Genomic DNA, 1,153,433 nt, shown 5'->3' with positions numbered 1-1,153,433 from the left:
CTTCACTCTATCCGGTCCCTGCTGTGTACCACCACGAACCAAACACCGCACGAGCGCCTCCTTGTCTTCTCTAGGAGGTCCGCTTCTGGAACGTCACTTCCGACCTGGCTGGCAGCCTCGAGACCCATCCTGCTCCGGAAACATGTGCGGGCGCACAAATCAGACCCGCTGGTGGAAAAGGTACATCTACTCCACACTAACCCGCAGTACGCCTAGGGCGTACCCAGACGGCCGACAGGATACGGTCTCTCTGCGGGACCTGGCTCCCGCCAGAGCTCCCCACCCCCCCCAACACCAATCACCACCCACTCACTCCCGCTGGTGTACCCCACAGCCACCCTCTTCCCGGGGGGATCGGTTCTCCAACCAGGCCCGTCCAGGGGTAAGGAAACAGAGGGGGACAGCGCGATGCTCCCAGAGTCGACCGGACCCGAGCCAGCACCACCACCACCCGGGCTGAGACGATCGAAGAGGGCGACCAGAGCACCATCGCGACTCAACGAATCGACTTAAGATGTATATAATTCAGGGGCCCAGTAAAGCGGCATTGTTGTAAATATTTAACGCTGCTAATCGGGTAAAATGTGAATAATCCAGTAAAAGCGGCATGATTGTATATAGTTCAATGGTTAAGGCACCGACCCTGTGAACCCCGACCACCCACCACCCCTCCGGGTTCCTTTTTAACAAGGGGAGAATGTGGTGGTATGTATTAGGGGTAATACGGTACACTATGAATGCTGAGGAGCTATTGGAGGACAGATGCTGGTTCCCGATTGGATCTGCCGCCTACTGGGCTCCACCCAGATAGGCGGGGTATAAGAACCCGGTTTACTCCCCGCAGCTGCATTCTGTGACTGAGCTGCTGGGGAACAAGTCTGAACAAATCTGCTCAATAAAGCCTCCATTGAAGCTCTCTGTGTCTCGCCTCGTGTGTGATCGATGGTGCTACAGTCCCTACCCAGAGAGCCGTGCAGCTGTGTCACTGTGGACGTCCCTACCCAGAGAGCAGTGCAGCTGTGTCCCTACCCAGAGAGCCGTGCAGCTGTGTCACTGGGACGTCCCTACCCAGAGAGCAGTGCAGCTGTGTCCCTACCCAGAGAGCCGTGCAGCTGTGTCACTGGGACGTCCCTACCCAGAGGGCAGTGCAGCTGTGTCCCTACCCAGAGGGCAGTGCAGGCTGTGTCCCTACCCAGAGGGCAGTGCAGGCTGTGTCACTGGGACGCCCCTACCCAGAGAGCAGTGCAGGCTGTGTCCCTACCCAGAGAGCAGTGCAGGCTGTGTCACTGGGACGCCCCTACCCAGAGGGCAGTGCAGGCTGTGTCACTGTGGGCGTCCCTACCCAGAGAGCAGTGCAGGCTGTGTCACTGGGACGTCCCTACCCAGAGGGCAGTGCAGGCTGTGTCACTGTGGACATCCCTACCCAGAGGGCAGTGCAGGCTGTGTCACTGGGACGTCCCTACCCAGAGAGCAGTGCAGGCTGTGTCCCTACCCAGAGGGCAGTGCAGGCTGTGTCCCTACCCAGAGGGCAGTGCAGGCTGTGTCACTGGGACGCCCCTACCCAGAGAGCAGTGCAGGCTGTGTCCCTACCCAGAGAGCAGTGCAGCTGTGTCACTGGGACGTCCCTACCCAGAGAGCAGTGCAGGCTGTGTCACTGTGGGCGTCCCTAACGAGAGAGCAGTGCAGCTGTGTCACTGTGGACGTCCCTACCCAGAGGGCAGTGCAGGCTGTGTCCCTACCCAGAGGGCAGTGCAGGCTGTGTCACTGGGACGTCCCTACCCAGAGAGCAGTGCAGCTGTGTGTGTATTAGGGGTCATGTGGGACTGTGAAGCCGTGATGCTGTTGGCTGACAGATCCCGGGTCCTGGTTGGCTGTTGACTCCTGGCTCCGCCCTGAAGGCGGAGTATAAGAACCCGAGCTTCTCCCCGCCGCTTCATTCTGTTGCTGAACTGCTGGGGACAAGTCTCGCTTAATAAAGCCTGAATCGACTTCATCACTTCTCGTCTCTCTCGTAAGTCATTGTGCGCTACAATTTATTAAGCGAGCTTAAAAGATTATGGAGCTCCGGATCGCCCCGGAATGCCTGGGGATCAGCCCCCACGCAGCGAACTCGGCAGCAGTATTTAAACACTGGCAAGCATGTTTTGAAGGCTACCTCCGAACGGCCCCCGGCCGGATCACAGAAGACAAGAAAATGCAGTTCCTGCATTCGAGGGTAAGCCCGGAAATTTACCCTCTCATAGAAGACGCAGAGGATTTCCCGACGGCGCTCGCATTACTGAAGAGCATCTACGTTCGCCCAGTGAACCAGGTCTACGTGCGCCACCAACTCGCAACGAGACGGCAAAGTCCCGGAGAATCTGCTGTAGCTGCAGGATGTGGGAACTGGGCAGGCGATGTGCTGTAGCTGCAGGATGTGGGAGCTGGGCAGGCGATGTGCTGTAGCTGTGTGATGTGGGCACTGGGCAGGCGATGTGCTGTAGCTGCAGTATGTGGGAGCTGGGCAGGCGATGTGCTGTAGCTGCAGGATGTGTGAGCTGGGCAGGCGATGTGCTGTAGCTGCAGGATGTGGGAGCTGGGCAGGTGATGTGCTGTAGCTGCAGGATGTGGGAACTGGGCAGGCGATGTGCTGTAGCTGTGTGATGTGGGCACTGGGCAGGCAATGTGCTGTAGCTGCAGTATGTGGGATTTGGGCAGGCGATGTGCTGTAGCTGCAGGATGTGGGAGCTGGGCAGGCGATGTGCTGTAGCTGCAGTATGTGGGGGCTGGGCAGGCGATGTGCTGTAGCTGCAGTATGTGGGAGCTGGGCAGGCGATGTGCTGTAGCTGCAGTATGTGGGAGCTGGGCAGGCGATGTGCTGTAGCTGCAGTATGTGGGAGCTGGGCAGGCGATGTGCTGTAGCTGCAGTATGTGGGAGCTGGGCAGGCGATGTGCTGTAGCTGCAATATGTGGGAGCTGGGCAGGCGATGTGCTGTAGCTGCAGGATGTGGGAGCTGGGCAGGCGATGTGCTGTAGCTGCAGGATGTGGGAGCTGGGCAGGCGATGTGCTGTAGCTGCAGTATGTGGGAGCTGGGCAGGCGATGTGCTGTAGCTGCAGTATGTGGGAGCTGGGCAGGCGATGTGCTGTAGCTGCAGGATGTGGGAACTGGGCAGGCGATGTGCTGTAGCTGCAGTATGTGGGAGCTGGGCAGGCGATGTGCTGTAGCTGCAGGATGTGGGAGCTGGGCAAGCGATGTGCTGTAGCTGCAGGGTGTGGGAGCTGGGCAGGCGATGTGCTGTAGCTGCAGGGTGTGGGAGCTGGGCAGGCGATGTGCTGTAGCTGCAGGGTGTGGGAGCTGGGCAGGTGATGTGCTGTAGCTGCAGGATGTGGGAGCTGGGCAGGCGATGTGCTGTATCTGCAGTATGTGGGAGCTGGGCAGGCGATGTGCTGTAGCTGCAGGATGTGGGAACTGGGCAGGCGATGTGCTGTAGCTGTGTGATGTGGGCACTGGGCAGGCGATGTGCTGTAGCTGCAGTAGGTGGGAGCTGGGCAGGCGAAGTGCTGTAGCTGCAGGGTGTGGGAGCTGGGCAGGCGATGTGCTGTAGCTGCAGTAGGTGGGAGCTGGGCAGGCGATGTGCTGTAGCTGCAGGATGTGGGGGCTGGGCAGGCGATGTGCTGTAGCTGTGTGATGTGGGAGCTGGCAGGCGATGTGCTGCAGCTGCAGGATGTGGGAGCTGGGCAGGCGATGTGCTGTAGCTGCAGGATGTGGGGGCTGGGCAGGCGATGTGCTGTAGCTGCAGTATGTGGGAGCTGGGCAGGCGATGTGCTGTAGCTGCAGTATGTGGGAGCTGGGCAGGCGATGTGCTGTAGCTGCAGTATGTGGGAGCTGGGCAGGCGATGTGCTGTAGCTGCAGGATGTGGGAGCTGGGCAGGCGATGTGCTGTAGCTGCAGGATGTGGGAGCTGGGCAGGCGATGTGCTGTAGCTGCAGTATGTGGGAGCTGGGCAGGCGATGTGCTGTAGCTGCAGTATGTGGGAGCTGGGCAGGCGATGTGCTGTAGCTGCAGGATGTGGGAGCTGGGCAGGCGATGTGCTGTAGCTGCAGGATGTGGGAGCTGGGCAGATGATGTGCTGTAGCTGCAGTATGTGGGAGCTGGGCAGGCGATGTGCTGTAGCTGCAGGATGTGGGAACTGGGCAGGCGATGTGCTGTAGCTGCAGTATGTGGGAGCTGGGCAGGCGATGTGCTGTAGCTGCAGGATGTGGGAGCTGGGCAAGCGATGTGCTGTAGCTGCAGGGTGTGGGAGCTGGGCAGGCGATGTGCTGTAGCTGCAGGGTGTGGGAGCTGGGCAGGCGATGTGCTGTAGCTGCAGGGTGTGGGAGCTGGGCAGGTGATGTGCTGTAGCTGCAGGATGTGGGAGCTGGGCAGGCGATGTGCTGTATCTGCAGTATGTGGGAGCTGGGCAGGCGATGTGCTGTAGCTGTGTGATGTGGACACTGGGCAGGCGATGTGCTGTAGCTGCAGTAGGTGGGAGCTGGGCAGGCGAAGTGCTGTAGCTGCAGGGTGTGGGAGCTGGGCAGGCGATGTGCTGTAGCTGCAATAGGTGGGAGCTGGGCAGGCGATGTGCTGTAGCTGCAGGATGTGGGGGCTGGGCAGGCGATGTGCTGTAGCTGTGTGATGTGGGAGCTGGCAGGCGATGTGCTGCAGCTGCAGGATGTGGGAGCTGGGCAGGCGATGTGCTGTAGCTGCAGGATGTGGGAGCTGGGCAGGCGATGTGCTGCAGCTGTGTGATGTGGGTGCTGGGCAGGCGATGTGCTGTAGCTGTGTGATGTGGGAGCTGGGCAAGCGATGTGCTGTAGCTGCAGGATGTGGGAGCTGGGCAGGCGATGTGCTGCAGCTGCAGGATGTGGGAGCTGGGCAGGCGATGTGCTGTAGCTGCAGGATGTGGGAGCTGGGCAGGCGATGTGCTGTAGCTGCAGGATGTGGGAGCTGGGCAGGCGATGTGCTGTAGCTGTGTGATGTGGGAGCTGGGCAGGCGATGTGCTGCAGCTGCAGGATGTGGGAGCTGGGCAGGCGATGTGCTGTAGCTGTGTGATGTGGGAACTGGGCAGGCGATGTGCTGTAGCTGTGTGATGTGGGCACTGGGCAGGCGATGTGCTGCAGCTGCAGTATGTGGGAGTTGGCAGATCATATTGCGAGCTACAACGACCACATCTGCAGCAAGTGTTTGTTGCTCGAGGAATTTCGGCCCATAGTTGATGAGCTGGAATCTGAGCTTCAGACACCGCGGCAGGTCCGGGAGGGGGAGAGGTACCTGACGCTTCGTTTCAGGTGGCGGTCACACCACATAGGTTAAGTACCTCAAATTCGGTCAGTGGTCAGGGAAAACAGGGTGTGACTGCGAGTGAGGCAGGTAGAGGGATCCTGAATTTAGAAATGGAGAAGCTTCAGGTCTTGATCTTGTCCAACAGCCTCGTGGTACTTCCTCCCTGTGTGGATGAGGAATAGGGTTGAAGGGAGGATGAGCTAGCCGACCTCTGCACCATGGTACAGGAGGTCATTCAAACTTGGGAGCAAAAAGACAAGTGGAAGTTGTCGGGGATTCTCTAATTAGGGGGGTGATAGCATCCTTTGTAAGCAGGACCAAGAGTCCCGCATGGTATGTTACCTACCCGGTGCCAGGGTGAGGGACGGTGTGTTACCTACCTGGTGCCAGCGTGAGGGACGGTGTGTTACCTGCCCGGTGCCAGGGTGAGATTCGGTGTGTTACCTGCCCGGTGCCAGGGTGAGGTTCGGTGTGTTACCTGCCCGGTGCCAGGGTGAGGGACGGTGTGTTACCTGCCCGGTGCCAGGGTGAGGGACGGTGTGTTACCTACCCGGTGCCAGGGTGAGGTTCGGTGTGTTACCTACCCGGTGCCAGGGTGAGGGACGGTGTGTTACCTACCCGGTGCCAGCGTGAGGGATGGTGTGTTACCTACCCGGTGCCAGGGTGAGGTTCGGTGTGTTACCTACCCGGTGCCAGCGTGAGGGACGGTGTGTTACCTACCCGGTGCCAGCGTGAGGGACGGTGTGTTACCTGCCTGGTGCCAGGGTGAGGGACATCTCTGACTAGCTTGAAAGGATATTGGAGCGGGAGGGGCAGGATCGAGTTGTTGTGTCCACGTTGGGACAAACAACATCGGCAAGACTCGGAAAGAGGACCTGTTGCGGGATTATCAGACACGAGGAAATAAATTTAAAAAACAGGTCCTCAAGGGTTATAATCTCTGGATTGCTCCCTAAGCCACGTGCAAATTGGAATAGGGATGAGAAAATTATGGAATTAATCATGTGACTGAAGCAGGGGTTCCATTTCCTGGCGCATTGGCATCAGGATTGGGACAGGAGGGATCTGTCCCGTTGGGACCGTCTCCATCTGAACCGATCTGAGACCAGTGTTCTCGCGAAAAGGATAAATAGGACGGTCACAAGGAATTTAAACAAGCAAGTGGGGGGGGGGGGGGGGGGTGAGAAGGGAAGGGTAAAGGTACAAGAAGTGTAATGGTCAATAGGAATCATGAGCTACTCAGAGTGGAAATAGCAGGATGTGTCGGATCAATATGAGGGGGAAGAGATGGTGCGAGTGGGAGGGTTTCAGATTCCTGGGGCATTGGGACCGGTTCTGGGGGAGGTGGGACCTGTACAAACTGGACAGGTTATGCCTGGGTAGGACTGATGTCCTAGGGGTAGTACTTGCTAGAGCGGTTGGGAAGGGTTTAAACTATTATGCCAGGGGGGTGGGAATCTGTGTAAGGATTCAGAGCAGGGGGAATCAAGTACAAGAGAAAAGACAGAAAGGAGAATAAGAAAAATGATAGGCAGAGAAATCAAAGGTCTGTATCTGATGATAACACTATAAAAAATAGTAGGGATGGGACAAGGAACGATAAAAGGACTAGACGTCAGGTTTTGTACCTGATAGCGCTGAGCATTCAGAATAAAATGGGTGAATTAGTTGCTCAGATAGATGTAAAGGGATATGATGTAGTTGGGATAATGGAGACATGGCCCTAAGGTGACCAAGGATGGAAACTAAACATTGAGGCTCTTCAGTTTTTAGGAAGGACAGAAAGGAAAAGGTGGTGGAGTTTTATTATTGATTAAAGAAGGTATTGATAGAATATTGCGAAAGATATTAGTACAGACAATGTGGAATCTGCCTGGGTCGAGTTAAGAAACATCACGAGGCAAAAACATCCATCGGGGCGGTACACAGACCCCCAAACTGCAGCAGTAATGTTGGGAATAGCATTAGACAGGAAATCAGAGATGTATGTGATAAAGGAACATCTGTGATTATGGGTGACTTTAATCTGCACATGGATTGGGTGACTCAAATTAGTCACAGTACTCAGAACTTCCGGTACATTATTCATGTCTTTCTTTGTGAGTGTAGATGGGATGGTTTCCTGGACCAGTATGTTGAGGAACCAACAAGGGAACAGCCATCCAGGACTTGGTGTTGCGCAATGAGAAAGGATTAGTCGGCAATCTAGTTGGCAGGAATTCAAGGAGCGAATAGGTGAACTGCAAAAGTTGTTTATTCCCATTTGGCGCAAGAGTAGAAAGGAAACTGTGGCCAAACCATGGCTTTACAAGGGAAATTAGAGAGAGTATTAGATTCAAAGCAGAGGGTTACAAATTAGCAAGAAAAAGCAATAGACCTGAGGATTGGGAACAGTTTAAAATTCAGCAAAGGTGGACCAAGGGATTGATTAAGAAGGGGAAAATACAATATGGAAGTAAGCTAGTGGGAAACATAAAAACAGACTGTGAAAGTTTCTATAGATATGTAAAGAGAAAACAATTAATAAAAACTAATGGAGGCCCCTTACAGTCAGAAACAGGGGAACTTATAATAGGAAACAAAGAAATGGCTGAGAAACTAAATTCGTACTTTACTTCTGTCTTCACAAAGGAAGTCATGAATAATGTACCGGAGGTTCTGGGAAGCACAAGTTTTAGTGAGGAGCTGAAGGAATTAGTATTAGTAAAGAAATAGTTTTGGGGAAATTAATAGGATTTAAGGGTGATGCACAGTCAATACGCTTGAGTCCACGTGGAGTCATATCGATTCAGCTTTAATCAGATAGAACTGTACCCAGCAGCGAAGTTACAGAAGTGAAGGCTGCTGGGGACGGCACAGGTTCTTATACCCCGCCTCTCAGGGCGGGGCTATGTACATTGCCCAATGGTAGATCCCGCGGTCTAGCCAATGGTTATTCCTCTCTCTGGTACCGCAATACCTGGTATTACCACATTGGGTTTGATAATCTTAATCCCAGAGTACTTAAAGAAGTGGCCCTAGAAATAGTAGATTTATTGGTGGTCATTTTCCAAAATTCTTTGGACTCTGGAATGGTTCCTCCAGATTGGAGGGTAGCGAATGTAACCCCGCTATTCAAAAAGGGAGGTAGAGAGAAAACAGGGAACTATAGACCAGTGAGCCTAACGTCGGTAGTCGGGAAGTTGCTGGAATCCATTATCAAGGATTTCATGATGTGGAGATGCCGGCGTTGGACTGGGGTGAGCACAGTAAGAAGTCTTACAACACCAGGTTAAAGTCCAACAGGTTTGTTTCAAACACTATCTTTTGGAACCCTGCTCCTTTCTCAAGTGAAAAAAACCTGTTGGACTTTAACCTGGTACAAGGATTTCATAGCACAGCATTTGGAAAGCAGTGGTATAACCAGAGCACCATCAGGAAACCCACGCAGACACAGCGAGAACGTCCAGACTCCGCACAGACAGTGACCCAAGATGGGAATTGAACCTGGGACCCTGGCGCTGTGAAGCAATTGTGCTATCCACAATGCTACCGTGCTGCCCTGCACAGATCCCTGTGATACCCCACTGCACACTGGCTTCCAGTCACTAAAGCAGCCGTCTGTCATCACCCTCTGTCTCCTGCAGCTAAGCCAATTATGAATCCATCTTATCAAATCACCCTGTATCCCATGTGCATTTGCCTTCTTTGTAACTCTCCCCAGTGTGGGAGCTTGTCAAAGGCTTTGTTGAAATCCATGTAAACTACATCAACTGCACTACCCTCATCTCATGCTCAAAAGATTTAATTCAAATTTGTTAGGCATGACCTCCCTCTGACAAAGCCATGCTGACGATCCCTGATCAAACCTTGCTATTCCTTCAGAAGATAGACTCTCTCCCTCAGAATTTTATCCAATAGTTTCCCCACCACCGACGTGAGACCCCCTGGCCTGTAGTTCCCTGGTTTGTCTCTATCGCCTTTCTTAAATAGTGAGACCACATTAGCTGTTCCCCAGTCCTCTGGCACCTTCCGCGTGGCCAGAGAGGAATTAAAAATTTGGGTCAGAGCCCCGGCAATCTCCTCCCTTACCTCCAACAGCATCCTGGGACACAATTCATCCGGACCTGGGGATTTATCCACTTTTAAAGCTGTCAACAGCTCCTATGTCAATTATCTCAAGAACCTCACAGTCTCTCTCCCAGAGTTGTAGACCTACTGTTCTATACCCACCATGCTGTTCTATACCCACCATGCTGTTCTATACCCACCATGCTGTTCTATACCCACCATGCTGTTCTATACCCACCATGCTGTTCTATACCCACCATGCTGTTCTATACCCACCATGCTGTTCTATACCCACCATGCTGTTCTATACCCACCATGCTGTTCTATACCCACCATGCTGTTCTATACCCACCATGCTGTTCTATACCCACCATGCTGTTCTATACCCACCATGCTGTTCTATACCCACCATGCTGTTCTATACCAACCATGCTGTTCTATACCCACCATGCTGTTCTATCCCCACCATGCTGTAAACAGCTATGACCTCCCTTCTAATTCCCTTGGGTGATGACAGAGAAGTATTCAGTCATCACCTTACCAATGCCCTCTGGCTCCACCCACAGATTCCCCCTTGGTTCCTAATGGGCTCTACTCTTTCCCTGGTTATCCTCTTCCCGCTGATATACTTATAGAATATCTTGGGATTTTCCCTTCTTTTACCAGCCAGAGCTTTCTCATATTCCCCTTTTGCTCTCCTAATTGCTTTCTGAAACTGCATCCTGCACTTTCTGTGCTCCACTAATGGCTCTGCTGATTTGCTCCGCTTGTACTTATTAAAAGCTCTCTCTTCATTCTCATTGTATCCTGAATATCTCTGGTCATCCATTGGTCTCTGGGCTTGTTACTCCTTCTTATGACCAGAGAGGGAACATGTTGAGCTTGTACATCGTCCTGCTCCCATTTTCTCTGATACCGCAGGCCAGAACGATGTTGCAGACCCTCCTAGGGCTATATTGGAGAGCCCCACCAGATTGGGCCAGGAATCAGAAACGCAACTTCAGCACCAATGCAGCGCTCAATGACGCTCCTGGTTGCTGCATGGGTGTCGTTCTAACGGTTCTCCGTGTCGGTCTGGGACTTCCGGACAAGTGTCATTAGCCACAACTGCAGCGGTTAATCCTTGTCACCCAGGAGCCAACCCTTCACCCGAGGGGGTGCCTCGAAGGTGTTGGGCATCGTTGAGTGTGGCAGGTGCTTTGTGCAAGCTGCCTGGGTGTCGGGCATAGACATGCACAATGTGCATCCAGTGGTCACATACCACCTGCTGATTTATGGAGTGGAAGGCCTTCCTGTTGATGGAATGTGCCCCTCAAGCTCCAGTGCCCATAGGGGAACCTGTGTCCCACTGATCGCCCCCTGTACCTGGGGCATGCCAGCGTTAGCGGCGCATCCCGCTGCCCATGCATCCTTGTGGTCCACATGGAAGATTTTATACTCCGTTGCCTGGGCATATGGGGCATCTGTTACAGCCTGGATACACCTGTGTGCGGATGCCTGAGAGATCCCAGACATGTCCTGACTCGGCACCGTGAAGGACCCCGTGCATACAGGTTCAGCGCGACCGTCACCTTGGCGGTCACCAGGAGAGGGTGTCCTCCTCCATACCCCACTGCCCCATCATCTGGCACAGGGGTCGCACCATCTCTCTGTTAAGTCAAAGTCTTCGGTGACGTGCTCAGTCCGGCAGGTCCTTAAAGAACAGTTGCCGACGGTGTAAGTGCGGCCTGATGTGACATCATCTCCTTCGCACCTGCCATCCGGATCTTTGACGTCTGGCTCCCCAGTCTCACTAACCGGCCGCAACTCCTCTGGGTCAGACTCCCGATGTGCAGCATCCTCCCCGAGCAGTGACCGTGCCTGCAGCCTCAGTACATCCACAAGGACAGCTGCGGCCATGCAGAAGGCAACTAACACGGTTGCACTCCGAAATCCATTCACTACACGGGAAGAGGGGAGACATGTTAGCATGGTGAGTACTCCCGTTCCCATCCAAGTCCAATAGGGACTGGGCGAGGGGGAGTGGGCATTATTGGGAATGTGTTGTGGGGCCTGGTGTGTTACACAGGCTGTGGTGACCTGTCAGGGCCGCGGTGGGCTGGCAGGGTTCGGAGACCTGCTGATGGTCCTGAGGGCTGGCGGATGGTCTGACAGGTGAGGCCTCTGCCCTGAGAGGGGCTTGTGCCAGGGAAGGTGCGAGAGGCCACGTTTCACGTTTCACCCCGTTTGGGGTGAGTTCTGCTATTCCCCTGCTTCCCCTGCAGTGTGACCACGCCCATCCCGGTGATGGGTCAGCTGGGGTCTGAGGGTTTCCAGAGGGGCGGCTTGGGTGGGCTTCCAAATGACCAGAGGCTCTGAGGATATTTACAGGACAGAGCGAGCAGTCAGCAGAGTGAGCAGCCAGGGGTCTGGAACTTGTACCAAAGGCTGTGTTTAAAACACAGGCGGCAGCAATGGCGGTCTGTGTCCGGGCACCCCGATCCTGGGGGGGCACCTCAAATCCATGGGCCATCACCAAGTCACTCCCCGGTACACCTTCCTGCTCTGGCAGACACCCCCCAGCCAGCGGCACTGTTTCCAGCACACGATTGCGATTTTCCTCCACTCTGTCTCCCAGCAATCACAGCGCCCGGACCCCGTTTTTAAATACCACACGTGAACCGCACACACGTCGCTTTGGCCTGACGGGGTCGGCGGCCCGGAGAATACTGGGCCCAACCCGGTAATGATATGCAATGTTGCCAAATGCCGATGCCGGCGCAGGGCTGGAGCCCGTTGTCAGCCTTGGAGCATGGCGCTCACTTCAGCGCCAACCTCGATTCTCTGTCCAATCACGATCCACATTTCTGGCATCGCGACGCGGAGAATCCACCCCGCTGTGTTTTTGGATGATGTCACCGAGGGGAGTATGGAGATGAGAAATAGGAGGATTCTCCGAAGGATAATTCCTCTTCCATCACATCCATTCCTACAGGGGCCGGTTTAGCACAGGGCTAAATCGCTGGCTTTTAAAGCAGACCAAGACAGGCCAGCAGCACAGTTCAATTCCCGTATCAGCCTCCCCGAACAGGTGCCGGAATGTGGTGACTAGGGGCTTTTCACAGTAACTTCATTTGAAGCCTACTTGTGACAATAAGAGATTTTCATTTCATTTCACAGTTAGAACGCAAATACATTTTAAAAGTATTTAATTGATGTAAAGTGCTTTGGGGGAGTCCTGCAATGGTGAAAGGCGTTATATAAATAAAAGTTTTCTTCTTGCATGCTGTGCTGTGACAGCTCTCTGTGATTACAACACTGGCCCATTCGGTCGGCCTTTTTCAGCCTGTCTGTCAGTTAATGGTCCCGTTTCGGCTACCCCTGTGCCTCAGCTTCCGAGCTGGACCTTTGGCTCTTTGTGAGTCACCAAATCTGCAGATTTAAAGCCACATTCAACCCCATCCACTGAACTCTGATATTTTACCCAAACAAATAGATCTCCTGTTTGCAGCCTCAAACCATCGTTAGTTTTGAATTTATTCATTTACTGTTCTGATCAGTATTTTGGGGGCTTGTTCTGCGAGTTCGACACAGACTCTCTTTTTGTTTGTATCTCACGGAGCTGGATTCTCTGTTTGGGAGACGATGTCTCCACGACGGTGAGAAAACGGTCGTCTTTTACACCAGGAAAACTGGCGCAAAACAACCACCAATTGGCCATTTTTCTGTGGGCCGGCAGGGAGGCAGCTTAGAGCTCGCAGCTGGAGCTGCCGATATGGCCCGGAGCATTGCCGGTTCCATGGCCTGCAGAGGCCGCGCAGTGCTTCATGCTTAACAACCTCCTTACCTTGCAGGTCAGCTGGGAGCGGGAGAGCGAGAGAGCCGGGACTTTGGAAACAGTGCGGGAGATTGAAAAAGCGCGGGAGCTGCGAGGCAGAGCGGACAGTTTAAAAGGTTGCGGCCTGGGTGAGGTAAGTACTGCTTAACCACTTCCTTACCTTGCAGGTCAGCTGTTAGTTTCGGGAGATCAGTTTCGGGAGCAGGCCTATTGGCTGACTGTAAATCAGGAAGGATACAGAGGGTGTGGCTGAAGTGCCTTTAGAAACAGAGTGATGGAGGCAAACAGAGTGTATCTGAGTTTGGGTAAGGCTGAGTTCGGGTAAGAGGTGAGTGGGGGCTGTGTTTTTTGGTGTTTGGGGGTGAGTTTCCAAAAAAAAAAAAAAAAATCCAATTAATTAAGTAAATTAATTAACTAGTTAAGGGAATTTGGTGCTCATCTTAAGGAGGTGCAGAGAAGCAGACCTGTGAGGGAGTCTCGGGAGCAATTACATCACAACCAGCAGGTAAGTGATTGGCTTGTGACTGGTAAGTGATTTCTCTCTCTTTCACTTTCTCTTAGCTGTGTAGTGTAGTTCAAATTTAACTTCAGGTTTAAGTCATGGCAGGAGAGCTCAGACCCATGTCATGCTCCTCTTGTGAGATGTGGCAAGTCAGGGACCCTTCTGGTGTCCCTGACTCCTTCATCTGCAAGAAGTGTGTCCAACTGCAGCTCCTGTTAGACCGCTTGACGGCTCTGGAGCTGCGGATGGACTCACTTTGGAGCATCCGCGATGCTGAGGAAGTTGTGGATAGCACATTTAGTGAGTTGGTCACACCGCAGATTAAAATTACTGACGCAGATAGGGAATGGGTGACCAACAGACAGAGGAAGAGTAGGAAGGCAGTGCAGGGATCCCCTGCGGTCATCTCCCTCCAAAACAGATTTACCGTTTTGGAAACTGTTGGGGGAGATGGCACACCAGGGGAAGGTGGCAGCAGCCAGGTTCATGGCAGCGTAGCTGGCTCTGCTGCACAGAAGGACGGGAAAAAGAGTGGCAGAGCTATAGTGATAGGGGATTCAATTGTAAGGGGCATAGACAGGCGTTTCTGCGGACGCAAACGAGAATCCAGGTTGGTATGTTGCCTCCCTGGTGCAAGGGTCAAGGATGTCTCGGAGCGGCTGCAGGGCATTCTGGAGGGGGAGGGTGAACAGCCAGCTGTCGTGGTGCATATAGGCACCAACGATATAGGTAAAAAACGGGATGAGGTCCTACAAGCTGAATTTAGGGAGTTAGGAGTTAAACTAAAAAGTAGGACCTCAAAGGTAGTAATCTCAGGATTGCTACCAGTGCCACGTGATAGTCAGAGTAGGAATGACAGGATAGCTAGGATGAATACGTGGCTTGAGAGATGGGGCAAGAGTTTCAAATTCCTGGGACATTGGGACCGCTTCTGGGGGAGGTGGGACCTGTACAAATCGGACGGTCTGCATCTGGGTGGGACCGGAACCAATGTTCTCGGGGGGGGTGTTTGCTAGTGCAGTTGGGGAGGGTTTAAACTAATGTGGCAGGGGGATGGGAACCGATGTAGGAAGTCAGTGGGGACGGAAACAAAAGGCAGGAAGGGAGAGTGTGTAAAGCATGACCAGAGAAACCAGGGCAGAGAGCAAGGAAAGTCTACATTAAACTGCATTTATTTCAATGCAAGGGGCCTGACGGGCAAAGCGGATGAACTCAGGGCATGGATGGGCACATGGGACTGGGATATTATAGCTATGACTGAAACATGGCTAAGGGAGGGGCAGGACTGGCAGCTCAATGTTCCGGGGTACAGATGCTATAGAAAGGATAGAACAGGAGGTAAGAGAGGAGGGGGAGTGGCTTTTTTGATTAGGGAGAACATCACGGCAGTACTTAGAGGGGATATATCCGAGGGTTCGCCCACTGAGTCTATATGGGTGGAACTGAAAAATAAGAAGGGAGAGATCACCTTGATAGGACTGTACTACAGGCCCCCAAATAGTCAGCAGGAAATTGAGGAGCAAATATGTAAGGAGATTACAGATAGCTGCAAGAATAATAGGGTGGTAGTAGTAGGGGACTTTAACTTTCCCAACATTGACTGGGACAGCCATAGCATTAGGGGCTTGGATGGAGGGAAATTTGTTGAGTGTATTCAGGAGGAATTTCTCATTCAGTATGTGGATGGACCGACTAGAGAGGGGGCAAAACTTGACCTCGTCTTGGGAAATAAGGAAGGGCAAGTGACAGAAGTGTTAGTGAGGGATCACTTTGGGACAAGTGACCATAACTCCATTAGTTTTAAGATAGCTATGGAGAATGATAGGTCTGGCCCAAGAGTTAAAATTCTTAATTGGGGCAAGGCAAATTTTGATGGTATCAGACAGGAACTTTCAGAGGTAGATTGGGGGAGACTGTTGGCAGGCAAAGGGACGGCTGGCAAATGGGAAGCTTTTAAAAATGTGTTAACCAGGGTTCAGGGTAAGCACATTCCCTTTAGAGTGAAGGGCAAGGCTGGTAGAAGTAGGGAACCCTGGATGACTCGAGATATTGAGACTCTGGTCAAAAAGAAGAAGGAGGTATATGACGTACATAAACAACTGGGATCAAGTGGATCCCTTGAAGAGTATAGAGATTGTCGAAATAGAGTTAAGAGGGAAATTAGGAGGGCAAAAAGGGGACATGAAATTGCTTTGGCAAATAATGCAAAGGAGAATCCAAAGAGATTCTACAGATACATAAAGGGGAAAAGAGTAACTAGGGACAGAGTAGGGCCTCTTAAGGATCAACAAGGACATCTATGTTCAGAGCCACAAGAGTTGGGTGAGATCCTGAATGAATATTTCTCATCGGTATTCACGGTGGAGAAAGGCATGGATGTTAGGAAACTAAGGGAAATAAATAGTGATGTCTTGAGAAGTGTGCATATTACAGAGGAGGAGGTGCTGGAAGTCTTAAAGCGCATCAATGTAGATAAATCCCCGGGACCTGATGAAGTGTATCCCAGGATGTTGTGGGAGGCTAGGGAGGAAATTGCGGGTCCCCTAACAGAGATATTTCAATCATCGGCAGCCACAGGTGAGGTGCCTGAAGATTGGAGAGTGGCGAATGTTGTGCCCTTGTTTAAGAAGTGCAGCAGGGAAAAGCCTGGGAACTACAGACCGGTGAGCCTAACGTCTGTAGTAGGTAAGTTGCTAGAAGGTATTCTGAGAGACAGGATCTACAAGCATTTAGAGAGGCAAAGACTGATTCGGGGCAGTCAGCATGGCTTTGTGCGTGGAAAATCATGTCTCACAAATTTGATTGAGTTTTTTGAGGGGGTGACCAAGAAGGTAGATGAGGGCAGTGCAGTAGACGTTGTCTACATGGACTTTAGCAAAGCCTTTGACAAGGTACCGCATGGTAGGTTGTTGCAGAAGGTTAAAGCTCACGGGATCCAGGGTGAGGTTGCCAATTGGATTCAAAATTGGCTGGATGACAGAAGAAAGAGGGTGGTTGTAGAGGGTTGTTTTTCAAACTGGAGGCCTGTGACCAGTGGTGTGCCTCAGGGATCGGTGCTGGGTCCACTGTTATTTGTGATTTATATTAATGATTTGGATGAGAATTTAGGAGGCATGGTTAGTAAGTTTGCAGATGACACCAAGATTGGTGGCACAGTGGATAGTGAAGAAGGTTATCTAGGATTGCAACGGGATCTTGATCAATTAGGCCAGTGGGCCGACGAATGGCAGATGGAGTTTAATTTAGATAAATGTGAGGTGATGCATTTTGGCAGATCGAATCAGGCCAGGACCTACTCCGTTAATGGTATGGCGTTGGGGAGAGTTATATAACAAAAAGATCTAGGAGTACAGGTTCATAGCTCCTTGAAGGTGGAGTCGCAGGTGGACAGGGTGGTGAAGAAGGCATTCGGCATGCTTGGATTCATTGGTCAGAACATTGAATACAGGAGTTGGGACGTCTTGTTGAAGTTGTACAAGACATTGGTACGGCCACACTTGGAATACTGTGTGCAGTTCTGGTCACCCTATTATAGAAAGAATATTATTAAACTAGAAAGAGTGCAGAAAAGATTTACCAGGATGTTGCCGGGACTTGATGGTTTGAGTTATAAGGAGAGGCTGGATAGACTGGGACTTTTTTCCCTGGAGCGTAGGAGGCTTAGGGGTGATCTTATAGAGGTCTATAAAATAATGAGGGGCATAGATAAGGTAGATAGTCAACATCTTTTCCCAAAGGTAGGGGAGTCTAAAACTAGAGGGCATAGGTTTAAGGTGAGAGGGGAGAGATTCAGAAGGGCCCAGAGGGGCAATTTCTTCACTCAGAGGGTAGTGAGTGTCTGGAATGGGCTGCCAGAGGTAGTAGTAGAGGCGGGTACAAGTGTGTCTTTTAAAAAGCATTTAGATAGTTACATGGGTAAGATGGGTATAGAGGGTTATGGGCCAAGTGCGGGCAACTGGGACTAGCTTAATGGTAAAAACTGGGCGGCATGGACTGGTTGGGCCGAAGGGCCTGTTTCCATGCTGTAAACTTCTATGATTCTATCTCCAACAAGAGAGAAACCAAACAACTTCCCTTGGCAATCAATGGCATCCTGGGGGTTACTATTGACCAGAAACTGAACTGGACTAGCCATATAAATACTGTGGCTACAAGAGCAGGTCAGAGGCTGGGAACCCTGAGTAACTCACCTCCTAACTCACCAAAGCCTGTCCACTATCTACAAGACACAAGTCAGGAGTGTAATGGAACACTCTCCACTTGCCTGGATGAGTGCAGCTCCAACAACACTCAAGAAGTTTGACACCATCCAGGAGAAAGCAGCCCCGCTTGATTGGCACTCCATCCACCACCTCCCTCCAGCACTGCCAAACAGCAACAGCCATGTGACCATCCACACGATGCACTGCAGGAACTCACCAAGGCTCCTTTGACAGCACCTTCCAAACCATAACTTTCACCACCTTCAAGGACAAGAGTATCAGATACACAGGAAATCACAATCTGCAAATTTCCCCCCTGGACATTGACCATCCTAACGTAGAAATATATCTGCCCTGGCATCACTGTCACTGGGCCAAAATCCAGGATCTCCCTCCCTACCAGCACTGTGGGTGTACCTACACCACTTGGACTACAGTGGTTCATGAAAATGGCTCACCCCCACCTCCTCAAAGAACAAACAACAAAAGCAAAGAAAATTACAGCACAGGAGAAGGCCGTTCGGCCCTCCAAGCCTGTGCCGATCATGATGTTCTAATTGAAAACAAACCCTTTTGCCCTCACTCGGTCCGTATCCCTCTATTTCCCCCCTATTCCTGGACCCATCCAGATGCCTCTTAAATGTTGCTAATGTGCTGCTTCCACCACATCCTCTGGCAGCGCGTTCCAGGCACCCACCACTCTCTGCGTGAAAAATGTACCCCACACGTCGCCCTTAAACTTTCCCCCTCTCACCTTGAACCTGTGCTGTGTAATTGACATTTCAACCCTTGGAAAAAGCCTCTGACTATCCACCCTGTCTGTGCATCTCATCATTTTGTAGACCTCAATCAGGTCCCCCCACAGCCTCCGTCTTTTCAGTGAAAACAATGCTAGTTTATTCAACCTCTCCTTACAGCCAACACCCTCGAGACCAGGCAACATCCTGGTAAACCTTCTTTGCACTCTTTCCAAAGCTTCCACATGGTGGTGACCAGAACTGCACGCAAAACTCCAAATGCGGCCTAACCAGGGTTTTAGCTGCAACATGATTTCCCAACTCCTGTACTCAATGCCCCGGCTGATGAAGGTGAGCTTGCCATATGGCTTCTTAATCACCTTGGCCACCTGTGATGCCACTTTGAGGGAACTGTGGACCTGCACGCCCAGATCCCTCTGTACGTTAATGTTCCTAAGGGTTGTGCCATTTATAGTATAATTCATATCTAGGACAACAAGGGGTGGGCAGTAAAAATTCTGGGTGAGTAGCAAAGCCCACATCCTGTGAAAGTATAAATAAAAGAGACTTTTGCCCCCATCTGTGAGGAAGATCCACCCTCGAGTGTATCTGGCCAATCTGACTACTGGCAGCCCCAAAGAAGAAGAAATGGTAAAGGCTGAACATATAGGTAGGCCTGGGATTTGGGAGAGGTCTAGCATAGTGTGGGGAGGGGTGGGGGGGGGGGGGTGGCTGGGTCTGAGAGACCAGATGAGGACCATTAAAGGGGGGAGGGTGCATGTGATATTGTGGTGCGGGTGCCTTTGATGGATATGGGGGACCTCCACATGAAGAACCCCCACTTCCTGCACAACAACAGCCTTGATCGTGAAAGCTGCTGGGTTATCCACCTTTCACATAGAACAGTGGACGGCATGGAATGGAATGGGGGGCTTCCCTGATACCTTTCTTGCCCACTGTAATATGCCAGAGAGGTCAGGGGTGGGCAGGAAGGCAGTGGGAAGACCAGTTGCTTTATTTTACGAGTACCCCTGCCTAATACACCAATAAGGTGGTGGCAAAGCGGAGATCCAGACGGAATTCTACTCGCATCATAAAGACCTCCATTAGGTCACCCCTCTGGCGTCTCTTTTCCAGAGAAAAGGCAAATAGCTGTTTCTTCTTTCCCAATAGTGACTGTTATATTACTGGGTTGAAGTAATATATGTCGTTACTGGTTGCTGATGATCTTGAAGAATACACGAGTCTTCGATGTAACACCAACAAATTTATTAAGTAACGATAAAACAAATAAATGAGTTTGATACTCTACTGAACTATCTCTAGATGTAAAGTAATGAAATATAACTACATAAACTGTATCTGAACTACACATGTTGTCTAAGCTGTGATCTAGACCAAGATCCTCTGGGAGCTAGTATATACAGTGGGATCTTGTGGTGCCCTCTAGTAGTAGTGTGGTAGTCACCGCTGTTGTACTATATTTATATACTGCACTGCATACGAGGGTATTACGGTAAGGCCCCTGTACTACAGATATGGGGGTAGATCCCTGCCTGCTGGCTCTGCCCAGCAGGCGGAGTATAAGTGTGTGTGCTCTTCGGACTGCAGTCATTTCAGCAGCAGCTGCAGGAGGCCACACATCTCTGTGTAATAAAGCCCCGATTAATCTCTACTCTCGCATCGTCGTAATTGATAGTGCATCAATTTATTACACGGAGATTTTACAAAGCTGGATGTCCGCATCAAGCCGGATCGCCTGCGTCCTCAAGCAGACAACGCCAAAAAGGACTTCGCACATTGGCTAGCTTCCTTTGAAGCTTACATCGGATCTGCGACAGACCCAATCTCAGAAGCACAGAAGCTCCAGATTCTGTACACGCGGCAGAGCTCTGATGTCTTTCCCCTCACCCAGGATGCACCGACCTACGCAGAGGCCATGGCGCTACTGAAGGAGAATTACGCTCAGCAGACCAACAAGATCTACGCCAGGCACCTCCTGTCCACGCGGCACCAAATTCCCGGTGAGTCTGTGGAAGATTTCTAGCGTGCCCTTCTCGCTCTGGTGAGAGACTGTGATTGCCAGGCCGTTTCGGCTGCTGAACATTCTAACCTGCTAATGAGAGAGCGTTCATTACGGGCATAGGGTCGGCCTACATCCACCAGCGCCTCTTAGAAGGGGCTACGCTTGACCTCGTGGTGACCAAGAAACTAGCGCTCTCATTCACAGTCGCCTCACGCAACGTACAGGCGTATGCCCCCGACCGCACGGCCCACCCCTCCTGGGCGTCGTGGACCCTGCCAGCAGCCACCCCATCAGCGACTGGCCCAGCCAACCAACCAACCCCGGGGGACCCAACTGCTACTTCTGCGGACAGACAAAACACCCCCGACAGCGCTGCCCGGCACGGAGCGCGCTCTGCAAGGCCTGCGGCAAGAAAGGACATTTCTCTGCAGTGTGCCAGGCCCACTCAATCGCCGCTATTGTCCCTGCACCCCCCACGTGCGGCCCGTGGGCACCGCCATCTTCCCTGCCTCAAGACCCCTGCCAGTCGGGCACCTCATCGGGCCGCTCATCGCCTGCAACCGCCGACGACCAGCCGCGTCTCTCCTCCGTCACGATAGACCATTCCCGACCGCACAACCTCGCGACCACGTCGACAAAGGTGACGATCGATGGGCATGAGATATCCTGCCTTCTGGACTCCGGTAGCACTGAGAGCTTCATCCACCCCGATACGGTAAGGCGCTGCTCCCTCATGGTACACCCCATTAACCAAAGAATCTCCCTGGCCTCCGGATCCCACTCCGTGGTGATCCGGGGGTACTGCATCGCCACCCTCACAATCCAGGGCGTAGAGTTGAAAATTAAATGAAATGAAAATCGCTTATTGTCACAAGTAGGCTTCAAATGAAGTTACTGTGAAAAGCCCCTAGTCGCCACATTTCGGCGCCTGTTCGGGGGAGGCTGTTACGGGAATTGAACCGTGCTGCTGGCCTGCCTTGGTCTGCTTTCAAAGCCAGCGATTTAGCCCTGTGCTAAACAGCCCCTCGTTCAGCGGCTTCCGGCTCTGCGTCCTTCCCAACCTCTGCGCTGCCTTGCTACTTGGCCTGGACTTGTAGTGCAACCTCGAGAGCCTAAACCCGAAATTTGGCGGGCCCCTACCACCCCTTGATGTATGCAGCCTCACGACCCTAAAGGTCGACTCGCCTTCTCTGTTTGCAAACCTCACCCCAGATTGCAAACCCGTTGCCACCAGGAGCAGATGGTACAGCGCCCAGGACAGGACCTTCATCAGGTCTGAGGTCCAGCGGCTGCTACGGGAAGGTATCATCGAGGCCAGCAACAGCCCCTGGAGAGCCCAAGTGGTAGTGGTGAAAACGGGGGAGAAAAACAGGATGGCCATCTACAGTCAGACCATCAATCGGTACACGCAGCTCGACGCGTACCCCTCCCACGCATATCTGATATGGTCAATCAGATTGCACAGCACTGGGTCTTCTCGACAGTGGACCTGAAAACTGCCGACCACCAGCTCCCCATTCGCAAGGCGGACCGCCAATACACTGCGCTCGAAGCAGACGGCCACCTTTACCATTTCCTTAGGGTTCCCTTCGGAGTCACGAATGGGGTCTCAGTCTTCCAATGGGAGGTGGACCGAATGGGTGACCGGTACGGACTGAGGGCCACTTTCCCGCACCTGGATAACGTCACCACCTGTGACCACGACCAGCAGGACCACACGCTAACCTTTCCAAATTTCTCCACACCGCCAAACTCCTCAACCTAACCTACAACAAGGAGAAGTGTGTGTTCAGCACGAACCGATTAGCCACCTTTGGCTATGTGGTTCAGAACGGAGTTCTAGAGCCCGACCCCGATCGTATGCGCCCCCTCTTGGATCTCCCCCTTCCCCACTGCCCCAAGGCCCTCAAATGATGCCTGGGGTTCTTTTCGTACTACGCCCAGTGGGTCCCTAACTATGCGGACAAGGCCCGCCCACTCATCCACTCCACCAGTTTCCCACTGACGGCCGAAGCTCACCAGGCCTTCAACTGTATCAAGACCGACATCGCCTAAGACAAAGAACAAACAACAATGAAATGTACAGCACAGGAACAGGCCCTTCGGCCCTCCAAGCCCGTGGCGACCATGCTGCCCGACTAAACTACAATCTTCTACACTTCCTGGGTCCATATCCCTCTATTCCCATCCTATTCATGTATTTGTCAAGATGCCCCTTAAATGTCACTATCGTCCCTGCTTCCACCACCTCCTCCGGCAGCGAGTTCCAGGCACCCACTACCCTCTGCGTAAAAAACTTGCCTCGTACATCTACTCTAAACCTTGCCCCTCTCACCTTAAACCTATGCCCCCTAGTAATTGACCCCTCTACCCTGGGGAAAAGCCTCTGACTATCCACTCTGTCTATGCCCCTCATCATTTTGTAGACCTCTATCAGGTCGCCTCTCAACCTCCTTCGTTCCAGTGAGAACAAACCGAGTTTATTCAACCGCTCCTCATAGCTAATGCCCTCCATACCAGGCAACATCCTGGTAAATCTCTTCTGCACCCTCTCCAAAGCCTCCACATCCTTCTGGTAGTGTGGCGACCAGAATTGAACACTATACTCCAAGTGTGGCCTAACTAAGGTTCTATACAGCTGCAACATGACGTGCCAATTCTTATACTCAATGCCCCGGCCAATGAAGGCAAGCATGCCGTATGCCTCCTTGACTACCTTCTCCACCTGTGTTGCCCCTTTCAGTGACCTGTGGACCTGTACTCCTAGATCTCTCTGATTTTCAATACCCTTGAGGGTTCTACCATTCACTGTCTATTCCCTACCTGCATTAGACCTTCCAAAATGCATTACCTCACATTTGTCCGGATTAAACTCTATCTGCCATCCCTCCGCCCAAGTCTCCAAACAATCTAGACCCTGCTGTATCCTCTGACAGTCCTCATCGCTATCCGCAATTCCACCAACCTTTGTGTCGTCTGCAAACTTACTAATCAGACCAGTTACATTTTCCTCCAAATCATTTTCTATACTACAAACAGCAAAGGTCCCAGCACTGATCCCTGCGGAACACCACTAGTCACAGCCCTCCAATTAGAAAAGCATCCTTCCATTGCTACTCTCTGCCTTCGATGACCTAGCCAGTTCTGTATCCACCTTGCCAGCTCACCCCTGATCCCGTGTGACTTCACCTTTTGTACTAGTCTACCATGAGGGACCTTGTCAAAGGCCTAACTGAAGTCCATATAGACAACATCCACTGCCGTACCTGCATCAATCACCTTTGTGACCTTCTCGAAAAACTCTTATCAAGTTAGTGAGACACGACCTCCCCTTCACAAAACCATGCTGCCTCTCACTATACGTCCATTTGCTTCCAAATGGGAGTAGATCCTGTCTCGAAGAATTCTCTCCAGTAATTTCCCTACCACTGAAGTAAGGCTCGCCGGCCTGTAGTTCCCTGGATTATCCTTCCTACCCTTCTTAAACAGAGGAACAACATTGGCTATTCTCCAGTCCTCTGGGACATCACCTGAAGACAGTGAGGATCCAAAGATTTCTGTCAAGGCCTCAGCAATTTCCTCTCCAGCCTCCTTCAGTATTCTGGGGTAGATCCCATCAGGCCCTGGGGACTTATCTACCTTAATATTTTTTAAGACACCCAACACCTCGTCTTTTTGGATCACAATGTGACCCAGGCTATCCCCCTTCTCCAGACTCAACATCAACCAATTCCTTCTCTTTGGTGAATACTGATGCAAAGTATTCATTTAGTACCTCGCCCATTTCCTCTGGCTCCACACATAGATTCCCTTGCCTATCCTTCAGTGGGCCAACCCTTTCCCTGGCTACCCTCTTGCTTTTTATGTACGTGTAAAAAGCCTTGGGATTTTCCTTAACCCTATTTGCCAATGACTTTTCGTGACCCCTTCTAGCCCTCCTGACTCCTTGCTTAAGTTCCTTCCTACTTTCCTTATATTCCACGCAGGCTTCGTCTGTTCCCAGCCTTTTAGCCCTGACAAATGCCTCCTTTTTCTTTTTGACGAGGCCTACAATATCACTCGTCATCCAAGGTTCCCGAAAATTGCCGTATTTATCCTTCTTCCTCACAGGAACATGCCGGTCCTGTATTCCTTTCAACTGCCACTTGAAAGCCTCCCACATGTCAGATGTTGATTTGCCCTCAAACATCCGCCCCTAATCTATGTTCTTCAGTTCCCGCCTAATATTGTTATAATTAGCCTTCCCCCAATTTAGCACATTCATCCTAGGACCACTCTTATCCTTGTCCACCAGTACTTTAAAACTTACTGAATTGTGGTCACTGTTACCGAAATGCTCCCCTACTGAAACATCTACCACCTGGCCGGGCTCATTCCCCAATACCAGGTCCAGTATCGCCCCTTTCCTAGTTGGACTGTCTACATATTGTTTTAAGAAGCCCTCCTGGATGCTCCTTACAAACTCCGCCCCGTCTAAGCCCCTGGCACTAAGTGAGTCCCAGTCAATATTGGGGAAGTTGAAGTCTCCCATCACCACAACCCTGTTGTTTTTACTCTTTTCCAAAATCTGTCTACCTATCTGCTCCTCTATCTCCCGCTGGCTGTTGGGAGGCCTGTAGTATACCCCCAACATTGTGACTGCACCCTTCTTATTCCTGATCTCTACCCATATAGCCTCACTGCCCTCTGAGGTGTCCTCTCGCAGTACAGCTGTGATATTCTCCCGAACAAGTAGCGCAACTCCGCCTCCCCTTTTATATCCCCCTCTATCCCGCCTGAAACATCTAAATCCTGGAACGTTTAGCTGCCAATCCTGCCCTTCCCTCAACCAGGTCTCTGTAATGGCAACAACATAATAGTTCCAAGTACTAATCCAAGCTCTAAGTTCATCTGCCTTACCCGTAATGCTCCTTGCATTAAAACATATGCACTTCAGGCCACCAGACCCACTGTGTTCAGCAATTTCTCCCTGTCTGCTCTGCCTCAGAGCCACACTGTCCCTATTCCCTAGTTCTCCCTCAATGCTCTCACCTTCTGACCTATTGCTCCCATGCCCACCCCCCTGCCATACTAGTTTAAACCCTCCCGTGTGACACTAGCAAACCTCGCGGCCAGGATATTTATGCCTCTCCGGTTTAGATGCAACCCGTCCTTCTTATATAGGTCACACCTGCCCCAGAAGAGCTCCCAGTGGTCCAGATAATGGAAACCCTCCCTCCTACACCAGCTGTTTAGCCACGTGTTTAGCTGCTCTATCTTCCTATTTCTAGCCTCACTGGCACGTGGCACAGGGAGTAATCCCGAGATTACAACCCTAGAGGTCCTGTCTTGTAACTTTCTGCCTAGCTCCCTGAACTCCTTCTGCAGGACCTCATGCCCCTTCCTGCCTATGTCGTTAGCACCAATATGTACAACGACCTCTGCCTGTTTGCCCTCCCCCTTCAGGATGCCCTCTACACATTCAGAGACATCCTGGACCCTGGCACCAGGGACGCAACATACCATCCTGGAGTCTCGTTCATGTCCACAGAAGCGCCTATCTGTGCTCCTGACTATAGAGTCCCCTATTACTATTGCTCTTCTGCGTTTTGACCCTCCCTTCTGAACATCAGAGCCAGCCGTGGTGCCACTGCTCTGGCTGCTACTGTTTTCCCCTGATAGGCTATCCCCCCCGACAGTATCCAAAGGGGTATACCTGTTCGAGAGGGGGACAACCACTGGGGATTCCTGCACTGACTGCCTGCCCTTTCTGGTGGTCACCCATTTCTCTGCCTGCACCTTGGGTGTGACCACATTTATATAACTGCAATCTATGCCTTTTTCCACCACTTGCATGCTCCTAAGTGCATCCAATTGCTGCTCCAACAGAACCATACGGTCTGTGTGGAGATCCAGTTGGGTGCACTTTCTGCAGATGAAGACATCCGGGACGCTGGAAGTCTCCCGGACCTGCCACATCTCACAGTCAGAGCACTACACCCCTCTAACTGACATTGCATCAATTAATTAGTAAATTAAAATTAAAAGTAAAAATTTAAATTAAAAAAAGTTACTGTTAACTATCTGTTTCCTAGCACTAGATTTCTACTATAAATGTGAAAGCTAAATATAGTACTCTCCGATCTCTAGCTTAGATACCCCTCTAAATTATAATTAAGTAATTATGTTTAATTAGTTACCAATGCTCAATTTCTTTTTAATTTAGTGTAGAATCCCAACCAGCCACTCAGGCCACAGCTTTTCTGTGAGGGCACTTCAGTTCCCCCTTCAAGTAAAAATGAGTAAAAATCACTCACTTACCCTCTGAGTGTCTTAGATGTTCTCAGGTTCTCTCCCTGACAGAGACTGCTCCTCCTCCTCCGAACAGCTCCCGAAACTAGGCCGCAATCTTTTTAAATCTCCGCTCCGACTCGCAGATCCCGCGCTTTTTAAATCTCCGCACCGACTTGCAGCTCCCGTGCTTTTTAAATCTCCGCACCGACTTGCAGCTCCCGCGCTTTTTAAATCTCCGCACCGACTTGCAGCTCCCGCTCTTTTTAAATCTCCGCTCCGACTTGCAGCTCCCGCGCTTTTTAAATCTCCGCACCGACTTGCAGCTCCCGCGCTTTTTAAATCTCCGCACCGACTTGCAGCTCCCGCTCTTTTTAAATCTCCGCTCCGACTTGCAGCTCCCGCGCTTTTTAAATCTCCGCTCCGACTCGCAGCTCCCGCGCTTTTTAAATCTCCGCTCCGACTCGCAGCTCCAGCGCTTTTTAAATCTCCGCTCCGACTCGTAGTTCCCGCGCTTTTTAAATCTCCGCTCCGACTCTCAGCTCCCGCGCTTTTTAAATCTCCGCTCCGACTCGTAGTTCCCGCGCTTTTTAAATCTCCGCTCCGACTCTCAGCTCCCGCGCTTTTTAAATCTCCGCTCCGACTCGCAGCTCCCGGTCGACGAGACGCACCCCTTCCATGTCGAGAGCGATGCATCAGACATTGCTCTGGCCGCCACCCTCAACCAGGCAGGCAGGCCCCTGGCATTCTTTTCCAGCACCCTCCAAGAGTCCGAAATTTGGCACTCCTCCGTCGAAAAGGAGGCCCAAGCGATTGTTGAGGCTGTGTGGCACTGGAGGCATTAGCTGGCCGGCAGGAGATTCACTCTCCTCACTGACCAACGGTCGGTTGCCTTCATGTTCAACAACACACAGCGGGGTAAGATCAAAAACGCTAAAATCTTGAGGTGGAGGATCGAGCTCTCCACCTACAATTACGAGATTTTGTATCGCCCCGGTAAGCTCAACGAGCTCCCCGATGCCCTGTCCCGAGGTACATGTGCCAGCACACAAGTGGACCGACTCCGGACCCTGCACGACGATCTCTGTCACCCAGAGGTCACACATTTTTATAACTTCATTCAGGCCCGCAATCTGCCCTACTCCATCGAGTAAGTCAGAGCTATCACCAGAGACTGCCAGGTATGCGTGGAGTGTAAACCGCACTTCTACCGACCAGACCGTGCGCGCCTGGTGAAGGCCTCCCGCCCCTTTGAACACCTCAGCGTGGACTTCAAAGGGCCCCTCCCCTCCACCGACCGCAACACGTATTTTCTCAATGTGGTCGATGAATATTCCAGATTCCCCTTCGCCGTCCCATGCCCCGACATGACGTCTGCCACCATCATCAAAGCCCTCAACAACATCTTTGCTCTGTTCGGTTTCCCCGCCTACATCCACAGCGACCGGGGATTCTCATTTATGAGCGATGCGCTGCGCCAGTACCTGCTCAACAGGGGCATCGCCTCGAGCAGGACGACCAGCTACAACCCCCGGGGAAACGGGCAGGTGGAGCGGGAGAATGGGACGGTCTGGAAGGCCGTCCAGCTGGCCCTACGGTCCAGAAATCTCCCGGCCTCCCGCTGGCAGTAGGTCCTCCCCGACGCACTTCACTCCATTCGGTCGCTCCTGTGCACGGCGACTAACGAAACCCCCCATGAACGTCTCTTTGCCTTTCCCAGGAAGTCCACACCCGGGGTTTCGCTCCCAAATTGGCTGGCAGCTCCAGGACCCATTCTCCTCCACAAGCACATGCGGCTCCACAGGCGGAACTGTTGGTTGAGAGAGTACAGCTACTCCATGCGAACCCGCAGTACGCCTACATAGCGTACCCCGACGGCCGCCAAGACACAGTCTCCCTCAGGGATCTGGCACCAGCTGGGTCCCCCCCCCTTTGCCCCGGCGCCACCCTCCCTTCCCCCAGCGCACCCACCACAGCCCCCGCTCCAGGACAATCCATCCTCCCCTTGGTCCCACCAGGGATGAAGAGGATGTCGACACGCTCCTGCAGTCACCGACGACCGAGCCGACGCCAGACTCGCCACCAGCACTGCGGCACTCTCAATGACGGATCAAGGCGCCCGACCGTCTAAATTTGTAACCTTCGCTGAAATTGTAATGACAACCTGTATGTAAATAGTTTTCCAACCCCCCCCCCCCCCCCCCCCCCGTCGCTATACTCATTTTTAATAGGGGGTGAATGCGGTAGTCATCACTGTTGTATTATATTGTATATACTGCACTGCATACAAGGGTTTTACGGTAAGGCCCCTGTACTACAGGTATGGGGGTAGATCCCGGCCTGCTGGCTCCGCCCAGTAGGCTGAGTATAATGTGTGTGCTCTCCGAACTGCAGCCATTTCGGCAGCAGCTGTAGAAGGCCACACATCTCTGTGTAATAAAGCCTCAATTACTCTCTACTCTCATCTCATTGTAATTGATAGTGCATCAGGTAGTGCCATAGCTAAGTGTTGTGATTAACCTTTTAGTTCCATGTCTGTCCACATATCATTACAGTTACAATCTCTCAGCTCTCATATCATCCTCTCTATTGTGCAATTTCTCCAATGCCTATATCAAGTTAAATTAAGAAGTTGCTGTTGAATGACAACAATTGAAAGTGCATGAGGATATTAAAAATGTGTAGAGAGGGTGAGGGTGGAAGGTAAGACTCTCAGGCGCAGGCGTGGGCGAGTCTTACAAGGAGGCACAGCAGTGAGGAGAGACATTAATAGCAGAGAGACAGCTTTCACTTTCCAAGAAAAAAGAGCCCAGCGGTTTAGTTTTAAAGTTAATGTTTACTCGCCTCACATCCCTACTCAATTATATACAGACAGCATCCAGTATTGGTTGAAAACCTGGTCTTGGAGCTAAAGCATTCATTGCAGTGTGGATTTTCGCAAATTGAAGACGTGTTTCATTATAAAACTCAATAACAGAATACATTGACAAATGAAAGCTAATCCTTGAGATTGCTGCTGTAAACTCAGCATTGCTGTCCAACATTATTGTGTTTCACCTGGGAATTCAGACAATAAGGCTAAGCAGCTGTCTGTCACTGTGGAGCTAATGAATGACTTGAGGCACATGCTGCTGTGATGCAGACTTTAATGCATCAATTTTCAGGCTGAATCAGCTTCTCCATGTCAACTACATTTTAACCTGCCAGCACAGCCCTTTAAAAAAATTGTTTGTAAGAGCAATTTGGTGATTCAATTTGAAGTAAACAAATAGTTTCTTGAGTTAGATTATCCGAGTCTTGGTTTAATAACTTAATAAATAAATGTCTGGATGTGTAGATTAAATGAATGAGCAGATGGCTCACAACTAGTATTCCCTCTAAACAGGGAGTCTGACCCTGAGGTGAGTGCAAAAATCAAACCAATTGCAGTGTAGAAACTCGCAATTTCCTCCACAGACGGCGCAGAAATTGCCCTTTTTAAGTTACTGCACCTGCGTGGCTGTGTAAAATATTTTTAAAAGGGGCCACGTAAAATCTGAAATAAAATCATGAGTTCCGAAAATAAATTAGAGGGAGCGTTGCTCACAAACTGGCTGGTTTAGCTGGTTAGTGATGCAGAGCGAGGCCAGCAGCGTGGGTTCAATCTCCATACCGGCTGATGTTATTGATGAAGGCCCTGCTTTCTCAACCTTGTCCCTCGCCTGAGGTGTGGTGGCCCTCAGGTTAAATCACCACCGGTCAGCTCTCCCCCTCAGAGGGAAAACAGTCTTTGGTCATCTGGGACTATGGCGACTTTACCTTATTGTTAGAGACTTTAAAAAAATTGTTTGTCTGCTGCAGAGACCGCATGGCATCCACCTGACGATATTATTACATCAACATTGTGGCTCCGTCTCCCACCTCTGAAGCATTAGGTTGGCATGATCCCAATTCCACTCCCGAAACCTGAGCTCAAAACCTACCACTCCAGCCTATAGTGAGGGAAGGCTGCATAGTTAGACATGTTGATGGATCTCTGTGTCTATTCGGAACCCTGGATATCCGTTATATCTTCTCAGTTCCCAAACAAAGCACGTCAAGTCAGTGCTTTCTGCCAAAGTCCACTTGTACTTTATTTGTCAGCTGTGCCACTGGTAAACTCATTTTCAATACAAAATTTAGAAATTTTCTAACCAGCTCTGCAGCAAGCTGGTCAGGTTGATTGTCTTTAGCGAATACAGTAGTTGAGTTTTCATTCAATTACAGATTGTAGTAATTCTTCAAATCATCATACACAGGATAAAATAACTAAGTAATTGAAACAAAAGAAAGATGGTGATTAGCAAAAGCAGCAGCAAAGGAAATCTGTTTCAGAAATATAGATGGGGTGGTCCCGGGATGCGTTATTCCACCCGGTAAGTGATTCTTAAGGAGATTATTATCTCAAGGTCTAGCCTTCTTTTTATTTCTGATTGGCTTTAACTAATTTATAATTTACTCAATTCGGCCAAAATGTCTGTCCATCAATTTAAGAGATATATGTATTTAAATGTATTGGTGCAAATTTCCCATTCCATCGCTTGCCAATTTTCCAAATTATCCACACCTGCATCTAACATTAATTAGAAAAACACAGTTTTGTTGAGACATTATCACCCTAGACTGGCTGTTACCATAGAAACGGGACTTACCGTACTGGGACAGCTACACCAGTTCTTACAATGAAATGGGGCCTTTTAGCCAGTTGACGTCATTGACCTTGCAGCCGGATTCCCAGCTATTGTTCTACTCAGGTAATGCTTAATATGGTGATAGTTAATTATTCTTACTGAATTCTCATTTAACTCCTTCACCTCTATCATCTCCCCTCACTCTCATGGTTACAGCTGACTAGAAAAGTCAATTTCTGTCACATGTCTTTGAGATAGAATTCCACCAACGTCCCACGGCACTATTTCAAAGAAGATCCAAGAATTTCTCCCCTGTGTCCTGCATTGTGTTTATTTTCAAATGAAACTGATTATTTATTTATTATCACATTGCTTTAGTGCGGCCTTGCTGTGGAAAAATTGATTTTCCCATGTAACCCCAACTCTAACCCAATAACTACACTTCAAAAATACTTCATCAAGCAAAAGATGTTTATTTTCTTCTTTGTTACAAACGTCAATTTTGAAAATCTTGTGAAAATGTGCTATTTTAATTATTTATTAACTCATACGAGGAGTGTTATTTTAGATAATTTGCTACATACAGACTGAAAGGAGTGGGTGTTGTGATCAGTAATCACTCAGTCATTTCAACTCTTGTTTCAACTCCAGCTGCAGTCTATCATGTTGACTTGTTCCTTGTGCAATATCCCTTGAGGGGCAGCAGAAGGGACTGTAAGCACCCCCCCCCCCCACCTCGCGGTGCGCTGGCCGGGGCTGGAAGAACCCCCTCACCCACAGTGTGCTGGGTGGGGCTGTAAGAACCCCCTACCCACAGTGTGTTGGCCGGAGCTGAATAATTCAGAGAGGCCCCAAAATATTGGATTCCTGACTGTGGGAAAACAGGTGGAATTTTCCCCTCACCACTGTGATGGCTGATGGTAAAGGATGGTAATGAATTCCACAGGTTCACCACTCTCTGGGTCAATGGTAGAAAATTGCAGCATGCTGCTGTGCAGAGAGACCTGGGTGTTCTTGTGCATGAATCGCAAAAAGTTGGTTTGCAGGTGCAGCAGGTAATTAAGAAGGCAAAAGTTGTCCTTCATTACTGGAGGGATGGTAGATAACGGGGAGCCAATGGATGTGGTATATCTGGATTTCCAGAAAGCCTTTGACAAGGTGCCACACAAAAGGTTGCTGCATAAGATAAAGATGCATGGCATTAAGGGTAAAGTAGTGGCATGGATAGAGGATTGGTTAATTAATAGAAAGCAAAGAGTGGGGATTAATGGGTGTTTCTCTGGTTGGCAATCATTAGCTAGTGGTGTCCCGCAGGGATCAGTGTTGGGCCCACAATTGTTCACAATTTACATAGATGATTTGGAGTTGGGGATGATAAAATATTAAAACATGCTGCTGTGCAGAGCGACCTGGGTGTGCTAGTGCACGAGTCGCAAAATGTTGGTTTACAGGTGCAACAGGTGATTAAGAAGGTGAATGGAATTTTGTCCTTCATTGCTAGAGGGATGGAGTTTAAAACTAGGGAAGTTATGCTGCAATTGTATAAGGTATTAGTGAGGCCACACCTGGAGTCTTGTGTTCAGTTTTGGTCTCTTTACCTGAGAAAGGACATACTGGCACTGGAGGGTCTGCAGAGGAGATTCACTAGGTTAATCCCAGAGCTGAAGGTGTTGGATTACGAGGAGAGGTTGAGTAGACTGGGACTGTACTCGTTGGAATTTAGAAGGATGAGGGAGGAGCTTATAGAAACATATAAAATTATGAAGGGAATAGATAGGATAGATGCGGGCAGGTTGTTTCCACAGGCGGGTGAAAGCAGAACTAGGGGGCATAGCCTCAAAATAAGGAGAAGTAGATTTAGGACTGAGTTTAGGACGAACTTCTTCACCCAAAGGGTTGTGAATCTCTGGAATTCCTTGCCCAGTGAAGCTGTTGAGGCTCCTTCATTAAACATTTTTAAGATAAAGATAGATGGTTGTTTCAAGAATAAAGGGATTAAGGGTTATGGTGTTTGGGCCGGAAAGTGGAGCTGAGTCCACAAAGATCAGCCATGATTTCATTGACTGGTGGAGCAGGCTCGAGGGGCCAGATGGCCTACTCCTGCTCCTAGTTCTTATATTCTTATGTTCTTATTAATGCAATATAGGATACTCAGCACTTCCTCCTTTGATATATTGACGTTCTCAAGAGCGTTCACACACCTATCCCTGACCTCAACATCCGTCTTTCTCCCTGGTGAATACCGATACAATGTACTCGTTAAGGATTTCACCCATTTCCTGTGGTTCCACGCATAACTTCCCTCCATTGTCCTTGGATGCGGTCCACTCTTTCTCTTGCTACCCTCTTGCTCCTAATGTATGCACAAAAAGCCGTGGGATTCTCCTTGACCACGTTTGCGAATGACATTTCATGGTCCCTTTTAGCCCTCCTAATTCCATGTTTAAGTTCATTCCTACTTTCACTGTGCTCAAGTGCTTCGTCAGTTTTTGATGCCTAGACCGATCGTTTACTTCCTTTTTCCTTTTGACTGGCTTACAATTTCCCTTGTCATCCATGGTTCCCGAATCCTGCCATTTTTATCCTTCATTTTTGCAGGGACATGCCTGTCCTGCACTACAATCAACTGGCCTTTAAAAGCCTCCCACATATCAGGCGTGGTGCTGGTGAGGCCACACCTGGAGTACTGTGTTCAGTTTTGGTCTATATACTTGAGAAAGGACGTACTGGTGCTGGAGGGTGTGCAGAGGAGATACACTAGGTTGATTCCTTGGGATTGGCTTATGAGGAGAGTCTGAGTAGACTGGGACTTTACTCAGTGGAATTTGGAAGAATGAGGAGGGATGTTATAGAAACAGATAAGATTATGAAGGGAATAGATAGGATAGATGCGGGCAGGTTGTTTCCACAGGCGGGTGAAAGCAGAACTAGGGGGCATAGCCTCAAAATAAGGGGAAGTAGATTTAGGACTGAGTTGAGGAGGAACTTCTTCACCCAAGGATTGGGTTTCGATGGAATTGCCTGCCCAGTGAAGCAGCTGAGGTTCCTTCATTAAATGTTTTAAAGGCAAAGGTACATAGATATCTGAACAGTAAAGGAATTAAAGGTTACGGTGAGCGGGCTGGTCAGTGGAACTGAGTCCACAGAAAGATCAGCCATGATCGTTTTGGATGGTGAAGCTGGCAGACCCCTGCTTCTAATACTTATAGCTAATGTTCCTATTTTTAACACAGATCAAGATAATATGAATAATTCATTGAAAACACAAGATTAATTCCTGACTTACATTAGGCAAGGAAAACAGAGGACCACTCAATTACTGGTATCAGTGTATCTTAATCACGGAATACATTATTTTCAGGGTGAGGTCATATAATTATGAGATAGCAAATGCCAAGGTTGGCATTGCCAGAAATTGGGCCCGGGGGGGGCCTTACCAGGTGAAGGGGCTGTGAGGGGGTATTCTCGGGGGCCGACCCAAGGATCGGGGGGGAAGGGTGTGGTCAAAAATGGCGGGGGATATTTTAAGTGGTGGGTAAGAGCAGGCAAACAGACAAAATGGGTGCCATGGCAGCACAGTGATTAGCGCTGTTGCTTCACCGCGCCAGGATCCCAAGTACCATACCCAGCTTGGGTCACTGTCTGTGCGGTGTCTGTACGTTCTCCCCGTGTCTGTCCGGGTGCTCCGGTTTCCTCCCACAAGTCCGGAAAAACGTGCTGTTACGTGAATTGGACATTCTGAATTCTCCCTCTGTGCACCCGAACAGGCGCCGAAATGTGGTGACGAGGGGCTTTTCACAGTAACTTCATTGCAGTGTTAATTTAAGCCTACTTGTGTTGCCTATTATGTATTTTCTTTTCTTCCCTTTTCTTCCCATGTACTTAATGATCTGTTGAGTTGCTCGCAGAAAAATACTTTTCACTGTACCTCGGTACACGTGACAATAAACAAATCCAACCAATCCATTCAATCCAATAAAGATTTTTAAAAAGATTTCTTTTAAAAATGGTGCCTGATCTCCAAGGATCCTTTCCTGCCTGGGTCGCCAGCAGGAAAAGACTCGAAGTGTGGCCTCGGCGGAGAGAAACCTCCTGAGGTCAGCAAAAGGCAAAGTGCCGTTGAATAGCGGAGATTCAGTCATCGAGAAACAGCTTATTAAACGTACCCAAAACCAGACATAGAATTTTGTCTGTTGAATCGCGCCCGATATCCCTGTAAATGTTTCCTTTTTCAAACAAGTACCTAAATCCCTTTATTTGAAATATTGTTTCTGTGCTATAAGAGGTCTGGAACATCAAAGTACAGCACTGATATAGCTTGATACAGTGATACCGCACTGATATAGCTTGATACAGTGATACAGCACTGATATAGCTTGATATAGTGATACAGCACTGATATAGCTTGATACAGTGATACAGCACTGATATAGCTTGATATAGTGATACAGCACTGATATAGCTTGATATAGTGATACAGCACTGATAGAGCTTGATATAGTGATACAGCACTGATATAGCTTGATATAGTTACACAGCACTGATATAGCTTGATACAGTAATACAGCACTGATATAGCTTGATACAGTGATACAGCACTGATATAGCTTGATAAAGTGATACAGCACTGATCTAGCTTGATATAGTAATACAGCACTGATATAGCTTGATACAGTGATACAGCACTGATATCGCTTGATATAGTGATACAGCACTGATATAGCTTGATACAGTAATACAGCACTGATATAGCTTGATACAGTGATACAGCACTGATATCGCTTGATATAGTGATACAGCACTGATATAGCTTGATACAGTAATACAGCACTGATATAGCTTGATACAGTAATACAGCACTGATATAGCTTGATACAGTGATACAGCACTGATATAGCTTGATATAGTGATACATCACTGATATAGCTTGATATAGTGATACAGCACTGATATAGCTTGATACAGTGATACAGCACTGATATAGCTTGATATAGTGATACAGCGCTGATATAGCTTGATACAGTGATACAGCACTGATATAGCTTGATATAGTGATACAGCACTGATATAGCTTGATATAGTGATCCAGCACTGATATAGCTTGATACAGTGATACAGCACTGATATAGTGATACAGCACTGATATAGCTTGATACAGTGATACAGCACTGATATAGCTTGATACAGTGATACAGCACTGATATAGCTTGATGCAGTGATACAGCACTGATATAGTTTTATATGGTGTAACTGCACTGATATAGCTTGATATAGTGATACAGCACAGATAAAGCTTTATATGGTGTAACTGCACTGATATAGCTTGATATCGTGATACAGCACTGATATAGCTTGATATCGTGATACAGCACTGATATAGCTTTATCTGGTATAACTGCACTGATATAGCTATATATATTGATACTGCACTGATATAGCTTGATATAGTGATACAGAACTGATATAGCTTGATCCAGTGATATTGCACTGATATAGTTTGATACAGTGATACAGCACTGATATAGCTCATATAGTGATACAGCACTGATATAGATTGATATCGTGATACAGCACTGATATAGCTTGATACAGTGATACAGCACTGATATAGTTTGATACAGTGATACCCACTGATATAGCTTGATATAGAGATACAGCACTGATATAGCTTGATACAGTGATACAGCTCTGATATAGCTTGATATAGTGATACAGCACTGATATAGCTTGATACAGTGATACAGCACTGATATAGCTTTACATGGTGTAACTGCACAGATATAGCTTGATATAGTGATACTGCACTGATATAGCTTGATATAGTGATACAGCACTGATATAGCTTGATATAGTAATACAGCACTGATATAGCTTGATACTGTGATACAGCACTGATATAGTTTGAGGAAGAGAGAGGGGGCAAAACCTGACCTCGTCTTGGGAAATAAGGAAGGGCAAGTGATAGAAGTGCTAGTGAGGGATCACTTTGGGACAAGTGACCATAATTCCATTAGTTTTAAGATAGCTATGGAGAATGATAGGTCTGGCCCAAGAGTTAAAATTCTTAATTGGGGCAAGGCCAATTTTGATGGTATCAGACAGGAACTTGCAGAGGTAGATTGGGGGAGACTATTGGCAGACAAAGGGACGGCTGGTAAATGGGAGGCTTTTAAAAATGTGTTAACCAGGGTGCAGGGTAAGCACATTCCCTTTAGAGTGAAGGGCAAGGCTGGTAGAAGTAGGGAACCTTGGATGACTCGAGATATTGAGACTCTGGTCAAAAAGAAGAAGGAGGCATATGACGTACATAAGCAACTGGGATCAAGTGGATCCCTTGAAGAGTATAGAGATTGTCGAAATAGAGTTAAGAGGGAAATCAGGAGGGCAAAAAGGGGACATGAAATTGCTTTGGCAAATAATGCAAGGGAGAATCCAAAGAGATTCTACAGATACATAAAGGGGAAAAGAGTAACTGGGGACAGAGTAGGGCCTCTTAAGGATCAACAAGGGCATCTATGTGCAGAGCCACAAGAGTTGGGTGAGATCCTGAATGAATATTTCTCATCGGTATTCACGGTGGAGAAAGGCATGGATGTTAGGAAACTAAGGGAAATAAATAGTGATGTCTTGAGAAGTGTGCATATTACAGAGGAGGAGGTGCTGGAAGTCTTAAAGCGCATCAATGTAGATAAATCCCCGGGACCTGATGAAATGTATCCCAGGATGTTGTGGGAGGCTAGGGAGGAAATTGCGGGTCCCCTAACCGAGATATTTGAATCATCGGCAGCCACAGGTGAGGTGCCTGAAGATTGGAGAGTGGCGAATGTTGTGCCCTTGTTTAAGAAGGGCAGCAGGGAAAAGCCTGGGAACTACAGACCGGTGAGCCTAACGTCTGTAGTAGGTAAGTTGCTAGAAGGTATTCTGAGAGACAGGATCTACAAGCATTTAGAGAGGCAAGGACTGATTCGGGGCAGTCAGCATGGCTTTGTGCGTGGAAAATCATGTCTCACAAATTTGATTGAGTTTTTTGAGGGAGTGACCGAGAAGGTAGATGAGGGTAGTGCAGTAGACGTTGTCTACATGGACTTTAGCAAAGCCTTTGACAAGGTACCGCATGGTAGGTTGTTGCAGAAGGTTAAAGCTCACGGGATCCAGGGTGAGGTTGCCAATTGGATTCAAAATTGGCTGGACGACAGAAGGCAGAGGGTGGTTGTAGAGGGTTGTTTTTCAAACTGGAGGCCTGTGACCAGTGGTGTGCCTCAGGGATCGGTGCTGGGTCCACTGTTATTTGTGATTTATATTAATGATTTGGATGAGAATTTAGGAGGCATGGTTAGTAAGTTTGCAGATGACACCAAGATTGGTGGCACAGTGGATAGTGAAGAAGGTTATCTAGGATTGCAACGGGATCTTGATCAATTAGGCCAGTGGGCCGACGAATGGCAGATGGAGTTTAATTTAGATAAATGTGAGGTGATGCATTTTGGCAGATCGAATCAGGCCAGGACCTACTCAGTTAATGGTATGGCGTTGGGGAGAGTTATAGAACAAAGAGATCTAGGAGTACAGGTTCATAGCTCCTTGAAGGTGGAGTCGCAGGTGGACAGGGTGGTGACGAAGGCATTCGGCATGCTTGGTTTCATTGGTCAGAACATTGAATACAGGAGTTGGGACGTCTTGTTGAAGTTGTACAAGACATTGGTACGGCCACACTTGGAATACTGTGTGCAGTTCTGGTCACCCTATTATAGAAAGGATATTATTAAACTAGAAAGAGTGCAGAAAAGATTTACTAGGATGTTGCCGTGACTTGATGGTTTGAGTTATAAGGAGAGGCTGGATAGACTGGGACTTTTTTCCCTGGAGCGTAGGAGGCTTAGGGGTGATCTTATAGAGGTCTATAAAATAATGAGGGGCATAGATAAGGTAGATAGTCAACATCTTTTCCCAAAGGTAGGGGAGTCTAAAACTAGAGGGCATAGGTTTAAGGTGAGAGGGGAGAGATTCAGAAGGGCCCAGAGGGGCAATTTCTTCACTCAGAGGGTAGTGAGTGTCTGGAATGGGCTGCCAGAGGTAGTAGTAGAAGCGGGTACAATTGTGTCTTTCAAAAAGCATTTAGATGGTTACATGGGTAAGATGGGTATAGAGGGTTATGGGCCAAGTGCGGGCAACTGGGACTAGCTTAATGGTAAAAAACTGGGCGGCATGGACTGGTTGGGCCGAAGGGCCTGTTTCCATGCTGTAAACTTCTATGATTCTATAAGTGATACAGCACTGATATAGCTTGATAAATTGATACAGCACTGAAATAGCTTGATACAGTGATACAGCACTGATATAGCTTGATAAATTGATACAGCACTGATATAGCTCGATACAGTGATACAGCACTGATATAGCTTGATACAGTGATATAGCGCTGATATAGCTTGATACAGTGATACAGCACTGATATAGCTTGATACAGTGATACAGCAATGATATAGCTTGATACAGTGATACAGCACTGATATAGCTTGATATAGTGATACAGCACTGATATAGCTTGATATAGTGATACAGCACTGATATAGCTTGATACAGTGATACAGCACTGATATAGCTTGATATAGTGATACAGCACTGATATAGCTTGATACAGTGATACAGCACTGATATAGCTTGATATAGTGATACAGCATTGATATAGCTTGATACAGTGATACAGCACTGATATAGCTTGATATAGTGATACAGCACTGATATAGCTTGATATAGAGATACAGCACTGATATAGCTTGATATAGGAAGACAGCACTGATGTAGCTTGATACAGTGATACAGCACTGATATAGCTTGATAAAGTGATACAGCACTGATATAGCTTGATATAGTAATACAGCACTGATATAGCTTGATACAGTGATACAGCACTGATATAGCTTAATCTAGTGATACAGCACTGATATAGCTTGATAAAGTGATACAGCACTGATATAGCTTGATATAGTAATACAGCACTGATATAGCTTGATAAAGTGATACAGCACTGATATAGCTTGATACAGTGATATAGCGCTGATATAGCTTGATACAGTGATACAGCACTGATATAGCTTGATACAGTGATACAGCAATGATATAGCTTGATATAGTGACACAGCACTGATATAGCTTGATATAGTAATACAGCACTGATATAGCTTGATAAAGTGATACAGCACTGATATAGCTTGATACAGTGATATAGCGCTGATATAGCTTGATACAGTGATACAGCACTGATATAGCTTGATACAGTGATACAGCAATGATATAGCTTGATATAGTGATACAGCACTGATATAGCTTGATATAGTGATACAGCACTGATATAGCTTGATACAGTGATACAGCACTGATATAGCTTGATATAGTGATACAGCACTGATATAGCTTGATACAGTGATACAGCACTGATATAGCTTGATATAGTGATACAGCATTGATATAGCTTGATACAGTGATACAGCACTGATATAGCTTGATATAGTGATACAGCACTGATATAGCTTGATATAGAGATACAGCACTGATATAGCTTGATATAGGAAGACAGCACTGATATAGCTTGATACAGTGATACAGCACTGATATAGCTTGATAAAGTGATACAGCACTGATATAGCTTGATATAGTAATAGAGCTCTGATATAGCTTGATAAAGTGATACAGCAGTGATATAGCTTGATGTAGTAATACAGCACTGATATAGCTTGATACAGTGATACAACACTGGTGTAGCTTGATATAGTGACACAGCACTTTTATAGCTTGATACAGTGATACAGCACTGATATAGCTTGATATAGTGATACCGCACTGATATAGCTTGATATAGTGTTACACACTGATATAGCTTGATACAGTGATACAGCATTGATATAGTGATACAGCACTGATATAGCTTGATACAGTGATACAGCACTGATATAGCTTGATATAGTGATACAGCACTGATATAGCTTGATACAGTGATACAGCACTGATATAGCTTGATATAGTGATACAGCATTGATATAGCTTGATACAGTGATACAGCACTGATATAGCTTGATATAGTGATACAGCACAGATATAGCTTGATATAGAGATACAGCACTGATATAGCTTGATATAGGAAGACAGCACTGATATAGCTTGATACAGTGATACAGCACTGATATAGCTTGATATAGTGATACAGCATTGATATAGCTTGATACAGTGATACAGCACTGATATAGCTTGATATAGTGATACAGCACTGATATAGCTTGATATAGAGATACAGCACTGATATAGCTTGATATAGGAAGACAGCACTGATATAGCTTGATACAGTGATACAGCACTGATATAGCTTGATAAAGTGATACAGCACTGATATAGCTTGATATAGTAATAGAGCTCTGATATAGCTTGATAAAGTGATACAGCAGTGATATAGCTTGATGTAGTAATACAGCACTGATATAGCTTGATACAGTGATACAACACTGGTGTAGCTTGATATAGTGACACAGCACTGATATAGCTTGATATAGTGATACCGCACTGATATAGCTTGATATAGTGTTACACACTGATATAGCTTGATACAGTGATACAGCATTGATATAGTGATACAGCACTGATATAGCTTGATACAGTGATCCAGCACTGATATAGCTTGATACGGTGATACAGCACTGATATCGCTTGATATAGTGATACAGCACTGATATAGCTTGATATAGTGATACTGCACTGACATAGCTTGATATAGTGATACCGCACTGACATAGCTTGATAGAGTGATACAGCTCTGATATAGCTTGATATAGTGATACAGCACTGATATAGCTTGATACAGTGATATAGCACTGATATAGCTTGATATAGTGATACAGCACTGATATAGCTCGATACAGTGATACAGCACTGATATAGCTTGATACAGTGATATAGCGCTGATATAGCTTGATACAGTGATACAGCACTGATATAGCTTGATACAGTGATACAGCAATGATATAGCTTGATAAAGTGATACAGCACTGATATAGCTTGATATAGTAATAGAGCTCTGATATAGCTTGATAAAGTGATACAGCAGTGATATAGCTTGATGTAGTAATACAGCACTGATATAGCTTGATACAGTGATACAACACTGGTGTAGCTTGATATAGTGACACAGCACTTTTATAGCTTGATACAGTGATACAGCACTGATATAGCTTGATATAGTGATACCGCACTGATATAGCTTGATATAGTGTTACACACTGATATAGCTTGATACAGTGATACAGCATTGATATAGTGATACAGCACTGATATAGCTTGATACAGTGATACAGCACTGATATAGCTTGATAGGGTGATACAGCACTGATATCGCTTGATATAGTGATACAGCACTGATATAGCTTGATATAGTGATACTGCACTGACATAGCTTGATATAGTAATACCGCACTGACATAGCTCGATACAGTGATACAGCACTGATATAGCTTGATACAGTGATATAGCGCTGATATAGCTTGATACAGTGATACAGCACTGATATAGCTTGAAACAGTGATACAGCACTGATATAGCTTGATATAGTGATACAGCACAGATATAGCTTGATATAGAGATACAGCACTGATATAGCTTGATATAGGAAGACAGCACTGATATAGCTTGATACAGTGATACAGCACTGATATAGCTTGATATAGTGATACAGCATTGATATAGCTTGATACAGTGATACAGCACTGATATAGCTTGATATAGTGATACAGCACTGATATAGCTTGATATAGAGATACAGCACTGATATAGCTTGATATAGGAAGACAGCACTGATATAGCTTGATACAGTGATACAGCACTGATATAGCTTGATGAAGTGATACAGCACTGATATAGCTTGATATAGTAATAGAGCTCTGATATAGCTTGATAAAGTGATACAGCAGTGATATAGCTTGATGTAGTAATACAGCACTGATATAGCTTGATACAGTGATACAACACTGGTGTAGCTTGATATAGTGACACAGCACTGATATAGCTTGATATAGTGATACCGCACTGATATAGCTTGATATAGTGTTACACACTGATATAGCTTGATACAGTGATACAGCATTGATATAGTGATACAGCACTGATATAGCTTGATACAGTGATCCAGCACTGATATAGCTTGATACGGTGATACAGCACTGATATCGCTTGATATAGTGATACAGCACTGATATAGCTTGATATAGTGATACTGCACTGACATAGCTTGATATAGTGATACCGCACTGACATAGCTTGATAGAGTGATACAGCTCTGATATAGCTTGATATAGTGATACAGCACTGATATAGCTTGATACAGTGATATAGCACTGATATAGCTTGATATAGTGATACAGCACTGATATAGCTCGATACAGTGATACAGCACTGATATAGCTTGATACAGTGATATAGCGCTGATATAGCTTGATACAGTGATACAGCACTGATATAGCTTGATACAGTGATACAGCAATGATATAGCTTGATACAGTGATACAGCACTGATATAGCTTGATATAGTGATACAGCACTGATATAGCTTGATATCGTGATACAGCACTGATATAGCTTGATACAGTGATACTGCACTGATATAGCTTGATATAGTGATACAGCACTGATATAGCTTGATACAGTGATACAGCACTGATATAGCTTGATATAGTGATACAGCATTGATATAGCTTGATACAGTGATACAGCACTGATATAGCTTGATATAGTGATACAGCACTGATATAGCTTGATATAGAGATACAGCACTGATATAGCTTGATATAGGAAGACAGCACTGATATAGCTTGATACAGTGATACAGCACTGATATAGCTTGATAAAGTGATACAGCAGTGATATAGCTTGATGTAGTAATACAGCACTGATATAGCTTGATACAGTGATACAACACTGGTGTAGCTTGATATAGTGACACAGCACTGATATAGCTTGATATAGTGATACCGCACTGATATAGCTTGATATAGTGTTACACACTGATATAGCTTGATACAGTGATACAGCATTGATAAAGTGATACAGCACTGATATAGCTTGATACAGTGATCCAGCACTGATATAGCTTGATACGGTGATACAGCACTGATATCGCTTGATATAGTGATACAGCACTGATATAGCTTGATATAGTGATACTGCACTGACATAGCTTGATATAGTGATACCGCACTGACATAGCTTGATAGAGTGATACAGCTCTGATATAGCTTGATATAGTGATACAGCACTGATATAGCTTGATACAGTGATATAGCACTGATATAGCTTGATATAGTGATACAGCACTGATATAGCTCGATACAGTGATACAGCACTGATATAGCTTGATACAGTGATATAGCGCTGATATAGCTTGATACAGTGATACAGCACTGATATAGCTTGACACAGTGATACAGCAATGATATAGCTTGATACAGTGATACAGCACTGATATAGCTTGATATAGTGATACAGCACTGATATAGCTTGATATCGTGATACAGCACTGATATAGCTTGATACAGTGATACTGCACTGATATAGCTTGATATAGTGATACAGCACTGATATAGCTTGATACAGTGATACAGCACTGATATAGCTTGATACAGTGATACAGCACTGATATAGCTTGATATAGTGATACAGCACTGATATAGCTTGATATAGAGATACAGCACTGATATAGCTTGATATAGGAAGACAGCACTGATATAGCTTGATACAGTGATACAGCACTGATATAGCTTGATGAAGTGATACAGCACTGATATAGCTTGATATAGTAATAGAGCTCTGATATAGCTTGATAAAGTGATACAGCAGTGATATAGCTTGATGTAGTAATACAGCACTGATATAGCTTGATACAGTGATACAACACTAGTGTAGCTTGATATAGTGACACAGCACTGATATAGCTTGATATAGTGATACAGCACTGATATAGCTTGATATAGAGATACAGCACTGATATAGCTTGATATAGGAAGACAGCACTGATATAGCTTGATACAGTGATACAGCACTGATATAGCTTGATAAAGTGATACAGCAGTGATATAGCTTGATGTAGTAATACAGCACTGATATAGCTTGATACAGTGATACAACACTGGTGTAGCTTGATATAGTGACACAGCACTGATATAGCTTGATATAGTGATACCGCACTGATATAGCTTGATATAGTGTTACACACTGATATAGCTTGATACAGTGATACAGCATTGATATAGTGATACAGCACTGATATAGCTTGATACAGTGATCCAGCACTGATATAGCTTGATACGGTGATACAGCACTGATATCACTTGATATAGTGATACAGCACTGATATAGCTTGATATAGTGATACTGCACTGACAGAGCTTGATATAGTGATACCGCACTGACATAGCTTGATAGAGTGATACAGCTCTGATATAGCTTGATATAGTGATACAGCACTGATATAGCTTGATACAGTGATATAGCACTGATATAGCTTGATATAGTGATACAGCACTGATATAGCTCGATACAGTGATACAGCACTGATATAGCTTGATACAGTGATATAGCGCTGATATAGCTTGATACAGTGATACAGCACTGATATAGCTTGATACAGTGATACAGCAATGATATATCTTGATACAGTGATACAGCACTGATATAGCTTGATATAGTGATACAGCACTGATATAGCTTGATATCGTGATACAGCACTGATATAGCTTGATACAGTGATACTGCACTGATATAGCTTGATATAGTGATACAGCACTGATATAGCTTGATACAGTGATACAGCACTGATATAGCTTGATATAGTGATACAGCATTGATATAGCTTGATACAGTGATACAGCACTGATATAGCTTGATATAGTGATACAGCACTGATATAGCTTGATATAGAGATACAGCACTGATATAGCTTGATATAGGAAGACAGCACTGATATAGCTTGATACAGTGATACAGCACTGATATAGCTTGATAAAGTGATACAGCACTGATATAGCTTGATATAGTAATACAGCTCTGATATAGCTTGATAAAGTGATACAGCACTGATATAGCTTGATACAGTGATATAGCGCTGATATAGCTTGATACAGTGATACAGCACTGATCTAGCTTGATACAGTGATACAGCAATGATATAGCTTGATATAGTGATACAGCACTGATATAGCTTGATATAGTGATACAGCACTGATATAGCTTGATACAGTGATACAGCACTGATATAGCTTGATATAGTGATACAGCACTGATATAGCTTGATACAGTGATACAGCACTGATATAGCTTGATATAGTGATACAGCATTGATATAGTTTGATACAGTGATACAGCACTGATATAGCTTGATATAGTGATACAGCACTGATATAGCTTGATATAGAGATACAGCACTGATATAGCTTGATTTAGGAAGACAGCACTGATATAGCTTGATACAGTGATACAGCACTGATATAGCTTGATAAAGTGATACAGCACTGATATAGCTTGATATAGTGATACAGCACTGATATAGCTTGATACAGTGATACAGCAGTGATATAGCTTGATACAGTGATACAGCACTGATATAGCTTGATATAGTGACACAGCTCTGATATAGCTTGATAAAGTGATACAGCAGTGATATAGCTTGATGTAGTAATACAGCACTGATATAGCTTGATACAGTGATACAGCACTGATATAGCTTGATAAAGTGATACAGCAGTGATATAGCTTGATGTAGTAATACAGCACTGATATAGCTTGATACAGTGATACAGCACTGATATAGCTTGATACAGTGATACAGCACTGATATAGCTTGATATAGTGATACAGCTCTGATATAGCTTGATAAAGTGATACAGCAGTGATATAGCTTGATGTAGTAATACAGCACTGATATAGCTTGATACAGTGATACAGCACTGATATAGCTTGATATAGTGATACCGCACTGATATAGCTTGATATAGTGATACAGCACTGATATAGCTTGATACAGTGATACAACACTGGTGTAGCTTGATATAGTGACACAGCACTTTTATAGCTTGATACAGTGATACAGCATTGATATAGTGATACAGCACTGATATAGCTTGATACAGTGATACAGCACTGATATCGCTTGATATAGTGATACAGCACTGATATAGCTTGATATAGTGATACAGCACTGATATAGCTTGATACAGTGATACAACACTGGTGTAGCTTGATATAGTGACACAGCACTTTTATAGCTTGATACAGTGATACAGCATTGATATAGTGATACAGCACTGATATAGCTTGATACAGTGATACAGCACTGATATCGCTTGATATAGTGATACAGCACTGATATAGCTTGATATAGTGATACTGCACTGACATAGCTTGATATAGTGATACCGCACTGACATAGCTTGATAGAGTGATACAGCACTGATATAGCTTGATATAGTGATACAGCACTGATATAGCTTGATACAGTGATATAGCACTGATATAGCTTGATATAGTGATACAGCACTGATATAGCTTGATATAGTGATACAGCACTGATATAGCTTGATACAGTGATATAGCACTGATATAGCTTGATATAGTGATACAGCACTGATATAGCTTGATACAGTGATACAGCTCTGATATAGCTTGATATAGTGATACAGCACTGATATAGCTTGATACAGTGATATAGCACTGATATAGCTTGATATAGTGATACAGCACTGATATAGCTTGATATAGTGAAACGGCACTGATATAGCTTGATACAGTGATACAGCACTGATATAGCTTGATATAGTGATACAGCACTGATATAGCTTGATATAGTGATACAGCACTGATATAGCTTGATATAGTGATACAGCACTGATATAGCTTGATATAGTAATACAGCACTGATATAGCTTGATACAGTGATACAGCACTGATATAGCTTGATATAGTAATACAGCACTGATATAGCTTAATCTAGTGATACAGCACTGATATAGCTTGATCCAGTGATACAGCACTGATATAGCTTGATATAGTGATACAGCGCTGATATAGCTTGATATAGTGATACAGCATTGATATAGCTTTATCTGGTGTAACTGCACTGATATAGCTATATATATTGATACCGCACTGATATAGCTTGATATAGTGATACAGAACTGATATAGCTTTATTCAGTGATATTGCACTGAACAAAGAACAAAGAACAAAGAAATGTACAGCACAGGAACAGGCCCTTCGGCCCTCCAAGCCCGTGCCGACCATACTGCCCGACTAAACTACAATCTTCTACACTTCCTGGGTCCGTATCCTTCTATTCCCATCCTATTCATATATTTGTCAAGATGCCCCTTAAATGTCCCTATCGTCCCTGCCTCCACTACCTCCTCCGGTAGTGAGTTCCAGGCACCCACTACCCTCTGCGTAAAAAACTTGCCTCGTACATCTACTCTAAACTTTGCCCCTCTCACCTTAAACCTATGCCCCCTAGTAATTGACCCCTCTACCCTGGGGAAAAGCCTCTGACTATCCACTCTGTCTATGCCCCTCATAATTTTGTATACCTCTATCAGGTCGCCCCTCAACCTCCTTCGTTCCAGTGAGAACAAACCGAGTTTATTCAATCGCTCCTCATAGCTTATGCCCTCCATACCAGGCAACATTCTGGTAAATCTCTTCTGCACCCTCTCTAAAGCCTCCACATCCTTCTGGTAGTGTGGCGACCAGAATTGAACACTATACTCCAAGTGTGGCCTAACTAAGGTTCTATACAGCTGCAACATGACTTGCCAATTCTTATACTCAATGCCCCGGCCAATGAAGGCAAGCATGCCGTATGCCTTCTTGACTACCTTCTCCACCTGTGTAGCCCCTTTCAGTGATCTGTGGACCTGTACTCCTAGATCTCTTTGACTTTCAATACTCTTGAGGGTTCTACCATTCACTGTATATTCCCTACCTGCATTAGCCCTTCCAAAATGCATTACCTCACATTTGTCCAGGTTAAACTCCATCTGCCATCTCTCCGCCCAAGTCTCCAGACAATCTAAATCCTGCTGTATCCTCAGACAGTCCTCATCGCTATCCGCAATTCCACCAACCTTTGTGTCGTCTGCAAACTTACTAATCAGACCAGTTACATTTTCCTCCAAATCATTTATATATACTACAAAGAGCAAAGGTCCCAGCACTGATCCCTGTGGAACACCACTGGTCACAGCCCTCCAATTAGAAAAGCATCCCTCCATTGCTACCCTCTGCCTTCTATGGCCTAGCCAGTTCTGTATCCACCTTGCCAGTTCACCCCTGATCCCGTGTGACTTCACCTTTTGTACTAGTCTACCATGAGGGACCTTGTCAAAGGCCTTACTGAAGTCCATATAGACAACATCTACTGCCCTACCTGCATCAATCATCTTAGTGACCTCCTCGAAAAACTCTATCAAGTTAGTGAGACACGACCTCCCCTTCACAAAACCGTGCTGCCTCTCACTAATACGTCCATTTGCTTCCAAATGGGAGTAGATCCTGTCTCGAAGAATTCTCTCCAGTAATTTCCCTACCACTGAAGTAAGGCTCACCGGCCTGTAGTTCCCGGGATTATCCCTGCCACCCTTCTTAAACAGAGGAACAACATTGGCTATTCTCCAGTCCTCCGGGACATCCCCTGAAGACAGCGAGGATCCAAAGATTTCTGTCAAGGCCTCAGCAATTTCCTCTCCAGCCTCCTTCAGTATTCTGGGGTAGATCCCATCCGGCCCTGGGGACTTATCTACCTTAATATTTTTTAAGACACCCAACACCTCGTCTTTTTGGATCACAATGTGACCCAGGCTATCTACACCCCCTTCTCCAGACTCAACATCTACCAATTCCTTCTCTTTGGTGAATACTGATGCAAAGTATTCATTTAGTACCTCGCCCATTTCCTCTGGCTCCACACATAGATTCCCTTGCCTATCCTTCAGTGGGCCAACCCTTTCCCTGGCTACCCTCTTGCTTTTTATGTAAGTGTAAAAAGCCTTGGGATTTTCCTTAACCCTATTTGCCAATGACTTTTCATGACCCCTTCTAGCCGTCCTGACTCCCTGCTTAAGTTCCTTCCTACTTTCCTTATATGCCACACAGGCTTCGTCTGTTCCCAGCCTTTTAGCCCTGACAAATGCCTCCTTTTTCTTTTTGACGAGGCCTACAATATCATTCGTCATCCAAGGTTCCCGAAAATTGCCGTATTTGTCTTTCTTCCTCACAGGAACATGCCTGTCCTGTATTCCTATCAACTGACACTTGAAAGCCTCCCACATGTCAGATGTTGATTTGCCCTCAAACATCCGCCCCCAATCTATGCTCTTCAGTTCCCGCCTAATATTGTTATAATTAGCCTTCCCCCAATTTAGCACATTCATCCTCGGACCACTCTTATCCTTGTCCACCAGTACTTTAAAACTTACTGAATTGTGGTCACTGTTACCGAAATGCTCCCCTACTGAAACATCTACCACCTGGCCGGGCTCATTCCCCAATACCAGGTCCAGTACCGCCTCTTCCCTAGTTGGACTGTTTACATATTGTTTTAAGAAGCCCTCCTGGATGCTCCTTACAAACTCTGCCCCGTCTAAGCCCCTGGCACTAAGTGAGTCCCAGTCAATATTGGGGAAGTTGAAGTCTCCCATCACCACAACCCTGTTGTTTTTACTCTTTTCCAAAATCTGTCTACCTATCTGCTCCTCTATCTCCCGCTGGCTGTTGGGAGGCCTGTAGTATACCCCCAACATTGTGACTGCACCCTTCTTATTCCTGATCTCTACCCATATAGCCTCACTGCCCTCTGAGGTGTCCTCTCGCTGTATAGCTGTGATACTCTCCTGAACAAGTAGCGCAACTCCGCCTCCCCTTTTACATCCCCCTCTATCCCGCCTGAAACATCTAAATCCTGGAACGTTTAGCTGCCAATCCTGCCCTTCCCTCAACCAGGTCTCTGTAATGGCAACAACATCATAGTTCCAAGTAGTAATCCAAGCTCTAAGTTCATCTGCCTTACCCGTAATGCTCCTTGCATTAAAACATATGCACTTCAGGCCACCAGACCCGCTGTGTTCAGCAACTTCTCCCCGTCTGCTCTGCCTCAGAGCCACACTGTCCATATGATATAGTTTGATATAGTGATACAGCACTGATATAGCTCATATAGTGATACAGCACTGATATAGATTGATATCGTGATACAGCACTGATATAGCTTGATACAGTGATACAGCACTGATATAGTTTGATACAGTGATACAGCACTGATATAGCTTGATGTAGTGATACAGCACTGATATAGCTTGATATAGTGATACAGCACTGATATAGCTTGATACAGTGATACAGCACTGATATAGCTTGATACAGTGATACAGCACTGATATAGCTTGATGCAGTGATACAGCACTGATATAGTTTTATATGGTGTAACTGCACTGATATAGCTTGATATCGTGATACAGCACAGATATAGCTTGATATCGTGATACAGCACTGATATAGCTTTATCTGGTGTAACTGCACTGATATAGCTATATATATTGATACTGCACTGATATAGCTTGATATAGTGATACAGAACTGATGTAGCTTGATCCAGTGATATTGCACTGATATAGTTTGATACAGTGATACAGCACTGATATAGCTCATATAGTGATTCAGCACTGATATAGATTGATATCGTGATACAGCACTGATATAGCTTGATACAGTGATACAGCACTGATATAGTTTGATGCTGTGATACCCACTGATATAGCTTGATATAGAGATACAGCACTGATATAGCTTGATACAGTGATACAGCTCTGATATACCTTGATATAGTAATACAGCACTGATATAGCTTGATACAGTGATACAGCACTGATATAGCTTTACATGGTGTAACTGCACAGATATAGCTTGATATAGTGATGCTGCACTGATATAGCTTGATATAGTGATACAGCACTGATATAGTTGATAGAAGTAATACAGCACTGATATAGCTTGATACAGTGATACAGCACTGATATAGTTTGAGGAAGTGATACAGCACTGATATAGCTTGATAAATTGATACAGCACTGAAATAGCTTGATACAGTGGTACAGCACTGATATAGCTTGATACAGTGATATAGCGCTGATATAGCTTGATACAGTGATACAGCACTGATATAGCTTGATACAGTGATACAGCAATGATATAGCTTGATACAGTGATACAGCACTGATATAGCTTGATATAGTGATACAGCACTGGTGTAGCTTGATATAGTGACACAGCACTTTTATAGCTTGATACAGTGATACAGCACTGATATAGCTTGATATAGTGATACCGCACTGATATAGCTTAATACAGTGATACTGCACTGATATAGCTTGATACAGTGATACAGCACTGATATAGCTTGATACAGTGATACAACACTGGTGTAGCTTGATATAGTGACACAGCACTTTTATAGCTTGATACAGTGATACAGCACTGATATAGCTTTATATAGTGATACCGCACTGATATAGCTTGATATAGTGTTACACACTGATATAGCTTGATATAGTGATACAGCTCTGATATAGCTTGATAAAGTGATACAGCAGTGATATAGCTTGATACAGTGATACAGCACTGATATAGCTTGATATAGTGATACAGCACTGATATAGCTTGATACAGTGATACAGCACTGATATAGCTTGATATAGTGATACAGCATTGATATAGTTTGATACAGTGATACAGCACTGATATAGCTTGATATAGTGATACAGCACTGATATAGCTTGATATAGAGATACAGCACTGATATAGCTTGATATAGGAAGACAGCACTGATATAGCTTGATACAGTGATACAGCACTGATATAGCTTGATACAGTGATACAGCACTGATATAGCTTGATACAGTGATACAACACTGGTGTAGCTTGATATAGTGACACAGCACTTTTATAGCTTGATACAGTGATACAGCACTGATATAGCTTTATATAGTGATACCGCACTGATATAGCTTGATATAGTGTTACACACTGATATAGCTTGATATAGTGATACAGCTCTGATATAGCTTGATAAAGTGATACAGCAGTGATATAGCTTGATACAGTGATACAGCACTGATATAGCTTGATATAGTGTTACACACTGATATAGCTTGATATAGTGATACAGCACCGATATAGCTTGATACAGTGATACAGCACTGATATAGCTTGATATAGTGATACCGCACTGATATAGCTTGATATGGTGTTACACACTGATATAGCTTGATATAGTGATACAGCACTGAGATAGCTTGATACAGTGATATAGCATTGATATAGTGATACAGAACTGATATAGCTTGATACAGTGATACAGCACTGATATAGCTTGATACAGTGATACAGCACTGATATCGCTTGATATAGTGATACAGCACTGATATAGCTTGATATAGTGATACTGCACTGACATAGCTTGATATAGTGATACAGCATTGATATAGCTTGATATAGTGATACAGCACTGATATAGCTTGATACAGTGATACAGCACTGATATAGCTTGATATAGTGATACAGCATTGATATAGCTTGATACAGTGATACAGCACTGATATAGTTTGATATAGTGATACCGCACTGATATAGCTTGATATAGTGATACAGCACTGATATAGCTTGATACAGTGATACAGCACTGATATAGCTTGATATAGTGATACAGCACTGATATAGCTTGATACAGTGATACAGCACTGATATAGCTTGATATAGTGACACAGCATTGATATAGCTTGATACAGTGATACAGCACTGATATAGTTTGATATAGTGATACAGCACTGATATAGCTTGATATAGTTATACTGCACTGACAGAGCTTGATATAGTGATACAGCGCTGATATAGCTTGATATAGTGATACAGCACTGATACAGCTTGATATAGTGATACAGCATTGATATAGCTTGATATAGTGATACAGCACTGATATAGCTTGATATAGTGATACAGCACTGATATAGCTTGATATAGTTATACTGCACTGACAGAGCTTGATATAATGATACAGCACTGATATAGCTTGATATAGTGATACAGCACTGATATAGCTTGATACAGTGATACAGCACTGATATAGCTTGATATAGTGATACAGCACTGATATAGCTTGATACAGTGATACAGCACTGATATAGCTTGATATAGGAAGACAGCACTGATGTAGCTTGATACAGTGATACAGCACTGATATAGCTTGATAAAGTGATACAGCACTGATATAGCTTGATATAGTAATACAGCTCTGATATAGCTTGATAAAGTGATACAGCAGTGATATAGCTTGATACTGTGATACAGCACTGATATAGCTTGATATAGTGATACAGCACTGATATAGCTTGATACAGTGATACAACACTGGTGTAGCTTGATATAGTGACACAGCACTTTTATAGCTTGATACAGTGATACAGCACTGATATAGCTTGATATAGTGATACCGCACTGATATAGCTTGATATAGTGTTACACACTGATATAGCTTGATATAGTGATACAGCACCGATATAGCTTGATACAGTGATACAGCACTGATATAGCTTGATATAGTGATACCGCACTGATATAGCTTGATATGGTGTTACACACTGATATAGCTTGATATAGTGATACAGCACTGATATATCTTGATACAGTGATACAGCATTGATATAGTGATACAGAACTGATATAGCTTGATACAGTGATACAGCACTGATATAGCTTGATACAGTGATACAGCACTGATATCGCCTGATATAGTGATACAGCACTGATATAGCTTGACATAGTGATACTGCACTGACATAGCTTGATATAGTGATACCGCACTGATATAGCTTGATATAGTGATACAGCTCTGATATAGCTTGATATAGTGAGACAGCACTGATATAGCTTGATATAGTGATACAGCACTGATATGGCTTGATATCGTGATACAGCACTGATATAGCTTCATATAGTAATACAGCACTGATATAGCATGATACAGTGATACAGCACTGATACAGCTTGATATAGTAATACAGCACTGATATAGCTTAATCTAGTGATACAGCACTGATATAGCTTGACATAGTGATACAGCGCTGATATAGCTTGACATAGTGATACAGCGCTGATATAGCTTGATATAGTGATACAGCATTGATATAGCTTGATATAGTGATACTGCACTGATATAGCTTGATATATAACGATACAGCGCTGATATAGCTTGATATAGTGATACAGCATTGATATAGCTTGATATAGTGATACAGCATTGATATAGCTTGATAAAGTGATACAGCACTGATATACCTTGATCAAGTAATACAGCACTGATATAGCTTGATACGGTGATACAGCACTGATATAGTGATACAGCACTGATATAGCTTGATACAGTGATACAGCACTGATATAGCTTGATAAAGTAATACAGCACTGATATAGCTTGATATAGTGATACAGCACTGATATAGCTTGATATAGTGATACGGCACTGATATAGCTTGATACAGTGATACAGCACTGATATAGCTTGATATAGTGATACAGCACTGATATAGCTTGATATAGTGATACGGCACTGATATAGCTTGATACAGTGATACAGCACTGATACAGCTTGATATAGTGATACAGCACTGATATAGCTTGATATAGTGATACAGCACTGATATAGCTTGATATAGTGATACTGCACTGATATAGCTTGATATAGTAATACAGCACTGATATAGCTTGATACAGTGATACAGCACTGATATAGCTTGATAAAGTGATACAGCACTGATATAGCTTGATATAGTAATACAGCACTGATATAGCTTGATACGGTGATACAGCACTGATATAGCTTGATACAGTGATACAGCACTGATATAGCTTGATACAGTGATACAGCACTGATATAGCTTGATACAGTGAATCAGCACTGATATAGCTTGATATAGCGATACTGCACTGACATAGCTTGATATAGTGATACAGCACTGATATAATTTGATATAGTGATACCGCACTGATATAGCTTGATATAGTGATACAGCACTGATATAGCTTGATATAGTGATACAGCACTGATATAGCTTGATACAGTGATACAGCACTGATATAGCTTGATACAGTGATACAGCACTGATATAGCTTGATATAGTGATACAGCACTGATATAGCTTAATCTAGTGATACAGCACTGATATAGCTTGATATAGTGATACAGCATTGATATAGCTTGACACAGTGATACAGCACTGATATAGCTTGATACAGTGATACAGCACTCATATAGCTTGATATAGTGATACAGCACTGATATAGCTTGATACAGTGATACAGCACTGATATAGCTTGATATAGTGATACAGCACTGATATAGCTTGATATAGTGATACACTACTGATATAGCTTGATACAGTGATACAGCACTGATATAGCTTGATATAGTGATACAGCACTGATATAGCTTGATACAGTGACACAGCATTGATATAGTGATACTGCACTGATATAGCTTGATACAGTGATACAGCACTGATATAGCTTGATACAGTGATACAGCACTGATATCGCTTGATATAATGATACAGCACTGATATAGCTTGATATAGTGATACAGCACTGATAATACTTGATATAGTGATACAGCACTGATATAGCTTGATACAGTGATACAGCACTGATATAGCTTGATATAGTTATACAGCATTGATATAGCTTGATATAGCGATACAGCACTGATATAGCTTGATATAGTGATACAGCACTGATATAGCTTGATACAATGCTACAGCACTGATATAGCTTGATACAGTGATACAGCACTGATATAGCTTGATACAGTGATACAGCACTGATATAGCTTGATATAGTGATACAGCACTGATATAGCTTGATACAGTGATACAGCACTGATATAGCTTGATACAGTGATACAAGACTGGTGTAGCTTGATATAGTGATACAGCACTGATATAGCTTGATATAGTGATACCGCACTGATATAGCTTGATATAGTGTTACACACTGATATAGCTTGATATAGTGATACAGCACTGATATAGCTTGATACAGTGATACAGCACTGCTATAGCTTGATACAGTGATACAGCACTGATATAGCTTGATACAGTGATACAGCACTGATATAGCTTGATATAGTGATACAGCACTGATATAGCTTGATATAGTGATACAGCACTGATATAGCTTGATATAGTGATACAGCACTGATATAGCTTGATACAGTGATACAGCACTGATATAGCTTGATACAGTGATACAAGACTGGTGTAGCTTGATATAGTGATACAGCACTGATATAGCTTGATACAGTGATACAGCACTGATATAGCTTGATATAGTGATACAGCACTGATATAGCTTGATACAGTGATACAGCACTGATATAGCTTGATACAGTGATATAGCACTGATATAGCTTGATATAGTGATACAGCACTGATATAGCTTGATACAGTGATACAGCACTGATATAGCTTGATACAGTGATACAGCACTGATATAGCTTGATACAGTGATACAGCACTGATATAGCTTGATACAGTGATACAGCACTGATATAGCTTGATACAGTGATACAGCACTGCTATAGCTTGATACAGTGATATTGCACTGATTTAACTTGCCTATGAATGCACATTTGATATGTGTTTGTTACCATCAACTTCACCAAACTAAGTGAAAATGAGCACATGATGGATTGAATTGTTCCACAGTAATGGACATCACCCTCAATCACTTGCTTCACCCTTTTCCAAACACTGTGTTGGAAGTATTTCACTCTGCCATTATGAGCTAATTTACCCATGTTCCCTGGTCCTCGGTTCCTCTGATGTTCAGCGGTAGTCCAGGTGGCCGGGGTAGAGATACAACATTGTATCTGGAATGAAATTAATTGCCACGTTCATCTCCAACATTACATTCTCCTTACAAATACTAACATTGAATAAAGGAGATTGGGCCTGTTGCTAACTTCGGGTGGCTCTTAATTCGTTGCTCGTTGTGTCTTTACTTAATTTGCTCTGTTTCTATAACCTTTGCTGTAGAATCGCCAGGTATCTTTATGATACCGCCACGAGGTTCAAGTTCAAGTGTTGATCAATAACTCAACACACCAATTAGTAAGATTCAAATCAAAACACATTTATTATACATAATCACTACTCATGCATAAAACTCTACTTACTAGACTATCTCTATCATTAAAAGGCCTATAGTCAGCTTCAGAACTGGCCCACCAGGTCAGGGGAAGAAATGGCGTTTCGTTCGATTTTGAGTCTGCAGGATTCAAAAGCTGGTATAGACTGGTAGCTAGGAGCGCCCATCTCGTAGCGTGTGTTGACTGGAGACTTACTTGGTTGATGTGGCAGCTAGGCAGGTCACTGTCAAGTGTTGCTTCGAGCTGCTGATTGACCCTGCCAAGAAGGGCGAATTGAACTTGGAGACTCTACTTTATAGTCCCCAGGGGCTTCGCGCCGCTCGGGGCGGACCCCGTACCTGGTTCCGAATGATTGGACTGCGTTCCGATCACTTGGATCGATTTCTCCAATACTGTTGGGCGGTCCCTGAGTGTCCGTTGGCCTTCCTTTGTCTTCGCTCCTGCTGGCGCCGAGGAGTCTGGCTTGGCCTTATTCACCTTACATGTTTCGATTGTTCCCGGGGATCTCTCATCAGTATGCAGATGGCTGTCAGTTTCAGTGCTGTCTGGGCTTTTGCAAGTTCGAATACACAGGAGATTTTGCACTTACTAGTTTTTGCCTGTGTTGGCTGAATTTCCCTGTGGTCTTTGTGGATCTCCATTTTAAGTCGGGAAGTGGCCAACCCAGGTGGCTACAGGACACAAAGAATGCAAGGCATTGAGCAGGGGACTGGAATCGATTAATTGGGCCATTAAACACGAGACGGTTATTGAACAAGAGACTGGAATCAATGAACACAGGGTATAATTTGCTCTACTTCTTTGAAATGGAAACATCTAAATTGGAAGAATTTTCTGATTAAAAATGCTGAAAGCTGAAAAGGTATCTATTCTAAAATGATCAGTTGTAAGCGATGAAGAGAAAACTAATTGGTACTTTTCTATCTGATTGTGTTCTGGTCGGGAGCTATTGCCTCCAATCTTTCGTTATTCTCACATTTAATTTAAAAAGAATGCAGCTGTGTGCAGATGCAATAACTCAGTGTGAGGAGATGAAGGAGCTGCTTACATCTTTCATGTGAAATTAATGAGGATAGTAGCTCTGTCTTGATTTAATGGCAGAGATGTTGTGAGGTTTTATCCTGATCTTTCTATGAAAATGCTTTCAAATCTGCTAACTTCAGATGGATTAATTGGGATATTATATTTGCAATTTCAGACTGCGGGATCGGAATTAGAGATTGTTTCTTGGAGCAATATGTTGTGGCACCAACCAGTGAGCGGGCTATTCTGCATTTGGTATTGCGTAATGAGGAGGGATTAATTAATGACATCATTATTATGGATCCTCTAGGGAAGAGTGGTCATAGCATGAAAGAATTCCAAGTTCAGTTTGAGGGCGAGAAACTGGAGTCCCACACGAGTGTTCTGGGTTTTACATTAACATGAGGACAGATTTAGCCCAATGGACTGGGCAGGACAGTTGATGAGAAATGGTAGTTGCTTAAGGAGATATTCAATTCCTCCCAAATTAAATATATCCCAGAGTGGAAGAACAATGGTGAGAGGGGGAAACACCCATGGCTAAGAACAGACATAGAACATAGAGCATAGAAAATACAGCACAGAACAGACCCTTCGGCCCACGATGTTGTGCCGAACCTTTGTCCTAGATTAATCATAGATTATCATTGAATTTACAGTGCAGAAGGAGGCCATTCGGCCCTTTGAGTCTGCACAGGCCCTTGGAAAGAGCACCCTACCCAAACTCAACACCTTCACCCAACACCAAGGGCAATTTGGACATTAAGGGCAATTTATCATTGGCCAATTCACCTAACCCGCACATCTTTGGATTGTGGGAGGAAACCGGAGCACCCAGAGGAAACCCACGCAGACACGGGGAGGACGTGCAGACTCCGCACAGTCAGTGACCCAAGCCGGAATCAAACCTGGGACCCTGGAGCTGTGAAGCAATTGTGCTATCCACAATGCTACCGTGCTGCCCTTGAGAACAAATAAATCTACACTATATCATTTAACCGTAATCCATGTACCTATCCAATAGCTGCTTGAAGGTCCCTAATGTTTCCGACTCAACTACTTCCACAGGCAGTGCATTCCATGCCCCCACTACTCTCTGGGTAAAGAACCTACCTCTGATATCCCTCCTATATCTTCCACCTTTCACCTTAACTTTATGTCCCCTTGTAATGGTTTGTTCCACCCGGGGAAAAAGTCTCTGACTGTCTACTCTATCTATTCCCCTGATCATCTTATAAACCTCTATCAAGTCGCCCCTCATCCTTCTCCGTTCTAATGAGAAAAGGCCTAGCACCCTCAACCTTTCCTCGTAAGACCTACTCTCCATTCCAGGCAACATCCTGGTAAATCTTCTTTGCACCTTTTCCAAAGCTTCCACATCCTTCCTAAAATGAGGCGACCAGAACTGTACACAGTACTCCAAATGTGGCCTTACCAAAGTTTTGTACAGCTGCATCATCACCTCACGGCTCTTAAATTCAATCCCTCTGTTAATGAACGCGAGCACACCATAGGCCTTCTTCACAGCTCTATCCACTTGAGTGGCAACATTCAACGATGTATGAACATAGACCCCAAGATCTCTCTGCTCCTCCACATTGCCAAGAACTCTACCGTTAACCCTGTATTCCGCATTCATATTTGTCCTTCCAAAATGGACAACCTCACACTTTTCAGGGTTAAACTCCATCTGCCACTTCTCAGCCCAGCTCTGCATCCTATCTATGTCTCTTTGCAGCCGACAACAGCCCTCCTTACTATCCACAACTCCACCAATCTTCGTATCGTCTGCAAATTTACTGACCCACCCTTCAACTCCCTCATCCAAGTCATTAATGAAAATCACAAACAGCAGAGGACCCAGAACTGATCCCTGCGGTACGCCACTGGTAACTGGGATCCAGGCTGAATATTTGCCATCCACCACCACTCTCTGACTTCTATCGGTTAGCCAGTTCGTTATCCAACTGGCCAAATTTCCCACTATCCCATGCCTCCTTACTTTCTGCATAAGCCTACCATGGGGAACTTTATCAAATGCCTTACTAAAATCCATGTACACGACATCCACTGCTTTACCTTCATCCACATGCTTGGTCACCTCCTCAAAGAATTCAATAAGATTTATAAGGCAAGACCTTCCCCTCACAAATCCGTGCTGACTATCCCTAATCAAGCAGTGTCTTTCCAGATGCTCAGAAATCCTATCCTTCAGTACCCTTTCCATTACTTTGCCTACCACCGAAGTAAGACTAACTGGCCTGTAATTCCTAGGGTTATCCCTAGTCCCTTTTTTGAACAGGGGCACGACATTCGCCACTCTCCAATCCCCTGGTACCACCCCTGTTGACAGTGAGGACGAAAAGATCATTGCCAACGGCTCTGCAATTTCATCTCTTGCTTCCCATAGAATCCTTGGATATATCCCGTCAGGCCCGGGGGACTTGTCTATCCTCGAGTTTTTCAAAATGCCCAACACATCTTCCTTCCTAACAAGTATTTCCTCGAGCTTACCAATCTGTTTCACACTGTCCTCTCCAACAATATCGCCCCTCTCATTTGTAAATACAGAAGAAAAGTACTCGTTCAAGACCTCTCCTATCTCTTCAGATTCAATACACAATCTCCCGCTACTGTCCTTGATCGGACCTACCCTCGCTCTAGTCATTCTCATATTTCTCACATATGTGTAAAAGGCCTTGGGGTTTTCCTTGATCCTACCCGCCAAAGATTGTTCATGCCCTCTCTTAGCTCTCCTAATCCCTTTCTTCAGTTCCCTCCTGGCTATCTTGTATCCCTCCAATGCCCTGTCTGAACTTTGTTTCCTCAGCCTTACATAAGTCACCTTTTTCCTCTTAACAAGACATTCAACCTCTCTTGTCAACCATGGTTCCCTCACTCGACCATCTCTTCCCTGCCTGACAGGGACATACATATCAAGGACACGTAGCACCTGTTCCTTGAACAAGTTCCACATTTCACTTGTGTCCTTCCCTGCCAGCCTATGTTCCCAACTTATGCACTTCAATTCTTGTCTGACAACATCATATTTACCCTTCCCCCAATTGTAAACCTTGCCCTGTTGCACGTACCTATCCCTCTCCATTACTAAAGTGAAAGTCACAGAATTGTGGTCACTATCTCCAAAATGCTCCCCCACTAACAAATCTATCACTTGCCCTGGCTCATTACCCAGTACTAAATCCAATATTGCCCCTCCTCTGGTCGGACAATCTACATACTGCTTTAGAAAAGCTTCCTGGACACACTGCACAAACACCACCCCATCCAAACTATTTGATCTAAAGAGTTTCCACTCAATATTTGGGAAGTTAAAGTCGCCCATGACTACTACCCTATGACTTCTGCACCTTTCCAAAATCTGTTTCCCAATCTGTTCCTCCACATCTCTGCTACTATTGGGGGGCCTATAGAAAACTCCTAACAAGGTGACTGCTCCTTTCCTATTTCTGACTTCAACCCATACTACCTCAGTAGGCTGATACTCCTCGAACTGCCTTTCTGCAGCTGTTATACTATCTCTAATTAATAATGCCACCCCCCCCACCTCTTTTACCACCCTCCCTAATCTTATTGAAACATCTATAACCAGGGACCTCCAACAACCATTTCTGCCCCTCTTCTATCCAAGTTTCCGTGATGGCCACCACATCGTAGTCCCAAGTACCGATCCATGCCTTAAGTTCACCCACCTTATTCCTGATGCTTCTTGCGTTGAAGTATACACACTTCAACCCCTCTCCGTGCCTGCAAGTACTCTCCTTTGTCAGTGTTCCCTTCCCCACTGCCTCATTACACGCTTTGGCGTCCTGAATATCGGCTACCTTAGTTGCTGGACTACAAATCCGGTTCCCATTCCCCTGCCAAATTAGTTTAAACCCTCCCGAAGAGTACTAGAAAACCTCCCTCCCAGGATATTGGTGCCCCTCTGGTTCAGATGCAACCCGTCCTGCTTGTACAGGTCCCACCTTCCCCAGAATGCGCTCCAATTATCCAAATACCTGAAGCCCTCCCTCCTACACCATTCCTGCAGCCACGTGTTCAACTGCACTCTCTCCCTATTCCTAGCCTCGCTATCACGTGGCACCGGCAACAAACCAGAGATGACAACTCTGTCTGTCCTGGCTTTTAACTTCCAGCCTAACTCCCTAAACTCGTTTATTACCTCCACACCCCTTTTCTTACCTATGTCGTTGGTACCAATGTGCACCACGACTTCTGGCTGCTCGCCCTCCCCCTTAAGGATCCTGAAGACACGATCCAAGACATCCCTGGCCCTGGCACCCGGGAGGCAACATACCTTCCGGGAGTCTCGCTCGCGACCACAGAATCTCCTATCTATTCCCCTAACCATTGAATCTCCTACAACTATTGCTTTTCTATTCTCCCCCCTTCCCTTCTGAGCCCCAGAGCCAGACTCCGTGCCAGAGACTTGGCCGCTAGGGCCTTCCCCCGGTAGGTCATCCCCCCCCAACAGCATCCAAAACGGTATACTTGTTTTGAAGGGGAACGGCCACGAGGGATCCCTGCACTTTCTGCCTGTTTGTTTTTTTCCCCCTGACTGTAACCCAGCTATTCTTGTCCTGTACCTTGGGTGTGGTTGCCTCCTTGTAACTCTTCTCAATCACCCCCTCTGCCTCCCGGATGATCCGAAGTTCATTCAGCTTCAGCTCCAGTTCCCTAACACGGTCTTTGAGGAGCTGAAGTTGGGTGCACTTCCCGCAGGTATAGTCAGTGTGGACACCGGTGGTATCCCTCACCACCCACATCCTACAGGAGGAGCATGTAACTGGCCTAGCCTCCATCCCCTCTTACCTGACAGAATATAGCTGCCCTGTGGACTAACTAGATCTCCGCCCACCGACCCTGCTCCCAGTCAGCTACACTTTCTGTAAACTCCTGGCTCTCTTCTCACTCTTTGCGGAAATGTCGGAAACAAAATGAAAGAAGCACCTTACCCTCTCCTCACCTAACTCTCTCAGTCAGCAAACTCTTACTATAGCACTCAAAATGCACCAAATTCAGCACTCAGTGCAAAAAAAAAAAAAAAAGATAACATAAGAACGAGGAGCAGGAGTCGGCCATCTGGCCCCTCAAGCCTCCTCCGCCATTCAATGAGATCATGGCTGATCTTTTGTGGACTCAGCTCCACTGTCCGGTCCGAACACCATACCCCTTAATCCCTTTATGCTTCAAAAAACTATCTACCACTGGGCAAGGAATTCCATAGATTCACAACCCTTTGGGTGCAGAAGTTCCTCCTAAACTCAGTCCTAAATCTACTTCCCCTTATTTTGAGGCTATGCCCCAATTCTGCTTTCAACCACCAGTGGAAACAACCTGCCCGCATCTATCCTATCTATTCCCTTCATAATTTTCTCTATTTCAATAAGATCCCCCTGCATCCTTCTAAATTCCAACGAGTACAGTCCCAGTTTACTAAACCTCTCCTCATAATCCAACCCCTTCAGCTCTGGGATTAACCTAGTGAATCTCCTCTGCACACCCTCCAGTGCCAGTACGTTCTTTCTCAGGTAAGGAGACCAAAACTGAACACAATACTCCAGGTGTGGCCTCACTAACACCTTATACAATTGCAGCATAACCTCCCTAGTCTTAAACTCCATCCCTCTAGCAATGAAGGACAAAACTCCATTTGCCTTCTTAATCACCTGTTGCACCTGTAAACCAACTTTTTGCGACTCATGCACTAGCACACCCAGGTCTCTCTGCACAGCAGCATGTTTTAATATTTTATCATTTAAATAATAATCCCTTTTGCTGTTATTCCTACCAAAATGGATAACCACACATTTTTCAACATTGTGTTCCATCTACCAGACCCTAGTCCATTCACTTAGCCTATCCAAATCCCTCTGCAGACTTCTGGTATCCTCTGCACTTTTTGCTTTACCACTCATCTTAGTGTCGTCAGCAAACTTGGACACATTGCACTTGGTCCCCAACTCCAAATCATCTATGTAAATTGTGAACAATTGTGGGCCCAACACTGACCCCTGAGGGATACCACTAGCTACTGATTGCCAACCAAAGAAACACCCATTAATCCCCACTCTTTGCTTTCTATTAATTAACCAATCCTCTATCCATGCTACTACTTTACCCTTAATGCCATGCATCTTTATCTCATGCAGCAACCTTTAGTGTGGCACCTTGTCAAAAGCTTTCTGGAAATCCAGATATACCATATGCATTGGCTCCCCGTTATCTACCGCACTGGTAATGTCCTCAATAAATTCCACTAAATTAGTTAGGCATGACCTGCCCTTTATGAACCCATGCTGCGTCTGCCCAATGGGACAATTTCCATCCTGATGCCTCGCTATTTCTTCCTTGATGATAGATTCCAGCATCTTCCCGACTACCGAAGTTAAGCTCACTAGCCTATACTTACCCGCTTTCTGCCTACCTCCTTTTTTAAACAGTGGTGTCACGTTTGCTCATTTCCAATCTGCCGGGACCACCCCAGAGTCTAGTGAATTTTGGTAAATTATCACTAGTGCATTTACAATTTCCCTAGCCATCTCTTTTATCACTCTGGGATGCATTCCATCAGGGCCAGGAGACTTGTCTACCTTTAGCCCCATTAGCTTGCCCATCACTATCTCCTTAGTGATAACAATCATCTCATGGTCCTCACCTGTCATAGCCTCATTTCTATCGGTCACTGGCATGTTATTTATGTCTTCCACTGTGAAGACTGACCCAAAAAATCTGTTCAGTTCCTCAGCCATTTCCTCATCTCTCCCTTCTCATCCTCTAAAGGACCAATATTTACCTTAGCCACTCTTTTTTGTTTTATATATTTGTAGAAACTTTTACTCTCTGTTTTTATATTATGAGCAAGTTTACCCTCATAATCTATCTTACTCTTCTTTAGGCGGGAACTGAAGAACATAGATTGGGGGCGGATGTTTGAGGGCAAATCAACATCTAGAACATAGAACAATACAGCGCAGTGCAGGCCCTTCGGCCCACGATGTTGCAACGAAACAAAAGCCATCTAACCTACACTATGCCATTATCATCCATATGTTTATCTAATAAACTTTTAAATGCCCTCAATGTTGGCGAGTTCACTACTGTAGCAGGTAGGGCATTCCACGGCCTCACTACTCTTTGCGTAAAGAACCTACCTCTGACCTCTGTCCTATATCTATTACCTCTCAGTTTAAAGTTATGTCCCCTCGTGCCAGCCATATCCATCCGCGGGAGAAGGCTCTCACTGTCCACCCTATCCAACCCCCTGATCATTTTGTATGCCTCTATTAAGTCTCCTCTTAACCTTCTTCTCTCCAACTAAAATAACCTCAAGTCCATCAGCCTTTCCTCATAAGATTTTCCCTCCATACCAGGCAACATCCTGGTAAATCTCCTCTGCACCCGCTCCAAAGCCTCCACGTCCTTCCTATAATGCGGTGACCAGAACTGTACGCAATACTCCAAATGCGGCCGTACCAGAGTTCTGTACAGCTGCAACATGACCTCCCGACTCCGGAACTCAATACCTCTACCAATAAAGGCCAACACTCCATAGGCCTTCTTCACAACCCTATCAACCTGGGTGGCAACTTTCAGGGATCTATGTACATGGACACCTAGATCCCTCTGCTCATCCACACTTTCAAGAACTTTACCATTAGCCAAATATTCCGCATTCCTGTTATTCCTTCCAAAGTGAATCACCTCACACTTCTCTACATTAAACTCCATTTGCCACCTCTCAGCCCAGCTCTGCAGCTTATCTATATCCCTCTGTAACCTGCTACATCCTTCCACACTATCGACAACACCACCGACTTTAGTATCGTCTGCAAATTTACTCACCCACCCTTCTGCGCCTTCCTCTAGGTCATTGATAAAAATGACAAACAGCAACGGCCCCAGAACAGATCCTTGTGGTACTCCACTTGTGACTGTACTCGATTCTGAACATTTCCCATCAACCACCACCCTCTGTCTTCTTTCAGCTAGCCAGTTTCTGATCCACATCTCAAAATCACCCTCAATCCCCAGCCTCCGTATCTTTTGCAATAGCCTACCGTGGGGAACCTTATCAAATGCTTTGCTGAAATCCATATACACCACATCAACTGCTCTACCCTCGTCTACATGTTCAGTCACCTTCTCAAAGAACTCAATAAGGTTTGTGAGTCATGACCTACCCTTCACAAAGCCATGCTGACTATCCCTGATCATATTATTCCTATCTAGATGATTATAAATCTTGTCTCTTATAATCCCCTCCAAGACTTTACCCACTACAGACGTGAGGCTCACCGGTCTATAGTTGCCGGGGTTGTCTCTGCTCCCCTTTTTGAACAAAGGGACCACATTTGCTGTCCTCCAGTCCTCTGGCACTATTCCTGTAGCCAATGATGATATAAAAATCAAAGCCAAAGGTCCAGCAATCTCTTCCCTGGCCTCCCAGAGAATCCTAGGATAAATCCCACCAGGTCCCGGGGACTTATCTATTTTCAGCCTGTCCAGAATTGCCAACACCTCTTCCCTATGTACCTCAATGCCATCTATTCTATTAGCCTGGGGCTCAGCATTCTCCTCCACAACATTATCTTTTTAATGAGTGAATACTGACGAAAAATATTCATTTAGTATCTCGCCTATCTCTTCAGACTCCACACACAATTTCCCATCTCTGTCCTTGACTGGTCCTACTCTTTCCCTAGTCATTCGCTTATTCCTGACATACCTATAGAAAGCTTTTGGGTTTTCCTTGATCCTTCCTGCCAAATACTTCTCATGTCCCCTCCTTGCTCGTCTTAGCTCTCTCTTTAGATCCTTCCTCGCTACCTTGCAACTATCCATCGCCCCAACCAAAACTTCACACTTCATCTTCACATAGGCCTCCTTTTTCCTCTTAACAAGAGATTCCACTTCCTTGGTAAACCACGGTTCCCTCGCTCGACGCCTTCCTCCCTGTCTGACCGGTACATACTTATCAAGAACACGCAGTAGCTAATCCTTGAACAAGCTCCACTTATCCAGTGTGCCCAACACTTGCAGCCTACTTCTCCACCTTATCCCCCCCAAGTCACGTCGAATGGCATCATAATTGCCCTTCCCCCAGCTATAACTCTTGCCCTGCGGTGTATACTTATCCCTTTCCATCATTAACGTAAACGTCACCGAATTGTGGTCACTGTCCCCAAAGTGCTCTCCTACCTCCAAATCCAACACCTGGCCTGGTTCATTACCCAAAACCAAATCCAACGTGGCCTCGCCTCTTGTTGGCCTGTCAACATATTGTTTCAGGAAACCCTCCTGCACACACTGTACAAAATACGACCCATCTATTGTACTCGAACTATATATTTTCCAGTCAATATTTGGAAAGTTAAAGTCTCCCATAATAACTACCCTGTTACTTTCGCTCATATCCAGAATCATCTTCGCCATCCTTTCCTCTACATCCCTAGAACTATTAGGAGGCCTATAAAAAACTCCCAACAGGGTGACCTCTCCTTTCCTGTTTCTAACTTCAGCCCATACCACCTCGGAAGAAGAGTCCCGATCTAGCATCCTCTCCGCCACCGTAATACTGCTCTTGACTAGCAGTGCCACACCTCCCCCTCTTTTGCCTCCTTCTCTGAGCTTACTAAAACACCTAAACCCCGGAACCTGCAACATCCATTCCTGTCCCTGCTCTATCCATGTCTCCGAAATGGCCACAACATCGAAGTCCCAGGTACCAACCCATGCTGCCAGTTCCCCTACCTTGTTTCGTATACTCCTGGCATTGAAGTAGACACACTTCAAACCACCTACCTGAACACTGGCCCCCTCCTGCGACGTCAAATCTGTGCTCCTGACCTCTATACTCTCATTCTCCCTTACCCTAAAACTACAATCCAGGTTCCCATGCCCCTGCTGCATTAGTTTAAACCCCCCCAAAGAGCACTAACAAATCTCCCCCCCAGGATATTTGTGCCCCTCAGGTTCAGATGTAGACCATCCTGTCTGTAGAGGTCCCACCTTCCCCAGAAAGAGCCCCAGTTATCCAGAAATCTGAATCCCTCCCGCCTGCACCATCCCTGTAGCCACGTGTTTAAATGCTCTCTCTCCCTATTCCTCATCTCACTATCACGTGGCACGGGCAACAACCCAGAGATAACAACTCTGTTTGTTCTAGTTCTGAGCTTCCATCCTAGCTCCCTGAAAGCCTGCCTGACATCCTTGTCCCCTTTCCTACCTATGTCGTTAGTGCCAATGTGGACCACGACTTGGGGCTGCTCCCCCTCCCCCCTAAGGACCCGGAAAACACGATCCGAGACATCACGTACCCTTGCACCTGGGAGGCAACATACCAAACGTGAGTCTCTCACGCTCCCACAAAATCTCCTATCTGTGCCCCTGACTATAGAGTCCCCAATTACTAATGCTCTGCTCCTCTCCCCCCTTCCCTTCTGAGCAACAGGGACAGACTCCGTGCCAGAGGCCCGTACCCCATGGCTTACCCCTGGTAAGTCCCCCCCCCACAAGTATCCAAAGTGGTATACTTGTTTCTCAGGGGAACGACCGCAGGGGATCCCTGCACTGACTGCTTTTTCCCAGTCCCTCTTACAGTTACCCACCTATCTCCAATCTTTGGTGTAACTAATTCCCTGAAGCTGCTATCTATGACCCCTTCTGCCTCCCGAATGATCCGAAGTTCTTCCAACTCCAGCTCCAGTTCCCTAACTCGGTCTTGGAGGAGCTGGAGATGGCAGCACTTCCTGCAGGTAAAATCAGCAGGGACACTAACTGCATCCCTCACCTCAAACATCCTGCAGGAGGAACATTGCACTCCCTTCCCTGCCATTCCTCTAACTTTCTACCAAGATCTGGCTAACAACTAAATTAAATTTTTATAAAAAATAATAATATAATAAAATATGGTCCTTACCTCAGACCAATGGGTTTTATTATTAGGTTAGAGGAGGAGGGCGGGTGGGAGACACTACACGTGTAGTGTCTCGGGTTTCCTCTCCACCAGAATTTATTGGTGAGGGTCTTCCCAGACGTCCGCGGGTCGACTTCCTGTTCCCGCCTAAAAAACTAATTTAAAAAAAAAAGAAAAATTCTCAGCTCCTGCTGAAATTGACTAACCAGCCAGCTCCACTCCCGCCGAAATCGACTGGCCTGCCCCTGCAAAGACAAGTGCTTTTAAAGGTTGACTTACCTCCCAGCAGCCACTTCCGCAATGCTCCCGCTGAAACTGACTCACCAGCTGATTCTCCCACCGAAATCGACTGGCCTGCCCCTGCAAAGACAAGTGCTTTTAAAGGTTGACTTACCTCCCAGCAACCTCCTTCCGCAATGCTCCCGCTGAAACTGACTCACCAGCTGATTCTCCCGCCAAAATCGAATCGACATCTGACATGTGGGAGGCTTTCAAGCGGCAGTTGAAAGGAATTCAGGACCGGCATGTTCCTGTGAGGAAGAAAGATAAATACGGCAATTTTCGGGAACCTTGGATGACGAGAGATATTGTAGGCCTCGTCAAAAAGAAAAAGGAGGCATTTGTCAGGGCTAAAAGGCTGGGAACAGACGAAGCCTGTGTGGCATATAAGGAAAGTAGGAAGGAACTTAAGCAAGGAGTCAGGAGGGCTAGAAGGGGTCACGAAAAGTCATTGGCAAATAGGGTTAAGGAAAATCCCAAGGCTTTTTACAGGTACATAAAAAGCAAAAGGGTAGCCAGGGAAAGGGTTGGCCCACTGAAGGATAGGCAAGGGAATCTATGTGTGGAGCCAGAGGAAATGGGTGAGGTACTAAATGAATACTTTGCATCAGTATTCACCAAAGAGAAGGAATTGGTAGATGTTGAGTCTGGAGAAGGGTGTGTAGATAGCCTGGGTCACATTGAGATCCAAAAAGACGAGGTGTTGGGTGTCTTAAAAAATATTAAGGTGGATAAGTCCCCAGGGCCTGATGGGATCTACCCCAGAATACTGAAGGAGGCTGGAGAGGAAATTGCTGAGGCCTTGACAGAAATCTTTGGATCCTCGCTGTCTTCGAGGGATGTCCCGGAGGACTGGAGAATAGCCAATGTTGTTCCTCTGTTTAAGAAGGGTAGCAAAGATAATCCCGGGAACTACAGGCCGGTGAGCCTTACTTCAGTGGTAGGGAAATTACTGGAGAGAATTCTTCGAGACAGGATCTACTCCCATTTGGAAGCAAATGGACGTATTAGTGAGCGGCAGCACGGTTTTGTGAAGGGGGGGTTGTGTCTCACTAACTTGATAGATTTTTTTGAGGAGGTCACTAAGATGATTGATGCAGGTAGGGCAGTGGATGTTGTCTATATGGACTTCCGTAAGGCCTTTGACAAGGTCCCTCATGGTAGACTAGTACAAAAGGTGAAGTCACACGGGATCAGGGGTGAGCTGGCAAGGTGGATACAGAACTGGCTAGGTCATAGAAGGCAGAGAGTAGCAATAGAAGTATGCTTTTCTAATTGGAGGGCTGTGACCAGTGGTGTTCCACAGGGATCAGTGCTGGGGCCTTTGCTCTTTGTAGTATATATAAATGATTTGGAGCAAAATGTAACTGGTCTGATTAGTAAGTTTGCAGACGACACAAAGGTTGGTGGAATTGCGGATAGCGATGAGGACTGTCGGAGGATACAGCAGGATTTAGATTGTTTGGAGACTTGGGCGGAGAGATGGCAGATGGAGTTTAATCCAGACAAATGTGAGGTAATGCATTTTGGAAGGTCTAATGCAGGTAGGGAATATACGGTGAATGGTAGAACCCTGAAGACTATTGAAAGTCAAAGAGATCTAGGAGTACAGGTCCACAGGTCACTGAAAGGGGCAACACAGGTGGAGAAGGTAGTCAAGAAGGCATGCGGCATGCTTGCCTTCATTGGCCAGGGCATTGAGTATAAGAATTGGCAAGTCATGTTGCAGCTGTATAGAACCTTAGTTAGGCCACACTTAGAGTATAGTGTTCAATTCTGGTCGCCACACTACCAGAAGGATGTGGAGGCTTTAGAGAGGGTGCAGAAGAGATTTACCAGAATGTTGCCTGGTATGGAGGGCATTAGCTATGAGGAGCGGTTGAATAAACTCGGTTTGTTCTCACTGGAATGAAGGAGGTTGAGGGGAGACCTGATAGAAGTATACAAAATTATGAGGGGCATAGACAGAGTGGATAGTCAGAGGCTTTTCCCCAGGGTAGAGGGATCAATTACTAGGGGGCATAGGTTTAAGGTGAGAGGGGCAAGGTTTAGAGTAGATGTACGAGGCAAGTTTTTTACGCAGAGGGTAGTGGGTGCCTGGAACTCGCTACCAGAGGAGGTGGTAGAAGCAGGGACGATAGTGACATTTAAGGGGCATCTTGACAAATACATGAATAGGATGGGAATAGAGGGATACGGACCCAGGAAGTGTAGAAGATTGTAGTTTAGTCGGGCAGCATGGTCGGCACAGGCTTGGAGGGCCGAAGGGCCTGTTCCTGTGCTGTACATTTCTTTGTTCTTTGTTCTTTGTTCTTATAACTTTTTTAGTAGCTGTCTGTTGCTCCCTAAAGATTTCCCAGTCCTCCAGTCTCCCACTAATCTTTGCCACTTTGCATGCTTTTTCCTTCAATTTGATACTCTCCCTTATTTCCTTAGATATCCATGGCCGATATTCCCTCTTTCTACCGTCCTTCCTTTTTGTTGGTATAAACGTTTGCTGAGTACTGTGAAAAATCGCTTGGAAGGTTCTCCACTGTTCCTCAACTGTTTCACCATAAAGTCTTTGATCCCAGTCTACCTTAGCTAGTTCTTCTCTCATCCCATTGTAATCTCCTTTGTTTAAGCACATAACACTAGTGTTTGATTTTACCTTCTCACCCTCCATCTATATTTTAAATTCCACCATATTGTGATCGCTCCTTCCGAGAGGATCTCTATGAGATCATGAATCAATCCTGTCTCATTACACATGACCATTTACCTTATTCCGAATACTACAAGCATTCAGGTAAAGTACACTTATGTTGGCTTTTGTACCTCTGTTTTGAATCTTAACAGCTCGATCAGCAACCTATTTCCTAAGTTATAATTCCTATTCACTTTTCTCCTAACTTTCCTAGTCATTGAACCCATATCTTCATGTAACAACCTGCCGCGTCACTTACCTTTTATGTTTTTACTTCCTGTTTTATTCCTTTTAGTATTACTGGGTCTATTCACTGAGCTCCCCTCAGTTACTGTACCTAGTACTGTCACCCTTTTTGATTTTTGACTATGGCTTCTCTGTCTTACACTTTCCCCCTTACTGCCTTTTGTTTCTGTCCCTGTTTTACTACCTTCCGACTTCCTGCATCGGTTCCCATCCCCCTGCCACATAGTTTAAACCCTCCCCAACAGCTCTAGCAAACAGTCCCCCCCCCCCAGGACATCGGTTCCAGTCCTGCTCAGGTGCAGACCATCCGGTTTGTACTGGTCCCACCTACCCCAGAACCGGTTCCAATGCCCCAGGAATTTGAATCCCTCCCTCTTGCTCCATCTCTCGAGCCACGCATTCATCCTATCTATCCTGACATTCCTACTCTGACTCGCTCGTGGCACTGGTAGCAATCCTGAGATTACTACCTTTGAGGTCCTATTTTTTAGTATAACTCCAAACTCCCGTTTTTTACCTATATCGTTGGTGCCTATGTGCACCACGACAGCTGGCTGTTCACTCTCCCCCCCAAGAATGTTCTGCAGCTGCTCCGAGACATCCTTGACCCTTGCATCAGGGAGGCAACATACCATCCTGGAGTCTCGATTGCGTCCGCAGGACCGCCTGTCTATTCCCCTTACGATTGAGTCCCCTATCACTATAGCCCTGCCATTCTTCTTCCTGCCCAGCAGCGCAGCAGAGCCAGCCACGGTGCCATGAACCTGGCTGCTGCTGCCTTCCCCTGGTGAGCCATCTCCCTCAACAGTATCCAAAGCGGTATATCTGTTTTGCAGGGAGATGACCGCAGGGGACACCTGCAATGCCTTCCTACTCTTGTTCTGTCTTTTGGTCACCCATCTTCTATCTCCCTCAGTAACTTTCACCTGCCGTGTGACCAACTCGCTAAACGTGCTATCCACGACATCCTCAGCATCGCGGATGCTCCAAAGTGAGTCCATCCGCAGCTCCAGAGCCGTCAAGCGGTCTAACAGGAGCTGCAACTGGACACACTTCTTACACGTGAAGGAGCCAGGGACAGTGGACGTGTCCCTGAGCTCCCACATCGCACACGAGGAGCATGACACGGGTCTGGGATCTCCTGCCATGTCTTAAACCTTCGGTAAACTTATACAACTACAATTCCAAAAAAACAAAAGAAAAAGTAAATAAATAAATTAGACAATGAAAAGAAAAACTACTTACCAGTCACTTACCAGGGTTAAAAAGCACCTCCTCCCCACCCAGCTTCGAATTTCCACCTAGCTTCAAATTCCCAAATTCACTCTTTGCTGTCTCACTCTGGCTGTGTCTTCTCTGGCTCACTGGGAGAACTCACTGGGAGTGTGTTACAAGTTGCTTGGGACAAAAGCATTTCTACCTCTCTCCAGTTCCGAGGAAGAATCATGTAGACCCGAGTCATTAACGTTGTTCCACAGACACTGTCAGAACCTGCTGAGTTTTTCCAGCATTTTCAGTTTTTACTTCACCTGATTCTGCAAATTTCCTGAATTGTGATAAAATTATCTCCAAAAATATCAAAACAAAATATGCAGTTTTGCACTTTAAAACATAGCAGTGACAGCACGGAGGAGTTTGTGCATCACTTTTGCCTGTAAAATGCTTTAGAACATAAGAACTATGAGCTGGAGTTGGCCACTCAGCCCCTCGAGCCTGCTCCAGCATTCAATACGTGCATGGCTGATCTCCTCTTTGCCTCAACTCCACCGTCCTGCCCGTTCTCCGGAACCCTTCGTTATAATATCCACTCATGTATACAATGAGATACAGACAGACAGTGACTGACACACAGAATAACCAATAAACACACAGGACACAGAACAACCAATCACCAGACAGGACACTGCAGGGGACACCACCACTATAAAACATACGAGACATCAAGACTCTGCCTCTTCTCACTGGATACAGCTGCAGAGATAGTCAGGGTGCACAGTGCAGTGAGCACCGTCTCCATGTGACAGGAGCCAGTCTGGTCAAGACAGACAGAGGTTATCAGTTTAGATTAATAGAGTGTCAACCCACAGCAGATTCTGTACAGCAATCAGCAGGTTCAATAAAACAGTGTTGGACCATCTCCTGTGTCGGAAGCCTGTTTCTCGTCTCACTGCACCCAGTTGCAGTCAGTGTTAAACCAACTCATATAACACATCACCCTTCACTGAACTCTTCAGACCAGAATTGGCAGTGAGTTTCTTTTAAAATGATTTCCTATATTCTCGTTTTGGGGCGGGTTAAGTTGAAGCAACCACAAAAACAATTTGAATTTGCCTCACGATAGATTTGTAAACAGGAATCTATAATGATACAGCCCTCTAATAATCGACAAAGAAAACATTTGATTGAAGAAGCTGTTAAATTTTAATGATCATTCATAGAACATAGAACATAGAACATTACAGCACAGTACAGGCCCTTCGGCGACCCGTGAAACCACTCAAAAGCCCATCTACACTATTCCCTTATCGTTCATTTGTCTATCCAATGACCGTTTGAATGCCCTTAGTGTTGGCGAGTCCACTACTGTTGCAGGCAGGGCATTCCACGCCCTTACTACTCTCTGAGTAAAGAACCTACCTCTGACATCTGTCCTATATCTATCTCCACTCAATTTAAAGCTATGACCCCTCGTGCTAGACATCACCATCCGAGGAAAAAGGCTCTCACTGTCCACCCTATCCAATCCTCTGATCATCTTGTATGCCTCAATTAAGTCACCTCTTAACCTTCTTCTAACGAAAACAGCCTGAAATCACTCAGCCTTCCCTCATAAGATCTTCTCTCCATACCAGGCAACATTCTGGTAAATCTCCTCTGCACCCTTTCCAATGCTTCCACATCCTTTCTATAATGCAGTGACCAGAACTGTACGCAATACTCCAAATGCGGCCGCACCAGAGTTTTGTACAGCTGCAACATGACCTCATGGCTCCGAAACTCAAACACTCTACCAATAAAAGCTAACACACCGTACACCTTCTTAACAACCCTCTCAACCTGGGTGGCAACTTTCAGGGATCTATGTACAAGGACACCGAGATCTCTCTGCTCATCCACACTACCAAGAATCTTACTATTAGCCCAGAACTCTGTCTTCCTGTTATTCCTTCCAAAATGAATCACCTCACACTTTTCTGCATTAAACTCCATTTGCCACCTCTCAGCCCAGCACTGCAGCTTATCTATGTCCCTCTGTAACTTGTAACATCCTTCCGCACTGTCCACAACTCCACCGACTTTAGTGTCATCTGCAAATTTACTCACCCACCCTTCTACGCCCTCCTCCAGGTCATTTATAAAAATGACAAATAGCAGTGGCCCCAAAACAAATCCTTGTGGTACACCACTAGTAACTAGACTCCAGTCTGAACATTTCCCATCAACCACCACCCTTTGTCTTCTTCCAGCTAGCCAATTTCTGATCCAAACTGCTAAATCTCACTGAATCCCATGTCTCCGTATTTTCTGCAGTAGCAGTGGGGAACCTTATTAAACGCTTTACTGAAATCCATATACACCACATCAACTGCTTTACCCTCATCCACCTGTTTGGTCACCTTCTCAAAGAACTCAATAAGGTTTGTGAGGCACGACCTACCCATCACAAAACCGTGTTGACTAACTCTAATCAAATTATTCCTTTCCAGATGATTATACATCCTACCTCTTATAAACCTTTCCAAGATTTTGCCCACAACAGATGTAAGGCTCACTGGTCTATAGTTACTGGGGTTGTCTCTACTCCCCTTCTTGAACAAGGGGACAACATTTGCTATCCTCCAGTCTTCTGGCACTATTCCTGTAGACAAAGATGACTTAAAGATCAAAGCCAAAGGCTCAGCAATCTCCTCCCTAGCTTGCCAGAGAATCCTAGGATAAATCCCATCCAGCCCAGGGGACCTATCTATTTTCACACTTTCCAGAATTGCTAACACCTCCTCCTTATGAACCTCAAGCCGTTCTAGTCTAGTAGCCTGAATCTCAGTATTCTCCTTGACAACATTGTCTTTTTCCTGTGTGAATACTGACGAAAAATATTCATTTAGCACCTCTCCTATCTCCTCGGACTCCAAGCACTACTTCCCGCTACTGTCCTTGACTGGCCCTACTCTTACCCTAGTCATTCTTTTATTCCTGACATATCTATAGAAAGCTTTAGGGTTATCCTTGATCCTACCTGCCGAAAACTTCTCATGTCCCCTCCTGGCTCTTCTTAGCTCTCTCTTTAGGTCCTTCCTAGCTAACTTGTAACTCTCGAGTGCCCTAACTGAACCTTCATGTCTCATCTTTACATAAACCTCCTTCTTCCTCTTGACAAGTGTTTTGACTGCTTTAGTAAACCACGGTTCCCTCGCTCGACCACTTCCTCCCTGCCTGACAGGTACATACTTATCAAGGACACGCAGTAGCTGTTCCTTGAACAAGCTCCACATTTCCATTGTGCCCTTCCCCTGCATTTTTCCTCTCCATCCGATGCATCCTAAGTCTTGCCTCATCGCATCATAATTGCCTTTCCCCCAGATATAACTCTTGCCCTGCGTATATACCTATCCCTTTCCATCACTAAAGTAAACATAATCGAATTATGGTCACTATCACCAAAGTGCTCACCTACCTCCAAATCTAACACCTGTCCTGGTGCATTACCCAGTACCAAATCCAATATGGCCTCGCCTCTCGTTGACCTATCTACATACTGTGTTAGGAAATCCTCCTGCACACATTGAAAAACGGACCCATCTAAAGTACTCGCTCTATAGCGTTTCCAGTCAATATTTGGAAAGTTAAAGTCCCCCATAACAACTACCCTGTTGCTTCGCTCCTATCCAGAATCATCTTTGTAATCCTTTCCTCTACATCTCTGGAACTTTTCGGAGGCCTATAGCAAACCCCTAACAGGGTGACCTCTCCTTTCCTGTTTCTAACAGGAAAGTACGAAGTCTTACAACACCAGGTTAAAGTCCAACAGGTTTGTTTCGATGTCACTAGCTTTCGGAGCGCTGCTCCTTCCTCAGGTGAATGACTGCTTTAGTAAACCACGGTTCCCTCGCTCGACCACTTCCTCCCTGCCTGACAGGTACATACTTATCAAGGACATGCAGTAGCTGTTCCTTGAACAAGCTCCACATTTCCATTGTGCCCTTCCCCTGCATTTTTCCTCTCCATCCGACGTCTTCATTCACCTGAGGAAGGAGCAGCGCTCCGAAAGCTAGTGACATCGAAACAAACCTGTTGGACTTTAACCTGGTGTTGTAAGACTTCGTACTGTGCTCACCCCAGTCCAACGCCGGCATCTCCACATCATAACAGGAAAGTGTCACTTGACAACAGCTCCTCCACAAACCACCTTCATGTTAGGGTGACCACAATGCATGTCTGCAAATTTCCCCCCCAACAGTCCATCAGCAGCTCCGCTCTACTGCCCTCTGCTGGATGCTTGTCTTCACTTGAACAGCTAGGGGAAAGTAAATTATCAAAGTTAAATGAGGAGGTAAGAGTGCAGGTTAGTGATGTAGCAGGTGGTTACCAGAAAGGTGAGGGACAGAGCGGGTGAATGTCTTTTTGCAACAAGGAAATTTAAAAGAGTAGGGAAACATAACAATTGAACAAATTTCAAAGCTTTGTATCTGAATGCACAAAGCATTCAGAACAAATTTAATGAGGTAACGGCGCAAATAGAGACAAAAGGGATGATTTGATGGCTTTGTTTTGGAGATTGTTTCTTGGAGCAATATGTTGTGGAACCAACCAGGGAACAGGCTGTTCTGGATTTGGTATTATGTAATGAGGAGGGATCATTTAATGACATCATAGTTAAATATTTTCTGGGGAATAGTGACCATAATATCATAGAATTCAAAATTCAGTTTGGAGGGGAGAAAGTGGAGTCCCACACAAGTGTTCTGGAATTAAACAAAGGGCATTACACAGGAATGAGGGCAGATTAGCCCAAGTGGAGTGGGCAGGACAGCAGTGGCAGTTGTTGAAGGAGATACTCAATTCCTCACAACTAAAATATATCCAGCATTCTATACACTCCAGAAGAGTTCCAGTAGATTGGAAGGTAGCTGGTGTAACACTTTTAAAAAGTGGGAGAGAGAAAACAGGGAATTATAGATCTGTTAGCCTGACATGGGTGGTGGGGAAAATGCTGGAGTCAATTATTCAGGATGAAATAACTGAGCATTTGGAATGTGGGGACAGGATTGGCCCAAGGGCAGCACGGTAGCATTGTGGATAGCACAATTGCTTCACAGCTCCAGGGTCCCAGGTTCAATTCCGGCTTGGGTCACTGTCTGTGCGGAGTCTGCACATCCTCCCCGTGTCTGCGTGGGTTTCCTCCGGGTGCTCCAGTTTCCTCCCACAGTCCAAAGATGTGCAGGTTCGGTGGATTGGCCATGATAAATTGCCCTTAGTGTCCAAAATTGCCCTTACTGTTGGGTGGGGTTACTGGGTTATGGGGATAGGGTGGAGGTGTTGACCTTGGGTTGGGTGCTCTTTCCAAGAGCTGGTGCAGACTCGATGGGCCGAATGGCCTCCTTCTGCACTGTAAATTCTATGATAATCTATGAAGTCAGCATGGATTCACTGAAGAGAAATCATGCTTGACAAATCTTCTGGATTTTTTGAGGATGTGACCAGTGGAGTGGACAAGGGTGAACCAGTGGATGTTGTGTATCTGGACTTTCAAAAGGCTTGGAGCAAAATTAAAGCTCATGGTATTGGGGGTAATGTATTGATATGGATAGAGAACTGGTTGGCAGACAGGAAGCAGAGAGTGGGAATAAATGGGTCCTTTTCAAAGTTGCAGGCAGTGACTAGTGGGGTATCGCAGGGTTCAGTGCTGGGACCCCAGCTGTTCACAATATACATTCATAATTTGGACGAAGGAATTGCAATATCTCCAAATTAGCAGACGACACTACGCTGGGTGGCAGTGCGTGCTGTGAGGAGGATGCAGAGAGGCTGCAGGGTGACTTGGACAGGCTGGCTGAGTGGGCAAATACTTGGCAAATGCAACATAATGTGGGTAAATGAAAATCGCTTATTGTCACAAGTAGGCTTCAATGAAGTTACTGTGAAAAGCCCCTAGTCGCCACATTCCGGCACCTGTTCGGGGAGGCTGTTATGGGAATTGAACCATGCTGCTGGCCTGCCTTGGTCTGCTTTCAAAGCCAGCGATTTAGCCCAGTGAGCTAAACCAGCCCCTATGTGAGGATATCCATTTTGGTGGCAAAAAGGAAGGCAGATTATTATCTGAATGGGGGCAGTTTAGGAAAAGGGGAAATGCAACGAGACCTGGGTGTGAAGGTGGAACAGTCGCTGAAGGTTGGCGTGCGGGTACAGCAGGCGGTGAGGAAAGCTAATGGCATGCTGGCCTTCACAGTGAGAGGATTTGAGCATAAGAGTAGGGATGTCTTGCTGCAGTTATACTGGGCCTTGGTGAGGCCACACCTTGAGCATTGTGGCAGTTTTGGACTCCTAGTTTGAGGAAGGACATTCTTGCTATTGAGGGTGTCCAGCGAAGGTTTACCAGGCTAATTCCCGGGATGGCAGGACTGACATATGGAGAAAGACTGGATCGACTGGGATTCAGAACAGAGGTGTAAAAGCCAACATAACTGTACTTTACCTGAATGCTCGTAGTATTCGGAATAAGGTAAATGAGTTGATGGCGCAAATCATCGTGAATGACTATGATTTAGTGGCCATTACTGAAACATGGTTAAAGGATGGACACGACGGGGAGTTAAATATCCAAGGGTATCGGAAGGGCAGAGTGGCTGGTAAGGGAGGTGGTGTAGCTCTGTTATTTAAGGATGACATCCGGGCAACAGTAAGGGATGACATCGGTGCTATGAAGGGTAAGGTTGAATCCATTTGGGTGGAAATCAGGAATAATAAGGCGAAAAAGTCACTGATAGGAGTAGTCTATAGGCCACCAAATAGTAACATTATGGTGGGGCAGGCAATAAACAAAAAAATGACTGATGCATGTAGAAATGGTACAGCAGTTATCATGGGGGATTTTAATCTACATGTTGATTGGTTTAATCAGGTCGGTCAAGGCAGCCTTGAGGAGGAGTTTATAGAATGTATCCGCGATAGTTCCTGAGGGCAGTATGTAATGGAACCTAGGAGGGAACAAGCGGTCCTAGATCTGGTCCTGTGTTATGAGACAGGATTGATTCAGGATCTCATAGTGAGGGATCCTCTCGGAAGGAGCGATCACAATATGGTGGAATTTAAAATACAGATGGAGGGTGAGAAGGTAAAATCAAGCACTCGTGTTTTGTGCTTAAACAAAGGAGATGACAATGGGATGAGAGAAGGACTAGCTAAGGTAGATTGGGAGCAAAGACTTTATGGTGAAACAGTTGAGGAACAGTGGAGAACCTTCTAAACAATTTTTGACAGTGCTCAGCAAATGTTCATACCAACAAAAAGGAAGGACGGTAGAAAGAGGGAAAATCAACCGTGGTTATCTAAGGAAATAAGGGAGAGAATCAAATTGAAGGAAAAAGCATACAAAGTGGCAAACATTAGTGGGAGACTAGAGGACTGGGAAATCTTTAGGGGGCAACAGGAAGCTACTAAAAAAGCTATAAAGAAGAGTAAGATAGATTATGAGAGTAAACTTGCTCAGAATATAAAAACAGATAGTAAAAGTTTCTACAAATATATTAAACAGAAAAGAGTGGTTCAGGTAAATATTGGTCCTTAAGAGGATGAGAAGAGAGATTTAATAGGGGAGATGAGGAAATGGCTGAGGAACTGAACAGGTTTTTTGGGTCGGTCTTCACAGTGGAAATGCCAGTGGCTGATATAAATGAGGCTATGACAGGTGAGGACCTTGAGATGATTGTTATCACTAAGGAGGTAGTGATGGGCAAGCTAATGGGGCTAAAGGTAGACAAGTCTCCTGGCCCTGATGGAATGCATCCCAGAGTGATAAAAGAGATGGCTAGGGAAATTGCAAATGCACTAGTGATAATTTACCAAAAATCACTCGACTCTGGGGTGGTCCCGGCAGATTGGAAATTAGCAAACGTGACACCGCCGTTTAAAAAACGAGGCAGGCAGAAAGCGGGTAATTATAGGCCAGTGAGCTTAACTTCGGTAGTAGGAAAGATGCTGGAATCTATCATCAAGGAAGAAATAGCGAGGCATCTGGATGAAAATTGTCCCATTGGGCAGACGCAGCATGGGTTCATAAAGGGCAGGTCGTGCCTAACTAATTTAGTGGAATTTTTTGAGCACTTTACCAGTGCGGTAGATAACGGGGAGCCAATGGATGTGGTATATCTGGATTTCCAGAAAGTCTTTGACAAGGTGCCACACAAAAGGTTGCTGCATAAGATAAAGATGTATGGCATTAAGGGGAAAGTAGTAGCATGGATAGAGGATTGGTTAATTAATAGAAAGCAAAGAGTGGGGATTAATGGGTGTTTCTCTGGTTGGCAATCAGTAGCTAGTGGTGTCCCTCAGGGATCAGTGTGGGGCCCACAACTGTTCACAATTTACATAGATGATTTGGAGTTGGGGACCAAGGGCAATGTGTCCAAGTTTGCAGACGACACTAAGATAAGTGGTGAAGCAAAAAGTGCAGAGGATACTGGAAGTCTGCAGAGGGATTTGGATAGGCTAAGTGAATGGCCTAGGGTCTGGCAGATGGAATACCATAAGACCGTAAGACATAGGAGCGGATTAGCAAGTTTGCAGATGATACTAAGATTGGTGGAGTTGCAGATAGCGAGGAGGACTGTCAGAGAATACAGCAAAATATAGCTAGATTGGAGAGTTGGGCAGAGAAATGGCAGATGGAGTTCAATCCAGGCAAATGCGAGGTGAGGCATTTTGGAAGATCTAATTCAAGAGCGGACTATACGGTCAATGGAAGAGTCCTGGGGAAAATTGATGTACAGAGAGATCTGGGAGTTCAGGTCCAATGTACCCTGAAGGTGGCAACGCAGGTCGATAGAGTGGTCAAGAAGACATACAGCATGCTTGCCTTCATCGGACGGGGCATTGAGTACAAGAGTTGGCAGGTTATGTTACAGTTGTATAGGACTTTGGTTAGGCCACATTTGGAATACTGCGTGCAGTTCTGGTCGCCACATTACCAGAAGATGTGGATGCTTTAGAGAGGGTGCAGAGGAGTTGAAATCAGCCATGATTGAATGGTGGAGTGGACTTGATGGGCAGAATGGCCATTTACCCGCTCTCTCTCCATAGCCCTTTGCACTTCAGCATTATGAATTTTGTCACCGTTTAGAAAATAGTCCATGCCTCTATTCTTTTTTCCAAAGTGCAAGACCTCGCACTTGCCCACGTTGAATTTCATCAGCCATTTCTTGGACCACTCTCCTAAACTGTCTAAATCTTTCTGCAGCCTCCCCACCTCCTCCATACTACCTGCCCCTCCACCTATCTTTGTATCATCGGCAAACTTAGCCAGAATGCCCCCAGTCCCGTCATCTAGATCGTTAATATATAAAGAGAACAGCTGTGGCCCCAACACTGAACCCTGCGGGACACCACTCGTCACCGGTTGCCATTCCGAAAAAGAACCTTTTATCCCAACTCTCTGCCTTCTGCCTGACAGCCAATCGTCAATCCATGTTAGTACGTTTCCTCGAATACCATGGGCCCTTATTTTACTCAGCAGTCTCCCGTGAGGCACCTTATCAAAGGCCTTTTGGAAGTCAAGATAGATACATCCATTGGCTCTCCTTGGTCTAACCTATTTGTTATCTCTTCAAAGAACTCTAACAGGTTTGTCAGGCACGACCTCCCCTTACTAAATCCATGCTGACTTGTCCTAATCCGACCCTGCACTTCCAAGAATTTAGAAATCTCATCCTTAACAATGGATTCTAGAATCTTGCCAACAACCAAGGTTAGGCTAATTGGCCTATAATTTTCCATCTTTTTCCTTGTTCCCTTCTTGAACAGGGGGGTTACAACAGTGATTTTCCAATCCTCTGGGACTTTCCCTGACTCCAATGACTTTTGAAAGATCATAACTAACGCCTCCACTATTTCTTCAGCTATCTCCTTCAGAACTCTAGGATGTAGCCCATCTGGGCCCGGAGATTTATCAATTTTTAGACCTCTTAGTTTCTCTAGCACTTTCTCCTTTGTGATGGCTACCATATTCAACTCTGTCCCCTGACTCTCCGGAATTGTTGGGATATTACTCATGTCTTCTACTGTGAAGACGGACGCAAAGTACTTATTCAGTTCCTCAGCTATTTCCTTGTCTCCCATCACAAAATTACCAGCGTCATTTTGGAGCGGCCCAATGTCAACTTTTGCCTCCCGTTTGTTTTTAATGTATTTAAAGAAACTTTTCCTATCATTCCTAATGTTACTGGCTAGCCGACCTTCTAATTTGATCCTCTCTCCTTATCTCTCTTTGTTATCCTCTGTTTGTTTTTGTAGCCTTCCCAATCTTCTGACTTCCCACTACTCTTTGCCACATTATAGGCTTTCTCTTTTCCTTTGATGCATTCCCTAACTTCCTTTGTCAGCCATGGCTGCCTAATCCCCCCTCTGATAACCTTTCTTTTCTTTGGGATGAACCTCTGCACTGTGTCCTCAATTACTCCCAGAAACTCCTGCCATTGCTGTTCTACTGTCTTTCCCACTAGGTTCTGCTCCCAGTCGATTTTCGTCAGTTCCTCCCTCATGCCCCTGTAGTTACCTTTATTTAACTGTAACACCTTTACATCTGATTCTACCTTCTTTCTTTCAAATTGGAGATTGAATTTGACCATATTATGATCACTGCCTCCTAAGTGTTCCCTTACTTTAAGATCTTTAATCAAGTCTGGCTCATTACATAACACTAAGTCCAGAATGGCCTTTTCCCTCGTGGGCTCCATCACAAGCTGTTCCAAAAAGCCCTCCTGTAAACATTCAATGAATTCCCTTTCCTTGGGTCCACTGGCAGTATTATTTACCCAGTCCACCTGCATATTAAAGTCCCCCATGATCACTGTGACCTTGCCTTTCTGACATGCACTTTCTATTTCGTGGTGCATTTTGTGCCCCTGGTCCTGACCACTGTTAGGAGGCCTGTACATAACTCCCATTATGGTTTTTTTGCCTTTGTGGTTCCTCAACTCTACCCACACAGACTCCACATCATCCGACCCTATGTCGTTTAGTGCTATTGATTTAATTTAATTCCTAATTATACAATGTTGACAAATGTGAGGTTATCCATTTTTGTAGGAATAACAGCAAAAGGAATTATTATTTAAATGATAAAATATTAAAACATGCTGCTGTGCAGAGAGACCTGGGTGTGCTAGTGCATGAGTCGCAAAAAGTTGGTTTACAGGTGCAACAGGTGATTAAGAAGGCACATGGAATTTTGTCCTTTATTGCTAGAGGGATGGAGTTTAAGACTAGGGAGGTTATGCTGCAATTGTACAAGGTGTTAGTGAGGCCACACCTGGAGTATTGTGTTCAGTTTTGGTCTCCTTACTTGAGAAAGGACGTACTGGCACTGGAGGGTGTGCAAAGGAGATTCACTGGGCTAATCCCAGAGCTGAAGAGGTTGGATTACGAGGAGAGGTTGAGTAGACTGGGACTGTACTCGTTGGAATTTAGAAGGATGAGGGGGGATCTTATAGAAACATATAAAATTATGATAGGAATAAAGGGAAGTAGATTTAGGACTGAGTTTAGGAGGAACTTCTTCACCCAAAGGGTTGTGAATCTATGGAATTCCTTGCCCAGTGAAGCAGTAGAGGCTCCTTCATTAAATGTTTTTAAGATAAAGATAGATAGTTTTTTGAAGAATAAAGGGATTAAGGGATATGGTGTTCGGGCCGGAAAGTGGAGCTGAGTCCACAAAAGATCAGCCATGATCTCATTGAATGGCGGAGCAGGCTCGAGGGGCCAGATGGCCGACTCCTGCTCCTAGTTCTTATGTTCTTATGTACTCACTGGAGTTTAGAAGAATGAGAGGGAATCTCATAGAAACATATACAATCCTGGTGGGATTGGACAGGCTGGATGTGGGAAGAATGTTCCCGATGTTGGGGACGCCCAGAACTCGGGGTCGCAGCCTAAGAATAAGGGGTCAGCCATTCAGGACTGAGATGAGGAAGAGCTTCTTCTCTCAGAGAGTTGGGAACTTGTGGAATTCTCTCCCACAGAAAGCTGCTGGGTCCAGTTCATTGGATATATTCAAGAGGGAATTGGACATGGCCCTTGTGGCTAAAGGGATCAGGGGGTATGGAGGGAAACTGGGTGTGGGATACTGAATTTGCATGATCAGCCATGATCATTTTGAATGGTGGTGCAGACTCGAAGGGCCGAATGGCCCACTCCTGCTCCTATTTTCTATGTTTCTATCCCAGTGAGGAAGATGGTAAGAGGGGTAAAAAACATCCGTGGCTGAACAAGGAGGTTAAGGACAATATAAAGACAAAAACGAAGGTATATCATGTTGCGAAGGCTAATATCAGGCTGGGAGATTGGGAAACGTTCAAACTTAAATAAAGAGATCCTGAAAAATTAATAAAAAGAGTTGCGCTAAATTATGAAAGAAAACTAGCGCAAAGTATCAAGAAGGATAACAAAAGCTTCTATTAGTACATAAAAGGGAAGAGAGTCGCTAAAGTGAATGTTCTTCCCGCCGATGAAACTGGAGAGTTAATAGTGGGGAAAACAGAAATGGTGGACATGCGACAGTACTTTACCTCAGTTTTCACAGTGAGGACACGAGTACCATCCCTATGGGGCAATTCAGAGGCAACAGAAAGTGTAGAACTGAGAACAATCAGCATAGGGCAGCACGGTGGCACAGGGGTTAGCACAGCGGCCTCACGGCACTGAGGACCCAGGTTCAATCCGGCCCTGGGTCACTGTCCCTGTGGAGTTTGCACATTCAGCCACAAGTACAGTTACAAGTGGAGTACCACAAGGATCTGTTCTGGGGCCGTTGCTGTTTGTCATTTTTATCAATGACCTAGAGGAAGGCGCAGAAGGGTGGGTGAGTAAATTTGCAGACGATACTAAAGTCGGTGGTGTTGTCGATAGTGTGGAAGGATGTAGCAGGTTACAGAGGGATATAGATAAGCTGCAGAGCTGGGCTGGGAGGTGCAAATGGAGTTTAATGTAGAGAAGTGTGAGGTGATTCACTTTGGAAGGAATAACAGGAATGTGGAATATTTGGCTAATGGTAAAGTTCTTGGAAGTGTGGATGAGCAGAGGGATCGAGGTGTCCATGTACATAGATCCCTGAAAGTTGCCACCCAGGTTGATAGGGTTGTGAAGAAGGCCTATGGAGTGTTGGCCTTTATTGGTAGAGGGATTGAGTTCCGGAGTCGGGAGATCATGTTGCAGCTGTACAGAACTCTGGTACGGCCGCATTTGGAGTATTGCGTACAGTTCTGGTCACTGCATTATAGGAAGGACGTGGAGGCTTTGGAGCGGGTGCAGAGGAGATTTACCAGGATGTTGCCTGGTATGGAGGGAAAATCTTATGAGGAAAGGCTGATGGACTTGAGGTTGTTTTCGTTGGAGAGAAGAAGGTTAAGAGGAGACTTAATAGAGGCATACAAAATGATCAGGGGGTTGGATAGGGTGGACAGTGAGAGCCTTCTCCCGCGGATGGAAATGGCTGGCACGAGGGGACATAGCTTTAAACTGAGGGATAATAGATATAGGACAGAGGTCAGAGGTAGGTTCTTTACGCAAAGAGTAGTGAGGCCGTGGAATGCCCTACCTGCTACAGTAGTGAACTCGCCAACATTGAGGGCATTTAAAAGTTTATTGGATAAACATATGGATGATAATGGCATAGTGTAGGTTAGATGGCTTTTGTTTCGGTGCAACATCGTGGGCCGAAGGGCCTGTACTGCGCTGTATTGTTCTATGTTCTATGTTCTATTCTCCCCGTGTCAGCGTGGGTTTTTCCCCCACAACCCAAAGATGTGCAGATTCGGTGGATTGGCCACTCTAAATTGCCCCTTAATTGGAAAGAAAAGAATTGAACACTTTAAATTTATATATAAAAACAGAGAAATCAGCATCAATAGGGAAATGGTGCTCAACAAACTATTGGGATTGAGGGCAGACAAGTTAAACAGGCTGTTAAATGAATTGGCAGCGGAGATAATAATAATCTTTATTTGTGTCCCAAGTAGGCTTACATTAACACTGCAATGAAGTAGCTGTGAAAAGCCCCTAGTCACCACATTCCGGCGCCTGTTCGGGTACACGGAGGGACAATTCAAAATGCCCAATTCACCTAACAAGCACGTCTTTTGGGACTTGTGGGAGGAAACCGGAGCACCCGGGGGAAACCCACACAGACACGGGGAAAACGTGCAGACTCCACGCAGACTGTGGGATCCATTGATTATGATATTCCAAAATTCCCGAGACATGGGAAAGGTTCCATTGGATTGGGAAAATGCCAATGTAACGTCCTTACATTGCCATGCTACATGACTCCAAGGTCCCAGTTGAGGCCGTACTCATGTGTGCAGAACTTGGCTATAAGTTTCTGCTCGGCGATTCTGCATTGTCGCGGGTCCTGAAGGCCGCCTTGGAGAACGCTTACCCGAAAATCAGAGGCTTAGTTCCGCACACATGAGTACGGCCTCAATCGGGACCTTGGATTCATGTCGCATGACATTCATCCCCCACCATCTGGCCTGGGCTTGTGAAATCCAAACAACTGTCCTGGCTTGGGACAATTCACACCTCTTCAACCTGTGATTATCCCTCTCTCCAGTCGCACCGTCTGGACCTGTAAAGACTTAATTACCTGCAAAGACTCGCATTCAAAGTACCGTGTTGCATCATTGACTTTGTCGATATGTATGTTTCTGGAACCCACCTCTTCATTCACCTGAGGAAGGAGCAGTGCTCCGAAAGCTAGTGGTTCGAAACAAACCTGTTGGACTTTAACCTGGTGTTGTAAGACTTCTTGCGAAGGTTTTATACAGCTGTAATATGATTTCCCAAATCATGTACTCAATGCCCAGGGGCACTGGGCTTGCCACCCAGTACTCGGCGGGGGATGGGGGGACCCGCCACATACGAGCATGGGGGGGGGAAGCGGGAGGCGCTGGTAGGGCAACTGGGGGACAACCGCTCACGGAACCACGATGCCAAATCCTGGATCGTGTGTTCCCATTCTGGGTCAACACTTGTACCTGCCCGCCTGCCCCACCAACCACCCATTACCCTCACCGACTGCCGAGGCCTCTGACCGTGCGGCTGCCGGGCGCAGCTGCTAGAATGGACTGGCCAGGGTATGGGGTTGGAATGGACTGGCCGAGGGGGTGGGCTGGAATGGACTGGCCGAGGGTGTGGGGCTGGAATGGACTGGCCAGGGTATGGGGTTGGAATGGACTGGCCGAGGGGGTGGGCTGGAATGGACTGGCCGAGGGTGTGGGGCTGGAATGGACTGGCCGAGGGGGTGGGGCTGGAATGGACTGGCCGAGGGGGTGGGGCTGGAATGGACTGGCCCAGGGGGTTGGCTGGAATGGACTGGCCCAGGGGGTGGGGCTGGAATGGACTGGCCGAGGGGGTGGGGCTGGAATGGACTGGCCCAGGGGTTTGGCTGGAATGGACTGGCCCAGGGGGTGGGGCTGGAATGGACTGGCTGAGGGGGTGGGGCTGGAATGGACTGGCCCAGGGGGTGGGGCTGGAATGGACTGGCCGAGGGGGTGGGGCTGGAATGGACTGGCCGAGGGGGTGGGGCTGGAATGGACTGGCCCAGGGGGTGGGGCTGGAATGGACTGGCCCAGGGGGTGGGGCTGGAATGGACTGGCTGAGGGGGTGGGGCTGGAATGGACTGGCCGAGGGGGTGGGGCTGGAATGGACTGGCCGAGGGGGTGGGGCTGGAATGGACTGGCCGAGGGGGTGGGGCTGGAATGGACTGGCCGAGGGGGTGGGGCTGGAATGGACTGGCCGAGGGGGTGGGGCTAGAATGGACTGGCCGAGGGGGTGGGGCTGGAATGGACTGGCCGAGGGGGTGGGGCTGGAATGGACTGGCCCAGGGGGTTGGCTGGAATGGACTGGCCCAGGGGGTGGGGCTGGAATGGACTGGCCCAGGGGGTGGGGCTGGAATGGACTGGCCGAGGGGGTGGGGCTGGAATGGACTGGCCGAGGGGGGTGGGGCTGGAATGGACTGGCCCAGGGGGTTGGCTGGAATGGACTGGCCCAGGGGGTGGGGCTGGAATGGACTGGCCCAGGGGGGTGGGACTGGAATGGACTGGCCGAGGGGGTGGGGCTAGAATGGACTGGCCGAGGGGGTGGGGCTGGAATGGACTGGCCGAGGGGGTGGGGCTGGAATGGACTGGCCCAGGGGGTTGGCTGGAATGGACTGGCCCAGGGGGTTGGCTGGAATGGACTGGCCCAGGGGGTGGGACTGGAATGGACTGGCCGAGGGGGTGGGGCTAGAATGGACTGGCCGAGGGGGTGGGGCTGGAATGGACTGGCCCAGGGGGTGGGGCTGGAATGGACTGGCCCAGGGGGTGGGTTTGAATGGACTGGCCCAGGGGGTGGGGCTGGAAGGTGTGGGTGTGGTAACATTGGTGTAACTGCCTGATCTGTGTGTTGGAAACACATATAAATTCTGCGCCTGCGCAGTGCACCCACATTTTGTTTTGTGGTCGGGAAGGCCACTCACAGCCGACATTGTTAAAAGCCGGCAGCTGCGGCTGTTGTGTACAAATTTGCGCAATCGTAGACACGGGAGAAGATTTTCTGTTAAATTTAATGTCATGTTCCTGTCTGAAAGGAGGCAGCGAGCAGGTCACGTACCCCGAACGTCGCCATCACGTGCTTTGGGCGCGATTGCGATTCCTCCATTTCATCAGCAGCAAACAAGGTAAGAAAAAATGGTGGGTCCCAAAGTTGGCCGGTCGGTAAAAATCGGTCCCCGGAAAAAGAGTTTGAAAAACACTGAGCTAACCGACACCCCTTCAATTTGCTGCTGTCCATGTGCCTGTCCAAGAGTCGCTTAAATGTCCCTAATGACTCTGACTCCACCACCTCTGCTGGCAGTGCATTCCACACACCCACCACTCTCTGTGTAAAGAACCTCTGACATCTCCCCTATACCTTCCTCCAATCACCTTAAAATTATGTCCCCTCACAGGGCAGCACGGTGGCGCAGCGGTTAGCACTGCTGCCTCGCGACGCCGAGGTCCCAGGTTCAATCCCGGCTCTGGGTTACTGTCCGTGTGGAGTTTGCACCTTCTCCCTGTGTTTGCGTGTGTTTCACCCCCACAACCCAAAGATGTGTTCCCCTTTAATTGGAAAAAATGAATTGGGCACTCTAAATTTATTAACAAAAAAAAAAATTATGTCCCCCTCGTGACAGCCAATTCCACCCTGGGGAAAAGTCTCTGGCTATCCACTCTATCCATGCCTCTCATCACCTTGTACACCTCTATCAAGTCACCTCTCTGCCTTCTTCACTCCAGTGAGAAAAGCCCTAGTTCCCTCAACCTTTCTTCACAAGACATGCCCTCCAGTCCAGGCAGCACCCTGGTAAATCTCCTCTGTACCCTCTCCAAAGCATCCACATCCTTCCTATAATGAGGCGACCAGAACTGGACACAATATTCCAAGTGTGATCTAACCAGGGTTTTATAAAGCTGCAGCAAAACCTCGCGGCTCTTAAACTCAATCCCCCTGTTAATGAAAGCCAACACACCAGACGCCTTCTTAACAACCCTATCAACCTGGGTGGAAACTTTGTGGGATCTATTGTCATGAGAATGTCGCTTTAAGAAATGTCTGTCTGCTCATGTTACTGCAGTGATGTCAGAGTGTGGGTGGAGCTGAGCTCTGGCTCTGCTTTTTAGTTTCACTTCGAGAAAAGCTTGGGTGTGTGTGTTTTTTGGTTTCGTTTTCAGTGTTGGAGCTGAAGCCAGACAGAGCAGGTGTACTGCTGTTCTCTCTGCCATCAAAAGACTATCTCTTGATCATTTGGTGAATTCAGAATTATAAATGTTCTCAGTAGTGAATGTAAACCTAATGTGCTTCTGTTGAAAGGTGTTTCTTCTGTCTTCTGGATGTTGTTTGGGAAGTTAAAAAGGTTAACTTGAGTTCATAGAATAAACATTGTTTTGCTTTAAAAAAATACTTTTCCATTTCTGCTGTACCACATCTGTAGAGTGGGCCGTGTGCTCCCCATACCACAATCTATTAAAAGTTGTTGGTCAAGTGAACTCCATGATACACTTTGGGATTCTCTAAACCCTGGCCCATAACACTATGTACATGGACCCCAAGATCCCTCTGTTCCTCCACACTTCCAAGAATCCTGCCTTTTACCCAGCCCTCGACACTGTCTACAACTCCCCCAACCTTCGTGTCATCGGCAAACTTACTAACCCACCCTTCCATTTCCTCATCCAAGTCATTTAAAAAAACCACAAGGAGCAGAGGTCCCAGAACAGATCCCTGCGGGACACCCCTGGTCACCGACCTCCAGGCGGAATACTTTCCATCCACTACCACTCGCTGTCTTCTTTCGGCCAGCCAATTCTGTATAAAGACAGCCAAATTTCCCTGTATCCCATGCCCCCTAACTTTCTGAATGAGCCTACCATGGGGAACCTTATCAAATGCCTTACTGAATTCCATATACACCACATCCACTGCCCAACCTTCATCAATGTGTCTCAACACATCCTCAACGAATTCAATGAGGCCTGTGAGGCATGACCTGCCCCTCACAAAGCCATGCTGACTATCTTTAATCAAACTTTGTTTTTTAAATAATCATAAATTCTGGGCAGGATTCTCCGATAATGGGGCTAAGTGTTGATGCCATCGTAAACGCCAGCGCATTTTACGACGGCGTCAGCAGGCCGTGAGGAGCAGCGATCCTGCGCCACACAAGGGGCCCAGCACGGGTGCCGCGAGAAGCGTGGCGTCGCATCGCTTAAGTTACGTGAGTGGCGCTCACTGCCGACCATCGCAAGGTGGCTGCCAGCCGCCCTGCTGCCCCGAGGTGTAGGGACCACGACCTGAACACGCTCCTGTAAGTGGTGGAGGAGAGGAGGGCAGTCCAATGCCCCAGACGGGGCCACCACCACCCGCGCATCACCGTCCGGTGTACGTGGATGGAGGTGGACCAGGCTGTCAGCGCCATGGGGCGCAACGCACGACCGAACGAGGGCAGCAGGGTCAGCAACGTGCCCCTGTCACCACCCCACCCCTACCAAACACACATGTGAAACGCCTCCCAGCCCTCGCCAGGATATGAGCGCCCACAAGCACAGGGTGTGGTAACAAAAGGATGTCCACCCGTACTGCACCCCCTCACCGTCCATGAGCAGAGGGCACTGGACCTCGCAGGCGGAGCCCAGGAACGGGAGGTTGCCGGTTGCCAGGTCGGAAGTGCACCACCTCACCCCAACCCCCCACTCCACCCCCTCAGCCAAACCCCCCACTCAACCCCCTCAGCCAAACCCACCACTCAACCCCCTCACCCCAACCCCCCACTCCAACCCCTCATCCCAACCCCCCACTCCACCCCCTCACTCCAACCCCCCACTCCAACCCCTCATCCCAACCCCCCACTCCACCCCCCTCACTCCAACCCCCCCACTCCACCCCCTCACCCCAACCCCCCACTCCACCCCCTCACCCCAACCCCCCCACTCCACCCCCTCACCCCAACCCCCCCACTCCACCCCCTCACTCCAACCCCCCACTCCACCCCCTCACCCCAACCCCCCACTCCACACCCTCACCCCAACCCCCCACTCCACCCCCTCACCCCAACCCCCCACTCAACCCCCTCACCGCAAACCCCCACTCTACCCCCTCACCCCAAACCCCCACTCCACCCCCTCACCCCAACCCCCCACTCAACCCCCTCACCCGAACCCCCCACTCCACCCCCCTCACCCCAACCCCCCACTACACCCCTTCACCCCAACCCCCCACTCCACCCCCTCACCCCCAACCCCCCACTACACCCCCTCACCCCAACCCCCCCACTCCACCCCCTCACCCCAACCCCCCACTGCACCCCCTCACCCCAACCCCCCACTCCACCCCCTCACCCCAACCCCCCCACTCCACCGCCTCACCCCAACCCTCCACTCCACCCCCCTCACCCCAACCCCCCACTCCACCCCCTCACCCCAACCCCCCACTCCACCCCTTCACCCCAACCCCCCACTACACCCCCTCACCCCAACCCCCCACTGCACCCTCTCACCCCAACCCCCCACTCCACCCCCTCACCCCAACCCCCCACTCCACCCCCTCACCCCCAACCCCCCACTACACCCCCTCAACCCAACCCCCCACTCCACCCCCTCAGCCCAACCCCCCACTCCACCCCCTCAGCCCAACCCCCTACTCCACCCCCTCACCCCAACCCCCCACTCCACCCCCTCACCCCAACCCCCCACTCCACCCCCTCACCCCAACCCCCCACTCCACTCCCTCACCCCAACCCCCCACTCCACCCCCTCACCCCAACACCCCACTCCACCCCCTCACCCCAACCCCCCACTCCACCCCCTCACCCCAACCCCCCACTCCACCCCCTCACCCCAACCCCCCACTCCACCCCCTCACCCCAACCCCCCACTCCACCCCCTCATCCCAACCCCCCACTCCACCCCTTCACCCCAATCCCCCACTCCACCCCCTCACCCCAACCCCCCACTGCACCCCCTCACCCCAACCCCCCACTCTACCCCCCTCACCCCAACCCCCCACTACACCCCCTCACCCCAACCCCCCACTCCACCCCCTCATCCCAACCCCCCACTCTGCCCCCTCACCCCAACCCCCCACTCCACCTCCTCATCCCAACCCCCCACTCCACCCCCTCACCCCAACCCCCCACTCCACCCCCTCACCCCAACCCCCCACTCCACCCCCTCACCCCAACCCCCCACTCCACCCCCTCACCCCAACCCCCCACTCCAACCCCTCACCCCAACCCCCCACTCCAACCCCTCACCGCAACCCCCCACTCCACCCCCTTACCCCAACCCCCCAGACCACCCCCTCACCCCAACCCCCCACTCTACCCCCTCACCCCAACCCCCCACTCCACCCCCTCACCCCAACCCCCACTCCACCCCCTCACCCCAACCCCCCACTCCACCCCCTCACCCCAACCCCCCACTCCACCCCCTCACCCCAACCCCCCACTGCACCCCCTCACCCCAACCCCCCACTCCACCCCCTCACCCCAACCCCCCACTCCACCCCTCACCCCAACCCCCCACTCCACCCCCTCACCCCAACCCCCCACTCCACCCCCTCACCCCAACCCCCCACTCCACCCCCTCACCCGAACCCCCCACTCCACCCCCTCACCCCAACCCCCCACTCCACCCCCTCACCCCAACCCCCCACTCCACCCCCTTACCCCAACCCCCCACTCCACCCCCTCACCCCAACCCCCCACTACACCCCCTCACCCCAACCCCCCACTCCACCCCCTCACCCCAACCCCCCACTCCACCCCCTCACCCCAACCCCCCACTCCACCCCCTCACCCGAACCCCCCACTCCACCGCCTCACCCCAACCCTCCACTCCACCCCCTCACCCCAACCCCCCACTCCACCCCCTCACCCCAACCCCCCACTCCACCCCTTCACCCCAACCCCCCACTACACCCCCTCACCCCAACCCCCCACTCCACCCCCTCACCCCAACCCCCCACTCCACCCCCTCACCCCAACCCCCCACTCCACCCCTTCACCCCAACCCCCCACTCCACCCCCTCACCCCAACCCCCCACTGCACCCTCTCACCCCAACCCCCCCACTCCACCCCCTCACCCCAGCCCCCCACTCCACCCCCTCACCCCAACCCCCCACTACACCCCCTCAACCCAACCCCCCACTCCATCCCCTCAGCCCAACCCCCCACTCCACCCCCTCAGCCCAACCCCCTACTCCACCCCCTCACCACAACCCCCCACTCCACCCCCTCACCCCCAACCCCCCAGACCACCCCCTCACCCCAACCCCCCACTCTACCCCCTCACCCCAACCCCCCACTCCACCCCCCTCACCGCAACCCCCCACTCCACCCCCTCACCCCAACCCCCCACTCCACCCCCTCACCCCAACCCCCCACTCCACCCCCTCACCCCAACCCCCCACTCCACCCCCTCACCCCAACCCCCCACTCCACCCCTTCACCCCAATCCCCCACTCCACCCCCTCACCCCAACCCCCCACTGCACCCCCTCACCCCAACCCCCCACTCTACCCCCTCACCCCAACCCCCCACTACACCCCCTCACCCCAACCCCCCACTCCACCCCCTCATCCCAACCCCCCACTCCGCCCCCTCACCCCAACCCCCCACTCCACCTCCTCATCCCAACCCCCCACTCCACCCCCTCACCCCAACCCCCCACTCCACCCCCTCACCCCAACCCCCCACTCCACCCCCTCACCCCAACCCCCCACTCCACCCCCTCACCCCAACCCCCCACTCTACCCCCTCACCCCAACCCCCCACTCCACCCCCTCACCCCAACCCCCACTCCACCCCCTCACCCCAACCCCCCACTCCACCCCCTCACCCCAACCCCCCACTCCACCCCCTCACCCCAACCCCCCACTGCACCCCCTCACCCCAACCCCCCACTCCACCCCCTCACCCCAACCCCCCACTCCACCCCTCACCCCAACACCCCACTCCACCCCCTCACCCCAACCCCCCCACTCCACCCCCTCACCCCAACCCCCCACTCCACCCCCTCACCCCAACCCCCCACTCCACCCCCTCACCCCAACCCCCCACTCCACCCCCTCACCCCAACCCCCCACTCCACCCCCTCACCCCAACCCCCCCACTCCACCCCCTCACCCAACACCCCACTCCACCCCCTCACCCCAACCCCCCACTCTACCCCCTCACCCCAAGCCCCCCACTCCACCCCCACACCTGAACGCTCACTCCACCCCCTCACTCCACTCACTCACCTCATCACCTCCCAACTTATGCTTCTCAGCTCCTGTCTAATAGCAGTATAATTTCCCTTCCCCCAATTAAATACCTTCCCATACTGTGTTCCTGTCCCTCTCCATGACTATGGTAAAGGTCAGGAATTGTGGTCACTGTCACCGAAATGCTCTCCCACCGAGACATCTGACACCTGGCCTGGTTTGTTGCCGAGCACCAAGTCCAATATGGCCTCCCCCCTAGTCGGCCTATCTACATATTGAATCAGGAATCCTTCCTGTACACACCTGACAAAATCTGCTCCATCCAAACCATTTGCACTAAGGAGGTTCCAGTCAATATTAAGGAAGTTGAAGTCACCCATGACAACAACTCTGTTACTTCTGCACTTTTCCAAGATCTGCCGCCCAATCTGTTCCTCGATCTCTCTGCTGCTATTGGGGGATCCATAGAAAACTCCCAATAAAGTGACGGCTCCTTTCTTGTTTCTGACTTGCACCCAGACTGACTCAGTAGACAAACCCTCCCCAACGACCTCCTTTTCTGCAGCTGTGGTGCACTCCCTAATTAACAGTGCCACTCCCCCTCCTCTTTTACCTCCCTCCCTATTCTTCTGAAAACATCTTAACCCCGGAACATCCAACAACCATTCCTACCCCTGCGAAATCCATGTCTCCGTAATGGCCACAACATCGTAGTTCCAAGTACTGATCCTTGCTCCAAGTTCATCTCCCTTATTCCTGACACTCCTTGCATTGAAACAGACACACTTTAACCCAATCCACTGAGTGCAACTTTACCCTATCAACTGTCTATCCTTCCTCACAGACTCGCTGCATACTATTTCTGCCTGTTCAACAGCTACCCTATCCTCTGGTCCATAGCTCGGGGGCGGGATTCTCCTATTCGGCGGCGGAGTGTCTACGCTGTCAGAAACGCCATTGCATTTCACGCCGCGTGAACGGGCCCCTGGGAGTACCGATTCTGGCCCCTACAGGGGGCCAGCACGACGCTGGAGCGCTTAATGTCGCTCCAGCCTTCCATCCCGGCGCGAACTGGGCGCCGCGGGATCCGCGCATGCGCAGTGGCCTCCCTCAACGCGCCGGCCCCAACGCAACATGGCGTGGGAGTTCAGGGGCCGGCACGGAAGAAAATTGGCCCGGGGAGCGAGAGGCCGGCTCGCCGATCAGCGGGTCCCAATCGCGGGCCAGGTCCCATCGGAGGCCCCCCCCCCCCCCCGGGGTTGGAGCCCACCGCCCCCCTCCCCCCCCCCCCCCACACACACACACAAGCCGCCCCCTGACCCTGTCCGCAGTGTTCCCCCCGGCTGCGACCAGGTGTGGATGGTGCCTGCGGGACTCAGCCTTTTTAGAGCAGGTGCTCGGCCCATTCGGGCCGGAGAATCGGCCGGTCGGCTGCGTACAGCGGCCCACGACTGCTGCCAATGGCGCAGATTCTTCGCTCTGCAGAGAATCGCTTGCCGGCGTCAGGGCGCGTGGCCTGGTTGTGGGGATTTTCTGGCCCTGGGCTGGGAGAATCCTGCCTCGGTTGCCATCCCCCTGCCAAGGTTGTTTAAACCTTTGAATAAATGCAATCCTAATTTTTAGGATGTGGATTTTTATAATTTAGATTCTGCAATTTCACACATGAGAAATTTTAATCACATGGGAAAAGATAGCGATGAAGAGAGTTTTCAGAAAGCATTTTGAATGGGCGGGGGGGGGGGGGGGGCGGGGGTGGAGTTGGAAACATGCGTTCCCAGTGATGGGTCAAATGTGATGTTTGGTGTCAAATTCTCACGTATTTTCCATAGCAAAGATTTACGTGACTCAGTTCGAATACGAGAGACCGGCAGCTACAGTTTCATTAAAAAGTATTTACTTTTATTTCAAACCCCAAAATAAGTAAGAAAGTATTGAATGGACCCATCAACTCCCACTGAATCAATACAAGAGTATAATAATTGTTAAAGCTACTGGGAAAACAAAGAGACTTGTCAGTACGAGGCAGTCGCTCCAGCTTAGCATTTCAAAAGCTTTTGAATGTCAAGAATAGATAACACTTGTTTTCCTCTTTTCTTCTTGTTTCTCAGTTTGGAAACCCGAGGGTAGACGCACACAAGACGGTGAAGCGCACAGCAGCAGCCTTTGTTGGGATTGATTTGCAAAAATCCTGCAGTGTTAAATCAAACATTATCTCTTCCTGTCATTGCCGTGGCCTTTCCTGAGGGACCCGACTGTGCATCTCACAGAAACGAGGATGGTTTCCTGTCACATATAATTTGTTTATTGTACATGGGCTGTGAGGAATGGAGTGTTGGGATTCTCTCGCTAACCAGATGTCATGCAGGGAACTGTAAAAAGGACTTTCAAACATCCATTCTTCAAACCTCTGATTTGATATGATTTGATTTATTGTCACATGTACTGAAGTACAGTGAAAAGTATTTTTCTGCGGCCGAGGGAACGTACACAGTCCGTACATAGTAGACAAAAAGGGCAGCACGGTAGCACAAGTGATTAGCACTGTGGCTTCACAGCGCCAGGGTCCCAGGTTCGATTCCCCGCTGGGTCACTGTCTGTGCGGAGTTTGCACGTTCTCCCCGTGTCCGCGTGGGTTTCCTCCGGGTGGTCCGGTTTCCTCCCACAGTCCAAAGACGTGCAGGTTAGGTGGATTGGCCATGCTAAATTACCCGTAGTGTCCATAAGGGTTGGGAGGGGTTATTGGGTGGAAGTGAGGGATTAATGTGGGTCGGTGCAGACTCGATGGGCCGAATGGCCTCCTTCTGCACTGTATGTTCTATGTAATCTATGTAATAATCAACAGAGTACATTGACAAATGGTACATCGACAACAGTGATTGGTTACTGTGCGGAACAAGGGGCCAAACAAAGCAAATACATGAGCAAGAGCAGCATAGGGCGTCGTGAATAGTGTTCTTACAGCGAACAGATCAGTCCGAGGGGGAGTCGTTGAGGAGTCTGGTAGCTGTGGGGAAGAAGCTGTTCCTGTGTCTGGATGTGCGGGTCTTCAGACTTCTGTACCATCTGCCTGATGGGAGGGTCTGGAAGAAGGCAATGCCTGGGTGGGAGGGGTCTCTGATAATGCTGCTTGCCTTCCTCAGGCAGCGGAAGGTGTATACAGACTCAAAATGGGAGGGTGGCAAGCTTACCCTATCCTCTGGTCCAGAGGATAGGGTAGCTGTGATGCATTGGGCTGAGTTTACCACACTGCAGTTTCTTGTGATCTTGGGCCGAGCAGTTGCCATACCAGCTGTGATGCAGCCGGACGGGATGCTCTCTATGGCACATCTGTAGAGAGTCGATGCAGACATGCCGAATTTCTTTAGCTTCCGTAGGAGGTAGAGACGTTGTTGGGCTTTCTTGACTGTTGCAGCAACGTGAGTGGACCAGGACAGACTGTTGGTGATGGTGACCCCCAGGAACTGAAAGCTATCGACCATCTCCACTTCAGAGCCAGTGATGCAGATGAAGGTGTGTGTCGTGCTACGCTTCCTGAAGTCAATGATCAGTTCCTTGGTCTTTCCGACATTTAGAGAGAGGTTGTTTTGTAACCAAGTGATTTATCTCCCTCCTGTAGTCTGATTCGTTGTTGTTTGAGATACGGCCCACCACAGTCGTATCATCCGCAAACCTATAGATTGAGTTGTTTTAAATCTTGCCACACAGTCATGTGTGTATAGGGAGTACAGTAGAGGACTGAGCACACATCCTTGCGGGGCCCCGGTGTTGAGGACTATTGTGGAGGAGGTGCTGTTGCCTATCCTGACTGATTGTGGTCTGTTAGTGAGGAAGTCGAGGATCCAGCTGCACAAGGAGGGCTCAAGTCCAAGATTGCCGAGTTTGGTTATTAGTCTTGTCGGGATAATGGTGTTGAAGGCGGAGCTGTAGTCTATGAACAGCAATCTTACATAGGTGTCCTTGTTGTCGAGGTGCTCGAGGGTTGATTGTAAAGCCAGGGAGATAGCGTCTGCTGTGGACCGGTTGAGGTGATAAGCAAACTGCAGTGGATCGAGACCGTCTGGGAGGCTGGCAGTGATCCGTCTCATAACTAGCCACACAAAGCATTTCATGATAACAGACGTCGTGATAACAGTGCCAACCTCAACATGGTTCTTATATAATTTCTGATGGCTTCACTTAGAGTCAGATAGATTGCAAGTATCGGATGTTGATATTATTATGTTTATATTGCAATGTATATTACAGGAGCAGTTTATTATATATTACAGGAGCAGTTCATTAACTTCAACAGGAAGATTTATCCTGAAATGTAGGTTTGTTTTTCTTTCTCGATGGTGAAAGTATGTTTTGACTACTCAGTAAATTCTGTCTGTAATCACTGACAGCACTATGCCAACCTCAACATGGTTCTTATATCATTTCTGATGGCTTCACATAGAGTCAGATAGATTGCAAGTATCGGATGTTAAACAAAAAAACACCAATGAAAATCGCTTATTGCCACAAGTAGGCTTCAAATGAAGTTACTGTGAAAAGCCCCTAGTCGCCACATTCCGGCGCCTGTTCGGGGAGGTTGTTACGGGAATTGAACCGTGCTGCTGGCCTGCCTTGGTCTGCTTTAAAAGCCAGCCATTTAACCCTGTGCTAAATAGCCCCTACAATGTGCTTGTTTCTAAAGATGTGGAGATGCCGGCGTTGGACTGGGGTGAGCACAGTAAGAAGTCTTAAAACACCAGGTTAAAGTCCAACAGGTTTGTTTCAAACACTAGCTTTCGGAGCACAGCTCCTTCCTCAGGTGAACAAAGAGGTATGTTTCAAACAAGACTTCTTACTTGTTTGTAAAGTCGTGGTTATCAGAAACAAAAGCATTCACAGATTGGGTGATATCTGTAAGCAAATCGGAATGTCTATGCTAACTTCACGGAATCATCATTACCATCCTTGGTTCTCAAAGCCAGAGGTAAACAATATTTGATGGACAATATTGTGTCTTCATTTTCCTCACAATCACTGGGTCCTGCAATCGACCTTCTCAGTCCTGCATATCCCAGAAAATTGTTTGTTTGCAGATGAAAGATGTGATCGCACTCGAGAGGGTTCCAGAGGAGATTTATGAAGACGTTGCCTGGACTGGAGAATTTTAGTGAGGAGGAAAGATTAGATAAAAGAGGGTTCTTCTTTTTGGAACAGGGCAGGATGAGGAGAGACCTAAATTAATTGTATAACATACAATCCAGAATGATAAAACAAAACAGGGAAATAAGAATACTGCTGCAGCCTATTCTTTCTGCTTGGCCGGGATCTAGATGGAGTGAATCGGGAAGCTCTGTTCCCCATGGTTGAGGGATTCATAACCAGAGGGCCTGGGCTGAGGACAGGAGGTTCAGAGGGATTTCAGAGGAACCTCTTTCCACCCACATAGTGATGGGGAGGTTATGAAGCAAAGAGGTGCAGTGGACGGGGAAAGAAGCCCACACCACCGCAGCAATTTCCTCTGCTGGGTTTTCCCTCCAGCGCTGGATTCATCAATATTTTAAAATACTTTCCTTCACTGTTTGCTGAAAGTTGTGGTTCCCTGCCCGCTATAGCAGTGACTCCACCCCTGCTGTTCAGCTGTCGGACATTTTAGTTGGCCACCACCCATAATAAGCTCTCCCAATATCACTCCCTCCCACTATCACTCCCACCCAATATCACTCCCTCCCAATATCACTCCCTCCCAATATCACTCCCTCCCGATATCACTCCCTCCCAATATCACTCCCTCCCGATATCACTCCCTCCCGATATCACTCCCTCCCAATATCACTCCCTCCCAATATCACTCCCTCCCAATATCACTCCCTCCCGATATCACTCCCTCCCGATATCACTCCCTCCCAATATCACTCCCTCCCGATATCACTCCCTCCCGATATCACTACCTCCCAATATCACTCCCTCCCAATATCACTCCCTCCCAATATCACTCCCTCCCAATATCACTCCCTCCCAATATCACTCCCTCCCAATATCACTCCCTCCCAATATCACTCCCTCCCAATATCACTCCCTCCCAATATCACTCCCTCCCAATATCACTCCCTCCCAATATCACTCCCTCCCAATATCACTCCCTCCCAATATCACTCCCTCCCAATATCACTCCCTCCCAATATCACTCCCTCCCGATATCACTCCCTCCCGATATCACTCCCTCCCGATATCACTCCCTCCCACTATCACTCCCTCCCAATATCACTCCCTCCCAATATCACTCCCTCCCGATATCACTCCCTCCCGATATCACTCCCTCCCAGTATCACTCTCTCCCAATATCACTCCCTCCCAATATCACTCCCTCGCAATATCACTCCCTCGCAATATCACTCCCTCCCACTATCACTCCCTCCCAATATCACTCCCTCCCAATATCACTCCCTCCCACTATCACTCCCTCCCAATATCACTCCCTCCCAATATCACTCCCTCCCACTATCACTCCCTCCCAATATCACTCCCTCGCAATATCACTCCCTCCCAATATCACTCCCTCCCAATATCACTCCCTCCCACTATCACTCCCTCCCAATATCACTCCCTCCCACTATCACTCCCTCCCAATATCACTCCCTCCCAATATCACTCCCTCCCAATATCACTCCCTCTCAATACCACTCCCTCCCAATATCACTCCCTCCCGATATCACTCCCTCCCAATATCACTCCCTCCCAATATCACTCCCTCCCAATATCACTCCCTCCCAATATCACTCCCTCGCAATATCACTCCCTCCCGAAATCACTCTCTCCCAATATCACTCCCTCCCAATATCACTCCCTCCCAATATCACTCCCTCCCAATATCACTCCCTCCTAATATCACTCCCTCCTAATATCACTCCCTCCCAATATCACTCCCTCCCAATATCACTCCCTCCCAATATCACTCTCTCCCAATATCACTCCCTCCCAATATCACTCCCTCCCAATATCACTCCCTCCCGATACCACTCCCTCCCGATACCACTCCCTCCCGATATCACTCCCTCCCGAAATCACTCTCTCCCAATATCACTCTCTCCCAATATCACTCTCTCCCAATATCACTCCCTCCCAATATCACTCTCTCCCGATATCACTCCCTCCCGATACCACTCCCTCCCGATACCACTCCCTCCCGATATCACTCCCTCCCGAAATTACTCTCTCCCAATATCATCCCCCCCAATATCATCCCCCCCAATATCATCCCCCCAATATCACTCCCTCCCAATATCGCTCCCTCCCAATATCATCCCTCCCCAATATCAAACCACCTGCCTGATCAATAAAATCCTGCATAATAAACAGAGACAAAATAATTGTGACTTGGAAAAATAGGGGCTGGCACAGTGGTTAGCACTGCTGCCTCACAGCTCCAGGGTCCCTGGTTTGATTCCCGGCTTGGGTCACTGCCTGTGCGGAATCTGCACGTTCTCCCCGTGCCTGCGTGGGTTTCCTCCGGGTGCTCCGGTTCCCAACCACAATCCAAAGATGTGCAGGTTAGGTGGTTTGGCCATGATCAATGTGCTAAGGCTAGGGTGGGTGATTGGGCCTCTGTAGAGTGCTGTTTTGGAGGTCAGTGCAGACTCGATGGTCGAAAGGCCTCCTTCTCCATTGTAGAAATTCTATGCTGTCTATGGAAATGATGGCCAGGACAAATTTGTTCAAGTTAAATCTTGCATGATTGACATGGTTTAGGTCTTTGTTGGAGTAATGGAGAGGATTGCTGAAGGTCAGCTAGTGGATATTGTCCAGAGAGATGGTGGAAAGGTTGTTTGTTAAAAGACCACATGACAGATCTATCAGCAAGTTTGAAGCCAGCAGAATTAAAGGAGAAGAGCCAACTTGGAGATGAAATTGACCAAGAGACATAAAGCAGAGAGAATGGCAAATGGCAGTTTTTTGGACCGGAGGGATGTATAAAGTGATGTTCCCGAGATATCAGTGTTGAGAACACTATTCTTTTTGATCAATATTAATGTGACCTTGACAAATGTGATATAAAATAGTTACTTTAGAGATATTAGTTACTGTAATGTAGAGATAGGCCAGTCTCATCCTGGTGAGTTCACAGACAAAGGATTTCAGACCGCATGGCAAAGCAAAGGAAGAGGTGTGTCCAGCTACGGAGGGGAAAAGGATGCTGGGTAGTAAGTGGGCCAGAGGAAGGCATGTTTTAATTGCGGCCGTGCAGATCACTGGCAACAGGAATGCCCCTTTAAAAGACAGGCAGCAGAAGGAGACAACCCGACCCAAAGGAGGGGGTACCCACCAAGGGGAGGACAGACGAGATACACTGACTTCTCCCAGGCAAACCCTTTCCCAACACAGGATTGACTAGCTAATTTAGTCATAAGGACTCTCCAATCGGACAGGGAACCTATTATCTCTCTGCAGATAGGAGATCAACATCACCCATTGGTAATCGACACTGGAGCAGCCATGTCTTCTCTGCAATCAGAACTTCGCCTACCACTATCTGACCACACCCAGCATTTGTCGGGGTTCCAAGGACAGGTGTGTGAGTATCCTATCTCTGAACCTGCGACAGTCACTTACGAGAATAAGTCTGCAGATCATCAGTTTGTAGTGACTACTGGACTGGACTGTAACTTGTTGGCCCGAGATTTACTGTGTATCTTCCAGCTACAGCTAGAGTGCGGAGATGAGGGGGTAACGGTTAAATCATGGAGGATGAGACAACAGTGCTATATTTCTATCACCCCCCCAGTGGTGGACGTTAGACATTGAACATTCACTGCATCACGTTACCCTGGCCTATGACAGAACCGGACAAAACAGGGATTGGAGGACAAATACCGGCCATTAATTGGGACCGAATGGCCAGTCAAAGTTACAGCCACAGTCACAGGAAAAGAAGGTACAGCCGATTTTGTTACAATACCACCACATTTATGGCCACAGTCAGCTTCGGTAAGCCCTCATATTACACGTCAGGTCCACGACCAGTACCATGCCAGGGATCTGGGACCTATGGTAAGGAGGGCAGTGGATCATTCAGATCCAACAGAGTACGCACTTCAAGTCACGCCAGACGTCACTGCCATAAAACATTCTGAGGTCCCTGAAACGATTAACACTCGACTGCAGCCCCGTCTATGGACAAATTAATCCGAGAGCTGTTGCAACAGGGTATTTTGGTCCCTTGCCAATCAGAATGTAACACCCCCATACTTGCTGTGCCTAAACCAGCCAAGCCAGACCAGTACCGATTAGTACAGGATTTACGTTCAATCAATGCCATCGCACAGCCGTTACATGCTCTCACTCTCCAACAGGATATTACGGTGTATAGCTCCCACTCGGTCATCGCACTACTGAGGCAACTGCAGACTCAGCATCTTACCGCAGCTCGTCAGAATAGGTATGAGATATACCTTTTGAACAATCCACGTCTGACATTTAAACACTGTACCACTATCAATCCAGCCTGTTTTCTTAGCGGTCCCCCTGTCCATGAAGACGCACCTGGCCACGACTGTTTAGCCTTGATTCAGGAAACTACCACAATAAGGGACGATTTGAGTGATATTTCGTCAGAACAACCTGACATGATTATGTGTGGTCAAAAATCCCACCGGGGTTTAGTTAATGACCTACTACAGGCCCTACTTATGCCCGCGCAGATTTCTGTCATTAAATGCGCTGCCCACACAAGCGGTAAGACCCCAGTCGACGTTGGTAATGAACAAGCAACCGCGCAATGAACAAGACAGCCGCGCAAATTCAGCAAGTGATGGTGCCGAAAATGTTAAGTCAGACTAAACGTTCTGCAATAAATAGGTCTGCCTCTGACAAGCCAATGCCAACCATCCAAGACGTCATAAGGTTACAGGAGGACGCTCCTGAGAGTGATAAACAAATGTGGAAACGGTTAGGTTGTACATATAGAATCATAGAATCATAGAAGTTTACAGCATGGAAACAGGCCCTTCGGCCCAACCAGTCCATGCCGCCCAGTTTTTACCATTAAGCTAGTCCCAGTTGCCCGCACTTGGCCCATAACCCTCTATACCCATCTTACCCATGTAACTATCTAAATGCTTTTTGAAAGACACAATTGTACCCGCTTCTACTACTACCTCTGGCAGCCCATTCCAGACACTCACTACCCTCTGAGTGAAGAAATTGCCCCTCTGGGCCCTTCTGAATCTCTCCCCTCTCACCTTAAACCTATGCCCTCTAGTTTTAGACTCCCCTACCTTTGGGAAAAGATGTTGACTATCTACCTTATCTATGCCCCTCATTATTTTATAGATCTCTATAAGATCACCCCTAAGCCTCCTACGCTCCAGGGAAAAAAGTCCCAGTCTATCCAGCCTCTCCTTATAACCCAAACCATCAAGTCCCGGCAACATCCTAGTAAATCTTTTCTGCACTCTTTCTAGTTTAATAATATCCTTTCTATAATAGGGTGACCAGAACTGCACACAGTATTCCAAGTGTGGCCGTACCAATGTCTTGTACAACTTCAACAAGACGTCCCAACTCCTGTATTCAATGTTCTGACCAATGAAACCAAGCATGCCGAATGCCTTCTTCACCACCCTGTCCACCTGCGACTCCACCTTCAAGGAGCTATGAACCTGTACTCCTAGATCTCTTTGTTCTATAACTCTCCCCAACGCCATACCATTAACTGAGTAGGTCCTGGCCTGATTCGATCTGCCAAAATGCATCACCTCACATTTATCTAAATTAAACTCCATCTGCCATTCGTCGGCCCACTGGCCTAATTGATCAAGATCCCGTTGCAATCCTAGATAACCTTCTTCACTATCCACTGTGCCACCAATCTTGGTGTCATCTGCAAACTTACTAACCATGCCTCCTAAATTCTCATCCAAATCATTAATATAAATCACAAATAACAGTGGACCCAGCACCGATCCCTGAGGCACACCACTGGTCACAGGCCTCCAGTTTGAAAAACAACCCTCTACAACCACCCTCTTTCTTCTGTCGTCCAGCCAATTTTGAATCCAATTGGCAACCTCACCCTGGATCCCGTGAGCTTTAACCTTCTGCAACAACCTACCATGCGGTACCTTGTCAAAGGCTTTGCTAAAGTCCATGTAGACAACGTCTACTGCACTGCCCTCATCTACCTTCTTGGTCACTCCCTCAAAAAACTCAATATGATTCTGTTTCCTCTTTATGGACCACGCCAGCACATCAGACTTGTATGTCTGATGTACTGGCTTTATGGGTCATCGAATGTGTACACTTTGCAAGTCATTGTGGGGCTCGAGGGTCTAGTGATTTGTTGCTGGACACTTGGTGGCACCCTAAAATGCAGGGGTTGGCCAAGAGTATCAGTAATCGGTGTTTGATTTGTCAGCAATATAACACCGGAAAAGGTATCCCTTGTAGGATGGGGCAAACCCCGTTGCCCAGTGGTCCCTTTGAGACGCTACAAATGGATTACATTGAGTTGGAAAGTTGTCAATGTTATAAATATGTTTTGGTCATTGTGGATGTGTTCAGCAGATGGGTTGAGGTGTATCCGACTATCGATAATAAAGCTGCTCCTGTGGTTAAAGTTCTGATGCGGGAAATCATTCCCCGGTACAGTATACCAGCTCAGTTGAGTTCTGATAACGGGCCTCATTTTCTTGGACAGATTAACCTGCCTCCCTTCCCCAGCGCTATTTTCCAGGTGTGGAGCATGATGGGGTGGCTACGCACCGTCTGTGCGATATTCGGCCTCACCTCGCTTGGAGTGTTATTGGCGACCGACATGGAAAAGGGAAAGATTATCTACATTTGTAACCCCAACCAAACTACAAGGACATTTCGTTTATGCAGAGGTGATGTTCTTCGCTGCCCCCATATACGAGGACATGGTATCGACTCATGGAAGGTCATCAGGGTAACGGAAAATGCAGGAGTCATGAAGCAATTGCACCGGTCCCGGCGACGGGAAGGGAACATTATATGGACATTGCCTTGTTTTTGGAGTACATGTAAATTTGATTTTGGATGTGTTAAGATTGGTGCGATAAAGGTAACATCAGACCGTCAGGAGAGCGTAGGAAGAGGCTGTGAGAGAGAGAGGGGGACTAGAGAGAGGACGGGGCGTGTGAGAAGGGAAGTACAACTAGAACGTAGGTTATCAGGAGATACACTTAATTTAGTTAAAGGCCAAACTGAGGAAAACCCGGGTAGTATGAATCTCTTCTACCAGATTAACCACCGCTTGTATGGCCACGGACGGGCTGTCTGCTACCCGAACCCCGCAGCGGTGTCTAGGTTATTTTCTGTTTCACCGTTTTGGGGCACTCCCCAAACGGTGGTTCATTGTCAGCGTTCCGAGCCACTGCCCGAGCAAGTCACTCTTCCTTACGATCCGGGTTCAGCACCACCGGCTATTTGCCTTCCCCTTCCTCGGGATAATTCCCACTCACAGTATGATAGGTTGCAACGGTGGAGGGCGTACATACCTAGCCACTTCACTCCCACTAGGGATTCCCGGTCGTACGAGAATTGTTTCAGCAGTGAAGGATACGGCTGTTTGCTGGTAGAGGTGGAAACGAATATAACATGTCTGTTCCCCACCTGTACGGACAGGAGGTGTCATATCACCCAGGCGCCTGGCCAATGCGTTTGTTATAACACCACCTGCGTTCCATTGAACGCCGGCCTCCAGCTCCTTTGTGGCTGGGCGAATGTCTCTCATATAACTGTTGGGACGAGGGCTTTCCGCATTGCTAGGCGGCCCGAATGGGCGTTTCAAAGCTGGATAAACTGGGCTACTGGGGGATCCCTGCGCAACCGATATACTGATTGTGATGCTAGCCTGCACACGGAGCAAGGATACTACTTTTTATTTAATGGCACAGCGACCAACGTTTTGTCACCCCCATTTCCCCGCCAAATTGCTATTGGGACTCTAGTCCCTACCACAGTCCCCTGCCCCTCGGTGTGGATGCTGGATACTCAGTTAACCCACTGGGCAGTCTCAGCTGAATTCTGCGAGAACTGGAAAAAACCTCAGGTTCTCGCATCCAACCGGGGCCACTCAGCCGGGTGGGGAATTCTGAGCGTCTTGTAGCTGCGGTTGTTTGCAATGCAGAACCGGTCTGCTCTTGACTATCTTCTGGCCCGTGAGGGTGGGGTATGCACCATAGTGCAGGGCAAGTGTATCATGGGAGTTCAAGACTTAACCGCTAACATCACTAAATTTATGGATCGCATACGGGATCACCTGGACGGAATGCAGGATCCTGGCTCTTGGGGTAACTGGGGATTTGGAGGTTGGAAGGACTGGTTGATAAATATGGCCATGTAATTAGCAGTGGCTATTGGCTGCATCTTTGTGGGCCCAGCTATCCTTAAATGTGTGATGGGTAGAATGCGGGGTGCACTGGAACAGATCAACGCCCCTAAAATCTTGGCAGTCAAAATCCATGAGGGTGCAGCAGATGAAGGGGGGCTACGCCAGGAATTGGAAATGCAGCGACGGATCTTTTTAGATGAGGGACCGTAGCTATGGATTGGATAGTTCGGTTATCATGGAATGATAAAAGGAGGGAATGACGAATGTGATATAAAATAGTTACTTTAGAGATATTAGCTACTGTAATGTAGAGATAGGCCAGTCTCATTCTGGTGAGTTCACAGACAAAGGGTATCAGACCGCATGGCAAAGCAAGGAGGAGGTGTGTCCACCAAAGGAGGAGAAAAGGATGCTGGGTAATAAGGGGGCCAGAGGAAGGGATGAGAAGTGAGCCAATCAGGATGTATGGCCAGGTCAGGAGGGGCATAGGATGACCTATGGGAATCGTGTATGTGAAACTAAATACCATTTGAATGTATTTGCAGAAATCCCTTTGTCTCCTTCTTCATTCGTTTCCCGGGGTGTAGGAGACTAGTCCTGTGTCCTGTGCCTCTGTGAAATGAATCAGGCTTGCAAGTCAAATAAAATAACTAATGCTGTACCTGCAAATCCATCTCGACTTTTATTGAGGCCAGAATGACGGGTAAAGAAATTTATATTTGTCAACCTCATTATAAAGGACATTTTTTCCAAGTTTGCAGGTGATATGAAAGTCTGAAATGCAATAACTGGGATGAGGATTGAAATAGACTTTGGAAAGGCATTGAGAGACTGGTGAAAATGGGCAGACACGTGTAACTGAATGGCAAGGAGTGGGAAGTGCTGCATTTTTAGTTGGATGAATGAGTAGAGGCATTCTATGAACCAAATGAAATAATTCTAAAGTGGTTGCGAGAGCAGAGAAACCTGGGGCCATATGAACAAAGAACAAAGAACAATACAGCACAGGAACAGGCCCTTCGGCCCTCCAACCCTGTACTGGTCATGATACCAACCTTTACCAAACCCCTCAGCACTTCCTTGTGCCGTATCCCTCTCTACCCATCCTATCCATGTATTTGTCAAGATGCCTTTTGAACACCGTTAATGTATCTGCTTCCACAACCTCCCCTGGCAACGCGTTCCAGACACTCACCACCCTCTGTGTAAAACACCTGCCTCGAACATCTCCTCTAAACTTTGCCCCAAGGACCTTAAACCTTTGCCCCCTGGTGACTGACCCCTCCACCCTGGGAAAGAGTGCCTGCCCATCCACTCTATCCATGCCCCTCATAATCTTGTAGAGCTCTATCAGGTCACCCCTCAACCTCCGTCTTTTTAGTGAAAACAGTCCGAGTCTATTCAGCCTCTCCACATAGCTAACACCCTCCAGACCAGGCAACAAACTGGTAAATCACCTCTGCACCCTCTCCAAAGCCTCCACATCCTTCTGGTAGTGTGGTGACCAGAATTGTGCGCAATATCCCAAGTGGGCCTTACCAAGGTTCTATACAACTGCAGCGTGACTTGTCAATTTTTATACTTGATTCCCCGTCCAATGAAGGCAAGCATTCCGTGTGCTTTCTTGACTACCTTGTCGACTTGTGTTGCCACCTTCAAAGATCTGTGAACCTGCACGCCCAGATCTCTCTGACTTTCTCGCTCCCACCCGGCCCCAAGGCATCCTGCCGGGGGGGGGGGGGGTCTCACACCCAGCCCTGAGGCGTCCTGCTCGGGGGTCTCACTCCCACCCGGCCCCAAGGCGTCCTGCTCGGGGGTCCCGCTCACACCCGGCCCCGAGGCGTCCTGCCCGGGGGTCTCAAACCCGGCCCCGAGGCGTCCTGCCTGGGGGGGGTCTCACACGCAGCCCTGAGGCGTCCTGCTCGGGGGTCTCGCTCCGACCCGGCCCCGAGGCGTCCTGCCCGGGGGTCTCCCACCCGGCCCGAGGCGTCCTGCCCGGGGGTCTCCCACCCGGCCTCAAGGCGTCCTGCTCAGGGGTCTCGCTCCGACCCGGCCCCGAGGCATCCTGCTCGGGGGTCTCGCTCCAACCCGGCCCCGAGGCGTCCTGCCCGGGGGTCCCGCTCCCACCCGGCCCGAGGCGTCCGGCCCGGGGGTCCCGCTCCCACCCGGCCCCAAGGCGTCCTGCCCGGGGGTCCCGCTCGGGAGTCCCGCTCGCACCCAGCCCTGAGGAATCCTGCTCAGGGGGATGCGACAGCTCAGGTGTTGACAGATGGTGGACTTTGTCCAACCTCTTCTGGGGGCGCGGTGTAATGTCGAGGGGCAGGGGTCGGGGCACCACCTGCTCTGTTCCAGGGGGGTCATGATGTTTCTCTCCCCCCCCTCCAAGGAGTGCCGCCACTTGCGGGGGGCGCCCTGCACCGAAGAAATCTCCATTCTCGCAACGCCCCCCATTCCCTCAACAGTTTGCCCCCGGGTTCGTGATGTTGCCGTTGTCTGCGCCGGCCTGGGAACACGAGCACCACCACCCCCCCCCCTTGCTGACCCCCGGGCCCGGTACCCGACGCTGATGCGTCAATGAGCCCGGGATGAGCTTGAGTGTCCGTGATTGTCCCCAGGCCGGAGTTCTGGGGCGCAGGGGTCTCTCGGCTGACGGGATCGGGGGTATTTGCAGCCGATCCCCGCCTTGCCTTCCCTCGGGCCTTGCGGCCTGGTGGATGCCCTCCCCCCTCCACTCCGGCAGCCGACCAGCCAGTCTGGGCCAGCACAGTGTCCCCCTGTAGGGACTGGGTGGTAATGCCAATGGAGGGGGAGGGGCCGGCAGTGCCACTCGCAGCCACCTTGGTGTCAGTGGTGGCTTTGGAAGCGGGGCAGTTCCTCCGCACCCTCTTGCGGGCGTGGCACCGCACGCCATCCGCAGACCAGAAGGTGCGGAAGGTCTCCCCTCGATGGGAGACCTTGAATCCCCCCTCTAATACATCCTCCCGGGCCAAGCGGATGAAAGCCTGGTGCCGGAAGAAGTAGATGTGCCTGAGGGGGGCGTCGTTCAGGCCGAGAGGGAGCGGCGCTGCCTCAGAACGAACCCCCCCCAGTAGTTGGAGGTGGAGGAGGAGGAGCTCGGTAGGGAGGTAGGGTGGAACATTGGGCAATATGACCCACTCGGCAGCGGCCTCAAGAGGGGCCACCGCCATGTAGGTCCTGCCCACAGTGAGCCCCTTTTCCAGGACGAGGTGAACCGCCCTCTCGGCCCTCAGGAAGAACGCGACTTTCCCCGGCCATCGCGCGAACGCCGCCACTATGGTGACGGTGGGGTGAGCGTAGCACTTTACGCCCAGTCAGCAACCGGAAAGGTGACGGGGCTGCGGGAGCAGCGGAGGCCGAAGAGGCTACCACCCCTGCACAGGTAGCTCCGGTCAGCCCCGCCACTGGCGTAGGTGGAGTGGCCACAGGGCAAGCCCCCCCAATGTGGGCTTTCTCGTGTTGGAATTTAATTCAGGAAATAGATAGTGGGAAGGAGGTTGTCAGGGGAAGAGTGAGGTGCAATGACTCCCCCGTGGAAGGTATACAGGGGAGCAAAGCAGGGAAGGGAAGAGGAGAGAGAACAAGGAGCCTGTGGGAGGAGGTCAGCAACACAGGAGGGTGGGGCACCGGAGATGGAATGGTGCCCGAGGTGAGAGACTCCGGAGACTCCGGGTGAAGCTGGAGGGTGGGAGGATTGGAGATCTTCAGTCTAGGAGGGGGCCCAGCAAAAAACACAGTCAGTGCTCCCACCCGCGGTCACCACATTGAGGTGAGTGACGCTGGTTTAAAGAAGAAGTCTTTAGCCCAAGTAGGGCTCAGCAAAATATAGTCTGTGGTCCACCCTGGAACAACATCCCAATGGAACCGATCTCCTCCCTGCTGGTGTAAGGGATCTTCAGCCCGGGAGCCACTCAATGTCCCCGGACTGGAACAAGCTCACCAGATGGAATGAGGAAGGCCTGACAGTTGGGAGAACTGGGCAGGGCCGGGCCCTCAGCCCAACAAACAAATTGTACAAAGGGGCTTTACTCCCACCTTGTTTTGCAGCCACCTTCCTGTTATTGTTGTTCCTTCCTTCCTTCCTCTCTCCTTCTGCTCTCCTCTCTCTCTCTCTCCTTCCTGCAGGCAAGTCAGCAACAGCCAACACTCAGCAACAGAGACAGAGAGCAGCTGCAGCCACTCAAGGTGGAATGGCCATGCTAAATTGCCCCTTAATTGGAAAAAAATAATTGGGTACTCTAAAACATTTTTTAAAAATAAGTGCCTCAAACCAACCTATCTCTGAGAATATCTTCCAAAACCCCTCCAAAATCACCATGTTTTGAAAGCTGCCATTATTCTGCCACAAAGTTACCTGCCGATTGATTTACTTTTCAAAAATGGATATAAAATTTGAATCCTTGAAAACTCACCGAGGACTTCAAGCTTTGGTGATTCTGGACCAGAGCAACTGAATGTGAAAATTAAATCTTCTCTGGTTCTGAGGTTTGGCCAGATTCCTCATCAACTTATAAATCTTCGCCCCACACATACACTCAGGAGAATCGAACGCTGTTTTGTCTCATCTTCTATTCCATTTGCTGAAAAGAAAATGCTGCACCATCTCCACATATTCAGCACAGCCCCCACTTCTCTCATCAAACTCATCAACTGCCCTGAACACAGCCATGGTGCTGCTAACCTGGAACCCAAGTTCCAGGTCCCTTCTGGCTTTTGGAAAGCTTTGCATTTAACATCAGTGGGGTTCTTAACACAGCCGGACTGCTGATTTATACAAAGATATTTATCCACGTTTGTAAGTTCTTATATGTTTAGTTTAAATAAATAACCTGACAATGTGTTTACCTGAGTGATTGGTGCCTTTATATCATTAAAACACAACAGTGCGAACCAAGAAATTCCCAAATTGAATTTCTGCTATTTTCTAGACAGTCTCTTAATGTCCATAATACATCCCTCTGTGGAAATCTATCAAACTTTGGCCATTCCTCAGAGGTGTCCACTCACTCATCTCTCTGCTGCCTAATTTTATCCAAGACCTCGAATACAAGGTCCAGTCCTGCCTCAGCATTTGATTGACAGACCTGCAGTTCAGAGAATGTCTATGTTTGTTCGGGAGTGTCAATGCCGATGTCAAACATTGTTTCCTCTTTTAGTCAGGGTGAAACTCGTTTCCAAATATCCACTTCATTCTTCCACTGGTCTTCAAGTTAAAATTTTGAGAACATTAACGGTTATTCATACCCTGACAATTCACACTTGCTTTCAACCATTTTTGCACAGAACTGCACAGACTTAAATCTCTTGTCTTCCAACTTTCACCTTTTGGTAACCAGTTTCTATGACCACTGCCAGTTGGTGAAGGAAACACCGGGAGTCAAACTTCCCTTCGTTCTTCATTATTCACAAAGTGAAATGTAAGAAATATACAGCTCCTATTTCATGTTTATTCTTAACCTTAATTTATGCAATAACCTGGAAGACGATTACTCCAACAGGGCGGCACTCCCTCAGCACTGTGCTGAGCGAACCACCCACAGAGCAATAAGCAATGTTAAAAATCAAAGACAGATCCTGCCTTTGTTTCAATCTGCTCATTATCACAGAGACATTCTATAAATAAACAATGCATCTCACATTTGGGACAGATTAAGCTATCTCTGCATGTGTCATACTTCACAAATCCAGTTATAGAATATTAACAAGAATGCTGCTTCTGTGCCAAAGGTGAATTCAACACAATCGCCTTTCAATCCTAAATATTACTTGATTAATTCAGGAACTATTTAATCCACTATGAGATTAGAAGGCTGCTGTAAATGAAGGGAAATGCACAGTAACTGATGAAAAGAGCCCTTGAGTTTAAATCATAAGAATCATGTTTTAATACCACAGCTCAGTTTTAAAAATGGTGCTATTTTGCTCAGAGCTCTGAGAGTGCATCTTTTCAATTGTTTGGGAGAAAAAAAACATCTTCCTAATAGTAGAGAGGGGAATATATGCCATTATCATCCAACATATGGATGATAATGGCATAGTGTAGGTTGGATGGCTTTTGTTTCGGTGCAACATCGTGGGCCGAAGGGCCTGTACTGCGCTGTATTGTTCTGTGTTCTATGTTCTATATTTAATTTCTTGATACAGGAGCACAGATTGTGTCAGACTCAAGGGAAGGCTTTGCTTTCAGGAAACTCGAGTCCTCAGAACAAACTTCACGTTGAATTGGCAACGGATTCAACTTTCCAGCAAAGTTCAGTTTCCTGCACATTGTTTATGAAAATTTAATTCAGCATTTATTCCAATCTGGCATTCAGCATTTGGAACTGCATGAAGCAGAGATCACAAGATTAACCTCCAACAGGAGGCTCTAACAGATTGAGTTGCTGTTTTTTTATCGTTTTAAAGGTGCCCCCATGCTTTACAGGAAAATGTATATCACTGGGAAAAGCATGAGGCCTCTCTTGTGAACAGAGAATTACAAACATTCTACAGCAATGAGACAGGTCGTGCGGCCAATGTTCATGCTCCACATGAGCCTCCTCCAGCTCATGTCACCTAACCCGAATCAATATGATCTCCTCGTCCATTCTGCCTTTTAAGAATATCAGAGCACATGAAGCAGGGGTAAGAGTAGATCATACAGCCTGTCCAACCTGCTCCATCATTCAATCTGATCATGGCTGATTCTCAGCGTCCACTCCACCTGATTCCTGACAGAACAATTATCTGTTCAATATAATCAGTGATGGTGAATCCACAACCTTCTGGGATCGTGAATTCCAGAGATTCACCACTCGTCGAGGGAAGAAAGTTCTCCTGGTCACAAACCTAAACGATGGTCCCATTATCCTGGGACAGCGCCCAGCGCGGATCCCGTTTTTTGCCTGACGCTGGATTCTCCACCCGATCGCGAATCGTCTTTCCGGCATTGCGGAACGGAGAATCCGGCCTCATCCTTCATTCTTCGGAACTTCAGAGGTTATGGAGACAATTTATTAAAGCCTCTCATCGTGGAGCATTGCGCAGGTCAAAGAGACACATCCAGAGTGGGAATTTGAAACTTGGTAATTCGGTGCAGTGAGGTAACCAGGAAAGTTTCAGGAGCCGTTCGGAGGAGGAGCAGTCTCTGTGTGAGTATAAAAACCTACTTTAATCCGGGGATCACGGCCTAGTTTCGGGAGCTGTTCGGAGGAGGAGGAGCAGTCTCTGTGTGAGTATAAAAACCTACTTTAACCCGGGGATCACGGCCTAGTTTCGGGAGCCGTTCGGAGGAGGAGGAGCAGTCTCTGTGTGAGTATAAAAACCTAACGGTAACTTCCTGTTTTCCACTTCTTTTTTTTTCCAAAAGTGACATCAGAGAGAAGCTGTGATCTGATTGGTTGATAGCAAATCTGCCCCAAATTTAAAAAAACCCACAGCTAAACTCGTAAACTTAAATTAAACTAATTAATTAATTAGTGATGGCTGGTCAGGTGATGTGCTTGAGCTGCTTGATGTGGGAGCTGGCAGATCCCATTGTGAGCTGCAGCGACCACATCTGCAGTAAGTGTTGGCTGCTTGAAGAGCTCCGGCTCAGAGTTGATGAGCTGGAGTCTGAGCTTCAAACACTGAGGCACATCCGGGAGGGGGAGACTTACCTGGACACTGTGTTTCAGGAGGCAGTCACACCTGTCAGAGTAAGTAGTTTAAATCCTGCCAGTGGCCAGGGACAGCAGGGTGTGACTGCAAGTCAGGCAGGTAAAGGGAACCAGCAGTCAGGAACCTCAGCCCTTGACTCTGTCCAACAGGTATGAGGCATTTGCTCCCTGTGTGGATGGCGAACAGGGCTGCAGGAAGGATGAGTCAGCTGACCAAGGCACCATGGTTCAGCAGGCCATTCAAGGGGAGGGAGTAAATAGGCAAGTTGTAGTTGTAGGGGATTCTACTTTCAGGGGGATAGATAGTATCCTTTGTGAGCAGGATAAAGAGTCCCGCGTGGTATGTTGCCTGCCCGGTGCTAGGGTGCGGGACATCTCTGACCGGCTTGAAAGGATACTGGAGAGGGAGGGGGAGGATCCAGTTGTTGTGGTCCATGTCGGTACCAACAACATAGGCAAGTCTAGGAAAGAGGACCTGTTCAGAGATTATAAAGAGCTAGGATTCAAATTTAAAAACAGGTCCTCAGGGGTCATAATCTCCGGATTACTGCCCGAGCCACGTGCAAATTGGCATAGGGAGGCAAGAATAAGGGAAGTTAACACGTGGCTAAAAGAGTGGTGTGGGAAAGAGGGGTTCCTTTTCATGGGACACTGGCATCGGTTTTGGGACAGGGGGGACCTATACCGTTGGGATGGTCTCCACCTGAACCGAGCTGGGACCAGTGTTCTGGTGAAAAGAGTAAATAGGGTAGTCAATAGGACTTTAAACTAGATATTGGGGGGGGGGGGGAAGGGAAAGTCAGGGAACCAAGAGGTGAAGTAATCAGCGGGGAGTGTAGCTGCTTAGGAATACAAAAAAGCACGAAAAGACAGAACTCAGGAGAGGTTACGATAGTCCCCATCTCACAAAATATGACACAGTGTATGGAAAGGCTCAGTAAACCAAGGTCCACCACACTAAGAAAACAAAATGGGACGGTCAATAGAGAATTAAAGGTGCTATATTTAAATGCGCGCAGTGTACGGAACAAGGTAGATGAGTTTGTGGCCCAGATTGTGACTGGCAGGTATGATGTGGTAGGCATCACAGAGACATGGTTGCAGGGGGTTCAGGACTGGCATTTAAACATCCAGGGATTCACAACCTATCGAAAAGACAGAGAGGTGGGCAGAGGGGGTGGGGTTGCCTTGTTAATTAGGAATGAAATTTAATCAATAGCACTAAACGACATAGGGTCAGATGATGTGGAGTCTGTGTGGGTAGAGTTGAGGAACCACAAAGGCAAAAAAACCATAATGGGAGTTATGTACAGGCCTCCTAACAGTGGTCAGGACCAGGGGCACAAAATGCACCACAAAATAGAAAGTGCATGTCAGAAAGGCAAGGTCACAGTGATCATGGGGGACTTCAATATGCAGGTGGACTGGGTAATTAATGTTGCTAGTGGACCCAAAGAAAGGGAATTCATTGAATGTTTAGAGGAGGGCTTTTTGGAACAGCTTGCGATGGAGCCCACGAGGGGACAGGCCATTCTGGACTTAGTGTTATGTAATGAGCCAGACTTGATTAAAGATCTTAAAGGAAGGGAACACTTAGGAGGCAATGATCATAATATGGTAGAATTCAGTCTGCAATTTGAAAGAAAGAAGGTAGAATCAGATGGAAAGGTGTTACAGTTAAATAAAGGTAACTACAGGGGCATGAGGGAGGAACTGACGAAAATTGACTGGGAGCAGAGCCCAGTGGGAAAGACAGTAGAACAGCAATGGCAGGAGTTTCTGGGAGTAATTGAGGACACAGTAGAGGTTCATCCCAAAGAAAAGAAAGGTTATCAGAGGGGGGATTAGGCAGCCATGGCTGACAAAGGAAGTCAGGGAATGCATCAAAGCAAAAGAGAAAGCCTATAATGTGGCAAAGAGTAGTGGGAAGTCAGAAGATTGGGAAGGCTACAAAAACAAACAGAGGATAACAAAGAGAGAAATAAGGAAAGAGAGGATCAAATATGAAGGTAGGCTAGCCAGTAACATGAGGAATGATAGTAAAAGTTTCTTTAAATACATTAAAAACAAACGGGAGGCAAAAGTAGACATTGGGCCGCTCCAAAATGACGCTGGTAATCTAGTGATGGGAGACAAGGAAATAGCTGAGGAACTAAATAAGTACTTTGCGTTAGTCTTCACAGTAGAAGACATGAGTAATATTCCAACAATCCAGGAGAGTCAGGGGCAGAGTTGAATATGGTAGCCATCACAAAGGAGAAAGTGCTAGAGAAACTAAGAGGTCTACAAATTGATAAATCTCCGGGCCTAGATGGGCTACATCCTAGAGTTCTAAAGGAGATAGCTGAAGAAATAGTGGAGGCGTTAGTTATGATCTTTCAAAAGTCACTGGAGTCAGGGAAAGTCCCAGAGGATTGGAAAATCGCTGTTGTAACCCCCCTGTTCAAGAAGGGAACAAGGAAAAAGATGGAAAATTATAGGCCAATTAGCCTAACCTTGGTTGTTGGCAAGATTCTGGAATCCAACGTTAAGGATGAGATTTCTAAATTCTTGGAAGTGCAGGGTCGGATTTGGACAAGTCAGCATGGATTTAGTAAGGGGAGGTCGTGCCTGACAAACCTGTTAGAGTTCTTTGAAGAGATAACAAATAGGTTAGACCAAGGAGAGCCAATGGATGTTATCTATCTTGACTTCCAAAAGGCCTTTGATAAGGTGCCTCACGGGAGACTGCTGAGTAAAATAAGGGCCCATGGTATTCGAGGAAACGTACTAACATGGATTGACGATTGGCTGTCAGGCAGAGGGAAAGAGAGTTGGGATAAAAGGTTCTTTTTCGGAATGACAACCGGTGACGAATGGTGTCCCGCAGGGTTCAGTGTTGGGGCCACAGCTGTTCTCTTTATATATTAACGATCTAGATGACGGGACTGAGGGCATTCTGGCTAAGTTTGCCGATGATACAAAGATAGGTGGAGGGGCAGGTGGTATTGAGGAGGTGGGGAGGCTGCAGAAAGATTTAGACAGTTCAGGAGAGTGGTCCAAGAAATGGGTGATGAAATTCAACGTGGGCAAGTGCGAGGTCTTACACTTTGGAAAAAAGAATAGAGGCATGGACTATTTTGTAAACGGTCACAAAATTCACAATGCTGAAGTGCAAAGGGACTTGGGAGTCCTAGTCCAGGATTCTCTAAAGGTAAACTTGCAGGTTGAGTCCATAATTAAGAAAGCAAATGTAATGTTGTCATTTATCTCAAGAGGCTTGGAATATAAAAGCAGTGATGTACTTCTGAAGCTTTATAAAGCATTAGTTAGGCCCCATTTAGAATACTGTGAACAATTTTGGGCCCAGCGGGTCCAGAGGAGATTCACACGGATGATCCCAGGAATGGTAGGCCTAACATACGATGAACGTCTGGGATTATATTCATTGGAGTTTAGGAGGTTGAGGGGAGATCTAATAGAAACTTACAAGATAATGAATGGCTTAGAGAGGGTGGATGTAGGGAAGTTGTTTCCATTAGCAGGGGAGACTAGGACCCGGGGGCACAGCCTTAGAATAAAAGGGAGTCACTTTAGAACAGAGATGAGGAGAAATTTCTTCAGCCAGAGAGTGGTGGGTCTGTGGAATTCATTGCCACAGAGGACGGTGGAGGCCGGGACGTTGAGTGTCTTTAAGACAGAAGTTGATAAATTCCTGATTTCATGAGGAAATCAGGGCTATGGAGAGAGAGCGGGTAAATGGAGTTGAAATCAGCCATGATTGAATGGTGGAGTGGACTCGATGGGCCGAATGGCCTTACTTCCGCTGCTATATCTTATGGTCTTATGGGTCACCCCAGGAACCAATCGAGGAATCTTCGCTGTAATACCGCCAGAGAATACATCCTTCCTTCTCCTTACCGAGCTTTCCCTGAAATTAATCTGTGCTACTCAGCTCAATATTCCTTTGGTGGCAAATTCCACATTCCCACCATTTTCCTTGTAAATGTAAATCGGTTTTGTGCCGATTTCCCAACTGGATTTATGAGTGGTCATTTGATGGCAGGTTATAGGCCAGAAATGATGGGCTAGATTCTCCAGGTCCGCTGGCGATAGTGGAGTGCTCGATGTGACGGAGAATCCGTGTTGGCCAAAACCCCCGGGATCAGCACCAATCCAATGCTCCAGTGCCCCGTTGGCGGCAGCACAGGTTTTGCGCCCTGCTCCAGCGGGAGGATGCACTGGATTAAATTGACCCACTTCATGGACAGGATACTGGATGCTCCAGGCCCACGTGAAATTCTGGTTCTCTGGGCCGGGATTCACACGGCTGAGAATTGGTGCAGGTATTTCTCAGCGTGGACCTTACACTGAGTCAGTTTCAGCGGGAGCATTGCGGAAGGAGGTTGCTGGGAGGTAAGTCAACCTTTAAAAGCACTTGTCTTTGCAGGGGCAGGCCAGTCGATTTCGGCGGCGTGAGAGCAGCTGGTGAGTCAGTTTCAGCGGGAGCATTGCGGAAGGAGGTTGCTGGGAGGTAAGTCAACCTTTAAAAGCACTTGTCTTTGCAGGGGCAGGCCAGTCGATTTCGGCGGGAGAACAGCTGGTGAGTGGTGAGTCAGTTTCAGCGGGAGCATTGCGGAAGGCGGTTGCTGGGAGGTAAGTCAACCTTTAAAAGCACTTGTCTTTGCAGGGGCAGGCCAGTCGATTTCGGCGTGAGAACAGCTGGTGAGTCAGTTTCAGCGGGAGCAGTGCGGAAGTGGTTGCTGGGAGGTAAGTCAACCTTTAAAAGCACTTGTCTTTGCAGGGGCAGGCCAGTCGATTTCGGCGGCGGGAGTGGAGCTGGCTGGTTAGTCAATTTCAGCAGGAGCTGAGAATTTTTTTTTAAAATTAGTGTTTTAGGCGGGAACAGGAAGTCGACCCGCGGACATCTGGGAAGACCCTCCCCAATAAATTCTGGTGGAGAGGAAACCCCAGACACTGCACGTGTAGTGTCTCCCACCCGCCCTCCTCCTCTAACCTAATAATAAAACCCATTGGTCTGAGGTAAGTACCATATTTTATTATATTATTATTATTTTTTATAAAAATTTAATTTAGTTGTTAGCCAGATCTTGGTAGAAAGTTAGAGGAATGGCAGGGAAGGGAGTGCAATGTTCCTCCTGCAGGATGTTTGAGGTGAGGGATGCAGTTAGTGTCCCTGCTGATTTTACCTGCAGGAAGTGCTGCCATCTCCAGCTCCTCCAAGACCGAGTTAGGGAACTGGAGCTGGAGTTGGAAGAACTTCGGATCATTCGGGAGGCAGAAGGGGTCATAGATAGCAGCTTCAGGGAATTAGTTACACCAAAGATTGGAGATAGGTGGGTAACTGTAAGAGGGACTGGGAAAAAGCAGTCAGTGCAGGGATCCCCTGCGGTCGTTCCCCTGAGAAACAAGTATACCGCTTTGGATACTTGTGGGGGGGGGGACTTACTAGGGGTAAGCCATGGGGTACGGGCCTCTGGCACGGAGTCTGTCCCTGTTGCTCAGAAGGGAAGGGGGGAGAGGAGCAGAGCATTAGTAATTGGGGACTCTATAGTCAGGGGCACAGATAGGAGATTTTGTGGGAGCGTGAGAGACTCACGTTTGGTATGTTGCCTCCCAGGTGCAAGGGTACGTGATGTCTCGGATCGTGTTTTCCGGGTCCTTAGCGGGAGGGGGAGCAGCCCCAAGTCGTGGTCCACATTGGCACTAACGACATAGGTAGGAAAGGGGATAAGGATGTCAGGCAGGCTTTCAGGGAGAACATAGAACATAGAAAATACAGCACAGAACAGGCCCTTCGGCCCACGATGTTGTGCCGAACCTTTGTCCGAGATTAATCATAGATTATCATAGAATTTACAGTGCAGAAGGAGGCCATTCGGCCCCTTGAGTCTGCACCGGCCCTCGGAAAGAGCACCCTACCCAAACTCAACACCTCCACCCAACACCAAGGGCAATTTGGACATTAAGGGCAATTTATTATTGGCCAATTCACCTAACCCGCACATCTTTGGATTGTGGGAGGAAACCGGAGCACCCGGAGGAAACCCACGCAGACACGGGGAGGACGTGCAGACTCCGCACAGACAGTGACCCAAGCCGGAATCGAACCTGGGACCCTGGAGCTGTGAAGCAATTGTGCTATCCACAATGCTACCGTGCTGCCCTTGAGAACAAATAAATCTACACTATATCATTTAACCGTAATCCATGTACCTATCCAATAGCTGCTTGAAGGTCCCTAATGTTTCCGACTCAACTACTTCCACAGGCAGTGCATTCCATGCCCCCACTACTCTCTGGGTAAAGAACCTACCTCTGATATCCCTCCTATATCTTCCACCTTTCACCTTAACTTTATGTCCCCTTGTAATGGTTTGTTCCACCCGGGGAAAAAGTCTCTGACTGTCCACTCTATCTATTCCCCTGATCATCTTATAAACCTCTATCAAGTCGCCCCTCATCCTTCTCCGTTCTAATGAGAAAAGGCCTAGCACCCTCAACCTTTCCTCGTAAGACCTCCTCTCCATTCCAGGCAACATCCTGGTAAATCTTCTTTGCACCTTTTCCAAAGCTTCCACATCCTTCCTAAAATGAGGCGACCAGAACTGTACACAGTACTCCAAATGTGGCCTTACCAAAGTTTTGTACAGCTGCATCATCACCTCACGGCTCTTAAATTCAATCCCTCTGTTAATGAACGCGAGCACACCATAGGCCTTCTTCACAGCTCTATCCACTTGAGTGGCAACTTTCAAAGATGTATGAACATAGACCCCAAGATCTCTCTGCTCCTCCACATTGCCAAGAACTCTACCGTTAACCCTGTATTCCGCATTCATATTTGTCCTTCCAAAATGGACAACCTCACACTTTTCAGGGTTAAACTCCATCTGCCACTTCTCAGGCCAGCTCTGCATCCTATCTATGTCTCTTTGCAGCCGACAACAGCCCTCCTTACTATCCACAACTCCACCAATCTTCGTATCGTCTGCAAATTTACTGACCCACCCTTCAACTCCCTCATCCAAGTCATTAATGAAAATCACAAACAGCAGAGGACCCAGAACTGATCCCTGCGGTACGCCACTGGTAACTGGGATCCAGGCTGAATATTTGCCATCCACCACCACTCTCTGACTTCTATCGGTTAGCCAGTTCGTTATCCAACTGGCCAAATTTCCCACTATCCCATGCCTCCTTACTTTCTGCATAAGCCTACCATGGGGAACTTTATCAAATGCCTTACTAAAATCCATGTACACTACATCCACTGCTTTACCTTCATCCACATGCTTGGTCACCTCCTCAAAGAATTCAATAAGATTTGTAAGGCAAGACCTACCCCTCACAAATCCGTGCTGACTATCCCTAATCAAGCAGTGTCTTTCCAGATGCTCAGAAATCCTATCCTTCAGTACCCTTTCCATTACTTTGCCTACCACCGAAGTAAGACTAACTGGCCTGTAATTCCCAGGGTTATCCCTCGTCCCTTTTTTGAACAGGGGCACGACATTCGCCACTCTCCAATCCCCTGGTACCACCCCTGTTGACAGTGAGGACGAAAAGATCATTGCCAACGGCTCTGCAATTTCATCTCTTGCTTCCCATAGAATCCTTGGATATATCCCGTCAGGCCCGGGGGACTTGTCTATCCTCAAGTTTTTCAAAATGCCCAACACATCTTCCTTCCTAACAAGTATTTCCTCGAGCTTACCAATCTGTTTCACACTGTCCTCTCCAACAATATCGCCCCTCTCATTTGTAAATACAGAAGAAAAGTACTCGTTCAAGACCTCTCCTATCTCTTCAGACTCAATACACAATCTCCCGCTACTGTCCTTGATCGGACCTACCCTCGCTCTAGTCATTCTCATATTTCTCACATATGTGTAAAAGGCCTTGGGGTTTTCCTTGATCCTACCCGCCAAAGATTGTTCATGCCCTCTCTTAGCTCTCCTAATCCCTTTCTTCAGTTCCCTCCTGGCTATCTTGTATCCCTCCAATGCCCTGTCTGAACCTTGTTTCCTCAGCCTTACATAAGTCACCTTTTTCCTCTTAACAAGACATTCAACCTCTCTTGTCAACCATGGTTCCCTCACTCGACCATCTCTTCCCTGCCTGACAGGGACATACATATCAAGGACACGTAGCACCTGTTCCTTGAACAAGTTCCACATTTCACTTGTGTCCTTCCCTGCCAGCCTATGTTCCCAACTTATGCACTTCAATTCTTGTCTGACAACATCGTATTTACCCTTCCCCCAATTGTAAACCTTGCCCTGTTGCACGTACCTATCCCTCTCCATTACTAAAGTGAAAGTCACAGAATTGTGGTCACTATCTCCAAAATGCTCCCCCACTAACAAATCTATCACTTGCCCTGGCTCATTACCCAGTACTAAATCCAATATTGCCCCTCCTCTGGTCGGACAATCTACATACTGCGTTAGAAAAGCTTCCTGGACACACTGCACAAACACCACCCCATCCAAACTATTTGATCTAAAGAGTTAGGTAGGGGAGCTAGGATGGAAGCTCAGAACTAGAACAAACAGAGTTGTTATCTCTGGGTTGTTGCCCGTGCCACGTGATAGTGAGATGAGGAATAGGGAGAGAGAGCATTTAAACACGTGGCTACAGGGATGGTGCAGGCGGGAGGGATTCAGATTTCTGGATAACTGGGGCTTTTTCTGGGGAAGGTGGGACCTCTACAGACAGGATGGTCTACATCTGAACCTGAGGGGCACAAATATCCTGGGGGGGAGACTTGTTAGTGCTCTTTGGGGGGGTTTAAACTAATGCAGCAGGGGCATGGGAACCTGGATTATAGTTTTAGGGTAAGGGAGAATGAGAGTATAGAGGTCAGGAGCACAGATTTGACGTCGCAGGAGGGGGCCAGTGTTCAGGTAGGTGGTTTGAAGTGTGTCTAGTTCAATGCCAGGAGTATACGAAACAAGGTAGGGGAACTGGCAGCATGGGTTGGTACCTGGGACTTCGATGTTGTGGCCATTTCGGAGACATGGATAGAGCAGGGACAGGAATGGATGTTGCAGGTTCCGGGGTTTAGGTGTTTTAGTAAGCTCAGAGAAGGAGGCAAAAGAGGGGGAGGTGTGGCGCTGTTAGTCAAGAGCAGTATTACGGTGGCGGAGAGGATGCTAGATGGGGACTCTTCTTCCGAGGTAGTATGGGCTGAGGTTAGAAACAGGAAAGGAGAGGTCACACTGTTGGGAGTCTTCTATAGGCCTCCAAATAGTTCTAGGGATGTAGAGGAAAGGATGGCGAGGATGATCCTGGATAAGAGCGAAAGTAACAGGGTAGTTATTATGGGAGACTTTAACTTTCCAAATATTGACTGGAAAAGATATAGTTCGAGTACATTAGATGGGTCGTTTTTTGTACAGTGTGTGCAGGAGGGTTTCCTGACACAATATGTTGACAGGCCACCAGGAAGCGAGGCCACGTTGGATTTGGTTTTGGGTAATGAACCAGGCCAGGTGTTGGATTTGGAGGTAGGAGAGCACTTTGGGGACAGTGACCACAATTCGGTGACGTTTACGTTAATGATGGAAAGGGATATGTATACACCGCAGGGCAAGAGTTATAGCTGGGGGAAGGGCAATTATGATGCCATTAGACATGACTTGGGGGGGATAAGGTGGAGAAGTAGGCTGCAAGTGTTGGGCACACTGGATAAGTGGGGCTTGTTCAAGGATCAGCTACTGCGTGTTCTTGATAAGTATGTACCGGTCAGGCAGGGAGGAAGGCGTTGAGCGAGGGAACCGTGGTTTACCAAGGAAGTGGAATCTCTTGTTAAGAGGAAGAAGGAGGCCTATGTGAAGATGAGGTGTGAAGTTTCAGTTGGGGCGATGGATAGTTACAAGGTAGCGAGGAAGGATCTAAAGAGAGAGCTAAGACGAGCAAGGAGGGGACATGAGAAGTATTTGGCAGGAAGGATCAAGGAAAACCCAAAAGCTTTCTATAGGTATGTCAGGAATAAGCGAATGACTAGGGAAAGAGTAGGACCAGTCAAGGACAGGGATGGGAAATTGTGTGTGGAGTCTGAAGAGATAGGCGAGATACTAAATGAATATTTTTCGTCAGTATTCACTCAGGAAAAAGATAATGTTGTGGAGGAGAATGCTGAGTCGCAGGCTAATAGAATAGATGGCATTGAGGTACGTAGGGAAGAGGTGTTGGCAATTCTGGACAGGCTGAAAATAGATAAGTCCCCGGGACCTGATGGGATTTATCCTAGGATTCTCTGGGAGGCCAGGGAAGAGATTGCTGGACCTTTGGCTTTGATTTTTATGTCATCATTGGCTACAGGAATAGTGCCAGAGGTCTGGAGGACAGCAAATGTGGTCCCTTTGTTCAAAAAGGGGAGCAGAGACAACCCCGGCAACTATAGACCGGTGAGCCTCACGTCTGTAGTGGGTAAAGTCTTGGAGGGGATTATAAGAGACAAGATTTATAATCATCTAGATAGGAATAATATGATCAGGGATAGTCAGCATGGCTTTGTGAAGGGTAGGTCATGCCTCACAAACCTTATTGAGTTCTTTGAGAAGGTGACTGAACAGGTAGACGAGGGTAGAGCAGTTGATGTGGTGTATATGGATTTCAGCAAAGCGTTTGATAAGGTTCCCCACGGTAGGCTATTGCAGAAAATACGGAGGCTGGGGATTGAGGGTGATTTAGAGATGTGGATCAGAAATTGGCTAGCTGAAAGAAGACAGAGGGTGATGGTTGATGGGAAATGTTCAGAATGGAGTACAGTCACAAGTGGAGTACCACAAGGATCTGTTCTGGGGCCGTTGCTGTTTGTCATTTTTATCAATGACCTAGAGGAAGGCGCAGAAGGGTGGGTGAGTAAATTTGCAGACGATACTAAAGTCGGTGGTGTTGTCAATAGTGTGGAAGGATGTAGCAGGTTACAGAGGGATATAGATAAGCTGCAGAGCTGGGCTGAGAGGTGGCAAATGGAATTTAATGTAGAGAAGTGTGAGGTGATTCACTTTGGAAGGAATAACAGGAATGTGGAATATTTGGCTAATGGTAAAGTTCTTGGAAGTGTGGATGAGCAGAGGGAACTAGGTGTCCATGTACATAGATCCCTGAAAGTTGCCACCCAGGTTGATAGGGTTGTGAAGAAGGCCTATGGAGTGTTGGCCTTTATTGGTAGAGGGATTGAGTTCCGGAGTCAGGAGGTCATGTTGCAGCTGTACAGAACTCTGGTTCGGCCGCATTTGGAGTATTGCGTACAGTTCTGGTCACCGCATTATAGGAAGGACGTGGAGGCTTTGGAGCGGGTGCAGAGGAGATTTACCAGGATGTTGCCTGGTATGGAGGGAAAATCTTATGAGGAAAGGCTGATGGACTTGACGTTGTTTTCGTTGGAGAGAAGAAGGTTAAGAGGAGACTTAATAGAGGCATACAAAATGATCAGGGGGTTAGATAGGGTGGACAGTGAGAGCCTTCTCCCGCGGATGGAAATGGCTGGCACGAGGGGACATAACTTTAAACTGAGGGGTAATAGATATAGGACAGAGGTCAGAGGTAGGTTCTTTACGCAAAGAGTAGTGAGGCTGTGGAATGCCCTACCTGCTACAGTAGTGAACTCGCCAACATTGCGGGCAGTTAAAAGTTTATTGGATAAACATATGGATGATAATGGCATAGTGTAGGTTAGATGGCTTTTGATTCGGTGCAACATCGTGGGCCGAAGGGCCTGTCCTGCGCTGTATTGTTCTATGTTCTATGTTCTATGTACACTTGGCCAAGGCGGTAACTCTTTTAAGGAGTTGCCTCAAAGTCCATCGGAGGGCCCCTCCCCCCCCCACACTGCAAATCCTGTCCACCCCATCCCCACCAGACCTCCCTACTGGCTCTCTCACCAGAGACCCTCCCATAAGAGGGACCCATGCAAGGAAGCCCCCATCAGAGAGATTCCTGCCTGGAGCTAGAGAGCAGTCCTGGCAGACACTGTAAAAAAAAAAATCATTGCTTTAAAACTCACCTGTGCCCTTCACCTGCCGACTCAGGCAGAGAAAGCACCACCTGTAAATTCCTAGGAAGAGAAAATCACATCAGCCTGGTTTAAACCCCTCAGATCTTTGATCTGCAAGATTTTCATTCATATCAAAGTGAAATTGAATTGACTAGGCTGTGATTGACAGCTTGCGCACAGACCCAGCTGTCTGGATTGTTTAATCTATTTCCCTTCATGCTTGAATGGATTTCAAGTAGCCAGCTGTGACACTAACCACTATGTTTATGAACAACTAACTATGATTGACAGCTCTTGGATCAAATCCTCAACAGTTAAGTGCTCTCACTTCCTCTTTTTCTTTACAGAGGGGGGTGGTGTCTGGTGGGGGTCTCTCAGGGGGAGTTTCTGGTGGGGGTCTCTGTAATGGGGAGTTTCTGGTGGGGGTCTCTGTATTGAAGATGTCTAGTGGGAGGTCGGGTCACTCTCATACTGTGGCTGGGGGGGGGGGGGATATCCCATGGTGGGTGGGCAGATTTGCATTGTGGGGTGGGAGGCGGCCCAGCCATCAGGACTTGCCATTGGGCTTTCCCCTCACAATGGCGACCCGACAGCGAGATTCACGACAGAATTCCTTGTTTTCCCCGCTGTGCATAAATTTGCGCAGCAAGGGTTAATGAATCGCCTCTGATTTGCACGCCCAGCATCAGCATGATTCAGCGGCGACCCATCCCCAGCGGGAGAACGTAGCCTCCCAAATGGAGAATTCCAGCCGGTAGCTCTCTTTCTCTCCACAGACGCTGCCTGACCTGTTGAGAATTTCTATTTCTTTTCCAGATTTCCAGTATCCACATTTGTTTTGTGTGTGAGGGGAGTAGGACCCCACTCTGTATATTTTTATAAATTATATATAGATAGCCTCACACATACTTAAAAATAATAAAATGGTTGCATCAATGTCTGTTGTGAACCCTGAACAAAAGGAGCTATCTGGCAGTATCGAAACTTAAACAACGTTATCTCTGAAGAGACACGGTGACATTGCTGTAGACTGCACAGACCAAATTCAAAGAGATTATACAAAGGCCATCTGCATGTCATAGACCATTTTGACCGACTGGCAGCTATTTATCTGCTCGGGCAAAGGGCCCCGCAACCTTCCTTTCAATTCTTAATGTTTGAGGCATTTAAAAAACTCGTGGATCCAGACAAGGGATTCACATCTTTTGTCAAAGACAATGTGAAAAGGTGGGAGTGATGTGAAATGGGCTTCTGGCTTGTGGAACCAGTAATGTTGTTGCCTTGCTAAAGAAAATATCTCAGTCTGCTGTTTACTATCTAACTGGTCACGTCACAGAAAATAAACTCTGTCTCTGTTGAATACTGGCTCCATCTATATTGCTCCCACTGAAAATTCTGTCTCATTGCCGACAAAACTGCTTAATCTCTGCGTGCCGATCTCATTGTGCGAGGTCAACATCACCGGAAAAATGAATTATACCTCATTGGTTTTCAGCTCACTGACCTTCAGAAATCTGAGGCAGGTAGAAATAACTGTCCAAGGTGAGGGATTGAATGTCAGATCTGGGGGTGGGGGAGTCATAGGTTGAGGATTTGAGATTGGGCATGGGTCGGACCTTGGCGGGGGGGGGTTTGATAGGTGGGCTTTGGGGAGTCAGACCTTTGAGGGGGAGATGGAGGTGGGTCATCCTCGTGGGGGGGTCAGATCTTGGAGGAGGGAGGTTGGGAGTGGGTCGGACCTTGTGGGGGGATGGTTGGGTCGAACCATTCAAGGTTTGCGGTTTAAATTACAATTCCGGATGTTCCCAGTACGGCACACTTGCCCAGGGGAAGTTTGAACATCTGAGCGATTTCTGTGCAAACCCTTAACTGAGAAACTCTGAATGGGATTCCCCAGCATTCCTTTGAGGTATCCCTCCCTGCTCCCCCACCTCCGCTCCCCCACCTCCCCCTCTGCAGTGGGTGGCAGGCCCAAGTGCAGGTTGACTGGGGGCTGGATTCTGTACCCTGCCACACCACTTTTCAGCCTCGCCCCGCCGGCGGGATTCTCCGCTACGCTGGCCGGTCAATGGGCTTTCGCATTGCGGGGCAGCCCCACGCCGTCGGGAAACCCCCGGGCACCGGCAGAGCGGAAAATCACCCCGGCGGAGAATCCCGCCCCGGGTGTGCGGAGGAATGGCAGGGAGAAGGGAGAAATCGGGAAGTCCTTGTTAGCCTCCAAGGGCAGAGGTGGCTGTGAAGGCACAACACCCTTCGTACCGCCCAATGAATCCTGTCACAGCAGTCACTTGGCACTGTGGGTAAAATCAGGAGGAGGCATTTACTTGGCCATTAACTGACTACTGAAGGGCTGCAATTACTACACGATGGGCGGGTTTCACAACACCTCCCACACCACTGGTAAGATTGTGGTGGGCCGGAGAGGGTGGCTGGGGAGGCAGTGGGAATGGTGTCTGGCACATTGAATCTCACAGCCTTTCCCACCGTCCAACTCACACCAGAGTTTGTTCATTCCAGCTCCAAGATAGAGTTTTGTAAAGAAATTAGTTGAATGTTGAGGAATCAGATAATTGAGAAAAATAGAAATTAAGGACTGATTCTGTGCCGTGAAACTTTCGTTAGTAGCATCTATAGAGAGCAGGTAATCGGTACAGAGCCTGTGATTATCTATAGGGAGCAGGTAATCGGTACAGAGCCTGTGATTATCTATAGGGAGCAGGTAATTGGTACAGAGCCTGCGATTATCTATAGGGAGCAGGTAATCGGTACAGAGCCTGTGATTGTCTATAGGGAGCAGGTAATCGGTACAGAGCCTGTGATTATCTATAGGGAGCAGGTAATCGGTACAGAGCCTGTGATTGTCTATAGGGAGCAGGTAATCGGTACAGAGCCTGCGATTATCTATAGGGAGCAGGTAATCGGTACAGAGCCTGTGATTGTCTATAGGGAGCAAGTAATCGGTACAGAGCCTGTGATTATCTATAGGGAGCAGGTAATCGGTACAGAGCCTGTGATTATCTATAATGAGCAGGTAATCGGTACAGAGCCTGTGATTATCTATAGGGAGCAGGTAATTGGTACAGAGCCTGCGATTATCTATAGGGAGCAGGTAATCGGTACAGAGCCTGCGATTATCTATCGGGAGCAGGTAATTGGTACAGAGCCTGTAATTATCTCCACACTTGGTTTAAATCAGGGGATAAGCTTGGCTGTGATGTTTTTGCAACAACGAATTCCCTGAAAACACAGCTCGTTTGTGAGAGGGAAGGAACTCCGAATCAGCTCTAAGCTATTGTGCAGCGAGAAGATGTCTGTGTAACATTTCGCCACACGCGGGCTGCTGTATGTTGGATATTTTACAGCTTTCCCAGTGTGAATTCAGCTTCTTCACCACACATAAATAAATGGTACTGCCCTCCTTGGAACAGCAAAACTACAGACTTTCAACAGTGAAATATCTTTATGCTAGTTTGCTTTATAAAACTTACATCTACTCAGGGGTCTGGTGATTTGTAAGCATTGAAGGTCTTGTGCAAAATATTGGAAATTGATAATTGAAATCATGGTGACTGTGGTGAATGTATTCACCATAATATAAACTGCCTGTTTAGTACTGTGGCCTATGACCAGGAAATGGTAATATGATCTACCACCATGTATTGTACAGGAGCCCTGGTGGGCTCCGCCTCTGGCTCTCTCTCTCTCCCCCCCCCCCCCCCCCCCCCCCCGGGGGCTGCATGCAGACCTGGCCACCCGTGGGTGGCACCCATTGTTACTGAACTCACAGGCAGGCAAGTTCTCGGTTAATAAAGCCTCTGTTCACTCGTTCTCATCGTCTTGCAGTGGTACAGCTGATGGTACAACAGTGACATTAACTGGTAAAGTCATGGGTTATCAGATAAATCACAGAGATTGCCAAATGTAATCTCTTTACTTCTTCGCCAACAGCAGCTTTCAATTGTCGAACAAGGAAAAGAAAGAGGAAATTTGGACCATAAACCTGAGCTAAAAGTCACTTCAGGATGTCACAGATATGCCCTGGCTTCACTTTGCGACAGGCAGCGTTCCTGAGGAATTACTCGCAGGAATTGATGTGCAGGAGTCAAGTTTCTGATGCTTACCCCAAAGTTCTGCCGCAGATTGGCTGGTTAGCTCTGTTGCTTCACAGCTCCAGGGTCCCAGGTTCGATTCCCGGCTTGGGTCACTGTCTGTGTGGAGTCTGCACGTTCTCCCCGTGTCTGCGTGGGTTTCCTCCCACAGTCCAAAGACGTGCTGTTAGGTGAATTGGGCATTCTGAATTCTCCCTCTGTGTACCCGAACAGGTGCCGGAATGTGGCGACTAGGGGATTTTCACAGAAACTTCATTGCAGTGTTAATGCAAACCTATTTGTGACAATAAAGATGACTATTATTTGATTGCCTACTCTTGCAACATTGCTTATTCAATGAAGTCTTGCCTCGCTATCTCCGCACTCTTGATACTAAGGCAATATCCCCCATGGACAACAATCAGAGGGCAGTTTACAGATGGTTGCAGGTATAGGGGGTGATCCTAAACCCGTACTGAGCCCACCTTCTCCGTCCATGAAAAATGCGCTGCGGGCTCAAAATCCAGGGAGAATCGGAAAACGAGACATCAGGCCATTTACAGACTAACTAAACATGAACATGGTGGCCTCGATTCCGAGGAGGATAACAGAGGTGTGGGCTCAGGCAATTGTGAATTTCCAGTGTCTTCACTGCTCAGGGTGCACTGGGGAAGACATGGGGACACAGATAAGTTCAACTCAGGGTTGGGGCTGAGGGTCAGTCCCGGAGGGGAGGCGTTGTTAGCAGGACTTGCCTTCCATTCACTTTGGGGCGGCCCTTGTTTGAAGGGGATCTGGAGACTGACATCACTTCCTGTGCCCTCCTTGCTGGACCTGTGCTCAAATCACCACAGGAGGAGTGACTGTCCTTAGCGGGACCTGGAAAGTGGCTGGGAGGGAGTGACTCAGCAATGGGAGCAACTGTGAGGTTCCTGGATGGGGTCCCATGAGAGGCCAGACTACCAGGGCAGAGTGGGGTTCTCCGCAATGGGTTGCAGCCCTGCCTCATGAGGAATAAAGAGAGAAAGAGGCGAGACTTCATTACGGAGCGAGATTTCAACCTTTTTCTCAATAGAACCTATGTCATCCCTCACTACTGCTCTGATGTCATCCTTAAATATCAGAGCTACACCGTCCTGCCTGTTCTTCCCAATAGTCTGATAGCCCTGGATATTTAACTCCCAGTCGTGACCATCCTGCAACCATAATGGCCACTAAATCAGACTCATTTGCGATAATTTGTGCCATCAACTCATTTATCTTGTTTCCAATGCTACCAGCATTCGGGTAAAGTTCCTTTATACCAGTGTTATTCCAGTTGTTATTCCTTCTTTTTGAATCCCAACACCTCCATTAATAACCAAAGAGAAAATGCTGGAAAATCTCCGCAGTTCTGGACATCTGTAGGGAGAGAAAGGACCTAACTTTTCGAGTTCGGATGACCCATTGTCATTAGTCAAAATCACAGCATCACAGGTTTGCTCCGACACAGAAAGCGGCCATTCGGCCCATCGTGACTCCAAACGAGCATCATGACTTAGTGTCACCCCCCCTGCCTTTTCCCCGCACCCCTGCATATTGTGTCTGTTTAAATAATTATCGAAGGGCTGGATTGAACTCGCCTGCACCACACTCCTGGCCATGTGATCCAGACCCTAATGACAGGCCTTGTGGAAAATGTCTTTCTTACACCACATTTGCTTCTTTTCGCAAATTAGCAAAGGGTGCACGGCAAATCATAATTGACGTGAGAGGAATATTGTTTCAAATTAAAATGTTGCTACTGTGCACTCCAATCTGGAAGACCTCAAATTATAGAATCATAGAATCCCTCCAGGGCAGAAGGAGTCCATTCGGCCCAACGAGTCTGCACCTCACAAGCACATCTTTGGACTGTGGGAGGGAACCGGAGCACCCGGAGGAAATCCACGCAGACACGGGGAGGATGTGCAGACTCCGCACAGACAGTGGCCCAGTGGGGAATCGAACTTGGGACCCTGGAGCTCTGAGGCAGCAGTGCTAATCACTGTGTCACTGTGCCACACTAAATATACCAATGGACACTGAGTGCTTCCGCTCAGGGGTCAGTGAAGAGTGGCAGGCAGGAGGGCCAACCGCCTCAGCTGCATTAACAAAGCAGAAAATACCAAAATATCTCAGAAGGTCTGTCAGTATCTATAGAATCATAGAAGTTTACAGCATGGAAACAGGCCCTTCGGCCCAACCAGTCCATGCCGCCCAGTTTTTACCAGTAAGCTAGTCCCAGTTGCCCGCACTTGGCCCATAACCCTCTCCCCATCTTACCCATGTAACTATCTAAATGCTTTTTAAAAGACACAATTGTACCCGCCTCTACTACTACCTCTGGCAGCCCATTCCAGACACTCACTACCCTCTGAGTGAAGAAATTGCCCCTCTGGGCCCTTCTGAATCTCTCCCCTCTCACCTTAAACCTATGCCCTCTAGTTTTAGACTCCTCTACCTTTGGGAAAAGATGTTGACTATCTACCTTATCTATGCCCCTCATTATTTTATAGACCTCTATAAGATCACCCCTAAGCCTCCTACGCTCCAGGGAAAAAAGTCCCAGTCTATCCAGCCTCTCCTTATAACTCAAACCATCAAGTCCCGGCAACATCCTAGTAAATCTTTTCTGCACTCTTTCCAGTTTAATAATATCCTTTCTATAATAGGGTGACCAGAACTGCACACAGTATTCCAAGTGTGGCCGTACCAATGTCTTGTACAACTTCAACAAGACGTCCCAACTCCTGTATTCAACGTTCTGACCAATGAAACCAAGCATGCCGAATGCCTTCTTCACCACCCTGTCCACCTGCGACTCCACCTTCAAGGAGCTATGAACCTGTACTCCTAGATCTCTTTGTTCTATAACTCTCCCCAACGCCATACCATTAACTGAGTAGGTCCTGGCCTGATTCGATCTGCCAAAATGCATCACCTCACATTTATCTAAATTAAATTATTAGATTTATTAATTCCTAAATTATTTAGGAAGGATGTGGAAGCTCTGGAAAAGGTGCAAAGAAGATTTACCAGGATGTTGCCTGGAATGGAGAGTAGGTCTTACGAGGAAAGGTTGAGGGTGCTAGGCCTTTTCTCATTAGAGCGGAGAAGGATGAGGGGCGACTTGATAGAGGTTTATAAGATGATCAGGGGAATAGATAGAGTAGACAGTCAGAGACTTTTTCCCCAGGTGGAACACACCATTACATGGGGACATAAAGTTAAGGTGAAAGGTGGAAGATATAGGAGGGATATCAGAGGTAGGTTCTTTACCCAGAGAGTAGTGGGGGCATGGAATGCACTGCCTGTGGAAGTAGTTGAGTCGGAAACATTAGGGACCTTCAAGCAGCTATTGGATAGGTACATGGATTACGGTTAAATGATATAGTGTAGATTTATTTGTTCTCAAGGGCAGCACGGTAGCATTGTGGATAGCACAATTGCTTCACAGCTCCAGGGTCCCAGGTTCGAATACGGCTTGGGTCACTGTCTGTGCGGAGTCTGCACATCCTCCCCGTGTGTGCGTTGGTTTCCTCCGGGTGCTCCGGTTTCCTCCCACAGTCCAAAGATGTGCAGGTTCGGTGGATTGGCCATGATAAATTGCCCTTAGTGTCCAAAATTGCCCTTGGTGTTGGGTGGAGGTGTTGAGTTTGGGTGGGGTGCTCTTTCCAAGAGCTGGTGCAGACTCAGGGGGCCGAATGGCCTCCTTCTGCACTGTAAATTCAATGATAATCTATGATTAATCTAGGACAAAGGTTCGGCACAACATCGTGGGCCGAAGGGCCTGTTCTGTGCTGTATTTTCTATGTTCTATGTTAAACTCCATCTGCCATTCGACGGCCCACTGGCCTAATTGATCAAGATCCCGTTGCAATCCTAGATAACCTTCTTCACTATCCACTGTGCCACCAATCTTGGTGTCATCTGCAAACTTACTAACCATGCCTCCTAAATTCTCATCCAAATCATTAATATAAATCACAAATAACAGTGGACCCAGCACCGATCCCTGAGGCACACCACTGGTCACAGGCCTCCAGTTTGAAAAACAACCCTCTACAACCACCCTCTGCCTTCTGTCGTCCAGCCAATTTTGAATCCAATTGGCAACCTCACCCTGGATCCCGTGAGCTTTAACCTTCTGCAACAACCTACCATGCGGTACCTTGTCAAAGGCTTTGCTAAAGTCCATGTAGACAACGTCTACTGCACTGCCCTCATCTACCTTCTTGGTCAGCCCCTCAAAAAAGTATCTATGTAGAGGATCTACATGTCTATGAGTATCTATGAGAGTATCTATGAGAGTATCTAAGAGCATCTATGAGAGTGCCTATGAGAGTATCTATGAGAGTATCTATGAGAGTATTTATGAGAATCTATGAGAGTATCTATGAGTATCTGTGAGAGAATCTATGAGAGTATCTATGAGTATCTATGAGAATATCAATGAGAGTATTGATGAGAGTATCTATGAGAGCATCTATCAGTGTTTATGAGAGTATCTGTGAGTATCTATGAGAGTATCTATGAGTATCTATAAGAGTATCTATGAGAGAATCTATGGGAGTATCTATGAGAGTATCTATGAGAGTATCTATGAGTATCTATGAGAGTATGAGAGTATCTACGAGAGTATCTATGAGTATCTATGAGAGTATTTATGAGAGTATCTATGAGAGTATCTATGAGAGTATCTATGAGTATTTATGAGAGTATGAGAGTATCTATGAGTATCTATGAGAGTATCTATGAGAGTAACAACGGGTATCTATGAGAGTATCTATGAGTATCTATGAGAGTATCTAGGAGGGTATTTATGAGTATCTATGAGAGGATCTATGAGAGTATCTATGAGTGTATCTATGAGAGTATCTATGAGAGTATCTATGAGTATCTATGAGAGTATCTATGAGTATCTATGAGAGTATCTATGAGAGTATCTATGAGTATCTATGAGAGTATGTATGAGTATTGATGAGAGTATCTATGAGAGTATCTATGAGTATCTATGAGAATATTAATGAGAGTATCTATGAGTATCTATGAGAGTACCTATGAGAGTATCTATGAGTATCTATGGGAATAGCGATGAGAGAATCTATGAGAGTGTCTATGAGAGTATCTGTGAGTATCTATGAGAGTATCTATGAGTGTATCTATGAGAGTATCTATGAGTATCTATAAGAGTATCTATGAGAGTATGTATGGGAGTATCTATGAGAGTATCTATGAGAGTATCTATGAGTATCTATGATAGTATCTATGAGAGTATCTATGAGAGTATCTATGAGAGTATCTATGAGTATCTATGAGAGTATCTATGAGAGTATCTATGAGTATTTATGAGAGTATCTATGAGTATTTATGAGAGTATCTATGAGTATCTATGAGAGTATCTATGAGAGTATCTATGAGTATCTATGAGAGTATCTATGAGAGTATCTATGAGTATCTATGGGAATAGCGATGAGAGAATCTATGAGAGTGTCTATGAGAGTATCTGTGAGTATCTATGAGAGTATCTATGAGTGTATCTATGAGAGTATCTATGAGTATCTATAAGAGTATCTATGAGAGTATGTATGGGAGTATCTATGAGAGTATGTATGGGAGTATCTATGAGAGTATCTATGAGTATCTATGATAGTATCTATGAGAGTATCTATGAGTATCTATGAGAGTATCTATGAGAGTATCTATGAGTATCTATGAGAGTATCTATGAGAGTATCTATGAGTATCTATGAGAGTATCTATGAGTATTTATGAGAGTTTCTATGAGAGTATCCATGAGAGTATCTATGAGTATCTATGAGAGAATCTATGAGTATCTATGAGAGTACCTATGAGAGTATCTATGAGAGTATCTATGAGAGTATCTATACGTATCTATGAGAGTATCTATGAGAGTATTTATGAGTATCTATGAGGGTATCTCTGAGTATCTATGAGAGTATCTATGAGTATCTATGAGAGTATCTATGAGAGTAACTATGAGAGTATCTATGAGTATCTATGAGAGTATCTATGAGTATCTATGCGAGTATCTATGAGAGTATCTATGAGAGTATCTATGAGTATCCATGAGAGTATCTATGAGAGTATCTATGAGAATCTATGAGAGTACCTATGAGAGTATTAATGAGAGTATCTATGAGAGTATCTATGAGAGTATCTGTGAGTATCTATGAGAGTGCCTATGAGAGTATCTATGAGAGTATCTATGACTATGTATGAGATTATCCATGAGAGTATTTATGAGTATCTATGAGTATTTAATGCAAGAAGTATTACGGGTAAGGCAGATGAACTTAGAGCTTGGATTAGTACTTAGAACTATGATATTGTTGCCATTACAGAGACCTGGTTGAGGGAAGGGCAGGATTGGCAGCTAAACGTTCCAGGATTTAGATGTTTCAGGCGGGATAGAGGGGGATGTAAAAGGGGAGGCGGAGTTGCGCTACTTGTTCGGGAGAATATCACAGCTGTACTGCGAGAGGACACCTCAGAGGGCAGTGAGGCTATATGGGTAGAGATCGGGAATAAGAAGGGTGCAGTCACAATGTTGGGGGTATACTACAGGCCTCCCAACAGCCAGCGGGAGATAGAGGAGCAGATAGGTAGACAGATTTTGGAAAAGAGTAAAAACAACAGGGTTGTGGTGATGGGAGACTTCAACTTCCCCAATATTGACTGGGACTCACTTAGTGCCAGGGGCTTAGACGGGGCGGAGTTTGTAAGGAGCATCCAGGAGGGCTTCTTAAAACAATATCTAGACAGTCCAACTAGGGAAGGAGCGGTACTGGACCTGGTATTGGGGAATGAGCCCGGCCAGGTGGTAGATGTTTCAGTAGGGGAGCATTTCGGTAACAGTGACCACAATTCAGTAAGTTTTAAAGTACTGGTGGACAAAGATAAGAGTGGTCCTAGGATGAATGTGCTAAATTGGGGGAAGGCTAATTATAACAATATTAGATTGGGGGGTGGATGTTTGAGGGCAAATCAACATCTGACATGTGGGAGGCTTTCAAGTGGCAGTTGAAAGGAATACAGGACCGGCATGTTCCTGTGAGGAAGAAGGATAAATACGGCAATTTTCGGGAACCTTGGATGACGAGTGATATTGTAGGCCTCGTCAAAAAGAAAAAGGAGGCATTTGTCAGGGCTAAAAGGCTAGGAACAGATAAAGCCTGCGTGGAATATAAGGAAAGTAGGAAGGAACTTAAGCAAGGAGTCAGGAGGGCTAAAAGGGGTCATGAAAAGTCATTGGCAAATAGGGTTAAGGAAAATCCCAAGGCTTTTTACACGTACATAAAAAGCAAGAGGGTAGCCAGGGAAAGGGTTGGCCCACTGAAGGATAGGCAAGGGAATCTATGTGTGGAGCCAGAGGAAATGGGCGAGGTACTAAATGAATACTTTGCATCAGTATTCACCAAAGAGAAGGAATTGGTAGATGTTGAGTCTGGAGAAGGGGGTGTAGATAGCCTGGGTCACATTGTGATCCAAAAAGACGAGGTGTTGGGTGTCTTAAAAAATATTAAGGTAGATAAGTCCCCAGGGCCTGATGGGATCTACCCCAGAATACTGAAGGAGGCTGGAGAGGAAATTGCTGAGGCCTTGACAGAAATCTTTGGATCCTCGCTGTCTTCAGGGGATGTCCCGGAGGACTGGAGAATAGCCAATGTTGTTCCTCTGTTTAAGAAGGGTAGCAAGGATAATCCCGGGAACTACAGGCCGGTGAGCCTTACTTCAGTGGTAGGGAAATTACTGGAGATAATTCTTCGAGACAGGATCTACTCCCATTTGGAAGCAAATGGACGTATTAGTGAGAGGCAGCACGGTTTTGTGAAGGGGAGGTCGTGTCTCACTAACTTGATAGAGTTTTTCGAGGAGGTCACTAAGATGATTGATGCAGGTAGGGCAGTAGATGTTGTCTATATGGACTTCAGTAAGGCCTTTGACAAGGTCCCTCATGGTAGACTAGTACAAAAGGTGAAGTCACACGGGATCAGGGGTGAGCTGGCAAGGTGGATACAGAACTGGCTAGGCCATAGAAGGCAGAGAGTAGCAATGGAGGGATGCTTTTCTAATTGGAGGGCTGTGACCAGTGGTGTTCCACAGGGATCAGTGCTGGGACCTTTTCTCTTTGTCGTATATATAAATGATTTGGAGGAAAATGTAACTGGTCTGATTAGTAAGTTTGCAGACGACACAAAGGTTGGTGGAATTGCGGATAGCGATGAGGACTGTCAGAGGATACAGCAGGATTTAGATTGTCTGGAGATTTGGGCGGAGAGATGGCAGATGGAGTTTAATCCGAACAAATGTGAGGTAATGCATTTTGGAAGGTCTAATGCAGGTAGGGAATATACAGTGAATGGTAGAACCCTCAAGAGTATTGAAAGTCAAAGAGATCTAGGAGTACAGGTCCACAGGTCATTGAAAGGGGCAACACAGGTGGAGAAGGTAGTCAAGAAGGCATACGGCATGCTTGCCTTCATTGGCCGGGGCATTGAGTATAAGAATTGGCAAGTCATGTTGCAGCTGTAAAGAACCTTAGTTAGGCCACACTTGGAGTATAGTGTTCAATTCTGGTCGCCACACTACCAGAAGGATGTGGAGGCTTTAGAGAGGGTGCAGAAGAGATTTACCAGAATGTTGCCTGGTATGGAGGGCATTAGCTATGAGGAGCGGTTGAATAAACTTGGTTTGTTCTCACTGGAACGAAGGAGGTTGAGGGGAGACCTGATAGAGGTATACAAAATTATGAGGGGCATAGACAGAGTGGATAGTCAGAGGCTTTTCCCCAGGGTAGAGGGGTCAATTACTAGGGGGCATAGGTTTAAGGTGAGAGGGGCAAGGTTTAGAGTAGATGTACGAGGCAAGTTTTTTACGCAGAGGGTAGTGGGTGCCTGGAACTCGCTACCGGAGGAGGTGGTGGAAGCAGGGACGATAGTGACATTTAAGGGGCATCTTGACAAATACATGAATAGGATGCGAATAGATGGATACGGACCCAGGAAGTGTAGAAGATTGTAGTTTAGTCGGGCAGCATGGTCGGCACGGGCTTGGAGGGCCGAAGGGCCTGTTCCTGTGCTGTACATTTCTTTGTTCTTTGTTTGTTCTTTGAAATTGTCCCATTGGGCAGACGCAGCATGGGTTCACGAAAGGTAGGTCGTGTCTGACTAATTTGGTAGAATTTTTTGAGGACGTTATCAGTGCAGTAGATAACGGGGAGCCAATGGATGTGGTTTATCTGGATTTCCAGAAAGCTTTTGATAAGGTGCCACACAAAAGGTTGCTGCATAAACTAAAGATGCATGGCATTGAGGGTAAAGTGGTAGCATGGGTAGAGGATTGGTTAACTAACAGAAAGCAGAGAGTGGGGATAAATGGGTGTTTCTCTGGTTGGCAACCTGTAACTAGTGGGGTCCCTCAAGGATCAGTGTTGGGCCCGCAGCTGTTCACAATTTACAGAGACGATTTGGAGTTGGGGACCAAATGCAATGTGTCAAAGTTTGCAGACGACACTAAGATGAGTGGTAAAGCAAAAAGTGCAGAGGATACCGGAAGTCTGCAGAAGGATTTGGATAGGTTAGGTGAATGGGCTAGGGTCTGGCAGATGGAATTCAATGTTGCCAAGTGTGAGGCTATCCATTTTGGGAGGAATAACAGCAGAATGGATTATTATTTAAACGGTAAGATGTTAAAACATGCTGCTGTGCAGAGGGACCTGGGTGTGCTGGTGCATGAGTGGCAAAAAGTTGGTGTGCAGGTGCAACAGGTGATTAAGAAGGCTAATCGAGTTTTGTCTTTCATTGCTAGAGGGATGAAGTTCAAGACCAGGGAGGTTATGCTGCAATTGTATAGGGTGTTGGTGAGGCCACATCTGGAGTATTGTGTTCAGTTTTGGTCTCCTTACCTGAGAAAGGACATATTGGCACTGGAGGGAGTGCAGAGGAGATTCACTAGGTTGATCCCAGCGCTGGGGGGGATTAGATTATGACGAGAGGTTGAGTAGACTGGGACTGTACTCATTGGAGTTTAGAATGATGCGGGGGGATCTTATTGAGACATATAAAATTATGAAGGGAATAGATAGGATAGATGCGGGCAGGTTGTTTCCACTGGTCGGGGAAAGCAGTACTAGAGGGCATAGCCTCAAAATAAGGGGAAGTAGATTTAGGACCGAGTTTAGGAGGAACCTCTTCACCCAAAGGGTTGTGAATCTCTGGAATTCCTTGCCCAGTGGTGCAGTTGAGGCTCCTTCTTTAAACGTTTTTAAGCAAAAGATAGATACCTTTCTAAAGAATAAAGGGATTCGGGGATATGGTGTACGGGCCGGAGAGTGGAGCTGAGTCCACAAAGATCAGCCATGATCTCATTGAATGGCGGAGCAGGCTCGAGGGGCCAGATGGCCTACTCCTGTTCCTAGTTCTTATGTTCTTATGTTCTTCTCTATGAGTATCTATGAGAGTATCTACGAGAGTACCTATGAGTATCTATGAGAGTATCTATGGTCTGTCAGTATCTATGGAGAGAGAAACTAGCCAGAATTCCTCGGCCATTGAGATTCTCTGGAGCTGCCCGCAGTGGACCCCTCTCTTCACCCCCCCCCACTCCCTATCCTCTCCCCCTATCCTCTCCCCCCCCCACACCTCCCCCCCCGTCTCCTCACCCCCCACCCCTCTCGTCTCCCCTCCTCCCCTCTCCTCTCCCCCCCACCCCTTTCCTCTCCCCCCACCCCTTTCCTCTCCCCCTCACCCCTCTCCTCTGCCCCCCCCCCACGCCTCTCCCGCCCCGCCGCCTCCCCCACGGAGGAACGTGCGGCTGGGGGACCGGAGAATCCAGCCCTGAGTTAATGAGTGGACAGGAGTCTTACTCAGAGCTGGGTGATGGGCCACTGTCTGTGCTGTAAACTCAGTGTGCTGGACAAATTTCACTTTTTCCTTGTTTGACAGATGAAAGGTGGGCACTGACATTAGTGCAGTGAGAATAGATTCTCATTCCAAATGATTGCAACCAAACTGTAATTATCCCACAACACAAATCCTTCTGTGAAACAAAAACTGCTACTTTTCTTCCACTTGTCGATATCTCACTAATGAACGATTTCACAGTTTAATTATCATTGTGGCAGAAGCTACAGTTTATTGTGATTGTCTTCAGACACTTAGCCTGTTAAATTGTTCTTTTCCGAATTTGGGAGTTTCAGCAGAATTCCCAAATGTGGAAATGTTGGCCGCTCGTCGTCCCACTGCACATTTACGGAATCAGCGTTTTAATATGATATTCGCATCTTTGCTGACCGACTTCGAATGCATTCAGCACAAGCACTGAGCGGAACCTTCCCAAATTCATCATCCTAACTGCTGACACTTTGAGCATTTGAATGAAAGATGAGGCACTTGTCTCCATCGCGCAGTAAATAACCACTGCACTTGTTGGATTGTGAATTACCATGAGCGACTAAATATTCCAGCAAGCTTTCCTGAAACTCCCAAGTATCATTGTGACCCATAAAAGTTGAAATGAAAGAGGCTTCTCCTTAAATTAAAATGGCAAACTGAGAAGAGATTAGCCTGGTTAGGATCACAATGTATATTCAGATGCTGATGAAGGACATCTGTTTGTGAAGCAAGTCCTTATATATATCCTGCGATTGTCCCGAATTACTGATTTGTAAAAGCTCTCAGAAGTAAATTGTTAAAAATATTGATAAAAATTAAACGTTTGCACAGTGGATAGCACTGTGGCTTCACAGCTCCAGGGTCCCAGGTTCGATTCCCGGCTTGGGTCACTGTCTGTGTGGAACTTGCACGTTCTCCCCGTGTGTGCGTGGGTTTCCTCCGGGTGCTCCGGTTTTCTCCCACAGTCCAAATATGTGCAGGTTAGGTGGATTGGCCATGCTAAATTGTCCTTCGTGTCCAAAATGGTTAGGTGGGGTTACTGGGTTATGGGGATAGGGTGGAGGGTGCTCTTTCCAAAGGCCGGTGCAGACTTGATGGGCCAAATGGCCTCCTTCTGCACTGTAAATTCTATGGTCTATGATCTATTTGCTTTACGGCTGGAAAAAAAAGCAAAATGTTCGCGGTGGTGCAGTGGTTAGCACTGTTGCCTACGGCGCTGAGGCCCCGGGTTCGATCCTGGCCCCGGGTCACTGTCCATGTGGAGTTTGCACATTATCCCTGTGTCTGCGTGGGTCTCAATCCACAACACGCAGATGTGCAGGGTAGATGGATTGGCCACGGTAAATTGCCCCTTAATTGGGAAAAAATGAATTGGGTACTCTAAACATATTTAAAAAAAAGAAAAAGCTGATTGCACAATATGGCACCGAAGAGAGGCGACTCTCTGTGAGCTCTCCCTAACAGAACCACTTTTTACTTAACTTACAATCGTTCTAATCTTTTAAAATTTAATTCTAAGACTAACATTGTTACTAATGTCTCTCTCTTTTATCTTTTCTTCCAGGCTTGAACATCCTCCGTGGTCTGTGGTGTCCTTTTGACCCGACCCGCCTTGACCTCCACGACCTGGAAGCAGATCGGGCCTGTATTATTCCTTATGTCTGAATAAAGATCGTAGTCTTCCAGTTGAAGTAGATGCTTTATTTCTGTGAGTTCGTTCTCTCTCCAGCGCTTATACTATGTTACATCTGAGCTGCCTGTCTGTGTCCTGCTCACCAGCTGCCGTTCCTGTGAAGAGAGAGACTACTTCCTGTTTGTCTATGAATATATACATCTCTGGTGCTCCCTCTAGTGGTTACTTAGTTGTAGTGTATTTACCTTAACCCGTTGTGTATATACAGTGATGCATATCACTGCATCCCACTTTTTTCTTTTTACATATTTTCTGTACTTTGTTGAAGAAAATTGTACAATACAGGTAGATAAATGATGATATGTACAAGTTGTGATTATATTGATGATTACACGAAGCCAATTAATATTTATGAGTCCAATCTTAATTTAAAAAAATTATGAGTCCAAACTTTATGAATTTGTTCCGTTGAGTTGCTTCCTTCTTCTGTTGTTGAAGTGGTGACGTTGATGTTGTAATTTCTTTGAAAATGTCATCAGTGTTCTTGTGTTTAAATAACCAAGAAGTCATCAGGAGGTGTTCGAATGGTCGAATCACTTTGTTGTCTGACCTGGACTTTTTCCGGTGTTTGCGGTATCGATTCTGGATGTCATCTGACTTGAAAGCTGGTTTACTTGTTTGCAGTTGAGCAAATGTAAATTTGTGAGATTCATTGTCATGCCATGGTTTGTACTCTTGCCATTGTTTTGAACTGTGCTCTTACATTGTCCTTCATGTGCAGAGTTGTACCATGTCATACAAGTTGTTGTTTCATTGCTGTTGTTTTTTTCGTTTCTGTCTTTGTTGTTTCCATTGTTGTTCTTGTTGTTTTTGTCATGCTTGTTGTTGCTGTTGTTGCCTTTGTTATGCTTGTTGTTGTTGTTTTTGTTGTTGTTCTTGTCGGTTTTATTGTTGTGCTTCTTGTGGTTTCTGTTGTTCTTGTTGTGCTCAAGGACTGTTCCGTGTGGATAATTCGAGTCATTCTCAAAGTTATTTGTGTCAGTGCCGTTTGTGGTATCTGATGTTTCATTGAGCGTTTCTTCTTGAGGATTGTGAGAATGATCTGGTGTTGCATTGATCTTGGTGACATCACTCCTTTGTGGTTGATGTGATTCCTCTTTGATTCCTTGGTGCTCCTCTTCGGGAGTCAAAGTCTTCAAGATTTCATTTTCTTTTGGATAGGTTAGAGTAGATGAGGTTTTAATTGACGTGGTCGCACTGGACTCAAGGGTAGTTTCACTTTGATTATTGAGTGCTTCTGTACATATGAACCCCACTCCTGGTACCATGTATTATTCCTTGTGTCTTAATAAAGCTCGTAGTCTTACAGTTGAAGTAGATGCTTTATTTCTGTGAGTTCGTTCTCTCTCCAACGTTTATACTATGTTACATCTGAGCTGCCTGTCTGTGTCCTGCTCACCAGCTGCCGTTCCTGTGAAGAGAGAGACTACTTCCTATTTGTCTATGTATTTATACATCTCTGGTGCTCCCCTCGTGGTTACTTAGTTGTAGTAAATTTACCTTAACCCCCTGTGTGTATACAGTGATGCAGGGCCCAAACCGGAAGTGAAGCCGCAACCTTGATTTGGACCTGACCCGGACGTCGGAGCTCCCAACCCGGCCTAACAACCGACACCAGCCCCCGGATCGCCTGACACAGTCCCCGGAGCTCCCGACCCGGCCCTCGACCATGAGACATGGCCCAACTCGACCCGGAGAGGCCCGCCCAGTGACCCGACATGAGAGGCCCCGCCCATGACCCAACCTGGAGAGGCCCCGCCCAGCGACCTGACCCGACCCGGAGGCTCCGTCCAGTGACCCGATCTGGAGAGGCCCCGCCCAGCAACCCGACCCGACCCGGAGAGGCCCCGCCCAGCGACCCGAGCCGGAGAGCCACGCCCAGCGACCAGACCCGACCCGGAGGCTCCGTCCAGTGACCCGATCTGGAGAGGCCCACCCAGCAACCCGACCCGACCCGGAGAGGCCCCGCCCAGCGACCCGACCCGGAGAGGCCCCGCCCAGCGACCCGACCCGGAGAGGCCCGCCCAGTGACCCGACATGAGAGGCCCCGCCCAGCGACCTGACCCGACCCGGAGGCTCCGTCCAGTGACCCGATCTGGAGAGGCCCACCCAGCAACCCGACCCGACCCGGAGAGGCCCCGCCCAGCGACCCGAGCCGGAGAGCCACGCCCAGCGACCAGACCCGACCCGGAGAGGCCCCGCCCAGCGACCCAACCCGGCGAGGCCCCGCCCAGTGACCCGACCAGGACCCCCAAAAGGGAGGAGACCCCACGCGAGGACCCGAACGTGCTGCAAGGTATTCCCATGCCCGCAGAACACCAGGACCCATCCAGATCGCAAACATGCCCCCCTAGCAACCCCTCCACCTCAACCAGCGCCCGGGGACCCTGCCAGACGCATCCCCGGAAATGTAACCAACGCCCTGGACCCCGCCAGGTGCAACTACCTACCTTCCATAAGAGCTGACATCTGCCATCGGATCCCAGGATCATCCAGCAGCAGCCGCCGACCGAGGAAGCGAGGGAAACGCGGCGGTCTGCAGGTTAGACTGAAGCAACGCGGTTTCAAGACCCCTCTCCCCAGCATACTCCTGGCAAACGTCCAAGCGATCGAAAACAAGCTGGATGAACTTAATGCCAGAGTTACCTCTCAGAGGAAAGTAAGAGACTGCTGTGTGCTCTGTTTCACAGAGACATGGCTCACCCCCGCCTCACCGGACTGTGCCATACAACCTGAAGGCTTCTCAATTCACCGGGCGGACCGCACGGCATCATCAGGCAAAGCGAAGGGTGGAGGGGTTTGCCTCCTCATCGACTCCTCCTGGTGCTTGGATGCGGTGACCCTGGTGACCTACTCCTCCCCGGACCTGGAATACCTGACCGTGAAGTGCCGCCCATATTATCTTCCACGTGAGTTCACTTCAGCCATTATCACAGCGGTCTACATCCCACCCCAGGCAGTAGTGAGGAAGGCGCTGGATGAACTATACACAGTAATAAACAACTACGAAACAGAACACCCAGAGGCCTTGTTCATCGTGCCCGGAGACTTCAACAAGGCGAACCTCGAGTGTACTGCCAAAATTCCACCAGCACATCTCCTTTCCCACCAGGGGCGACAACACTCTTGACCACTGCTACTCAAAAATCAAGGGCGCCTCCCGTTCCATCCCCCGACCGCACTTTGGGAAACCAGACCATAAGACGGTGCTCCTTCTCCCGGCATACAAGCAGGAACTCAAGCGAGAGAATCCAGCTAAGAAGGTTGTGCAGTGCTGGTCCGAGGAGACAGAAGAGCTCTTACGGGACTGCTTAGAGACAGTGGACTGGTCCATATTTAAGAACTCAGTGACCAACTTAAATGAGTATGCCACCACCGTCACAGACTTCATCAGCAAATGTGTGGACGACTGCGTGCCAAAGAAAGCAGTACGTACGCTCCCCAACCGGAAACCATGGCTCAATCGCGAGATTGAGTCCCTACTGAAGGACAGATCTGAGGCGTTCAAGACAGACGACCCTGACCTATACAAGAAATCCAGGTACGACCTCCGCAAAGCCATCCGGAATGCCAAGAGAGAATATCAAACCAGGCTGGAGTCACAGACAGACTCTCGGCGGTTGTGGCAAGGACTAAACAACATAACGGGCTACAAAGCGAAGCCGAACAGTATCTCTGGCAGCAGCGCACCCCTCCCCGATGAACTCAATGCATTCTCTGCTCGGTTCGAGCAGGTAACCAACAATCCACTGTCGAGTCCCCCAGCAACCCATAACTCACCCATACCCACCATCACAGCTTCCGAAGTCAGATCACCCAGGGGGGTGGGCACGGGAGAAATAGGTCAGAAGGTGAGAGCGTTGAGGGAGAACTAGGGAATATGGACAGTGTGGCTCTGAGGCAGAGCAGACGGGGAGAAGTTGCTGAACACAGCGGGTCTGGTGGCCTGAAGTGCATATGTTTTAATGCAAGGAGCATTACGGGTAAGGCAGATGAACTTAGAGCTTGGATTAGTACTTGGAACTATGATGTTGTTGCCATTACAGAGACCTGGTTGAGGGAAGGGCAGGATTGGCAGCTAAACGTTCCAGGATTTAGATGTTTCAGGCGGGATAGAGGGGGATGTAAAAGGGGAGGCGGAGTTGCGCTACTTGTTCAGGAGAGTATCACAGCTATACAGCGAGAGGACACCTCAGAGGGCAGTGAGGCTATATGGGTAGAGATCAGGAATAAGAAGGGTGCAGTCACAATGTTGGGGGTATACTACAGGCCTCCCAACAGCCAGCGGGAGATAGAGGAGCAGATAGGTAGACAGATTTTGGAAAAGAGTAAAAACAACAGGGTTGTGGTGATGGGAGACTTCAACTTCCCCAATATTGACTGGGACTCACTTAGTGCCAGGGGCTTAGACGGGGCAGAGTTTGTAAGGAGCATCCAGGAGGGCTTCTTAAAACAATATGTAAACAGTCCAACTAGGGAAGAGGCGGTACTGGACCTGGTATTGGGGAATGAGCCCGGCCAGGTGGTAGATGTTTCAGTAGGGGAGCATTTCGGTAACAGTGACCACAATTCAGTAAGTTTTAAAGTACTGGTGGACAAGGATAAGAGTGGTCCGAGGATGAATGTGCTAAATTGGGGGAAGGCTAATTATAACAATATTAGGCGGGAACTGAAGAGCATAGATTGGGGGCGGATGTTTGAGGGCAAATCAACATCTGACATGTGGGAGGCTTTCAAGTGTCAGTTGATAGGAATACAGGACAGGCATGTTCCTGTGAGGAAGAAAGACAAATACGGCAATTTTCGGGAACCTTGGATGACGAATGATATTGTAGGCCTCGTCAAAAAGAAAAAGGAGGCATTTGTCAGGGCTAAAAGGCTGGGAACAGACGAAGCCTGTGTGGCATATAAGGAAAGTAGGAAGGAACTTAAGCAGGGAGTCAGGAGGGCTAGAAGGGGTCATGAAAAGTCATTGGCAAATAGGGTTAAGGAAAATCCCAAGGCTTTTTACACTTACATAAAAAGCAAGAGGGTAGCCAGGGAAAGGGTTGGCCCACTGAAGGATAGGCAAGGGAATCTATGTGTGGAGCCAGAGGAAATGGGCGAGGTACTAAATGAATACTTTGCATCAGTATTCACCAAAGAGAAGGAATTGGTAGATGTTGAGTCTGGAGAAGGGGGTGTAGATAGCCTGGGTCACATTGTGATCCAAAAAGACGAGGTGTTGGGTGTCTTAAAAAATATTAAGGTAGATAAGTCCCCAGGGCCGGATGGGATCTACCCCAGAATACTGAAGGAGGCTGGAGAGGAAATTGCTGAGGCCTTGACAGAAATCTTTGGATCCTCGCTGTCTTCAGGGGATGTCCCGGAGGACTGGAGAATAGCCAATGTTGTTCCTCTGTTTAAGAAGGGTGGCAGGGATAATCCCGGGAACTACAGGCCGGTGAGCCTTACTTCAGTGGTAGGGAAATTACTGGAGAGAATTCTTCGAGACAGGATCTACTCCCATTTGGAAGCAAATGGACGTATTAGTGAGAGGCAGCACGGTTTTGTGAAGGGGAGGTCGTGTCTCACTAACTTGATCGAGTTTTTCGAGGAGGTCACTAAGATGATTGATGCAGGTAGGGCAGTAGATGTTGTCTATATGGACTTCAGTAAGGCCTTTGACAAGGTCCCTCATGGTAGACTAGTACAAAAGGTGAAGTCACACGGGATCAGGGGTGAACTGGCAAGGTGGATACAGAACTGGCTAGGCCATAGAAGGCAGAGGGTAGCAATGGAGGGATGCTTTTCTAATTGGAGGGCTGTGACCAGTGGTGTTCCACAGGGATCAGTGCTGGGACCTTTGCTCTTTGTAGTATATATAAATGATTTGGAGGAAAATGTAACTGGTCTGATTAGTAAGTTTGCAGACGACACAAAGGTTGGTGGAATTGCGGATAGCGATGAGGACTGTCTGAGGATACAGCAGGATTTAGATTGTCTGGAGACTTGGGCGGAGAGATGGCAGATGGAGTTTAACCTGGACAAATGTGAGGTAATGCATTTTGGAAGGGCTAATGCAGGTAGGGAATATACAGTGAATGGTAGAACCCTCAAGAGTATTGAAAGTCAAAGAGATCTAGGAGTACAGGTCCACAGATCACTGAAAGGGGCTACACAGGTGGAGAAGGTAGTCAAGAAGGCATACGGCATGCTTGCCTTCATTGGCCGGGGCATTGAGTATAAGAATTGGCAAGTCATGTTGCAGCTGTATAGAACCTTAGTTAGGCCACACTTGGAGTATAGTGTTCAATTCTGGTCGCCACACTACCAGAAGGATGTGGAGGCTTTAGAGAGGGTGCAGAAGAGATTTACCAGAATGTTGCCTGGTATGGAGGGCATAAGCTATGAGGAGCGATTGAATAAACTCGGTTTGTTCTCACTGGAACGAAGGAGGTTGAGGGGCGACCTGATAGAGGTATACAAAATTATGAGGGGCATAGACAGAGTGGATAGTCAGAGGCTTTTCCCCAGGGTAGAGGGGTCAATTACTAGGGGGCATAGGTTTAAGGTGAGAGGGGCAAAGTTTAGAGTAGATGTACGAGGCAAGTTTTTTACGCAGAGGGTAGTGGGTGCCTGGAACTCACTACCGGAGGAGGTAGTGGAGGCAGGGACGATAGGGACATTTAAGGGGCATCTTGACAAATATATGAATAGGATGGGAATAGAAGGATACGGACCCAGGAAGTGTAGAAGATTGTAGTTTAGTCGGGCAGTATGGTCGGCACGGGCTTGGAGGGCCGAAGGGCCTGTTCCTGTGCTGTACATTTCTTTGTTCTTTGTTCTTTGTTGTTCCTGAAAGTAAACCCTCAGAATGCGATGGGTCCGGATGGGATCCCTGGTCGTGCACTAAGAGCCTGCGCGGACCAGCTACCAGACGTGTTCGTGGACATCTTTAACCTGTCCCTACTCCACTCCGAGATCCCCACCTGCTTCAAGAAGACCACCATCATACCGGTGTCAAAGAAGAACCAGGCAACGTGCCCTGACTTCAGTCGTAATGAAGTGCTTTGAGAGGTTGGTCATGAAGCATATCACCTCCATACTTCCAGAACGCCTTGATCCACTGCAATTCGCATACCGTCGCAACAGGTCTACAGCAGACGCCATCTCCCTGCCCCAACACTCATCCCTAGAGCATCTCGATAACAAACACTCCGGCACCAGGGGCGAAATTCTCCCCAAAAGGCGCGATGTCCGCCGACTGGCGCCCAAAACGGCGCCAATCAGTCGGGCATCGCGCTGCCCCAAAGGTGCGGAATGCTCCGCATCTTTGGGGGCCGAGCCCCAACATTGAGGGGCTAGGCCGGCGCCGGAGGAATTTCCGCCCCGCCAGCTGGCGGAAACGGCCTTTGGTGCCCCGCCAGCTGGCGCGGAAATGACATCTCCGGGCGGCGCATGTGCGGGAGCGTCAGCGGCCGCTGTCAGTTTCCCGCGCATGCGCAGTGGAGGGAGTCTCTTCCGCCTCCGCCATGGTGGAGACCGTGGCGGAGGCGGAAGGGAAAGAGTGCCCCCACGGCACAGGCCCGCCCGCGGATTGGTGGGCCCCGATCGCGGGCCAGGCCACCGTGGGGGCACCCCCCGGGGCCAGATCGCCCCACGCCCCCCCCAGGACCCCGGAGTCCGCCCGCGCCGCCTTGTCCCGCCGGTAAGGTAGGTGGTTTAACCTACGCCGGCGGGACAGGCAATTTATCGGCGGGACTTCGGCCCATTTGGGCCGGAGAATCGAGCGGGGGGGCCCGCCAACCGGCGCGGCGCGATTCCCGCCCCCGCCGAATATCCGGTACCGGAGACTTCAGCAACCGGCGGGGGCGAGATTCATGGCAGCCCCCGGAGATTCTCCGACCCGGCGGGGGGTCAGAGAATGACACCCATGATTCCTATTTATTGACTACAGCTCCGCCTTCAACACCATAATCCCAGCCAAGCTCATATCAAAGCTCCAAAACCTAGGACTTGGCTTCTCCCTCTGCAACTGGATCCTCGACTTCCTGACCCACAGACCACAATCAGTAAGAATAACCAACAACACCTCCTCCACAATAGTCCTCAACACCGGGGCCCCGCAAGGCTGCGTACTTAGCCCCCTACTCTACACTACACCACTGCCTCTCTTGCCAGAGTGTCAGTCTGTAGGCCCACTCACTGAGCCGTCGGGGTCTAGGCCAGCTGTCTGTAGGCAGACTCCCAGCAGCCGAACATGGGGAACAAGCACTCCAAGCAGGCTTAGAGGCCTTCCCACTTGCCTGATTTCAGCTGCAGTCAGTTGAGGAAAAGTTCCTCCTGGCAGCTGAGGGCATTTTTTATTTGGAAGTCTAGAAATTTGCAGGGAGAGCACTTGCTTCTTGAGGCATCCTCTCTCTCTTACCTGAAGTGGCAGCTGCACTGCTTCTTGCTGGAGGACCTCCCATTGATCCTCCAGCTTTGAGAGCCCCTCAACCATCATTAGTTGGACACCAAGCCCAAACTCTCGCACAATTGGGGGAAACATTGCTGCAGGGTGATGATTGCCCCGACAGCAGGGGTTCCGACTCCTGTGTGACCCCAATGCCTAAACCTGCTCCACAGTGGACAATGCAGAGCAGCAGCCATTCTCCTAATATAGTCAACTTATGGACCATTGTTTCTGGATTCACACTGCTGACTCTCGGGGTAAATCATATACAAACAACCCAAGAAGCATCTCCCTGCTCATCAAATTTCAATTGCAGGTTGTCAATGAATAGACCCAGAGGAGGCCATTCCGCCCCTCGAGCCTGCTCGCCATTCAATAGGATCATGGCTGATCTGTGTGTTTCGAATTCCACATTCCCATCTACCCTGATAACCTTTGACCCTGTCGCTTAACAAGAATCTATCTACCTCCACTGTAAAAATATTCAGTGCCCCCCCCCAGCCCGCAGCCTCCTGAGGCAGAGAGCTGCAAAGTCCCACAACCCCCCGAGAGAAACATTCCCCTCGTCTCTGTCAGAAAAGGACGGCCACTAATTTTAAAACAGTTCCCCCGAGTTCTGTCATCACCCACACGAGGAAACATCCTTTCCACATTCACCCTGTCAAGACCACTCAGGATCTTATATAATCCATTCATCACCCCCACACTCTTCTAAACTCTGGTGCAAACAAGGGTCATGACCTACCCACCATCCATTCTGCTAACCAGAGACAACATTCAGGAACAAATTGGCAATTGTTTATGAACCTAGGTTAATAAGTTATTTTTACAAACTTTGGTGCTCTGTCAAGGCAACTGAGCCCCTCCAGATGGTATAGCTCCTGACAGTCCCGAAATACAAGCCAACACAATTGTTCTCAGTGAAAGAGATGATCCAGGAGCCTTTATTCATCAGTTGCGATTATCACCTTTGGCAAGACCATGTCACAGATGGTAACAGAATTACCATCAATTCTAAACATGGTTTGGCAACCCCTTGCTCGCAAGTGATAAGACCTTTGAACAGAAGAGCTGATGAATGAGTCATGGGGCCGTCTGGTTTCAGTTTCTCATCCGCCATCTGCTTCTAATTCTATTTTTGCTGCAACAGAATTCAATAATCTACTTGCAGTTACTCACCCTCCTGATAAGTACTGAGATCTTGACATGTCTGTCCTGCAGTCTTCATGGTGGCAATCCTTTGCCAAGTTATTGAATTCGCCAATATCATTCCCGATTAAACCACAGGGACCAATTTCCCTTGAAAGAAGAAATGGAAGGTGCAAGTGAGCAAGATCATGTACGTCTTTTCTAAACATCTTACAATCAGAAGAGGCGTAGTAGGTGTTTTTTTTGATTAATGAGACCATAAGAAATAGGAACAGGAGGAGGCCGTTCGGCCCCTCGAGCTGCTCCTCCATTCAATAGGATCATGGCTGATCCGACATTCCTCACGTCCACGTTCCTGCCCTTTCCCTGTAACCCTCGATACCTTCACTCATCAAGAATCGATCTCAGCCTTAAATATACACACGGACTCTGCCCCCACAGCTCTCTGTAACACGGACTCTGTCCCACAGCTCTCTGTGACACGGACTCTGTCCCCACAGCTCTCTGTGACACGGACTCTGTCCCCACAGCTCTCTGTGACACGGACTCTGTCCCACAGCTCTCTGTGACACGGACTCTGTCCCACAGCTCTCTGTGACACACACTCTGCCCCCACAGCTCTCTGTAACACGGACTCTGTCCCACAGCTCTCTGTGACACGGACTCTGTCCCCACAGCTCTCTGTGACGCGGACTCTGCCCCACAGCTCTCTGTGACACGGACTCTGTCCCCACAGCTCTCTGTGACACACACTCTGTCCCCACATCTCTCTGTGACACGGACTCTACCCCACAGCTCTCTGTGACACGGACTCTGCCCCACACCTCTCTGTGACACAGACTCTGTCCCTGTGGTGATACACCACTGTACCTCCCTACCATTGTACATAGTATATAATAGTTGTGCGTAACGTGGCCCTGTAATACTGTGTATTGTACTGTAACTCTGCAGAGGTTCGGTCACTGGTAGGTAACCCGACCTGGCCACGGAGAGCTCCGCCTTAGCCACTCCCCCGGGAGTCAGTCTAAGAACCTCTTCTGGGACAGCCCCCATTCTTTCAGGGGTCGTCTGTGTCGGGTAAGCCTCCCTTGTAGTATATTAAAGCCTGAGTTAAAGTCTCACATGTCTTTGTGGTTCTTGACGCTTAGCGCATCAGTCCCACAGCTCTCTGTGACATGGACTCTGTCCCCACAGCTCTCTGTGACACGGACTCTGTCCCCACAGCTCTCTGTGACACGGACTCTGTCCCCACAGCTCTCTGTGACACGGACTCTGCCCCACAGCTCTCTGTGACACAGACTCTGTCCCCACAGCTCTCACTGACACGGACTCTGCCCCCACAGCTCTCTGTGACACGGACTCTGTCCCACAGCTCTCTGTGACACGGACTCTACCCCCACACATCTCTGTAACACGGACTCTGTCCCACAGCTCTCTGTGACACGGACCCTGTCCCACAGCTCTCTGTGACACGGACCCTGTCCCACAGCTCTCTGTGACACGGACTCTGCCCCCACAGCTCTCTGTGACACGGACTCTGTCCCCACAGCTCTCTGTGACACGGACTCTGCCCCACAGCTCTCTGTGACACGGACTCTGTCCCACAGCTCTCTGTGACACGGACTCTGCCCCCACAGCTCTCTGTGACACGGACCCTGTCCCACAGCTCTCTATGACACGGACTCTGTCCCCACAGCTCTCTGTAACACGGACTCTGCCCCACAGCTCTCTGTGACACAGACTCTGTCCCCACAGCTCTCTGTGACATGGACTCTGTCCCCACAGCTCTCTGTGACACAGACTCTGCCCCACAGCTCTCTGTGACACGGACTCTGTCCCCACAGCTCTGTGTAACACGGACACTGCCCCACAGCTGTCTATGACACGGACTCTGTCCCCACAGCTCTCTGTGACACGGACTCTGTCCCCACAGCTCTCTGTGACACGGACTCTGCCCCACAGCTCTCTGTGACACGGACTCTGCCCCACAGCTCTCTGTGACACGGACTCTGCCCCCACAGCTCTCTGTGACACGGACTCTCTCCCCGCAGCTCTCTGTGACACGGTCTCTGCCCCCACAGCTCTCTGTGACACGGACTCTACCCCCACAGCTCTCTGTGACACGGACTCTGTCCCCACAGCTCTCTGTGACACGGACTCTGCCCCACAGCTCTCTGTGACACGGACTCTGCCCCACAGCTCTCTGTGACACGGACTCTGTCCCACAGCTCTCTGTGACACGGACTCTGTCCCACAGCTCTCTGTAACACGGACTCTGCCCCACAGCTCTGTATGACACGGACTCTGTCCCCACAGCTCTCTGTGACACGGACTCTGCCCCACAACTCTCTGTGACACGGACTCTGCCCCCACAGCTCTCTGTGACACGGACTCTCTCCCCGCAGCTCTCACTGACACGGACTCTGCCCCACAGCTCTCTGTGACACGGACTCTGCCCCACAGCTCTCTGTGACACGGACTCTGTCCCACAGCTCTCTGTAACACGGACTCTGCCCCACAGCTCTCTATGACACGGACTCTGTCCCCACAGCTCTCTGTGACACGGACTCTGTCCCACAGCTCTCTGTGACACGGACTCCCTCCCCACAGCTCTCTGTGACACGGACTCTGTCCCCATAGCTCTCTGTGACATGGGCTCTGTCCCCACAGCTCTCTGTGACACGGACTCTGTCCCCACAGCTCTCTGTGACACGGACTCTGCCCCACAGCTCTCTGTGACACAGACTCTGTCCCCACAGCTCTCTGTGACACGGACTCTACCCCACAGCTCTCTGTGACACGGACTCTGCCCCACAGCTCTCTGTGACACGGACTCTGTCCCCACAGCTCTCTGTGACACGGACTCTGTCCCCACAGCTCTCTGTGACACAGACTCTGCCCCACAGCTCTCTGTGACACGGACTCTGTCCCCACAGCTCTCTATGACACGGACTCTGTCCCCACAGCTCTCTGTGACACGGACTCTGTCCCCACAGCTCTCTGTGACACGGACCCTGTCCCCACAGCTCTCTGTGACACGGACTCTGTCCCCACAGCTCTCTGTGACACGGACTCTGTCCCACAGCTCTCTGTGACACGGACTCTGTCCCCACAGCTCTCTGTGACACGGACTCTGTCCCCACAGCTCTCTGTGACACGGACTCTGTCCCACAGCTCTCTATGACACGGACTCTGTCCCCACAGCTCTCTGTGACACGGACTCTGCCCCACAGCTCTCTGTGACACGGACTCTGCGCCACAGCTCTCTATGACACGGACTCTGCCCCACAGCTCTCTGTAACACGGACTCTGCCCCACAGCTCTCTATGACACGGACTCTGTCCCCACAGCTCTCTGTGACACGGACTCTGCCCCACAGCTCTCTGTGACACGGACTCTGCCCCACAACTCTCTATGACACGGACTCTGTCCCCACAGCTCTCTGTGACACGGACTCTGCCCCACAACTCTCTATGACACAGACTCTGTCCCCACAGCTCTCTGTGATATGGACTCTGCCCCACAGCTCTCTGTGACACGGACTCTGCCCCACAGCTCTCTGTGACACGGACTCTGCCCCACAGCTCTCTGTGACACGGACTCTGTCCCACAGCTCTCTGTGACACGGACTCTGCCCCACAGCTCTCTATGACACGGAGTCTGTCCCCACAGCTCTCTGTGACACGGACTCTGCCCCACAACTCTCTGTGACACGGACTCTGCCCCCACAGCTCTCTGTGACACGGACTCTGTCCCACAGCTCTCTGTGACACGGACTCCCTCCCCACAGCTCTCTGTGACACGGACTCTGTCCCCATAGCTCTCTGTGACATGGGCTCTGTCCCCACAGCTCTCTGTGACACGGACTCTGTCCCCACAGCTCTCTGTGACACGGACTCTGCCCCACAGCTCTCTATGACACGGACTCTGTCCCCACAGCTCTCTGTGACACAGACTCTGCCCCACAGCTCTCTGTGACACGGACTCTGTCCCACAGCTCTCTGTGACACGGACTCTGTCCCCACAGCTCTCTGTGACACGGACTCTGCCCCACAGCTCTCTGTGACACGGACTCTGTCCCCACAGCTCTCTGTGACACGGACTCTGTGCCCACAGCTCTCTGTGACACGGACTCTGTCCCACAGCTCTCTGTGACACGGACACACTCCCCACAGCTCTCTGTGACACGGACTCTGCCCCCACAGCTCTCTGTGACACAGACTCTGTCCCCACAGCTCTCTGTGACACGGACTCTGTCCCCACAGCTCTCTGTGACACGGACTCTGTCCCCACAGCTCCCTGTGACACGGACTCTGTCCCACAGCTCTCTGTGACACGGACTCTGTCCCCACAGCTCTCTGTGACACGGACTCTGCCCCACAGCTCTCTGTGACACGGTCTCTGTCCCCACAGCTCTCTGTGACACGGACTCTGTCCCCACAGCTCTCTGTGTCACAGACTCTGTCCCACAGCTCTGTGTGACACGGACTCTATCCCACAGCTCTCTGTGACACGGACTCTACCCCCACAGCTCTCTGTGACACGGACTCTGCCCCACAGCTCTCTGTGACACGGACTCTGCCCCACAGCTCTCTGTGACACGGACTCTGCCCCACAGCTCTCTGTGACACGGACTCTGTCCCCACAGCTCTGTGTGACACGGACTCTGCCCACACAGCTCTCTGTGACACGGACTCTGTCCCCACAGCTCTCTGTGACACGGACTCTGCCCCCACAGCTCTCTGTGACACAGACTCTGTCCCCACAGCTCTCTGTGACACGGACTCTGCCCCCACAGCTCTCTGTGACACGGACTCTATCCCACAGCTCTGTGTGACACGGACTCTATCCCACAGCTCTCTGTGACACGGACTCTACCCCCACAGCTCTCTGTGACACGGACTCTGCCCCACAGCTCTCTGTGACACGGACTCTGCCCCACAGCTCTCTGTGACACGGACTCTGCCCCACAGCTCTCTGTGACACGGACTCTGCCCCCACAGCTCTGTGTGACACGGACTCTGCCCACACAGCTCTCTGTGACACGGACTCTGTCCCCACAGCTCTCTGTGACACGGACTCTGCCCCCACAGCTCTCTGTGACACGGACTCTGTCCCACAGCTCTCTGTGACACGGACTCTGTCCCCACAGCTCTCTGTGACACGGACTCTGCCCCCACAGCTCTCTGTGACACGGACTCTGTCCCCACAGCTCTCTGTGACACGGACTCACTCCCCACAGCTCTCTGTGACACAGACTCTGCCCCACAGCTCTCTGTGACACGGACTCTGTCCCCACAGCTCTCTGTGACACGGACTCTGTCCCACAGCTCTCTGTGACACGGACCCTGTCCCACAGCTCTCTATGACACGGACTCTGTCCCCACAGCTCTGGGTGACACGGATTCTCTCCCCACAGCTCTCTGTGACACGGACTCTGTCCCCACAGCTCTCTGTGACACGGACTCTGCCCCCACAACTCTCTGTGACACGGACTCTGTCCCCACAGCTCTCTGTGACACGGACTCTGTCCCCACAGCTCTCTGTGACACGGACTCTGCCCCCACAGCTCTCTGTGACACGGACTCTCTCCCACAGCTCTCTGTGACACGGACTCTGTCCCCACAGCTCTCTGTGACACGGACTCTGCCCCCACAGCTCTCTGTGACACGGACTCTGCCCCCACAGCTCTCTGTGACACGGACTCTGTCCCCACAGCTCTCTGTGACACGGACTCTGTCCCACAGCTCTCTGTGACACGGACTCTGTCCCCACAGCTCTCTGTGACACGGACTCTGTCCCCACAGCTCTCTGTGACACGGACTCTGCCCCCACAGCTCTCTGTGACACAGACTCTGTCCCCACAGCTCTCTGTGACACGGACTCTGTCCCCACAGCTCTCTGTGACACGGACTCTGTCCCCACAGCTCTCTGTGACACACACTCTGCCCCCACAGCTCTCTGTGACACGGACTCTGTCCCACAGCTCTCTGTGACACGGACTCTGCCCCCACAGCTCTCTGTGACACGGACTCGGCCCCCACAGCTCTCTGTGACACGGACTCTGTCCCCACAGCTCTCTGTGACACGGACTCACCCCCCACAGCTCTCTGTGACACGGACTCTGTCCCACAGCTCTCTGTGACACGGACTCTGTCCCACAGCTCTCTGTGACACAGACTCTGCTCCCACAGCTCTCTGCGACACGGACTCTGTCCCACACAGCTCTCTGTGACACGGACTCTGTCCCCATAGCTCTCTGTGACACGGACTCTGTCCCACAGCTCTCTGTGACACAGACTCTGCTCCCACAGCTCTCTGCGACACGGACTCTGCTCCCACAGCTCTCTGCGACACGGACTCTGTCCCACACAGCTCTCTGTGACACGGACTCTGTCCCACACAGCTCTCTGTGACACGGACTCTGTCCCACAGCTCTCTGTGACACAGACTCTGCTCCCACAGCTCTCTGCGACACGGACTCGGCCCCCACAGCTCTCTGTGACACGGACTCTGTCCCCACAGCTCTCTGTGACACGGACTCACCCCCCACAGCTCTCTGTGACACGGACTCTGTCCCACAGCTCTCTGTGACACGGACTCTGCCCCCACAGCTCTCTGTGACACGGACTCCGTCCCCACAGCTCTCTGTGACACGGACTCCCTCCCCACAGCTCTCTGTGACACGGACTCTGTCCCCATAGCTCTCTGTGACATGGGCTCTGTCCCCACAGCTCTCTGTGACACGGACTCTGTCCCCACAGCTCTCTGTGACACGGACTCTGCCCCACAGCTCTCTGTGACACAGACTCTGTCCCCACAGCTCTCTGTGACATGGACTCTACCCCACAGCTCTCTGTGACACGGACTCTGCCCCACAGCTCTCTGTGACACGGACTCTGTCCCCACAGCTCTCTGTGACACGGACTCTGTCCCCACAGCTCTCTGAGACACGGACTCTGCCCCACAGCTCTCTGTGACACAGACTCTGCCCCACAGCTCTCTGTGACACAGACTCTGCTCCACAGCTCTCTGTGACACGGACTCTGTCCCAAAAGCTCTGTGTAACACGGACACTGCCCCACAGCTCTCTGTGACACGGACTCTGTCCCCACAGCTCTCTGTGACACGGACTCTGTCCCCACAGCTCTCTGTGACACGGACTCTGTCCCCACAGCTCTCTGTGACACGGACTCTGTCCCCACAGCTCCCTGTGACACGGACTCTGTCCCACAGCTCTCTGTGACACGGACTCTGTCCCCACAGCTCTCTGTGACACGGACTCTGCCCCACAGCTCTCTGTGACACAGACTCTGTCCCCACAGCTCTCTGTGACACGGACTCTACCCCACAGCTCTCTGTGACACGGACTCTGCCCCACAGCTCTCTGTGACACGGACTCTGTCCCCACAGCTCTCTGTGACACGGACTCTGTCCCCACAGCTCTCTGTGACACGGACTCTGTCCCACAGCTCTCTGTGACACGGACACACTCCCCACAGCTCTCTGTGACACGGACTCTGTCCCCACAGCTCTCTGTGACACGGACTCTGTCCCCACAGCTCCCTGTGACACGGACTCTGTCCCACAGCTCTCTGTGACACGGACTCTGTCCCACAGCTCTCTGTGACATGGACTCTGTCCCCACAGCTCTCTGTGACACGGACTCTGTCCCCACAGCTCTCTGTGACACGGACTCTGCCCCACAGCTCTCTGTGACACGGTCTCTGTCCCCACAGCTCTCTGTGACACGGACTCTGTCCCCACAGCTCTCTGTGTCACAGACTCTGTCCCACAGCTCTGTGTGACACGGACTCTATCCCACAGCTCTCTGTGACACGGACTCTACCCCCACAGCTCTCTGTGACACGGACTCTGCCCCACAGCTCTCTGTGACACGGACTCTGTCCCACAGCTCTCTGTGACACGGACTCTGCCCCCACAGCTCTCTGTGACACGGACTCTGTCCCACAGCTCTCTGTGACACGGACTCTGTCCCCACAGCTCTCTGTGACACGGACTCACTCCCCACAGCTCTCTGTGACACAGACTCTGCCCCACAGCTCTCTGTGACACGGACTCTGCCCCACAGCTCTCTGTGACACGGACTCTGTCCCACAGCTCTCTGTGACACGGACACTCTCCCCACAGCTCTCTGTGACACGGACTCTACCCCCACACATCTCTGTAACACGGACTCTGTCCCACAGCTCTCTGTGACACGGACCCTGTCCCACAGCTCTCTATGACACGGACTCTGTCCCCACAGCTCTGGGTGACACGGATTCTCTCCCCACAGCTCTCTGTGACACGGACTCTGTCCCCACAGCTCTCTGTGACACGGACTCTGCCCCCACAGCTCTCTGTGACACGGACTCTGTCCCCACAGCTCTCTGTGACACGGACTCTGTCCCCACAGCTCTCTGTGACACGGACTCTGCCCCCACAGCTCTCTGTGACACGGACTCTCTCCCACAGCTCTCTGTGACACGGACTCTGACCCACAGCTCTCTGTGACACGGACTCTGCCCCCACAGCTCTCTGTGACACGGACTCTGCCCCCACAGCTCTCTGTGACACGGACTCTGTCCCACAGCTCTCTATGACACGGACTCTTTCCCCACAGCTCTCTGTGACACGGACTCTGCCCCACAGCTCTCTGTGACACGGACTCTGCCCCACAGCTCTCTATGACACGGACTCTGCCCCACAGCTCTCTGTAACACGGACTCTGCCCCACAGCTCTCTATGACACGGACTCTGTCCCCACAGCTCTCTGTGACACGGACTCTGCCCCACAGCTCTCTATGACACGGACTCTGTCCCCACAGCTCTCTGTGACACGGACTCTGCCCCCACAGCTCTCTGTGACACGGACTCTGTCCCCACAGCTCTCTGTGACACGGACTCTGTCCCCACAGCTCTCTGTGACACGGACTCTGCCCCCACAGCTCTCTGTGACACGGACTCTCTCCCACAGCTCTCTGTGACACGGACTCTGTCCCCACAGCTCTCTGTGACACGGACTCTGCCCCCACAGCTCTCTGTGACACGGACTCTGCCCCCACAGCTCTCTGTGACACGGACTCTGTCCCCACAGCTCTTTGTGACACGGACTCTGTCCCACAGCTCTCTGTGACACGGACTCTGTCCCCACAGCTCTCTGTGACACGGACTCTGTCCCCACAGCTCTCTGTGACACGGACTCTGCCCCCTCAGCTCTCTGTGACACAGACTCTGTCCCCACAGCTCTCTGTGACACGGACTCTGTCCCCACAGCTCTCTGTGACACGGACTCTGTCCCCACAGCTCTCTGTGACACACACTCTGCCCCCACAGCTCTCTGTGACACGGACTCTGTCCCACAGCTCTCTGTGACACGGACTCTGTCCCCACAGCTCTCTGTGACACGGACTCTGTCCCCACAGCTCTCTGTGACACGGACTCTGCCCCCACAGCTCTCTGTGACACGGACTCTGTCCCCACAGCTCTCTGTGACACGGACTCTGTCCCCACAGCTCTCTGTGACACGGACTCTGTCCCCACAGCTCTCTGTGACACGGACTCACCCCCCACAGCTCTCTGTGACACGGACTCTGTCCCCACAGCTCTCTGTGACACGGACTCACCCCCCACAGCTCTCTGTGACACGGACTCTGTCCCACAGCTCTCTGTGACACGGACTCTGTCCCACAGCTCTCTGTGACACAGACTCTGCTCCCACAGCTCTCTGCGACACGGACTCTGTCCCCACAGCTCTCTGTGACACGGACTCACCCCCCACAGCTCTCTGTGACACGGACTCTGTCCCACAGCTCTCTGTGACACGGACTCTGTCCCACAGCTCTCTGTGACACAGACTCTGCTCCCACAGCTCTCTGCGACACGGACTCTGTCCCACACAGCTCTCTGTGACACGGACTCTGCCCCCACAGCTCTCTGTGACACGGACTCTGCCCCCACAGCTCTCTGTGACACGGACTCTGTCCCCACAGCTCTCTGTGACACGGACTCCCTCCCCACAGCTCTCTGTGACACGGACTCTGTCCCCATAGCTCTCTGTGACATGGGCTCTGTCCCCACAGCTCTCTGTGACACGGACTCTGTCCCCACAGCTCTCTGTGACACAGACTCTGTCCCCACAGCTATCTGTGACACGGACTCTACCCCACAGCTCTCTGTGACACGGACTCTGCCCCACAGCACTCTGTGACACGGACTCTGTCCCCACAGCTCTCGGTGACACGGACTCTGTCCCCACAGCTCTCTGTGACACAGACTCTGCCCCACAGCTCTCTGTGACACGGACTCTGTCCCAAAAGCTCTGTGTAACACGGACACTGCCCCACAGCTCTCTGTGACACGGACTCTGTCCCCAAAGCTCTCTGTGACACGGACTCTGTCCCCACAGCTCTCTGTGACACGGACTCTGTCCCCACAGCTCTCTGTGACACGGACTCTGCCCCCACAGCTCTCTGTGACACAGACTCTGTCCCCACAGCTCTCTGTGACACGGACTCTGCCCCCACAGCTCTCTGTGACACAGACTCTGTCCCCACAGCTCTCTGTGACACGGACTCTATCCCACAGCTCTGTGTGACACGGACTCTATCCCACAGCTCTCTGTGACACGGACTCTACCCCCACAGCTCTCTGTGACACGGACTCTGCCCCACAGCTCTCTGTGACACGGACTCTGCCCCACAGCTCTCTGTGACACGGACTCTGCCCCACAGCTCTCTGTGACACGGACTCTGCCCCCACAGCTCTGTGTGACACGGACTCTGCCCACACAGCTCTCTGTGACACGGACTCTGTCCCCACAGCTCTCTGTGACAAGGACTCTGCCCCCACAGCTCTCTGTGACACGGACTCTGTCCCACAGCTCTCTGTGACACGGACTCTGTCCCCACAGCTCTCTGTGACACGGACTCACTCCCCACAGCTCTCTGTGACACAGACTCTGCCCCACAGCTCTCTGTGACACGGACCCTGTCCCACAGCTCTCTATGACACGGACTCTGTCCCCACAGCTCTGGGTGACACGGATTCTCTCCCCACAGCTCTCTGTGACACGGACTCTGTCCCCACAGCTCTCTGTGACACGGACTCTGCCCCCACAGCTCTCTGTGACACGGACTCTGTCCCCACAGCTCTCTGTGACACGGACTCTGTCCCCACAGCTCTCTGTGACACGGACTCTGCCCCCACAGCTCTCTGTGACACGGACTCTCTCCCACAGCTCTCTGTGACACGGACTCTGTCCCCACAGCTCTCTGTGACACGGACTCTGCCCCCACAGCTCTCTGTGACACGGACTCTGCCCCCACAGCTCTCTGTGACACGGACTCTGTCCCCACAGCTCTCTGTGACACGGACTCTGTCCCACAGCTCTCTGTGACACGGACTCTGTCCCCACAGCTCTCTGTGACACGGACTCTGTCCCCACAGCTCTCTGTGACACGGACTCTGCCCCCACAGCTCTCTGTGACACAGACTCTGTCCCCACAGCTCTCTGTGACACGGACTCTGTCCCCACAGCTCTCTGTGACACGGACTCTGTCCCCACAGCTCTCTGTGACACACACTCTGCCCCCACAGCTCTCTGTGACACGGACTCTGTCCCACAGCTCTCTGTGACACGGACTCTGCCCCCACAGCTCTCTGTGACACGGACTCGGCCCCCACAGCTCTCTGTGACACGGACTCTGTCCCCACAGCTCTCTGTGACACGGACTCACCCCCCACAGCTCTCTGTGACACGGACTCTGTCCCACAGCTCTCTGTGACACGGACTCTGTCCCACAGCTCTCTGTGACACAGACTCTGCTCCCACAGCTCTCTGCGACACGGACTCTGTCCCACACAGCTCTCTGTGACACGGACTCTGCCCCCACAGCTCTCTGTGACACGGACTCTGCCCCCACAGCTCTCTGTGACACGGACTCCGTCCCCACAGCTCTCTGTGACACGGACTCCCTCCCCACAGCTCTCTGTGACACGGACTCTGTCCCCATAGCTCTCTGTGACATGGGCTCTGTCCCCACAGCTCTCTGTGACACGGACTCTGTCCCCACAGCTCTCTGTGACACGGACTCTGCCCCACAGCTCTCTGTGACACAGACTCTGTCCCCACAGCTCTCTGTGACATGGACTCTACCCCACATTTCTCTGTGACACGGACTCTGCCCCACAGCTCTCTGTGACACGGACTCTGTCCCCACAGCTCTCTGTGACACGGACTCTGTCCCACAGCTCTCTGTGACACGGACTCTGTCCCCACAGCTCTCTGTGACACAGACTCTGCCCCACAGCTCTCTGTGACACGGACTCTGTCCCAAAAGCTCTGTGTAACACGGACACTGCCCCACAGCTCTCTGTGACACGGACTCTGTCCCCACAGCTCTCTGTGACACGGACTCTGTCCCCACAGCTCTCTGTGACACGGACTCTGTCCCCACAGCTCTCTGTGACACGGACTCTGTCCCCACAGCTCCCTGTGACACGGACTCTGTCCCACAGCTCTCTGTGACACGGACTCTGTCCCCACAGCTCCCTGTAACACGGACACTGCCCCACAGCTCTCTGTGACACGGACTCTGCCCCACAGCTCTCTGTGACACAGACTCTGTCCCCACAGCTCTCTGTGACACGGACTCTACCCCACAGCTCTCTGTGACACGGACTCTGCCCCACAGCTCTCTGTGACACGGACTCTGTCCCCACAGCTCTCTGTGACACGGACTCTGTCCCCACAGCTCTCTGTGACACGGAGTCTGTCCCACAGCTCTCTGTGACACGGACACACTCCCCACAGCTCTCTGTGACACGGACTCTGTCCCCACAGCTCTCTGTGACACGGACTCTGTCCCCACAGCTCCCTGTGACACGGACTCTGTCCCACAGCTCTCTGTGACACGGACTCTGTCCCACAGCTCTCTGTGACATGGACTCTGTCCCCACAGCTCTCTGTGACACGGACTCTGTCCCCACAGCTCTCTGTGACACGGATGTCATGATATTCAAACACACACATCATGATGGACACACTAACAGGCAAATCAGAGTACACAACACCACAACCAATCACAGACAAGAACACCAACCACATAAAAAGCACGAGCACGACACCTGGAGGTCAGTAGGTCTGGGGAGAAGGAAGCATGAAAGAGCTGTTGAAACACAACAAGCAGGGAGCCCCCCACGTGCAGAGTGCAAAGACCAAGTTGTAAATAGCAAGTTTAAATAAACAAGTGTTGTACCATATGCAACTGTGTTGGCTCTTCTGTGTGTTAGAACACCCAACACCACATGGTACAGGAGTGGATCGATACCTGCCTACCAACCTGCCATTCTGGACATGGACCACACCGGCAAACCGCAGCCGATGCAAGTCACGGGGAACCTAGGCACCAACTGGAAGCTCTACAGGCAGCGATTTGACCTGTACATCCGTGCCACCGAAAAACAGAATGTCTCGGATGATTCGAAGATTGCAATGCTCCTCTTCTACGCAGGCCCCCACCCAAATGATGTCTTTAATTCACTGGTGTTCGAGGAAGGCGAAAACCAGGCCAAATATGACACGGTCGTCCTCAAAATGGACCAGCACTTTCAAACTGAAGTAAACGAAACTTTCGAAAGATACATCTTTCAGCAACGCCTGCAAGGTAAGGAGGAGCTTTTTCAACCCTTTTTGACGCACCTCCGGATTCTGGCGCAGTCCTGCGGTTACGGCACCACCACAGAGTCCATGATCAGGGACCAGATTGTTTTTGGCGTTGCCTCCAGTGGCCTACGCCAGCAGCTTCTTAAAATAAAGAGCCTTACCTTAGCGTCTGCTGTGGAAGCCTGTGTCCTCCATGAAAATGCGACCTGCCGTTTTGCCCGATTTCAGGCGTCCGAGTTGGCACGGAGGGGGTCCCCAGCCGTCGAATCGGCAAGCCAGGCCGCCCACGACGTTGAACGCATCCAGGCCGTCGATTTCTTCCCGCCCCACGGCCCGGACGACAGCGGCCGCTTCCCGCGCTTTTCGCGGTCTCCCGCGCAGGTGCGCGCCAAGAATAACGGCCACAACGAGGGACGCACTGCGCAGGCGCGCCCACCGCAAGATCGCACTGCGCATGCGCAGTGGCGCAACGAACGCCGTGACGTCATGACGTGCAGCAAGTGTGGAGGTCTACACTTAAAAGGGCAATGTCCTGCAAAATACCAACAGTGCAACAGATGTGCCATGATAGGCCACTACGCAGCCCGCTGTCGTGCGGCTCAACCCATGGATCCGGCGCATCCTCGACAACCTCGCACACGAGTCAGGACCGTCCAGCCCACGCATCAAGACTTCCAGTTAAGTGATGCAGATGACCAGGATGACTTCAGAGTTGCCGTCATTGATGTCAACAAGGTCAATGCCATCAATCCAGACGATGAGTGGTGTGCCACCCTGACGGTCAACCGATCGCGCGTCGCCTTCCGTCTGGACACCGGCGCATCCGCCAACCTGATTGCTTACTCTGCAGTCCAGGCCATGAAGGTCAAACCACTCATCACACCATCCCGGCTTCAAATGGTTGACTATAACGGGAACGTTATCCCGTCCGTAGGATCTTGCCAGCTACAGGTGACTCACAAGGGGTACACGGCCACACTCCCCTTCGAAGTTGTGGGCTCATCAAAGGACTCGTTACTGGGCGCACAAGCGTGTAAGGTCCTTCACCTGGTACAGCGCATCATGTCTCTCTCTCCAGATGAGATATCCGACTTCCCGGATGCTGAGTTCCACGCGAATCTCCATTCCCTCCTCGCTCACAACCAGGAGGTTTTTGAAGGCATGGGGACATTGCCACACACGTACAAGATTCGACTCAGACCGGACGCCATCCCTGTCGTTCACGCACCTCGCAGGGTTCCTGCGCCTCTCAAAGACCGCCTCAAGGCACAACTGCAGATTCTTCAGGACCAAGGGGTCCTATCCAAGGTCACGGAGCCCACGCCATGGGTCAGCTCCATGGTCTGTGTAAAGAAGCCCTCTGGCGAGCTCCGTATATGTATAGATCCAAAAGATCTGAACAACAACATCATGCGGGAACACTATCCCATCCCAAAACGAGAAGACCTCACCAGCGAGATGGCGCGAGCCAACATATTCACTAAATTGGATGCGTCCAAAGGATTCTGGCAGATCCAACTGGACCCGGCCAGCCGAAGACTATGCACATTCAACACCCCTTTTGGCAGATTCTGCTACAACCGGATGCCATTCGGCATCATTTCGGCATCTGAAGTATTCCACCGCATTATGGAGCAGATGATGGAAGGCATCGAAGGGGTACGTGTATATGTGGACGATATCATCATTTGGTCCACCACTCCGCAGGAACACATGCATCGTCTTCGACGTGTCTTCACCCGCATACGGCAAAATGGCCTGCGTCTCAACCGTGCGAAGTGTGCTTTCGGCCAGACGGAGCTGAAATTCCTCGGGGACCACATCTCAAGGTCCGGGGTCCGTCCCGATGCAGACAAGGTTAGCGCCATCACAGCCATGCCACGACCGGCTGACAAGAAGGCTGTCTTAAGATTCCTGGGCATGGTCAACTTCCTTGGGAAGTTCATTCCCAACCTGGCTTCTCATACAACAAACATGCGCCATCTCGTAAAAAAATCGACGGAATTCAACTGGCACCAGTCGCATCAGCAGGAATGGGAGGAGCTCAAGCACAAACTGGTCACGGCACCAGTGCTGGCCTTCTTTGACGCGACTCGCCCTACAAAGATCTCAACAGACGCCAGCCAATCTGGTATTGGAGCGGTACTCCTGCAAAAAGACAGCACGTCATCATGGGCCCCGGTTGCGTATGCCTCACGAGCCATGACCCCTACCGAACAGCGCTACGCGCAAATCGAAAAAGAATGCCTGGGCTTGTTAACTGGACTGGACAAGTTCCACGACTATGTGTATGGCCTGCCACGATTCACGGTCGAAACTGACCACCGCCCCCTGGTCAACATCATTAACAAAGACCTGAACGACATGACTCCTCGCCTCCAGCGCATCTTACTCAAACTCAGGAGGTACGATTTTGAACTGATCTACACTCCGGGGAAGGAACTCATAGTGGCGGACACTCTTTCCCGAGCAGTGAGCACACCACCAGATGCGGAGGGGTTCGTGCGTCAAATTGAGGCACACGTGACTCTGACAGCAGCAAATATGCCAGCTGATGATCCTTGTCTGGCCCACATACGCGCAGAGACGGCGACTGACCCTCTGCTGCAGCGAGTGATGCGCCACATGACGGAAGGGTGGCTAAAAGGGCAGTGCCCCCAGTTTTACAATGTGCGAGATGATCTCACCAATATAGACGGGGTCCTTATGAAATCGCATAGGATCGTCATTCCACACAGTGTGCGCCAGATGATTCTTCGTCAACTACACGAAGGCCACCTGGGTGTCGAAAAATGCAGACGAAGGGCCCGGGCGGCGGTATATTGGCCGGGTATTAATGAAGACATAGCCAACATGGTGCTCAACTGCACAACCTGTCAGAGGTTTCAGCCGGCGCAACCTCCGGAAACACTTCTACCACACGAGATGGTGACGTCCCCCTGGGCGAAGGTGGGTGTTGACCTATTTCACGCGCTCGGCAGAGATTACATTGTTATTATAGACTACTTCTCAAACTACCCGGAAGTCATGCCTCTCCATGATCTGACGTCGTCCGCAGTCATTGGGGCCTGCAAGGAAACGTTTGCTCGCCATGGCATTCCAAGGACTGTCATGTCAGACAATGGACCTTGTTTTGCCAGCCGTGAATGGTCGTCCTTTGCCGCAGCATATGGTTTCACTCATGTGACATCCAGCCCTCTGCATCCACAATCGAACGGGAAGGCTGAAAAGGGTGTCCACATCGCAAAGCGGCTCCTGTGCAAGGCGGCTGATGCCGGATCGGACTTTAACCTTGCCTTGCTGGCCTATCGATCGGCCCCGTTATCCACGGGCCTCTCGCCAGCGCAGCTACTAATGGGTCGCTCCCTCAGGACGACGGTACCTTCCGTCCTGGCACCGACAACAGACCATGAGGCGGTTCTTCGGGACATGCAACTGCAGCGTGATCGCCAGAAAGGTCGGTACGACACACGAGCGACGGACCTGCCCCCCCTGTCCTCCGGAGACAAAGTACGCGTCCATCAACCGTATGGTGGCTGGTCAGCACCGGCCGAAGTCCTCCGACAAGTGGCTCCCCGCTCGTTCCTGGTTCGCATGCCGGATGGTTCCGTGCGTCGCCGCAATCGGCGCGCCCTTCGCCGACTTCCACGTTCACAGCCACACAACACGCCAGATCCTCAACAGGCTTCCGAGGATGACTTTGTGGAGCTGCCGCACATCACGCCCTTTCCATCGCCACCCATGGCCATGCCTGCACAGCAGCCGGTGGTTCTTGATCCACCCTTAAGGCGGTCAACCCGAATTCGTCGCAAACCCATTAGAATGGACTTATAATACAGTTCATATGTTTAATAAGTTGGACAATTTTACATGATAACCTGTTGTTGTTTATCGTTCCAGATGTCGTCTGACTGGACAACTGTTCAAAATTTTTTTCTTCTTCTCTCGTTCGCATTTCTGTTATGTTATGGTACAACTGGATTAATGTGACGCACTCGACATCGCCCCATGTACATAGTTCCGTCATAGACACATGCTGCACACGACACACACACACTCTTAGATGCACTCACGTCACGATCATATTTATTACCACGTAGGCACATATCTTTGTAAAAAGGGGGGATGTCATGATATTCAAACACACACATCATGATGGACACACTAACAGGCAAATCAGAGTACACAACACCACAACCAATCACAGACAAGAACACCAACCACATAAAAAGCACGAGCACGACACCTGGAGGTCAGTAGGTCTGGGGAGAAGGAAGCATGAAAGAGCTGTTGAAACACAACAAGCAGGGAGCCCCCCACGTGCAGAGTGCAAAGACCAAGTTGTAAATAGCAAGTTTAAATAAACAAGTGTTGTACCATATGCAACTGTGTTGGCTCTTCTGTGTGTTAGAACACCCAACACCACAACGGACTCTGCCCCACAGCTCTCTGTGACACGGTCTCTGTCCCCACAGCTCTCTGTGACACGGACTCTGTCCCCACAGCTCTCTGTGTCACAGACTCTGTCCCACAGCTCTGTGTGACACGGACTCTATCCCACAGCTCTCTGTGACACGGACTCTACCCCCACAGCTCTCTGTGACACGGACTCTGCCCCACAGCTCTCTGTGACACGGACTCTGCCCCACAGCTCTCTGTGACACGGACTCTGCCCCACAGCTCTCTGTGACACGGACTCTGTCCCCACAGCTCTCTGTGACACGGACTCTGCCCCCACAGCTCTCTGTGACCAAGACTCTGTCCCCACAGCTCTCTGTGACACGGACTCTGTCCCCACAGCTCTGTGTGACACGGACTCACTCCCCACAGCTCTGTGTGACACGGACTCTGTCCCCACAGCTCTCTGTGACACAGACTCTGTCCCCACAGCTCTCTGTGACACGGACTCTACCCCACAGCTCTCTGTGACACGGACTCTGCCCCACAGCTCTCTGTGACACGGACTCTGTCCCCACAGCTCTCTGTGACACGGACTCTGTCCCCACAGCTCTCTGTGACACGGACTCTGTCCCACAGCTCTCTGTGACACGGACACACTCCCCACAGCTCTCTGTGACACGGACTCTGTCCCCACAGCTCTCTGTGACACGGACTCTGTCCCCACAGCTCCCTGTGACACGGACTCTGTCCCACAGCTCTCTGTGACACGGACTCTGTCCCACAGCTCTCTGTGACATGGACTCTGTCCCCACAGCTCTCTGTGACACGGACTCTGTCCCCACAGCTCTCTGTGACACGGACTCTGCCCCACAGCTCTCTGTGACACGGTCTCTGTCCCCACAGCTCTCTGTGACACGGACTCTGTCCCCACAGCTCTCTGTGTCACAGACTCTGTCCCACAGCTCTGTGTGACACGGACTCTATCCCACAGCTCTCTGTGACACGGACTCTACCCCCACAGCTCTCTGTGACACGGACTCTGTCCCCACAGCTCTCTGTGACACGGACTCACCCCCCACAGCTCTCTGTGACACGGACTCTGTCCCACAGCTCTCTGTGACACGGACTCTGTCCCACAGCTCTCTGTGACACAGACTCTGCTCCCACAGCTCTCTGCGACACGGACTCTGTCCCACACAGCTCTCTGTGACACGGACTCTGCCCCCACAGCTCTCTGTGACACGGACTCTGCCCCCACAGCTCTCTGTGACACGGACTCCGTCCCCACAGCTCTCTGTGACACGGACTCCCTCCCCACAGCTCTCTGTGACACGGACTCTGTCCCCATAGCTCTCTGTGACATGGGCTCTGTCCCCACAGCTCTCTGTGACACGGACTCTGTCCCCACAGCTCTCTGTGACACGGACTCTGCCCCACAGCTCTCTGTGACACAGACTCTGTCCCCACAGCTCTCTGTGACATGGACTCTACCCCACATTTCTCTGTGACACGGACTCTGCCCCACAGCTCTCTGTGACACGGACTCTGTCCCCACAGCTCTCTGTGACACGGACTCTGTCCCACAGCTCTCTGTGACACGGACTCTGTCCCCACAGCTCTCTGTGACACAGACTCTGCCCCACAGCTCTCTGTGACACGGACTCTGTCCCAAAAGCTCTGTGTAACACGGACACTGCCCCACAGCTCTCTGTGACACGGACTCTGTCCCCACAGCTCTCTGTGACACGGACTCTGTCCCCACAGCTCTCTGTGACACGGACTCTGTCCCCACAGCTCTCTGTGACACGGACTCTGTCCCCACAGCTCCCTGTGACACGGACTCTGTCCCACAGCTCTCTGTGACACGGACTCTGTCCCCACAGCTCCCTGTAACACGGACACTGCCCCACAGCTCTCTGTGACACGGACTCTGCCCCACAGCTCTCTGTGACACAGACTCTGTCCCCACAGCTCTCTGTGACACGGACTCTACCCCACAGCTCTCTGTGACACGGACTCTGCCCCACAGCTCTCTGTGACACGGACTCTGTCCCCACAGCTCTCTGTGACACGGACTCTGTCCCCACAGCTCTCTGTGACACGGAGTCTGTCCCACAGCTCTCTGTGACACGGACACACTCCCCACAGCTCTCTGTGACACGGACTCTGTCCCCACAGCTCTCTGTGACACGGACTCTGTCCCCACAGCTCCCTGTGACACGGACTCTGTCCCACAGCTCTCTGTGACACGGACTCTGTCCCACAGCTCTCTGTGACATGGACTCTGTCCCCACAGCTCTCTGTGACACGGACTCTGTCCCCACAGCTCTCTGTGACACGGACTCTGCCCCACAGCTCTCTGTGACACGGTCTCTGTCCCCACAGCTCTCTGTGACACGGACTCTGTCCCCACAGCTCTCTGTGTCACAGACTCTGTCCCACAGCTCTGTGTGACACGGACTCTATCCCACAGCTCTCTGTGACACGGACTCTACCCCCACAGCTCTCTGTGACACGGACTCTGCCCCACAGCTCTCTGTGACACGGACTCTGCCCCACAGCTCTCTGTGACACGGACTCTGCCCCACAGCTCTCTGTGACACGGACTCTGTCCCCACAGCTCTCTGTGACACGGACTCTGCCCCCACAGCTCTCTGTGACACAGACTCTGTCCCCACAGCTCTCTGTGACACGGACTCTGTCCCCACAGCTCTGTGTGACACGGACTCACTCCCCACAGCTCTGTGTGACACGGACTCTGTCCCCACAGCTCTCTGTGACACAGACTCTGTCCCCACAGCTCTCTGTGACACGGACTCTACCCCACAGCTCTCTGTGACACGGACTCTGCCCCACAGCTCTCTGTGACACGGACTCTGTCCCCACAGCTCTCTGTGACACGGACTCTGTCCCCACAGCTCTCTGTGACACGGACTCTGTCCCACAGCTCTCTGTGACACGGACACACTCCCCACAGCTCTCTGTGACACGGACTCTGTCCCCACAGCTCTCTGTGACACGGACTCTGTCCCCACAGCTCCCTGTGACACGGACTCTGTCCCACAGCTCTCTGTGACACGGACTCTGTCCCACAGCTCTCTGTGACATGGACTCTGTCCCCACAGCTCTCTGTGACACGGACTCTGTCCCCACAGCTCTCTGTGACACGGACTCTGCCCCACAGCTCTCTGTGACACGGTCTCTGTCCCCACAGCTCTCTGTGACACGGACTCTGTCCCCACAGCTCTCTGTGTCACAGACTCTGTCCCACAGCTCTGTGTGACACGGACTCTATCCCACAGCTCTCTGTGACACGGACTCTACCCCCACAGCTCTCTGTGACACGGACTCTGCCCCACAGCTCTCTGTGACACGGACTCTGTCCCACAGCTCTCTGTGACACGGACTCTGCCCCCACAGCTCTCTGTGACACGGACTCTGTCCCACAGCTCTCTGTGACACGGACTCTGTCCCCACAGCTCTCTGTGACACGGACTCACTCCCCACAGCTCTCTGTGACACAGACTCTGCCCCACAGCTCTCTGTGACACGGACTCTGCCCCACAGCTCTCTGTGACACGGACTCTGTCCCACAGCTCTCTGTGACACGGACACTCTCCCCACAGCTCTCTGTGACACGGACTCTACCCCCACACATCTCTGTAACACGGACTCTGTCCCACAGCTCTCTGTGACACGGACCCTGTCCCACAGCTCTCTATGACACGGACTCTGTCCCCACAGCTCTGGGTGACACGGATTCTCTCCCCACAGCTCTCTGTGACACGGACTCTGTCCCCACAGCTCTCTGTGACACGGACTCTGCCCCCACAGCTCTCTGTGACACGGACTCTGTCCCCACAGCTCTCTGTGACACGGACTCTGTCCCCACAGCTCTCTGTGACACGGACTCTGCCCCCACAGCTCTCTGTGACACGGACTCTCTCCCACAGCTCTCTGTGACACGGACTCTGACCCACAGCTCTCTGTGACACGGACTCTGCCCCCACAGCTCTCTGTGACACGGACTCTGCCCCCACAGCTCTCTGTGACACGGACTCTGTCCCACAGCTCTCTATGACACGGACTCTGTCCCCACAGCTCTCTGTGACACGGACTCTGCCCCACAGCTCTCTGTGACACGGACTCTGCCCCACAGCTCTCTATGACACGGACTCTGCCCCACAGCTCTCTGTAACACGGACTCTGCCCCACAGCTCTCTATGACACGGACTCTGTCCCCACAGCTCTCTGTGACACGGACTCTGCCCCACAGCTCTCTATGACACGGACTCTGTCCCCACAGCTCTCTGTGACACGGACTCTGCCCCCACAGCTCTCTGTGACACGGACTCTGTCCCCACAGCTCTCTGTGACACGGACTCTGTCCCCACAGCTCTCTGTGACACGGACTCTGCCCCCACAGCTCTCTGTGACACGGACTCTCTCCCACAGCTCTCTGTGACACGGACTCTGTCCCCACAGCTCTCTGTGACACGGACTCTGCCCCCACAGCTCTCTGTGACACGGACTCTGCCCCCACAGCTCTCTGTGACACGGACTCTGTCCCCACAGCTCTTTGTGACACGGACTCTGTCCCACAGCTCTCTGTGACACGGACTCTGTCCCCACAGCTCTCTGTGACACGGACTCTGTCCCCACAGCTCTCTGTGACACGGACTCTGCCCCCTCAGCTCTCTGTGACACAGACTCTGTCCCCACAGCTCTCTGTGACACGGACTCTGTCCCCACAGCTCTCTGTGACACGGACTCTGTCCCCACAGCTCTCTGTGACACACACTCTGCCCCCACAGCTCTCTGTGACACGGACTCTGTCCCACAGCTCTCTGTGACACGGACTCTGTCCCCACAGCTCTCTGTGACACGGACTCTGTCCCCACAGCTCTCTGTGACACGGACTCTGCCCCCACAGCTCTCTGTGACACGGACTCTGTCCCCACAGCTCTCTGTGACACGGACTCTGTCCCCACAGCTCTCTGTGACACGGACTCTGTCCCCACAGCTCTCTGTGACACGGACTCACCCCCCACAGCTCTCTGTGACACGGACTCTGTCCCCACAGCTCTCTGTGACACGGACTCACCCCCCACAGCTCTCTGTGACACGGACTCTGTCCCACAGCTCTCTGTGACACGGACTCTGTCCCACAGCTCTCTGTGACACAGACTCTGCTCCCACAGCTCTCTGCGACACGGACTCTGTCTCCACAGCTCTCTGTGACACGGACTCACCCCCCACAGCTCTCTGTGACACGGACTCTGTCCCACAGCTCTCTGTGACACGGACTCTGTCCCACAGCTCTCTGTGACACAGACTCTGCTCCCACAGCTCTCTGCGACACGGACTCTGTCCCACACAGCTCTCTGTGACACGGACTCTGCCCCCACAGCTCTCTGTGACACGGACTCTGCCCCCACAGCTCTCTGTGACACGGACTCTGTCCCCACAGCTCTCTGTGACACGGACTCCCTCCCCACAGCTCTCTGTGACACGGACTCTGTCCCCATAGCTCTCTGTGACATGGGCTCTGTCCCCACAGCTCTCTGTGACACGGACTCTGTCCCCACAGCTCTCTGTGACACGGACTCTGCCCCACAGCTCTCTGTGACACAGACTCTGTCCCCACAGCTATCTGTGACACGGACTCTACCCCACAGCTCTCTGTGACACGGACTCTGCCCCACAGCACTCTGTGACACGGACTCTGTCCCCACAGCTCTCGGTGACACGGACTCTGTCCCCACAGCTCTCTGTGACACAGACTCTGCCCCACAGCTCTCTGTGACACGGACTCTGTCCCAAAAGCTCTGTGTAACACGGACACTGCCCCACAGCTCTCTGTGACACGGACTCTGTCCCCAAAGCTCTCTGTGACACGGACTCTGTCCCCACAGCTCTCTGTGACACGGACTCTGTCCCCACAGCTCTCTGTGACACGGACTCTGCCCCCACAGCTCTCTGTGACACAGACTCTGTCCCCACAGCTCTCTGTGACACGGACTCTGCCCCCACAGCTCTCTGTGACACAGACTCTGTCCCCACAGCTCTCTGTGACACGGACTCTATCCCACAGCTCTGTGTGACACGGACTCTATCCCACAGCTCTCTGTGACACGGACTCTACCCCCACAGCTCTCTGTGACACGGACTCTGCCCCACAGCTCTCTGTGACACGGACTCTGCCCCACAGCTCTCTGTGACACGGACTCTGCCCCACAGCTCTCTGTGACACGGACTCTGCCCCCACAGCTCTGTGTGACACGGACTCTGCCCACACAGCTCTCTGTGACACGGACTCTGTCCCCACAGCTCTCTGTGACACGGACTCTGCCCCCACAGCTCTCTGTGACACGGACTCTGTCCCACAGCTCTCTGTGACACGGACTCTGTCCCCACAGCTCTCTGTGACACGGACTCACTCCCCACAGCTCTCTGTGACACAGACTCTGCCCCACAGCTCTCTGTGACACGGACCCTGTCCCACAGCTCTCTATGACACGGACTCTGTCCCCACAGCTCTGGGTGACACGGATTCTCTCCCCACAGCTCTCTGTGACACGGACTCTGTCCCCACAGCTCTCTGTGACACGGACTCTGCCCCCACAGCTCTCTGTGACACGGACTCTGTCCCCACAGCTCTCTGTGACACGGACTCTGTCCCCACAGCTCTCTGTGACACGGACTCTGCCCCCACAGCTCTCTGTGACACGGACTCTCTCCCACAGCTCTCTGTGACACGGACTCTGTCCCCACAGCTCTCTGTGACACGGACTCTGCCCCCACAGCTCTCTGTGACACGGACTCTGCCCCCACAGCTCTCTGTGACACGGACTCTGTCCCCACAGCTCTCTGTGACACGGACTCTGTCCCACAGCTCTCTGTGACACGGACTCTGTCCCCACAGCTCTCTGTGACACGGACTCTGTCCCCACAGCTCTCTGTGACACGGACTCTGCCCCCACAGCTCTCTGTGACACAGACTCTGTCCCCACAGCTCTCTGTGACACGGACTCTGTCCCCACAGCTCTCTGTGACACGGACTCTGTCCCCACAGCTCTCTGTGACACACACTCTGCCCCCACAGCTCTCTGTGACACGGACTCTGTCCCACAGCTCTCTGTGACACGGACTCTGCCCCCACAGCTCTCTGTGACACGGACTCGGCCCCCACAGCTCTCTGTGACACGGACTCTGTCCCCACAGCTCTCTGTGACACGGACTCACCCCCCACAGCTCTCTGTGACACGGACTCTGTCCCACAGCTCTCTGTGACACGGACTCTGTCCCACAGCTCTCTGTGACACAGACTCTGCTCCCACAGCTCTCTGCGACACGGACTCTGTCCCACACAGCTCTCTGTGACACGGACTCTGTCCCCACAGCTCTCTGTGACACGGACTCTGTCCCCACAGCTCTCTGTGACACGGACTCTGCCCCCACAGCTCTCTGTGACACGGACTCTGTCCCCACAGCTCTCTGTGACACGGACTCTGTCCCCACAGCTCTCTGTGACACGGACTCTGTCCCCACAGCTCTCTGTGACACGGACTCACCCCCCACAGCTCTCTGTGACACGGACTCTGTCCCCACAGCTCTCTGTGACACGGACTCACCCCCCACAGCTCTCTGTGACACGGACTCTGTCCCACAGCTCTCTGTGACACGGACTCTGTCCCACAGCTCTCTGTGACACAGACTCTGCTCCCACAGCTCTCTGCGACACGGACTCTGTCCCCACAGCTCTCTGTGACACGGACTCACCCCCCACAGCTCTCTGTGACACGGACTCTGTCCCACAGCTCTCTGTGACACGGACTCTGTCCCACAGCTCTCTGTGACACAGACTCTGCTCCCACAGCTCTCTGCGACACGGACTCTGTCCCACACAGCTCTCTGTGACACGGACTCTGCCCCCACAGCTCTCTGTGACACGGACTCTGCCCCCACAGCTCTCTGTGACACGGACTCTGTCCCCACAGCTCTCTGTGACACGGACTCCCTCCCCACAGCTCTCTGTGACACGGACTCTGTCCCCATAGCTCTCTGTGACATGGGCTCTGTCCCCACAGCTCTCTGTGACACGGACTCTGTCCCCACAGCTCTCTGTGACACGGACTCTGCCCCACAGCTCTCTGTGACACAGACTCTGTCCCCACAGCTATCTGTGACACGGACTCTACCCCACAGCTCTCTGTGACACGGACTCTGCCCCACAGCACTCTGTGACACGGACTCTGTCCCCACAGCTCTCGGTGACACGGACTCTGTCCCCACAGCTCTCTGTGACACAGACTCTGCCCCACAGCTCTCTGTGACACGGACTCTGTCCCAAAAGCTCTGTGTAACACGGACACTGCCCCACAGCTCTCTGTGACACGGACTCTGTCCCCAAAGCTCTCTGTGACACGGACTCTGTCCCCACAGCTCTCTGTGACACGGACTCTGTCCCCACAGCTCTCTGTGACACGGACTCTGCCCCCACAGCTCTCTGTGACACAGACTCTGTCCCCACAGCTCTCTGTGACACGGACTCTGCCCCCACAGCTCTCTGTGACACAGACTCTGTCCCCACAGCTCTCTGTGACACGGACTCTATCCCACAGCTCTGTGTGACACGGACTCTATCCCACAGCTCTCTGTGACACGGACTCTACCCCCACAGCTCTCTGTGACACGGACTCTGCCCCACAGCTCTCTGTGACACGGACTCTGCCCCACAGCTCTCTGTGACACGGACTCTGCCCCACAGCTCTCTGTGACACGGACTCTGCCCCCACAGCTCTGTGTGACACGGACTCTGCCCACACAGCTCTCTGTGACACGGACTCTGTCCCCACAGCTCTCTGTGACACGGACTCTGCCCCCACAGCTCTCTGTGACACGGACTCTGTCCCACAGCTCTCTGTGACACGGACTCTGTCCCCACAGCTCTCTGTGACACGGACTCACTCCCCACAGCTCTCTGTGACACAGACTCTGCCCCACAGCTCTCTGTGACACGGACCCTGTCCCACAGCTCTCTATGACACGGACTCTGTCCCCACAGCTCTGGGTGACACGGATTCTCTCCCCACAGCTCTCTGTGACACGGACTCTGTCCCCACAGCTCTCTGTGACACGGACTCTGCCCCCACAGCTCTCTGTGACACGGACTCTGTCCCCACAGCTCTCTGTGACACGGACTCTGTCCCCACAGCTCTCTGTGACACGGACTCTGCCCCCACAGCTCTCTGTGACACGGACTCTCTCCCACAGCTCTCTGTGACACGGACTCTGTCCCCACAGCTCTCTGTGACACGGACTCTGCCCCCACAGCTCTCTGTGACACGGACTCTGCCCCCACAGCTCTCTGTGACACGGACTCTGTCCCCACAGCTCTCTGTGACACGGACTCTGTCCCACAGCTCTCTGTGACACGGACTCTGTCCCCACAGCTCTCTGTGACACGGACTCTGTCCCCACAGCTCTCTGTGACACGGACTCTGCCCCCACAGCTCTCTGTGACACAGACTCTGTCCCCACAGCTCTCTGTGACACGGACTCTGTCCCCACAGCTCTCTGTGACACGGACTCTGTCCCCACAGCTCTCTGTGACACACACTCTGCCCCCACAGCTCTCTGTGACACGGACTCTGTCCCACAGCTCTCTGTGACACGGACTCTGCCCCCACAGCTCTCTGTGACACGGACTCGGCCCCCACAGCTCTCTGTGACACGGACTCTGTCCCCACAGCTCTCTGTGACACGGACTCACCCCCCACAGCTCTCTGTGACACGGACTCTGTCCCACAGCTCTCTGTGACACGGACTCTGTCCCACAGCTCTCTGTGACACAGACTCTGCTCCCACAGCTCTCTGCGACACGGACTCTGTCCCACACAGCTCTCTGTGACACGGACTCTGCCCCCACAGCTCTCTGTGACACGGACTCTGCCCCCACAGCTCTCTGTGACACGGACTCCGTCCCCACAGCTCTCTGTGACACGGACTCCCTCCCCACAGCTCTCTGTGACACGGACTCTGTCCCCATAGCTCTCTGTGACATGGGCTCTGTCCCCACAGCTCTCTGTGACACGGACTCTGTCCCCACAGCTCTCTGTGACACGGACTCTGCCCCACAGCTCTCTGTGACACAGACTCTGTCCCCACAGCTCTCTGTGACATGGACTCTACCCCACATTTCTCTGTGACACGGACTCTGCCCCACAGCTCTCTGTGACACGGACTCTGTCCCCACAGCTCTCTGTGACACGGACTCTGTCCCACAGCTCTCTGTGACACGGACTCTGTCCCCACAGCTCTCTGTGACACAGACTCTGCCCCACAGCTCTCTGTGACACGGACTCACTCCCCACAGCTCTCTGTGACACGGACTCTGTCCCACAGCTCTCTGTGACACGGACTCTGTCCCCACAGCTCTCTGTGACACGGACTCTGTCCCCACAGCTCTCTGTGACACGGACTCTGTCCCAAAAGCTCTGTGTAACACGGACACTGCCCCACAGCTCTCTGTGACACGGACTCTGTCCCCACAGCTCTCTGTGACACGGACTCTGTCCCCACAGCTCTCTGTGACACGGACTCTGTCCCCACAGCTCCCTGTGACACGGACTCTGTCCCACAGCTCTCTGTGACACGGACTCTGTCCCCACAGCTCCCTGTAACACGGACACTGCCCCACAGCTCTCTGTGACACGGACTCTGCCCCACAGCTCTCTGTGACACAGACTCTGTCCCCACAGCTCTCTGTGACACGGACTCTACCCCACAGCTCTCTGTGACACGGACTCTGCCCCACAGCTCTCTGTGACACGGACTCTGTCCCCACAGCTCTCTGTGACACGGACTCTGTCCCCACAGCTCTCTGTGACACGGACTCTGTCCCACAGCTCTCTGTGACACGGACACACTCCCCACAGCTCTCTGTGACACGGACTCTGTCCCCACAGCTCTCTGTGACACGGACTCTGTCCCCACAGCTCCCTGTGACACGGACTCTGTCCCACAGCTCTCTGTGACACGGACTCTGTCCCACAGCTCTCTGTGACATGGACTCTGTCCCCACAGCTCTCTGTGACACGGACTCTGTCCCCACAGCTCTCTGTGACACGGACTCTGCCCCACAGCTCTCTGTGACACGGTCTCTGTCCCCACAGCTCTCTGTGACACGGACTCTGTCCCCACAGCTCTCTGTGTCACAGACTCTGTCCCACAGCTCTGTGTGACACGGACTCTATCCCACAGCTCTCTGTGACACGGACTCTACCCCCACAGCTCTCTGTGACACGGACTCTGCCCAACAGCTCTCTGTGACACGGACTCTGCCCCACAGCTCTCTGTGACACGGACTCTGCCCCACAGCTCTCTGTGACACGGACTCTGTCCCCACAGCTCTCTGTGACACGGACTCTGTCCCCACAGCTCTCTGTGACACAGACTCTGTCCCCACAGCTCTCTGTGACACGGACTCACTCCCCACAGCTCTCTGTGACACAGACTCTGCCCCACAGCTCTCTGTGACACGGACTCTGCCCCACAGCTCTCTGTGACACGGACTCTGTCCCACAGCTCTCTGTGACACGGACACTCTCCCCACAGCTCTCTGTAACACGGACTCTGTCCCACAGCTCTCTGTGACACGGACCCTGTCCCACAGCTCTCTATGACACGGACTCTGTCCCCACAGCTCTGGGTGACACGGATTCTCTCCCCACAGCTCTCTGTGACACGGACTCTGTCCCCACAGCTCTCTGTGACACGGACTCTGCCCCCACAGCTCTCTGTGACACGGACTCTGTCCCCACAGCTCTCTGTGACACGGACTCTGTCCCCACAGCTCTCTGTGACACGGACTCTGCCCCCACAGCTCTCTGTGACACGGACTCTCTCCCACAGCTCTCTGTGACACGGACTCTGTCCCCACAGCTCTCTGTGACACGGACTCTGCCCCCACAGCTCTCTGTGACACGGACTCTGCCCCCACAGCTCTCTGTGACACGGACTCTGTCCCACAGCTCTCTATGACACGGACTCTGTCCCCACAGCTCTCTGTGACACGGACTCTGCCCCACAGCTCTCTGTGACACGGACTCTGCCCCACAGCTCTCTATGACACGGACTCTGCCCCACAGCTCTCTGTAACACGGACTCTGCCCCACAGCTCTCTATGACACGGACTCTGTCCCCACAGCTCTCTGTGACACGGACTCTGCCCCACAGCTCTCTATGACACGGACTCTGTCCCCACAGCTCTCTGTGACACGGACTCTGCCCCCACAGCTCTCTGTGACACGGACTCTGTCCCCACAGCTCTCTGTGACACGGACTCTGTCCCCACAGCTCTCTGTGACACGGACTCTGCCCCCACAGCTCTCTGTGACACGGACTCTCTCCCACAGCTCTCTGTGACACGGACTCTGTCCCCACAGCTCTCTGTGACACGGACTCTGCCCCCACAGCTCTCTGTGACACGGACTCTGCCCCCACAGCTCTCTGTGACACGGACTCTGTCCCCACAGCTCTTTGTGACACGGACTCTGTCCCACAGCTCTCTGTGACACGGACTCTGCCCCCTCAGCTCTCTGTGACACAGACTCTGTCCCCACAGCTCTCTGTGACACGGACTCTGTCTCCACAGCTCTCTGTGACACGGACTCTGTCCCCACAGCTCTCTGTGACACACACTCTGCCCCCACAGCTCTCTGTGACACGGACTCTGTCCCACAGCTCTCTGTGACACGGACTCTGCCCCCACAGCTCTCTGTGACACGGACTCTGTCCCCACAGCTCTCTGTGACACGGACTCACCCCCCACAGCTCTCTGTGACACGGACTCTGTCCCCACAGCTCTCTGTGACACACACTCTGCCCCCACAGCTCTCTGTGACACGGACTCTGTCCCACAGCTCTCTGTGACACGGACTCTGCCCCCACAGCTCTCTGTGACACGGACTCTGTCCCCACAGCTCTCTGTGACACGGACTCACCCCCCACAGCTCTCTGTGACACGGACTCTGTCCCCACAGCTCTCTGTGACACACACTCTGCCCCCACAGCTCTCTGTGACACGGACTCTGTCCCACAGCTCTCTGTGACACGGACTCTGTCCCCACAGCTCTCTGTGACACGGACTCACCCCCCACAGCTCTCTGTGACACGGACTCTGTCCCACAGCTCTCTGTGACACAGACTCTGCTCCCACAGCTCTCTGCGACACGGACTCTGTCCCACACAGCTCTCTGTGACACGGACTCTGCCCCCACAGCTCTCTGTGACACGGACTCTGCCCCCACAGCTCTCTGTGACACGGACTCTGTCCCCACAGCTCTCTGTGACACGGACTCCCTCCCCACAGCTCTCTGTGACACGGACTCTGTCCCCATAGCTCTCTGTGACATGGGCTCTGTCCCCACAGCTCTCTGTGACACGGACTCTGTCCCCACAGCTCTCTGTGACACGGACTCTGCCCCACAGCTCTCTGTGACACAGACTCTGTCCCCACAGCTATCTGTGACACGGACTCTACCCCACAGCTCTCTGTGACACGGACTCTGCCCCACAGCACTCTGTGACACGGACTCTGTCCCCACAGCTCTCGGTGACACGGACTCTGTCCCCACAGCTCTCTGTGACACAGACTCTGCCCCACAGCTCTCTGTGACACGGACTCTGTCCCAAAAGCTCTGTGTAACACGGACACTGCCCCACAGCTCTCTGTGACACGGACTCTGTCCCCAAAGCTCTCTGTGACACGGACTCTGTCCCCACAGCTCTCTGTGACACGGACTCTGTCCCCACAGCTCTCTGTGACACGGGTCTGTCCCCACAGCTCTCTGTGACACGGACCCTGTCCCCACAGCTCTCTGTGACACGGACTTTGTCCCCACAGCTCTCTGTGACACGGACTCTGTCCCACAGCTCTCTGTGACACGGACTCTGTCCCCACAGCTCTCTGTGACACGGACTCTGTCCCCACAGCTCTCTGTGACACGGACTCTGTCCCACAGCGCTCTATGACACGGACTCTGTCCCCACAGCTCTCTGTGACACGGACTCTGCCCCACAGCTCTCTGTGACACGGACTCTGCCCCACAGCTCTCTATGACACGGACTCTGTCCCCACAGCTCTCTGTGACACGGACTCTGCCCCACAGCTCTCTATGACACGGACTCTGTCCCCACAGCTCTCTGTGACACGGACTCTGCCCCACAACTCTCTATGACACGGACTCTGTCCCCACAGCTCTCTGTGACACGGACTCTGCCCCACAACTCTCTATGACACAGACTCTGTCCCCACAGCTCTCTGTAACACGGACTCTGCCCCACAGCTCTCTGTGACACGGACTCTGCCCCCACAGCTCTCTGTGACACGGACTCTCTCCCCGCAGCTCTCACTGACACGGACTCTGCCCCACAGCTCTCTGTGACACGGACTCTGCCCCACAGCTCTCTGTGACACGGACTCTGTCCCACAGCTCTCTGTAACACGGACTCTGCCCCACAGCTCTCTATGACACGGACTCTGTCCCCACAGCTCTCTGTGACACGGACTCTGCCCCCACAGCTCTCTGTGACACGGACTCTGTCCCACAGCTCTCTGTGACACGGACTCCCTCCCCACAGCTCTCTGTGACACGGACTCTGTCCCCATAGCTCTCTGTGACATGGGCTCTGTCCCCACAGCTCTCTGTGACACGGACTCTGTCCCCACAGCTCTCTGTGACACGGACTCTGCCCCACAGCTCTCTGTGACACAGACTCTGTCCCCACAGCTCTCTGTGACACGGACTCTACCCCACAGCTCTCTGTGACACGGACTCTGCCCCACAGCTCTCTGTGACACGGACTCTGTCCCCACAGCTCTCTGTGACACGGACTCTGTCCCCACAGCTCTCTGTGACACGGACTCTGTCCCACAGCTCTCTGTGACACGGACACACTCCCCACAGCTCTCTGTGACACGGACTCTGTCCCCACAGCTCTCTGTGACACGGACTCTGTCCCCACAGCTCCCTGTGACACGGACTCTGTCCCACAGCTCTCTGTGACACGGACTCTGTCCCACAGCTCTCTGTGACATGGACTCTGTCCCCACAGCTCTCTGTGACACGGACTCTGTCCCCACAGCTCTCTGTGACACGGACTCTGCCCCACAGCTCTCTGTGACACGGTCTCTGTCCCCACAGCTCTCTGTGACACGGACTCTGTCCCCACAGCTCTCTGTGTCACAGACTCTGTCCCACAGCTCTGTGTGACACGGACTCTATCCCACAGCTCTCTGTGACACGGACTCTACCCCCACAGCTCTCTGTGACACGGACTCTGCCCCACAGCTCTCTGTGACACGGACTCTGCCCCACAGCTCTCTGTGACACGGACTCTGCCCCACAGCTCTCTGTGACACGGACTCTGTCCCCACAGCTCTGTGTGACACGGACTCTGCCCACACAGCTCTCTGTGACACGGACTCTGTCCCCACAGCTCTCTGTGACACGGACTCTGCCCCCACAGCTCTCTGTGACACAGACTCTGTCCCCACAGCTCTCTGTGACACGGACTCTGCCCCCACAGCTCTCTGTGACACGGACTCTGTCCCACAGCTCTCTGTGACACGGACTCTGTCCCCACAGCTCTCTGTGACACGGACTCATACCCACAGCTCTCTGTGACACAGACTCTGCCCCACAGCTCTCTGTGACACGGACTCTGTCCCACAGCTCTCTGTGACATGGACTCTGTCCCCACAGCTCTCTGTGACACGGACTCTGTCCCCACAGCTCTCTGTGACACGGACTCTGCCCCACAGCTCTCTGTGACACGGTCTCTGTCCCCACAGCTCTCTGTGACACGGACTCTGTCCCCACAGCTCTCTGTGTCACAGACTCTGTCCCACAGCTCTGTGTGACACGGACTCTATCCCACAGCTCTCTGTGACACGGACTCTACCCCCACAGCTCTCTGTGACACGGACTCTGCCCCACAGCTCTCTGTGACACGGACTCTGCCCCACAGCTCTCTGTGACACGGACTCTGCCCCACAGCTCTCTGTGACACGGACTCTGTCCCCACAGCTCTGTGTGACACGGACTCTGCCCACACAGCTCTCTGTGACACGGACTCTGTCCCCACAGCTCTCTGTGACACGGACTCTGCCCCCACAGCTCTCTGTGACACAGACTCTGTCCCCACAGCTCTCTGTGACACGGACTCTGCCCCCACAGCTCTCTGTGACACGGACTCTGTCCCACAGCTCTCTGTGACACGGACTCTGTCCCCACAGCTCTCTGTGACACGGACTCACTCCCCACAGCTCTCTGTGACACAGACTCTGCCCCACAGCTCTCTGTGACACGGACTCTGTCCCCACAGCTCTCTGTGACACGGACTCTGTCCCACAGCTCTCTGTGACACGGACACTCTCCCCACAGCTCTCTGTGACACGGACTCTACCCCCACACATCTCTGTAACACGGACTCTGTCCCACAGCTCTCTGTGACACGGACCCTGTCCCACAGCTCTCTATGACACGGACTCTGTCCCCACAGCTCTGGGTGACACGGATTCTCTCCCCACAGCTCTCTGTGACACGGACTCTGTCCCCACAGCTCTCTGTGACACGGACTCTGCCCCCACAGCTCTCTGTGACACGGACTCTGTCCCCACAGCTCTCTGTGACACGGACTCTGTCCCCACAGCTCTCTGTGACACGGACTCTGCCCCCACAGCTCTCTGTGACACGGACTCTCTCCCACAGCTCTCTGTGACACGGACTCTGTCCCCACAGCTCTCTGTGACACGGACTCTGCCCCCACAGCTCTCTGTGACACGGACTCTGCCCCCACAGCTCTCTGTGACACGGACTCTGTCCCCACAGCTCTCTGTGACACGGACTCTGTCCCACAGCTCTCTGTGACACGGACTCTGTCCCCACAGCTCTCTGTGACACGGACTCTGTCCCCACAGCTCTCTGTGACACGGACTCTGCCCCCACAGCTCTCTGTGACACAGACTCTGTCCCCACAGCTCTCTGTGACACGGACTCTGCCCCCACAGCTCTCTGTGACACGGACTCTGCCCCCACAGCTCTCTGTGACACGGACTCTGTCCCCACAGCTCTCTGTGACACGGACTCACCCCCCACAGCTCTCTGTGACACGGACTCTGTCCCACAGCTCTCTGTGACACGGACTCTGTCCCACAGCTCTCTGTGACACAGACTCTGCTCCCACAGCTCTCTGCGACACGGACTCTGTCCCACACAGCTCTCTGTGACACGGACTCTGCCCCCACAGCTCTCTGTGACACGGACTCTGCCCCCACAGCTCTCTGTGACACGGACTCTGTCCCCACAGCTCTCTGTGACACGGACTCACCCCCCCACAGCTCTCTGTGACACGGACTCTGTCCCACAGCTCTCTGTGACACGGACTCTGCCCCACAGCTCTCTGTGACACGGACTCTGTCCCCACAGCTCTCTGTGACACGGACTCACCCCCCACAGCTCTCTGTGACACGGACTCTGTCCCACAGCTCTCTGTGACACGGACTCTGCCCTCACAGCTCTCTGTGACACGGACTCTGTCCCACAGCTCTCTGTGACACGGACTCTGCCCTCACAGCTCTCTGTGACACGGACTCTGCCCCACAGCTCTCTGTGACACAGACTCTCTCCCCACAGCTGTCTGTGACACAGACTCTCTCCCCACAGCTCTCTGTGACACGGACTCTGTCCCCACAGCTCTCTGTGACACGGACTCTGTCCCACAGCTCTCTGTGACACGGACTCTGCCCCACAGCTCTCTGTGACACAGACTCTCTCCCCACAGCTCTCTGTGACACGGACTCTGCCCTCACAGCTCTCTGTGACACGGACTCTGCCCCACAGCTCTCTGTGACACAGACTCTCTCCCCACAGCTCTCTGTGACACGGACTCTGCCCCACAGCTCTCTGTGACACGGACTCTGTCCCACAGCTCTCTGTGACAAGGACTCTCTCCCCACAGCTCTCTGTGACACGGACTCTGTCCCCACAGCTCTTGTGACACGGAACCTGTCCCCACAGCTCTCTGTGACACGGACTCTGTCCCCACAGCTCTCTGTGACACGGACTCACTCCCCACAGCTCTCTGTGACACGGACTCTGTCCCCACAGCTCTCTGTGACACGGACTCTGTCCCACAGCTCTCTGTGACACGGACTCTGTCCCACAGCTCTCTGTGACACGGACTCACTCCCCACAGCTCTCTGTGACACGGTCTCTGCCCCCACAGCTCTCTGTGACACAGACTCTGTCCCACAGCTCTCTGTGACACGGACTCTGTCCCACAGCTCTCTGTGACACGGACTCTGTCCCACAGCTCTCTGTGACACGGACTCTGTCCCACAGCTCTCTGTGACACGGACTCTGCCCCCACAGCTCTCTGTGACACGGACTCTGCCCCACAGCTCTCTGTGACACGGAATCACTCCCCACAGCTCTCTGTGACACGGACTCTATCCCCACAGCTCTCTGTGACACGGACTCTGCCCCCACAGCTCTCTGTGACACGGACTCTACCCCACAGCTCTCTGTGACACGGACTCTACCCCACAGCTCTCTGTGACACGGACTCTACCCCACAGCTCTCTGTGACAAGGACTCTGTCCCCACAGCTCTCTGTGACACGGACTCTGCCCCACAGCTCTCTGTGACACGGACTCTGCCCCCACAGCTCTCTATGACACGGACTCTACCCCACAGCTCTCTGTGACAAGGACTCTGTCCCCACAGCTCTCTGTGACACGGACTCTACCCCACAGCTCTCTGTGACACAGACTCTGTCCCCACAGCTCTCTGTGACACGGACTCTGCCCCCACAGCTCTCTGTGACACGGACTCTACCCCACAGCTCTCTGTGACACGGACTCTGTCCCCACAGCTCTCTGTGACACGGACTCACTCCCCACAGCTCTCTGTGACACGGACTCTACCCCACAGCTCTCTGTGACACGGACTCTGCCCCCACAGCTCTCTGTGACACGGACTCACTCCCCACAGCTCTCTGTGACACGGACTCTGCCCCCACAGCTCTCTGTGACACGGACTCACTCCCCACAGCTCTCTGTGACACGGACTCTGCCCCACAGCTCTCTGTGACACGGACTCTGTCCCCACAGCACTGGGTGACACGGATTCTCTCCCCACAGCTCTCTGTGACACAGACTCTCTCCCCACAGCTCTCTGTGACACGGACTCTGTCCCACAGCTCTCTGTGACACGGACTCTGCCCACACAGCTCTCTGTGACACGGACTCTGTCCCCACAGCTCTCTGTGACACGGACTCTGCCCCCACAGCTCTCTGTGACACGGACTCTGCCCCCACAGCTCTCTGTGACACGGACTCACTCCCCACAGCTCTCTGTGACACGGACTCTGTCCCACAGCTCTCTGTGACACGGACTCTGCCCCACAGCTCTCTATGACACCGACTCTGTCCCCACAGCTCTCTGTGACACGGACTCTGCCCCACAACTCTCTATGACACGGACTCTGTCCCCACAGCTCTCTGTGACACGGACTCTGCCCCACAACTCTCTATGACACAGACTCTGTCCCCACAGCTCTCTGTAACACGGACTCTGCCCCACAGCTCTCTGTGACACGGACTCTGCCCCCACAGCTCTCTGTGACACGGACTCTCTCCCCGCAGCTCTCACTGACACGGACTCTGCCCCACAGCTCTCTGTGACACGGACTCTGCCCCACAGCTCTCTGTGACACGGACTCTGTCCCACAGCTCTCTGTAACACGGACTCTGCCCCACAGCTCTCTATGACACGGACTCTGTCCCCACAGCTCTCTGTGACACGGACTCTGCCCCCACAGCTCTCTGTGACACGGACTCTGTCCCACAGCTCTCTGTGACACGGACTCCCTCCCCACAGCTCTCTGTGACACGGACTCTGTCCCCATAGCTCTCTGTGACATGGGCTCTGTCCCCACAGCTCTCTGTGACACGGACTCTGTCCCCACAGCTCTCTGTGACACGGACTCTGCCCCACAGCTCTCTGTGACACAGACTCTGTCCCCACAGCTCTCTGTGACACGGACTCTACCCCACAGCTCTCTGTGACACAGACTCTCTCCCCACAGCTCTCTGTGACACAGACTCTCTCCCCACAGCTCTCTGTGACACGGACTCTGCCCTCACAGCTCTCTGTGACACGGACTCTGCCCTCACAGCTCTCTGTGACACGGACTCTGCCCTCACAGCTCTCTGTGACACGGACTCTGCCCCACAGCTCTCTGTGACACAGACTCTCTCCCCACAGCTCTCTGTGACACGGACTCTGTCCCCACAGCTCTCTGTGACACGGACTCACCCCCCACAGCTCTCTGTGACACGGACTCTGCCCTCACAGCTCTCTGTGACACGGACTCTGCCCCACAGCTCTCTGTGACACAGACTCTCTCCCCACAGCTCTCTGTGACACGGACTCTGTCCCCACAGCTCTCTGTGACACGGACTCACCCCCCACAGCTCTCTGTGACACGGACTCTGTCCCACAGCTCTCTGTGACACGGACTCTGCCCTCACAGCTCTCTGTGACACGGACTCTGTCCCACAGCTCTCTGTGACACGGACTCTGCCCTCACAGCTCTCTGTGACACGGACTCTGCCCCACAGCTCTCTGTGACACAGACTCTCTCCCCACAGCTGTCTGTGACACAGACTCTCTCCCCACAGCTCTCTGTGACACGGACTCTGTCCCCACAGCTCTCTGTGACACGGACTCTGTCCCACAGCTCTCTGTGACACGGACTCTGCCCCACAGCTCTCTGTGACACAGACTCTCTCCCCACAGCTCTCTGTGACACAGACTCTCTCCCCACAGCTCTCTGTGACACGGACTCTGCCCTCACAGCTCTCTGTGACACGGACTCTGCCCCACAGCTCTCTGTGACACAGACTCTCTCCCCACAGCTCTCTGTGACACGGACTCTGTCCCACAGCTCTCTGTGACAAGGACTCTCTCCCCACAGCTCTCTGTGACACGGACTCTGTCCCCACAGCTCTTGTGACACGGAACCTGTCCCCACAGCTCTCTGTGACACGGACTCTGTCCCCACAGCTCTCTGTGACACGGACTCACTCCCCACAGCTCTCTGTGACACGGACTCTGTCCCCACAGCTCTCTGTGACACGGACTCTGTCCCACAGCTCTCTGTGACACGGACTCTGTCCCACAGCTCTCTGTGACACGGACTCACTCCCCACAGCTCTCTGTGACACGGTCTCTGCCCCCACAGCTCTCTGTGACACAGACTCTGTCCCACAGCTCTCTGTGACACGGACTCACTCCCCACAGCTCTCTGTGACACGGTCTCTGCCCCCACAGCTCTCTGTGACACAGACTCTGTCCCACAGCTCTCTGTGACACGGACTCTGCCCCACAGCTCTCTGTGACACGGAATCACTCCCCACAGCTCTCTGTGACACGGACTCTATCCCCACAGCTCTCTGTGACACGGACTCTGCCCCCACAGCTCTCTGTGACACGGACTCTACCCCACAGCTCTCTGTGACACGGACTCTACCCCACAGCTCTCTGTGACACGGACTCTACCCCACAGCTCTCTGTGACAAGGACTCTGTCCCCACAGCTCTCTGTGACACGGACTCTGCCCCACAGCTCTCTGTGACACGGACTCTGCCCCCACAGCTCTCTATGACACGGACTCTACCCCACAGCTCTCTGTGACAAGGACTCTGTCCCCACAGCTCTCTGTGACACGGACTCTACCCCACAGCTCTCTGTGACACAGACTCTGTCCCCACAGCTCTCTGTGACACGGACTCTGCCCCCACAGCTCTCTGTGACACGGACTCTACCCCACAGCTCTCTGTGACACGGACTCTGTCCCCACAGCTCTCTGTGACACGGACTCACTCCCCACAGCTCTCTGTGACACGGACTCTACCCCACAGCTCTCTGTGACACGGACTCTGCCCCCACAGCTCTCTGTGACACGGACTCACTCCCCACAGCTCTCTGTGACACGGACTCTGCCCCCACAGCTCTCTGTGACACGGACTCACTCCCCACAGCTCTCTGTGACACGGACTCTGCCCCACAGCTCTCTGTGACACGGACTCTGTCCCCACAGCACTGGGTGACACGGATTCTCTCCCCACAGCTCTCTGTGACACAGACTCTCTCCCCACAGCTCTCTGTGACACGGACTCTGTCCCACAGCTCTCTGTGACACGGACTCTGCCCACACAGCTCTCTGTGACACGGACTCTGTCCCCACAGCTCTCTGTGACACGGACTCTGCCCCCACAGCTCTCTGTGACACGGACTCTGCCCCCACAGCTCTCTGTGACACGGACTCACTCCCCACAGCTCTCTGTGACACGGACTCTGTCCCACAGCTCTCTGTGACACGGACTCTGCCCCACAGCTCTCTATGACACGGACTCTGTCCCCACAGCTCTCTGTGACACGGACTCTGCCCCACAACTCTCTATGACACGGACTCTGTCCCCACAGCTCTCTGTGACACGGACTCTGCCCCACAACTCTCTATGACACAGACTCTGTCCCCACAGCTCTCTGTAACACGGACTCTGCCCCACAGCTCTCTGTGACACGGACTCTGCCCCCACAGCTCTCTGTGACACGGACTCTCTCCCCGCAGCTCTCACTGACACGGACTCTGCCCCACAGCTCTCTGTGACACGGACTCTGCCCCACAGCTCTCTGTGACACGGACTCTGTCCCACAGCTCTCTGTAACACGGACTCTGCCCCACAGCTCTCTATGACACGGACTCTGTCCCCACAGCTCTCTGTGACACGGACTCTGCCCCCACAGCTCTCTGTGACACGGACTCTGTCCCACAGCTCTCTGTGACACGGACTCCCTCCCCACAGCTCTCTGTGACACGGACTCTGTCCCCATAGCTCTCTGTGACATGGGCTCTGTCCCCACAGCTCTCTGTGACACGGACTCTGTCCCCACAGCTCTCTGTGACACGGACTCTGCCCCACAGCTCTCTGTGACACAGACTCTGTCCCCACAGCTCTCTGTGACACGGACTCTACCCCACAGCTCTCTGTGACACGGACTCTGCCCCACAGCTCTCTGTGACACGGACTCTGTCCCCACAGCTCTCTGTGACACGGACTCTGTCCCCACAGCTCTCTGTGACACGGACTCTGTCCCACAGCTCTCTGTGACACGGACACACTCCCCACAGCTCTCTGTGACACGGACTCTGTCCCCACAGCTCTCTGTGACACGGACTCTGTCCCCACAGCTCCCTGTGACACGGACTCTGTCCCACAGCTCTCTGTGACACGGACTCTGTCCCACAGCTCTCTGTGACATGGACTCTGTCCCCACAGCTCTCTGTGACACGGACTCTGTCCCCACAGCTCTCTGTGACACGGACTCTGCCCCACAGCTCTCTGTGACACGGTCTCTGTCCCCACAGCTCTCTGTGACACGGACTCTGTCCCCACAGCTCTCTGTGTCACAGACTCTGTCCCACAGCTCTGTGTGACACGGACTCTATCCCACAGCTCTCTGTGACACGGACTCTACCCCCACAGCTCTCTGTGACACGGACTCTGCCCCACAGCTCTCTGTGACACGGACTCTGCCCCACAGCTCTCTGTGACACGGACTCTGCCCCACAGCTCTCTGTGACACGGACTCTGTCCCCACAGCTCTGTGTGACACGGACTCTGCCCACACAGCTCTCTGTGACACGGACTCTGTCCCCACAGCTCTCTGTGACACGGACTCTGCCCCCACAGCTCTCTGTGACACAGACTCTGTCCCCACAGCTCTCTGTGACACGGACTCTGCCCCCACAGCTCTCTGTGACACGGACTCTGTCCCACAGCTCTCTGTGACACGGACTCTGTCCCCACAGCTCTCTGTGACACGGACTCACTCCCCACAGCTCTCTGTGACACAGACTCTGCCCCACAGCTCTCTGTGACACGGACTCTGTCCCACAGCTCTCTGTGACATGGACTCTGTCCCCACAGCTCTCTGTGACACGGACTCTGTCCCCACAGCTCTCTGTGACACGGACTCTGCCCCACAGCTCTCTGTGACACGGTCTCTGTCCCCACAGCTCTCTGTGACACGGACTCTGTCCCCACAGCTCTCTGTGTCACAGACTCTGTCCCACAGCTCTGTGTGACACGGACTCTATCCCACAGCTCTCTGTGACACGGACTCTACCCCCACAGCTCTCTGTGACACGGACTCTGCCCCACAGCTCTCTGTGACACGGATTCTGCCCCACAGCTCTCTGTGACACGGACTCTGTCCCCACAGCTCTGTGTGACACGGACTCTGCCCACACAGCTCTCTGTGACACGGACTCTGTCCCCACAGCTCTCTGTGACACGGACTCTGCCCCCACAGCTCTCTGTGACACAGACTCTGTCCCCACAGCTCTCTGTGACACGGACTCTGCCCCCACAGCTCTCTGTGACACGGACTCTGTCCCACAGCTCTCTGTGACACGGACTCTGTCCCCACAGCTCTCTGTGACACGGACTCACTCCCCACAGCTCTCTGTGACACAGACTCTGCCCCACAGCTCTCTGTGACACGGACTCTGTCCCCACAGCTCTCTGTGACACGGACTCTGTCCCACAGCTCTCTGTGACACGGACACTCTCCCCACAGCTCTCTGTGACACGGACTCTACCCCCACACATCTCTGTAACACGGACTCTGTCCCACAGCTCTCTGTGACACGGACCCTGTCCCACAGCTCTCTATGACACGGACTCTGTCCCCACAGCTCTGGGTGACACGGATTCTCTCCCCACAGCTCTCTGTGACACGGACTCTGTCCCCACAGCTCTCTGTGACACGGACTCTGCCCCCACAGCTCTCTGTGACACGGACTCTGTCCCCACAGCTCTCTGTGACACGGACTCTGTCCCCACAGCTCTCTGTGACACGGACTCTGCCCCCACAGCTCTCTGTGACACGGACTCTCTCCCACAGCTCTCTGTGACACGGACTCTGTCCCCACAGCTCTCTGTGACACGGACTCTGCCCCCACAGCTCTCTGTGACACGGACTCTGCCCCCACAGCTCTCTGTGACACGGACTCTGTCCCCACAGCTCTCTGTGACACGGACTCTGTCCCACAGCTCTCTGTGACACGGACTCTGTCCCCACAGCTCTCTGTGACACGGACTCTGTCCCCACAGCTCTCTGTGACACGGACTCTGCCCCCACAGCTCTCTGTGACACAGACTCTGTCCCCACAGCTCTCTGTGACACGGACTCTGCCCCCACAGCTCTCTGTGACACGGACTCTGCCCCCACAGCTCTCTGTGACACGGACTCTGTCCCCACAGCTCTCTGTGACACGGACTCACCCCCCACAGCTCTCTGTGACACGGACTCTGTCCCACAGCTCTCTGTGACACGGACTCTGTCCCACAGCTCTCTGTGACACAGACTCTGCTCCCACAGCTCTCTGCGACACGGACTCTGTCCCACACAGCTCTCTGTGACACGGACTCTGCCCCCACAGCTCTCTGTGACACGGACTCTGCCCCCACAGCTCTCTGTGACACGGACTCTGTCCCCACAGCTCTCTGTGACACGGACTCACCCCCCCACAGCTCTCTGTGACACGGACTCTGTCCCACAGCTCTCTGTGACACGGACTCTGCCCCACAGCTCTCTGTGACACGGACTCTGTCCCCACAGCTCTCTGTGACACGGACTGACCCCCCACAGCTCTCTGTGACACGGACTCTGTCCCACAGCTCTCTGTGACACGGACTCTGCCCTCACAGCTCTCTGTGACACGGACTCTGTCCCACAGCTCTCTGTGACACGGACTCTGCCCTCACAGCTCTCTGTGACACGGACTCTGCCCCACAGCTCTCTGTGACACAGACTCTCTCCCCACAGCTGTCTGTGACACAGACTCTCTCCCCACAGCTCTCTGTGACACGGACTCTGTCCCCACAGCTCTCTGTGACACGGACTCTGTCCCACAGCTCTCTGTGACACGGACTCTGCCCCACAGCTCTCTGTGACACAGACTCTCTCCCCACAGCTCTCTGTGACACGGACTCTGCCCCCACAGCTCTCTGTGACACGGACTCTGTCCCCACAGCTCTCTGTGACACGGACTCTGTCCCCACAGCTCTCTGTGACACGGACTCTGCCCTCACAGCTCTCTGTGACACGGACTCTGCCCCACAGCTCTCTGTGACACAGACTCTCTCCCCACAGCTCTCTGTGACACGGACTCTGTCCCACAGCTCTCTGTGACAAGGACTCTCTCCCCACAGCTCTCTGTGACACGGACTCTGTCCCCACAGCTCTTGTGACACGGAACCTGTCCCCACAGCTCTCTGTGACACGGACTCTGTCCCCACAGCTCTCTGTGACACGGACTCACTCCCCACAGCTCTCTGTGACACGGACTCTGTCCCCACAGCTCTCTGTGACACGGACTCTGTCCCACAGCTCTCTGTGACACGGACTCTGTCCCACAGCTCTCTGTGACACGGACTCACTCCCCACAGCTCTCTGTGACACGGTCTCTGCCCCCACAGCTCTCTGTGACACAGACTCTGTCCCACAGCTCTCTGTGACACGGACTCTGCCCCCACAGCTCTCTGTGACACGGACTCTGCCCCACAGCTCTCTGTGACACGGAATCACTCCCCACAGCTCTCTGTGACACGGACTCTATCCCCACAGCTCTCTGTGACACGGACTCTGCCCCCACAGCTCTCTGTGACACGGACTCTACCCCACAGCTCTCTGTGACACGGACTCTACCCCACAGCTCTCTGTGACACGGACTCTACCCCACAGCTCTCTGTGACAAGGACTCTGTCCCCACAGCTCTCTGTGACACGGACTCTGCCCCACAGCTCTCTGTGACACGGACTCTGCCCCCACAGCTCTCTATGACACGGACTCTACCCCACAGCTCTCTGTGACAAGGACTCTGTCCCCACAGCTCTCTGTGACACGGACTCTACCCCACAGCTCTCTGTGACACAGACTCTGTCCCCACAGCTCTCTGTGACACGGACTCTGCCCCCACAGCTCTCTGTGACACGGACTCTACCCCACAGCTCTCTGTGACACGGACTCTGTCCCCACAGCTCTCTGTGACACGGACTCACTCCCCACAGCTCTCTGTGACACGGACTCTACCCCACAGCTCTCTGTGACACGGACTCTGCCCCCACAGCTCTCTGTGACACGGACTCACTCCCCACAGCTCTCTGTGACACGGACTCTGCCCCCACAGCTCTCTGTGACACGGACTCACTCCCCACAGCTCTCTGTGACACGGACTCTGCCCCACAGCTCTATGTGACACGGACTCTGTCCCACACAGCTCTCTGTGACACGGACTCTGTCCCCACAGCACTGGGTGACACGGATTCTCTCCCCACAGCTCTCTGTGACACAGACTCTCTCCCCACAGCTCTCTGTGACACGGACTCTGTCCCACAGCTCTCTGTGACACGGACTCTGCCCACACAGCTCTCTGTGACACGGACTCTGTCCCCACAGCTCTCTGTGACACGGACTCTGCCCCCACAGCTCTCTGTGACACGGACTCTGCCCCCACAGCTCTCTGTGACACGGACTCACTCCCCACAGCTCTCTGTGACACGGACTCTGTCCCACAGCTCTCTGTGACACGGACTCACTCCCCACAGCTCTCTGTGACACAGACTCTGCCCCACAGCTCTCTGTGACACGGACTCTGTTCCCACAGCTCTCTGTGACACGGACTCTGTCCCCACAGCTCTCTGTGACACGGACTCTGTCCCACAGCTCTCTGTGACACGGACTCTGTCCCCACAGCTCTCTGTGACACGGACTCTGTCCCCACAGCTCTCTGTGACACGGACTCTACCCCCACAGCTCTCTGTGACACGGACTCTGTCCCCACAGCTCTCACTGACACGGACTCTGCCCCACAGCACTCTGTGACACAGAGTCTGTCCCCACAGCTCTCTGTGACACGGACTCTACCCCCACAGCTCTCTGTGACACGGACTCGGTCCCCACAGCTCTCTGTGACACGGACTCTGCCCCCACAGCTCTCTGTGACACGGACTCTGTCCCCACAGCTCTCTGTGACACGGACTGTGTCCCACAGCTCTCTGTGACACGGACTCTGCCCCCACAGCTCTCTGTGACACGGACTCTGTCCCCACAGCTCTCTGTGACACAGACTCTGCCCCCACAGCTCTCTGTGACACGGACTCTGTCCCCACAGCTCTCTGTGACACGGACTCTGTCCCACAGCTCTCTGTGACACGGACTCTGTCCCCACAGCTCTCTGTGACACGGACTCTACCCCCACAGCTCTCTGTGACACGGACTCGGTCCCCACAGCTCTCTGTGACACGGACTCTGCCCCCACAGCTCTCTGTGACACGGACTCTGTCCCCACAGCTCTCTGTGACACGGACTCTGCCCCACAGCTCTCTGTGACACGGACTCTGCCCCACAGCTCTCTGTGACACGGACTCTGTCCCCACAGCTCTCTGTGACACGGACTCTGTCCCCACAGCTCTCTGTGACACGGACTCTGCCCCACAGCTCTCTGTGACACGGACCCTGTCCCACAGCTCTCTGTGACACGGACTCTGCCCCCACAGCTCTCTGTGACACGGACTCTGTCCCCACAGCTCTCTGTGACACGGACTCTGTCCCCACAGCTCTCTGTGACACGGACTCTGTCCCCACAGCTCTCTGTGACACGGACTCTGCCCCACAGCTCTCTGTGACACGGACTCTGTCCCACAGCTCTCTGTGACACGGACTCTGTCCCACAGCTCTCTGTGACACGGACTCTGTCCCACAGCTCTCTGTGACACGGACTCTGTCCCACAGCTCTCTGTGACACGGACTCTGTCCCACAGCTCTCTGTGACACGGACTCTGTCCCACAGCTCTCTGTGACACGGACTCTGTCCCCACAGCTCTCTGTGACACGGACTCTGTCCCCACAGCTCTCTGTGACACGGACTCTGTCCCCACAGCTCTCTGTGACACGGACTCTGTCCCACAGCTCTCTGTGACACGGACTCTGTCCCCACAGCTCTCTGTGACACGGACTCTGTCCCACAGCTCTCTGTGACACGGACTCTGTCCCACAGCTCTCTGTGACACGGACTCTGTCCCCACAGCTCTCTGTGACACGGACTCTGTCCCACAGCTCTCTGTGACACGGACTCTGTCCCACAGCTCTCTGTGACACGGACTCTGTCCCACAGCTCTCTGTGACACGGACTCTGTCCCCACAGCTCTCTGTGACACGGACTCTGTCCCCACAGCTCTCTGTGACACGGACTCTGTCCCCACAGCTCTCTGTGACACGGACTCTGTCCCACAGCTCTCTGTGACACGGACTCTGCCCCACAGCTCTCTGTGACACGGACTCTGCCCCCACAGCTCTCTGTGACACGGACTCTGTCCCCACAGCTCTCTGTGACACGGACTCACCCCCCACAGCTCTCTGTGACACGGACTCTGTCCCACAGCTCTCTGTGACACGGACTCTGCCCCACAGCTCTCTGTGACACAGACTCTCTCCCCACAGCTGTCTGTGACACAGACTCTCTCCCCACAGCTCTCTGTGACACGGACTCTGTCCCCACAGCTCTCTGTGACACGGACTCTGCCCCACAGCTCTCTGTGACACGGACTCTGCCCCACAGCTCTCTGTGACACAGACTCTCTCCCCACAGCTCTCTGTGACACGGACTCTGCCCTCACAGCTCTCTGTGACACGGACTCTGCCCCACAGCTCTCTGTGACACAGACTCTCTCCCCACAGCTCTCTGTGACACGGACTCTGTCCCACAGCTCTCTGTGACAAGGACTCTCTCCCCACAGCTCTCTGTGCATGTTGCAGCTGTATAGAACCTTAGTTAGGCCACACTTGGAGTATAGTGTTCAATTCTGGTCGCCACACTACCAGAAGGATGTGGAGGCTTTAGAGAGGGTGCAGAAGAGATTTACCAGAATGTTGCCTGGTATGGAGGGCATAAGCTATGAGGAGCAATTGAATAAACTCGGTTTGTTCTCACTGGAACGAAGGAGGTTGAGGGGCGACCTGATAGAGGTATACAAAATTATGAGGGGCATAGACAGAGTGGATAGTCAGAGGCTTTTCCCCAGGGTAGAGGGGTCAATTACTAGGGGGCATAGGTTTAAGGTGAGAGGGGCAAAGTTTAGAGTAGATGTACGAGGCAAGTTTTTTACGCAGAGGGTAGTGGGTGCCTGGAACTCACTACCGGAGGAGGTAGTGGAGGCAGGGACGATAGGGACATTTAAGGGGCATCTTGACAAATATATGAATAGGATGGGAATAGAAGGATACGGACCCAGGAAGTGTAGAAGATTGTAGTTTAGTCGGGCAGTATGGTCCGCCCGGGCTTGGAGGGCCGAAGGGCCTGTTCCTGTGCTGTACATTTCTTTGTTCTTTGTTCTTTGGACTCTGTCCCCACAGCTCTATGTGACACGGACTCTGTCCCACAGCTCTCTGTGACACAGACTCTCTCCCCACAGCTCTCTGTGACACGGACTCTGTCCCACAGCTCTCTGTGACACGGTCTCTGCCCCCACAGCTCTCTGTGACACGGACTCTGTCCCACAGCTCTCTGTGACACGGACTCTGCCCCACAGCTCTCTGTGACACGGACTCTACCCCACAGCTCTCTGTGACACGGACTCTATCCCCACAGCTCTCTGTGACACGGACTCTGTCCCACAGCTCTCTGTGACACAGACTCTGTCCCACAGCTCTCTGTGACACGGACTCTGCCCCACAGCTCTCTGTGACACGGACTCTACCCCACAGCTCTCTGTGACACGGACTCTACCCCACAGCTCTCTGTGACACGGACTCTGTCCCACAGCTCTCTGTGACACGGACTCTGCCCCACAGCTCTCTGTGACACGGAATCACTCCCCACAGCTCTCTGTGACACGGACTCTATCCCCACAGCTCTCTGTGACACGGACTCTGTCCCACAGCTCTCTGTGACACAGACTCTGTCCCACAGCTCTCTGTGACACGGACTCTGCCCCACAGCTCTCTGTGACACGGACTCTACCCCACAGCTCTCTGTGACACGGACTCTACCCCACAGCTCTCTGTGACACGGACTCTACCCCACAGCTCTCTGTGACAAGGACTCTGTCCCCACAGCTCTCTGTGACACGGACTCTGCCCCACAGCTCTCTGTGACACGGACTCTGCCCCCACAGCTCTCTATGACACGGACTCTACCCCACAGCTCTCTGTGACAAGGACTCTGTCCCCACAGCTCTCTGTGACACGGACTCTACCCCACAGCTCTCTGTGACACAGACTCTGTCCCCACAGCTCTCTGTGACACGGACTCTGCCCCCACAGCTCTCTGTGACACGGACTCACTCCCCACAGCTCTCTGTGACACGGACTCTGCCCCCACAGCTCTCTGTGACACGGACTCACTCCCCACAGCTCTCTGTGACACGGACTCTGCCCCCACAGCTCTCTGTGACACGGACTCACTCCCCACAGCTCTCTGTGACACGGACTCTGCCCCACAGCTCTATGTGACACGGACTCTGTCCCACAGCTCTCTGTGACACAGACTCTCTCCCCACAGCTCTCTGTGACACGGACTCTGTCCCACAGCTCTCTGTGACACAGACTCTCTCCCCACAGCTCTCTGTGACACGGACCCTGTCCCACAGCTCTCTGTGACACGGACTCTGTCCCCACAGCTCTCTGTGACACGGACTCTGTCCCACAGCTCTCTGTGACACGGACTCTGCCCACACAGCTCTCTGTGACACGGACTCTGTCCCCACAGCTCTCTGTGACACGGACTCTGCCCCCACAGCTCTCTGTGACACGGACTCTGCCCCCACAGCTCTCTGTGACACGGACTCACTCCCCACAGCTCTCTGTGACACGGACTCTGTCCCCACAGCTCTCTGTGACACGGACTCTGTCCCACAGCTCTCTGTGACACGGACTCACTCCCCACAGCTCTCTGTGACACAGACTCTGCCCCACAGCTCTCTGTGACACGGACTCTGTTCCCACAGCTCTCTGTGACACGGACTCTGTCCCCACAGCTCTCTGTGACACGGACTCTACCCCCACAGCTCTCTGTGACACGGACTCTGTCCCCACAGCTCTCACTGACACGGACTCTGCCCCACAACACTCTGTGACACAGAGTCTGTCCCCACAGCTCTCTGTGACACGGACTCTACCCCCACAGCTCTCTGTGACACGGACTCGGTCCCCACAGCTCTCTGTGACACGGACTCTGCCCCCACAGCTCTCTGTGACACGGACTCTGTCCCCACAGCTCTCTGTGACACGGACTGTGTCCCACAGCTCTCTGTGACACGGACTCTGCCCCCACAGCTCTCTGTGACACGGACTCTGTCCCCACAGCTCTCTGTGACACGGACTCTGTCCCCACAGCTCTCTGTGACACGGACTCTGCCCCCACAGCTCTCTGTGACACAGACTCTGCCCCACAGCTCTCTGTGACACGGACTCTGTCCCACAGCTCTCTGTGACACGGACTCTGCCCCACAGCTCTCTGTGACACGGACTCTGCCCCACAGCTCTCTGTGACACGGACCCTGTCCCACAGCTCTCTGTGACACGGACTCTGTCCCCACAGCTCTCTGTGACACGGACTCTGTCCCACAGCTCTCTGTGACACGGACTCTGCCCCACAGCTCTCTGTGACACGGACTCTGCCCCACAGCTCTCTGTGACACGGACCCTGTCCCACAGCTCTCTGTGACACGGACTCTGTCCCACAGCTCTCTGTGACACGGACTCTGTCCCCACAGCTCTCTGTGACACGGACTCTGTCCCCACAGCTCTCTGTGACACGGACTCTGCCCCACAGCTCTCTGTGACACGGACCCTGTCCCACAGCTCTCTGTGACACGGACTCTGCCCCCACAGCTCTCTGTGACACGGACTCTGTCCCCACAGCTCTCTGTGACACGGACTCTGTCCCCACAGCTCTCTGTGACACGGACTCTGCCCCACAGCTCTCTGTGACACGGACTCTGTCCCACAGCTCTCTGTGACACGGACTCTGTCCCACAGCTCTCTGTGACACGGACTCTGTCCCACAGCTCTCTGTGACACGGACTCTGTCCCACAGCTCTCTGTGACACGGACTCTGTCCCACAGCTCTCTGTGACACGGACTCTGTCCCACAGCTCTCTGTGACACGGACTCTGTCCCCACAGCTCTCTGTGACACGGACTCTGTCCCCACAGCTCTCTGTGACACGGACTCTGTCCCCACAGCTCTCTGTGACACGGACTCTGTCCCACAGCTCTCTGTGACACGGACTCTGTCCCCACAGCTCTCTGTGACACGGACTCTGTCCCACAGCTCTCTGTGACACGGACTCTGTCCCACAGCTCTCTGTGACACGGACTCTGTCCCCACAGCTCTCTGTGACACGGACTCTGTCCCACAGCTCTCTGTGACACGGACTCTGTCCCACAGCTCTCTGTGACACGGACTCTGTCCCACAGCTCTCTGTGACACGGACTCTGTCCCCACAGCTCTCTGTGACACGGACTCTGTCCCCACAGCTCTCTGTGACACGGACTCTGTCCCCACAGCTCTCTGTGACACGGACTCTGTCCCACAGCTCTCTGTGACACGGACTCTGCCCCACAGCTCTCTGTGACACGGACTCTGTCCCCACAGCTCTCTGTGACACAGACTCTGTCCCCACAGCTCTCTGTGACACGGACTCTGTCCCACAGCTCTCTGTGACACGGACTCTGTCCCACAGCTCTCTGTGACACGGACTCTCTCCCCACAGCTCTCTGTCACACGGACTCTGTCCCCACAGCTCTCTGTGACACGGACTCTGCCCCACAGCTCTCTGTGACATGGACTCTGTCCCACAGCTCTCTGTGACACGGACTCTGTTCCACAGCTCTCTGTGACACGGACTCTGTCCCCACAGCTCTCTGTGACACGGACTCTGCCCCCACAGCTCTCTGTGACACGGACTCTGTCCCCACAGCTCTCTGTGACACGGACTCTGCCCCACAGCTCTCTGTGACATGGACTCTGTCCCACAGCTCTCTGTGACATGGACTCTGTCCCACAGCTCTCTGTGACACGGACTCTGTTCCACAGCTCTCTGTGACACGGACTCTGTCCCCACAGCTCTCTGTGACACGGACTCTGCCCCCACAGCTCTCTGTGACATGGACTCTGCCCCACAGCTCTCTGTGACACGGACTCTGTCCCCACAGCTCTCTGTGACACGGACTCTGTTCCACAGCTCTCTGTGACACAGACTCTGCCCCACAGCTCTCTGTGACAAGGACTCTGTCCCCACAGCTCTGTGTGACACGGACTCTGGCCCCACAGCTCTCTGTGACAAGGACTCTGTCCGCACAGCTCTCTGTGACACAGACTCTGTCCCCACAGCTCTCTGTGACACGGACTCTGTCCCCACAGCTCTCTGTGACACGGACTCTGTCCACACAGCTCTCTGTGACACGGACTCTGCCCCACAGCTCTCTGTGACACGGACTCTGCCCGCACATCTCTCTGTGACACGGACTCTGCCCCACAGCTCTCTGTGACACGGACTCTGCCCCCACAGCTCTCTGTGACACGGACTCTGTCCCACAGCTCTCTGTGACACGGACTCTGCCACCACAGCTCTCTGTGACACGGACTCTGTTCCCACAGCTCTCTGTGACACGGACTCTGTCCCCACAGCTCTCTGTGACATGGACTCTGCCCACACAGCTCTCAGTGACACGGACTCTGTTCCCACAGCTCTCTGTGACACGGACTCTGTCCCCACAGCTCTCTGTGACACACACTCTGTCCCCACAGCTCTCTGTGACACACACTCTGTCCCACAGCTCTCTGTGACACGGACTCTGTCCCCACAGCTCTCTGTGACACGGACTCTGTCCCCACAGCTCTCTGTGACACGGACTCTGCCCCACCACAGCTCTCTGTGACACAGACTCTGTCCCCACAGCTCTCTGTGACACGGACTCTGTTCCCACAGCTCTCTGTGACGCACACTCTGTCCCACAGCTCTCTGTGACACGGACTCTGCCCCCACAGCTCTCTGTGACACGGACTCTGCCCCCACAGCTCTCTGTGACACACACTCTGTCCCCACAGCTCTCTGTGACACACACTCTGTCCCACATCTCTCAGTGACACGGACTCTGCCCCCACAGCTCTCTGTGACACGGACTCTGTCCCCACAGCTCTCTGTGACACGGACTCTGCCCCACAGCTCTCTGTGACACGGACTCTGTCCCCACAGCTCTCTGTGACACGGACTCTGCCCCACAGCTCTCTGTGACACGGACTCTGTCCCACAGCTCTCTGTGACACAGACTCTGTCCCCACAGCTCTCTGTGACACGGACTCTGCTCCCACAGCTCTCTGTGACACGGACTCTGTCCCCACAGCTCTCTGTGACACGGACTCTGCTCCCACAGCTCTCTGTGACACGGACTCTGCTCCCACAGCTCTCTGTGACACGGACTCTGTCCACACAGCTCTCTGTGACACGGACCCTGCCCCACAGCTCTCTGTGACACGGACTCTGCCCCCACAGCTCTCTGTGACACGGACTCTGTCCCCACAGCTCTCTGTGACACGGACTCTGTCCACACAGCTCTCTGTGACACGGACTCTGCCCCACAGCTCTCTGTGACACGGACTCTGCCCCCACAGCTCTCTGTGACACGGACTCTGTCCCACAGCTCTCTGTGACACGGACTCTGTCCCACAGCTCTCTGTGACACAGACTCTGTCCCCACAGCTCTCTGTGACACGGACTCTGCCCCCACAGCTCTCTGTGACACGGACTCTGTCCCCACAGCTCTCTGTGACACGGACTCTGTCCCCACAGCTCTCTGTGACACGGACTCTGCCCCACAGCTCTCTGTGACACGGACCCTGTCCCACAGCTCTCTGTGACACGGACTCTGCCCCCACAGCTCTCTGTGACACGGACTCTGTCCCCACAGCTCTCTGTGACACGGACTCTGTCCCCACAGCTCTCTGTGACACGGACTCTGCCCCACAGCTCTCTGTGACACGGACTCTGTCCCACAGCTCTCTGTGACACGGACTCTGTCCCACAGCTCTCTGTGACACGGACTCTGTCCCACAGCTCTCTGTGACACGGACTCTGTCCCACAGCTCTCTGTGACACGGACTCTGTCCCACAGCTCTCTGTGACACGGACTCTGTCCCACAGCTCTCTGTGACACGGACTCTGTCCCCACAGCTCTCTGTGACACGGACTCTGTCCCCACAGCTCTCTGTGACACGGACTCTGTCCCCACAGCTCTCTGTGACACGGACTCTGTCCCACAGCTCTCTGTGACACGGACTCTGTCCCCACAGCTCTCTGTGACACGGACTCTGTCCCACAGCTCTCTGTGACACGGACTCTGTCCCACAGCTCTCTGTGACACGGACTCTGTCCCCACAGCTCTCTGTGACACGGACTCTGTCCCACAGCTCTCTGTGACACGGACTCTGTCCCACAGCTCTCTGTGACACGGACTCTGTCCCACAGCTCTCTGTGACACGGACTCAGTCCCCACAGCTCTCTGTGACACGGACTCTGTCCCCACAGCTCTCTGTGACACGGACTCTGTCCCCACAGCTCTCTGTGACACGGACTCTGTCCCACAGCTCTCTGTGACACGGACTCTGCCCCACAGCTCTCTGTGACACGGACTCTGTCCCCACAGCTCTCTGTGACACAGACTCTGTCCCCACAGCTCTCTGTGACACGGACTCTGTCCCACAGCTCTCTGTGACACGGACTCTGTCCCACAGCTCTCTGTGACACGGACTCTCTCCCCACAGCTCTCTGTCACACGGACTCTGTCCCCACAGCTCTCTGTGACACGGACTCTGCCCCACAGCTCTCTGTGACATGGACTCTGTCCCACAGCTCTCTGTGACACGGACTCTGTTCCACAGCTCTCTGTGACACGGACTCTGTCCCCACAGCTCTCTGTGACACGGACTCTGCCCCCACAGCTCTCTGTGACACGGACTCTGTCCCCACAGCTCTCTGTGACACGGACTCTGCCCCACAGCTCTCTGTGACATGGACTCTGTCCCACAGCTCTCTGTGACATGGACTCTGTCCCACAGCTCTCTGTGACACGGACTCTGTTCCACAGCTCTCTGTGACACGGACTCTGTCCCCACAGCTCTCTGTGACACGGACTCTGCCCCCACAGCTCTCTGTGACATGGACTCTGCCCCACAGCTCTCTGTGACACGGACTCTGTCCCCACAGCTCTCTGTGACACGGACTCTGTTCCACAGCTCTCTGTGACACAGACTCTGCCCCACAGCTCTCTGTGACAAGGACTCTGTCCCCACAGCTCTGTGTGACACGGACTCTGGCCCCACAGCTCTCTGTGACAAGGACTCTGTCCGCACAGCTCTCTGTGACACAGACTCTGTCCCCACAGCTCTCTGTGACACGGACTCTGTCCCCACAGCTCTCTGTGACACGGACTCTGTCCACACAGCTCTCTGTGACACGGACTCTGCCCCACAGCTCTCTGTGACACGGACTCTGCCCGCACAGCTCTCTGTGACACGGACTCTGCCCCACAGCTCTCTGTGACACGGACTCTGCCCCCACAGCTCTCTGTGACACGGACTCTGTCCCACAGCTCTCTGTGACACGGACTCTGCCACCACAGCTCTCTGTGACACGGACTCTGTTCCCACAGCTCTCTGTGACACGGACTCTGTCCCCACAGCTCTCTGTGACATGGACTCTGCCCACACAGCTCTCAGTGACACGGACTCTGTTCCCACAGCTCTCTGTGACACGGACTCTGTCCCCACAGCTCTCTGTGACACACACTCTGTCCCCACAGCTCTCTGTGACACACACTCTGTCCCACAGCTCTCTGTGACACGGACTCTGTCCCCACAGCTCTCTGTGACACGGACTCTGTCCCCACAGCTCTCTGTGACACGGACTCTGCCCCACCACAGCTCTCTGTGACACAGACTCTGTCCCCACAGCTCTCTGTGACACGGACTCTGTTCCCACAGCTCTCTGTGACGCACACTCTGTCCCACAGCTCTCTGTGACACGGACTCTGCCCCCACAGCTCTCTGTGACACGGACTCTGCCCCCACAGCTCTCTGTGACACACACTCTGTCCCCACAGCTCTCTGTGACACACACTCTGTCCCACATCTCTCAGTGACACGGACTCTGCCCCCACAGCTCTCTGTGACACGGACTCTGTCCCCACAGCTCTCTGTGACACGGACTCTGCCCCACAGCTCTCTGTGACACGGACTCTGTCCCCACAGCTCTCTGTGACACGGACTCTGCCCCACAGCTCTCTGTGACACGGACTCTGTCCCACAGCTCTCTGTGACACAGACTCTGTCCCCACAGCTCTCTGTGACACGGACTCTGCTCCCACAGCTCTCTGTGACACGGACTCTGTCCCCACAGCTCTCTGTGACACGGACTCTGCTCCCACAGCTCTCTGTGACACGGACTCTGCTCCCACAGCTCTCTGTGACACGGACTCTGTCCACACAGCTCTCTGTGACACGGACCCTGCCCCACAGCTCTCTGTGACACGGACTCTGCCCCCACAGCTCTCTGTGACACGGACTCTGTCCCCACAGCTCTCTGTGACACGGACTCTGTCCACACAGCTCTCTGTGACACGGACTCTGCCCCACAGCTCTCTGTGACACGGACTCTGCCCCCACAGCTCTCTGTGACACGGACTCTGTCCCACAGCTCTCTGTGACACGGACTCTGTCCCACAGCTCTCTGTGACACAGACTCTGTCCCCACAGCTCTCTGTGACACGGACTCTGCCCCCACAGCTCTCTGTGACACGGACTCTGTTCCCACAGCTCTCTGTGACACGGACTCTGCCCCACAGCTCTCTGTAACACAGACTCTGTCCCCACAGCTCTCTGTGACACGGACTCTGTTCCCACAGCTCTCTGTGACACGGACTCTGCCCCACAGCTCTCTGTAACAAGGACTCTGCCCCACAGCTCTCTGTAACACGGACTCTGTTCCCACAGCTCTCTGTGACACGGACTCAGCCCCACAGCTCTCTGTAACACGGACTCTGTCCCCACAGCTCTCTGTGACACAGACTCTGTCCCCACAGCTCTCTGTGACACGGACTCTGTCCCACAGCTCTCTGTGACACGGACTCTGTCCCCACAGCTCTCACTGACACGGACTCTGTCCCCACAGCTCTCTGTGACACGGACTCTGTCCCCACAGCTCTCTGTGACACGCACTCTGTCCCACAGCTCTCTGTGACACGGACACTCTCCCCACAGCTCTCTGTGACACGGACTCTGTCCCCACAGCTCTCTGTGACACGGACTCTGTCCCCACAGCTCTCTGTGACACGGACTCTGCCCCACCACAGCTCTCTGTGACACAGACTCTGTCCCCACAGCTCTCTGTGACACGGACTCTGTTCCCACAGCTCTCTGTGACGCACACTCTGTCCCACAGCTCTCTGTGACACGGACTCTGCCCCCACAGCTCTCTGTGACACGGACTCTGCCCCCACAGCTCTCTGTGACACACACTCTGTCCCCACAGCTCTCTGTGACACACACTCTGTCCCACAGCTCTCAGTGACACGGACTCTGCACCCACAGCTCTCTGTGACACGGACTCTGTCCCCACAGCTCTCTGTGACACGGACTCTGTCCACACAGCTCTCTGTGACACGGACTCTGCCCCACAGCTCTCTGTGACACGGACTCTGCCCCACAGCTCTCTGTGACACGGACTCTGTCCCCACAGCTCTCTGTGACACGGACTCTGTCCCACAGCTCTCTGTGACACGGACTCTGTCCCACAGCTCTCTGTGACACGGACTCTGTCCCACAGCTCTCTGTGACACGGACTCTGTCCCCACAGCTCTCTGTGACACGGACTCTGTCCCCACAGCTCTCTGTGACACGGACTCTGTCCCCACAGCTCTCTGTGACACGGACTCTGTCCCACAGCTCTCTGTGACACGGACTCTGTCCCCACAGCTCTCTGTGACACGGACTCTGTCCCACAGCTCTCTGTGACACGGACTCTGTCCCACAGCTCTCTGTGACACGGACTCTGTCCCCACAGCTCTCTGTGACACGGACTCTGTCCCACAGCTCTCTGTGACACGGACTCTGTCCCACAGCACTCTGTGACACGGACTCTGTCCCACAGCTCTCTGTGACACGGACTCTGTCCCCACAGCTCTCTGTGACACGGACTCTGTCCCCACAGCTCTCTGTGACACGGACTCTGTCCCCACAGCTCTCTGTGACACGGACTCTGTCCCACAGCTCTCTGTGACACGGACTCTGCCCCACAGCTCTCTGTGACACGGACTCTGTCCCCACAGCTCTCTGTGACACAGACTCTGTCCCCACAGCTCTCTGTGACACGGACTCTGTCCCACAGCTCTCTGTGACACGGACTCTGTCCCACAGCTCTCTGTGACACGGACTCTCTCCCCACAGCTCTCTGTCACACAAACTCTGTCCCCACAGCTCTCTGTGACACGGACTCTGCCCCACAGCTCTCTGTGACATGGACTCTGTCCCACAGCTCTCTGTGACACGGACTCTGTTCCACAGCTCTCTGTGACACGGACTCTGTCCCCACAGCTCTCTGTGACACGGACTCTGCCCCCACAGTTCTCTGTGACACGGACTCTGTCCCCACAGCTCTCTGTGACAAGGACTCTGCCCCCACAGCTCTCTGTGACACGGACTCTGCCCCCACAGCTCTCTGTGACACGGACACTGCCCCACAGCTCTCTGTGACACGGACTCTGCCCCCACAGCTCTCTGTGACATGGACTCTGCCCCACAGCTCTCTGTGACACGGACTCTGTCCCCACAGCTCTCTGTGACACGGACTCTGTCCCCACAGCTCTCTGTGACACGGACTCTACCCCCACAGCTCTCTGTGACACGGACTCTGTCCCCACAGCTCTCACTGACACGGACTCTGCCCCACAGCACTCTGTGACACAGAGTCTGTCCCCACAGCTCTCTGTGACACGGACTCTACCCCCACAGCTCTCTGTGACACGGACTCGGTCCCCACAGCTCTCTGTGACACGGACTCTGCCCCCACAGCTCTCTGTGACACGGACTCTGTCCCCACAGCTCTCTGTGACACGGACTGTGTCCCACAGCTCTCTGTGACACGGACTCTGCCCCCACAGCTCTCTGTGACACGGACTCTGTCCCCACAGCTCTCTGTGACACAGACTCTGCCCCCACAGCTCTCTGTGACACGGACTCTGTCCCCACAGCTCTCTGTGACACGGACTCTGTCCCACAGCTCTCTGTGACACGGACTCTGTCCCCACAGCTCTCTGTGACACGGACTCTGTCCCACAGCTCTCTGTGACACGGACTCTGTCCCCACAGCTCTCTGTGACACGGACTCTGCCCCCACAGCTCTCTGTGACACGGACTCTGTCCCCACAGCTCTCTGTGACACGGACTCTGCCCCACAGCTCTCTGTGACACGGACTCTGCCCCACAGCTCTCTGTGACACGGACTCTGTCCCCACAGCTCTCTGTGACACGGACTCTGTCCCCACAGCTCTCTGTGACACGGACTCTGCCACACAGCTCTCTGTGACACGGACCCTGTCCCACAGCTCTCTGTGACACGGACTCTGCCCCCACAGCTCTCTGTGACACGGACTCTGTCCCCACAGCTCTCTGTGACACGGACTCTGTCCCCACAGCTCTCTGTGACACGGACTCTGTCCCCACAGCTCTCTGTGACACGGACTCTGCCCCACAGCTCTCTGTGACACGGACTCTGTCCCACAGCTCTCTGTGACACGGACTCTGTCCCACAGCTCTCTGTGACACGGACTCTGTCCCACAGCTCTCTGTGACACGGACTCTGTCCCACAGCTCTCTGTGACACGGACTCTGTCCCACAGCTCTCTGTGACACGGACTCTGTCCCCACAGCTCTCTGTGACACGGACTCTGTCCCCACAGCTCTCTGTGACACGGACTCTGTCCCCACAGCTCTCTGTGACACGGACTCTGTCCCACAGCTCTCTGTGACACGGACTCTGTCCCCACAGCTCTCTGTGACACGGACTCTGTCCCACAGCTCTCTGTGACACGGACTCTGTCCCACAGCTCTCTGTGACACGGACTCTGTCCCCACAGCTCTCTGTGACACGGACTCTGTCCCACAGCTCTCTGTGACACGGACTCTGTCCCACAGCTCTCTGTGACACGGACTCTGTCCCACAGCTCTCTGTGACACGGACTCTGTCCCCACAGCTCTCTGTGACACGGACTCTGTCCCCACAGCTCTCTGTGACACGGACTCTGTCCCCACAGCTCTCTGTGACACGGACTCTGTCCCACAGCTCTCTGTGACACGGACTCTGCCCCACAGCTCTCTGTGACACGGACTCTGCCCCCACAGCTCTCTGTGACACGGACTCTGTCCCCACAGCTCTCTGTGACACGGACTCACCCCCCACAGCTCTCTGTGACACGGACTCTGTCCCACAGCTCTCTGTGACACGGACTCTGTCCCACAGCTCTCTGTGACACAGACTCTGCTCCCACAGCTCTCTGCGACACGGACTCTGTCCCACACAGCTCTCTGTGACACGGACTCTGCCCCCACAGCTCTCTGTGACACGGACTCTGCCCCCACAGCTCTCTGTGACACGGACTCTGTCCCCACAGCTCTCTGTGACACGGACTCACCCCCCCACAGCTCTCTGTGACACGGACTCTGTCCCACAGCTCTCTGTGACACGGACTCTGTCCCACAGCTCTCTGTGACACGGACTCTGTCCCACAGCTCTCTGTGACACGGACTCTGTCCCCACAGCTCTCTGTGACACGGACTCTGTCCCCACAGCTCTCTGTGACACGGACTCTGTCCCCACAGCTCTCTGTGACACGGACTCTGCCCTCACAGCTCTCTGTGACACGGACTCTGCCCCACAGCTCTCTGTGACACGGACTCACCCCCCACAGCTCTCTGTGACACGGACTCTGTCCCACAGCTCTCTGTGACACGGACTCTGCCCTCACAGCTCTCTGTGACACGGACTCTGTCCCACAGCTCTCTGTGACACGGACTCTGCCCTCACAGCTCTCTGTGACACGGACTCTGCCCCACAGCTCTCTGTGACACAGACTCTCTCCCCACAGCTGTCTGTGACACAGACTCTCTCCCCACAGCTCTCTGTGACACGGACTCTGTCCCCACAGCTCTCTGTGACACGGACTCTGCCCCACAGCTCTCTGTGACACAGACTCTCTCCCCACAGCTCTCTGTGACACGGACTCTGCCCTCACAGCTCTCTGTGACACGGACTCTGCCCCACAGCTCTCTGTGACACAGACTCTCTCCCCACAGCTCTCTGTGACACGGACTCTGTCCCACAGCTCTCTGTGACAAGGACTCTCTCCCCACAGCTCTCTGTGACACGGACTCTGTCCCCACAGCTCTTGTGACACGGAACCTGTCCCCACAGCTCTCTGTGACACGGACTCTGTCCCCACAGCTCTCTGTGACACGGACTCACTCCCCACAGCTCTCTGTGACACGGTCTCTGCCCCCACAGCTCTCTGTGACACGGACTCTGTCCCACAGCTCTCTGTGACACGGACTCTGCCCCACAGCTCTCTGTGACACGGACTCTACCCCACAGCTCTCTGTGACACGGACTCTATCCCCACAGCTCTCTGTGACACGGACTCTGTCCCACAGCTCTCTGTGACACAGACTCTGTCCCACAGCTCTCTGTGACACGGACTCTGCCCCACAGCTCTCTGTGACACGGACTCTACCCCACAGCTCTCTGTGACACGGACTCTACCCCACAGCTCTCTGTGACACGGACTCTGTCCCACAGCTCTCTGTGACACGGACTCTGCCCCACAGCTCTCTGTGACACGGAATCACTCCCCACAGCTCTCTGTGACACGGACTCTGTCCCCACAGCTCTCTGTGACACGGACTCTATCCCCACAGCTCTCTGTGACACGGACTCTGTCCCACAGCTCTCTGTGACACAGACTCTGTCCCACAGCTCTCTGTGACACGGACCCTGTCCCACAGCTCTCTGTGACACGGACTCTATCCCCACAGCTCTCTGTGACACGGACTCTGTCCCACAGCTCTCTGTGACACAGACTCTGTCCCACAGCTCTCTGTGACACGGACTCTGCCCCACAGCTCTCTGTGACACGGACTCTACCCCACAGCTCTCTGTGACACGGACTCTACCCCACAGCTCTCTGTGACACGGACTCTACCCCACAGCTCTCTGTGACAAGGACTCTGTCCCCACAGCTCTCTGTGACACGGACTCTGCCCCACAGCTCTCTGTGACACGGACTCTGCCCCCACAGCTCTCTATGACACGGACTCTACCCCACAGCTCTCTGTGACAAGGACTCTGTCCCCACAGCTCTCTGTGACACGGACTCTACCCCACAGCTCTCTGTGACACAGACTCTGTCCCCACAGCTCTCTGTGACACGGACTCTGCCCCCACAGCTCTCTGTGACACGGACTCTACCCCACAGCTCTCTGTGACACGGACTCTGTCCCCACAGCTCTCTGTGACACGGACTCACTCCCCACAGCTCTCTGTGACACGGACTCTGCCCCCACAGCTCTCTGTGACACGGACTCACTCCCCACAGCTCTCTGTGACACGGACTCTGCCCCCACAGCTCTCTGTGACACGGACTCACTCCCCACAGCTCTCTGTGACACGGACTCTGCCCCACAGCTCTATGTGACACGGACTCTGTCCCACAGCTCTCTGTGACACAGACTCTCTCCCCACAGCTCTCTGTGACACGGACTCTGTCCCACAGCTCTCTGTGACACAGACTCTCTCCCCACAGCTCTCTGTGACACGGACCCTGTCCCACAGCTCTCTGTGACACGGACTCTGTCCCCACAGCTCTCTGTGACACGGACTCTGTCCCACAGCTCTCTGTGACACGGACTCTGCCCACACAGCTCTCTGTGACACGGACTCTGTCCCCACAGCTCTCTGTGACACGGACTCTGCCCCCACAGCTCTCTGTGACACGGACTCTGCCCCCACAGCTCTCTGTGACACGGACTCACTCCCCACAGCTCTCTGTGACACGGACTCTGTCCCCACAGCTCTCTGTGACACGGACTCTGTCCCACAGCTCTCTGTGACACGGACTCACTCCCCACAGCTCTCTGTGACACAGACTCTGCCCCACAGCTCTCTGTGACACGGACTCTGTTCCCACAGCTCTCTGTGACACGGACTCTGTCCCCACAGCTCTCTGTGACACGGACTCTACCCCCACAGCTCTCTGTGACACGGACTCTGTCCCCACAGCTCTCACTGACACGGACTCTGCCCCACAACACTCTGTGACACAGAGTCTGTCCCCACAGCTCTCTGTGACACGGACTCTACCCCCACAGCTCTCTGTGACACGGACTCGGTCCCCACAGCTCTCTGTGACACGGACTCTGCCCCCACAGCTCTCTGTGACACGGACTCTGTCCCCACAGCTCTCTGTGACACGGACTGTGTCCCACAGCTCTCTGTGACACGGACTCTGCCCCCACAGCTCTCTGTGACACGGACTCTGTCCCCACAGCTCTCTGTGACACGGACTCTGTCCCCACAGCTCTCTGTGACACGGACTCTGCCCCCACAGCTCTCTGTGACACAGACTCTGCCCCAAAGCTCTCTGTGACACGGACTCTGTCCCACAGCTCTCTGTGACACGGACTCTGCCCCACAGCTCTCTGTGACACGGACTCTGCCCCACAGCTCTCTGTGACACGGACTCTGTCCCCACAGCTCTCTGTGACACGGACTCTGTCCCCACAGCTCTCTGTGACACGGACTCTGCCCCACAGCTCTCTGTGACACGGACCCTGTCCCACAGCTCTCTGTGACACGGACTCTGCCCCCACAGCTCTCTGTGACACGGACTCTGTCCCCACAGCTCTCTGTGACACGGACTCTGTCCCCACAGCTCTCTGTGACACGGACTCTGCCCCACAGCTCTCTGTGACACGGACTCTGTCCCACAGCTCTCTGTGACACGGACTCTGTCCCACAGCTCTCTGTGACACGGACTCTGCCCCACAGCTCTCTGTGACACGGACTCTGACCCCACAGCTCTCTGTGACACGGACTCTGTCCCCACAGCTCTCTGTGACACGGACTCTGTCCCCACAGCTCTCTGTGACACGGACTCTGTCCCACAGCTCTCTGTGACACGGACTCTGTCCCACAGCTCTCTGTGACACGGACTCTGTCCCACAGCTCTCTGTGACACGGACTCTGTCCCACAGCTCTCTGTGACACGGACTCTGTCCCCACAGCTCTCTGTGACACGGACTCTGTCCCCACAGCTCTCTGTGACACGGACTCTGTCCCCACAGCTCTCTGTGACACGGACTCTGTCCCACAGCTCTCTGTGACACGGACTCTGTCCCCACAGCTCTCTGTGACACGGACTCTGTCCCACAGCTCTCTGTGACACGGACTCTGTCCCACAGCTCTCTGTGACACGGACTCTGTCCCACAGCTCTCTGTGACACGGACTCTGTCCCCACAGCTCTCTGTGACACGGACTCTGTCCCCACAGCTCTCTGTGACACGGACTCTGTCCCCACAGCTCTCTGTGACACGGACTCTGTCCCACAGCTCTCTGTGACACGGACTCTGCCCCACAGCTCTCTGTGACACGGACTCTGTCCCCACAGCTCTCTGTGACACAGACTCTGTCCCCACAGCTCTCTGTGACACGGACTCTGTCCCACAGCTCTCTGTGACACGGACTCTGTCCCACAGCTCTCTGTGACACGGACTCTCTCCCCACAGCTCTCTGTCACACGGACTCTGTCCCCACAGCTCTCTGTGACACGGACTCTGCCCCACAGCTCTCTGTGACATGGACTCTGTCCCACAGCTCTCTGTGACACGGACTCTGTTCCACAGCTCTCTGTGACACGGCCTCTGTCCCCACAGCTCTCTGTGACACGGACTCTGCCCCCACAGCTCTCTGTGACACGGACTCTGTCCCCACAGCTCTCTGTGACACGGACTCTGCCCCACAGCTCTCTGTGACATGGACTCTGTCCCACAGCTCTCTGTGACATGGACTCTGTCCCACAGCTCTCTGTGACACGGACTCTGTTCCACAGCTCTCTGTGACACGGACTCTGTCCCCACAGCTCTCTGTGACACGGACTCTGCCCCCACAGCTCTCTGTGACATGGACTCTGCCCCACAGCTCTCTGTGACACGGACTCTGTCCCCACAGCTCTCTGTGACACGGACTCTGTTCCACAGCTCTCTGTGACACAGACTCTGCCCCACAGCTCTCTGTGACAAGGACTCTGTCCCCACAGCTCTGTGTGACACGGACTCTGGCCCCACAGCTCTCTGTGACAAGGACTCTGTCCGCACAGCTCTCTGTGACACAGACTCTGTCCCCACAGCTCTCTGTGACACGGACTCTGTCCCCACAGCTCTCTGTGACACGGACTCTGTCCACACAGCTCTCTGTGACACGGACTCTGCCCCACAGCTCTCTGTGACACGGACTCTGCCCGCACAGCTCTCTGTGACACGGACTCTGTCCCACAGCTCTCTGTGACACGGACTCTGTCCCCACAGCTCTCTGTGACACGGAATCTGCCCCACAGCTCTCTGTGACACGGACTCTGTCCCACAGCTCTCTGTGACACAGACTCTGTCCCCACAGCTCTCTGTGACACGGACTCTGTCCCCACAGCTCTCTGTGACACGGACTCTGTCCACACAGCTCTCTGTGACACGGACTCTGCCCCACAGCTCTCTGTGACACGGACTCTGCCCCCACAGCTCTCTGTGACACGGACTCTGTCCCACAGCTCTCTGTGACACGGACTCTGCCACCACAGCTCTCTGTGACACGGACTCTGTTCCCACAGCTCTCTGTCACACGGACTCTGTCCCCACAGCTCTCTGTGACATGGACTCTGCCCACACAGCTCTCAGTGACACGGACTCTGTTCCCACAGCTCTCTGTGACACGGACTCTGTCCCCACAGCTCTCTGTGACACACACTCTGTCCCCACAGCTCTCTGTGACACACACTCTGTCCCACAGCTCTCTGTGACACGGACTCTGTCCCCACAGCTCTCTGTGACACGGACTCTGTCCCCACAGCTCTCTGTGACACGGACTCTGCCCCACCACAGCTCTCTGTGACACAGACTCTGTCCCCACAGCTCTCTGTGACACGGACTCTGTTCCCACAGCTCTCTGTGACGCACACTCTGTCCCACAGCTCTCTGTGACACGGACTCTGCCCCCACAGCTCTCTGTGACACGGACTCTGCCCCCACAGCTCTCTGTGACACACACTCTGTCCCCACAGCTCTCTGTGACACACACTCTGTCCCACAGCTCTCAGTGACACGGACTCTGCCCCCACAGCTCTCTGTGACACGGACTCTGTCCCCACAGCTCTCTGTGACACGGACTCTGCCCCACAGCTCTCTGTGACACGGACTCTGTCCCCACAGCTCTCTGTGACACGGACTCTGCCCCACAGCTCTCTGTGACACGGACTCTGTCCCACAGCTCTCTGTGACACAGACTCTGTCCCCACAGCTCTCTGTGACACGGACTCTGCTCCCACAGCTCTCTGTGACACGGACTCTGTCCCCACAGCTCTCTGTGACACGGACTCTGCTCCCACAGCTCTCTGTGACACGGACTCTGCTCCCACAGCTCTCTGTGACACGGACTCTGTCCACACAGCTCTCTGTGACACGGACCCTGCCCCACAGCTCTCTGTGACACGGACTCTGCCCCCACAGCTCTCTGTGACACGGACTCTGTCCCCACAGCTCTCTGTGACACGGACTCTGTCCACACAGCTCTCTGTGACACGGACTCTGCCCCACAGCTCTCTGTGACACGGACTCTGCCCCCACAGCTCTCTGTGACACGGACTCTGTCCCACAGCTCTCTGTGACACGGACTCTGTCCCACAGCTCTCTGTGACACAGACTCTGTCCCCACAGCTCTCTGTGACACGGACTCTGCCCCCACAGCTCTCTGTGACACGGACTCTGTTCCCACAGCTCTCTGTGACACGGACTCTGCCCCACAGCTCTCTGTAACACAGACTCTGTCCCCACAGCTCTCTGTGACACGGACTCTGTTCCCACAGCTCTCTGTGACACGGACTCTGCCCCACAGCTCTCTGTAACACGGACTCTGCCCCACAGCTCTCTGTAACACGGACTCTGTTCCCACAGCTCTCTGTGACACGAACTCAGCCCCACAGCTCTCTGTAACACGGACTCTGTCCCCACAGCTCTCTGTGACACAGACTCTGTCCCCACAGCTCTCTGTGACACGGACTCTGTCCCACAGCTCTCTGTGACACGGACTCTGTCCCCACAGCTCTCACTGACACGGACTCTGTCCCCACAGCTCTCTGTGACACGGACTCTGTCCCCACAGCTCTCTGTGACACGCACTCTGTCCCACAGCTCTCTGTGACACGGACACTCTCCCCACAGCTCTCTGTGACACGGACTCTGTCCCCACAGCTCTCTGTGACACGGACTCTGTCCCCACAGCTCTCTGTGACACGGACTCTGCCCCACCACAGCTCTCTGTGACACAGACTCTGTCCCCACAGCTCTCTGTGACACGGACTCTGTTCCCACAGCTCTCTGTGACGCACACTCTGTCCCACAGCTCTCTGTGACACGGACTCTGCCCCCACAGCTCTCTGTGACACGGACTCTGCCCCCACAGCTCTCTGTGACACACACTCTGTCCCCACAGCTCTCTGTGACACACACTCTGTCCCACAGCTCTCAGTGACACGGACTCTGCCCCCACAGCTCTCTGTGACACGGACTCTGTCCCCACAGCTCTCTGTGACACGGACTCTGTCCACACAGCTCTCTGTGACACGGACTCTGCCCCACAGCTCTCTGTGACACGGACTCTGCCCCACAGCTCTCTGTGACACGCACTCTGTCCCCACAGCTCTCTGTGACACGGACTCTGTCCCACAGCTCTCTGTGACACGGACTCTGTCCCACAGCTCTCTGTGACACGGACTCTGTCCCACAGCTCTCTGTGACACGGACTCTGTCCCCACAGCTCTCTGTGACACGGACTCTGTCCCCACAGCTCTCTGTGACACGGACTCTGTCCCCACAGCTCTCTGTGACACGGACTCTGTCCCACAGCTCTCTGTGACACGGACTCTGTCCCCACAGCTCTCTGTGACACGGACTCTGTCCCACAGCTCTCTGTGACACGGACTCTGTCCCACAGCTCTCTGTGACACGGACTCTGTCCCCACAGCTCTCTGTGACACGGACTCTGTCCCACAGCTCTCTGTGACACGGACTCTGTCCCACAGCACTCTGTGACACGGACTCTGTCCCACAGCTCTCTGTGACACGGACTCTGTCCCCACAGCTCTCTGTGACACGGACTCTGTCCCCACAGCTCTCTGTGACACGGACTCTGTCCCCACAGCTCTCTGTGACACGGACTCTGTCCCACAGCTCTCTGTGACACGGACTCTGCCCCACAGCTCTCTGTGACACGGACTCTGTCCCCACAGCTCTCTGTGACACAGACTCTGTCCCCACAGCTCTCTTTGACACGGACTCTGTCCCACAGCTCTCTGTGACACGGACTCTGTCCCACAGCTCTCTGTGACACGGACTCTCTCCCCACAGCTCTCTGTCACACGGACTCTGTCCCCACAGCTCTCTGTGACACGGACTCTGCCCCACAGCTCTCTGTGACATGGACTCTGTCCCACAGCTCTCTGTGACACGGACTCTGTTCCACAGCTCTCTGTGACACGGACTCTGTCCCCACAGCTCTCTGTGACACGGACTCTGCCCCCACAGCTCTCTGTGACACGGACTCTGCCCCCACAGCTCTCTGTGACACAGACTCTGTCCCCACAGCTCTCTGTGACACGGACTCTGTCCCCACAGCTCTCTGTGACAAGGACTCTGCCCCCACAGCTCTCTGTGACACGGACTCTGCCCCCACAGCTCTCTGTGACACGGACACTGCCCCACAGCTCTCTGTGACACGGACTCTGCCCCCACAGCTCTCTGTGACATGGACTCTGCCCCACAGCTCTCTGTGACACGGACTCTGTCCCCACAGCTCCCTGTGACACGGACTCTGTCCCACAGCTCTCTGTGACACGGACTCTGTTCCACAGCTCTCTGTGACACAGACTCTGCCCCACAGCTCTCTGTGACAAGGACTCTGTCCCCACAGCTCTGTGTGACACGGACTCTGGCCCCACAGCTCTCTGTGACAAGGACTCTGTCCGCACAGCTCTCTGTGACACAGACTCTGTCCCCACAGCTCTCTGTGACACGGACTCTGTCCCCACAGCTCTCTGTGACACGGACTCTGTCCACACAGCTCTCTGTGACACGGACTCTGCCCCACAGCTCTCTGTGACACGGACTCTGCCCGCACAGCTCTCTGTGACACGGACTCTGTCCCACAGCTCTCTGTGACACGGACTCTGTCCCCACAGCTCTCTGTGACACGGACTCTGTCCCACAGCTCTCTGTGACACAGACTCTGTCCCCACAGCTCTCTGTGACACGGATTCTGTCCCCACAGCTCTCTGTGACACGGACTCTGTCCACACAGCTCTCTGTGACACGGACTCTGCCCCACAGCTCTCTGTGACACGGACTCCGCCCCCACAGCTCTCTGTGACACGGACTCTGTCCCACAGCTCTCTGTGACACGGACTCTGCCACCACAGCTCTCTGTGACACGGACTCTGTTCCCACAGCTCTCTGTGACACGGACTCTGTCCCCACAGCTCTCTGTGACATGGACTCTGCCCACACAGCTCTCAGTGACACGGACTCTGTTCCCACAGCTCTCTGTGACACGGACTCTGTCCCCACAGCTCTCTGTGACACACACTCTGTCCCCACAGCTCTCTGTGACACACACTCTGTCCCACAGCTCTCTGTGACACGGACTCTGTCCCCACAGCTCTCTGTGACACGGACTCTGTCCCCACAGCTCTCTGTGACACGGACTCTGCCCCACCACAGCTCTCTGTGACACAGACTCTGTCCCCACAGCTCTCTGTGACACGGAGTCTGTTCCCACAGCTCTCTGTGACGCACACTCTGTCCCACAGCTCTCTGTGACACGGACTCTGCCCCCACAGCTCTCTGTGACACGGACTCTGCCCCCACAGCTCTCTGTGACACACACTCTGTCCCCACAGCTCTCTGTGACACACACTCTGTCCCACAGCTCTCAGTTACACGGACTCTGCCCCCACAGCTCTCTGTGACACGGACTCTGTCCCCACAGCTCTCTGTGACACGGACTCTGCCCCACAGCTCTCTGTGACACGGACTCTGTCCCCACAGCTCTCTGTGACACGGACTCTGCCCCACAGCTCTCTGTGACACGGACTCTGTCCCACAGCTCTCTGTGACACAGACTCTGTCCCCACAGCTCTCTGTGACACGGACTCTGCTCCCACAGCTCTCTGTGACACGGACTCTGTCCCCACAGCTCTCTGTGACACGGACTCTGCTCCCACGGCTCTCTGTGACACGGACTCTGCCCCCACAGCTCTCTGTGACACGGACTCTGCCCCCACAGCTCTCTGTGACACACACTCTGTCCCCACAGCTCTCTGTGACACACACTCTGTCCCACAGCTCTCAGTTACACGGACTCTGCCCCCACAGCTCTCTGTGACACGGACTCTGTCCCCACAGCTCTCTGTGACACGGACTCTGCCCCACAGCTCTCTGTGACACGGACTCTGTCCCCACAGCTCTCTGTGACACGGACTCTGCCCCACAGCTCTCTGTGACACGGACTCTGTCCCACAGCTCTCTGTGACACAGACTCTGTCCCCACAGCTCTCTGTGACACGGACTCTGCTCCCACAGCTCTCTGTGACACGGACTCTGTCCCCACAGCTCTCTGTGACACGGACTCTGCTCCCACAGCTCTCTGTGACACGGAATCTGTCCACACAGCTCTCTGTGACACGGACCCTGCCCCACAGCTCTCTGTGACACGGACTCTGCCCCCACAGCTCTCTGTGACACGGACTCTGTCCCCACAGCTCTCTGTGACACGGACTCTGTCCACACAGCTCTCTGTGACACGGACTCTGCCCCACAGCTCTCTGTGACACGGACTCTGCCCCCACAGCTCTCTGTGACACGGACTCTGTCCCACAGCTCTCTGTGACACGGACTCTGTCCCACAGCTCTCTGTGACACAGACTCTGTCCCCACAGCTCTCTGTGACACGGACTCTGCCCCCACAGCTCTCTGTGACACGGACTCTGTTCCCACAGCTCTCTGTGACACGGACTCTGCCCCACAGCTCTCTGTAACACGGACTCTGTCCCCACAGCTCTCTGTGACACGGACTCTGTTCCCACAGCTCTCTGTGACACGGACTCTGCCCCACAGCTCTCTGTAACACGGACTCTGCCCCACAGCTCTCTGTAACACGGACTCTGTTCCCACAGCTCTCTGTGACACGGACTCAGCCCCACAGCTCTCTGTAACACGGACTCTGTCCCCACAGCTCTCTGTGACACAGACTCTGTCCCCACAGCTCTCTGTGACACGGACTCTGTCCCACAGCTCTCTGTGACACGGACTCTGTCCCCACAGCTCTCACTGACACGGACTCTGTCCCCACAGCTCTCTGTGACACGGACTCTGTCCCCACAACTCTCTGTGACACGCACTCTGTCCCACAGCTCTCTGTGACACGGACACTCTCCCCACAGCTCTCTGTGACACGGACTCTGTCCCCACAGCTCTCTGTGACACGGACTCTGTCCCCACAGCTCTCTGTGACACGGACTCTGCCCCACCACAGCTCTCTGTGACACAGACTCTGTCCCCACAGCTCTCTGTGACACGGACTCTGTTCCCACAGCTCTCTGTGACGCACACTCTGTCCCACAGCTCTCTGTGACACGGACTCTGCCCCCACAGCTCTCTGTGACACGGACTCTGCCCCCACAGCTCTCTGTGACACACACTCTGTCCCCACAGCTCTCTGTGACACACACTCTGTCCCACAGCTCTCAGTGACACGGACTCTGCCCCCACAGCTCTCTGTGACACGGACTCTGTCCCCACAGCTCTCTGTGACACGGACTCTGTCCACACAGCTCTCTGTGACACGGACTCTGCCCCACAGCTCTCTGTGACACGGACTCTGCCCCACAGCTCTCTGTGACACGGACTCTGTCCCCACAGCTCTCTGTGACACGGACTCTGCCCCACAGCTCTCTGTGACACGGACTCTGTCCCACAGCTCTCTGTGACACAGACTCTGTCCCCACAGCTCTCTGTGACACGGACTCTGCTCCCACAGCTCTCTGTGACACGGACTCTGTCCCCACAGCTCTCTGTGACACGGACTCTGCTCCCACAGCTCTCTGTGACACGGACTCTGTCCACACAGCTCTCTGTGACACGGACTCTGCCCCACAGCTCTCTGTGACACGGACCCTGCCCCACAGCTCTCTGTGACACGGACTCTGCCCCCACAGCTCTCTGTGACACGGACTCTGCCCCACAGCTCTCTGTGACACGGACTCTGCCCCACAGCTCTCTGTGACACGGTCTCTGCCCCACAGCTCTCTGTGACACGGACTCTGTCCCCACAGCTCTCTGTGACACGGACTCTGCCCCACAGCTCTCTGTGACACGGACTCTGTCCCACAGCTCTCTGTGACACGGACTCTGTCCCCACAGCTCTCTGTGACACGGACTCTGCCCCACAGCTCTCTGTGACACGGACTCTGTCCCACAGCTCTCTGTGACACAGACTCTGTCCCCACAGCTCTCTGTGACACGGACTCTGCTCCCACAGCTCTCTGTGACACGGACTCTGTCCCCACAGCTCTCTGTGACACGGACTCTGCTCCCACAGCTCTCTGTGACACGGACTCTGCCCCACAGCTCTCTGTGACACGGACTCTGTCCCCACAGCTCTCTGTGACACGGACTCTGTCCACACAGCTCTCTGTGACACGGACTCTGCCCCACAGCTCTCTGTGACACGGACTCTGCTCCCACAGCTCTCTGTGACACGGACTCTGCTCCCACAGCTCTCTGTGACACGGACTCTGCCCCACAGCTCTCTGTGACACGGACTCTGTCCCCACAGCTCTCTGTGACACGGACTCTGTCCACACAGCTCTCTGTGACACGGACTCTGCCCCACAGCTCTCTGTGACACGGACTCTGCCCCCACAGCTCTCTGTGACACGGACTCTGTCCCACAGCTCTCTGTGACACGGACTCTGTCCCACAGCTCTCTGTGACACAGACTCTGTCCCCACAGCTCTCTGTGACATGGACTCTGCCCCCACAGCTCTCTGTGACACGGACTCTGTTCCCACAGCTCTCTGTGACACGGACTCTGCCCCACAGCTCTCTGTAACACGGACTCTGTCCCCACAGCTCTCTGTGACACGGACTCTGCCCCACAGCTCTCTGTAACACGGACTCTGTCCCACAGCTCTCTGTAACACGGACTCTGTTCCCACAGCTCTCTGTGACACGGACTCTGCCCCACAGCTCTCTGTAACACGGACTCTGTCCCCACAGCTCTCTGTGACACAGACTCTGTCCCCACAGCTCTCTGTGACACGGACTCTGTCCCACAGCTCTCTGTGACACGGACTCTGTCCCCACAGCTCTCACTGACACGGACTCTGTCCCCACAGCTCTCTGTGACACGGACTCTGTCCCCACAGCTCTCTGTGACACGCACTCTGTCCCACAGCTCTCTGTGACACGGACACTCTCCCCACAGCTCTCTGTGACACGGACCCTGTCCCACAGCTCTCTGTGACACGGACTCTGTCCCCACAGCTCTCTGTGACACGGACTCTGTCCCCACATCTCTCTGTGACACGGACTCTGCCCCACAGCTCTCTGTAACACGGACTCTGTCCCCACAGCTCTCTGTGACACGGACTCTGCCCCACCACAGCTCTCTGTGACACAGACTCTGTCCCCACAGCTCTCTGTGACACGGACTCTGTTCCCACAGCTCTCTGTGACACGGACTCTGCCCCCACAGCTCTCTGTGACACGGACTCTGTCCCCACAGCTCTCTGTGACACGGACTCTGTCCCCACAGCTCTCTGTGACACGGACTCTGTCCCCACAGCTCTCTGTGACACGGACTCTGTCCCCACAGCTCTCTGTGACACGGACTCTACCCCCACAGCTCTCTGTGACACGGACTCTGCCCCACAGCTCTCTGTGACACGGACTCTGTCCCCACAGCTCTCTGTGACACGGACTCTGCCCCCACAGCTCTCTGTGACACGGACTCTGCCCCACAGCTCTCTGTGACACGGACTCTGTCCCCACAGCTCTCTGTGACACAGACTCTGTCCCCACAGCTCTCTGTGACACGGACTCTGTCCCCACAGCTCTCTGTGACACGGACTCTGTCCCCACAGCTCTCTGTGACACGGACTCTGTCCCACAGCTCTCTGTGACACGGACTCTGTCCCACAGCTCTCTGTGACACGGACTCTGTCCCCACAGCTCTCTGTGACACGGACTCTGCCCCACAGCTCTCTGTGACACGGACTCTGTCCCCACAGCTCTCTGTGACACGGACTCTGCCCCACAGCTCTCTGTGACATGGACTCTCCCCCACAGCTCTCTGTGACACGGACTCTGCCCCACAGCTCTCTGTGACACGGACTCTGTCCCCACAGCTCTCTGTGACACGGACTCTGCCCCCACAGCTCTCTGTGACACGGACTCTGCCCCACAGCTCTCTGTGACACGGACTCTGTCCCCACAGCTCTCTGTGACACAGACTCTGTCCCCACAGCTCTCTGTGACACGGACTCTGTCCCCACAGCTCTCTGTGACACGGACTCTGTCCCCACAGCTCTCTGTGACACGGACTCTGTCCCACAGCTCTCTGTGACACGGACTCTGCCCCACAGCTCTCTGTGACACGGACTCTGTCCCCACAGCTCTCTGTGACACGGACTCTGCCCCACAGCTCTCTGTTGTCATGATATTCAAACACACACATCATGATGGACACACCATCAGGCAAATCAGAGCACACAACACCACAACCAATCACAGACAAGAACACCAACCACATAAAAAGCACGAGCACGACACCTGGTGGTCAGTAGGTCTGGGGACAAAGACACAGAGAAGAGCTGTTACAAAATCACAAGCAGGGAACCCCCACGTGCAGAGTGTCAAGACAAAACTGTACATAGTAAGTTTGAATAAAATAGCGTTGTACCATATACAACCGTGTTGGCTCATCTGTGTGTCAGAACACCCAACACCACATGGTACAGGAGTGGATCGATACCTGCCTACTAACCTGCCATTCTGGACATGGACCGCACCGACAAACCGCAGCCGTTGCAAGTCGCGGGGAACCTAGGTACCAATTGGAAGCTCTTCAGGCAGCGATTTGACCTGTACATCCGTGCCACCGAGAAACAGAGTGCTTCGGATGAAACGAAGATTGCAATGCTCCTCTTCTACGCAGGTCAGCACGCCGTCGACGTCTTCAACTCACTGGTGTTCGAAGAAGGCGAAAACCAATCCAAATATGACACGGTCATCCTCAAACTGGACCAGCACTTTAAAGTTGAAGTAAATGAAAGTTTTGAAAGATACCTCTTTCAGCAACGCCTGCAAGGTAAGGAGGAGCTTTTTCAACCCTTCTTGACGCACCTCCGGATTCTAGCGCAGTCCTGCGGTTACGGCACCACCACAGAGTCCATGATCAGGGACCAGATTGTTTTTGGCGTTGCCTCTAGTGGCCTACGCCAGCAGCTTCTTAAAATAAAAAGCCTCACCTTAGCGTCTGCTGTGGAAGCCTGTGTCCTCCACGAAAATGCTACCTGCCGTTTTGCCCGATTTCAGGCGTCCGAGTTGGCACGGAGGGGGTCCCCAGCCGTCGAATCGGCAAGCCAGGCCGCCCACGACTTCGAACGCATCCAGGCCGTCGATTACTTCCCGACCCACGGCCCGGACGACAGCGGCCGCTTCCCGCGCTTTTCGCGGTCTCCCGCGCAGGTGCGCGCCAAAAATAACGGCCACAACGAGGGACGCACTGCGCAGGCGCGCCCACCGCAAGATCGCACTGCGCATGCGCAGTGGCGCAACGAACGCCGTGACGTCATGACGTGCGGCAATTGTGGAGCTCTACATTTAAAAGGGCAATGTCCTGCAAAAAACCGACAGTGCCTCAGATGTGGCAAGATGGGCCACTACGCAGCCCACTGTCGTTCGGCTCAACCCATGGATCCGGCACATCCTCGACAATCTCGCAGACAAGTCAGGACCGTCCAGCCCACGCATCAAGACTTCCAGTTAAGTGATGCAGATGACCGGGATGCCTTCCGCGTTTCCGTCATCGATGTCAACAAGGTCAAAGAACAAAGAACAAAGAAATGTACAGCACAGGAACAGGCCCTTCGGCCCTCCAAGCCCGTGCCGACCATGCTGCCCGACTAAACTACAAAAGGTCAATGCCATCAATCCAGCCGATGAGTGGTGTGCCACCCTGACGGTCAACCGATCGCGCGTCACCTTCCGTCTGGACACCGGCGCATCCGCCAACCTGATTGCATATTCTGCAGTCCAGGCCATGAAGGTCAAACCACCCATCACGCCATCCCGGCTCAAGATGGTTGACTATAACGGGAACGTCATCCCGTCCATAGGATCTTGCCAGCTACAGGTAACTCACAAGATGCACACGGCCACACTCCCCTTCGAAGTTGTCGGCTCATCAAAGGACTCGTTACTGGGCGCACAGGCGTGTAAGGTCCTTCACCTGGTACAGCGCATTATGTCTCTCTCTCCAGATGAGACATCCGACTTCCCGGATGCTGAGTTCCACGCAAATCTCCATTCCCTCCTTGCTCACAACCAGGAGGTTTTTGAAGGCATGAGGATATTGCCATACACGTACAAGATTCGACTCAAACCGGACGCCATCCCTGTCGTTCATGCACCTCGCAGGGTTCCTGCGCCACTCAAAGACCGCCTCAAGTTACAACTGCAGGTTCTTCAGGACCAAGGGGTCCTATCCAGGGTCACGGAGCCCACGCCATGGGTCAGCTCCATGGTCTGTGTAAAGAAGCCCTCTGGCGAGCTCCGCATATGTATAGATCCTAAAGATCTGAATAACAACATCATGCGGGAACACTATCCCATCCCGAAACGAGAGGACCTCACCAGCGAGATGGCGCGAGCCAAAATATTCACCAAATTGGATGCGTCCAAAGGATTTTGGCAGATCCAACTGGACCCGGCCAGCCGAAGACTATGCACATTCAACACCCCTTTTGGCAGATTCTGCTACAACCGGATGCCATTCGGCATCATTTCAGCATCTGAAGTTTTCCACCGCATTATGGAGCAGATGATGGAAGGCATCGAAGGGGTACGTGTATATGTGGACGATATCATCATTTGGTCCACCACTCCGCAGGAACACATGCATCGTCTACGACGTGTCTTCACCCGCATACGACAAAATGGCCTGCGTCTCAACCGTGCGAAGTGTGCCTTCGGCCAGACGGAGCTGAAATTCCTCGGGGACCACATCTCAAGGTCAGGGGTCCGTCCCGATGCAGACAAAGTTAGCGCCATCACAGCCATGCCACGACCGGCTGACAAGAAGGCTGTCCTAAGATTCCTGGGCATGGTCAACTTCCTTGGGAAGTTCATTCCCAACCTGGCTTCTCATACAACAAATATGCGCCATCTCGTAAAAAAATCGACAGAATTCAACTGGCACCAATCGCATCAGCGGGAATGGGAGGAGCTCAAGCACAAACTGGTCACGGCACCAGTGCTGGCGTTCTTTGACACGACTCGCCCTACAAAGATCTCAACAGACGCCAGCCAATCTGGTATTGGAGCGGTACTCCTGCAAAAAGACAGCACGTCGTCATGGGCCCCGGTTGCATATGCTTCACGAGCCATGACCCCTACCGAACAGCGCTACGCGCAAATAGAAAAAGAATGCCTGGGCTTGTTAACTGGACTGGACAAGTTCCACGACTATGTGTATGGCCTGCCACGATTTACGGTTGAAACTGACCACCGCCCCCTGGTCAACATCATTAACAAAGACCTGAACGACATGACTCCTCGCCTCCAGCGCATCTTACTTAAACTCAGGAGGTACGATTTCGAACTGATCTACACTCCGGGGAAGGATCTCATCGTGGCGGACACTCTTTCCCGAGCAGTGAGCACACCACCAGATGCGGAGGGATTCGTGCGTCAAATTGAGGCACACGTAACTCTGACAGCAGCAAATCTGCCAGCTGATGATCCTAGTCTGGCCCACATACGCGCAGAGACGGCGACTGACCCCCTTCTGCAGCGAGTGATGCGCCACATGACGGAAGGGTGGCTCAAAGGGCAGTGCCCCCAGTTTTATAATGTGCGAGATGACCTTACCAACATAGACGGGGTCCTTATGAAATCAGACAGGATCGTTATTCCGCACAGCGTGCGCCAGATGATTCTTCATCAACTACACGAAGGCCACTTGGGCGTCGAAAAATGCAGACGAAGGGCCCGGGAGGCGGTGTATTGGCCGGGTATTAATGAAGACATAGCCAACATGGTGCTCAACTGCACAACCTGTCAGAGGTTTCAGCCGGCGCAACCTCCGGAGACACTTCTACCACACGAGATGGTGACGTCCCCCTGGGAGAAGGTGGGTGTTGACCTATTTCACGCGCTCGGCAGAGATTACATCGTTATTATAGACTACTTCTCAAACTACCCGGAAGTCATGCCTCTCCATGATCTGACGTCGTTCGCAGTCATTGGGGCCTGCAAGGAAACATTTGCTTGCTGTGGCATTCCAAGGACTGTCATGTCAGACAATGGACCCTGCTTCGCCAGCCGTGAATGGTCGTCCTTTGCCGCAGCATATGGTTTCACTCATGTGACATCCAGCCCAGTACATCCACAATCGAACGGGAAGGCTGAAAAGGGTGTCCACATCGCCAAGCGGCTCCTGTGCAAGGCGGCTGCTGCCGGATCGGACTTTAACCTCGCCTTGCTGGCCTATCGATCGGCCCCGCTATCCACGGGTCTCTCGCCAGCGCAGCTACTAATGGGTCGCTCCCTCAGGACGACGGTACCTTCCATCCTGGCACCAACAACAGACCATGAGACGGTTCTTCGGAACATGCAAATGCAGCGTGATCGCCAGAAAAGTCGGTACGACACACGAGCGACGGACCTGCCCCCCCTGTCCTCCGGAGACAAAGTACGCGTCCATCAACCGTATGGTGGCTGGTCAGCACCGGCCGAAGTCCTCCGACAAGTGGCTCCCCGCTCGTTCCTGGTTCGCATGCCGGATGGTTCAGTGCGTCGCCGCAATCGGCGCGCCCTTCGCCGACTTCCACGCTCACAGCCACACAGTACGCACACGCCAGATCCTCAACAGGCTTCCGAGGATGACTTTGTGGAGCTGCCGCACATCACGCCCTTTCCATCGCCACCCATGGCCATGCCTGCACAGCAGCCGGTGGTTCTTGATCCACCCTTGAGACGGTCAACCCGAACTCATCGCACACCCATTAGACTGGACTTATAACACCGTTCATATGTCTAACAAGTTGCACAATTTTACATGATAACCTGTTGTTGTTTATCGTTCCAGATGTCGTCTGACTGGACAACTGTTCAAGTTTTTTTTTTTTTCTTCTCTCGTTCGCATTCATGTTATGTTATGGTACAACTTGGTTCATGTGACGCACCCGACATCGCCCCATGTACATAGTTCCGTCATATGCACATGCTGCACACGACACACACACACTCTTAGATGCACTCACGACACGATCATATTTATTACCACTTAGGCACATATCTTTGTAAAAAGGGGGGATGTCATGATATTCAAACACACACATCATGATGGACACACCAACAGGCAAATCAGAGTACACAACACCACAACCAATCACAGACAAGAACACCAACCACATAAAAAGCACGAGCACGACACCTGGTGGTCAGTAGGTCTGGGGACAAAGACACAGAGAAGAGCTGTTACAAAATCACAAGCAGGGAACCCCCACGTGCAGAGTGTCAAGACAAAACTGTACATAGTAAGTTTGAATAAAATAGCGTTGTACCATATACAACCGTGTTGGCTCATCTGTGTGTCAGAACACCCAACACCACATCTGTGACACGGACTCTGCCCCCACAGCTCTCTGTGACACGGACTCTGCCCCCACAGCTCTCTGTGACACGGACTCTGTCCCCACAGCTCTCTGTGACACGGACTCTGTCCCCACAGCTCTCTGTGACACGGACTCTGTCCCCACAGCTCTCTGTGACACGGACTCTGCCCCCACAGCTCTCTGTGACACGGACTCTGTCCCACAGCTCTCTGTGACACGGACTCTGTCCCCAGAGCTCTCTGTGACACGGACTCTCTCCCCACAGCTCTCACTGACACGGACTCTGTCCCACAGCTCTCTGTGACACGGATTCTGCCCCACAGCTCTCTGTGACTCGGACTCTGTCCCACAGCTCTCTGTGACACGGACTCTGTCCCCACAGCTCTCTGTGACACGGACTCTGTCCCCACAGCTCTCTGTGACACGGACTCTGTCCCACAGCTCTCTGTGACACGGACTCTGCCCCACAGCTCTCTGTGACACGGACTCTGCCCCACAGCTCTCTGTGACACGGACTCTGCCCCACAGCTCTCTGTGACACGGACTCTGCCCCACAGCTCTCTGTGACTCGGACTCTGTCCCCACAGCTCTCTGTGACACGGAGTCTGTCCCACAGCTCTCTGTGACACGGACTCTGCCCCACAGCTCTCTGTGACACGGACTCTGCCCCACAGCTCTCTGTGACACGGACTCTCTCCCCCACAGCTCTCTGTGACACGGACTCTGCCCCACAGCTCTCTGTGACACGGACTCTGTCCCCACAGCTCTCTGTGACACGGACTCTCTCCCCCACAGCTCTCTGTGACTCGGACTCTGTCCCCACAGTTCTCTTGACCAGGACTCTGCCCCACAGCTCTCTGTGACTCGGACTCTGTCCCCACAGCTCTCTTGACCAGGAGTTCCAAACACTCACAACCCTCTCAGAGAAGAAATTCCTCCTCATCTCAGTCTGAAACTGGCCCCTTTATTCTGAGACTCTGCCCTTTGGTCCCAGACTCTCCCATGAGGGGGAAACACCCTCTCAGCATTTGCCCTGTCAGCCCCGAGAGAATCCGATATGTTTCACTGAGATCACCTCTCATTCTTCCAAATTCCACTGAGTAGAGTCGCAGCCTGTTTAAACTTTGCTCAAAGACAATCCCTCCACACCGGGAACATCCCAATGAACCTTCTCTGAACCACCTCCAAGGAAATAATGGGTTGGATTCACTGTTTCGGAGGCTAAGTGCGAAAATCGGCACGAACCCTCACCAATCCTGTGACCGGTGAGAGGCTAGAAGCCGTCCCGGAAAAAAATCCCGGCTCCCACGATATAAACGGCTGGAGAATGGCTGGGTCTGTGGCCCCGCATGCGCACGGCGATGACCTGCTGCGGTTGCACGGTAAAACATGGCGCCGGCTGTGCGCAGTCTCGGCCTGCCAGATACTGCTACACAGGAGAACCGCCTGGCCATCCCATACCAGTCCCCCCAGTCCTCGCGGAAGGCCCCCCCAGCCAGCGCACGGCTCCCGCACGACTGTGACTCCGCTGGACACAGTCCGCAGCCTCCAAGTTGGGTTCCAAACCGCGGCAGGGAACCTGGCCCATCAGGTGATTTGCCAACACCGTTCCAATGGCGTGCGGCACCCAACACGATGACGCCATTCCGGAGGGGGCAGAGGATAGAAATCCAGCATCAAAACCAAGTTGGTTCCTGAACATATTGGTCCAAAAAACCATTCCGTATACAGTCCAGGAATTCCTCCTCTACAGTATTGCGGCTAATTTGATTTGCCCAATATAGATGCAGATTAAAATCACCCATAATTACAGATGTTCCTTTATCACATGTGTCTCTAATTTCGTGTTTAATGCCATTCCCAACATCACCACTGCAGTTTGGGGGTCTGTCTCTGATACCCAACCATTTTCTTTGCCCCTTTCTGTTTCTCAGCTCGACCCATACAGATTCCACACTGCCGGAGCTAATATCCTTTCTCACTGTTGCGTTAATTTTCTCTTTAACCAGCAGTGCCACACCACCACCTTTTCCTTTTTGACTGTCCTTCCTAAACACTGAATACCCCTGGACATTCAGTTCCCATCCCTGATCACACTGCAGCCACGTCTCCGTAACCCCGGCTATATCACACCCCATTTACATCTATTTGTGCGATCAATTCATCCACTTTATTGCGAGTACTCCACGCGTTAAGGCACAAAGCCTTTTAGATTGTATTTTTTAACCTTATTTGTCTCATTCCCTATTTTTTTCACTGACCCTGTTTGAACCTGGCCCTTGGTTTCTCTGCCTATCACTTTTCTTATTCACCTTTCTGTCTTTTGTTTTTGTCCTTGATTCCCCTCCACTGACTCCTTGCATCGGTTCCCATCTCCCTGTGTTAAAGTTGCTGCGAATTGTAAAATGCTTTCACCTTCTTCCTGACCGTGGACAACCGGACAACCTCACATTTCCCCACATTGTTCTCCATCTGCCAGATTTTCACCCGTCTATGTCCCTTTGCAAACTCCAGTTTCACAACTGGCTCTCTGCTTTATCATTGTGTTTCCAGCAAATTCAGCAAATATACATCAGCCCCTGGATGATGGCAAATGGGCTGTTGTTTATCAACATGGATTACAAACTGTTTTAGAAACTTTGGTGTCCTCAGGAAAACTCGCATTCCCAGATAATGGATTTTGTCAACATTCCATCAACACACACAAAATCTATAAATTTGTTAATATTTTATTTGGCGATTGAAACATTTCTCTACCCCGCCTTCTCACGAATGGTTACTATGGTGCTGAAGGTATTGCACATTAAAAACACTGGGAGATTTTACTTTCTGAAGCTCAATACACAATTGGCTAATTTCCAGGAATCCTGCTAATTAAGGCTCAATTTGAATAAACATGCCCTTAAAAATTAAATCACGCCACGTAGATGATGCACAGGGTACGTTTTCCAATTAATTTGAATTGTTATTGTACTGTTCCAATTACTTCCAATAAACTCACCACAGTTTGGGCTGTGAGGGTAAAATTAGTGTTCAGGAATAAATTGAATTTACGGATTAGAACAGAGAAGATGAGGGCATAATTTAAAGTTTGCAGATGACGATCCTGGACCTGTGGCAATAAGTAAATTAGTGACAGACTTGAGGAGGACGCAGGCTGTGGACAGATCACACTCAATCCCAAAAAGTGGGAAGTTCTGGTAGGCAGAATGCAGAAAGGTCACATAAAATAAATGGTGCAATTATCCGGGAGGGGCAGAGGGACTGGGGGTGCCGTTTACAAATGTTAGAAAGTGGCAGGGCAAGTTGTTAAAGCTGATTTAATTTTTTAAAAATAGGGCCCTTGGGTTTATTAATCGAGGCACAGAGTAAAAAAAGCAAGGAGATTATACTGGCCCTTCACACACAACACTGGCAGGGCCTCAGCTGAATATTGGCCCCATTTTTACTCACTGTGCATCAGTCCGGTGTAAATTAAAATCTCTCCTTTTGTCCAGTTCTGTGAATCATACGTCAGGGGGGATATCAGGTGCAGAGGAGGCTGCATTGTGACGTTACCCCCGGATACTCACCCTGCAGGCAGGCAGGTTCCATGTTGGTCAGGCACTGCCAATTTCTAGGTTGAAGGGGATTGTGTTCTCCAGCTGCCCTCCCCATTGAGAGGGTACAGAACCGATTCAGTACAACGACAACAGGGATGGTGATGTGCAGAAACTGGGATTGTTCTTTTTGCGAATCCAGCAGCAGTTTGTAGAAACAAAAACTCACTTTATTTACAACAATATGGACATTCAGCACTGATTCCCTCTCCAGCTGGTACCACATTGACCAGCTCCACACCCCCACCCCCCCCACACACACACACCCCCCCCCCCACCCCCCCCCCACACACCCCTCACTCCCTCCACACTCCCCCCACCCCCCACCCCCCCACACGCCCCCCACCCCCCCCCACACCCCCACCCCCCCACACCCCCCCCACACCCCCCACACCCCCTACACCCCCACCCCCCCCACACCCCCCCTACACCCCCCACACACCCACACCCCCCCCACACACCCCCCACCCCCCCCACCCCCCCACCCACCCCCCCCACCCCCCACACCCCCCACACCCCCCACCCCACACCCCCCACACACCCCCCACACCCCACACCCCACACCCCCCCACACCCCCCCCACCCCCCACCCCCCCCACCCCCCCACACACCCCCCACCCCCCCACCCCCCACACCCCACCCCCCCCACACACACCCTCCACACTCCTCCCACCCCCCCACCCCCCCACACCCCCCACACCCCCCCACACCCCCACACTCCCTCCACAGCCCCACACTCCCTCCACACCCCCCCACACACCCCACACCCCCCACCCCCCTGCACGCACCACCCACACTCCCTCCACACCCCCACACCCCCCACACACACCCCACACTCCCTCCACACCCCCCCAATCCCCCGCACCCCCCACACCCCTCCACATACCCCCCACACCCCCCCACACCCCCACCCTCCTCCACACACCCCACACACCCCCCACACCTCCCCCCCACACCCCCACACCGCCCCACACCCACACCCACAGACACCCCCATCCACACCCCACACCCTCAACCACCCCACACACCCCACAAACCCACACTCCCCCACACCTCCCCCACACCCCCTCCACACCCCCCACACACCCCCCACACCGCCCCACACACACACCCACACATACCCCCACCCACAGCCCTACCCCCCTCCACACCCCCCACACACACCCCACACCTCCCCCACACCCCCACACTGCCCCACACACACACCCACACACACCACCACCCACACCCCCCCCCCACACACCCCACACACCCCACACTCCCCCCACACCTCCCCCCACATCCCCACCCCCCCCACACACACACACACACACCCACACCCCCACCCCAACACCCCCTCCACCCCCCACCCCCCCACAACCCCCACACCCCCAACCCCCCACTCCCCCCCACCCCCCCACACTCCCTACACCCCCCACATTCCCCACACTCCCTACACCCCCCACACTCCCCACACTCCCCCCCCACCCCCTACCCCCTCACACCCACAACCCCCCCCACCACCCCCACACCCCCACCCCCCCCACACCCCCCACACACCCCCACCCCCCACACCCCCCACCCCCCCACACCCCCCACACCCCCTACACTCCCCCCACCCCCCCACCCCCCACCCCCCACACACCCCACACTCCCCCCCACACACCCCACACCCCCCACTCCCCCCATTCCCCACACTCCCCCCACCACCCCCACACATCCCACCCCCCCAAACACCCCCACACCCCACACACACCCCACACCCACACTCCCCTCACACCCCCACACCCCCCACACCCCCACACACCCCACACTCCCCCCACCACCCCAACATATCCCACACCCCCACACCCTCCACACACCCCGCACCCCCCCACCCCCCCACACCCCCCACACACCCCACACACCCCACACTCTCCCACCCCCCACCCGCACACATCCCACACACCCCACACCCCCCACACCCCCCACACCCCCAACACTCCCCCCACCCCCCCACCCCCCACACACCCCACACTCCCCCCACACACCCCACACCCCCCCCACACACCCACACCCCCCACACCCCCCACACCCCCACACTCCCCCCACACCCCCAACCCCCACACATCCCACCCCCCCAAACACCCCCACACACACCCCACACTCCCCCCACACCCCCACACCCCCCACACACCCCACACTCCCCCCACACCCCCAACCCCCCCCACACCCCCACACCCGCCACACCCCCCACACACCCCACACTCCCCACACACCCCAGCCCCCCCACACCCCCCACACCCCCTTCTACCGGGCGCTGCTGGGGCTGGGCCGAAACTGTGGCTGCCCGCCAGTTTCGGGGAACGAGCACACGGAACTTTTGATCAGGGATGCTTTCGTGGCAGTTATGACCCCCCCCGATACCCGCAGAAGGCTCCTAGAAATGGACACTCTGGGACTTGCAGAGGCACGGGCCCTGGCGGGGTCCATGGACGTTGCCTATAAAAACGCGCAGTCCTTTGCTCCCGATTGAGCGGCGGCCCCCTGGGCTGCGTGGGACCCCTCTGCGGCAGCCCCTCAGACCTTCCCCCGACCCCGCAAGCCTGCGCTGCGTAGACGGCCCGCTAACGCCGCCGGACACCGCTGTTTCCTCTGCGGGCTGGCGAATCATCCCCGCCCGCGCTGCCCGGCCCGCACCGCCACCTGCAAAGGGTGCAGCAAGAAGGGCCACTTTGTGGGGGTCTGCCAGGCCCGCGCCGTGGCCGCGGTCTCCAGCGACTATCCGCAACCCCCCTTTCAGGCCCCGACCGCCCAGCGCTCACCGCCAGCCCCCTATCCTAAGGCCACGTGCGAACCGAGGGCGCGGCCATTTTGCCCCCGGACACCACGCTGGACGGGTGGGCACCGCCATTTTGTCCCTCGCCGCCGCCATCTTCTTCATTCCCGGACTCCATGTGCGACCCATGGGTGTCGCCATCTTGGATGGGGCCCCTGGCCCCTGGCCCCCAGCACAGCCAACTACACGCTGCCCGACCAGAACTCTCCATTACTGCAGCTGGACTCGGTGACTCTGGACCAGAGTCGGTCCCGGACGCTTGCGAAAGCTACAACGACGGTATTCATCAACGGCCACGAGACGTCGTGCCTGATCGACTCTGGGAGCACGGAAAGCTTTGTTCACCCCGACACGGTAAGACGTTTTCTCTTGTCACCCATCCCGTAACTCAAAGGATCTCCCTGGCCTCCGGGTCACACGCGGTGGGGATAAAGGGGTTCTGCCTAGCGAACCCCACTGTCCAAGGCCGGGAATTCCACAATTTCCGCCTGTACGTCCTGCCGCACCTCTGCGCAGTTACCCTCCTTGGGCTGGATTTCCAGTGCCATCTGCAAAGCCTGACTTTTAAATTTGGCGGCCCTATACCCCCCCCCCTTACTGTCTGCGGCCTCGCGACCCTTAAGGTCGACCGCCTTCCCTGTTTGCGAACCTCACCCCAGATTGCAAACCCGTCGCCACCAGGAGCAGACGGTACAGTGCCCAGGACCGGACCTTTATTAGGTCGGAGGTCCAGAGGCTGCTGAGGGAAGGGGTCATCGAAGCGAGCAACAGTCCCTGGAGAGCTCAAGTAGTGGTGGTAAAGACCGGGGAGAAACATAGGATGGTCATAGAATCATAGAATCATAGAAGTTTACAGCATGGAAACAGGCCCTTCGGCCCAACCAGTCCATGCCGCCCAGTTTTTACCATTACGCTAGTCCCAGTTGCCCGCACTTGGCCCATAACCCTCTATACCCATCTTACCCATCTAACTATCTAAATGCTTTTTAAAAGACACAATTGTACCCGCCTCTACTACTACCTCTGGCAGCCCATTCCAGACACTTACTACCCTCTGAGTGAAGAAATTGCCCCTCTGGGCCCTTCTGAATCTCTCCCCTCTCACCTTAAACCTATGCCCTTTAGTTTTAGACTCCCCTACCTTTGGGAAAAGATGTTGACTATCTATCTACCTTATCTATGCCCCTCATTATTTTATAGACCTCTATAAGATCACCCCTAAGCCTCCTACGCTCCAGGGAAAAAAGTCCCAGTCTATCCAGCCTCTCCTTATAACTCAAACCATCAAGTCCCGGCAACATCCTGGTAAATCTTTTCTGCACTCTTTCCAGTTTAATAATATCATTTCTATAATAGGGTGACCAGAACTGCACACAGTATTCCAAGTGTGGCCGTACCAATGTCTTGTACAACTTCAACAAGGCGTCCCAACTCCTATATTCAATGTTCTGACCAATGAAACCAAGCATGCCGAATGCCTTCTTCACCACCCTGTCCACCTGCGACTCCACCTTCAAGGAGCTATGAACCTGTACTCCTAGATCTCTTTGTTCTATAACTCTCCCCAACGCCATACCATTAACTGAGTAGGTCCTGGCCTGATTCGATCTGCCAAAATGCATCACCTCACATTTATCTAAATTAAACTCCATCTGCCATTCGTCGGCCCACTGGCTCAATTGATCAAGATCCCGTTGCAATCCTAGATAACCTTCTTCACTATCTACTGTGCCACCAATCTTGGTGCCATCTGCAAACTTACTAACCATGCCTCCTAAATTCTCATCCAAATCATTAATATAAATCACAAATAACAGTGGACCCAGCACCGATCCCTGAGGCACACCACTGGTCACAGGCCTCCAGTTTGAAAAACAACCCTCTACAACCACCCTCTGTCTTCTGTCGTCCAGCCAATTTTGAATCCAATTGGCAACCTCACCCTGGATCCCGTGAGCTTTAACCTTCTGCAACAACCTACCATGCGGTACCTTGTCAAAGGCTTTGCTAAAGTCCATGTAGACAACGTCTACTGCACTGCCCTCATCTACCTTCTTGGTCACCCCCTCAAAAAACTCAATCAAATTTGTGAGACATGATTTTCCACGCACAAAGCCATGCTGACTGCCCCAAATCAGTCCTTGCCTCTCTAAATGCTTGTAGATCCTGTCTTTCAGAATACCTTCTAGCAACTTACCTACTACAGACGTTAGGCTCACCGGTCTGCAGTTCCCAGGCTTTTCCCTGCTGCCCTTCTTAAACAAGGGCACAACATTCGCCACTCTCCAATCTTCAGGCACCTCACCTGTGGCTGCCGATGATTCAAATATCTCTGTTAGGGGACCCGCAATTTCCTCCCTAGCCTCCCACAACATCCTGGGATACATTTCATCAGGTCCCGGGGATTTATCTACATTGATGCGCTTTAAGACTTCCAGCACCTCCTCCTCTGTAATATGCACACTTCTCAAGACATCACTATTTATTTCCCTTAGTTTCCTAACATCCATGCCTTTCTCCACCGTGAATACCGATGAGAAATATTCATTCAGGATCTCACCCAACTCTTGTGGCTCTGCACATAGATGTCCTTGTTGATCCTTAAGAGGCCCTACTCTGTCCCTCGTTACTCTTTTTCCCTTTATGTATCTGTAGAAGCTCTTTGGATTCTCCTTTGCATTATTTGCCAAAGCAATTTCATGTCCCCTTTTTGCCCTCCTGATTTCCCTCTTAACTCTATTTCGACAATCTCTATACTCTTCAAGGGATCCACTTGATCCCAGTTGTTTATGTACGTCATATGCCTCCTTCTTCTTTTTGACCAGAGTCTCAATATCTCGAGTCATCCAGGGTTCCCTACTTCTACCAGCCTTGCCCTTCACTCTAAAGGGAATGTGCTTACCCTGAACCCTGGTTAACACATTTTTAAAAGCTTCCCATTTACCAGCCGTCCCTTTGCCTGCCAACAGTCTCCCCCAATCTACCTCTGAAAGTTCCTGTCTGATACCATCAAAATTGGCCTTGCCCCAATTAAGAATTTTAACTCTTGGGCCAGACCTATAATTCTCCATAGCTATCTTAAAACTAATGGAGTTATGGTCACTTGTCCCAAAGTGATCCCTCACTAACACTTCTGTCACTTCCTTATTTCCCAAGACGAGGTCAAGTTTTGCCCCCTCGCTAGTCGGTCCATCCACATACTGAATGAGAAATTCCACCTGAATACACTAAACAAATTTCCCTCCATCCAAGCCCCTAATGCTATGGCTGTCCCAGTCAATGTTGGGAAAGTTAAAGTCCCCGACTATTATCACCCTATTTTTCTTGCAGCTATCTGTAATCTCCTTACATATTTGCTCCTCAATTTCCCGCTGACTATTTGGGGGCCTGTAGTACAGTCCTATCAAGGTGATCTCTCCCTTCTTATTTTTCAGTTCCACCCATATAGACTCAGTGGGCGAACCCTCGGATATATCCCCTCTAAGTACTGCCGTGATGTTCTCCCTAATCAAAAACGCCACTCCCCCTCCTCTCTTACCTCCTGTTCTATCCTTTCTATAGCATCTGTACCCCGGAACATTGAGCTGCCAATCCTGCCCCTCCCTTAGCCATGTTTCAGTCATAGCTATAATATCCCAGTCCCATGTGCCCGTCCATGCCCTGAGTTCATCCGCTTTGCCCGTCAGGCCCCTTGCATTGAAATAAATGCAGTTTAATGAAGACTTTCCTTGCTCTCTGCCCTGCTTTCTCTGGTCATGCTTTACACACTCTCCCTTCCTGCCTTTTGTTTCCGTCCCCACTGACTTCCTACATCGGTTCCCACCCCCCTGCCACATTAGTTTAAACCCTCCCCAACTGCACTAGCAAACACACCCCTGAGAACATTGGTTCCGGTCCCACTCAGATGCAGGCCGTCTGATTTGTACAGGTCCCACCTCCCCCAGAACCGGTTCCAATGTCCCAGGAATTTGAAACCCTCCCTCTTGCACCATCTCTCAAGCCACGTATTCATCCTAGCTATCCTGTCATTCCTACTCTGACTATCACGTGGCACTGGTAGCAATCCTGAGATTACTACCTTTGAGGTCCTACTTTTTAGTTTAACTCCTAACTCCCTAAATTCAGCTTGTAGGACCTCATCCCGTTTTTTTACCTATACCTATATCGGGTTTGGGTTAGGGTCATTGACTACAGCCAGACCATCAACAGGTTTACGCAGCTGGACGCGTACCCTCTCCCCCGTATAGCCGACCTGGTGAACAGGATCGCACAATACAATGTTTTCTCCACGGTGGATCTCAAGTCTGCCTACCACCAGCTACCCCTCCGTAGTGGTGACCGCCAGTACACTGCCTTCGAAGCAGACGGCTATCACTTTTTAAGTGTTCCCTTCGGTGTCATGAACGGGGTCTCAGTCTTCCAACGAGAGATGGACCGAATGGTTGACCGGTACGGCTTATGCGCAACGTTCCCGTATCTGGATAACGTCACCATCTGCGGCCATGACCAGCAGGACCACGACACCAACCTCCGCAAATTTCTCCAGACCGCGAAAATCCTTAATCTGACATACAATAAGGATAAATGCGTGTTTAGCACCGACCGGCTACCCATTCTAGGCTACGTAGTGCGAAGTGGAGTCATAGGCCCCGACCCTGAGCGCATGCGCCCCCTCATGGAGTTCCCCCTCCCTCACTGCCCCAAGGCCCTAAAGCGCTGCCTCGGGTTCTTCAGCTATTATGCACAGTGGGTCCCCAATTACGCAGACAAAGCCCGACCCCTGATCCAGTCCACAACCTTCCCCCTGTCGACCGAGGCCCGCCACCCTTCAGCCGCATCAAAGCAGACATTGCAAAGACCACGTTGCGCGCCATCGACAAGTCTCTCCCCTTCCAGGTCGAGAGCGATGCGTCCGACGTAGCTCTGGCCGCCACCCTCAACCAAGCGGGCAGGCCCGTGGCCTTCTTCTCCCGGACCCTCCATGCTTCAGAAATTTGCCACTCCTCGGTCGAAAAGGAGGCCCAGGCCATAGTAGAAGCTGTGCGACACTGGAGGCATTACCTGGCCGGCAGGAGATTCACTCTCCTCACGGACCAACGGTCGGTTGCCTTCATGTTCGATAATGCACAGCGGGGCAAGATTAGAACATAGAACATAGAACGATACAGCGCAGTACAGGCCCTTCGGCCCACGATGTTGCATCGAAACAAAAGCCATCAAACCTACACTATGCCATTATCATCCATATGTTTATCCAATAAACTTTTAAATGCCCTCAATGTTGGCGAGTTCACCACTGTAGCAGGTAGGGCATTCCACGGCCTCACTACTCTTTGCGTAAAGAACCTACCTCTGACCTCTGTCCTATATCTATTACCCCTCAGTTTAAAGCTATGTCCCCTCGTGCCAGCCATTTCCATCCGCGGGAGAAGGCTCTCACTGTCCACCCTATCTAACCCTCTGATCATTTTGTATGCCTCTATTAAGTCTCCTCTTAACCTTCTTGTCTCCAACGAAAACAACCTCAAGTCCATCAGCCTTTCCTCATAAGATTTTCCCTCCATACCAGGCAACATCCTGGTAAATCTCCTCTGCACCCGTTCCAAAGCTTCCACGTCCTTCCTATAATGAGGTGACCAGAACTGTACGCAATACTCCAAATGCGGCCGTACCAGAGTTTTGTACAGCTGCAACATGACCTCCTGACTCCGGAACTCAAGCCGTCTACCAATAAAGGCCCACACTCCATAGGCCTTCTTCACAACCCTATCAACTGGGTGGCAACTTTCAGGGATCTATGTACATGGACACCGAGATCCCTCTGCTCATCCACACTTCCAAGAATTTTACCATTAGCCAAATATTCCGCATTCCTGTTATTCCTTCCAAAGTGAATCACCTCACACTTCTCTACATTAAACTCCATTTGCCACCTCTCAACCCAGCTCTGCAGCTTATCTATGTCTCTCTGTAACCTGCTACATCCTTCCGCACTGTCGACAACACCACCGACTTTAGTGTCGTCTGCAAATTTACTCACCCACCCTTCTGCGCCCTCCTCTAGGTCATTTAGAAAAATGACAAACAGCAACGGCCCCAGAACAGATCCTTGTGGTACGCCACTTGTAACTGAACTCCATTCTGAACATTTCCCATCAACCACCACCCTCTGTCTTCTTTCAGCCTGCCAATTTCTGATCCACATCTCTAAATCACCCTCAATCCCCAGCCTCCGTATTTTCTGCAATAGCCTACCGTGGGGAACCTTATCAAACGCTTTACTGAAATCCATATACAGCACATCAACTGCTCTACCCTCGTCTACCTGTTCCGTCACCTTCTCAAAGAACTCGATAAGGTTTGTGAGGCATGACCTACCCTTCACAAAGCCATGCTGACTATCCCTGATCATATTATTCCTATCGAGATGATTATAAATCTTGTCTCTTATAATCCCCTCCAAGACTTTACCCACAACAGACATGAGGCTTACCGGTCTATAGTTGCCGGGGTTGTCTCTACTCCCCTTCTTGAACAAAGGGACCACATTTGCTATCCTCCAGTCCTCTGGCACTATTCCTGTAGCCAATGATGACATAAAAATCAAAGCCAAAGGCTATGAAATGAAATGAAATGAAGCAATCTCTTCCCTGGCTTCCCAGAGAATCCGAGGATAAATCCCATTGGGCCCCGGGGACTTATCTATTTTCAGCCTGTCCAGAATTGCCAACACCTCTTCCCTCCGTACCTCAATGCCATCTATTCTAATAGCCTGGGTCTCAGCATTCTCCTCCACAACATTATCTTTTTCCTGAGTGAATACTGACGAAAAATATTCATTTAGTATCTCGCCTATCTCTTCAGACTCCACACACAACTTCCCATCCCCGTCCTTGACTGGCCCTACTCTTACCCTAGTCATTCTTTTATTCCTGACATACCTATAGAAAGCTTTTGGGTTTTCCTTGATCCTACCTGCCAAATACTTCTCATGTCCCCTCCTTGCTCGTCTGAGCTCTCTCTTTAGATCCTTCCTCGCTACCTTGTAACTATCAAGCGCCCCAACTGAAACTTCACACCTCATCTTCACATCGGCCTCCTTCTTCCTCTTAACAAGAGATTCCACTTCTTTGGTAAACCACAGTTCCCTCACTTGGCGCCTCCCTCCCTGCCTGACCGGTACGTACTTATTAAGAACGACAAGATCTTGCGGTGGAGGATAGGACTCTCCACCTACAATTACGAGATATTGTACCATCGGGGGAAACTGAACAAGCCTCCTGATGCCCTGTCCCGCGGCACTTGTGCCACCGCACAAGTGGACCGCCTCCGATCCCTCCACGAGGACCTCTGCCACCCGGGGGTCACTCGTTTCTTTCATTTTATCAAGTCCCGCAACCTGCCCTACTCCATCGAGGAGGTCAGGACAGTCACCAGGGACTGCCAAATCTGCGCGAAGTGCAAACCGCACTTCTACCGGCCAGAGAGGGCGCACCTGATAAAGGCTTCACGTCCCTTTGAACGCCTCAGCATGGATTTCAAAGGCCCCCTCCCCTCCACCGACCGCAGCACGTACTTCCTGAATGTGATTGACCAGTACTCCCGGTTCCCATTCGCCATCCCCTGCCCGGACATGACCACAGCCACCGTCATCAAGGCCCTCCAGGGTATCTTTACACTGTTCGGTTTCCCCGCGTACATTCACAGTGATCGGGGGTCCTCCTTTATGAGCGACGAACTGCGTCAATTCCTGCTCAGCAAAGGCATCGCCTCGAGCTGGATGACCAGTTACAACCCCCGGGGAAACGGACAGGTAGAGAGGGAGAACGGAACGGTCTGGAAGACCGTCCTACTGGCCCTACGGTCCAGGAACCTCCCAGTCTCCCGCTGGCAGGAAGTCCTCCCGGAGGCCCTCCCGCCATCCGGTCGCTGCTCTGTACTACCACAAACCAGACACCTCACGAACGTCTCCTTGTTTTCCCCAGGAAGTCCTCCTCCGGGACCTCGCTCCCCACCTGGCTAGCGACACCCGGACCCGTCCTGATGCGGAAACATGTGAGGGCGCACAAGTCGGACCCGTTGGTCGAGAGGATCCACCTGCTGCACGCCAACCCCCAGTACGCCTATGTAGCGTTCCCTGATGGCCGCCAAGACACGGTCTCCCTTCGGGACCTAGCGCCCGCCGGAGCCCCACGTGCACCCGCACCATTGCCCCCACCCCCACCCTCCCACAGCACCTAACTGGAGGGTCAGTACTCCCGCCGCCCCTGCCTAGGCCCGAACACACACCGACGCCCCCGACAGGCGCCTTCCCCCCCTGTCCACCTTTCGCCCCAACAGCGCCGCCTAGGGGTGACGAAGCTGCCTGGGAGGACGACATCACGTTCCCGGAGTCGCAACCGCCGGGACCCCCATCAGAATTACCGCCGAAGCCCAGACGCTCCAGAAGGACGACCAGGCCACCTGATCGACTGATTGCTGCACCATGAACACTTTGTTATTACCCTCGACATCACGGTACCTCCATACCTGGTCCTACCATGCGAAAGGCGACTATTAACGCTGGCCACCACCCCGCCGGGCTCTTTTTTAACAGGGGGTGAATGTGGTAATACCAGGTATTGCGGTATCTGAGAGGTGGATGACCATTGGCTAGACCCAGGAGTCTACCATTGGCTGTTGTACATAGCTCCGCCCTGAGAGGCGGAGTATAAGAACCGATGCCATCCCAGCAGCCTTCACTTTCTGTATCAAAGCTGCTGGGGAAGAGTTCTAGCAGATTAAAGCCTATTAGTTATGGAATCATTCGTCTTGAGTGTAATTGATTGCGCATCACTCCCCACACACCCACATCGCCCCTCCCCCCACACACCCACACCGCCCCTCCCCCACACACCCACACCGCCCCTCCCCCCACACACCCACACCGCCCCTCCCCCCACACACCCACACCGCCCCTCCCCACACACCCACACTGCCCCTCCCCCACACACCCACACCGCCCCTCCCCCCACACACCCACACCGCCCCTCCCCCACACACCCCACACCCCCCACTCCCCCCACACACCCCACACCCCCCACTCCCCCACACCCTCCACCCTCCACACACCCACACCGCCCCTCCCCCACACACCCACACCGCCCCTCCCCCACACACCCACACCGCCCCTCCCCCCACACACCCACACCGCCCCTCCCCCCACACACCCACACCGCCCCTCCCCCCACACACCCACACCGCCCCTCCCCCACACACCCACACCACCCCTCCCCCCACACAAAGCCACACCGCCCCTCCCCCACACACCCCACTCCCCCCACACACCCCACACCCCCCACTCCCCCCACACCCTCCACCCTCCACACACCCACACCGCCCCTCCCCCACACACCCACACCCCACCTCCCCCACACACCCCACACCCCCATTCCCCCACACTCCCACACCCTCCACACACACACCCACACCCCCCACACACCCCGCAGACATCCCACACTCCCCCCACCCCCCCCACATACCCCCACTCCCCCCACACCCCCATACCCTCCACACCCCCCACACCCCCCACACACCCACACCCCCCACACCCACCACTCCCCCCACTCACCCCACACACCCCACACTCCCCCCACTCCCCACATCCCCCCACTCCCCAAATCCCCCCACTCCCCCCACACTTCCCACACCCTGACACCCTCCACACACCCACATCCCCCCACCCCCCCACCCCCCACATCCCCCCACTCCCCCCCAGCCTAACCCCTAACCCTAACCCTAACCCTAACCTAACCCTAAACCTAACCCACCCCACAACCCCCACACACCCACTCCCCCCACACACCCCACACTCCCCACACACCCACACCCCCCACATCACCCACACACCCACTCCCCCCACACACCCACACCACCCCTCCCCCACACACCCCACACTCCCCCACCCCCCACTCCCCCCACTCCCCCACACCCTCCATACACCCACACCCCCAACTCCCCCCACACACCCCACACTCCCCCACTCCGCACATCCCCCCACTCCCCCCACTCCCCCCACACTCCCCATACCCTCCACACCCCCCACACCCCCCCACCCCCCCAACCCTCCACATTCCCCACATCCCCCCACTTCCCCAGACTAACCCCTAACCCTAACCCTAACCTAACCCTAAACCTAACCCACCCCACAACCCCCACACACCCACTCCCCCCACCCCCCACACCCCCCCATCCCCACACACCCACACCCCCACATCACCCACACACCCACTCCCCCCACACACCCCACACCCCCCCACAGACCCACACCACCCCTCCCCCACACACCCCACACTCCCCCCACCCCCACATCCCCCCACTCCCCCCACTCCCCCACACCCCCACACCCTCCACACACCCACACACCCCACACACCCCCCCGCTCCCCCCACAAACCCCACACTCCCCCCTCCCCCACTCCCCCCACACTCCCCACACTCCCCACACCCTCACACCCTCCACACATCCACACACCCCCACCCCCCCCACCCCCCACATCCCCCCACTCCCCCCAGCCTAACCCCTAACCTAACCCTAAACCTAACCCACCCCACAACCCCCACACACCCACTCCCCCCACACCCCCACACACCCCACACCCCCCACACACCCACCCCCCCAACATCTCCCACACACCCACTCCCTCCACACACCCCACACACCCCCACAGACCCACACCACCCCACCCCCACACGCCCCACACTCCCCCCACCCCCACATCCCCGCACTCCCCCCACTCCCCCACACCCCCACACCCTCCACACACCCACACCCCCCACACACCCACACCCCCACTCCCCCCACACACCCCACACTCCCCCCTCCCCCCACTCCCCCCACTCCCCCACACTCCCCACACCCTCACACCCTCCACACACCCACACCCCCCCAACCCCCCGCACCCCCCACATCCCCCCACTCCCCCCAGCCTAACCCCTAACCCTAACCCTAAACCTAACCCACCCCCACACCCCCCACACACCCCACACCACCCACACACCCACTTCCCCCACACCCCCCACACACTCACACCCCCGACACCCCCCACACACCCACTCCCCCCACCCCCCAACACACCCCACTCCCCCACACACCCACACACCCCACCACACCCACACACCCCACCACACCCACACACACCCCACACCCCCCACACACCCACACCCCCCACACACCCACACACACCCCACACCCCCCACACACCCACACCCCCCACACACCCACTCCCTCCACTCCCCCCACACCCCACACACCCCACATCCCCCCACTCCCCCACACTCCCCCCCCACACCCCCCTACACCCCCCACTTGCCCCACACCCAAACCCCCCACATCTCCGAGTGCTGCCTCACAGGGGTCGAATTCTTGTCATAAACCAGCTGATCGCCTCCATGCTGTGGCACCGGCTGGTCACTTTGACCCCTCCCCCTGACTTTGTCACACGCATCCAGAGAACCCAGCTTCGGTTCTTCTGGGATAAAGGATCGCACTGGGTCGCTGCGGAGGTCTTGAGGGAGGTTAGGCAAGTTGACTCAAGGACAAGGTGAGGGGCAGTAGGTTTGGGGGGGGGTGAGGAAAAGCTTTTTCCCCAGAGGGTGGTGAGGGTCTGGGACGCACGGCCTGGGAGGGGGGGAGAGGCGGGTTGCCTCACATCCTTTAAAATGTACCTGGATGAGCACTTGGCACATCTTAGAGGTTTGGGTCATAACATTCGAGGTTCTGGGCCAAAGGCTGGCCAATGGGATGAGGATTGTCAGACCAGGGGCTGGATTCTTTGTTTTTCCGGGCTATGTCCGGAGGATCCGTGGTGTTTTACGTGGGAAATACCAGCGCCGCCCCAGCACCGATGCTGTGACCAGTGAGGGGCTAGACGCTACGCTGACCAGTGAGGGGCTAGACGCTACGCTGACCAGTGAGGGGCTAGACGCTACGCTGCGTAAAATGCCCGGCCTCCACAAAATAAATGGCCAGGGAATTGCCGGGTCCATGCCTCCGCAAGCGCACGGCGATGACCTGCCAGATAGTGCCCCCCTGGACACCTCCTCGCCACCCCCTGGCCCACCACCAGTCCCCACAGCCCTTCGCCAAAACCCCCCCGGCCAGCAGTGTAGTGATCTGTACATCTGCACATACACCAGGGACTACAGACAGATGTAAGAGCCACAGCATCACTAGAGGGTTTCAGAGACGGGTATAAAAGGTCCAGCCCAAGGTAGGATCCGCTTCTTTCAGAAGCACAGGGCTAGGGAGCAGCAGCAGACAGAGACAGCTCAGCATGGGCAGCTTACCTTAGCTTCACTGGTCATACCTCTTGACTGTATTATATCTAGTTAAGCTCTGGAAACAGAACAAACTTACTGAATAAAGTGTTTCTGTGAACTGGAAGTCTACGATCTTTATTCAGACTTAGAGAATAGTATATGATACCAGGAGTGATTTCAGAAAGCTAGCTAGACACCAGCAAGAGGAGAAAAACTTAAACCGGATATTCGACTGTGGAAGACTTCGCAGCAAATGGATCCTCGATGACTAACTGATTCAATGGAACTTGTTGGAACTCCATGGCGGCTGGAAACGACCGGTAATTTAAGTTATAATTGGAAAATATTTGAACAGATGTTCCAAATATTTATCACAGCTAATGATTTCAGGGTCATTTCGCAGTTTGGATCAGAAATTGGCTAGCTGGAAGAAGACAAAGGGTGGTGGTTGATGGGAAGTGTTCAGACTGGAGTCCAGTTACTAGTGGTGTACCACAAGGGGTGCTCTGCTGATGAGCCGTTTAATGATGTGGACACCTTTTTCCCCTGTTCCATTTGATTGTGGGTAGCGATTCTGTATCGCACCGTTGTCTGACCTCGACTTTTTCCTGTGTTTGTGGTATTGATTCTGTATGTCATCGTTCATGAAAGCTGTTTTGCTTGTTTGTTCTGGAGCAGATGTGAATTCGTGAGATTCTTTATCATGCCATGGCACGTTGTAGTCTTGTCATTGTTTCGCAGTGTGCTGTGGCATTGTCCTTCACGTGCAGAGTTGTACCATGTTGTACAGGTCGTTGTTTCATTGTTGCTGTTTGTGTCGTTTCTATCTGGGTTGTTTTCCTTGGCGTTCTTGTTGTTGTCGTTTTTGTTGTTCTTTTTGTCGCGCTTGTTGATTCTGTTTTCGTTGTTTTCGCTTTTATTCTTGTTCTTTTTCTTGTCGTGCTTGTTGTTTCCGGGATGCTTCTTGTTGTTTTTGTCGTTCTTGCTGCGCTCAATGGGTCTGCCATGTGGATGATTTGAGTCATTGTCACAGTTATTGGTGTCAGTGTCCTTTGTGGTATCTGCTACATTGAGCGTATCTTCTTGAGAATTGTGAGAATGATCTGATGTTGCATTGATGTTTGTGACATCAGTCATTTGTGGTGGATTCGATTCCTCTTCTTTGCTTCCTTGGTAATCCTCTTCTAGAGCCATTTCTGGTTCACTTGAATCATCTGGGATCTCTTTGTGCTCCTTTTCTGGAGTCAAAATCTTCAGGATTTCTATTGACGTGGTCTCTCTGGACTCTTGGGTGGCCGTCCTCTGATTATTGAGTGCTTCTGTGCAGACGAGCTGAGATATGTCAGTCTCGTTGTGATCCTGCACATCCTGTGTGGGAATTGTGATTTGTTCTTCACTTGTCTCATATACAGTGGGTAGACATTCAGTGTCTTCTTCCGGTGGCTCAAATAAGCTTGATAGATCTTCATGGTCTTGTACATGCATGGCGTTCGCTATGGAGTGTTTGCTTGCTTCCATTTCTGAGTCTGTCACCGAGCTGTCTGTGGAGGCTTGTGTCACTCTCTTTGTGGAGGCTTGCATCGCTCTCTTTGTGGAGGCTTGCATTGCTCTCTTTGTGGAGGCTTGGGTCGCTCTCTCTGTGGAGTCCTTCATCGCTCTCTCTGTGGAGCCTGTCATCGCTCGCTTTGTGGAGTCGTGCAGTGTTCTCGCTGTAGAGTCGATCTGTGCTCTCTCAATGGAGTCGTTCTGTGCTCTCTGTGTGGTGTTGTCTTTGTCTTGGGTATTGCTGTCATCCCATGTATCGACGATCTGCCATGGCACCATGGTGTTGGATTCATCTACCATGAGAAGAGTCGTATTGAGCTTTTCAACTGTGTTGCTGATGCTGTGATCAGGATCTCCGAATAACTCAGCCATGTCTGAGCAGTATTGTGTGTATTTTTCGATGGACAAATCATCGCTTTTTGTTTCGGAGTTGTGATCATTGTCTTCAAGTTCAATGAACAAATCATCTTCTTGTGTGGAGGCTGGGACCCTTCGTGGTGCGTGGACCACTCTCTGTTTCTTGGTGTCAGGCCGCAGCATAATCCTGCACTCACGAGTCGGGATGTCATATATGCTGGGCTGAAGATTCCCCAATCCGAAGAACTCACCGTCGGGCTCTTCACGGTACAACACCTCCAGTTGCGGTTTGGATTTGGTACTGGGGTAGCCATCTCCCAAGATGAAATCTTCATCTGAGTCGTAGTCTACAAGGACCATATCATCTTCTAGGGCGGTGCTAACTGCTTGTTCCAGGGTGTTGTGAAAGTTATTTTCAACTGCTGGTGTAATTTCGGGCATTGTTCTGTCTTTTGAGGCAAGAAAATTGGATTTTGCAACTTTAAATTTCTTTTTGTTCATTTTCGTGCATTTCTCTTTTAAGTGGGCGTGGTCCTGGTCCTCTGAGGTCATGACGCTCGTGACATTATGCGTGGGACTCGATTGCCCATGCGCACGCCGGGTTTCCTGTACTGTGTGCTCTTTTCGCAACTGAGCATGTGCGGCTCCTTTCCCAAGATGGCTGCCGCTCAGAACCTCCGTCTTCCTCCGATTCAACCCTGCCTCCACCTCGTGGTGAGTGTTCGCACCATTTTTACCGATTTTGTTTTCTAAATGATGATTCTGTGTTGGTAGAGACTCAAAGTATTGATTTTGTTTTTGTTCATAAGCAAGGCATATTTGTATAGCGATTTCTAGAGTTAGATACTTATTTTGTAAAATTCTTCCCTCAAATTTTTATCAGGTAGTCCAGAAGTTAATTGATGCATTATCACAGTGTCTCTGAAATCAGCATAATCACAGCCTTGTGGAATTAGCTTGAGATTTGTAATAAAATCAGAGATGGGCCCTCCGTTTCTCTGACAAGAGTTAAATCTTTCCAGCATCTCTCCAGACTGACTCTTAGTGTTCAACAAATTTTTTGAGTATAACTTCTAATTTGGTGTTGTCCTCACCTTCTAATTAATTAAAGCAATTATAGATTTCTCTAGCTTCATGCCCTCCTGTTGAGAGTAGTCGGGCTGTTTTTGTTGCATCAGAGGTAGTGCTTAAATCATTAGCTGTAATAAATATTTGGAACAGCTGTTCAAACATTTTGCAGTTATAACTTAAATTACCGGTCGTTTCCAGCCGCCATGGAGATCCAACAAGTTCCATCAAATCAGTTAGTCGTCGAGGATCCATTTGCTGCGAAGTCTTCCACAGTCGAATATCCGGTTTAAGTTTTTCTTCTCTTGCTGGTGTCTAGCTAGCTTTCTGAAATCACTCCTGGTATCATATACTATTCTCTAAGTCTGAATAAAGATTGTAGACTTCCAGTTAACACAAATACTTTGTTCAATGGGTTTGTTCTGTTTCCAGAGCTTAACTAGATATAATACAGCCAAGAGGTATGACCAGTGAAGCTAAGGTAAGCTGCCTATGCTGAGCTGTCTCTGTCTGCTGCTGCTGCTCCCTAGCCCTGTGCTTCTGAAAGAGGCGGATCCTACCTTGGGCTGGACCCTTTATACCCGTCTCTGAAACCCTCTAGTGATGCTGTGGCTGTTACATCTGTCTGCAGTCCCTGGTGTATGTGCAGATGTATGTACAGATGTAGAGATCACTACAGGGGAAGTACTGGACGGCGAAGGGTACTCTGTCGATTGTGTCCTGTGTTTGTCTTCTAAGGAGGTTGGTGCGTTTTTTTCCTGTGGCGCATTGGAACTGTCAATCGATGAGTTGAACACCATATCCCATTCGTACGAGGGCATCTTTCAGCGTCTGTAGATGTCCGTTACACTCCTCCTCGTCTGAGCAGATACTGTATATATGGAGGGCTTGTCCATAGGGGATGGCTTCTTTAATGTGTTTAGGGTGGAAGCTGGAGATGTGGAGCATCGTGAGGTTACCGTGGGTTTGAGGTAAAGCGAAGTGCTGAGGTGACCGTCCTTAATGGAGACGAGTGTGTCCAAGAATGCAACCGATTCTGGAGAGTAGTCCATGGTGAGTCTGATGGTGGGATGGAACTTATTGATGTCATCGTATCTTCGCTTCAGTGATTCTTCGCTGTGGTCCAAAGCAAAAAGATGTCATCGATGTATCTGGTGTATAACATCGGTTGAAGGTCCTGTGCGGTGAGGAGGTCTTGTTTAAACTTGTGCATGAAGATGTTGGCATATTGAGGTGCGAATGTGTTCCCCATGGCTGTTCCGTGCATCTGGATGAAGAACCTGTTGTCGAAGGTGAAGACTTTGTGGTCTAGGATGAAGTGGATGAGTTGTAGAATTACGTCTGGAGATTGGAAGTTGTCGGTGTTGAGTACTGAGGCTGTTGCAGCAATGCCGTCGTCATGGGGGATGCTGGTGTAGAGTGCCGAGACGTCCATTGTGACGAGGAATGTTCCTGGTTCAACTGGTCCATGGGTGCTGAGCTTCTGTAGGAAGTCCGTTGTGTCGCGACAGAAGCTGGGCGTTCCTTGTACAATGGGTTTCAAGATGCCCTCAATGTAGCCAGAGAGGTTCTCACACAGAGCCACTAAGATCCAAGTGGGAGGGTCCCTATCTAATCCTCCTCACTACCCAGTCTGCTGTAAAACTCAAAGAAAAGAGGGCAGTAGAGCGGAGCTGCTGAGTGGCTGTTGCGGGGGAAATTTGCATACGTCCGTTGTGCTCACCCTAACTTGGAGGTGTACCTGAGCAAGAGACCCTAGCTGTTCAAGTGAAGACAAGCATCCAGCAGAGGGCAGTAGAGCGGAGCTGCTGATTGGCTGTTGCGGGGGAAATTTGCATATGTCCGTTGTGCTCACCCTAACTTGAAGATGTACCTGAGCAAGAGACCTAGCTGTTCAAGTGAAGACAAGCATCCAGCAGAGGGCAGTAGAGTGGAGCTGCTGATTGGCTGTTGCGGGGGAAATTTTGCATACGTCCATTGTCCGTAGATGATCAAGATGTTCTAAGTTGGATCCACGCGTCACATGTGAAGCGCACATATAAATATTAAAATTTGTAAAAATGTTTGCTACAATATTGATTTTCAATTCTATGATTGGCTTTGTAAATCTTGTCAAAGAACATAGAACATAGAACATTACAGCGCAGTACAGGCCCTTCGGCCCTCGATGTTGCGCTGACCTGTGAAACCACTCTAAAGCCCATCTACACTATTCCCTTATCGTCCATATGTCTATCCAATGACCATTTGAATGCCCTTAGTTTTGGCGAGTCCACTACTGTTGCAGGCAGGGCATTCCACGCCCTTACTACTCTCTGAGTAAAGAACCTACCTCTGACATCTGTCCTATATCTATCTCACCTCAATTTAAAGCTATGTCCCCTCGTGCTAGACATCACCATCCGAGGAAAAAGGCTCTCACTGTCCACCCTATCCAATCCTCTGATCATCTTGTATGCCTCAATTAAGGCACCTCTTAACCTTCTTCTCTCTAACGAAAACAGCCTCAAGTCCCTCAGCCTTTCCTCATACGATCTTCCCTCCATACCAGGCAACATTCTGGTAAATCTCCTCTGCACCCTTTCCAATGCTTCCACATCCTTCCTATAATGCGACGATCAGAATTGCACGCAATACTCCAAATGTGGCTGCACCAGAGTTTTGTACAGCTGCAACATGACCTCATGGCTCCGAAACCCAGTCCCTCTACCAATAAAAGCTAACACACCATACGCCTTCTTAACAACCCTCTCAACCTGGGTGGCAACTTTCAGGGATCTATGGACATGGACACCGAGATCTCTCTGTTCATCCACACTGCCAAGAATCTTACCATTAGCCCAGCACTCTGTCTTCCTGTTATTCCTTCCAAAATGAATCACCTCACACTTTTCTGCATTAAACTCCATTTGCCACCTCTCAGCCCAGCGCTGCAGCTTATCTATGTCCCTCTGTAACTTGTAACATCCTTCTGCACTGTCCACAACTCCACCGACTTTAGTGTCATCTGCAAATTTACTCACCCATCCTTCTACGGAAGGAGTTAAATGAAAACCCATTTATTCGCACATCCAAGGTATATGCTAAAAATTTCAATGTCTCCAATTGTTGGGTATGAATTGCAATCCCCACCCACTCAGGAGAAGGCATTCCTTTCTTAACTATCCCTTTTAATGCTCCAGAAACAGCAGAATGGTACATTTATCAGAGCATCTATCGCTTTGCAGTAGTCCGTTCTGGAGCAGATTCATGTGAGAAAAGAAAGTAACAAGTTTATTTAAAGAGAGCAATTAAACTATGGAAATCTGCAGGTTATCCATTGAACACTTTTTCAGGATGGTATCAACCTAAATATAACGCAAACAAAAATCCTCCACATATCAATCTCCCAGCTACTCTTAAACAAGAGGGATTAATATGTCTCACCAGTAATCACCCTAAAGGGATGAAGATGGGCCATAGTATTTGTACCAATTATTTTGATGTAAGCAGAGCTCACAAGTGTACTCGAGAATTGCCACAAAGAATCCTTCAATCCTCAGCAATAACAGGCCTGCACAATCTCATGAGTAATCAAACATTCTCGGACCATTGGTTCTTAGAGGATATTTACCTATATTCTGCTTTTAATGGAACTTATTTTATCTGTAATGACAAAGCATACTCCTGGCTTCCAAAATTTTGGTCAGGATCTTGCTATTTAGGATATGTAGTGCCTGCTATCTATCATCTCCCTTATCTATTAGAATCAATCAACCGAAGACATAAACGTGCTATCACTTTACGAGATACAATCTTCGCCAAACTTATTCCTTTTTATTGGGAGACAAGACTTGCCAATGAATTGGATAAAATAACAACCATCATACAAGATGTAGCTGCCCTAGAGAAAATCTCTGATGAAATGTGAGCCATTCGAACCGTGACTTTACAAAATCGAATGGCACTTGACTATGTGTTAACCGAAAAAGGTGGCATTTGTGCCCTGATTGGTGCAGAGTGCTGCACCTTTATCCCAGATAATTCTAAAAAAATCAAATATTTAGCAGCACACATTCAAGAAGAAGGCAGAAGGCTTGACACACCCTAAGATATCTCTATTTGGGGGAAGCTTTGCAAATGGTTGGGACCCACATTTACTAAACGCAGGCCCCACCAATCAGAATGATTCACATTAATCCCATTGCACCACCAACCAATGAAATGAAACTAAAATATTATTGTTGAACCTTTATTAATTTACCAATTATTTGACTGTATTACTAATGTATTGCTAAAAAATTAATGCTGAATCAGTAGAATCAAATTCAATTAATTGATGAATTGTTATTGTATAAATAATCATTCTAGAAGAATATTGCTGTAATGCTTGAAATGCAACGCTTGCCCGCTCTATTGTTGAAGGCTGTTTTCAAACAAGTAAACCATCCAAGACAATGTGAATGAGTTCCTCTTCACACTTTTACCTATCCTATCACATTTCTTCTTCCTTCTATTTTATCACGATTCATCTCACTTAATCTTTCAATTTATCAAAGGGGGAACTGAACAAAACCAACTATTTCTGATAGGTAAAAGGGATCATTAATTAGCCTTGATTATAGATTTGAAAAGCTCAGTTTAAAAGTCATTTTAAAATTGATTCCTTCATGACACTGCAAATCAGTACAAATTTACAAAGTGCATAGCTTGCAAGAATGAAGTCAAGGCAAAATACAAGCATTTGCAACAGTTTGCAAACGAGCTAAAAGCAAAATGCAACATTTCTACTGGAGGTCAAGTTGACATTATAGTTCATATGAGCTTTCCATTGTCCGAAAGAAGGAATTATAGGATTCAGCACATACCAGTCTAATGATAAGAACAGAGTTTGCATTCCAACACACACTAAAGAATTCTAAGATGCAACATGGCAGATAACTCAAAGTTAATGTTCCATATTGAAGATTGACAACCCAATCATCAAATCAAATATATTGAAGACTCACCCAAACTAATCAGCATGTTACAGGGGTAGGAATAGATTGACTTAGATGGATAACAAATTCCTTAAAGGTAATAGTTCAGGCTTTCATTCTCCATTCTAGAATCATCCTATACTGTTTGCCTAGCTATTTACTATCTTGTTTCATATTTTCCATTTCTACTTCTAACTTGCGCAGCTGTTTGCTTTGAGAAAAGAAACCGTTACTGCTATTGTATTTTGAATTCAAGGCGTTTTGTAAATTACTAAGTATAATCATCTCAAGTAAAGCCTTCTGCAGGGGCCTGTATTGAGAACATTTGATTTTGCAACACAAGAAGATTCTCTCTCTTTATAATCAATAGATACCAATAAAATTTTATTTCGCACCCGAGAAGTGTAGTGCAAATTTCTGCCTAGTTAAGTGCATAGGAGAATACATTAACACAAGGGCAGTCTTCACCAATCTGGTATATTTAGTATAGTCGGTAAATTTAGTATAGTCGGTATATTCGGTATAGGCGGTATACGTGAGCTGTAAAACAGGTGGACGCTCCATTAAAACACCTAAATGAAAACAATGGAGTTCTCAGGACACATTTCTCGATGCTGGCGGGTACAGAGCAATTTATCAAGTTGGAGCTTGTGAATAATGAGGTTTCTGTGGGACCAGCTGTGTATATGAGTAAAGCAGTGTTATGGATTGAAAGTTATTCGAGGTCTTCTATCCTCTATTTGTTTTTGTGCAGGAACTTTGGCTCACCGGAGTCTGTCTTCGAAATTAATTCTTTATTACTTTCCCAAGGGTAGAAATCTGACTCAGTTAGTGATACGAAACATTCATGATTTGACCAGTCTCCCATTATACACAGTGCCTGATATTCAATGGAATTGAATGAGATATCGGGGGCTGTGTTATCTGGTCAATCTAATACCATTCATTTGGTACCCGGGGCACATCACAAGCTCTGCTTTTCACAGGCACCAATAGGAACGTTTTGTTCTGGAATATTTGGAACATGAACAGCAAACATTATGTGGAGAATTAATAAAGGTTTTTCACATCTTCACGTTGGCTCTTTTTTGCCAATTGTCTTAAATCTCCCAACTTCACAGCCATGTTTTGACATATAAACTATCAGACGGACATCCATCCGGATCGGGCACTAACTATTTGCTCAATGTTCCCAGGTTTTCACTTTTTTCTGAATTCTTGGTATTTCTGTCTTTGCTTTTTGTTAAAACTCAGCAGCAGATGTTTTGTGTGTTTCTTGCTCCTGAAATTACATGTTGGATGATTGAACAATTTCTCAAGAACATTTCACGTCAGCCAAACTAATACAAAGCAAACATTCGATCAAACTAACATTTAGTAATTCTATTGTATGGAAGTTTTGTGATAAAGTAATTTGTGTTCACAAGTTGTTTGTTGACTGAGGTTTTATGTGAGCTAAAGTTATTTGTGGTCAATTCTGGTATTCAGATGTGCTGAGGTTTTCCAGAACCTCCCCTGCTGGGGGCTCCGGCATTGCCCCATCACCTCCTCCTCCCTCAGGGTGCTCGCTGGTCCTGGGGTCATTCCATAGGACGGAGAGGCAGCTGGAGTGAGCGCCAGAGGGCACAACATCATCGGAGGCCCACCCTGGTCTGAACCATGGTCGATGCTTTCAGACATGGTGCACTGTGACTGGGACATGTCCCTCCGTGGATGGTTATGGCCGTCAGCGCCTGGTCAATGCTCTCAATGCCCTTAGCCATGACTCTTTGTGAGTGGGCCAAGCTCTGGAGAACCACATCAATATCCATGTGCACCTGGGACATGTCCGCCTGTCGCTGGGCCTTCCTGTCCTTCGCCTTGGCCATGGACATCATAGTGTAACCCAAGTCTTGGATAGTTTGGCAGATGGCTCCAACTTTGTGCCCCAGACCTTCCACCGCAGTTGCTACCCTTTCAGTGTTGGCTTGGGTGCCAGCAATGCCTGCACCATCTCCTGCACCTGGATTCCTCCAGTCTGACTTGCAGGTGTTGCTATGTTGCTGACACTGTGCAGTCCTCACCAGTGAGTGGTCCAGGAGCCCGACCACGAACATGTGCCACCGCTGGGGGATGGTGCAGGTGGTTGCAATGCTGAGAAATCTGTGACATCCTCGGTGCCCTGAGCTGGGGTGTGTTGAGGGTCGGTATGGGGTAGGTGACCTCGGACAGCCTGGCCTGCAACACAAGGTGCAGAGGGTGAGCGCTTGGGAAGGACCGGGCTGAGGACAAGGAGAACTTCAGATAGAACATCTGAATAAAGTTACATCGGACTCTCACTTCCTCGGCGCATGCCGACCTCCATGTCAGTCACAGCCACCTCCGCTGCCTCCCGCACGAGTCCCATGGTCCTTATTTCAAAGGGGATGAGTATGGCTAACTCCGTCATGGGCCCGCTCATCCTCTGATGCTCCCTTTGGTTATGTCCTGCGTTATCCTTGGCGTTACAGAAAGGACATTATGAGACCCCAGCAGGGGGGTTCCTAGCTGGTGGTGGGCAAAGTGGGTGGGATTTGTATTGGGGATTCTTGGGGGGTGGGTTCTGAGCAGTGTGCTGGAGTGTTACTGGCAGGGGGTTCGGACAGATGGCTGGGGTCAGGGATGGGAGTGATGCCAGGGTCACACACGTGGTCACTTACCCTAGCTGCTCGGAGGAAGTTGGTCATCTTCCTGCTGCATTGCCATCCATTCCTCCAGCCCAGCCATCTCACCCCAGGTTTGGCTGATGACTCTTGGCTGGGGTCGGAGAATCACACAATACAGAAAAGGCCCTTCGGTCCATTGAGTCTGAGCCAGTCAAACAAAACCACGAAACAATTCCAGTCCCATTTCCCAGCACTTGGCCCATCGCTGTGTCTGCTCTGGGATCGCTGGTGCGCATCTATATACTTCTTAAATGTTCTGAGGGTCTCTGCCTCCACCCCCCTTTCAGGCAGCGAGTTCCAGACTCCCCCCACCCTCCCAAACAGCGTGTTCCCGATTCCCACCCTCTCAGACAGCGAGTTCCCGATTCCCACCCTCTCTGACAGCGAGTTCCCGATTCCCACCCCCCTCTCAGACAGCGAGTTCCCGATTCCCACCGTCTCAGACAGCGAGTTCCCGATTCCCACCCTCTCAGACAGCGAGTTCCCAATTCCCACCACCCTCTCAGACAGCGAGTTCCCGATTCCCACCCTCTCAGACAGCGAGTCCCCGATACCCAACCTCTCAGACAGCGAGTTCCTGATTCCCACCCTCTCAGACAGCGAGTTCCCGATTCCCACCCTCTCAGACAGCGAGTCCCCGATACCCAACCTCTCAGACAGCGAGTTCCCAATTCCCACCACCCTCTCAGACAGCGAGTTCCCGATTCCCACCCTCTCAGACAGCGAGTTCCCGATTCCCACCCTCTCAGACAGCGAGTCCCCGATACCCAACCTCTCAGACAGCGAGTCCCCGATTCCCACCCTCTCAGACAGCGAGTTCCCGATTCCCACCCTCTCAGACAGCGAGTTCCCGATTCCCACCCTCTCTGACAGCGAGTTCCCGATTCCCACCCCCCTCTCAGACAGCGAGTTCCCGATTCCCACCGTCTCAGACAGCGAGTTCCCGATTCCCACCCTCTCAGACAGCGAGTTCCCAATTCCCACCACCCTCTCAGACAGCGAGTTCCCGATTCCCACCCTCTCAGACAGCGAGTTCCCGATTCCCACCCTCTCAGACAGTGAGTCCCCGATACCCAACCTCTCAGACAGCGAGTTCCTGATTCCCACCCTCTCAGACAGCGAGTTCCCGATTCCCACCCTCTCAGACAGCGAGTCCCCGATACCCAACCTCTCAGACAGCGAGTTCCCAATTCCCACCACCCTCTCAGACAGCGAGTTCCCGATTCCCACCCTCTCAGACAGCGAGTTCCCGATTCCCACCCTCTCAGACAGCGAGTCCCCGATACCCAACCTCTCAGACAGCGAGTCCCCGATTCCCACCCTCTCAGACAGCGAGTTCCCGATTCCCACCCTCTCAGACAGCGAGTTCCCGATTCCCACCCTCTCAGACAGCGAGTCCCCGATTCCCACCCTCTCAGACAGCGAGTTCCCGATTCCCACCCTCTCAGACAGCGAGTCCCCGATACCCAACCTCTCAGACAGCGAGTTCCTGATTCCCACCCTCTCAGACAACGAGTTCCCGATTCCCACCACCCTCTCAGACAGCGAGTTCTCGCTTCCCGCCCTCTCAGACAGCGAGGTCCCAATTCCCACCACCCTCTCAGACAGCGAGTTCCCGATTCCAACCCTCTCAGACAGCGAGTTCCCGATTCCCACCCTCTCAGACAGCGAGTTCCCGATTCCCAACCTCTCAGACAGCGAGTTCCCGATTCCCACCACCCTCTCAGGCAGCGAGTTCCCGATTCCCACCACACTCTCAGGCAGCGAGTTCCCGATTCCCACCCTCTCAGACAGCGAGTTCCAGATTCCCACCTTCTCAGACAGCGAGTTCCTGATTCCCACACTCTCAGACAGCGAGTTCCTGATTCCCACCCTCTCAGACAGCGAGTTCCCGATTCCCACCCTCTCAGACAGCGAGTTCCCGATTCCCAACACCCTCTCAGACAGCGAGTTCCCGATTCACAACCTCTCAGACAGCGCGTTCCTGATTCCCACCCTCTCAGACAGCGAGTTCCCTATTCCCACGCTCTCAGACAGTGAGTTCCCGATTCCCAACCTCGCAGACAGCGAGTTCCCGATTCCCACCCTCTCAGTCATCGAGTTCCCGATTCCCACCCTCTCAGACAGAGCGTTCCCGATTCCCACCCTCTCAGACAGCGAGTTCCCGATTCCCACCCTCTCAGGCAGCGAGTTCCAGATTCCCACCACCCTCTCAGGCCGTGAGTTCCCGGTTCCCACCACACTATCAGACAGCGAGTTCCCGATTCCCACCCTCTCAGACAGCGAGTTCCCGATCCCCACCCTCTCAGGCAGCGAGTTCCCGATTCCCACCCTCTCAGACAGCGAGTTCCCGATTCCCACCCTCTCAGACAGCGAGTTCCCGATTCCCACCCTCTCTGACAGCGAGTTCCCGATTCCCACCCTCTCAGACAGCGAGTTCCCGATTCCCACCCTCTCTGACAGCGAGTTCCCGATTCCCACCCACCTCTCAGACAGCGAGTTCCCGATTCCCACCGTCTCAGACAGCGAGTTCCCGATTCCCACCCTCTCAGACAGCGAGTTCCCAATTCCCACCACCCTCTCAGACAGCGAGTTCCCGATTCCCACCCTCTCAGACAGCGAGTTCCCGATTCCCACCCTCTCAGACAGCGAGTCCCCGATACCCAACCTCTCAGACAGCGAGTTCCTGATTCCCACCCTCTCAGACAACGAGTTCCCGATTCCCACCACCCTCTCAGACAGCGAGTTCTCGCTTCCCGCCCTCTCAGACAGCGAGGTCCCAATTCCCACCACCCTCTCAGACAGCGAGTTCCCGATTCCAACCCTCTCAGACAGCGAGTTCCCGATTCCCACCCTCTCAGACAGCGAGTTCCCGATTCCCAACCTCTCAGACAGCGAGTTCCCGATTCCCACCACCCTCTCAGGCAGCGAGTTCCCGATTCCCACCACACTCTCAGGCAGCGAGTTCCCGATTCCCACCCTCTCAGACAGCGAGTTCCAGATTCCCACCTTCTCAGACAGCGAGTTCCTGATTCCCACACTCTCAGACAGCGAGTTCCTGATTCCCACCCTCTCAGACAGCGAGTTCCCGATTCCCACCCTCTCAGACAGCGAGTTCCCGATTCCCAACACCCTCTCAGACAGCGAGTTCCCGATTCCCAACCTCTCAGGCAGCGCGTTCCTGATTCCCACCCTCTCAGACAGCGAGTTCCCTATTCCCACGCTCTCAGACAGTGAGTTCCCGATTCCCAACCTCGCAGACAGCGAGTTCCCGATTCCCACCCTCTCAGTCATCGAGTTCCCGATTCCCACCCTCTCAGACAGAGCGTTCCCGATTCCCACCCTCTCAGACAGCGAGTTCCCGATTCCCACCCTCTCAGACAGCGAGTTCCCGATTCCCACCACCCTCTCAGGCAGCGAGATCCCGATTCCCACCCTCTCAGACAGCGAGTCCCCGATACCCAACCTCTCAGACAGCGAGTTCCTGATTCCCACCCTCTCAGACAACGAGTTCCCGATTCCCACCACCCTCTCAGACAGCGAGTTCTCGCTTCCCGCCCTCTCAGACAGCGAGGTCCCAATTCCCACCACCCTCTCAGACAGCGAGTTCCCGATTCCAACCCTCTCAGACAGCGAGTTCCCGATTCCCACCCTCTCAGACAGCGAGTTCCCGATTCCCACCCTCACAGACAGCGAGTTCCCGATTCCCACCACCCTCTCAGGCAGCGAGTTCCCGATTCCCACCACACTCTCAGGCAGCGAGTTCCCGATTCCCACCCTCTCAGACAGCGAGTTCCAGATTCCCACCTTCTCAGACAGCGAGTTCCTGATTCCCACACTCTCAGACAGCGAGTTCCTGATTCCCACCCTCTCAGACAGCGAGTTCCCGATTCCCACCCTCTCAGACAGCGAGTTCCCGATTCCCAAAACCCTCTCAGACAGCGAGTTTCCGATTCCCAACCTCTCAGACAGCGCGTTCCTGATTCCCACCCTCTCAGACAGCGAGTTCCCTATTCCCACGCTCTCAGACAGTGAGTTCCCGATTCCCAACCTCGCAGACAGCGAGTTCCCGATTCCCACCCTCTCAGTCATCGAGTTCCCGATTCCCACCCTCTCAGACAGAGCGTTCCCGATTCCCACCCTCTCAGACAGCGAGTTCCCGATTCCCACCCTCTCAGGCAGCGAGTTCCAGATTCCCACCACCCTCTCAGGCCGTGAGTTCCCGGTTCCCACCACACTATCAGACAGCGAGTTCCCGATTCCCACCCTCTCAGACAGCGAGTTCCCGATTCCCACCACCCTCTCAGGCAGCGAGATCCCGATTCCCACCCTCTCAGACAGCGAGTTCCAGATTCCCACCCTCTCAGACAGCGAGTTCCTGATTCCCACCCTCTCAGACAGCGAGTTCCCGATTCCCACCCTCTCAGTCAGCGAGTTCCCGATTCCCACCCTCTCAGGCAGCGAGATCCCGATTCCCACCCTCTCAGACAGCGAGTTCCCCATTCCCATCCTCTCAGACAGCGAGTTCCAGATTCCCACCCTCTCAGACAGCGAGTTCCTGATTCCCACCACCCTCTCAGACAGCGAGTTCCCGATTCCCACACTCTCAGACAGCCAGTTCCCGATTCCCACCCTCTCAGACAGCGAGTTCCTGATTCCCACCCTCTCAGACAGCGAGTTCTCGCTTCCCACCACCCTCTCAGACAGTGAGTTCCCGATTCCCACCACCCTCTCAGAAAGTGAGTTCCCGATTCCCACCCTATCAAACAGCAAGTTTCCGATTCCCACACTCTCGGACAGTGAGTTCCCGAATCCCACCCTCTCAGACAGCGAGTTCCCGATTTCCACCCTCTCAGACAGCGAGTTCCCGATTCCCACCCTCTCAGACAGCGAGTTCCCGATTCCCACCCTCTCAGACAGTGAGTTCCCGATTCCCACCCTCTCAGACAGTGAGTTCCCGATTCCCACCCTCTCAGACAGCGAGTTCCCGATTTCCACCCTCTCAGACAGCGAGTTCCCGATTCCCACCCTCTCAGACAGTGAGTTCCCGATTCCCACCCTCTCAGTCAGCGAGTTCCCGATTCCCACCCTATCAGGCAGCGAGTTCCCGATTCCCACCCTCTCAGGCCGTGTGTTCCCGATTCCCACCACCGTCTCAGGCCGTGAGTTCCCGATTCCCACCACCCTCTCAGACAGCGAGTTCCCGATTCCCACCACCCTCTCAGGCAGCGAGATCCCGATTCCCACCCTCTCAGACAGCGAGTTCCCGATTCCCACCACCCTCTCAGACAGCGAGTTCCAGATTCCCACCCTCTCAGACAGCGAGTTCCTGATTCCCACCCTCTCAGACAGCGAGTTCCCGATTCCCACCCTCTCAGTCAGCGAGTTGCCGATTCCCACCCTCTCAGCCAGCGAGATCCCGATTCCCACCCTCTCAGACAGCGAGTTCCCCATTCCCACCCTCTCAGACAGCGAGTTCCCGATACCCACCACCCTTTCAGACAGCGAGTTCTCGCTTCCCACCCTCTCAGACAGCGAGTTCCTGATTCCCACCACCCTCTCAGACAGCGAGTTCCCGATTCCCACACTCTCAGACAGCCAGTTCCCGATTCCCACCCTCTCAGACAGCGGGTTCTCGCTTCCCACCACCCTCTCAGAAAGAGAGTTCCCGATTCCCACCACACTCTCAGAAAGTGAGTTCCCGATTCCCACCCCATCAAACAGCAAGTTCCCGATTCCCACACTCTCGGACAGTGAGTTCCCGAATCCCACCCTCTCAGACAGCGAGTTCCCGATTCCCACCAACTCAGTCATCGAGTTCCCGATTCGCACCCTCTCAGTCAGTGCATTCCCGATTCCCACCCTCTCAGACAGCGAGCTCCCGATTCCCACCCTCTCAGACAGCGAGTTCCCGATTTCCACCCTCTCAGACAGCGAGTTCCCGATTCCCACCCTCTCAGACAGCGAGTTCCCGATTCCCACCCTATCAGGCAGCGAGTTCCCGATTCCCACCCTCTCAGGCCGTGTGTTCCCGATTCCCACCACCGTCTCAGGCCGTGAGTTCCCGATTCCCACCCTCTCAGACAGCGAGTTCCCGATTCCCACCCTCTCGGACAGCGAGTTCCCGATTCCCACCCTCTGCGACAGCGCGTTCCCGATTCCCACCACCCTCTCAGGCCGTGAGTTCCCGATTCCCACCCTCTCAGACAGCGAGTTCCCGATTCCCACCCTATCAGACAGCGAGTTCCCGATTCCCACGCTCTCAGACAGCGAGTTCCCGATTCCCACCCTCTCGGACAGCGAGTTCCCGATTCCCACCCTCTCAGGCAGCGAGTTCCCAATTCCCACCCTCTCAGAGAGCGAGTTCCCGATTCCCACCCTCTCAGACAGCGCGTTCCCGATTCCCACCCTCTCAGAGAGCGAGTTCCCGATTCCCACCCTCTCAGGCAGCGAGTTCCCGATTCCCACCCTCTCAGGCCGTGAGTTCCCGATTCCCACCCTCTCAGGCCGTGAGTTCCCGATTCCCACCAGCCTCTCAGGCCGTGAGTTCCCGATTCCGACCACCCTATCAGACATCGACTTCCCGATTCCCGTCCTCTCAGACAGCGAGTTCCCGATTCCCACCACCTTCTCAGGCAGCGAGTTTCCGATTCCCACCCTCTCAGACAGCGAGTTGCCGACTCCCACCCTCTCAGACAGCGAGTTCCCAATTATCACCCTCTCACACAGCGAGTTCCCGATTCCCACCACCCTCTCAGACAGCGAGTTCCCGATTCCCATCCTCTCAGACAGCGAGTTCCTGATTCCCACCCTCTCATACAGCGAGTTCCCGATTCCCACCACCCTCTCAGACAGCGAGTTCCCGATTCCCACCCTCTCAGACAGCGAGTTCCCGATTCCCACCCTCTCAGACAGTGAGTTCCCGATTCCCATCCTCTCAGACAGCGAGTTCCCGATTCCCACCCAATCAGGCCGTGAGTTCCCGATTCCCACCAGCCTCTCAGGCCGTGAGTTCCCGATTCCCACCACCCTATCAGACATCGACTTCCCGATTCCCACCCTCTCAGACAGCGAGTTCCCGACTCCCGCCACCTTCTCAGACAGCGAGTTCCCGATTCCCACCCTCTCAGACAGCGAGTTCCCGACTCCCACCCTCTCAGACAGCGAGTTCCCAATTCTCACCCTCTCACACAGCGAGTTCCCGATTCCCACCCCCCTCTCAGACAGCGAGTTCTCGATTCCCACCCTCTAAGACAGTGAGTTCCCGATTTCCACCCTCTCAGACAGCGAGTTCCCGATTCCCACCCTCTCAGACAGCGATTTCCCGATTCCCACCACCCTCTAAGACAGCGAGTTCCCGATTCCCACCCTCTCAGACAGCGAGTTCCCGATTCCCACCACCCTCTCAGACAGCGAGTTCCCGATTCCCACCCTCTCAGACAGCGAATTCCCGATTCCCACCCTCTCAGACAGCGAGTTCCCGATTCCCACCCTCTCAGACAGCGAGTTCCCGATTCCCACCTTCTCAGTCATCGAGCTCCCGATTCCCACCCTCTCAGTCAGTGCATTCCCGATTCCCACCCTCTCAGACAGCGAGCTCCCGATTCCCACCCTCTCAGACAGCGAGTTCCCGATTTCCACCCTCTCAGACAGCGAGTTCCCGATTCCCACCCTCTCAGACAGTGAGTTCCCGATTCCCACCCTCTCAGTCAGCGAGTTCCCGATTCCCACCCTATCAGGCAGCGAGTTCCCGATTCCCACCCTCTCAGGCCGTGTGTTCCCGATTCCCACCACCGTCTCAGGCCGTGAGTTCCCGATTCCCACCACCCTATCAGACAGCGAGTTCCCGATTCCCACCCTCTCAGACAGCGAGTTCCCGATTCCCAACCTCTCAGACAGTGAGTCCCCGATTCCCACCTTCTCAGACAGCGAGTTCCCGATTCCCACCCTCTCAGACAGCGAGTTCCCGATTCCCACCCTCTCAGACAGCGAGTTCCCGATTCCCACCCTCTCCGACAGCGCGTTCCCGATTCCCATCCTCTCAGACAGCGAGTTCCTGATTCCCACCCTCTCATACAGCGAGTTCCCGATTCCCACACTCTCAGATAGCGAGTTCCCGATTCCCACCCTCTCAGACAGCGTGTTCCCGATTCCCACCCTCTCAGACAGCGAGTTCCCGATTCCCACTCTCTCAGACAGCGTGTTCCCGATTCCCACCCTCTCAGACAGCGAGTTCCCGATTCCCACCCTCTCAGACAGCGAGTTCCCGATTCCCACCCTCTCAGACAGCGAGTTCCCGATTCCCACCCTCTCAGACAGCGAGTTCCCGATTCCCACCCTCTCAGACAGCGAGTTCCCGATTCCCACCCTCTCAGACAGCGAGTTCCCGATTCCCACCCTCTCAGACAGCGAGTTCCCGATTCCCACCCCCCTCTCAGACAGCGAGTTCCCGATTCCCAGCCTCTCAGACAGCGAGTTCCCGATTCCCACCCTCTCAGACAGCGAGTTCCCGATTCCCACCCTCTCAGACAGCGAGTTCCCGATTCGTACCCTCTCAGTCAGCGAGTTCCCGTTTCCCACCACCCTCTCAGACAGCGAGTTCCCGATTCCCACTCTCTCAGACAGCGAGTTCCCGATTCCCACTCTCTCAGACAGCGAGTTCCCGATTCCCACCCTCTCAGACAGCGTGTTCCCGATTCCCACTCTCTCAGACGGCGAGTTCCCGATTCCCACCCTCTCAGACAGCGAGTTCCCGATTCGTACCCTCTCAGTCAGCGAGTTCCCGATTCCCACCACCCTCTCAGACAGCGAGTTCCCGATTCCCACTCTCTCAGACAGCGAGTCCCCAATTCCCACCCTCTCAGACAGCGAGTTCCCGTTTCCCACCCTCTCAGACAGCGAGTTCCCGATTCCCACCCTCTCCGACAGCGCGTTCCCGATTCCCACCCTCTCAGAGAGCGATTTCCCGATTCCCACCCTCTCAGAGAGCGATTTCCCGATTCCCACCCTCTCAGGCAGCGAGTTCCCGAATTCCCACCCTCTCAGGCCGTGAGTTCCCGATTCCCACCAGCCTCTCAGGCCGTGAGTTCCCGATTCCCACCACCCTATCAGACATCGACTTCCCGATTCCCACCCTCTCAGACAGCGAGCTCCCGATTCCCACCACCTTCTCAGACAGCGAGTTCCCTATTCCCACCCTCTCAGACAGCGAGTTCCCGACTCCCACCCTCTCAGACAGCGAGTTCCCTATTCCCACCCTCTCAGACAGCGAGTTCCCGATTCCCACCCTCTCAGACAGCGAGTTCCCGATTCCCACCCTCTCAGACAGCGAGTTCCCGATTCCCACCCTCTCAGACAGCGAGTTCCCGATTCACACCCTCTCACACAGCGAGTTCCCGATTCCCACCACCCTCTAAGACAGCGAGTTCCCGATTCACACCCTCTCAGACAGCGAGTTCCTGATTCCCACCCCCTCATACAGCGAGTTCCCGATTCCCACCACCCTCTCAGACAGCGAGCTCCCGATTCCCACCACCCTCTCAGACAGCGAGTTCCACATTCTCACACTCTCAGGCAGCGAGTTCCCGATTCCCACCCTCTCAGACAGCGAGTTCCCGACTCCCACCCTCTCAGACAGCGAGTTCCCAATTCCCACCCTCTCACACAGCGAGTTCCCGATTCCCACTACCCTCTCAGACAGCGAGTTCCTGATTCCCACCCTCTCAGACAGCGAGTTCCTGATTCCCACCCCCTCATACAGCGAGTTCCCGATTCCCACCCTCTCAGACAGCGAGTTCCCGACTCCCACCCTCTCAGACAGCGAGTTCCACATTCTCACACTCTCAGGCAGCGAGTTCCCGATTCCCACCCTCTCAGACAGCGAGTTCCCGACTCCCACCCTCTCAGACAGCGAGTTCCCAATTCCCACCCTCTCACACAGCGAGTTCCCGATTCCCACTACCCTCTCAGACAGCGAGTTCCTGATTCCCACCCTCTCATACAGCGAGTTCCCGATTCCCACCACCCTCTCAGACAGCGAGTTCCCGATTCCCACCCTCTCAGACAGCGAGTTCCCGATTCCCACCCTCTCAGACAGTGAGTTCCCGATTCCCACCCTCTCAGACAGCGAGTTCCCGATTCCCACCACCCTCTCAGACAGCGAGTTCCCGATTCCCACCCTCTCAGACAGCGAGTTCCCGATTCCCACCCTCTCAGACAGTGAGTTCCCGATTCCCACCCTCTCAGACAGCGAGTTCCCGATTCCCACCCAATCAGGCAGCGAGTTCCCGATTCCCACCCTCTCAGGCCGTGTGTTCCCAAATCCCACCGCCCTATAAGACAGCGAGTTCCCGATTCCCACCCTCTCAGACAGCGAGTTCCCGATTCCCACCCTCCCAGACAGCGAGTTCCCGATTCCCAACCTCTCAGACAGCGAGTCCCCGATTCCCACACTCTCAGACAGCGAGTTCCCGATTCCCACCCTCTCAGACAGCGAGTTCCCGATTCCCACCCTCTCAGACAGCGAGTTCTCGATTCCCACTCTCTCAGACAGCGAGTTCCCGATTCCTACCCTCTCAGACAGCGAGTTTCCGATTCCCACTCTCTCAGACAGCGAGTTCCCGATTCCCACTCTCTCAGACAGCGAGTTCCCGATTCCCACCCTCTCAGACAGCGAGTTCCTGATTCCCACCCTCTCAGACAGCGAGTTTCCGATTCCCACCCCCTCAGACAGCGAGTTCCCGATTCCCACCCTCTCAGTCAGCGAGTTCCCGATTCCCACCCTCTCAGACAGCGAGTTCCCCATTCCTACCCTCTCGGACAGCGAGTTCCCGATTCCCACTCTCTCAGACAGCGAGTTCCCGATTCCCACTCTCTCAGACAGCGAGAACCCGATTCCCAAACTCTCAGACAGCGCGTTCCCGATTCCCACTCTCTCAGGCAGCGAGTTCCCGATTCCCACCCTCTCAGGCAGCGAGATCCCGATTCCCACCCTCTCAGACAGCGAGTTCCCGATTCCCACCCTCTCAGACAGCGAGTTCCACATTCCCACCCTCTCAGTCAACAAAGAACAAACAAAGAACAAAGAAATGTACAGCACAGGAACAGGCCCTTCGGCCCTCCAAGCCCGTGCCGACCATGCTGCCCGACTAAACTACAATCTTCTACACTTCCTGGGTCCGTATCCTTCTATTCCCATCTTATTCATATATTTGTCAAGATGCCCCTTATATGTTCCTATCGTCCCTGCTTCCACTACCTCCTCCGGTAGTGTGTTCCAGGCACCCACTACCCTCTGCGTAAAAAACTTGCCTCGTACATCTACTCTAAACTTTGCCCCTCTCACCTTAAACCTATGCCCCCTAGTAATTGACCCCTCTACCCTGGGGAAAAGCCTCTGACTATCCACTCTGTCTATGCCCCTCATAATTTTGTATACCTCTATCAGGTCGCCCCTCAACCTCCTTCGTTCCAGTGAGAACAAACCGAGTTTATTCAATCGCTCCTCATAGCTTATGCCCTCCATACCAGACAACATTCTGGTAAATCTCTTCTGCACCCTCTCTAAAGCCTCCACATCCTTCTGGTAGTGTGGCGACCAGAATTGAACACTATACTCCAAGTGTGGCCTAACTAAGGTTCTATACAGCTGCAACATGACTTGCCAATTCTTATACTCAATGCCCCGGCCAATGAAGGCAAGCATGCCGCATGCCTTCTTGACTACCTTCTCCACCTGTGTTGCCCCTTTCAATGACCTCTGGACCTGTACTCCTAGATCTCTTTGACTTTCAATACTCTTGAGGGTTCTACCATTCACTGTATATTCCCTACCTGCATTAGCCCTTCCAAAATGCATTACCTCACATTTGTCCGGATTAAACTCCATCTGCCATCTCTCCGCCCAAGTCTCCAGACAATCTAAATCCTGCTGTATCCTCAGACAGTCCTCATCGCTATCCGCAATTCCACCAACCTTTGTGTCGTCTGCAAACTTACTAATCAGACCAGTTACATTTTCCTCCAAATCATTTATATATACTACAAAGAGCAAAGGTCCCAGCACTGATCCCTGTGGAACACCACTGGTCACAGCCCTCCAATTAGAAAAGCATCCCTCCATTGCTACTCTCTGCCTTCTATGGCCTAGCCAGTTCTGTATCCACCTTGCCAGCTCACCCCTGATCCCGTGTGACTTCACCTTTTGTACTAGTCTACCATGAGGGACCTTGTCAAAGGCCTTACTGAAGTCCATATAGACAACATCTACTGCCCTACCTGCATCAATCATCTTAATGACCTCCTCGAAAAACTCTATCAAGTTAGTGAGACACGACCTCCCCTTCACAAAACCGTGCTGCCTCTCACTAATACGTCCATTTGCTTCCAAATGGGAGTAGATCCTGTCTCGAAGAATTCTCTCCAGTAATTTCCCTACCACTGAAGTAAGGCTCACCGGCCTGTAGTTCCCGGGATTATCCTTGCTACCCTTCTTAAACAGAGGAACAACATTGGCTATTCTCCAGTCCTCCGGGACATCCCCTGAAGACAGCGAGGATCCAAAGATTTCTGTCAAGGCCTCAGCAATTTCCTCTCCAGCCTCCTTCAGTATTCTGGGGTAGATCCCATCCGGCCCTGGGGACTTATCTACCTTAATATTTTTTAAGACACCCAACACCTCGTCTTTTTCGATCACAATGTGACCCAGGCTATCTACACCCCCTTCTCCAGACTCAACATCTACCAATTCCTTCTCTTTGGTGAATACTGATGCAAAGTATTCATTTAGTACCTCGCCCATTTCCTCTGGCTCCACACATAGATTCCCTTGCCTATCCTTCAGTGGGCCAACCCTTTCCCTGGCTACCCTCTTGCTTTTTATGTACGTGTAAAAAGCCTTGGGATTTTCCTTAACCCTATTTGCCAATGACTTTTCATGACCCCTTCTAGGCCTCCTGACGCCTTGCTTAAGTTCCTTCCTACTTTCCTTATATGCCACACAGGCTTCGTCTGTTCCCAGCCTTTTAGCCCTGACAAATGCCTCCTTTTTCTTTTTGAGTGTCAGCGAGTTCCCGATTCCCACTCTCTCAGACAGCGAGTTCCCGATTCCCACTCTCTCAGACAGCGTGTTCCCGATTCCCACCCTCTCAGACAGCGAGTTCCCGATTCCCACCCTCTCAGACAGCGAGTTCCCGATTCCCACCCTCTCAGACAGCGAGTTCCCGATTCCCACCCTCTCAGACAGCGATTTCCCGATTCCCACCACCCTCTACGACAGCGAGTTCCCGATTCCCACTCTCTCAGACAGCGAGTTCCCGATTCCCACACTCTCAGACAGCGAGTTCCCGATTCCCACCCTCTCAGACAGCGAGTTCCCGATTCCCACCCTCTCAGACAACGAGTTCCCGATTCCCACCCCCCTCTCAGACAGCGAGTTCCCGATTCCCAGCCTCTCAGACAGCGAGTTCCCGATTCCCACCCTCTCAGACAGCGAGTTCCCGATTCCCACCCTCTCAGACAGCGAGTTCCCGATTCCCACCCTCTCAGACAGCGAGTTCCCAATTCCCACCCTCTCAGACAGCGAGTTCCCGATTCCCACACTCTCAGACAGCGAGTTCCCGATTCCCACCCTCTCAGACAGCGAGTTCCCGATTCCCACCCTCTCAGACAGCGAGTTCCCGATTCCCACCCTCTCAGACAGCGAGTTCCCGATTCCCACCCTCTCAGACAGCGAGTTCCCGATTCCCACCCCCCTCTCAGACAGCGAGTTCCCGATTCCCAGCCTCTCAGACAGCGAGTTCCCGATTCCCACCCTCTCAGACAGCGAGTTCCCGATTCCCACCCTCTCAGACAGCGAGTTCCCGATTCCCACCCTCTCAGACAGCGAGTTCCCGATTCCCACCCTCTCAGACAGCGAGTTCCCGATTCCCACACTCTCAGACAGCGAGTTCCCGATTCCCACCACCCTCTACGACAGCGAGTTCCCGATTCCCACCCTCTCAGACAGCGAGTTCCCGATTCCCACCCTCTCAGACAGCGAGTTCCCGATTCCCACACTCTCAGACAGCGAGTTCCCGATTCCCACCACCCTCTACGACAGCGAGTTCCCGATTCCCACTCTCTCAGACAGCGAGTTCCCGATTCCCACACTCTCAGACAGCGAGTTCCCGATTCCCACCCTCTCAGACAGCGAGTTCCCGATTCCCACCCTCTCAGACAACGAGTTCCCGATTCCCACCCCCCTCTCAGACAGCGAGTTCCCGATTCCCATCCTCTCAGACAGCGAGTTCCCGATTCCCACCCTCTCAGACAGCGAGTTCCCGATTCCCACCCTCTCAGACAGCGAGTTCCCGATTCCCACCCTCTCAGACAGCGAGTTCCCGATTCCCACCCTGTCAGACAGCGAGTTCCCGATTCCCACACTCTCAGACAGCGAGTTCCCGATTCCCACCCTCTCAGACAGCGAGTTCCCGATTCCCACCCTCTCAGACAGCGAGTTCCCGATTCCCACCCTCTCAGACAGCGAGTTCCCGATTCCCACCCTCTCAGACAGCGAGTTCCCGATTCCCACCCCCCTCTCAGACAGCGAGTTCCCGATTCCCAGCCTCTCAGACAGCGAGTTCCCGATTCCCACCCTCTCAGACAGCGTGTTCCCGATTCCCACCCTCTCAGACAGCGAGTTCCCGATTCCCACCCTCTCAGACAGCGAGTTCCCGATTCCCACCCTCTCAGACAGCGAGTTCCCGATTCCCACACTCTCAGACAGTGAGTTCCCGATTCCCACCCTCTCAGACAGCGAGTTCCCGATTCCCACCCTCTCAGACAGCGAGTTCCCGATTCCCACCCTCTCAGGCCGTGTGTTCCCGATTCCCACCACCGTCTCAGGCCGTGAGTTCCCGATTCCCACCAACCTATCAGACAGCGAGTTCCCGATTTCCACCCTCTCAGACAGCGAGTTCCCGATTCCCACCCTCTCAGACAGCGAGTTCCCGATTCCCACCCTCTCAGACAGCGAGTTCGCGATTCCCACCCTCTCCAACAGCGCGTTCCCGATTCCGACCCTCTCAGAGAGCGAGTTCCCGATTCCCACCCTCTCAGGCAGCGACTTCCCGATTCCCACCCTCTCAGGCCGTGAGTTCCCGATTCCCACCAGCCTCTCAGGCCGTGAGTTCCCGATTCCCACCACCCTATCAGACATCGACTTCCCGATTCCCACCCTCTCAGACAGCGAGTTCCCAACTCCCAACACCTTCTCAGACAGCGAGTTCCCGATTCCCACCCTCTCAGACAGCGAGTTCCCGACTCCCACCCTCTCAGACAGCGAGTTCCCAATTCCCACCCTCTCACACAGCGAGTTCCCGATTCCCATCCCCCTCGCAGACAGCGAGTTCCCGATTCCCACCCTCTCAGACAGCGAGTTCCCGATTCCCACCCTCTCAGACAGCGATTTCCCGATTCCCACCCTCTCAGACAGCGATTTCCCGATTCCCACCACCCTCTACGACAGCGAGTTCCCGATTCCCACCCTCTCAGTCAGTGAGTTCCCGATTTCCACCCTCTCAGACAGCGAGTTCCCGATTCCCACCCTCTCAGACAGCGATTTCCCGATTCCCACCACCCTCTACGACAGCGAGTTCCCGATTCCCACCCTCTCAGACAGCGAGTTCCCGATTCCCACCATCCTCTCAGACAGCGAGTTCCCGATTCCCACCCTCTCAGACAGCGAGTTCCCGATTCCCACCCTCTCAGACAGCGAGTTCCCGATTCCCACCCTCTCAGACAGCGAGCTCCCGATTCCCACCTTCTCAGTCATCGAGTTCCCGATTCCCACCCTCTCAGTCAGTGCATTCCCGATTCCCACCCTCTCAGACAGCGATTTCCCGATTCCCACCACCCTCTAAGACAGCGAGTTCCCGATTCCCACCCTCTCAGACAGCGAGTTCCCGATTCCCACCACCCTCTCAGACAGCGAGTTCCCGATTCCCACCCTCTCAGACAGCGAGTTCCCGATTCCCACACTCTCGGACAGCGAGTTCCCGATTCCCACCCTCTCAGACAGCGAGTTCCCGATTCCCACCTTCTCAGTCATCGAATTCCCGATTCCCACCCTCTCAGTCAGTGCATTCCCGATTCCCACCCTCTCAGACAGCGAGCTCCCGATTCCCACCCTCTCAGACAGCGAGTTCCCGATTTCCACCCTCTGAGACAGCGAGTTCCCGATTCCCACCCTCTCAGACAGTGAGTTCCCGATTCCCACCCTCTCAGACAGCGAGTTCCCGATTCCCACCCTATCAGGCAGCGAGTTCCCGATTCCCACCCTCTCAGGCCGTGTGTTCCCGTTCCCACCACCGTCTCAGGCCGTGAGTTCCCGATTCCCACCACCCTATCAGACAGCGAGTTCCCGATTCCCACCCTCTCAGACAGCGAGTTCCCGATTCCCACCCTCTCAGACAGCGAGCTCCCGATTCCCACCTTCTCAGTCATCGAGTTCCCGATTCCCACCCTCTCAGACAGCGAGTTCCCGATTCCCAACCTCTCAGACAGCGAGTTCCCGATTCCCACCCTCTCCGACAGCGCGTTCCCGATTCCCACCCTCTCAGAGAGCGAGTTCCCGATTCCCACCCTCACAGGCAGCGAGTTCCCAATTCCCACCCTCTCAGGCCGTGAGTTCCCGATTCCCACCAGCCTCTCAGGCCGTGAGTTCCCGATTCCCACCACTCTATCAGACATCGACTTCCCGATTCCCACCCTCTCAGACAGCGAGTTCCCGCTTCCCACCACCTTCTCAGGCAGCGAGTTCCCGATTCCCACCCTCTCAGACAGCCAGTTCCCGACTCCCGCCCTCTCAGACAGCGAGTTCCCAATTCCCACCCTCTCACACAGCGAGTTCCCGATTCCCACTACCGTCTCAGACAGCGAGTTCCCGATTCCCACCACCCTCTCAGACAGCGAGTTCCCGATTCCCACCCTCTCAGACAGCGAGTTCCCGATTCCCACCCTCTCAGACAGTGAGTTCCCGATTCCCACCCTCTCAGACAGCGAGTTCCCGATTCCCACCCTCTCAGACAGCGAGTTCCCGATTCCCACCCTCTCCGACAGCGCGTTACCGATTCCTACCCTCTCAGACAGCGAGTTCCCGATTCCCACCGTCTCAGACAGTGAGTTCCCGATTCCCATCCTCTCAGACAGCGAGTTCCCGATTCCCACCCAATCAGGCAGCGAGTTCCCGATTCCCACCCTCTCAGGCCGTGTGTTCCCGATTCCCACCACCATCTCAGGCCGTGAGTTCCCGATTCCCACCAACCTATCAGACAGCGAGTTCCCGATTTCCACCCTCTCAGACAGCGAGTTCCCGATTCCCACCCTCTCAGACAGCGAGTTCCCGATTCCCAACCTCTCAGACAGCGAGTCCCCGATTCCCACCCTCTCAGACAGCGAGTTCCCGATTCCCACCCTCTCAGACAGCGAGTTCCCGATTCCCACCCTCTCAGACAGCGAGTTCGCGATTCCCACCCTCTCCGACAGCGCGTTCCTGATTCCGACCCTCTCAGAGAGCGAGTTCCCGATTCCCACCCTCTCAGACAGCGAGTTCCCGATTCCCACCCTCTCAGACAGCGAGTTCCCGATTCCCACCCTCTCAGACAGCGAGTTCCCGATTCCCACCCCCCTCTCAGACAGCGAGTTCCCGATTCCCACCCTCTCAGACAGCGAGTTCCCGATTCCCACCCTCTCAGACAGCGAGTTCCCGATTCCCACACTCTCAGACAGCGAGTTCCCGATTCCCACCCTCTCAGACAGCGAGTTCCCGATTCCCACCCTCTCAGACAGCGAGTTCCCGATTCCCACCCTCTCAGACAGCGAGCTCCCGATTCCCACCTTCTCAGTCATCGAGTTCCCGATTCCCACCCTCTCAGTCAGTGCATTCCCGATTCCCACCCTCTCAGACAGCGATTTCCCGATTCCCACCACCCTCTAAGACAGCGAGTTCCCGATTCCCACCCTCTCAGACAGCGAGTTCCCGATTCCCACCACCCTCTCAGACCGCGAGTTCCCGATTCCCACCCTCTCAGACAGCGAGTTCCCGATTCCCACACTCTCGGACAGCGAGTTCCCGATTCCCACCCTCTCAGACAGCGAGTTCCCGATTCCCACCTTCTCAGTCATCGAATTCCCGATTCCCACCCTCTCAGTCAGTGCATTCCCGATTCCCACCCTCTCAGACAGCGAGCTCCCGATTCCCACCCTCTCAGACAGCGAGTTCCCGATTTCCACCCTCTGAGACAGCGAGTTCCCGATTCCCACCCTCTCAGACAGCGAGTTCCCGATTCCCACCCTCTCAGACAGCGAGCTCCCGATTCCCACCTTCTCAGTCATCGAGTTCCCGATTCCCACCCTCTCAGTCAGTGCATTCCCGATTCCCACCCTCTCAGACAGCGATTTCCCGATTCCCACCACCCTCTAAGACAGAGAGTTCCCGATTCCCACCCTCTCAGACAGCGAGTTCCCGATTCCCACCACCCTCTCAGACAGCGAGTTCCCGATTCCCACCCTCTCAGACAGCGAGTTCCCGATTCCCACACTCTCGGACAGCGAGTTCCCGATTCCCACCCTCTCAGACAGCGAGTTCCCGATTCCCACCTTCTCAGTCATCGAATTCCCGATTCCCACCCTCTCAGTCAGTGCATTCCCGATTCCCACCCTCTCAGACAGCGAGCTCCCGATTCCCACCCTCTCAGACAGCGAGTTCCCGATTTCCACCCTCTGAGACAGCGAGTTCCCGATTCCCACCCTCTCAGACAGTGAGTTCCCGATTCCCACCCTCTCAGACAGCGAGTTCCCGATTCCCACCCTATCAGGCAGCGAGTTCCCGATTCCCACCCTCTCAGGCCGTGTGTTCCCGTTCCCACCACCGTCTCAGGCCGTGAGTTCCCGATTCCCACCACCCTATCAGACAGCGAGTTCCCGATTCCCACCCTCTCAGACAGCAAGTTCCCGATTCCCAACCTCTCAGACAGCGAGTCCCCGATTCCCACCTTCTCAGACAGCGAGTTCCCGATTCCCACCCTCTCAGACAGCGAGTTCCCGATTCCCAACCTCTCAGACAGCGAGTTCCCGATTCCCACCCTCTCCGACAGCGCGTTCCCGATTCCCACCCTCTCAGAGAGCGAGTTCCCGATTCCCACCCTCACAGGCAGCGAGTTCCCAATTCCCACCCTCTCAGGCCGTGAGTTCCCGATTCCCACCAGCCTCTCAGGCCGTGAGTTCCAGATTCCCACCACTCTATCAGACATCGACTTCCCGATTCCCACCCTCTCAGACAGCGAGTTCCCGCTTCCCACCACCTTCTCAGACAGCCAGTTCCCGACTCCCACCCTCTCAGACAGCGAGTTCCCAATTCCCACCCTCTCACACAGCGAGTTCCCGATTCCCACTACCGTCTCAGACATCGAGTTCCCGATTCCCACCACCCTCTCAGACAGCGAGTTCCCGATTCCCACCCTCTCAGACAGCGAGTTCCCGATTCCCACCCTCTCAGACAGCGAGTTCCCGATTCCCACCCTCTCAGACAGCGAGTTCCCGATTCCCACCCTCTCCGACAGCGCGTTCCCGATTCCTACCCTCTCAGACAGCGAGTTCCCGATTCCCACCCTCTCAGACAGTGAGTTCCCGATTCCCATCCTCTCAGAAAGCGAGTTCCCGATTCCCACCCAATCAGGCAGCGAGTTCCCGATTCCCACCCTCTCAGGCCGTGTGTTCCCGATTCCCACCACCATCTCAGGCCGTGAGTTCCCGATTCCCACCAACCTATCAGACAGCGAGTTCCCGATTTCCACCCTCTCAGACAGCGAGCTCCCGATTCCCACCTTCTCAGTCATCGAGTTCCCGATTCCCACCCTCTCAGTCAGTGCATTCCCGATTCCCACCCTCTCAGACAGCGATTTCCCGATTCCCACCACCCTCTAAGACAGAGAGTTCCCGATTCCCACCCTCTCAGACAGCGAGTTCCCGATTCCCACCACCCTCTCAGACAGCGAGTTCCCGATTCCCACCCTCTCAGACAGCGAGTTCCCGATTCCCACACTCTCGGACAGCGAGTTCCCGATTCCCACCCTCTCAGACAGCGAGTTCCCGATTCCCACCTTCTCAGTCATCGAATTCCCGATTCCCACCCTCTCAGTCAGTGCATTCCCGATTCCCACCCTCTCAGACAGCGAGCTCCCGATTCCCACCCTCTCAGACAGCGAGTTCCCGATTTCCACCCTCTGAGACAGCGAGTTCCCGATTCCCACCCTCTCAGACAGTGAGTTCCCGATTCCCACCCTCTCAGACAGCGAGTTCCCGATTCCCACCCTATCAGGCAGCGAGTTCCCGATTCCCACCCTCTCAGGCCGTGTGTTCCCGTTCCCACCACCGTCTCAGGCCGTGAGTTCCCGATTCCCACCACCCTATCAGACAGCGAGTTCCCGATTCCCACCCTCTCAGACAGCAAGTTCCCGATTCCCAACCTCTCAGACAGCGAGTCCCCGATTCCCACCTTCTCAGACAGCGAGTTCCCGATTCCCACCCTCTCAGACAGCGAGTTCCCGATTCCCAACCTCTCAGACAGCGAGTTCCCGATTCCCACCCTCTCCGACAGCGCGTTCCCGATTCCCACCCTCTCAGAGAGCGAGTTCCCGATTCCCACCCTCACAGGCAGCGAGTTCCCAATTCCCACCCTCTCAGGCCGTGAGTTCCCGATTCCCACCAGCCTCTCAGGCCGTGAGTTCCCGATTCCCACCACTCTATCAGACATCGACTTCCCGATTCCCACCCTCTCTGACAGCGAGTTCCCGCTTCCCACCACCTTCTCAGACAGCCAGTTCCCGACTCCCACCCTCTCAGACAGCGAGTTCCCAATTCCCACCCTCTCACACAGCGAGTTCCCGATTCCCACTACCGTCTCAGACATCGAGTTCCCGATTCCCACCACCCTCTCAGACAGCGAGTTCCCGATTCCCACCCTCTCAGACAGCGAGTTCCCGATTCCCACCCTCTCAGACAGCGAGTTCCCGATTCCCACCCTCTCAGACAGCGAGTTCCCGATTCCCACCCTCTCCGACAGCGCGTTCCCGATTCCTACCCTCTCAGACAGCGAGTTCCCGATTCCCACCCTCTCAGACAGTGAGTTCCCGATTCCCATCCTCTCAGAAAGCGAGTTCCCGATTCCCACCCAATCAGGCAGCGAGTTCCCGATTCCCACCCTCTCAGACAGCGAGTTCCCGATTCCCACCCTCTCAGACAGCGAGTTCCCGATTCCCACCCTCTCAGACAGCGAGTTCGCGATTCCCACCCTCTCCGACAGCGCGTTCCTGATTCCGACCCTCTCAGAGAGCGAGTTCCCGATTCCCACCCTCTCAGACAGCGAGTTCCCGATTCCCACCCTCTCAGACAGCGAGTTCCCGATTCCCACCCTCTCAGACAGCGAGTTCCCGATTCCCACCCCCCTCTCAGACAGCGAGTTCCCGATTCCCACCCTCTCAGACAGCGAGTTCCCGATTCCCACCCTCTCAGACAGCGAGTTCCCGATTCCCACACTCTCAGACAGCGAGTTCCCGATTCCCACCCTCTCAGACAGCGAGTTCCCGATTCCCACCCTCTCAGACAGCGAGTTCCCGATTCCCACCCTCTCAGACAGCGAGCTCCCGATTCCCACCTTCTCAGTCATCGAGTTCCCGATTCCCACCCTCTCAGTCAGTGCATTCCCGATTCCCACCCTCTCAGACAGCGATTTCCCGATTCCCACCACCCTCTAAGACAGCGAGTTCCCGATTCCCACCCTCTCAGACAGCGAGTTCCCGATTCCCACCACCCTCTCAGACCGCGAGTTCCCGATTCCCACCCTCTCAGACAGCGAGTTCCCGATTCCCACACTCTCGGACAGCGAGTTCCCGATTCCCACCCTCTCAGACAACGAGTTCCCGATTCCCACCTTCTCAGTCATCGAATTCCCGATTCCCACCCTCTCAGTCAGTGCATTCCCGATTCCCACCCTCTCAGACAGCGAGCTCCCGATTCCCACCCTCTCAGACAGCGAGTTCCCGATTTCCACCCTCTGAGACAGCGAGTTCCCGATTCCCACCCTCTCAGACAGCGAGTTCCCGATTCCCACCCTCTCAGACAGCGAGCTCCCGATTCCCACCTTCTCAGTCATCGAGTTCCCGATTCCCACCCTCTCAGTCAGTGAATTCCCGATTCCCACCCTCTCAGACAGCGATTTCCCGATTCCCACCACCCTCTAAGACAGAGAGTTCCCGATTCCCACCCTCTCAGACAGCGAGTTCCCGATTCCCACCACCCTCTCAGACAGCGAGTTCCCGATTCCCACCCTCTCAGACAGCGAGTTCCCGATTCCCACACTCTCGGACAGCGAGTTCCCGATTCCCACCCTCTCAGACAGCGAGTTCCCGATTTCCACCCTCTGAGACAGCGAGTTCCCGATTCCCACCCTCTCAGACAGTGAGTTCCCGATTCCCACCCTCTCAGACAGCGAGTTCCCGATTCCCACCCTATCAGGCAGCGAGTTCCCGATTCCCACCCTCTCAGGCCGTGTGTTCCCGTTCCCACCACCGTCTCAGGCCGTGAGTTCCCGATTCCCACCACCCTATCAGACAGCGAGTTCCCGATTCCCACCCTCTCAGACAGCAAGTTCCCGATTCCCAACCTCTCAGACAGCGACTCCCCGATTCCCACCTTCTCAGACAGCGAGTTCCCGATTCCCACCCTCTCAGACAGCGAGTTCCCGATTCCCAACCTCTCAGACAGCGAGTTCCCGATTCCCACCCTCTCCGACAGCGCGTTCCCGATTCCGACCCTCTCAGAGAGCGAGTTCCCGATTCCCACCCTCTCAGACAGCGAGTTCGCGATTCCCACCCTCTCCGACAGCGCGTTCCCGATTCCGACCCTCTCAGAGAGCGAGTTCCCGATTCCCACCCTCACAGGCAGCGAGTTCCCAATTCCCACCCTCTCAGGCCGTGAGTTCCCGATTCCCACCAGCCTCTCAGGCCGTGAGTTCCCGATTCCCACCACTCTATCAGACATCGACTTCCCGATTCCCACCCTCTCAGACAGCGAGTTCCCGCTTCCCACCACCTTCTCAGGCAGCGAGTTCCCGATTCCCACCCTCTCAGACAGCCAGTTCCCGACTCCCACCCTCTCAGACAGCGAGTTCCCAATTCCCACCCTCTCACACAGCGAGTTCCCGATTCCCACTACCGTCTCAGACAGCGAGTTCCCGATTCCCACCACCCTCTCAGACAGCGAGTTCCCGATTCCCACCCTCTCAGACAGCGAGTTCCCGATTCCCACCCTCTCAGACAGTGAGTTCCCGATTCCCACCCTCTCAGACAGCGAGTTCCCGATTCCCACCCTCTCAGACAGCGAGTTCCCGATTCCCACCCTCTCCGACAGCGCGTTCCCGATTCCTACCCTCTCAGACAGCGAGTTCCCGATTCCCACCCTCTCAGACAGTGAGTTCCCGATTCCCATCCTCTCAGACAGCGAGTTCCCGATTCCCACCCAATCAGGCAGCGAGTTCCCGATTCCCACCCTCTCAGGCCGTGTGTTCCCGATTCCCACCACCATCTCAGGCCGTGAGTTCCCGATTCCCACCAACCTATCAGACAGCGAGTTCCCGATTTCCACCCTCTCAGACAGCGAGTTCCCGATTCCCACCCTCTCAGACAGCGAGTTCCCGATTCCCAACCTCTCAGACAGCGAGTCCCCGATTCCCACCCTCTCAGACAGCGAGTTCCCGATTCCCACCCTCTCAGACAGCGAGTTCCCGATTCCCACCCTCTCAGACAGCGAGTTCGCGATTCCCACCCTCTCCGACAGCGCGTTCCCGATTCCGACCCTCTCAGAGAGCGAGTTCCCGATTCCCACCCTCTCAGACAGCGAGTTCCCGATTCCCACCCTCTCAGACAGCGAGTTCCCGATTCCCACCCTCTCAGACAGCGAGTTCCCGATTCCCACCCCCCTCTCAGACAGCGAGTTCCCGATTCCCACCCTCTCAGACAGCGAGTTCCCGATTCCCACCCTCTCAGACAGCGAGTTCCCGATTCCCACACTCTCAGACAGCGAGTTCCCGATTCCCACCCTCTCAGACAGCGAGTTCCCGATTCCCACCCTCTCAGACAGCGAGTTCCCGATTCCCACCCTCTCAGACAGCGAGCTCCCGATTCCCACCTTCTCAGTCATCGAGTTCCCGATTCCCACCCTCTCAGTCAGTGCATTCCCGATTCCCACCCTCTCAGACAGCGATTTCCCGATTCCCACCACCCTCTAAGACAGCGAGTTCCCGATTCCCACCCTCTCAGACAGCGAGTTCCCGATTCCCACCACCCTCTCAGACCGCGAGTTCCCGATTCCCACCCTCTCAGACAGCGAGTTCCCGATTCCCACACTCTCGGACAGCGAGTTCCCGATTCCCACCCTCTCAGACAGCGAGTTCCCGATTCCCACCTTCTCAGTCATCGAATTCCCGATTCCCACCCTCTCAGTCAGTGCATTCCCGATTCCCACCCTCTCAGACAGCGAGCTCCCGATTCCCACCCTCTCAGACAGCGAGTTCCCGATTTCCACCCTCTGAGACAGCGAGTTCCCGATTCCCACCCTCTCAGACAGTGAGTTCCCGATTCCCACCCTCTCAGACAGCGAGTTCCCGATTCCCACCCTATCAGGCAGCGAGTTCCCGATTCCCACCCTCTCAGGCCGTGTGTTCCCGTTCCCACCACCGTCTCAGGCCGTGAGTTCCCGATTCCCACCACCCTATCAGACAGCGAGTTCCCGATTCCCACCCTCTCAGACAGCAAGTTCCCGATTCCCAACCTCTCAGACAGCGAGTCCCCGATTCCCACCTTCTCAGACAGCGAGTTCCCGATTCCCACCCTCTCAGACAGCGAGTTCCCGATTCCCAACCTCTCAGACAGCGAGTTCCCGATTCCCACCCTCTCCGACAGCGCGTTCCCGATTCCCACCCTCTCAGAGAGCGAGTTCCCGATTCCCACCCTCACAGGCAGCGAGTTCCCAATTCCCACCCTCTCAGGCCGTGAGTTCCCGATTCCCACCAGCCTCTCAGGCCGTGAGTTCCCGATTCGCACCACTCTATCAGACATCGACTTCCCGATTCCCACCCTCTAAGACAGCGAGTTCCCGCTTCCCACCACCTTCTCAGGCAGCGAGTTCCCGATTCCCACCCTCTCAGACAGCGAGTTCCCGACTCCCACCCTCTCAGACAGCGAGTTCCCGATTCCCACCCTCTCACACAGCGAGTTCCCGATTCCCACTACCGTCTCAGACAGCGAGTTCCCGATTCCCACCACCCTCTCAGACAGCGAGTTCCCGATTCCCACCCTCTCAGACAGCGAGTTCCCGATTCCCACCCTCTCAGACAGTGAGTTCCCGATTCCCACCCTCTCAGACAGCGAGTTCCCGATTCCCACCCTCTCAGACAGTGAGTTCCCGATTCCCATCCTCTCAGACAGCGAGTTCCCGATTCCCACCCAATCAGGCAGCGAGTTCCCGATTCCCACCCTCTCAGGCCGTGTGTTCCCGATTCCCACCACCATCTCAGGCCGTGAGTTCCCGATTCCCACCAACCTATCAGACAGCGAGTTCCCGATTTCCACCCTCTCAGACAGCGAGTTCCCGATTCCCACCCTCTCAGACAGCGAGTTCCCGATTCCCAACCTCTCAGACAGCGAGTCCCCGATTCCCACCCTCTCAGACAGCGAGTTCCCGATTCCCACCCTCTCAGACAGCGAGTTCCCGATTCCCACCCTCTCAGACAGCGAGTTCGCGATTCCCACCCTCTCCGACAGCGCGTTCCCGATTCCGACCCTCTCAGAGAGCGAGTTCCCGATTCCCACCCTCTCAGACAGCGAGTTCCCGATTCCCACCCTCTCAGACAGCGAGTTCCCGATTCCCACCCTCTCAGACAGCGAGCTCCCGATTCCCACCTTCTCAGTCATCGAGTTCCCGATTCCCACCCTCTCAGTCAGTGCATTCCCGATTCCCACCCTCTCAGACAGCGATTTCCCGATTCCCACCACCCTCTAAGACAGCGAGTTCCCGATTCCCACCCTCTCAGAGAGCGAGTTCCCGATTCCCACCAACCTCTCAGACAGCGAGTTCCCGATTCCCACCCTCTCAGACAGCGAGTTCCCGATTCCCACACTCTCGGACAGCGAGTTCCCGATTCCCACCCTCTCAGACAGCGAGTTCCCGATTCCCACCTTCTCAGTCATCGAATTCCCGATTCCCACCCTCTCAGTCAGTGCATTCCCGATTCCCACCCTCTCAGACAGCGAGCTCCCGATTCCCACCCTCTCAGACAGCGAGTTCCCGATTTCCACCCTCTGAGACAGCGAGTTCCCGATTCCCACCCTCTCAGACAGTGAGTTCCCGATTCCCACCCTCTCAGACAGCGAGTTCCCGATTCCCACCCTATCAGGCAGCGAGTTCCCGATTCCCACCCTCTCAGGCCGTGTGTTCCCGTTCCCACCACCGTCTCAGGCCGTGAGTTCCCGATTCCCACCACCCTATCAGACAGCGAGTTCCCGATTCCCACCCTCTCAGACAGCAAGTTCCCGATTCCCAACCTCTCAGACAGCGAGTCCCCGATTCCCACCTTCTCAGACAGCGAGTTCCCGATTCCCACCCTCACAGGCAGCGAGTTCCCAATTCCCACCCTCTCAGGCCGTGAGTTCCCGATTCCCACCAGCCTCTCAGGCCGTGAGTTCCCGATTCCCACCACTCTATCAGACATCGACTTCCCGATTCCCACCCTCTCAGACAGCGAGTTCCCGCTTCCCACCACCTTCTCAGGCAGCGAGTTCCCGATTCCCACCCTCTCAGACAGCGAGTTCCCGACTCCCACCCTCTCAGACAGCGAGTTCCCGATTCCCACCCTCTCACACAGCGAGTTCCCGATTCCCACTACCGTCTCAGACAGCGAGTTCCCGATTCCCACCACCCTCTCAGACAGCGAGTTCCCGATTCCCACCCTCTCAGACAGCGAGTTCCCGATTCCCACCCTCTCAGACAGTGAGTTCCCGATTCCCACCCTCTCAGACAGCGAGTTCCCGATTCCCACCCTCTCAGACAGTGAGTTCCCGATTCCCATCCTCTCAGACAGCGAGTTCCCGATTCCCACCCAATCAGGCAGCGAGTTCCCGATTCCCACCCTCTCAGGCCGTGTGTTCCCGATTCCCACCACCATCTCAGGCCGTGAGTTCCCGATTCCCACCAACCTATCAGACAGCGAGTTCCCGATTTCCACCCTCTCAGACAGCGAGTTCCCGATTCCCACCCTCTCAGACAGCGAGTTCCCGATTCCCAACCTCTCAGACAGCGAGTCCCCGATTCCCACCCTCTCAGACAGCGAGTTCCCGATTCCCACCCTCTCAGACAGCGAGTTCCCGATTCCCACCCTCTCAGACAGCGAGTTCGCGATTCCCACCCTCTCCGACAGCGCGTTCCCGATTCCGACCCTCTCAGAGAGCGAGTTCCCGATTCCCACCCTCTCAGACAGCGAGTTCCCGATTCCCACCCTCTCAGACAGCGAGTTCCCGATTCCCACCCTCTCAGACAGCGAGCTCCCGATTCCCACCTTCTCAGTCATCGAGTTCCCGATTCCCACCCTCTCAGTCAGTGCATTCCCGATTCCCACCCTCTCAGACAGCGATTTCCCGATTCCCACCACCCTCTAAGACAGCGAGTTCCCGATTCCCACCCTCTCAGAGAGCGAGTTCCCGATTCCCACCACCCTCTCAGACAGCGAGTTCCCGATTCCCACCCTCTCATACAGCGAGTTCCCGATTCCCACACTCTCGGACAGCGAGTTCCCGATTCCCACCCTCTCAGACAGCGAGTTCCCGATTCCCACCTTCTCAGTCATCGAATTCCCGATTCCCACCCTCTCAGTCAGTGCATTCCCGATTCCCACCCTCTCAGACAGCGAGCTCCCGATTCCCACCCTCTCAGACAGCGAGTTCCCGATTTCCACCCTCTGAGACAGCGAGTTCCCGATTCCCACCCTCTCAGACAGCGAGTTCCCGATTCCCACCCTATCAGGCAGCGAGTTCCCGATTCCCACCCTCTCAGGCCGTGTGTTCCCGTTCCCACCACCGTCTCAGGCCGTGAGTTCCCGATTCCCACCACCCTATCAGACAGCGAGTTCCCGATTCCCACCCTCTCAGACAGCAAGTTCCCGATTCCCAACCTCTCAGACAGCGAGTCCCCGATTCCCACCTTCTCAGACAGCGAGTTCCCGATTCCCACCCTCTCAGACAGCGAGTTCCCGATTCCCAACCTCTCAGACAGCGAGTTCCCGATTCCCACCCTCTCAGAGAGCGAGTTCCCGATTCCCACCCTCACAGGCAGCGAGTTCCCAATTCCCACCCTCTCAGGCCGTGAGTTCCCGATTCCCACCAGCCTCTCAGGCCGTGAGTTCCCGATTCCCACCACTCTATCAGACATCGACTTCCCGATTCCCACCCTCTCAGACAGCGAGTTCCCGCTTCCCACCACCTTCTCAGGCAGCGAGTTCCCGATTCCCACCCTCTCAGACAGCGAGTTCCAGACTCCCACCCTCTCAGACAGCGAGTTCCCGATTCCCACCCTCTCACACAGCGAGTTCCCGATTCCCACTACCGTCTCAGACAGCGAGTTCCCGATTCCCACCACCCTCTCAGACAGCGAGTTCCCGATTCCCACCCTCTCAGACAGCGAGTTCCCGATTCCCACCCTCTCAGACAGTGAGTTCCCGATTCCCACCCTCTCAGACAGCGAGTTCCCGATTCCCACCCTCTCAGACAGTGAGTTCCCGATTCCCATCCTCTTAGACAGCGAGTTCCCGATTCCCACCCAATCAGGCAGCGAGTTCCCGATTCCCACCCTCTCAGGCCGTGTGTTCCCGATTCCCACCACCATCTCAGGCCGTGAGTTACCGATTCCCACCAACCTATCAGACAGCGAGTTCCCGATTTCCACCCTCTCAGACAGCGAGTTCCCGATTCCCACCCTCTCAGACAGCGAGTTCCCGATTCCCAACCTCTCAGACAGCGAGTCCCCGATTCCCACCCTCTCAGACAGCGAGTTCCCGATTCCCACCCTCTCAGACAGCGAGTTCCCGATTCCCACCCTCTCAGACAGCGAGTTCGCGATTCCCACCCTCTCCGACAGCGCGTTCCCGATTCCGACCCTCTCAGAGAGCGAGTTCCCGATTCCCACCCTCTCAGACAGCGAGTTCCCGATTCCCACCCTCTCAGACAGCGAGTTCCCGATTCCCACCCTCTCAGACAGCGAGTTCCCGATTCCCACCCCCCTCTCAGACAGCGACTTCCCGATTCACACCCTCTCAGACAGCGAGTTCCCGATTCCCACCCTCTCAGACAGCGAGTTCCCGATTCCCACCCTCTCAGACAGCGAGTTCCCGATTCCCACCCTCTCAGACAGCGAGTTCCCGATTCCCACACTCTCAGACAGCGAGTTCCCGATTCCCACCCTCTCAGACAGCGAGTTCCCGATTCCCACCCTCTCAGACAGCGAGTTCCCGATTCCCACCCTCTCAGGCCGTGTGTTCCCGATTCCCACCACCGTCTCAGGCCGTGAGTTCCCGATTCCCACCAACCTATCAGACAGCGAGTTCCCGATTTCCACCCTCTCAGACAGCGAGTTCCCGATTCCCACCCTCTCAGACAGCGAGTTCCCGATTCCCAACCTCTCAGACAGCGAGTCCCCGATTCCCACCCTCTCAGACAGCGAGTTCCCGATTACCACCCTCTCAGACAGCGAGTTCCCGATTCCCAACCTCTCAGACAGCGAGTTCCCGATTCCCACCCTCTCCGACAGCGCGTTCCCGATTCCCACCCTCTCAGACAGCGAGTTCCCGATTCCCACCCTCTCAGACAGCGAGTTCCCGATTCCCACCCTCTCAGACAGCGAGTTCGCGATTCCCACCCTCTCCGACAGCGCGTTCCCGATTCCGACCCTCTCAGAGAGCGAGTTCCCGATTCCCACCCTCTCAGGCAGCGACTTCCCGATTCCCACCCTCTCAGGCCGTGAGTTCCCGATTCCCACCAGCCTCTCAGGCCGTGAGTTCCCGATTCCCACCACCCTATCAGACATCGACTTCCCGATTCCCACCCTCTCAGACAGCGAGTTCCCGCTTCCCACCACCTTCTCAGGCAGCGAGTTCCCGATTCCCACCATCTCAGACAGCGAGTTCCCGATTCCCACCCTCTCACACAGCGAGTTCCCGATTCCCACCCTCTCAGACAGCGAGTTCCCGATTCCCACCCTCTCAGACAGCGAGTTCCTGATTCCCACCCTCTCAGACAGCGAGTTCGCGATTCCCACCCTCTCCGACAGCGCGTTCCCGATTCCGACCCTCTCAGAGAGCGAGTTCCCGATTCCCACCCTCTCAGGCAGCGAGTTCCCAATTCCCTTCCTCTCAGGCCGTGAGTTCCCGATTCCCACCAGCCTCTCAGGCCGTGAGTTCCCGATTCCCACCACCCTATCAGACATCGACTTCCCGATTCCCACCCTCTCAGACAGCGAGTTCCCGCTTCCCACCACCTTCTCAGGCAGCGAGTTCCCGATTCCCACCCTCTCAGACAGCGAGTTCCCGACTCCCACCCTCTCAGACAGCGAGTTCCCAATTCCCACCCTCTCACACAGCGAGTTCCCGATTCCCACCACCCTCTCAGACAGCGAGTTCCCGATTCCCACCCTCTCAGACAGCGAGTTCCCGATTCCCACCCTCTCAGACAGTGAGTTCCCGATTCCCACCCTCTCAGACAGCGAGTTCCCGATTCCCACCCTCTCAGACAGTGAGTTCCCGATTCCCATCCTCTCAGACAGCGAGTTCCCGATTCCCACCCAATCAGGCAGCGAGTTCCCGATTCCCACCCTCTCAGGCCGTGTGTTCCCGATTCCCACCACCATCTCAGGCCGTGAGTTCCCGATTCCCACCAACCTATCAGACAGCGAGTTCCCGATTTCCACCCTCTCAGACAGCGAGTTCCCGATTCCCACCCTCTCAGACAGCGAGTTCCCGATTCCCAACCTCTCAGACAGCGAGTCCCCGATTCCCACCCTCTCAGACAGCGAGTTCCCGATTCCCACCCTCTCAGACAGCGAGTTCCCGATTCCCACCCTCTCAGACAGCGAGTTCGCGATTCCCACCCTCTCCGACAGCGCGTTCCCGATTCCGACCCTCTCAGAGAGCGAGTTCCCGATTCCCACCCTGTCAGGCAGCGACTTCCCGATTCCCACCCTCTCAGGCCGTGAGTTCCCGATTCCCTCCAGCCTCTCAGGCCGTGAGTTCCCGATTCCCACCACCCTATCAGACATCGACTTCCCGATTCCCACCCTCTCAGACAGCGAGTTCCCGACTCCCAACACCTTCTCAGACAGCGAGTTCCCGATTCCCACCCTCTCAGACAGCGAGTTCCCGACTCCCACCCTCTCAGACAGCGAGTTCCCAATTCCCACCCTCTCACACAGCGAGTTCCCGATTCCCACCCCCCTCGCAGACAGCGAGTTCCCGATTCCCACCCTCTCAGACAGTGAGTTCCCGATTTCCACCCTCTCAGACACCGAGTTCCCGATTCCCACCCTCTCAGACACCGAGTTCCCGATTCCCACCCTCTCAGACAGCGATTTCCCGATTCCCACCACCCTCTACGACAGCGGGTTCCCCATTCCCAACCTCTCAGACAGCGAGTTCCCGATTCCCACCATCCTCTCAGACAGCGAGTTCCCGATTCCCACCCTCTCAGACAGCGAGTTCCCGATTCCCACCCTCTCAGACAGCGAGTTCCCGATTCCCACCCTCTCAGACAGCGAGCTCCCGATTCCCACCTTCTCAGTCATCGAGTTCCCGATTCCCACCCTCTCAGTCAGTGCATTCCCGATTCCCACCCTCTCAGACAGCGAGCTCCCGATTCCCACCCTCTCAGACAGCGAGTTCCCGATTCCCACCCTCTCAGACAGTGAGTTCCCGATTCCCACCCTCTCAGACAGCGAGTTCCCGATTCCCACCCTATCAGGCAGCGAGTTCCCGATTCCCACCCTCTCAGGCCGTGTGTTCCCGATTCCCACCACCGTCTCAGGCCGTGAGTTCCCGATTCCCACCACCCTATCAGACAGTGAGTTCCCGATTCCCACCCTCTCAGACAGCGAGTTCCCGATTCCCAACATCTCAGACAGCGAGTCCCCGATTCCCACCTTCTCAGACAGCGAGTTCCCGATTCCCACCCTCTCAGACAGTGAGTTCCCGATTCCCACCCTCTCAGACAGCGCGTTCCCGATTCCCACCCTCTCCGACAGCGCGTTCCCGATTCCCATCCTCTCAGACAGCGAGTTCCCGATTCCCACCCAATCAGGCAGCGAGTTCCCGATTCCCACCCTCTCAGGCCGTGTGTTCCCGATTCACACCACCATATCAGGCCGTGAGTTCCCGATTCCCACCAACCTATCAGACAGCGAGTTCCCGATTTCCACCCTCTCAGACAGCGAGTTCCCGATTCCCACCCTCTCAGACAGCGAGTTCCCGATTCCCAACCTCTCAGACAGCGAGTCCCCGATTCCCACCCTCTCAGACAGCGAGTTCCCGATTCCCACCCTCTCAGACAGCGAGTTCCCGATTCCCACCCTCTCAGACAGCGAGTTCGCGATTCCCACCCTCTCCGACAGCGCGTTCCCGATTCCGACCCTCTCAGAGAGCGAGTTCCCGATTCCCACCCTCTCAGACAGCGAGTTCGCGATTCCCACCCTCTCCGACAGCGCGTTCCCGATTCCGACCCTCTCAGAGAGCGAGTTCCCGATTCCCACCCTCACAGGCAGCGAGTTCCCAATTCCCACCCTCTCAGGCCGTGAGTTCCCGATTCCCACCAGCCTCTCAGGCCGTGAGTTCCCGATTCCCACCACTCTATCAGACATCGACTTCCCGATTCCCACCCTCTCAGACAGCGAGTTCCCGCTTCCCACCACCTTCTCAGGCAGCGAGTTCCCGATTCCCACCCTCTCAGACAGCGAGTTCCCGACTCCCACCCTCTCAGACAGCGAGTTCCCGATTCCCACCCTCTCACACAGCGAGTTCCCGATTCCCACTACCGTCTCAGACAGCGAGTTCCCGATTCCCACCACCCTCTCAGACAGCGAGTTCCCGATTCCCACCCTCTCAGACAGCGAGTTCCCGATTCCCACCCTCTCAGACAGTGAGTTCCCGATTCCCACCCTCTCAGACAGCGAGTTCCCGATTCCCACCCTCTCAGACAGTGAGTTCCCGATTCCCATCCTCTCAGACAGCGAGTTCCCGATTCCCACCCAATCAGGCAGCGAGTTCCCGATTCCCACCCTCTCAGGCCGTGTGTTCCCGATTCCCACCACCATCTCAGGCCGTGAGTTCCCGATTCCCACCAACCTATCAGACAGCGAGTTCCCGATTTCCACCCTCTCAGACAGCGAGTTCCCGATTCCCACCCTCTCAGACAGCGAGTTCCCGATTCCCAACCTCTCAGACAGCGAGTCCCCGATTCCCACCCTCTCAGACAGCGAGTTCCCGATTCCCACCCTCTCAGACAGCGAGTTCCCGATTCCCACCCTCTCAGACAGCGAGTTCGCGATTCCCACCCTCTCCGACAGCGCGTTCCCGATTCCGACCCTCTCAGAGAGCGAGTACCCGATTCCCACCCTCTCAGACAGCGAGTTCCCGATTCCCACCCCCCTCTCAGACAGCGACTTCCCGATTCACACCCTCTCAGACAGCGAGTTCCCGATTCCCACCCTCTCAGACAGCGAGTTCCCGATTCACACCCTCTCAGACAGCGAGTTCCCGATTCCCACCCTCTCCGACAGCGCGTTCCCGATTCCGACCCTCTCAGAGAGCGAGTTCCCGATTCCCACCCTCTCAGACAGCGAGTTCCCGATTCCCACCCTCTCAGACAGCGAGTTCCCGATTCCCACCCTCTCAGACAGCGAGTTCCCGATTCCCACCCTCTCAGGCCGTGTGTTCCCGATTCCCACCCACTCAGACAGCGAGTTCCCGATTCCCAACCTATCAGACAGCGAGTTCCCGATTTCCACCCTCTCAGACAGCGAGTTCCCGATTCCCACCCTCTCAGACAGCGAGTTCCCGATTCCCAACCTCTCAGACAGCGAGTCCCCGATTCCCACCCTCTCAGACAGCGAGTTCCCGATTACCACCCTCTCAGACAGCGAGTTCCCGATTCCCAACCTCTCAGACAGCGAGTTCCCGATTCCCACCCTCTCCGACAGCGCGTTCCCGATTCCCACCCTCTCAGACAGCGAGTTCCCGATTCCCACCCTCTCAGACAGCGAGTCCCCGATTCCCACCCTCTCAGACAGCGAGTCCCCGATTCCCACCCTCTCAGACAGCGAGTTCCCGATTCCGACCCTCTCAGACAGCGAGTTCCCGATTCCCACCCTCTCAGACAGCGAGTTCGCGATTCCCACCCTCTCCGACAGCGCGTTCCCGATTCCGACCCTCTCAGAGAGCGAGTTCCCGATTCCCACCCTCTCAGACAGCGAGTTCGCGATTCCCACCCTCTCCGACAGCGCGTTCCCGATTCCGACCCTCTCAGAGAGCGAGTTCCCGATTCCCACCCTCACAGGCAGCGAGTTCCCAATTCCCACCCTCTCAGGCCGTGAGTTCCCGATTCCCACCAGCCTCTCAGGCCGTGAGTTCCCGATTCCCACCACTCTATCAGACATCGACTTCCCGATTCCCACCCTCTCAGACAGCGAGTTCCCGCTTCCCACCACCTTCTCAGGCAGCGAGTTCCCGATTCCCACCCTCTCAGACAGCGAGTTCCCGACTCCCACCCTCTCAGACAGCGAGTTCCCGATTCCCACCCTCTCACACAGCGAGTTCCCGATTCCCACTACCGTCTCAGACAGCGAGTTCCCGATTCCCACCACCCTCTCAGACAGCGAGTTCCCGATTCCCACCCTCTCAGACAGCGAGTTCCCGATTCCCACCCTCTCAGACAGTGAGTTCCCGATTCCCACCCTCTCAGACAGCGAGTTCCCGATTCCCACCCTCTCAGACAGTGAGTTCCCGATTCCCATCCTCTCAGACAGCGAGTTCCCGATTCCCACCCAATCAGGCAGCGAGTTCCCGATTCCCACCCTCTCAGGCCGTGTGTTCCCGATTCCCACCACCATCTCAGGCCGTGAGTTCCCGATTCCCACCAACCTATCAGACAGCGAGTTCCCGATTTCCACCCTCTCAGACAGCGAGTTCCCGATTCCCACCCTCTCAGACAGCGAGTTCCCGATTCCCACCCTCTCAGACAGCGAGTTCCCGATTCCCAACCTCTCAGACAGCGAGTCCCCGATTCCCACCCTCTCAGACAGCGAGTTCCCGATTACCACCCTCTCAGACAGCGAGTTCCCGATTCCCAACCTCTCAGACAGCGAGTTCCCGATTCCCACCCTCTCCGACAGCGCGTTCCCGATTCCCACCCTCTCAGACAGCGAGTTCCCGATTCCCACCCTCTCAGACAGCGAGTCCCCGATTCCCACCCTCTCAGACAGCGAGTCCCCGATTCCCACCCTCTCAGACAGCGAGTTCCCGATTCCGACCCTCTCAGACAGCGAGTTCCCGATTCCCACCCTCTCAGACAGCGAGTTCGCGATTCCCACCCTCTCCGACAGCGCGTTCCCGATTCCGACCCTCTCAGAGAGCGAGTTCCCGATTCCCACCCTCTCAGACAGCGAGTTCGCGATTCCCACCCTCTCCGACAGCGCGTTCCCGATTCCGACCCTCTCAGAGAGCGAGTTCCCGATTCCCACCCTCACAGGCAGCGAGTTCCCAATTCCCACCCTCTCAGGCCGTGAGTTCCCGATTCCCACCAGCCTCTCAGGCCGTGAGTTCCCGATTCCCACCACTCTATCAGACATCGACTTCCCGATTCCCACCCTCTCAGACAGCGAGTTCCCGCTTCCCACCACCTTCTCAGGCAGCGAGTTCCCGATTCCCACCCTCTCAGACAGCGAGTTCCCGACTCCCACCCTCTCAGACAGCGAGTTCCCGATTCCCACCCTCTCACACAGCGAGTTCCCGATTCCCACTACCGTCTCAGACAGCGAGTTCCCGATTCCCACCACCCTCTCAGACAGCGAGTTCCCGATTCCCACCCTCTCAGACAGCGAGTTCCCGATTCCCACCCTCTCAGACAGTGAGTTCCCGATTCCCACCCTCTCAGACAGCGAGTTCCCGATTCCCACCCTCTCAGACAGTGAGTTCCCGATTCCCATCCTCTCAGACAGCGAGTTCCCGATTCCCACCCAATCAGGCAGCGAGTTCCCGATTCCCACCCTCTCAGGCCGTGTGTTCCCGATTCCCACCACCATCTCAGGCCGTGAGTTCCCGATTCCCACCAACCTATCAGACAGCGAGTTCCCGATTTCCACCCTCTCAGACAGCGAGTTCCCGATTCCCACCCTCTCAGACAGCGAGTTCCCGATTCCCAACCTCTCAGACAGCGAGTCCCCGATTCCCACCCTCTCAGACAGCGAGTTCCCGATTCCCACCCTCTCAGACAGCGAGTTCCCGATTCCCACCCTCTCAGACAGCGAGTTCGCGATTCCTACCCTCTCCGACAGCGCGTTCCCGATTCCGACCCTCTCAGGGAGCGAGTTCCCGATTCCCACCCTCTCAGACAGCGAGTTCCCGATTCCCACCCTCTCAGACAGCGGGTTCGCGATTCCCACCCTCTCCGACAGCGCGTTCCCGATTCCGACCCTCTCAGAGAGCGAGTTCCCGATTCCCACCCTCTCCGACAGCGCGTTCCCGATTCCGACCCTCTCAGAGAGCGAGTTCCCGATTCCCACCCTCACAGGCAGCGAGTTCCCAATTCCCACCCTCTCAGGCCGTGAGTTCCCGATTCCCACCAGCCTCTCAGGCCGTGAGTTCCCGATTCCCACCACTCTATCAGACATCGACTTCCCGATTCCCACCCTCTCAGACAGCGAGTTCCCGCTTCCCACCACCTTCTCAGGCAGCGAGTTCCCGATTCCCACCCTCTCAGACAGCGAGTTCCCGACTCCCACCCTCTCAGACAGCGAGTTCCCGATTCCCACCCTCTCACACAGCGAGTTCCCGATTCCCACTACCGTCTCAGACAGCGAGTTCCCGATTCCCACCACCCTCTCAGACAGCGAGTTCCCGATTCCCACCCTCTCAGACAGCGAGTTCCCGATTCTCACCCTCTCAGACAGTGAGTTCCCGATTCCCACCCTCTCAGACAGCGAGTTCCCGATTCCCACCCTCTCAGACAGTGAGTTCCCGATTCCCATCCTCTCAGACAACGAGTTCCCGATTCCCACCCAATCAGGCAGCGAGTTCCCGATTCCCACCCTCTCAGGCCGTGTGTTCCCGATTCCCACCACCATCTCAGGCCGTGAGTTCCCGATTCCCACCAACCTATCAGACAGCGAGTTCCCGATTTCCACCCTCTCAGACAGCGAGTTCCCGATTCCCACCCTCTCAGACAGCGAGTTCCCGATTCCCAACCTCTCAGACAGCGAGTCCCCGATTCCCACCCTCTCAGACAGCGAGTTCCCGATTCCCACCCTCTCAGACAGCGAGTTCCCGATTCCCACCCTCTCAGACAGCGAGTTCGCGATTCCCACCCTCTCCGACAGCGCGTTCCCGATTCCGACCCTCTCAGACAGCGAGTTCCCGATTCCCACCCTCTCAGACAGCGAGTTCCCGATTCCCACCCTCTCAGACAGCGAGTTCCCGATTCCCACCCTCTCAGGCCGTGTGTTCCCGATTCCCACCACCATCTCAGGCCGTGAGTTCCCGATTCCCACCAACCTATCAGACAGCGAGTTCCCGATTTCCACCCTCTCAGACAGCGAGTTCCCGATTCCCACCCTCTCAGACAGCGAGTTCCCGATTCCCAACCTCTCAGACAGCGAGTCCCCGATTCCCACCCTCTCAGACAGCGAGTTCCCGATTCCCACCCTCTCAGACAGCGAGTTCCCGATTCCCACCCTCTCAGACAGCGAGTTCGCGATTCCTACCCTCTCCGACAGCGCGTTCCCGATTCCGACCCTCTCAGGGAGCGAGTTCCCGATTCCCACCCTCTCAGACAGCGAGTTCCCGATTCCCACCCTCTCAGACAGCGGGTTCGCGATTCCCACCCTCTCCGACAGCGCGTTCCCGATTCCGACCCTCTCAGAGAGCGAGTTCCCGATTCCCACCCTCTCAGACAGCGAGTTCGCGATTCCCACCCTCTCCGACAGCGCGTTCCCGATTCCGACCCTCTCAGAGAGCGAGTTCCCGATTCCCACCCTCACAGGCAGCGAGTTCCCAATTCCCACCCTCTCAGGCCGTGAGTTCCCGATTCCCACCAGCCTCTCAGGCCGTGAGTTCCCGATTCCCACCACTCTATCAGACATCGACTTCCCGATTCCCACCCTCTCAGACAGCGAGTTCCCGCTTCCCACCACCTTCTCAGGCAGCGAGTTCCCGATTCCCACCCTCTCAGACAGCGAGTTCCCGACTCCCACCCTCTCAGACAGCGAGTTCCCGATTCCCACCCTCTCACACAGCGAGTTCCCGATTCCCACTACCGTCTCAGACAGCGAGTTCCCGATTCCCACCACCCTCTCAGACAGCGAGTTCCCGATTCCCACCCTCTCAGACAGCGAGTTCCCGATTCTCACCCTCTCAGACAGTGAGTTCCCGATTCCCACCCTCTCAGACAGCGAGTTCCCGATTCCCACCCTCTCAGACAGTGAGTTCCCGATTCCCATCCTCTCAGACAGCGAGTTCCCGATTCCCACCCAATCAGGCAGCGAGTTCCCGATTCCCACCCTCTCAGGCCGTGTGTTCCCGATTCCCACCACCATCTCAGGCCGTGAGTTCCCGATTCCCACCAACCTATCAGACAGCGAGTTCCCGATTTCCACCCTCTCAGACAGCGAGTTCCCGATTCCCACCCTCTCAGACAGCGAGTTCCCGATTCCCAACCTCTCAGACAGCGAGTCCCCGATTCCCACCCTCTCAGACAGCGAGTTCCCGATTCCCACCCTCTCAGACAGCGAGTTCCCGATTCCCACCCTCTCAGACAGCGAGTTCGCGATTCCCACCCTCTCCGACAGCGCGTTCCCGATTCCGACCCTCTCAGACAGCGAGTTCCCGATTCCCACCCTCTCAGACAGCGAGTTCCCGATTCCCACCCTCTCAGACAGCGAGTTCCCGATTCCCACCCTCTCAGACAGCGAGTTCCCGATTCCCACCCCCCTCTCAGACAGCGACTTCCCGATTCACACCCTCTCAGACAGCGAGTTCCAGATTCCCACCCTCTCAGACAGCGAGTTCCCGATTCACACCCTCTCAGACAGCGAGTTCCCGATTCCCACCCTCTCCGACAGCGCGTTCCCGATTCCGACCCTCTCAGAGAGCGAGTTCCCGATTCCCACCCTCTCAGACAGCGAGTTCCCGATTCCCACCCTCTCAGACAGCGAGTTCCCGATTCCCACCCTCTCAGACAGCGAGTTCCCGATTCCCACCCTCTCAGGCCGTGTGTTCCCGATTCCCACCCACTCAGACAGCGAGTTCCCGATTCCCAACCTATCAGACAGCGAGTTCCCGATTTCCACCCTCTCAGACAGCGAGTTCCCGATTCCCACCCTCTCAGACAGCGAGTTCCCGATTCCCAACCTCTCAGACAGCGAGTCCCCGATTCCCACCCTCTCAGACAGCGAGTTCCCGATTACCACCCTCTCAGACAGCGAGTTCCCGATTCCCAACCTCTCAGACAGCGAGTTCCCGATTCCCACCCTCTCCGACAGCGCGTTCCCGATTCCCACCCTCTCAGACAGCGAGTCCCCGATTCCCACCCTCTCAGACAGCGAGTCCCCGATTCCCACCCTCTCAGACAGCGAGTTCCCGATTCCGACCCTCTCAGACAGCGAGTTCCCGATTCCCACCCTCGCAGACAGCGAGTTCGCGATTCCCACCCTCTCCGACAGCGCGTTCCCGATTCCGACCCTCTCAGAGAGCGAGTTCCCGATTCCCACCCTCTCAGGCAGCGACTTCCCGATTCCCACCCTCTCAGGCCGTGAGTTCCCGATTCCCACCAGCCTCTCAGGCCGTGAGTTCCCGATTCCCACCACCCTATCAGACATCGACTTCCCGATTCCCACCCTCTCAGACAGCGAGTTCCCGCTTCCCACCACCTTCTCAGGCAGCGAGTTCCCGATTCCCACCATCTCAGACAGCGAGTTCCCGATTCCCACCCTCTCACACAGCGAGTTCCCGATTCCCACCCTCTCAGACAGCGAGTTCCCGATTCCCACCCTCTCAGACAGCGAGTTCCTGATTCCCACCCTCTCAGACAGCGAGTTCGCGATTCCCACCCTCTCCGACAGCGCGTTCCCGATTCCGACCCTCTCAGAGAGCGAGTTCCCGATTCCCACCCTCTCAGGCAGCGAGTTCCCAATTCCCACCCTCTCAGGCCGTGAGTTCCCGATTCCCACCAGCCTCTCAGGCCGTGAGTTCCCGATTCCCACCACCCTATCAGACATCGACTTCCCGATTCCCACCCTCTCAGACAGCGAGTTCCCGCTTCCCACCACCTTCTCAGGCAGCGAGTTCCCGATTCCCACCCTCTCAGACAGCGAGTTCCCGACTCCCACCCTCTCAGACAGCGAGTTCCCAATTCCCACCCTCTCACACAGCGAGTTCCCGATTCCCACCACCCTCTCAGACAGCGAGTTCCCGATTCCCACCCTCTCAGACAGTGAGTTCCCGATTCCCACCCTCTCAGACAGCGAGTTCCCGATTCCCACCCTCTCAGACAGTGAGTTCCCGATTCCCATCCTCTCAGACAGCGAGTTCCCGATTCCCACCCAATCAGGCAGCGAGTTCCCGATTCCCACCCTCTCAGGCCGTGTGTTCCCGATTCCCACCACCATCTCAGGCCGTGAGTTCCCGATTCCCACCAACCTATCAGACAGCGAGTTCCCGATTTCCACCCTCTCAGACAGCGAGTTCCCGATTCCCACCCTCTCAGACAGCGAGTTCCCGATTCCCAACCTCTCAGACAGCGAGTCCCCGATTCTCACCCTCTCAGACAGCGAGTTCCCGATTCCCACCCTCTCAGACAGCGAGTTCCCGATTCCCACCCTCTCAGACAGCGAGTTCGCGATTCCCACCCTCTCCGACAGCGCGTTCCCGATTCCGACCCTCTCAGAGAGCGAGTTCCCGATTCCCACCCTGTCAGGCAGCGACTTCCCGATTCCCACCCTCTCAGGCCGTGAGTTCCCGATTCCCACCAGCCTCTCAGGCCGTGAGTTCCCGATTCCCACCACCCTATCAGACATCGACTTCCCGATTCCCACCCTCTCAGACAGCGAGTTCCCGACTCCCAACACCTTCTCAGACAGCGAGTTCCCGATTCCCACCCTCTCAGACAGCGAGTTCCCGACTCCCACCCTCTCAGACAGCGAGTTCCCAATTCCCACCCTCTCACACAGCGAGTTCCCGATTCCCACCCCCCTCGCAGACAGCGAGTTCCCGATTCCCACCCTCTCAGACAGTGAGTTCCCGATTTCCACCCTCTCAGACACCGAGTTCCCGATTCCCACCCTCTCAGACACCGAGTTCCCGATTCCCACCCTCTCAGACAGCGATTTCCCGATTCCCACCACCCTCTACGACAGCGGGTTCCCCATTCCCACCCTCTCAGACAGCGAGTTCCCGATTCCCACCATCCTCTCAGACAGCGAGTTCCCGATTCCCACCCTCTCAGACAGCGAGTTCCCGATTCCCACCCTCTCAGACAGCGAGTTCCCGATTCCCACCCTCTCAGACAGCGAGCTCCCGATTCCCACCTTCTCAGTCATCGAGTTCCCGATTCCCACCCTCTCAGTCAGTGCATTCCCGATTCCCACCCTCTCAGACAGCGAGCTCCCGATTCCCACCCTCTCAGACAGCGAGTTCCCGATTCCCACCCTCTCAGACAGTGAGTTCCCGATTCCCACCCTCTCAGACAGCGAGTTCCCGATTCCCACCCTATCAGGCAGCGAGTTCCCGATTCCCACCCTCTCATGCCGTGTGTTCCCGATTCCCACCACCGTCTCAGGCCGTGAGTTCCCGATTCCCACCACCCTATCAGACAGTGAGTTCCCGATTCCCACACTCTCAGACAGCGAGTTCCCGATTCCCAACATCTCAGACAGCGAGTCCCCGATTCCCACCTTCTCAGACAGCGAGTTCCCGATTCCCACCCTCTCAGACAGCGAGTTCCCGATTCCCACCCTCTCAGACAGCGCGTTCCCGATTCCCACCCTCTCCGACAGCGCGTTCCCGATTCCCATCCTCTCAGACAGCGAGTTCCCGATTCCCACCCAATCAGGCAGCGAGTTCCCGATTCCCACCCTCTCAGGCCGTGTGTTCCCGATTCCCACCACCATCTCAGGCCGTGAGTTCCCGATTCCCACCAACCTATCAGACAGCGAGTTCCCGATTTCCACCCTCTCAGACAGCGAGTTCCCGATTCCCACCCTCTCAGACAGCGAGTTCCCGATTCCCAACCTCTCAGACAGCGAGTCCCCGATTCCCACCCTCTCAGACAGCGAGTTCCCGATTCCCACCCTCTCAGACAGCGAGTTCCCGATTCCCACCCTCTCAGACAGCGAGTTCGCGATTCCCACCCTCTCAGACAGCGAGTTCCTGATTCCCACCCTCTCAGACAGCGAGTTCGCGATTCCCACCCTCTCCGACAGCGCGTTCCCGATTCCGACCCTCTCAGAGAGCGAGTTCCCGATTCCCACCCTCTCAGGCAGCGAGTTCCCAATTCCCACCCTCTCAGGCCGTGAGTTCCCGATTCCCACCAGCCTCTCAGGCCGTGAGTTCCCGATTCCCACCACTCTATCAGACATCGACTTCCCGATTCCCACCCTCTCAGACAGCGAGTTCCCGCTTCCCACCACCTTCTCAGGCAGCGAGTTCCCGATTCCCACCCTCTCAGACAGCGAGTTCCCGACTCCCACCCTCTCAGACAGCGAGTTCCCGATTCCCACCCTCTCACACAGCGAGTTCCCGATTCCCACTACCGTCTCAGACAGCGAGTTCCCGATTCCCACCACCCTCTCAGACAGCGAGTTCCCGATTCCCACCCTCTCAGACAGCGAGTTCCCGATTCTCACCCTCTCAGACAGTGAGTTCCCGATTCCCACCCTCTCAGACAGCGAGTTCCCGATTCCCACCCTCTCAGACAGTGAGTTCCCGATTCCCATCCTCTCAGACAGCGAGTTCCCGATTCCCACCCAATCAGGCAGCGAGTTCCCGATTCCCACCCTCTCAGGCCGTGTGTTCCCGATTCCCACCACCATCTCAGGCCGTGAGTTCCCGATTCCCACCAACCTATCAGACAGCGAGTTCCCGATTTCCACCCTCTCAGACAGCGAGTTCCCGATTCCCACCCTCTCAGACAGCGAGTTCCCGATTCCCAACCTCTCAGACAGCGAGTCCCCGATTCCCACCCTCTCAGACAGCGAGTTCCCGATTCCCACCCTCTCAGACAGCGAGTTCCCGATTCCCACCCTCTCAGACAGCGAGTTCGCGATTCCCACCCTCTCCGACAGCGCGTTCCCGATTCCGACCCTCTCAGACAGCGAGTTCCCGATTCCCACCCTCTCAGACAGCGAGTTCCCGATTCCCACCCTCTCAGACAGCGAGTTCCCGATTCCCACCCTCTCAGACAGCGAGTTCCCGATTCCCACCCCCCTCTCAGACAGCGACTTCCCGATTCACACCCTCTCAGACAGCGAGTTCCAGATTCCCACCCTCTCAGACAGCGAGTTCCCGATTCACACCCTCTCAGACAGCGAGTTCCCGATTCCCACCCTCTCCGACAGCGCGTTCCCGATTCCGACCCTCTCAGAGAGCGAGTTCCCGATTCCCACCCTCTCAGACAGCGAGTTCCCGATTCCCACCCTCTCAGACAGCGAGTTCCCGATTCCCACCCTCTCAGACAGCGAGTTCCCGATTCCCACCCTCTCAGGCCGTGTGTTCCCGATTCCCACCCACTCAGACAGCGAGTTCCCGATTCCCAACCTATCAGACAGCGAGTTCCCGATTTCCACCCTCTCAGACAGCGAGTTCCCGATTCCCACCCTCTCAGACAGCGAGTTCCCGATTCCCAACCTCTCAGACAGCGAGTCCCCGATTCCCACCCTCTCAGACAGCGAGTTCCCGATTACCACCCTCTCAGACAGCGAGTTCCCGATTCCCAACCTCTCAGACAGCGAGTTCCCGATTCCCACCCTCTCCGACAGCGCGTTCCCGATTCCCACCCTCTCAGACAGCGAGTCCCCGATTCCCACCCTCTCAGACAGCGAGTCCCCGATTCCCACCCTCTCAGACAGCGAGTTCCCGATTCCGACCCTCTCAGACAGCGAGTTCCCGATTCCCACCCTCGCAGACAGCGAGTTCGCGATTCCCACCCTCTCCGACAGCGCGTTCCCGATTCCGACCCTCTCAGAGAGCGAGTTCCCGATTCCCACCCTCTCAGGCAGCGACTTCCCGATTCCCACCCTCTCAGGCCGTGAGTTCCCGATTCCCACCAGCCTCTCAGGCCGTGAGTTCCCGATTCCCACCACCCTATCAGACATCGACTTCCCGATTCCCACCCTCTCAGACAGCGAGTTCCCGCTTCCCACCACCTTCTCAGGCAGCGAGTTCCCGATTCCCACCATCTCAGACAGCGAGTTCCCGATTCCCACCCTCTCACACAGCGAGTTCCCGATTCCCACCCTCTCAGACAGCGAGTTCCCGATTCCCACCCTCTCAGACAGCGAGTTCCTGATTCCCACCCTCTCAGACAGCGAGTTCGCGATTCCCACCCTCTCCGACAGCGCGTTCCCGATTCCGACCCTCTCAGAGAGCGAGTTCCCGATTCCCACCCTCTCAGGCAGCGAGTTCCCAATTCCCACCCTCTCAGGCCGTGAGTTCCCGATTCCCACCAGCCTCTCAGGCCGTGAGTTCCCGATTCCCACCACCCTATCAGACATCGACTTCCCGATTCCCACCCTCTCAGACAGCGAGTTCCCGCTTCCCACCACCTTCTCAGGCAGCGAGTTCCCGATTCCCACCCTCTCAGACAGCGAGTTCCCGACTCCCACCCTCTCAGACAGCGAGTTCCCAATTCCCACCCTCTCACACAGCGAGTTCCCGATTCCCACCACCCTCTCAGACAGCGAGTTCCCGATTCCCACCCTCTCAGACAGTGAGTTCCCGATTCCCACCCTCTCAGACAGCGAGTTCCCGATTCCCACCCTCTCAGACAGTGAGTTCCCGATTCCCATCCTCTCAGACAGCGAGTTCCCGATTCCCACCCAATCAGGCAGCGAGTTCCCGATTCCCACCCTCTCAGGCCGTGTGTTCCCGATTCCCACCACCATCTCAGGCCGTGAGTTCCCGATTCCCACCAACCTATCAGACAGCGAGTTCCCGATTTCCACCCTCTCAGACAGCGAGTTCCCGATTCCCACCCTCTCAGACAGCGAGTTCCCGATTCCCAACCTCTCAGACAGCGAGTCCCCGATTCTCACCCTCTCAGACAGCGAGTTCCCGATTCCCACCCTCTCAGACAGCGAGTTCCCGATTCCCACCCTCTCAGACAGCGAGTTCGCGATTCCCACCCTCTCCGACAGCGCGTTCCCGATTCCGACCCTCTCAGAGAGCGAGTTCCCGATTCCCACCCTGTCAGGCAGCGACTTCCCGATTCCCACCCTCTCAGGCCGTGAGTTCCCGATTCCCACCAGCCTCTCAGGCCGTGAGTTCCCGATTCCCACCACCCTATCAGACATCGACTTCCCGATTCCCACCCTCTCAGACAGCGAGTTCCCGACTCCCAACACCTTCTCAGACAGCGAGTTCCCGATTCCCACCCTCTCAGACAGCGAGTTCCCGACTCCCACCCTCTCAGACAGCGAGTTCCCAATTCCCACCCTCTCACACAGCGAGTTCCCGATTCCCACCCCCCTCGCAGACAGCGAGTTCCCGATTCCCACCCTCTCAGACAGTGAGTTCCCGATTTCCACCCTCTCAGACACCGAGTTCCCGATTCCCACCCTCTCAGACACCGAGTTCCCGATTCCCACCCTCTCAGACAGCGATTTCCCGATTCCCACCACCCTCTACGACAGCGGGTTCCCCATTCCCACCCTCTCAGACAGCGAGTTCCCGATTCCCACCATCCTCTCAGACAGCGAGTTCCCGATTCCCACCCTCTCAGACAGCGAGTTCCCGATTCCCACCCTCTCAGACAGCGAGTTCCCGATTCCCACCCTCTCAGACAGCGAGCTCCCGATTCCCACCTTCTCAGTCATCGAGTTCCCGATTCCCACCCTCTCAGTCAGTGCATTCCCGATTCCCACCCTCTCAGACAGCGAGCTCCCGATTCCCACCCTCTCAGACAGCGAGTTCCCGATTCCCACCCTCTCAGACAGTGAGTTCCCGATTCCCACCCTCTCAGACAGCGAGTTCCCGATTCCCACCCTATCAGGCAGCGAGTTCCCGATTCCCACCCTCTCATGCCGTGTGTTCCCGATTCCCACCACCGTCTCAGGCCGTGAGTTCCCGATTCCCACCACCCTATCAGACAGTGAGTTCCCGATTCCCACACTCTCAGACAGCGAGTTCCCGATTCCCAACATCTCAGACAGCGAGTCCCCGATTCCCACCTTCTCAGACAGCGAGTTCCCGATTCCCACCCTCTCAGACAGCGAGTTCCCGATTCCCACCCTCTCAGACAGCGCGTTCCCGATTCCCACCCTCTCCGACAGCGCGTTCCCGATTCCCATCCTCTCAGACAGCGAGTTCCCGATTCCCACCCAATCAGGCAGCGAGTTCCCGATTCCCACCCTCTCAGGCCGTGTGTTCCCGATTCCCACCACCATCTCAGGCCGTGAGTTCCCGATTCCCACCAACCTATCAGACAGCGAGTTCCCGATTTCCACCCTCTCAGACAGCGAGTTCCCGATTCCCACCCTCTCAGACAGCGAGTTCCCGATTCCCAACCTCTCAGACAGCGAGTCCCCGATTCCCACCCTCTCAGACAGCGAGTTCCCGATTCCCACCCTCTCAGACAGCGAGTTCCCGATTCCCACCCTCTCAGACAGCGAGTTCGCGATTCCCACCCTCTCAGACAGCGAGTTCCTGATTCCCACCCTCTCAGACAGCGAGTTCGCGATTCCCACCCTCTCCGACAGCGCGTTCCCGATTCCGACCCTCTCAGAGAGCGAGTTCCCGATTCCCACCCTCTCAGGCAGCGAGTTCCCAATTCCCACCCTCTCAGGCCGTGAGTTCCCGATTCCCACCAGCCTCTCAGGCCGTGAGTTCCCGATTCCCACCACCCAATCAGACATCGACTTCCCGATTCCCACCCTCTCAGACAGCGAGTTCCCGCTTCCCACCACCTTCTCAGGCAGCAAGTTCCCGATTCCCACCCTCTCAGACAGCGAGTTCCCGACTCCCACCCTCTCAGACAGCGAGTTCCCAATTCCCACCCTCTCACACAGCGAGTTCCCGATTCCCACCACCCTCTCAGACAGCGAGTTCCCGATTCCCACCCTCTCAGACAGTGAGTTCCCGATTCCCACCCTCTCAGACAGCGAGTTCCCGATTCCCACCCTCTCAGACAGTGAGTTCCCGATTCCCATCCTCTCAGACAGCGAGTTCCCGATTCCCACCCAATCAGGCAGCGAGTTCCCGATTCCCACCCTCTCAGGCCGTGTGTTCCCGATTCCCACCACCATCTCAGGCCGTGAGTTCCCGATTCCCACCAACCTATCAGACAGCGAGTTCCCGATTTCCACCCTCTCAGACAGCGAGTTCCCGATTCCCACCCTCTCAGACAGCGAGTTCCCGATTCCCAACCTCTCAGACAGCGAGTCCCCGATTCTCACCCTCTCAGACAGCGAGTTCCCGATTCCCACCCTCTCAGACAGCGAGTTCCCGATTCCCACCCTCTCAGACAGCGAGTTCGCGATTCCCACCCTCTCCGACAGCGCGTTCCCGATTCCGACCCTCTCAGAGAGCGAGTTCCCGATTCCCACCCTGTCAGGCAGCGACTTCCCGATTCCCACCCTCTCAGGCCGTGAGTTCCCGATTCCCACCAGCCTCTCAGGCCGTGAGTTCCCGATTCCCACCACCCTATCAGACATCGACTTCCCGATTCCCACCCTCTCAGACAGCGAGTTCCCGACTCCCAACACCTTCTCAGACAGCGAGTTCCCGATTCCCACCCTCTCAGACAGCGAGTTCCCGACTCCCACCCTCTCAGACAGCGAGTTCCCAATTCCCACCCTCTCACACAGCGAGTTCCCGATTCCCACCCCCCTCGCAGACAGCGAGTTCCCGATTCCCACCCTCTCAGACAGTGAGTTCCCGATTTCCACCCTCTCAGACACCGAGTTCCCGATTCCCACCCTCTCAGACACCGAGTTCCCGATTCCCACCCTCTCAGACAGCGATTTCCCGATTCCCACCACCATCTACGACAGCGGGTTCCCCATTCCCACCCTCTCAGACAGCGAGTTCCCGATTCCCACCATCCTCTCAGACAGCGAGTTCCCGATTCCCACCCTCTCAGACAGCGAGTTCCCGATTCCCACCCTCTCAGACAGCGAGTTCCCGATTCCCACCCTCTCAGACAGCGAGCTCCCGATTCCCACCTTCTCAGTCATCGAGTTCCCGATTCCCACCCTCTCAGTCAGTGCATTCCCGATTCCCACCCTCTCAGACAGCGAGCTCCCGATTCCCACCCTCTCAGACAGCGAGTTCCCGATTCCCACCCTCTCAGACAGTGAGTTCCCGATTCCCACCCTCTCAGACAGCGAGTTCCCGATTCCCACCCTATCAGGCAGCGAGTTCCCGATTCCCACCCTCTCATGCCGTGTGTTCCCGATTCCCACCACCGTCTCAGGCCGTGAGTTCCCGATTCCCACCACCCTATCAGACAGTGAGTTCCCGATTCCCACCCTCTCAGACAGCGAGTTCCCGATTCCCAACATCTCAGACAGCGAGTCCCCGATTCCCACCTTCTCAGACAGCGAGTTCCCGATTCCCACCCTCTCAGACAGCGAGTTCCCGATTCCCACCCTCTCAGACAGCGCGTTCCCGATTCCCACCCTCTCCGACAGCGCGTTCCCGATTCCCATCCTCTCAGACAGCGAGTTCCCGATTCCCACCCAATCAGGCAGCGAGTTCCCGATTCCCACCCTCTCAGGCCGTGTGTTCCCGATTCCCACCACCATCTCAGGCCGTGAGTTCCCGATTCCCACCAACCTATCAGACAGCGAGTTCCCGATTTCCACCCTCTCAGACAGCGAGTTCCCGATTCCCACCCTCTCAGACAGCGAGTTCCCGATTCCCAACCTCTCAGACAGCGAGTCCCCGATTCCCACCCTCTCAGACAGCGAGTTCCCGATTCCCACCCTCTCAGACAGCGAGTTCCCGATTCCCACCCTCTCAGACAGCGAGTTCGCGATTCCCACCCTCTCCGACAGCGCGTTCCCGATTCCGACCCTCTCAGAGAGCGAGTTCCCGATTCCCACCCTGTCAGGCAGCGACTTCCCGATTCCCACCCTCTCAGGCCGTGAGTTCCCGATTCCCACCAGCCTCTCAGGCCGTGAGTTCCCGATTCCCACCACCCTATCAGACATCGACTTCCCGATTCCCACCCTCTCAGACAGCGAGTTCCCGACTCCCAACACCTTCTCAGACAGCGAGTTCCCGATTCCCACCCTCTCAGACAGCGAGTTCCCGACTCCCACCCTCTCAGACAGCGAGTTCCCAATTCCCACCCTCTCACACAGCGAGTTCCCGATCCCACCCCCCTCGCAGACAGCGAGTTCCCGATTCCCACCCTCTCAGACAGTGAGTTCCCGATTTCCACCCTCTCAGACACCGAGTTCCCGATTCCCACCCTCTCAGACAGCGATTTCCCGATTCCCACCACCCTCTACGACAGCGGGTTCCCCATTCCCACCCTCTCAGACAGCGAGTTCCCGATTCCCACCATCCTCTCAGACAGCGAGTTCCCGATTCCCACCCTCTCAGACAGCGAGTTCCCGATTCCCACCCTCTCAGACAGCGAGTTCCCGATTCCCACCCTCTCAGACAGCGAGCTCCCGATTCCCACCTTCTCAGTCATCGAGTTCCCGATTCCCACCCTCTCAGTCAGTGCATTCCCGATTCCCACCCTCTCAGACAGCGAGCTCCCGATTCCCACCCTCTCAGACAGCGAGTTCCCGATTTCCACCCTCTCAGACAGCGAGTTCCCGATTCCCACCCTCTCAGACAGTGAGTTCCCGATTCCCACCCTCTCAGACAGCGAGTTCCCGATTCCCACCCTATCAGGCAGCGAGTTCCCGATTCCCACCCTCTCATGCCGTGTGTTCCCGATTCCCACCACCGTCTCAGGCCGTGAGTTCCCGATTCCCACCACCCTATCAGACAGTGAGTTCCCGATTCCCACCCTCTCAGACAGCGAGTTCCCGATTCCCAACATCTCAGACAGCGAGTCCCCGATTCCCACCTTCTCAGACAGCGAGTTCCCGATTCCCACCCTCTCAGACAGCGAGTTCCCGATTCCCACCCTCTCAGACAGCGCGTTCCCGATTCCCACCCTCTCCGACAGCGCGTTCCCGATTCCCACCCTCTCAGAGAGCGAGTTCCCAATTCCCACCCTCTCAGGCAGCGAGTTCCCAATTTCCACCCTCTCTGTCCGTGAGTTCCCGATTCCCACCAGCCTCTCAGGCCGTGAGTTCCCGATTCCCACCACCCTATCAGATATCGACTTCCCGATTCCCACCCTCTCAGACAGCGAGTTCCCGATTCCCACCACCTTCTCAGGCAGCGAGTTCCCGATTCCCACCCTCTCAGACAGCGAGTTCCCGACTCCCACCCTCTCAGACAGCGAGTTCCCAATTCCCACCCTCTCACACAGCGAGTTCCCAATTCCCACCCTCTCAGACAGCGAGTTCCCGATTCCCACCACCTTCTCAGGCAGCGAGTTCCCGATTCCCACCCTCTCAGACAGCGAGTTCCCGATTCCCACCCTCTCAGACAGCGAGTTCGCGATTCCCACCCTCTCCGACAGCGCGTTCCCGATTCCGACCCTCTCAGAGAGCGAGTTCCCGATTCCCACCCTCTCAGGCAGCGACTTCCCGATTCCCACCCTCTCAGGCCGTGAGTTCCCGATTCCCACCAGCCTCTCAGGCCGTGAGTTCCCGATTCCCACCACCCTATCAGACATCGACTTCCCGATTCCCACCCTCTCAGACAGCGAGTTCCCGCTTCCCACCACCTTCTCAGGCAGCGAGTTCCCGATTCCCACCCTCTCAGACAGCGAGTTCCCGACTCCCACCCTCTCAGACAGCGAGTTCCCAATTCCCACCCTCTCACACAGCGAGTTCCCGATTCCCACTACCCTCTCAGACAGCGAGTTCCCGATTCCCACCACCCTCTCAGACAGCGAGTTCCCGATTCCCACCCTCTCAGACAGCGAGTTCCCGATTCCCACCCTCTCAGACAGCGAGTTCCCGATTCCCACCCTCTCAGACAGCGAGTTCCTGATTCCCACCCTCTCAGACAGCGAGTTCGCGATTCCCACCCTCTCCGACAGCGCGTTCCCGATTCCGACCCTCTCAGAGAGCGAGTTCCCGATTCCCACCCTCTCAGGCAGCGAGTTCCCAATTCCCACCCTCTCAGGCCGTGAGTTCCCGATTCCCACCCTCTCAGGCAGCGAGTTCCCGATTCCCACCCTCTCAGGCCGTGAGTTCCCGATTCCCACCCTCTCAGACAGCGAGTTCCCAATTCCCACCCTCTCAGGCCGTGAGTTCCCGATTCCCACCCTCTCAGGCCGTGAGTTCCCAATTCCCACCCTCTCAGGCAGCGAGTTCCCGATTCCCACCCTCTCAGGCCGTGAGTTCCCGATTCCCACCCTCTCAGGCAGCGAGTTCCCAATTCCCACCCTCTCAGGCCGTGAGTTCCCGATTCCCACCCTCTCAGGCAGCGAGTTCCCGATTCCCACCCTCTCAGGCCGTGAGTTCCCGATTCCCACCCTCTCAGGCAGCGAGTTCCCAATTCCCACCCTCTCAGGCCGTGAGTTCCCGATTCCCACCAGCCTCTCAGGCCGTGAGTTCCCGATTCCCACCACCCTATCAGACATCGACTTCCCGATTCCCACCCTCTCAGACAGCGAGTTCCCGCTTCCCACCACATTCTCAGGCAGCGAGTTCCCGATTCCCACCCTCTCAGACAGCGAGTTCCCGACTCCCACCCTCTCAGACAGCGAGTTCCCAATTCCCACCCTCTCACACAGCGAGTTCCCGATTCCCACTACCCTCTCAGACAGCGAGTTCCCGATTCCCACCACCCTCTCAGACAGCGAGTTCCCGATTCCCACCCTCTCAGACAGCGAGTTCCCAATTCCCACCCTCTCAGACAGCGAGTTCCCGATTCCCACCACCCTCTCAGACAGCGAGTTCCCGATTCCCACCCTCTCAGACAGCGAGTTCCCGATTCCCACCCTCTCAGACAGTGAGTTCCCGATTCCCATCCTCTCAGAGAGCGAGTTCCCGATTCCCACCCAATCAGGCAGCGAGTTCCCGATTCCCACCCTCTCAGGCCGTGTGTTCCCGATTCCCACCACCATCTCAGGCCGTGAGTTCCCGATTCCCACCAACCTATCAGACAGCGAGTTCCCGATTTCCACCCTCTCAGACAGCGAGTTCCCGATTCCCACCCTCTCAGACAGCGAGTTCCCGATTCCCAACCTCTCAGACAGCGAGTCCCCGATTCCCACCCTCTCAGACAGCGAGTTCCCGATTCCCACCCTCTCAGACAGCGAGTTCCCGATTCCCACCCTCTCAGACAGCGAGTTCGCGATTCCCACCCTCTCCGACAGCGCGTTCCCGATTCCGACCCTCTCAGAGAGCGAGTTCCCGATTCCCACCCTGTCAGGCAGCGACTTCCCGATTCCCACCCTCTCAGGCCGTGAGTTCCCGATTCCCACCAGCCTCTCAGGCCGTGAGTTCCCGATTCCCACCACCCTATCAGACATCGACTTCCCGATTCCCACCCTCTCAGACAGCGAGTTCCCGACTCCCAACACCTTCTCAGACAGCGAGTTCCCGATTCCCACCCTCTCAGACAGCGAGTTCCCGACTCCCACTCTCTCAGACAGCGAGTTCCCAATTCCCACCATCTCACACAGCGAGTTCCCGATTCCCACCCCCCTCGCAGACAGCGAGCTCCCGATTCCCACCCTCTCAGACAGTGAGTTCCCGATTTCCACCCTCTCAGACAGCGAGTTCCCGATTCCCACCCTCTCAGACAGCGATTTCCCGATTCCCACCACCCTCTACGACAGCGGGTTCCCGATTCCCACCCTCTCAGACAGCGAGTTCCCGATTCCCACCATCCTCTCAGACAGCGAGTTCCCGATTCCCACCCTCTCAGACAGCGAGTTCCCGATTCCCACCCTCTCAGACAGCGAGTTCCCGATTCCCACCCTCTCAGACAGCGAGCTCCCGATTCCCACCTTCTCAGTCATCGAGTTCCCGATTCCCACGCTCTCAGTCAGTGCATTCCCGATTCCCACCCTCTCAGACAGCGAGCTCCCGATTCCCACCCTCTCAGACAGCGAGTTCCCGATTTCCACCCTCTCAAACAGCGAGTTCCCGATTCCCACCCTCTCAGACAGTGAGTTCCCGATTCCCACCCTCTTAGACAGCGAGTTCCCGATTCCCACCCTATCAGGCAGCGAGTTCCCGATTCCCACCCTCTCATGCCGTGAGTTCCCGATTCCCACCACCCTATCAGACAGTGAGTTCCCGATTCCCACCCTCTCAGACAGCGAGTTCCCGATTCCCAACACCTTCTCAGACAGCGAGTCCCCGATTCCCACCTTCTCAGACAGCGAGTTCCCGACTCCCACCCTCTCAGACAGCGAGTTCCCAATTCCCACCCTCTCACACAGCGAGTTCCCGATTCCCACCCCCCTCGCAGACAGCGAGTTCCCGATTCCCACCCTCTCAGACAGTGAGTTCCCGATTTCCACCATCTCAGACAGCGATTTCCCGATTCCCACCACCCTCTACGACAGCGGGTTCCCGATTCCCACCCTCTCAGCCAGCGAGTTCCCGATTCCCACCATCCTCTCAGACAGCGAGTTCCCGATTCCCACCCTCTCAGACAGCGATTTCCCGATTCCCACCACCCTCTACGACAGCGGGTTCCCGATTCCCACCCTCTCAGACAGCGAGTTCCCGATTCCCACCATCCTCTCAGACAGCGAGTTCCCGATTCCCACCCTCTCAGACAGCGAGTACCCGATTCCCACCCTCTCAGACAGCGAGTTCCCGATTCCCACCCTCTCAGACAGCGAGTTCCCGATTCCCACCACCTTCTCAGGCAGCGAGTTCCCGATTCCCACCCTCTCAGACAGCGAGTTCCCGACTCCCACCCTCTCAGACAGCGAGTTCCCAATTCCCACCCTCTCACACAGCGAGTTCCCGATTCCCACTACCCTCTCAGACAGCGAGTTCCCGATTCCCACCCTCTCAGACAGCGAGTTCGCGATTCCCACCCTCTCCGACAGCGCGTTCCCGATTCCGACCCTCTCAGAGAGCGAGTTCCCGATTCCCACCCTCTCAGGCAGCGACTTCCCGATTCCCACCCTCTCAGGCCGTGAGTTCCCGATTCCCACCAGCCTCTCAGGCCGTGAGTTCCCGATTCCCACCACCCTATCAGACATCGACTTCCCGATTCCCACCCTCTCAGACAGCGAGTTCCCGCTTCCCACCACCTTCTCAGGCAGCGAGTTCCCGATTCCCACCCTCTCAGACAGCGAGTTCCCGACTCCCACCCTCTCAGACAGCGAGTTCCCAATTCCCACCCTCTCACACAGCGAGTTCCCGATTCCCACTACCCTCTCAGACAGCGAGTTCCCGATTCCCACCACCCCCTCAGACAGCGAGTTCCCGATTCCCACCCTCTCAGACAGCGAGTTCCCGATTCCCACCCTCTCAGACAGCGAGTTCCCGATTCCCACCCTCTCAGACAGCGAGTTCCTGATTCCCACCCTCTCAGACAGCGAGTTCGCGATTCCCACCCTCTCCGACAGCGCGTTCCCGATTCCGACCCTCTCAGAGAGCGAGTTCCCGATTCCCACCCTCTCAGGCAGCGAGTTCCCAATTCCCACCCTCTCAGGCCGTGAGTTCCCGATTCCCACCACCCTATCAGACATCGACTTCCCGATTCCCACCCTCTCAGACAGCGAGTTCCCGCTTCCCACTACATTCTCAGGCAGCGAGTTCCCGATTCCCACCCTCTCAGACAGCGAGTTCCCGACTCCCACCCTCTCAGACAGCGAGTTCCCAATTCCCACCCTCTCACACAGCGAGTTCCCGATTCCCACTACCCTCTCAGACAGCGAGTTCCCGATTCCCACCACCCTCTCAGACAGCGAGTTCCCGATTCCCACCCTCTCAGACAGCGAGTTCCCGATTCCCACCCTCTCAGACAGTGAGTTCCCGATTCCCACCCTCTCAGACAGCGAGTTCCCGATTCCCACCCTCTCAGACAGTGAGTTCCCGATTCCCATCCTCTCAGACAGCGAGTTCCCGATTCCCACCCAATCAGGCAGCGAGTTCCCGATTCCCACCCTCTCAGGCCGTGTGTTCCCGATTCCCACCACCATCTCAGGCCGTGAGTTCCCGATTCCCACCAACCTATCAGACAGCGAGTTCCCGATTTCCACCCTCTCAGACAGCGAGTTCCCGATTCCCACCCTCTCAGACAGCGAGTTCCCGATTCCCAACCTCTCAGACAGCGAGTCCCCGATTCCCACCCTCTCAGACAGCGAGTTCCCGATTCCCACCCTCTCAGACAGCGAGTTCGCGATTCCCACCCTCTCAGACAGCGAGTTCGCGATTCCCACCCTCTCAGACAGCGAGTTCCCGATTCCCACCCTCTCAGACAGTGAGTTCCCGATTCCCACCCTCTCAGACAGCGAGTTCCCGATTCCCACCCTCTCAGACAGCGAGTTCGCGATTCCCACTACCCTCTCAGACAGCGAGTTCCCGATTCCCACCACCCCCTCAGACAGCGAGTTCCCGATTCCCACCCTCTCAGACAGCGAGTTCCCGATTCCCACCCTCTCAGACAGCGAGTTCCCGATTCCCACCCTCTCAGACAGCGAGTTCCTGATTCCCACCCTCTCAGACAGCGAGTTCGCGATTCCCACCCTCTCCGACAGCGCGTTCCCGATTCCGACCCTCTCAGAGAGCGAGTTCCCGATTCCCACCCTCTCAGGCAGCGAGTTCCCAATTCCCACCCTCTCAGGCCGTGAGTTCCCGATTCCCACCACCCTATCAGACATCGACTTCCCGATTCCCACCCTCTCAGACAGCGAGTTCCCGCTTCCCACCACATTCTCAGGCAGCGAGTTCCCGATTCCCACCCTCTCAGACAGCGAGTTCCCGACTCCCACCCTCTCAGACAGCGAGTTCCCAATTCCCACCCTCTCACACAGCGAGTTCCCGATTCCCACTACCCTCTCAGACAGCGAGTTCCCGATTCCCACCACCCTCTCAGACAGCGAGTTCCCGATTCCCACCCTCTCAGACAGCGAGTTCCCGATTCCCACCCTCTCAGACAGTGAGTTCCCGATTCCCACCCTCTCAGACAGCGAGTTCCCGATTCACACCCTCTCAGACAGTGAGTTCCCGATTCCCATCCTCTCAGACAGCGAGTTCCCGATTCCCACCCAATCAGGCAGCGAGTTCCCGATTCCCACCCTCTCAGGCCGTGTGTTCCCGATTCCCACCACCATCTCAGGCCGTGAGTTCCCGATTCCCACCAACCTATCAGACAGCGAGTTCCCGATTTCCACCCTCTCAGACAGCGAGTTCCCGATTCCCACCCTCTCAGACAGCGAGTTCCCGATTCCCAACCTCTCAGACAGCGAGTCCCCGATTCCCACCCTCTCAGACAGCGAGTTCCCGATTCCCACCCTCTCAGACAGCGAGTTCGCGATTCCCACCCTCTCAGACAGCGAGTTCGCGATTCCCACCCTCTCAGACAGCGAGTTCCCGATTCCCACACTCTCAGACAGCGAGTTCCCGATTCCCACCCTCTCAGACAGCGAGTTCCCGATTCCCACCCTCTCAGACAGCGAGTTCGCGATTCCCACCCTCTCCGACAGCGCGTTCCCGATTCCGACCCTCTCAGAGAGCGAGTTCCCGATTCCCACCCTGTCAGGCAGCGACTTCCCGATTCCCACCCTCTCAGGCCGTGAGTTCCCGATTCCCACCAGCCTCTCAGGCCGTGAGTTCCCGATTCCCACCACCCTATCAGACATCGACTTCCCGATTCCCACCCTCTCAGACAGCGAATTCCCGATTCCCACCCTCTCAGACAGCGATTTCCCGATTCCCACCACCCTCTACGACAGCGGGTTCCCGATTCCCACCCTCTCAGACAGCGAGTTCCCGATTCCCACCATCCTCTCAGACAGCGAGTTCCCGATTCCCACCCTCTCAGACAACGAGTTCCCGATTCCCACCCTCTCAGACAGCGAGTTCCCGATTCCCACCACCTTCTCAGGCAGCGAGTTCCCGATTCCCACCCTCTCAGACAGCGAGTTCCCGACTCCCACCCTCTCAGACAGCGAGTTCCCAATTCCCACCCTCTCACACAGCGAGTTCCCGATTCCCACTACCCTCTCAGACAGCGAGTTCCCGATTCCCACCCTCTCAGACAGCGAGTTCGCGATTCCCACCCTCTCCGACAGCGCGTTCCCGATTCCGACCCTCTCAGAGAGCGAGTTCCCGATTCCCACCCTCTCAGGCAGCGACTTCCCGATTCCCACCCTCTCAGGCCGTGAGTTCCCGATTCCCACCAGCCTCTCAGGCCGTGAGTTCCCGATTCCCACCACCCTATCAGACATCGACTTCCCGATTCCCACCCTCTCAGACAGCGAGTTCCCGCTTCCCACCACCTTCTCAGGCAGCGAGTTCCCGATTCCCACCCTCTCAGACAGCGATTTCCCGACTCCCACCCTCTCAGACAGCGAGTTCCCAATTCCCACCCTCTCACACAGCGAGTTCCCGATTCCCACTACCCTCTCAGACAGCGAGTTCCCGATTCCCACCACCCTCTCAGACAGCGAGTTCCCGATTCCCACCCTCTCAGACAGCGAGTTCCCGATTCCCACCCTCTCAGACAGCGAGTTCCCGATTCCCACCCTCTCAGACAGCGAGTTCCTGATTCCCACCCTCTCAGACAGCGAGTTCGCGATTCCCACCCTCTCCGACAGCGCGTTCCCGTTTCCGACCCTCTCAGAGAGCGAGTTCCCGATTCCCACCCTCTCAGGCAGCGAGTTCCCAATTCCCACCCTCTCAGGCCGTGAGTTCCCGATTCCCACCAGCCTCTCAGGCCGTGAGTTCCCGATTCCCACCACCCTATCAGACATCGACTTCCCGATTCCCACCCTCTCAGACAGCGAGTTCCCGCTTCCCACCACATTCTCAGGCAGCGAGTTCCCGATTCCCACCCTCTCAGACAGCGAGTTCCCGACTCCCACCCTCTCAGACAGCGAGTTCCCAATTCCCACCCTCTCACACAGCGAGTTCCCGATTCCCACTACCCTCTCAGACAGCGAGTTCCCGATTCCCACCACCCTCTCAGACAGCGAGTTCCCGATTCCCACCCTCTCAGACAGCGAGTTCCCGATTCCCACCCTCTCAGACAGTGAGTTCCCGATTCCCACCCTCTCAGACAGCGAGTTCCCGATTCCCACCCTCTCAGACAGTGAGTTCCCGATTCCCATCCTCTCAGACAGCGAGTTCCCGATTCCCACCCAATCAGGCAGCGAGTTCCCGATTCCCACCCTCTCAGGCCGTGTGTTCCCGATTCCCACCACCATCTCAGGCCGTGAGTTCCCGATTCCCACCAACCTATCAGACAGCGAGTTCCCGATTTCCACCCTCTCAGACAGCGAGTTCCCGATTCCCACCCTCTCAGACAGCGAGTTCCCGATTCCCAACCTCTCAGACAGCGAGTCCCCGATTCCCACCCTCTCAGACAGCGAGTTCCCGATTCCCACCCTCTCAGACAGCGAGTTCCCGATTCCCACCCTCTCAGACAGCGAGTTCGCGATTCCCACCCTCTCCGACAGCGCGTTCCCGATTCCGACCCTCTCAGGGAGCGAGTTCCCGATTCCCACCCTGTCAGGCAGCGACTTCCCGATTCCCACCCTCTCAGGCCGTGAGTTCCCGATTCCCACCAGCCTCTCAGGCCGTGAGTTCCCGATTCCCACCACCCTATCAGACATCGACTTCCCGATTCCCACCCTCTCAGACAGCGAGTTCCCGACTCCCAACACCTTCTCAGACAGCGAGTTCCCGATTCCCACCCTCTCAGACAGCGAGTTCCCGACTCCCACCCTCTCAGACAGCGAGTTCCCAATTCCCACCATCTCACACAGCGAGTTCCCGATTCCCACCCACCTCGCAGACAGCGAGTTCCCGATTCCCACCCTCTCAGACAGTGAGTTCCCGATTTCCACCCTCTCAGACAGCGAGTTCCCGATTCCCACCCTCTCAGACAGCGATTTCCCGATTCCCACCACCCTCTACGACAGCGGGTTCCCGATTCCCACCCTCTCAGACAGCGAGTTCCCGATTCCCACCATCCTCTCAGACAGCGAGTTCCCGATTCCCACCCTCTCAGACAGCGAGTTCCCGATTCCCACCCTCTCAGACAGCGAGTTCCCGATTCCCACCCTCTCAGACAGCGAGCTCCCGATTCCCACCTTCTCAGTCATCGAGTTCCCGATTCCCACCCTCTCAGTCAGTGCATTCCCGATTCCCACCCTCTCAGACAGCGAGCTCCCGATTCCCACCCTCTCAGACAGCGAGTTCCCGATTTCCACCCTCTCAGACAGCGAGTTCCCGATTCCCACCCTCTCAGACAGTGAGTTCCCGATTCCCACCCTCTCAGACAGCGAGTTCCCGATTCCCACCCTCTCAGACAGTGAGTTCCCGATTCCCACCACCATCTCAGGCCGTGAGTTCCCGATTCCCACCAACCTATCAGACAGCGAGTTCCCGATTTCCACCCTCTCAGACAGCGAGTTCCCGATTCCCACCCTCTCAGACAGCGAGTTCCCGATTCCCAACCTCTCAGACAGCGAGTCCCCGATTCCCACCCTCTCAGACAGCGAGTTCCCGATTCCCACCCTCTCAGACAGCGAGTTCCCGATTCCCACCCTCTCAGACAGCGAGTTCGCGATTCCCACCCTCTCCGACAGCGCGTTCCCGATTCCGACCCTCTCAGGGAGCGAGTTCCCGATTCCCACCCTGTCAGGCAGCGACTTCCCGATTCCCACCCTCTCAGGCCGTGAGTTCCCGATTCCCACCAGCCTCTCAGGCCGTGAGTTCCCGATTCCCACCACCCTATCAGACATCGACTTCCCGATTCCCACCCTCTCAGACAGCGAGTTCCCGACTCCCAACACCTTCTCAGACAGCGAGTTCCCGATTCCCACCCTCTCAGACAGCGAGTTCCCGACTCCCACCCTCTCAGACAGCGAGTTCCCAATTCCCACCATCTCACACAGCGAGTTCCCGATTCCCACCCACCTCGCAGACAGCGAGTTCCCGATTCCCACCCTCTCAGACAGTGAGTTCCCGATTTCCACCCTCTCAGACAGCGAGTTCCCGATTCCCACCCTCTCAGACAGCGATTTCCCGATTCCCACCACCCTCTACGACAGCGGGTTCCCGATTCCCACCCTCTCAGACAGCGAGTTCCCGATTCCCACCATCCTCTCAGACAGCGAGTTCCCGATTCCCACCCTCTCAGACAGCGAGTTCCCGATTCCCACCCTCTCAGACAGCGAGTTCCCGATTCCCACCCTCTCAGACAGCGAGCTCCCGATTCCCACCTTCTCAGTCATCGAGTTCCCGATTCCCACCCTCTCAGTCAGTGCATTCCCGATTCCCACCCTCTCAGACAGCGAGCTCCCGATTCCCACCCTCTCAGACAGCGAGTTCCCGATTTCCACCCTCTCAGACAGCGAGTTCCCGATTCCCACCCTCTCAGACAGTGAGTTCCCGATTCCCACCCTCTCAGACAGCGAGTTCCCGATTCCCACCCTATCAGGCAGCGAGTTCCCGATTCCCACCCTCTCATGCCGTGAGTTCCCGATTCCCACCACCCTATCAGACAGTGAGTTCTCGATTCCCACCCTCTCAGACAGCGAGTTCCCGATTCCCAACACCTTCTCAGACAGCGAGTCCCCGATTCCCACCTTCTCAGACAGCGAGTTCCCGACTCCCACCCTCTCACACAGCGAGTTCCCGATTCCCACCCCACTCGCAGACAGCGAGTTCCCGATTCCCACCCTCTCAGACAGTGAGTTCCCGATTTCCACCATCTCAGACAGCGAGTTCCCGATTCCCACCCTCTCAGACAGCGATTTCCCGATTCCCACCACCCTCTACGACAGCGGGTTCCCGATTCCCACCCTCTCAGACAGCGAGTTCCCGATTCCCACCATCCTCTCAGACAGCGAGTTCCCGATTCCCACCCTCTCAGACAGCGAGTTCCCGATTCCCACCCTCTCAGACAGCGAGTTCCCGATTCCCACCCTCTCAGACAGCGAGCTCCCGATTCCCACCTTCTCAGTCATCGAGTTCCCGATTCCCACCCTCTCAGTCAGTGCATTCCCGATTCCCACCCTCTCAGACAGCGAGCTCCCGATTCCCACCCTCTCAGACAGCGAGTTCCCGATTTCCACGCTCTCAGACAGCGAGTTCCCGATTCCCACCCTCTCAGACAGCGAGTTCCCGATTCCCACCCTCTCAGACAGCGAGTTCCCGATTCCCACCCTATCAGGCAGCGAGTTCCCGATTCCCACCCTCTCATGCCGTGAGTTCCCGATTCCCACCACCCTATCAGACAGTGAGTTCCCGATTCCCACCCTCTCAGACAGCGAGTTCCCGATTCCCAACATCTCAGACAGCGAGTCCCCGATTCCCACCTTCTCAGACAGCGAGTTCCCGATTCCCACCCTCTCAGACAGCGAGTTCCCGATTCCCACCCTCTCAGACAGCGCGTTCCCGATTCCCACCCTCTCCGACAGCGCGTTCCCGATTCCCACCCTCTCAGAGAGCGAGTTCCCAATTCCCACCCTCTCAGGCAGCGAGTTCCCAATTTCCACCCTCTCTGTCCGTGAGTTCCTGATTCCCACCAGCCTCTCAGGCCGTGAGTTCCCGATTCCCACCACCCTATCAGATATCGACTTCCCGATTCCCACCCTCTCAGACAGCGAGTTCCCGATTCCCACCACCTTCTCAGGCAGCGAGTTCCCGATTCCCACCCTCTCAGACAGCGAGTTCCCGATTCCCACCCTCTCAGGCAGCGAGTTCCCGATTCCCACTCTCTCAGACAGCGAGTTCCCGACTCCCACCCTCTCAGACAGCGAGTTCCCAATTCCCACCCTCTCACACAGCGAGTTCCCGATTCCCACTACCCTCTCAGACAGCGAGTTCCCGATTCCCACCCTCTCAGACAGTGAGTTCCCGATTCACACCCTCTCAGACAGCGAGTTCCCGATTCACACCCTCTCAGACAGCGAGTTCCTGATTCCCACCCTCTCATACAGCGAGTTCCCGATTCCCACCACCCTCTCAGACAGCGAGTTCCCGATTCCCACCCTCTCAGACAGCGAGTTCCCGATTCCCACCCTCTCAGACAGTGAGTTCCCGATTTCCACCATCTCAGACAGCGCGTTCCCGATTCCCACCCTCTCCGACAGCGCGTTCCCGATTCCCACCCTCTCAGAGAGCGAGTTCCCAATTCCCACCCTCTCAGGCAGCGAGTTCCCAATTTCCACCCTCTCTGTCCGTGAGTTCCCGATTCCCACCAGCCTCTCAGGCCGTGAGTTCCCGATTCCCACCACCCTATCAGATATCGACTTCCCGATTCCCACCCTCTCAGACAGCGAGTTCCCGATTCCCACCACCTTCTCAGTCAGCGAGTTCCCGATTCCCACCCTCTCAGACAGCGAGTTCCCGACTCCCACCCTCTCAGACAGCGAGTTCCCAATTCCCACCCTCTCACACAGCGAGTTCCCGATTCCCACTACCCTCTCAGACAGCGAGTTCCCGATTCCCACCACCCTCTCAGACAGCGAGTTCCCGATTCCCACCCTCTCAGACAGCGAGTTCCCGATTCCCACCCTCTCAGACAGTGAGTTCCCAATTCCCACCCTCTCACACAGCGAGTTCCCGATTCCCACTACCCTCTCAGACAGCGAGTTCCCGATTCCCACCACCCTCTCAGACAGCGAGTTCCCGATTCCCACCCTCTCAGACAGCGAGTTCCCGATTCCCACCCTCTCAGACAGTGAGTTCCCGATTCCCACCCTCTCAGACAGCGCGTTCCCGATTCCCACCCTCTCAGACAGTGAGTTCCCGATTCCCATCCTCTCAGACAGCGAGTTCCCGATTCCCACCCAATCAGGCAGCGAGTTCCCGATTCCCACCCTCTCAGGCCGTGTGTTCCCGATTCCCACCACCATCTCAGGCCGTGAGTTCCCGATTCCCACCACCCTATCAGACAGCGAGTTCCCGATTCCCACCCTCTCAGACAGCGAGTTCCCGATTCCCACCCTCTCAGACAGCGAGTTCCCGATTCCCAACCTCTCAGACAGCGAGTCCCCGATTCCCACCCTCTCAGACAGCGAGTTCCCGATTCCCACCCTCTCAGAGAGCGAGTTCCCAATTCCCACCCTCTCAGGCAGCGAGTTCCCAATTTCCACCCTCTCTGTCCGTGAGTTCCCGATTCCCACCAGCCTCTCAGGCCGTGAGTTCCCGATTCCCACCACCCTATCAGATATCGACTTCCCGATTCCCACCCTCTCAGACAGCGAGTTCCCGATTCCCACCACCTTCTCAGGCAGCGAGTTCCCGATTCCCACCCTCTCAGACAGCGAGTTCCCGATTCCCACCCTCTCAGGCAGCGAGTTCCCGATTCCCACTCTCTCAGACAGCGAGTTCCCGACTCCCACCCTCTCAGACAGCGAGTTCCCAATTCCCACCCTCTCACACAGCGAGTTCCCGATTCCCACTACCCTCTCAGACAGCGAGTTCCCGATTCCCACCCTCTCAGACAGTGAGTTCCCGATTCACACCCTCTCAGACAGCGAGTTCCCGATTCACACCCTCTCAGACAGCGAGTTCCTGATTCCCACCCTCTCATACAGCGAGTTCCCGATTCCCACCACCCTCTCAGACAGCGAGTTCCCGATTCCCACCATCTCAGACAGCGAGTTCCCGATTCCCACCCTCTCAGACAGTGAGTTCCCGATTTCCACCATCTCAGACAGCGCGTTCCCGATTCCCACCCTCTCCGACAGCGCGTTCCCGATTCCCACCCTCTCAGAGAGCGAGTTCCCAATTCCCACCCTCTCAGGCAGCGAGTTCCCAATTTCCACCCTCTCTGTCCGTGAGTTCCCGATTCCCACCAGCCTCTCAGGCCGTGAGTTCCCGATTCCCACCACCCTATCAGATATCGACTTCCCGATTCCCACCCTCTCAGACAGCGAGTTCCCGATTCCCACCACCTTCTCAGTCAGCGAGTTCCCGATTCCCACCCTCTCAGACAGCGAGTTCCCGACTCCCACCCTCTCAGACAGCGAGTTCCCAATTCCCACCCTCTCACACAGCGAGTTCCCGATTCCCACTACCCTCTCAGACAGCGAGTTCCCGATTCCCACCACCCTCTCAGGCAGCGAGTTCCCGATTCCCACTCTCTCAGACAGCGAGTTCCCGACTCCCACCCTCTCAGACAGCGAGTTCCCAATTCCCACCCTCTCACACAGCGAGTTCCCGATTCCCACTACCCTCTCAGACAGCGAGTTCCCGATTCCCACCCTCTCAGACAGTGAGTTCCCGATTCACACCCTCTCAGACAGCGAGTTCCCGATTCACACCCTCTCAGACAGCGAGTTCCTGATTCCCACCCTCTCATACAGCGAGTTCCCGATTCCCACCACCCTCTCAGACAGCGAGTTCCCGATTCCCACCCTCTCAGACAGCGAGTTCCCGATTCCCACCCTCTCAGACAGTGAGTTCCCGATTTCCACCATCTCAGACAGCGCGTTCCCGATTCCCACCCTCTCCGACAGCGCGTTCCCGATTCCCACCCTCTCAGAGAGCGAGTTCCCAATTCCCACCCTCTCAGGCAGCGAGTTCCCAATTTCCACCCTCTCTGTCCGTGAGTTCCCGATTCCCACCAGCCTCTCAGGCCGTGAGTTCCCGATTCCCACCACCCTATCAGATATCGACTTCCCGATTCCCACCCTCTCAGACAGCGAGTTCCCGATTCCCACCACCTTCTCAGTCAGCGAGTTCCCGATTCCCACCCTCTCAGACAGCGAGTTCCCGACTCCCACCCTCTCAGACAGCGAGTTCCCAATTCCCACCCTCTCACACAGCGAGTTCCCGATTCCCACTACCCTCTCAGACAGCGAGTTCCCGATTCCCACCACCCTCTCAGACAGCGAGTTCCCGATTCCCACCCTCTCAGACAGCGAGTTCCCGATTCCCACCCTCTCAGACAGTGAGTTCCCAATTCCCACCCTCTCACACAGCGAGTTCCCGATTCCCACTACCCTCTCAGACAGCGAGTTCCCGATTCCCACCACCCTCTCAGACAGCGAGTTCCCGATTCCCACCCTCTCAGACAGCGAGTTCCCGATTCCCACCCTCTCAGACAGTGAGTTCCCGATTCCCACCCTCTCAGACAGCGCGTTCCCGATTCCCACCCTCTCAGACAGTGAGTTCCCGATTCCCATCCTCTCAGACAGCGAGTTCCCGATTCCCACCCAATCAGGCAGCGAGTTCCCGATTCCCACCCTCTCAGGCCGTGTGTTCCCGATTCCCACCACCATCTCAGGCCGTGAGTTCCCGATTCCCACCACCCTATCAGACAGCGAGTTCCCGATTCCCACCCTCTCAGACAGCGAGTTCCCGATTCCCACCCTCTCAGACAGCGAGTTCCCGATTCCCAACCTCTCAGACAGCGAGTCCCCGATTCCCACCCTCTCAGACAGCGAGTTCCCGATTCCCACCCTCTCAGACAGCGAGTTCCCGATTCCCACCACCCTCTCAGACAGCGAGTTCCCGATTCCCACCCTCTCAGACAGCGAGTTCCCGATTCCCACCCTCTCAGACAGTGAGTTCCCAATTCCCACCCTCTCACACAGCGAGTTCCCGATTCCCACTACCCTCTCAGACAGCGAGTTCCCGATTCCCACCACCCTCTCAGACAGCGAGTTCCCGATTCCCACCCTCTCAGACAGCGAGTTCCCGATTCCCACCCTCTCAGACAGTGAGTTCCCGATTCCCACCCTCTCAGACAGCGCGTTCCCGATTCCCACCCTCTCAGACAGTGAGTTCCCGATTCCCATCCTCTCAGACAGCGAGTTCCCGATTCCCACCCAATCAGGCAGCGAGTTCCCGATTCCCACCCTCTCAGGCCGTGTGTTCCCGATTCCCACCACCATCTCAGGCCGTGAGTTCCCGATTCCCACCACCCTATCAGACAGCGAGTTCCCGATTCCCACCCTCTCAGACAGCGAGTTCCCGATTCCCACCCTCTCAGACAGCGAGTTCCCGATTCCCAACCTCTCAGACAGCGAGTCCCCGATTCCCACCCTCTCAGACAGCGAGTTCCCGATTCCCACCCTCTCAGACAGCGAGTTCCCGATTCCCACCACCCTCTCAGACAGCGAGTTCCCGATTCCCACCCTCTCAGACAGCGAGTTCCCGATTCCCACCCTCTCAGACAGTGAGTTCCCAATTCCCACCCTCTCACACAGCGAGTTCCCGATTCCCACTACCCTCTCAGACAGCGAGTTCCCGATTCCCACCACCCTCTCAGACAGCGAGTTCCCGATTCCCACCCTCTCAGACAGCGAGTTCCCGATTCCCACCCTCTCAGACAGTGAGTTCCCGATTCCCACCCTCTCAGACAGCGCGTTCCCGATTCCCACCCTCTCAGACAGTGAGTTCCCGATTCCCATCCTCTCAGACAGCGAGTTCCCGATTCCCACCCAATCAGGCAGCGAGTTCCCGATTCCCACCCTCTCAGGCCGTGTGTTCCCAATTCCCACCACCATCTCAGGCCGTGAGTTCCCGATTCCCACCACCCTATCAGACAGCGAGTTCCCGATTCCCACCCTCTCAGACAGCGAGTTCCCGATTCCCACCCTCTCAGACAGCGAGTTCCCGATTCCCAACCTCTCAGACAGCGAGTCCCCGATTCCCACCCTCTCAGACAGCGAGTTCCCGATTCCCACCCTCTCAGACAGCGAGTTCCCGATTCCCACCCTCTCAGACAGCGAGTTCGCGATTCCCACCCTCTCCGACAGCGCGTTCCCGATTCCGACCCTCTCAGAGAGCGAGTTCCCGATTCCCACCCTGTCAGGCAGCGACTTCCCGATTCCCACCCTCTCAGGCCGTGAGTTCCCGATTCCCACCAGCCTCTCAGGCCGTGAGTTCCCGATTCCCACCACCCTATCAGACATCGACTTCCCGATTCCCACCCTCTCAGACAGCGAGTTCCCGACTCCCAACACCTTCTCAGACAGCGAGTTCCCGATTCCCACCCTCTCAGACAGCGAGTTCCCGACTCCCACCCTCTCAGACAGCGAGTTCCCAATTCCCACCCTCTCACACAGCGAGTTCCCGATTCCCACCCCCCCCGCAGACAGCGAGTTCCCGATTCCCACCCTCTCAGACAGTGAGTTCCCGATTTCCACCCTCTCAGACTGCGAGTTCCCGATTCCCACCCTCTCAGACAGCGATTTCCCGATTCCCACCACCCTCTACGACAGCGGGTTCCCGATTCCCACCCTCTCAGACAGCGTGTTCCCGATTCCCACCATCCTCTCAGACAGCGAGTTCCCGATTCCCACCCTCTCAGACAGCGAGTTCCCGATTCCCACCCTCTCAGACAGCGAGTTCCCGATTCCCACCCTCTCAGACAGCGAGCTCCCGATTCCCACCTTCTCAGTCATCGAGTTCCCGATTCCCACCCTCTCAGTCAGTGCATTCCCGATTCCCACCCTCTCAGACAGCGAGCTCCCGATTCCCACCCTCTCAGACAGCGAGTTCCCGATTTCCACCCTCTCAGACAGCGAGTTCCCGATTCCCACCCTCTCAGACAGTGAGTTCCCGATTCCCACCTTCTCAGACAGCGAGTTCCCGATTCCCACCCTATCAGGCAGCGAGTTCCCGATTCCCACCCTCTCATGCCGTGAGTTCCCGATTCCCACCACCCTATCAGACAGTGAGTTCCCGATTCCCACCCTCTCAGACAGCGAGTTCCCGATTCCCAACACCTTCTCAGACAGCGAGTCCCCGATTCCCACCTTCTCAGACAGCGAGTTCCCGACTCCCACCCTCTCAGACAGCGAGTTCCCAATTCCCACCCTCTCACACAGCGAGTTCCCGATTCCCACCCCCCTCGCAGACAGCGAGTTCCCGATTCCCACCCTCTCAGACAGTGAGTTCCCGATTTCCACCATCTCAGACAGCGAGTTCCCGATTCCCACCATCTCAGACAGCGATTTCCCGATTCCCACCACCCTCTACGACAGCGGGTTCCCGATTCCCACCCTCTCAGACAGCGAGTTCCCGATTCCCACCATCCTCTCAGACAGCGAGTTCCCGATTCCCACCCTCTCAGACAGCGAGTTCCCGATTCCCACCCTCTCAGACAGCGAGTTCCCGATTCCCACCCTCTCAGACAGCGAGCTCCCGATTCCCACCTTCTCAGTCATCGAGTTCCCGATTCCCACCCTCTCAGTCAGTGCATTCCCGATTCCCACCCTCTCAGACAGCGAGCTCCCGATTCCCACCCTCTCAGACAGCGAGTTCCCGATTTCCACCCTCTCAGACAGCGAGTTCCCGATTCCCACCCTCTCAGACAGTGAGTTCCCGATTCCCACCCTCTCAGACAGCGAGTTCCCGATTCCCACCCTATCAGGCAGCGAGTTCCCGATTCCCACCCTCTCATGCCGTGAGTTCCCGATTCCCACCACCCTATCAGACAGTGAGTTCCCGATTCCCACCCTCTCAGACAGCGAGTTCCCGATTCCCAACATCTCAGACAGCGAGTCCCCGATTCCCACCTTCTCAGACAGCGAGTTCCCGATTCCCACCCTCTCAGACAGCGAGTTCCCGATTCCCACCCTCTCAGACAGCGCGTTCCCGATTCCCACCCTCTCCGACAGCGCGTTCCCGATTCCCAACATCTCAGACAGCGAGTCCCCGATTCCCACCTTCTCAGACAGCGAGTTCCCGATTCCCACCCTCTCAGACAGTGAGTTCCCGATTCCCACCCTCTCAGACAGCGCGTTCCCGATTCCCACCCTCTCAGACAGTGAGTTCCCGATTCCCATCCTCTCAGACAGCGAGTTCCCGATTCCCACCCAATCAGGCAGCGAGTTCCCGATTCCCACCCTCTCAGGCCGTGTGTTCCCGATTCCCACCACCATCTCAGGCCGTGAGTTCCCGATTCCCACCACCCTATCAGACAGCGAGTTCCCGATTCCCACCCTCTCAGACAGCGAGTTCCCGATTCCCACCCTCTCAGACAGCGAGTTCCCGATTCCCAACCTCTCAGACAGCGAGTCCCCGATTCCCACCCTCTCAGACAGCGAGTTCCCGATTCCCACCCTCTCAGACAGCGAGTTCCCGATTCCCACCACCCTCTCAGACAGCGAGTTCCCGATTCCCACCCTCTCAGACAGCGAGTTCCCGATTCCCACCCTCTCAGACAGTGAGTTCCCAATTCCCACCCTCTCACACAGCGAGTTCCCGATTCCCACTACCCTCTCAGACAGCGAGTTCCCGATTCCCACCACCCTCTCAGACAGCGAGTTCCCGATTCCCACCCTCTCAGACAGCGAGTTCCCGATTCCCACCCTCTCAGACAGTGAGTTCCCGATTCCCACCCTCTCAGACAGCGCGTTCCCGATTCCCACCCTCTCAGACAGTGAGTTCCCGATTCCCATCCTCTCAGACAGCGAGTTCCCGATTCCCACCCAATCAGGCAGCGAGTTCCCGATTCCCACCCTCTCAGGCCGTGTGTTCCCGATTCCCACCACCATCTCAGGCCGTGAGTTCCCGATTCCCACCACCCTATCAGACAGCGAGTTCCCGATTCCCACCCTCTCAGACAGCGAGTTCCCGATTCCCACCCTCTCAGACAGCGAGTTCCCGATTCCCAACCTCTCAGACAGCGAGTCCCCGATTCCCACCCTCTCAGACAGCGAGTTCCCGATTCCCACCCTCTCAGACAGCGAGTTCCCGATTCCCACCCTCTCAGACAGCGAGTTCGCGATTCCCACCCTCTCCGACAGCGCGTTCCCGATTCCGACCCTCTCAGAGAGCGAGTTCCCGATTCCCACCCTGTCAGGCAGCGACTTCCCGATTCCCACCCTCTCAGGCCGTGAGTTCCCGATTCCCACCAGCCTCTCAGGCCGTGAGTTCCCGATTCCCACCACCCTATCAGACATCGACTTCCCGATTCCCACCCTCTCAGACAGCGAGTTCCCGACTCCCAACACCTTCTCAGACAGCGAGTTCCCGATTCCCACCCTCTCAGACAGCGAGTTCCCGACTCCCACCCTCTCAGACAGCGAGTTCCCAATTCCCACCGTCTCACACAGCGAGTTCCCGATTCCCACCCCCCCCGCAGACAGCGAGTTCCCGATTCCCACCCTCTCAGACAGTGAGTTCCCGATTTCCACCCTCTCAGACAGCGAGTTCCCGATTCCCACCCTCTCAGACAGCGATTTCCCGATTCCCACCACCCTCTACGACAGCGGGTTCCCGATTCCCACCCTCTCAGACAGCGTGTTCCCGATTCCCACCATCCTCTCAGACAGCGAGTTCCCGATTCCCACCCTCTCAGACAGCGAGTTCCCGATTCCCACCCTCTCAGACAGCGAGTTCCCGATTCCCACCCTCTCAGACAGCGAGCTCCCGATTCCCACCTTCTCAGTCATCGAGTTCCCGATTCCCACCCTCTCAGTCAGTGCATTCCCGATTCCCACTCTCTCAGACAGCGAGCTCCCGATTCCCACCCTCTCAGACAGCGAGTTCCCGATTTCCACCCTCTCAGACAGCGAGTTCCCGATTCCCACCCTCTCAGACAGTGAGTTCCCGATTCCCACCCTCTCAGACAGCGAGTTCCCGATTCCCACCCTATCAGGCAGCGAGTTCCCGATTCCCACCCTCTCATGCCGTGAGTTCCCGATTCCCACCACCCTATCAGACAGTGAGTTCCCGATTCCCACCCTCTCAGACAGCGAGTTCCCGATTCCCAACACCTTCTCAGACAGCGAGTCCCCGATTCCCACCTTCTCAGACAGCGAGTTCCCGACTCCCACCCTCTCAGACAGCGAGTTCCCAATTCCCACCCTCTCACACAGCGAGTTCCCGATTCCCACCCCCCTCGCAGACAGCGAGTTCCCGATTCCCACCCTCTCAGACAGTGAGTTCCCGATTTCCACCATCTCAGACAGCGAGTTCCCGATTCCCACCATCTCAGACAGCGATTTCCCGATTCCCACCACCCTCTACGACAGCGGGTTCCCGATTCCCACCCTCTCAGACAGCGAGTTCCCGATTCCCACCATCCTCTCAGACAGCGAGTTCCCGATTCCCACCCTCTCAGACAGCGAGTTCCCGATTCCCACCCTCTCAGACAGCGAGTTCCCGATTCCCACCCTCTCAGACAGCGAGCTCCCGATTCCCACCTTCTCAGTCATCGAGTTCCCGATTCCCACCCTCTCAGTCAGTGCATTCCCGATTCCCACCCTCTCAGACAGCGAGCTCCCGATTCCCACCCTCTCAGACAGCGAGTTCCCGATTTCCACCCTCTCAGACAGCGAGTTCCCGATTCCCACCCTCTCAGACAGTGAGTTCCCGATTCCCACCCTCTCAGACAGCGAGTTCCCGATTCCCACCCTATCAGGCAGCGAGTTCCCGATTCCCACCCTCTCATGCCGTGAGTTCCCGATTCCCACCACCCTATCAGACAGTGAGTTCCCGATTCCCACCCTCTCAGACAGCGAGTTCCCGATTCCCAACATCTCAGACAGCGAGTCCCCGATTCCCACCTTCTCAGACAGCGAGTTCCCGATTCCCACCCTCTCAGACAGCGAGTTCCCGATTCCCACCCTCTCAGACAGCGCGTTCCCGATTCCCACCCTCTCCGACAGCGCGTTCCCGATTCCCAACATCTCAGACAGCGAGTTCCCGATTCCCACCTTCTCAGACAGCGAGTTCCCGATTCCCACCCTCTCAGACAGCGAGTTCCCGATTCCCACCCTCTCAGACAGCGCGTTCCCGATTCCCACCCTCTCCGACAGCGCGTTCCCGATTCCCACCCTCTCAGAGAGCGAGTTCCCAATTCCCACCCTCTCAGGCAGCGAGTTCCCAATTTCCACCCTCTCTGTCCGTGAGTTCCCGATTCCCACCAGCCTCTCAGGCCGTGAGTTCCCGATTCCCACCACCCTATCAGATATCGACTTCCCGATTCCCACCGTCTCAGACAGCGAGTTCCCGATTCCCACCACCTTCTCAGGCAGCGAGTTCCCGATTCCCACCCTCTCAGACAGCGAGTTCCCGACTCCCACCCTCTCAGACAGCGAGTTCTCAATTCCCACCCTCTCACACAGCGAGTTCCCGATTCCCACTACCCTCTCAGACAGCGAGTTCCCGATTCCCACCCTCTCAGACAGTGAGTTCCCGATTCACACCCTCTCAGACAGCGAGTTCCCGATTCACACCCTCTCAGACAGCGAGTTCCTGATTCACACCCTCTCATACAGCGAGTTCCCGATTCCCACCACCCTCTCAGACAGCGAGTTCCCGATTCCCACCCTCTCAGACAGCGAGTTCCCGATTCCCACTACCCTCTCAGACAGCGAGTTCCCGATTCCCACCACCCTCTCAGACAGCGAGTTCCCGATTCCCACCCTCTCAGACAGCGAGTTCCCGATTCCCACCCTCTCAGACAGTGAGTTCCCGATTCCCACCCTCTCAGACAGCGCGTTCCCGATTCCCACCCTCTCAGACAGTGAGTTCCCGATTCCCATCCTCTCAGACAGCGAGTTCCCGATTCCCACCCAATCAGGCAGCGAGTTCCCGATTCCCACCCTCTCAGGCCGTGTGTTCCCGATTCCCACCACCATCTCAGGCCGTGAGTTCCCGATTCCCACCAACCTATCAGACAGCGAGTTCCCGATTTCCACCCTCTCAGACAGCGAGTTCCCGATTCCCACCCTCTCAGACAGCGAGTTCCCGATTCCCAACCTCTCAGACAGCGAGTCCCCGATTCCCACCCTCTCAGACAGCGAGTTCCCGATTCCCACCCTCTCAGACAGCGAGTTCCCGATTCCCACCCTCTCAGACAGCGAGTTCGCGATTCCCACCCTCTCAGACAGGGAGTTCCCGATTCCCACCCTCTCAGGCAGCGAGTTCGCGATTCCCACCCTCTCCGACAGCGCGTTCCCGATTCCGACCCTCTCAGAGAGCGAGTTCCCGATTCCCACCCTGTCAGGCAGCGACTTCCCGATTCCCACCCTCTCAGGCCGTGAGTTCCCGATTCCCACCAGCCTCTCAGGCCGTGAGTTCCCGATTCCCACCACCCTATCAGACATCGACTTCCCGATTCCCACCCTCTCAGACAGCGAGTTCCCCACTCCCAACACCTTCTCAGACAGCGAGTTCCCGATTCCCACCCTCTCAGACAGCGAGTTCCCGACTCCCACCCTCTCAGACAGCGAGTTCCCAATTCCCACCCTCTCACACAGCGAGTTCCCGATTCCCACCCCCCTCGCAGACAGCGAGTTCCCGATTCCCACCCTCTCAGACAGTGAGTTCCCGATTTCCACCCTCTCAGACAGCGAGTTCCCGATTCCCACCCTCTCAGACAGCGATTTCCCGATTCCCACCACCCTCTACGACAGCGGGTTCCCGATTCCCACCCTCTCAGACAGCGAGTTCCCGATTCCCACCATCCTCTCAGACAGCGAGTTCCCGATTCCCACCCTCTCAGACAGCGAGTTCCCGATTCCCACCCTCTCAGACAGCGAGTTCCCGATTCCCACCCTCTCAGACAGCGAGCTCCCGATTCCCACCTTCTCAGTCATCGAGTTCCCGATTCCCACCCTCTCAGTCAGTGCATTCCCGATTCCCACCCTCTCAGACAGCGAGCTCCCGATTCCCACCCTCTCAGACAGCGAGTTCCCGATTTCCACCCTCTCAGACAGCGAGTTCCCGATTCCCACCCTCTCAGAGAGCGAGTTCCCGATTCCCACCCTGTCAGGCAGCGACTTCCCGATTCCCACCCTCTCAGGCCGTGAGTTCCCGATTCCCACCAGCCTCTCAGGCCGTGAGTTCCCGATTCCCACCACCCTATCAGACATCGACTTCCCGATTCCCACCCTCTCAGACAGCGAGTTCCCGACTCCCAACACCTTCTCAGACAGCGAGTTCCCGATTCCCACCCTCTCAGACAGCGAGTTCCCGACTCCCACCCTCTCAGACAGCGAGTTCCCAATTCCCACCGTCTCACACAGCGAGTTCCCGATTCCCACCCCCCCCGCAGACAGCGAGTTCCCGATTCCCACCCTCTCAGACAGTGAGTTCCCGATTTCCACCCTCTCAGACAGCGAGTTCCCGATTCCCACCCTCTCAGACAGCGATTTCCCGATTCCCACCACCCTCTACGACAGCGGGTTCCCGATTCCCACCCTCTCAGACAGCGTGTTCCCGATTCCCACCATCCTCTCAGACAGCGAGTTCCCGATTCCCACCCTCTCAGACAGCGAGTTCCCGATTCCCACCCTCTCAGACAGCGAGTTCCCGATTCCCACCCTCTCAGACAGCGAGCTCCCGATTCCCACCTTCTCAGTCATCGAGTTCCCGATTCCCACCCTCTCAGTCAGTGCATTCCCGATTCCCACTCTCTCAGACAGCGAGCTCCCGATTCCCACCCTCTCAGACAGCGAGTTCCCGATTTCCACCCTCTCAGACAGCGAGTTCCCGATTCCCACCCTCTCAGACAGTGAGTTCCCGATTCCCACCCTCTCAGACAGCGAGTTCCCGATTCCCACCCTATCAGGCAGCGAGTTCCCGATTCCCACCCTCTCATGCCGTGAGTTCCCGATTCCCACCACCCTATCAGACAGTGAGTTCCCGATTCCCACCCTCTCAGACAGCGAGTTCCCGATTCCCAACACCTTCTCAGACAGCGAGTCCCCGATTCCCACCTTCTCAGACAGCGAGTTCCCGACTCCCACCCTCTCAGACAGCGAGTTCCCAATTCCCACCCTCTCACACAGCGAGTTCCCGATTCCCACCCCCCTCGCAGACAGCGAGTTCCCGATTCCCACCCTCTCAGACAGTGAGTTCCCGATTTCCACCATCTCAGACAGCGAGTTCCCGATTCCCACCATCTCAGACAGCGATTTCCCGATTCCCACCACCCTCTACGACAGCGGGTTCCCGATTCCCACCCTCTCAGACAGCGAGTTCCCGATTCCCACCATCCTCTCAGACAGCGAGTTCCCGATTCCCACCCTCTCAGACAGCGAGTTCCCGATTCCCACCCTCTCAGACAGCGAGTTCCCGATTCCCACCCTCTCAGACAGCGAGCTCCCGATTCCCACCTTCTCAGTCATCGAGTTCCCGATTCCCACCCTCTCAGTCAGTGCATTCCCGATTCCCACCCTCTCAGACAGCGAGCTCCCGATTCCCACCCTCTCAGACAGCGAGTTCCCGATTTCCACCCTCTCAGACAGCGAGTTCCCGATTCCCACCCTCTCAGACAGTGAGTTCCCGATTCCCACCCTCTCAGACAGCGAGTTCCCGATTCCCACCCTATCAGGCAGCGAGTTCCCGATTCCCACCCTCTCATGCCGTGAGTTCCCGATTCCCACCACCCTATCAGACAGTGAGTTCCCGATTCCCACCCTCTCAGACAGCGAGTTCCCGATTCCCAACATCTCAGACAGCGAGTCCCCGATTCCCACCTTCTCAGACAGCGAGTTCCCGATTCCCACCCTCTCAGACAGCGAGTTCCCGATTCCCACCCTCTCAGACAGCGCGTTCCCGATTCCCACCCTCTCCGACAGCGCGTTCCCGATTCCCAACATCTCAGACAGCGAGTTCCCGATTCCCACCTTCTCAGACAGCGAGTTCCCGATTCCCACCCTCTCAGACAGCGAGTTCCCGATTCCCACCCTCTCAGACAGCGCGTTCCCGATTCCCACCCTCTCCGACAGCGCGTTCCCGATTCCCACCCTCTCAGAGAGCGAGTTCCCAATTCCCACCCTCTCAGGCAGCGAGTTCCCAATTTCCACCCTCTCTGTCCGTGAGTTCCCGATTCCCACCAGCCTCTCAGGCCGTGAGTTCCCGATTCCCACCACCCTATCAGATATCGACTTCCCGATTCCCACCCTCTCAGACAGCGAGTTCCCGATTCCCACCACCTTCTCAGGCAGCGAGTTCCCGATTCCCACCCTCTCAGACAGCGAGTTCCCGACTCCCACCCTCTCAGACAGCGAGTTCTCAATTCCCACCCTCTCACACAGCGAGTTCCCGATTCCCACTACCCTCTCAGACAGCGAGTTCCCGATTCCCACCCTCTCAGACAGTGAGTTCCCGATTCACACCCTCTCAGACAGCGAGTTCCCGATTCACACCCTCTCAGACAGCGAGTTCCTGATTCCCACCCTCTCATACAGCGAGTTCCCGATTCCCACCACCCTCTCAGACAGCGAGTTCCCGATTCCCACCCTCTCAGACAGCGAGTTCCCGATTCCCACTACCCTCTCAGACAGCGAGTTCCCGATTCCCACCACCCTCTCAGACAGCGAGTTCCCGATTCCCACCCTCTCAGACAGCGAGTTCCCGATTCCCACCCTCTCAGACAGTGAGTTCCCGATTCCCACCCTCTCAGACAGCGCGTTCCCGATTCCCACCCTCTCAGACAGTGAGTTCCCGATTCCCATCCTCTCAGACAGCGAGTTCCCGATTCCCACCCAATCAGGCAGCGAGTTCCCGATTCCCACCCTCTCAGGCCGTGTGTTCCCGATTCCCACCACCATCTCAGGCCGTGAGTTCCCGATTCCCACCAACCTATCAGACAGCGAGTTCCCGATTTCCACCCTCTCAGACAGCGAGTTCCCGATTCCCACCCTCTCAGACAGCGAGTTCCCGATTCCCAACCTCTCAGACAGCGAGTCCCCGATTCCCACCCTCTCAGACAGCGAGTTCCCGATTCCCACCCTCTCAGACAGCGAGTTCCCGATTCCCACCCTCTCAGACAGCGAGTTCGCGATTCCCACCCTCTCAGACAGGGAGTTCCCGATTCCCACCCTCTCAGGCAGCGAGTTCGCGATTCCCACCCTCTCCGACAGCGCGTTCCCGATTCCGACCCTCTCAGAGAGCGAGTTCCCGATTCCCACCCTGTCAGGCAGCGACTTCCCGATTCCCACCCTCTCAGGCCGTGAGTTCCCGATTCCCACCAGCCTCTCAGGCCGTGAGTTCCCGATTCCCACCACCCTATCAGACATCGACTTCCCGATTCCCACCCTCTCAGACAGCGAGTTCCCCACTCCCAACACCTTCTCAGACAGCGAGTTCCCGATTCCCACCCTCTCAGACAGCGAGTTCCCGACTCCCACCCTCTCAGACAGCGAGTTCCCAATTCCCACCCTCTCACACAGCGAGTTCCCGATTCCCACCCCCCTCGCAGACAGCGAGTTCCCGATTCCCACCCTCTCAGACAGTGAGTTCCCGATTTCCACCCTCTCAGACAGCGAGTTCCCGATTCCCACCCTCTCAGACAGCGATTTCCCGATTCCCACCACCCTCTACGACAGCGGGTTCCCGATTCCCACCCTCTCAGACAGCGAGTTCCCGATTCCCACCATCCTCTCAGACAGCGAGTTCCCGATTCCCACCCTCTCAGACAGCGAGTTCCCGATTCCCACCCTCTCAGACAGCGAGTTCCCGATTCCCACCCTCTCAGACAGCGAGCTCCCGATTCCCACCTTCTCAGTCATCGAGTTCCCGATTCCCACCCTCTCAGTCAGTGCATTCCCGATTCCCACCCTCTCAGACAGCGAGCTCCCGATTCCCACCCTCTCAGACAGCGAGTTCCCGATTTCCACCCTCTCAGACAGCGAGTTCCCGATTCCCACCCTCTCAGACAGTGAGTTCCCGATTCCCACCCTCTCAGACAGCGAGTTCCCGATTCCCACCCTATCAGGCAGCGAGTTCCCGATTCCCACCCTCTCATGCCGTGAGTTCCCGATTCCCACCACCCTATCAGACAGTGAGTTCCCGATTCCCACCCTCTCAGACAGCGAGTTCCCGATTCCCAACACCTTCTCAGACAGCGAGTCCCCGATTCCCACCTTCTCAGACAGCGAGTTCCCGACTCCCACCCTCTCAGACAGCGAGTTCCCAATTCCCACCCTCTCACACAGCGAGTTCCCGATTCCCACCCCCCTCGCAGACAGCGAGTTCCCGATTCCCACCCTCTCAGACAGTGAGTTCCCGATTTCCACCATCTCAGACAGCGAGTTCCCGATTCCCACCCTCTCAGACAGCGATTTCCCGATTCCCACCACCCTCTACGACAGCGGGTTCCCGATTCCCACCCTCTCAGACAGCGAGTTCCCGATTCCCACCATCCTCTCAGACAGCGAGTTCCCGATTCCCACCCTCTCAGACAGCGAGTTCCCGATTCCCACCCTCTCAGACAGCGAGTTCCCGATTCCCACCCTCTCAGACAGCGAGCTCCCGATTCCCACCTTCTCAGTCATCGAGTTCCCGATTCCCACCCTCTCAGTCAGTGCATTCCAGATTCCCACCCTCTCAGACAGCGAGCTCCCGATTCCCACCCTCTCAGACAGCGAGTTCCCGATTTCCACCCTCTCAGACAGCGAGTTCCCGATTCCCACCCTCTCAGACAGTGAGTTCCCGATTCCCACCCTCTCAGACAGCGAGTTCCCGATTCCCACCCTATCAGGCAGCGAGTTCCCGATTCCCACCCTCTCATGCCGTGAGTTCCCGATTCCCACCACCCTATCAGACAGTGAGTTCCCGATTCCCACCCTCTCAGACAGCGAGTTCCCGATTCCCAAAATCTCAGACAGCGAGTCCCCGATTCCCACCTTCTCAGACAGCGAGTTCCCGATTCCCACCCTCTCAGACAGCGAGTTCCCGATTCCCACCCTCTCAGACAGCGCGTTCCCGATTCCCACCCTCTCCGACAGCGCGTTCCCGATTCCCACCCTCTCAGAGAGCGAGTTCCCAATTCCCACCCTCTCAGGCAGCGAGTTCCCAATTTTCACCCTCTCTGTCCGTGAGTTCCCGATTCCCACCAGCCTCTCAGGCCGTGAGATCCCGATTCCCACCACCCTATCAGATATCGACTTCCCGATTCCCACCCTCTCAGACAGCGAGTTCCCGATTCCCACCACCTTCTCAGGCAGCGAGTTCCCGATTTCCACCCTCTCAGACAGCGAGTTCCCGACTCCCACCCTCTCAGACAGCGAGTTCCCAATTCCCACCCTCTCACACAGCGAGTTCCCGATTCCCACTACCCTCTCAGACAGCGAGTTCCCGATTCCCACCCTCTCAGACAGTGAGTTCCCGATTCACACCCTCTCAGACAGCGAGTTCCCGATTCACACCCTCTCAGACAGCGAGTTCCTGATTCCCACCCTCTCATACAGCGAGTTCCCGATTCCCACCACCCTCTCAGACAGCGAGTTCCCGATTCCCACCCTCTCAGACAGCGAGTTCCCGATTCCCACCCTCTCAGACAGTGAGTTCCCGATTTCCACCCTCTCAGACAGCGAGTTCCCGATTCCCACCCAATCAGGCAGCGAGTTCCCGATTCCCACCCTCTCAGGCCGTGTGTTCCCGATTCCCACCACCCTATCAGACAGCGAGTTCCCGATTCCCAACCTCTCAGACAGCGAGTTCCCGATTCCCACCCTCTCAGAGAGCGAGTTCCCGATTCCCAACCTCTCAGACAGCGAGTCCCCAATTCCCACCCTCTCAGACAGCGAGTTCCCGTTTCCCACCCTCTCAGACAGCGAGTTCCCGATTCCCACCCTCTCCGACAGCGCGTTCCCGATTCCCACCCTCTCAGAGAGCGATTTCCCGATTCCCACCCTCTCAGAGAGCGATTTCCCGATTCCCACCCTCTCAGACAGCGAGTTCCCGATTCCCACCCTCTCAGACAGCGAGTTCCCGATTCCCAACCTCTCAGACAGCGAGTCCCCGATTCCCACCCTCTCAGACAGCGAGTTCCCGATTCCCACCCTCTCAGAGAGCGAGTTCCCAATTCCCACCCTCTCAGGCAGCGAGTTCCCAATTTCCACCCTCTCTGTCCGTGAGTTCCCGATTCCCACCAGCCTCTCAGGCCGTGAGTTCCCGATTCCCACCACCCTATCAGATATCGACTTCCCGATTCCCACCCTCTCAGACAGCGAGTTCCCGATTCCCACCACCTTCTCAGGCAGCGAGTTCCCGATTCCCACCCTCTCAGACAGCGAGTTCCCGATTCCCACCCTCTCAGGCAGCGAGTTCCCGATTCCCACTCTCTCAGACAGCGAGTTCCCGACTCCCACCCTCTCAGACAGCGAGTTCCCAATTCCCACCCTCTCACACAGCGAGTTCCCGATTCCCACTACCCTCTCAGACAGCGAGTTCCCGATTCCCACCCTCTCAGACAGTGAGTTCCCGATTCACACCCTCTCAGACAGCGAGTTCCCGATTCACACCCTCTCAGACAGCGAGTTCCTGATTCCCACCCTCTCATACAGCGAGTTCCCGATTCCCACCACCCTCTCAGACAGCGAGTTCCCGATTCCCACCCTCTCAGACAGCGAGTTCCCGATTCCCACCCTCTCAGACAGTGAGTTCCCGATTTCCACCATCTCAGACAGCGCGTTCCCGATTCCCACCCTCTCCGACAGCGCGTTCCCGATTCCCACCCTCTCAGAGAGCGAGTTCCCAATTCCCACCCTCTCAGGCAGCGAGTTCCCAATTTCCACCCTCTCTGTCCGTGAGTTCCCGATTCCCACCAGCCTCTCAGGCCGTGAGTTCCCGATTCCCACCACCCTATCCGATATCGACTTCCCGATTCCCACCCTCTCAGACAGCGAGTTCCCGATTCCCACCACCTTCTCAGTCAGCGAGTTCCCGATTCCCACCCTCTCAGACAGCGAGTTCCCGACTCCCACCCTCTCAGACAGCGAGTTCCCAATTCCCACCCTCTCACACAGCGAGTTCCCGATTCCCACTACCCTCTCAGACAGCGAGTTCCCGATTCCCACCACCCTCTCAGACAGCGAGTTCCCGATTCCCACCCTCTCAGACAGCGAGTTCCCGATTCCCACCCTCTCAGACAGTGAGTTCCCAATTCCCACCCTCTCACACAGCGAGTTCCCGATTCCCACTACCCTCTCAGACAGCGAGTTCCCGATTCCCACCACCCTCTCAGACAGCGAGTTCCCGATTCCCACCCTCTCAGACAGCGAGTTCCCGATTCCCACCCTCTCAGACAGTGAGTTCCCGATTCCCACCCTCTCAGACAGCGCGTTCCCGATTCCCACCCTCTCAGACAGTGAGTTCCCGATTCCCATCCTCTCAGACAGCGAGTTCCCGATTCCCACCCAATCAGGCAGCGAGTTCCCGATTCCCACCCTCTCAGGCCGTGTGTTCCCGATTCCCACCACCATCTCAGGCCGTGAGTTCCCGATTCCCACCACCCTATCAGACAGCGAGTTCCCGATTCCCAGCCTCTCAGACAGCGAGTTCCCGATTCCCACCCTCTCAGACAGCGAGTTCCCGATTCCCAACCTCTCAGACAGCGAGTCCCCGATTCCCACCCTCTCAGACAGCGAGTTCCCGATTCCCACCCTCTCAGACAGCGAGTTCCCGATTCCCACCACCCTCTCAGACAGCGAGTTCCCGATTCCCACCCTCTCAGACAGCGAGTTCCCGATTCCCACCCTCTCAGACAGTGAGTTCCCAATTCCCACCCTCTCACACAGCGAGTTCCCGATTCCCACTACCCTCTCAGACAGCGAGTTCCCGATTCCCACCACCCTCTCAGACAGCGAGTTCCCGATTCCCACCCTCTCAGACAGCGAGTTCCCGATTCCCACCCTCTCAGACAGTGAGTTCCCGATTCCCACCCTCTCAGACAGCGCGTTCCCGATTCCCACCCTCTCAGACAGTGAGTTCCCGATTCCCATCCTCTCAGACAGCGAGTTCCCGATTCCCACCCAATCAGGCAGCGAGTTCCCGATTCCCACCCTCTCAGGCCGTGTGTTCCCGATTCCCACCACCATCTCAGGCCGTGAGTTCCCGATTCCCACCACCCTATCAGACAGCGAGTTCCCGATTCCCACCCTCTCAGACAGCGAGTTCCCGATTCCCACCCTCTCAGACAGCGAGTTCCCGATTCCCAACCTCTCAGACAGCGAGTCCCCGATTCCCACCCTCTCAGACAGCGAGTTCCCGATTCCCACCCTCTCAGACAGCGAGTTCCCGATTCCCACCCTCTCAGACAGCGAGTTCGCGATTCCCACCCTCTCCGACAGCGCGTTCCCGATTCCGACCCTCTCAGAGAGGGAGTTCCCGATTCCCACCCTGTCAGGCAGCGACTTCCCGATTCCCACCCTCTCAGGCCGTGAGTTCCCGATTCCCACCAGCCTCTCAGGCCGTGAGTTCCCGATTCCCACCACCCTATCAGACATCGACTTCCCGATTCCCACCCTCTCAGACAGCGAGTTCCCGACTCCCAACACCTTCTCAGACAGCGAGTTCCCGATTCCCACCCTCTCAGACAGCGAGTTCCCGACTCCCACCCTCTCAGACAGCGAGTTCCCAATTCCCACCCTCTCACACAGCGAGTTCCCGATTCCCACCCCCCCCGCAGACAGCGAGTTCCCGATTCCCACCCTCTCAGACAGTGAGTTCCCGATTTCCACCCTCTCAGACAGCGAGTTCCCGATTCCCACCCTCTCAGACAGCGATTTCCCGATTCCCACCACCCTCTACGACAGCGGGTTCCCGATTCCCACCCTCTCAGACAGCGTGTTCCCGATTCCCACCATCCTCTCAGACAGCGAGTTCCCGATTCCCACCCTCTCAGACAGCGAGTTCCCGATTCCCACCCTCTCAGACAGCGAGTTCCCGATTCCCACCCTCTCAGACAGCGAGCTCCCGATTCCCACCTTCTCAGTCATCGAGTTCCCGATTCCCACCCTCTCAGTCAGTGCATTCCCGATTCCCACCCTCTCAGACAGCGAGCTCCCGATTCCCACCCTCTCAGACAGCGAGTTCCCGATTTCCACCCTCTCAGACAGCGAGTTCCCGATTCCCACCCTCTCAGACAGTGAGTTCCCGATTCCCACCCTCTCAGACAGCGAGTTCCCGATTCCCACCCTATCAGGCAGCGAGTTCCCGATTCCCACCCTCTCATGCCGTGAGTTCCCGATTCCCACCACCCTATCAGACAGTGAGTTCCCGATTCCCACCCTCTCAGACAGCGAGTTCCCGATTCCCAACACCTTCTCAGACAGCGAGTCCCCGATTCCCACCTTCTCAGACAGCGAGTTCCCGACTCCCACCCTCTCAGACAGCGAGTTCCCAATTCCCACCCTCTCACACAGCGAGTTCCCGATTCCCACCCCCCTCGCAGACAGCGAGTTCCCGATTCCCACCCTCTCAGACAGTGAGTTCCCGATTTCCACCATCTCAGACAGCGAGTTCCCGATTCCCACCATCTCAGACAGCGATTTCCCGATTCCCACCACCCTCTACGACAGCGGGTTCCCGATTCCCACCCTCTCAGACAGCGAGTTCCCGATTCCCACCATCCTCTCAGACAGCGAGTTCCCGATTCCCACCCTCTCAGACAGCGAGTTCCCGATTCCCACCCTCTCAGACAGCGAGTTCCCGATTCCCACCCTCTCAGACAGCGAGCTCCCGATTCCCACCTTCTCAGTCATCGAGTTCCCGATTCCCACCCTCTCAGTCAGTGCATTCCCGATTCCCACCCTCTCAGACAGCGAGCTCCCGATTCCCACCCTCTCAGACAGCGAGTTCCCGATTTCCACCCTCTCAGACAGCGAGTTCCCGATTCCCACCCTCTCAGACAGTGAGTTCCCGATTCCCACCCTCTCAGACAGCGAGTTCCCGATTCCCACCCTATCAGGCAGCGAGTTCCCGATTCCCACCCTCTCATGCCGTGAGTTCCCGATTCCCACCACCCTATCAGACAGTGAGTTCCCGATTCCCACCCTCTCAGACAGCGAGTTCCCGATTCCCAACATCTCAGACAGCGAGTCCCCGATTCCCACCTTCTCAGACAGCGAGTTCCCGATTCCCACCCTCTCAGACAGCGAGTTCCCGATTCCCACCCTCTCAGACAGCGCGTTCCCGATTCCCACCCTCTCCGACAGCGCGTTCCCGATTCCCAACATCTCAGACAGCGAGTCCCCGATTCCCACCTTCTCAGACAGCGAGTTCCCGATTCCCACCCTCTCAGACAGCGAGTTCCCGATTCCCACCCTCTCAGACAGCGCGTTCCCGATTCCCACCCTCTCCGACAGCGCGTTCCCGATTCCCACCCTCTCAGAGAGCGAGTTCCCAATTCCCACCCTCTCAGGCAGCGAGTTCCCAATTTCCACCCTCTCTGTCCGTGAGTTCCCGATTCCCACCAGCCTCTCAGGCCGTGAGTTCCCGATTCCCACCACCCTATCAGATATCGACTTCCCGATTCCCACCCCCTCAGACAGCGAGTTCCCGATTCCCACCACCTTCTCAGGCAGCAAGTTCCCGATTCCCACCCTCTCAGACAGCGAGTTCCCGACTCCCACCCTCTCAGACAGCGAGTTCTCAATTCCCACCCTCTCACACAGCGAGTTCCCGATTCCCACTACCCTCTCAGACAGCGAGTTCCCGATTCCCACCCTCTCAGACAGTGAGTTCCCGATTCACACCCTCTCAGACAGCGAGTTCCCGATTCACACCCTCTCAGACAGCGAGTTCCTGATTCCCACCCTCTCATACAGCGAGTTCCCGATTCCCACCACCCTCTCAGACAGCGAGTTCCCGATTCCCACCCTCTCAGACAGCGAGTTCCCGATTCCCACTACCCTCTCAGACAGCGAGTTCCCGATTCCCACCACCCTCTCAGACAGCGAGTTCCCGATTCCCACCCTCTCAGACAGTGAGTTCCCGATTCCCACCCTCTCAGACAGCGCGTTCCCGATTCCCACCCTCTCAGACAGTGAGTTCCCGATTCCCATCCTCTCAGACAGCGAGTTCCCGATTCCCACCCAATCAGGCAGCGAGTTCCCGATTCCCACCCTCTCAGGCCGTGTGTTCCCGATTCCCACCACCATCTCAGGCCGTGAGTTCCCGATTCCCACCAACCTATCAGACAGCGAGTTCCCGATTTCCACCCTCTCAGACAGCGAGTTCCCGATTCCCACCCTCTCAGACAGCGAGTTCCCGATTCCCAACCTCTCAGACAGCGAGTCCCCGATTCCCACCCTCTCAGACAGCGAGTTCCCGATTCCCACCCTCTCAGACAGCGAGTTCCCGATTCCCACCCTCTCAGACAGCGAGTTCGCGATTCCCACCCTCTCAGACAGGGAGTTCCCGATTCCCACCCTCTCAGGCAGCGAGTTCGCGATTCCCACCCTCTCCGACAGCGCGTTCCCGATTCCGACCCTCTCAGAGAGCGAGTTCCCGATTCCCACCCTGTCAGGCAGCGACTTCCCGATTCCCACCCTCTCAGGCCGTGAGTTCCCGATTCCCACCAGCCTCTCAGGCCGTGAGTTCCCGATTCCCACCACCCTATCAGACATCGACTTCCCGATTCCCACCCTCTCAGACAGCGAGTTCCCCACTCCCAACACCTTCTCAGACAGCGAGTTCCCGATTCCCACCCTCTCAGACAGCGAGTTCCCGACTCCCACCCTCTCAGACAGCGAGTTCCCAATTCCCACCCTCTCACACAGCGAGTTCCCGATTCCCACCCCCCTCGCAGACAGCGAGTTCCCGATTCCCACCCTCTCAGACAGTGAGTTCCCGATTTCCACCCTCTCAGACAGCGAGTTCCCGATTCCCACCCTCTCAGACAGCGATTTCCCGATTCCCACCACCCTCTACGACAGCGGGTTCCCGATTCCCACCCTCTCAGACAGCGAGTTCCCGATTCCCACCATCCTCTCAGACAGCGAGTTCCCGATTCCCACCGTCTCAGACAGCGAGTTCCCGATTCCCACCCTCTCAGACAGCGAGTTCCCGATTCCCACCCTCTCAGACAGCGAGCTCCCGATTCCCACCTTCTCAGTCATCGAGTTCCCGATTCCCACCCTCTCAGTCAGTGCATTCCCGATTCCCACCCTCTCAGACAGCGAGCTCCCGATTCCCACCCTCTCAGACAGCGAGTTCCCGATTTCCACCCTCTCAGACAGCGAGTTCCCGATTCCCACCCTCTCAGACAGTGAGTTCCCGATTCCCACCCTCTCAGACAGCGAGTTCCCGATTCCCACCCTATCAGGCAGCGAGTTCCCGATTCCCACCCTCTCATGCCGTGAGTTCCCGATTCCCACCACCCTATCAGACAGTGAGTTCCCGATTCCCACCCTCTCAGACAGCGAGTTCCCGATTCCCAACACCTTCTCAGACAGCGAGTCCCCGATTCCCACCTTCTCAGACAGCGAGTTCCCGACTCCCACCCTCTCAGACAGCGAGTTCCCAATTCCCACCCTCTCACACAGCGAGTTCCCGATTCCCACCCCCCTCGCAGACAGCGAGTTCCCGATTCCCACCCTCTCAGACAGTGAGTTCCCGATTTCCACCATCTCAGACAGCGAGTTCCCGATTCCCACCCTCTCAGACAGCGATTTCCCGATTCCCACCACCCTCTACGACAGCGGGTTCCCGATTCCCACCCTCTCAGACAGCGAGTTCTCGATTCCCACCATCCTCTCAGACAGCGAGTTCCCGATTCCCACCCTCTCAGACAGCGAGTTCCCGATTCCCACCCTCTCAGACAGCGAGTTCCCGATTCCCACCCTCTCAGACAGCGAGCTCCCGATTCCCACCTTCTCAGTCATCGAGTTCCCGATTCCCACCCTCTCAGTCAGTGCATTCCCGATTCCCACCCTCTCAGACAGCGAGCTCCCGATTCCCACCCTCTCAGACAGCGAGTTCCCGATTTCCACCCCCTCAGACAGCGAGTTCCCGATTCCCACCCTCTCAGACAGTGAGTTCCCGATTCCCACCCTCTCAGACAGCGAGTTCCCGATTCCCACCCTATCAGGCAGCGAGTTCCCGATTCCCACCCTCTCATGCCGTGAGTTCCCGATTCCCACCACCCTATCAGACAGTGAGTTCCCGATTCCCACCCTCTCAGACAGCGAGTTCCCGATTCCCAACATCTCAGACAGCGAGTCCCCGATTCCCACCTTCTCAGACAGCGAGTTCCCGATTCCCACCCTCTCAGACAGCGAGTTCCCGATTCCCACCCTCTCAGACAGCGCGTTCCCGATTCCCACCCTCTCCGACAGCGCGTTCCCGATTCCCACCCTCTCAGAGAGCGAGTTCCCAATTCCCACCCTCTCAGGCAGCGAGTTCCCAATTTTCACCCTCTCTGTCCGTGAGTTCCCGATTCCCACCAGCCTCTCAGGCCGTGAGTTCCCGATTCCCACCACCCTATCAGATATCGACTTCCCGATTCCCACCCTCTCAGACAGCGAGTTCCCGATTCCCACCACCTTCTCAGGCAGCGAGTTCCCGATTTCCACCCTCTCAGACAGCGAGTTCCCGACTCCCACCCTCTCAGACAGCGAGTTCCCAATTCCCACCCTCTCACACAGCGAGTTCCCGATTCCCACTACCCTCTCAGACAGCGAGTTCCCGATTCCCACCCTCTCAGACAGTGAGTTCCCGATTCACACCCTCTCAGACAGCGAGTTCCCGATTCACACCCTCTCAGACAGCGAGTTCCTGATTCCCACCCTCTCATACAGCGAGTTCCCGATTCCCACCACCCTCTCAGACAGCGAGTTCCCGATTCCCACCCTCTCAGACAGCGAGTTCCCGATTCCCACCCTCTCAGACAGTGAGTTCCCGATTTCCACCCTCTCAGACAGCGAGTTCCCGATTCCCACCCAATCAGGCAGCGAGTTCCCGATTCCCACCCTCTCAGGCCGTGTGTTCCCGATTCCCACCACCCTATCAGACAGCGAGTTCCCGATTCCCAACCTCTCAGACAGCGAGTTCCCGATTCCCACCCTCTCAGAGAGCGAGTTCCCGATTCCCAACCTCTCAGACAGCGAGTCCCCAATTCCCACCCTCTCAGACAGCGAGTTCCCGTTTCCCACCCTCTCAGACAGCGAGTTCCCGATTCCCACCCTCTCCGACAGCGCGTTCCCGATTCCCACCCTCTCAGAGAGCGATTTCCCGATTCCCACCCTCTCAGAGAGCGATTTCCCGATTCCCACCCTCTCAGGCAGCGAGTTCCCGAATTCCCACCCTCTCAGGCCGTGAGTTCCCGATTCCCACCCTCTCAGGCCGTGAGTTCCCGATTCCCACCACCCTATCAGACATCGACTTCCCGATTCCCACCCTCTCAGACAGCGATTTCCCGATTCCCACCACCCTCTACGACAGCGGGTTCCCGATTCCCACCCTCTCAGACAGCGAGTTCCCGATTCCCACCATCCTCTCAGACAGCGAGTTCCCGATTCCCACCCTCTCAGACAGCGAGTTCCCGATTCCCACCCTCTCAGACAGCGAGTTCCCGATTCCCACCCTCTCAGACAGCGAGCTCCCGATTCCCACCTTCTCAGTCATCGAGTTCCCGATTCCCACCCTCTCAGTCAGTGCATTCCCGATTCCCACCCTCTCAGACAGCGAGCTCCCGATTCCCACCCTCTCAGACAGCGAGTTCCCGATTTCCACCCCCTCAGACAGCGAGTTCCCGATTCCCACCCTCTCAGACAGTGAGTTCCCGATTCCCACCCTCTCAGACAGCGAGTTCCCGATTCCCACCCTATCAGGCAGCGAGTTCCCGATTCCCACCCTCTCATGCCGTGAGTTCCCGATTCCCACCACCCTATCAGACAGTGAGTTCCCGATTCCCACCCTCTCAGACAGCGAGTTCCCGATTCCCAACATCTCAGACAGCGAGTCCCCGATTCCCACCTTCTCAGACAGCGAGTTCCCGATTCCCACCCTCTCAGACAGCGAGTTCCCGATTCCCACCCTCTCAGACAGCGCGTTCCCGATTCCCACCCTCTCCGACAGCGCGTTCCCGATTCCCACCCTCTCAGAGAGCGAGTTCCCAATTCCCACCCTCTCAGGCAGCGAGTTCCCAATTTTCACCCTCTCTGTCCGTGAGTTCCCGATTCCCACCAGCCTCTCAGGCCGTGAGTTCCCGATTCCCACCACCCTATCAGATATCGACTTCCCGATTCCCACCCTCTCAGACAGCGAGTTCCCGATTCCCACCACCTTCTCAGGCAGCGAGTTCCCGATTTCCACCCTCTCAGACAGCGAGTTCCCGACTCCCACCCTCTCAGACAGCGAGTTCCCAATTCCCACCCTCTCACACAGCGAGTTCCCGATTCCCACTACCCTCTCAGACAGCGAGTTCCCGATTCCCACCCTCTCAGACAGTGAGTTCCCGATTCACACCCTCTCAGACAGCGAGTTCCCGATTCACACCCTCTCAGACAGCGAGTTCCTGATTCCCACCCTCTCATACAGCGAGTTCCCGATTCCCACCACCCTCTCAGACAGCGAGTTCCCGATTCCCACCCTCTCAGACAGCGAGTTCCCGATTCCCACCCTCTCAGACAGTGAGTTCCCGATTTCCACCCTCTCAGACAGCGAGTTCCCGATTCCCACCCAATCAGGCAGCGAGTTCCCGATTCCCACCCTCTCAGGCCGTGTGTTCCCGATTCCCACCACCCTATCAGACAGCGAGTTCCCGATTCCCAACCTCTCAGACAGCGAGTTCCCGATTCCCACCCTCTCAGAGAGCGAGTTCCCGATTCCCAACCTCTCAGACAGCGAGTCCCCAATTCCCACCCTCTCAGACAGCGAGTTCCCGTTTCCCACCCTCTCAGACAGCGAGTTCCCGATTCCCACCCTCTCCGACAGCGCGTTCCCGATTCCCACCCTCTCAGAGAGCGATTTCCCGATTCCCACCCTCTCAGAGAGCGATTTCCCGATTCCCACCCTCTCAGGCAGCGAGTTCCCGAATTCCCACCCTCTCAGGCCGTGAGTTCCCGATTCCCACCCTCTCAGGCCGTGAGTTCCCGATTCCCACCACCCTATCAGACATCGACTTCCCGATTCCCACCCTCTCAGACAGCGAGCTCCCGATTCCCACCACCTTCTCAGACAGCGAGTTCCCTATTCCCACCCTCTCAGACAGCGAGTTCCCGACTCCCACCCTCTCAGACAGCGAGTTCCCAATTCCCACCCTCTCACACAGCGAGTTGCCGATTCCCACCCCCCTCTCAGACAGCGACTTCCCGATTCACACCCTCTCAGACAGCGAGTTCCCGATTCCCACCCTCTCAGACAGCGAGTTCCCGATTCCCACCCTCTCAGACAGCGAGTTCCCGATTCACACCCTCTCACACAGCGAGTTCCCGATTCCCACCACCCTCTAAGACAGCGAGTTCCCGATTCACACCCTCTCAGACAGCGAGTTCCTGATTCCCACCCCCTCATACAGCGAGTTCCCGATTCCCACCACCCTCTCAGACAGCGAGCTCCCGATTCCCACCACCCTCTCAGACAGCGAGTTCCACATTCTCACACTCTCAGGCAGCGAGTTCCCGATTCCCACCCTCTCAGACAGCGAGTTCCCGACTCCCACCCTCTCAGACAGCGAGTTCCCAATTCCCACCCTCTCACACAGCGAGTTCCCGATTCCCACTACCCTCTCAGACAGCGAGTTCCTGATTCCCACCCTCTCATACAGCGAGTTCCCGATTCCCACCACCCTCTCAGACAGCGAGTTCCCGATTCCCACCCTATCAGACAGCGCGTTCCCGATTCCCACCCTCTCAGAGAGCGAGTTCCCAATTCCCACCCTCTCAGGCAGCGAGTTCCCAATTTCCACCCTCTCTGTCCGTGAGTTCCCGATTCCCACCAGCCTCTCAGGCCGTGAGTTCCCGATTCCCACCACCCTATCAGATATCGACTTCCCGATTCCCACCCTCTCAGACAGCGAGTTCCCGATTCCCACCACCTTCTCAGGCAGCGAGTTCCCGATTCCCACCCTCTCAGACAGCGAGTTCCCGACTCCCACCCTCTCAGACAGCGAGTTCCCAATTCCCACCCTCTCACACAGCGAGTTCCCGATTCCCACTACCCTCTCAGACAGCGAGTTCCCGATTCCCACCCTCTCAGACAGTGAGTTCCCGATTCACACCCTCTCAGACAGCGAGTTCCCGATTCACACCCTCTCAGACAGCGAGTTCCTGATTCCCACCCTCTCATACAGCGAGTTCCCGATTCCCACCACCCTCTCAGACAGCGAGTTCCCGATTCCCACCCTCTCAGACAGCGAGTTCCCGATTCCCACCCTCTCAGACAGTGAGTTCCCGATTTCCACCCTCTCAGACAGCGAGTTCCCGATTCCCACCCAATCAGGCAGCGAGTTCCCGATTCCCACCCTCTCAGGCCGTGTGTTCCCGATTCCCCCCACCCTATCAGACAGCGAGTTCCCGATTCCCACCCTCTCAGACAGCGAGTTCCCGATTCCCACCCTCTCAGAGAGCGAGTTCCCGATTCCCAACCTCTCAGACAGCGAGTCCCCAATTCCCACCCTCTCAGACAGCGAGTTCCCGTTTCCCACCCTCTCAGACAGCGAGTTCCCGATTCCCACCCTCTCCGACAGCGCGTTCCCGATTCCCACCCTCTCAGAGAGCGATTTCCCGATTCCCACCCTCTCAGAGAGCGATTTCCCGATTCCCACCCTCTCAGGCAGCGAGTTCCCGAATTCCCACCCTCTCAGGCCGTGAGTTCCCGATTCCCACCCTCTCAGGCCGTGAGTTCCCGATTCCCACCACCCTATCAGACATCGACTTCCCGATTCCCACCCTCTCAGACAGCGAGCTCCCGATTCCCACCACCTTCTCAGACAGCGAGTTCCCTATTCCCACCCTCTCAGACAGCGAGTTCCCGACTCCCACCCTCTCAGACAGCGAGTTCCCAATTCCCACCCTCTCACACAGCGAGTTGCCGATTCCCACCCCCCTCTCAGACAGCGACTTCCCGATTCACACCCTCTCAGACAGCGAGTTCCCGATTCCCACCCTCTCAGACAGCGAGTTCCCGATTCCCACCCTCTCAGACAGCGAGTTCCCGATTCACACCCTCTCACACAGCGAGTTCCCGATTCCCACCACCCTCTAAGACAGCGAGTTCCCGATTCACACCCTCTCAGACAGCGAGTTCCTGATTCCCACCCCCTCATACAGCGAGTTCCCGATTCCCACCACCCTCTCAGACAGCGAGCTCCCGATTCCCACCACCCTCTCAGACAGCGAGTTCCACATTCTCACACTCTCAGGCAGCGAGTTCCCGATTCCCACCCTCTCAGACAGCGAGTTCCCGACTCCCACCCTCTCAGACAGCGAGTTCCCAATTCCCACCCTCTCACACAGCGAGTTCCCGATTCCCAATACCCTCTCAGACAGCGAGTTCCTGATTCCCACCCTCTCATACAGCGAGTTCCCGATTCCCACCACCCTCTCAGACAGCGAGTTCCCGATTCCCACCCTCTCAGACAGCGAGTTCCCGATTCCCACCCTCTCAGACAGCGAGTTCCCGATTCCCACCACCCTCTCAGACAGCGAGTTCCCGATTCCCACCCTCTCAGACAGCGAGTTCCCGATTCCCACCCTCTCAGACAGTGAGTTCCCGATTCCCACCCTCTCAGACAGCGAGTTCCCGATTCCCACCCAATCAGGCAGCGAGTTCCCGATTCCCACCCTCTCAGGCCGTGTGTTCCCAATTTCCACCGCCCTATCAGACAGCGAGTTCCCGATTCCCACCCTCTCAGACAGCGAGTTCCCGATTCCCACCCTCCCAGACAGCGAGTTCCCGATTCCCAACCTCTCAGACAGCGAGTCCCCGATTCCCACCCTCTCAGACAGCGAGTTCCCGATTCCCACCCTCTCAGACAGCGAGTTCCCGATTCCCACCCTCTCAGACAGCGAGTTCCCGATTCCCACTCTCTCAGACAGCGAGTTCCCGATTCCTACCCTCTCAGACAGCGAGTTTCCGATTCCCACTCTCTCAGACAGCGAGTTCCCGATTCCCACCCTCTCAGACAGCGAGTTCCCGATTCCCACTCTCTCAGACAGCGAGTTCCCGATTCCCACCCTCTCAGACAGCGAGTTCCTGATTCCCACCCTCTCAGACAGCGAGTTTCCGATTCCCACCACCCTCTCAGACAGCGAGTTCCCGATTCCCACTCTCTCAGACAGCGAGTTCCCGATTCCCACACTCTCAGACAGCGAGTTCCCGATTCCCACCACCTTCTCAGACAGCGAGTTCCCTATTCCCACCCTCTCAGACAGCGAGTTCCCGACTCCCACCCTCTCAGACAGCGAGTTCCCAATTCCCACCCTCTCACACAGCGAGTTGCCGATTCCCACCCCCCTCTCAGACAGCGACTTCCCGATTCACACCCTCTCAGACAGCGAGTTCCGGATTCCCACCCTCTCAGACAGCGAGTTCCCGATTCCCACCCTCTCAGACAGCGAGTTCCCGATTCACACCCTCTCACACAGCGAGTTCCCGATTCCCACCACCCTCTAAGACAGCGAGTTCCCGATTCACACCCTCTCAGACAGCGAGTTCCTGATTCCCACCCCCTCATACAGCGAGTTCCCGATTCCCACCACCCTCTCAGACAGCGAGCTCCCGATTCCCACCACCCTCTCAGACAGCGAGTTCCACATTCTCACACTCTCAGGCAGCGAGTTCCCGATTCCCACCCTCTCAGACAGCGAGTTCCCGACTCCCACCCTCTCAGACAGCGAGTTCCCAATTCCCACCCTCTCACACAGCGAGTTCCCGATTCCCACTACCCTCTCAGACAGCGAGTTCCTGATTCCCACCCTCTCATACAGCGAGTTCCCGATTCCCACCACCCTCTCAGACAGCGAGTTCCCGATTCCCACCCTCTCAGACAGCGAGTTCCCGATTCCCACCCTCTCAGACAGCGAGTTCCCGATTCCCACCACCCTCTCAGACAGCGAGTTCCCGATTCCCACCCTCTCAGACAGCGAGTTCCCGATTCCCACCCTCTCAGACAGTGAGTTCCCGATTCCCACCCTCTCAGACAGCGAGTTCCCGATTCCCACCCAATCAGGCAGCGAGTTCCCGATTCCCACCCTCTCAGGCCGTGTGTTCCCAATTTCCACCGCCCTATCAGACAGCGAGTTCCCGATTCCCACCCTCTCAGACAGCGAGTTCCCGATTCCCACCCTCCCAGACAGCGAGTTCCCGATTCCCAACCTCTCAGACAGCGAGTCCCCGATTCCCACCCTCTCAGACAGCGAGTTCCCGATTCCCACCCTCTCAGACAGCGAGTTCCCGATTCCCACCCTCTCAGACAGCGAGTTCCCGATTCCCACCCTCTCAGACAGCGAGTTCCCGATTCCTACCCTCTCAGACAGCGAGTTTCCGATTCCCACTCTCTCAGACAGCGAGTTCCCGATTCCCACCCTCTCAGACAGCGAGTTCCCGATTCCCACTCTCTCAGACAGCGAGTTCCCGATTCCCACCCTCTCAGACAGCGAGTTCCTGATTCCCACCCTCTCAGACAGCGAGTTTCCGATTCCCACCACCCTCTCAGACAGCGAGTTCCCGATTCCCACTCTCTCAGACAGCGAGTTCCCGATTCCCACACTCTCAGACAGCGAGTTCCCGATTCCCACCCTCTCAGACAGCGTGTTCCCGATTCCCACCCTCTCAGACAGCGAGTTCCCGATTCCCACTCTCTCAGACAGCGAGTACCCGATTCCCAAACTCTCAGACAGCGCGTTCCCGATTCCCACCCTCTCAGACAGCGAGTTCCCGATTCCCACCCTCTCAGACAGCGAGTTCCCGATTCCCACCCTCTCAGACAGCGAGTTCCCGATTCCCACCCTCTCAGACAGCGAGTTCCCGATTCCCACCCTCTCAGACAGCGAGTTCCCGATTCCCACCCTCTCAGACAGCGAGTTCCCGATTCCCACCCCCCTCTCAGACAGCGAGTTCCCGATTCCCAGCCTCTCAGACAGCGAGTTCCCGATTCCCACCCTCTCAGACAGCGAGTTCGCGATTCCCACCCTCTCAGACAGCGAGTTCCCGATTCGTACCCTCTCAGTCAGCGAGTTCCCGATTCCCACCACCCTCTCAGACAGCGAGTTCCCGATTCCCACTCTCTCAGACAGCGAGTTCCCGATTCCCACACTCTCAGACAGCGAGTTCCCGATTCCCACCCTCTCAGACAGCGTGTTCCCGATTCCCACTCTCTCAGACAGCGAGTTCCCGATTCCCACTCTCTCAGACAGCGAGTTCCCAATTCCCACCCTCTCAGACAGCGAGTTCCCGATTCCCACCACCCTCTCAGACAGCGAGTTCCCGATTCCCACCACCCTCTCAGACAGCGAGTTCCCGATTCGTACCCTCTCAGTCAGCGAGTTCCCGATTCCCACCACCCTCTCAGACAGCGAGTTCCCGATTCCCACTCTCTCAGACAGCGAGTTCCCGATTCCCACACTCTCAGACAGCGAGTTCCCGATTCCCACCCTCTCAGACAGCGAGTTCCCAATTCCCACCCTCTCAGACAGCGAGTTCCCGATTCCCACCCCCCTCTCAGACAGCGAGTTCCCGATTCCCAGCCTCTCAGACAGCGAGTTCCCGATTCCCACCCTCTCAGACAGCGAGTTCCCGATTCCCAGCCTCTCAGACAGCGAGTTCCCGATTCCCACACTCTCAGACAGCGAGTTCCCGATTCCCACCCTCTCAGACAGCGAGTTCCCGATTCCCACCCTCTCAGACAGCGAGTTCCCGATTCCCACCCTCTCAGACAGCGAGTTCCCGATTCCCACCCTCTCAGACAGCGAGTTCCCGATTCCCACCCCCCTCTCAGACAGCGAGTTCCCGATTCCCAGCCTCTCAGACAGCGAGTTCCCGATTCCCACCCTCTCAGACAGCGAGTTCCCGATTCCCACCCTCTCAGACAGCGAGTTCCCGATTCCCACCCTCTCAGACAGCGAGTTCCCGATTCCCACCCTCTCAGACAGCGAGTTCCCGATTCCCACCCTCTCAGACAGCGAGTTCCCGATTCCCACCCTCTCAGACAGCGAGTTCCCGATTCCCACCCCCCTCTCAGACAGCGAGTTCCCGATTCCCAGCCTCTCAGACAGCGAGTTCCCGATTCCCACCCTCTCAGACAGTGAGTTCCCGATTTCCACCCTCTCAGACAGCGAGTTCCCGATTCCCACCCAATCAGGCAGCGAGTTCCCGATTCCCACCCTCTCAGGCCGTGTGTTCCCGATTCCCCCCACCCTATCAGACAGCGAGTTCCCGATTCCCACCCTCTCAGACAGCGAGTTCCCGATTCCCACCCTCTCAGAGAGCGAGTTCCCGATTCCCAACCTCTCAGACAGCGAGTCCCCAATTCCCACCCTCTCAGACAGCGAGTTCCCGTTTCCCACCCTCTCAGACAGCGAGTTCCCGATTCCCACCCTCTCCGACAGCGCGTTCCCGATTCCCACCCTCTCAGAGAGCGATTTCCCGATTCCCACCCTCTCAGAGAGCGATTTCCCGATTCCCACCCTCTCAGGCAGCGAGTTCCCGAATTCCCACCCTCTCAGGCCGTGAGTTCCCGATTCCCACCCTCTCAGGCCGTGAGTTCCCGATTCCCACCACCCTATCAGACATCGACTTCCCGATTCCCACCCTCTCAGACAGCGAGCTCCCGATTCCCACCACCTTCTCAGACAGCGAGTTCCCTATTCCCACCCTCTCAGACAGCGAGTTCCCGACTCCCACCCTCTCAGACAGCGAGTTCCCAATTCCCACCCTCTCACACAGCGAGTTGCCGATTCCCACCCCCCTCTCAGACAGCGACTTCCCGATTCACACCCTCTCAGACAGCGAGTTCCCGATTCCCACCCTCTCAGACAGCGAGTTCCCGATTCCCACCCTCTCAGACAGCGAGTTCCCGATTCACACCCTCTCACACAGCGAGTTCCCGATTCCCACCACCCTCTAAGACAGCGAGTTCCCGATTCACACCCTCTCAGACAGCGAGTTCCTGATTCCCACCCCCTCATACAGCGAGTTCCCGATTCCCACCACCCTCTCAGACAGCGAGCTCCCGATTCCCACCACCCTCTCAGACAGCGAGTTCCACATTCTCACACTCTCAGGCAGCGAGTTCCCGATTCCCACCCTCTCAGACAGCGAGTTCCCGACTCCCACCCTCTCAGACAGCGAGTTCCCAATTCCCACCCTCTCACACAGCGAGTTCCCGATTCCCAATACCCTCTCAGACAGCGAGTTCCTGATTCCCACCCTCTCATACAGCGAGTTCCCGATTCCCACCACCCTCTCAGACAGCGAGTTCCCGATTCCCACCCTCTCAGACAGCGAGTTCCCGATTCCCACCCTCTCAGACAGCGAGTTCCCGATTCCCACCACCCTCTCAGACAGCGAGTTCCCGATTCCCACCCTCTCAGACAGCGAGTTCCCGATTCCCACCCTCTCAGACAGTGAGTTCCCGATTCCCACCCTCTCAGACAGCGAGTTCCCGATTCCCACCCAATCAGGCAGCGAGTTCCCGATTCCCACCCTCTCAGGCCGTGTGTTCCCAATTTCCACCGCCCTATCAGACAGCGAGTTCCCGATTCCCACCCTCTCAGACAGCGAGTTCCCGATTCCCACCCTCCCAGACAGCGAGTTCCCGATTCCCAACCTCTCAGACAGCGAGTCCCCGATTCCCACCCTCTCAGACAGCGAGTTCCCGATTCCCACCCTCTCAGACAGCGAGTTCCCGATTCCCACCCTCTCAGACAGCGAGTTCCCGATTCCCACCCTCTCAGACAGCGAGTTCCCGATTCCTACCCTCTCAGACAGCGAGTTTCCGATTCCCACTCTCTCAGACAGCGAGTTCCCGATTCCCACCCTCTCAGACAGCGAGTTCCCGATTCCCACTCTCTCAGACAGCGAGTTCCCGATTCCCACCCTCTCAGACAGCGAGTTCCTGATTCCCACCCTCTCAGACAGCGAGTTTCCGATTCCCACCACCCTCTCAGACAGCGAGTTCCCGATTCCCACTCTCTCAGACAGCGAGTTCCCGATTCCCACACTCTCAGACAGCGAGTTCCCGATTCCCACCCTCTCAGACAGCGTGTTCCCGATTCCCACCCTCTCAGACAGCGAGTTCCCGATTCCCACTCTCTCAGACAGCGAGTACCCGATTCCCAAACTCTCAGACAGCGCGTTCCCGATTCCCACCCTCTCAGACAGCGAGTTCCCGATTCCCACCCTCTCAGACAGCGAGTTCCCGATTCCCACCCTCTCAGACAGCGAGTTCCCGATTCCCACCCTCTCAGACAGCGAGTTCCCGATTCCCACCCTCTCAGACAGCGAGTTCCCGATTCCCACCCTCTCAGACAGCGAGTTCCCGATTCCCACCCCCCTCTCAGACAGCGAGTTCCCGATTCCCAGCCTCTCAGACAGCGAGTTCCCGATTCCCACCCTCTCAGACAGCGAGTTCGCGATTCCCACCCTCTCAGACAGCGAGTTCCCGATTCGTACCCTCTCAGTCAGCGAGTTCCCGATTCCCACCACCCTCTCAGACAGCGAGTTCCCGATTCCCACTCTCTCAGACAGCGAGTTCCCGATTCCCACACTCTCAGACAGCGAGTTCCCGATTCCCACCCTCTCAGACAGCGTGTTCCCGATTCCCACTCTCTCAGACAGCGAGTTCCCGATTCCCACTCTCTCAGACAGCGAGTTCCCAATTCCCACCCTCTCAGACAGCGAGTTCCCGATTCCCACCACCCTCTCAGACAGCGAGTTCCCGATTCCCACCACCCTCTCAGACAGCGAGTTCCCGATTCGTACCCTCTCAGTCAGCGAGTTCCCGATTCCCACCACCCTCTCAGACAGCGAGTTCCCGATTCCCACTCTCTCAGACAGCGAGTTCCCGATTCCCACACTCTCAGACAGCGAGTTCCCGATTCCCACCCTCTCAGACAGCGAGTTCCCGATTCCCACCCTCTCAGACAGCGAGTTCCCGATTCCCACCCCCCTCTCAGACAGCGAGTTCCCGATTCCCAGCCTCTCAGACAGCGAGTTCCCGATTCCCACCCTCTCAGACAGCGAGTTCCCGATTCCCAGCCTCTCAGACAGCGAGTTCCCGATTCCCACACTCTCAGACAGCGAGTTCCCGATTCCCACCCTCTCAGACAGCGAGTTCCCGATTCCCACCCTCTCAGACAGCGAGTTCCCGATTCCCACCCTCTCAGACAGCGAGTTCCCGATTCCCACCCTCTCAGACAGCGAGTTCCCGATTCCCACCCCCCTCTCAGACAGCGAGTTCCCGATTCCCAGCCTCTCAGACAGCGAGTTCCCGATTCCCACCCTCTCAGACAGCGAGTTCCCGATTCCCACCCTCTCAGACAGCGAGTTCCCGATTCCCACCCTCTCAGACAGCGAGTTCCCGATTCCCACCCTCTCAGACAGCGAGTTCCCGATTCCCACCCTCTCAGACAGCGAGTTCCCGATTCCCACCCTCTCAGACAGCGAGTTCCCGATTCCCACCCCCCTCTCAGACAGCGAGTTCCCGATTCCCAGCCTCTCAGACAGCGAGTTCCCGATTCCCACCCTCTCAGACAGTGAGTTCCCGATTTCCACCCTCTCAGACAGCGAGTTCCCGATTCCCACCCAATCAGGCAGCGAGTTCCCGATTCCCACCCTCTCAGGCCGTGTGTTCCCGATTCCCCCCACCCTATCAGACAGCGAGTTCCCGATTCCCACCCTCTCAGACAGCGAGTTCCCGATTCCCACCCTCTCAGAGAGCGAGTTCCCGATTCCCAACCTCTCAGACAGCGAGTCCCCAATTCCCACCCTCTCAGACAGCGAGTTCCCGTTTCCCACCCTCTCAGACAGCGAGTTCCCGATTCCCACCCTCTCCGACAGCGCGTTCCCGATTCCCACCCTCTCAGAGAGCGATTTCCCGATTCCCACCCTCTCAGAGAGCGATTTCCCGATTCCCACCCTCTCAGGCAGCGAGTTCCCGAATTCCCACCCTCTCAGGCCGTGAGTTCCCGATTCCCACCCTCTCAGGCCGTGAGTTCCCGATTCCCACCACCCTATCAGACATCGACTTCCCGATTCCCACCCTCTCAGACAGCGAGCTCCCGATTCCCACCACCTTCTCAGACAGCGAGTTCCCTATTCCCACCCTCTCAGACAGCGAGTTCCCGACTCCCACCCTCTCAGACAGCGAGTTCCCAATTCCCACCCTCTCACACAGCGAGTTGCCGATTCCCACCCCCCTCTCAGACAGCGACTTCCCGATTCACACCCTCTCAGACAGCGAGTTCCCGATTCCCACCCTCTCAGACAGCGAGTTCCCGATTCCCACCCTCTCAGACAGCGAGTTCCCGATTCACACCCTCTCACACAGCGAGTTCCCGATTCCCACCACCCTCTAAGACAGCGAGTTCCCGATTCACACCCTCTCAGACAGCGAGTTCCTGATTCCCACCCCCTCATACAGCGAGTTCCCGATTCCCACCACCCTCTCAGACAGCGAGCTCCCGATTCCCACCACCCTCTCAGACAGCGAGTTCCACATTCTCACACTCTCAGGCAGCGAGTTCCCGATTCCCACCCTCTCAGACAGCGAGTTCCCGACTCCCACCCTCTCAGACAGCGAGTTCCCAATTCCCACCCTCTCACACAGCGAGTTCCCGATTCCCAATACCCTCTCAGACAGCGAGTTCCTGATTCCCACCCTCTCATACAGCGAGTTCCCGATTCCCACCACCCTCTCAGACAGCGAGTTCCCGATTCCCACCCTCTCAGACAGCGAGTTCCCGATTCCCACCCTCTCAGACAGCGAGTTCCCGATTCCCACCACCCTCTCAGACAGCGAGTTCCCGATTCCCACCCTCTCAGACAGCGAGTTCCCGATTCCCACCCTCTCAGACAGTGAGTTCCCGATTCCCACCCTCTCAGACAGCGAGTTCCCGATTCCCACCCAATCAGGCAGCGAGTTCCCGATTCCCACCCTCTCAGGCCGTGTGTTCCCAATTTCCACCGCCCTATCAGACAGCGAGTTCCCGATTCCCACCCTCTCAGACAGCGAGTTCCCGATTCCCACCCTCCCAGACAGCGAGTTCCCGATTCCCAACCTCTCAGACAGCGAGTCCCCGATTCCCACCCTCTCAGACAGCGAGTTCCCGATTCCCACCCTCTCAGACAGCGAGTTCCCGATTCCCACCCTCTCAGACAGCGAGTTCCCGATTCCCACTCTCTCAGACAGCGAGTTCCCGATTCCTACCCTCTCAGACAGCGAGTTTCCGATTCCCACTCTCTCAGACAGCGAGTTCCCGATTCCCACCCTCTCAGACAGCGAGTTCCCGATTCCCACTCTCTCAGACAGCGAGTTCCCGATTCCCACCCTCTCAGACAGCGAGTTCCTGATTCCCACCCTCTCAGACAGCGAGTTTCCGATTCCCACCACCCTCTCAGACAGCGAGTTCCCGATTCCCACTCTCTCAGACAGCGAGTTCCCGATTCCCACACTCTCAGACAGCGAGTTCCCGATTCCCACCACCTTCTCAGACAGCGAGTTCCCTATTCCCACCCTCTCAGACAGCGAGTTCCCGACTCCCACCCTCTCAGACAGCGAGTTCCCAATTCCCACCCTCTCACACAGCGAGTTGCCGATTCCCACCCCCCTCTCAGACAGCGACTTCCCGATTCACACCCTCTCAGACAGCGAGTTCCGGATTCCCACCCTCTCAGACAGCGAGTTCCCGATTCCCACCCTCTCAGACAGCGAGTTCCCGATTCACACCCTCTCACACAGCGAGTTCCCGATTCCCACCACCCTCTAAGACAGCGAGTTCCCGATTCACACCCTCTCAGACAGCGAGTTCCTGATTCCCACCCCCTCATACAGCGAGTTCCCGATTCCCACCACCCTCTCAGACAGCGAGCTCCCGATTCCCACCACCCTCTCAGACAGCGAGTTCCACATTCTCACACTCTCAGGCAGCGAGTTCCCGATTCCCACCCTCTCAGACAGCGAGTTCCCGACTCCCACCCTCTCAGACAGCGAGTTCCCAATTCCCACCCTCTCACACAGCGAGTTCCCGATTCCCACTACCCTCTCAGACAGCGAGTTCCTGATTCCCACCCTCTCATACAGCGAGTTCCCGATTCCCACCACCCTCTCAGACAGCGAGTTCCCGATTCCCACCCTCTCAGACAGCGAGTTCCCGATTCCCACCCTCTCAGACAGCGAGTTCCCGATTCCCACCACCCTCTCAGACAGCGAGTTCCCGATTCCCACCCTCTCAGACAGCGAGTTCCCGATTCCCACCCTCTCAGACAGTGAGTTCCCGATTCCCACCCTCTCAGACAGCGAGTTCCCGATTCCCACCCAATCAGGCAGCGAGTTCCCGATTCCCACCCTCTCAGGCCGTGTGTTCCCAATTTCCACCGCCCTATCAGACAGCGAGTTCCCGATTCCCACCCTCTCAGACAGCGAGTTCCCGATTCCCACCCTCCCAGACAGCGAGTTCCCGATTCCCAACCTCTCAGACAGCGAGTCCCCGATTCCCACCCTCTCAGACAGCGAGTTCCCGATTCCCACCCTCTCAGACAGCGAGTTCCCGATTCCCACCCTCTCAGACAGCGAGTTCCCGATTCCCACCCTCTCAGACAGCGAGTTCCCGATTCCTACCCTCTCAGACAGCGAGTTTCCGATTCCCACTCTCTCAGACAGCGAGTTCCCGATTCCCACCCTCTCAGACAGCGAGTTCCCGATTCCCACTCTCTCAGACAGCGAGTTCCCGATTCCCACCCTCTCAGACAGCGAGTTCCTGATTCCCACCCTCTCAGACAGCGAGTTTCCGATTCCCACCACCCTCTCAGACAGCGAGTTCCCGATTCCCACTCTCTCAGACAGCGAGTTCCCGATTCCCACACTCTCAGACAGCGAGTTCCCGATTCCCACCCTCTCAGACAGCGTGTTCCCGATTCCCACCCTCTCAGACAGCGAGTTCCCGATTCCCACTCTCTCAGACAGCGAGTACCCGATTCCCAAACTCTCAGACAGCGCGTTCCCGATTCCCACCCTCTCAGACAGCGAGTTCCCGATTCCCACCCTCTCAGACAGCGAGTTCCCGATTCCCACCCTCTCAGACAGCGAGTTCCCGATTCCCACCCTCTCAGACAGCGAGTTCCCGATTCCCACCCTCTCAGACAGCGAGTTCCCGATTCCCACCCTCTCAGACAGCGAGTTCCCGATTCCCACCCCCCTCTCAGACAGCGAGTTCCCGATTCCCAGCCTCTCAGACAGCGAGTTCCCGATTCCCACCCTCTCAGACAGCGAGTTCGCGATTCCCACCCTCTCAGACAGCGAGTTCCCGATTCGTACCCTCTCAGTCAGCGAGTTCCCGATTCCCACCACCCTCTCAGACAGCGAGTTCCCGATTCCCACTCTCTCAGACAGCGAGTTCCCGATTCCCACACTCTCAGACAGCGAGTTCCCGATTCCCACCCTCTCAGACAGCGTGTTCCCGATTCCCACTCTCTCAGACAGCGAGTTCCCGATTCCCACTCTCTCAGACAGCGAGTTCCCAATTCCCACCCTCTCAGACAGCGAGTTCCCGATTCCCACCACCCTCTCAGACAGCGAGTTCCCGATTCCCACCACCCTCTCAGACAGCGAGTTCCCGATTCGTACCCTCTCAGTCAGCGAGTTCCCGATTCCCACCACCCTCTCAGACAGCGAGTTCCCGATTCCCACTCTCTCAGACAGCGAGTTCCCGATTCCCACACTCTCAGACAGCGAGTTCCCGATTCCCACCCTCTCAGACAGCGAGTTCCCGATTCCCACCCTCTCAGACAGCGAGTTCCCGATTCCCACCCCCCTCTCAGACAGCGAGTTCCCGATTCCCAGCCTCTCAGACAGCGAGTTCCCGATTCCCACCCTCTCAGACAGCGAGTTCCCGATTCCCAGCCTCTCAGACAGCGAGTTCCCGATTCCCACACTCTCAGACAGCGAGTTCCCGATTCCCACCCTCTCAGACAGCGAGTTCCCGATTCCCACCCTCTCAGACAGCGAGTTCCCGATTCCCACCCTCTCAGACAGCGAGTTCCCGATTCCCACCCTCTCAGACAGCGAGTTCCCGATTCCCACCCCCCTCTCAGACAGCGAGTTCCCGATTCCCAGCCTCTCAGACAGCGAGTTCCCGATTCCCACCCTCTCAGACAGCGAGTTCCCGATTCCCACCCTCTCAGACAGCGAGTTCCCGATTCCCACCCTCTCAGACAGCGAGTTCCCGATTCCCACCCTCTCAGACAGCGAGTTCCCGATTCCCACCCTCTCAGACAGCGAGTTCCCGATTCCCACCCTCTCAGACAGCGAGTTCCCGATTCCCACCCCCCTCTCAGACAGCGAGTTCCCGATTCCCAGCCTCTCAGACAGCGAGTTCCCGATTCCCACCCTCTCAGACAGCGAGTCCCGATTCCCACCCTCTCAGACAGCGAGTTCCCGATTCCCACCCTCTCAGACAGCGAGTTCCCCATTCCCACCCTCTCAGACAGCGAGTCCCGATTCCCACCCTCTCAGGCAGCGAGTTCCCGATTCCCACCCTCTCAGACTGCGAGTTCCCGATTCCCACCACCCTCTGGAAAGAGGTTCTTAGCCACATCCTGGGGAGAGGGTGCCTGTCCTCTCCTCAGCCACATCCAGCATGTGGTCAGTATGTGCTCCACCTTGGTGCCGGTCATTCTGCAGTCAGTGCCCTGTCTGGAGTGACAGTCTGTGGTGGGTGGAGCGTGTAAAACTGCTCCACGTCTGGCTGACAGGTGATTCCCGCCTCCAGTGAATCGCTCACCTCGGGAATCGGGCAAGTTCCATGTGGGGAGATTCACTTCTCGTTCTTTTTGGGCTGTGCCTGCCTGTCTTTTTGGAGCACCTTACTTTTGTATTCCTTTTGTGTTCTCCATCAGTCACTTTGTGTTCTTTTGCTTAGTTGACACATCGAGCATCACGGCAGTATAAGTGGCGGATGCGGATACATTCCTGCTCTGTGTAGATACACGTAGCAGGTCATCATTCACAAAAACCACAAAACCAAAAATAAAAATGCTTTTCTTTTTGCCTTTCTGGGCTGATTAAATGACAGTAGTTAGACCCTGTATCAGGTCCATGTGGGGAGAGACACAGCCCATTTCCATGCTGGAATCTTGCCTGACCAGCGCTCCGAGCGCCAACGTCAACCACTTCGGTTTTCCCACTGCCGGGAGCACTAAGTCCTGAAACCGGGATCTGTGTCCGGTAACACCTGACTTTGTTGACCAGGTGTTGAGTTCCAGCTCTCATGGATTTTCTTTGAAGGTGCGAATAATAAAGAACTCGTTGTTGCATAATTTACATTGTTACTCCTGTAAAAATAGATCGCGAATAGATAGCGAATGAAGCTGACGGCTGAGCCCACTCCTGTTCTCCAGGTTTGGATTTTGCTTTGTTTATTTCGTGAGAGATGGTGGGCACTGGATTTACAATTTTAGAGATTAGTGCTAACCACTGCACCACCCGAGATTTACAAATTTAAACCAGAAAGATGAATTGACCAATGCGATGGTCTTGGCTGGACTCGGAGATTTGTTTGAGGTGTTTTTGTGTCTTTCCCCGTCCTTTGCTGCCAATACAAAACATTTCTGAATTGGTTAAATTTAAACAACAAAATAAAATATTGGAACGGAGGATTATTTGTGGGAGGATCATTTTGAAAGAATAATTTTCATCCCTTTGGGCAATGTTCACACATCGCAAACCCAATTAATCAAACTCCTGGTGTTGTTTGGTGAATCAGTGCCTTTGGGATTCTGTCACAGGTAAAATCATTTTCCATTTTCACTTCATTTTGATGTCTGCAGAATATTATATTTACTTTAACATGTTGTGCACAGATGTGAGGGGTGGGATTCTCTGTTTCAGAGACTAGGTGCGGGATTCACCCCTACCCGACGGGGCGGGGGGTCCTGGCGGGACGGAGCGGCATGAACCACTCCGGCGTCGGGCCGCCCCAAAGGTGCGGAGGATGGACGACGGCGCGGGCGGGATTCACGCCGACACCGGGCGATTCTCCGACCCGGCGGGGGGTCAGAGAATCCTGCCCGAGGTGCTGACATTGGGACTGAATGGGGGTGTTCCACGGTCCACGGTCCCGATGCTGTCACTGGTCCCAGAGCCGGTCAGGGCTGGCGCCACGTGCACACCAGCATGTGATTTGCTGGGATTGGGATTGGAGAGCTGGACAAGGTGGAGCTGCGGATAAGCACCCGCCCCCCCCCCCAAGCCCCCGCCCACACACACTCATTCCACCCCGGAGAGTGGCCCAGAGGTTCGGGGACGCAGAGCTGGAGACACTGCTAGACGCTGTGCAGGAAAGCCGGGTCACCCCATTCTCTAGGGTAAGAGGCTGCCACCTGCAATGTCAACCGGGCCTGGGTGCAGGTGGCAGAGGCCGTGGGCCCCAATGCCAAGACCGGGTGACAGTGCCGGGTGAAGCCGCACAACCTGGGCGGCCAGGGTGAGTCACCACCTGGCACCAAACCCCCTCCCACATGCTCGTAGCCCCCCACCCCACCTCGGGGGCGATCGGAACCCACCCATCCGCCAGACCTGCGGCCCCCTCAGTGTTACAGAGCAGAGGGACCTGGTCGGTGGAGTCAGAGAGCGGGCAGTCGCCGATACGCAGATCGGCATTAGAGACGCAAGTCAGCCCCCAGCGAATTGCGATGTCCCTCTGGCTCATGTGGCACCCAGTCCCCTCCCCCCCCCAACCCCCTCCCCCCCCAGGAGGTGGTGCCTACAATGCATGCCACCCAGACCAACACCGCACGGGTGGCGCCTACAGTGGAGGCCTTGGGGGCAAAGATATCGCCCTGGGTCAGTGACCCAAGACCTGGGGCACAGTGTGCAGGTGGTGATCGAGGCCCAGGACTGGGCGGCCATGTACCAGGGCCACATGGACATTGCTGCGATGATCCCCAGCCCTTAGTGTCCAGGAAGGTTAGGTGGGGTTACTGGGTTGTGCGAATGGGGTATGGGGTGGGGGTCTGGGCTTGAATAGGGTGCTCTTTCCAAGGGCCAGTGCAGACTCGATGGGCCGAATGACCTCACTCTGCACTGTAAATTCTATGATTCTATGATCATCTCACCCGGACCCCATCCCCCCCCCCCCCAGGGTTCAATGAGACCATCAGTTGAAATGACCGGTGCGCGGGCCAGGGTCACCCGAGCGGATGGTGGGAAGTTAGAAAGTACTACCGGGGGCAAGGATCAGACTTTGTTAAACGATGTAAAGAACCAGAGCTCGTCGCGGAGCAGGGTCGTCATCATCCTCCATCACATGGACCAGACCCACCGTTACTGCCAACCCAGGGCCCCCACCCTGTAGTGAAGCAGGTGGGGAGAACAGAGGGGGGTGCAAGTGGGGCGGGGGAGGGTGGGTGGGGCAGTGTGCGGGGGTGGGACAGGACAGTGAGGCCGTGGAATCAGTTCGCGAAGGGTACCTCCTCATGTGGCTGTCCCCGTAAGGGATTGAGTCCCGTCGATCACCCCCTGGACCTGGGGATCCGGTGATGGTGTTGAATCCCACTGCCCGGGCACCTTGGTGGGCTCGGTCCACATCCAGGTGGATGTCTCGTGCCGTCCGAGTATACAGGGCCTCTGTAATGGTGCAAATGTACCTGTGCACAGAGGTCTGGGAGATCCCACACAGGTCACTGCTCGGACGCTGGAAGGACCTCATTGCAAAGACGTTCAGGTGACCTTTACCTTGACGGCCATCGGGAGCGGGTGTTGTGGCCCATGGCCCCGCGGGGGGGGGGGGGGAACGACCCATACAGCCGGTGCCACTCTGCACAGCTATGGGGGGGGGTGCAGTTAGTGGAGTGCCTTGCAGGTCACGGAAATGGCGGGCCATGGCCAGACACCTTGATCCCAGGTGGACACGTCAATCCCACCGCCCATCTCCTGATCACCCTCGCCGCCTCTACCCCTGGCCTGGCAGATGGAATCCCACCCCCCCCACCCCCAGCCAGCGGCAGAACGGGCAGCCCACCGTATTACCTCCTTTATCCCCCCCATCGGGCACGGCACTGTCGCCCGATTTTAAATCCCACAAGTGAACCGCGCTATCATCAGTTCCACTTGGCGGAGGTGGTGCATTGCGGGAGGCCAGAGAATTCTGGGCCGGGCTGGTTAATGACCTGCTAACGGCTGTTATCTCACACCCACGCTGGCGAATGGCATGGAACGCATTCACGTCGTTATCGAGGGGCAGGTGCATGGCGTTCCGTTGTGTGGTCGCCCCCGACCTCGATTTTTGACTGATTGCAATTCTGGCGTCGCTGGACGGAGAATCCCGGGCGACATCTTCAATTCCAACATTTCTCTAAAATCTGAACTCCTCCAATCCTGGCCTCTTGTGCACCTTCATCACTTCACCATTGGCGACGCTGCCTTCATTCTGCCTCAGCCAAAAATCATCCTCTCTGAACTTCCCGTCCTTTCGAGTACATTGAACTTTCGAGTACATTAGATGGGTCGTTTTTTGTACAGTGTGTGCAGGAGGGTTTCCTGGCACAATATGTTGACAGGCCAACAAGAGGCGAGGCCATGTTGGATTTGGTTTTGGGTAATGAACCAGGCCAGGTGTTGGATTTGGAGGTAGGAGAGCACTTTGGGGACAGTGACCACAATTCGGTGACGTTTACGTTAAGGATGGAAAGGGATAAGTATACACCGCAGGGCAAGAGTTATAGCTGGGGGAAGGGAAATTATGATGCCATTAGACGTGACTTGGGGGGGGGATAAGGTGGAGAAGTAGGATGCAAGTTTTGGACACACTGGATAAGTGGAGCTTGTTCAAGGATCAGCTACTGCGTGTTCTTGATAAGTATGTACCGGTCAGGCAGGGAGGAAGGTGCCGAGCGAGGGAACCGTGGTTTACCAAAGAAGTGGAATCTCTTGTTAAGAGGAAGAAGGAGGCCTATGTGAAGATGAAGTGTGAAGTTTCGGTTGGGGCGATGGATAGTTACAAGGTAGCGAGGAAGGATCTAAAGAGAGAGCTAAGACGAGCAAGGAGGGGACATGAGAAGTATTTGGCAGGAAGGATCAAGGAAAACCCAAAAGCTTTCTATAGGTATGTCAGGAATAAGCGAATGACTAGGGAAAGAGTAGGACCAGTCAAGGACAGGGATGGGAAGTTGTGTGTGGAGTCTGAAGAGATAGGCGAGATACTAAATGAACATTTTTCGTCAGTATTCACTCAGGAAAAAGATAATGTTGTGGAGGAGAATGCTGAGCTCCAGGTAAATAGATTAGATGGCATTGAGGTACGGAGGGAAGAGTTGTTGGCAATTCTGGACAGGCTGAAAATAGATAAGTCCCCGGGACCTGATGGGATTTATCCTAGGATTCTCTGGGAGGCCAGGGAAGAGATTGCTGGACCATTGGCTTTGATTTTTATGTCATCATTGGATACAGGAATAGTGCCAGAGGACTGGAGGATAGCAAATGTGGTCCCTTTGTTCAAAAAGGGGAGCGGAGACAACCCCGGCAACTATAGACCGGTGAGCCTCACGTCTGTAGTGGGTAAAGTCCCGGAGGGGATTATAAGAGACAAGATTTATAATCGTCTAGATAGGAATAATATGATCAGGGATAGTCAGCATGGCTTTGTGAAGGGAAGGTCATGCCTCACAAACCTTATCGAGTTCTTTGAGAAGGTGACTGAACAGGTAGACGAGGGTAGAGCAGTTGATGTGGTGTATATGGATTTCAGCAAAGCGTTTGATAAGGTTCCCCACGGTAGGCTATTGCAGAAAATACGGAGGCTGGGGATTGAGGGTGATTTAGAGATGTGGATCAGAAATTGGCTAGCTGAAAGAAGACAGAGGGTGGTGGTTGATGGGAAATGTTCAGAATGGAGTTCAGTCACAAGTGGAGTACCACAAGGATCTGTTCTGGGGCCGTTGCTGTTTGTCATTTTTATCAATGACCTAGAGGAAGGCGCAGAAGGGTGGGTGAGTAAATTTGCAGACGATACTAAAGTCGGTGGTGTTAGAACATAGAACATAGAACAATACAGCGCAGTACAGGCCCTTCGGCCCACGATGTTGCACCGAAACAAAAGCCATCTAACCTACACTATGCCATTATCATCCATATGTTTAGAACATAGAACATAGAACAATACAGCGCAGTACAGGCCCTTCGGCCCACGATGTTGCACCGAAACAAAAGCCATCTAACCTACACTATGCCATTATCATCCATATGTTTATCCAATAAACTTTTAAATGCCCTCAATGTTGGCGAGTTCACGACTGTAGCAGGTAGGGCATTCCACGGCCTCACTACTCTTTGCGTAAAGAACCTACCTCTGACCTCTGTCCTATATCTATTACCCCTCAGTTTAAAGTTATGTCCCCTCGTGCCAGCCATATCCATCCGCGGGAGAAGGCTCTCACTGTCCACCCTATCCAACCCCCTGATCATTTTGTATGCCTCTATTAAGTCTCCTCTTAACCTTCTTCTCTCCAACGAAAACAACCTCAAGTCCATCAGCCTTTCCTCATAAGATTTTCCCTCCATACCAGGCAACATCCTGGTAAATCTCCTCTGCACCCGCTCCAAAGCCTCCACGTCCTTCCTATAATGCGGTGACCAGAACTGTACGCAATACTCCAAATGCGGCCGTACCAGAGTTCTGTACAGCTGCAACATGACCTCCTGACTCCGGAACTCAATCCCTCTACCAATAAAGGCCAACACTCCATAGGCCTTCTTCACAATCCTATCAACCTGGGTGGCAACTTTCAGGGATCTATGTACATGGACACCTAGATCCCTCTGCTCATCCACACTTTCAAGAACTTTACCATTAGCCAAATAGTCTGCATTCCTGTTATTCCTTCCAAAGTGAATCACCTCACACTTCTCTACATTAAACTCCATTTGCCACCTCTCAGCCCAGCTCTGCAGCTTATCTATATCCCTCTGTAACCTGCTACATCCTTCCACACTATCGACAACACCACCGACTTTAGTATCGTCTGCAAATTTACTCACCCACCCTTCTGCGCCTTCCTCTAAGTCATTGATAAAAATGACAAACAGCAACAGCCCCAGAACAGATCCTTGTGGTACTCCACTTGTGACTGTACTCCATTCTGAACATTTCCCATCAACCACCACCCTCTGTCTTCTTTCAGCCAGCCAATTTCTGATCCACATCTCTAAATCACCCTCAATCCCCAGCCTCCGTATTTTTTGCAATAGCCTACCGTGGGGAACCTTATCAAACGCTTTGCTGAAATCCATATACACCACATCAACTGCTCTACCCTCGTCTACCTGTTCAGTCTCCTTCTCAAAGAACTCAATAAGGTTTGTGAGGCATGACCTACCCTTCACAAAGCCATGCTGACTATCCCTGATCATATTATTCCTATCTAGATGATTATAAATCTTGTCTCTTATAATCCCCTCCAAGACTTTACCTACTACAGACGTGAGGCTCACCAGTCTATAGTTGCCGGGGTTGTCTCTGCTCCCCTTTTTGAACAAAGGGACCACATTTGCTGTCCTCCAGTCCTCTGGCACTATTCCTGTAGCCAATGATGACATAAAAATCAAAGCCAAAGGTCCAGCAATCTCTTCCCTGGCCTCCCAGAGAATCCTAGGATATATCCCATCAGGTCCCGGGGACTTATCTATTTTCAGCCTGTCCAGAATTGCCAACACCTTTTCCCTACGTACCTCAATGCCATCTATTCTATTAGCCTGTTGTCGATAGTGTGGAAGGAAGTAGCAGGTTACAGAGGGACATAGATAAGCTGCAGAGCTGGGCTGAGAAGTGGCAAATGGAGTTTAATGTAGAGAAGTGTGAGGTGATTCACTTTGGAAGGAAAAACAGGAATGTGGAATATTTGGCTAATGGAAAAGTTCTTGGAAGTGTGGATGAGCAGGGGGATCTAGGTGTCCATGTACATAGATCCCTGAAAGTTGCCACCCAGGTTGATAGGGTTGTGAAGGAGGCCTATAGAGTGTTGGCCTTTATTGGTAGAGGGATTGAGTTCCGGAGTCGGGAGGTCATGTTGCAGCTGTACAGAACTCTGGTACGGCCGCATTTGGAGTATTGCGTACAGTTCTGGTCACCGCATTATAGGAAGGACGTGGAGGCTTTGGAACGGGTGCAGAGGAGATTTACCAGGATGTTGCCTGGTATGGAGGGAAAATCTTATGAGGAAAGGCTGAAGGACTTGAGGTTGTTTTCGTTAGAGAGAAGAAGGTTAAGAGGAGACTTAATAGAGGCATACAAAATGATCAGAGGGTTAGATAGGGTGGACAGTGAGAGCCTTCTCCCGCGGATGGAAATGGCTGGCACGAGGGGACATAGCCTTAAACTGAGGGGTAATAGATATAGGACAGAGGTCAGAGGTAGGTTCTTTACGCAAAGAGTAGTGAGGCCGTGGAAGGCCCTACCTGCTACAGTAGTGAACTCGCCAACATTGAGGGCATTTAAAAGTTTATTGGATAAACATATGGATGATAATGGCATAGTGTAGGTTAGATGGCTTTTGTTTCGGTGCAACATCGTGGGCCGAAGAGCCTGTACTGCGCTGTATCGTTCTATGTTCTATGTTCCCGTCCTCTCTACTTCTCATTTCTCCTTCAGGACAATCCGCACACAGCTTCTGGTCGCCTGTCCGAATATCTCCTCACGTGTTGTTTTGTTGATAAAAATTCCTCTGATTTAACTGTGTTAAATTGGCAAAATGAATTTGACCAAAATGTTGTACCGCATGTCACAGCAGAAATAAAATCTCTTCACATATTTCATTTGCGTTTAAATTCTTGCTAACTGTGACTCATGAACAAGGAAAAAGATGGAAAATTATAGGCCAATTAGCCTAACCTCGGTTGTTGAAAAGATTCTAGAATCCATCGCTAAGGATGAGATTTCTAAATTCTTGGAAGTGCAGGGTCGGATTAGGACAAGTCAGCATGGATTTAGTAAGGGGAGGTCGTGCCTGACAAACCTGTTAGAGTTTTTGAAGAGATAACAAATAGGTTAGACCAAGGAGAGCCAATGGATGTTATCTATCTTGACTTCCAAAAGGCCTTTGATAAGGTGAAATTCAACGTGGGCAAGTGCGAGGTCTTGCACTTTGGAAAAAAGAATAGAGGCATGGACCATTTTCTAAACGGTGACAAAATTCATAATGCTGAAGTGCAAAGGGACTTGGGAGCCCTAGTCCAGGATTCTCTAAAGGTAATCACGTTTAAAGAGAGACTCACGTTTGGTATGTTGCCTCCCAGGTGCAAGGGTACGTGATGTCTCGGATCGTGTTTTCCGGGTCCTTAGGGGGGAGGGGGAGCAGCCCCAAGTCGTGGTCCACATTGGCACCAACGACATAGGTAGGAAAGGGGACAAGGATGTCAGGCAGGCTTTCAGGGAGCTAGGATGGAAGCTCAGAACTAGAACAAACAGAGTTGTTATCTCTGGGTTGTTGCCCGTGCCACGTGATAGTGAGATGAGGAATAGGGAGAGAGAGCATTTAAACACGTGGCTACAGGGGTGGTGCAGGCGGGAGGGTTTCAGATTTTTGGATAACTGGGGCTCTTTCTGGGGAAGGTGGGACCTCTACAGACAGGATGGTCTACATCTGAACCTGAGGGGCACAAATATCCTGGGGGGGAGATTTGTTAGTGCTCTTTGGGGGGGTTTAAACTAATGCAGCAGGGGCATGGGAACCTGGATTGTAGTTTTAGGGTAAGGGAGAATGAGAGTATAGAGGTCAGGAGCACAGATTTGACGTCGCAGGAGGGGGCCAGCGTTCAGGTAAGTGGTTTGAAGTGTGTCTACTTCAATGCCAGGAGTATACGAAACAAGGTAGGGGAACTGGAAGCGTGGGTTGGAACCTGGGACTTCGATGTTGTGGCCATTTCGGAGACATGGATAGAGCAGGGACAGGAATGGATGTTGCAGGTTCCGGGGTTTAGGTGTTTTAGTAAGCTAAGAGAAGGAGGCAAAAGAGGGGAAGGTGTGGCGCTGCTAGTCAAGAGCAGTATTACGGTGGCGGAGAGGATGCTAGATGGGGACTCTTCTTCCGAGGTAGTATTGGCTGAAGTTAGAAACAGGAAAGGAGAGGTCACCCTGTTGGGAGTTTTTTATAGGCCTCCTAATAGTTCTAGGGATGTAGAGGAAAGGATGGCGAAGATGATTCTGGATATGAGCGAAAGTAACAGGGTAGTTATTATGGGAGACTTTAACTTTCCAAATATTGACTGGAAAATATATAGTTCGAGTACAATAGATGGGTCGTTTTTTGTACAGTGTGTGCAGGAGGGTTTCCTGAAACAATATTTTGACAGGCCAACAAGAGGCGAGGCCACGTTGGATTTGGTTTTGGGTAATGAACCAGGCCAGGTGTTGGATTTGGAGGTCGGAGAGCACTTTGGGGACAGTGACCACAATTCGGTGACGTTTACGTTAATGATGGAAAGGGATAAGTATACACCGCAGGGCAAGAGTTATAGCTGGGGGAAGGGCAATTATGATGCGATTAGACGTGACTTGGGGGGGATAAGGTGGAGAAGTAGGCTGCAAGTGTTGGGCACACTGGATAAGTGGGGCTTGTTCAAGGATCAGCTACTGCGTGTTCTTGATAAGTATGTACCGGTCAGACAGGGAGGAAGGCGTCGAGCGAGGGAACCGTGGTTTACCAAGGAAGTGGAATCTCTTGTTAAGAGGAAGAAGGAGGCCGATGTGAAGATGAAGTGTGAAGTTTCGGTTGGGGCGATGGATAGTTACAAGGTAGCGAGGAAGGATCTAAAGAGAGAGCTAAGACGAGCAAGGAGGGGACATGAGAAGTATTTGGCAGGAAGGATCAAGGAAAACCCAAAAGCTTTCTATAGGTATGTCAGGAATAAGCGAATGACTAGGGAAAGAGTAGGACCAGTCAAGGACAGGGATGGGAAATTGTGTGTGGAGTCTGAAGAGATAGGCGAGATACTAAATGAATATTTTTCGTCAGTATTCACTCAGGAAAAAGATAATGTTGTGGAGGAGAATGCTGAGCCCCAGGCTAATAGAATAGATGGCATTGAGGTACGTAGGGAAGAGGTGTTGGCAATTCTGGACAGGCTGAAAATAGATAAGTCCCCGGGACCTGATGGGATTTATCCTAGGATTCTATGGGAGGCCAGGGAAGAGATTGCTGGACCTTTGGCTTTGATTTTTATGTCATCATTGGCTACAGGAATAGTGCCAGAGGACTGGAGGACAGCAAATGTGGTCCCTTTGTTCAAAAAGGGGAGCAGAGACAACCCCGGCAACTATAGACCGGTGAGCCTCACGTCTGTAGTGGGTAAAGTCTTGGAGGGGATTATAAGGGACAAGATTTATAATCATCTAGATAGGAATAATATGATCAGGGATAGTCAGCATGGCTTTGTGAAGGGTAGGTCATGCCTCACAAACCTTATTGAGTTCTTTGAGAAGGTGACTGAACAGGTAGACGAGGGTAGAGCAGTTGATGTGGTGTATATGGATTTCAGCAAAGCGTTTGATAAGTTTCCCCACGGTAGGCTATTGCAAAAAATACGGAGGCTGGGGATTGAGGGTGATTTAGAGATGTGGATCAGAAATTGGCTAGCTGAAAGAAGACAGAGGGTGGTGGTTGATGGGAAATGTTCAGAATGGAGTACAGTCACAAGTGGAGTACCACAAGGATCTGTTCTGGGGCCGTTGCTGTTTGTCATTTTTATCAATGACCTAGAGGAAGGCGCAGAAGGGTGGGTGAGTAAATTTGCAGACGATACTAAAGTCGGTGGTGTTGTCGATAGTGTGGAAGGATGTAGCAGGTTACAGAGGGATATAGATAAGCTGCAGAGCTGGGCTGAGAAGTGGCAAATGGAGTTTAATGTAGAGAAGTGTGAGGTGATTCACTTTGGAAGGAATAACAGGAATGCGGAATATTTGGCTAATGGTAAAGTTCTTGAAAGTGTGGATGAGCAGAGGGATCTAGGTGTCCATGTACATAGATCCCTGAAAGTTGCCACCCAGGTTGATAGGGTTGTGAAGAAGGCCTATGGAGTGTTGGCCTTTATTGGTAGAGGGATTGAGTTCCGGAGTCGGGAGGTCATGTTGCAGCTGTACAGAACTCTGGTCCGGCCGCATTTGGAGTATTGCGTACAGTTCTGGTCACCGCATTATAGGAAGGACGTGGAGGCTTTGGAGCGGGTGCAGAGGAGATTTACCAGGATGTTGCCTGGTATGGAGGGAAAATCTTATGAGGAAAGGCTGATGGACTTGAGGTTGTTTTCGTTGGAGAGAAGAAGGTTAAGAGGAGACTTAATAGAGGCATACAAAATGATCAGGGGGTTGGATAGGGTGGACAGTGAGAGCCTTCTCCCGCGGATGGATATGGCTGGCACGAGGGGACATAACTTTAAACTGAGGGGTAATAGATATAGGACAGAGGTCAGAGGTAGGTTCTTTACGCAAAGAGTAGTGAGGCCGTGGAATGCCCTACCTGCTACAGTCGTGAACTCGCCAACATTGAGGGCATTTAAAAGTTTATTGGATAAACATATGGATGATAATGGCATAGTGTAGGTTAGATGGCTTTTGTTTCGGTGCAACATCGTGGGCCGAAGGGCCTGTACTGCGCTGTATTGTTCTATGTTCTATGTTCTATGTAAACTTGCAGGTTGAGTCCATAATTAAGAAAGCAAATGCAATAATGTAATTTATCTCAAGAGGCTTGGAATATAAAAGCAGGGATGTACTTCTGAAGCTTTATAAAGCATTAGTTAGGCCCCATTTAGAATACTGTGAGCAATTTTGGGCCCCACACCTCAGGAAGGACATACTGGCACTGGAGCGGGTCCAGCAGAGATTCACACGGATGATCCCAGGAATGGTACACCTAACATACGATGAACGTCTGAGGATCCCGGGATTATATTCATTGGAGTTTAGGAGGTTGAGGGGAGATCTAATAGAAACTTACAAGATAATGAATGGCTTAGATAGGGTGGACGTAGGGAAGTTGTTTCCATTAGCAGGGGAGACTAGGACCCGGGGGCACAGCCTTAGAATAAAAGGGAGTCACTTTAGAACAGAGATGAGGAGAAATTTCTTCAGCCAGAGAGTGGTGGGTCTGTGGAATTCATTGCCACAGAGGGCGGTGGAGGCCGGGACGTTGAGTGTCTTTAAGACAGAAGTTGTTAAATTCTTGATTTCTCGAGGAATTAAGGGCTATGGAGAGAGAGCGGGTAAATGGAGTTGAAATCAGCCATGATTGAATGGTGGAGTGGACTCGATGGGCCGAATGGCCTTACTTCCGCTCCTATGTCTTATGGTCTTATGGTCTAAAACTATTTTAGAATACTTGTTGGAAATTTCATTATAAAATGTTATCAAAAAATCAGAATGAAATTATACTCGATGCATGAGCTACTCCGCTGCACGAGGAACACAGCTGCACGAGGAACTTCATTGCACGAGGAACACCACTGCACAAAGAACTCCGCTGCACGAGGAACTTCGCTGCACGAGAAACGCTGCTGCACGAGGAACTCCACTGCACGAGGAACTCCACTGCACGAGGAACTTCGCTGCACGAGAAACGTCGCTGCACGAGGAACTCCACTGCACGAGGAACTCCGCTGCACGAGGAACTCCACTGCACGAGGAACTTCGCTGCACGAGGAGCTTCGCTGCACGAGGAACTCCACTGCACGAGGAACTCCACTGCACGAGGAACTCCACTGCACGAGGAACTCCGCTGCACGAGGAACTTCACTGCACGAGGAACTTCACTGCACGAGGAACTTCGCTGCATGAGGAACTTCGCTGCACGAGGAGCTTCGCTGCACGAGGAACTCCGCTGCACGAGGAACTCCACTGCACGAGGAACTCCGCTGCACGAGGAACTCCACTGCACGAGGAACTTCGCTGCACGAGGAGCTTCTCTGCACGAGGAACTCCACTGCACGAGGAACTCCACTGCACGAGGAACTTCACTGCACGAGGAACTTCACTGCACGAGGAACTTCGCTGCATGAGGAACTTCGCTGCACGAGGAACTTCGCTGCACGAGGAACTCCACTGCACGAGGAACTCCACTGCACGAGGAACTTCGCTGCACGAGGAACACCGCTGCACGAGGAACACCGCTGCACGAGGAGCTTCGCTGCACGAGGAACTCCACTGCACGAGGAACTCCACTGCACGAGGAACTCCACTGCACGAGGAACTCCGCTGCACGAGGAACTTCACTGCACGAGGAACTCCACTGCACGAGGAACTCCACTGCACGAGGAACTTCGCTGCACGAGGAACACCGCTGCACGAGGAACACCGCTGCACGAGGAACACCGCTGCACGAGGAACTCCACTGCACGAGGAACTCCACTGCACGAGGAACTCCACTGCACGAGGAACTTCGCTGCACGAGGAACTCCACTGCACGAGGAACTCCACTGCACGAGGAACTCCACTGCACGAGGAACTCCACTGCACGAGGAACTTCGCTGCACGAGGAACACCGCTGCACGAGGAACTTCGCTGCACGAGGAACTCCGCTGCACGAGGAACACCGCTGCACGAGGAACTTCGCTGCACGAGGAACTCCACTGCACGAGGAACACCGCTGCACGAGGAACTTCGCTGCACGAGGAACTCCACTGCACGAGGAACACCGCTGCACGAGGAACACCGCTGCACGAGGAACTTCGCTGCACGAGGAACTTCGCTGCACGAGGAACTCCACTGCACGAGGAACACCGCTGCACGAGGAACGTCGCTGCACGAGGAACTTCGCTGCACGAGGAACTCCACTGCACGAGGAACACCGCTGCACGAGAAACACCGCTGCACGAGGAACTCCACTGCACGAGGAACTTCGCTGCACGAGGAACTTCGCTGCACGAGGAACTCCACTGCACGAGGAACACCGCTGCACGAGAAACACCGCTGCACGAGGAACTCCACTGCACGAGGAACACCGCTGCACGAGAAACACCGCTGCACGAGGAACTCCACTGCACGAGGAACACCGCTGCACGAGAAACGTCGCTGCACGAGGAACTTCGCTGCACGAGGAACACCGCTGCACGAGAAACACCGCTGCACGAGGAACTCCACTGCACGAGGATCTTCACTGCACGAGAAACGTCGCTGCACGAGGAACTCCACTGCACGAGGAACTCCACTGCACGAGGATCTTCACTGCACGAGAAACGTCGCTGCACGAGGAACTCCACTGCACGAGGATCTTCACTGCACGAGGATCTTCACTGCACGAGAAACGTCGCTGCACGAGGAACTCCACTGCACGAAGAACTTCACTGCACGAGGATCTTCACTGCAGGAGGAACTCCGCTGCACGAGGAACTCCACTGCACGAGGATCTTCACTGCAGGAGGAACTCCGCTGCACGAGGAATTCCTCTGCATGAGGAACACCACTGCACGAGGAACTTCGCTGTACGAGGAACTCCTCTGCATGAGGAACACCACTGCACGAGGAACTCCGCTGCACGAGGAATTCCTCTGCATGAGGAACACCGCTGCACGAGGAACTCCACTGCACGAGGAACTCCACTGCACGAGGAACTCCGCTGCACGAGGAACTCCACTGCACGAGGAACTTCACTGCACAAGGAACTCCACTGCACGAGAAACTTTGCTGCACGAGGAACACCACTGCACGAGGAACTCCACTGCACGAGGAACTTCACTGCACGAGGAACTTCGCTGCACGAGGAACACCGCTGCACGAGGAACACTGGGTGTTCCCGTTAGTACCCGACAGGGAGTTCCAGTTAGTCCCGGACTGGGAATTCCCGTTAATCCCGGACTGGGAGTTCCTGTTAGTCCCGGACTGGAAGTTACCGTTAGTCTCGGACTGGAATCTCCCATTAGTCCTGAACTGGGAGTTCCTGTTAGTCCTGGAGTGGGAGTTCCCTTTAGACCCGGACAGGGAGTTCCCATTAGTCCCGGACTGGGAGTTCCTGTTAGTCCTGGAGTGGGAGTTCCCTTTAGACCCGGACAGGGAATTCCCATTAGTCCCGGACTGGGAGTTCCTGTTACTCCCGGACTGGGAGTTCCTGTTAGTCCTGGAGTGGGAGTTCCCTTTAGACCCGGACAGGGAGTTCCCATTAGTCCCGGACTGGGAGTTCCTGTTAGTCCTGGAGTGGGAGTTCCCTTTAGACCCGGACAGGGAGTTCCCATTAGCCCCGGACTGGGAGTTCCTGTTAGTCCTGGAGTGGGAGTTCCCTTTAGACCCGGACAGGGAATTCCCATTAGTCCCGGACTGGGAGTTCCCGTTAGTCCTGGACTGGGAGTTCCCGTTAGTCCCGGACTGGGAGTTCCCGTTAGTCCCGGGCCGGGAGTTCCTGTTAGTCCCGGGCTGGGAGTTCCCGTTAGTCCCCGACTGGGAGTTCCTGTTAGTCCCGGACTGGGAGTTCCCGTTAGCCCCCGACTGGGAGATCCCGTTAGTCCCGCAGTGGGAGTTCCCGTTAGTCGCGGGCTGGGAGTTCTCGTTAGTCCCCGACTGGGAGATCCCGTTAGTCCCGCAGTGGGAGTTCCCGTTAGTCCTGGACTGGATGTTCTCGCTTGTCCCGGGATGGGAGTTCCCGCTAGTCCCGGACTGGGAGTTCCCGTTAGTCCCGGACTGGGAGTTCCTGTTAGTCCCGGACTGGGAGTTCCCGTTAGTCCCGCAGTGGGAGTTCCCGTTAGTCCCGGACTGGGAGTTCCTGTTAGTCCCGGACTGGGAGATCCCGTTAGTCCCGCAGTGGGAGTTCCCGTTAGTCCTGGACTGGATGTTCTCGCTTGTCCCGGGATGGGAATTCCCGTTAGTCCCGGACTGGGAGTTCCTGTTAGTCCCGGACTGGGAGTTCCTGTTAGTCCCAGGATGGGAGTTCCCGTTATTCCCGGGATGGGAGTTCCCGTTAGTCCCGGTCTGGGAGTTCCTGTTAGTCCTGGACTGGGAGCTCCCGTTAGTCCTGGACTGGGAGCTCCCGTTAGTCCCGGACTGGGAATTCTTGTTCGTCCCGGACTGGGAGTTCCCGTTAGTCCCAGACTGGGAATTCTTGTTAGTCCCGCCCGGACTGGGAGTTCCCGTTAGTCCCGGGCTGGGAATTCGTGTTAGTCCCGGGCTGGGAGTTCCCGTTAGTCCCGGACTGGGAGTTCCCGTTAGTCCCGGGCTGGGAGTTCCCTTTAGTCCCGGATTGGAAGTTCCTGTTCCCGGGCTTGGCGTTCCCGTTAGTCCCGGACTGGGAGTTCCTGTTACTCCCGGACTGGGAGTTCCTGTTAGTCCAGGGCTGGGAGTTCCCATTAGTCCTGGACTGGGAGTTCCTGTTATTCCCAGACTGGGAATTCTTGTTATTCCCGGACTGGAAGTTCCTGTTAGTCCCGGGCTGGGAGTTCCTGTTAGTCCTGGACTGGGAGTTCCCGTTAGTCCCGGACTGGGAGTTCCCATTCGCGGATTGAGAGTTCCCGTTAGTCCCGGACTGGGAGTTCCCGTTCCCGGACTGGGGGGTTCCTGTTCCCGGTCTGGGAGTTCCCGTTCCTGGACTGGGAGTTCCTGTTAGACTCGGACTGGGAGTTCCCGTTAGTCCTAGACTGGGAGTTCCCGTTCCCGGTCTGGGAGTTATCGTTCCCGGACTGGGAGTTCCCATTCCCAGACTGGGAGTTCCCTTTAGTCCCGGACTGGGAGTTCCCGTTCCCGGACTGGGAGTTCCCATTCCCGGACTGGGAGTTCCCGTTAGTCCCGGACTGGGAGTTCCCGTTCCCGGTCTGGGAGTTCCCGTTCCCAGACTGTGAGTTCCTGTTAGTCCTCGTGTCCCGGTTTGGGAGTTCCTGTTAGTCCCGGGCTGGGAGTTCCCGTTCCCGGACTGAGGGTTCCTGTTCCCGGACTGGGAGTTCCTGTTAGTCCCGGACTGGAAGTTCCCGTTAGTCCCGGACTGGGAGTTCCCGTTAGTCCCGGACTGGGAGTTCCTGTTAGTCCCAGACTGGGTGTTCCCGTTAGTCCCAGACTGGGAGTTCCCGTTCCCGGTCTGGGAGTTCCCGTTAGTCCCGGACTGAGAGTTCCCGTTCCCGGTCTGGGAGTTCCCATTCGCGGACTGAGAGTTCCCGTTAGTCCCGGACTGAGAGTTCCCGTTCCCGGTCTGTGAGTTCCCGTTCGCGGACTGAGAGTTCCCGTTAGTCCCGGACTGGGAGTTCCCGTTCCCTGACTGGGAGTTCCCGTTAGTCCCGGACTGGGAGTTCCTGTTAGTCCTAGTGTCCCGGTTTGGGAGTTCCTGTTAGTCCCGGGCTCGGAGTTCCCGTTCCCGGACTGAGAGTTCCTGTTCCTGGACTGGGAGTTCCTGTTAGTCCCAGACTGGGAGTTCCCGTTAGTCCCGGACCGGGAGTTCCCGCTAGTCCCCGACTGGGAGTTGCTGTTAGTCCCGGACGGGGAGTTGCCGTTAGTTCCGGACTGGGAGTTCCCTTTAGTCCCAGTGTCCCGGACTGGGCGCTCCCGTTAGTCCTGGACTTGGAGTTCCCGTTAGTCCCGGACTGGGAGTTGCCGTTAGATCTGGACTGGGAGATGCGGTTTGTTCCGGACTGGAAGTTCCCGTTACTTCCAGTGTCCCGGACTGGGAGTTCCCGTTAGTCCCAGTGTCCCGGACTGGGAGTTCCTGTTAGTCCCGGACTGGGAGTTGCCGTTAGTCCCGGACTGGGAGTTGCCGTTAGCTCCGGACTGGGAGCTGCCGTTCGTTCCGGACTGGAAGTTCCCGTTAGTTCCAGTGTCCCGGACGGGGAGTTGCCGTCAGTCCCGGACTGGGATTTCCCGTTAGTCCCGAACTGGGAATTCTCGTTAGTCCCGGACTGGGAGTTCACGTTAGTCCCAGACTGGGAGTTCCTGTTAGTCCCGGATGTGGAGTTCCTGTTAGTCCCGGGCTGGGAGTTCCTATTAGTCCCGGACTGGGAGTTTCTGTTAGTCCCGGACTGGGAGTTTCTGTTAGTCCCGGACTGGGAGTTTCTGTTAGTTCCGGACTGGGAGTTCCCGTTAGTTCTGGACTTTGAGTTCCCGTTATTCCTGGACTGGGAGTTCCTGGTAGTCTCCCACTGTATCTATGGACCGTAGAGTGTCCATGAGGAGTACTGGGGATATGTGTTGACGTGAATTGACATGGGTGGGATTATGGGATTGGCTGTGAACCACATGAAGAAGCCGTGAAGAACCTCGGCCCACTCCATGAAAATTGCGGTGGGCTAGATGATGCCTCGCTCTGTAATGGAGCAGGTTGGAAACGCCAGGTGCAGACTTGCTGGATGCACCTTTAATCCGCACCATTGAAAATTGGGGATGTCAGGAATGCTTGGGGATTCCTGAAATCGGGTCCATCCTATCATTTCAAAATCCCACCACCTCCATTGTAATAGGGTCAGAGGCATGAAAAGGTGGGCGACACGGCAGCAAAATTGGATTTGATTGGATTGGATTTGTTTATTGTCACGTGTACCGAGGTACAGTGAAAAGTATTTTCCTGCGAGCAGCTCAACAGATCATTAAGTACATGAGAAGGAAAGGGAATAAAAGAAAATACATAATAGGGCAACACAAGGTACACAATGTAACTACATAAGCACTGGCATCGGGTGAAGCATACAGGGTGTAGTGTTAATGAGGTCAGTCCATAAGAGGGTCATTTAGGAGTCTGGTGACAGTGGGGAAGAAGCTGTTTTTGAGTCTGTTCGTGCGTGTTCTCAGACTTCTGTATCTCCTGCCCAATGGAAGAAGTTGGAAGAGTGAGTGAGCCGGGTGGGAGGGGTCTTTGATTATGCTGCCCACTTTCCCCAGGAGCGGGAGGTGTAGATGGAGTCAATGGATGGGAGGTAGGTTCGTGTGATGGACTGGGCGGTGTTCACGACTCTCTGAAGTTTCTTGCGGTCCTGGGCCGAGCAGTTGCCATACCAGGCTGTGATGCAGTCCGATAGGATGCTTTCTATGGTGCATCTGTAAAAGTTGGTCAGGGTTAATGTGGACATGCCGAATTTCCTTAGTTTCCTGAGGAAGTATAGGCGCTGTTGTGCTTTCTTGGTGGTAGCGTCGACGTGGGTGGACCAGGACAGATTTTTGGAGATGTGCACCCCTCGGAATTTGAAACTGCTAACCATCTCCACCTCGGCCCCGTTGATGCTGGCAGGGGTGTGTACAGTACTTTGCTTCCTGAAGTCAATTACCAGCTCTTTAGTTTTGCTGGCATTGAGGGAGAGATTGTTGTCGCTACACCACTCCACTAGGTTCTCTATCTCTCTCCTGTATTCAGACTCGTTGTTATTCGAAATCCGGCCCACTATGGTCGTATCGTCAGCAAACTTGTAGATGGAGTTGGAACCACGTTTTGCCACGCAGTTGTGTGTGTACAGGGAGCAGAGTAGGGGGCTAAGTACGCAGCCTTGCGGGGAGCCGGTGTTGAGGACTATTGTGGAGGAGGTGTTGTTGTTCATTCTTACTGATTGTGGTCTATGGGTTAGGAAGTTGAGGATCCAGTTGCAGAGTGGGGAGCCAAGTCCTAGGTTTTGGAGCTTTGATATGAGCTTGGCTGGGATTATGGTGTTCAAGGCGGAGCTGTAGACAATAAATAGGAGTCAGATGTAGGTGTCCTTGTTTTCGAAATGCTCTAGGGATGAGTATAGGGCCAGGGAAATGGTGTCTGATGTGGACCGGTTGCAGCGGTATGCGAATTGCAGTGGATCAAGGCGTCTGGGAGTATGGAGGTGATGCGCTTCATGACCAACCTCTCGAAGCACTTCATTACGACTGAAGTCAGGGCCAGCGGACGGTAGTCATTGAGGCACGTTGCCTGGCTCTTCTTTGGTACCGGTATGATGGTGGTCTTCTTGAAGCGGAGTGGAGTAGGGACAGGTTAAAGATGTCCGCCAATGGTTAGCACCGTTAGCATTCACAACTCCAGGGACCCGGGTTCAATGCCGGCCTCGGGTCAGATCTGTGCGGAGTCCAAAAGGTTAGGTGGGGATATTGGGGATAGGGTGGAGGTTTGGGCTTGAGTAGCGTGCTCTTTCAAAGGGCCGGCGCAGACTCGATGGGTCAAATGGCCTCCTTCAGCACTGTAAATTCTCTGATTCTCTGAAAATCCTTGCATTGCATCTTTTAGTTCTGCGTGTCTGTATGTATATGAGTGTGCACATATATACCATGTATTTATTCTGTCCATTTACTTCTATACCATTCAGCATTAAATATTTGCAGCACTGTCACATTCCAAAAATTCTGAACTTGTATTTTGTAGATAAAGAGAATTCAGCATTGCAAGAGTTAAATTCATTAGACTATCTGAGTGTCGAACAAGGCAGGCATTATTGATCCAATATAACATGAAACCTGCAATACTAATTAATGATCACAGAAATTACAGTGCAGAAGGAGGCCATTCGGCCCATCGAGTCTGCACCGGCCCTTGGAAAGAGCACCCCATTTAGGCCCACACCATCCCCATAACCCAGTAACCCCACCTAACCTTTTTTGGAGCTGGTTTAGCACAGTGGGCTAAACAGCTGGCTTGTAAGGCAGAAGAAGACCAGCAGTGCGGGTTCAATTCCCGTACCAGCCTCCCCGAACAGGCGCCGGAATGTGGCGACTGGGGGCTTTTCACAGTAACTTCATTGAAGCCTACTTGTGACAAAAAGCGATTATTATTATATTATTATGGACACTAAGGGCAATTTATCACGGCCAATCCACCTAACCTGCACATCCATGGCCTGTGGGAGGAAACCGGAGCACCCGGAGGAAACCCACGCACACACGGGGAGAACGTGCAGACTCCGCATAAACAGTGACCCAAGCCGGGAATCGAACCTGGGACCCTGGAGCTGTGAAGTCACAGTGCTAACCACTGTGCTACCGTGCCACTGTTGGATGCTTTGACAAGCAAAAGAAATACAACTAACAATCACCTTAGAACATGGAAGGTGGTAAAACATTGTGTGGGCATCCGAGAAATCAGTGCTGACATTTTGTACAGCTTTGACAAATAACAATGTTGTGTCTAGACATAGTTCAGCATGAATGACACGGAATGCAAGCTAAAGGTTTAGTCAAAATGAGTGTGTTAGCTTGACCGCAGTGTGAAAACAGTTGTTGAACTTAATTTGAGTTGAATATTTTGCTAATTGAAACATTTTGTTGTGTGAATATGAGAGGTCACTCTGGCACTTTCAGTTCGAATTAACCGGAATGCACACCTTCAGCTAATGATAGTCAGTGTCAAAAAGGACTGGTTAGCACTGAAGCACATAAACACTCCAAGGGGGTTTGTCAGGATAAATGCTGCAAAGATGTTTCCCCCCCGCTGGGGCACAATTTAGAAATAAGTGGTCATCCATTTAGGACAGGGATGAGGGGGAATTGATTCTCTAGAGGGTGGTCAGTCTGTGGAAGTCTGTACCCCAGTGGAGGTTTGGTCACTGGGTATATTTGAGGCTGCGTCAGACAGGTTTTAAACTGATGGTGAGTTAAGGGTTATGGTGGAAAGGCAGGAAAGTGGAGTTAAGATCATCCACAGTGGAGTAGGTTCAAAGGGCCGACTGGCCGACTCCTGTTTCTGATGATCTCATGAACTCGATGACCACACGTGCTGTGTGAATACATTCCTTCACAAATACTAACGTCTTAACTGAAGCTGTTCAGTGTAGCTCTGTTTCTCTGCATTTACCTGGTGTCATTATTATTAATCTTCTTTGTTTCCCTCAATATGGTTTCATCCCTCCCAATCTCCAGAACCTTCTCCGTTGCTAAAAGCCTCAAAGATCACAGTACTCCTCTTGCCCACACCGCACCCCCTTAGTTGCCCCACCAATTAGGTTGTATCTTAAGCTCGAGAGTTTCCTTCCTGAAATACGTTGGGGGTGGGGGGTGGGAGTGGGTGGGGGTGAGGGAGGAGGATTTTCTGCCCTCTCCCAAGGTGTGTTTTGGGGCAGTGGAGATGGTCCGCCATTGGCCGGCGACAGGATGATCCCCTGGGGGAGGCGTCACCATCAGCGGGACTGGAAAACCCTGCCTTCGGGAATGGTCGGAAAATTCCGCCCTATGTTGAAGGGGCTGCGACAATGCAAAACGCTTCCTTTCAGATCAGCACCATCTCCCTGTTAAACAATGTCATCAACATTAAACAATTTGATAGGTTGAGAGAAATATTTATTTTTGTGTGGGAAATCAAAACGGATCCTTATAACTTTAAAATTATAGCCAGGCCGGTCAGGGTGAAGTCAGGAAGAATTCTTTACACAAAGAGAGTGGAAAAGGCAATCTCTTCCTGCCAAAACAGCTGATCCGCCCAGGGTCCAAATGAAGGTTTGAGAGCTGGAATTGATGGATATTTGTCAGTCAGCGGTTTTAGGAGGTTGGCATCAAGGAAAATTCATTCACGAGATCATAGACGTCATTGACAAAGTCAACATTTATTGCCCATCCCTATTTGTTCTCAAGGAGGTGGTGGAGAGCCGCTTGCTTGAACCGCTAAAGTCCACATAGTGTAGTTACACCCACAGTGCTGTTAGGGATGGAGCTCCAGGATTTTCCAGGATTTCTTCCATGAAGGATAGGCGATATATTTCCAAGTCAGGATCATGACTGACTGGGTGAGGAACGTGCAGGTGGTGGTGTACCCCAGTGACCCCAGTGTCTGCAGTCCTTTTCTTCCACTGAAGTATAAAATCCATACAAGATAATTCCTATCAAATCCCAGAGTTGTTCGGGTGAACCTTCACACCTTCTGGATGGCAATGATAACTTTGCTACATTGGTATGCTCAGATCTGCTCATAATACTCCTAACCTGACATGAATAATGCCTGATTCAAATTCGCACCTCATCCTTGATTTTGTGTCAAATGTTCTTAGACAAAATAAAACAAAATATAAAATCCAGAATCCCATTTGCTATTTCCAATATTTCCCACCTGCAGTACACCTCAAAAAAAAAAAATCACGGTACCTACCTCAAGGGATCTCTGTCTTCTCCAATTCTTCCTATTTTATCTTTCCTTTTCCTCATATTCTACCTCACAATATTTTTGTATTTAACTGCATCTGCCACCTGCTTGCCCACTCCGCCTGCTCCATTAACCTGTCCAAGCCCTGCTGCTAAATCGGGCATTCTTTCTCACTGAAGTTGTCTTTTTGCTTTGCACAATTATCTGTGACAATTGGTAGCCACGGATGAAAATGTCTAAAACGAGGCACAGAGATGAGAGACGCAGACACCATGGTGAGTGATTAAACTATATTTACATGTCTATTTCCTTAAAGTTACTACCATTAAGATACTGACTGCAAATGGTTATTACCTGACCATGCAACCATCCTTAGCAACAATTGTTGATTATAATAAGAGGACATTCAGCTCAGAATTTATTGCCCTTGCCATAACCTGTTTTGTGGCAGGGGGCATTTAATCAGCTGGGAGGGTGACGGGTGGTGACCCTGTCATCTTCCTGCTTCCACTCCAATTGTCCGGGTCTTGCTGCATTTGGACAGGGACAGCTTCATTATCTGAGGAGTCACGAATGGTGCTGAACATTGTGCTGTCACCCGCAAACATCCCCACTTCTGACCTTCTGATGGAAGGGAGGTCATTGATGAAGCCGCTGACGATGGTTGGGGGCCTCGGACACGACCCTGAGGAACTCCTGCAGTGATGTCCTGGAGCTGAGATGATTGACCTCCAACCACCACAGCCAGCTTCCTTTGTGCCGGGTATGACTCCAACCAGCGGAGAGTTTTCCCCTGATTCCCATTGGCTCCAGTTTAGCTCGGGCGCCTTGATGCCACACTCGGTCAAATGCTGCCTTGATGTCGAGGGCAGTCACTCTCGCCTCACCCCCGGCATTCAGCTCTTTTGTCCATGTTTTTTAAAAATTCATTTACGGGATGTGGGTGTCGCTGGATAGGCCCAGCATTTATTGCCCACCCCTAGTTGCCGTTGAGAAGGTGGTGGTGAGGTGCCTTCTTGAACCGCTGCAGTCCTTGAACATTGAGTTGTAGGTACACCCACTGTGCCATTCTTGTATCCGGTGCCTGATACGGTGCCGGGTGGGCCGTCCGGTTTAGAAAGAACAAAGAAATGTACAGCACAGGAACAGGCCCTTCGGCCCTCCAAGCCCGTGCCGACCATGCTGCCCGACTAAACTACAATCTTCTACACTTCCTGGGTCCGTATCCTTCTATTCCCATCCTATTCATATATTTGTCAAGATGCCCCTTAAATGTCCCTATCGTCCCTGCTTCCACTACCTCCTCCGGTAGCGAGTTCCAGGCACCCACTACCCTCTGCGTAAAAAACTTGCCTCGTACATCTCCTCTAAACCTTGCCCCTCTCACCTTAAACCTATGCCCCCTAGTAATTGACCTTTCTTTCCTTTTTTGTGTTTTTGTAGCAGTTGAATACAACTGGGTGCCTCTCTCGGCCTTTTCACAGGGAATTTCAGAGTCAACCCCATCGCTGTGGGTCTGGAGTCACATGTGGGCCAGACCGGGTAAGGACGGCAGATTTCCTTCCCTGAAGGACATGAGTAAAGCAGATGGGTTTTTACGACAATCGACAATGGTTTCATAGTCATCATGGGATTTTTAATTCCAGACATTTTATTGAGTTTAAATTCCATCACTTGCCAGGATGGGATTGGAACCCAGGTCCCCAGCTCATTATCCTGGGTCTCTGGATTACTCGCCCAGTGACAATACCACTGTGCCACCACGTCCCCGTTAACCCTGGATTCAGTGCTGACCCTGACTTCGTTGGCACTGCCATTCTTTAGAACTGCGCAGTATTCTCCCCTACCTGGCGGGGCGGGCGGTCCTGGCACCTTCAGGGGCTCGGCCGGCACCGGCGGAGTTGGCGCCGCATCAAACGGCGCGAAAGGGGCTTGGTGCCGTGCCAACTGGCGCGGAAGGACCTCCACCGGCCGGCGTGAGTTGGCGCATGCACGGGAGCGCCAGCGTGTGACTGGCATCATCCCAGCACATGCGCAGGGGGGTTCGCCTCCGCGTCGGCCATGGCGGAGGTCCACAGCAGCCGGTGCGGAGGGAAAGAGTGCCCGCACGGCACAGGTCCGCCCGTGGATCGGTGGACCCTGATCGCGGGCCAGGCTACCGTGGGGGCACCCCCCGGGACCAGATCCCTCCACGCCCCCCCCGAGGACCCCGGAGGCCGCCCGCGGAGCCAGGTCCCGCCGGTAAGTACCAGGTCTAATTTACGCCGGCGGGACTGGCCTAAAGCGGGCGGCCGCTCGGCCCATCGCTGGGCCGGAGAATCGTCGGGGGGGCCGCTGACTACCGTGATTCCCACCAAAACCCCGGCGCCGGAGAATTCGGCAGCGGGCGGGATTCACGCCACCCCCCGGCGATTCTCCGGCCCAGCGGGGCGGCGGAGAATCCCGCCCCGGGCCTCCATTGGTCTCATCATATTCAGGGTATTTGTTCATTGGTGTCACAGATTGGAGGGATTTTGCAAAGTCCTGATGTGTTTGCAGCGACTGGCCTCATCTGACAAGATGCCGGCTCGAGTATAATCATTCTTCTCTTCCTTTTGAACAAGTGAAAGTTTGAGGGTGAAACCTTGTGGCGGCCTCTGTGCTGTGTAGAAATCTGTGTGGCAGGGATGGAAGATTGCAGCCTGCAAGAAGCCAGCACTGAATGGTTCTGCCGGTTGGGTGAGTTTAAGCAGCACTTGTCAGCTCGTGTGTAATATCACTGAATCCTTTATTGTTCATCCTTCATGCTATCCTTGCCTGATGCACCTGAATTCTCTTCGCCTTGTTCCAGCTAATTAGTTTTTCCCCTGTACTAATTTAAAAAAAATAGTTTTCAGTAAAGCTAATTTTATTTTGTAAAACATTTGTACCCTTGAAGTGACATAGTTAAGAACACCTCCTTCGTGGACAGTGCTGGGACAACGCAAGCTTTGGGGCTGAATCTATAGATTGGTGGGCACTTTGCCTGTGACCCATTCCCGCTGACCCCCTGGAGCTCACTGCATTTCACGCTCAGGTGAGCTCTGATTGGCAGTGGATGGGACCCCCTGTGTATCTTTGGAAAGATTTGGCTGACCAAAGAATAACTCTTGTAATTGTGAAGATTAATGTCCACTTACACCGAGCCGTGGTTAGACAGAACAATAGGATTATCTGCACCGTTTACATCTCTATTTTACAACAAAGGCACAGAGACAGTGGAAGGCTAAAAAGAGAAGGATATACAGATAGGGTCAGAATGGAATGAAGGTTTGGGTTTGGTGCCCTCAGGATACCCCAAACAAAGGGCTTTGGAATTAACTGTGAATCAGAGTTTAGTCACTGTGAAAGGGAGGAGATGTTTCAGCCGGTTGAGGACAGAGGCTCCAACAAATAATCCGCACATAATGAAAAGATTGTCAGTTTGAGTGATATTGGGGAGGCAGGTTCCCCCGTAGGTGGGATGAGCGAGCTACGCAGAATGCTGCAGACATCAGCAGAACCGCAAGATCTCACAAGCAGTAAAGAACAAGTCTCGTGCGCTGCTGGAAACACACTGGGCTGGATTCTCCGCATCCCAACTCCGAAATCGCGGCCGGCGCAGGTGCGGAGAATCCATTTTCCCGCATGGAATGGGGACAGGCATCGGTTCCCTGATTCTGCGGGAGTAGGTGTGCCACCTAGGAGCCACCTGGGGCCACTGCTGGGAGCCGGCTCCATCACTCTCCGGCCCCGTCCGGCCAAAGTCCCGATGGCGTGGATCTAATGTGGCGGCTGCGGACTCGGTCCACGGCCACCCTGGTCGGGGGAGGGGGGGGTGGGTGCGATTGGAGGGCAGGGGGGGCTTTATATGTGACCGAGAAATGTTTGTCCGGGTGGGCAGGGTGGGGCACACGGTCGATCGGGGGGGGGGGGGGTCTATTTCAGGGTATGGCTCCGCAGTCCGAGTCCGCCATGGAGCGCATCACGGGTACTGGAGGCCGCCGTGCGCATGCGCGGCCTCCAATCCGGCGGTGCGGGGGCCCGCATCTTTTACATGGTTTACGCCGGGTCCCTGCGGGGCTGGGAATTTGCGACCCTTTCACACCAGTTTTCCTGACGTGAAACCACAGTTTTGACACCGGAGTGGGAACAAAATCCCAATAACAGAGACCCCAGCTCACCCTGGGGGAGGGGGGCAGGGGGGATACTGTGGGCTGGCGGGGTGGGGGTGGGGGGGACACTGTGGGCTGGGGGGTGGGGGGGACACTGTGGGCTGGGGGGTGGGGGGGACACTGTGGGCTGGGGGCTGGGGGGTGGGGGGGACACTGTGGGCTGGGGGTAGGGGGGTGGACACTGTGGGCTGGGGGCTGGGGGGTGGGGGGGACACTGTGGGCTGGGGGGTAGGGGGGTGGACACTGTGGGCTGGAGGCTGGGGGGTGGGGGGACACTGTTGTCTGGGGGGGTGGGGGGGTGGACACTGGGGGCTGGGGGGTGGGGGGGACACTGTGGGCTGGGGGGTGGGGGGGTGGACACTGTGGGCTGGGGGGGTGACACTGTGGGCTGGGGGTGGGGGGGTGGACACTGTGGGCTGGGGGCTGGGGGGTGGGGAGGACACTGTGGGCTGGGGGGGTGGGGGGGTGGACACTGGGGGCTGGGGGGTGGGGGGGCACTGTGGGCTGGGGGTGGGGGGTGGACACTGTGGGCTGGGGGGGTGACACTGTGGGCTGGGGGGTGGACACTGTGGGCTGGGGGTGGGGTGGACACTGTGGGCTGGGGTGTGGGGGGGACACTGTGGGCTGGGTGGTGGGGGGTGGACACTGTGGGCTGGGGGGTGACACTGTGGGCTGGGGGGTGACACTGTGGGCTGGGGTGGGGGGGTGGACACTGTGGGCTGGGTGGGTGGACACTGTGGGCTGGGGGCTAGGGGGTGGGGGGGACACTGTGGGCTGGGGGGTGGGGGGGACACTGTGGGCTGGGGGGTGGGGGGGTTGACACTGTGGGCTGGGGGGTGGGGGGGTGGACACTGTGGGCTGGGGGGTGGGGGGGACACTGTGGGCTGGGGGGTGGGGGGGACACTGTGGGCTGGGGGTGGGGGGGTGGACACTGTGGGCTGGGTGGGTGGACACTGTGGGCTGGGTGGGTGGACACTGTGTGCTGGGGGATTCTCATCGTCTAGTTTGGTCAAATGTCTGCATCTGTTCTATAAATTGGATGTAATTTTAATTTGCTTTTCATTGTTTTGTCTGGTTTTAGATGCTGCATTTTTATTTCTGATCTGATTTGCTCAGCCTGATTCGGTGATCAGTTAATACATGATTTGGGGAAATAAATTGAACACAGGTGTGTGTAAGGACGTAAGGTGGTTTAATAGTTTTTTACAGACATCAGCTAATGGTTTTCCTTTGCTCTCCCATCAGGCTCCACTCGTGTGACAGCCGCTATGGTATCAGGGCTGCTGAGCACAAAGTCCATGTTGATTAATAGTCTGAAAGCTCGGCGCGTAATTAAAATTAATGAGGAATACAGAATATGGAAATGATGCATTATTACAAGAATTAGCTATTAATTTTAATCCAGTCTGTCACCCGATAGAATTCAAAAACATAAGTAAATCTTTGTTTTGTAACAGAGCTCATTTATATGTCAAGAAGCAGAAATAAATGTGATGAATCCTTAAATCTTTTAAGATTTGGGATCATCGGACTAATACTTTGAGATTGACTTTAGTTTGTCTGTTGCTTATTTAGTCGTGATATTGTCCGAAATCAAGGGACCTTCTTACATTACCGGGCCATCCATTTCTTTCGGCAGAATTTATTTTAAATTATTTTGTGATGAAGGCTCATACTGGCCCAGATGCTGTCAAATAGAGATGGCCGCAGGAGAGGTGCGGAGGACTGGAGGATAGCCTGTGTGGTACCATTACTCAAGAAGGGATAAACCAGGAAACGACACTTTTCGGAGCGGGAGAGAGAGAGGGAGCCAGAGCGCAGCGAGTGCAGCTTGGGATTCAGGTACGTATTTAAACTTGCCCCCAGGTTCCAGCGGCCTTCATTTCCGGGAGCGGGAGAGAGAGAGGGAGCCGGAGCGCAGCTTGGGAATCAGGTAGGTGCTCAAGTGTTTGATTTTTACCTCTATTTCAGTTGGGCGGTTGCTAAACCCGAGACACTACACTTGTAGTGTCTCCCACCTTTCCACCTCCTCTAACCTAAGGGGGTGAGTGAATATCAGGTAAGCTCTCTCTTTTCTTTTTCTTTTATCCGCAAGTTATGGCTTCAGATTTTCGGCGGGAGCAGTGGCCAGGGGTCTGTCGGGAAGGTAAGGAGCTGGGAGAAATTTAACTCTTCCTGGGTTGGTAAGTATTGTGATCCTTATTCCTTTCACTTATTCATTATTTGATATTATATTTGTAATCAGTTAAGGTAAAGTGTAAAAATGGTAGGAGATCCCAGACCCGTGTTATGCTCCTCGTGCTCAATGTGGGAGTTCAGGGACACGGCCGATGCCCCTGACTCCTTCATGTGCGGGAAGTGTGTCCATCTGCAGCTCCTGTTAGACCGCATGACGGCTCTGGAGCTGCGGATGGACTCACTTTGGAGCATCTGCGATGCTGAGGTCGTGGATAGCAGGTTCAGTGAGTTGGTCACACCGCAGATTAGGATTGGTGAGGGAGACAGGGAATGGGTGACCAAAAGGCAGAGAAAGAGCAGGAAGGCAGTGCAAGTGTCCCCTGCGGTCATCTCCCTCCAAAACAGGTATACCGTTTTGGATACTGTTGGGGGAGATGACTCACCAGGGGACGGCAGTAGTAGCCAGGCTAATGGCACCGTGGCTGGCTCTGCTGCGCAAAAGGGCGGGAAAAAGACTGGCAGGGCTATAGTCATAGGGGATTCAATCGTAAGAGGAGTAGACAGGCGTTTCTGTGGTCGAAAACGAGACTCCCGAATGGTATGTTGCCTCCCGGGTGTACGGGTCAGGGATGTCTCAGATCGGCTGCAGGACATACTGAAGGGGGAGGGTGAACAGTCAGTTGTCGTGGTGCATATAGGCACCAACGATATAGGTAAAAAACGGGATGAGATCCTACAATCAGAATTTAGGGAGTTAGGAGATAAGTTAAAAAGTAGGACCTCAAAGGTAATAATCTCAGGATTGCTACCAGCGCCACGAGACAGTCAGAGTATAAATTCAAGAATAGTCAGAATGAATACGTGGCTTGAGAGATGGTGCAGGAGGGAGGGGCTCAGATTTGTGGGTCATTGGAACCGGTTCTGGGGGCGGTGGGACCATTACAAATCGGAAGGTCTACACCTGGGCAGGTCTGGAACCGATGTCCTAGGGGGTTCTTTTGCTAATACTGTTGGGGAGGTTTTAAACTAATGTGGCAGGGGGGTGGGAACCAGAATAGGAAGTTAGAGGTCAGTAAAGAGGCAGCAACTAAAGCCAGTAAGGTACTAGATAATAAACTCAATGTGACTAAGGGGAAGAGTAGACAGGAAAGAGATGATGGACGCAAAGGGACAGGTGGTCTGAGGTGCATTTGTTTCAATGCGAGAAGTGTAGCAGGGAAGGCAGATGAACTTAGGGCTTGGATTAGTACCTGGGAATATGATGTTATTGGTAATAAGGAGACTTAGTTGAGGGAAGGGCAAGACTGGCAACTAAATATCCCAGGGTATAGATGCTTCAGGAGGGATAGAGAGGGAGGCAAAAGGGGTGGAGGAGTTGCATTACTGGTGAGAGATGATATCACAGCTATGATTAAGGAGGGCACAATGGAGGATTCGAGCACTGAGGCAATATGGGTAGAGCTTAGAAATAGGAAGGGTGCAGTAACATTGTTGGGACTTTACTACAGGCCTCCCAAAAGCGAGCGTGAAGTAGAGGTACAAATATGTAGACAGATTATAGAAAAATGTAGGAGCAATAGGGTGATCGTGATGGGAGATTTTAACTTCCCCAGCATTGAATGGGACTCATGTAGTGTTGGAGGCGTAGATGGAGCAGAATTTGTAAGGAGCATCCAGGAGAGTTTTTTAGAGCAGTATGTAAATAGTCCAACTCGGGAAGGGGCCATACTGGACCTGGTATTGGGGAATGATCCCGGCCAGGTGGTTGAAGTTTCAGTCGGTGATTACTTTGGGAATAGCGATCACAATTCCGTAAGTTTTAGAATACTCATGGACAAAGACGAGAGTGGTCCTAAAGGAAGAGTGCTAAATTGGGGAAAGGCCGAGTATAACAAAATTCGGCAGGAGCTAGGGAATGTGGATTGGGAGCAGCTCTTTCAGGGTAAATCCACATTTGAAATGTGGGAGTCTTTTAAGGAAAGGTTGATTAGAGTGCAGGACAGACATGTCCCTGTGAAAATGAGGGATAGAAATGGCAAGATTAGGGAACCATGGATGACGGGTGGAATTGTGAGACTAGCTAACATGAAAAAGGAAGCATACATAAGATCTAGGCGACTTAAATCTGATGAAGCTTCGAAGGAATATCGGGAAAGTAGGACAAATCTCAAACGTGCAATAAAGAGGGCTAAAAGGGGTTATGAAATATCTTTGGCTAACAGGGTTAAGGAAAATCCCAAAACCTTTTATTCGTATATAAGGAGCAAGAGGGTAACTAGAGAAAGCATTGGCCCACTCAAAGACAAAAGAGGGAATTTATGCGTGGAGTCAGAGGAAATGGGTGAGATTCTGAATGAGTACTTTGCATCGGTATTCACCAAGGAGAGGGACATGACGGATGTTGAGTTTAATGCAGAAAAATGTGAGGTGATTCATTTTGGAAGGAATAACAGGAAGACAGAGTACTGGGCTAATGGTAAGATTCTTGGCAGTGTGGATGAGCAGAGAGATCTCGGTGTCCATGTACATAGATTCCTGAAAGTTGCCACCCAGGTTGAGAGGGTTGTTAAGAAGGCGTACGGTGTGTTAGCTTTTATTGGTAGAGGGATTGAGTTTCGGAGCCATGAGGTCATGTTGCAGCTGTACAAAACTCTGGTGCGGCCGCATTTGGAGTATTGCGTGCAATTCTGGTCGCCGCATTATAGGAAGGATGTGGAAGCATTGGAAAGGGTGCAGAGGAGATTTACCAGAATGTTGCCTGGTATGGAGGGAAGATCTTATGAGGAAAGGCTGAGGGACTTGAGGCTGTTTTCGTTAGAGAGAAGAAGGTTAAGAGGTGACTTAATTGAGGCATACAAGATGATCAGAGGATTGGAGAGGGTGGATAGTGAGAGCCTTTTTCCTCAGATGGTGATGTCCAGCACGAGGGGACATAGCTTTAAATTGAGGGGAGATAGATATAAGACAGATGTCAGAGGTAGGTTCTTTACTCAGAGAGTAGTAAGGGTGTGGAATGCCCTGCCTGCAACAGTAGTGGACTCGCCAACACTAAGGGCATTCAAATGGTCATTGGATAAACATATGGACGATAAGGGAATAGTGTAGATGGGCTTTGAGTGGTTTCACAGGTCGGCGCAACATCGAGGGCCAAAGGGCCTGTACTGCGCTGTAATGTTCTATGTTCTATGGATAGGGTCTATTCACATTTGGAAGAAAATAGACTTATCAGTCGTAGGCAGCATGCTTTTGTGCAGGGAAGGTCATGTCTTACAAACCTAATAGAATTCTTTGAGGACATGACAAAGTTAATTGATGAGGGAAGGGCTGTAGATGTCATATACATGGACTTCAGTAAGGCGTTTGATAAAGTTTCCCATGGCAGGTTGATGGAAAAAGTGAAGTTGCCTGGGGTTCAGGGTATACTCGCTAGATGGATAAAGAACTGGCTGGGTAACAGGAGACAGAGAGTAGTGGTGGAAGGGAGTGTCTCAAAATGGAGAAAGGTGACTAGTGGTGATCCACAGGAATCTGTGCTCGGACCACTGTTGTTTGTGATATACATAAATGATCTGGACGAAGGTATAGGTGGTCTGATTAGCAAGTTTGCAGATGATACTAAGATTGGTGGAGTTGCAGATAGCGAGGAGGACTGTCAGAGAATACAGCAAAATATAGATAGATTGGAGAGTTGGGCAGAGAAATGGCAGATGGAGTTCAATCCAGGCAAATGCGAGGTGATGCATTTTGGAAGATCCAATTCAAGAGCGGACTATACGATCAATGGAAGAGTCCTGGGGGAAATTGATGTACAGAGAGATCTGGGAGTTCAGGTCCATTGTACCCTGAAGGTGGCAATGCAGGTCGATAGAGTGGTCAAGAAGGCATACAGCATGCTTGCCTTCATCGGACGGGGTATTGAGTACAAGATTCGGTAGGTCATGTTACAGTTGTATAGGACTTTGGTTAAGCCACATTTGGAATACTGCGTGCAGTTCTGGTCGCCACATTACCAGAAGGATGTGGAAGCTTTAGAGAGGGTGCAGAGGAGGTTCACCAGGATGTTGCCTGGTATGGAGGGTGCTAGCTATGAAGAAAGGTTGAGTAGATTAGGATTGTTTTCGTTGGAAAGACGGAGGTTGAGGGGGGGGCCTGATTGAGGTCTACAAAATTATGAGAGGTATGGACAGGGTGGATAGCAACAAGCTTTTTCCAAGAGTTGGGGTGTCAATTACAAGGGGTCACGATTTCAAGGAGAGAGGGGGAAAGTTTAAGGGAGCTGTGCGTGGAAAGTTTTTTACGCAGAGGGTGGTGGGTGCCTGGAACGCTTTGCCAGCGGAGGTGGTAGAGGCGGGCACAATAGCATCATTTAAGATGCATCTAGACAGATATATGAACGGGTGGGGAACAGAGGGAAGTAGATCCTTGGAAAATAGGTGACAGGTTTAGATCAAGGATCTGGATCAGAGCAGTCTGGGAGGGCCGAAGGGCCTGTTCCTGTGCTGTAATTTTCTTTGTTCTTTGTTCTCTTGTTAGATAGCGATGTTCTCATTGTTAGGTAGCGATGGTCCTGGGGCTGGTTTAGCACACTGGGCTGAATAGCTGGCTTTTAAAGCAGACCAAGTCAGGCCAGCAGCGCGGTTCAATTCCCGTACCAGCCTCCCCGAACAGGCGCCGGAATGTGGCGACTAGGGGATTTTCACAGTAACTTCATTTGATGCCTACTCGTGACAATAAGCAATTTTCATTTCATTTCATTTCCCATTGTTAGGTAGCGATGTTCCCATTGTTAGGTAGCGATGTTCCCATTGTTAGGTAGCGATGTTCCCATTGTTAGGTAGCGATGTTCCCATTGTTAGATAGCGATATTCCCATTGTTAGGTAGCGATGTTTTCATTGTTAGGTTGCGATGTTCCCATTGTTAGATAGCGATATTCCCATTGTTAGGTAGCGATGTTTTCATTGTTAGGTTGCGATGTTCCCATTGTTAGATAGCGATATTCCCATTGTTAGGTAGCGATGTTTTCATTGTTAGATAGCGATATTCCCATTGTCAGGTAGCGATGTTCCTATTGTTAGGTAGCGATGTTCCTATTTTTAGGTAGCGATGTTCCCATTGTTAGGTAGCGATGTTCCTATTGTTAGATTATCATAGAACTTACAGTGCAGAAGGAGGCCATTCGGCCCATCAAGTCTGCACCGACTCTTGGAAAGAGCACCCTACCCAAGGTCAACACCGCCACCCTATCCCCATAACCCAGTAACCCCACCCAACACTAAGGGCAATTTTGGACACTAAGGGCAATTTATCATGGCCAATCCATCTAACCTGCACATCTTTGGACTGTGGGAGGAAACCGGAGCACCCGGAGGAAACCCACGCACACACGGGGAGGATGTGCAGACTCCGCACAGACGGTGACCCAAGCTGGAATCGAACCTGAGACCCTGGAGCTGTGAAGCAATTGTGCTATCCACAAGGCTACTGTGCTGCCCGGTAGGGTAGCGATGTTCCCATTGTTAGGTAGCGATGTTCCCATTGTTAGATCGAGATGCTCCCATTGTTAGGTAGCGATGTTCCCATTGTTAGATCGAGATGCTCCCATTGTTAGGTAGCGATGTTCCCATTGTTAGGTAGCGATGTTCCCATTGTTAGGTAGCGATGTTCCCATTGTTAGGTAGCCATGTTCCCATTGTTAGGTAGTGATGTTCCCATTGTTAGGTAGCGATGTTCTCATTGTTAAGTAATGATGCTCCTACTCACCAGCTGCCCTGTCCGAGGTGGTGACAGTTGTAGGTTTGCCTTTGGCAGATGCCGTTGAAGGACTCTTGGCAAATTGCTTCAATCCATTTACTGTACACATTGCTTCCACAACGCGCCAGTCAGTGGTGGAGGGAGTGAATATTTAATGTAGACCACAGAATCACAGAAAAATACAGGGCAGAAAAAGCCCTTCGGCCCATCGAGTCTGCACCGCTGCATGAAAGGCGCTGACCTGCCCACCTAATCCCATTGGCCAGCATTGGGCCCAGAGCCTTGAATGTTGTGATGGCCAAGCGCTCATCCAGGTACTTTTTAAAGGATGTGAGGCAACCCGCCTCTCCCACCCTCCCAGGCCGTGCGTTCCAGACCCTCACCACCCTCTGGGTGAAAGAGATTTCTCTCAATCCCCCCTAAATCTCCTGCCCCTCACCTTGAATTTTGTCCCTTCGTAACTGACCCTTCAACTAAGGGGAACAGCTGCTCCCTATCCACCCTGTCCATGCCCCTCAATCTTGTCCACCTCGATCAGGTCGCACCTCAGTATTCTCTGCTCGAACGTAAACAACCCAAGCCTATCCAGCATCTCTTTATAACTTAATGTTCCATCCCAGGCAACTAGTTTAATGTTTATGACACTTTCACTTCCATTCTGGAACCCCCATTCTGCACAAACATAATTTATAAAGGCTCGAAGACGAGGAAGCGAGCACATTTATTTCAAAATAATCTGGACATTATTTGATAGAAGGGATGGCAATTATCTGGCAAGGCTGTTATGTCAGTGATATAGTATTGTGAGCGAGTTCTATTCAGCTATGTCATAATATATCATTAGAGCAACTTGATTGAAATGCTGTCTCACTGTGTCAGAATTCCGTGTCAAATATTTATCATTCTATATTTAATATCAGTAAGTGCAGAATTACTCTTTTATCTTATTGCCCTAGAAAAGCAGAAGCACCATGATTAATCACACTGATCTATAAGCATGTTGAGTATCCCATGAGATTATCAAAATATTACCACAAGTACAAATGGAAAATTGTTATTTCTGTGATATCACTTCAGATTCCATATGGATCTACAGAATTATGCAAGAGAAATTAAAAACACAAACGATCAGACTAAAATCTTTAGATATAAAGAACAAAGAACATTACAGCACAGGAACAGGCCCTTCGGCCCATCAAGCCTGCACCGATCCACATTCCTTATTTAGGTCTACTGCTGTATCCCTCGATCTGTGGACCTCCATTCTCTGCCCATTCATGTGTCTATTAAGCTACATCTTAAACCGCGTTCCAGGCACCCACAATCGTCGACATCGAAAATGATCCCTGCACATCTCTCCTAAAATTTCCCCCTTTTACCTTGAACCTGTGCCCCCTTGTAATTGACACTTCCACCCTTGGAAAAAGCCTCTGACGATCCACCCTTCTATAGTTATCATAATTTTGTAGACCTCTATCAGGTCTTCTCTCAGCCTCCGTCTTTCCAACGAAACAATCCAAGTTTATTCAACCTCTCCTCATAGCCAACACCCTCGAGACCAGACGACATCCTGGCAAACCTTCTTTGCATTCTCTCCAAAGCTTCCACGTCCTTCTGATAATGTAGTGACCACAACTGCATGCAATATTACAATATAACAATACGACAATAATACTACAAGATGCACTGCAGGAACTCACCAAGGTTCCTTCGACAGCACCTTCAAAACCATGACCACTGCCGTTTAGAAGGACAAGAACAGCAGATACCTGGGAACCCCATCACCTGGAGGTTCCCCTCCAAGTCACTCACCATCCTGACTTGGAGGTATATCTATATATTCGCTGCCGTTGGGACAAACTCCTGGAATCCCCTCCCTAACAGCACAGTGGGTGTACCTACACCTGAAGGACTGCAGCGGTTCAAGAAGGCAGCTCACCACCACCTTCTGAAGGGCAACTAGGGATGGGCAATAAATACTGGTCTAACCAGCGACGTCCACATCCTGTAAATGAATTAAAATAAAATTCCAAATGTGGCCTAACTAAAGTTTTATACAACTGTAACATGACCTGCCAACTGTTGTACTCAATGTTTTGGCCGATGAAGGCCAGCAAGCCATATGCCTTCTTGACCACCTTATCCATCTGCGTTTCCACTTTCATGGAACTATGGACCTGAACTCCCAGATCCATCTGTATGTCAATGTTCCTAAGGGTTCTGCCATTTAGTGTATAATTCACACCTGAATTTGATCTTCTAAAATGCATCACCTCACATTTGCTTGGATTAAACTCCATCTGCCATTTCAAGCCCAACTCTCCAATCTACCTATATTCCTTCTGGGAATCTAAATAAATCACATCCAACTGTTCTCCTTTGTCTAAATTCTTTGTTACTTCTTCAAAGAACTTTAACAGATTTGTCACACATGACCTCCCCTTGACGAAGCTGTGCTGACTCAGTCCCGTTTTACCATGCACTTCCAAGTACTCCGTGATCTCATCTTTAATAACAGACTCTAAAATTTTACCAATGACCGAAGTCAGGCTAACCGGCCTATAATTTCCCATCTTCTGCCTCCCTCCCTTCTTAAACAGTGGTGTTACATTCTCTGACAGTCCCCTTCACTATCTGCAACTCCACCTATCTTAGTGTCATCTGCAAACTTGCTGATCAGACCAGCTGCATTTTCTCCAGATCATTTATATATATTACAAACAACAGTGGTCCCAGCACTGATCCCTATGGAACACCACTAGTTACAGATCTACATTCGGAAAAACTCCCTTCCACTGTTACTCTCTCTCTCTCATGTTGCCAAGCCAGTTCTTTGTCCATCCAGCTCGCACACCCTGAATCCCATGCGACTTTACCTATTGTACCAGTCTGCCATGTGGGACCTTGTCAAACGTCTTACTAAAGTCCATGTAGTCGACATCCACAGCCTTTCCCTCATCAATTAATTTTGACTCCTCAAAAAACTCTATCATAAGACCACAAGACATTGGAGCAGAATTAGGCAACTCGACCCATCGAGTCTGCTCCGCCATGCAATCATGGCTGATATTATTCTGATCTCCATTCTCCTGCCTTCTCCCCATAACCCCTGATCCCCTTATTAATCAAGAACCTATCTATCTCTGTCTTAAAGACACTCAGTGATTTGGCCTCCACAGCCTTCTGCGGCAAAGAGTTCCACACATTCACCACCCTCTGGCTGAAGCAATTCCTCCTCATCTCTGTTTTAAAGGATCATCCCTTGAGTCTGAGATTATGTCCTCTGGTTCTAGTTTTTACGACAATTGGAAACATCCTCTCCACGTCCACTCTATCCAGGCCTCGCAGTATCTTGTAAGTTTCAATAAGATCCCCTCTCATCCTTCTAAACTCCAAGGGTACAGACCCAGAATCCTCAAATGTTCCTCATACGACAAGCTCTTCATTCCAGGGATCATTCTTGTGAACCTCCTCTGGAACCTTTCCAAGGCCAGCACATCCTTCCTTAGATATGGGGCTCAAAACTGCTCACAATACTCCAAATGGGGTCTGACCAGAGCCTTATACAGCCTCAGAAGTACATCCCTGGTCCTGTATTCTAGCCCTCTTGACATGAATGCTAACATTGCATTTGCCTTCCTAACTGCCGACTGAACCTGCACTTTAACCCCAAGAGAATCTTGAACAAGGACTCCCAAGTCCCTTTGTGCTTTGATTTCCTAAGCATTTCCCCATTTAGAAAATAGTCTATGCCTCCATTTCTCCATGCAAAGTGCACAACCTCACACTTTTCCACATTGTATTTCATTTGCCACTTCATTGCCCACTCTCCTACCCTGTCTTAAAACTTCCGCAGCACCCCCTGTTTCCTCAATACTACCTGTCCCTCTACAGATCTTTTTCATAAGAATATAAGAACATAAGGACTAGGAGCAGGAGTCGGCCATCTGGCCCCTCGAGCCTGCTCCACCATTCAATGAGATCATGGCTGATCTTTTGTGGACTCAGCTCCACTTTCCGGCCCAAACACCATGACCCTTAATCCCTTTATTCTTCAAAAAACTATCTATCTTTATCTTGAAAACTTTTAATGAAGGAGCCTCAACTGCTTCGCTGGGCAAGGAATACCATAGATTCACAACCCTTTGGGTGAAGAGGTTCCTCCTAAACTCTGTCCTAAATCTACTTCTCCTTATTTTGAGATGATGCCCCCTAGTTCTGCTTTCACCCGCCAGTGGAAACAACCTGCCCGCATCTATCCTATCTATTCCCTTCATAATTTTATATGTTTCTGTATGATCACCCCTCATCCTTCTAAATTCCAAGTTATTTATCCCCCCTCCAAGTCCCAGTCTACTCAACATCTCCTCGTAATCCAACCCCTTCAGCTCTGGGATTAACCCAGTGAATCTCCTCTGCACACCCTCCAGTGCCAGTACGTTCTTTCTCAGGTAAGGAGACCAAAACTGAACACCATACTCCAGGTGTGGCCTCACTAACACCTTATACAATTGCAGCATAAGCTCCCTAATCTTAAATTCCATCCCTCTAGCAATGAAGGACAACATTTCATTTGCCTTCTTAATCACCTGTTGCACCTGTGAACCAACTTTTTGCGACTCATGCACTAGCACACCCAGGTCCCTCTGTACAGCAGCATGTTTTAATATTTTATCATTTAAATAATAATCCCTTTTGCTGTTATTCCTACCAAAATGGATAACCTCACATTTGTCAACATTGTATTCCATCTGCCAGACCCTAGCCCATTCACTTAACCTATCCAAATCCCTCTGCAGACTTCCAGTATCCTCTGCATTTTTTGCTTTACCACTCATCTTAGTGTCGTCTGCAAACTTGGACACATTGCCCTTGGTCCCCAACTCCAAATCATCGATGTAAATTGTGAACAATTGTGGGCCCAACACTGATCCCTGAGGGACACCACTAGCTATTGATTGGCAACCAGAGAAACACTCATTAATCCCCACTCTTTGCTTTCTATTAATTAACCAACCCTCTATCTATGCTACTACTTTCCCCTTAATGCCATGCATCTTTATCTTATGCAGCAACCTTTTGTGTGGCACCTTGTCAAAGGCTTTCTGGAAATCCAGATATACCACATCCATTGGCTCCCCATTTTCTACCGCACTGGTAATGTCCTCAAAAAATTCCACTAAATTAGTTAGACACGACCTGCCCTTTATGAACCCATGCTGCGTCTGTCCAATGGGACAATTTCCATCCAGATGCCTCGTTATTTCTTCCTTGATGATAGATTCCAGCGTCTTCCCTACTACCGAAGGTAAGCTCACTGGCCTATAATTACCCGCTTTCTGCCTACCTCCCTTTTTAAACAGTGGTGTCACGTTTGCTAATTTCCAATCCGCCGGGACCACCCCAGAGTCTAGTGAATTTTGGTAAATTATCACTCATGCATTTGCAATTTCCCTAGCCATCTCATTTAGCACTCTGGGATGCATTCCATCAGGGCCAGGAGACTTGTCTACCTTTAGCCCCATTAGCTTGCCCATCACTACCTCCTTAGTGATAACAATCATCTCAAGGTCCTCACCTGTCATGACCTCATTTCTATCAGTCACTGGCATGTTATTTGTGTCTTCCACTGTGAAGACCGACCCAAAAAACCTGTTCAGTTCCTCAGCCATTTCCTCATCTCCCATTATTAAATCTCCCTTCTCATCCTCTAAAGGACCAATGTTTACCTTAGCCACTCTTTTTTGTTTTATATATTTGGAGAAACTTTTACTATCTGTTTTTATATTCTGAGCAAGTTTACTCTCATAATCTATCTTACTCGTCTTTATAGCTTTTTTAGTAACTTTCTGTTGCCCCCTAAAGATTTCCCAGTCCTCTAGTCTCCCACTAAACTTTGCCACTTTGTATGCTTTTTCCTTCAATTTGATAATCTCCCTCATTTCCTTAGATATCCACGGTCGATTTTCCCTCTTTCTGCTGTCCTTCCTTTTTGTTGGTATAAACCTTTGCTGAGCACTGTGAAAAATTGCTTGGAAGGTTCTCCACTGTTCCTCAACTGTTTCACCATAAAGTCTTTGCTCCCAGTCTACCTTGGCTAGCTCTTCTCTCATCCCATTGTAATCTCCTTTGTTTAAGCACAAAACACTAGTGTTTGATTTTACCTTCTCACCCTCCATCTGTATTTTAAATTCCATCATATTGTGATTGCTCCTTCCGAGAGGATCCTTAACTATGAGATCATTAATCAATCCTGTCTCATTACACAGGACCAGATCTAGGACCGCTTGTTACCTCGTAGGTTCCATTACATGTTAGGCATTTTAGTTGCTGTGACTGAACAGGTAGACGAGGGTAGAGCAGTTGATGTGGTGTATATGGATTTCAGCAAAGCGTTTGATAAGGTTCCCCACGGTAGGCTATTGCAGAAAATACGGAGGCTGGGGATTGAGGGTGATTTAGAGATGTGGATCAGAAATTGGCTAGCTGAAAGAAGACAGAGGGTGGTGGTTGATGGGAAATGTTCAGAATGGAGTTCAGTCACAAGTGGAGTACCACAAGGATCTGTTCTGGGGCCGTTGCTGTTTGTCATTTTTATCAATGACCTAGAGGAAGGCGCAGAAGGGTGGGTGAGTAAATTTGCAGACGATACTAAAGTCGGTGGTGTTGTCGATAGTGAGGAAGGAAGTAGCAGGTTACAGAGGGATATAGATAAGCTGCAGTGCTGGGCTGAGAGGTGGCAAATGGAGTTTAATGTAGAGAAGTGTGAGGTGATTCACTTTGGAAGGAAAAACAGGAATGTGGAATATGTGGCTAATGGAAAAGTTCTTGAAAGTGTGGATGAGCAGAGGGATCTAGGTGTCCATGTACATAGATCCCTGAAAGTTGCCACCCAGGTTGATAGGGTGGTGAAGAAGGCCTATGGAGTGTTGGCCTTTATTGGTAGAGGGATTGAGTTCCGGAGTCAGGAGGTCATGTTGCAGCTGTACAGAACTCTGGTACGGCCGCATTTGGAGTATTGCGTACAGTTCTGGTCACCGCATTATAGGAAGGACGTGGAGGCTTTGGAACGGGTGCAGAGGAGATTTACCAGGATGTTGCCTGGTATGGAGGGAAAATCTTATGAGGAAAGGCTGATGGACTTGAGGTTGTTTTCGTTAGAGAGAAGAAGGTTAAGAGGAGACTTAATAGAGGCATACAAAATGATCAGAGGGTTAGATAGGGTGGACAGTGAGAGCCTTCTCCCGCGGATGGAAATGGCTAGCACGAGGGGACATAGCCTTAAACTGAGGGGTAATAGATATAGGACAGAGGTCAGGGGTAGGTTCTTTACGCAAAGAGTAGTGAGGCCGTGGAATGCCCTACCTGCTACAGTAGTGAACTCGCCAACATTAAGGGCATTTAAAAGTTTATTGGATAAACATATGGATGATAATGGTATAGTGTAGGTTAGATGGCTTTTGTTTCGGTGCAACATCGTGGGCCGAAGGGCCTGTACTGCGCTGTATTGTTCTATGTTCTATGTTCTATATGCAGAGTCTAAAGTTCTGTTCCTTTTTCACAAACACACATGTATTTCCTTCCAACAGCCTTTGCACAAAACTCTCACTATACATCACCTGACAGAGGCCACCTGAAACCCCTTTATATACCAGTGTCAATTAATGGATACTGAACATAAATGAGACAACTAATTGCAATGTCTCTTAACCCATTACTTAACAGTCTCCCCTTCCTTGGAGAAAAAAAATAATTTAGGTGAAAACAAAATTTCAAGAAACTCAAAAACACACACATGATTTCCCCCCCTTTTGTTTGGACGTAAAAGAAAAAAAAACAGTCACAGAAACAAGCGCCCTTCATTAACAATACTCAAAAATTTCTGTGAACTCGCCCCTCTTTTCGTAAAACAGTCTGACAGTTGACAGCTCCTGTCGACCCATTTAATTTTTGTTATTTCCCCTCTGTCCAACATCTGCTTCAAACTTGCGATGTCTATCCGTAACCTCTTTTCATTGACACTTTTTGTAGAGTGCACATTTTCCCACAGGGATTTATTGTCAATGTGACAGTCAATAGGTATATTACCCAAATCCCCTAATCCTAAAATTTCTGTCTATATCATACTTATATAAAAGGCCATATCCACCGCCTCTACAAGGCTTAACATCTCAGCAGCCAAAGTGCTTTTTACCACTCTCCTTATTTTCTTTGTTTCCCACACAAGCGCGCAACATTTACCATTGTTCCCCAAAAGGAAAATTATTAAACCTCCTGCGCTTGAAACCCCATCACATAAATTTGCGTAGGACGCATCACTATAAACTATGAGTTTCAAGTGCCTAAGGTCACCTAAAACCGGGAACTTCAAAACACACTCCTGCATTTTTAGTTTGGCCAACGCTTTATTTGCTCTTATTATGTCTTCCACTTTGGGATCATTCATTTTTGTACTCAACTCTAAGACATCAAAACTCACATCCAGTCTAGTCTGTCTACCTAACCAGTTCAGTTGCCCAATTAAACTTCAAAGTTGCTCTTTTTCTATCTTTGAAACCATTGCATCTTTTTGAGAAACCCGGCCACGACTAATTGCTATTGGGCTGATGCTTTCCAAATAAGATTGCTGACGTAAAGTTGCCCCTAACTTATTCTGTCCAATTTCCAGTCCAATAGATTTAAATGCCCCGGAAGCCTGACTTCCAACCCTGAATTCTTTCCTCAAACCAGAGATTACAATAGCTTCAAAATCACTAGTCCCACACCACAAAAAATCATCGACATGCATCATAAAAATGCCAGAAAGATTTCCTTTATAGTGCCAGTAAAACATTGCAGGATCTGCTTTCAACTGGCAACAGCCTAACTTTAACAAAACTGACCTTACCGAAAATACCAGATTCTAGATGCATCATTTAATCCATATACACATTTGTTCAACTTCCAGAGTACCCCTTCTGTGATAGCTGTTTCTTTAGGAGGACGGAGAAAAAAGTATCTCTGGAGCTGATGCCCCTGCAAAAAGGCAGCTTTTATATCTATAGATTTGCATTCCCATGCCTTTGTGGCTAATAGAGCCAAGAAAATCTTTAAAATAACCTTTCCTGCTGTAGGTGAATCTACCCTTAAATCCTGATCTTCTAAGTTTTTTTCAAATCCCCTTGCCACAAGCCTGGCCTTTGCCTTATAAGTTCCATCCGTAAGAACCTTTTCTGTGCAAATCCATCTGTGGGATAGAGCTCTTTGTCCCCTATCCGGTACTCCCGTGTATACCCCAAATTCACTCCAACTATGCAATTATTGATGTTTAGCTTCTTTGATAACTTTTTCATCTAATTTATTTGAAGCCACCAAAATCTCACGTGCATGTGGGCTTCTACTCCTATTAGTATTCATAGTCTTACTCATGTTCCGAGACCTTGATAAACTACGTCCCCTCTCCCGCCTGGTTTCTCGTTCTGTACTGCTACTGCTTGATCTTTCCCTTCTGCTGTGGGATGTCCTTTCAATAGTTCTCGACCTTTTCCTGCAGACCTGCTCACTATCTGATGTACTATCTGAACTGGCACTGCGTTTCTGTGCCCTACATTTTTGAACTTCGTTTTCCCAATCCATTGTCTTGTCTCCTTCCCCTGAATGCAGTACATTCAACCAATGTTTATACTTTCCAGTGGCCTTCCCTGCTCTACTAATAACAGTTGCATCCTTCCTTTGACTAGACCCTTCAGGCAAGTATGTCACTTTTGTACCAACTTTTGGCAGTTGCCCTTTCGGAAAAATGGCCTGTTCTAATTCATCAGAAATGTTGCGTTCCTCCACAGAAACCCTGTCTATATCAGTTAATTGGTCCTCATAGTTCTGTAACACATGTGTACCAGATGACTCTGGTTCCTCGTCATGTCTGTCTGATCTGTCTAAATTTGAAAATTTGTAATCTGTACCCATTGTCCTTGATGAATGGACCCTAACAGTTTGATTACCATGCTGCAAAATAATTGTTTTGCCATCTCTGCCTATGATCTTCCCTGGGCCTTTCCATTCATTAGAATTGCCTCTCTTATAGTATACCATGCCTCCTTGCTGAAAAACGGCATCTGATGGCCGTACGTTATGTCTTAAAGCTCTGCGAATTCTTTCAGAGACTTCTGCTTCCAAAAAAGCTTTTCTACTGCTATGCAATGCATTTAAATGTTCAGCAAAACCAGAGCTAATTGTAGTCCCCTCCCAAGCTGGAGGCTGGTCATCCAAAATGGACGGAATTTTAGGATTTCTACCAAACACTAATTGATAAGGACTGTAGCCCCAACCATCTGCAATGAATTCTTTGCATGTACCGCCCATGCTAAAGCTGAATTTAGCCTGCAATTTGGTCGATCTGCCAAAATTTTCGGAAGCATTTCATCGATGGCAGCATGATTTCTTTCACAGACACCATTACTAAATGGGCTTTCTGCAGCCGTATCCATAACTCTGATATTCATGTTTTCACACATATCCCTAAACTCATCATTAGCAAATTCTCCCCCATTGTCTGTGAGGAATTTTGCCGGTGGACCCATTCCTGTCCCTATCCATTTTTCCACGATTTGATCCAGAATTGCTCTCTTTTCTTTACTTCGTACAATCGTTGATTGACTAAATCTGGTTGCTAAATCTACAAAATGCAAAATAAATATAATATTTGCTTTATCCCAGATCTTAAGGTCCACAGCCACAATGTCGTTAAAATCCCTGGCCAAAGGTAGGGTTACTATCGGTCGTGCTGGTGTCCTTCTGCACTTCATACAAACTTCACAGCGGTCACTAACCTGTTCTATCAGTTTAGTATAGTCGTCATCCCTTACCCCTGCATCCTTTAATAAATTTTTCAACCTCCGAGGAGACAGATGTGCAAATTGCCTATGCAGTTTTAATACCACAAGCTTTTTAGCAGCTAAAGTCCCATTTTCAACTGCCATTAACACATCCTTAACCACTCTACTTGAAATATTATTTGTCAGTAATGGAATACAATAGTGTCCCGACTGTGTAAATTGTAAGTCCACCGTCTTTCCAAAAACTGTTGCCTTATCCTGTTCCATATCCAGTTTCATGTGTGCTTTCTTCATCGACGGTCTGCTCAGAAGCAAAGATATCTCACTTATAGAACATAGAACATAGAACGATACAGCGCAGTACAGGCCCTTCGGCCCACGATGTTGCACCGAAACAAAAGCCATCTAACCTACACTATGCCATTAGCATCCATATGTTTATCCAATAAACTTTTAAATGCCCTCAATGTTGGCGAGTTCACTACTGTAGCAGGTAGGGCATTCCACAGCCTCACTACTCTTTGCGTAAAGAACCTACCTCTGACCTCTGTCCTATATCTATTACCCCTCAGTTTAAAGTTATGTCCCCTCGTGCCAGCCATTTCCATCCGCGGGAGAAGGCTCTCACTGTCCACCCTATCCAACCCCCTGATCATTTCGTATGCCTCTATTAAGTCTCCTCTTAACCTTCTTCTCTCCAACGAAAACAACCTCAAGTCCATCAGCCTTTCCTCATAAGATTTTCCCTCCATACCAGGCAACATCCTGGTAAATCTCCTCTGCACCCGCTCCAAAGCCTCCACGTCCTTCCTATAATGCGGTGACCAGAACTGTACGCAATACTCCAAATGCGGCCGTACCAGAGTTCTGTACAGCTGCAACATGACCTCCCCACTCCGGAACTCAATCCCTCTACCAATAAAGGCCAACACTCCATAGGCCTTCTTCACAACCCTATCAACCTGGGTGGCAACTTTCAGGGATCTATGTACATGGACACCTAGATCCCTCTGCTCATCCACACTTTCAAGAACTTTACCATTAGCCAAATATTCCGCATTCCTGTTATTCCTTCCAAAGTGAATCACCTCACACTTCTCTACGCACTTGATACAACATCCGTGCTAATGAAATGATTCACTCCGGCAATATTGCAAGGGATCACCACTCTTTTCAGCGACTTCAGAGTATTATCATCCATAAACCTGAAACTTGTGGAACTTTCAAATTCCTTAACATTGTTACGATTTTCAGCATTCAAGGAGCCCAGGTAACATTTTAACCAGTCAATTCCACACACAGTAGATGTGCAGCCACTGTCCAATACAGCAGTTGAAGGACTCTGCAACCAACACCCTCATTACCGGCGTAAAACTGCTTGTCAATAGCACAATGCCTTCTTTCTGGTCACTATTTTTTTCCTCTTCTGACTCTTCCGTGTCATGTGTCGCTTCAAACACTCTATCATAACGAGTTGGACAGTTGAAAGCATAATGTTATTGAGAGTCACATCGAAAACATCGATTTATCATGCCCCGTGCAATTCTGGGGTTCATCTTCCTATTGTAGGTTCTAACTGGGTTTTTGTCTTCATAATTTCCTTGTCTCGGTCTCCTTCTATAGTCTTGAGCCCTGTTCGTAGCCGTACGATTTTGTTATCCTGTTAGTAGTGTATCTTCCATATTCTGCCTTATTGCAGGCTGACCTATTTGGGTCATCAGAGCCATCGGAATCGAATGTTTCCCCAGAAGCTTTTGTGAAGCTTTTGTCATCTGTTCGAATAAGGTATCCTTATCTGTAAACTGAACTCCTGTCAAAACCAGGAGCCTCCATATCCTCCATTTTCCGGAACTTATCAAAATCCGACCATGCTTCATACGCACTTAACAAGTCATCTTTCTTATAAATCTTATCCATATAATGTAATAAAGTCTCCAGACCTTCTTCTGAGTCTAACTCTTCCAATTCCAGCTCAGAAAGCACTTTGTTTCGGATTTTACTGCCATAAGGTAGAGAAAGAGCCAATGCCATACCTTGTTTTCTCTTTCCCAAGGCAGTTACCTTAGTCCACATAACTACTGCACTTCTCCATTGGCCGTACAATTCCCTTTCAGAAAATAAGGGGGGGTAGTCATATCCAGCCATCTTTATCCTCGGTTCAGCCAGATATCCCTTTTTTATTTTTTTATTTTCTCACTCACTCCTTGGTTTGATCTGGAAAGTTGTATCTTTCAACCCTTCACATTTACACAGCAACCATCCTCTGCTACCAATTGTTAGACGTTTTAGTTGCTGTGATATGAAGAGTCTAAAGTTCTGTTCCTTTTTCACAAACACACATTTATTTCATTCCAACAGCCTTTGCACAAAACTCTGACGATACATCACCTGACAGAGGCCACCTGAAGCCCCTTTACATATCAGTGTCAATTAATGGATACTTAACATAAATGAGACAACTAATTGCACTGTCTCTTAACCCATTACTTAGCATTACATACTGTACTAGGAAACTATCGATACATTCTATAAACTCCTCCTCAAGGCTGCCTTGACCGACCTGGTTAAACCAATCGACATGTAGATTAAAATCCCCCTTGATAACTGCTGTACTATTTCTACATGCATCAGTTATTTATTTGTTTATTGCCTGCCCCACCGTAATGTTACTATTTGGTGGCCTATCGACTACTCCTATCAGTGACTTTTTAGTTTCACTCCTAACTCCCTGAATTCAGCTTGTAGGACCTTGTCCTGTTTTTTACCTATATCGTTGGTGCCTATGTGCACCACGACAGCTGGCTGTTCACCTCCCCCCCCCCCCCCCCCCCAGAATGTCCTGCAGCCGCTCCGAGACATCCTTGACCCTTGCACCAGGGAGGCAACATACCATCCTGGAGTCTCGATTGTGTCCGCAGAACCGCCTGTCTATTCCCCTTACAATTGAGTCCCCTATCACTACAGCCCTGCCATTCTTCTCCCTGCCCAGCTGCGCAGCAGAGCCAGCCACAGGGCCATGAACCTGGCTACTGCTGCCTTCCCCTGGTGAGCCATCTCCCTCAACAGTATCCAAAGTGGTTTATCTGTTTTGCAGGGAGATGACCGCAGAGGACACCTGCACTGCCTTCCTACTTTTGCTCTGTCTTTTGGTCACCCATTTTCTATCTCCCTCAGTAACTTTCACCTGCGGTGTGACCAACTCGCTAAACGTGCTATCCACGATGTCCTCAGCATCACGGATGCTCCAAAGTGAGTCCATGCGCAGCTCCAGAGCCGTCAAGCGGTCTAACAGGAGCTGCAACTGGACACACTCCTTGCACGTGAAGGAGCCAGGGACAGTGGACGTGTCCCTGAGCTCCCACATCGCACACGAGGAGCATGATATGGGTCTGGGATCTCTTGCCATGTCTTAAACCTTCGGTTAACTTCAACAACTACAATTCCAAAAAACAAAACCACAAAGAATAAATAAATAAATATACCAATGAAAAGAAAAAGAAAACAGAAAAACTACTTACCAGTCAGTTACCAGGGTTAAAAAGCACCTCCTCCCCCCAAGCTTCGAATTCCCACCTAGCTTCAAATTCCCAAACTCACTCTTTGCTGGCTCACTCTGGCTGTGTCTTCTCTGGCTCACTGGGAGAACTGCTAACTTAGCAACATTGCCTTCAGTTCCTTCTTCCAGATCATTAATGTATATTGTGAAAAGTTGTGGTCCCAGCACAGACCCCCGAGGCACACCACTAGTCACCGGCTGCCATCCTGAAAAAAACCCCTTTATCCCCAGACTCTGCCTCCTGCCAGTCAGCCAATCCTCTATCCATGCCAGGATCTTACCCTTAACACCATGGGCTCTTAACTTATTTAACAGTCTCCTATGCGGCACCTTGTCAAAGGCCTTCTGGAAATCTAAATAAATCACATCCAACTATTCTCCTTTGTCTAAATTCTTTGTCACTTCTTCAAAAAACTCTAACAGATTTGTCAGACACGACCTCCCCTTGACAAAGCTGTGCTGACTCAGTCCTATTTTACCATGCAATTCCAAGTGCTTTGCGATCTCATCTTTAATAACAGACTCAAAAATCCTACCAATGACCGAAGTCAGGCTAACCGGCCTATAATTTCCCGTCTTCTGCCTCCCTCCCTTCTTAAACAGCGGTGTTACATTAGCCACTTTCCAGTCCTCTGGGACCCTTCCTGCCTCCAGTGATTCCTGAAAGATCATCACCAATGCCTCCACAATCTCCTCAGCTATCTCTTTTAGACCCTGGGGTGTAGTCCATCCGGTCCAGGTGACTTATCCACCTTCAGCAACTTTAATTTCCCCAGAAACTTCCACTTAGTAATGGTCACTGCACTCACCTCTGCCCTCTGGTTCTCCTGGAGCTCTGGCATCCCACTGGTGTCTTCCACCGTGAAGACTGACGCAAAGTAACTATTCAGTTCCTCTGCCATTTCCTTGTTTTCTATTATTACTTCTCCAGCCACGTTTTCCTGTGGTCCAATGTCTATTTTTGCCTCTCTATTACCTCATATATTGAAAAAAAAGTCTCTTCCTATCTTCCTTTACATTTCTAGCTAACTTGCACTCATACTTCATCTTCTCCCCCCTTATTGCTTTTTTAGTTGTCCTCTGCTCGCTTTTAAAGGCTTCCCAATCCTCTGGCTTCCCACTAATTCTCGCCACTTTGTGTGCTTTTTCTTTAGCTTTTATGCTGTCCTTGACTTCCCTCGTCAGCCACGGATGCCTTGTCCTCCCCTTAGCATGTTTCCTCCTCCTTGGGATGAATTTCTGTTGTGCCTCCCTAATAACCCCCAAAACTCCTGCCATTGCTGTTCCACTGTCTTCCCTGCTGGGCTCCTTCTCCAATCAACTCTGGTCAGCTCCTCCCTCATGTCTTTGCAGTTACCCTTATTTAATTGTAATACCGTTACATCTGATTGCAGCTTCTCCATCTCAAACTGCAGGGTAAATTCTATCATATTGTGGTCACTGCTCCCTAAGGGTTCCTTCACCTTAATTTCCCGAGTCAAGTCTGCCTCATTACACATCACCAAATCCAGAATTGCCTGTTCCCTGGTAGGCTCTGTCACAAGCTGCTCCAAAAAAAAAATCTCTTACACATTCCATAAATTCCTCTTCTTGGAACCCACTACCAACCTGATCTTCCCAGTCCACCTGCATATTGACGTCCCCCATGATTATTGTAGTATTGCCTTTTTTATATTCCTTTCCTATCTCCTGATTTATTTTCTGCCCCACATCCTGGCTACTGCTGGGGGGCCTGTGTATAACTCCCATCAGGGTCTTTTTACCTTTGCGATTCCTCAGCTCTACCCACAGGGATTCTATGGCTTCTGATCCTATATCGTTCCTTGTTATCGATTTAACTTCATTCCTTACGAACAATGCAACCCCACCCCCTTTGCCCATCTGCCTGTCCTTGCGATAGGACACATATCCTTGGATATTTAGATCCCAGCCCTGATCCCCTTGCAGCCACGTCTCTGTGATGCCCACAACATCGTACCGGCCAATTTCAATGTGCGCAACAAGCTCATTGACCTTGTTCCGTATACTGCGCGCATTTAGGTACAACACTCTCAATCCGGCATTGACCACCTCCCGTCTCACACTTGTCACCTTTTTTGTTCTGCCTGAGGGTGATGTTGTTCTTTTACTTTGGTTCTTTATTTCCCCTTCAATTTTTACTCCTTCTAAGCCCACCCCCCTGCCACACTAGTTTAAATCCTCACGAGCAAACCTCCCAGCCAGGATATTAGTACCCCTCGAGTTTAGCTGCAACACATCCTTCTTGTACAGGTCGCACCTGCCCTGGAAGAGATCCCAATGGTCCAGAAATCTGAAATCCTCCCTCCTACATCGCCACAGTTTGCTGACAGTCGTGCCGCTGGCCGGAGGACTTCTTCCAGAGCCGGGGGGTGTAGTGGGGGGGGGGGGGGGGGGGGCAGGAGGTGGGCTGAAGAGTCGGGGTGGTCAGGCCGGCAAGGCAGCCATTCAGCTACGCACGCCGCTCACAGCCCACTGTGAACTTAGGGCCACGGGTCGTATAGGTGTCCCCCCAGGCCACCCCCTGGGTGCCCTCTGGCCCCAGCGGACCCATCAGTGGGATGGGTGCCCTCCAGCACAACCAGTGCCACCTTGTTGGTTGAGATGAGTGTGTGTGGGGAGTGTAATGTGTGTGTGCGGCTGGGATGAGTGTGTGTGGGGAGTGTAATGTGTGTGTGCGGCTGGGATGAGTGTGTGTGGGGAGTGTAATGTGTGTGTGCGGCTGGGATGAGTGTGTGTGAGGAGTGTAATGCGTATGTGCGGCTGGGATGAGTGTGTGTGGGGAGTGTAATGTGTGTGTGCGGCTGGGATGAGTGTGTGTGGGGAGTGTAATGTGTGCGCGGCTGGGTGAGTGCGTGTGGGGAGTGTAATGTGTGTGTGCGGCTGGGATGAGTGTGTGTGGGGAGTGTAATGTGTGTGTGCGGCTGGGATGAGTGTGTGTGGGGAGTGTAATGTGTGTGTGTGGCTGGGATGAGTGTGTGTGGGGAGTGTAATGCGTATGTGCGGCTGGGATGAGTGTGTGTGGGGAGTGTAATGTGTGTGTGCGGTTGGGATGAGTGTGTGTGGGGAGTGTAATGAGTGTGTACGGCTGGGATGAGTGTGTGCGGGGAGTGTAATGTGTGTGTGTGGCTGGGATGAGTGTGTGTGGGGAGTGCAATATGTGTTGCGGCTGGGATGAGTGTGTGTGGGGAGTGTAATGAGTGTGTACGGCTGGGATGAGTGTGTGTGGGGAGTGTAATGTGTGTGTGTGGCTGGGATGAGTGTGTGTGGGGAGTGTAATGTGTGTGTGCGGCTGGGATGAGTGTGTGCGGGGAGTGTAATATGTGTGTGCGGCTGGGATGACTGTGTGCGGGGAGTGTAATGTGTGTGTGCGGCTGGGATGAGTGTGTGTGGGGAGTGTAATGTGTGTGTGCGGCTGGGATGAGTGTGTGTGGGGAGTGTAATGTGTGTGTGCGGCTGGGATGAGTGTGTGTGGGGAGTGTAATGCGTGTGTGCGGCTGGGATGAGTGTGTGTGGGGAGTGTAATGAGTGTGTACGGCTGGGATGAGTGTGTGCGGGTAGTGTAATGTGTGTGTGTGGCTGGGATGAGTGTGTGTGGGGAGTGTAATGTGTGTGTGTGGCTGGGATGAGTGTGTGTGGGGAGTGTAATGTGTGTGTGCGGCTGGGATGAGTGTGTGTGGGGAGTGTAATGTGCGTGTGCGGCTGGGATGAGTGTGTGTGGGGAGTGTAATGTGTGTGTGCGGTTGGGATGAGTGTGTGTGGGGAGTGTAATGAGTGTGTACGGCTGGGATGAGTGTGTGCGGGGAGTGTAATGTGTGTGTGCGGCTGGGATGAGTGTGTGTGGGGAGTGTGATGTGTGTGTGCGGCTGGAATGAGTGTGTGTGGGGAGTGTAATGTGAGTGTGGGGAGTGTAATGTGTGTGTGCGGCTGGGATGAGTGTGTGCGGGGTGTGTAATGTGTGTGTGCTGCTGGGATGAGTGTGTGTGGGGAGGGCAATGTGTGTGTGCGGCTGGGATGAGTGTGTGTGGGGAGTGTAATGTGTGTGTGCGGCTGGGATGAGTGTGTGTGGTTTGTAATGTGTGTGTGCGGCTGGGATGAGTGTGTGTGGGGAGTGTAATGTGTGTGTACGGCTGGGATGAGTGTGTGTGGGGAGTGTAATGTGTGTGTGGCTGGGATGAGTGTGTGTGGGGAGTGTAATGTGTGTGTGCGGCTGTGAAGGTGTGTGTGGGGAGTGTAATGTGTGTGTGCGGCTGGGATGAGTGTGTGTGGGGAGTGTAATGTGTGTGTGCGGCTGGGATGAGTGTGTGTGGTTTGTAATGTGTGTGTGTGGCTGGGATGAGTGTGTGTGGGGAGTGTAATGTGTGTGTGCGGCAGGGATGAGTGTGTGTGGGGAGTGTAATGTGTGTGTGCGGCTGGGATGAGTGTGTGAGGGGAGTGTTAATAGTGCGTGCGGCTGTGATGAGTGTGTGTGGGGAGTGTAATGTGTGTGTGCGCTGGGATGAGTGTGTGTGGGGAGTGTAATGTGTGTGTGCGGCTGGGATGAGTGTGTGTGGGGAGTGTAATGTGTGTGTGCGGCAGGGATGAGTGTGTGTGGGGAGTGTAATGTGTGTGTGCGGCTGGGATGAGTGTGTGTGGGGAGTGTAATGTGTGTGTGCGGCTGGGATGGGTGTAAGTGGGGACTGTAATGTGTGTGTGCGGCTGGGATGAGTGTGTGTGGGGAGTGTAATGTGTGTGTGCGGCTGGGATGAGTGTGTGTGGGGAGTGTAATGAGTGTGTACGGCTGGGATGTGTGTGTGCGGGGAGTGTAATGTGTGTGTGCGGCTGGGATGAGTGTGTGTGGGGAGTGTGATGTGTGTGTGCGGCTGGGATGAGTGTGTGTGGGGAGTGTAATGTGTGTGTGCGGTTGGGATGAGTGTGTGCAGGGTGTGTAATGTGTGTGTGTGGCTGGGATGAGTGTGTGTGGGGAGTGCAATGTGTGTGTGCGGCTGGGATGAGTGTGTGTGGGGAGTGTGATGTGTGTGTGCGGCTGGGATGAGTGTGTGTGGGGAGTGTAATGTGTGTGTACGGCTGGGATGAGTGTGTGTGGGGAGTGTAATGTGTGTGTGGCTGGGATGAGTGTGTGTGGGGAGTGTAATGTGTGTGTGCGGCTGGGATGAGTGTGTGTGGGGAGTGTAATGTGTGTTGCGGCTGGGATGAGTGTGTGTGTGGTTTGTAATGTGTGTGTGTGGCTGGGATGAGTGTGTGTGGGGAGTGTAATGTGTGTGTGTGGCTGGGATGAGTGTGTGTGGGGAGTGTAATGTGTGTGTGCGGCTGGGATGAGTGTGTGCGGGGAGTGTAATATGTGTGTGCGGCTGGGATGAGTGTGTGCGGGGAGTGTAATGTGTGTGTGCGGCTGGGGTGAGTGTGTGTGGGGAGTGTAATGTGTGTGTGCGGCTGGGATGAGTGTGTGTGGGGAGTGTAATGTGTGTGTGCGGCTGGGATGAGTGTGTGTGGGGAGTGTAATGCGTGTGTGCGGCTGGGATGAGTGTGTGTGGGGAGTGTAATGAGTGTGTACGGCTGGGATGAGTGTGTGCGGGTAGTGTAATGTGTGTGTGTGGCTGGGATGAGTGTGTGTGGGGAGTGTAATGTGTGTGTGTGGCTGGGATGAGTGTGTGTGGGGAGTGTAATGTGTGTGTGCGGCTGGGATGAGCGTGTGTGGGGAGTGTAATGTGTGTGTAGCTGGGATGAGTGTGTGTGGGGAGTGTAATGTGTGTGTGCGGCTGGGATGAGTGTGTGTGGGGAGTGTAATGTGTGTGTGCGGCTGGGATGAGTGTGTGTGGGGAGTGTAATGTGTGTGTGTAGCTGGGATGAGTGTGTGTGGGGAGTGTAATGTGTGTGTGCGGCTGGGATGAGTGTGTGTGGGGAGTGTAATGTGTGTGTGCGGCAGGGATGAGTGTGTGTGGGGAGTGTAATGTGTGTGTGCGGCTGGGATGAGTGTGTGTGGGGAGTGTAATGTGTGTGTGCGGCTGGGATGAGTGTGTGTGGGGAGTGTAATGTGTGTGTGCGGCTGGGATGAGTGTGTGTGGGGAGTGTAATGTGTGTGTGCGGCTGGGATGAGTGTGTGGGGACTGTAATGTGTGTGTGCGGCTGGGATGGTGTGTGTGGGGAGTGTAATGTGTGTGTGCGGCTGGGATGAGTGTGTGTGGGGAGTGTAATGTGGGTGTGCGGCTGGGATGAGTGTGTGTGGGGAGTGTAATATGTGTGTGCGGCTGGGATGAGTGTGCGTGGGGAGTGTAATGTGTGTGTGCGGCTGGGATGAGTATGTGTGGGGAGTGTAATATGTGTGTGCGGCTGGGATGAGTGTACGGGGAGTGTAATGTATGTGTGCGGCTGGGATGAGTGTGTGTTAGGTGTGTAAAGTGTGTGTGCGGCTGTGATGAGTGTACGGGGAGTGTAATGTGTGTGTGCGGCTGGGATGAGTGAGTGTGGGGAGTGTAATGTGTGTGTGCGGCTGGGATGAGTGTGCGGGGAGGGTAATGTGTGTGTGCGGCTGGGATGAGTGTGTGTGGGGCGTGTACTGTGTGTGCGGCTGGGATGAGTGTGTGTGGGGAATGTAATGTGTGTGTGCGGCTGGGACGGTGTGTGTGGGGAGTGTAATGTGTGTGTGCGGCTGGGATAAGTGTGTGTGGGGAGTGTAATGTGTGTGTGCGGCTGGGATGAGTGTGTGTGGGGAGTGTAATGTGTGTGTGCGGCTGGGATGAGTGTGTGTGGGGAGTGTAATGTGTGTGTGTGGCTGGGGTGAGTGTGTGTGGGGAGTGTAATGTGTGTGTGCGGATGGGATGAGTGAGTGTGGGGAGTGTAATGTGTGTGTGTTGGCTGGGATGAGTGTGTGTGGGGAGTGTAATGTGTGTGTGCGGCTGGGATGAGTGTGTGTGGGGAGTGTAATGTGTGTGTGCGGCTGGGATGAGTGTGTGTGGGGAGTGTAATGTGTGTGCGGCTGGGATGAGTGTGTGTGGGGAGTGTAATGTGTGTGTGCGGCTGGGATGAGTGTGTGTGGGGAGTGTAATGTGTGTGTGCGGCTGGGATGAGTGTGTGTGGGGAGTGTAATGTGTGTGCGTGGCTGGGACGAGTGTGTGTGGGGAGTGTAATGTGTGTGTGCGGCTGGGATGAGTGTGTGTGGGGAGTGTAATGTGTGTGTGCGGCTGGGATGAGTGTGTGGGGAGTGTAATGTGTGTGTGCGGCTGGGATGAGTGTGTGTGGGGAGTGTAATGTGTGTGTGCGGCTGCGATGAGTGTGTGGGGAATGTAATGTGTGAGTGGGGCTGGTATGAGTGTGTTTTGGGAGTGTAATGTGTGTGTGCTGCTGGGATGAGTGTGTGTGGGGAGTGTAATGTGTGTGTGCGGCTGGGATGAGTGTGTGTGGGGAGTGTAATGTGTGTGTGCGGCTGGGATGAGTGTGTGTTGGGAGTGTAATGTGTGTGTGCGGCTGGGATAAGTGAGTGTGGGGAGTGTAATGTGTATGTGCGGCTGGGATGAGTGAGTATGGGGAGTGTAATGTGTGTGTGCGGCTGGGATGAGTGAGTATGGGGAGTGTAATGTGTGTGTGCGGCTGGGATGAGTGTGTGTGGTGAGTGTAATGTGTGTGTGAGGCTGGGATGAGTGTGTGTGGGGAGTGTAATGTGTGTGTGCGGCTGGGATGAGTGAGTATGGGGAGTGTAATGTGTGTGTGCGGCTGGGATGAGTGTGCGGGGAGTGTAATGTGTGTGTGCGGTTGGGATGAGTGTGTGTGGGGAGTATAATGTGTGTGTGTGGCTGGGATGAGTGTGTGTCGGGAGTGCAGTGTGTGTTTGCGGCTGGGATGAGTGAGTGTGGGGAGAGTAATGTGTGTGTGCGGTTGGGATGAGTGTGTGTGGGGAGTGTAATGTGTGTGTGCGGCTGGGATGAGTGTGTGTGGGGAGTGCAGTGTGTGTTTGCGGCTGGGATGAGTGTGTGTGGGGAGTGTAATGTGAGTGTGCGGCTGGGATGAGTGTGTGTGGGGAGTGTAATGTGTGTCTGCGGCTGGGATGAGCGTGTGTGGGGAGTGTAATGTGTGTGTGCGGCTGGAATGAGTGTGTGCGGGGAGTGTAATGTGTGTGTGCGGTTGGGATGAGTGTGTGTGGGGAGTAAAATGTGTGTGTGCGGCTGGGATGAGTGTGTGTGGGGAGTGTAATGTGTGTGTGTGTGGCTGGGATGAGTGTGTGTGGGGAGTGTAATGTGTGTGTGCGGCTGGGATGAATGTGTGTGGGGAGTGTAATGAGTGTGTACGGCTGGGATGAGTGTGTGCGTGGAGTGTAATGTGTGAGTGCGGCTGGGATGAGTGTGTGTGGGGGGTGTAATGTGTGTGTGCGGCTGGGATGAGTGTGTGTGGGGAGTGTAATGTGTGTGTGCGGCTGGGATGAGTGTGTGAGGGGAGTGTAATGTGTGTGTGCGGCTGGGATGAGTGTGTGTGGGGAGTGTAATGAGTGTGTACGGCTGGGATGAGTGTGTGCGTGGAGTGTAATGTGTGAGTGCGGCTGGGATGAGTGTGTGTGGGGGGTGTAATGAGTGTGTACAGCTGGGATGAGTGTGTGCGGGGAGTGTAATGTGTGTGTGCATGGCTGGGATGAGTGTGTGTGGGGAGTGTAATGTGTGTGTGCGGCTGGGATGAGTGTGTGTGGGGAGTGGAATGTGTGTGTGCGGCTGGGATGAGTGTGTGTGGGGAGTGTAATGTGTGTGTGCGGCTGGGATGAGTGTGTGTGGTGAGTGTAATGAGTGTGTACGGCTGGGATGAGTGTGTGTGGGGAGTGTAATGTGTATGTGCGGCTGGGATGAGTGTGTGTGGGGAGTGTAATGTGTGTGTGTGGCTGGGATGAGTGTGAGTGGGGAGTGTAATGTGTATGCGCGGCTGGGATGAGTGTGTGTGGGGAGTGTAATGTGTGTGTGTGGCTGGGATGAGTGTGTGTGGGGAGTGTAATGAGTGTGTACGGCTGGGATGTGTATGTGCGGGGAGTGTAATGTGTGTGTGCGGCTGGGATGAGTGTGTGTGGGGAGTGTGATGTGTGTGTGCGGCTGGGATGAGTGTGTGTGGGGAGTGTAATGTGTGTGTGCGGTTGGGATAAGTGTGTGCAGGGTGTGTAATGTGTGTGTGTGGCTGGGATGAGTGTGTGTGGGGAGTGCAATGTGTGTGTGCGGCTGGGATGAGTGTGTGTGGGGAGTGTAATGTGTGTGTGCGGCTGGGATGAGTGTGTGTGGGGAGTGTAATGTGTGTGTGCGGCTGGGATGAGTGTGTGTGGGGAGTGTAATGTGTGTGTTGGCTGGGATGAGTGTGTGTGGGGCGTGTAATGTGTGTGCGCGGCTGGGATGAGTGTGTGTGGGGAGTGTAATGTGTGTGTACGGCTGGGATGAGTGTGTGTGGGGAGTGTAATGTGTGTGTGCGGCTGGGATGAGTGTGTGTGGGGAGTGTAATGTGTGTGTGCGGTTGGGATGAGTGTGTGTGGTTTGTAATGTGTGTGTGCAGCTGGGATGAGTGTGTGTGGGGAGTGTAATGTGTGTGTGGCTGGGATGAGTGTGTGTGGGGAGTGTAATGTGTGTGTGCGGCTGGGATGAGTGTGTGTGGTGAGTGTAATGTGTGTGTGCGGCTGGGATGAGTGTGTGTGGTTTGTAATGTGTGTGTGTGGCTGGGATGAGTGTGTGTGGGGAGTGTAATGTGTGTGTGCGGCTGGGATGAGTGTGTGTGGGGAGTGTAATGTGTGTGTGCGTCTGGGAAGAGTGTTAGGGGAGTGTTAATAGTGCGTGCGGCTGTGATGAGTGTGTGTGGGGAGTGTAATGTGTGTGTGCGGCTGGGATGAGTGTGTGTGGGGAGTGTAATGTGTTTGTGCAGCTGGGATGGTGTGTGTGGGGAGTGTAATGTGTGTGTGCGGCAGGGATGAGTGTGTGTGGGGAGTGTAATGTGTGTGTGCGGCTGGGATGAGTGTGTGTGGGGAGTGTAATGTGTGTGTGCGGCTGGGATGGGTGTATGAGGGGACTGTAATGTGTGTGTGCGGCTGGGATGGTGTGTGTGGGGAGTGTAATGTGTGTGTGCGGCTGGGGTGAGTGTGTGTGGGGAGTGTAATGTGTGTGTGCGGCTGGGGTGAGTGTGTGTGGGGAGTGTAATGTGTGTGTGCGGCTGGGATGGTGTGTGTGGGGAGTGTAATGTGTGTGTGCGGCTGGGGTGAGTGTGTGTGGGGAGTGTAATGTGTGTGTGTGGCTGGGACGAGTGTGTGTGGGGAGTGTAATGTGTGTGTGCGGCTGGGATGAGTGTGTGTGGGGAGTGTAATGTGTGTGTGTGGCTGGGATGGTGTGTGTGGGGAGTGTAATGTGTGTGTGCGGCTGGGATGAGTGTGTGTGGGGAGTGTAATATGTGTGTGCGGCTGGGATGAGTGTGCGTGGGGAGTGTAATGTGTGTGTGCGGCTGGGATGAGTATGTGTGGGGAGTGTAATATGTGTGTGCGGCTGGGATGAGTGTACGGGGAGTGTAATGTATGTGTGCGGCTGGGATGAGTGTGTGTTAGGTGTGTAAAGTGTGTGTGCGGCTGTGATGAGTGTACGGGGAGTGTAATGTGTGTGTGCGGCTGGGATGAGTGAGTGTGGGGAGTGTAATGTGTGTGTGCGGCTGGGATGAGTGTGCGGGGAGGGTAATGTGTGTGTGCGGCTGGGATGAGTGTGTGCGGGGCGTGTAATGTGTGTGCGGCTGGGATGAGTGTGTGTGGGGATTATAATCTGTGTGTGCGGCTGGGATGAGTGTGTGTGGGGAGTGTAATGTGTGTGTGCGGCTGGGAAGGTGTGTGTGGGGAGTGTAATGTGTGTGTGCGGCTGGGATGAGTGTGTGTGGGGAGTGTAATGTGTGTGTGCGGCTGGGATGAGTGTGTGTGGGGAGTGTAATGTGTGTGTGCGGCTGGGATGAGTGTGTGGGGAATGTAAGTGTGAGTGGGGCAGGTATGAGTGTGTTTTGGGAGTGTAATGTGTGTGTGCGGCTGGGATGAGTGTGTGTGGGGAGTGTAATGTGTGTGTGCGGCTGGGATGAGTGTGTGTGGGGAGTGTAATGTGTGTGTGCGGCTGGGATGAGTGTGTGGGGAATGTAATGTGTGAGTGGGGCAGGTATGAGTGTGTTTTGGGAGTGTAATGTGTGTGTGCGGCTGGGATGAGTGAGTGTGGGGAGTGTAATGTGTGTGTGCGGCTGGGATGAGTGAGTGTGGGGAGTGTAATGTGTGTGTGCGGCTGGGATGAGTGTGTGTGGGGAGTCTAATGTGTGTGTGCGGCTGGGATGAGTGTGTGTTGGGAGTGTAATGTGTGTGTGCGGCTGGGATGAGTGAGTGTGGGGAGTGTAATGTGTGTGTGCGGCTGGGATGAGTGTGCGGGGAGTGTAATGTGTGTGTGCGGTTGGGATGAGTGTGTGTGGGGAGTATACTGTGTGTGTGTGGCTGGGATGAGTGTGTGTGGGGAGTGCAGTGTGTGTTTGCGGCTGGGATGAGTGTGTGTGTGGAGTGTAATGTGTGTGTGTGGCTGGGATGAGTGTGTGTGGGGAGTGTAATGTGTGTGTGTGGCTGGGATGAGTGTGTGTGTGGAGTGTAATGTGTGTGTGTGGCTGGGATGAGTGTGTGTGGGGAGTGTAATGTGTGTGTGTGGCTGGGATGAGTGTGTGTGTGGCGTGTAATGTGTGTGTGCGGCTGGGATGAGTGTGCGGGGAGTGTAATGTGTGTGTGCGGCTGGGATGAGTGTGTGTTGGGAGTGTAATGTGTGTGTGCGGCTGGGATGAGTGTGTGTGGGGAGTGTAATGTGTGTGTGCGGCTGGGATGAGTGTGCGGGGAGTGTAATGTGTGTGTGCGGTTGGGATGAGTGTGTGTGGGGAGTATAATGTGTGTGTGTGGCTGGGATGAGTGTGTGTGGGGAGTGCAGTGTGTGTTTGCGGCTGGGATGAGTGTGTGTGGGGAGTGTAATGTGTGTGTGTGGCTGGGATGAGTGTGTGTGGGGAGTGTAATGTGTGTGTGCGGCTGGGATGAGTGTGCGGGGAGTGTAATGTGTGTGTGCGCGGTTGGGATGAGTGTGTGTGGGGAGTATAATGTGTGTGTGCGGGTGGGATGAGTGTGTGTGGGGAGTGTAATGTCTGTGGGCGGCTGGGATGAGAGTGTGTGGGGAGTTTAATGTGTGTGGGCGGCTGGGATGAGTGTGTGTGGGGAGTGTAATGTGTGTGTGTGGCTGGGATGAGTGTGTGTGGGGAGTGTAATGTGTGTGTGCGGGTGGGATGAGTGTACGGGGAGTGTAATGTGTGTGTGCGCGGTTGGGATGAGTGTGTGTGGGGAGTATAATGTGTGTGTGCGGGTGGGATGAGTGTGTGTGGGGAGTGTAATGTGTGTGTGCGGCTGGGATGAGTGTGTGTGGGGAGTGTAATGCGTGTGTGCGGCTGGGATGAGTGTGTGTGGGGAGTGTAATGAGTGTGTACGGCTGGGATGAGTGTGTGCGGGTAGTGTAATGTGTGTGTGTGGCTGGGATGAGTGTGTGTGGGGAGTGTAATGTGTGTGTGTGGCTGGGATGAGTGTGTGTGGGGAGTGTAATGTGTGTGTGCGGCTGGGATGAGTGTGTGTGGGGAGTGTAATGTGCGTGTGCGGCTGGGATGAGTGTGTGTGGGGAGTGTAATGTGTGTGTGCGGTTGGGATGAGTGTGTGTGGGGAGTGTAATGAGTGTGTACGGCTGGGATGAGTGTGTGCGGGGAGTGTAATGTGTGTGTGCGGCTGGGATGAGTGTGTGTGGGGAGTGTGATGTGTGTGTGCGGCTGGAATGAGTGTGTGTGGGGAGTGTAATGTGAGTGTGGGGAGTGTAATGTGTGTGTGCGGCTGGGATGAGTGTGTGCGGGGTGTGTAATGTGTGTGTGCTGCTGGGATGAGTGTGTGTGGGGAGGGCAATGTGTATGTGCGGCTGGGATGAGTGTGTGTGGGGAGTGTAATGAGTGTGTGCGGCTGGGATGAGTGTGTGTGGGGAGTGTAATGTGTGTGTGCGGCTGGGATGAGTGTGTGTGGTTTGTAATGTGTGTGTGCGGCTGGGATGAGTGTGTGTGGGGAGTGTAATGTGTGTGTACGGCTGGGATGAGTGTGTGTGGGGAGTGTAATGTGTGTGTGGCTGGGATGAGTGTGTGTGGGGAGTGTAATGTGTGTGTGCGGCTGTGAAGGTGTGTGTGGGGAGTGTAATGTGTGTGTGCGGCTGGGATGAGTGTGTGTGGGGAGTGTAATGTGTGTGTGCGGCTGGGATGAGTGTGTGTGGTTTGTAATGTGTGTGTGTGGCTGGGATGAGTGTGTGTGGGGAGTGTAATGTGTGTGTGCGGCAGGGATGAGTGTGTGTGGGGAGTGTAATGTGTGTGTGCGGCTGGGATGAGTGTGTGAGGGGAGTGTTAATAGTGCGTGCGGCTGTGATGAGTGTGTGTGGGGAGTGTAATGTGTGTGTGCGCTGGGATGAGTGTGTGTGGGGAGTGTAATGTGTGTGTGCGGCTGGGATGAGTGTGTGTGGGGAGTGTAATGTGTGTGTGCGGCAGGGATGAGTGTGTGTGGGGAGTGTAATGTGTGTGTGCGGCTGGGATGAGTGTGTGTGGGGAGTGTAATGTGTGTGTGCGGCTGGGATGGGTGTAAGTGGGGACTGTAATGTGTGTGTGCGGCTGGGATGAGTGTGTGTGGGGAGTGTAATGTGTGTGTGCGGCTGGGATGAGTGTGTGTGGGGAGTGTAATGAGTGTGTACGGCTGGGATGTGTGTGTGCGGGGAGTGTAATGTGTGTGTGCGGCTGGGATGAGTGTGTGTGGGGAGTGTGATGTGTGTGTGCGGCTGGGATGAGTGTGTGTGGGGAGTGTAATGTGTGTGTGCGGTTGGGATGAGTGTGTGCAGGGTGTGTAATGTGTGTGTGTGGCTGGGATGAGTGTGTGTGGGGAGTGCAATGTGTGTGTGCGGCTGGGATGAGTGTGTGTGGGGAGTGTGATGTGTGTGTGCGGCTGGGATGAGTGTGTGTGGGGAGTGTAATGTGTGTGTACGGCTGGGATGAGTGTGTGTGGGGAGTGTAATGTGTGTGTGGCTGGGATGAGTGTGTGTGGGGAGTGTAATGTGTGTGTGCGGCTGGGATGAGTGTGTGTGGGGAGTGTAATGTGTGTTGCGGCTGGGATGAGTGTGTGTGTGGTTTGTAATGTGTGTGTGTGGCTGGGATGAGTGTGTGTGGGGAGTGTAATGTGTGTGTGTGGCTGGGATGAGTGTGTGTGGGGAGTGTAATGTGTGTGTGCGGCTGGGATGAGTGTGTGCGGGGAGTGTAATATGTGTGTGCGGCTGGGATGAGTGTGTGCGGGGAGTGTAATGTGTGTGTGCGGCTGGGGTGAGTGTGTGTGGGGAGTGTAATGTGTGTGTGCGGCTGGGATGAGTGTGTGTGGGGAGTGTAATGTGTGTGTGCGGCTGGGATGAGTGTGTGTGGGGAGTGTAATGCGTGTGTGCGGCTGGGATGAGTGTGTGTGGGGAGTGTAATGAGTGTGTACGGCTGGGATGAGTGTGTGCGGGTAGTGTAATGTGTGTGTGTGGCTGGGATGAGTGTGTGTGGGGAGTGTAATGTGTGTGTGTGGCTGGGATGAGTGTGTGTGGGGAGTGTAATGTGTGTGTGCGGCTGGGATGAGCGTGTGTGGGGAGTGTAATGTGTGTGTAGCTGGGATGAGTGTGTGTGGGGAGTGTAATGTGTGTGTGCGGCTGGGATGAGTGTGTGTGGGGAGTGTAATGTGTGTGTGCGGCAGGGATGAGTGTGTGTGGGGAGTGTAATGTGTGTGTGCGGCTGGGATGAGTGTGTGTGGGGAGTGTAATGTGTGTGTGCGGCTGGGATGAGTGTGTGTGGGGAGTGTAATGTGTGTGTGCGGCTGGGATGAGTGTGTGTGGGGAGTGTAATGTGTGTGTGCGGCTGGGATGAGTGTGTGGGGACTGTAATGTGTGTGTGCGGCTGGGATGGTGTGTGTGGGGAGTGTAATGTGTGTGTGCGGCTGGGATGAGTGTGTGTGGGGAGTGTAATGTGGGTGTGCGGCTGGGATGAGTGTGTGTGGGGAGTGTAATATGTGTGTGCGGCTGGGATGAGTGTGCGTGGGGAGTGTAATGTGTGTGTGCGGCTGGGATGAGTATGTGTGGGGAGTGTAATATGTGTGTGCGGCTGGGATGAGTGTACGGGGAGTGTAATGTATGTGTGCGGCTGGGATGAGTGTGTGTTAGGTGTGTAAAGTGTGTGTGCGGCTGTGATGAGTGTACGGGGAGTGTAATGTGTGTGTGCGGCTGGGATGAGTGAGTGTGGGGAGTGTAATGTGTGTGTGCGGCTGGGATGAGTGTGCGGGGAGGGTAATGTGTGTGTGCGGCTGGGATGAGTGTGTGTGGGGCGTGTACTGTGTGTGCGGCTGGGATGAGTGTGTGTGGGGAATGTAATGTGTGTGTGCGGCTGGGACGGTGTGTGTGGGGAGTGTAATGTGTGTGTGCGGCTGGGATAAGTGTGTGTGGGGAGTGTAATGTGTGTGTGCGGCTGGGATGAGTGTGTGTGGGGAGTGTAATGTGTGTGTGCGGCTGGGATGAGTGTGTGTGGGGAGTGTAATGTGTGTGTGTGGCTGGGGTGAGTGTGTGTGGGGAGTGTAATGTGTGTGTGCGGATGGGATGAGTGAGTGTGGGGAGTGTAATGTGTGTGTGTTGGCTGGGATGAGTGTGTGTGGGGAGTGTAATGTGTGTGTGCGGCTGGGATGAGTGTGTGTGGGGAGTGTAATGTGTGTGTGCGGCTGGGATGAGTGTGTGTGGGGAGTGTAATGTGTGTGTGCGGCTGGGATGAGTGTGTGTGGGGAGTGTAATGTGTGTGTGCGGCTGGGATGAGTGTGTGTGGGGAGTGTAATGAGTGTGCGTGGCTGGGACGAGTGTGTGTGGGGAGTGTAATGTGTGTGTGCGGCTGGGATGAGTGTGTGTGGGGAGTGTAATGTGTGTGTGCGGCTGGGATGAGTGTGTGGGGAGTGTAATGTGTGTGTGCGGCTGGGATGAGTGTGTGTGGGGAGTGTAATGTGTGTGTGCGGCTGCGATGAGTGTGTGGGGAATGTAATGTGTGAGTGGGGCTGGTATGAGTGTGTTTTGGGAGTGTAATGTGTGTGTGCTGCTGGGATGAGTGTGTGTGGGGAGTGTAATGTGTGTGTGCGGCTGGGATGAGTGTGTGTGGGGAGTGTAATGTGTGTGTGCGGCTGGGATGAGTGTGTGTTGGGAGTGTAATGTGTGTGTGCGGCTGGGATAAGTGAGTGTGGGGAGTGTAATGTGTATGTGCGGCTGGGATGAGTGAGTATGGGGAGTGTAATGTGTGTGTGCGGCTGGGATGAGTGAGTATGGGGAGTGTAATGTGTGTGTGCGGCTGGGATGAGTGAGTATGGGGAGTGTAATGTGTGTGTGCGGCTGGGATGAGTGTGTGTGGTGAGTGTAATGTGTGTGTGAGGCTGGGATGAGTGTGTGTGGGGAGTGTAATGTGTGTGTGCGGCTGGGATGAGTGAGTATGGGGAGTGTAATGTGTGTGTGCGGCTGGGATGAGTGTGCGGGGAGTGTAATGTGTGTGTGCGGTTGGGATGAGTGTGTGTGGGGAGTATAATGTGTGTGTGTGGCTGGGATGAGTGTGTGTCGGGAGTGCAGTGTGTGTTTGCGGCTGGGATGAGTGAGTGTGGGGAGAGTAATGTGTGTGTGCGGTTGGGATGAGTGTGTGTGGGGAGTGTAATGTGTGTGTGCGGCTGGGATGAGTGTGTGTGGGGAGTGCAGTGTGTGTTTGCGGCTGGGATGAGTGTGTGTGGGGAGTGTAATGTGAGTGTGCGGCTGGGATGAGTGTGTGTGGGGAGTGTAATGTGTGTCTGCGGCTGGGATGAGCGTGTGTGGGGAGTGTAATGTGTGTGTGCGGCTGGAATGAGTGTGTGCGGGGAGTGTAATGTGTGTGTGCGGTTGGGATGAGTGTGTGTGGGGAGTAAAATGTGTGTGTGCGGCTGGGATGAGTGTGTGTGGGGAGTGTAATGTGTGTGTGTGTGGCTGGGATGAGTGTGTGTGGGGAGTGTAATGTGTGTGTGCGGCTGGGATGAATGTGTGTGGGGAGTGTAATGAGTGTGTACGGCTGGGATGAGTGTGTGCGTGGAGTGTAATGTGTGAGTGCGGCTGGGATGAGTGTGTGTGGGGGGTGTAATGTGTGTGTGCGGCTGGGATGAGTGTGTGTGGGGAGTGTAATGTGTGTGTGCGGCTGGGATGAGTGTGTGAGGGGAGTGTAATGTGTGTGTGCGGCTGGGATGAGTGTGTGTGGGGAGTGTAATGAGTGTGTACGGCTGGGATGAGTGTGTGCGTGGAGTGTAATGTGTGAGTGCGGCTGGGATGAGTGTGTGTGGGGGGTGTAATGAGTGTGTACAGCTGGGATGAGTGTGTGCGGGGAGTGTAATGTGTGTGTGCATGGCTGGGATGAGTGTGTGTGGGGAGTGTAATGTGTGTGTGCGGCTGGGATGAGTGTGTGTGGGGAGTGGAATGTGTGTGTGCGGCTGGGATGAGTGTGTGTGGGGAGTGTAATGTGTGTGTGCGGCTGGGATGAGTGTGTGTGGTGAGTGTAATGAGTGTGTACGGCTGGGATGAGTGTGTGTGGGGAGTGTAATGTGTATGTGCGGCTGGGATGAGTGTGTGTGGGGAGTGTAATGTGTGTGTGTGGCTGGGATGAGTGTGAGTGGGGAGTGTAATGTGTATGCGCGGCTGGGATGAGTGTGTGTGGGGAGTGTAATGTGTGTGTGTGGCTGGGATGAGTGTGTGTGGGGAGTGTAATGAGTGTGTACGGCTGGGATGTGTATGTGCGGGGAGTGTAATGTGTGTGTGCGGCTGGGATGAGTGTGTGTGGGGAGTGTGATGTGTGTGTGCGGCTGGGATGAGTGTGTGTGGGGAGTGTAATGTGTGTGTGCGGTTGGGATAAGTGTGTGCAGGGTGTGTAATGTGTGTGTGTGGCTGGGATGAGTGTGTGTGGGGAGTGCAATGTGTGTGTGCGGCTGGGATGAGTGTGTGTGGGGAGTGTAATGTGTGTGTGCGGCTGGGATGAGTGTGTGTGGGGAGTGTAATGTGTGTGTGCGGCTGGGATGAGTGTGTGTGGGGAGTGTAATGTGTGTGTTGGCTGGGATGAGTGTGTGTGGGGCGTGTAATGTGTGTGCGCGGCTGGGATGAGTGTGTGTGGGGAGTGTAATGTGTGTGTACGGCTGGGATGAGTGTGTGTGGGGAGTGTAATGTGTGTGTGCGGCTGGGATGAGTGTGTGTGGGGAGTGTAATGTGTGTGTGCGGTTGGGATGAGTGTGTGTGGTTTGTAATGTGTGTGTGCAGCTGGGATGAGTGTGTGTGGGGAGTGTAATGTGTGTGTGGCTGGGATGAGTGTGTGTGGGGAGTGTAATGTGTGTGTGCGGCTGGGATGAGTGTGTGTGGTGAGTGTAATGTGTGTGTGCGGCTGGGATGAGTGTGTGTGGTTTGTAATGTGTGTGTGTGGCTGGGATGAGTGTGTGTGGGGAGTGTAATGTGTGTGTGCGGCTGGGATGAGTGTGTGTGGGGAGTGTAATGTGTGTGTGCGTCTGGGAAGAGTGTTAGGGGAGTGTTAATAGTGCGTGCGGCTGTGATGAGTGTGTGTGGGGAGTGTAATGTGTGTGTGCGGCTGGGATGAGTGTGTGTGGGGAGTGTAATGTGTTTGTGCAGCTGGGATGGTGTGTGTGGGGAGTGTAATGTGTGTGTGCGGCAGGGATGAGTGTGTGTGGGGAGTGTAATGTGTGTGTGCGGCTGGGATGAGTGTGTGTGGGGAGTGTAATGTGTGTGTGCGGCTGGGATGGGTGTATGAGGGGACTGTAATGTGTGTGTGCGGCTGGGATGGTGTGTGTGGGGAGTGTAATGTGTGTGTGCGGCTGGGGTGAGTGTGTGTGGGGAGTGTAATGTGTGTGTGCGGCTGGGGTGAGTGTGTGTGGGGAGTGTAATGTGTGTGTGCGGCTGGGATGGTGTGTGTGGGGAGTGTAATGTGTGTGTGCGGCTGGGGTGAGTGTGTGTGGGGAGTGTAATGTGTGTGTGTGGCTGGGACGAGTGTGTGTGGGGAGTGTAATGTGTGTGTGCGGCTGGGATGAGTGTGTGTGGGGAGTGTAATGTGTGTGTGTGGCTGGGATGGTGTGTGTGGGGAGTGTAATGTGTGTGTGCGGCTGGGATGAGTGTGTGTGGGGAGTGTAATATGTGTGTGCGGCTGGGATGAGTGTGCGTGGGGAGTGTAATGTGTGTGTGCGGCTGGGATGAGTATGTGTGGGGAGTGTAATATGTGTGTGCGGCTGGGATGAGTGTACGGGGAGTGTAATGTATGTGTGCGGCTGGGATGAGTGTGTGTTAGGTGTGTAAAGTGTGTGTGCGGCTGTGATGAGTGTACGGGGAGTGTAATGTGTGTGTGCGGCTGGGATGAGTGAGTGTGGGGAGTGTAATGTGTGTGTGCGGCTGGGATGAGTGTGCGGGGAGGGTAATGTGTGTGTGCGGCTGGGATGAGTGTGTGCGGGGCGTGTAATGTGTGTGCGGCTGGGATGAGTGTGTGTGGGGATTATAATCTGTGTGTGCGGCTGGGATGAGTGTGTGTGGGGAGTGTAATGTGTGTGTGCGGCTGGGAAGGTGTGTGTGGGGAGTGTAATGTGTGTGTGCGGCTGGGATGAGTGTGTGTGGGGAGTGTAATGTGTGTGTGCGGCTGGGATGAGTGTGTGTGGGGAGTGTAATGTGTGTGTGCGGCTGGGATGAGTGTGTGGGGAATGTAAGTGTGAGTGGGGCAGGTATGAGTGTGTTTTGGGAGTGTAATGTGTGTGTGCGGCTGGGATGAGTGTGTGTGGGGAGTGTAATGTGTGTGTGCGGCTGGGATGAGTGTGTGTGGGGAGTGTAATGTGTGTGTGCGGCTGGGATGAGTGTGTGGGGAATGTAATGTGTGAGTGGGGCAGGTATGAGTGTGTTTTGGGAGTGTAATGTGTGTGTGCGGCTGGGATGAGTGAGTGTGGGGAGTGTAATGTGTGTGTGCGGCTGGGATGAGTGAGTGTGGGGAGTGTAATGTGTGTGTGCGGCTGGGATGAGTGTGTGTGGGGAGTCTAATGTGTGTGTGCGGCTGGGATGAGTGTGTGTTGGGAGTGTAATGTGTGTGTGCGGCTGGGATGAGTGAGTGTGGGGAGTGTAATGTGTGTGTGCGGCTGGGATGAGTGTGCGGGGAGTGTAATGTGTGTGTGCGGTTGGGATGAGTGTGTGTGGGGAGTATACTGTGTGTGTGTGGCTGGGATGAGTGTGTGTGGGGAGTGCAGTGTGTGTTTGCGGCTGGGATGAGTGTGTGTGTGGAGTGTAATGTGTGTGTGTGGCTGGGATGAGTGTGTGTGGGGAGTGTAATGTGTGTGTGTGGCTGGGATGAGTGTGTGTGTGGAGTGTAATGTGTGTGTGTGGCTGGGATGAGTGTGTGTGGGGAGTGTAATGTGTGTGTGTGGCTGGGATGAGTGTGTGTGTGGCGTGTAATGTGTGTGTGCGGCTGGGATGAGTGTGCGGGGAGTGTAATGTGTGTGTGCGGCTGGGATGAGTGTGTGTTGGGAGTGTAATGTGTGTGTGCGGCTGGGATGAGTGTGTGTGGGGAGTGTAATGTGTGTGTGCGGCTGGGATGAGTGTGCGGGGAGTGTAATGTGTGTGTGCGGTTGGGATGAGTGTGTGTGGGGAGTATAATGTGTGTGTGTGGCTGGGATGAGTGTGTGTGGGGAGTGCAGTGTGTGTTTGCGGCTGGGATGAGTGTGTGTGGGGAGTGTAATGTGTGTGTGTGGCTGGGATGAGTGTGTGTGGGGAGTGTAATGTGTGTGTGCGGCTGGGATGAGTGTGCGGGGAGTGTAATGTGTGTGTGCGCGGTTGGGATGAGTGTGTGTGGGGAGTATAATGTGTGTGTGCGGGTGGGATGAGTGTGTGTGGGGAGTGTAATGTCTGTGGGCGGCTGGGATGAGAGTGTGTGGGGAGTTTAATGTGTGTGGGCGGCTGGGATGAGTGTGTGTGGGGAGTGTAATGTGTGTGTGTGGCTGGGATGAGTGTGTGTGGGGAGTGTAATGTGTGTGTGCGGGTGGGATGAGTGTACGGGGAGTGTAATGTGTGTGTGCGCGGTTGGGATGAGTGTGTGTGGGGAGTATAATGTGTGTGTGCGGGTGGGATGAGTGTGTGTGGGGAGTGTAATGTCTGTGGGCGGCTGGGATGAGTGTGTGTGGGGAGTTTAATGTGTGTGGGCGGCTGGGATGAGTGTGTGTGGGGAGTGTAATGTGTGTGCGTGGCTGGGACGAGTGTGTGTGGGGAGTGTAATGTGTGTGTGCGGCTGGGATGAGTGTGTGTGGGGAGTGTAATGTGTGTGTGCGGCTGGGATGAGTGTGTGTGGGGAGTGTAATGTGTGTGTGCGACTGGGATGGTGTGTGTGGGGAGTGTAAAATGTGTGTGCGGCTGGGATGAGTGTACGGGGAGTGTAATGTGTGTGTGTGGCTGGGATGAGTGTGTGTGGGGAGTGTATTGAGTATGTGCGGCAGGGATGAGTGTGTGTGGGGTGTTTAATGTGTGTGTGCGGCTGGGATTGTGTGTGTGGGGAGTGTAATATGTGTTTGCGGCTGGTATGAGTGTACGGGGAGTGTAATGTGTGTGCGGCTGGGATGAGTGTGTGTGGGGAGTGTAATGTGTGAGTGGGGCTGGTATGAGTGTGTTTTGGGAGTGTAATGTGTGTTTGCGGCTGGGATGAGTGAGTGTGGGGAGTGTAATGTGTGTGTGCGGCTGGGATGAGTGAGTGTGGGGAGTGTAATGTGTGTGTGCGGCTGGGATGAGTGTGTGTGGGGAGTGTAATGTGTGTGTGCGGCTGGGATGAGTGTGTGTTGGGAGTGTAATGTGTGTGTGCGGCTGGGATGAGTGAGTGTGGGGAGTGTAATGTGTGTGTGCGGCTGGGATGAGTGAGTGTGGGGAGTGTAATGTGTGTGTGCGGCTGGGATGAGTGTGCGGGGAGTGTAATGTGTGTGTGCGGTTGGGATGAGTGTGTGTGGGGAGTATAATGTGTGTGTGTGGCTGGGATGAGTGTGTGTGGGGAGTGCAGTGTGTGTTTGCGGCTGGGATGAGTGTGTGTGTGGAGTGTAATGTGTGTGTGTGGCTGGGATGAGTGTGTGTGGGGAGTGTAAAGTGTGTGTGCGGCTGGGATGAGTGTGCGGGGAGTGTTTTGTGTGTGAGCGGTTGGGATGAGTGTGTGTGGGGAGTAGAATGTGTGTGTGCGGCTGGGATGAGTGTGTGTGGGGAGTGTAATGTCTGTGGGCGGCTGGGATGAGTGTGTGTGGGGAGTGTAATGTGTGTGTGTGGCTGGGACGAGTGTGTGTGGGGAGTGTAATGTGTGTGTGCGGCTGGGATGAGTGTGTGTGGGGAGTGTAATGTGTGTGTGTGGCTGGGATGGTGTGTGTGGGGAGTGTAATGTGTGTGTGCGGCTGGGATGAGTGTGTGTGGGGAGTGTAATATGTGTGTGCGGCTGGGATGAGTGTGCGTGGGGAGTGTAATGTGTGTGTGCGGCTGGGATGAGTATGTGTGGGGAGTGTAATATGTGTGTGCGGCTGGGATGAGTGTACGGGGAGTGTAATGTATGTGTGCGGCTGGGATGAGTGTGTGTTAGGTGTGTAAAGTGTGTGTGCGGCTGTGATGAGTGTACGGGGAGTGTAATGTGTGTGTGCGGCTGGGATGAGTGAGTGTGGGGAGTGTAATGTGTGTGTGCGGCTGGGATGAGTGTGCGGGGAGGGTAATGTGTGTGTGCGGCTGGGATGAGTGTGTGCGGGGCGTGTAATGTGTGTGCGGCTGGGATGAGTGTGTGTGGGGATTATAATCTGTGTGTGCGGCTGGGATGAGTGTGTGTGGGGAGTGTAATGTGTGTGTGCGGCTGGGAAGGTGTGTGTGGGTAGTGTAATGTGTGTGTGCGGCTGGGATGAGTGTGTGTGGGGAGTGTAATGTGTGTGTGCGGCTGGGATGAGTGTGTGTGGGGAGTGTAATGTGTGTGTGCGGCTGGGATGAGTGTGTGGGGAATGTAAGTGTGAGTGGGGCAGGTATGAGTGTGTTTTGGGAGTGTAATGTGTGTGTGCGGCTGGGATGAGTGTGTGTGGGGAGTGTAATGTGTGTGTGCGGCTGGGATGAGTGTGTGTGGGGAGTGTAATGTGTGTGTGCGGCTGGGATGAGTGTGTGGGGAATGTAATGTGTGAGTGGGGCAGGTATGAGTGTGTTTTGGGAGTGTAATGTGTGTGTGCGGCTGGGATGAGTGAGTGTGGGGAGTGTAATGTGTGTGTGCGGCTGGGATGAGTGAGTGTGGGGAGTGTAATGTGTGTGTGCGGCTGGGATGAGTGTGTGTGGGGAGTCTAATGTGTGTGTGCGGCTGGGATGAGTGTGTGTTGGGAGTGTAATGTGTGTGTGCGGCTGGGATGAGTGAGTGTGGGGAGTGTAATGTGTGTGTGCGGCTGGGATGAGTGTGCGGGGAGTGTAATGTGTGTGTGCGGTTGGGATGAGTGTGTGTGGGGAGTATACTGTGTGTGTGTGGCTGGGATGAGTGTGTGTGGGGAGTGCAGTGTGTGTTTGCGGCTGGGATGAGTGTGTGTGTGGAGTGTAATGTGTGTGTGTGGCTGGGATGAGTGTGTGTGGGGAGTGTAATGTGTGTGTGTGGCTGGGATGAGTGTGTGTGTGGAGTGTAATGTGTGTGTGTGGCTGGGATGAGTGTGTGTGGGGAGTGTAATGTGTGTGTGTGGCTGGGATGAGTGTGTGTGTGGCGTGTAATGTGTGTGTGCGGCTGGGATGAGTGTGCGGGGAGTGTAATGTGTGTGTGCGGCTGGGATGAGTGTGTGTTGGGAGTGTAATGTGTGTGTGCGGCTGGGATGAGTGTGTGTGGGGAGTGTAATGTGTGTGTGCGGCTGGGATGAGTGTGCGGGGAGTGTAATGTGTGTGTGCGGTTGGGATGAGTGTGTGTGGGGAGTATAATGTGTGTGTGTGGCTGGGATGAGTGTGTGTGGGGAGTGCAGTGTGTGTTTGCGGCTGGGATGAGTGTGTGTGGGGAGTGTAATGTGTGTGTGTGGCTGGGATGAGTGTGTGTGGGGAGTGTAATGTGTGTGTGCGGCTGGGATGAGTGTGCGGGGAGTGTAATGTGTGTGTGCGCGGTTGGGATGAGTGTGTGTGGGGAGTATAATGTGTGTGTGCGGGTGGGATGAGTGTGTGTGGGGAGTGTAATGTCTGTGGGCGGCTGGGATGAGTGTGTGTGGGGAGTTTAATGTGTGTGGGCGGCTGGGATGAGTGTGTGTGGGGAGTGTAATGTGTGTGCGTGGCTGGGACGAGTGTGTGTGGGGAGTGTAATGTGTGTGTGCGGCTGGGATGAGTGTGTGTGGGGAGTGTAATGTGTGTGTGCGGCTGGGATGAGTGTGTGTGGGGAGTGTAATGTGTGTGTGCGACTGGGATGGTGTGTGTGGGGAGTGTAAAATGTGTGTGCGGCTGGGATGAGTGTACGGGGAGTGTAATGTGTGTGTGTGGCTGGGATGAGTGTGTGTGGGGAGTGTATTGAGTATGTGCGGCAGGGATGAGTGTGTGTGGGGTGTTTAATGTGTGTGTGCGGCTGGGATTGTGTGTGTGGGGAGTGTAATATGTGTTTGCGGCTGGTATGAGTGTACGGGGAGTGTAATGTGTGTGCGGCTGGGATGAGTGTGTGTGGGGAGTGTAATGTGTGAGTGGGGCTGGTATGAGTGTGTTTTGGGAGTGTAATGTGTGTTTGCGGCTGGGATGAGTGAGTGTGGGGAGTGTAATGTGTGTGTGCGGCTGGGATGAGTGAGTGTGGGGAGTGTAATGTGTGTGTGCGGCTGGGATGAGTGTGTGTGGGGAGTGTAATGTGTGTGTGCGGCTGGGATGAGTGTGTGTTGGGAGTGTAATGTGTGTGTGCGGCTGGGATGAGTGAGTGTGGGGAGTGTAATGTGTGTGTGCGGCTGGGATGAGTGAGTGTGGGGAGTGTAATGTGTGTGTGCGGCTGGGATGAGTGTGCGGGGAGTGTAATGTGTGTGTGCGGTTGGGATGAGTGTGTGTGGGGAGTATAATGTGTGTGTGTGGCTGGGATGAGTGTGTGTGGGGAGTGCAGTGTGTGTTTGCGGCTGGGATGAGTGTGTGTGTGGAGTGTAATGTGTGTGTGTGGCTGGGATGAGTGTGTGTGGGGAGTGTAAAGTGTGTGTGCGGCTGGGATGAGTGTGCGGGGAGTGTTTTGTGTGTGAGCGGTTGGGATGAGTGTGTGTGGGGAGTAGAATGTGTGTGTGCGGCTGGGATGAGTGTGTGTGGGGAGTGTAATGTCTGTGGGCGGCTGGGATGAGTGTGTGTGGGGAGTGTAATGTGTGTGTGCGGCTGGGATGAGTGTGTGTGGGGAGTGTAATGTGTGTGTGCGGCTGGGATGAGTGTGTGTGGGGAGTGTAATGTGTGTGTGCGACTCGGATGGTGTGTGTGGGGAGTGTAATATGTGTGTGCGGCTGGGATAAGTGTACGGGGAGTGTAATGTGTGTGTGTGGCTGGGATGAGTGTGTGTGGGGAGTGTAATGTGTGTGTGCGGCTGGGATGAGTGTGTGTGGGGAGTGTAATGTGTGTGTGCGGCTGGGATGAGTGTGTGTGGGGAGTGTAATGTGTGTGTGCGACTCGGATGGTGTGTGTGGGGAGTGTAATATGTGTGTGCGGCTGGGATAAGTGTACGGGGAGTGTAATGTGTGTGTGTGGCTGGGATGAGTGTGTGTGGGGAGTGTATTGAGTATGTGCGGCAGGGATGAGTGTGTGTGGGGTGTGTAATGTGTGTGTGCGGCTGGGATTGTGTGTGTGGGGAGTGTAATATGTGTGTGCGGCTGGTATGAGTGTACGGGGAGTGTAATGTGTGCGGCTGGGATGAGTGTGTGTGGGGAGTGTAATGTGTGTGTGTGGCTGAGATGAGTGTGTGTGGGGAGTGTAATGTGTGTGTGCTGCTGGGACGGTGTGTGTGGGGAGTGCAATGTGTGTGTGCGGCTGGGATGAGTGTGTGTGGGGAGTGTAATGTGTGCGTGCGGCTGTGATGAGTGTGTGTGGGGAGTGTAATGTGTGTGTGTGGCTGGGATGAGTGTGTGTTGGGAGTGTAATGTGTGTGTGCGGCTGGGATGAGTGAGTGTGGGGAGTGTAATGTGTGTGTGCGGCTGGGATGAGTGTGCGGGGAGTGTAATGTGTGTGTGCGGTTGGGATGAGTGTGTGTGGGGAGTATAATGTGTGTGTGCGGCTGGGATGAGTGTGTGTGGGGAGTGTAATGTGAGTGTGCGGCTGGGATGAGTGTGTGTGGGGAGTGCAGTGTGTGTTTGCGGCTGGGATGAGTGTGTGTGGGGAGTGTAATGTGTGTGTGTGGCTGGGATGAGTGTGTGTGGTGAGTGTAATGTGTGTGTGCGGTTGGGATGAGTGTGTGTGGGGAGTATAATGTGTGTGTGCGGCTGGGATGAGTGTGTGTGGGGAGTGTAATGTCTGTGGGCGGCTGGGATGAGTGTGTGTGGGGAGTGTAATGGGTGTGTGAGGCTGGGTGAGTGTGTGTGGGGAGTGTAATGTGTGTGTGAGGCTGGGATGAGTGTGTGTGGGGAGTGTAATGTGTGTGTGCGGCTGGGATGAGTGTGTGTGGGGAGTGTAATGTGTGTGTGCGGCTGGGATGAGTGTGTGTGGGGAGTGTAATGTGTGTGTGCGACTGGGATGGTGTGTGTGGGGAGTATAATATGTGTGTGCGGCTGGGATGAGTGTACGGGGAGTGTAATGTGTGTGTGTGGCTGGGATGAGTGTGTGTGGGGAGTGTATTGAGTATGTGCGGCAGGGATGAGTGTGTGTGGGGAGTGTAATGTGTGTGTGCGGTTGGGATGAGTGTGTGTGGGGAGTGTAATGTGTGTGTGCGGCTGGGATTGTGTGTGTGGGGAGTGTAATATGTGTGTGCGGCTGGTATGAGTGTACGGGGAGTGTAATGTGTGTGCGGCTGGGATTTAATGTGTGTGGTGAGTGTAATGTGTGTGTGTGGCAGGGATGAGTGTGTATGGGGAGTGTAATGTGTGTGTGCGGCTGGGACGGTGTGTTTGGGGAGTGTAATGTGTGTGTGTGGCTGGGATGAGTGTGTGTGTGGAGTGTAATGTGTGCGTGCGGCTGTGATGAGTGTGTGTGGGGAGTGTAATGTGTGTGTGTGGCTGGGATGAGTGTGCGGGCAGTGTATTGTGTGTGTGCGGCTGGGATGAGTGTGTGTGGGGAGTGTAATGTGTGTGTGCGGCTGGGATGAATGTGTGTGGGGAGTGTAATGTGTGTGTGCGGCTGGGATGAGTCTGTGTGGGGAGTGTAATGTGTGTGTGCGGCTGGGATGGTGTGTGTGGGGAGTGTAATGTCTGTGTGCGGCTGGGATGAGTGTGTGTGGAGAGTGTAATGTATGTGCGGCTGGGATGAGTGTGTGTGGGGAGTGTAATGTGTGTGCAGCTGGGATGAGTGTGTGTGGGGAGTGTAATGTGTGTGTGCGGCTGGGATGAGTGTGTGTGGGGAGTGTAATGTGTGTGTGCGGCTGGGATGAGTGTGTGTGAGGAGCGTAATGTGTGTGCAGCTGGGCTGAGTGTGTGTGGGGAGTGTAATGAGTGTGTGCGGCTGGGATGAGTGTGTGTGGGGAGTGTAATGTGTGTGTGCGGCTGGGATGAGTGTGTGTGGGGAGTGTAATCTGTGTGTGCGGCTGGGATGAGTGTGTGTGGGGAGTGTAATGTGTGTGTGCGGCTGGGATGAGTGTGTGTGGGGAGTGTAATGTGTGTGTGCGGCTGGGATGAGTGTGTGTGGGGAGTGTAATCTGTGTGTGCGGCTGGGATGAGTGTGTGCGGGGAGTGTAATGTGTGTGTCTGGCTGGGATGGTGTGTGTGGGGAGTGTAATGTGTGTGTGCGGCTGGGATGGTGTGTGTGGGGAGTGTAATGTGTGTGTGCGGCTGGGATGGTGTGTGTGGGGAGTGTAATGTGTGTGTGCGGCTGGGATGAGTGTGTGTGGGGAGTGTAATATGTGTTGCGGCTGGGATGAGTGTCTGTGGGGAGTGTAATGTGTGTGTGTGGCTGGAATGAGTGTGTGTGGGGAGTGTAATGTGTGTGTGCGGCTGGGATGGTGTGTGTGGGGAGTGTAATATGTGTTGCGGCTGGGATGAGTGTTTGTGGGGAGTGTAATGTGTGTGCGGCTGGGATGAGTGTGTGTGGGGAGTGTAATGTGTGTGTGCGGCTGGGATGAGTGTGTGTGGTGAGTTTAATGTTTATGTGCGGCTGGGAATGTGTGTGGGGAGTGTAATGTGTGTGCGGCTGGGATGAGTGAGTGTGGGGAGTGTAATGTGTGCGTGCGGCTGGGATGAGTGTGTGTGGGGAGTGTAATGTGTGTGTGCGGCTGGGATGAGTGTGTGTGGGGAGTGTAATGTGTGTGTGCAGCTGGGATGAGTGTGTGAGGGGAGTGTAATGTGTGTGCGCGGCTGGGATGAGTGTGTGTGGGGAGTGTAATGTGTGTGTGCGGCTGGGATGGGTGTGTGTGGGGAGTGTAATGTGTGTGTGCCACTGGGATGAGTGTGTGTGGGGAGTGTAATGTGTGTGTGCGGCTGGGATGAGTGTGTGTGGGGAGTGTAATGTGTGTATGCGGCTGGGATGAGTGTGTGTGTGGAGTGTAATGTGTGTGTGCCACTGGGATGAGTGTGTGTGGGGAGTGTAATGTGTGTGTGCGGCTGGGATGAGTGTGTGTGGGGAGTGTAATGTGTGTGTGCGGCTGGGATGAGTGTGTGTGGGGAGTGTAATGTGTGTGTGCGGCTGGGATGAGTGTGTGTGGGGAGTGTAATGTGTGTGTGCGGCTGGGAAGAGTGTGTGTGTGGAGTGTAATGTGTGTGTGCGGCTGGGATGAGTGTGTGTGGGGGGTGTAATGTGTGTGTGCCACTGGGATGAGTGTGTGTGGGGAGTGTAATGTGTGTGTGCGGCTGGGATGAGTGTGTGTGGGGAGTGTAATGTGTGTGTGCGGCTGGGATGAGTGTGTGTGGGGAGTGTAATGTGTGTGTGCCACTGGGATGAGTGTGTGTGGGGAGTGTAATGTGTGTGTGCGGCTGGGATGAGTGTGTGTATGGAGTGTAATGTGTGTGCGTGGCTGGGACGAGTGTGTGTGGGGAGTGTAATGGGTGTGTGCGGCTGGGATGAGTGTGTGTGAGGAGTGTAATGTGTGTGCGGCTGGGATGAGTGTGTGTGAGGAGTGTAATGTGTGTGCGGCTGGGATGAGTGTGTGTGGGGAGTGTAATGTGTGTGTGCTTCTGCGATGAGTGTGTGTGGGGAGTGTAATGTGTGTGTGCGGCTGGGATGAGTGTGTGTGGGGAGTGTAATGTGTGTGCGGCTGGGATGAGTGTGTGTGGGGAGTGTAATGTCTGTGGGCGGCTGGGATGAGTGTGTGTGGGGAGTTTAATGTGTGTGGGCGGCTGGGATGAGTGTGTGTGGGGAGTGTAATGTGTGTGCGTGGCTGGGACGAGTGTGTGTGGGGAGTGTAATGTGTGTGTGCGGCTGGGATGAGTGTGTGTGGGGAGTGTAATGTGTGTGTGCGGCTGGGATGAGTGTGTGTGGGGAGTGTAATGTGTGTGTGCGACTGGGATGGTGTGTGTGGGGAGTGTAATATGTGTGTGCGGCTGGGATGAGTGTACGGGGAGTGTATTGAGTATGTGCGGCAGGGATGAGTGTGTGTGGGGTGTTTAATGTGTGTGTGCGACTGGGATTGTGTGTGTGGGGAGTGTAATATGTGTGTGTGGCTGGGATGAGTGTGTGTGGGGAGTGTATTGAGTATGTGCGGCAGGGATGAGTGTGTGTGGGGTGTTTAATGTGTGTGTGCGACTGGGATTGTGTGTGTGGGGAGTGTAATATGTGTTTGCGGCTGGTATGAGTGTACGGGGAGTGTAATGTGTGTGCGGCTGGGATGAGTGTGTGTGGGGAGTGTAATGTGTGAGTGGGGCTGGTATGAGTGTGTTTTGGGAGTGTAATGTGTGTGTGCGGCTGGGATGAGTGAGTGTGGGGAGTGTAATGTGTGTGTGCGGCTGGGATGAGTGAGTGTGGGGAGTGTAATGTGTGTGTGCGGCTGGGATGTGTGTGTGTGGGGAGTGTAATGTGTGTGTGCGGCTGGGATGAGTGTGTGTTGGGAGTGTAATGTGTGTGTGCGGCTGGGATGAGTGAGTGTGGGGAGTGTAATGTGTGTGTGCGGCTGGGATGAGTGAGTGTGGGGAGTGTAATGTGTGTGTGCGGCTGGGATGAGTGTGCGGGGAGTGTAATGTGTGTGTGCGGTTGGGATGAGTGTGTGTGGGGAGTATAATGTGTGTGTGTGGCTGGGATGAGTGTGTGTGGGGAGTGCAGTGTGTGTTTGCGGCTGGGATGAGTGTGTGTGGGGAGTGTAATGTGTGTGTGTGGCTGGGATGAGTGTGTGTGGGGAGTGTAATGTGTGTGTGCGGCTGGGATGAGTGTGCGGGGAGTGTAATGTGTGTGAGCGGTTGGGATGAGTGTGTGTGGGGAGTAGAATGTGTGTGTGCGGCTGGGATGAGTGTGTGTGGGGAGTGTAATGTGTGTGTGCGGCTGGGATGAGTGTGTGTGGGGAGTGTATTGAGTATGTGCGGCTGGGATGAGTGTGTGTGGGGTGTGTAATGTGTGTGTGCGGCTGGGATTGTGTGTGTGGGGAGTGTAATATGTGTGTGCGGCTGGTATGAGTGTGTGTGGGGAGTGTAATGAGTGTGTGCGGCTGGTATGAGTGTACGGGGAGTGTAATGTGTGCGGCTGGGATGAGTGTGTGTGGGGAGTGTAATGTGTGTGTGTGGCTGGGATGAGTGTGTGTGGGGAGTGTAATGTGTGTGTGCTGCTGGGACGGTGTGTGTGGGGAGTGCAATGTGTGTGTGCGGCTGGGATGAGTGTGTGTGGGGAGTGTAATGTGTGCGTGCGGCTGTGATGAGTGTGTGTGGGGAGTGTAATGTGTGTGTTCGGCTGGGATGAGTGTGCGGGGAGTGTAATGTGTGTGTGCGGTTGGGATGAGTGTGTGTGGGGAGTATAATGTGTGTGTGTGGCTGGGATGAGTGTGTGTGGGGAGTGCAGTGTGTGTTTGCGGCTGGGTTGAGTGTGTGTGGGGAGTGTAATGTGTGTGTGTGGCTGGGATGAGTGTGTGTGGGGAGTGTAATGTGTGTGTGCGGCTGGGATGAGTGTGCGGGGCGTGTAATGTGTGTGTGCGGTTGGGATGAGTGTGTGTGGGGAGTATAATGTGTGTGTGCGGCTGGGATTGTGTGTGTGGGGAGTGTAATATGTGTGTGCGGCTGGTATGAGTGTACGGGGAGTGTAATGTGTGTGCGGCTGGGATTTAATGTGTGTGGGGAGTGTAATGTGTGTGTGCGGCTGGGATGAGTGTGTGTGGGGAGTGTAATGTGTGTTTGCGGCTGGGATGAGTGTGTGTGGGGAGTGTAATGTGTGTGTGCGGCTGGGACGGTGTGTGTGGGGAGTGCAATGTGTGTGTGCGGCTGGGATGAGTGTGTGTGGGGAGTGTAATGTGTGCGTGCGGCTGTGATGAGTGTGTGTGGGGAGTGTAATGTGTGTGTGTGGCTGGGATGAGTGTGCGGGCAGTGTATTGTGTGTGTGCGGCTGGGATGAGTGTGTGTGGGGAGTGTAATGTGTGTGTGCGGCTGGGATGAATGTGTGTGGGGAGTGTAATGTGTGTGTGCGGCTGGGATGAGTCTGTGTGGGGAGTGTAATGTGTGTGTGCGGCTGGGATGAGTGTGTGTGGGGAGTGTAATGTGTGTGTGCAGCTGGGATGAGTGTGTGGGGAGTGTAATGTGTGTGTGCGGCTGGGATGAGTGTGTGTGGGGAGTGTAATGTGTGTGTGCGGCTGGGATGGTGTGTGTGGGGAGTGTAATGTGTGTGCGGCTGGGATGAGTGTGTGTGGGGAGTGTAATGTGTGTGTGCAGCTGGGATGAGTGTGTGTGGGGAGTGTAATGTGTGTGTGTGGCTGGGATGAGTGTGTGTGGGGAGTGTACTGTGTATGTGCGGCTGGGATGAGTGTGTGTGGGGAGTGTAATGAGTGTGTGTGGGGAGTGTAATGTGTGTGTGCGGCTGGGATGAGTGTGTGTGGGGAGTGTACTGTGTGTGTGCGGCTGAGATGAGTGTGTGTGGGGAGTGTAATGTGTGTGTGCGGCTGGGATGAGTGTGTGTGGGGAGTGTAATGTGTGTGCGGCTGGGATGAGAGTGTGTGGGGAGTGTAATGTGTGTGCGGCTGGGATGAGTGAGTGTGGGGAGTGTAATGTGTGTGTGCGGCTGGGATGAGTGTGTGTGGGGAGTGTAATGTGTGTGCGGCTGGGATGAGCGTGTGTGGGGAGTGTAATGTGTGTGTGCAGCTGGGATGAGTGTGTGTGGGGAGTGTAATGTGTGTGTGCGGCTGGGATGGGTGTGTGTGGGGAGTGTAATGTGTGTGTGCGGCTGGGATGAGTGTGTGTGGGGAGTGTAATGTGTGTGTGCGGCTGGGATGAGTGTCTGTGGGGAGTGTAATGTGTGTGTGTGGCTGGGATGAGTGTGTGTGGGGAGTGTAATGAGTGTGTGCGGCTGGGATGAGTGTGTGTGGGGAGTGTAATGAGTGTGTGCGGCTGGGATGAGTGTGTGTGGGGAGTGTAATGAGTGTGTGCGGCTGGGATGAGTGTGTGTGGGGAGTGTAATGTGTGTGTGCGGCTGGGATGAGTGTGTGTGGGGAGTGTAATGTGTGTGTGCGGCTGGGATGAGTGTGTGTGGGGAGTGTAATGAGTGTGTGCGGCTGGGATGAGTGTGTGTGGGGAGTGTAATGTGTGTGCGGCTGGGATGAGTGAGTGTGGGGAGTGTAATGTGTGTGTGCGGCTGGGATGAGTGTGTGTGGGGAGTGTAATGTGTGTGCGGCTGGGATGAGTGTGTGTGGGGAGTGTAATGTGTGTGTGAGGCTGGGATGAGTGTGTGAGGGGAGTGTAATGTGTGTGTGCGGCTGGGATGGTGTGTGTGGGGAGTGTAATGTGTGTGAGGCTGGGATGAGTGTGTGTGGGGAGTGTAATATGTGTTGCGGCTGGGATGAGTGTGTGTGGGGAGTGTAATGTGTGTGTGCGGCTGGGATGAGTGTGTGTGGGGAGTGTAATGTGTGTGCGGCTGGGATGAGTGAGTGTGGGGAGTGTAATGTGTGTGTGCGGCTGGGATGAGTGTGTGTGGGGAGTGTAATGTGTGTGCGGCTGGGATGAGCGTGTGTGGGGAGTGTAATGTGTGTGTGCAGCTGGGATGAGTGTGTGAGGGGAGTGTAATGTGTGTGCGGCTGGGATGAGCGTGTGTGGGGAGTGTAATGTGTGTGTGCAGCTGGGATGAGTGTGTGTGGGGAGTGTAATGTGTGTGTGCGGCTGGGATGAGTGTGTGTGGGGAGTGTAATGTGTGTGTGCGGCTGGGATGAGTGTGTGTGGGGAGTGTAATGTGTGTGTGCGGCTGGGATGAGTGTGTGTGGGGAGTGTAATGAGTGTGTGCGGCTGGGATGAGTGTGTGTGGGGAGTGTAATGTGTGTGCGGCTGGGATGAGTGAGTGTGGGGAGTGTAATGTGTGTGTGCGGCTGGGATGAGTGTGTGTGGGGAGTGTAATGTGTGTGCGGCTGGGATGAGTGTGTGTGGGGAGTGTAATGTGTGTGTGAGGCTGGGATGAGTGTGTGAGGGGAGTGTAATGTGTGTGTGCGGCTGGGATGGTGTGTGTGGGGAGTGTAATGTGTGTGAGGCTGGGATGAGTGTGTGTGGGGAGTGTAATATGTGTTGCGGCTGGGATGAGTGTGTGTGGGGAGTGTAATGTGTGTGTGCGGCTGGGATGAGTGTGTGTGGGGAGTGTAATGTGTGTGCGGCTGGGATGAGTGAGTGTGGGGAGTGTAATGTGTGTGTGCGGCTGGGATGAGTGTGTGTGGGGAGTGTAATGTGTGTGCGGCTGGGATGAGCGTGTGTGGGGAGTGTAATGTGTGTGTGCAGCTGGGATGAGTGTGTGAGGGGAGTGTAATGTGTGTGCGCGGCTGGGATGAGTGTGTGTGGGGAGTGTAATGTGTGTGTGCGGCTGGGATGGGTGTGTGTGGGGAGTGTAATGTGTGTGTGCGGCTGGGATGAGTGTGTGTGGGGAGTGTAATGTGTGTGTGCGGCTGGGATGAGTGTGTATGGGGAGTGTAATGTGTGTGTGCGGCTGGGATGAGTGTGCGTGTGGAGTGTAATGTGTGTGTGCGGCTGGGATGAGTGTGTGTGGGGAGTGTAATGTGTGTGTGCCACTGGGATGAGTGTGTGTGGGGAGTGTAATGTGTGTGTGCGGCTGGGATGAGTGTGTGTGGGGAGTGTAATGTGTGTGTGCGGCTGGGATGAGTGTGTGTGGGGAGTGTAATGTGTGTGTGCCACTGGGATGAGTGTGTGTGGGGAGTGTAATGTGTGTGTGCGGCTGGGATGAGTGTGTGTGTGGAGTGTAATGTGTGTGCGTGGCTGGGACGAGTGTGTGTGGGGAGTGTAATGTGTGTGTGCCACTGGGATGAGTGTGTGTGGGGAGTGTAATGTGTGTGTGCGGCTGGGATGAGTGTGTGTGGGGAGTGTAATGTGTGTGTGCGGCTGGGATGAGTGTGTGTGGGGAGTGTAATGTGTGTGTGCCACTGGGATGAGTGTGTGTGGGGAGTGTAATGTGTGTGTGCGGCTGGGATGAGTGTGTGTGTGGAGTGTAATGTGTGTGTGCTTCTGGGATGAGTGTGTGTGGGGAGTGTAATGTGTGTGTGCGGCTGGGATGAGTGTGTGTGTGGAGTGTAATGTGTGTGTGCGGCTGGGATGAGTGTGTGTGGGGAGTGTAATGTGTGTGTGCGGCTGGGATGAGTGTGTGTGTGGAGTGTAATGTGTGTGTGCTTCTGGGATGAGTGTGTGTGGGGAGTGTAATGTGTGTGTGCCACTGGGATGAGTGTGTGTGGGGAGTGTAATGTGTGTGTGCGGCTGGGATGAGTGTGTGTGTGGAGTGTAATGTGTGTGCGTGGCTGGGACGAGTGTGTGTGGGGAGTGTAATGTGTGTGTGCTTCTGGGATGAGTGTGTGTGGGGAGTGTAATGTGTGTGTGCGGCTGGGATGAGTGTGTGTGGGGAGTGTAATGTGTGTGTGCGGCTGGGATGAGTGTGTGTGAGGAGTGTAATGTGTGTGCGGCTGGGATGAGTGTGTGTGGGGAGTGTAATGAGTGTGTGCGGCTGGGATGAGTGTGTGTGGGGAGTGTAATGTGTGTGTGCGGCTGGGATGAGTGTGTGTGGGGAGTGTAATATGTGTGTGCGGCTGGGATGAGTGTGTGTGGGGAGTCTAATATATGTTGCGGCTGGGATGAGTGTGTGTGGGGAGTGTAATGTGTGTGCGGCTGGGATGAGTGTGTGTGGGGAGTGTAATGTGTGTGTGCGGCTGGGATGAGTGTGTGTGGGGAGTGTAATGTGTGCGTGCGGCTGGGATGAGTGTGTGTGGTGAGTGTAATGTTTATGTGCGGCTGGGAATGTGTGTGGGGAGTGTAATGTGTGTGTGCGGCTGGCATGAGTGTGTGTGGGGAGTGTAATGTGTGTGTGCGGCTGGGATGAGTGTGCGGGGAGTGTAATGTGTGTGTGCGGCTGGGATGAGTGTGTGTGGGGAGTTTAATTTTTGTGTGCGGCTGGGATGAGTGTGTGTGGGGAGTGTAATGTGTGTGCGTGGCTGAGATGAGTGTGTGTTGGGAGTGTAATGTGTGTGTGTGGCTGGGATGAGTGTGTGTGGGGAGTATAATGTGTGTGTGCGGCTGGGATGAGTGTGTGTGGGGAGTGTAATGTGTGTGTGCGGCTGGGATGGTGTGTGTGGGGAGTGTAATATGTGTTGCGGCTGGGATGAGTGTGTGTGGGGAGTGTAATGTGTGTGCGGCTGGGATGAGTGTGTGTGGTGAGTTTAATGTTTATGTGCGGCTGGGAATGTGTGTGGGGAGTGTAATGTGTGTGTGCGGCTGGGATGAGTGTGTGTGGGGAGTGTAATGTGTGTGCGGCTGGGATGAGCGTGTGTGGGGAGTGTAATGTGTGTGTGCAGCTGGGATGAGTGTGTGAGGGGAGTGTAATGTGTGTGCGCGGCTGGGATGAGTGTGTGTGGGGAGTGTAATGTGTGTGTGCGGCTGGGATGGGTGTGTGTGGGGAGTGTAATGTGTGTGTGCCACTGGGATGAGTGTGTGTGGGGAGTGTAATGTGTGTGTGCGGCTGGGATGAGTGTGTGTGGGGAGTGTAATGTGTGTGTGCGGCTGGGATGAGTGTGTGTGGGGAGTGTAATGTATGTGTGCGGCTGGGATGAGTGTGTGTGTGGAGTGTAATGTGTGTGTGCGGCTGGGATGAGTGTGTGTGGGGAGTGTAATGTGTGTGTGCCACTGGGATGAGTTTGTGTGGGGAGTGTAATGTGTGTGTGCGGCTGGGATGAGTGTGTGTGGGGAGTGTAATGTGTGTGTGCGGCTGGGATGAGTGTGTGTGTGGAGTGTAATGTGTGTGTGCTTCTGGGATGAGTGTGTGTGGGGAGTGTAATGTGTGTGTGCGGCTGGGATGAGTGTGTGTGTGGAGTGTAATGTGTGTGCGTGGCTGGGATGAGTGTGTGTGGGGAGTGTAATGTGTGTGTGCCACTGGGATGAGTGTGTGTGGGGAGTGTAATGTGTGTGTGCGGCTGGGATGAGTGTGTGTGTGGAGTGTAATGTGTGTGCGTGGCTGGGACGAGTGTGTGTGGGGAGTGTAATGTGTGTGTGCTTCTGGGATGAGTGTGTGTGGGGAGTGTAATGTGTGTGTGCGGCTGGGATGAGTGTGTGTGAGGAGTGTAATGTGTGTGCGGCTGGGATGAGTGTGTGTGGGGAGTGTAATGAGTGTGTGCGGCTGGGATGAGTGTGTGTGGGGAGTGTAATGTGTGTGTGCGGCTGGGATGAGTGTGTGTGGGGAGTGTAATATGTGTGTGCGGCTGGGATGAGTGTGTGTGGGGAGTCTAATATATGTTGCGGCTGGGATGAGTGTGTGTGGGGAGTGTAATGTGTGTGCGGCTGGGATGAGTGTGTGTGGGGAGTGTAATGTGTGTGTGCGGCTGGGATGAGTGTGAGTGGGGAGTGTAATGTGTGTGTGCGGCTGGGATGAGTGTGTGTGGGGAGTGTAATGTGTGCGTGCGGCTGGGATGAGTGTGTGTGGTGAGTGTAATGTTTATGTGCGGCTGGGAATGTGTGTGGGGAGTGTAATGTGTGTGTGCGGCTGGCATGAGTGTGTGTGGGGAGTGTAATGTGTGTGTGCGGCTGGGATGAGTGTGCGGGGAGTGTAATGTGTGTGTGCGGCTGGGATGAGTGTGTGTGGGGAGTTTAATTTTTGTGTGCGGCTGGGATGAGTGTGTGTGGGGAGTGTAATGTGTGTGCGTGGCTGAGATGAGTGTGTGTGGGGAGTGTAATGTGTGTGTGCGGCTGGGATGGGTGTGTGTGGGGAGTGTAATGTGTGTGTGCGGCTGGGATGAGTGTGTGTGGGGAGTGTAATGTGTGTGTGCGGCTGGGATGAGTGTGTATGGGGAGTGTAATGTGTGTGTGCGGCTGGGATGAGTGTGTGTGTGGAGTGTAATGTGTGTGTGCGGCTGGGATGAGTGTGTGTGGGGAGTGTAATGTGTGTGTGCCACTGGGATGAGTGTGTGTGGGGAGTGTAATGTGTGTGTGCGGCTGGGATGAGTGTGTGTGGGGAGTGTAATGTGTGTGTGCGGCTGGGATGAGTGTGTGTGGGGAGTGTAATGTGTGTGTGCCACTGGGATGAGTGTGTGTGGGGAGTGTAATGTGAGTGTGCGGCTGGGATGAGTGTGTGTGTGGAGTGTAATGTGTGTGCGTGGCAGGGACGAGTGTGTGTGGGGAGTGTAATGTGTGTGTGCCACTGGGATGAGTGTGTGTGGGGAGTGTAATGTGTGTGTGCGGCTGGGATGAGTGTGTGTGGGGAGTGTAATGTGTGTGTGCGGCTGGGATGAGTGTGTGTGGGGAGTGTAATGTGTGTGTGCCACTGGGATGAGTGTGTGTGGGGAGTGTAATGTGTGTGTGCGGCTGGGATGAGTGTGTGTGTGGAGTGTAATGTGTGTGTGCTTCTGGGATGAGTGTGTGTGGGGAGTGTAATGTGTGTGTGCGGCTGGGATGAGTGTGTGTGTGGAGTGTAATGTGTGTGTGCGGCTGGGATGAGTGTGTGTGGGGAGTGTAATGTGTGTGTGCGGCTGGGATGAGTGTGTGTGTGGAGTGTAATGTGTGTGTGCTTCTGGGATGAGTGTGTGTGGGGAGTGTAATGTGTGTGTGCCACTGGGATGAGTGTGTGTGGGGAGTGTAATGTGTGTGTGCGGCTGGGATGAGTGTGTGTGTGGAGTGTAATGTGTGTGCGTGGCTGGGACGAGTGTGTGTGGGGAGTGTAATGTGTGTGTGCTTCTGGGATGAGTGTGTGTGGGGAGTGTAATGTGTGTGTGCGGCTGGGATGAGTGTGTGTGGGGAGTGTAATGTGTGTGTGCGGCTGGGATGAGTGTGTGTGAGGAGTGTAATGTGTGTGCGGCTGGGATGAGTGTGTGTGGGGAGTGTAATGAGTGTGTGCGGCTGGGATGAGTGTGTGTGGGGAGTGTAATGTGTGTGTGCGGCTGGGATGAGTGTGTGTGGGGAGTGTAATATGTGTGTGCGGCTGGGATGAGTGTGTGTGGGGAGTCTAATATATGTTGCGGCTGGGATGAGTGTGTGTGGGGAGTGTAATGTGTGTGCGGCTGGGATGAGTGTGTGTGGGGAGTGTAATGTGTGTGTGCGGCTGGGATGAGTGTGTGTGGGGAGTGTAATGTGTGCGTGCGGCTGGGATGAGTGTGTGTGGTGAGTGTAATGTTTATGTGCGGCTGGGAATGTGTGTGGGGAGTGTAATGTGTGTGTGCGGCTGGCATGAGTGTGTGTGGGGAGTGTAATGTGTGTGTGCGGCTGGGATGAGTGTGCGGGGAGTGTAATGTGTGTGTGCGGCTGGGATGAGTGTGTGTGGGGAGTTTAATTTTTGTGTGCGGCTGGGATGAGTGTGTGTGGGGAGTGTAATGAGTGTGCGTGGCTGAGATGAGTGTGTGTTGGGAGTGTAATGTGTGTGTGTGGCTGGGATGAGTGTGTGTGGGGAGTATAATGTGTGTGTGCGGCTGGGATGAGTGTGTGTGGGGAGTGTAATGTGTGTGTGCGGCTGGGATGGTGTGTGTGGGGAGTGTAATATGTGTTGCGGCTGGGATGAGTGTGTGTGGGGAGTGTAATGTGTGTGCGGCTGGGATGAGTGTGTGTGGTGAGTTTAATGTTTATGTGCGGCTGGGAATGTGTGTGGGGAGTGTAATGTGTGTGCGGCTGGGATGAGTGAGTGTGGGGAGTGTAATGTGTGTGTGCGGCTGGGATGAGTGTGTGTGGGGAGTGTAATGTGTGTGCGGCTGGGATGAGCGTGTGTGGGGAGTGTAATGTGTGTGTGCAGCTGGGATGAGTGTGTGAGGGGAGTGTAATGTGTGTGCGCGGCTGGGATGAGTGTGTGTGGGGAGTGTAATGTGTGTGTGCGGCTGGGATGGGTGTGTGTGGGGAGTGTAATGTGTGTGTGCCACTGGGATGAGTGTGTGTGGGGAGTGTAATGTGTGTGTGCGGCTGGGATGAGTGTGTGTGGGGAGTGTAATGTGTGTGTGCGGCTGGGATGAGTGTGTGTGGGGAGTGTAATGTATGTGTGCGGCTGGGATGAGTGTGTGTGTGGAGTGTAATGTGTGTGTGCGGCTGGGATGAGTGTGTGTGGGGAGTGTAATGTGTGTGTGCCACTGGGATGAGTTTGTGTGGGGAGTGTAATGTGTGTGTGCGGCTGGGATGAGTGTGTGTGGGGAGTGTAATGTGTGTGTGCGGCTGGGATGAGTGTGTGTGTGGAGTGTAATGTGTGTGTGCTTCTGGGATGAGTGTGTGTGGGGAGTGTAATGTGTGTGTGCGGCTGGGATGAGTGTGTGTGTGGAGTGTAATGTGTGTGCGTGGCTGGGATGAGTGTGTGTGGGGAGTGTAATGTGTGTGTGCCACTGGGATGAGTGTGTGTGGGGAGTGTAATGTGTGTGTGCGGCTGGGATGAGTGTGTGTGTGGAGTGTAATGTGTGTGCGTGGCTGGGACGAGTGTGTGTGGGGAGTGTAATGTGTGTGTGCTTCTGGGATGAGTGTGTGTGGGGAGTGTAATGTGTGTGTGCGGCTGGGATGAGTGTGTGTGAGGAGTGTAATGTGTGTGCGGCTGGGATGAGTGTGTGTGGGGAGTGTAATGAGTGTGTGCGGCTGGGATGAGTGTGTGTGGGGAGTGTAATGTGTGTGTGCGGCTGGGATGAGTGTGTGTGGGGAGTGTAATATGTGTGTGCGGCTGGGATGAGTGTGTGTGGGGAGTCTAATATATGTTGCGGCTGGGATGAGTGTGTGTGGGGAGTGTAATGTGTGTGCGGCTGGGATGAGTGTGTGTGGGGAGTGTAATGTGTGTGTGCGGCTGGGATGAGTGTGTGTGGGGAGTGTAATGTGTGCGTGCGGCTGGGATGAGTGTGTGTGGTGAGTGTAATGTTTATGTGCGGCTGGGAATGTGTGTGGGGAGTGTAATGTGTGTGTGCGGCTGGCATGAGTGTGTGTGGGGAGTGTAATGTGTGTGTGCGGCTGGGATGAGTGTGCGGGGAGTGTAATGTGTGTGTGCGGCTGGGATGAGTGTGTGTGGGGAGTTTAATTTTTGTGTGCGGCTGGGATGAGTGTGTGTGGGGAGTGTAATGTGTGTGCGTGGCTGAGATGAGTGTGTGTTGGGAGTGTAATGTGTGTGTGTGGCTGGGATGAGTGTGTGTGGGGAGTATAATGTGTGTGTGCGGCTGGGATGAGTGTGTGTGGGGAGTGTAATGTGTGTGTGCGACTCGGATGGTGTGTGTGGGGAGTGTAATATGTGTGTGCGGCTGGGATGAGTGTACGGGGAGTGTAATGTGTGTGTGTGGCTGGGATGAGTGTGTGTGGGGAGTGTATTGAGTATGTGCGGCAGGGATGAGTGTGTGTGGGGTGTGTAATGTGTGTGTGCGGCTGGGATTGTGTGTGTGGGGAGTGTAATATGTGTGTGCGGCTGGTATGAGTGTACGGGGAGTGTAATGTGTGCGGCTGGAATGAGTGTGTGTGGGGAGTGTAATGTGTATGTGTGGCTGGGATGAGTGTGTGTGGGGAGTGTAATGTGTGTGTGCGGCTGGGACGGTGTGTGTGGGGAGTGCAATGTGTGTGTGTGGCTGGGATGAGTGTGTGTTGGGAGTGTAATGTGTGTGTGCGGCTGGGATGAGTGAGTGTGGGGAGTGTAATGTGTGTGTGCGGCTGGGATGAGTGAGTGTGGGGAGTGTAATGTGTGTGTGCGGCTGGGATGAGTGTGCGGGGAGTGTAATGTGTGTGTGCGGTTGGGATGAGTGTGTGTGGGGAGTATAATGTGTGTGTGTGGCTGGGATGAGTGTGTGTGGGGAGTGCAGTGTGTGTTTGCGGCTGGGATGAGTGTGTGTGGGGAGTGTAATGTGTGTGTGTGGCTGGGATGAGTGTGTGTGTGGAGTGTAATGTGTGTGTGCGGCTGGGATGAGTGTGCGGGGAGTGTAATGTGTGTGTGCGGTTGGGATGAGTGTGTGTGGGGAGTATAATGTGTGTGTGCGGCTGGGATGAGTGTGTGTGGGGAGTGTAATGTCTGTTGGCGGCTGGGATGAGTGTGTGTGGGGAGTGTAATGTGTGTGCGTGGCTGGGACGAGTGTGTGTGGGGAGTGTAATGTGTGTGTGCGGCTGGGATGAGTGTGTGTGGGGAGTGTAATGTGTGTGTGCGGCTGGGATGAGTGTGTGTGGGGAGTGTAATGTGTGTGTGCGGCTGGGATGAGTGTGTGTGGGGAGTGTAATGGGTGTGTGCGGCTGGGATGAGTGTGTGTGGGGAGTATAATGTGTGTGTGCGGCTGGGATGAGTGTGTGTGGGGAATGTAATGTGTGTGTGCGGCTGGGACGGTGTGTGTGGGGAGTGTAATGTGTGTGCGGCTGGGATGAGTGTGTGTGGGGTGTGTAATGTGTGTGTGCGGCTGGGATGAGTGTGTGTGGGGAGTGTAATGTGTGTGTGCGGCTGGGATGAGTGTGTGTGGGGAGTATAATGTGTGTGTGCGGCTGGGATGAGTGTGTGTGGGGAATGTAATGTGTGTGTGCGGCTGGGACGTTGTGTGTGGGGAGTGTAATGTGTGTGTGCGGCTGGGATGAGTGTGTGTGGGGAGTGTAATGTGTGTGCGTGGATGGGACGAGTGTGTGTGGGGAGTGTAATGTGTGTGTGCGGCTGGGATGAGTGTGTGTGGTGAATGTAATGTGTGTGTGCAGCTGGGACGGTGTGTGTGGGGAGTGTAATGTGTGTGTGCGGCTGGGATGAGTGTGTGTGAGGAGTGTAATGTGTGTGCGGCTGGGATGAGTGTGTGTGGGGAGTGTAATGTGTGTGTGCGGCTGGGATGAGTGTGTGTGGGGAGTGTAATGTGTGTGTGCGGCTGGGATGAGTGTGTGTGGGGAGTGTAATGTGTGTGTGCGGCTGGGATGAGTGTGTGTGGGGAGTGTAATGTGTGTGTGCGGCTGGGATGAGTGTGTGTGGGGAGTGTAATGTGTGTGCGTGGATGGGACGAGTGTGTGTGGGGAGTGTAATGTGTGTGTGCGGCTGGGATGAGTGCGTAAGGGGAGTGTAATGTGTGTGTGCGGCTGGGATGAGTGTGTGTGGGGAGTGTAATGTGTGTGTGCGGCTGGGATGAGTGTGTGTGGGGAGTGTAATGTGTGTGCGTGGATGGGACGAGTGTGTGTGGGGAGTGTAATGTGTGTGTGCGGCTGGGATGAGTGTGTGTGGTGAATGTAATGTGTGTGCGGCTGGGACGGTGTGTGTGGGGAGTGTAATGTGTGTGCGTGGATGGGACGAGTGTGTGTGGGGAGTGTAATGTGTGTGTGCGGCTGGGATAAGTGTTGTCATGATATTCAAACACACACATCATGATAGACACACCAACAGACAAATCAGAACACACAACACCACAACCAATGACAGAAAGATATAAAAGCACAGACACGACCCCCGGTGGTCAGTATTAGCTGCAGAGGAGAACCAGGACACATCTGTTGCCAAACACACTTAGGGAGACAGCACGTGCAGAGTATCCAGAACGAACTGTATTATAAGAGTTATAATAAAATAGAGTTGTACCACATACAACTGTGTTGGCTCATCTGTGCACCAGAGCACCCAACACCACATGGTACAGGAGTGGATCGATACCTGCCGGCATACCTCAGTGTACACAGACAACCAGCAGTGCCCAGGCATGATGTACGAGCTCCCGGTTCCGCAGCCGCTCCAGTGCCACGGCGACCTCCGCGAAAACTGGCGGCGATTCCGGCAATGGTTCGAATTGTTCCTGGTGGCAGCTGAACTCCAAGACCTGGATGATAGCGAAAAAATTGAATTTCTCCTCACCATCACCAGTGCAAGGGCAAGAGAAATATTCACAAGGTTCAGGTTCTTCAGGAGGCAGCAAAGGTACGATTACCAGGCAGTCCTGGACAAATTCTCCAAGTACTGTGAAGAAAACGCAATCCAATGGGCAAATAAAGGTAAGAAAAGCTGCAGTACTCACCTCGTGGCTGGGATCCCGGAGCCCGAATTCCCAGAGGCCGAAATCCCGGGCCTGAGAGAGGGCTGGGTCGAGGTCAGCGGCCATCTTGCTAAAGGTATAACGCTAGCACAGTTGCGCGAGCAGTGCGCAGAACCGGAAGTTTCGTTTGCGCATGCGCGAGATGCTGCGCATGCGCAGTCCAGAAAACGGCCATCGGTAAAGGAACAGCGATCTGAGCATGCGCAGTCGCTTCCTACGTGCTACATACCGAGCGTCAGGATGTCAGAGGCCCCAGACCGCACCAATTTAAAGGGGAAACGTCCCAAATCCAATTTAAAAGGGAAACGTCCCAAATCAAAAAAACAAAAATCTGTTAAAGCTGTAAAACAACCTTCCTTCACCTGGAATGACAGCACAGTGCCGCAAATTGACCCAGGAGATGAATTTGACCTCCGAAGAACCCTCCGACAAGCAGTTACCTACGCACAAGCCGATGATTCCGACCTTGAATACTTCGATGACGATCTTTACAGTGTTTCCGGACCTCGCGAGCCCAATGATAGCTCCGTGGTCCTATATGACTATGACTCGGACGAACCTTTCGTGTTGCACATTGGCGGCCCCCACATTGAATCCGACGCAGATGCGGATTCATTTTTCGGATTTGAGGATCTTCAATCCAGCAGATATGACGTTCCAACTTATCAGTACCGGATGATGCTGCAGCCTGACATTAACAGACAGGGAGCGGTGCAAGCACACGGAGAGTGCCCTGCTGCCACACAGAGCGTGGTCCACGTCCCGCTCAACGTTCCCGACTCTATGAAAGAAGACATGCAAGACTCCAGAGTGCAGTCCTCGCATGAACCAGAAGTGACTCCAGTGTCACAAGCTTCCACAGCAAGCTCGTGGACAGCCTCCACGATAGAAGCAACGCAAGACTCCAGAGCGCAGTCCTTGCACGAACAAGAAGTGACTCCAGTGTCACAAGCCTCCATAGAGAGCTCGTGGACAGCCTCCACGATAGAAGCAACGCAAGACTCCAGAGCGCAGTCCTTGCACGAACAAGAAGTGACTCCAGTGTCACAAGCCTCCATAGAGAGCTCGTGGACAGCCTCCACGATAGAAGCAACGCAAGACTCCAGAGCGCAGTCCTTGCACGAACAAGAAGTGACTCCAGTGTCACAAGCCTCCACAGAGAGCTCGTGGACGGACTCCACGATGGAAGGAACGCAAGACTCCAGAGCGCAGTCCTTGCAGGAACAAGACCATGAGGGTCTAGCAACCTCTCCTGACCAACCAGCGGCAGACGATGCAAGTCTGCCATGCTCACGTGAACAGCAAGAAGGCTATAACAGCCTACCATGCTCCACTACACAGCAGCATGAACATGACGGTCTCTCATGCTACAATGAAGGGCACAGCGCTGAAGACTGTTCAAGCCCAACTGAAGACAAGCCAAAGGAATCGCCTCGTCCAAGCCCGAAGAAAAAAGGTTTATGCGCTGACCTTCAGGATCATTATAGCCGAACAGAGATTAATAATGCTGCACGGCCACAGAAGGATGCTGAGGATTTGCTAACGAAATTAATTGAATGTTTAACTTGCAAGGAGCAGACTGAGAATTGCCAGTGTTTTAGTACGGATCGAAAAAATGGACAAGACATTGATCCTCAGGTAATGGAAATAACACAACCTGAATCATATCTACAGCAGGGACAAATGTCTCCCTTCAACACAACACCGCAAAATCCCAACTTCGGAGACCAGCAGTTAGTCAGTAATGACTCTTCAAACCTTGAGGGGAACATTAATTGCATTGAACCTATACACGCTCCACTGATTATTGAGCAGAACATTGGAGCAAGAATCCTGAGGACACCGACATCGAGTAGCCAGATAACGAATTTAAAACCCACAGCAGTTTCAAGTGAACCAAGTGTGCTTTCCACTAATGGTGAAGATGCAGATAAGGTCGACCCGATTATCCATTGTACCACACTAACCCCAGTGATTAAGCAGTTATGTATGGGGAGTATAATGTGGGCAATTGAGAACAGTAAAAGAGAGACTGTGACCATGCCAGTCCCAGCAAAATCAGACCCAGAGACCATGAAGGCATGTACATTAGACAAAGATACATATGAGGCACCTGAGAAAAAAAGTGAAACGGAATGTTCTTTGGAAAATAGTACAATGTCGATAGAAACATTGGATCCTTTTTCGAGACCATACCTATGGGAGAATTTGGGGGTAATAAACAAGGTTCTGCAATGTCTGGGGGAAGATTTAAAATTTCAAAGAAGAAAAGCCCAAATGAAGGACAATGGCAAGACAATGACAGTCCACCGACATGGTGTGCACCACCAGATGAAAACTCTGACAATTTACCCAACCCTAGTGAACAGCAAGCTGCTAATGAGGATCTATCCACGGGATGTGAGACGAGTGACGACAGCATCCCACTTCCCATGCAAAAGGTGCAAGGTGACAGACCTCGCCTAGTGCGTACCGAGGCACTCGACGATCACGGTGGGACCACTGACGACTGCGGTGGCAGCGCACCGCTTCCACCCTCGATGGCTCGACCCTCTCCACTGGTTGGTGCATTCCTGCATGTTCCGACTCCAGAAGTGCAGCTTCAGGGAATCTCGGCTGCCTCCAGTGAACCTGTTGGGACTCCGGACGGGGGGCATCGACGGAAGGCAGACCGGACTCCAGATGGGGAGCAGCCAAGCGCCGACTCTGATTCGCGCACGCCAGACCTTGCTCCGGATGGGCGGTGTCGCGGCCTCGGTGATGGCACGCTCAGGGTGACGGCGGATGCCACGGCGACAGGGAATGGATCGCGTGGCAGTCCCACTGGGTCGGCAGTGGCAACCAGCACCGGCGGTCCAAGATGGACACACCAATTCGCGCCATCGCCAGACGTTGATGCGAGCAACAATTCTCTCTCCAAGGCGACATGCTTCGACGTTTCTCTGCGGAGTCGCCCTTCCGGCACAGCAGGTGGCCGGAACCAGCGTACACGGTCTCGGCCAACTTCCACATCTGGCACAGTCATCGCCTTGCATGATATTAGTGATGGTGCTACTTCGATGGCGACGACCCATCGGCTACAAGATGCCGTCCACCACAAACATAAAAAGAAAAAGACTCCACCTTGTTCCTGGCATGCAGGGCGGATGGATTGGTGCGTAGGCGCAATCAGCGAGCTTTGCGCCGCCTTCCACGCTCGCAACTGAACCGTACGCACACGCCGGATCCTCCACTGGTTCCCAAGGATGACTTCGTGGAGATGCCACGGATCATGCCCCTTCCATCGCCACCAGAACCAAACCACAGCCAAGGCACCACTAACAAAGATGTTGAATGTTATATTTGCACGAATGAAAAAACCAAGCACTGCACGAAGTACAACAAATGGTAAAGTAGAGACTTCGGCAACAGCATCACCTCCAACAGTCCAAGGTGAACCAGTGTGACCCCAAATCTCCACAGCTGAACCGGCTTGAGGACCAGCCCATTCTTGAGGCGGTCACCCATTAGACTGGACTTATAACGCTGTTCATACGTTCAAAAAGTCAAACACTTCTGTATTATAACCTGTTGTTGTTTATTGTTCCAGATATCGTCTGACCAGACCAATGTTCAAGTTTTTTTTTCTCTCGCATCCAAGTTTTGTTATGGTACAACCTTGTTAGTGTGACGCACCCGACATCGCCCCATGTAAATAGTTACGTCATATACACACGCTGTACATAACACACACACACACACTCTTCGATGCACTCACGACACAATTATATTTATAACCACGTAGGCACATATCTTTGTAAAAAGGGGGGATGTCATGATATTCGAACACACACATCATGATAGACACACCAACAGACAAATCAGAACACACAACACCACAACCAATGACAGAAAGATATAAAAGCACAGACACGACCCCCGGTGGTCAGTATTAGCTGCAGAGGAGAACCAGGACACATCTGTTGCCAAACACACTTAGGGAGACAGCACGTGCAGAGTATCCAGAACGAACTGTATTATAAGAGTTATAATAAAATAGAGTTGTACCACATACAACTGTGTTGGCTCATCTGTGCACCAGAGCACCCAACACCACAAGTGTGTGTGAGGAGTGTAATGTGTGTGCGTGGCTGGGACGAGTGTGTGTGGGGAGTGTAATGTGTGTGTGCGGCTGGGATGAGTGTGTGTGGGGAGTGTAATGTGTGTGCGGCTGGGATGAGTGTGTGTGGTGAGTGTAATGTGTGTGTGCAGCTGGGATGGTGTGTGTGGGGAGTGTAATGTGTGTGTGCAGCTGGGATGAGTGTGTGTGGGGAATGTAATGTGTGTGTGCGGCTGGGATGGTGTGTGTGGGGAGTGTAATATGTATGTGCGGCTGGGATGAGTGTGTGTGGGGTGTGTAATGCGTATGTGCGGCTGGGATGAGTGTGTGTGGGGAGTGTAATGTGTGTGTGCGGCTGGGATGGTGTGTGTGGGGAGTGTAATGCGTATGTGCGGCTGGGATGAGTGTGTGTTGGGAGTGTAATGCGTGTGTGCGGCTGGGATGGTGTGTGTGGGGAGTGTAATATGTGTGTGCGGCTGGGATGAGTGTGTTAGGGGAGTGTAATGTGTGTGTGCGGCTGGGATGAGTGTGTGGGGGGTGTGTAATGCGTACGTGCGGCTGGGATGAGTGTGTGTGGGGCGTGTAATATGTGTGTGCGGCTGGGATGAGTGTGTCTGGGGAGTGTAATGTGTCTGCGGCTGGGATGAATGTGTGTGGGGATTGTAATGTGTGTGTGCGGCTGGGATGAGTGTGTGTGGGGAGTGTAATGTGTTTGCGGCTGGGATGAGTGTGTCTGGGGAGTGTAATGTGTGTGTGCAGCTGGGATGAGTGTGTGCGGGGAGTGTAATATGTGTGCGCGGCTGGGATGAGTGTGTGTGGGGAGTGTAATGTGTGTGTGCGGCTGTGATGAGTGTGTGTGGGGAGTATAATGTGTGTGTGCGGCTGGGACGGTGTGTGTGGGGAGTGTAATGTGTGTGTGCGGCTGGGATGAGTGTGTGTGGGGAGTGTAATGTGTGTGCATGGCTGGGACGAGTGTGTGTGGGGAGTGTAATGTGTGTGGGCGGCTGGGATGAGTGTGTGTGGGGAGTGTTATGGATGTGTGCGGCTGGGATGAGTGTGTGTGGGGAGTGTAATGTGTGTGTGCGGCTGGGATGAGTGTGTGTGGGGAGGGTAATGTGTGTGTGCGGCTCGGATGCGTGTGTGTGGGGAATGTAATGTGTGTGTGGCTGGGATGAGTGTGTGTGGGGAGTGTAATGTGTGTGTGCGGCTGGGATGAGTGTGTGTGGGGAGTGTAATGTGTGTGTGCGGCTGGGATGAGTGTGTGTGGGGAGTGTAATGCGTATGTGCGGCTGGGATGCGTGTGTGTGGGGAGTGTAATGTGTGTGTGCGGCTGGGATGAGTGTGTGTGGGGAGTGTAATGTTTGTGTGCGGCTGGGATGGTGTGTGTGGGGAGTGTAATATGTGTGTGCGGCTGGGAGGAGTGTGTGTGGGGAGTGTAATGTGTGTGCGGCTGGGATGAGTGTGTGTGGGGAGTGTAATGTGTGTGTGCGGCTGGGATGAGTGTGTGTGGTGAGTGTAATGTGTATGTGCGGCTGGGATGAGTGAGTGTGGGGAGTGTAATGTGTGTGTGCGGCTGGGATGAGTGTGCGGGGAGTGTAATGTGTGTGTGCGGCTGGGATGAGTGTGTGTGGGGAGTGTAATGTGTGTGTGCGGCTGGGATGAGTGTGTGTGGGGAGTGTAATGAGTGTGTGCGGCTGGGATGAGTGTGTGTGGGGAGTGTAATATGTGTGTGCGGCTGGGATGAGTGTGTGTGGGGAGTGTAATATGTGTGTGCGGCTGGGATGAGTGTGTGTGGGAAGTGTAATATGTGTGTGCGGCTGGGATGAGTGTGTGTGGGAAGTGTAATGCATATGTGCGGCTGGGATGAGTGTGTGTGGGGAGTGTAATATGTGTGTACAGCTGGGATGAGTGTGTATGGGGAGTGTAATGTGTGTGCGGCTGGGATGAGTGTGTGTGGGGAGTGTAATGTGTGTGTGCGACTGGGATGAGTGTGTGTGGTGAGTGTAATGTGTGTGTGCGGCAGGGATGAGTGTGTGTGCGGAGTGTAATGTGTATGTGCGGCTGAGAGTGTGTGTGGGGAGTGTAATGTGTGTGTGCGGCTGGGATGAGTGTGTGTGGGGAGTGTAATGTGTGTGTGCGGCTGGGATGAGTGTGTGTATGGAGTGCAATGTGTGTGTGCGGCTGGGATGAGTGTGTGTGGGGAGTGTAATGTGTGTGCGGCTGGGATGAGTGTGTGTCGGGAGTGTAATGTGTATGTGCGGCTGGGATGAGTGTGTGTGGGTAGTGTAATGTGTGTGTGCGGCAGGGATGTGTGTGTGTGGGGACTGTAATGTGTGTGCGGCTGGGATGAGTGTGTGTCGGGAGTGTAATGTGTATGTGCGGCTGGGATGAGTGTGTGTCGGGAGTGCAATGTGTGTGTGCGGCTGGGATGAGTGTGTGTGGGGAGTGTAATGTGTGTGCGGCTGGGATGAGTGTGTGTCGGGAGTGTAATGTGTATGTGCGGCTGGGATGAGTGTGTGTGGGTAGTGTAATGTGTATGTGCGGCTGGGATGAGTGTGTGTGGGGAGTGTAATGTGTGTGTGCCGCTGGGATGAGTGTGTGTGGGGAGTGTAATGTGTGTGTGCGGCTGGGATGGTGTGTGTGGGGAGTGTAATGTGTGTGTGCGGCTGGGATGAGTGTGTGTGGGGAGTGTAATGTGTGTGCGTGGATGGGACGAGTGTGTGTGGGGAATGTAATGTGTGTGTGCGGCTGGGATGAGTGTGTGTGAGGAGTGTAATGTGTGTGCGTGGCTGGGACGAGTGTGTGTGGGGAGTGTAATGTGTGTGCGGCTGGGATGAGTGTGTGTGGGGAGTGTAATGTGTGTGTGCGGCTGGGATGAGTGTGTGTGGGGAGTGTAATGTGTGTGCGTGGCTGGGACGAGTGTGTGTGGGGAGTGTAATGTGTGTGCGGCTGGGATGAGTGTGTGTGGGGAGTGTAATGTGTGTGTGCGGCTGGGATGAGTGTGTGTGGGGAGTGTAATGTGTGTGTGCGGCTGGGATGAGTGTGTGTGGGGACTGTAATGTGCGTTCGGCTGGGATGAGTGTGTGTGGGGAGTGTAATGTGTGTGTGTGGCTGGGATGAGTGTGTGGGGAGTGTAATGTGTGTGTGCGGCTGGGATGGTGTGTGTGGGGTGTGTGTAATGCGTATGTGCGGCTGGGATGAGTGTGTGTGGGGAGTGTAATGTGTGTGTGCGGCTGGGATGAGTGTGTGGGGAGTGTAATGTGTGTGTGCGGCTGGGATGAGTGTGTGGGGAGTGTAATGTGTGTGTGCGGCTGGGATGGTGTGTGTGGGGAGTGTAATATGTGTGTGCGGCTGGGATGAGTGTGTGTGGGGTGTGTGTAATGCGTATGTGCGGCTGGGATGAGTGTGTGTGGGGAGTGTAATGTGTGTGTGCGGCTGGGATGGTGTGTGTGGGGAGTGTAATATGTGTGTGCGGCTGGGATGAGTGTGTGCGGGGAGTGTAATGCGTATGTCCGGTGGGATGAGTGTGTGTTGGGAGTGTAAAGCGTGTGTGCGGCTGGGATTGTGTGTGTGGGGAGTGTAATATGTGTGTGCGGCTGGGATGAGTGTGTTAGGGGAGTGTAATGTGTGTGTGTGGCTGGGATGAGTGTGCGGGGAGTGTAATGTGTGTGTGCGGCTGGGATGAGTGTGTGTGGGGAATGTAATGCGTATGTGCGGCTGGGATGAGTGTGTGTGGGGAGTGTAATATGTGTGTGCGGCTGGGATGAGTGTGTCTGGGGAGTGTAATGTGTGTGCGGCTGGGTTGAGTGTGTGTGGGGAGTGTAATGTGTGTGTGCGCCTGGGATGAGTGTGTGTGGTGAGTGTAATGTGTATGTGCGGCTGGGAGTGTGTGTGGGGAGTGTAATGTGTGTGTGCGGCTGGGATGAGTGTGTCTGTGGAGTGCAATGTGTGTGCGGCTGGGAAGGGGTGTGTGTGGGGAGTGGAATGTGTGCGTGTGGCTGGGATGGTGTGTGTGGGTAGTGTAATATGTGTGTGCGGCTGGGATGAGTGTGTGCGGGGAGTGTAATGCGTATGTCCGGTGGGATGAGTGTGTGTTGGGAGTGTAAAGCGTGTGTGCGGCTGGGATTGTGTGTGTGGGGAGTGTAATATGTGTGTGCGGCTGGGATGAGTGTGTGTGGGGAATGTAATGCGTATGTGCGGCTGGGATGAGTGTGTGTGGGGAGTGTAATATGTGTGTGCGGCTGGGATGAGTGTGTCTGGGGAGTGTAATGTGTGTGCGGCTGGGTTGAGTGTGTGTGGGGAGTGTAATGTGTGTGTGCGCCTGGGATGAGTGTGTGTGGTGAGTGTAATGTGTATGTGCGGCTGGGAGTGTGTGTGGGGAGTGTAATGTGTGTGTGCGGCTGGGATGAGTGTGTCTGTGGAGTGCAATGTGTGTGCGGCTGGGAAGGGGTGTGTGTGGGGAGTGGAATGTGTGTGTGTGGCTGGGATGAGTGTGTGTGGGGAGTGTAATAGAACATAGAACGATACAGCGCAGTTCAGGCCCTTCGGCCCACGATGTTGCACTGAAACAAAAGCCATCTAACCTACACTATGCCATTATCACCCATATGTTTATCCAATAAATTCTTAATTGCCCTCAATATTGGCGAGTTCACTACTTTTGCAGGTAGGGCATTCCACGGCCTCACTACTCTTTGCGTAAAGAACCTACCTCTGACCTCTGTCCTATATCTATTACCCCTCAGTTTAAAGCTATGTCCCCTCGTGCCAGCCATATCCATCCGCGGGAGAAGGCTCTCACTGTCCACCCTATCCAACTCCCTGATCATTTTGTATGCCTCTATTAAGTATCCTCTTAACCTTCTTCTCTTCAACGAAAACAACCTCAAGTCCATCAGCCTTTCCTCATAAGATTTTCCCTCCATACCAGGCAACATGCTGGTAAATCTCCTCTGCACCCGCTCCAAAGCTTCCACGTCCTTCCTATAATGCGGTGACCAGAACTGTACGCAATACTCCAAATGCGGCCGTACCAGAGTTCTGTACAGCTGCAACATGACCTCCTGACTCCGGAACTCAATCCCTCTACCAATAAAGGCCAACACTCCATAGGCCTCCTTCACAACCCTATCAACCTGGGTGGCAACTTTCAAGGATCTATGTACATGGACGCCTAAATCCCTCTGCACATCCACACATCCAATAACTTTACCATTAGCCAAATATTCCGCATTCCTGTTATTCCTTCGAAAGTGAATCACCTCACACTTCTCTACATTAAACTCCATTTGCCACCTCTCAGCCCAGCTCTGCAGCTTATCTATGTCCCTCTGTATCCTGCTACTTTCTTCCACACTGTCGACAACCCCACCGACTTTAGTGTCGTCTGCAAATTTACTCACCCACCCTTCTGCGCCTTCCTCTAGGTCATTGATAAAAATGACAAACAGCAACGGCCCCAGAACAGATCCTTGTGGTACGCCACTTGTAACTGAACACCATTCTGAACATTTCCCATCAACCACCACCCTCTGTCTTCTTTCAGCTAGCCAATTTCTGATCCACATCTCTAAATCACCCTCAATCCCATGCCTCCGTATTTTCTGCAATAGCCTACCGTGGGGAACCTTATCAAACGCTTTACTGAAATCCATATACACCACATCAACTGCTCTACCCTCGTCTACCTGTTCAGTCACCTTCTCAAAGAACTCGATAAGGTTTGTGAGGCATGACCTACCCTTCACAAAGCCATGCTGACTATCCCTGATCATATTATTCCTATCTAGATGATTACAAATCTTGTCTCTTATAATCCCCTCCAAGACTTTACCCACTACAGACGTGAGGCTCACCGGTCTATAGTTGCAGGGGTTGTCTCTGCTCCCCTTTTTGAACAAAGGGACCACATTTGCTATCCTCCAGTCCTCTGGCGATATTCCTGTAGCCAATGATGACATAAAAATCAAAGCCAAAGGTCCAGCAATCTCTTCCCTGGCCTCCCAGAGAATCCTAGGATAAATCCCATCAGGACCCGGGGACTTATCTATTTTCAGCCTGTCCAGAATTGCCAACACCTCTTCCCTACGTACCTCAATGCCATCTATTCTATTAGCCTGGGTCTCAGCATTCTCCTCCACAACATTATCTTTTTCCTGAATGAGTACTGACGAAAAATATTCATTTAGTATCTCGCCTATCTCTTCAGACTCCACACACAACTTCCCATCCCTGCCCTTGACTGGTCCTACTCTTTCCCTAGTCATTTGCTTATTCCTGACATACCTGTAGAAAGCTTTTGGGTTTTCCTTGATCCTACCTGCCAAATACTTCTCATGTCCCCTCCTTGCTCGCCTTAGCTCTCTCTTTAGATTCTTCCTCGCTACCTTGTAACTATCCATCGCCCCAACCGAAACTTCACACCTCATCTTCACATAGGCCTCCTTCTTCCTCTTAACAAGAGATTCCACTTATTTGGTAAACCACGGTTCCCTCACTCGACGCCTTCCTCCCTGTCTGACCGGTTATCAAGAACACGCAGTAGCTGATCCTTGAACAAGCCCCACTTATCCAGTGTGCCCAACACTTGCAGCCTACTTCTCCACCTTATCCCCCCCAAGTCACGTCTAATGGCATCATAATTGCCCTTCCCCCAGCAATAACTCTTGCCCTGCGGAGTATACTTATCCCTTTCCAACATTAACGTAAACGTCACCGAATTGTGGTCACTGTCCCCAAAGTGCTCTCCTACCTCCAAATCCAACACCTGGCCTGGTTCATTACCCAAAACCAAATCCAACGTGGCCTCGCCTCTTGTTGGCCTGTCACCATATTGTGTCAGGAAACCCTCCTGCACACACTGTACAAAAAACGACCCATCTAATGTACTCTAACTATATCTTTTCCAGTCAATATTTGGAAAGTTAAAGTCTCCCATAATAACTACCCTGTTACTTTCGCTCTTATCCAGGATCATCCACGCCATCCTTTCCTCTACATCCCTCGAACTATTTGGAGGCCTATAGAAGACTCCCAACAGGGTGACCTCTCCTTTCATGTTTCTAACCTCAGCCCATACTACCTCGGAAGATGAGTCCCCATCTAGCATCCTCTCCGCCACCCTAATACTGCTCTTGACTAGCAGCGCCACACCTCCCCCTCTTTTGCCTCCTTCTCTGAGCTTACTAAAACACCTAAACCCCGGAACCTGCAACATCCATTCCTGTCCCTGCTCTATCCATGTCTCCAAAATCGAAGTACCAGGTACCAACCCATGCTGCCAGTTCCCCTACCTTATTTCGTATACTCCTGGCATTGAAGTAGACACACTTCAAACCACCAACCTGAACACTGGCCCCCTCCTGCGACGTCAAATCTGTGCTCCTGACCTCTATACTCTCATTCTCCCTTACCCTAAAACTACAATCCAGGTTCCCATGCCCCTGCTGCATTAGTTTAAACCCCACCAAAGAGCACTAACAAATCTCCCCCCCAGGATATTTGTGCCCCTCAGGTTCAGATGTAGACCATCCTGTCTGTAGAGGTCCCACCTTCCCCAGAAAGAGCCCCAGTTATCCAGAAATCTGAATCCCTCCCGCCTGCACCATCCCTGTAGCCACGTGTTTAAATGCTCTCTCTCCCTGTTCCTCATCTCACTATTACGTGGCACGGGCAACAACCCAGAGATAACAACTCTGTTTGTTCTAGTTCTGAGCTTCCATCCCAGCTCCCTGAAAGCCTGCCTGACATCCTTGTCCCCTTTCCTACCTATGTCGTTAGTGCCAATGTGGACCACGACTTGGGGCTGCTCCCCCTCCCCCTTAAGGACCCGGAAAACACGATCCGAGACATCACGTACCCTTCCGATATTCAGGACGCGAAAGCGTGTAATGAGGCAGTGGGGAAGGGAACACTGACAAAGGAGAGTACTTGCAGGCACGGAGAGGGGTTGAAGTGTGTATACTTCAACGCAAGAAGCATCAGGAATAAGGTGGGTGAACTTAAGGCATGGATCGGTACTTGGGACTACGATGTGGTGGCCATCACGGAAACTTGGATAGAAGAGGGGCAGAAATGGTTGTTGGAGGTCGCTGGTTATAGATGTTTCAATAAGATTAGGGAGGGTGGTAAAAGAGGTGGGGGGGTGGCATTATTAATTAGAGATAGTATAACAGCTGCAGAAAGGCAGTTCGAGGAGTATCAGCCTACTGAGGTAGTATGGGTTGAAGTCAGAAATAGGAAAGGAGCAGTCACCTTGTTAGGAGTTTTCTATAGGCCCCCCAATAGTAGCAGAGATGTGGAGGAACAGATTGGGAAACAGATTTTGGAAAGGTGCAGAAGTCATAGGGTAGTAGTCATGGGCGACTTTAACTTCCCAAATATTGAGTGGAAACTCTTTAGATCAAATAGTTTGGATGGGGTGGTGTTTGTGCAGTGTGTCCAGGAAGCTTTTCTAACACAGTATGTAGATTGTCCGACCAGAGGAGGGGCAATATTGGATTTAGTACTGGGTAATGAGCCAGGGCAAGTGATAGATTTGTTAGTGGGGGAGCATTTTGGAGATAGTGACCACAATTCTGTGACTTTCACTTTAGTAATGGAGAGGGATAGGTGCGTGCAACAGGGCAAGGTTTACAATTGGGGGAAGGGTAAATACGATGTTGTCAGACAAGATTTGAAGTGCATAAGTTGGGAACATAGGCTGGCAGGGAAGGACACAAATGAAATGTGGAACTTGTTCAAGGAACAGGTGCTACGTGTCCTTGATATGTATGTCCCTGTCAGGCAGGGAAGAGATGGTCGAGTGAGGGAACCATGGTTGACAAGAGAGGTTGAATGTCTTGTTAAGAGGAAAAAGGTGACTTATGTAAGGCTGAGGAAACAAGGTTCAGACAGGGCATTGGAGGGATACAAGATAGCCAGGAGGGAACTGAAGAAAGGGATTAGGAGAGCTAAGAGAGGGCATGAACAATCTTTGGCGGGTAGGATCAAGGAAAACCCCAAGGCCTTTTACACATATGTGAGAAATATGAGAATGACTAGAGCGAGGGTAGGTCCGATCAAGGACAGTAGCGGGAGATTGTGTATTGTAGAGGGTGCCATCTCTGCTACTCCACTACTGGGCCGATATCTGGGGTTTGAGTATCTGTGTGTGTCTCTCTCCAGCTGGCACTGAAACTTCAGAGGCCAGGGGATGCCGCACTGGGACACCTCCGCGGAAGAGAGCACGGAATCAAGCCTGCCGTTTATCCCTAACCGGAAGCCTGAGGCTTATATCACACAGATATCCAGACCCCTACCAATGCCCAGGTGATTCTCTCTCTTGCCGGTGGTGCAACACCCACCCGGTTCCTACTTCGCTGGAGTAGCTTTCCCAAGAGAGAGAATAGGACACTGCTGTTTATTACCTAACCAGCAGCCTGTCCTGAGTGAATCGCTCAAGATGACCCTAGATTCTTGAACCCGGAATTAAGGTGAGGAATATTTTAACAATGACTTGGTCAGAGATCGCTGGTGAGAGATTGAAGAATTTAAACGACTCCAATTATCAGCAAATCAAGGTTTATTGCAAAACCCAGGTCAAAATCATCAAACAGAAGAAATTATAATAAAATCTTAAACTCTAACACAAACTAAGTCTATTCAGAAAGTACTATAACGGACACAACGAAAAATCTTATTGTTACACAGTTTTAGCAATGACACAGAACACAAATCAAGTCCCCTTCCCCAAAGCCTCAACCACTATCAAAGTCAAGGGAGTTTCGCAAGCTGCTGCAGGGTACTTACAGTCACAGGCTGCAGAGGTCAAGTCAAAGGTGGAGAGGTCGAGCCAAGAGAACCTCAATCCAAACACAGCCCCTTTTATATCCGTTTTACCTGGCCCTTTCCTGTGTTCGGCCAGCCCCTTTTGCATTGAATTGGTAAGGTTTAAAGTTCCCGCTGGTCCCGCCCCCTTTGAGCCGGTCAGAGCTGTCGACCTCCGGGTTTTCCTCGCAGGTCCGCTCCTTCCAGCCAGGCAGACCTGCCGCGATTTGAATTTGGCGCCGACTCCGCCCCCTCCTCCCAGTGAGTTCCTGCCGGTGGCTTCTGTCAAGATTGGAGTACCTCCCCCAGGTCCGCCTCCAACTTGGTTTTTTCTACCGCTTATCTTCAAGGGGCTTTTCCAGCGCAATATACTGAACCCAGACAGTCTGCTTTTAGGATAACAAGGTTAAGCTCTCTTGTGAAGATTTTCAAAAGTCTTCCAGCTGCTCCGGAGATGGCTGCTATTCTCACCTTGCTATGTTGATGGGGTGTTAATTGGATTCTGCTCTGGTGGAGGCCAGGTCATTTACATCTGCATGGGGCTATGACCATCCCATTGTCCTGCTTGCAGGCAGGCCCCCTGTGTATTCCCGTGCCCCTTTGTCTGTGTGTTAATCTTATCTCGTTGTCTGGCTCCTTCTTCCTTGTAGCTCCTAGGGGGGGGTTTGTAAATACCTATGCCCCTACTCAGCTCAGCGGACCAAGCCTACTGGGAAATCTGGTTACGTTCTCTTGGCTGAAAAGTCAGTTTACAGTCTCTGGGTTTTATTCTTGGGCAGTCCAAAAAGGCCGAATTGCCCGAAAACCTTACAGATGCCCCTTCGATACGTCCCTACCTGCTTGGACCGTATCGACACAGGTGAAGGGCAATCATTTCCTTTTGTGTGGACCGTAGGCCCCCCCTCAACAACATGCGAAACTACAAGTCCCAAGACAGTTCCCTTAATCTAGGCTACCCCTAATTTCATTGAAAGGGAAAGACAAGACCATACTTAATTCAAACACACAGTAACATACACACATTTCACCGTAACCCCAAACGTAAGGGTGCCTGTACATATATCACAATCAAGTAACTGAAACCCGCGAATCCATACAATTATTTACATGTGACTCTATTTATTACACGACGGCTTCTCTTTTCTGGGCTGCACTTCGCTTCTTCCCGGTGAAGGCTCTTCATTTTTCCTCCGTCGTCGATACCTGCAGCTGAGAGGTTTAGTCCAACTGAGGCGACAGCATAATGTACCCCCTTGTACAACATTTTCTTTGTGGGGGCAAACACTAAACCATTCTCAGGCCCCCCTGGTGGTGATCGGACAGTTGTGAGGGTCGATTGGTTGGGCTGTGGGCAGGGGTCGCTTTACCTGAACCAGCAGTTCGGTAGCTTTTACAGTCATCCCTTCCCTGGGCGTTCAATTCATCCCGTTCCCTGGGTTCTGCCATCACCTTACAAAAGTGATTAATGCCCCTTGTGGACATGCCTTGGTAGATCCCCATAAACACAAATAAATGCCCTGGTCAGAAGCCCACCACTTATCCCAGCAAACGGTGATCCTACCCGGTGACCCCGTGATGGTCCGGTAGGTGTTGTTGTCCAGGCGTTCCCAGTCCGAGGACCGATCCCTCATGTCCAGCCTCAGCTTCCTGGGCCACCACCATCTCCCCAAAGGAACGTCCCCCTCACAGGTTAAACACACCCGCCTGCCCTCAGTCACCCTAACCCGGTCAGTCGAAGGACTCTTCTGTCTCGCCTCTGCGGAGTTCTCCCGGTCCCACCATCGCCAAGATCATCAGCAAGCTCCACATCGTCGGGTGCCCCATCTGTAAAACAGACAAAACACATCCTTGCCTCTACAGCCCTACCTACCTTAAAGTGCATGGGTTCTATCCAGCGGCAGCAGCAGCTTCCGCTTTGAAGTTGTGAAATCAACATGAAATTGCCGCAGCCTGTCTGTGGCACTGTGTCCACAGCCCGGCTCCCCCAGGGTCCTAGTGCCTGCTGCTATCCGGCGGCAGCAGCAGCTCCCGCTTTGAAGTTGCCGCAGCCTGTCTGTGGTTCTGTGTCCACAGCCCGGCTCCACCAGGGTCCTAGTGCCTGCTGCTCCATCATTATACCATTGCACTAGGCGCTTCTGTGATCCCACGATCCTAAATAATCCACACACCACTACACACTAATTAGAACTAGGAGGGGGAAAATGATATATACAATGCCACCCGTCTCCGGGTGGCCAAATTAAAACTGTGCCCCGCTAAACTGGGGCAGTTCACCTGTTTGGTCCAACGGCTCGGGCCAGACCGTCCCCTCCCGGGGGTTCGGGCTGCCCCTTGCCTCTCCTTCCCCAACAGGGTTCGGTGATCCCTCATCGCTCCCTTCTACTCGGGCCCCCTTACTGCGGGACCGGGTGACAGGGAGGTGTGATGGGGACCATCTTACCGGGGGCTTGGAGACCCGATTGCTCCTTCGTCCCCTGACTGGTTCCCCAGCCCAAGGTGATACCTCCACTTCCTCCGCCTCCTTAGCCTCTATACTAAGGCAGGCCACCTGACCCACAGGTAAGGGCTTGGGAATCGTTACTGTCCCTGGGCTGGGTGCTTGCAGCACTGTCGGTCTCTTTGGGACTGCCCCTTCGGGACAGCACCTTGTCTCCGGTTGTGTGACCGTGGAGTCAGGGACCTCCCGCACCGTCGTTAATTCTACGGGGGGTTTCTCCACTACCACCCCCAGTCTTCCCCCCACCTTGCTCTTTCTTGCCCTTATGGGGTGGAACAATTTAAATTGACTGATGTGGCGTTCGCATGGGTCCCACCTTAAGGGATTTAAACTGCAAATAGCCGCTGAGGCAGCCTCCAGAATGGGACCCTGCACCTGGACCGGACCAGGGTCTGGGGCTAGAACTACCCCTGCGCTCCCTTTTTCCTGAGGCTGCTCCCTGGGTAGTCATACGGGTTCTTGTGGTGTGGGTGCGGGCAGGCCCTGGCCCGTTGCCATTGCCACCTGTCCTGAGCCTTGCAAAAGGGCTAAAATTTTACTTATCTCGATGGTTCCCGGGGCAGCTGCTCCTGCCGCCGGGGTCTGACTCTCTACTGCGGGAGCCCTCTCCTGCTTGCTAGGGTTTTTACATTCCCTCTTGCAATGCCCGGCCTTCCCACACCCGTAGCATACCGGTTTCTTGTCGGAGGTCCGGGTGCCCTCATGCTTCCACTCTCTCTTAGGGGCTGCTGGCGCGATTTCATGCACCCTACCCTTAAGGGGCTTGTCCTCACCCCTCTCCCCATTACGATATGCGAGGGTAAGTTTCCTAAGGACCTCTTCCTCATTAAGGGCCGGGGTCTGCGGGTCGAACCAGTGTTCGGCTTTTGCCCTAACGTTAGGGAGACAGTTGGCAACTAGGGTCTTCAGCCAGTGGGCGGTTCTTTCCCCTAAATTCCGTCTATCCGCGGGAACCCCGCATGCCTCCATATAGACAGTCCACAGCCTGTCTGCGAACATGGTGGGAGATTCCCCTGGTTGCTGCTTGGTTTCCCCCACCCTCATGAAAGGGCTCCCCAGATTCAAGCCCATCGCTTCCAGAACAGCAGTCTGTGCTGCCGCCCATGTGTCAGGTCTTCCCCCATTCCCAGAGGTCACTGTCCTGCATAGCTGTGCATCTAGGGTCATCAGGAGCATCCTTATTTGCTCCCCCTCGTCGCAGTCATTAATGCTGGCTGCCTGTTCCACCTCCATAAAATGAAGCGACGGATCCCCCTTTGGAGTTAGCCTGGGAACGTGGGCCACCATCCCCCTGAGCGCGGATGCCCCATGAGGAATGATAATGTCGCCCTCAACCGGTCCCCTATTCGCCAGCCCCGCCGGGGGACCATACCTTCTTTGTCTGACAGGGCACATCTGCCCTACCTGGGGTCCCTGCTCCTCCTCCCCACTGTCCAGCTCTCCTGCCCCGTTGGGTAGCCCCCCTGTCCCCGGGCTAACTACCCATATAGGAGACGCCGCTATCTGGGGATACACCACTGACCCCCCTTGGACCTGCCCCTGACCGGGCGGTCCAAACCCTACCTGCTGACCCGGCCCCATCACCGGCCTCCCAGGCAGCGGTCTGTCCCCATCCCATGGGGACCCACATACGAAACCAGGCGGACACGCCGCCAGCTGGGGGTACCCTGCCGACCCCCCTTGGACTTGCCCCTGAACGTGCAGTCCGATCCCCCCCTGCCGACCCGGACACAATCCCGGTGCCTCAGGAGGCGGTCTATTCCCCTTGGCCTTTGGGGAATCATCCGCTGCGAGGAGCACCTTGCCCCTAGGGAACCCCCCTGGACCTACCAGGTGTATCTGTCCCCTGAACTTGGACAAGGTCTCCTCCAACTCCGTTATTCGTGCCTGGCACGGCCCATGGGCCCAGTCCCCTACTTCCTAGCGAGCCACTCGGTACGCTGCCTGGATGTCCCGGAACTTCCCCTCCAGCTTCCTACACTGCTCTGTACTCCGAGCATAGAGTTCCTGGAGCCTCCGTTCCTTTTCTTTACCCTCCACTATCTGGCAGTGGAGATAGTCCTTCTCACACCGGTTAGACTCGCTTTCCTGTTTCATTTCTGCCAATTCCTCCCGCAGTCATTCCGCTGCGCTAGCCTCCTGCTCTAACTCTTCGATCCTTTGCTCTGTGTTGACTACATGCTGAGACAGGCAAACCAGCCAAACTGCCTTCTCCAAGTGCTTTTTGTGCGCCTTACTTTCTGTCCATGCAGCCGCTGCCATTACCGGTTGCTCCGCATTGATTAGTTCTGAGACCCAAGGTTTGGTGAGGTTGACCTTTTGCCACAAATACGAGAAGATTCTCTCCTCCATTTTACTTCGTTCCCTCACCCCCTCTGCCAAGTCACATACTCCAAACCACCGGGCTCCTGGCTAGCTCGCCATTGTAGAGGGTGCCATCTCTGCTACTCCACTACTGGGCCGATATCTGGGGTTTGAGTATCTGTGTGTGTCTCTCTCCAGCTGGCACTGAAACTTCAGAGGCCAGGGGATGCCGCACTGGGACACCTCCGCGGAAGAGAGCACGGAATCAAGCCTGCCGTTTATCCCTAACCGGAAGCCTGAGGCTTATATCACACAGATATCCAGACCCCTACCAATGCCCAGGTGATTCTCTCTCTTGCCGGTGGTGCAACACCCACCCGGTTCCTACTTCGCTGGAGTAGCTTTCCCAAGAGAGAGAATAGGACACTGCTGTTTATTACCTAACCAGCAGCCTGTCCTGAGTGAATCGCTCAAGATGACCCTAGATTCTTGAACCCGGAATTAAGGTGAGGAATATTTTAACAATGACTTGGTCAGAGATCGCTGGTGAGAGATTGAAGAATTTAAACGACTCCAATTATCAGCAAATCAAGGTTTATTGCAAAACCCAGGTCAAAATCATCAAACAGAAGAAATTATAATAAAATCTTAAACTCTAACACAAACTAAGTCTATTCAGGAAGTACTATAACGGACACAACGAAAAATCTTATTGTTACACAGTTTTAGCAATGACACAGAACACAAATCAAGTCCCCTTCCCCAAAGCCTCAACCACTATCAAAGTCAAGGGAGTTTCGCAAGCTGCTGCAGGGTACTTACAGTCACAGGCTGCAGAGGTCAAGTCAAAGGTGGAGAGGTCGAGCCAAGAGAACCTCAATCCAAACACAGCCCCTTTTATATCCGTTTTACCTGGCTTTTTCCTGTGTTCGGCCAGCCCCTTTTGCATTGAATTGGTAAGGTTTAAAGTTCCCGCTGGTCCCGCCCCCTTTGAGCCGGTCAGAGCTGTCGACTTCCGGGTTTTCCTCGCAGGTCCGCTCCTTCCAGCCAGGCAGACCTGCCGCGATTTGAATTTGGCGCCGACTCCGCCCCCTCCTCCCAGTGAGTTCCTGCCGGTGGCTTCTGTCAAGATTGGAGTACCTCCCCCAGGTCCGCCTCCAACTTGGTTTTTTCTACCGCTTATCTTCAAGGGGCTTTTCCAGCGCAATATACTGAACCCAGACAGTCTGCTTTTAGGATAACAAGGTTAAGCTCTCTTGTGAAGATTTTCAAAAGTCTTCCAGCTGCTCCGGAGATGGCTGCTATTCTCACCTTGCTATGTTGATGGGGTGTTAATTGGATTCTGCTCTGGTGGAGGCCAGGTCATTTACATCTGCATGGGGCTATGACCATCCCATTGTCCTGCTTACAGGCAGGCCCCCTGTGTATTCCCGTGCCCCTTTGTCTGTGTGTTAATCTTATCTTGTTGTCTGGCTCCTTCTTCCTTGTAGCTCCTAGGGGGGGGTTTGTAAATACCTATGCCCCTACTCAGCTCAGCGGACCAAGCCTACTGGGAAATCTGGTTACGTTCTCTTGGCTGAAAAGTCAGTTTACAGTCTCTGGGTTTTATTCTTGGGCAGTCCAAAAAGGCCGAATTGCCCGAAAACCTTACAGTATTGAGTCTGAAGAGATAGGAGAGGTCTTGAACGAGTACTTTTCTTCTGTATTTACAAATGAGAGGGGCGATATTGTTGGAGAGGACAGTGTGAAACAGATTGGTAAGCTCGAGGAAATACTTGTTAGGAAGGAAGATGTGTTGGGCATTTTGAAAAACTTGAGGATAGACAAGTCCCCCGGGCCTGACGGGATATATCCAAGGATTCAATGGGAAGCAAGAGATGAAATTGCAGAGCCGTTGGCAATGATCTTTTCGTCCTCACTGTCAACAGGGGTGGTACCAGGGGATTGGAGAGTGGCGAATGTCGTGCCCCTGTTCAAAAAAGGGACTAGGGATAACCCTGGGAATTACAGGCCAGTTAGTCTTACTTCGGTGGTAGGCAAAGTAATGGAAAGGGTACTGAAGGATAGGATTTCTGAGCATCTGGAAAGACACTGCTTGATTAGGGATAGTCAGCACGGATTTGTGAGGGGTAGGTCTTGCCTTACAAATCTTATTGAATTCTTTGAGGAGGTGACCAAGCATGTGGATGAAGGTAAAGCAGTGGATGTAGTGTACATGGATTTTAGTAAGGCATTTGATAAAGTTCCCCATGGTAGGCTTATGCAGAAAGTAAGGAGGCATGGGATAGTGGGAAATTTGGCCAGTTGGATAACGAACTGGCTAACCGATAGAAGTCAGAGAGTGGTGGTGGATGGCAAATATTCAGCCTGGATCCCAGTTACCAGTGGCGTACCGCAGGGATCAGTTCTGGGTCCTCTGCTGTTTGTGATTTTCATTAATGACTTGGATGAGGGAGTTGAAGGGTGGGTCAGTAAATTTGCAGATGATACGAAGATTGGTGGAGTTGTGGATAGTAAGGAGGGCTGTTGTCGGCTGCAAAGAGACATAGATAGGATGCAGAGCTGGGCTGAGAAGTGGCAGATGGAGTTTAACCCTGAAAAGTGTGAGGTTGTCCATTTTGGAAGGACAAATATGAATGCGGAATACAGGGTTAACGGTAGAGTTCTTGGCAATGTGGAGGAGCAGAGAGATCTTGGGGTCTATGTTCATACATCTTTGAAAGTTGCCACTCAAGTGGATAGAGCTGTCAAGAAGGCCTATGGTGTGCTCGCGTTCATTAACAGAGGGATTGAATTTAAGAGCCGTGAGGTGATGATGCAGCTGTACAAAACTTTGGTAAGGCCACATTTGGAGTACTGTGTACAGTTCTGGTCGCCTCATTTTAGGAAGGATGTGGAAGCTTTGGAAAATGTGCAAAGAAGATTTACCAGGATGTTGCCTGGAATGGAGAGTAAGTCTTACGAGGAAAGGTTGAGGGTGCTAGGCCTTTTCTCATTAGAACGGAGAAGGATGAGGGGCGACTTGATAGAGGTTTATAAGATGATCAGGGGAATAGATAGAGTAGACAGTCAGAGACTTTTTCCCCGGGTGGAACAAACCATTACAAGGGGACATAAATTTAAGGTGAAAGGTGGAAGATATAGGAGGGATATCAGAGGTAGGTTCTTTACCCAGAGAGTAGTGGGGGCATGGAATGCACTGCCTGTGGAAGTAGTTGAGTCGGAAACATTAGGGACCTTCAAGCAGCTATTGGATAGGTACATGGATTACGGTTAAATGATATAGTGTAGATTTATTTGTTCTCAAGGGCAGCACGGTAGCATTGTGGATAGCACAATTGCTTCACAGCTCCAGGGTCCCAGGTTCGATTCCGGCTTGGGTCACTGACTGTGCGGAGTCTGCACGTCCTCCCCGTGTCTGCGTGGGTTTCCTCCGGGTGCTCCGGTTTCCTCCCACAATCCAAAGATGTGCAGGTTAGGTGAATTGGCCAATGATAAATTGCCCTTAATGTCCAAATTGCCCTTGGTGTTGGGTGAAGGTGTTGAGTTTGGGTAGGGTGCTCTTTCCAAGAGCCGGTGCAGACTCAACGGGCCGAATGGCCTCCTTCTGCACTGTAAATTCAATGATAATCTATGATTAATCTAGGACAAAGGTTCGGCACAACATCGTGGGCCGAAGGGCCTGTTCTGTGCTGTATTCTCTATGTTCTATGTTCTATGTTCTTTCACCTGGGAGGCAACATACCAAACGTGAGTCTCTCTCGCTCCCACAAAATCTCCTATCTTTGCCCCTGACTATCGAGTCCCCAATTACTAATGCTCTGCTCCTCTCCCCCCTTCCCTTCTGAGCAACAGGGACAGACTCCGTGCCAGAGGCCCGTACCCCATGGCTTACCCCTGGTAAGTCGTCCCCCCCACAAGTATCCAAAGCGGTATACTTGTTTCTCAGGGGAACGACCGCAGGGGATCCCTGCACTGACTGCTTCTTCCCAGTCCCTCTTACAGTTACCCATCTATCTCCAATCTTTGGTGTAACTAATTCCCTGAAGCTGCTATCTATGACCCCCTCTGCCTCCCGAATGATCCGAAGTTCTTCCAACTCCAGCTCCAGTTCCCTAACTCGGTCTTGGAGGAGCTGGAGATGGCAGCACTTCCTGCAGGTAAAATCAGCTCAATGGGTATGTGTGTGTCAGTGTGTCTGTGTGTCTCAGTGGGTATGTGTGTCTCAGTGGGTATGTGTGTCTCAGTGGGTATGTGTGTCTCAGTGGGTATGTGTGTCTCAGTGGGTATCTGCGTCTCAGTGGGTCTGTGTGTCTCAGTGGGTATGTGCGTCTCAGTGGGTATGTGTGTGTCAGTGGGTACATGGGTCTCAATGGGTATGTGCGTCTCAATGGGTCTGTGTGTCTCAGTGGGTATGTGTGTCTCAGTGGGTATGTGTGTGTCAGTGGGTACATGGGTCTCAATGGGTATGTGCGTCTCAGTGGGTATGTGTGTGTCAGTGGGTCTGTGTGTCTCAGTGGGTCTGTGTGTCTCAGTGGGTCTGTGTGTCTCAGTGGGTATGTGTGTCTCAGTGTCTCTCTGTGAGTGTGTGCTATAATTTGGATAGTTTTCCATCTCCCATCCCTAGTGGGCAGCACGGTAGCATAGTGGTTAGCATAATTGCTTCACAGCTCCAGGGTCCCAGGTTCGATTCCCGGCTTGGGTCACTGTCTGTGCGGAGTCTGCACGTCCTCCCCGTGTCTGCGTGGGTTTCCTCCGGGTGCTCCGGTTTCCTCCCACAGTCCAAAGACGTGCAGGTTAGGTGGATTGGCCATGATAAATTGCCCTTAGTGACCAAAAATTGGCCTTAGGGTTGGTTGAGTGGGGTTGCTGGGTTATGGGGATAGGGTGGAGGTGTTGACCTTGGGTTGGGTGCTCTTTCCAAGAGCCGGTGCAGACTCGATGGGCTGAATGGCCTCCTTCTGCACTGTAAATTCTATGATTCTATGGAGAATATGCGGTTATCTGTGTTCCTGAATCACTGAAGTCCATGTGGCGAAGCTACACCCACGGTGCGATTAAAAGCTCATTACAGTTGTTCTCCCTGGTGTCCTTGTATTTACACAGCTCATTGGTCAGGAAGCACTTCTTGGGACATTTTAAGTTTATTAATGATGTCTTATAAATAAGTGTAAGATCTTGATTTAAGTTGCACGCATTAACCCTTTATGGTCTGAGATTCCTCCAATTCGGCCCGGGTCAGTGTTGGATGACCTGGTGCCCGGGTCAGTGTGGGATGACCTGGTGCCCGGGTCAGTGTGGGATGACCTGGTGTTTTAATGTAATCAGTGGTGTATATATTTGGAACATTTTGCAGCTATATTGATGCGGCGGATGGAGTAATGTTCGGGCTGATTTCTCTGCTTATGTCAGGAAGCTCTGATGGGACACAGCCTGTAATTGGCCATGGCACAAAATTGGCCACAGCAATCAATGCCGGATCTGCAAATTATCTCTTTTGTGTATTTCATAACCACTGGACATTAAAATCCTCTTCACCACTGACTTAGCGAGATGGGGAAGGATTAGAATTGCCATGTGTTCACTTAACAAATACATATTGACGTCACAAGCCATTACTTTCTCATTTCGATTAAGCAGCATTTACAAAGCTTCAGCAAAATGCTGATAACTGACTGAAAATGTAAAACCAGTTTTTTTTTATCGTGCTCTCCATGCGCTGATGATAAACTTCTGCAAACCTGCATCAATTCCTCTGATATTAATACAAATTTTAATGTAACCCTTGTGTTCCCACATGTGTCCTTGGAAAATTGCACAATCACTCCCTTCTTACTTGATTCTTCCATTTCAAAAGTATTAAATATGGAGGGAGTGCAAGAAGACTGGGTCCTGACAGAAGAGATTGATCTATGCAGAGAGGTTGAATAGCTCAGTCACATGTTTCCTGGAGTTTAGAAGAATGAGTGGTGATCACATCAAAAGAGAAACAATTCTGAAGGTATTTGACAGGAGTGAGAAAATGTTTTCCCTGGTTGGCAAATTCAAAATATGGGGTCATAGTTTCAGAATGAAGGGTTGTCAATTTGGGACTGAGATGTGGAGAAGTTGTGCACTCAAAGGACTGTGAATCTTTAGACTCCTCTACCCAGGGGGCTGTGAATGTTCAGCTGTGGCGTATATACAAGACAGAGGGCGATAGGTTTTGAGTCCTAACAGAATTCAGAGATACGGGCAGGTGGAGTTGAGATAGAAAATCAGCCGTGATCTATCTGAACAGTGGAGCAATCTCAAAGGACCAAATGGCTCAGACATTCTTGTATTCTTCTTCCTGCTTTGACCGATGACGTTGTCATATAAATTACAAACAGAATGACTATGGATACCACTATGTCAGCTGAAGAGGCACACTGTGAATTATTGTAGGACTTCAAACAAACAGAACCTATTTACTCATCAGAGTCTCGACAAACGACAGCAACTTAACTCATCATTGAAAATTCAGCAAAGTTATCATCAAAGAGTCATAGTGGCTCTTCGGCCCATCGATTCTGCGCCGGTCAAACACAACCACCTAACTATTCTCATCCCATTTTCCAGAACTTGGTCCATAGCCTTGTCTGCCCTGGGATTGCAAGTCACATCTAAATACTTCTTAAATGTTCTGAGGGTCTCTGCCTCCACCGTCCTTTCCGGCAGCGAGTCCCAGACTCCCACCCCCCTCTGGGTGAAAAGGTTTTTCCTCACATCCCCTCTAAACCTCCTGCCTCTTACCTTAAATCTCTGCCCCCTGGTCATTGATCCCGCCACCAAGGGAATAGGTTCTTCTGGTCTACTCTATGCCCCTCATAATTTTATACATCTCAATCCTGTCCCCCTCAGTCTCCTCTGCCCCGAGTAAAACAATCCCAGTCTATCCAATCTCTCTTCATAACGGAAACTCTCCCGCCCAGGCAGCATCCTGGTAAATCTGCTCTGCCCCCTTTCCAGTGGTTATTACATCCCTCCTGTAGTGTGGATTCCAGAACTGCACACAATACTCTAGCTATGGCCCAACCGACATTTTATACAGTTCCAGCATAACCTCCCTGCTCTTAAACTCTATTCCTCGGCTTTGTAGCCACCTGAGTTGGCCACTTCCCGACTTAAAATGGAGAACCGCAAAGGCTGAAGGGAAATTCAGCCAACACAGGCAAAAACCAGCAGGTGCAAGTTTACTGTGTATTAGTCTCTGTAGAAACCCAGACAGCATCGATACAAGCAGCCATCTGCATAGTAATGTAGCAGCCATCTACATAGTAATGAGCGATCCCCGGAAACAATCAAAACATTTTGAGGTAAACAAGGCCAAGCCAGACTCCTCGGCGCCAGCAGGAGCCAACACAAAAGAGGTTAACGGACACCTAAAAACCGCCCAACGATCAGGGAACCGCTCCAGCATTGGAGAAATCGAACCAAGCGATTGGAACAAAGTCCAATCACTTGAAACCAGGTACGGGGTCCACCCCAAAGGGCAGGAAGCTCCTGGGGACTATAAAGTAAAGCCCCCAAGTTCAAATCGTCCTTCTTGACAGGGTCACTCAGCAACGCGAAGCAACCCCTGAGAGTGAACTGTGGCCTCCAAGAAAGTAAGTCTCAAGTCAACGCTCGCTACGAGATAGGCGCTCCGAGCTACCAGTCCGTACCAGCTTTTGAATCCCGCAGACTCAGAACCCGAACGAAAGGCCATTGACCTGGTGGGCCGGTCCGAAGCTAAGTATAGGCCTGTTAGTTATAGAAATAGCCTAGAAAGTAGAGTTGATGCATGAGTAGCTATTTACTGTGTATAATAAATGTGTATTGATTTGAATCTTACTAATTGGTGTGTTGAGTTATTGATCATTACTTGAACTTGAACCTCGTGGCGGTATCATAAAGATACCTGGCGACTCTAGAGCAAAGGTTATAAAACAGAGCCAATTGAACCAACCAAAAGTTAGCAACATATTACTAACGACATCCTGACGGTACCCGATCTAGAAGTGGCTTAACCACTCCGGGAGAACCCAAAATTTGAATTAGAAATCCAATTGGGAACAGAAAAACCACAAGTGTTCAAGCAGTTCTGATCAATCCTCATAATTCGGAAGTGTGTTAATGCATGCATAACTAACAGGGCGATAAGGTAAACTGATAGATTTTTGTTGCGACAAAACTGTCGGGAGTTTGTATTCCGGAAAATAGCGAAAGCCGTACCCGTAATTACAGCACCTTAATATCCCTTGTTCCAAATTTCAAGAGAAGCATTCATTGAAGAAAGATAGCAATGCAGGCAATGCAACGCCTCATGAACCCCGAAGAATTTGTGGTCGGAGCAACCAGCAGTAGAGTAGGACAGTGTCCCGTTTGGGAAGAGGAAATCAAAAAGTACCTCAAAGGGAAAGGATGGCCCCTTTGGAGCGAATTCTGTGAAAATGAGGAAATAGGTCCCGGGAGTATAGGACATACTTGGTGGAAGAACCTGTGCGAGATTCACAAGAAGAGCTTAGGAAAAGCTCGCAAGCCGATGGCAATTGTGTCCTGTTTGGCACAATTGCGAGGCATGGAGGAGGTCGTTAGGATGCTCCGAAAAGAGATAGAAGGCATACATCGAATGAGCAAGGTCGATGTCAGTGAGGTAGAGAAAGAGAATGTAGAATTAAGAAGGAAGTTAGCAGCAAAGGACGGAGAGGTGGATGATGCCAAGCGGGCACACCAGTCTTGCCTGGCGCACCTAAGCAGCTTCCAATCACAGTACGAAAAGGCCTATCAGGACACGCAACATGCAGTCCTGGTACGAGAAGAAACCGAGAAGCAGATAGAGGCATTGCAGAGGCAGTGTAGTGAACTGAAGACAGCGTTAAGAGCACTCCATGCTGCCACCACGGAGCAAAGACAAAGCTCATTAGACCAAAGTGCCGGAAGCAGATTGCAGAACTGCAATCTCTGCTTTCAGTTCAAAAAGGATTCCAGGAAACCTTTGGATCACAGTTAGATGAGGAAGATGGCCCTGATTGGGAAGAATTGAGTGCGACAGCGCAGATATATGTTCAGGGAACATGTGCACAGGGAAAGCCCCAGAAGAGAAAAGTGCCCCAACCCCCCACAGAGCAGATAGTTCAGGCTCCAATGAGCCCAGTCACCACCCACCGCACAGCCACATCGGACGACATGGAATTTCTGTACACCACCCCCTTAACAGTGACCCAATTACGGGACGCGTGCGATAAAATCAAACCGTTCCTCCCCACCTCAGGCCCCCACCACTTCTTTGCCAGAGTAAAACAGCAGGCTACCATGTACGGCCTGGACGAGCATGAGCACGTGAAGCTCACAGTTTTGAGTGTAGACCATTCGGTCGTAGCAGCCCTTCCCGACCAACAGAATGTAGGAGGAGGCACCCTTGCAGAAATGCACACAGCGATCCTAGACGCGATCGGGTATAACCGGGGTGACCCCGTAGATGGGCTCAATAAGTACAGGCAAAAGAAAACCGAGCACCCCACAGCATTTGCTGGACGCCTGTGGATCCATTTCGCAGCAGTTTTTGGAGACTTAGACCGCACCCATTTGTCCCCAGACAACATGGCCAAATGGACCCGCACCCTTATCTCCCATGCCACAGAAACAGGACAAAAAGCTTGTGCCAATTATGATCCCTCAGAGGAGGCTCATAATGAGAAATGGGTTGTAAAAAGATTGTCCCGCACCTGGGAGCAATCTGTTCAAAACAAACCCACGAATAAAAATCCCGAAGAACAGCAGGCAGAAGCAGACATACACACAGTTAAGGCACACCAGAACCCCGCATGGGTAAATGAAGGCAGGAACAGCCCCCCACAAAAGCCACAGGAGTTTTACAACTGTGGACAGTTGGGACACTTTGCAAGAGAATGCAATGCCCCACGAAAGCCACAGAGAGCCCAGCAGGCAGGCACTCTGAATAAGAATAGGGCAGAGCCCATGCATAGTATAGGCACCCGTTCAGACCAGACGGACCTGAACGGAATCGACTGACGGTGTTCGGGCTCCCCCAGTTGGGTCTGCAACACCCTTTGGAATAGGTTCGGCCGACCAGTAGTTGCAGCAAAGATACGGGGACAGCCCATCGAGTTTCTCTGGGACACAGGAGGGTCCCGCACCACAATCAATTCCTCCACCATGTTTCAAAAGGACGCGTGTCCCACTACAGCCACCATCACCCTCAGCAGCTTTACAGGCCACTCACAGCAGGGACACATCACAGCCCCTGTACCCATTCAAATCGGCAACATCACCACCAAGCACCCCATAGTTTTAGTCGATCTACCCCACACAGCAGAACACATTTTGGGCATCGATTTTATGAATTCCCACAACCTGTCCTTTGATCCAGTCAACCAATGTGTCTGGAAAATGGCAAAATCCGCAAGAGCCCCCGCAACACTCACCATAGGAGAATACGCAAACAAGATTAGCGCAGTAGGCGAATTTTGGTTTGACCCGACCACAATTAGCACAGACAAGCAGGTTAGGGCAGTTCTGCAGAAGCACAGGACAGCATTCGCGACCCACAAACACGACTGTGGACGGATGACTGGCTCCATACAGATCACAGGACCTGACCCTAGACCCCAAAAGCAATACGGATTTCCCCAAGAGGCAGAGGGAGAAATCGCAAAAGTTATCGACAGCTTATTAGGCTACTTATCAGATCAGTAGCCTCTACTAATAATGCCCCGATTTGACCAGTGAGAAAGCCGGATGGATCATGGCGACTGACCATCGATTACCGGGAACTCAACAAAGTCACCCCCGCAGCAGCCCCCACAGTAGCCCCCACGGTAGCCACAAGTCCCGAGACCATGCTCAAACAGGGACTCAACTCACAATACTTTACGGTTTTGGACGTCAGTAATGGATTCTGGTCCATTCCATTGGCAAAAGCGTGCCAGTATAAATTTGCCTTCACCTTTAAAGCACAGCAGTACACGTGGACATGCCTGCCACAAGGCTTCCACAACTCCCCCTCCATTTACCACCGACAGCTGGCAAATGAATTATTGAAATTTCCTCGCCCCGAATGTCTGGTCCAATATGTAGACGACCTATTACTGCAGACAGACACCAAGGCAGAGCACATCGAGCTTCTGTCCGAACTCCTGGAACTCCTACAGAAAATTGGTTGTAAAGTAAACCCCAAAAAGGCCCAGATTTTGGAAGATAAGGTGATATATTTGGATACAATTATCACACATGATAAACGCGAGATCGAGCACAAAAGAATTGACTCGATCGCTAAATTGCCCCTTCCCCAGAACGTTTCAGCCCTCCGGTCGTTTTTAGGACTGGTTGGCTACTGCCGAAACCACATTGACGGTTTCGCCAGCAAGGCAGCGCCCCTCTCGGACCTCCTAAAGAAAGGAGCCCCCTGGGAATGGCTTCCGCAGCATACGGATGCTGTGGACTCTTTGAAACAGGCACTCATAACAGCCCACGCACTACAAGTTCCAGACCCGCTTTCCCCCTATGCGATAGAGGCAGCAAGCACTGACCGCACCCTTTCGGCCGTGATCCTCCAGGAACGGCACGAACAGGTAAGGCCCGTGGCTTACTCCTCCAGAGTCTTAGATGCTGTGGAGCAGGGATTTTCAGCCTGTGAAAGGCACCTGCTCGCAGTATTTTGGGCAGTACAGTATTTTTTTTACATAACCGGACTGAACCCCATCACAATCCTCACGGAACACACCCCCACCCAACTTTTACTGTACGGACGACTTAAGGACGGTACAGTTAGTCAAATAAGAGCAGCCAGATGGACCCTTCTCTTGCAGGGACGGGACATCACTGTTAAAAGGACCAAGACCCACACTTTCTTAGCAGATAACCTTCCGTACCCAGGCACCCCCCACGAATGTGAAATCATCTCACCGCACCACAACACAGGCCCCTTTATTGCAAAAACACCCCCCAGAAAGATAGGTAGTTCACCCCAGAGCCCCAAGCACACAGACACGTGCAAACCCATAAGAATATATGTGGATGGATCTTCCACAATATTAGAAGGGAAGCACATAACAGGATGCGGCATTTATGTCGAGGACGCGCGCGAGAAGAAATCGCAATAACATTTCCAGGACACTTAGGCGCACAGGCGGCAGAACTAGCAGCCGTGGAGTACATTGTAGAACCCCCAGATTCCTTCCCCAGCCCAGCAGACATATATTCGGACAGCCTCTATGTCTGCAACAGCCTTACAGAATTCCTACCCCTGTGGAAAGCAAGACTATTTGTTTCTGCAGACGGAAATCCCCTCCCTTCAGCCCCATTGCTCCGCCACATTTTAGGAAAAGCCCAGGGCAGGACTTTTGGAATAGTTAAAGTTCATAGTCACCACCGTTCCTCCCCCTGTAAATGTAAAAGCCGTCGCATTGGCAAAAGCAGGTTCCAGGCACGGATATTTTTGGACACCCCCCGAAAGTGCCCCAGTGAATGCAGACGAATATCGAGGATTTAGTGCAGGCCCAGAAGCAGGATGACAATCTCAGGGAGATTTTGAAAGAAACATTTACGGCACCTTACGCTAGATTTGAAAATGCACTGACCACACATGACGGTGTGGTGTTAAAAGACACCCTTTATGTGGTTCCTGAACAGGACAGGAATTAACTTATTTGTTTGTTCCATGACAGTCATGGACATCAGGGAATTGATCCCACTACAGCCCACCTCAGGCAGCTCTGTTGGTGGCCGAGTTTAAAAGAAGACGTAATGCACTACGTTGAGAATTGCCTTATCTGTGCCCAGAACAATCCGGACAGATACGCCAAGAAAGCTCAACTTAGTCACACCCGACCCGTTAATAGCTCCTCGACTAGTATGGCAGGGGGGTGGGCACGGGAGCAATAGGTCAGAAGGTGAGAGCATTGAGGGAGAACTAGGGAATAGGGACAGTGTGGCTCTGAGGCAGAGCAGACGGGGAGAAGTTGCTGAACACAGCGGGTCTGGTGGCCTGAAGTGCATATGTTTTAATGCAAGGAGCATTACGGGTAAGGCAGATGAACTTAGAGCTTGGATTAGTACTTGGAACTATGATGTTGTTGCCATTACAGAGACCTGGTTGAGGGAAGGGCAGGATTGGCAGCTAAACGTTCCAGGATTTAGATGTTTCAGGCGGGATAGAGGGGGATGTAAAAGGGGAGGCGGAGTTGCGCTACTTGTTCGGGAGAATATCACAGCTATACTGCGAGAGGACACCTCAGAGGGCAGTGAGGCTATATGGGTAGAGATCAGGAATAAGAAGGGCGCAGTCACAATGTTGGGGGTATACTACAGGCCTCCCAACAGCCAGCGGGAGATAGAGGAGCAGATAGGTAGACAGATTTTGGAAAAGAGTAAAAACAACAGGGTTGTGGTGATGGGAGGCTTCAACTTCCCCAATATTGACTGGGACTCACTTAGTGCCAGGGGCTTAGACGGGGCGGAGTTTGTAAGGAGCATCCAGGAGGGCTTCTTAAAACAATATGTAAACAGTCCAACTAGGGAAGGGGCAGTACTGGACCTGGTATTGGGGAATGAGCCCGGCCAGGTGGTAGATGTTTCAGTAGGGGAGCATTTTGGTAACAGTGACCACAATTCAGTAAGTTTTAAAGTACTGGTGGACAAGGATAAGAGTGGTCCGAGGATGAATGTGCTAAATTGGGGGAAGGCTAATTATAACAATATTAGGCGGGAACTGAAGAACATAGATTGGGGGCAGATGTTTGAGGGCAAATCAACATCTGACATGTGGGAGGCTTTCAAGTGTCAGTTGAAAGGAATACAGGACCGGCATGTTCCTGTGAGGAAGAAAGATAAATACGGCAATTTTCGGGAACCTTGGATGACGAGTGATATTGTAGGCCTCGTCAAAAAGAAAAAGGAGGCATTTGTCAGGGCTAAAAGGCTGGGAACAGACGAAGCCTGTGTGGCATATAAGGAAAGTAGGAAGGAACTTAAGCAAGGAGTCAGGAGGGCTAGAAGGGGTCACGAAAAGTCATTGGCAAATAGGGTTAAGGAAAATCCCAAGGCTTTTTACACGTACATAAAAAGCAAGAGGGTAGCCAGGGAAAGGGTTGGCCCACTGAAGGATAGGCAAGGGAATCTATGTGTGGAGCCAGAGGAAATGGGCGAGGTACTAAATGAATACTTTGCATCAGTATTCACCAAAGAGAAGGAATTGGTAGATGTTGAGTCTGGAGAAGGGGGTGTAAATAGCCTGGGTCACATTGTGATCCAAAAAGACGAGGTGTTGGGTGTCTTAAAAAATATTAAGGTAGATAAGTCCCCAGGGCCTGATAGGATCTACCCCAGAATACTGAAGGAGGCTGGAGAGGAAATTGCTGAGGCCTTGACAGAAATCTTTGGATCCTCGCTGTCTTCAGGGGATGGCCCGGAGGACTGGAGAATAGCCAATGTTGTTCCTCTGTTTAAGAAGGGTAGCAAGGATAATCCCGGGAACTACAGACCGGTGAGCCTTACTTCAGTGGTAGGGAAATTACTGGAGAGAATTCTTCGAGACAGGATCTACTCCCATTTGGAAGCAAATGGACGTATTAGTGAGAGGCAGCACGGTTTTGTGAAGGGGAGGTCGTGTCTCACTAACTTGATAGAGTTTTTCGAGGAGGTCACTAAGATGATTGATGCAGGTAGGGCAGTAGATGTTGTCTATATGGACTTCAGTAAGGCCTTTGACAAGGTCCCTCATGGTAGACTAGTACAAAAGGTGAAGTCACACGGGATCAGGGGTGAGCTGGCAAGGTGGATACAGAACTGGCTAGGCCATAGAAGGCAGAGAGTAGCAATGGAGGGATGCTTTTCTAATTGGAGGGCTGTGACCAGTGGTGTTCCACAGGGATCAGTGCTGGGACCTTTGCTCTTTGTCGTATATATAAATGATTTGGAGGAAAATGTAACTGGTCTGATTAGTAAGTTTGCAGACGACACAAATGTTGGTGGAATTGCGGATAGCGATGAGGACTGTCTGAGGATACAGCAGGATTTAGATTGTCTGGAAACTTGGGCGGAGAGATGGCAGATGGAGTTTAATCCGAACAAATGTGAGGTAATGCATTTTGGAAGGTCTAATGCAGGTAGGGAATATACAGTGAATGGTAGAACCCTCAAGAGTATTGAAAGTCAAAGAGATCTAGGAGTACAGGTCCACAGGTCATTGAAAGGGGCAACACAGGTGGAGAAGGTAGTCAAGAAGGCATACGGCATGCTTGCCTTCATTGGCCGGGGCATTGAGTATAAGAATTGGCAAGTCATGTTGCAGCTGTATAGAACCTTAGTTAGGCCACACTTGGAGTATAGTGTTCAATTCTGGTCGCCACACTACCAGAAGGATGTGGGGCTTTAGAGAGGGTGCAGAAGAGATTTACCAGAATGTTGCCTGGTATGGAGGTCATAAGCTATGAGGAGCGATTGAATAAACTCGGTTTGTTCTCACTGGAACGAAGGAGGTTGAGGGGCGACCTGACAGAGGTATACAAAATTATGAGGGGCATAGACAGAGTGGATAGTCAGAGGCTTTTCCCCAGGGTAGAGGGGTCAATTACTAGGGGGCATAGGCTTAAGGTGAGAGGGGCAAGGTTTAGAGTAGATGTACGAGGCAAGTTTTTTACGCAGAGGGTAGTGGGTGCCTGGAACTCGCTACCGGAGGAGGTAGTGGAAGCAGGGACGATAGGGACATTTAAGGGGCATCTTGACAAATATATGAATAGGATGGGAATAGAAGGATACGGACCCAGGAAGTGTAGAAGATTGTAGTTTTGTCGGGCAGCATGGTCGGCACGGGCTTGGAGGGCCGAAGGGCCTGTTCCTGTGCTGTACATTTCTTTGACTAACCTCCAGATTGATTTTATAGGACCATTGCCCACTTGCAGGAATGGTTATAAGTATGTAGTCATGGTGATAGACACGTTTACAAAATGGGTGGAAGCATTCCCATCCAGAACGAACACGGCAAAGACCACCGCAAAGATCTTAACCAACCACATCTTTACGAGATGGGGACTCCCCCGCGGCATTGAATCCGACCAAGGATCCCATTTTATGGGACGTGTCATGAAGAACGTCTTCACGATATTTGGCATTACCCAAAAATTCCACATTTCATACCACCCCCATTCAAGTGGTATCGTGGAGCGCAAGAACCGGAGCCTAAAATCCACCCTCTGAAAAATGGTCCAGCAAAACAACACCACTTGGGATTCAGTCCTCCCTTTTGTGCTGTGTTTTTGCGAAATACGGTTTCAACATCTACAGGTTACACCCCACACACCCTCATGACCGGACGCCCCATGAAAGGCACAGAATTTTTATTAGAATTAGACTTGACCAGCCCCAAAGTGACGGCCCTCACACACGAGAAAGCAGTAGAACAACTGGTCGAGAATGTTAAAACGGCTCAGCTAGCAGCCGCGGTACGATTAGGCACACAAAAGAAACAGAGCAAGGCCTGTTTCGATAAGTCAGTACATGCGACTGAGTTCAGTGTAGGACAGCAAGTCATGCTCTCCGTATACAAACCCAGCACATTCCTGTCACATAAATATTCGGGTCCGTACTCCATTGCGGACAAAGTCAGCCTCTCCGTGTACAAAATAAAGTTCCCCAACGGAAGGACTGCGTGGTTCCATATTAACCAGCTTAAGGCATACAGACCACAGTCGAACCAAACACACCACGTCATGCTCGACGCAGCAGACCACGCCCCGCCCACAGCCAACGTAACCCTACCCTCCCCCAACACGTCCAGCCCAGCCACGGACTCAACCCCGACTCCACCCCCGAACTCTAGACTCCGCCCCGGAACGCCCACAGACTGCAGCAGCAGCGACAGCGACTGTGACACAGACAATAGCCACAGCACGCCACAACACTATCCCCATACATCAGGCCCCACACCCAGCGAATCTGAGCACGATTCAAGGGATCCCTTCATGATCACTTTCCTCAACAAACCCCACCACCGACCACCGACCTACAATGACGACCCCGACTCCAGTCCAACAGAATTGGACACATCCTTTTGGCACCGGGACAATTCATTCAGACTCGTCCGGAATGACGAGATGGATCCCAAATCACACCATGCAGCCCTATCCGCCCTTATACATTCGAGAGTGTGGCATCCGGGAGAAGATGATGACTTTGAGTCTGCCTCCCAAAGCGAGAACCCCTTTGCGATCCTGTTCGCAACCGATAACTGAGGTGTCCAGATGATGTTTTAAAAAGGAACCGCTTGGGAGAAACGGTGTCCTTTCTGATGGAACCTGCAGCATGTTTGATGTTGTTTGTAGTGGTATTGTTAAATGTTGTTTGCAAGATCGAAAACATTTTTCACGGCCCCACGCCACCACCTTTCTGACGCCCACTGGCAGTCAGAGAAACTAGTTTGTCCCGGACGCTAGTTCAGAGGAACTCGTCTGTCCGCAGAGACTTGTTAATGTCCCAGACGCCAGTTCAGAGGAACTCGTCTGTCGACAGATAAACAAACCGTTCCTAACTGCCCTTCAGGTTTAAAGGTAAATCCAATACGGCAGCCCCCCCCTGCCCCCCCCCTGCCCCCCCCCCCCCCCCCCCCCCCCCCCCCCCCACGACGACTACATTTCTTGCCCGTTCGTGTCGGTTGCTCAGCCAGTGGAGAAACGGCATTGGAACCCGCCCTGCCTGGAAACCCCCCCTCTGGTCAGCTACGCTCGGGTAGGGCACACACGGCATTGGTCGCCGTCCGACCCGGGGATTCCATCCAAATCCTACCCGTCGCGGCCCATACGCACCTCATTTCGGCAATTTTCGTTCAAAAAGTTTTGTTTTTGTTTCAGGTGACCCTTAGGTTGCCATCCCTCTGCTATTTACATCCTCAAACATTTGGATGGTAAATCGCACAGCCTGCGAGACGGCTCGCACTGGTTCAGTATTTTTAAGTGTGTCTTGTCCTGAATATTCGGTTTAAAAAAAAATGAGGGAGTCACACATGGTGACAAATTATAAAGGGAGAATTGGCACAAAAGGACAGACAGACTAACAGACGAGATATTAAACCAAGATAGTAACAGACACTATGCTTGATCCCACAGAACCCCAGAAGCTCCAGGAAAAGAGACAAAACGAAGAGAAGAGAAAGAAGAAGAACCATGAGGACATCCTCCGTGTTGCTCATCACCCTAATGGACATTTGGTTGCGTGCGAACGCGAACCCCCTGACCCCAACCCCCCCCCAGCTGTTAATGATTCACTTCCCCATAGTACCCAGAGCCCAGTCACAAGCGACACCACACCATCTTGGTGTGCCAGGTTTATAACCTGGTACTCCCTGTCCTACGTGATAGAATCCCTATTGGTATTGGCGACACTCTGCTGCATCGTGCAGACTATTCGTCTGAGAAAATGGCGAAGGAGAGCCTACCGCGCTCGCACCCCGGTATATAGGATCAGATCCCCTATTTTCGGTTATGACCAGACCCCCGACCCCCGCGATCTATAATAAAGGACATTCATTTGCGTTCTTTTTGTGAATAAAGAAATGTGTTTCATGAGCGATTGTGCAATTCTGAGCTTGACTGCCAAGCCAGGAAAAATGTGAATAATGCTGCTATGATTTTGTTTGTATCATTAAGGGAGTTAGTATGATTGAATGTTTGAGTGAGTGTAGTTTATTGAGGATAGTTAGAGGTACCGTTTTTCTTATTTTGTAATGCATGTCCCTGTTTTGACATAGCGCCACTTAGAATTGTCAGTTAAAAATTTTCTTGCATAGTTATGGTCAGTGTAGAGGCCATAGGAGAGTGCTCGCCGGGTCAGGGAATGAAGATAACGCAGTTATGTGATCCTTCACGTTTCGCGTTAGGATCACAAGGAGGGAGTGTAGCCACCTGAGTTGGCTACTTCCCGACTTACAATGGAGAACCGCAAAGGCTGAAGGGAAATTCAGCCAACACAGGCAAAAACTAGCAGGTGCAAGTTTACTGTGTATTAGACTCTGCAGAAACCCAGACAGCATCGATACAAGCAGCCATCTGCATAGTAATGAGCGATCCCCGGGAACATAGTAATGAGCGATCCCCTCGGTGCCAGCAGGAGCCAACACAAAAGAGGTTAACGGACACTTAAAGGCCGCCCAACGATCAGGGAACCGCTCCAGCATTGGAGAAATCGAACCAAGCGATTGGAACAAAGTCCAATCACCTAGAACCAGGTACGGGGTCCGCCCCGAAGGGCAGGAAGCCCCTGGGGACTATAAGGGCATTGGAAAGGGTGCAGAGGAGATTTACCAGAATGTTGCCTGGTATGGAGGGAAGATCTTCTGAGGAAAGGCTGAGGGACTTGAGGCTGTTTTCGTTAGAGAGAAGAAGATTAAGAGGTGACTTAATTGAGGCATACAAGATGATCAGAGGATTGGATAGGGTGGACAGTGAGAGCCTTTTTCCTCGGATGGTGATGTCTAGCACGAGGGGACATAGCTTTAAATTGAGGGGAGATAGATATAAGACAGATGTCAGAGGTAGGTTCTTTACTCAGAGAGTAGTAAGGGCGTGGAATGCCCTGCCTGCAACAGTAGTGGACTCGCCAACACTAAGGGCATTCAAATGGTCATTGGATAGATATATGGACGATAAGGGAATAGTGTAGATGGTCTTTAGAGTGGTTTCACAGGTCGGCGCAACTTCGAGAGCCGAAGGGCCTGGACTGCGCTGTAATGTTCTATGTTCTATGTTCTATAAAGTAAAGCCCCCAAGTTCAAATTATCCTTCTTGACAGGGTCACTCAGCAACGCGAAGCAACCCCGGAGAGTGAACTGTCCGGCGGCCTCCAAGAAAGTGAGTCTCAAGTCAACGCTCGCTATGAGATAGGCGCTCCTAGCTACCAGTCCGTACCAGCTTTTGAATCCCGCAGACTCAGAACCCGAACAAAACGCCATTTGTTCCCCTGACCTGGTGGGCCAGTCCGAAGCTAAGTATAGGCCTGTTAGTTATAGAAATAGACTAGAAAGTAGAGTTGATGCATGAGTAGCGATTTACTGTGTATAATAAATGTGTATTGATTTGAATCTTACTAATTGGTGTATTGAGTTAGTGATCATTACTTGAACATGAACCTCGTGGCAGTATCATAAAGATACCTGGCGACTCTAGAGCAAAGGTTATAAAACAGAGCCAATTGAACTAACCAAAAGTTAGCAACAGCTTATAAAGACAAGTATACCATATGCCTTCTTAACCATTGTATCCATCTGTTCTGCTACCTGAAGGCGTGGGTGTACATGCACACCAAGCTTCCTCTGACCCTTGGGGCTTCCCAGGGTCCTGCCGTTTATCCTGTATCCCCCTGCCTTGTTTGTCCTGCCCAAGTGCATCACCTCATACTGATCCGGATTGAATTCCATTTGCCACTGACCAGCCCATCTCTATCCTCCTGTAATCGAAGGCTATTCTCCTCACTATTTACCACCCCACCAATTTTTGTATCATCTGCATACTTACAGATCAACCCTCCAACATTCACATCTAAATCATTTTGTATTAATCACAAACAGCAAGGGCCCCAACACTGATCCCTGCGGGACCCCACTGGACACAGGCTTCAAGTCAGAAAAACACCCCTCGACCATCACCCTCTGCTTCCTGCCACTCAGCCAAATTTCCTTGCATCCCATGTGCTCTTACCTTCACTATCAGTCTCTCATGTGGAACCTTATCAAAAGCCTTGCTGAAGACCAAGTCGATTACATCAAATACATTTCCCTCATCTACACACCTGGTCACCTCTTCAAACATTCAACCAAGTTGCTCAGACATGACCTCCCCTTAACAAAACCATGCTGACTGTTCTTGATTAATCCCCACCTCTCCAAATGCAGATTAATTCTGTGTCTCAGAATTGTTTCCAATAGTTTCCCCACCACTGAGGTCAGACTGACCGGCCTGTAGTTTCCTGGTTTATCTCTTCCTCCCTTATTGAATAATGGAACCACATTGACTATCCTCCAGTCCCCCGGCACCTCTCCTGTGGACAGAGAGGAATTGAAAATCATTGCCAGGGCCCCTGCTATTCCCTCCCGTGCCTCACTCAGCAGCCTGGGATATAAAGAACAAAGAAAGTTACAGCACAGGAACAGGCCCTTCGGCCCGCCAAGCCTGCACAGACCCTGCTGCCCCCCTACCCTCTATTGCCATCCTACACATTTATTTGTCAAGATGACCCTCAAACATCACTATCGTATCTGCTTCCACTACCTCCCCCTTTATCATTTTAAACACCTTTATTACGGACGCGATGGGAGAGACAGAGTCCTGTGCACGACCCAGTCCTGTACTGGGTGGGGTTAGCGGGGAGTCAGCTGAGAACGGCCCCGCTCTTAAACGGGACTCTGGGTTTTTTAGCTGCGGTGACGAAAGCCGCACAGCTCGTCGATACAGGAAGCGATCAGGGGCCCTCGAACCCTCCCCCTCACCCCACCTCATAAAGGCAGGCCTGATCCCTGGCATGAGCAACCTGGCACCTGGGCACCCAGGCTGTGCCAAGGTGCCCTGGTGCCAGGATACCACCCTGCCCACAGCCCCAACCACCCTGGGGCCTCCAATATCCTGGGAGACCCTCGTTGCTATCACGCATGATCCATGGTGAGGTCTCCAAGGCACAGGCATTCAATCCCAGGCCTCGGGAGCATCGGGCACCGACGTGAGAGGCTGACTGCTCCCTGAAGTATGTAAATCTACATCGCGCGCAGTGAGGGCAAGATCCAGATCGCAAGATCTCGTTCGATCTTGTGAAACATTCCAAGCATCGCAAATCTCACGCGAGGCCTCTTGCAAGATTTAACGGTCTTGTTGCTTCACCGGGACGACGAGGGCTTGATCACACCTACACCTCCTCAGCCTTTTCTGTTCGAGGGAAGCTGTGGAGGCTGCTTGCAGTGATAACAAAGGAGTTCATTAACAAAAGGCCGGCTGGTAAATACACAGACACGGACACAATGTGGATGTTGTCTCTTCAGCTGCGGGTCCACACTACCCCGAGCAGTCGGGATTCGCTCTCTCCTGTATCATTGGCCCTGGGCTGGTCATAATGAGACCGCACTATCACACCTCTCTCCGCTTAAATCCTGATCACATTTTACACAATAACTATGTACAGGTTCAATATAAATGACAAAAGACATCAGGGAAGAGAGGGTTCATCAGAGAGTCAGAATGTCTGGGGATCTTCGAATCCTCCTGGAACTCTGCAGTCCTTGCCCAGACTCAAGGGGCTGGATCCTTCGCAGCTCCGCGCCGAGAATCAACATTCCTGACCGAACCGGGGGCAGCGCCGCTTTTGCGATGCTCCGCCCCCTTCAAAGCACCATATCGACGGTCTCAGGACATTACCGGAGCCCCGCCCCCAATACTCCGCCCCTGACCGGCCGAGTTCCCCACGCCATTGGTCGCATGTGGTTTCATCCGTCGAGGACTCAGTCTAGCACTGCCACAGTCGGGGGTGGGCCGATCAATGAGCGGGGTGGGGGCCATCAGTGGGTGGGGGAGGAGGGGCATTATTAGGGGCTTGGGGCACCCATGGGGGGGGGGGGGTTTCAGGGCTACCCTGAGGAACTCCTGTAGCAATATCCTGAGGTTATTGGTTTATTAGATTCAAAGAGTCACAACCATCTTCCTTCCTGCTGGGTACAAAGAGTTTCCCCCAATTCTCACTGACGTCCACCTGCTGGGCTCCTTGATGCCGCCCTTATTCAAATTCTGCCTAATGTCAAGTACCAAACATTCACCTGATGCAGCAGCAGTGATTCTAAATAAACCTGTTGGACTTTAACCTGGTGTTGTGAGACTTATTCACGTCCAGTACAGTCACCCTCGCCTCAGGACTCCAGCTCTGTTGTCAGTGTTTGGAGCAAGACTGTACTGAGATCTGGAGCTGAATGATTCTGGTAGAAGCCGAACTCCAGGCTCGGTAAGCACGTTATTGGTGAGTAAATTCTGTTTAACAGCAGTTAGTCGATGCCCGTTACGTTGCTGATAAGCCAGAGGACACTGATCGGGCCGTCATGGCCCAGATTGGATTTGTCCTGCTTTCTGTGGCCTGGGTACACCTGGGCAATATTCCACATTGTTGGACAGATGCCAATGTTTCTTAGCTGGCTGTTCATTCCCACATAATGAGTAGGTTAAGGAAATTTAGCCCTATTACATAATTGAACATTTTTATTGACTCTTTAATCTTTGTTAATTGCTGGATTCAGTAAAAACAGCTGTCACTATCTCCCTTCAGTATTGATGAGCTCCTTGATGTCATATATATTTTATGGAATGCAAATTTCAAACTGATATGGAATTGATCCAAACTCCAAAGCTGTTGTTGAGTTCGCTCACATCTGTTTTTCGGTGGTGGAAAGGAAAAAGCAAGAGAATTTGCACTTCTATCAAAGTGTTTGACGATCTGTGGTTTTCGTTTGAAATGAAGTCTCCCTGGTAAACATGGCGGCTGCTTTCTGTATTGACAGGTGGCACACGCGGGGTTAAACATCCTGCTGCAAACATTCATTTTGGAAAGTATCGAATGGAATAAAATGAATGATAATGAATGGAAGCAGGAAGCAGGAGAGATGTGAAATGGGTCACTCATTTCCCTTTGTAAACGTTTTTGAAGTCTAAAGTCTAAATTATCCCCAATTTCATGTTAATAAAGTTACAGCTTTTAAAAAAAATATGGCAGTTCTTTTTTGGACAAAGTTTCCTGAATTTTGAGAATGTCGAGGTTGGGATGCGGTCTCGGAATCAGCAGATTGGGATCTTTGGTCAGGAATCCAAACCAGAGGCCGTGGGCCTGGGATTGAGAGGTTGGAACTTGAGAATCGAAGGCTGGACACTGAGATCTGCCGGCTGGGATCTGGGAATCCAGGAGCAGGAAGCTGGGAATCAGCCACAAGAAACGGAACAACGCAATGAAGACACGAGAGCAGAATTGTGTCAGGATGCCAACCACCATGACCAAAATCCAGAGAACGGCGTGGAAATTGGGAGTCATTGCCCATCCATTCCTCGTGCTGAATCTACCTGCCTCAGACAGACACAGGTCACATGACTGAACTACAACAACAACATTGGGCTTCGGGAACAAAGTTATAAAAGCTTCAGGAGGTCTGAGAATGTGATTCAAATGTAGGTTTTATTTTCAGCCAAAGGAAAAGGCACCGAGGTCCCAATCAGGACTGCCGATCAAGCCAGGCCCAATCCGGCCGGTTTTTAAGGGTGGATTTTGTGAGCCCCAGCGGGGAGGCCTCCATCCAGCAGGGGAGTGCATATTCCGCGATCCCCATGTGGTGAGAAATTGGGCCTTCCCCAGGGTCACAGAATAATACAGCACAGAGGAGGCCCTTCAGCCCCTCGAGTCTGCACCGACACATTAAAGGCCCCGACCTGCCCACCTAATCCCAGTTGCCAGCAATGGGCCCATAGTCTTGAATGTTGTGACCTGCTAAGTGCTCATCCAGGTACTTTTTAAAGGATGTGAGGCAACCTGCCTCTCCCACCCTCCAAGGAGGCGCCTTCCAGACCGACACAACCCTCTGGTCACAGAGTCCTAGATGTTTACAGCACGGAAACAGGCCCTTCGGCCCAGCTTGTCCTTGCCACCCAATTTCTATCACTAAGCTAGTCCCACTTGCCCGCATTTGCCCATATCCCTCTTTACCCACCCTGCCCATGTAACTGTCTAACTGCTTTCGAAAGGAAGAAATTGTACCCGCCTCTACCACTGCCCCTGGCAGCCTGTTCCAGACACTCACCACCCTCTGTGTGGAGAAATTCCTTTCTGGTCTCTTTTGATCTCTCCCCTCGCTCCTTAAACCTCTGCCCTCTAGTTCTAGACTCCTCGACCTTTGGGAAAAGTTGTTGACTATCTACCTTATCGATGCCCCTCATTATTTTATAGACCTCCATAAGTTCACCCCTAAGTCTCCTATGCTTCAGGGAGAAAAGTCCCAGCCTATCGAGCCTCTCCTTATAACTCAGACCATTAAGTCCCGGAAGCATCCTGGTACATCTTTTCTCCACTCTTTCTAGTTTAACAATATCTGGTCCTCTCACAGCTTCTAGTAAAAAAGTTGCCTGATAATTTCACCCATGGTCATCCGTGTAAATGTTTACACTTCAGTCCCTCCATTTCATTTTGTAATATGGAGCCAGAGTTGTGCCCTCCAAGATCGGTCAAACCAAATCTCTGTACTTTGTATTATTAAATTTAACACAACATCTCTGCTTCCGAATTGGATTCCTCCTGAAAATAAATCCCAAAGCTTCCATTTCACAGAAGCAAAGACTTTCTTGTAAAATTCTATGATTCCAGGCCAGGTTTCCAAACACTTTTTCTAATGTTGTTACTCACAGATCAAACCATTAATTTGTTGGGTTCATTAGCCCAGAGCTCAGAGATCCCATCTGGCTCATACTGGAAAGGAATAAGGTCACCATCTGTCTGCATTGCTCACAGCTGAATGCTTCAGAATTAAACCTACATTTAAATAAATATTCTTGTTTGACTTATGAGAAAAAGAGGCAGTTCCACATTCAATATAAACCTCTCATTGGCAGACACGTTCCAAAATAAAAGAAATATTTGTATTTGCATCGCCCCTTTTGAATGATATTGTCGGCTGTCGCAGATCCCTGATTTTAACCCCTGCACCACCGGTGACCATTCAGCTACCTGGGTCCGAGCTCTCTAAACCCATCACTCTCTCTCTCTCTCTCTGGGCGGATTCTCGGCTGCCAGTCGGCCTCGTTACCGCTGCCAGCGAGGGCGGAGAATCGGCACTCCGCCAAAACGCCATTCACTGCAGCGGGAACGGGAAATCCCGCGGGAGCAAAGGAACGGGGAATCCCGTCGGAGCGGAGGAACAGAGAATCCTCCGGAGTGAAGGAACGGGGGGCGGGGTTCTCCACTCTCGCGCCGAAGTGACCGCGCCGTCGAGGTTCACAACGGCGCGAAACGACCCCGATCCCGACCGATTCAGGCCCTGACAATGGGCCAGTATCGGGGCCGCATCATCTACCCGCGCCAGGCCTTGTCGCCGCGTAAAGGCGGCTCCACATAGATGACGCGGCCGGCGCCGCATAACGGACGTCACCCGCGCATGCGCGGTTGCCGTCCTCTCCGAGTCCGCCCCGCAAGAAGATGGGGGACGGATCTTGCGGGGCCGCGGAAGGAAGGAGGTCCTCCTTCAGAGAGGACGGCCCGACGATCGGTGGGCACCGATCGCGGGCCATGCCACATTTAAGGTACCCCCCGGTGCAGGATCCCCCCCTTGCCCCCCCGCAGGCCGCCCCCCAAGCGTTCACGCACCGTTCACGACGGCAGCGACCAGGTGTGGACTCCGCCGGGGGGAACCCGCCGTTTTGGCCTGGCCGCTCGGCTACACAATCCTCCGCCGGTGCCACATCCTCCTGTTGTCCCCGACCTGGACTTTGTAGAGCTTCCGGATACTCTGCATCCTCCTCACTTGGCCGTGGCCCAGCCCGATCCTCAGCCTGTGGCTCCTGACCCACCCTTGAGGCGGTCAACCCGAATTCGTCGCCCACCTCAGAGACTTGATTTATGAGCCTTACAATGTTGGACTCAATACTTTGTTCTTTCCTCCTGTTTCAGCATTTCACTAGTTTGTTTATAGCATTCGTTTATAGCACATGTTCTTTGTAAAAAAGGGATGTCATAATATACATCAGTACATTATGGTGCAAACACACACACACACTGATGGACATGCAGTAGGACCAACCAGCATACACAACACCGCAGCCAATCACCAGTGAGAGCACACGCACTATAAAGACAGGGGACAGGAGAGTTCCCGCTCATTCTAGCAGCAGCCAGCTCAGAGCACAGAGCTCACAGCCTGCAACACAGACATTCACCATGTGCTGAGTGCATCACCTAGATAGTGATAGGACAGGGTCCACAGATAAGCTGGTATTACTTATACCCATGTTTACAGTATGTTAGCATAGTTGGATAGTTAGTTACACCACTTCCAGCATTGTTGGTTGTTTGTGAACCAGAACACCCAACACGACACAAACCTCCAGCATGTTGCAGTTGATTCGGGCCACCCTTCCTCACCGGCAGCAGAGCACCTGACTTCCTCCCTCTCCTGCAGCAAGGCATTCCAAGGGGTGGTGTCCAGCCGCATGAGGGCTGAAGACCCTCTCACGAGGGGAGAGGATGAGTTCAGTGAGGAAGAATCCCCACATGAGGTCTGAACTTTGAGGGCAACAAGGCATTCAGTTGAACCAGCCACCGCCCTTCTCTCCTCCTCCCTCCAAGAGCCAGCAGCAGTGTTAACAAATGGGTGCCAATCAGTGGTGCACTCATGCATTGCAGTACTGACTAATCAGGCACAATTAACTCAGCCAGGAAAGGTCAGGGACCTCATTAGGACTCTGGCTTTGTGAAGACTGTAATTTGCAGCCAACTTCATCCTTAAAAGGCCCCTTATTCCCCCAAATCCCACAGGTTATGGATTAAACAGCCAGCCACCCTGAAACTAATCCCTGACAGCCTGGCCCCCATTGGTGGGTTGGTTACGCTAAATTATCCATTAGTGTCCAAAGGTTAGGTAGGGTTACGGGGTTAGAGTGGGGAGTTGGCTGAGGCAAAGTGATCTTTTGGAGGGTCAGTGCAGACTCGATGGGCCAAATAGCCTCCTTCTGCACTGTAGGGATTCTATAATCAGCGGCCTTGAACTTCCAGACAGCTCATTCTCTCAGTCTTCAAAGTTCAGCCCGCATGTGGGGATTGTCCCTCACTGAACTCATCCTCTCCCCTCGTGTGAGGGTCTTCAGCCCTCATGTGGCTGGACACCACCCCTTGTCAGAGCTCCCTGCTCTGCTCATTCATCCTGGTGTCTCACGAGCCCCAACCCAGGGACCTCAGAGTAACCCCCAGTGCTGACCCTGTGGATTCACATCCAGCCACACACTGTTCAGCTGCCACTCCGGAGGTCAGTTTTCCAGCGGTGATATCTCCACAAGCCCAGCAAGGAGGACACTGGGTGCGCTGCCTCCAAACCAGCCACCAGTCCCCTTCAAACCTAAAAGCTCAGAGCCACGAAGGACAGCTCAGGCCTGCGAGCCTGCGAGCGACACCACTCCCCGGGATGCCGCAACTCCCCGGCTCAGAGTTGCACTCATCTGGATCCCCACATCCTCTCCGGTGCTCCTCTGCAATTGGCACCCTCGAGGATGATGGTGATGGTGACCACACAACACGATGGATTTTATCCCCAATGTGACATCTCCACGAGGACTGTGCGATGATGAGTGAGTTTGCAGGCGACACCAAGATTGTTAGGGTGGTTAACAGTGAAGAAGAGGGTTGTAGGTTACAGGAATGTATTGATGGGTTGGTTAGATGGGCACAGCAGTGGCAGATGGTATTTAACCCTGAGAGGTGCGAGGTGATGGATGGAGAACCGGGACAAGGTAATGAATGGCAGGGCATGAGGAAGCTCAGAGAAAAAGGTGGATCTTGGGGTACGTGTTCACAGATCCCCGAAGACGGCAGAGCCAGTGAATAGGATGGTTAAGAAGGCAGATGGGACACTTGCCTTTATCAATGTTACATAGTTTATAAGAGTAGCGAGGTGATGTTGGAGATGTACAGAACATCGGTCAGGCCACAGCTGGAGTACTGTGATCAGTTCTGGTCACCTCACTGTAGGAAGGAGGTGATTGCACTGGAGGGGGAACAGAGGGGATTCACCAGGATGTTCCCTGAGATGGAGCATTTGAGGTACGAGGAGAGACTGGATAGGCTGGGATTGCTTTCTTCAGAGCAGAGGAGGCTGAGGGGGGACAGGCTTGGATTAGATTAATTGTGATGTGTACCGGATTGTTCTGCTTACAGTCTAGACAGATCGTTCCATACATGAAAAAACATAGGCCACAAAGAAATACACAAAGTAAATACATAGACACAGGCATCGGGTGAAGCATACAGGAGTGTAGTACTGCTCAGGAGAGAAGATAGAACATTGAACAGAGAACAGTATAGCACAGGAGAGGAGCCGGAGATTTAAAGGCACGGGGGAGGAGCCACCTCCTCTAACCTAAGGGGTTGAGCGAATACCAGTTAAGCTCTTTCTTTCTTTTTCTTGTTTTATCCGCAAGTTATCTAGAGGGGATGGCAGGGAAGGCCGACAGTTTCCCAGCGCATGCACAGTGGGGAGAGTCTCTTCCGCCTCCGCCATGGTGGAGGCCATGGCGGGGGCGGAAGGGAAAGAGTGCCCCCACGGCACAGGCCCGCCCGCGGATGGGTGGGCCCCGATCGTGGGCCAGGCCACCGTGGGGGCACCCCGCGGGGTCAGATCGCCCCGCACCCCCCCCCCCAGGACCCCGGAGCCTGCCCACGCCGCCTGGTCCCGCCGGTAAATACCAGGTTTGATTTACGCCGGCGGGACAGGCAATTTCTGGGCGGGACTTCGGCCCATCCGGGCCGGAGAATTGAGCGGGGGGTCCCGCCAACCGGCGCGGCCCGATTCCCGCCCCCGCCCAATCTCCGGTACTGGAGACTTCGGCGGGGGCGGGGGCGGGATTCACGGTGTTCAACGCCCATTCTCCGACCCGGCGGGGGGTCAGAGAATGACGCCCCTGATCTTTTAAATTACAAAAGCAGGTAGCTATAATCAATGGGTTTTTACTGGAACAGATATTTAAAATGAATATAGAGAGAGACGAGCCAAAACACTAGTGTTCTCTGCAGCCAAATGTGGAAGTGAAACCAAAAACAACTCACAGAGCCACAGCCCAGCTCCACCCACACAATGACATCACTGAAGCCATGTGTTAACCCCAAAACCTTTCCTCAAGGGACACTCAGATGACAACTGTCTGTGTGGAATTCACATGTTCTCCCCGTGTCTGTGTGGGTCTTACCCCACAACCCAAAAATGTGCAGAGAAGATGGATTGGCCACACTAAATTGTCCCTTAAAAGAAAAACAAACGGTAAATCATGTTTGACTAAGAGTTCTTTGATGATATAATAAGCAAGTGAATCATGGGGATACCTGGAGATGTAGTATATCTGGACTTCCAGAAGGCATTTGAGAAGATGCCACACTAAAGATTAATGCACAAGGTAAGATCATATGGGATATGGGGTAATTTATTAGCTTGGACAGAAGTCTGGCTGATGGACATGAGACAGAGAGTGGGGATAATTGGGTCTCTTTCTGGATGGCAAGATGTAACTAGTGGGGGGGCCACAGGGTTCCATCCTTGGGCTCCAACTATTTACAATCTGTATTAATGACTTCAATACAGGCATCGAAGGTTCTATAGGCAAATTTGCAATGACACTAAAATAGCTGGGATAATAAGTTGTAGTTGACCCCCACCCCGCCGGGACCCCCGCCCCGCCGGGACCCCCGCCCCGCCGGGACCCCCGCCCCGCCAGGACCCCCGCCCCGCCGGGACCCCCGCCCCGCCGGGACCCCCGCCCCGCCAGGACCCCCGCCCCGCCGGGACCCCCGCCCCGCCGGGACCCCCGCCCCGCCGGGTACGGGAGAATCCCGCCCGAGGGGTTTGTCGTATGAGGAGAGATTGAACAGTTCAGGCCGATACTCTCTGGAGTTTAGAAAAATGAGGGGAGATCAAATTGAGATACAGAAGATGATAAAAATTATGGATAAAGTAGACGTGGAGCAGATGATTCCTCTTGTGGAGCATTCTGGAAGCAGGGATTTCCACAGATTTAAACCAGAGATGAGGAGAAATTAGTTCCCTCAAAGTGCTGTGAATCTGGAATTCGCTACCCCGGAGTGCAGTGGATGCTGGGACAGTGAGTCAGTTTAAGGAGAAGTTAGACAGATTTTTAATTGACAATGGGTGGAAGGGTTATGGAGAATGGGCAGGAAACTGGAGTTGAGGCCAGGATGGGATCAGCCAGGATCGTATTGAATGGTGGAGCAGGATCGAGGGGCTGAATTGCCAACTCCTGTTCCTAGTCCTTATGTTCTTGTGGAAAGCAGATTCTCCTGAATCACTTATTGAATATCTTGTATCTCTGGCCTTGAACTCCGCTCTTCCCCACAAGTGGAAACATTTTCTCAACGTCTACTCTGTTGAAGCCCTCCAAGGTTTTAACGACTTCTTTTAGTCACCCCTTTAAAGTAATATGTTTCTATTCCAAGTTTTTATCCAGTTGCTTTTTGAAAGAAAAGCATTGAATTTGCTGCTGCTGTGGTTGCATTCCAGATCATAATATTATTGTAGTCACTGAAATCACCAATATTTCACTATTCAGAACTTGAGAACAATTATCTGTAATCTAAATGATATACCGTTTCCACTCTTAACAATTATTTTATGATGGATCACAAATTACATGGGGGCATCATGTGGCAGAGTGGTTAGCACTGCTGCCTCACAGCGCCAGGGTCCTGGGTTCAATTCCAGCCTCGGATGACTGTCTGTGTGGAGTTTGCATTCCCCGTGTCTGCGGGGTTTCTCCGGATGCTCCGGTTTCTTCCCACAGTCCAAAGATGTGGAGGTTTGGCTAGGGTAAATTGCCCCTTAGTGTCTAAAGGTTGAGGGGGACTACGGGGACAGGGCCTATGTGTGGTTCTCTTTCAAAGGGTCAATGCAGGCTCGATGGGCTGAATGGCTTCCTTCTGCACTGTAGGGATTCTATGATTCCACATTAAGGAATAATTTACTGTTTGTGTTAAGTTGACATTTGGAGCAGCATGTAAGATATTTATTGCCATGTGGAATGTGACCTGGATATTCTGACCCATCCCTGTGACTCCTGGTCTAATTAATCAAGAAATGAAAGAAAAATGGAAAAGGAGACTGTCGCTTCCTGACTGGCACATGTGGACAGGTCAGAATGTATCATTCTACAACAAGACTATCCCACAATATCTCCTGAAAGATTAACATTGTCTCACTCCTTCTGCTCTGAGCTCTCTGCTGTTTGCAATTTCGACCAAAGGTGGAGAATATTAAATGTCACACAGGTTGTAAAGTGAGATGAATGGCAGTGCTGAAGGGCTTGTTTTTGTGTTGCAGGCTATCGGATAATGGAAGTGATTTTTACCAGACTGGGAGCTGTACAAAAGGGAGAATTCAAGGCAGACACACCGTCCATCATCCTCCGAGCAGTGGCCAGAGAATCGAAATGCAGGAATTTGGCCCCAGTGCTGTTTATCGTCCACATGAGACCTCCATGTGTTTGGTCTGTTCCTGTATCCAACACAGAGAAACCTAAGGTGAGATTTACTAGAATGGGAGAAGGGACGAGGTACTTAAGTTATGTGGAGGGATTGGAGAAACTGAGATTGTGAGGGGACTGCAGGTTAAGGGGAGCTTTAATCGAGGTGTTCGAAATGTTGCCAGGTTTTGTTTGGGGGGGCCCGACGCCGGAGTGGTTCCCGCCACTCCATACCGCCGGGACCCCCCGCCCAGCCGGGTAGGGGAGAATCCCGGCCAGGATCTGGCATGCTCTGTCTGAAAGGGAGGCAAATTCAATAATAATTTACAAAAGGGGATTGGATAAAACTTGAAAAGGATAAAACTACAGCATCATACGCATCGGGCAGTGGGTACACCTTCTGGAAAACGCAGAGATGAGTTGTGACAATATAAACACTAGTGGGGTGCATATTTCCCATTACAAATCAGGACATTGGAATCTGTGATGGAACAAGTTGGCAGAACAGAGCAATTACTTTTCCTATATAATCATGAGACAGAGGTGGACAGGAAAATATTCTTGATGTGCTGTGGCTGGTGAATTTTTTCATGAAGACATTCTACCGCTAAACTTGCGAGTCTGTTTCATTGTTCCTGTCAAAATATTATCACTGAGATAAAATGAAAATGGTGAATTGTGGAACCCCATCAGTTTCTCAATAGTCAGCTTAATATTTGGGGTGAGATTCTTCATCAGGACTGACATCGATCAAAAGAACTGTCACGAAGGAATAGGATCAGGAATCGGCTATCGGTTCCCCAGAGCCTGCCTCTCCCCTCCAATCAACAAGATCAGGTAGATCCTCCACCTTGGCACTGTCCCACTCTCGGTGCCCAAACCGATCACCTCAGTCTTTAATGTCTTCGGTGACTGAGCGCCCACAGCTCTCTAAGGTAGGAGCTCGCAACAGTCCACCAACAACTAACTAAAATCCATCTCCACAACAGCCCATATCTTGCTGTGAGACCATGGGCGGGATTCTCTGTGGCCCGAGAAATTGGGAACGGTGATCGGGCGGACAATGGCTCCCGACGTCAAATGGGGGCAGGCGGCGGTTTGACACCGGGTCAGGATGCTCCGCCCCCTCCAAATCGGCATCATTGGGCCGCGCGCAGTCGCAACCCCGTTGCAATGTCATTAGCGGGCCCATCGCGCTGCTCCGCCTCTGGTGGGCAGAGTTCCGCGGGCGAGGTGTGGTGTGGCAGCTGTGGAGAGAGAGGGAGGGCAAGTGGAAATGTCCAGCACCGCCACACTCGGCCGAGATCTGTGCCGCTGGCCTGGATACCTCTGCCAGGGCTGTGGGGCCGGGGTGGACGGGTACACGGTCCAGCACAGCCAGAGCCATCTTTTCCGGCGAGATCGGTGCGTGTGTGTGGGGGGTGTAGAACATAGAACATAGAACATAGAACATAGAAAAATACAGCACAGAACAGGCCCTTCGGCCCACGATGTTGCGCCGAACCTTTGTCCCAGATTAATCATAGATTATCATTGAATTTACAGTGCAGAAGGAGGCCATTCGGCCCATCGAGTCTGCACCAGCTCTTGGAAAGAGCACCCCACCCAAACTCAACACCTCCACCCAACACCATGGGCAATTTTGGACACTAAGGGCAATTTATCATGGCCAATCCACCCAACCCGCACATCTTTGGACTGTGGGAGGAAACCGGAGCACCCGGAGGAAACCCACGCAGACACGGGGAGGATGTGCAGACTCCGCACAGACAGTGACCCAAGCCGGAATCGAACCTGGGAACCTGGAGCTGTGAAGCAATTGTGCTACCCACAATGCAACCGTGTTGCCCTTAAGAACAAATAAATCTACACTATATCATTTTCCCGTCATCCATGTACCTATCCAATAGCTGCTTGAAGGTCCCTAATGTTTCCGACTCAACTACTTCCACAGGCAGTGCATTCCATGCCCCCACTACTCTCTGGGTAAAGAACCTACCTCAGATATCCCTCCTATATCTTCCACCTTTCACCTTAAATTTATGTCCCCTTGTAATGGTTTGTTCCACCCGGGGAAAAAGTCTCTGACTGTCTACTCTATCTATTCCCCTGATCATCTTCTCAACCTCTATCAAGTCACCCCTAATCCTTCTCCGTTCTAATGAGAAAAGGCCTAGCACCCTCAACCTTTCCTCATAAGACCTACTCTCCATTCCAGGCAACATCTTGGTAAATCTTCTTTGCACCTTTTCCAAAGCTTCCACATCCTTCCTAAAATGAGGCAACCAGAACTGTACACAGGACTCCAAATGTGGCCTTAGCAAAGATTTGTGCAGCTGCATCATCACCTCACTGCTCTTAAATTCAATCCCTCTGTTAATGAAAGCTAGCACCCCATAGGCCTTCTTCACAGCTCTATCCACTTGAGTGGCAACTTTCAAAGATGAATGAACATAGACACCAAAATCTCTCTGCTCCTCCACATTGCCAAGAACTCTACCGTTAACCCTGTATTCCGCATTCATATTTGTCCTTCCAAAATGGACAAGCTCACACTTTTCAGGGTCAAACTCCATCTGCCACTTCTCAGCCCAGCTCTGCATCCTATCTATGTCTCTTTGCAGCCGACAACAGCCCTCCTTACTATCCACAACTCCACCAATCTTCGTATCGTCTGCAAATTTACTGACCCACCCTTCAACTCCCTCATCCAAGTCATTAATGAAAATCACAAACAGCAGAGGACCCAGAAATTATCCCTGCGGTACGCCACTGGTAACTGGGATCCAGGCTGAATATTTGCCATCCACCACCACTCTCTGACGTCTATCGGTTAGCCAGTTCGTTATCCAACTGGCCAAATTTCCCACTATCCCATGCCTCCTTACTTTTTGCATAAGCATATCATGGGGAACCTTATCAAATGCCTTACTAAAATCCATGTACACTACATCCACTGCTTTACCTTCATCCACATGCTTGGTCACCTCCTCAAAGAATTCAATAAGATTTGTAAGGCAAGACCTACCCCTCACAAATCCGTGCTGACTATCCCTAATCAAGCAGTGTCTTTCCAGATGCTCAGAAATCCTATCCTTCAGCACCCTTTCCATTACATTGCCTACCACCGAAGTAAGACTAACTGGCCTGTAATTCCCAGGGTTATCCCTAGTCCCTTTTCTGAACAGGGGCACGACATTCGCCACTCTCCAATCCCCTGGTACCACCCCTGTCGACAGTGAGGACGAAAAGATCATTGCCAACGGCTCTGCAATTTCATCTCTTGCTTCCCATAGAATCCTACGTGTAGGCATATGCACGGCAGCAGCTCGTCAGCCCTGCACAGAATGCAGCACGGACCTGCCGATTCTCCAACCGTTTTCCACGCTTCCACGGGTGTTCCACGCGGTGTCGGTGCTAGACCCTCACTGGTAGCGGAAACGGTTTTGTGTCGATTTTCCAATCGTGAAACCCCGCGGATCCTCCGTTGGCATCACCACTTAGCCACAGGAATGGAGAATCAGAAGAACATCAGAACTAGGAGCAGGAGCAGCCCATCTGGCCCCTCGAGCCTGCTCCACCATTCAATGGGATCATGGCTGATCTTTTGTGGACTCAGCTCCACTTTCCGGCCCGAACACCATAACCCTTAATCCCTTTATTCTTCAAAAAGCTATCTATCTTTATCTTAAAAACATTTAATGAAGGAGCCTCAACTGCTTCACTGGGCAAGGAATTCCACAGATTCACAACCCTTTGGGTGAAGAAGTTCTTCCTAAACTCAGTCCTAAATCTACTTCCCCTTATTTTGAGGCTATGCCCCCGAGTTCTGCTTTCACCCACCAGTGGAAACAACCTGCCCGCATCTATCCTATCTATTCCCTTCATAATCTTATATGTTTCTATAAGATCCCCCCGCATCCTTCTAAATTCCAATGAGTACAGTCCCAGTCGACTCAACCTCTCCTCGTAATCCAACCTCTTCAGCTCTGGGATTAACCTAGTGAATCTACTCTGCACACCCTCCAGTGCCAGTGCGTCCTTTCTCAAGTAAGGAGACCAAAACTGAACACAATACTCCAGGTGTGGCCCCACTAACACCTTATACAATTGCAGCAGAACCTCCCTAGTCTTAAACTCCATCCCTCTAGCAATGAAGGACAAAACTCCATTCGCCTTCTTAATCACCTGTTCCACCTGTAAACCAACTTTTTGCGACTCATGCACTAGCACACCCAGGTCTCTCTGCACAGCAGCATGTTTTAATATTTTATCATTTAAATAATAATCCCTTTTGCTGTTATTCCTACCAAAATGGATAACCTCATATTTGTCAACATTGTATTCCATCTGCCAGACCCTAGCCCATTCACTTAGCCTGTCCAAATCCCTCTGCAGACTTCCAGTATCCTCTGCACTTTTTGCTTTACCACTTATCTTAGTGTCGTCTGCAAACTTGGACACATTGCCCTTGGTCCCCAACTCCAAATCATCTATGTAAATTGTGAACAGTTGTGGACCCAACACTGATCCCTGAGGGACACCACTAGCTACTGATTGCCAACCAGAGAAACATCCATTAATCCCCACTCTTTGCTTTCTATTGAACCAGGGGCTGGTTTAGCACACTGGGCTAAATCGCTGGCTTTTAAGGCAGGCCAGCAGCACGGTTCGATTCCTGCACCAGCCTCTCCAAACAGGCGCCGGAATGTGGCGACGAGGGGCTTTTCACAGTAACTTCATTTGAAGCCTACTTGTGACAATAAGCAATTTTCATTTTCATTAACTAATCCTCAATCCATGCTACTACTTTACCCTTAATGCCATGCATCATTATCTTATGCAGTAACCTTTTGTGTGGCACCTTGTCAAAGGCTTTCTGGAAATCCAGATATACCACATCCATTGGCTCCCCGTTATCTACCGCACTGTTAATGTCCTCAAAAAATTCCACTAAATTAGTTTGGCACGACCTGCCCTTTATGAACCCATGCTGCGTCTGTCCAATGGGACAATTTCCATCCAGATGCCTCGCTATTTCTTCCTTGATGATAGATTCCAGCATCTTCCCTACTACCGAAGTTAAGCTAACTGGCCTATAGTTACCCACTTTCTGCCTACCTCCTTTTTTAAACAGTGGTGTCACGTTTGCTAATTTCCAATCCGTCGGGACCACCCCAGAGTCTGGTGAATTTTGGTAAATTATCACCAGTGCATTTGCAATTTCCCTAGCCATCTCTTTTAGCACTCTGGGATGCATTCCATCAGGCCCAGGAGACTTGTCTACCTTTAGCCCCATTAGCTTGCCCATCACTACCTCCTTGGTGATAACAATCGTCTCAAGGTCCTCACCTGTCATAGCCTCATTTTGATCACTCACTGGCATGTTATTTGTGTCTTCCACTGTGAAGACTGACCCAAATAACCTATTCAGTTCCTCAGCCATTTCCTCATCTTCCATTATTAAACCTCCCTTCTCATCCTCTAAAGGACCAATATTTACCTTAGCCACTCTTTTTCGTTTCATATATTTGTAGTAACTTTTGATATCCTTTTATGTTCTCAGCAAGTTTACTCTCATAATCTATTTTACTCTTCTTTATAGTTTTTTTTAGTAGCTTTCTGTTGCCCCCTAAAGATTTCCCAGTCTTCTGGTCTCCCACTAATATTTGCCACTTTGTATGCTTTTTCCTTCAATTTGATACTCTCCCTTATTTCCTTAGATATCCACGGTCGATTTTCCCTCTTTTTACCGTCCTTCCTTTTTGTTGGTATAAACGTTTGCTGAGCACTGTGAAAAATCACTTGGAAGGTTCTCCACTGTTCCTCAACTGTTTCACCATAAAATCTTTGCTCCAAGTCTCCTTTGTCAGCTTTTCTCTCATCCCATTGCAAATTCCTTTGTTTAAGCACAAAACACTAGTGTTTGATTTTACCTTCTCACCCTCCAGCTGTATTTTAAATTCCACCATATTGTGATCGTTCCTTCCGAGAGGATCCCTAACTATGAGATCCTGAATCAATCCTGTCTCATTACACAGGACCAGATCTAGGACCGCTTGTTCCCTCGTAGGTTCCATTACATCCTGTCCTCGGAAACTATCGTGGATACATTCTATAAACTCCTCCTCAAGGCTGCCTTGACCGACCAGGTTGAACCAATCGACATGTCGATTAAAATCCCCCATGATAACCGCTGTACCATTTCTACATGCATCAGTTATTTCTTTGTTAATTGCCTGCCCCACTGTAATGTTACGATTTGGTGGCCTTCTTGATTACTCCTGTCAGTGACATTTTTCGCCTTACTATTCCTGATTTCCACCCAAATGGATCAACCTTGTCCTCAACAGCACCAAAGTCATCCCTCACTACTGCTTGGATGTCATCCTTAAATAACAGAGCTACACCACCTCTCTTACCATCCACTCTGTCCTTCCAAATAGTTTGATACCCTCGGATATTTAACTCCCAGTCGTGACCATCCTGTAACCATGTTTCAGTAATGGCCACTAAATCATAGTCATTCACGATGATTTGAGACATCAATTCATTTAAATTATTCTGAATACAGGAGAGGGCAAAGTGCAGGAGAGCGATAGTTATCGGGGACTCTACAGTAATGGGCACAAATAGGCGCTTCTGTGGACGTGAAAGAGACTCCAGGATGGTGTGTTGCCTCCCTGGTGCCAGGATCAAGGATGTCTCTGAACGACACAAGACATCCTGAAGGGGGAGGGTGAACAGCCAGAGGATGTAGTACACATAGGTACTAATGACAGAGGCAGGCAGAGTGATGAGGCCCTGCAGAAGGAGTTCAGGGAGTTAGGCAGTGAGCAAAAAGCAGGACCTCTTGGGTTGTAATCTCAGGATTACTCCCTGTGCCACGTGCCAGTGAGGCTAGAAATAGGAGGATAGTGCAGCTAAACAGGTGGCTAAACTGGTGGTGTAGAAGGGAGAGTTTCAGATTTTTGGACCATTGGGATCTCTTCTGGGACAGGTGGGACCTGTACAAGAAGGACGGGTTGCATCTAAACTTGAGGGGTGCCAATATCCTGGCTGGGAGGTCTGCCAGAGTCACTCGGGGGTATTTTAAACTAGTCTGGCCGGGGGATGGGAATCAGGGCGTTAGCTTAAAAGGTGTAATAACTGAAGGGGAAATAGAGAACCAAAGTAAAAGAACAACATCACCCTCAGGCAGAGCAAAAAAGGTGACAAGTGAGAGACGGGAGGTGGTCAATGCCGGATTGAGAGTGTTGTACCTAAATGCGCGCAGTGTACGGAACAAGGTCAATGAGCTTGTTGCGCACATTGAAATTGGCCGGTACGATGTTGTGGGCATCACAGAGATGTGGCTGCAAGGGGATCAGGGCTGGGATCTAAATATCCAAGGATATGTCCTATCGCAAGGACAGGCAGATGGGCAAAGGGGGCGGGGTTGCATTGTTCGTAAGGAATGAAGTTAAATCGATAGCAAGGAGCGATATAGGATCAGAAGGCATAGAATCCCTGTGGGTAGAGCTGAGGAATCGCAAAGGTAAAAAGACCCTGATGGGAGTTATACACAGGCCCCCCAGCAGTAGTCAGGATGTGGGGCAGAAAATAAATCAGGAGATAGAAAAGGCATGTAAAAAAGGCAATATTACAATAATCATGGGGGACTTCAATATGCAGGTGGACTGGAAAAAACAGGTTGGTAGTGGATCCCAAGAAAAGGAATTTGTGGAATGTCTAAAATGATTTTTTGGAGCAGCTTGTGACAGAGCCTACCAGGGAACAGGCAATTCTGGATTTGATGATGTGTAATGAGGCAGACTTGATTCGGGAAATTAAGGTGAAGGACCGCTTAGGGAGCAGTGACCACAATATGGTAGAATTTACCCTGCAGTGTGAGAGGGAGAAGCTGCAATCAGATGTAATGGTATTACAATTAAATAAGGGTAACTCCAAAGACATGAGGGAGGAGCTGGCCAGAATAGATTGGAGAAGGGGCCTCGCAGGGAAGACAGTGGAACAGCAATGGCAGGAGTTTTGGGGGGTTATTCGGGAGGGACAACAGAAATTCATCCCAAGGAGGAGGAAACATGCTAAGGGGAGGACAAGGCATCCGTGGCTGACGAGGGATGTCAATAACAGCATAAAAGCTAAAGAAAAAGCATACAAAGTGGCGAGGATTAGTGGGAAACCAGAGGATTGGGAAGCCTTTAAAAGCGAGCAGAGGACAACTAAAAACGCAACAATAAGGGGGGAGAAGATGAAGTACGAGTGCAAGCTAGCTAGTAATATAAAGGAAGATAGGAAGAGTTTTTTTCAACATGTAAAAGGTAAGAGAGAGGCAAAAATAGACATTGGATGACGAGAAAACGTGGCTGGAGAAGTAATAATAGGAAACAAAGAAATGGCAGACGAACTGAATAGTTACTTTGCATCAGTCTTCACGGTGGAAGACATCAGTGGGATGCCAGAGCTCCAGGAGAACCAGGGGGAAGAGGTGTGTCCAGTGAGTGTCCATTACTAAGGAGATGGTTCTGGGAAACTGAAAGATCTGAAAGTGGATAAATCACCTGGACCGGATGGACTACACCCCAGGGTTCTAAAAGAGATAGCTGAGGAGATTGTGGAGGCATTGGTGATGATCTTTCAGGAATCACTGGAGGCAGGAAGGACCCCAGAGGACTGGAAAGTGGGTAATGCAATACCACTGTTTAAGAAGGGAGGGAGGCAGAAGACGGGAAATTATAGGCTGGTTAGCCTGATGTTGGTCATTGGTAAGATGTTAGAGTCCATTAGTAAAGATGAGATCGCGGAGTACTTGGAAGTGCATGGTAAAATAGGACTGAGTCAGCACGGCTTCGTCAAGGGGAGGTCGTGTCTGACAAATCTGTTGGAGTTCTTTGAGGAAGTAACAAGGAAGTTAGACAAAGGAGAACCAGTGGGTGTGATTTATTTAGATTTCCAGAAGGCCTTTGACAAGGTGCCGCATAGGAGGCTGTTCAATAAGTTAAGAGCCCACGGTGTTCAGGGTAAGATCCTGGCATGGATAGAGGATTGGCTGACTGGCAGAAGGCAGAGAGTGGGGATAAAGGGGTCTTTTTCAGGATGGCAGCTGGTGACTAGTGATCTACCTCAGGGGTCTGTGCTGGGACCACAACTTTTCAAAATGTACATGAATGATCTGGAGGAAGGAACTGAAGGCACTGTTGCTAAGTTTGCAGATGATACAAAGATCTGTAGAGGGGCAGGTAGTACTGAGGAAGCAGGCGGGCTGCAGAAGGATTTGGACAAGCTAGGAGAGTGGGCAATGAAGTGACAGACAGAATAAATGTGGAAAAGTGTGAGGTTATGCACTTTGGAAGGAGGAAGTGAGGCAGAAACTATTTTCTAAATGGGAAGGTGCTTAGGAAATCAGAAGCACAAAGGGACTTGGGAGTCCTTGTTCACGATTCTCTTGGGGTTAATGTGCAGGTTCAGTCGGCAGTTAGGAAGGCAAATGCAATGTTAGCATTCATGTCAAGAGGGCTAGAATACAAGGCCAGGGATGTACTTCTGAGGCTGTATAAGGCTCTGGTCAGACCCCATTTGGAGTATTGTGAGCAGTTTTGAGCCCCATATCTAAGGAAGGATGTGCTGGCCTTGGAAAGGGTCCAGAGGAGGTTCACAAGAATGATCCCTGGAATGAAGAGCTTGTCGTATGAGGAACGGTTGAGGACTCTGGGTCTGTACTCGTTGGAGTTTAGAAGGATGAGGGGGGATCTTATTGAAACTTACAGGATACTGCGAGGCCTGGATAGAGTGGGTGTGGAGAGGATGTTTCCACTTGTAGGAAAAACTGGAAGCAGAGGACACCATCTCAGACTAAAGGGACGATCCTTTAAAACAGAGATGAGGAGGAATTTCTTCAGCCAGAGGGTGGTGAATCTGTGGAACTCTTTGCCACAGAAGGCTGTGGAGGCCAATTCACTGAGTGTCTTTAAGACAGAGAGAGATAGGTTCTTGATTAATAAGGGGATCAGGGGTTATGTGGAGAAGGCAGGAGAATGGGGATGAGAAAAATATCAGCCATGATTGCATGGCGGAGCAGACTCGATGGGCCGAGTGGCCTAATTCTGCTCCTTTGTCTTATAGTCTTATTACTGCCTTTGTGGTCCTACTTTTTAGTTTAACTCCTAACTCCCTGAATTCAGCTTGTTGGACCTCATCCCGTTTTTTACCGATATCGTTGGCGCCTATATGTACCACAACAACTGGCTGTTCACCCTCCCTCCCATCATGGAGTGTCGATTGCGTCCGCAGAACCGCCTGTCTATTCCCCTTACGTTTGAGTCCCCTATCACTATAGCCCTGCCATTCTTCTTCCTGTCCTCCTGCACAGCAGAGCCAGCCACGGTGCCATGAACCTGGCTGCTGCTGCCTCCCCCTGGTGAGCCATCTCCCTCAACAGTATCCAAAGCGGTATATCTGTTTTGCAGGGAGATGACCGCAGGGGACACCTGCACTGCCTTCCTACTCTTGCTCTGTCTTTTGGTCACCCATTTCCTGTCTCCCTCAGTAACTTTCACCTGCGGTGTGACCAACGTCCTCAGCATCGCGGACGCTCCAAAGTGAGTCCATCCGCAGCTCCAGAGCCGTCAAGCGGTCTAACAGGAGCTGCAGTTGGATGCAACCCTGCATGTGAAGGAGCCAGGGACAGCAGAAGGGTGTCTTAACTCCCACATTGCACACGTGGAGTATGGCACAGGTCTGAGTTCTCCTGACATGTTTGAACCCTTAAATTAACTTAGATATTACTGTTATTATCTTTTAAAACTTATTCTGATATCTCTCCTTATTATACCGATTTGGTTTTTAAACTTTAATTTCTAAATTTAAAATTCTTACCTTCACGTACCACTTACTTCACTTTCAGCACAGATGCCAAGGTAAGTTTTTATATCACCTACCTTCCCAGGATGCTCCCTGGTTTTCTCCCTGCTGATGCAAAAGCCGCAAAACAGACGGAGAAACAATGGAAAAAGCTCCTCTTTCCAGTCTGCACTGAATTCCCACTCTGCACCGAATTCCCATTCTGCACCGAATTCCTACTCTGCACCGAATTCCCACTCTGCACCGAATTCCCATTCTGCACCCAATCCCCACTTTGCACCGAATTCCCACTTTGCACCGAATTCCCATTCTGCACCGAATTCCCACTCTGCACCCAATCCCCACTTTGCACCGAGTCCCCACTCTGCACCTAGTCCCCACTCTGCATCGAGTCCCCACTCTGCACCGAATTCCCACTCTGCACCGAGTCCCCACTCTGCACCTAGTCCCCACTCTGCATCGAGTCCCCACTCTGCACCGAATTCCCACTCTGCAACGAGTCCCCACTCTGCATCGAGTCCCCACTCTGCATCGAGTCCCCACTCTGCATCGAGTCCCCACTCTGCACCGAATTCCCACTCTGCACCGAGTCCCCACTCTGCACCGAATTCCCATTCTGCGCCGAATTCCCACTCTGCACCCAATCCCCACTTTGCATCGAGTCCCCACTCTGCACCGAGTCCCCACTCTGCACCGAGTCCCCACTCTGCACCGAGTCCCCACTCTGCACCGAGTCCCCACTCTGCACCGAGTCCCCACTCTGCACCGAGTCCCCACTCTGCACCGAATTCCCACTCTGCACCGAATTCCCACTCTGCACCGAGTCCCCACTCTGCACCGAGTCCCCACTCTGCACCGAGTCCCCACTCTGCACCGAATTCCCACTCTGCACCGAATTCCCACTCTGCACCGAATGCCCATTCTGCACCCAATCCCCACTTTGCACCGAATTTCCATTCTGCACCGAATTCCCACTCTGTACCCAATCCCCACTTTGCACCGAGTCCCCACTCTGCACCCAATCCCCACTTTGCACCGAGTCCCCGCTCTGCAACGAGTCCCTACTCTGCACCGAGTCCCCACTCTGCACCGAATTCCCACTCTGCACCGAATTCCCACTCTGCACCGAGTCCCCACTCTGCACCGAATTCCCATTCTGCACCGAATTCCCACTCTGCACCGAGTCCCCACTCTGCACCGAGTCCCCACTCTGCACCGAGTCCCCACTCTGCACCGAGTCCCCACTCTGCACCGAATTCCCACTCTGCACTGAATTCCCACTCTGCACCGAGTCCCCACTTTGCATCGAGTCCCCACTTTGCATCGAGTCCCCACTCTGCACCGAATTCCCACTCTGCTCTGAATTCCCACTCTGCACCGAATTCCCACTCTGCACCGAGTCCCCACTTTGCACCGAGTCCCCACTCTGCACCGAATTCCCACTCTGCACCGAATTCCCACTCTGCACCGAGTCCCCGCTCTGCACTGAATTCCCACTCTGCACCGAGTTCCCACTATGCATCCAGTTCCCACTCTGCATCGAATTCCCACTCTGTACCAAATTCCCACTCTGCTTCAAATTCCCAATCTGCACCGAATTCCCACTCTTCACCGAGTTCCCACTCTTCACCGAGTTTCCACTCTGCACCGAGTATCCACTCTGCACCGAGTCCCCACTCTGCACCGAGTCCCCACTCTGCACCGAGTCCCCACTCTGCACCGAGTCCCCACTCTGCACCGAGTCCCCACTCTGCACCGAGTCCCCACTCTGCACTGAGTCCCCACTCTGCACCGAATTCCCACTCTGCACCGAGTTCCCACTCTTCACCGAGTTTCCACTCTGCACCGAGTTTCCACTCTGCACCGAGTCCCCACTCTGCACCGAGTTCCCACTCTGCACTGAGTTCCCACTCTGCACTGAGTTCCCACTTTGCACAGAGTTCCCACTCTGCTCCGAGTTTCCACTCTGCACCGAGTTCCCACTCCGCACCAAATTCCCCACTCTGCTTCAAATTCCCACTCTGCTCTGAGCTCCCACTCTGCACCGAGTTCCACTCTGCTTCAAATTCCCACTCTGCACCGAGTCCCCACTCTGCATCAAATTCCCCACTTCATTGACTTCACTCCCGGCTGTCTTGCTGCTCTGGCTGTCTGTCTCTGGCTGTCGCGCTCTGGCTGTCGCACTCTGGCTGTCTCGCTCTGGCTGTCTTGCTCTGGCTGTCTTGCTCTGGATGTCTCGCTCTGGCTGTCTCGCTCTGGCGGACTCATTCTGGCTGTCTCACTCTGGCTGTCTTGCTCTGGCTGTCTCTCTCTGGCTGTCTCCCTCTGGCTGTATCGCTCTGGCTGCCTCGCTCTGGCCGTCTCACTCTGGCGGACTCACTCTGGCTGTCTCACTCTGGCTGTCTCGCTCTGGCCTTCGCACTCTGGCTGTCTCGCTCTGGCTGTCTCGCTCTGGCTGTCTCGCTTTGGCTGTCTCGCTCTGGCTGTCTCACTCCAGCTGCCTCGCTCTGGCGGACTCACTCTGGCTGTCTCGCTCTGGCTGTCTCGCTCTGGCTGTCTCGCTCTGGCTGTCCCGCTCTGGCTGTCTCGCTCTGGTGGACTCTCTGGCTGTCTCGCTGCTATGGCTACCCTGCTCTGGTCGTCTCGCTCTGGCTCTCTTGCTCTGGCTGTCTCACTCTGGCTCTCTCGCTCTGGCTGTCTCACTCTGGCTGTCTCGCTCTGGCGGACTTACTCTGGCTGTCTCACTCTGGCTGTCTCGCTCTGATGGACTCACTCTGTCTGTCTTGCTCTGGCTGTCTCGCTCTGGCTGTCACGCTCTGGCTGTCACGCTCTGGCTGTCTCGCTCTGGGGGACTTACTCTGGCTGTCTCGCTCTGGCTGTCTCGCTCTGACTTTCTCACTCTGGCTGTCTCGCTCTGGCTGTCTTGCTCTGGCTGTGTCACTCTGGCGGACTCACTCTGGCTGTCTCACTCTGGCTGTCTTGCTCTGGCTGTCTCGCTCTGGCTGTCCCGCTCTGGCTGTCTCACTCTGGTGGACTCTCTGGCTGTCTCGCTGCTATGGCAACCCTGCTCTGGTCGGCTCGCTCTGGCCCTCTTGCTCTGGCTGTCTCGCTCTGGCTGTCTCGCTCTGGCTCTCTCGCTCTGGCTGTCTCGCTCTGGCTGTCTCGCTCTGGCTGTCTCACTCTGGCTGTCTTGCTCTGGCGGACTTACTCTGGCTGTCTCACTCTGGCTACCCTGCTCTGGTCGTCTCGCTCTGGCTCTCTTGCTCTGGCTGTCTCGCTCTGGCTCTCTCGCTCTGGCTGTCTCACTCTGGCTGTCTCGCTCTGGCGGACTTACTCTGGCTGTCTCACTCTGGCTGTCTCGCTCTGATGGACTCACTCTGTCTGTCTTGCTCTGGCTGTCTCGCTCTGGCTGTCACGCTCTGGCTGTCTCGCTCTGACTTTCTCACTCTGGCTGTCTCGCTCTGGCTGTGTCGCTCTGTCTGTCCCGCTCTGGCTGTCTTGCTCTGGCTGTCTCGCTCTGGCTGTCTCGCTCTGGCTGTCCCGCTCTGGCTGTCTCGCTCTGGTGGACTCTCTGGCTGTCTCGCTGCTATGGCAACCCTGCTCTGGTCGGCTCGCTCTGGCTCTCTTGCTCTGGCTGTCTCGCTCTGGCTCTCTCGCTCTGGCTCTCTCGCTCTGGCTGTCTCGCTCTGGCTGTCTCGCTCTGGCTGTCTCACTCTGGCTGTCTTGCTCTGGCGGACTTACTCTGGCTGTCTCACTCTGGCTACCCTGCTCTGGTCGTCTCGCTCTGGCTCTCTTGCTCTGGCTGTCTCGCTCTGGCTCTCTCGCTCTGGCTGTCTCACTCTGGCTGTCTCGCTCTGGCGGACTTACTCTGGCTGTCTCACTCTGGCTGTCTCGCTCTGATGGACTCACTCTGTCTGTCTTGCTCTGGCTGTCTCGCTCTGGCTGTCACGCTCTGGCTGTCTCGCTCTGGGGGACTTACTCTGGCTTTCTCGCTCTGGCTGTCACGCTCTGGCTGCCTCGCTCTGACTTTCTCACTCTGGCTGTCTCGCTCTGGCTGTGTCGCTCTGGCTGTCTCGCTCTGGCTGTCTCGCTCTGGCTGCCTCGCTCTGGCTGTCTCGCTCTGGCTGTCTCGCTCTGGCTGTCCCGCTCTGGCTGTCTCGCTCTGGCTGTCTCGCTCTGGCTGCCTCGCTCTGGCTGTCTCGCTCTGGCTGTCTCGCTCTGTCTGTGTCCCCACTGCACGTGTACAAGCTCACGGCCTGTATTTGAAGCTCTTTCTTATCCAGAGCTGAGCTGGGCTGCGACTGACACACCAGTTAAGATTTGAAAAACAACAATTTACACCTTTTGTCTCCGAATCAGTCTGCGGAAGATTGACAGATAACTGCCACTCAGTTATGTGGGTGGGGGTGGGCAGCCCCTTACTCCCTCTTAATCCAGAGCCTGGTACCAGGCTCTCCAGTGAGAGAACATTTTCAAAATGTTTATTCTGAAATCTTTCCACAAAGAACAAGACTCCCATCCGAGGAATAAAGAGCAACAAACATGGGGCGTGATTCTCCGATCCCCCCACCGGGGTCGGCGCGATTCCTGCCCCCACCGTGTCCCGAGTTCTTCGCCACCAGAGATTCGGCGGGGGCGGGAACCGTGCCAGTCGGCGGGCCCACCCCCGGCGATTCTCCGGCCCACGATGGGCCGAAGTCCCGCCGCTGTCAACCCTCTCCCTCCAGCGTGGATTAAACCATCTTTTGAACGGTGGGACAAGGCGGCGCGGGCAGGCTCCGGCGTCCTGGGGGGGCGCGGGGCGATGTGGCCCCGGGGGGTGCCCCCACGGTGGCCTGGCCCGCGATCGGGGCCCACCGATCCGCGGGCGGGCCTGTGCCGTGGGGGCACTCTTTTTTTCCCGCCTTCGCCATGGTCTTCACTATGGCGGACGCGGAAGAGACCCCCTCCCCTGCGCATGCACGGGGATGACGTTAGCAGCCGCTGACGCTCCCGCGCATGTGTCGCCCGGCGAAGACCTTTCGGTGCAGGTTGGCGTGACGCCAAAGGCCTTTCCCGCCAGCGGGCGGAGCGGAAACCACTCCGCCGCGGGCCGAGCCCCTCGAGGTGAGGGCTTGGCCCCTAAAAGTGCAGGAACGTCAGCACCTTTGGGGCGGCCCGCCGCCGGAGTGGTTCCCGTCACTACATCCCGCTGGGACCCCCCGCCCGCCGGGTAGGGGAGAATCCCGCCCATGAATACAGCTCATGTGACAGGCTGAGGAAAGGCAGTCAAGTTTCAGTTTGTCTTGGTCACTGAGGAGATTGTTTGCTGACAGCCAACTCTGGCCTGTGGAAAACGAGAAGTTCACAAACTAATCAAACCCAGGAGGCCGCACGAACTGGCGGGAAGAAGCAGTTAATTAGTTCAATGGGCTGTGAAGTGATTACAAACAAACAAAGTGAGGAAGACACGACCAGTGCTGGATGATAAATGAAGATCCTCTCAGATTGTGAAAAGGTCGAGCACATAACGTTGAAGTAATATTGCTCAGTAATCTCTGAAAATCACCATTAGTGTGTAAAATATATAAAGAGGTTTCAGTGACCATGAACGGAGCCCTATTCAGCTTCGCTTTATTTGAGGAGTGGGATGCAGACGAGAATAATATTATAAAGGCGGTAAACAAAAACCAACAAGAAGAAAGTAGGAGCAGGAGGGGCCATTTTGTCAATCGCGCCTGATCCGCAATTCAGTACGATCAAGGCAGCATGGTAGCACAGCGGTTAGCACTGTGGCTTCACAGCGCCAGGGTCCCAGGTTCGATTCCCGGCTTGGGTCACTGTCTGTGCGGAGTCTGCACGTTCTCCCCGTGTGTGCGTGGGTCTCCTCCGGGTGCTCCGGTTTCCTCCCACAGTCCAAAGACGTGCAGGTTAGGTGGATTGGCCGTGCTAAATTGCCCTCAGTGTCCAAAAAAGGTTAGGAGGGGTTACTGGGTTATGGGAATAGAGTGGAAGTGAGGGTTTAAGTGGGTCAGTGCAGACTCGATGGACCGAATGACCTCCTTCTGCACTGTAAGTTCTATGTTCTGTGTTAATCATCCAACTCGATAGACTGTTCCCACTTTCCCACCTTTAGCCCTAGGAGCTATATCAACGACTTCTTGATATTGTGGGGGGGGGGGGGGGGTTGGGCTATTGTGTTGGATGATCAGCCATGATCATAACGAATGGCGGAGAAGGTTCGAAGGGCCGAATGGCCTCCTCCTGCTCCTATTTTCTATGTTTCTATATACAACCTTCACTGACATTATTTGTCGCTTGGTGTTGCTCAGCTCTACCCACACAGATTCCACATTGTCGGAGCTAACATCCTTCCTCAGTTTTACATTATCTCCTCCTGAACCAGCACCGTCACTCCATCGCCTTTTCCTTTTCGTTTGTCCTTCCAAAATACTGAACACCCCTGGATGTTCAGTTCCCACCCTTAGTCGCACTGCAGCCATGACTCTGTAATTCTGATTATATCACACCCGTGTACATCGAGTTGCAATATTAGTTCATCCGCTTTATTGCGAATGCTCCTGACGTTAAGGCACGAAGCTAAGTTTGTTTTTTTAACATTACTTTTCTGACTCCCAATAATTTTCACTGTGGCCATGTTTGAACCTGGCTGTTGGTTTCTCCATCGATCACTTTTCTTATTCCCCTTTGGCAGCGAGACGTTTAACGACAGCGAGATGTCTAATGACAGCGAGACGTCTAACGACAGCGAGATGTCTAACGACAGCGAGATGTCTAACGACAGCGAGATGTCTAATTACAGCGAGATGTCTAATGACAGCGAGATGTCTAATTACAGCAAGATGTCTAACGACAGCGAGATGTCTAATTACAGCAAGATGTCTAACGACAGCGAGATGTCTAACGACAGCGAGATGTCTAATTACAGCGAGATGTCTAATGACAGCGAGATGTCTAACGACAGCGAGATGTCTAATGACAGCGAGATGTCTAACGACAGCGAGATGTCTAATGACAGCGAGACGTCTAACGACAGCGAGATGTCTAACGACAGCGAGATGTCTAACGACAGCGAGATGTCTAATTACAGCGAGATGTCTAATGACAGCGAGATGTCTAATTACAGCAAGATGTCTAACGACAGCGAGATGTCTAATTACAGCAAGATGTCTAACGACAGCGAGATGTCTAACGACAGCGAGATGTCTAATTACAGCAAGATGTCTAACGACAGCGAGATGTCTAATTACAGCAAGATGTCTAACGACAGCAAGATGTCTAACGACAGCGAGATGTCTAATTACAGCAAGATGTCTAACGACAGCGAGATGTCTAACGACAGCGAGATGTCTAACGACAGCGAGATGTCTAACGACAGCGAGATGTCTAACGACAGCGAGATGTCTAACGACAGCGAGATGTCTAATTACAGCAAGATGTCTAACGACAGCGAGATGTCTAACGACAGCGAGATGCCTAATGACAGGGAGATGTCTAATGACAGCGAGATGTCTAATGACAGCGAGATGTCTAACGACAGCGAGATATCTAATGATAGAGAGATGTCTAACGACAGCCAGATGCCTAACGACAGCGAGATGTCTAATTACAGCGAGATGTCTAACGACAGCGAGATGTCTAACGACAGCGAGATGTCTAATGACAGCGAGATGTCTAATGACAGCGAGATGTCTAACGACAGCGAGATATCTAATGACAGCGAGATGTCTAACGACAGCCAGATGCCTAACGACAGCGAGATGTCTAATTACAGCGAGATGTCTAACGACAGCGAGATGTCTATCGACAGCGAGATGTCTAGCGGCACGAGATGTCTAATGACAGCGAGATGTCTAATTACAGTGAGATGTCTAATGACAGCGAGATGTCTAACGACAGCGAGATGTCGAACGACAGCGAGATGTCTAATTACAGCGAGATGTCTAACGACAGCGAGATGTTTAACGACAGCGAGATGTCTATCGACAGCGAGATGTCTAACGACAGCGAGATGCCAAATGACGGCGAGATGTCTTATGAGAGCGAGATGTCTAATTACAGCGAGATGTCTAACGACAGCGAGATGTCTAACGACAGCGAGATGTCTATCGACAGCGAGATGTCTAACGACAGCGAGATGTCTATCGACAGCGAGATGTCTAACGACAGCGAGATGTCTCATGACAGCGAGATGCCTAACGACAGCGAAATGTCAAACGACAGCGAGATGTCTAACGACAGCGAGATGTCTAACGACAGTGAGGTGTCTAATTACAGCGAGATGTCTAACGACAGCGAGATGTCTAACGACAGCGAGATGTCTAATTACAGCGAGATGTCTAATTACAGTGAGATGTCTAACGACAAAGAGATGTCTAACGACAGCGAGATGTCTAACGACAGCGAGATGTCTAACGACAGCGAGATGACTAACGACAGCGAGATGTCTAATTACAGCGAGACGTCTAATGACAGTGAAATGTTTAACGACAGCGAGATGTCGAACGACAGCGTGATGTGTAATGATAGCGAGATGTCTAACGACAGCGAGATGCCTAATGACAGCGAGATGTCTAACGACAGCGAGATGTCTAACGACAGCGAGATGTCTAATGCCAGCGAGATGTCTAACGACAGCGAAATGTCTATTTACAGCGAGATGTCTAACGACAGCGAGATGACTAATGACAGCGAGATGACTAATTACAGCGAGACGTCTAATGACAGCGAAATGTTTAACGACAGCGAGATGTCGAACGACAGCGAAATGTCTAGCGGCACGGGATGTCTAATGACAGTGAGATGTCTAACGACAGCGAGATGTCTAATGACAGCGAGATGTCTAAATACAGCGAGATGTCTAACGACAGCGAGATGTCTAATTACAGCGAGATGTCTAACGACAGCGAGATGTCTAACGACAGCGAGATGTCTAACGACAGCGAGATGTCTAACGACAGCGAGATGTCTAACGACAGCGAGATGTCTAACGACAGCGAGATGTCTAACGACAGCGAGATGTCTATCGACAGCGAGATGTCTAGCGGCACGAGATGTCTAATGACAGCGAGATGTCTAATTACAGTGAGATGTCTAATGACAGCGAGATGTCTAACGACAGCGAGTTGTCTAACGACAGCGAGATGTCGAACGACAGCGAGATGGCTAATTACAGCGAGATGTCTAACGACAGCGAGATGTCTAACGACAGCGAGATGTCTATCGACAGCGAGATGTCTAACGACAGCGAGATGCCAAATGACGGCGAGATGTCTTATGAGAGCGAGATGTCTAATTACAGCGAGATGTCTAACGACAGCGAGATGTCTAACGACAGCGATATGTCTAACGACAGCGAGATGTCTAATTACAGCGAGACGTCTAATGACAGTGAAATGTTTAACGACAGCAAGATGTCGAACGACAGCGTGATGTGTAATGATAGCGAGATGTCTAACGACAGCGAGATGCCTAATGACAGCGAGATGTCTAACGACAGCGAGATGTCTAATGCCAGCGAGATGTCTAACGACAGCGAGATGTCGAATGACAATGAGATGTCTAACGACAGCGAAATGTCTATTTACAGCGAGATGTCTAACGACAGCGAGATGTCTAACGACAGCGAGATGTCTAATGACAGCGAGATGTCTAATTACAGCGAGACGTCTAATGACAGCGAAATGTTTAACGACAGCGAGATGTCGAACGACAGCGAAATGTCTAGCGGCACGGGATGTCTAACGACAGCGAGATGTCGAACGACAGCGAGATGTCGAACGACAGCGAGATGTCTATCGACAGCGGGATGTCTCTCGACAGCGAGATGTCTAGCGGCACGAGATGTCTAATGACAGCGAGATGTCTAATGACAGCGAGATGTCTAAATACAGCGAGATGTCTAACGACAGCGAGATGTCTAATTACAGCGAGATGTCTAACGACAGCTAGATGTCTAACGACAGCGAGATGTCTAACGACAGCGAGATGTCTATCGACAGCGAGATGTCTAACGACAGCGAGATGCCAAATGACGGCGAGATGTCTTATGAGAGCGAGATGTCTAATTACAGCGAGATGTCTAACGACAGCGAGATGTCTAACGACAGCGAGATGTCTAACGACAGCGAGATGTCTAATTACAGCGAGATGTCTAACGACAGCGAGATGTCTAACGACCGCGAGATGTCTAACGCCAGCGAGATGTCTAACGACAGCGAGATGTCTAACGACAGCGAGATGTCTAACGACAGCGAGATGTCTAATTACAGCGAGATGTCTAACGACAGCGAGATGTCTAACGACCGCGAGATGTCTAACGCCAGCGAGATGTCTAATGACAGCGAGATGTCTAACGACAAAGAGATGTCTAACGACAGCGAGATGTCTAACGACAGCGAGATGTCTAACGATAGCGAGATGTCTAACGACAGCGAGATGTCTAATTACAGCGAGACGTCTAATGACAGCGAAATGTTTAACGACAGCGAGATGTCGAACGACAGCGTGATGTCTAATGACAGCGAGATGTCTAACGACAGCGAGATGTCTAATGACAGCGAGATGTCTAGCGACAGCGAGATGTCTAACGACAGCGAGATGTCTAACGACAGCGAGATGTCTAACGACAGCGAGATGCCTAGCGATAGCGAGATGTCGAACGACAGCGTGATGTCTAATGACAGCGAGATGTCTAACGACAGCGTGATGTCTAATGACAGCGAGATGTCTAACGACAGCGAGATGTCTAGCGGCACGAGATGTCTAATGACAGCGAGATGTCTAACGACAGCGAGATGTCTAAAGACAGCGAGATGTCGAACGACAGCGAGATGTCGAACGACAGCGAGATGTCGAACGACAGCGAAATGTCTAGCGGCACGAGATGTCTAATGACAGTGAGATGTCTAACGACAGCGAGATGTCTAATGACAGCGAGATGTCTAATTACAGCGAGATGTCTAACAACAGCGAGATGTCTAATTACAGCTAGATGTCTAACGACAGCGAGATGTCTAACGACAGTGAGATGTCTATCGACAGCGAGATGTCTAACGACAGCGAGATGTCTAACGACAGTGAGATGTCTAACGACAGCGAGATGTCTATCGACAGCGAGATGTCTAGCGGCACGAGATGTCTAATGGCAGCGAGATGTCTAATTACAGTGAGATGTCTAATGACAGCGAGATGTCTAACAACAGCGAGATGTCTAATTACAGCGAGATGTCTAACGACAGCGAGATGTCTAATGACAGCGAGATGACAAACGACAAAGAGATGTCTAACGACAGCGAGATGTCTAATTACAGCGAGATGTCTAATGACAGAGAGATGTCTAACGACAGCGAGATGTCTAACGACAGCGAGATGTCTAATTACAGCGAGATGTCTAACGACAGCGAGATGTCTATCGACAGCGAGATGTCTAACGACAGCGAGATGCCTAATGACAGCGAGATGTCTAATGACAGCGAGATGTCTAACGACGGCGAGATGTCTAACGACAGCGAGATGTCTAACGACAGCGAGATGTCTAATTACAGCGAGATGTCTAACGACAGCGAGATGTCTAACGCCAGCGTGATGTCTAATGACAGCGAGATGTCTAACGACAAAGAGATGTCTAACGACAGCGAGATGTCTAATTACAGCGAGATGTCTAATGACAGCGAGATGTCAAACGACAGCGAGATGTCTAATGACAGCGAGATGTCTAACGACAGTGAGATGTCTAACGACAGCGAGATGTCTAATGACAGCGAGTTGTCTAATTACAGCGAGACGACTAATGACAGCGAAATGTTTAACGACAGCGAGATGTCTAACGACAGCGAGATGTCGAACGACAGCGAGATGTCGAACGACAGCGAAATGTCTAGCGGCACGAGATGTCTAATGACAGTGAGATGTCTAACGACAGCGAGATGTCTAATTACAGCGAGATGTCTAGCGACAGCGAAATGTCTAACGACAGCGAGATGTCTAACGACAGCGAGATGTCTATCGACAGCGAGATGTCTAACGACAGCGAGATGTCTAACGACAGCGAGATGTCTGTCAACAGCGAGATGTCTAACGACAGCGAGATGTCTATCGACAGCGAGATTTCTAGCGGCACGAGATGTCTAATGACAGCGAGATGTCTAATTACAGTGTGATGTCTAATGAAAGCGAGATGTCAAACGACAGCAAGATGTCTAATTACAGCGAGATGTCTAACGACAGCGAGATGTCTAATTACAGCGAGATGTCTAACGACAGCGAGATGTCTAACGACAGCGAGATGTCTATCGACAGCGAGATGTCTAACGACAGCGAGATGCCTAATGACGGCGAGATGTCTTATGAGAGCGAGATGTCTAATTACAGCGAGATGTCTAACGACAGCGAGATGTCAAACGACAGCGAGATGTCTATCGACAGCGAGATGTCTAACGACAGCGAGATGCCTAATGACAGCGAGATGTCTAACGACAGCGAGATGTCTAACGACAGCGAGATGCCTAACGACAGCGAAATGTCTAATGACAGCGAGATGTCTAACGACAGCGAGATGTCTAACGACAGCGAGATGACTAACGTCAGCGAGATGTCTAATTAAAGCGCGATGTCTAACGACAGCGAGATGTCTAACGCCAGCGAGATGTCTAACGACAGCGAGATGTCTAACGACAGCGAAATGTCTAATGACAGCGAGATGTCTAACGACAGCGAGATGTCTAACGACAGCGAGATGTCTAACGTCAGCGAGACGTCTAACGTCAGCGAGATGTCTAACGTCAGCGAGATGTCTAACGACAGCGAGATGTCTAACGTCAGCGAGATGTCTAACGACAGCGAGATGTCTAACGTCAGCGAGATGTCTAACGACAGCGAGATGTCTAACGACAGCGAGATGTCTAACGACAGCGAGATGTCTAACGTCAGCGAGACGTCTAACGTCAGCGAGATGTCTAACGACAGCGAGACGTCTAACGTCAGCGAGATGTCTAACGACAGCGAGATGTCTAACGACAGCGAGATGTCTAATTACAGCGAGATGTGTAACGCCAGCGAGATGTCTAACGACAGCGAGATGTCTAACGACAGCGAGATGTCTAATTACAGCGAGATGTCGACTGACAACGAGATGTCTAATTACAGCGAGATGTCTAATTACAGCAAGATGTCTAACGACAGCGAGATGTCTAATGACAGCGAGATGTCGACTGACAACGAGATGTCTAATTACAGCGAGATGTCTAATTACAGCGAGATGTCTAACGTCAGCGAGATGTCTAACGACAGCGAGATGTCTAACGACAGCGAGATGACTAATTACAGCGAGATGTCGACTGACAGCGAGATGTCTAATTACAGCGAGATGTCTAATTACAGCGAGATGTCTAACGACAGCGAGACGTCTAACGTCAGCGAGATGTCTAATTACAGCGAGATGTCTAACGACAGCGAGATGACTAACGTCAGCGAGATGTCTAATTACAGCGAGATGTCTAACGACAGCGAGACGTCTAACGACAGCGAGATGTCTAACGACAGCGAGATGTCTAACAACAGCGAGATGACTAACGACAGCGAGTTGTCTAATTACAGCGAGACGTCTAATGACAGCGAAATGTTTAACGACAGCGAGATGTCTAACGACAGCGAGATGTCGAACGACAGCGAGATGTCGAACGACAGCGAAATGTCTAGCGGCACGAGATGTCTAATGACAGTGAGATGTCTAACGACAGCGAGATGTCTAATTACAGCGAGATGTCTAATGACAGCGAGATGTCTAGCGACAGCGAAATGTCTAACGACAGCGAGATGTCTAACGACAGCGAGATGTCTATCGACAGCGAGATGTCTAACGACAGCGAGATGTCTAACGACAGCGAGATGTCTGTCAACAGCGAGATGTCTAACGACAGCGAGATGTCTATCGACAGCGAGATTTCTAGCGGCACGAGATGTCTAATGACAGCGAGATGTCTAATTACAGTGTGATGTCTAATGAAAGCGAGATGTCAAACGACAGCGAGATGTCTAATTACAGCGAGATGTCTAACGACAGCGAGATGTCTAATTACAGCGAGATGTCTAATGACAGCGAGATGTCTAACGACAGCGAGATGTCTAACGACAGCGAGATGTCGAATGACAGCGAGATGTCTAACGACAGCGAGATGTCTAACGACAGCGAGATGTCTATCGACAGCGAGATGTCTAACGACAGCGAGATGCCTAATGACGGCGAGATGTCTTATGAGAGCGAGATGTCTAATTACAGCGAGATGTCTAACGACAGCGAGATGTCAAACGACAGCGAGATGTCTATCGACAGCGAGATGTCTAACGACAGCGAGATGCCTAATGACAGCGAGATGTCTAATGACAGCGAGATGTCTAACGACAGCGAGATGTCTAACGACAGCGAGATGACTAACGTCAGCGAGATGTCTAATTAAAGCGAGATGTCTAACGACAGCGAGATGTCTAACGACAGCGAGATGTCTAATTACAGCGAGATGTCTAATTACAGCGAGATGTCTAACGACAGCGAGACGTCTAACGTCAGCGAGATGTCTAATTACAGCGAGATGTCTAACGACAGCGAGATGACTAATTACAGCGAGATGTCTAACGTCAGCGAGATGTCTAATTAAAGCGAGATGTCTAACGACAGCGAGATGTCTAACGCCAGCGAGATGTCTAATGACAGCGAGATGTCTAATTACAGCGAGATGTCTAACGACAGCGAGATGTCTGACGACAGCGAGATGTCTAACGACAGCGAGATGTCTAACGACAGCGAGATGTCTAATTACAGCGAGATGTCTAACGACAGCGAGATGCCTAATGACAGCGAGATGTCTAATGACAGCGAGATGTCTAACGATAGCGAGATGTCGAACGACAATGAGATGTCTAACGACAGCGAGGTGTCTAGCAAGAGAGAGATGTCTAATGACAGCGAGATGCCTAATTACAGCGAGATGTCTAACGACAGCGAGATGTCGAACGACAATGAGATGTCTAACGACAGCGAGGTGTCTAGCAAGAGAGAGATGTCTAATGACAGCGAGATGTCTAATTACAGCGAGATGTCTAACGACAGCGAGATGTCTAATTACAGCGAGATGTCAAACGACAGCGAGATGTCTAACGACAGCGAGATGTCTAGCGGCACGAGATGTCTAATGACAGCGAGATGTCTAATTACAGCGAGATGTCTAACGACAGCGAGATGTCTATCGACAGCGAGATGTCTAACGACAGCGAGATGTCTAACGACAGTGAGATGTCTAACGACAGCGAGATGTCTATCGACAGCGAGATGTCTAGCGGCACGAGATGTCTAATGACAGCGAGATGTCTAATTACAGCGAGATGTCTAATTACAGCGAGATGTCTAACGACAGCGAGATGTCTAACGACAGCGAAATGTCTATTTACAGCGAGATGTCTAACGACAGCGAGACGTCTAACGTCAGCGAGATGTCTAATTACAGTGAGATGTCTAACGACAGCGAGATGACTAACGTCAGCGAGATGTCTAATTACAGCGAGATGTCTAACGACAGCGAGACGTCTAACGTCAGCGAGATGTCTAATTACAGCGAGATGTCAAACAACAGCGAGATGACTAACGACAGCGAGTTGTCTAATTACAGCGAGACGTCTAATGACAGCGAAATGTTTAACGACAGCGAGATGTCTAACGACAGCGAGATGTCGAACGACAGCGAGATGTCGAACGACAGCGAAATGTCTAGCGGCACGAGATGTCTAATGACAGTGAGATGTCTAACGACAGCGAGATGTCTAATTACAGCGAGATGTCTAATGACAGCGAGATGTCTAGCGACAGCGAAATGTCTAACGACAGCGAGATGTCTAACGACAGCGAGATGTCTATCGACAGCGAGATGTCTAACGACAGCGAGATGTCTAACGACAGCGAGATGTCTGTCAACAGCGAGATGTCTAACGACAGCGAGATGTCTATCGACAGCGAGATTTCTAGCGGCACGAGATGTCTAATGACAGCGAGATGTCTAATTACAGTGTGATGTCTAATGAAAGCGAGATGTCAAACGACAGCGAGATGTCTAATTACAGCGAGATGTCTAACGACAGCGAAATGTCTATTTACAGCGAGATGTCTAACGACAGCGAGATGTCTAACGACAGCGAGATGTCTAACGACAGCGAGATGTCTAATTACAGCGAGACGTCTAATGACAGCGAAATGTTTAACGACAGCGAGATGTCGAACGACAGCGAAATGTCTAGCGGCACGGGATGTCTAACGACAGCGAGATGTCGAACGACAGCGAGATGTCGAACGACAGCGAGATGTCTATCGACAGCGGGATGTCTATCGACAGCGAGATGTCTAGCGGCACGAGATGTCTAATGACAGCGAGATGTCTAATGACAGCGAGATGTCTAAATACAGCGAGATGTCTAACGACAGCGAGATGTCTAATTACAGCGAGATGTCTAACGACAGCTAGATGTCTAACGACAGCGAGATGTCTAACGACAGCGAGATGTCTATCGACAGCGAGATGTCTAACGACAGCGAGATGCCAAATGACGGCGAGATGTCTTATGAGAGCGAGATGTCTAATTACAGCGAGATGTCTAACGACAGCGAGATGTCTAACGACAGCGAGATGTCTAACGACAGCGAGATGTCTAATTACAGCGAGATGTCTAACGACAGCGAGATGTCTAACGACCGCGAGATGTCTAACGACAGCGAGATGTCTAGCGACAGCGAGTTGTCTAACGACAGCGAGATGTCTAACGACAGCGAGATGTCTAACGCCAGCGAGATGTCTAACGACAGCGAGATGTCTAACGACAGCGAGATGTCTAACGACAGCGAGATGTCTAATGACAGCGAGATGTCTAATGACAGCGAGATGTCTAACGACAAAGAGATGTCTAACGACAGCGAGATGTCTAACGACAGCGAGATGTCTAACGACCGCGAGATGTCTAACGCCAGCGAGATGTCTAATGACAGCGAGATGTCTAACGACAAAGAGATGTCTAACGACAGCGAGATGTCTAATGACAGCGAGATGTCTAACGACAGCGAGATGTCTAACGATAGCGAGATGTCTAACGACAGCGAGATGTCTAATTACAGCGAGACGTCTAATGACAGCGAAATGTTTAACGACAGCGAGATGTCGAACGACAGCGTGATGTCTAATGACAGCGAGATGTCTAACGACAGCGAGATGTCTAATGACAGCGAGATGTCTAGCGACAGCGAGATGTCTAACGACAGCGAGATGTCTAACGACAGCGAGATGTCTAACGACAGCGAGATGCCTAGCGATAGCGAGATGTCGAACGACAGCGTGATGTCTAATGACAGCGAGATGTCTAACGACAGCGTGATGTCTAATGACAGCGAGATGTCTAACGACAGCGAGATGTCTAGCGGCACGAGATGTCTAATGACAGCGAGATGTCTAACGACAGCGAGATGTCTAAAGACAGCGAGATGTCGAACGACAGCGAGATGTCGAACGACAGCGAGATGTCGAACGACAGCGAAATGTCTAGCGGCACGAGATGTCTAATGACAGTGAGATGTCTAACGACAGCGAGATGTCTAATGACAGCGAGATGTCTAATTACAGCGAGATGTCTAACGACAGCGAGATGTCTAATTACAGCGAGATGTCTAACGACAGCGAGATGTCTAACGACAGTGAGATGTCTATCGACAGCGAGATGTCTAACGACAGCGAGATGTCTAACGACAGTGAGATGTCTAACGACAGCGAGATGTCTATCGACAGCGAGATGTCTAGCGGCACGAGATGTCCAATGGCAGCGAGATGTCTAATTACAGTGAGATGTCTAATGACAGCGAGATGTCTAACAACAGCGAGATGTCTAATTACAGCGAGATGTCTAACGACAGCGAGATGTCTAATGACAGCGAGATGACAAACGACAAAGAGATGTCTAACGACAGCGAGATGTCTAATTACAGCGAGATGTCTAATGACAGAGAGATGTCTAACGACAGCGAGATGTCTAACGACAGCGAGATGTCTAATTACAGCGAGATGTCTAACGACAGCGAGATGTCTATCGACAGCGAGATGTCTAACGACAGCGAGATGCCTAATGACAGCGAGATGTCTAATGACAGCGAGATGTCTAACGACGGCGAGATGTCTAACGACAGCGAGATGTCTAACGACAGCGAGATGTCTAATTACAGCGAGATGTCTAACGACAGCGAGATGTCTAACGCCAGCGTGATGTCTAATGACAGCGAGATGTCTAACGACAAAGAGATGTCTAACGACAGCGAGATGTCTAATTACAGCGAGATGTCTAATGACAGCGAGACGACTAATGACAGCGAAATGTCTAACGACAGCGAGATGTCTAACGACAGCGAGTTGTCTAATTACAGCGAGACGACTAATGACAGCGAAATGTTTAACGACAGCGAGATGTCTAACGACAGCGAGATGTCTAACGACAGCGAGATGTCGAACGACAGCGAAATGTCTAGCGGCACGAGATGTCTAATGACAGTGAGATGTCTAACGACAGCGAGATGTCTAATTACAGCGAGATGTCTAGCGACAGCGAAATGTCTAACGACAGCGAGATGTCTAACGACAGCGAGATGTCTATCGACAGCGAGATGTCTAACGACAGCGAGATGTCTAACGACAGCGAGATGTCTGTCAACAGCGAGATGTCTAACGACAGCGAGATGTCTATCGACAGCGAGATTTCTAGCGGCACGAGATGTCTAATGACAGCGAGATGTCTAATTACAGTGTGATGTCTAATGAAAGCGAGATGTCAAACGACAGCGAGATGTCTAATTACAGCGAGATGTCTAACGACAGCGAGATGTCTAATTACAGCGAGATGTCTAACGACAGCGAGATGTCTAACGACAGCGAGATGTCTATCGACAGCGAGATGTCTAACGACAGCGAGATGCCTAATGACGGCGAGATGTCTTATGAGAGCGAGATGTCTAATTACAGCGAGATGTCTAACGACAACGAGATGTCAAACGACAGCGAGATGTCTATCGACAGCGAGATGTCTAACGACAGCGAGATGCCTAATGACAGCGAGATGTCTAACGACAGCGAGATGTCTAACGACAGCGAGATGCCTAACGACAGCGAAATGTCTAATGACAGCGAGATGTCTAACGACAGCGAGATGTCTAACGACAGCGAGATGACTAACGTCAGCGAGATGTCTAATTAAAGCGAGATGTCTAACGACAGCGAGATGTCTAACGCCAGCGAGATGTCTAACGACAGCGAGATGTCTAACGACAGCGAAATGTCTAATGACAGCGAGATGTCTAACGACAGCGAGATGTCTAACGACAGCGAGATGTCTAACGTCAGCGAGACGTCTAACGTCAGCGAGATGTCTAACGTCAGCGAGATGTCTAACGACAGCGAGATGTCTAACGTCAGCGAGATGTCTAACGACAGCGAGATGTCTAACGTCAGCGAGATGTCTAACGACAGCGAGATGTCTAACGACAGCGAGATGTCTAACGACAGCGAGATGTCTAACGTCAGCGAGACGTCTAACGTCAGCGAGATGTCTAACGACAGCGAGACGTCTAACGTCAGCGAGATGTCTAACGACAGCGAGATGTCTAACGACAGCGAGATGTCTAATTACAGCGAGATGTGTAACGACAGCGAGATGTCTAATGACAGCGAGATGTCTAACGACAGCGAGATGTCTAATTACAGCGAGATGTCGACTGACAACGAGATGTCTAATTACAGCGAGATGTCTAATTACAGCAAGATGTCTAACGACAGCGAGATGTCTAATGACAGCGAGATGTCTAATTACAGCGAGATGTCTAATTACAGCGAGATGTCTAACGTCAGCGAGATGTCTAACGACAGCGAGATGTCTAACGACAGCGAGATGTCTAATTACAGCGAGATGTGTAACGACAGCGAGATGTCTAATGACAGCGAGATGTCTAACGACAGCGAGATGTCTAATTACAGCGAGATGTCGACTGACAACGAGATGTCTAATTACAGCGAGATGTCTAATTACAGCAAGATGTCTAACGACAGCGAGATGTCTAATGACAGCGAGATGTCGACTGACAACGAGATGTCTAATTACAGCGAGATGTCTAATTACAGCAAGATGTCTAACGACAGCGAGATGTCTAATGACAGCGAGATGTCGACTGACAACGAGATGTCTAATTACAGCGAGATGTCTAATTACAGCGAGATGTCTAACGACAGCGAGACGTCTAACGTCAGCGAGATGTCTAATTACAGCGAGATGTCTAACGACAGCGAGATGACTAACGTCAGCGAGATGTCTAATTACAGCGAGATGTCTAACGACAGCGAGACGTCTAACGTCAGCGAGATGTCTAATTACAGCGAGATGTCTAACAACAGCGAGATGACTAACGACAGCGAGTTGTCTAATTACAGCGAGACGTCTAATGACAGCGAAATGTTTAACGACAGCGAGATGTCTAACGACAGCGAGATGTCGAACGACAGCGAGATGTCGAACGACAGCGAAATGTCTAGCGGCACGAGATGTCTAATGACAGTGAGATGTCTAACGACAGCGAGATGTCTAATTACAGCGAGATGTCTAATGACAGCGAGATGTCTAGCGACAGCGAAATGTCTAACGACAGCGAGATGTCTAACGACAGCGAGATGTCTATCGACAGCGAGATGTCTAACGACAGCGAGATGTCTAACGACAGCGAGATGTCTGTCAACAGCGAGATGTCTAACGACAGCGAGATGTCTATCGACAGCGAGATTTCTAGCGGCACGAGATGTCTAATGACAGCGAGATGTCTAATTACAGTGTGATGTCTAATGAAAGCGAGATGTCAAACGACAGCGAGATGTCTAATTACAGCGAGATGTCTAACGACAGCGAGATGTCTAATTACAGCGAGATGTCTAATGACAGCGAGATGTCTAACGACAGCGAGATGTCTAACGACAGCGAGATGTCGAATGACAGCGAGATGTCTAACGACAGCGAGATGTCTAACGACAGCGAGATGTCTATCGACAGCGAGATGTCTAACGACAGCGAGATGCCTAATGACGGCGAGATGTCTTATGAGAGCGAGATGTCTAATTACAGCGAGATGTCTAACGACAGCGAGATGTCAAACGACAGCGAGATGTCTATCGACAGCGAGATGTCTAACGACAGCGAGATGCCTAATGACAGCGAGATGTCTAACGACAGCGAGATGTCTAACGACAGCGAGATGACTAACGTCAGCGAGATGTCTAATTAAAGCGAGATGTCTAACGACAGCGAGATGTCTAACGACAGCGAGATGTCTAATTACAGCGAGATGTCTAATTACAGCGAGATGTCTAACGACAGCGAGACGTCTAACGTCAGCGAGATGTCTAATTACAGCGAGATGTCTAACGACAGCGAGATGACTAATTACAGCGAGATGTCTAACGTCAGCGAGATGTCTAATTAAAGCGAGATGTCTAACGACAGCGAGATGTCTAACGCCAGCGAGATGTCTAATGACAGCGAGATGTCTAATTACAGCGAGATGTCTAACGACAGCGAGATGTCTGACGACAGCGAGATGTCTAACGACAGCGAGATGTCTAACGACAGCGAGATGTCTAATTACAGCGAGATGTCTAACGACAGCGAGATGCCTAATGACAGCGAGATGTCTAATGACAGCGAGATGTCTAACGATAGCGAGATGTCGAACGACAATGAGATGTCTAACGACAGCGAGGTGTCTAGCAAGAGAGAGATGTCTAATGACAGCGAGATGCCTAATTACAGCGAGATGTCTAACGACAGCGAGATGTCGAACGACAATGAGATGTCTAACGACAGCGAGGTGTCTAGCAAGAGAGAGATGTCTAATGACAGCGAGATGTCTAATTACAGCGAGATGTCTAACGACAGCGAGATGTCTAATTACAGCGAGATGTCAAACGACAGCGAGATGTCTAACGACAGCGAGATGTCTAACGACAGCGAGATGTCTATCGACAGCGAGATGTCTAACGACAGCGAGATGTCTAACGACAGTGAGATGTCTAACGACAGCGAGATGTCTATCGACAGCGAGATGTCTAGCGGCACGAGATGTCTAATGACAGCGAGATGTCTAATTACAGCGAGATGTCTAATTGCAGCGAGATGTCTAACGACAGCGAGATGTCTAACGACAGCGAAATGTCTATTTACAGCGAGATGTCTAACGACAGCGAGACGTCTAACGACAGCGAGATGTCTAATTACAGCGAGATGTCTAACGACAGCGAGATGACTAACGTCAGCGAGATGTCTAATTACAGCGAGATGTCTAACGACAGCGAGACGTCTAACGTCAGCGAGATGTCTAATTACAGCGAGATGTCAAACAACAGCGAGATGACTAACGACAGCGAGTTGTCTAATTACAGCGAGACGTCTAATGACAGCGAAATGTTTAACGACAGCGAGATGTCTAACGACAGCGAGATGTCGAACGACAGCGAGATGTCGAACGACAGCGAAATGTCTAGCGGCACGAGATGTCTAATGACAGTGAGATGTCTAACGACAGCGAGATGTCTAATTACAGCGAGATGTCTAATGACAGCGAGATGTCTAGCGACAGCGAAATGTCTAACGACAGCGAGATGTCTAACGACAGCGAGATGTCTATCGACAGCGAGATGTCTAACGACAGCGAGATGTCTAACGACAGCGAGATGTCTGTCAGCAGCGAGATGTCTAACGACAGCGAGATGTCTATCGACAGCGAGATTTCTAGCGGCACGAGATGTCTAATGACAGCGAGATGTCTAATTACAGTGTGATGTCTAATGAAAGCGAGATGTCAAACGACAGCGAGATGTCTAATTACAGCGAGATGTCTAACGACAGCGAGATGTCTAATTACAGCGAGATGTCTAATGACAGCGAGATGTCTAACGACAGCGAGATGTCTAACGACAGCGAGATGTCGAATGACAGCGAGATGTCTAACGACAGCGAGATGTCTAACGACAGCGAGATGTCTATCGACAGCGAGATGTCTAACGACAGCGAGATGCCTAATGACGGCGAGATGTCTTATGAGAGCGAGATGTCTAATTACAGCGAGATGTCTAACGACAGCGAGATGTCAAACGACAGCGAGATGTCTATCGACAGCGAGATGTCTAACGACAGCGAGATGCCTAATGACAGCGAGATGTCTAATGACAGCGAGATGCCTAACGACAGCGAAATGTCTAATGACAGCGAGATGTCTAACGACAGCGAGATGTCTAACGACAGCGAGATGACTAACGTCAGCGAGATGTCTAATTAAAGCGAGATGTCTAACGACAGCGAGATGTCTAACGACAGCGAGATGTCTAATTACAGCGAAATGTCTAATTACAGCGAGATGTCTAACGACAGCGAGACGTCTAACGTCAGCGAGATGTCTAATTACAGCGAGATGTCTAACGACAGCGAGATGACTAATTACAGCGAGATGTCTAACGTCAGCGAGATGTCTAATTAAAGCGAGATGTCTAACGACAGCGAGATGTCTAACGCCAGCGAGATGTCTAATGACAGCGAGATGTCTAATTACAGCGAGATGTCTAACGACAGCGAGATGTCTGACGACAGCGAGATGTCTAACGACAGCGAGATGTCTAACGACAGCGAGATGTCTAATTACAGCGAGATGTCTAACGACAGCGAGATGTCTAACGATAGCGAGATGTCGAACGACAATGAGATGTCTAACGACAGCGAGGTGTCTAGCAAGAGAGAGATGTCTAATGACAGCGAGATGTCTAATTACAGCGAGATGTCAAACGACAGCGAGATGTCTAACGACAGCGAGATGTCTAACGACAGCGAGATGTCTATCGACAGCGAGATGTCTAGCGGCACGAGATGTCTAATGACAGCGAGATGTCTAATTACAGCGAGATGTCTAATTACAGCGAGATGTCTAACGACAGCGAGATGTCTAATGACAGCAAGATGACAAACGACAAAGAGATGTCTAACGACAGCGAGATGTCTAATTACAGCGAGATGTCTAATGACAGCGAGATGTCTAACGACAGCGAGATGTCTAACGACAGCGAGATGTCTAATTACAGCGAGATGTCTAACGACAGCGAGATGTCTATCGACAGCGCGATGTCTAACGACAGCGAGATGCCTAATGACAGCGAGATGTCTAACGACGGCGAGATGTCTAACGACGGCGAGATGTCTAACGACAGCGAGATGTCTAATTACAGCGAGATGTCTAACAACAGCGAGATGTCTAACGCCAGCGTGATGTCTAATGACAGCGAGATGTCTAACGACAAAGAGATGTCTAACGACAGCGAGATGTCTAATTACAGCGAGATGTCTAATGACAGCGAGATGTCAAACGACAGCGAGATGTCTAATGACAGCGAGATGTCGAATGACAGCGAGATGTCTAACGACAGCGAGATGTCTAACGACAGCGAGATGTCTATCGACAGCGAGATGTCTAACGACAGCGAGATGCCTAATGACGGCGAGATGTCTAACGACAGCGAGATGCCTAATGACAGCGAGATGTCTAATGACAGCGAGATGCCTAACGACAGCGAAATGTCTAATGACAGCGAGATGTCTAACGACAGCGAGATGTCTAACGACAGCGAGATGACTAACGTCAGCGAGATGTCTAATTAAAGCGAGATGTCTAACGACAGCGAGATGTCTAACGACAGCGAGATGTCTAATTACAGCGAGATGTCTAATTACAGCGAGATGTCTAACGACAGCGAGACGTCTAACGTCAGCGAGATGTCTAATTACAGCGAGATGTCTAACGACAGCGAGATGACTAATTACAGCGAGATGTCTAATTACAGCGAGATGTCTAACGACAGCGAGATGACTAATTACAGCGAGATGTCTAACGTCAGCGAGATGTCTAATTAAAGCGAGATGTCTAATTACAGCGAGATGTCTAACGACAGCGAGATGACTAATTACAGCGAGATGTCTAATTACAGCGAGATGTCTAACGACAGCGAGATGACTAATTACAGCGAGATGTCTAACGTCAGCGAGATGTCTAATTAAAGCGAGATGTCTAACGACAGCGAGATGACTAACGCCAGCGAGATGTCTAATGACAGCGAGATGTCTAATTACAGCGAGATGTCTGACGACAGCGAGATGTCTAACGACAGCGAGATGTCTAACGACAGCGAGATGTCTAATTACAGCGAGATGTCTAACGACAGCGAGATGCCTAATGACAGCGAGATGTCTAATGACAGCGAGATGTCTAACGATAGCGAGATGTCGAACGACAATGAGATGTCTAACGACAGCGAGGTGTTTAGCAAGAGAGAGATGTCTAATGACAGCGAGATGTCTAATTACAGCGAGATGTCTAACGACAGCGAGATGTCTAATTACAGCGAGATGTCAAACGACAGCGAGATGTCTAACGACAGTGAGATGTCTATCGACAGCGAGATGTCTAACGACAGCGAGATGTCTAACGACAGTGAGATGTCTAACGACAGCGAGATGTCTATCGACAGCGAGATGTCTAGCGGCACGAGATGTCTAACGACAAAGAGATGTCTAACGACAGCGAGATGTCTAATTACAGCGAGATGTCTAATGACAGCGAGATGTCAAACGACAGCGAGATGTCTAATGACAGCGAGATGTCGAATGACAGCGAGATGTCTAACGACAGCGAGATGTCTAACGACAGCGAGATGTCTATCGACAGCGAGATGTCTAACGACAGCGAGATGCCTAATGACGGCGAGATGTCTTATGAGAGCGAGATGTCTAATTATAGCGAGATGTCTAACGACAGCGAGATGTCAAACGACAGCGAGATGTCTATCGACAGCGAGATGTCTAACGACAGCGAGATGCCTAATGACAGCGAGATGTCTAATGACAGCGAGATGCCTAACGACAGCGAAATGTCTAATGACAGCGAGATGTCTAACGACAGCGAGATGTCTAACGACAGCGAGATGACTAACGTCAGCGAGATGTCTAATTAAAGCGAGATGTCTAACGACAGCGAGATGTCTAACGACAGCGAGATGTCTAATTACAGCGAGATGTCTAATTACAGCGAGATGTCTAACGACAGCGAGACGTCTAACGTCAGCGAGATGTCTAATTACAGCGAGATGTCTAACGACAGCGAGATGACTAATTACAGCGAGATGTCTAATTACAGCGAGATGTCTAACGACAGCGAGATGACTAATTACAGCGAGATGTCTAACGTCAGCGAGATGTCTAATTAAAGCGAGATGTCTAATTACAGCGAGATGTCTAACGACAGCGAGATGACTAATTACAGCGAGATGTCTAATTACAGCGAGATGTCTAACGACAGCGAGATGACTAATTACAGCGAGATGTCTAACGTCAGCGAGATGTCTAATTAAAGCGAGATGTCTAACGACAGCGAGATGACTAACGCCAGCGAGATGTCTAATGACAGCGAGATGTCTAATTACAGCGAGATGTCTGACGACAGCGAGATGTCTAACGACAGCGAGATGTCTAACGACAGCGAGATGTCTAATTACAGCGAGATGTCTAACGACAGCGAGATGCCTAATGACAGCGAGATGTCTAATGACAGCGAGATGTCTAACGATAGCGAGATGTCGAACGACAATGAGATGTCTAACGACAGCGAGGTGTTTAGCAAGAGAGAGATGTCTAATGACAGCGAGATGTCTAATTACAGCGAGATGTCTAACGACAGCGAGATGTCTAATTACAGCGAGATGTCAAACGACAGCGAGATGTCTAACGACAGTGAGATGTCTATCGACAGCGAGATGTCTAACGACAGCGAGATGTCTAACGACAGTGAGATGTCTAACGACAGCGAGATGTCTATCGACAGCGAGATGTCTAGCGGCACGAGATGTCTAATGACAGCGAGATGTCTAATTACAGCGAGATGTCTAATTACAGCGAGATGTCTAACGACAGCGAGATGTCTAATGACAGCAAGATGACAAACGACAAAGAGATGTCTAACGACAGTGAGATGTCTAACGACAGCGAGATGTCTATCGACAGCGAGATGTCTAGCGGCACGAGATGTCTAACGACAAAGAGATGTCTAACGACAGCGAGATGTCTAATTACAGCGAGATGTCTAATGACAGCGAGATGTCAAACGACAGCGAGATGTCTAATGACAGCGAGATGTCGAATGACAGCGAGATGTCTAACGACAGCGAGATGTCTAACGACAGCGAGATGTCTATCGACAGCGAGATGTCTAACGACAGCGAGATGCCTAATGACGACGAGATGTCTTATGAGTGCGAGATGTCTAATTACAGCGAGATGTCTAACGACAGCGAGATGTCAAACGACAGCGAGATGTCTATCGACAGCGAGATGTCTAACGACAGCGAGATGCCTAATGACAGCGAGATGTCTAATGACAGCGAGATGCCTAACGACAGCGAAATGTCTAATGACAGCGAGATGTCTAACGACAGCGAGATGTCTAACGACAGCGAGATGACTAACGTCAGCGAGATGTCTAATTAAAGCGAGATGTCTAACGACAGCGAGATGCCTAACGACAGCGAGATGTCTAATTACAGCGAGATGTCTAATTACAGCGAGATGTCTAACGACAGCGAGACGTCTAACGTCAGCGAGATGTCTAATTACAGCGAGATGTCTAACGACAGCGAGATGACTAATTACAGCGAGATGTCTAATTACAGCGAGATGTCTAACGACAGCGAGATGACTAATTACAGCGAGATGTCTAACGTCAGCGAGATGTCTAATTAAAGCGAGATGTCTAATTACAGCGAGATGTCTAACGACAGCGAGATGACTAATTACAGCGAGATGTCTAATTACAGCGAGATGTCTAACGACAGCGAGATGACTAATTACAGCGAGATGTCTAACGTCAGCGAGATGTCTAATTAAAGCGAGATGTCTAACGACAGCGAGATGACTAACGCCAGCGAGATGTCTAATGACAGCGAGATGTCTAATTACAGCGAGATGTCTGACGACAGCGAGATGTCTAACGACAGCGAGATGTCTAACGACAGCGAGATGTCTAATTACAGCGAGATGTCTAACGACAGCGAGATGCCTAATGACAGCGAGATGTCTAATGACAGCGAGATGTCTAACGATAGCGAGATGTCGAACGACAATGAGATGTCTAACGACAGCGAGGTGTTTAGCAAGAGAGAGATGTCTAATGACAGCGAGATGTCTAATTACAGCGAGATGTCTAACGACAGCGAGATGTCTAATTACAGCGAGATGTCAAACGACAGCGAGATGTCTAACGACAGTGAGATGTCTATCGACAGCGAGATGTCTAACGACAGCGAGATGTCTAACGACAGTGAGATGTCTAACGACAGCGAGATGTCTATCGACAGCGAGATGTCTAGCGGCACGAGATGTCTAATGACAGCGAGATGTCTAATTACAGCGAGATGTCTAATTACAGCGAGATGTCTAACGACAGCGAGATGTCTAATGACAGCAAGATGACAAACGACAAAGAGATGTCTAACGACAGCGAGATGTCTAATTACAGCGAGATGTCTAATGACAGCGAGATGTCTAATGACAGCGAGATGTCTAACGACAGCGAGATGTCTAATTACAGCGAGATGTCTAATGACAGCGAGATGTCTAACGACAGCGAGATGTCTAACGACAGCGAGATGTCTAATTACAGCGAGATGTCTAACGACAGCGAGATGTCTATCGACAGCGCGATGTCTAACGACAGCGAGATGCCTAATGACAGCGAGATGTCTAACGACGGCGAGATGTCTAACGACGGCGAGATGTCTAACGACAGCGAGATGTCTAATTACAGCGAGATGTCTAACGACAGCGAGATGTCTAACGCCAGCGTGATGTCTAATGACAGCGAGATGTCTAACGACAAAGAGATGTCTAACGACAGCGAGATGTCTAATTACAGCGAGATGTCTAATGACAGCGAGATGTCAAACGACAGCGAGATGTCTAATGACAGCGAGATGTCTAACGACAGTGAGATGTCTAACGACAGCGAGATGTCTAATGACAGCGAGTTGTCTAATTACAGCGAGATGTCTAACGACAGCGAGACGTCTAATGACAGCGAAATGTTTAACGACAGCGAGATGTCTAACGACAGCGAGATGTCGAACGACAGCGAGATGTCGAACGACAGCGAGATGTCGAACGACAGCGAAATGTCTAGCGGCACGAGATGTCTAATGACAGTGAGATGTCTAACGACAGCGAGATGTCTAATTACAGCGAGATGTCGAATGACAGCGAGATGTCTAGCGACAGTGAAATGTCTAACGACAGCGAGATGTCTAACGACAGCGAGATGTCTATCGACAGCGAGATGTCTAACGACAGCGAGATGTCTAACGACAGCGAGATGTCTGTCAACAGCGAGATGTCTAACGACAGCGAGATGTCTATCGACAGCGAGATTTCTAGCGGCACGAGATGTCTAATGACAGCGAGATGTCTAATGAAAGCGAGATGTCAAACGACAGCGAGATGTCTAATTACAGCGAGATGTCTAACGACAGCGAGATGTCTAATTACAGCGAGATGTCTAACGACAGCGAGATGTCTAACGACAGCGAGATGTCTATCGACAGCGAGATGTCTAACGACAGCGAGATGTCTTATGAGAGCGAGATGTCTAATTACAGCGAGATGTCTAACGACAGCGAGATGTCAAACGTCAGCGAGATGCCTAATGACAGCGAGATGTCTAATGACAGCGAGATGCCTAACGACAGCGAAATGTCTAATGACAGCGAGATGTCTAACGACAGCGAGATGTCTAACGACAGCGAGATGACTAACGCCAGCGAGATGTCTAATTAAAGCGAGATGTCTAACGACAGCAAGATGTGTAACGACAGCGAGACGTCTAACGACAGCGAGATGTCTAATGACAGCGAGACGTCTAATGACAGCGAAATGTTTAACGACAGCGAGATGTCTAACGACAGCGAGATGTCTAACGACAGCGAGATGTCTAATTACAGCGAGATGTCTAACGACAGCGAGATGCCTAATGACAGCGAGATGTCTAATGACAGCGAGATGTCTAACGACAGCGAGATGTCTAACAACAGCGAGATGTCTAACGATAGCCAGATGTCGAACGACAGCGAGGTGTCTAGCAAGAGAGAGATGTCTAACGACAGCGAGGTGTCTAGCAAGAGAGAGATGTCTAACGACAGCGAGATGTCTAACGACAGTGAGGTGTCTAACGACAGCGAGATGTCTAACGAAGCGAGATGTCTAACGACAGCGAGATGTCTAATGACAGCGAGATGTCGAATGTCAGCGAGATGTCTAACGACAGCGAGATGTCGAATGACAGCGAGCTGTCTAATGACAGCGAGATGTCTAACGGCAGTGAGATGTCTAATTACAGCAAGATGTCTAACGACAGCGAGATGTCTAACGACAGCGAGATGTCTAATTACAGCGAGATGTCTAACGACAGCGAGATCTCTAATGACATCGAGATGCATAATGACAGCGAGAAGTCTAACGACAGCGAGATGTCTAACGACAATGAGATGTCTAACGACAATGAGATGTCGAATGACAGCGAGATGTCGAATGACAGCGAGATGTCTAATTACAGCGAGATGTCTAACGACAGCGAGATGTCTAACGACAGCGTGATGTCTAATTACAGCGAGATGTCTAACGACAGCGAGATCTCTAATGACAGCGAGATGCATAATGACAGCGAGAATTCTAACGACAGCGAGATGTCTAACGACAGCGAGATGTCTAATTACAGCGAGATGTCTAACGACGGCGAGATGTCTAACTACAGCGAGATATCTAATGACAGCGAGATGTCTAATGACAGCGAAATGTCATAGGAAAGCAAGATGACTAATGAGAGCGAGGTGTCTAGCGACAGCGAGATGTCTAATGACAGCGAGATGTCTAGCGACAGTGAGATGTCTAACGACAGCGAGATGTCTAACGACAGCGAGATGTCTAACGTCAGCGAGGTGTCTAGCGACAGCGAGATGTCTAACGACAGCGAGATGTCTAACGACAGCGAGGTGTCTAGCGACAGCGAAATGTCTAACGACAGCGAGATGCCTAACGACAGCGAGATGTCTAACGACAGCGAGATATCTAACGACAGCGAGATGTCTAATGACAGCGAGATGCCTAATGACAGCGAGATGTCTAATGACTGCGAGATGTCTAACGACAGCGAGGTGTCTAACGACAGCGAGATGTCGAACGACAGCGAGATGTCTAACGACAGCGAGATGTCTAACGGCAGCGAGAAGTCTAATTACAGCAAGATGTCTAACGACAGCGAGATGTCTAACGACAGCGAGATGTCTAATGACAGCGAGATGTCTAACAACAGCGAGATGTCTAACGACAGCGAAATTACTAATTACAGCAAATGTCTAATGACAGCGAGATGTCTAATGAGAGCGAGATGCCTAATGACAGCGAGATGTCTTATTACAGCGAGATGTCTAACGACAGCGAGATGTCTAATGACAGCGAGATGCCTTATGACAGCGAGATGTCTTATTACAGCAAGATGTCGAATGACAGCGAGATGTCTACTGACAGCGAGATGCCTAATGACAGCGAGATGTCTTATTACAGCAAGATGTCGAATGACAGCGAGATGTCGAATGACAGCGAGATGTCGAATGACAGCGAGATGTCTAATGGCAGCGAGATGTCTAACGACAGCGAGATGTCGAATGACAGCGAGATGTCGAATGACAGCGAGATGTCGAATGACAGCGAGATGTCTAATGACACCGAGATATCTAACGACAGCGAGATGTCTAACGACAGCGAGATGTCTAATGACAGCGAGATGTCTAACGACAGCGAGATGTCTAACGACAGCGAGATGTCTAACAACAGCGAGATGTCGAATGACAGCGAGATGTCTAATGGCAGCGAGATGTCTAACGACAGCGAGATGTCGAATGACAGCGAGATGTCGAATGACAGCGCAATGTCTAACGACAATGAGATGTCTAACGACAGCGAGATGTCTAATGACAGCGAGATGTCTAATGACAGCGAGATGTCTAACGACAGCGAGATGTCTAACGACAGCGAGATGTCGAATGACAGCGAGATGTCTAATGACAGCAAGATGTCTAATGACACCGAGATATCTAACGACAGCGAGATGTCTAACGACAGCGAGATGTCTAATGACAGCGAGATGTCTAACGACAGCGAGATGTCTAACGACAGCGAGATGTCTAACGACAGCGAGATGTATAATTACAGCGAAATGTCTAACGACAGCGAGATGTCTAACGACAATGAGATGTCTAACGACAGCGAGGTGTCTAGCAAGAGAGAGATGTCTAACGACAGCGAGATGTCTAACGACAGTGAGGTGTCTAACGACAGCGAGATGTCTAACGAAGCGAGATGTCTAACGACAGCGAGATGTCTAACGACAGCGAGATGTCTACGACATCGAGATGTCTAATGACAGCGAGATGTCTAACGACAGCGAGATGTCTAATGACAGCGAGATGTCTAACGACAGCGAGATGTCTAACGACAGCGAGATGGCTAACGACAGCGAGATGTCTAGCGACAGCGAGATGTCTAACGACAGCGAGATGTCTAATGACAGCGAGATGTCTAACGACAGCGAGATGTCTAACGACAGCGAGATGTATAATTACAGCGAAATGTCTCACGACAGCGAGATGTCTAACGACAATGAGATGTCTAACGACAGCGAGGTGTCTAGCAAGAGAGAGATGTCTAACGACAGCGAGATGTCTAACGACAGTGAGGTGTCTAACGACAGCGAGATGTCTAACGAAGCGAGATGTCTATCGACAGCGAGATGTCTAACGACAGCGAGATGTCGAATGACAGCGAGATGTCGAATGTCAGCGAGATGTCTAACGACAGCGAGATGTCGAATGACAGCGAGCTGTCTAATGACAGCGAGATGTCTAACGGCAGTGAGATGTCTAATTACAGCAAGATGTCTAACGACAGCGAGATGTCTAACGACAGCGAGATGTCTAATTACAGCGAGATGTCTAACGACAGCGAGATCTCTAATGACAGCGAGATGCATAATGACAGCGAGAAGTCTAACGACAGCGAGTTGTCTAACGACAATGAGATGTCTAACGACAATGAGATGTCGAATGACAGCGAGATGTCGAATGGCAGCGAGATGTCTAATTACAGCGAGATGTCTAACGACAGCGAGATGTCTAACGACAGCGAGATGTCTAATTACAGCGAGATGTCTAACGACAGCGAGATCTCTAATGACAGCGAGATGCATAATCACAGCGAGAAGTCTAACGACAGCGAGATGTCTAACGACAGCGAGATGTCTAATTACAGCGAGATGTCTAACGACGGCGAGATGTCTAACTACAGCGAGATATCTAATGACAGCGAGATGTCTAATGACAGCGAAATGTCATAAGAAAGCAAGATGACTAATGAGAGCGAGGTGTCTAGCGACAGCGAGATGTCTAATGACAGCGAGATGTCTAGCGACAGTGAGATGTCTAACGACATCGAGATGTCTAACGACAGCGAGATGTCTAACGTCAGCGAGGTGTCTAGCGACAGCGAGATGTCTAACGACAGCGAGATGTCTAACGACAGCGAGGTGTCTAGCGACAGCGAGATGTCTAATTACAGCGAGATGTCTAACGACAGCGAGATGTCTAACGACAGCGAGATGTCTAATTACAGCGAGATGTCTAACGACAGCGAGATCTCTAATGACAGCGAGATGCATAATGACAGCGAGAATTCTAACGACAGCGAGATGTCTAACGACAGCGAGATGTCTAATTACAGCGAGATGTCTAACGACGGCGAGATGTCTAACTACAGCGAGATATCTAATGACAGCGAGATGTCTAATGACAGCGAAATGTCATAGGAAAGCAAGATGACTAATGAGAGCGAGGTGTCTAGCGACAGCGAGATGTCTAATGACAGCGAGATGTCTAGCGACAGTGAGATGTCTAACGACAGCGAGATGTCTAACGACAGCGAGATGTCTAACGTCAGCGAGGTGTCTAGCGACAGCGAGATGTCTAACGACAGCGAGATGTCTAACGACAGCGAGGTGTCTAGCGACAGCGAAATGTCTAACGACAGCGAGATGCCTAACGACAGCGAGATGTCTAACGACAGCGAGATATCTAACGACAGCGAGATGTCTAATGACAGCGAGATGCCTAATGACAGCGAGATGTCTAATGACTGCGAGATGTCTAACGACAGCGAGGTGTCTAACGACAGCGAGATGTCGAACGACAGCGAGATGTCTAACGACAGCGAGATGTCTAACGGCAGCGAGAAGTCTAATTACAGCAAGATGTCTAACGACAGCGAGATGTCTAACGACAGCGAGATGTCTAATGACAGCGAGATGTCTAACAACAGCGAGATGTCTAACGACAGCGAAATTACTAATTACAGCAAATGTCTAATGACAGCGAGATGTCTAATGAGAGCGAGATGCCTAATGACAGCGAGATGTCTTATTACAGCGAGATGTCTAACGACAGCGAGATGTCTAATGACAGCGAGATGCCTTATGACAGCGAGATGTCTTATTACAGCAAGATGTCGAATGACAGCGAGATGTCTACTGACAGCGAGATGCCTAATGACAGCGAGATGTCTTATTACAGCAAGATGTCGAATGACAGCGAGATGTCGAATGACAGCGAGATGTCGAATGACAGCGAGATGTCTAATGGCAGCGAGATGTCTAACGACAGCGAGATGTCGAATGACAGCGAGATGTCGAATGACAGCGAGATGTCGAATGACAGCGAGATGTCTAATGACACCGAGATATCTAACGACAGCGAGATGTCTAACGACAGCGAGATGTCTAATGACAGCGAGATGTCTAACGACAGCGAGATGTCTAACGACAGCGAGATGTCTAACAACAGCGAGATGTCGAATGACAGCGAGATGTCTAATGGCAGCGAGATGTCTAACGACAGCGAGATGTCGAATGACAGCGAGATGTCGAATGACAGCGCAATGTCTAACGACAATGAGATGTCTAACGACAGCGAGATGTCTAATGACAGCGAGATGTCTAATGACAGCGAGATGTCTAACGACAGCGAGATGTCTAACGACAGCGAGATGTCGAATGACAGCGAGATGTCTAATGACAGCAAGATGTCTAATGACACCGAGATATCTAACGACAGCGAGATGTCTAACGACAGCGAGATGTCTAATGACAGCGAGATGTCTAACGACAGCGAGATGTCTAACGACAGCGAGATGTCTAACGACAGCGAGATGTATAATTACAGCGAAATGTCTAACGACAGCGAGATGTCTAACGACAATGAGATGTCTAACGACAGCGAGGTGTCTAGCAAGAGAGAGATGTCTAACGACAGCGAGATGTCTAACGACAGTGAGGTGTCTAACGACAGCGAGATGTCTAACGAAGCGAGATGTCTAACGACAGCGAGATGTCTAACGACAGCGAGATGTCTACGACATCGAGATGTCTAATGACAGCGAGATGTCTAACGACAGCGAGATGTCTAATGACAGCGAGATGTCTAACGACAGCGAGATGTCTAACGACAGCGAGATGGCTAACGACAGCGAGATGTCTAGCGACAGCGAGATGTCTAACGACAGCGAGATGTCTAATGACAGCGAGATGTCTAACGACAGCGAGATGTCTAACGACAGCGAGATGTATAATTACAGCGAAATGTCTCACGACAGCGAGATGTCTAACGACAATGAGATGTCTAACGACAGCGAGGTGTCTAGCAAGAGAGAGATGTCTAACGACAGCGAGATGTCTAACGACAGTGAGGTGTCTAACGACAGCGAGATGTCTAACGAAGCGAGATGTCTATCGACAGCGAGATGTCTAACGACAGCGAGATGTCGAATGACAGCGAGATGTCGAATGTCAGCGAGATGTCTAACGACAGCGAGATGTCGAATGACAGCGAGCTGTCTAATGACAGCGAGATGTCTAACGGCAGTGAGATGTCTAATTACAGCAAGATGTCTAACGACAGCGAGATGTCTAACGACAGCGAGATGTCTAATTACAGCGAGATGTCTAACGACAGCGAGATCTCTAATGACAGCGAGATGCATAATGACAGCGAGAAGTCTAACGACAGCGAGTTGTCTAACGACAATGAGATGTCTAACGACAATGAGATGTCGAATGACAGCGAGATGTCGAATGGCAGCGAGATGTCTAATTACAGCGAGATGTCTAACGACAGCGAGATGTCTAACGACAGCGAGATGTCTAATTACAGCGAGATGTCTAACGACAGCGAGATCTCTAATGACAGCGAGATGCATAATCACAGCGAGAAGTCTAACGACAGCGAGATGTCTAACGACAGCGAGATGTCTAATTACAGCGAGATGTCTAACGACGGCGAGATGTCTAACTACAGCGAGATATCTAATGACAGCGAGATGTCTAATGACAGCGAAATGTCATAAGAAAGCAAGATGACTAATGAGAGCGAGGTGTCTAGCGACAGCGAGATGTCTAATGACAGCGAGATGTCTAGCGACAGTGAGATGTCTAACGACATCGAGATGTCTAACGACAGCGAGATGTCTAACGTCAGCGAGGTGTCTAGCGACAGCGAGATGTCTAACGACAGCGAGATGTCTAACGACAGCGAGGTGTCTAGCGACAGCGAAATGTCTAACGACAGCGAGATGCCTAACGACAGCGAGATGTCTAACGACAGCGAGATATCTAACGACAGCGAGATGTCTAATGACAGCGAGATGCCTAATGACAGCGAGATGTCTAATGACTGCGAGATGTCTAACGACAGCGAGATGTCTAACGGCAGCGAGAAGTCTAATTACAGCAAGATGTCTGACGACAGCGAGATGTCTAACGACAGCGAGATGTCTAATGACAGCGAGATGTCTAACAACAGCGAGATGTCTAACGACAGCGAAATGTCTAATTACAGCAAATGTCTAATGACAGCGAGATGTCTAATGACAGCGAGATGCCTAATGACAGCGAGATGTCTTATTACAGCGAGATGTCTAACGACAGCGAGATGTCTAATGACAGCGAGATGCCTAATGACAGCGAGATGTCTTATTACAGCAAGATGTCGAATGACAGCGAGATGTCTAATGACAGCGAGATGCCTAATGACAGCGAGATGTCTTATTACAGCAAGATGTCTAATGACAGCGAGATGCCTAATGACAGCGAGATGTCTTATTACAGCAAGATGTCGAATGACAGCGAGATGTCGAATGACAGCGAGATGTCTAACAACAGCGAGATGTCTAACGACAATGAGATGTCTAACGACAGCGAGATGTCTAATGACAGCGAGATGTCTAATGACAGCGAGATGTCTAACGACAGCGAGATGTCTAATGACAGCAAGATGTCTAATGACACCGAGATATCTAACGACAGCGAGATGTCTAACGACAGCGAGATGTCTAATGACAGCGAGATGTCTAACGACAGCGAGATGTCGAATGACAGCGAGATGTCGAATGACAGCGAGATGTCTAACGACAGCGAGATGTCTAACGACAGCGAGATGTCTAACGACAGCGAGATGTCTAATGACAGCAAGATGTCTAATGACACCGAGATATCTAACGACAGCGAGATGTCTAACGACAGCGAGATGTCTAATGACAGCGAGATGTCTAACGACAGCGAGATGTCTAACGACAGCGAGATGTCTAACGACAGCGAGATGTATAATTACAGCGAAATGTCTAACGACAGCGAGATGTCTAACGACAGCGAGATGTCTAACGACAGCGAGATGTCTATCGACAGCGAGATGTCTAATGACAGCGAGATGTCTAACAACAGCGAGATGTCTAACGACAGCGAAATGTCTAATTACAGCAAATGTCTAATGACAGCGAGATGTCTAATGAGAGCGAGATGCCTAATGACAGCGAGATGTCTTATTACAGCGAGATGTCTAACGACAGCGAGATGTCTAATGACAGCGAGATGCCTTATGACAGCGAGATGTCTTATTACAGCAAGATGTCGAATGACAGCGAGATGTCTATTGACAGCGAGATGCCTAATGACAGCGAGATGTCTTATTACAGCAAGATGTCGAATGACAGCGAGATGTCGAATGACAGCGAGATGTCTAACAACAGCGAGATGTCGAATGACAGCGAGATGTCTAATGGCAGCGAGATGTCTAACGACAGCGAGATGTCGAATGACAGCGAGATGTCGAATGACAGCGCAATGTCTAACGACAATGAGATGTCTAACGACAGCGAGATGTCTAATGACAGCGAGATGTCTAATGACAGCGAGATGTCTAACGACAGCGAGATGTCTAACGACAGCGAGATGTCGAATGACAGCGAGATGTCGAATGACAGCGAGATGTCTAACGACAGCGAGATGTCTAACGACAGCGAGATGTCTAATGACAGCAAGATGTCTAATGACACCGAGATATCTAACGACAGCGAGATGTCTAACGACAGCGAGATGTCTAATGACAGCGAGATGTCTAACGACAGCGAGATGTCTAACGACAGCGAGTTGTCTAACGACAGCGAGATGTATAATTACAGCGAAATGTCTAACGACAGCGAGATGTCTAATGACAGCGAGATGTCTAACGACAGCGAGATGTCTAACGACAGCGAGATGTCTCATGACAGCGAGATGTCAAACGACAGCGAGATGTCGAATGACAGCGAGATGTCCAACGACAGCGAGATGTCTACGACAGCGAGATGTCTAATGACAGCGAGATGTCTAATGACAGCGAGATGTCTAACGACAGCGAGATGTCTAACGACAGCGAGATGGCTAACGACAGCGAGATGTCTAGCGACAGCGAGATGTCTAACGACAGCGAGATGTCTAACGACAGCGAGATGTCTAACGACAGCGAGATGTATAATTACAGCGAAATGTCTAACGACAGCGAGATGTCTAACGACAATGAGATGTCTAACGACAGCGAGGTGTCTAGCAAGAGAGAGATGTCTAACGACAGCGAGATGTCTAACGACAGTGAGATGTCTAACGACAGCGAGATGTCTAACGAAGCGAGATGTCTAACGACAGCGAGATGTCTAACGACAGCGAGATGTCTACGACATCCCAAGGCTTTTTACACTTACATAAAAAGCAAGAGGGTAGCCAGGGAAAGGGTTGGCCCACTGAAGGATAGGCAAGGGAATCTATGTGTGGAGCCAGAGGAAATGGGCGAGGTACTAAATGAATACTTTGCATCAGTATTCACCAAAGAGAAGGAATTGGTAGATGTTGAGTCTGGAGAAGGGGGTGTAGATAGCCTGGGTCACATTGTGATCCAAAAAGACGAGGTGTTGGGTGTCTTAAAAAATATTAAGGTAGATAAGTCCCCAGGGCCGGATGGGATCTACCCCAGAATACTGAAGGAGGCTGGAGAGGAAATTGCTGAGGCCTTGACAGAAATCTTTGGATCCTCGCTGTCTTCAGGGGATGTCCCGGAGGACTGGAGAATAGCCAATGTTGTTCCTCTGTTTAAGAAGGGTGGCAGGGATAATCCCGGGAACTACAGGCCGGTGAGCCTTACTTCAGTGGTAGGGAAATTACTGGAGAGAATTCTTCGAGACAGGATCTACTCCCATTTGGAAGCAAATGGACGTATTAGTGAGAGGCAGCACGGTTTTGTGAAGGGGAGGTCGTGTCTCACTAACTTGATAGAGTTTTTCGAGGAGGTCACTAAGATGATTGATGCAGGTAGGGCAGTAGATGTTGTCTATATGGACTTCAGTAAGGCCTTTGACAAGGTCCCTCATGGTAGACTAGTACAAAAGGTGAAGTCACACGGGATCAGGGGTGAACTGGCAAGGTGGATACAGAACTGGCTAGGCCATAGAAGGCAGAGGGTAGCAATGGAGGGATGCTTTTCTAATTGGAGGGCTGTGACCAGTGGTGTTCCACAGGGATCAGTGCTGGGACCTTTGCTCTTTGTAGTATATATAAATGATTTGGAGGAAAATGTAACTGGTCTGATTAGTAAGTTTGCAGACGACACAAAGGTTGGTGGAATTGCGGATAGCGATGAGGACTGTCTGAGGATACAGCAGGATTTAGATTGTCTGGAGACTTGGGCGGAGAGATGGCAGATGGAGTTTAACCTGGACAAATGTGAGGTAATGCATTTTGGAAGGGCTAATGCAGGTAGGGAATATACAGTGAATGGTAGAACCCTCAAGAGTATTGAAAGTCAAAGAGATCTAGGAGTACAGGTCCACAGATCACTGAAAGGGGCTACACAGGTGGAGAAGGTAGTCAAGAAGGCATACGGCATGCTTGCCTTCATTGGCCGGGGCATTGAGTATAAGAATTGGCAAGTCATGTTGCAGCTGTATAGAACCTTAGTTAGGCCACACTTGGAGTATAGTGTTCAATTCTGGTCGCCACACTACCAGAAGGATGTGGAGGCTTTAGAGAGGGTGCAGAAGAGATTTACCAGAATGTTGCCTGGTATGGAGGGCATAAGCTATGAGGAGCGATTGAATAAACTCGGTTTGTTCTCACTGGAACGAAGGAGGTTGAGGGGCGACCTGATAGAGGTATACAAAATTATGAGTGGCATAGACAGAGTGGATAGTCAGAGGCTTTTCCCCAGGGTAGAGGGGTCAATTACTAGGGGGCATAGGTTTAAGGTGAGAGGGGCAAAGTTTAGAGTAGATGTACGAGGCAAGTTTTTTACACAGAGGGTAGTGGGTGCCTGGAACTCACTACCGGAGGAGGTAGTGGAGGCAGGGACGATAGGGACATTTAAGGGGCATCTTGACAAATATATGAATAGGATGGGAATAGAAGGATACGGACCCAGGAAGTGTAGAAGATTGTAGTTTAGTCGGGCAGTATGGTCGGCACGGGCTTGGAGGGCCGAAGGGCCTGTTCCTGTGCTGTACATTTCTTTGTTCTTTGTTCTTTGACAGCGAGATGTCTAATGACAGCGAGATGTCTAACGACAGCGAGATGTCTAATGACAGCGAGATGTCTAACGACAGCGAGATGTCTAACGACAGCGAGATGGCTAACGACAGCGAGATGTCTAGCGACAGCGAGATGTCTAACGACAGCGAGATGTCTAATGACAGCGAGATGTCTAACGACAGCGAGATGTCTAACGACAGCGAGATGTATAATTACAGCGAAATGTCTAACGACAGCGAGATGTCTAACGACAATGAGATGTCTAACGACAGCGAGGTGTCTAGCAAGAGAGAGATGTCTAACGACAGCGAGATGTCTAACGACAGTGAGGTGTCTAACGACAGCGAGATGTCTAACGAAGCGAGATGTCTAACGACAGCGAGATGTCTAACGACAGCGAGATGTCGAATGACAGCGAGATGTCGAATGTCAGCGAGATGTCTAACGACAGCGAGATGTCGAATGACAGCGAGCTGTCTAATGACAGCGAGATGTCTAACGGCAGTGAGATGTCTAATTACAGCAAGATGTCTAACGACAGCGAGATGTCTAACGACAGCGAGATGTCTAATTACAGCGAGATGTCTAACGACAGCGAGATCTCTAATGACAGCGAGATGCATAATGACAGCGAGAAGTCTAACGACAGCGAGATGTCTAACGACAATGAGATGTCTAACGACAATGAGATGTCGAATGACAGCGAGATGTCGAATGACAGCGAGATGTCTAATTACAGCGAGATGTCTAACGACAGCGAGATGTCTAACGACAGCGAGATGTCTAATTACAGCGAGATGTCTAACGACAGCGAGATCTCTAATGACAGCGAGATGCATAATCACAGCGAGAAGTCTAACGACAGCGAGATGTCTAACGACAGCGAGATGTCTAATTACAGCGAGATGTCTAACGACGGCGAGATGTCTAACTACAGCGAGATATCTAATGACAGCGAGATGTCTAATGACAGCGAAATGTCATAAGAAAGCAAGATGACTAATGAGAGCGAGGTGTCTAGCGACAGCGAGATGTCTAATGACAGCGAGATGTCTAGCGACAGTGAGATGTCTAACGACAGCGAGATGTCTAACGACAGCGAGATGTCTAACGTCAGCGAGGTGTCTAGCGACAGCGAGATGTCTAACGACAGCGAGATGTCTAACGACAGCGAGGTGTCTAGCGACAGCGAAATGTCTAACGACAGCGAGATGCCTAACGACAGCGAGATGTCTAACGACAGCGAGATATCTAACGACAGCGAGATGTCTAATGACAGCGAGATGCCTAATGACAGCGAGATGTCTAATGACTGCGAGATGTCTAACGACAGCGAGGTGTCTAACGACAGCGAGATGTCGAACGACAGCGAGATGTCTAACGACAGCGAGATGTCTAACGGCAGCGAGAAGTCTAATTACAGCAAGATGTCTAACGACAGCGAGATGTCTAACGACAGCGAGATGTCTAATGACAGCGAGATGTCTAACAACAGCGAGATGTCTAACGACAGCGAAATGTCTAATTACAGCAAATGTCTAATGACAGCGAGATGTCTAATGACAGCGAGATGCCTAATGACAGCGAGATGTCTTATTACAGCGAGATGTCTAACGACAGCGAGATGTCTAATGACAGCGAGATGCCTAATGACAGCGAGATGTCTTATTACAGCAAGATGTCGAATGACAGCGAGATGTCTAATGACAGCGAGATGCCTAATGACAGCGAGATGTCTTATTACAGCAAGATGTCTAATGACAGCGAGATGCCTAATGACAGCGAGATGTCTTATTACAGCAAGATGTCGAATGACAGCGAGATGTCGAATGACAGCGAGATGTCTAACAACAGCGAGATGTCTAACGACAATGAGATGTCTAACGACAGCGAGATGTCGAATGACAGCGAGATGTCTAATGACAGCGAGATGTCTAACGACAGCGAGATGTCTAACGACAGCGAGATGTCGAATGACAGCGAGATGTCGAATGACAGCGAGATGTCTAACGACAGCGAGATGTCTAACGACAGCGAGATGTCTAACGACAGCGAGATGTCTAATGACAGCAAGATGTCTAATGACACCGAGATATCTAACGACAGCGAGAGGTCTAACGACAGCGAGATGTCTAATGACAGCGAGATGTCTAACGACAGCGAGATGTCTAACGACAGCGAGATGTCTAACGACAGCGAGATGTATAATTACAGCGAAATGTCTAACGACAGCGAGATGTCTAACGACAGCGAGATGTCTAACGACAGCGAGATGTCTAACGACAGCGAGATGTATAATTACAGCGAAATGTCTAACGACAGCGAGATGTCTAACGACAGCGAGATGCCTAATGACAGCGAGATGTCTAACGACAGCGAGATGTCTAACGACAGCGAGATGTCTAACGACAGCGAGATGTCTAATGACAGCGAGATGTCAAACGACAGCGAGATGACGAATGACAGCGAGATGTCCAACGACAGCGAGATGTCTACGACAGCGAGATGTCTAATGACAGCGAGATGTCTCACGACAGCGAGATGTCTAACGACAGCGATATGTATAATTGCAGCGAAATGTCTAACGACAGCGAGATCTCTAACGACAGCGAGATGTCTAATGACAGCGAGATGTCTAACGACAGCGAGATGTCTAACGACAGCGAGATGGCTAACGACAGCGAGATGTCTAGCGACAGCGAGATGTCTAACGACAGCGAGATGTCTAATGACAGCGAGATGTCTAACGACAGCGAGATGTCTAACGACAGCGAGATGTATAATTACAGCGAAATGTCTAACGACAGCGAGATGTCTAACGACAGCGAGATGTCTAATGACAGCGAGATGTCTAACGACAGCGAGATGGCTAACGACAGCGAGATGTCTAACGACAGCGAGATGTCTAACGACAGCGAGATGTCTAACGACAATGAGATGTCTAACGACTGCGAGATGTCTAACGACAGCGAGATGGCTAACGACAGCGAGATGTCTAGCGACAGCGAGATGTCTAACGACAGCGAGATGTCTGACGACAGCGAGATGTATAATTACAGCGAAATGTCTAACGACAGCGAGATGTCTAATGACAGCGAGATGCCTAATGACAGCGAGATGTCTAATGACTGCGAGATGTCTAACGACAGCGAGATATCTAATGACAGCGAGATGTCTAATGACAGCGAAATGTCATAAGAAAGCAAGATGACTAATGAGAGCGAGGTGTCTAGCGACAGCGAGATGTCTAATGACAGCGAGATGTCTAGCGACAGTGAGATGTCTAACGACAGCGAGATGTCTAACGACAGCGAGATGTCTAACGTCAGCGAGGTGTCTAGCGACAGCGAGATGTCTAACGACAGCGAGATGTCTAACGACAGCGAGGTGTCTAGCGACAGCGAAATGTCTAACGACAGCGAGATGCCTAACGACAGCGAGATGTCTAACGACAGCGAGATATCTAACGACAGCGAGATGTCTAATGACAGCGAGATGCCTAATGACAGCGAGATGTCTAATGACTGCGAGATGTCTAACGACAGCGAGGTGTCTAACGACAGCGAGATGTCGAACGACAGCGAGATGTCTAACGACAGCGAGATGTCTAACGGCAGCGAGAAGTCTAATTACAGCAAGATGTCTAACGACAGCGAGATGTCTAACGACAGCGAGATGTCTAATGACAGCGAGATGTCTAACAACAGCGAGATGTCTAACGACAGCGAAATGTCTAATTACAGCAAATGTCTAATGACAGCGAGATGTCTAATGACAGCGAGATGCCTAATGACAGCGAGATGTCTTATTACAGCGAGATGTCTAACGACAGCGAGATGTCTAATGACAGCGAGATGCCTAATGACAGCGAGATGTCTTATTACAGCAAGATGTCGAATGACAGCGAGATGCCTAATGACAGCGAGATGTCTTATTACAGCAAGATGTCTAATGACAGCGAGATGCCTAATGACAGCGAGATGTCTTATTACAGCAAGATGTCGAATGACAGCGAGATGTCGAATGACAGCGAGATGTCTAACAACAGCGAGATGTCTAACGACAATGAGATGTCTAACGACAGCGAGATGTCTAATGACAGCGAGATGTCTAATGACAGCGAGATGTCTAACGACAGCGAGATGTCTAACGACAGCGAGATGTCGAATGACAGCGAGATGTCGAATGACAGCGAGATGTCTAACGACAGCGAGATGTCTAACGACAGCGAGATGTCTAACGACAGCGAGATGTCTAATGACAGCAAGATGTCTAATGACACCGAGATATCTAACGACAGCGAGATGTCTAACGACAGCGAGATGTCTAATGACAGCGAGATGTCTAACGACAGCGAGATGTCTAACGACAGCGAGATGTCTAACGACAGCGAGATGTATAATTACAGCGAAATGTCTAACGACAGCGAGATGTCTAACGACAGCGAGATGTCTAACGACAGCGAGATGTCTAACGACAGCGAGATGTATAATTACAGCGAAATGTCTAACGACAGCGAGATGTCTAACGACAGCGAGATGCCTAATGACAGCGAGATGTCTAACGACAGCGAGATGTCTAACGACAGCGAGATGTCTAACGACAGCGAGATGTCTAATGACAGCGAGATGTCAAACGACAGCGAGATGACGAATGACAGCGAGATGTCCAACGACAGCGAGATGTCTACGACAGCGAGATGTCTAATGACAGCGAGATGTCTCACGACAGCGAGATGTCTAACGACAGCGATATGTATAATTGCAGCGAAATGTCTAACGACAGCGAGATCTCTAACGACAGCGAGATGTCTAATGACAGCGAGATGTCTAACGACAGCGAGATGTCTAACGACAGCGAGATGGCTAACGACAGCGAGATGTCTAGCGACAGCGAGATGTCTAACGACAGCGAGATGTCTAATGACAGCGAGATGTCTAACGACAGCGAGATGTCTAACGACAGCGAGATGTATAATTACAGCGAAATGTCTAACGACAGCGAGATGTCTAACGACAGCGAGATGTCTAATGACAGCGAGATGTCTAACGACAGCGAGATGTCTAACGACAGCGAGATGTCTAACGACAGCGAGATGTCTAACGACAATGAGATGTCTAACGACTGCGAGATGTCTAACGACAGCGAGATGGCTAACGACAGCGAGATGTCTAGCGACAGCGAGATGTCTAACGACAGCGAGATGTCTGACGACAGCGAGATGTATAATTACAGCGAAATGTCTAACGACAGCGAGATGTCTAATGACAGCGAGATATCTAACGACAGCGAGATGTCTAACGACAGCGAGATGTCTAATGACAGCGAGATGTCTAACGACAGCGAGATGTCTAACGACAGCGAGATGTCGAATGACAGCGAGATGTCCAACGACAGCGAGATGTCTACGACAGCGAGATGTCTAATGACAGCGAGATGTCTAACGACAGCGAGATGTCTAATGACAGCGAGATGTCTAACGACAGCGAGATGTCTAACGACAGCGAGATGGCTAACGACAGCGAGATGTCTAGCGACAGCGAGATGTCTAACGACAGCGAGATGTCTAATGACAGCGAGATGTCTAACGACAGCGAGATGTCTAACGACAGCGAGATGTATAATTACAGCGAAATGTCTAACGACAGCGAGATGTCTAACGACAGCGAGATGTCTAACGACAGCGAGATGTCTAACGACAGCGAGATGTCTAATGACAGCGAGATGTCAAATGACAGCGAGATGTCGAATGACAGCGAGATGTCTAACGACAGCGAGATGTCTACGACAGTGAGATGTCTAATGACAGCGAGATGTCTAACGTCAGCGAGATGTCGAATGACAGCGAGATGTCTAACGACAGTGAGATGTCTAACGACAGCGAGATGTCTAACGACAGCGAGATGTCTAACGACAGCGAGTTGTCTAATAACAGTGAGATGCCTAACGACAGCGAGATGTCGAATGACAGCGAGATGTCTAACGACAGCGAGACGTCTAATGACAGCGAGATGTCTAACGACAATGAGATGTCTAACGACAGCGAGATGTCTAACGACAATGAGATGTCTAACGACAGCGAGAAGTCTAATGACAGCGAGATGTCTAACGACAGCGAGATGTCTAACGACAATGAGATGTCTAATTACAGCGAGATGTCTAACGACAGCGAGATGTCTAACGACAATGAGATGTCTAATGACAGCGCGATGCCTATCGACAGCGAGTTGTCTAACGACAGCGAGACGTCTAACGACACTGAAATGTCTAACGACAATGAGATGTCTAACGACAGCGAGATGTCTAACGACAGCGAGAAGTCGAATGACAGCGAGATGTCTAACGACAGCGAGATCTCTAACGACAGCGAGATGTCTAACGACAGCGAGATGTCTAACCACAGCGAGATGTCGAATGACAGCGAGATGTCGACTGACAGCAAGATGTCTAACGACAGCGAGATGTCGAATGACAGCGAGATGTCTAACGACAGCGAGATCTCTAACGACAGCGAGATGTCGAACGACAGCGAGATGTCTAGCGACAGCGAGATGTCTCATGACAGTGAGATGCCTAATGAGAGCGAGATGCCTAATGACAGCGAGATGTCTAACGACAGCGAGATGTCTAACGTCAGCGAGGTGTCTAGCGACAGCGAGATGTCTAACGACAGCGAGATGTCTAACGACAGCGAGGTGTCTAGCGACAGCGAAATGTCTAACGACAGCGAGATGCCTAACGACAGCGAGATGTCTAACGACAGCGAGATATCTAACGACAGCGAGATGTCTAATGACAGCGAGATGCCTAATGACAGCGAGATGTCTAATGACTGCGAGATGTCTAACGACAGCGAGGTGTCTAACGACAGCGAGATGTCGAACGACAGCGAGATGTCTAACGACAGCGAGATGTCTAACGGCAGCGAGAAGTCTAATTACAGCAAGTTGTCTAACGACAGCGAGATGTCTAACGACAGCGAGATGTCTAATGACAGCGAGATGTCTAACAACAGCGAGATGTCTAACGACAGCGAAATGTCTAATTACAGCAAATGTCTAATGACAGCGAGATGCCTAATGACAGCGAGATGCCTAATGACAGCGAGATGTCTTATTACAGCAAGATGTCGAATGACAGCGAGATGTCTAATGACAGCGAGATGCCTAATGACAGCGAGATGTCTTATTACAGCAACATGTCTAATGACAGCGAGATGCCTAATGACAGCGAGATGTCTTATTACAGCAAGATGTCGAATGACAGCGAGATGTCGAATGACAGCGAGATGTCTAACAACAGCGAGATGTCTAACGACAATGAGATGTCTAACGACAGCGAGATGTCTAATGACAGCGAGATGTCTAATGACAGCGAGATGTCTAACGACAGCGAGATGTCTAACGACAGCGAGATGTCGAATGACAGCGAGATGTCGAATGACAGCGAGATGTCTAACGACAGCGAGATGACGAATGACAGCGAGATGTCCAACGACAGCGAGATGTCTACGACAGCGAGATGTCTAATGACAGCGAGATGTCTCACGACAGCGAGATGTCTAACGACAGCGATATGTATAATTGCAGCGAAATGTCTAACGACAGCGAGATCTCTAACGACAGCGAGATGTCTAATGACAGCGAGATGTCTAACAACAGCGAGATGTCTAACGACAGCGAGATGGCTAACGACAGCGAGATGTCTAGCGACAGCGAGATGTCTAACGACAGCGAGATGTCTAATGACAGCGAGATGTCTAACGACAGCGAGATGTCTAACGACAGCGAGATGTATAATTACAGCGAAATGTCTAACGACAGCGAGATGTCTAACGACAGCGAGATGTCTAATGACAGCGAGATGTCTAACGACAGCGAGATGGCTAACGACAGCGAGATGTCTAACGACAGCGAGATGTCTAACGACAGCGAGATGTCTAACGACAATGAGATGTCTAACGACTGCGAGATGTCTAACGACAGCGAGATGGCTAACGACAGCGAGATGTCTAGCGACAGCGAGATGTCTAACGACAGCGAGATGTCTGACGACAGCGAGATGTATAATTACAGCGAAATGTCTAACGACAGCGAGATGTCTAATGACAGCGAGATATCTAACGACAGCGAGATGTCTAACGACAGCGAGATGTCTAATGACAGCGAGATGTCTAACGACAGCGAGATGTCTAACGACAGCGAGATGTCGAATGACAGCGAGATGTCCAACGACAGCGAGATGTCTACGACAGCGAGATGTCTAATGACAGCGAGATGTCTAACGACAGCGAGATGTCTAATGACAGCGAGATGTCTAACGACAGCGAGATGTCTAACGACAGCGAGATGGCTAACGACAGCGAGATGTCTAGCGACAGCGAGATGTCTAACGACAGCGAGATGTCTAATGACAGCGAGATGTCTAACGACAGCGAGATGTCTAACGACAGCGAGATGTATAATTACAGCGAAATGTCTAACGACAGCGAGATGTCTAACGACAGCGAGATGTCTAACGACAGCGAGATGTCTAACGACAGCGAGATGTCTAACGACAGCGAGATGTCTAACGACAGCGAGATGTCTAACGACAGCGAGATGTATAATTACAGCGAAATGTCTAACGACAGCGAGATGTCTAACGACAGCGAGATGCCTAATGACAGCGAGATGTCTAACGACAGCGAGATGTCTAACGACAGCGAGATGTCTAACGACAGCGAGATGTCTAATGACAGCGAGATGTCAAACGACAGCGAGATGACGAATGACAGCGAGATGTCCAACGACAGCGAGATGTCTACGACAGCGAGATGTCTAATGACAGCGAGATGTCTCACGACAGCGAGATGTCTAACGACAGCGAGATGTCTAATGACAGCGAGATGTCTAACGACAGCGAGATGTCTAACGACAGCGAGATGGCTAACGACAGCGAGATGTCTAGCGACAGCGAGATGTCTAACGACAGCGAGATGTCTAATGACAGCGAGATGTCTAACGACAGCGAGATGTCTAACGACAGCGAGATGTATAATTACAGCGAAATGTCTAACGACAGCGAGATGTCTAACGACAGCGAGATGTCTAACGACAGCGAGATGGCTAACGACAGCGAGATGTCTAACGACAGCGAGATGTCTAACGACAGCGAGATGTCTAACGACAATGAGATGTCTAACGACTGCGAGATGTCTAACGACAGCGAGATGGCTAACGACAGCGAGATGTCTAGCGACAGCGAGATGTCTAACGACAGCGAGATGTCTGACGACAGCGAGATGTATAATTACAGCGAAATGTCTAACGACAGCGAGATGTCTAATGACAGCGAGATATCTAACGACAGCGAGATGTCTAACGACAGCGAGATGTCTAATGACAGCGAGATGTCTAACGACAGCGAGATGTCTAACGACAGCGAGATGTCGAATGACAGCGAGATGTCCAACGACAGCGAGATGTCTACGACAGCGAGATGTCTAATGACAGCGAGATGTCTAACGACAGCGAGATGTCTAATGACAGCGAGATGTCTAACGACAGCGAGATGTCTAACGACAGCGAGATGGCTAACGACAGCGAGATGTCTAGCGACAGCGAGATGTCTAACGACAGCGAGATGTCTAATGACAGCGAGATGTCTAACGACAGCGAGATGTCTAACGACAGCGAGATGTATAATTACAGCGAAATGTCTAACGACAGCGAGATGTCTAACGACAGCGAGATGTCTAACGACAGCGAGATGTCTAACGACAGCGAGATGTCTAATGACAGCGAGATGTCAAATGACAGCGAGATGTCGAATGACAGCGAGATGTCTAACGACAGCGAGATGTCTACGACAGTGAGATGTCTAATGACAGCGAGATGTCTAACGTCAGCGAGATGTCGAATGACAGCGAGATGTCTAACGACAGTGAGATGTCTAACGACAGCGAGATGTCTAACGACAGCGAGATGTCTAACGACAGCGAGTTGTCTAATGACAGTGAGATGCCTAACGACAGCGAGATGTCGAATGACAGCGAGATGTCTAACGACAGCGAGACGTCTAATGACAGCGAGATGTCTAACGACAATGAGATGTCTAACGACAGCGAGATGTCTAACGACAATGAGATGTCTAACGACAGCGAGAAGTCTAATGACAGCGAGATGTCTAACGACAGCGAGATGTCTAACGACAATGAGATGTCTAATTACAGCGAGATGTCTAACGACAGCGAGATGTCTAACGACAATGAGATGTCTAATGACAGCGCGATGCCTATCGACAGCGAGTTGTCTAACGACAGCGAGACGTCTAACGACACTGAAATGTCTAACGACAATGAGATGTCTAACGACAGCGAGATGTCTAACGACAGCGAGAAGTCGAATGACAGCGAGATGTCTAACGACAGCGAGATCTCTAACGACAGCGAGATGTCGAACGACAGCGAGATGTCTAGCGACAGCGAGATGTCTAATGACAGTGAGATGCCTAATGAGAGCGAGATGCCTAATGACAGCGAGATGTCTAACGACAGCGAGATGTCTAACGTCAGCGAGGTGTCTAGCGACAGCGAGATGTCTAACGACAGCGAGATGTCTAACGACAGCGAGGTGTCTAGCGACAGCGAAATGTCTAACGACAGCGAGATGCCTAACGACAGCGAGATGTCTAACGACAGCGAGATATCTAACGACAGCGAGATGTCTAATGACAGCGAGATGCCTAATGACAGCGAGATGTCTAATGACTGCGAGATGTCTAACGACAGCGAGGTGTCTAACGACAGCGAGATGTCGAACGACAGCGAGATGTCTAACGACAGCGAGATGTCTAACGGCAGCGAGAAGTCTAATTACAGCAAGATGTCTAACGACAGCGAGATGTCTAACGACAGCGAGATGTCTAATGACAGCGAGATGTCTAACAACAGCGAGATGTCTAACGACAGCGAAATGTCTAATTACAGCAAATGTCTAATGACAGCGAGATGCCTAATGACAGCGAGATGCCTAATGACAGCGAGATGTCTTATTACAGCAAGATGTCGAATGACAGCGAGATGTCTAATGACAGCGAGATGCCTAATGACAGCGAGATGTCTTATTACAGCAAGATGTCTAATGACAGCGAGATGCCTAATGACAGCGAGATGTCTTATTACAGCAAGATGTCGAATGACAGCGAGATGTCGAATGACAGCGAGATGTCTAACAACAGCGAGATGTCTAACGACAATGAGATGTCTAACGACAGCGAGATGTCTAATGACAGCGAGATGTCTAATGACAGCGAGATGTCTAACGACAGCGAGATGTCTAACGACAGCGAGATGTCGAATGACAGCGAGATGTCGAATGACAGCGAGATGTCTAACGACAGCGAGATGACGAATGACAGCGAGATGTCCAACGACAGCGAGATGTCTACGACAGCGAGATGTCTAATGACAGCGAGATGTCTCACGACAGCGAGATGTCTAACGACAGCGATATGTATAATTGCAGCGAAATGTCTAACGACAGCGAGATCTCTAACGACAGCGAGATGTCTAATGACAGCGAGATGTCTAACAACAGCGAGATGTCTAACGACAGCGAGATGGCTAACGACAGCGAGATGTCTAGCGACAGCGAGATGTCTAACGACAGCGAGATGTCTAATGACAGCGAGATGTCTAACGACAGCGAGACGTCTAATGACAGCGAGATGTCTAACGACAATGAGATGTCTAGCGACAGCGAGATGTCTAACGACAATGAGATGTCTAACGACAGCGAGAAGTCTAATGACAGCGAGATGTCTAACGACAGCGAGATGTCTAACGACAATGAGATGTCTAATTACAGCGAGATGTCTAACGACAGCGAGATGTCTAACGACAATGAGATGTCTAATGACAGCGCGATGCCTATCGACAGCGAGTTGTCTAACGACAGCGAGACGTCTAACGACACTGAAATGTCTAACGACAATGAGATGTCTAACGACAGCGAGATGTCTAACGACAGCGAGAAGTCGAATGACAGCGAGATGTCTAACGACAGCGAGATCTCTAACGACAGCGAGATGTCTAACGACAGCGAGATGTCTAACCACAGCGAGATGTCGAATGACAGCGAGATGTCGACTGACAGCAAGATGTCTAACGACAGCGAGATGTCGAATGACAGCGAGATGTCTAACGACAGCGAGATCTCTAACGACAGCGAGATGTCGAACGACAGCGAGATGTCTAGCGACAGCGAGATGTCTAATGACAGTGAGATGCCTAATGAGAGCGAGATGCCTAATGACAGCGAGATGTCTAACGACAGCGAGATGTCTAACGTCAGCGAGGTGTCTAGCGACAGCGAGATGTCTAACGACAGCGAGATGTCTAACGACAGCGAGGTGTCTAGCGACAGCGAAATGTCTAACGACAGCGAGATGCCTAACGACAGCGAGATGTCTAACGACAGCGAGATATCTAACGACAGCGAGATGTCTAATGACAGCGAGATGCCTAATGACAGCGAGATGTCTAATGACTGCGAGATGTCTAACGACAGCGAGGTGTCTAACGACAGCGAGATGTCGAACGACAGCGAGATGTCTAACGACAGCGAGATGTCTAACGGCAGCGAGAAGTCTAATTACAGCAAGATGTCTAACGACAGCGAGATGTCTAACGACAGCGAGATGTCTAATGACAGCGAGATGTCTAACAACAGCGAGATGTCTAACGACAGCGAAATGTCTAATTACAGCAAATGTCTAATGACAGCGAGATGCCTAATGACAGCGAGATGCCTAATGACAGCGAGATGTCTTATTACAGCAAGATGTCGAATGACAGCGAGATGTCTAATGACAGCGAGATGCCTAATGACAGCGAGATGTCTTATTACAGCAAGATGTCTAATGACAGCGAGATGCCTAATGACAGCGAGATGTCTTATTACAGCAAGATGTCGAATGACAGCGAGATGTCGAATGACAGCGAGATGTCTAACAACAGCGAGATGTCTAACGACAATGAGATGTCTAACGACAGCGAGATGTCTAATGACAGCGAGATGTCTAATGACAGCGAGATGTCTAACGACAGCGAGATGTCTAACGACAGCGAGATGTCGAATGACAGCGAGATGTCGAATGACAGCGAGATGTCTAACGACAGCGAGATGACGAATGACAGCGAGATGTCCAACGACAGCGAGATGTCTACGACAGCGAGATGTCTAATGACAGCGAGATGTCTCACGACAGCGAGATGTCTAACGACAGCGATATGTATAATTGCAGCGAAATGTCTAACGACAGCGAGATCTCTAACGACAGCGAGATGTCTAATGACAGCGAGATGTCTAACAACAGCGAGATGTCTAACGACAGCGAGATGGCTAACGACAGCGAGATGTCTAGCGACAGCGAGATGTCTAACGACAGCGAGATGTCTAATGACAGCGAGATGTCTAACGACAGCGAGATGTCTAACGACAGCGAGATGTATAATTACAGCGAAATGTCTAACGACAGCGAGATGTCTAACGACAGCGAGATGTCTAATGACAGCGAGATGTCTAACGACAGCGAGATGGCTAACGACAGCGAGATGTCTAACGACAGCGAGATGTCTAACGACAGCGAGATGTCTAACGACAATGAGATGTCTAACGACTGCGAGATGTCTAACGACAGCGAGATGGCTAACGACAGCGAGATGTCTAGCGACAGCGAGATGTCTAACGACAGCGAGATGTCTGACGACAGCGAGATGTATAATTACAGCGAAATGTCTAACGACAGCGAGATGTCTAATGACAGCGAGATATCTAACGACAGCGAGATGTCTAACGACAGCGAGATGTCTAATGACAGCGAGATGTCTAACGACAGCGAGATGTCTAACGACAGCGAGATGTCGAATGACAGCGAGATGTCCAACGACAGCGAGATGTCTACGACAGCGAGATGTCTAATGACAGCGAGATGTCTAACGACAGCGAGATGTCTAATGACAGCGAGATGTCTAACGACAGCGAGATGTCTAACGACAGCGAGATGGCTAACGACAGCGAGATGTCTAGCGACAGCGAGATGTCTAACGACAGCGAGATGTCTAATGACAGCGAGATGTCTAACGACAGCGAGATGTCTAACGACAGCGAGATGTATAATTACAGCGAAATGTCTAACGACAGCGAGATGTCTAACGACAGCGAGATGTCTAACGACAGCGAGATGTCTAACGACAGCGAGATGTCTAACGACAGCGAGATGTCAAATGACAGCGAGATGTCGAATGACAGCGAGATGTCTAACGACAGCGAGATGTCTACGACAGTGAGATGTCTAATGACAGCGAGATGTCTAACGTCAGCGAGATGTCGAATGACAGCGAGATGTCTAACGACAGTGAGATGTCTAACGACAGCGAGATGTCTAACGACAGCGAGATGTCTAACGACAGCGAGTTGTCTAATGACAGTGAGATGCCTAACGACAGCGAGATGTCGAATGACAGCGAGATGTCTAACGACAATGAGATGTCTAACGACAGCGAGACGTCTAACGACACTGAAATGTCTAACGACAGCGAGACGTCTAATGACAGCGAGATGTCTAACGACAATGAGATGTCTAACGACAGCGAGATGTCTAACGACAATGAGATGTCTAACGACAGCGAGAAGTAGAATGACAGCGAGATGTCTAACGACAGCGAGATGTCTAACGACAATGAGATGTCTAACGACAGCGAGATGTCTAATGTCAGCGAGATGTCTAACGACAGCGAGATGTCTAATGTTAGCGAGATGTCTAACGACAGCGAGATGTCTAACGACAGCGAGATGTCTAACCACAGCGAGATGTCGAATGACAGCGAGATGTCGACTGACAGCGAGATGTCTAACGACAGCGAGATGTCTAACGACAGCGAGATGTCGAATGACAGCGAGATGTCTAACGACAGCGAGATCTCTAACGACAGCGAGATGTCTAGCGGCACGAGATGTCTAATGACAGTGAGATGCCTAATGACAGCGAGATGCCTAATGACAGCGAGATGTCTAATGACAGTGAGATGCCAACCGACAGCGAGATGTCTAACGACGGCGAGTTGTCTAATGACAGCGCGATGCCTATCGACAGCGAGTTGTCTAACGACAGCGAGACGTCTAATGACAGCGAGATGTCTAACGACAATGAGATGTCTAACGACAGCGAGATGTCTAACGACAATGAGATGTCTAACGACAGCGAGAAGTCGAATGACAGCGAGATGTCTAACGACAGCGAGATCTCTAACGACAGCGAGATGTCTAACGACAGCGAGATGTCTAACCACAGCGAGATGTCGAATGACAGCGAGATGTCTAACGACAGCGAGATCTCTAACGACAGCGAGATGTCTAATGACAGTGAGATGCCTAATGACAGCGAGATGCCTAATGACAGCGAGATGTCTAATGACAGTGAGATGCCAAACGACAGCGAGATGTCTAACGACGGCGAGTTGTCTAATGACAGCGAGATGCCTATCGACAGCGAGATGTCTAACGACAGCGAGATGTCTAATGACAGCGAGATGTCTAACGACAGCGAGATATCTAACGACGGCGAGATGTCTAACGACAGCGAGATGTCTAACGACAGCGAGATGTCTAACAACAACGAGATGTCTAACGACAACGAGATGTCTATTGACAGCGAGATGTCTAACGACCGCGAGATGTCTAACGACAGCGAGATATCTAACGACGGCGAGATGTCTAACGACAGCGAGATGTCTAACGACAGCGAGATGTCTAACAACAACGAGATGTCTAACGACAACGAGATGTCTAATGACAGCGAGATGTCAAATGACAGCGAGATGTCTAACGACAGCGAGATGTCTAACGACAGCGAGATGTCAAATGACAGCGAGATGTCTAACGACAGCGAGATGTCTAACGACAGCGAGATGTCAAATGACAGCGAGATGTCTAACGACAGCGAGATGTCTAACGACAACGAGATGTCTAACGACAGCGAGATGTCAAATGACAGCGAGATGTCTAACGACAGCGAGATGTCTAACGACAGCGAGATGTCTATCGACAGCGAGATGTCGAACGACAGCGAGATGTCTAACGACAGCGAGATGTCTAACGACAGCGAGATGTCTATCGACAGCGAGATGTCTAATTACAGCGAGATGTCTAATTACAGCGAGATGTCTAACGACAGCGAGATGTCTAATTACAGCGAGATGTCTAATGACAGCGAGATGTCTAATTACAGCGAGATGTCTAACGACAGCGAGATGTCTAACGACAGCGAGATGTCTAATTACAGCGAGATGTCTAACGACAGCGAGATATCTAACGACAGCAAGATGTCTAATGACAGCGAGATGTCTAACGACAACGAGATGTCTAATGACAGCGAGATGTCTATTGACAGCGAGATGTCTAACAACAGCGAGATGTCTAACGACCGCGAGATGTCTAATGACAACGAGATGTCGACTGACAGCGAGATGTCTAGCGACAGCGAGATGTCTAATGACAGCGAGATGTCTAACGACAGCGAGATGTCGTCTGACAGCGAGCTGTCTCATGACAGCGAGATGTCTATTGACAGCGAGATGTCTAATGACAGCGAGATGTCTAATGACAGCGAGATGTCGACTGACAGCGAGATGTCTAGCGACAGCGAGATATCTAATGACAGCGAGATGTCTAACGACAGCGAGATGTCGTCTGACAGCGAGATGTCTCATGACAGCGAGATGTCTAACGACAGCGAGATGTCTCACGACAGCGAGATGTCTAACGACAGCGAGATGTCTAACGACAGCGAGATGTCGACTGACAGCGAGATGTCTAACGACAGCGAGATGTCTAATGACAGCGAGATGTCTAACGACGGAGAGATGTCTAACGACAGCGAGATGTCGTCTGACAGCGAGATGTCTCATGACAGCGAGATGTCTAACGACAGCGAGATGTCGACTGACAGCGAGATGTCTAACGACAGCGAGATTTCTAACGACAGCGAGATGTCGACTGACAGCGAGATGTCTAATGACAGCGAGATGTCTAATGACAGCGAGATGTCGAATGACAGCGAGATGTCTAACGACAATGAGATGTCTAACGACAGCGAGACGTCTAATGACAGAGAGATGTCTAACGACAATGAGATGTCTAACGACAGCGAGATGCCTAACGACAATGAGATGTCTAACGACAGCGAGATGTCTAATGACAGCGAGATGTCTAACGACAGCGAGATGTCTAACGACAATGAGATGTCTAACGACAGCGAGATGTCTAATGTCAGCGAGATGTCTAACGACAGCGAGATGTCTAATGTTAGCGAGATGTCTAACGACAGCGAGATGTCTAACGACAGCGAGATGTCTAACCACAGCGAGCTGTTGAATGACAGCGAGATGTCGACTGACAGCGAGATGTCTGACGACAGCGAGATGTCTAACGACAGCGAGATGTCGAATGACAGCGAGATGTCTCACGACAGCGAGATGTCTAATTACAGCGAGATGTCTAACGACAGCGAGATGTCTAGCGGCACGAGATGTCTAATGACAGTGAGATGCCTAATGACAGCGAGATGCCTAATGACAGCGAGATGTCGAACGACAGCGAGATGTCTAACGACAGCGAGATGTCTAACGACAGCGAGATGTCTAATTACAGCGAGATGTCTAACGACAGCGAGATGTCTAATGACAGCGAGATGTCTAATTACAGCGAGATGTCTAATGACAGCGAGATGTCTAATTACAGCGAGATGTCGAATGACAGCGAGATGTCTAATTACAGCGAGATGTCTAATGACAGCGAGATGTCTAATTACAGCGAAATGTCTAACGACAGCGAGATGTCTAATTACAGCGAGATGTCTAATGACAGCGAGATGTCTAACGACAGCGAGATGACTAATTACAGCGAGATATCTAACGACAGCGAGATGTCTAATTACAGCGGGACGTCTAATGACAGCGAGATATCTAACGACAGCAAGATGTCTAACGACAGCGAGATGTCGAATGACAGCGAGATATCTAACGACAGCGAGATGTCTAACGACAGCGAGATGTCTAACGAAAGCAAGATGTCTAACGTCAGCGAGATATCTAACGACAGCGAGATGTCTAACGAAAGAGAGATGTCTAATGACAGCGAGATGTCTAACGACAGCGAGATGGCTAACGACAGCGAGATGTCTAATGACAGCGAGATGTCTAACGACAGCGAGATATCTAACGACAGCGAGATGTCTAACGAAAGCGAGATGTCGACTGACAACAAGTGTCTAACGACAGCGAGATGTCTAATTACAGCGAGATGTCTAACGGCAGCGAGATGTCTAACGACGGCGAGATGTCTCATTACAGCGAGATGTCTAACGACAGCGAGATGCCTAATGACAGCGAGATGTCTAACGACAGGGAGATGTCTAACGACAGCGTGATGTCTACCGACAGCGAGATGTCTAACGACAGCGAGATGTCTAGCGACAGCGAGATGTCTAACGACAGCGAGATGTCTAACGACAGCGAGATGTCGAATGACAGCGAGATGTCTAACGACAGCGAGATGTCTAATGACAGCGAGATGTCTAATGACAGCGAGATGTCTAACGACAGCGAGATGCCTAATGACAGCGAGATGTCTCACGACAGCGAGATGTCTAACGACAGCGAGATGTCTAGCGACAGCAAGATGTCTAGCGACAGCGAGATGTCTAACGACAGCGAGATGTCTAACGACGGCGAGATGTCTAATTACAGCGAGATGTCTAACGACAGCGAGATGCCGAACGACAGCGAGATGTCTAACGACAGCGAGATCTCTAACGACGGCGAGATGTCTAATGACAGCGAGATGTCTAACGACAGCGAGATGTCGACTGACAGCGAGATGTCTAACGACAGCGAGATGTCTAACGACAGCGAGATGTCGACTGACAGCGAGATGTCTAACGACAGCGAGATGTCTAATTACAGCGAGATGCCTAATTACAGCGAGATGTCTAACGACAGCGAGATATCTAACGACAGCGAGATGACTAACGACAGCGAGATGTCTAACGACAGCGAGATGTCGACTGACAGGTAGATGTCTAACGACGGCGAGATGCCTCACGACAGCGAGATGTCTAACGACAGCAAGATGACTAACGACAGCGAGATGTCTAACGATAGCGAGATGTCTAACGACAGCGAGATGTCTAATTACAGCGAGATGCCTAATGACAGCGAGATGTCTAATGACAGTGAGATGTCGACTGACAGCGAGATGTCTAGCGACAGCGAGATGTCTAATGACAGCGAGATGTCTAACGACAGCGAGATGTCTAATGACAGCGAGATGTCTAACGACGGCGAGATGTCTAACGACAGGGAGATGTCGACTGACAGCGAGATGTCTCATGCCAGCGAGATGTCTAACGACAGCGAGATGTCTAACGACAGCGAGATGTCGACTGACAGCGAGATGTCTAACGACAGCGAGATGTCGACTGACAGCGAGAAGTCTAACGACAGCGAGATGTCTAATGACAACGAGATGTCTAATGACAGCGAGATGTCTAATGACAGCGAGATGTCTAACGACAGCGAGATGCCTAATGACAGCGAGATGTCTAACGACAGCGAGATGTCGAACGACAGTGAGATGTCTAGCGACAGCGAGATGTCTAACGACAGCGAGATGTCTAACGACGGCGAGATGTCTAATTACAGCGAGATGTCTAACGACAGCGAGATGCCGAACGACAGCGAGATCTCTAACGACGGCGAGATGTCTAATGACAGCGAGATGTCTAACGACAGCGAGATGTCGACTGACAGAGAGATGTCTAACGACAGCGAGATGTCTAACGACAGCGAGATGTCGACTGACAGCGAGATGTCTAACAACAGCGAGATGTATAATTACAGCGAGATGCCTAATTACAGCGAGATGTCTAACGACAGCGAGATATCTAACGACAGCGAGATGACTAACGACAGCGAGATGTCTAACGACAGCGAGATGTCGACTGACAGGGAGATGTCTAACGACAGCGAGATGTCGACTGACAGCGAGATGTCTAACAACAGCGAGATGTATAATTACAGCGAGATGCCTAATTACAGCGAGATGTCTAACGACAGCGAGATATCTAACGACAGTGAGATGTCTAACGACAGCGAGATATCTAACGACAGCGAGATGACTAACGACAGCGAGATGTCTAACGACAGCGAGATGTCTAACGACGGCGAGATGCCTAACGACAGCGAGATGTCTAACGACAGCGAGATGTCTAACGATAGCGAGATGTCTAACGACGGCGAGATGCCTAACGACAGCGAGATGTCTAACGATAGCGAGATGTCTATCGACAGCGAGATGTCTAGCGACAGCGAGATGTCTAACGACAGCGAGATGTCTAATTACAGCGAGATGTCTAATGACAGCGAGATGTCTAATGACAGCGAGATGTCTAACGACAGCGAGATGTCTAATGAGAGCGAGATGTCTAATGACAGTGAGATGTCGACTGACAGCAAGATGTCTAGCGACAGCGAGATGTCTAATGACAGCGAGATGTCTAATGACAGCGAGATGTCTAATGACAGCGAGATGTCTAACGACAGCGAGATGTCTAATGAGAGCGAGATGTCTAATTACAGCGAGATGTCTAATGACAGCGAGATGTCTAATGACAGCGAGATGTCTAATGACAGCGAGATGTCTAACGACAGCGAGATGTCTAATGAGAGCGAGATGTCTAATGACAGTGAGATGTCGACTGACAGCAAGATGTCTAGCGACAGCGAGATGTCTAACGACAGCGAGATGTCTAATGAGAGCGAGATGTCTAATGACAGTGAGATGTCGACTGACAGCAAGATGTCTAGCGACAGCGAGATGTCAAATGACAGCGAGATGTCTAACGACAGCGAGATGTCTAATTACAGCGAGATGTCTAACGACAGCGAGATGTCTAATTACAGCGAGATGCCTAATGACAGCGAGATGTCTAATGACAGCGAGATGTCTAACGACAGCGAGATGTCTAATGAGAGCGAGATGTCTAATGACAGTGAGATGTCGACTGACAGCAAGATGTCTAGCGACAGCGAGATGTCTAATGACAGCGAGATGTCTAACGACAGCGAGATGTCTAACGACAGCGAGATGTCTAACGACAGCGAGATGTCGACTGACAGCGAGATGTCTAACGACAGCGAGATGTCTAACGACAGCGAGATGTCGACTGACAGCGAGATGTCTAACGACAGCGAGATGTCTAATGACAACGAGATGTCTAATGACAGCGAGATGTCTAATGACAGCGAGATGTCTAACGACAGCGAAACGTCTAATGACAGCGAGATGTCTAATGACAATGAGATGTCTAACGACAGCGAGATGTCTAATGACAGCGAGATGTCTAACGACAGCGAGATGTCTAACGACAGCGAGCGAGATGTCTAATGAGAGCGAGATGTCTAACGACAGCGAGATGTCTAACGACAGCGAGATGTCTAATGACAGCGAGATGTCTAACGACAATGAGATGTCTAACGACAGCGAGATGTCTAATGACAGCGAGATGTCTAACGACAATGAGATGTCTAACGACAGCGAGATGTCTAACGACAATGAGATGTCTAACGACAGCGAGATGTCTAATGACAGCGAGATGTCTAACGACAGCGAGATGTCTAACGACAGCGAGATGTCTAATGACAGCGAGATGTCTAACGACAATGAGATGTCTAACGACAGCGAGATGTCTAATGACAGCGAGATGTCTAATGACAGCGAGATGTCTAACGACAGCGAGATGTCTAACGACAATGAGATGTCTAACGACAGCGAGATGTCTAATGACAGCGAGATGTCTAACGACAATGAGATGTCTAACGACAGCGAGATGTCTAATGACAGCGAGATGTCTAATGACAGCGAGATGTCTAACGACAGCGAGATGTCTAACGACAATGAGATGTCTAACGACAGCGAGATGTCTAATGTCAGCGAGATGTCTAATGACAGCGAGATGTCTAATGTTAGCGAGATGTCTAACGACAGCGAGATGTCTAACGACAGCGAGATGTCTAACCACAGCGAGATGTCGAATGTTAGCGAGATGTCTAACGACAGCGAGATGTCTAACGACAATGAGATGTCTAACGACAGCGAGATGTCTAACGACAGCGAGATGTCTAATGACAGCGAGATGTCGACTGACAGCGAGATGTCTGACGACAGCGAGATGTCTAACGACAGCGAGATGTCAAATGACAGCGAGATGTCTAATGACAGCGAGATGTCTAACGACAGCGAGATGTCTAATGACAGCGAGATGTCTAGCGGCACGAGATGTCAAATGACAGCGAGATGTCTAACGACAGCGAGATGTCTAACGACAGCGAGATGTCTAATGACAGCGAGATGTCTAGCGGCACGAGATGTCTAATGACAGTGAGATGCCTAATGACAGCGAGATGCTTAATGACAGCGAGATGTCGAACGACAGCGAGATGTCTAACGACAGCGAGATGTCTAACGACAGCGAGATATCTAACGACAGCGAGATGTCTAATTACAGCGAGATGTCTAACGACAGCGAGATGTCTAATTGCAGCGAGATGTCTAACGACAGCGAGATGTCTAATTACAGCGAGATGTCTAATGACAGCGAGATGTCTAACGACAGCGAGATGTCTAATTACAGCGAGATGTCTAACGACAGCGAGATGTCTAACGACAGCGAGATGTCTAATTACAGCGGGATGTCTAACGACAGCGAGATATCTAACGACAGCAAGATGTCTAATGACAGCGAGATGTCGAATGACAGCGAGATATCTAACGACAGCGAGATGTCTAACGATAGCGAGATGTCTAACGTCAGCGCGATATCTAACGACAGCGGGATGTCTAACGAAAGCGAGATGTCTAATGACAGCGAGATGTCTAACGACAGCGAGATGGCTAACGACAGCGAGATGTCTAACGACAGCGGGATGTCTAACGAAAGCGAGATGTCTAATGACAGCGAGATGTCTAACGAAAGCGAGATGTCTAACGTCAGCGCGATATCTAACGACAGCGGGATGTCTAACGAAAGCGAGATGTCTAATGACAGCGAGATGTCTAACGACAGCGAGATGGCTAACGACAGCGAGATGTCTAATGACAGCGAGATGTCTAACGACAGCGAGATATCTAACGACAACGAGATGTCTAACAGCAGCGAGATGTCTAATTACAGCGAGATGTCGACCGACAGCGAGATGTCTAACGACAGCGAAATTTCTATTTACAGCGAGATGTCTAACGACGGCGAGATGTCTCATTACAGCGAGATGCCTAACGACAGCGAGATTTCTATTTACAGCGAGATGTCTAACGACAGCGAGATGTCTAACGACAGCGAGACGTCTAACGACAGCGAGATGTCGACTGACGGCGAGATGTCTAATCACAGCGAGATGCCTAATTGCAGCGAGATGTCTAACGACAGCGAGATGTCTAATGACAGCGAGATGTCTAACGACAGCGAGATGCCTAATGACAGCGAGATGTCTAACGACAGCGAGATGTCTAACGACAGCGAGATGTCTAGCGACAGCGAGATGTCTAACGACAGCGAGATGTCTAGCGACAGCGAGATGTCTAACGACAGCGAGATGTCTAACGACGGCGAGATGTCTAATTACAGCGAGATGTCTAACGACAGCGAGATGCCGAACGACAGCGAGACGTCTAACGACAGCGAGATGTCTAATTACAGCGAGATGCCTAATTACAGCGAGATGTCTAACGACAGCGAGATATCTAACGACAGCGAGATGACTAGCGACAGCGAGATGTCTAACGACAGCGAGATGTCGACTGACAGGGAGATGTCTAACGACAGCGAGATGTCTAACGACAGCGAGATATCTAACGACAGCGAGATGACTAACGACAGCGAGATGTCTAACGACAGCGAGATTTCTAATGACAGCGAGATGTCTAACGACAGCGAGATGCCTAATGACAGCGAGATGTCAAACGACAGCGAGATGTCTAGCGACAGCGAGATGTCTAACGACAGCGAGATGTCTAGCGACAGCGAGATGTCTAACGACAGCGAGATGTCTAACGACGGCGAGATGTCTAATTACAGCGAGATGTCTAACGACAGCGAGATGTCGACTGATTGCGAGATGTCTAACGACAGCGACATGTCTAATGACAGCGAGATGTCGACTGACAGCGAGATGTCTAATTACAGCGAGATGCCTAATTACAGCGAGATGTCTAACGACAGCGAGATGACTAGCGACAGCGAGATGTCTAAAGACAGCGAGATGTCGACTGACAGGGAGATGTCTAACGACAGCGAGATGTCTAACGACAGCGAGATGTCTAACGACAGCGAGATATCTAACGACAGCGAGATGACTAACGACAGCGAGATGTCTAACGACAGCGAGATTTCTAATGACAGCGAGATGTCTAACGATAGCGAGATGCCTAATGACAGCGAGATGTCAAACGACAGCGAGATGTCTAACGACAGCGAGATGTCTAGCGACAGCGAGATGTCTAACGACAGCGAGATGTCTAGCGACAGCGAGATGTCTAACGACAGCGAGATGTCTAACGACGGCGAGATGTCTAATTACAGCGAGATGTCTAACGACAGCGAGATGTCGACTGATTGCGAGATGTCGACTGACAGCGAGACGTCTAACGACAGCGAGATGTCTAATTACAGCGAGATGCCTAATTACAGCGAGATGTCTAACGACAGCGAGATGACTAGCGACAGCGAGATGTCTAACGACAGCGAGATGTCGACTGACAGGGAGATGTCTAATGACAGCGAGATGTCGACTGACAGCGAGATGTACAGCGACAGCGAGATGTCTAACGACAGCGAGATGTCTAACGACAGCGAGATGTCGACTGACAGTGAGATGTCTAACGACAGCGAGATCTCTAATGACAGCGAGATGTCTAATGACAGCGAGATGTCTAACGACAGCGAGATGTCTAACGACGGCGAGATGTCTAACGACGGCGAGATGTCTAATTACAGCGAGATGTCTAACGACAGCGAGATGCCGAACGACAGCGAGACGTCTAACGACAGCGAGATGTCTAATGACAGCGAGATGTCGACTGACAGCGAGACGTCTAACGACAGCGAGATGTCTAATTACAGCGAGATGCCTAATTACAGCGAGATGTCTAACGACAGCGAGATATCTAACGACAGCGAGATGACTAGCGACAGCGAGATGTCTAACGACAGCGAGATGTCGACTGACAGGGAGATGTCTAACGACAGCGAGATGTCTAACGACAGCGAGATATCTAACGACAGCGAGATGACTAACGACAGCGAGATGTCTAACGACAGCGAGATTTCTAATGACAGCGAGATGTCTAACGACAGCGAGATGCCTAATGACAGCGAGATGTCAAACGACAGCGAGATGTCTAACGACAGCGAGATGTCTAGCGACAGCGAGATGTCTAACGACAGCGAGATGTCTAGCGACAGCGAGATGTCTAACGACAGCGAGATGTCTAACGACGGCGAGATGTCTAATTACAGCGAGATGTCTAACGACAGCGAGATGTCGACTGATTGCGAGATGTCTAACGACAGCGACATGTCTAATGACAGCGAGATGTCGACTGACAGCGAGACGTCTAACGACAGCGAGATGTCTAATTACAGCGAGATGCCTAATTACAGCGAGATGTCTAACGACAGCGAGATGACTAGCGACAGCGAGATGTCTAACGACAGCGAGATGTCGACTGACAGGGAGATGTCTAACGACAGCGAGATGTCTAACGACAGCGAGATGTCTAACGACAGCGAGATATCTAACGACAGCGAGATGACTAACGACAGCGAGATGTCTAACGACAGCGAGATTTCTAATGACAGCGAGATGTCTAACGATAGCGAGATGCCTAATGACAGCGAGATGTCAAACGACAGCGAGATGTCTAACGACAGCGAGATGTCTAGCGACAGCGAGATGTCTAACGACAGCGAGATGTCTAGCGACAGCGAGATGTCTAACGACAGCGAGATGTCTAACGACGGCGAGATGTCTAATTACAGCGAGATGTCTAACGACAGCGAGATGTCGACTGATTGCGAGATGTCGACTGACAGCGAGACGTCTAACGACAGCGAGATGTCTAATTACAGCGAGATGCCTAATTACAGCGAGATGTCTAACGACAGCGAGATGACTAGCGACAGCGAGATGTCTAACGACAGCGAGATGTCGACTGACAGGGAGATGTCTAACGACAGCGAGATGTCTAACGACAGCGAGATATCTAACGACAGCGAGATGACTAACGACAGCGAGATGTCTAACGACGGCGAGATGCCTAACGACAGCGAGATGTCTAACGACAGCGAGATGTCTAACGACAGCGAGATGACTAACGACAGCGAGATGCCTAATGACAGCGAGATGTCTAATGACAGCGAGATGTCTAATGACAGCGAGATGTCGACTGACAGCGAGATGTACAGCGACAGCGAGATGTCTAATGACAGCGAGATGTCTAACGACAGCGAGATGTCTAACGACAGCGAGATGTCGACTGACAGCGAGATGTCAAACGACAGCGAGATGTCTAACGACAGCGAGATGTCTAACGACGGCGAGATGTCTAACGACGGCGAGATGTCTAACGACAGCGAGATGTCGACTGACAGCGAGATGTCAAACGACAGCGAGATGTCTAACGACAGCGAGATGTCGACTGACAGCGAGATGTCTAACGACAGCGAGATGTCTAACGACAGCGAGATGTCGACTGACAGTGAGATGTCTAACGACAGCGAGATCTCTAATGACAGCGAGATGTCTAATGACAGCGAGATGTCTAACGACAGCGAGATGTCTAACGACGGCGAGATGTCTAATTACAGCGAGATGTCTAACGACAGCGAGATGTCGACTGATTGCGAGATGTCTAACGACAGCGAGATGTCTAATGACAGCGAGATGTCGACTGACAGCGAGATGTCTAAGGACAGCGAGATGTCTAATTACAGCGAGATGTCTAACGACAGCGAGATGTCTAACGACAGCGAGATGTCTAGCGACAGCGAGATGTCTAACGACAGCGAGATGTCTAACGACGGCGAGATGTCTAATTACAGCGAGATGTCTAACGACAGCGAGATGTCGACTGATTGCGAGATGTCTAACGACAGTGAGATGTCTAATGACAGCGAGATGCCTAATTACAGCGAGATGCCTAATTACAGCGAGATGTCTAACGACAGCGAGATGACTAGCGACAGCGAGATGTCTAACGACAGCGAGATGTCGACTGACAGGGAGATGTCTAACGACAGCGAGATGTCTAACGACAGCGAGATGTCTAACGACAGCGAGATGTCTAATTACAGCGAGATGTCTAATTACAGCGAGATGTCTAACGACAGCGAGATGACTAGCGACAGCGAGATGTCTAACGACAGCGAGATGTCGACTGACAGGGAGATGTCTAACGACAGCGAGATGTCTAACGACAGCGAGATGTCTAACGACAGCGAGATGACTAACGACAGCGAGATGTCTAACGACAGCGAGATTTCTAATGACAGCGAGATGTCTAACGACAGCGAGATGCCTAATGACAGCGAGATGTCAAACGACAGCGAGATGTCTAACGACAGCGAGATGTCTAGCGACAGCGAGATGTCTAACGACAGCGAGATGTCTAGCGACAGCGAGATGTCTAACGACAGCGAGATGTCTAACGACGGCGAGATGTCTAATTACAGCGAGATGTCTAACGACAGCGAGATGTCGACTGATTGCGAGATGTCTAACGACAGCGAGATGTCTAATGACAGCGAGATGTCGACTGACAGCGAGACGTCTAACGACAGCGAGATGTCTAATTACAGCGAGATGCCTAATTACAGCGAGATGTCTAACGACAGCGAGGTGACTAGCGACAGCGAGATGTCTAACGACAGCGAGATGTCGACTGACAGGGAGATGTCTAACGACAGCGAGATGTCTAACGACAGCGAGATATCTAACGACAGCGAGATGACTAACGACAGCGAGATGTCTAACGACAGCGAGATGACTAACGACAGCGAGATGACTAACGACAGCGAGATGCCTAATGACAGCGAGATGTCTAATGACAGCGAGATGTCTAGCGACAGCGAGATGTCGACTGACAGCGAGATGTCTCATGACAGCGAGATGTCAAACGACAGCGAGATGTCTAACGACAGCGAGATGTCGACTGACAGCGAGATGTCTAACGACAGCGAGATGTCTAACGACAGCGAGATGTCGACTGACAGTGAGATGTCTAACGACAGCGAGATCTCTAATGACAGCGAGATGTCTAATGACAGCGAGATGTCTAACGACAGCGAGATGTCTAACGACGGCGAGATGTCTAATGACAGCGAGATGTCTAGCGACAGCGAGATGTCGACTGACAGCGAGATGTCTCATGACAGCGAGATGTCAAACGACAGCGAGATGTCTAACGACAGCGAGATGTCGACTGACAGCGAGATGTCTAACGACAGCGAGATGTCTAACGACAGCGAGATGTCGACTGACAGTGAGATGTCTAACGACAGCGAGATGTCTAATGACAGCGAGATGTCTAATGACAGCGAGATGTCTAACGACAGCGAGATGTCTAATTACAGCGAGATGCCTAATTACAGCGAGATGTCTAACGACAGCGAGATGACTAGCGACAGCGAGATGTCTAACGACAGCGAGATGCCGAACGACAGCGAGACGTCTAACGACAGCGAGATGTCTAATGACAGCGAGATGTCGACTGACAGCGAGACGTCTAACGACAGCGAGATGTCTAATTACAGCCAGATGCCTAATTACAGCGAGATGTCTAACGACAGCGAGATATCTAACGACAGCGAGATGACTAGCGACAGCGAGATGTCTAACGACAGCGAGATGTCGACTGACAGGGAGATGTCTAACGACAGCGAGATGTCTAACGACAGCGAGATATCTAACGACAGCGAGATGACTAACGACAGCGAGATGTCTAACGACAGCGAGATTTCTAATGACAGCGAGATGTCTAACGACAGCGAGATGCCTAATGACAGCGAGATGTCAAACGACAGCGAGATGTCTAACGACAGCGAGATGTCTAGCGACAGCGAGATGTCTAACGACAGCGAGATGTCTAGCGACAGCGAGATGTCTAACGACAGCGAGATGTCTAACGACAGCGAGATGTCGACTGATTGCGAGATGTCTAACGACAGCGAGATGTCTAATGACAGCGAGATGTCGACTGACAGCGAGACGTCTAACGACAGCGAGATGTCTAATTACAGCGAGATGCCTAATTACAGCGAGATGTCTAACGACAGCGAGATGACTAGCGACAGCGAGATGTCTAACGACAGCGAGATGTCGACTGACAGGGAGATGTCTAACGACAGCGAGATGTCTAACGACAGCGAGATGTCTAACGACAGCGAGATATCTAACGACAGCGAGATGACTAACGACAGCGAGATGTCTAACGACAGCGAGATTTCTAATGACAGCGAGATGTCTAACGACAGCGAGATGCCTAATGACAGCGAGATGTCAAACGACAGCGAGATGTCTAACGACAGCGAGATGTCTAGCGACAGCGAGATGTCTAACGACAGCGAGATGTCTAGCGACAGCGAGATGTCTAACGACAGCGAGATGTCTAACGACGGCGAGATGTCTAATTACAGCGAGATGTCTATCGACAGCGAGATGTCGACTGATTGCGAGATGTCTAACGACAGCGAGATGTCTAATGACAGCGAGATGTCGACTGACAGCGAGACGTCTAACGACAGCGAGATGTCTAATTACAGCGAGATGCCTAATTACAGCGAGATGTCTAACGACAGCGAGATGACTAGCGACAGCGAGATGTCTAACGACAGCGAGATGTCGACTGACAGGGAGATGTCTAACGACAGCGAGATGTCTAACGACAGCGAGATATCTAACGACAGCGAGATGACTAACGACAGCGAGGTGTCTAACGACAGCGAGATGTCTAACGACAGCGAGATGTCTAACGACAGCGAGATGACTAACGACAGCGAGATGCCTAATGACAGCGAGATGTCTAATGACAGCGAGATGTCTAATGACAGCGAGATGTCGACTGACAGCGAGATGTACAGCGACAGCGAGATGTCTAATGACAGCGAGATGCCTAATGACAGCGAGATGTCGACTGACAGCGAGATGTCTAACTACAGCGAGATGTCTAACGACAGCGAGATGTCGACTGACAGTGAGATGTCTAACGACAGCGAGATCTCTAATGACAGTGAGATGTCTAATGACAGCGAGATGTCTAACGACAGCGAGATGTCTAACGACGGCGAGATGTCTAATTACAGCGAGATGTCTAACGACAGCGAGATGTCAACTGATTGCGAGATGTCTAACGACAGCGAGATGTCTAATGACAGCGAGATGTCGACTGACAGCGAGACGTCTAACGACAGCGAGATGTCTAATGACAGCGAGATGCCTAATTACAGCGAGATGTCTAACGACAGCGAGATGACTAGCGACAGCGAGATGTCTAACGACAGCGAGATGTCGACTGACAGGGAGATGTCTAACGACAGCGAGATGTCTAACGACAGCGAGATATCTAACGACAGCGAGATGTCTAACGACAGCGAGATGTCTAACGACAGCGAGATGACTAACGACAGCGAGATGACTAACGACAGCGAGATGTCTAATTACAGCGAGATGCCTAATGACAGCGAGATGTCTAATGACAGCGAGATGTCTAATGACAGCGAGATGTCGACCGACAGCGAGATGTCTAGCGACAGCGAGATGTCGACTGACAGCGAGATGTCTAACGACAGCGAGATCTCTAATGACAACGAGATGTCTAATGACAGCGAGATGTCTAATGACAGCGAGATGTCTAACAACAGCGAGATGTCTAACGACGGCGAGATGTCTAATTACAGCGAGATGTCTAACGACAGCGAGATGTCGACTGATTGCGAGATGTCTAACGACAGCGAGATGTCGACTGATTGCGAGATGTCTAATGACAGCGAGATGTCGACTGACAGCGAGACGTCTAACGACAGCGAGATGTCTAATTACAGCGAGATGCCTAATTACAGCGAGATGTCTAACGACAGCGAGATGACTAGCGACAGCGAGATGTCTAACGACAGCGAGATGTCGACTGACAGGGAGATGTCTAACGACAGCGAGATGTCTAACGACAGCGAGATGACTAACGACAGCGAGATGTCGACTGACAGGGAGATGTCTAACGACAGCGAGATGTCGACTGACAGGGAGATGTCTAACGACAGCGAGATGTCTAACGACAGCGAGATGACTAACGACAGCGAGATGTCTAACGACGGCGAGATGCCTAACGACAGCGAGATGTCTAACGACAGCGAGATGACTAACGACAGCGAGATGCCTAATGACAGCGAGCTGTCGAATGACAGCGAGATGTCTAATGACAGCGAGATGTCGACTGACAGCGAGATGCCTAATGACAGTGAGATGTCGAATGACAGCGAGATGTCTAATGACAGCGAGATGTCGACTGACAGCGAGATGTACAGCGACAGCGAGATGTCTAATGACAGCGAGATGTCTAACGACAGCGAGATGTCTAATGACAGCGAGATGTCGAATGACAGTGAGATGTCGAATGACAGCGAGATGTCTAACCACAGCGAGATGTCTAATGACAGCGAGATGTCTAACGACGGCGAGATGTCTAACGACAGCGAGATGTCTAACGACAGCGAGATGTCTAACGACAGCGAGATGTCTAATGACAGCGAGATGTCTAATTACAGCGAGATGTCTAACGACAGCGAGATGTCTAACGACAACGAGATCTCTAATGACAACGAGATGTCTAACGACAGCGAGATGTCTAACGACAGCGAGATCTCTAATGACAACGAGATGTCTAATGACAGCGAGATGTCTAACGACAGCGAGATGTCTAATGACAGCGAGATGTCTAATTACAGCAAGATGTCTAACGACAGCGAGATGTCTAACGACAGCGAGATGTCTAACGACAGCGAGATGTCTAACGACAGCGAGATGTCTAAAGACAGCAAGATGTCTAACGACAGCGAGATGTCTAATGACAGTGAGATGTCTAACGACAGCGAGATGTCTAACGACAGCGAGATGTCTAATGACAGCGAGATGTCTAACGACGGCGAGATGTCTAATGACAGCGAGATGTCGACTGACAGCGAGATGTCTAACGACAGCGAGATCTCTAATGACAACGAGATGTCTAATGACAGCGAGATGTCTAACGACAGCGAGATGTCTAACGACAGCGAGATGTCTAACGACAGCGAGATCTCTAATGACAACGAGATGTCTAATGACAGCGAGATGTCTAACGACAGCGAGATGTCTAATGACAGCGAGATGTCTAATTACAGCAAGATGTCTAACGACAGCGAGATGTCTAACGACAGCGAGATGTCTAACGACAGCGAGATGTCTAACGACAGCGAGATGTCTAAAGACAGCAAGATGTCTAACGACAGCGAGATGTCTAATGACAGTGAGATGTCTAACGACAGCGAGATGTCTAACGACAGCGAGATGTCTAATGACAGCGAGATGTCTAACGACGGCGAGATGTCTAATGACAGCGAGATGTCGACTGACAGCGAGATGTCTAACGACAGCGAGATGTCTAACGACAGCGAGATGTCGACCGACAGCGAGATGTCGACTGACAGCGAGATGTCTAACGACAGCGAGATCTCTAATGACAACGAGATGTCTAATGACAGCGAGATGTCTAACGACAGCGAGATGTCTAAAGACAGCAAGATGTCTAACGACAGCGAGATATCTAACGACAGCGAGATGACTAACGACAGCGAGATGTCTAACGACAGTGAGATGTCGACTGACAGGGAGATGTCTAACGACAGCGAGATGTCTAACGACAGCGAGATATCTAACGACAGCGAGATGACTAACGACAGCGAGATGTCTAACGACAGCGAGATGTCTAACGACAGCGAGATGTCTAACGACAGCGAGATGTCTAACGACAGCGAGATGTCTAATTACAGCGAGATGCCTAATGACAGCGAGATGTCTAATGACAGCGAGATGTCTAATGACAGCGAGATGTCGACCGACAGCGAGATGTCTAGCGACAGCGAGATGTCTAATGACAGCGAGATGTCTAACGACAGCGAGATGTCTAATGACAGCGAGATGTCTAACGACGGTGAGATGTCTAACGACAGCGAGATGTCGACTGACAGCGAGATGTCTCATGACAGCGAGATGTCTAACGACAGCGAGATGTCTAACGACAGCAAGATGTCTAATTACAGCGAGATGTCTAACGACAGCGAGATGCCGAACGACAGCGAGATGTCTAACGACAGCGAGATGTCTAATGACAGCGAGATGTCGACTGACAGCGAGACGTCTAACGACAGCGAGATGTCTAATTACAGCGAGATTCCTAATTACAGCGAGATGTCTAACGACAGCGAGATATCTAACGACAGCGAGATGTCTAATGACAGCGAGATGTCTAATGACAGCGAGATGTCTAATGACAGCGAGATGTCGACCGACAGCGAGATGTCTAGCGACAGCGAGATGTCTAATGACAGCGAGATGTCTAACGACAGCGAGATGTCTAATGACAGCGAGATGTCTAACGACGGCGAGATGTCTAACGACAGCAAGATGTCGACTGACAGCGAGATGTCTCATGACAGCGAGATGTCTAACGACAGCGAGATGTCTAACGACAGCGAGATGTCTAACGACAGCGAGATGTCGACTGACAACGAAATGTCTAACGACAGCGAGATGTCTAACGACGGCGAGATGTCTAACAACAGCAAGATGTCGACTGACAGCGAGATGTCTAATGACAGCGAGATGTCGACCGACAGCGAGATGTCTAGCGACAGCGAGATGTCTAATGACAGCGAGATGTCTAACGACAGCGAGATGTCTAATGACAGCGAGATGTCTAACGACGGCGAGATGTCTAACGACAGCGAGATGTCGACTGACAGCGAGATGTCTCATGACAGCAAGATGTCTAACGACAGCGAGATGTCTAACGACAGCGAGATGTCTAATTACAGCGAGATGCCTAATTACAGCGAGATGTCTAACGACAGCGAGATATCTAACGACAGCGAGATGTCTAATTACAGCGAGATGTCTAACGACAGCGAGATGCCGAACGACAGCGAGATGTCTAATGACAGCGAGATGTCTAACGACAGCGAGATGTCTAATTACAGCGAGATGTCTAATGACAGCGAGATGTCTAATGACAGCGTGATGTCTAATGACAGCGAGATGTCTAACGACAGCGAGATGTCTAACGACAGCGAGATGTCGACTGACAACGAGATGTCAAATGACAGCGAGATGTCGACCGACAGCGAGATGTCTAGCGACAGCGAGATGTCTAATGACAGCGAGATGTCTAACGACAGCGAGATGTCTAATGACAGCGAGATGTCTAACGACGGCGAGATGTCTAACGACAGCGAGATGTCTAACGACAGCGAGATGTCGACTGACAGCGAGATGTCTCATGACAGCGAGATGTCTAACGACAGCGAGATGTCTAACGACAGCGAGATGTCTAACGACAGCGAGATGTCGACTGACAACGAGATGTCTAACGACAGCGAGATGTCTAACGACAGCGAGATGTCTAATGACAACGAGATGTCTAATGACAGCGAGATGTCTAACGACAGCGAGATGTCTAATGACAGCGAGATGTCTAATTACAGCAAGATGTCTAACGACAGCGAGATGTCTAACGACAGCGAGATGTCTAAAGACAGCAAGATGTCTAACGACAGCGAGATGTCTAATGACAGCGAGATGTCTAACGACAGCGAGATGTCTAATGACAGCGAGATGTCTAATTACAGCAAGATGTCTAACGACAGCGAGATGTCTAACGACAGCGAGATGTCTAATGACAGCGAGATGTCGAACGACAGCGAGATGTCTAACGACAGCAAGATGTCTAGCGACAGCGAGAATTGGGAAGCCATTTTCTGTGACGTGAATGTGGTTACCCTGTGTTGAGAATAAAATTTGATTTAATATAAAAGAATCCTATTGGTTATTGGAATTACTCCTGGAGCGAAGAATCCGTTTAATTTTACAGAAAAAAAACATAAGACCATAAGACCATAAGACATAGGAGCGGAAATAAGGCCATTCGGCCCATCGAGTCCACTCCACCATTCAATCATTGCTGATTTCAACTCCATTTACCTGCTCTCTCTCCACAGCCCTTAATTCCTCGAGAAATCAAGAATTTTTCAACTTCTGTCTTAAAGACACTCAACGTCCCGGCCTCCACCGCCCTCTGTGGCAATGAATTCCACAGACCCACCACTCTGGCTGAAGAGATTTCTCCTCATCTTTGTTCTAACGTGACTCCCTTTTATTCTAATGCTGTGCCCCCGGGTCCTAGTCTCCCCTGCTAATGGAAACAACTTCCCTACATCCACCCTATCTAAGCCATTCATTATCTTGTAAGTTTCTATTAGATCTCCCCTCAACCTCCTAAACTCCAATGAATATAATCCCAGGATCCTCAGGCGTTCATCGTATGTTAGGCCTACCATTCCTGGGATCATCCGTGTGAATCTCCGCTGGACCCGCTCCAGTGCCAGTATGTCCTTCCTGAGGTGTGGGGCCCAAAATTGCTCACAGTATTCTAAATGGGGCCTAACTAATGCTTTATAAAGCTTCAGAAGTACATCCCTGCTTTTATATTCCAAGAGATGAATGACAACATTGCATTTGCTTTCTTAATTACGGACTCAACCTGCAAGTTTACCTTTAGAGAATCCTGGACATTTGGGGTTCTTGTCCGGTATCTGAACAAATGTTGGGGTGTAGAGATATCATCCAGGTTCGATATGGTGTTAGTGATGGTGGACAGACGCCAATGGATGTTTCCTGTCTCCTGAGTTGCTTTCGATGCTCAGGCACCTTCATCGTCCAATACTTCAGCTGAGAAATTAATGGTGCAAAACCACTTTGTTGATCGCCCCGGACAGAATTTGTGGACAAATGGATAAAGCCTAAAGTAGCAAATAGAATTTCCCATTGCGGGAAAAAGAAAAATCAGAGAACTCCCAGCTGGAAAAGCAAAACATGAATAAAGGCCAAGAATGGGGAAGGATGACAGAATCGGGAGCAACTAAACTGGGGGCAGCTGAGTCCTCCGGGACATGTTTGAATTTTCCAGAAGTATTATTATAGAATCATAGAATCCCTACACTGCAGAGGCGGCCATTTGGCACATCGGGTCTGTGTCAACCCTCTGAAAGAGCATTCTACCTAGGCCCACTCCCCATCCTATCCCGGTAACCCTCCACATTGATCATGGGCATTCCACACAACCTGCACATCCTTGGACTGGTCGGGCATGAGAGAAGCGCGCACCGATGTGAAAAATAAATTGAAGTTGAAAATAGTTGAATGTTGCTGTCATGAGCCATTGCCCCAGAGAATTGTTCAGCTAGTGTCATGTTAGGTCCATGTTTAAATTTGCAATAACTTTGTGCATATATTTAATATGGTTTAAATTATTTCAATCTGCCAATGATGGAATTTTTTTTTTGATGTTTTAAAAGTTTTCAAGTGGAATATAAAAATCCCTCAATTTTGTTTCATGCCCTGAAGGTGGACCACACAGGAGAGTGACGACTGTGGAGGGAGGAATGATCAGTCTATTAGACGACAGAGGAATTTGAATCAGAGGGCCACCTCCTTAAATCCACAAACAACAGGTGGAAGGTCCGATCAGTGCACCAATTAGATTTACTGTAAATGCTGAAATAAACTCTTGAATGGAGACATTATTAAACAAAGTTTCTCTGCCAATGAATGGCTTTCGCTCATTCGCAAACAGCGTTTACCTAATTGCGAGTATTTAGTGACTGATTGGCCATGTTCCTCATTGGCAAAGTGATTTATGCAAGTTCATCGTCCATAAAATAGGAACACTGAACGTGAAAACATTTTATTGAGCAAGAATTTGTGATGTGGACGATTAATGAATTGTCCATAAAATGTTGTAAACTATTTTATATCTGTCTTCTAAATGAAATGGTGTTCATTCATTAACACATCTTTAATCAGCAAAGCACTCCCACTGCTGCTTCAAATCTGTAATCTGAGGAACATAAATCCTGCCAGCTGTAATTTGCAGTAAAACATGATGGTAATAAAAAAATTGTTTTTAAAGTAACTAATGATTCATAAATTCATGAATCTAGTACATTTGCAACACTTTTACCCGGCCACAAACAATGTGCCATAAATGGTGTGCGCATTAATTCATATGTGAGATGAAACGTCTGACTGGATTGAGGTTAAAAGCACAGAAAATAAAATGCTCCATTTAGATCTTCAAATTGATGATATGTTTGTTTAAACTGTGGCTTTGAAACCATAAATAAAAGTAAAGCACTAACTAACTATTAATTCAGAAACTGGATGTGGGGAAACCTTTGTTCCATTGTTCCAGAAAAAAAAACATCCACACGCTATTGGCTGCCTAAAGTGACATTGCTTCTGCCATCCAGAATCCAGGTGATTGAGTCATTTCACCCATTCAGCAGGCATGAACATTGCACTGCCGTAGGTGACTGGGTTGATTTTGTATTGTTGAACCATACACCACTCATTGCACTGTTCTGGAGAACTCTCCCCTGCCTTGATCGGGACACTTTATTACAGTTTTGGTCATGAGTTTGTTTACTGTTTGATGCACGATCAATGACCACTAAAGTAAGGTTGTAGTCCATCTGAAGGCTTTAATAAGCTCGATGTTTCCCCCAGCAGCTCAGGTACAGAAAGAAGGCTGCTGGGGCGGCATGGGCTCTTATACCCCGCCTTGCAGGGTGGAGCTACCATACAGCTTGACCAATAGGAAACATACAATATCTACCAATGGTGTTCCAGCATTACCAGGTGCCGTACTACCTCTACACAGGCTACCACATTCACCCCCTGTTAAAAAAGAGTCCGGCGGGGGTGGTGGCTTGATATTACAAAATGGTAACGTGGTAGAAATTTTAGTTATGGAGGTACCGTAATACCTCCTTACAGTGTTTTGTCTTATTGTCGTACTATTTACAGATTCACAATTAACTATAATTAAAATGAAGCAATCAGTCGATCGGTCGTCCTTTGTGATCGTCGAAGCTCTGGTGGTGTCGCCGGTGGAGGCTCGGGCGTCTGTGACTCCGGGAGCGTGGCCTCGATCTCTGTGGCAGCTTCGACACCCCTAGACGGCGCTGGTGGGGAACCTCGGAAGGGGGCGTCTGCGGGGTGTGTCGGTGGGTGGGGGGGCCTAGACGGGGCCGGGACCGATCCTCCTGGGAAGGGGGCGGCTGTAAGGTGCACCAGTGGGAGGGAGGGTGGGACTGGTGGCTGGGGTGTGCGTGGGGATCCGGCGGGTGCCAGGTCTCATTGGGAGACCATATCTTGCCGGCCGTCGGGATACGCCACGTAGGCGTACTGGGGGTTAGAGTGGAGAAGATGGACTCTCTCGACCAATGGGTCCGACTTGTGCGCCCGCACGTGTTTTCGGAGCAGGATGGGTCCGGGAGCTACCAGCCAGTTCGGGATCGAGGTCCCAGAGGAGGACTTCCTGGGGAAGACAAGGAGACGTTTGTGAGGTGTTTGGTTGGTGGTGGTACAAAGCAGGGACCGGATGGAGTGGAGTGCATCCGGGAGGACTTCCTGCCAGCGGGAGACTGGGAGATTCCTGGACCGTAGGGCCAGTAGGACGGTCTTCCAGACCGTTCCGTTCTCCCTCTCTACCTGCCCGTTACCCCAGGGGTTGTAACTGGTCGTCCTGTTCGAGGCGATGCCTTTGCTGAGCAGGAATTGACGCAGTTCGTCGCTCATAAAGGAGGACCCCCTATCGCTATGTATGTAAGCAGGGAACCAGAACAGTGTAAAGATGCTATGAAAGGCCTTGATGACGGTGGTCGTGGTCATGTCCGGGCAGGGGATGGCGAATGGGAACCGGGAGTACTCGTCAATCACGTTCAGGAAGTACGTGTTGCAGTCGGTGGAGGGGAGGGGGCCTTTGAAATCCATGCTGAGGCATTCAAAGGGACGGGAAGCCTTTATCAGGTGCGCCCTCTCTGGCCGGTAGAAGTGTGGTTTGCACTCCGCGCAGATTTGGCAATTCCTGGTGGCTGTCCTGACCTCCTCGATGGAGTAGGGCAGGTTGCGGATCTTGATAAATTGGAAGAAGCAAGTGACCCCCGGGTGGCAGAGGTCCTCGTGGAGAACTCGGAGGTGGTCCACTTGTGCGGTGGAACATGTGCCGCAGGACAGGGCATCAGGAGGCTCGTTTAGCTTCCCGGGACGATACAAGATCTCGTAGTTGTAGGTGGAGAGTTCGATCCTCCACCGCAAGATCTTGTCGTTTTTTATCTTGCCCCGCTGTGCATTATCGAACATGAAAGCCAGCGACCGTTGGTCAGTGAGGAGAGTGAATCTCCTGCCGGCCAGGTAATGCCTTCAATGTCGCACAGCTTCCACTATGGCCTGGGCCTCCTTTTCGACTGAGGAATGGCGGATTTCGGAAGCATGGAGGGTCCAGGAGAAGAAGGCCACGGGTCTGCCTGCTTGGTTGAGGGTGGCGGCCAGAGCTACGTCGGACGCATCGCTCTCGACCTGGAAGGGGAGAGACTTGTCGATGGCGTGCATCGTGGCCTTTGCAATGTCTGCTTTGATGCAGCTGAAGGCCTGGTGGGCCTCCGTCGACAGGGGAAAAGCTGTGGATTGGATCAGGGGACGGGCTTTGTCTGCGTAGTTGGGGACCCACTGGGCGTAGTAACTGAAAAACCCGAGGCAGCGCTTCAGGGCCTTGGAGCAGTGGGGGAGGGGGAACTTCATAAGGGGGCGCATGCGCTCAGGGTCGGGGCCTATAACTTCATTTCGCACTACGTAGCCGAGGATGGCTAGGCGGTCGGTGCTAAACACGCATTTATCCTTGTTATACGTAAGGTTTAGGATCTTTGCGGTCTGGAGGAATTTTCGGAGGTTGGTGTCGTGGTCCTGCTGGTTGTGGCCGCAGATGGTGACATTATCGAGATACGGGAATGTTGCCCGTAAACCCTACCGGTCAACCATTCGGTCCAATTCGCGCTGGAAGACCGAGACCCCGTCAGTGACACCGAAGGGAACCCTTAAGAAGTGATAGAGCCACCCATCTGCCTTGAAGGCAGTGTACTTGCGGTCACTAGTCCGGATGGGGAGCTGGTGGTAGGCGGACTTAAGATCCACCGTGGAGAAGACCTTGTAATGCGCGATCCTGTTTACTAGGTCGGATATGCGGGGGAGAGGGTACGCGTCCAGCTGCGTAAACCTGTTGATGGTCTGACTGTAGTCGATGACCATCCTATGCTTCTCCCCGGTCTTTACCACCACTACTTGAGCTCTCCAGGGGCTGTAACTGGCTTCAATGACCCCTTCCCTCAGTAGCCTTTGGACCTCTGACCTAATAAAGGTCCGATCCTGGGCACTGTACCGTCTGCTCCTGGTGGCGATGGGTTTGCAATCCGGGGTGAGGTTCGCAAACAGGGAAGGCGGATCGACCTTGAGGGTCGCGAGGCCGCAGACAGTGAGAGGGGGCATAGGGCCGCTGAATTTGAAGGTTAGACTTTGGAGGTTACACTGGAAGTCTAAACCCAGGAGAGTGGCCGCACAGAGGTGGGGAAGGACGTAGAGACGGTAATTTTTAAACTCCCTTCCCTGGACTGTGAGGTTTGCTGCACAAAACCCCTTTATCTCCACTGAGTGGGAACCGGAGGCCAGGGAGATTTTTTGATTAACGGGGTGGAGGAGGAGAGAACAGCGCCTTACCGTGTCAGGGTGTATGAAGCTCTCCGTGCTCCCAGAGCCGATTAAGCAGGACGTCTCGTGCCCGTTGATTAGTGCTGTTGTTGTAGCAGTTGAGAGTGTTCGAGGCCGGGACTGATCCAGGGTCACCGAGGCTAATCGCAGCAGTTGAGAGTTCTCTTCGGGCGGTGTGCGGTCAGCCGAGCTGGGGTCCTGGGAGGCCATCCAAGATGGCGGTTCACATTGATCGCACATGGCTGGGGGTGCACAAAATGGCGGCGCCAATCCATTGCACGTGGCATCTGCGGGACAAGATGGCAGCGCCCGGGTCCGCACGTGGCTCTGGAGGAGGAAGATGGCGGCGCCTGCTGCCCGCACGGGGACCGTAGAGAGGTTTGTGGTGGCGGTCCGCATTCGCCACCGGAGACCGCGGTGACCGCACGGGCCTGGCATACCACCACGAAGTGGCCTTTTTTACCGCATCCCTTGCAGGTGGATGCGGGGGCCGGGCAGCGCTGGCGGGGGTTCTTGGCCTGCCCACAAAAGTAGCAGCGGGCCCCCCGGGGTTGCCAGGTTGCCTTGCAGCACAAGCTTGTGGGGGGATGGGAGATGTCTCGGGGTCGGCTGTGGAGGGGTTCCACGCTGCCCAGGGGGCTGCCGTGCGGTCGGAACGTAAGCGCGGGTGTTTTGGGAGGCCACAGCCAGGGAGCCTGCAAGGGCCCATGACTCCTTGAGGCCTAGGGTGTCTTTTTCCAGCAATCGCTGGCGGATTTGGGAGGACAGTATACCTGCCACGAAAGCGTCCCAGATCAAAAGTTCTGTGTGGTCGCTCGCCGAAACTTGCGGGCAGCTGCAGTTTCTCCCCAACACCAGGAGCGCACGGTAGAATTCTTCCAGTGATTCCCCAGGGATTTGTCGTCTCGTTGCTAGCAGATGTCGGGCGTAGACCTGGTTTACCGGGCGAATATAATGTCCTTTTAGCAGCTCCATTGATGCATCGAAGTCGTCCGCGTCCTCGATGAGGGTGTAAATTTCCGGGCTCACCCTCGAGTGCAGGACTTGCAATTTCTGTTCTACCGTGGGTGTGTTTTCGGCCGTTCCGAGATATCTGTTAATACACGCCAGCCAGTGCTTGAAATGAAAATCGCTTATTGTCACAAGTAGGCTTCAAATGAAGTTACTGTGAAAAGCCCCTAGTCACCATATTCCGGCGCCTTTTCAGGGAGGCTGTTACGGGAATTGAACCGTGCTGCTGGCCTGCCTTGGTCTGCTTTCAAAGCCAGCGATTTAGCCCAGTGTGCTAAACCAGCCCAGCTTGAAGGTTGCCGCTGAGTTCGCCGCGTGGGGGCTGAGTTGCAGACACTCCGGCTTGATTCGGAGCTCCATCCTTTTAAATCTAGCTTATTAAATTGATGCACGATCAGTGACCACTAAAGCGAGGTTGTAGTCCAACTGAAGGCTTTAATAAGCTAAATGTTTCCCCCAGCAGCTCAGGTACAGAATGAAGGCTGCTGGGGTGGCACGGGCTCTTATACCCCGCCTTGCAGGGCGGAGCTACCATACAGCTTGACCAATAGGAAACATACAATATCTACCAATGGTGTTCCAGCATTACCAGGTACCGTAATACCTCTACACAGACTACCACGCTGTTCATCGAGACTCTGTTTTCAGAGTAAATAGACTCGATTTGCCGGACTGCATGGTTTAACCATGGTTTAATCCAGGGAATTATAGACCTGTGAGGTTGGCATCAGTGGTAGGCAAACTGTTGGAGAAAATACTGAGGGATATGATCTATTCACATTTAGAAGAAAATAGACTTATCAGTGATAGGCAGCATGGTTTTGTGCAGGGAAGATCATGTCTTACAAACCTAATAGAATTCTTTGAGGAAGTGACAAAGTTAATTGATGAGGGAAGGGCTGTCGATGTCATATACATGGACTTCAGTAAGGCGTTTGATAAAGTTTCCCATGGCAGGTTGATGGAAAAAGTGAAGTCGTATGGGGTTCAGGGTGTACTAGCTATATGGATAAAGAACTGGCTGGGCAACAGGAGACAGAGAGTAGTGGTGGAAGGGAGGGCTCAAAATGGAGAAAGATGAATTACATGAATACGATGGGAATAGAGGGATACGGACCCAGGAAGTGTAGAAAATTGTAGTTTAGTCGGGCAGCATGGTCGGCACGGGCTTGGAGAGCCGAAGGGCCTGTTCCTGTGCTGTACATTTCTTTGTTCTTTGTTCTTGTCTTTGTGACGAGTGGTGTTCCACAGGGATCGTGCTCGGACCACTGTTGTTTGTGATATACATAAATGATCTGGACGAAGGTTTCGGTGGTCTGATTAGCAAGTTTGCAGATGATACTAAGATTGGTGGAGTTGCAGATAGCGAGGAGGACTGTCAGAGAATACAACAAAATATAGATAGATTGGAGAGTTGGGCAGAGAAATGGCAGATGGAGTTCAATCCAGGCAAATGCGAGGTGATGCATTTTGGAAGATCTAATTCAAGAGCGGACTATACGGTCAATGGAAGAGTCTTGGGGAAAATTGATGTACAGAGAGATCTGGGAGTTCAGGTCCATTGTACCCTGAAGATGGCAACGCAGGTCGATAGAGTGGTCAAGAAGGCATACAGCATGCTTGCCTTCATCGGACGGAGTATTGAGTACAAGAGTCGGCAGGTCATGTTACAGTTGTATAGGACTTTGGTTAGGTCACATTTGGAATACTGCGTGCAGTTCTGGTCGCCACATTACCAGAAGGATGTGGAAGCTTTAGAGAGGGTGCAGAGGAGGTTCACCAGGATGTTGCCTGGTATGGAGGGTGCTAGCTATGAAGAAAGGTTGAGTAGATTAGGATTGTTTTCTTTGGAAAGACGGAGGTTGAGGGGGGACCTGATTGAGGTCTACAAAATTATGAGAGGTATGGACAGGGTGGATAGCAACAAGCTTTTTCCAAGAGTGGGGGTGTCAATTACAAGGGGTCACGATTTCAAGGTGAGAGGGGGAAAGTTTAAGGGAGATGTGCGTGGAAAGTTTTTTACGCAGAGGGTGGTGGGTGCCTGGAACGCTTTGCCAGCGGAGGTGGTAGAGGCGGGCACGATAGCATCATTTAAGATGTATCTAGACAGAAAGATGAACGGGCGGGGAACAGAGGGAAGTAGATCCTTGGAAAATAGGCGACAGGTTTAGATAAAGGATCTGGATCGGCGGAGGCTGGGAGGGCCGAAGGGCCTGTTCCTGTGCTGTAATTTTCTTTGTTCTTTGTTGTTGTTAACAAGACTCGATTTTCTGCAGTACAGAGTTGAATTAAACTGGTTGCTGGGTAAATAGATTGTGTTCTGAAGTAGACGCCTGCTTGCGGAGTGTGCTGTAGGTGCCACCTGATCATTGTCTGGTGTAAGATCTTTCTTGTCAAACAATTTATAGGCTTCCAATTTGTGAGTGAAGCAATTCGAGACAAGGGGCGAAATTCTCCGTTATCGGCGCAAAGTCCGCCGATCGGCGCAAAAAACGGCGCAAATCCGACCTGCGCCAAAAACGTCGCGAAGTCTCCGGCCCGAAATGGGCTAGCAGCGACGTGATGGGATCCGCGCTTGCTCACGTGGTTCACGCCGTGCAGCGTCATACATGCCGCACGGCGTGACGGCTCATAAGGACACGCTGCTCCCCCCCACCCGACTGGATGGCCGCCGCTCAGCCCCGAGGTTCGAGTCACGCGATGTGGAGGCGCTCCTGGACGCGGTGGAGCAGAGGAGGGACGCCCTGTATCCCGGGCACGGCCGCAGAGTTGCCCCACGCCACAGCCGGCGTCTGTGGAGGGAGGTGGCAGAGGCCGTCACCGCTGTGGCCCTGACACCACGGACAGGCACCCAGTGCCACAAGAAGGTGAACGACCTCGTCAGAGCAGGCAGGGTGAGCCTCCCCCCCCCCGCCTGATATCCATATCCCCCCTCCCCCATATCCCCCATATCCCCCCTCCCCCATATCCCCCCTCCCCCATATCCCCTATATCCCCCCTCCCCCATATCCCCCATAATCCCCCCTCCCCCATATCCCCCCTCCCTCATATCCCCCTCCCCCATATCCCCCCTCCCCCATATCCCCCATATCCCCCTCCTCCATATCCCCCATATCCCCCTCCCCCATATCCCCCATATCCCCCTCCCCCATATCCCCCTCCCCATATCCCCCTCCCCATATCCCCCTCCCCCAGATCCCCCATATCCCCCCTCCCCCATATCCCCCCTCCCCCATATCCCCAAGTGAATCCTGACCTAACCTTAACCTCTGCAATGCACGCGCAACCGATGGCGTGCATTCATATACCTGCCTAACACTGTTGCCTTTTACCCCTGCCACCATACCCCCCCCCCCCCCCCCCCAAGGAGAAGCGCGCACACAACAATCGGGAGCTTGTGAGGACTGGAGGAGGCCCCGCTGATGAGAGGCCACTGACCGAACACGAGGAAAGGGCCCTGGAACTGGCTGGCGGACCTGAGGACCTGCTGATGCAGAGGTCGGGGGCGTAGTAGCGAGCGAGCCACCGACAGCCCGTCCCCATATCCCCCCTCCCCTATACCCCCCTCCCCCATTTCACCTCATCACTGCCTGCGTGTCTCACCATGCATGCTTCATTGTGTATCGCAGGACCAAACGTCCAGGCACCCATCCCCGCAGATGCAGACCGCCCGCAGGATGCCCCTCGGAGACCACAGGAGACGGAGAGACCCGGACCCTCCAGCATGCGACACCCGCATGATGCCCCTCGGAGACCACGGGAGACGGAGAGACCCGGACCCTCCGGCATGCGACACCCGCATGATGCCCCTCGGAGGCCACGGGAGACGGAGAGACCCGGACCCTCCGGCATGCGACGCCCGCAGGATGCCCCTTGCACACCACGGGAGACGGAGAGACCTGGAGCAACAGGGAGACGACACCCCCGTCTCGTCCGGGTGCGACGACGCAGGCGTGTGCCACCCAGCGACGAGAGGGGCAGCCACAGGCCACCGTCACAGCTGAGCCAGGACACCACTACCCAGGACAACACTACCCAGGACACTACTACCCAGGGCACAACTACCCAGGACACCCCTACCCGGGACAGTACTACCCAGGAAGACGAAATACCGGACAGTGACACAGAGTGGATGGGTGGAGACGAACCCCCACCCCAAAGTGCCATGGACTCAGAGTGGGACGAAGAGCACGACACAACGCCACTGCTGTCACCAACAAAGAACAAAGAACAAAGAACAAAGAAATGTACAGCACAGGAACAGGCCCTTCGGCCCTCCAAGCCCGTGCCGACCATACTGCCCGACTAAACTACAATCTTCTACACTTCCTGGGTCCGTATCCTTCTATTCCCATCCTATTCATATATTTGTCAAGATGCCCCTTAAATGTCCCTATCGTCCCTGCCTCCACTACCTCCTCCGGTAGTGAGTTCCAGGCACCCACTACCCTCTGCGTAAAAAACTTGCCTCGTACATCTACTCTAAACTTTGCCCCTCTCACCTTAAACCTATGCCCCCTAGTAATTGACCCCTCTACCCTGGGGAAAAGCCTCTGACTATCCACTCTGTCTATGCCCCTCATAATTTTGTATACCTCTATCAGGTCGCCCCTCAACCTCCTTCGTTCCAGTGAGAACAAACCGAGTTTATTCAATCGCTCCTCATAGCTTATGCCCTCCATACCAGGCAACATTCTGGTAAATCTCTTCTGCACCCTCTCTAAAGCCTCCACATCCTTCTGGTAGTGTGGCGACCAGAATTGAACACTATACTCCAAGGGTGGCCTAACTAAGGTTCTATACAGCTGCAACATGATTTGCCAATTCTTATACTCAATGCCCCGGCCAATGAAGGCAAGCATGCCGTATGCCTTCTTGACTACCTTCTCCACCTGTGTAGCCCCTTTCAGTGATCTGTGGACCTGTACTCCTAGATCTCTTTGACTTTCAATACTCTTGAGGGTTCTACCATTCACTGTATATTCCCTACCTGCATTAGCCCTTCCAAAATGCATTACCTCACATTTGTCCAGGTTAAACTCCATCTGCCATCTCTCCGCCCAAGTCTCCAGACAATCTAAATCCTGCTGTATCCTCAGACAGTCCTCATCGCTATCCGCAATTCCACCAACCTTTGTGTCGTCTGCAAACTTACTAATCAGACCAGTTACATTTTCCTCCAAATCATTTATATATACTACAAAGAGCAAAGGTCCCAGCACTGATCCCTGTGGAACACCACTGGTCACAGCCCTCCAATTAGAAAAGCATCCCTCCATTGCTACCCTCTGCCTTCTATGGCCTAGCCAGTTCTGTATCCACCTTGCCAGTTCACCCCTGATCCCGTGTGACTTCACCTTTTGTACTAGTCTACCATGAGGGACCTTGTCAAAGGCCTTACTGAAGTCCATATAGACAACATCTACTGCCCTACCTGCATCAATCATCTTAGTGACCTCCTCGAAAAACTCTATCAAGTTAGTGAGACACGACCTCCCCTTCACAAAACCGTGCTGCCTCTCACTAATACGTCCATTTGCTTCCAAATGGGAGTAGATCCTGTCTCGAAGAATTCTCTCCAGTAATTTCCCTACCACTGAAGTAAGGCTCACCGGCCTGTAGTTCCCGGGATTATCCCTGCCACCCTTCTTAAACAGAGGAACAACATTGGCTATTCTCCAGTCCTCCGGGACATCCCCTGAAGACAGCGAGGATCCAAAGATTTCTGTCAAGGCCTCAGCAATTTCCTCTCCAGCCTCCTTCAGTATTCTGGGGTAGATCCCATCCGGCCCTGGGGACTTATCTACCTTAATATTTTTTAAGACACCCAACACCTCGTCTTTTTGGATCACAATGTGACCCAGGCTATCTACACCCCCTTCTCCAGACTCAACATCTACCAATTCCTTCTCTTTGGTGAATACTGATGCAAAGTATTCATTTAGTACCTCGCCCATTTCCTCTGGCTCCACACATAGATTCCCTTGCCTATCCTTCAGTGGGCCAACCCTTTCCCTGGCTACCCTCTTACTTTTTATGTAAGTGTAAAAAGCCTTGGGATTTTCCTTAACCCTATTTGCCAATGCCTTTTCATGACCCCTTCTAGCCCTCCTGACTCCTTGCTTAAGTTCCTTCCTACTTTCCTTATATGCCACACAGGCTTCGTCTGTTCCCAGCCTTTTAGCCCTGACAAATGCCTCCTTTTTCTTTTTGACGAGGCCTACAATATCACTCGTCATCCAAGGTTCCCGAAAATTGCCGTATTTATCTTTCTTCCTCACAGGAACATGCCTGTCCTGTATTCCTTTCAACTGACACTTGAAAGCCTCCCACATGTCAGATGTTGATTTGCCCTCAAACATCCGCCCCCAATCTATGTTCTTCAGTTCCCGCCTAATATTGTTATAATTAGCCTTCCCCCAATTTAGCACATTCATCCTCGGACCACTCTTATCCTTGTCCACCAGTACTTTAAAACTTACTGAATTGTGGTCACTGTTACCGAAATGCTCCCCTACTGAAACATCTACCACCTGGCCGGGCTCATTCCCCAATACCAGGTCCAGTACCGCCCCTTCCCTAGTTGGACTGTTTACATATTGTTTTAAGAAGCCCTCCTGGATGCTCCTTACAAACTCTGCCCCGTCTAAGCCCCTGGCACTAAGTGAGTCCCAGTCAATATTGGGGAAGTTGAAGTCTCCCATCACCACAACCCTGTTGTTTTTACTCTTTTCCAAAATCTGTCTACCTATCTGCTCCTCTATCTCCCGCTGGCTGTTGGGAGGCCTGTAGTATACCCCCAACATTGTGACTGCACCCTTCTTATTCCTGATCTCTACCCATATAGCCTCACTGCCCTCTGAGGTGTCCTCTCGCTGTATAGCTGTGATACTCTCCTGAACAAGTAGCGCAACTCCGCCTCCCCTTTTACATCCCCCTCTATCCCGCCTGAAACATCTAAATCCTGGAACGTTTAGCTGCCAATCCTGCCCTTCCCTCAACCAGGTCTCTGTAATGGCAACAACATCATAGTTCCAAGTAGTAATCCAAGCTCTAAGTTCATCTGCCTTACCCGTAATGCTCCTTGCATTAAAACATATGCACTTCAGGCCACCAGACCCGCTGTGTTCAGCAACTTCTCCCCGTCTGCGCTGCCTCAGAGCCACACTGTCCCTATTCCCTAGTTCTCCCTCAATGCTCTCACCTTCTGACCTATTGCTCCCGTGCCCACCCCCCTGCCATACTAGTTTAAACCCTCCCGTGTGACACTAGCAAACCTCGCGGCCAGGATATTTATGCCTCTCCGGTTTAGATGCAACCCGTCCATCTTATACAGGTCACACCTGCCCCGGAAGAGCTCCCAGTGGTCCAGATAACAGAAACCCTCCCTCCTACACCAGCTGTTTAGCCACGTGTTTGTCTGCTCTATCTTCCTATTTCTAGCCTCACTGGCACGTGGCACAGGGAGTAATCCCGAGATTACAACCCTCGAGGTCCTGTCTTTTAACTTTCTGCCTAGCTCCCTGAACTCCTGCTGCAGGACCTCATGCCCCTTCCTGCCTCCACCATCGCAGAAACACTCACCACGGTTGGGCACTTTAGTGATGAGGCGTCTGGTACACTCACTGGTGCGCACAACACAGCCGTCCCGGTACAGCAGGTGGAGGTAGGAGCAGCAGAGGGGCCGGGCGGTCGGAGGGCAGCACAGCCCAAGCGAACATCTGCCGCCCAGATGGATCCCGGGTTCCTGGAGTTTCCACACCCACACATAGATCCGATGCAACCACCGACCCGGAGACGAGCGAAGAGGGTGACGGGTGGCTTGCGGCGGCTGCAGTCGCAGGTGGAGGAGTCCACCCGCGTCCAGGAGCTGGGAGTGGTGCCGGTCATGCGTGCCACCCAGGCCGACACCGCACGGGTGGCGTCCGCGGTGGAGGCAATGGGTGCGACGGTGTCAGACATGGGGAACGGTTTGCGAGGCCTGGGGCTTTCCGTGCAGGCGGCGTCTGTGGCCCAGGACATGGCTGCCCTCTCACAGGAGGCCATGAGCCAGTGCCAGCGCCAGATGGCAGAGGCGCTCAACACCATAGCCCAGTCTCTGCAGGCCATGGCCCAGTCTCAGCAGGCCATAGCCCAGTCTCAGCAGGCCATGGCCCAGTCTCAGCAGGCCATGGCCCAGTCTCTGCAGGCCATGGCCCGGTCTCAGCAGGCCATAGCCCAGTCTCTGCAGGCCATGGCCCAGTCTCAGCAGGCCATGGCCCAGTCTCTGCAGGCCATGGCCCGGTCTCAGCAGGCCATGGCCCAGTCTCAGCAGGCCATGGCCCAGTCTCAGCAGGCCATAGCCCAGTCTCAGCAGGCCATGGCCCAGTCTCTGCAGGCCATGGCCCAGTCTCAGCAGGCCATGGCCCAGTCTCAGCAGGCCATGGCCCAGTCTCAGCAGGCCATAGTCCAGTCTCAGCAGGCCATGGCCCAGTCTCAGCAGGCCATAGCCCAGTCTCAGCAGGCCATAGCCCAGTCTCTGCAGGCCATAGCCCAGTCTCAGCAGGCCATAGCCCAGTCTCAGCAGGCCATAGTCCAGTCTCAGCAGGCCATAGCCCAGTCTCAGCAGGCCATAGCCCAGTCTCAGCAGGCCATAGTCCAGTCTCAGCCGGCCATGGCCCAGTCTCTGCAGGCCATAGCCCAGTCTCTGCAGGCCATGGCCCAGTCTCGGCAGGCCATGGCCCAGTCTCAGCAGGCCATCGCTGAGGGCATCGGCGCCAGTGGCCATGTGCGAGCCGGCGTCGCACAGTCACAGACAGGGTTCGACAACCCCCTGGGCTCCATGGCTGCAAACCTGCAGACCCCTGTCGATACCAGCACGGGCCTCCAGGACTGGCAGCGCCAGATGTCGGGGGGGCGTCGGATGGCCAGTCCGTTCGCATCCCCCATCCATGTAGAGGCCTGGGGGCCATCGGGCACCCCGAGGGAGGAGGAGGTGGTGTGGTCCGTCCCGGCTCCCTCTGTAGGGGAGGTCCCGGTACACCGCGACACCTCGGGCTCCCCCCCTTCCGTCCCAGGTGCATCAGGTGGGCAACGGGCAGGACAGGCTGGCAGCTCGCCATCCCAGTCGCCCGGGCCGCAGCCTGGCCCATCTAGGCCAGGACGCCCCAGGAAACGGCCGCCAGGGATCCCGTGTCAGAGGGCAGGAATCACAGGTGTCTCCCGTGGCCTCCGAGGGGCATCCTGCGGGCGGTCTGCATCTGCGGGGATGGGTGCCTCGACGTTTGCTCCTGCGATACACAATGAAGCATGCATGGTTAGACACGCAGGCAGTGATCAGGTGTGCCAGCAGGTGGCAGATGTGTGCCACGGTTTCCCGCCTCATCCGGAGTCTCCTCCTGCATTCCCGGTCCGTGAGGTCCTGGTATGACTGCCGGGGCCGGTACACACGGGGCGCCCTCGGGTGCCTCCGTTGCCCTGGGGCTGCGGCGTCCTCCTCCCCCTCCTCGTCCTGTCGGTCAGGTGTCCCTCCAGCCTGGGCGGCTGCCGCCTGTCCCTCTGCGGCAGCCTGCGCCGCCTCTCTGGCACGCTCCTCCTCCTCCTCCTCCTCCTCCTCCTCATCCAGGGCAACATAGACATCAGCGGCTGCCACCACGGCGGCCAACATCGCTGGATGGTCTGAAAACATGACGGCCTGGTGGGGGGGGGGGGGGGGAACGACGACATGTCATCATTGCCCATATCCCGTCCTCCCCCCAGCCAGGTGGCATGGACCGCATGGGTCCGACTGTTAGAGGCTGGCACCTGGCCAGGTGGACCAACTCACTTGCCCTCGCATCCCCCTCCCCGGCACGGACCCCCCATCCCCCTCCCCGGCACGGACCCCATCCTCCTCCCCGGCACGGACCCCCCATCCTCCTCCCCGGCACGGACCCCCCATCCTCCTCCCCGGCACGGACCCCATCCTCCTCCCCGGCACGGACCCCATCCTCCTCCCCAGCACGGACCCCCCATCCCCCTCCCCGACACGGACCCCCCCATCCTCCTCCCCGGCACGGACCCCATCCTCCTCCCCGGCACGGACCCCCCATCCCCCTCCCCGGCACGGACCCCATCCTCCTCCCCGGCACGGACCCTATCCTCCTCCCCGGCACGGACCCTATCCTCCTCCCTGGCACGGACCCCAACCTCCTCCCCGGCACGGACCCCATCCTCCTCCCCGGCACGCACCCCCCATCCCCCTCCCCGGCATGGACCCCCCATCCTCCTCCCCGGCACGGACCCCATCCTCCTCCCCGGCACGGACCCCCCATCCCCCTCCCCGGCACGGACCCCATCCTCCTCCCCGGCACGGACCCCCCATCCCCCTCCCCGGCACGGACCCCATCCTCCTCCCCGGCACGGACCCCCCATCCTCCTCCCCGGCACGGACCCCATCCTCCTCCCCGGCACGGACCCCCCATCCCCCTCCCCGGCACGGACCCCATCCTCCTCCCCGGCACGGACCCCCCATCCCCCTCCCCGGCACGGACCCCATCCTCCACCCCGGCACGGACCCCATCCTCCTCCCCGGCACGGACCCCATCCTCCTCCCCGGCACGCACCCCCCATCCCCCTCCCCGGCACGGACCCCCCATCCCCCTCCCCAGCACGGACCCCCCATCCCCCTCCCCGGCACGGACCCCCCATCCCCCTCCCCGGCACGGACCCCCCATCTCCCTCCCCGGCACGGACCCCATCCTCCTCCACGGCACGGACCCCCCATCCTTCTCCCCGGCACGGACCCCCCCATCCTCCTCCCCGGCACGGACCCCCCATCCTCCTCCCCGGCACGGGCCCCCCATCCCCCTCCCCGGCACGGACCCCCCATCCCCCTCACCGGCATGGACCCCCCATCCTCCTCCCTGGCACGGACCCCCCATCCCCCTCCCCGGCACAGACCCCCCATCCCCCTCCCCGGCACGGACCCCTCATCCCCCTCCCCGGCACGGACCCCCCCATCCTCCTCCCCGGCACGGACCCCCCATCCCCCTCCCCGGCACTCCCCCGGAGCCCAGCCCACTCTAACCACCCCCCCCGCCGCACACACACACACACACAACCCGAGACACACCTCTCCCCACACATTCAGACTGCGGCCACGCCATCGCCTGCCCAGCGGCCAACCCCCCCGGCCGTCACTCACCTCCACGCTGGTTGGCGTGAACCTGGAGCACAGGTTGACGCCGATTAAAAGGAGGTTTGATTTACGTCGACGTGAACGGTCATCGCGTCGACGGGACTTCGGCCCATCCGGACGGGAGATTATCGGCAGGCCGAAAATCGGCTGCCTTGCGCCCACCCGTGCCATTCTCCGACGTCTGCGGCCCCATTAACGCCCCGCCGACTTTTCTCCCTTCGGAGACTTCGGCAACCGGCGGGGGCGGGATTCACGGCGGCCAACGGCCATTCTCCGACCCGCTGGGGGGTCGGAGAATGACGCCCAAGGGTTTCTGGAATAAGTTCCTTTTGGTTAAACATCAGCAAGGAATTAAGAGTAAGCATCAGAGAGTAACCACCACACAGTAATCCCAGGTCACACAGTAATCCCAGGTTACACAGTAATCCCAGGTCACACAGTAATCCCAGGTTACACAGTAATCCCAGGTTACACAGTAATCCCAGGTCACACAGTATTCCCAGGTTACACAGTAATCCCAGGTCACACACTAATCAAAGGTTAATGAGTAATCCCAGGTCACACAGTAATCCCAGGTCACACACTAATCAAAGTTAATGAGTAATCCCAGGTCACACAGTATTCCCGGGTCACACAGTATTCCCAGGTCACACAATATTCCCAGGTTACACAGTAATCCCAGGTCACACAGTATTCCCAGGTTACACAGTAATCCCAGGTTACACAGTAATCCCAGGTCACACACTAATCAAAGGTTAATGAGTAATCCCAGGTTACACAGTAATCCCAGGTTACACAGTAATCCCAGGTCACACACTAATCAAAGGTTAATGAGTAATCCCAGGTTACACAGTAATCCCAGGTTACACAGTAATCCCAGGTCACACACTAATCAAAGGTTAATGAGTAATCCCAGGTCACACAGTATTCCCAGGTTACACAGTATTCCCAGGTCACACACTAATCAAAGGTTAATGAGTAATCCCAGGTCACACAGTAATCCCAGGTTACACAGTATTCTCAGGTTACACAGTAATCCCAGGTCACACACTAATCAAAGGTTAATGAGTAATCCCAGGTCACACAGTAATCCCAGGTTACACAGTATTCTCAGGTTACACAGTATTCCCAGGTTACACAGTATTCCCAGGTTACACAGTAATCCCAGGTCACACACTAATCAAAGGTTAATGAGTAATCCCAGGTCACACAGTAATCCCAGGTTACACAGTATTCTCAGGTTACACAGTAATCCCAGGTTACACAGTAATGCCAGGTCACACAGTATTCCCAGGTTACACAGTATTCCCAGGTTACACAGTAATCCCAGGTCACACACTAATCAAAGGTTAATGAGTAATCCCAGGTCACACAGTATTCCCAGGTTACACAGTATTCCCAGGTTACACAGTAATCCCAGGTCACACACTAATCAAAGTTAATGAGTAATCCCAGGCCACACAGTATTCCCGGGTCACACAGTATTCCCAGGTCACACAGTATTCCCAGGTTACACAGTAATCCCAGGTCACACAGTATTCCCAGGTTACACAGTAATCCCAGGTCACGCACTAATCAAAGGTTAATGAGTAATCCCAGGTTACACAGTAATCCCAGGTTACACAGTATTCCCAGGTCACACAGTAATCCCAGGTTACACAGTATTCTCAGGTTACACAGTAATCCCAGGTCACACAGTATTCCCAGGTTACACAGTATTCCCAGGTTACACAGTAATCCCAGGTCACACACTAATCAAAGGTTAATGAGTAATCCCAGGTCACACAGTATTCCCAGGTTACACAGTATTCCCAGGTTACACAGTAATCCCAGGTCACACACTAATCAAAGGTTAATGAGTAATCCCAGGTCACACAGTATTCCCGGGTCACACAGTATTCCCAGGTTACACAAACATGCAGAAATCTACTCCTTTACTTTAAGGTGCAACTTCAATCAAAAAGCAAGTGGTCAATTCAGCTGTTCCTCAATGTCGCTCTGCAATTTAAAACTGACCAAGTTTCCATGAACGCTGCATTGGGTGCTCTTTTACAATACTTTTCTACCTTTTTCCCCAAAAAAGGCTCTGGATGTTATGTTAATCGGGCTTTATGCCCTATCAAAGTTCTCCATGATGTAGAATGTCCAATGCTGTACTGTGTTCTTTGTTTTATCATGAAGTTAAAAGGCTGCCCTCTCGTTCACTTGCCAATCATTTTGAGTAACAAGCGAGAGTTGTTCCTCAGCTCCACCTCCTCAGGCTTGGACTGGATAACAGCCCTTGGGAAACCATGGGCGGGATTCTCCAACCCCCCGCCGAGTCGGAGAACCCCTGGGGGGGGCGGCGCGAATCCCGCCCCATGGTCTGAAATGCTCTTGCTCCAATATTACATTTAGATTTATTGTCACGTGTACCGAGGTACAGTGAAAAGTATTGTTCCGCATACAGTCCAGGCAGATCGTTCTATACATGAAAACATAAAACATTTGATAAATACACGAGGATACATAATGAAAATACATGAATGTAGACCACGGGTGAAGTATTGGGTATATAGTGCTACAATTGTAGAAAAGATGCGTAGGAAGATCAGTTCTGTCCATAAACGGGTTGTTTAGGAGTCTGGTAACAGTGGGATCTGTTTGTGCGTTTCCTCAAACTCCTGCCCGATGGAAGTAGTTGGAAGAGTGAGTAAGCCGGGTGGGAGGGGTCTTTCATTATGTTGCCCACTTTCCCCAGGCAGCGGGAGGTGTAGATGGAGTCAATGGATGGGAGACAGGTTCGTGTGATGGACTGGGCGGTGTTCACGACTCTCTGAAGTTTCTTGTGGTCTTGGGCCGAGCAGTTGCCATAACAGGCTGTGATGCTTTCTATGGTTCATCAATGTGGACATGCCGTATTTCTTTAGTTTCGTGAGGAAGTATAGGCGCTGTTGTGTTTTCTTGGTGGTAGCGTCGACGTGGGTGGACCAGGACAGATTTTTGGAGATTTCCACCTCGGCCCCGTTGATGCTGACAGGGGTGTTTACAGTACTTTGCTTCCTGAAGTCACTGACCAGCTCCTTAGTTTTGTTAATGTTGTTGTCATTACACCACTTTACCAGGTTCTCTGTCTCCTTCCTGTGCTCTAACTCATCATTGTTCGAGATCCGACCCACTACGGTCATGTCGTCAGCAAACTTGTAGATGGGGGTGAGGGTGGTGTGTGGGTGGTGTTGGGGGGGGGGGGGGTTGACACACGTGTCATGGGGAACCGCAACTCAGCAGTGTCTCACTTCCTCGCCCACAGCCGAACTCCACCCCGGCGACCTCTGGGCCGCTGACCACATCCAGGGCCCTCTGCTCTGCCACAGTGAGGGGCCGCAGGTCCGGCAGTCCTCCTCCTGTCTTCTCCCGCACCCGACAGTTGTGGCCGGCCTTCTCCTGGGGGGGCGGGGGGGGGGGTGGAAACAGACAATGACAGTGTTAGACAGTCTGATGCATTCAGCACAGGGGGTGGGTATATAGTGGCCTCAGAGGCCAGGGCACAGCCACGGCAATGCCTACTTCACCGCCTGCTGTACCTGCGCGTTTACCTTTAGCGACCCCCTTTGGATTTCGGCGGCAGCGGTGCGCAGGGGCCTTCTTGGAGGTGAGTAGTGAATTTAAAACCACTTACCTTTGCAGGAGCAGCCCTTTGGATTTCGGCGGCAGCGGTGCGCAGGGGCCTTCTGGGAGGTGAGTAGTTAGTTTAAAAACCTTACCTTTACAGGAGCAGCCCATTGGATTTCGGCGGCAGCGGTGCGCAGGGGCCTTCTTGGAGGTGAGTAGTGAATTTAAAACCACTTACCTTTGCAGGAGCAGCCCTTTGGATTTCGGCGGCAGCGGTGCGCAGGGGCCTTCTGGGAGGTGAGTAGTTAGTTTAAAAACCTTACCTTTACAGGAGCAGCCCATTGGATTTCGGCGGCAGCGGTGCGCAGGGGCCTTCTTGGAGGTGAGTAGTGAATTTAAAACCACTTACCTTTGCAGGAGCAGCCCTTTGGATTTCGGCGGCAGCGGTGCGCAGGGGCCTTCTTGGAGGTGAGTAGTGACAGCAGTTTTATTTGTTTTTTTATATAAGGCGGGAACCGGAAGTTCGACCTCTGGCAAGTGCCCCCCCAACCAATAAATTCTGGTGGAGAGGAAACCCGAGACACTACACGTGTAGTGTCTCCCACCCGCCCTCCTCCTCTAACCTAATAATAAGACCCATTGGTGTAAGGTAAGTGCCATATTATATTATTAGCATTGTGCAGGTCAAGGTTCGGTGGTGGAGGAGCAGTCTCTGTCAGCGAGAGAACCTGAGAACATCTCAGAAGGTAAGCAAGTGATTTTTACTTTTATACCTTTTTTCAAATTGTGTGTGTCGGGGGGGAAATTGAAGCGACATCACAGAAAAGCTGTGACCTGAGTGGCTGGTTGGGATTCTAACCTAAATTTAAATAATATTTGAGTATTTGGGAACTAATTAAACATAATAACTTAATTATAATTTAGAGGATATCTAAGCCAGAGATCGGAGAGTATTATAGTTAGCTATCGCATTTCTATTAGAAATTTAGTGCTATAAACAGATAGTTGACAGTAACTTTGCAATTTAAAAAAAAAAAAAGTATTTATAAAAAAAAAAAGACCAATTTTAATTTTAATTAATTGACGCAATGTCAGTTAGAGGGGTGCTGTGCTCTGACTGTGAGATGTGGCAGGTCCGGGAGGCTTCCAGCGTCCCGGGTGGCTTCATCTGCAGAAAGTGCACCCAACTGGAGCTCCTCACAGACCGCATGGTTCGGTTGGAGCAGCAATTGGATGCACTTAGGAGCATGCAGGTGGCGGAAAGCGTCATAGATCGCAGTTATGTAAATGTGGTCACACCCAAGGTGCAGGCAGAGAAATGGGTGACCACCAGAAAGGGCAGGCAGTCAGTGCAGGAATCCCCTGTGGTTGTCCCCCTCTCGAACAGATATACCCCTTTGGATACTGTCGGGGGGGATAGCCTATCAGGGGAAAACAGCAGCAGCCAGAGCAGTGGCACCACGGCTGGCTCTGATGTTCAGAAGGGAGGGTCAAAGCGCAGAAGAGTAATAGTAATAGGGGACTCTATAGTCAGGGGCACAGATAGGCGCTTCTGTGGACGTGAAAGAGACTCCAGGATGGTATGTTGCCTCCCTGGTGCCAGGGTCCAGGATGTCTCCGAACGGGTAGAGGGAATCCTGAAGGGGGAGGACAAACAGGCAGAGGTCGTTGTACATATTGGTACTAACGACATAGGCAGGAAGGGGCATGAGGTCCTGCAGCAGGAGTTCAGGGAGATAGGCAGAAAGTTAAAGGACAGGACCTCGAGGGTTGTAATCTCGGGATTACTCCCTGTGCCACGTGCCAGTGAGGCTAGAAATAGGAAGATAGAGCAGACAAACACGTGGCTAAACAGCTGGTGTAGGAGGGAGGGTTTCCGTTTTCTGGACCACTGGGAGCTCTTCCGGGGCAGGTGTGACCTGTATAAGATGGACGGGTTGCATCTAAACCGGAGAGGCATAAATATCCTGGCCGCGAGGTTTGCTAGTGTCACACGGGAGGGTTTAAACTAGTATGGCAGGGGGGTGGGTACGGGAGCAATAGGTCAGAAGGTGAGAGCATTGAGGGAGAACTAGGGAATAGGGACAGTGTGGCTCTGAGGCAGAGCAGACGGGGAAAAGTTGCTGAACACAGCGGGTCTGGTGGCCTGAAGTGCATATGTTTTAATGCAAGGAGCATTACGGGTAAGGCAGATGAACTTAGAGCTTGGATTACTACTTGGAACTATGATGTTATTGCCATTACAGAGACCTGGTTGAGGGAAGGGCAGGATTGGCAGCTAAACGTTCCAGGATTTAGATGTTTCAGGCGGGATAGAGGGGGATGTAAAAGGGGAGGCGGAGTTGCGCTACTTGTTCGGGAGAATATCACAGCTATACTGCGAGAGGACACCTCAGAGGGCAGTGAGGCTATATGGGTAGAGATCAGGAATAAGAAGGGTGCAGTCACAATGTTGGGGGTATACTACAGGCCTCCCAACAGCCAGCGGGAGATAGAGGAGCAGATAGGTAGACAGATTTTGGAAAAGAGTAAAAACAACAGGGTTGTGGTGATGGGAGACTTCAACTTCCCCAATATTGACTGGGACTCACTTAGTGCCAGGGGCTTAGACGGGGCAGAGTTTGTAAGGAGCATCCAGGAGGGCTTCTTAAAACAATATGTAAACAGTCCAACTAGGGAAGGGGCGGTACTGGACCTGGTATTGGGGAATGAGCCCGGCCAGGTGGTAGATGTTTCAGTAGGGGAGCATTTCGGTAACAGTGACCACAATTCAGTAAGTTTTAAAGTACTGGTGGACAAGGATAAGAGTGGTCCGAGGATGAATGTGCTAAATTGGGGGAAGGCTAATTATGACAATATTAGGCGGGAACTGAAGAACATAGATTGGGGGCGGATGTTTGAGGGCAAATCAACATCTGACATGTGGGAGGCTTTCAAGTGTCAGTTGAAGGGAATACAGGACAGGCATGTTCCTGTGAGGAAGAAAGATAAATACGGCAATTTTCGGGAACCTTGGATGACGAGTGATATTGTAGGCCTCGTCAAAAAGAAAAAGGAGGCATTTGTCAGGGCTAAAAGGCTGGGAACAGACGAAGCCTGTGTGGCATATAAGGAAAGTAGGAAGGAACTTAAGCAAGGAGTCAGGAGGGCTAGAAGGGGTCATGAAAAGTCATTGGCAAATAGGGTTAAGGAAAATCCCAAGGCTTTTTACACTTACATAAAAAGCAAGAGGGTAGCCAGGGAAAGGGTTGGCCCACTGAAAGATAGGCAAGGGAATCTATGTGTGGAGCCAGAGGAAATGGGCGAGGTACTAAATGAATACTTTGCATCAGTATTCACCAAAGAGAAGGAATTGGTAGATGTTGAGTCTGGAGAAGGGGGTGTAGATAGCCTGGGTCACATTGTGATCCAAAAAGACGAGGTGTTGGGTGTCTTAAAAAATATTAAGGTAGATAAGTCCCCAGGGCCTGATGGGATCTACCCCAGAATACTGAAGGAGGCTGGAGAGGAAATTGCTGAGGCCTTGACAGAAATCTTTGGATCCTCGCTGTCTTCAGGGGATGTCCCGGAGGACTGGAGAATAGCCAATGTTGTTCCTCTGTTTAAGAAGGGTAGCAAGGATAATCCCGGGAACTACAGGCCGGTGAGCCTTACTTCAGTGGTAGGGAAATTACTGGAGAGAATTCTTCGAGACAGGATCTACTCCCATTTGGAAGCAAATGGACGTATTAGTGAGAGGCAGCACGGTTTTGTGAAGGGGAGGTCGTGTCTCACTAACTTGATAGAGTTTTTCGAGGAGGTCACTAAGATGATTGATGCAGGTAGGGCAGTGGATGTTGTCTACATGGACTTCAGTAAGGCCTTTGACAAGGTCCCTCATGGTAGACTAGTACAAAAGGTGAAGTCACACGGGATCAGGGGTGAGCTGGCAAGGTGGATTCAGAACTGGCTAGGCCATAGAAGGCAGAGGGTAGCAATGGAGGGATGCTTTTCTAATTGGAGGGCTGTGACCAGTGGTGTTCCACAGGGATCAGTGCTGGGACCTTTGCTGTTTGTAGTATATATAAATGATTTGGAGGAAAATGTAACTGGTCTGATTAGTAAGTTTGCAGACGACACAAAGGTTGGTGGAATTGCGGATAGCGATGAGGACTGTCTGAGGATACAGCAGGATTTAGACTGTCTGGAGACTTGGGCGGAGAGATGGCAGATGGAGTTTAATCCGGACAAATGTGAGGTAATGCATTTTGGAAGGGCTAATGCAGGTAGGGAATATACAGTGAATGGTAGAACCCTCAAGAGTATTGAAAGTCAAAGAGATCTAGGAGTACAGGTCCACAGGTCATTGAAAGGGGCAACACAGGTGGAGAAGGTAGTCAAGAAGGCATACGGCATGCTTGCCTTCATTGGACGGGGCATTGAGTATAAGAATTGGCAAGTCATGTTGCAGCTGTATAGAACCTTAGTTAGGCCACACTTGGAGTATAGTGTTCAATTCTGGTCGCCACACTACCAGAAGGATGTGGAGGCTTTAGAGAGGGTGCAGAAGAGATTTACCAGAATGTTGCCTGGTATGGAGGGCATAAGCTATGAGGAGCGATTGAATAAACTCGGTTTGTTCTCTCTGGAACGAAGGAGGTTCAGGGGCGACCTGATAGAGGTCTACAAAATTATGAGGGGCATAGACAGAGTGGATAGTCAGAGGCTTTTCCCCAGGGTAGAGGGGTCAATTACTAGGGGGCATAGGTTTAAGGTGAGAGGGGCAAGGTTTAGAGTAGATGTACGAGGCAAGTTTTTTACGCAGAGGGTAGTGGGTGCCTGGAACTCGCTACCGGAGGAGGTAGTGGAAGCAGGGACGATAGGGACATTTAAGGGGCATCTTGACAAATATATGAATAGGATGGGAATAGAAGGATACGGACCCAGGAAGTGTAGAAGATTGTAGTTTAGTCGGGCAGTATGGTCGGCGCGGGCTTGGAGGGCCGAAGGGCCTGTTCCTGTGCTGTACATTTCTTTGTTCTTTGTTCTTTGACTGGTGTACGTGGACACCCAGGTCTCATTGCACATTCTTCTTTCCTAATTTATGGACATTCAGATAATAGTCTGCCTTCCCGTTTTTGCTCCCAAAGTGGATAACCTCCCATTTCTCCAAATTATACTGCACCGGCCATTCATTTGCCCACTCACTCAGCCTGTCCTAATCACACTGAAGGATCTCTGCATCCTCCTCACAGCTCACCCTCCCACCCAACTCGGTGTTATCTGGCTGCACAGTAGCACAGTGGTTAGCACTGCTGCCTCACAGCTTCACGGACCCGGGTTCAATTCCGGCCTCGGGTGACTGCCTGTGTGGAGTTTGCACTTTCTCCCTGTGTCGGCGTGAGTTTCCTCCGGGTGCTCCGGATGTGCAGGTTAGGTGGATTGGCCATGATTAATTGCCCTTAGTGTCCAAAAGGTTAGGTGAGGTCACTGGGTTACGGGGATAGGGTGGAAGTGTGGGCTTAAGTAGGGTGCTCTTTCAAAGGGTCAATGCTAGCTTGATGGGCTGAATGGCCTCCTTCTACACTGTTGATTCTATGACTGAAGTTTTGGAAATATTGGGGGGGATTTGCCAGAATCGAAAAACGCGATTGGACGGAGAATAGGATCCGACGCCGAAATCATGGTGGGCGCTGATTTGATGCTAAATCGAGATTCTCCGTCACCTCAGCAGCGGCGTCAATAAATTCCGGACGGTTCCCTTGCTCGACCACTTCCTCCCTGCCTGACAGGTACATACTTATCAAGGACACGCAGTAGCTGTTCCTTGAACAAGCTCCACATTTCCATTGTGCCCATCCCCTGCAGTTTTCATCTCCATCCGATGCATCCTAAGTCTTGCCTCATCGCATCATAATTGCCTTTCCCCCAGATATAACTCTTGCCCTGCGGTATATACCTATCCCTTTCCATCACTAAAGTAAACGTAATCGAATTGTGGTCACTATCACCAAAGTGCTCACCTACCTCCAAATCTAACACCTGTCCTGATTCATTACCCAGTACCAAATCCAATATGGCCTCGCCTCTCGTTGGCCTATCTACATACTGTGTCAGGAAACTCTCCTGCACACATTGGACAAAAACAGGCCCATCTAAAGTACTCGAACTATAGCGTTTCCAGTCAATATTTGGAAAGTTAAAGTCCCCCATAACAACTACCCTGTTACTTTCGCCCCTATCCAGAATCATCTTTGCAATCCTTTCCTCTACATCTCTGGAACTTTTCGGAGGCCTATAGAAAACCCCTAACAGGGTGACCTCTCCTTTCCTATTTCTCACCTCAGCCCATACTACCTCAGTAGACGAGTCCTCATCAAACGTCCTTTCTGCCACCGTAATACTGTCCTTGACTAACAATGCCACCCCTCCCCCTCTTTTCATAGAATTATCATAGAATTTACAGTGCAGAAGGAGGCCATTCGGCCCATCGAGTCTGCACCGGCTCTTGGAAAGAGCACCCTACCCAAGGTCAACACCTCCACCCTATCCCCATAACCCAGTAACCCCACCCAACACTAAGGGCAATTTTGGACACTAAGGGCAATTTATCATGGCCAATCCACCTAACCTGCACAACTTTGGACTGTGGGAGGAAACCGGAGCACCCGGAGAAAACCCACGCACACACGGGGAAGATGTGCAGACTCCGCACAGACAGTGACCCAAGCTGGTATCGAACCTCGGACCCTAGAACTGTGAAGCAATTGTGCTAACCGCAATGCTACCATGCTGCCCCTGTGCCCTTTTTACCACCTTGCCTGAGCTTACTGAAATATCTAAACCCCGGCACCTGCAACAACCATTCCTGTCCCTGCTCTATCCATGTCTCCGAAATGGCCACAACATCGAAGTCCCAGGTACCAACCCATGCCGCAAGTTCACCCACCTTATTCCGGATGCTCCTGGCATTGAAGAAGACACACTTTAAACCACCTTCCTGCCTGCCGGTACACTCCTGCAACTTTGAAACCTTACACATGACCTCATTACTCTCAACCTCCTGTATACTGGAGCTACAATTCAGGTTCCCAAGCCCCTGCTGAACTAGTTTAAACCCTCCCGAAGAGCATTAGCAAATTTCCCCCCCAGGATATTGGTACCCCTCTGGTCCAGGTGTAGACCATCCCATTTGTAGAGGTCCCACCTACCCCAGAATGAGCCCCAATTATCCAGAAATCTGAAACCCTCCCTCCTGCATCATCCCTGTAGCCACATGTTCAACTCCTCTCTCTCCCTATTCCTCGTCTCGCTATCACGTGGCACGGGTAACAACCCAGAGATAATAACTCTGTTTGTCCTAGATCTAAGTTTCCACCCTAGCTCCCTGAATTCCTGCCTTACATCCCTATCCCTTTTCCTACCTGTGTCGTTGGTACCTATGTGGACCACGACTTGGGGCTACTCCCTCTCCCCCTTAAGGATCCCGAAAACACGATCCGAGACATCACGCACTCTGGCATCTGGGATGCAACACACCAACCGTGAGTCTCTCTCGTTCCCACAGAATCTCCTATCTATCCCCTAACTATGGAGGATGACTAATTGTTTGCAAAATTGGGCAGAGAAATGTCAGATGGAATTTAACCCGGATAAATGCGAGGTGATGCATTTTGGTTGATCCAATTCAGGTGGGATCTGTAAAATAAATGGCAGAACCATCAGGAGCAGAGAGACACAGAGAGATCTGGGCATGCAGATCCACAGATCCTTCAAAATAGCAGCACAGGTGGAAATGGTGGGAAAGAAAGCATACGGCATGCTTGCCTTCATAGGACAGGGTATCGAGTAGAAAAACTCGAAAATTATGTTACAGTTATATAGAACGCTGGTTAGGCCACATTTGGAATACTGGGTCCAATTCTGGTCACCGCACTACCAGAAGGACGTGGAGGCTTTGGAGAGAGTACAGAAAATGTTTACCAGGATGTTGCCTGGTATGGAGGGTATTAGCTGTGAGGAGAGATTGAATAAACGGGGATTGTTCTCCCGAGAGAGACGGAGGCTGAGGGGCTGATAGAAGTTTATAAAATTATTAGGGGTGTAGATAGGGTGAAGCTTTTTCCCAGGGTGGAAATGACAATTACAAGTAGCACAAGTTCAAGGTGAGGGGGGAAAGGTTCAGTGGAGATGTGCGGGGGATGTTTTTTACACAGAGGGTGGTTGTAGCCTGGAATGCACGGCCCAGTGAGGTGGTTGAGGCAGATACGTTAGCGACCTTTAAGACTTATCTGGATAAACACATGAACAGACGGGGTATAGAAGGATACAGGCGGTTGGTCCAGATAGGACCCGTGATCGGTTTGGAGGGCCGAAGGGCCTGTTCCTGTGCTGTATTGTTCTTTGTTCTTACATCGCCACAGTTTGCTGACAGCTGTGCCGCCGGCTGGAGGGCTTCTGCCAGGGGCGGGGGAGTAGCGGGGGGGGGGGGGGCAGTAGGTGGGCTGTGGGGTCGGGGTGGACGGGCACGGAACACCATTGCCGCAGCCGGCAAGGCAGCCATGCAGTTGTGTACACCGCTGACAGACCACGGTGAAGCTAATGCTATCGGTCGTATAGGTGTCACCCCCATGGCACCCCCCCCTTTGTGCCCTCTGTACCCTGCCAACCCATCAGCTGTATGGGTGCGCTCCAACACAACCAGTGCCATCTTGTTGGCTGGGATGAGTGTGTGTGGGGAGTGTAATGTGTGTGTGGGCTGGGATGAGTGTGTGTGGGGAGTGTAATGTGTGTGTGGGCTGGGATGAGTGTGTGTGGGGAGTGTAATGTGTGTGTGCGGCTGGGGTGAGTGTGTGTGGGGAGTGTAATGTGTGTGTGCGGCTGGGGTGAGTGTGTGTGGGGAGTGTAATGTGTGTGTGCGGCTGGGATGAGTGTGTGTGGGGAGTGTAATGTGTGTGTGTGGCTGGGATGAGTGTGTGTGGGGAGTGTAATGTGTGTGTGCGGCTGGGACGGTGTGTGTCAGGAGTGTAATGTGTGTGTGCGGCTGGGACGGTGTGTGTCAGGAGTGTAATGTGTGTGTGCGGCTGGGGTGAGTGTGTGTGGGGAGAGTGTAATGTGTGTGTGCAGCTAGGATGAGTGTGTGTGGGGAGTGTAATGTGGGTGTGCGGCTGGGATGAGTGTGTGTGGGGAGTGTAATGTGTGTGTGTGGCTGGGATGAGTATGTGTGGGGAGTGTAATGTGTGTGCGGCTGGGATGAGTGTGTGTGGGGAGTGTAATGTGTGTGTGCGGCTGGGATGAGTGTGTGTGGGGAGTGTAATCTGTGTGTGCGGCTGGGATGGTGTGTGTGGGGAGTGTAATGTGTGTGTGCGGCTGGGATGAGTGTGTGTGGGGAGTGTAATGTGTGTGTGCGGCTGGGATGAGTGTGTGTGGGGAGTGTAATCTGTGTGTGCGGCTGGGATGGTGTGTGTGGGGAGTGTAATGTGTGTGTGCGGCTGGGACGGTGTGTGTGGGGAGTGTGTAATGTGTGTGTGCGGCTGGGATGAGTGTGTGTGGGGAGTGTAATAAGTGTGTGAGGCCGGGATGAGTGTGTGTGGGGAGTGTAATGTGTGTGTGCGGCTGGGATGAGTGTGTGTGGGGAGTGTAATGTGTGTGTGCGGCTGGGATGAGTGTGTGTGGGGAGTGTAATGTGTGTGTGCGGCTGGGATGAGTGTGTGTGGAGAGTGTAATGTGTGTGTGGGGCTGGGATGAGTGTGTGTGGGGAGTGTAATGTGTGTGTGCGGCTGGGATGAGTGTGTGTGGGGAGTGTAATGTGTGTGTGCGGCTGGGATGAGTGTGTGTGGGGAGTGTAATGTGTGTGTGCGGCTGGGATGAGTGTGTGTGGTGAGTGTAATGTGTGTGTGCGGCTGGGGTGAGTGTGTGTGGGGAGTGTAATGTGTGTGTGCGGCTGGGATGAGTGTGTGTGGGGAGTGTAATGTGTGTGTGCGGCTGGGATGAGTGTGTGTGGGGAGTGTAATGTGTGTGTGCGGCAGGGGTGAGTGTGTGTGGGGAGTGTAATGTGTGTGTGCGGCTGGGATGAGTGTGTGTGGGGAGTGTAATGTGTGTGTGCGGCTGGGATGAGTGTGTGTGGGGAGTGTAATGTGTGTGTGCGGCTGGGATGAGTGTGTGTGGGGAGTGTAATGTGTGTGTGCAGCTTGGATGAGTGTGTGTGGGCAGTGTAATGTGTGTGTGCGGCTGGGATGAGTGTGTGTGGGGAGTGTAATGTGTGTGTGCGGCTGGGATGAGTGTGTGTGGGGAGTGTAATGTGTGTGTGCAGCTTGGATGAGTGTGTGTGGGCAGTGTAATGTGTGTGTGCGGCTGGGATGAGTGTGTGTGGGGAGTGTAATGTGTGTGTGGCTGGGATGAGTGTGTGTGGGGAGTGTAATGTGTGTGTGCGGCTGGGATGAGTGTGTGTGGGGAGTGTAATGTGTGTGTGGGGAGTGTAATGTGTGTGTGCGGCTGGGGTGAGTGTGTGTGGGGAGTGTAATGTGTGTGTGCGGCAGGGGTGAGTGTGTGTGGGGAGTGTAATGTGTGTGTGCAGCTTGGATGAGTGTGTGTGGGGAGTGTAATGTGTGTGTGCGGCTGGGATGAGTGTGTGTGGGGAGTGTAATGTGTGTGTGCAGCTTGGATGAGTGTGTGTGGGCAGTGTAATGTGTGTGTGCGGCTGGGATGAGTGTGTGTGGGGAGTGTAATGTGTGTGTGCGGCAGGGGTGAGTGTGTGTGGGGAGTGTAATGTGTGTGTGCAGCTTGGATGAGTGTGTGTGGGGAGTGTAATGTGTGTGTGCGGCTGGGATGAGTGTGTGTGGGGAGTGTAATGTGTGTGTGCAGCTTGGATGAGTGTGTGTGGGCAGTGTAATGTGTGTGTGCGGCTGGGATGAGTGTGTGTGGGGAGTGTAATGTGTGTGTGCGGCTGGGATGAGTGTGTGTGGGGAGTGTAATGTGTGTGTGCGGCTGGGATGAGTGTGTGTGGGGAGTGTAATGTGTGTGTGCAGCTTGGATGAGTGTGTGTGGGCAGTGTAATGTGTGTGTGCGGCTGGGATGAGTGTGTGTGGGGAGTGTAATGTGTGTGTGCGGCTGGGATGAGTGTGTGTGGGGAGTGTAATGTGTGTGTGCAGCTTGGATGAGTGTGTGTGGGCAGTGTAATGTGTGTGTGCGGCTGGGATGAGTGTGTGTGAGGAGTGTAATGTGTGTGTGCGGCTGGGATGAGTGTGTGTGGGGAGGGTATTGTGTGTGTGCAGCTTGGATGAGTGTGTGTGGGGAATGTAATGTGTGTGTGCGGCTGGGATGAGTGTGTTTGGGGAGTGTAATGTGTGTGTGCGGCTGGGATGAGTGTGTGTGGGGAGTGTAATGTGTGTGTGCGGCTGGGATGAGTGTGTGTGGGGAGTGTAATGTGTGTGTGTGGCTGGGATGAGTGTGTGGGGAGTGTAATGTGTGTGTGCGGCTGGGATGAGTGGGTGTGGGGAGGGTAATGTGTGTGTGCGGCTGGGATGAGTGTGTGTGGGGAGGGTAATGTGTGTGTGCGGCTGGGATGAGTGTGTGTGGGGAGTGTACTGTGTATGTGCGGCTAGGATGAGTGTGTGTGGGGAGTGTACTGTGTATGTGCGGCTGGGATGAGTGTGTGGGGAGTGTAACGTGTGTGTGCGGATGGGATGAGTGTGTGTGGGGAGTGTACTGTGTGTGTGCGGCTGGGATGAGTGTGTGAGGAGTGTAATGTGTGTGTGCGGCTGGGATGAGTGTGTGTGGGGAGGGTAATGTGTGTGTGCAGCTTGGATGAGTGTGTGTGGGAAGTGTAATGTGTGTGTGCGGCTGGGATGAGTGTGTGTGGGGAGGGTAATGTGTGTGTGCAGCTTGGATGAGTGTGTGGGGAGTGTAATGTGTGTGTGCGGCTGGGGTGAGTGTGTGTGGGGAGTGGAATGTCTGTGTGCGGCTGGGGTGAGTGTGTGTGAGGAGTGTAATGTGTGTGTGCGGCTGGGATGAGTGTGTGTGGGGAGGGTAATGTGTGTGTGCGGCTGGGATGAGTGTGTGTGAGGAGTGTAATGTGTGTGTGCGGCTGGGATGAGTGTGTGTGGGAAGTGTAATGTGTGTGTGCGGCTGGGATGAGTGTGTGTGGGGAGTGTAATGTGTGTGTGCGGCTGGGGTGAGTGTGTGCGGGGTGTGTAAAGTGTGTGTGCGGCTGGGATGAGTGTGTGTGAGGAGTGTAACGTGTGTGTGCGGATGGGATGAGTGTGTGTGGGGAGGGTAATGTGTGTGTGCAGCTTGGATGAGTGTGTGTGAGGAGTGTAATGTGTGTGTGCGGCTGGGATGAGTGTGTGTGGGGAGAGTAATGTGTGTGTGCAGCTTGGATGAGTGTGTGTGGGAAGTGTAATGTGTGTGTGCGGCTGGGATGAGTGTGTGTGGGGAGGGTAATGTGTGTGTGCAGCTTGGATGAGTGTGTGGGGAGTGTAATGTGTGTGTGCGGCTGGGGTGAGTGTGTGTGGGGAGTGTAATATGTGTGTGCGGCTTGGATGAGTGTGTGGGGAGTGTAATGTGTGTGTGCGGCTGGGGTGAGTGTGTGTGGGGAGAGAAATGTGTGTGTGCGGCTTGGATGAGTGTGTGGGGAGTGTAATGTGTGTGTGAGGCTGGGATGAGTGTGTGTGGGGAGTGTAGTGTGTGTGTGCGGCTGGGATGAGTGTGTGTGGGGAGGGTAATGTGTGTGTGCAGCTTGGATGAGTGTGTGGGGAGTGTAATGTGTGTGTGCGGCAGGGATGAGTGTGTGTGTGGAGTGTAATGTGTGTGTGCGGCTGGGGTGAGTGTGTGTGGGGAGTGTAATGTGTGTGTGCGGCAGGGATGAGCGTGTGTGGGGAGTTTAATGTGTGTGTGCGGCTGGGATGAGTGTGTGTGGGGAGTGTAATGTGCGTGTGCGGCTGGGATGAGTGTGTTTGGGGAGTGTAATGTGTGTGTGCGGCTGGGATGACTGTGTGTGGGGAGTGTAATGTGTGTGTGCGGCTGGGATGAGTGTGTGTGGGGAGTGTAATGTGTGTGTGCGGCTGGGGTGAGTGTTTGTGGGGAGTGTAATGTGTGTGTGCGGCAGGGATGAGCGTGTGTGGGGAGTGTAATGTGTGTGTGCGGCAGAGATGAGTGTGTGTGGGGAGTGTAATGTGAGTGTACGCGGCTGGGATGAGTGTGTGTGGGGAGTGTAATGTGTGTGTGCGGCTGGGATGAGTGTGTGTGGGGAGTGTAATGTGTGTGTGCGGCTGGGATGAGTGTGTGTAGGGAGTGTAATGTGTGTGTGCGTCTGGGATGAGTGTGTGTGGGGACTGTAATGTGTGTGTGCGGCTGGGATGAGTGTGTGTGGGGAGTGTAATGTGTGTGTGCGGCTGGGATGAGTGTGTGTGGGGAGTGTAATGTGTGTGTGCGGCTGGGATGAGTGTGTGTGGGGACTGTAATGTGTGTGTGCGGCTGGGATGAGTGTGTGTGGGGAGTGTAATGTGTGTGTGCGGCTGGGATGAGTGTGTGTGCGGAGTGTAATGTGTGTGTGCGGATGGGATGAGTGTGTGTGGGGAGTGTAATGTGTGTATGCGGCTGGGATGAGTGTGTGTGGGGAGTGTAATGTGTGTGTGCGGCTGGGATGAGTGTGTGTGGGGAGTGTAATGTGTGTGTGCGGCTGGGATGAGTGTGTGTGGGGAGTGTAATGCGTACCTGTGGCTGCAGCTTGTCAGCCTCCCGAGTGTCAATCATGGACCCGGCCAATCCATCGCCGTTTCCCATTGGAATCGATTGTGTTCCACGTGGGCCAGTGTAAACCCCTCAACGGTAGCGGAATTGGTCCAGGTGTTGTGAAAGTCCACGGATTCTGCGTTGGTGTCAACGCTTTAGAAATGGAGAATCCGGCCATTGTTTTTCTTGCCCAGTTTGTTTGCCTCTTCCTTGCATCGAATACTATCTCTAATTTCCCTTGTAAGCCGTAGATTGGCCACCTTTCCCGTTTTACTTTTGGCGAGACAGGAATAAACAATCGTCGCAGATCCCCCAAGCACTCTTTGAATGTTTGCCATTGCCTATCCACTGCCATCCCTTTAAGTAACGTTCCCCAATTGGTCAGAGCCAACTCACGCTTCATACCATTGTAGTTTCCTTTATTAAGATTCAGGACCCCAGTCTCAGAATCAACTACTTCACTCTCCATCTTGATGAAAAATTCTTACATATTATGGTCGCTCATCCCCAAGGGTCTCGCACAACTAGATTGCCAATGATTCCGTTCACATTACACAGGACCCAGTCTAGGATAGCCTGTTCTCCAGTTGGTTCCTCAACGTATTGGTCCAGAAAACCATCCCGTATACACTCCACGAATTCCTTCTTTCCATCTCACATGGCAAGCACCACATAAAACATGTCTTGAGCATTTTAGTCTATGTAGTTCCTGTGGCTAATTTGATTTGCCCAAACTATATGCAGATTAAAATCACCCATAATTACAGATGTTCCTTTATCGCATGCATCTCCAATTACCCGTTTAATGCCATTCCCAACATCACCACTGCAGTTTGGGGATCTATATACGACATCCACTAACATTTTTTGTCCCTTGATGTTTCTCAGCTCGACCCACACAGATTCCACATTGTCAGAGCTAATTTCCTGCCTCACTATTGTGTTAATTTCCTCTTTAACCAGCAATGCAACCCCACCACCTTTTTCCTTTATGTCTGTCCTTCCTAAATACTGAATATCCCTGGATATTTCCATCCCTGGTCACCTTGCAGCCATGGACTGGAGTCTCCGCAGCCCTGGTCATCCCTGGTCACCCTGCAGCCATGGGCTGGAGTCTCCGCAGCCCTGGTCATCCCTGGTCACCCTGCAGCCATGGGCTGGAGTCTCCGCAGCCCCGTGCCAAAATCCCGTTTGGCGGTGGGGCGGAGTACCAAAGTTCCCGACGGAATAGGGCCTGGCGCCGCTCTGGCGATTCTCCGGGCCACGAATATCCGGGCATCCACAAATTACAGCACACGGCTGGGGGCCATTACCAGACGCCCGCCCAGCAATACTCCGCACCTGACCAGCCGAGTTCCCGACGGCGTGGGACTATTGTGGCATGGTTGGTCAGGACACTCGCGTGGCGGATGCAGACCCAGTCTGCGGCTGCCCTGGTGGGGGCCGGGGGGATCGGGCGCCGTGGGGGGTGGGGGGCGTTGCGTTATGGGCGGCCGGGGCAGCGATTGGGCCGGAAGGATCCTCGGGCCGATGGGGGGGCCTAGTTTGTTGGTGTTGGTCCGCAGTCTGAGACCAATATGGCGCTCGGCGCGGCCGCTGGACGCCACCATGCGCGTGCGCGGACTCGGAACCGGAAATGCGGGGCTCGTATCCGCAGCTGAAGCTGCGAGAATTCCCTGGGTCCCTGCTCGCCCCCAGAATCGACTTTTATATTTTGCAGGAAACTGGGGAGTGAAACGCCAGCGTTTTTACGCTGCCGTGGGGACATAGCCCCATTTTGGGAAAATCCCACCCATTTACGTCTATTTGCGCAATTAATTCATCCACCTTCTTGCAGCTCTAAAGCTTCACTTGCTTAGCCAACCCCACCCAGCTCGCAGCCAGCGCCGTGACGCCCAGCCCCAGGGTTTGGAGAGGTGGACCTGGGGAGGCTCCGAGATGCGGGTGAGGTCAGGAGGAGGCAGGAAACCCCCCAGGCGAGACAGCGGTCAGAGGGCTGCCGGTCCCAGGACCCAGCTGGGTCCCAGCCTGATGGAGACGATAGGGTGCGGCCGGGACATTCAGAGGGAGATGTCAGCCTCACTCCAGCAGATCCACAGCCGATTGGAGGAGTCCCAGAGGCTACGGGCACAGGAGATGTCGCCGGCAATGTGTGGCACTGAGCCCAACACTGCCAGGGTGGGACCGCAGTGGAGAGCCTGGTCACGATGTCGGCACCATGAGTGAAGGTGTCCAAGGTGATGGCCATGGCTGAGGGTCTCGGCAGAATGTCCGACTCGCTGGGGGTTGCCACCCATACCAGGCCAACCTTGATTCTTGGTTCTGAGGGACATGTCCCGCTCTCAGGTGGGCATTGCTGAGGCTGCTGCAGAGCACGGCCCAATCACTGAGGAGCATCGCCGAAGGCATCGACACGACGGTGCGGACATCGGGAAGTGGCCAGGGCTGGCAGAGCCAGATGATGCAGGGGCAGCCGGGGGTCCATCGAAGGCTCACCCTCTCCCACCCCCCACACGTCCTACACCCTGTCCAAGCTCTCCCAGCCGCAGTGGGCTCCCCTCAATGGACCCCATATCCTGACACCCTCACATAATGACACCTGGACTGGGCGCTGGTCCCCTCCCTGTTGTACCCACCCACCCTCGAGACGTAGACATGGCTGGGGCCCATCCCCTGGGTGTTGGATCCCGGCTGCTGCGTGTGTGGTGTGACCTCCTGCAGTGTTCAGGCATCACGGTCTGGTTAGGATGCTGCATGACCCGTCCACCCACGGAAATCCACTTGGGTTGTGTGAAGTGTTCCCTTAACCACGGTTTCCAATTCCCTACTAGCGATAGCCTTCAGCCGCGCAGACAGAGGCCTCGGCAGTCATGGGGGTTATGGGTGGTCAGGGGGGCAGAGGGGCAGAGACACGTGTTGCTCCCGGAATGGATACACACAAACCAGGGATTGGCACGGGGAGCGTGAGCAATGCCCCCCAGTGGACCACCCTCCCCTCCCAGCCACCTCCAAGGTCTACTCCACCCCCCCCCACCGAGCACTGGGGTGGCAATCCCAGCACCCCCGGGCTCTTTGCCTGTGAGCAAAGATGGCTACTCCCCTCCCCGGCTCCCCACAGAAGCCAGGTTCACGTACTTCAAAAGAGGCAGCACGGTAGCATTGTGGTTAGCACAATTGCTTCGCAGCTCCAGGGTCCTGGGTTCGATTCCGGCTTGGGTCACTGTCTGTGCGGAGTCTGCACGTTCTCCCCGTGTCTGCGTGGGTTTCCTCCGGGTGCTCCGGTTTCCTCCCACAGTCCAAAGATGTGCAGGTCAGGTGGATTGACCATGATAAATTGCCCTTAGTGTCCAAAATTGCCCTTAGTGTTGGGTGGGATTACTGGGTTATGGGGATAGGGTGGAGGTGTTGACCTTGGGTAGGGTGTTCTTTCCAAGAGCCGGTGCAGTCTCGATGGGCCGAATGGCCTCCTTCTGCACTGTAAATTCTATGATAATCTATGTTAAAAAGGAGCACTAACCGGGGCCAGCATGAGCACTTGCTGGGGAGGTCGCTGAATGATGGGAGGCCGTTGGATACGGGATGGCTCCCGTTAATCGTATGGAAACGGGGCTTAAGTGGCGATAATTGGTTTCTCGCCACACTACGGGGGATCCCGATTTTGCCGACGGGAGCGGGTCGGTTACATCGCAAACTCTTTGACGCCAGGCACAGTTCTCATTTATGGCCTCTCCGCTATTCACCGGCCTCGTCACGCTCTCGCTCGAGCGAATTGAGGCCAGAGAATCGTGCTTGGGTGCGATTCAGCGGAAACATTTCTTAGTGTCATTCTGGGAGAGCTTGGCGGGGTGCATTGGCAAGATCACAGACCGTATCAATAGCAATTAGTCCTAAAAATGAACCCCCACATGATTCTCGACACTCCTGACTCCCTCACCATCTGATTAATCCAACTCACTCCTCAGCTTCTCGCCGCTAACAAGGGGAAGCTTCTAATAAGCTCACTACTCACTCCCAGTCAACACGAGGATAGCAGTGCAGACCTGCTCCTCGCTTTGGCAATGCTAACTTCCCCAGGATTCTTTAAAAAAACATTTTAGAGTACCCAATTCATTTTTCCCAATTAAGGGGCAATTTAGTGTGGCCAATCCACCTAACCTGCACATCTTTGGGTTGTGGGGGTGAAACCCACGCAGACACTGGGAGAATGTGCAAACTCCACATGGACAGTGGCCCAGAGCCGGGATCGAACCTGGGACCTCGTGAAGCTGCAGGGCTCCCACTGCGCCACCATGCCGCCCTACTTCACCAGGATTATTGATGCCGTTGATGAGAGGCGAGACACCCTGTTCCCCCAAGGGGGCAGGAAAATCTGCAGCAGGATCAGGAATGTCGTCTGGGAGGCAATGGCAGCTGATCAGCGTGACAAGGAGGACAGCCGTTCAATGTCGGAATAAGGCAAACAACCTGCAATGAGCACCTCTCGCCTCCTGGCATCAGTTGCCCGCGAATCCTCAATTTCCCCCCATTAAACCTCCTCCCCATCCCCCAATCCACTGGCTGGCACTTTGCACAGTCCCAACACCAGGGGCGAAATTCTCCGGAAACGGCGCGATGTCCGCCGACTGGCGCCCAAAAGGGCGCCAATCATCCGGGCATCGCGCCGCCCCAAAGGTGCGGAATGCTCCGCATCTTTGGGGGCCGAGCCCCAACCTTGAGGGGCTAGGTCGGCGCCGGACGAATTTCCGCCCCGCGCCCCCCCCCACAGGACCCCGGAGCCCGCCCGCGCCGCCTTGTCCCGCCGGTAAGGTAGGTGGTTTAATTTACGCCGGCGGGACAGGCATTTTAGCGGGGGGACTTCGGCCCATCCGGGCCGGAGAATCGAGCGGGGGGGGCCCGCCAACCGGCGCGGCGCGATTCCCGCCCCCGCCGAATATCCGGTGCCGGAGACTTCGGCAACCGGCGGGGGCGGGATTCACGCCAGCGGGGGGGGTCGGAGAATCTCGCCCCAGATCTTCAAACTTGTTCCTCAGAAGCCCATGGCTCCCACCAACACAACCCTTTCATGTCCAGGTGTGGTGTCCACATATGCCACCTGCTATAGACCTCCAGCCCAGGAATCACCCAGTGGCATCGAAGTTTAGGACTGCGGTGACCTTCATGGCCACCAGTAGTGGGTGTCTTCCTCCTCCAGGGGGTGCCCGTCTGCAGGGATGTGGCACAGGTGCCGCACTGTCTCTCTGCTGGAACGGAGACTTCTGCTACACATGCGCCCGTCAGATTATAAAGAACAAAGAACAAAGAAAATCACAGCACAGGAACAGGCCCTTCGGCCCTCCCAGCCTGCGCCGATCCAGATCCTTTATCTAAACCTGTCTTCTATTTTCCAAGGATCTTCTTCCCTCTGTTCCGCACCCATTCATATATCTGTCTAGATACATCTTAAATGATGCTATCGTGCCCGCCTCTACCACCTCCGCTGGCAAAGCGTTCCAGGCACCCACCACCCTCTGCGTAAAAACATTTCCACGCACATCTCCCTTAAACTTTCCCCCTCTCACCTTGAAATCGTAACCCTTGTAATTGACACCCCAACTCTTGGAAAAAGCTTGTTGCTATCCACCCTGTCCATACCTCTCATAATTTTGTAGACCTCAATCAGGCCCCCCCCTCAACCTCCGTCTTTCCAACGAAAACAATCCTAATCTACTCAACCTTTCTTCATAGCTAGCACCCTCCATACCAGACAACATCCTGGTGAACCTCCTCTGCACCCTCTCTAAAGCATCCACATCCTTCTGGTAATGTGGCGACCAGAACTGCACGCAGTATTCCAAATGTGGCCTAACCAAAGTCCTATACAACTGTAACATGACCTGCCGACTCTTGTACTCAATACCCTGTCCGATGAAGGCAAGCATGCTGTATGCCTTCTTGACCACTCTATCGACCTGCGTTGCCACCTTCAGGGTACAATGGACCTGAACTCCCAGATCTCTCTGTGCATCAATTTTCCCCAGGACTCTTCCATTGACCGTATAGTCCGCTCTTGAATTAAATCTTCCAAAATGCATCACCTCGCATTTGCCTGGATTGAACTCCATCTGCCATTTCTCTGCCCAACTCTCCAATCTATCTATATTTTGCTGAATTCTCTGACAGTCCTCCTCGCTATCTGAAACTCCACCAATCTTAGTATCATCTGCAAACTTGCTAATCAGACCACCTATACCTTCGTCCAGATCATTTGTGTATATCACAAACAACAGTGGTCCGAGCAGGGATCCCTGTGGAACACCACTAGTCACCTTTCTCCATTTTGAGACACTCCCTTCCACCACTGCTCTCTGTCTCCTGTTGCCCAGCCAGTTCTTTATCCATCTAGCTAGTATACCCTGAACCCCATACGACTTCATTTTTTTCTGTCAACCTGCCATGGGAAACTTTATCAAACACCTTACTGAAGTCCATGTATATGACATCTACAGCCCTTCCCTCATCAATTAACTTTGTCACTTCCTCCACAAATTCTATTAGGTTTGTAAGACATGATCTTCCCTGCACAAAACCATGCTGCCTATCACTGATAAGTCTATTTGCTTCCAAATGTGAATAGATCCTATCCCTCAGTATCTTCTCCAACAGTTTGCCTACCACTGACATCAAGCTCACAGGTCTATAATTCCCAGGATTATCCCTTCTACCCTTCTTAAACAAAGGGACAATATTAGCAATTATCCAGTCCTCCTGCACCTCATCCGTGCTCAAGGATGCTGCAAAGATATCTGTTAAGGCCCCAGCTATTTCGTCCCTCGCTTCCCTCAGTAACCTGGGCTAGATCCCATCTGGACCTGGGGACTTGTCCACCTTAATGCCTTTTAGAATACCCCAAACTTCCCCCTTCCTGATGCCGACTTTACCTAGAGTATTTAAACATCCATCCCTAGCCTCAACATCCGTCATGTCCCTCTCCTTCGTGAATACCGATGCAAAGTACTCATTAAGAATCTCGCCCATTTTCTCTGACTCCACGCATAAATTCCCTCTTTTGTCTTTGAGTGGGCCAATCCTTTCTCTGGTTACCTTCTTGCTCCTTATATACGAATAAAAGGCTTTGGGATTTTCCTTAACCCTGTTAGCCAAAGATATTTCATGACCCCTTTTAGCCCTCTTTATTGTGCGTTTGAGATTTGTCCTACTTTCCCGATATTCGTCCAAAGCTTCATCAGTTTTAACTCGCCTAGATCTTATGTATGCTTCTTTTTTCATCTTAGCTAGTCACACAATTCCACCCATCATCCATGGTTCCCTAATCTTGCCATTTCTATCCCTCGTTTTCACAGGGACATGTCTGTCCTGCACTCTAATCAACCTTTCCTTAAAAGACTCCCACATTTCAAATGTGGATTTACCCTTAAACAGCTGCTCCCAATCCACATTCCCTATCTCCTGCCAAATTTTGTTCTCCTTGGCCTTTCCCCAATTTAGCACTCTTCCTTTAGGACCACTCTCGTCTTTGTCCATGAGTATTCTAAACCTTACGGAATTGTGATCACTATTCCCAAAGTAATCACCGACTGAAACTTCAACCACCTGGCCAAGATCTTCCCCAATACCAGGTCCAATGTGGCCCCTTCCCGAGTTGGACTATTTACATACTGCTCTAAAAAACCCTCCTGGATGCGCCTTACAAATTCTGCTCCATCTACACCTCCAACACTACATGAGTCCCATTCAATGCTGGGGAAGTTAAAATCTCCCATCACGACCACCCTATTGCTCCTACATTTTTCTATAATCTGTCTACATATTTGTACCTCTACTTCACGCTCGCTTTTGGGAGGCCTGTCGTAAAGTCCCAACAATGTTACTGCACCCTTCCTATTTCTTAGCTCTACCCATATTGCCTCAGTGCTCGAATCCTCCATCGTGCCCTCCTTAATCACAGCTGTGATATCATCTCTGACCAGTAATCCAACTCCTCCACTCCTTTTACCTCCCTCTCTATCCCTCCTGAAGCATCGATATCCTGGAATATTTAGTTGCCAGTCTTGCCCTTCCCTCAACCAAGTCTCAGTAATACCAATAACATCATATTGTGATCACTATTCCCAAAGTAATCACCGACTGAAACTTCAACCACCTGGCCGGGATCATTCCCCAACAGCAGGTCCAGTATGGCCCCTTCCCGAGTTGGACTATTTACATACTGCTCTAAAAAACTCGCAGCACGGTAGCATTGTGGATAGCACAATTTCTTCACAGCTCCAGGGTCCCAGGTTCGATTCCGGCTTGGGTCACTGTCTGTGCGGAGTCTGCACGTCCTCCCCGTGTCTGCGTGGGTTTCCTCCGGGTGCTCCGGTTTCCTCCCACAGTCCAAAGATGTGCAGGTTAGGTGGATTGGCCATGATAAATTGCCCTTAGTGTCCAAAATTGCCCTTAGTGTTGGGTGGGGTTACTGGGTTATGGGGATAGGGTGGAGGTCTTAACCTTGGGTAGGGTGCTCTTTCCAAGAGCCGGTGCAGTCTCGATGGGCCGAATGGCCTCCTTCTGCACTGTAAATTCTATGATCTATGATATTCCCAGGTACTAATCCAAGCCCTAAGTTCATCTGCCTTACCTGCTACACTTCTCGCATTAAAACAAATGCACCTCAGACCACCTGTCCCTCTGCGTTCATCATCTCTTCCCTGTCTACTCTTCCATTATGGAATGAGTTTCCTTTTGAAAGTCCACTCAGTGCTTCCCTGACAGTTCTGAAGAAACTAACACCAGTGGAGGAGAGCTTGCATGAATCTTGGCCTCACCAGAAAGACACACATCCCTTCAATTAACTTTTAAAAATCTTTTGAAGACTTCCTAATGGCACCAAACTTTCGCTGGACTTAAGATAATTTATTCTGAATGGGATAGGTTTAGTTGTCTGGTGCAGATTCCAGCAATTTCTTCACATCCAACATCATTGATCTGCCTTAAAACGTTGCAGTATGGCAGGCAGCCATTTGGCCAGGGATATAAACACTCTCCTTGCTCAATGGTGCAGCATTCCTTCAGACCTGCATTAAGACAGGAAGGAGTTCCATCCCAGTGCAGAGTGGGCCCCAGGGATTTGGGGACTTAAGAGTTTGCATTTTAAAATATAGGTTTTAGCAGCATTTATAGCTTTATCTAAGTCAAGCATTGATTACTTACTATGTTTGAATGATTCTCTGTGCTATTGTTCCTCACAAATAAGTTTGATTCATGGTTTTAGCCTGAACTGTCTCAGAGGAGACAATTGTTGGTGCAAAGATGCCTCAGGCCTGTGACCAGCGGTGTGCCTCAGGGATCGGTGCTGGGCCCACTGTTATTTGTTATGTATATAAATCTTACAACACCAGGTTAAAGTCCAATAGGTTTGTTTCAAATCACTAGCTTTCGGAGCGCTGGTGTTGTGAGACTTCTTACTGTGCAGTCCAACACCGGCAACTCTGCATCATGTATATAAATGATTTGGTGAGAATGTAGGAGGCTTGGTTAGTAAGTTTGCAGATGACACCAATATTGAAATGAAAATCGCTTATTGTCACAAGTAGGCTTCAATAAAGTTACTGTGAAAAGCCCCTAGTCGCCACATTCCGGCACCTGTTCGGGGAGGCTGGTACGGGAATTGAACCGCGCTGCTGGCCTGCCTGGGTCTGCTTTAAAAGCCAGCGATTTAGCCCAGTGCTAAACAGCCCCTATTGGTGACACAATGGATAGTGAAGAAGGTTATATAAGATTGCAACAGTTTAATTTGGATAAATGTGAGGTGATGCATTTTGGTCGATTGAATCAGGACAGGACCTACTCAGTTAATGGTCGGGAGTTGGGGACAGTTACAGAACAAAGCGATCGAGGGGTACAGGTTCATAACTCCTTGAAGGTGGAGTCGCAGGTGGACAGGGTGGTGAAGAAGGCATTCAGCGTGCCAGCTGTAATAATAATAATCTTTATTGTCACAACTTGGCTTCCACACTGCAGTGAAGTTACTGTGAAAAGTCCCGAGTCGCCACATTCCGGCGCATGTTCAGGTCCACAGAGGGAGAATCCAGAATGTCCAAATTACCTAACAGCATTTCTTTTGGGACTTGTGGGATGAAACCGGAGCACCCGGAGGAAACCGACGCAGACACGGGGAGAACATGCAGACTCCGCACAGACAGTGACTCAAGCCTGGAATGGAACCTGAGACCCTGGCGCTATGAAGCAAGAGGTGGAGTGGACTCGATGGGCCGAATGGCCTTACATCTGCTCCTATGTCTTATGGTCTTATGGTTATAAAGCATTCAGGTCTGCTGATTGGACTACATTGTTTGTTGCAAATTGAGAGAGTTATAATAATAATCTTTATTATTATTAGAACGGAGAAGGATGAGGGGCGACTTGATAGAGGTTTATAAGATGATCAGGGGAATAGATAGAGTAGACAGTCAGAGACTTTTTCCCCGGGTGGAACAAACCATTACAAGGGGACATAAATTTAAGGTGAAAGGTGGAAGATATAGGAGGGATATCAGAGGTAGGTTCTTTACCCAGAGAGTAGTGGGGACATGGAGTGCACTGCCTGTGGAAGTAGTTGAGTCGGAAACATTAGGGACCTTCAAGCAGCTGTTGGATAGGTACATGGATTACGGGAAAATGATTTCTTGTAGATTAATTTGTTCTCAAGGGCAGCACGGTAGCATTGTGCATAGCACAATTGCTTCACAGCTCCAGGGTCCCAGGTTTGATTCCGGCTTGGGTCACTGACTGTGCGGAGTCTGCACGTCCTCCCGGTGTCTGCGTGGGTTTCCTCCGGGTGCTCCGGTTTCCTCCCACAGTCCAAAGATGTGCGGGTTAGGTGAATTGGCCAATGATAAATTGCCCTTAATGTCCAAAATTGCCCTTGGTGTTGGGTGGAGGTGTTGAGTTTGGGTAGGGTGCTCTTTCCAAGAGCCGGTGCAGACTCAAAGGGCCGAATGGCCTCCTTCAACACTGTAAATTCAATGATAATCTATGATTAATCTAGGACAAAAGTTCGGCACAGCATCGTGGGCCGAAGGGCCTGTTCTGTGCTGTATTTTCTATGTTCTATGTTCTTTACTGTCACAAGTAGGCTTACATTAACACTGCAATGAAGTTACTGTGAAAATCCCCTAGTCACCACATTCTTCCGCCTGTTCGGGTACACGGAGGGAGAATTCAAAATGTCCAATTCACCTACAGCACGTATTTCGGGACTTGTGGGAGGAAACCGGAGCACCCGGAGGAAAACCGCGCAGACACGGCCCGATTCCCGCCCCCGCCGAATATCCGGTACCGGAGACTTCGGCAACCGGCGGGGGCGGGATTCACGGCAGCCCCCGGCGATTCTCCAACCCGGCGGGGGGTCGGAGAATGACGCCCCAGAGCCAGTACTATCCATTACCCAGAATCTGCTGCAACTAGGAATTGTTGAATTTGTCGCTGGAATAATCCAAGTGGTAACTATAACTACCAGGGTTCAGGACTGCTTCATACCCAGTGAAGCTGGAGCTTTTAATACCAGAAATCGCCACTGGCCATTTTCCAGCACTTTGTCATTTGTGACGTATATTTGAAAGAAACATCCTGATCTGTGAGACCTCCCACTGTCTCTCTGATGGGCAGCTGGGGACCTGCTGTACTTTCCTCATCTTTACCATTCATCTCGCTGAAACCATGAGAATTGTTTTCAGATAGTGCAATAAGTTTATTGAAGCAATATATCACGTAAACGATTGTAACTGGGAATATTGAAGCAATGATGGATACCAGCCCCATTATGTTATTTTCCAATCATTTTACAAAACGCCAGCAGCAAAGCTGTGATTGATTGTCAGAGAAATCTCATGATTTTCTCAAGCCTAAATCTGAGAGAATTATTTGGGTGGAGGTTTGAGTTGGTATTTGAGACTTAAAGGGTCAATTTCTGGACACAGGGGGCGAAATTCTCCGTTATCGGCGGAAAGTCCGCCGATCGGCGCAAAAAACGGCGCAAATCTGACTTACGTCACGTCGGAAAAATGGGTCGAAAGTCTCCGGCCTGAAATGGGCTAGCAGCGACGTAACGGGATCCGCGCTTGCGCAGTGGTTCACGCCGTGCAGCGTCATACGCGCCGCACGGCGTGACGGCTCATAAGGCCGCGCTGCTCCCCCCCACCCAACCGCAACACCCGATCGCAACACAGGTCTGGATGGCTGGCCGTCGCTCAGCCCCGAGGTTCGAGTCACGGGATGTGGAGGCGCTCCAGGACGCGGTGGAGCAGAGGAGGGACGCCCTATATCCCGGGCACGGCCGCAGAGTTGCCCCACGCCACAGCCGGCGTCTGTGGAGGGAAGTGGCAGAGGCCGTCACCGCTGTGGCCCTAACACCACGGACAGGCACCCAGTGCCACAAGAAGGTGAACGACCTCGTCAGAGCAGGCATGGTGAGCCTCCCCCATATCCCCCCTCCCCCATATCCCCCCTCCCCCATATCCCCCCTCCCCATATCCCCCCTCCCCCATATCCCCCCTCCCCATATCCCCCCACCCCATATCCCCCATAATCCCCCCTCCCCCTATCCCCCATATCCCCCCTCCCCATATCCCCCCTCCCCATATACCCCTCCCCATATCCCCCTCCCCATATCCCCCATATCCCCCCCTCCCCCATATCCCCCTCCCCCATACACCCCATAATCCCCCCTCCCCATATCCCCCATATCCCCCCTCCCCCATATCCCCCTCCCCCATATCCCCCATAATCCCCCCTCCCCCATATCCCCCCTCCCCCATATCCCCCCTCCCCATATCCCCCCTCCCCCATATTCCCATATCCCCCCTCCCCTATATCCCCCATCTCCCCCTCCCCCATATCCCCCATAATCCCCCCTCCCCCATATTCCCCCTCCCCCATATCCCCCCTCCCCCATATCCCCCATATCCCCCCACCCCCATATCCCCCATATCCCCCCTCCCCCATATCCCCCATATCCCCAAGTGAATCCAGCCCTAACCTTAACCTCTGCAATGCACGCGCAACCGATGGCGTGCATTCATATACCAGTCTAACACTGTTGCCTTTTACCCCTGCCCCCCCCCTCCCCCCCACAGGAGAAGCGCGCACACAACACCAGGGAGCATGTGAGGACTGGAGGAGGCCCCGCTGATGAGAGGCCACTGACCGAACACGAGGAAAGGGCTCTGGAACTGGCTGGCGGACCTGAGGACCGGGAGGTTGCTGATGCAGAGGTTGGGGGCGTAGTAGCAAGTGAGCCACCGACACCCCGTCCCCATATCCCCCCTCCCCTATATCCCCCTCCCCGATATCACCTGATCACTGCCTGCGTGTCTCACCATGCATGCTTCATTGTGTATCGCAGGACCAAACGTCCAGGCACCCATCCCCGCAGATGCACACCGCCCGCAGGATGCCCCTCGGAGACCACAGGAGACGGAGAGACCCGCACCCTCCAGCATGCGACGCCCGCAGGATGCCCCTCGCACACCACGGGAGACGGAGAGACCCGCACCCTCCAGCATGCGACGCCCGCAGGATGCCCCTCGGAGGCCACGGGAGACGGAGAAACCTGGAGCAACAGGGAGACGACACCCCCGTCACGTGCGGGAGCGACCACCCAGCGACGAGAGGGGCAGCCACAGGCCCCCGTCACATCCGAGCCAGGACACCACTACCCAAGACACCACTACCCGGGACACCACTACCCGGGACACCACCACCCAGGACACCACTACCCAGGACACCACTACCCAGGACACCACTACCTGGGACACCACTACCCGGCACAGCACTGCCCAGGACACCCCTACCCAGGAAGACGAAATACCGGACCGTGACTCAGAGTGGATGGGTGGAGATGAACCCCCACCCCAAAGTGCCATGGACTCAGAGTGGGACGAAGAGCACGACACAACGCCACTGCTGTCACCAACACCCATCACCATCGCAGAAACACTCACCTCGGTTGGGCACTTTAGTGATGAGGCGTCTGGTACACTCACTGGTGCGCACAACACAGCCGTCCCGGTACAGCAGGTGGAGGTAGGAGCAGCAGAGGGGCCGGGCGGTCGGAGGGCAGCCCAGCCCAAGCGAACATCTGCCGCCCAGATGGATCCCGGGTTCCTGGAGTTACCACACCCACACATAGAACCGATGCAACCATCGACCCGGAGACGAGCGAAGAGGGTGACGGCCGGCTTGCGGCGGCTGCAGTCGCAGGTGGAGGAGTCCACCCACGTCCAGGAGCTGGGAGTGGTCCCGGTCATGCGTGCCACCCAAGCTGACACCGCACGGGTGGCGTCCGCGGTGGAGGCAATGGGTGCGACGGTGTCAGACATGGGGAACAGTTTGCGAGGCCTGGGGCTTTCCGTGCAGGCGGCGTCTGTGGCCCAGGACATGGCTGCCCTCTAACAGGAGGCCATGAGCCAGTGCCAGCGCCAGATGGCAGAGGCGCTCAACGCCATAGCCCAGTCTCAGCAGGCCATGGCCCAGTCTCAGCAGGCCATGGCCCAGTCTCAGCAGGCCATAGCCCAGTCTCAGCAGGCCATGGCCCAGTCTCTGCAGGCCATAGCCCAGTCTCTGCAGGCCATGGCCCAGTCTCTGCAGGCCATGGCCCAGTCTCAGCAGGCCATCGCTGAGGGCATCGGCGCCAGTGGCCATGTGCGAGCCGGCGCCGCACTGTCACAGACAGGGTTTGCCAACCCCCCGGGCTCCATGGCTGCAAACCTGCAGACCCCTGTCGATACCAGCACGGGCCTCCAGGACTGGCAGCGCCAGATGTCGGGAGGGCGTCGGATGGCCAGTCCGTTCGCATCCCCCACCCATGCAGAGGCCTGGGGGCCATCGGGCACCCCGAGGGAGGAGGAGGTGGTGTGGTCCGTCCCGGCTCCCCCTGGAGGGGAGGTCCCGGTACACCGCGACACCTCGGACTCCCCCCCTTCCGTCCCAGGTGCATCGGGTCGGCAACGGGCAGGACAGGCTGGCAGCTCGCCATCCCAGTCGCCCGGACCGCAGCCCGGCCCATCTAGGCCAGGACGCCCCAGGAAACGGCCGCCAAAGGGATCCCGTGTCAGAGGGCAGGAATCACAGGAGTCCACCTCCAGTTCTGCTGTACCGTCTGGGGAACCACGTAGACGTAGTCAAAGGGCCCGTAAGGCCAAACAATTAGACACTGAGTAAGTTGGCACGGGTGCAGGGCACAGATGAGTTTTAGGGGCTAGGGCATGTGCATGAACTCCTTTGGTTATTAAAGTCAATGTTACACCTACAGAAGCTGACTTTGTGCTCTGTCCAAAGCGTGCGGGGGTGTCATGTACGTTGAGCGCAAGTGTGTGTGTGAGGGGTGGTCTTACCTCAGCCCCAGGTGAGTCTGCCCCCTTCCCCCTGGGCCGCCATCAACATCCCCCGGGCAGAGGACGGGACCGTGCGCTGCAGTGTCACAGCCGCATGCAGGGATGGTCCGGGTGGATGGTGGTACTGTGGCCATGGGTCAGACATAGTCCAACGATGTAGAGCCAGGAGCTCATCGCAGGGCGGGTTGTCATCATCCTCCATGGCCTGCGATAGACACGCGTCCACCCGCAACTGTGTGAGCCCGGCCCGTTGTGCCGCAGGTGGATCGGCAATGGGGGGGGTGGTGTGCATGCGGGTGGGGTGGGTGGGGTTGGGGAGGGGGGTGAGGGTGCTGGGTGGGTGGATGGGTGGGGGGTGTGGGTGGTCGGCTGTTGCCATGGTGTGCGGTCTGTGGCCATACTACCCGATTCCCACGCCCATCTAGTCAGTGAAGCGGGCGTCTATCTGTCTGTCCCGTGCCCGCTGGGCCAGCCGGTAACGGTGGACAGCCACCCGCCTGTGTCTACCCCGTCTGCCCTGACCATTGCCCCCATTCCCCTCATCTGGGGAGGACTGCGCCTCTTCCTGCTGCTCCTCCACTCCGCCCTCCTCTGCCTGCGGCACATCGCCCCTCTGCTGGGCTATATTGTGCAGGACGCAGCACACCACAATGATGCGGCCGACCCTATCTGACCGATACTGGAGGGCGCCCCCAGAGAGGTCCAGGCACCTGAAACGCATCTTCAGCACGCCAAAGCACCTCTCTATCACTCCCCTTGTCGCTACATGGGCATCATTGTAGCGGTTCTCCGCCTCATTGCGTGGCCTCCGTATAGGCGTCATCAGCCACGATCGCAATGGGTAGCCCCTGTCGCCCAGCAACCAGCCCCTCAGCCGGGGATGGCGTCCCTCGTACATGCCGGGGATGGATGACCGCGACAACACGTATGAGTCGTGTACACTGCCTGGGTAACGGGCGCAGACGTGCAGTATCATCATGCGGTGGTCGCAGACCACCTGTATGTTCATCGAATAGGTCCCCTTCCTATTGGTGAACACGGCCCTGTTATCTGCAGGTGGCCGCACGGCGATGTGCATCCCATCGATCGCGCCCTGGACCATGGGGAACCCGGCCACGGCAGAGAAGCCCACGGCCCGGGCATCTTGGCTGGCCCGGTCCACGGGGAAGCGGATGTAGCGGTGCGCCATGGCATATAGGGCAGCTGTCACTGCCCGGATGCACCGATGCACCGATGTCTGCGATATGCCGGACAGGTCCCCACTCGGTGCCTGGAATGACCCCGTTGCATAAAAGTTCAGGGCCACCGTAACCTTGACGGACACGGGGAGAGGGTGTCCCCCGCCAGTGCCACGCGGTAACAGGTGTGCCAGCAGGTGGCAGATGTGTGCCACGGTTTCCCGCCTCATCCGGAGCCTCCTCCTGCATTCCCGGTCCGTGAGGTCCTGGTATGACTGCCGGGGCCGGGACACACGGGGCGCCCTCGGGTGCCTCCGTTGCCGTGGGGCCGCGACGTCCTCCTCCCCTTCCTCGTCCTGTCGGTCAGGTATCCCTCCAGCCTGGGCAGCTACCGCCAGTCCCTCTGCGGCAGCCTGCGCCGCCTCTCAGGCACGCTCCTCCTCCTCCTCCTCCTCATCCAGGGCAACATAGAGGTCTTTGGATACAGGGTGTACGCGGTACAGTGAGGTCTTTGGATACAGGGTGTTCGCTGTACGGTGAGTATTTGGGATACAGGGTGCACGCTGTACGGTGAGGATTTTGGATACAGGGTGTTCGCTGTACGGTGAGTATTTGGGATACAGGGTGTACGCGGTACGGTGAGTATTTGGGATACAGGGTGCACGCTGTACGGTGAGGATTTTGGATACAGGGTGTACGCTGTACGGTGAGTATTTGGGATACAGGGTGTACGCGGTACGGTGAGTATTTTGGATACAGGGTGCACGCGGTACAGTGAGGTCTTTGGATACAGGGCGTACGCTGCACGGTGAGGATTTTGGATACAGGGTGTTCGCTGTACGGTGAGTATTTGGGATACAGGGTGCACGCTGTACGGTGAGTATTTGGGATACAGGGTGCACGCTGTACGGTGAGTATTTGGGATACAGGGTGCACGCTGTACGGTGAGGGTTTTGGATACAGGGTGTACGCTGTACGGTGAGTATTTGGGATACAGGGTGTTCGCTGTACGGTGAGTATTTGGGATACAGGGCGTACGCTGCACGGTGAGTATTTGGGATACAGGGTGCACGCTGTACGGTGAGGGTTTTGGATACAGGGTGTACGCTGTACGGTGAGTATTTGGGATACAGGGGGTACGCGGTACGGTGAGTATTTGGGATACAGGGCGTACACTGTACGGTGAGGATTTTGGATACAGGGTGCACACAGTACGGTGAGGATTTTGGATACAGGGTGCACGCGGTACGGTGAGGATTTGGGATACAGGGTGCACGCTGTACGGTGAGTATTTTGGATACAGGGTGCACGCTGTACGGTGAGTATTTTGGATACAGGGTGCACGCGGTACGGTGAGTAATTTGGATACAGGGTGTACGCTGTACGGTGAGGATTTGGGATACAGGGCGTACACTGTACGGTGAGGATTTGGGATACAGGGTGCACGCTGTACGGTGAGTATTTTGGATACAGGGTGTACGCGGTACAGTGAGGTCTTTGGATACAGGGTGTACGCGGTACGGTGAGAATTTGGGATACAGGGTGCACGCTGTACGGTGAGAATTTGGGATACAGGGTGCACGCTGTACGGTGAGTATTTTGGATACAGGGTGCACGCGGTACGGTGAGTATTTTGGATACAGGGTGTTCGCTGTACGGTGAGTATTTGGGATACAGGGTGCACGCTGTACGGTGAGTATTTGGGATACAGGGTGTACGCTGTACGGTGAGGATTTGGGATACAGGGTGTACGCTGTATGGTGAGGATTTTGGATACAGGGTGCACGCTGTACGGTGAGGATTTTGGATACAGGGTGTACGCTGTACGGTGAGTATTTGGGATACAGGGTGCACGCTGTACGGTGAGTATTTGGGATACAGGGTGTACGCTGTACGGTGAGGATTTGGGATACAGGGCGTACACTGTACGGTGAGCATTTAGGATACAGGGTGCACTCTGTACGGTGAGTATTTGGGATACAGGGTGTTCGCTGTACGGTGAATATTTGGGATACAGGGTGCACGCTGTACGGTGAGTATTTTGGATACAGGGTGCACGCTGTACGGTGAGTATTTGGGATACAGGGTGCACGCTGTACGGTGAGTATTTGGGATACAGGGTGTTCGCTGTACGGTGAGGATTTGGGATACAGGGTGTTCGCTGTACGGTGAGTATTTTGGATACAGGGTGCACGCTGTACGGTGAGTATTTTGGATACAGGGTGCACGCTGTACGGTGAGGATTTTGGATACAGGGTGTATGCTGTACGGTGAGGATTTGGGATACAGGGTGCACGCGGTACGGTGAGGATTTGGGATACAGGGTGTTCGCTGTACGGTGAGTATTTTGGATACAGGGTGCACGCTGTACGGTGAGTATTTTGGATACAGGGTGCACGCTGTACGGTGAGGATTTTGGATACAGGGTGTATGCTGTACGGTGAGGATTTGGGATACAGGGTGCACGCGGTACGGTGAGGATTTTGGATACAGGGTGCACGCTGTACGGTGAGTATTTGGGATACAGGGTGCACGCTGTACGGTGAGTATTTGGGATACAGGGTGTTCGCTGTACGGTGAGTATTTGGGATACAGGGTGTACGCGGTACGGTGAGTATTTGGGATACAGGGTGCACGCTGTACGGTGAGGATTTTGGATACAGGGTGTACGCGGTACAGTGAGGTCTTTGGATACAGGGTGCACGCTGTACGGTGAGTATTTTGGATACAGGGTGCACGCTGTATGGTGAGTATTTGGGATACAGGGTGTTCGCTGTACGGTGAGTATTTGGGATACAGGGTGTACGCTGTACGGTGAGTATTTGGGATACAGGGTGCACGCTGTACGGTGAGGATTTTGATACAGGGTGCACGCTGTACGGTGAGTATTTTGGATACAGGGTGTACGCGGTACAGTGAGGTCTTTGGATACAGGGTGTACGCGGTACGGTGAGGATTTTGGATACAGGGTGCACGCTGTACGGTGAGTATTTTGGATACAGGGTGCACGCTGTACGGTGAGGATTTTGATACAGGGTGCACGCTGTACGGTGAGTATTTGGGATACAGGGTGCACGCGGTACGGTGAGTATTTGGGTTACAGGGTGCACGCGGTACGGTGAGTATTTGGGATACAGGGTGCACGCTGTACGGTGAGGGTTTTGGATACAGGGTGCACGCTGTACGGTGAGTATTTGGGTTACAGGGTGCACGCGGTACGGTGAGTATTTGGGATACAGGGTGCACGCTGTACGGTGAGTATTTTGGATACAGGGTGCACGCTGTACGGTGAATATTTGGGATACAGGGTGCACGCTGTACGGTGAGTATTTGGGATACAGGGTGCACGCGGTACGGTGAGTATTTGGGTTACAGGGTGTACGCTGTATGGTGAGGATTTGGGATTCAGGGTGCACGCTGTACGGTGAGTATTTGGGATACAGGGTTTTCGCTGTACGGTGAGGATTTGGGATACAGGGTGCACGCTGTACGGTGAGTATTTGGGATACAGGGTGCACGCTTAACGGTGAGGATTTTGGATACAGGGTGCACGCGGTACGGTGAGTATTTTGGATACAGGGTGCACGCTGTACGGTGAGTATTTGGGATACAGGGTGTACGCTGTACGGTGAGGATTTGGGATACAGGGTGCACGCTATACGGTGAGTATTTGGGATACAGGGTGCACGCTGTACGGTGAGGATTTTGGATACAGGGTGTACGCTGTACGGTGAGTATTTGGGATACAGGGTGTTCGCTGTACGGTGAGTATTTGGGATACAGGGTGCACGCTGTACGGTGAGTATTTTGGATACAGGCTGTACGCTGTACGGTGAGTATTTGGGATACAGGGTGCACGCTGTACGGTGAGGATTTTGGATACAGGGTGCACGCTGTACGGTGAGGATTTTGGATACAGGGTGCACGCTGTACGGTGAGTATTTGGGATACAGGGTGTACGCTGTACGGTGAGTATTTGGGATACAGGGTGCACGCTGTACGGTGAGGATTTTGGATACAGGGTGCACGCTGTACGGTGAGGATTTTGGATACAGGGTGCACGCTGTACGGTGAGTATTTGGGATACAGGGTGCACGCTGTACGGTGAGTATTTTGGATACAGGGTGCACGCTGTACGGTGAGGATTTGGGATACAGGGTGTACGCTGTACGGTGAGGATTTGGGATACAGGGGCCGGAATTCTCCCCCCCCCACGCCGTGTGGGAGAATCAACCGGGCGCTGCGCGTGTCCCGCATCGCCGTCCCGACGCCCGCACGCGATTCACCGCCCCTCCCCCCACCAAACCGGCGCGGCGCAAATCACAGCTGGCCGCTGGGAGAACACCGCTTCCCGTTGGTAATGGGTGGCGGCGATTCTCTGGCCCGGGCGGGCCGAGTGGCCTGCCCAACAAGACAGGTTCCCATCGGCGCCGTCCACACCTGGTCGCTGCCGGCGGGAACAGCACGCGAACGCTGGGGGCGGCCTGTGGGCGGGCAAGGGATGTTCCTGCACCGGGGGGTGGCTCAAAAGGGGTCTGGCCCGCGATCGGTGCTCACTGATCGGTGGGCCGGCCTCTCTGAAGGAGGACCTCCTTTCCTACGCTGCCCCGCAAGATCATTCCGACATCTTCTTGCGGGGCGGCCGCGTGGAGGACGGCAACCGCGCATGCGCGGATGTCGTCATTTACGCAACGCCGGTCGCGTCATTTATGCGGCGCCAAGGCCCGGCGCATGTAAATTACGCGGCGCCGTTCCTAGCCCCCCGGGGGCGGGAGAATAGGGGGCTGGGATCGGCCCCTCCGGTTTCCACTCCGGCGTCGGGACTTAGTCTCCCGATGGGAGAATTGCGCCCAGGGTGTACGCTGTACGGTGAGGTTTCTGGACACAGGGTGTACGCTGTACGGTGAGGTTTCTGGACACAGGGTGTACGCTGTACGGTGAGGTTTCTGGACACAGGGTGTACGCTGTACGGTGAGGCTACTTAAACGTTACTCTTTTGTTCCCGGAGATGGGCCATTAGTATGCTAATGGGCCTACAGTTTTGGTCTTGTCTGGGAGCTGCGGCTCCAATATGCAGACAAACCCTGAACCTGCTTGTATTCTCAGCATTGTCCATTTTCCCTGCAATCTTTGCAAAGTGTCCATTTTGTAATCGGGAAGTGGCCGTCCCAGATGGCTACACTACCCCAGAATGCAGTGGATGCTGGGACAGTGAGTAAATTTAAGGAGGAGTTAGACAGATTTTTAATTGGAAATGGGTTGAAGGGTTATGGAGAACGGGCAGGACGGTGGAGTTGAGGCCAGGATGGGAACAGCCGTGATCACATTGAGTGTGTGAGGCTCCGGAGGCTAAATTGCCGACTCCCGCTCCTCGGTCACGTATTCTAGGAAGGAGATGCTCTGGCTGATTTCGCATCCATTGGTCTGTAACATTGGTCAGGTAGCAGATGAGGAACATATAAGCCATGATAGAATGGCGGAGCAGACTGGATGGGCCGAATGGCCTCATTCTGCTCCTATATCTTATGATGTAATGAACTTATGAGGCGCTCTGTGTTGTCTGAAACATGTGCAGCAATTGCTGCATCTGCCATCGGGATTGTGGACAGGAATTCTAATGGTGCCACAGAGGATGGTGTGTCACTCTGCCACACAGCTTCAGAGGTCAGAGGGCAGTAGAGCAGAGCTGCTGATTGGCTGTTGTGGGGAAAATTTGCATCAGTGCATTGCGGTCACTGCAACCAGAAAGTGTACCTGAGCAAGATACCCTAGGTGTTCAAGTGAAGGCAAACATCCAGTAGAGGGCAGTAGAGCGGAGCTGCTGATTGGCTGTTGTGGGGAAATTTGCATCAGCGCATTGCGGTCACCGTATCTTGAAGGTGGTTTGTGGAGGAGCTGTTGTCAAGTGACAGTTAAACCCAAAACACTTCTTCAGTGTTTCCCTCCCTACCTCCTCCTCTAAACCAAAAAAAAGACAATCACTTTTTAGGATCCCAGCCGAGTAAAGATGAAGAGGGAGACGCGAGGGCAGGTAGAAGTAGAAAGAAGTTGAACCGTGACATCACAGCCTGCAGGTAAGTGATTGGCTGGTGACTGGTAAGTAGTTTTCTTTTCCCTGAGGTGTTATCGTGCGCGGCGCAGTGGTTGCTGAGTGAGTGCTTGCTGAGAAGGGGAGTACGTTTTTTTAAAAACTTACGGTTGGGAGTTTCCAGCTGAATCCGGTCGGAGTGAGGACAGAGTGACTGCTGGGTAAAGATTTAAATTGTTTGCGCAGGCCCATAACAGCTGATTGCTGACTCATGTGGGGCACAGTGGTTGCTGGTTAAGTGTTTTATTTTTACCTTGAACTTTGGATCATTCGGGAGGCAGAGGTGGTCATAGATAGTATCTTCAGGGATGTAGTTACTCCGAAGAATCAAGACAGATGGGTGACGGTGAGAGGGGCTGGGAGGAAGCAGTCAGTGCAGGGATCCCCTGTGGTCGTTCCCCTCAGTAACAAGTATACCGCTTTGGATACTGTTGAGGGGGACGACCTACCAGGGGTAAGCCACGGTGACCGGATCTCCAGCACTGAGTCCATCCCTGTAGCTCAGAAGGGAAGGAGGGGGAGCAGGAGAGCAATAGTTATTGGGGACTCGAGAGTTAGAGGGACAGACAGACGGTTCTGTGGCAGCGAAAGAGAATCACGGATGGTATGTTGCCTCCCGGGTGCCAGGGTCCGTGACGTCTCGGACCGTGTTTTCAGAATCCTTAAGGGGGAGGGGGAACAGTTACAAGTCGTGGTACACATCGGTACCAACGACATAGGTAAGAGAAGGGACTGGGATTTAAAACAGGAATTTAGGGAGCTAGGGTGGAAGCTGAGAGCCAGGACAAACCATGTTGTCATCTCTGGTTTGTTGCCGGTGCCACGTGCTAGTGAGGTGAGGAACAGGGAGAGAGTGCAGATAAACACGTGGCTGCAGGGATGGTGTAGGAGGGAGGGTTTCGACGTGGATAATTGGAGCACATTCTGGGGAAGGTGGGACCTGTACAGACAGGACGGTTTGCACCTGAACCAGAGGGGCACCAATATCCTGGGAGGGAAATCTGCTACGGCTCTTCGGGGGGGGGGTTGAAACTAATTTGTCAGGGGGCTGGGAAAACGAGCTGTGTTCCAGAAGCCAGTGTTGAGAGTAGTGAGGTACTGAGGAGGGTATCAAGGTCGCAGGAGTGTACCGGCAGACAGGAAGGTGGGTTGAAGTGTGTCTACTACAATGCAAGGAGCATCCGGAATAAGGTAGGTGAACTTGGAGCGTGGATTGGTGATTGGGACTACGATGTTGTGGCCATTACGGAGACATGGTTAGAACAGGGACAGGAATGGTTGTTGGATGTTCCGGCGTATAGATGTTTCAGTAAGAGTAGGGAAGGTGATAAAAGAGGTGGAGGAGTTGCATTGTTAATCAAGGATAGTTTAACGGCTGCAGAAAGGCAGTTTGAAGGGGATCTGCCTACTGAGGTAATATGGGCCGAAGTTAGAAATAGGAAAGGAGCGGTCACATTGTTAGGAGTTTTCTATAGGCCCCCAAATAGTAATAGAGATGTGGAGGAAGAAATTGCAAAACAGATTATGGATAGGTGTGGAGGTCTCAGGGTAGTTGTCACGGGTGACTTTAACTTTCCAAATATTGATTGGAACCTCCATATGTCGAACAGTTCGGATGGGGCAGTTTTTGTACAGTGTGTGCAGGAGGGTTTCCTGACACAATATGTGGATAGGCCGACAAGAGGGGGGGGGGGCACATTGGATTTGGTACTGGGTAATGAACCGGGACAAGTGTTAGATTTGTTTGTGGGAGAGCACTTTGGAGATAGTGACCACAATTCGGTGTCTTTCACTATTGCAATGGAGAGGGATAGGGCCATACGGCAGGGCAAGGTTTATAATTGGGGGAGGGGTAATTATGATCCGATTAGGCAAGAATTAGGGAGCACACGATGGGAACAGAAACTGTCAGGGAAAGGCACAAATGAAAAGTGGAGCTTGTTGAAGGAACAAATACTGCGTGTCCTTGATAGGTATGTCCCTGTCAGGCAGGGAGGAAATGGCCGTGTGAGGCAACCATGGTTCACAAAAGAGGTTGAATGTCTTGTCAAGAGGAAAAAGGAAGAGTATGTAAGGAGGAGAAAACAAGATTCAGTAGGGTTGAAAAAAAGGGCTTAGGAGAGCTAGGAGGGGGCATGAGAAGTCCTTGGCGGGTCGGATCAAGGAAAACCCCAAGGCTTTTTACTCTTATGTGAGAAATAAAAGAATGACCAGGGTGAGGGTAGGGCCGGTGAAGGACAGTAGTGGGAACTTGTGCATGGAGTCAGAAGAAATAGGAGAGGCGTTGAATGAATACTTTTCTTCAGTGTTCACCAAGGAGAGGGGCCATGTTTTTGAGGATGAGAGTGTGATACAGGCGGGTAGGCTGGAGGAGGTAGATGTTCTGAGGAAGGATGTATTAGCAATTTTGAAAAACCTGAGGGTCGACAAGTCCCCTGGGCCAGATGGGATATATCCAAGGATTCTTTGGGAGGCAAGGGATGAGATTGCAGAGCCTTTGGCTTTGATCTTTGGGTCCTCGCTGTCCACGGGGATACTGCCCGAGGACTGGAGAATGGTGAATGTTGTTCCTCTGTTCAAGAAAGGGAATAGGAATGACCCTGGTAATTATAGGCCAATCAGTCTTACTTCGGTGGTCGGCAAGTTAATGGAAAGGGTCCTGAGGGATAGGATTTATGACCATTTGGAAAGATGCAGCTTAATCCGGGATAGTCAACACGGATTCGTGAAGGGTAAGTCTTGCCTCACAAACTTGATTGAATTCTTTGAGGAGGTAACTAAGTGTGTAGATGAACGTAGAGCAGTTGATGTCGTATACATGGATTTTAGTAAGGCGTTTGATAAGGTTCCCCATGGTCGGCTCATGAAGAAAGTTAGGAGGTGTGGGATAGAGGGAAATTTGGCCAATTGGATAAGTAACTGGCTATCACATAGAAGACAGAGGTTGGTGGTGGATGGAACATTTTCAGACTGGAGACCAGTTACCAGCGGTGTACCACAGGGATCAGTGCTGGGTCCTCTGCTATTTGTGATTTTTATCAATGACTTGGAGGAGGGGGCTGAAGGGTGGGTCTGTAAATTTGCTGATTACACCAAGATTGGTGGAGTAGTGGATGAGGTGGAGGACTGTTGTGGGCTGCAAAGAGACATTGATAGGATGCAGAGAAAAATGGCAGATGGAGTTTAACCCCGATAAGTGCGAGATGATTCATTTAGGTAGAAAAAATTTGAATGCGGATTACACGGTCAACGGCAGGGTTCTGAGGAATGTGGAGGAACAGAGAGATCTTGGGGATCATGTCCACAGATCTCTGAAGGTTGCCACTCAAGTGGATAGAGCCATGAAGAATGCCTATAGTGTGTTAGTGTTTATTAACAGGGGGCTTGAGTTTAAGATCTGCGGGGTTATGCTGCAACTGTACGTGACCCTGGTGAGACCACATTTGGAGTATTGTGTGCAGTTCTGGTCACCTCACTATAGGAAGGATGTAGAATCATTGGAAAGGGTGCTAAGGAGATTTACCAGGATGCTGCCTGGTTTGCAGGATAGATCTCATGAGGAAAGGTTGAGGGAGCTAGGGCTTTTCTCTTTGGAGCGGAGGAGGATGAGAGGCGACTTAATAGAGGTTTATAAGATTATGAGGGGGATAGATAGAGTGGACGTTCAGAGACTATTTCCTCGGGTGGATGTAGCTGTTACAAGGGGGCATAACTATAAGATTCAGGGTGGGAGATATAGGAGGGATGTCCGAGGTAGGTTCTTTACTCAGAGAGTGGTTAGGGTGTGGAAGGGACTGCCTGCTGTGATAGTGGAGTCGGACACGTTAGGAACTTTCAAGCGGTTATTGGATAGGCACATGGAGCACACCAGAGTGACAGGGAGTGGGATAGCTTGATCTTGGTTTTGGACACTGCTCGGCACAACATAGAGGGCCGAAGGGCCTGTTCTGTGCTGTACTGTTCTACGTTCTATGTTCAACGAGCCTTTGCTGTGTTTTCCTACGGTTCTGATGCAGCATGTCTTTGACTTGGCGGGGCCTCTGAGATGATTGTCCAAACCCACAGTAGCTGAGGTCCGCCATCTCACCAGCCTCCACTTGGGTGCATCATACTTCATTTTCAATAACCACCCTCTGACCTGTGAATCATCCCCTTGCATCTAGACTTCCTGAGTTAGTGTTTCTGGACTGGTGACCTTTGACTGTTAGAATGTTGACAACATCAACCATCTGTGGGTCTCGATCCTCTCAGGCCCCAACCTCCACATCGTTCACTCGGCAAATTCAAAGTGTTTGCCTTGCCTCCTGCACCTTTTTAAATTTGTTCCTGGGATGTCGGCAGCATTGGCTGCCCCAGCATTTATTGCTCATCCCTGAGGGGATTTTCTTTTTAAGAGTCAACCAGGTTTCTGTGTCCTGACTGCCTGGAGCAGGATCCAGCCTGGAAATTGTGCCGGATCTTTTGCTGCGTGACAGAAGAATGTTTGTTACTGTCAAGTCAGGGACTGTCATTTGGACAGAATGTAACTGAGTTTAAGTTGAGCAAACCGGGCTACATTGATTGAACGAAATGAATCCTATCCTCAGTATTACTCTGAATGCTTGTCCGACAGTGGAATCAAACAGCTGAGTGATTCAAACCAAGCTTCGCCTCACTTAGTTTAACTCATTCTGTTGTCAGACGGATTGATGAACTACACATGAATAGACAAGGCTGGCGACCTATTTCAGATCACAAAGAGGTTCCATTGTTACCGCAATCAAAGTGCGGCATGGATCACCTCCCCCAACAGTCAGACTCTCTGATTGCTGACACAAGTGACTGAACCTGAGAGGTTTTCTATGACAGGATTGAATTTGGAACAGTAATTTTAGTGATTTACCTTCTGAAGGTTTTTAATGTGTTTATTGTGTTATGTTACTGTAGACTGAGTGGCCACGTGAGAACATGTGGTCACGCAACGGGAGCACGGGTGTACCCCGAGATCTCTGGCAAACCACAAGTCCTGTGTTTAGGAGTAAACTGCCTTTGTTGAAAGTCCTCGATGTCACTGATTTCTGGAACCACAACTTTGGACAATTTATTTTCGGTGTTCCCATTGATCTGAGTCGAGGAAAATGGTATCTGAAGAAACTGTTTGAGTGATTTGATTGGTCAGTTCGTGGTTGCTGCCACTTCATGAATTGTAGCCAGGAAAACATTTTTTAAGAGTTTGATTTTTTAGCTCCTTCCTGGTGACTTATTCTCCATTGTTTCCTACAATTTCTATTCATTATCTTGCTGTCAATTAGATATTTAATCGGAATGAGTAATTATTTGAGTGAATGAGAGTTTTCTCACAGTGCGACAGTAAGCATGCATCAACGCACTTCATTGGCTGGTGGACGTCTTGGGGCATCTTCAGGTTGTGAAGGGCAGTGGCCGAATTCTCCAGGGCTGCCCACTGCTGGAGGGTATCGCGGTGGCCTCGTGAATCGGGCATTGGGTTTCACACCAGTCCCAGCCGACCCTGCCAACCCTGATGGGCTTCTCAATGTCCCACGATGAGGTTCCTGCTCCCGTAGACTTGGCGGGAACATGCAGACAGCTCATTACAGCTGTTATGAATGTAATTTATGTGAGATACCGGATTCATCTGCCTCCTGGGAATCTCCAACACTCCCAGCCGAGAGTCCCATGGGCATGAATTGGTGCGAATCTTGAAAAACCAAAACCTGGCGGCTTGCAGTCTGAGAGTTTGAAAGGGGGGGTGAGTACCCTGCTGGGTACTGATCAGGGGGGCTTGTGCTGGGCTGGAGGGGCTCAGGGCAGGGAGTCTTTATGGGAATGGGGCTCATTTGGCTGCTGTTCCCATCTAAACCATTTAAACAGTCTGTCAATATGCCAAGTTCAAAGATCTATGACATGAAGGTAAAAGTTTTCCATTTTGAAGTGTTTTTTTCACAGTCGATTTTTCTTTTACTTTTTCTAGACTGCCTGTATGCCTAGAAGCCTCAAAGCTTTGAACTGCATTATTTACATTCAATTTCATGGACTATGGCCTTCTACAAGTTTTCTGATTGACAGGTACAGGCAGTTTCCAAGGGAGGATTAAGATTGTTTATTTCTTTAGCTCTACAGGGATCCATTAACTCAGAGGAGCAGCTGTTTTTCTAACCACAATTTATTTTAAGAGACTGTCTCTTTGCTCTCAGCATCAAAAAATGACCACCATCCCAGGAAAGACTCCTTACCTGAGCCCCTGCAGCCTGGCACATGTCCCCTGACTCACACTTCCCATGATTCACCCTGTTGGAACCCTGGAGGCATTTGTTTCGAGGGTACTCACTCCCTTGCCACCTCTGAGACTGAAAGGTGTCAGACTGGTACTGCAGGCAGGGAATTCAGGTTGGGAACTGAAAGGGGGGCTGAGGGGAATCATAGAAGAATCAAAAAAGCCCTGCAGTACAGAAATTGGCCATTCAGCCCATCGGGTCTGCGCTGACATTTTGAAAGACCACCCTACAGATGCCCGCCCTGTAACCCCAAACTAAGGGGCAATTTATCATGGCCAAACCACCTAACCTGCACATCTTTAGACTGTGGGAGGAAACCGGAGCACCCGGAGGAAACCCACGCAGACATGAGGATGATATGCAAATTCCACACAGACAGTGACCTGAGGCCGGAATTGAACCCAGTCCCTGGAGCTGTGAGGCAGCAGTGCTAACGGGGCTGAAGGGGAAGACTTCAGGAGGCCTTTTCCAGCAATCCGGTGGGGGTGGGGGGCCTTGCCTGTGATCTGGGGGGAGGGGTGCTATAACACTGTAACATTATGAGAATGGGGAAACCTTTTTAAAAGCCGCCCGTGTCTCTGAAGAGTGGGACCTGTCAGAGGGAGTAAGCCCCGCCCCTCCCAGATTTAATCAGTTAATGTGTGCCACGGAATTACATTGAAAAGTCGATTGAGGATAAAAGATTTTCCAAGTGCCATTGAATGGTGCATCGGGGTCGCTGCTCGTGCCACTAGGAATCTGGTATTCCTGTTGGCGGGAGCACTTGGTCCCTGATCAGGAGACTCGCATCCACAATATAAATAGTTCCCTACCTCCAAATCCCTCGGGTGTGATACCTCTGAAGCCAAAGGTGTGATTATTTTGAATAGTTCTCCAGATGCAAATGGCCCAATTTACTTCGCGAGCTGGGCAGCTCACATTGGAATTTCCCCAACTCGGCAAACCCGCATCAGTTTAACGGGATCCATTCGTTGCAATTTTCAATCCTGGGCAGCAGGGTGGAACAGATTTAGACTCACCAACTCCAGCTCACATGTGGCTATGAGGAAACTGTATCAGTAAAAACAGATGACCAGACATCTTGGCTTCCACCTGAACTCATCATGATTGCTTGGCAGAGCGCCAAGGCTCATAAATGCATTAGCTCAACAGGGGTCAATTTAATGAACTGGAGCCGTGTGTTTACTTTGCTTTATTGGCACTTTTCTGAGATTATACAACTTGGGCTGGATTCTCCATTTGGGAGACAAACTCCCCACGCCAGCGTGAAAACGGTGCTGCTTTAGACCTGGAAATCTGGTGCAAAATGGCCACCGATTCCCGTTTTGCATGTGTTCCATGGCGGACTCAGCCTGCGAACCCTAACTGCAAACGTAGTGCACCCCTTCGGCCACTCGCATGCCCCGGACCGCCTGCCCACATTGCCCCCAGCCCTCCCCCTTGCCCACGGATCGGCCCTCCCCCGACTGTGGCAGTGCCGGACTGAGTCCGCAGCCACCACGTGAGGTTCCCAAACGGAGTGAGCACACGTAACCCACACCGTCGGGAACTCGGCCGGTTGGGGACGGAGCATCGCGGGACAGTGGATACTGGGCGCGGTGTACACTTAGAGTAAGCTGCTTTTCAGGGGGCGGAGAGTATGAAAACCGACGCCATTCCCGATATTGCCGTAAAAACACATTCTCCGCCCCATCGCCGAACGCGATTTTGCCGTCGGGGAGCGGAGACTCCAGCACTTTATCTTTGGACGCTAAAGGGAATTTTTTAGCTTGGCCAATCCACCTAACCTGCCCATCTTTGACTGTGGGAGGAAACCGGAGCACCCGGAGGAAACCCACGCACACACGGGGAGAACATGCAGACTCTGCACAGACAATGGCTGAGGCTGGAACTGAACCAGGGTCCCGGGTGCTATGAGGCAGCAGTGCTAACCACTGTGTCACCATGCCGCCCATATTCATTCCCTGCTGTTTTTTGACAATGTCTGCATGTCATTTAGTCAAGAGGAACAGGTGCAAAGTTGGTAAAGTTATGGGCTGGAGTCTCCGCAGCCCTGTGCCAAAATCCCGTTTGGCGCGGGGGGCGGAGAATCGAAGTTCCCGACCAAATCGGGCCCCGGAGAATCGCGCGCCCGTGAATTACGCCGAGCGGCTGGGTGACCGTTGCCAGAGACCCTCCCAGTGATGTTCGCTCCTGACCGGCCGAGTTCCCAATGGCGTGAAACTAGTGTGTTGTGGCTGGTCAGGACTCTAACGTGGCAGCGGTGTGGGGGCGGGGGGATCGAGCACGGGGGGGGGGCCTTATGTGCGGCCGGGGCAGAAATCGGCCCGGTCTGATGCAGCGTTTTGCGGCTGTTCCAAGAGGCCTACATTGTCCGTGTTGGTCCGCGGATCGTGTCCGCCATGGCGCTCGGTGAGGCCGCTGTAGGCCGCCGGCGAGCGCGGACTCGGAAGCGGAAGTGCGGAGTCGCGTATCTGCAGTCAAAGCTGAGTGAAGCTCCCCGGGTCCCTGCTCGCCCCCAGAAGGTAAGTGAATCGCCTTTTATATTTTGCAGGAAACTACGGAGTGAAACGCCAGCATTTCTACGCCGCCATGGGGATATAGCCCCATTTTGGGAGAATCCAGCCCTTGATTCTCTAATAGTCCTGTCTGATTAGCAAATTTTACAAAGCAGATTTCAGAATGGGATTTTCCTCAGCATTTCCAAACCATAATTAGTATATTTGGTTCTGAACATCGTGTATACTGGGAGATTGCGATGGTGCCGGCCTGGGGAGTATTTATTTGAAATGGAAAGCGTGGCGGGCTTAGCTCACATCTTTACACTTACTGTTCGAAAGGTTTCCCAATCCAGACTATGGTTTGCAATTCCTCTGAGACGCCCTGAGCCCTGAGCCACGAGCCACGGGCCACGGAGATACTGGACCGACTGGGGGAGTATTGTGGGGGCCTCTGAGATCCCAACCCCCACATGGAGCTGGCCAGGGTGGGAGAGCTGGACGTGGATTGAAACCCGTACTCTGGAAATGGGTGTGAGTTCCTGAATGGTGCCCTGCCCACTTTACTGAAAAACCGCTCTGCAAAGTCCAGGGGTTTCTTTAATTATGTCGATTGCACTCACTCATTGTGCAAACATTTTCTTCACGTTTTATCGAGCTAACAACTTGCATTTATAGAGTGGCTGTAACATTGAGAAATATCCACAGGAACATTATCAAACCCCATTCACCACGGAGCCTGGAAAGTGAGCCCAGGGCAGGTAATCAGATCTCATTCTATTGGATTGAGTTTTGTTGAGATGTGAGTGTGGCAGTAGCACCCTCCCTGTCTCCCTGCTGCTTTCAGTAATCCTAGATTATCATAGAATTTACAGTGCAGAAGGAGGCCATTCGGCCCATCGAGTCTGCACCGGCTCTTTGAAAGAGCACCCTACCCAAGCCCACACCTCCACCCTATCCCCATAACCCAGTTCCCCACCCAACACTAACGGCAATTTTGGACAGTAAGGGCAATTTTGGACACTAAGGGCAATTTATCACGGCCAATCCACCTAACCTGCACATCTTTGGACTGTGGGAGGAAACCGGAGCACCCGGAGGAAACCCACGCACACACGGGGAGGATGTGCAGACTCCGCACAGACAGTGTCCCAAGCTGGAATCGAACCTGGGACCCTGGAGCAATTGTGCTAACCACAATGCTCCCGTGCTGCCCACTGTGCTCCCGTGCTGCCTTTCCTCCTCGATAATCCAGCAAACTATTTTCTCAGCCAGTCCCCTCTAAATACTTTGACACCATGTAATTATTCAAAGAATTCTATTAAAAGTACGTTTGAAATTGAGATTTCGGTGGCCTTTGGGCCATTTTAATTGTGTTCAGCCTTTGATGAAGGGTATTTACAACATTTACAGTGTTCAACCGGAAATTTGAATTGAAAAAGTGAAGCTTTCATTTTGATTGCTGCGGGGCTGAATAATCTCTTTGCTGGTGTGGATTGAAGATTAGACACAGGTTCTGTGGAAGCTGCACACAGCTGCATCTCTGCCTGCCTGGGTCCCGCCTTTCCAAACACTCTGATATTTCTCCCTGATACTCAGGGGAAAAGCAGATAATGTCCACACTTGTCAGATTGATAAAAAAAAGTGATTAGCGCCAGACTCAAAACGTGTTTGCTGAAATCCCTGAATGCTTGATTGATATGACAGGATGCAGAACCATAACCTGAGCCATGCAGAAGATATAATCCTCGCTGCTGTTTTCCAGCTCCTCGCAGTCTCAGTGGGTGAAATATGGTGAAATCCAGATTGGAACATTTCAAGGTTGATCCTGAAGATCTCGAGTCAGCCCCAAAAGGGCAGCTCGTCCATCCCTCACCCACAAGGCTTTGATTGTAGTCAAGCAGATTGCCTGACCTTCCGTGGTGAATGTATGGAGAGAATGGCTGGAGAGGAAATCGCTGAGGCCTTGACAGAAATCTTTGGATCCTCACTGTCTTCAGGGGATGTCCCGGAGGACTGGAGAATAGCCAATGTTGTTCCTCTGTTTAAGAAGGGTAGCAAAGATAATCCAGGGAACTACAGGCCGGTGAGCCTTACTTCAGTGGTAGGGAAATTACTGGAGAGAATTCTTAGAGACAGGATCTACTCCCATTTGGAAGCAAGTGGACGTATTAGTGAGAGGCAGCACGGTTCTGTGAAGGGTAGGTCGTGTCTCACTAACTTGATAGAGTTTTTCGACGAGGTCACTAAGATGATTGATGCAGGTAGGGCAGTGGATGTTGTCTATATAGACTTCAGTAAGGCCTTTGACAAGGTCCCTCATGGTAGACTAGTACAAAAGGTGAAGTCACACGGGATCAGGGGTGAGCTGGCAAGGTGGATACAGAACTGGCTAGGTCATAGAAGGCAGAGAGTAGCAATGGAAGGATGCTTTTCTAATTGGAGGGCTGTGACCAGTGGTGTTCCACAGGGATCAGTGCTGGGACCTTTGCTCTTTGTAGTATATATAAATGATTTGGAGGAAAATGTAACTGGTCTGATTAGTAAGTTTGCAGACGACACAAAGGTTGGTGGAATTGCGGATAGCGATGAGGACTGTCAGAGGATACAGCAGGATTTAGATTGTTTGGAGGCTTGGGCGGAGAGATGGCAGATGGAGTTTAATCCGGACAAATGTGAGGTAATGCATTTTGGAAGGTCTAATGCAGGTAGGGAATATACAGTGAATGGTAGAACCCTCAAGAGTATTGAAAGTCAAAGAGATCTAGGAGTACAGGTCCACAGGTCATTGAAAGGGGCAACACAGGTGGAGAAGGTAGTCAAGAAGGCAGACGGCATGCTTGCCTTCATTGGCCGGGGCATTGAGTATAAGAATTGGCAAGTCATGTTGCAGCTGTATAGAACCTTAATTAGGCCACACTTGGAGTATAGTGTTCAATTCTGGTCGCCACACTACCAGAAGGATGTGGAGGCTTTAGAGAGGGTGCAGAAGAGATTTACCAGAATGTTGCCTGGTATGGAGGGCATTAGCTATGAGGAGCGGTTGAATAAACTCGGTTTGTTCTCACTGGAACGAAGGAGGTTGAGGGGAGACCTGATAGAGGTCTACAAAATTATGAGGGGCATAGACAGAGTGGATAGTCAGAGACTTTTTCCCAGGGTAGAGGGGTCAATTACTAGGGGGCATAGGTTTAAGGTGAGAGGGGCAAGGTTTAGAGTAGATGTAAGAGGCAAGTTTTTTATGCAGAGGGTAGTGGGTGCCTGGAACTCACTACCGGAGGAGGTGGTGGAAGCAGGGACGATAGTGACATTTAAGGGGCGTCTTGACAAATACAGGAATAGGATGGGAATAGAGGGATACGGACCCAGGAAGTGTAGAAGATTGTAGTTTAGTCGGGCAGCATGGTCGGCACGGGCTTGGAGGGCCGAAGGGCCTGTTCCTGTGCTGTACATTTCTTTGTTCTTTGTTCTTTGTTTATAATTACTAATAATTCACCAGTGCACTGTGTTATGTTATTAACCCTGTGGGCTCTACCTATGGGCCATTGTGTGGCTTCACCCACAGGGGATATGTTGGGGCCTGTACGGGCTCCGCCCATGGCTCCACCCCCTTTACAGGAAGTATAAGAGCTGCTGACCTGCGGGGCCGCCTTCAGTGTTGTACCCGGTCACAGGCAGGCTCAGTTCTAAGCTGATTAAAACCACGGTTTACTTCTCCACGTGTCTTCGAGTGAATTGATGGTCGCATCAATTTAATCAGCTTAAAATACTACGATGGAATCAGCCCTCAAACCTGACAGACTGGAACTCGATCCACAGGCCGCGGAGGCAAAAGGAATGTTTTCACATTGGTTTCGATGCTTCAAGGCCGATCTCGCCGCGTCGTCTACGCCACCCGTCACCGACGAACAGAATCTGAGCCTCCTCCACGCACGGGGGAGCCATCGCATTTCTGTCCAGCTCGACGAAGCCGCTTCCTATACAAAGGCCCTCGCACTACTCGAACGCCTCTATGTGCGGCCTGTGAACGAGGTCTACGCGCGACACATCCTCACCACTCGCTGCCAGCGCCCCGGGGAGTCGCTAGATGATTACCTACGCGACCTCAAAGCCCTCGCGCGCAACTGCAACTACCAGGCCGTTACGGCCACTCAGCACATGGAGCTCGCCGTCCGAGACGTTTACGTGGCGGGGATCCCGATCGAACTATGTGAGACAGCGCCTGCTCGAAAAAGGGGCCCAGGACCTGGACGACACGGTAAAACTGACTACCTCTCTGGAGGCCGCTTTTCAGAGCCTTACTGCGTTCCCGGCCGACCACGTGAGCCTGGACCAGTCGCGACCGAAGCACCTCCGGAGCTCCATGATGGCCGTCCGGGTAAACGGGTACGAGACACCTTGCCTTTTCGATTCCAGGAGCACAGAGAGCATCATTCACCCGGACATGGTAAGACGATGCTCGCTCCCAATTTTCCCAACGCAACAAACCACCTCCCTCGCCTCTGGGTCGCACTCGGTGCAAATCCAAGGGTGCACTACTGGAACCCTAGCGATACAGGGCGCTGAGTACGCTAATTTTCAACTATATGTGCTCCCAGACCTCTGTGCTCCTCTCCTTTCGGGACTCGACTTCCAGTGCAACCTCAGGAGCCTAACTCTTAAGTTCGGGGGGCCCCTGCCCCTGCTCACCATATGCAGCCTCAGGACCCTAAAAATCGCCCCCCCCCCCCACTCTTCGCAAACCTCACCGCTGATTTCAAACCAGTAGCCACCAGAAGCAGGCGGTATAGCTGCAGGACAGGACGTTCATTAGGTCCGAGGTCCAGCGTCTCTTGCGGGAGGGGGTCATGGAGGCCAGCAATAGCCCCTGGAGAGCTCAGGTGGTGGTCGTCAAGACTGGGGAAAAGTTCCGGATGGTGGTTGATTACAGCCAGACCATTAACCGGTTTACGCAACTCAATGCGTACCCTCTTCCCCGGATTGCAGACATGGTAAATCAGATCGCGCACTACCGCGTGTTCTCCACCAGCTCCCAATCCGCCCGGAGGACCGTCACTACACGGCGTTTGAGGCAGACGGCTGCCTTTTCCATTTCCTCCGGGTCCCCTTTGGGGGCGTTAGTTATGATCTTTCAAAAGTCACTGGAGTCAGGGAAAGTCCCAGAGGATTGGAAAATTGCTGTTGTAACCCCCCTGATCAAGACGGGAACAAGGAAAAAGATGGAAAATTATAGGCCAATTAGCCTAACCTCGGTTGTTGGCAAGATTCTAGAATCCATCGTTAAGGATGAGATTTCTAAATTCTTGGAAGTGCAGGGTCGGATTAGGACAAGTCAGCATGGATTTAGTAAGGGGAGGTCGTGCCTGACAAACCTGTTAGAGTTCTTTGAAGAGATAACAAATAGGTTAGACCAAGGAGAGCCAATGGATGTTATCTATCTTGACTTCCAAAAGGCCTTTGATAAGGTGCCTCACGGGAGACTGCTGAGTAAAATAAGGGCCCATGGTATTCGAGGCAAGGTACTAACATGGATTGACGATTGGCTGTCAGGCTGAAGGCAGAGAGTTGGGATAAAAGGTTCTTTTTCGGAATGGCAACCGGTGGCGAGTGGTGTCCCGCAGGGTTCAGTGTTGGGGCCACAGCTGTTCTCTTTATATATTAACGATCTAGATGACGGGACTGGGGGCATTCTGGCTAAGTTTGCCGATGATACAAAGATAGGTGGAGGGGCAGGTAGTATGGAGGAGGTGGGGAGGCTGCAGAAAGATTTAGACAGTTTAGGAGAGTGGTCCAAGAAATGGCTGATGAAATTCAATGTGGGCAAGTGCGAGGTCTTGCACTTTGGAAAAAAGAATAGAGGCATGGACTATTTTCTAAACGGTGACAAAATTCATAATGCTGAAGTGCAAAGGGACTTGGGAGTCCTAGTCCAGGATTCTCTAAAGGTAAACTTGCAGGTTGAGTCCGTAATTAAGAAAGCAAATGCAATGTTGTCATTTATCTCAAGAGGCTTGGAATATGAAAGCAGGGATGTACTTCTGAAGCTTTATAAAGCATTAGTTAGGCCCCATTTAGAATACTGTGAGCAATTTTGGGCCCCACACCTCAGGAAGGACATACTGGCACTGGAGCGGGTCCAGCGGAGATTCACACGGATGATCCCAGGAATGGTAGGCCTAACATACGATGAGGTTGAGGGGAGAACTAATAGAAACTTACAAGATAATGAATGGCTTAGATAGGATGGGCGTAGGGAAGTTGTTTCCATTAGCAGGGGAGACTAGGACCTGGGGGCACAGCCTTAGAATAAAAGGGAGTCACTTTAGAACAGCGATGAGGAGAAATTTCTTCAGCCAGAGAGTGGTGGGTCTGTGGAATTCATTGCCACAGAGGGCGGTGGAGGCCGGGACGTTGAGCGTCTTTAAGACAGAAGTTGATAAATTCTTGATTTCTCGAGGAATTAAGTGTCTATGGAGAGAGAGCGGGTAAATGGAGTTGAAATCAGCCATGATTGAATGGTGGAGTGGACTCGATGGGCCGAATGGCCTTACTTCCGCTCCTATGTCTTATGGTCTTATGGTGTCACGAACAGGGTTTCGGTGTTCCAACGAGCGATGGACCGAATGGTGGCCCAGTACGGGCTGCGGGCCACATTTCCGTACTTGGACAATGTCACCATCTGCGGCCATGATCAGCAGGACCACGACACCAACCTCCACCGATTTCTCCAAACCGCCCAAAAACTCAACCTCACCTACAACAAGGGGAAATGCGTTTTCCGCACAACCAGGCGAGCCATCCTCGGCTACGTCGTGGAAAACGGGGTCCTAGGACCCGACTCTGACCGTATGCATCCCCTCCTGCAACTCCCTCTCCCTCATTGTTCCAAGGCCCTGAAGAGGTGTCTTGGATTTTTCTCCTATTACACCCAGTGGGTCCCCCAGTATGTGGACAAAGCCCGCCCACTATTTAAGGCCACCCTTTTTCCACTGGCAGCCGAGGCTCGCCAGGCCTTCAACTGCATCAAGGCGGACATCGCCAAAGCTGCGATGCACGCGGTGGACAATTCCGTCCCCTTCCAGGTGGAGAGCGATGCCTCAGAGGTCGCTCTCGCCGCCACCCTCAACCATGCAGGCAGACCGGTAATGTTTTGTTCACGCACCCTCACCACTTCCGAAATTCGACACTCCTCTGTTGAAAAAGAAGCCCAAGCCATCGTGGAAGCCGTGCGGCACTGGAGGCACTACCTCGCTGGTAGGAGGTTTACCCTCGTCACCGACCAACGATCGGTTGCCTTCATGTTTGACAATACGCAGCGGGGCAAGATCAAGAACGATAAGAACTTGAGGTGGAGAATCGAACTCTCCACCTATAACTACGATATAGTGTATCGTCCTGGGAAGCTCAACGAACCCCCCGATGCCCTGTCCCGCGGCACATGCGCCAGCGCGCAAGATGGCCGACTACAGGCTATCCATGATAACCTCTGCCACCCGGGGGTCACCCGGCTCGCCCATTACATCAAGGCCCGCAACCTGCCCTACTCCACTGAGGAGGTGAAAGCTGTAACCAGAGACTGCCAAATCTGTGCGGAGTGTAAACCGCACTTCTATCGACCGGATAAGGCCCACCTGGTAAAGGCATCCCGGCCCTTTGAGCGCCTCAGTATCGATTTCAAAGGGCCCCTCCCCTCCAATAACTGCAACACGTACTTCCTGAACATCATAGACGAGTTCTCCCGCTTCCCGTTTGCCATCCCCTGCCCCGATATGACCACCCCCACTGTCATTGAAGCCCTACATAGTGTCTTCACCCTGTTTGGTTTCCCCAGTTGTGTCCACAGCGACAGGGGCTCGTCGTTCATGAGCGACGAACTGCGTCAGTACCTGCTCAGTAAGGGCATTGCCTCGAGCAGGACTACCAGTTATAACCCCAGGGGAAACGGGCAGGTGGAGAGGGAGAACGTGACGGTCTGGAAGACCGTCCTACTGACCCTGCGGTCCAGAATCTCCCAGTTTCTGTCTGGCAGGTGGTCCTCCCCGATGCGTTCCACTCTATTAGGTCCCTCCTTTGCACGGCCACAAACCAGACTCTTCATGACCGTTTGTTTGTTTTCCCTAGGGGAGCTACCTCAGGGGCCTCGCTTCCGCCCTGGCTGATGACACCGGGTCCAGTCCTACTCCGAAAACACGTCAGGAGCCATAAGACCGAACCCCTGGTAGAGAGGGTCCAGCTCCTGCACTCCAACCCACACTATGCGTATATCAGACACCCCGACGGCCGGCAAGATACCGTCTCCCTCCGGGACCTGGCGCCCGCAGGCTCCGACACCACGACCACTACTGCATCCCCCACACCATGTCCCGTCCAACCTCCCATGTCCAGCGCCCCCACCCCTATCTGGTTCCCGCGCTCCCTCCCACCCGCCGCACCGGTCCACAGGAATGAAGCTCCGGAAGAGCCGGTCGCGGAGTCCACGCCTGTGCCTGCTCCGGACCCACTTCCACCCGAAGCGGCTGCAACACCAGTGCTTCCGCGTCGCAGCGCACGGTCCGTTGTATCATTGCCCAAACGTCACACTGCTGTCAGAATGCAAATTTTAACAATACCAACTCTTCATCCCCCCTGATAACGTGTCATTTTTACTTTAGAAAATCAATTCTCTGCGTCAGTTTAGATCGTTATTAATAAACTAATCAGGCCCTCTCCATAACGCTGTCTTACAAAACTGTCTTGTGGGGAGTTGCATCCTGATGGAAATGGCTTTTGCTTCACCTGGTTTATTCATCACAATCCACTGTTTGTACCGGACTCGAGAGGATAAAGCCACAGGCACCCGCGTTGTGTTGGAGCTTTTTTCATCAATACGTTTGTCCTGATTTCCTCGACTTGTTTCAAGTGGAGAGTTTATTGTCGGCATTGGTTAATGAGACATTTTCTGTGTAAGTCATACTATCCGGGTTATAGAATTGGTGCTGAAATGCGTCAGAACTATGGGCGCGATTCTCCGCTCCCGCGCCGAAGTGCCCACCTCGCGGCCCCGATCCCGACCGATTCAGGGCCCGAAAATGGGCTAGGATCGGGGCCGCGAGAACCTCGGGGGGGCCTGTCGCGAAGGCCGTGTCGTCACCGCGCGACGCCCGAATGACGCGGCGCTGCGTCATAAATGGCACGATCCGCGCACAGGGGACCCGGAGGAGAAGGGGAGATGGCTGAACCCCGAAGAGCCGCACCGAGGTTCCGGGACACGGACCTGGACACCCTGGTGGATGAGGTGGAGCGGAGAAGGGACACCCTCTGCCCAAGACGTGGGCATCGCCAGCCATCCAGCGCGGTGAGGCACGGCTGGCGGGAGGTGGGCACCGCAGTCAGTGCTGTGGGGCAGACCCCCCCCCAGACGGGGGAGCAGTGCCGCAAGAAGCTGCACAACCTCACCCGGGCTGCCAGGGTAAGTGCCATGAGGGTGCCCCCAGGCCCCACCCCGGCATGGGGTGGGGGGGAAGTGGGGTGGCGGGGGTTGGGAGTGTTGGGGGGGATTGGGGCATCAGGGGTGGTGTTGGGGGGGTCAGGGGGGGTTGGGAGTGTTGGGGGGATTGGGGCATCAGGGGTGGTGTTGGGGGGGGTCAGGGGGGGTTGGGAGTGCTGGGGGGGATTGGGGCATCAGGGGCGGTGTTGGGGGGATCAGGGGGGGTTGGGAGTGTTGGGGGGGATTGGGGCATCAGGGGCGGTGGTGGTGGGGGGTCGGGGGGGTTGGGTGGGATCACGGTGCCCAACTATCTACTCGACCCACATGAGCCCCGGGACCCCCCTGGAGCGATGCCATGGCGTGCTGTCTCCTGAACCAGCAACAATGTTGTCAATGTCTGCGTGCCCTGATGATACCCGCCTAATGGTGATGCTTTATCCACCCCCCCCCCCCCCCCAGGACAAGACAGCGCACAACCAGCGGGAGCGCATGAGAGCCGGAGGGGGTTCTCCGGTCCTGCACCCCCGAACCGTTCCCGAGCAGAGGGCCCTGGACCTCGCTGGGGGATCCGCCACCCGGGAGGTCGCGCCCTGCCAGGTCGGAGGCGCAGAAGCAAGTGAGAGAACCCGGCATGTCCTCCCCACCCCCACCCGTCATCGCCCCCCTCACACTCTGGCCACTGCACCCCCGACCCCATCCCCCCTCACACTCTGGCCACTGCACCCTCGATCCCCTCCCCCCTCACACTCTGGCCACTGCACCCCCGATCCCCTCCCACCTCGCACTCTGGCCACTGCACCCTGGATCCCCTCCCCCCTCACACTCTGGCCACTGCACCCCCGATCCCCTCCCACCTCACACTCTGGCCACTGCACCCCCGATCCCCTCCCCCCTCACACTCTGGCCACTGCACCCCCGATCCCCTCCCCCCTCACACTCTGGCCACTGCACCCTCGATCCCCTCCACCCTCACACTCTGACCACTGCACCCCGATCCCCTCCCCCCTCACACTCTGGCCACTGCACCCTCGATCCCCTCCACCCTCACACTCTGGCCACTGCACCCCGATCCCCTCCCCCCTCACACTCTGCCCACTGCACCCCCGATCCCATCCCCCCTCACACTCTGGCCACTGCACCCCGATCCCCTCCCCCCTCACACTCTGGCCACTGCACCCTCGATCCCCCCCCCCCTCACACTCTGGCCACTGCACCCCCGATCCGATCCCCCCTCACACTCTGGCCACTGCACCCCCAATCCCCTCCCCCCTCACACTCTGGCCACTGCACCCCCAATCCCCTCCCCCCTCACACTCTGGCCACTGCACCCCCAATCCCCTCCCCCCTCACACTCTGGCCACTGCACCCCCAATCCCCTCCCCCCTCACACTCTGGCCACTGCACCCCCAATCCCCTCCCCCCTCACACTCTGGCCACTGCACCCCCAATCCCCTCCCCCCTCACACTCTGGCCACTGCACCCTCGATCCCCATCCCTCCTCACACTCTGGCCACTGCACCCCAGATCCCCTCCACCCTCACACTCTGGCCACTGCACCTCCGATCCCATCCCCCCTCACACTCTGGCCACTGCACCCCCGACCCCATCCCCCCTCACACTCTGGCCACTGCACCCCCAATCCCCTCCACCCTCACACTCTGGCCACTACACCCCCAATCCCCTCCCCCCTCACACTCTGGCCACTGCACCCCCAATCCCCTCCACCCTCACACCCTGGCCACTGCACCCCCAATCCCCTCCACCCTCACACTCTGGCCACTGCACCCTCGATCCCCTCCCCCCATACACTCTGGCCACTGCACCCCCAATCCCATCCCCCCTCACACTCTGGCCACTGCACCCCCGATCCCCTCCCCCCTCACACTCTGGCCACTGCACCCCCGATCCCATCCCCCCTCACACTCTGGCCATTGCACCCCCGATTCCCTCCCCCCTCACACTCTGGCCACTGCACCCCCAATCCCCTCCACCCTCACACTCTGGCCACTGCACCCCCAATCCCCTCCCCCCTCACACTCTGGCCACTGCACCCCCAATCCCCTCCCCCCTCTCACTGTGCACCCACTGTTGAATCCCAAGTTTCTTTACCCGTCAGTCTGGCCTCAATAAAAGTCGAGATGGATTTGCAGGTACAACATTAGTTATTTTATTAGACTTGCAAGTCTGTCTCAGTTCACAGCGGCACAAAACACATCCTGCTTTCTGCACCTCCGGAATCAAGTGAGGATATAAGACAAAGAGCTCTGTACTGATACATTCAAATGGCATCAAGTTTCACATACTCGATGCCCATAGGTCATCCTATATCCCTCCTGACCTGTTTGATCTATTCTGATTGGCTCACTTCCAATCCCTTCCTCTGGCCCCTATTACTCAGCATCCTTTTCTCCTGCTTTGGTGGACACACCTCTTCCTGCTTTTCCATGCGGTCTGAAATCCTTTGTCTGTGAACTAACCAGAATTAAACTGGCCTATCTTCTACATTACATTAACTAATATCTCTAAAGTAACTATTTTATATCACATTCGTCATTCCCTCCTTTTATCATTCCATGATAACCGAACTATCCAATCCAGAGCTACGGTTCCTCATCTAAAAGGATCCGTCGCTGCATTTCCAATTCCTGGCTTAGCCCCCCCTCATCTGCTTCACCCTCATGGATTTTAACAGTTAAGTTTTTAGGGGCGTTGATCTGTTCCAGTGCACCCCGCATTCTACCCATCACACATTTAAGGATGGCCAGGCCCACAAAGATGCAGCCGATAGCTACCACTAAATACATGGCCATATTTATCAACCAGTCCTTCCAACCCCCAAATCCCCAATTACCCCAAGAGCCAGGATCCTGCATTCCGTCCAGGTGATCCCGTATGTGATCCATAAATTTAGTGATGTTAGCGGTCAAGTCTTGAACTCCCATGATACACTTGCCCTGCACTATGGCGCATGCCCCACCTTCACGGGCCAGAAGATAGTCAAGAGCATACCGGTTCTGCATTGCAAACAACCGTAGCTGAGACAATTCCTTGGTTATTGCCTCGAGGGCTCCCAAGGTTTCATTTCCCAAGATGGTAAGGCCACAAATAAAATAATTCCTATCACTGACAGCCAAGGAACCCCCCACACCTCCCAGTGTCAAGATGCTCCGAATTCCCCACCCGGCTGAGTGGCCCCGGTTGGGTGCGAGAACCTGAGGTTTTTTCCAGTTCTCGCAGAATTCAGCAGAGACTGCCCGGCGTGCTAACTGATTATGCAGGTTCCACGCCGAAGGGCAGGGGACTGTGGTAGGGACTAGAGTCCCAATAGCAATTTGGCGGGGAAATGGGGGTGACAAAACGTTGGTCGCTGTGCCATTAAATAAAAAGTAGTATCCTTGCTCTGTGTACAGGCTAGCATCACAATCAGTATATCGGTTGCGTAGGGATCCCCCAGTTGCCCAGTTTATCCAGCTTCGAAACGCCCATTCGGGCCGCCTAGCAATGCGGAAAGCCCTCGTCCCAACAGTGATATGAGAGACATTCGCCCAGCCACAAAGGAGCTGGAGGCCGGCGTTCAATGGAACGCAAGTGGTGCTATAACAAACGCATTGGCCAGACGCCTGGGTGATATGGCACCTCCTGTCCGTACAGGTGGGGAACAGACATGTTATATTTGTGTCCACCTCTACCAGCAAACAGCCGTATCCTTCACTGCTGAAACAATTCTCGTACGACCGGGAATCCCTATTGGGAGTGAAGTGGCTAGGTATGTACGTCCTCCACCGTTGCAGCCTATCATACTGTGAGTGGAAATTATCCCGAGGAAGGGGAAGGCAAATAGCCGGTGGTGCTGAACCCGGATCGTAAGGAAGAGTGACTTGCTCGGGCAGTGGCTCGGAATGCTGACAATGAACCACCGTTTGGGGAGTGTCCCAAAGCGGTGAAACATAAAATAACCTAGACACCGCTGCGGGGTTCGGGTAGCAGACAACCCGTCCCTGGCCATACAGACGGTGGTAAATCTGGTAGAAGAGATTCATACTACCCGGGTTTTCCTCAGTTTGGCCTTTAACTAACTTAAGTGTATCTCCCGGTAACCTACGTTCTAGCTGTACTTCCCTTCTCACACGCCCCGTCCTCTCTCTAGTCCCTTTCTCTTTCTCATAGCCTCTTCCTACACTCTTCTGACAGCCTGATGTTACCTTTATTGTACCAATCTTAACACATCCAAAATCGAATTTACATGTATTCCAAAAACAAGGCAATGTCCACATAATGTTCCCTTCCCATCGCTGGGACCGGTGCAATTGCTTCATGAGTCCTGCATTCTCCTTAACTTTGACGACCTTCCATGAGTCGATACCATGTCCTCGTATATGGGGGCAGCGAAGGACATCACCTTTGCATAGGTGATGTATCCTTGTAGATTGGTTGGGGTTACAAACATAGATAATATTCCCCTTTTCCATGTCCATCGCCAATAACACTCCAAGCGAGGTGAGGCCGTAGATCACACAGACGGTGCGTAGCCACCCCATCATGCTCCACACCTGTAAAATAGCACTGGGGAAGGGAGGCAGGTTAATCTGTCCAAGAAAATGAGGCCCGTTATCAGAACTCAACTGAGCTGGTATACCGTATCGGGGAATGATTTCCCGCCTCAGAACTTTAACCACAGTAGCAGCTTTATTATCGATCGTCGGATACACCTCAACCCATCTGCAGAACACATCCACAATGACCAAAACATATTTATAACATTGACAACTTTCCAACTCAATGTAATCCATTTGTAGCGTCTCAAAGGGACCACTGGGCAACGGGGTTTGCCCCATACCACAAGGGATACCTTTGCCGGTGTTATATTGCTGACAAATCAAACACCGATTACTGATACTCTGGGCCAACCCCTGCATTTTAGGGTGCCACCAAGTGTCTAGCAACAAATCACTAGTCCCTCGAGCCCCACAATGAGTTGCAAAGTGTACACATTCAATGACCCATAAAGCCAGTACATCAGACATACAAGTCTGATGTGCTGGCGTGGTCCATAAAGAGGAAACAGAATCATATGTACAACCTAACCATTTCCACATTTGTTTATCACTCTCAGGAGCGTTCTCCTGTAACCTTATGATGTCTTGGATGGTTGGCATTGACTTGTCAGAAGCAGACATATTTTTAGTAGATCGTTTAGTCTGACTTAACATTTTAGGCACCATCACTTGCTGAATTTGCGCGGCTGTCCGCGCTGCACAATCTGCTCGTTCATCACCAACGTCAACTGGGGTTGTACCATTCGTGTGGGCAGCGCATTTAATAACGGAAATCTGCGCGGGCATAAGGAGGGCCTGTAGTAAGTCATTAACTAAACCCCGGTTGGATATTTCTGTGCCTGCCGAGGTAAGGAATCCCCTATTCTTCCAGAGTTGTCCGAAGTCATGAACTACCCCGAAAGCATATCGGGAGTCAGTGTAAATATTTACCCGACGATCTCCCCCAAGTATACATGCACGGGTGAGGGCAAAAAGTTCGGCTTGTTGTGCTGAGTAAGGGGTCTGGAAAGCTGCCGCTTCTAGAATCAGACCATCCTGTTCTATGATTGCATAACCGGACAGTCTCTGGCCAGTGGGGCTTACTAATGCACTGCTATCAACATACATAATCATGTCAGGTTGTTCTAACGGAATATCACTCAGATCGTCCCTTATTGTTGTAGTTTCCTGAATCAAGGCTAAACAGTCGTGACCAGGTGCGTCCTCATGGACAGGGGGACCGCTAAGAAAACAGGCTGGATTGATAGTGGTACAGTGTTTAAATGTCAGACGTGGATTGTTCAAAAGGTATATCTCATACCTATTCTGACGAGCTGCGGTAAGATGCTGAGTCTGCAGTTGCCCCAATAGTGCGATTACCGAGTGGGAGCTATACACCATAATATCCTGTTGGAGAGTGATATTGGCAGCAGCCTGCAAACTATTGTATATCGCTGCCAAGATCTGGGTGCAAACAGGGTGGCCCAACGCCACTGGGTCGAGTTTGGAAGAGTAATATGCTACGGGCCGGTGCTTGTCCCCATGTTGCTGGGTGAGTACCGCTGTTGAACATCCTTCCAGAACAGTACAGTATATCTGGAATGGTCGGTCGTATAGGGGCCTACCGAGGGCCGGTGCTTGTAGCAAGGCCTGCTTCAGGCAACGGAAGGCCTCGAGTGCCTCGGTGGTGAGAATAAAGTTTCCCTCTTCACTAGTGTAAGGCGTCAGCAGCTTTGTATAGACAGCGATGTTTGGTATCCACTACCGACAATAATTCACCATACCCAGCCAATGACGAACCTCCTTGGCTATTGTAGGGGCGGGGAATTGGCATATTGGTTCAATCCTACTGGGTTCGAGACTTCTTTCTGTGGCTGTAAGTAAAACTCCTAAGAACTTAACTTTTCTCTGAGCCACCAAGACCTTTGCTTGTGAGACAACATACCCCAACGAGGATAGGTGGTTTAATAATTGGATCACATCATCCCTATTACTGGGCTCGTCAGGACTTGCCACCAATATGTCATCTACATACTGCACTAGAGTGGAACCATGCTCCAATGTCAAGGCCTGGAGTTGGGTCTGCAGACATCTGGAGAAGAGTGTAGGTGAGTTGACGAACCCCTGTGGCAGTCGGGTCCAGGTATACTGCTGTCCATTGTAAGTGAAGGCAAACAAATATTGACTTTCAGTCGCAAGTGGGAGGGCAAAGAAGGCGTGCTGAAGGTCAATTACGGCGAAGACCCGGGCTTGAGCTGGAATTTGAGCCAGTATGTGGGCAGGGTTAGGGACGAGAGCATGTAACTGCTGTGCGATGGCATTGATTGAACGTAAATCCTGTACTAATCGGTACTGGTCTGGTTTGGCTGGTTTAGGCACAGCAAGTATGGGGGTGTTACATTCTGATTGGCAAGGGACCAAAATACCCTGTTGCAACAGCTCTTGAATTAATTTGTCTATTGACGGAGCAGCTTGGGATTTCAGGGGGTATTGCCGAATGGAAGGTAGCTTTGCATGATCCTTAATCATTACCTTGATAGGTGTAACATTTGTCTTTCCCACTTGTGATGGGTATTCCGCCCAGACCTGTGGATTGACATATTCCAACACATCATATCCCCAGTGATGCTGCAGTCGAGTGTTAATCATTTCAGGGACCTCAAAATATCTTATGGTAGTGCCGTCCGGCATGACTTGAAGTGCGTACTCTGTTGGATCCAAATGATCCACTGCCCTCCTTACTATTCGCCCCACATCCCTGGCATGGTACTGGTCGTGGACCTGACGTGTAATATGAGGGCTTACCGAAGCTGACTGTGGCCATAAATGTGGTGATATTGTAACAAAATCGGCTGTACCTTCTTTTCCCGTGACTGTGGCTGTAACCTTGACTGGCCATTCGGTCCCAATTAATGGCCGGTATTTGTCCTCCAACTCCCTGTTTCGTCCAGTTCTGTCATAGGCCAGGGTAACGTGATGCAGTGACTGTTCAATGTCTAACGTCCACCACTGGGGGGTGATAGAAATATAGCACTGTTGTCTCATCCTCCATGATTTAACCGCTACCCCTTCGTCTCCGCACTCTAGCTGTAGCTGGAAGATACACAGTAAATCTCGGGCCAACAAGTTACAGTCCAATCCAGTAGTCACTACAAACTGATGATCTGCAGACTTATTCTCGTAAGTGACTGTCACAGGTTCAGAAATAGGATACTCACACACCTGTCCTTGGTACCCCGACAATTGCTGCGTGTGGTCGGATAGTGGTAGTCGAAGTTCTGATTGCACAGAAGACATGGCTGCTCCAGTGTCGATTACAAATGAGTGATGTTGATCTCCTATCTGCAGAGAGATAATAGGTTCCCTGTCCGATTGGAGAGTCCTTATGACTAAATTAGCTAGTCAATCCTGTGTTGGGAAAGGGTTTTCCTGGGAGAAGTCAGTGTATCTCGTCTGTCGTCCCCTTGGTGGGTACCCCCTCCTTTGGGTCGGATAATCTCCCTCTACTGCCTGTCTTTTAAAGGGGCATTCCTGTTGCCAGTGATCTGCACGGCCGCAATTAAAACATGCATTGCTCCCTCTATATCTGCCTCGTCCTCTTCTCCCAGTAGACCAATGGCCTCTCAGAGGGGGATGCGGTTGTAAAGCTGTTGACGCATTCGGTGGGCCATAAAAAGGAGCTGAGGGTCCCTTTGGGTGGGTTTGGTATCTTCCTAATCGGCAACTGTCTCCGAATCTCACCAGGGGGCACTCTAACTATTTCCCCTGGTTCTTCGATGTCTCTCCCTGTCACTAGAGGGAGTTCTTTCTCTTCAAAATCAAGTGTTGCAGCTTCCTTTGTCCTACAACCCTTGCGGTTTCTCCTTAGTTTGGAGGGACTTGGGTGGTATACTTAATTGTTTCTGGTGAGGATCAAGCCCTTCTCTCGCTGTCCGAGATCTGGTCCTAGAGCTAACTGGGCTTGCGAAACAGAGCTCCTCTTTCTCTACTGATCTTGAAGATGGTAAATCAGGACCCATACTATCACCCAAAAGGGCTTGAGTTACTGGCATAATTGGAATCTGGGAGCAGTGACTGGATATCAATTATTATACTCTGGTGGTTCTGGAATTAGTGCAGACAATGCTACAGGTGCAGTCGGAACTTTTAGTGAACATTTTCTAAATTATTGAATTTATCATTTTCTGTCAATTCAAGGCCAGCCATTGAACTACGTAGCTCATCTTTTGTTTCACCCGAGACTTTCCTGTCTCTACTTGCGCATTTAAAAAAAAAAAATTTTCTTGGCAAAGCGATTGAAAAGGTTCTAACAGTGGTTTTTTTAAAACTTAAAAATGTTTGAAAATTCAAATTGAATTACTGCAACTTGCAAGCTCAGCTCTGATCTCAACTCAGAACTAAATTTACGATTTGCTTAACACAAACTTGCATAACATTTACAACTTAATTAATTCTTTATCTTAACAATTTTTCTTTTAACAAGTTTTTCTTACATTCGCAAAAATGTTGGCACAGTCAACTATCATCACCAGATTTACACTTTTTAAAATGGTGTCCGTGATCTTCTTTAAGTTTCTATTAATCTCCAGATAAAATGAGATAAACATTATTTCAAGTAAGTAAAACTTAAGGTTCTGGCAATTTCAATCAACTGCTTTCGAAAATAATAACTTTTATCAAAGAGGTGGAGAAACCCACTGGTTTCCTTTAATTAATTCAAAACGTAACTTTGCTGGAGTTCACTGACTCAAAGGAAAGGTATCCGATTACACTACAGGCTGCTGCTGTTATCTCAAGGCCTGTGTGAGAAGCACTGTCTGTAGTCTTTAACTTTGGCTGCTGGTGTTAACCCTTTGAGAGACTTCTGCTTCAACCAATATGCAGCATTCCCCACAATCTCAACTAGTCCTCAGAACTGCGCCCTTCGCCACCACAGTCCAAGGGTACAATTTTAGCTTAATCAACTATATATTTAAAACACTCACACATAGAGTTGAACCATTTTCAATTTCAAATGTCCCATCAACTCCATAACCTAACCCAAGCCGAATCAGAACTCACACATGGAGTTGAACCATTTTCAATTTCAAATGTCTCATCAACTCCATAACCTAACCCAAGCCGAATCAGAACTCACACATGGAGTTGAACCATTTTCAATTTCAAATGTCTCATCAACTCCATAACCTAACCCAAGCCGAATTAACAATATGAAATCCCATCAATTAAATTGCTAATCCCCAGACTGACCTTTGATTTCGTCGAGACGATCTTTCCGTACCAACCGCGAGTGACCAGACTAATCAGACGATAAGAAATTGGATCAGAAATTGGCTAGCTGAAAGAAGACAGAGGGTGGTGGTTGATGGGAAATGTTCAGAATGGAGTACAGTCACAAGTGGAGTACCACAAGGATCTGTTCTGGGGCCGTTGCTGTTTGTCATTTTTATCAATGACCTAGAGGAAGGCGCAGAAGGGTGGGTGAGTAAATTTGCAGACGATACTAAAGTCGGTGGTGTTGTCGATAGTGTGGAAGGATGTAGCAGGTTACAGAGGGATATAGATAAGTTGCAGAGCTGGGCTGAGAGGTGGCAAATGGAGTTTAATGTAGAGAAGTGTGAGGTGATTCACTTTGGAAGGAATAACAGGAATACAGAATATTTGGCTAATGGTAAAGTTCTTGAAAGTGTGGATGAGCAGAGGGATCTAGGTGTCCATGTACATAGATCCCTGAAAGTTGCCACCCAGGTTGATAGGGTTGTGAAGAAGGCCTATGGAGTGTTGGCCTTTATTGGTAGAGGGATTGAGTTCCGGAGTCGGGAGGTCATGTTGCAGCTGTACAGAACTCTGGTACGGCCGCATTTGGAGTATTGCGTACAGTTCTGGTCACCGCATTATAGGAAGGACGTGGAGGCTTTGGAGCGGGTGCAGAGGAGATTTACCAGGATGTTGCCTGGTATGGAGGGAAAATCTTATGAGGAAAGGCTGATGGACTTGAGGTTGTTTTCGTTGGAGAGAAGAAGGTTAAGAGGAGACTTAATAGAGGCATACAAAATGATCAGGGGGTTGGATAGGGTGGACAGTGAGAGCCTTCTCCCGCGGATGGAAATGGCTGGCACGAGGGGACATAACTTTAAACTGAGGGGTAATAGATATAGGACAGAGGTCAGAGGTAGGTTCTTTACGCAAAGAGTGGTGAGGCCGTGGAATGCCCTACCTGCTACAGTAGTGAACTCGCCAACATTGAGGGCATTTAAAAGTTTATTGGATAAACATATGGATGATAATGGCATAGTGTAGGTTAGATGGCTTTTGTTTCGGTGCAACATCGTGGGCCGAAGGGCCTGTACTGCGCTGTATTGTTCTATGTTCTATGTTCTATGTTCTATGTTCTATGTTCTAAGAAGAGGGGAAAAATCAATGCGTGGTCATTTTCCAGTTCTGCATTGTGGGCCCTCTTTCCCCATCCTCCTGTTCATAATCAGTCTAATTCTGATTTCGCAGTTGGTCAGAACCGTCTTGAGAAATCCCGGTTTTCGGCACCAAATGTAGAATCCCAAGTTTCTTTACCCGTCAGTCTGGCCTCAATAAAAGTCGAGATGGATTTGCAAGTACAGCATTAGTTATTTTATTAGACTTGCAAGTCTGTCACAGTTCACAGCGGTACAGAACACATCCTGCTTTCTGCACCTCTGGAATCAAGTGAGGATATAAGACAAAGGGCTCTGTACTGATACATTCAAATGGCATCAAGTTTCACATACTCGACGCCCATAGGTCATCCTATATCCCTCCTGACCTGTTTGATCTATTCTGATTGGCTCACTTCCAATCCCTTCCTCTGGCCCCTATTACTCAGCATCCTTTTCTCCTGCTCTGGTGGACACACCTCTTCCTGCTTTTCCATGCGGTCTGAAATCCTTTGTCTGTGAACTAACCAGAATTAAACTGGCCTATCTCTACATTACATTAACTAATATCTCTAAAGTAACTATTTTATATCACATTCGTCACCACCACCACCATACGCCCGGGTCACCGTGTCTAACGAACCCCGAATCTTTATGTTCCCCAGGGCCAGCCGCCGAACCTTCAGGGACGTCTCGCCCAGGAAGCAGCGCAACATCGCCAACCGCAACTGCACCCAGGGACGCACGCCAGAGGTTGGCAGTCGGTCGGACAGGAGGGCAGACCTCTCAGTCTGGGTCGCAGGACCGGGACGCTCAGACCACCGGGACAGACATTAGTGAGGGGCACAGGGTGGACAGTCATGCCGAAGCGCACATCACGGCCACACACCCGCAGGATCCACCTCGAGGTCAAGACCACATGGCCCGCATGGAGCTTGCGCCTGGCCATGAGGGGGACCAGTACACACCAGACTTCTTGACGGATGATGACCTCGAGCTAGCGGCACTGCTGTCTCCCACACCATCCACCATCGCAGAGACACTCACCTCGGTTGGGCAGATAAGTGATGAGGCTCCCGGGTCACGGTCTGGTGTGCACCCCACAGCCGAGCAGGTACAGCAGGTGGAGTTTGAAGCAGCCGAGGGGCTGGACGGTCGGAGGGCAGCCCAGGCCCAGCAACCAGCTGCCACCCAGACGGTTCCCGGGTTCCTGGATGTAATTGACCCACCCGGACAACCGATGCGTGTGGACACCCAGGGACTGAGTAACAGGATGAGGGCCATCTTCCAGGACCTGCACACGCAGCTGGAGGAGTCTATCCGCGTCCAGGAGCAGGGTGTGGTGCCGATCATCGCAGCCACCCAGGCCGACACCGCACGGGTGGCGTCCGCGGTGGAGGCAATGGGTGAAGGGGTTTCGGCCATGGGTCAGGTTCTGCAAGGCGTTGGGCTTCACGTGCGCGCGTCATCCATGGCCCCGGAGAGGGCTGCCCTCTCTCGGGCAGCCATGCGCCAGAGCCAACACGACATTGCCGCCGCTCTCCCGGCCCTGGCCGAGTCTCACCATGCCATGGCCCGGTCCCAGCAGCGATGGCTCAGTCCCAGCAGTCAGTCGCGGAGAGCATTGACCGCCTGGCGCACGTGATGGATGGCATCGCGCGCTCACAAGTCGAGATCGCACAGACCTTGGCAGGAATGTGGCCCTCCCTGGGCCCCGTCTCGGCGAACATTCGGACCGTGGTCGATACCGCTGCAGGCCTCCAGGACTGGCAGCGCCAGGTGTCGGGGGTGCGACGGGGCATGTCTCCGAGTGCATCTCCGTCCCACAGTGAGGCCCGGGGGCCACCGGGCTCCCCGAGGGAGGAGGAGGTTCTGGGGCCCGTCCCGGTCGCTCCATCAAGGGATGTCCTGGTACACTCGGCTTCCCCCGTTCCGTCCCTGGCGCATCTGGTGGGGAGTGGGCAGGTCAGGGTGGCACCACGCCATCCAGCGCGCCTGCCGAGCAGCCTGGCCCATCGAAGCCGGGCCGCCCCAGGAAACGTGTGTCGCAGGGCGTGATTCACAGCAGTCCACCTCCACTCCTGCTGTACCATCTGGGAACACACCTTGACGTACTGGTAGGGCCCGTAAGGCAAAGTCGTTAGGCACGTAAAAAGTTGCCACGGGTGCAGGGCACGGTCTAGTTGTAGTGGGTAGGGCACCTATGTTCACCACACGAATAAACGCACTGTTAAATTTGACTTGTAAGACTGTGTGCTATGTCCGGTGCCAGGGGGCTCGGGAGGGTGCCCGATTGGCGTAGTGGTATACGAGCCGTTCAAGGTCTGTTCCGGATGTGCTGTCCCTTTCCCCCCCCCCGCCCCCCATAATCGGACACCGTTGTCCTTGATGCACCGACGCCAGCCACCCCACGGGCACGTGATGAAATGCCCGTTACGAAGGCTGTGACCACCGGAGTGCATGGTTCAGCTATAGCCATGAGTCAGACCTCGGCTGGCGAATCTGAGCACACAGCTCATCGCAGAGCGGGCCGTCATCATTCAACATGGCACTGATCACACCCGCTTACCCAATCATCACTGTGCAATCCCGTAGTGCCGCAGTGGTAAGGTGATGTGGAATTGTTGCCGTGAACGCAGTGCGGGGGGGGGGGGGGGGGAGGGGGGGTGCTGTGTGGTGCCCGTGTGCAGGGCTGACGGTGCAAGTGGCAGTGTTCAGCGGATCCCACCCCCACAGTGCGTGAACCGTGCGGCCACCAACGCGTCGCGTGCCCGCTGTCCGCGGCGGTGCCGTCGCGTAGCCCCCTGGGCGTAACCAGCACCCGGGCAGTGTCTGCGTCCTGCGCCCCTCCCCCCACCCTGATGTGCCCCATCATCCTTATCCTCCGCATCCTCCTCTTCCCCATCCCTCTCGTTTGCGTTGGCTCCGGTGCCGTCGGGTCCTCCCTCCGACTCCTCCACCAGGCCATCTCCCCTCTGCATGGCAATATTGTGCAGCGCACAGCAGACCACAACCATGCGACCGACCCTGTCGGGCCGGTACTGCAGGGCCCCTCCTGATCGGTCCAGGCATCTGAATCGCATCTTCAGCAGGCCGAAGCACCGCTCCACCACACCCCTGGTTGCTGCATGGGCCTCGTTGTATAGGCTCTCCGCGTTGGTGTGAGGCCTCCGTATTGGCGTCAGCAGCCATGACCTCAATGGATAGCCCTTGTCGCCCAGCAACCAGCCCCTCAGTCCATCAAACATTGCGGGATGAACGACTGTGCCAGAATGGAGGCGTCATGCACACTCCCGGGGTACCTTGCACACGCGTGCATGATCTTCATGTGGGGATCGCACACCACCTGAATGTTCATGGAGTATGCGCCCTTTCTGTTCATGAACACGTCCCTGCTGTCTGCAGGCGGGCGCATGGGGACGTGCACACCATCGATGACACCCTGGACCATTGGTATCCCGGCCACCTTGGCGAAGCCACGTGCCCGTGCTTCCTGCTGTGCTCGGTCCTCTGGGAATTTTATGTACCTGTCCGCGATGGCGTACAAGGTGTCGGTCACGGCCCTGATGCACCTGTGGACCGATGCATGTGAGATCCCGGATAGGTCCCCGCTCGGCGCCTGGAAGGAACCGGTCGCATAGAAGTTTAGGGCCACCGTCACCTTGACGGAGACTGGTATCGCGTGTCCTCCTCCCATTCCACGTGGTGCGAGGTGCGCCACGAGCTGGCATATATGTGCGACCGTCTCCCTGCTGAACCGTAGTCTCCTCCTGCATGTGATGTCCGGCAGGGCCTCGAACGACATTCTGTCACGGTTACCCTCGGCCTTGCTGGACGCCTGTGGCGCCCTGGCACCACCATCAGTGGCTCCTCCTGCTCCTCCTCCTCCTGCTCCCCCCCAAGCACTTCCTCTGCATTCCTCGCCGTCTGGCGGTCAATGTTCCCCTCGGCATCCCCCTGGACATTCGGGTCCTGAGCGCCTGCGGCCTGCGCGGCGACGACGGGCCACTCCGCGGCCATCCCCTCTGCTGCACCGGCGACCGCTGCGTCTGCAGCCACTGTGGGCCGTCCGACTCTACGCTGCCGGATGGCAAACTCCAGAACTGCGGCTCCAACCACGGCAGTGAACATCGCTGTCTGGTTGGCAACATGGTGACCTGCAGGAGGGTGGTGGGGGGCAGAGAAACGACAGGTTACACGGAGGTTCTTCCACACCTCGCCAGCCGGGCTGCCTGGGATCCCTGTGTGCCCCGGTGGCCTGGTCGCCCTGCAGACACGCAGCCAGCCTAACACCTGGTCACTGTCTGCGCCCAACGGTCACTTCACACCGTCCTCCTCACCAGTGTGCCCCTCGCCTGTTCCCATCAGCCACACGCACCCTGCGGCCGTGTCCTCGTCACCGTCCTGCCATATCAGGGCGGCTGACCTGTGGCATCCGCGGATGGACGATACCATCCACACTCTCCCTCACCCCCCCCCCCCACCTGCACATTCTCCCTCACCCCCCTCCCACATCCACACTCTCCCTCACCCCCCTCCCACATCCACACTCTCCCTCACCCCCCCTCCCACCTCCACATTCTCCCTCACCCCCCTCCCACATCCACACTCTCCCTCACCCCCCTCCCACATCCACACTCTCCCTCACCCCCCCTCCCACCTCCACACTCTCCCACACCCCCCTCCCACATCCACACTCTCCCTCACCCCCCCTCCCACCTCCACATTCTCCCTCACCCCCCTCCCACATCCACACTCTCCCTCACCCCCCTCCCACATCCACACTCTCCCTCACCCCCCCTCCCACCTCCACACTCTCCCACACCCCCCTCCCGCACACTCTCCCTCACCCCCCCTCCCACCTGCACACTCTCCCTCACCCCCTCCCACATCCACACTCTCCCTCACCCCCCCTCCCACCTGCACACTCTCCCTCATGCCCCTCCCACCTCCACACTCTCCCACACCCCCCTCCCGCACACTCTCCCTCACCCCCCTCCCACCTGCACACTCTCCCTCACCCCCCCTCCCACCTGCACACTCTCCCTCACCCCCCCTCCCACCTGCACACTCTCCCTCACCCCCCCTCCCACCTGCACTCTCTCCCTCACCCCCCTCCCACCTGCACCCTCTCCCACCCCCCCTCCCACCATCCACCCTCTCCCTCACCCCCCCTCCCACCATCCACACTCTCCCTCACCCCCCTCCCACCTGCACACTCTCCCTCACCCCCCTCCCACCTGCACACTCTCCCACACCCCCCTCCCGCACACTCTCCCTCACCCCCCTCCCACCTGCACACTCTCCTCACCCCCCCTCCCACCTGCACACTCTCCTCACCCCCCCCCACCTGCACACTCTCCCACCCCCCCTCCCACCTGCACACTCTCCCTCACCCCCCCTCCCACCTCCACTCCCTCCCTCACCCCCCTCCCACCTCCACTCCCTCCCTCACCCCCCTCCCACCTGCACACTCTCCTCACCCCCCCTCCCACCTGCACACTCTCCCTCACCCCCCCCACCTCCACACTTTCCCTCACCCCCCCTCCCACCTGCACACTCTCCCTCACCCCCCCCACCTGCACACTCTCCCTCACCCCTCCCCACCTCCACACTCTCCCTCACCCCCCCACCTGCACACTCTCCCTCACCCCTCCCACCTCCACACTCTCCCTCACCCCCCCTCCCACCTGCACACTCTCCCTCACCCCCCCCACCTGCACACTCTCCCTCACCCCCCACCTCCACACTTTCCCTCACCCCCCCTCCCACCTGCACACTCTCCCTCACCCACCCACCTGCACACTCTCCCTCACCCCCCACCTCCACACTTTCCCTCACCCCCCCTCCCACCTGCACACTCTCCCTCACCCCCCCCACCTGCACACTCTCCCTCACCCCTCCCCACCTCCACACTCTCCCTCACCCCCCCTCCCACCTGCACACTCTCCCTCACCCCCCCCACCTGCACACTCTCCCTCACCCCCCCACCTCCACACTTTCCCTCACCCCCCCTCCCACCTGCACACCCTCCCTCACCCCCCTCCCACCTGCACACTCTCCCTCACCCCCCTCCCACCTGCACACTCTCCCTCACCCCCCCCACCTGCACACTCTCCCTCACCCCCCCACCTCCACACTTTCCCTCACCCCCCCATCCCACCTGCACACTCTCCCTCACCCCCTCCCACCTGCACACTCTCCCTAAACCCCCCTCCCACCTGCACACTCTCCCTCACACCCCCTCCCACCTGCACACTCTCCCTCACCCCCTCCCACCTGCACTCCGCTACCTCACCCCCTCCCAGCTGCACACTCTCCCTCATCCCCCCCTCCCACCTGTACACTCTCCCTTATCCCCCCTCCCACCTGCACACTCTCCCTCACCCCCCTCCCACCTGCACTCCGCTACCACATCCCCCTCCCAGCTGCACACTCTCCCTCACCCCCCCTCCCACCTCCACACTCTCCCTCATCCCCCCCTCCCACCTGCACACTCTCCCTCACCCCCCCTCCCACCTGCACACTCTCCCTCATCCCCCCCTCCCACCTGCACTCCGCTCCCTCACCCCCCCCACCTGCACACTCTCCCTCACCCCCCTCCCACCTCCACTCCCTCCCTCGCCCCCCTCCCACCTGCACACTCTCCCTCACCCCCCTCCCACCTGCACACTCTCCCTCACCCCCCCTCCCACGTCCACACTCTCCCTCACCCCCCCTCCCACCTGCACACTCTCCCTCACCCCCCCTCCCACGTCCACACTCTCCCTAACCCCTTCCCACCTCCACACTCTCCCTCATTCCCCTCCCACCTCCACACTCTCCCTCACCTCCCCCTCCCACCTGCACACTCTCCCTCACCCCCCCTCCCACCTCCACACTCACCCTCACCCCCCCCTCCCAGGTCCGCAAGCTCCCTAACCCCCTCCCACCTGCACACTCTCCCTCACCCCCCCTCCCACCTCCACACTCTCCCTCATTCCCCTCCCACCTCCACACTCTCCCTCACCCCCCTCCCACCTCCACACTCTCCCTCACCCCCCCTCCCACCTGCACACTCTCCCTCACCCCCCTCCCACCTCCACACTCTCGCTCACCCCCCTCCCACCTCCACACTCTCCCTCACCCCCCCTCCCACCTCCACACTCTCCCTCATCCCCCTCCCACCTCCACACTTTCCCTCACCCCCACTCCCACCTCCACACTCTCCCTCATCCCCCTCCCACCACCACACTCTCCCACCCCCCCCCACCTGCACACCCTCCCTCACCCCCCTCCCACCTGCACACTCACCCTCATCCCCCTCCCACCTGCTCACTCTCCCTCACCCCCCTCCCACCTGCTCACTCTCCCTCACCCCCCTCCCACCTCCACACTCTCCCTCACCCCCCCTCCCACTTCCACACTCTCCCACCCCCCCCACCTGCACACTCACCCTCATCCCCCTCCCACCTCCACACTCTCCCTCACCCCCCTCCCACCTGCACACTCTCCCTCGTCCCCCCTCCCACCTGCACACTCACCCTCACCCCCCTCCCACCTGCACACTCTCCCTCACCCCCTCCCACCTCCACACTCTCCCTCACCCCCCCTCCCACCTGCACACTCACCCTCATCCCCCTCCCACCTCCACACTCTCCCTCACCCCCCTCTCACCTGCACACTCTCCCTCGTCCCCCCTCCCACCTACACACTCTCCCTCGTCCCCCCTCCCACCTCCACACTCTCCCTCACCCCCCTCCCACCTGCACACTCTCCCACCAACCCCCTCCCACCTGCACACTCTCCCTCACCCCCCCCACCTCCACACTCTCCCTCACCCCCCCTCCCACCTGCACACTCTCCCTCGTCCCCCCTCCCACCTGCACACTCTCCCTCACCCCCTCCCACCTCCACACTCTCCCTCACCCCCCCTCCCACCTGCACACTCTCCCTCGTCCCCCCTCCCACCTGCACACTCTCCCTCACCCCCCCTCCCACCTCCACACTCTCCCTCACCCCCCCTCCCACCTACACACTCTCCCTCACCCCCCTCCTACCTGCACACTCTCCCTCACCCCCCCTCCCACCTACACACTCTCCCTCACCCCCCTCCCACCTGCACACTCTCCCTCACCCCCCCCACCTCCACACTCTCCCTCACCCCCCCTCCCACCTGCACACTCTCCCTCGTCCCCCCTCCCACCTGCACACTCTCCCTCACCCCCTCCCACCTCCACACTCTCCCTCACCCACCCCCCACCTGCACACTCTCCCTCACCCCCCCTCCCACCCCCCCGTTGGCCGCAGCGTTCTCGGGGAAGCCGACCCGGTCTCCGGGCGCGGTGGAACAGTCCGCTCACCTCCTCCCTGCTCAGCAGGTGTGAACGGCTGGGGTCGCGCCACCCGTACTTCGGCCCATCCGGGTCTGAGAATAGCAGGACAAGAACAAAGAACAAAGAAATGTACAGCACAGGAACAGGCCCTTCGGCCCTCCAAGCCCAGGCCGACCATGCTGCCCGACTAAACTACAATCTTCTACACTTCCTGGGTCCGTATCCTTCTATTCCCATCCTATTCATATATTTGTCAAGATGCCCCTTAAATGTCACTATCGTCCCTGCTTCCACCACCACCTCCGGTAGCGAGTTCCAGGCACCCACTACCCTCTGTGTAAAAAACTTGCCTCGTACATCTACTCTAAACCTTGCCCCTCTCACCTTAAACCTATGCCCCCTAGTAATTGACCCCTCTATCCCGGGGAAAAGCCTCTGACTATCCACTCTGTCTATGCCCCTCTTAATTTTGTATACCTCTATCAGGTCGCCCCTCAACCTCCTTCGTTCCAGTGAGAACAAACCGAGTTCATTCAACCGCTCCTCATAGCTTATGCCCTCCATACCAGGCAACATTCTGGTAAATCTCTTCTGCACCCTCTCTAAAGCCTCCACATCCTTCTGGTAGTGTGGCGACCAGAATTGAACACTATACTCCAAGTGTGGCCTAACTAAGGTTCTATACAGCTGCAACATGACTTGCCAATTCTTATACTCAATGCCCCGGCCAATGAAGGCAAGCATGCCGTATGCCTTCTTGACTACCTTCTCCACCTGTGTTGCCCCTTTCAGTGACCTGTGGACCTGTACTCCTAGATCTCTTTGACTTTCAATACTCTTGAGGGTTCTACCATTCACTGTATATTCCCTCCCTGCATTAGACCTTCCAAAATGCATTACCTCACATTTGTCCGGATTAAACTCCATCTGCCATCTCTCCGCCCAAGTCTCCAAACAATCTAAATCCTGCTGTATCCTCTGACAGTCCTCATTGCTATCCGCAATTCCACCAACCTTTGTGTCGTCTGCAAACTTACTAATCAGACCAGTTACATTTTCCTCCAAATCATTTATATATACTACAAACAGCAACGGTCCCAGCACTGATCCCTGTGGAACACCACTGGTCACAGCCCTCCAATTAGAAAAGCATCCCTCCATTGCTACTCTCTGCCTTCTATGACCTAGCCAGTTCTGTACCAACCTTGCCAGCTCACCCCTGATCCCGTGTGACTTCACCTTTTGTACTAGTCTACCATGAGGGACCTTGTCAAAAGCCTTACTGAAGTCCAGATAGACAACATCCACTGCCCTACCTGCATCAATCATCTTTGTGACCTCCTCGAAAAACTCTATCAAGTTAGTGAGACACGACCTCCCCTTCACAAAACCATGCTGCCTCTCACTAATACGACCGGGACATCACCTGAAGACAGTGAGGATACAAAGATTTCTGTCAAGGCCTAAACAATTTCCTCTCCAGCCTCCTTCAGTATTCTGGGGTAGATCCCATCAGGCCCTGGGGACTTATCTACCTCAATATTTTTTAAGACGCCCAACACCTCGTCTTTTTGGATCTCAATGTGACCCAGGCTATCTACACACCCTTCTCCAGACTCAACATCTACCACTTCCTTCTCCTTGGTGAATACTGATGCAAAGTATTCATTTCGTACCTCGCCCATTTCCTCTGGCTCCACACATAGATTCCCTTGCCTATCCTTCAGTGGGCCAACCCTTTCCCTGGCTACCCTCTTGCTTTTTATGTACGTGTAAAAAGCCTTGGGATTTTCCTTAACCCTATTTGCCAATGACTTTTCGTGACCCCTTCTAGCCCTCCTGACTCCTTGCTTAAGTTCCTTCCTACTTTCCTTATATTCCACGCAGGCTTCGTCTGTTCCCAGCCTTTTAGCCCTGACAAATGCCTCCTTTTTCTTTTTGACGAGGCCTACAATATCTCTCGTTATCCAAGGTTCCCGAAAATTGCCGTATTTATCCTTCTTCCTCACAGGAACATGCCGGTCCTGAATTCCTTTCAACTGACACTTGAAAGCCTCCCACATGTCAGATGTTGATTTGCCCTCAAACATCCACCCCCAATCTATGTTCTTCAGTTCCTGCCTAATATTGTTATAATTAGCCTTCCCCCAATTTAGCACATTCATCCTAGGACCACTCTTATCCTTGTCCACCAGTACTTTAAAACTTACTGAATTGTGGTCACTGTTACCGAAATGCTCCCCTACTGAAACATCTACCACCTGGCCGGGCTCATTCCCCAATACCAGGTCAAGTACCACCCCTTCCCTAGTTGGACTGTCTACATATTGTTTTAAGAAGCCCTCCTGGATGCTCCTTACAAACCCCGCCCCGTCTAAGCCCCTGGCACTAAGTGAGTCCCAGTCAATATTGGGGAAGTTAAAGTCTCCCATCACCACAACCCTGTTGTTTTTACTCTTTTCCAAAATCTGTCTACCTATCTGCTCCTCTATCTCCCGCTGGCTGTTGGGAGGTCTGTAGTAAACCCCCAACATTGTGACTGCACCCTTCTTATTCCTGATCTCTACCCATATAGCCTCACTGCCCTCTGAGGTGTCCTCCCGCAGTACAGCTGTGATATTCTCCCTAACCAGTAGCGCAACTCCGCCACCCCTTTTACATCCCCCTCTATCCCGCCTGAAACATCTAAATCCTTGAACGTTTAGCTGCCAATCCTGCCCTTCCCTCAACCAGGTCTCTGTAATGGCAACAACGTCATAGTTCCAAGTACTAATCCAAGCTCTAAGTTCATCTGCCTTACCCGTAATACTTCTTGCATTAAAACATATGCACTTCAGGCCACCAGACCCGCTGTGTTCAGCAACTTCACCCCAGCAACTGGTTAGAGTAGGCTGGGCTCCGGGGGAGTGCCGGGAGGGGGTCCGTGCTGGGGTGGAGGTTGGGGGGGGTCCGTGCCGGGGTGGAGGTTGGGGGTTGGAGGGGGTCCGTGCCGGGGTGGAGGTTGGGGTTGGGGGGGGTCCGTGCTGGGGTGGAGGTTGGGGAGGGGGTCCGTGCCGGGGTGGAGGTTGGGGAGGGGGTCCGTGCTGGGGTGGAGGTTGGGGGTTGGGGGGGTCCGTGCTGGGGTGGAGGTTGGGGAGGGGGTCCGTGCCGGGGTGGAGGTTGGGGGTTGGGGGGGGTCCGTGCCGGGGTGGAGGTTGGGGGTTGGGGGGTGTCCGTGCTGGGGTGGAGGTTGGGGAGGGGGTCCGTGCCGGGGTGGAGGTTGGGGGTTGGGGGGGGGTCCGTGCCGGGGTGGAGGTTGGGGGTTGGGGGGGTCCGTGCTGGGGTGGAGGTTGGGGAGGGGGTCCGTGCTGGGGTGGAGGTTGGGGAAGGGGTCCGTGCTGGGGTGGAGGTTGGGGGGGGGTCCGTGCTGGGGTGGAGGTTGGGGAGGGGGTCCGTGCTGGGGTGGAGGTTGGGGGGGGGTTCGTGCCGAGGAGGGTGATGGGAGGGCAAGTGAGTTGGTCCACCTGGCCAGGTGCCAGCCTCCAACAGTCGGACCCATGCGGTCCATGTCACCTGGCTGGGGGGAGGAGGGGATATGGGCAATGATGACATGTCGTCGTTCCCCTCCCCCCCACCCGGCCGTCATGTTTTCAGATCATCCAGCGATGTTGGCCGCCGTGGTGGCAGCCGCTCATGTCTATGTTGCCCTGGATGAGGAGGAGGAGGAGGAGGAGCGTGCCAGAGAGGCGGCGCAGGCTGCCGCAGAGGGGCAGGCGGCAGCCGCCCAGGCTGGAGGGACACCTGACCGACAGGACGAGGAGGGGGAGGAGGACGTCGCGGCCCCACGGCAACGGAGGCACACGAGGGCGCCCCGTGTGTACCGGCCCCGGCAGTCATACCAGGACCTCACGGACCGGGAATGCAGGGGGAGACTCCGGATGAGCCGGGAAACCGTGGCACACATCTGCCACCTGCTGGCACACCTGTCACCGCGTGGCACTGGCGGGGGACACCCTCTCCCCGTGTCCGTCAAGGTTACGGTGGCCCTGAACTTTTATGCAACGGGGTCATTCCAGGCACCGAGTGGGGACCTGTCCGGCATATCGCAGACATCGGTGCACCGGTGCATCCGGGCAGTGACAGATGCCCTATATGCCATGGCGCACCGCTACATCCGCTTCCCTGTGGACCGGGCCAGCCAAGATGCCCGGGCCGTGGGCTTCTCTGCCGTGGCCGGGTTCCCCATGGTCCAGGGCGCGATCGATGGGATGCACGTCGCCGTGCGGCCACCTGCAGAGAACAGGGCCGTGTTCACTAATAGGAAGGGGACCTATTCGATGAACGTGCAGGTGGTCTGCGACCACCGCATGATGATCCTGCACGTCTGCGCCCGTCACCCAGGCAGTGTACACGACTCATTCGTGTTGTCGCAGTTATCCATCCCCGGCATGTACGAGGGACGCCATCCCCGGCTGAGGGGCTGGTTGCTGGGCGACAGGGGCTACCCATTGCGATCGTGGCTGATGACGCCTATACGGAGGCCACGCAATGAGGCGGAGAACCGCTACAATGATGCCCATGTAGCGACAAGGGGAGTGATAGAGAGGTGCTTTGGCGTGCTGAAGATGCGTTTCAGGTGCCTGGACCTCTCTGGGGGCGCCCTCCAGTATCGGTCAGATAGGGTCGGCCGCATCATTGTGGTGTGCTGCGTCCTGCACAACATAGCCCAGCAGAGGGGCGATGTGCCGCAGGCAGAGGAGGGCGGAGTGGAGGAGCAGCAGGAAGAGGCCCAGTCCTCCCCAGATGAGGGGAATGGGGGCAATGGTCAGGGCAGACGGGGTAGACACAGGCGGGTGGCTGTCCACCGTTACCGGCTGGCCCAGTGGGCACGGGACAGACTGATAGACGCCCGCTTCACTGACTAGATGGGCGTGGGAATCGGGTAGTATGGCCACAGACCGCACACCATGGCAACAGCCGACCACCCACACCCCCCACCCATCCACCCACCCAGCACCCTCACCCCCCTCCCCAACCCCACCCACCCCACCCGCATGCACACCACCCCCCCCCCCATTGCCGATCCACCAGCGGCACAACGGGCCGGGCTCACACAGTTGCGGGTGGACGCGTGTCTATCGCAGGCCATGGAGGATGATGACAACCCGCCCTGCGATGAGCTCCTGGCTCTACATCGTTGGACTATGTCTGACCCATGGCCACAGTACCACCATCCACCCGGACCATCCCTACATGCGGCTGTGACACTGCAGCGCACGGTCCCGTCCTCTGCCCGGGGGATGTTGATGGCGGCCCAGGGGGAAGGGGGCAGACTCACCTGGGGCTGAGGTAAGACCACCCCTCACACACACACTTGCGCTCAACGTACATGACACGCCCGCACACTTTGGACAGAGCACAAAGGCAGCTTCGGTAGGTGTAACATTGACTTTAATAACCAAAGGAGTTCATGCACGTGCCCTAGCCCCTAAAACTCATCTGTGCCCTGCACCCGTGCCAACTTACTCAGTGTCTAATTGTTTGGCCTTACGGGCCCTTTGACTACATCTACGTGGTTCCCCAGACGGTACAGCAGAACTGGAGGTGGACTCCTGTGATTCCTGCCCTCTGACACTGGATCCCTTTGGCGGCCGTTTCCTGGGGCGTCCTGGCCTAAATGGGCCAGGCTGCGGCCCGGGCGACTGGGATGGCGAGCTGCCAGCCTGTCCTGCCCGTTGCCCACCCGATGCACCTGGGACGGAAGGGGGGGAGTCCGAGGTGTCGCGGTGTACCGGGACCTCCCCTACAGAAGGAGCCGGGCCGGACCACACCACCTCCTCCTCCCTCGGGGTGCCCGATGGCCCCCAGGCCTCTACATGGGTGGGGGATGCGAACGGACTGGCCATCCGACGCCCCCCCCCGACATCTGGCGCTGCCAGTCCCGGAGGCCCGTGCTGGTATCGACAGGGGTCTGCAGGTTTGCAGCCATGGAGCCCAGGGTGTTGGCAAACCCTGTCTGTGGCAGTGCGACGCCGGCTCGCACATGGCCACTGGCGCCGATGCCCTCAGCGATGGCCTGCTGAGACTGGCCCATGGCCTGCTGAGACTGGGCTATGGCCTGCTGAGACTGGGCCATGGCCTGCAGTGACTGGCCCATGGCCTGCTGAGACTGGGCCATGGCCTGCTGAGACTGGGCCATGGCCTGCAGTGACTGGCCCATGGCCTGCTGAGACTGGGCCATGGCCTGCTGAGACTGGGCTATGGCGTTGAGCGCCTCTGCCATCTGGCGCTGGCACTGGCTCATGGCCTCCTGTGAGAGGGCAGCCATTTCCTGGGCCACAGACGCCGCCTGCACGGAAGGCCCCAGGCCTCGCAAACCGTTCCCCATATCTGAAACCTCGCACCCATTGCCTCCACCGCGGACGCCACCCGTGCGGTGTCAGCCTGGGTGGCACGCATGACCGGCACCACTCCCAGCTCCTGGACGCGGGTGGACTCCTCCACCTGCGACCGCTGCCGCCGCAAGCCGCCCGCCACCCTCTTCGCTCGTCTCCGGGTCGGTGGTTGCATCGGATCTATGTGTGGGTGTGGTAACTGCAGGAACCCGGGATCCATCTGGGCGGCAGATGTTCGCTTGGGCTGGGCTGCCCTCTGACCGCCCGGTCCCTCTGCTGCTCCTACCTCCACCTGCTGTACCGGGACGGCTGTGTTGTGCGCACCAGTGAGTGTACCAGACGCCTCATCACTAAAGTGCCCAACCGAGGTGAGTGTTTCTGCGATGGTGGAGGGTGTTGGTGACAGCAGTGGCGTTGTGTCGTGCTCTTCGTCCCACTCTGAGTCCATGGCACTTTGGGGTGGGGGTTCGTCTCCACCCATCCACTCTGAGTCACTGTCCGGTATTTCGTCGTCCCGGGTAGGGGCGTCCTGGGTAGTGGTGTCCTGGGTAGTGGTGTCCTGGCTCGGATGTGACGGGGGCCTGTGGCTGCCCCCCTCATCGCTGGGTGGTCGCTCCCGCACGTGACGAGGGTGTCGTCTCCCTGTTGCCCCCGGTCTCTCCGTCTCCCGTGGTCTCTGAGGGGTATCCTGCGGGCGTCGCATGCTGGAGGGTCCGGGTCTCTCCGTCTCCCGTGGTCTCCGAGGGGCATCCTGCGGGCGTCGCATGCTGGAGGGTGCGGGTCTCTCCGACTCCCGTGGTCTCCGAGGGGCATCCTGCGGGCGGTCTGCACCTGCGGGGATGGGTGCCTGGACGTTTGGTCCTGCGATACACAATGAAGCATGCATGGTTAGACACGCAGGCAGTGATCAGGTGATACGGGGGAGGGGGATATAGGGGAGGGGGGATATGGGGACGGGCTGTCGGTGGCTCACTTGCTGGTGGGCCCCCGACCTCTGCATCAGCAACCTCCCGGTCCTCAGGTCCGCCAGCCAGTTCCAGGGCCCATTCCTGGTGTTCGGTCAGTGGCCTCTCATCAGCGGGGCCTCCTCCAGTCCTCACAAGCTCCCGATTGTTGTGTGCGCGCTTCTCCTTGGGGGAGGGGGTGGTGGCAGGGGTAAAAGGCAACAGTGTTAGGCAGGTATATGAATGCACGCCATCGGTTGCGCGTGCATTGCAGAGGTTAAGGTTAGGGCTGGATTCACTTGGGGCTATGGGGGATATGGGGGAGGGGGGATATGGGGGAGGGGGGATATGGGGGAGGGGGGATATGGGGGATATGGGGGAGGGGGGATATGGGGGAGGGGGGATATGGGGAGGGGGGATATGGGGGATATGGGGGAGGGGGGATATGGGGGAGGGGGGTATGGGGGAGGGGGGATATGGGGGAGGGGGGATAGGGGGAGGGGGGGATATGGGGGGGGATATGGGGGATATGGGGAGGGGGGATATGGGGAGGGGGTTATGGGGCATATAGGGGAGGGGGGATATGGGGGAGGGGGGATATGGGGGATATGGGGAGGGGCGATATGGGGGATATGGGGGAGGGGGATATGGGGGAGGGGGGATATGGGGAGGGGGGATATGGGGGAGGGGGGATATGGGGGATATGGGGGATATGGGGGAGGGGGGATATGGGGGATATGGGGGAGGGGGGATATGGGGGAGGGGGATATGGGGATATGGGGGAGGCGGGGATATGGGGGAGGGGGGATATGGGGGATATGGGGAGGGGGGATATGGGGGAGGGTGGATATGGGGTATATGGGGGAGGGGATATGGGGGATATGGGGGAGGGGGGTATATGGGGGAGGGGGTATATGGGGAGGGGGGATATGGGGAGGGGGGATATGGGGAGGGGGATATGGGGGATATGGGGGAGGGGGATATTGGGGAGGGGGGATATGGGGGAGGGGGATATGGGGGAGGGGGGATATGGGGAGGCGGATATGGGGGATATGGGGGAGGGGGGATATGGGGGAGGGGGGATATGGGGATATGGGGGAGGGGGGATATGGGGGAGGGGGGATATGGGGGATATGGGGGAGGGGGGATATGGGGGATATGGGGGAGGGGGGATATGGGGGAGGGGGGATATGGGGAGGGGGGATATGGGGGAGGGGGTATGGGGGAGGGGGGATATGGGGGAGGGGGGATATGGGGGAGGGGGGGATATGTGGGAGGGGGATATGGGGGATATGGGGGAGGGGGGATATGGGGGAGTGGGGGACATGGGAGATATGGGGGAGGGGGGATATGGGGGATATGGGGGAGGGGGGATATGGGGAGGGGGGATATGCGGGAGGGGGGATATGGGGGAGGGGGGATATGGGGGATATGGGGGAGGGGGGATATGGGGAGGGGGGATATGGGGGATATGGGGGAGGGGGGATATGGGGAGGGGGGATATGGGGGATATGGGGAGGGGGAATATGGGGGAGGGGGGATATGGGGGAGGGGGTGATATGGGGATGGGGATATGGGGAGGGGGGATATGGGGGATATGGGGGAGGGGGGATATGGGGGAGGGGGGATATGGGGAGGGGGGATATGGGGGATATGGGGGAGGGGGGATATGGGGGAGGCTCACCCTGCCTGCTCTGACGAGGTCGTTCACCTTCTTGTGGCACTGGGTGCCTGTCCGTGGTGTCAGGGCCACAGCGGTGGCGGCCTCTGCCACCTCCCTCCACAGACGCCGGCTGTGGCGTGGGGCAACTCTGCGGCCGTGCCCGGGATACAGGGCGTCCCTCCTCTGCTCCACCGCGTCCAGGAGCGCCTCCACATCGCGTGACTCGAACCTCGGGGCTGAGCGACGGCCAGCCATCCAGTCGGGTGGGGGGGAGCTGCGCGGCCTTATGAGCCGTCGCGCCGTGCGGCGCGTATGACGCTACACGGCGTGAACCACTGCGCAAGCGCGGATCCCGTTATGTCGCCGCTAGCCCATTTCGGGCCGGAGACTATCGTCCCATTTCTATGACGTGACGCAAGTGGGATTTGCGCCGTTTTTTGCGCCGATCGGCGGACTTTCCGTCGATAACGGAGAATTTCGCCCTAAAGAGCTGGCACTAGATGGTTGTACTCTTTCTGTGCTGTAAATTTCTATAAGGACTGCTGTGCTGTATATTTCACAATAACTCAATGTAAAATTGTAGCTATTTTTAAGTAATGTAGATGTAATTTAAGTTGATGGGGTTTGTAACATTACAACTATCACACATATCTCATTCAGAGCCCCAAGCACACTAAGCTTTCTATGTAGAAACATCCCGCTCTTCTCAAATCCCCAGCATAATTTACATTGATTGAAAACGATTGCCATGAGTACAGCATAATACTGCCATGTGATTCACATGAGAGTGTTATTGGAAATTTATGTTGCAATTGGCAAGTAACGGTATAAGATAATTGCGTATGTTATGAAGCAATCTATCCCAAGAAAACATTGCAATGCTCAAAGAGCTTTCACTGTCTGAAAATCCTTCCCGAAGTCCCGCATTTTAGCGGCGGGACTTCGGCCCATCCGAGCCGGACAATCGCGCGGGGCCCGCCAACCGGCGCGGCGCGATTCCCGCCCCCGCCGAATATCCGGTGCCAGAGACTTCGGCAACCGGCGGGGGCGGGGTTCACGCCAGCCCCCGGCGATTCTCCGACCCGGCGGGGGGTCGGAGAATCTCACCCCAGTATCTGCCAGAGGGCCTTGTCTGTGATGATGGGGAAAGGGGGGACCTGGGACTGCCGTGTTTGGATAGAGTGGAGGGAAATTCAGATTGAGGTAGTGAATTGGCAGTATATCAAGTGTCTAATTTCTTTCAAGTCTTTTATTTTCCCCAATTTGGAATGAAACAGCATCTAGCCTAATTTTCTTTTTCCTCTTAGAAATTTAGAGTATCCAATTCTTTTTTTTCCAATTAAGGGGCAATTTATTGTGGTCAATCCACCTACCCTGGGTTGTGGGGGCGAAACCCACGCAAACACGGGGGAAATGTGCAAACTCCACATGGGATTGGGATCGAACCCGGATCCTCAGCGTCGTGAGGCAGCAGTGCTAACCATTGTGCCACCATGCATTCCAAGCCAAATTGATTTTTATAAATTAACTATCGGTTTTCCTCAGGTCAAAATAATATGCTACTTGCACTTGCTGCAACTTTCCTTTCTTAGCAGTCTCAAAGTGCTCCTCAATTCTTCAAATCAATTTAGCAGAAAGGAGACTGGTGCTGAGCAGGTTAAACTAAGTAAATGCTCAGAAGGAAATTGCAATGATAATGAGGAGTTAGTGTGAAGAATTTCTCAGCTGCTGTTGTCTGCAAGTAAACCTCGCCAAAAGTAACTTATACTGAGGCTGAAGATTAACAAAAGGAATCACCATGGATACCAAGGTTGGTGTGTTGAAGGACCCAGAAAGCCAATGGTCAGGAGAATGTAGATTTTAATCAAGGTCACATAAAGTCTGCCCACGGCGGTGAACTGTTGACACAGCACAGTCCCTTTGGGACAACCATCAGCTTCGTACTCGATTTGTACCAGCCCAGCTGGGTGAGCCTCCGCCCACGAACAGGGAAGCTCCTATTCCAGGAGGGGGTGAATCAGGGTATCACCATGGCGATGGTTATTACCGTGTGCTGGGGTCCATGGGAAGGCTGCTGCTGGTTTATACTTGTTGTTTCAAAAGTCAAATGTGATGACGAAACTGATGACGTTCAGAGAATACCGTTTAAAAAAGACAAAAACATTCTTCATCAGTAACTTCTGACTGCTTCAGAAAGTTACCATTTGCGCCTCACAAGTGCCAGGAAATGTCCATTTCCAACAAGAGAGAATCTAACCTCTCGTTGACAGCATCGCTGAATTCCCCATTATCAACATCCTGAGTGTTACCGTTGACCAGAGATACTGTGGGAGGTCAGTGTCCGGAATTCTGCAGTCAGGAACCAACGTGCTGTCTCCCCATTGTCTGTCCACCCACAAGGCACAAGTCAGGAGTGTGGTCGAATAATCTCCACTCATCTAAATCAGCTCAACACCAACACACACAAGAAGCTCAACATCATCCAGGACAAAGCAACCTGTTTCATCACTGCCAGTTCATCACCGGAATAACGCTCTCCCTCCACCGCCGATGCCCAGTAGCAGCCGTGTGTACCATCTACATGTTGCACTGCAGTAACTCCCCAAGGCTCCTCCCATAGCACCTCCTAATTCTGTGACCTCTACCATCTAGAAGGACAAGAACAGCAGATACCTGGAAACCCCACCACCTGGAGGTTCCCCTCCAAGTCACTCACCACCCTGACTTGGAAATATATCACCGTTCCTTCACTGTCGCTGGGGCAACATCCTGGAACTCCCTCCCTAACGGCACTGTGGATGTACCAGCATTACATGCAGAACAACGGTCACCACCTTATCAATGACAATTAGGGATGGACACTAAGTGCTGGCCTTGCCAACAGTGCCCACATTACATGAAAGAATTTGAATAAAACAGGTTTTTCATCACTTAATTCTTGGTGGCCATACATTCAGCCACTGAGGCTCAAACTCTTCAATTCAATCCTTGAAAATCTCTGCCTCTTTCCCTCTTTCCCCCTTGAAGATGCTGATTAAAACCTACATTAAAACCTACATTAAAACCTACATTTCTGACCAAGCTTTTGGTCATCTGTTATTCCTTATGTGGCTCAGTGTCACAGTTTGCTGATTACCCGACTGTCAAGTCCCTCGGTGCAAGATAAATGCAAGTTGTTGTTGCTGTAGTGTAATAAAAGGGGTAATCAGTCTGTAACATGAATGTCAAATCTCTAGTAATACAATTTTGACATTGTTTTCTGAAACCAAAGTGGAGTTTTCACAATTTCTGAGGAGCAGATTTTTCATGAAGATATTGGAGCGAGCTGGCGAGATGCTTGTTGCCACATCGGTCTATAAGTAATAGGAGCGTTTATGCTTTCAGTTTTATACTGGAACGTCCTCACTTATACTTTTCATCATGATAGTGTATTGTCAGAATGGTATGTGCCCTGAAAATGCATGCATGCTGCTGACTGCAATAATGTCAATACAATTGGTGACAGGTGACATTGTTAGTTACAAAAAAAATTATATGGAGCATTTTTTCTCTAACATTCCTGTGGGAACTACAGAGATATTGTATTGCAATGTGTAATGCAATGATTCATTCATTCCATATTCTCTATGTGACACTTGATGTGATGTATTGATCCCATTCCACATTCTCTGTTGGCCACCAGCACAGTCTGATTGTGCGAGAGCTGAGAGCAGACTCTGGACATCTATCTTGTGAATGTGTCAAGCCTGCGCTGCACTATTATAAAAAGGAGGCATTCACAAATGCCTCATTATGTGACCAGTACATCAAACACAATAGGACTGGTGTTGAAGTGGAAACTCCATTTGCAGAACCATTTCAGGAGTGAAGTAATTCTCAGCTTTCACACTTTGCACCTTCTCATTCTTGCATCAGAAAAAATAAACTCCATGAATCTCTGGAATTAAAGGAGAATATATTGCCAAAATGATTTCCCTAATTCTGGCAACATAGGAACAAGGAGAAGCCATTCAACCCTTTGATCCTGCTCTGCCAGGCAATAGATCATGTCAGATCTACCTTTCAACTTAGTTCACTATCCTAGGATCAATATTCTGCATTCACAACAATCTTCAGCCAGAAGTGCCGAGTGGCTGATCCGTCTCGGTCTCCTCCGGAGGTCCCCAGCATCACAGATGTCAGTCTTCAGCCAATACGATTCACTCCACGTGAAATGGCTGAAGGCACAGGACACGGCAAAGGCTTTGTGGCCCGGACAATATCCCAGCAATATTACTGAAAACTTGTGCTCCAGAACTTGCCGCGCCCCTAGCCAAGCTGTTCCAGTACAGCTGCAACACTGGCATCTACCCGGCAATGTGGAAAATTGCCCAGGTGTGTCCTGTACACAAAAAACAGGACAAATCCAACCCGGCCAATTACCGCCCTATCAGTCTACTCTCATCAACAAAATGATGGAAGGAATCATCAACAGTGCTATCAAGCGGCACTTACTCAGCAATGACCTGCCAACGGACGCTCAGTTTGGGTACCAACAGGATCACTCAGCTCCTGACCTCATTACAGCCTTCGTTCAAACATGGACAAAAGAGCTGAATGCCAGAGGTGAGGTGAGAGTGACTGTCCTCGACATCAAGGCAGCATTTGACCGAGTGTGGCATCAAGGAGCCCGAGCTAAACTGGAGCCAATGGGAATCAGGGAGAAAACTCTCCACTGGTTGGAGTCAGACCCGGCACAAAGGAAGTGGTTGTGATGGTTGTGACAAATCAACATTTCTTTACCCGTCAGTCTGGCCTCAATAAAAGGCAAGATGGATTTGCAGGTACAGCATTAGTTATTTTATTTGACTTGCAAGCCTGATTCATTTCACAGAGGCACAGGACACAGGACTAGTCTCCTAGACCCTTGGAAAATGAATGAAGAAGGAGACAAAGGGATTTCTGCAAATACATTAAAATGGCATCAGGTTTCACATACACGATTCCCATAGGTCATCCTATACCCCTCCTGACCTGGCCATACATCCTGATTGGCTCACTTCTCATCCCTTCCTCTGGCCCCCTATTACCCAGCATCCTTTTCTCCTCCTTTGGTGGACACACCTCCTCCTTGCTTTGCCATGCGGTCTGAAATCCTTTGACTGTGAACTCACCAGGATCAGACTGGCCTATCTCTACATCACAGTAACTAATATCTCTAAAGTAACTATTTTATATCACATTCGTCATTCCCTCCTTTTATCATTCCATGATAACCGAACTATCCAGTTCTGTGACTTTCACTTTAGTAATGGAGAGGGATAGGTACGTGCAACAGGGCAAGGTTTACAATTGGGGGAAGGGTAAATACGATGTTGTCAGACAAGAATTGAAGTGCATAAATCGGGAACATAGGCTGGCAGGGAAGGACGCAAGTGAAATGTGGAACTTGTTCAAGGAACAGGTGCTACGTGTCCTTGATATGTATGTCCCTGTCAGGCAGGGAAGAGATGGTCGAGTGAGGGAACCATGGTTGACAAGAGAGGTTGAATGTCTTGTTAAGAGGAAAAAGGTGACTTATGTAAGGCTGAGGAAACAAGGTTCAGACAGGGTGTTGGAGGGATACAAGATAGCCAGGAGGGAACTGAAGAAAGGGATTAGGAGAGCTAAGAGAGGGCATGAACAATCATTGACGGGTAGGATCAAGGAAAACCCCAAGGCCTTTTACACATATGTGAGAAATATGAGAATGACTAGAGCCAGGGTAGGTCCGATCAAGGACAGTTGCGGGAGATTGTGTATTGAGTCTGAAGAGATAGGAGAGGTCTTGAACGAGTACTTTTCTTCTGTATTTACAAATGAGAGGGGCGATATTGTTGGAGAGGACAGTGTGAAACAGATTGGTAAGCTCGAGGAAATACTTGTTAGGAAGGAAGATGTGTTGGGGGGAGAGGAGCAGAGCATTAGTAATTGGGGACTCTATAGTCAGGGGCACAGATAGGAGATTTTGTGGGAGCGTGAGAGACTCACGTTTGGTATGTTGCCTCCCAGGTGCAAGGGTACGTGATGTCTCGGATCGTGTTTTCCGGGTCCTTAGGGGGGAGGGGGAGCAGCCCCAAGTCGTGGTCCACATTGGCACTAACGACATAGGTAGGAAAGGGGACAAGGATGTCAGGCAGGCTTTCAGGGAGCTAGGATGGAAGCTCAGAACTAGAACAAACAGAGTTGTTATCTCTGGGTTGTTGCCCGTGCCACGTGATAGTGAGATGAGGAATAGGGGGAGAGAGCATTTAAACACGTGGCTACAGGGATGGTGCAGGCGGGAGGGATTCAGATTTCTGGATAACTGGGGCTCTTTCTGGGGAAGGTGGGACCTCTACAGACAGGATGGTCTACATCTGAACCTGAGGGGCACAAATATCCTGGGGGGGAGATTTGTTAGTGCTCTTTGGGGGGGTTTAAACTAATGCAGCAGGGGCATGGGAACCTGGATTGTAGTTTTAGGGTAAGGGAGAATGAGAGTATAGAGGTCAGGAGCACAGATTTGACGTCGCAGGAGGGGGCCAGTGTTCAGGTAGGTGGTTTGAAGTGTGTCTACTTCAATGCCAGGAGTATACGAAACAAGGTAGGGGAACTGGAAGCGTGGGTTGGTACCTGGGACTTCGATGTTGTGGCCATTTCGGAGACATGGATAGAGCAGGGACAGGAATGGATGTTGCAGGTTCCGGGGTTTAGGTGTTTTAGTAAGCTCAGAGAAGGAGGCAAAAGAGGGGGAGGTGTGGCGCTGCTAGTCAAGAGCAGTATTACGGTGGCGGAGAGGATGCTAGATGGGGACTCTTCTTCCGAGGTAGTATGGGCTGAAGTTAGAAACAGGAAAGGAGAGGTCACCCTGTTGGGAGTTTTTTATAGGCCTCCTAATAGTTCTAGGGATGTGGAGGAAAGGATGGCGAAGATGATTCTGGATATGAGCGAAAGTAACAGGGTAGTTATTATGGGAGACTTTAACTTTCCAAATATTGACTGGAAAAGATATAGTTCGAGTACAATAGATGGGTCGTTTTTTTGTACAGTGTGTGCAGGAGGGTTTCCTGAAACAATATGTTGACAGGCCAACAAGAGGCGAGGCCACGTTGGATTTGGTTTTGGGTAATGAACCAGGCCAGGTGTTGGATTTGGAGGTAGGAGAGCACTTTGGGGACAGTGACCACAATTCGGTGACGTTTACGTTAATGATGGAAAGGGATAAGTATACACCGCAGGGCAAGAGTTATAGCTGGGGGAAGGGCAATTATGATGCCATTAGACGTGACTTGGGGGGATAAGGTGGAGAAGTAGGCTGCAAGTGTTGGGCACACTGGATAAGTGGGGCTTGTTCAAGGATCAGCTACTGCGTGTTCTTGATAAGTATGTACCGGTCAGACAGGGAGTAAGGCGTCGAGCGAGGGAACTGTGGTTTACCAAGGAAGTGGAATCGCTTGTTAAGAGGAAGAAGGAGGCCTATGTGAAGATGAGGTGTGAAGTTTCGGTTGGGGCGATGGATAGTTACAAGGTAGCGAGGAAGGATCTAAAGAGAGAGCTAAGACGAGCAAGGAGGGGACATGAGAAGTATTTGGCAGGAAGGATCAAGGAAAACCCAAAAGCTTTCTATAGGTATGTCAGGAATAAGCGAATGACTAGGGAAAGAGTAGGACCAGTCAAGGACAGGGATGGGAAATTGTGTGTGGAGTCTGAAGAGATAGGCGAGATACTAAATGAATATTTTTCGTCAGTATTCACTCAGGAAAAAGATAATGTTGTGGAGGAGAATGCTGAGCCCCAGGCTAATAGAATAGATGGCATTGAGGTACGTAGGGAAGAGGTGTTGGCAATTCTGGACAGGCTGAAAATAGATAAGTCCCCGGGACCTGATGGGATTTATCCTAGGATTCTCTGGGAGGCCAGGGAAGAGATTGCTGGACCTTTGGCTTTGATTTTTATGTCATCATTGGCTACAGGAATAGTGCCAGAGGACTGGAGGACAGCAAATGTGGTCCCTTTGTTCAAAAAGGGGAGCAGAGACAACCCCGGCAACTATAGACCGGTGAGCCTCACGTCTGTAGTGGGTAAAGTCTTGGAGGGGATTATAAGAGACAAGATTTATAATCATCTAGATAGGAATAATATGATCAGGGATAGTCAGCATGGCTTTGTGAAGGGTAGGTCATGCCTCATAAACCTTATTGAGTTCTTTGAGAAGGTGACTGAACAGGGATACGAGGGTAGAGCCGTTGATGTGGTATATATGGATTTCAGCAAAGCGTTTGATAAGGTTCCCCACGATAGGCTATTGCAAAAAATACGGAGGCTGGGGATTGAGGGTGATTTAGAGATGTGGATCAGAAATTGGCTAGCTGAAAGAAGATAGAGGGTGGTGGTTGATGGGAAATGTTCAGAATGGAGTTCAGTCACAAGTGGAGTACCACAAGGATCTGTTCCGGGGCCGTTGCTGTTTGTCATTTTTATCAATGACCTAGAGGAAGGCGCAGAAGGGTGGGTGAGTAAATTTGCAGACGATACTAAAGTCGGTGGTGTTGTCGATAGTGTGGGAGGATGTAGCAGGTTACAGAGGGATATAGATAAGCTGCAGAGCTGGGCTGAGAGGTGGCAAATGGAGTTTAATGTAGAGAAGTGTGAGGTGATTCACTTTGGAAGGAATAACAGGAATGCGGAATATTTGGCTAATGGTAAAGTTCTTGAAAGTGTGGATGAGCAGAGGGATCTAGGTGTCCATGTACATAGATCCCTGAAAGTTGCCACCCAGGTTGATAGGGTTGTGAAGAAGGCCTATGGGGTGTTGGCCTTTATTGGTAGAGGGATTGAGTTCCGGAGTCGGGAGGTCATGTTGCAGCTGTACAGAACTCTGGTACGGCCGCATTTGGAGTATTGCGTACAGTTCTGGTCACCGCATTATAGGAAGGACGTGGAGGCTTTGGAGCGGGTGCAGAGGAGATTTACCAGGATGTTGCCTGGTATGGAGGGAAAATCTTATGAGGAAAGGCTGATGGACTTGAGGTTGTTTTCGTTGGAGAGAAGAAGGTTAAGGGGAGACTTAATAGAGGCATACAAAATGATCAGGGGGTTGGATAGGGTGGACAGTGAGAGCCTTCTCCCGCGGATGGATATGGCTGGCACGAGGGGACATAACTTTAAACTGAGGGGTAATAGATATAGGACAGAGGTCAGAGGTAGGTTCTTTACGCAAAGAGTAGTGAGGCCGTGGAATGCCCTACCTGCTACAGTAGTGAACTCGCCAACATTGAGGGCATTTAAAAGTTTATTGGATAAACATATGGATGATAATGGCATAGTGTAGGTTAGATGGCTTTTGTTTCGGTGCAACATCGTGGGCCAAAGGGCCTGTACTGCGCTGTATTGTTCTAAGTTCTCCGTTCTATGGGCATTTTGAAAAACTTGAGGATAGACAAGTCCCCCGGGCCTGACGGGATATATCCAAGGATTCTATGGGAAGCAAGAGATGAAATTGCAGAGCCGTTGGCAATGATCTTTTCGTCCTCACTGTCAACAGGGGTGGTACCAGGGGATTGGAGAGTGGCGAATGTCGTGCCCCTGTTCAAAAAAGGAACTAGGGATAACCCTGGGAATTATAGGCCAGTTAGTCTTACTTCGGTGGTAGACAAAGTAATGGAAAGGGTACTGAAGGATAGGATTTCTGAGCATCTGGAAAGACACTGCTTGATTAGGGATAGTCAGCACGGATTTGTGAGGGGTAGGTCTTGCCTTACAAGTCTTACCGAATTCTTTGAGGAGGTGACCAAGCATGTGGATGAAGGTAAAGCAGTGGATGTAGAGTACATGGATTTTAGTAAGGCATTTGATAAAGTTCCCCATGGTAGGCTTATGCAGAAAGTAAGGAGGCATGAGATAGTGGGAAATTTGGCCAGTTGGATAACGAACTGGCTAACCGATAGAAGTCAGAGAGTGGTGGTGGATGGCAAATATTCAGCCTGGATCCCAGTTACCAGTGGCGTACCGCAGGGATCAGTTCTGGGTCCTCTGCTGTTTGTGATTTTCATTGATGACTTGGATGAGGGAGTTGAAGGGTGGGTCAGTAAATTTGCAGACGATACGAAGATTGGTGGAGTTGTGGATAGTAAGGAGGGCTGTTGTCGGCTGCAAAGAGACATAGATAGGATGCAGAGCTGGGCTGAGAAGTGTCAGATGGAGTTTAACCCTGAAAAGTGTGAGGTTGTCCATTTTGGAAGGACAAATATGAATGCGGAATACAGGGTTAACGGTAGAGTTCTTGGCAATGTGGAGTAGCAGAGAGATCTTGGGGTCTATGTTCATACATCTTTGAAAGTTGCCACTCAAGTGGATAGAGTTGTGAAGAAGGCCTATGGTGTGCTCGCGTCCATTAACAGAGGGATTGAATTTCAGAGCCGTGAGGTGATGATGCAGCTGTACAAAACTTTGGTAAGGCCACATTTGGAGTACTGTGTACAGTTCTGGTCGCCTCATTTTAGGAAGGATGTGGAAGCTTTGGAAAAGGTGCAGATAAGATTTACCAGGATGTTGCCTGGAATGGAGAGTAGGTCTTACGAGGAAAGGTTGAGGGTGCTAGGCCTTTTCTCATTAGAACGGAGAAGGATGAGGGGCGACTTGATAGAGGTTTATAAGATGATCAGGGGAATAGATAGAGTAGACAGTCAGAGACTTTTTCCCCGGGTGGAACAAACCATTACAAGGGGACATAAATTTAAGGTGAAAGGTGGAAGATATAGGAGGGATATCAGAGGTAGGTTCTTTTCCCAGAGAGTAGTGGGGGCATGGAATGCACTGCCTGTGGAAGTAGTTGAGTCGGAAACATTAGGGACCTTCAAGCAGCTATTGGATAGGTACATGGATTACGGTAAAATAATATAGTGTAGATTTATTTGTTCTTAAGGGCAGCACGGTAGCATTGTGGATAGCACAATTGCTTCACAGCTCCAGGGTCCCAGGTTCGATTCCGGCTTGGGTCACTGTCTGTGCGGAGTCTGCACGTCCTCCCCATGTCTGCGTGGGTTTCCTCCGGGTGCTCCGGTTTCCTCCCACAGTCCAAAGATGTGCGGGTTAGGTGAATTGGCCAATGATAAATTGCCCTTAATGTCCAAATTGCCCTTGGTGTTGGGTGGAAGTGTTGAGTTTGGGTAGGGTGCTCTTTCCAAGAGCCGGTGCAGACTCAAAGGGCCGAATGGCCTCCTTCTGCACTGTAGATTCAATGATAATCTATGATTAATCTAGGACAAAGGTTCGGCACAACATCGTGGGCCGAAGGGCCTGTTCTGTGCTGTATTTTCTATGATCTATGTATCCAATCCATAGCTACGGTCTCTCATCTAAAAAGATCCGTCGCTGCATTTCCAATTCCTGGCGTAGCCCCCCTTCATCTGCTGCACCCTCATGGATTTTGACAGCCAAGATTTTAGGGGCGTTGATCTGTTCCAGTGCACCCCGCATTCTACCCATCACACATTTAAGGATAGCTGGACCCACACAGATGCAGCCAATAGCCACTGCTAATTACATGGCCATATTTATCAACCAGTCCTTCCAACCTCCAAATCCCCAGTTACCCCAAGAGCCAGGATCCTGCATTCCGTCCAGGTGATCCCGTATGCGATCCATAAATTTAGTGATGTTAGCGGTCAAGTCTTGAACTCCCATGATACACTTGCCCTGTACTATGGCGCATACCGGACCCTCACGGGCCAGAAGATAGTCAAGAGCATACCGGTTCTGCATTGCAAACAACCGCAGCTGAGACAATTCCTTGGTTATTGCCCCGAGGGCTCCCAAAGTTTCATTTCCCAAGATGGTCAGGCCACAAATAAAATAATTCCTATCACTGACAGCCAAGGAACCCCCCACACCTCCCAGTGTCAAGACGCTCGGAATTCCCCACCCGGCTGAGCGGCCCCGGTTGGGTGCGAGAACCTGAGGTTTTTTCCAGTTCTCGCAGAATTCAGCTGAGACTGCCCGGCGTGCTAACTGATTATGCAGCAGCCACGCCGAGGGCCAGGGGACTGTGGTCGGGACGAGAGTCCCAATAGCAATTTGGCGGGGAAATGGGGTGACAAAACATTAGTTGCTGTACCATTTTTTTAAAAGTATCCTTGTTCCGTGTACAGGCTAGCATCACAATCAGTATATCGGTTGCGTAGGGATCCCCCAGTAGCCCAGTTTATCCAGCTTCGAAACGCCCATTCGGGCCGCCTAGCAATGCGGAAAGCCCTCGTCCCAACAGTGATATGAGAGACATTCGCCCAGCCACAAAGGAGCTGGAGGCCGGCGTTCAATGGAACGCAAGTGGTGTTGTAACAAACGCATTGGCCAGACGCCTGGGTGATATGGCACCTCCTGTCCGTACAGGTGGGAACAGACATGTTATATTCGTTTCCACCTCTACCAGCAAACAGCCGTACCCTTCACTGCTGAAACAATTCTCGTACGACCGGGAATCCCTATTGGGAGCGAAGTGGCTAGGTATGTACGCCCTCCACCGTTGCAGCCTATCATACTGTGAGTGGGAATTATCCCGAGGAAGGGGAAGGCAAATAGCCGGTGGTGCTGAATCCGGATCGTAAGGAAGAGTGACTTGCTCGGGCAGTGGCTCGGAATGCTGACAATGAACCACCGTTTGGGGAGTGCCCCAAAGCGGTGAAACAGAAAATAACCTAGACACCGCTGCGGGGTTCGGGTAGCAGACAACCCGTCCCTGGCCATACAAGCAGTGGCAAATCTGGTAGAAGAGATTCATACTACCCGGGTTTTTCTCAGTTTGGCCTCTAAATGAATTAAGTGTATCTCCTGATAACCTACGTTCTAGCTGTACTCCCCTTCTCACACCCTCCTCCCTCTCTCTAGTCCTCTCTCTCTCACAGCCTCTTCCTACTCTCTCCTGACGGTCTGATGTTACCTTTATCGCACCAATCTTAACACATCCAAAATTAATTTTACGTGTACTCCAAAAACAAGGCAATGTCCATATAATGTTCCCTTCCCGTCGCCGGGACAGGTGCAATTGCTTCATGAGTCCTGCATTGTCCGTGAACTTGATGACCTTCCATGAGTCGATACCATGTCCTCGTATATGGGGGCAGCGAAGAACATAGAACATAGAACATAGAAAATCACCTTTGCATAAATGAAATGTCCTTGTAGTTTGGTTGAGGTTACAAATGTAGATAATATTTCCCTTTTCCATGTCCGTCGCCAATAACACTCCAAGCGAGGTGAGGCCGTATATCACACAGATGGTGCGTAGCCACCCCATCATGCTCCACACCTGGAAAATAGCGCTGGGGAAGGGAGGCAGGTTAATCTGTCCAAGAAAATGAGGCCCGTTATCAGAACTCAACTGAGCTGGTATACTGTACCGGGGAATGATTTTCCTGTTTCAGAACTTTAACCACAGTAGCAGCTTTATTATCGATAGTCGGATACGCCTCAACCCATCTACTGAACACATCCACAATGACCAAAACATATTTCTAACATTGACACCTTTCCAACTCAATGTAATCCATTTGGAGCGTCTCAAAGGGACCACTGGGCAACGGGGTTTGCCCCTTCCCACAAGGGATACCTTTTCCGGTGTTATATTGCTGACAAATCAAACACCGATTACTGATACTCTGGGCCAACCCCTGCATTTTAGGGTGCCGCCAAGTGTCTAGCAACAAATCACTAGTCCCTCGAGCCCCACAATGAGTTGCAAAGTGTACACATTCAATGACCCATAAAGCCAGTACATCAGACATACAAGTCTGATGTGCTGGCGTGGTCCATAAAGAGGAAACAGAATCATATGTACAACCTAACCGTTTCCACATTTGTTTATCACTCTCAGGAGCGTCCTCCTGTAACCTTATGACGTCTTGGATGGTTGGCATTCGCTTGTCAGAAGCAGACATATTCATAGTAGATCGTTTAGTCTGACTTAACATTTTAGGCACCATCACTTGCTGAATTTGCGCGGCTGTCCGCGCTGCACAATCTGCTCGTTCATCACCAACGTCAACTGGGGTTGTACCATTCGTGTGGGCAGCGCATTTAATAACGGAAATCTGCGCGGGCATAAGGAGGGCCTGCAGTAGGTCATTAACTAAACCCCGGTGGGATATTTGACCACACATAATCATGTCAGGTTGTTCTGACGAAATATCACTCAAATCGTCCCTTATTGTGGTAGTTTCCTGAATCAAGGCTAAACAGTCGTGGCCAGGTGCGTCTTCATGGACAGGGGGACCACTAAGAAAACAGGCTGGATTGATAGTGGTACAGTATTTAAATGTCAGACGTGGATTGTTCAAAAGGTATATCTCATACCTATTCTGACGAGCTGCGGTAAGATGCTGAGTCTGCAGTTGCCTCAGTAGTGCGATGACCGAGTGGGAGCTATACACCGTAATATCCTGTTGGAGGGTGAGAGCATGTAACGGCTATGCGATGGCATTGATTGAACGTAAATCCTGTACTAATCGGTACTGGTCTGGCTTGGCTGGTTTAGGCACAGCAAGTATGGGGGTGTTACATTCTGATTGGCAAGGGACCAAAATACCCTGTTGCAACAGCTCTCGGATTAATTTGTCCATAGACGGGGCTGCAGTCGAGTGTTAATCGTTTCAGGGACCTCAAAATATTTTATGGCAGTGCCGTCTGGCGTGACTTGAAGTGCGTACTCTGTTGGATCTGAATGATCCACTGCCCTCCTTACCATGGGTCCCAGATCCCTGGCATGGTACTGGTCATGGACCTGACGTGTAATATGAGGGCTTACCGAAGCTGACTGTGGCCATAAATGTGGTGGTATTGTAACAAAATCGGCTGTACCTTCTTTTCCTGTGACTGTGGCTGTACCTTTGAATGGCCATTCGGTCCCAATTAATGGCCGGTATTTGTCCTCCAACTCCCTGTTTTGTCCGGTTCTGTCATAGGCCAGGGTAACGTGATGCAGTGACTGTTCAATGTCTAACGTCCACCACTGGGGGGGTGATAGAAATATAGCACTGTTGTCTCATCCTCCATGATTGGACCGTTACCCCTTCGTCTCCGTACTCTAGCTGTAGCTGGAAGATACACGGTAAATCTCGGGCCAACAAATTACAGTCCAATCCAGTAGTCACTACAAACTGATGATCTGCAGACTTATTCTCGTAAGTGACTGTCACAGGTTCAGAGATAGGATACTCACACACCTGTCCTTGGAACCCCGACAAATGCTGCGTGTGGTCAGATAGTGGTAGTCAAAGTTCTGATTGCACCGAAACATTGGCTGCTCCAGTGTCGATTACAAATGGGTGATGTTGATCGCCTGTCTGCAGAGAGATACTAGGTACACTGTCCGATTGGAGAGTCCTTATGACTAAATTAGCTAGTCAATCCTGTGTTGGGAAAGGGTTTGCCTGGGAGAAGTCAGTGTATCTCGTCTGTCCTCCCCTTGGTGGGTACCCCCTCCTTTGGGTCGAGTAGTCTCCTTCTGCTGACCGTCTTTTAAAGGGGCATTCCTGATGCCAGTGATCTGCACGGCCGCAATTAAAACATGCATTGCTCCCTCTATATTGCCCCGTCCTTTTCTCCCAGTAGACCAATGGCACCTCAGAGGGGGCGGCGCTTGTAAAGCTGTTGGTGCATACGGTGGGCCATAAAAAGGAGCTGAGGGTCCCTTTGGGTGGGTTTGATATCCTCCCCCTCGCTGATCCACCCACCCAAAGTCACAATATTGGGGTTCCAGCTAGTAAGCTACCATTTCTGCCGCTTGTTGGGGTCGCAGATCATCCTTTTTCATTACATACTCAGTCTTAATCTTTGTAACTGAGCCTCCTTCCTGGCCTACACCCTCCTTCCAATAAAATCTGACTGCCCTTGCCATCTGGGAAGGGTCGTTCTCTGTCCAATTCATGTTATTACATTTCACAGCAGTAGCCACGGAAGGTGGGAGGCAATGCATTAACATAGCACAATATTGAGGGGAATTCTGACCATTTTGATATGGCAAGTCGCCTGACTGGTAGATTTCATTAAAACGTTCCAGAAATTCCTCTGGCTCTTCAATCTTTTTAGGTTTGAGGTCTAAGATAGCAGAAATATTTATGGGCTTTTGAAATGTGCTATTCAACGCATTCAGGATTTGTGTCCGTCTATCGTCGTCCAACGCATGGGCTTGCTGAAGTGCGGCGTGGCTAGCATAATTCAAGTGATTAAGATGATTGCGGTACTCTGCTGGGGTTAAAACCTGCTGGACTAGGGCCCAGAGGTCCCTAGAATCAGCTTGATAAATTGAGATGGTAGTTCTCAGGGAATCCACGAAAGCAGCAGGAGATCTTTTTCTATCTGTGATTGTAGCCATAATAGCCATCATCTCACTTGGTGTCCATGGGAAATAAACGTCTATCGTGGGCTGGGCCCCGGCAGTCACTGCGTCAAGGTTTGGTATCTTCCTAATCGGCAACTGTCTCCGAGTCTCACCAGGGGGCACTCTAGCTATTTCCTCTGGTTCTTCCAAGACTTCGACGTCCCTCCCTGTCACTAGAGGGAGTTCTTTCTCTTCAGAATCATCCCTGGCATCTCCCTTTGTTCTCGAAGTTCGTGGTTTCCCCTTGGTCTGAAGGGATTTAGGTGGTATGCTTAATTGTTTCTGGTTAGGATCAGGCCCTTCTCTCGCTGTCCGAGATCGGGTCCTAGAGCTAACTGGGCTTGTGGAACAGAGCTCCTCTTCCCTCTTAGATCGTGAAGATGGTAAATCGGGACCCACGCTATCAACCAAAAGGGCTGGAGTGACTGGCATGATTGGAATCTGGGGAGCAGTGACTGGATATAAATTATTATACTCTGGTGGTTCTGGAATTAGTGCAGACAATGCTACAGGTGCAGTCAAAATCCTAGTCGACCTGGTCAAATTATCTTAATTTTCATCTTCAGCCTCTGTCAATTCAAGGCCACCCATTGAACTATGTAGCCCATTGTTTGTTTTTTCTTCACTAATTGGAATCCCCATTTTAAGGGCATTTTCTTGCCAACTTAATAACATGATCTTATCCCTCTCATGTTGACGATATTGTCTCCATAATCTAATTAACTCTTTAGCTTTCTTTTTTAAAAATTTTTAAAATTATATATTTTTTTTATTTGCTTATTTATAACCAATGGCAATTTTTTTTTTTTTGCTCCTTGGCAAAATTATTAAAAAGGTTCTAACAGTGTTCTTTTAAAACTTAAAATGTTTGAAAATTCAAATTGAATTACTGCAACTTGCAAGCTTAGCTCTGATCTCAACTCAGAACTAAATTTACAATTTGCTTAACACAAACTTGTATAACATTTACAACTTAATTAATTCTTTACCTTAACAATTTTTCTTTTAACAAGTTTTTCTTACATTCTCAAAAATGTTGGCTGCTAGCAATGAGGGAGCAGTTAGCTGCGGTGATGTATACCGGAGCAAAGTCAACTGTCATCTCCAGATTTACACTTTTTAAAATGGTGTCAGTGAGTTTCTTTCAGTTTCTATTAATTCACAAATAAAATGAGATAAACATTATTTCAAGTAAGTAAAACTTAAGATTCTGGCAATTGCAATCAATTGCTTTCGAAAATAATAACTTTTATCAAAGAGGTGGAGAAACCCACTGGTTTCCTTTAATTAATTCTAAAACGTAACTTTGCTGGAGTTCACTGACTCAAAGGAAAGGTATCCGATTACAATACAGGCTGCTGCTGTTATCTCAAGGCCTGTGTGAGAAGCACTGTCTGTCGTCTTTAACTTTGGCTGCTGCTGTTAACCCTTTGAGAGACTTCTGCTTTAACTAACATGCAGCATCCAGTTCTATGGATGTTCTTTGTTTTGAAATTTATCCAAGCAATTCCCTATAATCCCAACTAGTCCTCAGAACTGCATTTTACGCCACTACAGTCCAAGGGTGCAATTTTAGCTTAATCAACTATAGATTTAAAACACTCACACATGGAATTGAATCATCTGTTTTAAATGTTGCATCAACCCAAAACCTAACCCAAGCCGAATCAGAACTCACACATGGAGTTGAACCATCTTTGTTTAGATGTTCCATCAACCCATAACCTAACCCAAGCCGAATCAACAATATGAAATCCCATCAATTAAATTTCTAATCCCCAGACTGACCTTTGATTTCGTCGAGACAATCTTTCTGTACCAACCGCGAGTGACCAGACTAATCAGATGATAAGAAGAGGGGAAAAAGCAATGCGTGGTCATTTTCCAGCTTTACATTGTGGGCCCCTTTTTCCACTCTCCCTCCGTCCATAATCAGTCTAATTCTGAGTTCGCAGCTGGCCAATGACCATCTTGAGAAATCCCGGGTCTCCGGCACCAAATGACAAATCAACATTTCTTTACCCGTCAGTCTGGCCTCAATAAAAGTCAAGATGGATTTGCAGGGACAGCATTAGTTATTTTATTTGACTTGCAAGCCTGATTCATTTCACAGAGGCACAGGACACAGGACTAGTCTCCTGGACCCTTGGAAAACGAATGAAGAAGGAGACAAAGGGATTTCTGCAAATACATTCAAATGGCATCAAGTTTCACATACACGATTCCCATAGGTCATCCTATACCCCTCCTGACCTATCCATACACTCTAATTGGCTCACTTCTCATCCCTTCCTCTGGCCTCTATTACCCAGCATCCTTTTCCCCTCCGTAGCTGGACACACCTCTTCCTTTGCTTTGCCATGCGGTCTGAAATCCTTTGTCTGTGAACTCACCAGGATGAGACTGGCCTATCTCTACATTACAGTAACTAATATCTCTAAAGTAACTATTTTATATCACATTCGTCAGTTGGAGGTCAATCATCTCAGCTCCAGGACATCACTGCAGGAGTTCTTCAGGGTCGTGTCCTCGGCCCAACCACCTTCAGCTGCTTCACAAATGATCTCCCTTCCAACACAAGGTCAAAAGTGGGAAAGTTTGTGGACGACTGCACAATGTTAGCACCATTCACAAGGCCTCAGCTAATTAAACAGTCCCTGTCCAAATGCAGCAAGACCCGGACAATATCCAGGGATGGCAAGTAAATAGTTAGATTTGCACCACATAAGTGCCAGGAAATGACCATCTCCGACAAGAAAGAATCAAACCATTTCCCCTTGATATTCAATGTCATTACCATCGCTGGGGGTTACCATTGATCAAAAACTGAACTGGACTCGCCATATTAATACTGTGGCTTAGCGAGCAGGTCACCGGCTAGGAATCCTACGGTCAGTAACTCACCTCCTGACTCCCCAAAGCCTGTCCACCATCTACAAGGTACAAGTCAGGAGTGTAATGGAATACTCTCCACTTACCTGGGTGAGTGCAGCTCCAACAACACTCAGAATCTCAACAGCATCCAGGACAAAGCAGCCCACTTGATTGGCTCCTCCTTCCACAAACATTCAAACCCTCCACCACCGACGCACAGTGACAGCCGTGTGGACCATCTACAAGATGCACTGCAGGAACTCACCAAGATTCCTTAGACAGCACCTTCCAAACCCACGACCACTACCATCTAGAAGGACAAGAGCAGCAGATACCTGGAACCCCACCACCTGGAGGTTCCCCTCCAAGTCACTCACCACCCTGACTTGGAAATATATTGCCTGATGCGAGCATCAATTCACGCGAGACAGTGAGTGGGAAGTGAACTGTGGCTTTAATCAACTAGAACAGTGCCTGCCTGCGACTTCTCTGCTAGTGAGAGCCGCCTACAGGGCAGCTGCTCTTTATACCTCCCCTCAAGGGGGCGGAGCTAGGGGCGGAGCCACAAGGACACCAACATAGAACATAGAACATTACAGCGCAGTACAGGCCCTTCGGCCCTCGATGTTGCGCCGACCTGTGAAACCACTCTAAAGCCCATCTACACTATTCTCTTATCTTCCACATGATACATTCCATGTAGTACAGTACAATGGTCCATAGGTGGAGCCCACATGGGCAACAGCGTGATACAATGTGATACACAATGTGGTGAATGGTTGGTACAATACGTTTACCACATCGCCGTTCCTGCACTATCGCTGGAGCAGCGCCCTGGAACTCCCTCCCTAACAGCACAGTGGGTGTACCTACACCTCACGGACTGCAGCGGTTCAAGAAGGCAGCTCACCCCCACCTTCTGAAGAGCAACTAGGGATGGGCAATAAATCCGGGCCTAACCAGTGACACCCCCATCCCGTAAATGAATTTAAAAAGATATAAATTCCTGGATGACCTTACCTTCCAGAAACTATCGATCGCAGCAGAGGTTTCAATTGCCCACACGCTTTACAGTATTTTGGGGAAAAGTGTTCCAGATTTTATCGTTTGCGTGAGTTTTCTGAGTTTGCTGAGAGGCCTGGGTTTAAGTTAAAGATGATGGGCTGGATTTTCACGGAGTTGGGGAGACTCTCTGGAGGTGTAAAAATGGTGGCCTGGACCCAATTCTGGGATTCGCAACCTCATTCCCAGCACCCTGAAGTTTTAGCGATGTGGTTTAGGGTGTGAGCGGGTACAGGCCGCGAACCCTCACCCTGCTCTCCTGACCTGGCCAGCTGCATTGTCGGATAGGCCAGTCCTAGCCGGCTGCTATTTTGATGGAGTGGGGCAGCTTTTAACTCATGGTTCACTGCACCTCAGGGTATCAGGGACTATAATCTGGGCGTGGGAACCTTTTGAAAGGTATGTTCAAATGGTCTTATCCTTGACCTCCATGCCAGCCTATTCCCACCACCCACTTCTCAATGCCAAGTTATGCCCCTCCACCCACCCCACCCTACCCATGTCCATCCAAGCTGTGCAACTTCCATGTCTGTTCACTTACCGTAAAGTTCAGGCAGAAACAATTAACCCTGTAGTAACAATGGGATGTGTGAAAAGGCTTTACCAAAAACAGTCATTTTTCTCTAACTCTTTTTACTTTCCCAAAAGAACTCCTCTCCCTCCTGCCCGATAGGCGTGTCAATCATCGAAACCCCTGAAAGCGGGGGAGCTGGTCTAGCTCGGTTAGCTGGACTGCTGGCTTCCTCAGAAAGTGACTCCAAACCTTCAGAGAGTGTGGTTCAGTGGCTTATTTGACTCTTCGCACTCAGTTATCGACAAATAGCTCCACTGCCTCGAGAGAGTTCAGAGTTGGCGGCTTCATCTGAAAAATGTAGTGTGGTATTATCAGATATTGCAGTACCCGAGAGGCTGAAGACCATTGGTTAAACCTAGGAGTTTACCATTGGCTGTTTTGTATGTAGCTCCGCCCTGACAGGCGGGGTATAAGAACCGGTGCCGTCCCAGCAGCCCTCGGGCGAAATTCTCCGATATTGGCGCGATGTCCGCCGACTGGCGCCCAAAACGGCGCAAATCAGTCGGGCATCCCGCCGCCCCAAAGGTGCGGAATCCTCCGCATCTTGGGGGGCCGAGCCCCAACATTGAGGGGCTAGGCCGGCGCCGGACGAATTTCCGCCCCGCCAGCTGGCGGAAAAGGCCTTTGTTGCCCCGCCAGCTGGCGCGGAAATGACATCTCCGGGCGGCGCATGCGCGGGAGCGTTAGCGGCCGCTGACGGCATTCCCGCGCATGCGCAGTGGAGGGAGTCTCTTCCGCCTCCGCCATGGTGGAGACCGTGGCGAAGGCGGAAGGAAAAGAGTGCCCCCACGGCACAGGCCCGCCCGCGGATCGGTGGGCCCCGATCGCGGGCCAGGCCACCGTGGGGGCACCCCCCGGGGCCAGATCGCCCCGCGCCCCCCCCCAGGACCCCGGAGCCCGCCCGCGCCGCCTTGTCCCGCTGGTAAGGTAGTGGTTTAATCTACGCCGGCGGGACAGGCATTTTAGCAGCGGGACTTCGGCCCATCCGGGCCGGAGAATCGCGGGGGGGGGGGTGCCCGTCAACCGGCGCAGCCCGATTCCCGCCCCCGCCGAATATCCGGTGCCGGAGAATTCGGCAACAGGCGGGGGCGGGATTCACGCCAGCCCCCGGCGATTCTCCGACCCGGCGGGTGGTCGGAGAATCTCATCCCTCATTCTGTACCGAAGCTGCTGGGGAACAGTTCTAGTCTATTAAAGCCTTCAGTTATGTTACTACCTCGTTTTAATAGTAATTGATTGTGCATCAATTTAATAGACTATACTTAAGCTGAAAGGATGGATCTCCGAATCAAGCCGGAGTGTCTGCAACTCAGCCCCCACGCGGAGAACCCGGCGGCGATCTTCAAGCACTGGCTGGCGTGCTTTAATGGTTACCTCGAGACGGCCGGAGACACACCCTCAGGGGAGCAGGAACTGCATCTCCTGCACTCAAGGGTAAGCCCTGGGACTACACCCTCATCGAGAAGGCGGAGGACTTCGATGCAGCGATCGAACTGTTAAACTGTTATATCCGCCCTGTAAATCAGGTCTAGGCACGTCACCTGTTTGCAACAAGATGGCAAAGCCCCGGGGAATCGTTGGAGGAGTTCTACCGCGCGCTAATGGTGCTGGGCCGAAACTGTGGCTGCCCGCAAGTTTCGGCGAGCGACCACACGGAACTCCTAATCCAGGATGCATTCGTAGCAGGTATGAGCTCCTCAGAGATCCACCAGGGCTTAGAAAAAGACACCCTGGGACTTAGAGAGGCACGGGCCCTGGCAGGGTCCATGGGCGTTGCCTCCAGTAACGCACAATCCCACGTGCCGGACCGCGCGGCAGCCCCTTGGGCAGTGTGGCAGCGGCAGCCCCACAGACTTTCCCCAAATCCCCGCAGTCCTGCGCTGTAAGGCGGCCCGCTAACTCCGTCGGGCCCCGCTGTTTCTTCTGCGGGCAGGCGAAGCACCCCCGCCAGCACTGCCCGGCCCGCGCATCCACCTGCAAAGGGTGCGGCAAGAAGGGCCATTTTGTGGGGGTCTGCCAGGCACGAGCGGTGGCCGCGGTCTCCAGCGACTCCGGACCGCCGCGGCAATCTTCCCCTCGGGCCTCAGGCGGCCAGCATTCACCGCCCCCCCCATCCTAGGGCCACGTGCGGTCTACGGACGCGGCCATGTTGTTCCTCGGACACCACGCTGGACGGATGGGTGCCGCCATTTTGTCCATCCCCGACCACCATGTGCGACCCATGGGAGACGCCATCTTGGATGGCGCCCTAGGACCCCAGCACGGCCGACTACACGCTGCCCGATCAAAACCCGCAACTACTTCATCTGGCCTCGGTGACTCTGGACCAAAATCGACCTCGGACACTCAACAGCAACGACGACGGTCTTCATCAACGGCCACGAGACGTCCTGCCTGATCGACTCTGGGAGCACGGAAAGCTTTATACACCCCGACACGGTAAGGCGCTGTTCACTTGTTACCCACCCGGTAAACCAAAGAATCTCCCTGGCCTCCGGGTCACACTCGGTGGAGATAAAATGGTTCTGTCTAGCGAACCTCACTGTCCAAGGCAGGAAATTCAGCAATTTCCGCCTTTGTGTCTTGCCGCACCTCTGCGCGGCTACACTCCTGGGGTTGGATTTCCAATGTAACTTGCAAAGCCTAACCTTTACATTCGGCGGCCCTATACCCCCCTTACTGTCTGCGGCCTCGCGACCCTAAAGTCGACCGCCTTCGCTGTTTGCGAACCTCACCCCGGATTGCAAACCCGTCGCCTCCAGGAGCAGGCGGTACAGTGCCCAGGACCGGACCTTCATCAGGTCAGAGGTCCAGAGGCTGCTGAGGGAAGGGGTCATCGAAGCGAGCAACAGCCCCTGGAGGGCTCAAGTAGTGGTGGTAAAGCCCGGGGAGAAACATAGGATGGTCATTGACTACAGTCAGACCATCAACAGGTTTACGCAGCTGGACGCGTACCCTCTCCCCCGCATATCCAACCTGGTAAACAGGATCGCGCAATATTAGGTCTTCTCCACGGTGGATCTCAAGTCCGCCTACCATCAACTACCCCTCCGTACTAGTGACCGCAAATACACAGCCTTCGAAGCAGATGGGCGGCTCTATCATTTTTTAAGGGTTCCCTTCGGTGTCACTAACGGGGTCTCGGTCTTCCAGCGAGAGATGGACCGAATGGTTGACCGGTATGGCTTACGGGCAACGTTCCCGTATCTCGATAATGTCACCATCTGCGGCCATGACCAGCAGGACCACGACACCAACCTCCGAAAATTTCTCCAGACCGCTAAAATCCTTAACTTAACGTATAATAAGGATAAATGCGTATTTAGCACCGACCGTCTAGACATTCTCGGCTATGTAGTGCGAAATGGAGTGATAGGCCCTGACCCTGAACGCATGCGCCCCCTCATGGAGTTCCCCCTCCCTCACTGACCCAAGGCCCTGAAGCGTTGCCTCGGGTTTTTCAGTAATCGCGCCCAGTGGGTCCCTAACTATGCAGACAAAGCCTGACCCCCTAATCCAGTCCACAACCTTTCCCCTGTCGACGGAGGCCCGCCAGGCCTTCAGCCGCATCAAAGCAGACATTGCAAAGACCACGTTGCGCGCCATCGACGAGTCCCTCCCCTTCCAGGTCGAGAGCGACGCGTCAGACGTAGCTCTGGCCGCCACCCTCAAACAAGCGGGCAAACGCGTGGCCTTCTTCTCCCGTACCCTCCATGTTCCGAAATTCACCATTCCTCGGTCGAAAAAGAGGCACAAGCCATAGTTGAAGCTGTGAGACATTGGAGGCATTACCTGGCCGGCAGGAGATTCACTCTCCTCACGGACCAACGGTCGGTAGCTTTCATGTTCGATAATGCACAGCGGGGCAAGATAAAAAACGACAAGATCTTGCGGTGGAGGATAGAACTCTCCACCTACAGCTACGAGATCTTGTATCATCCCGGGAAGCTAAATGAGCCTCCTGATGCCCTGTCCCGCGGCACATGTGCCACCACACAAGTGGACCGCCTCCGAGCCCTCCACGAGGACCTCTGCCACTCGGGGGTCACTCGCTTTTTCCACTTTATCAAAACCCGCAACCTGCCCTACTCCATCGAGGAGGTCAGGACAGCCACCAGGGACTGCCAAATCTGTGCGGAGTGCAAACTGCACTTCTACCGGCCAGAGAAAGCGCACCTGATAAAGGCTTCCCATCCCTTTGAATGCCTCAGCATGGATTTCAAAGGCCCCCTCCCCTCCACCGACCGCAACACGTACTTCCTGAACGTGATTGACCAGTACTCCCGGTTCCCATTCGCCATCCCCTGCCCTGACATGACCGCAACCACCGTCATCAAGGCCCTCCATAGCATCTTTACACTGTTCGGGTTCCCCGCGTACATACATAGTGATAGGGGATCGTTCTTTATGAGCGACGAACTGCGTCAATTCCTGCTCAACAGGGGCATTGCCTCAAGCAGGACGATGAGTTATAATCCCCGGGGAAATGGGCAGGTAGAGAGGGAGAACTGAACGGTCTGGAAGACCGTCCTACTGACCCTACGGTCCAGGAACCTCCCAGTATCCCGCTGGCAAGAAGTCCTCCCGGTCGCTGCTCTGTACAGCTACCAACCAGACACCTCACGAACGTCTCCTTGTTTTCCCCAGGAAGTCCTCCTCCGGGACCTTGCTCCCGACTTGGCTAGCAACACTCGGATCCATCCTGCTCCGGAGGCACGTGCTGGCGCACAAGTCGGACCCGTTGGTCGAGAGGGTCCACCTGCTGCACGCTAACCCCCAGTACGCCTACGTGTCGTTCCCTGACGGCCGGCAAGATACAGTCTCCCTACGGGACCTGGCGCCCGCCGGAATCTCACGCGCACCCGAACCACCACCCCCACCCCCCCTCCACAGCACCTCACAGGAGGCTCAGTCCTCCCGCCGCCCCTGCCTAGGCCCTCCTACCCACCGACGCCCCCTACAGGTGCCCCCCTCTCTTGTCAACCGTTTGCCCCACCAGCACCGTCTAGGGGTGACGAAGCTGCCATGGAGGCCGAAGCCACGCTCCCAGAGTCGCTGACGCCCGGACCCCCACCAGAATCACCACCGAGGCCCAAACGATCCAGGAGGACGACCAGGCCGCCCGACCGACTGATTGCCTCAGTATAACCGATCTGTACTGTAAATAAACGCTGAATGTACATATCTTCCACGATTGTAAATATTCTCTACAACGCTGTAAGGAGGTATCACGGTACCTCCATACCTGATCATACCATGTTAAATGCAATTGTAACCACTGGCCACCACCCCCGCCGGACTCTATTTTAACAGGGGGTGAATGTGGTACTATCAGGTATTGCAGTACCCGAGAGGCTGAAGTCCATTGGTTAAACCTAGGAGTTTACCATTGGCTGTTTTGTATGTAGCTCCACCCTGACAGGCGGGGTATAAGAACCGGTGCCGTCCCAGCAGCCCTCATTCTGTATCGAAGCTGCTGGGGAACGGTTCTAGTCTATTAAAGCCTTCAGTTATGTTACTACCTCGTTTTAATAGTAATTGATCGAGCATCATGTAGCAAATCTGAAAAGTGAATAATGCAGTAGGTCTGATGGCGAGTGCCCAGACTGCTGAACCTACTCTGACAGGAGGCAAAAGAAGCTCTGATTGCACTTTTTCAAAGCTCCTTTGATGTACAAATTGTACCATGGGAATGGGAACGCTCCAGGAATGGGAATGCTGCAGGAAACACCTCTGTTTAAGAAAAGCCAGAGAATAAAATGGGCGACTGTAGCCCAGGTCGCCTCAAGTAATTTCTGGGCAGACTCTCCTCGGTACAATAAACCCAATCCAAATCCAACCTCAGAATCCACAATTCAGGGGAAAGTTAGAGAACATTTGCAAATGCATCAGTTAATCAATGACAGCTAGCATGGAATCCGGAAAGGCAATTAACAGATAACTGAAGACATGTTCTCATTTTCTCTGCCGATGAGAAAAAGGGCGTGGAGGCTGCTGACCCCGATGGCAACATCATCCACTGTACGGGGTGGCTGCCATGACATCACACTGGTGGAGTAGGCTCTGATTGAGCTTTGACCTGTCAGCAACTTAGGTAGAGGGCTCCAGTGTACAAATAATCAAAAATAGAACCCCCCTCCTCCCCAGCAAACTCACCACCCCAAACTCCCCACCAATGGAAGCCTCCCCCCCACTTCCCTGTGGAGCGCCATCCACAGAGGCTACCCCCCATGGAAAACTCCCCCAGGTAACAATCACCACCCATAAGACATAGGAGCAGAATCAGGCCACTCGGCCCATCGAGTCTGCTCCGCCATTCAATTATGGCTGATATTTTCTCATCCCCATTCTCCTGCCTTCTCCCCATGACCCCTGATCCCCTTATTGATCAAGAACCTGTCTATCTCTGTCTTAAAGACACTCAGTGAATTGGCCTCCACAGCCTTCTGCGGCAAAGAGTTCCACAGATTCACCACCCTCTGGCTGAAGAAATTCCTCCTCATCTCTGTTTTAAAGGATCGTCCCTTCAGTCTGAGATGGTGCCTCTGGTTCTAGTTTTTCCTACAAGTGGAAACATCCTCTCCACGTCCACTCTATCCAGGCCTCGCAGTATCCTGGAAGTTTCAATAATATCTCCCCTCATCCTTCTAAACTCCAACGAGTACAGACCCAGAGTCCTCAACCGTTCCTCACAGGACAAGCTCTTCATTCCAGGGATCATTCTTGTGAATCTCTTGGCACTGCCCACTCTGCCACCCTGCCAACCAGGTCCAGCGACCTCTGCTCCAGGACGGTGAGGGGCCACAGATCCGGTGGGCCCCCTCCTGCCTTTTCTCTCATCCTGGGGAGAGATACGGTGATTGTCCCTTTCAGGGCAACACAGAAGGGTAAGGGTCACATGGCTTAGGTGACCAATTGGGACCAGGCGAGTGTGGAATCGCCCCATGGTGAGACAGGCTCCAAGACAGAGGCATTGTGGGAGTGAGCGACAGCTATGTAGTTGTTGGACAGTTTGTGCGAATCAATCCTTTCTGTGTTCACTTACTGAGTCTCTGAATGTGAAGGAATCTTTGCAGGAGACCAGATCCAAATCTCAGCTGATGCAGAGTCCCAGCTCCATTTGGGAACTGACCACTTTCAACCCAAATCTATAGGAGTCCGAGAGAATTGGTGATTGGATTCCAGAATACAACAGTGTTGAAGAGGGTCATACCTTAAGCTCTGGGATTCATTCCCTAAATTTCTCCACTTCTCTCTTTTCATTTAAGATGCTTCCAAAAATCCAGCAGAGGGCAGGAGAGCGGAGCTGCGGATTGGCTGTTGCAGGGAAAATTTGCATCAGTGCATTGTGGTCACCGTATCTTGAAGGTGGTTTGTGGAGGAGCTGTTGTCAAGTGACAGTTAAACCCCCAAACACTTCTTCAGTGTTTCCCTCCCTACCTCCTCTAACCAAAAAAAAGAAACCAATCACTGTAAGGATCCCAGCTGAGTAAAGATGAAGAGGGAGACTCGAGGGCAGGTAGAAGTAGAAAGAAGTTGAACCGTGACGTCACAGCCTGCAGGTAAGTGATTGGCTGGTGACTGGGAAGTAGTTTTCTTTTCCCTGAGGTGTTATCGTGCGGGGCGCAGTGATTGCTGAGTGAGTGCTTGCTGAGAAGGGGAGGAAATTTTTAAAAAACTTACTGTTGGGAGTTTCCAGCTGAATCCAGTCGGAGTGAGGACAGAGTGACTGCTGGGTAAAGATTTAAATTGTTTGCGCAGGCCCATAACAGCTGATTGCTGTTCTTGTGCGGGGCGCAGTGGTTGCTGGTTAAGTGTTTTATTTTTACCTGTATTTAAGTTGGGCAGTTTCTAAACCCTAGACACTACACCTGTAGTGTTCCCCACCCTTCCACCTCCTCTAACCTAAGGGGTAGCGTGAATAACAGGTATGCTCTTTCTTTCTTTTTCTTTTATCTAGAGGGGATGGCAGGGAAGGCAGTGCAATGTTCCTCCTGCAGAATGTGTGAGGTGAGGGACGCCATCAGTGTCCCTGCTGATTTCACCTGTGGGAAGTGCACCCATCTCCAACTCCTTCGAAACCGCGTCAGGGAACTGGAGCTGGAGCTGGATGAACTTCGGATCATTCGGGAGGCAGAGGTGGTCATAGATAGAAGCTTCAGGGATGTATTTACTCCGAAGAACCAAGATAGATGGGTGACGATGAGAGGGGCTGGGAGGAAGCAGTCAGTGCAGGGATCCCCTGTGGTCGTTCCCCTTGGTAACAAGTATACCGTTTTGGATATTGTTGAGGGGGACGACCTACCAGGTGTAAGCCACGGTGACCGGATCTCCAGCACTGAGTCCGTCCCTGTGGCTCAGAAGGGAAGGAGGGGGAGCAGGAGAGCAATAGTTATTGGGGACTCGATAGTTAGAGGGACAGATAGACGGTTCTGTGGCAGCGAAAGAGACTCACGGATGGTATGTTGCCTCCCGGGTGTCAGGGTCCGTGACGTCTCGGACCGTGTTTTCAGAATCCTTAAGGGGGAGGGGGAACAGTTACAAGTCGTGGTACACATCGGTACCAACGACATAGGTAAGAGAAGGGACGGGGATTTAAAACAGGAATTTAGGGAGCTAGGGTGGAAGCTGAGAGCCAGGACAAACCATGTTGTCATCTCTGGTTTGTTGCCGGTGCCACGTGCTAGCGAGGTGAGGAACAGGGAGAGAGTGCAGATAAACACATGGCTGCAGGGATGGTGTAGGAGGGAGGGTTTCAGGTACGTGGATAATTGGAGCACATTCTGGGGAAGTTGGGACCTGTACAGACAGGATGGTTTGCACCTGAACCAGAAGAGCACCAAAATCCTGGGAGGGAAATTTGCTACGGCTCTTCGGGGGGGGGGGGTTTAAACTAATTTGTCAGGGGGATGGGAAAATGAGCTGTAGTCTAGAAGCCAGTGTCGAGAGTAGTGAGGTACTGAGGAGGGTATCAAGGTTGCAGGCGTGTACCGGCAGACAGGAAGGTGGGTTGAAGTGTGTCTACATCAATGCAAGGAGCATCCGGAATAAGGTAGGTGAACTTGGAGCGTGGATTGGTGATTGGGACTACGATGTTGTGGCCATTACGGAGACATGGTTAGAACAGGGACAGGAATGTTTGTTGGAAGTTCCGGGGTATAGATGTTTCAGTAAGAGTAGGGAAGGTGGTAAACCTGGGGCTGTTTAGCACAGGGCTAACTTGCTGGCTTTGAAAGCAGACTAAGGAAGGCCAGCAGCACGGTTCAATCCCCGTACCAGCCTCCCCGAACAGGCGCCGGAATGTGGTGACTAGGGGCTTTTCACAGTAACTTCATTTGAAGCCTACTTGTGACAATAAGCGATTTTCATTCATTTTCATTCAAAAGAGGAGGAGGAGTAGCATTGTTAATCAAGGATAGTTTGACGGCTGCAGAAAGGCAGTTTGAAGGGGATCTGCCTACTGAGGTAATATGGGCCGAAGTTAGAAATAGGAAAGGAGCGGTCACATTGTTAGGAGTTTTCCATAGGCCCCCAAATAGTAATAGAGATGTGGAGGAAGAAATTGCAAAACAGATTGTGGATAGGTGTGGAGGTCTCAGGGTAGTTGTCATGGATGACTTTAAGTTCGGATGGGGCAGTTTTTGTACAGAGTGTGCAGGAGGTTTCCCTGACACAATATGTGGATTGACCGACAAGAGGGGGGGGCCACATTGGATTTGCTACTAGGTAATGAACCGGACCAAGTGTTAGATTTGTTTGTTGGAGAGCACTTTGGAAATAGTGACCACAATTCTGTGTCTTTCACTATTGCAATGGAGAGGGATAGGGCCATACGGCAGGGTAAGGTTTATAATTGGGGAGGGGTAATTATGATGCGATTAGGCAAGAATTAGGGAGCATAAGATGGGAACAGAAACTGTCAGGGAAAGGCACAAATGAAAAGTGGAGCATACTGCGTGTCCTTGATAGTTATGTCCCTGTCAGGCAGGGAGGAAATGGCCGTGTGAGGGAATCATGGTTCACAAAAGAGGTTGAATGTCTTGTCAAGAGGAAAAAGGAAGAGTATGTAAGGATGAGAAGACAAGGTTCAGTTGGGTCGCTTGAGGGTTACAAGGTAGCAAGGAGTGAGCTGAAAAAAGGGTTTAGGAGAGCTAGGAGGGGGCATGAGAAGTCCTTGGCGGGTCGGATCAAGGAAAACCCCAAGGCTTTTTACCCTTATGTGAGAAATAAAAGAATGACCAGGGTGAGGTTAGGGCAGGTGAAGGGCAGTAGTGGGAACTTGTGCATGGAATCAGAAGAAATAGGAGAGGCGTTGAATGAATACTTTTCTTCAGTGTTCACCAAGGAGAGGGGCCATGTTTTTGAGGATGAGAGTGTGATACAGGCGGGTAGGCTGGAGGAAGTAGATGTTCTGAGGAAGGATGTATTAGCAATTTTGAAAAACCTGAGGGTCGACAAGTCCCCTGGGCCAGATGGGATATACCCAAGGATTCTTTGGGAGGTAAGAGGTGAGTTTGCAGAGCCTTTGGCTTTGATCTTTGGGTCCTCACTGTCCACGGGGATAGTGCCAGAGGACTGGAGAGTGGCGAATGTTGTTCCTCTGTTCAAGAAAGGAAATAGGAATGACCCTGGAAATTATAGGCCAGTTAGTCTTACTTCGGTGGTCAGTAAGTTAATGGAAAAGGTCCTGAAGGATAGGATTTATGACCATTTGGAAAGATGCAGCTTAATCCGGGATAGTCAACATGGATTCATGAAGGGTAAGTCTTGCCTCACGAATTTGATTGAATTCTTTGAGGAGGTAACTAAGTATGTAGATGAACGTAGAGCAGTTGATGTTGTATACATGGATTTTAGTAAGGCGTTTGATAAGGTTCCCCATGGTCGGCTCATGAAGAAAGCAAGGAAGTGTGGGATAGAGGGAAATTTGGCGAATTGGATAAGTAACTGGCTATCACATAGAAGACAGAGGTTGGTGGTGGATGGAAAAATTTCAGACTGGAGACCAGTTACCAGCGGTGTACCACAGGGATCAGTGCTGGGTCCTCTGCTATTTGTGATTTTTATCAATGACTTGGAGGAGGGGGCTGAAGGGTGGGTCAGTAAATTTGCTGATGACACCAAGATTGGTGGAGTAGTGGATGAGGTGGAGGGCTGCTGTAGGCTGCAAAGAGACATTGATAGGATGCAGAGCTGGGCCGAAAAATGGCAGATGGAGTTTAACCCCGATAAGTGCGAGGTGATTCATTTTGAATGCGGATTACAGGGTCAACGGCAGGGTTCTGAGGAATGTGGAGGAACAGAGAGATCTTGGGGTTCATGTCCACAGATCTCTGAAGGTTGCCACTCAAGTGGACAGAGCCATGAAGAAGGCTTATAGTGTGTTAGCGTTTATTAACAGGGGGCTTAAGTTTAAGAGCCGCGGGGTTATGCTGCAACTATACATGACCCTAGTGAGAGCACATGTGGAGTATTGTGTGCAGTTCTGGTCACCTCATTATAGGAAGGATGTGGAAGCATTGGAAAGGGTGCAAAGGAGATTTACCAGGATGCTGCCTGGTTTGCAGGATAGATCTCATGAGGAAAGAGCAAAGAACAAAGAACAAAGAAATGTACAGCACAGGAACAGGCCCTTCGGCCCTCCAAGCCCGTGCCGACCATACTGCCCGACTAAACTACAATCTTCTACACTTCCTGGGTCCGTATCCTTCTATTCCCATCCTATTCATATATTTGTCAAGATGCCCCTTAAATGTCCCTATCGTCCCTACTTCCACTACCTCCTCCGGTAGCGAGTTCCAGGCACCCACTACCCTCTGCGTAAAAAACTTGCCTCGTACATCTACTCTAAACCTTGCCCCTCTCACCTTAAACCTATGCCCCCTAGTTATTGACCCCTCTACCCTGGGGAAAAGCCTCTGACTATCCACTCTGTCTATGCCCCTCATAATTTTGTATACCTCTATCAGGTCGCCCCTCAACCTCCTTCGTTCCAGTGAGAACAAACCGAGTTTATTCAATCGCTCCTCATAGCTTAGCCCTCCATACCAGGCAACATTCTGGTAAATCTCTTCTGCACCCTCTCTAAAGCCTCCACATCCTTCTGGTAGTGTGGCGACCAGAATTGAACACTATACTCCAAGTGTGGCCTAACTAAGGTTCTATACAGCTGCAACATGACTTGCCAATTCTTATACTCAATGCCCCGGCCAATGAAGGCAAGCATGCCGTATGCCTTCTTGACTACCTTCTCCACCTGTGTTGCCCCTTTCAATGACCTGTGGACCTGTACTCCTAGATCTCTTTGACTTTCAATACTCTTGAGGGTTCTACCATTCACTGTATATTCCCTACCTGCATTAGCCCTTCCAAAATGCATTACCTCACATTTGTCCGGATTAAACTCCATCTGCCATCTCTCCGCCCAAGTCTCCAGACAATCTAAATCCTGCTGTATCCTCTGACAGTCCTCATCGCTATCCGCAATTCCACCAACCTTTGTGTCGTCTGCAAACTTACTAATCAGACCAGTTACATTTTCCTCCAAATCATTTATATATACTACAAACAGCAAAGGTCCCAACACTGATCCCTGTGGAACACCACTGGTCACAGCCCTCCAATTAGAAAAGCATCCCTCCATTGCTACCCTCTGCCTTCTATGGCCTAGCCAGTTCTGTATCCACCTTGCCAGTTCACCCCTGATCCCGTGTGACTTCACCTTTTGTACTAGTCTACCATGAGGGACCTTGTCAAAGGCCTTACTGAAGTCCATATTGACAACATCTACTGCCCTACCTGCATCAATCATCTTAGTGACCTCCTCGAAAAACTCTATCAAGTTAGTGAGACACGACCTCCCCTTCACAAAACCGTGCTGCCTCTCACTAATACGTCCATTTGCTTCCAAATGGGAGTAGATCCTGTCTCGAAGAATTCTCTCCAGTAATTTCCCTACCACTGAAGTAAGGCTCGCCGGCCTGTAGTTCCCGGGATTATCCTTGCTACCCTTCTTAAACAGAGGAATAACATTGGCTATTCTCCAGTCCTCCGGGACATCCCCTGAAGACAGCGAGGATCCAAAGGTTGAGGGAACTAGGGCTTTTCTCTTTGGAGCGGAGGAGGATGAGAGGCCACTTAATAGAAGTTTATAAGATTATGAGGGGGACAGATAGAGTGGACGTTCAGAGACTATTTCCTCGGGTGGATGTAGCTGTTGCAAGGGTGCAGCACGGTAGCATTGTGGCACAGTGGTTGGCACAATTGCTTCACAGCTCCAGGGTCCCAGGTTCAATTCAGGCTTGGGTCACTGTCTGTGAGGAGTCTGCACATCCTCCCCGTGTCTGCGTGGGTTTCCTCCGGGTGCTCCGGTTTCCTCCCACAGTCCAAAGATGTGCGGGTTAGGTGGATTGGCCATGATAAATTGCCCTTAGTGTCCAAAATTGCCCTTAGTGTTGGGTGGGGTTGCTGGGTTATGGGGATAGGGTGGAGGTGTTGACCTTGGGTAGGGTGCTCTTTCCAAGAGCCGGTGCAGACTCGATGGGCCGAATGGGCTCTTTCTGCACTGTAAATTCTATGATAATCTATGAGAGTCAGGGTGGGAGATATAGGAGGGATGTCCGAGGTAGGTTCTTTACTCAGAGAGTGGTTAGGGTGTGGAATGGACTGCCTGCTGTGATAGTGGAGTCGGACACTTTAGGAACTGTCAAGCGGTTATTGGATAGGCACATGGAGCACACCAGAATGACAGGGAGTGGGATAGCTTGATCTTGGTTTCGGACAAAGCTCGGCACAACATCGAGGGCCGAAGGGCCTGGTCTGTGCTGCACTGTTCTACGTTCTCTGTTCTATGTTCTCTGTTCTATGTTCTATGTTCTAAAATTGACTTCTCCGACCATCTCTGTTCACCTTTCCCTTTGTGGCTCAGGGTCATATCAGGGCCAGTGTTATGTAATTACATTGTGTGCCTTGTGTTGCCCTATTATGTATTTTCTTTTATTTCCTTTTCTTCTCATGTACTTAATGATCTGTTGAGCTGCTCACAGAAAAATAAACAAATCCAACAAAATCCAATCCAATATCTGAATTGATGACATTTCTCCGAATGGTCTTGGGATATTCGATCATTTGAAAGGTCCTAAATAAATGTAAGTTTTTGTTGTTGTTTCTGTCTCTTTTGAAACAATGGCCTGTGTTGTCTACTTTTTGGAGGAGTAATTCATACTCCTCACCATGGCAACCAGTTGAGACTGAGGGTCAGCGCTGATCAATCCAAGTGCCGTCTGGGTTGATGGGGAAAACCGAATAAGATTCCTCGGACTGAGCACAAAGTGAAAAAAGAGATCTCGGGTTATCTCAATGTAGATTTTTCGGGCCTACAGGTTTGTAAGAAATAAATACTGTGATGTAGGAAAGGGAAAATGTTGCAGTTTGTTTGCAGGATTTATTTTGTTTTTAATACATAATAATCTCTGAAACTTAACCCAAAAGCTACTGGCCTTTAAAGATATACGTCGAGAGGATATTGGATTAATAGGTCACAAATCACTTGGCAGCAACTGTTCCAAACGTGAAGTTTTAACCAACTCGAAGGCTGAAGGTTTATCCTGATGGCGAGGAAGAACAAGGCTGCTTTTTATTCTGTTGACACTTTTCGCTTGACCATCAACTAGACACAAAGAAGAAAAAGGATGGATCGATACGGCAAAAGGCAGAAAGAAGATTAAAATTCTGCTTGGTGTCGCTGAGCTTGAAATGATGCTGATCTGATACGAGAAGTATTTCTCGAGACGGGTAGATAAGGTAATTATATTCATCTTCGGAATTCCAATGAAACAAAGGCAAACAGTTTGGGAACTGCGCTCGATGCAGATAAGATGGAGAATGTTATAAAATTCTCACCCCAAAACCTAAAAACAGTCAGACATCAAAAGAATTGATCGCCTCCACATCAATGACACCATTTGGTTTTAGTCATTTGGAAAATATCTTCAAACAGCGAAGAAGAAGAATTATAAATACAACATTAAATGGGCAGCACGGTAGCACAAGTGGATAGCACTGTGGCTTCACAGCTCCAGGGCCCCGGGTTCGATTCCGGCTAGGGTCACTGTCTGTGCGGAGTCTGCACATCCTCCCCGTGTGTGCGTGGGTTTCCTCCGGGTGTTCCGGTTCCCTCCCACAGTCCAAAGATGTGCAGGTTAGGTGGAATGGCCATGATAAATTGCCCTTAGTGTCCAAAAAATGTTAAGTGGGGGTTGCTGGGTTACGGGAATAGGGGGCGGGATTTTCCCAGCCCTGGGCCAGGCCGGAGAATCCCCGCGAATGTGCCACTCCGCCCTGCGCCGGCAGAGAATCGGCGTTATTGGCGCCGGCGTGGTTGGCACGGCGCAGGTCGCGGGCCGCTGTTCGTAGCCAGCCCGCCGATTCTCCGGCCCGGATGGGCCAAGTGGCCGTAAAAAAAGAGCCGAGTCTCGCCGGCGCCGTTCTAACCGGCTCTGCGCCGGCGGGAGCTCGGCGTGTAAGGATCAGGTGGCGGCCTTTGAGGGGAGAGGGGGAGGTCCGACCCTGGGGGGGCCTCCGATGTGGCCTGGACTGCGATCGGGGCCCACCGATCGGCGGGCCGGTCTCTCAGGCTGGGGGCCTCCTTTCCTATGCGCCGGTCCCTGTAGCCCTGCGCCATGTTGCGTTGGGGCCGGCATGTTGAAGGAGGCGACTGCGCATGTCCTTGCCAGCGCAACTGTGCATGTCCTCTTTGGTGCTGGCGTAACTGCGCATGTACAGATCCCGCGGTGCACAGCTCGCGCCGGGATCTTCAGCTGGAGCGGCGTGAACCGCTCCAGCGCCGGGATGGCCCCCTGGAGGGGCCAGAATTCATCATGGGAGCGGCCCGTTCACACCGTTGTAAAACGCGACGGTGTTTACGACGGCGTGGACACTCTGCCGTGGGATTGGAGAACCCCGCCCAGGGTGGATACTTGGGCTTCAATAGGATGCGCTTTGTTAGAGCCGGTGCAGACCCGATGGGCCGAATAGCCTCCTTCTGCACTGTAAATTCTATGACTCTATGATTCTATGAACAAACTAAGAACATTCAATTTCTTTTCAGTTTCTTTTCAAAAGAAAAAGGAGACTTTGGTATGGTCGAGAATGGTGGGAACAATCAAAACCCTTGAGGAATATCTGGAAAGGAGGAAGGTACTGAAGCGGGAAATTAGGAGGGCTAGGAGGGGTCACGAAAAGTCCCATGCAAGAATGGTTAAGGTGAATCGCAAAGCTTTTTATTCATATGTAAAAAGCAAGAGGGTGGCCAGGGAAAGGATTGGACCACTTAAGGACAGTGGGGGGAATCTTTGTGTTGAGCCAGAGGAAATGGGTGAGGTACTAAATGAGTACTTTGCATCAGTATTCACCAAAGACAGGGACGTTGTGGAAGAAGATTATTGGGTAGGGTGTGTGGACAGCCTGGGTCATGTTAACATCGAAAAGGAGGAGGTATTGGGTCTCTTAAAAGATATTAAGGTAGATAAGTCTCCTGGGCCGGATGGGATTTACCCCAGAATACTGAGGGAAGCAAGGGAGGAAATTGCTGGGGCCTTGACTGACATCTTTGTATCCTCATTGGCTACAGGTGAGATCCCAGAGGACTGGAGAATAGCTAATGTGGTCCCGCTGTTTAAGAAAGGTAACAGGGATAATCCTGGAAACTATAGGCCCAGTGAGCCTCACGTCGATAGTAGGTAAATTATTGGGGAGAATTCTCAGGGGCAGGAATTATACCCATTTGGAAACAAATGGACTCATTAACGATAGACAGCATGGTTTTGTGAAGGGGAGGTCATGCCTCACTAATCAATTTTTTTGAGGAGATAACAAAGATGATTGATATGGGGAGGGCGGTGGATGTTGTCTATATGGACTTCAGTAAAGCCTTTGACAAAGTGCCTCATGGCAGACTGGTACAAAAGGTGAAGTCAGACGCGATCAGAGGTGAGGTGGTAAGATGGATACAGAACTGGCTCGGTCACAGAAGGCAAAGGGTAGCAGTAGAAGGGTGTTTTTCTGGATGGAAGGTTGTGACGAGTGGTGTTCCACAGGGATCTGTGCTGGGGCCTCTGTTGTTTGTACATAAACGATTTGGAGGAGAATGTAGCCGGTCTGATTAGTAAGTTTGCGGATGACACCAGGGTCGGTGGAGTGTGGAGGATAGTGTTGAGGATTGTCAGAGGATACAACAGGACATAGATAGGTTGCAGACTTGGGCAGAGAAATGGCAAATGGAGTTTAGTCCGGACAAATGTTAGGCAATGAATATTGGCAGGTCTAACATAGAGGGGAAATATACCGTAAATGGTAAAACTCTTCAGAATATAGAAAGTCAGAGAGATCTGGGCGTGCAGGTCCACAGATCTTTGAAAGTGGCAACACAAGTGGACAAGGTAGTCAAGAAAGCATGCGGAATGCTTGATTTTATTGGATGGGGTATTGGTAAGGCCGCACTTGGAATATTGCGCCCAATTCTGGTCACCACACTACCAGAAGGATGTGGAGTCTTTAGAGAGGGTACAGAGGAGGTTCACCCGCATATTGCCTGGTCTGGAGGGTGTTAGCTATGTGGAGAGGCTGAATAGACTCAGACTATTTTCATTAGAAAGACGGAGGTTGAGGTCTACAAGATTATGAGGGGGATGGATAGAGTGGATGGGCAGGCACTCTTTCCCAGGGTGGAGGGGTCAGTCACCAGGGGGCACAGGTTTAAGGTCCGTGGAGCAAAGTTTAGAGGAGATGTGCGAGGCTGGTTTTTTACACAGAGGGTGGTGAGTACCTGGAACGCGTTGCTAGGGGAGGTTGTGGAAGCAGATACATTAACGGTGTTCAAAAGGCATCTTGACAAACACGTGGATAGGATGGGTATAGAAGGATACGGCACAAGGAAGCGTCAGCAATGCCCACAGTCCATGAAAGAATAAAACAAATGTGATGATTTGTGCTGGTCACCTCTGAGGAAAGTAGCAGCTGATGTGTTTCAGGAGCCCCACTCTGACCTGGCAGGTTCTGCCACATGTGATGCTGAGGAAGGCACTGGACTGAGAAGGTATCTGATTGGCTGGCCTCTTTTTTCTGGTCCCTCTTCTCGGTCAACTGAACTGACTGAGAACATCAAACTGCGAGGCTGCGAAGACTGCACCCTCACCCCAGTCTGTACCCTCACCCCAGTCTGTACCCTCACCCCAGTCTGCACCCTCACCCCAGTCTGCACCCTCTGCCAGTCTGTACCCTCACCCCAGTCTGCACCCTCACCCCAGTCTGTACCCTCACCGCAGTCTGCACCCTCACCCCAGTCTGTACCCTCACCCCAGTCTGTACCCTCACCCCAGTCTGTACCCTCACCGCAGTCTGCACCCTCACCCCAGTCTGTACCCTCACCACAGTCTGCACCCTCACCCCAGTCTGTACCCTCACCCCAGTCTGTACCCTCACCCCAGTCTGTACCCTCACCACAGTCTGCACCCTCACCCCAGTCTGTACCCTCACCCCAGTCTGCACCCTCACCCCAGTCTGTACCCTCAGCCCAGTCTGCACCCTCACCCCAGTCTGCACCCTCTGCCCAGTCTGCACCCTCACCCCAGTCTGTACCCTCACCCCAGTCTGCACCCTCACCCCAGTCTGCACCCTCACCCCAGTCTGTACCCTCAGCCCAGTCTGTACCCTCACCCCAGTCTGCACCCTCACCCCAGTCTGCACCCTCTGCCAGTCTGTACCCTCACCCCAGTCTGCACCCTCACCCCAGTCTGCACCCTCACCCCAGTCTGTACCCTCAGCCCAGTCTGCACCCTCACCCCAGTCTGTACCCTCACCCCAGTCTGCACCCTCTGCCAGTCTGTACCCTCAGCCCAGTCTGCACCCTCACCCCAGTCTGTACCCTCACCCCAGTCTGCACCCTCTGCCAGTCTGCACCCTCACCCCAGTCTGCACCCTCACCCCAGTCTGTACCCTCACCACAGTCTGCACCCTCACCCCAGTCTGTACCCTCACCCCAGTCTGCACCCTCACCCCAGTCTGTACCCTCTGCCAGTCTGTACCCTCAGCCCAGTCTGTACCCTCACCCCAGTCTGCACCCTCTGCCAGTCTGTACCTTCACCCCAGTCTGCACCCTCACCCCAGTCTGTACCCTCACCCCAGTCTGCACCCTCACCCCAGTCTGTACCCTCACCCCAGTCTGCACCCTCAGTCCAGTCTGCACCCTCACCCCAGTCTGCACCCTCACCCCAGTCTGTACCCTCACCCCAGTCTGTACCCTCACCGCAGTCTGTACCCTCACCCCAGTCTGCACCCTCACCCCAGTCTGCACCCTCACCCCAGTCTGTACCCTCACCCCAGTCTGCACCCTCACCCCAGTCTGTACCCTCACCCCAGTCTGCACCCTCAGTCCAGTCTGCACCCTCAGTCCAGTCTGCACCCTCACCCCAGTCTGCACCCTCACCCCAGTCTGCACCCTCACCCCAGCCTGCACCCACAGCCCAGTCTGTACCCTCACCGCAGTCTGCACCCTCAGCCCAGTCTGCACCCTCACCCCAGTCTGTACCCTCACCCCAGTCTGCACCCTCACCCCAGTCTGCACCCTCTGCCAGTCTGTACCCTCACCCCAGTCTGCACCCTCACCCCAGTCTGCACCCTCACCCCAGTCTGTACCCTCAGCCCAGTCTGCACCCTCACCCCAGTCTGTACCCTCACCCCAGTCTGCACCCTCTGCCAGTCTGTACCCTCAGCCCAGTCTGCACCCTCACCCCAGTCTGTACCCTCACCCCAGTCTGCACCCTCTGCCAGTCTGCACCCTCACCCCAGTCTGCACCCTCACTCCAGTCTGTACCCTCACCACAGTCTGCACCCTCACCCCAGTCTGTACCCTCACCCCAGTCTGCACCCTCACCCCAGTCTGTACCCTCTGCCAGTCTGTACCCTCAGCCCAGTCTGTACCCTCACCCCAGTCTGCACCCTCTGCCAGTCTGTACCCTCACCCCAGTCTGCACCCTCACCCCAGTCTGTACCCTCACCCCAGTCTGCACCCTCACCCCAGTCTGTACCCTCACCCCAGTCTGCACCCTCACCCCAGTCTGTACCCTCACCCCAGTCTGCACCCTCAGTCCAGTCTGCACCCTCAGTCCAGTCTGCACCCTCACCCCAGTCTGCACCCTCACCCCAGTCTGTACCCTCACCCCAGTCTGCACCCTCACCCCAGCCTGCACCCACAGCCCAGTCTGTACCCTCACCCCAGTCTGTACCCTCACCCCAGTCTGCACCCTCAGTCCAGTCTGCACCCTCAGTCCAGTCTGCACCCTCACCCCAGTCTGCACCCTCACCCCAGTCTGTACCCTCACCCCAGTCTGCACCCTCACCCCAGCCTGCACCCACAGCCCAGTCTGTACCCTCACCCCAGTCTGCACCCTCAGCCCAGTCTGCACCCTCACCCCAGCCTGCACCCACAGCCCAGTCTGTACCCTCACCCCAGCCTGCACCCTCACCCCAGTCTGTACCCTCACCCCAGTCTGTACCCTCTGCCAGTCTGCACCCTCACCCCAGTCTGTACCCTCTGCCAGTCTGCACCCTCACCCCAGACTGCACCCACAGCCCAGTCTGCACCCTCACCCCAGTCTGCACCCACAGCCCAGTCTGCTGCAGGAGTGAGACCTGAACAACCTACGGTGGACATTCTGAATTCTCCCTCTGTGTACCCGAACAGGCGCCGGAATGTGGCGACTAGGTGCTTTTCACAGTAACTTCATTGCAGTGTTAATGGAAGCCTACTTGTGACATTAATAAAGATTATTATTATAATTCCAACAGCATTCGCTCATTACTAAGCCAACGATGTCTGGGCTGGCTCAGGTGGTTGGAAAATAAATTTGTTATAAATATGTTATGTAGGGCAGCACTGTAGCGCAGTGGTTAGCACTGCTGCTTCATGGCACCGAGGTCTCAGGTTCGATCCCGGCTCTGGGTCACTGTCCGTGTAGAGTTTGCACATTTTCCCCGTGTTTGCATGGGTTTCACCCCCACAACCCAAAAGATGTGCATATATTGTGCATAATTGGCCACACTAAATTGCCCCTTAATTGGAAAAAATTAATTGGATAATCTAAATTCAAAATTTTTTAAAAATAAATAATTAACTATGTTGTGCTGTGTTGAGTGGATTAGATGATTTTGTGTGTTTGAAGGTTTCTGTGGAGCATTAACATTGGCAGAAATCAGTTGGGTTCAATGGTCTGTTTCTGTGCTATAAATTCAGAACTTATTAGTAATTATCCAGGCCAATACTTCAGATAGTTTATATAATTTTCTTTTATATTTTTGTAATCCTCAAAGAACGTGCATCCAACTATCTTTCTCCATCGTGAAAAGTGGGTTCCGGAAAGATTGTAACTGATGACAATCTGAATTCTACCATAGAATCCCTCCAGTGCAGAAGGAGGCCATTCGGCCCATCGAGTCTGCACCGACCCACTGAAAGAGCGCCCTACCCAGACCCACTCCCCGCCCTATCTAACCTGCACACCTTTCGACTGTGGGAGGAAACCGGAGCACCCGGAGGAAACCCACGCAGACACGGGGAGAACGTGTGGACTCCACACAGACAGTGACCCAAGCCGGGAATTCAACATCAGCCTTTAGACTGTATATCGTGGTTTGATACACAAATATTCTCAGAGAGTTGGTCACCACCTCCATCCTGGATCTGCATTCACTGCAAAGCCCTGTGCCAGGTTAGTACTGGACTCCAACATGCTCCTTGTCATTAAAAGCAGACATTCTTGTGAGTTTCCTAATGCAGAAGCCTTTTGTTGCCTTGCCGACCAGGCTTGTTCTGTATCTGGTCCCATTGAAGTCCTTATCTGATTCCTGTGCAGCAGAATCCGTGTTTAACACCACCCTCTGGGAACTAGCAGCTTAGACCCTTCCCCTGGCATCACCACATGCAGATCCTGCCTCACCTCGGTAAGGATATCATAGTGTCACAGAAACAGGCCCTACGGCCCACCATGTCTGTGCTGACCATCAATACCAATCCATAATCATCCCATTTACCAGCACTTGGTCCATAGACGACTCTGCCTTGGCAATTTAAGAGCTCATCCAGATACTTCTTAAATGTTGTGAGAGTTCGTGCCTCCACCACCCTCTCAGGCAGCACGTTCCATATTCCCACCACCCTCTGAGTGAAAAACTGTTTGCTGAGGTCCCCTCTGAACCACTTACTCCTCACGTTGAAGCTCTGCCCTCTGGTCTTAGACATCTCGGCCATGGGAAAAAGATTATTATGATCTACCCTATCTGTGTCTCTCTATCTGTGTCCACCTCTATCTGATTCCCCCCTCAGCCTCCTCTGCTCCAGGGAAAACAAACTCAGCCTACCCAACCTCTCTTTATAACTCAAACGCTCCATCCCACATCCTGGTGAATCTCCTCAGCTCCCCTCCAGAACAATCACGTCCTTCCGATGGTGAGGCGACCAGAACTACACACAGTACTCCAGCTGTGGCCTAACCAATGTTTTATAAAGTTGCACCAAGACCTTCCTGCTCCTGTATTCTGTAACCCGGCTAATGAAGGCAAGCACTCCGTACGCCTTCATCACCACCCTATCTACCTGTGCTGACACCTTCAGGGATCCATGGACTTGTCTATCAAGGTGCCTTTGTTCCTCAATACTCCCTCTGGACCTGCCATTCATTGTGTATATCCCACCCAACAGACCAAAATGTAGCACCTCAGAGTTATCAGGATTAAATTCCACCTGTCATTGCTCGGCCCATTTTACCAGCTGATCAATATCAGTCTGTAGTTTAAGACTATTCTCCTCATTATCAACAACACCGATTTTCGTGTAATCTGCAAACTTACTAATTATACCGTCGACATTCACATGCAAGTGGTTAATGTATATAACAAACCACAAGGACCCTGCACCGATCCCTGTGGTACACCGCCGGTGACAGGGTTCCAATCGCAAAATCAGCCCTCCCCATCACCCTTTGCCTCCGATTAACAAGCCAGGTTTGGATCCAATTTTCCAACTTGCCTTGGACCCCATGGGCTCTGAGCTTTTGGACCAGCCTTCCATTTGGTACCTTGTCAAAGGCCTTACTGAAGTCCATGTAAACACATTAACTGTGCTCCCTTCATCACCCTGGTGTGTACAATGTCTGGTGTGTCTTTCTCCATCCTCTCCTCCACTGTCTGACCAGGCTGCAGTTCTTGGGTATTGGAAAGGGTAAGGTACAAGAGTGAGGTTGTACTGAGGGTAGATGGGCCAGGGGGAGGGGGTGAAGCAAGAGGCCTTTCTTCCACCATCTGTAATTTATAAATCAGAGCGAGTGTGGGATGAGGGGAAGAGAGAATAAGTCTGAAAATACTATCATGGACTGCAGCGGTTCAAGAAGGCCGCTCACCACCACCTTCTCCGGGGCAGTTAGAGACGGGCGGTAAACGTTGGCCGAGCCGGCAACCCGCACATACTGTAAAAAATGTATTCAAAAAAATGTTCAATGGTTTCAATCAGAATAGACCCTGCTCTCAAAATACACTTTTCAAATAGTTGCCAACATTGTCTCCTCCATGAGGGTGAGGGGGTGTGAGTGTCTCCTCCATGAGGGTGAGGGTGTGTGAGTGTCTCCTCCATGAGGGTGAGGGGGTGTTAGTGTCTCCTCCATGAGGGTGAGGGTGTGTGAGTGTCTCCTCCATGAGGCTGAGGGTGTTTGAGGATCTCCTCCATGAGGGTGAGGGTGTTTGAGTGTCTCCTCCATGAGGCTGAGGGTGTTTGAGTGTCTCCTCCATGAGGCTGAGGGTGTTTGAGGATCTCCTCCATGAGGGTGAGGGTGTTTGAGTGTCTCCTCCATGAGGGTGAGGGGGTGTGATTGTCTCCTCCATGAGGGTGAGGGGGTGTGAGTGTCTCCTCCATGAGGCTGAGGGTGTGTGAGTGTCTCCTCCATGAGGGTGAGGGGGTGTGATTGTCTCCTCCATGAGGGTGAGGAGGTGTGAGTGTCTCCTCCATGAGGGTGAGGGTGTGTGAGTGTCTCCTCCATGAGGGTGAGGGTGTTTGAGTGTCTCCTCCATGAGGCTGAGGGTGTTTGAGGATCTCCTCCATGAGGGTGAGGGTGTTTGAGTGTCTCCTCCATGAGGCTGAGGGTGTTTGAGTGTCTCCTCCATGAGGCTGAGGGTGTTTGAGGATCTCCTCCATGAGGGTGAGGGTGTTTGAGTGTCTCCTCCATGAGGGTGAGGGGGTGTGATTGTCTCCTCCATGAGGGTGAGGGGGTGTGAGTGTCTCCTCCATGAGGCTGAGGGTGTGTGAGTGTCTCCTCCATGAGGGTGAGGGGGTGTGATTGTCTCCTCCATGAGGGTGAGGAGGTGTGAGTGTCTCCTCCATGAGGGTGAGGGTGTGTGAGTGTCTCCTCCATGAGGCTGAGGGTGTGTGAGTGTCTCCTCCATGAGGGTGAGGGGGTGTGAGTGTCTCCTCCATGAGGGTGAGGGGGTGTGAGAGTCTCCTCCATGAGGGTGAGGGGGTGTGAGTGTCTCCTCCATGAGGGTGAGGGGGTGTTTGAGTGTCTCCTCCATGAGGCTGAGGGTGTTTGAGTGTCTCCTCCATGAGGGTGAGGGGGTGTGATTGTCTCCTCCATGAGGGTGAGGAGGTGTGAGTGTCTCCTCCATGAGGGTGAGGGTGTGTGAGTGTCTCCTCCATGAGGCTGAGGGTGTGTGAGTGTCTCCTCCATGAGGGTGAGGGGGTGTGAGTGTCTCCTCCATGAGGGTGAGGGGGTGTGAGAGTCTCCTCCATGAGGGTGAGGGGGTGTGAGTGTCTCCTCCATGAGGGTGAGGGGGTGTGAGTGTCTCCTCCATGAGGGTGAGGGGGTGTGAGTGTCTCCTCCATGAGGGTGAGGGGGTGTGAGTGTCTCCTCCATGAGGGTGAGGGGGTGTGAGTGTCTCCTCCATGAGGGTGAGGGGGTGTGAGTGTCTCCTCCATGAGGGTGAGGGGGTGTGAGTGTCTCCTCCATGAGGGTGAGGGGGTGTGAGTGTCTCCTCCATGAGGGTGAGGGGGTGTGAGTGTCTCCTCCATGAGGGTGAGGGGGTGTGAGTGTCTCCTCCATGAGGGTGAGGGGGTGTGAGTGTCTCCTCCATGAGGGTGAGGGGGTGTGAGTGTCTCCTCCATGAGGGTGAGGGGGTGTGAGTGTCTCCTCCAGATGCTTCGCTCGAGGAGCGATTGCACAAAGAAATAGGAATTTGATATATTGGAACAAAACTTTATTTCCAACACAAGCATTAAAGTCTCTAACATCACAACAGAAAATAGTTCTCAATTACCCTTTAGACAATACAACACAACACAGTGAATAAAATAACCTGAATTGCTACCTTTATTCCCACTTAACCAACAAGAAAATTGACAATCTCAGCTCTCAATCCACCCTCAATACCAATGGCACAGAGTAATACTTGCTTCACAGAAATATTCTTTGAGAGATCTCTCGACATTGCTTTACAGAACAGACCTGACTCCTGTCAGGCCCCTGCAGAAACTCTGGCTAGATGTCTTCAAAAGCTGTTTTTAACTGGCTTGCTTCAGCTCCTCCTTATCCTCAGACAAGTCTGCACCGCTTTAAATACAGTTATAGAATCATAGAATCATAGAAGTTTACAGCATGGAAACAGGCCCTTCGGCCCAACCAGTCCATGCCGCCCAGTTTTTACCATTAAGCTAGTCCCAGTTGCCCGCATTTGGCCCATAACCCTCTATACCCATCTTACCCATGTAACTATCTAAATGCTTTTTAAAAGACACAATTGTACCTGCCTCTACTACTACCTCTGGCAGCCCATTCCAGACACTCACTATCCTCTGAGTGAAGAAATTGCCCCTCTGGGCCCTTCTGAATCTCTCCCCTCTCACCTTAAACCTATGCCCTCTAGTTTTAGACTCCCCTACCTTTGGGAAAAGATGTTGACTATCTACCTTATCTATGCCCCTCATTATTTTATAGACCTCTATAAGATCACCCCTAAGCCTCCTACGCTCCAAGGAAAAAAGTCCCAGTCTATCCAACCTCTACTTATAACTCAAACCATCAAGTCCCGGCAACATCCTAGTAAATCTTTTCTGCACTCTTTCCAGTTTAATAATATCCTTATCTCTCTTAACTAACGTACAGGGAGAATAGAACTGTTTCACTGTGCACGCAGCGTCAGACAGATCTGAGCTGAAACTGAAAAATGCTTTCTCATAAAGCCCTGAGACCGAGCTGCACCCAGCAATGACATCATCTCACCAAGCAGAAAACAAATTAGCTGAACAGTAAATATAATAATAACAATAATAATCTTTATTGTCACAAGTAGGCTTACATTAACACTGCAATGAAGTTACTGTGAAAATCCCCTTAATCAAAACAAAATTGCATTAGCCCGAGCTTTCACAACGGTTAATTGTACCTCACCAGATATTTATAATCCGATATATCTAAAATCCTACATTTATCAGACAGTCAAGAAGCTCAACACCATCCAGGACTAAACAGTCTGCTTGATCCCTTTCCTGTCCACCACCTTAAATATTCTCCCTCCAGCACCAACGCACAGTTGCAGCTGTATGTACCATATACAAGATTCACTGCAGCAACTCACCAAGGCTCCTTCACCTGCACCTTCTGAACTTCTGACCTCCACAGGGACCCGGGAAGCAGACTCCTCCATGTCACATACCATCCTGACGTGGAACTAGATCACCTTCCTTTACTACCAATCAGTCAAAATCCTGCAGCCCATTCTGCTCCAGCACTGTAGACAATACCTACACCACATCGTCTAGACTAATAACCAATTGGTGAAGGAAGAATCCCAAGCCATTCTTGACTTGGAATAAATGTATTCACAGTGTGAAACATGGCAGGTATCTATCTCCTGATCCACTCTCCTCCTTAATCAGTAAATGCCTCTTTATATGCCCTCCACCTGTATGTACTTAACTCCAGTTGATGTAAGTAACAATATGGACTGAAGGTTTCAAGAACGCATCTCACCAACACCTTCTTACATTAATTAGGGATGGGCATGCCAGCGATGATCGCAGCCTCTGACGAAGATGAAATCCTAAGAGTCCGCAATCGGCAAGACCCTTTGGCCCTGCTGTGGCAGGTTTTCCCATGACAGATGTAGCGATCCGTTTAAATCCCTGTTATGGAACATAGAACATACAGTGCAGAAGGAGGCCATTCGTCCCATCGAGTCTGCACTGACCCACTTCAGCCCTCACTCCCACCCTATCCCCGTAACCCAATAACCCCTCCTAGCCTTTTTTGGTCACCCAGGGCAATTTATCATGGCCAATCCACCTAACCTGCACATCTTTGGACTGTGGGAGGAAACCGGAGCACCCGGAGGAAACACAGGGAGGATGTGCAGACTCCACACAGACAGTGAACTGAATGGAAAGCCTGAGATCAAAGACAAGGTTGCACCAAGCCTTCGTCAGAGAGTTGCTCTCCCCTGCTGATGTTGCACCAGCATTCGACACAAGGGACACCTGCAGCAGCAAATAGGCAGATTCTTTGACACCTGTAAATAGTGCGGTTTGATCATCAACATCATGAAGGCAAATGTCTTGGTCCAGTATGTTGCCATATCAGCATTGGTAATGTGCTGCTGCAGATTGTTGATGGATCCACATATCTCAGCTCCATAATCCCCAGCAATCTGTCACTGATGTTGAAATCAACGCACGCATCGCAAAAGCGGCAGGTGTCTAATCTGAGTGAGTGACCATGGAACAACAGAACTCTGACTGTGGATACCATACTAGGAGTCCACCACCCCTGTGTCCTCAGAGAACACCTCTACAGTGCTGAGACCTGAACAACATCTGTTTGGCAGGACAAAAGGTTTCCACCTTCACTGTTCCAGACATATCCTCGGTATCTCTTGGCAGAACAAGATTACCAATGCAAAAGTCTTGGAGCATCTTCATTCCATCAGCATTTATGCGTTGCTGAGCAATGGCTCAGCGATTGGATCATGATGGGCTTCTTCCAAAAACCTTCTTACGATGAACTGGTTAAGGGGTCACAACCTCCGGGCGTCCATACGTCCACTACATGGATACCTGCAAGTGAGGCATGAATATGGCATGCAATGGCACTCACAACTGGGAGATAGTAAGAAGTCTTACAATACCAGGTTAAAGTCCAACATGTTTGTTTCAAATCACAAGCTTTCGGAGCACTGCTCCTTCCTCAGGTGATTCACCTTCATTCACCTGAGGAAGGAGCTGTGCTCCGAAAGCTAGCGAACAAAGAACAAAGAAAAGTACAGCACAGGAACAGGCCCTTTGGCCCTCCAAGCCTGTGCCGGTGATGCTGCCCGTCTAAACTAAAATCTTCTACACTTCCGGGTTCCGTGTCCCTCTATTCCCATCCTATTCATATATTTGTCAAGATGCCCCTTAAATGTCACTATCGTCCCTGCTTCCACCACCTTCTCCGGCAGCGAGTTCCAGGCACCCACTACCCTCTGTGTAAAAAACTTGCCTCGTACATCTCCTCTAAACCTTGCCCCTCTCACCTTAAACCTATGCCCCTTAGCAATTGACCCCTCTACCCTGGGGAAAAGCCTCTGACTATCCACTCTGTCTATGCCCCTCATAATTTTGTAGACCTCTATCAGGTAACCCCCCAACCTCCTTTGTTCCAGTGAGAACAAACCGAGTTTATTCAACCGCTCCTCATAGCTAATGCCCTCCATACCAGGCAACATTCTGGTAAATCTCTTCTGCACCCGCTCTAAAGCCTCCACATCCTTCTGGTAGTGTGGCGACCAGAATTGAACACTATAGTCCAAGTGTGGCCTAACTAAGGTTCTATACAGCTGCAACATGACTTGCCAATTCTTATACTCAATGCCCCGGCCAATGAAGGCAAGCATGCCGTATGCCTTCTTGACTACCTTCTCCACCTGTGTTGCCCCTTTCAATGACCTGTGGACCTGTACAACTAGATCTCTCTGACTTTCAATACTCTTGAGGGTTCTACCATACTTTTCACATTTTGTCAGGTGTTAACTGCAATATTCATGCCAAATCTAACAGTCTGCTCTTCGTTTCTGTCCGTAAAGTATTACATGTGACATTCTCCACCCCCAAAAACTTCTGAGCCTCTGAAAGAGCCATTGTTCACAACACTTTCCCCACTTAAACTAAAATACCACACCGGAAAAGCAACAATCCTTCACTGTCTTTAAGTTCACAAAAGCCAATCCAATAGATAGACTTTTATCCCCCTCGAGCCCCCAATTGTTATGGGCGAGGCGTTTTCAGAACCCCAAAATGTATCATGGAGTTCAACCAACCTCTCCCTTTAATGGATTTGTTGCTTTTCCTCCACCTATTCTTGTTCTTTGTCAACCATCTGATCAAAAATCGTTTCTGACAATTGCACTTCAACTTCACCTTCACTCTTTGATTTCTCCTCTTGTCTTAACTTGTGACTTTGCGACCTTGTTACCACACAATCCGGAGAAATCCCAGGATATTCGTCCTTCAACACTTCAGTTGACTGATTTTCCACTGGCTTATCAACCACAGTAGGCATCACTCCCACCTGCGATCCAGCTATATCATTACCCAAGATAAACTGTATTCCTGGACAAGATAGTTTACCTATTACTCCTACTACCACTTCACCACTCTTCACTGGACTTTCCAACCTTACCTTATATAATGGAACGCTACCCCTCTCACCCTGAATTCCACATATCACTACCTTTTCTGGCAACATTCTTCCCAAACTACATAACTCCTCATCTCTTACCATTAAAGATTGACTAGCCCCTGTATCTCTTAAAATTGTGACTTCTTTACCTGCTCCTCCTGATACACATGAGTAAACTTTACCCACACAAGTAAATTCTTTAAAGACATCTGGCACCTTCTTAATAATTACTTCTTGAACAGGCTGTACAATCGTTTGCACCTCCTTCGCTTCCCTTGGGCTTTCCTTTACCACTTTAACAAACCCCACTGTCTTATCCTGTTTTACCACATCAGCCTTCCCAGTGCTTTTCTTCAACCACCAACACTGTGACTTTACATGGCCTAGTTTATTACAGTGAAAACATCTGAAACTTTTCATTTCTCTTCCACCGTCCTGGATTTCTTTTTTAATCTGAGGTACACTCTCTTTATTGTCTCCCATCAGATCACCTTTACCTTTACCACTTGAGCATTTTCCCAAAGGTAGGGGAGTCTAAAACTAGAGGGCATAGGTTTAAGGTGAGAGGGGAGAGATTCAGAAGGGCCCAGAGGGGCAATTTCTTCACTCAGAGGGTAGTGAGTGTCTGGAATGGGCTGCCAGAGGTAGTAGTAGAGGCGGGTACAATTGTGTCTTTCAAAAAGCATTTAGATGGTTACATGGGTAAGATGGGTATAGAGGGTTATGGGCCAAGTGCGGGCAACTGGGACTAGCTTAATGGTAAAAAACTGGGCGGCATGGACTGGTTGGGCCGAAGGGCCTGTTTCCATGCTGTAAACTTCTATGATTCTATGATTCTATGATTTCTCATGTCCCCAGTTTCTATCCCTCACCGGCTGAAACTGATGTCGGAAACCAATCTTTGATTTATGAACTAATTCATAATCATCTTCCATTTCCACTGCTAACCTCACAGTTTTAACCCTCTATTCTTCCACATGAGTTCTCACTACATCAGGAATTGAATTTTTAAACTCCTCCAAAAGTATAATTTCTCTGAGAGCTTCATACGTTTGGTCTATTTTCAAAGCCCTTATCCACCTATCAAAATTACTCTGTTTGAGCCTTTCAAACTCCATGTATGTTTGACCAAATTCTTTCCTTAAATTTCTAAACCTTTGTCTGTAAGCTTCAGGCACTAGTTCATATGCCCTTAAGATGGATTTCTTCACCTCCTCATACGTTCCAGATACCTCCTTCGGTAGTGATGCAAACACTTCACTAGCTCTACCTACCAGCTTTGTTTGAATCAGTAACACCCACATGTCCTGTGGCTATTTCATTTGTTTAGCTACCTTCTCAAATGAAATGAAAAAGGCTTCCACTTCCTTCTCGTCAAACCTTGGCAATGCTTGGACATATTTAAATAGATTCCCACCAAGCCTTCGACTATGACGCTCTTTCTCACTATCCTCATCTTGATCATCCAACTGTACATTTCCCTTTACGCCTGCCAATTTTAACTGATTGTCATGTTTCATGGCCATTTTCTGAAGTTCAAACTCCCTCTCTTTATCTTTTTCCCTGATCTGTATCTCCCTTTCTTTTACTTTTTGTTCTGCTCGGGCTATTCTTTTTTTTCTCCTTTCTTCTCTCTCCTTTTCTTTTTCTTCTCTCTCTCTTTCTCTTTCTTTTTCCTCTCTCTCTCTTTCTCTTTCTTTTTCCTCTCTCTCTCTTTCTCTTTCTTTTTCCTCTTTCATACTCTCTTATTCCAGCCGCTTTAATTCTTTCTGATGTTCCATTTGTTTAATTTGCAACTGAATTTTTGCCATTTCCAATGACTCAAACTATATTTCAGGCAACTTTAAATGCTTAACCACCACCATAATTACCTCATCTTTTCACATTTTGTCAGGTAATGTTGACTGCAATATTCTTGCCAAATCTAACAGTCTGCTTTTCGTTTCTGTCCGTAAAGTACTGCGTGTGACCGTCTCCACCCCCAAAAGCTTCTGAGCCTCTGAAAGAGCCATTGTTCACAACACACTCCCCACTTAAACTAAAATACCACACCGGAAAAGCAACAATCCTTCACTGTCTTTAAGTTCACAAAAGCCAATCCAATAGATAGACTTTTATCCCCCTCGAGCCCCCAATTGTTATGGGCGAGGTGTTTTCAGAACCCCAAAATGTATCATGGGGTTCAACCAACCTCGCCCTTTAATGGATTTGTTGCTTTTCCTAGCACACGGCTTTTTCCCTAGGTGTGGGATTACAATTATGGACACGTGGGTTTTTAAACACAAAACACTGTTTATTCCATGAACTCAACTTAACATCTTAATTAAACATTGGATCTCTTAACACCCCTTATTTCAAAGATAACTCAGAAAATATTGCAACAGTAAATAATTCCTTAAAATGTTCCTTCAAACGTCCAAGAGACTTAACACCTTTAAACAAAATCACATCATGTTAAAGGATATATATATTTTCTGTAGAATGGCAGAGATATATTAGCTTGGTTGACTTCAGCTCCAGCAAGTTGCTTTCTTCCTGCAGGTCTCTGGACACACGCAGACACACACAAACTGCTTTTTCCAACTGCAAAACTAAACTGCAAAATGGCTGACCTGACCCCAGCTCACTCTCTGACATCACTGTTTTCTTGAAGGTACATTGCTTAAACATCCATGTCTTAAAGGTACCCTCACTTGACACTATTCAGTACCTGTGTTGGACCTTCCAAAATGCATTACCTCACATTTGTCCGGATTAAACTCCATCTGCCATCTCTCCGCCCAAGTCTCCAAACAATCTACATCCTGCTGTATCCTCTGACAGTCCTCATCGCTATCTGCAATTCCACCAACCTTTGTGTCACCCGCAAACTTACTAATCAGGCCAGTTTCATTTTCTTCCAAATCATTTATATATACTACGAATAGCATGGTCCCAGCACTGATCCCTGCGGAACACCACTGGTCACAGCCCTCCGATCAGAAAAGCATCCTTCCATTGCTACTCTCTGCCTTCCATGACCGAGCGAGTTCTGTATCCATCTTGCCGGCTCACCCCAGAACCCGTGTGACTTCACCATTTGTACCAGTCTGCCATGAGGGAACTTGTCAAAGGCCTTACTGAAGTCCATATAGACAAAATCCACTGCCCTACCTGCATCAATCATCTTAGTGACCTCCTCGAAAAACTCTATCAAGTTAGTGAGACACGACCTCCCCTTCACAAAACCGTGCTGCCTCTCACTAACACGACCAGTTGCTTCCAAATGGGAGTAGATCCTGTCTCAAAGAGCTCTCTCCAGTAATTTACCTACCACTGACGTATGGCTCACCGGCCTGCAGTTCCCTGGATTATCCTTGCTACCCTTCTTAAACAAAGGAACGACATTGGCTATTCTCCAGTCCGCCGGGACATCACCTGAAGACAGTGAGGATCCAAAGATTTCTGTCAAGGCCTCAGCAATTTCCTCTCCAGACTCCTTCAGTATTCTGGGGTAGATCCCATCAGGCCCTGGGGACTTATCTACCTTAATATTTTTTAAGACCCAACACCTCGTCTTTTTGGATCTCAATGTGACCCAGGCTATCTACACACTCTTCTCCAGACTCAACATCCACCAATTCCTTCTCTTTGGTGAATACTGATGCAAAGTATTCATTTAGTACCTTGCCCATTTCCTCTGGCTCCACACATAGATTCCCTCCCCTGTCCTTCAGTGGGCCAACCCTTTCCCTGGCTACCCTCTTGCTTTTTATGTACGTGTAAAAAGCCTTGAGATTTTCATTCACCCTATTTGCCAATGACATTTTGTGACCCCTTTTAGCCCTCCTGACTCCTTGCTTAAGTTCCTTCCTACTGTCCTTATATGCCACGCAGGCTTTGTCTGTTCCCAGCCTTCTAGCCCTGACAAATGCCTCCTTTTTCTTTTTGACGAGGCCTACAATATCTCTCATTATCCAAGGATCGTGAAATTTGCCATATTTATCCTTCTTCCTCACAGGAACATGCTGGTCCTGAATTCCTTTCAACTGACATTTGAAAGCCTCCCACATGTCAGATGTTGATTTACCCTAAACCAGCACTTTAAGACTTACTGAATTGTGGTCACTGTTCCCGAAATGATCCCCTGCTGAAACTTCTACCACCTGGCCGGGCTCATCCCCCAATACCAGGTCCAGTACAGCACCTTCCCTAGTTGGACTATCTACATATTGTTTTAAGAAGCCCTCCTGGATGCTCCTTACAAACTCTGCCCCGTCTAAGCCCCTGGCACTAAGTGAGTCCCAGTCAATATTGGGGAAGTTGAAGCCTCCCATCACCACAACAATCCTGTTGTTTTTACTCTTTTCCAAAATCTGTCTACCTATCTGCTCCTCTATCTCCTGCTGGCTGTTGGGAGGCCTGTAGTAAATCCCCAACATTGTGACTGCACCCTTCTTATTCCTGATCTCTACCCATATAGCCTCACTGCCCTCTGAGGTGTCCTCCTGTAGTACAGCTGTGATATTCTCCCTAACCTGTAGCGCAACTCCGCCTCCCCTTTTACGTCCCCCTCTATCCCACCTGAAACATCTAAATCCTGGAATGTTTATCTGCCAATCCAGTCCTTCCCTCAACCCAGTCTCTGTATTGGCAACAACATCATAGTTCCAAGTACGAATCCAAGCTCTAAGTTCATCTGCCTTACCCGTAATACTTCTTGCATTAAAACATATGCACTTCAGGCCACCAGTCCTGCTGTTTTCAGCAACATCTCCCTGTCTGCTCTTCCTCAGAGCCCCACTGTCCCTATTCCCTAGTTCTCCCTCAATGTTTTCACCTTCTGACCTATTGCTCCCGTGCCCACCCCCCTGCCATAATAGTTTGAACCCTCTCGTGTGACACCATCAAACCTCACGGCCAGGATATTTATGCCTCTCCAGTTTAGATGCAACCCGTTCTTCTTATATAGGTCACACCTACCCCGGAAGAGCTCCCAGTGGTCCAGATAACTGAAACCCTCCCTCCTACACCAGCTGTTTAGCCACGTGTTTAGCTGCTCTATCTTCCCATTTCTAGCCTCACTGGCACGTGGCGCAGGGAATAATCCTGAGATTACAACCCTAGAGGTCCTGTCTTTTAACTTTCTGCCTAGCTCCCTGAACTCCTGCTGCAGGACCTCATCCCCTTTCCAGCCTATGGCATTAGTACCAACATGTTCCATGACAAAGAACAAAGAACAAAGAACAAAGAGAATTACAGCACAGGAACAGGCCCTTCGGCCCTCCCAGCCTGCGCTGATCCAGATCCTTTATCTCAACCTGTCTTCTATTTTCCAAAGGATCTACTTCCCTCTGTTCCCCGCCCGTTCATATACCTGTCTAGATGCATCTTAAATGATGCTATTGTGCCCGCCTCTACCACCTCCGCTGGCAAAGCGTTCCAGGCTCCCATCACCCTCTGCGTAAAAAACTTTCCACGCACATCTCCCTTAAACTTTCCCCATTGTAGCCACCTAAAATGGCTGATTCCCGATTAATTTGGCCAAAACCCGATTTAAAAAGGCTAACCGAAAAGGCTGATGGGAAAATCAGCCAACAGGACACAAACGGACAGCTGCAGACAGAACAGCGTATTCGACTCTGGGGAAGTCGGCCCAGACCGATACCTGCGACCATTAGCAGCACATCAATCCAGCCACCTGCAGTTTAATCGGCCATCCCCGGGAACAATTGCAACATATTCGCAATTGAATGCCGGGCCAGACCTGTCGGCGCCTGCAGTGGCCGAAACAAAGACAGGTGAACGACCACCCCCCGATCGAGGAATCGCCCCATTATTGGAGCATATCGAACCCAGTGATTGGGAACAAGTCCAATCACTTGGGACTCAGGGTCAAGGGCCGCCCCGAGAGGCGGGAAGCCCCTGGGGACTATAAAATTAGGGGCCAATTTCAGATCGACCCTTCTCTCCCTTCTTCACCTGCTCGCAACCTTCGCAAGAACCATCGACAAGAAACCGTAAGTTTGACTCCAGCGATCGCTACCCGATAGAGACTCCTGGCCATCGACCTGTATCAGCCTTTGAATCCAGCAGGCCATACCCAATTCGATAAACCATTTGTTTCCCTGACCTGGTGGGCCATTCCCAAAAGTTAAGTATTGGCCTGTAGTGGTAGGTAGTAGTCTAGAAAGTAGGATTATTGTGTAAGTATTTATTGCTGTACATAATAAATGACCGTTGATTTTACTCTGACTAAGCGGTGTGCTGTCTTATTAATCATAACTCGAGCTTGAACCACGTGGCGGTATCAGAAAGATACCTGGCGACTCGTGAGCAAAGGTGACATAATCAGAGCTAATAAAACTAAGGCTAAAAAGAGCAACACCCTCTCACCTTGAAATCGTGACCCCTTGTAATTGACACCCCCACTCTTGGAAAAAGCTTGTTGCTATCCACCATGTCCATACCTCTCATAATTTTGTAGACCTCAATCAGGCCCCCCCCTCAACCTCCGTCTTTCCAACGAAAACTATCCTAATCTACTCAACCTTTCTTCATAGCTAATGCCCTCCATACCAGGCAACATCCTGGTGAACCTCCTCTGCACCCTCTCTAAAGCATCCACATCCTTCTGGTAATGTGGCGACCAGAACTGCACGCAGTATTCCAAATGTGGCCTAACCAAAGTCTGATACAACTGTAACATGACCTGCCGACTCTTGTACTCGATACCCCGTCCGATGAAGGCAAGCATGCTGTACGCCTTCTTGACCACTCTATCGACCTGCGTTGCCATCTTCAGGGTACAATGGACCTGAACTTCCAGATCTCTCTGTACACCAGTTTTCCCCAGGGCTCTTCCAATGACCGTATAGTCCGCTCTTGAATTGGATCTTCCAAAATGCATCACCTCGCATTTGCCTGAATTGAACTCCATCTGCCATTTCTCTGTCCAACTCTCCAATCTATCTATATTTTGCTGTATTCTCTGACAGTCCTCCTCGCTATCTGCAACTCCACCAATCTTAGTATCATCTGCAAACTTGCTAATCAGACCACCTATAACTTCGTCCAGATCATTTATGTATATCACAAACAACAGTGGTCCGAGCACGGATCCCTGTGGAACACCACTAGTCACCTTTCTCCATTTTGAGACACTCCCTTCCACCACTACTCTCTGTCTCCTGTTGCCCAGCCAGTTCTTTATTCATCTAGCTTGTACACCCTGAACCCCATACGACTTCACTTTTTCCATCAACCTGCCATGGGAAACTTTATCAAACGCCTTACTGAAGTCCATGTATATGACATCTACAGCCCTTCCCTCATCAATTAACTTTGTCACTTCCTCAAAGAATTCTATTAGGTTTGTAAGACATGACCTTCCCTGCACAAAACCATGCTGCCTATCACTGATAAGTCTATTTGCTTCCAAATGTGAATAGATCCTATCCCTCAGTATCTTCTCCAACAGTTTGCTTACCACTGACGTCAAGCTCACAGGTCTATAATTCCCAGGATTATCCCTTCTACCCTTCTTAAACAAAGGGACAACATTAGCAATTCTCTAGTCCTCCGAGACCTCACCCGTGCTCAAGGATGCTGCAAAGATATCTGTTAAGGCCCCAGCTATTTCGTCCCTCGCTTCCCTCAGTAACCTGGGCTAGATCCCATCTGGACCTGGGGACTTGTCCACCTTAATGCCTTTTAGAATACCCAAAGCTTCCCCCTTCCTTATGCCAACTTGACCTAGAGTATTTAAACATCCATCCCTAGCCTCAACATCCGTCATGTCCCTCTCCTTGGTGAATACCGATGCAAAATACTCATTAAGAATCTCACCTATTTCCTCTGACTCCACGCATAAATTCCCTCTTTTGTCTTTGAGTGGGCCAATCCTTTCTCTGGTTACCCTCTTGCTCCTTATATACGAATAAAAGGCTTTGGGATTTTCCTTAACCCTGTTAGCCAAAGATATTTCATGACCCCTTTTAGCCCTCTTTATTGCGTGTTTGAGATTTGTCCTACTTTCCCGATATTCCTCCAAAGCTTCATCAGTTTTAAGTCGCCTAGACCTTATGTATGCTTCCTTTTTCATCTTAGCTAGTCACACAATTCCACCCATCATCCATGGTTCCCTGATCTTGCCATTTCTATCCCTCATTTTCACAGGGGCATGTCTGTCCTGCACTCTAATCAACCTTTCCATAAAATGGGCAGCATGGTAGCATTGTGGATAGCACAATTGCTTCACAGCTCCAGGGTTCCAGGTTCGATTCCGGCTTGGGACACTGTCTGTGCGGAGTCTGCACATCCTCCCCGTGTGTGCGTGGGTTTCCTCCGGGTGCTCCGGTTTCCTCCCACAGTCCAAAGATGTGCAGGTTAGGTAGATTGGCCATGATAAATTGCCCTTAGTGTCCAAAATTGCCCTTAGTGTTGGGTGGGTTACTGGGTTATGGGGATAGGGTGGAGGTGTTGACCTTGGCTAGGGTGCTCTTTCCAAGAGCCGGTGCAGACTCGATGGGCCGAATGGCCTCCTTCTGCTCTGTAAATTCTATGATAATCTATGATAATCTATGAAAAGACTCCCACATTTCAAATGTGGATTTACCCTTAAACAGCTGCTCCCAATCCACATTCCCTAGCTCCTGCCGAATTTTGTTATACTTGGCCTTTCCCCAATTTAGCACTCTTCCTTTAGGACCATTCTCGTCTTTGTCCATGAGTATTCTAAAACTTACGGAATTGTGATCACTATTCCCAAAGTAATCACCGACTGAAACTTCAACCACCTGACCGGGATCATTCCCCAACACCAGGTCCAGTATGGCCCCTTCCCGAGTTGGTCTATTTACATACTGCTCTAAAAAACTCTCCAGGATGCTCCTTACAAATTCTGCTCCATCTACGCCTTCAACACTACACGAGTCCCATTCAATGTTGGGGAAGTCAAAACCTCCCATCACGACCACCCTATTGCTCCTACATTTTTCTATAATCTGTCTACATATTTGTACCTCTACTTCACGCTCGCTTTTGGGAGGCCTGTAGTAAAGTCCCAACAATGTTACTGCACCCTTCCTATTTCTTAGCTCTACCCATATTGCCTCAGTGCTCGAATCCTCCATCGTGCCCTCCTTAATCACAGCTGTGATATCATCTTTCACCAGTAATCCAACTCCTCCACTCCTTTTACCTCCCTCTCTATCCCTCCTGAAGCATCTATACCCTGGGATATTTAGTTGCCAGTCTTGCCCTTCCCTCAACCAAGTCTCAGTAATACCAATAACATCATATTCCCAGGTACTAATCCAAGCCCTAAGTTCATCTGCCTTACCTGCTACACTTCTCGCATTGAAACAAATGCACCTCAGACCACCTGTCCCTTTGCATTCATCATCTCTTCCCTGTCTACTCTTCCCCTTAGTCACATTGAGTTTATTATCTAGTACCTTACTGGCTTTAGTTGCTGCCTCTTTACTGACCTCTGACTTCCTAATCTGGTTCCCATCCCCCTGCCACATTAGTTTAAAACCTCCCCAACAGTATTAGCAAAAGAACCCCCTAGGACATTGGTTCCAGTCCTGCCCAGGTGTAGACCTTCCGATTTGTAATGGTCCCACCGCCCCCAGAACCGGTTCCAATGTCCCAAAAATCTGAACCCCTCCCTCCTGCACCATCTCTCAAGCCACGTATTCATTCTGACTATTCTTGAATTTCTACTCTGACTGTCTCGTGGCACTGGTAGCAATCCTGAGATCACTACCTTTGAGGTCCTACTTTTTAATTTATCTCCTAACTCCCTAAATTCTGATTGAAGGACCTCATCACGTTTTTTACCTATATCGTTGGTGCCTATATGCACCACGACAACTGACTGTTCACCCTCCCCCTTCAGTATGTCCTGCAGCCGATCTGAGACATCCCTGACCCGTGCACCCGGGAGGCAACATACCATTCGGGAGTTTCGTTTTCGACCACAGAAACGCCTGTCTACTCCCCTTACGATTGAATCCCCTATGACTATAGCCCTGCCAGTCTTTTTCCTGCCCTTCTGTGCAGCAGAGCCAGCCACGGTGCCATGAGCCTGGCTACTACTGCCTTCCCCTGGTGAGTCATCTCGCCCAACAGTATCCAAAATGGTATACCTGTTTTGGAGGGAGATGACCGCAGGGGACACGTGCACTTCCTTCCTGCTCTTTCTCTGCCTTTTGGTCACCCATTCCCTGTCTCCCTCACCAATCCTAATCTGCGGTGTGACCAACTCACTGAACGTGCAATCCACGACCTCCTCAGCATCGCGGATGCTCCAAAGTGAGTCCATCCGCAGCTCCAGAGCCGTCAAGCGGTCTAACAGGAGCTGCAGCTGGACACACTTCCCGCACATGAAGGAGTCAGGGGCATCGGCCGCGTCCCTGAACTCCCACATTGAGCAAGAGGAGCATAACACGGGTCTGGGATCTCCTGCCATTTTTAAACTCTCAACAGTAAGTTTTTTTTAAAAAACGTACCCCCTTCTCAGCAAGCACTCACTCAGCAACCACTGCGCCCCGCACGATAACACCTCAGGGAAAAGAAAAACTACTTACCAGTCACCAGCCAATCACTTACCTGCAGGCTGTGATGTCACGGTTCAACTTCTTTCTACTTCTACCTGCCCTCGAGTCTCCCTCTTGATCTTTACTCGGCTGGGATCCTTACAGTGAATGTCTTTTTTTTTTTACCTCTGCCTGTTTGCCCTTTCCCTTCAGGATGCCCGCTACCCATTCTGAGACATCCTGGACCCTGGCACCAGGGAGGCAACATACCATCCTGGAGTCTCTTTCACCTCCACAGAAGCGCCTATCTGTGCCCCTGACTATAGAGTCCCCTCTGACTATTGCTCTTCTGCGCTTTGACCCTCCCTGCTGAACATCAGAGCCAGCCGTGGTGCCACTGCTCTGGCTGCTGCTGTTTTCCCCTGATAGGCTATCCCCCCGACAGTATCCAAAGGGGTATACCTGTTCGAGAGGGGGACAACCACAGGGGATTCCTGCACTGACTGCCTGCCCCTTCTGGTGGTCACCCATTTCTCTGCCTGCACCTTGGGTGTGACTACATTTACATAACTGCGATCTATGACGCTTTCCTCTACCTGCATGCTCCTAAGTGCATCCAACTGGTGCTCCAACCGAACCATGCGGTCTGTGAGGAGCTCCAGTTGGGTGCACTTTCTGCAGATGAAGCCATCCGGGACGCTGCAAGCTTCCCGGACCTGCCACATCTCACAGTCAGAGCACTGCACCCCTCTAATTGACATTGCCTTAACTAATTAGTAAATTACATTTTAAAATAATCTTTTTTTTAAAGTTACTGTTAACTATATGTTTCCTAGCACTAGATTTCTACTATAAATGTGAAAGCTAAATACAGTACTCTCCGATCTCTGGCTTAGATACCCCTCTAAATTATGATTAAGTAATTATGTTTAATTAGTTTACCAATGCTTAATTTTAAAATTTAGTGCAGATTCCCTACCAGCCAATCAGGTCACAGCTTTCCTGTGACATCACTTTTCAGTTTCCCCCCCCCCCCCCACCCAGTCGGATCACTCAGAATAGCAGAATGTCTATCACTTACCTGTTCCCAAGCTGTTCCCCGGCTCTCTCTCTCTCTCTCTCCCGCTCCCGGGAATGATGGCCGCTGGAACCTGGGGTAAGATTTTATATCACCTAACTTCCCAGGGTGCTCCCTGGTTTTCTCCCTGCTTCCCGGAATGCACGCTGGATCTCTCCCTGCAGAATACCAGTTACAAAGCCAAACGAAGAAAACAGAATAAAAAGGGTAAGAGCACCTCCTCCCACTCCGCGCCAAAGTACCACACTGCCCAAATTACCAAGTTCCAATTCCCACTCTGGCTGTGTCTCACTCACTCAGGATGTGTCTCCTTCACCTGTACAAAGTTCTTTGAGGAAGTATCATAGAATCATAGAATTTACAGTACAGAAGGAGGCCATTCGGCCCATCGAGCCTGCACCGGCTCTTGGAAAGAGCACCCCACTCAAGGTCCACACCTCCACCCTATCCCCACAACCCAGCAACCCCACCCAACACTAAGGGCAATTTTGGATACTAAGGGCAATTTAGCATGGCCAATCCACCTAACCTGCTCATCTTTGGACTGTGGGAGGAAACCGGAGCACCCGGAGGAAACCCACGCACACACGGGAGAACGTGCAGACTCCGCACAGACAGTGACCCAAGCCGGGAATCAAACCTGGGACCCTGGAGCTGTGAAGCGCTAACCACAATGCTACCGTGCTGCCCAAGGCCTTAGAAGCCAAGGACACAATCTCAGACTAAAGGGATGATCCTTTAAAAACAGAGATGAGTAACAAGGAAGTTAGACAAAGGAGAACCAGTGGATGTGATTTATTTAGATTCCCAGAAGGCCTTTGACAAGGGGCCGCATAGGAGGCTGTTAAATAAGTTAAGAGCCCATGGTGTTCAGGGTAAGATCCTGGCATGGACAGAGGATTGGCTGACTGGCAGAAGACAGAGAGTGGGGATAAAGGGGTCTTTTTCAGGATGGCAGCCGGTGACTAGTGGTGTGCCTCAGGGGTCGGTGCTGGGACTTTTCACAATATACATTAATGATCTGGAGGAAGGAACTGAAGGCACTGTTGCTAAGTTTGCAGATGATACAAAGATCTGTAATGGGGCAGGAAGCAGGCGGGCTGCAGAAGGATTTGGACAGGCTAGGAGAGCGGGCAATGAAGTGGCAAATGAAATACAATGTGGAAAAGTGTGAGGTTCTGCACTTTGGAAGGAGAAATGGAGGCATAGACTATTTTCTAAATGGGAAGGTGCTTAGGAAATCAGAAGCACAAAGGGACTTGGGAGTCCTTGTTCACGATTCTCTTAAGGTTAACGTGCAGGTTCAGTCAGCAGTTAGGAAGGCAAATGCAATGTTAGCATTCATGTCAAGAGGGCTAGAATACAAGACCAGGGATGTACGTCTGAGGCTGTATAAGGCTCTGGTCAGACCCCATTTGGAGTATTGTCAGCAGTTTTGGGCCCCTTATCTAAGGAAGGATGTGCTGGCCTTGGAAAGGGTCCAGAGGAGGTTCATAAGAATGATCCCTGGAATGAAGAGTTGGTCATATAAGGAATGGTTGAGGACACTGGGTCTGTATTCGTTGGAGTTTAGAAGAATGAGGGGGGATCTGATTGAAACTTACAGGATACTGCGAGGCCTGGATAGAGTGGGTGTGGAGAGGATGTTTCCACTTGTAGGAGAGACTAGAAGCAGAGGACACCATCTCAGAGTAAAGGGACGATCCTTTAAAACAGAGATGAGGAGGAATTTCTTCAGCCAGAGGGTGGTGACTCTGTGGAACTCTTTGCCGCAGAAGGCTGTGGAGGCCAATTCACTGAGTGTCTTTAAGACAGAGATAGATAGGTTCTTGATCAATAACTGGATCAGGGGTTATGGGGAGAAGGCAGGAGAATGGGGATGAGAAAATATCAGCCATGATTGAATGGCGGAGCAGACTCGATGGGCCGAGTGGCCTAATTCTGCTCCTATGTCTTATGGTCTTATGACAAGTGAGCATCAACTCTTTCCTGGGGTTGTAGTGTGTTTTCTGAGGGGAGCTGTTGTTTGAACTTCTTGAAAGCCCTGTCTTGGCGGGCGGACCACTCCCAACTTACCCCTTTAGTAATTGGTGTAGGGGGTCCAGGATGGAAGCCCTGTTCTGTATGAACTTTCCTTAATATATCACCAGTCCTAAAAAAGATCTTAACTCCTGGATTGTGGTGAGGGCCGGGGCATCTTTAATCACCCTCACCCGGGGCGGGATTCTCCGCCCCCCCCCCCCCCCGCCGGGTCGGAGAATCGCCGGGGGCTGGCGTGAATCCCGCCCCTGCCGGTTGCCGAATTCTCCGGCACCGGATATTCGGCGGGGGCGGGAATCGCGCCACGCCGGTTGGCGGCCCCCCCCCCGGCGATTCTCCGGCCCGGATGGGCCGAAGTCCCGCTGCTGGAATGCCTGTCCCGCCGACGAGAATCAAACCATCTCTCTTACCGGTGGGACAAGGCGGCACGAGCGGGCTCCGGGGTCCTGGGGGGGGGGGGGGCGCGGGGCTATCTGGCCCCGGGGGGTGCCCCCACGGTGGCCTGGCCCGCGATCGGGGCCCACCGATCTGCGGGCAGGCCTGTGCCGTGGGGGCACTCTTTCCCTTCTGCCTTCGCCACGGTCTCCACCATGGCGGAGCCGGAAGAGACCCCCTCCACTGCGCATGCGCGGGGATGCCGTCAGCGGCCGCTAACGCTCCCGTACATGCACCGCACGGCAATGTCAGTTTCCCGCCAGCTGGCGGGGTGGAAATCAGTCCGGCACGGGCCTAGCCCCTCAAGGTGAAGGCTCGGCCCCTCAAGATGAGGAGGATTCCGCACCTTTGGGGCGGCGCGATGCCGGACTGATTCGCGCCGTTTTTGGTGCCGGTCGGCGGACATCGCGCCGATATCGGAGAATCCCACCCCCGATCCTCCAAAGGGTGTCGCCCTGATTTGTCAACCTTGTACCCCAGATACGTTACTTGAGGTGCTAGAAACCCACATTTCTCCCTCTTTAGGCGCACGCCTGCTGCTGAAAACCTCCTAAGGACTTCCTCCAGGTTTTGCAGGTTTTCTGGCCTTGTTTTTCCCAGAATGAGCCCCTCACCAGTAGCGGAACCGGTGTGAGCGTGGCGCAATTTTTCCGATGTGGAACTCCACAGATCTTCCGTTGGTGTCAGCACTTCGACTCAGGGACGGAGAATCCAGCTCCCTGTTTGTTGTACCATGTGGTCTGAAATCCTATCCCTTAAAAATACAACAGTTTGTCATCAGAAACTATGTTCAAGGAAGTCTAAGGCTGATGGGAAAGATAGATGGTAAAAGAGGTCGAAGTAGGTCAGGAATGGTCTTTCAAAAGAGTATCGTAAAATGGATGAATGTACCATCAGTGAAGATGATCCACACGAGGGGCTGGTTTAGCACACTGGGCTAAATCGCTGGCTTTCAAAGCACACCAAGGCAGGCCAGCAGCACGGTTCAATTCCCGTACCAGCCTCCCCAAACAGGCGCCGGAATGTGGCGACTAGGGGCTTTTCACAGTAACTTCATTGAAGCCTACTTGTGACAATAAGCGATTTTCATTTCACCTCTGGAACAAGATTAACATGGCATTTGAATATATTTAAGATGGAGGTGTATAGATTCTTCTGAGGCGAGGGAATCAGAGGTTATTGCGATCGATTGGAATGTGGAACTCGAAACTCAAACAGATCAGCCATGACCTTGTTGAATGGAGGAGCAGGCTCGAGGGGACGAATGGCCTTCTTCTGCTCCTATTTTGTGTATATATATGTCCGCATGGAGGTCCATGGTCATCAAAATTCCTTGGGGAATGTTAGCTGAAGAGAAGAAGAAAGACAGATCTTTCCTAATTAATCTTCCAGACAGTACTTGGAAAAACTAATCTCGACAATCTGCCCGGTTACTGAGCAACTGCAGGGGTTATCCAGGGCTGCGTTTGGAGGGCTGGGCGATTTGTGACCAGACTAAATAAGTGCCTCTGTTTTCTGGCTGCGAGCTTCAATCAGATTAAATGTCCTCGAACTGACAATTTTATCCTGGAAAGCCTCTCTCCAGGAACCATGCTGGAAGAAGTTCATTTACCATTGTGTGGATGTGACAGCCCTTTAATCTGTAATATTTCATCGAATCTTGATGCTCTCTTTTCATCCCAATGTGAAACATTAGTGCGATCAGACATCACAGCAACTCTCCCTCAGAACAGCCTCACTACACCAATATTTTAAGTGTCTTAATTCTCAATAAATCCAACCATATTTCACAAGTGTTTTGTGGCAGTACCATAAGGAGAAATATTGATTTTTATTTTAGCCTGCTCTTCACAAAGTTTTAAATCTAGGTGCGTGGTGTTGACAGAATTGTGCAGTTACCGTCCTGAAGAATATCAATTTTGAACATAGAACACAGAAAATACAGCACAGAACAGGCCCTTCGGCCCACAATGTTGTGCCGAACCTTTGTCCTAGATTAATCATAGATTATCATTGAATTTACAGTGCAGAAGGAGGCCATTCGGCCCTTTGAGTCTGCACCAGCTCTTGGAAAGAGCACCCTACCCAAACTCAACACCTCCACCCAACACCAAGGGCAATTTGGACATTAAGGGCAATTTATCATTGGCCAATTCACCTAACCCGCACATCTTTGGACTGTGGGAGGAAACCGGAGCACCCGGAGGAAACCCACGCAGACACGGGGAGGACGTGCAGACTCCGCACAGACAGTGATCCAAGCCGGAATGGAACCTGGGACCCTGGAGCTGTGAAGCAATTGTGCTATCCACAATGCTACCGTGCTGCCCTTGAGAACAAATAAATCTACACTATATCATTTTACCTTAATCCATGTACCTATCCAATAGCTGCTTGAAGGTCCCTAATGTTCCCGACTCAACTACTTACACAGGTAGTGTATTCCATGCCCCCACTACTCTCTGGGTAAAGAACCTACCTCTGATATCCCTCCTATATCTTCCACCTTTCACCTTAAATTTATGTCCCCTTGTAATGGTTTGTTCCACCCGGGGAAAAAGTCTCTGACTGTCTACTCTATCTATTCCCCTGATCATCTTATAAACCTCTATCAAGTCGCCCCTCATCCTTCTCCGTCCTAATGAGAAAAGGCCTAGCACCCTCAACCTTTCCTCGTAAGACCTACTCTCCATTCCAGGCAACATCCTGGTAAATCTTCTTTGCACCTTTTCCAAAACTTCCACATCCTTCCTAAAATGAGGCGACCAAAACTGTACACAATACTCCAAATGTGGCCTTACCAAAGTTTTGTACAGCTGCATCATCACCTCACGGCTCTTAAATTCAATCCCTCTGTTAATGAACGCGAGCACACCATAGGCCTTCTTCACAGCTCTATCCACTTGAGTGGCAACTTTCAAAGATGTATGAACATAGACCCCAAGATCTCTCTGCTCCTCCACATTGCCAAGAACTCTACCGTTAACCCGGTATTCCGCATTCATATTTGTCCTTCCAAAATGGACAACCTCACACTTTTCAGGGTTAAACTCCATCTGCCACTTCTCAGCCCAGCTCTGCATCCTATCTATGTCTCTTTGCAGCCGACAACAGCCCTCCTTAATATCCACAACTCCACCAATCTTCGTATCGTCTGCAAATTTACTGACCCACCCTTCAACTCCCTCATCCAAGTCATCAATGAAAATCACAAACAGCAGAGGACCCAGAACTGATCCCTGCGGTACGCCACTGGTAACTGGGATCCAGGCTGAATATTTGCCATCCACCACCACTCTCTGACTTCTATCGGTTAGCCAGTTCGTTATCCAACTGGCCAAATTTCCCACTACCCCATGCCTCCTTACTTTCTGCATAAGCCTACCATGGGGAACTTTATCAAATGCCTTACTAAAATCCATGTACACTACATCCACTGCTTTACCTTCATCCACATGCTTGATCACCTCCTCAAAGAATTCAATAAGATTTGTAAGGCAAGACCTACCCCTCACAAATCCGTGCTGACTATCCCTAATCAAACAGTGTCTTTCCAGATGCTCAGAAATCCTATCCTTCAGTACCCTTTCCATTACTTTGCCTACCACCGAAGTAAGACTAACTGGCCTGTAATTCCCAGGGTTATCCCTAGTTCCTTTTTTGAACAGGGGCACGACATTCGCCACTCTCCAATCCCCTGGTACCACCCCTGTTGACAGTGAGGACGAAAAGATCATTGGCAACGGCTCTGCAATTTCATCTCTTGCTTCCCTTAGAATCCTTGGATATATCCCGTCAGGCCCGGGGGACTTGTCTATCCTCAAGTTTTTCAAAATGCCCAACACATCTTCCTTCCTAACAAGTATTTCCTCGAGCTTACCAATTTGTTTCACACTGTCCTCTCCAACAATATTGCCCCTCTCATTTGTAAATACAGAAGAAAAGTACTCGTTCAAGACCTCTCCTATCTCTTCAGACTCAATACACAATCTCCCGCTACTGTCCATGATCGGACCTACCCTCGCTCTAGTCATTCTCATATTTCTCACATATGTGTAAAAGGCCTTGGGGTTTTCCTTGATCCTACCCGCCAAAGATTGTTCATGCCCTCTTAGCTCTCCTAATCCCTTTCTTCAGTTCCCTCCTGGCTATCTTGTATCCCTCCAACGCCCTGTCTGAACCTTGTTTCCTCAGCCTTACATAAGTCACCTTTTTCCTCTTAACAAGACATTCAACCTCTCTTGTCAACCATGGTTCCCTCACTCGACCATCTCTTCCCTGCCTGACAGGGACATACATATCAAGGACACGTAGCACCTGTTCCTTGAACAAGTTCCACATTTCACTTGTGTCCTTCCCTGACAGCCTATGTTCCCAACTTATGCACTTCAATTCTTGTCTGACAACATCGTATTTACCCTTCCCCCAATTGTAAACCTTGCCCTGTTGCACGTACCTATCCCTCTCCATTACTAAAGTGAAAGTCACAGAATTGTGGTCACTATCTCCAAAATGCTCCCCCACTAACAAATCTATCACTTGCCCTGGCTCATTACCCAGTACTAAATCCAATATTGCCCCTCCTCTGGTCGGACAATCTACATACTGTGTTAGAAAAGCTTCCTGGACACACTGCACAAACACCACCCCATCCAAACTATTTGATCTAAAGAGTTTCCACTCAATATTTGGGAAGTTAAAGTCGCCCATGACTACTACCCTATGACTTCTGCACCTTTCCAAAATCTGTTTCCCAATCTGTTCCTCCACATCTCTGCTACTATTGGGGGGCCTATAGAAAACTCCTAACAAGGTGACTGCTCCTTTCCTATTTCTGACTTCAACCCATACTACCTCAATAGGGTGATACTCCTCGAACTGCCTTTCTGCAGCTGTTATACTATCTCTAATTAATAATGCCACCCCCCCCCCCACCTCTTTTACCACCCTCCCTAATCTTATTGAAACATCTATAACCGTGGACCTCCAACAACCATTTCTGCTCCTCTTCTATCCAAGTTTCCGTGATGGCCACCACATCGTAGTCCCAAGTACCGATCCATGCCTTAAGTTCACCCACCTTATTCCTGATGCTTCTTGTGTTGAATATACACACTTCAACCCATCTCCGTGCCTTTTGCTTAGTCCTGATTTTTGGGTTTAGTCCTGATCAGTTTGAACTATTTAACCCTGAGCTGAATTTTTGGAACACAGAATTCAGGCTGATCGTCCTGAGGGCGGTCGCACCGCCTGGTATGGATGGAATGATAAACCCAGCCCCCATCAGGAAGCTCCCCCGCTATTATTCGAAAAAGAGCCAAGGAGGTCTCCCCCATTGTCCTGACCAATAGTTATTCCTCATCTCGTACAGCGAAAACACATAATCTGATCATGTACATGTTGCATCTTGTGGGATCTTACTGTGCACATATTAGTTGCTGACGTTAGAACGGTGGCTTCAATTCAAAAGCACCTGATTGGCTGTAGCACTTCCTGAGGCCGTGACAGTTGTTATGAAAACTAAAGTTTTTCTTTTCTTCCCTTCTCAAAGAACCACCTCTATATCGTCAATAACAACATTGTCTGGCATCCCCCCACCCACACCTCTCCCAAGCCCCCCCCCCCCCGCCCCCCACCACCAGCTCCCGTATCCCCCCCATGCACCCCCATCACCCAAAAACTCTTTTGTTGCTAGATTTCTCAGTCAATGCCTTTATTGTCTCCAGAGTCAATTATTGTTGATATTATGATCCCAGTTGATGGGCCTGATTCAACAAAATGGGAACAAAGTCCCCGAGCGAGCGTGTTTAGCCGTGTGTTTCCCAGCGCTCGCAATGCCGAGAAGTACCTGGCAACAGGGCAGCACGGTAGCATTGTGGATAGCACAATTGCTTCACAGCGCCAGGGTCCCAGGTTCGATTCCCCGCTGGGTCACTGTCTGTGCGGAGTCTGCACATCCTCCCCGTGTCTGCGTGGGTTTCCTCCGGGTGCTCCGGTTTCCTCCCACAGTCCAAAGACGTGCAGGTTAGGTGGATTGGCCATGATAAATTTGCCCTTAGTCTCCAAAATTGCCCTTAGGTTGGGTGGGGTTACAGGGTTATGGGGATAGGGCGGAGGTGTTGACCTTAGGTGGGGTGCTCTTTCCAAGAGCCGGTGCAGACTCGATGGGCCGAATGGCCTCCTTCTGCACTGTAAATTCTATGATAATCTATGATAATATGACGGTCTACACCTGGGCAGGACTGGAACCAGTGTCCGAGGGGGGTTGTTTGCTCACGCTGCTGGGGTGTGTTTAAACTCATGTGGCAGGGGGATGGGAACCAATGCAGGAAGTCAGAGGTAGTAAGGAGGGTACAGGAAAAATGCTAATAAGGAGAAAAGTGGAAGGCAGACACACAGATTGAACTGCCTAGTATGACAGGCGGGTGGGAACTAGAGCAGTAGGTCAGCGGGAGAAATAACTGAGGGAGAGCTACAGACTAAGGCCAGTAAGATTAAGAGGAAGAGAGGCAGGGAGAGATTGGTCAACGCAGCGGGGCTGGTGGGCTGAAGTGTATTAGTTTCAATGCGAGGAGTATTTCAGGTAAGACCATAAGACCATAAGACATAGAAGCAGAATCAGGCCACTCGGCCCATCGAGTCTGCTCCACCATTCAATCATGGCTGATATTTTCTCATCCCCATTATCTCTGTCTTAAAGACACTCAGTGATTTGGCCTCCACAGCCTTCTGCGGCAAAGAGTTCCACAGATTCACCACCCTCTGGCTGAAGAAATTCCTCCTCATCTCTGTTTTAAAGGATCGTCCCTTTAGTCTGAGATTGTGTCCTCTGGTTCTAGTTTTTCCGACAAGTGGAAAATCCTCTCTACATCCACTCTATCCAGGCCTCGCAGTATCCTGTAAGTTCCAATAAGATCCCCCCCTCATCCTTCTAAACTCCAACGAGTCCAGACCCAGAGTCCCCAACTGTCAAGACAGATGAAGTTAGAGCTTGGATTAGTACGTGGAATTATGATGTTGTTGCTATTACATAAACTTGGCTGAAAGAGGAACAGGATTGGCAACTAAACATTGCAGGATTTTGATGCTTCAAGCAGGATAGAGGAGGATGCAAAAGTGGTGGGGAGTTGCATTATTGGTTAAGGAGAATATCACAGCTGTGCTGAGGGAGGACACCTTGGAGGGTTCAGGCAGCGAGGCAATCTGGGTAGAGCTCAGGAACAGGAAGGGTGCTGTCACAATGTTGGGGTTTACTACAGACCTCCTAACAGCCAGCGGGAGATAGAGGAGCAGATATGCAGACAGAACTTGGAAAGATGCATAAACAATAGGGTTGTTGTGGTGGGTGATTTTAACTTTCCCGATATTGACTGGGACACACTTACTGCTCGAGGCATGAATGGAGCAGAATTTGTAAGGAGAGTCCAGAAGGGTTTGTTGAAACAATATGTAAATAGCCCAACGCGGGAAGGGGCCATATTAGACCTGGTGCTGGGGAATGTGCCCGGCCAGGTGATCAAAGTTTCAATCGGAGATCATCTCGGAAATAGTGATCATAATTCTGTAAGTTTTAAGCTGCTTATGGAAAAGGACAAGACTGGTCCTCAGATGAAGGTGTTAGATGGGGGGAAGGCTAATTACAACTGCACTAGGCAGGAACTGGAGAGTATTGACTGGGCAAGGCTGTTTGAGGGAAAATCAACATCCAACATGTGGGAGGCTTTGAAATGTGGCTTAGAATTCAGAAGCTTAGAATTCAGGACCGGCATGTGCCTGTGAGGATGACAGATAACAGTGGCAGGTAGAGGGAACCCTGGATAATGGGAATATTATGAATCTTGTCAAAAAGAAAATGGAAGCATTCGTAAGGTCAAAAAGGCTTCGGACAGATGAAGCCCTTGAAGAATATAAAGCAAGGAAGAAGGAACTTAAAGTAATAATAATAATAGCTTATTACAAAGAACAAAGAACAAAGAAATGTACAGCACAGGAACAGGCCCTTCGGCCCTCCAAGCTCGTGCCGACCATGCTGCCCGACTAAACTACAATCTTCTACACTTCCTGGGTCCGTATCCCTCTATTCCCATCCTATTCATGTATTTGTCAAGATGCCCCTTAAATGTCACTATCGTCCCTGCTTCCACCACCTCCTCCGGCAGCGAGTTCCAGGCACCCACTACCCTCTGCGCAAAAAACTTGCCTCGTACGTCTACTCTAAACCTTGCCCCTCTCACCTTAAACCTATGCCCCCTAGTAATTGACCCCTCTACCCTGGGAAAAAGCCTCTGACTATCCACTCTGTCTATGCCCCTCATAATTTTGTAGACCTCTATCAGGTCGCCCCTCAACCTCCGTCGTTCCAGTGAGAACAAACCGAGTTTATTCAACCGCTCCTCATAGCTAATGCCCTTCATACCAGGCAACATCCTGGTAAATCTCTTCTGCACCCTCTCTAAAGCCTCCACATCCTTCTGGTAGTGTGGCGACCAGAATTGAACACTATACTCCAAGTGTGGCCTAACTAAGGTTCTATACAGCTGCAACATGACTTGCCAATTCTTATACTCAATGCCCCGGCCAATGAAGGCAAGCATGCCGTATGCCTTCTTGACTACCTTCTCCACCTGTGTTGCCCCTTTCAGTGACCTGTTGACCTGTACTCCTAGATCTCTTTGACTTTCAATACTCTTGAGGGTTCTACCATTCACTGTATATTCCCTACCTGCATTAGACCTTCCAAAATGCATTACTGTCACAAGCAGGCTTCCATGAAGTTACTGTGAAAAGCCCCTAGTCACCACATTCCGGCGCCTGTTCGGGGAGGCCAGTACAGGAATTGAACCTGCGCTGCTGGACTTGTTTTGCATTACAAGCCAGCTGTTTAGCCCACTGTGCTAAACCAGACCCTTATGGTAGCACGGTAGCATTTTGGATAGCACAATTGCTTCACAGCTCCAGGGTCCCAGGTTCGATTCCGGCTTGGGTCACTGTCTGTGCGGAGTCTGCACATCTTCCCCGTGTGTGCGTGGGTTTCCTCCGGGTGCTCCGGTTTCCTCCCACAGTCCAAAGTTGTGCAGGTTAGGTGGATTGGCCATGATAAATTGCCCTTAGTGTCCAGAACTGCCCTTAGTGTTGGGTGAGGTTACTGGGTTATGGGGATAGGGTGGAGGTGTTGACCTTGGGTAGGGTGCTCTTTCCAAGAGCCGGTGCAGACGCGATGGGCTGAATGGCCTCCTTCTGCACTGTAAGTTCTATGGTAGGAGTAGTTAGGAGTTAGGAAGGCTAAAAGGGGTTCTTGAAATGTCATTGGCAAACAGGATTAAGGAAAATCCTGAGGCATTTTAGATATATGTAAAGAGCACGAGGGTAGCCAGAGAAAGGGTTGGTACATTCAAGGATATTGGAGGGAATTTATGTGTAGAACGAGAGGAAATGGGAGAGATACTAAATGAATCCTTTGTCTCCGTATTCACCAAAGAGAAAGACTTGGTGGATGAGGGGTATAGGGTAGTGTGAGAACAGACCGGGTTTATCTAACCTCTCCTCATAGTTAACACCCTCCATACCAGGCAACATCCTAGTAAACTGCTACTGTACCCTCTCCAAAGCATCCACATCCTTCTGGTAGTGTGGTGACCAGAATTGTACACAATATTCTGAGTCATGTTGATATTCATAAAGAGGAGGTGTTGGACATCTTAAAAAGCATTAAAGTAGAGAAGTCCCAGGGCCTGATGGGATCTACCCCAGAATACTGAGGGAGACAAGAGAAGAAATTGCTGGGGCCTTGACAGTAATCTTTGGATCCTCATTGGCTACTGGTGAAGTTCCAGAACCGTGCTGCCCTTAAGTACAAATAAATCTACACTATATCATTTTACCGTAATCCATGTACCTATCCAATAGCTGCTTGAAAGTCCCTAATGTTTCCGACTCAACTACTTCCACAGGCAGTGCATTCCATGCCCCCACTACTCTCTGGGTAAAGAACCTACCTCTGACATCCCCCCTATATCTTCCACCATTCGCCTTAAATTTATGTCCCCTTGTAATGGTTTGTTCCACCCGGGGAAAAAGTCTCTGACTGTCTACTCTATCTATTCCCCTGATCATCTTATAAACCTCTATCAAGTCGCCCCTCATCCTTTTCCGTTCTAATGAGAAAAGGCCTAGCACCCTCAACCTTTGTGGACTCAGCTCCACTTTCCCGCCTGAACACTATAACCCTTAATCCCTTTATTCTTCAAAAAACTACCTAACTTTATCTTGAAAGCAAGGGGGGAAAGGTTCAGTGGAGATGTGCGGGTAAGTTTTTTACACAGAGGGTGGTGGTGGCCTGGAATGATTGTCAAGTGAGGTGGTTGGGGCAGATTCGTTAGCGACCTTTAAGACTTATCTGGATAGACACATGAACAGACGGGGTATAGAAGGATACAGGCAGTTGGACCAGATAGGACACGGAATCAGTGCAGGCTTAGAGGGCCGAAAGGCCTGTTCTTGTGCTGTATTGTTCTTTGTTCTTTATTCTTTGAATACCTCATTGATATTCCCAATCTCTGGGTAAACTGTTTCTGCGCACAATCTATTCACGTCTAATTTTTATCCAAACTACCTTCTAATCTCGTTACTGGGAGTGGCAGGTCTCATCTGACCTTTTGAATACTACTGTCTCTGGGCAGATTTCTACCTGTTTCCCTATTTGTGGGCAGGTCATATCTATTATGTTATATTAAATTAATTTTACTGGTGCCGGGCAAATTCATGATAGGGGTAAATATTGTCTGGAGCATCAGAAGAACTCTGCTATAACATTGCCATGGGATCTTTCACATCCAGCTGGGCAGGCAGATGGGGAATGGATTTAATCTCACCTGAAAGAGGTGACCTCCCTTCCGGCAGCTTTCCGTCAGTACTACACCAACTGGGAGAGAGTCAGAGGGAAGTTTACACTCAAGTCTCTGGAATACAATTTGAAACCACAATGCTACCAAGACTTGATGGCCTGAGTTATAAAGAGAGGCTGGATAGGCTGGGACTTTTTTCCCTGGAGTGTAGGAGGCTTAGATGTGATCTTATAGAGTCTATAATATAATAAGTGGCATAGATAAGGGAGATAGTCAACATATTTTCCCGAAGTTAGTGGAGTCTAGAACTAGAGGGCATAGGTTTAAGGTGAGAGGAGAGATACAAAAGAGACCGGAGGGGAAGTTTTTTCACACAGAGGGTGGTGAGTGTCTGGAACGAGCTGCCAGGGGCAGTGGTAGAGGCGGGTACAATTTTTTCCTTTAGAAAGCAGTTAGACAGTTACATGGGCAGGGTGGGTATAGAGGGATATGGGCCAAATGTGGGTAAGTGGGACTAGCTTAGTGATAGAAACTGGGCGGCATGGACCAGCTGGGCCGAAGGGCCTGTTTCCATGCTGTAAACCTCTCTGACTCTATGTGACTCTATAACCCTCTCCCACAGAAGTGAGAGTGCTGCTAACTAAACCACAGATAATTCAGTCAAAGAGAACAGATTCAGCAACCAACAATCACCTCTCGCCTACTCGGAGTCTCCTACTCGCTGTGGGTTAACACAGAATAAACAAGTAATGAGCACACCCACCTATTTGGCATCAGGTATGATCCCAAAGTTTATATCCTTTAAAACTGTGAAAGGTGAATAATGTTGAGGCACATTTTTCCAATTACTGGCAACAAAGTTCTCCGGGGAAATCAGGAGTGGTGAGAGAGTCTTATTTCATTTGCTCTGGATTATCAGGACGGGTAATACTGTGAACATGTCACTTTAGCAAGCTACCAGTAATTTGACAAATATACTTCCACACAGCACATTGACTAATGAGGGAGAATTTCCAGTCAGGTTTGAAAAGGGCAACCAACTTTGAAAGCTGATGTCAGTGTTGCAGGAATTACTCAACACCCCTGCCTGCTCTGATTGGACAGGACAGCCTGCCGGTGACTGCCATTGTTTCCTCACCTTACCTCAAACTGGCACGTAACTGATCTTCCAATGTGAAGGAAAACATGGTCAATAGGACTAATAAAATCGACAAAAGACTCCCCTTTTCAGTCTCTGCCCCCCCCCCACCCCCCCACTCCCAGATTTGGCTTTCAGTTTTGGTCACTGGGATTATATCGACGAGACTCGATAGGTCAGAAATTCTCTGAGAGCAGTTCCCGTGCTTCAGCTGTAACCTCTCCGTAAACATGATAAATAAACGTGTGCAAAGGTTCTGGAAAATTACTTTGTGGACCAGGAGCAAAGCTGGAGAAATTCAGCCCAGAATTTCCTCCCTGTTGGGACATGGCTGTGAATAAAGGGCTCTGTGCCCCAGTGAGCGGAGCTGGAATAGAACTCAACCCTGTGGGTTTGGTAAATGCCAAAACACAGCACTTAATACATTAAAGAATCGTGTGTGGTATTTATCCTAATTCTGGTCGCCTCATTTTAGGAAGGATGTAGAAGCTTTGGAAAAGGTGCAAAGAAGATTTACCAGGATGTTGCCTGGAATGGAGAGTAGGTCTTACGAGGAAAGGTTGAGGGTGCTAGGCCTTTTCTCATTAGAACGGAGAAGGATGATGGCTGACTTGATAGAGGTTTATAAGATGATCAGGGGAATAGATAGAGTAGACAGTCAGAGACTTTTTCCCCGGGCGGAACAAACCATTACAAGGGGACATAAATTTAAGGTGAAAGGTGGAAGATATAGGAGGGATATCAGAGGTAGGTTCTTTACCCAGAGAGTAGTGGGGGCATGGAATGCACTACCTGTGGAAGTAGTTGAGTCGGAAACATTAGGGACCTTCAATCAGCTATTGGATAGGTACATGGATTACGGTAAAATGATATAGTGTAGATTTATTTGTTCTTAAGGGCAGCACGGTAGCAGTGTGGGTAGCACAATTGCTTCACAGCTCCAGGGTCCCAGGTTCGATTCCGGCTTGGGTCACTGTCTGTGCGGAGTCTGCACGTCCTCCCCGTGTCTGCGTGGGTTTCCTCTGGGTGCTCCGGTTTCCTCCCACAGTCCAAAGATGTGCGGGTTAGGTGAATTGGCCAATGATAAATTGCCCTTAATGTCCAAATTGCCCTTGGTGTTGGGTGGAGGTGTTGAGTTTGGGTAGGGTGCTCTTTCCAAGAGCCGGTGCAGACTCAAAGGGCCGAATGGCCTCCTTCTGCACTGTAAATTCAATGATAATCTATGATTAATCTAGGACAAAGGTTCGGCACAACATTGTGGGCCGAAGGGCCTGTTCTGTGCTGTATTTTCTATGTTCTATGTTCTAAAGCACCAGGGACAGCCAAAGGAGTGCGAAGCTGGAAGGAGGAATATTGATGCGGAGCCATCAGCATTCCTAATACAATCTGAACACTTTGCTGAATCAGAGGACCCATCTTGAGCTCACCCTCGCCATCTACAGGACCGGTGTCGCGGGCAAGAAATCTCGCAAGAATCGGAAACGCGACTCTCGCACAAGAGATCACGGGCCGGATTCCCCGTTTGAGAGACTAAGTGCTGACGCCGGGACTGAATCCCGTGGGATCTATGGCTCCGAAAGCGTTGGCGGTCCAGAAGCGATTCAGGGCATCCTAATGAGGTGGCACCGGCGACACGTGGAACTGGTGCAATTCCAACGAGCACTGGTGTGTGATTGGCCAGGGTCAGGATCGACCCTGGAGATCCTTGAGAAGCACGAGCTGCATGTTGGCACTTCTCCCCAACACCCTCACCCCAGCCTGGAGCATGCTCATCCCATTGATGGGTTGCGGGGCCAGAGGGTACCGAGGGAATGCCCTGGGGAAACACCCATGTGACCTGAGGCGCTAAGTTCACAGTGGCAGTCAGCACGTGTGCAGCCACATGGCTGCCTTGCAGGTTGCTGCAATGACAGCCTGTGCCCATCCATCCAGAGCACACGGTACAATCTGCATGCCCAGTGCAGCGTAGAATGCATTCATGCTGCTGTCGAGGTATCAGAGCATTGGCTGCGGTTCCGTCAGGCGCCCGGTGCTAGCCTCGCTGTTTGGCTGACACAAGATTCCACGGCCGATTCCACGGCCAATTGCACTTCGCAATTCCGGCGTAGTTGGACGGAGAATCTTGCCCCACGTTTCCTGATTTTCCCCACCACTTGCCGATGATGTCATGAGATTCACTCCCACAAAGGGTGTGAACCTCACATTAATAAACTTGAATTCATTTCGAGGCTCGATATTCTGATCGGCGGCTTTTTCCCCAAAACAGATTTACTCAATCCAATCACAAACCACAGTTGAGGCAATTTTAACCTCACAAGTGCATTGGAAAACCGATGGGATTGGGCGTGATAATGATGGAAAACCGAGGGGATTGGGCGTGATAATGATGGAAAACCGAGGGGATTGGGCGTGATAATGATGGAAAACCGAGGGGATTGGGATTGATAATGATGGAAAACTGAGGGGATTGGGCGTGATAATGATGGAAAACCGAGGGGATTGGGATTGATAATGATGGAAAACCGAGGGGATTGGGCGTAATAATGATGGAAAACCAATGGGATTGGGCGTGATACTGATGGAAAACCGATGGGATTGGGCGTGATAATGATGGAAAACCGAGGGGATTGGGATTGATAATGATGGAAAACCGATGGGATTGGGATTGATAATGATGGAAAACCGATGGGATTGGGCGTGATAATGATGGAAAACTGAGGGGATTGGGCGTGATAATGATGGAAAACTGAGGGGATTGGGCGTGATAATGATGGAAAACCGATGGGATTGGGCGTGATAATGATGGAAAACCGATGGGATTGGGCGTGATAATGATGGAAAACCGAGGGGATTGGGCGTGATAATGATGGAAAACTGAGGGGATTGGGCGTGATAATGATGGAAAACCGATGGGATTGGGATTGATAATGATGGAAAACCGATGGGATTGGGATTGATAATGATGGAAAACCGATGGGATTGGGCGTGATAATGATGGAAAACTGAGGGGATTGGGCGTGATAATGATGGAAAACTGAGGGGATTGGGCGTGATAATGATGGAAAACCGATGGGATTGGGCGTGATAATGATGGAAAACCGAGGGGATTGGGCGTGATAATGATGGAAAACTGAGGGGATTGGGCGTAATAATGATGGAAAACCAATGGGATTGGGCGTGATACTGATGGAAAACCGATGGGATTGGGCGTGATAATGATGGAAAACCGAGGGGATTGGGATTGATAATGATGGAAAACCGATGGGATTGGGATTGATAATGATGGAAAACCGATGGGATTGGGCGTGATAATGATGGAAAACTGAGGGGATTGGGCGTGATAATGATGGAAAACTGAGGGGATTGGGCGTGATAATGATGGAAAACCGATGGGATTGGGCGTGATAATGATGGAAAACCGATGGGATTGGGCGTGATAATGATGGAAAACCGAGGGGATTGGGCGTGATAATGATGGAAAACTGAGGGGATTGGGCGTGATAATGATGGAAAACCGATGGGATTGGGATTGATAATGATGGAAAACCGATGGGATTGGGATTGATAATGATGGAAAACCGATGGGATTGGGCGTGATAATGATGGAAAACTGAGGGGATTGGGCGTGATAATGATGGAAAACTGAGGGGATTGGGCGTGATAATGATGGAAAACCGATGGGATTGGGCGTGATAATGATGGAAAACCGAGGGGATTGGGCGTGATAATGATGGAAAACCGATGGGATTGGGCGTGATAATGATGGAAAACCGAGGGGATTGGGATTGATAATGATGGAAAACCGAGGGGATTGGGATTGATAATGATGGAAAACCGATGGGATTGGGCGTGATAATGATGGAAAACTGAGGGGATTGGGACTGATAATGATGGAAAACTGATGGGATTGGGACTGATAATGATGGAAAACTGAGGGGATTGGGCGTGATAATGATGGAAAACCGAGGGGATTGGGATTGATAATGATGGAAAACCGATGGGATTGGGCGTAATAATGATGGAAAACTGAGGGGATTGGGACTGATAATGATGGAAAACTGATGGGATTGGGACTGATAATGATGGAAAACTGAGGGGATTGGGCGTGATAATGATGGAAAACTGAGGGGATTGGGCGTGATAATGATGGAAAACTGAGGGGATTGGGCGTGATAATGATGGAAAACTGAGGGGATTGGGCGTGATAATGATGGAAAACCGATGGGATTGGGATTGATAATGATGGAAAACTGAGGGGATTGGGCGTGATAATGATGGAAAACCGATGGGATTGGGCGTGATAATGATGGAAAACTGAGGGAATTGGGCGTGATAATGATGGAAAACCGAGGGGATTGGGATTGATAATGATGGAAAACCGATGGGATTGGGCGTAATAATGATGGAAAACTGAGGGGATTGGGACTGATAATGATGGAAAACTGATGGGATTGGGACTGATAATGATGGAAAACTGAGGGGATTGGGCGTGATAATGATGGAAAACCGATGGGATTGGGATTGATAATGATGGAAAACCGATGGGATTGGGCGTAATAATGATGGAAAACTGATGGGATTGGGCGTGATAATGATGGAAAACTGAGGGGATTGGGCGTGATAATGATGGAAAACCGATGGGATTGGGATTGATAATGATGGAAAACTGAGGGGATTGGGCGTGATAATGATGGAAAACCGATGGGATTGGGATTGATAATGATGGAAAACCGATGGGATTGGGATTGATAATGATGGAAAACCGATGGGATTGGGCGTGATAATGATGGAAAACCGAGGGGATTGGGATTGATAATGATGGAAAACCGATGGGATTGGGCGTGATAATGATGGAAAACTGAGGAGATTGGGATTGATAATGATGGAAAACCGAGGGGATTGGGATTGATAATGATGGAAAACCGATGGGATTGGGATTGATAATGATGGAAAACTGAGGGGATTGGGTGTGATAATGATGGAAAACCGAGGGGATTGGGATTGATAATGATGGAAAACCGATGGGATTGGGATTGATAATGATGGAAAACTGAGGGGATTGGGTGTGATAATGATGGAAATCCGAGGGGATTGGGATTGATAATGATGGAAAACCGATGGGATTGGGATTGATAATGATGGAAAACCGATGGGATTGGGCGTGATAATGATGGAAAACAGATGGGATTGGGCGTGATAATGATGGAAAACTGAGGGGATTGGGCATGATAATGATGGAAAACCGAGGGGATTGGGATTGATAATGATGGAAAACCGAGGGGATTGGGCGTGATAATGATGGAAAACTGAGGGGATTGGGCGTGATAATGATGGAAAACCGATGGGATTGGGATTGATAATGATGGAAAACCGATGGGATTGGGATTGATAATGATGGAAAACCGATGGGATTGGGCGTGATAATGATGGAAAACTGAGGGGATTGGGCGTGATAATGATGGAAAACTGAGGGGATTGGGCGTGATAATGATGGAAAACCGATGGGATTGGGCGTGATAATGATGGAAAACCGAGGGGATTGGGCGTGATAATGATGGAAAACTGAGGGGATTGGGCGTAATAATGATGGAAAACCAATGGGATTGGGCGTGATACTGATGGAAAACCGATGGGATTGGGCGTGATAATGATGGAAAACCGAGGGGATTGGGATTGATAATGATGGAAAACCGATGGGATTGGGATTGATAATGATGGAAAACCGATGGGATTGGGCGTGATAATGATGGAAAACTGAGGGGATTGGGCGTGATAATGATGGAAAACTGAGGGGATTGGGCGTGATAATGATGGAAAACCGATGGGATTGGGCGTGATAATGATGGAAAACCGATGGGATTGGGCGTGATAATGATGGAAAACCGAGGGGATTGGGCGTGATAATGATGGAAAACTGAGGGGATTGGGCGTGATAATGATGGAAAACCGATGGGATTGGGATTGATAATGATGGAAAACCGATGGGATTGGGATTGATAATGATGGAAAACCGATGGGATTGGGCGTGATAATGATGGAAAACTGAGGGGATTGGGCGTGATAATGATGGAAAACTGAGGGGATTGGGCGTGATAATGATGGAAAACCGATGGGATTGGGCGTGATAATGATGGAAAACCGATGGGATTGGGCGTGATAATGATGGAAAACTGAGGGGATTGGGCGTGATAATGATGGAAAACCGAGGGGATTGGGATTGATAATGATGGAAAACCGATGGGATTGGGATTGATAATGATGGAAAACCGAGGGGATTGGGCGTGATAATGATGGAAAACCGATGGGATTGGGCGTGATAATGATGGAAAACCGAGGGGATTGGGATTGATAATGATGGAAAACCGAGGGGATTGGGATTGATAATGATGGAAAACCGATGGGATTGGGCGTGGTAATGATGGAAAACTGAGGGGATTGGGACTGATAATGATGGAAAACTGATGGGATTGGGACTGATAATGATGGAAAACTGAGGGGATTGGGCATGATAATGATGGAAAACCGAGGGGATTGGGATTGATAATGATGGAAAACCGATGGGATTGGGCGTAATAATGATGGAAAACTGAGGGGATTGGGACTGATAATGATGGAAAACTGATGGGATTGGGACTGATAATGATGGAAAACTGAGGGGATTGGGCGTGATAATGATGGAAAACTGAGGGGATTGGGCGTGATAATGATGGAAAACTGAGGGGATTGGGCGTGATAATGATGGAAAACTGAGGGGATTGGGCGTGATAATGATGGAAAACCGATGGGATTGGGATTGATAATGATGGAAAACTGAGGGGATTGGGCGTGATAATGATGGAAAACCGATGGGATTGGGCGTGATAATGATGGAAAACTGAGGGAATTGGGCGTGATAATGATGGAAAACCGAGGGGATTGGGATTGATAGTGATGGAAAACCGATGGGATTGGGCGTAATAATGATGGAAAACTGAGGGGATTGGGACTGATAATGATGGAAAACTGATGGGATTGGGACTGATAATGATGGAAAACTGAGGGGATTGGGCGTGATAATGATGGAAAACCGATGGGATTCGGATTGATAATGATGGAAAACCGATGGGATTGGGCGTAATAATGATGGAAAACTGATGGGATTGGGCATGATAATGATGGAAAACTGAGGGGATTGGGCGTGATAATGATGGAAAACCGATGGGATTGGGATTGATAATGATGGAAAACTGAGGGGATTGGGTGTGATAATGATGGAAAACCGATGGGATTGGGATTGATAATGATGGAAAACCGATGGGATTGGGATTGATAATGATGGAAAACCGATGGGATTGGGCGTGATAATGATGGAAAACCGAGGGGATTGGGATTGATAATGATGGAAAACCGATGGGATTGGGCGTGATAATGATGGAAAACTGAGGAGATTGGGATTGATAATGATGGAAAACCGAGGGGATTGGGATTGATAATGATGGAAAACCGATGGGATTGGGATTGATAATGATGGAAAACTGAGGGGATTGGGTGTGATAATGATGGAAAACCGAGGGGATTGGGCGTGATAATGATGGAAAACCGATGGGATTGGGATTGATAATGATGGAAAACCGATGGGATTGGGCGTGATAATGATGGAAAACCGAGGGGATTGGGATTGATAATGATGGAAAACCGAGGGGATTGGGATTGATAATGATGGAAAACCGATGGGATTGGGCGTGATAATGATGGAAAACCGATGGGATTGGGCGTGATAATGATGGAAAACCGATGGGATTGGGATTGATAATGATGGAAAACCGATGGGATTGGGCGTGATAATGATGGAAAACCGAGGGGATTGGGATTGATAATGATGGAATACCGACGGTATTGGGATTGATAATGATGGAAAACCGATGGGATTGGGCGTGATAATGATGGAAAACCGAGGGGATTGGGATTGATAATGATGGAAAACCGAGGGGATTGGGATTGATAATGATGGAAAACCGATGGGATTGGGCGTGATAATGATGGAAAACCGATGGGATTGGGCGTGATAATGATGGAAAACCGAGGGGATTGGGATTGATAATGATGGAAAACCGAGGGGATTGGGATTGATAATGATGGAAAACCGATGGGATTGGGCGTGATAATGATGGAAAACCGATGGGATTGGGCGTGATAATGATGGAAAACCGATGGGATTGGGATTGATAATGATGGAAAACCGATGGGATTGGGCGTGATAATGATGGAAAACCGAGGGGATTGGGATTGATAATGATGGAATACCGACGGTATTGGGATTGATAATGATGGAAAACCGATGGGATTGGGCGTGATAATGATGGAAAACCGAGGGGATTGGGATTGATAATGATGGAAAACCGAGGGGATTGGGATTGATAATGATGGAAAACCGATGGGATTGGGCGTGATAATGATGGAAAACCGATGGGATTGGGCGTGATAATGATGGAAAACCGATGGGATTGGGCGTGATAATGATGGAAAACCGAGGGGATTGGGATTGATAATGACGGAAAACTGAGGGGATTGGGCGTGATAATGATGGAAAACCGATGGGATTGGGCGTGATAATGATGGAAAACTGAGGGGATTGGGCGTGATAATGATGGAAAACTGATGGGATTGGGTTTGATAATGATGGAAAACTGAGGGGATTGGGCATGATAATGATGGAAAACTGATGGGATTGGGATTGATAATGATGGAAAACCGATGGGATTGGGCGTGATAATGATGGAAAACTTAGGGGATTGGGCGTGATAATGATGGAAAACTGATGGGATTGGGATTGATAATGATGGAAAACTGAGGGGATTGGGCGTGATAATGATGGAAAACTGATGGGATTGGGCGTGATAATGATGGAAAACCGATGGGATTGGGCGTGATAATGATGGAAAACTGAGGGGATTGGGCGTGATAATGATTGAAAACTGATGGGATTGGGATTGATAATGATGGAAAACCGATGGGATTGGGCGTGATAATGATGGAAAACCGAGGGGATTTTGCATGATAATGATCGAAAACCTAGGGGATTGGGATTGATAATGATGGAAAACTGAGGGGATTGGGCGTGATAATGATGGAAAACTGAGGGGATTGGGCGTGATAATGATGGAAAACCGATGGGATTGGGCGTGATAATGATGGAAAACCGAGGGGATTGGGCGTGATAATGATGGAAAACCGAGGGGATTGGGATTGATAATGATGGAAAACTGAGGGGATTGGGCGTGATAATGATGGAAAACCAATGGGATTGGGCGTGATAATGATGGAAAACTGAGGGGATTGGGCGTGATAATGATGGAAAACTGAGGGGATTGGGTGTGATAATGATGGAAAACTGAGGGGATTGGGCGTAATAATGATGGAAAACCGAGGGAATTGGGCGTGATAATGATGGAAAACTGAGGGGATTGGGATTGATAATGATGGAAAACCGATGGAATTGGGATTGATAATGATGGAAAACTGATGGGATTGGGATTGATAATGATGGAAAACCGATGGGATTGGGATTGATAATGATGGAAAACTGAGGAGATTGGGATTGATAATGATGGAAAACCGATGGGATTGGGATTGATAATGATGGAAAATTGAGGAGATTGGGATTGATAATGATGGAAAACTGATGGGATTGGGATTGATAATGATGGAAAACTGATGGGATTGTGCGTGATAATGATGAAAAACCGAGGGGATTGGGATTGATAATGATGGAAAACTGATGGGATTTGGCGTGATAATGATGGAAAACCGAGGAGATTGGGATTGATAATGATGGAAAACCGATGGGATTGGGCGTAATAATGATGGAAAACCGAGGGGATTGGGATTGATAATGATGGAAAACTGATGGGATTGGGCGTGATAATGATGGAAAACCGAGGAGATTGGGATTGATAATGATGGAAAACCGATGGGATTGGGCGTAATAATGATGGAAAACCGAGGGGATTGGGATTGATAATGATGGAAAACTGATGGGATTGGGCGTGATAATGATGGAAAACCGAGGAGATTGGGATTGATAATGATGGAAAACCGATGGGATTGGGCGTGATAATGATGGAAAACCGATGGGATTGGGCGTGATAATGATGGAAAACTGAGGGGATTGGGTGTGATAATGATGGAAAACCGAGGGGATTGGGATTGATAATGATGGAAAACCGATGGGATTGGGCGTGATAATGATGGAAAACTGAGGGGATTGGGTGTGATAATGATGGAAAACCGAGGGGATTGGGATTGATAATGATGGAAAACCGATGGGATTGGGCGTGATAATGATGGAAAACTGAGGGGATTGGGCGTGATAATGATGGAAAACTGAGGGGATTGGGTGTGATAATGATGGAAAACTGATGGGATTGGGATTGATAATGATGGAAAACCGAGGGGATTGGGATTGATAATGATGGAAAACCGAGGGGATTGGGCGTGATAATGATGGAAAACCGAGGGGATTGGGATTGATAATGATGGAAAACCGAGGGGATTGGGATTGATAATGATGGAAAACCGAGGGGATTGGGCGTGATAATGATGGAAAACCGAGGGGATTGGGCGTGATAATGATGGAAAACTGAGGGGATTGGGCGTGATAATGATGGAAAACCGATGGGATTGGGCGTGATAATGATGGAAAACTGATGGGATTGGGCGTGATAATGATGGAAAACTGATGGGATTGGGTGTGATAATGATGGAAAACCGATGGGATTGGGTGTGATAATGATGGAAAACTGATGGGATTGGGATTGATAATGATGGAAAACCGAGGGGATTGGGCGTGATAATGATGGAAAACTGAGGGGATTGGGCGTGATAATGATGGAAAACCGAGGGGATTGGGATTGATAATGATGGAAAACCGAGGGGATTGGGCGTGATAATGATGGAAAACTGATGGGATTGGGATTGATAATGATGGAAAACCGATGGGATTGGGATTGATAATGATGGAAAACCGAGGGGATTGGGCGTGATAATGATGGAAAACTGATGGGATTGGGATTGATAATGATGGAAAACCGATGGGATTGGGATTGATAATGATGGAAAACTGAGGGGATTGGGCGTGATAATGATGGAAAACCGATGGGATTGGGTGTGATAATGATGGAAAACCGAGGGGATTGGGATTGATAATGATGGAAAACTGATGGGATTGGGATTGATAATGATGGAAAACCGAGGGGATTGGGATTGATAATGATGGAAAACCAATGGGATTGGGCGTGATAATGATGGAAAACCGAGGGGATTGGGATTGATAATGATGGAAAACCGATGGGATTGGGCGTGATAATGATGGAAAACCGAGGGGATTGGGCGTGATAATGATGGAAAACCGATGGGATTGGGATTGATAATGATGGAAAACTGAGGGGATTGGGCGTGATAATGATGGAAAACCGATAGGATTGGGTTTGATAATGATGGAAAACCGAGGGGATTGGGCGTGATAATGATGGAAAACCGATGGGATTGGGCGTGATAATGATGGAAAACCGAGGGGATTGGGCGTGATAATGATGGAAAACCGAGGGGATTAGGCGTGATAATGATGGAAAACCGAGGGGATTGGGCGTGATAATGATGGAAAACTGATGGGATTGGGCGTGATAATGATGGAAAACCGAGGGGATTGGGCGTGATAATGATGGAAAACTGATGGGATTGGGCGTGATAATGATGGAAAACTGATGGGATTGGGATTGATAATGATGGAAAACCGATGGGATTGGGTGTGATAATGATGGAAAACCGATAGGATTGGGATTGATAATGATGGAAAACTGAGGGGATTGGGTGTGATAATGATGGAAAACTGAGGGGATTGGGTGTGATAATGATGGAAAACTGATGGGATTGGGATTGATAATGATGGAAAACTGAGGGGATTGGTTGTGATAATGATGGAAAACTGATGGGATTGGGCGTGATAATGATGGAAAACCGAGGGGATTGGGATTGATAATGATGGAAAACCGAGGGGATTGGGATTGATAATGATGGAAAACTGAGGGGATTGGGTGTGATAATGATGGAAAACTGATGGGATTGGGCGTGATAATGATGGAAAACCGAGGGGATTGGGATTGATAATGATGGAAAACCGAGGGGATTGGGATTGATAATGATGGAAAACTGAGGGGATTGTGCGTGATAATGATGGAAAACCGAGGGGATTGGGATTGATAATGATGGAAAACTGATGGGATTGGGATTGATAATGATGGAAAACCGAGGGGATTGGGATTGATAATGATGAAAAACCGAGGGGATTGGGATTGATAATGATGGAAAACTGAGGGGATTGGGCGTGATAATGATGGAAAACCGATGGGATAGGGATTGATAATGATGGAAAACCGATGGGATTGGGATTGATAATGATGGAAAACCAATGGGATTGGGCGTGATAATGATGGAAAACCGATGGGATAGGGATTGATAATGATGGAAAACCAATGGGATTGGGCGTGATAATGATGGAAAACCAATGGGATTGGGCGTGATAATGATGGAAAACTGAGGGGATTGGGATTGATAATGATGGAAAACCAATGGGATTGGGCGTGATAATGATGGAAAACTGATGGGATTGGGCGTGATAATGATGGAAAACTGAGGGGATTGGGATTGATAATGATGGAAAACCAATGGGATTGGGCGTGATAATGATGGAAAACCAATGGGATTGGGCGTGATAATGATGGAAAACCAATGGGATTGGGCGTGATAATGATGGAAAACTGAGGTGATTGGGATTGATAATGATGGAAAACTGAGGGGATTGGGTGTGATAATGATGGAAAACCAATGGGATTGGGCGTGATAATGATGGAAAACCAATGGGAATGGGCGTGATAATGATGGAAAACTGAGGGGATTGGGATTGATAATGATGGAAAACCAATGGGATTGGGCGTGATAATGATGGAAAACCAATGGGATTGGGCGTGATAATGATGGAAAACCAATGGGATTGGGCGTGATAATGATGGAAAACTGAGTGGATTGGGATTGATAATGATGGAAAACTGAGGGGATTGGGTGTGATAATGATGGAAAACCGATGGGATTGGGTGTGATAATGATGGAAAACCGAGGGGATTGGGCGTGATAATGATGGAAAACTGAGGGGATTGGGTGTGATAATGATGGAAAACTGATGGGATTGGGTGTGATAATGATGGAAAACCGAGGAGATTGGGCGTGATAATGATGGAAAACTGAGGGGATTGGGCGTAATAATGATGGAAAACCGAGGGGATTGGGCGTGATAATGATGGAAAACCGAGGGGATTGGGATTGATAATGATGGAAAACCGAGGGGATTGGGATTGATAATGATGGAAAACCGAGGGGATTGGGATTGATAATGATGGAAAACCGATGGGATTGGGCGTGATAATGATGGAAAACCGAGGGGATTGGGCGTGATAATGATGGAAAACCGAGGGGATTGGGATTGATAATGATGGAAAACCGAGGGGATTGGGATTGATAATGATGGAAAACCGAGGGGATTGGGATTGATAATGATGGAAAACCGAGGGGATTGGGATTGATAATGATGGAAAACTGAGGGGATTGGGCGTGATAATGATGGAAAACCGATGGGATTGGGCGTGATAATGATGGAAAACTGAGGGGATTGAGTGTGATAATGATGGAAAACCGAGGGGATTGGGCGTGATAATGATGGAAAACCGAGGGGATTGGGATTGATAATGATGGAAAACCGAGGGGATTGGGATTGATAATGATGGAAAACCGATGGGATTGGGATTGATAATGATGGAAAACCGATGGGATTGGGATTGATAATGATGGAAAACCGAGGGGATTGGGTGTGATAATGATGGAAAACCGATGGGATTGGGATTGATAATGATGGAAAACCGAGGGGATTGGGATTGATAATGATGGAAAACCGATGGGATTGGGATTGATAATGATGGAAAACCGATGGGATAGGGATTGATAATGATGGAAAACCGAGGGGATTGGGATTGATAATGATGGAAAACTGAGGGGATTGGGATTGATAATGATGGAAAACCGAGGGGATTGGGCATGATAATGATGGAAAACTGAGGGGATTGGGATTGATAATGATGGAAAACCGAGGGGATTGGGCGTGATAATGATGGAAAACCGAGGGGATTGGGATTGATAATGATGGAAAACCGAGGGGATTGGGATTGATAATGATGGAAAACCGATGGGATTGGGATTGATAATGATGGAAAACCGATGGGATTGGGATTGATAATGATGGAAAACCGATGGGATTGGGATTGATAATGATGGAAAACCGAGGGGATTGGGTGTGATAATGATGGAAAACCGATGGGATTGGGATTGATAACGATGGAAAACCGATGGGATAGGGATTGATAATGATGGAAAACCGAGGGGATTGGGATTGATAATGATGGAAAACCGAGGGGATTGGGCGTGATAATGATGGAAAACCGAGGGGATTGGGATTGATAATGATGGAAAACTGAGGGGATTGGGCGTGATAATGATGGAAAACCGAGGGGATTGGGCGTGATAATGATGGAAAACCGAGGGGATTGGGATTGATAATGATGGAAAACCGATGGGATAGGGATTGATAATGATGGAAAACCGAGGGGATTGGGATTGATAATGATGGAAAACCGATGGGATAGGGATTGATAATGATGGAAAACCGAGGGGATTGGGATTGATAATGATGGAAAACCAATGGGATTGGGCGTGATAATGATGGAAAACCGATGGGATTGGGATTGATAATGATGGAAAACCGAGGGGATTGGGCGTGATAATGATGGAAAACTGAGGGGATTGGGTGTGATAATGATGGAAAACCGAGGGGATTGGGATTGATAATGATGGAAAACCAATGGGATTGGGCGTGATAATGATGGAAAACTGAGGGGATTGGGCGTGATAATGGTGGAAAACCGATGGGATTGGGCGTGATAATGATGGAAAACCAATGGGATTGGGCGTGATTATGATGGAAAACCGATGAGATTGGGATTGATAATGATGGAAAACCGAGGGGATTGGGCGTGATAATGATGGAAAACTGAGGGGATTGGGTGTGATAATGATGGAAAACTGAGGGGATTGGGATTGATAATGATGGAAAACCAATGGGATTGGGCGTGATAATGATGGAAAACCGATGGGATTGGGATTGATAATGATGGAAAACCGAGGGGATTGGGCGTGATAATGATGGAAAACCGATGGGATTGGGCGTGATAATGATGGAAAACTGAGGGGATTGGGATTGATAATGATGGAAAACCGAGGGGATTGGGCGTGATAATGATGGAAAACCGATGGGATTGGGATTGATAATGATGGAAAACCAATGGGATTGGGATTGATAATGATGGAAAACCAATGCGATTGGGCGTGATAATGATGGAAAACTGAGGGGATTGGGCGTAATAATGATGGAAAACCGAGGGGATTGGGCGTGATAATGATGGAAAACCAATGGGATTGGGCGTGATAATGATGGAAAACCGATGGGATTGGGCGTGATAATGATAGAAAACCGAGGGGATTGGGCGTGATAATGATGGAAAACCAATGGGATTGGGCGTGATAATGATGGAAAGCCAATGGGATTGGGCGTGATAATGATGGAAAACCGATGGGATTGGGATTGATAATGATGGAAAACTGAGGGGATTGGGCGTAATAATAATGGAAAACCGATGGGATTGGGATTGATAATGATGGAAAACTGATGGGATTGGGCGTGATAATGATGGAAAACCAATGGGATTGGGCGTAATAATGATGGAAAACCGATGGGATTGGGATTGATAATGATGGAAAACTGATGGGATTGGGCGTGATAATGATGGAAAACCAATGGGATTGGGCGTAATAATGATGGAAAACCGATGGGATTGGGAATGATAATGATGGAAAACTGAGGGGATTGGGCGTAATAATGATGGAAAACCAATGGGATTGGGCGTAATAATGATGGAAAACCGATGGGATTGGGAATGATAATGATGGAAAACTGAGGGGATTGGGTGTGATAATGATGGAAAACTGAGGGGATTGGGCGTAATAATGATGGAAAACCAATGGGATTGGGCGTAATAATGATGGAAAACCGATGGGATTGGGAATGATAATGATGGAAAACTGAGGGGATTGGGCGTAATAATGATGGAAAACCGAGGGGATTGGGATTGATAATGATGGAAAACCGAGGGGATTGGGCGTAATAATGATGGAAAACCGATGGGATTGGGAATGATAATGATGGAAAACCGATGGGATTGGGAATGATAATGATGGAAAACTGAGGGGATTGGGCGTAATAATGATGGAAAACCGAGGGGATTGGGCGTGATAATGATGGAAAACCGATGGGATTGGGCGTGATAATGATAGAAAACTGAGGGGATTGGGAATGATAATGATGGAAAACTGAGGGGATTGGGAATGATAATGATGGAAAACCGATGGGATTGGGCGTGATAATGATGGAAAACTGGGGGGATTGGGAATGATAATGATGGAAAACCGATGGGATTGGGCGTGATAATGATGGAAAACCGATGGGATTGGGATTGATAATGATGGAAAACTGATGGGATTGGGCGTGATAATGATGGAAAACTGAGGGGATTGGGAATGATAATGATGGAAAACCGATGGGATTGGGAATGATAATGATGGAAAACTGAGGGGATTGGGCGTAATAATGATGGAAAACCGAGGGGATTGGGCGTGATAATGATGGAAAACCGATGGGATTGGGCGTGATAATGATAGAAAACCGAGGGGATTGGGCGTAATAATGATGGAAAACCGAGGGGATTGGGCGTGATAATGATGGAAAACCGAGGGGATTGGGCGTGATAATGATAGAAAACCGAGGGGATTGGGCGTGATAATGATAGAAAACCGAGGGGATTGGGTGTAATAATGATGGAAAACTGAGGGGATTGGGCGTAATAATGATGGAAAACCGAGGGGATTGGGCGTGATAATGATAGAAAACCGAGGGGATTGGGTGTAATAATGATGGAAAACCAATGCGATTGGGCGTGATAATGATGGAAAACCAATGGGATTGGGCGTGATAATGATGGAAAACCGATGGGATTGGGATTGATAATGATGGAAAACCGAGGGGATTGGGATTGATAATGATGGAAAACCGAGGGGATTGGGATTGATAATGATGGAAAACTGAGGGGATTGGGCGTAATAATGATGGAAAACCAATGGGATTGGGCGTAATAATGATGGAAAACTGAGGGGATTGGGATTGATAATGATGGAAAACTGAGGGGATTGGGTGTGATAATGATGGAAAACTGATGGGATTGGGTGTGATAATGATGGAAAACCGAGGGGATTGGGATTGATAATGATGGAAAACTGAGGGGATTGGGTGTGATAATGATGGAAAACTGATGGGATTGGGTGTGATAATGATGGAAAACCGAGGGGATTGGGATTGATAATGATGGAAAACTGAGGGGATTGGGATTGATAATGATGGAAAACTGAGGGGATTGGGTGTGATAATGATGGAAAACTGATGGGATTGGGTGTGATAATGATGGAAAACCAATGGGATTGGGCGTGATAATGATGGAAAACTGAGGGGATTGGGCGTGATAATGATGGAAAACTGAGGGGATTGGGCATGATAAGGAAGGAAAACCGAGGGGATTGGGCGTGATACTGGCTCACGTCCCCTGATTTACTCACCGCTGAAGTCAGCAGAGAGCGTATGTGGACCGACTGTCAATCCAACATTTCGCCCAATCCTGTGAATTTCTCTCCCTAGTTTAAATTGACCCACCCTTCCTCCTCCCTCACCCATCCCAACAAAAGCGTTTGTGCGTAAGTGTGTTATTAACATGTTTTTCGAATGTGGGTGACACTTTATCCCTCCCTGGCAGGCAGCAAGGTTCAGACTGAGCTGAATTTACTGATGGTGATCACAACTCTGCTGTGGCCACTTCCAGGAGCTCCAAACAATTGAACAGACATGAGGTAATTAATTGCCTGGTGTCGGGACTGTGTCCCTTTAATGGTGACGATCCCGCCCCCAAGAGCTGCTAACCAATCAGAAGGTCGGTGACTCTTCAGAGCCTGCAGCGCCACAGGGACAGTGGTCACTTGTGGAATTGCAGCTGACAACACTGGCGAAGGAGCCGTGTGCAGATAAATGGTCAGGTCTCCCAGGACTGGTTCGGTGCTAATGCAGTCGGCCACAGCGAGGGAAATGACAATGATCACTGTTTAATTTGGGAGGGATGGTCTTTTCCAAGGAGAAACCCTGATTGGTCCAGAGGGTCTCCCATCAGGAGGCCCATCTGCAAAGCTGGTGCTCTCTCCAAGAGGCATAGGGCCACCTAGAGTTGTCTTTGAAGCGGAAAGGCCATGTTCAACCTTCACCATCCCAGACTGAATTGCAATAAGTCAGAATGGCAACAGGAGCCCTTGAGGCACTGGTCATATCCCCACCTCTGGGCCACAAGCTATTCAAGTTCCACACTAGAGTATTTATGATGCAGTTCAATGGGCTAGAAATCCTTCCATCACCTTTCCAATATTGCCCAAGGGAAAAAAGTCTGTGTGAAGATGGGCTTAAAAAAAGGGTGAGGAACAGGTGCGGAGGAGCCTGCCCTCCCCTCATTCAGTGGTCCACCCACAGCTGAGGGTTTAGTTAAATTGGTTCTGACTGTGGACTGGATTGAATGGATCAAGCAGTTGGATCTTTACAAAAAGCATCAGCTTTCATTATCTTGTATCAGACTGGAAATTATTCGCTTATTGGAATCCATTTCACAATTGAACATGATGGGATTTGAACTCACAAGCTCCAGGTCACTGATTTAATCCCACAGCAACTAGAATTTCACACTTCTTCCAGGGCATGTTTCCAAGGGCTGCAGATTTTATTTCAGTGCAAGGAAAGCATTCACTGTGTATTAAGCTTCATATCTATTTGCTTGGATACTGTGACACGAGGACATAGTGGAGACGAAAATACTCCTGATTTAATTGCAAACATATAGGGCGTGATTCTCTGCTCCCGCGCCGGTTTGGAGAATCGCCTGGGTCGCCAAATTTTCCAGCGCGGGAACGCTGGGGGGGGGGGAGGGGGGATCCTGCACCGGGGGGGTCCTCAAATGGGGTCTGGCCCGCGATCGGTGCCCACCGAACATCGGGCCAGCCTCTCTGAAGGAGGAATTCCTTTCTTCCGCAGCCCCGCAAGATCCATCCGGCATCTTCTTGCGGGGCGGACTCGGGCAACCACGCAGCACGGGTGACGCTAGTTATGCGGTGCCGCCTTTACGTGGCGACACGGCCTGGCGCGCGTAAATGACGCGGCGCCGCTCCTAGCCCATTATCGGGCCCTAAATTGGTCGGGATAGGGGCCGTTTTGCGCCGTCATGAATCTCGACGGCGCGAACACTCTGCTCCATTTCAGAGAATCCCGTCCGATTTATTAAATTAAAGAAAAGATAAATACACATAAAGAGGATTGCAATACCCTAAAACCATTACATTTATTATTCATTAAACACACACAGTTTATGTACAATGTACCTCTTGTTCCAAACTATATCTATAATCTTTGAACTCTCGAAGACTTCCTCTCTCCCAATTAATATCCAAATTAAAGAAATCTGCCAGTCAAATTCAGTTTATATTGACCACACAACACCATGCAGACAGTCCAGTTTGGGAAGAGTCTTTTCCGGCCCAGTGAAGAGATTTAAACTGGATGTCTGCACAGTCTTGGCTCTAAGACAGAGATTCCAGACAAGCCTCCTGGCTGTTAGATTTCAAACTCACGGCCGTGATTCACCGAAATCCCGGCCAAGTGTTGACTCTGGCGTAAACACCGGAGTGGTGTACGCCGGCATCAACGGGCCCCCTGGCCCAGCGACTCAGCGGACTTCAGGGGGCACGGTGCCGGAGAGCTGCGTGCTGTTCCGGCGCCGAAAGGTGGCCCTGCACGGCCGGCGTGGGTCTGCGCATGCGCGCGGTTGCTGATCGGAAGCCCCCGATCGCAGGCCTGGGCCCCGTGGAGGCCACCCCCCGGATTCAGATCCCCCCACCCCCCTACCAGGACATTCACCGCGGCCGTGGGCCCGAGCTCCCGCCAGGTGGTACCAGGTTGGAACCACGCCGGCGGGACTCGCGGAACTCAGTGGGAGTTTGGCCGGTTGCCCGCGGAGAATCGGTGCGGGGGCCTCTTTCAGCGCGACTGGTGGGTCCGCGGAGAATCGCGGAAGCGCCGCCGCATCGGATTTCCGGCGTGAACAGTTATTCTCCACCGCCGCCGCTCCAGGAGCGATTCCAGCGCAGAGGGTCGGAGAATCCTGCCCTTCTGGCTCTGAAGTGTAAATTGCCTTTCTGCTTCGGAAGGTGCTGGCAATTATATATCATTTGTTTAGACATCTGCCTCTCATTATTTTTAAAATCATGTCATGGGGATTTTCACAGTAACTTCATTGCGGAGTTAATGTAAGCCTACTTGTGAAAATAAAGATGATTCTTATTATTATGCTTTGTTATATTGATAATATTGTTGTTAAGCAGAATTCTACCTGTTGCTGGGCAGGTCCATCACAAAGTTGGTTGAGGGTTACATTCTCTGTTCACGACTCCAACTTGTGATTCAAAGACGTTTGCAGAATCCATCGAAGCAGGCAATCTCTGTCGCACATCAACAAATCAGCTCCACTTTCCAGATCAGGCCTGATCTTAGATGAGATCGGACTATTTGCTGACAATATGTTTGTTTGAATTTTAGTGGCCCACTGGATTGATCGCTCGTCTCTGAGAAGATTGTGGGAATGGACGAGGCCTTAAATACATATTTTCCTCTGTATTCACTGAGGAGTAATACATGATAACTGGAGAGGTTCTGGAGCACGTTAAGATTGCTAGATAAAGGTAGATAAATCCCCAGGGCCCTGCTGAGATGTATCACAGGCTGCTGTGGGTGTTAAGGGGGCAGATTGCTGGGGCCCTGACAGAGATATTTAAATCTTCACTGGAAATTCCACACAAATGGAAAGTTAAGCAGAGTAATGGCAGATGGCATTTAATCTTGATAAGTGTGGGGTGTTGCATTTTGGGAGGTTGAATAAGGGGAGGATGTACACAATGAATAGTGAGCTCTAGGGAGGATTGAGGGACAAAAGGATCTTGATGACAAGTCCATGGATCCCTAAATGTGGCAGCACAGGTAGGTAGGGTGATGAAGGCATACAGAATGCTTGTCTTCATTAGCCGGGGTATAACGGACAGGAGAAGGAAGGTCTTGGTACAACTTTATAAAACATTGGTTCGGCCACAGCTGGAGTACTGTGTGTAGTTCTGGTCGCCTCACCATCGGAAGGACGTGATTGTTCTGGAAGGGGAGCTGAGGAGATTCACCAGGATGTTGCTGGGAAAGTTTCAGCGATGAGGAGCGACTGGATAGGCTGGGTTTGTTTTCCCTGGAGCAGAGGAAGCTGAGGGGGGATCTGATAGAGGTTGACAAAATTATGCGAGACATAGATAGGGTGGATCGTGAGAATCTTATCCCCATGGCAGAGGTGTCTAATACCAGCGGACACAGGTTAATGTGAGGAGTAAGTGGTTCAGAGGGGACCTGAGGAAATATTTTTTTACCCAGCGGGTGGTGGGAATATGGAACGTGCTGCCTGAGGGGGTGGTGGAGGCAGGACCTCTCACTACATTTAAGAAACAGCTGGACGAGCACTTAAATCGCCACAGCAGAGTAAGCAATGGACCAGGTGCTGGTAAATGGGATTATTATAGATTGGTATTTGATGGTCAGCAGAGACACGCTGGGCAGAATGGCCTGTTTCTGTGCTGTGTGACTCTATGACTCTTTGAGAAGTTAAAGTATTTTGTTTTTAGTCTAAAGCATTAACTGGTATTGCTAGCTATATCCGGGACGCCAGGATCGTGTTCCCCAACCGGATGCAGAATTGGTAATTAACTGGTAATTGTAAGCTAAATATCTGTGATGTTGAGGTAGTTTAATATTGTGTTAATAATAAGGTTTGTTGTGATATAGCATGGGTGGCTCTCTCCATCCTGGGATGCCCAGGCCGCATTCCCCAATAGGATGGAGAATTGAGCATCGGGGCAAAATGGGATCACACTGGGCACTGACTCGAATGCAGTGCCCCTCCCCCCTCTCCCCCCCTCCCCCCCAGTTGCATGCCACACCAGCGGGAGCATGTAAATGAATAAAGTGGGTCGTAATGACCCATTTGCATCTATTTAGTGGGCCCAGCACCCTCTACACTCTGAGCTGCTCTGGTAGCCACAGTATTAATGTGACTGGGTCCAGTTCAGTTTCTGGTCAATAGTAACCCCAGGATGTTGATAGTCGGGGATTCAGCGATGGTCATGCCGTTAAATGTGAAGAGGTGATGCTTGGAGATGGTCAGTGCCCAGCACTTGTCAATGCTGCTTGCCACTTGTCAGCCCAAAGCCTGGATATTGTCCACATCTTGTTGCATTTGTTAAAGGTTTTTAAAATCATGAATGTTTTTTACCGAAGAAATACAGAGGAAGAAAAACTAGAGGTTGTCAATATAGGAAAATCATGAAGAAAACAGATAGGGAATTCAGAAGAAACTTATTTAGCCAGAGAGCTGCGAATATGGAGGTAGCCACCACAGAGAGTGGGTGAGGTGAGCGGTGGAGATGCATTCATGCATTTGTCCAATTCAGATACTTCAACCAGTATTTCATTCAAAGTTTTACCGAGATGTATTTATTGACGAGGAGAACAAAGGACAGCACAAAACAACTGGTGTGTGCTGGGTGTCTACCTGTATCCCCCTCCATTTGTATCTTTCCAGAAGCTTCTCTGGCATCCTGCCAATGAGGCCTCTGGAGGGGGTTCCAACACCCAATTAATTAGACGATGACGGGGGTGGTCCATCTCCAATGGTGTGGTTCATATGTACCTTGTTGCCATGTAAGGTAACAGTGGGAACTCGGAGAGCACGAGAGTCTGGCTCAGTCTGGGCTACCCAGATCAAATTGGTGCATACCAAAAGGATCGATGATCTCCTGATGTGTGATTGGCTGGGCAGGTCCTGGCAGTCTGTCTGGGTTGTGGATTTGACTTTGACCATGTCCCAATTCCCACCCTGCCTGTTGTTTGGCTGCAGTTTGAGTTAAAGTGCCCAATTCTTTAATTTAACATCTCTAATTTAATCGGGCCTAAAACTAAGCCATGTCCGGTCACCACCAGGAGTATCTAGACAAGCCTTGAGGGAGGACATATAGGCACTTACGTTGACAGAGTTAAATGATGTCGATTGGGAGGAGGTTACGGACTTGTTAGGCTGATCGGCCTGTTTCTGAGCTGTATATTGTAGATAATTCTACCCCATGGGCCCAATCATGGTAACCGTCACAAGTTTCCTCTGCCTATAGAATTGCTACATTCGTCAACTTTATAGACTAAGGTTTGAGGTAATCTGACAGCAGGTTCTATGAAGAAAATATTGACATTTCTTTCAGACCCGAACTGCTCTTGAAATAAAATATTGAGCCAGGCGTAGGATGCAGAGGCTTTGCATTTTGAACTTGGTTTGTGTGTGTGTGGCAGGGGGGCATGAATCGATGACAGAATTACCAAACTCAGCCTGGCTTTGAACACTGCAACTGATTAAGATCGATGCAGCATTCTGCATTGATTCAAATAAGAGCAGGTACAAGGTGCCCATCTCCGTAGAGAAAGGCAGAATGGAATGGATGCTGAAAACAGCTGAGGAAATGGTGGCGAATACTCACATGCGAGGCAGCATCAGCGAGTGTGTAATCGAGTAATCATCTTTACACTTACGTGTTTGAAAGCACCTCTATTACACCAGGAATCCTGAACAAACGATGCAACTGTTGTGCTCCAATATTGGAGAAAAAAAGTACAAATGACAAGCTGAGAACGATAGAAAATTAACCACTTATACTCCTTGTCCATTCAGGTGGGCAGCACGGTGGCACAGTGGTTAGCACTGCTGCCTCTCAGCGCCAAGGATCCAGGCAGCACAGTGCCACAGTGGTTAGCACTGCTGTCTCACAGCTCCAGGAGACCTGGGGGCATGAGTAGAGGGTTCATTTGAAGGGTCGGTACAGACTCGATGGGCTGAGTGGCCATATTCTGCACTGTAGTGATTCTATAATTCTATATTCCCACTTTCCTTTCTGTCAGATGGCCAGGGATAGGGGTGTGGGACAGGGATAGGGGTGTGGGACTGGGATAGGGGTGTGGGACTGGGATAGGGGTGTGGGACTGGGATAGGGGTGTGGGACAGGGATAGGGGTGTGGGACTGGGATAGGGGTGTGGGACTGGGATAGGGGTGTGGGACAGGGATAGGGGTGTGCGATAGAGATAGGGGTGTGGGACAGGGTTAGGGGTGTGGGACAGGGATAGGGGTGTGGGACAGGGATAGGGGTGTGGGACAGGGATAGGGGTGTGGGACAGGGATAGGGGTGTGGGACAGGGATAGGGGTGTGGGACTGGGATAGGGGTGTGGGACTGGGATAGGGGTGTGGGACTGGGATAGGGGTGTGGGACAGGGTTAGGGGTGTGGGACAGGGATAGGGGTGTGGGACAGGGTTAGGGGTGTGGGACAGGGATAGGGGTGTGGGACAGGGATAGGGGTGTGGGACAGGGATAGGGGTGTGGGACTGGGATAGGGGTGTGGGACTGGGATAGGGGTGTGGGACAGGGATAGGGGTGTGGGACAGGGATAGGGGTGTGGGACAGGGATAGGGGTGTGGGACAGGGATAAGGGCGTGGGACAGGGATAGGGGTGTGGGACAGTGATAGGGGTGTGGGACAGGGATAGGGGTGTGGGACAGGGATAGGGGTGTGGGACAGGGTTAGGGGTGTGGGACAGGGATAGGGGTGTGGGACAGGGATAGGGGTGTGGGACAGGGATAGGGGTGTGGGACAGTGATAGGGGTGTGGGACAGGGTTAGGGGTGTGGGACAGTGATAGGGGTGTGGGACAGGGATAGGGGAGTGGGACAGGGATAGGGGTGTGGGACAGGGATAGGGGTGTGGGACAGGGAAAGGGGTGTGGGACAGTGATAGGGGTGTGGGACAGGGATAGGGGAGTGGGACAGGGATAGGGGTGTGGGACAGGGATAGGGGTGTGGGACAGGGATAGGGGTGTGGGACAGGGATAGGAGAGTGGGACAGGGATAGGGGTGTGGGACAGGGATAGGGGGGTGGGACAGGGATAGGGGTGTGGGACAGGGATAGGGGGGTGGGACAGGGATAGGGGTGTGGGACAGGGATAGGGGTGTGGGACTGGGATAGGGGTGTGGGACAGGGTTAGGGGTGTGGGACAGGGATAGGGGTGTGGGACTGGGATAGGGGTGTGGGACAGGGATAGGGGTGTGGGACTGGGATAGGGGTGTGGGACAGGGATAGGGGTGTGGGACTGGGATAGGGGTGTGGGACAGGGATAGGGGTGTGGGACAGGGATAGGGGTGTGGGACAGGGATAGGGGTGTGGGACTGGGATAGGGGTGTGGGACAGGGATAGGGGAGTGGGACAGGGATAGGGGTGTGGGACAGGGATAGGGGGGTGTGTGATAGGGGTGTGGGACAGGGATAGGGGTGTGGGACAGGGATAGGGGTGTGGGACAGGGATAGGGGTGTGGGACTGGGATAGGGGTGTGGGACAGGGATAGGGGTGTGGGACAGGGTTAGGGGTGTGGGACAGGGATAGGGGTGTCGGATAGGGATAGGGGTGTGGGACAGGTATAGGGGTGTGGGGCTGGGATAGGGGTGTGGGACAGGGATAGGGGAGTGGGGCAGGGATAGGGGTGTGTGACAGGGATAGGGGGTGTGTGATAGGGGTGTGGGACAGGGATAGGGGTGTGGGACAGGGATAGGGGTGTGGGACAGGGATAGGGGTGTGGGACAGGGATAGGGGGGTGTGTGATAGGGGTGTCGGACAGTGATAGGGGTGTGGGACAGGGTTAGGGGTGTGTGACAGGGATAGGGGGGGGTGTGATAGGGGTGTGGGACAGGGATAGGGGTGTCGGACAGGGATAGGGGTGTGGGACAAGGATAGGGGTGTGGGGCTGGGATAGGGGGGGTGTGATAGGGGTGTGGGACAGGGATAGGGGTGTGGGACAGGGATAGGGGTGTGGGACTGGGATAGGGGGGGTGTGATATGGGTGTGGGACAGGGATAGGGGTGTGGGACAGGGATAGTTGTGTGGGACTGGGATAGGGGTGTGGGACAGGGATAGGGGTGTGGGACAGGGATAGGGGTGTGGGACAGGGATAGGGGTGTGGGACTGGGATAGGGGTGTGGGACAGGGATAGGGGTGTGGGACTGGGATAGGGGTGTGGGACTGGGATAGGGGTGTGGGACAGGGATAGGGGTGTGGGACTGGGATAGGGGTGTGGGACTGGGATAGGGGTGTGGGACAGGGATAGGGGTGTGGGACAGGGATAGGGGTGTGGGACAGGGATAGGGGTATGGTGGTTGGTGTAAGAGGGATCTGACTGTATGTTTTGTGCCCTCCCTCTCAGCCCCTATCTCCGGCTGAAGTTACATTTCACTTCCAGCCTATCATCTGTATCCCGCTAACATGCTTTGTCATTTCTTTCATATCCGAATTTGAGGCTCTAACCTCTTATGGAAGTCACACGCACGCATTTAGAAATTGATTCAAAGCAATGCATTTGACCCTCTTGACCCCAGCAATTGAAATAAACATATTTAATGATGTAAGATTCCAATCGCAGTGCAATATCTATTTGGAAACCAGGCACTTTTTTCGGTGGCACGGTGGCACAGTGGTTAGCACTGCTGCCTCAGGGTGCTGAGGTCCCAGGTTCGATCCCGGCCCCGGGTCACTGTCCATGTGGAGTTTGCACGTTCTCCCCGTGTCTGCGTGAGTCTCACCCCCACAACCCAAAGATGTGCCGGGTAGGTGGATTGGCCACGCTAAATTGCCTCTTAATTGGAAAAATAATTGGGTACACTAAATTTATAATTAAAAAAAATAAGAAATCAGTCACTTTTAAAAAGAAATCTTGCCTTTGCAAATGAATAAGGAGAGGGTGCAAATTCTTCTTCATTCGTCCATGGGAAGTCGGCATCGCTGGCTGGGTCAGCATTCATTGCCCATTCCAAGAGTCACCACATTGCATGTGGGCCAGACCAGGTAAGCACGGCAGATTTCCTTCCCTAAAGGACATTAGTGAACCAGATAGTTTTTAACGACAATCGACAATTGTTTCATGGTCATCATAAGAGTTTTAATTCCAGATTTTGTTCTATTGAATTCAAATTCCACCATCTGCCCTGGTGGGATTTGAACCGAGGTCCGTAAAGCATTAACCTGGGTCTCTGGATTACTCATCCAGCGACAATACCGCTACGCCGCCGTTTCCCCAAATCGAAGATATGTAAATGGCAAACAGAAATAGAGGCTGGTTTCTGTTTCCATAATTCTAAGTAAAGCGAAGGGAGAACTACAAGGTTTGTTTCCCACTGAAGGAGGTTTACTGCGGTTACTGTTGGCACTGATAGGCCACTGACAGGCCAGTGGGACTGTGCTGTGGTTCACTATGATAGAGACCGGGCAGTCACAGATGAGCATTGCGTACAGGAAAAAGAGCAATCCAATCAGTCCCACTCTCCCAAATCTTCCCGCGATAGTCCTAAAGTATTTATGCAACAACTACAGTGCAGAAGGAGGCCATTCGGCCAATCAGGTCTGCACTAACCCTCCAAAAGAGCATTCTACCTTGGCCCAACCCCCCGCCCTATCGCCACAACCCCACACATTGATCATGGTCAATCCACCGAACGTGGACAGTGGGAGGAAACCGGAGCACCCGGAGGAAACCCACGCACACACGGGGAGAACGTGCAGACTCCACACAGTCACCCGAGGCTGGAATTGAACCCGGGTCCCTAACGCTGTGAGGCAGTAGTGCTAACCACTGTGCCACCATGCTGATTTTACCACTTCAGACATATTTCCAAATCCTTCCTGAATGCTTTTACTGAAACCACCTCCATTGCCCTTTTATTCCGCATAATCCAGGCGAGAACCATTTGCCGCAGAAAACAATCGCACCTCACTCCCCCTGTGGTTCGTTTGCACATTGATTATCTTAAATCTGTGTCACCTGGTTACCGATTCTCACCCACCCCCCTTCACTCAATGAAGATTCTTCATGAATCTGATCACCTCCATGAGATGCCCCATGAATCTGACCTGCACAGGGATCTATTTCACTCTTTATTCACCGGAGAAATTGGACAATAGTATTAAAAGATTGATATTGGCCTGTTAGACAACCAAACTGAACATTGAGCTGGACATGTGTGATGCCATTTTTGCACGAAGGTCCAAGACTGAGCACAGGTAGCACAGTGGGTAGCACTATTGCTTTGCAGCGCCAGGGACCTGGGTTCGATTCCCGGCTTGGGTCACTGTCTGTGTGGAGTCTGCATGTTCTCCCCATGTCTGCGTGGGTTTCCTCCGGGTACTCCGGTTTCCTACCACAAGTCCCAAAAGACGTGCTGTTTGGTGAATTGGACATTCTAAATTCTCCCTCTGTGTACCCAAACAGGCGCCGAAATGTGGCGACTAGGGGCTTTTCACAGTAACTTCATTGCAGTGTTAATGTAAGCCTACTTGTGACAATAAAGATTATTATAAATGACAGTTTTAGCCCTGCCCTGTTTCAGTCCTGTAAACACTTTGACATTGACTATGGACAAGACACTAAGCTGCAAGTAAAACTCTGCCCTTTAATTAAGGAGCTACTGCAGCAACATGTGATTTCTGTACAAGTGAGTCTCAAAACGGTGAGGAAAATGCACAGATTCTGAATATGTGGCACTCAGTTTCATTAATGGGACAAATGTTTCAGAATTAGACAAAGAGAGTCGGTTAAAGATTTTAATTTTACATTTCGCTATTCACAAGTGACCTAACTCATCTTTATTTTATTGAACTATATATTCAACTGTACTCCATTAGTTCTCCATTCTTTTCATCTTATGCAAATGCTCTTAAACATTTTTACAATCTATTATGGTCAGCACGCACTTGGAATTTGAAGTCAAGGATGTGCAATAATTGATGTGATTTCCAGGCGGGAGTTGGCAGCTATCATGTGGAAATGGAATTGTTCTTCATTCCTCTCTGCATCTCATTATGTTTCATTGTGATGGATTCAGTAAATCGTGTTTAGACTTGTCATCTTTATTCAGAAGAAAAGCTTTATCTGGGTGGCCTTTGATACCTCTTATTTTCCTCACAAAACCTTCAGCCATTCCGTCGTTATTGTCTTTTTAAGGAAGGGAAATCATTTGACTTGACGTCTTCAGCAAGGAAGATGAAAAGCTAAAGCAATGCGTAATCCTCTGCTATAAATCACATTAATATTCTCTCAGAGTCCTTCTCAGTCTCCAAATAGCTGGGCTGGTTTAGCACAGGGCTAAATCGCTGGCTTTGAAAGCAGACCAAGGCAGGCCAGCAGCACGGTTCAATTCCCGTAACAGCCTCCCTGAACAGGCGCCGGAATGTGGCGACTAGGGGCTTTTCACAGTAACTTCATTTGAAGCCTACTTGTGACACTAAGCGATTTTCATTTCATTTCATAGTCACCGTAGCTCAAACCATAGAAAACATTATCACGCTTACTTTAAGAAAATCACCAGATGTTGCCATTAAAAATATCTTTTGATGTCGCACAAAGAATTATTTTAATCAACTCTGTCACAGCTTAAACTAAAAATGTTTTGAGAGGGGGGGTGTTCTGCAGACGGAAATGTTTGAATTTTAAGAATCGGTTGATTAAAGCAAATAAATGTAACATGGTTTACAATTAAATAATTTCAGAGGCACAGGGATAATGGATCGAATGGCCCCTTTTCAGCAGCTGTCTCTTTCTATCATTGTAAAAATGTCAGCAATCAAATAGACCCGTCACTTTCCGACCCATATCGTGAATCAGTGAATCATGCCCAGAGCTGGATTCTCATCTCTTTGCTCAACAAAAATAATTTTAATAAGCTGACGGTTGTTAAGTCGTGGAATTAAAAAATCTGCCACATTAGTAGGTGCTTGCAGAGAGAATGCTCACAGACTCTCTACCCGACAGGTAATTGTGTCCCTGTATCTGCAGCGTCAACCTCAACCCACACAAAGAGAAGAGAATTGGCATTTATCCAGGGCCTTTTACACCCTCAGAAAATTTCACAGCCAACGAAGGGCTTTTGAAGTGGAGGAAAATGGAGAAAGATCCAGCAATGTGTTAATGGCCAGATTGTTTGTTTCAGACTAAATCTCCCTGGGAGACAAACCGTGAGAGGTCCGGGCAGGAGCTTTGGGACTGGAAAATCCCCACTCCGTTTTTTTACTTTACTCATTCGCCATCGCTTCATTCATTCTGCTCACCTGCTGCGAGTCTCCATGAAGGACAGTCCCATTCCAGGGCAGCTTTGTCGGTTGAAGTAGAACATAGAACATTCCAGCGCAGTACAGGCCCTTCGGCCCTCGATGTTGCGCCGACCTGTGAAACCACTCTAAAGCCCATCTACACTATTCCCTTATCGTCCATTTGTCTATCCAATGACCATTTGAATGCCCTTAGTGTTGGCGAGTACACTACTGTTGCAAGCAGGGCATTCCACGCCCTTACTACTCTCTGAGTAAAGAACCTACCTCTGACATCTGTCCTATATCTATCTCCCCTCAATTTAAAGCTATGTCCCCTCGTGCTAGACATCGCCATCCGAGGAAAAAGGCTCTCACTTTCCACCCTATCCAATCCTCTGATCATCTTGTATGCCTCAATTAAGTCACCTCTTAACCTTCTTCTCTCTAACGAAAACAGCCTCAAGTCCCTCAGCCTTTCCTCATAAGATCTTCTCTCCATACCAGGCAACATTCTGGTAAATCTCCTCTGCACCCTTTCCAATGCTTCCACATCCTTCCTATAATGCGGCGACCAGAATTGCACGCAATACTCCAAATGCGGCCGCACCAGAGTTTTGTACAGCTGCAACATGACCTCATGGCTCCGAAACTCAATTCCTTATACCAATAAAAGCTAACACACCATACGCCTTCTTAACAACCCTCTCAACCTGGGTGGCAACTTTCAGGGATCTATGTACATGGACACCGAGATCTCGCTACTCATCCACACTGCCAAGAATCTTACCATTAGCCCAGTACTCTGTCTTCCTGTTATTTCTTCCAAAATGAATCACCTCACACTTTTCTGCATTAAACTCCATTTGCCACCTCTCAGCCCAGCGCTGCAGCTTATCTATGTCTCTCTGTAACTTTTAACATCCTTCCGCACTGTCCACAACTCCACCGACTTTAGTGTCATCTGCAAATTTACTCACCCATCCTTCTACGCCCTCCTCCAGGTCATTTATAAAAATGACAAACAGCAGGGCCCCAAAACAGATCCTTGTGGTACACCACGAGTAACTGGACTCCAGTCTGAACATTTCCCATCAACCACCACCCTTTGTCTTCTTCCAGCTAGCCAATTTCTGATCCAAACTGCTAAATCACCCTGAATCCCATGCCTCCGTATTTTCTGCAATTTTCTGCAATAGCCTACCGTGGGGAACCTTATCAAACACTTTACTGAAATCCATATACACCACATCAACTGCTTTACCCTCATCCACCTGTTTGGTCACCTTCTCAAAGAACTCAATAAGGTTTGTGAGACACGACCTACCCTTCACAAAACCATATTGACTATCTCTAATCAAATTATTCCTTTCCAGATGATTTTACATCCTATCTCTTATTAACCTTTCCAAGATTTTGCCCACAACAGAAGTAAGGCTCACTGGTCTATAGTTACCGAGGTTGTCTCTACTCCCCTTCTTGAACAAGCGGACAACACTTGCTATCCTCCAGTCTTCTGGCACTATTCCTGGAGACAAAGATGACTTAAAGATCAAAGCCAAAGGCTCAGCAATCTCCTCCCTAGCTTCCCAGAGAATCCTAGTATAAATCCCATCCGGCCCACTTTCCAGAATTGCTAACACCTCCTCCTTATGAACCTCAAGCCCTTCTAGTCTAGTAGCCTGAATCTCAGTATTCTCCTCGACAACATTGTCTTTTTCCTGTGTGAATACTGACGAAAAATATTCATTTAGCACCTCTCCTCGGACTCCAAGCACAACTTCCCACTACTGTCCTTGACTGGCCCTACTCTTACCCTAGTCATTCATTTATTCCTGACATATCTATAGAAAGCTTTAGGGTTTTCCTTGATCCTACCTGCCAAAGACTTCTCATGTCCCCTCCTGGCTCTTCTTAGCTCTCTCTTTAGGTCCTTCCTAGCTAACTTGTAACTCTCGAGCGCCCTAACTGAACCTTCATGTCTCATCTTTTCATAAGCCTCCTTCTTCCTCTTGACAAGTGTTTCGACTGCTTTAGTAAACCACGGTTCCCTTGCTCGACCACTTCCTCCCTGCCTGACAGGGACATACTTATCAAGGACACGCAGTAGCTGTTCCTTGAACAAGCTCCACATTTCCATTGTGCCCATCCCCTGCAGTTTTCCTCTCCATCCGATGCATCCTAAGTCTTGCCTCATCGCATCATAATTGCCTTTCCCCCAGATATAACTCTTGCCCTGCGGTATATACCTATCCCTTTCCATCACTAAAGTAAACGCAATGGAATTGTGGTCACTATCACCAAAGTGCTCACCTACCTCCAAATCTAACACCTGTCCTGGTTCATTACCCAGTACCAAATCCAATATGGCCTCACCTCTCGTTGGGAACATCATTGCTCATTATTCACTGGTACAGGGGCCCTGTCCGCAGGCTCCTTCCTGCCGTATCACTTTCTGTCGGCGCAACATCGAGGTCTGAAGGGCCTGTACTGCGCTGTAATGTTCTGTGTTCTTTGTGGCAACCTGAAGAAGTAATTCTTAAAATATCCTTGCCTCCACTCTGCAGACTTCACACCGAGTGCTTCAGTCGTGCGCCGAGTGCTTCAGTCGTGCGCCGAGTGCTTCAGCCGTGCGCCGAGTGCTTCAGTCGTGCGCCGAGTGCTTCAGCCGTGCGCCGAGTGCTTCAGCCGTGCGCCGAGTGCTTCAGTCGTGCGCCGAGTGCTTCAGCCGTGCGCCGAGTGCTTCAGTCGTGCGCCGAGTGCTTCAGTCGTGCGCCGAGTGCTTCAGCCGTGCGCCGAGTGCTTCAGCCGTGCGCCGAGTGCTTCAGCCGTGCGCCGAGTGCTTCAGTCGTGCGCCGAGTGCTTCAGCCGTGCGCCGAGTGCTTCAGTCGTGCGCCGAGTGCTTCAGTCGTGCGCCGAGTGCTTCAGCCGTGCGCCGAGTGCTTCAGTCGTGCACCGAGTGCTTCAGTCGTGCGCCGAGTGCTTCAGCCGTGCGCCGAGTGCTTCAGTCGTGCGCCGAGTGCTTCAGCCGTGCGCCGAGTGCTTCAGCCGTGCGCCGAGTGCTTCAGCCGTGCGCCGAGTGCTTCAGTCGTGCGCCGGGTGCTTCAGTCGTGCACCGAGTGCTTCAGTCGTGCGCCGAGTGCTTCAGCCGTGCGCCGAGTGCTTCAGACGTGCGCCGAGTGCTTCAGCCGTGCGCCGAGTGCTTCAGTCGTGCGCCGAGTGCTTCAGTCGTGCACCGAGTGCTTCAGTCGTGCGCCGAGTGCTTCAGCCGTGCGCCGAGTGCTTCAGTCGTGCGCCGAGTGCTTCAGTCGTGCGCCGTGTGCTTCAGTTGTGCGCCGAGTGCTTCAGTCGTGCGCCGAGTGCTTCAGCCGTGCGCCAAGTGCTTCAGTCGTGCGCCGAGTGCTTCAGTCGTGCGCCGAGTGCTTCAGTCATGCGCCGAGTGCTTCAGTCGTGCGCCGAGTGCTTCAGTCGTGTGCCGAGTGCTTCAGTCGTGTGCAGGCTGTGATCAGAGCCAACCTGGTGTGAAATGGCGTCTCACGTGCGTGAATCTTTGTCCACATTTTGGTTGCTCACCCAGTCCACTGGCACCGTCAAGCTCTCCACACAATGGAGCTTTTGGTAGACGAGCATCATCCTTTCAAATGATGTCACCGAACCATCATAGTCAACATCATTTAAAATATATTCTTTCACAGCATGTGAGCTTTGCTGAGTACTCCAGCATCTATTCCCCATCCCTACTTGCCCCTGAGAAGGTGGTGGTGAGCTGCTGCAGTCCATGTAGTGTAGGTACACCTACACAGCTGTCAGGAAGGGAATTCTAGGATTTTGATCCCATGGTAGTGAAGGATATACTTCCATGTCAGGATGGTGTCTAGCTTGGAGCTGGGGCAATGGCAGCTGAGGGGAACTGGGGAGGTGAGCAGCCATTGGGGGGGGGGGGGGGGCACACATGGCCAACACCACCTTGTCCTCTAACTGCACCCCTGCAGGTGCTGGACACTCTTGTGGAATGATGGAGCATGTTTGAGGGATAAATAACCTACCCCGGGGCAGCACGGTAGCACAGTGGTTAGCATTGTCGCTTCACAGCTTCAGGGCCCCAGGTTCGATTCCCGGCTTGGGTGACTGTCTGTGCGGAGTCTGCACATCCTCCCCGTGTCTGCAGGATCTCCAGTTTCCTCCCACAGTCCAAAAATGTGCAGGTTAGGTGGACTGGCCATGATCAATTGCCCTTCGTGTCCAAAGAGGTTGGGTGGGGTTGCTGGGTTACAGGTATGGGGCAGAGTTGTTGCCTTGGATAGGGTGCTCTTTCCAAGGGCCGGTGCAGGCTCGATGGGCCGAATGGCCTCCTGCACTGTAAATTCTATGTTCTCTATCCCTGTATTCCTGTATTCCTATATTCCCATGCACTACCCAACTCCCAGTGTGGCAGCTGCCCAGAGGGATGTTAGGAAGGTTGCCTTGCTTGGTACAACAGAGCAAGATATCCCTTTCCTTGGAAAATAGATGAATTTGAATAATACACCATTAAATATCACTCCAGTTTAAAACAGATTGATTATATTTCAGGTTAGGATAAATCTTAACCAATTGACAGAGCATCAGTTATTCCCACACATTGGCTAATTGTGAGAAATTGGTTGGAAATATACTGGTAAAAAACTAATTTTCTCAGGCAGCAGTTTCAGTAGCACATGTACAAAATATATGTTTACATCTGGTAGAAAATTCTGGTGTAACTCATCGCCATGACTGACCTCCATCCTTCATTCACCCCAGCTCATTCTGCTGTTCAGAACCCAATCTGAACATAGAACATATAGTGGAGCAGGAGGCCATTCGGCCCATCGAGTCTGCACTGACCCACTTAAGCCCTCACTTCCACCCTATCCCCATAACCCAATAACCCCTCCTAACCTTTTTTTGGACAGTAAGGACAATTTATCATGGCCAATCGACCTAACCTGCACGTCTTTGGACTGTGGGAGGAAACCGCAGCACCCGGAGGAAACCCACGCAGACACGGGGAGGACGTGCAGATTCCGCTGTAGCCATCTGGGATGGCCACTTACAACAAGAAACATGGACATTCGCAAAGCCTAACGGGAAAAGTGGCCAATGTAAGATTCAGGCAGGTACAGAGCCTGCATGTATATTTGTGAGCCGAGAATCCAGACAGCATCGAAACCCTCAGCCGATTAACATTTTAATGGCCCATCTCCGTAGGACAAAGGACTGTTACTCAGGTAACCGATACAATCCCAGACATTTTGGCGCCACTCCCTGTACTCAGGAAGCATCAACAACAGGGTCAATGATCGCTTAGGACACGCCAAGCCATCAAGGCACCCACCCCTTTATTGGCTCAGATCGAAGGCAGTGATCGGGAACTGCCCAATTAATTGGGTCCAAACCTAAGGACCGCCCAAAAGAGCGCGAAACCCCCCAAGGATAAAGAGAGACACTGCCATGTGTTCGATCTCTCTTGGACCTGGTGCTCCGGCAACGTCCATCTCCAATCGCAGCACCACCAGAAGCAAGTTCAAGTTCAACGCTCGCTACCAGACGGATGAGCCCAGCTGAACCGCAGTTACTTCTCCAGACCCGATAGATCCAGATTCGAACAAAGGCCACTGTTCCTCTGACCTAAGCCGGGTGCCTGAAGTTAAGTACAGGTTGTCATAGTTCTTAGGTGTAGTTTAACTAGTAGTGTTTATGTTGCATGTGTAATAAAGTACTTGTGTATAAAGTACCATTGACCTTGAACTAACCCAGTTGAACCTTGTGGGGTATCATTTGATACCTGGCGACTCTGAGCAATATCATATCGATATCTAAAGAAAGAAGGGCAACCTTATTGATTGCCATATTTATAGCGAGTAAAAAAGGCAACAGTTATCGCCGACATCTGGTGGGACTCGACCGAGAAGTGACTGTGTCACTCCGAGAGAACCCACAAAACGTTTGAATTGGAAATCCAAATTGGAAAAGTAAAAAAAACTCAAAGCGTAAGACCAGTATCGATCAAACCTCCAAGATTTGGAAGTGTGTAATTTGCATGCGTACTAACAAGGGATATAAGGTAACCTCGATAGATTTTGTTGTGTGAAACTTTCAGGAGTTGTGTAAACCGGAAAATAGCTTAAGCCGTACCCGCTGTTTGCATCACCGCTTTATTCCCCCCGTCCCAAAACCCCGGTAGAGACACAGAAATTACGGTAGAGTTGGCAATGAAAGCAATGGAACGCCTTAGGCACCCACAAGAACCCGAGGTCGCAGCGACCAACAGAGCAGAACAGTGTCCCATATGGGAAGAGGAAATTAGGAAGTACCTAAAAGGGGAAAGGATGGCCCCTATGGTCTCAGTTTTATGCAAATGAGGATGAAAGTCCTGGTAGTATAGGACAAACTTGGTGGGATAACCTGACCGAGATCCATAAGAAGAATTTAAGTAGAGTTCGTAAGCCGATGGCAATCGTGTCCTGCTTGGCACAATTGCGAGACACAGAGGAGGTCGTGAGGACGCTCCGCAGACAGCTTGAAGAGAGTAGTAAGAAGTCTTACAACACCAGGTTAAAGTCCAACAGGTTTGTTTCAAACACTAGCTTTCGGAGCACTGCTCCTTCCTCAGGTGAAGTGGAGCAGAGCTCCGAAAGCTAGTGTTTGAAACAAACCTGTTGGACTTTAACCTGGTGTTGTAAGACTTCGTACTGTGCTCACCCCAGTCCAACGCCGGCATCTCCACATTATAGCTTGAATTGAAGGAGAGGAGTAGTGAGGGAAATGTTAGCGAGTGTGAAAGAGTAAATGAGCAACTCCGAGAGCAGTTAGCAGCGAAGGACTAGGAGATGGCGGATGTCAAATGGGCACACCAATCTTGTCTTGCTCACCTAAGTAGCTTTCAGATGCAATACGATAAGGCCTGCCAAGCCACGCAACGTGCGGTTTTGGTAAGAGAGGAAATAGAACACCAAGTAGGCATTTGATAAGGTTCCCCATGGTCGGCTGATGGAGAAAGTGGAGTCTCATGGGGTTCAGGGTGTACTAGCTAGATGGATAAAGAACTGGCTGGGCAACAGGAGACAGAGAGTAGTGGTGGAAGGGAGCTTCTCAAAATGGAGAAAGGTGACCAGTGGTGTTCCACAGTGATCCGTGCTCCGACCAGTGTTGTTTGTGATATACATAAATGATCTGGACGAAGGTATAGGTGGTCTGATTAGCAAGTTTGCAGATGACACTAAGATTGGTGGAGTAGCAGATAATGAAGGGGACTGTCAGAGAATACAGCAGAATGTCGATAGATTGGAGAGTTGGGCGGAGAAATGGCAGATGGAGTTCAATCCGGGCAAATGCGAGGTGATGCATTTCGGAAGATCCAATTCAAGAGCGGACTATACGGTCAATGGAAGAGTCCTGGGGAAAATTGATGTACAGAGAGATCTGGGAGTTCAGGTCCATTGTACCCTGAAGGTGGCTGCGCAGGTCGATAGAGTGGTCAAGAAGGCATACGGCATGCATTCCTTCATCGGAAGGGGTATTGAGTACAAGAGTTGGCAGGTCATGTTACAGTTGTATAAGACTTTGGTTCGGCCACATTTGGAATACTGCGTGCAGTTCTGGTCGCCACATTACCAGAAGGATGTGGATGCTGTATTGGAAGAGTATTGAAAGTCAGAGAGATCTAGGAGTACAGGTCCACAGGTCATTGAAAGGGGCAACACAGGTGGAGAAGGTAGTCAAGAAGGCATACGGCATGCTTGCCTTCATTGGCCGGGGCATTGAGTATAAGAATTGGCAAGTCATGTTGCAGCTGTATAGAACCTTAGTTAGGCCACACTAGGAGTATAGTGTTCAATTCTGGTCACCACACTACCAGAAGGATGTGGAGGCTTCAGAGAGGGTGCAGAAGAGATTTACCAGAATGTTGCCTGGTATGGAGGGCATTAGCTATGAGGAGCGGTTGAATAAACTCGGTTTGTTCTCACTGGAACGAAGGAGGTTGAGGGGCGACCTGATAGAGGTATACAAAATTATGAGGGGCATAGATAGAGTGGATAGTCAGAGGCTTTTCCCCAGGGTAGAGGGGTCAATTACTAGGGGGCATAGGTTTAAGGTGAGAGGGGCAAGGTTTAGAGTAGATGTACGAGGCAAGTTTTTTACGCAGAGGGTAGTGGGTGCCTGGAACTCGCTACCGGAGGAGGTGGTGGAAGCAGGGACGATAGGGACATTTAAGGGGCATCTTGACAAATACATGAATAGGATGGGAATAGAGGGATACGGACCCAGGAAGTGTAGAAGATTGTAGTTTAGACGGGCAGCATGGTCGGCACGGGCTTGGAGGGCCGAAGGGCCTGTTCCTGTGCTGTACATTTCTTTGTTCTTTTTGTTCTTTGGAGGAGGTGCAGAGGAGGTTCACCAGGATGTTGCCTGGTATGGAGGGCGCTAGCTATGAAGAAAGGTTGAGTAGATTAGGATTATTTTCATTAGAAAGGCGGAGGTTGAGGGGGGACCTCATTGAGGTCTACAAAATCATGAGAGGTATAGACAGGGTGGATAGCAAGAAGCTTTTTCCCAGAGTGGGAGACTCAATTACTAGGGGTCACGAGTTCAAGGTGAGGGGGGAAAAGTTTAAGGGAGATGTGCGTGGAAAGTTCTTTACGCAGAGGGTGGTGGGTGCCTGGAACGCATTGCCGGCGGAGGTGGTAGAGGCGGGCACGATAGCGTCATTTAAGATGTATCTAGACAGATACATGAATGGGCGGGGAGCAGAGGGATACAGATCCTTAGCAAATAGGCAACAGTTTTAGACAGAGGATCTGGATCGGCGCAGGGTGGGAGGGCCGAAGGGCCTGTTCCTGTGCTGTAATTTTTCTTTGTTCTCTTTGTTCTAATTGAAAAAGCAATGCGAGGACTTAAAGGCAGCCCTACAAGCACTCCACAGTTCCACCACGGAACAAAGGCAGAGTTCGGTAGACCATGCCAAGTGCCGGCAGCAAACTGCAAGATTGCAATCACTGCTCTCAGTTCAGAATGGGTTCAGAGACACCTTTGGCCCACAGTTAGATCAGGAAGACGGCCCCGATTGGCAGGAACTTAATGAAATGGCCCATCAATATGTAAACGGAACAGAAGTTCAGAATAGAGCCCCCCAGGCCCCGAAAAGGAAAGCACCCACACCACCGACTGCACAGGCAGCACCCAACCCTATGAATCCAGTCACCACGCAGCGGAGAGTACCGACAGAAGACCAACCCGATTTAGTGTACACCACCCCACTAACCAGCACCCAGTTAAGGGATGCCCCTGATAAAATAGAAACCTTTCACCCCACATCAGACCCACACCATTTCTTTGAGCGAGTTTGGCAACAGACCGTCATGTACGGTCTGGACGAGCAGGAAGAAGTGAAACTCATAGTAATGAGCCTTGACCCATCCATTAGTTCAGCCCTCCCCGACCCACAGAATGCAGGAGGAGGTAGCCTCCAGGATATGAAGACAGCCATCTTAGACGCAATTGGCTATAATCGAGGAGATCCCGTAGAGAGACTCAACCGATGTAGGCAGAAAAACGGAAAGCATCCAACAGCATTTGCTGGACGCCCCTGGATACACTTCATGGCAGTATTCGGTGATTTAACCCGCACCCATTTATCTGCAGACAATACGGCCAAATGGACCCGTATTTTAGTCTCGCACGCCGCAGAGGCAGGACAAAAAGCATGTGCGAATTACGACCCCTCAGACCCGGCACACAATGAAGTGTGGGTACTGAAGAGACTATCTAGAGCTTGGGAACAATCCCAACAGAAAAAGGCAGAGCAGGAGAAAGTAGACGCGAACATGAACCCCATAAGGACACACCAAGACCCCCATGGGTAAATTAATGTAGAAGTAACACGCAGCACCCTAAAGCACAGGGATGCTACAATTGTGGACATGAGGGACATTACGCCCGAGAATGCAATGCTCCCCCGAAACAGCAACGGAATCAGCCCACAAATGCCCCACACAGGAACAATGCCAGACCTATCCACAGCGTTAGCACCCGTGCAGACAACTTGTCCATAAATGGCACCGATTGACGGTGTTCGGACTCCCCAACTTGGGTCTGCGACACACTTTGGGACAAGTCCGGAAGACCGGCAGCTGCAGGCACAGTCCGGGGACACCCCGTAGAGTTCCTTTGGGACACAGGAGGGTCCTGAACCACGTTAAACTCCTCCACGATGTAGCAGCGAGATATATGGCCCACTACAGACACTATCACTCTTAGTGACTTTACAGGACATCTCCAGCAGGGACACATTATGGCCCCTGTGGATATCCAGATCGGTAACATTAAAAACCAAGCACTCAGTCGTTTTGGTAGATTTACCTCAGATAGCAGAGCACATCTTGGGGATAGATTTCATGAGCTCACACAACCTTTCTTTCGACCCCGTAAATAAGTGTGTGTGGAAAATGGCCAGAGCAGCACTGTACACCAACTTTTTGCGACTCGTGCACCAGCACACCCAGGTCCCTCTGCACAGCAGCATGTTTTAACATCTTACCGTTTAAATAATAACCCATTCTGCTGTTATTCCTCCCAAAATGGATAGCCTCACACTTGGCAACATTGAATTCCATCTGCCAGACCCTAGCCCATTCACCCAACCTATCCAAATCCTTCTGCAGACTTCCGGTATCCTCTGCACTTTTTGCTTTACCACTCATCTTAGTGTCGTCTGCAAACTTTGCCACATTGCACTTGGTCCCCAACTCCAAATCGTCTATGTAAATTGTGAACAACTGCGGGCCCAACACTGATCCTTGAGGGACACCACTAGTTACAGGTTGCCAACCAGAGAAACACCCACTTATCCCCACTCTCTGCTTTCTGTTAGTTAACCAATCCTCTACCCATGCTACCACTTTACCCTCAATGCCATGCATCTTTAGTTTATGCAGCAACCTTTTGTGTGACACCCTAGCCATCTCTTTGAACACTCTGGGATGCATCCCATCAGGGCCAGGAGACCTGTCTACCTTTAGCCCCATTAGCATGCCCAATACTGCCTCCTTAGTGATTACAATCATCTCAAGGTCCTCACCTATCATATCTTTATTTCCATCAGTCACTGGCATGTTATTTGTGTCCTCCACTGTGAAGACTGACCCAAAAAATCCTGTTCAGCTCCTCAGCCATTTCCCCGTCTCCTATTATTAAATCTCCCTTCTCATCTTCCAAATATATCTCTACAAACTTGCCCATGTGATATCAATAACTCTTTCAGGTCAGTTTGTTTTTCCTCTGGAAGGTAACTTAAAACTTTCATCCCAATTTTTAAGAACATCCTCATTTTCCAATTTAATTTGAGGTATGTCAAATCCACAGTCATCTGGATTTGGTTCGTCACTTTGAGTTAGAATCATTAAAACCTCCTTTTTCTCTCCTTCCCTTTCAAAGTACCTTTTAAGCAGATTCACATGACACACTCGGTGAGTCTTCCTTCTATCTGGTGTTTTTACCACATAATTCACCTCACTTAATTTCCTTTCAATCTGATACGGTCTACAAAACCTAGCTTTTAAAGGCTCTCCTGCCACTGGTAACAACATTAAAACTTTATCCTCACTGGCAAAACTACGAACTTTGGATTTCTTGTCCGCTACCTTTTCATCACATTTTGTGCAACTTTCAAATGTTGTCTCGCCAATTCACCTGCTCTATTTAATCGTTCCCTAAAATTTGACACGTAATTCAATAGTGTAATTTCCGATTTCTCATCCACCAATTTTTCCTTAATCAATTTAAGTGGTCCTTACCTCATGACCAAAAATCAGTTCAAAAGGACTAAATTTGGTAGACTCATTAGGTGCATCCCTAATTTAAACAATACGAATGGAATTCCTTTATCCCAATCCTCTGGATAATCTTGACAATACGCCCTCAACATTGTCTTTAATGTCTGATGCCACCTTTCTAACGCTCCCTGTGATTCTGGATGGTACGCAGTTGATTTAAATTGTTTTATTCCTAAGCTATCCATAACTTCTTTGAATAACTTTGAAGTACAATTCGTTTCTTGATCCGATTGAATTTCTGTGGTTAGTCCATATCTAGTAAAGAATTTAAGTAATTCCACCACAATCCTTTTAGCTGTAATATTACGTACTGGAATGGCCTCTGGAAGCCTAGTAGACACATCCATTATAGTCAAAAGATATTGATTCCCACTTTTTGTTTTCGGAAGCGGTCCTACACAATCGATTAGGACCCTTGTAAAAGGTTCCTCAAATGCTGGAATGGGTATTAAGGGCACTGGTTTTATCACTGCTTGAGGTTCCCCTATCACTTGACATGTGTGACATGATTGACAAAATTTAACTACATCTTTATGTAGTCCAGGCCAATAAAAATGTTCCTGGATTTTAGCTTGAGTTTTCCTTATTCCCAAATGACCTCCCACTGGTACCTCATGTGCAACTCGCAACACCTCCTTTCTATACCCTACCGGCAATACTACTTGATGAACTTCTGCCCACTTTTCATTCGCCTGCATATGTAGAGGTCTCCATTTTCTCATCAAGACATCATTTTTACGGTAATAACACTCTGGTATACTCTCAGATTCCTCTTCCGTATATGCTTTTTCATATATCCGTTTTATTTCTACATCTTCCTGTTGTATCTCCAATTTTCCTGAACTAAAAATATCCGCCTCATCCTCTATCTGTTCTTGTTCTTTTTCAACCATCTGATCAAAAAACTTTTCTGATAATTGCACTTCAACTTCATCTTCACTCTTTGATTTCTCCTCTAGTCTTAACCTGTGACTTTGCGACCTTGTTACTACACAATCCGGAAAAGTCCCAGGATATTCGTCCTTCAACCCTTCAGTTGTCTGATTTTCCACTGGCTTATCAACCACAGTAGGCATCACTCCCACCTGCGATCCAGTTATATCATTACCCAAGATAAACTGTATTCTTGGACAAGATAGTTTATCTATTACTCCTACTACCACTTCACCACTCTTCACTGGACCTTCCAACCTTACCTTATATAATGGAACACTACTCCTCTCACCCTGAATTCCACATATCACCACCTTTTCTGGCAACATTCTTCCCAAACTACATAATTCCTCATCTCTTACCATTAAAGATTGACTAGCCCCTGTATCTCTTCAAATTGTGACTTCTTTACCTGCTTCTCCTGATACACATGAGTAAACTTTATCCCCACAAGGAAATTCTTTCAAGACATCTGGCATCTTCTTAACAATTATTTCGTGAACAGGCTGTACAATCGTTTGCACCTCCTTCGCTTCCCTTGGGCTTTCCTTTACCACTCCAACAAATCCCACTGTCTTATCCTGTTTTACCACATCAGCCTTCCCAGTGCTTTTCTTCAACCACCAACACTGTGACTTTACATGGTCGAGAAATTACAGTGAAAACATCTGAAATTTTCATTTCTTTTCCATCCTCCTGGATTTCTTTTTTGATCTGAGGTACACTCTCTTTATTGTCTCCCATCAGGTCACCCTTACCTTTACCACTTGAGTATTTCTCATGTCCCCAGTTTCTATCCCTCACTGGCTGAAACTGGTGTTGGAAACCAACCTTTGGTTTATGAACTAATTCATAATCATCTGCCATTTCCGCTGCTAATCTCGCAGTTTTAACCCTCTGTTCTTCCACATGAGTTCTCACTACATCAGGAATTGAATTTTTAAACTCCTCCAAAAGTATAATTTCTCTGAGAGCTTCATACGTTTGGTCTATTTTCAAAGCCCTTATCCACCTATCAAAATTACTCTGTTTGATCCTTTCAAATTCCATGTATGTTTGAGCAAATTCTTTCCTTAAATTTCTAAACCTTTGTCTGTAAGCTTCAGGCACTAGCTCGTATGCACCTAAGATGGATTTTTTCACCTCCTCATACGTTCCAGATACCTCCTCCGGTAGTGATGCAAACACTTCACTAGCTCTACCTACTAGCTTTGTTTGAATCAGTAACACCCACATGTCCTGTGACCATTTCATTTGTTTAGCTACCTTCTCAAATGAAATGAAAAAGGCTTCCACTTCCTTCTCGTCAAACCTTGGCCATGCTTGGACATATTTAAATAGATTCCCACCAAGCCTTCGACTATGACGCTCTTTCTCACTATCCTCATCACTACCATCCAACTGTACGTTTCCCTTTACGTCTGCCAATTTTAACTGATTGTCATGTTTCATGGCCATTTTCTGAAGTTGAAACTCCCTCTCTTTATCTTTTTCCCTGATCTGTATCTCCCTTTCTTTGTCTTTTTGTTCTGCTAGGGCTATTCTTTCGTTTCTCCTTTCTTCTCTCTCCTTTTCTTTTTCCTCTCTCTCTCCTTCTCTTTCTTTTTCCTCTTTCTCACTCTCGTATTCAAGCCGCTTTAATTCTTTCTGATGTTCCATTTGTTTAATTTGCAACTGAATTTTTGCCATTTCCAATGAGTCAGACTCTATCTCCGGCAACTTTAAATGCTTAACCACCGCCATAATTACCTCATCTTTTCTCATTTTATCAGGTAATGTTAACTGTAATGTTCTTGCCAAATCTAACAGTCTGCTTTTCGTTTCTGTCCGTAAGGTACTACGTGTGACATTCTCCACCCCCAAAAACTTCTGAGCCTCTGAAAGAGCCATTGTTCACAACACTCTCCCCACTTAAACTAAAATACCACACCGGAAAAACAACGATCCTTCACTGTCTTTAAGTTCACAAAAGCCAATCCAATAGATAGACTTTTATCCCGGACGAGCCCCCAATTGTTATGGGCGAGGCGTTTTCAGAACCCCAAAATGTATCATCGAGTTCAACCAACCTCTCCCTTAAATGTATTTGTTGCTTTTCCTAGCACACGGCTTGTTCCCTAGGTGTGGGATTACAATTATGGACACGTGGGTTTTTAAACACAAAACACTGTTTATTCCATGAACCCAACTTAACATTTTAAATAAACATTGGATCTCTTAACACCCCTTACTTCAAAGATAACTCAGAAAATATTGCAACAGTAAATAATTCCTTAAAATGTTCCTTCAAACTTCCAAGAGACTTAACACCTTTAAACAAAATCACATCAGATTAAAGAATATATATATTTTCTGTAGAATGGCAGAGATATATTGGCTTGGTTGACATCAGCTCCAGCACCTTGCTTTCTTCCTGCAGCTCTCTGGAAACACACAGACACACCCCAAGCTGCTTTTTCAAACTGGCTTTCTCCCTTCAAGCAACTCACAGCAAACCAGAACTTCTCAAGCTGCTGTCTCAAACTGGCTTTCTCCTTTTAAACTGCTCTCAGCAAAACAACCAGGCACTTTGAAGCTGCTCTCAGCAAAACCAGCCAGGCAATTTGAAGCTGCTCTCAGCAAAACCAGCCAGGCACTTTTCAAAACTGAAACGTCAAAATGGCTGAACTGAGCTGAGCTCCACCCTCTATGACATCACTGTTTTCTTAAAGGTACATTGCTTAAACATCCAGTTGTTAAAAGGCACTCTCGCATGACACTGGGGACGCGCGTTTTTGGCCGCTGCGACCCGGCATCGCGGGACGTCTCAGCGTGAACACCGATTCTCCGTGATGGCACGGGTTTGCAGAATCCCGTCCAATATTCCTCGGATCTGGAACTTTCATTGTTCAACATTCTGAATGAATGAAAATGAAAAGAAAATCGCGTATTGTCACAAGTAGGCTTCAAATGAAGTCACTGTGAAAAGCCCCTAGTCGCCACATTCCGGCGCCTGTTCGGGGAGGCTGGTACGGGAATTGAACCTGCGCTGCTGGCCTGCCTTGGTCTGGTTTAAAAGCCAGCTATTTAGCCCTGTGCTAAATCATCCCCACAATGGTTTGCATGTTAAAGAAAATATGTTTGGACTGATGATCGTGACATTGTTTTCCATATTACACAGACCCAGAGCTCTAACTAGCAGCTCGTATTTAACTCACAACCTTTTTTTCTGGTCTTAAATGCATTCTAACCATCCAAAAATGAGTTTGCAAAACCTGAAAATTATCAAGTGTCATAACAGATCGCTCTGAGCTGCTGTGTGGTACACCAAATTTCCTCGCACATCTGAGAATGCCTGACACTGTGGAAACTGGAGCCATATTTCCTGGAGAGACATTTTTATTTAAAGGAAAGCTTTGGGTTGGTGTCATTCTCGTCTCCAAGCGAGAAGGTCGTGGGTTCGTAGCGCCCCCCCACAGAGACTCGAGCACACAATCGGCCTGACACGTCCCCCACAGCACTGAGGGAACTACCATTGCTTCATTCTGAGTGTGCTGCCTCTTTGAAAGATTTACTCAATTAGTCGCACTCCCCTGCTCCTTGCTCAGAATGCTATCATTCTTTTCCTTTTCTAGTATTTGCCAAATTCCCAATTGAATCTCCCCCCCCCCCTCCCCAGTCATTCCAGATCACAATTACTCATCTCTCACATCTTCCTCCCTTGACCCCTTGTCCTGCCAGCAGGTTGGTGAACACATTGCAATACGGAAACGGTGCTCGGTTATCTCCCACGATAAAACTGGAACCAAATTCAGGAGGAACCTATCTTCTTTCTCGATTGAGTGAGTCCAAACCACAAGGAAATTCAATTTTATTACTCATTAAAAACCTGTTTAAAGAGAGAATGGAATCTGATTTTCATTGCCCATCCTTCTTGTTATTTCTGCCTTTGTATCTATTTAATCACAGAGTAAAACTTTCTCACAGAATCATCTGGCAACGCAAAGTGTCCACGGACTCACCAAAGCAGATAATGGCTGTTTCTCATTACTGAGTAAATTAAATTATTAAAATTTAATGGCTGGATTCAGGGGCATCATTTTGCCAGGACATTGCCCATGTACCATTCACTTCTTCAGCCAGCATCAATACAACAACAATGATTTGCATTTCTGTAGAGTCTTCAAAGACGGAAAATGTCCCCAGTTGTGTTACTGGCACATAATCAGACATAAATTTGACACTGACCACAGAAGGAGATATTAGGATCGGGAAACAAATAAATTTAAGAAGAAGAAGAAGAAATTGCTTACTGTCACAAGTAGGCTTCAATGAAGCTACTGTGAAAAGCCCCTAGTCGCCACATTCCGGCGCCTGTTCGGGGAGGCTGGTACGGGAATTGAACTGTGCTGCTGGCCTGCCTTGGTCTGCTTTCAAAGCCAGCGATTTGGCCCTGTGCTAAACCAGCCCAATTGGTCAAATAGATTGTTTCTAAGGAACATCTTAAAGGAAGAAAGTGTGGTAGAGAGGTCTAAGGTGGGAATTCCAGAGCCGAGGAACAGCCATCAATGGGAGTCGGTGATGGATGGAAGGGGGAAATTCACAAGTGGTCAGGATTGGAGATCCTGGTGACTTCAGAACGCCGCAGGGTTAGTGGAGGTTACAGAGAAAGGGAAAGGTTCCGGGTGTCTCAGAGTGAGAACATTAAACTTGAGGCTATGTGGATCCGCCAGTGTCAGTCAGTGAGAGAACATCGGTGATGCATGTTATACATGGGTGATGTGTGTTATACATGGATGATGTGTGTTATACATTGGTGATGTGTGTTATACATGGGTGATGTGTGTTATACATGGGTGATGTATGTTTGTCATGTGACAGTACCTTTAAGAAATGGATGTTTAAGCAATGTACCTTTAAGGAATGGAGTTGATCATATTACTGAAGTGATGTCAGAGGTTGGGGGGAGCTGATATATCTCTGCCATCCAACAGAAAATATATATATTCTGTGACCTGGTGTGTTACTGTTTTGAACGTTTGAAGCCTTTTGGATGTTTGAAGGAACTTTTCGAGGGATTATTTAGTGTTATATTATTTTCAGGGTTATCTTTGAAGTAAGGGGTGTTAAGAGGTCCAATGTTTATTTAAAAGGGTTAAGTTGAGTTCATAGAATAAACATTGCTTTGTGTTAAAAACCACGTGTCCATAATTGAGGTTGGTTGAACTCCATTTTGGGGTTTTGAAAAACCTCGCTCATAACATGTTATACATGGGTGATGTGTGTTATACATGGGTGATGTATGTTGTACATGGGTGATGTATGTTATACATGGATAATGTGTGTTTTACATGGGTGATGTATGTTATATATGGGTGATGTATGTTGTACATGGGTGATGTCTGTTATACATGCATAATGTGTGTTTTACATGGTTGATGTATGTTATATATGGGTGATGTATGTTATATATGGGTGATGTATGTTATGCAGAGGTGATGTATGTCATACATGGGTGATGTGTGTTATACATGGGGGATGTGTGTTATACATGGGTGATGTGTGTTATACATGGGTGATGTGTGTTATACATGGGTGATGTGTGTTATACATGGATGATGTGTGTTATACATGGGTGGTGTCTGTTATACATGGGTGATGTCTGTTATACGTGGGTGATGTATGTAATAAATGGGTGATGTCTGTTATACATGGATGATGTGTGTTATACATGGGTGATGTGTGTTATACATGGATGATGTGTGTTATACATGGGTGGTGTCTGTTATACATGGGTGATGTCTGTTATACGTGGGTGATGTATGTAATAAATGGGTGATGTCTGTTATACATGGATGATGTGTGTTATACGTGGGTGATGTGTGTTATACATGGGTGATGTATGTAATAGAGCAGAGAACATAGAAAATAGAACATTACAGCGCAGCACAGGCCCTTCGGCCCTCGATGTTGCGCCGACCTGTGAAACCACTCTAAAGCCCATCTACACTATTCCCTTATCGTCCATATGTCTATCCAATGACCATTTGAATACCCTTAGTGTTGGCGAGTCCACTACTGTTGCAGGCAGGGCATTCCACACCCTTACTACTCTCTGAGTAAAGAACCTACCTCTGGCATCTGTCTTATATCTATCTCCCCTCAATTTAAAACTATGTCCCCTCCTGCTAGACATCACCATCCAAGGAAAAAGGCTCTCACTGTCCACCCTATCCAATCCTCTGATCATCTTGTATGCCTCAATTAAGTCACCTCTTAACCTTCTTCTCTCTAACAAAAACAGCCTCAAGTCCCTCAGCCTTTCCTCATAAGATCTTCCCTCCATACCAGGCAACATTCTGGTAAATCTCCTCTGCACCCTTTCCAATGTTTCCACATCCTTCCTATAATGCGGCGACCAGAATTGCACGCAATACTCCAAATGCGGCCGCACCAGAGTTTTGTACAGCTGCAACATGACCTCATGGCTCCGAAACTCAATCCCTCTACCAATAAAGGCTAACACACTGTACGCCTTCTTAACAACCCTCTCAACCTGGGTGGCAACTTTCAGGGATTTATGTACATGGACACCGAGATCTCGCTGCTCATCCACACTGCCAAGAATCTTACCATTAGCCCAGAAAGGGGCTGTTTAGCACAGGGCTAAATGGCTGGCTTTGAAAGCAGACCAAGGCAGGCCAGCAGCACGGTTCAATTCCCGTAACAGCCTCCCCGAACAGGCGCCGGAATGTGGCGACTAGGGGCTTTTCATAGTAACTTCATTGAAGCCTACTTGTGACAATAAGCGATTTTCATTTCATTTCATTTCAGTACTCTGTCTTCCTGTCATTCCTTCCAAAATGAATCACCTCACACTTTTCTGCATTAAACTCCATTTGCCACCTCTCAGCCCAGCTCTGCAGCTTATCTATATCCCTCTGTAACCTGCTACATCCTTCCACACTGTCCACAACTCCACCGACTTTCGTATCATCTGCAAATTTACTCACCGATCCTTCTACGCCCTCCTCCAGATCATTTATAAAAATGACAAACTGCAGTGGCCCCAAAACAGATCCTTATGGTACACCACTAGTAACTGGACTCCAGTCTGAACATTTCCCATCAACCCTTTGTCTTCTTCCAGCTAGCCAATGTCTGATCCAAACTGCTAAATCACCCTGAATCCCATGCCTCCTTATTTTCTGTAGTAGCCTACCATGGGGAACCTTATCAAATGCTTTACTGAAATCGATATACACCACATCAACTGCTTTACCCTCATCCACCTGTTTGGTCACCTTCTCAAAGAACTCAATAAGGTTTGTGAGGCACGACCTACCCTTCACAAAACCGTGTTGACTATCTCTAATCAAATTATTCCTTTCCAGATGATTATACATCCTATCTCTTATAAACCTTTCCAAGATTTTGCCCACAACAGAAGTGAGGCTCACTGGTCTATACTTACCTGGGCTGTCTCTACTCCCATTCTTGAACAGGGGGACAACATTTGCTATCCTCCAGTCTTCTGGCACTATTCCTGTCGACAAAGATGACTTAAAGATCAAAGCCAAAGGCTCAGCAATCTCCTCCCTAGCTTCCCAGAGAATCCTAGGATAAATCACATCCGGCCCAGGGGACTTATCTATTTTCACACTTTCCAAAATTGCTAAGACCTCCTCCTTATGAACCTCAAGCCCTTCTAGTCTAGTAGCCTGAATCTCAGTATTCTCCTCGACAACATTGTCTTTTTCCTGTGTGAATACTGATGAAAAATATTCATTTAGCACCTCTCCTATCTCCTCGGACTCCAAGCACAACTTCCCACTACTGTCCTTGACTGGCCCTATTCTTACCCTAGTCATTCTTTTATTCCTGACATATCTGTAGAAAGCTTTAGGGTTAGCCTTGATCCTACCTGCCAAAGACTTCTCATGTCCCCTCCTGGCTCTTCTTAGCTCTCTCTTTAGGTCCTTCCTAGCTAACTTGTAACTCTCGAGCGCCCTAACTGAACCTTCATGTCTCATCTTTACATGAGCCTCCTTCTTCCTCTTGACAAGTGTTTCGACTGCTTTAGTAAACCACGGTTCCCTTGCTCGACCACTTCCTCCCTGCCTGACAGGTACATACTTATCAAGGACACGCAGTAGCTGTTCCTTGAACAAGCCCCACATTTCCATTGTGCCCATCCCCTGAAGTTTTCCTCTCCATCCGATGCATCCTAAGTCTTGCCTCATTGCATCATAATTGCCTTTCCCCCAGATATAACTCTTGCCCTGCGGTATATACCTATCCCTTTCCATCACTAAAGTAAACGTAATCGAATTGTGGTCACTATCACCAAAGTGCTCACCTACCTCCAAATCTAACACCTGTCCTGGTTCATTACCCAGTACCAAATCCAATATGGCCTTGCCTCTCGTTGGCCTATCTACATACTGTGTCAGGGAACCCTCCTGCACACATTGGACAAAAACGGACCCATCTAAAGTACTCGAACTCTAGCGTTTCCAGTCAATATTTGGAAAGTTAAAGTCCCACATAACAACTACCCTGTTCCCTTCGCTCCGATCCAGAATCATCTTTGCAATCCTTTCCTCTACATCTCTGGAACTTTTCGGAGGCCCATAGAAAACCTCTAACAGGGTGACCTCTCCTTTCCTGTTTCTAACCTCTACCCATACTACCTCAGTAGACGAGTCCTCATCAAACGTCCTTTCTGCCAACGTAATACTGTCCTTGACTAACAATGCTACCCCTCCCCCTCTTTTACCACCTTCCCTGAGCTTACTGAAATATCTAAACCCCGACACCTGCAACAACCATTCCTGTCCCTGCTCTATCCATGTCTCCGAAATGGCCACAACATCGAAGTCCCAGGTACCAACCCATGCCACAAGTTCACCCACCTTATTCCGGATGCTCCTGGCATTGAAGAAGACACACTTTAAACCACCTTCCTGCCTGCCGATAGACTCCTGCAACTTTGAAACCTTACTCATGACCTCACTGCTCTCAACCTCCTGTATATTGGAGCTACAATTCAGGTTCCCAAGCCCCTGCTGAACTAGTTTACACCCTCCCGAAGAGCATTATACATGGGTGATGTGTGTTATACATGGATGATGTATGTTATACATGGGTGATGTGTGTATTACATGGATGATGTATGTTATACATGGGTGATGTGTGTTATACATGGGTGGTGTGTGTTATACATGGGTGGTGTGTGTTATACATGGATGATGTATGTTATACATGGGTGATGTGTGTTATACATGGGTGGTGTGTGTTATACATGGGTGGTGTGTGTTATACATGGGTGATGTATGTTATACATGGGTGGTGTGTGTTATACATGGGTGGTGTGTGTTATACATGGGTGATGTATGTTATACATGGGTGGTGTGTGTTATACATGGGTGGTGTGTGTTATACATGGGTGGTGTGTGTTATACATGGGTGGTGTGTGTTATACATGGGTGGTGTGTGTTATACATGGGTGATGTGTGTTATACATGGGTGGTGTGTGTTATACATGGGTGGTGTGTGTTATACATGGGTGGTGTGTGTTATACATGGGTGGTGTGTGTTATACATGGGTGGTGTGTGTTATACATGGGTGGTGTGTGTTATACATGGGTGGTGTGTGTTATACATGGGTGGTGTGTGTTATACATGGGTGGTGTGTGTTATACATGGGTGATGTATGTTATACATGGGTGGTGTGTGTTATACATGGGTGGTGTGTGTTATACATGGGTGGTGTGTGTTATACATGGGTGGTGTGTGTTATACATGGGTGATGTGTGTTATACATGGGTGGTGTGTGTTATACATGGGTGGTGTGTGTTATACATGGGTGGTGTGTGTTATACATGGGTGGTGTGTGTTATACATGGGTGATGTGTGTTATACATGGGTGGTGTGTGTTATACATGGGTGGTGTGTGTTATACATGGGTGGTGGTGTGTGTTATACGATGCACAGCAGAGTTTTGTGTGAGCTCAAGTTCTTCGAGAACAGGAGCGGTCTGCCAGGAATGGTCCAGTTTTGAGAGTTAAAACATGGATAAGGATGGCAGCAGCTGATGGATTGAGGCAGGATGGAGACAGATGATATTATTGAGGTAGATATGGTCTCGAATACATATATTTACCCTGTTTAAATTGGCCAATCCCAGAGCCAGAACAATATGGATGTGGATCTACCAGACCTGCAGCCAGTAGTTCTGAAGAAGTGACAAATCAGCTCGAAATGTGAACTCTGTTTCTCTCTCCACAAACCTGCATTTTCTGTTTTTATTCCAATCAGGAGAGCCCAGTTCAGAGGCCCAGCTTGTCATGGAAAAGTCATTGAACAGAGACCACTTTCACCATCCTACCTCACCCAAACAGATGGCACGGTGAGATGTGCCCCGGTTGTCACACAGGAACAACCTCCTGCAGGGCCGTAGCAGTCATCTACACAATCGAACATTGAGGGATCCAGGTGAACCGATTTGCCACCTGAAAATTCTCCTTCTGCCCAAAAGTGTCTCGCTCCCTAATGTGTGTTACCCCCAAAATCTACCCCCCTCTCTCCCTAAAGCTGTGCCTGAGTTTCGTGCAGAGAGAGACTGAGTTAGCAGACAAACAAGGCAGTGATAACGAAGGAAAGACTTGCCATTCGTTAGCACCTGTCAATGCCCCAGGGTGCCTCCGAGGATGTCACAGGCACTGAAGTCCTTATTGGAATGTGGGCTTTTGTCATCATGCAGGGAAATGCAACAGTTAATTCTGAGAACAGCAAGATCCGACAAACAGCAATGGGATGAGTGACCTGAGAACCACGTGGGTATCAATCAGCAGGTGGAAGATTGAGGTAGACAAGGCCCAAAATCCACCAAGGGAGTTGTCACTGAGTTGCTGAAACCAGCCACAGGTCACTCACTCACCGGCGCCTGTTCAGGGAGACTGGTACCCCCTTTAAGGGGCGGGGCTTCTCCTTAACAGGGTGGCCCCCAATTCTTAAAGACCCTGGCCTGGGAGACCCATAGGGGAGTGGAGTGGATTTGTATCATAATATGAAATGAAATGAAAATCGCTTATTCTCACAAGTAGGCTTCAAATGAAGTTACTGTGAAAAGCCCCTAGTTGCCACATTCCGACGCCTGTTCGGGGAGGCTGGTACGGGAATAAACCTTATTTGTTAATTTCTACCCGTCATCTATCCATCCTGCTTACCGCGGGCTCCAACACTCGCGACAGGGAGGGGATTCAGTGGAGCTGCCTGATGTGTTGGGTGCTCTGGATCCGTGGAACACATACAGGCCACCAACACTTAAAATAGTGCAACACTATTTGATTAAGTCAAAAACTATTGAACATACTTTCACTGTGGGTTAACACGATATTAGATTGAACTAAAGACCTATGCCTTGTCCTAACCAGTCTATGCACTCAGCACATGGTGAGGATCTGTGCTGCAGGCTGTAAGCTCTGTCCTTCTGAGAGGCTGCATCCCGAATGAGCGGGAACTCTGATGCCCCCTGTCTTTATAGTGAGTGTGCTCTCACTGGTGATTGGCTGCGGTGTTGTGTGTGTTGATTGGTCCCGCTGTGTGTCCATCAGTGTGTGTGTCTGCACCATGATATACTGGTGTATATTATGACACTGCCGTTGACAGCGGTTACTGTGTGCTCGGTCCATCTCATCCAGGCCTCGGGAAGCCCCTCAACTGACCAGCGAAATGCCGCACCTCGGGAAGCTGGAGCCATTTAACACAGAATCAGACGAGTGGGGACACTATGTCAAATGTATGCAATTTTTTTTTATGACGAATGAAATCGACGAGAGACAGACTGTGGTTTTGCGAACAGCTTGTGGTGAGCCTACCTACAGTGAGGTAAAAAGCCTGACTCACTCGGACTCCCCATATACCCCCTGCCCTGGTGGTCCGAGTGGGGGAGATTTCAACCCGAAACTGCCTCTCGTTGTCCGCCGCTTCCGGTTCCACCCAAGCTGAGTCGGTGAGTAACTTCCTGGTCCACCTCCGAAAACCGACGGAATCACGTGGATTCGGAGCAACAGTAAATGTGATGTTCTGGGACCGCTCAGTGCACTCCGCAAAGCTGGCAGGCAGAATAAATTACTAGCTGAGGCCCACTTGGACTTGAAATGTGTGGTGGAAATAGCTAATACCAGAGAAAGTGCCGAACACGGGGCCCAGGAACTCCAGGGAATGACAGTGCTCAGTCTGGGATGCTAATCATGCTCGGCTACAACTAAGAAAGCCGGCTCCCAGGCCGCCTGCCCCGACCAACCAGGCCACCGACACCAGCGGCGGGCAGCCAGGTCGTTGCGCCCTCCATTTTATAGACTTGCTACCAGTCACGGTGTCCCGTACCCGCGAGTGGACCCAGGCTGACGCTCAGCTACCCCGTGTCCACCACATGGTGCAGTATGGGACTCAGCACCGGGCTGGACCACACAATCTGAAGGCCGATACCACAAAGGTGCAGGAGCTTAGCAACGAGGGCAGCGTGCTCCTTTGGGTGACCCGTGTGGTGTTCCCCGAACGTGGACGCATCCTGCTCCTGATGGACCTGCACAACGGACACCCAGAGTATCGAAGATGAAAATATTTGTACGTTTGGTGTCCCGGCATCAATGCGGAAATCGAGTGGTGGCCGAATGCCGGGAGTGTCCAATGTCAGGCACACCGTAACCTGCCTCCTGCAGCACTGCTCCACCCGTGGGAATGACCGTCCATTGTCTCGCCTGCTGATATACTTTGTGGGCCCCTTTCAGGGGGCAACATGCCTCATCCTCGTCGATGCCCACTCCAAGTGGATGGAGGTCCTCAAGATAGCGGTGATGACAGCCCGGACCACCACAGAGAAACTCCAGCACATTTACAGCATGCATGGCACACCCGAGGTGCTGGTATCGGATAATGGTACGGCGTTTACGAGAGCGGACTTTGCGGCTTTTGAATCCGCCAATGGGATTCGTCACATGTGGACCCCTCCCCATACCACCCGGCTTCAAATGGGTTGGCCAAGTGGGCGGTGCAAACTTTCAAGCTGGGAATGAAAAAACAAACATGGATGTGGGCGACCCACTCAGCCAGGTTCTTATTCTGTTACTGGACAACTCCACGTGCCACGTCAGGCATCGCGCCAGCCGAGGTGAGGACTGGTCACCGCTTCCACTTCCGTTTAAGTCTCGTCTTTCCAGATATTGGCGGGAATGTTGCGACCAAACCAAGACGGTCACCGTCCGCAGAAGCCGCTGCGACCCAGCGATGGAGCCGCTTGGATACGGGGTGTCGTGTGGATGTATTCAAAGAACAAAGAACAAAGAAATGTACAGCACAGGAACAGGCCCTTCGGCCCTCCAAGCCCGTGCCGACCATGCTGCCCGACTAAACTACAATCTTCTACACTTCCTGGGTCCGTATCCTTCTATTCCCATCCTATTCATATATTTGTCAAGATGCCCCTTAAATGTCACTATCATCCCTGCTTCCACCACCTCCTCCGGTAGCGAGTTCCAGGCACCCACTACCCTCTGCGTAAAAAACTTGCCTCGTACATCTACTCTAAACCTTGCCCCTCTCACCTTAAACCTATGCCCCCTAGTAATTGACCCCTCTACCCTGGGGAAAAGCCTCTGACTATCCACTCTGTCGATGCCCCTCATAATTTTGTATACCTCTATCAGGTCGCCCCTCAACCTCCTTCGTTCCAGTGAGAACAAACCGAGTTCATTCAACCGCTCCTCATAGCTGATGCCCTCCATACCAGGCAACATTCTGGTAAATCTCTTCTGCACCCTCTCTAAAGCCTCCACATCCTTCTGGTAGTGTGGCGACCAGAATTGAACACTATACTCCAAGTGTGGCCTAACTAAGGTTCTATACAGCTGCAACATGACTTGCCAATTCTTATACTCAATGCCCTGGCCAATGAAGGCAAACATGCCGTATGCCTTCTTGACTACCTTCTCCACCTGTGTTGCCCCTTTCAATGACCTGTGGACCTGTGCTCCTAGATCTCTTTGACTTTCAATACTCTTGTGGGTTCTACCATTCACTGTATATTCCCTACCTGCATTAGACCTTCCAAAATGCATTACCTCACATTTGTCCGGATTAAACTCCATCTGCCATCTCTCCGCCCAAGTCTCCAAACAATCTAAATCCTGCTGTATCCTCCGACAGTCCTCATCGCTATCCGCAATTCCACCAACCTTTGTGTCATCTGCAAACTTACTAATCAGACCAGTTACATTTTCCTCCAAATCATTTATATATACTACAAAGAGCAAAGGTCCCAGCACTGATCCCTGTGGAACACCAGTGGTCACAGCCCTCCAATTAGAAAAGCATCCCTCCATTGCTACTCTCTGCCTTCTATGGCCTAGCCAGTTCTGTATCCACCTTGCCAGCTCACCCCTGATCCCGTGTGACTTCACCTTTTGTACTAGTCTACCATGAGGGACCTTGTCAAAGGCCTTACTGAAGTCCATATAGACAACATCCACTGCCCTACCTGCATCAATCATCTTAGTGACCTCCTCGAAAAACTCTATCAAGTTAGTGAGTCACAACCTCCCCTTCACAAAACCGTGCTGCCTCTCGCTAATACGTCCATTTGCTTCCAAATGGGAGTAGATCCTGTCTCGAAGAATTCTCTCCAGTGATTTCCCTACCACTGAAGTAAGGCTCACCGGCCTGTAGTTCCCTGGATTATCCTTGCTACCCTTCTTAAACAGAGGAACAACATTGGCTATTCTCCAGTCCTCCGGGACATCCCCTGAAGACAGCGAGGATCCAAAGATTTCTGTCAAGGCCTCAACAATTTCCTCTCCAGCCTCCTTCAGTATTCTGGGGTAGATCCCATCGGGCCCTGGGGACTTATAAGAACATAAGAACTAGGAGCAGGAGTAGGCCATCTGGCCCCTCGAGCCTGCTCCGCCATTCAATGAGATCATGGCTGATCTTTTGTGGACTCAGCTCCACTTTCCGGCCTGAACACCATAACCCTTAATCCCTTTATTCTTCAAAAAACTATCTATCTTTATCTTAAAAACATTTAATGAAGGAGCCTCTACTGCTTCACTGGGCAAGGAATTCCATAGATTCACAACCCTTTGGGTGAGGAAGTTCCTCCTAAACTCAGTCCTAAATCTACTTCCCCTTATTTTGAGGCTATGCCCCCTAGTTCTGCTTTCACCCGCCAGTGGAAACAACCTGCCCGCATCTATCCTATCGATTCCCTTCATAATCATAGAAGAATCATAGAATCATAGAAGTTTACAGCATGGAAACAGGCCCTTCGGCCCAACCAGTCCATGCCGCCCAGTTTTTACCATTAAGCTAGTCCCAGTTGCCCGCACTTGGCCCATAACCCTCTATACCCATCTTACCCATGTAACTATCTAAATGCTTTTTAAAAGACACAATTGTACCCGCCTCTACTACTATCTCTGGCAGCCCATTCCAGACACTCACTACCCTCTGAGTGAAGAAATTGCCCCTCTGGGCCCTTCTGAATCTCTCCCCTCTCACCTTGAACCTATGCCCTCTAGTTTTAGACTCCCCTACCTTTGGGAAAAGATGTTGACTATCTACCTTATCTATGCCCCTCATTATTTTATAGACCTCTATAAGATCACCCCTAAGCCTCCTACGCTCCAGGGAAAAAAGTCCCAGTCTATCCAGCCTCTCCTTATAACTCAAACCATCAAGTCCCGGCAACATCCTAGTAAATCTTTTTTTTTGCTCCCAGCATTTACCCTGTCATAGAATTTACAGTGCAGAAGGAGGCCATTCAGCCCATCGAGTCTGCACCGGCTCTTGGAAAGAGCACCCTACCCAAGGTCAACACCTCCACCCTATCCCCATAACCCAGTAGCCCCACCCAACACTAAGGGCAATTTTGGACACTAAGGGCAATTTATCACGGCCAATCCACCTCACCTGCACATCTTTGGACTGTGGGAGGAAACCGGAGCACCCGGAGGAAACCCACGCAGACACGGGGAGGATGTGCAGACTCCACACAGACAGTGACCCAAGCCGGAATCGAACCTGGGACCCTGGAGCTGTGAAGCAATTATGCTATCCACTATGCTACCGTGCTGCCCCTTCATCCCTTCATCTTCTTCAGTAAATATTATTCTATGTTTTCAAATTCTTATAAATAGGAGGTTTAAGTTTTAAAGTTATCTGAATAATTCTTTACTAATAATTTTTCTAGTAAATCCATGGATTTTGAAGATATAGCCTCAGCAATTATTGGCGTGATTTATAATAAACTCCTTTGATTTGCGACTTGAGATGCATCTCAACCTGATTTACCTAATTCACAAATATTTTGCCTTTTCCATATCAAACATAGATTCCCTCCAATGCAGAAGGAGGCCATTTAACCCACCGAGTCTGCACCAGCCCTTGGAAAGAGCACCCTACTTAAGCCTACACCTCCACCCTATCCCCGCAACCCAATAACCCCACCTAACCTTTTTGGACACAAATGAGCAATTTATCATGGCCAATCCACCTAACATGCACATCTTTGGACCGTGGGAGGAAACTTGAGCACCCGGAGAAAACCCACGCAGACACGGGAAGAAAGCGCAAACTCCACACAGGCAGCCACCCAAAGCTAGTATTGAATCCAGGTCCCACGAGCCGTGAGGCAGCAGTGCCAACCACTGTGCAACCATGCCGCCCATAACAATGAATACTTATCCATTATATACAGCCCTGGGCCCTGAGCCAATATTAATTACTTTAAACTTCTCCATATTACATACTATCTGGCATTTGGTTAACCAGTTTACAATTTCTCTAGATCTGTTATGTTTCTATAAGATTCCCCCTGATCCTTCTAAATTCCAACGAGTACAGTCCCAGTCTACTCAACCTCTCCTCGTAATCCAACACCTTCAGCTCTGGGATTAACCTAGTGAATCTCCTCTGCACACCCTCCAGTGCCAGTACGTCCTTTCTCAAGTAAGGAGACCAAAACTGAACACAATACTCCAGGTGTGGCCCCACTAACACCTTATACAATTGCAGCAGAACCTCCCTAGTCTTAAACTCCATCCCTCTAGCAATGAAGGACAAAATTCCATTTGCCTTCTTAATCACCTGTTGCACCTGAAAACCAACTTTCTGCGACTCATGCACGAGCACACCCAGGTCTCTCTGCACAGCAGCATGTTTTAATATTTTATCATTTAAATAATAATCCCTTTTGCCGTTATTCCTACCAAAATGGATAACCTCACATTTGTCAACATTGTATTCCATCTGCCAGACCCTAGCCCATTCACTTAGCCTGTCCAAATCCCTCTGCAGACTTCCAGTATCCTCTGCACTTTTTGCTTTACCACTTATCTTAGTGTCGTCTGCAAACTTGGACACATTGCCCTTGGTCCCCAACTCCAAATCATCTATGTAAATTGTGAACAGTTGTGGGCCCAACACTGATCCCTGAGGGACACCACTAGCTACTGATTGCCAACCAGAGAAACATCCATTAATCCCCACTCTTTGCTTTCTATTAATTAACCAATCCTCTATCCATGCTACTACTTTACCCTTAATGTCATGCATCTTTATCTTATGCAACAACCTTTCGTGTGGCACCTTGTCAAAGGTTTTCTGGAAATCCAGATATACCACATCCATTGGCTCCCCGTTATCTACCGCACTGTTAATGTCCTCAGAAAATTCCACTAAATTAGTTAGGCACGACCTGCCCTTTATGAACCCATGCTGCGTCTGTCCAATGGGACAATTTCCATCCAGATGCCTCGCTATTTCTTCCTTGATGATAGATTCCAGCATCTTCCCTACTACCGAAGTTAAGCTCACTGGCGTATAATTACCCACTTTCTGCCTACCTCCTTTTTTAAACAGTGGTGTCACGTTTGCTAATTTCCAATCCGCCGGGACCACCCCAGAGTCTAGTGAATTTTGGTAAATTATCACTAGTGCATTTGCAATTTCCCTTGCCATCTCTTTTAGCACTCTGGGATGCATTCCATCAGGGCCAGGAGACTTGTCTACCTTTAGCCCCATTAGCTTGCCCATCACTACCTACTTGGTGATATCAATCCTCTCAAGGTCCTCACCTGTCATAGCCTCATTTCCATCAGTCACTGGCATGTTATTTGTGTCTTCCACTGTGAAGACCGACCCAAAAAACCTGTTCAGTTCCTCAGCCATTTCCTCATCTCCCATTATTAAATCTCCCTTCTCATCCTCTAAAGGACCAATATTTACCTTAGCCACTCTTTTTTGTTTTATGTATTTGTAGAAACTTTTACTATCTGTTTTTATATTCTGAGCAAGTTTACTCTCATAATCTATCTTACTCTTCTTTATAGCTTTTTTAGTAGCTTTCTGTTGCCCCCTAAAGATTTCCCAGTCCTCTAGTCTCCCACTGATCTTTGCTACTTTGTATATTTTTTCCTTCAATTTGATATTCTCCCTTATTTCCTTTGATATCCACGGTCGATTTTCCCTCTTTTTACCGTCCTTCCTTTTTGTTGGTATAAACATTTGATGGGCACTGTGAAAAATCACTTGGAAGGTTCTCCACTGTTCCTCAACTGTTTCACCATAAAGTCTTTGCTCCCAGTCTACCTTAGCTAGTTCTTCTCTCATCCCATTGTAATCTCCTTTGTTTAAGCACAAAACACTAGTGCTTGGTTTTACCTTCTCACCCTCCATCTGTATTTTAAATTCCACCATATTGTGATCGCTCCTTCCGAGAGGATCCCTAACTATGAGATCTTGATCAATCCTGTCTCATTACACAGGACCAGATCTAGGGCCTCTTGTTCCCTCGTAGGTTCCATTACATACTGTTCGAGGAAACTATCGCGGATACATTCTATAAACTCCTCCTCAAGGCTGCTTTGACCGACCTGGTTAAACCAATCAACATGTAGATTAAAATCCCCCATGATAACTGCTGTACCATTTCTACATGCATCTGTTATTTCTTTGTTTATTGTCTGCCCCACCATAATGTTACTATTTGGTGGCCTATAGATTACTCCTATTAGTGACTTTTTCGCCTTACTATTCCTGATTTCCACCCAAATGGATTCAACCTTATCCTCCATAGCACCGATGTCATCCCTTACTGTTGCCCGGATGTCATCCTTAAATAACAGAGCTGCACCACCTCCCTTACCATCCACTCTGTCCTTCCAAAAAGTTTGATACCCTCGGATATTTAACTCCCAGTCGTGACCATCCTTTAACCATGTTTCAGGAATGGCCACTAAATCATAGTCATTCACGATGATTTGCGCCATCAACTCATTTACCTTATTCCGAATACTACGAGCATTCAGGTAAAGTACACTTATGTTGGCTTTTTTACCTCTGTTCTTAATCTTAACACCTCGATCAGTAACCTCTCCTAAGTTATATTTCCTCTTAACCTTTCTCCTAATTTTCCTTGTCGTCGAACCCATATCTTCCTGTAACAACCTGCCGCATCGCTTACCATTAATGTTTTTACTTCCCGTTTTATTTTTTAGTATTCCTGGTCCTATTCACTGAGCTCCCCTCAGTCACTGTACCTTGTACTGTCGCCCTTTTTGATTTTTGACTGTGGCTTCTCGGCCTTACACTTTCCCCCTTACTGCCTTTTGTTTCTGTCCCTGTTTTACTACCTTCCAACTTCCTGCATCGGTTCCCATCCCCCTGAGGAGAATATTATCTACCTTAATATTTTTTAAGACGCCCAACACCTCGTCTTTTTGGATCTCAATGTGACCCAGGCTATCTACACACCCTTCTCCAGACTCAACATCCACCAATTCCTTCTCCTTGGTGAATACTGATGCAAAGTATTCATTTAGTACCTCGCCCATTTCCTCTGGCTCCACACATAGATTCCCTCCCCTGTCCTTCAGTAGGCCAACCCTTTCCCTGGCTACCCTCTTGCTTCAATCACAGAGCCGAGAGTCTAATCATCTCGTGGACCACCTCGGAAGCCGTGTGCCAGGTCCTTCAGCTGTACCGGCCGTTGATTCAGACGTCCCAGTTCCGCCATCTTTGCCGCTGCCCCTGCCACCTCCTGTTGTCACCTCCTCCCCAGCTCCCCCGGCTATCGAGGGAGGATCCAGGGGTCATTTGTGAGGATGCCTAGATACAGGACGATGAACCGCCTAGCTCTGGCTCTGAAACCAATATGGAACGCTCTGCCTGGGGAGGTGGTGGGAGCAGGTACGACAGCGGCATCAAGACAAATATATGAAACGGGTGGGAATGGAAGGACACGGGCTCCGGAGCTGCAGACGGTTTTAGTTTCGGCCGGTACCATGGTCGGGGCAGACTTGGAGGCCGAACTGTATTGTTTTGCTGTATTGTGCTTTGTTCTGATGCTGATGCCCCAGTGCAGTGCTGAGGGAGTGCTGCACTGTCAGAGGGTCAGTACTGAGGGAGTGCTGCACTGTCAGAGGGTCAGTACTGAGGGAGTGCTGCACTGTCAGAGGGTCAGTACTGAGGGAGTGCTGCACTGTCAGAGGGTCAGTACTGAGGGTGTGCTGCACTGTCAGAGGGTCAGTACTGAGGGAGTGCTGCACTGTCAGAGGGTCAGTACTGAGGGAGTACCGCACTGTCAGAGGGTCAGTACTGAGGGAGTGCCGCACTGTCAGAGGGTCAGTACTGAGGGAGTGCCGCACTGTCAGAGGGTCAGTACTGAGGGAGTGCCGCACTGTCAGAGGGTCAGTATTGAGGGAGGGCTGCACTGTCAGAGGGTCAGTACTGAGGGAGTGCTGCACTGTCAGAGGGTCAGTACTGAGAGAGTGCTGCACTGTCAGAGGGTCAGTGCTGAGAGAGTGCCGCACTGTCAGAGGGTCAGTGCTGAGGGAGCGCCGCACTGTCAGAGGGTCAGTACTGAGGGAGTGCCGCACTGTCAGAGGGTCCGTACTGAGGGAGTGCCGCACTGTCAGAGGGTCAGTACTGAGGGAGTGCCGCACTGTCAGAAGGTCCGTACTGAGGGAGTGCCGCACTGTCAGAGGGTCAGTACTGAGGGAGTGCTGCACTGCCAGAGGGTCAGTACTGAGGGAGTGCTGCACTGTCAGAGGGTCAGTACTGAGGGAGTGCTGCACTGTCAGAGGGTCAGTGCTGAGGGAGCGCCGCACTGTCAGAGGGTCAGTACTGAGGGAGCGCTGCACTGTCAGAGGGTCAGTACTGAGGGAGTGCCGCACTGTCAGAGGGTCAGTACTGAGGGAGTGCTGCACTGCCAGAGGGTCAGTACTGAGGGAGTGCCGCACTGTCAGAGGGTCAGTACTGAGGGAGTGCCGCACTGTCAGAGGGTCCGTACTGAGGGAGTGCCGCACTGTCAGAGGGTCAGTACTGAGGGAGTGCCGCACTGTCAGAAGGTCCGTACTGAGGGAGTGCCGCACTGTCAGAGGGTCAGTACTGAGGGAGTGCTGCACTGCCAGAGGGTCAGTACTGAGGGAGTGCTGCACTGTCAGAGGGTCAGTACTGAGGGAGTGCTGCACTGCCAGAGGGTCAGTACTGAGGGAGTGCTGCACTGTCAGAGGGTCAGTACTGAGGGAGTGCTGCACTGTCAGAGGGTCAGTGCTGAGGGAGCGCAGCACTGTCAGAGGGTCAGTACTGAGGGAGCGCTGCACTGTCAGAGGGTCAGTACTGAGGGAGTGCTGCACTGTCAGAGGGTCAGTACTGAGGGAGTGCCGCACTGTCAGAGGGTCAGGACTGTGAGATTGCCGCACTGTCAGAAGGTCAGTCCTGAGGGAGCGCTGCTCTGTCAGAGGGTCAGTGCTGAGGGAGCGCTGCACTGTCAGAGGGTCAGTACTGAGGGAGTGCTGCACTGTCAGAGGGACAGTACTGAGGGAGCGCCGCACTGTCAGAGGGTCAGTACTGAGGGAGTGCTGCACTGTCAGAGGGTCAGTACTGAGGGAGTGCTGCACTGTCAGAGGGTCAGTACTGAGGGAGTGCCGCACTGTCAGAGGGTCAGTACTGAGGGAGTGCCGCACTGTCAGAGGGTCAGTACTGAGGGAGTGCCGCACTGTCAGAGGGTCAGTACTGAGGGAGTGCTGCACTGTCAGAGGGTCAGTACTGAGGGAGTGCTGCACTGTCAGAGGGTCAGTACTGAGGGAGTGCCGCACTGTCAGAGGGTCAGTACTGAGGCAGTGCTGCACTGTCAGAGGGTCAGTACTGAGGGAGTGCTGCACTGTCAGAGGGACAGTACTGAGGGAGTGCCGCACTGTCAGAGGGTCAGTACTGAGGGAGTGCTGCACTGTCAGAGGGTCAGTGCTGAGGGAGTGCTGCACTGTCAGAGGGTCAGTACTGAGGGAGTGCAGCACTGTCAGAGAGTCAGTACTGAGGGAGTACCGCACTGTCAGAGGGTCAGTACTGAGGGAGTGCCGCACTGTCAGAGGGTCAGTGCTGAGGGAGTGCCGCACTGTCAGAGGGTCAGTACTGAGGGAGTGCTGCACTGTCAGAGAGTCAGTACTGAGGGAGTGCCGCACTGTCAGAAGGTCCGTACTGAGGGAGTGCCGCACTGTCAGAGGGTCAGTACTGAGGGAGTGCTGCACTGCCAGAGGGTCAGTACTGAGGGAGTGCTGCACTGTCAGAGGGTCAGTACTGAGGGAGTGCTGCACTGCCAGAGGGTCAGTACTGAGGGAGTGCTGCACTGTCAGAGGGTCAGTACTGAGGGAGTGCTGCACTGTCAGAGGGTCAGTGCTGAGGGAGCGCAGCACTGTCAGAGGGTCAGTACTGAGGGAGCGCTGCACTGTCAGAGGGTCAGTACTGAGGGAGTGCTGCACTGTCAGAGGGTCAGTACTGAGGGAGTGCCGCACTGTCAGAGGGTCAGGACTGTGAGATTGCCGCACTGTCAGAAGGTCAGTCCTGAGGGAGCGCTGCTCTGTCAGAGGGTCAGTGCTGAGGGAGCGCTGCACTGTCAGAGGGTCAGTACTGAGGGAGTGCTGCACTGTCAGAGGGACAGTACTGAGGGAGCGCCGCACTGTCAGAGGGTCAGTACTGAGGGAGTGCTGCACTGTCAGAGGGTCAGTACTGAGGGAGTGCTGCACTGTCAGAGTGTCAGTACTGAGGGAGTGCCGCACTGTCAGAGGGTCAGTACTGAGGGAGTGCCGCACTGTCAGAGGGTCAGTACTGAGGGAGTGCCGCACTGTCAGAGGGTCAGTACTGAGGGAGTGCTGCACTGTCAGAGGGTCAGTACTGAGGGAGTGCTGCACTGTCAGAGGGTCAGTACTGAGGGAGTGCCGCACTGTCAGAGGGTCAGTACTGAGGCAGTGCTGCACTGTCAGAGGGTCAGTACTGAGGGAGTGCTGCACTGTCAGAGGGACAGTACTGAGGGAGTGCCGCACTGTCAGAGGGTCAGTACTGAGGGAGTGCTGCACTGTCAGAGGGTCAGTGCTGAGGGAGTGCTGCACTGTCAGAGGGTCAGTACTGAGGGAGTGCAGCACTGTCAGAGAGTCAGTACTGAGGGAGTACCGCACTGTCAGAGGGTCAGTACTGAGGGAGTGCCGCACTGTCAGAGGGTCAGTGCTGAGGGAGTGCCGCACTGTCAGAGGGTCAGTACTGAGGGAGTGCTGCACTGTCAGAGAGTCAGTACTGAGGGAGTGCCGCACTGTCAGAGGGCCAATACTGAGGGAGTGTTGCACTGTCAGAGGGTCAGTGCTGAGGCAGTGCTGCAATGTCAGAGGGTCAGTACTGAGGGAGTGCTGCACTGTCAGAGGGTCAGTACTGAGGGAGTGCTGCACTGTCAGAGGGTAAGTACTGAGGGAGTGCTGCACTGTCAGAGGGTCAGTACTGAGGGAGTGCCGCACTGTCAGAGGGTCAGTACTGAGGCAGTGCTGCACTGTCAGAGGGTCAGTACTGAGGGAGTGCCGCACTGTCAGAGGGTTAGTACTGAGGGAGTGCCGCACTGTCAGAGGGTCAGTACTGAGGGAATGCCGCACTGTCAGAGGGTCAGTACTGAGGGAGTGCTGCACTGTCAGAGGGTCAGTACTGAGGGAGTGCTGCACTGTCAGAGGGTCAGTATTGAGGGAGTGCCGCACTGTCAGAGGGTCAGTACTGAGGCAGTGCTGCACTGTCAGAGGGTCAGTACTGAGGGAGTGCCGCACTGTCAGAGGGTCAGTACTGAGGGAGTGCCGCACTGTCAGAGGGTCAGTAATGAGGGAGTGCTGCACTGTCAGAGGGTCAGTACTGAGGGAGTGCTGCACTGTCAGTGGGTCAGTACTGAGGGAGTGCCGCACTGTCAGAGGGTCAGTACTGAGGGAGTGCTGCACTGTCAGAGGGTCAGAACTGAGGGTGTGCTGCACTGTCAGAGGGTCAGTGCTCAGGGAGTGCTGCACTGTCAGAGGGTCAGTACTGAGGGAGTGCTGCACTGTCAGAGGGTCAGTATTGAGGGAATGCTGCACTGTCAGAGGGTCAGTGCTGAGGGAGTGCTGCACTGTCAGAGGGTCAGTACTGAGGGAGTACTGCACTGTCAGAGAGTCAGTACTGAGGGAGTGCCGCACTGTCAGAGGGTCAGTACTGAGGGAGTGCCGCACTGTCAGAGGGTCAGTGCTGAGGGAGTGTTGCACTGTCAGAGGGTCAGTACTGAGGGAGTGCTGCACTGTCAGAGGTTCAGTACTGAGGGAGTGCCGCACTGTCAGACGGTCTGTACTGAGGGAGTGCTGCACTGTCAGAGGGTCAGTACTGAGGGAGTGCCGCATTGTCAGAGGGTCAATACTGAGGGACTGCCGCACTGTCAGAGTGTCAGTACTGAGGGAGTGCTGCACTGTCAGAGGGTCAGTACTGAGGGAGTGCTGTACTGTCAGAGGGTCAGTACTGAGGGAGTGCTGTACTGTCAGAGGGTCAGTACTGAGGGAGTGCTGCACTGTCAGAGGGTCAGTACTGAGGGAGTGCTGCACTGTCAGAGGGTCAGTGCTGAGGAAGTGTTGCACTGTCAGAGGGTCAGTACTGAAGGAGTGCTGCACTGTCAGAGGGTCATTACTGAGGGAGTGCCGCACTTTCAGAGGGTCATTTCTGACGGAGTGCCGCACTTTCAGAGGGTCATTTCTGAGGGAGTGCTGCACTGTCAGAGGGTCAGTACTGAGGGAGTGCCGCACTGTCAGAGGGTCAGTAATGAGGGAGTGCTGCACTGTCAGAGGGTCAGTACTGAGGGAGTGCCGCACTGTCAGAGGGTCAGTACTGAGGGAGTGCCGCACTGTCAGAGGGTCAGTGCTGAGGGAGTGCCGCACTGTCAGAGGGTCAGTACTGAGGGAGTGCTGCACTGTCAGAGAGTCAGTACTGAGGGAGTGCCGCACTGTCAGAGGGCCAATACTGAGGGAGTGTTGCACTGTCAGAGGGTCAGTACTGAGGGAGTGCTGCACTGTCAGAGGTTCAGTACTGAGGGAGTGCTGCACTGTCAGAGGTTCAGTACTGAGGGAGTGCTGCACTGTCAGAGGGTCAGTACTGAGGGAGTGCCGCACTGTCAGACGGTCTGTACTGAGGGAGTGCCACACTGTCAGAGTGTCAGTACTGAGAGAGTGCTGCACTGTCAGAGGGTCTGTACTGAGGGAGCGCCGCACTGTCAGAGGGTCAGTACTGAGGGAGTGCTGCACTGTCAGAGGGTCAGTACTGAGGGATTGCTGCACTGTCAGAGGGTCAGTACTGAGGGAGTGCTGCACTGTCAGAGGGTCAGTGCTGAGGGAGTGCCGCACTGTCGGCGGGTCAGTACTGAGGGAGTGCTGCACTGTCAGAGGGTCAGTACTGAGGGAGTGCTGCACTGTCAGAGGGTCAGTACTGAGGGAGCGCCGCACTGTCAGGGTCAGTACTGAGGGAGTGCTGCACTGTCAGAGGGTCAGTACTGAGGGAGTGCCGCACTGTCGGCGGGTCAGTACTGAGGGAGTGCTGCACTCTCAGAGGGTCAGTACTGAGGGAGCGCCGCACTGTCAGAGGGTCAGTACTGAGGGAGTGCCGCACTGTCAGAGGGTCAGTACTGAGGGAGTGCTGCACTGTCAGAGGGTCAGTACTGAGGGAGTGCCGCACTGTCAGAGGGTCAGTACTGAGGGAGTGCTGCACTGTCAGAGGGTCAGTACTGAGGGAGTGCTGCACTGTCAGAGGGTCAGGACTGAGGGAGTGCTGCACTGTCAGAGGATCAGTACTGAGGGAGTGTCGCACTGTCAGAGGGTCAGTACTGAGGGAGTGCTGCACTGTCAGAGGGTCAGTGCTGAGGGAGTGCCGCACTGTCAGAGGGTCAGTACTGAGGGAGTGCCGTACTGTCAGAGGGTCAGTACTGAGGGAGTGCTGCACTGTCAGAGGGTCAGTACTGAGGGATTGCTGCACTGTCAGAGGGTCAGTACTGAGGGAGTGCTGCACTGTCAGAGGGTCAGTACTGAGGGAGTGCTGCACTGTCAGAGGGTCAGTACTGAGGGAGTGCCGCACTGTCAGAGGGTCAGTACTGAGGGAGTGCTGCACTGTCAGAGGGTCAGTACTGAGGGATTGCTGCACTGTCAGAGGGTCAGTACTGAGGGAGTGCTGCACTGTCAGAGGGTCAGTACTGAGGGTGTGCCGCACTGTCAGAGGGTCAGTACTGAGGGAGTGCCGCACTGTCTGAGGGTCAGTACTGAGGGAGTGCTTCACTGTCAGAGGGTCAGTACTGAGGGAGTGCCGCACTGTCAGAGGGTCAGTACTGAGGGAGTGCCGCACTGTCAGAGGGTCAGTACTGAGGGAGTGCCGCACTGTCAGAGGGTCAGTACTGAGGGATTGCTGCACTGTCAGAGGGTCAGTACTGAGGGAGTGCTGCACTGTCAGAGGGTCAGTACTGAGGGAGTGCTGCACTGTCAGAGGGTCAGTACTGAGGGAGTGCCGCACTGTCAGAGGGTCAGTACTGAGGGAGTGCTGCACTGTCAGAGGGTCAGTACTGAGGGATTGCTGCACTGTCAGAGGGTCAGTACTGAGGGAGTGCTGCACTGTCAGAGGGTCAGTACTGAGGGTGTGCCGCACTGTCAGAGGGTCAGTACTGAGGGAGTGCCGCACTGTCTGAGGGTCAGTACTGAGGGAGTGCTGCACTGTCAGAGGGTCAGTACTGAGGGTGTGCCGCACTGTCAGAGGGTCAGTACTGAGGGAGTGCTGCACTGTCAGAGGGTCAGTACTGAGGGATTGCTGCACTGTCAGAGGGTCAGTACTGAGGGAGTGCTGCACTGTCAGAGGGTCAGTACTGAGGGAGTGCTGCACTGTCAGAGGGTCAGTACTGAGGGAGTGCCGCACTGTCAGAGGGTCAGTACTGAGGGAGTGCTGCACTGTCAGAGGGTCAGTACTGAGGGATTGCTGCACTGTCAGAGGGTCAGTACTGAGGGAGTGCTGCACTGTCAGAGGGTCAGTACTGAGGGTGTGCCGCACTGTCAGAGGGTCAGTACTGAGGGAGTGCCGCACTGTCTGAGGGTCAGTACTGAGGGAGTGCTTTACTGTCAGAGGGTCAGTACTGAGGGAGTGCCGCACTGTCAGAGGGTCAGTACTGAGGGAGTGCCGCACTGTCAGAGGGTCAGTACTGAGGGAGTGCCGCACTGTCAGAGGGTCAGTACTGAGGGATTGCTGCACTGTCAGAGGGTCAGTACTGAGGGAGTGCCGCACTGTCAGAGGGTCAGTACTGAGGGAGTGCCGCACTGTCAGAGGGTCAGTACTGAGGGAGTGCCGCACTGTCAGAGGGTCAGTACTGAGGGAGTGCCGCACTGTCAGAGGGTCCGTCTTTCAGAGGAGGAATTAAACTGAGGGTCATGGAAATCTTTAATTTTACACAATGGAGTTCGATTGGCGAATGGGCGAATAGAGCATTGGGCCACAGAGGATGAAAGAAAAAGTGACCTTTGCCCACATTAGGATGGCCGGTACTCGGAGGTGCCGACATTTCCACAACTTTGCTGCCCTCCCTCTTTTTGGTGGCCTGAAGGGAGTGAGGTGCCGTTGAAATCAGCAGGTTGCGTGGATGTATTTCCATCATGGTTCCTGGACTCACCGTGTGTGCTGCCGATGGAGACGGGACGGTGTTGTGTTGAGGGACAGGAACGCTAACCAAGCAAATAGCTGTGAGGTCACTGGTGCCAAGCTTCTTGCTGGGTTTGTGTGTCTGTATCTGTTATAACCGGCCTACTGACGATTGGCTGGGGACTAATGGTTATCCCACAATCCTGTGGGAGTATGAACTTCCCCAATGAGGGGGGCGGAGAAACTCCTACTATAAATAAGCTGGCCAGTCCAGGAACCAAGAGGAAGGAGAAGGTCGCAAGGGAAGTTACTGCTACGACTATGTATATATTGTTATAGTAAATAAACTTTATTATTTTTTATCCTTAAAACTCGTGCTGGATTCTTCGGGGCCTTTACAAAAGTATCCATCACGGAAAGTTGTTCAATCCCATCACACTCTTTGAGCTTTATAGATCGGACCCCACAAGGTACAAACTCTGCCTTGGTATATGGCTCCAGTGTTAACATGAAGAGTGCAGTTAAACCAGAAACCTGTGGAGATCTTTCACATTCGGGATGGTCATTAACTCAATCCGATATTCTCCAAATCTGGTTCCCTCAAGATTCAGATTGTTTCATTGTTGGGCAGTTAGGAATGAAAGTGAACACTATAAAATCATCAGGGAACATCGATAACTTTCTGATGGAGGAGAGGCGAGGGTTAAAGCAGCCAACGCTGGTTGAGGGAAGGACTTCCCTGAGGGACTCCTACAATGTTGACCTGGGGACCGTTATAATTGGCTTGTGAACGCCAGAATCAGCTCCTCCTGTGTAAAAGACAATTTCAAGTATTGCTCACTTCTCTCTGACCTCCAATTCCGTCACTGTTGTTTCGTGTCACACTTGGTGACTGTGGCCTTAATAGCCAGGGATCCAGCCTTTATCGCTCTATTTTATCCATTGTAAAATTTGTAAGAATGAATTTATAATGTACTCACCATGACATTTACTCTCTGTGCAAGAAAGCCGGGTTTAGTCATTGCTTTTAATTAAGATTTAAATCAGATTTGCTTCAATTCAAAGTGAATTTAATTCCCATAATGGCTTGTGTCTGAACATTTTATGTAATCGTTGTTGCTGCTGTCTCAGGGCAACACACATCAGCTGTTGTTCTATAATGACATCATAAGGCTGCTGGATGTCAATTAACAATGTTAAAAAAACCTGGCATATTATTACCACATGAAGAGTTTCACCTCCTTTAGAAGGAAAGGGAAGAAGAAAAGAGAACACACTTTGTATGAAACACATCTCACAGACTCCAGACTCACAGACTCACAGACTCCAGACTCACAGACTCCAGACTCACAGACTCACAGACTCCAGACTCACAGACTCACAGACTCCAGACTCACAGACTCACAGACTCCAGACTCACAGACTCCAGACTCACAGACTCCAGACTCACAGACTCCAGACTCCAGACTCACAGACTCCAGACTCACAGACTCCAGACTCACAGACTCCAGACTCCAGACTCCAGACTCACAGACTCCAGACTCACAGACTCCAGACTCACAGACTCCAGACTCACAGACTCCAGACTCACAGACTCCAGACTCACAGACTCCAGACTCACAGACTCCAGACTCACAGACTCCAGACTCACAGACTCCAGACTCACAGACTCACAGACTCCAGACTCACAGACTCCAGACTCACAGACTCCAGACTCACAGACTCCAGACTCACAGACTCCAGACTCACAGACTCACAGACTCACTGGGCAGGATTCCCCACTCCCGCGCCGGTTGGGAGAATCGCCTGGGACGCTGAAATTTCCGGGGACGCCGGTCCGACGCCCTCCCGCGATTCTCCCGAGCGGCGGGAACGGCCCGGACGGGTTCCGCGGGCCGCAGGCCGGAGAATCACCGGAGACACCGAAAATGGCGATTCTCCGGCACCCCCGCTCTTCTCAGGCCCGGATGGGCCGAGCGGCCAGGCCAAAACGGCGGGTTCCCCCCCGCCGCCGTCCACACCAGGTCGCTGCAGTCGTGGGAGGTGCGTGAACGCTGGGGGGGGGCGGCCTGTGGGGGGGCGAGGGGGGATCCTGCATCGGGGGTACCTTAAATGTGGGGTGGCCCGCGATCGGTGCCCACCGATCATCAGGCCGTTCTATCTGAAGGAGGACCCCCTTCCTTCCGCCGCAAAAGACCCGTCCCCCATCTTCTTGCGGGGCGGATGTGGACAGGACGGCAACCACGCATGCGCGATGACGTCCGTTATGCGGCGCCGGCAGCGTCATCTAATCGGCGCCGCTTTTACGCGGGCGACAAGGCCTGGCGCGGGTAGATGACGCGGCCCCGATACTGGCCCATTGTCAGGGCCTGAATCGGTCGCGAACGGGGCCGTTCCGCGCCGTCGTGAACCTTGACGGCGTTCACGACGGCGCGGCCACTTCGGCGCGGGGGTGGAGAATCCCGCCCAGTGAATCACAGAATCACAGAATCACAGACTCACAGACTCACAGAATCACAGACTCACAGAGTCACAGAATCACAGAGTCACAGAATCACAGAGTCACAGACTCACAGAATCACAGACTCACAGACTCACAGAATCACAGACTCACAGAGTCACAGAATCACAGAGTCACAGAATCACAGACTCACAGACTCACAGAATCACAGACTCACAGAGTCACAGAATCACAGAATCACAGAGTCACAGAATCACAGAGTCACAGAATCACAGAGTCACAGACTCACAGAATCACAGACTCACAGACTCACAGAATCACAGACTCACAGAGTCACAGAATCACAGAGTCACAGAATCACAGACTCACAGACTCACAGAATCACAGACTCACAGAGTCACAGAATCACAGAATCACAGAGTCACAGAATCACAGACTCACAGAGTCACAGAATCACAGAGTCACAGACTCACAGAGTCACAGACTCACAGAATCACAGAGTCACAGACTCACAGACTCACAGAATCACAGACTCACAGACTCACAGAATCACAGACTCACAGACTCACAGAGTCACAGAGTCACAGACTCACAGAATCACAGAATCACAGACTCACAGACTCACAGAATCACAGAGTCACAGACTCACAGAATCACAGACTCACAGAATCACAGAGTCACAGACTCACAGACTCACAGAGTCACAGACTCACAGAATCACAGACTCACAGACTCACAGAATCACAGACTCACAGACTCACAGAGTCACAGAGTCACAGACTCACAGAGTCACAGACTCACAGAATCACAGAGTCACAGACTCACAGACTCACAGAGTCGCAGAATCACAGAATCACAGACTCACAGAGTCACAGAATCACAGACTCACAGAATCACAGAATCACAGATTCACAGAATCACAGAATCACAGACTCACAGAATCACAGACTCACAGAGTCACAGAGTCACAGACTCACAGAATCACAGAGTCACAGAATCACAGACTCACAGACTCACAGAGTCACAGAATCACAGACTCACAGAATCACAGAATCACAGATTCACAGAATCACAGAATCACAGACTCACAGAATCACAGACTCACAGAGTCACGGAGTCACAGAATCACAGACTCACAGAATCACAGACTCACAGATTCACAGACTCACAGAGTCACAGACTCACAGACTCACAGAGTCACAGAATCACAGACTCACAGAATCACAGAATCACAGATTCACAGAATCACAGAATCACAGACTCATAGACTCACAGAATCACAAACTCACAGATTCACAGACTCACAGAGTCACAGACTCACAGAATCACAGAGTCACAGAATCACAGTCTCACAGAGTCACAGAATCACAGACTCATAGACTCACAGAATCACAGAGTCACAGACTCACAGACTCATAGACTCACAGAATCACAGAGTCACAGAATCACAGACTCACAGAATCACAGAGTCACAGAATCACAGTCTCACAGAGTCACAGAATCACAGACTCATAGACTCACAGAATCACAGAGTCACAGACTCACAGAGTCACAGAGTCACAGAATCACAGACTCATAGACTCACAGAATCACAAACTCACAGATTCACAGACTCACCGAGTCACAGACTCACAGACTCACAGAATCACAGACTCACAGAGTCACAGAATCACAGACTCACAGAGTCACAGAATCACAGACTCACAGAGTCACAGACTCACAGACTCACAGAATCACAGACTCACAGACTCACAGAGTCACAGACTCACAGAATCACAGACTCACAGAATCACAGACTCACAGAATCACAGACTCACAGACTCACAGAATCACAGAATCACAGACTCACAGAGTCACAGAATCACAGACTCACAGAGTCACAGACTCACAGAATCACAGACTCACAGAATCACAGAGTCACAGAGTCACAGACTCACAGAATCACAGACTCACAGAATCACAGAGTCACAGAGTCACAGACTCACAGAATCACAGACTCACAGACTCACAGAATCACAGACTCACAGAGTCACAGACTCACAGAATCACAGACTCACAGAATCACAGACTCACAGACTCACAGAGTCACAGAATCACAGACTCACAGACTGCAGACGAGGCCCTTCGGCCCATCGAGTCTGCTCTAGCACGTGATTTAACGCAAACATTTCTAGTTGTCATTTTGGGCATGATTGGCGGGGTGTTTCTCAACATTGGCGAGATCGCGGTTCGTATTTAAGTTCATGTAGTGCCGAAGGTGTGCCCCCGTGAATGCCTGGCCATCACTGGCTGTCTCGCCACCTGATTGGCCAGACTCGCTGTGTGTCCTGGTGTTTATTCCCGTAACTCCAGAGAGGTGGCCTTGTCTCTTTGAAAACGGGGATGTGTCTGGTGCAATAACGGTAGCACGGGCAGCACGGTAGCATTGTGGATTGCACAATTGCTTCACAGCTCCAGGGTCCCAGGTTCAATTCCGGCTTGGGTCACTGTCTGTGCGGAGTCTGCACGTTCTCCCCGTGTGTGCGTGGGTTTCCTCCGGGTGCTCCGGTTTCCTCCCACAGTCCAAAGATGTGCAGGTTAGGTGGATTGGCCGTGATAAATTGCCCTTAGTGTTGGGTGTGGTTACTGGGATATGGGGATAGGGTGGAGGTGTTGACCTTGGGTGGGGTGCTCTTTCCAGGAGCCGGTGCAGACTCGATGGGCCTAATGGCCTCCTTCTGCACTGTAAATTCTATGATAATCTATGATCAAAGTTTGCGTTATCTGACTTCTCAGGGAAATTTAAAACGTCAGCAGCAGCAGCGACCCGTAGGGCTGTGGGGCTGGTTTAGCACACTGGGCTAAATCGCTGGCTTTGAAAGCAGACCAAGACAGGCCAGCAGCACGGTTCAATTCCCGTACCAGCCTACCCGAACAGGCGCCGGAATGTGGCGACTAGGGGCTTTTCACAGTAACTTCATTGAAGCCTACTTGTGACAATAAGCGATTTTCATTTCATTCGGGGAGTGGGGGTGAGTGCTCCGTTGGGAGGGAGTGGGAAGACTGAGGCGCGTGGGGTCACGTCTAGTCAATTGCTATTGTATATTCTCTTTTTGCACTATGTTAAGGTTCACTCTATTTTGCTGTGTTAGGGTTATGACTATTTATTATGAAAAACTTTGCAAAACTTTAATGAAAAAAATATTTTAAAAGTTTGCGTTATCTTCGTTTTCGAGAGACTCGGAGTGAGAGTTTGTAAAACAGTAAACGAGGCAGAGAAACACCAGTCTGAGCACGCCCAGAATCAGCCGCAAACAGAGGGGAGCAAAAAGAGTCACCAGAAAAAGCTCAGCTGAAAAGCTGGTTAATGACAGTGAAAGCGTTGTTAATGGCTGGTAATGATGGTGGGAAGCTTTGCTAAAAGACTCCAATAAGAAACATTTTTCCACAATACGAATGCCGAATACGATGATCCGATTGAGTGCGCTCTCGGCCGTTTCATCTGCTCCTCGCTCCATGTCTGTCAGCTGAGAGATATTGATCTGCCTGCTTCAATGCATCTGCAAGAAGGCAGACATTTTGTTCTTGGAGGTCAGGTGCCTGACAGTGGGCACGATTGAACATAGACATTTCTAAGTGTCATTGTCGGTGCAATTGGTGGGGTGTTTCTCAATGGCCACATTGGTGAGATCACGGCCCGTATTTAAAGGCACTTAGTGCCGACAAGGAGCCCCCATGAGCTTCTCGCCACTACTGACTGTCTTGCTGTCTGATTTCCCTCAGCATCTCGCCGCTAACAAGGGGGGGGGGGCTGCTCCCTTACCACCCACTCCCAGTCAACACACAAGCAAGGCAGAGCTTAGACCTGCTCCTCGCTCTGGGTATGCCATCCTGGCCAGGCTTCTGGACGCTGTGGGTGAGAGACGGGGCATCCTGTTCCCCCGAGGGGGTAGGAGGATCATCAGAAGGGTTACCAAAACCCCCTGGGAGGCGGGACAGTGACTGTCAGTTTGGGCAGCGTGACCAGGAGGACCACCGTCCAATGTCGGAAGAATCTCAACGACCTCCACCCAGCTGCAAGGGTAAGTTACCACCTCTCTCCTGGCATCAGGTCCGCCTGCCACCCCTCAAATTCCCAAACACCCTCCACAAATCACTGGCTGACACCTCACACCCATAGCCGACCTTTGTGCTTGTACCTCAGACCCCCGGCACCCACCAACACAACTCCTTCTTGTCCAGGTGCAGTGCCCACACACGCCACATAGACCCCCCACCAATCCATCAACACTCGGCTCACAATGCCCTCTCTTTGACCATGCAGGAGAAGGTAGCCCATAATAAGTGGGAAAGGGCCAAGACGGGAAGGTGGAGTATCAGCTGTGCAAGTCCTCACCTCCTATGCAGAACGGAGCCTGGAGCTGGCGGTCTTGTCCGAGGTGACAGCGAGGTCAGCCTCTGCCACAGAAATGAGGGTCCACAGCCCCTTCACCCAGGTGACCTTCTCAAGTGAGTTGGTCAAGTCAGACAAAATGATCCTCCAGGTCCCCTCTCCCAATTTACAACCGTTCAGGTAGTAATCTGCCTTCCTGTGTTTGCTTCCAAAATGAATATCCTCACACTTATCCTAATTATACTGTGTCTGCCATTGATTCACCCACTTGCCCAACCTGTCCATGCGCTTTAATCTCTTATGCGGGACTTTGTCAAACGCCTTCTGAAAGTCGACTGGCTCCCCCTTGTCGACTGTACTGGTTACATCTTCAAAGAATTCCAACAGATTTGTCAAGCATGATTTTCCCTTCATAAATCCATGCTGACTCTGACTGATCCTGCCACTGCTTTCTAACTGTTCCGCTATAAAGTCCTCGATAATGGATTCAAGCATTTCCCCCACTACCGATCTTAGGCTTACTGGTCTATAATTCCCTGCTTTTGCTCTACCTCTCTTTTTGAATATCGGAGTGACGTGAGCTACCCTCCAATCTGCAGGGACAGTTCCAGAGTCGAGAGAATCCCGGAAGATGACTACCAATGCGTCCACTATTTCCAGAGCTGCCTCCTTAAGCTCTCTGGGATGCAGATTCTTAGGCCCTGGGGATTTATCCGCCTTCAATCCCATCAGTTTTCCCAGCACCATTTCTCTACTAATGTCGACCTCCCTCAGTTCTTCCCTCTCACTAAACCTTTCATTCTCCAACATTTCTGGGATCTTATTTGTGTCCTCTTTTGTGAAGACAGAACCAAAGTATGTATTCAATTGCTCAGCCATTTCTTTGTCCCTTATTTTACATTCCCCTGTTTCTGTCTGTAGTGGGCCTACATTTCTCTTTACCAATCTCTTTCTCTTCACATATCTGTAGAAACTCTTAGTGTCAGTCTTTATGTTCCCTGCAAGCTTCCTTTCGTACTGTACTTTCCCCTTCTTAATCAATCCCTTTGTCTTTTGCTGAATTCTAAATTGCTCTCAATCCTCAGACCTATTATTTTTCTTGGCCAATCTGTATGCTTCTTCCTTGGATTAGATACTATTTCTAATTTCCTTTGTAAGCCATGGATTGGCCCTCTTACCTCCTTTGCTTTTGTGCCAGACAGGAATGAACAGTTGCTGTAGTTCCCCCATGCGTTTCTTGAATGTTTGCCATTGTCTATCCACTGTCATCCCTTTAAGTAACTCTCCCCAATCTACCAAGGCCAACTCACACCTCATAGCCTCATAGTTCCCTTTATTAAGATTCAAGACCCCAGTCTCCGAATCAACTACTTTACTCTCCATCTTGATAAAAAATTCCATCATGTTATGGTCGCTCATCCCCAAGGGGTCGCGTACAGCTATCTTAAAACAAATGGAATTATGGTCACTGGTCCCAAAGAGATCCTAGATTGGCAATGATTCCCTTCTCATTACACAGTACCCAGTCTAAGATGGCCTGTGCTCTAGTTGATTCCTCCACATGTTGGTCAACAAAACCATCCCGTATACACTCCAGGAATTCCTCCTCTACGGCATTGTGGCTAATTTGATTTGCCGATTCTATGTGCAGATTGGGCAAATCAAATGTGTTGATTCTTACCACACCTGGAATGTTGTGACGGCCAAGTACTCATCCAGGTACTTTTTAAAGGATGTGAGGCAACCCGCCTCGACCACCCTCCCAGGCAGCGCGTTCCAGACCATCACCACCCTCTGGGTAAAAATGGTTTTCCTCAAATCCCTCTTAAACCTCCCACCCCTCACCTTGAACTCGTAACTGACCTTACAGTGGTGATATGCCTGTGCACAGTTTTGAATGTAGTTGTCTATTGATGTATATAGTTGGCGATGCAACCTCCAACCAGCTGGTGGCGATAAAGATCCACCTCGAGAGATTCCGCAGTTGGTAGTAAGTCGCACGAGGGGACAGTTGCACTAGAAGTGAGATAACTTTGAAAGGGCTGTACTATAGGCCCCCAAATAGTCAGCGGGATATTGATGAGCAAATATGTAAAGAGATTACAGATAGCTGTCGGAAAAATAGCGTGTTAATAGTTGGGGACTTTAACTTTCCCAACACTAACTGGGACAGACATAACACTAGGGGTTTGGATGGAGAGAAATTTGTTGAGCGCATTCAGGAAGAATTCCTCATTCAATATGTGGATGGCCCGACCAGGGAGGGGGCAAAACTTGATCTCATCTTGGGGAATAAGGAAGGGCAGGTGACGGAAGTGTTAGTGAGGGATCTCTTTGGGACCAGTGACCATAATTCCATTTGTTTTAAGATAGCTATGGAGAATGATAGTTCTGTCCCAAAAGTTAAAATTCTAATTTGGGGCAAGGCCAATTTTGAGGGGATTAGGCGAGAACTTTCCATAGTTGATTGGGGGAGTCTGTTTACGGGCAAGGGGACAGCTGGTAAGTGGGAGTCTTTCAAATAGGTGTTAACTAGGGTTCAGGGTGAGCACATTCATCTTAACATCAAAGAACAAAGAAATGTACAGCACAGGAACAGGCCCTTCGGCCCTCCAAGCCCGTGCCGACCATGCTGCCCGACTAAACTACAATCTTCTACACTTCCTGGGTCCGTATCCCTCTATTCCCATCCTATTCATGTATTTGTCAAGATGCCCCTTAAATGTCACTATCGTCCCTGCTTCCACCACCTCCTCCGGCAGCGAGTTCCAGGCACCCACTACCCTCTGCGTAAAAAACTTGCCTCGTACGTCTACTCTAAACCTTGCCCCTCGCCCCTTAAACCTATGCCCCCTAGTAATTGACCCCTCTACCCTGGGAAAAAGCCTCTGACTATCCACTCTGTCTATGCCACTCATAATTTTGTATACCTCTATCAGGTCTCCCCTCAGCCTCCTTCGTTCCAGTGAGAACAAACCGAGTTTATTCAACCGCTCCTCATTGCTAATGCCCTCCATACCAGGCAACATTCTGGTAAATCTCTTCTGCACCCTCTCTAAAGCCTCCACATCCTTCTGGTAGTGTGGTGACCAGAATTGAACACTATACTCCAAGTGTGGCCTAACTAAGGTTCTATACAGCTGCAACATGACTTGCCAATTCTTATACTCAATGCCCCGGCCAATGAAGGCAAGCATGCCGTATGCCTTCTTGACTACCTTCTCCACCTGTGTTGCCCCTTTCAATGACCTGTGGACCTGTACACCGAGATCTCTCTGACTGTCAATACTCTTGAGGGTTCTACCATTCACTGTATATTCCCTACCTGCATTAGACCTTCCAAAATGCATTACCTCACATTTGTCCGGATTAAACTCCATCTGCCATCTCTCCGCCCAAGTCTCCAAACAGTCTAAATCCTTCTGTATCCTCTGACAATCCTCATCGCTATCCGCAATTCCACCAACCTTTGTGTCGTCTGCAAACTTACTAATCAGACCAGTTACATTTTCCTCCAAATCATTTATATATACTACAAACAGCAACGGTCCCAGCACTGATCCCTGTGGAACACCACTGGTCACAGCCCTCCAATTAGAAAAGCATCCTTCCATTGCTACTCTCTGCCTTCTATGACCTAGCCAGTTCTGTACCCACCTTGCCAGCTCACCCCTGATCCCGTGTGACTTCACCTTTAGTACTAGTCTACCATGAGGGACCTTGTCAAAGGCCTTACTGAAGTCCATATATGTCCACATCATGGCTACCATCGACACCGCAAACTGCCGGCTCAAAGTGGAGAGGATCTCCAGGAAGATCGCGCATATAGACACTGACATTAAGTTTCTACAAAGATGCAAGAAAGCAGACAAGATCCCGAAAGGGCTACAGATCACAAACCCACTCAAGTCGACCTACAACACAGACTACGCTGAGAGACTCTGCCGTCGCACTTCTCTCACACTCCTCAACCACCTCGTCCGCCAGCTCTACAGCAGACGACGCAACCTGGAAACCAAGATAGAGGCCATATTCTCAACATGCGCTCAGGACGCGGCAGACCAGCTGCGGAACACCGCCAAACAGATGAGACAACAATACTATGCCACCTATATGCGCACCAAGAACAGAAAGCTTGAGAAACTTGGCATCACCACCGGCAGCAACCAAGCCACCCCCGGTACTACAGTAGAAAACAATACAGGGAAATCTATTGTCAACTTGTCAGACTACACCCTTCAACCAGACGAAATCGAAGTCCTCAGCAGAGGGCTCAATTTCTGCACCACCACCAAAATGGACCCCATCAGTCTCGCGGCAGACACGGAGGAATTCATCAGACGAATGAGGCTCCGGGAATTCTTCCACAGACCCCAAGAGGCCAACAGCGAACCCAAGCAGACTACCAATGAACCGGAACAGCAGACCGAGAGATCTGCGGTGCGGCAACCGAAGAGGAAAGAGTCGAATTGGACCCCTCCGGAAGGCCGCTGCCTTAGACTCGACATGTATGCTCATGCCGTCAGGAGTCGCGTCAATGCCAGATTCATCAGTCGCATTCACAAGACAGCCCCGAACGTCACCCAAGCACAACGCAATGCCATCCGCGCTCTCAAGACCAACCGCAGCATCATCATCAAACCAGCAGACAAAGGAGGGGCCACTGTCGTACTGAACAGAACGGACTACCGCAAAGAAGTATACCGACAACTGAACAACCAAGAACACTACAGACAGTTACCCGCAGATCCGACCAAGGAACACATCCGCCAACTTAACAGACTGATCAAGACCTTGGATCCAGATCTTCAGAGCACCCTACGTGCTCTCATCCCACGTACTCCCCGCATTGGAGATCTCTACTGCCTCCCAAAAATACATAAGGCCAACACACCAGGCCGCCCTATCGTTTCAGGCAATGGGACCTTGTGTGAGAACCTCTCTGGCTACATCGAGGGCATCTTGAAACCCATCGTACAAGGTACGCCCAGCTTCTGTCGCGACACGACGGAATTCCTACAGAAACTCAGCACCCATGGACCAGTTGAACCAGGAACATTCCTCGTCACAATGGACGTCTCGGCACTCTACACCAGCATCCCCCATGACGAATGCATTGCTGCAACAGCCTCAGTACTCAACACCGACAACTGCCAATCTCCAGACGTAATTCTGCAACTCATCCGCTTCATTCTGGATCACAACGTCATCACCTTCGACAACAAGTTCTTCATCCAGACGCACGGAACAGCCATGGGGACCAAATTCGCACCCCAATACACCAACATCTTCATGCACAAGTTTGAACAGGACCTACGCACCGCACAGGGCCTTCAACCAACGTTATACACCAGATACATCGATGACATTTTTTTCCTTTGGACCCACGGCGAAGAATCACTGAAACGACTACACGATGACATTAATAAGTTCCATCCAACCATCAGACTCACCATGGGCTACTCTCCAAAATCAGTTGCATTCTTGGACACACTCGTCTCCATCAAGGACGGTCACCTCAGCACTTCGCTTTACCGCAAACCCACGGATAACCTCATGATGCTCCCCTTCTCCAGCTTCCACCCTAAACACATTAAAGAAGCCATCCCCTATGGACAAGCGCTCCGTATACACAGGATCTGCTCAGACGAGGAGGAGCGTAACAGATATCTACAGACGTTGAAAGATGCCCTCGTACGAACGGGATATGGTGCTCAACTCACCGATCGACAGTTCCAACGCGCCACAGCGAAAAACCGCACCGACCTCCTCAGAAGACAAACATGGGACACAACCGACAGAATACCCTTCGTCGTCCAGTACTTCCCCGGAGCGGAGAAACTACGTCATCTTCTTCACAGCCTTCAACACGTCATTGATGACGATGAACATCTTGCCAAGGTCATCCCCACACCCCCACTACTTGCCTTCAAACAACCGCGCAACCTCAAACGAACCATTGTTTGCAGCAAACTACCCAGTCTTCAGAACAGTGACCACGACACCACACAACCCTGCCATGGCAATCTCTGCAAGACGTGCCAGATCACCGACATGGATACCACCATTACACGTGTGAACATCACCCACCAGGTACACGGTACATACTCGTGCGACTCGGCCAACGTTGTCTACCTCATACGTTGCAAGAAAGGATGTCCCGAAGCGTGGTACATTGGCGAGACCATGCAGACGCTGCGACAACGAATGAACGGACATCGCGCAACAATCACCAGGCAGGAATGTTCCCTTCCAGTCGGGGAACACTTCAGCAGTCAAGGGCATTCAGCCTCTGATCTTCGGGTAAGCGTTCTCCAAGGCGGCCTTCAGGACCCGAGACAACGCAGAATCGCCGAGCAGAAACTTAGAGCCAAGTTCCGCACACATGAGTGCGGCCTCAACCAGGACCTGGGATTCGTGTCACATTACATTCATCCCCCACCATCTGGCCTGCGAAATCCTACCAACTGTCCTGGCTTGGTACAATTCACACCTCTTTAACCTGGGATTACCCCATCTCTGGATCTGTAAAGATTTAATCACCTGCTAATGCTCGCATTCCTAGCATTGTTTGGCATCTTTGAATTTGTCTATATATGTGTTTCTGGAACAGACCGCTTCATTCACCTGAGGAAGGAGCAGCGCTCTGAAAGCTAGTGACATCGAAACAAACCTGTTGGACTTTAACCTGGTGTTGTAAGACTTCGTACCGAAGTCCATATAGACAACATCCACTGCCCTACCTGCATCAATCATCTTTGTGACCTCCTCGAGAAACTCTATCAAGTTAGTGAGACATGAACTCCCCTTCACAAAACCATGCTGCCTCTCACTAATACGTCCATTTGCTTCCAAATGGGAGTAGATCCTGTCTCGAAGAATTCTCTCCAGTAATTTCCCTACAACTGAAGTAAGGCTCACCGGCTTGTAGTTCCCTGGATTATCCTTGCTACCATTCTTAAACAGAGGAACAACATTGACTATTCTCCAGTCCTCCGGGACATCACCTGAAGACAGTGAGGATCCAAAGATTTCTGTCAAGGCCTCAGCAATTTCCTCTCCAGCCTCCTTCAGTATTCTGGGGTAGATCCCATCAGGCCCTGGGGACTTCTCTACCTTAATATTTTTTAAGACGCCCAACACCTCGTCTTTTTGGATCTCAATGTGACCCAGGCTATCTACACACCCTTCTCCAGACTCAACATCTACCAATTCCTTCTCTTTGGTGAATACTGATGCAAAGTATTCATTTAGTACCTTGCCCATTTCCTCTGGCTCCACACATAGATTCCCTTGCCTATCCTTCAGTGGGCCAACCCTTTCCCTGGCTACCCTCTTGCTTTTTATGTACGTGTAAAAAGCCTTGGGAATTTCCTTAACCCTATTTGCCAATGACTTTTCGTGACCCCTTCTAACCCTCCTGACTCCTTGCTTAAGTTCCTTCCTCCTTTCCTTATATTCCACACAGGCTTCGTCTGTTCCCAGCCTTTTAGCCCTGACAAATGCCTCCCTTTCTTTTTGACGAGGCCTACAATATCTCTCGTTATCCAAGGTTCCCGAAAATTGCCGTATTTATCCTTCTTCCTCACAGGAACATGCCGGTCCTGAATTCCTTTCAACTGACACTTGAAAGCCTCCCACATGTCAGATGTTGATTTGCCCTCAAACATCCGCCCCCAATCTAGGTTCTTCAGTTTCCGCCTAATATTGTTATAATTAGCCTTCCCCCAATTTAGCACATTCACCCTAGGACCACTCTTATCCTTGTCCACCAGCACTTTAAAACTTATTGAATTGTGGTCACTGTACCCGAAATGCTCCCCGACTGAAACTTCTACCATCTGGCCGGGCTCATTTAGGGGGCATACGTTTAAGGTGAGAGGGGCAAGGTTTAGAGTAGATGTACGAGGCAAGTTTTTTACGCAGAGAGTAGTGGGTGCCTGGAACTCGCTACCGGAGGAGGTGGTGGAAGCAGGGACGATAGTGACATTTAAGGGGCAACTTGACAAATACATGCATAGGATGGGAATAGAGGGATATGGACCCAGGAAGTGTAGAAGATTGTAGTTTAGTCGGGCAGCATGGTCGGCACGGGCTTGGAGGGCTGAAGGGCCTGTTCCTGTGCTGTACATTTCTTTGTTCTTTGTTCTATTCCCCAATACCAGGTCCAGTACTGCCCCTTCCCTAGTTGGACTGTCTACATATTGTTTTAAGAAGCCCTCCTGGATGCTCCTTACAAACTCTGCCCCGTCTAAGCCCCTGGCACTAAGTGAGTCCCAGTCAATATTGGGGAAGTTGAAGTCTCCCATTACCACAACCATGTTGTTTTTATTCTTTTCCAAAATCTGTCTACCTATCTGCTCCTCTATCTCCCGCTGGCTGTTGGGAGGCCTGTAGTAAACCCCCAACATTGTGACTGCACCCTTCTTATTCCTGATCTCTACCCATATAGCCTCACTGCCCTCTGAGGTGTCCTCTTGTAGTACAGCTGTGATATTCTCCCTAACCAGTAGCACAACTCCGCCACCCCTTTTACATCCCCCTCTATCCCGCCTGAAACATCTAAATCCTGGAACATTTAGCTGCCAATGCTGCCCTTCCCTCAACCAGGTCTCTGTAATGGCAACAACATCATAGTTCCAAGTATTAATCCAAGCTCTAAGTTCATCTGCCTTACCGGTAATACTTCTTGCATTAAAACATATGCACTTCAGGCCACCAGACCCGCTGTGTTCAGCAACTTCTCCTTCTCTGCTCTGCCTCAGAGCCAAACTGTCCCTATTCCCTAGTTCTCCCTCAATGCTCTCACCTTCTGACCTATTGCTCCCGTGAAGGGTAGGGATGGGAGAAGGAGGGAACCCTGGATGAGTCGGTTATTGAGGCCATGGTCAAAAGGAAGAAGGAGGCATTTCACATGCATAGGCAGCTGGGATCAAGTGGATCCCTTGAAGAGTATAGGGCTTGTAGGAGTAGAGTTAAGAGAGAAATTAGGAGAACAAAAAGGGGACATGAGATAGTCTTGGCAGATGAGGCAAAGGAAAATCCAAAGAGCTTTTACAGATACATAAAGGATAAAAGAGTGACTAGGGAGAGGATGGAGCCTCTTAAGGATAAACAAGGTCATCTATGTGCAGATCCACAAGGGATGGGAAAGGTCCTAAAGGAATATTTCTCGTCAGTGTTTACTGTTGAGAAAGGCACCAATGTTCGGGAAATTGAGGAAATAAAAAGTGATGTCATGAGGAGTGTACATATTACGGAGAAGGAGGTGCTGGAGGTATTAAAGCGCATCAAGATTGATAAATCCCCGGGACCTGATGAAATGTATCCCAGGACACTGTGGGAGGCTAGGGAGGAAATTACCGGCCCTCTAGCTGAGAAATTGAAATCATTGACAGCCACAGGAGAGGTGTAGGGATAAGCCTGGGAACTCCAGACCGGTTAGCCTTACTTCTGTAGTGGGTAAATTGTTAAAGGTATTCTGAGGGACAGGATCTACAGGCATTTAGACAGGTAAGGGTTAATTAGGGAAAGTCAGCATGGCTTTGTAAGGGGAAAGTCATGTCTCACCAATTTGATTGAGTTTTTTGAAGGGGTAACCAAGAAGGTAGATGAGGGCCGTGCGGTCGACGTTGTCTACATGGACTTTAGCAAAGTCTTTGACAAGGTACCGCATGGTAGGTTGTTGCAAAAGGTTAAATATCACGGAATCCAAGATGAGGGAGCCAGTTGGATACAAAATTGGCGTGGCGACCAAAGACAAAGGGTGGTTGTGGAGGGCTGTTTTTCAAATTGGAGGCCTGTGACCAGCGGTGTGCCTCAGGGATCGGTCCTGCTATTTGTTATATATATTAATGAATTGGATGAGAATTTAGGAGGCATGGTTAGTAAGTTTGCAGATGACACCAAGATTGGTGGCACAGTGGATAGTGAAGAAGGTTATATAAGATTGCAACGGGATCTTGACCAATTGGGCCAGTGGGCCGATGAATGGCAGATGGAGTTTAATTTGGATAAATATGAGGTGATGCATTTTGGGAGATCAAATCAAGGCAGGACCTACTCAGTTAATGGTATGGCGTTGGGGAGAGTTACAGAACAAAGAGATCTAGGGGTACAGGTTCATAGCTCCTTGAAGGTGGAGTCGCAGGTGGACAGGGGGTGAAGAAGGCATTCGGCATGCTTGGTTTCATTGGTCAGAATATTGAATACAGGAGTTGGGACGTCTTGTTGAAGTTGTACAAGACATTGGTAAGACCACACATGGAATACTGTGTTCTGTTCTGGTCACCCTATTATAGGAAGGATATTGTTAAATTAGAAAGAGTGCAGAAGAGATTTACGAGGATGCTACCAGGATTCGATGATCTGAGATATAAGGAGAGGCTGGATAGACTGGGACTTTTTTCCCTGGAGCGTAGGAGGCTTAGGGGTGATCTTAGGCAGAAATTCTGCTTCTGACATCTACCTCGCGCTGCTTGCGTACAGGGCGACCCCACTGTCCACTGGCATGTCGCCGGCTCAACTCCTGAGGAACAGGGACCTGTGGACAACACTTCCAGCCATACACTTGCCCAACCTGGATCACCTCCCGGTGCTGCAGAAGGTGCAGCAGCTCTGAAACCAGCAAAAGCAGGGCTATGATGCTCATGCCACCGATTTGACCGTGTTATCCCCGGCAGACACTGTCAGGATCAAGATATCGGATGGTGGCCGGTCTGCTCCAGCTGTCGGTGTTCGACAGGCTGCACCCTGCTCATATGTTGTACGTATGGCTGATGGTTCTGTTGTGCGACGAAACAGACGGGCACTGCGCAAAGTTGCCTGCCCGCAACCGCTTTCTTCTCCGTTTCCGTCCGTTGTTTTGCCACCTCCTGATAACCTGACTCACGAGGCCACCAGTCAGGCTCCCATCCCGCCTGTCAAGGCGCTGTCGTCCCCACCACCACCTCTCCGGCGGTCGACAAGGATCAGACGCAAGCCCCAGACACTGGACTTGGGAACTCTTGTTTTATTTGCTATGTTCTGTTTTCTCACATTGGACAGCTGTCTTCACATGTAAATACGTTCACATATGCCACCGCTTGTAAATATGTTAATATATGCCACCACATGTAAGTACATTCCCATGTGTTAACAAAACATTGTTTTAAAAGGGAATATGTCATGATATACAGACAGGCAGACAATGATATACAGACATGCAGACAATGATATACAGACAGGCAGACAATGATATACAGACATGCAGACAATGATATACAGACATGCAGACAATGATATACAGACAGGCAGACAATGATATACAGACAGGCAGACAATGATATACAGACATGCAGACAATGATATACAGACATGCAGACAATGATATACAGACATGCAGACAATGATATACAGACATGCAGACAATGATATACAGACAGGCAGCTAATGAACACAGAGAACAGGACATGACCAATGAGCAGGCAGGACACTCAGGGGTGGCATCTCACTATAAAAGGCACGAGGCACTCACACTCCGTCTCTTTCCACTGATGAACATCGACAGAGTGAGTCAGGGTGCATGTACAGTATCACACCTCCAGCACATGGCTAAGAGCTAGTCTGGTTCAGTCAGACAGAGTAACCACACTTAGGTTAGCAGAGAGTCAAACTCATAGAGAACTGTGCTAACTGTGCTACTGGTTCAATAAATCAGATTGAACTAACTTCAAGGTCTGGAGTATCTTTTGGTTAAAGCTGCATCCAGTTGCAGCCTGTGTTATCCCAGAGTACATAACACAACAATTTACTGGCCATTTCAGAGGATCTTGTGGTAGGTCTGGAGTCACAGGTCGGCCAGACCGGGTAAGGACGGCAGATTTCCTTCCCTAAAGGACATAAGCAGATATTTTTTTACAACAACCGATGATACATTCATGGTCATCATTACTGAGGCTAGTTTTAGATTCCAGATTTATTTATTGAATTTTTAGTTCCACCAACTGATGTGGTGGAATTTGAACCAATGCCCCAGAATCTTAACCTGAATCTGCAGAATACTCGTCCAGTGCCATTGCCTCTGTATCACGATCTCACAGAACACACACAGAACACAGAACAATACAGCGCAGTACAGGCCCTTCGGCCCACGATGTTGCACCGAAACAAAAGCCATCTAACCTACACTATGCCATTATCATCCATATGTTTATCCAATAAACTTTTAAATGCCCTCAATGTTGGCGAGTTCACTACTGTAGCAGGTAGGGCATTCCACGGCCTCACTACTCTTTGCGTAAAGAACCTACCTCTGACCTCTGTCCTATATCTATTACCCCTCAGTTTAAAGTTATGTCCCCTCGTGCCAGCCATTTCCATCCGCGGGAGAAGGCTCTCACTGTCCACCCTATCTAACCCCCTGATCATTTTGTATGCCTCTATTAAGTCTCCTCTTAACCTTCTTCTCTCCAACGAAAACAACCTCAAGTCCATCAGCCTTTCCTCATAAGATTGTCCCTCCATACCAGGCAACATCCTGGTAAATCTCCTCTGCACCCGCTCCAAAGCCTCCATGTCCTTCCTATAATGCGGTGACCAGAACTGTACGCAATACTCCAAATGCGGCCGTACCAGAGTTCTGTACAGCTGCAACATGACCTCCCGACTCCGGAACTCAATCCCTCTACCAATAAAGGCCAACACTCCATAGGCCTTCTTCATAACCCTATCAACCTGGGTGGCAACTTTCAGGGATCTATGTACATGGACACCTAGATCCCTCTGCTCATCCACACTTTCAAGAACTTTACCATTAGCCAAATATTCCGCATTCCTGTTATTCCTTCCAAAGTGAATCACCTCACACTTCTCTACATTAAACTCCATTTGCCACCTCTCAGCCCAGCTCTGCAGCTTATCTATATCCCTCTGTAACCTGCTACATCCTTCCACACTATCGACAACACCACCGACTTTAGTATCGTCTGCAAATTTACTCACCCACCCTTCTGCGCCTTCCTCTAGGTCATTGATAAAAATGACAAACAGCAACGGCCCCAGAACAGATCCTTGTGGTACTCCACTTGTGACTGTACTCCATTCTGAACATTTCCCATCAACCACCACCCTCTGTCTTCTTTCAGCTAGCCAATTTCTGATCCACGTCTCTAAATCACCCTCAATCCCCAGCCTCCGTATTTTCTGCAATAGCCTACCGTGGGGAACCTTATCAAACGCTTTGCTGAAATCCATATACACCACATCAACTGCTCTACCCTCGTCTACCTGTTCAGTCACCTTCTCGAAGAACTCAATAAGGTTTGTGAGGCATGACCTACCCTTCACAAAGTCATGCTGACTATCCCTGATCATATTATTCCTATCGAGATGATTATAAATCTTGTCTCTTATAATCCCCTCCAAGACTTTACCCACTACAGATGTGAGGCTCACCGGTCTATAGTTGCCGGGGTTGTCTCTGCTCCCCTTTTTGAACAAAGGGACCACATTTGCTGTCCTCCAGTCCTCTGGCACTATTCCTGTAGCCAATGATGACATAAAAATCAAAGCCAAAGGCCCAGCAATCTCTTCCCTGGCCTCCCAGAGAATCCTAGGATAAATCCCATCAGGTCCCGGGGACTTATCTATTTTCAGCCTGTCCAGAATTGCCAACACCTCTTCCCTACGTACCTCAATGCCATCTATTCTATTAGCCTGCGGCTCCGCATTCTCCTCCACAACATTATCTTTTTCCTGAGTGAATACTGACGAAAAATATTCATTTAGTATCTCGCCTATCTCTTCAGACTCCACACACAATTTCCCATCCCTGTCCTTGACTGGTCCTACTCTTTCCCTAGTCATTCGCTTATTCCTGACATACCTATAGAAAGCTTTTGGGTTTTCCTTGATCCTTCCTGCCAAATACTTCTCATGTCCCCTCCTTGCTCGTCTTAGCTCTCTCTTTAGATCCTTCCTCGCTACCTTGTAACTATCCATCGCCCCAACCGAAACTTCACACCTCATCTTCACATAGGCCTCCTTCTTCCTCTTAACAAGAGATTCCACTTCTTTGGTAAACCACGGTTCCCTCGCTCGACGCCTTCCTCCCTGCCTGACCGGTACATACTTATCAAGAACACGCAGTAGCTGATCCTTGAACAAGCCCCACTTATCCAGTGTGCCCAACACTTGCAGCCTACTTCTCCACCTTATCCCCCCCAAGTCACGTCTAATGGCATCATAATTGCCCTTCCCCCAGCTATAACTCTTGCCCTGCGGTGTATATTTATCCCTTTCCATCATTAACTTAAACGTCACCGAATTGTGGTCACTGTCCCCAAAGTGCTCTCCTACCTCCAAATCCAACACCTGGCCTGGTTCATTACCCAAAACCAAATCCAACGTGGCCTCGCCTCTTGTTGGCCTGTCAACATATTGTTTCAGGAAACCCTCCTGCACACACTGTACAAAAAAGACCCATCTATTGTACTCGAACTATATCTTTTCCAGTCAATATTTGGAAAGTTAAAGTCTCCCATAATAACTACCCTGTTACTTTCGCTCTTATCCAGGATCAGCCTCGCCATCCTTTCCTCTACATCCCTAGAACTATTAGGAGGCCTATAAAAAACTCCCAACAGGGTGACCTCTCCTTTCCTGTTTCTAACTTCAGCCCATACTACCTCGGAAGAAGAGTCCCCATCTAGCATCCTCTCCGCCACCGTAATACTGCTCTTGACTAGCAGCGCCACACCTCCCCCTCTTTTGCCTCCTTCTCTGAGCTTACTAAAACACCTAAACCCCGGAACCTGCAACATCCATTCCTGTCCCTGCTCTATCCATGTCTCCGAAATGGCCACAACATCGAAGTCCCAGGTACCAACCCATGCTGCCAGTTCCCCTACCTTGTTTTGTATACCCCTGGCATTGAAGTAGACACACTTCAAACCACCAACCTGAACACTGGCCCCCTCCTGCGACGTCAAATCTGTGCTCCTGACCTCTATACTCTCATTCTCCCTTACCCTAAAACTACAATCCAGGTTCCCATGCCCCTGCTGCATTAGTTTAAACCCCCCCAAAGAGCACGAACAAATCTCCCCCCCCAGGATATTTGTGCCCCTCAGGTTCAGATGTAGACCATCCTGTCTGTAGAGGTCCCACCTTCCCCAGAAAGAGCCCCAGTTATCCAGAAATATGAATCCCTCCCGCCTGCACCATCCCAGTCGCCACGTGTTTAAATGCTCTCTCTCCCTATTCCTTATCTCACTATCACGTGGCACGGGCAACAACCCAGAGATAACAACTCTGTTTGTTCTAGTTCTGAGCTTCCATCCCAGCTCCCTGAAAGCCTGCCTGACATCCTTGTCCCCTTTCCTACCTATGTCGTTAGTGCCAATGTGGACCACGACTTGGGGCTGCTCCCCCTCCCCCTAAGGACCCGGAAAACACGATCCGAGACATCACGTACCCTTGCACCTGGGAGGCAACATACCAAACGTGAGTCTCTCACGCTCCCACAAAATATCCTATCTGTGCCCCTGACTATAGAGTCCCCAATTACTAATGCTCTGCTCCTCTCCCCCCTTCCCTTCTGAGCAACAGGGACAGACTCCGTGCCGGAGGCCCGTGCCCCATGGCTTACCCCTGGTAAGTCCCCCCCCCCCCACAAGTATCCAAAGCGGTATACTTGTTTCTCAGGGGAACGACCGCAGGGGATCCCTGCACTGACTGCTTTTTCCCAGTCCCTCTTACAGTTACCCACCTATCTCCAATCTTTGGTGTAACTAATTCCCTGAAGCTGCTATCTATGACCCCCTCTGCCTCCCGAATGATCCGAAGTTCTTCCAACTCCAGCTCCAGTTCCCTAACTCGGTCTTGTAGGAGCTGGAGATGGCAGCACTTCCTGCAGGTAAAATCAGCAGGGACACTAACTGCATCCCTCACCTCATACATCCTGCAGGAGGAACATTGCACTCCCTTCCCTGCCATTCCTCTAACTTTCTACCAAGATCTGGCTAACAACTAAATTTAAAAAAAAAATAATAATAAAATATGGCACTTACCTCAGACCAATGGTTTTTATTATTAGGTTAGAGGAGGAGGGCGGGTGGGAGACACTACACGTGTAGTGTCTCGGGTTTCCTCTCCACATCAGAACAGGCTGGAAGGTTATAGCATTCCCCTTTATGTTGTAATCTCCTCCACAGACACACCCGGCGGCAGGGGATCCAGAACTTTGGCCCGAGGACAATGAAGGAACGGCAATATATTTGCAGCTGTAATAATGTATGACATGGAGCTGAACTTAGAACTGCTGCTTCTCCCCCGCAGCTACTGCCCTGGCTTTCTGCATGGTGGAGGTTGTGAGTTTTGGGGGCACCTTACCTGTGTAGAACCACAATGCTGCCAAAATGTACCCGTGTTGGATGGAGTGAATGCTTCAGGTGGCGAAGTGGATTGAGGAGACTGCTTTGTCCTGAATGGTGTTGCACTTCTTGAGTATTGTTGCAGTCACACCTGAGCAGTGACATGGACAGTGCTCTAACACACTGCGGACCCACCTTGGAGGTGATGGAAAGCTAGTGAAGAGATATTGAGGAGTCAGGAAGTGAGCCACTTATCCCACCCGGAATACCCTCCTCCGAATTAACAAAGGCAGCAAGGCGATGGTTCGCTGAAACAAATAAAAATAAAAACAGTGATCAATAGACTTAAAATCTATTAAAAAGGGGGCTTAACTTTTAAATTGTTAATTACACAATTGTGGTTAGTGCCATGGTACAAATTGCGAGAATTGTTTCAGGGTTAAATCAGACCATGTGACTTCTGAGGTCTTCTGTTTGTTTTACGTTGCCAGAGCAGGTGAGAAGTAAACAGGTAAAATGTCCAAAGAAATAAGGACAGTTAACTTTGCGATAAGCAGAGGTTCTGTTCCTAACTTTGGTGTCTTTAATTCATCAGCAATGGGATCTGATACTGCATGAAATGTTCTCCCTAATCTCTTTAGCAGACAATCACTGCAAAGATGTGGACTTAATGTGGGTGGCATTTACATAGCGTCTCCGATACTTCCAGGCACAATCTTCCATTTTAAGAGTTCTTGGATTGGTTCATCAGAATTCCAATCCAAAAGCTTTCACATTGCTATGAAATAAGGCAAATAGCAGGTGAAAATAAATCACAGGGAGACTTCTCTCTGAAGGCAAGTTAATGAAGCAGGTTCTACAGGGAAACACATGCACTGTCTTAACGACAGCGAATAAACTCTTCCTGACTTATCAAGATCAAATATAAGGAAGATAAATTATCTGCCTGCAGGCAAATCTGATAAATTTGCCATTGGGGTGAAACCTGTTGTGTTTCCTCATCAGAACAGGCTGGAAGGTTATAGCATTCCCCTTTATGTTGTAATCTCTTCCTGACAGCATGTTTGATAACACATTTACTGCAATGGCTCCCCTAATAGCTCCTTCATACAAAACACTATTACCTGTGACAATTCATTAAGTGCTGTACAAATACATCAATGCCTGACCACAACTTGCCTCAATGCATGCCGGATTGATATCCACAACAGTTTCTCTCCCTCACACCATGCCGTGTGTCAGGTTTCGAGGCCACCGCTCTTGGAGGACAGTTAGCTCGCTGACTGCACTGTGACTAAATCAAAGCCAACTTTCTAAAAATACAATTATTCATTTAATTCCACCTCATTATTAATCTGCCGTTGAATACAAGTTATCTCGCAGCCACCGACATGCCTTATCCCAAAGCAAATGGCAGTGAAACACCATGAATAATTCATATCTCCTTCTTTTCCTCTGCTGCCCCTGTGTTAGTATAATTGGCAGTAATGGAAAACGGGGCTGAATACCGGTCATTATATTTCTTCTGAGTCTGTTCTGCAAAACCATATCCTATTAATCACAGGCTGACAGGAAACAAATCACAGTCCCATAGATCTTTTGACATGGCTTTTGCAGCTAATCTCATTCACGTTATTCGGTTTTATTGCTTCCACAATGTTTCTCTCTCCTGTCACTTTCATTATTAAGAAACATAATTTTTGTTCCAGACAAAATAAAGCAGCAATGTGCCCAGGAGCTGATTTTCACATTGCCCATCAGCAAGAAGCTAACCCCTTCTGAATTACACTCCATGTTTCTCCTGCAATAAGTGATGCACAAAGGCCGTGGGGAGGGTTGGTGAGTTCTCACATCGTCATCCTCCACTTGGGAGCAATAGGTGGGATGAGGCATAGATTCCCACTGGAGGGTTCTCCTATCAATCTATCACAACTTTAGTGTATGAGCCACAGGGACAGCAACACGATGCTGAGTCGATGCCAATATTTTGAAGAAGTTATCCATGGTGTCCTGACCTGAATCTGGGTACTGGTCATTATCACGTTCCTGTCTGTGGGAGCTTGCTGTGCACAAATTGACTGCCACATTTCATACATTCCAGCAACAACTTCACTGGTCGTAAAGCATTTTGGGGCGATCTTAGGCTCTGAAAGCCTCCACAGAAAATAGATGCAAGCTCCTTTGTTGATACTATGGCAGAGGGTGAGGTTAGGGTACGAGGCCATTCTGAATGTCAACTCCGCTGGATAACGCGACAGCAACAAAGGCCGAGGGTGACATGGCGGAGTGAGATGTACAAACCCAACACCATGAAGCAATGAGCAAGCAGGTGGACGTGACTGGAATTCCCCAGAGCTCCCCGATTGGGCCATCTGGCACCAGCCTCCCAGCTCCACAGGCAACAGTTGAGTGGCAACCTTCCCTTTAAAGAAGCTGCCTGACTTTCTTGCTACTCTTTCCAGCATCGTCCTCTTCCAGATCTTTCCAAGCAAGGGACCAGGAAAATTAATGGTTGAAGTATTCTGTAATGGATCCTTGAATGTGCTATTAAATCCCAGATCCGTGTTCATCTTTCCCACATTTGAATCTGTCCAATCAGGTTCCTGCCTCAGCCAGGTTACTGAAGCCACTTGAGTTGCGGGTCTTTGAGAGGGATTTGAGTGGAAATTTATCAGAATAATTCTGAGGTGGGAGATTTCAGTGATAAGGTCAGGTTAGGTCGTCAGGAAAAATCTGTGATTGTTTCTCTTGGAACAAAGGAGGGCAACATGGAAACAGAAAAACTCGGAGCAGGAGGAGGCCATTTGGCCCTTCAAGCCTGCTCCACCATTCATCATCATGGCTGATGGTCTAACCCAATAGCCTGATCCAGTCCTCCCGCCATATCCTTAGATCCCCTTCGCGCTAAGTGCTCTCTCAAACTGCTGCTTGAAAACACGATCGTGGGGATTGTCCATTTCAGAAACTGTGTTGACCCCCGGACTGAATCAGTGGTGGTCTACGACAGGACAATTGGCACCAATCCCAGAGCAATTCATCAACCGAGAAGGGGCTGGCACTGGCGACACATGGAACACGATTGTTTCCATGAAAAACGGTTTCCAATTCACACAAATCGGGATTGACACTCGAGGTGCTGACAAGCTGCAGCCTCATATCAGCATTCCACTCCCCGCACACACTCCCCGCACACACTCCCCACACTCACTCCCCGCACACACTCCCCACACTCACTCCCCGCACACACTCCCCGCACTCACTCCCCGCAAACCCTCCCCGCACACACTCCCCGCACACACTCCCCGCACACACTCCCCGCACACACTCCCCGCACTCACTCCCCGCACACACTCTCCGCACTCACTCCCCGCACTCACTCCCTGCACTCACTCCCCGCACTCACTCCCCGCACTCACTCCCCGCACACAATCCCCGCACACACTCCCCGCACTCACTCCCCACACTCACTCCCCGCACACACTCTCCGCACTCACTCCCCGCACTCACTCCCCGCACTCACTCCCCGCACTCACTCCCCGCACACAATCCCCGCACACACTCCCAACACTCACTCCCCACACTCACTCCCCGCACACACTCTCCGCACTCACTCCCCGCACTCACTCCCCGCACACACTCCCCGCACACACTCCCCGCACACACTCTCCACACTCACTCCCCGCACACACTCTCCGCACTCACTCTCCGCACTCACTCTCCGCACTCACTCCCCGCACACACTCTCCGCACTCACTCTCCGCACTCACTCCCCGCACACACTCCCCACACTCCCCGCACACACTCCCCACACTCACTCCCCACACTCACTCCCCGCACACACTCCCCGCACACACTCCCCGCACTCACTCCCCGCACTCACTCCCCGCACTCACTCCCCGCACTCACTCCCCGCACTCACTCCCCGCACTCACTCCCCGCACTCACTCCCCGCACTCACGCCCCGCACTCACTCCCCGCACTCACTCCCCGCACTCACTCCCCGCACACACTCCCCGCACACACTCCCCGCACACACTCCCCGCACTCAATCCCCGCACTCACTCCCCGCACTCACTCCCCGCACTCAGTCCCCGCACTCACTCTCCGCACTCACTCCCCGCACTCACTCCCCGCACTCACTCCCCGCACTCAGTCCCCGCACTCACTCTCCGCACTCACTCCCCGCACACACTCCCCGCACACACTCCCCGCACACACTCCCCGCACTCACTCCCCGCACTCACTCCCCGCACTTACTCCCCGCACTCACTCCCCGCACTCACTCCCCGCACTCACTCCCCGCACTCACCCGCCGCACACACTCCCCGCACTCACTCCCCGCACACACTCCCCGCACTCACTCCCCGCACTCACTCCCCACATTCACTCCCCGCACTTACTCCCCGCACTCACTCCCCGCACTCACTCCCCGCACTTACTCCCCGCACTCACTCCCCGCACACACTCCCCGCACTCACTCCCCGCACTCACTCCCCGCACTCACTCCCCGCACTCACTCCCCACATTCACTCCCCGCACTTACTCCCCGCACTCACTCCCCGCACTCACTCCCCGCACTCACTCCCCGCACTCACCCGCCGCACACACTCCCCGCACGCACTCCCCTCACTCACTCCCCGCACACACTCCCCGCACACACTCCCCGCACACACTCCCCGCACACACTCCCCGCACACACTCCCCGCACTCATTTTCCGCACACACTTCCCGCACACACACCCCGCACACACTCCCCACACACACTCCCCACACACACTCCCCTCACGCACTCCCCGCACGCACTCCCCACACACACTCCCCACACACACTCCCCGCACTCACTCCCCGTACTCACTCCCCGCACACACTCCCCACACTCACTCCCCGCACTCACTCCCCACACTCACTCCCCGCACACTCTCCCCACACTCATTCCCCACACTCACTCCCCACACTCACTCCCCACACTCACTCCCCACACTCACTCCCCACACTCACTCCCCGCACACTCCCCGCACTCACTCCCCGCACTCACTCCCCGCACACACTCCCCGCACACACTCCCCGCACTCACTCCCCACACACACTCCCCACACTCACTCCCCGCACACACTCCCCGCACACACTCCCCGCACAGACTCCCCACAAACACTCCCCACACACACTCCCCACACCCACCCCCACCACACACTCCCCACACATACTCCCCACACCCACTCCCCACACACACTCCCCACACACACACACCCCACACACACTCCCCACACACACTCCCCACACACTCTCCGCACACATACTCCCCACACGCACTCCCCACAGACACTCCCCACAGACACTCCCCGCGCACGCACTCCCCGCACACACACATCGCGCACATACTCTCCCCGCACATACTCCCCGCACACACTCCCCGCACACCCTTCCCGCACACACTCCCCGCACACACTCCCCACACACACTCCCCACACTCACTCCCTGCACACACTCCCCACACACACTCCCCACACACACTACCCGCACTCACTCCCCGTACTCACTCCCCACACTCACTCCCCGCACACACTCCCCGCACAGACTCCCCACAAACACTCCCCACACACACATCCCCACACCCACCCCCCACACACACTCCCCACACATACTCCCCACACCCACTCCCCACACACACTCCCCACACACACACACCCCACACACACACACCCCACACACACTCCCCACACATACTCCCCACACGCACTCCCCACAGACACTCCCCACAGACACTCCCTGCGCACACACTCCCCGCACACACACACCCCGCACACACACTCCCAACACATACTCCCCACACACACTCCTCACTCTCACACTCCCCACACACACACCCCACACACACTCCACACACACACTCCCCACACACACTCCCCACACACACGCCGCACACACACTCCCCCCACACACTCCCCACACACACGCCCCACACACTCCCCACACACACTCCCCACACACACTCCCCACACACACTCCCCACACTCACTCCCCACACACACGCCCCACACTCACTCCCCGCACACACTCCCCACACACACTCCCCAAACTCACTCCCCACACACACGCCCCACACTCACTCCCCGCACACACTCCCCGCACACACTCCCCACACACACTCCCCACACACACTCCCCACACACACTCCCCACCCTCACTCCCCACACTCACTCCCCACACACACGCCCCACACACACTCCCCACACACACTCCCCACACACACTCCCCACACACACTCCCCACACACACTCCCCACACTCACTCCCCACACACACGCCCCACACACACTCCCCACACACACTCCCCACACACACTCCCCGCACACACTCCCCGCACTCACTCCCCCACACACTCCCCGCACACACTCCCCACACACACTCCCCACACACACTCCCCACACACACTCCCCACACACATTCCACACACACACGCCCCACACACACTCCCCACACACACTCCCCACACACTCCCCACACACTCCCCACACACACACTCCCCACACTCACTCCCCGCACACACTCCCCACTCACACACCCCACACACACGCCCCACACACACTCCCCACACACACTCCCCACACACACTCCACTCACACACGCCCCACACACACTCCCCACACACACTCCCCACACACACACCCACCACACTCACTCCCCGCACACACTCCCCGCACACACTCCCCGCACACACTCCCCGCACACACTCCCCGCACACACTCCCCGCACACACTCCCCACACACACTCCCCACACTCACTTCCCACACACACTCCACACACACACTCCACACACACACGCCCCACACACACTCCCCACACACACTCCCCACACACACTCCCCACACACACTCCCCACACACACACTCTCCGCACACACTCTCCCCACACACTCTCCACACACACTCCCCGCAATCAATCCCCACACTCACTCCCCACACTCACTCCCCACACACACTCCCCGCACACACTCCCCAAACACACTCCCCGCACACACACCCCGCACACACTCCCCGGACACACACCCCGCACACACTCCCCACACACACTCCCCACACACACACTCCCCTCACACACACTCCCCGCACACACTCCCCGCACACACTCCCCGCACACACTCCCCGCACACACTCCCCGCACACACTCCCCGCACTCATTCCCCGCACACACTTCCCGCACACACTCCCCGCACACACTCCCCGCACACACTCCCCGCACACACTCCCCGCACACACTCCCCGCACACACTCCACACACACACTCCACACACACACGCCCCACACAAACTCCCCACACACACTCCCCACACACACTCCCCACACACACTCCCCACACACACACTCCCCGCACACACTCTCCCCACACACTCTCCACACACACTCCCCGCAATCAATCCCCACACTCACTCCCCACACTCACTCCCCACACACACTCCCCGCACACACTCCCCACACACACTCCCCGCACACACACCCCGCACACACTCCCGCACTCACTCCCCGCACACACTCCCCACACACACTCCCCACACACACACTCCCCACACAAACACTCCCCGCACACACTCCCCACACACACTCCCCGCACACACTCCCCGCATTCACTCCCCGCACACACTCCCCGCACACACTCCCCGCACACACTCCCCACACACACTCCCCGCACACACTCCCCGCATTCACTCCCCGCACACACTCCCCACACTCACTCCCCGCACACACTCCCCTCACACACTCCCCACACACACTCCCCGCACACACTCCCCACACACACTCCCCGCACACACTCCCCGCACACACTCCCCGCACACACTCCCCACACACACTCCCCGCACACACTCCCCGCATTCACTCCCCGCACACACTCCCCGCACACACTCCCCACACACACTCCCCGCACTCTCTCCCCGCACTCACTCCCCGCACTCACTCCCCGCACTCACTCCCCGCACGCACTCCCCGCACGCACTCCCCTCACTCACTCCCCGCACACACTCCCCGCACTCACTCCCCGCACACACTCCCCACACACACTCCCCACACTCACTCCCCGCACACACTCCCCGCACACACTCCCAACACACACTCCCCACACACACTCCCCGCACACACTCCCCGCACACACTCCTCGCACTCACTCCCCGCACTCACTCTCCGCACTCACTCCCCGCACACACTCCCCACACTCACTCCCCACACACACTCCCCGCACACACTCCCCACACTCACTCCCCACACACACTCCCCACAGACACTCCCCACACACACTCCCCACACACACTCCCCACACACACTCCCCACACACACTCCCCACACACACTCCCCACACACACTCCCCGCACTCACTCCCCGCACACACTCCCCGCACACACTCCCCGCACACACTCCCCGCACACACTCCCCGGACACACACCCCGCACACACTCCCCGCACACACTCCCCGCACACACTCCCCGCACACACTCCCCGCACACACTCCCCGCACACACTCCCCGCACACACTCCCCGCACACACTCCCCGCACACACTCCCCGCACTCATTCCCCGCACACACTTCCCGCACACACTCCCCGCACACACTCCCCACACACACTCCCCACACACACTCCCCACACACACTCCCCTCACTCACTCCCCGCACGCACTCCCCACACACACTCCCCGCAAACACTCCCCGCACACACACCCCACACACACTCCCCACACACACTCCCCTCACTCACTCCCCGCACGCACTCCCCACACACACTCCCCACACACACTCCCCGCACACACTCCCCGCACACACTCCCCGCACACACTCCCCGCACTCACTCCCCGCACTCACTCCCCGCACTCACGCCCCGCACTCACTCCCCACACTCACTCCCCGCACTCACTCCCCGCACACACTCCCCGCACACACTCCCCGCAAACACTCCCCGCACTCACTCCCCGCGCTCACTCCCCGCACTTACTCCCCGCTCTCACTCCCCGCACTCAGTCCGCGCACTCACTCTCCGCACACACTCCCCGCACTCACTCCCCGCACACACTCCCCGCACTCACTCCCCGCACTCACTTCCCACATTCACTCCCCGCACTCACTCCCCATACTCACTCCCCGCACTCACTCCCCGCACTCACTCCCCGCACTCACTCGCCGCACACACTCCCCGCACGCACTCCCCTCACTCACTCCCCGCACACACTCCCCGCACACACTCCTCGCACTCACTCCCCGCACTCACTCTCCGCACACACTCCCCGCACTCACTCTCCGCACTCACTCCCCGCACTCACTCTCCGCACTCACTCCCCGCACACACTCCCCACACTCATTCCCCACACGCACTCCCCTCACTCACTCCCCGCACACACTCCCCGCACACACTCCTCGCACTCACTCCCCGCACGCACTCCCCTCACTCACTCCCCGCACACACTCCCCGCACACACTCCCCGCACTCACTCTCCGCACTCACTCCCCGCACACACTCCCCACACTCACTCCCCACACACACTCCCCGCACACACTGCCCACACTCACTCCCCACACACACTCCCCACAGACACTCCCCACACACACTCACCACACACACTCCCCACACACACTCCCCACACACACTCCCCACACACACTCCCCACACACACTCCCCACACTCACTCCCCGCACACACTCCCCGCACACACTCCCCGGACATACTCCCCGCACACACTACCCGGACACACACCCCGCACACACTCCCCGCACACACTCCCCGCACACACTCCCCGCACACACTCCCCGCACACACTCCCCGCACACACTCCCCGCACACACTCCCCGCACACACTCCCCGCACTCATTCCCCGCACACACTTCCCGCACACACTCCCCGCACACACTCCCCACACACACTCCCCACACACACTCCCCTCACTCACTCCCCGCACGCACTCCCCACACACACTCCCCACACACACTCCCCGGACTCACTCCCCGTACTCACTCCCCGCACTCACTCCCCGCACTCACTCCCCGCACTCACTCCCCACACTCACTCCCCGCACACTCTCCCCACACTCATTCCCCACACTCACTCCCCACACTCACTCCCCACACTCACTCCCCACACTCACTCCCCACACTCACTCCCCGCACACTCCCCGCACTCACTCCCCGCACTCACTCCCCGCACACACTCCCCGCACACACTCCCCGCACTCACTCCCCACACACACTCCCCACACTCACTCCCCGCACACACTCCCCGCACACACGCCCCGCACAGACTCCCCACAAACACTCCCCACACACACTCCCCACACCCACCCCCACCACACACTCCCCACACATACTTCCCACACCCACTCCCCACACATACTCCCCACACACTCTCTGCACACATACTCCCCACACGCATTCCCCACAGACACTCCCCACAGACACTCCCCGCGCACGCACTCCCCGCACACACACACCCCGCACACACACTCCCCGCACACACTCCCCGCACACACTCCCCGCACACACTTCCCGCACACACTCCCCGCACACACTCCCCACACTCACTCCCCACACTCACTCCCTGCACACACTCCCCACACACACTCCCCACACACACTCCCCGCACTCAGTCCCCGTACTCACTCCCCACACTCACTCCCCGCACACACTCCCCGCACAGACTCCCCACAAACACTCCCCACACACACATCCCCACACCCACACCCCACACACACTCCCCACACATACTCCCCACACCCACTCCCCACACACACTCCCCACACACACACACCCCACACACACACACCCCACACACACTCCCCACACATACTCCCCACACGTACTCCCCACAGACACTCCCCACAGACACTCCCTGCGCACACACTCCCCGCACACACACACCCCGCACACACACTCCCCACACATACTCCCCACACACACTCCTCACTCTCACACTCCCCGCACTCACTCCCCGCACACACTCCCAACACTCACTCCCCACACTCACTCCCCGCACACACTCTCCGCACTCACTCCCCGCACTCACTCCCCGCACACACTCCCCGCACACACTCCCCGCACACACTCTCCACACTCACTCCCCGCACACACTCTCCGCACTCACTCTCCGCACTCACTCTCCGCACTCACTCCCCGCACACACTCTCCGCACTCACTCTCCGCACTCACTCCCCGCACACACTCCCCACACTCCCCGCACACACTCCCCACACTCACTCCCCACACTCACTCCCCGCACACACTCCCCGCACACACTCCCCGCACTCACTCCCCGCACTCACTCCCCGCACTCACTCCCCGCACTCACTCCCCGCACTCACTCCCCGCACTCACTCCCCGCACTCACTCCCCGCACTCACGCCCCGCACTCACTCCCCGCACTCACTCCCCGCACTCACTCCCCGCACACACTCCCCGCACACACTCCCCGCACACACTCCCCGCACTCAGTCCCCGCACTCACTCTCCGCACACACTCCCCGCACTCACTCCCCGCACACACTCCCCGCACTCACTCCCCGAACTCACTCCCCACATTCACTCCCCGCACTTACTCCCCGCACTCACTCCCCGCACTCACTCCCCGCACTCACTCCCCGCACTCACTCCCCACACTCACTCCCCACACTCACTCCCCGCACACTCCCCGCACTCACTCCCCGCACTCACTCCCCGCACACACTCCCCGCACACACTCCCCGCACTCACTCCCCACACACACTCCCCACACTCACTCCCCGCACACACTCCCCGCACAGACTCCCCACAAACACTCCCCACACACACTCCCCACACCCACCCCCACCACACACTCCCCACACATACTCCCCACACCCACTCCCCACACACACTCCACACACACACACACCCCACACACACTCCCCACACACACTCCCCACACACTCTCCGCACACATACTCCCCACACGCACTCCCCACAGACACTCCCCACAGACACTCCCCGCGCACGCACTCCCCGCACACACACATCGCGCACATACTCTCCCCGCACATACTCCCCGCACACACTCCCCGCACACACTTCCCGCACACACTCCCCGCACACACTCCCCACACACACTCCCCACACTCACTCCCTGCACACACTCCCCACACACACTCCCCACACACACTCCCCGCACTCACTCCCCGTACTCACTCCCCACACTCACTCCCCGCACACACTCCCCGCACAGACTCCCCACAAACACTCCCCACACACACATCCCCACACCCACCCCCCACACACACTCCCCACACATACTCCCCACACCCACTCCCCACACACACTCCCCACACACACACACCCCACACACACACACCCCACACACACTCCCCACACATACTCCCCACACGCACTCCCCACAGACACTCCCCACAGACACTCCCTGCGCACACACACCCCGCACACACACACCCCGCACACACACTCCCAACACATACTCCCCACACACACTCCTCACTCTCACACTCCCCACACACACACCCCACACACACTCCACACACACACTCCCCACACACACTCCCCACACACACGCCTCACACACACTCCCCCCACACACTCCCCACACACACGCCCCACACACTCCCCACACACACTCCCCACACACACTCCCCACACTCACTCCCCACACACACGCCCCACACTCACTCCCCGCACACACTCCCCACACACACTCCCCAAACTCACTCCCCACACACACGCCCCACACTCACTCCCCGCACACACTCCCCGCACACACTCCCCACACACACTCCCCACACACACTCCCCACACACACTCCCCACACTCACTCCCCACACTCACTCCCCACACACACGCCCCACACACACTCCCCACACACACTCCCCACACTCCCCACACACACTCCCCACACACACTCCCCACACTCACTCCCCACACACACGCCCCACACACACTCCCCACACACACTCCCCACACACACTCCCCGCACACACTCCCCGCACTCACTCCCCCACACACTCCCCGCACACACTCCCCACACACACTCCCCACACACACTCCCCACACACACTCCCCACACACATTCCACACACACACGCCCCACACACACTCCCCACACACACTCCCCACACACTCCCCACACACTCCCCACACACACACTCCCCACACTCACTCCCCGCACACACTCCCCACTCACACACCCCACACACACGCCCCACACACACTCCCCACACACACTCCCCACACACACTCCACTCACACACGCCCCACACACACTCCCCACACACACTCCCCACACACACACCCACCACACTCACTCCCCGCACACACTCCCCGCACACACTCCCCGCACACACTCCCCGCACACACTCCCCGCACACACTCCCCGCACACACTCCCCACACACACTCCCCACACTCACTTCCCACACACACTCCACACACACACTCCACACACACACGCCCCACACACACTCCCCACACACACTCCCCACACACACTCCCCACACACACTCCCCACACACACACTCCCCGCACACACTCTCCCCACACACTCTCCACACACACTCCCCGCAATCAATCCCCACACTCACTCCCCACACTCACTCCCCACACACACTCCCCGCACACACTCCCCAAACACACTCCCCGCACACACACCCCGCACACACTCCCCGGACACACACCCCGCACACACTCCCCACACACACTCCCCACACACACACTCCCCTCACACACACTCCCCGCACACACTCCCCGCACACACTCCCCGCACACACTCCCCGCCCACACTCCCCGCACTCATTCCCCGCACACACTTCCCGCACACACTCCCCGCACACACTCCCCGCACACACTCCCCGCACACACTCCCCGCACACACTCCACACACACACTTCTCACACACACGCCCCACACACACTCCCCACACACACTCCCCACACACACTCCCCACACACACTCCCCGCACACACTCCTCGCACTCACTCCCCGCACTCACTCTCCGCACTCACTCCCCGCACACACTCCCCACACTCACTCCCCACACACACTCCCCGCACACACTCCCCACACTCACTCCCCACACACACTCCCCACAGACACTCCCCACACACACTCCCCACACACACTCCCCACACACACTCCCCACACACACTCCCCACACACACTCCCCACACACACTCCCCACACACACTCCCCACACACACTCCCCGCACTCACTCCCCGCACACACTCCCCGCACACACTCCCCGCACACACTCCCCAGACACACACCCCGCACACACTCCCCGCACACACTCCCCGCACACACTCCCCGCACACACTCCCCGCACACACTCCCCGCACACACTCCCCGCACACACTCCCCGCACACACTCCCCGCACACACTCCCCGCACTCATTCCCCGCACACACTTCCCGCACACACTCCCCGCACACACTCCCCACACACACTCCCCACACACACTCCCCTCACTCACTCCCCGCACGCACTCCCCACACACACTCCCCGCAAACACTCCCCGCACACACACCCCACACACACTCCCCACACACACTCCCCTCACTCACTCCCCGCACGCACTCCCCACACACACTCCCCACACACACTCCCCGCACTCACTCCCCGCACTCACTCCCCGCACTCACTCCCCGCACTCACTCCCCGCACTCACGCCCCACACTCACTCCCCACACTCACTCCCCGCACTCACTCCCCGCACACACTCCCCGCACACACTCCCCGCACACACTCCCCGCACACACTCCCCGGACATACTCCCCGCACACACTACCCGGACACACACCCCGCACACACTCCCCGCACACACTCCCCGCACTCACTCCCCGCACACACTCCCCGCACACACTCCCCGCACACACTCCCCGCACACACTCCCCGCACACACTCCCCGCACACACTCCCCGCACACACTCCCCGCACACACTCCCCGCACACACTCCCCGCACTCAATCCCCGCACACACTTCCCGCACACACTCCCCGCACACACTCCCCACACACACTCCCCACACACACTCCCCTCACTCACTCCCCGCACGCACTCCCCACACACACTCCCCACACACACTCCCCGGACTCACTCCCCGTACTCACTCCCCGCACTCACTCCCCGCACTCACTCCCCGCACTCACTCCCCGCACTCACTCCCCACACTCACTCCCCGCACACTCTCCCCACACTCATTCCCCACACTCACTCCCCACACTCACTCCCCACACTCACTCCCCACACTCACTCCCCACACTCACTCCCCGCACACTCCCCGCACTCACTCCCCGCACTCACTCCCCGCACACACTCCCCGCACACACTCCCCGCACTCACTCCCCACACACACTCCCCACACTCACTCCCCGCACACACTCCCCGCACACACGCCCCGCACAGACTCCCCACAAACACTCCCCACACACACTCCCCACACCCACCCCCACCACACACTCCCCACACATACTCCCCACACCCACTCCCCACACATACTCCCCACACACACACACCCCACACACACTCCCCACACACACTCCCCACACACTCTCTGCACACATACTCCCCACACGCATTCCCCACAGACACTCCCCACAGACACTCCCCGCGCACGCACTCCCCGCACACACACACCCCGCACACACACTCCCCGCACACACTCCCCGCACACACTCCCCGCACACACTTCCCGCACACACTCCCCGCACACACTCCCCACACTCACTCCCCACACTCACTCCCTGCACACACTCCCCACACACACTCCCCACACACACTCCCCGCACTCAGTCCCCGTACTCACTCCCCACACTCACTCCCCGCACACACTCCCCGCACAGACTCCCCACAAACACTCCCCACACACACATCCCCACACCCACACCCCACACACACACCCCACACATACTCCCCACACCCACTCCCCACACACACTCCCCACACACACACACCCCACACACACACACCCCACACACACTCCCCACACATACTCCCCAAACGTACTCCCCACAGACACTCCCCACAGACACTCCCTGCGCACACACTCCCCGCACACACACACCCCGCACACACACTCCCCACACATACTCCCCACACACACTCCTCACTCTCACACTCCCCGCACACACTCCCCGCACACACTCCCCACACACACTCCCCGCACACACTCCCCACACACACTCCCCGCACACACTCCCCACACACACTCCCGGCACTCTCTCCCCGCACTCACTCCCCGCACTCACTCCCCGCACTCACTCCCCACACACACTCCCCGCACACACTCCCCGCATTCACTCCCCGCACACACTCCCCGCACACACTCCCCGCACACACTCCCCACACACACTCCCCGCACACACTCCCCGCACACACCCCCCGCACACACTCCGCGCACTCACTCCCGCACACACTCCCCGCACGCACTCCCCTCACTCACTCCCCGCACACACACACCCCGCACACACACTCCCCACACATACTCCCCACACACACTCCTCACTCTCACACTCCCCACACACACACCCCACACACACTCCACACACACACTCCCCACACACACTCCCCACACACACGCCGCACACACACTCCCCCCACACACTCCCCACACACACGCCCCACACACTCCCCACACACACTCCCCACACACACTCCCCACACACACTCCCCACACTCACTCCCCACACACACGCCCCACACTCACTCCCCGCACACACTCCCCACACACACTCCCCAAACTCACTCCCCACACACACGCCCCACACTCACTCCCCACACACACTCCCCGCACACACTCCCCACACACACTCCCCACACACACTCCCCACACACACTCCCCACACTCACTCCCCACACTCACTCTCCACACACACGCCCCACACACACTCCCCACACACACTCTCCCCACACACTCTCCACACACACTCCCCGCAATCAATCCCCACACTCACTCCCCACACTCACTCCCCACACACACTCCCCGCACACACTCCCCACACACACTCCCCGCACACACACCCCGCACACACTCCCCGCACTCACTCCCCGCACACACTCCCCACACACACTCCCCACACACACACTCCCCACACACACACTCCCCGCACACACTCCCCACACACACTCCCCGCACACACTCCCCGCATTCACTCCCCGCACACACTCCCCGCACACACTCCCCGCACACACTCCCCACACACACTCCCCGCACACACTCCCCACACACACTCCCCGCACACACTCCCCACACACACTCCCGGCACTCTCTCCCCGCACTCACTCCCCGCACTCACTCCCCGCACTCACTCCCGCACACACTCCCCGCACGCACTCCCCTCACTCACTCCCCGCACACACTCCCCGCACTCACTCCCCGCACTCACTCCCCACACACACTCCCCACACTCACTCCCCGCACACACTCCCCGCACACACTCCCCACACACACTCCCCACACACACTCCCCGCACACACTCCCCGCACACACTCCTCGCACTCACTCCCCGCACTCACTCTCCGCACTCACACCCCGCACACACTCCCCACACTCACTCCCCACACACACTCCCCGCACACACTCCCCACACTCACTCCCCACACACACTCCCCACAGACACTCCCCACACACACTCCCCACACACACTCCCCACACACACTCCCCACACACACTCCCCACACACACTCCCCACACACACTTCCCACACTCACTCCCCGCACACACTCCCCGCACACACTCCCCGCACACACTCCCCGCACACACTCCCCGGACACACACCCCGCACACACTCCCCGCACACACTCCCCGCACACACTCCCCGCACACACTCCCCGCACACACTCCCCGCACACACTCCCCGCACACACTCCCCGCACTCATTCCCCGCACACACTTCCCGCACACACTCCCCGCACACACTCCCCACACACACTCCCCACACACACTCCCCTCACTCACTCCCCGCACGCACTCCCCACACACACTCCCCACACACACTCCCCGCACTCACTCCCCGTACTCACTCCCCGCACACACTCCCCACACTCACTCCCCGCACTCACTCCCCACACTCACTCCCCGCACACTCTCCCCACACTCATTCCCCAGACTCACTTCCCACACTCACTCCCCACACTCACTCCCCACACTCACTCCCCACACTCACTCCCCGCACACGCCCCGCACTCACTCCCCGCACTCACTCCCCGCACACACTCCCCGCACACACTCCCCGCACTCACTCCCCACACACACTCCCCACACTCACTCCCCGCACACACTCCCCGCACACACTCCCCGCACAGGCTCCCCACAAACACTCCCCGCACACACTCCCCACACCCACCCCCACCACACACTCCCCACACATACTCCCCACACCCACTCCCCACACACACTCCCCACACACACACACCCCACACACACTCCCCACACACACTCCCTACACACTCTCCGCACACATACTCCCCACACGCACTCCCCACAGACACTCCCCACAGACACTCCCCGCGCACGCACTCCCCGCACACACACACTACGCACACACACTCCCCGCACCCACTCCCCGCACACACTCCCCGCACACACTTCCCGCACACACTCCCCGCACACACTCCCCACACACACTCCCCACACTCACTCCCTGCACACACTCCCCACACACACTCCCCACACACACTCCCCGCACTCACTCCCCGTACTCACTCCCCACACTCACTCCCCGCACACACTCCCCGCACAGACTCCCCACAAACACTCCCCTCACACACATCCCCACACCCACCCCCCACACACACTCCCCACACATACTCCCCACACCCACTCGCCACACCCACTCCCCACACACACTCCCCACACACACACACCCCACACACACACACAACCACACACACTCCCCACACATACTCCCCACACGCACTCCCCACAGACACTCCCCACAGACACTCCCCGCACACACACTCCCCGAACACACACACCCCGCACACACACACCCCACACATACTCCCCACACACACCCCGCACACACACTCCCCACACATACTCCCCAAAGACACTCCTCACTCTCACACTCCCCACACACACACCCCACACACACTCCACACACACACTCCCCACACACACTCCCCACACACACGCCGCACACACACTCCCCCCACACACTCCCCACACACACGCCCCACACTTACTTCCCACACACACTCCACACACACACTCCACACACACACGCCCCACACACACTCCCCACACACACTCCCCACACACACTCCCCACACACACTCCCCACACACACACTCCCCGCACACACTCTCCCCACACACTCTCCACACACACTCCCCACACACTCTCCGCACACATACTCCCCACACGCACTCCCCACAGACACTCCCCACAGACACTCCCCGCGCACGCACTCCCCGCACACACACACTACGCACACACACTCCCCGCACCCACTCCCCGCACACACTCCCCGCACACACTTCCTGCACACACTCCCCGCACACACTCCCCACACACACTCCCCACACTCACTCCCTGCACACACTCCCCACACACACTCCCCACACACACTCCGCGCACTCACTCCCCGTACTCACTCCCCACACTCACTCCACGCACACACTCCCCGCACAGACTCCCCACAAACACTCCCCACACACACACACCCCACACACACACTCCCCACACACACTCCCCACACATACTCCCCACACGCACTCCCCACAGACACTCCCCACAGACACTCCCCGCACACACACTCCCCGCACACACACACCCCGCACACACACTCCCCACACATACTCCCCACACACACTCCTCACTCTCACACTCCCCACACACACACCCCACACACACTCCACACACACACTCCCCACACACACTCCCCACACACACGCCGCACACACACTCCCCCCACACACTCCCCACACACACGCCCCACACTCACTTCCCACACACACTCCACACACACACTCCACACACACACGCCCCACACACACTACCCACACACACTCCCCACACACACTCCCCACACACACACTCCCCGCACACACTCTCCCCACACACTCTCCACACACACTCCCCGCAATCAATCCCCACACTCACTCCCCACACTCACTCCCCACACACACACGCCCCACACACACACCCCACACACACTCCCCACACACACTCCCCACACACACTCCCCACACACACTCCCCACACTCACTCCCCACACACATGCCCCACACACACTCCCCACACGCACTCCCCACACACACTCCCCGCACACACTCCCCGCACTCACTCCCCCACACACTCCCCGCACACACTCCCCACACACACTCCCCACACCCACTCCCCACACACACTCCCCACACACACTCCACACACACATGCCCCACACACACTCCCCACACACACTCCCCACACACTCCCCACACACTCCCCACACACACACTCCCCACACTCACACCCCGCACACACTCCCCACTCACACACCCCACACACACGCCCCACACACACTCCCCACACACACTCCACTCACACACGCCCCACACACACTCCCCACACACACTCCCCACACACACACCCACCACACTCACTCCCCGCACACACTCCCCGCACACACTCCCCACACACACTCCCCACACTCACTTCCCACACACACTCCACACACACACTCCACACACACACGCCCCACACACACTCCCCACACACACTCCCCACACACACTCTCCACACACACTCCCCGCAATCAATCCCCACACTCACTCCGCACACTCACTCCCCACACACACTCCCCGCACACACACCCCGCACACACTCCCCGCACTCACTCCCCGCACACACTCCCCACACACACTCCCCACACACACACTCCCCACACACACACTCGCCGCACACACTCCCCACACACACTCCCCGCACACACTCCCCGCACTCACTCCCCGCACAAACTCCCTACACACACTCCCCACACACACGCCCCACACACACTCCCCACACACACTCCCCACACACACTCCCCACACTCACTCCCCACACACACGCCCCACACTCACTCCCCGCACACACTCCCCACACACACTCCCCAAACTTACTCCCCACACACACGCCCCACACTCACTCCCCACACACACTCCCCACACACTCTCCCCACACTCACTCCCCACACACACGCCCCACACACACTCCCACACACACTCCCCACACACACTCCCCGCACACACTCCCCGCACACACTCCCCGCACACACTCCCCACACACACTCCCCACACACACTCCCCACACACACTCCCCACACACACTCCACACACACACGCCCCACACACACTCCCCACACACACTCCCCACACACACTCCCCACACACTCCCCACACACACACTCCCCACACTCACTCCCCGCACACACTCCCCACACACACACCCCACACACACGCCCCACACACACTCCCCACACACACTCCACACACACACTCCACACACACACGCCCCACACACACTCCCCACACACACTCCCCACACACACTCCCCACACACACTCCCCACACACACACTCCCCGCACACACTCTCCCCACACACTCTCCACACACACTCCCCACACACTCTCCGCACACATACTCCCCACACGCACTCCCCACAGACACTCCCCACAGACACTCCCCGCGCACGCACTCCCCGCACACACACACTACGCACACACACTCCCCGCACCCACTCCCCGCACACACTCCCCGCACACACTTCCTGCACACACTCCCCGCACACACTCCCCACACACACTCCCCACACTCACTCCCTGCACACACTCCCCACACACACTCCCCACACACACTCCGCGCACTCACTCCCCGTACTCACTCCCCACACTCACTCCACGCACACACTCCCCGCACAGACTCCCCACAAACACTCCCCACACACACACACCCCACACACACACTCCCCACACACACTCCCCACACATACTCCCCACACGCACTCCCCACAGACACTCCCCACAGACACTCCCCGCACACACACTCCCCGCACACACACACCCCGCACACACACTCCCCACACATACTCCCCACACACACTCCTCACTCTCACACTCCCCACACACACACCCCACACACACTCCACACACACACTCCCCACACACACTCCCCACACACACGCCGCACACACACTCCCCCCACACACTCCCCACACACACGCCCCACACTCACTTCCCACACACACTCCACACACACACTCCACACACACACGCCCCACACACACTACCCACACACACTCCCCACACACACTCCCCACACACACACTCCCCGCACACACTCTCCCCACACACTCTCCACACACACTCCCCGCAATCAATCCCCACACTCACTCCCCACACTCACTCCCCACACACACACGCCCCACACACACACCCCACACACACTCCCCACACACACTCCCCACACACACTCCCCACACACACTCCCCACACTCACTCCCCACACACATGCCCCACACACACTCCCCACACGCACTCCCCACACACACTCCCCGCACACACTCCCCGCACTCACTCCCCCACACACTCCCCGCACACACTCCCCACACACACTCCCCACACCCACTCCCCACACACACTCCCCACACACACTCCACACACACATGCCCCACACACACTCCCCACACACACTCCCCACACACTCCCCACACACTCCCCACACACACACTCCCCACACTCACACCCCGCACACACTCCCCACTCACACACCCCACACACACGCCCCACACACACTCCCCACACACACTCCACTCACACACGCCCCACACACACTCCCCACACACACTCCCCACACACACACCCACCACACTCACTCCCCGCACACACTCCCCGCACACACTCCCCACACACACTCCCCACACTCACTTCCCACACACACTCCACACACACACTCCACACACACACGCCCCACACACACTCCCCACACACACTCCCCACACACACTCTCCACACACACTCCCCGCAATCAATCCCCACACTCACTCCGCACACTCACTCCCCACACACACTCCCCGCACACACACCCCGCACACACTCCCCGCACTCACTCCCCGCACACACTCCCCACACACACTCCCCACACACACACTCCCCACACACACACTCGCCGCACACACTCCCCACACACACTCCCCGCACACACTCCCCGCACTCACTCCCCGCACAAACTCCCTACACACACTCCCCACACACACGCCCCACACACACTCCCCACACACACTCCCCACACACACTCCCCACACTCACTCCCCACACACACGCCCCACACTCACTCCCCGCACACACTCCCCACACACACTCCCCGCACACACTCCCCGCACACACTCCCCGCACACACTCCCCACACACACTCCCCACACACACTCCCCACACACACTCCCCACACACACTCCACACACACACGCCCCACACACACTCCCCACACACACTCCCCACACACACTCCCCACACACTCCCCACACACACACTCCCCACACTCACTCCCCGCACACACTCCCCACACACACACCCCACACACACGCCCCACACACACTCCCCACACACACTCCCCACACACACTCCACTCACACACGCCCCACACGCACTCCCCACACGCACTCCCCACACACACTCCCCACACACACACCCACCACACTCACTCCCCGCACACACTCCCCGCACACACTCCCCGCACACACTCCCCGCACACACTCCCCGCACACACTCCCCACACACACTCCCCACACTCACTTCCCACACACACTCCACACACACACTCCACACACACACGCCCCACACACACTCCCCACACACACTCCCCACACACACTCCCCACGCACACTCCCCACACACACACTCCCCGCACACACTCTCCCCACACACTCTCCACACACACTCCCCGCAATCAATCCCCACACTCACTCCCCACACTCACTCCCCACACACACGCCCCACACACACTCCCCACACACACTCCCCACACACACTCCCCACACACACTCCCCACACACAATCACCACACATACTCCCCACACCCACTCCCCACACACACTCCCCACACACACACACCCCCCACACACACACCCCACACACACTCCCCACACATACTCCCCACACGCACTCCCCACAGACACTCCCCACAGACACTCCCCGCACACACACTCCCCGCACACACACACCCCGCACACACACTCCCCACACATACTCCCCACACACACTCCTCACTCTCACACTCCCCACACACACCCCACACACACTCCACACACACACTCCCCACACACACTCCCCACACACACGCCGCACACACACTCCCCCCACACACTCCCCACACACACGCCCCACACACTCCCCACACACACTCCCCACACACACGCCCCACACACACTCCCCACACACACTCCCCACACACACTCCCCACACACACGCCCCACACTCACTCCCCGCACACACTCCCCACACACACTCCCCAAACTTACTCCCCACACACACGCCCCACACTCACTCCCCACACACACTCCCCACACACACTCCCCACACTCACTCCCCACACACACGCCCCACACACACTCCCCACACACACTCCCCACACACACTCCCCGCACACACTCCCCGCACACACTCCCCACACACACTCCCCACACACACTCCCCACACACACTCCCCACACACACTCCACACACACACGCCCCACACACACTCCCCACACACACTCCCCACACACACTCCCCACACACACACTCCCCACACTCACTCCCCGCACACACTCCCCACACACACACCCCACACACACGCCCCACACACACTCCCCACACACACTCCCCACACACACTCCACTCACACACGCCCCACACGCACTCCCCACACGCACTCCCCACACACACTCCCCACACACACACCCACCACACTCACTCCCCGCACACACTCCCCGCACACACTCCCCGCACACAATCCCCGCACACACTCCCCGCACACACTCCCCGCACACACTCCCCACACACACTCCCCACACTCACTTCCCACACACACTCCACACACACACTCCACACACACACTCCCCGCACACACTCCCCACACACACTCCCCACACACACTCCCCTCACTCACTCCCCGCACGCACTCCCCACACACACTCCCCACACACACTCCCCGCACTCACTCCCCGTACTCACTCCCCGCACACACTCCCCACACTCACTCCCCGCACTCACTCCCCACACTCACTCCCCATACTCACTCCCCGCACACTCTCCCCATACTCATTCCCCACACTCACTTCCCACACTCACTCCCCACACTCAGTCCCCACACTCACTCCCCACACTCACTCCCCGCACACTCCCCGCACTCACACCCCGCACTCACTCCCCGCACACACTCCCCACACACACTCCCCCCACTCACTCCGCACACACACTCCCCACACACACTCCCCACACTCACTCCCCGCACACACTCCCCGCACACACTCCCCACACACACTCCCCACACACACTCCCCACACACACTCCCCACACACACTCCCCACACACACTCCACACACACACGCCCCACACACACTCCCCACACACACTCCCCACACACACTCCCCACACACTCCCCACACACACACTCCCCACACTCACTCCCCGCACACACTCCCCACACACACTCCACTCACACACGCCCCACACGCACTCCCCACACACACTCCCCACACACACACCCACCACACTCACTCCCCGCACACACTCCCCGCACACACTCCCCGCACACACTCCCCGCACACACTCCCCGCACACACTCCCCACACACACTCCCCACACTCACTTCCCACACACACTCCACACACACACTCCACACACACACGCCCCACACACACTCCCCACACACACTCCCCACACACACTCCCCACACACACTCCCCACACACACACTCCCCGCACACACTCTCCCCACACACTCTCCACACACACTCCCCGCAATCAATCCCCACACTCACTCCCCACACTCACTCCCCACACACACTCCCCGCACACACTCCCCAAACACACTCCCCGCACACACTCCCCACACACACTCCCCACACACACTCCCCACACACACTCCCCACACACACTCCCCACACACAATCACCATACATACTCCCCACACCCACTCCCCACACACACTCCCCACACACACACACCCCCCACACACACACCCCACACACACTCCCCACACATACTCCCCACACGCACTCCCCACAGACACTCCCCACAGACACTCCCCGCACACACACTCCCCGCACACACACACCCCGCACACACACTCCCCACACATACTCCCCACACACACTCCTCACTCTCACACTCCCCACACACACACCCCACACACACTCCACACACACACTCCCCACACACACTCCCCACACACACGCCGCACACACACTCCCCCCACACACTCCCCACACACACGCCCCACACACTCCCCACACACACTCCCCACACACACGCCCCACACACACTCCCCACACACACTCCCCACACACACTCCCCACACACACGCCCCACACTCACTCCCCGCACACACTCCCCACACACACTCCCCAAACTTACTCCCCACACACACGCCCCACACTCACTCCCCACACACACTCCCCACACACACTCCCCACACTCACTCCCCACACACACGCCCCACACACACTCCCCACACACACTCCCCACACACACTCCCCGCACACACTCCCCGCACACACTCCCCGCACACACTCCACACACACACGCCCCACACACACTCCCCACACACACTCCCCACACACACTCCCCACACACACACTCCCCACACTCACTCCCCGCACACACTGCCCACACACACACCCCACACACACGCCCCACACACACTCCCCACACACACTCCCCACACACACTCCACTCACACACGCCCCACACGCACTCCCCACACGCACTCCCCACACACACTCCCCACACTCACACCCACCACACTCACTCCCCGCACACACTCCCCGCACACACTCCCCGCACACAATCCCCGCACACACTCCCCGCACACACTCCCCGCACACACTCCCCACACACACTCCCCACACTCACTTCCCACACACACTCCACACACACACTCCACACACACACTCCCCGCACACACTCCCCACACACACTCCCCACACACACTCCCCACACACACTCCCCTCACTCACTCCCCGCACGCACTCCCCACACACACTCCCCACACACACTCCCCGCACTCACTCCCCGTACTCACTCCCCGCACACACTCCCCACACTCACTCCCCGCACTCACTCCCCACACTCACTCCCCATACTCACTCCCCGCACACTCTCCCCACACTCATTCCCCACACTCACTTCCCACACTCACTCCCCACACTCAGTCCCCACACTCACTCCCCACACTCACTCCCCGCACACTCCCCGCACTCACACCCCGCACTCACTCCCCGCACACACTCCCCACACACACTCCCCCCACTCACTCCGCACACACACTCCCCACACACACTCCCCACACTCACTCCCCGCACACACTCCCCGCACACACTCCCCACACACACTCCCCACACACACTCCCCACACACACTCCCCACACACACTCCACACACACACGCCCCACACACACTCCCCACACACACTCCCCACACACACTCCCCACACACTCCCCACACACACACTCCCCACACTCACTCCCCGCACACACTCCCCACACACACTCCACTCACACACGCCCCACACGCACTCCCCACACACACTCCCCACACACACACCCACCACACTCACTCCCCGCACACACTCCCCGCACACACTCCCCGCACACACTCCCCGCACACACTCCCCGCACACACTCCCCGCACACACTCCCCACACACACTCCCCACACTCACTTCCCACACACACTCCACACACACACTCCACACACACACGCCCCACACACACTCCCCACACACACTCCCCACACACACTCCCCACACACACTCCCCACACACACACTCCCCGCACACACTCTCCCCACACACTCTCCACACACACTCCCCACAATCAATCCCCACACTCACTCCCCACACTCACTCCCCACACACACTCCCCGCACACACTCCCCACACACACTCCCCGCACACACTCCCCGCACTCACTCCCCACACACACTCCCCGCACACACTCCCCACACACACACCCCGCACACACTCCCCACACACACTCCCCACACACACTCCCCGCACACACTCCCCGCACTCACTCCCCGCACACACTCCCCACACACACTCCCCACACACACACTCCCCACACACACACTCCCCGCACACACTCCCCACACACACTCCCCGCACACACTCCCCGCACTCACTCCCCGCACACACTCCCCACACACACTCCCCACACACACTCCCCACACACACTCCCTTCACACACTCCCCACACCCACTCCCCACACCCACTCCCCACACACATTCCCCACACACACTCCCCACACACACTCCCCACACACACCCCCCACACACACACTCCCCACACACACACTCCCCGCACACACTCCCCACACACACTCCCCACACACACGCCCCACACTCACTCCCCACACACACTCCCCGCACACACTCCCCACACACACTCCCCGCACACACTCCCCGCACTCACTCCCCTCACTCACTCCCCGCACTCACTCCCCGCACACACTCCCCACACACACTCCCCCCACTCACTCCCCACACACACTCCCCACACACACTCCCCACACTCACTCCCCGCACACACTCCCCGCACACACTCCCCACACACACTCCCCACACACACTCCCCACACACACTCCCCACACACACTCCCCACACACACTCCACACACACACGCCCCACACACACTCCCCACACACACTCCCCACACACACTCCCCACACACTCCCCACACACACACTCCCCACACTCACTCCCCACACGCACTCCCCACACACACTCCCCACACACACACCCACCACACTCACTCCCCGCACACACTCCCCGCACACACTCCCCGCACACACTCCCCGCACACACTCCCCGCACACACTCCCCGCACACACTCCCCACACACACTCCCCACACTCACTTCCCACACACACTCCACACACACACTCCACACACACACGCCCCACACACACTCCCCACACACACTCCCCACACACACTCCCCACACACACTCCCCACACACACACTCCCCGCACACACTCTCCCCACACACTCTCCACACACACTCCCCACAATCAATCCCCACACTCACTCCCCACACTCACTCCCCACACACACTCCCCGCACACACTCCCCACACACACTCCCCGCACACACTCCCCACACACACACCCCGCACACACTCCCCACACACACTCCCCACACACACTCCCCGCACACACTCCCCGCACTCACTCCCCGCACACACTCCCCACACACACTCCCCACACACACACTCCCCACACACACACTCCCCGCACACACTCCCCACACACACTCCCCGCACACACTCCCCGCACTCACTCCCCGCACACACTCCCCACACACACTCCCCACACACACTCCCCACACACACTCCCTTCACACACTCCCCACACCCACTCCCCACACCCACTCCCCACACACACTCCCCACACACACTCCCCACACACACTCCCCACACACACACTCCCCACACACACACTCCCCGCACACACTCCCCACACACACTCCCCACACACACGCCCCACACTCACTCCCCACACACACTCCCCGCACACACTCCCCACACACACTCCCCGCACACACTCCCCGCACTCACTCCCCGCACACACTCCCCGCACACACTCCCCACACACACTCCCCACACACACTCCCTGCACACACTCCCCACACCCACTCCCCACACCCACTCCCCACACACACTCCCCACACACACTCCCCACACACACTCCCCACACACACTCCCCACACACACACTCCCCACACACACACTCCCCGCACACACTCCCTTCCCACACTCCCCACACACACTCCCCACACACACTCCCTGCACACACTCCCCGCACACACTCCCCACCCACACTCCCCACACACACTCCCCACACACACTCCCCACACACACTCCCCGCACACACTCCCCGCACACACTCCCCACACACACTCCCCACACACACTCCCCGCACACACTCCCCGCACTCACTCCCCGCACACACTCCCCACACACACTCCCCACACACACACTCCCCACACACACACTCCCCGCACACACTCCCCACACACACTCCCCGCACACACTCCCCGCACTCACTCCCCGCACACACTCCCCACACACACTCCCCACACACACTCCCCACACACACTCCCTTCACACACTCCCCACACCCACTCCCCACACCCACTCCCCACACACACTCCCCACACACACTCCCCACACACACTCCCCACACACACACTCCCCACACACACACTCCCCGCACACACTCCCCACACACACTCCCCACACACACGCCCCACACTCACTCCCCACACACACTCCCCGCACACACTCCCCACACACACTCCCCGCACACACTCCCCGCACTCACTCCCCGCACACACTCCCCGCACACACTCCCCACACACACTCCCCACACACACTCCCTGCACACACTCCCCACACCCACTCCCCACACCCACTCCCCACACACACTCCCCACACACACTCCCCACACACACTCCCCACACACACTCCCCACACACACACTCCCCACACACACACTCCCCGCACACACTCCCTTCCCACACTCCCCACACACACTCCCCACACACACTCCCTGCACACACTCCCCGCACACACTCCCCACCCACACTCCCCACACACACTCCCCACACACACTCCCCACACACACTCCCCGCACACACTCCCCGCACACACTCCTCAACAAGGTGGCAGCACACAGAGCGGCAACCCGGATGCTGAAGTCGAGACCCTGCTGGGCACAGTGGAGGAGAGTTGGGCCACTCTGTACCCCGGGGTGGGAAGAGGCTACCACACACCACTGTGCACCGGGCCTGGGTGCAGGTGGGAGAGGCTGTGAGTGCCGTGGGCCCCACCGCTAGGGCCAGACAGCAGTGCCGTAGGGAACTGCGTGACCTCCACCAGGTGGCCTGGGTGAGTCGGCAGCAGCGTGTCCCTGCACGCGACCCATAGCCTTGTCTGCCTTGGCATCGCAAATGTACATCTAAATACGTCTTAAATGTTCTGAGGGTCTCTGCCTCCACCACCCTTTCCTTTAAAATTAATTTCGGGGATGTGGACGTCGCAGGTTAGGCCCGGATTTATTGCCCATCCCTAGTTGCCCTTCAGAAGGTGGGGGTGAGCTGCCTTCTTGAACCGCTGCAGTCCGTGAGGTGTAGGTACACCCACTGTGCTGGTAGAGAGGGAGTGAAGGAAGAGCAGAGTCTCGCTTGTGCTCTGTCCAACATTTGTCCATCAACCAATCAGATTGTCTGGTCACCCTCACCTTGCTCTTTGAGGACACTTTGGTCACTGCATTTTCTGCAGTCGAACTGTGAGTAAAGATCAAAAATATACTTCATTGGGTATAAAATGCTTTGAGACATTTAGTGGCGCTGAAAAGCGTTATATAATTATATATCTTTCTTTTTTATTCCTTGCCTACTCCTGAGTTTTGTCTTTTCTCCAGGGAAAATGCACCCAGCTTGTTAAGACTGTTCTGACAGTTATAACTATTCCTGATTTATTCTGTCTTCCCTCTTACTCTGTTCAGCTTTGGCATTTTCCTACAAAATGGACCTTGGCTCTTCATCGAGGCTCATCAATATTACCGTGAAACAATCGACCTGGAATAAACCAGCAGGAGTTTGACGTGTCTCAATATTTCCATTGTTCTCTGTACAGCTCCATTCAGCCTGGACTGTTGACAGATACAGTTAGCAACTGACCTCCAGGCAAAACTTTAAAAGGACACGCTTTAAACACAGAGCAATTATAATTGGATGAAATGGTAAATAATTATTTTTCAGTCTTTAAAAATTTAGAGAAAATTTTTATTTAATGATTAAAATCATCAAATGCTTGACCGAGTTATTCTGGGAGGTGGCAGCTTTGTGTGTTACTCCCATCCTGCAGTGTTACTGGATAATTGCTTTGCCTTTGGTTATTTGTGAGTCTTATGCTGTCCATCGCCCAGGTAAAAATGGATGTTGTGCTGTCAGAATAAAATGGGTCTGGAAATATAATGAAAGATCGGAGTCAGAATCAAACTCAAGACTCATTGCAGAGTGCTAATTCTGCCTCCTTCCACTGGTTTCTGACTGGTAATGTGAGAGTGTTGGGAGCACCCTCCACACTCAGCAATCGCAGCCTTTCCTCTGTCAACATTCCCTGTCAGCACAGCCTGTAATTGTGCAGAACCATCGGTGTTTGCATTTCTTACATGCAGCGCCCTGTCAGTTGTTGGGAAAGTGTCTTCAGCAAGAGATTAAATTTGGAAAGAACAGTAATTAAACGCAGAAAATGGTCCCACTGGGTAATGCTGCAGCAATGCTTCCCCGTGTAAATTACCAGCTCCATTCTCCCATTTTGTTGTGGTTTACCTCAACAACTTTGATACGTATTCCGCTGAGCTCTCGATCAGCTATGCCTGAAATCCCAACGCTGGATTCAGTCTTGCTGGGAAAGTAATGATGCTGCCTGTTATTAATGTACAAACCGGCCAACAGTTTCAGACAAACCTAAGTGAAGCTGTGACTTGCGAGTCACCCGGACATTCTGGGGGTTTTATGTTCCTCTGTCATGCGTTTTGCTCAGTTGGCATTTTGCCCAGAGGAGGGCATTGTCTGGTCAATAAAAGCTAACTTGTTCGCTTTGGCCATGTTCATGTTCCAGACAATCAATGGCAAAGACAAATGAAACCTGGACACAGATCAAACGATAAAGACCCAATTGAAACATCAAACTGTTTCTAAAGTTCAATCTCGGCTCAGGGGTCATATTCGGAATTCATTTCATTTCTCGAACTTCAGCTTTGTACTAAAGACAAAACTAGTTCAATTGTGAGATTGATTTTGTCGTGATAGACGACAGACCATTCACATGTCAGATAGAAACATAGAAAATAGAAGCAGGAGGAAGCCATTCGGCCCTTCGAATCTGCTCCGCCATTCATTATGATCATGGCAGATCATCAAGTTCAACACTCTGATCCCACTTCCCCCCGTGTCCCTCGATTCCTTTAGCCCCCAAGAGCTGTATCTAATTCCTTCTTGAAATTACACAATGTTTTGGCCTCAACTACTTTCTGTGGGAGTGAATTCCACAGATTCACCGCTCTCTCTGGGTGAAGAAATTTCTCCTCACCTCAGTCCTAAAAGGTTTACCCCTTATCCTCAAACTATGACCCCAAGTTCTGGACTCCCCCACCACCGGGAACATTCTTTCTGAATCTACCCGGTCTAATCCTGTGGGAATTATATTCATCGGAGTTCAGAAGAGTGAGGGGGGATCTCATTGAGTTCTTTGAGAAGGTGGATGAGTAAATTTGCAGATGGCACTAAAGTCGGTGGAGTTGTGGACAGTGCGGAAGGATGTTACAAGTTACAGAAGGACATAGATAAGCTGCAGCGCTGGGCTGAAAAGTGTCACTTGACAACAGCTCCTCCACAAACCACCTTCAAGTTAGGGTGACCACAACGGAGGTATGCAAATTTCCCTTGCAACAGCCAATCAGCAGCTCCTCTCTACTGCCCTCTCCTTGGAAGCTTATTGCCGTTCCAGCACTGTTTCTGGCTCTCAGATCCCGTTCTTTCTCAGTTACAGCACTGTGGGAGTATCTGCACCAGATGGACTGCAGTGGTTGAAGAAGACATCTTATCCACTGTGAGAACCTGCCTGAATACTATTGGCTGGGGACTATTGGTGATCCCACGACTCTTGGGGAGTATGAGCTGCCCCAATGAGGGGGGGGGGAGGGGGTGAGACAATCATTAGTAGTTGCAGCTGTATAAATAGAGCTGGCCAGTGTGGTACCGGCTAGAAGAGGAAGCAGTGGCGAAATTCTGCTGCTGTGTGTATATTATTGTGAACAAAGTTCTTTTCTTTTTTGACTACAAACTCGGCTGGATTCTTCGTGGCCCTCACAAAACCCACCACCTTCTCAAGGGCAATTCGAGATGCCAATAAACACTGACTTTGCCAGCAATGCCCACTTTCTGTGAATGAATAAATTCAAGAAAATCTTTTCTTTTTCATATCTTTATCTGAAAACTTATAAATCAAAGGTTTAATGTTACATACTCAATTTTCAGCTTCACTATCATTGTTGTTCTGGTTTTGACGATCTGCTCGGTGTAGCTGTCTATTTATCCCGTGCTGTCGACTGTGCTATCTATTAATGAGATGGAACTGACTGATCATGGTGTTTATTCCTTTGTATTTATTTTCGAGATGTGTGTGGCACTGAACGGTTGTGCATTTTGCCCGTCCCTAGCAGGCCTGAGGCTAATGAACTGCAGTGACATTTCGGTCCAAACAGGGCGAATGTTCGATTCGTTCCCCTGAGGGATATCGATGAACCAATTGGGTTGTTAACAACAGAAGTTTTTGTGATAATTTCCTTTTCTGCTTTCAGACCATCAATTAGCAGATTTATTGAATTCAATTTCCCCACTTGCCAATTGGGATTTGAACTCACCACTATACTGGTCCAGGAGCAGAACAGCAGCATTTCGCCCATCTTCGTCTCTGGTTCTCTACCCAAAGACAGTTGTGACCCTCAGCATTCTGACCTCCACCATTGGTCGGACAATGAGGTACACATAGATACATAGAACATACAGTGCAGAAGGAGGCCATTCAGCCCATCGAGTCTGCACCGACCGACTTAAACCCTCACTTCCACTCTATCCCCACAACCCAATAACCCCTCCTAACCTTTTGGGACACTAAGGGCAATTTATCATGGCCAATCCACCTAACCTGCACATCTTTGGACTGTGGGAGGAAACCGGAGCACCCGGAGGAAACCCACACAGACACGAGGAGAACAGGCAGACTCCGCACAGACAGTGACCCAAGCCGGGAATCAAATCTGGGACCCTGGCACTGTGAAGCCACAGTGCTAACCACTGTGCTACCATACTGCCCATCCAGCCCAATCCACCCCAGCTGGCACAGGGAGTAAAGCCCTGGCTGTGGGCACCAATCTGATTCACCCCAGCTGTCTGCCACTGAGCAAACTGACCTTCCCTGAGAGTGTGACTCTGGCATTTCTCTCCCCGTCCACTATTAATAACTGAAAGGTTCCTCTTTCACCGGAGGAAGGGGAATAATTTCATAATGTGCTGCATCACCGGGAAAGCTGCAAAGTACTGAAAATATGTGCAGACTCTGGATGATGCACTCCGCGGCCGATTAGTTTGTGGCTTCAGGAATGAGACTATCCAAAGGAAATTGTGGACTGAAGGTGCATTAATCCTAAAATCTGTTATAGAAATCACAACATCAATGGAACTTGCTGCGAGAGAACCTTTGCTGGTTGGACTTTGAGCTAAAGTCCACCAGTGGAATCAATGAGAAGCAGGAGCACCAAGAACCTACTGAGTGCTGAATTTGGTGCATTTTGAGTGCGATAGTGAGAGTTTGGTGACCGAGAGAGTTAGGTGAGGAGGGGGTAAGGTGCTCCTTTCATTTTGTTTCCGACATTTCCGCAAAGAGTGAAAAGAGAGCCAGGAGTTTACAGAAAGTGTAGCTGACTGGGAGCAGAGTCGGAGGGCGGAGATCTAGTTAGTCCACACAGCAGCTATATTCTGTAAGGTAAGAGGGGATGGAGGCTAGGCCAGTTACATGCTCCTCCTGTAGGATGTGGGTGGTGAGGGATACCACCGGTGTCCCCGCTGACTATACCTGCGGGAAGTGCACCCAACTTCAGCTCCTCAAAGACCGTGTTAGGGAACTGGAACTGAAGATGGATGGACTTCGGATCATCCGGGAGGCAGAGGGGGTGATATAGAAGAGTTACAGGGAGGTAACCACACCCAAGGTACAGGACAAGAATAGCTGGGTTACAGTCAGGGGGAAAAAACAAACAGGCAGACAGTGCAGGGATACCTCGTGGCCGTTCCCCTTCAAAACAAGTATACCATTTTGGATGCTGTTGGGGGGGATGACCTACCGGGGGAAGGCCCTAGCGGCCAGGTCTCTGGCACTGAGTCTGGCTCTGGGGCTCAGAAGGGAAGGGGGGAGAATAGAAAAGCAATAGTTGTAGGAGATTCAATGGTTAGGGGAATAGATAGGAGATTCTGTGGTCGCGAGCGAGACTCCTGGAAGGTATGTTGCCTCCCGGGTGCCAGGGCCAGGGATGTCTCGGATCGTGTCTTCAGGATCCTTAAGGGGGAGAGTGAGCAGCCAGAAGTTGTGGTGCACATTGGTACCAACGACATAGGTAAGAAAAGGGGTGTGGAGGTAATAAACAAGTTTAGGGAGTTAGGCTGGAAGTTAAAAGCCAGGACAGACAGAATTGTCATCTCTGGTTTGTTGCCGGTGCCACGTGATAGCAAGGCTAGGAATAGGGAGAGAGTGCAGTTGAACACGTGGCTGCAGGAATGGTTTAGGAGGGAGGACTTCAGGTATTTGGATAATTGGAGCGCATTCTGGGGAAGGTGGGACCTGTACAAGCAGGACGGGTTGCATCTGAACCAGAGGGGCACCAATATCCTGGGAGGGAGGTTTTCTAGTACTCTTCGGGAGGGTTTAAACTAATTTGGCAGGGGAATGGGAACCGGATTTGTCGTCCAGCAACTAAGGTAGCCGATATTCAGGACGCCAAAGCGTGTAATGAGGCAGTGGGGAAGGGAACACTGACAAAGGAGAGTGCTTGCAGGAACGGAGATGGGTTGAAGTGTGTATACTTCAACGCAAGAAGCATCAGGAATAAGGTGGGTGAACTTAAGGCATGGATCGGTACTTGGGACTACGATGTGGTGGCCATCACGGAAACTTGGATAGAAGAGGGGCAGAAATGGTTGTTGGAGGTCCCTGGTTATAGATGTTTCAATAAGATTAGGGAGGGGGGTATAAGAGGTGGGGGGGTGGCATTGTTAATTAGAGATAGTATAACAGCTGCAGAAAGGCAGTTCGAGGAGTATCACCCGACTGAGGTAGTATGGGTTGAAGTCAGAAATAGGAAAGGAGCAGTCACCTTGTTAGGAGTTTTCTATAGGCCCCCCAATAGTAGCAGAGATGTGGAGGAACAGATTGGGAAACAGATTTTGGAAAGGTGCAGAAGTCACAGGGTAGTAGTCATGGGTGACTTTAACTTCCCAAATATTGAGTGGAAACTCTTTAGATCAAATAGTTTGGATGGGGTGGTGTTTGTGCAGTGTGTCCAGGAAGCTTTTCTAACACAGTATGTAGATTGTCCGACCAGAGGAGGGGCAATATTGGATTTAGTACTTGGTAATGAACCAGGGCAAGTAATTGATTTGTTAGTGGGGGAGCATTTTGGAGATAGTGACCACAATTCTGTGACTTTCACTTTAGTAATGGAGAGGGATAGGTGCGTGCAACAGGGCAAGGTTTACAATTGGGCGAAGGGTAAATACGATGTTGTCAGACAAGAATTGAAGTGCATAAGTTGGGAACATAGGCTGTCAGGGAAGGACACAAGTGAAATGTGGAACTTGTTCAAGGAACAGGTACTACGTGTCCTTGATATGTATGTCCCTGTCAGGCAGGGAAGAGATGGTCGAGTGAGGGAACCATGGTTGACAAGAGAGGTTGAATGTCTTGTTAAGAGGAAAAAGGAGACTTATGTAAGGCTGAGGAAACAAGGTTCAGACAGGGCATTGGAGGGATACAAGATAGCCAGGAGGGAACTGAAGAAAGGGATTAGGAGAGCTAAGAGAGGGCATGAACAATCTTTGGCGGGTAGGATCAAGGAAAACCCCAAGGCCTTTTACACATATGTGAGAAATATGAGAATGACTAGAGCGAGGGTAGGTCCGATCAAGGACAGTAGCGGGAGATTGTGTATTGAGTCTGAAGAGATAGGAGAGGTCTTGAACGAGTACTTTTCTTCTGTATTTACAAATGAGAGGGGCCATATTGTTGGAGAGGACAGTGTGAAACAGACTGGTAAGCTCGAGGAAATACTTGTTAGGAAGGAAGATGTGTTGGGCATTTTGAAAAACTTGAGGATAGACATGTCCCCCGGGCCTGACGGGATATATCCAAGGATTCTATGGGAAGCAATAGATGAAATTGCAGAGCCGTTGGCAATGATCTTTTCGTCCTCACTGTCAACAGGGGTGGTACCAGGGGATTGGAGAGTGGCGAATGTCGTGCCCCTGTTCAAAAAAGGGACTAGGGATAACCCTGGGAATTACAGGCCAGTTAGTCTTACTTCGGTGGTAGGCAAAGTAATGGAAAGGGTACTGAAGGATAGGATTTCTGAGCATCTGGAAAGACACTGCTTGATTCGGGATAGTCAGCACGGATTCGTGAGGGGTAGGTCTTGCCTTACAAATCTTATTGAATTCTTTGAGGAGGTGACCAAGCATGTGGATGAAGGTAAAGCAGTGGATGTAGTGTACATGGATTTTAGTAAGGCATTTTATAAGGTTCCCCATGGTAGGCTTCTGCAGAAAGTAAGGAGGCATGGGATAATGGGAAATTTGGCCAGTTGGATAACAAACTGGCTAACCGATAGAAGTCAGAGAGTGGTGGTGGATGGCAAATATTCAGCCTGGATCCCAGTTACCAGTGGCGTACCACAGGGATCAGTTCTGGGTCCTCTGCTGTTTGTGATTTTCATTAATGACTTGGATGAGGGAGTTGAAGGGTGGGTCAGTAAATTTGCAGACGATACGAAGATTGGTGGAGTTGTGGATAGTAAGGAGGGCTGTTGTCGGCTGCAAAGAGACATAGATAGGATGCAGAGCTGGGCTGAGAAGTGGCAGATGGAGTTTAACACTGAAAAGTGTGAGGTTGTCCATTTTGGAAGGACAAATATGAATGCGGAATACAGGGTTAACGGTAGAGTTCTTGGCAATGTGGAGGAGCAGAGAGATCTTGGGGTCTACGTTCATACATCTTTGAAAGTTGCCACTCAAGTGGATAGAGCTGTGAAGAAGGCCTATGGTGTGCTCGCGTTCATTAACAGAGGGATTGAATTTAAGAGCCGTGAGGTGATGATGCAGCTGTACAAACCTTTGGTAAGGCCACATTTGGAGTACTGTGTACAGTTCTGGTTGCCTCATTTTAGGAAGGATGTGGAAGCTTTGGAAAAGGTGCAAAGAAGATTTACCAGGCTGTTACCTGGAATGGAGAGTAGGTCTTACGAGGAAAGTTTGAGGGTGCTAGGTTTTCTCATTAGAACGGAGAAGGATGAGGGGCGACTTGATAGAGGTTTATAAGATGATCAGGGGAATAGATAGAGTAGACAGTCAGAGACTTTTTCCCCAGGTGGAACAAACCATTACAAGGGGACATAAATTTAAGGTGAAAGGTGGAAGATATAGGAGGGATATCAGAGGTAGGTTCTTTACCCAGAGAGTAGTGGGGGCATGGAATGCACTGCCTGTGGAAGTAGTTGATCGGAAACATTAGGGACCTTCAAGCAGCTATTGGATAGGTACATGGATTACGGGAAAATGATATCGAGTAGATTTATTTGTTCTTAAGGGCAGCACGGTAGCATTGTGGATAGCACAATTGCTTCACAGATCCATGGTCCCAGGTTCGATTCCGGCTCGGGTGACAGTCTGTGTGGAGTCTGCACGTTCTCCCCGTGTCTGCGTGGGTTTCCTCCGGGTGCTCCGGTTTCCTCCCACAGTCCAAAGATGTGCAGGGTAGGTGGATTGGCTAATGATAAATTGCCCTTAGTGTCCAAAATTGCCGTTGGTGTTGGGTGGAGGTGTTGAGTTTGGGCAGGGTGCTCTTTCCAAGAGCTGGTGCAGACTCAAAGGGCCGAATGGCCTCCTTCTGCACTGTAAATTCAATGATAATCTATGATTAATCTAGGACAAAGGTTCGGCACAACATCGTGGGCCGAAGGGCCTGTTCTGCGCTGTATTTTCTATGTTCTATGTTCTGTGCTCTACCAGGTCATCACTGCGACCGAGTGGGACACACGGCTGGAGTTTGTTGGAGCAAGGAGAACAAATACAACAATTATGGTAAAGTTGGTCACATTGCCAAGGCAATGGTCACGCCAACCACCATCAGCACAAAAGACAAGAAGAATACTGCCAAGTTCACCGGGCGTGTTTACCAGTTCAGTGATTAACTGAAGACTCACTGAGTACCAAAGTGTCAAGTTCGCTGAAGGAATTTAACGTTCCAGCAGAATAAGGGGAGCAGCAATGATTTTGGGTCTATCCAAAATGAAATGGGGCCACTATTAGGATGTGAGTGGATATGGATGCTGCAGTTTCACTGATAGGATTTTGACCATCGGGCCCTGGAGACTGGCACCAGCTGGGTTGTCAAGGGGCAGTGTTCTTCCTGACAACGGTCAGTGATTGGTTCCTGCATGATACTTTCGGAGAGAACTTGGCGAAAATGTTTAGACCTTAGAAGTGAAAGGAGCTGTCTCCCCCCTGCTTGCTGAAGTAAAGTAATGACTCTATTGTTCTGAAAGCAGTGAGTTCCCGACACATCCTTTCCTGGAAACCTGAACTGATGAGTCTGCAGAGAAATTAGGCTTTGAGAAAGAGTTACCCAGGCTCCCTTCTCTCTCCACTGTGACTGTCGTACCAGCTGAGTTTGTTCAGTATTTTCTGTTTTCGTTTGAGAAAATAGACAACCTCGTCAAAGAAAAGCATCTCAAGCCTAAAAGAAAGAAGTACCAAAACGAAAGCCTGAACTTCAGAAAGACATTGATTGGAAGTCATCGCACTGCCTCTAAGATCCTTATTCTTTGATTTTTATTAATATTCTCTTTTCTTTTCCACCATCCCTTCCCCTCTATGCTGTTTGTCTGTGTGTGTGTGTTGGCGTGTGTGTGTATGTGTGTAGAGAGTGGGGCTAGTTAGAAAGAAGGAATTAGAAAATGGGTATTAGATAGTCAGTTACATTTTCTGTCCTTTTAGTTATAATATTGTGCATAATAAAAGATTACTCATGTTTCAAAATTACAAATCTGTGACTGGAGGTTATTTGGCTCAACCAAGGAGCTCGGGTATTTTAAATAAAATCTAACTTCACCTGTGTTTCGACTGTGGGTGAAGTGGGACTGGAAATGACCGGGGACTGGTCCAGGGAGCCTCGACAACACCCACATTCCATATGCCTCCGGAATCACCCGCTGTACCTGCATGCTAATGTTTTGTGATTCATTGTACCAGGAAACCCAGACCTATCGAGTTCTGCATCATTTTAGTAGTATGTTGCTTTGATACTCATCCCTGCCAAAGTTCACAAGTTCACATTTTCCGACATTATTCTCCATCTGCCAATGTTTTGCCCTCTCACTGAACTTTCTGCATCCATTGCAGATATTTACCTTCTTGTGACAACTTACATTCCTCCCTATCTTGGTGTCTCAGGCAAATTTAGCAACAATGCATTAGGGCCCTGATGTGTTCGGCAGGTTGGTTCGATGTGGACTGCACTCGATGCAGGGAAGTTAGAAACAGACGTTTAACACAGGAGAAGATCCAACACTGTTTTATTCAACTAGATGAACTGATGTACATATTCAGCTGTGGGTCGACACTATACTGATGTGACTAGTGACCTTGTAGTAGCCTGACCAGGCTTACTAGCTACCGCATGGTGTTTGCATTGTGCGAGCTCGTGGACTCTGACTGTCTCAGTAGCTGGGTCCCGAGAGAGCGGGAAACCTAGTGCCCTCTGGCTTTATAGTGGTGGTGTCCTGTCTGGTGATTGGCTGCACTGTGTTGTGTGCTTACTGGTCATCCTGTGTGTCAATCACTGCCTGTCTGCATCTCATTATCTACATGAGTGGATATTTCGACAGGACCTTCAATAAAGTCGCTGATGTAGATTATAAGTAGAGGCCGGGATTCTCCCCCAACCGGTGGGGCGGGCTGTACCGGTGCCAAAGAGCGGCGTGAACCGCTCCGGCGTCGGGCCACCTGGAAGGTGCAGAATCCTCCGCACTTCCGGGGACTAGGTCGGCGCTGGAGTGGTTGGGGCCACGCCACCGGCGGCGAAGGGCCTCCGCCAGCCGGCGCGAGTTGGTGCATGCGCGGGAGCGCCAGCGTGTTCTGGCACATGCTCAGAACCGCTGCCGTGATCCCTGTGCATGCTCAGGGGGTTTCTTCTCCGCACCGGCCAGAGCGGAGCCGTACACAGGCCGGCGTGTCTCCGCGGCACAGGCCTGCCCGCAGGTCGGTGGGCCCCGATCGCGGGCAAGGCCACCGTGGTGCCCCCCTCCCCCTGGGGCCCCCCCTCCCCCTGGGGCCCCCCCTCCCCCTGGGGCCCCCCTCCCCCTGGGCCCCCCCCCTCCCCCGAGGACTCCACAGGCCGCCCTCAGAGTCAGGTCCCGCCGGTATGGGCGTTGTCTAAACCACGTCGGCGGGACTGGTGGAAAACAGCCGACTGCTCGGCTCATCGGGGCCCGGAGAATCGCCGGGGGGGGGGGCACTGCCAACGGCCCCTGACCGGCCTGGCGCGATCCCCGCCACCACCAAAAACCAGCGCCAGAGAATTTGGCAACCGGCGTTGGAGCTGGAGGGCAGGATTTATGCCGCATCCTGGAGATTCTCCCACCCAGTGGGGAGTCGGAGAATCCCGCCCAGAGTGTGAAGGCCTTGAAGGATACCGAGCGGGATTCACTGGTCCTGAGTAAACACTGTCGCATTTTACGACGGTGTCAACAGGACACCAGGAGCAGCGATCCTGCCCCCTACCGGGGGCCAGCACGGCACTGGAGCGACTCACACAGTTCCAGCTGCCGATACCGGCGTTAAATGCGTGCCGCCGATGCGAATTCGTGCATGCTGCCGATGCGAATTCGTGCATGCTGCCGATGCGAATTCGTGCATGCTGCCGATGCGAATTCGTGCATGCTGCCGATGCGAATTCGTGCATGCCGCCGATGCGAATTCGTGCATGCTGCCGATGCGAATTCGTGCATGCCGCCGATGCGAATTCGTGCATGCTGCCGATGCGAATTCGTGCATGCTGCCGATGCGAATTCGTGCATGCCACCGATGCGAATTCGTGCATGCTGCCGATGCGAACTCGCGCATGTGCACTAGTTTCCTTCTCCGTGCCGGCCCCGACGCAGCATGGCGGAGAGCTCCAGGGGCCCAGCGCGGAGTAAAAGAGGCCGGCCCGCCAATCGGTAGGCCCCGATCGCGGGCCAGGCCACCCCGGGGTCGGACCCCCCTCCCCCCCACCAGGCCGCCCCCCCGCAGGATGGACGCCGAGATCCCGCCGGGTAAGACCACATGTGAACGCCGCCGGCGGGACTCGGGCTATCTCGGCGGAAAATCGCCGGCGGCAACAGCCGGTGACCGGAGAATCGGCGTCTGTTCCTCGCGACCTGCTGCTCCTCACTGACTGATCATCCTTCCAGCTGGTCCTGCGCTCACCCACGGCAACACTCTGCCACTGCTCCTTCCAATGCCGTCGGACCTCTCCTGCCCATTGCAATGATTCAGTGGATCTCAGTAACTAATTAAAACAGGGCAGTCTCTTGGATCTGCCTCAGAATCCCATCGCTTTTCCACTGAAATGTGTGTCGATTGGATGTGTCGTGAGTTCAGAGGATCAACTATTCCTTGGACCTGTCAAAATGAGGCATAATTAGCAGCTTTCTCTGCACCAGTGAACTTTTAGAATCCTCTTTCCCGTCACAACGTGTAAAGCGATACCCGCCTGGTTCTAATTCCAAGCCATGAAGCAAAGGAATATACAAAGATTAATTAGTTCTCATTTCCAGTCCAGTGATTCTGTCTTTGCATCCTTGTATATCTCGTCTCTGGATTATTGATAATTATTCCAAATCCCAGCAGCTCCATTGCGTTTGAAGATAAGTAGAAACATTTTTCCTTTTTCATCCAGATTCTCCGAATTCCAAGCCAACTGTTTCACTTTCCTAATTAAAATGGGTGTGACCCGGGAGACGCTATGAGTGGGTTAACCATTGCAAACATCAGTGTCACCAGCCACATCCTGCTTTATTCGGAACATGTGATATTGATTACCATGCTACAAAAAATGTCAGACAAGGAGAGACCATTCGGCTTGTCCATTCCGCTATGGTGTGCATCACAGTACATTGGGATGGCCCGCGTGATTTGCAGGGGGGGGAGGAGGAAACCTATAATTTGGGTTGGTGCGATCATCCCTTTAAGAACTAGGCTTTGTACAGGATCATTTCTGGCAAAGCGCCTTGCTACAAGTAACTGGACAGGTGACTAGGTTGGTTTGGATACAAACATAAGAACATAAGAACTAGGAGCAGGAGTAGGCCATCTGGCCCCTCGAGCCTGCTCCGCCATTCAGTGAGATCATGGCTGATCTTTTGTGGACTCAGCTCCACTTTCCCGCCCGAACACCATAACCCTTAATCCCTTTATTCTTCAAAAAACTATCTATCTTTATCTTAAGAACATTTAATGAAGGAGCCTCTACTGCTTCACTGGGCAAGGAAATCCATAGATTCACAACCCTTTGGGTGAAGAAGTTCCTCCTAAACTCAGTCCTAAATCTACTTCCCCTTATTTTGAAGCTATGCCCCCTAGTTCTGCTTTCACCCGCCAGTGGAAACAACCTGTCCGCATCTATCCTATCGATTCCCTTCATAACCTTATATGTTTCTATAAGATCGCCCCTCATCCGTCTAAATTCCAACGAGTACAGTCCCAGTCTACTCAACCTCTCCTCGTAACCCAACCCCTTCAGCTCTGGGATTAACCTAGTGAATCTCCTCCGCACACCCTCCAGTGCCAGTACGTCCTTTCTCAAGTAAGGAGACCAAAACTGAACACAATACTCCAGGTGTGGCCTCACTAACACCTTATACAATTGCAGCATAACCTCCCAAGTCTTAAACTCCATCCCTCTAGCAATGAAGGACAAAATTCCATTCGCCTTCTTAATCACCTGTTGCACCTGTAAACCAACTTTTTGTGACTCATGCACTAGCACACCCAGGTCTCTCTGCACAGCAGCATGTTTTAATATTTTATCATTTAAATAATAATCCCTTTTGCTGTTACTCCTACCAAAATGGATAACCTCACATTTGTCAACATTGTATTCCATCTGCCAGACCCTAGCCCATTCACTTAGCCTATCCAAATCCCTCTGCAGACTTCCAGTATCCTCTGCACTTTTTGCTTTACCACTCATCTTAGTGTCGTCTGCAAACTTGGACACATTGCCCTTGGTCTCCAACTCCAAATCATCTATGTAAATTGTGAACAGTTGTGGACCCAACACTGATCCCTGAGGGACACCACTAGCTACTGATTGCCAACCAGAGTAACACCCATTAATCCCCACTCTTTGCTTTCTATTAATGAACCAATCCTCTATCCATGCTACTACTTTCCCCTTAATGCCATGCATCTTTATCTTACGTAGCAACCTTTTGCGTGGCACCTTTTCAAAAGCTTTCTGGAAATCCAGATATACCACATCCATAAAACCCGAGGCCTGATGGGATTTATCCTAGGATTCTCTGGGAAGCCAGGGAAGAGATTGCTGGGCCATTGGCTTTGATTTTTATGTCATCATTGGCTGCAGGAATAGTGCCAGAGGACTGGAGGATAGCAAATGTGGTCCCTTTGTCAAAAAGGGGAGTAGAGACAACCCCGGCAACTATAGAAGGTGACTGAACAGGTAGACGAGGGTAGAGCAGTTGATGTGGTGTATATGGATTTCAGTAAAGCGTTTGATAAGGTTCCCCACGGTAGGTTATTGCAGAAAATACGGAGGCTGGGAATTGAGGGTGATTTAGAGATGTGGATCAGAAATTGGCTAGCTGAAAGAAGACAGAGGGTGGTGGTTGATGGGAAATGTTCAGAATGGAGTACAGTCACAAGTGGAGTACCACAAGGATCTGTTCTGGGGCCGTTGCTGTTTGTCATTTTTATCAATGACCTAGAGGAAGGCGCAGAAGGGTGGGTGAGTAAATTTGCAGACGATACTAAAGTCGGTGGTGTTGTCGATAGTGTGGAAGGATGTAGCAGGTTACAGAGGGACATAGATAAGCTGCAGAGCTGGGCTGAGAGGTGGCAAATGGAGTTTAATGTAGAGAAGTGTGAGGTGATTCACTTTGGAAGGAATAACAGGAATGCGGAATATTTGGCTAATGGTAAAGTTCTTGGAAGTGTGGATGAGCAGAGGGATCTAGGTGTCCATGCACATAGATCCCTGAAAGTTGCCACCCAGGTTGATAGGGTTGTGAAGAAGGCCTATGGAGTGTTGGCCTTTATTGGTAGAGGGATTGAGTTCCGGAGTCATGAGGTCATGTTGCAGCTGTACAGAACTCTGGTACGGTCGCATTTGGAGTATTGCGTACAGTTCTGGTCACCGCATTATAGGAAGGACGTGGAAGCTTTGGAGTGGGTGCAGAGGAAATTTACCAGGATGTTGCCTGGTATGGAGGGAAAATCTTCTGAGGAAAGGCTGATGGACCTGAGGTTGTTTTCGTTAGAGAGAAGAAGGTTAAGAGGAGACTTAGTAGAGGCATACAAAATGATCAGGGGGTTAGATAGGGTGGACAGTGAGAGCCTTCTCCTGCGGATGGAAATGGCTAGCACGAGGGGACATAGCCTTAAACTGAGGGGTAATAGATATAGGACAGAGGTCAGAGGTAGGTTCTTTACGCAAAGAGTAGTGAGGCCGTGGAATGCCCTACCTGCTACAGTAGTGAACTCGCCAACATTGAGGGCATTTAAAAGTTTATTGGATAAACATATGGATGATAATGGCATAGTGTAGGTTAGATGTCTTTTGTTTTTTGACTTCCCGTGTCGGTGCAACATCGTGGGCCGAAGGGCCTGTACTGCGCTGTATCGTTCTATGTTCTATGTTCTATGTTCTATTGGCTCCCCGTTATCTACCGCACTGGTAATGTCCTCAAAAAATTGCACTAAATTAATTAGGCACGACCTGCCTTTTATGTACCCATGCTGCGTCTGCCCAATGGGACAATTTCCATCCAGATGCCTCGCTATTTCTTCCTTGATGATAGATTCCAGCATCTTCCCTACTACCGAAGTTAAGCTCACTGGCCTATAATTACCCGCTTTCTGCCTACCTCCTTTTTTAAACAGTGGTGTCACGTTTGCTAATTTCCAATCCGCCGGGAGCACCCCAGAGTCTAGTGAATTTTGGTAAATTATCACGAGTGCATTTGCAATTTCCCCAGCCACCAACACTTCATTGTCCATCACCAAGAGTGGCTCGGTAGACCACCATAGACCGAGCTGGCCGGGTCCTAAAGGACAGAGCTGCTCGACTGGGACTGCAGCAGGTCATGAGGGAACCAACAAGAGGGAAAACATACTTGGCCTCATTGCTGGTCTGTTTGCGATGACACCAAGTTTGGTGGAATGGTGGATATTGTTGAGGATTGTTAGAGGATACAGCAGGACAGAGATACGATGGAGATTTAGGCAGAGAAATGGAAAATGGAGCTTTATCGTGACAAATGTGAGGTAATGCATTTTGGTCGGTCTAACATAGAGAGGAAATATACCGTAAATGGCAAAACTCTTAGGAATATACAAAGTCAGAGAGATCTGGGCGTGCAGGTCCACAGGTCTTTGAAAGTGGCAACGCAAGTGGACAAGGTCATCAAGAAAGCACACGGAATGCTCGCCTTCATTGGACGGGGAATTGAGTATAAAAACTGGCAAGTCATGCTACAGTTGTATAGAACCTTGGGAAGGCCACACTTGGAATATTGCGCACAATTCTGGTCGCCACACTACCAGAAAGATGTGGAGGCTTTGGAGAGGGTGCAGAGGAGGTTTACCAGGATGTTGCCTGATGTGTTGGGTGCTCTGGTTCCGTGGAGCACATACAGGCCACCAACACTTAAAATAGTGCAACACTATTTTATTAAGTTAGAAACTGTTGAACATACTTTCACTGTGGGTTAACACGATGTTAGATTAAACTAAAGACCTATGCCTGTCCTAACCAGTCTGTGCACTCAGCACATGGTGAAGATCTGTGCTGTAAGCTGTAAGCTCTGTCCTACTAGGAGGCTGCAGGTTGAATGAATGGGAACTCTGATGCTCCCTGTCTTTATAGTGAGTGTGCTCTAACTGGTGATTGGCTGCGGTGTTGCGTGTGTTGATTGGTCCCGCTGTGTGTCCATCAGTGTGTGGGTCTGCACCATGATATACTGGTGTATATTATGACATTCCCCCTTTTATAAAAGAATGTATATGTGTGGCAATAAATAGTGCATGGTGAGAATGTTCCTAACTACGTGTGGGGTGCGAAGACATATTTACAGGACTACGTACATGAGAACTAAGCTATTTACATGGGAAGGTACCTGGTGCAGAGAAGCAGTATGCAACAAGAGTAACGAGATCAACACTATATACAAACCAGGTAAACGATCAAACAAAGCAACAAAACAATTCAGAGAGTCCATAAATTCGAAAAGTTCATAAAGCTAGTCTCTGAGGTGGGCGACGAATTCTGGTTGACCGCCTCAAGGGTGGGTCGAGAGCCGCCGGTTCAGGAGCGGGCTGGACTGCGTCAGAGTCAGGGGGAGGCAGAGTGACAGGGAGCTCTGCATAGTCCGTGGCAGGGTCAGCAGGAGGGCGAGGCGACACTGGAGGATCACGTGGCGAGCGTGGAACAAGCCGAAGGGCGCGTCGATTGCGGCGCAGAATAGAGCCATCCGGTAGACGAACCAGGAACGAGCGGGGGGCCACCTGCCGAAGGACAATAGCGGTTGCAGACCAGCCACCATCCGGAAGATGGACGCGGACGTTGTCATCTGGAGCCAGAGCCGGGAGATCAGCTGCACGGGAGTCATGAGCCGCCTTGTGCTGTGCACGAGACAGCTGCATCCGGCGAAGGACCGGAACGTGGTCGAGGTCTGGGACATGGATGGACGGCACCGTCGTCCTCAGGTTGCAACTCATGAGCAACTGGGCTGGCAACAGGCCAGTGGGGCGGAGCGATAGGCCAGCAAGGCGAGGTAGTAATCGGACCCAGCATCGGCAGCCTTGCAGAGGAGCCGTTTGACGATATGTACTCCCTTCTCCGCTTTGCCGTTGGATTGGGGGTACAGGAGACTGGACGTCACATGGGCAAAATTGTACCGCCTGGCAAAGTTGGACCATTCCTTGCTGGCGAAGCAGGGGCCATTGTCCGACATAACCGTGAGTGGGATGCCCAGTCGAGCAAAGGTGTCCTTACAGGCACGTATGACTGCAGACGAGGTGATGTCATGCAACCGTATCACCTCCGGGTAATTCGAAAAGTAGTCCACGATCAGGACATAGTCTCTACCCAGCGCATGGAACAGGTCGATGCCCACCTTGGTCCATGGTGACGTGACCAACTCATGGGGCTGCAGGGTCTCACGTGGTTGGGCCGGCTGGAAGCGCTGACAAGGAGGGCAGTTGAGCACTGTGTTGGCTATGTCCTCATTGATGCCGGGCCAGTACACTGCCTCTCGGGCCCGTCGGCGGCACTTTTCCACGTCCAAGTGGCCCTCGTGTAGTTGTTCCAGGACGAGCTGGTGCATGCTATGCAGGATGACAATGTGGTCCAGTTTTAGAAGAACCCCGTCTACTATCGCCAGATCATCTCTGACATTATAGAACTGAGGGCATTGGCCCTTGAGCCACCCGTCTGTTAGGTGGCGCATGACAAGCTGTAACAAGGGGTCAGCCACCGTCTCGCGGTGAATTTGGACGAGGCGTTCATCCGAGACAGGTGGATTGGATATCGAGGGATACGGCACAAGGAGGTGCTGAGGGTTTTGGCCAAGGTTGGTATCATGACTATTACAGGCTGGGAGGGCCGAAGGGCCTGTTCCTGAGCTGTATTGTTCTTTGTTCCTGAGCTGTATTGTTCTTTGTTCCTGAGCTGTATTGTTCTTTGTTCCTGAGCTGTATTGTTCTTTGTTCTTTGTTGTCATCCTCACCAACCTGCCTGCTGCAGATGTATCTGTCCGTGACCACCGCACAGTCCTTGTGCAGACAAAGTCCCGTCTTCACACTGAGAATACCCTCCATCGTGTTGTGTGGCACAACCACCGTGCTAAATGTGAGAGACTTCGAACAGATCTAGCAACTCAAGACTGGGCATCCACGCGGCGCTGAATTGTATCAACAACAATCTGTAACCTCATGGCCCACCATATCCCCCACTCTACCATCACCCCCAAGCCACGGGATCAACCCTGGTTCAATGAAGAGAGCAGGAGAACATGCCAGGAGCAACGTCAGGTAGACCGAAAGATGAGGTGTCAGCCTGGTGAAGCTACAACACGGGACTACTTGTGAGCCAAACAGCAAAAGCAGCAAATAATAGACAGAGCTAAGCGATTGCAGAATGAACGGATCAGATCTAAGCTCCACAGTACTGCCACATCTAGCCATGAATGGTAGTAGACAATTGAACAACTCACTGGAAGAGGTGGAATTGTGGAGAGCAACGAGAATTGTCACAGGATACAGCAGGATATAGGCCGGTTGGAGACTTGGGCAGGGAAATTGCAGATGGAGTTTAATCCGGACAAATGTGAGGTAATGCATTTTGGAAGGTCTAATGCAGGTAGGGAATATACAGTGAATGGTAGAACCCTCAAGAGTTTTGAAAGTCAGAGAGATCTGGGTGTGCTGGTACACAGGTCACTGAAAGGGGCAACACAGGTGGAGAAGGTAGTCAAGAAGGCATACGGCATGCTTGCCTTCATTGGCCGGGGCATTGAGCATAAGAATTGGCAAATCATGTTGCAGTTGTATAGAACCTTAGTTAGGCCACACTTGGAGTATAGTGTTCAATTCTGGTCGCCACACTACCAGAAGGATGTGGAAGCTTTAGAGAGGATGCGAAGAGATTTACCAGAATGTTGCCTGGTATGGAGGGCATTAGCTATGATGAGAGGTTGGAGAAACTTGGTTTGTTCTCACTGGGACAATAGAGATTGAGGGGCGACCTGATAGAAGTCGACAAGATTATGAGGGGCATAGACAGAGTGGATAGTCAGAGGCTTTTCCCCAGGGTGAAAAGTCAATTACTGGGGGGCATAGGATTAAGGTGTGAGGGGCAAGGTTTAGAGGAGATGTACAAGGCAAGTTTTTTACACAGAGGGTAGTTGGTGCCTGGAACTCGCTGCCGGAGGTGGTGGAAGCAGGGACGATAGCATTGTGGATAGCACAATTGCTTCACAGCTCCAGGGTCCCGGGTTCGATTCCGGCTTGGGTCACTGTCTGTGCGGAGTCTGCACATCCTCCCCGTGTGTGCGTGGGTTTCCTCCGGGTGCTCCGGTTTCCTCCCACAGTCCAAAGATGTGCAGGTTAGGTGGATTGGCCGTGATAAATTGCCCTTAGTGTCCAAAATTGCCCTTAGTCTTGGGTGGGGTTACTGGGTTGTGGGGATAGGGTGGAGGTGTTGACCTTGGGTCAGGTGCTCTTTCCAGGAGCCGGTGCAGACTCGATGGGCCGAATGGCCTCCTTCTGCACTGTAAATTCTATGGCTATGGATAGTGACATTTACGGGGTATCTTGACAAATACATGAATAGGATGGCAATAGAGATATACGGACCCCGGAAGTGCAGAAGGTTTTAGTTTAGTCGGGCAGGATGGTTGGCACAGGCTTGGAGGGCCGAAGGGCCTGTTCCTGGGCTGCACTTTTCTTTGTTCTTTGTTCAGTCCACTATTTGCTGCCATGCCGTCAGCTTCCTGGCTTTAACCTGGAATTTGCCCCATAAGCCTCTCTGCCTTCTTACGCCACTTTCCTTCTTCCCATTACTCCTTAAAACATATCCCTTTGTCCAAGCCATTGGTCACTGATCTTATATCCCTTTAAGTGACTCGTAGTACAATTTTGTTGGATAAAATTACTGCATGTTGTTTGCTATACTCGCTTGTTGACCTTTCTTCCTGTTATTGTAATATGCCTTTAAGGGGTTTCAGCATGACATCACTAGAAGGGAAGTGTGTCATGTGATCCAGTCGTGGTTTCACTTTTGCTTTGAGCAGAGCACACTCAGACAGCTCTGATTGTGTTTACTCTGATGCAATATCCCTTTAAGGGGCGGCCTTTTAATTTAACCCTCACTTTGTTGATTTGTTTATTTGGTTATTCTGAAGACGCAGACATTTAGCTCTGATGCCTTCAAGCTAAATGACCAGCAAAAATAATCTTGTTTAATGCCCTAATGATTTTGTCCAAGGTCTAACGGGGCAGTGTCTGGAGCCTTGAGGCCAATGGTGGAGATTTGGCCACCCGGGTCTCAGATCCTCTCAGATGGTCGTCGGTGTTTCCAGGGGATTGGAATGTTCATCCAAAATCTCTTTTTTCCTCTGGACAGAACTCCAGAGATGAGTCCACGGATTTGGCAGCCAGTGGCTGACTTCTGCATCGCACACATGTCCGAAAGACAGATCTCTCTCCTGCCTCTGGTTTCAGGGGAATGGGGGTGAAGCTATGGAGAATGTTCATGAAAAGTTGTAGAACGTTCATTTTGAGCAGTGGAATAATGCTGATTGCAGTGAGGGCCAAAGTGGACATGTTGTAGGATACACAGTGTCGGATGACAAATCCTGTTATGTTCCAACGTGAAATTAAAGAAAGATGAGATATGACTGAGGTGACTTCCAAATTGAGTTTAATTTCAATTTTAATCCAAACTTAATGGACAGTTGAGAAGCATGTATGTGATTAACCTATCTGAAAGGTGTTATAAAATATCCTTTGTGTTTGTCCCTTCAAATGAGGAGCATTTTGTTTAATTATAAAACATTCCAGAAAATTATGGGCAGGATTCTCCCGCAACTGGTCGGATGGCTCGACGCCAAGAGCGGCGTAAACCACACCGGCGTCAGGCTGACCGGAAGGTGCGGAAGCCACGCGGGTGGTAGGCTGGCGCCGGACGAGTTGTCGCTGCACCAACTGGCGCCAGAGGGCTGGTGCAAGTTGGCGCAGGTGCAGGCGCCGGCGTGGTTCCGCGCAGGGGGGTTCCTCTCCGCACCGGCCATGGCGGAGCCCGACAGAGGCTGGCGCGGAAGGAAAGAGTGCCCCCATGGCACAGGCCCGCCCGCAGATCGGTGGGCCCCGATCGCAGGGGGGTCGGAGAATCCCGCCCCTATATTCCTGAAAACCAGTTTTTCAGAAAGATAATTTTAAAAGCTTATTCTCCAGGAGCATGTTTATTGGCTAAATAATAGAGTTAGTGGAGACCAGTTAGCACGTGAGTTAGTGAAAGCAATCACGAACAAGAGCGGAAGTAGAAAGGGAAGAAGGGGTTTCCAAATGGAATTTCTGGAGTGTGTAAGGGATGGTTTTCTGGGCCAGTATGTTGAGGAACCAACAAGAGAACAGGCCATCTTGGGCTGGGTGTTGTGCAATGAGAGGATGAGTCGGCAATCTAGTTGTGAGAGAACCCTTGGAGATGAGTGACCGTAATATGGTAGAATTCTTTATCAAGGTGGATAGTGAGGTAGTCGATTCTGAGACCAAGGTTCTAACCTCAATAAAGGTAACTATGATGGAGTGTGGGATGAGCTGGCTGTGATGGACTGGGAAACATTACTGAAAGGAAGGACAGTGGACAGGCAATGGCAGCATTCAAGGAACGAATATGTGAATCCAAAAGTTGTTTCTTCCTATTTGGCACAAGAGCGGAAAGGGAACTGTGACCAAACCATGGCAGCACGGAGGCACAGTGGATAGCACTGATGTCATGGTACACATTGGTACTAATGACTTAGGCAGGAAACCCCAAACATTGTGACTACACCCTTCCTATTCCTGAGCTCTACTCAAATTGCCTTGCTGTATGAGCCCTCTGAGGTGTCCTCCCACAGTACAGCTGTGATATCCTCTTTAACCAGTAGTGCAACTCCTCCACCCCTTTTACACCCCCCTCTTTCCCACCTGAAATATCTGTATCCTGGACTGTTAAGCTGGCAATCCTGTCCTACCCTTAACCAAGTCTCTGCAATGGCAACAGCATCTTAGTTCCAAGCTCTAATCCAAGCTCTAAGTTCAGCTGCCTTACCTGTTACACTCCTCACATTGAAACAAATGCACTTCAGACCGCCAGACCCTCTTTGATCAGCAAGCACACCCTGCCTGCTCTTCCGCTGAGTCGTACTGGCCCCATTCTCTATTTCCCCTTCAGTTATTTCATCTTCTGAGCTATTTCTCTGGTTCCCACCCCCCTTTCTAGTTTAAATCCTCCCGAGTGAATCTAGCAAAACCTCGCAGCCAGGATATTGGTGTCCCTCCAGTTTAGATGCAACCCGTCCTTCTTGTACAGGTCCCACCTGCACTGAAAGAGATCCCAATGGTCCCAAAAACTGAAACCCTCCCTCCTACACCATCAGTTAGCCACCTGTTTAGCTGCCCTATTCCCCTATTCCTAGCCTACCTGGCACGTGGCACAGGGAGTAATCCTGAGATTACAACCCTAGAGGTCCTGCTTTTTAGTTTACTGCCTAACTCCCTGAACTCCTTCTGCATGACCTCATCACTCTGCCTGCCTATGTCATTAGTACCTATGTGTACTATGTCCTCTGGCTGTTCATCCTCCCCTTTCAGAATCCCCCATGCCCATTCAGACACATCCTTGACCCTGGCACCAGGGAGGCAACACACCATCCTGGAGTCTCTTTCATGTCCACAGAAGCACCTATCTGTGCCCTTTACTGTAGAGTCCCCGATAACTATCGCTCTCCTGCACTTTGCCCTCTCCTGCTGAGCAACAGAGCCAGTTGTGGTGCCACTGTTCTGGCTGCTGTTGATTACCCCTGATAGGCTGTCACCCCCAACAGCATCCAAAATGGTATACCTGTTCGAGAGGGGGACAACCACAGGGGATTCCTGCACTGACTGCCTGCCCTTTCTTGCGGTCACCCATCTGACTGCCTGCACCATAGGCATAATCTCATCTTTAAAACTCCTATCTACGATGCTTTCCGCCACCTGCAAGCTCTGAAATGCATCCAATTGCTGCTCCAACCGAACCACGCGGTCTGTGAGGAGCTGCCATTGGTTACACTTGCTGCAGATGGAGTTGACCGGAACACTGGAAACTTCATGGACATCCCATATCTCACAAATGAAGCATTTCACCCCCCTAACTAATTAATAGAACTAATTAATAAATTAATTTTAAAATAAATACTTATTAAATTAAAATAAGTTACAGTTAACTATATACTTCCCCGCACTAGATTTCTACTATAAATGACTCTCTTTATTCTTTAAGCTTTGTTCCCTAACTGTTATCCTGTTCAGTTCTTTCAGTTACAGCTTTTACACAGTTTCTAATATCAGTTACTCACCAACCAATCAGCTCACCGCTCAGGCTGACTTCATGCTCTCCCCAGTGCAAAGCGTCCCTCGCAGGTCCGCTGCTCTCTCCTCCCCAAGGTCAGTATGTTGAGTCAGCAAAGAACACAGCTGTAATGGGAGCAAGGAAACTTCCCAGCTAAACTGCAGAACACTGGAATCTCAAAACCAATAGAGAAGTTAGATAGAAGAGGCATTACTGAGATTAATCTTGTTGCAATCACCAGAGGGGCTGACTAAAGAAAAGGAACCAATTCGTCGCTCCTCACCCGGGGCCAGAGCAATTTGCGGGGGATTCCCAGCCAGACATGAATAAATTGGGGCGCTGGATTGGGATTTTTGCAGCTATGAGCTTGTGTCAAGATAGTTCCCAGTACAGAGATAGAGGGTAACAAATTGAGGAATTGTGGTGAACCACTGTAATAGGAGATGCAAGGTAGGACCTGCACTACAGGTTCGCCGGTAGCTCCTGCCGGCTGGCTCCGCCCACGGAGAACTGTATAAATATGCGTGACCTCCAGTGCCCTGCCATTTCGCCAGCTGCAGCAGGAGGCCACGCATCTGACTGTAATAAAGCCACAGTTGTACCAACTTTAGTCTTTGTGCAATTGATCGCGCATCAATTTATTACAGTCAGATTTTCCACAGAATGGATATCAGAATTAAGCCCGATCGCCTGCAGCTGGATCCGCACTCGCCCGACGCCAGGAAAGACTTTACTCACTGGCTAGCATGTTTCGAGGCCTACATCAACGCGGCGGACCCCGCGCCAACGGAGGCTCAGAAGATAAACGTCATGTACTCCAGACTGAGCCCCAGCATGTTCCCGTTGATCCAAGACGCAGCAAATTACACAAAAGCAATAGAACTCCTCAAGAACACTACGCGCAGAAGGCGAACACGCTCTTCGCCAGGTATGTACTCGCCACCCGCTCGCAACTACCTGGTGAGTCCATCGAAGACTTCCGGCGTGCCCGAATTCCACTCGTCCGGGACTGTGACTGTCAGGCCGTCACGGCCGCCGAACACGCGAATCTCCTCATGCGCGATGCCTTCGTGACGGGGATTGCGTCGGACCGCATCCGAGAACGATTACTGGAAGGGGCCACACTCGAACTGGCAGAGATGAAAACCTTGGCGCTCTCCATGACAGTCGCATCCCGTAACGTACAGTCGTACCCCTCCCGCCGCGCTGCCCACCCTTCCTACCCCTCATGGACCCCGCCAACGACCTCCTCAGCCGGGGCCCTGCCTTCGCAATACGCCTGCGCCGCACGCCGATCCGCGCACCCCGGGGGTCCCCGCTGCTACTTCTGCGGTCAGCAGGAGCCCCCCCGCCCCCGCCAACACTGCCCGGCCCGCACTGCCGTTTGTAAAGCCTGCAGTAAAAAGGGCCACTTCGCAGCTGTGTGCCAGGCCCGCTCAGTCGCTGCGATCGCGCCCGCTATCGCCCCCTCCCCCACGCCAGACGCACAATGGGAGCCGCCATCTTGTCCCGACCCCACAATGTGCGCACCATGGGCGCCGCCATCTTCTCCTCCCGGGTACATGTGCGACCAATGGGCGCCGCCATCTTGTCCCGACCCCGCAATGTGCGCACCATGGGCGCCGCCATCTTGTCCCCCACAGGGTCTCCGGACATCCTGACATCGGAACCGCACACACTCGCCACCCGAAGCATCCGATAGCTACCCGCAGCTCGCTTCGATGACGCTGGACCAATCTCGGCCGCACAACCTGGCCACCGCGTCGACGACGGTTAAAATCAACGGCCACGCGACCTCGTGCCTGCTGGACTCCGGGAGCACCGAAAGCTTCGTTCACCCAGATACGGTAAGGCGCTGCTCGCTCGCGGTCCACCCTGCCAATCAAAGGATCTCCCTAACCTCCGGATCCCACTCCGTCCCGATCCGAGGCTTTTGTACAGTCACCCTCACGGTCCAGGGCGTAGACTTTAGTAACTTCCGCCTCTATGTCCTTCCTAATCTCTGCGCTGCACTCCTGTTGGGCCTGGACTTCCAGTGCAACCTCCAGAGCCTCACCCTCAAATTCGGCGGGCCCTTACCCCCCCTTACCGTTTGCGGCCTCACGACCCTCAAGATCGATCCCCCCTCCCTTTTTGCCAATCTAACTGCGGATTGCAAGCCTGTTGCCACTAGGAGCAGACGGTACAGCACCCAGGACAAGACCTTCATCAGGTCCGAAGTCCAGCAGCTGCTTAAGGAGGGCATTATCGAGGCCAGCAACAGCCCCTGGAGAGCCCAAGTGGTAGTGGTTAAAACTGGGGAGAAACACAGGATGGTCATGGATTACAGTCAGACCATCAATCGGTACACGCAGCTCGACGCGTACCCCCTCCCACGCATACCTGATATGGTCAATCTGATTGCGCAGTACCGGGTCTTCTCAACAATTGACCTGAAATCCGCCTACCACCAGCTCCCATCCGGAAGTCGGACCAGCCATACACTGCCTTTGAGGCGGACGGTCGCCTCTACCACTTCCTTAGGGTCCCTTTCGGTGTCACAAATGGGGTCTTGGTCTTCCAAAGAGAGATGGACCGAATGGTTGACCAGTACGGTTTGCGGGCCACCTTTCCGTACTTAGATAATGTCACCATCTGCGGCCATGACCAGCTGGACCACGATGCCAATCTCGATAAGTTCCTCCGCACTGCCACTCTTCTCAACCTGACCTACAACAAAGAGAAGTGTGTGTTCAGCACGACCCGGTTAGCCATTCTCGGCTATGTAGTCCAAAACGGACTTCTCGGGCCCGACCCCAACCGCATGCGCCCCCTCATGGAACTTCCCCTCCCCCACTGCCCCAAGGCCCTCAAACGCTGCCTGGGGTTCTTTTCCTACTACGCTCAGTGGGTCCCAAACTATGTGGACAAGGCCCGCCCACTCATCCAGTCCACCCAATTCCCCCTTGCGGCCGAGGCACAACATGCTTTCGCCCGCATCAGAGCAGACATCGCCAAGGCCGGGATGCGCGCAGTGGGCGAGTCACTGCCTGTCCAAGTAGAAAGCGACGCTTCAGACATCGCCCTTGCCGCCACTCTAAACCAGGCAGACAGACCCGTGGCATTCTTTTCCCGCACCCTTCATGCCTCTGAAATTCGACACTCATCCGTCGAAAAGTAGGCCCAAGCTAGCGTTGAAGCTGTGCGGCATTGGAGGCATTACCTGGCCAGTAAGAGATTCACTCTTCTCACTGACCAACGGTCGGTAGCCTTCTTGTTCAATAACACACAGCGGGGGCAAGATCAAAAATGATAAAATCTTGCGGTGAAGAATCGAGCTCTCCACCTATAATTACGAGATTTTGTATCGCCCCGGTAAACTCAACGAGCCCCCAGACGCCCTCTCCCGAGGTACATGTGCCAGCGCACAAGTGGACCAACTCCGGGCCCTACACAACAGCCTTTGTCACCCGGGGGTCACTCGATTGTACCATCTGGTCAAAGCTCGCAATCTGCCCTACTCCGTCGAGGAAGTAAGGACAGTCACCAGAGACTGCCAGGTCTGTGCGGAAGAGGACTTCTGCACGCTCCCTTCTCCGCGCCGACCCCGACACAACATGGCGCAGGGCTACAGGGCTGACGCGGAGCAAAAGAGGCCCCCAGCCCGAGGAGCCGGCCCGCCAATCGGTAGCCGGCAGATAGGTGAGGATGTGGAGGGAGTGGAGAGGGAGGGAGGGCAGGGAGGGGAGAGAATGGGGAGGGAGTGCAGGGAAGGAGTGCAGAGGGAGGGTCAGGGAAGGAGTGGGGAGCGAGGGAGGGGAGGGAGGGAGGGGAAGGTGTGGGGAGGGAGGGAGGGGAAGGTGTGGGGAGGGACAGAGGGGAGGCAGTGGCGAGGGAGGGAGGGGATGCAGTGGCGAGGGAGGGAGGGGAGGCGGAAGTGCAACTTGTATCTGTGTGTTCACTGTGTAATAAACTATTATCATAATAAACAACTTGTGTGGTCATCTGTCCACTGCACACGGGTTAAAGACACACACTGTGGTTCAGAAGGTACACCAGGGGTGAGGGTGGGTGTGGGCTGCGGGGGTGGTGGCGGTGAGGGGGATGTGGGGGGAGGGGTTGGGGGGGGCCACACATGTGTCTTGAGGATCCGCAACTAAGCGGGTATCACTTGCTCGCCCGCCGCCGACCTCCACCTCGGTGACCTCACTTTCCTGCGGCCCGCCGACCACGTCCAGTGCCCTCTGCTCGGGCACGGTGAGGGGCCACAGGTCTGGTGGTCCCCCTCCGGCCTTCTCCCGCTCCCGGGGGGGAACACAAACAATGACACTGTTACGCGTTCTGACGCAGGCAGCCCAGGGGTTGGGTAGATGGTGGCATCAGTGGTCAGGGCACCCAGCCATGGCGGCTGGCATGTTTGGCAGGGTGAGGGTTCGGCTGTCCCCTTGGGGGGGTAGGGGCCGGGTTACAGGTGTGTGGGGGGTCGGGGGGGTTGGTGCCAGGGGCACAGCGCTGCCTCCTCTCCCAGGCTGCCCTGAGGACGGTGTGCAGTCTCTCCCGGCACTGCTGGCCAGTCCGGACGACGTTGCCCACGGCGCTGACTGCGTCTGCCACCTGCGCCGAGGCATGGTGAACGGTGTCGCCTGGAGGGCTTCCTCCCAGGCCGGGGTACAGGTTCATCCGCCTCTCCGCCACGACGTCCAGGAGGGTGTCCAGCTCAGCATCTCTAAACCGTAGCGATGTTCTCCTTGCAGCCACCTTGTTGGCTGGGACGGTGTGTGTGTGTGTGGGGGGGTGGGGGGAGGTTTAAGTGCGGCTGCGGCGTGTGAGTCTCATGCGCAGCAATCACGGATCCGGCGAATCCGCCGCCGTTTCACTTGGAGGCGGTTGCGTCCCGCGTCGTGACGGTGCGAGTCCGTTCAGAGCTGCTGAATCGGTGCAGCGGTTGCGCCGTTTTTGCTGTTGTAAAACACCACGGTCCCCAGGCCGGCATCAGCACTTAGTCTGAAAATCAGAGAATCCAGCCTCGCGTGTCTGAGACGGAGAATCTCGCCCGGGTTCTGTGGCTTCATAAATAGAAGCATTGAGGACAAAACCCCTGTGAGGCTCCAAGTATTGTGCCCAATTCTGGAAACACACATTCGGGATGACGTTAAAGCCTCAGAGAGAGTATGGAACATGATCCAGGCAGGAGGGGCGGTATTCTCTCGGCCCAGGCCGGACCGGCGCAGAGCAGCGTCGCGCGATTCGCACCCGATTCTCCGGAGAGCAGTGAATCGGCACCATTGGCGCCTCCGTGGTCGGCGCGGCACCGGTCAGGGGCCATTCCCCCCCCCCCCCCCCCCCCCCCCCGGCGATTCTCCACCCGGAATGGCCGTTAAAAAATTCTGAGTCCCACCGGCGCCATCCAGGTGTGGTCTTGCCCGGCGGGACCTCGTCGTGCATCCGGGGGCGGCCTGGTGGGGAGGGAGGGGGGTCCAACCCCAGGGGGGGGGAAGGGGGCCTCTGCTGTGGCCTGGCCCGCGATCGGGGCCTACCGATTGGCGGGCCGGCCCCTCGGGCTGGGGGCCTCTTTTGCTCCGCGTCAGCCCTGTAGCCCTGCGCCCCGGTGTGTCGGGGCCGGCGCGGAGAAGGGAGCCACTGTGCAAGCACGCATTGGCACCGGTGCCACCGCCGCAGACCCGCGGCGCCCGCCTGACGCCGGTATTGGCAGTTGGAGCGGCGTGGGTCGCTCCAGTGCCGTGCTGGCCCCCTGTAGGGGTCAGAATCCCTGCTCCTGGAGCCAAGTTGACGCCGTTGTGAAACGTGACGGCATTTACGGCGGCGTCAACACTTTGCCTCAGGATCAGAGATTCCCGCCCGAGGCATTTGGGTTTTGTAAGGGATGAGAGAGACTCCCGTTATTCTCTGGAGACCCCAAGTACGGGTGTTCCAAAATCTGGACAACTGTGATGGAATAAATAACGTGGCAGGAAGTTTGGTAATCAGAGGAGACAGATTTAAGATAATTGATATCAGAATCAGAGGGGAAAGCAGAAGGATTTTTACACAACAATTTGTTTTGTTGTGGAATTCTCAGCCAGAGCGGTTGGTGAAAACAGATTAAATGGAATCACAAATCCCGACAGTGCAGACTGGGCATTCAGCCCATCGGGTCTGTCCTGGCCCTCTGAAAGAGCGCCCTATCCCCGAACAATATCTAACCTTTTGAACACGAAAGAGCTTTTTAACACGGCCAATTAACACAACCTGTGCATCTCTGACGTGTTGGATAGGTATTTGAAAGACAAAAACAAACAGACTCAGGAGTAAATTCAGGAAGGTGATGCGAATTGGAGAGTTCTTACAAAGGGCTCATGGTGGAGCGAATGGTGTCCTGTGACCTCTATCGTTCTTTGACGATGATCCAAACTTATCTTTTGAAATAGAAGTTTTGATTTTGCAGAGTGTTACAAACATCAAATCAAAATATTGCCGGCTGTGCTGAATTGAGGAAGACAACTCCTGTCATTTGGTAGAAACGGTTGATTGCAATTTGCAGCATAATTGATTCCGCAGTTTTTAAATCATTCTTTTAACTGAGACAGGGAGCTGGAGGGGCCAAGGGCCAAAATATAGACATCAGAAACCAGAAAAACAACCGACTGAAAAGCAGTGTCTGAGGAGTTTCAAATGTGTAATCATCCTGTGGCCAACCCTGTGAAAATCCACCGTGGAAATGCTCCACTGGACTCACACAGGTATCACCATGGTAACTGTTTAGACTGCCTCTCCTCCCTACCGTCAGTGACAACTCGGTATAATTAGTCGAAGCAAATCCATCCTAAATCCTGTCGTATACAAAGAACCCAAAGCTAACACGGTTATTTCTGTGCCTCTGACATGAACTCACTCTGAGAAAAGACACATAACAACATCTTTTATCATTTCACTCTCCACAGATTTCTTTTTTGCTGTTTTTTTTCTTTCTGTTGCTTTTTTTCCATTTTATTCCCCTCTCTGCAGATTCGGCGTGCTGAGTGTTTTGACACGTTCTGGTGTTTCACATTCCCAGCAGGCGGTCTTCACTTTGATTTTTGTCTAAACTACGATGCATTCAGTATTTTTGATCCAATCTGACTTTCTGCTTTATTCAGGGTATTCAGAAAGCTTCAGCATTGCTGAACTCCCCAATAAACCAAACAGTGTCACCCCCAAAAGCAGCAGGATAATCAGGCCCTCAATGTGCCCCCAGAAAGACCCTTTTGGGTTAATGTAAGAACAAAGAACAAAGAAAATTACAGCACAGGAACAGGCCCTTCGGCCCTCCCAGCCTGCGCCGATCCAGATCCTTTATCTCAACCTGTCACCTATTTTCCAAGGATCTTCTTCCCTCTGTTCCCCGCCCGTTCATATATCTGTCTCGATGCATCTTGAATGAAATAGTTTTTAAACTATGTAAACACGGGCCCAAGGGTGAGAAGGTCATACCTGGGCACTACCCTGGCACAGCCCCTGGCACAGCCCCCTGGCACCCCAATGTGACACTGTCCTGGGGGCGAGGGGGGGGGAGCCAGGGCACAGTGCCAGGGTAAAGTGTCCTTGGGCTTCTGTTGGGCAGGTTTGCGGTTTGAGGGATTCTCTGGGGAGTGGGCTATGTCCATGGGGGTGTTCCATTCGGGGGTGTCCCGTGTCCATCAAGGGTAACCCCTTTTTAGTTTTTTTAGATTGGGACAAGCCACGGTTGCAGTGGGGGGTCCGTCGTGGGACCCACCTCCAGTTTCTCCTCAAAGGTTTAGAAATCCGGAGGGGAAGCTGACAGGGTAATGGGCTGCTGACTGCGTTTCCCGTCTGAGACAACACCAGGAAATAAAACAGAAATTTCCAGCCTAAATTTTACAATTTGTACTATAACAAAAATGAAATAATTTTGCAATCATTATTTCCTCTGTAAAGTATTTTTTGACTCAATGGACAGTACTCTCCCCTCTGAATTTTCCTTGAGATACTTTGGTGCAATGATCAATGTTGACACTGTCCGTACAGGACTGAGCGAGTGCCACACTGTCTGAGGTGCCAGCGAGTGTCATAAGAACATAAGAACTAGGAACAAGAGTAGGCCACCTGGCCCCTCGAGCCTGCTCCGCCATTTAATGAGATCATGGCTGATCTTTGTGGACTCAGCTCCACTCTCCGGCCCGTACACCATATCCCCGAATCCCTTTATTCTTTAGAAAGGTATCTATCTTTTTCTTAAAAATGTTTAAAGAAGGAGCCTCAACTGCTTCACTGGGCAAGGAATTCCAGAGATTCACAACCCTTTGGGTGAAGAAGTTCCTCCTGCACTCCGTCCTAAATCTACCTCCCCTTATTTTGAGGCTATGCCCCCTAGTTCTGCTTTCACCCGCCAGTGGAAACAACCTGCCCGCACCTATCCTATCTATTCCCTTCATAATCTTATATGTCTCAAGAAGATCCCCCCGCATCCTTCTCAACTCCAATGAGTACAGTCCCAGTCTACTCAACCTCTCATCATAATCTAATCCCCTCAACTCTGGGATCAACCTAGTGAATCTCCTCTGCACTCCCTCCAGTGCCAATATGTCCTTTCTCAGGTAAGGAGACCAAAACTGAACACAATACTCCAGATGTGGCCTCACCAACACCTTATACAATTGCAGCATAACCTCCCGAGTCTTGAACTCCATCCCTCTAGCAACGAAAGACAAAACTCGATTAGCCTTCTTAATCACTTGTTGCACCTGCACACCAACCTTTTGCGACTCGTGCACCAGCACACCCAGGTCCCTCTGCACAGCAGCATGTTTTAACATCTTACCGTTTAAATAATAATCCATTCTGCTGTTATTCCTCCCAAAATGGATAGCCTCACACTTGGCAACATTGAATTCCATCTGCCAGACCCTAGCCCATTCACCTAACCTATCCAAATCCTTCTGCAGACTTCCGGTATCCTCTGCACTTTTTGCTTTACCGCTCATCTTAGTGTCGTCTGCAAACTTTGCCACATTGCACTTGGTCCCCAACTCCAAATCGTCTTTGTAAATTGTGAACAACTGCGGGCCCAACACTGATCCTTGAGGGACCCCACTAGTTACAGGTTGCCAACCAGAGAAACACCCATTTATCCCCACTCTCTGCTTTCTGTTAGTTAACCAATCCTCTACCCATGCTAGCACTTTACCCTCAATGCCATGCATCTTTAGTTTATGCAGCAACCTTTTGTGTGGCACCTTGTCAAAAGCTTTCTGGAAATCCAGATATACCACATCCATTGGCTCCCCATTATCTACTGCACTGGTAACATCCTCAAAAAATTCTACCAAATTAGTCAGACACGACCTACCCTTTATGAACCCATGCTGCGTCTGCCCAATGGTACAATTTCCCTCCAGGTGCCCCGCTATTTCCTCCTTAATGATAGATTCCAGCATTTTCCCTACAACAGAAGTTAAGCTTACCGGCCTATAATTACCCGCTTTCTGCCGACCTCCTTTTTTAAACAGTGGTGTCACATTTGCTACTTTCCAATCCTCTGGGACCACCCCAGTGTCTAGTGAATTTTGATAAATTATCACTAGTGCGTTTACAATTTCCCTAGCCATCTCTTTTAACACTCTGGGATGCATCCCATCAGGGCCAGGAGACTTGTCTACCTTTAGCCCCATTAGCTTGCCCAATACTGCCTCCTTAGTACAATCATCTCAAGGTCCTCACCTATCATATCTTTATTTCTATCAGTCACTGGCATGTTATTTGTGTCTTTCACTGTGAAGACTGACCCAAAAAACCTGTTCAGCTCCTCAGCCATTTCCCCGTCTCCTATTATTAAATCTCCCTTCTCATCTTCCAAAGGACCAATATTTATCTTAGCCACTCTTTTTTGTCTTATATATTTGTAGAAGCTTTTACTATCTGCTTTTATGTTCTGAGTAAGTTTACTTTCATAGTCTACCTTACTCTTCTTTATAGCTTTTTTAGTAGCTTTCTGTTGTCCCCTAAAGACTGCCCAGTCCTGTAGTCTCCCACTAATTTTTGCCACTTTGTATGTTTTTTCCTTCAATTTGATACTCTCCCACACCTCCTTAGATATCCACGGTCGATTTTTCCCCTTTCTACCGTCTTTCTTTTTTGTCGGTATGAACCTTTTCTGAACACTGTGAAAGATCGCTCGGAAGGTTCTCCACTGTTCCTCAACTACTTCACCATGAAGTCTTTGCTCCAAGTATACCTTAGCTAGTTCTTCTCTCATCCCATTTTAAACGCCTTTGTTTAAGCACAAAACACTAGTGTTTGATTTTACCTTGTCATCCTCCAACTGTATTTTAAATTCCACCATATTGTGGTCGCTCCTTCCAAGAGGATCCTGAACTATGAGATCATGAATCAATCCTGCCTCATTACACAGGACCAGATCTAAGGACCGCTTGTTCCCTTGTAGGTTCCATTACATACTGTTCCAGGAAATTAGCCCGGACACATTCTATAAACTCCTCCTCAAGGCTGCCTTTACCAACCTGGTTAAACCAATCGACATGCAGATTAAAATCTCCCATGATAACCGCTGTACCATTTCTACCTGCTTTCTTCTTATTATTTCTTTGCTTATTGCCTGCCCTACCATCCTGTTACTATTTGGTGGCCTATAGACTACTCCTATCAGTGACCTTTTCGCCTTACTATTCCTGATTTCCACCCAAATTGATTCAACCTTGTCCTCCATAGCACCAATATCATCCCTTACTATTGCCCGGATGCCATCCTTAAACAACATAGCTACACCACCGCCCTTACCGTCCATTCTATCCTTTCATATAGTCTGATACCCTTGGATATTTAACTCCCAGTCGTGACCATCTTTTAACCATGTTTCAGTAATGGCCACTAAATCATAGTCATTCACGATGATTTGCGCCATCAACTCATTCACCTTATTCCATACACTACGAGCATTCAGGGAAAGTACACTTATGCTGTTTTCTATGTCTTTGTTATGAATCCTAGCACCTTGATCAGTAACTTTTCGCAAATTAATTTTCCTCTGACCCTTTCCCCTAATTTTCCTTGTCTTTGAACCCATATCTCTAGATAATAACCTGTCACGTAACCTGCTGCCTTGCTCTCTATTAACCATTATACTGTCCATAGCTTTACACTTCCCTTCCCCCCAACTTGCAAGTTTAAAGTCCTTGTGACCAACCTATTTATCCTATTCGCTAGAACACTGGTCCCAGAATGGTTCGGGTGAAGACCGTCCCAACGGTACAGGTCCCTCCTGCCCCAGTACTGATGCCAATGCCCCATGAAATGGAATCCCTCTTTCCCGCACCACTCCTTTAGCCACGTGTTAACTTCCCTAATTTTCTCAACCCTATGCCAATTGGCACGTGGCTCGGGTAGTAATCCAGAGATTATAACCCTGGAGGACCTGTTCTTTAATTTAGTCCCTCGTGTTTGATAATCCCCAAACAGGTCCTCTTTCCACAGGGATCAGTGCTGGGACCTTTGCTGTTTGTAGTATATATAAGTGATTTGGAGGAAAATGTAACTGGTCTGATTAGTAAGTTTGCAGACGACACAAAGGTTGGTGGAATTGCGGATAGCGATGAGGACTGTCAGAGGATACAGCAGGATTTAGATTGTTTGGAGACTTGGGCGGAGAGATGGCAGATAGAGTTTAATCCGGACAAATGTGAGGTAATGCATTTTGGAAGGTCTAATGCAAGTAGGGAATATACAGTGAATGGTAGAACCCTCAAGAGTATTGAAAGTCAAAGAGATCTAGGAGTACAGGTCAACAGGTCACTGAAAGGGGCAACACAGGTGGAGAAGGTAGTCAAGAAGGCATATGGCATGCTTGCCTTCATTGGCCGGGGCATTGAGTATAAGAATTGGCAAGTTATGTTGCAGCTGTATAGAACCTTAGTTAGGCCACACTTGGAGTATAGTGTTCAATTCTGGTCGCCACACTACCAGAAGGATGTGGAGGCTTTAGAGAGGGTGCAGAAGAGATTTACCAGAATGTTGCCTGGTATGGAGGGCATTAGCTGTGAGGAGCGGTTGAATAAACTCGGTTTGTTCTCACTGGAACGAAGGAGGTTGAGGGGCGACCTGATAGAGTTCTACAAAATGATGAGGAGCATAGACAGAGTGGATAGTCAGAGGCTTTTCCCCGGGGTAGAGGGGTCAATTACTAGGGGGCATAGGTTTAAGGTGAGAGGGGCAAGGTTTAGAGTAGATGTACGAGGCAAGTTTTTTACGCAGAGGGTAGTGGGTGCCTGGAACTCGCTGCCGGAGGAGGTGGTGGAAGCAGGAACGATAGTGACATTTAAGGGGCATCTTGACAAAGAAATGAATAGGATGGGAACAGAGGGATACGGACCCAGGAAGTGTAGAAGATTGTAGTTTAGTCGGGCAGCATGGTCGGCACGGGCTTGGAGGGCCGAAGGGCCTGTTCCTGTGCTGTACATTTCTTTGTTCTTTGTTCCTAGTCTTACCTATGTTGTTAGTCCCAACGTGGACCACAACAACTGGATCCTCCCCCTCCCTCTCCAAAATCCTTTCAAGCCGATCAGAGATGTCCCTCACCCTGGCACCGGGCAGGCAACATACCATGCGGGACTCACGATCTGGCTTACAAAGGATGCCATCAATCCCCCTAATTATAGAATCCCCTACAACTACCACTTGTCTTTTTGCTCCCCCCTCTTGAATGGCTTCCTGTACCATGGAGCAGTGGTCAGTCAACGCATCCTCCCTACAGCCCTCTTCCTCGTCCACACAGGGAGCAAGTACCTCATACCTGTTGGACAAGGTCAAGGGCTGTGGCTCCTCAACTCCTAAACTCAGGATCCCCCTACCTGCCTCCCTTGCAGTCACACCACTCTGTCCCTGACCACTGTCCGAATTAACAGAACTTATTCTACCGGGTGTGACTGCCTCCTGAAACAAAGCGTCCAGGTAATTTTCCCCTTCCCTGATGTGCCGCAGTGTGTGCAGCTCGGTCTCCAGCTCATCAATTCTGAGCCGAAGTTCCTCGAGCAGCCAACACTTGCTGCAGATGTGGTCACTGACGGTCTCAATGGGATCCACCAGTTCCATCATCATACAGCAACAGCACATCACCTGTCCAGCCATATTCAACTAGTTAATTAATTTAAATAATATTTTTTCATTTTTTTTATAGAACCTCAAGGATAAACCCGAACACCAACAAAAACACAGCCCTCTCTCGCCACTCACCCGAACTCAGTCACTCACCTAAACTCAGATGCACTCTGTTCCAATCAACACTCAGTCACTCACCTAAACTCAGATGCACTCTGTTCCAATCAGCACTCAGTCACTCACCTAAACGCAGATGCACTCTGTTCCAATCAGCACTCAGTCACTCACCTAAACTCAGATGCACTCTGTTCCAATCAGCACTCCGTGTCTAAAGGCACTCCTGCCACACCTTTTGTACCCGGCCTGATTTCCAATGAGCCAATAGGCCCGCTCCAGGAACTGAAGTCTCCAACTGCCACTCGACCTGTAAACTAAGCACTTTAAAATATGCACTCACCTCTCCCAGCAACCCTGCAGCCTGTGGCCTGCTCCAGGAACTGAAGTCTCTTTTAAATATGCACTCACCTCAGTGAGGGACGTGACCAAGGCAGCGAGGGACATGACCGGGGTAGTGAGGGTGATGTCTGGGGTAGTGAGGGACATGACCGAGGCAGTGAGGGTGATGACCGAGGCAGTGAGGGTAATGACCGAGGCAGCGAGGGAGATGTTCAGTGTAGTGAAGGTGATGTCCGGGATAGTGAGGGTGATGACTGAGGCAGCGAGGGTGATGTCCGGGGTAATGAGGGTGATGTCCGGGGTAATGAGGGTGATGTCCTGGGTAGTGAGGGTGATGTCCAGGGTAGTGAGGGTGATGACCAAGGCAGTGGTGGTGATGTCCAGGGTAGTGAGGGTGATGTCCGGGGTAGTGAGGGTGATGACTGAGGCAGCAAGGGAGATGTCCGGGATAGTGAGGGACATGAGCGAGGCAGCGAGGTAGATGTCCGGGGCAGTGAGGGTGATGTCCAGGGTAGTGAGGGTGATGACCGAGGCTGCGAGGGAGATGTCCAGGGTAGTGAGGGTGATGTCCGGGATAGTGAGGGTGATGACCGAGGCAGCAGTGGTGATGTCCGGGGTAATGAGGGTGATGTCCGGGATAGTGAGGGTGATGACCGAGGCAGCGAGTGAGATGTCCGGGATAGTGAGGGTGATGACCGAGGCAGCGGTGGTGATGTCCGGGGTAATGAGGGGCTTGTCTCACCCGCTGTGGGACGTGCCCTTGTCTCGGAGCTCTGTGGTCGCGGGCATCAAATGAGGGTTTTTCATGGACCAGCCAGTGCCCCGCGGGAACTTTGGTTTCGCCGACTGGGACGGGCCAGAGCAAGGTGGCCGAATCTGTACCAGCCCACTCATTCATTTTTGCATTAAGCGTAATTCTCCACCTGATCGCGAATCGTGCTTCCGGCGTTGGGAAACGCAGAATCCAGCCCCTTATCTTCAGTTTTGTCTCGATGTTCAGGGCTGTTTATATGCTTAAAGGGCAGCACGGTAGCATTGTGGATAGCACAATTGCTTCACAGCTCCAGGGTCCCAGGTTCGATTCTGGCTTGGGTCATTGTCTGTGCGGGGTCTGCACATCCTCCCTGTGTCTGCGTGGGTTTCCTCCGGGTGCTCCGGTTTCCTCCCACAGTCCAAAGATGTGCAGGTTAGGTGGATTGGCCATGATAAATTGCCCTTAGTGTCCAAAATTGCCCTTAGTGTTGGGTGGGGCTACTGGGTTATGGGGATCGGGTGGAGGTGTTGACCTTGGGTAGGGTGCTCTTTCCAAGATCCGGTGCAGACTCGATGGGCCGAATGGCCTCCTTCTGCACAGTAAATTCTATGATAAATTCTATGAAACAAATCTTGTACGCTGCCCGAGAACTCCACAAGGCTTGTGACTTCGCATCACTGAAGGACTCGTCACTGAGCTCCTGTGACACTCACCATTCTCTCAGTTACTATGCAACACAGAATGAGGGTCTGATCGCACTGTGATGTATTTTAATCACATTGTTAAACACACGATTCTGCTCTCACTTTATATCTATTTTTTATATTGAATCATGGGACCGGACATCGCTGGCAAGACCAGCATTTATTGCCCATCTCTAATTGCCCTTGACAAGGTGGTGGTGAGCCGACTTCTTCAACCGCTGCAGTCCATGTGGTGTAGGCACACCCACTGTGCAGTTAGGGAGGGAACTTGGCTGCATTCATTCTGCACATTCACGATGGGTATGGGGAGGGGATGGAGCAGCAAATCCCAGGGTCTTGAAGATTAAAAGTCCTGCCAGAATCTCAGACACTTCATCAAAATGTAGATGCTGTTGTGTTTGCTGTCACCTGTTATCTGGATGCTCTGAGATGGTTTTAGTTATAATAAATGTGTCCTTCCAGTTAAGAAGCATATATATGTAAATCATAGAATGTTACCGAACACGAGGGGACCATTCAGCCCATCAATCCTTTGCTGGTTCGCCTCATTTGGTCCTCCTTCGCGACAGTCTTTCCCCTGGAGAGGTTATCAGTGAAGCAGCATCCACCACGCTGGCAGACAGTGAATTCTAGACCAGAGCACGTTGCGACAGACAAACATTTCCTCGGGTCACCTGTTACACTCATCACCTTAAAAAGGTGCAACATCAAAAGATCCACCAATTTTGGATAATCCATCCACAATGTGGAATTATCATTTTGTAGAGGCAGTAATGCCGGTGTGGGCAGACAGAAGATAATAACTCCAGACGTTACTAATTGTAATTGGTGTGGAAAGTTGCACAGAAATGTTAATTAAAGTAATACTCATTTTGCAAATGACATCGAACGATCATCGATCTGGACCTAACAATTAATAGCGATTGTGGAAGGAAGGGGGTTAGATAGGCGAGTGACTCATCAGTGTGTGAAATTACTGGCTGAGATATTTATGGAAGTTAATATACTTCCAGTAGAATCATATTTAGATGTTAACAAATAGCCAAAAGGGATGCCTTGCACATAAAACTAAATTGCCTCCAAATATTTGCATCAGGTTGTGCAGAGCCGAGGGCAGGATTCTCCACTGAGTTACTGCTGATTCAAAGAACAAAGAACAAATACAAGTACAGCACAGGAGCAGGCCCTTCGGCCCTCCAAGCCTGTGCTGATCATGATGCTCTAACTAAAATAAAACCTTCTGTCCTTACTCGGTCCGTACCCCTCTATTTCCTCCCTATTCCTGGACCCATCCAGATGCCTCTTAAATGTTGCTAATGTGCTGCTTCCACCACATCCTCTGGCAGCGCATCCCAGGCACCCACCACTCTCTGTGTGAAAAACGTACCCCACACGTCTCCCTTAAACTTTCCCCCTCTCACCTTGAACCTGTGCCCCGTGTAATTGACACTTCCACCCTTGGAAAAAGCCTCTGACTATCCACCCTGTCTGTGCCTCTCATCATTTTGTAGACCTCAATCAGGTCCCCCCACAGCCTCCGTCTTTCCAGTGCGAACAATCTTTGTTTATTCAAACTCTCCTCACAGCCAATACCCTCGAGACCAGGCAACATCCTGGTGAACCTTCTTTGTACTCTCTCCAAAGCTTCCATGTCCTTCTGATAATATGGGGTGACCAGAGCTGCCCGCAATACTCCAAATGCGGCCTAACCAGGGTTTTAGCTGCAACATGATTTCCCAACTCCTGTACTCAGTGCCCCGGCTGATGAAGGCAAGCGTGCCATATGGCTTCTTAATCACCTTGGCAACCTGTGATGCCACTTTTAGGGAACTGTGGACCTGCACGCCCAGATCCCTCTGTATATTAATGTTCCTCAGGGTTCTGCCATTTACAGTATAATTCATATCTAGATTTGATCCTCCAAAATGCATCACTTTGCATTTGTCCGAATGAAACTCCATCTGCCATTTCTGTGCCCAGGTCTCCAGTCTATCTCTATCCTGTTGTATCCTCTGACAATCCTCGGCACTATCAGCAACTCTGCCAATCTTCGTGTCATCCACAAACTTACGAATCAGATCAGCTACATTTTCCTCCAGATCATTTATACATAATATAAACAACAGAGGTCCCAGCACTGATCCCTGCAGGACCAAACTAGCTACAGATCTCCAGACAGAAAAACACCCTTCCACCACTCTGTCTTCGATGACCAAGCCAGTTCTGTATCCACCTAGCCAGCCCACCCGAATCCTATGTGATTTTAGTTTTTGCACCAGTCTGCTATGTCGCACCTGACTAAAGTCCATACAAACTAGATCCACAGCCCTTCCCTCATCAATTTTCTTTGTCACGTCTTCCAAAAACTCCATCAAGTTGGTGAGACCTGACTGGCGGGTTCTCTGATCCTGGGATAAGTGTTGACACCGTTGTAAACGGCATCGCGTTTCCCGACGACGTCAACATGACCTCAGGAGCAGGGATTCTGACCCCTACAGGGGGCCAGCATGGCACTGGAGCGACCCACGCCGCTCCAGCTGCCGGTCCCGGTGTCGATGGGTGCCGAGGGTCTGTGCATGCACGGTGTCTCCCTTCTCCGCGCCGGCCCCGACGCAACATGGCGCAGGGCTACAGATGCCAGCGCGGAACAAAGGAGGCCCCCAGCCCGAGAGGCCGGCCCACTGATCGGTGGGACCCGATCGCGGGCCAGGCCACAGCGGAGGCCCCCCCCCCCGAGGTCGGCCCCCCCCCTCACCCCCTACCATGCCGCCCACGGATCCTTCCATGCCGAGGTCCTGCCGGATAAGACCAGCGGACTCGGGTTTTTCTGTGCGGCCGCTCGGCCCATCCCGGGCGGAGAATCACCAGGGGGGCCCCATAGAGCTCCCCCGACCGGCGCCACGCCAACCGCACCGGTGCCCATGGCGCCGATTCTCCGCTCTCCGGCCCCAGGGTGAGAGAATCGCGCCCCTTGCCTGTGGTCAAAGAGGATGTGAAGATATCTGTTAAGGCCCCAGCTATTTCTCCTCTTGCCTCCCACAGAAACCTGGGATAGATTCCATCTGGCTCCGGGGACTTGTCTAGCTTAATGCACTTTAGGATACTCAACACTTCCTTCTTTGATATATTGGCGTTCTCAAGAGCGTTCACACACCTATCCCTGACCTCAACATCCGTCATGTCCTTCCCCCTGGTGAATGCCGACACAAAGTACTTATTAAGGATTTCACCCACTTCTTGTGGTTTGACGCATAACTACAGTTTATTTATACCAAGAATTATAATGAAATCTTCAGCAAACACAACTGTTATCTAATTCCTAATTCCCCGCTTTAACTTGCCCCACCCTCTACACACACACAAGCCAGGCAAACACAGAGGGGAGTTAAAAAGAGTTTAAAAAATCATGAGAAAAAGTGTTTTTGTTTTGAAGGGTGTCTCCAGCACCTCACTCCTCTTCAAACTTTGCTTTCAGTTCTAGGTTTTACTGTAGATTAATTCATTAAGGTTCTCTGCAGCTTCAGGAATACAACACTCACAGTCTTCCTGGAGAGAGAGGGAACTCTGAAAAACATTCCCTAGGACAGGGTCCAATCACCGTCAACTACAGGGCAGAGTTTGGCCTTTTGGTTAATTCATTGGCCACCAGCCAATCAATCGAATCGAGCCCCTCCCCAGCTCACTCTCTGGGGCTGAAACATCTGAAGCTCTAATTTAAACCAGCAGGGAGCAGCAGAGTGTTCTCTGTAACTTTGGAATTCCTCATTCCCTCTGCTGCCTGACTTAAAGACACGTGTCCATTAATCACCCATGGATCCAAAATGCTAACGGCAAAATAAAAGAAAGGAGAAAAAAGGGAATAGGCAGGAAGGACCCTTCCACACGTTACAGCCAATGAAGACCTTTTGAAGTGTAGTCCCTCTTGTAAATGTGGCAGCTAATTTGTGCACAGAAAGCTCCCAGGAAAAACAATGTAATAATAACTGGATAGTCTGTTTTTGTGATGTTTATGGGACACATATTGACCAGAGAACCAGGGGGAACCCTCCTGCTATTCTTGAAATAATGCCTTGTGGTCTTTTATTTCCTCCCAGTGGCAGATTTGAACTTTGTGGGGCCCCGTACTCACCTTCATTTCTAGTCCCCCTCCCCAAGACATCACACCCTCCCCAATGGCATCACACCCTCCCCATGAAATCACACCCTCCCCCATGGCATCACACCCTCCCCCATGAAATCACACCCTCCCCCATGAAATCACACCCTCCCCAATGGCATCACACCCTCCCCAATGGCATCACACCCTCCCCCATGAAATCACACCCTCCCCCATGAAATCACACCCTCCCCCATGAAATCACACCCTCCCCAATGGCATCACACCCTCCCCAATGGCATCACACCCTCCCCATGAAATCACACCCTCCCCCATGGCATCACACCCTCCCCCATGAAATCACACCCTCCCCCATGAAATCACACCCTCCCCAATGGCATCACACCCTCCCCAATGGCATCACACCCTCCCCCATGAAATCACACCCTCCCCCATGAAATCACACCCTCCCCAATGGCATCACACCCTCCCCAATGGCATCACACCCTCCCCCATGAAATCACACCCTCCCCCATGACATCACACCCTCCCCAATGACATCACACCCTCCCAATGACATCACACCCTCCCAATGACATCACACCCTCCCCAATGACATCACACCCTCCCAATGACATCACACCCTCCCAATGACATCACATCTTCCCCAATGACATCACACGCTCCCAATGACATCACACCCTCCCCAATGACATCACACCCTCCCCAATGACATCACACCCTCCCCAATGACATCACACCCTCCTAATGACATCACACCCTCCCCAATGGCATCACACCCTCTCCAATGACATCACACCCTCCCCAATGACATTACACCCTCCCCAATGACATCACACCCTCCCAATGACATCACACCCTCGCCAATGACATCACACCCTCACCAATGACATCACACCCTCACCAATGACATCACACCCTCACCAATGACATCACACCCTCCCAATGACATCACACCCTCTCCAATGACATCACACCCTCCCAATGACATCACACCCTCCCAATGACATCACACGCTCCCAATGACATCACACGCTCCCAATGACATCACACCCTCCCCAATGACATCACACCCTCCCCAATGACATCACACCCTCCCCAATGACATCACACCCTCCCCAATGACATCACACCCTCCTAATGACATCACACCCTCCCCAATGGCATCACACCCTCTCCAATGACATCACACCCTCCCCAATGACATTACACCCTCCCCAATGACATCACACCCTCCCAATGACATCACACCCTCGCCAATGACATCACACCCTCACCAATGACATCACACCCTCACCAATGACATCACACCATCCCAATGACATCACACCCTCGCCAATGACATCACACCATTCCCAATGACATCACACACACCACAGTGACATCATACCCCTCCCCAATGGTATCTTGTCCCTCCAGCAATGACATCACGCATCTCTGCCAATGACACCATACTCCTCCCCAATGACATCATGCCCCTCCTCAATGACATCATACACCTCCCCCAATGACATAACGCACCTCACCTAATGACATCACATTCTCCAATGACATCATGCCCCTCCCCAATGACATCATGCCCCTCTCCAATGACATCATGCCCCTCCCCAATGAAATCACAGCCCTCCCCAATGACATCATGCCCCTCCCCAATGACATCACTCCCTTCTCCAATCGCATCACACTCTCCCCAATGACATCACACCCCTCTCCCCATTAATTCAGACCTCTCCCCATGACATCATGCCCATCTCCAATGAATTCACACACCTCCCCAATGACATCATACCCATCATGTAATTCTAATCCCTGTAATTCTTAACCCATGCCTCCCTAACGATGTCACACCCCCAATTTGTGACATACCCCTCCCCCAATGAACTCACATCCCTCCTTGTCCCCGCCCACCCTCGCCCCACAGAACGGAAAGGTGCAAGCCACAGAAATACACAAATTAATCACTGCTTAACTGATTTAGTGCCTTTTAATTTGTAACCCTATCTGAATAGTTGCTGAATTGAAATCCAAGCCTATTTATTGTCAGAAGGACAGTAAAGATGGTCAATATCGTGATGTGAGTTTTTGACAAGCAAACATGGAACTCGCTGATTGACAACGAGATGGACAAATCAGCCAATTACATCGCTGCAGCCCAGTCCAGTGCAGGCCAGACTGAGCCAGTCCAGTGCAGGACAGACTGAGCCAGTCCAGAGCAGGACAGACTGAGCCAGTCCAGTGCAGGCCAGACTGAGCCAGTCCAGTGCAGGACAGACTGAGCCAGTCCAGAGCAGGACAGACTGAGCCAGTCCAGTGCAGGCCAGACTGAGCCAGTCCAGTGCAGGACAGACTGGGCCAGTCCAGGGCAGGCCAGACTAGGCCATCCAGTGCAGGACAGACTAGGCCATCCAGTGCAGGCCAGACTAGGCCATCCAGTGCAGGCCAGACTAGGCCATCCAGTGCAGGCCAGACTAGGCCAACCAGTGCAGGACAGACTGAGCCAGTCCAGTGCAGGACAGACTGAGCCAGTCCAGTGCAGGACAGACTGGGCCAGTCCAGGGCAGGCCAGACTAGGCCATCCAGTGCAGGACAGACTAGGCCATCCAGTGCAGGACAGACTAGGCCATCCAGTGCAGGCCAGACTAGGCCAGTCCAGTGCAGGCCAGACTAGGCCAACCAGTGCAGGACAGACTGGGCCAGTCCAGTGCAGGACAGACTGAGCCAGTCCAGTGCAGGACAGACTGAGCCAGTCCAGTGCAGGACAGACTAGGCCAGTCCAGTGCAGGACAGACTAGGCCATCCAGTGCAGGCCAGACTAGGCCAGTCCAGTGCAGGACAGACTGGGCCAGTCCAGTGCAGGACAGACTAGGCCAGTCCAGTGCAGGACAGACTGGGCCAGTCCAGTGCAGGACAGACTGAGCCAGTCCAGTGCAGGACAGACTAGGCCATCCAGTGCAGGACAGACTGAGCCAGTCCAGTGCAGGACAGACTGAGCCAGTCCAGTGCAGGACAGACTGAGCCAGTCCAGAGCAGGACAGACTGAGCCAGTCCAGTGCAGGACAGACTAGGCCATCCAGTGCAGGACAGACTGAGCCAGTCCAGTGCAGGACAGACTGAGCCAGTCCAGAGCAGGACAGACTGAGCCAGTCCAGTGCAGGACAGACTGGGCCAGTCCAGTGCAGGCCAGACTAGGCCATCCAGTGCAGGACAGACTGAGCCAGTCCAGTGCAGGACAGACTAGGCCAGTCCAGTGCAGGACAGACTAGGCCATCCAGTGCAGGCCAGACTAGGCCATCCAGTGCAGGACAGACTAGGCCAGTCCAGTGCAGGACAGACTGAGCCAGTCCAGTGCAGGACAGACTGGGCCAGTCCAGTGCAGGCCAGACTAGGCCAGTCCAGTGCAGGACAGACTAGGCCAGTCCAGTGCAGGACAGACTGAGCCAGTCCAGAGCAGGACAGACTGGGCCAGTCCAGAGCAGGACAGACTGAGCCAGTCCAGTGCAGGACAGACTGAGCCAGTCCAGTGCAGGACAGACTGGGCCAGTCCAGTGCAGGCCAGACTAGGCCAGTCCAGTGCAGGACAGACTGAGCCAGTCCAGTGCAGGACAGACTGAGCCAGTCCAGTGCAGGACAGACTGGGCCAGTCCAGTGCAGGCCAGACTAGGCCAGTCCAGTGCAGGACAGACTAGGCCAGTCCAGTGCAGGACAGACTGAGCCAGTCCAGAGCAGGACAGACTGGGCCAGTCCATTGCAGGACAGACTGAGCCAGTCCAGTGCAGGACAGACTGAGCCAGTCCAGTGCAGGACAGACTAGGCCAGTCCAGAGCAGGACAGACTGGGCCAGTCCAGTGCAGGCCAGACTAGGCCAGTCCAGTGCAGGACAGACTAGGCCAGTCCAGTGCAGGACAGACTGAGCCAGTCCAGTGCAGGACAGACTGGGCCAGTCCAGAGCAGGACAGACTGGGCCAGTCCAGAGCAGGACAGACTGGGCCAGTCCAGAGCAGGACAGACTGAGCCAGTCCAGGGCAGGCCAGACTGAGCCAGTCCAGTGCAGGACAGACTGAGCCAGTCCAGTGCAGGCCAGACTGAGCCAGTCCAGTGCAGGACAGACTGAGCCAGTCCAGTGCAGGACAGACTGAGCCAGTCCAGTGCAGGACAGACTGAGCCAGTCCAGTGCAGGACAGACTGAGCCAGTCCAGTGCAGGCCAGACTGAGCCAGTCCAGTGCAGGACAGACTGAGCCAGTCCAGTGCAGGACAGACTGAGCCAGTCCAGTGCAGGCCAGACTGAGCCAGTCCAGTGCAGGACAGACTGGGCCAGTCCAGGGCAGGCCAGACTAGGCCATCCAGTGCAGGACAGACTAGGCCATCCAGTGCAGGCCAGACTAGGCCATCCAGTGCAGGACAGACTAGGCCAGTCCAGTGCAGGACAGACTAGGCCATCCAGTGCAGGCCAGACTAGGCCAGTCCAGTGCAGGCCAGACTAGGCCAACCAGTGCAGGACAGACTGAGCCAGTCCAGTGCAGGACAGACTGAGCCAGTCCAGTGCAGGACAGACTGGGCCAGTCCAGGGCAGGCCAGACTAGGCCATCCAGTGCAGGACAGACTAGGCCATCCAGTGCAGGCCAGACTAGGCCATCCAGTGCAGGACAGACTAGGCCAGTCCAGTGCAGGACAGACTAGGCCATCCAGTGCAGGCCAGACTAGGCCAGTCCAGTGCAGGCCAGACTAGGCCAACCAGTGCAGGACAGACTGAGCCAGTCCAGTGCAGGACAGACTGAGCCAGTCCAGTGCAGGACAGACTGAGCCAGTCCAGTGCAGGCCAGACTGAGCCAGTCCAGTGCAGGACAGACTGGGCCAGTCCATTGCAGGACAGACTGGGCCAGTCCAGAGCAGGACAGACTGGGCCAGTCCAGTGCAGGACAGACTGAGCCAGTCCAGTGCAGGACAGACTGAGCCAGTCCAGTGCAGGACAGACTAGGCCAGTCCAGTGCAGGACAGACTAGGCCATCCAGTGCAGGCCAGACTAGGCCAGTCCAGTGCAGGACAGACTGGGCCAGTCCAGTGCAGGACAGACTAGGCCAGTCCAGTGCAGGACAGACTGAGCCAGTCCAGTGCAGGAGAGACTAGGCCAGTCCAGTGCAGGACAGACTAGGCCATCCAGTGCAGGACAGACTGGGCCAGTCCAGTGCAGGACAGACTGAGCCAGTCCAGTGCAGGACAGACTGAGCCAGTCCAGTGCAGGCCAGACTGGGCCAGTCCAGTGCAGGACAGACTAGGCCATCCAGTGCAGGCCAGACTGAGCCAGTCCAGGGCAGGACAGACTGGGCCAGTCCAGTGCAGGACAGACTGGGCCAGTCCAGTGCAGGACAGACTAGGCCAGTCCAGTGCAGGCCAGACTGAGCCAGTCCAGTGCAGGACAGACTGAGCCAGTCCAGTGCAGGAGAGACTAGGCCAGTCCAGTGCAGGACAGACTGAGCCAGTCCAGTGCAGGACAGACTGAGCCAGTCCAGTGCAGGAGAGACTAGGCCAGTCCAGTGCAGGACAGACTGGGCCAGTCCAGTGCAGGACAGACTGAGCCAGTCCAGTGCAGGACAGACTGGGCCAGTCCAGTGCAGGACAGACTGAGCCAGTCCAGTGCAGGACAGACTAGGCCAGTCCAGTGCAGGTCAGACTAGGCCATCCAGTGCAGGACAGACTAGGCCAGTCCAGAGCAGGACAGACTGGGCCAGTCCAGAGCAGGACAGACTGGGCCAGTCCATTGCAGGACAGACTGAGCCAGTCCAGTGCAGGACAGACTGAGCCAGTCCAGTGCAGGACAGACTGGGCCAGTCCAGAGCAGGACAGACTAGGCCAGTCCAGAGCAGGACAGACTGGGCCAGTCCAGTGCAGGACAGACTGAGCCAGTCCAGTGCAGGACAGACTGAGCCAGTCCAGTGCAGGACAGACTGGGCCAGTCCAGAGCAGGACAGACTGAGCCAGTCCAGGGCAGGCCAGACTGAGCCAGTCCAGTGCAGGACAGACTGAGCCAGTCCAGTGCAGGACAGACTAGGCCAGTCCAGAGCAGGACAGACTGAGCCAGTCCAGTGCAGGACAGACTGAGCCAGTCCAGTGCAGGACAGACTAGGCCAGTCCAGAGCAGGACAGACTGGGCCAGTCCAGTGCAGGCCAGACTGAGCCAGTCCAGTGCAGGCCAGACTGGGCCAGTCCAGTGCAGGAATAAGGACTCCAATCAAGACGTATACACTGCAATTCAGTATATTTCACTGTCTCATTTAGTTTCAAAAGTTAACTTCCTTACTTTCTCTCACAAAATCAAATAAGTTATTGCCCTAAATTCACCTGAGTTGGGCCCCAGTGAGTTCAAGGCCAGTATCAGTGTCTCTCTCTGACAGGATTTCATTCTTTGTCCTGAAGAGAATTTGCAGGCCAGTCCTGAGCGTGATGGGGGTTAGAACGTTCAGTATGTGACCAGCTACAACCTTTCTATCAGACCAGCAATGGTCCATTTTGAAAAACTATATTTAAACAAAAGAATATAGGACAGATTTTTAAGATTGCCTCGCCTCATCTCTTGTTGGCATGGCAATTTAAGAAGCTATTTTCAAACATAGAATCAATCATGGAATCCCTACAGTGCAGAAAGAGGCCATTTGGCTAACCGAGTCTACACTGACCCTCCAAAAGAGACCCTTTTCTACGCCCACTCCCCCGCCCAATCTCGGTAACTCCACTTGACCTTTTGGACACTAAGGGGCATTTTTATCATGGCTAATCTGTCTAACCTGCACAACTTTGGGCTTTTTTCTATACTTTATCTTACAAAACTATTAATTGCATCATCATAGTTAAAATCTTGTAAAGACACACTTTCAATCGTCAATATTGCTGAACTTGTCAAATTTTCCTGACTCTTTATACTTCTCAAATAACTTTTAACTCTCCAATACAGAAGAAGAACATTCACCGGAAACATTTGTGAAAGATATTGTCCAAATAGTTACACCATTATTTCAACATTTGGAAAGAATGCATGGAAACCATCAGATACCAGCCTGTACAAATCAGCTTGTGATCTCGAAGCACAGAGTTCATCATTATCAATTTAATTAATTAATTATTTCACTTCATCTTAAAAAAGATTTGTGTCCATGTCCTCCCGGAAGAATTCAATTAATCTCTTATTGCAGTGGTTTTTAGCATTCTGTTGAAAAGCACGCAAAATAAATCAATGTTTTTTTCTGAGATTTATTTCTACTCTGCAATTGCCCCATTATTGTGCAACAAATAACATTGACAGTCACAACAATGATCTTCTCTTTTTATTTTAAAGTAATTTCATTTTCTCTAGTTTCATTGAAAAATAACTTTTGCGAATATTTGTGCCTCTGCTTCCACCAGCTGACGTCCTTTTGAATTTCAATGACAAATGTTTGAACACAGGCCAAACATAGAACATAGAACGATACAGCGCAGCACAGGCCCTTCGGCCCACGATGTTGCACCGACATGGGAAGTCAAAAAACAAAAGCCATCTAACCTACACTATGCCATTATCATCCATACGCTTATCCAATAAACTTTTAAATGCCCTCAATGTTGGCGAGTTCACTACTGTTGCCGGTAGGGCATTCCACGGCCTCACCACTCTTTGCGTAAAGAACCTACCTCTGACCTCTGTCCTATATCTATTACCCTTCAGTTTAAAGTTATGTCCCCTCGTGCCAGCCATATCCATCCGCGGGAGAAGGCTCTCACTGTCCACCCTATTCAACCCCCTGATCATTTTGTATGCCTCTATTAAGTCTCCTCTTAACCTTCTTCTCTCTAACGAAAACAACCTCAAGTCCATCAGCCTTTCCTCATAAGATTTTCCCTCCATACCAGGCAACATCCTGGTAAATCTCCTCTGCACCCGCTCCAAAGCTTCCACGTCCTTCCTATAATGCGGTGACCAGAACTGTACGCAATACTCCAAATGCGGCCGTACCAGAGTTTTGTACAGCTGCAACATGACCTCATGTCTCCGGAACTCAAACCCTCTACCAATAAAGGCCAACACTCCATAGGCCTTCTTCACACCCCTATCAACCTGGGTGGCAACTTTCAGGGATCTATGTACATGGACACCTAGATCCCTCTGCTCATCCACACTTCCAAGAACTTTACCATTAGCCAAATATTCCGCATTCCTGTTATTCCTTCCAAAGTGAATCACCTCACACTTCTCTACATTAAATTCCATTTGCCACCTCTTAGCCCAGCTCTGCAGCTTATCTATATCCCTCTGTAACCTGCTACATCCTTCCGCACTGTCGACAACACCACCGACTTTAGTGTAGTCTGCAAATTTACTCACCCACCCTTCTGCGCCCTCCTCTAGGTCGTTGATAAAAATGACAAACAGCAACAGCCCCAGAACAGATCCTTGTGGTACGCCACTTGTAACTGAACTCCATTCTGAACATTTCCCATCAACCACCACCCTCTGTCTTCTTTCAGCTAGCCAATTTCTGATCCACATCTCTAAATCACCCTCAATCCCCAGCCTCCGTATTTTCTGCAATAGCCTACCGTGGGGAACCTTATCAAACGCTTTACTGAAATCCATATACACCACATCAACTGCTCTACCCTCGTCTACCTGTTCAGTCACCTTCTCAAAGAACTCAATAAGGTTTGTGAGGCATGACCTACCCTTCACAAAGCCATGCTGACTATCCCTGATCATATTATTCCTATCTAGATGATTATAAATCTTGTCTCTTATAATCCCTTCCAAGACTTTACCCACAACAGACGTGAGGCTCACCGGTCTATAGTTGCCGGGGTTGTCTCTGCTCCCCTTTTTGAACAAAGGGACCACATTTGCTATCCTCCAGTCCTCTGGCACTATTCCTGCAGCCAATGATGACATAAAAATCAAAGCCAAAGGCACAGCAATCTCTTCCCTGGCCTCCCAGAGAATCCTAGGATAAATCCCATCAGGTCCCGTGGACTTATCTATTTTCAGCCTGTCCAGAATTGCCAACACCTCTTCCCTACATACCTCAATGCCATCTATTCTATTAGCCTGGGGCTCAGCATTCTCCTCCACAACATTATCTTTTTCCTGAGTGAATACTGACGAAAAATATTCACTTAGTATCTCGCCTATCTCTTCAGACTCCACACACAATTTCCCATCCCTGTCCTTGACTGGTCCTACTCTTTCCCTAGTCATTCGCTTATTCCTGACATACCTATAGAAAGCTTTTGGGTTTTCCTTGATCCTTCCTGCCAAATACTTCTCATGTCCCCTCCTTGCTCGTCTTAGCTCTCTCTTTAGATCCTTCCTCGCTACCTTGTAACTATCCATCGCCCTAACTGAAACTTCACACCTCATCTTCACATAGGCCTCCTTCTTCCTCTTAACAAGAGATTCCACTTCCTTGGTAAACCACGGTTCCCTCGCTCGACGCCTTCCTCCCTGCCTGACCGGTACATACTTATCAAAAACACGCAGTAGCTGATCCTTGAACAAGCTCCACTTATCCAGTGTGCCCAACACTGCAGCCTACTTCTCCAACCTATCCCCCCCAAGTCATGTCGAATGGCATCATAATTGCCCTTCCCCCAGCTATAACTCTTGCCCTGCGGTGTATACTTATCCCTTTCCATCACTAGCGTAAACGTAACCGAATTGTGGTCACTGTCCCCAAAGTGCTCTCCTACCTCCAAATCCAACACCTGGCCTGGTTCATTACCCAAAACCAAATCCAAAGTGGCCTCGCCTCTTGTTGGCCTGTCAACATATTATGTCAGGAAACCCTCCTGCACACATTGTACAAAAAACGACCCATCTAATGTACTCGAACTACATCTTTTCCAGTCAATATTTGGAAAGTTAAAGTCTCCCATAATAACTACCCTGTTACTTTCGCTCTTATCCAGAATCATCTTCGCCATCCTTTCCTCTACATCCCTAGAACTATTTGGAGGCCTATAGAAAACTCCCAACAGGGTGACCTCTCCTTTCCTGTTTCTAACCTCAGCCCATACTACCTCGGAAGAAGAGTCCCCATCTAGCATCCTCTCCGCCACCGTAATACTGCTCTTGACTAGCAGCGCCACACCTCCCCCTCATTTGCCTCCTTCTCTGAGCTTACTAAAACACCTAAACCCCGGAACCTGCAACATCCATTCCTGTCCCTGCTCTATCCATGTCTCCGAAATGGCCACAACATCGAAGTCCCAGGTACCAACCCATGCTGCCAGTTCCCCTACCTTATTTCGTATACTCCTGGCATTGAAGTAGACACACTTCAAACCACCTACCTGAACACTGGCCCCCTCCTGCGAAGTCAAATCTGTGCTCCTGACCTCTATACTCTCATTCTCCCTTACCCTAAAACTACAATCCAGGTTCCCACTGGAGGTGGGGGAACTGGAGGTGGACTCCTGTGATTCCTGCCCTCTGACACGGGATCCCTTTGGCGGCCGTTTCCTGGGGCGTCCTGGCCTAGATGGGCCAGGCTGCGGCCCGGGCGACTGGGATGGCGAGCTGCCAGCCTGTCCTGCCCGTTGCCCACCCGATGCACCTGGGACGGAAGGGGGGGAGCCCGAGGTATTGAGGTGTTCCGGGACCTCCCTACAATGGGACCCGGAACAGGCCCCACCACCTCCTCCTACCTCGGGGTGCCCGATGGCCCCCAGGCCTCTACATGGGTGGGGGATGCGAACGGACTGGCCATCCGACTCCCCCCCCCCCGACATCTGGCGCTGCCAGTCCTGGAGGCCCGTGCTGGTATCGACAGGGGTCTGCAGGTTTGCAGCCAAGGAGCTCAGGGGGTTGGCAAACCCTGTCTGTGACTGTGCGACGCCGGCTCGCACATGGGCAATGGCGCCAATGCAGTCAGCGATGGCCTGCAGAGACTGGGCCATGGCCTGCTGGGACTGGGCCATGGCCCTGCTGAGACTGGGCTATGGCCTGCTGAGACTGGCCCATGGCCTGCTGAGACTGGCCCATGGCCTGCTGAGACTGGGCTATGGCCTGCTGAGACTGAGCTATGGCCTGCTGAGACTGGCCCATGGCCTGCTGAGACTGGGCCATGGCCTGCTGAGACTGGGCTATGGCCTGCTGAGACTGGCCCATGGCCTGCTGAGACTGGCCCATGGCCTGCTGAGACTGGGCTATGGCCTGCTGAGACTGGGCCATGGCCTGCTGAGACTGGGCCATGGCCTGCTGAGACTGGGCCATGGCCTGCTGAGACTGGGCCATGGCCTGCTGAGACTGGGCCACGGAGTTGAGCGCCTCTGCCATCTGCCGCTGGCACTGGCTCATGGCCTCCTGTGAGAGGGCAGCCATGTCCTGGGCCACAGACGCCGCCTGCACGGAAAGCCCCAGGCCTCGCAAACCTCTCCCCATGTCTGACACCGTCGCACCCATTGCCTCCACCGCGGAAGCCACCCGTGCGGTGTCGGCCTGGGTGGCACGTATGACCGGCACCACTCCCAGCTCCTGGACGCGGGTGGACTCCTCCACCTGCGACCGCAGCCGCCGCAAGCCGGCCGTCACCCTCTTCGCTCGTCTCCGGGTCGGTGGTTGCATCGGATCTATGTGTGGGTGTGGTAACTCCAGGAACCCGGGATCCATCTGGGCGGCAGATGTTCGCTTGGCCTGGGCTGCCCTCCGACCGCCCGGTCCCTCTGCTGCTCCTACCTCCACCTGCTGTACCGGGACGGCTGTGTTGTGCGCACCAGTGAGTGTACCAGACGCCTCATCAATAAAATGCCCAACCGAGGTGAGTGTTTCTGCGATGGTGGAGGGTGTTGGTGACAGCAGTGGCGTTGTGTCGTGCGCATCGTCCGACTCTGAGTCCATGGCACTTTGGGGTGGCGGTTCGTCTCCACCCATCCACTCTGTGTCACTGTCCGGTATTTCGTCTTCCTGGGTAGTGCTGTCCTGGGTAGGGGTGTCCTGGGTAGGGGTGTCCTGGGTAGTGGTCTCCTGGGTAGTAGTGTCCTGGGTAGTGGTGTTCTGGCTCGGCTGTGACGGGGGCCTGTGGCTGTCCCTCTCGTCGCTGGGTGGCACACGCCTGCGTCGTCGCCCCCGCATGTGACGGGGGCGTCGTCTCCCTGTTGCTCCAGGTCTCTCCGTCTCCCGTGGCCTCCGAGGGTCATCCTGCGGGCGTCGCATGCCGGAGGGTCCGGGTCTCTCCGTCTCCCGTGGCCTCCGAGGGGCATCCTGCGGGCGTCGCATGCCGGAGGGTCCGGGTCTCTCCGTCTCCCGTGGTCTCCGAGGGGCATCCTGCGGGCGTCGCATGCCGGAGGGTCCGGGTCTCTCCGTCTCCCGTGGCCTCCGAGGGGCATCCTGCGGGCGTCGCATGCCGGAGGGTCCGGGTATCTCCGTCTCCCGTGGCCTCCGAGGGGCATCCTGCGGGCGGTCTGCATCTGCGGGGATGGGTGCCTGGACGTTTGCTCCTGCGATACACAATGAAGCATGCATGGTTAGACATCAGGCAGTGATCAGGTGATATGGGGGAGGGGGGATATAGGGGAGGGGGGATATGGGGGAGGGGGGATATGGGGACAGTCTGTCGGTGGCTCACTTGCTGGTGGGCCCCCGACCTCTGCATCAGCAACCTCCCGGTCCTCAGGTCCGCCAGCCAGTTCCAGGGCCCTTTCCTCGTGTTCGGTCAGTGGCCTCTCATCAGCGGGCCCTCCTCCAGTCCTCACATGCTCCCTATTGTTGTGTGCGCGCTTCTCCTGGGGGGGGGGGGGGGGGAGGTGGCAGGGGTAAAAGGCAACAGTGTTAGGCAGGTATATGAATGCACGCCATCGGTTGCGCGTGCATTGCAGAGGTTAAGGTAAGGGCTGGATTCACTTGGGGAAATGGGGGAGGGGGGATATGGGGGAGGGGGGATATGGAGAATATGGGGAGGCGGATATGGGGAGGGGGATATGGGGGAGAGGGATATGGGGGAGGGGGGATATGGGGGAGGGGGGATATGGAGGCGGGGGATATGGGGGAGGGGGTATATGGGGGAGGGGGGATATGGGGAGGGGGATATGGGGAATATGGGGAGGGGGATATGGTGGAGGGGGGATATGGGGGAGGGAGGATATGGGGAGGGGGATATGGGGGAGGGGGGATATGGGGGAGGGGGGATATGGGGGAGGGAGGATATGGGGAGGGGGATATGGGGGATATGGGGAGGGGGGATATGTGGGAGGGGGATATGGAGGAGGGGGGATATGGGGAGGGGGGATATGGTGGAGGGGGGATATGGGGGATATGGGGAGGGGGATATGGGGGAGGGGGGATATGGGGAGGGGGATATGGGGAATATGGGGAGGGGGGATATAGGGAGGGGGATATGGGGAATATGGGGAGGGGGGGATATGGGGGAGGGGGGGATATGGGGGAGGGGGGGATATGGGGGAGGGGGGATTTGGGGGAGAGGGGATATGGGGGACGCTCACCCTGCCTGCTCTGACGAGGTCGTTCACCTTCTTGTGGCACTGGGTGCCTGTCCGTGGTGTCAGGGCCACAGCGGTGACGGCCTCTGCCACCTCCCTCCACAGACGCCGGCTGTGGCGTGGGGCAACTCTGCGGCCGTGCCTGGGATACAGGGCGTCCCTCCTCTGCTCCACCGCATCCAGGAGCGCCTCCACATCGCGTGACTCGAACCTCGGGGCTGCGCGGCGGCCGGCCATCAAGTCGGGTGTTGCGGTCGGGTGTTCCGGTCGGGTGGGGGGGAGCTGCGCGGCCTTATGAGCCGTCACGCCGTGCAGCGCGTATGACGCTGCACGGCGTGAACCACGTGAACCACGTGAGCCAGCGCGGATAGCGTCACGTCGCTGCTAGCCCATTCCGGCGTTTGGGGCGGCTTGATGCAGGTGGGATTTGCGCCGTTTTTGGCGCCGGTCGGCGGACATCGCCCCGATAACGGAGAATTTTGCCCCCTGTTCCTGTTGGGAAAAGCTGTCAGAGCGGTGACTGAATAAAGTCTGGCAAATTATTGAGGTTTTTAGAGAGTTTTCACAGAGAGAATGTTTCCTCTTGTGGGGAAGGCCAGAACCAGAAGCCGTCACCAAAAAACCCAATTGGGAGATCGAAGGAACTTCTTTCCCCAAAGAGAGGTGATCAGGTGGAACCTGCTCCCACAGGCAGTGGATAAAGCGAAATGTACGATGTATTTAAGGGGAAATTAGACAGCCAGGAGGAGGGAATAGTGCAGTAAGTTACACCGATAGTTCGATGTATTTAAGGCGAAGCTGGACAAATATATGCGGCCGGATTCTCCGTTCCTGAGACTAAAGTTTTGACGCCGGTGCAGGATTCGTGGAGTTCAACGAGAGCACAACTGGTGCCACACCCGGATCAGATCACCGACCATGGAGGGGCTCGCACCGGGGCCGCGTGCAAAACAATCGTTTCCTGTGAGAAACGGGGCCGGAAGCACCGCGGTCGGGATTGACACTCGGGAGGCTGGCAAGCTGCAGCTGCACATGAGCGGTCCACTCCCCACACACACTCCCCGCACACACACTCCCCGCACACACACTCCCCACACACTCCACGCACACACTCCCCACACACTCCCCGCACACACTCCCCACACACTCTCCCCGCACACACACTCCCCGCACACACACTCCCCACACACTCCCCGCACACACTCCCCACACACTCCCCGCACACACTCCCCGCACACACTCCCCACACACTCTCCCCGCACACACACTCCCCGCACACACACTCCCCACACACTCTCCCCGCACACACACTCCCCACACACTCTCCCCGCACACACTCCCCACACACACACTCCCCACACACTCCCCGCACACACTCCCCACACACTCCCCGCACACACTCCCCACACACTCCCCACACACACACTCCCCACACACTCCCCACACACACACTCCCCACACACTCCCCGCACACACTCCCCACACTCTCCCCGCACACACTCCCCGCACACACACTCCCCACACACTCCGCGGACACACTCCCCACACACTCCCCGCACACACTCCCCACACAATCTCCCCGCACACACACTCCCCACACACTCTCCCCGCACACACTCCCCACACACACACTCCCCACACACTCTACCCACACACTCTCCCCACACACTCTCCCCACACACACACTCCCCACACACACACTCCCCACACACACTCCCCACACACTCTCCCCACACACTCTCCCCACACACTCTCCCCACACACACACTCCCCACACACACACTCCCCACACACACTCCCCCCACACTCTCCCCGCACACACTCTCCCCACACACTCTCCCCACACACACACTCCCCACACACACACTCCCCACACACTCTCCCCACACACTTTCCCCACACACACACTCCCCACACACACACTCCCCACACACTCTCCCCGCACACACACTCCCCACACACTCTCCCCACTCACACTCTCGCCGCACACACACTCCCCGCACACACTCTCCCCACACACACTCCCCACACACTCTCCCCGCACACTCTCCCCACACACACTCCCCACACACTCTCCCCAAGCACTCTCCCCGCACACTCTCCCCGCACACACTCCCCACACACACACTCCCCACACACACACTCCCCGCACACACACTCCCCACACACTCTCCCCGCACACACACTCCCCACACACACACTCCCCACACACACACTCCCCACACACACTCTCCCCGCACACACACTCCCCGCACACACACTCCCCACACACTCTCCCCACACACACACTCCCCACACACACTCTCCCCGCACACACACTCCCCGCACACACACTCCCCACACACACTCCCCACACACACTCTCCCCACACACACACTCCCCGCACACACTCCCCACACACTCCCCGCACACACTCCCCACACACTCCCCGTACACACTCCCACACACTCTCCCCGCACACACATTCCCCACACACTCTCCCCGCACACACTCCCCACACACACACTCCCCACACACTCTCCCCACACACTCTCCCCACACACTCTCCCCACACACACACTCCCCGCACACTCTCCCCACACACTCTCCCCACACACACACTCCCCACACACACACTCCCCACACACTCTCCCCACACACTCTCCCCAGACACACACTCCCCACACACTCTCCCCACACACACACTCCCCACACACACACTCCCCACACACTCTCCCCACACACTCTCCCCACACACACACTCCCCACACACTCTCCCCACACACACACTCCCCACACACTCTCCCCACACACACACTCCCCACACACTCACTCCCCACACACTCTCCCCACACACTCTCCCCACACACACACTCCCCACACACACACTCCCCGCACACACTCTCCCCGCACACTCTCCCCACACACACACTCCCCGCACACTCTCCCCACACACACACTCCCCGCACACACACTCCCCACACACTCTCCCCGCACACACACTCCCCACACACACACTCCCCACACACTCTCCCCACACACACACTCCCCGCACACACTCCCCGCACACACACTCCCCACACACTCTCCCCGCACACTCACTCCCCACACACACACTCCCCACACACTCTCCCCGCACACACACTCCCCACACACACACTCCCCGCACACACACTCCCCGCACACACACTCCCCGCACACACACACCCCGCACACACACTCCCCGCACACTCTCCCCGCACACACTCTCCCCGCACACACACTCCCCACACACTCTCCCCGCACACACTCTCCCCGCACACACACTCCCCACACACACACTCCCCACACACTCTCCCCACACACACACTCCCCACACACTCTCCCCGCACACACACTCCCCACACACTCTCCCCGCACACACACTCCCCGCACACTCTCCCCGCACACACACTCCCCACACACACACTCCTCACACACTCTCCCCACCCACACACTCCCCACACACTCTCCCCACACACACACTCCCCACACACTCTCTCCGCACACACACTCCCCGCACACTCTCCCCGCACACACACTCCCCACACACTCTCCCCACACACACACTCCCCGCACACACACTCCCCACACACACACTCCCCGCACACACACTCCCCACACACTCTCCCCGCACACACACTCCCCACACACACACTCCCCACACACTCTCCCCACACACACACTCCCCACACACACTCTCCCGGCACACACACTCCCCGCACACACACTCCCCGCACACACACTCCCCGCACACACTCCCCGCACACACACTCCCCACACACACTCCCCGCACACACACTGCCAACACACACACTCCACACACACTCTCCCCGCACACACTCTCCCCACACACACTCCCCGCACACACACTCCCCACACACACACAACCCACACACTCTCCCCGCACACACTCTCCCCACACACACTCCCCGCACACACACTCCCCACACACTCTCCCCGCACACACTCTCCCCACACACACTCGCCCCGCACACACACTCCCCGCACACACACTCCCCGCACACACACTCCCCACACACTCTCCCCGCACACACTCTCCCCACACACTCTCCCCACACACACTCTCCCCGCACACACACTCCCCGCACATACACTCCCCGCACACAAACTCCCCACACATTCTCCCCGCACACACTCTCCCCGCACACACACTCCCCGCACACACACTCCCCGCACACACACTCCCCGCACACACACTCCCCACACACACACTCCCCACACACTCTCCCCGCACACACTCTCCCCGCACACACTCTCCCCGCACACTCTCCCCGCACACACACTCCCCGCACACACACTCCCCACACACACACTCCCCACACACACTCCCCGCACACACTCTCCCCGCACACACTCTCCACACACACACTCCCCGCACACACACTCCCCACACACTCTCCCCGCACACACTCTCCACGCACACACACTCCCCACACTCACTCCCCACACACTCTCCCCACACACTCTCCCCGCACACACTCTCCCCGCACACACACTCCCCGCACACACACTCCCCGCACACACACTCCCCACACACACACTCCCCACACACTCTCCCCGCACACATTCTCCCCGCACACACTCTCCCCACACACACTCCCCGCACACACTCTCCCCACACACTCTCCCCGCACACACTCTCCCCGCACACACACTCCCCGCACACACACTCCCCGCACACACACTCCCCACACACACACTCCCCACACACTCTCCCCGCACACACTCTCCCCGCACACACTCTCCCCACACACACTCCCCGCACACACACTCCCCACACACTCTCCCTGCACACACTCTCCCCGCACACAGACTCCCCGCACACACACTCCCCGCACACACACTCCCCGCACACACACTCCCCGCACACACACTCCCCGCACACACTCCCCGCACACACACTCCCCACACACACTCTCCCCGCACCCACACTCCCCGCACACACATTCCCCGCACACACTCCCCGCACACACACTCCCTGCACACACACTCCCCGCACACACTCCCCACACTCACTCCCCACACACTCTCCCCGCACACACACTCCCCGCACACACACTCCCCGCACACACACTCTCCGCACACACACTCTCCACACACTCTCCCCGCACACTCTCCCCGCACACACACTCCCCACACACTCTCCCCGCACACACTCTCCCCGCACACACACTCCCCACACACACACTCCCCACACACTCTCCCCACACACACACTCCCCACACACTCTCCCCGCACACACACTCCCCACACACTCTCCCCGCACACACACTCCCCGCACACTCTCCCCGCACACACACTCCCCACACACACACTCCCCACACACTCTCCCCAGACACACACTCCCCATACACTCTCCCCACACACACACTCCCCACACACTCTCCCCACACACATACTCCCCGCACACTCTCCCCGCACACACACTCCCCACACACACACTCCCCACACACTCTCCCTCACACACACTCCCCACACACTCTCCACGCACGCACTCTCCCCGCACACACACTCCCCACACGCACACTCCCCGCACACACACTCCCCACACACTCTCCCCGCACACACACTCCCCACACACACACTCCCCACACACTCTCCCCACACACACACTCCCCACACACACTCTGCCCGCACACACACTCCCCGCACACACACTCCCCGCACACACACTCCCCGCACACACTCCCCGCACACACACTCCCCACACACACTCCCCGCACACACACTCCCCACACACACACTCCCCACACACTCTCCCCGCACACACTCTCCCCACACACACTCCCCGCACACACACTCCCCACACACACACTCCCCACACACTCTCCCCGCACACACTCTCCCCACACACACTCCCCGCACACACACTCCCCACACACTCTCCCCGCACACACTCTCCCAACACACACTCTCCCCGCACACACACTCCCCGCACACACACTCCCCGCACACACACTCCCCACACACTCTCCCCGCACACACTCTCCCCACACACTCTCCCCACACACACTCTCCCTGCACACACACTCCCCGCACACACACTCCCCGCACACACACTCCCCACACACTCTCCCCGCACACACTCTCCCCGCACACACACTCCCCGCACACACACTCCCCGCACACACACTCCCCACACACAAACTCCCCACACACTCTCCCCGCACACACTCTCCCCGCACACACTCTCCCCACACACACTCCCCGCACACACACTCCCCACACACTCTCCCCGCACACACTCTCCCCGCACACACACTCCCCGCACACACTCCCCGCACACACACTCCCCGCACACACACTCCCCGCACACACTCCCCGCACACACACTCCCCACACACACTCTCCCCGCACACACACTCCCCGCACACACACTCCCCGCACACAGTCCCCGCACACACACTCCCCGCACACACACTCCCCGCACACACTCCCCACACTCACTCCCCACACACTCTCCCAGCACACACTCTCCCCGCACACACACTCCCCGCACACACACTCCCCGCACACACACTCCCCACACACACACTCCCCACACACTCTCCCCGCACACAATCTCCCCGCACACACTCTCCCCACACACACTCTCCGCACACACACTCCCCACACACTCTCCCCGCACACACACTCCCCGCACACACACTCCCCGCACACACACTCCCCACACACACACTCCCCACACACTCTCCCCGCACACACTCTCCCCGCACACACTCTCCCCACACACACTCCCCGCACACACACTCCCCACACACTCTCCCCGCTCACACTCTCCCCGCACACACACTCCCCGCACACACACTCCCCGCACACACTCTCCCCGCACACACTCTCCCCACACACACTCTCCCCGCACACACACTCCCCGCACACACACTCCCCGCACACACACTCGCCACACACTCTCCCCGCACACACTCTCCCCACACACTCTCCCCACACACACTCTCCCCGCACACACACTCCCCGCACACACACTCCCCGCACACACACTCCCCACACACTCTCCCCGCACACACTCTCCCCGCACACACACTCCCCGCACACACACTCCCCGCACACACACTCCCCACACACACACTCCCCACACACACACTCCCCACACACTCTCCCCGCACACACTCTCCCCGCACACACACTCCCCGCACACACACTCCCCGCACACACACTCCCCGCACACACACTCCCCGCACACACTCCCCGCACACACACTCCCCACACACACTCTCCCCGCACACACACTCCCCGCACACACACTCCCCGCACACACTCCCCGCACACACACTCCCCGCACACACACTCCCCGCACACACTCCCCACACTCACTCCCAACACACTCTCCCCGCACACACTCTCCCCGCACACACACTCCCCGCACACACACTCCCCGCACACACACTCCCCACACACACACTCCCCACACACTCTCCCCGCACACACTCTCCCCGCACACACTCTCCCCACACACACTCCCCGCAAACACACTCCCCACACACTCTCCCCGCACACACTCTCCCCGCACACACACTCCCCGCACACACACTCCCCGCACACACACTCCCCACACACACACTCCCCACACTCTCCCCGCACACACTCTCCCCGCACACACTCTCCCCACACACTCCCCGCACAAACACTCCCCACACACTCTCTCCGCTCACACACTCCCCGCACACACACTCCCCGCACACACACTCCCCGCACACACACTCCCCACACATACTCTCCCCGCACACACACTCCCCGCACACACACTCCCCGCACACACTCCCCGCACACACACTCCCCGCATACACTCCCCACACACTCTCCCCGCACACACACTCCCCGCACACACACTCCCCGCACACACACTCCCCGCACGCACACTCCCCGCACACACACTCCCCGCACACACTCTCCCCGCACACACACTCCCCGCACACACACTCCCCGCACACACACTCCCCGCACACACACTCCCCGCACACACTCCCCACACACACACTCCCCACACACACTCCCCACACACACTCATCCCAGCCAACTCCCCTCCCCACACACACTAATCCCAGCCATAACCCCTCCCACACACACTCCCCACACACATTCATAACCCCTCCATCATCCCCCCTCCCCCTCATAACCCCTCCGTCATCCCCCCTCCCCTCATAACCCCTCCGTCATCCCCCTTCCCCATCATAACCCCTCCGTCATCCCCCCTCCCCCTCATAACCCCTCCGTCATCCCCCCCTCCCCCTCATAACCCCTCCGTAACCCCCCCCCCTCTAGTCTGCTGAGGCTGGATGTCAATTAAACATTCCAAAGCTGCGATTGAGGGTTTTAACGGTAAAGAGAATGAAGGCGGGTGATGGGAGCTGAAATACCGATCAGCCTTCATCTAACTGAGCGGCAGAACAAACTAAGCTGATTGTCCTTCTCCTGTTTCTACGTTTCCATGGCAACCTGCACTAAAGTGCTCGCTGTGCCTGTGGATATGAAGGTTCTAACCCTTTCAAGTCACCAATTTTTTCAATATCAAACAAGCATCAAATACCGACATGTCAGGATCGGCATGTTCCTGTGAGGAAGAAGGATAAATACGGCAAATTTCGGGAACCTTGGATAACGAGAGATATTGTAGGCCTCGTCAAAAAGAAAAAGGAGGCATTTGTCAGGGCTAAAAGGCTGGGAACAGACGAAGCCTGTGTGGAATATAAGGAAAGGAGGAAGGAACTTCAGCAAGGAGTCAGGAGGGCTACAAGGGGTCACGAAAAGTCGTTGGCAAATAGGGTTAAGGAAAATCCCAAGGCTTTTTACACGTACATAAAAAGCAAGAGGGTAGCCAGGGAAAGGGTTGGCCCACTGAAGGATAGGCAAGGGAATCTATGTGTGGAGCCAGAGGAAATGGGCGAGGTACTAAATGAATACTTTGCATCAGTATTCACCAAAGAGAAGGAATTGGTGGATGTTGAGTCTGGAGAAGGGTGTGTAGATAGCCTGGGTCACATTGTGATCCAAAAAGACGAGGTGTTGGGCGTCTTGAAAAATATTGAGGTAGATAAGTCCCCAGGGCCGGATGGGATCTACCCCAGAATACTGAAGGAGGCGAGAGAGGAGATTGCTGAGGCCTTGACAGAAATCTTTGGGTCCTCACTGTCTTCAGGTGATGTCCCGGAGGAGTGGAGAATAGCCAATGTTGTTCCTCTGTTTAAGAAGGGTAGGAAGGATACTCCAGGGAACTACAGGCCGGTGAGCCTTACGTCAGTGGTAGGGAAATTACTGGAGAGAATTCTTCGAGACAGGATCTACTCCCATTTGGAAGCAAATGGACGTATTAGCGAGAGGCAGCACGGTTTTGTGAAGGGGGGGGGTCGTGTCTCACTAACTTGATAGAGTTTGTTGAAGAGGTCACAAAGATGATTGATGCAGGTAGGGCAGTGGATGTTGTCGATATGGATTTCAGTAAGGTCTTTGACAAGGTCCCTCATGGCAGACTGGTACAAAAGGTGAAGTCACACGGGATCAGGGGTGAGCTGGCAAGGTGGATACAGAACTGGCTAGGTCATAGAAGGCAGAGAGTAGCAATGGAAGGATGCTTTTCTAATTGGAGGGCTGTGACCAGTGGTGTTCCACAGGGATCAGTGCTGGGACCTTTGCTCTTTGTAGTATATATAAATGATTTGGAGGAAAATGTAACTGGTCTGATTAGTAAGTTTGCAGACAACACAAAGGTTGGTGGAATTGCGGATAGCGATGAGGACTGTCTGAGGATACAGCAGGATTTAGATTGTTTGGAGACTTGGGCGGAGAAATGGCAGATGGAGTTTAATCCGGACAAATGTGAGGTAATGCATTTTGGAAGGTCTAATGCAGGTAGGGAATATACAGTGAATGGTAGAACCCTCAAGAGTATTGACAGTCAGAGAGATCTAGTTGTACAGGTCCACAGGTCACTGAAAGGGGCAACACAGATGGAGAAGGTAGTCAAGAAGGCATACGGCATGTGTGCCTTCATTGGCCAGGGCATTGAGTATAAGAATTGGCAAGTCATGTTGCAGCTGTATAGAACCTTAGTTAGGCCACACTTGGAGTATAGTGTTCAATTCTGGTCGCCACACTACCAGAAGGATGTGGAGGCTTTAGAGAAGGTGCAGAAGAGGTTTACCAGGATGTTGCCTGGTATGGAGGTGTGGTAGTATGTATTGGGGGTCATGTGGGACTGGAAGCCCTAATGTCATTGGCTGACAGATCCCGGGTCCTGGTTGGCCGTTGACCTCAAGCTCCGCCCTGAAGGCGGAGTATAAGAAGCCGGTGCCTTCCCCCGCAGGCCAGTTTACTATCGGGCTGCTGGGGAACAGACACGCTTAATAAAGCCTCATCGACTTCACTCTGTTTGTCTCACGGAGTCTTTGTGCGCTACAATTTATTAAGCGTGCCTAAAAAGGACTATGGAGCTCAGGATCATTCCAGAATGCCTGAGGATCAGCCCCCACGCAGTGAATGCGGCAGCAGCCTTCAAACACTGGCAGACTTGCTTCGAGGCCTACATCAGATCGACCACAGGCCGAGTCTCAGACGATCAAAAACTGCAGGTCCTGCACTCAAGGGTGAGCACGGAGATTTTCACCCTCATTGAAGACACCGACGATTTCCAGACGGCGTTCACAGCACTGAGAAGTCTCTACGTTCGCCCAGTTAACCAAATCTACGCTCGCTACCAGCTCGCGTCGAGACGGCAAGCTCCCGGAGAATCGATGGACGAGTTCTACGCCGCGCTGCTGATTTTGGGACGAGCCTGCAGCTGCCCGTCGGTGAATGCAAACGAACACACGGACATGTTAATGCGCGATGCTTTTGTGGCAGGTATGCAATCCTCCCAAATCCGCCAAAGACTTCTAGAAAAAGAGTCGCTAGGACTCTCAGAGGCACGGGCCCTAGCAGCCTCCCTAGACGTGGCCGCGCGTAATACCCGCGCCTACGGCCCCGACCGCGCGGCAGCCCATTGGGCCCCGTACGTACCCGTCACGGCAAACCCCCTACCCCCCCTCCCGGACGCCCCGCAGGCGCAGCCGCTCTGGGTCCCGACCACCGCGGTCCCGGGAGAACTGGGAGCCCTGCACGCCACCTACGCTCCCCAACCCCCCTTCCCGCGGCCCACGGAGAGGAGGGGGTTTTTCGCGTCCCTAACGCCACCCTAAACCCCATCCCGCACCCCACGCCTGACCCGCCGGCGCCACCTACTTGGACCCCGACCACCGCTGTCCCCGGCAAGGGAGCTCTGCACGGTCCTAGCGCTCGCGGTCCAAAAGCTCGCGGTGAGGGAGCTCCGCGCGGTCCTAGCGCTCGCGGTCCTAGCGCTCGCAGTGAGGGAGCTCCGCGCGGTCCTAGCGCTCGCGGGCCTAGCGCTCGCAGTGAGGGAGCTCCGCGCGGTCCTAGCGCTCGCGGTCCTAGCGCTCGCAGTGAGGGAGCTCCGCGCGGTCCTAGCGCTCGCGGGCCTAGTGCTCCCCAGACCCCCCAGCACACCATGTGCGACCCGCAGACGCCGCCATTTTGGGTCCCGGCCACCACGAGGGGAAGAAGGGCGCCGCCATCTTGGACCACCCCAGACCTGTACGACGCATGGGGGTGGCCATTTTGTCCACCCCCGCCGCCATCTTGTGACCCCCCAGCCACGTGCGATGTATGGGGGCGGCCATTTTGTCCATCCCCGACGCCATCTTGGACGGCAACAACGGACCCCACCCCACTACTACAACCACGGCTCGCTTCGGTTACGCTCGATCAGGCTCGGCCCTGGACACTCCAGACGACGACGACAACGGTGCTAATAAACGGCCACGAGATGCCATTCCTAGTCGACTCCGGGAGCACGGAAAGCTTTATACACCCCGACACGGTAAGACGCTGTTCCTTAACCACCTATCCCAGCGCACAAAAGATTTGCCTAGCTGCAGGATCCCACTCCGTACAGATCCAGGGATTCTGCATAGTTACCCTAACGGTGCAGGGGAGGGAGTTCAAAAACTACAAACTTAACGTCCTTCCCCAACTCTGTGCCCCCACCTTGCTGGGATTAGAATTCCAATGTAATCTACAGAGCCTTACGTTTAAATTCGGCGGCCCCATACCCCCACTCACTATCTGCGGCCTCGCTACCCTCAAAGTGCAACCCCCGTCCTTGTTTGTGAACCTCACCCCGGATTGCAAACCCGTCGCCACTCGGAGCAGACGGTACAGCGCCCAGGACCGGACCTTCATTCGGTCCGAAGTCCAGCGGCTACTAAAGGAGGGCATAATCCAGGCCAGCAATAGTCCCTGGAGAGCACAGGTGGTAGTAGTGAAGACAGGGGAGAAACAAAGGATGGTCATTGACTATAGCCAGACCATCAACAGGTACACACAACTAGACGCGTACCCTCTCCCCCGCATATCCGACATGGTCAATCGGATTGCCCAGTATAAAGTCTTCTCCACCGTGGACCTCAAGTCCGCCTACCATCAGCTCCCCATCCGCCCAAGTGACCGCAAGTACACAGCCTTCGAGGCAGACGGGCGATTATACCATTTCCTACGGGTCCCTTTTGGCGTCACAAACGGGGTCTCGGTCTTCCAACGGGAGATGGACCGGATGGTTGATCAACATGGGTTACGGGCCACGTTCCCGTATCTCGACAATGTAACCATCTGCGGCCACGATCAGCAGGACCACGACGCCAACCTCCAAAAATTCCTCCAGACCGCCAAAGCCTTGAACCTCACGTACAACGAGGACAAGTGCGTTTTTAGTACCGACCGGCTAGCCATTCTGGGCTACGTAGTGCGCAATGGGATAATAGGCCCCGACCCCGAACGTATGCACGCACTCATGGAATTTCCCCTCCCGCACTCCCCAAAAGCCCTGAAACGCTGCCTGGGGTTCTTTTCGTACTACGCCCAGTGGGTCCCCCAGTACGCAGACAAGGCCCGCCCCCTACTACAGACCACGACCTTCCCTCTGTCGACAGAGGCTTGCCAGGCCTTCAGCCACATCAAAGCGGACATCGCAAAGGCCACGATGCGCGCCATCGACGAGTCCCTCCCCTTCCAGGTCGAGAGCGACGCCTCCGACGTAGCTCTAGCGGCCACCCTTAACCAAGCGGGCAGACCCGTGGCCTTTTTCTCCCGAACCCTCCACGCCTCAGAAATCCGCCACTCCTCAGTGGAAAAGGAAGCCCAGGCCACAGTGGAAGCTGTGCAACATTGGAGGCATTACCTGGCCGGCAGGAGATTCACTCTCCTCACTGACCAACGGTTGGTAGCTTTCATGTTCGATAATGCACAGCGGGGCAAAATTAAAAATGACAAGATCTTAAGGTGGAGGATCGAGCTCTCCACCTTCAACTATGAGATCTTGTACCGGCCCGGAAAGCTGAACGAGCCGTCCGATGCCCTATCCCGCGGCACATGTGCCAACGCACAAATTGATCGCCTCCAAACCCTCCACGAGGACCTCTGCCACCCGGGGGTCACTCGGTTTTACCACTTCATCAAGTCCCGCAATCTCCCATACTCTTTAGAAGAGGTCCGTACAGTCACAAGGGACTGCCACATCTGCGCGGAATGCAAGCCGCATTTTTTCAGGCCAGATGGAGCGCACCTGATTAAGGCTTCCCGCCCCTTTGAACGCCTCAGTCTCGATTTCAAAGGGCCCCTCCCCTCCACCGACCGCAACGCATATTTTCTTAATGTAGTGGACGAATACTCCCGCTTCCCTTTTGCCATTCCCTGCTCCGACATGACCGCGGCCACAGTCATTAAAGCCCTGAACAGCATCTTCACACTGTTCGGTTACCCCGCATACGTCCACAGCGACAGGGGGTCCTCTTTCATGAGTGACGAGCTGCGCCAGTTCCTGCTCAGCAAGGGCATAGCCTCAAGCAGGACGACCAGCTACAACCCCCGGGGGAATGGGCAAGTAGAAAGGGAGAACGGAACGGTCTGGAAGGCCGTCCTACTGGCCCTACGGTCCAGGGATCTCCCAGTTTCACGGTGGCAGGAGGTCCTCCCGGACGCTCTCCATTCCATCCGGTCGTTATTATGTACGAGCACTAATCAAACGCCTCACGAGCGTCTCCTTGTCTTCCCTAGGAGGTCCTCCTCTGGAACGTCGCTGCCGACCTGGCTGGCGGCCCCAGGACCCATCCTGCTCCGAAAGCACGTGCGGGCACATAAGGCGGACCCGTTGGTCGAAAGGGTTCACCTCCTCCACGCAAACCCCCAGTACGCCTACGTGGAGTACCCCGACGGCCAACAGGGCACGGTCTCCCTGCGGGATCTGGCGCCCGCCGGCACCACGCACACCCCCCCGATACCATCAACCCAACCGCCCCCCTTCCTGCCACCGCCGCACCCCGCGACCGCCCCCTTCCCAGGAGGCTCAGTCCCCCTCCCCTTTGCACCGACAGCTGAAACCGCGCGGCTCCCGGAGGCGACAACACTGGTACAAGCACCACCACCACCGCCGGGGCCGAGGCGATCGACACGGACGATCAGACCGCCCGACCGACTCGTGGCGTCGATGTAAAACAAAGATGGACTGTCCAATGAACATTTTGTTTTTTTCCTATACCCTCTGTAAATAGTTGTAACAGGACGATACTGTCCAATACGGTACTACCATGTAACTGTTCTATCCTCCCAGGACCAGCCCTGTAAACCCTTACCACCATGCGAAGCATCACCCCGCCGGGTTCATTTTTGACAAGGGGTGAATGTGGTAGTATGTATTGGGGGTCATGTGGGACTGGAAGCCCTAATGTCATTGGCTGACAGATCCCGGGTCCTGGTTGGCCGTTGACCTCAAGCTCCGCCCTGAAGGCGAAGTATAAGAAGCCGGTGTCTTCCCCCGCAGGCCAGTTTACTATCGGGCTGCTGGGGAACAGACACGCTTAATAAAGCCTCATCGACTTCACTATATTCGTCTCATGGAGTCTTTGTGCGCTACAGGAGGGCATTAGCTATGAGGTGCGGTTGAATAAACTCGGTTTGTTCTCACTGGAACGAAGGAGGTTGAGGGGCGACCTGATAGAGGTCTACAAAATTATGAGGGGCATAGACAGAGTGGATAGTCAGAGGCTTTTCCCCAGGGTAGAGAGGTCAATTACTAGGGGGCATAGGTTTAAGGTGCAAGGGGCAAGGTTTAGAGGAGATGTACGAGGCAAGTTTTTTACACAGAGGGTAGTGGGTGCCTGGAACTCGCTACCGGAGGAGGTGGTGGAAGCAGGGACGATAGTGACATTTAAGGGGCATCTTAACAAACACATGAATAGGATGGGAATAGAGGGATACGGACCCAGGAAGTGTAGAAGATTGTAGTTTAGACGGGCAGCATGGTCGGCACGGGCTTGGAGGGCCGAAGGGCCTGTTCCTGTGCTGTACATTTCTTTGTTCTTTGTTCTTTGTCTTTGTACCTAACCTACTAGGAAAAAGAGGCAGCAGAAGGAGAGGGCAGGATCCACAAAATGCAGAATTGTGTTGATGACCGACTTGTACCATCAACCCAGAGGTCGCTGTGACTGTAAAAGCTTCTATTCCATTGGGGTCTTCAATTACAGGAACTGGATTGTTCAAGTAAATGCCTGATAATCCCTCTGAGCTACCAGGAAGGCACAGAGTGACTGGGAAGATAGCTCCTCGGAGAATGAGGATGCCTTTTGTTACCTTGGTGGGCAACCCCTGAGAAACCATGAACGACCTGGATAGTCAGAGGCTTTTCCCCAGGGTAGAGGGGTCAATTACTAGGGGGCATAGGTTTAAGGTGAGAGGGGCAAGGTTTAGAGTAGATGTACGAGGCAAGTTTTTTACGCAGAGGGTAGTGGGTGCCTGGAACTCGCTACCGGAGGAGGTGGTGGGAGCAGGGACGATAGTGACATTTAAGGGGCATCTTGACAAATACATGAATAGGATGGGAATAGAGGGATACGGACCCAGGAAGTGTAGAAGATTGTAGTTTAGTCGGGCAGCATGGTCGGCCTGGGCTTGGAGGGCCGAAGGGCCTGTTCCTGTGCTGGACATTTCTTTGTTCTTTGTTCTTTGACCAAACAATAAATCTCAGATCACCACCACCCCCGAAACAAGCGGTCCTTTATTAGCATCCAGCAAAGACATATGATGCAGCTGGAGGGCCAGGAGGAACGAGGAGGATTGAGGAAGATCATAGAGGATGAGGAAGATCAAGGAGTATTGAGGAGGGTGAAGAGAATCGAGGAGGTTGAGGAGGCTGAGGAGGATCGAGAAGAAACAGAATCATAGAATTTACAGTGCAGAAGGAGGCCATTCAGCCCATCGAGTCTGCACCGGCTCTTGGAAAGAGCACCCCACCCAAGCCCACACCATCTCCGTAACCCAGTAATCCCACCTAACCTTTTTGGACACTAAGGGCAATTTATCATGGCCAATCCACCTAACCTGCACATCTTTGGACTGTGGGAGGAAACCGGAGCACCCGGAGGAAACCCACACAGACACGGAGAGAACGTGCAGACTCTGCACAGACAGTGACCCGAGTCCGGGATTGAACCCGGGGCCCTGGAGCTATGAAGCAACTGTGCTAACCACTGTGCTACCCTGCCGCCAGAAGAAGGGAATCCATAGCCTTGAAATATTTGTGTGATGGTCAGTAATAGAAAAGGTCCTTAATGGGTTATCCACTGCTCAAACAACTTGGTATATTGTCCACTGACCATATAGTTACATTGAGCTTCTTCTGACTTTGTTGACTGAGTATTTCTGTGTTTTCAGCTGACACCCACGGGGTGCTCAGTCTTCAAGGATGTCCCCATTTCATTTTATACCTGGGTACATTAGGCTTACACCCAAGATAATAGAGAGAATATGCTGTTCAATTACTTTAGTAACGGATTCATCCCTTTACAGAACGATCATTGTTGCCCAGAGAGACTTATCAGCAGTTTGTTATACCTGGGTTTGAACTTTAACAATATTGAATGACATGGTATTTATTGTGCAGGACGAGACCATCCAACAGGCCCATGCTCCTCCCCCCATTCAGCTACATCTACACCTCTTGCTTGCATTCCTTTTTCCCTCGTGAACAGATCCTTCCCCAATGTCAATGTAGCAATGTTACTTTGCTCAACTGTTTCTGTGAGTGAGTTGCACATTATCATCACTGTCTGGGGAAAAGCTTCACCTGAATTCCATACAGTGCATTTATTGTTCTCGTCTTATCCACATTTGGAAGTTACTATTCTGAAACCATTCATAATGGTAAAGATCTCGATCAGGTCACTGCTCAAGGTTTCCGATAACCCCAGCCTGTTTCCTGTGGGCAGTCACCTCTCCGGTCTGGTGCCACTCTGAGAAACCTTTTATTGAACCTTCTCCAGTGCCTCCATATTCTTTTCATTATATAACAATTATATATAGCTGTACAATATAGCAACCAGAACGACTTCCAGTGTTTCAAGTCTGATCTCACCATCGCTCTGCGCCTATCGTTTTGTGATATGTTTGTCAGTACTCCTGTTCCTCTGCCCCAATTACAGAATGATTTCCCAAAGGCACATCTGACCCCTGATTCTTCCTCCCTCCGCACTCACCCATATTGCGATTGAAACTCATTTAGTAATGGCACGCCCAGTCTGCCATTACTAAACATGGTCAGAACAAAGAAAGTAGGAAGCAACCTGCATCCCTGTAAATCTCACCACAGGCAGGTGACTGAGTGGGTGCGGAAGGCACGACCTCTCCCTCCATTCTGATAACATTCCTTTCATCATCCCATAAATACCACCAGCTTTTACTAACATTGGGCGAAATTCTCCCCAAACGGCGCGATGTCCGCCGACTGGCGCCCAAAACGGCGTCAATCAGACGGGCATCGCGCCGCCCCAAAGCTGCGGAATGCTCCACATCTTTGGGGGCCGAGCCCCAACATTGAGGGGCTAGGACGGCGCCGGAGGGATTTCCGCCCCGCCAGCTGGCGGAAACAGCGTTTGTTGCCCCGCCAGCTGGCGCGGAAATGACATCTCCGGGCGGCGCATGCGCGAGAGCGTCAGCGGCCGCTGACAGTTTCCCGCGCATGCGCAGTGGGGAGAGTCTCTTCTGCCTCCGCCATGGTGGAGGCCGTAGCGGAGGCGGAAGGGAAAGAGTGTCCCCACGGCACAGGCCCGCCCGCGGATCGGTGGGCCCCGATCGCGGGCCAGGCCACCGTGGGGGCACCCCCTGGGGTCAGATCGCCCCGCGCCCCCCCCAGGACCCCGGAGCCCGCCCACGCCGCCTTGTCCCGCCGGTAAATACCTACTTTAATTTACGCCGGCGGGACAGGCAATTTATTGGCAGGACTTCGGCCCATCCAGGCCGGAGAATCGAGCGGGGGGGCCCGCCAACCGACGCGGCCCGATTCCCGCCCCCGCCCAATCTCCGGTACCGGAGACTTCAGCAACCGGCGGGGGCGGGATTCACGGCGGCCAACGGCCATTCTCCAACCCGCTGGGAGGTCGGAGAATGACGCCCCTTGTTTTCATATAATGGTGGGGAAGGGGTCGGGGTCGAGTTCACAGACAAGGTTAGGGTTACACTTAGGCCACGGTATGAGGAGGAATTTCTTCAGCCAGAGGGTGGTGAATCTGTGGAACTCTTTGCCGCAGAAGGCTGTGGAGGCCAAATCACTGAGTGTCTTTAAGACAGAGATAGATCGGTTGTTGATTAATAACGGGATCAGGGGTTATGGGGAAAAGGCAGGAGAATGGGGATGAGAAAAATATCAGCCATAGTTGAATGGCGGAGCAGACTCGATGGGCCGAGTGGCCTGATTCTGCTCCTATGTCTGATGGTCTGATGGAGCGTGTGTCCGGCCGCACTGCCCCATTTTCCAGCACAAAATCCAGGCTGGCACTTCCTGTGGGCTGAGCGGGAAGTGATGAATTTTGAGGAATACGGAGACAGGGCTGGGGAGTGGGGCTAGCTAGGTTGATGTTTTGGGAGGTGCTGCGGACACAATGGGCCGAATGGCCTCCTTCGCTCCTGTAAATATCAACAATAATCAATATTAACAGTACGTTCCTTTGAATGAGATGTTAAATCCAGACCCCTGATGCCCTCTCATGTGGAAGTCAAAGATTCCATCACACAATTGCCAAGAAGATCAGGTGGGTTGACCCTGGTGTCTTGTTCAACATCAATCCATTAACCAAGACCGAAAGTTCAATTCTCTGGCCATTATTACATGGTGTTTGTTCATTTCTAGCCTGAGGAATAAACAAAGAACAAAGAAAATCACAGCACAGGAACAGGCCCTTCGGCCCTCCAAGCCATTACTGGCCCTGCTGCTTGTCTGTTGGCATTCTGCTTACTGCTCACCTCCTCTCTGTCAGCTGATGTGTGGTCCAGGATGGTTGTTTGAAGCTTTCACCAGGAGCTTGGCACTGCAGAAAATGTGTCCGAGATTCCAACCTGCCGATTTTCCATGATATTTGCCACACTGGGCTCTGCATCCTGTTCCCTGGACAAAGTTTCCTGTTGTGGTTTCACCGAAATTAATAACAGAACTTGCCTTTATATAGCACCCTTCACAACCTTCAAACAACAAATTACGTTAACGCTTGGTCACTTTGATGACATGGACAATGCAGCAAATTTTTGGACAGCAAGCTCACAAACAACAAAGTATTACCGATAACAATCAGCAAATTAAACAGCCCACCGGTTTCCCAAGAGGAAAATATTGAGCAGGATGGGAGAAGGAATATCCAGAACTTTTCAAAATTGTAGCCACATAAATATATCAGGAATTTGTGAGATGTTTGAGACTCAGCTCGATCTGATTATTCCTCTGTCTGCTCGACCCTCAACAGGAATTGTTCGTCCAGGTCTCGAGATTGCTACTCCAGCAAGATGAGCCCTGTCCCACTGCACATGCTTCATCATGCTGTTTACACACTGCACATGCTTCATCGTGCTGTTTACATACTGCACATGCTCCATCATGCTGTTTACACACTGCACATGCTTCATCATGCTGTTTACATAATGCACATGCTTCATCATGCTGTTTACATACTGCACATGCTTCATCATGCTGTTTACATACTGCACATGCTTCATTATGGTGTTTACATACTGCACATGCTTCATCGTGCTGTTTACACACTGCACATGCTTCATCATGCTGTTTACATACTGCACATGCTTCTTCGTGCTGTTTACACACTGCACATGCTTCATCGTGCTGTTTACACACTGCACATGCTTCATCATGCTGTTTACATACTGCACATGCTTCATCGTGCTGTTTACACACCGCACATGCTTCATCGTGCTGTTTACACACCGCACATGCTTCATCATGCTGTTTACACACTGCACATGCTTCATCGTGCTGTTTACACACTGCACATGCTTCATCATGCTGTTTACATACTGCACATGCTTCATCGTGCTGTTTACACACCGCACATGCTTCATCGTGCTGTTTACACACTGCACATGCTTCATCATGCTGTTTACATACTGCACATGCTTCATCGTGCTGTTTACACACCGCACATGCTTCACCGTGCTGTTTACACACTGCACATGCTTCATCATGCTGTTTACATACTGCACATGCTTCATCATGCTGTTTACATACTGCACATGCTTCATCGTGCTGTTTACACACTGCACATGCTTCATCATGCTGTTTACATACTGCACGTGCTTCATCGTGCTGTTTACACACTGCACATGCTTCATCGTGCTGTTTACACACTGCACATGCTTCATCATGCTGTTTACACACTGCACATGCTTCATCATGCTGTTTACATACTGCACATGCTTCATCATGCTGTTTACACACTGCACATGCTTCATCATGCTGTTTACACACTGCACATGCTTCATCATGCTGTTTACACACTGCACATGCTTCATCATGCTGTTTACACACTGCACATGCTTCATCATGCTGTTTACATACTGCACATGCTTCATCGTGCTGTTTACACACCGCACATGCTTCATCATGCTGTTTACATAATGCACATGCTTCATCTTGCTGTTTACATAATGCACATGCTTCATCATGCTGTTTACACACTGCACAGGCTTCATCGTGCTGTTTACACACTGCACATGCTTCATCATGCTGTTTACACACTGCACATGCTTCATCATGCTGTTTACATACTGCACATGCTTCATCGTGCTGTTTACACACTGCACATGCTTCATCATGCTGTTTACATACTGCACATGCTCCATTATGCTGTTTACACACTGCACATGCTTCATCATGCTGTTTACATAATGCACATGCTTCATCATGCTGTTTACATACTGCACATGCTTCATCGTGCTGTTTACACACTGCACATGCTTCATCATGCTGTTTACATAATGCACATGCTTCATCATGCTGTTTACATACTGCACATGCTTCATCATGCTGGTTACATACTGCACATGCTTCATCATGCTGTTTACATACTGCACATGCTTCATCATGCTGTTTACACACTGCACATGCTTCTTCGTGCTGTTTACACACTGCACATGCTTCATCATGCTGTTTACATACTGCACATGCTTCATCGTGCTGTTTACACACTGCACATGCTTCATCATGCTGTTTACATACTGCACATGCTTCATCATGCTGTTTACATACTGCACATGCTTCTTCGTGCTGTTTACAAACTGCACATGCTTCATCATGCTGTTTACACACTGCACATGCTTCATCATGCTGTTTACACACTGCACAGGCTTCATCATGCTGTTTACATACTGCACATGATTCATCGTGCTGTTTACACACCGCACATGCTTCATCATGCTGTTTACATAATGCACATGCTTCATCTTGCTGTTTACATAATGCACATGCTTCATCTTGCTGTTTACACACTGCACATGCTTCTTCGTGCTGTTTACACACCGCACATGCTTCATCATGCTGTTTACATACTGCACATGCTTCTTCGTGCTGTTTACATACTGCACATGCTTCATCGTGCTGTTTACACACCGCACATGCTTCACCGTGCTGTTTACACACTGCACATGCTTCATCATGCTGTTTACATACTACACATGCTTCATCATGCTGTTTACATACTGCACATGCTTCTTCGTGCTGTTTACACACTGCACATGCTTCATCGTGCTGTTTACACACTGCACATGCTTCATCATGCTGTTTACATACTGCACGTGCTTCATCGTGCTGTTTACACACTGCACATGCTTCATCGTGCTGTTTACACACTGCACATGCTTCATCATGCTGTTTACATACTGCACATGCTTCTTCGTGCTGTTTACACACTGCACATGCTTCATCATGCTGTTTACACACTGCACATGCTTCATCATGCTGTTTACATACTGCACATGCTTCATCGTGCTGTTTACACACCGCACATGCTTCATCATGCTGTTTACACACTGCACAGGCTTCATCGTGCTGTTTACACACTGCACATGCTTCATCATGCTGTTTACACACTGCACATGCTTCATCATGCTGTTTACATACTGCACATGCTTCATCGTGCTGTTTACACACTGCACATGCTTCATCATGCTGTTTACATACTGCACATGCTCCATTATGCTGTTTACACACTGCACATGCTTCATCATGCTGTTTACATAATGCACATGCTTCATCATGCTGTTTACATACTGCACATGCTTCATCGTGCTGTTTACACACTGCACATGCTTCATCATGCTGTTTACATAATGCACATGCTTCATCATGCTGTTTACATACTGCACATGCTTCATCATGCTGGTTACATACTGCACATGCTTCATCATGCTGTTTACATACTGCACATGCTTCATCATGCTGTTTACACACTGCACATGCTTCTTCGTGCTGTTTACACACTGCACATGCTTCATCATGCTGTTTACATACTGCACATGCTTCATCGTGCTGTTTACACACTGCACATGCTTCATCATGCTGTTTACATACTGCACATGCTTCATCATGCTGTTTACATGCTGCACATGCTTCTTCGTGCTGTTTACAAACTGCACATGCTTCATCATGCTGTTTACACACTGCACATGCTTCATCATGCTGTTTACACACTGCACAGGCTTCATCATGCTGTTTACATACTGCACATGATTCATCGTGCTGTTTACACACCGCACATGCTTCATCATGCTGTTTACATAATGCACATGCTTCATCTTGCTGTTTACATAATGCACATGCTTCATCTTGCTGTTTACACACTGCACATGCTTCTTCGTGCTGTTTACACACCGCACATGCTTCATCATGCTGTTTACATACTGCACATGCTTCTTCGTGCTGTTTACATACTGCACATGCTTCATCGTGCTGTTTACACACCGCACATGCTTCACCGTGCTGTTTACACACTGCACATGCTTCATCATGCTGTTTACATACTGCACATGCTTCATCATGCTGTTTACATACTGCACATGCTTCTTCGTGCTGTTTACACACTGCACATGCTTCATCGTGCTGTTTACACACTGCACATGCTTCATCATGCTGTTTACATACTGCACGTGCTTCATCGTGCTGTTTACACACTGCACATGCTTCATCGTGCTGTTTACACACTGCACATGCTTCATCATGCTGTTTACATACTGCACATGCTTCTTCGTGCTGTTTACACACTGCACATGCTTCATCATGCTGTTTACACACTGCACATGCTTCATCATGCTGTTTACATACTGCACATGCTTCATCGTGCTGTTTACACACCGCACATGCTTCATCATGCTGTTTACATAATGCACATGCTTCATCTTGCTGTTTACATAATGCACATGCTTCATCTTGCTGTTTACACACTGCACATGCTTCATCATGCTGTTTACATACTGCACATGCTTCATCGTGCTGTTTACACACTGCACATGCTTCATCATGCTGTTTACATACTGCACATGCTCCATTATGCTGTTTACACACTGCACATGCTTCATCATGCTGTTTACATAATGCACATGCTTCATCATGCTGTTTACATACTGCACATGCTTCATCGTGCTGTTTACACACTGCACATGCTTCATCATGCTGTTTACATAATGCACATGCTTCATCATGCTGTTTACATACTGCACATGCTTCATCATGCTGGTTACATACTGCACATGCTTCATCATGCTGTTTACATACTGCACATGCTTCATCATGCTGTTTACACACTGCACATGCTTCTTCGTGCTGTTTACACACTGCACATGCTTAATCATGCTGTTTACATACTGCACATGCTTCATCGTGCTGTTTACACACTGCACATGCTTCATCATGCTGTTTACATACTGCACATGCTTCATCATGCTGTTTACATACTGCACATGCTTCTTCGTGCTGTTTACAAACTGCACATGCTTCATCATGCTGTTTACACACTGCACATGCTTCATCATGCTGTTTACACACTGCACAGGCTTCATCATGCTGTTTACATACTGCACATGATTCATCGTGCTGTTTACACACCGCACATGCTTCATCATGCTGTTTACATAATGCACATGCTTCATCTTGCTGTTTACATAATGCACATGCTTCATCTTGCTGTTTACACACTGCACATGCTTCTTCGTGCTGTTTACACACTGCACATGCTTCATCATGCTGTTTACATACTGCACATGCTTCATCATGCTGTTTACATACTGCACATGCTTCATCATGCTGTTTACACACTGCACATGCTTCATCATGCTGTTTACATACTGCACAGGCTTCATCGTGCTGTTTACACACTGCACATGCTTCATCATGCTGTTTACACACTGCACATGCTTCATCATGCTGTTTACATAATGCACATGCTTCATCATGCTGTTTACATACTGCACATGCTTCATCGTGCTGTTTACACACTGCACATGCTTCATCATGCTGTTTACACACTGCACATGCTTCATCGTGCTGTTTACATACTGCACATGCTCCATCATGCTGTTTACACACTGCACATGCTTCACCATGCTGTTTACATAATGCACATGCTTCATCATGCTGTTTACATACTGCACATGCTTCATCATGCTGTTTACATACTGCACATGCTTCATCATGCTGTTTACATACTGCACATGCTTCATCATGCTGTTTACACACTGCACATGCTTCTTCGTGCTGTTTACACACTGTACATGCTTCATCATGCTGTTTACATACTGCACATGCTTCATCGTGCTGTTTACACACTGCACATGCTTCATCATGCTGTTTACATACTGCACATGCTTCATCATGCTGTTTACATACTGCACATGCTTCTTCGTGCTGTTTACACACTGCACATGCTTCATCATGCTGTTTACACACTGCACATGCTTCACCATGCTGTTTACACACTGCACATGCTTCATCATGCTGTTTACATACTGCACATGCTTCATCGTGCTGTTTACACACCGCACATGCTTCATCATGCTGTTTACATAATGCACATGCTTCACCTTGCTGTTTACATAATGCACATGCTTCATCTTGCTGTTTACACACTGCACATGCTTCATCATGCTGTTTACATACTGCACATGCTTCATCGTGCTGTTTACACACTGCACATGCTTCATCATGCTGTTTACATACTGCACATGCTCCATCATGCTGTTTACACACTGCACATGCTTCATCATGCTGTTTACATAATGCACATGCTTCATCATGCTGTTTACATACTGCACATGCTTCATCGTGCTGTTTACACACTGCACATGCTTCATCATGCTGTTTACATACTGCACATGCTCCATCATGCTGTTTACACACTGCACATGCTTCATCATGCTGTTTACATAATGCACATGCTTCATCATGCTGTTTACATACTGCACATGCTTCATCATGCTGTTTACACACTGCACATGCTTCATCATGCTGTTTACATACTGCACATGCTTCATCGTGCTGTTTACACACTGCACATGCTTCATCATGCTGTTTACATAATGCACATGCTTCATCTTGCTGTTTACATAATGCACATGCTTCATCTTGCTGTTTACACACTGCACATGCTTCATCATGCTGTTTACATACTGCACATGCTTCATCGTGCTGTTTACACACTGCACATGCTTCATCATGCTGTTTACATACTGCACATGCTCCATCATGCTGTTTACACACTGCACATGCTTCATCATGCTGTTTACATAATGCACATGCTTCATCATGCTGTTTACATACTGCACATGCTTCATCATGCTGGTTACATACTGCACATGCTTCATCATGCTGGTTACATACTGCACATGCTTCATCATGCTGTTTACACACTGCACATGCTTCTTCGTGCTGTTTACACACTGCACATGCTTCATCATGCTGTTTACACACTGCACATGCTTCATCGTGCTGTTTACACACTGCACAGGCTTCATCATGCTGTTTACATACTGCACATGCTTCATCGTGCTGTTTACACAACGCACATGCTTCATCATGCTGTTTACATAATGCACATGCTTCATCTTGCTGTTTACACACTGCACATGCTTCTTCGTGCTGTTTACACACCGCACATGCTTCATCATGCTGTTTACATACTGCACATGCTTCATCATGCTGTTTACATACTGCACATGCTTCATCATGCTGTTTACACACTGCACATGCTTCATCATGCTGTTTACATACTGCACAGGCTTCATCGTGCTGTTTACACACTGCACATGCTTCATCATGCTGTTTACACACTGCACATGCTTCATCATGCTGTTTACATACTGCACATGCTTCATCGTGCTGTTTACACACTGCACATGATTCATCATGCTGTTTACATACTGCACATACTTCATCATGCTGTTTACACACTGCACATGCTTCATCGTGCTGTTTACACACCGCACATGCTTCATCATGCTGTTTACATAATGCACCTGCTTCATCATGCTGTTTACACACTGCACATGCTTCATCATGCTGTTTACACACTGCACATGCTTCATCATGCTGTTTACACACTGCACATGCTTCATCGTGCTGTTTACACACTGCACATGCTTCATCATGCTGTTTACACACTGCACATGCTTCATCGTGCTGTTTACACACTGCACATGCTTCATCATGCTGTTTACATAATGCACATGCTTCATCATGCTGTTTACACACTGCACATGCTTCATCATGCTGTTTACATACTGCACATGCTTCATCATGCTGTTTACACACTGCACATGCTTCATCGTGCTGTTTACACACTGCACATGCTTCACCGTGCTGTTTACACACTGCACATGCTTCATCATGCTGTTTACATAATGCACATGCTTCATCATGCTGTTTACACACTGCACAGGCTTCATCATGCTGTTTACACACTGCACATGCTTCATCATGCTGTTTACACACTGCACAGGCTTCATCATGCTGTTTACACACTGCACATGCTTCATCATGCTGTTTACACACTGCACATGCTTCATCATGCTGTTTACATACTGCACATGCTTCATCATGCTGTTTACACACTGCACATGCTTCATCGTGCTGTTTACACACTGCACTTGATTCATCGTGCTGTTTACACACTGCACATGCTTCATCATGCTGTTTACATAATGCACATGCTTCATCATGCTGTTTACACACTGCACAGGCTTCATCATGCTGTTTACACACTACACATGCTTCATCATGCTGTTTACACACTGCACAGGCTTCATCATGCTGTTTAAACACTGCACATGCTTCATCATGCTGTTTACACACTGCACATGCTTCATCATGCTGTTTACATACTGCACATGCTTCATCGTGCTGTTTACACACGTCACATGCTTCATCGTGCTGTTTACACACTGCACATGCTTCATCGTGCTGTTTACATACTGCACATGCTTCATCATGCTGTTTACATAATGCACATGCTTCATCATGCTGTTTACACACTGCACAGGCTTCATCATGCTGTTTACATACTGCACATGCTTCATCGTGCTGTTTACATACTGCACATGCTTCATCATGCTGTTTACATACTGCACATGCTTCATCATGCTGTTTACACACTGCACATGCTTCATCGTGCTGTGTACACACTGCACATGCTTCATCATGCTGTTTACATACTGCACATGCTTCATCATGCTGTTTACATAATGCACATGCTTCATCATGCTGTTTACACACTGCACAGGCTTCATCATGCTGTTTACACACTGCACATGCTTCATCATGCTGTTTACATAATGCATATGCTTCATCATGCTGTTTACACACTGCACATGCTTCATCATGCTGTTTACATACTGCACATGCTTCATCATGCTGTTTACACACTGCACATGCTTCATCGTGCTGTTTACACACTGCACATGCTTCATCGTGCTGTTTACACACTGCACATGCTTCATCATGCTGTTTACATAATGCACATGCTTCATCATGCTGTTTACACACTGCACAGGCTTCATCATGCTGTTTACACACTGCACATGCTTCATCATGCTGTTTACACACTGCACATGCTTCATCGTGCTGTTTACACACTGCACATGCTTCATCATGCTGTTTACATACTGCACATGCTCCATCATGCTGTTTACACACTGCACATGCTTCATCATGCTGTTTACATACTGCACATGCTTCATCATGCTGTTTACACACTGCACATGCTTCATCATGCTGTTTACATACTGCACATGCTCCATCATGCTGTTTACACACTGCACATGCTTCATCATGCTGTTTACATACTGCACATGCTTCATCATGCTGTTTACACACTGCACAGGCTTCATCATGCTGTTTACACACTGCACATGCTTCATCATGCTGTTTACATACTGCACATGCTTCATCATGCTGTTTACATACTGCACATGCTTCATCATGCTGTTTACATACTGCACATGCTTCATCATGCTGTTTACATACTGCACATGCTTCATCGTGCTGTTTACAAACTGCACATGCTTCATCGTGCTGTTTACACACTGCACATGCTTCATCATGCTGTTTACATACTGCACATGCTTCATCGTGCTGTTTACATACTGCACAGGCTTCATCATGCTGTTTACACACCGCACATGCTTCATCATGCTGTTTACATACTGCACATGCTTCATCATGCTGTTTACATACCGCACATGCTTCATCGTGCTGTTTACATACTGCACAGGCTTCATCATGCTGTTTACACACTGCACATGCTTCATCATGCTGTTTACATACTGCACATGCTTCATCATGCTGTTTACATACTGCACATGCTTCATCATGCTGTTTACATACTGCACAGGCGTCATCATGCTGTTTACATACTGCACATGCTTCATCATGCTGTTTACATACTGCACATGCTTCATCATGCTGTTTACATACAGCACATGCTTCATCGTGCTGTTTACATACTGCACAGGCTTCATCATGCTGTTTACACACTGCACATGCTTCATCATGCTGTTTACATACTGCACATGCTTCATCATGCTGTTTACGTACTGCACATGCTTCATCATGCTGTTTACATACTGCACAGGCTTCATCATGCTGTTTACATACTGCACATGCTTCATCATGCTGTTTACATACTGCACATGCTTCATCATGCTGTTTACATACTGCACATGCTTCATCATGCTGTTTACATACTGCACATGCTTCATCATGCTGTTTACATACTGCACATGCTTCATCATGCTGTTTACATAATGCACACTTTCAGTATGGAATACAAAGGAAAAGCAAGAGGTAAAATAAGAGCAAAGCAATGCTGATCACAGTCTAACAGAATAAAACAGAGCATGGTCTAAAACAGAGTCAGGACAGGTAGAGAGAATGGAATTCAGTGTCTCACACGCAAAGGCACCAGTTCATCAAACAAGGCTGACATTGCACACTGGGTGCCATAGCAACCATCAGCTGCACAGTGTCCAGATGTGGGTGTGAAAAAGTGTTCATGAATGTATGATAGCACCAGCTACCGCTTCACCTTTCACTGAATGACCCATTCCACGGGGATCTGAGGAAAGCTCCGGGAACAGTGGGAGGTTTTGTGAAGACTTGGGAATATGGGGAGGGAGTTATCAAAGTGCAATGAATTAGGAAGGGAGTTTGAGAGGGCTATGGTGGGGCACCTGGAGGTTAATTTACTGCTTCCATAATGGCAGGTGGGGGGTTGTTGGGGATGGTGGGGGAGGGGGGATCACGGCGAGAAAGGGGGAAATATAACGTTAACCAACTTCACAGAGGTCAGGGTTTGTGCTCGGATGTGGGACTGGTCAAGATTGAAAAGGAAGAGTGAGGAATAACAATGGGTGAATTTCAGAAGGAAGGTGGGGATTTTGAAGTCTATATGCAGAGGGCTGAAGAACTGCTGATGGCCTCGAAGACAGGATGGACTCAATTTAATTGCCACATTCAGGCCAAAGAACAGCACGGCGCAGGGGGTAAATGCCGGGAGATCCCTCTTCTGGGGTCTGCCTGGCTCACCACGTCTCACGAGATCGCCCGTGATCTCGCAAGATTTTGCGATGTGAATCCCACCCATTGTGGGTGGATCACTTTTTAGCAAATCTGCATATTAGAGCGAGACAGCTAGTCTCACTGTAATATGCACTCCTCCGACTTACCCAAGGTGTTGGGATCTAACCCCTTTGCATTGGAGACCTCGGACGAACGCCGTTCAGTACTGGTCTCCAAAAATAGGGACCAGATGGGACACACTCGTGGACCCTCCCAGGGGATTGGATGCCCCCGGTGCTTGCCCTCTAGGCAGGGTACCACCTCTGGGACTGTCTGGGCACCTTGGCACTGCCAATCTGCCATTTTTCCGGTGACAGCGATCAGGCGCAGTGGAGCCCTGTGCGGGTGCAGGTGAGCCTGAGGACACCCTTATAGGTGAGTAGGGATTTGGGAAGGTTCAGAAGTCTCATCGGGTCGTTGAGTATCGGGATGCCGTTGAAAAATGGCATCTCAATCTCCTCCTGCATTGAGAAGTTCCGGAGAGTGGAGCTTCCTAGTGCAGGGAATGGGGCTAAGTGAGGCCTCGTTGGGAAGAGAGTCCCGTTCGATAGCACGGGGGTTTCTCAGCTCTCCGAGTGCCGGGGATCACCTGACTAACCGCTCTCGTTATGGACCTCTCTTCCCATTCGGGTCGATCACGTCCACCATGTTGGGCTCGAATCTGACACACCCAGTCCAAATCAAGATTACCGAAGCATAGCAGCCAATTTGCTAACTCACCCGGGAACTCCTCCACCATCTCTCACCTGGGGCCGGGCCCAGGGATATGCCCCTCTCCTTGCCCCTCTCCTTGCCCCTCTCCTTGCCCCTCTCCTTGCCCCTCTCCTTGCCCCTCTCCTTGCTCCTCTCCTTGCTCCTCTCTTTCTCCTCAATCCATCAGGATATACAACAAGACGTGTAGCAGGATCTCGGCAACATGGAGGCCAATCCCCACTCGGGAAAGGGCTGTCTCAAGGACAAACACGTCTTGATCTGCCTCCATCACTTCCACAAAAGTACCGTGCAACTCTTGGAAGTGAACCCTGGCGACCTGCACCGCTGGGCCCAGACCTTCAACAAAGACAAACATCTCCATTGGCAGCTGTCGTCCGTGCACACAGCATCACCAAGGTGAAAGGGCGATTAACAGGAACTGTGGCACTGCCAGCAGCCCCCCACCTCCCCAGCTTACCCAGCGCCCCCACCCCACCCAGCACCCCGCCCCCAGCACCCCCCCGGCACCCCGCCAGCTCCCCACCCCTCGCACACCCCCCACCGCCCCACCCCACCCCTCCCACACCCCGCACCGTCCCAGTGCCCCCACCCCACCCACCCCTCCCAGCACCCCGCCCCCAGCACCCCCCCCGGCACCCCGCCAGCTCCCCACCCCTCGCACACCCCCCACCGCCCCACCCCACCCCACCCCTCCCACACCCCGCACCGTCCCAGTGCCCCCACCCCACCCACCCCTCCCAGCACCCCGCCCCCAGCACCCCACCCCAACCCACCCCTCCCACCCCCCCACCGCCCCTACCACCCCCCCACCCCCCCAGTGCCCCACCCCACCCCCGCCAGCGCCCCACCCCTCCCAGCACCCCGCCCCCAGCACCCCACCCCAACCCACCCGTCCCACCCCTCCCACACCCCCCACCGCCCCAGCACCCCCCCACCCCCCCAGTGCCCCACCCCACCCCCGCCAGTGCCCCACCCCCCCACTCCCCCCACCACCCCATCCCACCCCTCCCACACACACCCCTGCCCCAGCGCCCCCCCCACCCCCCTCCCCAGTGCCCCACCCCTCCCAGCCGTCACAAACAAACACAGGTTTTAACATTTTATCTCGGTTCTTTCTCACAAAGGCACCGACCAAATCGGCCCCGAGACACAGACACAGGTTACCCGAGAAACGGGAAATATGCGACGTGAATTCATTCGACTGAAAAGACAGATTAACAGAGTCGGAACTCGAGGAATCACAGCCGCTCCCAGTAACTATATTTGTACTTGGGGTTTGAGTGTACGAGGCTGCGGAAGGCGGGAGACATTCAGAAGAGTCAGTGAAGTGGCAAGAACAGTAAGCGTGGAATGGATAACTTCTGTTTCCCGTTGAAGAAATGACTCCTTAAGCACGTTGGAGCTGAGAATGGAGGAGGCAGAACAGCAGAAATCAGGGGTCACCTTCTGATGGTGAAAAGCAGTTTGTGTTCATCCTTGGCTTCCAAAAAGATTTGGTTGAATTAAATCAGTGGGAGCACTGAGCAGGTCAATTAGCATCTGTGTAGATTGTAAATTGCTTCAGGTCCGTGACCTTCCATCAGAACTGCAAAAGTTAGAGCTGCAACAGGATAAGCAGAGGGCAAGAACTGAAAACAATCAGCCTGAGTGATTGGGAGAGGTGGGGGATATAGAGGTGACTTAATGGTGCAAGGTAAAATAGGATTGTAATGGGACAATAAGGAAAGAGAATGTGGGTCTCGGGGAGGTGTAAATGACACAAGCAGAATCATCTCCTCTCCAATCAAATGGCAGCGGTGATTCTGATCGGAAAGTGTTGATTTTGATGTTAAGACTTAAAGATTGTAAAATACCTGATAGAAAGATGTGATACAGTTTCTTGAGTTTGCATTGAGCTTCTCTGGAACTGTGACGGAGGTCAAGGACAGAGAGGTGAGTGTGTGGGGGTGGGATCAGGAATAGACAACACAGGACCCACCCAAAAAACTGCAGTCCAGGTGACTTCCCCAAAAACGCATTTCTGTCAGTCACCAACTCCCTCAACAATCTGTCCAGTTCCCTTTAAATATTTCTCACATTATCTGTTTCCACTGCCTCCCTGTGTAGTTCATTCCATCTTCACCTCTGCACAAAGTAATTAAATTTAAGCTGTCTCGGTTCTTTTTCTGTGTCCCCTGCCTCTAGAATTTGCAGCAATCTCAAACATGTTATTGAGTTTCAATTTGTCTATTCCCTTAACAATCTTCGTTCTTCAGTAATATTCTCCTGAAGATATTTTTTGTTAGATTAAACAACAGAAGCCTCTCCCTCCTCTCATACATCAGGAGCGGGATTCTCCGACCGCCCCCCCCCCCTGCCCCCGCCGGATAGGGGTGAATCCCGCCTGTGGTCTCCTTCCCTTACCCACCTCCACACAACTCAGCTCACTGAGCTGATCCCATTGATCCCAGCTGTTGTGTTCAGATGAAGCATACAGGCAGGCAGTGAATAAACCTCGCAGTAAAGTGTAGGTGCTGTTGTTATTGTCATGTGAGAGTACCGTTAAGACATGGATGTTTAAGCAATGTACCTTTAAGAAAACAGTGATGTCAGAGAGTGGGTGGAGCTGGGCTTTAGATCAGCCATTTTGCAGTTTTTAGTTTTGCAGTTTGAAAAGAGCTTGGGGAGTGTCTGTGTTTGCAGTGAGCTGGATTTGCTGTGATCTCTGCCATGAAAGACTATCTCTGGATCATTTGGGTGATTTAAACTCATAATCGTAAAGCCTTTAACCTGATGTGATTTTGTTTAAAGGTGTTAAGTCTCTTGGAAGTTTGAAGGAACATTTTGAGGAATTATTTACTGTTGCAATATTTTCTGAGTTATCTTTGAAGTAAGGGGTGTTAAGAGATCCAATGTTTATTTAAGATGTTAAGTTGAGTTCAGGGAATAAACAGTGTTTTGTGTTTCAAAACCCACATGTCCATAACTGTAATCCCACACCTAGGGAACAAGCCGTGTTCTAGGAAAAGCAACAGTAGCATTAAAGGGAGAGGTTGGTTGAACTCCATGATACATTTTGGGGTTCTGAAAACGCCGCTCCCATAACATAACGCAGGCACACGTAAAGGGAAATCTGTACACAGGGAGGTTCCACTTGCAGCAAAGGAAGTAAATGCCCAGTAAATGTGTCTGGTGATATGGCTCGGACATTAGGATAACCCTCCTGCTCTATTTTAAGACCATAAGACATAGGAGCGGAAGTAAGGCCATTCGGCCCATCGAGTCCACTCCACCATTCAATCATGGCTGATTTCAACTCCATTTACCCGCTCTCTCTCCATAGCCCTTAATTCCTCGAGAAATCAAGAATTTATCAACTTCTGTCTTAAAGACACTCAACGTCCCGGCCTCCACCGCCCTCTGTGGCAATGAATTCCACAGACCCACCACTCTCTGGCTGAAGAAATTTCTCCTCATCTCTGTTCTAAAGTGACTCCCTTTTATTCTAAGGCTGTGCCCCCGGGTCCTAGTCTCCCCTGCTAATGGAAACAACTTCCCTACATCCACCCTATCTAAGCCATTCATTATCTTGTAAGTTTCTATTAGATCTCCCCTCAACCTCCTAAACTCCAATGGATATAATCCCAGGATCCTCAGACGTTCATCGTATGTTAGGCCTACCATTCCTGGGATCATCCGTGTGAATCTCCGCTGGACCCGCTCCAGTGCCAGTATGTCCTTCCTGAGGTGTGGGGCCCAAAATTGCTCATAGTATTCTAAATGGGGCCTAACTAATGCTTTATAAAGCTTCAGAAGTACATCCCTGCTTTTATATTCCAAGCCTCTTGAGATGAATGACAACATTGCATTTGCTTTCTTAATTACGGACTCAAACTGCAAGTTTACCTTTAGAGAATCCTGGACTAGGACTCCCAAGTCCCTTTAGAACATAGAACATAGAACATAGAACAATACAGCGCAGTACAGGCCCTTCGGCCCACGATGTTGCACCGAAACAAAAGCCATCTAACCTACACTATACACTATCCCTTTGCACTTCAGCATTATGAATTTTGTCACTGTTTAGAAAATAGTCCATGCCTCTATTCTTTTTTCCAAAGTGCAAGACCTCGCACTTGCCCACGTTGAATTTCAGCAGCCATTTCTTGGACCACTCTCCTAAACTGTCTAAATCTTTCTGCAGCCTCCCCACCTCCTCCACACTACCTGCCCCTCCACCTATCTTTGTATCATCGGCAAACTTAGCCAGAATGCCCTCAGTCCCGTCATCTAGATCGTTAATATATAAAGAGAACAGCTGTGGCCCCAACACTGAACCCTGCGGGACACCACTCATCACCGGTTGCCATTCCGAAAAAGAACCTTTTATCCCAACTCTCTGCCTTCTGCCTGACAGCCAATCGTCAATCCATGTTAGTACCTTGCCTCGAATACCATGGGCCCTTATTTTACTCAGCAGTCTCCCGTGAGGCACCTTATCAAAGGCCTTTTGGAAGTCAAGATAGATAACATCCATTGGCTCTCCTTGGTCGCGCTGTGAGGTCTTTATTAGTGTCACAAGTAGGCTTACATTAACACTGCAATGAAGTTACTGTGAAAATCCCCTAGTCGACACATTCCGGCTCCTGTTTGGGTACACAGAGGGAGAATTCAGAATGTCCAATCCACCTAACCTGCACATCTTTGGACTGTGGGAGGAAACCGGAGCACCCGGAGGAAACCCACGCAGACACGGGGAGAACATGCAGACTCTGCACAGACAGTGACCCAAGGCGGGAATTGAACCTGGGGCCCTGGCGCTGGAGGACAACAGTGCTAACCACAGCATTACCGGGCTGACCTTGATAAAGTATCTCACCTGGAGAACGTCGCAGTGTGCTCTCAACACAACACAGATGTGCACCTGGAAAAGCAGATTCATTCTGTATCTTTGAACAGTTCATGCTGTGCTCTAAGGGGATGGAACAGTTTTTGGTCCCTGTGCAGGTTATTCTGAGGGGTCTTGCTCTGATGAATTTAACTGTACTCAGGCGAGAAGCAGCAATGCATTGCCAAATAGGAAAGAATTATGTCATGTTGCATTCTCCTGATATTTTGGTGGATTTATTCAGGCAGAAGTTTTGAGATGCAATCAAAATTATATAATCACATTTTTCCATGAATCCCTTGCTGACACCACAAGAATTTTGTTACTTAAATAAGAAAGCACAGAGTGCTCTGACGAAAGGAACTGGAAACAGATGAAAAAATGTTTCATTTAAATAGGGAAACGAACCAAATGACAGGAATGATTCCACTCCGAGATGGAGTTCTTCAGCACTTGCTACACACACAGAAAAGTCAGATTGCGAAGCAAAAATAAAATGCATACGAATTATATGTGGTGAACCACTGTATTATATTGTACACACTGTTCTTACCTATGGCACTTACTGCTCTTACTGTTTGTTACATGTCTGGGTTTGTCCCTGCTGGCTCCGCCCCTCGGGCTCAGGTACAACGGTGGCTAACCTCCAGCCCTGTCCTCATTCTGGGACCGGCTGCCAGCAGGTGTCTTTTAGCCGATTAAAGCCACAGTTTACTCTTCCGACTCTCGTCTGTCGTCATTGATGGTACATTAATTTAATCAGCTAAAATTTTAAGATGGATCCATCACTCAATCCACACCTGGAGCACGACCCCCAAGCAGCCGACGCCACTGCCACGTTTGAACACTGGCTAAGCTGCTTCAAATCTTACACTGATTCCTCCGCCGTCGCTGAGACCCACAAGCTGCGAGTCCTCAACTCCCGGGTGAGCCCGCAAGTTTTCCTTCTTATCAGAGACGTTACCTCGTACGAGGATGCGATAACGCTGTTGAAGGGCAGTATGTTAAGGAAGTCAACGAGGTGTACGCTCGGCATCTCCTTGCCACGAGCGACAGCGCCCCGGAGAATCGCGAGCTGAATTTCTGCGCGCCTTGCGGGTACTCGGCCGGAACTGCAGTTGTAAGGCGGTATCGGCTGTCAAACACACCGAATTGCTGATCCGGGACGCCTATGTCGCAGGCATAAAATCTAATTACATCCGCCAGCGCCTGCTAGAAGGGGTACACTCAACCTCCAAGACACAGTACAACTCTCGGGCTCGTTGGAGGTGGCCTTCCGTAACTTGGATGCCTTCACCTCCGACCACGTGGACGTCATGGGCGCCGCCATCACCCGACCCAGGGGCACCGCAAGAACATAGAACATAGAACATAGAAAATACAGCACAGAACAGGCCCTTCGGCCCACGATATTGTGCCGAACCTTTGTCCTAGATTAATCATAGATTATCATTGAATTTACAGTGCAGAAGGAGGCCATTCGGCCCTTTGAGTCTGCACCAGCTCTTGGAAAGAGCACCCCACCCAAACTCAACACCTCCACCCAACACCAAGGGCAATTTTGGACACTAAGGGCAATTTATCATTGGCCAATTCACCTAACCCGCACAAGCCTGTGCCGCACAATGACCCGCCAACTCCGGAGGCCCGAAATGTTACTTCTGTGGCCAGGGTAAGCACCCCAGACAATGCTGCCCAGCGAGGAGCGCGATCTGCAACGGGTGCGGAAAGGAGGGCCACTTCTCTAAAGTCTGCCAGGCCCGACCTGTTTCTAAACCCAGCCGCGCTGTGTGTAGCCCGCGGGAACCGCCCCCATCGTCCATGTCATCTGCCACGTGCGACCCGTGGGGTCCGCCATCTTGGAATCACCCCGCCGCCTCACGGAACCCCTGCTCACCAGATCGTACACTGGCCTCCGCTACCCTTGATCAGCCCACCCACCTTCCGAAGCTCACCTCCATCACCCTCGACCAATCTCGACCTCATCACCTCATTAAATCCACCATTTTTCCCCTGACGGCTGAGGCCCTCCTGACCGTCAACCGCATCAAGGCAGACATTGCCAAAGCCGCGATGCACGCAGTAGACGAGTCCATTCCGTTCCAGGTGGAGAGCGGTGCGTCGGACTTTTCTCTGGCCGCTACCCTCAACCAGGCGGGCAGGCCCGTGGCTTTCTTCTCCCGTACTCTCCAGGGCTCCGAAATTCGACACTCCTCCGTCGAAAAAGAAGCCCAGCCATTGTGGAAGCTGTGCGACATTGGAGGCATTACCTGGCCGGCAGGCGATTCACTCTCTTCACTGACCAACGGTCGGTTGCCGTCATGCTTAACAACACATAGCGGGGCAAGATAAAGAATGACAAGATCCTAAGGTAGAGGATCGAACTCGCCACCTATAATTATGATATCGACCTGGGAAGCTCAATGAGTCCCCAGATGCCCTATCCCGTGGTACATGTGCCAGCGCACAAGTAGACCGACTTCGGGCCCTCCACAATGACCTCTGTCACCTGGGGGTCACCCATTTTTTCCATTTTGTCAAGGCCCGCAACCTGCCCTACTCCACCGAGGAGGTCAGGACCATGACCAGGGACTGCCAGGTCTGCACGGAGTGCAAACCACATTCTATCGGCCGGATAGAGCACACCTGGTAAAGGCCTCCCGCCCCTTTAAGCACCTCAGCATTGATTTCAAAGGGCCATCCACTCCACTGACCGTAATGTGTACTTTCTCAACATCATTGATGAGTACTCACGTTTCCCTTTCGCCATCCCGTGCCCTGACATGACCTCTGCCACAGTCATCAAGGCCCTGCACGGCCTCTTCACCTTGTTCGGTTTCCCCACTTACATCCATAGCGATCGGGGATCCTCCTTCATGAGTGACGAGCTGCGTCAGTTCCTGCTTAGCAAGAGCATCGCCTCAAGCAGGTCAACAAACGCTACAACCCCCGGGGGAACGGGCAGGTGGAGAGGGAGAACGCGACGGTCTGGAAGGCCGTCCTTCTTGCCCTACAGTCTAGAAGTCTCCCTGTCTCCCGCTGGCAGGTAGTCCTTCCCGATGCGCTCCACTCCATCCAGTCGCTCCTGTGTACCGCCACCAATGTGACCTCTCATGAGAGGATGTTTGTCTTCCCCAGGAAGACCACCTCAGGGGTCTCGCTCCCATCCTGGCTGACGGTTCCAGGGCCCGTCCTCCTCCGGAAGCATGCGAGGAGTCACAAGTCGTATCCCCTGGTCAAACGGGTCCTTCTCCTCCATGCTAACCCCCAATATGCCTACGTGGCACACCATGACGGGCAGGAGGACACTGTCTCCCTTCGGGACTTGGCTCCTGCAGGTTCCCCAGCGACCATCACCACTATCCCCGACTCTACACTGTCTCCCTCCATTGCTACTCACGACTCTACACCGTCTCCCTCCATTGCTACTTATCCGGAAGACGACAGGCTCCTGGAGACGCAGGCCTCAACACTTCATCCAACACCAGTGTCCTCACCACAGCCGGGACTGAGGCGATCACAGCGGAAGGTCAGAGCCCCCGACAGACTCGATCTCTAATTCAACCCTTCACCTCCACTTCACCAATATCGGACTTTTTTTAACAGGGGGTGAATGTGGTGAACCACTGTATTATATTGTACACACTGTTCTTACCTATGGTACTTACTGTTTGTTACATGTCTGGGTTTGTCCCTGCTGGCTCCGCCCCTCGGGCTCAAGTATAAAGGTGGCTAACCTCCAGCCCTGCCCTCATTCTGGGCTGCCAGCAGGTGTCTTTTAGCTGATTAAAGCCACAGTTTACTTTTCCGACTCTCGTCTGTCGTCATTGATGGTATATCATTATACAAACTCTGTAATTGCCTCTGTCCATGAGCTCCACATTTGTCTTGGGTATCCAGTTTAATGCAATCCTTTCTGCTCTGATCCACTTGTCTGTTTTTGGTGTGACTGGACTGAACAGGCTGAAATGGAAAATTGCTCAAGTCTCTGCGAGGAAAGTAATTTTACACACAGCTTGTCCATCATTGGCAAAAAATCCCACTAGTCTGCCAGGTTTGGGAAATGATTAACCTTTAAAACTGTCAGTCAGAGCATGTCAACCCTAAATGTGCAAAGAAAACCCCGGCAGCCACTTTTCATCCTTGGGCGGATCAAACGAACAAATCATTTAAATTCAGCCCCTCAACGCCACACATCAGCAAAAAATACAATTGAGAGCGAAGAATAAAAACTTCCAAATAATTGTTTTTTGTTCTGTTCTATCCCGTGTTAACTAACCTCACATTTGTGGGAACAATGAGAGAACATGACCCAGACCTCAAGTAGCAGAGATCCACAGGGAACATCATTAAATGTTAAGCTGTTTACTGAAACCAGTAAGTGACGAACCAAAAGGAAAATAGGGGGCGGGATTCTGAAGGCAGAGTGTGGACGCTGTCGTAAAAACTGGAGGGTTTATCGACGGCGTCATCAGACCGTGAAGTGTAGCGATCCTCAGCCCTACAGGAGGCCAGCACGGCACTGCAGTGACCCACGCCGCTCCAGGTGCTGATAGCAGCGTCAAATGGGCGCCTTGGGTCTGCACATGCGCACTGCGACTGGCGCAAATGTGCGGCAGTGTCCTTCTCCGCGCCAGCCACGACGCAACATGGCGCAGGGCTACAGGGCCGGCGCGGAGTAAAAGAGGCCCCCAGCCCGAGAGGCCGGCCCGCCAATCAGGCCACAATGGAGGCCCCCCCCCGGCGTCGGACCCCCCCTCCCCCCCACCAGGCTGCCCCCGACAGGATGGACGGCGAGTTCCCGCCGGGGAAGACCAGATGTGAACGGTACCAGCGGGACTTGGGCTTTTTTGGGCGGGCCATCCCAGGCGGAGAATCGCCGGGGGGTGGGGGGGGGGGGGGTTGCTCTACTGGACACCGGAGAATCGGCGGCTGGCGGCGGGGCGGTGGCGCACAATCTCCGCACTGCCGGGGGCTGAGAGAATCCCGCTCCATATATGAAGGGGAAACGTTTTCCCAGTTGTGGAGTACAATGAGATAGTACAAGCACCATGGGCCAAATGGCCACCTTCTGGGCTGGATTATTCTATAACTCAATGAAAGCCAATGCAGTCATATCGTATAGTATGACTTTAACCGATATTTCTCGCTTTGCTCATATTATGCGAGGTGATGCATTTTGGTTGATCCAATTCAGGTGGGAGCTATAAAATAAATGGCAGAACCATCAGGAGCAGAGACACAGAGAGATCTGGGCAGGTCCACAGATCCTTAAACGTGGCAGCACAGGTGGAAATGGTGGTGAAGAAACATGCTTGCCTTCATAGGACAGGGTATCGAGTAGAAAAGCTCGAAAATTATGTTACAGTTATATAGAACGTTGGTTCAGCCACATTTGGAATACTGTGTCCAATTCTGGTCACCGCACTACCAGAAGGACGTGGAGGCTTTGGAGAGAGTACAGAAAAGGTTTACCAGGATGTTGCCTGGTATGGAGGGTATTAGCTATGAGGAGAGATTGAATAAACGGGGATTGTTCTCCCGAGAGAGACGGAGGCTGAGGGGCGACCTGATAGAAGTTTATAAAATTATTAGGGGTATAGATAGGGTGAAGCTTTTTCCCAGGGTGGAAATGACAATTACAAGGGGGGCACAAGTTCAAGGTGAGCGGGGAAAGGTTCAGTGGAGATGTGCGGGGGAAGTTTTTTTACACAGTGGGTGGTGGTGGCCTGGAATGCACGGCCCAGTGAGGTGGTTGAGGCAGATACGTTAGCGACCTTTAAGACTTATCTGGATAAACACATGAACAGACGGGGTATAGAAGGATACAGGCAGTTGGTCTGGATAGGACACGTGACTGGCGAAGGCTTGGAGGGTCAAAGGGCCTGTTCCTGTGCTGTATTGTTCTTTGTTCTTTGTTCTATTAATTCAATGTCCCTAAAAACACGCCAAAGCTTTTCCATAACCGTATTGTTCCTAAACAGTCTCTAACCATTTGTGAAGCCTGCTGTTCTACAGAAAGCTGCCAGATGTTCCTGAGCAGCAAGATTATTCTGAGAATGGTGCTCAGTTTTGGCATAAAGGGGAAGTGGCTCATCTGGGCAAAGAGGCAAAACATTTGCATTATTACCAACAGTATTCAACTAAATATAATCATTGATTTAATGTTATTTATTTTGTACTTCATGCTTTATATTAATCAATACGTAGCAAAGATTGACTAGGTTTCAGTCAGCTTATTGCAGTGGTTGTCCGGGAATCTGTGATGGTGACAGTTGTGTGAGGCCAGCGCGAGATCCAAAAATGGTCAAAAATAAAAGCACATTCTTTACCAGTCTGTCGATGGTGTGGAGATGCCGGCGTTGGACTGGGGTGAGCACAGTAAGAAGTCTTACAGCAGCAGGTTAAAGTCCAACAGGTTTGTTTCAAACACTAGCTTTCGGAGCACTGCTCCTTCCTCAGGTGAATCACTAAATCCTGCGTTCCCCAACATTTCTGGTATCTGATTCACTTGAGGAAGGAGCAGCGCTCCGAAAGCTAGTGATTCGAAACAAACCTGTTGGACTTTAACCTGCTGTTGTAAGACTTCTTACTGTGCTCACCCCAGTCCAACGCCGGCATCTCCACACCATCGACAGACTGGTAAAGAATGTGCTGGTAAAGGGGTGTTGTAAGGCTAGTCTGTCGATGGTGAGAGGTCTGATCAAACATGTTTTTTTATTCGTTCACAGGAGGTGGGCGTTGCCAGCTGTGCCAGGATTCATTGCCCATCTCTATTGTCCTTGGTGGGACAGTAAAGAGTCAACCACATTGTTGTGGGTCTGGAGTCACATAATAATCTTTATTAGTGTCACAAGTAGGCTTAGATTAACACTGCAATTAAGTGACTGTGAAAATCCCCTCGTCGCCACATCCCGGCGCCTGTTCGGGTACACAGAGGGGAATTCAGAATGTCCAATTCACCGAACAAGCACGTCTTGTAGGGGGAAACCGGAGCACCCGGAGGAAACCCACGCAGACACGGGGAGGATGTGCAGACTCCGCACAGACAGTGACCCAAGCCGGAATCGAACCTGGGACCCTGGAGCTGTGAAGCAACAGTGCTAACCAATGTGCTACTGTGCCGCCATGTAGGCCAGACCAGGTAAGGACGGCAGATTTCCTTCCCTAAAGGACATTAGTGAACCAAATGGGTTTTTACGACAATCGACTATGGCTTCATGGTCATTATTGGACTTTTCATTCCAGATTTTTATTAAACTCAAATGTCACCATCAGCAGTGGGGGGATTCGAACCTGGATCCCCAGAACATTACCCTGGATATCTCTGGATTACTCGTCCAGTGACAAAACCACTACACCACCACCTCCTTCAAATAAAAATTACATTTGAATTATACCTGGAATGAGGGTGGGACCTTGCTTTAGTCTTGCTGTATAGTTCTGGTTTTATCTTCAAAAGGCAAAAACCCCTCAGCCATAAATGTACAAGTTTTGTTCACTGCAAGTGCTTTAGAGGCTTTGTTATTGAATGGTTCCTGTTGGACCATCACTGGATTGTGCAGTCCTTACCTCGGAGCAGCTTTATGTTGGAATCTGTTTGCTGATGTGATTATGTATCTCCACAAGTCAAGAATGGTGAAAATGATCTGGATCCACTGGGAGGTGTAAGTGAGGAGCTTGGTCAATAGGAGTGCCGTTGATTTTGGGCATACCCAAAAGATGTGTAACCTTCCACAGTGGTCACCTGGTGAAGACATCCTGTATTGCTAGTAACTTGGTATAAATGAAGTATCTGCCACTGTATCTGCCTTACCCTGAAATGGCCTAGATACAACGTAAGTGTTCACATTGCGCAAATGGAAAGTCTCAAGATGTTAAACAGTGCAGAGAGTTTGGATTACCTCTTACTCTGCTACCTGGAGGTCACGTGAAACATTTTGAGTAGATTTTGGAGTTCTCAGTTAGAAAGCAGAAGGCTTCATGCTGGACACTGACAAGAGGCTATCGAAAGGAACTTCAAATCTCAGCAAAAGACAAATACAGGAGTGCGGAATTAGAAGAACAGAAAATGCTGGAAATATTCAACAGGTCTCAACAGGATGTGTGGAGAGAGAAACAAATTAACATTCCAGATTAATGACCTTTAGTCGGAACAGGAATGAGATGTTTATCTTCAATCTCCACAATTATTGGGATAATTTCACAACACTCAGTGTGGGTCGGAGGTTTTGAGGATATCACCATGTGGTTCAGTTGACAGAACCTGTGCTTCTTAAGGTGGAAGTTAGAGATTTGAGGGTAAAAATCCAGGAGAAGGAATTATATTGAACAAGTTGCTATCTTTCTGATGCATCATTAATGAGACATTAAGACCGTGTCTGTCCCCTCCAGTGGGTAGAGACGATACTGCGGAGCTATTTTGATGAAGGACAGGGAGATTCTCCTTGTGTCCTGGCTAATATCCATTCTTCAATGACCATTGAACTGAAACCAGATTATTTGGTCATTACCGTTGCTGATTATGGGAATTTGCAATTTGCCTATCAGCTGCTGTGTTTTCTACATTACAACAACTCTGCTTCAAAAAGAACGTGTTTGGCTGTACAGCACCTTGGGAAGCCCTGAGATTGTGAAAGGCGCAATATAAATCGAAACATAGAAAATAGGAGCAGGAGGAGGTCATTCGGCCCTTCGAGCCCACTCCCCCATTCACTATGGTCATGGCTGATCATCCAACCCAATGTCCTAATCTCGCTTTCTCTCATATCCTTCGATCCCCTTCACCCTAAGTGTGATATCTAACTGCTTCTTGAAAGCATACAGGGTGGGATTGTCCATCCCACCAGCCGGCCAATGGGGTTTCCCATTGTGGGCAGCCCCAGGCCGTCGGGAAATCCCTGGGTGTGGGTACGCTGTCGGCGCAACGGAGAATCCCGCCAGCGAAGAATGCAGCCCACAATCTTTTCACCTCAACTACTTCCTGGCTGGAGAAATTTCTCCTCATCTCTGTCCTCAATGGTCTCCCCCGTATCCTCAGACTGTGACCCCTGGTTCTGGACACACCCACCATCGGGAACATCCTTCCTGCATCTGCCCTGACAATTCCTGTTAGAATTTTATAGTTTCGATGAGATTCCTTCTCATTCTTCTGAACTCCAGCGAGAACAATCCTAAGGGCGGCATTGTGGCACAGTGGTTAGCACTGCTGCCTCTCACCGCCAGGGACCCGGGTTCAATTCCAGCCAGGTCACTGCCTGTGCGGAGTTTGTACATTCTCCCCATGTCTGCGTGAGTTTCCCCTGGGTGCTCCGGTTTTCTTCCACTGTCCAAAGATGTGCAAGTTAGGTGGATTGGCCACACTAAACTGCCCTTAGTGTCCAGGGATGTGCAGGTTAGGTGGGGTTATGGGGTTACAGGTAAAGGGTGTGGTTGTGGGGCTAGGTAAGGCACTCTTTCAAAGGTATGGTGCAGACTCGATGGATCGAATGGCCTCCTTCTGCACTGGAGGAAATCTGTATGAAATCTGACTCAATCTCTCCTCATACGTCAGTCCCGCCATCCCTGGAATCAGTCTGGTAAACCTTCGCTGCTCTCCCTCGAGAGCAAGAACATCCTTCCTCAGAGAAGGAGACCAAAACTGCTCACAATACTCCAGGTGTGACCTCACCAAGGCCCTGTACAATTGCAGCAACACATCCCTGCTTCTATACACGAAACCTCTCGCAGTGAAGGCCAACACACCATTAGCCTTCTGTACCGCCTGCTGCACCTGCATGCTTACCTTCAGCGACTGGTGTACGGGGACAACCAGGTCTCGGTGCACACTCCCCTCTCCTAATTTATGGCCATTTAGATAACAGTCTGTCTTCCCGTTTTTGCTCCCAAAGTGGATAACCTCACGTTTCTCCAAATTATACTGCACTGGCCATTCATTTGCCCACTCACTCAACTTGTCCAAATCACACTGAAGGATCTCTGCATCCTCCTCACAGCTCACCCTCCCACCCAACTCGGTGTTATCTGCGAATTTGGAGATATTACATTTTGTTCCCTCATCTAAATCATTAATATATATTGTAAATAGCTGGGGTCCCAGCTCCGATCCCTGTGGTACCCCACTAGTCACTACCTGCCAATTTGAAAAGGACCCATTAATTCCTACCCTTTGTTTCCTGTCTGCCAACCAGTTTTCTATCCACCTCGATACACTACCCCTAACCCCCTGTGCTTTCATTTTACACGCTATTCTTTTATTCGACTTTGTCGAAAGCCTTCTGAAAGTCCAAATGAACCACATCCACTGGCTCCCCCTCATCAACTCTGCTAGTTACATCCTCAAAGGATTTCAGTAGATTTGTCAAGCATGATTTCCCCTTCATCAATCCATGCTGACTCTGTCCGATCCTGCCGCTGTTTTCTAAGTGCTCGGCTATAAAATCTTTGATAACAGATTCTGTAATTTTCACCACGACTGACATCAGGCTGACTGGTCTGTAATTCCCTGTTTTCTCTCGACCTCCCTTTTTAAACAGTGGAGTTACATTAGTTACCCTCCAATCTGCAGGAACTGTTCCAGGGTCTATAGAATCCTGGAAGGTGACCACCAATGTGTCCACTACTTCAGAGCCACTTCCTTAAGTACTCTGGGATGTAGATTCTTAGGCCCTGGGGATTTATCCGCCTTCAATCCCATCAATTTCACCAACGCCATTTCTCTACTAATATTGATTTCCCTCAGTTCCTCTCTCTCACTAAATCCTGCGATCCCCAACATTTCTGGTATCTGATTTATGTCCTCACTTGTGAAGACAGAAACTTTCTTTAACCTCTGAGTTTCTGAGCTGTGCTCTTTATGAATACCAGGGGCTCTGGATTGAAAAACCACCCCTTGTCTTTAATCCATCCTTCAGCCCTCTCTGCTCAGGAATAACAAAATGGATAGGAACTAGGCGGAGAATCCAAACACATTTGGGTCATCTTTTCAACCTGGAGTCAATTGAAACCATTGGAGAGTGAAGAGACAAGTTTGGTGCATCTGGACAATTGTGTGGTGGAATAAAAACCAGCAATAGCGAATCAGCAGCCCCTTTTACATCTCCTGTGATTTTCATTTCTAAAGTAAAAATGAAAATAAAATATTTGGACAGAAATAAAATAAATTGCCGACTTATTGGGCTGGATTCCACACAGCCCCTCGCTGAAATGACGTTTGGCGGGGGGGGCAGAGAATCCAATTTCACGCCAAATCAGGCCCAGCGCCGATTCTCTGGGACCCGGAAATCAGCGTGATCGCGGAGTACTCCGTGCGGCTGGGGGACCATCGACAGAGACTCGCCCAGCGATCCTCCTCTCCCGACCTGCAGAGTTCCCGACGGCGTGGAACTAACCTGCTATTGCCGGTCAGGGTTCTGGCATGGCGGCTGCAGACTCAGTCTGCATACGCCCTGGTGGGGGGGGCAGGGGGATTGGACACCGGGTGGGTGGGCTCAAAACCGGAAGTGCGAGGGCCGTATCTGCAGCTAAAGCTGCGTGAATTACCCCGGGTTCCTGCCAGCCCCCTGCAGGGCTGCGAATTACCCCGGGTTCCTGCCAGCCCCCTGCAGGGCTGCGAATTACCCCGGGTTCCTGCCAGCCCCCTGCAGGGCTGCGAATTACCCCGGGTTCCTGCCAGCCCCCTGCAGGGCTGCGAATTACCCCGGGTCCCTGCCAGCCCCCTGCAGGGCTGCGAATTACCCCGGGTTCCTGCCAGCCCCCTGCAGGGCTGCGAATTACCCCGGGTTCCTGCCAGCCCCCTGCAGGGCTGCGAATTACCCCGGGTTCCTGCCAGCCCCCTGCAGGGCTGCGAATTACCCCGGGTCCCTGCCAGCCCCCTGCAGGGCTGCGAATTACCCCGGGTTCCTGCCAGCCCCCTGCAGGGCTGCGAATTACCCCGGGTTCCTGCCAGCCCCCTGCAGGGCTGCGAATTACCCCGGGTTCCTGCCAGCCCCCTGCAGGGCTGCGAATTACCCCGGGTTCCTGCCAGCCCCCTGCAGGGCTGCGAATTACCCCGGGTTCCTGCCAGCCCCCTGCAGGGCTGCGAATTACCCCGGGTTCCTGCCAGCCCCCTGCAGGGCTGCGAATTAGCCGATCTTTTTTGCAGGAATCTCCAGAGTAAAACTCCAGCGTTTCCACGCTGGCGTGGGGGACACAGTCCCATTTTGGGAGAGTCCAGGCCATCAAGGGTCAGTGGATAATGCTGGAGGTAAGGTGGTAAGTTGAGTGAGGTAAGTCAGTCTCGGGCTAGGGTGAGTAGAGGGTAGGGTGGGTAAGGTAAGCGGGTGAGGTGGAAGCTGGGCACAGTTGTAGTTGGGTGGAATGGAGGGAGGGTAGGGTGGCAGGCGGATGAGCAGATCAGTGGATTAGGGGATAGTCAGATTGGATTGGGAGGAGCTGTCATGTAAGGGGCTCATCAGATTGGGTGGTGTGGAGCCCGGGGCGGGGCGGGGAGGGGTGGAGGTCAGTGTGAGTGATTAAGGGCTCAGTTGTATAGTTATCCAGAAGTTAGATAAATTATTCTTTTCTAAGTTTTCCTGGTCAGTTGGAACCCTCTGGGGTCCCGGACCCTCACTCAGATTTGGAGATCTTCTTTGGACGGTACCAGGGAGCGGGGGCATTCCCATGCAGTTCCCACAGAGTCGTTGGCCGGGATTCTCTGGAATCATGGAATTTACAGTGCAGAAGGAGGCCATTCAGCCCATCGATTTTGCACTGGCCCCTTGGAAAAGCACCCTACCCAAGCCCACACCTCCACCCTATCCCCATAACCTAGTAACCCCACCCAACCTCTTTAGACACAATGGGGCAATTTATCACGGCCAGTCCACCTAACCTGCACATCTTTGGACTGTGGGAGGAAACCGGAGCACCCGGAGGAAACCCACGCACACACGGGGAGGACGTGCAGACTCCGCACAGACAGTGACCCAAGCCGGAATCGAACCTGGGACCCTGGAGCTGTGAAGTGATAGTGCTATCCACAATGCTACCGTGCTGTCAGCAACGTGATTCTCAGGTGGCCTGCCTTTCGCTGGAGGCGGGATTTTCTCTTCCTGCCATTTGTCAATGTGATTTCCCATTGAAGACCCTCTCCGCCCGGGGAACCCGCGGGCGGTGGAGCGCTGTCGGAGGGAAGTGTGAATCGTAATGGATAGAGAATTCCCGCCCTTGGGCGAAATTCTCCCCCAACGGCGGGATGTCCGCCGACTGGCGCCAAAACGGCGCCAATCAGACGGGCATCGCGCCGGCCCAAAGGTGCGGAATGCTCCGCATCTTTGGGGGCCGAGCCCCAACATTGAGGGGCTAGGCCGGCGGCGGAGGGATTTCCGCCCCGCCAGCTGGCGCGGAAATGCGGCGCATGCGCGGGAGCGTCAGCGGCCGCTGTCAGTTTCCCGGCGCATGCGCGGGAGCGTCAGCGGCCGCTGTCAGTTTCCCCGGCGCATGCGCGGGAGCGTCAGCGGCCGCTGACAAGTTTCCCACGCATGCGCAGTGGGGAGAGTCTCTTCCGCCTCCGCCATGGTGGAGGCCGTGGCGGAGGCGGAAGGGAAAGAGTGCCCCCACGGCACAGGCCCGCCCGCGGATCGGTGGGCCCCAATCGCGGGCCAGGCCACCGTGGGGGCACCCCCCGGAGTCAGATCGCCCCACGCCCCCCCCCAGGACCCCGGAGCCCGCCCACGCCGCCTGGTCCCGCGGTAAATACCAGCTTTGATTTATGCCGGCGGGACAGGCAATTTCTGGGCGGGACTTCGGCCCATCCGGGCCGGAGAATCCAGCGGGGGGTCCCGCCAACCCGCGCGGCCGGATTCCCGCCCCCGCCCAATCTCCGGGAGCGGAGACTTCGGCGGGGGCGGGATTCACGGCGGCCAACGGCCATTCTCCGACCCGGCGGGGGGTCGGAGAATGACACCCCTTATGTTTGGACTTCCAGGCAGCACGGTGACACAGTGGTTAGCACTGCTGCCTCATGGTGCCAAGGTCCCTGGTTCGCTCCCGGGTCACTGTCCGTGTTGCACATTCTCCCCGTGTTTGCGTGGGTTTTGCCCCCACAACCCAAAGATGTGCAGTGAAGGAAACCTGCTATTTCTGATAGGTAAAAGGATCATTGATTTAGCCATTTTGTTATAAATACGAAAGCCCAAGACTGCAAATATGATCAAACACAACTTCAGATTGCAAAAGCACACAGCTTGCAAAAATAAAAGCATAGAATTTGAAACATTTGTAGTCGAACCAGAGGCAAATGCAACATTTGCACTGAAGTTCAAATTGACATTATAGTTCATATGAGCTGTCCATTATTCAAATGAACAGAATCGCAGAGCTCAGCACCTACCGGTTCAATGATAAGAGCAAAGTTTGCATTCCAACACACATTTAAGAATTCCATATGCAACATTCATATTAATTTTAAAAGTTCAACGAGATAATGTTGCACATTGAGGACTGACAAAGCAATCATCAAATCAAATGTATTGGAAACTCACCCAAACCAATCAGCATTTTACAGGGGGAGGGACAGATTGACTCAGATTGATAACAAATTCCTTAAAAAATAGAGGTCCGGGCAGCCATTTCCATTCTGGAATCACACTATACTATATGCTTGACTATCTAGTACCTTTATTTCATATTTCTACTCTAACTCTAAGTCTGCGCAAGCTGTTTTGCTTTGAGCAAGAAACCATTACTGTATTTTGATGTTCAAATCGTTTGTACGCTACTAAGTTTAATTCTATCTCTTAAAGTCGCCTGCTGGCAGAGGCTTTCTTGAGAATATTTGATTTGTAACCACAACAAGATTTCAAACTCGCAATTATAATCAATAGACACCAAATGAAGATTATGGGCGGAATTCTCCGACCCCCCCCGGGGGGCGGCGTGAATCCCGCCCCGCAGCGCCGACGCAGGCTGCCGAATTCTCCGGTGCCGTTTTTTTGGCGGGGGTGGGGATCGCGTTGCGCCGGTCGGGGGCCGTTGGCAGTGGCCCCCCCCCGGCGATTCTCCTGGCCCCGATGGGCCGAGCAGCTGCCCGTTTTCGGCCTGTCCCGCCGGCGTGAAATACACAAGGTCCATACCGCGGGACCTGGCTCTGAGGGCTGCCGGGGGAGTCCTGGGAGGGGGGTATCTGGCCCCGGTGGGGCCCCACGGTGGCCTGGCCTGCGATCGGGGCCCACAGATCCGCGGGCGGGCCTGTGCCGTGAGGGCACTCTTTCCCTCCGCACCGGCCTCTGTAAAGCTCCGCGATGGCCGGAGTGGAGAAGAATCCCCCTGCGCATGCACAGGAATCATGCCATCGGTTCTTCACATGTGCCAGAACACGCTGGCGCACCCACGCATGCGCCAACTTGTACCAGCTGGCGGTGGCCCTTTGGCGCCGGTTGGCGCATCGCCAACCACTCCAGCGCCGGCCTAGGAGGATTCCGCACCTTCCGCGCCACTCCTCGGCGCCGGGCATGCAGGGTAGTTAATTGGCCACGCTAAATTGCCACTTAATTGGAAAACATGAATTGTGTACTCTAAATTTTTTTTTTAAATGTTTGTACTTCTAACGGGTCCTGAAGTGCACACGCCAGATTGGAAAATCTAAGTCGTCTTCTCTAAGCTTTCTCTCTCAAACCCTTTCTCCATCTTAAAGATCTCATTCTGCAACAAAGAAGCCTCAATCTGCTCAATCTTTCCTGATACTTTCGTTTACACTTTCTCCAATATTTTTACATCCCTTTCATAACATGGATATCAGAACTGTTCACAGGACTGCAGCTGTGGTCCAACTGAGATCCAATTCTAACAGAACATCTGCTTTTCAATTCCAGCCCTTTTCAAATGAACCCCAGCACGTTGTTTGCATTTTATTACTGCTTTATTAACCTAGTTTTAGTGATCACAGGTACATCCCATGAATGGCTATTGCTCGTTATACAACATTCAGTCTTTAGAAGTGGTCAGAATGGGCAGTGAATCAGAAATGCACAGGGGAGCAATGAGCATGTTTAAAGCCAGATTGTTATTCTTGCCACACATGCAGGATCCCGTCAGCTGATTGCCAAGACATTGTTTTAAGTGGGGTTCTGCTATAATAACACACTCTTGAGGAGCTGCTGTCATTTCTCTGAAGCAATAAGACAGGTTTGGACTTTTGTTCAATGCACAAAGGGAATTTATCCAGAACCGTAATTACCTGCAGCCACTTTCACATTTTATTTCGCTGATTCACAGAAAGCACTTTGCTTTCCTGTGTGAAAAATCTGTTCCACTGAAATGTCAGTGTTCCCATTTGCAATGGCACCATTCCGCCCTGTGTCTCACCCGCCGCCGGGCCGGAGAATCGCCATGGGGTGGCGTGAATCCCGCCCCCGCCGGCTGCCGAATTCTCCGGTGCCAGGGATTTGGTGGGGGCAGGAATCGCGTCGGTCGCCGGTCGCCAGCCGCTGGCAGCGCGCCCCCCCCCCCCCCCCCGCTCCTCCCTCCGGCGAGTCTCCGGCCCGCGATGGGCCGAGTGGCCGCCTGTTTTAGGCGTAATTACAATAGGTACTTACCGGCGGGACCTGTGTGCACGGGTGGCCTCCGGGGTCCACGGGGGGGCGAGGGGGCATCTGGCTCAGGGAGGTGCCACCACGGTGGTCTGGTCCGCGATCGGGGCCCACCGATCCGCAGGGAGGCTTGTGCCGTGGGGGCAGTCTATTACTCCGCGCCGGCTGGTGTGGACCTCCGCGATGGCCGATGCGGAGATGAACCCCCAATGCGCATGCGCTGGGATGACGCCAGCACACACTGGTGCTCCCACGCATGCGCCAACTCGCAGCGACCGCGGAGGCCATTCGGCACCAGTTGGCGTGGCGCCAAGCGCCTTCCACGCCGGCAGGTGCGGCACAAACCACTCCGCCGCTGGCCTAGCCCCTGAAGGTGCTGAGGATTCCTCTCCTTCAGGACGGCCTGACGCCAGAGTGGTTCACGCCACTCCTTCGCGCCTGAGATGCACGCCCCGCCGGTTCGTGGGGAATCCCTCCCACTGTCCACAAAGCCACCATTTCACCCTGTGTCCCAGACACAGTGGGCGAAATTCTCCGTAATCGGTGCAAAGTCCGCCGATCGGCGCAAAAAACGGCGCAAATCCGACTTGCGTCACGCCGGAAAAATGGTTGAAAAGTCTCCGGCCCGAAATGGGCTAGCAGCGATGTGACGGGATCCGCGCTTGCGCACATGGTTCACGCCGCACGGCGTGACGGCTCATAAGGCCGCGCTGCTCCCCCCCACCCAACCGCAACACCCGACCGCAACACCCGACTGGGTGGCTGGCCGTCGCTCAGCCCCGAGGTTCGAGTCACGGGATGTGGGGCGCTCCTGGACGCGGTGGAGCAGAGGAGGGACGCCCTGTATCCCGGGCACGGCCGCAGAGTTGCCCCACGCCACAGCCGGTGTCTGTGGTGGGAGGTGGCAGAGGCCGTCACCGCTGTGGCCCTGACACCACGGACAGGTACCCAGTGCCACAAGAAGGTGAACGACCTCGTCAGAGCAGGCAGGGTGAGCCTCCCCCCCCCCGCCCGATATCCATACCCCACTCCCCCATATCCCCCCCTCCTCCATATCCCCCCTCCCCCATATCCCCCCTCCTCCATATCCCCCCTCCCCCATATCCCCCCTCCCCCATAACCCCCCCTCCCCCATATGCCCCCCTCCCCCATATGCCCCCTCCCCATAACCCCCCTCCCTCATATCCCCCCTACCCATATCCCCCCTCCCCCTCCCCATATCCCCCCTCCCCCATATCCCCCTCCCCATATCCCCCCTCCCCCATATCCCCCCTCCCCCATATCTCCCGTCCCCCATATCCCCCCTCCCCCATATCCCCCCTCCCCCATATCCCCTCTCCCCCATATCCCCAAGTGAATCCAGCCCTAACCTTAACCTCTGCAATGCACGCGCAACCGATGGCGTGCATTCATATACCTGCCTAACACTGTTGCCTTTTACCCCTGCCACCCCCCGCCCCCCACCCCCCTCACCCGTCACAGGAGATGCGCGCACAAAACAATAGGGAGCATGTGAGGACTGGAGGAGGCCCCGCTGATGAGAGGCCACTGACCGAACACAAGGAAAGGGCCCTGGAACTGGCTGGTGGACCTGAGGTTGCTGATGCCGAGGTTGGGGGCGTAGTAGCAAGTGAGCCACTGACAGCCCGTCCCCATATCCCCCCTCCCCTATATCCCCCTCCCCCATATCACCTGGTCACTGCCTGATGTCTAACCATGCATGCTTCATTGTGTATCGCAGGAGCAAACGTCGAGGCACCCATCCCCGCAGATGCAGACCGCCCGCAGGATGCCCCTCGGAGGTCACGGGAGACGGAGAGACCCGGACCCTCCGGCATGCGACGCCCGCAGGATGCCCCTCACACACCACGGGAGACGGAGAGACCCAGACCCTCCGGCATGCGACGCCCGCAGGATGCCCCTCGCACACCACGGGAGATGGAGAGACCTGGAGCAACAGGGAGACGACGCCCCCGTCTCGTGCGGGTGCGACGACGCAGGCGTGTGCCACCCAGCGACGAGGGGGGCAGCCACAGGCCCCCGTCACAGCCGAGCCAGGACACCACTCCCCAGGACACCACTCCCCAGGACACCACTACCCAGGACACCACTACCCAGGACACCCCTACCCGGGACACCCCTACCCGGGACACCTCTACCCGGGACACCCCTACCCGGAACAGCACTGCCCAGGACACCCCTACCTGGGACAGTACTACCCAGGAAGACAAAATACCGGACAGTGACTCAGAGTGGATGGGTGGAGACGAACCCCCACCCCAAAGTGCCATGGACTCATAGTGGGACGAAGAGCACGACACAACGCCACTGCTGTCACCAACACCCTCCACCATCGCAGAAACACTCACCTCGGTTGGGCACTTTAGTGATGAGGCGTCTGGTACACTCACTGGTGCGCACAACACAGCCGTCCCGGTACAGCAGGTGGAGGTAGGAGCAGCAGAGGGGCCGGGCGGTCGGAGGGCAGCCCAGCCCAAGCGAACATCTGCCGCCCAGATGGATCCCGGGTTCCTGCAGTTACCACACCCACACATAGATCCGATGCAACCACCGACCCGGAGACGAGCGAAGAGGGTGATGGGCGGCTTGCGGCGGCTGCAGTCGCAGGTGGAGGAGTCCACCCGTGTCCAGGAGCTGGGAGTGGTGCCGGTCATGCGTGCCACCCAGGCCGGCACCGCACGGGTGGCGTCCGCGGTGGAGGCAATGGGTGCGACGGTGTCAGACATGGGGAACGGTTTGCGAGGCCTGGGGCTTTCCGTGCAGGCGGCGTCTGTGGCCCAGGACATGGCTGCCCTCTCACAGGAGGCCATGAGCCAGTGCCAACGCCTGATGACAGAGGCGCACAACACCATAGCCCAGTCTCAGCAGGCCATGGCCCAGTCTCAGCAGGCCATGGCCCAGTCTCAGCAGGCCATGGCCCAGTCTCAGCAGACCCCTGTTGATACCAGCACGGGCCTCCAAGACTGGCAGCGCCAGATGTCGGGGGGGCGTCGGATGGCCAGTCCGTTCGCATCCCCCACCCATGTAGAGGCCTGGGGGCCAACGGGCACCCCGAGGGAGGAGAAGGTGGTGTGGTCCGTCCCGGCTCCCTCTGTAGGGGAGGTCCCGGAACACCGCGACACCTCGGACTCCCCCCCTTCCGTCCCAGGTGCATCGGGTGGGCAACGGGCAGGACAGGCTGGCAGCTCGCCATCCCAGTCGCCCGGGCCGCAGCCTGGCCCATCTAGGCCAGGACGCCCCAGGAAACGGCCGCCAAAGGGATCCTGTGTCAGAGGGCAGGAATCACAGGAGTCCACCTCCAGTTCTGCTGTACCGTCTGGGGAACCACGTAGACGTAGTCAGAGGGCCCGTAAGGCCAAACAATTAGACACTGAGTAAGTTGGCACGGGTGCAGGGCACAGATGAGTTTTAGGGGCTAGGGCACGTGCATGAACTCTTTGGTTATTAAAGTCAATGTTACACCTACAGAAGCTGCCTTTGTGCTCTGTCCAAAGCGTGCGGGGGTGTCATGTACGTTGAGCGCAAGTGTGTGTGTGAGGGGTGGTCTTACCTCAGCCCCAGGTGAGTCTGCCCCCTTCCCCCTGGACTGCCATCAACATCCCCCCGGGCAGAGGACGGGACCGTGCGCTGCAGTGTCACAGCCGCATGCAGGGATGGTCCGGGTGGATGGTGGTACTGTGGCCATGGGTCAGACATAGTCCAACGATGTAGAGCCAGGAGCTCATCGCAGGGCGGGTTGTCATCATCCTCCATGGCCTGCAATAGACACGCGTCCACCCGCAACTGTGTGAGCCCGGCCCGTTGTGCCGCAGGTGGATCGGCAATGGGGGGGGGTGGTGTGCATGCGGGTGGGGTGGGTGGGGTTGGGGAGGGGGGTGAGGGTGCTGGGTGGGTGGATGGGTGGGGGGTGTGGGTGGTCGGCTGTTGTCATGGTGTGCGGTCTGTGGCCACACTACCCGATTCCCATGCCCATCTAGTCAGTGAAGCGGGCGGCTATCAGTCTGTCCCGTGCCCGCTGGGCCAGCCGGTAACGGTGGACAGCCACCCGCCTGTGTCCACCCCGTCTGCCCTGACCATTGCCCCCATCCCCCTCCTCTGGGGAGGACTGCGCCTCTTCCTGCTGCTCCTCCACTCCGCCCTCCTCTGCCTGCGGCACATCGCCCCTCTGCTGGGCTATGTTGTGCAGGACGCAGCACACCACAATGATGCGGCCGACCCTATCTGACCGATACTGGAGGGCGCCCCCAGAGAGGTCCAGGCACCTGAAACGCATCTTCAGCACGCCAAAGCACCTCTCGATCACTCCCCTTGTCGCTACATGGGCATCATTGTAGCGGTTCTCCGCCTCATTGCGTGGCCTCCGTATAGGCGTCATCAGCCACGATCGCAATGGGTAGCCCCTGTCGCCCAGCAACCAGCCCCTCAGCCGGGGATGGCGTCCCTCGTACATGCTGGGGATGGATGACCGCGACAACACGTATGAGACGTGTACACTGCCCGGGTAGCGGGCGCAGACGTGCAGGATCATCATGCGGTGGTCGCAGACCACCTGTACGTTCATCGAATAGGTCCCCTTCCTATTAGTGAACACGGCCCTGTTATCTGCAGGTGGCCGCACGGCGACGTGCATCCCATCGATCGCGTCCTGGACCATGGGGAACCCGGCAACGGCAGAGAAGCCCACGGCCCGGGCATCTTGGCTGGCCCGGTCCACGGGGAAGCGGATGTAGCGGTGCGCCATGGCATAAAGGGCATCTGTCACTGCCCGGATGCACCGATGTCTGCGATATGCCGGACAGGTCCCCACTCGGTGCCTGGAATGACCCCGTTGCATAAAAGTTCAGGGCCACCGTAACCTTGACGGACACGGGGAGAGGATGTCCCCCGCCAGTGCCACGCGGTGACAGGTGTGACAGCAGGTGGCAGATGTGTGCCACGGTTTCCCGGCTCATCCGGAGTCTCCTCCTGCATTCCCGGTCCGTGAGGTCCTGGTATGACTGCCGGGGCCGGTACACACGGGGCGCCCTCGGGTGCCTCCGTTGCCGTGGGGCCGCGACGTCCTCCTCCCCTCCTCGTCCTGTCGGTCAGGTGTCCCTCCAGCCTGGGCAGCTGCCGCCTGCCCCTCTGCGGCAGCCTGCGCCGCCTCTCTGGCACGCTCCTCCTCCTCCTCCTCTTCCTCCTCCTCATCCAGGGCAACATAGACATGAGCGGCTGCCGCCACGGCGGCCAACATCGCTGGCTGATCGGAAAACATGACGGCCTGGTGGGGGGGAGGGGAACGACGACATGTCATCATTGCCCATATCCCCTCCTCCCCCCAGCCAGGTGGCATGGACCACATGGGTCCAACTGTTGGAGGCTGGCACCTGGCCAGGTGGACCAACTCACTTGCCCTCGCATCCCCCTCCCCGGCACGGACCCCCCCATCCCCCTCCTCGGCACGGACCCCCCTTCCCATCCTCCTCCCCGGCACGGACCCCCCCACCCCCCTCCCCGGCACGGACCCCCCATCCTCCTCCCCGGCACGGACCCCCCCATCCTCCTCCCCGGCACGGACCCCCCATCCTCCTCCCCGGCACGGACCCCCCCCCCCATCCTCCTCCCCGGCACGGACCACCCCACCCCCCTCCCCGGCACGGACCCCCCATCCTCCTCCCCGGCACGGACCCCCCCATCCTCCTCCCCGGCACGGACCTCCCATCCTCCTCCCCGGCACGGACCCCCCATCCTCCTCCCCGGCACGGACCACCCCCCCCCCATCCTCCTCCCCGGCACGGACCCCCCCATCCTCCTCCCCGGCACGGACCCCCCATCCTCCTCCCCGGCACGGACCCCCCCCCCCCATGCTCCTCCCCGGCACGGACCCCCCCCACATACCCCTCCCCGGCACGGACCTCCCATCCTCCTCCCCGGCACGTACCCCCCTCCCCATGCTCCTCCCCGGCACGGACCCCCCCCCCACATACCCCTCCCCGGCATGGACCTCCCATCCTCCTCCCCGGCACGGACCCCCCATCCTCCTCCCCGGCACGGACCCCCCCCCCACATACCCCTCCCCGGCACGGACCTCCCATCCTCCTCCCCGGCACGTACCCCCCTCCCCATCCTCCTCCCCGGCACGTACCCCCCATCCTCCTCCCCGGCACAGACCCCCCCCCATCCCCCTTCCCGGCACGGACCCCCCCATCCTCCTCCCCGGCACGGACCTCCCATCCCCCTCCCCGGCACGGACCCCCCTCCCCATCCTCCTCCCCAGCACGGACCCCCCACCCCATCCTCCTCCTGGCACGGACCCCCCTCCCCATCCCCCTCCCCGGCACGGACCCCCCTCCCGGCACTCCCCCGGAGCCCAGCCCACTCTAACCCCCCCCCCGCCGCACACACACACACACAACCCGAGACACACCTCTCCCCACACATTCAGACTGCGGCCACGCCATCGCCTGCCCAGCGGCCAACCCCCCAGGCAGTCACCCACCTCCACGCTGATCGGCGTGAACCTGGAGCACCGGGTCACGCCGATGAAAAGGAGGTTTAATTTACGTCGACGTGACCCGTCATCACGTCGACGGGACTTCGGCCCATCCGGACGGGAGAATATCGGCAGGCCGAAAATCGGCTGCCTTGCGCAGACCCGTGCCATTCTCCGCGGCAGCGGCGACATTAACGCCCCGCCGACTTTTCTCCCTTCGGAGACTTCGGCAACCAGCGGGGGCGGGATTCACGGCGGCCAACGGCCATTCTCCGACCCGCTGGGGGGTCGGAGAATGACGCCCAGTGTCTGCAAAGCCACCGTTTCACCCTGTGTCTCAGGCACAGTACTGTTTGAGCTCCAAGGCTATTTGCAATTGATGCAGTAAACAATGCCTTTCCAAGAAAATAATTTTGCATCCTGGACAATATTTGCTCATTGGTCCTTCACTATCACAGCAGACAGTCGCAATATGATCCCATTTCTTTTGCTTTACAGGCAGCTCATTGAGCAGTGATGAGGTCTAGTTTTACTTTGAAATGGCTGACTGCCGACTGAACAGTGGATGCTGGGAGGAAGCACGGGAATGCCAAAACAGATTGCTATTGATGCTGAGATCGGAAATTAAAACAGAAAATACTGGAAATATTTGTGATGTTCCTTGTTGAACCCTCAAGATGGTTAAAGGTCACAGTGCTGACAACAACATCAAGCTCTGTATTTCAAACACAACGAGTTTATTTATACTACTTTAAATGATTCGCACACCTTACCAAGTAATAGCTAAGAAAATTATAGTATTAAATACAATTAACACCCTTTCTCAACCTTTCACTAACACCTTGTCCCAGAATCCCAGGAGTCACAGCGTATTCATATCACTACTCTGTGGTGCCATCTAGTGTTGAGATACATGAACATCACCTTGTTAACCCTTTACACTCCCTACATTATACATATCATTATGTAGTCAGCAGGTCTGGCAGCATCTATACAGGGCGAAACAAAGGGTGGCGTTTCTCCTTCCGATATTAAAGGACCTTTAAATGGTCCATTAAATTGTCTGTCTTGCCCGTGATGATTCCCAGGGCAGACAGGAACGGAGCATTTACCCCAGAGTTAACGTTTCAGGTTTACGACTTTTACCAGAATGGTTGTGATGACAGGTGGTAGATCTGAACTCTCGTTCTCCCTCCACAGATGCTGCAGACCCTCTGAGTTTATTCACCCTTTCCGGCTTTGATTATTTTTTGTTTTACAAGGCTGGGTCTCTTGACTTGCTGGGTGAGGCCTCCTCAGCATTGTATCTGTGTCCAGCCTCAGTGATACAATTGGGCAGTTGGATGGATTTCCTATTTTCAGCATTTAGTGGACAGGCTGAGGGAGCTGAGATTGTTTTCAGGGACTAGACGGTTCAGAGGTAATAAACTTAAATCATTCCAAATGATGAAGGGTTTTGACAGGGTGAATAGTAAACAGGGTGAATAACACCTTCCACTGGCAGCATTGGGACGCAAGGACCCAGAGTTAGGAAAATAGACAGAAGACCCAGAGACACACAGTGAGTTGGTATGATGTAGAATACACCCTGCCTAAACATGGGGTGGAAACAGTTTATAAAATATATTTCTAAAGGAAATTGAAAGTTAAGTGAAGACAGTCTTTCTGGAAAAGAGCTGAGGGGGTGGAGGTTATGGATCTAATTGGACAGTTCTTTCAAAGTGCTAGCACAGACATGACAGGCGGAGTGGCCTCCTGTTCTGTATCGATGTACAGAGTTGTTCTCACTTGTATATGACTTTGCAGTGTTTCAGACCAGTTTATCAGGTCACATGGCCTGGTCATCAAAGCCATGTGACCAGACCCCCTCTGTTTGGCAGGCTGTCTGTCTGATCAAGAACTTTAATTGTTGGATTGGATTGGATTTGTTTATTGTCACGTGTACCGAGGTACAGTGAAAAGTATTTTTCTGTGAGCTGCTCAACAGATCATTAAGTACATGAGAAGAAAAGGGAATAAAAGAAAATACATAACAGGGCAACACAACATATACAATGGAACTACATAAGCACCGGCATCGGGTGAAGCATACAGGGTGTAGTGTTAATGAGGTCAGTCCATAAGAGGGTCATTTAGGAGTCTGGTGACAGTGGGGAAGAAGCTGTTTTTGAGTCTGTTCGTGCGTATTCTCAGACTTCTGTATCTCCTGCCCGATGGAAGAAGTTGGAAGAGTGAGTAAGCCGGGTGGGAGGGGTCTTTGATTATGCTTCCCGCTTTCCCCAGGCAGCGGGAGGTGTAGATGGAGTCAATGGATGGGAGGCAGGTTCGTGTGATGGACTGGGCGGTGTTCACGACTCTCTGAAGTTTCTTGCAGTCCTGGGCCGAGCAGTTGCCATACCAGACTGTGATGCAGCCCGATAGGATGCTTTCTATGGTGCATCTGTGAAAGTTGGCCAGGGTTAATGTGGACATACCGAATTTCCTTAGTTTCCTGAGGAAGTATAGGTGCTGTTGTGCTTTCTTGGTGGTAGCGTCGACGTGGGTGGACCAGGACAGATTTTTGGAGATGTGCACCCCGAGGAATTTGAGATTGCTAACCATCTCCACCTCGGCCCCGTTGATGCTGACAGGGGTGTGTACAGTACTTTGCTTCCTGAAGTCAATGACCAGCTCTTTTGTTTTGCTGGCATTGAGGGAGAGATTGTTGTCGCTGCACCACTCCACTAGGTTCTCTATCTCCCTCCTGTATTCTGACTCGTCATTATTCGAGATCCGGCCCACTATGGTCGTATCGTCAGCAAACTTGTAGGTGGAGTTGGAACCAGGTTTTGCCACGCAGTCGTGTGTGTACAGGGAGTAGAGTAGGGGGCTAAGTACGCAGCCTTGCGGGGCGCCGGTGTTGAGGACTATTGTGGAGGAGGTGTTGTTGTTCATTCTTACTGATTGTGGTCTGTGGGTCAGGAAGTCGAGGATCCAGTTGCAGAGTGAGGAGCCAAGTCCTAGGTTTTGGAGCTTTGATATGAGCTTGGCTGGGATTATGGTGTTGAAGGCGGAGCTGTAGACAATAAATAGGAGTCTGATGTAGGAGTCCTTGGTGTCAAGATGCTCTAGGGATGAGTATAGGGCCAGGGAAATGGTGTCTGATGTGGACCGGTTGCAGCGGTATGCAAATTGCAGTGGATCAAGGTGTTCTGGGAGTATGGAGGTGATGCGCTTCATGATCAACCTCTCGAAGCACTTCATTACGACTGAAGTCAGGGCCACTGGACGGTAGTCATTGAGGCACGTTGCCTGGTTCTTCTTTGGTACCGCGGTGTATGATGGTGGTCTTCTTGAAGCAGATGGGGACCTTAGAGTGGAGTAGGGACAGGTTAAAGAAGTCCGCGAACACCTCTGCCAGCTGGTCCGCGCAGGCTCTGAGTGCACGACCAGGGATCCCGTCCGGGCCCGTATAAACGTAATACATTTTGTAGGTTCCTGGCGGCAGAGACCCTCATAACATTTCAGAAGTGTTTAGATGTGTATTTGCGATCTCAGGGCAGACACGGCTATGGGCCAAGAGCTGGGAAATGGGATTGGAATAGTTCGGGGGTTGTTTTTGGCACAGTGCAGATGCGATGGGCCGAAGGGCCTGTTCTAGGCTGAATGACTCTATGAGTCTATAACTGTGAGGGTCTCTGCCCCCACCACGCTTTCAGACAAAGTTCCAGATTTATAGACCTTCCGGATGAAAAGGCTTTTCCTCAGATACCCTCTGATTCTCCTGCCCCTCACCATAAATCCATGCCCCCTGCTCAGTGACTCCTCGACTAAGGACAAAAGTACCTTCCTATCCACCACCTCAAACAGGGGCCTCCCCCTCACCCCCCCCTTCACCAGCCTTCTCTGCTCCAGGGAAAACACCCCAACCTTTCCAGCCTCTCCACAGAGCTGAAACGCTCCAGCCCAGGCAACATCCTGGTGAATCTCCTCTGCACCCTCTGCAGTCCAATCACTTCCTTCCTATAGCGTGGCGACCAGAACTGTACACAGTACCTTGTGAGTTTCAATAAGATCCCCCCTCATCTTTCTAAACTTCAACGAGTACAGACCCAGAGTCCCCAACCGTTCTTCACATGACATACTCTTCATTCCAGGGATAATTCTTGTGAACCTCCTCTGGATCCTTTCCAAGGCCAGTGTATGTCTTCTTAACAACCTTTTTAACTTGTCTTCAGAGATCTGTGAACATATACACCAAGGTTCCTCTGGTCCTCTGTACTCCCTAGAGTCCTACTGTTCATTGTCTCTTCCCTTATATTGTTCGTCCTCCCAAAATGCATCAGCCCGTCTGCCCAGCGCCCAGCCCGTCTGCCCAGCCCGTCTGCCCAGCGCCCAGCCCGTCTGCCCAGCCCGTCTGCCCAGCCCGTCTGCCCAGCCCGTCTGCCCAGCCCGTCTGCCCAGCGCCCAGCCCGTCTACCCAGCCCGTCTGCCCAGCGCACAGCCCGTCTGCCCAGCCCGTCTGCCCAGCGCACAGCCCGTCTGCCCAGCCCGTCTGCCCAGCGCACAGCCCGTCTGTCCAGCCCGTCTGCCCAGCCTGTCTGCCCAGCCCGTCTGCCCAGCGCCCAGCCCGTCTGCCCAGCCCGTCTGCCCAGCGCACAGCCCGTCTGCCCAGCCCGTCTGCCCAGCGCGTCTGCCCAGCGCCCAGCCCGTCTGCCCAGCCCGTCTGCCCAGCCCGTCTGCCCAGCGCCCAGCCCGTCTGCCCAGCCCGTCTGCCCAGCGCGTCTGCCCAGCCCGTCTGCCCAGCGCCCAGCCCGTCTGCCCAGCGCCCAGCGCGTCTGCCCAGCCCGTCTGCCCAGCCCGTCTGCCCAGCCCGTCTGCCCAGCCCGTCTGCCCAGCCCGTCTGCCCAGCCTGTCTGCCCAGCCCGCCTGCCCAGCCTGTCTGCCCAGCCCGCCTGCCCGTCTGCCCAGCCCGTCTGCCCAGCCCGTCTGCCCAGCCTGTCTGCCCAGCCCGCCTGCCCAGCGCCCAGCCCGTCTGCCCAGCCCGTCTGCCCAGCCTGTCTGCCCAGCGCCCAGCCCGTCTGCCCAGCCCGTCTGCCCAGCCTGTCTGCCCGTCTGCCCAGCCCGTCTGCCCAGCCCGTCTACATCGTCCTGTAATCTAAGGATTTCCTCCTCACTATTCACACCACCAATTTTCGTATCATCTGCGAACTCACTGATCATATCACCCAGATTTGCATCCAGATCATTAATGTACACTGCAAACAGCAAGGGACCCAGCACCGATCCCTGCGGAACTCCACTGGACTCAAGCTTCCAGTCACAAAAACAACCTTCGACCATCACCCTCGGCCTCCTATCACTGAGCCAGGTTTGGATCCAGTTTGCCAAATTGCTCTGGATCCCATGGGCTCCTACCTTCTTCAACAGTCTCCCATGTGGGACCTTGTCAAAAGACTTACTAAAGTCCATGTGGACTACATCAACTGCATTACCCTCATCTACACACCGAATCACCTCCTTGAAAGACTCAATCGAATGTGTCCGACATGCTCTTTCCCTGACAAAGCCAAGCTGACTATCCTTGGTTAGTCCTTGCTCTGAGGATTTGAAAATTGTCAGGGCTTCTGCAATCTCCTCCCTTGTTTCCTACAGCAACCTGGGATACATCTCACCTGGGCTTGGGAATTTTCAAGCCCAGTTTAGGGATAACATCTTTGCTGTCTTCTCCATTCATTTATCGACAAAGCACTGGATCTTGTTGATTTTTTTGATAACTTGTTGATTATTTTAATAACTTCTCCTGCCACCTTCAAAGATTATGTATGATGTTAGTTTTAGTTTTGTATTCAAAATGGATCTTTAGCTGGTTGTGGCACAGTGTACAGGACTATTGTTTCATTCAATGCGTAAGTCCCACTTTCCAGCACAGAGCTACTGTTCTATAATTAATGATATGCATCACCCTTGATGTCAATGGTTAAATCAAGACTCTCTCTCCAGTGCAGTGCCGAGGGAGTGCTGCACTGTCCCAGGTGCCATCATTCAGATGCAATGTCAAACCAAGGCCCGATCTGCCTGCTCGGGTGGATGTGAAAGATCCCATTACACTACCTCGCAGAGTTGCGGGGCAGTTACCTCTGGTGTCTGGTTAATATTTATCCCTCAATCGGGACAGCACGGTGGCGCAGTGGTTAGCACTGCTACCTCAGGGCGCCGAGGTCCCAGGTTCAATCCCGGCTCTGGGTCACTGTCCGTGTGGAGTTTGCACATTCTCCCCGTGTCTGCGTGGGTCTCACCCCCACAACCCAAAGATGTGCAGGGTAGGTGGATTGGCCACGCTAAATTGCCCCTTAATTGGAAAAATGAATTGGGTACTCTAAATTTATTTTTAAAAATATTTACCCCTTGTGGTAGTATGCATTAGGGGTCATGTGGGACTGTGAAGCCATGATGTCATTGGCTGACAGATCCCGGGTCCTGGTTGGCTGTTGACGTCTAGCTCCGCCCTGAAGGCGGAGTATGAGAATCTGGAGTTCTCCCCCGCAGGCCAGTCAGCTACTGAACTGCAGGGAACAAGTCACGCTTAATAAAGCCTCATCGACTTCATCTCTATTCGTCTCTCGTGAGTCTTTGTGCGCTACACCCCTCAATCAACATCACAAAACAAAAATAGATAATCTGGTCAAAGCGGCTGATTTTAAGAGTTAATTGTTTGCACATTGGCTGCCCCATTGCAGTAGTGATTACATTTCTAAATGCGCAGCATTGGCAGTAAAGCATTTTGAGATACCTGATGGTCCTGAAACATGATTTATCCATGGAAGCCTTTTTTTCATGTGTTACCTTCCACTGGGATATCAAGTCCTCCATGTCACACTCGGGACATCACAGCAGGGCTGGCCAGCTCAGGCCACTCGGGTGTGGAATAGTATGATGTCAAGAGCATGGGTTCTCTCCCCTCACCAGCTGAGGTAGCTCTTGGGTCAGCTTTCTAAACTTGTCCCAATATCCTGGCATCAGCTGTGCTGGGCAATGCGGAGGGAAATGATTACACCTCTGATATTCGATGGTGCTACTACATCCTCGACAACACGCGGTGCGAACTTCCTGGGACATGAGTGTTTACTTATCTCCTTGAATTTAAGGATTCTAAACATATTTTTATTAATGCGACAACTGATGAACTACAGATTAATATTGACTGTAAATAATTTGTGAAAGACATGCTATAAACCAAACATGTAATTTTTGTCACTGTATTTTTCATTACACCTAAGTTGGCATTTTAAATATGAGCAACCTAGAGCCATTTAAATGATCAGATTTGTGAAGTGAGAGATATCTAATGTATTGGCAGATGGTGAAGATCAAATGTGCTATCCCCAGGGAGAAATGAAAGATAAGTGGAAAAATTCTTATTAATTCAGTCAAGGTAATTAAAATGGAATTTATTTCAAAAGAGCGATTTCATGCTTCACCACAGAACCAAGGAGCTTAAGGGAAAATATTGTATAAAGAAATTAAGCTTGAGTATCTCATTATGATGATTGACAGCTGACCAACATACCAACTAAAAGAATTGTCTTGTATTTCATTGTAACATATTCTCCGCTGAGTCTTGGTACTTGGACTATGCTACAGAATTTCTAATATTTTATTTAACCCATTCCAAACTGGTGGGCAGGTCTAGAATGTTCTCATTCTCATCTCACTCATTCTATTCACTTCTGACAAAACTCACAGGTGCAGCAAACAGACTTTCACTCAGTTCCACAGGAACTCCACAGTGATTCGTCTGTGTCTCGTTCTGGTCTCCATATTCCAAAGGACTGCCTCCACCGCACTCTCAGCGTCCCAACCATTCGCTGGTCAGGGTGCACCTGTGGTGAGAAACGGAGTGAAGGTTTCACATTGCTGAAAGGTCATTCTTTAAAAAAAAAAATTTACAGTACCAATTCATTTTTTTCCAATTAAGGGGCAATTTAGCGTGGCCAATCCACCTTACCCTGAACATCTTTGGGTTGTGGGGTGAGACCCTCGCAGACACAGGGAGTATGCGCAAACTCCACACGCACAGTGACCTGGGGCCGGGATTGAACCCAGGTGCCATGAGGCAGCTGTGCTAACCACTGCGCCGCCATGGTCATTCAATCCGAAAAGTTCATTCCATTTCTCCCCAGACTCGCTGCCTGACCTGCTGGGTTTTTCGAGTCATTTTTGGCTTTTATTGCAGATTTCCAACCTCCGCGATATTTTGCTTTTGGTTTTCAGAAATGCGTTTGGTTCTCTGTCAATCAGCTGGAATTGTCTCTGGAGCAGCTGGTGGCAGCTGTTTCCATCTATTCTCTCTGGTTCCCTCTTGAATTCCTGCTCTTTATCACATTCTGTGGAGCTTGCTGTGCGCAAATTGGTTCTCACATTTTCTCCATTACAAGAGTGACTCCACTTTAACCATTCTTCATTGGGACTTTGGCACACCCAGAACTTCGGAAATGCAAGACTATTTTATTCCCCTTTCAGCAGCCAAGACATCGCAGAGTTTGATGTATTTACTTAGCAAAGAAACAGCAGGAAGTATCTGCGAGGATTCTGAGTGTAACAAGTATTTAGAAAACCCCTTTGTTCTTTCCATGAGGCTTTCAACACAGGTCAGCTGGAAATTGATGATTGTGGAGATTACAGAAGCTGCCAGAAGATTTCACACAAAGGAAATTAAAAGGACAAAGATCTTTGATCGGGTTGATTCTAAAGTTTACAATGAACATGCGGGATATGGAAAATAAACAGAAGCATTTCGAGGTAGGAAGGCGTGTCCTGCTCGAGTTTCAAACTTTATCTGCTGAAGCCCTGAACTGGAATGTCTCTACTTTTGGGTAGGAAAAATTTGGAAAGACAATATAAAATTGTGGGCAGCACGGTAGCATTGTGGATAGCACAATTGCTTCACAGCTCCAGGGTCCCAGGTTCGATTCCGGCTTGGGACACTGTCTGTGTGGAGTCTGCACGTTTTCTCCCCGTGTCTGCGTGGGTTTCCTCCGGGTGCTCCGGTTTCCTCCCACAGTCCAAAGATGTGCGGGTTAGGTGTATTGGCCATGATAAAATTGCCCTTAGTGTCCAAAATTGCCCTTAGTGTTGGGTTGGGTTACTGGGTTATGGGGATAGGGTGGAGGTGTGGGCTTGGGTAAGGTGTTCTTTCCAAGAGCCGGTGCGGACTCGATGGGCCGAATGGCCTCCTTCTGCACTGTAAATTCTATGAAAATAAAGCTTGCACTTCTAAAGTGGGGGTGTGGGGGCAGAGGGGTCTGCGGGTTTTGTACACAACTCATTGAAGGTGCTGGGATAGGTCAAGAAAGTGGTTAATAATACCCGCAAGATTTACAAATGGATGGGTCGTACAAAAGCAAATAAGCCAAGATGATGTTTTCTGAAGCATTGGTTCAGTTGTGACTGGAAATTCTGTCAATTTCTGGGCACCACACTTCAGGAATCGCATGAAGATGCGAGAGATGGCGCAGGAAAGGTGTACGAGAAAGGTCCCAGGAGTGAAAGAGTTCAGCTAGGAGGATAGAGTTCTCCTTCAAGGGGTGAAGGTTAAGAGGATAGAGGTGTTCAAAATCATGGACAGAGTAACTGCTCCCTTTGATAGAAGGATCAAGAAACAGTCGACGCCCATTCAAGGAAATTAGCATAAGAACCAATGGCGATGTGAGGGAAAGGTCTTTTACACAGCGAATGGTTAAGATCTGGAATGTTCTGCCTGAGAATGAGGATACGGCAAGTTCAAGGGAGTGTGTTCACTGAATTGCTCTTGCAGTGCTAGGGGCGGGATTCTCCACCCCCACGCCGAAGTAGCTGCGCCGTCGTGAACGCCGTCGAGGTCCACATCCGCCCCGCAAGAAGATGGGGGACGGATCTTGCGGGGCGGCGGAAGGAAGGAGGTCCTCCTTCAGAGAGGACGGCCTGACGATCGGTGGGCACCGATCGCGCGCCACCCCACATTCCAGGTGAAGCCCGGTGCAGGATCCCCCCTCACCCCCTCATCGGCCGCCCCCCCCCAACGTTCACGCACCGCCCACGACTGTAGCGACCAGGTGTGGACAGCGCCGGGGGGAACCCGCCATTTTGGCCTGGCCGCTCGGCCCATCCGGGCCTCAGAATCGCCGGGGTGCCGGAGAATCGCCATTTTCGGTGTCTCCAGCGATTCTCCGGCCTGCGGCCCACGAAACCCGACCGGGCCGTTCCCGCCGCTTGGGAGAATCACGGGAGGGCGTCGGACCGGCGTCCCCGGAAATTTCGGCGGCCCAGGCGATTCTCCCAACCGGCGTGGGTGTGCGAAATCGCGCCCCTAGATTCCTGATTCCACGATTCCCTCTCCATGTAATGTCCTTATTGTCTGAGGGTTGTTAATCATAGCTCTCCACAAGTTTTATTTGAATTTATTTACGTGATGTGGACGTTACTGCCTGGTCAGTAATCTTTGCCCATCCCTCGTTGCCATGAGGAGGTGGGAGTGAGCTGCCTCTTGAATGATTGCAGTCTATGAGGTGTAGGTACATCTCCTGTGCAGTTTGGGAAGCGTTCCAGGATCTTGTTCTGTGCCATAGGGCGAAATTCTCCGTTATCGGCGCAAAAAACGGCGCAAATCCGACCTGCGTCACGCCGGCAAAAACGTCGCGAAGTCTCCGGCCCGAAATGGGCTAGCAGCGACGTGACGGGATCCACGCTTGCTGATGTGGTTCACGCCGTGTAGCGTCATACGCGCCGTACGGCATGACGGCTCATAAGGACGCGCTGCTCCCCCCCACCCGACCGGAACACCCGACCGCAACACCCGACTGGATGGCTGGCCGTCGCTCAGCCCCGAGGTTCGAGTCACGCGATGTGGAGGCGCTCCTGGACGCGGTGGAGCAGAGGAGGGACACCCTGTATCCCGGGCACGGCCGCAGAGTTGCCCCACGCCACAGCCGACGTCTGTGGAGGGAGGTGGCAGAGGCCGTCACCGCTGTGGCCCTAACACCACGGACAGGCACCCAGTGCCACAAGAAGGTGAACGACCTCGTCAGAGCAGGCAGGGTGAGCCTCCCCCATATCCCCCCTCCCCCATATCCCCCCCTCCCCCATATCCCCCATATCCCCCCTCCCCCATATCCCCCCTCCCCCATATCCCCCATATCCCCCCTCCCCCATATCTCCCCCTCCCCCATATCCCCCATATCCAGCCTCCCCCATATCCCCCCTCCCCCATATCCCCCCTCCCCATATCCCCCCTCCCCATATCCCCCCCTCCCCCATATCCCCCCTCCCCCATATCCCCAAGTGAATCCAGCCCTAACCTTAACCTCTGCAATGCACGCACAACCGATGGCGTGCATTCATATACCTGCCTAACACTGTTGCCTTTTACCCCTGCCACCACCACCCCCCCCCCCACAGGAGAAGCGCGCACACAACAATAGGGAGCATGTGAGGACTGGAGGAGGGCCCGCTGATGAGAGGCCACTGACCGAACACGAGGAAAGGGCCCTGGAACTGGCTGGCGGACCTGAGGACCGGGAGGTTGCTGATGCAGAGGTCGAGGGCCCCACGAGCAAGTGAGCCACCGACAGCCCGTCCCCATATCCCCCCTCCCCTATATCCCCCTCCCCCATATCACCTGATCACTGCCTGATGTCTAACCATGCATGCTTCATTGTGTATCACAGGACCAAACGTCCAGGCACCCATCCCCGCAGATGCAGACCGCCCGCAGGATGCCCCTCGGAGACCACGGGAGACGGAGAGACCCGGACCCTCCAGCATGCGATGCCCTCAGGATGCCCCTCAGAGACCACGGGAGACGGAGAGACCCGCACCCTCCAGCATGCGACGCCCGCAGGATGCCCCTCGGAGACCACGGGAGATGGAGAGACCACGACCCTCCAGCATGCGATGCCCGCAGGATGCCCCTCGGAGACCACGGGAGACGGAGAGACCTGGAGCAACAGGGAGACGAGGCCCCCGTCTCGTGCGGGTGCGACGACGCAGGCGTGTGCCACCCAGCGACGAGAGGGGCAGCCACAGGCCCCCGTCACAGCCGAGCCAGGACACCACTACCCAGGAGACCACAACCCAGGACACCCCTACCCAGGACACCCCTACCCGGGACAGCACTACCCAGGAAGACGAAATACCGGACAGTGACTCAGAGTGGATGGGTGGAGACGAACCCCCACCCCAAAGTGCCATGGACTCAGAGTGGGACGAAGAGCACGACACAACGCCACTGCTGTCACCAACACCCTCCACCATCGCAGAAACACTCACCTCGGTTGGGCACTTTAGTGATGAGGCGTCTGGTACACTCACTGGTGCGCACAACACAGCCGTCCCGGTACAGCAGGTGGAGGTAGGAGCAGCAGAGGGGCCGGGCGGTCGGAGGGCAGCCCAGCCCAAGTGAACATCTGCCGCCCAGATGGATCCCGGGTTCCTGGAGTTTCCACACCCACACATAGATTTGATGCAACCACCGACCCGGAGACGAGCGAAGAGGGTGACGGGCGGCTTGCGGCGGCTGCAGTCGCAGGTGGAGGAGTCCACCCGCGTCCAGGAGCTGGGAGTGGTGCCGGTCATGCGTGCCACCCAGGCTGACACCGCACGGGTGGCGTCTGTGGTGGAGGCAATGGGTGCAACGGTGTCAGACATGGGGAACGGTTTGCGAGGCCTGGGGCTTTCCGTGCAGGCGGCGTCTGTGGCCCAGGACATGGCTGCCCTCTCACAGGAGGCCATGAGCCAGCGCCAGATGGCAGAGGCGCTCAACACCATAGCCCAGTCTCAGCAGGCCATGGCCCAGTCTCTGCAGGCCATGGCCCAGTCTCAGCAGGCCATGGCCCAGTCTCAGCAGGCCATCGCTGAGGGCATCGGCGCCAGTGCCCATGTGCGAGCCGGCGTCGCACAGTCACAGACAGGGTTTGCCAATCCCCTGAGCTCCACGGCTGCAAACCTGCAGACCCCTGTCGATACCAGCACAGGCCTCCAGGACTGGCAGCGCCAGATGTCGGGGGGGCGTCGGATGGCCAGTCCGTTCGCATCCCCCACCCATGTAGAGGCCTGGGGGCCATCGGGCACCCCGAGGGAGGAGGAGGTGGTGTGGTCCGTCCCGGCTCCCCCTGTAGGGGAGGTCCCGGAACACCGCGACACCTCGGACTCCCCCCCCCCTTCCGTCCCAGGTGCATCGGGTGGGCAACGGGCAGGACAGGCTGGCAGTTCGCCATCCCAGTCGCCCGGGCCGCAGCCCGGCCCATCTAGGCCAGGACGCCCCAGGAAACGGCCGCCAAAGGGATCCCGTGTCAGAGGGCAGGAATCACAGGAGTCCACCTCCAGTTCTGCTGTCCCGTCTGGGGGAACCACCTAGGTGTAGTCAAAGGGCCCGTAAGGCCAAACAATTAGACACTGAGTAAGTTGGCACGGGTGCAGGGCACAGATGAGTTTTAGGGGCTAGGGCACGTGCATGAACTCCTTTGGTTATTAAAGTCAATGTTACACCTACCGAAGCTGCCTTTGTGCTCTGTCCAAAGTGTGCGGGCGTGTCATGTACGTTGAGCGCAAGTGTGTGTGTGAGGGGTGGTCTTACCTCAGCCCCAGGTGAGTCTGCCCCCTTCCCCCTGGGCCGCCATCAACATCCCCCGGGCAGAGGACGGGACCGTGCGCTGCAGTGTCACAGCCGCATGCAGGGATGGTCTGGGTGGATGGTGGTACTGTGGCCATGGGTCAGACATAGTCCAACGATGTGGAGCCAGGAGCTCATCGCAGGGCGGGTTGTCATCATCCTCCATGGCCTGCAATAGACACGCGTCCACCCGCAACTGTGTGAGCCCGGCCCGTTGTGCCGCCGGTGGATCGGCAATGGGGGGGGGTGGTGTGCATGCGCGTGGGGTGGGTGGGGTTGGGGAGGGGGGTGAGGGTGTGGGTGGGTGGATGGGTGGGGGGTGTGGGTGGTCGGCTGTTGCCATGGTGTGCGGTCTGTGGCCATACTACCCGATTCCCACGCCCATCTAGTCAGTGAAGCGGGCGTCTATCAGTCTGCCCCGTGCCCGCTGGGCCAGCCGGTAACGGTGGACAGCCACCCGTCTGTGTCTAGCCCGTCTGCCCTGACCATTGCCCCCATTCCCCTCATCTGGGGAGGATTGCGCCCCTTCCTGCTGCTCCTCCACTCCGCCCTCCTCTGCCTGCGGCACATCGCCCCTCTGCTGGGCTATGTTGTGCAGGACGCAGCACACCACAATGATGCGGCCGACCCTATCTGACCGATACTGGAGGGCGCCCCCAGAGAGGTCCAGGCACCTGAAACGCATCTTCAGCGTGCCAAAGCACCTCTCTATCACTCCCCTTGTCGCTACATGGGCATCATTGTAGCGGTTCTCCGCCTCATTGCGTGGCCTCCGTATAGGCGTCATCAGCCACGATCGCAATGGGTAGCCCCTGTCGCCCAGCAACCAGCCCCTCAGCCGGGGATGGCGTCCCTCGTACATGCCGGTGATGGATGACCGCGAGAACACGTATGAGTCATGTACACTGCCCGGGTAACGGGCGCAGACGTGCAGGATCATCATGCGGTGGTCGCAGACCACCTGTACATTCATCGAATAGGTCCCCTTCCTATTAGTGAACACGGCCCTGTTCTCTGCAGGTGGCCGCACGGCGACGTGCATCCCATCGATCGCGCCCTGGACCATGGGGAACCCGGCAATGGCAGAGAAGCCCACGGCCCGGGCATCTTGGCTGGCCCGGTCCACAGGGATGCGGATGTAGCGGTGCGCCATGGCATATAGGGCATCTGTCACTGCCCGGATGCACCGATGTCTGCGATATGCCGGACAGGTCCCCACTCGGTGCCTGGAATGACCCCGTTGCATAAAAGTTCAGGGCCACGGTAACCTTGACGGACACGGGGAGAGGGTGTCCCCCGCCAGTGCCACGCGGTGACAGGTGTGCCAGCAGGTGGCAGATGTGTGCCACGGTTTCCCGCCTCATCTGGAGTCTCCTCCTGCATTCCCGGTCCGTGAGGTCCTGGTACGACAGCCGGGGCCGGTACACACGGGGCGCCCTCGGGTGCCTCCGTTGCCGTGGGGCCGCGACGTCCTCCTCCCCTTCCTCGTCCTGTCGGTCAGGTGTCCCTCCAGCCTGGGCGGCTGCCGCCTGTCCCTCTGCGGCAGCCTGCGCCGCCTCTCTGGCACGCTCCTCCTCCTCCTCCTCCTCATCCAGGGCAACATAGACATGAGCGGCTGCCACCACGGCGGCCAACATCGCTGGATGGTCTGAAAACATGACGGCCTGGTGGGGGGAGGGGAACGACGACATGTCATCATTGCCCATATCCCCTCCTCCCCCCAGCCAGGTGGCATGGACCGCATGGGTCCGACTGTTGGAGGCTGGCACCTGGCCAGGTGGACCAACTCACTTGCCCTCGCATCCCCCTCCCCGGCACGGACCCCCCCATCCTCCTCCCCGGCACGGACCCCCCATCCTCCTCCCCGACACGGACCCCCCCATCCCCCTCCCCGGCACGGACCCCCCATCCTCCTCCCCGGCACGGGCCCCCCATCCCCCTCCCCGGCACGGACCCCCCATCCCCCTCCCCGGCACGGACCCCCCATCCCCCTCCCCGGCACCAGACCCCCCATCTCCCTCCCCGGCACGGACCCCGCATCCCCCTCCCCGGCACGGACCCCCCATCCTCCTCCCCGGCCCTCCCCGGCACTGACCCCCTCCTCCCGGCACTCCCCCTGAGCCCAGCGCACTCTAACCCCCCCCCCGCCGCACATACACACTCACAACCCGAGACACACCTCTCCCCACACATTCAGACTGCGGCCACGCCATCGCCTGCCCAGAGCCAATCCCCCAGGCCGTCACTCACCTCCACGCTGGTCGGCGTGAGCCTGGAGCACAGGTTGACGCCGATTAAAAGGAGGTTTGATTTACGTCGATGTGAACGGTCATCACGTCGACGGGACTTCGGCCCATCCGGAAGGGAGAATATCGACAGGCCCAAAATCGGCTGCCTTGCGCCCACCCGTGCCATTCTCCGGGGTCTGCGGCACCATTAACGCCCCGCCGACTTTTCTCCCTTCGGAGACTTCGGCGGGCGGCGGGGGCGGGATTCACGGTGGCCAACGGCCGTTCTCCGACCCGCTGGGGGGTCAGAGAATGACGCCCCATAATACCAAAACAGGGAAAACTGAAGAGACAGATCCCAGGAACTACTTAAGCCAACATGGGAACTGGAAGCTTGTTATTCAGCATCACGCTCTCGCCAAATGAGTTAGCTGACCCCTTTCTCAGATTCTGTAATCATTTAATCAGAAACCTTTGACTCAGGCCATAGTACTGGGAGGTGAGGAGCGCGACTGAATTTCCTGACTGTTGGAAGTGATCGGAGAGAGAGCAAGGGCTGGATTCGCGGAGCCTCCACGTTGCAATCATGCTCGACACGGGGGCGAGGAATGGGCGTCAGACCCGCGATTGGGACCGATACCGCTCCCGGAGAATCGGCGGTAATCGCGCACACACGCGGTTAACGCGGCGCCGGTCAGGGGCCATTGAAAGAGGCTCTGCGGCGATTCTCCGCCGACAAGTGGCCGAGTTTCCGCTGGCGTGGTTCAGTCATGGTTCCACCCGGTGGGGGGGGCGGGGGAATCCGTCACCGGGGGAGGGGGGGGGTCGGTCCCGGGGGGGGGGGGGGAATCCGTCAACGGGGGGGGCGGGGGAATCCATCACCGGGGAGGGGGGATCCGTCACCGGGGAGGGAGGGGATCGGTCCCAGGGGGGGGGGGGGAATCCGTCACCGGGGGGGGGCGGGGGAATCCGTCACCGGGGATGGGGGGGGATCAGTCCCGGGAGGGGGGATCCGTCACCGAGGGGGGGGGGATCCGTCACCGGGGGGGGGATCCGTCACCGGGGGGGGGATCCGTCCCGGGGGCGGGGGATCCATCACCGGGGGGGGGGGGATCGGTCCCAGGGGGGGGGGAAATCCGTCACCGGGGGGGGCGGGGGAATCCGTCACCGGGGAGGGGGGATCCGTCACCGGGGATGGGGGGGGGATCCGTCCCGGGGGGGGGATCCGTCACCGGGGGGGGGGGGATCCGTCACCGGGGGGGGGGGATCCGTCACCGGGGATGGGGGGGGGATCCGTCCCGGGGGGGGGAAATCCGTCACCGGGGGGGGTTCCGTGATCCATCACCGGGGAGGGGGGGATCTGTCCCGGGGGGGGGGGGAAATCCGTCACCGTGGGGGGGGGAAATCCATCACCGGGGGGGGGGGATCCGTCCCGGGGGGGGGGGGGATCCGTCACCTGGGGGGGGTGGGGATCCGTCACCGGGGAGGGGGGATCCGTCACCGGGGATGGGGGGGGATCCGTCCCGGGGGGGGGGATCCGTCACCGGGGGGGGGGGGATCCGTCCCGGGAGGGGAAATCCGTCACCGGGGGGGGATCTGTCACGGGGCGGGGGAATCCATCACCGGGGGGTGGGGGCCGAGTTCCCGACGCCGCGGTACGCTGGTGCTTTTAAAAATGGTGAAACCGGCATCGTGGCTGCTGAGGGAGAGAGAGGGGGTTCGGAAAGTGTCCAACATCACCACAGTTTGCTGACTGTTGTGCCGCCGGCCGGGGGAGTAGCGGGGGGTGGGCAGGAGGTGGGCTGTGGGGTCGGGGTGGACAGGCACGGAACACCATTGCCGCAGCCGGCAAGGCGGCCATGCAGCTGTGCTAGTTATTAGTGCCACTGTGCTAGTTATTATTGCCACTATGCTCATTATTTGTGCCACTGTGCTAGTTATTATTGCCACTATGCTCATTATTTGTGCCACTGTGCTAGTTATTAGTGCCACTGCGCTAGTTTTTTGTGCCACTGTGCTAGTTTTTTGTGCCACTGTGCTAGTTATTATTGCCACTATGCTCATTATTTGTGCCACTGTGCTAGTTATTAGTGCCACTGCGCTAGTTTTTTGTGCCACTGTGCTAGTTTCTTGTGCCACTGTGCTAGTTATTATTGCCACTATGCTCATTATTTGTGCCACTGCGCTAGTTATTATTGCCACTATGCTCATTATTTGTGCCACTGTGCTAGTTATTATTGCCACTATGCTCATTATTTGTGCCACTGTGCTAGTTATTATTGCCACTATGCTCATTATTTGTGCCACTGTGCTAGTTATTAGTGCCACTGCGCTAGTTTTTTGTGCCACTGTGCTAGTTTTTTGTGCCACTGTGCTAGTTATTATTGCCACTATGCTCATTATTTGTGCCACTGTGCTAGTTATTATTGCCACTATGCTCATTATTTGTGCCACTGTGCTAGTTATTATTGCCACTATGCTCATTATTTGTGCCACTGTGCTAGTTATTATTGCCACTATGCTCATTATTTGTGCCACTGTGCTAGTTATTATTGCCACTATGCTCATTATTTGTGCCACTGTGCTAGTTATTATTGCCACTATGCTCATTATTTGTGCCACTGTGCTAGTTATTATTGCCACTATGCTCATTATTTGTGCCACTGTGCTAGTTATTAGTGCCACTGTGATAGTTATTAGTGCCACTGCGCTAGTTTTTGTGCCACTGTGCTAGTTATTATTGCCACTATGCTCATTATTTGTGCCACTGTGCTAGTTATTAGTGCCACTGCGCTAGTTTTTTGTGCCACTGTGCTAGTTTTTTGTGCCACTGTGCTAGTTATTATTGCCACTATGCTCATTATTTGTACAACTGCGCTAGTTTTTGTGCCACTGTGCTAGTTATTATTGCCACTATGCTCATTATTTGTGCCACTGTGCTAGTTATTAGTGCCACTGCGCTAGTTTTTTGTGCCACTGTGCTAGTTATTATTGCCACTGTGCTAGTTATTAATGTCACTGTGCTAGTTATTAGTGCCACTGCGCTAGTTTTTTGTGCCACTGTGCTAGTTATTATTGCCACTATGCTCATTATTTGTGCCACTGTGCTAGTTATTAGTGCCACTGCGCTAGTTATTTGTGCCACTGTGCTAGTTATTTGTGCCACTGTGCTAGTTATTTGTGCCGCTATGCTAGTTATTTGTGCCACTGTGCTAATTATTTGTGCCGCTCTGCTAGTTATTTCCACCACAGCGCTAGTTATATTTGCTACTATGCTCGTTATTAGTGCCACTGCGCTAGTTATTTGTGCCTCTGTGCTAGTTATTAGTGCCACTTTGCTAGTTATTTTTACCGCTGTGCTAGTTATTTCCACCACAGTGCTAGTTATATTTGCTACTATGCTCGTTATTAGTGCCACTGTGATAGTTATTAGTGCCACCGTGCTAGTTATTTGTGCCACAATGCTCGTTATTTTTGCTGCTATGCTAGTTTTTGTTTTCCACAGTGCTAGTTAGTTGTGCCACTGTTGTGGGAAAATCAACCACTTCAGGAGTCAGACTTGCTGTGTCCAATCAGTGCAGTTTATTGTTACACGAAGCTTCGGGAGAAAGCGTACGTACCTCGCGGTACGGTAGCCAACCTTCCTCGTGGTTTGAATGAAATGAAATGAAATGAAAATCGCTTATCGTCACGAGTAGGCTTCAATGAAGTTACTGTGAAAAGCCCCTAGTCGCCACATTCCAGCGCCTGTTCGGGGAGGCTGGTACAGGAATCAAACCGTGCTGCTGGCCTGCCTTGGTCTGCTTTAAAAGCCAGCGATTTAGCCCAGTGTGCTGAACCAGCCCCTATGGCAGTCATTCATTTTATACTTCGGGTTCACAATGTACATCGCTATTTGTAAGCGTTTTGCCATTTACACATGGCCACAGTTAAAGAGGTTTTACAGGTTACAGGCAGCAGCAGGAAAGCAGTATCGATTGTCCCTTTGTTTTAGCAAATGGCCCAAGACATTCGTATTAGCATATCATTGTGTACACCTTGGCTGTAGTCAGCTTTATTCAAGTGGTGTCCCGCATTTATGTATTTCTTAATCTTCCTGTCTGGCTCCCTTTGTCCTGGATCTGTTCCTATCTGTCCCACTGGCACCCGCTGGGCTCCAGGCATCAGTTATGTCTGCTTTATTCTCTGTGTCTCCATCTTGTGTGTCAGGCAGCCATCGTCTGTGCCAAGAGCCCTTCTGAACCATTTCCCACTTCAGCTACTGTGCTAGTTATTTCCACCACTGTACTGATTATTTTTGCCTCTATGCTAATTATTTGTGCCACTTTGTTCATTATCTTTGCCACTGTGCTAGTTATTTTTGCCACTTTCTGAGTTATCTTTGCTGTTGTGCTAGTTATTTGTGCCACTGTGCTAGTTATGTTTGTCACTGTGCTGCTTATTTTTGTCACTGTGCTAGTTATTTTTGATGCTTTGCTAGTTATTTTAGCCACTGTGCTAGTTATTTGTGCCACTATGCTAGTTATTTTTGCCAAAGTGTTCGTTATTTTTGCTGCTGTGCAATTACTTTCACCACTGTGCTGGTTATTTCTGCCACTGTGCTAGTTATTTTTGACGCTGTGCAAGTTACGTCCAGCACAATGCTAGTTATTTTAGCTGCTATGCTAGTTGTTTGTGCCATTGTGCTAGTTATTTTTGCCGCTTTGCTAGTTATTTTTGACACTGTGCTAATTACTTGTGCCACTATGCCAGTTATTTGTGGCACTTTTTTAGTTATTTCCGCCACTGTGCTGGTTATTTTTCCCCCTGTGCTAGTTATTTGTGCCATTGTGTTAGTTATTTTCGTCACTGTGCTTGTTATTTGTGCCACTGTGCTAGTTATTTGTGCCACTGTGCCAGTTATTTGTGCCACTGTGCTAGTTACTTTTGTCACTGTGCTAGTTATTTGTGCCACTGTGCCAGTTATTTGTGCCACTGTGCTTGTTACTTTTGTCACTGTGCTAGTTATTTGTGCCACTGTGCTAGTTATTCTCGCCACTGTGCTAGTTATTTGTGCCACTGTGCTAGTTATTTGTGCCACTGTGTTAGTTATTTTCGTCACTGTGCCAGTTATTTGTGTCGCTGTGGTAGTTATTTATGCCACTATGCTAGTTATTTGTGCCACTGTGCTAGTTACTTTTGTCACTGTGCTAGGTATTTGTGTCACTGGGGTAGTTATTTGTGCCACTGTGCCAGTTATTTGTGCCACTGTGCTAGTTATTTTCATCACTGTGCTAGTTATTTGTGTCACTGTGCCAGTTATTTGTGCCACTGTGCTAGTTATTTTCATCAATGTGCTAGTTATTTGTGTCACTGTGGTAGTTATTTGTGTCACTGTGTTAATTATTTTCATCACTGTGCTAGTTATTTGTGTCACTGTGCCAGTTATTTGTGCCACTGTGCTAGTTATTTTCATCACTGTGCTAGTTATTTGTGTCACTGTGCCAGTTATTTGTGCCACTGTGCTAGTTATTTTCATCAATGTGCTAGTTATTTGTGTCACTGTGGTAGTTATTTGTGCCACTGTGCTAGTTATTTGTGCCACTGTGCCAGTTATTTGTGGCACTGTGGTAGTTATTTGTGCCACTGTGCTAGTTATTTGTGCCACTGTGCCAGTTATTTGTGGCACTGTGCTAGTTATTTGTGCCACTGTGCTAGTTACGGTTGTCACTGTGCTAGGTATTTGTGTCACTGTGTTAGTTATTTGCGCCACTGTGCTAGTTATTTTCATCACTGTGCCAGTTATTTGTGCCACTGTGCTTGTTATTTGTGGCACTGTGCTAGTTATTTGTGCCACTGTGTTAGTTATTTTCATCACTGCTAGTTATTTGTGTCACTGTGGTAGTTATTTGTGTCACTGTGGTAGTTATTGGTGCCACTGTGCTAGTTATTTGTGCCACTGTGCAAGTTAGTTTTATCACTGTGCTAGTTATTTGTGCCACTCTGTTAGTTATTTTCGTCACTGTGCTAGTTATTTGTGCCACTCTGCTAGTTATTTGTGCCACTGTGCTAGTTATTTTCATCACTGTGCTAGTTATTTGTGCCACTGTGCTAGTTATTTGTGTCACTGTTAGTTATTTTCATCACTGTGCTAGTTATTTGTGCCACTGTGTTAGTAATGTTCATCACTGTGCTTGTTATTTGTGTCACTGTACTAGTTATTTGTGCCACTGTGTTAGTTATTTGTGCCACTGTGCTAGTTATTTGTGCCACTGTGCTAGTTACGTTTGTCACTGTGCTAGGTATTTGTGTCACTGTGTTAGTTATTTTCATCACTGTGCTTGTTATTTGTGTCACTGTGTTAGTTATTTACGTCACTGTGCTAGTTATTTGTGCCACTGTGCTAGTTACATTTGTCACTGTGCTAGGTATTTGTGTCACTGTGTTAGTTATTTATGTCACTGTGCTAGTTATTTGTGCCGCTATGCTAGTTATTTTTGTCACTGTGCTAGTTATTTTTTCATTTGCTTTTCTTCGTTTGAGAAAATATTGGCTTTTAAGATGAGCCAAAGTATTCGGATGATTGATTGGATCAGGCCGTGGACATTAACGCATCGCCGCCCAACACTGAAACCCTGATACTGGGCAATAAAATACCCGTGCTTTCATGGACACTAATCCATTGCTCTTTTTCCCAGAGGAATTCAAGAACGAGTTTTTTTGCTGCAATTTAATGAAGATTTGTATGGATCAATATGATAGTGAGATTTGAAAGAAGAGGCTCAGGCAGATAAGGCATTCATTTTCTCGGTTTTAACTCAAGCTATTTTAAGTATGAGAACTGGGTTCTATTGATCCGCAGTTGTTAGTGCAGAGGAAACAGGGATAATTGTCAGCCTAGCTCAACATTCCTGTGAGGAAATGAATGCTCTTCCTTTGTATTTTATGTTATTCTACAAAATAATTGAGATTTTTCGATTTCCATTATAAATGTATGCAATAATAACTGTTATTATACCAATTACACACATACTTGTTCAGGGCGACACGGTAGCACAGTGGTTAGCACTGCTGCCTTCAAAGCACCAGGGACCCGGGTTCAATTCCAGCCTCGGGTGACTGTGTGGAGTTTGCACGTTCTCCCTGTGTGTGCGTGGGTTTCCTCCGGGTGCTCCGGTTTCCTCCCACAGTCCAAAGATGTGCAACTTAGGTGGATTGGCCGTGATAAATTGCCCCTTAGTGTCCAGATATGTGCAGGTTGGGGGGTTCTGAGGTTACAGGGATAGGGCGGGGAGTGGGCCCAAGTAGAGTGCTCTTCCAGAGAATCGGTGCAGTCTCGATGGGCCGAATGGCCTCCTTCAGCACTGTAGGAATGTGTATTCTCGCTACGCTACAGATATGGACCTTTAAAAAAAAGAAACAGAGTTAATGTTTCAAGTGGGTTTGACTCTGCTCCAGAGCAGCTCTGTCACATTGGACAGGATATTCCAGTCCTTCCTACCAGTGGTATATTCCAGCCCTGCCAAGATTGACCCCACCACAGTTTTCCTGGCGGTGTTACGGTTGAACCAGCGACCAGTGAGCCCCCTTTATTGTGACAGAACGGGTCGTGGGGAGGGAGCCGATGGCCTGGAGGATTCCTGCCATTAACTCGGTCTCTCTCTCCACAGACGCTGCCAGTCCGGCTGAGCTCTTCCAGCATTGTCGGCTTTTATTTCAGATTTCCAGCATCCACAGTATTTTGCTCTTATTTTTCGGTATGAATGGACTCTTTGGGCGGGATTCTCCGCTAACCGGTGGGCAGGCCGTACCGGCGCCGAGGAGCGGCGTAAACCACTCGGGCGCGGGCCGCCCGGAAGGTGCGGAATCCTCCGCACCCTCATGGGCTGGGCGGCGCCGGCGGGGTTGGCGCATGCGTGGGAGCGCCAGCGTGTACTGGGATCATCCCAGCGCATGAGCAGGGGTGTTCATCTCCGCGCCAACCATGGCGGACCGTTACAACGGCTGGTGCGGAGGGAAAGAGTGCCCCCACGGCACAGGCCCGCACGCGGATCGGTGGGTCGTGGGCCAGGCCACTGTCACTTCCCCCGTGCCCTCCCCCCAAGGACTCCGCAGGGCGCCCGCAGAGCCAGGTCCCGCCGGTACGGACCTGGTTTGATTTACGCTGGCGGGACCGGCCGAAAACAGGCGGCCGCTCGGCCCATCATGGGCTGGAGAATCGCCGGGAGGGCCACTGCCAACGGCCTCCGTCCGGCGCAACGCGATTCCCGCCCCCGCCGAAAAGCCGGCGCCAGAGAATCCGGCAGCCGGCAGCAGGGCGGGATTCACGCCGCGCCCCCCCCCGGCGATTCTCCGACCCAGTGGGTAGTCAGAGAATCCCACTCCATAACTATTGCACCTTGATTAAAACCTTCGATTTTGAGGGTAAAATCTTTCTTTATCCCACATTAAACTGCAGCCGTGATCTTCCTGAAGCTGAAACCGGCCTTTTCCTTCCTCGTTGCTCTCTGGGCTTCCAGACCGTCTGTTAGGTGCAAAGTGAGAGCTCAGAGCTGGTGAGGTCAGCCAGGGCAGTGACAACATGAGGATGACAGGAGCAGCTCTTTTTACACTGCTGTACCCGGATCACTGACCCACACATGGAACAACTAAACAATCCCAATTAAACAGCAATGCATTGATTTACAATACAGGATAGGACAGTATGTGATAGCTCACAAAATGTCAAGAAAATCATTCTGCCTGCTGCTTGTATTCTGGATCCTGGCAACATCTGCAAACCCATCAGACTCGCCCAGTTTATTTTTCACATCTGGATCTGGGATCCCCAGTGGGGACTGGGAGCTAACAAATTTTGACAAACGTCAAGACACATGCCGGTTTGGCGGCACAGATCGGATGGGGACGATAATTAAGTTTATCTGCCAAAAAAAACATTCTGGCAATCATCCACCTCTGTATATTTCATTAGCTGCATAGGTTCCTCTGGGGAAATTGGTCAACAGCAAAGCAACTTCATGGGGCAAGTTTGAACCGGGTTTCTGCTTGTTCCTCACTATAACTGTTGGCCATTAATCCAGAGGCCATTCGGTAATCTCAACAATGAGGGAACTGTATTCTGTTTGAGATTCACTCTGAACTGGGGTTTGTGTCCGTGACAGTGATTGAGAACTGGGCTCGAGCATTATGTTAAATAGAATGATAGAAAAGTTACAGCACAGAAGGAGACCATTCGGCCCACCTTGTCCATGCCAACCCATGGGCAGCATGGCAGCACAGAGGTTAGCACTGTGGCTTCACAGCGCCAGGGTCCCAGCTTCGATTCAACGCTGGGTCACTGTCTGTGCGGAGTCTGCACGTCCTCCCCGTGTCTGCGTGGGTTTCCTCCGGGTGCTCCGGTTTCCTCCCACAGTCCAAAGATGTGCAGGTTAGGTGGATTGGCCGTGATAAATTGCCCTTAGTGTCCAAAATTTCCCTTAGTGTTGGGTGGGGTTACTGGGTTACGGGGATAGGGTGGAAGTGAGGGCTCAAGCAGACTCGATGGGCCGAATGGCCTCCTTCTGCACTGTATGTTCTATGATTGAACCCGAGGACACCCAGGTGTCCTTTCTAATCCCACCTTCCTGCACCCGCTCCATAGCCCTGTACTTACAGCACTGAAGCTGCAGATCCAGTTACGTTTTAAAAGAGTTTCGGGTCTCTCCCTCCACCACCAACTCGGGCAGCGAATTCCAGACTCCCTCTACCCTCTGCGTAAAAATGTTCTTCATGTCCCCTCTACACCTTCTGCCTCTTATCTTGAAATGATGTCACCTGGTTCTAGAATTCTCCACCAAGGGAAACAATTTCATTCTGTCCACTCTATCTCTTCCCCTCATAATTTTATAGACCTCAATTAAGTCGCCCCTCAGCCTTCTTGGTTCCAGGGAAAATAACCCCAATCTATCCAATCTCTCCTCGTAGATACACTTTTCCAGCCCTGGCAACATTCTTGTAAACCTCCTCTACACTCTCTCCAGAGCAATAACGTCCTTCCTGTAATGTGGTGACCAGAACTGCGCACAATACTCCAGTTGTGGCCTCACCTGTGTTTTATACTGTTGTCGGACTTCTAACTGTGCTCATCCCAGTCCAACTCCGGCAACTCCACATCGTGTTTTATACTGGTTTAGCACAGTGGGCTAATTAGCTGGCTTATAATGCAGAACAAGGCCAGCAGCGCTGGTTCAATTCCTGTACCGGCCTCCCCGAACAGGCGCCGGAATGTGGTGACTAGGGGCTTTTCACAGTAACTTCATTGAAGCCTGCTTGTGACAATTAGCGATTATTATTATTATTATTATACAATTCCAACATATATCCTTATTTTTATATTCTGTACCTCTGCCAATGAAGGAAATCTAAAAGATGACTTCCTGTTTTATTAAATGTGTTTTCTTTCCATTAGAAACTGCAGACCCGGCGGTCACGTGGTGGTTGGGTGACACGGGTAAAAAGGGGTCATGTGTCAGGACGGGCAATCCAATAGCATGGTGGTTAGCACTGTGGCTTCACAGCGCCAGGGTCCCAGGTTGGATTCCGGCTTGGGTCACTGTCTGTGCGAAGTCTGCACGTTCTCCCCGTGTCTGCGTGGGTTCCGGGTTCCTCCCACTCCCTGAAAGATGTGCTGTTAGGTAATTCTGAATTCTCCCTCTGTGTACGCGAACAGGTGCCGGAATGTGGTGACTAGGGGATTTTCACATGAACTTAATTGCAATGTAAGCCTACTTGTGACAATAAAGATTATTAAAGAATAAACAACAAAATACTATTTTGTGAGATGTTGTGGGCCCTGTATCTAAGGAAGGATGTGCTGGCCTTGGAAAGGGTCCAGAGGAGGTTCACAAGAATGATCCCTGGAATGAAGAACTTGTCGTATGAGGAACGTTTGAGGACTCTGGGTCTGTACTCGTTGGAGTTTAGAAGGATGAGAGGCGATCTTATTGAAACTTACAGGATACTGCGAGGCCTGGATAGAGTGGACGTGGAGAGGATGTTTCCACTTGTCGGAAAAACTAGAAGCAGAGGACACAATCTCAGACTAAAGGGACGATCCTTTAAAACAGAGGTGAGGAGGAATTTCTTCAGCCAGAGGGTGGTGAATCTGTGAACTCTTTGCCGCAGAAGGCTGTGGAGGCCAAATCACTGAGGGTCTTTAAGACAGAGATAGATCGGTTCTTGATCAATAAGAGGATCAGGGGTTATGGGGAGAAGGCAGGAGAATGGAGATGAGAAAAATATCAGCCATGATTGAATGGCGGAGCAGACTCGATGGGCCGAGTGGCCTAATTCTGCTCCTATGTCTTAGGGTCTTATGGTCCAGGAGTGTAGTAATTCTCCCAGAGTGAGGGAATTCTCCGAGAGCACAGGAATTCTAACCGGAGCATGGGAATTCTTCCAGAGCATGGGCAAAAACACAGTGGGCGGGATTCTCCCCTACCCAGTGGGGCGGGGGTCCCGGCACCGAGGAGCGACGTGAACCTTCAGGGGCTAGGCCGGCGCCGGCAGGGTTGGCGAATGCGCGGGAGCATCAGCGTGTGCTGGCGGCATTCCAGCGTATGTGCAGGGGGGGTTCGTCTCCGCACCGGCCATGGCTCACAGGTTCACAGCAGCCGGTGCGGAGGGAAAGTGTACGCGCGGGGATCTGGCCCCGGGTTGTGCCCCCACGGCACAGGCCCGCCCGCGGATCAGTGGGCCCCATTCGCGGGCCAGGTCACCATGGGGGCACCACCCGGGGCCAGGTCCCCCCCCCCCGAGGACCCCGGAGGCCGCCCGCAGAGCCAGGTCCCGCCGGTAAGTACCTGTAATATGCGCCGGCGGGACCAGCCTAAAGCGGGCGGCTGCTCGGCCCATCACAGGCCGGAGAATCGCCGGGGGGGGGGGGGGGCCGCTGCCAGAGGCCGCCAACCAGCGCGGCGCGATTCCCGCCTCTGCCAAAATCCCGGCACCTGAGAATTCGGTAGCCGGCGGAGGCGGGATTCATACCGCCCCCCGGCGATTCTCCGGCCTGGCGGGGGACCGGAGAATCCCGCCCAGTGGATGTGATATGGGAAATATAAATGGCAAAACCATTAAGGGAGTTGACAGGCAGAGGGATCTGGGTGTACAGGTACACAGGTCACTGAAAGTGGCAACACAGGTGGATCAGGTAGTCAAAGAACATAGAACATAGAACGCAGAACAGTACAGCACAGTACAGGCCCTTCGGCCCACAATGTTGTGCCGACCATTTATCCTAATCTAAGATCAACCTAACCTCCACCCCTTCAATTTACTGCTGTCCATGTGCCTGTCTCAGAGTCACTTAAATGTCCCGAATGACTCTGACTCCACCACCTCTGCTGGCAGTGATTCCACACACCCACCACTCTCTGTGTAAAGAACCTCTGACATCTCCCCTATACCTTCCTCCAATCACCTTAAAATGATGTCCCCTCGTGACAGCCATTTCCACCCTGGGGAAAAGTCTCTGGCTATCCACTCTGTCCATGCCTCTCATCACCTTGTACACCTCTATCAAGTCACCTCTCTGCCTTCTTCGCTCCAGTGAGAAAAGCCCTCGCTCCCTCAACCTTTCTTCATCAGACATGCCCTCCAGTCCAGGCAGCATCCTGGTAAATCTCCTCAGTACCCTCTCCAAAGCATCCACATCCTTCCTATAATGAGGCGACCAGAGCTGGACACAATATTCCAAGTGTGGTCTAACTAGAGTTTTATGAAGCTGCAGCAAAACCTCACGGCTCTTAAACTCAATCCCCCTGTTAATGAAAACCAACACACCATACACCTTCTTAACAACCCTATCAACCTGGGTGGCAACTTTGTGGGATCTAGGTACGTGGACCCCAAGATCCCTCTGTTCCTCCACACTTCCAAGAATCCTGCCTTTAACCCTGTATTCAGCATTCAAATTCGACCTTCCAAAATCAATCACTTCACATTTATCAAGGTTGAACTTCTCAGCCCAGCTCTGTATCCTGTCAATGTCCTTGTTGTAACCTGCAACAACTCTCAACACTATCTACAACTCCCCCAGCCTTCGTGTCATCTGGCAAACTTACTCACCCACCTTTCCACTTCCTCATCCAAGTCATTTATAAAAACCACAAAGAGCAGAGGTCCCAGAACAGATCCCTGCGGGACACACCTGGTCACCGACCTCCAGGCGGAATACTTTCCATCCGCTACCACTCGCTGTCTTCTTTCGGCCAGCCAATTCTGTATCCAGACAGCCAAATTTTCCTGTATCCCATGCCCCCTAACTTTCTGAATGAGCCTACCATGGGGAACCTTATCAAATGCCTTACTGAAATCCATATACACCACATCCACTGCCCGACCTTCATCAATGTGTCTCACCACATCCTCAAAGAATTCAATGAGGCTTGTGAGGCATGACCTGCCCCTCACAAAGCCATGCTGACTATCTTTAATCAAACTATGTTTTTCTAAATAATCATAAATCCCATCTCTCAGAATCCTTTTCAATATTTTGCTCACCACAGACGTAAGACTGATGGGTCTGTAATTCCCAGGGATTTCCCTATTCCCTTTCTTGAATAGAGGAACAACATTCGCCTCCCTCCAATCATCTGGTACTACTCCAGTGGAGAGTGAGGACGCAAAGATCATCGCCAACGGCGCAGCAATCTCCTCTCTTGCTTCCCGTAGTAACCTTGGGTATATCCTGTCAGGCCCAGGGGACATATCTATCCTGATGCTTTTCAAAATATCCAGCACATCCTCCTTCTTAACATCAACCTGTTCGAGTCTGTTAACCTGGTTCACACTGTTCTCATGGGCAACAAGGTCCCTCTCTCTCTCTAGTGAATACTGAAGCAAAATATTCATTTAGGGCCTCCCCCACCTCCTCAGACTCTAGGCACAAGTTCCCTCCACTATCCCTGATCGGCCCTACTCTCACTCTGATCATCCTCTTATTTCACACATAAGTGTAGAACACCTTGGGGTTTTCCCTAATCCTTCCCGCCACGGCTTTTTCATGCCCACTTCTAGCTCTCCTCAGTCCATTTTTGAGTCCCTTCCTGGCTACCTTGTAACCCTCTAGAGCCGTCCCAGATCCTTGCTTCCTCAGCCTTACGTAAGCTTCCTTCTTCTTCTTGACTGGAAGCTCCACTTCTCTTGTCATCCAAGGCTCCTTCACCTTACCATTCCTTCCTCGTCTCAGTGGGACAAAACTATCCAGCACTCGCAGCAAGTGCTCCTTAAACAATCCCCACATTACTGTTGTGCATTTGCCCAAGAACAATTGTTCCCACTTTATGCTCCTCAGCTCCTGTCTAATAGCAGTATAACTCTTCCAACTTCTTCCATCGGGCAGGAGATACAGAAGTCTGAGAACACGCACGAACAGACTCAAAAACAGCTTCTTCCCCACCGTCACCAGACTCCTAAATGACCCTCTTATGGACTGACCTCATTAACACTACACCCTGTATGCTTCATCCGATGCCAGTGCTTATGTAGTTACATTGTATATGTTGTGTTGCCCTATTATGTATTTTCTTTTATTCCCTTTTCTTCTCATGTACTTAATGATCTGTTGAGCTGCTCGCAGAAAAATACTTTTCACTGTACCTGGGTACACGTGACAATAAACAAATCCAATCCAATCCAATCCAATCCAATCCAATTTCCCCTCCCCCAATTAAATACCTTCCCATACTATGTGTTCCTATCCCTCTCCATGACTATGGTAAAGGTCAAGGAGTTGTGGTCACTGTCACCGAAATGCTCTCCCACCGAGACATCTAACACCTGGCCTGGTTCGTTGCCGAGCACCAAGTCCAATATGGCCTCCCCCCTAGTCGGCCTATCTACATATTGAGTCAGGGATCCTTCCTGTACACACCTGACAAAATCTGCTCCATCCAAACCATTTGCACTAAGGAGGTTCCAGTCAATATTAGGGAAGTTGAAGTCACCCATGGCAATAACTGTTCTGTTACTTCTGCACCTTTCCAAGATCTGCCGCCCAATCTGTTCCTCTATCTCTCTGCTGCTATTGGGGGGGGTCTGTAGAAAACTCCCAATAAAGTGACTGCTCCTTTCTTATTTCTGACTTGCACCCATACTGACTCAGTAGACAAACCCTCCTCAACTATCTCCTTTTCTGCAGCTGTGCTGCACTCCCTAATTAACAGTGCCACTCCCCCTCCTCTTTTACCTCCCTCCCGATTCTTCTGAAAACATCGAAACCCCGGAACATCTAACAACCATTCCTGCCCCTGTGAAATCCATGTCTCCGTAATGGCCACAACATCGTAGTTCCAAGTACTGATCCACGCTCGAAGTTCATCTCCCTTATTCCTGACACTCCTTGCATTGAAACAGACACACTTTAACCCATTCCACTGAGTGCAACTTTACCCTATCAACTGTCTATCCTTCCTCACAGACTCGCTGCATACTATTTCTGCCTGTTTAACAGTACCCTAGCTTCTGATCCATAGCTCTGGTTCCCATCCCCCTGTCAAACTAGTTTAAACCCTCCCGAAGAGCTCCAGCAAACTTTCCACCCAGGATATTGGTGCCGCTGCAGGTTAGGTGCAATCAGTCCTTCATGTACAGGTCCCACCTTCCCCAGAAGATATCCCAATGATCCACATATCTGAAGCCTTCCCTCCTGCACCAGCCCTGTAGCCACGTGTTCAGCTGCACTCGCTCTCTGTTCCTTGCCTCACTTGCACGTGGCACCGGTAGCAATCCTGAGATCACTACTCTGTTAATCCCACTGTTTAGCTTCCAACCTAATTCCCTAAAATCACTTTTTAGATCCTCATCACCTTTCTTAGCTATGTTGTTGGTGCCTATGTCCACCACAAATTCTGGTTGCTCCCCCTCCTCCTTAAGAATCCTGTAGATTCTATCCCTGGCACCCGGGAGGAAACATACCCTCTGGGAGTCTCGTTCGCGACCACAGAATCTCCTACCCATTCCCCTAAACATTGAGTCTCCTCTCACTATTGCTTTTATATTCTCCCCCCTTCCCTTCTGAGCCCCAGAGCCAGGCTCAATGCCAGAGACCTGGCCGCTAGGGCCTTCCCCCGGTAGGTCATCCCCTCCAACAGCATCCAAAACGGTATACTTGTTTTGAAGGGGAACGGCCACGAGGGATCCCTGCGCTGTCTGCCTGTTTGTTTTTTTCCCCCTGACTGTAACCCAGCTACTCTTGTCCTGTACCTTGGTGTGGCTACCTCCCTGTAACTCTTCTTTATTACCCTTCTGCCTCCCGGACGATCCGAAGCAGCACGGTAGCATAGTGGTTAGCACAATTGCTTCACAGCTCCAGGGTCCCAGATTCGATTCCCGGCTTGGGTCACTGTCTGTGCGGAGTCTGCACGTCCTCCCCGTGTGTGCGTGGGTTTCCTCCGGGTGCTCCGGTTTCCTCCCACAGACCAAAGATGTGCAGGTTAGGTGGATTGGCCATGATAAATTGCCCTTAGTGTCCAAAATTGCCCTTAGTGTTGGGTGGGGTTACTGGGTTATGGGGATAGGGTGGAGGTGTGGGCTTGGGTAGGGTGCTCTTTCCAAGAGCCGGTGCAGACTTGATGGGCCGAATGGCCTCCTTCTGCACTGTAAATTCTATGATTCTATGATTCATCCAGCTCCAGCTCCAGTTCCCTAACACGGTCTCTGAGGAGCTGGAGTTGGGTGCACTTCCCGCAGGTATAGTCAGCGGGGACACCGGTGGTATCCCTCATCACCCACATCCTACAGGAGGAGCATGCAACTGGCCTAGCCTCCATCCCCTCTTACCTTACAGAATATAGCTGCCCTGTGGACCAACTGGACCTCCGCCCTCCGACTCTGCTCCAAGTCAGCTGCACTCTCTGTAAACTCCCGGCTCCCTTCGCGCTCTTTGAGGAAATGTAGGAAATGAAATGAAAGGATCACCTTGCTCCCTCCTCACCTAACTCTCACTATACGACTCAAATGCACCCAAATTCAGCTCTCCCTCAGTCACCTAACTCTCACTATACGACTCAAATGCACCCAAATTCAGCTCTCCCTCAGTCACCAAACTCTCACTATAGCACTCAAATGCACCCAAATTCAGCACTCCCTCAGTCACCAAACTCTCACTATAGCACTCAAATGCACCCAAATTCAGCACTCCCTCAGTCACCAAACTCTCACTATAGCACTCAAATGCACCCAAATTCAGCACTCCCTCAGTCACCAAACTCTCACTATAGCACTCAAATGCACCCAAATTCAGCACTCCCTCAGTCACCAAACTCTCACTATAGCACTCGAATGCACACAAATTCAGCACTTAGTGCAAACAAAGTCTGCACTGTAGCTGGCTCACCTTTATACTGTGAATCTAGCCTCTGAAAACTGGCCTAATCCAATGAACGAATTAACAAGCTCCAGCTGCAAGTAGCTACAAGTAGAACCTTTGTTTAAAGCTGATTGAAAATTCACCTTTTTCTAAACCAAACAACTTGAAGGTGAATGCTGCACAGTCTCCTTTCCCAATCCCCAACCTTACCTGCCCCACCTTCTGTCCTCCCACCCCTCTGCCTGAGGTGGGAGTGGGACCACCTGAGGCTGCGGAAAAAAGCTTTGTTTTGGGCCCCTGCAGGGCTGAAGAGTGTCGTCCCCCCCGCCTTATTACCATCAGTGGTGGGTGTGGGGCAGCTCGGAACATTACCTTAGGCCCCTCCAGGGCTGAAGATCGCTGCCCCGCTCTGCTGTTACCCTGCAGCACCTTTCCTTTGTGGCACCTACTGTTGTGGTGCCACATCCATCACCCCATCCACCACGCCTACCCTTCCCCCTACTATCCCGATCTGAGTTGCACGGCTGGGCCGTACCAGGGGTGGGCATGGCCAGCACCTCAGGGGCATCCTCCACTCTGCCGGGGGCAGGGCGGCCAAGAACCTATGGGGGGGGCGGCAGCCTCTCGACCTTCCGCTGCCTCCACGGCCCCCACACCCTTCCGCTTACTAACGCGGCAACTGGGGGTGAAGTGCTGTGCCCACCCCACCAGGACCATCAAGGCGGGCACCCGTGCGATGACCGGGGTCGTTGGCCCCTCGGCCATCGTAGCCGCCTCGCGGATGTACGGCAAGGCCGTGTTCTTCCTGCGGGCCGAGCAGGCGGCCCACCGGGCCCTGGAAAGGGGGCTCACAGTGGGCGGGACACACGTGGCAGTGGAACCGCTGGAGGCCACTGCCGAGTGTGTAGTTCTGTCAAACATCCCGCCCTCCCTCCCCACCGAGCTCCTCCTCCCCCATCTCAACCTACTGTGGGAGGTCCGGTCTGGTGGGAGCCGCTGACGCTCGGCCTGCGGGACCCCTCCCTCCGCCATGTATACTCCTTCCCGCGACAGGTTTTAATCCGCCTGACCCAGGAGGAGGTCACCAAGGGAGGTTTCATGGTCACCCACCAAGGGGAGGACCACAAGGTATTTTGGTCGGCGGATGGCATGCGGTGCCATGCCTGCAGAGGGCTGGGGCATATTCGCCGGAACTGCCCCACCCTAACGGCCGCCGCCAACACCACCTCCACGGAGTCTGCGGCTGGCACTGCCCCCCTCTCCTCTACCACCTCATCGCCTGCCCAGCAGCCGGCCCCCGATAACACCGCGGCTGCCGGGGGGGGGGGAGCCTCCGCCAGACCAGAGGCAGCCCACAAAAGCTAAAAGGAAGACGGCACGGCGGTCGGAAAGGACCCATTCACTCCTTGGCCCCATCACGGGTACTGACCCCGTGCCCGTTTCAACCAATCCCAAGGCCGCAGCCTCACCTCGGGTTACCGCCGCCTCACAACAACATGAGGGGCCCGGAGAGACCACCACTCGGGCTCCGGGGAGACCACCACTCGGGCTCCGGGGAGCGGTGGGGAGCCTGTGTTTGGCCCCGAGCTGGAGGCTGCACCGCCCTCGGCACGGCCCCAGGAGCTGGGCGTTGCGGAGGGGGGGGGTGATGCTGCCGAGGGCCCTCCAGCGGTGGAGGTCCTGCAGCACGATGGGACTGTGCCCCGCGGGTGTCGCCTGTCCGAGCCGGAGGAGGTGGTGGGTCTCGCTGCCCCCTCCCCGGGCGAGCGGGGTTGGGTGTCTCCGCTCCTTATTCCCATCACCCTGACGCCCAGCCCCGTTAGAAAGAAAGCCAGGGCGGTCTCCAAGGCCGCCCAGGCGTCTGAGCTGCCGTCATCCCCCGAGCAGGGAGACCCGGGGTCGGGCGGAGACGTGACCCCCGAGGGCTCGTTCCGCCCGGTGGAGTTTTACTCCCCGGTCATCTCCTTTTGTTCATCGCCGGGGGTCGGAGGCAGCCACCGGAGCCCCAATATATTCGGGTCGTGGGCGGGCAATGGCGAGGAAGGCTCCCTGCTCACCACAACCGTGCAAACGATGCCAGGAAGCCCAGGTTCCATCCCGGAGCTGTTCCCGGGGGTTTTCCCGGGTCTCTCTGAGGGCCCGGCATCGGCGGTGGAGGCGGGGTCGGAGCCGGTGCCACCCACGGACCCTGAGTCGCGGGGGGAGCCTGCGAGGGACCCGCCTGAGGACGATCCTGGGGGGCCATGTGGCGGGCGCCTCGGGCTCGGGTGGTGACCGCTCGGAGGAGGAAGGCTGCTCGGTGACGGGTGAGGAGGAGGATTTAGACCCTCTCTGCAGCGAGGCAGAGGGCACCCTCACACTCGGCACCGAGTCTCTCCTCATCTCCTCGGGAGAACTCCGAGCATTTTTGAAAACACATCCCGGTCACCGGGACTGTGTGCGGCTGGCCCTGGACAGCTGGGGAAATCTGGGGCTGATCCTCGAGTCCGCCCGTGCCTATGCCAGAGAGGCGCGGGATTTCGATCAGGACCAGGGGGAGCAGCGCCGAGCTGTTCTCTTCCTCGCGGGGCTCCTGAGGGAGTGGAGGGGGCGTTGAACCTCCACACCCTCTGTGCACTGAGGTGATTAGGTGACGGATACACACCACTACTGACATGGAGGTAACCACAGCCTCAACATCAACGCAGCAAGGACGCACATCGCCTTCTCTATCCTTCGGGACGGAAAGTACGGGGTGTGCTTCCTGCAGGAAACCCACGCCATTCCGGGTGACGAAGCTCAGTGGACCCTGGAGGGGCAAGGGGGAGTCTTCATGAGTCACTTGGCCCCACGTTCGGGCGAGGTGGCTATCTTGTTGGCTCCACATTTTCAGCCGGAGATCTTGGGGGTCAAGGAGCCAGGGGATGTGGTGCTTCACTTTGTGAATGTCTACGCTCCCCTGGTCGGGCCGCAGCAGGCGACTTTCTATGAAAAAGTGTCCACTCTTCAAGGCACCATCTCGGTGGGCGAGTGCATCGTCCTGGGAGGGGATTTTAATTGCACCCGCCAGGACAAGGACCGTTGTGGAGTCCAGCGCAGCTCGCCGGCGGTGGTGGAGTTGAGGGACCTGGTTAGGTCCTTCGACTTGGTGGACGTCTGGCGGACTCTCCATCCTGAATTGCGGGTGGACACCTTTGTGCGCCCTCCGTTCAGAGCGTCCAGAATCGATCGTCTTTACATTTCCAAGACGTACTTGCCCAGCGTTCCGACGGCCTCCATGGAGCAGGTGCCGTGCTCAGATCACCACCTGGTGTGGGCGGGTCGCGCCCCGTCCCGCGCTCAGACACGGTCCGCGTACTGGCACTTTAACAACCTGCTGCTGGAGGACGAGCTGTTCCTGGGCTCGTTTCGCCGTTTCTGGGCCGGCTGGAGAAGGAAATGGGGTGGCTTTCCCTCCTTGAGGCTACGGTGGGATGTGGGCAAGGCCCAGATCCGTGCCCTCTGTCAGGGGTACACGAAGGAGTCTACGGCGGGACGGAACTCCACGATTGCCAAATTGGTTGAGGAATTCTTCGATCTGGAGTCACGTCTTGCTCAGCCCGATGAGGACCCGGTTCTGGGGCGGGTGTACAGAGAGAAGAGGGGCGGGTGCGGGACCTGCAACTGGCCGGGTCCCGTGGCACGTACGTGCGGTCACGGATCCGTCTCCTAACGGACATGGACCGCAGCTCCTCTTCTTCTACTCGGTGGAAAGGGGACGCGGGGCCCGTCGGCAGGTTTCTACACTGCTGGCTGACCACGGGTCCCTCGTCTCGGATCCGGAGAGTGTCCGGACCCTGATCAGGGATTTTTATTCCGACATCTTCTCTCCGGATCCGTCCAGCGAGGACGCTTGCACAGTTCTGGGGGAGGACCTGCCGCAGGTCGGCCCGGAGGACGCCTGGAGGCTCGATCAAATCATCAACCTCCAAGAGCTGACCGGCGCCCTGGACAGCCTCCCACGTGGCAAAACCCCAGGGCTGGACGGGCTGACCGTGGAGTTCTACAGGGCGTGCTGGGACGCCCTGGGGAGCGACTATGCGGGGGTCCTGGGGGAATGTACCGCGACCGGGGAGATGCCCCTTTCGGGGCGCAGGGCCGTCATTGCCCTGCTGCCCAAGAAGGGAGGCCTCCGCCGACTTAAGACCTGGTGACCAGTCTCCCTCCTCAGCACGGACCACAAAATCTTTGCCCAGGCGATGTCTTTACGCCATGGCCCCGAGCTGGACCACATGATTCACCCTGACCAGTCCTACACAGTCCCGGACCGAACCATTTACGATAACATCCATCTGGTCCGGGACATTATTCATTTTACCCAGAGGACTGGTATGTCGAGCACCTTCCTGTCTCTTGACCAGGAGAAGGCGTTCGACAGGGTGGGGCACGAGTATTTGCTCGGGACTCTGGGAGCTTTCGGGTTCGGGACGCATTTTGTCGCCCGGATCCGGTTACTGTCCGCCGCCTCAGAGTGTCTGATTAAGGTTAACGGGTCCCTGACGGCACCCCTTCGCTTTGTGAGAGGGGTGCGTCAGGGCTGCCCCTTGTCCAGCCAACATTATTCTGTGTGCGTGGAGCCTTTCCTGTGTCTCCTGCGGAGGAGGTTCCCGGGGCTGGTTCTGCACGAGCCGGACGTGGGGGCGGTCCTCTCGGCGGACGCTGATGACATGCTCCTCATGTTCACTGACCCCGGTGACCTGCGGAGGATGCGAGAGTGCCAGGCTGTGTACGAGGCCATGTCCTCTGCTAGGATCAACTGGGCTAAATTTTCCGGACTCCTGGTCAGTCCGTGGCAGATGGACCCCCTCCCGGAGGAGCTCAGGTCCTTCAGCTGGAGTCGGACCAACAGCCTGTACCTGGGAGTCCATCTTTGCCCGGCAGAGGGAGCCTGGCCGGCGAACGGGCAGGAGCTGGAGACCAAGGTCACTGCTGGCCTGGGACGCTGGACAGGACTGCTCCGAGTGCTGTCCCACAGGGGCCGAGTTCTCATCATAAACCAGCTGGTCGCCTCCATGCTGTGGTACCGGCTGGTCACTGACTCCTCCCCCTGGCTTTGTCACAAGCATCCGGAGAACCCAGCCTCGGTTCCTCTGGGACAAAGAATCGCACTGGGTCGCTGCGGAGGTCTGGAGTCTCCCGATTGCGGAGGGCGGTCAGGCGCTGGTGTGCCTCCGCCCCCAGACTGCGACTTTCCACCTTCAGACTTTGCAGCGATACCTGTACGCTGAGCCTCTTCACGATGGTGCCATGGTGACGGATTTCTTCCCCCAGGTGAACGGCCTGAACTACGACGTGCGGCTCCTGGTCGTTGACCGGAATGGTCTTCGGAACTCTTTGTTGGCGCTGCCCGTCTTATACCAGGACCTTCTCAAAGTCTGGACCATGGTCGCCACGCGCCGCAGCTCTCCCCCGTCAGGAGTGGCGGCTGTTGTAAGGGAGCCGCTGCTCAGGAATCCGCACCTCCGCCAATATCCATTCAGGTGGCTGGCGGAGCGGAGGGCTGTGGATGCCGGGGTGACCAGGATCGGGGACGTGCTGGGTGGCGGAGGGGCGGGCTGGATGGCACCCTACGAGCTTGCCATGCGCGGAGCGGCGTCTGTCCGGTACGCGGCCAATGCTACCCAAGGCCTCAAAGCGGTCGTGCTCTGCCCCGCGGGCACACTGCAGCTAGAGACGGCGTGGTTGTGTGGTGGCATCCCGTCTGAGCGGACCCCGTCTGCGCGGACCCCGTCTGAGCGGACCCCGTCTGCGCGGACCCTGTCTGCGCGGACCCTGTCTGCGTGGACCCCGTCTGAGCGGACCCCGTCTGAGCGGACCCCGTCTGCGCGGACCCCGTCTGCGCGGACCCCGTCTGAGCGGACCCCGTCTGCGCGGACCCCGTCTGAGCGGACCCCGTCTGAGCGGACCCCGTCTGAGCGGACCCCATCTGCGCGGACCCTGTCTGCGCGGACCCTGTCTGCGCGGACCCCGTCTGAGCGGACCCCGTCTGAGCGGACCCCGTCTGCGCGGACCCCGTCTGAGCGGACCCCGTCTGAGCGGACCCCGTCTGCGCGGACCCCGTCTGAGCGGACCCCGTCTGAGCGGACCCCGTCTGCGCGGACCCCGTCTGAGCGGACCCCGTCTGCGCGGACCCCGTCTGAGCGGACCCTGTCTGCGCGGACCCCGTCTGCGCGGACCCCGTCTGCGCGGACCCCGTCTGCGCGGACCCCGTCTGAGCGGACCCCGTCTGAGCGGACCCTGTCTGCGCGGACCCCGTCTGAGCGGACCCCGTCTGAGCGGACCCCGTCTGCGCGGACCCCGTCTGCGCGGACCCCGTCTGAGCGGACCCCGTCTGCGCGGACCCCGTCTGAGCGGACCCCGTCTGAGCGGACCCCTGCTCGGACGGAATTCCACATTGGTCCCAAACACCGGAACCCCCCCCCCCGGGTGCTGGTGCCCCACAGCCCCAGCCGCCTCGCAGAAATACCCTCCGTGCCCTTGCGCACTGCGCGGAGGGGTTTCCTGTACGGCCTGCTGCTGCACACCTTCCACCCCCTTGCCCTCACCCACCGTCCAGACACGCCTTGCCGTCCGGCAGCCGAGGTCCCCACTGGGGGTTCCTCCACGGAGGTGTCCTCCCCATAAAACTGGGAGACCTGGGGTGGAGCGAGCTGCGCATGGCAGGGCCGTGCAACTCTCGTCTAAATCACTTCTCGGCCTATCCAGAGACCTGCCTCTTTTGCGGCCTGGTGGACACCGTGGAGCTTGTCCATGTTGTCTGTCCTCGGCTGTACTCCCTTTTTGGTTTCTTGACAACGTTGTTGTTGAGGTTTTCTTTGCACTTCAGCCCCACGCTCCTAATCTACGGACATCCGGTGCGGAGGGGGGTGGAGAAGGCGGAGCACCTCCTCTTGAACCTGCTCCTGGGCCTTTCCAAACTTGCCATTTAGAGGTCCATTTAGAGGTCCATTTGGAGGTCCATTTGGAGATCTACGGACATCTGGTGCGGTGGGGGGCGGGGAAGGCGGGTTAGCTCCTCGTCAACCTGCTCCTGGGCCTGGCCAAAGGTGCCATTTACAGGTCCAGGCAGCGGGCGACCGAGGGGGTCGTCCAGCCTGACTGGCTGCCCATCTCCGCGGCCTCGTTCGCGGCCGGGTGTCGCTAGAGAGGGAGCATGCGGTGTCCACGGGCACACTCGAGGCGTTCCGTGCTCGGTGGGCACCGCAGGGGTGGGATTGCCTTATCCACCCCAATTCTCACACTTTAATTTGACGGGTTTTGGATTAGTTTTTGTTTCCTTTGTCGTTCTCTTTGGGCTGTGCGCCACTCGTTGTTTCGGGGCACTCCCCTCTTTTGTTTTATCCATCAGTTACTTTATGTTCTTTTGCTTGGTTGTCACACCCAGCATCACGCCCGTGTCAGTGGCGAATGCTGGCCCAATCCTGCACGTGTGGATAAACGTGCAGCTCATAAACTCACAGAAAACTCATAAACTCACAAAAAACACACAAAAACCAAAAAAATAAAAAAAGGCAAAAACACACACATACAAAAATATTTCCTTATTTCTTAAATTAGAGTAGGACCATGTCATGGGCGAGTCATTTTCAGAACCCCAAAATGTATCATGGAGCTCAACCAACCTCTCCCTTTAATGTATTTGTTGCTTTTCCGAGCACACGGCTTGTTCCCTAGGTGTGGGATTACAGTTATGGACACGTGGGTTTTTAAACACAAAACAATGTTTATTCCATGAACTCAATTTAACATTTTAAATAAACATTGGAACTCTTAACACCCCTTACTTCAAAGATAACTCAGAAAATATTACAACAGTAAATAATTCTTTAAAATGTTCCTTCAAACTTCCAAGAGACTTAACACCTTTAAACAAAATCACATCAGGTTAAAGGCCTTACTTTAAATCACCCAAATGATCCACAGATAGTCTTTCATGGCAGACATCACAGCAAATCCAGCTCACTGCAAAACACAGACACTCCCCAAGCTCTTTTCCTCCAAACTGCAAAACTAAAAACTGCAAAATGGCTGATCTGACCTCAGCTCCACCCACTCTCTGACATCACTGTTTTCTTAAAGGTACATTGCTTAAACATCCATGTCTTAAAGGTACTCTCACATGACACCCCCCCCCGAAGAAAAAAAAACCCATCAACTTCAAAATGGTTTCATTTTTCACTTTTGCACCATCCTCTAAGAAATGTACTCAGTAAATATACCTTTGTGTTTTAAAAAAAAACAACACACGCAAACAGGTATAATAATATAGTCCATTTTTCTTTGTTCTTCTTCCTCCAACCAAAATCCTTCTCGATTGACAGTCTCTTTGAACAAAGTCTCTGCACGATCCATCCATTCCTCTACTCCTCGGCATTTCTCTTTAGAATCAGATACTTTAGGTCAATCTGACCACAGAGTCCCTTGTAATTCTCCAATACAGGAGCATTGGTGATCACAGCTTTCAGGCAGTCAAATGCATGTTGAAAGTCCGCTGTCCATTGAATTTTTTTACGTTTCTTCAGCGATTCCATCAGTGGAGTAATCACACCACAAAACTTTTGCACAGCTGTTCGGTCAAATTCATTCATGTTAAGAGATCGCATTGCCTCCCTTCGTCTTGAGGGTATCCGAAACTCCTCAAGGAAAGTGATTCAGGCTTCTCCAAATTCACTTTCGGCTAGGTTCATCACCAAACCCACCACATGAAGTCGATCGAAGAACTCCATACGATGGTTTAAATGTTCTTTCCATGTCTGGAAATTGGAAATAAAAGCAGATTGTCCCACTTTCTCCATGCAATCCTTTAATGGTGGGACAGGATAAGAGTCCGTTCTTGTAACTGCATTCACCTTTCTATAGTCCACACACAACTGTTGGGTACCATCTGGTCTAGGTACCATCACAATGGGTGAGCTCCATTGGCTGCAACCCACTTCAATTATGCCATTCTTCAGCATACTCTCAATCTCTCTGTTAACCTGAGCCAATTTTAAAGGATTAAGTCTATATGGATGTTGTTTGAGAGGAACAGCATTTCCCACATCTAAGTCATGTTTAGCCATTTTAGTACTTCCCAATTTATCTCTACAAACTTGCCCATGTGATATCAATAACTCTTTCAGGTCAGTTTGTTTTTCCTCTGGAAGGTAACTTAACAATTCATCACAATTTTTAAGAACATCCTCATTTTCCAATTTAATTTGAGGGATGTCAAATTCACAGTCATCTGGATTTGGTTCATCACTTTGAGTTAGAATCATGAAAACCTCCTTTTTCTCTCCTTCCCTTTCAAAGTACCTTTTAAGCATATTCACATGACACACTCTGAGAGTCTTCCTTCTATCTGGTGTTTTTACCACATAATTCACCTCACTTAATTTCCTTTCAATCTGATACGGTCCACAAAACCTTGCTTTTAAAGGCTCCCCTACCAATGGTAACAACACTAAAATTTTATCCCCACCGGCAAAACTACGAACTTTGGATTTCTTGTCCGTTACCCATTTCATCACATTTTGTGTAACTTTCAAATGTTGTCTCGCCAATTCATCTGCTCTATTTAATCATTCCCTAAAATTTGACACGTAATCCAATAGTGTAATTTCCAATTTCTCACCCACCAATTTTTCCTTAATCAATTTAAGTGGTCCTTACCTCATGACCAAAAATTAGTTCAAAAGGACTAAATTTGGTAGACTCATTAGGTGCATCCCTAATTGCAAACAATACGAATGGGATTCCTTTATCCCAATCCTCTGGATAATCTTGACAATACGCCCTCAACATTGTCTTTAATGTCTGATGCCACCTTTCTAATGCTCCCTGCGATTCTGGATGGTACGCAGTTGATTTAAATTGTTTTATTCCTAAGCTATCCATAACTTCTTTGAATAACTTTGAAGTAAAATTTGTTCCTTGATCCGATTGAATTTCTGTAGGTGGTCCATATCTAGTAAAAAATTTAAGTAACTCCTCCACAATCCTTTTAGCTGTAATGTTATGTACTGGAATGGCCTCTGGAAACCTAGTAGACACATCCATTATAGTCAAAAGATATTGATTCCCACTTTTTGTTTTAGGAAGCGGTCCTACACAATCGATTAGGACCCTTGTAAAAGGTTCCTCAAATGCTGGAATGGATATTAAGGATTGACAAAATTTAACTACATCTTTATGTAGTCCAGGCCAATAAAAATTAGGGCAGCACGGTAGCATTGTGGATAGCACAATTGTTTCACAGCTCCAGGGTCCCAGGTTCGATTCCCGGCTTGGGTCACTGTCTGTGCGGAGTCTGCACATCCTCACCGTGTGTGCGTGGGTTTCCTCCGGGTGCTCCAGTTTCCTCCCACAGCCCAAAGATGTGCAGGTTAGGTGGATTGACCATGGTAAATTGCCCTTAGTGTCCAAAATTGCCCTTAGTGTTGCGTAGGGTTTACTGGGTTATGGGGCTAGGGTGGAGGTGTTGACCTTGGGTAGGGCGCTCTTTCCAAGAGCCGGTGCAGACTCGATGGGCCGATTGGCCTCCTTCTGCACTGTAAATTCTATGAAAAATGTTTCTGGATTTTAGCTTGAGTTTTCCTTATTCCCAAATGACGTCCCACTGGTACCTGATGTGCAACTCGCAACACCTCCTTTCTATACCCTACCGGTAATACTACTTGATGAACTATTGCCCACTTTTCATCCGCCTGCATATGTACAGGTCTCCATTTTCTCATCAAGACATCATCTTTACGGTAATAACACTCTGGTATACTCTCAGATTCCTCTTCTGTATATGCTTTCTGATATATCCGTTTTATTTTTACATCTTTCTGTTGTAACTCCGCCAATTTTCCTGAACTAAAAATATCCGCCTCATCCTCCACCTGTTCTTGTTCTTTTTCCACCATCTGATCAAAAATCGTTTCTGATAATTGCACTTCAACTTCATCGTCACTCTTTGATTTCTCCTCTTGTCTTAACCTGTGACTTTGCGACCTTGTTACCACACAATCCGGAAAAATCCCAGGATATTCGTCCTTCAACACTTCAGTCGACTGATTTTCCACTGGCTTATCAACCACAATAGGCATCACTCCCACCTGCGATCCAGCTACATCATTACCCAAGATAAACTGTATTCCTGGACAAGATAGTTTATCTATTACTCCTACTACCACTTCACCGCTCTTCACTGGACTTTCCAACCTTACCTTATATAATGGAACGCTACTCCTCTCACCCTGAATTCCACATATCACCACCTTTTCTGGCAACATTCTTCCCACACTACATAATTCCTCATCTCTTACCATTAAAGATTGACTCGCCCCTGCAACTCTTAAAATTGTGACTTCTTTACCTGCTCCTCCTGATACACATGAGTAAACTTTACCCACACAAGTAAATTCTTTAAAGACATCTGGCACCTGCTTAATAATTACTTCTTGAAGAGGCTGTACAATCGTTTGCATCTCCTTAGCTTCCCTTGGGCTTTCCTTTACCACTCTAACAAACCACACCGTCTTATCCTGTTTTACCACATCAGCCTTCCCAGTGCTTTTCTTCAACCACCAACACTGGGACTTTACATGTCCTAATTTATTACAGTGAAAACATCTGAAATTTTTCATTTCTTTTCCACCCTCCTGGATTTCTTTTTTAATCTAAGGTACACTCTCCTTATTATCTCCCATCAGATCACCTTTACCTTTACCACTTGAGTATTTCTCATGTTCCCAGTTTCTATCCCTCACCGGCTGAAACTGATGTCGGAAACCAAACTTTTATTTATGAACTAATTCATAATCATCTGCCATTTCTGCTGCTAATCTCGCAGTTTTAACCCTCTGCTCTTCCACATGAGTTCTCACTACATCAGGAATTGAATTTTTAAACTCCTCCAAAAGTATAATTTCTCTGAGAGCTTCATACGTTTGGTCTATTTTCAAAGCTCTTATCCACCGATCAAAATTACTCTGTGTGAGCCTTTCAAACTCCATGTATGTTTGACCAAATTCTTTCCTTAAATTTCTAAACCTTTGTCTGTAAGCTTCAGGCACTAGTTCATATGCACTTAAGATGGATTTCTTTACCTCCTCATATGTTCCAGATACCTCCTTCGGTAGTGATGCAAACACTTCATGAGCTCTACCTATTAGCTTTGTTTGAATCAGTAACACCCACATGTCCTGTGGCCATTTCATTTGTTTAGCTACCTTCTCAAATGAAATGAAAAAGGCTTCCACTTACTTCTCGTCAAAACTTGGCAATGCTTGGACATATTTAAATAGATTCCCACCAAGCCTTCGACTATGACACTCTTTCTCACTATCCCCATCACGATCATCCAACTGTACGTTTCCCTTTACGTTTGCCAACTTTAACTGATTGTCATGTTTCATGGCCATTTTCTGAAGTTCAAACTCCCTCTCTTTATCTTTTTCCCTGATCTGTATCTCCCTTTCTTTTACTTTTTGTTCTGCTCGGGCTATTCTTTTTTTTCTCCTTTCTTCTCTCTCCTTTTCTTTTTCCTCTCTCTCTCTTTCTCTTTCTTTTTCCTCTCTCTCTCCTTCTCTTTCTTTTTCCTCTTTCTCACTCTCGTATTTCAGCCGCTTTAATTCTTTCTCATGTTCCATTTGTTTAATTTGCAACTGAAAATTTGCCATTTCCAATGAGTCAAACTCTATTTCAGGCAACTTTAAATGCTTAACCACCGCCATAATTACCTCATCTTTTCACATTTTGTCAATAAATGTTAACTGCAATGTTCTTGCCAAATCTAACAGTCTGCTTTTCGTTTCTGTCCGTAAGGTACTACGTGTGACATTCTCCACCCCAAAAACTTCTGAGCCTCTGAAAGAGCCATTGTTCACAACGCCCCCCCCACTTAAACTAAAATACCACACCGGAAAAACAACGATCCTTCACTGTCTTTAAGTTCACAAAAGCCAATCCAATAGATAGACTTTTATCGCCCTCGAGCCCCCAATTGTCATGGGTGAGGTGTTTACAGAACCCCAAAATGTATCATGGGGTTCAACCAACCTCTCCCTTTAATGGATTTGTTGCTTTTCCTAGCACACGGCTTGTTTCCTAGGTGTGGGATTACAATTATGGACACGTGGGTTTTTAAACACAAAACACTGTTTATTGCATGAACTCAACTTAACATCTGAAATAAACATTGGATCTCTTTACACCCCTTACTTCAAAGATAACTCAGAAAATATTGCAACAGTAAATAATTCCTTAAAATGTCCCTTCAAACTTCCAAGAGACTTAACGCCTTTAAACAAAATCACATCAGGTTAAAGGCTTTACTGTAAATCACCCAAATGATCCAGAGATAGTCTTTCATGGCAGAGATCACAGCAAATCCAGCTCACTGCAAAACACAGACACTCCACAAGCTCTTTTCCTCCAAACTGCAAAAGTAAACTGCAAAATGGCTGACCTGACCTCAGCTCTACCCACTCTCTGACATCACTGTTTTCTGAAAGGTACATTGCTTAAACATCCATGTCTTAAAGGTACTCTCACATGACACCATATAAAAGGTCTAAACCAAACAGCAACTTTTAAGTTAATTAACTAAATAAAAGAAAGACTAGACTTTAGATAAAAATAAACCCTTAATATCCCTCAGTCACCAAACTCTCACTATAGCACTCAAATGCACCCAAATTCAGCACTCAGTGCAAACTCATGCTTGCCTTCATCGGTCAGCGTATTGAATGTAAAAATTGGCAATACATGTTGCAGCTGTATAGAACCTTAGTTCGGCCACACTTGGAGTATAGTGTTCAATTCTGGTCGCCACACTACCAGAAGGATGTGGAGGCTTTAGAGAGGGCACAGAAGAGGTTTACCAGGATGTTGACTGGTATGGAGGGCATTAGCTATGAGGAGAGGTTGGATAAACTCGGTTTGTTCTCACTGGAACGACGGAGGTTGAGGGGCGACCTGATAGATCTCTACAAGATTATGAGGGGCATAGACAGAGTGGATAGTCAGAGACTTTTTCTCAGGGTAGAGGGGTTAATTACTAGGGGGCATAGGTTTAAGGTGCGAGGGGCAAGGTTTAGAGGGGATTTACGAGGCACGTTTTTTACGCAGAGGGTAGTGGGTGCCTGGAACTCGCTACCGGAGGAGGTGGTGGAAGCAGGGACGATAGTGACATTTTAGGGGCATCTTGACAAATACATGAATAGGATGGGAATAGAGGGATACGGACCCAGGAAGGGTAGGGGGGTTTAGTTCAGATGGGCAGAATGGTCGGTGCAGGCTTTGAAGACTGAAGGGCCAGTTTCTGTCTTGTATTTTTCTTTGTTCTTTGATTATTCACGGCTTTAAGCTGAGGGAGATGTCCTTATCCAGCCACCTTTTTCCTGTTTGCTTGACTTAATCCCAAACTTCACGAACTGAGTATGAAGCATTGCTTGGGCAGAATGCTGACAGAAACCCCAGCACAGACTGATCATAGATCGTAGAATTTACTGTGCAGAAAGAGACCATTTGGCCCATTGAGTCTGCACCGAATCTTGGAAAGAGCACCCAACTTAAGCCCACACCTCCATCCTATCCTCATAACCCAGTAACCCCACCTAACAATTTTGGACACTAAGGGCAATTTATCACGGCCAATCCACCTGACCTGCACAGCTTTGGACTGTGGGAGGAAACCGGAGCGCCCGGAGGAAACCCACGCACACACGGGGAGGATGTGCAGACTCCACACAGACAGTGACCCAAGCTGGAATCGAACCTGGGACCCTGGAGCTGTGAAGCAACAGTGCTAACCAAGACGATCTAGAAGCTCTAAATCCATCGGAACCCTCCCACTCTCTCCAGGAAAATGCAAAACACCCCTAAACTGAAGGCAGGAAGTGACTCCAAGCTGAATGTCTGACAATTCAGAATTTCCAACTTTGTCACTAATCAGAAAGGATTAAAAGATGGCATTAAGAACCATCCCAAAACTGCACAGCCTGCAGGACACCAGTGATTGGATTAGTACGGAACTTTCATTTCCCTACTCTCAGAAATAGCTTTCAATGCATTTTAATTACAATCTGTCATTCTAGTTTCACCAGACAGATTTCTGATCACCGATCACGCATGCTTCTTTTTTGACCTCATGGAGGTTTTGAGTTTTCATTCAGATTATTCAATTTGAGGAGGAGATTTCTGGCAACATTCACCAGAGAGTCTAAAAGGGAAAATGGTTAAGTTCAAGAGAAAAAATAACTGAAGTTAATTTAAAAGAAACATCGCAATTTAGTTCAGTCGACAAGTTTTCAAATATCCGTTAGCCTTTGCGAGCTTCAGTGTCGTTAATGGCAGCCTTACTTCCTGCATCACCCCCCAGCCCCCAGCCCGGTACGGAGATTGAACCCACGCTGCTGCCTCGCTCTGCATCACCCCCCAGCCCCCCAGCCCGGTACGGGGATTGAACCCACGCTGCTGCCTCGCTCTGCATCACCCCCCAGCCCGGTACGGGGACTGAACCCACGCTGCTGCCTCGCTCTGCATCACCCCCCAGCCCCCCAGCCCGGTACGGGGACTGAACCCACGCTGCTGCCTCGCTCTGCATCACCCCCCAGTCCGGTACAGGGACTGAACCCACGCTGCTGCCTCGCTCTGCATCACCACCCAGCCCCCCCAGCCCGGTACGGGGACTGAACCCACGCTGCTGCCTCGCTCTGCATCACCCCCCAGCCCGGTACGGGGACTGAACCCACGCTGCTGCCTCGCTCTGCATCACCACCCAGCCCCCCCAGCCCGGTACGGGGACTGAACCCACGCTGCTGCCTCGCTCTGCATCGCCCCCCAGCCCCCCAGCCCGGTACGGGGACTGAACCCACGCTGCTGCCTCGCTCTGCATCACCCCCCAGCCCCCCAGCCCGGTACGGGGACTGAACCCACGCTGCTGCCTCGCTCTGCATCACCCCCCAGCCCCCCAGCCCGGTACGGGGACTGAACCCACGCTGCTGCCTCGCTCTGCATCACCCCCCAGCCCGGTACGGGGACTGAACCCACGGTGCTGCCTCGCTCTGCATCACCCCCCAGCCCGGTATGGGGACTGAACCCACGCTGCTGCCTCGCTCTGCATCACCCCCCAGCCCGGTATGGGGACTGAACCCACGCTGCTGCCTCGCTCTGCATCACCCCCCAGCCCGGTATGGGGACTGAACCCACGCTGCTGCCTCGCTCTGAGCGAAACAACAGTAAAGAAAAAACTTTATTAGCGACTTTGGGGCAATGTTTCCTCTAGTTGCATTAATAAATGAAAAACTATGGCATGGTTAAACAGATCGCCGTGACACAAGGATTGGTTGTGTGGTTGATAGCGAGTAAAAATGTTGTAGACAGCAGGGTGGCAGAACAGGACTGGTCACACGGGCAGGAAAGTAGCAAATCAAATCCAGCCTGGAGAAGTGTGAGGTGTGTTTGGGGAGGCATTACACGCAAGGGAAGAGAAGGATCGAGTGAAGCTGAAGAACAGGTCCACAGATCCCCGAAGATAGCAGAACAGTTAAATCAGGTGGTTAAGAATGCATATCAGCTATTTCTCTCCATTAAAGGCATAGAACATACGAGCAGGGAAGTTATACTAGAACTGTGTAAAATATCAGTCAGAATACAGCTAATATATTGCATGCAATTCTGGTCAATTACATAAGGAAAGTTTGTGTATAACTCCCTATTCCAGCCATGTTACAGGAAGAAAATGATTGTACTGCAGACGGCACAGTGATGTACAACAAGATTGCCAGGAATGGAGATTTTTAGCTGTGAGGAAAGATTGGTTCGGCTGAGATTATTGAATAGAGGAGGCTGTTAGTGGGCATAAAGGTGGGTAAATCCCCAGGGCCAATGAGATGTATTGCAGATTGCTTTGGGAGGCAAAGGAGATTTCTGGGGCCCTGACGGAGATATTTAAATCTTTGCTGGCCACAGGTGAGGTGCCAGATTATTGGAGGTTAGCGAAAGTGGTGCCTTTATTCAAGAAGGGCAGTAGGGAACTTCGTAACAAAAGGGGGCAATCACATTGCTGGGTGTGTGTTAACGGCCCTAAACAGTCAGGGAAAGATAGAAGGAAAGATGTGTCTGCTAACCTCTGAGAATTGTATGAAATATCTGGTAATAAGAGTCGGGATTTCAACTTCCTCAATTTTTTTTTAAGGGGCAATTGTGTGCAAGGCACCTGGCCAAAGAGGACAATACAGGTGTTGGGGTTTGGGTGGAATGTGAGGGATGCAGGCAGGTGGGTTTTGGTTGGCCTCAAGGGGAGTGGGGGGTGATGTGAGGAGGGAGGCACAGGAGGGATGCCAGGGACACAGATGGTGACTCACCGAAGCTGCCCGAAGGAGGTTGTTCATCTTGTTCCGGCCTGGGTACCAGTCCTCCCAGTTGAAAGTCTGGGTGTTGAGCAACTGAGAAATATAGTGCTAGATAAAGAAAAGGTGCTCCAGGCAGAGAAGTCATCAGGCCCGGATGGGAAGCATCCTCGATTGCTGAGAGAGGTAAGGGAGCATATCACAGAGCCTTGACAGAAATTTTCCAGGCCTCTCTGAACACAGGATTAGTCCTGGGGGACTGGAGAATTGCAAATGTGATGCCGTTGTTTAAGAAAGGAGCAAAGAATAACCCAGGAAACTACAGACCTGTCAGCTTGATAGGGAAAACTGATAGAGCCCATAGTACTAGATGAGATAAATATACATTGAGAGAAAAATAAGTTAATACGAGACAGTCAAGGGCAGGTCATGTCTGACAAGTTTAATTGAGTTCTTTGACGAGGTGACACAGGCAGTGGATGAAGGTAGTGTTGTAGATGTTATATATTTGGACTTTCAGAAAGCATTTGATACGGTGCGACATAGCAGGCTGGTGAGCAAATCAAAAATGTTTGGGATTGATGGATCCTTGGCAACATGGATTAGAAGTTGACTAAGAGATAGGAAACGGAGGGTAGGTGTAGACGGGCATTTCTCAGACTGGAGACGAGTTGAAAGTGGTGTTCCCCAGGGCTCAGTGTTGAGACCCTTGCTTTTTCTGATTTATAGAAATAATTTAGAAGTTAGTGTTGAGGGCAAAATCTTTAAATTTGCAGATAATACTAAGCTGGGGAGAATAGTGAATTGTGAAGATGACGCTGAGCAACTTCAGAGGGACATTGTCCAGTTGGCCAAATGGGCAGACACCTGGCAGATGAACTTCAACGCAGTGAAATGCGAGGTAATGCATTTTGGGAGAAGAAACACGGGGAGACAATACAGGCTCAGTGGGACAACTGTGAGGGGAGTCCAGGAGCAGGGCGACCTCGGGGTTCAAGTGCAGAATTCTCTGAAGGTAGCCGGACAAACTGAAACAGTTGTTAAGAAGGCTTATAGCATCCTTGGGTTTATAAATAGAGGCACAGAGTATAAAGGCAGACCACATTTGGAGTGTTGTGATACTGAATTTGTACACATGAGCTCTCATCACTGTCAGGGTCCTTCCTTTTTATTGCCTTATTGCTCCTCTCTTTTATTATTTTTGATTATTGGATGATTAATGGGCATGTGTCTTTAAGTCAAGCAGCAGAGTTCCGAAGTTACTGGAGAATATACTAGTTCCTGCTGGTTTGAACAAGAGGCTCAGATTTGTTGGCACCAGAGAGAGTGATGGGCTGGGACTCAATTTGATTGATTGGCTGGGAGCCAACAAATTGGCCCAAACGGCTGTATTCTGCCCAATTACATGTGTATATTATTCTCGAAGTCTGAATAAAGATCATAGACTTCCAGTTCACAGAAACACTTTATTCAGTAAGTTTGTTCTGTTTCCAGAGCTTAACTAGATGTAATACAGTCAAGAGGTATGACCAGTGAAGCTAAGGTAAGCTGCCCATGCTGAGCTGTCTCTGTCTGCTGCTGCTCACTAGCCCTGTGCTTCTGAAAGAAGCGGATCCTACCTTGGGCTGGACCCTTTATACCCGTCTCTGAAACCCTCTAGTGATGCTGTGGCTGTTACATCTGTCTGTAGTCCGTGGTGTATGTGCAGATGTATGTACAGATGTACAGATCACTACAAGGTGGTGATTGGATTCTATCCCAGTGTGATGGTTTCAGGGAGATTCCTGGCAGCTCAGAGGCAAGATCCAACTCTCTTTCTTCCGTGTTTCTATCTAGAAAGCCTGTTGGTGCTGTATTTCTGAACCTGCAGAGAATCTGAATGAATCTATCTTCAGGAAAACCATTACAGCCTGCAACAAGACCAGAACCTGCTATTTCACGCTGGAAAAGCTGTGAGTGCTGTATTCTTGACACTGCAGAGAACCTAAATGAACAAATATCCAGGCTGTGGACAGAGAATTTAGTTTGCAAGCTAGCTGTGAAGCAAGGTGTGCTAAAAACCATAATTGCTTATTATTTTTACCCATTTCCACCTCTCAGTGTTAGTCTGCCTTGTGCGTGTGTAGAGGTTGGGGGCCAGTTAAAGTGGGGAATTAGGAATTAGATAACAGTTAACCATTTGTATTTGCTGGATATTTCATTATAGTTCTTGTTATAAATAAACAGTATTTGTGTTTACAAACCTGTTGACTGTATTGGACAGCCAAGGGCCAAAGACTTTGGGTATTTTTATAAGAATTATTGATTAATTTTCTTGTGTTGTGATGAGTGGTACTGGAATTGACCGTGCACTAGCCCAAGATGCCGTAACACTGCATAGAAACATAGAAAATAGGAGCAGGAGGAGGCCATTCGACCCTTCGAGCCTGCTCCCCCATTGATTATGATCAAGGCTGATCATTCAGTTCAATAGCCTGTTCCTGCTAAAGGCTGGTTTCTGCCTGTTCGGGATCTAAATGAAATGTTTACATCCAAATTACCCAGGATTCCCAGAATTCTGGTGACCTGAAATCTCACTCATAAATGCATTGATTAATCCAGGACTATCCAACCTCAATATTGTAATGGGGTGAATTGAAAATCTCACAATTCAGGTGTTTTACAAAGCGTTTGTTGATTTGTGTGGAGTCTCTAAATTTAAGAGCAAAAAGGGGACATGAATGGTTACTGGAAGGCAAAATAAAGGAAAATCCTAAGTTATTTTACAAGTATATTAAGAGTAAAAGGATAACTGGGGAAAGAGTCGGGCCCATTAAGGACCACAGGGGTAATTTGTGTGTGGAGCCGGAGGATGTAGGTAGGGTGATAAATTAATACTTTATGTCAGTGTTCACTCGTGAGAGGGACAGTGAAGGTACTGAAATCAGGAAGAAAGACTAATAAAATTAAAGAGGTTAACATAGACAGAGAGGAGGTTCTGAGTGATCTGGTGAGCTTAAAAGTAGACAAATCTCCAGGGCCAGATGAAATGTATCCCAGGCTGCTGAGTGAGACAAGGGAGGGAATAGCAGGGACCCTGGCAAGAATTATCTTTTCCTCTCTGGCCACAGTAGAGGTGCCGGGGGACTGGAGGATAGTCAATGTGGTTCCATTATTCAAGAAGGCAGGAAGGGATAAACCAGGATACTACAGGCCGGTCAGTCTAAGCTCAGTGGTGGGGAAACTATTGGAAGCAATTCTGAGAGACAGAATTAATCTGCATTAATCAGGAACAGTCAGCATGGTTTTGTTAAGGGGAGGGCATGTCTGACCAATTTAATTGCATTTTTCGAAGGGATGACCAGATGTGTAGATGAGGGAAATGTTTTTGACGTGGTTAAGAAGGAAAAGATATACTTGCCTTTATTAACAGGGGCATAGAGTTTAAGAGCAGGGAGATTTTGCTGGGACTGTATAAAACATTGGTTGGGCCACAGCTGGAGTATTGTGCCCAGTTCTGGAATCCACATTATAGGAGGGATGTGATAGCCACTGGAAAGGGTGCAGAGGAGATTTACCAGGATGTTGTCTGGGCTGGAGAGTTTTAGTTATGAGGAGAAATTGGATAGACTGGGGTTGTTTTCCTTGGGGCAGAGGAGACTGAGGGGGGACATGATTTAGATGTATAAAATTATGAGGGGCAGAGATAGAGTAGACAGGAAGAAACTTTTCCCCTTGGTGGGGGGTCAATGACTAGGGGGCAGAGATTTAAGGTGAGGGGCAGGCAGGTTAGAGGGGATGTGAAGGAAACCTTTTTACCCAGAGGGAGTGGGGGGGATTCTGGAACTTGCTGCCTGAAAGGGTGATGGATGCCCTCAGAACATTGAAGAAGTATTTAAATGTGCCCTTGTGATCTTAGAGCAGACACGGCGATGGGCCAAGTGCTGGGAAAGGGATCAGAATCGTTAGAATGTTGTGTTGGACCGGCGCAGACTCAATGGGCTGAAGGATCTTTTCTGTGCTGTGTGATTCTATGACTCAGTGACTCCCGTCCCCTTGTTCTGTGCTCCCCTACCCCAGAGTGAGTAGGTTCTGCCACGTTGTCATCTTAAACACCTCAATTAGATCACGCCGCAGTCTTCTGTACTCAATGGAAATACAAACGAAAGACCATGGAACGCTCTTGTCAAATGTAACACTGGGAGCCTCGGTGCTGTTTTCACTCCAAGGCCATAACAGAGGCGCTACGCCCAGGCCAGCCTCAGTGGCTTTACAATGGAAATGACCCATCTGTTCTGTTTGACTCCAGTTTCTGATATTTACATTTCTCTGTTTTGCCAACAGAAAGTGCCATGAGCACATGCTGCAAAGGAATGTATTAGGAATATTTAATCTCAATGACAAATACTTCTCCACAAGCATTAAACTAAAAAACTTTATATGAGAACTGCAGGCATGAAATGTATTTTAATTTCCAATTACACCGACACTCATCTCTCTGAACCTTCTGATAATAGTCTCTTACAGGAAGCACTGCTTCTACACGTGGGACCTGAAATTGCTGTACAGTTACTATTTAAAATTTCCTTTTTTCTTCATGTTCCAGTAGCTGGGAGTATTTCAACTTCAGGCAGGTAGAGATTCTCAAAGGATTCTATTGTTAACAACTCCACCTTTTGATATGCAAACTAGGTGCTCATTATATCTCCATTTTAATTAGTGGGGCTGTGATGTAGCCTAATCTCCCCTCCACCTGCTCAGGAGTAGAGCGAGACAGAGATTGTCACTTCCACTAACTTCCATCAGACAACCAATCCAATGGCTTTGAAGTCCAAGTTCAGTATTAAATATCAAATAACATTGACTTGAAAGGAACATTAACTAAAATGTTCCGCTATCCAAAATCTCAATACTTCAGTAACTTCCTCCAATGGAGGTTATTTATTTATTGCAGCACGGTAGCACAGAGGTTAGCACTTGCTTCACAGCACCAGGGTCCTAGGTTCGATTCCCTGCTGGGTCACTGTCTGTGCGGAGTTTGCAGGTTCTCCCTGTGTCTGCGTGGGTTTCCTCCGGGTGCTCCGGTTTCCTCCCACAAGTCCTGAAAGACGTTTTGTTAGGTGAATTGGACATTCTGAATTCTCCCTGTGTGACCCGAACAGGCTCCGGAATGCTGTGGGGCACTCTATTCCCTCCGCCTCGGCCACAGCCTCCGCGATGGCCGATGCGAAATTGACAACCCCCCTGCGCATGCGTGAGGTGACGTCAGCAGCCGCTGACACTCCCGCGCGGACTTCCGCCGACCGGCGAGGTCCCTGCAGCCCCGACCTGCGTGGCGCCAAAGGCCTTTCCCGCCGGCTGGCGGCACGCCATCCACTCCGGGGTGGGCCCAGCCCCTCAAGGTGAGAGCTTGGCCCCTAAAGGTGCGGAGAAATCCCCACCTTTGGGGGGGCCCGACATCGGAGTGGTTCCCGCCACTCCATCCCGCCGGGTAGGGGAGATTCCCGGCCAGTGTGTGTGTCAGTGTGTGTGTCAGTGTGTGTGTGTCAGTGTGAGTGTGTGCGTCAGTGTGTGTGTGTCAGTGTGTGCGTAAGTGTGTGTGTGTCAGTGTGTGTGTGTCAGTGTGCGTGTGTGTGTGTGCGTCAGTGTGTGTGTGTCAGTGTGTGTGTGTCAGTGTGTGTGTGTCAGTGAGTGTGTCAGTGTGTGTGTCAGTGTGTGTGTGTCAGTGTGTGTGTGTCAGTGTGTGTGTCAGTGTGTGTGTGTGCGTCAGTGTGTGTGTCAGTGTGTGTGTGTGTGTCAGTGTGTGTGTCAGTGTGTGTGTGCGTCAGTGTGTGTGTCAGTGTGTGTGTGTGTGTGTCAGTGAGTGTGTCAGTGTGTGTGTCAGTGTGTGTGTCAGTGTGTGTGTGTGCGTCAGTGGGTGTGTCAGTGTGTGTGTCAGTGTGTGTGTGTCAGTGAGTGTGTCAGTGTGTGTGTCAGTGTGTGTGTGTCAGTGTGTATGTCAGTGTGTGTGTGTCAGTGTGTGTGTCAGTGTGTGTGTGTGCGTCAGTGTGTGTGTCAGTGTGTGTGTGTGCGTCTGAGTGTGTGTCAGTGTGTGTGTCAGTGCGTGTGTCAGTGTGTGTGTGTGCGTCAGTGTGTGTGTCAGTGTGAGTGTGTCAGTGTGCGTGTGTGTGTGTGTGCGTCAGTGTGTGTGTCAGTGTGTGTGTGTGCGTCAGTGTGTGTGTCAGTGTGTGTGTCAGTGTGTGTGTGTATGTCAGTGTGTGTCAGTGTGTGTGTGTGTGTCAGTGTGTGTGTCAGTGTGTGTGTGTGCGTCAGTGTGTGTGTCAGTGTGTGTGTGTGCGTCTGAGTGTGTGTCAGTGTGTGTGTCAGTGTGTGTGTCAGTGTGTGTGTGTGTGCGTCAGTGTGTGTGTCAGTGTGAGTGTGTGCGTCTGTGTGTGTGTCAGTGTGTGCGTCAGTGTGTGTGTGTCAGTGTGTGCGTAAGTGTGTGTGTGTCAGTGTGTGTGTGTCAGTGTGCGTGTGTGTGTGTGTGCGTCAGTGTGTGTGTGTCAGTGTGTGTATGTCAGTGTGTGTGTCAGTGTGTGTGTGTGTGTATGTCAGTGTGTGTGTGTGTCAGTGTGTGTATGTGTGTGCGTCAGTGTGTGTGTGTGTATGTCAGTGTGTGTGTCAGTGTGTGTGCCAGTGTGTGTGTGTCAGTGTGTCTGTGTCAGTGTGTGTGTCAGTGTGTGTGTGTCAGTGTGTGTATGTGTGTGTGTCAGTGTGTGTGTGTGTCAGTGTGTGTGTCAGTGTGTGTGTGTCAGTGTGTGTATAGAACATAGAACATAGAACAATACAGCGCAGTACAGGCCCTTCGGCCCACGATGTTGCACCGAAACAAAAGCCATCTAACCTACACTATGCCATTATCATCCATATGTTTATCCAATAAACTTTTAAATGCCCTCAATGTTGGCGAGTTCACTACTGTAGCAGGTAGGGCATTCCACGGCCTCACTACTCTTTGCGTAAAGAACCTACCTCTGACCTCTGTCCTATATCTATTACCCCTCAGTTTAAAGTTATGTCCCCTCGTGCCAGCCATATCCATCCGCGGGAGAAGGCTCTCACTGTCCACCCTATCCAACCCCCTGATCATTTTGTATGCCTCTATTAAGTCTCCTCTTAACCTTCTTCTCTCCAACGAAAACAACCTCAAGTCCGTCAGCCTTTCCTCATAAGATTTTCCCTCCATACCAGGCAACATCCTGGTAAATCTCCTCTGCACCCGCTCCAAAGCCTCCACGTCCTTCCTATAATGCGGTGACCAGAACTGTACGCAATACTCCAAATGCGGCCGGACCAGAGTTCTGTACAGCTGCAACATGACCTCCCGACTCCGGAACTCAATCCCTCTACCAATAAAGGCCAACACTCCATAGGCCTTCTTCACAACCCTATCAACCTGGGTGGCAACTTTCAGGGATCTATGTACATGGACACCTAGATCCCTCTGCTCAGCCACACTTTCAAGAACTTTACCATTAGCCAAATATTCCACATTCCTGTTATTCCTTCCAAAGTGAATCACCTCACACTTCTCTACATTAAACTCCATTTGCCACCTCTCAGCCCAGCTCTGCAGCTTATCTATATCCCTCTGTAACCTGCTACATCCTTCCACACTATCGACAACACCACCGACTTTAGTATCATCTGCAAATTTACTCACCCACCCTTCTGTGCCTTCCTCTAGGTCATTGATAAAAATGACAAACAGCAACGGCCCCAGAACAGATCCTTGTGGTACTCCACTTGTGACTGTACTCCATTCTGAACATTTCCCATCAACCACCACCCTCTGTCTTCTTTCAGCTAGCCAATTTCTGATCCACATCTCTAAATCACCCTTAATCCCCAGCCTCCGTATTTTTTGCAATAGCCTACCGTGGGGAACCTTATCAAACGCTTTGCTGAAATCCATATACACCACATCAACTGCTCTACCCTCGTCTACCTGTTCAGTCACCTTCTCAAAGAACTCAATAAGGTTTGTAAGGCATGACCTACCCTTCACAAAGCCATGCTGACTATCCCTGATCATATCATTCCTATCTAGATGATTATAAATCTTGTCCCTTATAATCCCCTCCAAGACTTTACCCACTACAGACGTGAGGCTCACCGGTCTATAGTTGCCGGGGTTGTCTCTGCTCCCCTTTTTGAACAAAGGGACCACATTTGCTGTCCTCCAGTCCTCTGGCACTATTCCTGTAGCCAATGATGACATAAAAATCAAAGCCAAAGGTCCAGCAATCTCTTCCCTGGCCTCCCATAGAATCCTAGGATAAATCCCATCAGGTCCCGGGGACTTATCTATTTTCAGCCTGTCCAGAATTGCCAACACCTCTTCCCTACGTACCTCAATGCCATCTATTCTATTAGCCTGGGGCTCAGCATTCTCCTCCACAACATTATCTTTTTCCTGAGTGAATACTGACGAAAAATATTCATTTAGTATCTCGCCTATCTCTTCAGACTCCACACACAATTTCCCATCCCTGTCCTTGACTGGTCCTACTCTTTCCCTAGTCATTCGCTTATTCCTGACATACCTATAGAAAGCTTTTGGGTTTTCCTTGATCCTTCCTGCCAAATACTTCTCATGTCCCCTCCTTGCTCGTCTTAGCTCTCTCTTTAGATCCTTCCTCGCTACCTTGTAACTATCCATCGCCCCAACCGAAACTTCACACTTCATCTTCACATAGGCCTCCTTCTTCCTCTTAACAAGAGATTCCACTTCCCTGGTAAACCACGGTTCCCTCGCTCGACGCCTTCCTCCCTGTCTGACCGGTACATACTTATCAAGAACACGCAGTAGCTGATCCTTGAACAAGCCCCACTTATCCAGTGTGCCCAACACTTGCAGCCTACTTCTCCACCTTATCCCCCCCAAGTCACGTCTAATGGCATCATAATTGCCCTTCCCCCAGCTATAACTCTTGCCCTGCGGTGTATACTTATCCCTTTCCATCATTAACGTAAACGTCACCGAATTGTGGTCACTGTCCCCAAAGTGCTCTCCTACCTCCAAATCTAACACCTGGCCTGGTTCATTACCCAAAACCAAATCCAACGTGGCCTCGCCTCTTGTTGGCCTGTCAACATATTGTTTCAGGAAACCCTCCTGCACACACTGTACAAAAAACGACCCATCTATTGTACTCGAACTATATCTTTTCCAGTCAATATTTGGAAAGTTAAAGTCTCCCATAATAACTACCCTGTTACTTTCGCTCATATCCAGAATCATCTTCGCCATCCTTTCCTCTACATCCCTAGAACTATTAGGAGGCCTATAAAAAACTCCCAACAGGGTGACCTCTCCTTTCCTGTTTCTAACTTCAGCCCATACTACCTCGGAAGAAGAGTCCCCATCTAGCATCCTCTCCGCCACCGTAATACTGCTCTTGACTAGCAGCGCCACACCTCCCCCTCTTTTGCCTCCTTCTCTGAGCTTACTAAAACACCTAAACCCCGGAACCTGCAACATCCATTCCTGTCCCTGCTCTATCCATGTCTCCGAAATGGCCACAACATCGAAGTCCCAGGTACCAACCCACGCTGCCAGTTCCCCTACCTTGTTTCGTATACTCCTGGCATTGAAGTAGACACACTTCAAACCACCTACCTGAACGCTGGCCCCCTCCTGCGACGTCAAATCTGTGCTCCTGACCTCTATACTCTCATTCTCCCTTACCCTAAAACTACAATCCAGGTTCCCATGCCCCTGCTGCATTAGTTTAAACCCCCCCAAAGAGCACTAACAAATCTCCCCCCCAGGATATTTGTGCCCCTCAGGTTCAGATGTAGACCATCCTGTCTGTAGAGGTCCCACCTTCCCCAGAAAGAGCCCCAGTTATCCAAAAATCTGAAACCCTCCCGCCTGCACCATCCCTGTAGCCACGTGTTTAAATGCTCTCTCTCCCTATTCCTCATCTCACTATCACGTGGCACGGGCAACAACCCAGAGATAACAACTCTGTTTGTTCTAGTTCTGAGCTTCCATCCTAGCTCCCTGAAAGCCTGCCTGACATCCTTGTCCCCTTTCCTACCTATGTCGTTGGTGCCAATGTGGACCACGACTTGGGGCTGCTCCCCCTCCCCCCTAAGGACCCGGAAAACACGATCCGAGACATCACGTACCCTTGCACCTGGGAAGCAACATACCAAACGTGAGTCTCTCACGCTCCCACAAAATCTCCTATCTGTGCCCCTGACTATAGAGTCCCCAATTACTAATGCTCTGCTCCTCTCCCCCCTTCCCTTCTGAGCAACAGGGACAGACTCCGTGCCAGAGGCCCGTACCCCATGGCTTACCCCTGGTAAGTCGTCCCCCCCACAAGTATCCAAAGCGGTATACTTGTTTCTCAGGGGAACGACCGCAGGGGATCCCTGCACTGACTGTTTTTTCCCAGTCCCTCTTACAGTTACCCACCTATCTCCAATCTTTGGTGTAACTAATTCCCTGAAGCTGCTATCTATGACCCCTTCTGCCTCCCGAATGATCCGAAGTTCTTCCAACTCCAGCTCCAGTTCCCTAACTCGGTCTTGGAGGAGCTGGAGATGGCAGCACTTCCTGCAGGTAAAATCAGCAGGGACACTAACTGCATCCCTCACCTCAAACATCCTGCAGGAGGAACATTGTACTCCCTTCCCTGCCATCCCTCTAACTTTCTACCAAGATCTGGCTAACAACTAAATTAAATTTTTATAAAAAATAATAATAATATAATAAAAATATGGTACTTACCTCAGACCAATGGGTTTTATTATTAGGTTAGAGGAGGAGGGCGGGTGGGAGACACCACACGTGTAGTGTCTCGGGTTTCCTCTCCACCAGAATCCACTGGTGAGGGTCTTCCCAGACGTCCGCGGGTCGACTTCCTGATCCCGCCTAAAAAACTAATTTAAAGAAAAGAGAAAAAGTCTCAGCTCCTGCTGAAACTGACTCACCAGCTGCTCTCACGCCGCCGAAATCGACTGGCCTGCCCCTGCAAAGAGAAGTGCTTTTAAAGGTTGACTTACCTCCCAGCACCCTCCTTCCGCAATGCTCCCGCTGAAACTGACTAACCAGCTGCTCTCACGCCGCCGAAATCGACTCATGTATGTGTGTGTGTCTGTGTGTGTGTGTCAGTGTGTGTGTCTGTGTGTGTGTGTGTGTATGTCAGTGTGTGTGTGTCAGTGTGTGCATGTATGTGCGTCAGTGTGTGTGTGTGTATGTCAGTGTGTGTGTCAGTGTGTGTGCCAGTGTGTGTGTGTCAGTGTGTCTGTGTCAGTGTGTGTGTCAGTGTGTGTGTCAGTGTGTGTGCATGTGTGTGTGCATGTGTGTGTGTGTGTCAGTGTCTGTGTGTGTGCGTCTGTGTGTCTGTGTGTGTGTCAGTGTGTCTGTGTGTGTGTCTGTGTGTGTGTGCGTGTGTGTGTGTGTCTGTGTGTCAGTGTGTGTGTGTGTGCGTGTCAGTGTGTGTGCGTGTCTGTGTGTCAGTGTGTGTGCGTCTGTGTGTGTCTGTGTGTGTGTGTCTGTGTGTGTGTGCGTGTTTGTGTGTCTGTGTGTGTCAGTGTGTCTGTGTGTGTGCATGTGTGTGTGCGTGTGTGTGTGTCTGTGTGTCAGTGTGTGTGCGTGTCTGTGTGTCAGTGTGTGTGCGTGTGTGTGTCCGTGTGTGTGTGTGTCAGTGTGTGTGTGTCAGTGTGTGTCCGTGTGTGTGTCTGTGTGTGTGTGTGTGTCCGCGTGTGTGTGTCAGTGTTTGTGTCAGTGTGTGTGTGTCAGTGTGTGTGTGTCAGTGTGTGTGTCTGTGTCAGAGTGTGTGCGTGTCTGTGTGTCAGTGTGTGTGTCAGTGTGTGTGTGTCAGTGTGTGTGTGTCCGCGTGTGTGTCTGTGTGTGTGTCAGTGTGTGTGTCAGTGTGTGTGTCCGTGTGTGTGTGTCCGCGTATGTGTCCGTGTGTGTGTGTCCTCGTGTGTGTGTCAGTGTGTGTGTCAGTGTGTGCGTCAGTGTGTGTGTGCCAGTGTGTGTGTGTCAGTGCGTGTGTGTCCGTGTGTGTGTGTCCGCGTGTGTGTGTCAGTGTGTGTGTCAGTGTGTGTGTGTGTCAGTGTGTGTGTGTCAGTGTGTGTGTGTCAGTGTGTGTCAGTGTGTGTGTGTCAGTGTGTATGTGTCAGTGTGTGTGTCAGTGTGTGTGTTAGTGTGTGTCAGTGTGTGTGTGTCAGTGTGTGTCAGTGTGTGTGTCAGTGTGTGTGTGTCAGTGTGTGTCAGTGTGTGTGTCAGTGTGTGTGTCAGTGTGTGTGTGCCAGTGTGTGTGTGTCAGTGCGTGTGTGTCCGTGTGTGTGTGTCCGCGTGTGTGTGTCAGTGTGTGTGTCAGTGTGTGTGTCAGTGTGTGTGTGCCAGTGTGTGTGTGTCAGTGCGTGTGTGTCCGTGTGTGTGTGTCCGCGTGTGTGTGTCAGTGTGTGTGTCATTGTGTGTGTCAGTGTGTGTCAGTGTGTGTGTGTCAGTGTGTGTGTGTCAGTGTGTGTCAGTGTGCGTGTGTCAGTGTGTGTGTGTCAGTGTGTGTGTCAGTGTGTGTTAGTGTGTGTCAGTGTGTGTGTGTCAGTGTGTGTGTCAGTGTGTGTGTGTCAGTGTGTGTCAGTGTGTGTGTCAGTGTGTGTCAGTGTGTGTGTCAGTGTGTGTGTGTCAGTGTGTGTCAGTGTGTGTGTGCCAGTGTGTGTCAGTGTGTGTGTCAGTGTGTGTGTCAGTGTGTGTGTGCCAGTGTGTGTGTGTCAGTGCGTGTGTGCCAGTGTGTGTGTGTCAGTGCGTGTGTGTCCGTGTGTGTGTGTCCGCGTGTGTGTGTCAGTGTGTGTGTCATTGTGTGTGTCAGTGTGTGTGTGTCAGTGTGTGTGTGTCAGTGTGTGTCAGTGTGTGTGTGTCAGTGTGTGTGTCAGTGTGTGTTAGTGTGTGTCAGTGTGTGTGTGTCAGTGTGTGTGTCAGTGTGTGTGTGTCAGTGTGTGTCAGTGTGTGTGTCAGTGTGTGTCAGTGTGTGTGTCAGTGTGTGTGTCAGTGTGTGTCAGTGTGTGTGTCAGTGTGTGTGTGTCAGTGTGTGTCAGTGTGTGTGTGCCAGTGTGTGTCAGTGTGTGTGTCAGTGTGTGTGTGCCAGTGTGTGTGTGTCAGTGCGTGTGTGTCCGTGTGTGTGTGTCCGCGTGTGTGTGTCAGTGTGTGTGTGTCAGTGTGTGTGTCATTGTGTGTGTCAGTGTGTGTCAGTGTGTGTGTGTCAGTGTGTGTGTGTCAGTGTGTGTCAGTGTGTGTGTGTCAGTATGTGTGTGTCAGTGTGTGTGTCAGTGTGTGTTAGTGTGTGTCAGTGTGTGTGTGTCAGTGTGTGTCAGTGTGTGTGTGTCAGTGTGTGTCAGTGTGTGTGTCAGTGTGTGTGTCAGTGTGTGTTAGTGTGTGTGTCAGTGTGTGTGTGTCAGTGTGTGTGTCAGTTTGTGTGTGTCAGTGTGTGTCAGTGTGTGTCAGTGTGTGTGTCAGTGTGTGTCAGTGTGTGTGTGTCAGTGTGTGTCAGTGTGTGTCAGTGTGTGTGTGTCAGTGTGTGTCAGTGTGTGTGTCAGTGTGTGTGTGTCAGTGTGTGTCAGTGTGTGTGTGTCAGTGTGTGTCAGTGTGTGTGTCAGTGTGTGTATCAGTGTGTGTCAGTGTGTGTGTGTCAGTGTGTGTCAGTGTGTGTGTGTCAGTGTGTGTCAGTGTGTGTGTCAGTGTGTGTCAGTGTGTGTGTCAGTGTGTGTGTGTCAGTGTGTGTCAGTGTGTGTGTGCCAGTGTGTGTCAGTGTGTGTGTCAGTGTGTGTGTGTCAGTGTGTGTCAGTGTGTGTGTGTCAGTGTGTGTCAGTGTGTGTGTCAGTGTGTGTGTGTCAGTGTGTGTGTGTCAGTGTGTGTGTGCGTATTTCTCACTGTAACAGTGAATATCATGCAGATGGGAGAAGATTCACACAGCAGCTCATATGGATCAGCACAGGGGCAACAGACTCTCACATATCTAATGTTCGTGAAAGACAACCATTAAACAAATAGAACCCTAACCTCCAGTTCCCCAGTGTCATATTTAGGGGTTATCCCAATAGAGTCAGAGAGGTTTACAGCACGGAAACAGGCCCTTCGGCCCAGCTTGTCCATGCCGCCCAGTTTCTATCACTAAGCTAGTCCCACTTGCCCGCATTTGGCCGATATCCCTCTATACCCACCCTGCCCATGTAACTGTCTAACTGCTTTTTAAAGGACAAAATTGTACCCGCCTCTACCACTGCCCATGGCAGCCCGTTCCAGACACTCACCACCCTCTGTGTGAAGAAATTTCCCCTCTGGTCTCTCTTGTATCTCTCCCCTCTCACCTTAAACCTGTACCCTCTAGTTCTAGACTCCTCGACCTTTGGGAAAAGATGTTGACTATCTACATTATCGATGCCCATCATTATTTTATAGACCTCTATAAGATCACCCCTAAGCCTCCTACGCTCCAGGGAAAAACATCTCAGCCTATCGAGCCTCTCCTTATAACTCAGACCATTAAGTCCTGGCAACATCTTCGTAAATCTCTTCCGCACTCTTTCTAGTTTAATAATATCCTTTCTATAATAGGGTGACCAGAACTGCACACAGTATTCCAAGTGTGGCCGTACCAATGTCTTGTACAACTTCAGCAAGACGTCCCAACTCCTGTATTCAATATTCTGACCAATGAAACCAAGCATGCCGAATGCCTTCTTCACCCCCTGTCCACCTGCGACTCCACCTTCAAGGAGCTGTGAACCTGTACCTAGAGATCTCTTTGTTCTATAACTCTCCCCAACGCCATACCATTAACTGAGTAGGTCCTGCCCTGATTTGATCTCCCAAAATGCATCACCTCACATTTATCTAAATTAAACTCCATCTGCCATTCATCGGCCCACTGGCCCAATTGGTCAAGATCCTGTTGCAATCTTATATAACCTTCTTCACTATCCACTGTGCCACCAATCTTGGTGTCATCTGCAAACGTACTAACCATGCCTCCTACATTCGCATCCAAATCATTAATAACAAATGACAATTAATTTAACAGTTAATGCTGGGACATGGGTATTGCTGGCTAGGTCAGTATTTAAACAGTTAATGCTGGGATCTGGGTATCACTGGCGAGGTCAGTATTTAAACAGTTAATGCTGGGATCTGGGTATCACTGGCGAGGTCAGTATTTAAACAGTTAATGCTGGGACATGGGTATCGCTGGCTACGTCAGTATTTAAACTGTTAATGCTGGGACCTGGGTATCGCTGGCTAGGTCAGTATTTAAACAGTTAATGCTGGGATCTGGGTATCGCTGGCTAGGTCAGTATTTAAACAGTTAATGCTGGGACATGGGTATCGCTGGCTACGTCAGTATTTAAACAGTTAATGCTGGGACCTGGGTTTCGCTGGCGAGGTCAGTATTTAAACAGTGAATGCTGGGACCTGGGTTTCGCTGGCTAGGTCAGTATTTAAACAGTTAATGCTGGGACCTGGGTATCGCTGACTAGGTCAGTATTTAAACAGTTAATGCTGGGACCTTGGTATCGCTGGCTAGGTCAGTATTTAAACAGTTAATGCTGGGACCTGGGTATCGCTGGCTAGGTCAGTATTTAAACAGTTAATGCTGGGACCTGGGTATCACTGGCTAGGTCAGTATTTAAACAGTTAATGCTGGGACCTGGGTATCACTGGCTAGGTCAGTATTTAAACAGTTAATGCTGGGACCTGGGTATCGCTGACTAGGTCAGTATTTAAACAGTTAATGCTGGGACATGGGTATCGCTGGCTACGTCAGTATTTAAACAGTTAATGCTGGGACCTGGGTATCGTGACTAGGTCAGTATTTAAACAGTTAATGCTGGGACCTGTGTTTCGCTGGCTAGGTCAGTATTTAAACAGTTAATGCTGGGACCTGGGTATCGTGACTAGGTCAGTATTTAAACAATTAATGCTGGGACCTGGATATCGCTGACTAGGTCAGTATTTAAACAGTTAATGCTGGGACCTGGGTTTCGCTGGCTAGGTCAGTATTTAAACAGTTAATGCTGGGCCTGGGTATCGCTGACTAGGTCAGTATTTAAACAGTTAATGCTGGGATCAGGGTATCTCTGGCTAGGTCAGTATTTAAACAGTTAATGCTGGGACCTGGGTATCGCTGGCTACGTCAGTATTTAAACAGTTAATGCTGGGACCTGGGTTTCGCTGGCTAGGTCAGTATTTAAACAGTTAATGCTGGGAGCTGGGTATCGCTGGCTGCGTCAGTATTTAAACAGTTAATGCTGGGACCTGGGTTTCGCTGGCTAGGTCAGTATTTAAACAGTTAATGCTGGGATCTGGGTATCACTGGCTAGGTCAGTATTTAAACAGTTAAGGCTGGGATCTGGGTATCGCTGGCTAGCTCAGTATTTAAACAGTTAATGCTGGGACCTGGGTATCGCTGGCTAGGTCAGTATTTAAACAGTTAATGCTGGGATCTGGGTATCACTGGCTAGGTCAGTATTTAAACAGTTAATGCTGGGATCTGGGTATCGCTGGCTAGGTCAGTATTTAAACAGTTAATGCAGGGATCTGGATATCGCTGGCTAGGTCAGTATTTAAACAGTTAATGCTGGGACCTGGGTATCGCTGGCTAGGTCAGTATTTAAACAGTTAATGCTGGGACCTGGGTGTCGCTGGCTAGGTCAGTATTTAAACAGTTAATGCTGGGACCTGGGTATCACTGGCTAGGTCAGTATTTAAACAGTTAATGCTGGGACCTGGGTTTCGCTCGCTACGTCAGTATTTAAACAGTTAATGCTGGGACCTGGGTGTCACTGGCTAGGTCAGTATTTAAACAGTTAATGCTGGGACCTGGGTTTCGCTGGCTACGTCAGTATTTAAACAGTTAATGCTGGGATCTGGGTATCGCTGGCTAGGTCAGTATTTAAACAGTTAATGCTGGGATCTGGGTTTCGCTGGCTACGTCAGTATTTAAACAGTTAATGCTGGGACCTGGGTATCGCTGGCTAGGTCAGTATTTAAACAGTTAATGCTGGGATCTGGGTATCGCTGGCTAGGTCAGTATTTAAACAGTTAATGCTGGGACCTGGGTATCGCTGGCTAGGTCAGTATTTAAACAGTTAATGCTGGGATCTGGGTATCGCTGGCTAGGTCAGTATTTAAACAGTTAATGCTGGGATCTGGGTATCACTGGCTAGGTCAGTATTTAAACAGTTAATGCTGGGATTTGGGTTTCGCTGGCTACGTCAGTATTTAAACAGTTAATGCTGGGACCTGGGTATCACTGGCTACGTCAGTATTTAAACAGTTAATGCTGGGACCTGGGTATCGCTGGCTAGGTCAGTGTTTAAACAGTTAATGCTGGGATCTGGGTATCACTGGCTAGGTCAGTATTTAAACAGTTAATGCTGGGACCTGGGTTTCGCTGGCTAGGTCAGTATTTAAACAGTTAATGCCGGGACCTGGGTTTCGCTGGCTACGTCAGTATTTAAACAGTTAATGCTGGGATCTGGGTATCGCTGGCTAGCTCAGTATTTAAACAGTTAATGCTGGGACCTGGGTTTCGCTGGCTAGGTCAGTATTTACACAGTTAATGCTGGGACCTGGGTTTCGTTGGCTAGGTCAGTATTTAAACAGTTAACGCTGGGATCTGGGTATCGCTGGCGAGGTCAGTATTTAAACAGTTAATGCTGGGACCTGGGATTCGCTGGCTAGGTCAGTATTTAAACAGTTAATGCTGGGATCTGGGTTTCGTTGGCTAGGTCAGTATTTAAACAGTTAACGCTGGGATCTGGGTATCGCTGGCTAGGTCAGTATTTAAACAGTTAATGCTGGGACCTGGGTATCACTGGCTACGTCAGTATTTAAACAGTTAATGCTGGGACCTGGGTATCGGTGGCTACGTCAGTATTTAAACAGTTAATGCTGGGATCTGGGTATCACTGGCTAGGTCAGTATTTAAACAGTTAATGCTGGGATCTGGGTATCGCTGGCTAGGTCAGTATTTAATCAGTTAATGCTGGGACCTGGGTATCGCTGGCTAGGTCAGTATTTAAACAGTTAATGCTGGGACCTGGGTATCGGTGGCTACGTCAGTATTTAAACAGTTAATGCTGGGATCTGGGTATCGCTGGCTAGGTCAGTATTTAAACAGTTAATGCTGGGACCTGGGTATCGCTGGCTAGGTCAGTATTTAAACAGTTAATGCTGGGATCTGGGTATCACTGGCTAGGTCAGTATTTAAACAGTTAATGCTGGGATCTGGGTATCACTGGCTAGGTCAGTATTTAAACAGTTAATGCTGGGATCTGGGTTTCGCTGGCTACGTCAGTATTTAAACAGTTAATGCTGGGACCTGGGTATCACTGGCTACGTCAGTATTTAAACAGTTAATGCTGGGATCTGGGTATCGCTGGCTAGGTCAGTATTTAAACAGTGAATGCTGGGACCTGGGTATCACTGGCTACGTCAGTATTTAAACAGTTAATGCTGGGACCTGGGTATCACTGGCTAGGTCAGTATTTAAACAGTTAATGCTGGAACCTGGGTATCGCTGGCTACGTCAGTATTTAAACAGTTAATGCTGGGACCTGGGTATCACTGGCTAGGTCAGTATTTAAACAGTTAATGCTGGAACCTGGGTATCGCTGGCTACGTCAGTATTTAAACAGTTAATGCTGGGACCTGGGTATCACTGGCTACGTCAGTATTTAAACAGTTAAGGCTGAGACCTGGGTATCACTGGCTAGGTCAGTATTTAAACAGTTAATGCTGGGACCTTGGTATCACTGGCTAGGTCAGTATTTAAACAGTTAATGCTGGGACCTGGGTATCACTGGCTACGTCAGTATTTAAACAGTTAAGGCTGGGACCTGGGTATCACTGGGTAGGTCAGTATTTAAACAGTTAATGCTGGGACCTTGGTATCACTGGCTAGGTCAGTATTTAAACAGTTAATGCTGGAACCTGGGTATCGCTGGCTACGTCAGTATTTAAACAGTTAATGCTGGGACCTGGGTATCACTGGCTAGGTCAGTATTTAAACAGTTAATGCTGGGATCTGGGTATCGCTGGCGAGGTCAGTATTTAAACAGTTAATGCTGGGACCTGGGTATCACTGGCTAGGTCAGTATTTAAACAGTTAATGCTGGGATCTGGGTATCACTGGCTACGTCAGTATTTAAACAGTTAATGCTGGGACCTGGGTATCGCTGGCTAGGTCAGTATTTAAACAGTTAATGCTGGGATCTGGATATCGCTGGCTACGTCAGTATTTAAACAGTTAATGCTGGGACCTGGGTATCGCTGGCTAGGTCAGTATTTAAACAGTTACTGCTGGGACCTGGGTATCGCTGGCTAGGTCAGTATTTAAACAGTTAATGCTGGGATCTGGGTATCGCTGGCTAGGTCAGTATTTAAACAGTTAATGCTAGGACCTGTGTATCGCTGGTTAGGTCAGTATTTAAACAGTTAATGCTGGGACCTGGGTTTCGCTGGCTAGGTCAGTATTTAAACAGTTAATGCTGGGACTTGGATATCGCTGGCTAGGTTAGTATTTAAACAGTTAATGCTGGGATCTGGGTTTCGCTGGCTAGGTCAGTATTTAAACAGTTAATGCTGGGACCTGGGTATCGCTGGCTAGGTCAGTATTTAAACAGTTAATGCTGGGACCTGGGTATCACTGGCTAGGTCAGTATTTAAACAGCTAATGCTGGGATCTGGGTATCACTGGCGAGGTCAATATTTAAACAGTTAATGCTGGGACCTGGGTTGTGCTGGCGAGGTCAGTATTTAAACAGTTAATGCTGGGACCTGGGTATCGCTGGCTAGGTCAGTATTTAAACAGTTAATGCTGGGACCTGGGTATCGCTGGCGAGGTCAGTATTTAAACAGTTAATGCTGGGATCTGGGTATCGCTGGCTAGGTCAGTATTTAAACAGTTAATGCTGGGACCTGGGTATCGCTGGCTACGTCAGTATTTAAACAGTTAATGCTGGGACCTGGGTTTCGCTGGCGAGGTCAGTATTTAAACAGTTAATGCTGGGACCTGGGTATCGCTGGCGAGGTCAGTATTTAAACAGTTAATGCTGGGACCTGGGTTTCGCTGGCGAGGTCAGTATTTAAACAGTTAATGCTGGGACCTGGGTTTCGCTGGCTACGTCAGTATTTAAACAGTTAATGCTGGGACCTGGGTATCGCTGGCTACGTCAGTATTTAAACAGTTAATGCTGGGACCTGGGTTTCGCTGGCGAGGTCAGTATTTAAACAGTTAATGCTGGGACCTGGGTATCGTTGGCGAGGTCAGTATTTAAACAGTTAATGCTGGGACATGGGTTTCGCTGGCGAGGTCAGTATTTAAACAGTTAATGCTGGGACCTGGGTTTCGCTGGCGAGGTCAGTATTTAAACAGTTGATGCTGGGACCTGGGTATCGCTGGCTACGTCAGTATTTAAACAGTTAATGCTGGGACCTGGGTTTCGCTGGCGAGGTCAGTATTTAAACAGTTAATGCTGGGACCTGGGTTTCGCTGGCTAAGTCAGTATTTAAACAGTTAATGCTGGGACCTGGGTATCGTTGGCGAGGTCAGTATTTAAACAGTTAATGCTGGGACCTGGGTTTCGCTGGCGAGGTCAGTATTTAAACAGTTAATGCTGGGATCTGGGTTTCGCTGGCTAGGTCAGTATTTAAACAGTTAATGCTGGGACCTGGGTATCACTGGCGAGGTCAGTATTGAAACAGTTAATGCTGGGACCTGGGTATCACTGGCTAGGTCAGTATTTAAACAGTTAATGCTGGGACCTGGGTTTCGCTGGCTAGGTCAGTATTTAAACAGTTAATGCTGGGACCTGGGTATCACTGGCGAGGTCAGTATTTAAACAGTTAATGCTGGGACCTGGGTTTCGCTGGCTAGGTCAGTATTTAAACAGTTAATGCTGGGACCTGGATATCGCTGGCTAGGTCAGTATTTAAACAGTTAATGCTGGGATCTGGGTATCACTGGCTAGGTCAGTATTTAAACAGTTAACGCTGGGACCTGGGTATCGCTGTCTAGGTCAGTATTTAAACAGTTAATGCTGGGATCTGGGTATCACTGGCTAGGTCAGTATTTAAACAGTTAATGCTGGGACCTGGGTATCACTGGCGAGGTCAGTATTTAAACAGTTAATGCTGGGATCTGGGTATCGCTGGCTAGGTCAGTATTTAAACAGTTAATGCTGGGACCTGGGTATCGCTGGCTACGTCAGTATTTAAACAGTTAATGCTGGGACCTGGGTTTCGCTGGCTACGTCAGTATTTAAACAGTTAATGCTGGGACCTGGGTTTCGCTGGCTACGTCAGTATTTAAACAGTTAATGCTGGGACCTGGGTATCGCTGGCTACTTCAGTATTTAAACTGTTAATGCTGGGACCTGGGTATCGCTGGCTACGTCAGTATTTAAACAGTTAAAGCTGGGACCTGGGTATCGCTGGCTACGTCAGTATTTAAACAGTTAATGCTGGGACCTGGGTATCGCTGGCTACGTCAGTATTTAAACAGTTAATGCTGGGACCTGGGTTTCGCTGGCTACGTCAGTATTTAAACAGTTAATGCTGGGATCTGGGTATCGCTGGCTAGGTCAGTATTTAAACAGTTAATGCTGGGACCTGGGTATCGCTGGCTACGTCAGTATTTAAACTGTTAATGCTGGGACCTGGGTTTCGCTGGCTACGTCAGTATTTAAACAGTTAATGCTGGGACCTGGGTTTCGCTGGCTAGGTCAGTATTTAAACAGTTAATGCTGGGACCTGGGTTTCGCTGGCTAGGTCAGTATTTAAACAGTTAATGCTGGGACCTGGGTATCGCTGGCTAGGTCAGTATTTAAACAGTTAATGCTGGGACCTGGGTTTCGCTGGCGAGGTCAGTATTTAAACAGTTAATGCTGGGACCTGGGTATCGCTGGCTAGGTCAGTATTTAAACAGTTAATGCTGGGACCTGGGTATCACTGGCAAGGTCAGTATTTAAACAGTTAATGCTGGGACCTGGGTTTCGCTGGCTAGGTCAGTATTTAAACAGTTAATGCTGTGACCTGGGTATCGCTGGCTAGGTCAGTATTTAAACAGTTAATGCTGGGACCTGGGTTTCGCTGGCGAGGTCAGTATTTAAACAGTTAATGCTGGGACCTGGGTATCGCTGGCTAGGTCAGTATTTAAACAGTTAATGCTGGGACCTGTGTATCACTGGCTAGGTCAGTATTTAAACAGTTAATGCTGGGACCTGGGTTTCGCTGGCTAGGTCAGTATTTAAACAGTTAATGCTGGGATCTGGGTATCGCTGGCTAGGTCAGTATTTGAACAGTTAATGCTGGGACCTGGATATCGCTGGCTCGGTCAGTATTTAAACAGTTAATGCTGGAACCTGGGTATCGCTGGCTACGTCAGTATTTAAACAGTTAATGCTGGGACCTGGGTATCACTGGCTAGGTCAGTATTTAAACAGTTAATGCTGGGATCTGGGTATCGCTGGCGAGGTCAGTATTTAAACAGTTAATGCTGGGACCTGGGTATCACTGGGTAGGTCAGTATTTAAACAGTTAATGCTGGGACCTGGGTATCGCTGGCGAGGTCAGTATTTAAACAATTAATGCTGGGATCTGGGTATCACTGGCTACGTCAGTATTTAAACAGTTAATGCTGGGACCTGGGTATCGCTGGCTAGGTCAGTATTTAAACAGTTAATGCTGGGATCTGGATATCGCTGGCTACGTCAGTATTTAAACAGTTAATGCTGGGACCTGGGTATCGCTGGCTAGGTCAGTATTTAAACAGTTACTGCTGGGACCTGGGTATCGCTGGCTAGGTCAGTATTTAAACAGTTAATGCTGGGATCTGGGTATCGCTGGCTAGGTCAGTATTTAAACAGTTAATGCTAGGACCTGTGTATCGCTGGTTAGGTCAGTATTTAAACAGTTAATGCTGGGACCTGGGTTTCGCTGGCTAGGTCAGTATTTAAACAGTTAATGCTGGGACTTGGATATCGCTGGCTAGGTTAGTATTTAAACAGTTAATGCTGGGATCTGGGTTTCGCTGGCTAGGTCAGTATTTAAACAGTTAATGCTGGGACCTGGGTATCGCTGGCTAGGTCAGTATTTAAACAGTTAATGCTGGGACCTGGGTATCACTGGCTAGGTCAGTATTTAAACAGCTAATGCTGGGATCTGGGTATCACTGGCGAGGTCTATATTTAAACAGTTAATGCTGGGACCTGGGTTGTGCTGGCGAGGTCAGTATTTAAACAGTTAATGCTGGGACCTGGGTATCGCTGGCTACTTCAGTATTTAAACTGTTAATGCTGGGACCTGGGTATCGCTGGCTACGTCAGTATTTAAACAGTTAAAGCTGGGACCTGGGTATCGCTGGCTACGTCAGTATTTAAACAGTTAATGCTGGGACCTGGGTATCGCTGGCTACGTCAGTATTTAAACAGTTAATGCTGGGACCTGGGTTTCGCTGGCTACGTCAGTATTTAAACAGTTAATGCTGGGATCTGGGTATCGCTGGCTAGGTCAGTATTTAAACAGTTAATGCTGGGACCTGGGTATCGCTGGCTACGTCAGTATTTAAACTGTTAACGCTGGGACCTGGGTTTCGCTGGCTACGTCAGTATTTAAACAGTTAATGCTGGGACCTGGGTTTCGCTGGCTAGGTCAGTATTTAAACAGTTAATGCTGGGACCTGGGTTTCGCTGGCTAGGTCAGTATTTAAACAGTTAATGCTGGGACCTGGGTATCGCTGGCTAGGTCAGTATTTAAACAGTTAATGCTGGGACCTGGGTTTCGCTGGCGAGGTCAGTATTTAAACAGTTAATGCTGGGACCTGGGTATCGCTGGCTAGGTCAGTATTTAAACAGTTAATGCTGGGACCTGGGTATCACTGGCAAGGTCAGTATTTAAACAGTTAATGCTGGGATCTGGGTTTCGCTGGCTAGGTCAGTATTTAAACAGTTAATGCTGTGACCTGGGTATCGCTGGCTAGGTCAGTATTTAAACAGTTAATGCTGGGACCTGGGTTTCGCTGGCGAGGTCAGTATTTAAACAGTTAATGCTGGGACCTGGGTATCGCTGGCTAGGTCAGTATTTAAACAGTTAATGCTGGGACCTGGGTATCACTGGCTAGGTCAGTATTTAAACAGTTAATGCTGGGACCTGGGTTTCGCTGGCTAGGTCAGTATTTAAACAGTTAATGCTGGGATCTGGGTATCGCTGGCTAGGTCAGTATTTGAACAGTTAATGCTGGGACCTGGATATCGCTGGCTCGGTCAGTATTTAAACAGTTAATGCTGGGACCTGGGTATCGCTGGCTAGGTCAGTATTTAAACAGTTAATGCTGGGACCTGGGTATCACTGGCTAGGTCAGTATTTAAACAGTTAATGCTGGGACCTGGGTTTCGCTGGCTAGGTCAGTATTTAAACAGTTAATGCTGGGATCTGGGTATCGCTGGCTAGGTCAGTATTTGAACAGTTAATGCTGGGACCTGGATATCGCTGGCTCGGTCAGTATTTAAACAGTTAATGCTGGAACCTGGGTATCGCTGGCTACGTCAGTATTTAAACAGTTAATGCTGGGACCTGGGTATCACTGGCTAGGTCAGTATTTAAACAGTTAATGCTGGGATCTGGGTATCGCTGGCGAGGTCAGTATTTAAACAGTTAATGCTGGGACCTGGGTATCACTGGCTAGGTCAGTATTTAAACAGTTAATGCTGGGACCTGGGTATCGCTGGCGAGGTCAGTATTTAAACAGTTAATGCTGGGATCTGGGTATCACTGGCTACGTCAGTATTTAAACAGTTAATGCTGGGACCTGGGTATCGCTGGCTAGGTCAGTATTTAAACAGTTAATGCTGGGATCTGGATATCGCTGGCTACGTCAGTATTTAAACAGTTAATGCTGGGACCTGGGTATCGCTGGCTAGGTCAGTATTTAAACAGTTACTGCTGGGACCTGGGTATCGCTGGCTAGGTCAGTATTTAAACAGTTAATGCTGGGATCTGGGTATCGCTGGCTAGGTCAGTATTTAAACAGTTAATGCTAGGACCTGTGTATCGCTGGTTAGGTCAGTATTTAAACAGTTAATGCTGGGACCTGGGTTTCGCTGGCTAGGTCAGTATTTAAACAGTTAATGCTGGGACTTGGATATCGCTGGCTAGGTTAGTATTTAAACAGTTAATGCTGGGATCTGGGTTTCGCTGGCTAGGTCAGTATTTAAACAGTTAATGCTGGGACCTGGGTATCGCTGGCTAGGTCAGTATTTAAACAGTTAATGCTGGGACCTGGGTATCACTGGCTAGGTCAGTATTTAAACAGCTAATGCTGGGATCTGGGTATCACTGGCGAGGTCAATATTTAAACAGTTAATGCTGGGACCTGGGTTGTGCTGGCGAGGTCAGTATTTAAACAGTTAATGCTGGGACCTGGGTATCGCTGGCTAGGTCAGTATTTAAACAGTTAATGCTGGGACCTGGGTATCGCTGGCGAGGTCAGTATTTAAACAGTTAATGCTGGGATCTGGGTATCGCTGGCTAGGTCAGTATTTAAACAGTTAATGCTGGGACCTGGGTATCGCTGGCTACGTCAGTATTTAAACAGTTAATGCTGGGACCTGGGTTTCGCTGGCGAGGTCAGTATTTAAACAGTTAATGCTGGGACCTGGGTATCGCTGGCGAGGTCAGTATTTAAACAGTTAATGCTGGGACCTGGGTTTCGCTGGCGAGGTCAGTATTTAAACAGTTAATGCTGGGACCTGGGTTTCGCTGGCTACGTCAGTATTTAAACAGTTAATGCTGGGACCTGGGTATCGCTGGCTACGTCAGTATTTAAACAGTTAATGCTGGGACCTGGGTTTCGCTGGCGAGGTCAGTATTTAAACAGTTAATGCTGGGACCTGGGTATCGTTGGCGAGGTCAGTATTTAAACAGTTAATGCTGGGACATGGGTTTCGCTGGCGAGGTCAGTATTTAAACAGTTAATGCTGGGACCTGGGTTTCGCTGGCGAGGTCAGTATTTAAACAGTTGATGCTGGGACCTGGGTATCGCTGGCTACGTCAGTATTTAAACAGTTAATGCTGGGACCTGGGTTTCGCTGGCGAGGTCAGTATTTAAACAGTTAATGCTGGGACCTGGGTTTCGCTGGCTAAGTCAGTATTTAAACAGTTAATGCTGGGACCTGGGTATCGTTGGCGAGGTCAGTATTTAAACAGTTAATGCTGGGACCTGGGTTTCGCTGGCGAGGTCAGTATTTAAACAGTTAATGCTGGGACCTGGGTTTCGCTGGCTAGGTCAGTATTTAAACAGTTAATGCTGGGACCTGGGTATCACTGGCGAGGTCAGTATTTAAACAGTTAATGCTGGGACCTGGGTATCACTGGCTAGGTCAGTATTTAAACAGTTAATGCTGGGACCTGGGTTACGCTGGCTAGGTCAGTATTTAAACAGTTAATGCTGGGACCTGGGTATCACTGGCGAGGTCAGTATTTAAACAGTTAATGCTGGGACCTGGGTTTCGCTGGCTAGGTCAGTATTTAAACAGTTAATGCTGGGACCTGGATATCGCTGGCTAGGTCAGTATTTAAACAGTTAATGCTGGGATCTGGGTATCACTGGCTAGGTCAGTATTTAAACAGTTAACGCTGGGACCTGGGTATCGCTGTCTAGGTCAGTATTTAAACAGTTAATGCTGGGATCTGGGTATCACTGGCTAGGTCAGTATTTAAACAGTTAATGCTGGGACCTGGGTATCACTGGCGAGGTCAGTATTTAAACAGTTAATGCTGGGATCTGGGTATCGCTGGCTAGGTCAGTATTTAAACAGTTAATGCTGGGACCTGGGTATCGCTGGCTACGTCAGTATTTAAACAGTTAATGCTGGGACCTGGGTTTCGCTGGCTACGTCAGTATTTAAACAGTTAATGCTGGGACCTGGGTTTCGCTGGCTACGTCAGTATTTAAACAGTTAATGCTGGGACCTGGGTATCGCTGGCTACTTCAGTATTTAAACTGTTAATGCTGGGACCTGGGTATCGCTGGCTACGTCAGTATTTAAACAGTTAAAGCTGGGACCTGGGTATCGCTGGCTACGTCAGTATTTAAACAGTTAATGCTGGGACCTGGGTATCGCTGGCTACGTCAGTATTTAAACAGTTAATGCTGGGACCTGGGTTTCGCTGGCTACGTCAGTATTTAAACAGTTAATGCTGGGATCTGGGTATCGCTGGCTAGGTCAGTATTTAAACAGTTAATGCTGGGACCTGGGTATCGCTGGCTACGTCAGTATTTAAACTGTTAATGCTGGGACCTGGGTTTCGCTGGCTACGTCAGTATTTAAACAGTTAATGCTGGGACCTGGGTTTCGCTGGCTAGGTCAGTATTTAAACAGTTAATGCTGGGATCTGGGTTTCGCTGGCTAGGTCAGTATTTAAACAGTTAATGCTGGGACCTGGGTATCGCTGGCTAGGTCAGTATTTAAACAGTTAATGCTGGGACCTGGGTTTCGCTGGCGAGGTCAGTATTTAAACAGTTAATGCTGGGACCTGGGTATCGCTGGCTAGGTCAGTATTTAAACAGTTAATGCTGGGACCTGGGTATCACTGGCAAGGTCAGTATTTAAACAGTTAATGCTGGGACCTGGGTTTCGCTGGCTAGGTCAGTATTTAAACAGTTAATGCTGTGACCTGGGTATCGCTGGCTAGGTCAGTATTTAAACAGTTAATGCTGGGACCTGGGTTTCGCTGGCGAGGTCAGTATTTAAACAGTTAATGCTGGGACCTGGGTATCGCTGGCTAGGTCAGTATTTAAACAGTTAATGCTGGGACCTGGGTATCACTGGCTAGGTCAGTATTTAAACAGTTAATGCTGGGACCTGGGTTTCGCTGGCTAGGTCAGTATTTAAACAGTTAATGCTGGGATCTGGGTATCGCTGGCTAGGTCAGTATTTGAACAGTTAATGCTGGGACCTGGATATCGCTGGCTCGGTCAGTATTTAAACAGTTAATGCTGGAACCTGGGTATCGCTGGCTACGTCAGTATTTAAACAGTTAATGCTGGGACCTGGGTATCACTGGCTAGGTCAGTATTTAAACAGTTAATGCTGGGATCTGGGTATCGCTGGCGAGGTCAGTATTTAAACAGTTAATGCTGGGACCTGGGTATCACTGGCTAGGTCAGTATTTAAACAGTTAATGCTGGGACCTGGGTATCGCTGGCGAGGTCAGTATTTAAACAGTTAATGCTGGGATCTGGGTATCACTGGCTACGTCAGTATTTAAACAGTTAATGCTGGGACCTGGGTATCGCTGGCTAGGTCAGTATTTAAACAGTTAATGCTGGGATCTGGATATCGCTGGCTACGTCAGTATTTAAACAGTTAATGCTGGGACCTGGGTATCGCTGGCTAGGTCAGTATTTAAACAGTTACTGCTGGGACCTGGGTATCGCTGGCTAGGTCAGTATTTAAACAGTTAATGCTGGGATCTGGGTATCGCTGGCTAGGTCAGTATTTAAACAGTTAATGCTGGGACCTGTGTATCGCTGGTTAGGTCAGTATTTAAACAGTTAATGCTGGGACCTGGGTTTCGCTGGCTCGGTCAGTATTTAAACAGTTAATGCTGGGACTTGGATATCGCTGGCTAGGTTAGTATTTAAACAGTTAATGCTGGGATCTGGGTTTCGCTGGCTAGGTCAGTATTTAAACAGTTAATGCTGGGACCTGGGTATCGCTGGCTAGGTCAGTATTTAAACAGTTAATGCTGGGACCTGGGTATCACTGGCTAGGTCAGTATTTAAACAGCTAATGCTGGGATCTGGGTATCACTGGCGAGGTCAATATTTAAACAGTTAATGCTGGGACCTGGGTTGTGCTGGCGAGGTCAGTATTTAAACAGTTAATGCTGGGACCTGGGTATCGCTGGCTAGGTCAGTATTTAAACAGTTAATGCTGGGACCTGGGTATCGCTGGCGAGGTCAGTATTTAAACAGTTAATGCTGGGATCTGGGTATCGCTGGCTAGGTCAGTATTTAAACAGTTAATGCTGGGACCTGGGTATCGCTGGCTACGTCAGTATTTAAACAGTTAATGCTGGGACCTGGGTTTCGCTGGCGAGGTCAGTATTTAAACAGTTAATGCTGGGACCTGGGTATCGCTGGCGAGGTCAGTATTTAAACAGTTAATGCTGGGACCTGGGTTTCGCTGGCGAGGTCAGTATTTAAACAGTTAATGCTGGGACCTGGGTTTCGCTGGCTACGTCAGTATTTAAACAGTTAATGCTGGGACCTGGGTATCGCTGGCTACGTCAGTATTTAAACAGTTAATGCTGGGACCTGGGTTTCGCTGGCGAGGTCAGTATTTAAACAGTTAATGCTGGGACCTGGGTATCGTTTGCGAGGTCAGTATTTAAACAGTTAATGCTGGGACATGGGTTTCGCTGGCGAGGTCAGTATTTAAACAGTTAATGCTGGGACCTGGGTTTCGCTGGCGAGGTCAGTATTTAAACAGTTGATGCTGGGACCTGGGTATCGCTGGCTACGTCAGTATTTAAACAGTTAATGCTGGGACCTGGGTTTCGCTGGCGAGGTCAGTATTTAAACAGTTAATGCTGGGACCTGGGTTTCGCTGGCTAAGTCAGTATTTAAACAGTTAATGCTGGGACCTGGGTATCGTTGGCGAGGTCAGTATTTAAACAGTTAATGCTGGGACCTGGGTTTCGCTGGCGAGGTCAGTATTTAAACAGTTAATGCTGGGACCTGGGTTTCGCTGGCTAGGTCAGTATTTAAACAGTTAATGCTGGGACCTGGGTATCACTGGCGAGGTCAGTATTTAAACAGTTAATGCTGGGACCTGGGTATCACTGGCTAGGTCAGTATTTAAACAGTTAATGCTGGGACCTGGGTTTCGCTGGCTAGGTCAGTATTTAAACAGTTAATGCTGGGACCTGGGTATCACTGGCGAGGTCAGTATTTAAACAGTTAATGCTGGGACCTGGGTTTCGCTGGCTAGGTCAGTATTTAAACAGTTAATGCTGGGACCTGGATATCGCTGGCTAGGTCAGTATTTAAACAGTTAATGCTGGGATCTGGGTATCACTGGCTAGGTCAGTATTTAAACAGTTAACGCTGGGACCTGGGTATCGCTGTCTAGGTCAGTATTTAACAGTTAATGCTGGGATCTGGGTATCACTGGCTAGGTCAGTATTTAAACAGTTAATGCTGGGACCTGGGTATCACTGGCGAGGTCAGTATTTAAACAGTTAATGCTGGGATCTGGGTATCGCTGGCTAGGTCAGTATTTAAACAGTTAATGCTGGGACCTGGGTATCGCTGGCTACGTCAGTATTTAAACAGTTAATGCTGGGACCTGGGTTTCGCTGGCTACGTCAGTATTTAAACAGTTAATGCTGGGACCTGGGTTTCGCTGGCTACGTCAGTATTTAAACAGTTAATGCTGGGACCTGGGTATCGCTGGCTACTTCAGTATTTAAACTGTTAATGCTGGGACCTGGGTATCGCTGGCTACGTCAGTATTTAAACAGTTAAAGCTGGGACCTGGGTATCGCTGGCTACGTCAGTATTTAAACAGTTAATGCTGGGACCTGGGTATCGCTGGCTACGTCAGTATTTAAACAGTTAATGCTGGGACCTGGGTTTCGCTGGCTACGTCAGTATTTAAACAGTTAATGCTGGGATCTGGGTATCGCTGGCTAGGTCAGTATTTAAACAGTTAATGCTGGGACCTGGGTATCGCTGGCTACGTCAGTATTTAAACTGTTAATGCTGGGACCTGGGTTTCGCTGGCTACGTCAGTATTTAAACAGTTAATGCTGGGACCTGGGTTTCGCTGGCTAGGTCAGTATTTAAACAGTTAATGCTGGGACCTGGGTTTCGCTGGCTAGGTCAGTATTTAAACAGTTAATGCTGGGACCTGGGTATCGCTGGCTAGGTCAGTATTTAAACAGTTAATGCTGGGACCTGGGTTTCGCTGGCGAGGTCAGTATTTAAACAGTTAATGCTGGGACCTGGGTATCGCTGGCTAGGTCAGTATTTAAACAGTTAATGCTGGGACCTGGGTATCACTGGCAAGGTCAGTATTTAAACAGTTAATGCTGGGACCTGGGTTTCGCTGGCTAGGTCAGTATTTAAACAGTTAATGCTGTGACCTGGGTATCGCTGGCTAGGTCAGTATTTAAACAGTTAATGCTGGGACCTGGGTTTCGCTGGCGAGGTCAGTATTTAAACAGTTAATGCTGGGACCTGGGTATCGCTGGCTAGGTCAGTATTTAAACAGTTAATGCTGGGACCTGTGTATCACTGGCTAGGTCAGTATTTAAACAGTTAATGCTGGGACCTGGGTTTCGCTGGCTAGGTCAGTATTTAAACAGTTAATGCTGGGATCTGGGTATCGCTGGCTAGGTCAGTATTTGAACAGTTAATGCTGGGACCTGGATATCGCTGGCTCGGTCAGTATTTAAACAGTTAACGCTGGGACCTGGGTATCGCTGGCTAGGTCAGTATTTAAACAGTTAATGCTGGGACCTGGATATCGCTGGCTAGGTCAGTATTTAAACAGTTAATGCTGGGATCTGGGTATCACTGGCGAGGTCAGTATTTCAACAGTTAATGCTGGGACCTGGGTTGTGCTGGCGAGGTCAGTATTTAAACAGTTAATGCTGGGACATGGGTATCGCTGGCTAGGTCAGTATTTAAACAGTTAATGCTGGGACCTGGGTATCGCTGGCTAGGTCAGTATTTAAACAGTTAATGCTGGGACCTGGGTATCGCTGGCTACGTCAGTATTTAAACAGTTAATGCTGGGACCTGGGTTTCGCTGGCGAGGTCAGTATTTAAACAGTTAATGCTGGGACCTGGGTATCGCTGGCGAGGTCAGTATTTAAACAGTTAATGCTGGGACCTGGGTTTCGCTGGCGAGGTCAGTATTTAAACTGTTAATGCTGGGACCTGGGTTTCGCTGGCTACGTCAGTATTTAAACAGTTAATGCTGGGACCTGGGTATCGCTGGCTACGTCAGTATTTAAACAGTTAAAGCTGGGACCAGGGTTTCGCTGGCGAGGTCAGTATTTAAACAGTTAATGCTGGGACCTGGGTATCGCTGGCGAGGTCAGTATATAAACAGTTAATGCTGGGACCTGGGTTTCGCTGGCGAGGTCAGTATTTAAACAGTTAATGCTGGGACCTGGGTTTCGCTGGCGAGGTCAGTATTTAAACAGTTAATGCTGGGACCTGGGTATCGCTGGCTACGTCAGTATTTAAACAGTTAATGCTGGGACCTGGGTTTCGCTGGCGAGGTCAGTATTTAAACAGTTAATGCTGGGACCTGGGTTTCGCTGGCTAGGTCAGTATTTAAACAGTTAATGCTGGGACCTGGGTATCACTGGCGAGGTCAGTATTTAAACAGTTAATGCTGGGACCTGGGTATCACTGGCTAGGTCAGTATTTAAACAGTTAATGCTGGGACCTGGGTTTCGCTGGCTAGGTCAGTATTTAAACAGTTAATGCTGGGACCTGGGTATCACTGGCGAGGTCAGTATTTAAACAGTTAATGCTGGGACCTGGGTTTCGCTGGCTAGGTCAGTATTTAAACAGTTAATGCTGGGACCTGGATATCGCTGGCTAGGTCAGTATTTAAACAGTTAATGCTGGGATCTGGGTATCACTGGCTAGGTCAGTATTTAAACAGTTAAGGCTGGGACCTGGGTATCGCTGTCTAGGTCAGTATTTAAACAGTTAATGCTGGGATCTGGGTATCACTGGCTAGGTCAGTATTTAAACAGTTAATGCTGGGACCTGGGTATCACTGGCGAGGTCAGTATTTAAACAGTTAATGCTGGGATCTGGGTATCGCTGGCTAGGTCAGTATTTAAACAGTTAATGCTGGGACCTGGGTATCGCTGGCTACGTCAGTATTTCAACAGTTAATGCTGGGACCTGGGTTTCGCTGGCTACGTCAGTATTTAAACAGTTAATGCTGGGACCTGGGTTTCGCTGGCTACGTCAGTATTTAAACAGTTAATGCTGGGACCTGGGTATCGCTGGCTACGTCAGTATTTAAACAGTTAATGCTGGGACCTGGGTATCGCTGGCTACGTCAGTATTTAAACAGTTAATGCTGGGACCTGGGTATCGCTGGCTACGTCAGTATTTAAAGAGTTAATGCTGGGACCTGGGTATCGCTGGCTACGTCAGTATTTAAACCGTTAATGCTGGGACCTGGGTTTCGCTGGCTACGTCAGTATTTAAACAGTTAATGCTGGGATCTGGGTATCGCTGGCTAGGTCAGTATTTAAACAGTTAATGCTGGGACCTGGGTATCGCTGGCTACGTCAGTATTTAAACAGTTAATGCTGGGACCTGGGTTTCGCTGGCTACGTCAGTATTTAAACAGTTAATGCTGGGACCTGGGTTTCGCTGGCTAGGTCAGTATTTAAACAGTTAATGCTGGGACCTGGGTTTCGCTGGCTAGGTCAGTATTTAAACAGTTAATGCTGGGACCTGGGTATCGCTGGCTAGGTCAGTATTTAAACAGTTAATGCTGGGACCTGGGTTTCGCTGGCGAGGTCAGTATTTAAACAGTTAATGCTGGGACCTGGGTATCGCTGGCTAGGTCAGTATTTAAACAGTTAATGCTGGGACCTGGGTATCACTGGCAAGGTCAGTATTTAAACAGTTAATGCTGGGACCTGGGTTTCGCTGGCTAGGTCAGTATTTAAACAGTTAATGCTGTGACCTGGGTATCGCTGGCTAGGTCAGTATTTAAACAGTTAATGCTGGGACCTGGGTTTCGCTGGCGAGGTCAGTATTTAAACAGTTAATGCTGGGACCTGGGTATCGCTGGCTAGGTCAGTATTTAAACAGTTAATGCTGGGACCTGGGTATCACTGGCTAGGTCAGTATTTAAACAGTTAATGCTGGGACCTGGGTTTCGCTGGCTAGGTCAGTATTTAAACTGTTAATGCTGGGATCTGGGTATCGCTGGCTAGGTCAGTATTTAAACAGTTAATGCTGGGACCTGGATATCGCTGGCTCGGTCAGTATTTAAACAGTTAACGCTGGGACCTGGGTATCGCTGGCTAGGTCAGTATTTAAACAGTTAATGCTGGGACCTGGATATCGCTGGCTAGGTCAGTATTTAAACAGTTAATGCTGGGATCTGGGTATCACTGGCTAGGTCAGTATTTAAACAGTTAACGCTGGGACCTTGGTATCGCTGGCTAGGTCAGTATTTAAACAGTTAATGCTGGGATCTGGGTATCACTGGCTAGGTCAGTATTTAAACAGTTAATGCTGGGATCTGGGTTTCGCTGGCTAGGTCAGTATTTAAACAGTTAATGCTGGGACCTGGGTATCGCTGGCTACGTCAGTATTTAAACAGTTAATGCTGGGATCTGGGTTTCGCTGGCTACGTCAGTATTTAAACAGTTAATGCTGGGACCTGGGTTTCGCTGGCTAGGTCAGTATTTAAACAGTTAATGCTGGGACCTGGGTTTCGCTGGCTAGGTCAGTATTTAAACAGTTAATGCTGGGACCTGGGTATCGCTGGCTAGGTCAGTATTTAAACAGTTAATGCTGGGACCTGGGTTTCGCTGGCGAGGTCAGTATTTAAACAGTTAATGCTGGGACCTGGGTATCGCTGGCTAGGTCAGTATTTAAACAGTTAATGCTGGGACCTGGGTATCACTGGCTAGGTCAGTATTTAAACAGTTAATGCTGGGACCTGGGTTTCGCTGGCTAGGTCAGTATTTAAACAGTTAATGCTGGGATCTGGGTATCGCTGGCGAGGTCAGTATTTAAACAGTTAATGCTGGGACCTGGGTATCGCTGACTACGTCAGTATTTAAACAGTTAATGCTGGGACCTGGATATCGCTGGCTAGGTCAGTATTTAAACAGTTAATGCTGGGATCTGGGTATCACTGGCTCGGTCAGTATTTAAACAGTTAACGCTGGGACCTGGGTATCGCTGTCTAGGTCAGTATTTAAACAGTTAATGCTGGGACCTGGATATCGCTGGCTAGGTCAGTATTTAAACAGTTAACGCTGGGACCTGGGTATCGCTGTCTAGGTCAGTATTTAAACAGTTAATGCTGGGACCTGGATATCGCTGGCTAGGTCAGTATTTAAACAGTTAATGCTGGGATCTGCGTATCACTGGCTAGGTCAGTATTTAAACAGTTAACGCTGGGACCTGGGTATCGCTGGCTAGGTCAGTATTTAAACAGTTAACGCTGGGACCTGGGTATCGCTGGCTACGTCAGTATTTAAACAGTTAATGCTGAGACCTGGGTATCGCTGGCTACGTCAGTATTTAAACAGTTAATGCTGGGATCTGGGTTTCGCTGGCTACGTCAGTATTTAAACAGTTAATGCTTGGACCTGGATATCGCTGGCTAGGTCTGTATTTAAACAGTTAATGCTGGGACCTGGGTATCGCTGGCTAGGTCAGTATTTAAACAGTTAATGCTGGGATCTGAGTATCACTGGCTAGGTCAGTATTTAAACAGTTAATGCTGGGACCTGGGTATCACTGGCTAGGTCAGTATTTAAACAGTTAATGCTGGGACCTGGGTATCGCTGGCTAGGTCAGTATTTAAACAGTTAATGCTGGGACCTGGGTATCACTGGCTAGGTCAGTATTTAAACAGTTAATGCTGGGACCTGGGTATCGCTGGCTAGGTCAGTATTTAAACAGTTAATGCTGGGACCTGGGTATCGCTGGCTAGGTCAGTATTTAAACAGTTAATGCTGGGACCTGGGTATTGCTGGCTCGGTCAGTATTTAAACAGTTAATGCTGGGACCTGGGTATCACTGGCGAGGTCAGTATTTAAACAGTTAATGCTGGGACCTGGGTTTCGCTGGCTACGTCAGTATTTAAACAGTTAATCCTGGGACCTGGGTTTCGCTGGCTAGGTCAGTATTTAAACAGTTAATGCTGGGACCTGGATATCGCTGGCTAGGTCAGTATTTAAACAGTTAATGCTGGGATCTGGGTTTCGCTGACTACGTCAGTATTTCAACAGTTAATGCTGGGACCTGGATATCGCTGGCTAGGTCAGTATTTAAACAGTTAATGCTGGGATCTGCGTATCACTGGCTAGGTCAGTATTTAAACAGTTAACGCTGGGACCTGGGTATCGCTGGCTAGGTCAGTATTTAAACAGTTAACGCTGGGACCTGGGTTTCGCTGGCTAGGTCAGTATTTAAACAGTTAATGCTGGGACCTGGGTTTCACTGGCTAGGTCAGTATTTAAACTGTTAATGCTAGGCCTGGGTATCACTGGATAGGTCAGTATTTAAACAGTTAATGCTGGGATCTGGGTATCACTGGCTAGGTCAGTATTTAAACAGTTAATGCTGGGACCTGGGTATCGCTGGCTAGGTCAGTATTTAAACAGTTAATGCTGGGATCTGGGTATCGCTGGCTACGTCAGTATTTAATCAGTTAATGCTGGGATCTGGGTATCACTGGCTAGGTCAGTATTTAAACAGTTAATGCTGGGATCTGGGTATCACTGGCTAGGTCAGTATTTAAAGAGTTAATGCTGGGACCTGGGTATCACTGGCTAGGTCAGTATTTAAACAGTTAATGCTGGGACCTGGGTATCACTGGCTAGGTCAGTATTTAAACAGTTAATGCTGGGATCTGGGTATCGCTGACTAGGTCAGTATTTAAACAGTTAATGCTGGGATCTGGGTATCGCTGGCTAGGTCAGTATTTAAACAGTTAATGCTGGGATCTGGGTATCACTGGCTAGGTCAGTATTTAAACAGTTAATGCTGGGATCTGGGTATCACTGGCTAGGTCAGTATTTAAACAGTTAATGCTGGGACCTTGTTTTCGCTGGCTACGTCAGTATTTAAACAGTTAATGCTGGGACCTGGGTATCGCTGGCTAGGTCAGTATTTAAACAGTTAATGCTGGGACCTGGGTATCACTGGCTAGGTCAGTATTTAAACAGTTAATGCTGGGATCTGGGTTTCGCTGACTACGTCAGTATTTCAACAGTTAATGCTGGGACCTGGATATCGCTGGCTAGGTCAGTATTTAAACAGTTAATGCTGGGACCTGGGTATCGCTGACTACGTCAGTATTTAAACAGTTAATGCTGGGACCTGGGTATCACTGGCTAGGTCAGTATTTAAACAGTTAATGCTGGGACCTGGGTATCGCTGGCTAGGTCAGTATTTAAACAGTTAATGCTGGGATCTGGGTATCGCTGCCTAGGTCAGTATTTAAACAGTTAATGCTGGGATCTGGGTATCGCTGACTAGGTCAGTATTTAAACAGTTAATGCTGGGATCTGGGTATCGCTGACTAGGTCAGTATTTAAACAGTTAATGCTGGGATCTGGGTATCGCTGGCTAGGTCAGTATTTAAACAGTTAATGCTGGGATCTGGGTATCGCTGGCTAGGTCAGTATTTAAACAGTTAATGCTGGGATCTGGGTATCGCTGGCTAGGTCAGTATTTAAACAGTTAATGCTGGGACCTGGATATCGCTGGCTAGGTCAGTATTTTAACAGTTAATGCTGGGATCTGGGTATCACTGGCTAGGTCAGTATTTAAACAGTTAATGCTGGGACCTGGGTATCGCTGGCTAGGTCAGTATTTAAACAGTTAATGCTGGGACCTGGGTATCGCTGGCTAGGTCAGTATTTAAACAGTTAATGCTGGGATCTGGGTATCACTGGCTAGGTCAGTATTTAAACAGTTAATGCTGGGACCTGGGTATCGCTGACTAGGTCAGTATTTAAACAGTTAATGCTGGGATCTGGGTATCGCTGGCTAGGTCAGTATTTAAACAGTTAATGCTGGGATCTGGGTATCGCTGGCTAGGTCAGTATTTAAACAGTTAATGCTGGGATCTGGGTATCGCTGACTAGGTCAGTATTTAAACAGTTAATGCTGGGACCTGGATATCGCTGGCTAGGTCAGTATTTTAACAGTTAATGCTGGGATCTGGGTATCACTGGCTAGGTCAGTATTTAAACAGTTAATGCTGGGACCTGGGTATCGCTGGCTAGGTCAGTATTTAAACAGTTAATGCTGGGATCTGGGTATCACTGGCTAGGTCAGTATTTAAACAGTTAATGCTGGGACCTGGGTATCGCTGGCTAGGTCAGTATTTAAACAGTTAATGCTGGGATCTGGGTATCACTGGCTAGGTCAGTATTTAAACAGTTAATGCTGGGATCTGGGTATCACTGGCTAGGTCAGTATTTAAACAGTTAATGCTGGGATCGGGGTATCACTGCCTAGGTCAGTATTTAAACAGTTAATGCTGGGACCTGGGTATCGCTGGCTACGTCAGTATTAATTGTCCGTTATTTATGCCCTTGAGACAATGTCGTTGGGCCAACCTCGAGCACCGTTACCTTCTTTGTGGTGTTGATACGCCGACAGTGCCGTTAATGATGAACGGCAGGGTTGTAATCCGGTTTCGGTGAAGAACATGCGGCAATTTCCAAATTCAGTGTATTGAGTGATTTGAAGGGGAGCTTGCAGGTTGTGGAGTTCCCAGGCACCTTCTGCATTTGTCTATCCAGGTGGTGCAGGTTGCATCTTGGGATTTGTACTTACAAGATAAACATAATTGCCAGGGTGATCTTCCTGCTTACTTATTTACATTTTGACCAAAACAAACTCATTCATTCGTGGTGTTAAAGACGAGACAAATCTGCTGGTGTTAAAGGCTTTACTTTGTCATTTAACCTGCCTGGCCCATTCACACGTTGATTTAAATTTCTGGAGCAGTGGCACACTAGACAAAGACCGTCAAGCCCCAGCAGATGGCATGTCTGAAAACTCGGATATATCAGCACGGTTTGAAAAGCCAAACCAGCATCAATCAGATGTAATCGCGCCTGGTATTGAGCTATTAGATTATGAACTGTGCTGGACACAGAATGTATATATTACTGCAGTGGTTCGGGGTTTGTGTTGGAATTCTATAAGTAATTTAATCCTTAAATTCTGCACAGATAACAATTATGAAAAATTAATTTATGATCTGATGAATATATATTGACTCCTCTTTTAATTATTCATTGACCGCTTATTTTCCAGTCAATCAAATGAAAGCTATCCTCAGTAATATTGGGCCCGTGATGTGATGATTATTAACCCAACATTCCTGTCCATTAAGTGTCGGTGCTCATGCTGAACGGGCTCAGGTTGTGATGTGGTACAATTTGAAAGGTCAAAAGAGTGGGTGGCAGAGACTGGGAGAACACAGATTGCATTATGGGTGGGACCATATCACTAGAAAATGTGGCAGATCGTCCATTGCCCTTGTTGGGACTGTGAAACCTGCTGTCAGGAGAGGCTGTGAAATCTTGCCCGATATCAAATGCACGTTGTTATTCGAAATTAGGGAGGAAAGATGCAAATTTGAAAGACAATTGTTTTGTCCGGCAGAATGGATGATAAGGGATGTGTGACCCTGAGCTCTCAAAGCCTTTCTCTGCACCAAGGTGATGCGATCGTTGCACATTAACTCTTCCATAACGATGGTTTTTTAAACACATAATACAGGAATCTTCAGATTTTAAATACAAATTTGGGGAGCAGCGATTGATGAAAATTTAAGATTTAAATGTAAACTTAAGGGGCAGGATTCTCCGATTGCCGACGAAATCGCATTCGCCGATCGGCCAGAGAACACCCGTTTCTGCGGGGGGCAGCGCCACATTCACAATGCTCCGCCCCTTCCAAAGCAGCATCCGCTAGGAGTGCGCCACACGCCGTATCGACAGCCTCAGGACATTGCCTGAGGCCCGCCCCCCGATGCTCCGCCCCCGACCGGCCCCGAGTTCCCGACGGTGTGGGTCTCTCATGGTCTCACCGGCAGGGAACTCGGCGTGGTGACTGCGGACTCAGTCCAGCACCGCCATAATCGGGGGAGAGCCGATCCGCGGGCAGGAGGGACTTTTCCAGGGGCTGGGGGCACTGTGGGGAGGTGGTCCGGGACTCGCGGGCAGGCCAAAGGGGGGCAGTATTTTGCCGTGTCCGCGAGCGGCCGGCGCCGTGTTGCCGGTACTGCCGCTGCAGACCTACTCCGTGCACAGCCACAGACCCGGCAATTCTCCGGCCGTATCGGCAGCTGGAGCCGGGTGCTCTACGCTGCTTGGCTGCTAGCCCCCAGCCAAACGGAGGATCGGTGGCCGTTTTATGCCGAATTTCCGATCGTAAAATACCAGCATTCCCACGCCGGCATCAGGATATAGCCTGAGAATCCGAGAATCCAGCCCAAGGTTCCTGATGAGAAGGAGAGAGCAAAGAGGGAAGCAGCAAGGGAGGAGCAGAGACCTCCATCAGGGAATCATAGCATTGTTACAGTGCAGAAGGAGGCCATTCAGCCCATCAAATCTGCACCGGCCCTTGGAAAGAGTGCCCTACCCAAGCCCACACTTCCACCTTATCTCCGTAACCCAGTAACCCCACCCAACCTTTTGAACGCTAAGGGCAATTTAGCATGGCCAATCCACCTAACCTGCACATCTTTGGACTGTGGGAGGAAACAGGAGCACCCGGAGGAAACCCACGCACACACGGGGAGAACGTGCAAACTCCGCACAGACAGTGAGCTTAGCCGGGAATCGAACCTGGGACCCTGGCACTGTGAGGCAGCAGTGCTAACTGGGACCCTGGCGCTGTGATGCAGCAGTGCTAACTGGGACCCTGGCGCTGTGAGGCAGCAGTGCTAACTGGGACCCTGCCGCTGTGAGGCAGCAGTGGTCACCACCGTGCTACCGTGCTTTATGCACCAAATCATTTCACTATCACGGCTACCCCACCCATCAACCACCCCTAAACATCACTACCAGTCCATCAACTACCACAAACAGCAGCCCGCGTCCCCAACGCCCCATCACTACCCCACCAGCCCACCTGTCATCACCACCAACTCCCTCACTGCCCCTCTGCCACATGGGGGCAGGTTTCGATCACACGGCTGGACAGCTGCTTCGTGATACAGAGCAAGGCCAGCAGTGTGGGTTCAATTCACCCTACCGGCTGAGGTTAGAACATAGAACATACAGTGCAGAAGGAGGCCATTCGGCCCATCGAATCTGCACCGACCCAATCCAGCCTAATCCAGATTGTGTTCAGGGGAAAGTTCCACAGGCAGGAGGGAGTTGGCGCTGATTTCCAAGAAGTGGAATTTTGGGGACGTTGTCTTGCTTGGCCTCATTCTCCTGGAATACAAGCTGTTATTGCAGATATCATCACTCCCTGAAACAAAGCCGTGCATCTCGCCACCACCAACGCACTACAACAGTAAGGTGTGTAACTCGCCAAGGCTGTTTTGACCGCACCTTCCATACCCACAGCATCTGGAGAAAGGGCAGCTGGTACATGGGAACACCACACCTCTGAGCCTCACACCATCCCAACTTGGAAACATCTCGCCCGCCGTTCCTGTCACCTGGTCAAGGACCTGAAACTCCCTTCCTAACTGCACTGTGAATGTACCTACACCACGTCAACTGCAGCATTTCTCAAGGGCAATTAGGGGTGGACAATAGGTTTTGACCTTGCTGGGAGCCCTCCCATGCCAAGAGTTCATTTTTTAAAAGAATCTGGTTTGTTGCTCAATGACAGCCCACTGCTCTGGCACAATGCAAACCTGCCCTTGAATGCCAGCCAAGAAAATGTAACGTGACGTTTGAACTGAGGCAAGATCACTGTCAAGTGAAATAGAGTTACTCATTGTGTCACATTTGCAACAGATAGGGCATAAAACAAATACTCAGGAGAAAGTCGGCAGTGTGATTAAGAGAGGCGTGTAAGATAAAGCCTCAGAATGATTTCCTCTTACTACCGACTCCCCAGAGAAATCTCCAGCCATACAGCAAAGACAGTCATCACATTTCAGAAAGCATCAACAGAGAACATAATGAAAATAAAGATTAGCGGGTCGCAGTTATTGAAAGATGGAAGTCTGGAACAGTGGAGGAAACACAGTTTCTGATTGCTGCATCTCAAATTATTAAAGGAAGCGAATGAGGACACATTAAACTCTGCTATTGACTCACCTTAAGAAATCCATTTGTCAGAAATTGTAAATTAAAACGTGAAGTGGTTAGGAAGGTAAGTTAGTGTGATGAAAAAATAATCTCTTCCTACTTCTGTAAACAGAGGGCCAGGACTACCGTTTAAAACATATTCCATTGACTGTGTTGCAAGTGATCTCCAAGGCAAAATACAAGTTTGTTGTTTCCCCACAAGACAAATGTTTAGTTCTTTTACTTTGATACTTACTTGATGGAGAAAAACATTGTTCTCTGTTTTTACCCCCTCCCACTACTGCCAGACTAAAAAATGAGGCTGGGCGGGGAAAGGCCCTTAAGCAGACACTAAGTGGCAACTTAAGGGCGTTAATAGGTGGAAGGGCAGGTTTCCTGCCCGTCACCCTGCTCACCCCACCATGAAATTGTGCCTGGCTTTGACCACCAGGGTCCCCGAACAAGTCACTCTGAGTGGTGGGCATCGACCAGCACGAAGATCACCTTGCCCTCGATCGGGCCTGTATAACCCATGTGGAGCCTGGTACTAGTTCTTCAAAGGTTTTGTCTATTCCTGGCACCAGATGTAACCGCACACCAACCAGCAACACCTTCTCTTTTGTCTGCCCAGGGTGGGGGCTGTCAAACCCTTGAAGAAATGGCTAACTGGCCTCAGGCTGGACGACGTGATGCCAGAGAATCTCGCCAAGCTTCCAACTTTTGGAGGCCAAATCACTGAGTGTCTTTAAGACAGAGATAGATAGGTTCTTGATTAATGAGGGGATCAGGGGTTATAGGGAGAAGGCAGGAGAAAGGGATCTGAGAAAAATATCAGCCATGATTGAATAGCGGAGCAGACTCGATGGGCCGAGTGGCCTAATTCTGCTCCTATGTCTTATGGTCTTCAGGGTACCTCACTACAGTGTTAAAGAAGAACAATACAGCCCTGGAACAGGCCCTTCGGCCCTCCAAGCCCGTGCCGACCATGCTGCCCGTCTAAACCAAAATCTTCCGCACTTCCTGGGTCCGTATCCTTCTATTCCCATCCTATTCATATATTTGTCAAGATGCCCCTTAAATGTCACTATCGTCCCTGCCTCCACTACCTCCTCCGGTAGCGAGTTCCAGGCACCCACTACCCTCTGAGTAAAAAACTTGCCTCGTACATCTACTCTAAACCTTGCCCCTCTCACCTTAAACCTATGCCCCCTAGTAATTGACCCCTCTACCCTGGGGAAAAGCCTCTGACTATCCACTCTGTCTATGCCCCTCATAATTTTGTAGACCTCTATCAGGTCGCCCCTCAACCTCCGTCGTTCCAGTGAGAACAAACCAAGTTTATTCAACCTCTCCTCATAGCTTATGCCCTCCATACCAGGCAACATTCTGGTAAATCTCTTCTGCACCCTCTCTAAAACCTCCACATCCTTCTGGTAGTGTGGCGACCAGAATTGAACACTATACTCCAAGTGTGGCCTAACTAAGGTTCTATACAGCTGCAACATGACTTGCCAATTCTTATACTCAATGCCCCGGCCAATGAAGGCAAGCATGCCGTATGCCTTCTTGACCACCTTCTCCACCTGTGTTGCCCCTTTCAGTGACCTGTGAACCTGTACACCCAGATCCCTCTGCCTGTCAATACTCATAATGGTTCTGCCATTTACTGTATAAATACATAACTTTGGAGGATAATCGAGAGCCTTGGGTTGAAATTTTTGTTGGCCACTTTCATATATATTAAGACTAAAAGGATAACTAAGGAAAGAGTAGGGACCATTAAAGACCACAGTGGTAATTTGTGTATAGAGCTGGAGGATGGAGGTAGGGTTCAAAATGAATACTTTGTGTTCACTCTGAGAGGGACAGTGTGGGTATAGAAATCAGGAAGGACTGTGATAAAATTAAAGCAAAATGGGTAAGAGGGCCAATCCATGGCTTACAAAGGAAATCAGAAATAGTATCTGATCCAAGGAAGAAGCATACAGATTGGCCACGAAAAATAATAGGTCTGAGGATTGGGAGCAGTTTAGAATTCAGCAACGAAGGACGAAGGGATTGATTAAGAAGGGGAAAGTACAGTACGAAATTAAGCTTGCACGGAATATAAAGACTGACACTAAGAGTTTCTAGAGATATGCGAAGAGAAAGAGATTGGTAAAGAGAAATGTAGGCCCCCTACAGACAGAAACAGGGGAATGCATAATAAGGGACAAAGAAATGGCTGAGCAATTGAATACATACAGGGGCTTTTCACAGTAACTTCATTGAAGCCTACTTGTGACAATAAGCGATTATAATTATTATTATACTTTGGTTCTGTCCTCACAAAAGAGGACACAAATTTACGTTAAAGATGGAAAGGGATAAGTATACACCGCAGGGCAAGAGTTATAGCTGGGGGAAGGGAAATTATGATGCCATTAGACGTGACTTGGGGGGATAAGGTGGAGAAGTAGGCTGCAAGTGTTGGGCACACTGGATAAGTGGGGCTTGTTCAAGGATCAGCTACTGCGTGTTCTTGATAAGTATGTACTGGTCAGGCAGGGAGGAAGGCGTCGAGCGAGGGAACCGTGGTTTACCAAAGAAGTGGAATCTCTTGTTAAGAGGAAGAAGGAGGCCTATGTGAAGATGAAGTGTGAAGTTTCGGTTGGGGCGATGGATAGTTACAAGGTAGCGAGGAAGGATCTAAAGAGAGAGCTAAGACGAGCAAGGAAGGGACATGAGAAGTATTTGGCAGGAAGGATCAAGGAAAACCCAAAAGCTTTCTATAGGTATGTCAGGAATAAGCGAATGACTAGGGAAAGAGTAGGACCAGTCAAGGACAGGGATGGGAAGTTGTGTGTAGAGTCTGAGGAGATAGGCGAGATACTAAATGAATATTTTTCGTCAGTATTCACTCAGGAAAAAGATAATGTTGTGGAGGAGAATTCTGAGCTCCAGGTAAATAGATTAGATGGCATTGAGGTACGTAGGGAAGAGGTGTTGGCAATTCTGGACAGGCTGAAAATAGATAAGTCCCCGGGACCTGATGGGAGTTATCCTAGGATTGTCTGGGAGGCCAGGGAAGAGATTGCTGGACCATTGGCTTTGATTTTTATGTCATCATTGGCTACAGGAATAGTGCCAGAGGACTGGAGGATAGCAAATGTGGTCCCTTTGTTCAAAAAGGGGAGCAGAGACAACCCCGGCAACTATAGACCGGTGAGCCTCACGTCTGTAGTGGGTAAAGTCTTGGAGGGGATTATAAGAGACAAGATTTATAATCATCTAGATAGGAATAATATGATCAGGGATAGTCAGCATGGCTTTGCGAAGGGTAGGTCATGCCTCACAAATCTTATTGAGTTCTTTGAGAAGGTGACTGAACAGGTAGACGAGGGTAGAGCAGTTGATGTGGTGTATATGGATTTCAGCAAAGCGTTTGATAAGGTTCCCCACGGTAGGCTATTGCAGAAAATACGGAGGCTGGGGATTGAGGGTGATTTAGAGATGTGGATCAGAAATTGGCTAGCTGAAAGAAGACAGAGGGTGGTGGTTGATGGGAAATGTTCAGAATGGAGTTCAGTCACAAGTGGAGTACCACAAGGATCTGTTCTGGGGCCGTTGCTGTTTGTCATTTTTATCAATGACCTAGAGGAAGGCGCAGAAGGGTGGGTGAGTAAATTTGCAGACGATACTAAAGTCGGTGGTGTTGTCGATACTGTGGAAGGAAGTAGCAGGTTACAGAGGGATATAGATAAGCTGCAGTGCTGGGCTGAGAGGTGGCAAATGGAGTTTAATGTAGAGAAGCGTGAGGTGATTCACTTTGGAAGGAATAACAGGAATGTGGAATATTTGGCTAATGGAAAAGTTCTTGAAAGTGTGGATGAGCAGAGGGATCTAGGTGTCCATGTACATAGATCCGTGAAAGTTGCCACCCAGGTTGATAGGGTGGTGAAGAAGGCCTATGGAGTGTTGGTCTTTATTGGTAGAGGGATTGAGTTCCGGAGTCAGGAGGTCATGTTGCAGCTGTACAGAACTCTGGTACGGCCGCATTTGGAGTATTGCGTACAGTTCTGGTCACCGCATTATAGGACGGACGTGGAGGCTTTGGAGCGGGTGCAGAGGAGATTTACCAGGATGTTGACTGGTATGGAGGGAAAATCTTATGAGGAAAGGCTGATGGACTTGAGGTTGTTTTCGTTAGAGAGAAGAAGGTTAAGAGGAGACTTAATAGAGGCATACAAAATGATCAGAGGGTTAGATAGGGTGGACAGTGAGAGCCTTCTCCCGCGGATGGAAATGGCTAGCATGAGGGGACATAGCCTTAAACTGAGGGGTAATAGATATAGGACAGAGGTCAGAGGTAGGTTCTTTACGCAAAGAGTAGTGAGGCCGTGGAATGCCCTACCTGCTACAGTAGTGAACTCGCCAACATTGAGGGCATTTAAAAGTTTATTGGATAAACATATGGATGATAATGGTATAGTGTAGGTTAGATGGCTTTTGTTTCGGTGCAACATCGTGGGCCGAAGGGCCTGTACTGCGCTGTATTGTTCTATGTTCTATGTTCTAAATCATGCTGTGAAAATTGATGGGATTGAAGGTGGATAAATCCCCAGAGCCTGAGAATCTGCATCCCAGAGTGCTTAAGGAGGAGGCTCTGGAAATAGTGGATGCATTGGTGGTCATCTTCCGGGATTCTCTCGACTCTGGAACTGTCCCTGCAGATTGGAGGGTAGCTCACGTCACTCCAATATTCAAAAAGGGAGGTAGAGAGAAAACAGGGAATTATAGACCAGTAAGCCTAACAGCGGTAGTGGAGAAAATGCTTGAATCCATTATCAAGGACTTTATAGCGGAACATTTAGAAAGCAGTGGCAGGATCAATCAGAGTCAGCATAGATTTATGAAGGGAAAATCATGCTTGACAAATCTGTTGGAATTCTTTGAAGATGTAACCAGTACAGTTGACGAGGGGGAGCCAGTCGATGTGGTATATTTGGGCTTTCAGACGGCGTTTGACAAAGTCCCGCAGAAGAGATTATTGTGCAAAATTAAAGCTCATGGGATTGGGGGAAGTGTATTGAGGTGGATAGAAAACTGGTTGGCACAGAGAAAACAAAGAGTAGGGATTAATGGATCCTTTTCAAATTGGCAGGCAATAACTAGTGGAGGGCTGGGATCGGTGCTGGGACCCCAGCTACTCACAATATATATTAATGATTTGGATGAGGGAACAAAATGTAACATCTCAAAGTTTGCAGATGATACCAAGTTGGATGAGAGGGTGAATTGTGACGAGGATGCTGGGATCCTACAGCAAGATCTGGACAGTTTGGGCGAGTGGGCAAAATAATGGCAGATGCAGTATAATTTGGATAAGTGTGAGGTTATTCGCTTTAGAAGCAAAAACAGGAAGGCAGATTACTCCCCGAATGGCTGTAAATTGGGAGAGGGGAGTGTGCAGCGGGACCTGGGTGTCCTTGTGCACCATTCGCTGAAGGTAAGCATGCAGGTGCAGCAGGTGGTAAAGAAGACTAATGGTATGTTGTCCTTCATTGCGAGAGGTTTCGAGTATAGAAGCAGGGATGTGTTGCTGCAATTGTACAGGGCCTTGGTGAGGCCACACCTGGAGTATTGTGGGCAGTTTTGGTCTCCTTCTCTGAGGAAGGCTATTCTTGCTCTCGAGGGAGTGCAGCGAAGGTTTACCAGGCTGATAACCATTACATGGCGGGACTGTCATATGAGGAGAGATTGACTAGGTTGGGATAGTTCTCGCTGGAGTTCAGAAGAATGAGGGGGGATCTCATAGAGACGTATAAAATTCTAACAGGACTAGACAGGGTAGATGCAGGGAGGATGTTCCCAATGATGGGTGTGTCCAGAACCAGGGGTCACAGTCTGAGGATTCAGGGTAAACCATTTCGGACAGAGATAAGGAGACATTTCATCACACAAGAGAGGTGAGCCTGTGGAATTCATTACCACAGGAAGTAGTTGATGCTAAAACATTGAATATATTCAAGAGGCGGCTGGATATAGCACTTGGGGAGAATGGGATCAAAGGCTATGGGGAGAAAGCAGGATTAGGCTATTGAGTTGGATGATCAGCCATGATCGTGATGAATGACGGAGCGGGCTCGAAGGGACAAACGGTCTCCTTCTTTGGCTGGGCAACAGGAGACAGAGAGTAGTGGTGGAAGGGAGTGTCTCAAAATGGAGAAAGGTGACTAGTGGTGATCCACAGGGATCCCTGCTCGGACCACTGTTGTTTGTGATATACATAACTGATCTGGACGAAGGTATAGGTGGTCTGATTAGCAAGTTTGCAGATGATACGAAGATTGGTGGAGTTGCAGATAGCGAGGAGGACTGTCAGAGAATACAGCAAAATATAGATAGATTGGAGAGTTGGGCAGAGAAATGGCAGATGGAGTTCAATCCAGGCAAATGCGAGGTGATGCATTTTGGAAGATCTAATTCAAGAGCGGACTATACGGTCAATGGAAGAGTCCTGGGGAAAATTGATGCACAGAGAGATCTGGGAGTTCAGGTCCATTGTACCCTGAAGGTGGCAACGCAGGTCGATAGAGTGGTCAAGAAGGCATACAGCATGCTTGCCTTCATTGGACGGGGTATTGAGTACAAGAGTCCGCAGGTCATGTTACAGTTGTATAGGACTTTGGTTAGGCCACATTTGGAATACTGCGTGCAGTTCTGGTCGCCACATTACCAGAAGGATGTGGATGCTTTCGAGAGGGTGCAGAGGAGGTTCACCAGGATGTTGCCTGGTATGGAGGGTGCTAGCTATGAAGAAAGGTTGAGTAGATTAGGATTGTTTTCGTTGGAAAGACGGAGGTTGAGGGGGGAACCTGATTGAGGTCTACAAAATTATGAGAGGTATGGACAGGGTGGATAGCAACAAGCTTTTCCCAAAAGTGGGGGTGTCAATTACAAGGGGTCACTATTTCATGGTGAGGGGGAAGGTTTAAGGGAGATGTACGTGGAAAGTTTTTTACGCAGAGGGTGGTGGGTGCCTGGAACGCTTTGCCAGCGGAGGTGGTAGAGGCGGGCACGATAGCATCATTCAAGATGCATCTAGACAGATATATGAACGGACGGGGAACAGAGGGAAGTAGATCCTTGGAAAATAGAAGACAGGTTTAGATAAAGGATCTGGATCGGCGCAGGTTGGGAGGGCCGAAGGGCCTGTTCCTGTGCTGTAATTTTCTTTGTTCTTTGTTCTTGTTCTACTCCTATCTTCTATGTATCTATGTTTCTATGTAACATAGACAGAGAGGAGGTTCTGAGTGGTCTGGCAGGCTTAAAAGTAGACAAATCTCCAGGGCCAGATGAAATGTATCCCAGGATGCTGAGTGAGGCAAGGGAGGAAATAGCAGGGGCGCTGGCAATAATTTTCAATTTCTCTCTATCCACAGGAGAGGTGCCGGGGGACTGGAGGATAGTCAATGTGGTTCCATTATTCAATAAGGGAGGAAGAGATAAACCAGGAAACTATAGGCCGGTCAGTCTAACCTCAGTGGGGGGGAAACTATTGGAAGCAATTCGGAGAGACAGAATTAATCTGCATTTGGAGAGGCGGGGTTTAATCAGGAACAGTCAGCATGGTTTTGTTAAGGGGAGGTCATGTCTGACCAACTTGGTTGAGTTTTGCAAAGAGGTGACCAGGTGTGTAGATGAGGGAAATGTATTTGACGTAGTCTACTTGGAGTCCAGCAAGGCTTTTGATAAGGTTCCACATGGGAGACTGACAGCGAAGGTAAGAGCCCATGAGATCCAAGGAAATTTGGCAAATTGGATCCAGAATTGGCTGAGTGGCAGGAAGCAGAGGGTGATGGGTGAGGGGTGTTTTTCTGACTGGAAGCCTGTGTCCAGTGGGGCCCCGCAGGGGTCAGTGTTGGGGCCCTTGCTCTTTGTGGTTTATATAAATGCTTTGATTATGAATGTAGGAGGATTGATCAGTAAGTTTGTGGATGATACAAAAATTGTTGGCATGTTAAATAGTGAGGAGGAAAACCTTTGATTACAGGAAGATATCGACGGGCTGATCAGTGGCAAATGGAATTCAACCCGGCGGAATGTGAGGGGATGCACTTGAGCAGGACAAAGAGGCAAAGGATAAAGGTGGATGTACACCGGCCCCGTAAGGTAGCAGGGAGGTGGATAAAGCAGTGAAGAAGGCATATGGTATACTTGCCTTTATTGGCTGAAGCAGAGTTTACGAGCAGGGAGCTGATGCTGAAACCAAACTCTCAGCAGGTCCGGCAGCATCTGGAGGGAGAGAAAAGAGCGAACGTTTCGAGTCCAGGTGACCCTTTGTCAAAGCTAAAAGACATAGAAAGTGAGAGATGATTCGCTCCACCCCCCCCCCCACCCACCCCCCGCGCCCCGGACCCCTTTGTTTTCATTCCATTTCATTTTAATTGTCTTTTATTTTTTATTTCTTTCTTGTCTTTCTTTATACATATTTCCCGCCCCACTCTTTCCCCCTATCTTATCACCCCCCCTTTCCTTATCTTTTCTCCCCTTTGCTTCCCCCTTCCCCCCTTTTCTCATTTTACCTCTCTCCCACCCATGTCCCCCCTCCTCCCACATCTACATCTGTCACAGCTTACCCTCTGAATTTAGTTTCTCTGCTGTTTGGCCTTTCACACCTTTTATTCTCTCTGGGGACTGCCATCAGCACTCTGTTCCCTTGGTTTCTGTGGCTATTAGCACTCTGTTCCCTTGGTTTCTGTGGGTATTAGCACTCTGTTCCCTTGGTTTCTGTGGCTATTAGCACTCTGTTCCCTTGGTTTCTGTGGCCATTAGCACTCTGTTCCCTTGGTTTCTGTGGCTTTTAGCACTCTGTTCCCTTGGTTTCTGTGGCCATTAACACTCTGTTCCCTTGGTTTCTGTGGCCATTAGCACTCTGTTTCCTTGGTTTCTGTGGCTTTTAGCACTCTGTTCCCTTGGTTTCTGTGGCTATTAGCACTCTGTTCCCTTGGTTTCTGTGGCCATTAGCACTCTGTTCCCTTGGTTTCTGTGGCCATTAGCACTCTGTTCCCTTCGTTTCTGTAGCTATTAGCACTCTGTTCCCTTGGTTTCTGTGGCCATTAGCACTCTGTTCCCTTGGTTTCTGTGGCCATTAGCACTCTGTTCCCTTGGTTTCTGTGGCCATTAGCACTCTGTTCCTTGGTTTCTGTGGCCATTAGCACTCTGTTCCCTTGGTTTCTGTGGCTATTAGCACTATGTTCCCTTTGTTTCTGTGGCTATTAGCACTCTGTTCCCTTGGTTTCTGTGGCTATTAGCACTCTGTTCCCTTGGTTTCTGTGGCCATTAGCACTCTGTTCCCTTCGTTTCTGTAGCTATTAGCACTCTGTTCCCTTGGTTTCTGTGGCCATTAGCACTCTGTTCCCTTGGTTTCTGTGGCCATTAGCACTCTGTTCCCTTGGTTTCTGTGGCCATTAGCACTCTGTTCCTTGGTTTCTGTGGCCATTAGCACTCTGTTCCCTTGGTTTCTGTGGCCATTAGCACTCTGTTCCTTGGTTTCTGTGGCCATTAGCACTCTGTTCCCTTGGTTTCTGTGGCTATTAGCACTCTGTTCCCTTTGTTTCTGTGGCTATTAGCACTCTGTTCCCTTGGTTTTTGTGGCTATTAGCACTCTGTTCCCTTCGTTTCTGTGGCTATGACTCATCTTTCATTCCCTCACCCTACAGTATAAATATCTCACACTTTCTGTGTCTTTTAGCTTTGACAAAGGGCCACCTGGACTCGAAACGTTAGCTCTTTTCTCTCCCTATAGATGCTGCCAGACCTGCTGAGATTTTCCGGAATTTTCTCTTTCGGTTTCAGATTCTAGCATCCGCAGTAATTTGCGTGTATCCAGTGCTGGAACCGTATAAAACGTTGGTTCGGCCACAGCTAGAGTATTGTGTGCAGTTCTGGAATCCACATTACAGGAGGGATGTGATCGCACTGGAAAGGGTGCAGAGGAGTTTTACCAGGATGTTACCTGGGCTGGAGAGTGTTAGCTCCTACAGTCTAAAGATCAGGGGCGGGATTCTCCGTAATCGGCATGATGTCCGCCGACCGGCACCAAAAACGGCGCGAATCAGTCTGGCATCGCGCCGCCCCAAAGGTGCAGAATTCTCCACATCTTGAGGGGCCAAGCCCTCACCTTGAGGGGCTAGGCCCGCGCCGGAGTGATTTCCGCCCCGCCAGCTGGCGCGGAAATGACTTTGCCAAGCGGCGCATGCGCGGGAGCATCAGCGGCCGCTCACAGCATCCCCGCGCATGCACAGTGGAGGGGGTCTCTTCCGCGTCCGCCATAGTGGAGACCATGGCGAAGGCAGAAGGAAAAGAGTGCCCCCACGGCACAGGCCCCAATCGCTGGCCAGGCCACCGTGGGGGCCAGATCGCCCCGCGCCCCCCTCAGGACCCCGGAGCCCGCCCGCGCCGCCTGTTCCCGCCGGTAAGGTAGGTGGTTTAATCCACGTCGGCCAGAGAGGGTTGACAGCGGCGGGACTTCGGCCCATTGCGGGTCGGAGAATCGCCGGGGGATTCCCGCCGACCGGCGCGGCGTGATTCCCGCCCCTGCCGAATCTCCGGTGGAGGAGAATTCGCGACAAGGCGGGGGCGGGATTCACGCCGGCCCCCGGCGATTCTCCGACCCGGTGGGGGGTCGGAAAATCGTGCGCCAGAGAATTTACCAGCCCTTGGAAAGATCACCCTATCTGAGCCCAAATCTCCACCCTATCCCCGCAACCCAGTAACCCCCATCTAACCTTCTTAAGGACAATTTATCATGGCCAATCCACCTAACCGGCACATCTTTGGACTGTGGGAGGAAACCGGAGCACCCGGAGGAAACCCACGCACACACGGGGAGAACGTGCAGACTCCGCACAGACAGTGACCCAAGCCGGGAATCGAACCTGGGACCCTGCAGCAGTGAAGCAACTGTGCTAACCACTGTGCAGCCATGCCACCATTAAAAGATGTGCAGGTTAGGTGGATTGGCCATGCTAAATTGCCCCTTAGTGTCCAATAGGTTCAGTGGGGTTGTGGGGATAGGGTGGGGTATAGGTGGTCTTTTAAATGGTTGGTGCAGACTCGATGGGTCACAGAATCACAGAATTTACAGTGTAGAAGGTCGAATGGCCTCCTTCCGCTAGGTAGGGAGTCTATGAATTCTATGAATAATAAACAAAGGGGTTTATTGATGAAAGGCAGTTAGATAACAGGCACAGGACACTATGCAACAACTCTTTATTCTCCAGCTCCCTGCTCCCCGTTGCCCAGGGTCCTGCTCCCGGGACACAAACTCCCCATTGCCCAGGGTTGGAGTGCTTCGACACGATTGGCCCCGAGCCAGTCATGTAGTCCGTGGAGCCCACCCCCTTAATGGGGCCACATTCCCACAGTGTTGCGGATCAATAACTTGCTGCAAAAATTAATTTTCTCCTCATCTCCCATTCAAATCTTTTTTCAATTACCTTAAACTTGAGTCCTTCAGCCATGAAGTTAATAGATTTTTATCTGACAGTGAATCTCCCTCTCCAATTTGAAGATTTATGTGCCTCCTGGCTGTGTCCCGGGTGTTTTACCTGCCCCAGCTGATACCATTCTCAGGTGAACAAGTGACTGACCCGCCTGCATCACAATCAGCTGGCTGACACCGAGAAAACCACCGGGGGGGATTCACTCTCCTCCTCTGTGTGGCAGGGAGGGAAAGGAGAGGGAGAGAGGGGAGGGGGAGAGGGGAGGGAGGGGAGGTAAGGGAGGGGAGAGAGCGAGAGGAGGGAGGGAGAGAGATAGGGGAGGGGGAGGGAGGGAGTAGGGGAGGGGGGCAGGGAGAGGGAGGGAGGGGAGAGGGAAGAGGGGAGGAGGAGGAGGGAGGGCAGGGGGGTAGGGGGTTAACAGGAGTGTTGGGGCGGCGGAGCGTCGGGGCGGTGGGGCGGTGGGGCGGCGGGGTGTTGGGGCGGCGGGGTGTTGGGGCGGCGGGGTGTTGGGGCGGCGGGGTGTTGGGGCGGCGGGGTGTTGGGGCGGCGGGGCGATGGGGCGGCGGGGCGGTGGGGTGTTGGGGCGGCGGGGTGTTGGGGCGGTGGGGCGGCGGGGTGTTGGGGCGGCGGGGTGTTGGGGCGGTGGGGCGGCGGGGTGTTGGGGCGGCGGGGTGTTGGGGCGGCGGGGTGTTGGGGCGGTGGGGCGGTGGGGTGTTGGGGCGGCGGGGCGGTGGGGCGGCGGGGTGTTGGGGCGGCGGGGTGTTGGGGCGGTGGGGCGGCGGGGTGTTGGGGCGGCGGGGTGTTGGGGCGGCGGGGCGGTGGGGCGGTGGGGTGTTGGGGCGGCGGGGTGTTGGGGCGGTGGGGCGGTGGGGCGGTGGGGCGGTGGGGCGGCGGGGTGTTGGGGCGGTGGGGCGGTGGGGCGGCCGGGCGGTGGGGCGGTGGGGCGGCGGGGTGTTGGGGCGGCGGGGTGTTGGGGCGGCAGGGTGTTGGGGCGGCGGGGCGGTGGGGCGGTGGGGCGGCCGGGCGGTGGGGCGGTGGGGCGGCGGGGTGATGGGGCGGCGGGGTGTTGGGGCGGCGGGGCAGTGGGGCGGCGGGGCGGCGGGGTGATGGGCGGCGGGGCGGCGGGGCGATGGGGCGGCGGGGCGGCGGGGTGATGGGCGGCGGGGTGTTGGGGTGTTGGGGCGGTGGGGTGTTGGGGCGGCGGGGTGTTGGGGCGGCGGGGTGTTGGGGTGTTGGGGCGGTGGGGTGTTGGGGTGTTGGGGCGGCGGGGTGATGGGCGGCGGGGTGTTGGGGCGGTGGGGTGTTGGGGTGTTGGGGCGGCGGGGTGTTGGGGCGGCGGGGTGTTGGGGCGGCGGGGTGTTGGGGCGGCGGGGTGTTGGGGCGGTGGGGTGTTGGGGCGGCGGGGTGTTGGGGTGTTGGGGCGGTGGGGTGTTGGGGTGTTGGGGCGGCGGGGTGTTGGGGTGTTGGGGCGGCGGGGTGTTGGGGTGTTGGGGTGATGGGCGGCGGGGTGTTGGGGCGGTGGGGTGTTGGGGTGTTGGGGCGGCGGGGTGTTGGGGCGGCGGGGTGTTGGGGCGGCGGGGTGTTGGGGCGGCGGGGTGTTGGGGCGGCGGGGCAGTGGGGCGGCGGGGCGGTGGGGTGATGGGCGGCGGGGTGTTGGGTTGTTGGGGCGGCGGGGCGGCGGGGTGATGGGCGGCGGGGTGTTGGGGTGTTGGGGCGGCGGGGTGTTGGGGTGTTGGGCGGCGGGGTGTTGGGGCGGCGGGGTGTTGGGGCGGCGGGGTGTTGGGGTGTTGGGGCGGTGGGGTGTTGGGGTGTTGGGGCGGCGGGGTGATGGGCGGCGGGGTGTTGGGGCGGTGGGGTGTTGGGGTGTTGGGGCGGCGGGGTGTTGGGGCGGCGGGGTGTTGGGGCGGCGGGGTGTTGGGGCGGCGGGGTGTTGGGGCAGCGGGGTGTTGGGGCAGCGGGGTGTTGGGGCGGCGGGGCAGTGGGGCGGCGGGGCGGTGGGGTGATGGGCGGCGGGGTGTTGGGGTGTTGGGGCGGCGGGGTGTTGGGGTGTTGGGCGGCGGGGTGTTGGGGCGGCGGGGTGTTGGGGTGTTGGGCGGCGGGGTGTTGGGGCGGCGGGGTGTTGGGGCGGCGGGGTGTTGGGGCGGCGGGGTGTTGGGGTGTTGGGGCGGTGGGGTGTTGGGGTGTTGGGGCGGTGGGGTGTTTGGGTGTTGGGGCGGCGGGGTGATGGGCGGCGGGGTGTTGGGGCGGTGGGGTGTTGGGGTGTTGGGGCGGCGGGGTGTTGGGGCGGCGGGGTGTTGGGGCGGCGGGGTGTTGGGGCAGCGGGGTGTTGGGGCAGCGGGGTGTTGGGGCGGCGGGGCAGTGGGGCGGCGGGGCGGTGGGGTGATGGGCGGCGGGGTGTTGGGGTGTTGGGGCGGCGGGGCGGCGGGGTGATGGGCGGCGGGGTGTTGGGGTGTTGGGCGGCGGGGTGTTGGGGCGGCGGGGTGTTGGGGCGGCGGGGTGTTGGGGTGTTGGGGCGGTGGGGTGTTGGGGTGTTGGGGCGGTGGGGTGTTGGGGTGTTGGGGCGGCGGGGTGATGGGCGGCGGGGTGTTGGGGCGGTGGGGTGTTGGGGTGTTGGGGCGGCGGGGTGTTGGGGCGGCGGGGTGTTGGGGCGGCGGGGTGTTGGGGCAGCGGGGTGTTGGGGCAGCGGGGTGTTGGGGCGGCGGGGCAGTGGGGCGGCGGGGCGGTGGGGTGATGGGCGGCGGGGTGTTGGGGTGTTGGGGCGGCGGGGCGGCGGGGTGATGGGCGGCGGGGTGTTGGGGTGTTGGGGCGGCGGGGTGTTGGGGTGTTGGGCGGCGGGGTGTTGGGGTGTTGGGGCGGCGGGGTGTTGGGGTGTTGGGCGGCGGGGTGTTGGGGCGGCGGGGTGTTGGGGTGTTGGGCGGCGGGGTGTTGGGGCGGCGGGGTGTTGGGGTGTTGGGGCGGCGGGGTGATGGGCGGCGGGGCGGCGGGGTGATGGGCGGCGGGGTGTTGGGGCGGCGGGGCGGCGGGGCGATGGGGCGGCGGGGCGATGGGGCGGCGGGGTGTTGGGGTGTTGGGGCGGCGGGGTGTTGGGGCGGCGGGGCGGCGGGGTGATGGGCGGCGGGGTGTTGGGGCGGCGGGGCGGCGGGGCGATGGGGCGGCGGGGCGATGGGGCGGCGGGGTGTTGGGGCGGCGGGGTGTTGGGGCGGCGGGGTGTTGGGGCGGCGGGGTGTTGGGGCGGCGGGGTGTTGGGGCGGCGGGGTGTTGGGGCGGCGGGGCGGCGGGGCGATGGGGCGGCGGGGTGTTGGGGTGTTGGGGTGTTGGGGCGGCGGGGTGTTGGGGCGGCAGGGCGGCGGGGTGATGGGCGGCGGGGTGTTGGGGCGGCGGGGCGGCGGGGCGATGGGGCGGCGGGGCGGCGGGGCGATGCGGCGGCGGGGTGTTGGGGCGGCGGGGTGTTGGGGCTTCGGGGTGTTGGGGCGGCGGGGTGTTGGGGCGGCGGGGTGTTGGGGCGGCGGGGTGTTGGGGCGGCGGGGCGATGGGGCGGCGGGGTGTTGGGGCGGCGGGGTGTTGGGGCGGCGGGGTGTTGGGGCGGCGGGGTGTTGGGGCGGCGGGGTGTTGGGGCGGCGGGGTGTTGGGGCGGCGGGGCGGCGGGGCGATGCGGCGGCGGGGTGTTGGGGCGGCGGGGTGTTGGGGCTTCGGGGTGTTGGGGCGGCGGGGTGTTGGGGCGGCGGGGTGTTGGGGCGGCGGGGTGTTGGGGCGGCGGGGCGATGGGGCGGCGGGGTGTTGGGGCGGCGGGGTGTTGGGGCGGCGGGGTGTTGGGGCGGCGGGGTGTTGGGGCGGCGGAGTGTTGGGGCGGCGGGGTGTTGGGGCGGCGGGGCGGCGGGGCGATGGGGCGGCGGGGCGGCGGGGCGATGGGGCGGCGGGGCGATGGGGCGATGGGGCGGCGGGGTGTTGGGGCGGCGGGGTGGGCTGCACCAGCGCCGAGGGGCGGTGTGAACCACTCGGGGGTTGGGCCCCCGGAAGGTGTGGAATCCTCTAGGCCGGCCGGCGCGAGTTGGTGCATGCATGGGAGTGCCAGCGTGTTCTGGCGACATCCCAGCGCATGCGCTGGGGGGTTCGTCTCCACACTGACCATGACGGATCGTTACAGCGGCCGGCGCAGAGGGAAAGAGTACCCCCATGGCACAGGCCTGCCCGCGGATTGGTGGGCCCTGATCACAGGCCAGGCCACCATGGGGGCCCTCCCACCCGGGGTCAGATCCCCCCGCACCCCCATCCCCCCCAAGGACTCCGCAGGCCGCTCAGAGAGCCAGGTCCCGCCGGTACGGACCTGGTGTAATATACGCCAGCGCCAGCGGGATTGGCCAAAAACTGGCGGCCACTCGGCCCATCGCAGGCCGGAGAATCGACGGGGTTGGGGGGGGCGCTGCCAACGCGCCCCGAACAGCGCGGCGCGATTCCCGCCCCTGCCGAAAAACCAGCAGCCGGCGTCGGGGCAGGATTCACGCCGTCCCACGGCGATTCTCCGGCCCAGCAGGGTGTCGGAGTATCCCGTCCACCATTGAATCTGATCCCAGCACCCTTTCATGCTGCACATTCCGGATCACAATATCTCCCCTACGAGAAAGTATTTTCCTCATCATCCCCCTTGCATTTCCTTTGGCCAATTATCTTAAATCTTCTTTGTCATTTTAAGTTAGGGATGGATTGGCCAGCTGAAGTAAAGCAGTGTGCTGTTTTAATTGACCACATTTCTCCGGGATGTTCTGCATAGATGATTTCTTGTTGATTCTCCTTTCTATAATCTCCAGAGACAGCCCTGATCAAACTGCTGCAAAGCCGGTTCACTGCTGATACAAAAATGTAGGAATCGCTTTCTCCCTGGGAAAGGTAGAGGTCATCCAGGTGGGTTTATAAGGCACTTCGGAAGATGATGGACAAATAGTATTTGATACAAATCGCCCAAAATATTAACTGCAGCAAACAAAACGTGAAGAGGATTTGACAGAAATCCAGAGTCAATTGTTAAAACCACTTTCATGATTATAGGACAGCCATTAACAAACAAACTCCAACATTCGCGGTTATAATCAGATACCGAGTATTAAATGACAGTGGTGATACTCAGATTAGACAATTCACTGCATTGAAAATTGGGCTCAGTTCCATTACTGAATCTCCACAAAAGATATTGAGTCCTTTAAAAAGATTAACCGAGCAGCTTTGACTGTCTCTGTGTAATGAGGTTAAAATGAAAGAACTCCAAATTGCATCCGCTGAGAGAAAGATGATTTGAGAAACTTAGTTCAAGTCAGGGAGTATCGAGGGGGACTGGTCAGAATGAGCTCCGAGTCAGGTTTTCACATTGTATCCAGAATTTCAACGTGCAAATTACTGAGGAGGAAAAACTTTCAAAATGAAATGTTTTCAACCCACGGAGACAGGCAGGGAAACATCAGGCAGTGGTTCCACAAACCACTGGCAGACTGGAGCGAAGGCTATGAGGAGAAGTTGGATAAACTTGGTTTGTTTAACTTGGATAAACTGGAACGACAGAGGTTGAGGGGCGACCTGATAGAGGTCTACAAAACTATGAGGGGCATAGACAGAGTGGATAGTCAGAGACTTTTCCCCAGGGTAGAGGGGTCAATTACTAGGGGGCATAGGTTTAAGGTGAGAGGGGCAAGGTTTAGAGGAGATGTACGAGGCAAGTTTTTTACGCAGAGGGTAGTGGGTGCCTGGAACTCGCTACCGGAGGAGGTGGTGGAAGCAGGGACGATAGTGACATTTAAGGGGCATCTTGACAAATAAATGAATAGGATGGGAATAGAGGGATACGGACCCAGGAAGTGTAGAAGATTGTAGTTTAGTCGGGCAGCATGGTCGGCACGGGCTTGGAGGGCCGAAGGGCCTGTTCCTGTGCTGTACTTTTCTTTGTTCTAACATTTAGGACTGGAGAGGAAGGAAAAAGGAAAAGAGAGGATTTAACAGGTACAAAGAGAGCAATTCTGCAGAGGCCCTCGTGAAGAATAGAAGGTGCAGGAGGGAAATCAAAAAAGCATTTCGGAGAGCAAAGAGGGGGCATGAAAAAGCACAGCTGGTTAAGTTTAGGGGAAATCCCAAGATATTCCATCAGTATATCAAGGCAAAGGGGATAAGCAGGAAAAGTATCGAACCCATTAGGGTCCAAGGGGGTAATCTGTACATCGAGCTGGGTGACATTGGGAGGGTGTTGAACAAGTACATCACATCTGTCTTCACTTTGGAGAAGGAGGATGTGGGGGCAGGATTCAGACAGAGGGGCTGTGAGGCTCTCGAGCAGTTTGACATCGGAAATGAGAAGGTACTGGAGGTTGTGGCAGGTACAAAAGTGGACGAATCCCCAGGTCCAGATGAGTTGTGTCCCAGGCTACTTTGGGAGGCAAGAGAGGAAATTACAGGGGCCGTGACTCAAATTTTTAATTCCTCTCTGGCCACAGGAGAGCCACCAGAGGATTGTCATAGAGGTTTACAGCACGGAAACAGGCCCTTCGGCCCAGCTTGTCCATGCCGCCCAGTTTCTATCACTAAGCTAGTCCCAATCGCCCACATTTGGCCCATATCCCTCTCCACCCACCCTGCCCATATAACTGTCTAAATGCTTTTTAAAAGAGAAAATTGTACCCGCCTCTACTACTGCCTCTGGCAGCTCGTTCCACAGTTATGGGCGAGGCATTTTCAGAACCCAAAAATGTATCATGGAGTTCAACCAACCTCCCCCTTCAATGCTATTTGTTGCATTTCCGAGCACACGGCTTGTTCTCCAGGTCTGATACAGCAATTATGGACAAATGGTTTTTTAAACACAAAACAATGTTTATTCCATGAACTCAACTTAACATCTTAAATAAACATTGGATCTCTTAACACCCCTTACTTCAAAGATAACTCCAAAATATGACAACAGTAAATGATCCCTCAAAATGTTCCTTCAAACTTCCAAAAGACTTAACACCTTTAAACAAAATCACATCAGGTTAAAGGCTTTACTTTTATGAGTTTAAATCACCCAAATGATCCACAGATAGTCTTTCATGGCAGAGATCACAGCAAATCCAGCTCACTGTAAAACACAGACACTCCCCAAGCTCTTTCCCTCCAAACTGAAACTTCAAAATGGCTGAACTGAGCTCAGCTCCACCCACTCTCTGACATCACTGTTTTCTTAAAGGTACATTGCTTAAACATCCATTTCTTAAAGGTACTCTCACATGACAACACACTCACCACCCTCTGTGTGAAAAAATTGGAGGACTGTTAATATCGTTCCACCTTTCAAGAAGGATGGTGGAGATAAAGCAGGAAATTACAGACCAGAGAGTCTCATATCGGTGGTTGGGAAACTATTGGAGAAAATTCTGAAGGAGAGAATCAATCTCCACTTGGAGAGGCAGCGTTTGATCAGGGACAGTCAGCATGGCTTTGTCACAGAGGGGTCACACCTAACAAACTTGATTGAATTTTTTGAGGAGGTGATCTGATGGGTAGATGAGGGTAGTGCAGTTGATGTAGTTTATATTGATTTCAGCAAAACATTTGACAGGGTCCCACATGGGAGAGTGATAAAGGAGGTGGGATTTAGGGAAACTTGGCAAGCTAGATCCAAAATTGGCTTAGTGATAAGCACGGTGGCACAGTGGTCAGCACTGCCTCACAGCGCCAGGACCCTGGTTCGATTCCGACCTTGAGTGACTGTCTGTGTGAGGTTTGCACATTTTCTCTGTGTCTGCGTGGGTTTCCTCCCGCAGTCCAAAGATGTGCGTGTTCTGTGGATTGGCCATGCTAAATTGCCCCTTAGTGTCCAGGGATGTGCCAGTTAGGTTATGGAGTTACAGGGGGAGTGGGCGGTAGAGTGCTCAAAGAACAAACAAAGAACAAAGAAATGTACAGCACAGGAACAGGCCCTTTGGCTCTCCAAGCCCGTGCCGACCATACTGCCCGACTAAACTACAATCTTCTACACTTCCTGGGTCCGTATCCCTCTATTCCCATCCTATTCATATATTTGTCAAGATGCCCCGTAAATGTCCCTATCGTCCCTGCTTCCACTACCTCCTCCGGTAGTGAGTTCCAGGCACCCACTACCCTCTGCGTAAAAAACTTGCCTCGTACATCTACTCTAAACCTTGCCCCTCTCACCTTAAACCTATGCCCCCTAGTAATTGACCCCTCCACCCTGGGGAAAAGCCTCTGACTATCCACTCTGTCTATGCCCCTCATAATTTTGTATACCTCTATCAGGTCGCCCCTCAACCTCCGTCGTTCCAGTGAGAACAAACCGAGTTTATTCAACCGCTCCTCATAGCTAATGCCCTCCATACCAGGCAACATTCTGGTAAATCTCTTCTGCACCCTCTCTAAAGCCTCCACATCCTCCTGGTAGTGTGGCGACCAGAATTGAACACTATGCCATGACTGATAAAGGCAAATGCCCTGTATACCTTCCGAACCACCCTGTTAACCTGTCCTTCCACAATAAGGGATCTGTGGACCAGCACCCCAATGTCCCTCTATTCCTCTGAGTTTCCGAATGGCTCGACATTCAAAAGGTTGATGCAGGCTCGAGGGGCCGAATGGCCTCCTTCTGCACTGTAGGGATTTTATTCTATTTTAAGTGATAGGCAACAGAGGGTGTTGTTCGAAGGCTGTTGTGTGATTGGAGGATGGTGTTCAGTGGCGTTCCCCAGGGAGCAGGGCTGGCTCCCTTATTGTTTGTTACATATAGAAACAACATAGAAGAACATGTGGGGGCGGGGGTGGCATTTTCAGATGACACGAAGATTGTCCGGGTAGTTGACAGTGAGGAAGATGGTCTTAGGTTACAGGAGGATATACATGGATTGATCAGATGGGCAGATCAGTGGCAGGCAGAATTTGACCCTGAAAAGTGAGAGGTGATGCACTTTGGAAGGAGCAACACAACAAGGAAGAACTTAACGAATGGCTCGACATTCGGAAACTCAGAGGAATAGAGGGACATTGGGGTGCTGGTCCACAGATCCCTTATGGTGGAAGGACAGGTTAACAGGGTGGTTAGGAAGGCATACAGGGCATTTGCCTTTATCAGTCATGGCATAGATTATAAGAGCAATGAGGTCATGTTGGAGCTATACAGATGTCGGTTAGGTCACAGCTGGAGTACTATGTTCAGTTCTGGTCACCGCACTATAGGAAGGATGTGATTGCACTGGACGGGGTGCAGTGGAGATTCCCCAGGATGTTGCTGGGCTGGAACATTTTAGCTGTGAAGAGAGGTTGGATAGGCTTGGGTTGTTTTCTTGGAGCAGAGAAGGCTGAGGGGCGACCTGATCGAGGCGAATAAGATTATGCGGGGCATGGACAGGGTGGATAGGGAGCAGCTGTTGCCCTTAGTTGCAGTGTCAATAACAAGGGGGCACAATTTTAAGGTGAAAGGCAAGAGGTTTAGAGGGGATTTGAAGAAAATTTTCCCCCAGAGTGTGATGGGAATTTGGGATGCGCTGCCTGGGAAGGTGGCTGAGGCAGGAAACCTCACAATCTTCGAAATGTCCTTGGATGAGCATTTGAAATGTCAAAACATTGAAGGCTGTGGGCCAAGAGCTGGCCAGTGGGATTGGTGAAGATTAAGAGTAGTATTTGTTTGGTCGGCGCAGGCTCGGTACTGTCTGATTCTATGGTTCTATTATTGTCTGACCAAACCTGCACTCTGGTTGAGGTTTGCCCCTTGATGCTTCTGCGTCCTCCTGTTGTTCTGGGATTTGTTACACATGTATCTTTCACAATGAGAATTTGTTCAAGCTTCTGCTAAGATTGGTTGACAGGAACAGCAGAGGTGCACTTTAACGAGAAACTACATTCACACTAAAGGGTGAAAGAAATAGAAGATTAAGCAGATATAATTGGTTGAAGTAAAATACAGGGAGCCTTGTGTGTGACATACACAGCAGCACAGACCAGCTGAGGTGATCGACATCAATTCAGCCGAGACGCTGAGAAGCAGTGAACCGATGCTTTAATAAGCTAAATATGTGCCGACCTGTAGCTCCTCCCGCACTGCAGGGCTAACCCAGGTCAACAGGCTTCATACCTCCACCGCTGGGCGGAGCCACAGGCGGAGCCAACAGCAGCACCAATAATAACATTCCAACAGTACAACAGCAACAACCAATAACAGAACAGCAATAACAATAAGTACATACAACAGTGGAGATAACAATACTAATAGAACAGTAGAACATATATACAACAGCCTTACGTAGCCATATGTGGCTCACCACATTCACCCCCCGTTAAAAGAAAAGTCCGGCGGGGGTGAAAGGGACTCACACGTTCAGTCTCACAGCGGGATGAATTGTTCGCTGCGAACGCCTCAGCTCCGGCTGCAGCGTGGACACTGGCATCAAAATCTTCGGCTCCGGGAGCACATCGTCCACACAACAGGGTCCCGGATAGGGTGACGACGCAGAGGCAGGGCCAAAGGACCCTGTGGGAGATGTTGGTGAAGGTGTGGGTGGGGAAGTGGGTGGGGAGGTGGCTGGGAGGGGCACGGTGATAATGGGCGCAGAGGTACCCGCGGAGCCAGGTCCCGGAGGGAGACTGTGTCCTGTCGTCCATCACGGTGTGCCACATACGCGTACTGAGGGTTCGCGTGGAGAAGCTGAACCCGCTCGACCAGGGGATCGGCCTTATGGCTCCTTGCGTGTTTCCGTAGGAGGACCGGCCCAGTTTCGTTAACCAGGCCGGGAGCGAGACCCCGGAGATCGACGCCCTGGGAAAGAGAAATAGATGGTTGTGAGGGGTCTCGTTTGTGGCAGTACCGGATGGAGTGGAGCACGTCAGGGAGAACCTCCTGCCAGCGGGAGACTGGGAGACTTCTAGACAGTAGGGCCAGAGGGACGGCCTTCCAGACTGTAGCATTCTCCCTCTCCACCTGCCCGTTCCCCCGGGGGTTGTAGCTGGTAGTCCTGCTCGAGGTGACGCCCTTACTGAGCAGGTACTGACACAGCTCCTCACTCATAAAAGAGGAGCCCCGATCGCTACGTATATAGGCGGGAAAACCAAACAGACCTTGACGAAGTGAAGAAGCCGGGTGAGCCCCGGATGGCAGAGGTCGTTGTGGACGGCCCGTAACCGGTCTGTTTGCGCGCTGGCGCATATACCGCGGGACAGGGCATCTGGGGGCTCGTTGAGCTTCCCAGGTACATACAAGATGTTGTAGTTATAGGTGGAGAGTTCACCACCGCATAATCTTGTCGTTCTTAATCTTGCCCCGCTGCGTATTACTAAACATGAAGGCAACTGACCGTTGGTCTGTGAGGAGAGTGAATCTCTTGCCAGCCAGCTAATGCCTCCAGTGTCGCTCAGCTTCCACAATGGCTTGTGCCTTCTTCTCGACGGAGGAGTGCCGTATCTCGGAAGCATGGAGGGGACGGGAGGCAACAGGCCTTCCTGCCTGGTTGAGGGTAGCGGCCAGGGCAAAGTCAGACGCATCGCTCTCCACCTGGAACGGAAGCGATTCAGCCCCAGCGGCATCGTGGCCTTGGCAATGTCGGCTCTGGTGCGGTTTAAAGCCAAGCGGCCCTCAGCCGTCAGGGGAAAAATGGTGAACTTAATGAGTGGGCGGGCCTTGTCCGCGTAGTTGGGGACCCACTGGGCATAATACGCGAAAAACCCCAGGTATCGTTTCAGGGCCTTGGGGCAGTGGGGAAGGGGAGCTGGAGAAGGGGGTGCATGCGGTCGGGGTCGGGCCCTAGGACACCGTTTTCCACGACAGAGCCGAGGATGGCTAGCCGGGTTGTGTGGAAAACACATTTGTCCTTATTGTAGGTTAAATTAAGGAGTCGGGCGGTGCGGAGGAATTTGTCTAGGTTCACGTCATGGTCCTGCAGGTCATGGCCGCAGATGGTAACATGATCTAAGTACGGAAACGTGGCCCGCAGCCCGTACTGGTCCATTGTTCATTGGAAGCCCGAAACCCCGTTGGTGACGCCGAAGGGGACCTTGAGGAACTGGAAGAGGCGGCCATCTGCCTCGAAGGCAGTGTACTGGCGGTCTTCCGGCCGGAGAGGCAGCTGGTGGTATGCGGACTTCAAGTCTACCGTAGAGAAGACTCGATACTGCACAATCTGATTGACCATATCAGATATGCGTGGGAGGGGGTAAGCAGCGAGCTGCGTGTACCGGTTGATCGTCCGACTGAAGTCGACTACTATCCAGTTCTATTCCCCGGTCGGACGACCACCACTTGCGCTCTCCAGGGGCTGTTACTGGCCTCGATGACCCCTTCCTCCAGGAGCCGCTGAACCTCTGACCTGATGAAGGCCCTGTCCTGAGCACTGTACCGTCTTCTCCGGGTGCCGACGGGCTTACAGTCTGGGGTGAGGTTCGCGAAGAGCGAGGGAGGGGCGGCCTTCAGGGTTGCGAGGCCACAGGTCGTGAGAGGGGGCAGGGGTCCCCCGAATTTTAGTGTTAGGCTTCTGAGGTTGCACTGGAAATCTAACCCGAGCAGGAGGGGAGCGCAGAGATGAGTGTGGTAGTCTGTGTAGAGGTATTACGGCACCTGGTAATGCTGGAAAACCATTGGTAGATATTGTACGTTTCCTATTGGTCAAGCTGTATGGTAGCTCCGCACTGCAAGGCGGGGTATAAGAGCCCGCGCCGCCCCAGCAGCCTTCATTCTGTACCTGAGCTGCTGGGGGAAACATTTAGCTTAGTAAAGCCTTCAGTTGGACGACAACCTCGCTTTAGTGGTCACTGATCGTGCATCAATTTAATAAGCTAGATTTAAAAGGATGGAGCTCTGAATCAAGCCGGAGTGTCTGCAACTCAGCCCCCACGCGGCGAACTCAGCGGCAATCTTCAAGCACTGGCTGGCGTGCTTCAGCGGATATCTTGGAACGGCCGAAAACGCACCCACGGTAGAACAGAAATTGCAAGTCCTGCACTCGAGGGTGAGCCCGGAAATTTACACCCTCATCGAGGATGCGGACGACTTAGATGCAGCAATGGAGCTGCTAAAAGGACATTATATTCGCCCGGTAAACCAGGTCTACGCCTGACATCTGCTAGCGACGAGGCAACAAACCCCTGGGGAATCGCTGGAGGAATTTTACCGTGCGCTCCTGGTGTTGGGGAGAAACTGCAGCTGCCCACAAGTTTCGGCGAGCGACCACACAGAACTCTTGGTCCAGGACGCTTTCGTGGCAGGTATGCTGTCCTCCCAAATCCGCCAGCGATTGCTGGATAGAGACACCCTAGGCCTCAAGGAGGCACGGGCCCTTGCAGGCTCCCTGGATGTGGCCCCCAGAAACGCCCGCGCTTACGTTCCGACCGCGCAGCAGCCCCCTGGGCAGCGTGGAACCCCTCCGCAGCCGACCCCGAGACATCCCCCATCCCCCCACAAGCCTGCGCTGCAAGGCGGCCTGGCAACCCCGGAGGGCCCCGCTGCTACTTTTGTGGGCAGGCCAAGCACCCCCGGCAGCGCTGCCCGGCCCGCGCATCCACCTGCAAGGGATGCGGTAAAAAGGGCCACTTTGTGGTGGTATGCCAGGCCCGTGCGGTCGCCGCGGTCTCCGGCGTCGAATGCAGACCGCCACCACAAACCTCTCTACGGTCCCTGTGCGGCCAGCGGGCGCCGCCATCTTCCTCCAGAGCCACGTGCGGACCCGGGTGCCGCCATCTTGTCCCACGGACGCCATGTTTGATGGATGGGCACCGCCATTTTGTGCTCCCCCAGCCATTTGCGACCCATGGAAGCCGCCATCTTGGATGAACTCCGAGGACCCCAGCTCGGCTGACCGCACACCGCCCGAAGAGAACACTCAACTGCTGAGATTAGCCTCGGTGACCCTGGACCAATCCCGGCCTCGAACACTCTCAACTGCTACAACAACAGCACTAATCAACGGGCACGAGACGTCCTGCTTAATCGACTCTGGGAGGACGGAGAGCTTCATACACCCCGACACGGTAAGGCGCTGTTCTCTCCTCGTCCACCCCGTTAATCAAAAAATCTCCCTGGCCTCCGGTTCCCACTCAGTAGAGATAAAGAGGTTTTGTGCAGCAAACCTCACAGTCCAGGGAAGGGAGTTTAAAAATTACCGGCTCTACGTCCTTCCCCACCTCTGTGCGGCCACTCTCCTAGGTTTCGACTTCCAGTGTAACCTCCAAAGTCTAACTTTCAAATTCAGCGGCCCTATACCCCCCCTCACTGTCTGCGGCCTCGCGACCCTCAAGGTCGATCCGCCTTCCCTGTTTGCGAACCTCACCCCGGATTGCAAACCCGTCGCCACCAGGAGCAGACGCTACAGTGCCCAGGATCGGACCTTTATTAGGTCAGAGCTCCACAGGCTACTGAGGGAAGGGGTCATCAAAGCGAGCAACAGTCCCTGGAGAGCTCAAGTAGTGGTGGTAAAGACCGGGGAGAAGCATAGGATGGTCATCGACTACAGTCAGACCATCAACATGTTTACGCAGCTGGACGCGTACCCTCTCCCCCGCATATCCGACCTGGTAAACAGGATCGCGCATTACAAGATCTTCTCCACGGTGGATCTTAAGTCCGCCTACCACCAGCTCCCCATCCGTACTAGTGACCGCAAATACACTGCCTTCGAGGCAGATGGGTGGCTCTATCACTTCTTAAGGGTTCCCTTCGGTGTCACTAACGGGGTCTCGGTCTTCCAGCGTGAGATGGACCGAATGGTTGACCAGTACGGTTTACGGGCAACATTCCCGTATCTCGATAATGTCACCATCTGCGGCCACAACCAGCAGGACCACGACACCAACCTCCAAAAATTCCTCCAGACTGCAAAGATCCTTAACCTTACATATAACAAGAATCAATGCGTGTTTAGCACCGACCGCCTAGCCATTCTCGGCTAAGTAGTGCGAAATGGAGTTATAGGCCCCGACCCTGAACGCATGCGCCCCCTTATGGAGTTCCCCCTCCCTCACTGCTCCAAGGCCCTGAAGCGCTGCCTCGGGTTTTTCTCTTACTATGCCCAGTGGGTCCCCAACTATGCGGACAAAGCCCGTCCCCTGATCCAATCCACAGCTTTTCCCCTGTCGATAGAGGCCCACCAGGTCTTCAGCCGCATCAAAGCAGACATTGCAAAGGCCACGATGCACGCCATCGACAAGTCGCTCCCCTTCCAGATCGACTCGTCTGACGTAGCTCTGGCGGCCACCCTCAACCAAGCGGGCAGACCCGTGGCCTTCTTCTCCTGGACCCTCCATGTCTCCGAAATACGCCACTCCTCAGTCGAAAAGGAGGCCCAGGCCATAGTAGAAGCTGTGTGACATTGGAGGTGTTACCTGGCCGGCAGGAGATTCACTCTCCTCACTAACCAACGATCGGTTGCTTTCATGTTCGATAATGCGCAGCGGGGCAAGATAAAAAACGACAAGATCTTGCGGTGGAGGATCGAACTCTCCACCTACAACTACGAGATCTTGTACCGTCCGGGGAAGCTAAACGAGCCACTTGACGCCCTGTCCCGTGGCACATGTGCCAACGCACAAGTGGACCGCCTCCAAGCCCTCCACGAGGACCTCTGCCACCCGGGGGTCACTCGCTTTTTCCACTTTATCAAGACCCGCAACCTGCCCTACTCCATCGACGAGGTCAGGACAGCCACCAGGGACTGCCAAATCTGCGCGGAGTGCAAACCGCACTTCTACCGGCCAGAGAAAGCGCACCTGATAAAGGCTTCCTGTCCCTTTGAACGCCTCAGCATGGACTTCAAAGGCCCCCTCCCCTCCACCGACCGCAACACGTACTTCCTGAACGTGATTGACGAGTACTCCCGGTTCCCATTCGCCATCCCCTGCCCCGACATGACCGCAACCACCGTCATCAATGCCCTCCATAGCATCTTTACACTGTTCTGGTTCCCCGCTTACATACATAGCGATAGGGGATCCTCCTTTATGAGCGACGAACTGCGTCAATTCCTGCTCAGCAAAGGCATCGCCTCGAGCAGGACGACCAGTTACAACCCCCGGGGAAACGGGCAGGTGGAGAGGGAGAACGGAACGGTCTGGAAGACCGTCCTACTGGCCCTACGGTCCAGGAACCTCCCAGTCTCCCGCTGGCAGGAAGTCCTCCCGGATGCCCTCCACTCCATCCGGTCACTGCTTTGTACCACCACCAACCAAACACCTCACGAATGTCTCCTTGTCTTCCCCAGGAAGTCCTCCTCTGGGACCTCGATCCCGAACTGGCTGGTAGCTCCCGGACCCATCCTGCTCCGAAAACACGTGCGGGCGCACAAGTCGGACCCGTTGGTCAAGAGGGTCCATCTTCTCCACGCTAACCCCCAGTACGCCTACGTGGAGCCCCTTTCTCGAGGAGGCGCTGCCGGACATAGCTGCACCGGACTCCAGCCACATACGTGTCCCGAATCATTAGCTCCGAATGCTCCGATGCAGAGACCGCCCGGCAGTTACAACTGCGGGCAAGTACCCTCAACTCACGAAGATACTCCGCGAGCGACTCACCCTGGCGCTGAGGCCGCGTGGTCAGGAGGTGTCGGCCGAGGACCTCGTTGACCGGCCTCACAAACTGTTCCTTGAGTACGTCGACAGCCTCCGTATACGAGCCCGCATCTCGGATTAACTGGAAGATCCGGTGGCTCACCCGGGCGCTGAGGAGAGTTGCCTGAGTGCCGGGGAAACCGCAGCAGTCGAGGATTCGAGGTAGGCCTCGAAGCAGCTGAGCCAATGCTCAAAGAAAGCCGGCATTTCAGCGGCCTGCGGGTCCAGTTCCAGATGTTCAGATTTGAGGGCAGCATCCATTATCAAAATTTTAGTTTATTAAATTGATGGACATCAATTCAGACGAGACGCTGAGAAGCAGTGAACTGATGCTTTAATAAGCTAAATATGTGCCGACCTGTAGCTCCTCCCGCACTGCAGGGCTGACCCAGGTCAACAGGCTTCATACCTCCCCCGCTGGGCGGAGCCACAGGCGGAGCCAACAGCAGCACCAAAGTAACATTCCAACAGTACAACAGCAACAACCAATAACAGAACAGCAATAACAATAAGTATATACAACAGTGGAGATAACAATACTAATAGAACAGTAGAACATATATACAACAGCCTTACGTAGCCATATGTGTCTCACCACATGAGGCGAACAACCTGTCTTGTGCTGTAATTACAACATAATAGGTCTCATGACACTAATGGAGGAGTTATTTTGGAAGGATTTCTGAGCCAGGTTGTGCGAGGAGCTGAATTAGTGAAAATGGAAACATTGCAAAACAAAATAACTTCTTTTACATGGAACCATTCCCATCCCTGCCAACAGGAACATTTGCTTCACAGACAATGAATCAAAGTTGTTCTGTAGGTAGCCTGTCTGCATCAAGATTCACCAAGTTACCAGAGAAACAACCAGTTTGTCTGTTCTGAAGGAAAGATAGACGCTGCTCGTAACATCAGGACAAGTCTCCTGCTGTCCTTCAATTAATGTCAAGGGAGCTTTTGCATTCACTTCAACAGGTAGACAGATGAGACCTTGGTTCAATGTCTTATCCAAAAGGGTAGAGTTGCCCAGGAGTGTCAGCCCGGACTCAAAGCCTCTGGAGCAAGGCTTAAACCTATTATTGCTGATGTCGAGGTGAGCGTGCTGACATCCAGTCACAGTCACACAGTTGAGAATGTGACTGGCTGCTTCATGTATTCGGTATCAATCCCTCCAGTGATTAGTGATGCACTATCAATTACGACGAGACGAGAGTAGAGAGTAATCGAGGCTTTATTACGCAGAGATGTGTGGCCTCCTACAGCTGCTGCCGAAATGGCTGCAGTTCGGAGAGCACACACATTTATACTCCGCCTACTGGGCGGAGCCAGCAGGCAGGGATCTACCCCCGTACCTGTAGTACAGGAGCCTTACCGTAATACCCTCGTATGCAGTGCAGTATATACAATATAATACAACAGTGGTGACTAACACATTCACCCCCTGTTAAAAATGAGTCCAGCGGGGGTGGTGGAAAAATATTAACATACAGGTTGTCATTACAATTTCAGAGAAGGTTACAAATTTAGACATTCGGGCGCCTTGATCCGTCGTTGCGAGCGCCGCAGTGCTGGTGGTGAGTCAGGCGTCGGTTCGGTCGTCGGTGACTCCAGGAGCGTGACGACATCCTCTTCATCCCCGGGTGGGACCAAGGGGAGGACGGATTGTCCTGGAGTGGGGGCTGTGGTGGGTGCGCTGGGGGAAGGGAGGGTGGCTGGGGGGGGCGTGTGGGGACCCAGCTGGTGCCAGGTCCCTGAGGGAGACTGTGCCTTGTCGGCCGTCGGGGTACGCTACGTAGGCGTACTGCGGGTTTGTGTGAAGTGGCTGTACCCTCTCAGCCAACGGGTGCGCCTTGTGGACCCGCACGGGCTTGTGGAGGAGAACGGGTCCTGGAGCTGCCAGCCACGTTGGGAGCGAAACCCCGGAGGTGGACTTCCTGGGGAAGGGAAGGAGACATTCATGGGGGGTTTTGTTAGTCACCGTGCACAGGAGCGACCGAATGGAGTGAAGTGCGTTAGGGAGGACCTCCTGCCAGCGGGAGGCCGGGAGATTTCTGGACCGTAGGGCCAGCTGGACGGCCTTCCAGACCGTCCCATTCTCCCGCTCCACCTGCCCGTTTCCCCGGGGGTTGTAGCTGGTCGTCCTGCTCGAGGCAATGCCCCTGTTGAGCAGGTACTGGCGCAGCTCGTCACTCATGAATGAGGATCCCCGGTCGCTGTGGACGTAGCCGGGGAAACCGAACAGAGCAAAGATGTTGTTGAGGGCTTTGATGATGGTGGCAGACATCATATCGGGGCAGGGGATGGCGAAGGGGAATCTGGAATATTCGTCGACCACATTGAGAAAATACGTGTTGCGGTCGGTGGAGGCGAGGGGCCCTTTGAAGTCTATGCTGAGGCGTTCAAAGGGGCGGGAGGCCTTCACCAGGTGCGCACGGTCTGGCCGTTAGAAGTGCGGATTACACTCCGCGCAGACCTGGCAGTCTCTGGTGATAGCTCTGACTTACTCGATGGAGTAGGGCAGATTGCGGGCCTTAATGAAGTGATAAAAGCGGGTGACCCCTGGGTGACAGAGATCGTCGTGCAGGGTCCGGAGTCGGTCCACTTGTACGCTGGCACATGTACCTCGGGACAGGGCATTGGGGGGCTCGTTGAGCTTACCGGGGCGATTCAAAATCTCGTAATTAAAGGTGGAGAGCTCGATCCTCCACCTCAAGATCATATCATTTTTGATCTTACCCCGCTGTGTGTTGTTGAACATGAAGGCAACCGACCGTTGGTCAGTGAGGAGAGTGAATCTCCTGCCAGCCAGGTAATGCCTCCAATGTCGCACAGCTTCAACGATAGCCTGGGCCTCCTTTTCGACGGAGGAGTGCCGAATTTCGGAGGCATGGAGGGTTCGGGAAAAGAATGCCACGGGCCTGCCTGCCTGGTTGAGGGTGGCGGCCAGAGCGACGTCTGATGCATCGCTCTCGACTTGGAAGGGGAGTGTCTCGTCGACCGTGTGCATCGCGGCCTTGGCGATGTCGGCCTTGATATGGTTGAAGGCCTGGTAAGCCTCGGCTGTCTGTGGGAAACCGGAGGAGTGGATGAGTGGGCGGGCCTCGTCCGCATAGTTAGGGACCCATTGGGCGTAGTACGAAAAGAACCCCAGGAATCGTTTGCGGGCCTTGGGGCAGTGGGGAAGGGGGAGATCCATGAGGGGGCGCATACGATCGGGGTCGGGCTCTAGAACTTCGTTCTGAACCACATAGCCGAGGGTGGCTAATCGGTTCGTGCTGAACACACACTTCTCCTTGTTGTAGGTTAGGTTGAGGAGTTTGGCGGTGTGGCGAAATTTAGAAAGGTTAGCGTCGTGGTCCTGCTGGTCGTGGCCGCAGATGGTGACATTATCCAGGTACGGGAAAGTGGCCCTCAGTCCGTACCGGTCAACCATTCGGTCTATCTCCCGTTGGAAGACCGAGACCCCGTTAGTGACGCCGAAGGGAACCCTAAGGAAATGGTAAAGGTGGCCGTCTGCTTCGAACGCAGTGTATTGGCGGTCCGCCTTGCGAATGGGGAGCTGGTGGGAGGCAGACTTCAGGTCCACTGTCGAGAAAACCCGGTGCTGTGCAATCTGATTGACCATATCAGCTATGTGTGGGAGGGGGTACGCGTCGAGCTGCGTGTACCGATTGATGGTCTGACTGTAGTCAACGACCATCCTGTGTTTCTCCCCGGTTTTCACCACTACCACTTGGGCTCTCCAGGGGCTGTTGCTGGCCTCGATGATACCTTCCCGCAGCAGCCGCTGGACCTCAGACCTGATGAAGGTCCTGTCCTGGGCGCTGTACCATCTGCTCCTGGTGGTGATGGGTTTGCAATCCGGGGTGAGATTTGCAAACAGAGAAGGCGGGTCGACCTTCAGGGTCGTGAGGCCTCATACAGTGCAGGGTAGTAGGGACCCGCCAAATTTCAGGATTAGGCTCTGTAGGCTGCACTGGAAGTCCAGGCCGAATAGCAAGGCAGCGCAGAGGTTGGGGAGGACGTAGAGCCGGAAGCCGCTGAACTCTACGCCCTGGATGGTGAGGGTGGCGATGCAGTGGGAGGCCAGAGAGATTCTTTGGTTAATGGGGTGTACCGCGAGGGAGCAGCACCTTACCGCATCAGGGTGGATGAAGGCCTCAGTACTCCCGGAGTCCAGAAGGCAGGATATCTCGTGCCCATCGATCGTCACCTTTGTCGACGCGGTCGCGAGGTCGGGACTTGTCGATTGTGACGGAGGAGAGACGCGGCTGGTCGTTGGCGGTTGCAGGCGATGAGCGGCCCTATGAGGTGCCCGATGGGCAGGGGTCCTGGGGCAGGCAAGATGGCGGCGTCCACGGGCCATACATGGTGTGAGGCGAGGAAGATGGCGGCGACCACTGGCCGCACGTGATGTGAGGCGAGGAAGATGGCGGCGACCACTGGCCGCACACGGGGGGTGCAGGGACAATAGCGGTGATTGAGCGGGCCTGGCACACTGCAGCGAAATGTCCCTTCTTGCCACAGGCCTTGCAGAGCGCGCTCCGCACTGGGCAGCGCTGCCGGGGGTGTTTTGTCTGTCCGCAGAAGTAGCACTTCGGTTCCCGGGGTTGGTTGGCTGCCGCGCGGCGCAGGCGTGGTGTTGGCTGGGGCGGTCGCTGATGGGGTGCATGATGAGGTGGCCGCTGGCGGGGTCCACGATGCCCAGGAGGGGTGGGCCGTGCGGTCGGGGGCATACGCCTGTACGTTGTGTGAGGCGACTGTGAGCGAGAGCGCTAGTTTCTTGGTCGCCGTGAGGTCAAGCGTAGCCCCTTCTACGAGGCGCTGGTGGATGTAGGCCGACCCTATGCCCGTAATGAACGCGTCTCTCATTAGCAGGTTAGAATGTTCAGTGGCCGAAACGGCCTGGCAATCAGTCTCTCACCAGGGCGAGCAGAGCACGCCAGAAATCTCACCGGGAAGTTGCTGCCGCATGGACAGGAGGTGCCTGGCGTAGATCTTGTTGGTCTGCTGAGCGTAGTTCTCCTTCAGAGGCGCCATGGCCTCTGCGTAGGTCGGTGCATCCCGGATGAGGGGAAAGACATCAGAGCTCTGCCGCGTGTACAGAATCTGGAGCTTCTGTGCTTCTGGGATTGGGTCTGTCGCAGATCCGATGTAAGCTTCAAAGGAAGCTAGCCAATGTGCGAAGTCCTTTTTGGCGTTGTCTGCTTGAGGACGCAGGCGATCCGGCTTGATGCGGACATCCAGCTTTGTAAAATCTCTGTGTAATAAATTGATGCACTATCAATTACGACGATGCGAGAGTAGAGAGTAATCGAGGCTTTATTACACAGAGATGTGTGGCCTCCTACAGCTGCTGCTGAAATGGCTGCAGTCTGAAGAGCACACATATTTATACTCCGCCTACTGGGCAGAGCCAGCAGGCAGGGATCTACCCCCATATCTGTAGTACAGGGGCCTTACCGTAATACCCTCGTATGCAGAGCAGTATATACAATATAACACAACAGTGGTGACTACCAAAATTAGCAAACAACGGACTGTCAGACAAACAGATTAAGACTCACCTGCTCAATGTTGCCACTGGATGAGTCTAACCTACAGGTATTTTAACGAAAGAAAACATTTGAATTTATGTATCTCTATTATTTCTCTGATTATTCGGATTACCTTTATGACTGTAAACCAGACATAACAATGGTTAATTCTCCCTCAATAAAATAAGAACAATTAAAACGTTTTCAGGTTGAAACCTCAGATCAATTCTTTAATCCAATCGCAATTTATTCACAAGGTTAAGATTCTGATCATTAGTAAAAATGTTCCAATGTTACCGATGACCAAACTTCAGGCTTCATGTCCTTATCCAGCTGGTCTCCAACCAATGGAGAAATAAATCTGGTGGTTTAGGATAGTGAGAGTCGCAAACATTTATTATTGGTGCAAGATTTATATTTGAGGTCTGAGTTATACCACTGGCATACTCTCCCTCTCTCACTCCCCAACCCTCCATTGTATTCAAAAGAGAAAATGCTGGAAAA

Source organism: Scyliorhinus torazame, chromosome 10, assembly GCF_047496885.1.
Source record: "Scyliorhinus torazame isolate Kashiwa2021f chromosome 10, sScyTor2.1, whole genome shotgun sequence".
Lineage (NCBI taxonomy): Eukaryota > Metazoa > Chordata > Chondrichthyes > Carcharhiniformes > Scyliorhinidae > Scyliorhinus > Scyliorhinus torazame.
Note: the sequence above shows the minus strand (reverse complement) of the source record.